At 38.9% G+C, this 1,153,433-nt stretch overlaps 2 protein-coding genes across 2 annotated transcripts; both read right to left on the reverse strand.

Moving 5' to 3' along the window:
• Positions 1-14,129: 14,129 nt before the first annotated feature.
• On the reverse strand, positions 14,130-843,157 carry CNTNAP5 (contactin associated protein family member 5). Its single transcript, XM_036857137.1, has 23 exons — positions 843,021-843,157; positions 623,162-623,266; positions 600,725-600,918; positions 452,462-452,609; positions 429,352-429,555; positions 419,524-419,708; positions 391,493-391,636; positions 357,429-357,693; positions 335,403-335,552; positions 332,303-332,474; positions 296,492-296,598; positions 245,852-245,971; positions 220,654-220,854; positions 135,654-135,810; positions 118,604-118,731; positions 118,257-118,427; positions 109,486-109,704; positions 92,557-92,796; positions 83,912-84,136; positions 28,118-28,248; positions 20,430-20,517; positions 14,944-15,004; positions 14,130-14,190 (listed from the first exon to the last, which is right to left on the reverse strand). The coding sequence occupies exons 1-23, from the start codon at positions 843,100-843,102 to the stop codon at positions 14,130-14,132; spliced, it is 3,558 nt and encodes a 1,185-aa protein (XP_036713032.1). The 5' UTR covers positions 843,103-843,157.
• Positions 353,622-354,417, reverse strand: LOC118897753 (UBX domain-containing protein 2A-like). Its single transcript, XM_036857058.1, is given in 2 exon segments — positions 353,622-354,105; positions 354,107-354,417. Coding segments are annotated over 2 exon segments (795 nt in total).
• Positions 843,158-1,153,433: the final 310,276 nt, after the last annotated feature.

Below are 1,153,433 nucleotides of genomic sequence, written 5' to 3' on the forward strand. Positions count from 1 at the left end.
AAACTTAATCCTACTGGGAAAATTCTGGGAGTCACTAGGGAGTACATACCCAAAAAGAACTTAACCCAATAAATGGTAAGAAACTGGGGTATTTATACACTAGCTCCAGGCATTAAGTCCTTTATATTTCAGGCTTGTCACAAACACAAGCAAAGCATGCTTCAGTGGCTAGAAAAAGCCCTCAGTAAAATAATTCAGGTGCTGGAAGTTGTAAATGAGCTGGCACTGAAGTGGTAAAGGCAAGGGAATATGCAAGTAACCGTGCACAAGTTACTGAACCTTAATTAAAGAAGAATGTGCATCTTTGTTAAATGAAAAAAAGGTAAATGTATTAAGGGCATATTTAATAAAATCAAAGACCCTCTTATATTTTAAGTCATCATTCTAGAATAAACCTTTGCTTACTGTCTAAAGCAATAAAGAAAACAGTACAAGATAAAACAAAAGTTACTCATCCTTAATTTCCTCATCTCTCAAATTAGGATAAAAAAGAATTAATACAAAAAGAAATTATACTGAACTCTATGTACATTATTTTGAATACTTCCAAAGCCCTGCCCTTGTGGAATTCACAGATATAGAATAAAGTTGAGGAGATAGCTGGGGTCAATAGATGATAATTGACTGAAACTCAGTCATTCTATTAAAAATAACAATACGTAACTCTCTTTAAATATGTATTCCCTTCATCCTAGAAACAGCAGAGATAACAATGGAGATAATACTGTCTTAGTTTACATAACCCAAATACTTTAATAAAAGCAAAAAGAATATACTAAGTAAGAGGAAACACCTTACGTGAAAAGAAAAACACCCAACTGCCATGTTTATCCGAGAAATTATTGGCATCAGCAGTAACAGATAAGAGAATCTGCATTTTAATTTAATTGATAAACACTCGCGATATCATGTAAAAGCACTTGAGAATATGACTCCAAAATTATCACACACTGTGATCAAAAATATGATACTGCAGCTTAGCAAAGAGCTCTCTAGATAAAGAAGACAAAGAAAATGGTATATTTAAGAATTCTTCTTTCTATTTTTCATCTGCCAAGTTGTCTTTCTGAATTTCAAGGGAATTCTTTTTACCACTTTCAGATTCCCCTTCTGTAATTGTGCTTCCATATAACATCTAAATATTAGGTAATAACTGTGCCCTAAGCAGTGTGCGTCCAAATATATAATACATACATGCCCTTACACACAAACACACAATTATTTGGTTATCAGAATGATCTTGATAAATAGCAATGATTATTCCTGTTTTACAGACAAGAAAACTGAGGCCCAGATAAAAATGAGGAACTTGCCAGGGTCTTAACCCACCAGTGGTTGAGCCAAGCTTCAGACTCAGTCTTCCCCCCACGGTCAGACCTCTTGTTCTACGTTGCACTCTGTGCAAGTTTCACTGCACTCAGCCATTCAGATAAGCCTCTAGCTGATGATTAATAAATTTAAAAAAAGCTCTCTCCCAAATGAGAGACACAGATTACAGACATTTGGGGAGGTGGGACCACTAACTAAGATATTAAAGTAAGTTAAACCCACACTTCATTGTCCGTGGAAGCTCTAGATAGAAAGAGTTCTCACATTGTTTTTGACCCTTGAAGATATTTGTCCATGAGCCAAAGGACAGCAGTGGAAAATTTGAATTTGGTGCTTTTCAATGTTACTGACATGTTGAAATGCAAACTGCAATTGTTAATAACGTACATGTTACTCATAGAATTTTAGAGCTTCCAGGAGCAGAGCCCAAGGAAAGATGAAAGTTTCATATCGCATTTATCTATGAGGGAGATGGTTTTTCTGACTGACATCCTAGGGTCATCCTAGATGGCTAGGGGCAGTTTCAGAATTCAATCCCCACTGTATTAGTCATGGTTCTCCAGAAAAAACAGACCAATAGTAGATATATATTATTATGAGGAATCGCCTCTTGTGATTATGGAAGCTGAAAAATCCCAAGATCTGCAGTCAGCAAATAGGAGGAACAGGAGAGCCTATGGTGTAGCTCCAGTCCAAAAGCTGGCAGGCCCCAGACCCAAGAAAAGCCAAGGTTTCTGTCCAAATTTGAAAACCAGAAAGGATCTAGAACCAGCTCTGCAGTCCCTTCTACTCTGCCTTTTTGTTTGATTCAGGCTTTTAACTGATTGGATGAGGTCATTTGCTTTCCTTGGTCTACTGGTTCAAATGCTCGTCTCCTCAAGAAACACCTCACAGACACACCAGAATAATGTTTGACCCAACGTCTAGACCCTGTATGGGCCAGCCAAGCTGACACACAAAACTAACCATCATGGCCAATTTGTATACAGATCAACACATCTTCTAGCCTCCCTGGACTGAAATTTCCTTTTCCCAACCTCACACAAGGGAAGAATTGTCTTACCAAGTATCAAACTTCACAATGAGTCAATTACAAGGATACGAGATTTATATAAATGGCACACACGGAAATTTTTAGCCATAGAAAAGATACCACCATGATCCTCTGGTAGAGTCAGATGGGATGAAGTCCTGAGCAATCTTCTGACACAGAATTTATGACAGAGCACAGGGGACTGAGAAACCCTGACTTGAAGTCCTGAGTCTTATTTGTGACCTCAGCTCTTTGTAGAGGTTTCTTAAAAGCCCCTTTTTAAAACCCTGGGCATGCCCAACATCATGAGTACCAAATGTCTTCAATCTGCCACCCCTAAAGTGAAATTAAGGGCTTTATATGGCTTGTCACAAAAGTACCAGGGATTAGGGATTTTTGATCCAAAAGGTTTAAGGATTCTCGGGACTTCTCTGGCGGTCCAGTGGTTAAGACTTTGCCTTCCAATGCAGGGGTATGGGTTCGATCCCTGGTAAAGGAGCTAAGATCCCACATGTCTCACGGCCAAAAATCCAAAACATAAAACAGAAGCAATATTGTAACAAATTCAATAAAAACTTAAAAAAAAATGGTCCACATTAAAAAAAAATCTTAAAAAAACCCAAAAAGTGTAAGGATTGTCAAAGCAATTATTATATTGCAGAATCCAGACCATAGTGAAAGTGGGTGGCATGTGACTCCAAATCCCTTAGGTCAAGAAAAAGGAAAAAGCGGAAGAGTAGCCAGGACGACCACGTACAGAAGTAACAATATATTTCAAATGAAAATGAGAATTCACTGACAACCCAGCAGCCAGGCGCATGTCTGCAGTGGGAAAAGTCAATGAAAGGAGCACGGTTATGGGTAACACAGGATGTAAGCACAGTCCACACACAGGTGCCAAGCATAAAGGAACTGTCCAGCCCAGTGAGGTAGGGAGGGAAAGTTTAACATTAAAAAGGTTAAATATCATAAATATCCAAATTTCTGCTTAAATATAATGATTGAATTCATGTCAGTATTTTAACTCAGAATATCATAAAGCTCAGTTTCTTTTTTTTTTTTTTTTTGATATTGAAAAGCATTTTTATTTACAGCCTAGCAGCTCATCAATTTAGGTCAGCAAAATTGGCTTTCGGTAGCCTTTGTTTGATTTCGTTTGTCTTGTTTTAATAGTGTGAATAAATGACTTTGGCAGTAGGATTTGCAAAGTCAAAGTTTATAAAATTTCCATATATCACAAAATCCTATAATGTTCAACAGTAGAATAAACTTCAGAGAGCATCTGGCAGACCCTGACGTTTCAAAGAGGATGAATTTGCAGCCAAGAGATTTTAAGTAGCTGCTAAATCACTCAGCTCTTGTGATTTCAGACACTCCTCCACCTCCGACCCTACACCTTGTTCCTACTCTGGCTGCTAACAAAATCTCCTTGAAGCACATATTACCAAAAAACCTTGGAATGTCACCCAGTGATTGTTTTTATTTTAAATATTTTATAGTTGAGTCTTAGCAGGGTAAAGTGTGGCAGTATGTTTCCCTGCTCAGGGATACACACAAGTAAGGTCTTCAAAAGAATAAACACAACCAGGAGTCCTCTTTAAAGACCTCTTTGCATGAACAAGGAGTGTGGTGGGAGTGTGAGGAACACAGCTCATAGCACTGGATTTCCTGAATTCTCCTGCTGGGCTAACCTCTGGGTATGATGGCTTGTCAAAGGCAGCAGTTTCCCTCCTAGATATATACCTAAGAAAATTTAAACCAGCTACTCAAACAAATGCATGTACATACATGTTCACAGTAGCACTATTCACAATTGCCAAAAGGTGGAAATAACTCAAATGCCCATCAGCAGATTAATGGATAAACACAATGTAGTATAACCACACAATGGAGTATTATTCAGTCATAAAAAGGAATGAAGTACTGACACATGCTACAATGTTTCTGAGCCTCAAAAACTATGCTTAGTGGAAAAAGCCAGACATAAAAGGTGACAAATGGTGTGATTCCATTTATATGAAATATCCTGAATAGGTAAATCAGTAAAGACAGAAAGCAGATTATTGGTTGCCAAGGGAGGGGAGGAAAGGGGAGTGGGGAGTGGCTGCTTATTGGTTCAGGGCCCCCTTTGTGGGTGATGCTTTCAAACTACCTAGAGGTAATTGTTGCACAACACTGTGAATGTACTAAATATCTCTGTAGATTTTAAAATGGTTAATTTCATGTTATGTGAATTTTACTTCAATTAAAGAAATACAAATAGAGAGAGGGTGGGATGATAGTCTATTGATGATTCAACTTGGCTAGACCACAGTACTAGTGTCGTTGAATCAAACACTAATCCAGGTGTTGCTGTGAAGGTATGTTGTAGATGTGAATAAAGTCCACAATCAGTTGGCTTATTATCCTATATAATCTGGATGGGTTTGATGCAATCAGTTGAAGGGATTTAAGGGCAGAGTGGCTCTTAGGCTCCCTGAAGAATTCCTTGTGGTTTACCTATTTTATATATAGTAATGTATTAATCCCAAACTCCTAATTTATCCCTCCCCCTACCTCACAGGGAACTATACTCAGTATCTTATAATAACCTATAATGGAAAATAATCTGAAAAAGAATATCTATATATGTGGTCAGAACATTTTGCTGTACACTTGAAACTAATACAACATTGTAAATCAACTAAACTTCAATTTAAAAAAAAAAAGGTAAAAAAAGAGAAAGAATTCCTCCTGTGGCCAGCCCATGCTTGAGAGTTCCAGCTTGCACTCCCTGATGATGGCCCGTCCTACGACTTCAGGTATCATACCCAGCCTTCGTAATCACCTAAACCAATACTTTCCAACAAATCTCAATATATTATCTCTTCACTGGTTGAACCCTGACTGATACAAATGGATTCTATATTTGGAAGATTTGTCATCCAAAAGCCTTTTGCCTTCTCTTAGACAGTACTGTAACAATTCCCTCACAAAGACAGAAGTCCTAGAGAAAGAGGAAAGAGTTCCAAACAGTGTACTTTAGAACTTCAATTACCCGTACTTATTGGAGAAATGAATAAATAAGTGCTGTGATGGGGTGGCATTGTGACAGGTAGGCAAGGAAAATGCCCACAGCTGAGGCCAAGGATGTTCACTGGAAAAAAAAAAAAAAAGAAGACATGAAAGAACATTTCCCAGGCAGGTAATGAGACCCACCAGCTCTCTTCCCAATGAGACTTTCAGAACCTCCCACTCTCCAAGAGGGAGATTGGAAATGTCTCTCCTAGGAAAAACACCTATTCTAAGAAGAATGACCCAAAGATAAAGTTGGAGGTTTTCTATTAAAGGCTCAGTCATATCCTGTAGTGTAGCCCCTAATCAATGCATTCTAGCCACCCCATTCTTAAATATGAGCAGATAGCTCAGGGTCATCAAAAATCTGAAGAAATCCTCTAGCAGGAAAGAGAAAGACCAAAGGACATAACAGAAAAAGCAACTAAAGAAAAGTAACTATGTAAAAATAAGGAAAACAAAGGTAGACAGACACACACACACACAGACTGTAAATATACTCAGAGTGCTAAGAAAAGATAATTCAACTTTGAAACCTCGTATTTATCTCCAAGAGCTAAGCTCATTCCCATGTATAAAAACTTCTATTCATACCTTAGAAGAATCACTCTACCAACACATATAACCAAGGCCCTCACCTCCTACAACATGGCAAAGTAACCTCCTTAGGTCCCAAGATAATGGAAACTTTGCTGGAATGGAAGATACATATGAGGCTTCCAGTTCAGAGATCTAGAGCAGCTGATGTGATGTGCATTTGACACACTTTCCAGAGGAAAGACACCCCTGCTCAGCACAGCTAGAAATGATTTGCTCATAAACAAGGACCTGATCCTCCACCCAAGATCAGTAGGGGAACCGTATCCTGGCTAAAGATGGTTTGACTTTTTTTTTTTAATTGAAGTAGAGTTGATTTACAATATTGCATCAGTTTCAGGTGTACAGTAAAGGGATTCAGTTATCTATATATTTCTGTCTCTCTCTCTCTCTCTCTCTCTATGTATATATATATATTCTTTTTCAGATTTTTCTCCCTTATAGGTTATTACAAGGTATCGAATATAGTTCCCTGTGTTATACAGTAGGTCCTTGTTGTTTACCTATTTTATATATAGTAGTGTGTATATGTTAATCTCAAACTCCTAATTTATCTCCCTCACCCCCTGCTATCCCCCTTTGGTAAACCATAAGTTTGTTTTCTATGTCTGTGAGTCTGTTTCTGTTTTGTAAATACTTTCAGTTGTATCATTGTTTTTTAGATTCCACATATAAGTAATATCATATGATATTTGTCTTTCTCTGTCTGACTTCATTTAGTATGATAATCTCTAGGTCCATCCATATTGCTGCAAATGGCATTATGTCATTCTTTTTTATGGCTGAGTAGTATTCCATCACACACACACACACACACACACACACACACACACACACACACCACATCCTTATCTGTTCATCTGTTGATGGACACTTAGGTTGCTTCCATATCTTGGCTACTTTAAATAGTGCTGCTATGAACATTGGGGTGCATTAGATGGTTTTACTTTTGATTTCTCCTTTCTCTGGCCTCTTAGTGTCCTTAGAATCCAATTTCCATGAGCTAGAGTTCCACTGTTCTATTATTACTGCTTGTGTGAAATTTTATGTCCCTACCCAGTCCACCGGATTTTTCAGGGCAGAAAAAAAATCCCATACCCTTCTCCAGTCATCTCAGCACACCTGGCTGCTGGGATCTGCATCCCAGCAGGGGCTTGGTAAGTGTCAGCTGATAGGCTGATCAGTTCATTCTCACGCCTTCTCCATCCTCACTTGGGTTGCCCTATAGCACACCTGCTGGGATGGTGGCAGCTGGGCTTAGTTGTGACTGTGAAAAACTTGAGCCTCAATTGCTCACCTGGCATTTTCCAACCCCCAGTTCAGTTCCATTAAACTATTCAAAACCCCTAAACTAAGTGTGGTTTAGGGAAACTGACTGCCCAGGGTTGCCCAGGATGGTTTCAATTTTAGCACTGATAATCCCACATCCCTGAAAATCCCTCACTGTTTGGCTAACCAGAATGGTTGCTCACCCTAGTATGGATTATAAAACCAGGAACAAGAACACGGGTGTTTTCCTCCTGAATTGAAAACAGGTACTCTTATCTGTAATACACTAATCAAAAGGAATCTATGGTAAAATACATACGGAGAACAGACAGAGCGCAAAGGCTTGTACTGTGAGATGGGACTGATAAGAATATGGATAACAGCACATCTCTGTCTTCAAAACCACAGTTGGCTCCAGGGAAAGAGCTACACGCACAGATAAGAAACACAAGTCAGGGAACTGTGAGCAGACTCATGGGGAGAGAGACATCCCACAAAGCGGTGGACTGATGTGGCAATCTCCACTGTGAACTTTCCCAACTGGACTCTCCAGTACGAGCTGGTCGGTGCCTCTTCTCCCTGTCCTGAATGATAGGGGTTTCACAAATCTAGAAGCAGCTGAGCAGGCCTGCGGTGCTTGCTTAAAGGAGGGGTGTAAAGTATCAGCTTTATAATCCCTTGTAATATGCGCCCCGAGTGGGTAAACAGGGACTCAGGTCTGACCAGAATGGTTTAATTTCCCTCTGCAGTGCCTGCAAAGCCACCACTCTTATTCTGTTCTCTTGTGCTCACCTTTCCAGACCACCTTACACTTCGACCCACCCACCCAGTAAATTACCCAAATCTTCCAATTCCTCTTTCAAATCCCATTGTTATCCCCCTGGCTCTGACTCTTGTTCTCTTCCACCTGAAGGATGGATTTTAGCATAACCTCCATACCAATCTCCCCACACCCCCAATTTGACCTGTTACCCACAAAAGAGCCAACAGCAGCTCTGACCATGAGAGCTCCCTTCGATGGCTTCTCCCATCTATATAATGAAGTCTGGACTCCTTTGCAAAGCCCTGAAGAACCTCGGTAATATGGTCCCAAGTGAACTTTCCTGTTTTCCTCATTCCTCTCTCTTACCCAGCATGAACAAGACCATCTGAATATGACCTAGTCACTGTTTCCAGCACACGATTTTTCCTTCCTGCTGTCTTATTTGGTTTATACCATCCCTCCTTCCTTTAATGCACGCCATCTATTGAGACCACATCTGGGCCCCATGACACTCTTCTGGATCGTCTCAGCTAGAAATGGTCTCTCCCTCTTAAGAATTCTAAACACACTCAATCTGCATAGCACTTACCAAAACTACTCACTGTAATTATTAAATGTGTCTTGTCTCCATAGATAGGGGTTTTATTACTTTGGGAACAAGGATCCCTAGGCTATATCTCTTTAAAGTGTTCTTAGTCTCACTTAATATCTTGATTTGTACATAATAGGTGCTCAGATGGTATGCACTGAATGAGTTATCTAGGAATAATGCTAAGGAGTCATTTTCCTAACTCCAAACATTTAGATAATATTATCTTTCAAGAGAAGCTTCACCTATGCAAAGTTTATATTCCATAGATGCATTTTGAAAAAGGTGAGAAAATATATGGGAAAGATAAAGCACATATCCAAGTTTTGAGGTGGATTAGAATAGGCAGCAATTCATCTTAAGGGATGAACTCAAACCAGACATTTTCTAGGTGTATATGCTGATTTACTTATTTGTCCTCCCCACAGGAAAGCCAGTAAGGTGCCTCTTAATCAAGCAAAAGGTAGAGATCATTGGTATATTAGCCACTGGTCTCAAGTCCCAACCCGGATCACTGGCAAAAATCCTTGTGGAAGTGAAATGGAAAAACACAGGGATTCAGATCAAATCTTTCCCAGAAGTGGATATCCTGTAATCACCCCTAAGTGTAAAGGAGCTTCATGCTATTTTAACTTGTTTTAATACTCAAGTTATTGTCATTAATGGCATCCTCCAAAAATAAAATCCCAGTAAACTAAATGAATAACCAGTAACCAATGACTCTCTTTGTGCTTTGATTTCCTTTCCTTCTCCACAAGAAAACATCCAGAATTCTAACCTGTGCTGACTCCACTTGTTCTTTTCAGCTTCTGACCCTCCCCGCTAAGCTTGGGAGAGACACCTAAAAGGCTGGTGCAGAGTTCATTATTCTTAGCTTGGATCCTCTTCACTTCATTACCTTGTCAACACTGACATTTATAACACTGTTCCAGATTCCCCAGACAAAGGGTAAACAAATCAATAGCAGTGCCAGTGGCAAGAAAAAGGGATATCAGCCAAAGAAAATCAATAGACTGCATGGCTGCATGATCTTATAAACAACAGCTACTGTTTTCAAATACCACTATGTGCCAGACACTATACCCATCCTATGTGTTATCTTCATAACAAATCAATTTAAAAAGTATGTCTATTGCCTTACAGATGAGGAAACTGGGGCTCAGAGAGGTTAACTTAGCAGTGACATAGCTTGTAAGTGACCAGTATAGGATTTGCGCTGCCAACTGTCTGATTCCAAACCCACTCATTTTCACTTCACTGCCAGGCACCATTGTGAGAAAAAGACACGGTGTCTAGGGAATCTGGAGATCCTTATCCAAAATCTAGCTGTAGCTGATTGGACAACATTGAGCCCATTAACGTGAAGCATGATGAACTTTCAGTTCCTACCGCTCTAATGTTCATATATTACACTTTTCTTTCCCTTCAAGATACATTATGGGAGCTTGGGATTAGCAGATATAAGCTTTTATATAGAGAATGGATAAACAACAAGGTCCTACTACTGTATAGTACAGAGAACTCTATTCAATATCCTATTACAAACCGTAATGGAAAAGAATATTAAAAAAAGAATGTATATCTATGTATAACTGAATCACTTTGCTGTACAGCAGAAATTAACACAACTTTGTAAATCAACTATACTTCAATTAAAAAAATTAAAAATTAATTTAAAGGAAATATTATGGAACTCTTAATATGTGCTTGTAAATATGGTAGCAAGAAGGATACAACCATAAATAAGACTCAGTCCTGTCTTTGGAACTCCATGATTACCTCATGCTGAGAGTAGGAGAGGGACGGAGATGATGGGTAGCATCTTTACAAATCAGACTAGACCCCATTCCCTGGCTTACAACCTTCCATGGCTCCCTACTGCCTTCAGGATAAAGCCCAGACACCTTAGCATGGCTTGTGAGACTTATGGTGTCCTGGTTCCTGCTCGCCTCTCTGGCCTCATCACTTGCTATCTTGTGCTCTGATTTTTAGCCTTCTGTATCCAGAGATGACACTTTCATTCTCCTTTCTTCTACTCACCTGGGTCCCTTCTCTGTCTGTTCTCAACTTAGATTTCACTTCCTCCAGGGAACTTGGAATGTCCCCCCACCTCTCTCACCAGCACCCACACAGATCATTCTGGGCTTACTTGCCCACTTACTGGTCTATTTCCACACTAGACTGTAAGCTCCTTGAGGCCAGGGGCTGTCCTTCAATTTTTGTATCCACAGTGCCTAGCTTGGTGCCTGGCACATAAAAAGTACTCAATAAATGTTTGTTTAATGAAAAAAAAAATCAGACTAGATTCCATGCTTTGAAGCTTAGTTGATCCACCAAGTATCACAAAGTTGCAATCCACTAGAGACAGCTTTAATCATGAGAACATACATTTAAATTTAAATAATGTCAGGTAGGTTTCACCTGGTTTATCAGAAACCGAGAATTGTCCATATGTGCACCTTCACCATTTACCAAGCATCATAGAGTCAAGGCTACATAATGCCTTATTCATTCATTCCCCCAGAGCAGAAAGGAAGAGTGAAATGCAAGCTTTTTTATGCACGGAATGGGTAGTCATCTTCTCTCTTCTACAACAACTCCTCTTTAAGGTCCGAAAGACATTAGAGTCCAATGCCATTCTCAAAAGAAAAGTAGCTGGATCAGATGGGGTGATTTCTTATGTCCTTATTACTGCTACTGCAAACATTTATTGAGGTTTCATTATGCCAGGCATCATGTTAGCTGCATTACCACCTAATCGTCCAAACAGGCATTGTTATAATAAACACCTACATTTCAATTGAGAAAAGTGAAGCTCAGAGTATTAAGTCATTTGTCCAGGTCAGTTAGTCAGTGCTAGAGTTATGACTGGAATCCAGGGCAGATTCCAAGGCTGACTTACAATAAATATGCTATTACCCCTCCATGATTAAAGCCTGGCCCATCACAGTTAAGGCTAAGGACACAGGCTTTTATTTAGGAGCCCTCAACAGAAAACAGAGTGTACGTCATCTGGACTATCTTATATTATTTGTTAAAAAACAAAATATGGCAGAACTGATTGGGAGTGCAGGACCCAGACTCGCAATGTGTGACTTTAGATGCCAAGTCCACCACTGGCTAGTTTTGTGACATTGGACAAGTCACTTAACCTCTGTGACTCAGTTTCCTCATCTATAAAATAAGAGTAATAATAGCTGTTACCTTCTTGGGTTGTTGTGAGGAAAAAATTAGTTAACATAAGAGCTTAGCAACCCAAGTGCCCACCAACAGATGAATCGATAAAGAAGATGTGGCACATATACACAATGGAATATTCCTCAGCCATAAAAAAAGAATGAAATAATGTCATTTGCAGCAACATGGATGGTCCTAGAGATTATCATACAAAGTGAAGTAAGTCAGAGACGGATAAATATATATGATATCACTTATATGTGGAATCTTAAAAAAATGATACAAGTGAACTTTTTTACAAAACAAAAATAGACTCCCTGACATAGAAAACAAACTTATGCTTACCAAAGGGGAAACGGGGGAGGAGGAGGAGAAATTTGGAATTTGTGATTAACAGATACAGACTACTATATATAAAATAAATAAACAACAAGGACCTACTGTGTAGCATAGGGAACTATAGTCAATATCTTGTAATAAACTATAATGGAAAAGAACATGAAAAAATATATATATATAATATATATGTGTGTGTGTGTATGTATAATTGAGTAACTTTGCTGTATACCTGAAACTAACACAACACTAAATTGACTATACTTCAATTACAAATAAGGAAAAAATAAAACCTAAGAGTTTAGATCTAGCACAGAGCAGTGCATTATTAAATAATAACTAATAAAAAACAATAATAACAATGTTATTATTATATTATAATATACTATAATATTAGTTTATTATAATAAAGTAATAACAATGTTATTATAATATTAATAAGCTATACTATTAATAGTAGCATACTATTATTAGTATTATTATTTGATTAATGCGGAAAACCAAGTTCTTTACCATAGCCTAAAAGAGATATTCCAAAACCTTGAACAACATTAATATTCTCAACCCAACCTTGATAACTTTCCTTTGAAAGAGGGAGAATTTTAAAGTGAGCAGTATCTTTAGAACAGGGACAGATTGTTTATGTGTTTGTCTGTTTGTTTGTTTGTCTGGGGGTATCTATATGGCCAAGCACATTGCCTGCTCCATAGTATGCTCAATAATTTTTGTGTCATGAGAACTAATTGAAACTTTTTTTCTGTAACAGACATGTCATTGGCTTCTGGTAGACCACACAAAATATCCTTTGTTAATACAGTCAGGGGAGGACATATAAAGTCTGTTCAAAGAGTGCTTTTGCTTTTACAAAAAACAAACTTGACTTTTACAGAGAAGCACAAGCATGGATCAGGTCTGGGTTCTGATCATGTAGTAGTTCCTTGAAAATGAAAAATAAAATTGCATTTTTAATCAGAACATAACACACATTCCTGTTGCATGAGGTGAAACTAAATCATCTATTGCATTTTCCACGAGGAAAAATGCAGTTCATTATTCTTTAAAAGAAACAGTAACGAATGCCCTGTAGTCCAGTTGTGATTCAATGTTCGTTATCTTCAAGGGAGAAAGGATAAGATGGGTATTTAGGAAGTTGGAATGATTACTGAAATCTGATATTTCAGGATCTTTTAAAACACATCATTCACAGGGAGGTCAGATTAGAGTAATGAGTCTGAAATATTTTATTACTCAGGGAAACAGTATCATTAAGAAATTTCTGGATATAATATGAGACAATTACACACAATATTAGAATTTGAGTCAGGAAGGGGCTGTGGTTTGGAGATCTTTTTATTTACTAGAGAACTAGAGATGCCCATAAACAAAGTGAAATATTTTTTAAGAAACCTATGAATTCAAAATAAAATAATTTTTCAGTAGTCTCTTTGGGAGCTATAAACTTGTTCCAAAGAAGATAACATGCATTTCATAAAAGAGGAACTCTCAACGATTATCTTTTCTGTTGCAACACACTTAGACTACTGATGTACACAAGCACAATGCAGTCCCCAGATTATGCACAATTCCAAGCCTACCTCGTAGAACTGCATCCCATTCTTTACTGGTTAAAAGGGGTAGCAGAATGTGAATGAGAAAAAACAGTGCTCTTATTGGATTATTGTTGATTTGTCCTCCTCAGAGTCTATCTCACTCTGGTAAGAAAACTTTGGCTTCCTTTTAAGAAATAACATTTCTCTATTCTCAACACACGTGGTTAATATTGACCTGCACCCTGCACCCTGTCCAGAGCCATAGCTGGGTGCATAATCCAAGCATGGCCACTCAGTGTATTCTAATCCCTTGGTCATTGTCATCACCTGGACTTGTCACTTGACACAAATTGGTCCTTTGAGACTCAATCCAGGACTTTTTTCTGGAAATTTTAGAAATGAGAGGCTTTCTTTCCACCAGGGCTGTTGTGATCAAGGGTAGTGATCAAGCATGGGGTTGCTGATTCCACCTTTGTTACCATTAAAATTCTGCCTGAGAATAAAGCCCCATAGAGAGGTAAAGAGAGTCAAAGGTGGAGTGAGAAACAGACAGACAGACAGACAAAGGCTGAATCACAGTCACATTTGAACTTCTGCACCCAGCTGTGCCCGAAGCAAAGCCTACACTTTGAAACTTCCATTTTCACCAACTATTATATTATCTATTGTCAGTTTAAACTGGTTAAAGCTTGATATACCCTGAAAACAGCCCTGATTGATAGTGACTCATACTCCCATCTTCAAGGCTCACCACCGTACAAAATTGCTCTTCTAGAATGCATTTGAGTCTCTCTTTGGAAATTACCTTTATAGCCACTTTTCCAGACTCATTAAAACAAAAACAGAAACAAAGCAAAACACAGTTCTCCTCAATGTTCCCACAATCTTCAAACATCAAAAACTTCTAATGTGCGGAGCATGTGCTAAATACCCAGTACTTTGCATATCGTGTCTCATGGAAGGCTTACTCAGCTCTATGAATTAAATGTTCTCGTCCTCGTTTTACTGATGAGGAACTATAGACGGATTAGACAATTCACCATGGTCACACACTAGTAATTACAGAGGAGAAAGCCAAACATGACTTAGTTTGTCTCTAAAAAGCTGAGCCATTTCACTCTGTAATTTTACTTTTCAGTTTAATATCAATTGGACCACTCTTGAATCAGAAGGGGGGCCCAACTGTGCACAAAATTAAAAAAAAATAGAGTACGGTCTTCCCAAACGAGTACTTTGCAGTACTCGCCTTTCACTTACATGCATAAATTCTGCTGTGCTGTCTAAAAATATCAGGCATAACTCTTCACCTACAAAATGTTTGAGAAATGATTTAACATGAAAACAATCAGAGTGTTCGGTCAACAAGACTCTGATGTTGCAGAAGACACAGTAGGCTTGACATTCAAAACTGAGGGATTTGGGAGAATCAAAAATCCCTGTTCTACAGACACAATCAGGACTCACTTCATCTGAACAAGCCAAATGCATAGGCAAGCGCTCACAACTAGCCCTACAATTTCTAGATCAGCTGGGTTATTTTGCAGGTTGAGAAGGAAATTTTTCAATTTCTAATGGCTTGTTAGGGCCAAGTGAATTTTGAAACTACCTGGGCAAACAGCCATCAGAGCAAAAGAATAATGTCTCTGCCAGGTGTGAGGTTCAGCCTATCAAATTGGCAAGTAGGCAGGAAATTAATAAATGCTGGCGGCATAAACAGATAATCCTGTAAGTATGCCCTGAGTGCAAATCTCATTTCAATGTCTATTTGGAATCTGTTAACTACAGTTTAAAAGCAGTACTACAATTCCTTTCCACCTAAACTTGAACATGTTTCCATATTTTAAAAAGTAACTGCTTCCTAAATCTGCAGTATGATAAGAGTCTCCTCTCAGGAAGAAAAAAATAATAACAATTATAATAATTCCTTAATTCTTAGTTTTCTAAGATGTGTGTGTATATATATATATATATATATATATATATATATGCACGTGTATATATATATATACAAAATGTGTGTATATATATATATATATATATATATATATATATATATGCCATCAAATTTCTAAATCTGTCTGAATGTCCAAGTTCTTTTACCAGGGTTGAGTGAGACAGAAACTTAGAAACACACTGGTAAGTCACACTATTTGAATTGAAGGAATATGCTTCTATGTTTTCTAAAGAATTCAGTAATTTTCCAGAAACAGATGATCTTGTCCAAAACAGTGACTTCCCTAAATATATACACTTTTTTCTTTTTAATGTTATCTTCTCTTTAATCCATTCATGTAATAGACCAGAACCAAGAAATCTTTCTTAAAAGTCAAAGAACGTTAATAAACCAAGGAATAAACCTAACAACAGCCCACGACTTACCACAGGTAAACACCCATAATGCAATTTTAATGTCAATGATTTTATCTTCTATTTTCATGGACTAGTCTCTACATCATAGGAATTCCCAAGAAAGAGACTTTTATTCATCATGTTATGTGTGTAGGCATATACCATGTAGAACCATCATTGGTACTAAATAACTACCTTCTAGAATGGTGAATTGGCCCTTCCTCTTACAGAAAGAAAATGAATGAATGTGTTCTGCTTTACAGTGGAATGCTGTTAATGGTATTGAAGAAAATTGGGACAACAGATTTACTATACTTATTTGCCCTTGGTCTATCCTATGAAAAATGCTTGCAAATCCTTGTTTTAGAGTTGAAAATGTCCAACCGAGTACTAGACTTTTCTAAAGTTGTGGAGTAGGTTTGCATTTGTCATAAATACCATGTACTCATTCCTGCACCATCCCTTCCTATAACAAATAAGAGTTCTTTCTGATGCATGAGGCTTCTTTCCGAAGGGTCTGCAGGAAAGATGTCCCTCCTTAATAATGAATCTGATGTTTATATCATCTTCCCTCACCTCCAGATATAGACCTTTCATAGACCAGAAGCGCTGAGGTTAATTGTGGATCCAAGTGCTCCTGTCTGTTTATAGCAATTTGGATGGGAAGGAAGGTGGGGAGGCAGAAGTCTCCCACACTTAGCCCAGTGAAGACATTTTATTGGATACTCTTCCTCAACCATAATCAAATTCTTTCCTATCTTTTCCAAAACAAAATGACAAGCTGGCCCTCAGTAATTTAGTACCCTGCTTTGAATTTTCATCCTTTCATTCTTATGTATTATGCGTTTAGTTCAAAGGACAGAAATGCCACAGGAATATCATACACAGTGGCAAGATTAATGGAGAGAAATTTTTAAATAAGAGGATGTTTCTAGAGCTGCCATTACACAAACTAGGTGCCATGAAAACAGCCAGAGCTTGGTGGTCTTACAGCCTTAATGATCTCCCTTCCCAAAGTTCTCCTGATTTGGTTGAAGTGAGGATTCAATGGCTCGAGATGTATTTAGGTATCAGGGGACATATAATAGACCAGATGCTATAAAAAGTAATTCTGCTTCATTAAAATCAATCAACACATTTTTAATGTCTTGCTAAGCTTCAGGAAACAAAGAGGAATCCTAAGTTTGGGGAAGATTTTTTGGGGAAGAAAGATGAAACCAAGACAATGAGTCATCAACCAACACTAAGGTTGCATCAAGGAAAAGTACCTAAATCGTCTTGAAGAAGAATAGGAATCCTAGCCTTGAGCTATTGCTAGGTGAAGATGTTCAACCTATGACTCTTACATTCAAATCAGTGAAAAGGGGACAAGAAAAATAAAATCACCTAACAGAAAAGGGCATAAGTATAAAACCTCTCCACCCAGGATATGGCTCTGGATTGAAAAAAACTGTAACAAAAATAATAATAAAATGACATATTATGAAATCAAGAGTAACAACATTTCTTCTGAGACTTCATCCAGAGGTTTGGTCTCATTCGGGCCTTGAGCTTAAATTTATACTCACTTCTGTCCAGAAAAAAACCCAGAATGAGAAACAAATAATTTGAAATTGGTAGCACCTCCTGGCACCAGGAGGAAGTAAACACAAATCTTGCCTGAAGGAAAGCTTTCCAATTTCTGATCATCATTGTTCCTGCAAATTAATTTCAACCAAAAATGAGCTCACACACGTACTTATACACACACATAGCATAGGAGAACAAGCTATCATAGGAAAGAGTTAGAAAACAGAAAATAATAGATTTAGATCCCTATGGACTTCCAATGTTGGGAATATCAGAGACAAGATGTTTAATAACTAATAATGGAATACTTAAAGACATAAAAAGATTTAAAAAATAAGTGGGAACAACAGATTATCTTAATTAGAAGGCATGTTTGAAAAAGGATAAAGTATTACTTTAAAAAAAACATAATCAATGAAAAAATGACTCATTGAATAGGTTTAATGGGATATTAGGTATAAATGAAAAGAGAATTCATGAATTTGAAGATAAAACCCAATGAATATCCCAGAATACGAGACAGTGTTATAAAGAATAAAATTTATTTATAAGACGATGGTAAGAGACATGAGGATAGAGTTAAAAAGTCTAAGGTTTATCTAGTGCAGGCCAAAAGTAATTAAGTAGAGAGAATAAGATAGAAGCATTATTGAGATGCTGAGAATTTTTGAGAGCTAATGGATAGAAACATATGAATAATACATATGAACTAGATACATAGGAACTAATGAATAAATGCAGGAAACATAAACATATCAAATAAGACAATTAAAAAGAAATCCACAATCAGACACATGGTAATAAGACTGCCAAACACCAAATTAAAAGAAATGACCTTAAAAGTGGGTTTTGGGCGTTGGGAGTGGTGGTGGTCAGAGCACTTTCAAAGGCAGGACAGACTGACAGCCAGCTTTTCAACAGCCAGATCAGAAGATGGGAGAGTTCAGTGTTGTGCTGCCAAGGGTTTAACCTGCATGTCTAGCAGCAGGGGGAGCCCTGACTTGCAGAATTTCTGAGCTCCATGGAGTAAACACTCCCAGGATGGCTGATTTCAAACTACCCTTGTGACATCACTGAAAGCAGAATTGGGCAGAGATGTATGTAACAGGTCCTTATGAGCCAGTGTGAGCTGGTTCCATCACACCCATGGATAAATCCTTCAATGTCGAGTTGTACGTCTAGCAAAATTATCTTCCAGGAATAAAGATGAAAGGTGAAACTCCTGTTTTCAGATAAAGGACCCCTTATACAGAAAAAAATTCAAAAGAATTTACTTCGGAAACAAGGAAATCGAATCTGGTAGAAAGTAGAAGGTTCCAACAAATTAGTGACTGCATTAATAAATCAAAAAAGCAGTGTCTACATAAAATAATAATAATTATTAGTAGGAGGGGGGAATGGAATAAGAAATAAATGTAAAATTCAATCTAGAAGTCAGTCACTGTTGATTGGCTCATTCAACTGCCATTTTAGCAACTAAAACTGACATTTCCCAGACCTGACAGCAGATAGATTTCTGGATGCACATTACGTTCTGGAAATTAGGTACTGTTTATGAATCTGGAAGGCTATAGTGTGACAGGTGTCATTTATCTGCCTTTTCAGCTTTTTCTACTGGCCAGCAAAGCCATGGTAACCTGAAGTATCCTCTGCCACCCTTTTTAAGAGACCTTCTCTGCCTCTTGGGAGTTGACACATGCCACTGCGGCCACAGTGGCATCTGGACTCTAGCCTCACATTAGGGATGGCCTGGGAGTTAATAGCTCCCCACTCATGAGCTCAGAGCTGCCTGGGGAGTTACTCCAAAATACTCTAACAAGAATGCACACTGTAAGTGCGGCCACAATTTTAAAAGCAACTTATTTCCTGAGTTAAATCCATTCCTGCTTAAAATGCCTCGGGTTACTAATGTTTTCTGCACTGTATTGTGACTGAGAGAATAAGAAAGAACATGCTAGAATCACAGGAAAAGTTGACAAGTAGAAAATAAGGAGGCAGAGACAAATCCAATCATACAAGTAACCCCCAAATGTACAGGGGCTTACATTTGCCAATTTATAAAATAGAAGATGGCCAAACTGGATAAAAATGCAGTATTTAGCTATAGCTCTTCACAAGATCATATATAAGGCTAAAAAAATAAAAGATTGAAAGGGAAATATGGAAAATGATATACCAGGCAAATACTAACTAAAGCAAAACCGAATTAGCTATATTAATAACAAACTAGATTAAGCACAGAGACATTAAAGTTAAAAAATATTACTCCAGTGTGAAAAAAAAGTTCAATTCACCGAAAAGATATAAAAATTCCAATCTTGCTTACACCTAATAAAAGTCATCATTAGATATAAAATGAAAATTCACAGATCTTCCTGTAGGAAAAAAGAACATCCATTATTATCGTAGGAGATTCCAATCCTCTTTGAATTTTTGATGAATTAGAAAACAGATTAAGGACTTACAGAATTAAATAATTGGGTTGTTCAAATCCTTAAATTATTTAAGTGAAATTTACATAAATTTAACTAAAGGAATTCAGTAAACGCTTTAAGTTAACTAATTTGAAATTAGGTAACAATAATTATTTTGGTGAATCACTTTGTTCATTTACCTTACTCGGGATTCTACAAAGTAGATATACATGCCACTTTCTGGTCCTGCCACACGTACCTCTCAGCCTCCCATAGCAGGACTCTTGGTTCTACATCTTGGATATTATCCGCATCTTGGTGTTTCCCCCAATGAAAATTATTTATTACTTTATTTATTTTAACAGAGCCTGCCGGAAAGGCATGGACAAGAAAAACAAACCTGTGACTTTGCCCAAGGTGAGGGACCTGATATCCCTGAACTCAACCTCTGAGGAGAAGTTATAACTGAGTCGGAGGTGTTCATCCATCTGCAGGAAAAGAGACAACAAAGAGGCATCAGCAGAGGTCCGCATGTCCAGGACATAAAACACTCCCATATGAAACAGCTTTGAAAACACACGCAGGGCAGAGCCCTCTCTGGGACTTTCTCTCTGGAGAGATGAGAAACGTCTCGCTAATTCTCCCACAATGCGCATAAAATACCCGTTTCTTTACTCTTGGTGAAATAAAGGCGTTCACACAAGTCTTCTCCCTGGGAAATTCTGTACAGCTTTTGACAGGTATTTATCTCCCCACTGAGAGTTTCTCACCAAATTCTTTGCTGCAAACAAGCAAACAAACGAAGCCTTTCAAGAACGGCTCGCTGTGCAGGATTAACATTAAAAGGAAAGCAGGCATTCATTCCCAGTCTCTCCCCCCTTCTCCCCATTTGGTCCTTAAAACCATTACCGCCTCCTTTGCTCCAATCATTCTGACCTGGCCTCATTCATGGGTGCCCTGGGGGGATTTTCCTGAGTGAATATTTCAGTTTGACAAAAGGTTTGACCCTGGGGAGGGGAGGCTAGCTGAACAGTTTCCACCAACATGAACAGATGATAATCCCATCTTGCAGATGAGTGAAAGCCATGAGGGGGATTCTTTGGGACTTTATCTCTAGGGTCATTCTTTAGGGAACCCTCCTTTCCACACACGTTGTTAATTCCAGTTCCATCTCTTTGTTCTCCTCCCCATTTCAAGGCATCGTTTCCCATCCATCCCCAGGTTTTTTCTGTCTAGTCGAACCCTACCAGTTTCTTCCCGGCTCGACTCTGAATATTCATATGATGTTATCCCTGGGAAGGATCCTTGTAACATATCACAGTTCATCTGTAGGAAGAGGAGACTAAGACCCCGTCAGCTGCGTGCCTGTCCCCGGGCTCCCCTTGGGGGGCAGCTGACCAGGACACACACCCACTGCTCCCAGCTCCCACCACCAGGACCCTCCTTCTGTACCCACTACTGTTCAGAGTGACCCTCTTCCAGGACTCTGGGTCCTGTGGTGGTTTCTGCTGTGAAGGAAGTCAGTGGCTATGACTTGTGACATGTGATTATATGGTTTATTTCTTTTTCATTCATGAAATTATGCTTTAATAATACTTGTTATTTATTGAAGACTTGGTATGTATGAGACACCATACTAAAGTATACTTCAAAATGCATTCTTCCCTATAATACTGTGAAATAGACATTATTACCCCCTGTATTTCAGATGGTGGAACTGATGTCACAGAGATCACAAACTTGGGCAAGGCCACACAGCATCACACAGCAGTGTCCCCTCAGCATGTGGCCCGCCAACCACACAATATGGAGTTTGCTTTACCTGTCCGTATCTCTCTAGATGCTTGAGCAGCTTGTAGACAATCACTGTGCGTTCTTATTTCTGAATTTCTACAAAATTCATTCAACAAATGTTTGAGCATCTTCTATGTGCCAGATACTGTTCTAAGTGTTCCCAGAGTCCATCTCCTCCCAGAAGCTTTCCTTGATGCCTTGGTTAGATTAATTGATCCTGTTCTCTGTTCTCATGGTGCCTTTTTATTTTTTTCTACCTCTAACCTTGCATTTAAGATGCTGTATTTTAATGATCTGCTCTCTCTCTCTCTCTCTCTCTCCCCCTCATTTTTCCCCACTAAACTATTGGCTCTTCGAGGCTCTTGTAGGTCCTACTACAGAAACTGGGAAAGTAACTCCAAAGATAGGTTTGTTGAGTGAATAAACAAACATCCTGTACTGATTCCCTTTCTATCTTTTGGGTTATGAAGACAGCATCCATCACAACACCAGTATGCCTCCGGCTGCCCTGGTGGCCTCCACACCTTTATACAACATAGGGTTTTTCATACCCATGGTCCTCACTGGCAATCTATTTAATGCCCAGATTCAGTCCTTGCCCTGAAGGAGTTTTCTCTCTGCCTTATCTCAGAGCTCGCACCTACACTCTGGAACTGTCTCTTCCAGCAAGGGGCAGGGTGCCTCTTCTCATGTTTTGTTGCCCAGGTTGGAGAGGAGGCTAAAGTGAGTGGGAATTTCCTGCTGAGTGGAGAGCAGTAGAAGGATTCTTAGAACTGAAAGTTTAGCTGAGATTCCTCTAGCTCCTGCCTCTCACCTCCTCCCCAGGCTCCAAAGGATCAGTTTCCTATGCAAGTGATTCCCTCAACACTGTCACGCTTGGAAGAGCTAATTGTTCTAGTATGTGAGTCATTCTTGTCCTACTGTTCTGCTTTGTGGGAACTTACCTGGTCCTTTCTACTTTAACCAGATGACAAAGAAGGGGGAGAAGGAGGTGAATGACACTTAATCAAAGGGTTATTTTTTTAATAAGTATTTATAAAGGTTTGGAGATGAAGGTAGGATGATTCAAAGAAGGCTTGAGATAGTTGGGGAATGGATTCCAACCCTGACGTGGAGTGAGGGCACCTGAGTACACCTGAGGGCACCCTTAGTACTGACTCAGGTGCTGGGTTACCCATTTGAAAAGCTTAGCAAATGCACAGGGCAAAAGCAAAAAAAAGTGGGGAGTTGTACCACAAACATTTATTTCTAGGACCTCAGTCTTTATGATAGGGACTAGGCAATCACTGAAGTCTTCAATGAGAAATACATTATTATGTTATACTCCCTTATGTTTATTTTATGCTTTAGGATTGCTTTTCTTTTTAACTGCTCTTGGTGAGGTGGTGAGGGAGTGAAGTACCACAGTCCTTTAAACTTTAGGGTGCCTAAAATTTGTAATCTGGCCTGGAGAAGCTTTGTTAATCTCAGAATCAAGGATGCCCAGTGGTCTTGTCAAGTCATTAAATGAGATGAGAAAAGGAGGGAAATTGAACAAATCTTTTTCTTTTATTCTTTCTTTCTTTTCTTTCTTTTTTTTTTTTTTTTGTGACCCCTAGATGCCAAGCTTCGCATTTGGTCCTTTAGTTATGCTCTTTCACAGAACCTTTACCAGAACCGACTGAGCTCAGCTGCATTTGCACCCCAGCCCATCCCCACAACACTCAAACTTTTTTTTACAGATAAATAGACTGAACCTCAGAAAGGTGTATAACCCGTCTAAGATCCCAGAGGATAAGTGATGCAGCTGGGATTTACACCCAAGCCTGTCCCACACTAGGGATCCCTCTCTTGATCTCAGGGTCTTCACCTCTCAGAGGAAGACATTAACTCCATGAATTGAAAATGCTGGGCCTCCTCCTTCTTTACAGCTCGTAATTGTGCTGGCATTTTGGTAACCTGGCTTAATCTGTTTAATGACATTAATGTATTTTAAGTAGGGACCCTGTAGATTACCTCCACCACCAGGGCATGGGTCGGGGCACCTGAGGATTAGAAACCACTGGCCAAATTACAATTATCAAATCATCACCAGGATTTCTCACTCTTGCCTGCAGCCCTGGTGCCTAAGGACTCCTTCCTAGGGTCACACGGGGCAGAGAGGAGAAGGACTAGCAACTCAAGACTATACCTTGCGGGAGGGTCTGTTCTTAGCTACTGGAGGCCTCTGGTTGGCTGAGTATAGTGCTAACCATCTGCCCTCTCTTTATAACTGGTTCTGAGTAATGCCTGAGACTGAGAAGGGGCAGTAGCTTACCCCGTTCTGTTTTTACTAAATAGCTTGTTCCTTTTTTTTTTTTTCTATTTTTTTTGTTGTTGTTTTGGGTTTTGTTGTTGTTGCTTTTTAAATTTGGCTGTGCAAGCCACACGGGATCTTAGTTCCCCAACCAGGGACTGAACCAGCGTCCTCGGCTGTGAAAGCACAGGGTCCTAACCACTGGACCGCCAGGGACGGCTTGTTCTAAGTGGGGAGGAAGGAGAAGAGATAGAGCAAGGGGGGATGGGGGTGGGTGAGAGTGTCACAGAGACAAGTATGTCATGTGACTGTGTCAATAAATTGATTTAAAGTTAAAAAACAAAGAAACTCGCCATCTCCATTTCTTTCTGCTACTTCTGTGCTTTGGAAATGGTATGTCTTCCACCAACATGTGCTTATCATTGACTATTGATTGATTGGTGGGAACCCTTGAGATGAAGAGAAGGGAGTACCCCATTGTTCTCTCACTGCCCTATTTGTGCCTTTTGTCTGTGGAAAGAAGACAGGAAATAGAAAGAAAAAGAGAAGGGGTCATATATGCAAATGCCCACCAGCATGCAGCCCAGATGTCCCGTCAAGGCCTCAGTCAAGACATGTTCAAAAAAGATGTCATCATTTCCACCTCCTTTGTCCTCTAATCTGGCCTCAACCCAAAGACTTTTAACTCTTATTTCAAGAGTCAATACTAGAGGTGATTCCATTAAATTATAATCATTCAGGAATTGTGATTGTGTCCTATATTTGCCAATGACTCCCCAATCAAAAAAACAAATCATCAGTCTTGACTTATCCCATAATCCATATCCAGACAGTCACCTAAGGCTACTGACGTTCCTTCCAGACATTTCTCAAGTCTTCCTCTCATTGGCTACCCCGCTGCACTAGTTGAGGCCCTTATCTTCTCTTCCTGCCTGGTCTCCGTCCTATATCTCATGGCTCCCAAATGTGTATTTCCATGGAGCAATCACAGCGAGCCTCTGGAAACGAAAGCCTTCCCATGCTACTTCCCCTGCCTAAAATCCAGTGGTTTCCCTTCCCCTCTCCACAGGGCTAATTAAATCTTCTCCACATAAGCCTTGTGGAATTAATTCACCTAGGTCAAAAATATTTACTAAGGACCTGCTATATGTGAGACACTGCTTGATAAATTGGGGGTTCCATGGTAATGAAAATAGACAAGAATCCCTGTCCTCAAGAAGCTTACATTCTAGAGGAGAGAGATAGGACAAGAAATTAGATAAATGGATAAGTTGTATCAGATGCTGGATAGTGCTTAAGTGGTTTAGGATTGAAGTCAAGGAGTTGGATTGCTGTATTAAATAAGGTACCCAAAGATGACATCCTTGAGTCAAATTTTGAGTGAAGTCCTGAAGGAAGTACAAGTACAGGTAAGCAATGTAGATACATGAACAATCGTGTTCTAGGCAAAGCAAACTCAGGCGTAGTCAAGAGCTCTGGAAATAGCAAGCAGGCCAGAGTGGCCTGAGTGGAGTTACAGAGGGGACAGGAATAGGTGAGATCAGAGAAGTCACAGCAGGAAGAGAGCAAGGTGTGTGGGGTCATGGAGATGCTCTTAAGCCACTGCAAGATCTTTGGCTTTACTCTGCATAAGAAAGGAAACCATGGAAGGGGTCTGGACAGAAGAGTGTCACGATCTGACTAATGTTTTAATAGGATCACTCAGGTTGCTGTGTTCAGAAGAGGCTATAGGGGAACAAAAAGAGGAGCAGGGGTATGCCAATTAAAGGCAACTCATGTGATCCAGCAATCCCATTCCCAGGCAAATATCCAGAGAAAACTCTAATTCGAAAACATACATGAACCCCAATGTTCATAACAGTACTATCTGCAATAGCCAGGACAGGGAAGCAACCGAAGTGTCCATCGACAGATGAACAGATAAAGAAGATATGATATATACATACAATGAAATATTACCCAGCCATAAAAAATAATGAAATAATGTCATTTGCAGTAACATGGATGGACCTAGAGATGATCATACTAAGTGAAGTAAACCAGACAGAGAAAGACAGATGTCATATGATATCACTCATATGTGGAATCTGAAAAATGATACAGATGAACTTATTTATGAAACAGAAACAGACTCACAGACGTAGAAAACAAACTTACAGTTACCAAAGGGGAAAGGGAGTGGGGGAGGGATAAATTGGGAGGTTGAGATTAACATAAACACACTACTATATATAAAATAGATAAACAACAAGGTCCTGCTGTATAGCACAGGGAACTATACTCAATATCCTGTAATAAACCATAATGGAAAAGAATATATACAAAAGAAAATGTCACTGTGTCAAATGCCAGTGAAAGACAAATGAGGAAAAGACCATTGGATTCGGCAAGATCCAGCCACTGCTCTCTTGAGAAGTGTGATTTTGTGGCCGCTCAGTGACAAACTTTCATCGCGTAGGTTTAAGAAAAAGGAAGAGGAAATTTGGCGAACAAGCCTATAATCAACATTTCCAAGGAACTGGGCAATAAACTGAAAGAGAAAATGGGGCAGTACATGGAGTCAGATAAGAGAGTGAGTTTTCCTTCCCTCCCGACACCGTACTTTTTTGTTCATGTTTTTGGTTTTCTTCAATGCCTGTAATACTTGCATGCTTTATGCTTTGGGAAGCCATTAAGTGGAGCTGGAAAAATGCTGTAAAGAAAGGTGAGGAGGGTAATGCTGCAGTGATGCTCTCCACTAGGTATGAGATCTGGCCTACAAGCGATTGGTCAGGTCTTCGCTAGAGCCATTAGCTGTTCGTTTTCAGCAACAGGAGGGAAAGAGGTGCACAGACACAGATGGAAGTAGGTGGAGAAATGTGCTGAGAGCATGCGGATGTTCTCTTCTGAATGCTACATTCTTTCACAGAAAGAAGGCAATGAAGTCATCTACCAAGAGTGGAGATTGAATTGCAATTGTCGGCCGTCTAAGGAGAGAGAGGGAAAGTTTAAAATTGCCAACTAGGAGATCAGGAGGATGGATGAATTAACAAAGACTAAGGGGTGATTTCTGGGCAGATTTAAGAGCTCACCTGAGGTCATGATTCTAAAGGGGGATGGTCTGGACTCTGCCCATTTTCTATTGCGATCCACTATTGCCTGATGCTCCTCTTTGTACCAAGACCCCGGGAATTCTGTGGAGTGCCTGACACACACTCTGCTCTTTCAGACAGCTTTACAGGGGCTCACTGGGACCCTCTGCCTCTTTCTTCCCCACCCAGCCCATTCGAAATCAACGTCAAGACTCAATTTACTCCTAACTTCTTCCAGAATGTAAGTACTGTTGATCTTTGGACAACATGTGTTTGAACTGTGCAGGTCCATTTATACGAGGAGTTTTTTCAATAGTAAATATTATACAACAGTACTACGGGATCCTCCATTGGTTGAATCCACAGATGGGGAACTGTGGATACAGAGGAACTGAAGACAGTGAGGGCCACCTATAAGTTATATTCAAGTTTTTGACTGGGCGGGGGGTTGGTGCTCCTAACCTCCCATCCTTGTTATTCAGGGTTACCCGTACTGATGCCCAGGTGAGGTGGGTGCCCTCATCCATGCTCCTGTATCACCTGTGCACTCTCCTCCCACAGCCTTTACCCATCCCTTGTGATTTCCTCATTATGCTACAGTTCAGGGGTTATCAAAACTGAACAGACATCAGCATCACCTGCTCCCCCTCCCCACAGAAAAGTTTCTGATTAAGTAGATCTGACGTGGAGCCCAAGAGTATTTCTTACAAGGTACCAAATGATACTGATGAATGAGTATTTCTTACAAGGTCCCAAGTGATACTGATGCTGATGAGGGGGGTGCACCCTGAGGACCACTATTCTAATTCTCCAAAGGCTAGGGCTGAGTGTGGTTTTTACCTGTCCCCAGAACTTGGCTGCACAGTTGGCTCAGGGTCGAAGCTCAGAAAAGTTGTATTGAGCACCAAAGGCACATTTGGCTGAATGAGAAGAAGGGAAGTAAGGTACCTGAATGGTAAGCACTCTGCCCTCTCGGTTAATCTTCAGGTGGTGCAGTCTTCTGTTGGCAAAGTTCTCTGTATCGATGGTGAATACATGGATTTCTTCCTTGCTTAGCTGGTAGCGAACTTGTAAGCTTCCTTGAAAGACAAACATTAGACATTAGAATTAAAGATAGGAGCCATAAATGCAAAAATACGATCAGATTGTCTTTTAATTGATTGTGACTGTTTTCTAGGGACCTATGTCTCAATCTTTTCATCGTTCACATTTTTAAAAGGTATTACATATCTTGTGACTATAGCATCTAGGTCCATATTAAAAATCCTGAGTATAGCTGAAATACTTTTGTGTGTGCATGTGTGTGTGTGTGTATGTGTGTGTGTTATCGGAAACCAAAATACCAGTTTGGAAAATAAAACAACCACAAGTCTATTTTGTAACTGGATTGTGAAAACTTTAATAAGATAAAATCATTTCCCACGCTCTCTTCAATTCCTACCATTTCCTAGAACTCCCTTTCTTCCTAATTGCCTTCCTGGAATTTCAGAATATGTAATGTGAAATAAGATTGTAAAGTAATCTAGGCAGAATGGGGGAGAATAATTTGGGGTAATGAGGCCATGACCCAACAGAGTCAGCCAATAGCAGAAGCTCCCTACCGCTAATCCTGGTTTCATTGATTCCTCCTCTGCTTTTGGCTCTGATCATCATGAATTTCCATTGGGGGTGTATTTTCTCACTTAAAAACTAATCATAGCTCCCCAGCAGTAGCATATTTGCTGCTGAGAGGAGCTCAGACATGGGGCAAGAGGCCTGCCAGGGGAAGGGAAAGGGCCCGTCTTGTGAACTAGTGGGATGGTGGCTGGCATGCTCTTTCCGGCTCCTTCTGGTTCTAAGAACTTGGGGTTTTAATATATAATTCAACCCAATAAAATAAATCAGCATGTGATAATTATGTGTCAGGCGTGGTGATAAGGACCACATTCCTTGAAGTTACTTGGGACTCTCTTACCATCCCACTGTGTGGGTCATTCATGCACACATTCTGTATGTACCTATCCATTTTAGAAATCACTTCCATTTTATACATCTTTACCAACACCTGCCTAGCAACCATCCATCTTAGATGTCAGTAATCTCAACCAGGACCCTGTCAAGGTATTTATTCTATATCTTCCCCAACATTCCAGTTTAGGTCTAAAACACCTCAACCATTTCTTCTAGAGCTCTACAGATATTGATCTCACCTTCTTAGGAGGTTTGATGCAATCAGTGACTCCCTAAGTACCCTAAGAAGAGCTCCTGAAACCTCTTGCTAACTCATTGTCACACAGCTCCTAGGAGGAGAAAGTCAACCCATGGCTTTTCAACATAAGTTTGACACCAGTAAGGGCTGACTCCAGTCTTAAAGGAGGCACTGGGGTGAGATGGTGACAGTCAGGCCCAGAGGCTCATTGATCACCTTCCCCTCAGTTTTGTATTCAGTTGCTTGGTCAGTGAGCAAAGAGGCACGTCTCTCCTTCTAGTGTATATTCTGGTGTCATGAGGTTACTGTCAGCTTCTTGGATGGCGTTACCCGGGACCCCAAAAAGTTCATTGCCCTAAAGCCTTCTTCTAACTCCTTTATGTGATTCATCTGTCTGCTTCCATTTCCTCCCTAGAGTCTCCCACCAGTACCTTTGCATCCAAAAGTGTTTAACATAATGGTAAACTTTGCAAGTTTATAGTCTAATAGACAGGGAACTGACAGAGAGAAGATGCTCTGAATCTAATAAACAACAACAGCAACAAAAGGATGGTCTTAGACAGGTGTTCACTGCAATTTATTCAGGGAACTATAATGTATACCCTCCTGTGTGTTCTCCATTTCTTTTTGTTTGTTTGTTTTGTTAGTATATGTTGACATTGTTACATTATAAAGGGCATGCATTTGCGGGTGTGTAATAAGGGCTGAAATAAGAGGTTCATGGTGTGGAAATTAGAAATTGATTTGAGCCCCAGTTAAGACTTTTCCAAATATGCTTCTGGAATAAACATACGTATAATGGAATGACCTTTGGTCACCGGCAAGTATGCTGTAAAAGTTTTAATGGCTCTTATTAATATTGGAGCACGCTAGCTGTATCTAGCCTCACTTTTTTAGGTCTCCAAGCAAAATCCATGTCATCATTTTTAGAACTATGCAACAGGTATTATCAATGTCATTTTAAAAAATGTCGAAGAGAAATCTGATTCCAAAAAAAACTTGTATTTAAACACAATGATAAGGAATCTACTTTAAATCAAAAAGGATGTAGTCATAGTCTGTTAAACTTCCTTGCTACTTTCTGGACAAAGTTACCACCCCTCGGCTTGTATTATGCTTGAGTTCCTGCTTATGACTCCTCTTTCATCTAGAACAGTTCTTTGTTCCTTCTTCCATTTGATTGATGAAGGAACAGAGGTGCAGGGAGGAATAACTTTTCATCATTCATAGTAAGTGGTGGACTCAGAAACGAAATCTAGTTAGCTCTAAAGAGCATGGTTTTCCCATGGAACACAGGGTCCCATGTGTTCATCTCAGCCAAGAATGGTCTTCCACTTCGACTTTTCCCTTTAAGCTTATTCCTACCCAAACTCCAAAAGTAAGCACCAGGTTACCTCTTCCAGGAAGCCTTACCTGGTTTCTCCAAGGTGCCCTCTTCTGCTCCTATAGATCCTGTGCTCACTTCTAGCCTAACATGTATTGGGTTGTGCTGTCTACTTACTTGCTTATTTCCCCTTCCTTCTTTCCTTCCCTCCCTCCCTTCCTCCTTCCTTCCTTGCCTCCCTCCCTCCCTCCCTCCTTCCTTCCTTCCTTTCTTCCTTCCTTCCCTCCTTCCTTCCTTCTTTCCTGTCATTCCTTTCAAAACAACATAAATTTATTGTGTCAAATTCTGGAGGCTAGAAGTCTGAACTGCTGTCTCAAAGGCTCTAGGCTAGGATTCTTCCTTGCTTCCTCTGAGCTTCTGGTGTATGCCTGCGTTCCTAGGCTTGTAAATGCATCACTCCAAGCTCTTCCTTTTTCTTCGCATGGCTTCTCCCTGTGTTTCTCTGATAGATCTATATTCAAAGCTGCTCTAATACTCTACAAATGATAACTATATTTCTCTAAGCAAACCATTTTACTATTTATATTCTTCTTGACAATCACCTACTCATGAGAAGGTGACAATTATGGACTAGAAACTCAGAATTGGAAATTCTAACTATATATCTAGCATCTCGAGTTGGGCCTTAGGAGAGATTCTCACACCTCAGTTTTTTCAAGAACATCACTTTGTTGTGTTTTACGTGTTCCCACTTTGCCACTTTTCCTACACTAGTCTGTCTTCCATACTGTCATTAGTGTGAGTATTCTAACATAGACTTACTTGACCATGTGATTCTACTGCTTAAAAAATTCCAAGGCTCCTTAATTTCACATGAAACATTCCAACTGCTTAGCCTGACATGCAAAGTCCTTTTCTTACCTCCAACTTTATCACATACATATTTTTCATAACTGAATCACACCTGAACTATCCCAAATAACCACCCCCCCCCCCCAAATAATGCTCCTCCTTGCCTTTGTGCATTTTTTCTTCCTCTGGGACCACCCCTGCCTCCTTATCTCTATGACAACCACTTCTCCTTCATTAAGACCCACATGATGTGACCTAGGTCTCCACTTGCTCCCAAAACTGATAGTATCTTTCCTTCCTATATTGTCACTGTGCTCACTTTTAGTAACAACCTCAATGTATCATGCTTTGCTTGTCTTTCTCCTTGAACGCAAGCTTCTCTAGGAGGAATGGGTGCTTATTCATCTTTGTGTCTATAGAGAATAACACAGGGTCTGCTATCTCAGGTCGTCAAAAGTCATTTGTTGAATAAAATGGCCACTCTGGAGAATGTTATTACCACTTCATCAACATTATAAACTAGCAATTATTCAATGTCTACTGTGTGTCAGATACTAAATTAACAAATAGTTATAATGTTATAATTCTATCTTTAAGGAGTTCATAATCTGAAGCAGGCAAAAGCAAGGTCATACTTGTCTGCTTATATGCCTACCATGTATTAGAATTTTTATTTATTTATTTATTTTAACATCTTTATTGGAGTATAATTGCTTTACTATGGTGTGTTAGTTTCTGCTGTATGACAAAGTTAATCAGCTATACATATACATTAGGTTTTTAATCTGGTACTAAAGATATTTTTTATCAGATTCTCAGATTAGAAAGTAGAATTTCAGTGGAGTAAAATGCTCTACAAGTAAAACATAATAATAAAAATAATAGTAACGATATTCATAATGAAATGGGATTCAAACCCAGGAATATAGAACTTTAAAGCGTATGTTCCTCCCACTAGATCATGTTGCCTCCGAAGACATGTCAGGTCACATAGATGGATGAGTTGATGAATAGAGAAGTGGATGGTTGGGCAAAGGGAAAGTTGAGTGATTTGATAGAAAGGTGAGCATTTGTAAAATGCTCTACAAGTAAAACATAATAATAAAAATAATAGTAACGATATTCATAATGAAATGGGATTCAAACCCAGGAATATAGAACTTTAAAGCGTATGTTCCTCCCACTAGATCATGTTGCCTCCGAAGACATGTCAGGTCACATAGATGGATAAGTTGATGAATAGAGAAGTGGATGGTTGGGCAAAGGGAAAGATGAGTGATTTGATAGACAATATAGATACATGTTTTGTGAATTCAAAAGAGTGAAGACAATGAGCAGTTACAGGGTTGAGGTAATTAGAAACAGTGTTTCAGAGAAAGAAGTTTATTGAAGAAGGTCGAACTGAATTAGGCAAAAAGAAAAAAAAAGTACTATGCTTATGTAGCTGTAGAGATATAAGCAGAGCAATGTGGCTGAATTTTACCATGCTTGAAGTGTAGACCCATAGGCCAGTAGGGCTGATGAGAATCTTGGCACATATTCACCCAACCAACCTCCTCATTTTGAAAGATGGAAAAACTAAAACCCTAGAACTTGGAAGAGAGTGGTAATAAAGAGAGAAGCCACATGGAGAAGGCTTGTACTAGAAGGACAAAGAATTTGGACTTATTCTTGTAAAGAGGGACCCCATAAAGGGCTCTAAACACATTGTGACTGGGCTGATTTATACAAAGTGATATTTAAAGAAAATTAGCCTGGGTATCCAGTGTCCATGTCAGATCTAAAAGGGAAGACAAATATACCAGCTCCCCCAAACATCAATGGAAAAACCCATGAGACACTGGAGCACCACTATGGAACAGGAGTCCATTCTTATATTTCTGTTAATAGAGCATGTCAGTTTCTTGCTTTATCATTTGACTTTGAAAGAAGGAGCTCTTTTACATGTTGATTCCCATCCAATCCTCATCAGTTAACATCAATTACAGACTTATGCAGCTTCCTATGCAGCCTTTAGTGTCTGCTAACCAGATCATCCTTACCTACTAGCTCCTCTCCTATCTTCACTGTCTGATCCATCCTCTGGTTGCTTAGGCCAAAACTCTAGGAGTCATTCTTACTTTGTTCATTTCCTCTACCAGATATACATGCTACACATCCAAGTCATCAGCAGATCTCTGGTCTCTACAAAGTAAATCCTGCATCTCTACACCTCTTTCCAGCTCAGCCACCACACCGTCATCTATCCATCACCATCTCTCACCTGGACCATTGTAACACATCTGAACTGACTTCCCAGATGCTAGTCTTAACTCTCTTTTCCCTCACACCCCTCCATTCTATACACAGAAGTCAAAATAAGCTTTTTAAAGGGTAAATCTGATGTCATTAATGAAAATGTTTTAATGACATCCCAATGCGCTTAGAATAAAATCCAAATTCTTTCTCTAAAGTCCTATATGACCTTATTTCATTCTACACTTGCCCTCATTCACTAAACTCCAGCTACTGTTGACCTACTTTGTGTTCCCCTAACGTGCCAAGCCCACTCCTGCCTTAGAGTCTTTACACTTGCTTTTCTCTCCACATGGAATGTTCCTCTTACAGATATTTGCCAGAAATCCCCTCCTCATTCATGGGCCAAATGTGACCCATGCAGTGATGCCTCATGTATCCATGTACCCTTACCTCAATACCTCCTCCTAACAATGTTTTCCAAACTGTTAGTCATGATTGATTAGTACATCATGGAATCAATATCAGAATTCAGTATCTGTTATTACTAACTGCAGCCTCTCTGTAATTCCAATTATAAGCATTTCACTCTCTGACTGCAATCTTCTCCTTTTCGGGTTCCCTTCATCTAATCCCTGGATTCCCACAATCCTTTTTCTTTTCTTTTTTAATTGAACTATAGTTGGTTTACAATGTTGTGTTAGTTTCAAGTGTACAGCAAAGTGATATATATATATATATATTCTTTTTCAGATTCTTTTCCCTTATAGATTATTACAAGATATTAAGTATAATTCCCTGTGCTATAAGTAGGTCCTTGTTGTTTATCTATTTTATATAAAGTAGTGTGTATATGTTAATCCCAAACTCCTAATTTATCCCTCCTCCCCTTCCCCTTTGGTAACCATAAAGTTGTTTTCTCTGTCGGTGAGTCTATATTTGTTTTGTAGATTTCATTTATATAAGTTTTTTAGATTCCACATATAAGTGACATCATATGATATTTGTCTTTCTCTATCTGACTTACTTCACTTAGTATGATAATCTCTAGGTCCATCCACGTTGCTGCAAATGGCATTTTTTCATTGTTTTTATGGCAACTAGTCCACTGTATATATGTACCATATATTCTTTATCATTAATTTGTCAATGGACATTTAGGTTGCTTCCATATCTTGGCTATTGGAAACAGTGTTGCAATGAACATTGGGGTGCATGTATCTTTTCGAATTATACTTTTCTCCGGTTATATGCTCAGGAGTGGAATTGCTTGATTATGTGGTAACAAAAAAAAATGGGCAGAAGACCTAAATAGACATTTCTCCAAATGAGAATACAGACGGCCAACAGGAACATGGAAAAATGTTCAACACGCTAATAATTAGAGGAATGCAAATCAAAATTACAATGATGTATCATATCACACCGGTCAGAATGGCCATCATTAAAAAGTCTACAAATAGTAAATGCTGGAGATGGTATGGAGAGAAGGGAACCCTCCTACACAGTTGGTGGGAATGTAAATTGGTGCGGCCACTATGGTGAAAAGTATGGAGGTTCCTTAATAAAACTAAAAATAGAGCTACCGTATATTCCACAATCCTTAGTATAAGGATTAATCTCACCAAATACTCAGTGTTCCTCAACCCCTTCATGTCCTCTCTTCTCTATTTACCCAACTTAAATTGCTGGTGCATCACCATGACCCTCTTCTTGAATAAACTCTCAATTCTCTTGGCCCACTCATACTTTATTGAATGAAGATATTTGCTTGGCAAAACCATAGCTGCTAAAATCCAACCTTTATTGTACCTCTGCAAGGTTTAGCTGGCACAAAAAAATATAAACCCTGCAAACTGCTTATAAGCCACTTTAAATTATTCATGATCAACTTCAAGTGGGGCTTTCTTGTGTCCCCTCAACCTCGTTGTATTTCCTAAGTCCATTCACTGACTTAGATAACTACTTAATGGCTTTTCTTCTTTCCTCAGATCTCCAACTTACCTTCTCCTTCCCCCATCTCAGCTCATGACTTTGACTCCTGCTTCCCTAAGAAAACTGAAGCAATCAGAACAAAACTCCCAGAAACTTCTGCCACCATATTTACTATCAGATCAATCTCTGAGCCTGTATGGTTTGCCTTCCTTTCTATTGACTTATATGAACTGTCCATGATTATCTAATGTCATCGTAGGCACTATTTATTCTTCTCACCTGTTTGAAGACATCACTAAAGCAATACTCCCTTTCTTTACAATTTTTCTTCCTCTCTATGTCATCATTCCCATTATCATTTTTTTTCCAGTTTCAATGGAATAAAAGGAAACTTCTTCAACTTTCTTAATGTTAGCCATGGCCATATTTCTCTGCTCTCTTCTGGCTTATGATGCACCTCCTGAGGCATCATGTTATACTTCCTGAATCCTATTTCTCTTTTCCATTTGCTCTTAAACTCTTTCCAGTAAGATTTTACCCCAGGGTCTCCATCAAAACTTCTATTGCCAAATCATCAATGACTTTCATGTTGCTAAATCCAATTTTCCATTCATGAACTCCAATTTATTCTCACCAGCCTTGTATCCAATCACTCTCTTCTCTTTTATAAAACTTTTCAATTGCCTTTGAGAACATTACTGTCTCCTAGTTGTCTTCCCACTTCACTGGCCCCTCCTTTTCCCTCATTTCTGAGTCCACTATTTCTCCTTGTCCTCTTAATGTTGCAGTCCCAGGGCTCAACCTGTGGACTTCTCTATCAACACTCACTGCCTTGACAATCTCATCCAGTGTTATGGCTCCAAATACCATCTTCGTGGTTTCTTAGGGCTACTGTAGCACATTACTCTGGATGCTAGAAGTTTGAAATCAAAGTCTCAGCAGGTCCATATTTCTGCCAAATGCTCTAGGGGAAAATCTTTCCTTGTTTCCTCCTAGTTTCTGGTAGCTCCTGGCAAGCCTTGGTGTTCCTTGACTTGCAGCTGCATCATTCCAATCTCTGCCTCTACTGTCATGTTACATGGCCTTCATCCCTCTGTGTGTCTCTATGTGTCTCTGAGTCTCTGTATCCTTAGCTCCCTCTTCTTATAAGGACACCAGTGATTGGTTTCAGGGTACACTCTAATCCAGCATGACTTCATCTTAACTAATTATATCTGTTAAGACTCTATTTCCAAATAAGTTCACATTCTGAGGTTCTGGGTGGACATCAGTTTTGGGGGGACACAGCTGAACCCGGTATACTATCTAAATGCAGACCAATATCCAAATTTATATCTCCAGCCTGGCCTTCTGCCCTCAACTCCAGACTCCTCTATTTAATTATCTCTCTTCTTGGTTGGCTAATAGGCACCTCAAACTTAATATGCCCAGGACTGAACTCATGACCTCTTCCAAACCCGTTCTTTCTATGACTCTTCCCAACTTAAGCACCGACAATCCTATACATCCAGGTGCTCAGCCAAACAATCTTGGATTCCTCTCTGGTGTCTTTTTCTCATACCTTATGTCCAATAAGTCATGACATAGTTTGGTCCCCCACCCTTCAAAATATATCCTGAGTCTCACCACTTCTTTGACTCGCCACCAATTCCACTATTACCAATCAACTCAACCTGTCAACCAACATTTCTAATCCAGACTGTTTCAATAGCCTCCTAACTACTTTCCTTCTATTCTAACCCCTTGTAGTCTATTCTCCCCAGAGCATCTCAAGCAATCCTGTTAATGCATAAAGAAGACCAACCACTCCTCTGCTCAAAGTCCTCCAGTGGGTCTCCATCTTTCTTTCCCAGTGTAGACAGCAACATCTTTGGTTTTCTTTATTGAAATATAGTTAATTTACAATGTTGCATTGATTTCAGGTGTATAGCAAAGTGATTCATATACATATATATATAAGTATATAAATGTCATTCTTTTTAAGATTCTTTTCCACTATATGTTATTACAAGGTATTGAACATTGAATGTAGTTCCCTGTGCTACACAGTAGGTCTTTGTTGTTTATCAGTTTTATATAGAGTAGTGTATGTATGTTAATCCCTAACTCATAATTTATCCCTCCCTGCCCTTTCCTTATTTTTAGTAACCATAAGTTTGTTTTCTATGTCTGTAAGTCTATTTCTGTTTTAACAAGAAAAAGAGTAATTAAGTTCATTTGTATCTTTTTTTGTACATATAAGTGATATCAGATGGTGTTTGTATTTCTCTGTCTGGTTTACTTCATTTAGTATGATAATCTCTAGGTCCATCCATGTTGCTGCAAATGGCATTGCTTCATTCTTTTTTGTGGCTGAGTAGTATTCCATTGTATATATGTACCACATCTTCTTTATCCATTCACCTGTCAATGGACACTTAGGTTGCTTCCATGCCTTGGCTATTGTAAACAGTGCTGCTATGAACATTGGGGTGCATGTATCTTTTCAAAATTAGAATTTTTGTCTTTTCCATATATATGCCCAGGTAGAAGGCAGTATCTTTGTTGTGATTATAAGGTCCTAAGGTCTTCATTACCTCTCTCTCCTCACCATCTACTACATTCCCCCTCATCTCTGGGGCCCAGCTACAATGTTTTCCTTACCAGTTCCCAGAGAGCAAGCACATCTCTGTTTCAGACTTTGCATTTCCTGTTCTCTGTCTGGAATGATCTTCTCTGGGTACTCACAGGGCTCCTCCACCTCATCCCTGACTCCTTCATGTCTTTGCTCAAATATCACTGGTTTCAAGAGTTCTTCTCTGATGACCATGTTAAAAACTGCAAGATCCCCACCTCACTCATACTATCTCTGATTCCTTTACCCTGCTCTTTTTTTTTCCCAATAGAGCTTATCATCTTGTAACATTTTGCTTGTTACATTTATGATTTACTGCCTATCTCCCTCCATTAAAATGTATAAGGGCAGAGATTTAATAAAATAGAAGAATCTAGAACAGAAAACATAAATATGAGCCACCATATGTAGGGAAAATATTGTTTCAGACATACAAACCCATGCTGAGTCACTATGTAAAAACATTTCCTACTGTATATTTTGGCCAGACATTGTTGAAAGGGCCTGGCCTTTCAAATAGCTATTTCTATAGTATTTATCACCAATCTACTCATTTATTAATTGTTACATCTTTCAATTTGTTCAGTGATTTTCATCCTCCATTTAAATTGAAAGCTCCATGGTAACAGAACTTTACCTGTATTTTTCCCGGGATATTCTCAGTGTCAAGAAAAATGCTTAGCATATAATTGGGTGGAAGGGGTTCAATAAATATTTATTGAATTTTTTAATAGAATGAATGAATGAATGAATAGGTATTTTCAGTGATATATGAAATATATTCCCTTTACCTCATCCATGCTTAAACGTATACAATGCAAGCAATTATTTAAGGGTTGATAACAATAATTTTAATAATTATCATTGTTATAGCTATAAATGTTAGCTGTTGTTACTGTTATAATCAGTATTATTAAAATATCATTTATTGCCCATCTTGTTCTAGGGATTTTCTTAAATGCTTTTCTCATATTTCATCTTTAGACCTCAAAAGTATGTCATACACATTATTATTTTTTGCTAATTGTACATATGAGGACGATTTAGTTTGTCTAACTTGGATGGACATTTAAATCTCAGCCATTTCATGCAGACCTTTCCTCTAATCTGATTGTGATCTGCATTTCCCATAACCTCACAAGCATGGAAGGGTAACATCCACACTCTGCATCTCTTCCTTACACCCACCATATGAAGATAAAGCATTTAATAAAACCCATTTAGATGAAGGCCTATGTCTGTATGCTAATCCCACTTAGTTAGACTTCACAGAGAAAACATAAAAAAACAATTTGTGGCCATTCTGAAGCCAAACTCAGTTGTCCAGAGCTTGTTCTCAAATCACCACATGCACAATTGGATGCTAAATTTCACGAGATGTCTCAAAAAAAAAACCAAAAAACAAAAAAAACTCCATATTTTTAAGCTTCTTTGAAAAAAAGAAAGTTTATACTTAAAAGAATTGCACACGCCATGGAAGATAAAGTCCATTATCATGGCAAAGTTAAACATTATGGTTATTCTCCTGAGTTTCTATCTTTGGCAAGATGAGGACAGATTAGAACCGAAAAGAATCAGTTACCCTAAAGAAAATATTCTCAGCTCACTGAGAATTTCTCATGAGTCAGCAACTGCAATGCGCTGGGCATTCTCAGGTCCACTCAGCTCTGATGGTTTTCTGGGGCTCGATTCATTTCTTATTCAAAAACAACCTTGAATACTCTCAGAGGAAGTCATAAACAGGTACAAAATCTTCCAGCCTATTTGGTGATGGGTTGTGGTTTATTTCATACAGCCTTATTCTAAGAACCTTCATAAGCAACAATTATCTTCTTCTATTTCAGTCTTCCTGTTTTCGTTTGCACAAAATATTTCACAATCTATTACCTTTAACTGAAAAGTCATTTGCATAGAAAAAGAGTCCCATTACTTGGAATAAATGCAGACCAACTATCCCTCTTCCATGGCATTCTGTCCAGACCCACTGGTTCCCTATTACCTGCATCATGTAATATCAGCCTTTTTTCAACAAAAGAAAAATACATAAAATTCTGAAATTAGGAGTTTAATTTTGTATTTGTCCGTTGATATGTATGAATGAAACCAAACAAGTTCTTCTGGTTTAGGCTTGTCCTCTGAATTTAGTCTTTACAGCATGTGTAAAACGCACAGACCACAAAACTCCATAGGAGACACTGGCTAATGTTTTACATGTTTGGAGATTTCATTGCGCTACTAAAGATCTGTTTTCCTTTCTTCTGAGACCCAATTAGAGTTTACTTCCATTTAAAAACTCTCCCTCTTATTTGTGTATGATTTATGGGGTTTGAAGGCAATAGTCATTAGAACTCAACATCGTAATTAGTCTTTAAAGTATTCGAGATGAGGCGGCTTTGTAAATTTTGTTTCCTTTTTAAGATCCATTTGCTTTTGAATATAGAAGCTTTTGATCATGGCACTTACAATTTTACAATATTTGGAACTAAGGTTAATTGTATGTGTTTTGAACATTTTTTTAAAAGTTTTTGAGGACCACAGATCCTGACGATATAAAGTGATGCCAATTCACAGAAATATTGGGTCAAGATTTGTGATTTGTTACCTAGTTGGTGACAGTGTCACTAAGGGCCACTACTTCCCTGTATCAAGGAGCTCCTGGTCATTTCTTTACATCTCCTGGGGCCCAGTAAAGAGCTCGCCAGAGCAGACCCTCCATCGACACATGGCAGATGAAGATCCAAGCCCCTTGATGGGTCAGGAATGGTGATATTGACACTGACCCAGAGAAGAAAGACTCAGCCTTTCTCCCAAGACACGCACAGCCATTGGTGCAACCCAGAACAATAAAGCCATTACAAACAGGGAAGAAAAATGCTGGGAAAGGATATGCATATGACAGAAAACTGAAAAAATCACAGGAGGCTCGCCTGGGGTGTTAAACCCTGAATTGGAGTCCTGAAGAACACATAAAAGGTACGTGGATGAGAGGAAAAAAGTGGGGTTTTCTAGAGGAAATAGTATGTCGAAGGGAGGGAGATGGAACAGAGGATGCACTGCATGTCTGGGGTTGGGTTGAAGGTAGGTGTGCCTGTGGAGAATAAATAGAAAGCAATACTTGATACAAATTTGGGATGTGAAACATAATCGTGTTTTTTAAGCAAACCATCACTTCTGTCAAGCCATGATGTTTCCCAACACATCCTTTTGCTTTTTCCAAATGTTATTTATGAAGTTAATTCCAACAAGGACCTACTGTATAGCACCAGGAAGTATACTCAATATTTTGTAATAACCTATATGGGAAAGGAATCTGAAAAAGAATATATATATATATATATGAATCACTTTTCTGTATACCTGAAACTAACACACATTGTAAATCAGCTATACTTCAATTTAAAAAATAACAGTTCATTTCAAAGGTGCTGTTCTGGATGACTACTCAAATACATTTTCTAAGTCTGTCATTCCAGGCAGTAGAGTGGGTGATGATTTGACCCACAGCATAAATGCATCCCTACAAGGAGCGGAGCCATACTGCTTTCAATAACCAGGTCTGAAAGTCACGCTCAGCATCTAACTCCTTGTGCATCACTTAACAGAAGTGGTGAGGAAGCAACACTCAAAAAAAAGGTTGAGCATAGAATAATGTTGCTCTTGTGGTGCTGGTTGTTGTTGTTTTTAAGTTTTAAAGAAATGAAAGGTACAGCATGGTCAGAAGCTACCCACACTCCTGAGCCTTTGTGTTTTCCTAATGTCTGTCAGTCCTGTGCAGGCTGCCAAGTGTGAGGATTGCCGAGCAGTTAGCGTTGGCTTCAGGCACTTCCATAAATTAAAATATAAATGTTGGTCAATTAGAGATGATTTCTTAAGCATTTTATAAAAATCATTAACAAAGAGTGTAACTAGCTCATGAATAACTTCAGGCACTTTTCACAATGTAAATTCATCAAGACATAACCATAGAACCCTGTTTAATGGCACGGAAACAAACAGGTGGAGGTTTTTCTTGAGAGGAGGGGCTCCTCCAAGTCCGGCTGGTCGAGTCCCACCTGTTCCTAAGTGAGGGTCCTGTCCGGGATGTTGTCCCCTCCTGATCCCTTATTCTGAGTCCAACATTGGCCTTAGAAATAGAAATGTTGATTTGCATCTGAAAGATACACTCCGAGAAGAGGGTGGAAGTGAGGTTTATCCAGTGCCTATCCAGTGCCAAGCCTTGCACAAATTCTTGTGTATTTATTCACCACATTTCACTGGATGAAGGAGTAGGGTGGTATTTAGGGATGTCCCAGGATGCAGGCTCATGGAGTCTGTTTCTGGGCCCTCCCCAAGACTTGCTCCAAGATTCCTCCCCCCATCCCTAAAAGGAACCAACCATTTCCCTGGGTCAGAGGTCATGCCATGACAATTTATAATAGTTATTATTTTCTGCTATAAATGCACCCAAACAAACAAAAAGAAGCTCAAAGAAGTTGAAAATCTACCTGAAGTCTCCAGGCCTAAACTACATCCTCTAATCAACACCCTGGTTTCAGGGCAGATAGGAAGCTGTTGGGGAAGGGTCTTTGCTTACTGATCAAAAATAAAACAGAGAGAAGAGACCATAGCAGCAGCCCAGAATACTTTTTATTTTTCTCCTCAATCCTTCTTTCCTTCCTGAACATGTGGTACAGTAGGATTCAAATAATAATAAAGAATAATATCTTCCCCCACCCCAGACAACATACTAACACACATACTCTCTCTCTCTCAGTCATGCACTCGGACACATACAGCATGCCCTTGCCTAACTATCCAGTTTAATCTCTCAAAAAAGATTTAAACATTCCACATGCACTGAAGAGAAATGGCAAGCAACCTTGTTCGCTACTGAGATGGAGAATGTCATGTAGTATGCCTACAGGAAAAACAAGGGCAAATGCTAATGATGGTCCTGGTGGGTGGGCAGAGGCCATGTGATTAATACTCCATATTTTACAGATGAGAAAAAGCTGGGCTCAGAAACCATGAGTGATGCGATGGAAATGAGCTGTGATGTGATGAGGTCATCCACCAGTCAGTCAGTCCCTGTGGGCTTATTGAGCATCTACTATGTGCCTTTCTTTTGCTGGTGCTCCCAGTGAGGATGGAAAGTAAACCCACATCTACCAACAAAACCAATGTCATGACCCAGAGGAAATGTCCCGGACTCTGTGGGGGCATATAACAGGTAGAAAGGGGCCCAGCTTATTGAAGATCCCCCCACCCCAATATTCTCCAATGCCTGAGTCAGTGCATGGCCTTCGCACTGACCATCTTTTCTCTAGCATTCTCCTATGTATCAACAAATGTCCCTTCCTTCACTATGTCTGTGACGGTGCCACCTCACTGTGACCGAACCTCCCTGCCTATCAACATGATACAGTCCAATGCTTTGGGTGTATTCTCCAATTTGATCTCAACCTTTCTACTGGCCATATCTCCACAAATCCTCTCCCAGTGTCCTATACTCTAGCCAAAAGAGGTTCATATCACGGTAAGTCTTATTATATTTCTTCCACTGTTTCTCATATATAATGAGCACTACCTGAATACCTGCCAAATGAAAGAATGAATGCCCTTCTGAAAACCTGTGGATAGAAGGTAAACTAATGTGACCTTTTCACAATGTCAAATGCATTTGTTCACTTATGGATAAGTTGAAATGGAGACAAGTATGCATTTTTTGAAGGAAGAGTACCATGTAACTGCCTTTGAGTTTCCCCACCATCTGGCAAAGATCTCCGGAGCATCCCAGCAACACCGCATCATGGGCAATACATTCTAGTTCTGGGGAAAGAGGTCAGAACAAGAAGACTGCTGACAGGAAGTTCAGTCGCCCGTGTAAAACTGGGCTGGGTTGTTTGCTAGAGGGCCTTGTACACTGTGCAACTGAGTTTGGGTTCATACTTCACGGGTCAAGGAGTCAGTGAAGGTAAAACTGAGCAGGACCCTGTGAGACTCCCAGGTACAAATCCTTTCTGTGTCCTCCAAGATTTTCCCTGCATTCCAAAGGGCAGATTCAATTGGTTGCACATCAGGGAAGGAGGGGAGGCTGAAACAAGGCAGGAGCAGCCAAGAAACAATAGTGCAGCCTTGGGGCGGGGTCCTGGTCCCTCCTCAGGAAATATACATAACAATATATCTCTGAGTTCTTCTGGAGGAACTAAGCACCCCCCCACCCCCCCCACCCCAGGTGGAGGACGGTAACTTCAGGCAGAGCCCAAGATTCCTGGAGCACCGCCCTGTTACCTCACTACCAACCAATCAGAAGAAAGTCTCACATCCTGCAGCCCTCACCCCAGATTTTGCCTATTAAAAACCTCTTCCCTCAAACTGTTGGGGAATTTGGAATTTTTGAGCACAAGCAACCCCTTCTCCTTGCTTGGCCCTGCAATAAACCTTTCTCTGCTCCAAACTCCAACATTTTGGTTTTTGGTTTATTAGGCCTCACTGTGCATCAGGCACAAATAGAGAGAGTATTGTAAGATATATTTTAGAAAAACCACAAAGAAAATCCCCAGGCCACAGTGAAGGGAGTGTCCAGGGGTGGTGAGGGTTGGGAGGTGGGCAAACCATCTAAACAGCTCTAGGCACATTTAAGGCAAGATTGGATAGAGGATAGAAAAGATAATTTTGAGACGGAAACAGACAGCAAGACAACAAGACCAAAGGGATTTGGTGGTAGGCTGGATGTATTAAGGCAAAGAGGAGAGCCATGATTCCAGGATTCCGAGTCTGGGGTGATCTGAGCCCAGCTGACTATCTCGCCCCCTCTCACACACACCCCCGTCTCTGTGGTCAGCTAGACCATCCTTCACATACGCTAGACCTCCACATACCGCCGTCCCTCCTGAGAGAACTTCTGCACAAAGTGCCATGTCCTCTACTGGAATCAAGCCCACCCAACAAGCCAGCCCTGCCCACCCTTCATTTCTCATCACAAATGTTGAAACCGAGCAGGACCCTGTGGGGCTCCTGGGCATGGAAGCCTTTCTGTGCCCTGTTACTTGTTTGTAGGGCACAGACTCCAGCCTCCATGATCTTCCCTGAGTTCCAAAGGGCAGGTTCAAACAGTTGCTAATCAGGGAAGGGAGGGGATGCAGAGACAAGGGAGGAACAGACAAGAAACCACCTGAGGCCAGATTAAAGGAACCAGAGAAGCTCTTCAAGGTGAGGAGACCACCTGAGATGATATTAAAGGAGTAAAGGCCAGCACACACCCTGATCCTTATCAGCAACCTGGACCTTGAACTATTGCTATAAAACTCCTCACCAAAATCTCCTGGGTTGGGACACACAGTTTTTGAGGGCAGGAGCCTGCTGTGTCTCCCTTTGCCTGGCAAAGCAATAAAGCTATTCTTTTCTACTTCACCCAAAACTCTGTCTCTGAGATCAGATTCGGCACTAGTGCACAGAGGCTGAGCTTTTGGCATCAATGCCTCTCCCTCAGCGAAGCCCTCTCTGTGCCCCCTCTCCCCAGTTTTGATATGAGCTCTCATAGTATCCTGTCTTTTCTCACATGAAACTTTTCAGTTTGTAACTATATTTCTATTCCTGTGGATACTTTCTTAATATTTGAGTCTTTCCACAGAAGGCAAGCACTGGGAGGGCAGAGATCCTGTCTGTTTCACTCATCTCTGTATCTCCAGTGTTTATCAAAGCCATCTGGCAGACAGTAGTTAATAGATTGTTCCCTAATGAGTAAATGAAGGAATTAATTAATAGCTTTCAATAACACAGGCAGTATAGGAAGAGAAAAGACAAGTTTTAAAATGGGGCAAAAATAGATTTTAACTACTAAATGGTAGGTGAGATATTAAAGTTATAATAAAAATATAAAGTTAAATATGGCACACAAACAGCAAGAAAAGTGGGGACTGGACTTTTGGAGAGAAATGGAGGCTGGGGATGGAGAAATAAGAGCCATTGACAGAGAGATTTTGAATCCCGCAAGCCTTTCAGAGTCAGTCAGCCATGCCGAAGAAGACGTTGCCTTATTTTTTATTTTTATTTTTTAAATTTTACTGAAGTGTAGTTGATTTTAAATGTGTTAATTTCTGCTGTACAGCAAAGTGATTCAGATATATATATGTATATTCTTTGTCATATTCTTTTCCATTATGGTTTATCACAGGATATTGAATATATTTCCCTGTGCTATACATTAGGACCTTGTTGTTTATCCATTCTATAGATATACATAATAGTTTGTAGCTGCTAACCTCAAACTCCCAATCCATCCCTCCCCCACCTCTCCCCCTTGGCAACCACAAGTCTGTTCTCTATGTCTGTGAGCCTGTTTCTGTCAGATAAGTTCATTTGTGTCATAGTTTAGATTCCACATATCATATGGTATCATATGTATTTGTTTTTCTCTTTCTGACTTACTTCGCTTAGTATGATAATCTCTAGGTACATCCATGTTGCTGCAAATGGCATTATTTCATACTTTCTTATGGCTGAGTAATATTTCATTGTATCTATATGTACCACATCTTCTTTATCGACTCATCTATCAATGGACATTTAGGCTGTTTCCATGTCTTGGCTATTGTAAATTGTGCTGCTGTGAACATAGGGGTGCATGTACCTTTTTTCAAATTATAGTTTTTTCTGGGTATATGCCCAGGAGTGGGATTGCTGGATCATACGGCAACTCTATTTTTAATTTTTTGAGGAACCTCCATACTGTTTTCCATAGTGGCTGCACCAATTTACATTCCCACCAACAGTGTAGGAGGGTTCCCTTTTCTCCACACCCTCTCCGACATTTATTGTTTGTAGACTTTTAATGATGGCCATTTTGCCTGGTGTGAGCTGGTGCATCATCGTGGTTTTGATTTGCATTTCTATAATAATTAGCGATGTTGAGCATCTTTTTGTGTGCCTATTGAAGAAGACCTTGCTTTACAGTCATTTAGAAATGTTGCCTTCAGGTCAGTTCTTCAGCTCCCCAGGTCAAAGACTGATTATAATGTATGAGAATGACAACCATGTTCTTTCATAAGATACCCCATAATCCTTCCAATGACAGAATCACTGTAGAGTTCCATGACATGGTGGCCAAGCTCAAATCTTGACCCTGTGTGCCTGTCAACATATTGTCTCAGAGGCAGGACAGAGCAGTAGGTATGATTAACTAGTCTACCTGGGTCAGATTCCAATACCTGTACATGGTACCAGGGAGGCCCTGGGCAAATCAAATGGCATAATGGTACTTCCATCCCGTGTGTGCAAAATGGGTATAATTATAGTATGTACTTCATGAAATTGATTTAAGTTATATAAAGTACTTTAAGAGTATATGGCATAACATTCATGAATGTTAACTACTGTCATGATTGTTATTTTGATTATTATTTAATCTCTCTGAAGCTACATTTGCAGGAATATCATAAAGAAACAGGATAAAGAATCATCATCATCATCATCATCATCAACATCATTATCATCAGAAGTTGGCTTGGGCTTGATCCTTTGTGTCATCGTTTTTATTGTTAAAATGATTCTGCAAAGAGCATTGTTAAGGCAGTACCATATTTAGAGCTCCATTTACACGAAGGGAAATTAGAAAGAAACAAATGTGGCTGAACACTGAAACAGCCCCTTGGAGAGCTGGTCTCTCTACCAACTGAGACCAATTGAATGTGTACAATCTGCTAGGTAGCCAGGAACCTAGAAGAATTTTGAAAGACCTAATCCTCATCTCAAGTTCAAATTTCTGCCTACTGAAAGGGAAATTTTAGAACAGATGATTTCCTGGGAGAAACAGGTTTATATAGAAAATAACCAGTGGTTCTTACTTATTTACTGTATTGTAGACAAAATTGTGTCTAAAATATCACAATTGCTAGATACTAATTCAATTGCAGCTGAATTCTGTGCTAAACCAAAAAATGGCCCAAATAATTCTTCTACTGCTTTCCCTGGATGGGGGACTAAATATAGAGCAAACTGTGAAACAAATAGGTCTATCCCATCTGCATATGTTTCATCCAAATAGCCCCCTTCGCTAGGAAAAAAATGAGTTATTTTAGCCAAAGATGAGATATAGTCACTACGGTGCTTCAAAGCCAATAATTAACTCAGGGTTGTAAAATTGTACTCCATGCTTTGTTCATGCTCTCCCCCCTCATTTTTATTGTTAATTAATGAAAATTTCTGATAGTCCAAGTTTAGTATAAAGCCATAATTTTCCTTCCCAAAGCCACTTAAAGCAACTTAATGTCATCTATCTGGTTTTTGAAACCCAGTTACAATGTAATTTTCTCACAGATCCAAATTCCACTTGCGTAAAACTGAGCCTGCTAATAATCCACAATTCCTTCTTACAGAAGATTAGAGGTGGTTATTCCTGCCCTTGCATTGCAAGAGTTTCACTCCTGCTGGGGTTAGCAGAGGTAAGCTTTTATATATAGAATGGATAAACAACAAGGTCCTACTGTATAGAAGAGAGAACCATATTCAGTCTCCTGTGATAAATGATAATGGAAAAGAATATTTTAAAAAATGTATATATATATATATATATATATATATATATGTACAACTGGATCACTTTGCTGTACAGCAGAAATTAACACAATGTTGTAAATCAACTATACTTCAATTTAAAAAATGGATTAAAGAAAAGAATGCTGAGAGAAGCATAAACTTAAATCCTTAGGGTAAGTGTCTTCGAAATCAAAGACATTATTTATTGTTTGCAATTCTTATTTGCAAAAGTGCTTTGAGCTCCCTGGGGAAAGCTGGAATACAAACCCTAGGTATGTGTGTAATTAACGACTCTTTAGTAGGGATTATGGCCTCTCTGAGTAAGACTCTATTTATACACTGACACTCACAAAAGATAAACAATTTCAAAACAACTCAAGGCTATTCCCCCTGAATGTAGGGAGAATTCATCTGTAGAATGCTCAAGAATGTGGATGGGAGCTATCTCACACACACAGCACATTTCAATCAGCTCTCAACCCAGGAGACAGTCCCATGGGACACGACTCCACTAGCCTTGCTGGAGAACTGGCAGGAAGGAGTAGTAATAGTCTGTGAGAGTACATGTGTCAAGAATCCTCTCCCAAAGAGTCATAAACCAAAACAAAACCAATCACTCTTTCCAATTCTTCCTTCTATTAACAATCCACAAAATGGACCTGTGTGATCGACCTGAAAGTACAGATACAATAAATGCCATTTAGATTATCATACTAAGCCGAGTAAGTCAGACAAAGCCAAATACCATATGATATCACTTATATGTGGAATCTAAAATAAGACACAAATGAACAAGTCTATGAAACAGAAACAGACTCACAGACATAGAGAACAGACTTGCAGTTGCCAAGCGGGAGAGGGAGTATGGGAGGGAAGGATTGGGAGTTTAGGATTAGCAGATGCAAACTATTATATAGAGAATGGATTAAACAACAAGGTCCTACAGTATAGCACAGGGAACTGTATTCAATATCCTCTGATAAACCATAATGGAAAAGAAAAAAAAGGTTGTATACATACATATAACTGAATCACTTTTCTGTACAGCAGAAATTAACACAACACTGTAAATCAACTATACTTCAATAAAATTAAAAAAAAAAACCTACAAGGGGGTGAGGTAACTGTGGCAGAAATAATTTCATTTTAGAGGCCACTTGTATTTTTAGATGACGATTTGAGTATCTGCCCTAACATTATCTTCAGACTAATGCCACTAGTAACAGTACACAACTGCATTTGTATGGAACTCTGTGCTTTACAAAGCACTTGATTAACCATCCATTGACTCCAGAATCTTTCATGAGAGTTTGGAGATGAATAACTTTCTTAAATCTGCTTCTAGCCATTTTTGTTTTCCTATAGTCATCCCTTGGAAAAAGCTAGCTTTTCCCCAATGCCTCTTCATTCTCCTTTCTACCCTTCCTGTCTTGAGACCTTTCTCTAGCTCATCAGATGATAAAGGTGGAGTTTCTTACCATGGATTCCCACCCTTAGTTCCCACTCTCCTGTTTTTCCCTCTGATATGCTCTCAATCCAGGTCCCGGGAAGGAAGGAGGTGTCGCTATTCACTGGGAGAATGGAAGGGACGAACTGTTTGCTATGACATTAGTGTCTCCCTAATTGCTGATGGTATGTGTGATTTGGGGCACCAGATGGAACTCCTCGGTACTGCTGTGGTAGGTCAGTGGGAATAGAAAGAGTTAGGCAGCCATTCTTTACTGTGTGAGCTTTGACAAGCCACCTCACCTCTCTGCTACCTAGAGCAAAATAAGAATATTAATATCTGTACTTCATAGATATTTTTTAGATTTGAAAAAAGAAAACTAAAGTATGCTTCAGCCCTGCACATAACCAGACATTCAACAAATACTAATTGTATTTAGTATTCAGAAGCCAGACACCTAGCACCATGCCTGGGGACAGGGTCGTGCTAAATGCCGTATCAGGGTTTGCTTTTATGAATCAGACCTCATGAGTACCACACTACCCTTTCTGGAGTGGGTCTGGATGTGGCATGTGTGTAGATTGAACAATTTCACATCTAAGGATTTACCCAGGGCAATAATTGAGGCCCCAGAGATTCGGCAGTAAGTAATTCATCATAACATTAAAAAAAAAAAGGTGTAACATTAAAAATCAACCTAATATCCAACAATAGAGAAACTATGAACAAACTATATAATCTAATACAATTTATCTGCTAGTATGTAACAACATGGAAAGCTTTTATAACATGATATTAAATGAAAGTAATTCTAAAACAGTATGCAGAGTCTGATTACATTTGATTTAAATAGCAATAGATAAAGTCACCATTAATTATGCTTTCTGTACTAGGCACTGTGTTAAATGCTTTACCTATGTTACCGTATTTAATGCCCACAATAACCCTTCGGAGTAGGTATTAGTTGTGAGTCATTTTTAAGGCAAATACAATAGAGGAAGGTGTTGAAGAGGCCCCTGCTGGATTTGAAAGTGGTGCCTTGAAGGCCATAGAGCATTTGAATCCACGGTTACAACTTTGCCGAGACTTTCCTTGACGTGATTTAGGGGAGCCCACTGTCCTGTTACTTACAGATTGCTCTCTGCTTCCAGTGCCATTCAGCAAGAAATATCTCCTGGCAGCTTGCGGAGGCCTTCTGCTGCAACACCTCTCCTCTGTAGCCTGGATATTTAAACATGAACTACCTCTCTCCGCGAGAAACAGCTGGCTGGGAAGTCTGCGCCTTAATTACCCGTTTCTCCCTGAGGATCTGTGCTCTGTAAATTCACTCTTCAGAGAAAGTACAGCTGGGGAGATGAAACCACAGAGTCAATTGTCTAAAAATTTGTTTCTAAGGGAAACATCATTTGTGAATGTGCGGAGAAGGGATGGGGAAGGAGCTTCTGTTTGTATAAAGACACTAAGACTTCCGGCTCTAGACTGAGAGCAGCTCAGTGCTGAAGTCTGGCCTTCATGGTCAAGAACATAGATTTGATTCTTTTAGGTTTTTATCTTTTTTTTACTCTCTAACATAATTTCTTATATTAATTTTTAATTTTTTTAATTAAAGTACAGTTGAATTACAATGCTGTATTAGTTTCAGGTGTACAGCAAAGTGATTCTGATATCTATCTATCTATCTATCTATATATATATCTATATATATAAAATTATCTATTCTTTTCCAGATTCTTTTCCCTTATAGGTTATTACAAAATATTAAGTAGATTTCCCTGTGCTATATAGTAGGTCCTTGTTTTTTTTTTTTTTTTTTTTTCTTTTTTTTTTAAAGTGAATATATGTCATTCAATTTATAATCCTTCAGTAGTTCTTTAGTAACATTGAAAGGCACTACCTGGTCTTAGCCTTTCTCACTTAACTTTGTTATTTCATAGAGTCATAGTTCATAGAAGAAACCGTAGGGGTTGGGTATTTATTTCACCATCCCACCTACTGTAAGAATTTCCTCCTATGTTATATTTATTTTATTTATTTATTTATTTATGGCTGTGTTGGGTCTTCGTTTCTGTGCGAGGGCTTTCTCTAGTTGCGGCGAGCGGGGGCCACTCTTCATCGCAGTGTGCGGGCTTCTCACTATCACGGCCTCTCTTGTTGCGGAGCACAGGCTCCAGATGCGCAGGCTCAGTAATTGTGGCTCACGGGCCCAGTTGCTCCATGGTATGTGGGATCTTCCCAGACCAGGGCTCGAACCCGTGTCCCCTGCATTGGCAGGCAGATTCTCAACCACTGCGCCACCAGGGAAGCCCCCAGTAGGTCCTTGTTGGTTATCTATTTTATATATAGTAGTGTGTATATGTTAATCCCAAACTCCTAATTTATCCCTTCTCCCCCGCTTAGGTAACCATAAATTTGATTTCTATGTCTGTGGGTCTGTTTCTGTTTTGTAAATGAGTTCATTTGTATCTTTTTTTTTTTCATCAACATGGATGGACCTAGAGATTATCATACTAAGTGAAGTAACTCAGACAGAGAAAGATAAATATCATATGATATCACTTATATGTGGAATCTTTTTTTTTTTAACACCAAGAATCATTTTATTTGGAGAAGAAAGTCCTGTTTAGAAGACTTAAATTTGTTAGTAGACCAAAGAGATTTTAATTTGAACAGGAATGGAGAATTTACAGTTATTATTAAAATTACTAGTACATATCTATGATTTGGTAAAGTTAGAAGCCCATTTAGTAATTTTTTAGAGAAGTTATAGTCTTTACTATGCATCTTCAAACATACATACATTTTGAATCATGAAGTATCTCATATATGATTTAGGACATTGTGTTAACACGCAAGTCAAAACTTAACCTCCCAGGACAGATAACATTGTGAGGGTGATTAAAACATAGTGAATTTAAATATAAGTAAATACCCATCCATACAGTGTTGTATTTAGAAAGAGTGAGTTTAGAAAAAATTAATGCCATTTTTAACTCAATGAGACTTGTATTGATTCTTTATTCCTTTTACATTGTTTAACTAAATATATGTCTGTTTAAGATTGTTTATTAACAAAATTGCTCAGGTGTATTTTAGAAAATTTGGAAAATTTAGAAAGGATCAAGAAGGGAGAAAAAAACCTTTGCCATCAAAGGAGGTATACACTTTGGTAGGCTTTTTTGTTATTACGTATCAGAAAATATTCCATTTTAAAAAGTTATATCATAAAAATAAGAGAATCTTTATTATTTCAAGTGCATATATTAATACCATATAGATGACCCATTCCCCAAATACTGGACATTTGTTAAATTATTTTTTCTTTTTTTTTTTTTTTTTTTTTACTGATCAATAATAATCAGTAAAGTTATTTTATAAAATAACGTTCTTTCTTAACTAACAAGTCTCTTACTTGGATTTTAAATTTTAAGAGGTATATTCCCAATTTGAATTCATATCAATCGTGTTTTAAGAAATATGCATACATTGACATCAAGCTATAAATATTTCAAATTTTAATTCTTTTTTTTAAACTAATCTTTTACTTTTATTTTTTATTTATTTATTTTTTTACATTGTTCTCAGATCTCCCCTTCTGTTTATTTCAACCCAATCAAAATTCCAAAAGACACACTCAATATAACCTACAATTGAAAGCAGAGAACTTTAACAGATCTCTCTTCATGGTACAAACATTATGCCCATATATTGTTATAGGAAAACCAACAAAATAATGGACTTAAACGCTTGACTTTCTTGTGGAGTAAATTCTAGATTCTTTAAATTGGTAAATCAGTCCATTCACAGTCTGAATCCAGTCGTTTTTTCTACAAATGCAAATTCAGGTCCAAACAAATTAAAATTTTCATCACTGTATTATCAAATCTGTAATTCAGCAAAATTAAAAAAAAAAACATCATAGATTTTTAAGAGAGAACATCCTGGGCAAATCTTGGATCTGCCAATTTATCAGCAATTTGTTTCAACCTGCTCTGCCTCAGTTTCATAATCTGTGATTTGGGATGATATTACTAGTACCTACCTCATAAGATTGCACTCTGTGCAGTGCCCAGAATGCAATAAGCATTGCATAAGTCTGTTCCCTTTTAATCTTCTTTTATCTCTTGGGTTTGTGTGCAAGGCTCATAGTGGGTCTTTGGAAAACATCTGTTAAGCAAATATTTACATTATACTTATAGAGAAGCCATTTCTCAGGCAAATCAACAAATCTTCCCACCATCACTAAAATGAACTTAGCTGCTCATAGAACTGCATTTTTTCCCTTTATCATGGGAAACATCAGATGTTCTGAGTATGATGTATCTCACAGAACTAGTTAATAGAATTAACATTCTTTAAATCATGGTCTTATATGCAATTTATATCATGAAGAAGCAGAACACATTTTTGTACTGCCTCTTATAAATGCTGCATGTAATTGTTACGTATAAATCCATTTAGTTTTACGTTCTAAAGAACTATTTATGCAACTCCAGATTTTCAGTAAAATAGTGTTATCAGCAAAAAACAAATAATAGAAAATAAAAAAAAGACCTGAGAGAAATGACCAAGAGGAGAAGGAACTTGCATTTTTGAAAACCTACTATGTGCAGGTACGGTGTTAGGTATTTTACATATTCTTCCTTTTCATAACACATTGTTTTTTTAAGAGAATTAGACATCATTATTAAACTTTATGGCAGGAAAATGGTCTCCAAGAGATTAAATAGCTCTTGTAAGGTCAGGGCTGTGGTGATATCAGGGATCCACATGTGATTTGTCAAACATTGATCCTGTCACCAAAGTCTGTCCACTCAGCACCTGGCCTGCCGTTAGAGCAACACAGAGGAAGAGCAACATGGGGCTGAGCTGGAGACTATTTTCCTCCAACTTTACATCTGCTCCTGATACACAGGGTACAGTTCACCCAGACCAGAGGCAATTGGAGACAGCAAGTTAAAGGGCTCCCTGGACGCTAAGATGCTTGATCTGAGATGGCTGACAGCAAGGAAGACAGGAGAAAAACCACAGAACACAGAGACAAGAGCATGCAGCTGCCTTAAGGATGAATCTATTACAGCACACAATAAGCATTAGTGTTTATTATCCTGACACAGAACTACTTACAAAAGGACACATCATGTTTGGTTGATAATTACAATAAAGAAGCAAAATGTGTTACACAACACAGACCCTGAAAGGGTCCTGTTTTGTGTAAAAATCAAATAATTATATAAGTGGGCTATGGTCTCTCTGACTTCTTCCCTTTGTCCTCAGATGCTGCTCTATCTGTGAGAGACCCAGGGTTCCAGACTGAGGTGCTGCTGTCTGGGTGGCTTGTGTCTCTCCCAGCAACATGATGGGAGAGGAAAGTCTCAGTTACTGCAGGTTATCCCAGGGGACCAGGGTCAGGCCTGGAAGGTTTCATGATGCTCTCATCAGAATATCTGTAGAGAAGCTGCAGTTCATCAACTTGGCTGTTCAGTGGTAAGTAGTCCAGGGATGTCAACCATACCAGGCCCGCCTGGACACTGAGACGGTTGAGGGGAATTGGTGCTGAAAACCCCAGTGCCCATCGGTGAGACAAGAGGGAAGGGGACAGGGCACAACCTTAAAAAGAATGACATAGCTGTTGAGGACACGACATAAACTGGTGAGAACCAATTAGGCCCAAGATGGCGGAAAATTCGACTTCTGGTGTACCTTGAGCCTCATTATATGCTCACTGAAATACATTAGCATCTAAATGACACACCCACCAGCAACAGGACAGTTCTGAGACCAACCCTAAAAGGCCAAAAAAGTGGGCTGTGCCCCAATTCCTGGAAATCCCCAACCCTTCTCCAAGACAGCTAGAATATTCCTCTCACTCATTAGCCTATGAAATTATCCAGCCCATAAAAACTAACGACCCGCACACCTAGGGGCCTCTCTTGCCTTTGAGAAGGCCCACACTCTGTCTACGGAGTATGTATCTCTCTAAATAAACCTGCTTTCACTTTTCTCCGCCTTGCTCTCAAATTCTTTCCTGCATGAAGCCAAGGACCCTCACTTGGCATTGTCCTGAGGACTCACTCGAAACCTGGGACGTGACCATCTTCTCGGGCCCCATTTTTTCCCTGCAACATCAGTGGCACACACGGTGCCATGGGACATGGTAGCGAAGCTTGCCCAGTGCTGTCAAAGCTTCCCAGGGATAAGAATCCCCTTATATGCCATTAATAATCAACATTTCTGGGGCCTCATCACAGACCCACTTAATCAACATCTTCAGGAAGAGACCTGGGAAGGTATACATTTAACCAACTGCCCACGTGAGCCCTATTGCCGGGATGTTTTGGAAATGCTGTCTGGTTAAGGTAGTTGCTCTCATACTGGAGCCTGCATCAGAATCACCTGGAGGCTTGTTAAAGCGGATTCCTGGGCCTCGCTCCAAAGTTTCCAATCCAGTAAGTCTGGGTAAGGCGTTAGAATTTGCATTTCTAACAAATTACCAGGCGATGCTGCCTCTGTTTGTCCAGAGACCATATTTTGAGAAACTGCAGGTTAAGATAACATATCTGGTCTTGCAGCAAAACAGGAGGGGGTCCTCGGAGAGCCTGAGCTGTGTTCCAGAATACAGAGCTCAGGGTTTGGGGAGGGGCAGGAAAGTGGGCCTGGAAGCCCCGTTCACCATCTTCTCTCTTCACTGCCCACCTTACACATTTCCTGGTTTCCTTAAGCATCCCTGCTCCCAGTTCTAAGCCTACTGCATCAACAAATCCGAACATCTATGGGGCCCAAACTGACACTGAGAAAAGGCCATGCAACTAACTTAAGATATTGAGCTTCACAGGTAATTCGGGGAATGAGACTAAACAAGAGAAAATATTTTGGAAAGATTTTAAACAGGGTACAAATATGGTCATAACGTTTCTTAAACTAAAGTACCTCTTTCCATTTTTAATATTTAATTCAGTGATAAATCTCTGAGTAAGCTCTCAAAATCCAAATGATCCAGATTTTTAAAAATACCATTTGTAAAGACTACGTTAACTAAATGTCTATAATACACAAGTATTTTGGTTATATAAAAATAGCAAAGTATATACTAAAATACTAGAATATCCAAAATACAATTTAAATCCTTGAATTCACCATCTTTTATTAAATAAGCGGATATGATTTAGAAAGGCTCCTGAGCCTTCTTACTTTTCTATAAAGACATTTTAAAAATTATTTTTTTATTTTTTATTTTTTTTTGCCCAGTGAAGTTCTGCTAAGCCACGTCCACCAACTTGCAAGCTGGCCAATAGGTGAAAAGGTGTGGCTCAGCCCTAACAACATGTTTGGGGTTCTCATAAAAGCCACGCATCCTGGCCACAGAATAATGTCACACACACGCACGTGGATCTAATTCCAGAAGTTCCTGGATGTGCTGGAGCAGGGTCACCACCGTAGCCCCATTCCAAGAATGCCTAGTGTAGATGCTACAGCAGGTCTTCTGCAGAAAGCATATTTCCTCTCCTCCTCCCAAGATTCCAGAATAAAAGGAAACTTCTGATCAGCACCCACCTCCAGGCCCTAAATTATAACTCCCCCCAGCGCTTTCCAACTCAAAAGCTGTTCTGATTGAGAACAAGAAAGAACATTTAGGATACATTCATTTCTTCGCCCCCGAAGGTTCTGCTTCCAGTCTTGTAATGTCCTTTCTCTCTCTCTGCTCTATCCACAGAGCTGGAGACTGGTCCACAGTCGATTTGAAGTAACTGAAGAGCCTTCTCATAGCTTTGCCCTGTCACTCGTAAGGACCCTTCCGGAGGGAGAGTCTGCTTAACACGCGATCTTAGATCAACAATTAGATGGAAACATTCCCCGTGCTGACATGCCTATCTCCAGATGCAAACCAGGAGTTTTTGGAGTTGGGAAAAATAGAGGAAATAACTCCTATTGGAGTTACTGTTTTTCCATTACCGTATTACCATTTTTCAATTATTTTAAGAACATAAACTTGTTCTTGTGACTATGATTAAGGAAAAAGAATCATACATATCTCTTGCTCTGTGTGAGAGAAAATAGAGCATAGGGAGACCTTAGCGGAACGTGGCATTTTTTTAAAACAAGAATTCTAAATATACATGGTTTAAATAATTATTGTCTCCCTTTATCTAATTCTTAGCTTTTACCATTGTCTTCTTCACTGGCTATTCCCCCGTTTTTACTATGGTTAAGAATATATGAATAAAAAAAAAACAAGAAAGAAACGAAAAAAAAAAAAATATGAGTAGCTGTAATATTTGTCCGAAAAGAAGTCTTGTTTTCAAGAAAAAAAAAGAGGGGTGGGTGAGGAAGAACAACATGAATTGAAACAAATCTCTGTTTCATTCCTGAGATCTTGTAAAAATATGTTTAATCTAGGAATATAAGAACTACTGGAAAATGGATGTTAATAAATGAGGCATCAGATCTTTTGCTTGCATTATAGTCCTGCAAGCAGGCAATTAATTCAGGGACCAGGACCCGTGTGATCGAAGGGAACATATGTGCTTTTGCCCCTCCATCCCAGGCACACACCACTCATCATGCCCTCCTTCCAGCCAGCGCCAAGTAGCGCCCCCATTGTTCCCAAAGCAGCCATCACTAATCAATGGGAGTTGCCATCTCTGAACAAGACAGTGTCTTAAACAATCGCCATGACCCAGGTTTTCTCACGCCAGCATTCACCAGCTGCCAACCCTGAGTGCTGGGTCTCCCGACTCTTCTGCCTTGGGCACCCTTCAGAGTGAGCGTCTAACTAACGAAGCCCCTTCCACTGCACACAAGGGATAAAACATTTTAGCAAACTGTGTCCTCCTCGCTGCTTTTTGTTTATTCCTTTCAGTCAAACAGCCAGCACCGACCAGCAACCAGGCTACTTCCTGTTCGGGAATGCAGCAGGGCAACGAGCAGCAAACTGTTTCTGGCATTTTAGCAAGAACATTGAAACTGCGGACACACGGAGACGGAAAAAAGAGGAATGACGACTCCCAGATGGTTCTGGGGAAGGGCACGGTCACTTGTCTAAAAGAACCTCGGAAGTGTCGCTCATTGCCAGCCCCGTGGTGCAGTCCGCAGCTACATCCGCGATAATACTGATAGCAACTGATCGCCGTATACTGGATCCTTACTTTGTGGTGGACACTGCTGTCGCTTCCCGTTTTGTACTCATCATTGCTGTGAGTCCCCCTAGCTGTCCTCTGTGGTTCTGATGTTACGACAAATGGAGAGCCTATGGTTCAGGGATGTCCATGGACTTATCCAAGGTCACCCGGCTGGTCGGTGTCAGAGCTGAGATTCGTTATCTGTTTCCATCTGCTATGCCACTCTTTAGTCTGATGGGGGCGCCAAAGAACAACACGAACAGGGACACAGGTTTTCCTTCTTGAGAACTGAGTTCGCTGATGTGCAAAAAGTTGCCTGGCTAGTTTGCAGTAAAGTCAGGGTTAAAATGCAAATGATCCTAAACTTTATTCTATAACCCTTTCTGCGTTTAATCCATAGGGCGTGGGATTAGAGTGGTGAAGGTCTTTGCCAAGGGGGAGCGTGTGAAGTGATGAGTCAGGGGCAGAGACTGCTGGTGATTCAGGGGGTTAAGCATTTGATAACGGGGCAGCTTTAGAAGGTGACCCCTAAACCCAACACAGTAGCTCAGAAATAAACAACAAATGGCTGCTAAATACCTGCATGTTTCCTTTAGCTCTTCTTCTGGTGTCTCAGGTAGCTTTCCCAGAAATATCCCTCAAGGAGAGGTTGGTTCTAAGTCTACTCCATGCCTGTGGATATTGATTGTAACCCTATAGCTGGTGTGCCAGGAATAGTGCCAAATAACACCCATTATGAGGGTCAACTTGTAATTAGCACCCCCTTTCACTGTCAGAAGCTTTCCTGCATTGGTGATAAAGTATTGGTTGCAGTAATCATAGCCTTTATGACAAAATATTGAATTTTCTTTTTTCTGTCATTTTTATTCTGCAAGACCATGAGCTGTGGACAGGAAGAGTGCTTCATGCATCTCTATATCCCCACATTTCAGGATGACATGGGGCACACATAGGTACAGTTGGGGCTCAGTAAATATTGACTTGTTACTAAATATCATCTTCCTGAAAATTTCACCTAAGAGGTACCTACCTCAGTTTCTGCCACGGATCTAGTTTTTTTTTATTAAAAATTTCTCTCAGCAGGCAAACCATGAACAGTCTAATAGTCTAACAGAAACTCCACGTTAGTTTCTTTTAAATTCCCTTTTAGCAAATGCTCTGGAAGTGAGTAAACATAACATCTGTATTTGTTATATAAATATTATAGATTTGGAGTAAAATGACTCAGGATTTGCCTAGAAATCATTTGAGATGTTAATCTGTTTCTCTGATTTCATTGTCTGCAGCCTTGTTTTTCTTTCTTTTCTCCCTCCCTACCTCCCTTCCTTCCTTCCTTCCTTTTCTCTCTCTTTCTAATTTAAAGAAAAGACTAAATAACTTCTGGATACAGAAATACTTTACAAAACTGGCAATAATACATCTAGCTGGAAAGGGGTTGCTAATCACGCAATGTTTTTCCATGAACAATTCACGCCAAGGCAGTCGCATTGGTTCTTTAGATGATTTGTGTTCCATAAATACACAATAGTATGACTATAATTCTTTGCTTAATAGATTGCTTAAAATTGCCCATAATTCTAGCCTCAAAGGATGAGGGGAAGAGTTAAATAGGATAATGCTGTAGTGAAGAAAAGTGAAGAATCTTAATGGAAAAACACAAATCAGGAGACTCAGAGGGGTTCACTCCAGGACAGCCCCGTCTAAACCTCCCCACACCAACCTAGCAGCGAGGAGGGCCAGGAAGCTGTACCTGAGCTGAGGTTCTGAGGCCCCATATTAGCCAGGAAGACAGTAAGTGATGCGTCCTGAGGCTACAGATCTCTGACGAGTAAAATCATAATTGAAAGTCAAACAGATAGTGAGTTGTAACAGATTAAATGGCTGGATGATTAGACAGAATCCAGATACTCTGCAGAAAACTCAGGATAAGAGGATGAGTCAGTAGGCCTAGGGTAGAGCCTGAGGGTCTGCATTTCGCACAATGTTCCTGGAGATAAAGATACTGCTGGTCTGCAGCCCACACTTTGAGTAGCAGGGGCACAGTGAACCAAGCCTTAAAGAGCTTCTGTAGCGCGCTGCAGTGCAGCTGCAGGTGTTCTGTAGGATCAAACCCTGGTTCTCAGCATCTAGTGTACATCACAATCACCTGGGTCACTGGTTAATCCCCAGAAACTGGGATTCAGTAGGTTTGGGGTAGAACCAACACTTTGCATTTCCAAGTTCCCAGGTACTGCTGACACAACTTAGAAAACCACTGTTGTATAAGGACCCTCAGCCTCACCTAAGTTTCAGAGAGGCACTGTTTAAGTTATAGGACCAACTGGTCTAAGTCACTGTTCACTTTTCTAAATAACAAACAAAAAGAAAACCTAATTTAGGAGTTGTCTATTGCACCATGATCTAGAGATGGCGTCTTAAGGTGGTGATTTTTGAAGTGTGGTCTGTGGACCAAAAGATTCAGCTTCACCTGGGAATTCATTAACGAACTTTATTAGGGCCTCACCCTGGACATAACAAATCAGAAATTCTCAGAGTGGGGCCCATCGATATGTGTTTCAAAGGGCTCTGCAGGTGATTCTGACACCCACTAACATTTGAGAAGCACTACCTTAGGGCGAAAGAAAAGGCAAATGGGAGAAAGAGATGCAGGTGGATATAAAGACAAAATCCATGGGCTGGAAATTAGATAACCTGAGATCCAGGCCAAGCTCTGTTTCTCTTTAGCTTTATGAGTCCAGGCACACCTCTTCATCTTTCCGTCCCTCAGTTTTCTTATCTATGGGAGAAATGGACCCACAAGGCTTACTTCCTCATCCTAGGACTCTGAATGGGGTGACACGTGGAGCGCAGTCACAGGAGCTTACCCAGAGCCAGAGGATAAATGTGAACACTGAGATCTGGGCTTTGTTAGGTGTGACAGTAAATCAGATTCATGTGGGCATAATATACAGATCAAAAGACAGACTGTGCATAAAAACTTGTGGAATAATATAAGGGGCCCCCATATTGAAGGGACGGTTATAAAGGTTGAAACTAGAAGCCAGTCAATGTAAGGACTCCATCCATAGGACTTTCCTAATTGTATCTAGTTAATAAGTTTGATTCTCTTTGGCTTCCATTCTCTCTCTTTTCTCCCTTGTTTGTTCATTCCCCCTTTCCTCTTTCTATATCTTGTGATGTCCCCGCACTTTTACTTTTGTTCCCCTACTTTCCCCACCTGATATGAGGACTGGGGTTGTGGATACAAGTGTAGAGAAGGGACGGGAACTCCTGTCTTGGTTGCTGCTCTCCACCCTTGCTATGCCAACGGTGCCTGGTCTGAAGGAAATGCCCCATCAACAAGCTGTAGATATTTTCTGAGCTGAAAGAGTCTTTAAGAAAATAAAATTTCACTGAGGTTGATTTGATTTCCCAAGGCCAATACTTTGTAAGTGCAAGTATGTGTAGACTGAAACCTTCATTAAGAATTGTATTTGATAGAATTGCCATATGGTCCAGTAATCCCACTCCTGGGCATATATCCAGAAAAAAAACTGTAATTTGAAAAGATACGTGCATCTCTATGTTCATAGCAGCACTATTTAAAATAGCCAAGACATGGAAAGAATACAAAGGAATACTACTCAGCCATAAAAAAGAACTAAACAATGCCATTTGCAGCACCATGGATGGATCTAGAGATTCTCATACTAAGTAAGTCAGACAGAGAAAGACAAATGCCATATGATATCACTTATATGTGGAATCTAAAATACAACACAAATGAACTTATCTACAAAACAGAAACAGACTCACAGACACAGAGAACAGACTTGTGGTTGCCAAGTGGGGGATGGGAGTGGGGGAGGGAAGGATTGGGGGTTTGGGATTAGTAGATGCAAACTATTATATAGAGAATGGATAAACAACAAGGTCCTACTGTATAGCACAGGGAACTCTATTCAATATCCTGTGATAAACCATAATGGGAAAGAATATGAAAAAGAATGTTTATATACGTATAAATGAATCACTTTGCTGTATAGCAGAAATTAACACAACATTGTAAACCAGCTATACTTCAGTAAAATTATTTAAAAAATTGTATTTGAGGGGGTACTAATTCTGGGTACTTTACAGCCATCCACTGAGTTTGATAGCCCCTCTGTATTTCATACAACCTTAACTACATCACGTGAAAAGGGCCTTAAGAATCATCAAGGCCAATCTCATGGTAAGGATTAGAAAACTGACACCCATGGAAAATAAGTGACTGGCCTAAGGTTGCCCGGGTTTTTGTCTTGTTTAGCTTTAATCTATATTGAACTATACTGTGTAATTATACTTGTGCTTAGAAAAGTGCACATGTCATGCACGTGATGCTCCACCCATTTTCCCAAATGGAATGCATCTAGAACAGGAAGCAGCATTCCAGCACCCCAGAGGCTCTCTCAGATCCTCTTATTGTCACTCTGCCCCAAGGTTAACCAGTATTATGATTTTTAATTGCATAGATTAATTTTGCATGTTTTTGAAAGATATAGAAACTGGAATCATAGAGAATGTACATTTTTATGTCTGGTTTCTTTCAATATTGTTTGTGAGGTTTATCAATTTTGTATTTTGCATATATGTCACTCTTTCTTGTTGCGTTGAGTGAATATATAAGAGTACCAAGTTTTTCATGACAAAGAAGCACTAGAAATGTGGCAGGCAGACTCTAGGGTGGGCCCCATGTTCAGGCTCCATGTAGAACCCCAACCCTCGAGTGTAGGTGAGACCTGAGATTTGCTTTCAGCAAACAGAATATGACATAGGTGATGGGATGCAACTCCTGTACATACATTTCAAGTCATCCATTCATACATATGCTGGTCCCCCCTTGCTGGCTTGAAGGAGTAGCTGTGAGGGTCTATGGAGAGGACCATGTGGCCAGGAACGCTGGGCTGCCTTTGGGAGCTGAGTGCCTGTTCGACAGCCAGCGGGAAACCGGAACCTCGATCCTAAAACCCCAAGGAACTGAGTTTTGCCAACAACTGGAGGAAGCTTGGAAGCAGATCTCTCCCCCGTGGAGACTGATGAGACCACAGAGCACCTGACACCTTGACTGCAGCCTGTGATGCTCTGAATAGAAGATCCGGAGGGACTGTGCCTGGACTCCTGACCCAGGGAGACTCTGAGATAAGAAGTGGCTGCTCCTTTAAGCCACTGAGTTTATGGAAAGGGAGTAGTTAGCAACGGGAAACAAATTCAAGAACCCAGTTCTCTGGCTTTCTAGCATAGCAATTTTTACCTCTTCATGTTCCTAAAAGTAAATCAGATACCCTAGAAACACCTCCACATACTTTCTCTGTAACCCATTTTCAACAGTGACCAATTTGGCAAATGCAGATCATGAAGTACATTAGTCTTGGTTTAATAAGTTTAAAAGTATATATATTATAAATTATTATTATGTTTATATATTATATTTATATTACTATAATATATTTATATATGATATATAATAATATATAATAATATATACTGTATTATATTAAATTATATTTCTATATAATTCAATATAATGTATTTATATTAAATTATATATTTATATTATATAATACATATAAATTATTACAATATTTATAATAATTATAATATATAACCTATAAAATTATTATAATAAATATATTATCATAATATTTATTTATGTTACATTTACATAATTATTATATTTATTATGTTAATTTATATAATAGAAATTAAATATATATATATATAAACTTTAAATTGTAAAGGTCCCTTCACTTTAAAAAGTCGATTATTAAGTGGTGCGACACAGGTGGTGAAACTCGTGATTAGAGAATAAGGTGGGGCATCTCAGGACAATTTCCTGGGAAGAAAGAACGGTCTTAGCGGAGGAAAAGAAAAGAAGAAAAGAAAACCAGGGTTGTATAATGTCATGAGGCTGTTTTCAGCATGTACTGCCCATCGATGCATCTTAAGCACTTTGTCACAGTGCCAACCAGGGTGCAATGTCGATATAAGTCAATATCATTACAACGCAGCCACTTAACAGGAAGACATGACTGATGCAATACACCTGCTCGCGGGAGAAGAAAGCTCGTCCGCTCTGGGGAAATAAGTTTCCGAGAGCCCATTTCTATGCTTTTTCACTTTGTCCCTGATTTATTGCCTTTGCCCAGCTTCAGCATGACAAAGGCTTCAGCTTTCAGCACAAAATGATATTCCAGACTCCACTAAATATATTTGTAAGACAAGGGCAGCCAACAAAATTAAACTGCCGGCACAAAGACCGGCTGTTATTTAAAGCTGGAGAGAGATTACGGGGATTATTACCTTATCAAAAAAACATTTCAGCTACGAAACCAGTGTTTATTTCTCCAGTACCTTTGGCTGTGTGCTAATTTATCTCCCACCTTGCACGGATTTAGCTTTTCATGGCCAATTTATTGAAAAGCCTGACAAATGTCAGTGGCCTGTGTTATAGGACATCCAGGCTTACTTAGTTATTGCTATAGAGAGCTGGAAATTAGGACCTTCACAGGGGATTTACGTGTGCTGTTTCTTTGATTTTTATTGTTGTGCTTTCACTTAAACCATCAAGCATTTCGCATTTCATTTTTTTTTTTTTTTTTTTTTGTCTGGCTGGGTCTTCGTTGCTGCACGTGGACTTTCTCTAGTTGTGGTGAGCAGGGGTTGCTCTTTGTTGCGACGTGCAGGCTTCTCATTGTGGTGGCTTCTCTTGCTGCGGAGCGCGGGCTCTAGGCGCGCGGGCTTCAGTAGTTGTGGCTCTCGGGCTCTACGCGCAGGCTTAGTTGCTCCGTGGCATGTGGGATCTTCCCGGACCAGGGCTTGAACCCATGTCCCCTGCATTGGCAGGCAGATTCTTAACCACTGCGCCACCAAGGAAGTCCCAAGCATTTCATCTTTAATGTCATTTTTTTTTAAGATAGATCTTTATTGGAGTATAATTGCTTTACAATACTGTGTTAGCCTCTGCTGTACACCAAAGTGAATCAGCGATATGCATACGTATGTCCTCATATCCCCTCCCTCTTGAGCCTCCCTCCCTCCCACCCTCCCTATCCCACCCCTCTAGGTGGTCACAAAGCACCGAGCTAATCTCCCCGTGCTATGCGGCTTCTTCCCACTAGCTATCTATTTTACATTCAGTAGTGTATATATGCCGATGCTACTCTCACTTATTTTTACTGCTACTCTCACTTATTTTTACAGGTCCCACCTACAGAAAGCAATTCAAACAACTAAAACCCAACAGTATTACCATTATAGAGCCAATGACTTGGTCACATTTTTTCCTCTATCTTCTTTAAATGCAATATTTTATCTATTTCAAATTGCCCCCCTTTTAAGATATCTTTCCTCCGACCTTTAACATACTTTGAGAGGAAAAATACCTCCAAAATTAGAAGTAAGAGGATAAGAGTAATCCATTTTTATTATCTGTTACTTCTTAAAGTTTTTCTCTCATTTTAGCTTCAATCATGCTTTTAAGTAAAGTTGTTACCCAATTTCATCTATTCTCCTTGATTCTTAGCTGTGCTTTAGTGCACCACAGAAAATAAGACAGTGAACTCTTTTAAAGGTGAACCTAGAATATACTTATAAAACGTCTCTTTGCTTGAAAAAATAAAATGTGCCCTATTGTCATTAAAAGCTCTTAAGCAATTTCACTATAAAATGTTGTTCATAATGGTAGAGTATTTATCATGTGTAGATACTGGGCCCCGGAATGGTACAAGAGCAGTGCTGAGTCCTTGAATTAGTGTCATAGCAGGGGGTCCAAGAAATTAACAGAGGTTGTGACAATTCCTATAATAGGCTGCTGCAGAAGTCCATTAAGAGGGCACTTAACATAGTCTTTGGGAGGGAACCAGGAATGCTTCCCAGCAGTGACATTAAACTTGGACTTGAAGGAATAAGAGTTGGCCAGCAAAGAAGGCATGGAGTGGGAAGGAAAGACTATTTCAAGCAAAGGTAAAATATACAAAGACCCAAGACCCAAAGAATATTATGTATTCAATGATCTGAACATAACTCAATATGGGGAGAGAGTACAATGAGGTGTGAGAAGAAAAAGAATCAAAACTTCATAGAAAAGCAAGAATCTAGAATGGAGGAGAGTTTGGAGGAGAATTAGCCCAAGGGCAATGGGGAGCTATCAAAAAATGAGTGACATGAATATATTTGAATTTTAAAAAGATCACCCTGGTCAGAATGGAGAATGAATTTAAAAAGCACAGGCCTAAAGGTTGTGAGAGGTATTTGAACACTTTTGCAGTCATCTGATTCTGAGATTACGGTAGCCAGAACAAGGATAATCAGAGTGGGAACATAAAAACTAGACTGCTAGAAAAGAGACTGAGGAAATAAATACAATGCAGTGCAAGGGAATTGAAAAAAACTTGGTTATTGATGGACTTTGGAGAAGTGAGAAAAGAGGAAGACATGGGCGAGGCATCTCGGACTTGGACATTTGGGTAAACGTAGAGCACATCTCCGATAAAGGGAAAACTCAAGGAAGAGAATATCTAGTTCTGTGTGTGTGGTGGGCGGGGGGGGTGTTAAAGCTTGAGGTCAATTTTGGGTACATGGATTTGGAGGAGGAATCTATGGGACAGCCAAGTGAAGTTGTCCCTCAAGCTGTTGAGATAATTCTCGTAAAGTCACAAAGAACCTACATAATCACTAACTGAAGTCATGAGAATGGATGGTCCATCTCAGGGAGGGTTTATCTTTCCTCCAAAAAAAGCCAGAACTACCACAAGGAGGCCAACATTTAAAGGGCAGCCTGGCTGGTCAGAATGGCCATCATTAAAAAGTCACAAATAACAAATGATAACAAATGCTGGAGAGGGTGTGGAGAAAAGGGAACCCTCCTATACTGTGGGTGGGAATGTAAATTGGTGCAGCCACTATGGAAAACAGTATGGAAGTTCCTCAAAAAACTAAAAATAGAGTTGCCATACGATCCTGCAATCCCACTCCTGGGCATATATCTGGAGAAAACTGTAATTTGAAAAGATACATGCACCACAATGTTCATAGCAGCATTATTTACAATAGCCAAGACATCGAAACAACCCAAACGCCTGACAGATGAATGGATAAAAAAAATGTGGTACATATATACCAACACAATGGAATATTACTCAGCCATAAAAAAAGAATGACATAATGCTCTTTGTAGCAACATGGATGGACCTAGAGATTATCAGACTAACTGAAGTAAGCCAGACAGAGAAAGACAAATATCATATCACTTACACGTGGAATGTAAAATATGACACGAACTAACTTGTCTATGAAACAGATACAGACTCACAGACACAGAGAACAGACATGTGGTTGCCAAGGGGAAGGGGATGTGAGGGAGGGAAGGACTGAGAGTTTGGGATTAGCAGATACAAACTATTATATACAGAATGGATAAACAACAAGGTCCTACTGTAGAGCACAGGGAGCTATATTCAATATCCTGTGATAAACTATAGGGGGAAAGAATATGAAAAATAATGTGTTTGTACATATATATATATATATATATATATATATATATATATATATATATATATATATGTACACACAAAACTGAATCACTTTGCTATACAGCAGATATTAACACAACATTGTAAATCAACTGTACTACAATAAAATGCATTTAAAAAGTAAAAAAAAAAATAAAGGCAGCCTGGGCATGTGGTATCCATGTGGAAGACTGAGAAGAAGCATACAATAGTGTTATTTGCTTTGTTAAGCTCATGAACGTGAAGGCATGAAAGAGATCTGGAAATGAGGCAACTTCTTAGTGGTCCTAAATAAAGTGTGCTTAACTGTTAAGGAAGTAGAATCATTTGTTATATTAAATGTCTCCAGTGAAATAAGTTCATTCATTTATTCTTCTATTTCTTCCTTGAAGGACTTGATTCACTAACTGAGGACATGGAAATGGGGTATGTGTGCAGCTGTGTAGACAACCATCTAAGTAAGGTGTCTTCACCAATATCTTTCACCTATTTATATGCATTTATTGGTGGTGGGGAGAAGAGCTAGCTTTTGTATTAACAATACTGTACATCTCTTTCTTTATATTCAAATAATGGATTTTTTCATGAATTTAATGATTGTTCATAAAAATTACACATTTTAAAAGTCAAATAGCATAGAAAGAAGTGAGGAAGCAATCCCTGCCCCACTCCTTCCTAATTCTAGGTCCTCCTCCTCATATGCAGTTAATTTTAGTTGTATTAGTTTTCTTGTTATTTTCCTTCAACTTCATCTTATTAAGTATATTGCTGGTTCTTTTTATTTTATTTTTTATCATCTATTTATTTATTTATTTTACAGTAGGTCCTTGTTGGTTACCTATTTTAAATATAGCAGTGTGTACATGTCAATCCCAAATTCCCTGACTAGCCCTCCCGCCCACCCTTCCCTCCTGGTAACCATAAGTTCATTCTCTAAGTCTGTGAGTCTGTTTCTGTTTTGTAAATAAGTTCATTCGTATCATTTTTTTTTTTTTTTAGATTCTGCATTTAAGCAATATCATATGGTATTTGTCTTTCTCTGTCTGACTTACTTCACTTAGTATGATAATCTCCAGGTCCATCCATATTGCTGCAAATATATTGCTGGTTCTTGACTTACGGATTTTAGATATTATATTTTGCCTTCCCACATTGGTCCATGAGGAATTCTCTTTCTTGGACCCAGTCTCCTGGCATCCTCCCCATGCTTCCAATAGAGGTGTACTGCTATTTTAGATAGGTTGGTTTTCAAAATCCATATTGTTGTGTCTGATGTAAATATCAGCCTTTGCTGGTACCTATCGCTTGTGTGTTTTCTATAAGAGCCACCATATTAAAGCCCTCTGTCGATATGCCTCGTTCAAGGCCAAATTTTCTCAACCTCAAGGATCCTGATATTTTGGACCAGATAATTCTGTGTGTATGTGTGTGGAGGGGATTACTGTCCTGAGTCTTTAAGATGTTTAGCAGCATCCCTGGCTTCTACCCACTATATACCAGTAGCACCTCTCATCTTGATATCTAAAAATGTCTCCTAATAGTGCCAAAGTTTCCCTGGGGGGCAAAATCCCACCCAGTTGAGAACCACTGGCCGACACTCGTTGCTTACTGGGACTCCTGCATGCTGGTATTCTGAAATTACCTTCCTGTTCTGTGGCAGATGACCTGTTTCCTGGATCCCATACCTTTCTTTTTTAAACACTACTTTCTTTGGGTGAAGCACATTGTAGTGGGCAGGTTCTACAGTGGCCCCAGTGACCCACTGCCAGGAGTCATATGCAGTGTCCTCCCACATCACATGGTACTAGGTGTCCTTGCTGAGTTTAGGCTGTTGACTGAAAAAAATGCACAATTTGAGAGTTGTGAGTTGTTTTATTTGGGGCAAAATGAGGACAACCATCCAGGAGACAGCATCTCAGATAGCTCTGAGTAACTGCGTCAAAGAGGTAGGGGGGAAGGTCAGTATATATGTGATTTTAGTGAAGGAGGTATGTGCAGTCAAGCACACGTTTTGACAGAGGCTTGCTGCTAGTCACGAGGAGCAGATGTCACCAATAATAATTTTAGTGCTTTTCTAGATATAAGAAGATGCAAGAATTGGGCTGATAAAATCTTCTCCTGAAAATATCTAACTTTCTGAAGGCTTGTTCTGCCAGTTTTTCCTAGAGCACAGAGTGCCTCATTCCTGATCTCCTCATTCCTGATTCCTGAACTCCTTTCAGAGGGTGTTGAAGGTCAGCGACTGCAGTAGCTAGTGACTTCACCCTTGACGACACAGATGGCAACTGTCATTTTTTAGTTGGGAAAGCTCTAAAAGATTTTGATTTCTGTCTGAAGTAGTCTTCTTCTGCGTAGCTATCAATCTCTCTCGCTCTCTCTCTCCCCTCCTTCCCTCCTCCCACTTTCACTCACCACTTTCTCTCATACAACTTTGTAAGGTGATAGATGTTTGTTGTTTTAAGGTGCTAAATTTGGGGGTGATTCTTACGTAGCATTCCATAACTAATATATGCATATCAAGTAGTGTCTTAATAAAGGTGCTAAGGAAATTTTAAATGATGATGTGAGATATGTCTTCCCTTTTATGTATGAATAGTTTTTATTTCTCCATATGATATATGACTGATCATTAGACTAAGCATAGAGTTCTAGCTTGAAACCCATTTTCCCTAGAATTATGAATATGTGTTTCCATTATCTTTGAACTTCCAGTGTTTCTGTTAAGAAGTCATATGCTAGTCCGACTCCAGATTCCGTCTTTAGCAGATTTAGGATTTTGCCTTTGTATGTCTTCTACTATTCACAGTGCTGTGTAGGGTAGCAAAATTTTATATCAGATTTCTTTTATCCTATAAAGTGTGTTCAATTACATCTTTGCTAATGGCCTCTCCCCACATCTATTCTCTCTTTCTTGTAAATCCTATTGGACATTGAAACATCACGTTTGACCCTCTGATTTTCTCTTCTGCTCTCCTACTGGCTGCTTTTTTGTGTTTTTCCTCAACTTTCTGGGACATTTCTCAAATTTTATCTTCCAGTTTTCCAGGTTTTTAAAAATTTCCTCTGTTGCATTTCTGAGAGTTCTTTCTTAGGGCTTGCCAGTTTTATTTTAAAGCACCATGTTCTTGTTTCCTAGATTCTTATATCCTCCCACTTCTCTGAAGATATGTCTTTTGTGTTTCTTATGCCTCCTGCATTATCCCTGTTCTCTTTAATTATCTGTGTTTGTTCACTCTGCTCTTTACCCTTCATCTTGGAGCTTTGATGGAAATATCTGATGGTGCTTGTTATCTGTTCAGACTCATGACTGCGGCACTACAAATTGGACTGAAGATTCCATGTGCACGGGCTGACTTTTTCAACAAATGGGCTTCCCTATCAGGTGATGATATGGATAAACTGGTTTTTGTTTTGTTTTGTTTTGTTTTTTAGTGGGAGCATCTCTAAAATTCTAGTTATTACGTATATTTTTAATAGGGCTGTTCAGTTCTTCCACGGAAAAAACTTCCCATCTCTTGCATGGAGAAAGAAAACCCTCGCTATAGAGCTCTTGGAAGAGGGCAAAAAATAAGGGTAGTGATGCAGTGCCCAGTGTACAGAGTGTCACTTTATTTCTACCTTTAACCCTGCATCTCTCTCAACCCTGCCCCCCACAGCTTTGACCCCCCCTTTGGTTCAATTCTTATAAGCTACACAATAAGTCTCTGGTCTCCTGAGATGGAGGGGAGAAGGAATTTGCTTCCCTGGCTGGACACAGAAAAGTGGGTCCAAGGTCAACAGCTCCCTGTACAAACTCTGCCCTATTTCCCCCAACTTCATGTCTCAGCACAGCCTCTATGGTGCACAAACCATCCCAGGTCTGAACCTCTCCCAAGATGCCTTTTCGTTAGCATGCCTTCAAAGAGACCTGAAAAGAGGCAGCTTTCACCTCCATCTGTTGCCCAATTTCCAAAAATTTGTGTTATTTCTTACCCATCCTAAGCTCTCTCGTTTGTCCTCTTTGTCATTTTTTTTTAAACATCTTTATTGAAGTATAATTGCTTTACAATGGTGTGTTAGTTTCTGCTTTATAACAGAGTGAATCAGTTATACATATACATATGTTCCCATATCCCATATGTTGCATCTCCCTCCCTCCCACCCTCCCCATCCCACCCCTCTAGGTGGTCACAAAGCACCGAGCTGATCTCCCTGTGCTATGCGGCTGCTTCCCACTAGCTATCTATTTTACATTTGGTAGTGTATATATGTCCATGCCACTCTCTCACCCTGTCACATCTCATCCCTCCCCCTCCCCATATCCTCAAGTCCATTCTCTAGTAGGTCTGTGTCTTTATTCCCGTCTTGCCACTAGGTTCTTCATGGCCTTTTTTTTTTTTCCCCCTTAGATTCCATATATATGTGCTAGCATACTGTTATTTGTTTTTCTCTTTCTGACTTACTTCACTCTGTATGACAGACTCTAACTCCATCCACCTCATTACAAATACCTCCTCTTTGTCATTTTGAGCTCCAACTTCTTAAAATTTTTAAATTTCTTTATGTCACAGTGGAGTTTAAGAAGAGAGTGACAATAACTTTGTGCCTTCATTCTCCACGTTTAAGTAAGAACATGCCTTTGTTACATGTGACTTTTCTGAACCCCTAAATTTTTGCTGAGCCCTATTAATCATTGTAAAGTCACTTGTTCTGAGAAAGGAGCACTCCCCCATGTGCTATTTCACTTCAAAATTTCAATTGAGAGTGACTGCCAAGTTTAGTTGGCTAGTCTCAGAGCTGGGGGCTTGAGCTAGTCCCTGCAACTTGCATTGCAGAAATTGGCATCAATAAGGAATGCTATTTTTTCCCACTCGATAGCCCTGTGTGCTTCAATGTGCACCACCGTGCAAGTTGCCAAATATAAGAGATATCTGGCAACCTCTTTTGTTAGCAATGCTTTTCTAAATATTCCAATGGGGTTTTAGCACTCGTATTTTGCCCCATCATTTCTGTCTGGCCCACCTTTTTAATTTTTTTAATTACTATTTTTAATCCAAGTATAGTTAATTTGCAATGTTGTGTTAGCCTCAAGTGTACAGCAAAATGATTCAGTTATATATATATATGTATATATATATATATATACACACACACACATATATACATACATATATATACACATATATGTGTATATATATTCTTTTTCAGATTATTTTCCATTATAAGTTATTACAAGACATTGAATATAGTTCCCTGTACTATAGAGTAGGTCCTGTTTTTTATCTGTTCTATATATAGTAGTGTGTATATGTTAATCCCAAAGTCCTAATTATCCCTCCCCCATCTCCTCTTGTAACCATAAGTTCATTCTCTACGTCCGTGAGTCTATTTCTGTTTTATTAGTAAGTTCATTAGTATCATTTTTTTTAGTTTCCACATATAAGCAATATCATATGATATTTGTCTTTCCCTGTGTGACTTACTTCACTTAATATGATAATCTCTAGGTCCATCCATGTCTGGCCCACCTTTTAAATAGGGTTCCATAAGCTAGGCACTGTGAAGTGAACATGGCATTCCTGACAGAGCACACACACTACGTGAACGCTAACGCAAACATCAAGGAGAAACTGACAGGTTCCATGAGAGTAGTACACACAATACAAGGAGAGGTCAGAGCATAGAGCAGAATAGTTTACAAGATAAAAAGTGAGCCTAGCAGAGTTCAATTTTCAGCCACACTGGCTCAGCTGTGCGAACTTGAACAAGTCACTTACCCTTTCTGTGCCTAAGTATCCTCATCTGTAAAAGGGGAAATGTTGGCACTGACTCCATAGCCATTGTGTGAGAATTAAACGAATGAACATATGCAGAGTGCTAAACCTGCAGCTTGGCACACATGACACACTTTATAATATTGGCTGCTATTAACTGTTTTCTAGCTAAGAGGTCGAGGGAAGTCTCCTGTGGGTGGTGGCGGGAATTTAAACTGGACCTGAAGGTTTAGAACCCCACTGCAGTGCTAGCTAGAGGATCCGGTTTTCAGAGCCTTCATTTCTAGGCATCAAGAGGTCAAGCTACTTATTATTGTGGAAACACATTTTCAATAACTTTAAATTAAGAGCAATCATGATAATCCAAGCCTGACTTGCTGCACAGAAGGCAATTAACAGCACAGAACACTGAACGTGCCCTGGGCTGCGGCCTTCTGCTGAAATTTGTTCCACATCTCGAGATAAAAGTATTTGCGGCTCAAGTGGTCCAAGGAGAATAAAAACATGTCTTTTTTTCTGAGAAAAGCTTTCTTCACACAGACTTCAACTACTTTGTTAATCCTTAAGCCTCTAATTAGAGTTCTAGTCCAAAAGCTAAATATTCAGCACCCCTACACCCCAACTCTCTCCACCAGGCTTTAAAAAAGAAAATCAAGGTGGCTTAGTCACCAGCCAGCTCTTTGGTCTGTTTTGTAATAACCCTTCTTTGTATTTATCCCACATCTTTCATCTGAGTTCCTTAAGACCCTTTACAAACAGGATCTCATTAATCCTTAACAACGCTGCTGTGAGGCCCTTGACCGCTGCAATTATCCCAAATTTACAGATGAAGAAACCAAGGCACCGAGGGCAGGCCTTTTCTCTCCTTACCAACAAAGCAGATGAATAATTTCTCATGATGCTCACACTACATACACATGACAGTTGTAAGCAACCAGTCTTGTTGCAATAACGAACAGTTGCTCAATTCCTGGAACATTTCTGAAGAGTTGTTTAAACTGGGAAAGTACAAGGTGAGAAGACCCCAAAGGCCTTCAGAAAAGAAAATCAAAGCAAGCCAGCTGCACAGAACCCCACTGCCCAAACACACTGCCTCTCACACGTGTATTACAGGGGACAGAGCAGAATCTCAGGAAGAACATTTTTGAGGACATTACTACCCAATGAACAGAATTTATATTCATGTGCCTATTCACTATGGTGTCTTTTGTGATGCCCTGGGAGAAGCTGCCCTCTCCCCCCAATATGGCCCCACTGTAATCCTATCAAGTCTTTTCATGGAGCGTGGAGGGTGTTCCCACACTAGGTATATACATCCTTCTCCCACTAGCTTCAAAATACAGAATTCCGTCCAAGAATACTGAGGCCAACTATGTGCTAGGTACTCTGTTAGATGCTAACATTACAAAGATCAATTGTATATGGAAACTAACCTCAAGAATCTCCCGGAAGCCAACTACACGATATTCATGTTTCTATTCTCAGCACCTAGGATAGCCAGCTCATGATAGGTATTAGGGACTGAATGTTTGTATCCCCCTCGAATTCATATGTTGAAGCCCTATCCCTCTGTGTGGCTGTATTTGGAGATGGAACCTCTAAGGAAGTAATTATGGTTAAATGAAGTTATAAGGGTGGAGCTCTGATCGAATAGGAAGAATGTTCGTTCCAGAAGAGATGTCTGCAACCCAAGGAAAGAGCTCCCACCAGACACCAACCCTGCTGACACACTGATCTCAGACGTTTGGTCTCAAGAAGTGTGAGAAAATACATTTCTGTAGATGCAGCCATCCAGTTTGTGACATTTTGTTATGGCGCCCCAGCCAATGAATACAGTAGGTATTCAATTGATGTTCATAGATTGAATTATACTTTGTTATTTTTGTTCACCTTATTTCCATACTAGTCTTTGATTACCACTCTTCTCTCAGGGGCTTGGAACACCGAGTCAGTAGCTGCTGTCCCCCTATTTTGGTTTCCTTGACTCTGGCACATGCTGCCCAGCCTACTCCATAGCCAGAGGGGTTGGGCTTGAAGGGGGGCATTTCCCAAGTGCTTAACTGCGTCTCCCCAGCTGTGTCCTGCTGAGCCTGGCCTTGCAGGGAGCAGACCTCTTCAACAGTTCATCAGTCCTCTGCATATACCCTGCTCTTTTTTTTTTTCCCCCTCTTTCTCTGTCTTATTTTAGAAACATCAGACAAGTTTCCCAAAGGTCTGATTCAGAGGGCATTTGAGAAAAAGCCATTCTTAAGGTTATAAAAAAAAATTTTTTTTCCATGTCGTGTTTTTGTACATCAAAAGCTGCTGCCTGTGCCTGCTGACAGCAGCTCATGTGCAGGGTGGGCACCCTATATCTCATCTTTCTCCTTCCTGGGAGAATGTCCCCCTCATTAGGTGCTCTGCCTCCAGGGAATGGGCAATGTTTATGTTCTCTTTGTATTCAAATTGCATCCCAGTTATCCTGAAACCTGCACTTCATACGCATGCTCTGATCACCCAAGCATGCAGATAATTCATATTATTTTATTATCATCAGTAAGAAAATATATACCATGTTTTGTACTTTACAATCTGTGAAGCACATCCTCTTGCATCATCCCATTTGATCTTTGTCTTAGCCTGATTGAGCTGCTATAACACAACACCGTAGACTGAATGACCCAAACAACAGAACTTTATTTTCTCACAGTCCTGGAGGCCAGCAAAACCAAGGTGCCGGCCAATTCAGTCTCTAGTGAGGGCTCTTCTCCTGGTTTGCAGACGACCACCTTCTCACTGTATTTCTACATGGCAGATATGGAAATACAGAGAGGGACAGAGAGAGCAAGCTCTGGTGTCTCCTCTTATGATGGCACTAACCCTATCAGATCAGGGTTCCCTCTTATGACCTCATTTAACCTCATTACCTCCTTACTATAAATACAGACATAATAAAGTCAGGGCTTTAACATATGAGTTTGATGAGGACATGATTCAGTCCACAGGAATCGTCAAGGACCTATGAGCACACCACAAAATAAAGGATCTCCCACAACAAGGAGTAGAGAAAGAGGAAAGATGACCGACATCCAGTCTTACTCATCATGCCTGCATTTCTCCATTCAGGCCCACCCCTCAGCTTGGTGGACTAACTGAGTGATGATACTGGGGATGCCATTTCCTTCTGCCCATATCACTGTCCTTCCTCTAGAGGGAAAAGTGACCTCTCAAGGTCACACTGTGTCATAGCCATATTCTTGTGAAGTGAAGGACAGAAGTCCAGCAGGACCCAGTATCCCTGAGCAAGAGATGATTGGAAAGCTAAGAAATGTAGGAAATGAACCAACCTAAACAAAGTCTGGGCGCTAGCAAAAGACATGGGAATTTTAAATTCCAAGCAGCAAAGTGTTTTTTGATACAAGCCCAGAGACGAAAGTCATCAGGGCTTAGTAAGGCCAAGGAGACACGCCTTCTGAGGCATGCTTTTCTCAGGCTGTTTATCAGGATTCTGTGGCTCTGAGGATCTCAAGCATATGCCAGGGTCAGAGAGGGAGTGATGGGGGCAGCGTGAACCTTTGAAGGTCTGCAGTGAGAAAACAGCTGTTGAGGATTGTACTTTGAAGACACTCCCTCTCTGGATTCCTCTTCATCGCTGTCTCCCTTGAGTCAGTCTGTTCCAAAGGCGAAGTGTCTGGGTTCATCACTATTTCCTCCAAGGTATGTGCAATCACAAATGCAGACAGTGCATCTTATGAATATATATGGTAAAAAAAAAAAAAAAAAAGACTGATAAAAAGAAAATGCTGAAGCAAAGTCAGACGTACCATTTGGTGCTGGAAGGCAGCTGAGGAGCCACGAGGGAAGGTGACCGGGAATCCTGTTTGAATTTTGTACCCAAGTGATTTCACCCTCGATTGATGGTCTTAGAATGATCACATATTCTAAATTTAATTTTTTTTCTTATTTCTACCATCAGGGAGCCAAGAAGGACAGATGATAAAAAGAGTCGAAAAGGGAATTGATTGGTAAAAAAAAAAATCATATTTCATATGTGATGGGAATAAAGAGGAGAAAATAAGGAACAATCAAAGAAACAACTTATTTTATTAAAAAAATATAATATCCAGGTAGAGAACACTGACTTATCTTTCAGGGACTAATTCAAAGGTCACTCTCCATTAAGAATTTTCTGACCCTCCCTCCCAGAAAGACTTGCTCACTCTACCTGGAACAGACCTCTATGCTAGTATTGATGATACATTGTTGCCTTACTTGCTTTTATCTTTGTCACCAGACTAGATTCCTTAAAGGCAGGACAGGATCCAGTCTATCTCCATCTCTCCCGCACATGAAATAGTGCCTGCCACATGACATGCTCTGTGAATATTTGTTAAATGACAAGCATGAAGGAGAGCTGCCCCATACTGTGGGGAAGGCAGAGCCATCACTCAATAAAATGCTCTGAAAGTTGTGTCTCTTTTGAACATTCTCATCTCCTTCTCTAGACCATTTTCCTCCTTCAACGGCCCCTTCTCCTCCAATTGCCGTGCCTCTGAGTAGTTGCCTGTGGTCCCAAACCCCAGGTTCTTGAAGCACAATTGCCTTCTCTTTCCTAAGGACTCTCTGACCCCAAAATGTCTCCCTTTCTGCCTTTGTTCTTCCATCCCAGAAATTAAAATCCTTTTCTTCCTTTAGGAAGAACCTGTTTTCATTTGACAAGACAGCAGTGGCTTAACCTGAGTGTCTAATTGGAGAAAATTCAAGAACAATGATCAAGGACAAAGAAGAATTCCAAACCTGCCAGATCAAACCCTGTCAGGGAGAGATTCACAAGCACGGCTTTGCATCCCTTTGCTCTTTCTCCTCCAGCCTGGGCCGCCTTATTAAATATATTTGCAAGCCATGTCTCCACACCCTGGCTTCTTAACCCAGAGGGCTGAAATTGAAGCCATTTTATGTATGATATGGCCGTGGGCATTTTCTTCCTCTTGGGGAGAACAAAAAAGGCTCCTTTTAAGAGTAACCCTCTCTTAATTTCCACCAGATTCCCAAAGGTGTCTTAAATCAAAGAAAGGTTAAGAAAGCTGTGCTAACAGAAAACTCTTCCCTCCACATCAGAGAGGTGTGAATCAATCTTATTACAAAATCCCTTCCATTGCTGTACACCTGAAACTAACACAATATTGTAAATCAACTATACTTCAATAACAAAAGTTTTAAAAATCCCTTCCAGAGACTTTCCCAAGTTAACTCTTTACTGTCTTTGCCCTCCTAATCTTTTTTTTTTTCAATCTGTAAGTATTCTTTACTTCCATTAATATTTTCAGAGGTATATTTTCCACTGAAATGTATCAAAGTTGTGTTAAAAATATTTCTAGTTCCTTACAATTCAGTGTCCCCCATATTTTTCACTGAGAATTAGGTCAGTGACCTAATACTATGAATGTACTGGGAACAAGTTGTAAGAATACCACTTCTTCTTTTTTTTTTTTTTCCGGGAGAAATAAGATCATTTTTATTGGTATTATTGCTGTGGGCAAAATGAGGCTAATAATAAAAGTCTGGGCCAGTGACTATTTGGGCTTACTATTTACAAAGTTGCAGTAATAATAATTGTGTACATATATATAGTATTTTCTAGTAGAAGCAGCACTTTTGCACATATTAACTCATCTTTTTTAATAACAGCTTTATGAAGGAGACAGGTATTATTCTCTGTGACTAAGTGAAGTCAGACAAAGAAAGACAAATATCATAGGATATCATTTATATGTGGAATTTAAAAGAATAATACAAATGAACTTATTTATAAAACAGAAACAGACTCACAGACTTCGAAAACAAACATATGGTTACCAAAGGGGAAAGGTCGGGGAGGAGGGATAACTTGGGAGGCTGGGATTAACACACACACACTACTATATATAAAATAGATGAACAACAAGGACCTACTGTATAGTGCAGGGAACTATACTCAATACTCTGTAGTAACTTATATGGGAAAAGAATCTGAAAAAGAACAGATATATGAGTATGTGTAACTAAATCAGTTTGCTGTACACCTGAAACTAACACAACACTGTAAATTAACTATACTCCAGCATAAAATAAAAAATTTTAAAAAAGAATACCACTTCTTAGTTCCTTATAGAAGCAGTTCTAAGTCTGCAAATAAAGCCCTAGCAGAAAGAAATATAAATGTAAGATGACACAGGAAGGGAACAGAGAATCATGAAATCTAAGACTTGCCAAGAAACTAAGAGGTTATTTTTCTCTGCCATCCACTGCTGGAATTCTTATTATGGTTTCTCCAACAAATCATCATGCAATTATTATTCGAAGACCTCCAATGACAAGGAATTCACTGTTGCACAAGGCATTTTACTCTACCGTTGTAATCTCTGAATTCCTAGGAGATTCATCCTTAAAGTTAGGCAAAATCTAACTTCTAGTTAGATTGCTTGAGAAATCTGGGCAACTGGATTCCCTCATGTATTTAGATTATCTTTCAAAAAGTTTAAGGTAGTGTCTGAGTCTCTCTTTTTCCTGATTGTGTTGAGAGAGCACAGTATCCTGTATCCTGCTTACTTTTGTCGGTCTCCTGATCCTGTGCAGGGGGACTAATGACCAGAGAATCAATGACCCAGAGAATCAATAGAAGAATGAGTGAATGAGCACTTATCTTAGTTGTGTCTCTGTAGGAGAAAGAGATGGTAGGAAAAGTCCAGCATCCTCAATCACTGAGCCCCCCAGCACTACCTACTACAACAAGAGGTCCCTAGAGCAATCGTGGTGGGGCGAGGTGGGCGGGGATAGTGATTCTCTGAGACTGAGTAAGGGGATGGGGGACACCCCATTACTAACCACGGCTTGGACACCCATTTCCTGTATCTTAGACTGAGCTGCAAGGCCTGTACTTTTACACTAGCCCTGAGATCTAAGCTTAAACCAAGAAACAAGGCACAAGTATCTCCTTGCTTCCTGCATTTAGCCAGGGTTTACAATATGTAAATGCCTATGGGGTCAGGTAGAGCCTTCAATGAAGTGAGGCTTTAGAGTATAAGAAAATAAAGGTTAAGGCAGAATTCAAGAATGCCTTCCCGACCAGCAAGGACCTGCTGTATAGCACAGGGAACTATACTCAATATTTTGTAATAGGCTATAAGGGAAAAGAATCTGAAAAAAAAAGATATATATGTATGTATAAGTGAATCACTTTGCTGGACACCTGAAACTAACAAAATATTGTAAATCAACTCTACTTCAATTAAAAAAAAAGAAAAGAATGCCTTCCCAATTAAAGTTATTTAAAATATGCTGTCTTGCAAAAAATAACACTCTTAGTTTACCCCTTATGGTCAAGAATACCTACTAGACTTGGGGAGGGAAGACTAAATCCCAGCTCTCTCCTTACTTGCTGTGGGATTCTAAGTGAGTTATTTAATGTCTGTCTATATGCCTTAGATTCTACAACTCTAAGATACTGATTCTATTAATACCAGTAATCACACAGGATTATTGTGAGGCTTAAGTGCTCTGTACTAATTAGAATAGTGCCCAGCATAGAGTTGAATATCTATATTATAATAGACTATATGGAATAATATATATGTAATCTGGTATAGTTATTTTTGTTACACAGTCTGTAACCATAAGCATGATCCTGCAGAACCGCACCCAAAAGGTGCTTTCGGGGAAATCTGGCATCTCAGTGCTCTGTAACCATCTGACTATAATCCAGTCCCAACAGAGCAGGATGATCTAGTTTAGAGGAAAGATTGCTGGGCTGACTATCTAGAGACCTGGAATCTGGCCCTAGCTGTGTCATGAATTAGCTGGCTGGCCTAGGTTAATCAGTTAATCCATGCCTCAGCCAGCCGTATTGACCTTACAGAGACATTTTAGGGGCAAGAGTTAAAAACTGACATGTTGCTATAATGGTCCTAATCATACAGAGTTCTGCTGATCAATAAGAGGTCTTAATAACCCATAAGGTTTTCCTTTTCTCTTGCAGAGTCTTTCAAGACCAGACAGTCTTGGATGACCATTCATTATCCTAGTTTCTCTATCTCCTTTTTTTCTTCCCTTCCATGTTGCTTTTAGGATGAATGAATCCTTTAGAGTTAGCCATTATTATTATTGTAAATCAGGCCCGATTCAACCCACAGGTCCACCAGTTTTGAACCTTGCTTGAGGCCCACATATCATTCTTCATTATCTAGTTCATACCTAGTTGGAAAACAAGATGACACGAGGAAGAACAAACCCAAGTAAAAGTGGAGCAAGAGAAATTTCTAAAGTTTCCACATAAGGTCTAGAGAGGGCACAGTATGTACTGTATATCCCCGGCTTCCTGTATGCTCCCCCCCAGCTCCATAGTCCATCCTTGTGGTGGATGGTTCAAAAGCCCAAACTCATCTCATTATATAGCAAGTTACAAGAGGGGAAAAGAAATTCTCGATCATAGGAAAGTGTTCTTTGAGACCATACTAGAGGGATGTCCACATCTGCCCTCTTCGCCTGTTCCAACTGTTCTCTAGGAGTTCGATCTGAGTGTCCTTGGTCGTGACTACATAAACTGTCCTCATCACTGCAGGGTAGAATTAAGTAGGGTGAGGAGCAAACCTGGCTTCTGCGAACAGCTATCAAAACTGATGTCCTTCAGCGGTCCTCCTTGTACTCATTGGGTTCTAGTCCCTTTGTCATTCTAATCTTTACATATTTCCTTTTGTCCACATTCTTTCCAAAATCTGATTCTCAGCACCCAGCCCCATACTTCACAAGGTTATGACTCACACATACTACTTCTCTCTAAGACCTAGGCAGTCAGCTTTTATTAATACAGCCTGCATTTATGCCAGTTGTTTTAACAGTCCTCAGTAAAGGATCCTGCAGCAAAGACGACAGGATATATGTGACGAGTGTCGTTCTGAAATTCAGATACGCTGATGATCTTCTCCTTTACACTTAATGGATTCCAGCACAGAATAAATAATAAAGAATGACTGCTACACAGTTGAAGTAAATTAAAGTCAATGTATTCGGGACTTCAGCAGTGAATTGACACGGCTCCTGAATACCAATTGCAACTCATAAAGGAAAAGCACAATCAAAGGTTGGCCTGGAGATCTGGAAAGACACTGCCCAGGTGGGACCACATTAAGTTGAAATTATGCAGAGTTCTGGAGGGCATGTACTGGCCCTCCAGCACAGAATAACACTCTATCAGGCTTCATGCCAACAGAACTCACCATTCTTGCAGAGCAGGACAGCCAGGTAGCCCTGAGAAGAAGAGTTGATACAGAGCAGGAGGCTGGGTGCCTGGGCTGTCACAAAGCTCAATGCAATGTTTTCTTTGGATGGGGTTGAATCTGCATAAATCGCTGAGGAAGAGAGGCTTATATTCTTGGTCACCGGGTAGGGTTCTTGAAACATGTAAGTCACTGAAGTGCCAGCCTCAAAGACAGCAGAAACCTCTGCAAAATATCAGAGGGGAAAGCACACATTAAAACATTTGGTCGAGTATTCCAGGAGAGCCACCATTGCTTGTTTATTGTTTCCTATGCATCGGTCACTGTGTGAGAGTTTTTACATGAATTATAGAATATGCTTCCCACAATAATTTTGAAGTGGCAGAAATCACCATTTCTATTTACAAATGAAAAACATGAGGCTTGCCGGGGGTTAAGCACCTTGAACAAGGTTGTGTGGCTAGAAGAGAGAGCTCAGATTTGCACTGTGAAATGTAGGACCGGTTTCACATATATCTGCGGAATAACTACCACGTGCCCGGCTGATTTCTCGAGAAGCAAAGAGGAGATGTCCCGGCCTCCGGCATAGTAGAGAGAAATTGCACCAGGATTATCTTACTTTCAAAACTGAAATCCTAACAATTCTGGTTTATGTTTTTCTCGTGGGTCAGGGGGGTGTTGAGTGGGCTCAAAACTACTGAGAGTAGTACATTGGGAAAGAAAGCAATTCTCTACGGTGCTGGGTAAAGTGTGAGGACCCGTGGAAATGGAGGAGAGGAAATCTGTGGAAAGAGTAGGAAAGGCATAGTATCCAATTCCTGGACTCAATTATTTTATTTTAATTTTTTTTTATTTGAAGGATACTTGATTTACAGTATTTTGTTAGTTTCAGGTGTACAGCACAGTGATTCAATTTTACATAATATGTATCTATTCTTTTTCAGATTCTTTTCCCTTATAGGTTATTACAAAATATTGAGCATAGTTGCCTGTGCTATACAGTAGGTCCTTGTTGGTTACCTCTTTTATATATAGTAGTGTGTTTAGGTTAACCCCCCAATCCTAATTTATCTCTCTCCCCTTTCCCCTTTGGACTCAATTATTTTAAATATCTAGGGAATTGGTTTTCAATTCCAAAAAAGAGCAAAGACTTTGGCAAATAGGCATTCCCATGGGAAACAATTCCTACAGCAAAACATAGAGGATATAGATCTGCCATCACCATTGGGAAGGGAAGCCTCTACAGACTGATGACATTCAATTAGCAGGAGCAGGAATCACCCAATCCTCCCTGTATAATGTCTTCACTCCAACTGCTATCATTTTAGTTCAGTGGAATCAGCAAGGATCCAGTTTCACCACTGGATCTGAAGCCTCCTTTGATTTCATACTAGCTGTGTGGTTCCAGGCAAGTTAGTCAAACCCATGGAGATGGTTTTCTCATCCGGCAAATGGGAAACATAACACCTCCCTCAACAATATTTCTGGGCAGATAAACGAGAGGATATATTAAAGCTCTTAAGAGAGTTACCACCACAGTTTAAACTCACAGACTCTCCATATTAGAAGAGAATTTAACCTCAACCCAAAGTAATGCCCATCATAAAATATATCTGTTTAATGACTGCACATGCATCCAAGTGCTGGGATATTTTCTTCTTTGAATCAAGGCCGCTCTTAAGTTTACTTTCAATTTTATCTCTACACAGTATCAGGGTATGGAGCAAAGGTTCCTCAGTAGAATAACAGAGCTTAGATCTGCAACAAACCTCTGCTATGAAAACAGCACATTAGACATGAATCTATTTTTTTTCTTTTTTTTTTAATTGAAGTATAGTTGACTTACAATGTTGTATTGGTTTCAGGTGTACAGCAATGTGATTCAGTTATACATACATATATATTTATTTTTTTCAGATTCTTTTCCCTTATTACAAAATATTGAGTATAGTTCCTTGTGCTATACAATAGGTCTTTGTTGGTTAAAAAACACATGAATCTATATTGGCATAATTAATTTCTCTTTTTCCTGAATGATAGATTGAGTATCCGCAATTCCCCATGAAGTTCTCTGATTGAGTTGGTGGCACCTAGAACATAATCAAAGCTGGCTTTTGCTTCCTAATTCCATTGCAAATTTGTTCTACCTTTGTGAAAATTCTGTAACAGCCTGTCACGGTGCCAAAAAAATTAAAGTTGCATATTTATGCATATTGCTGAGCAGACTGGGAATACCAGTTCCTTTTCACTAAAGATTCAGAGAAAGTGTTCTGCATTTTGCATGCAGGTTAGAAAGTCATTGGTCCTCCTGATTACAGAGATCTCTGCAGAAACTGGTGACAGGAGGGTTCTAGTTGATCATCAGCTGGATTCAAGCACTTTTCTCAAGTGAATTTCCTTGGGGACATTTGGTCTGCATTTTGAGCTACTATCTCCTAGTTAACAGAGTAATGGCTTTTATGGGATGTTCATGTGTGTGTTCAAATGTAAGTATAATTCAGATCATTCTGTCATGAATAGTATATTAGATACAGGCATTCATATTACGTTTTTCCCTTATACTTAAGATAGGAAATTAAAATGAAAAGCACTTTTTAAACTAGAGCTGTCCTACCAAATTCTGTCTTCCCTCCTCCCCAGCCCCAGTTGTATTTTTATTTATTTAGATATTGTGAATTTCATCCTAAAACTAAATTCAGCAAAACACCTGGATTTGATTATTCTCTCAGTTTCTTTTCTTTTATAATCTAAGAGTTTGAGCTCTCTGATCATATTTAAGCTCTCTGATTGATTTATCTGAACATCTGAGACCACTGGGCTAAATGAAAGAAAAATCTTCACTTGAAGGTGATTATTACCAATGACCATCATGCTACTCTAGGGCCATGATAACCAATATTAGCAACATCCTTTGAGTATCTACCTGGTGGGAGAAACTGTGCCGATTAGATTCTGAGAAGACAGGACACACATGAAAAGAAATAAGACCGATGGAAGGTGGCCTTGGATGTGATGTGTGAATGACAGAGACATTGAGTCCCAGAGTTGAATGCCTTTGTGGGCGGGAGCAGCGTGAGAAGACCTGAAAGAGGAGCTGGGTATTGACTAGGCCTTAAAGTGTGTAATGAACTCAGAGCAGGTGCTAGGAGTCAGGGTGGTGCTGGAGAGGATGTGTATCTCCAAGGCAGCCTTGGAGTCAGATTGACATGGGTCTGGCCCCTGTCTGTGCCCTCCTCCTGCTTTCTCATGAGATCCCATCAACTGCTGGCTATTCATACACAAACAGGGATGAATTCAATCTCCTGGCAGGCAGATGGGTTGGAAGAGAGGATGTAAAGGGACAGAACATAGTAGGAACTCAATAAACAAGAGCTGGTCTTAATAATAGTAATAGAAATAGATTTAGAATTAGAATAAGTATAAAGACCAGGCCTTAATGAATAGGCTAGCGGTTCCATAGAAACCAGTCAGGCTGTAAGTAATTTAGAATAACTTCAAACAAACTGAAAATAAATGAAAGAAATGGGAATTTGAATGCTGAGTGGATATTTCATATTATTAAAAAGTTATTAAAATTTTCTCACTATAACATTCCTGTGGATACATATTTTTATGTCACCTTTTAACAATACATATTGCAGTATTTATAGAACTGATGTGATATCTGGAATTTGCTTCAAAATAATAAAATTCCCTGGTGGTCCAGTGATTAAGAATCCACCTTCCAATGCAGGGGATGTGGGTTCGATCCCCGGTTGGGGAACTAAGATTCCACATGCTGTGGGGCAAGTAACTACTGAGCCCACACACTCTGGAGCCCGTGTGCCACAACTAGAGAGAAGCCCACGTGCCACAATGAAGAGCCCACATGCTGCAACTAAGACCTGACACAGCCAAATAAATAAATAAATAAATAAATAAATAAATAAATAAATAAAAATAATAGGAGGAGGGATGTTAGGCTATAGATAAAATAAAAATGATCATGAGTTAATAGTTGTTGAAGCTAAATAATGGATGCATGGGGGTTCTGAAACCCTTCTCTCTACTATAGTGCATAATTGAATTTTTCTGTAATAAAAAGTAAAAAAAAATAATACAAGTTGGCAGGAAGGTATATATTATAGAATTTTTTCAACAGGTTTTTGGCAATTGCTAAATTACCCAAATATGTATACTATTTTGTCACTGAAATTCCATTATTAAGGGAATAATCAATACATGTGTTTATCACAGCATTATTTATGTGCAAAATCTGGGGCAATCTAAAATTCCAAAACAATAGTAAGAGCATTTACTGAGACTTTATAGGCCAGGCATTATCTCAATTGCTATGTGAAGTGCTCGTTAAATTTCCATCACAATCTTTCATGAAGAATTCCTGAATTTTCCACAGTTTACGGACGAGAAAACCAAGGAATCGTGAGGTTGAATTACATAACCAGTGTCACACAGTGTAGGCTGTAGATGAGCCAGAATCTGAACACAGGCAGGACTGGTACCAGAGTTCTACTACTGCTACGCTAAAATGCTCTGTGATAAAATAGGTCAAATACACAGAAGCAATTCCACCAGGTGGAATATATTGCAGTCATTAAAACTGATGAATTATATAGGAATGCCTATGAAATGAAATAAAGAAAATTCAGAATATAAAATGGAATGGACAGAGTTATCTCAGCTACACTAAATGCAAAGAAAAGAGCTACAAGAAAATCGAATCTCCTTTTTAATGGTTGTCTTTGAATGATTAGCTTGGTTTTTATTTTTCTAGATTTCCAGATGTATTTTCAAATAGAATTCCAAATATATTATTTAGAGTTTTTAATTCAAAAAATTTAAATGACCGTCATACCTAGACACTTCAGATAGTGGTTGGGGTAGAGATGGGATACAGACAAGTACACAGATGGTATTGGAACAACTGGATAGTCACAAGCAAAAGAATAAAGTAGGACCCCTACCTTACACCATATACAGAAATTAACTCAAAATTTATCAAAGACTAAATGTAAGACCTAAAACTACAAAACACTTAGAAGAAAACATAGACATAAATCTTCATGACATTGGATTAGACAATGGTTTCATAGATATAACACCAAAACACCAGCAACAACAACAAAAAATAGATAAATTGGACTTCTAAAAATTAAAAATTTTGTGCTTCAAAAGATATTGTCAAGCAAGTGAAAAGGGGAGAAACATTTTGCAAATCATATACCTATTATGAGAGTTATGTTCAGAATATAAAAAAAAATCCTACAACCAAACAATAAAAAGAAAAATAACCCAGTTTAAAAATAGGCTATAGATTTGAACAGACATGCAAAGAAGATGCACACTTGGCCAATAAGTACATGAAACAGTGTTTGGCATTATCAGTCATTAAAAAATGCAAGTCAAAATTACAATGTGATATATTCTTTCACACATTCACAGCAGTGTCTTATGGAAAAGATAGTAACAAGTGTTGGTGAAGATATGGAGAAATTGGAATACTCATACATGGCTGGTAAGAATGTAAAATGGAGAGGTTACTTTGAAAACAGTTTGGCAGTTCCTCAAAAAGTTAGACAACATGTAATTACTATAAGACTCAGCAATCCCATCTGTAGGTATATACCCAAGGGAACATAAAACATAAGTTCATACAAAAAATGTACATGAATGTGAATAGCAGCATTATTCATAATAGCCAAAATAAATGGAAACATCCCATGTCCATCGCCTAATGAATGGATAAACAAAACGTGGCACATCCACACAATGGAATACTCTTTTGGAAATAAAAGGAAGTAAAGCACTGATAAATCCACAGCATAGATGAACCTTGAAAACGTTATGCTAAGTGAAAGAAACCAGACACAAAAAGGCCACTTATTGTATGATTCTATAGATTTTCTGAAATATCCAGAATAGGCAATTCCTAGTGACAGAAAGTTAGATGAATGATTTCCAGGGACTGGGAGAAAGGTGAATAGCTCCTAAGGGGTATGAGATTCCTTTTAGGGATGATGAAAACATTCTAATATTATGGAGTGGTGATGGTGGTGCAACTTTGTGAATATAGTAAAAACCCCTGAATTGTGCTGTTGAAAAGGGTGAATTTGGGATATGTAAATTACATCCAAAAATAAAAAAAAGAGAAACACATACACAAAACAATAACAAAAAAACCCCTACATATTTGAATCCTATTAACACATTCCTGTACAGGATGAAATTAGGGTCAAAAACGGGAAAAAGGAATCAAAAAATGCTGGATGAACCTCCAGCTCTGACATTTACTAGCAGTCACTAAACCAGTGTGATGGTCAGTATTTTTACGTGTTAAATGCAAATATTGCTTCTTCCCTCCTAGCCTGGGGATAAGGACTAAATGTTGCAGTCAATAACTGCTAGCTAGTTTGTGATTACCATTCCTTTGTATCCCACTCAGAAACAGAAAATGGGTCAATAGACAGTGGTTCTAGACCAGTCATTGGTCATGGACAAATGTCCTTAATTCTACACCAGATACTTCCAGGATTGGCAGCCCCTAAAATATATATGCCATAGAAAGTTAACATAAAAGACTCCCCTAACAGAGAACAGATTTATCCAGGACCATCTTGGAGCTAAGGGCTCCCATTTGAGTCCCAAGCCACACTTCCCAGACCCAACTGGCATTGCTCAAAGATGCATTTAAAACGTTCATCTCACATACTTTGCAACTGCTGAATATAAAGGGAATCATTTCCTTAGATTTATGAGATGGGGGAAAAGTTCACAGTGAAATATGAAGGAAACTGAAAAGGCTAAGCAAATATCTGTCAAACTAAAACATGGGGAGAGAGCACAGCAGATATCTCAAGAAATACAGTCGAAAGATGCAGTGGCATGGGCAGAAGATAATGAATAGGAATTGTTTCAGAGAAAGGAACCAATGGGAAATTAGGCTCAATTTAGAGCAAGATGATCTATGAGATGTTTGAATAATGTCTCTGGAGAAATACAGAGAGGTCTACCGTTTTTCTTTATTTTTTTTTTTCCCAAACAGACACTGGGTATAGATCTTGTAAAATAATGCTAGTATATTTTAGGGACTGGGTTTGGTGGTGTTTATTCTGCATTTGCTTCTTCTACCCTGTGGGGCCAGTCTAAGGGTGGCATTCAAAATTTCAGGGGAAGTTATTCCAGAGACTTCCACCAGGGTGAAAATCCAGGAGCACTTTGTTTTAGCTCACAGGAAGAACCTACTGGGGTGGGATCTCTTTTATTTCAAACTCCCATGTAGGACCGACACTCTGTTGGCCCTATAATTTCTACCATTAATTTTCTCCTGAGGTGCTCAATGCTTCCCAGCAATAACAAGCAAGTAATTCAAACTAATTGGGGAGGAGGGCAGTGTCAGTGAATGAAGAGCTTAAATTATAGCCCTTCAAAGAGAACACTGGGTGCTTTTTCCCCTGCTGTCTTTAAGTTCCAAGAGTAAGTTGAACTAAAATAAAGCATTGTTTGTTAGGGGTGCGCTTGAAAAATGTGTTTTAAGGAACTGACAAGAATTATTTGTAATTGCCATCATTGTCTGTATGTAACTGGTGTTTCAAAGTGATTAAAACATTTTATTTTAATAGTTTAAATGCTTCTCTTGAAATATTGTTTACGTTCTTGGTCAACAAACTTTTTTTCCATCAATAAAATAAACTTTAAAAGATTCTGCGAAGATTGATAGTAGACCAAATCTTTTGTCCTTCTAGTTGAAAAATACTAAGTATGGATACTGAATAATGAGTTTTTATAGTTTGTAGTTATTTTTAATTGCTCCAGAGAATTTACACCATAACCATCATTCCTTGTTTAAGGTGTATATCCAACATATTTAGCTTTTATCAATGAAATGAATTCATAAGATTAGGAGGGTGTGTGGAAAGGCACTGGGGCAGGGATTTTTTTTCTTTCCTTTTTTTTTTTTTTGGCCACACGGCGCAGCATGTGGGATCTTAGTTCCCCGACCAGGGATGGAACGTGTGCCCCCTGCATTGGAAGTGTGGAGTCTTAACCACTGGACCACCAGGGAAGTCCCTGGGGCAGGGATTTTTGACTCTTGTGCTCTATTCTCAGCCCCCTGCGGAACTAAATGTGAATCTTCGGGCAAGACTTTTAAAGCCTCAGACCCCGACTCATGTCATCTGCAGAACAGGGAGATTTTACTAAATACATGATATGGATTTTACTAACTCACCTACACTCTCCGTATTGTAAAATGATTTACAATGGCTCCAAGGTCTCTAAGGGCTTTCCAGGGCTAGATTCTATGATTCTTTGATTACATTTGTGGACGGAGAAATTGGAATTGGAAAGGTTAGTACAACAGAAATGACAGTCCACCTCTCCCGGGGCTCAGCTGGCTCTAGGCCACGTCAGGTGTGTTTTCCTGTTTCTATCCATCCAGTTCAACTGGACTGCCAGTATCCACACACAAGAAGAATGAGTATATGTAATTATGTTAAAGAGCTATGCAGAGTCTCTAAAGAGAGGGAAACTGAGGAAGAGTAAATGATTGTTTGAGGACTGTCTAGGGCATGGGTTTCCTATGACTTGACTACAACCTGTAGGCACTAAAACACAGCACATGGGGAAAACGTAAGTTTCTATTGTACCTTTTCTGCAAAAGGGCCCTTCGTATGGCGAATTGGTGCAGTCGCAGAAGTATCCACTGTGCTTCTCCACACACTTGCTCCCGTTGTGGCAGATGCGGCCGTAACTGCTGCAATGGCCCGGGCATCCGGGCCGGACTCCAGACGTGACCTTTGCCCTCTCCTCCAGGTCCAGTTTCTGCCCATTCAAGTGTAAGGAGCGTATGCATCCTAGGAAGCCTTTCTGTCTTGATGATGTTCCCCCTGTGCAGTGAAAAATAAAAGGAAAAAATATATAGAAGGTACAGGGTTCACGTTTTTGAGGTTTAATATCAGCACTGGTGATAGTTAATTACTGTGCTGTCAGCATCCCGTGTTGAGCTTTCCTATTAGTTTCCGGTGAGAATTAGGAATTCAAAGAACCTGGGGAAAAGGCATGTGTTTCCTGGCTGGAAAATGAACTCCCCCACTCAAAAAAATAAATAAATAAAAGACTGTGGTTCATGTGGAATCCTGTACTTGACATATTTAAGATACAAAACTTCAGATGGCCCCATTCCTTGCAAATAAAATGTGCTCTTTGTCTATAGCAGACATTTATCTGAAGGTGAATGCACAGAGTGGGATTGCCCCTCTGGTGAAGTTAGAAGCAAGCTAGGTTAGGTGCACTCAGTTAGAAAAGGCAATGAGTGTTGTAAAGCTTATGCAGCAGAGTGTCGTGTACTATGAAGAGGTGTATGTTAGGACCGGACAGATATGGTGTCAAACTCCACGCCAGTAGCCCATTAGACATAATGACCACTGGATCCCCTAAGCCTCAGCTCCTTGATCTGTAAAATAAGAATCAGTCTATTTCATGTGTTCATGGTAAGGCTTTGCAATCATTGGTCTTCACTATCCCTTCTCTTGAGCCCTCAAAATGGCTAGAACTAGTAGGTTGTATATATATACATACTATTGATTACCCCCAAATGATTATTTAGAAAATAAATTTTTCCTTCTGGAATACAGAATAGAATTGCAACCCAACTTTCTGCTGAGGGTATATCTTGAAGGTTTCAGCGAGATTCACAATGCTTGTTGCAAATTATTTAAGAACAGAGGAGATTCAAAGTGACAGAGTGTTTTGTTACTGTTGGAAACCTAGAATCCTACCAACCTAAATCAGAGGATATTAGAAAAATGTGTAAGGAGAGACAACACGCCAAGAAATAAGCCAAATTCCAACACCATATTGATTTGGTGTTGGGAATTCTGGGAGCTCCCAGAGAAGACACAGGGCCAGCCTGCCCTTACAAAACACAAATTCTAATTGAAATACAATGCTTTGGCCTCAAGTCCATTCAAGTGGATAAATGGAGGACACACTCAAGTCTTCAAGGTCTACAGAGTGTTCTAACGGAAAGGAGAATGTGTTAGAAAACAAGGGCAGTCAGTATTATGACATAATATGAGTGTGTTTCGTGTTTGGTAATTGCAATCATTGTTGCTTTTGTTGTGGTCATCCATTTACAATGCTTGGTGTCAGTTTATTTATCTCTTGTAAAAATAAAATACAGTGTGTGTGTGTGCATGTGTGGAAAAAAAAAGTAAATAAATAAAGAATAAAAATAGCAAAAAACAGAAAACAAGGGCAGTACTGATGTGTCATTTGTTTACTGTACATATCTCTCATTTCTGAGTCTCATTTACGTGTAATCCCTCATGCTACAATTTTATTAAAACTTGGTCTTGCAAATGACCAGATAAAAATATATTCCCATCAATGTGGATACAAATGTGAATTCCAAATGTGTTATCTCTGACCTGGAATATCATATTAAACAAGAAACAAAGCAGTAAGTTAAATAAATGAAACTGTAATGCAAAAAATAATAATAATAATTCTGGCACGTCAGCCTGGCAGGGTGGACAAGATAATAATTAGCAGTAGGGTTGGAAGTAGGGAGAATTCTGTCTTCTCTGAATCACACCAGGTCATCAGACCCATAAATATATGTATGGTAGTCATTGGCTGCCTCTAAAAGACTGAAACAAAATGTTTTTAAAGAATTAATCTAGTCTCTTATTCCGAAGGAGTGATAAAACTCCACTCTATTTTCAGTTCTGATAAGTGATACCCAAGCAGGCCAGAAGGTCAAACCCACATTGTTTTCTCCTGTCTGTCTCAATTTTAGTGAGTAAATCTCCTTTTAACTACAAGATAAATCAATTATAAATACAAGCAGATCATAGGGAAAGGTTCATTATTTCTTTCCTAGAGATGGTGTAGAATAAAGAGAGGAGGATTTATGTAGTCAAATGTTTTGTTTTATTTTCCCCTTTATTTTGTAGTCACTCCCTGTGGTGGGTTTGAATAACTCTTCATAAATCTTGTTAGTGGCATTTTTCTTCTAAGCGGAGGTGGAGAACGCAAGATCTATTGCACATCTGCTTGCATGTGACTTAGTCAACACGTGTATAAACGGAGAAGTGGCTGGGGTGGTTTCTCTGGCAGAAATACACTCCTTGATGTTTGAGACATATAGAGTATGGTGAGAATGACCCCAAACAAGGGGATCCTTTCAATCCTAGATGCTGATAAAACAATGACACAAAGAACATGAACCAAATTGTGCAATGAACTAAATTTCCATTTTTGCCTGACTGCTTTTTATTCTTTTGATTCTTTAGAGGTTAGGCTCTCCTTTCTTCATGGAGAGGTAATATTGTAGACCAAGAATAGAACGCTTCTAGAAAGATGCTCCCCACCCACACACACCCAATCCGGTGGTTAGCACTCTCCATTTTCTGACATTACCTACTATGCATTGTGTTGATGGAGGTGAGAATCTTCCCTGAAACTTGAATACTGTACAGAAAGGCAGCCCCAATCTTCCCTCCCCTTTCTCACTCACAGCCCTTTGCCCACAACCCTGTCCTGTGGATATGCCCTCCCAGCTATCTCCAAATCGATCTGCTTCTTCCCACACAAAGAGCCATGTCTTGAATCCCTCTCACCCCCACTTGAATCCCTTAAACTGAAACAGGCTGGGACCTGGGACCTGGGACCCTTTGCTGCAGTACTTGCACCTGGACAAACATCTCCTCAAGCAACAGATGCAAAGACACTATGAGGGACTAAAAATAACTGCGTGCATGTGCAGCTGGGGCAAATTCTGGACAAGAAGATACAAAAAGACCAAAAAGCCCAACTGCCACTTCTGAACAGCTGGGAGCGAAAGCAGGGCACTGCGCATGCCCCCTGCACACAGCACCACCGAAGGGTGGGCAGGCCACCTAAGTCCCAGTGAAGCCTTGCCTGAATTTCTTGTGTGGCCTCTAGAGTCAATTTCTATTGATTGGTGCAGGCCGAGAACCCTGGTCGGTATCAGCACCACCTGCTAACGGATCTTACTACCCTCAGCCTTGACTCCTTCCACAGACTCACCACTTTGCAATCAGAGAGGCCAACCAGATGTGGAAATCTGATCCTGTTTAGTGCCCTTCAGAGACTAGTCCTGAGGTTCAAGCTCAAACCCTAGATGGCACTGCATAGATCTGGCCTCTGCTTACCTCTTCATCCCCTCCTCCTGCACTCCCTGCCCTGACTTCAGTGCACCAGGCTTTCCGAACTACAGTGGCTCCCCACCGCCCATGGTCTCTCTCACCTTCGGACCTCCTCCTGTCCTGTGTATTATGTGGTGTATTACGCACATCTTCCCCCTTACTCTCCACTGTTCGCTTTAGTCCATCCCTGCAATCGCAGACACACACACTGGCACTCACACACATGCGTCCCTTCATCCATATTTCTGCCTACCCAGGATTTATTTTAATTAGTTGCCAATGTTTTTAAACCATGAACTATTTGAACTCTAAAAAAAAATGATGATACAAACGAACTTATTTACAAAACAGAAATAGACCCACAGAGACAGAACACACTTATGGTTACCAAAGGGGTTGGGGGGGGAAGGAATAAATTAGAAGTTTGGGATTGACATATACACACTACTATATATAAAACAGATGAACAAGGACCTACTGTATAGCACAGGGAATGCTACTCAATGTTTTATAATTACGTATGAGGGAAAAAAATCTAAAAAAAAGTATATATATGTATAACTGAATCACTTTGCTGTACACCTGAAACTAGCACAACATTGTAAATCAACTATACTTCAATTAAAAAAAAAAAAAAAAAAAAGACCATGCCCTTATGTTAGCACTGGGCTTGGCACAGAGTTAATTCATTAATTAATTTAATTAAATAGAACATGAACTATTTAAAAAATTCTAGTAAGTCATTCATTGAAAAATCAGAAAACCTGTTAACAATAAAGCTGCTTTCCTGCATGACAGAGCCCAGTTGCAATGGGAGCAGTTCCTGTAAGACAGGACATGCCCTGTCCGCTTGGCTACGTTCCCCACCAGAACCACTTCATTCATTTAGACTGCTTTCCTGACCCTTGCAGGTACTTGAATTTTCAGCTAATGCTCTAATATATTTTGATCTTATTTTTATCTCCTTCTTGCCTAGAGTTTAATATAAAGTTGGAAGAAGAACAAAAATAAACGTAGCATTATCCTTAAAGCAGATGAGAGTCATGTTTGGGAGTCTTGTACTTAATCTGCAAGCTGTTTAAGAATCCAAACAATGCTTCTAATTCTAAAAAAAAAATAATAATAAACATACTTGCTGTATGCTAGAAACATAATTAACTCATTTATAATTAACTCATTCAATACTCAGTGGGAAACAAGTTATTCTTCATATTATTGACATTGCATAGTTGAGGAAACTTAGTGTCAGAGAGATTGTTTTGGCCAAAGTCAAAAATCAAATTGATTGTACGTGGCAGAGCCAGAAGTCTGAATGAGATCTTTTGACCTTCAAAGCCTGAATACCTTCAAAGCCCTAAAATCCTAAAATGAGATATTTGATTAGACAAGCTTGAAATGGAGCAAGATCCAATGGTCCTGCCTGCCCCCATATTCTCTGCCTGCCTCTTGTCTGTAGAAAAATTTAGTCAAAGAATAAATTTAATCAGAGGAGTGAGAAAATGCAGAAGCGAAGGAAAACAGTCCAACAGGACAAAATAATAATCGTTTAGTCATTAAGTAAAGTCAAGGACCTTTAGTTCCTCTTCAAGGGCTATGGATGATATTCTGAGCCGTATCCTGTGAGATGTTTTGTAGATACTGAAACCCCCACCAGGTGGAAGAAGTTAACTACATGATGACCAGACTGTAGCCATGACATAAGCTGCCACAATTCCGAAAACTGGTGTCAAAGAAATAGGAACAAACAGATCCTGGAACTGAAGATTAGCTGTACTCAGAACAATCAAGATGACACTGGTCAGACCACTGCATGACCAATTTCAAGATGACGGTCAGAGCTGACTGTGCTGTTTCTGCATGTAGCCCCTCCCTCTACATATACATGCCTGAAACTCCCCTTTAAAAGCTCTTGCCCACCGATTGTCACTTTGGATATGAGTCCGCCCTCTCCGCCGGTTGCTGGTCTCTGAAATAAAGCCAACTTTCCTTTCCACCAACCTTGCCTCTCGAGTACTGGCTTTCAAGTGGTGAGGAGCCAGACTCCACTTTCAGTAACAATTTGGGTCAGTACTACAACTAAGTGCTGCTTCTACTTGCTTTTTCTCATCTCTTACATGGTTTCTCCCACCTAGTAATATACACGTATGCATTTATCTTCTTGGCTTCTGTATCAGTCTTCATGACAACTTAGACCATTAGTTCACCAGCCTAGCTAGAAGCAATTTTGTATGACTCTCTTCTGTTGGCCCTTGGTATCAAGTGTGTTCATTATGATGATGTTTCCTTGGACTGAGTATGAATCAACTCTTAAAAAGGTTACCATCATCATTCTAAACCTGTCGTAGAAAACCTCCATGTGTCAGCTCGACAAATGCTCATTGCTTCCAGAGAAACATCTCAATTCCTTGGGCCCTCCTTGAACAAGAGCCTCTGTTTTTCTCATATGTGCCTGCTGTCTTGATCATACATGCTCAAACAAAACTCCTTTGCTGAACTCTTGTTTTGGAACAACGTTGAATGTGCCAGGTTAGGCTCCCATTTCACAAAAATAAGTGGTGTCATTCTCTCTCTCTTCTTGAATTTGGAGCAGTTGTTTTCTATATGAACTACTTTGCCTAAAGTCAAGAGTCGAGTGAAGTGCAGGTGTATTACCATCTAGATTTCAAATTCTAAAGTGGGAGCAGGTTTAGTATGCATATGCTGAATAAAAACAAATGCACTAACCAACAGTTATCTTCTGGTTTTATCCTGCCCCTTCAACTGGCAGAATCTTGGTATCAGAAGGAAATCCTAGTGGAGGCTTTAATTCCAAAACGTAATTTCCTTAAGGATAAGGCATGCATCTGGTTAAGTTTTGCCAGATACAGGAATCAATAAACACACACTATGTAATAATGCAGGTGTCACTAACTGGATGTCTACAAAGTAAAATAGTGATAGTAAGAGCCAATTTGAACTAAGAGCTTACTTCTTATCAAGCACCTTTACCCATTGCATTTCACAGGCATTTTCTGATTTAACCCTTACCACAAATTGTGGTACCCAAACAGAATACCAAGTCTCCTCAGAAAACTGGAAAAGGGTTTGTTGGTGATTTAGAATCAGTTAACAACAGATTGAAATTATTTCCTCGTTTGTTTGGTAGAAATGAATGCTGTGAAAAACTTTTGAAGAAGAATTCAGCCACACTTACTGAGGGCCATTAAAGCATTATTATCATTGGCCTTACCCACATTTTAAAATAAATATTCCAAATGGAGCTGAGGGATGATTATACCCAGAAATATTTAATTTGGCTTTATACACTGTCATTACTAATACTTCATTATTTGCACACATAATATAGTTGTATATCTATAATATCCCCCCAAAATAATAATGGCAAATTATTACAATTAAAATGAAAGTATAAGAATGTGGATGGATATAAATATCAACATACCAAATCAATAATGGTCCAATAGAGCAACAATAACCAATTAGACCATGTGACAGCAAGAAAAAAATCCTATTTAACAACAAAAGCAGCCAAACATCTAGAAATTAACTTAAGAGCTATGGCTATAAAAAAGAAAGTAATAACAATTTACCTTGGCTCATAAAGAATAAATAAAGAGATGGAACATGTTTCCATATAATTTAGCAATGTATAGTTATTTCCTTTAATGCAATACAATCCCAATCAATAACCCAAGAAAATTTGTATCATTCAAGAAAAATTATTTTCATAGAACATGAAAAGCTAATTCTAAAATCCATAAAAAAGGTGGTTGATAATAGTTAACAGAGTGTTAAGAAAAGGAATCAGGTGTGTTTGTGGGGTCGAGGGGAGGGATTGTCCTGATTCAACATCAAAATATGTTCTGTACCTAATGTCTGCTCCCTGGGGTAGAGACTGCACTTGTGCTGCCCTGGCAGCTTCTTCCTTTTTGTTATGTAAAATTCATTTCTGATAAACATCAAAATGTACAGTTGCTAAAGTTATGATTATGTATACCTTAATGATTATTAAAGTATTAAAAAAAAAAATAAAATAAATAAAAATATGTTCTGTAAGTATGATGTTGGCACAGCACCTGGAAAAAAACTATGTACATAAAACAGAGTGGGAAATTCAGAAACACATTCTTTACACAGAGAGATTTTAAACCTTATAATATATACTGGAGGTCCAAGTAACTAGGTAAAAGAGGAACCATGAAATAAATGGAGATGACAAATAATATTTGGGGAAATAAATAAAATTACAACCCTACCTCAAAACGTTAAACAAATTCCACATGCAATAAAGACATAAAAATGACAACAAACAAAACAACGACACAAAAACTAAAAATATTAGATAAAATATTATATAGCAGTTTAAAATAATATGCTATTTATACTGACATGCTAAGTTTCCCATGGCATATGTTAAATAAAAAAGCAAACGAAAACAAAAGTACAGCAAGCAAGCTGTGGTATAATACATAGAAGTATATTGATTAAGTAAATATATCCACAAATAATAACATTGTATGGTGTTTCCTAAGGGTACTTAAATGTATGTAACTACTTTAATGCCTGGAAAGTGTCATACTGGGCTAATATTGGTCGTCTCTAAGAAGAGCACTAAGGGCTTCCCTGGTGGCGCAGTGGTTGAGAATCTGCCTGCCAACGCAGGGGACACGGGTTCGAGCCCTGGTCTGGGAAGATCCCACATGCCGCAGAGCAACTAGGCCCGTGAGCCACAACTACTGAGCCTGCGCGTCTGGAGCTTGTGCTCCGCAACGAGAGGCCGCAGCAGTGAGAGGCCCGCGCACCGCGATGAAGAGTGGCCCCCGCTCGCCGCAACTAGAGAAAGCCCTTGCACAGAAACGAAGACCCAACACAGCCAAAAATAAATAAATTAATTAATTAAAAAAAAAAAAAAGAAGAGCACTAAGATTATTATTGAATAACTTTACAGCAAACATGTATTCGTGTACTGACTGTATAATTTAAAATAAATATTTCCATTTACTATGTATATCATGCATAATGCTGCTTATCTTTTTTAGAGGCATTTAAGAAATTATTTATTATTTCAAGTTTCAAAAGAAACTCCTTGTTATAGAATTATGTATATCTCTAAAAATTCTTTATTAATATACGTGGTATTTGGATATTAGCAAACACTTTTCCCAGAATCAGCATGTTTGTGCCTGTGGGGTGGGCTGGAGTATGTATGGGTTTTCTGCAAAGACTGTTTTTTTTTTCCAAGACTACAGACCAAAAACAAACATTTGCCTTCTTTTTAGCAGAATGGTGGCAGGGCACAAGATTTTGCCCCTTCAGAGCACAATATAGATGTTCTATGGAAATCCCCATTTGGTTATTATTTACAATTCAGAGGGAGGCGAAGGAAACAAGCGAGCAATTGAATTGTGCCTGTTTCCGTTGCCCACAGAACTGTGGAGCAGTAGGGAACTAGTTCCACCACACTTCAAGGTGGCTGATGTAGTGGTCAACTGTCTTGCTAAAGAAGCCTCTGAATGATTGCTTTGCATCTCATTTGGAGATACCCCTGAGAGAATATCAAGATGATGGGGCAGGCATTTGCAGCAACATGGATGGACCTAGAGATGATCATACTAAGTGAAGTAAGACAGAAAGAGAAAGACAAATATCATATGATATCACTTATATGTGGAATCTGAAAAAATGATACAAATGAACTTATTTACAAAGCAGAAACAGACTTACAGACATAGGAAACAAACCTACAGTTACCAAAGGGGAAATGTGAGGGGGCAGGGATAAATTAGCTGTTGGGATTAACATATACACACTATTATATATAAAATAGATAAACAATAAGGACCTACTTTATAGCACAGCGAACTCTACTCAATACTCTGTAATAACCTATACGGGAGAAGAATCTGAAAAAGAATGGATATATCTATATGTATAGCTGAATCACTTTGCCATACACCTGAAATTAACACAACATTGTAAACCAGCTACACTCTATCATAAAATAAAAATTAAAAAAAAACAAAAAACAAAAAAAACGTTCTGTCAAATTATTTAAAAAAAAAAGATGATGAGGTAGGAAAGTCTGCCATAATCCTCATCACAGAGTCTGGAATAGTGACAGGAGCCAGTTTGACCAGATGAGTCCCATCTCCCGTCTCGCAAAGATGAGAGCACAGTAATCCCTCACTTTGCTTCCTTCTGCCACCGTTTTTGAAGATGAAAAATCACTGAGAAAATCACTATCAAAAACAGCTTTAAATCACCCTCCTTGCAAGAGCAACTGGATAAGAAATATCATAGGAGCTCCAGGTCTCTTCTAGAGTCAGCGGAGAAGCAACTTGCTTCTTCCAGGCTGGCTGCCAGGCCAAGTCATTGCCCAGATGACAGCAGCTTCAGGATTTCTTGGAAGTTGGGGCCCCTGGAAATCACTCTAATTAGTTTTCTCCAGGGAGGCCCTGCTGAGAACAGAGATTCCCTCAGAAGCTGAACCACAGACCCATTCAAGGAAATACGTCGATAAAGTAAAAGTCTATAAGCTATAAGAATTTTCCCTAATAGTCCCACCTGCCCTAGAGTGATCTTATGGTTGAGCTCAGGAGACCCGGAAATACAGAAGGAGCCTACGATTCACTAACGGGATGGTAACAGTGGCAATTCATGGCTGACACTTCTCACAATCCAGTCTACTAACATTGTCCTGACTTTCTGAGGCATGTGTGCAGTGATCACTTTGGGGTTCTTTCTTATTCTAGCTTCTTTTGTGGAAGAGATGGCTGCCACATGACTAGGGATATACATCATCAAATGTGGGAAGCAACTCTCTCTTATCAGAAAAATTAGCTGAAACTTGGAAATAAAGCAAAAAATCATGGATAACATTTGTCCAGTGGAGATGCAGATAATTTCTTTCCACCATAACAGATAACTCCGAAGACGGCCTGGTGAGCAACGGTTTCATATTTAAATCTACAACTTTATCCTAACTTTTTTGTTGTTAAATTCTCCGTACATATGCCAGCTTTTTAGATGTTCTCTGAACTGATCATGACATCTTAATGACTTCCTCATTAATTAGAGTGAAATAAAATCTTTGACTCATGTTTATTTTCTATTCGCCTGAAACTCATTTTAGCTTTTGGAAGATTAGATTTTAACACATGCTACCAGGATCAGTTAAAATGGTGTTACGTATCATTAGAAAATACGAAACTTATGGAAAGCTCTTAATCACACAGTACACAATAACTGGGGCTAATAATAATAATAACATAACAATAAAATAATAAGATATCTACGGAACTTTTAGTCTTTTGTAAACATGATGATTGAAGAGGAGTTGGCCAGGTAGATCAAGGGTGGGGTTGCCCATCCTACTTTGAGAGTCAGGACCATCAAGAGAGTGTGAATCAAAAAATGCAAACTCGACTCTAAGGAAGCAATTGAATTTAAAGGGTGTTTTGGAGAAGAAAGTGGGAGAAAAGGAGGCATTCTTTTATGGTTAATTCTTGGGAGGAATGAAAAATAAATTTCTCTTAAAAAATTACTTTCATTAAAAAATGTGTGTGTGTGTGTGTGTGTGTATTGCACAATTCATCCAAGTGATTGTGCCCCAGGTAGGGTTCTCCAGCAAACAGGCTGTGAGATGAAGTTAAAGGGGCAGGATGTTTCTCAGGGGGAACCGTTGGGAACCACACTTTTGAGCCAGAGAGGCAGGAAGCAGAAGTGGGCAAAGGAGTGAGCTCTGGCGCAGGCCTGACAGTCTAGAACAGCCCCACAGAGTGCTGGAGCTAGAAAAGTCCATCAGAGATGTGCTTCCTTGGGCCAAAATGGTTGTGCCTTTGTACCCTGGACTCAAGTGATTATTGTCTGTGGACCTCCCTGGAAGGACGGGACCTTGTCCTGAAGAGATGCAGTAGCTGAAGGGGCAGACAGAGGGAGACTGTCTTCCAAGAGCAATCCCAGCAGCAGGGTCTTCTTGAATGGGGTCCTGGGCAGGACATCCTAGAGTCTACACAGGTTCCTAAGCCTCTCTACACAGGCGGGGCCTGAGACGACCCTCCCCCTTCAGCCTGAGACATGGATGGTGAAGCAGGAAGCTGAATTAAAACATGGCACCTCTCACCTCTTCTACAAAATTGCCTTCCCCAACTCAAGTGGCTCTGAAGCCAAATCCTTTTCTCTCTGAATCAGAAGAAACACAGTAACACAATGAGAACAGAGTGTAAATCTGCCAATAACATGTTCAGAGAGTTCTGACTACATCTCCTTTCCCACCATTGTTCTGCTCCAAGGCTTTCTCACCTCCTCCTCTGAGTCGTCAGCTTTGTCGCCAGAGCCTTGGAGAAATGCAAACAGGTTATAGGCAGCGTTGCAGCATCAATATGCCAGGCTGGGCCAACTCTTTTCTAAACTGGAGCTTCCCTGGTTGCCCTGGTTACATCAGCTCAATGGTGCCTTGGCTTTGGAAAAGACACAACAACTTCTCACCTCCCTCAGCTTGGGTCCTTAAACATCCAGAGTGTACTGTTTTATTTTCCAGAAATATCTGGCTTGAATTTCATTTTATCATTATCACCCAAGCTCCACATGAATGGTGCTGTCCTAATGTTTTCCTTCCTTACTGAGTTACAGATTTTGATGACTGACAGTGCCAGAGTAACTAGAATGACTGCTTCTACCGTTGAGTTTTTGTGTGGTCCAAATCTCAGGGCTTTTCTCCCTGGGCTGCATGAGAACATGATGCCATGTTGTACCTGTCTTCAGAAAAAGATAGTATGCTTTGAGATGTGTTTTGTCAAAGGCAGAATGAAAACTTAAAAAAGTGAAACTGTACAAGAAAATTGTACATTCTCCTTCAATGGCCCATTACCAATCTAATGCGGCCAGTATAGGATGACATGAGCTTCAATAAAAGCGTAAGAGATTGTAGATAAACATTGCCAAAAGGGTTTTGGAATATTAGGGGGCAGAAAATACTAACATGGGCTATGGGGATGGGTTCATTGTACTCAACTCTCAACATTTTCAAGATGAGACAAAATTTTGTGGAAGGGGTCATTTAATCATTCACTTCTCTGAAAATAAAAAGAACCAGTGTTCTTTCAAAGCACTTTCAAGCTCTAAGAACATGATTTTGTGGAGCAAAAGTGGTGTTGTGGGAAAAAAATGCCTGAAGAAGCAGGTGGCTCTTCCTCATTTTTTTTTTCATTGTAGAAGCATTGAGTGACTGCCACTTGGTAGGTAACAAGGAAGCAAAGCATTCACGGGACTTGGCCGCTAGTGTTCTGATGTCTCCTAAAACTTCTTAAACGAATCAGGACACTTTCTCTTATTTAACTACTATGGGGAATATCAGAAATCATGTATTATTTTTTTTACTAAGACGATTCAAGTATACTTGACATATCACTTAACTTTGAAAAAATAAACTTGTTGGTAAATCAGACCTTATCATCAGAAATGTACAAGATGCTGAAAAGACCATGTCTTTACTTTTTGTTTCACCATTGACATCCTCCATGCACAATGGGTTTATGTAACAAATATGCTAAAAGGTGATTTTCCAGTTCTTCCTTAACATGAAAAGGATGTGTATCTCCTCCTGTGCTTTGAGACACAGTACGTCTTCCAGACAGAAAACTCTGCTGGCCTGTGTCAGGAAAGCCATCCTTGTGGGGCACTCGCAAGTGTAAATATAAGTGACTATTCCACAGAGAGACTCTAGCAGTTTCTGAAGTGTCAGGGCAGAGAGCAAATGAGAGCCACCTTTCCTGATTTCACTGCTGACCTCGCCTTGGACACGCTTCACCTGAAAATAGTAATAATAATTCCCAACCAGTGTGGAAGCAGGAGAAGCACTGAGGGTAGGGGGAAATGGCTTCAACTTTATGATTTACCAAGTCAGTGAAATACTTTCCCCAAGGAGTTCTAAGTGCGAGTTACTTCAGTTTATTTTGACACAAATAAAGCAGCTGAGCCAAAAAAAAAGAAAAAATAAAGAAAAAGAAAAAAGGTCCATAAAAGGCCAAAAAGATAAGAAAGTAAAGCAACACAAAAATGAGACTCACAGGCTCACAGCTTTACAAAATGTCCATTCTATAATTGCAACATATTTGGAAAGATGGGGTGTCAGATTTGGGGACAAAGAGATATTTTCCTTGCTGTTACATCCACATGGGCATGAGGGTAAGGATGATTGTCATGCTTAATATACAGATGGAGATGGGACATCCTTAAGTTGTAAGGGATCAGTTACCAGACTCATCAATTTCATTCTGCAAATAATAAAGACAATGAATCCACTTAGGCTAGTTGTTTTTCTACCAGGGTCCCATGGCCTGTTGGCAGTTGACCTGGAGTTCTTACCCAGATCTCTTCATTTCATTTTCAGCCATAAGTGCTAGTTCTTGGATTTCTCTTGCCTTTTCCTCGTATTGACTTGAAAAGCCAGTAGGGAAGAGCAAAGCAGAGGGATGATACTGCCAAGAGTTTTAAAGCTGAAACTACCCCAAGCTTGCAGTGCACATTTCAGAAGCTCTGTGTTATGAAGTTTCTCCTACTCTATTCAAGAAATGCAAGCAGTGAAATGGCATGGTTGCAACTGTCCCTAACTATCAGGGAAATAAAAGCTTGAAGTTAAAATACTGATTCTGGGAATCCAGCATGCATTGACTCAGGTATAAGCACTTCAACTTGTCACATTCCAATGACAGGGGCAGTGCTAAGAGATATATCCATTCTATAAAATTCAACCTGTTTCTGGTACTCGGGAAGCACTCACAAGCACAGCAGCAATGCCAGTGATTACCATGCTTGAACGACGCTCTGTTTTGATTGAAAGATCCTTCAGAGGTTAAAGGTATCTAGATAGACATAACCAAATTAATATTTAAGTACTGTCACACTCAATCTATCCCAGTAAAAATAGATAATGAACAAGGACCTACTGTATAGCACAGGGAACTATACTCGATAACCTATGTGGGAAAAGAATCTGAGAAAGAATGTATATATGTATATGTATACGGAATCCCTTTGTTGTACACCTGAAATTAATACATTGTAAATCAAATATACTTCAATTTTAAAAAAATTTGTAAAAAGCACAATGCAATCATATCTTTTTCTGCCTAGCAAATATCAAAATCCAATGACTCAAATTTTCTGAATGATAGAGAATGCAATTCGTCATTTTGGCTGCTCTAGCTAAGTAGAGGCCTTTTTTTTTTAAACCATTGAATCATACAAACTGGAAATATTGGGACTTCAATTTTTTTGGTCACCTGACACTTCTAAACAGGTTGAACACTAAAAAACAAAATTCAAACCAACAGACTAAAATGGCCTCCAACAGCATGTTTTTCTTCTTCAAGTACATTAAGACAAGTTCAATAAAGCAGAGTACCATCTGAGATGGAGCCTATTGGAAAGAAACATACCAGAAGCAGGTGCTCTTGCTGCAGCTGACCTTGGCTCCAGCTAGAGCAAGGTATCTCTCCAGACCCATAGACATGCTCTTACTCATTGCATTTGTGATCAATTAACAGAAACATCTAGAGATAAAAACCCGCAAGGAAACACAGCTGCCTCTTTTCCCTTTCGACTTGCACAAAGTTTGTCACATATTCAGGCCATATGATAATTTCATAACTACATGAAATTTGCATGAAGGGATTAAAAGAATTCCATCTTTATATACACCTTTCAGCCAGAAAGATTCATCAGTACTGCCTGAAGATAAATTAAACTTTGGCATGGAATATAATTTATGATAATTGCAAACTACTTGAATTGATTACACCAAAAAAGACATTAAACATTGATGACTAGCAAACTTACTCAGAGCAATGAAATGTGATGTTTAAATAGAATGAAAACATAAATATAAATTTAAAAAATATATTTTAATACTAAATCATATCACTGATGTAGGTTAATTAAGTGAATACTTTTTCACCATAAAAACATTTTTAATCACTTATATCTTAGCTTCTGATGGATAGGTAAAACATGATAGATGAAGAAATAAATATGATTCCTGTTGGAAAGAGAGACTACATATTCTGTTACTTCTTTTCTTTTGGCTGGTGTGTTCTTAGTGACAGCTTTCCTCAGAGTTAAAAGTTGCACAAACCCAAACTTAAAGGAAGCAAGTAAGAAACACCCATTGATTGCTGATGGCATTTCATTACTAGCAGTAAAGCTATGGTAGTGTGAGAGTTGGTAAAATAAATACATAAGGAAAGAAAATTAAATCTGGGTATACTGGCAAATTTTGGAACTAATTTATGCTACTCTTCTAAGCATCTGAACTTCAAGTTTTATGTAAGAGCAGTGTCTTGGTTTTGATAATAATACAATATCCCTAACATTTACAGCTCTATTTTGTCTTTAAAGCTTTATAAGCCCTGCTCAACCTGCTTTCAAAAAATCCTTTCTAAACTGTAGCTATAAGGCGGACCCTTCCTACCTGGACTAATATGGCTAAATTCTCTCTCCCTCTCTCTTTCTGCCTCTTTGTCTCTCTCGCACAGCACACACACACACACACACACACACACAGAGTGAGCTCTTTGAAAAGAAGTTTCATTGCACAAGTCATCTTTCAACTCCCACCATCTGACAAGGTGCCTGATTTGTTTTAGGTGCTCACTGACTGCTTATGGAATGAATGAATGATTCAGTGAATGATGTTTGAGCCTTCCCAGGCCCTATTGCCAGCAGTGGTAGCCAGTTCAGAGGAACAACTTATCTAAAGGTTGATTCTGAGTCTCATGGTGGAAATGACCAGTGGAGAGACGTCTGCTTAGGGACCAAGGCTGCTTTTCTGTGCAAGTTATCAGGCAGCCGCCTAAGTGACGTGATTTCAGGGAGTATCAAAGAAGCTCCTAGTTTAAAAACCAATAGCTCCCTCCCCCACCATATTACTGATGCCCCAAATCCCTTGGAGATTCTGTAATGTATTTCATTACATGGTTATCAATAATTATCAGAAGTCAGGTATCACTAGGAAGGGTGAATGGTAGCCTACTGACTTAAAGTCAACTTCTAATAAGGTTTAAATAGCTCATACATCCTTTTTCTAAGAGTAGGTTTTGATTATAGGGATGAAAAATAATAGAGGTTCCTGGACATCTGAAGATATACTATGAACAAGGAGAAAAGATACAAAGAGAGTTTGAGACACACTCAAACTTTGCTAAGCGATGACATAATCTTCCATTGTTATAGCTACTGAATCTAGTAAGGAAGAATCTGTGAAATTACGTTTATAATTATAAATGCCTTATGAAATATTTTAATCATTTCCCAGGTCTAAAATAAAATAGTAATTTTCCTTGGACCTGGTTCCACAGTGGTCTTGCAGGGTTTTTAGCACACAGGGCACCTTAAGATGTCCCCTACCTACAAACAGCTGGCTGTTGAGCTGTAACCGGAAATGGCCCTCCTCTGAGGTCTCCCTGGTCATCCTTGGGAGGTTGTCCACCTGGAGTGAGGTCTCCTTGAGGTTCCTCTCGGCCCAGACATAATGCCATTGGTTGTCATTCAGAGGAGAAGAGGACCGGACTATGAGCTCTATGGGGCCATTCCCAACATCAATGGCAAACGTGACCTCGGAAGGAGCTGAAACCAAAAAGGAAAGAGGTAGAGAGATGGAGTTGTCAGTGCATTTAGGACACAAGCATACCCTGAACGAATGATAAAAATGATCGTACATCAATAGCTAGGTAGAGAGGCCTTCAGATGAAATCCCTGCAGTATTAAAATTACCATTAATGGTAATAACTACCAACTATTAAATCTTAAGCTCTTTTTTTGTCCCAGTTGGTTCTCATTGTGAGAATTCAAGAAACAGGATAGGGACCAGTGTCACTGATGCTGATCTGACAAAATGCATCTGCTCCAGGGTTCTGGGTTTTCTGGATCTGTTCTGACTTCAACTGTGTCCTCATGGACAGCTATAGACACTTGGTTAGCTAAGCAGCTACACTCCTGCAAGGAGAAGACCACACCCTGGGAAGTCCAGTGCTTGGTATTATTCATTATGCATATTATAATAATGTATTTCATATATATATAACATATTATTATGTGTATTATATATATTATTCTATAATGGATTATTTCATCAATACATATGATACAAGAATTCATGCTATTCCTATGACTTTTTTTTAAAAGGAGGCTCAGAAATTTTAAGTGCCTTGTCTGCATCACTGCAAGTGGCAGTGTCTGGGAACAAACACAACCCTATCCCCCCAGCTCCCCACGCGGGGCTCCTTCCATGACCCTTTCTGCCTTTCTATAGCAATCTGTTTATCGTACAAGACAGGAAAGAGCCAGTCAGGGGTAATGCTACCTGTGATGATGATGATGTTGATGATGATGATGACAGGAAGATAACAGTGGTGGCCATGATGGTGATAGTTGTGGTGGTGACGATGACGGTGGTGGTGATAGGGATGATGATAGTGATGGTGATGGTGATGGTGATGGAGGTGATGGTGATGGTGATGGTGGTGATGGTGATGGTGGTGATGGTGATGGTGGTGATGGTGATGGTAATGGTGGTGATGGTGATGGTGGTGATGGTGATGGTAATGGTGGTGATGGTGATGGTGGTGATGGTGATGGTAATGGTGGTGATGGTGATGGTAATGGTGGTGATGGTGATGGTGGTGATGGTGATGGTGATGGTGGTGATGGTGATGGTGGTGATGGTGATGGTGGTGGTCATGATGATGGTGGTGAAGGTGATGTGGTGATGGTAGTAGTGAGGATGGTGGCGGTGGTGATAGTGGTGATGGTGGTGGTCATGGTGATGATGGGGATGGTGACAGTGGTGTTATCACCATTAACAGAGAGAGAGAAGTAGCAGCAGCACAGTAGTACCACACACTCTGAGGAGCACTGTACTAAGCACTGCCCATAGATTCTCTCATTTCAATCCTCAAAGCAACTCTATGAGAAAGGTCTCATTTCTATGCCCATTTTATGGGTGAGAAAATGAAAGTTCAGAGAAATGGAAATAATTTGCTTGAAGTTGCCTTGATAGTAAGTAGAATCTGACTCCAAAAGTATAATCTCCATCTTTTTTCTCTATTTTAGTATATCTTCTTGTATTTTCTTTTATTATGTAAGAATTCTAAATCTGAAGGATGTGGAGAGGTAAATTATAAATTGAAGTTGAGGGGAAGACAGTCCCCTCTCAGGAACAGGAGCCTTCATATTCCAGACCTTCCCCTCCTTATCAGCAACTTGTGTTGGCCCCCCTCCTTTACACCCGAGATAGGACATGTGTATTTCTTTGACAAGGTCATCAACTAACAGATCTGAATATTCAGCAATACCAAAGGTCAGTCATCACCCTGGACCACTCCTTCCTCAGCCTTTAAACCCTAACAGAAAGCCAGCCTTGGTATAAGAAGCCCCCAGTATGCAGAATTTCAAGTAGCAGAGAGTTTGAATTGTTTTGCTTCCTGGTGAATGTGAGCCCTGACCGCAAAGAGAGGCAATAAGATAGAAGCTTTACAAATGGGATTTGAGACATGGGCTCTGGCACCCCCAAGACCTGAGGTAAGTTTTCAAGCTTGTCACCTCTTACTTTTCTCCTTTGTAAAATGGGAATAAAAACAATACCTAATTGTCAAGTTGTTTATAAATTCACCCTGACAAAGTTCTTAGAACTGTGCCTGGCGTGTAGGATGTACTCAACAATGATAGCTATTGTTATTATTATCATCACCGTGGCATGGTTCACCAACCCAGGTCAGTTGTCTTTGGCTCATAAACCCACACATTAACGGAAACAGAATTGAAGGGAGCAATCAGATTCAACAATTACAAGATTAAATAAGAGTGAAGTTGGCCCTTTGAGCCGTTGCCTGTTTCTTATCAGGCCACCAATGCTACCTTGCAGCCCTGCTTATCTTGAGACCAAATAAACAATTACTGAGATATTGAGCATAAATGTATTTCTCTCTAAAAACATAGGTAAAGACTCTTGAGGTTGAAGGGGAGGAATGCTAAAGATTTTGCTAAAAGTCTTCCTGCAAAGCTGGTCTTGTGGATATCCAGTTCCACGCAGACAGCACGTCTCTGTGGAAGGAAGGCTTGCTCCACTGCTGTGACGGCCTGCCACCCCCTGTCACCACTACCTCCTTGTTAGTTTCTGGTCTGCACTTATCTCTGCCCCAACATTTATCCCTCTGTTGTATAATGATCTGTTTATGGTCTGTCTCCCCAGCTAGTCTGCAACCTGCAGATGAACACTTCATTCATTGGACACCCAGAACCTAGGATTGGGCCTTGTATACAGGAAGCTCCCATCAAACTAAAATTTCATTCATTAAAATGTTACCTGGCACATACTAAATGCAATTTTTAAATTTTCTTTAATTTTTTTTTTGTTTGTTTTATACCAAGGTGTTAGGTTCCTTAAAAACCTTCTAAAATTATTATTATTTAACTTTATTCAAGTCACTATTAAAGACCTACTATGTTCGACTCACTCCTCCTAGAACTAGGGGAGAATCAGTGAAACGCAATAATAATAGTTAACATTTATTGAGCGCTTACCATGACCCAGGCACTCTGCTAAGCATTTTTCATGAATCAACTCCCTACAATCCTATGAGAAAGGTAATATTTTACAGAGGAGGGAACTGACCCACAGATAGCTGAGAAGCTGCTCCAACCGAGAGGGGGCAGAGTCAGGATTTAAATCCAGGTGATGTGTCTCTGGAGCTCACTTTTGAACCCACTTGTCCTATGAGAAAACCACAATCCCCAAAACCTATGCAGTCCCTACCGGGCAGTTAAAGCTAGATATATAATACGGGTGCCTGGAAAAAACTGAATGAAAATAAATGTAAGTACATGGTGATACCTCCAACACTGCCTAGTGACTTGGTGGACAGGACACCCGAGGCCAACGTCAACTAGATCTCATTTGCTGGGGACATGGGCATAGCTCAGTGGTTCTAAATGGGAAAGCTGGAGGCCCAGTGGCAGCATTACCTCTATCATGAATTTACCCTCTTCTTTCCCCAACTCTCTGACAAATATCCTCCCTTAACATTTACACCCTATGGTTCAAGACAAAGCGAAGGAGTCACTGGAGCCTTTCAGTGGGTTTTTACCCAGCCAGGGCCTGTGCTAAGCAGAGATGAATGAAACAAAATGAGCTCATGGTGTACTTTTGAGCAGATTGACCAAGAAGGGGCATGTCAAGTGGAGGAACCTGCCACAAGCACGAGAAATTTTACACCAAGTGCTCCTAGAAGATGAGAAGACGCCTTCTAAGGCTCCTGTACAATGCTCTTCCTTCCTCAAACTGTGACACCATCTCTGTGTTCTCAGCCCTACACAGGTCAGGCATGTGAGATGTCTCAGGCACCATAATGGAATAAAGAAGAAGATGCAAGGCCTTAATGTAGTCTCCTAACCTCTCTGACCTCCCATGTATTCATCTGTAGAATGAGAAGTAAATGAAATATTGTTAAACATTTTTGGAGACATGGACTCTTGGAGGAGCTGATGACAACTGTGGCTCCTATTCCAGAAAAAAAGCACACGCAGTTTTGCATTAAGCTGTAAAGACCTGCTGAATGTCCTATGCCTCAAAACATGGAGGAATATCATGCTATTTTCTCACCTTCTAACATTCTTGGCTCTTGAGACAGTTTTGCAAAGCGGAGTAGGGAGCTGTTCGAATGAACAGAGAACTGAATCCTGGATTCTGAATCTTACTGGGTGATGCTGGGTGTGTTATTTACCCTCTCAAGGCTCACCTTCCTCATCTGCATATTGGACTGTGAGTTGAACATGAAAATCATAATGCAATATCTTCATGATTATAGATGAGATTATTTGAAAACAAAATTAAATAATGAATATAAAACATTCAGTACTATGTCTAAGTAGAGTACTCAACCATTCAGTATAAATGTAATTATTATTAGAATTAATCTTTCCTATTCTTGAGGATCTGAGGATTGTATCTTCAAGTTACCATCACAGTTGGTAATATTATTGATATGATACATCGGAAAGTCAGAACTCAAATTTCTAGATATATAAATATAGATGAGGATATAGAGATAGAGATAGAGATAGAGATATAGATTTAGTTGTTCCTCCATCCCTCCTCCCCTCTCTACCAAGAGGACAAACATTAATCACCTGGAGACAACGTTAGACCCTATCAGCCTCGAGATGCCACCAGAAGAATCTACATAACAAACTTGACTAACTAGCCTTTATCTCTGCTTTCGAAGCCTAAAACTGCTTTCCTTTATCCTATTATTTCTCCAAAAATTTATTTTTCTCTTTTTAAGATGTCATATGAACTGGAGTTCTAAGCCACGTCGTTGAGTCACTCATTTCCTCTGGGTATCTCCCATCCCTACATGAGGTATACATGTTAACAAACTTCTGTTTGTTTTTCCTCTTGTTATTCTGTCTTTTATCACATGGTTCTCAGCCAAGAACTCAGACTTTTAGGAGTGAAAATGACTTTTTTTTTTCCCCTACAGGCTTTAAGTTCAGCTAGCTGCCCCTACCACCCAAGGGGTAAGGCTGGGCTCTGGCAAAACCAGTCTGAAATCTTTACTTCCCTGTCTAGAGGCATTTGTTCCTAGGTAGTCAGAGGAGTTGCATATCAGGAGGATGGTGTGGACAGCTGGCAAAGAAGTGCTTTCCCACCAGCTGAAATGTGGCTCCTTCTTGAGGGAAAGATAGCCTTGACGGAAGTAGAGATTCAGAAGTCAGAGCAGGAAGAGAAATAAATTAGACCACTGCTAACATTTGTTAAACTCCTGAATCCAACCAGAAATAAAGTGCCCCACCAATTCCAGACTTGGTCACGTGTCCTGGTACCAATAAATTCCCATCCTTGTGTCTACCGGTTAAGATTGAATTTTCTTTTAATTGCAGCCAAATGCATCTGATTGACATACGGGCATCGACAATTCCATTTTCATAAATAAGCACTGAAGGGGTGAGGAACTTGCTCACAATTAGAGTTAGAGAAACAGAAATTAGAATCCACATTGGGTTCTAACCAGTAGCCTCTTTCTGCTATGCCATACTGATCTCAACAGCCATTTCCTTCTGATCCCTCATCCACTCCAAAATATTGTTTCAACCTGCACAGCCTTTGTGAGCTAATTGTCAAAATAGCTATTTTTTTCTCAGTCTCATTTGAAACAAATCCATTAAGACTTGAGGACATAATGAAACATCTTGTCTTTCATAGAATATGGACTAATCTTAAAGCTACACAATTCAAATGTCTTAGTTGGAAGTGACCCAGAAAGAAAGAAATTGAAAATTTTATGTAAACTTCTTGTTCCCTGTCCAACAATTCAGATACATCAATTTTGAAAACTTCTGTTTGGAGAGTTACAGAGGAATACTCCTTGGGGATGAGGAAGAGATCTACTTGAGAAATCTACTACATTTATGTGAAGGCCATTTTCTTTCTAAGAAGCTGATCTGTAGAGGAATCTTACTATGAACACTTTAGGGTGAAAATTCCATCTGTGTAAAAGACATAGGTTGAGTGCAGCTGTTAGTAAGAAATGAAAGATAAGCCCCATTTGTTTGTTTGTTTTTCCTTTTAAATAATAATAATAAAACAAAATATTTTGAAAATTTTGAGGCCTCGTACTTTAATAAAGTTTATACAAAATCTTCCTCTTTCAAAAAATACATATTCTCTGATCTGGTGAAAAAGTGTGCGTTGAACAATGACATCAATGGATTTTAAATTTTTATCCAATTTAATACCACTTGCACTGAAAACATTTTTGTGCAACCCAAAGGACAAAATATAGTATGAGGAAGTACAAACAAATTGGACACTGAAATATAATTAACACTAAATCATCACTCATTACCTTGCGATAATATGCCATGACATTTGCTGCTGCTTTAATGAATCGAAAGGCCTTAGGGCCTGATTGTTATTAAATTTACATTGAGGTTATTATATCCATATTATGAAATGGCTGGCACTCAACTCCGCATATTTAAAGCCTGGCCAAGGTAGCTATGAGGGATCTTATTTCACACTAAAGCCACAAGATCTTCCTGCCATTAAGAGTCTAAATCATTGGAGTAAAAGGAGATTACAACTACCAGTTAAAGAGATGCCTTTCCTTGTATTGTGCTGTAGCTGCAGAAGAAACACTTAGCTGCTCTGTGCTCTGCAGGAGACCTGTACGTGCACTTCAGCCATCTCCTCCAGCCAGCACTTTTGTCTCTTTTTCTGGAGCTCTCAAATTTCAAAGTTTCTGTTGCTAAGACATTATTACTTAGGTTTTCAAGGGTATTTCATGCTATCACATTATTATTGTAATATGGTCACTTGCCACAATCAAACCATAGAAAACATGCATTTAAAACCAGGTAAATGAGGCACCTAATGAAAAGCGTAAGTCTTCATGGTCACGGCTTTAATAAGGGCAAGATGGCGGGAGCAGTCCACCTTGTGTATAAGAAAGAAGTGCGTATACTGAATGCAGAGAATCAGAAAACTAGCAAAAGCAACTAAAAGTAGATCTGTTTTTTATTATTGCCACACACCAGTAATTCTAAATAATGTCAGCAGTGAAACATTCCTCCACCGGGGGGAGGGGAACTTTTGTAGGTTTAAGTTGTAACAAATGTTGATGTTAGTATTAATTTTTAATAATGTGTAAGCTTCAAGTAGTACATTTTATTACCTACCACATATTATATTCAAGAGGGAAGTTAATATAGAGAACTCCTGACGTACCATTGGCTCCTGAACATGCAGACTCAAATATGTGTTTGTTTTTAAGAATAAGAACTCAATTTCTGATTTCCCATTTTTACAGTTACTGTGCTATCATTGTTTAACTCAGATCTCCTGTTGAAACAAGGAATATATAGTACCACAGGGGCTGTGAACACAAATTGCACCCAAAGAGAGCTTAAGCAACTCCAAAACCTTAGGAACTCTGTAAGGTTTCACCAAGTAGAATAGTAACCCATGATGAATTTTCTAATAAAAATATTTTAGTGGATTTTTTTTTTATTTCAGAGCTATTTGAAAGTTGCTAACATTGATCGTGAAAAAAGTACATAGAGATTATAGCAATTTCTGGAATTTATTGTAAAATGGGATTTTTATGAATCTCTATCAAATTTAGCCTTATGTTTAAAATCTTTCCTAAAATGTTTATATCTATTGCTTAATGTGAAAAACATTTTAAATTTAAAGTTAATAAAAAGTATCCTTTGATCAGTAAGAGAGAAGATAAACGGACAAATCTGAATATACTCTCTTTTGAACATGAACATGCAAAGAAAATCAATTCTGATGAACTCACAAATTTGCATAAGTCAAGTCTAAGGAACAGAACTTTTAATGTTACTACTATTACTTGAACAGACCAATATGTAGGTATTTTTCCCTTTTATATAAAAAATGAATGAATGTGATTAAAATTCTTTATTGTATTGTGTTTCTTTTTTGTACTGGAATATTTTTATTGGCATGATTACATATAAAAGTTCATTAACAGAACACTTCCACATCTGCATTTGTATTACTTTTCATTTAACTTTATGATTATTTCTTAATATAACTTGTATATAGGAGATGGGATGTTAAAAAATGATCCATGTCCTGACACCAAACTCACTAGATACACCCCTGTTCACGGTGAAGTGGTAGAGAAACAATGGAAATTCTTATTGGTCAGTCACATACTCCTGGTGATGGGAAATAAGCCAAGAAATTACTTGCAGAGAAAAAGTACAACAAAAATTTGACTTCAAGTATAAATAGAATGCAGAATACTAATGTTTCCAGCCATAGAAATTGCAGTGAAAAAGTTCCATGGTGTGGAAGCTTAAAAGAATAGGTAATAAATGCCCATGGATCAGATAAAAGACACTGTAAATAAATATCTATGGGAATTTTGGGAATGCACTAGTTTGAAGAGAGAATGACTCTTTAAATACGGGTAAGTAATAATAAAACAAAAAACATAAGGAGGAACTAGAAATTATCATTGTTAATTTGACAGAGGCCCAGGGAGATCAATTTGATAATCTAAATAATACACTAGTTGTTGGCGGCAAAGATAAGATTAAAACTTCTGCTGACCAGTTATACTAAATTCATAAATGAGAACACTTACAGCTTATTTCAAGTCGGATGAAGTCTTTAATGCCAAGGTTTTCTAGGAAAACTCCAGATAAAGCCGTGGTTTTAAAAAAGAAGGAAATGTCAGCACTGAATTCCGCATGGAAAGTAGGAAAGTGGAGGTAAGAGGCTTCTGTATAAAATGATACCGCATTCCAGAAGTGTCCTGCAAATGAAAAAATCCTGAGTATGGTTCATTGTTTTTGAATGGGGTACAAGAAAGCACTAGGCATGTAGATAATTTTCAAGACTGGGGGACACTGCAGGGAAAAAGGATAAGGGAATAAAACATCTTGTGCTTATGTAAGACAGAGAGAAGTCTTCTTTCAATTTAGTACTCACGGTCACCATAGCAACGCAAGGGACCAATTCTCCAAGCAGCTTCTGAGTTTGATCTGTTGGTATCAGTGATAACTATCTGAGTGACAGGCAAGTGGTCTTTGAAGGAAAGAAAGCCAGTATCATTTGTCCTGCAAAACATAAATTTAAGAAAAGAGAGGAGAAAATGTGGATAATCTAGGGATTCTTTAACAAGCCTCCTCTTTTCAAAAGTGATTTGGCTGGTTGCTGCAGGGTTGGGGCAGCAGGGGAATAACAGAGGGCCTTTCATCTCATAGGTATGCGTGAAAGTCTGGGATGCCAATTACAAAACCCATGGCCAGCTTCCAAAAACAAGAGCATTTTACATCTTCCTTAAGTCTTTCCAGAAAAGCAGATAGTTTACAGAGCTGGCTGCTGCTTTTTATAGCTCACAGCATCCCACCTGCCCAATGCAGTGCTGATGGAACATGAAACATTGCCTCTCTTTCCATGAAGAGATTGGCTATCTCAGTAACTAACTTGAAATAAGCATCACAAAGCCACTTAAAATCACTCCAAGGACTTGTTTCAGCCACCTGCCAACAGGTTTTAATCAGTTTAGGATGTTTCTTATCACCTTTTAACTCTAGGTGGTTTGCTGCTTTTTTTTTTTTTCCTATGTTTTAGAGATCTTTGTAGTTAATGACTCTGGCTTTGTCTCTGTTAATTATGCAACTAGGAAACTGACTAGTCATCCTTTGACAAGAAAGTTAAAAATGAATGGGGTTAAGCTATCCAAGTTTCCCTTTTTTTTTAACATCTTTATTGGAGTATAATTGCTTTACAATGGTATGTTAGTTTCTGCTTTATAACAAAGTGAATCAACTATACATATACATATATCCCCATATCTCCTCCCTCTTGCATCTCCCTTTTTTTTGAGTTGTGTTTTTGGACTCATGGTAAGGACACACCATTTTACTGAGAGTAAAAAGGAAATGTAAGTAAGAAACTGGCATTGAATGAATATGCAGTGATTTTGAGCAAGAAATATACTAGGGGGAAAGTAACACACCTATGCAGTGGGTACCATTATTTCCATCACAAATGAGGAAACTGAGGCTAAGAGATATGAGATAACTTGTCTACGGCCACAGGGCAGAAAGGGCAGGGGTCTGGTCACTTGGTGTCTATCTCAACCCTAAATTTAACAAGTATGCCATAAATATATGTTAATCTGAGCTGAACTGAATTATATAAGGCAGTCTGATAATTGCACATGGGTGGGTTGGACTGTCCAGCTACACAGCCTCAGGTAAGCACAGGATGGATTATCTTGTCTGTTCCTGGGAATTGGGAGACACGGCACCAAGCCACAACAATCAAGGCAAAGTATATGATGCAGCAATTTGTTTATGAGAACACAGAGGAGCAAATTCATATTGGTTTTCTCTGTAGACACAAAGACATCAACACAACACTCAAAAAACACTCAACGGGCTTCCCTGGTGGTGCAGTGGTTGAGAGTCCGCCTGCCGGTGCAGGGGACGCGGGTTCGAGCCCTGGTCTGGGAGGATCCCACATGCCGCGGAGCGACTGGGCCCGTGGGCCACAACTACTGAGCCTGCGCGTCTGGAGCCGGTGCTCCGCAACAAGGGAGGCCACGATGGTGAGGGGCCCGCCCACCGCGATGAAGAGTGGTCCCCGCTCGCCGTAACTAGAGAAAGCCCTCACACGAAAACGAAGACCCAATACAGCTAAAAATAAATAAATAAATAAATAAAAATTTTAAAAAAAACCACTCAAAATCAATGTTATATTTCATCATCCTTTGCATATTATTTACAGCTCTGAGTCTAGAGACAAAGAAAATAATGTGTCAAACTATGAATTAAGGATGCACGGCAAGATCCAAGTAGTGTGATGAAGTGCTTTAAGGACATAGACTTAGAAGCACACAGATTTGTTCTGAAATCCCGGATCTCCAGTTTCCACCTGCATTAGCTTGGGCAAATTATTTTATTTCTCAGATTCCATAGTATCCTCACTTGAAAAATGGAGGTAATGTCTATATCACAGAGTTATAGAGAGAATTAAATGATGTGATATAGTCACAGTGCCTGATCTATGGTAAATGCTCAAAAATAGTAGTGTTAACACTCATTTGAGCTCTCATTTTTGCCCCTGAATCACTGCAGCCTCAGGCAAGTCAATTTATCTTTTCATACATCCAGCTATGATTCTGTCTTGGAGGCCTCCACACTACACAGAACATTGTGGAAAACTAAATGTTAAGATTAGACATACAACTCCTGAGATCTGTAGAAAAACGCACTAATTCATCTTGGTTATAAAAAAAATCAAATATTCACCTGACAGGTCTATTCACCCAAAATGTAAAGAAATGCACTATGCATTGTCTATAATTTGAGTACCTGTATTTAGAGGCCAATCAAAGGATCTGGAATAAGATTCTTGTGTCTATTTGAAAGCACACCTATGAATGTCACATATACACAGAATAAAAGTAGAATCTTCATGTTCTAATATTTTTTCAAGCAGACATTGCAAAGCAAGTTTCAAGTAACCAAAGTGGAATAAAGACCAAACTCCTGTAGAAACTCTACACTACTATAGGATTTTATTTCTCCCCAATTTTTCTTTCATTTTCAAGGTGAAAATGGTAGATTCTGAAGTCTGTCCATCAGTGCCAACCACTGTCTCCCTCATACACTATGGCATCTTGTCTGTATCAATTTGATGTCCTGGCGCCAAAGTGTTGGAATATACAAAATCGCTCCAAGAATAAAAATCTCTTCCAAATAAGAGAAAAAGAACTTCATATTTAGTTTGATGATGCAGAGCATATTACCAAAAATACTTTTTATATAAAATCTAAAAATCTCTCCAAAGTTGTTTAATGTGGTAGACACAAACTCAAATGCCTACAGGGGCCAGGAAAGTAATAAAAATGAACAAAGCCAGCTTTGTGTTAGGTGATAAATGGGACATGACACACAGCTTCAGTGTCGGGGGAAAGAGAGAGAAAGAACAAGAGGAAGACTGGGAGGAAGTAGTATTCTGTCTACAGGAGATGGTGATAGTCATTCCTAACAGGTAATTATGCTCTTCATGAATGTAGGACCAGTGGGCCAGACTGGAATATCAACGTAAAACTTCTCAATTTTTCAAATCTTAGAAATGGATTTAAAATTCTTAAAAAAAAAAACAAAAGTATGGTGGGAATCAACACTGCACTAAAACTGACCAATAAAACACAGGTGAGGGCTGTGTTCAGCCTACAGGCCACCTGGGCATCAAGGGACTTTGCAAGTTCATTCATGCTCTAGCATCACAGTGAGAAGAGTGTTTGGATTTAATTCAATGTGTGAGCGACAAGGCTGATTCAAACATTTCAAAGTATTAATGGGTAGAATATTTGGGGGGTGGCATAAAAAATGATACAAACTGCAGCTGTAGAGTTGATGTTCTACACACGAAGTTGTTTTCCTTTGGCTTTTGTATGAACTCGTCTTCTCAAGGGCAAACACTTTACAGACTTTGTCTTCCTTTGGAACAATATACAAGACTCTTCCTAAAGGCACAGGGTGCTTATGTACTTTATAAGTACAAAAATGATTGTGTGGTAGTGGGAAAGCATTGTCATTAGGCCAGACGGACCTAGCTTAAAACATGTGCCTCAACACACGGGTTGTATGATGTCATGAGGTCAGCCTGGGACTCAGTTTCCTAATCTCTCAAATGGGGATAATAATACTAATTCGATGTTGTTGTATAAATCAAAGTAGATAATGTATATAAAAATTAACATGTTGACTATCACATAGTAAGGATTCAATAAATAGCTATTGAAATTCCCAGTCAAGTGTGAAAAAAAAATGTAAAATACAAAGAACTTTTAAAAGGAAAATAAGGAAAAAGAGCCCCACTGTTGGCCAGCTGAAGATCCCAGCTTATGGAAGCTTGAAGGGCACAAAGAATAGATAACAGACACATGGTCCTAAAGAAACACATGTAACCTAATGATAAAACATGCACATTAGGGAAAAGACTCAAATATTCTCAAGAGCAAAAGTACGGCACAGAATTAGCCAATGTGGTCTCCTCTCAGTTTCTCTATCTGAATCTAGGGACTTTACCAAAATCAGGTTTGCAGAGCAGAACAGGGGCTATTGATTTCTTTAGTGTATCATTAAAGTGCAGTGAAAACTCACATACTGCCTTTTTTTTTGTTTTTTCTGTCAGCCAGTTTTTGGTTAACTATTGCAATTCTTTTTATAGCATCATTTGGGTGACTGAGCTGATAAAGAGAGATTTTTTTCCTTTTTATATTCTTCTCTCTTTCAGTCACCCAAAAGTAACAAATAACACATTATTCATAAGGTAGATAAACCTAGAAAATTATGCAAAGAACTCAAGACCTCAGGTCCCTTGGAAGCCCTTGTGTGACCCTGAATGAATTATTCTCAGGAAACTCTGCATACCTTTCTGTTGAGTGGGAGACATGAAGCCCTCCATTTGCTGTGGCTGCAAAAGAGGAATAGCCAGGATGAGGCCCATAAACAGCTCTACAAGTCTAAATGCCATATCGATGCTTGACAGTAATTCTATCTTAACTTTGGTTAAGGCATTATTTCCCTTTTGTCTTCCGTATTGAGACTTAAAAAAAAAAATAAGAACCTAAGGGATTAGATGACAAGAAGCTCACAACGAGCTCAAGGGTCACTTGGCTGACAAAACAGCAAGTGCAAACATTGACTGTGGTCACACAGACAAGTCCACACCAGAGGATAATATCCCTTTAGCTGTGCCCCACACTGACCATGTCATACCCAGAGTCTTGATTTCAGTCCCTAGTATAAGAAAAATGAGGGGCAAAACAAGACGATGTTGGCACATATTTAACATTTTCAGAAACTACATTTCTTCTGTAAATACTTTAAGAAACCTGAAGCCATAGGGCTCTTCTCAAGTAGATGTGAGAAAACAAAATCTGGTCTTGGTATATGAATACAGCCAAAGTTTACCCAATGCTACTTTACTGTTACGAAATGTAAATGGCTCTCTGGATTTTATGAGTATAAAACTGATTTTAAAAACTACTAGCAAGGCTGAAGGTTTTTTGTAGGCATCATTGGATTAACCTGTTCTGGATAGGAAAGAAAGAAAGAAAGATTCAGTAGTGCCATAAAAGATCTTCACAGGAAGTCTGCATTCTTTCTTCTCTCTCACCCTCCTCGCAGACCTACCAAAACTGACCTCTTCTCCTTTCAGTCCCCTGAAACTTCAGAGAATTGCTCATTTCCACAGAATGGAAATGCCAGTCCCTCACTTACTCCACGTTGCTGCAGCATTTTACAGTGCTGCTTTCTTTCCTGTTACACACACACACTCACACACTCACATGCATTTTCCGAGGAATACATATTCATTCAACTGCCTGTGAAAGATCTCCTTTGGACGTCAATCATCCGTCATCTCTTAACTAATATGCCCCAACCCCCTCCACTGGTCACTTCCCCAAGGATCGGCCACCCTACTTGTTACTCAGTTCTGTCAATGCCTTGGTCCCAGGCTCTCAGCTGCTGAGGCCGTACACCTGCGGATCTTCATTTCTCCTCTTTTCCTCACTTCCTCCTTCATTCTTGACCAACAACTTCCACCAAACTCCCCATCTTTAGGTCTCTGTTCAGCTGCCCTATCCTCATCCTCCTGGCCTCAGTTTTACTCTGAGGCCCAGAGTCGGCCTGGGCCTGGGAGACAGTTACCTGACCTGCCCCCTGCTTTTCCTCACTCCACCCCCTCCCTCCCTCTCACTCTTGTCCACATCTCCAGAAACATACTTACACATGTGGACCACAAGATGTATTTTATTGCGTCAAACCTTGTAAAGAAGTCTCTATCTCTTACAGGTAGGGTCCCAATTCCAAAATATTTAACATATTAGAGTAGAAAATAGAATGCAATTTAAAGCCACCCTTGCCTTTTACTGGAGGAGTTCTTCCTAAAGAAAAAGATCCATACGTTAGAGGCCCTGCTTGGGTGTGGGGCTGCTATTCTTAAACCTACTGATGGCTCTGGGGTTCAGCTGGGTATCTCACATCTCAGGACCTGAGGATGGGAGCCACCTCTTGCCTTTCCCTGGCCAGGTGAGCACACGAATAGAGTTTTACACCTGATCTTGTTTCACCCTCAGAACAGCCCTATGATGGCGTTATAACATCGCCTGCCTTGTACAGCAGAGGCAACAGAGGTTGAGAGAGGAGATACAACTTCTCAGGGGGCACTGTTGGCAAGTGGAGAGGCTAGGGTTGGAACCAAAACTTTTGCCATAACCAGTGTGCTCTCCTGATCCCCAGGCCTCTTCTGGCTCCTGCAGAGAGCGGCTCTCTCGTGAGTGGAAGCTGTGTTTCCTACATTCGTCTACATCTTCTCCAGGCAGGGCTGGAATAACCTGGCCCTGAGTCCTTGAGTTATCCTTGTGGTTTTCGGGCTGACTCTCCCCATTCCATTTACACAGGCTTTCTCCACACGAGATACACTTTGATTAGGTTTCAGTTGACTAATTTGCAATGATTTTCCAGCCTTGCATTCTCTGAGATTACACATAGGTCACCTTGACAGGAATTCTGGGAGTCCACAAACTCTTCGGTGACACATTTAACAAGCAGTCTCCTGGTTGATTTCCATGGAGGCAGGACCACCCCAACCATGACATGGTGAGTTTTACCAGTGAATTTTCAGAGGGCAGCCCCATTTTGGGGAAAAGCATTTTCAGTGCTCTTTCCTTATCTCACCTAGAGTGTGATGGCTGAAGGATATATTTGATTGCTTTGGTATGCTAGTTAGTTATCTTATGCATTTTATTGCATACATGTATGTATAGCTTTCGTAGAAATTAGTTTAACTTCTCTAAGTCAATATTGCCTCATAGTTCATTTAAGATACTGTAAAAATAAAGAAAATAATAATAAAAATGATGACTAACACATTTTTGAGAACTAAATACCTGGCATATCTGCTAGACGAGCAAATTAATGCCAACTTAGCCAGCACTCCCCAGAGATAGGCATTCTTTTTTCTTTTTGGTTTTCTTTTTCTTTTCTTAAATCAAACAAGAGCCTGAAGCTCAGAGAGGCTAAATGATAGTCACTAAGTGACAAATACAGGATTTGACCATCCCAGTACATAATATGATATTACATAGAGGTCAATTATATTTTACATCCCGAAAACGAGGGTGCTGCCAGCATAAGTAGCCACAATTGTGTGTGTTCTGAGTGTATTACATGTACTACTTCATGATATTTTCACTAAAAATCTAGAAGGCAGATTTGCAAAGGAGATAAAACTGTTTCTCCTCCTTTTCCTCCTCCTTCTCCTCCTTCTCCTCCTTCTTCTTCTTAATGATGAAAACTCTACTTTTTGAAAATAATGCAGAGAATTTATTTATTTGTAAGTAGCTGAAAGTGTTGCCATGGATCTCAGAGCAGGACCAGGCGTGATAGAAATGACAAACACCGAGAGAAAGAACGGAAGGGGAATACAACATCACCAGGGTCATGTCAGAGTTGACCACACCTGCTGAAGGGTTCCAGCAAGTTCTGAGCCAAAGGAGGTTGTAACTAACGTCTCCCTGTGTGGCTCTGTTTTGACCCCCAGTGAGTTCTGTGGTGAAGTCACTTGCTCAAAGAGAGTATCATTTCACCACAGACTCAGGGAGGCCAGTTCTGAACTGACTCCCTTGTGGTCTGTATAAAGTCCTAAGTCCCTTCAACAATTTGGCCACATTCATCAAAATAGAAAAGTGGACGATTTAACAATTCTAAGCCAGAAATCTATGTGATAGCAATAATAACTTTAAAAATGAAAATAAAGTATGTCAAGACTCAAAAATGTTCATTGCAATATTTTTTTCTAAGAGTAAAACATCATTTACAAATAAAATGTTTATTATTGTCTGATAAACTGTAAGTTATGATACAACTACACTTTGCAGCCATTGAAATGGAAAGGAGGCATTCATGTTTATGCTTATTTAATGATGCCAAGTCAAAGCTCTTCAAGACGTAGTTCATGTAGAAAAACAAGCTGCAGATAACACATTTAATACAACCTCACATTTCGTAAAAACTGAATGAACTTGCATATTAATAAATATGGTATGTGCATAGGAAGATATTTATATGTAGATGTGCCCTATATGCCCCACTATTATCTCTAGGTATAAAATTTTACATGTTGGGTGGAAGTAAGAGGATCCGAAGTGATAGTGAGGAAGGAGCTTCCTTTTTATTTAATATTTCTGCAATATTTGAATTTTTTACAATAATAATAGGACATGTTTATTTTGTAATAAAAAACTCCTAAATTTTAAAAATCAGGAGAAATTATTCTCCCTGTGCATTGTTAAATATAGAAACCTCAGTTGGATGAATCAGAACTGAGAGCTGTAAGCAAACTTAAAGAGCAGACAAAAAGGTAAGCAGCTCCTCTAATTTGGTCCTGAGTAAGAACTACTGTTAGGTGAGTAATGCTACTTAGTGGCACGTAGGCACATTAAAATAGAAGCCAAAGTCTCACTGCATTCTTAAGTCAAATGATAATATTTTGGTATACAATAATTGCCCAAATCAAAATGTTGTATAAAATATACTAAAGAAATGCAAACTTTTAATCTTGATATTGACTTTGAGTTCTATCTATTTCTGATACTCACAATTTTGCAATTACCCAAAATGTGTAATTACTGTGCAACTACTGAAGCCCGCACACCTAGACCCCGTGCTCTGCAACAAGAGAAGCCACCACAATGAGAAGCCCGTGCATGGCAATGAAGAGTAGCCCCCAATCGCCGCAACTAGAGAAAGCCTGCATGCAGCAACAAAGACCCAACACAGCCAAAATAAATAAATAAACAAACAAACAAATAAATAAAAAAAAAATAAAAATAAAATAAAAACAATCCAAAACACAGTCATGGGATTGTTAGTGTAAACAAATCAGTATCAAGTTGCCCCAGGATATATGCTTTAAGTGACAATTTAAGGAATAAAACAGCAGAACATACCTAGCAAGGGGAGGGCATAGTTTTCTAGGAAGAGAGTATGGGGAGAAAGGAAAAAAAATCATTCATTCATTCACTCAGAAGTTAATGTATGAAGAACCTACTATTGCCAAGCATACTCTTTCCAACCCAAGGCTCTGGCTCTGACTACATTGCTAGATGCATGTGGAATTTGGGGACTGAGTGAGTAAAAACCCAGATAAACCCTTCCTAATCTCTACATGGAATAGCTCATAAATACATTCATGAATAAAAAATTGCCACCAGTTGAGATTGTACAATATTATTTTTTAAAATAAGAGATAGAGCCTTTCTTTTCTTTCAGGATTCAGAATTCCTGCCCCATTTAGGGCACTACCGAGTCTGAAGCATCCTCACTGCACTGAGTGTGGAGATCCCAGAGGTGGAGATTTTGGGGAAATCAAAGGAGGCCTGAGAGAGCAAAGAATATCCTACGTGAGGAAACAGCAAAACTCTAAACTCTTGGATGTAACCAGCATCTTCTTCCTAAAGGCAATTGTCTCATTAAGTCTCCAGGGAAAGGAGTGAAGGGCCCTTGTGAAGGTCAAGGTCCTGGGGCTGGATTAGACACGTCTTTACAAACAGAACAGCTCAAGACAAATGTTTAAAAAGATAACTTTTGGTCTTCCCTGGTGGCGCAGTGTTTAAGAATCCGCCTGCCAATGCAGGGGACATGGGTTTGAGCCCTGGTCCGGGAAGATCCCACATGCCGCAGAGCAACTAAGCCCGGCACCACAACTACTGAGCCTGCACTCTAGAGCCCATGCTCAGCAACGAGAGAAGCCGCCACAATGAGAAGCCTGTGCACCGCAACGAAGAGTAGCCCCCGCTCTCCGCAACTAGAGAAAAGCCTGCACACAGCAACAAAGACCCAACACAGACAAAAATAAAATAAATAATAAAATAAATAAAATTAAAAAAAAAAAAGATAACTTTGGGAGCAGCGTGATCACTTCTAACTACTCCTTGATAGCTGGGAGAAAATCAAGCTGCAGCAAAAAGTTGAGGTTAAATTTTGAGTAAATATTTCTGGTGAGATAATAAAAGGTGGGTAACAGCCAACAATGCAGCAAATATCAGTTAATTCTAGAATCACCATGGCCCAACGTACCAAAAGACAGAGAGGTAAAAAGGTATTTAACAGGAGTCATTCACCTATCTTTCACTCATGGCTTAACACCATTTATTAAACAATCTCTCTGTGGCAGAGAAGTAGATTCTAGGGCTAAAGAGTAGTTTGAAGCTCCAGGATTCCACATACTGAGAGAAAAAAAAAAAAATCCCTTAAATATCCTGCTTAAAAAAAAAAAGAACAATAAGTTTCCTTTTTTGGATGATCAGATAACCAGAATTTAAACTTTATACCATTTTCTCCTTCTGTTCTGTGCCATGTCGCTTTATACAAGGGTGAAGTAAGGGCAAGAGGCAAAGAACAGAGTTACTAAAACTCACATAAAAATGTCTGTACTTGCTTATGAATAAATAAAAGAATGTCCTGCTGTTAGAAAAGAGAGCTTCACCTTAGCTCTACGTGGTTGTCTGGATGAGAAAACTTTTCATCCGGGCCATGGGCCATCACGAAGAGGCACACTTTGGACCATCTCTCTGCCTTCTCCTTCTCACCACCCAACCATCCTTTTTATCCCTCTACAACCATCCTTTGTGTCCCATTTTGTACCCCTCTACCCAGATGACTGTTTCCACCCCTCACACAGCCCAACCCTCTCCTGTGCGATCCCCAGGCTTGGAGCTGCCGCCAGTTTTCTTTCTTGCTCTCAGCAGCCCATCCATCTGACGTGGTTAAATCAGAGAACACTTGACTGGGGGGATATCTATAGGCTGAATCATTATGTTGAAGAGAAGTTCCTTTGCAAACAATCATTTACTGTGAGATGATTGTTATTCATGACAAGTTTTCTCATTTCTTTTTTTTTTCTTCTTCCTGTTTAGTTCTTTAGCTGGGATGGAAACCCCAGGAGAAGTCAGCTCCATAGTACACCTGATCCACATCTCCCTGAGGCTTCTCTTTAGTATTCTAAGAAGGAATTGTGCCTTGGGTGTTCCTTGAATTACTTCTTTTTTCCTTCTTCCACTCACCTCCACTTCCGAGCTGCCTTACTTTCACCCATTACCCACAACATACTCATTTTCCCCATTTACTTGGGCTTCACTGAAATATATGACAGCAGGTGATTCAGTTACAGAGGTTAATTAAAACAGAATAAAATATTACCAATTATCAGCGTCTTGGAAGATAGCTGAGGCCCTCAGAGCAACCTGACTTAGCAGAAAGCAACATGCACAGTGCAGTGACGTGATCTGAGATGCCCTGGGAGGGGTCCCTTTGGCATCCTCACCAGCTGCCGTAACCCAAATGCCAACTTAGCAGCTCGCTGGATGTAGTCAGCAGGGCATCTTTGGATTCAGCTGGAATTCCAACTCTACCCCCTTAGTCATGTGACCTTATCCAAGCCACTTAGCATCTCAGGGCCTCAGGTTCCTTTTCTGGGGAAAGGAGTTAATAAAACCAACCTCAGGGGTTGTTGGGATAATGATATGAGATATAGTATATACAATACTAAGAACACTTCAGCATACGGTACTTAACTTTTTTTCCCCATTTTTTTCATTTTGTAATTTAATTTTACTTTTTTTCATGATATTTAACTTGAAAAATTTATTGGAGTATAGTTGATTTACAATGTTGTGTTAGTTTCAGTTGTAAAGCAAAGTGATTCAGATATATATATGTGTATATATATATTCTTCTTTAGATTCTTTTCCATTATAGGTTATTACAGAGTATTGAGTAGAGTTCCCTGTACTATACAGTAAGTCCTTGTTGATTATCTATTTTATGTAGTGTGTATATGTTAATATAGTAGTAGTAGTGTGTATATGTTAATAGTAGTGTGTATATGTTAATCCCAGACTCCCAATTTATCCCTCCCCACCACCTTTCCCCTTTGGTAACCATGAGTTTGTTATTTATGTCTGTGAATGTTTCTGCTTTATAAATAAGTTCATTTGTATCACTTTTTTAGATGCCACATATAAGCGACATCATAGGATATTTGTCTTTCTCTGATACTTAACATTTTTAAGAGACAATATTATCTAGGAGTCGTCATATATCAAACTGCTATCTACTAAATGCTATACCAGCCCACATCAGTATTCTGACTAACTTTACCAAGAGCAGAAACTTAAGGGAAGTTTATAAGGTAAATATGTTTGAGCTTTCTTAGAAGCACCTGGACACCAAAAGGGGCATGCTTGTCGGAAACAAAAGTTTGAAATGTATGAAAAGCCAGCTGGACCACATGTTATCTAAGAATCAGGTTGGAAGAATGTTAAAGAATATGACCATTTCATAGTAGTGCCAGCTTTTGTGCTTTACCTTTCTGTAGTAAATAATAGAATTGAATATTTACATAATGAATGCATTTCCACAAGGTTCTGCTGTGTTTCACTCTGAATGTATGTTCTATGTCCACAACCCCTGTTACAGACAAAGCAAAGCTCTCTCATTGTTATTTCACATACAAGAAGCTTCGTGATCTGGATTTGACCTTCTCCCCTGCCTACATCTCCTGTAAGTTCCCCACATGAAAACTGTGCAAAAACTACACCAAGATACTTATATTTTGGGGAAGTAGTGATTTTTATATTATTTCACATTTCTGTGTCTGAATACATGGCAGCACCTACCTGTACTACACTAACTTTAGCTCACTTCTTTTGATCCTTCAGAACTTAACTACACTTTTCCTTGAAATCGAACTATCCCAGCCCATGGGCACCCCAGGTTGACACATGTGTGCTTCTGTCTATAACCGAAGTCATCACGCTGTTACATTTACTGCTAAATAACTAGCCTTTTCTTTTCCACTGTCCTGCGAGTTCCTCAAGGGCAGGGATTGTAATGCCCTTGACTTTTTCTGCACAGCAGACTGCCTGACGGCACAGAGTAGGCACTCATTAGACATGTGATATATGAGTAAATGTCAGCTGGAATAGTATGTACAGTTGCCTCTATAATAAATTATTTTCCAGAATCGTTTATGACAGGTTATGACTTGTCCTAAGACAGTGAAATCTAGAAGAGTTAAATCAGAATCTGCTCCCTCATGAGAATGATAGAAGGAAATTCCTGATCTCACCTGGATTGGTAAAGTGAATCAGAAAACTGATTTCAGGCTTGTATAGTATTTAGTAGATAGCAGTTTACTATATTGCAACTCCTAGAAAACATTGTCACTTAACAATGTTACCTATCATATACTGAAATGTTCTTAGTATTTTATATACTATACCCTGTATAATATATATATATGAGATATCAACATAACTCTAGGACAGCCAAGGGTAAAGTGGGCATCTTTACAAAGGGAAGTTCAAATCATTTCTCTTGATCCTTCGTAGGTTGATTGTTGAACAAAATCTACATCTAAAATTAAAATGTCCATGTCCTAATCAAGGTTGCTGGTCACAGAAAGTGGCACATGATGAGGCTTTTCCCCTGGCTCTAAAGGAAGAGGAAAGGCTTATGAAATATGCAATAACCCATGTTGGAAGAGGTATGATGGTACCAGAGTTGAGGAAAAGTTTCTCTGAGCACAACCTCGAAGATGAAGTCAATAGGAGGGGTTCAAAGGTTAGTGAACGAGTAAGACGGTCAAAGGGGGGAGAGGCTGGAATCAGAGTAGAAGAGATGATCAGTGGGAAGTCTTGGAGAAGAGAGAGTAGCAGCATTTCAATATGATGGTCTAATTTTCCACTTTTAAGTGATGTGATGTGATTCTCCAGCACTGCTCCTCAGTGTTCCTTAAATTAAGCCCAGGCATGGTCATTTGTACTCTAGGAAGGGAAGGCACTGAGGCAGCATTCGGTATGGAAAGAGTTTCATCAAAGGAAAGGAAACAGTGAGCAAAGATCAAGAATGCAGCCAAAAAGCGAGTGAGAATTGAAGGCACTTAGGAGAAATACTTCCCCTTCTCAATAACTCTTTATATTCTACCCCCCTTACCAACTTCTCTGATTATACAGAATAAAATGAACATGTTTCCATGTAAGTCTATAAATCTATGGATTTCTAATGTCAGCATAGTGAAGGGAAATTAAAAAATCAAAATAAACTGAGCAAATCTAAGCTGCTGGTTGCAGAGGATTTTGACTATGTTTTCCTGGCCACACAACCATTTAGACTTCCCACACATCTCTCAAGCTTGTACATGCCATTTTGGGATCCTTCCTCCTCCTCAAAGGTCTTCTACATTCATCTATTCAGCTAACTACCATCATCTTCTACTCTACAAAGAGTAGGTCTTCAGGGATATAATGTTAAAAAAGGCACAGTCTCCAAACAGAACAAGAGTTATTTTTGGTTTGTAGGCCTCCAAGATGTGATAGAGGGCTCTGCAGGGTAGAGTGGGAGCCCACAGAATGGAGAAGTCCAGTCAACTGCATCTGATTTGACCCCTGTGAAGATCGTGATGTTAGGAGAAAGGACCTGAGGTAGAAGATAGCTGGGCCCCTGGTCTGAGCAGCTGGGGAGCTTGTCAAACAGAGTAAATTGGAGCTCTGTTTTCCCTAACACTCCAAGGACAAAGTTAACGGCAGGAGCTGAGCTCTCCTGGAGTAAAGAGATAGGAGGGCCACATCTATCACTCCTGAGGTCAAGGAGACCTCCCCGACAGCACATGTGCAGGAAGGCTCCTCTGGGGTCAAAAAGGGAGGGGGCGCCATCCCATAGTAAGTGTTGTCAAAGCTCCCAAAGGCCTCCACGCTGGAATCCATCTTGGCAAAAAGATGTGCACGCATATTGGGAAGGGCCCTAAGACAGGTCGGATGTGGGAAAAGAAGCAAAATAATTGGCCAGAGGAGAACAAAGACCCGGAAGAACTGCCTCTACATAAATGACTTAATCACGTTGTTACTGTGGTCCTCCTCATTAGGGAGAAGGCCCACACTCTTTCTCCCTGGGTGTGTATTCCTGTTTTGCTTCTGTCTAAATAAACTGCTTCCCTGTGTGCTCTCCCACATGTTGGGCTGTGTTTCTAAGAATAAACTTTGTACCTGTTTCTGCAGTTTTTGCCTCCTTGAAACAGTCTTGCTTTCCAACGAGGGCAAGAGTCAGGCCAATGTTGCTCCTAGTCTCTAGCCCCTGCTGGACTGGTGGCTAGGATTCCTAGCTTTCATCCAGGCTACTCAGGTTCAATTCCTAGGCAGGGAACTAAGATCCTGCTTCAAGACTGCTCACTGCTGTCTCTCTGAGATCAGACTCAGGTCACATGACTTGGGGCCCAAGCAGCCCTACAACATTCTGAAGCTGTGGTCCATCTAATGTAACCTGATGGATTCATGTTCTTGGTCCTTTCCTCACTGAACTGAGGTTTCAAGTGGACCTAAAATTTTATTTGAAACATTCCTGCTGTTATCAATTTAAACAGTGAAGGGAAAGTACTTAAAAGCCATTTCCACTAGGTTGACAGCAGGTTGACAGAGGAACTCTTAACTATACTTGAGCAGCATTTGATGAAGCAAGTACAACTACAAAGCCAAAACCAAAGAATGTCTTAAATTCAGTCAAAACCAAAGTGGGTTTGGAAATGTTCTATGCATATTTTCATAATCAATACAGTAAAAAAAAAAAAGCAGTTGACCTGGAGGGCAAAGGAAAACTACATGTGATGGCCATGAGAACTAAAACTAAACTTTATCTACAAAAGTAACTTGCTGTGGGGGAGGAAGAGAGAGTCTGGCCTCAGCTATACCTGAATTCAAATTCTGGATCTGCCTCTTAATAGACCTGTGTGATCTTGAGAAAAGTATTTAACCTCTCTGTAATCTACATTCCTCTACCTTAAGATGCAAAAGTGAGAAAACTATGAAAGATTAATAGGTTTGTTTTCTCTGTCAAATTTATGTTTACCAAAGGAGAAAGGGGAGGGGAGGGATAAATTAGGAGGTTGGGATTAACATATGCACACTACTATATATAAAATAGACAATCAACTAGGACCTATTGTATAGCACAGGGAACTCTACTCAATATTCTATAATAACCTAAATGGGAAAAGAACCTGAAAAACAATAGATATATGTATATGTATAACTGCATCACTTTGCTGTACACCTGAAAGTAACACAACATTGTAAACAAGTATACTCCAATACAAAATTTTTTAAAAAATCATAAAAAAGGACCTACTGTATAACACAGGGAATATATGATCATTACAAGATATATGCTTATAGATTATTACAAGATATATGCTTAATATCTTGTAATAATCTATAAGGGAAAAGAAACTGAAAAAATTATATATATATATATATATATATATATATATATATACACACACACACACACACACACATATACATACACACACACACACACATATATATATCACTGTGCTGTACACCTGAAACTAACATATTGTAAATCAACTATGCTTCAATAAAAAATACAAAAAAATACAAAAAAAGAATTAATAGCTTGTTATGAGGACTAAATAGGTGTTTAATAAATATAAATTTTCTTTTCTCTATTTTTAGTGGCAGTAATAGGGCAGGCCAGTGACAGGATCATCAGTGGGACAATGGGAGAAGAAAGAAACAGTCTGTATAATTACACATCCCTACCTCCCACACCTTCTCCCAAAGCCTATATTCTACACATTACAGACATGCTGACTAAATCGCAAAGCTAAATATTACATTTCATTCTCCTGTTGAAAATGGAATGTTCAGAATATAAAGAGGTGATGGTGTGGCAACAGGCTTTACGTTACAAACTTCAGCAATAGCCCTGAAAGTACGAGGACTAGAAATTCCCAAAGTTAAAGCAATCACCGTTATTCAGGAGCCCTAGTTCATACTGAATCTCTCATCCATGCTCTTTTATCTTAGGGGACATTTTATGCATCCCTTCGTGGGCTTCCTCCAAGAGTGCAGAGGGATCAGGACGCCCATTACCATTCGTCTTTGTCAGCGTCACAATTGCAAAAGTGTCGAATGTCCAGGCAGCTCTCGTCTAGGCCACAGTCACACTGCTGAACTCCGGGAGGGGCGCCTCCCCAGTAGGGGTGTCTTTCATTGGACCGTCCGATCCACCAGGTCAATGGGGTTCCATCTGAAAGACAAGATGCTTCACAAGTCAGAGTGGAGCAAGCCTGAAAGAGCACAGAGGACGTCACAAAAGCTGAGATGAAAATGTCTCGAAGGATATATATACATTGTACGTATGTATGCACATATATATACACATATGTTCATACATACGTGCAATGTATATATATCCCTCCCTCCCTCCCTTCTTTCCTTCCTCTTTTCCCTTCTGTTCTCCTTCCCTTCTGTTCTCTCTTTCTTTCTTTCCTTTTTTCTTTCTTTCTTCCTTCCTTCCTTTCTTTCTTTATCCTTCTTTCTTTCTCTTTCTTCCTTCCTTCCTCCCTCCCTTCCTTCCTTCCTTTTCTTTCTCTCTCTCTATCTCTCTCTCTATATATATACACACAGAGAGAGATATCTATATACATGTGCTCATATAAACAACACTTTCATGAAAAGCATTTCTATAATAGAATATTGATTAATCACAATGTTTAGACTCAGGGTCACAAGCTCACATGCTAACCAAATCAGGCAGGCATCACAATTGAGTAAACTGGGCTAGATCTTAGACCAAAAATATTGAATATATAGATACAAAAATTAATTTCCTTTTAAAACTACAAAAGGATAAATAGTAGCATGAAGGCCAATATTAGCCCGACCTTAGTTCTCAGTTTCTGGTAGACTGTGGGGAAGGGTGGACACGAAGGTGAGGGGGAGAGTGTTGGCTCAGAGGAGAGGGTGGCCCTATCTTACCCCACACTGATTTCTGTCATGACAAAGATTAACGCCAGGGTTACCATATCTTTTGAATTTTTTAAAGAGAAGTCACAATATTTGAAGTTCAAAGATTTGGACAAAAGAAATATTATGAAGGTCAATACTGCATAGGTCAATGAAATGTATGTCATATTTAACCCATACAAAGCTAGGATGCAACCTCTAATTTCTGGTTTATGTAGTTAACAGAAAACTATTTTTGAGTCTTGTCCTTGTCAATTTTCAATTTTTTTTCTTTGCAAAGTTTAGTTTAGTAAAATCTGTTGAAGTTATCTTGTATAATTGGGAATATTTAAGTAGATAAAAATTATTATCCAGAAGATGATAAGATATCCAAAACAACAGATGTAGGCAGAGATAGAGGTGTTATACACCCTTAGGCTGAATGGGGTTAGGCCTAGGTCCTCTTTGGAAACCACTGGTCTGTTTCTGTTTGGCATACAACAGGCATTTAATATGTGTTTATTTTTTAAAAATGAAAGAAATAGTGATTGAGAGCCATTTTTCATGATTTATCATTTTAAAGTAGAACAGTAACTTTTGTCTGAGGATGGCACTAGGTTGGAATTCTGCCTAGTCAAGATTTGACTTCATATACGACTCCTGATGTACAAACATATAATTTACAAATTATTCATGTATACAAATAGCAACAACTTTCTCTGAATTGCATTCATTACTAACGTCCTTATGGAAGTCACTGAGGCAAGTAGGAAGGCAGTGACAATCTGGGTTTTCCAAGAACCTGTAAGTAATGAGAAGAAGATAAAACAAATACTAAGAAACGCAAAAGTATCTTAGGGGTGCTGAGTCAGGGGGCAGACAGCCTGGAGGACTATACTCACCCCAAAATACTACTCTTCACACTGTCTAAAATGTTTCAAGTCCCTTTACTAGCTTTTAAGTTAGAATCCCAGTTAGAGATGTCTGTTAACTAGTATCTTCTTTTTAAAGAATAATTCTAAACGGTACAAATCCATTTAACCTATTTCCAAACAGCTATAAATCATTGGACGCTAGTTCAAATGAATTGCTTTCTTTCTAACCGCTAGTTCAGATAAGCCATACTCAAGTGGCCTCGAGGTCTGGTGGGTTTACTTAGAACAAAAAGCACTTTCAGGACCGAGGTAAGCTTAGGTGGATCGTCCCAGCGTGAGTCCAGGTAACACAAGGGTAAAACACTGTGTGTTCAGGTGTTTGCTAATGTTGGCTTTGGGCACAAGATATGGGAAGAAATCTCTCGACTTCTCCCTCCTGGCACTGCCCAGACCTCTCCTCCATAATCGAGGCTCCTGATCACATGGTGAAATTCAATGTCATCATGAATTACTTTTGTTTATAAGCCAAATCAACGTTGTGATCTTATTAATAGCATTATTATCAATGGTCTCAATTCTGAACAACCAATTTGTGTACACTCTGGTGCAAATGTTGCCTTCTAGTAGTTTTACCCATTCTTATTTGGTGCCTTCAATCCCTTAGAAGTGCCACTAGCCGCTCAAGACTTTGTTTTTTTTTTTTAATCTACCAGTGCCTTGTATCACTGAGGCTTGGGGTTCCCTTCTCATGTCTGACAATTAGTATAAAAGTTGCAAACTGTTTTGACTCACTGAATATCAATGAGCAAGAAGAAAGAAAAGGAAATATAGAGAATAGAGAAGAAACACACACATATATTTGAGAGCAGGAGGGTCACAGCAGAATTTTCCTCTTAGATGTCCCAGGTTTGTGTTTATTCCCCCGCGGAGTATGAGCTGAAACATACCAAATGAAGAAACTGAGGATCAAAAAGCGTGACTGATTTGCTTTCATTCATGACTCTAATGATGTAGTCAGGAAGAGAGAATCGGCACCCTTTCTCCAAATTTTGGCCACTGGAGAAATTGGATTTACTGCATGTGTTTATAGTGGGCTCATGGGAGTAGTAAATATCCCCGCCCCAATGATGTCTTGGTCTTGCTACTTGCTTTCCCCGCTGGAACACGGACTGAAACGATGGCATGTCAGCTCAGTCTAGACCTTAAGAGGCATGCATGTTTCCACTGCTCCTGGGGAGCAACTCTGACACCACCGGAGAACACAATCCAGATGGTCACAGCCTCTCCTGGTGGACCTCAGGATGTGGCACACGGAGCACAGCCATCCTGCCTGGCGCTCAGACCTGTGAGCATAAGTCCTGAACACTGTATGCCACTGAGCTTTGGCAACCGGAAGTATAGCATTATTGTGGCAATCACTGATAAAACATAAATCACATATCAACCACATACAAAAATTCTGTAGGGATTCTAAGGAAGTAAAACACAATGATCACGGACAGTCCAGCTTTCAACTGCAGTTTGGTTGGAAACATAAATAAAGAGACATATCGGTGAATGAGGAAAATGAAGAGAAATGTCAATTCTGTTTGGCCCAACTAATTATCTATCTTTTGGCCCATAAATGTAAGCAGTTAGAGCAGACATTTTAGCAGTCCCTTAGGAAGACCCTTCGTTACTCCCGCATATCCCTTTACTTGAACCCAATCTGGGTTCACTCTGAGTCCGTCCCAACTCAAGTCCCAATTATTGGCAGGGTAACCTGGTGCTTGGATCTTCCTGAAATTTACAGAGCAGTTTCCCCAGTGCTCATGGTACTGGCTTAGCTCTTCTTGGCTCAGTGCTCTCACCCATGTATTCCTTTAGACATTCTGCATAGAACTTTGGAGAAACTATTCCCATGGCTGGTCATTGACTGTCACCTGTCACAGCCTCCACCTATAGGTGATGCAAGATTCAAAGCCATATATATATATATATATATATATATATATATATATATATATATATACACACACACACACACACACACACACATACATACACACATACACACATATGTATATATAGGATTTATAAAACCTATACATGCATACATATATGTATATGTATGATTTATAAAACAATGTGATTAAATGAAATGATATAATTATCAGTGTATATTATATTATATATATACATATATATAATCATTCCATTCAATTATTGCTTAATTCTATGTGTGTGAAGGTCACGGGGAGATATCCTAGTTATATAAATTTTAATAGACTATCACTGCCCCAAGGGAATTCATAACATTTAAGGAAGAAGGACATATACACAGCTAAAAGAAATGTAAGTCAGAATGAGATTAGGGTCAAAATATAGAAGTTAATAAAATGCTAGGAAAGTCCAGAAGAAGAAACTATGAACTTTTTGTCCAAGATTCCTGAGAAATGGTTTATGGAAATCATTTTAATTTCATGGAAATGGTGACATTTGACTGGAGGCTTTGTGTTGAGAAGGACTTCAGCAAATAGTGCCACCAGGGAAAAGGGTGCAAGTAAGAGGCACAAGGAAAAGGGATCTGATTTTCACTACAGCATCGCTAGGAAGCAACGGTTTGAAATAATGAGATTTCTGCACATTCTAAAGATATCTTATCTCATTGACTGTAGTTAAGCATTTTGAGCTTAAAAATAAGAGGAAGGAGCCACCCAAGTTGTAAGGACAAATAATTACAGATGACTGCACCCAAAGGTTTCATTGTATGATCAAAACACAAATCATCAAGATGCTGGTTTAGGAAAGAAGATTCTGGAAACCAAAGAAAGTATTTTACATTCTCTTTCTTTCTAAATAGAATGTAATTTCTAAGGAAAGGTTTAGACAACAAGAAAAACAAGCTCTTCCATATCACAAAATAATGTTAGACATTCATCAAAGTCAATCTTGGTCTGACTGCATGTTGATTAGGATCATTAAATCAGAACATATGTCTAATAGCATGATTAAGAGCTAGTCAGTGACATTAGGAATTAACATTTTTATAATGTTGTTCAACATTCTCTTCTCCCTGCCTATTTAACTGAAGTGAGCCCAAAAAGGAGGGGGTTGCATAAAAGATTAATGATACCGCCTCTCGAAACAAATGATAAAAATCACTTTGATGAGGTCATTTCAACCTGTACTGAACAAACCTTGCTAGAATGTACCACAGGGATCCTTCATGGTTAGGCAAAGAGGTAGACAAAATGATTAACTTAAATGATTGTATTTGCAGTGTTTTAATTTTTTGCAGGATAATATAATAATGCTTTGCATTTTGATAGTATATTTTATTGGAAGAGCTGCAATGAAGAATCCTAGCAAGGTTAAATGACTTGTTCAAAGTCACACAGTCGCTGAAGGCAAATCTGGACTCAAGGCTCTGGGTCCCTGAAGCCCTTATGTCCTCAACACCCACCTTCCCAAAGACTCAAAGACTTTCTGACTTTTTAATGTGCCCAAAACATATAGAGATAATGTGAGCCTTGCAGGTAAAAATGACCAGCTACAGAAAATGACAATTATTACAAATTTGTGGGAACTGATAATACTAAATGAACACTGTAGTACGGGAATAAGACCTTTAGTTTATTCCACAATTTCTCTGAGAGGACAGACTTGAAAGCAGTAGTTTCCAGATGTGGGGTGACAAGAATGGAGGGGGATTCCTGTAACCACATCAAACTAATGTGAGAAGAAAGAAACTTTCATTGTGTTAAAACCCATGGACTCGGAGTGGGGCTTATTTATTACCAGAGTATAGCTATAGTATAGTTAACCTATACTGATTAATATAGTAAACAATTAATGAATGGGAAACAAATCTAGAAAAGTAAAATACCTAATGTCTACACACAATCAGAGAAATACCTAATGTCTACACACAATCAGAGAAATAGAGAATTGCAATCAATCTGTGTATTAAGGCTCATGTGTCTGTTTTTACCAGTAATCCTAATTTTTAAAAAATCCAGCATTTATTGAGCATTTACAATATTCCAGGAAGTTATATGCACTTTTTATGCCCTAATTTGATCAATCTCCACAACAACACTATGAGGTAAATACTTTTATCTCATTTTACAGATGAGGATACATTACTTGCCCAAGGTCACTCGGCTAGTCAATGACAGACCCATGCCAAAGCACAGTGATCGCTTGTAGGTGATTACAACAGACTCAACAGTGAAATCGCTGCCCCCACTGTTGTTCTATCCCCTGAAAGGTATCCTTACAGAAGGAAACAGGGACTTTTAAAGTCTATATCAGATGATTTATCTCTCTGATTAAAATCCTCCAGTATTCTATGTCTGTGGGTCTATTTCTGTTTTGTAAATAAGTTCATTTGCATCATTTTTAAGATTCCACATATAAGCGATATCATATGATATTTGTCTTTCTCTGTCTGACTTCACTTAGTATGACAATCTCTAGGTCCATCCTTGCTGCTACAAATGGCATATTTCATTCTTTTTTATGACTGAAAAATGGTTAGTGTGCATTTGATGCTGCTAATCATCTCAAGAATTCCCTAGAAGTTTCCCCAGAGAACCATATCCAGTTCTTCTAATCTAATATCCAGTTCATATCCAGTTCTTCTAATCTAATCCTTCTTTCTCTACCCACCGCCCAAAGAAGTATCTCCCAAAGTTATCCATCCTTCTGTAACCCTCATCCCCAACCCACTGCAGTTCACTTTCTTTAGCAAACTCTGTTTCATATTTTGGAAAGATTAGGGAGGGCCAGTTCAAGTTCTCTTAATTTTCTTCTACTCTGACTCAAAATAGAAAGAAAAAAATGTTACCCTCTCTCACTTCTTGTGTCAAATGTCTCCCATGCTCACTTTTCATCTGTTTTGATGGGAAGATGATGAACTTTGTCCTCTATCCATCCTATGCCTCTCTGTGTCTACTCATTGGTCTCTCCACTCATTCATCCTCTTGTTTTTACCAGAATCCTTCCCACTCACAACCTTTTGGTGGGCCTGGCCCTTGGCGATATGAAATATTTTTCTTTGTCCTTCATAGATATTTCATCTGTTACTTATACACAAATGTCTAAAAAGTCTAGATTCCCCAGTCCTGCATTCTTTCCTGGGTTGTTTGGTGGACACATCAGTATTTTCCAATACTTCCTCACAAAGCATGAAGAATATTTACCACTCGTTATCCTATGCGTATGTACATAAAATAGGCACACAGAGGTATTCACACATCCATATTCCCCAATAGCTCCTAATCTTTCATGAAATAAGGCACTCAATAAATCAATAACTGTGTTAAATAAAGTGAGAAAGGAGTAAATGTTGCGTTGCTAATCAAAATGCCATTGTGATCATTTATGTTGATAAACCACCTCTAAGTCTTTGTTACCATTTGCCAAAGCAACAACTAACCCACTATGGTTTATAGCATGAGACTTTCAACCATATTGTAAATTCTTCCTGACGATGGCATATTTTGTGGGACTTTTTGTGTGAAAAACATGTAACAGAGGGTGAGAATGCTTATGTAAGACACTCCTATTGTTTAATCAACTAATACAGAGTCCATGTAAATTGCAGAAAATTAGAAATAAACACATACACCCCGCCATGCCCTTTCTTGCCTGAATCTTCTTTTTAATTTCTTCTTTCCTCCTCTCTCTGGTTCTCCTTTTTCTTTTTTCTTTTTTTTTCATTCTCTGTCTCTCTTTCTCCCCCACTCACTCTTACTCTTTCTCTCTCTCCCCTCTTTCCATCTTCCTTCCCTCTTTCCCTCTCTTCTTTCACTTATGTCCCTCTCTCCCTTCCCCCAATTGTTTTCACTCCTCTCATTCCTTCTTCTTTCCTCCATGTTTTTTCTTTGATCCACCTCCAACAGTAACTCTCTATTTCTTCTTTTTTAAACACATAAACACAATCACAGATACAAGAAGAATTGATCACAATTCTGTCCATGACTTTCTATCACTGATGGTTGGTAGACATTACCTGGTTATGTTAAAAATAAAAAAAAAGGAAAAGAAAAAAAAGATAAGAAAAACAAAAGACCTAGCTGGAACGCTTTACATAAATATCTACATGAATCAAGCTTTTCCAAATTATAATAGGTGAGCAAATTCATCAAAGAGACCATGAAGGAGACAAAGTGATCTTGCTTTGCACAGTGCTAATGAACAAGCAACAAACCCCTATTCATTTATTTCTGTACTTGAAACATAACTGATGGCTGTAAGTCTCATATTCGTTAGAGGCCTGAACAAGGCACAGACAGAAAGTTGATGGAGCTCACAGATCATACCCATTAGGAAGGTTTGGAAACAGTGCAAGGCAGCAGCATAAGAAGAATGGGCACAGAGCAGCTTGTGTGATGAATAAAATATGAAGAACTTTGCAATTACACAGACCAGAGAGAAGTGGCCAGAGGATCATCAGCATAATGATAGTAATAAAAATAGGATTTAATGCCTGTATCTCCTATTTCACATTCCCAAATCTGAATAATATTTATTAACCACTCTCCTGTTTATGGTTATTTGCAGGGTACATAACAAAAAATAAAGCGAGGCTATGAGTTTCCTGCCTTCAAGATTTTTTTTTTTGTTCCACGAGTGCCCACAAAGGTCATTTAATTATTCTGAAAGATATTCTACAATCAAAAAATATATGAAAGTGGTAACTTTGGTTTCCGAACAGGAATATGCCATTTAAAAGACTGCTTTATATTTTAAACATTAGATAAAGTGACCAGTTGAAAATATTGATTAACCATTTGTGTCCATACAAAGTAATTTTCTAAATCAAAAAAGTGAAAAAAAATTAACTAGTGTTTATTTAGGACTTACAGTGTACCAGCTGCTATGTTTCCTCATCATAAAAGGTAGAAAGCAAGCCATATTACAAGAGGTTGGCAGTGATCTACCTAAGGGCAGGGATGATTAGTAATCATTATACACCCAGCAAATACTAGACACTCAGTAATTTTTTAAATAACAATTGAATATATATATATATGTGTGTGTGTATGTATATGTATATATTACACATATATATCATACATACATGTTTGTAGATATATATGTCTGTATACATACGTACACACACAATGTCTACTACCTTATCCTATTTAAAAGATATTACAGTATAAACACTCGTACAGGTAATTCCAATACAATTCCCCAAAAGATGAATTATTTTACCTAAGATTTGAGACAGGAACATTATCAAGAAATGTGTAGCTATACTGCTCCCAGCCAGGCATATATTTTATCAGATAACATGATGTGGGGTTTCATCCTGCAAGAGTCACTTTGTTGCTATCACAAGGAAAAGCTAAGTGATTGGACTAGAACATGATATACTACATCTAGTCTCAACTCCAATGCTGGCAAACCTATTCCTTGTCTCCTATCAGGTTATACCATTAACAGAGGCCTCCTTCTAGGATCTCAGTCAATAGGAACGAGTCAGTTAAGGGGCCTTTCAGTTGACAGAGACAGCTAATGCATTGTTGGCTGCTCTTCGAAGTCTAGAATCAAATTAGAGAAACGAGCATATTACCAAGTGGGGGAAGATTCTTCTGAGGGTTAACAGGTTTCTAGGACCAATTTAAGCAAGACCTAAGATCCAGGACTCATTTCTGGTTATATGGAATTTATTCCAAAATAGAGGATATTATTGTATCCTAAGTGTCTCTGATTATTCTGGAATTGTGAATAGCAACTATCATATTTCATCAAATGCCAGTTGCTATATATAAGTTGTGTCATTGTTTTATGTACCACTAAAAATGAAAATTGACTACCAGTTCAACTAAAACATAACATTAATTGTAAAATTCATTCCAATTTCAGAGATACTAAAAATGTAAAAAGAATGTTGGTTTCAATTATTTTTACATATATATAGTCAAGCTTCCCATGACTCATTTCATCTGCAATTAATCCTCTTTTTTATCTAGTCAGGAAAATTGTTAAGTATTTATTTGTGTTTGTTGTACGTATAACAAGGATAAAGAATGTCTCCAACAGGAAACAATAACAGCAAATCCATCAGGATTCTAATAGTTTTCTTATGAACAATAACCACCGTTTAGCTTAAAATAGACATTTAATACCAGTATTTTGTAAAAATATTTAAACACTAGGGTTCTCAAACAAGAAACGCGTAATACATGTGGTGATTTCAAAAGAGGGTATATATGTGGAAGCCAAAAAAAAAAGGTAGAAATGAACTTATCTGCAAAACAGAAATAGAGTCACAGACATAGAAAACAAACCTATGGTTACGAGGGGAAAGGTGGGGGGATAAATTGGGAGATGGGGATTAACATATACACACTACTATATATAAAATAGATAACTAATAAGGACCTACTGTCTAGCACAGTGAACTCTACTCAATACTCTGTAATGGCCTATATGGGAAAAGAATCTAAAAAAGAGTGGATATATGTATATGTATAACTGATTCACTTTGTTGTACACCTGAAAATAACACAATATTGTAAATCAACTATACTTCAATATTAATGTAAAAAAATAAAGCATATAAAAAAATTAAATAAAAAAAAGAGGGTCTGAAAAGTCTCTGACAGTCCCTTCCTTTGAATCTAAGTGGGCTTGTGACTACTGCAACCAAGAAAGCAGGATGAAAGTGACACCAGGTAACTTGGCAGGCAAGGTCCTAAAAAGCCATGTCCAGTAGTTGCTGGACCGTGATTTCATGAGAGACTCTTGTTGAGTACATCGTGACAGCCTAAAATACTCGCATGCTTTCTGTATACCAAAGAAGTGAGGAACCCATGCAGGAGTCTGAGAATGCCTTCCTATTAGGATAGACAACAGGATAACAGAAAGTAGCTGTTACAAATTGGATTATAAATTATCATTTGGTTCAGTTGAAAAATTAGATTATGAAGAACCATTGAACTCTTTTTGGGAGTTACCAGATTCCGCAAATATCAGTCAGAAGATTCAAAAGGACTTAGAATCATATCTTAAAGTTTTTAATTTAATATTTCTATGCCTTAAATTTTACTAAGTTTAGAACTTCTGTGATAAAAAACAAGTATAAGTAAAATTCTGTATTCTAAAGAATAGTACCTTGGGGGAAGGAGCAATATTATTTATATGTATTCGTTTCTCTGATTTCAGATGGTTTTCAAAAAGAACATAATCAATAAATCCAAAATAAAATATAGATCAGAACTGTCTTCATAAGAACAGAAAATGAAATGATGGAAATAAATTATTTTATTTTAAATTCTACCCAGTACTGTGTAATGACCTATTTGGGAAAAGAATCTAAAAAAGAGTGGATAGATGTATATGTATAACTGATTCACTTTACTGTACACCTGAAACTAACACAACACACAACTAAAACAACATTGTAAATCAACTATACTTCAATAAAAATTAAGAAAAAAAGAACAAATTATATTTTGGCAGTAAAAGTTAAAAGAAAGATACCATCAGTTTTACATTTCTTTTTCTTTTCTTTTTTTTTTTTTTTTTGGCTGCGTTGGGTTTTTGTTGCTTTCTCTAGTTGCGGTGAGTGGGGGCTATTCTTCGTTGTGGTGCACAGGCTTCTCATTGCGGTGGCTTCTCTTATTGCAGAGCATGGGCTCTAGGTGCGCAGGCTTCAGTAGCTGCAGCATGTGGGCTCAATAGTTGTGGTGCACTGGCTTAGTTGCTCCATGGCATGTGGGATCCTCCTGGACCAGGGCTCGAACCCGTGTCCCCTGCATTGGCAGGTGGATTCTTAACCACTGCACCACCAGGGAAGTCCCAGTTTCACATTTCTTACTCACAAAAAGAAGAAATCCAGTTCTCAAGGGAGGTAAAAGGTTTTTTGAACATTGAATTTTGAAAGTAAGTTTTCATATGAGATCGTTTATGGTAAGACACAAACGAATCTACTGGGAAATGTCCTCAATAACACACCTACCAAAAAGGGAATACACTGAATTTCACCTGGAAAAATTTCTTGAAGGACTTTATATGGAGGAATTTCTTAGAGGTCCTGTGGAAAAAGCTAAGGAACTAATGTTGATAAATCCATATATTACCATCAAGGATGAGCCTTTAAACGAATGGCTTGATGGAAAGAGTGAAATTAAGGAACAGATGGATTGCATGGCCTTCCTCTGGCCCTCCCATCCCCTAATACGCCTTTTGTTAGCTGGGCTTTGGGTGAGTGCTTGATAGAAGACACTTGGAGGATCTACTCTCTGATAAGGGCCTGTGGTGTGTGATGTTGCTTTAAATTCAGCTCGGATGCTTTAGAGGAGAGATGAGATGATGACACCACCATCTATCCTGTGTACCCAAGATGGGAAAGGGAGGGAGGGAGAGAGTTGGATTTTCAGCTGTTTCCACAACCTGCTTCCCCATGCACATTACTCTCCGCATGATTGGAGCATAGCAGGCTCTCAGAAAAGAAGTAACTGATGGTGACAGGTGTAATTGTTGTTAGCTCTCTGTAACCGGTATAGGCTGGATTGTGTCTTCCCAAATTCCTATGTTGAAATGCCAACTCTGAATGCCTCAGGATGTCCTCATACCACGTGGGGACACAGAAGGAAGACCACGTGGGGGCACAGAAGGAAGACCACGTGGGGACACAGAAGGAAGACCACGTGGGGACACAGAAGGAAGACCACGTGGACAAAGGAGACCACGTGGGGGCACAGCAGGAAGGTGGGCGCCTGCACGCCAAGAGGAATGAAAAAGCAACCCTCCCTCTACCTTCATCTTGGACTTCTAGTCTTGAGAAGTGTGAGAGAATTCATTTCTGCTTTTAAGCCACGCAATCTGCAGTATTTTGACACAGCAAACACAATCAGTACCAGTTACGATCTCCCTCTGAATTTTGAGAGTACTGGATTTTAAAATCCCTGACACATTGAGGGAAAACTCTAATGGCCCTGAACGACCAAGGGTTGCGGGGTGGTATTCATGAGAGGAAATAGGGCAAGACAAATTCAGTTTGTCAGTTTGTTTTTTGTAAAGCTGATAACTTTGATGCCTTCTGTGGGTTTTGCTGTGGCTTTGGTTTGGTTTATCTGTCTGTTTCCAGCACTTTTCATCTGATTCTTACAGACAAAGCAAGTGGACACAGGTCCTTCTGGCAGTTCCAACTACTGAGATCTGCCCTTCACCCAGTGTGAATAGAAAATTGGGCAGAGCAAAAGTGACTGTTGAAATACACTTTTTTTCTTCTATCTGTTGAACAGGATTTGCTATCTTCACACATCAGGAGGTATATTAGCATTGGGAAAAGTTGGGAACGGAAGCAGACAAATGTTCCACAGAGGGTGGAACAGCATTAGTTATGTTGGTAGTGAAGAAAACGATTTTTGCCATCTTGAAATATATCAAAGAAGAAAAGAAAAGAAGGGTTCAGAAACTACATTCTCAATATGATCTGGTAAAATATAAATTTACCACTTGCCTTCCAAGAAATTTAGCATTCTATTGTCAAACCTAAAGGGATATAGGCACCAAAACGATATATTGTGTCATTTGGGGGAAAAAAGGGTACAGTGAATATATGTGGCTACAGCAAATTAAAGTTGTCATTTTAATTTCTGAATATTTTTGTGTTTTGTATTTTTAAAGTTCCCAGCAAGGCTTGTTCAGGGAAAATGAAATTCCTGGCTCTACCTTTTCTCTCTATGTCCTATGATCTGGTCTCTACAACAAGTAGCTCTAAAAGTAGTAGAGTCTCCTGAAAATTTAAAATAAATTTTAAAAATTTATCTTCTGAGTCATTTAAAAATTTGGGGTTAAAAAAAAAAAAAAAGTCGTTCTCTGAAATACTATCAGCTGCTAAGTTATTCCTGGTGTCATCAATTACACTGTAAACTGATCGGAGCAGGAGAACTGGGAGAAACAGCCAGATGTGACTCCACAGTTTCTACTGGGGAAATGGGAACACATGTTTTCAGAAAATATTCAAAGAAGGAAACCACTCGATTTTTCAAGAGCTTGAGTGACAATATTTAGCATTGAGTTAAAGTGCTTCAGATACACAGTCTGATCACAACTCATAAATTAATCAACAGAAGACATCCGGAAGCACAATGGCACTTCTCCCAGATGAAGTGAAGCCCAGTTTTGGGGACTGGTCTCAAATGTGGGTCAACACGAGACTCAAGTCACCCTAGGGTCACGGAGGGACAGTGGCAACTCTAGATTCACAGATAATCCAAATCCGGCTTTGAGTTAAGGACCTCACTACCATCTCGTCTCCACGGGCTATCAGGTTATCCACAGTTCCTCATTCATCCCTGAGAGAAACTCACTCGTCTGAGAGGTCACCTTTTCTTTCTTTCTCCATGACTCAACTCAAAGAAATCACGTGTTTCAGGCAAAGAAAACTCCAAACAGTCTCCCACCAAAATTTTGACTTCTGAGCCTCTGTTTCAAAGACCAAGCTCATTATTTTCCTATGAAAATCTCAGCCATGAGCTCTCCTAAACTCTTGGCAAAAGTGTCAAGTAAGACAAACTTTCTAGAGGAACACTGGCAGTATTTTTAAAGTTTTACAAATCTAAAGCTCTTTTATTTTTTTATTTTTTTAAAAAATTTCTAAAACGTGCAGTTGATTTACAATGTTGTGTTTAATTTCTGCTGTACAGCAAAGTGACTCAGTTATACATATATATTCTTTTTCATATTCTTTTCCATTATGGTTTATCACAGGATATTGAATATAGTTCCCTGTGCTCTACAGTAGGACCTTGCTGTTTATCCATCTTATATATACTAGTTTGTATCTGCTAATCCCAAACTCCCAATCTTTTAAAGATCTTTAAAAAAAAAAAAAAAACTTCTGATAAGAGTATTCATTATGGTATTATTCAGAGTAAAAAAAAAAAAAAAAGATATAATCTAAATTCCCTCAATAGAGGCATGATTAAATAAATTATCACACAATCACATGAGGAACCATTATGCAGGCACGAAAAATCACCTCAGGCAAGAAGTTTTCCAAATTTCTATCATGAAATTGCAATTTGGAAATAAAATTATCAGTAAATGTCATTTAAAAATCCCTTTTTAATAACCAGATATCAGAACAAATGATATCCCTCCATTTCCAATCCCATGATAAGCTGACTACTTGGTCAGGCCACGTAAAGATGTGTGTGCCTTATATTTCCTTGTAGTTTGTATGCCCTGATAGACAAGAACTTTGATTTCATTCATTCATGGAACATTTTGTGTCAAGCACAGTATTAAAAATCTTTGTATCCCCTATGGTGCATGCATGTCACAGGAGACAATGAGGAATAAACATTTCTGCAACATGTATTATTTGCTAGCAAGTGTAGGTGGTGATATAGATATGTCATTCTATTTAATCCCTTTAATATTCTCTAGAAGGAGTTTCATTATACCCACTTTATAGCTAGGGAGACTGAGACTCAAGGAAGTTAAACAATCTACCCAGGGCACAGGGAGAAGAACCTGAATTTAAACCTGACCTTATCAGAGTCCTCCTATGCTTTTATCCACGACAGGGCCCTGTCTCCCCTTCTATTGGGGGACACTCAGTAACTTGTGTTCAGTAAAGTCCCTGGCTTGACCTTTAATGAGTCCATGTCATTCCTTTAAGTCATGGATCTCTTAGTACTTCCTTTGCTTCCAGGGTCTAGAATATTTATATATTTGGTCCCAAAGGAAACAGAGTATGAAAACTCATCCAATAGGATTATAATCAGCACACATAATCATCACCACTGTTTCAGGAGGAGCAGCATATTTAAAAGGCAATAGTTAGACTTTGTTTGTTTGTTTTCCAATAAATGGACAGTTTGAGCTCTTTTCTTTTTTTCTCTTCCAGAGTTTTCACCCTCACACATTATGAAACAGTTGAAAAAAAATGTCACAAAAGAGAAACAGGGAAAACAAGGGTCAGGGAAATTCATTGATGGGAGCTTCTAGTGAAAACTGAAGTTTGTTAGATTGATTTTTTACTTCTTCCTAGGTGTAGAGGTGGGTTTATTAAGTGAAAGTAGGAACAAGCATCTTTGTCTATTACCAAACCCAGGTAGGATAGCTTTCTTAGGCAGAGAGGAGGAGCTTAATGAATAATAATAATTTACATTTGTAATTTTGTTTTTTCCTAATTTAAAGTTTTATGTTACACATCTCATCTGGTCAGAATGAGGCAGAGTTGGAAATTTGGGCATTTAGATGAAATCATTCAAACAGCTGTTGTCTTTGTATCTGTTAATCCTCTAATTATTTGGTACAGAGGTGTGAAAAGACTGCTGTGGATAGGCTATAATAACACCATGTGATTAGTGTTGTCAAGGACATGTGGATAAATCTACATTCAAACTCTAATACTGTTTTTTCAGAAGTGGGCAAGCAATTTGGAACTTTGGGTATCCCAAGCCATAAGGAAAGTCTAACTTTTACTATGGAACCACCTATCCTTATTTACTCCTGTAAAACCTTGCATGAGCATATTCATGTTTGTATCCATCAGTCAAACAAACATGAATGTAAAGAGGACCCAATCAACTGCTCCTGTGGAAGGTAAGAGTCACGTGAGAAAATCCCACCCTCACTTTCCCTTAAGTTTCACAGTCCACTGAAGTCAGCATGTCTTACCTCGTCTATGTCCTATTTCCCAATATTCTGCCAAGGTTGGCATCTATGTTTGAGTTTTGACAGAATCATGCATAGCTGTGTTTCCATGATTTAAATGTTAGATTCCAGGGTCTTAAGTCACACTGACTGAATCAGAATTTCTGGGGATCAGGCCAAGAAATCAGCATTTAGCAAGCTCCCCAGATGATTCTTATGCACATCATGGTTTGGGGTATACTGTGTCAGTCAAGTCCACGCTTTATTTTACGATTGCCTGTGTTATCATCTATTTAAACCAATGTTGATTGATTGCCTCTAGGCAGGCGCTACTATGCTACACACTAATGTGCAATGTCAACACCACTCAAGCATCCGCTAAATGTTGAAATGATACAAATTCCACAATTCCATTCTGAAATGAAAACCTTTTGTACGCTAGAAATGATGCCAATCTGGCAGCATGCAGTCTCTGAGCTTCATTGTGGCAAACACAGCACACGTTCCTCTCCTCCAACCCCCTGGAGTCACCATCACACAGCAAATCAAATTGGATGCTAACCATTTTAATTTTCCACCCTGCTCTGGAAATGGCATCATTTGCTATCCTGGTTAAAGGAGATGGTGCTCCTGATTAAAATAATTACATTTTGGGAGCTTGGCCAAATGAAAATAAAGTGTGGAGGATGATATGCTAGAGATTTAGAAGCATGTTGAAGAGAATAAGCATCCAGGGTATTAAGGCAGAGGGTGATTATAAGTAACGGGAAAAAATAGGTAAAGGGACACTTGCACTGAATACCACAGAAGTTTTGCCAGACCAGCCCTATTTTAGAGAAGGATGATTTCCCAAGAGATGAATATTTATCCACAGGTTGTTGGAAATTGCAAAGAGACCAGCTGCCTTATTTTATTTCCTCTCATCCTAACTAGGTACCATGCCAGAAAAATCTATCAGCTAATCAATACCTATTTAATCTTCACCTAGTAGTTGCCTATTATTTAAAAAGTGTGTGTATGTGTGTATTTTCTATTCACCTCGGCAACCCTAATAGCTAACATGGGTCTTTAAACATAGCAGGTGTTTGATTGCTATTTAAGGATGGAAGGAGTATAGAGAAATAGAAGATTCTTCATTTCTCTTAAGTTGTTTACAGTCTAATGTAATTAAAAACCAAAGATGATCATCTATTAAAGATATTTAGAGTTTTCAGGTCTTGTACAGGTGACAGCTTCTATACTAACGCTACTACCACTGCTACACTTAATTTGTCCAGCAATTTCAGAAAGCGACGTATTTCATAAGTGAATTTTCCAAATGATAGATGTGGATTTTTTTTAAATCATGTAATTTTAAGAAAAAATAAAAGTACAGTAATATTTTTAATGGCGATTTTCAACTGTCCCAGGCTTTCTTTAGTAGAATATGGCTCAAAATATTCTGGGAATTACTGTGAGCAAGAAGTGTATGTACCAGGGTTTGCTTAAATATGTAGAGCTACTGTAACTATTTTCACTTATTAAAATCATTTTCCTTTTGGTGGTGGTTGTGTAGGGGGCTTGGCAGGAATATGGGGAGAATTTTAAAATAAAAAAGTGCCTATTGAGATGAGAGAAAAAGGAGAGAGTAAATGGAAGAGTGCGGAGGATTTTTTTCAAAGCGATCTTAAAAAGTTAACAAATAAAAGGAACTAAATCAAAGTACACTTGAGCTTGAAACTATAACTGTTCACAGGACTCTCCTAAACATACGTCTCAGTAGAGTTGTTTTTGGTTGAGTTATAAACTTGTATGTTTTATAGGTTCTGCTATATTTCAATGGGCGGTCATCTTAGGAGGTCATTTTGAGAAGAGGTCTTGGAAGGCATTTTGTGTGTCTGCTTATATATCACACGTCCACCTTTCTCTCTTAGCAAGGCAACCGAGACTGATAGATATGCCACCATATCCATTCTTCCTCTTTCAATACCAACGTCATTTTGGGGGGAGTATAGTCACCAGGATAAAGATTGTATTTCCAATGCTTCTTTGCAGCAAGGTAAAGTCATGTGACTAAATTCTGGTCAAGGGTATATGAGTAGCAGTGATGTGTGTCCTTTAAAGGAATGGCCACCCCTTTGCTTCTTCTGTACTGTGGCTTCTATGGGAACATGGTGATGAGAGATCCAGGATCAGGCAGGGAAGTTCAGCATCTTGGGGATAGTAGAGCAATGAGAAAGAAGAAGCCTGAACTAAAATAACTTTGGATAACTATGTGAGAGATACAAATGTATCTCATGCTCAGAACATTGTTATTTTCACTCTATTTCAGCAGTCGAGTGTGCTTTCTAAGCAATAGGATCCAAGCATCAGGACAGCCATGACTAATGCCTCACCTCTATATGCTCTGTGGCTAGTCCTGTGCCTGACACCATAAGTGCCTGAGTAGTTGAGACGGAGAGCTTGGTGCTCAGATAGGAGCATCCTCAGTGATACACCTACTAAGTGCAGCTGCCACGTGTCTCTGATCAAATACCGAATATACTCTGCCTTTCTGGGGCCAATAATGAGAACATGCTTTGCTTCTGATGACAATTTCTTACCTTGTTCTTCTGGTAGTTCTGTCTTTCTTCATCCCACTTGTGAAATTTTACTTGCTAATTTGTCTTAAAAGTTCATAAACAAAACTTGCTGGAGTTATACCTAAAGGGTCAGTGGGGAATCTTCTACAAGTTAAGAACATGCCTTTGTGAATCTTCACAGACCAGAGGTCTTCCAGATTGTCTCTGGATTCTGGATTCTTAGTAGGACTTACAGTTAAAAATCTATTTATATGTGGTTCTAGTAAAGTACAATTATATATTTAATGTTTATTATATTTAATTTATAATAATATAATATTAATATATAACATAATATTTATATGTAATATTGTATGTAACATTAATATATAATATCAACATTATTTATATTAATATTAATTCATAGTATATTAATATAAATATTAATATATAATATATTAAATATATTTAATGTGTCAAATATACAATTATATATTAAATATATAATTATAATATATTATAATATATAATATATTATAATATGATATATTATATTATATACATAATAATATATGTACTATATAACATGTAATAATTATTATATTATATATTATTATATATTATATTTTATATTAAAATATATATTATATAATTATTATCTTATATATTATCATATATAATATAACATTATATATTATATATAAATGTATCATTATAATATATATAATTATATATAATGTATATTTATAATATGTGAATATATATTTATCACACAATGTATAGTATAATCTACAGAATAATTTATAATGTATAATGCACACATTACACACTATATATATATGTCTATGTATATGTTAAACTCACAAGCAATATTGTATTCAGAATTTCCTAAATGGGTAGCTACTCTGGCTTCCTTTGAAGAAACAGGAGCTTTCTTACAAATATCCAGTATCCTGAATACCAATGTGAAGGCAGTACCTTTGTCTGTGAAATGACACAATATCTGAAACTTGACCTCACCTAAAGCTCACAACACTAAAAACTGAAATTTTGCTTTTCAATATAGCATCACAAGCTTTCTTTAGACTGTATTTTCCAAGTTTTGTTTTCCACTAAAACTCTATTCTGTCCTTGGTGTCTATGGTTGGGTTGGCCTGAAATTTAAAAAAAAAAAAAAGAATCAGAGATGATGTCCAAGCACAGTGGAAAAACATTTTGTGTTGCCCTTGAGGGCAGGAGTAGGGGGCAGAGGTGGTCAATAAAATTGATCTCTTGGTTTGTGACACCCCTTCCTCGCCAGCATTTCAGAACTGGGATCTGATCTGAGAAAAAGTGCCAATTACTTGTGGTTTTACATCAAAATTTGTAGTTCCAGGTTTCACTCTCCTCAAAAAGGAAATTGGAGAGATCAGATTTCTAAGTGCATATTGGATTATTTCAAGATGTTTAATGAGATTTGTAGGTAGAGCCAACTTTTATTCAAACCTTCCATAAGTATGAGTATAAAAATAAGATTTTAATCTAAACATAAAAGCATAAAAAACTTTATAGTTTTCTATTATTTATTTTTATTTATTTTTTAATTGAAGTATAGTTGATTTACAATATTATTATTTCAGGTGTACAGCATTGTGATTCAGTATTTTTATAGATTATACTCCATTTAAAGTTATTATAGGGCTTCCCTGGTGGCGCAGTAGTTGAGACTCTGCCTGCCAGTGCGGGGGACATGGGTTCGAGCCCTGGTCTGGGAAGATCCCACATGCCGCGGAGCGACTGGGCCCGTGAGCCACAACTGCTGAGCCTGCGCGTCTGGAGCCTGTGCTCCGCGACGGTGAGAGAACCGCGCACCGCGATGAAGAGTGGCCCCCGCTCGCCGCAACTAGAGAAAGCCCTCGCACAGAAACGAAGACCCAACACAGCCAAAAATAAATATAAATAAATAAATAAATTAAAAAAAAAAAAAAAGGTTAAAGTTATTATACAATATTGGCTATATTCCCTGTGCTGTACAACATATCCTTGTACGTTATTTATTTTATACATAGTAGTTTGTACCACTTAATCCCCTACCCTTATCTTGTCTTTCTGTGTCTGACTTATTTCATTAAGCATAATACCCTCTAGGTTCATCCATGTTGTTGCAAATGGCAGAATTTCATTCCTTTTTATGTCTGAGTAATGTTCCATTATCTATCTATCTATCTATCTATCTATCTATATCTACCACAACTTCTTTAGCCCTTCATCTGTTGAACACTTAGGTTGCTTCCATATCTTGGCTATTGTAAATAATGCTGCTATGAACATTGGTGTGCATGTATCTTTACAAATTACTGTTTTCATTTTCCTTGGATATATACCCAGGAGTGGTACTGCTGGATCATATGGTAGTTCTATTTTTAGTTTTTTAAGGAACCTCCATACTGTTCTCCATAGTGGCTGCACAAATTTACATTCCCACCAAGAGTGTACTAGGGTTCCCTTTTCTCCACAACCTCGCCAGCACTTGTTATTTATAGGCTTTTTGATGGTGGCCATTCTGACAGGTGTGAGGTGATATCTCATTGTGGTTTTGATTTGCACTTCTCTGATATTAACGATGTTGAGCATCTTTTCCTGTGCCTCTGGCCATCTGTATGTCTTCCTTGGAAAAATTTCTATTCACATCTTCTGCTCATTTTTAATCATTTTTTGTTCGTTTGTTTATATTAAGTTGTAAGATCTGTTTGTATATTTTGGTTATTAACCCCTTATCAGTCATATTATTTGCAAATATTTTCTCCCATTTTGTAAGTTGTCTTTTCATTTTGTCAATGGTTTCCTTTGCTGTGCAAAAGCTTTTAAGTTTAATTAGGTCCCATTTATTTATTTTCTTTTTGTTTCCTTTGTCTTAGGAGAAAGTAAATGGAATATTGCTACGATTTAGGTCAAGGCATGTTCTGCCTGTATTTTCTTCTAGGAGTTTTATGGTTTCCAGTCTTACATTTAGGTCTTTAATCCATTTTGAGTTTATTTTCATATATGATGTGAGAAAGTGTTTTAATTTCATTATTTTATATGTACATATTTTCCCAAGACCACTTATTGAAGTGACTGTCTTTTCTCCATTGTATATTCTTGCCTCCTTTGTCATTAATTAGTTGATCATAAGTGCATGGTTTTATTTGTGAGCTTTCTATTCTATTCCATTGATCTAGGTGTCTGTTTTTGTGCCAATACCATACTGTTTTGATGACTGTAACTTTGTAGTATAGTCTGAAGTAGGAAGCATAATACCTCCAGTTTTGTTGTTTAGAAACAAAAAGATATCCTACGTTCATGGATTAGAAGATTTAATATTGTTAAAATGTCCATACTACCAAATGCAATGTAAGATTTAATGCAATCCCTATCAAAACACCCATGACATTTTTCACAGAACTAGAACAAATAATACTAAAATTTGTATGGAACCACAAAGACCCCCAAACAGCCAAAGCAATCTTGAGTAAAAATACTGTTTATAAAGTCCACTTAATTATAATATAATGAACATCAATTGTTTAAACCAACAATAAACTTGAATAGTTATGTCTAGTTATAAAAACAAAACTCAAGGGGCTTCCCTGGTGGTGCAGTGGTTGAGAGTCTGCCTGCCAATGCAGGGGACACGGGTTCGAGCCCTGGTCTGGGAGGATCCCGCATGCCGCGGAGCAACTAGGCCCGTGAGCCACAACTACTGAGCCTGCGCGTCTGGAGCCTGTGCTCCGCAACAAGAGAGGCCGCGATAGTGAGAGGCCCGTGCACCGCGATGAAGAGTGGCCCCCGCTCGCCGCAACTAGAGAAAGCCCTTGCACAGAAACGAAGACCCAACACCGCCAAAAATAAATAAATAAATAAATAAATTAAAAAAAAAAAAAAAAAACTCAAGTATCCACAAGACATCACACTATCACTATCATTCTCAGTTCGACCCTGCAGGTAATTGAGAGACAATGGAAGGTGGATATAAGTTCCCCCACTCCCAATAGAAAGTAATGCTACAAACCCAATGGAGACCCAATGTCAGGCACAGAAAGGAGGTAGGTAAACTGCACAAAGCTACTCACTTTGGCCCAACCCTTTTTTTTCTTACCTATCAGCGTTGGCCACACACATGTAACTGACAGCTATATGAAAGTTGGTTTGAGAGCAAAGTGAGAAGGGACAAAACTGGAAATAAGAAACATTATTAGAATGTCATCAAGGTAGGAACACAGCAGAAACTCTTGGTAGCCAACCCAGCAACTCTTCCTCCCACAGACCCCTCATAAAACCTATATTTGGTACAATATAAGCAGATAAAGAGCAAGCTGTGGATTATGCCGCTTGGGTATAAATCCTGGTAGCTGTGTCATCTTGTCCAAGACCCTTAAACTTTGTAAGATTTAGTCTTCACTTTGTAAAATGGAGATAATGTTATCTTCCAAATACAGCTGTTGTGAGGATTAAATGAGGTACTTCCAAGAAAATTATAGAATGTGGCATGCTCAAGTTTAGCTACCATTATCATTATTATTGTTATTATTATTTGGCTCATGTACTCACCCTACATGAGCCTCAAAGGAGGTGGGTCCCAGAAAAAAAGTAATATTGTAACTGGTCTAAACTGATCAGTGTGATTCAATTTCTTTTTTAGTAATTGTTTTAGATAGAGATGTATTATTCAATTCTAGCCAATAAGATGTAAAAGGATATCAGGCCAGGGAATTAAAATGAGTTGCAAGGAAGACATTCTTCCTAACGGATGTTATTCTTTCTGTCAAGATGCTGAACCTTCTACAAACATCAGGGGATTGTGTGTGTGAGGCTTGAGGAAAACATCGAACAGTGGAAAGAAACTTGTCTGTACTGGTGCTAAGTAAAACAATCCTAGAACTGTCCAAATATAAAACGTTTTGTAAATGAGATAAATCTTTTTATTTTATAAACAATTTTGCACTAAGCTTTCGGTTACTTGTGACTGTTATAATTAATACAAAATAAGAAGAGCTTGAACGAAAGCAGATAGAGACAAGGGAAAGGAGGTGGTTTCGAGAACATTAAGGATATAGAATATAAGGGACCCAGGGACCATCTGGATGTTGAGGGCAAGGACAGAGGGAGAGTGCCTGTTGGTGCCACCTTGATGAGTCTTATAGGAGAAAGGGAACTTGCAATGAAAAAGGATGATTGACTTGGGAAGGGAAGAAAGGAGGATCCTCTAGGGGGACTAATGTGCAGTAGCAGTAAGAAGAAAAGCAGTAGAGAACACTTTCCTGCAAATCAAGAGAAAGATTTTCAAAGAAATCAGAACAGAATCGGATGCCACAGAAAACTCAAGTTTGATAAGGACTAAGAAATATTTGTTCTATTTAGCAATGACTTGGTCCCAAATTCCCCTGAAAAGTGCTAAAAGGAGGAGCCATTTTGCAGTGGATGAAGAAGGAATCTGGGGGTCAAAAGCTGCAGGGTGGAAAATCTGGGTGCAAAGGTTCGAAGAGAGATGGAGTCATATTCATCTTCCTATCTTCAGCACAGCACTTGGCATATCATCGGTGCACAAGAGACATTTGCCGGAGGGATGAACGGAGAGACGGATGGACAAACAAGGGTTATTAAGTCCTCTTGTTGAACTGAGAAGACTTAAGCTTTGTAGGCTGAAAGAGTCAACTTTATATAAGGTAAATCCACTAGTTTTCTATCCCAGGTCTTGTACAAAGGTATATAATAAACTAAAATTTCTCTCCAGAGTTTGTTCTCTTTAAAAAGAAGTTGCAAGATGGAAGCTCCCTGAACAGAGGTAGACTGCAATTATTGACCCATACAGTGTTTTTAACTTTTCAAATTAATTTGCCAACATTTAAAAATCAAGAGATTTAACATAAAAGTTTGGATTTCTGGGCTCGCTTGGAAAATCAGAAGTCCTGGCAGAACTGGGCCCACATTCCTACAAACTAGTTTCTCATGAAGGATAGACTTGGCCTTCCAAATCCTCTTCCCATCCTCTCCCTCTCACCACATCACCTTCAGGCACCAAGGTCAAACATCACCAAGGATGACTAAAAAAAATAAAAATTAGAACCTGGATACACTCTGGTTTTTGTTTGTTTTCACTTTTTGTAATTTTTCTACATGAATTAAAAGGAAAGTAACTATTTCTTTTACTTTACTATCTATCAAAATTGGGAAACCAAAGAAAATCAGGAGGTTATGTGGTTTAAAAAACAAACAAACAAACAAAAAAGAAGACGGCCTGTTCCTTTGTTAAGTAAAGTTATTTGAAATTTGGAAATAAGACAGAAGGATGCCTGATACACTTTCAAGGTCATATTAAAGCAATGGTTAACATACCCATCCATTACTTAATTTAATTCTCTAAAAGATGATTTAATTATCTAGGGGATTAATTATTTCTTTAAGGGATTTATCTTTATTTGACTTGCTCTTTACAATTGATTAGGACCACAATAACATGTTAATGTGCAGATTTTTTGCCCAGCAGAGATAAAAATGATTTCTGACTCCAAAAGTTATAATTGTAGTGCCCTATAAGATATTAACCAGTGTTGTCTCTAACAAAGCAAACTTATTTTATCATGGTTTCCTGACTATGTAAATCTGTGTTCCTCAAGGGGTCTTTGAACTGACTTCACCATTCTGCTGGTTCCCTCATTAATGATTTATCTAAATCTTTAACATGTTTGTTCTATAGTTGTATGCAAGTCACCAGTTTAACTTTATGAAAAATTGTAATTTGACATCTTTGAGAAAGACAGAACTTTTCCTAAATATTTCTTGTTACAGAAATTGGGTCTTTCTAGAAATAACGCTTCCATTTGTATTAGGTGGTTGGCCTCTATAGACACTGTTATTTGTGACCTCTATGAAAATGAACACACACACCCACACACACACGAAGCTGGGTACCTTTTTAAGCAGTTATTTCTACTTAATCTCAGTGTGAATGAAGGCCATAGGGATTTTGCAAGGAAATTTGCTACTTTTAAAAAGGCCTGAGGCAGAAGAAATTTCAAATAAAAGTTATGCTAGTCAAGACATGGAAACAACCTAAGTGTCCATCGACAAATAAATGGATAAAGAAGATGTGGCATTATATATAATATATATATATAGTGGAATATATATGTTATATATATATAATATATACATATAATGGAATATTACTCAGCCGTAAAAAAGAATGAAATAATGCCATTTGCAGCAACATGGATGGACCTAGAGATTATCATACTAAATGAAGTAAGTCAGACAGAGAAAGACAAATATCATACAATGTCACTTATATGTGGAATCTAAAAAATAAAAAAAGAATAGAAATGAACTTATTTACAAAACCGAAAGAGACCCACAGACATAGAAAATAAATTTATGGTTACCAAAGGGGAAAAGAGGGGTGGCATAAATTAGGAGTTTGGGATTAACAGATATACACTACTATATATAAAATAGAAAATCAACAAGGACCTACTATATAGCACAGGGAACTATACTCAATATCTTATAATAACCTATAAGGGAAAAAATCTGAAAAAGAATATATATACATATATATATATTCAATATATATATAAAACTGAATCATTGTGCAGTACACCTGAAACTAACATATTATAAATAAACTACACTTCAATTTAAAAGAAAGAAAAAAAATGTTATGCTAGCTATTGCTCAGTTCACAGTTCTGTCCACAGGGCACCCTGCTCCACACTCTGTTGGACTGAACACAGTACATGTGTTATCATTACAAGTTATCATTACAATTTAGTGTTCAGACAAGGATGCCTCAAGTTGGACTCTGTCCCGGGTGCAGAAATGAAAGAAGCCATTTCTGTAGCTTCTCTGTAGTCAGGTAAAACCACATTAAAAAGAAACTATACATAAATAATAGAGGATTCACCACAGTTGTCAACTGCTGAGCAATTCTGGCTTAGAGACCTCAGCATGAATGCCAATATTTAAGTGATGATTTGGGAATCCACTGCCACCGTAAACAAAGAGTCACACTCATGTTTAAAAATAAGGTAGTGGCAAGGAAACTATGTGTGGCATCCTTACTTTATGGAATCCCAGGAAGCTATTTTACAAATGCAGATCCAGTAAAGCCACATCAATGCCAGTATCTGACTTAATAATAAACAGCAATGTGATTTACGACCCTCTTGTGCTAGTTACTCTCCTTGCACCTCCAATCCTCAGGATGCATTCTTTGCCTTTGTGCCCTTGGAAGCTGCCCCCCCGTCAGACAGCATCACCCAGATTCCCATGTCTGCTGGCCAATGGAAACACCAGCAGGAAGTTGAAAGGAAAAGGGGGTTAAGGATATTTCATTCCGGCTTCCTCTCTACTTTGATAGAACTACCCATGGTTGAGTTTCTTAACTGAAACCAGCTTTTATCTGCTAGCCCTCTTTCACCACCACAGCTCCACCTCCCTTTCAGCTCCAGTGCAGTTATGGCCCCCTAATTTGCAAGTTTCTGGGTGTCTTCATATCACATGTTGGTATCTCAGATCCTGTTGTCACCACTGTACGCAGTTCCTTCAGTAAATCCTCTTCATTTTGACAAAGCTGAAGGCAGATCATACAGTATTAAATGTGATAGAAAAAGTCCACTTAATGTATTAATTAATTTATAAACTCAATCATAAGAACCTTCAAGTTGCAAACTTTCAAAGATGTGAACGTGTGTTCGCATGTCCAATCACGTAAGTTAGTTCACCTGTCTGCGTACATTGTCGCGTGTGCATCTTCTGCAAGTGGTTGTGCTTTTGTGTACTTTACTGTATAATACTGTATAGAGTACAGTAGTACAGTATCTTTATTTCAAGCTAGACCTGCAAGAGGACGACTTCAATGAACTCCTTGCTGTGCAACACGAGGAGCTTACTAATGAAGACCTGATGGAATTGGAGGCTTAGAGAAAGGACGAAGAGAGACAAGAGGAAGAAGAAGTAACTGAAGAACCAAAGAGATTCACGACACAGGAAGTGGCAAGGGAATTTTCTTTATTTGAGGAGGCACTGTTAGTTTTTGAGGCACAGGACCCGAACATAGAACGGTATACAAAGGTTGCAGCAGCCGTTCAGAATGCAATCCAGTGCTACCGTGTCATCTATGATGAGAAAAAAAGAGCTACTACCGAGACATCACTGGATTGTTTTTTCAAGAGGGTAGATAGAATTGAATCCAGCAAGGAACCAGAACCTGAGCCATCAACGTCAGGCGTGAGTGGAATTGCAGCTTGCCTTCCGTCTCCTATTGCTGACAATCCTTCAGCTCTACCATCTCCCACCTCCTCTCCCTCCTCCAGTCAGTAACTCTTCTTGCCTGTTCACTCGATGCCAGCCCCTGGATGCCAGCTGTTGTACTGTACTACTGTACTTCTCACGGTACTGTACTGTAAGATTAAAAAGGTTTTCTTTATATTTTGCGTTTGTTTTATATGTATTGTGTGAAAAGTATTATAAACCTATTACAGTACAGTATTATATAGCTAACTGTGTTAGTTGGGTACCTAGGGTAACTTTGTTGGACTTACGAACAAATTGGACTTATGAACGTGCTTTGGAACGGAATTCGCTCATATGTAGGGTACTTACTGTAATATTATAAGCTCAACTGGAAATACTCAGATGATTTAGAAAACAATAACAACAACAACCAAAACACCATATGGGTTCAGCTAGTTATTTGACATATTAGTTACCTGTACACAATTGAATAGGTTCTATTTTCATCATTATTGATATAATTTGTGTTTTGAATTTTATCCTGCCAGCAACAGCTCTTAGATGAAATGTTATTGATCCCTACTTATACTTTAAGATATCCAAATTGGAATAATAACTTTATGTCATCTTGCTTGCATTGAAGCATTTACAATACTTGAGCTGAGGAGAGAGCCTTTTCTTTCCTAAAATCCAGAAACATAAAGGAAGAGATACTCATTTTATAGAAACAGAAATTGAGGCAGAGAGGGGTTAGGAATCGTCATGGCCATGGGCTGAAACTGCCAGTGCAAAATTAAAGCTAGAATCTAGTGCTCCCATGTCTATTCACCTTCCCCCATTGCTGGCCATGGTCTAAATGTGATTATTTTGTTTGTGTTCAGTCTCCTAAATGGCCAAGAAATAGCAATGATGGAGTAGTGGACAGAGTGAGAGATTATTTCTTCAAATTTTATTTACATTTTTTGTACCCTGGATTTATTTAGATGATATGATACAATGTGTGATGCAGCTCATAAATGAGCAATTCTGTTCAAAAGTGTTTTTATTCTCACTTACTTGAGAAAATGACAGTTGTCCATATCAAATGAAACTTTATTTTAAATGTTGATCGCTTTTTGGAGGAGTCCAAGCCCTTTCTCCAAACTCTGCACTCTTGTGTCCATCACCAGGACACCTGTCGGTATCATCACTGAGCAGAGACCCTTCCCCTCTCTCCTCAGTGTCATTGGAAAGTTTTATGTTTCTTTTTCTACCCTAGGACACTTTAAGGGCCATGAAAATCATGACAAGTCAGCAATGGACTAACAGTGCTTTGGGAGAAAATACACATATTATCAGGTTTTCATACAAATCTAAGTTCTCCCAAAATAAAATTACCCCAAAATTAGTAATTTGCATTGGGTTTTAAGAGGAACAAAAGGATTGAGACCACATAAAACTTTACATTCTATCTTTTCCTTTTTTTTTAAAATGGAAGAACACTGACCCCAAGTTACACAAAACCAATTATTTCTAACATTTGGAAAGGAAACACGGGCTATTTTGGCAACTCCATTTGCGACCAGATGAAATCTCAGAGGATGTGGAGCAGTAACCTACAATTCGAGCTACCATTTTCCAAGTTTCAAGGCCAAACCCACAAAGACTCACTGTTTTCTGGGTCCAGCACCTGTTGTGCAGGTAGGGGGAACCAAACCTGGGAAGAGTGAAGTGTTAAATTTTCCCTTCACATGGGAAAACCAGAGGCCTGCCTGCCCGAAAAGAGCCATTTGAAAGTCCATGGATTCTCAAAGTGAAAAGTATCATGAAAGGTGAGAGGGTAGTATAGCATGTTTTACTAATAGTTACTTTATTCATTACAAAGCCAGTCTGTTTGTAAACATTTGTATACCTTAAAGGTTTGTTCTGGTTTTTACACTACTCACTTTATTATACAGTATACATTCTTCCATTTTTAAAGAATTAATATTTATCAAATTGTATTACTCTATTCTTATTATAAATCATCCATAATGCCAACCCTCACTCATTCACCCAATATTTAGAGCACCTACTCTCTGTCATATGACAGACACTATTCAAAGCACAGGAGATGCATTACCAGATTTAGATAGGATAAACATAACCTGCCTTTAACAGAATTTATATTCTGGAAAGGGGAGTTATTCGGCCCCCCCCCACACCACTCCATAAATATATGTATGTGTTTATGTGTGTAATGTTTAACTATATATATATATATATATATATATATATATATATAACATAATATAATTTCATAGTGTTCAATTAAGTGGAAAATACTAAGAAAAAGCAAAAGTAGAAGACACTAAGAGTGACTGGATATGGAGAGAAGAAGCAGGTGCAGTCCTAAATAGGAGGATAGACCTCCTCAACAAAATTTGAGTCAATTCAGGCTGTTATAACAAAAACACCACACATGGCTTAAAAAACAAAGCTATATTTCTCACAGTTCTGGAGGCTGGAAAATCCAAGATCAAGGAGCAGAGACCCAGTGTCTGGCTGTGTCCTCACATGGCCAAGAAGGAGATCATCTCTCTTCTCACAAGGGCGTTGACCGCATTCGTGGATGTTCCACCTTCATGACTCAATTACCACAAAAGACCCTGACTCCAAATATCATCAAATTAGGGGTTTAGGCTTCAAGGTAAATTTGGGGGGACATGCATATTCAGTCCATAGCAAAGGGGTATTTGAGTCAAGCTTGCAGGAGGTGAGGGGTTGCATAGAGCAGCTACCCACAGGGAGAAGGTCCAGGCAGTGGGACCTGCTGTTACAAAGATGTCAAGTTGAGAGCTGGAGGAGTAACTAGCGTGTTGGTGTAACTGGGGAGCAAGGGTGAGTGAGGGGGGACAGTAGGGATTGGGATGGGGGAGGGGTGAGAGGCGGCAGGTTATGAAGCTATTTGTAGACCACTGCAAAGAACACAGCAACTAGAAGACAACTGCAAACATTCTGGTGTTTTTCCTCCTGACTTTTTTCTACGTTTGCACACCTACGAACAACTTATAATGGTTTGATAAAACATTAAACATATTAGAGGTACTCTTGAAACAGGAGGGAAAGGGGCAGGGCACAACCTTTAAAAGAATGACAGAACCATAGGACATGACAAAAACTGGTTAGGACCAACTAGGTCCAAGATGGCAGAAGATATGACTTCCAGTAGACTTTGAGCCTCATTATATGCTCACTGCAATATATTAACATCTAAATAACACACCCACAGGAGCCATGACAGTTCTGAGGCCGACCATAAAGGGCCAAGAAGTGGGCAGTGGCCCAGTTCCTGGAAATCTCTGCCCCTTCCCCCATATAATTGGAATAATCCTCCCACTCATTAGCCTATGAAATTATCCAGCCCATAAAAACTAACCACGCCGTATCTTGAGGCACTCTCTCGCCTTCTGAGATGGCCCACACTCTGTCTGTGGAGTGTGTTTCTCTCTAAATAAATCCACTTCTTACTTATCACTTCATCTCCAAATTATTTGCAACGAAACAAGAACCTTAAATTCACCAGGAACACTCTGTCCTATCAATTAATGATACCTTAAAATTACTTCCCCATGATATGAAAAACATTCTCTATCGACACATTTAAGGGCTGTACGGTATTCTACGTATCCTTCTAATGGATGGGCTTAAGAAAACAGATTTTGCTTCTGGCATATTCCTGGAATAATGATACAATGAGTTCATACATAATGTCCAAACACTCCCTAGTTATATTTGTTTCATGCTTTGAGGAAACCAGGAAAAAAACTGAAAAATTAAAAAAAACTTTACTTGGGCATTATTGATCTTTTCTTTTTTTTCTTTTTTTTATTTCTGAGATATACATTTTAAAGTAATAACTAGAATTATGACTTATAACATTATACCAGAGCATATAAGATTTTTAGAAATTTCATGTAATGTCTGAAACATTTATATTAACATATTTCCATACAAATAACCCAATGAAACTTTAGTATTAGTTGTTTTGTTTGTTTTTTTATACTGTAGGTTCTTATTAGTCATCAGTTTTATACACATCAGTGTATACATGTCAATCCCAATCGCCCAACTCAGCACACCACCATTCCCACCCCACCGCAGTTTCCCCCCCTTGGTGTCCATATGTCTGTTCTCTACATCTGTGTCTCAACTTCTGCCCTGCAAACCAGCTCATCTGTACCATTTTTCTAGGTTCCACATACATGCGTTAATATACGATATTTGTTTTTCTCTTTCTGACTTACTTCACTCTGTATGACAGTCTCTAGATCCATCCACGTCTCAACAAATGACTCAATTTCATTCCTTTTTATGGCTGAGTATTGATCTTTTCAATGCGGGTCTTCTACTTTTCCAGGAAAAAAAAAAAGAGGGTCCCCTGGGGGAATAACTCAATGTGCAGTCCCTGAGCTAGATCTGGGGCCACCAGTTCTGCCCCTGTGAATCAAGTATTTCAACGCATTTCTTGGGTGAAAACTGAAATCCTTCATGCTATTATCTTAGTAAAGAACACAGAACTAAAGCAATTTAATAAAGGTAACCCTTGCTCTTCTGGCTTGTGTATTACAACCAGAAAAACAAAAAGTCCCAAGAGGCAATGTTATTGTATGTTGACAGCTATCAAAATTCATGGACATTTGCCTACAAGGATGTAACCAGCCTTTCACAGCTGTGGATGAACCTTAAAAACTCAAACCTAAATCTTGGACAAATTCCTTAAACTCAATATTGTCCTTTGAACAATAAAAGAATGGCATTCACTAACTTGGCTGACACCATCGGGCACTGATCTATGATACATCCAGAAATAGCAAACTTTGTTCCAAGAAACCTTGATTTTTTCCAAAGAAAGAAAGGAAGAAAGAAAGGAAGGAAGGAAAGCGTCATTTATATGGATATTTGAGAGGAAAGAGTTTTTAAAAGCTTTGTTTTACTTTTAAATAAAATGTATAGATGTGTATTCTGACATAAGAACAGCTGGCAAATTTAACATGATAATGTAAACATCTGTTCCTCTTCGTATGTCAAAATTAGCACATCAGATGGTAGTTTAAAAATTCAGATTGGTCTTAAAATAGTGCTCTGAAGTAAATGACAAAACCAGGAAGAGAGAATGAAGGAAAGGGGCAAATAAATCCTTGAACTGTGCCCCCAACACTCTTTAATGCTGTATCCCATTCCTTTGCCAATCATCTTAAATTCAGTTGCATTTTAATAGCTGCTTTTACGTAATGGGAAATTTCCTTTCAAATCTCTTTCCCCAGTGCTGTGCAAAATTGATACAGGGCAGACGTTGCTTGACATGCAATCTCCAGCCCCTTCTGAAATTCTGCTGAACTTTCTCTTTACAGCAAATAAAGCAGGTAAACTCAACAGCCATGGACTTGGCACTATTAAATTCAGGGACATAAAATAAAGCACTAGAGGAGATAACTTCCCTCTCACAAAGACCTTTAAAAAATGTGCACCTCCCTAAGCGATTACCTTAGCAGTTGGAGTACAAACAAATTTGAGGGTGGCAATAACGTTTCTTCTCACCTGAGAAGTCCACCACCAGCAAAAGAGAAGGCATTGCTAATAGGCCCACAGAAGGGCGTCATTATTCTGAATCTGATATGATCTGAAGGACACACGTGTTCATGCTAAATGTAGTTCTTATGACAACTGATTGGACCCCTTCAATTCAGATCTACAAATCTGAAATCCTCATCTAAATATCCTCATTTGGAGGAGAACAATTTGGTTTTGTTGTCGTTGTTTTCTTTTTTCCCTTAGTTTTTAATGGATTAATGCCTTTGTGGGTGGTGAGAAAAAGGAGTATTAAAATTTAGGAAGGAGGAAGCAGAAGCTTGAGTCTGGCGCCTCAGACCACGTGCCATCCTGACATGCTAGGAATACACAACAGGCCCCAGTGAGATTTGAACTCGCAACCCTACCACGTGATCCAGCAATTCCGCTCCTGGGCATATATCCAGAAAAAACAAAAACACTAATTTGAAAAGACACATGCACCCCAATGTTCATAGCAGCACTATTTACAATAGCCAAGACAGAGGAACAACCTAAATGTCCATCAACAAAAGATTGGATTAAGAAGATGTGGCACACATATGGTTTATCACCAAGTGTTTGAAGAAGCAGTGAGACATCAGAAGAGAGGATCTGGTGAGTGAGTCAAGAAGGCTGGGTGGCTGGCATATCTGGCACAGCCTGTGGGATCTGAGGAATCCCATTCACAGACAGCCTGCTACTTGACTCTGTTGAGTGAAGTGATTCTGAAGATGACTGGACCCACCTTTGAATGTCCAGAAGCTCTCTGTCTCTCCAGCCAGGCTTCTGGTGGGTGGGAAAGGAAGGCAGCATGTGGCCTGGAAAGAGTCTGCCAATGTTGTTTCTATTATTTTTATTTAATATTTTATTGAAGTATAGTTGATTTACAATGTTGTGTTAATTTTTGCTGTACAGCAAAGAGATTTAGTTACACATACACACACACACACACACACACACACATATATTCTTTTTCATATGCTTTTCCATCACGGTTTATCAAAGGATATTGAATAGAGTTCCCTGTGCTAAACAGTAGGACCTTGTCGTTTATCCATTCTCTATATAATAGTTTGCATCTGCTAATCCCAAACTCCCAATCCATCCCTCCCCCACCCCCCTTCTCCTTGGCAACCACAAGTCTGTTCTCTATGTCTGTGAGTCTGTTTCTGTTTCTTAGATAAGTTCATTTGTGTCATATTTTAGATTCCACGTATAAGGGATGTCATATGGTATTTGTCTTTCTCTTTCTGACTTACTTCACTTAATATGAGAATCTCTAGGTCTATCCATGGTGCTTCAAATGTTGCTTCTGTTATTAATCTGACCTCCTCTGTAGGTCGGCACGACAGCCAAACCACATAAGAATGGAAGAGAGTATATCGGTATCAGGATGGTTTATTGAGATACCAAATTGTATTTATCTTTCCCTCCCTGTTCTAAGCCGATGACAATGCCTCCATGCTCCCAGTCTGAGGAGTGATTGCATCACAAGGAAGAAAGCACAAGCTGCTTAACACAACTCCCTTATGGCTTTTCTCCAATATTGCAACTCATGGCCATGAGGGACTATTTAAATTTCAATGTAAATTAATTAAAATGAAATACTCAGTCCCTGTTTGGCACTAGCCATATTTTAAGGAATCAATAGCCACACGTGGCCGATGGCTACAATGCTGGACATGGCAGGACAGAACATTTCCCCCATTGCAGAATGGTCCGCTGGTAACACTGGGAGGGCAGACACAGAGACAACAGGAGAGAGGAGATGTCCATCCATAGGAAAAGGACAGGGTGTGTGTCTCATACCGGCTGAGTGATGGCTTGGGGGACAGGACATCCTCAGAGGGAAAGGCCCCTGATGGAGTGAGGATGGCCAGACCCTGGGCCTCAGCACTTCCAGAGGTCCCTCCCAGATGAAGGACTCACTGTTGAGGATGTGCAGGCCTTAGGCCAGGTTTCTGGAAGGATATGGCTTTTCTTTCTTCTTCTCCTCCTTCTCCTCCTCCTCCTCCTTCTTCTTTTAATTAGGGGAGGGCTTTTTTCTTTTTTTTAATTGAAAGAAGGTTTTTCAGATCTATCCATCAAATTACTCATTAACTTTGCTCACTTAAGATAAGATAAGCCTCACTGAAGTTGCCAGAAAAAAAAAAAAGTCAGTATTGAATAAATGGAGAGATAACATTGGATTCAACATCAGGGCATCCAGCCTACAAAATACCTGACCAGTATTTCTCAAAACTGTCAAGGTCATCAAAACCAAGGAAAGTCTGAGAAACTGTCACAGATAAGAGGAACCTTAAGGAAACATGACAAGTAAATGTAACATGGGATTCTGGAGGGGACCCTGAAGCAAAAGACATTAGGTAGACACTAAGGAAATCTAAATAAACTATGGACTTTTGTTAATGACAATGTATCAATATGGGTTCATAACAAATGTAGCATGCTAATATAGGATATTAATAATAGGGGAGGGCTTCCCTGGTGGCGCAGTGGTTGAGAGTCTGCCTGCCAATGTGGGGGACACGGGTTCGAGCCCTGGTCTGGGAGGATCCCACATGCCATGGAGCAAGTAGGTCCGTGAGCCACAACTACTGAGCCTGCGCGTCTGGAGCCTGTGCTCCGCAGCAAGAGAGGCCACGATAGTGAGAGGCCCGCGCACCGCGATGAAGAGTGGCCCCCGCTTGCCGCAACTAGAGAAAGCCCTCGCACAGAAACGAAGACCCAACACAGCCAAAAATTTAATAATTAATTAATTAATTAATTAATTAATTAATTAATAAAAAATAATAATAATAGGGGAAACTGAATACAAGGTATATGGGAACTCCCCATTTTAATCTTCTCAATGTTTTTTCTGAAAATCTAAAACTATGCTAAAAAATAAAGACTATTAAAAAATCATGTATTCATAATTGCCCAAACTTGGAAGCAACCAAGATGTCCTTCATTAGGTGAATGGGTAAACAAACTGTGATACATCCGTAAAAGTAGAATACTATTCAGCACTAAAAAGGAATGTCCTACCAAGCCATGAAAAGACATGGTGGAAACTTAAGTGCGTATTACCAAATAAAAGAGGTCAATCTGAAAACGCTACATACTGTATGATTCCTGAATGTGTGGGGCAGGAGGTATTAAGGAAATATTTGTACTTCCGTCTCAGTTTTGCTATAAACCTAAAGCTGTTTTAGAAAAAATACTCTTAAAAAACAAGGCATCTGAGTTGAATAAGCACACCCACCACTGAGTAGATGCATGGCTCTGAGGCTTAGATTCATCAGCCTTCCTGAGATGTGATTTCCTCATGCAAAGACATAGTTGAAAGGACCAAAATTTACTTTCTCACAAAGTTCTAAAATTTCATGAATTTAAATAGAGGAAGGAAAGACTCAATTCATAAATGATGAACTTAGCTGAATCAAGAGCCAAATCTTACTTTTTTAGAACCAAGTCTTAATCTGTAAATTAAAAGAAAAATGTGTGTGTGTGTGTGTGTGTGTGTGTGTGTGTGTGTGTGTGTTTAAAGATGTAATGCTGTCAGGGATCTGAGTAGGTTTGAACATTGAAGAATGTCACTTCTTGACTCACTCATTTACAATGCTTCAAACGTCGAACGTACTGACCACAAGTCCACCTGAGCCATGGATGTCTTCATGAGTTCATTTATTTAGGGATCAAGGAAATATTTTAGAGAACTTTTAAATGAACTCATCTTCCCTGTCCCTTTCAAGAACAAACAACTCAATGACTTAGACCAGGATAGAGTACCTCAAGAGAGGTCAGGCAGAGCTAACAATTGCCAGGGAGAAATTAGCTTTTTTAATGGCCATTTAAAGACGACTTTTCACTGAGAGGCAGGAGGAAAAAAAAGATGAGTGAATTTAAGATGAGATTGGAATTTAAAAGAATTATGTCTCTAGGACAGAAAAGATTCCAAGCCTGTTTATTTAATTTGAATTGAAATTCTAAGAAAGTGCAAGACGAAGATGTGAGAACAGGGGTATTAATCCATAATTTCCTGCTTCTTGGACTCATCTGGAATCCTTGTTTAGGGGCGAAAAAAGCAAAGAGCTTATCAAATCTTTCTCTTCAAACCAGAACCTCAATAGCAAATGCTCCTAAATATACCAAACTTTCTACTGATAACATTTCTTCCCTTTTAATAGGGATCTTTCTGACCATTTTTCTCTGGACCATTTGAACAGGTCCTAGTGATAGCAAGACGTGTATTCACCATCTGGGGGGATACTAAGTATTTTTGTTCTATCCAAATCTTTAGGATAAAAGAATGGAGGTTCTAGAGTTCCCCTCCAAATTCACATTGTGGCTTGGCTTCTTTTTTTTTTTTAATTTTTATTTTATATTGGAGTATAGTTGATTTACAATGCTGTGTTAGTTTCAGGTATACAGCAAAGTGATTCAGTTTTATATATATATATATATATATATATATATATATATATATATATATATGATTTGTATCATTAATACAAATGATAAATTTGTATCATTATTTTATGTTCCATATATAAGTGATATCTGATATTTGTCTTTGTCTGACTGACTTCACTTGGTATGATAATGTCTAGGTCCACCCATGTTGCTGCAAATGGCATTATTTCATTCTTCTTTATGTCTGGGTAATATTCCATTGTATATATGTATATGTGTATATATATATATATATATATATACAAATATATATACACACACATACACACATACCGCATCTTCTTTATCCATTCATGTGTCGATGGACATTTGGCTTTACTTATTAACAGATAAGTGATTTTGAGCAAATTACTTAACTTCAACCTCAGTTTCATCGTTTTAAAAATGGGAGCAATCCTTTTACCTAGGAAATTTGCTTTAACAATGAAAAGCAGAAACCTATACTATACAAAGAACCTACAACAGTACTAGCACTCTTCACTCCCCTGGAATGCTCCCCCAGAAAACAACTGAAGGTAAAAGCTCCTCTCCATCTGCTCTGCAAGGACAGCCTTGAGATCGAAACATTAACACTCGTAGTGTGTTGGGCCAAACTCCCTCTATCTGGACCTAATGTGGATTTCTCATTCCTAGGCTGAACAGCCCCATTCTGAGTAACACATCATTTCTTTCCATATGCTTTATATCCTACTTGGTTTGGGAGAAGTTTAATCTCTTTGAGATGATTGGAAAATGTCTGATAATTCAAGTGTGTATATTAAAGTCTAACTCACAACTGAGATTGTATTTTCCCTTATCCAAATTCTTCAGGTACACCCAGAGGGGTTCTGCAGTCAGCTTGTCCTGGCTCAAGAGAACAGATTGCTAACTGCTCAGAAATTTTGTGAGATGGTTGTGAAATATAATCAACACTAAAAACTAAATTATATAAACTTACAAAGAATAAATCATACAAAAAACAAAACGAATACTCAAAACTATTGATTTGTCAATTATTTTACTGCATTTCACAACTATCTGTGTTCTTGAGGTTATTCTGCCTATTGTAAGTGTGTGACATGAATACCATAGGTCTTATACCAACCCCTCCTTTAGTGGTGTCACGTTGAGAGCATACAATCAGCCATAGTGAGTGTATTCACACCACAGTGATTGACAGCACCACAAATCAGGGCTTGGTTTATTGTTTCATTGACTGTCTAAATTTTAGAAAGTATTGGAGAGAGAAAACTCTAATTCGAAAAGGTACATGCACCCCAATGTTCATAGCAGCACTGTCTGCAATAGCCAAGACATGGAAGCAACCCGAGTGTCCATCAACAGAGGAATGGATAAAGAAGATGTGGTACATATATGCAATGGAATATTACTCAGCCATAGAAAAGAATGAAATAATGCCATTTGCTGCAACATGGATGGACCTAGAGATTATCTAATACTAAGTGAAGTAAGTCAGAAAGAGAAAGACAAATATCATATGATATCACTTATATGTGGAATCAAAAGAAAAGATATAAATGAACTTATTTACAAAACAGATATAAACTCACAGACACAGAAAACAAACTTATGGCTACAAAAGGAGCAGGGGGGTAGGGATAAATTTGGAGTTTGGGATTAACAGATACATACTATTATTTATATATAAAATAGATAATCAACAAGAACCTACTGTATAGCACCGGGAATTATACTCAATACTTTGTAATAAATTATAAGGGAAAAGAATCTGAAAAAGAATATATATATATACATATATACATATACATATATGTATATATGTGTATATATATATGTATTATATATAACTGAATCACTGTGCTGTTCACCTGAAACTAGCACAACATTGTAAATCAACTATACTTCAATAAAAAATTAAATTAAATTAAATTTTAAAAATCTTGGCCAAAAAAAATTATTGGAGAAAATGCAATCATACAGATTAAAGTTAAAAGTATGTCATACTGTATCTATTACATGTAAATAACACAAAAATTGATGAAATAGCCTACTATTTGAAAACTATTATCTGATTCATCAAAAAACTTCCTCACATCATTGACAAACAAGTGAAGTTTCAACATCTGTCTTCATTGTTTCACTTTCATCTTCGTCATTAACATGAATGAAAATATCAACCAATATTCATGTTGGAGCTACACTTTTATCATTTGTAACCATAGGTTGACTATGAACAGCCAAATCTGGCAAAAATCAACAAGGACATTCTGTGATATTAAAGAGTAATATATATTTTTACTTTTACGTATAAAGTGCATGCTATGCATCCTTCATATAAATAAATTTAAAATAAGCTTACATACACACACACACACACACACACACACACACACTTCTGGAGAGTTGCTGTTAAACATTTACCATGGACATGAAAAAAACTGTCTCTGTATGTTATTTCCATGCATTATAGTGAATGATTTATATCTTTTCATTTATTAAGGTCTGTACCGATATTTCTGCCGAATCATACAACTGCAAGATCATTTCAAACTGTGTTCAAGTGCTTGGAATTTTAGTACAGAAAAGAGCTTGGGTTTCGATATTGGACTGTATGCAGGCGAGCATAGTGACTTGCCAGGAATATGTGCATTCCAGAGACAGCCTGCTGGGCTTTCAATCCCAGCCCCACCATTTACAAGCAGGCAAATTACTCATTCACTTCATGACACATCAAAAAATAAACAAAAACTTCTGGAACTTAAAAATAAAACAAAACAATTAGTTTTCCTAAATTACAATGCTGAGTCTATTTAGTTTCTAGGCCAGGGAACACTCATTTGTGAAGAAATTCATTAAATAGTTCACTGAGGAGGAGAAGTGGGGTTTTTTTTTTTTCAAGGCTAGAAAGCGGAGGTTGTGGAGTTTGTGCCAACTCAGTAATGAAATCCAGCGCCTGAACGAAGGGAATGAGCCCCTAAGTCTGTACACAGTGGGTTATAAGAAATCCCATTTGTTCTTGGTTCACACAAGTCTCTTCAGCAAGGTCCAGTATCGATCATTCAAAGTCCATTGTCTCTTATCAGCTTCAGCTGGTTAGAACCAGCTGTGAGTAAACACAACAGTCAAGTTTCTTGTGTTTGTTGTCTTGTGTTTTTATGTTTTGTTTGCCATATAACATCATTTAAGAAGATAATATTACCCATCTTTGCAACACTACTTACAATAGCCAGGACATGGAAGCAACCTAGATGTCCATTGATAGATGAATGGATAAAGAAGACAGTGGACTATTACTCAGCCATAAAAAAGGAATGAAATTGGGTCATTTGAAGAGACGTGGATGGACCTAGGAACTGTCATACAGAGTGAAGTAAGCCAAACAGAAAGACAAATATCGTATATTAACGCATGTATGTGCAATCTAGAAAAATGGCACCCATGAACCTATTTTGCAGGGCCAGAATGGAGACACAGACATAGAGAACAGACGTGTGGACATGGAGGGGGGAGGGGGGATGAATCGGGAGGTTAGGATTGACATATATACATTACCATGTGTAAAACAGATATAGCACAGGGATCTCAGCTCGGTGTTCTGTGATGACCTAGATGGGTCGGATAGGGGGTGAGGTGGGAGGGAGGTCCAAGAGGGAAGGGATATATGTATACATACAGCTGATTCACTTCATTGTGCAGCAGAAACCAACACACATTGTAAAGCAACAATACCCCAATTAAAAAAAAATGATATATTACCCAGAGGAGAAAAGTATAATTCAGAAAAGATACGTGTACCCCAATGTTCACTGCAGCGCTATTTACAATAGCCAAGACATGGAATCAACCTAAATATCCATCAACAGGTGAATGGATGAAGAAGATGTGGTCTATAGACAATGAAATATTACTCAGCCATAAAAAAATGAAATAACACCATATGCAGCAACATGGTTGGACCCAGAGATTATCATACTAAGTGAAGTAAGCCAAACAGAGAAAGACAAATATCATACGATATCACTTCAATGTGGAATCTAAAAAATGATACAAATGAACTTATTTACAAAACAGAAATAGACTCACAGCCATAGGAAACAAACTTCTGGTTACCAAAGGGGAAAGGTTGGGGAGGGATAAATGAGGAGTTTGGGGGTAACATATACACACTACTATATTTAAGATAGATAACCAACAAGGACCTACTATAAAGACCTACAGGGAACTATACTCGATATCCTGTAATCTATAAAGGAAAAGAATCTGAAAAAGAATATATATATAGAATATAAATTATAATACATATACTACACATTATATATATACACATATACATATATATGTATAACTGAATCACTTAGCTGTACACCTGAAACTAACACAACATTGTAAACCAACTATACTTCAATATAAAAAATAAAATAAAATAAAAAGATATATTAGATTCAAATGTTTAAAAATATCTGGAAGAGAAAAATAGTTTCACTCTATTGAAAACAGATTGGCCTAAGCCAGTGATGTGACAGGAAGACCATGATTCTCAGTGAGAAAGTACAGCCCACCATGGCATATGTATGTCACATTACGGACTCCACAGAAATATCAGGAATAAAGTTACTAATGTACGTGAAATGCTTAGAACCGGGCCCATGGTCTACCTTTGGTGCGTGTCAGTTGTTTACATTCTTATTTCAGAAAATGCTGAGTAAAATCTAGCCTAGTCCTACATCCCAGTAGACCTGACAGTTAACACCTTGGATTCCTCATATGAGAGAGGGTTCCATTACTTATGATATTCATCTTTGTGATTTCAGAGCTTGGCACAGTGTCTTGGACACATTATGTTCTCAGCAAATGGTTGTCACTGTTAAATTATTCTAGGGAGGCACTGATATTCCTGGGATTTTTATTTTGAACATGGACTGAGATCATTTCCAAGCACAGTAAAAAATACATTTTCATTATTTAAAAAAAATGCAAAGATGAATTTATTAAGTGACAACTGTATATTCATTTTTATCCATGTTTTATAGAAAGTGATGCACAGAAAGGTTCCTTCTCCAGGTCCAACAAACAAGTAAATGGTGCAACCAAGATTTGAACCTGTAACCCTGGAACTCCAAAACACATGTTCTGGCCACTATGGCATAGTGCCTTCTTTAAATACTCTAGAATTTGTCCATGAAGAATTTCAGAATTCATGAGAAAAGACTTATGTGTCATTGGAAAAAATATCCTCTAGCTGACTTCAAAAGAAGTGATGAATGTCCCCTTTGGGGAATCATAAGGAAGGGCTGAAAGTGAATAAAAGAGGCTAAACACATAAGAAACCAATTCACCAGCCAGGACATTCCCCAGAGACCATGGCAGCTGACTCCCCGGGCTTCTGAACAGTTCATTTTGGATTCCGTTTGATAACATCAGAAGATAATACCTTAAGCAATTTTAATCCCATTGCCTGCACATAATTGGGGAATATTTTTTTACTTAATTTCTCTTACTCTGTGTTAATATTTTCTTTTCCCACATTAGCAGAAAAGGGAAAAAGGAAAGGAAAACGGAAAGGACCTAGAACAAAAAAAGTATTGATTTTTCTTTGTACCAACCTTCATGTACTGGACTCTCATTAACACTTAAACAAGGCCTTACCCTTAACTCATATCAGCTGTGACATCTTTCTTTTTTTAAAATTTATTTTATTGAAGTATAGTTAATGTACAATGCTGTGTTAATTTCTGCTGTACAGCAAAGGGATTCAGTTATACATATATTTATATTCTTTTTCACATTCTTTTCCATTATGGTTTGTCACAAGATATTGAATATAGTTCCCTGTGCTATACAGTAGGACCTTGTTGTTTATCTGTCCTATATATAATAGTTTGCATCTGCTAATCCCAAACTCCCAATCCATCCCTCCCCCACCCTCCTCCCCCTCGGCAAACACAAGTCTGTTCTCTATGTCCGTGAGTCTGTTTTGTAGATAAGTTCATTTGTGCCATACTTTAGATTCCACACATAAGTGATATCATATGGTATCTGTCTTTCTCTGACTTACTTCACTTAGTATGATAATCTCTAGGTCCATCCATATTGCTGCAAAAGGTATTATTTTATTCCTTTTTATGGCTGAGTAGTATTCCATTGTGTGTGTGTGTGTGTGTGTGTGTGTGTGTGTGTGTGTGTGTGTGTGTGTCTATACCACACCTTCTTTATCCATCATCTGTCGATGGACACTTAGGTTGCTTCCATGTCTTGGCTATTGTGAATAGTGCTGCTATGAACATAGGGGTGCACATATCTTTTTGAATTATAGTTTCGTATGACATCTTTCTTTGCCCCTTACCCTTATAGGGTTCATCTGATCTCTGAGAGCATTCATTTCAGTAATCTATTACTACTCTGTAAACTCTGCCAAACTTAGTGCCTTCAAAGGTGGATCCCCACATTTCCTTAAAGGGCCTGATAATACATATTTCAGACTTTGAAAGCCATATGGTCTCAATCGTAACTACTCTGCCCTGGTAGTGCAAAACCATCAATAGACAATATATAAACAAAGAAGTATGTCTGTGTTCCAATAAACCTTGATTTACAAAAATAAGCAGAATGCCGCATGGGTTCTAGTTTGCTGACTCTTTGCTAAAACCAACCATTTATTATTTCTCACAATTTTCTGGGCTGTTCTTCTCTACATGTGATATTGGCTGTGACAACATTAATCAGGGAGCCTGGCTTAGGCTGGAACATCCCCAAAAGCTTCACTCACATGTCTGGCACCTCAACTGGGGTGGCTCGAACAGCTGGGGACTTTCTGATCCACTTTCTTCGTGGGGTCACCTATCTTTCCGTAGTCTAGCTCACACATCTTCACATGGAAGTCAGAGAGCACGCATGTAAAAACTGTTAGGTCTCCTGATGTCTAGAAGGAGAACTGGCACAGAGTTAGGTGGTCAAAGCAAGTCATAGCAAAGCAGCCTAGACTCATGGGGAAGGGAAATGGCTTCTGCCTGCTTATGGGAAGAGTGGCAAGCTCATCCGGGGGTGGAAAGGGTTGTCATGGCCACCTTTATACACAATCTACCTTAGCACTTATCACGCGAGTCAGGTAACTTATCGTAAGACAGTGGTGTGTGCAGAGGTCCCAGATCACAGGACTTCAGGGTCTCACTGAAGAAAAGTGGGGCCGCTGCATGTATGGAAACAATAATTCATCCCCCAAACATTGATTAAGTTTCCAGTAAGGGCCAGTTACTGTGCGGGATGCCAGGGATACTAAAAATACAGAGGGACTCATCTCCCACTTCAAGTTTATAGGAGATGAGAAAGAAGGGCCTGAAAGAAAGTAATTTCAGCAGCATAACACATTCTAGACTAGACATTTGAATATTAGAAGAGCCATGGGTGTCCAGTGAGAGGGATTCACCTGAAGACGTAAGGAAGGCTTTGAGGAAGAAATACTATTAGAATAAAAGCTTATGAACAAGGAGGGGTTGGCGTGGTGGCCCAGATGTGTACTGTTCTAGACAGAAGGAGCAGTGTGGAAGTGGGAAGAGGCTAGAAGAGCTTCACTGCTCCGGGAACTGTAGACCAACGGGTTAAATGAGGTTGCGAAGTCCAGCCGGGAGCAGAGTCACAGAGGCCTTGAGTGACGTGGGAAGACGACCCACATTCACCCTGCAGGAAAAAGTGATCTGATGCAGGATTTCAGAATGGTAAAAATTTTAAGGAACTGTGTAGGACAGAAATCGGTGAAACAAGAAACGAGAGACAGGGATATGTGTTAGAAGGCCATTACAGTACTGAGGGCAAGAATTGATGACGACTCAAGAAAAAAAAACACACTTCAACCTGTTTTGTTCATGCTGCCTGGCGAGCCTGAAGACTGCTCCAGAAGACTTCGGCTTAGAAGAAGAACAATGCATGAGGAAGAAGGTCCAAAGAAATAAATCCAGAGCCTGTTGTCTTTATAGTAAGATCACTTGGATAAGACTGTTCTGGACAAATGCAAAAAGACATAAACTTGACCTTCAAGAATTAAATCACTGTTAACTTCAATAAGGGGCCTTGTGACATAATACATTCTTAACAAATATAAACGGCTGTCTTTTTTTGTATTCCAAGCTAGAATTTGCATTAGTGCTGAATGTAATGCTTTTAAACATGTTTTTAAAGCTTCCCTTGTTTTTTCTCAAGTTCTATAAGTAATGCATATTTATTCGTCATAGAAAAATGTTCCAGTAAGTGAAGACAAAAGAGAAATAATAAAGAGGGGTTGTGAGAAGGAAGAACAAACTTCCTCCTTTAGTCTCTCTTACTTTTTCCCCTTCACTCCCCCCGCCTTCCTTCTAAAAAGTGTTAAGATTCATTGTCCTATATTGGGCACAAGCAGACTAAATGGAAGCAAAAAGAAACGGCAATGTTAATTCTACTTCTTCCCAATGTCTCTATTTAGTGCTCAGAGCAAGACCAATAGTTCAACAGTCCATTGAACTATGAATAAAAATGCCATGGAAATTGTAAATGGAGACCGTAATGCCTTCTGATCTATACTCTAGAGATAATCAAATACCTCTGGTCACACTCCCCCCCCCACAAGTCACAGAGACGCCACACACATACACAAAAACACACTCGTGTGCACACATGTAAATGTGTACACATGCATCACACACCCACACATATTACATACGCACATGCAGATGCATGCATACACATATGTGCACACACATACATATACACACGATGCTGTTTCCCATTGCAGAGCCTTTGCTGATGGTCCCGCTTCACTCCCCAGACACATGCATCCTCTGTGCTCATCTTAGGGTGGCTAATTCCCACTCTTCCTTCAACACTTGCTTAGAGGTAATCTCACTCAAGAATACATTCCGAGGGCCAGGGCTCTATAAACACCTCGGTTTAAAATGGTTTGTTTTAAAAAACCAAACAATGGTTATTTGGTTTAAAATGGTTTGTTTACTGACTTATCTCCTCCAGTAGACCCTGGGTACCACAAGAGCAATGCTCTTGTGTTGTTTACCATTATATCCCCGGGAGTTAACATAAAGCTGGGCAAAGAGTAAATGCTTGATAAATGGTTTCTGAGCTGCATGCGGTGGAATGCAAAGTGGAAGTAGTTTTGGCACTAAGAACAATAATATCCCAGTTCCCAGGAGCAGGATGGTGGCAAGGGTTGATGTCTTCATTTAGGAGGACCAATCTAATAAGTAATTCTTTATATCCTAAGTGCAAACATTACTCATGTATAATTATCTGTCTGCTATTATTAAAATACATTACCACTGAATTCAATGCTTTCCCCACCTTTTAATTTTTTAACTTTTATACAGCTAACTTTTACCTGTGAATTATTCATAATACATTTTAAATGAGTATAAGATAATTGACATTGTCTGCATGATGCACCCATAATTTCACCCTGTAATAATTAACTCTCAGACGTGGGTCATTATTTAAGGATACTGACTTTTCATCAGTTTGGCAATACATTATGGCTTCATAGGTCCACTGGATCCTGTATTTCGCACCTTCGCTTTTTAATTTCCCCCCAAGATGTAACACTGCTAGCTAACTGCATGTCTGGAAATGAACTCAGCACATTTCAAATCACACCAGGGACTCTCGCTCCCCTATGAGTCCATTGCATTATCATTTACCTCTTTCATGAAGCCAAAATTCTGGAAGCTCTTCTAGAACTCCAGACCATTCTGTCTTCCTCATTTCCCTAAACTCTCCTTTTCCTTAAATAGCCATCAAGGCTTACTGACTTTTTTCCTGAAACTTGCCCCATCCTCTATCTCAGCTATGTGCCCCTGGTCAGGCCTCAATATCTCTGACTTAGACTAGAGAACCAGGCTCCTCACCCAACTCCTCTCCCCAGCCTCTCCCCCTAAATCCTTTCTGATGAGAATTCTAAAGCACAAAACACACCCTGTCACATGACTGCTTAATCCATTCCAGACGCCCCACCCCAAATGCCCTCAGGATTTTTTAAAAAATTAAATGACCAGTTCCAAAAACATCACTGCCCAAAGGCTTGATCATGACTGCATTTCAACAAAACAAAGACAAATTAGAGAATTTTTTCTTGTTGGCAACCAATATAGAGCTTTGTTATACGATGGGATTTGGGGTAGAGATTCATAAATAGATCCCAGCAATGAGTATCTTACAGATAGGAATGTTTCCCCCAGTATTCAGTTTCATATCCTTGGGACCCATGAGTGCAGAATTAGTGCTGATAAACTGTACTTGAAAAAATTCCTCAAATTTTTTGATTCAGTATTTTGATGAGTAAATGTTTAACTCAGGATAAGCAAACAGGGTAAAATTAACTTACTAAAGGGACATAGGACAATATTTCCTAACATTTTAATACTCCAATTGTATGCAGTTGGTTACTAACAACTACAAATGATTCTCTGTATTCTTTAAAATCCAGAGTAGATTTGCAGAACAGAATATATGCTCTAAAGTAATAGCTATTTTCTATGGCAGACTTCTTGTAATTCAATCGGATCTTCCTGTCTGCCACTTAACAGGTTTCTCTAGTTTCCATGCACAGGAAGTACCGTCATTTCTGAATATAGAAATTGCTTCCTGTGATTACCAACCACATTTCCGATCAATATTCTCTAAGCATTCGAGGGAGGAACTTAAGAAAAATGTAATTCTGGTTCAAAAGGAAACCCATGAACCCATGAGACTTCCAGAACAGTGCATTTCAGATATTAAAAAAAAAAAAAAGAAAATACTTAAAGTGTTCTGAAGAATGTTAAATATATCTAATGAAATGGTTAATAACTGTTTAACAAAGCCTGTTTAACCACCCATGGACATCTAGGTAAACTGAATGATCATTAAGGAAAGAGAACAAACTTACGGTTACCAAAGGGGAAAGGGGGGTGGACGGACTGATAAGTTAGGAGTTTGGGATTAACATATACACACTACTATACATAAAACAGATAACCAACAAGGACCTACCATATGGCACAGGGAACTCTACTCAATATTTTTTAATATCTGATAAGGGAAGAGAACCTGAAAAAGAATCTCTCTCTATATATTTATGTATATATATTTATACATATTTACGTATATATGTGTATACATAAATATACATATACATATTACATATACATAAATGTACATATACATATATAAATATACATATTTATGTATACACATATTATAATTGAATCGCAGTACTGTACACCTGAAGCTAACATGATATTGTAAACCAACTATACTTCAATAAAAAAAGATAAATTTAAAAAATTTAAAAAGAGCTGTGCTCAGGAATTGTATCTGTACCCATATCAGCAAGGATCCTCCTTATAATGCTATGCTTGATCATGACTGCATTCGCACAGAACATCTGGGGTGGGGCATTGTTAACAGCACCCCAATCGTACGTACCACATTTTGAGACACACTGATATAGAGTCTTTTAGCAGTAACTATACCACTTCTCCCCCCCCCTCACACTGGCCCTCATCATTCAACTAGTCACGTGCCAAACCTAGAAGGAACACAGCCATGAAGTCAGCCGATCCCTATCCTAGCAACTCAACCTCTAGGTTGCAAAAACCAGGAATTACATTATCCACCCCTCAAATTTTTCCACTTCCAAAGCTTTAGAGCTACCTTTTCCAATACTGTAGCTGCAGGTATTTAAGTTTAAATGAATTAAAATCGAATAAAATTAAAAATCCAACTCCTTATCCATAATTACTATATATCAAGGGCTCCATGGGCACACGCAGGAAGTGGCCACCATATTAGGGAGTGTGGCTAGAGAACAGTTCACCACTGCAAGAAGCGCTGTCGGACAGTGCCAACTTAGAGAATATTTAGAATCTTAAAGAAGAAGAAATCAGTAAGTACGACATTATTTCTCATAACTTCTGGTGCCTACAATTCATATCTATTTTTACAAATTATCCAAGCACTGCCATTTCAAGTACCCATTTCTGCATAACCAACCATGCCAACATTTTGTGACTTTAAATAATTATTCCATTATTTCTCACAATTCTGTGGGTTGAGTACGTCTCAGCTACATGATTCCTTTTCTGCTCTTACTTGGAGTTCCTAGGCTTGTGATGAAATGGCAGCAGAAGTTGGAATGTCCAAGATGACTTCAGCCCCATGACTAGCATGTTGGAAGATTCTTGACTTTTCCTCCATGAAGGGAGGTATACTGGCATATTGGAAAGGTGGGGGTCATCTGGAGCACTGGGAAATCTGAGTCTCCCTCTCATGCTCCCTTTCTCTTCCCCAGCCCCCATTTCTCCATGCAGCCCCAGGTCCTCTCCTTCTGGGGGTGGGCCCTTTTTGGAGAACATTTAATACATCCTTAAATCACACTCCTCCACAAACTGTTCTACCACTTCAGTTCTCAGTTCCATAAATTTCCACAGGACTGCTGTGTTTCTAGCCTTCCGGTGTTCATGTAGCTGTCATGCTGCCTTTCAAATATTTTTTTGAATTCACGCCTTCTCCACCCCACTAAACCAAAATATGTGTTAAGTTTCTTAAGCAAAGGAATTGGGTCTTCAATATCTAATATCTGTGTACCTCCCCCAGACTTAAAGAACTTAGCTGAGTGCTGTGCACAAATTAAGCCATTAATAAATAAAAGAATGAACTGAATTCAGCCTCCACAGCCACCCGTCCCAGATGCCACTGTCTCTGTTCAAAAGCAGGAAGGTGCCCATCCATTTCTATGCCGGGTAGTATGACAGTGAACTTTGGAGTTACATGAACTAAGATCTAAATCCCAGATCCAATGCCCCATTATATCACATTGCTTCAAAAACAATCATAGGGGCTTTGTAATGTAATTGTGGACATGACAAATCTATGAAAAGTTAGTTACAGAATAAGAAGTAAAAAACAGTTCAAGGCAACAATAGCAAAAATAAGAACTCTTGAAGGAATTCTAACATGAGGCTTCTGGTCCATATATTGCTTAGGAGTTCAGTTGTTCCCTCTTCCTCACAGGAAGACTCCTTCACACACACACACACACACACACACACACACACACACTTATTTTAGGTGTTGAATGCCTCTAGACTCTTTAAAGGCATTAAACATATAGACAAACTTGCCAATGAAGACTGCCTAGAAAATAAATTGTACTCGTTTTTAAAAATCTCAGCTGTCAGCAGTGCAATTTGCTTTACTGAAAATCCAGATTTTAGTGATTCAGGATTGAACACCATAAAACTGCTTTTGTTGGCAGTAAAAATATTTTAACTACCTCGAGTCATCACAAACACCTAATGTAACTATTTTTCTTTCAATGCAGAGATGCTGGGATACTCAGACTCATAACCTACAAGGAAAAAATTTTATCAGCTGCTTTAGCTTTTTGACACAAATATTTCTACAGGTGATTGAGATGATTTATGTTGGTACTAAGAAATAAAGTGTAAGCAGAAATGAACCATTTTACAGTATTTATTCTGCACAGCCTCCAAAAGAGTGAAGAAGATGAGATCTCAGACAAGAAAATGGAAATAATGTGTCTTCTTTAATTTATACGAGAGGCAAAAGGGAAATGAACCCCTTCTGCTTTGGCAGTTGGAATTAAAAGAAGCGTCTGATGGGATTTTTCACTCAGGTGCACCTTGGTTCTCAAGTAATTTACATTTTGAAGATCAAGAGGCTTTATTAACAAATTTGAAGGTTGTGTACCTCAGAGGTTAGCTAGAAATGTACTCAAATAGAGTTTTAATCCCTATGGCAGATGTAAGAGGTGGAAGTGGTAATAAGAGCAAAGGAAGGAACTTGGCATTGGGTGAGTGTTAATATTTACAAATGCAGCAATGCCTGGTGATTGACAGTTGAAGCTGGTCAAGGCTCTGGGACCAGACAGAGTAGATCTGAAGTCCACCTCCATCACTCACTTGCTGAGTGACCTTGGGCAAGTTGTTTGGCCTCCCAAACCTCAGTTTCTCCAAATGTAAGCTGCAGGCAATAATAGTACATACCTTACAGGTTAGTTGTGAGAATTAAATGACATAATGCATGTAAATCTCTTAGCATACTGCCTGGCACATACTAAGGGCTCAGTAAGGATTATCTATGATTATTATTGGCATAGAATTTTTTTTCCTTTAATCACTACAATTAAAACCACCCACAAGGTGATATTATCAGCACTTTACATCTAATGAGTCAAAACTACAATCAGGTACCACCTCATACCAGTCAGAATGACCATCATCAAAAAATCTACAAATAATAAATGCTGGAGAGGGTGTGGAGAAAAGGAAACCCTCCTACATTGTTGGTGGGAATGTAAATTGGTGCAGCCACTATGGAGAACAGTACGGAGGTTCCTTAAGAAACTAAAAATAGAGCTACCATATGATCCAGCAACCCCACTCTTGGGCATATATCCAGAGAAAACTCTAATTCAAAAAGATACATGCACCCCAATATTCACAATAGCCAAGACATGGAAACAACCTAAATGTCCATCGACAGAGGAATGGATAAAGAAGATGTGGTATATATATATACAATGGAATATTACTCAGCCATAAAAAAGAATGAAATAATGCCATTTGCAGCACCATGGATGGACCTAGAGATTATCATACTAAGTGAAGTTAGCCAGACAAAAACAAATATCATATTATATCACTTATATGTGGAATCTAAAAAAACGATACAAATGAACTTATTTACAAAACAGAAATAGACTTACAGATGTAGAAAACAAAGTTACGGTTACCAAAGGAGAAAAGGCCGGGGAGAGATAAATTAGGAGTTTGGGGTTAACATATATACATTCCTATATATAAAATAGATAACCAACAAGGACCTACTGATAGCACAGGGAACTATACTCAATATCTTGTAATAACCTAGAAGGGAAAATAATCTGAAATAAGATTCATATATATATATATGAATCACTTTGTTGTACACCTGACACTAACACATTGTAAATCAACTATACTTCAATAAGAAAATAAATAAAAATAATTTTTAAAAGTCCAAAAAAAAGTCCAAAAGAAGAGGCAAAAAACTTCCCAAGGTCACACTGCCATCAGTTGACGATTGCAAAGTCCATGCTTTTAGCCAGTATGGTCAAGAGTCTTGGCTAGGAAGGCTTTAGTTTCCAGTCTGCATAAAACAGTTAGCTCTCCAAGTAGAAAACAATGGCCATCTCCAGGCTTTGGTATAGAGTAAGGGGTATTAAAATTTCAATACCACGAGTATTCAATAGGTAATTTTTGAAGAAATGGTTATTACAAATAACCATTGTAATGGTTTGCAATGGTTATTACAAATAACGTGTGCAAAGAACAGTCATAGAATAAAAGACACTTGAAACAAGTGGAGGAGGAAAACAGCAGCTGCTTTTTCTTTTTCTTTTAATATTGAGATCTATCAGATGCATTTAGGAGGTAATATGGCACTTTGTCTTAAGAAAAAAAGAAACCCACAGCAAACCTTTCCTGACTTGTCAAAACTCTCTTAATCCTACAGTAACTTGTAAGTCGTGTTAGGTGAGGTAAGTCTTGGAAGCACTACAGTAGCCCATGCCCTTTGTTCTGCAACAGGATAACCTGCTCTAGAGCTTCTGGGCAGCAGAACTTATTGCTGTTTTTTATAATAATCGTTAAGCCATATCATCTAAGGTTTCTGGCTTGTTTGAGATGTGAATTTGTTTTATAGATTAAGCTCTCACACTTTTGTGTGAGACACAAATAAGCTCTCACACTTTTGCTGCAATATAGTTCTTTTAGCGCACACAAACGATTTTTTTTTTAACATCTTTATTGGAGCATAATTGCTTTACAATGCTTTGTTAGTTTCTGCTGTATAACAAAGTGAATCAGCTGTATGTATACAAATATCCCCACATCTCCTCTCTCTTGCGTCTCCCTCCCACCCTCCCTATCCCACCCCTCTAGGTGGTCACAAAGCACCAAGCTGATCTCCCTGTGCTATGCGGCTTCTTCCCACTAGCTATCCATTTTACGTTTGGTAGTGTATATATGTCAATGCTTCTCTCTCACTGCGTCCCACCTTACCCTTTCTTTTTTTTTTTTTTCTGAGCACTTCTTTCTTTTTTTTTTTAACATCTTTATTGGAGTATAATTGCTTTAAAATGGTGTGTTAGTTGCTGCTGTATCACAAAGTGAATCAGCTGTATGTATACATACATCCCCATATCCCTGCCTTCTTGCATCTCCCTCCTACCCTCCCCATCCCACCCCTCTAGGTGGTCACAAAGCACTGAGCTGATCTCCCCGTGCTATGCGGCTGCTTCCCACTAGCTATCTATTTTACGTTTGGTAGTGTATATATGTCCATGCCACTCTCTCACTTCGTCCCAGCTTCCCCTTCCCCTGCAGGACAGGAATAAAGACGCAGACGTAGAGAATGGACTTGAGCACATGAATGATATTGCTAGCTCTAGGCTTAAAGCTCAGGAATTTTCCTCTAGTGAGTGTGTGTTGAGACGCCTAGGGGACCACATGTTAACAGCAGTTATGGGCTTCATCTGAGTGGTCACAACTCTCTACCGCAGACAGAGGTCCTGCCATTTCAGGGAGCATCTGTTCACACATTTAGCTTTTGCTTCCTTTCCCCAACCCAGATTCTAAACTATGACAGTGGGTCTAATGGGCTGTTACAGTTTGCTAATTTACCTATTAATTTTGCAAATGGTCTGTTTCATGGAAGATAAACTTTATCCTTTGATAACATGACATTCTTCAGTACAATCTGGCTAAAAGGATCCCCAGGCCTTGCGCAGAGAAAGAAAATGAAATGTCCAAGGTGGCATTTTGCAACTTACTACCACCCCAGTGGCATTGTGTAGATACAATGATTACTCACTCCACAAAGTAAGGTGATTAGTCAGTAGATAAATGCTAGTTGCCTAACATTTTGAAGGATTAACTAGAGACTATCTTTTTTCTTTTCTATCATAAACATGGTAGAAAACGAATGCAGTACATATATAACCTAGTGTGTCCAGATTTCAATACGAGTCAGAATTGAAGATGAGCAAAGAGACACATATTCCCATTATTTCTGGTGATTGATGAAGCAGAAAAAGAAACATGAATGAAATTATTGGAAGATGCTCCACAGACGTCTCTGTTTAAAGCATCCACAGTGGACTAACCAAGCAGTCTAAGTGCCCACCTACACAGTTCTTGGGAAAGAGGGGGGCACACTGTCCCCCCCAAGAGCTGATGTTCACAATTTAGCCACACTGTACTTACAGAGACGCCTCAACAATTTAGATTAACTGGAAGAAACACCCCAAATATTACTTTCAGGTTCTAAAAATAGTCAATTTTATGCCCCCAAATGTCCTCAAGTTAAACATCCCAAGTATACAAACACACAACTACACATATGCTACCACGACCACTACCACCCATTATAGCAACCAAAATCTGTCAAATCATTTTAAATAGCTGAGAAGTTTATGATGATCACTCTAGTTATTTACTGGTAAGTAAATATTGACAGAATGATGGAAACAATTTGCTCTGTTAAGTACCTGAATGGCTTCTATCTTCTTTTTGCATCACTAATTAGCAACATCTTTTGCCTTAGCTGGTAACGAGGTACAATTTGTTCCAAACCCAGCCTACAGTCTCAGGAGTTCAACATTGTAAAAGCAACACCTCTTCCAAAAGGGCACAGTGAGGACCTTGGTAAACATACTCTGCCTGTAAGACAACAAAACTGCATAGAACCAACCCCAAACTGCCTATCCAAGTGGAAGTACTAAAACTCAGGTAGACAGTGGGCGTGGGATTTTCTCTCCCTCCCCAGCTCAGTGGCTTGGTAGCGAGAACTTGCTGTCTTGCAGACCATGGAGAGACCAGGTACTCCATTAAAAGCACCATCATCAGACCACAGTCAATATTTTGTCCAAACTCCCATTTCTCTGGGAAATCTCTTTCACAGTGGGGTGACTATTTCAGTCCGAGCAAGGTTGGGTGGGGAGGAGAGGGCTCAACTTCAGGACATTATCAAAACAATAGCAAAGCACTGGCGACATCTCAGTGGCTTCATGTTATGATTTCTGTCGGAACAAACAAGACCTTAGTGTGGAATTTAGTAGGCAATCTTGGAGAACTAGAAGACCACAGAGACTTTGAAAAGCTCATACACATTTCTGGTGATCTCAAAGGCTGCAAGAATATGCATATCCCAGTGCTTCCCTGGTGGCGCAGTGGTTGAGAGTCTGCCTGCCAATGCAGGGGACACAGGTTCGAGCCCTGGTCTGGGAAGATCCCACATGCCGCGGAGCAGCTGGGCCCGTGAGCCACAGCTGCTGAGCCTGCGCGTCTGGAGCCTGTGCTCCGCAACAAGAGAGGCCGCGATGGTGAGAGGCCCGCGCACCGCGATGAAGAGTGGCCCCACTTGCCACAATTGGAGAAAGCCCTCGCGCAGAAACGAAGACCCAACACAGCCATAAATAAATAAAATAAATAAATAAATAAAATTTTAAAAAAAAGAATATGCATATCCCAGAGAAGACCAGGGAAAGAAGAAAGCACCAGTCATTTACTTCTGGCTGACCTTGAGGGCCCTGCACAAGCCAGAAGTGATGGCCAAGGCTGTCCTGTAAGATGTCTGAAGTTCAAAAGTGTGCCTTTTCACATAGATGCCCTTGCCAATGAGTGGAAGATACATAAGCAAGGCATTTAAGGAAATCTTCTGACTAGTCATCAACTGACCACAAAATTATACTGACACAGGTGTGCCAGGTTTAATCCTTAGCATATCAGGTTTAAAAATAAAAGCAAGAGTTTAAAACAAAAACAAACAAAAAGCTAGCCGAGAACTCAGGTGCTACACACTGCAGAAAATACAAAACATAAAGCATTAGTCCAGGAAAGTCACTAAATGAATAAGCAACAACAAGGAAAACAACAATAACAAAAACCCTGCAGAAAACAACAAACCTTGGAGTGAAGAGAAATCTGATAACAGCTTTGTTACGACATATTATCTAAAATATCCAGTTTCCAAAGAAATATATGAGACATGCAAAGAAAGAGGAAAGTTTGTCACATACTCAGGAATAAAAGTAACCAACAGAAAATTCCCCTGAAGGACGCAGATGTTAGACTTGGTAGATATGAAGCTACTGTCCTGGAGAATCCTTACCGAAGGAGGAACTTCTAGGACCTGCATTGGATAACTGGAAAGATTAATATCAGTCATTTGAAAAATGCTCACAGGAGCGCACTATGTGGCAGGCTTGGTGGGAGACACAGGGATATGGCTGGGAAAATGAAATCTTGGCTTTCCTAGACACCTTACCCTTGTTGCTGACTCAGATCAGTAAAGAGAAGGTGAAAACATGTCACAAGGAATAACATCAAAGAGTGATACTGTTAATGTTTCTGTAGATAAAAGTACAGGAGGCTGGGGAAGCTGAGGAAGGAAGAACGCAATCTAGGGAATCCAAAAAAGCTTCCCAGAGGACATTCCATCTAAGCTGCATCTTAAAGGACAAAGAGAAGTTGGGCTGACCCTCATTCAAATGAGAAATCTGTCACAGAACCGTGAAAGCATCTTACTAGAAGTGATATACTCTTTTCAGGATGCCAATCTGAGAATCAGATAAAATTTCCACTCCATCAAAATTTCAGAGTTAAAGACTGTAGAAACGGGCTGCCCTGGTGGCGCAGTGGTTGAGAATCAGCCTGCCAATGCAGGGGACAGGGGTTCGAGCCCTGGTCTGGGAAGATCCCACATGCCACGGAGCAACTGGGCCCGTGAGCCACAACTACTGAGCCTGCGCGTCTGGAGCCTGTGCTCCGCAACAAGAGAGGCCGCGATAGTGAGAGGCCTGTGCACAGCGATGAAGAGTGGTCCCCGCTCGCCACAACTAGAGAAAGCCCTTGCACAGAAACGAAGACCCAACACAGCCATAAATAATTAATTAATTAATTAATTAATTTTAAAAAAAAAGAGTGGTGGAGAAATAAAAAAAAAAAAAGACTGTAGAAACTAGTTTGTCCATAGACTAAAGAGAAGGCAGAGAGAGGAAGAGGCAGCTGCAGAGTTGGATGGATATTGAACCACTTGAGAAGGTGAATGGCTATGTACCCCAAAGAATTAGCCAAGAAATTCATTTCGCTTTGAACTCAAGAGAAACAATAAAAGCAAATGGGACCCATAGCCAGAAACCTGGGTTCTAGGCTCAGCTCTTTCCCTTACCTTGATTAGTGATTTGGGGAAAGTTCCCTGGCTTCGGTTTTCTCACTTGTAAGATGGAGAATAAAGATACCCTATCCTGTGCCCCTCGAAATAGGGTTGCTCTGAGGACCAGCAGAGGTGACTGTTTTGTAAACCCTGAAGTGTTTTAGAATCAAAAGCAGTGAGGCGATAATGGTGGTAGAGGTTATTTTTCAATAGCCATAGAAAACTGAGGTGGTATGGCGACCTTTGCTTGTTAGGAAATGATAAAACTCCTCCTTCCTAGACACCGCTTTCCCCAATTTATACATCACCAGGTAGGGCCAGTGCTTAGCTCAGCTCAGCTACTTGAGATCTGTCGTTTCGCAGATTTAGGTCTCGCTCACTACAGAGGTGCCTCCTGAAAAGGAAAATGATGAATCCCGCTGTGCCTTCCCAAGGCCTGCCTGGTTTCTGTGGCTTTGCCTCTGGCCATTCACTCCTCTAGGAAGGTGTATGTGGGTGGTGCAGACAATTCTCCCTGCTTTGCTTTCCTGCTTGAAATGCGTTTGTAGCAGAGATTTTAACATGCCCTGCCTGCCATGTGGTCGGGAGTCTGAAATGAAAAGTGTACAAAGTTCACTTTATTTCATAAACATTCACTGAGTGCCTACTGTGTGCCAGGCACTGATCTAAGCCATGGGGATGCAAAGAGATGATCATTGTTCCTCTCTTGGAGGAAGCTTATTTTGTGGCGAAGGGATAGAGAATCTAGCGTATAGAAAATCCTAAGGAATTCAATTAAAAATTACAGAATTAATAAATGAGTTCAAGAATCCAGCAGGATATAAGATGGATATACAAAATTTAATTGTATTCTTATATACCAGCAATGAATAATCCAAAAATAAAATTAAGAAAACAATATCTAATAAAATAAATAGATATATAAAAATAAAAAATAAAATAAGAAAATTAGAATCAAAAAGAAGAAAAAACCTAGGAATAAATTTAGCAGAGAAATTTCAAGAGTCGTACACTAGCAAACATTGTTTACATAAATTAAAGAAGATCTAAATAAATGAAAAGATATCTCACTTAATGTTGTTAAGATGGCAATAACTCTCCAATTGATCTACAGATCAACACAACTCATCAAAATTAAAGCTTTTTCTTTGCAGAAATTGGCATGACATGGGAATCCTAACATTCACATGGAAATTCAAGAGCCAAACAATTTTGATAAAGGATTAATCGAGTTAGAGGATGCATACTTCCCAATTTCACAGCCTAATATGGCACTATCGTAATTCAGGCAGTGTGATACTGGAAAAAGGGCAAATAGATCAATGGAATATAATTGAGAGTGCAGAAATAAGCATTTACATTCATGGTCAAGCTATTTTAGACAAGGGTACCCAGACTATTCAATGGGAAATATTAGTTTTTTAAACAAATATTGCTGGTTCAATTGTATAGTACCTGCAAAATGATGAATTTGAACACCTATCTTACACCATGAATAAAAATTAACTTAAAATGAATCTTAGATCTAAATTGAAGAGCTAAAACTATAAAAATCCTGGAAGAAAACATAGGGATAAGTCTTTGCGACCTTGGATTAGGTAATGGTTTCCTGCATATAACACCACCAAAAACACAAATGACAAAAGATAAAAGAGGTAAATTAGACTGCACTAAAATTAAAAAGCTGAGCATCAGAGGACACCATCAAGAAGTGAAAAGACATCCCACAGAATGGGAAAAAATTATTTTCAAATCACATACAAGCATACTTCATTTTATTAGGCTTTGCTTTACTGTGCTTCATAAGTACTGTGTTTTTTTGTACAAATTGAAGGTTTGTGGCAACCCTGTGTTGCCAGATAATGTTTAGCATTTTTTAGCAATAAAGTATTTTTAATCAAGGTATGTACATTGTTTTTTCAGGTATAATTTTACTGCACACTTAATAGACTATAATATAGTGTGAACATAACTTTTATACGCACTGGGAACCAAAAAATTCATGTGACTCGCGTTACTATGATTTTCACCTTATTGCAGTGGTCTGGAACTAAATGCACAATATCTCTGAGGTATGCCTATATCTGATAAGAGAGTATTATTCAGAATACATTAAAAGCTCTTACACATCAACAATAAAAAGACAATCCAATTTAAAAATGGGTTCAAAATGTGAATAGACATTTCTCTAAAGAAGAAATAAAAGGTCCCAATAAGCACATGAAAAGGTGGTCAGCAAGAGTGATCAGGAAAATGACAAGGTCACAATGAGATACCACTTCACACCCACTTGAATAGCTAAAATAAGAAAGACGGTAACAAATGATGGCAAGGATGTGTTGAAATTGGAACCTTCATACACTGATGATGGGAGTGTAAAACAGTGCAGCAACTTTGGAAAACGGTTTGGCAGTTCCTCAAAGTGCTAAAGACAGAGTTTCCATATGACCCAGTTATTCCACTCCAGGTATACATCCAAGAGAAAGGAAAACCTATTTCTATGCAAAAATTGTACATTAATGTCTACAGCAGCATTATTCATGATGGCCAAAAACATGGGAACAACTTAAAATGCTCATAAGCTGATAAATGGATAAAGAAAATGTGGTATATCCATATATTAATCATTAATATATGATTAACTAATGATTAATATATAGAATAGTAATTGGCAATAGAAGAGAATTAAACACAGATACATGCTACCACATGGGTGAGTTTTTGAAACATTATGCTAAGTAAAAATTTCCGGTTACAAAAGACCACACATCATATGAGGACACTTATGTGAAATGTCTAGAATAGGAAAATATATAAATACAGAACGTAGATTAGTATTTGCTTGGGGCTGGGGCTTTGTGGGCAGGAAGGCAGTTTGGGAGCCAAAATGGGGAATATGCAAATATGTAGGATATTATTTTGGAGATGTTAAAAATGTTCTTAAAAATTAGATGGTAGTGATATTTGCAACTCTATGAGTATACCTAAAACCACAAACTATAGACTTTGAATGTGCAAATTTTACAGCATGTTAAATACATTTTAATAAAATTATTAAAAAAATCAGCACCTCATTATTGTGAAAATATTTTAGGGCTTTGACGTCAGGAAAAAGAAAACTGAGTTGAAATCCCCACTTTTCCCTTATAGCTGTGTGACTGCAGCAATTCCTAGTTCTCTGTGCTTCAGGGGCTTCTTGGCAAAATCAGAAAAATAGTATAAGTGATGATTGAATCATGTAATGCACAAAGTAATTAGCCTGGTTTTCTAGCACAGAGTAGGTGTTCAATAAATAGAAGTTGCTTTTATTATCCTGGTAGATACTTTATTTTGTACACAAAGTGGTCCCCATGAACAAAGCCTATCGAGAATATTAAAATGTGTCCTCATACTTAAGGCCTTAAAGAGACACAGGTTAGCTGAAATATTTAGAAAACCAGGCTAAGAGGTGGGAAAAAATATGTAACTCACAGATACCTTGACAGTGTTTATGACATTGATTACTAACACCCTATCAGGAACTGTGAATTCCTCATTCAGTATTTTTCATTTTAATAATAATCATCACCACCACTGTAATCACTAAGTTAAATCCATTCAGAAAGCACATTCTGAACACAGGTTAATTTTTTACGAAGATACAGTGCTTTAGGACTGAGTATTCCAATTCTTTAAGGCAACACAGTTATTATTACTAATAAACTTAATACTCCTTATAATAGCTACCATTTAAAGTATGCTATGCCCCACTTACTAGCAACTGAAATTGAGCACACAATTCACATTGTGAATGGTCCCTCAGGAATGATTTTCTTTAATCCTCACAACAACCTCATTTTGCAGATGAGGAAACTGTGGTTCCAAAAAGCCATGGCATTGATGTAAGGTCATAAGCTCAGCTCATAAGCAGTGCTGCATTATCACTGTTTCTTAAGCCCATGTTTTTTGAAGCAAAAATTGGGTTACATTGTTCAATAAACTTATTTTTAAATCAAGAGTGTCCCGAAAAACCGCAGATGTGTGCTTCTATAGCTATACTTAGCTTGGCCCCATGAGGAGGTGGAACCTTTCTAAATATTGCTGGATAGTGATGATTATGCTGATAATTACACCAATGATGAAATAACAGCGGAAGTCAAAGATAGGTGAGGAAAGGGACATAAAACTGCTTATCCACAGCAAGAATTGGTCTCCTGGAGACAAGATGAACTTCCCTGCAAGCACCAGAAGCAGGTAGCAGGTAGCAGGCTCTGCTCCAGACACGGGGAATGTGATAGTTTGTAAACAGCCACTAGACCCTATCTTATCTAGCTTAAGTTTGGAAACATGCATACATAAGTAAGTCAATTTCATCATATGGAAATAACTGATGAAGTAAAAAAATAGGGCTAGAGAGTGCTGGGTCAAGGAAGGGTTCCAATTATAAACAGGGTAAAGATTGAAGGGTTATAGTTACGCAAACTTCTGAAACAGATAAAGAAGCAAGGCATGTGGTGAATTGGAAAAGAGCTTTGCAGGCAGAGGAACAAATTCAAAGGCTCTAAGGTGGATTACAGTTTTGACACCAAAAGTACAAACAACAAAAGAAAAAACAGATAATTGGACTTCATTAAAAACTTTACATCAAAGGACACTATCAAGAAAGTTAAGAGATAGCCTACAGAATGGGAGAAAATATTCACAATCATATATTTGAGAAGAGTCTAGTATTCAGGATAGGTAAAACACTTAACAACAAAAAGACAAAAATCCAAATTGAAAATGGGCAAAGAATTTGAGCAGAAATTGGTCCAAAGAAGATATACAAATGACCAACAAGCACATGAAAAGACTTTGGGCATCATTAATTATTATTTTATCATGAAATAAAATTCAAAACCATATAGAGATATCACTTCCCACCTGCTAGGAGCACTGTAATCAAAGAAAGGGAAAAAGTGTTGGTTAAAATATAGAGGGGTCAAGTGGGTCCAAATTATGGAAGAAGGCCTGGGCAGTCACTGGTCTTTCTTTAAGTGAGATGGGGAGACTTTGGATCTTTGTGGTCAGAAAGAAACACACTTAGGCTTTTATACTGAGAACAAACTGAACAGTGTGATGGGGGCTTCCCTGGTGGCACAGGGGTTAAGAATCTGACTACCAATGCAGGGGACACGGGTTCGAGCCCTGGTCCAGGAAGATCCCACATGCCGCGGAGCAACTAAGCCCATGAACCACAACTACTGAACCCACGTGCCACAACTACTGAAGCCCGCGCACCTAGAGCCCGTGCTCTGCAACAAGAGAAGCCACCGTAATGAGAAGCCTGCGCACTGCAATGAAGAGTAGCCCCTGCTCGCCGCAACTAGAGAAAGCCCACGCGCAGCAACGAAGACCCAACATAAACATAAACAAATAAACAAACAAATAAATAAAATAAAATAAATTTATATTTTAAAAAATGTGTGATGGGAAGAAGCAAGAAAATCCATTTAGGAAGCAATCATAGCAATCCGAATTAGAGATGATGCAGCTTGGGCCTGGGGAAAGGCCAAGTTGGCGGTGAGAGTGGTTTACAGTCTAAATCTATTTTGATCACAGCCAGCAAGAAGAAGGCATGGGGTAAAGAGGAATCCAGGATAACTCCAAGGTTTCTTGGTCTGAGCATCTGACAGCATGAGTTGCCATTTACACATCTGGGAAAGCATGCTGGAGGAGCAGATGTGTATGCCTCCTGCATTTAGAAAAGGAACCTTGGCTGGAGACCTAAGTTTGGACCTCCAGCATGAGACTGACTTGTAGCCCCAAAGGAGAATGCACAGAGGAAGAAAAGAGTCAGGGCAGAGCCCTGAGGCCGACTCCTCATTTTAGGTGTGAGGAGAAATTAAAGAACCAAAGAAGAAGGTATTGAAAGCACAGTTAGGTAGGGAGAAAACTGGAGAGTTGTGTCTTCCAAGTCCAGTGAAGCACGTATTCCAAAGAGGAAAGAGTGATCTACTCTACCAAATCAAGAAATCATTTCTCAGTATCAGCATGGGGTTTGGCAACTGTGGAGTTCATTGGTGACTTTTCTAACAGAAGTCTGGAGAAATTATATGATCAAAACTAATGATTTAGCATCTTCTAAATTCAGACCTAGGTGCTAAGAATATAAAATGAATACTATTTGCATGCTAGCTCTAGGTATGCAACCGGCTATAATCAAATTGGATAAACAATACAATGAAAAGATGAACCAGGTAAAAAGGGAATGGAGAGAGCAGACACTAACTCAGCCTGTGTGAATCAGAGCAGGCTTCACGGAGGAGGTGGTCTTGGTAAAGAATGGGAGAAGAAATGTCACCAGCAGTGCTACATGAGAAAGGCACCTCTGGAAGTGGGACCAGGTGTGAGACATGGAAGTCTAACAGAGTCTAGGTTTCTAGGGGAACAAAAAGCATCCTAGCACTCCCTAACCTTCTGCCATAGCAGAACCAGGTTTGAGTTTATTACCATTTCTTCCTGCACTAATATTTAGTTCATAACTTTTTATTTTTAACATAATTGACCTTAAACGCACTAACTTCCTTTTAACCGACAGTACTCTCTTAGTAACATGAGATTTGAAACCATGTGTTTGATGCGCTAATTGCATATGTATTTTCCTACCATGTGTTCCAATAAACATACAGATAATGTTTTATCAGTCCATCCATGTACCACATAAAACCTTCCTGTGTTTCATGGCTTGGGAAAACCTGAGCTCAAGCGTGGGTCAGAAAGGACCCATGGGGTCAAATAAGATAATATATAAGGAATATTCAAATAATGACAAGTTTTGTAATAAATAATATATAAGGATAATAAATAAAGAAATAAGGGACCCACGCAGGGAAGATAATATGGTGCCTGCCAAATCTTGGTAAATAAAATACTTTTGAAAGCCTTATGTCACCCAGTTTCCTGGGCGATACCTTTCTTTCTACATATTTGATATATGCTCAATTTTACTCTTGTTCCCTCAGTGTCTCTGGAACAGATGTCATGCAAAATAGTTGCTCCTAAACCTTTCAATTAGTTGCTAAAGATCTCTCAGCCCCTTGGCCCTCCATCAGGGAGCCCTGATTGAAAGTGTGAAGGGAAATCTACAACTTAGTGCAACTTCTAGGCCCTGTTTCCTGAGGATGCCAGAGGATTTTCTGGCTAAACACAGGACTAAGGCACGCTTTCACTGATGAGATGGAGGCCTAATGGTCGTGTATATATCGAAGCAGGGCAAGAGAGCCTCTTACCAGGCAGCATTGCAAGGCCAGGGAATCCCATGACACATCACCATCAGTCACTGATTTGAACCTTTACAAAATTCACTCTCTACTGTAACGACCTTTGCATTCCAGGATGCAAGGAAAGTTCACATTTTCTCACTTGATGAACGAGCGCCGTCATGCTCATCTGCAGCGCAGCTTTTTGACGACTCCCCATCCTTTGGGCCGATTCTCCCACGGACTGTTCTTGATCAATAAACTAACGTGTCTCAAGGACGCTGCCCAGTGGAGGGATAAGAAAGAGACGAGCAGGAACGGTTATCAGCTTTTCTCTTTCACCCACGTAGGTGCCGTTGCTACCGTTAGATTTTCCTTAAGTGGTGCAGGAAGAAAAAAATCGGAAAGAGAAAATAGGCACGGAAATGGCTGGTGCTTAAAAAATGAAGCCATGGGGAGTGCTTTCCATGCACTATTAACGTTAACGGAGTGGAACTGCTCCGTCGTCTTGATTAGACTCATAATTCTTAACCTTTAGGTAAACTGTGTATTCAGGCCTGGTGGAGGATGAGAAATGAAATTAGTGTTGCCCTGAGGCAGGAAAGCACACATCCACCAAAGACCCAAGGGCACTGATGAGTAACTGGGGGAGGTATCATACTTACCTGGATCGAAAGAGCACCACAGAGCAGGTGTGATGGAGCAGGCTTAAGTACGTGAATACCTGGCTACTCAGTGATGAAGACACCTTCATATTTAAACTGTGAAAGGCATGCCATCGCTAAGACACCAGAGACCTGAGTTACCAAATCAAGGTCACAGAATTCTGTGGCACCCAGAGCACATGTGTGTGAAGAATCCCCTGAGACAGAACAGAGGCTGTGTCCTTCACTCCTTCATTTAGCACGAGATAGTAATGCTTTTCAGGTGGCAATCAGTTAGAACTACAGCGCTCTTAGCAGACCCTATAAAGATGCATTCAAACTGCCTGCAGCATAAACCACCCCAGGCCATATTTTCTTTTAGCTTTCTTCATTCATTTATTGGTTAATATTTCTCCAGCTGCCAGATGCTTAGAGCCCCTCATGACATCAAAGGATTTCTACCAACCTCTAACTGCCTCGTCATTTTCTCATTCCCCACACCTTTTTCAGACAGCACGTCTAGCTACCGTAAAATGTATATTTTATAATCCAGAGTAAGTATCTCCCTCTGGTCCTTTGCTTTAGTTCATGTGCCATCACCTGAACACCTTTGAAAGTCTTGAAGGATCAAAACAACTTTTCCAGACATAAAATATGGAACCAGAGAAGAAACCACAGCAGCTAAGCAACCCAAGCCACTGGGATGTACTCAGTGCAGGATGGCCCAAAGGGGGGCTCACTTCCTTGAGCACTTACAGTACGGTGTGCCAGCCCTCATTGGCCAAAAGCAGCACCAGCTGCTTCGCCAGCTCTCCAGCTGCCAGAGTGAGTAGGTCAGTATGCAGAGCATGAGGGAAAATATGTCAGCAGTGCACTGTGGTGTGCCGTTTTGTACTTATACCCAAACACACACACATGGACAATCTTTCAGAGGCAACAGATTCATAAAAGCAGCATTAAATGGGACATTTGTGTGAATGGAAAAATGCATCATGTTTTTCAGCTACGCACCAACATGTGCATATAGAAACGGTTCGGTCCCCATGCATGTTCAGGCTTTGTGACTAATTACAAAATTAATTTTGAAAATGTGCTTTGATTTTCAAAAAAAAGAAGCAATAAAATAACACTTTCCGGATACTGGTTTTCCAATTAAGGTTGACATTAGCATGAACTAACACTAAAACTGTAATAGTAACTAAATACGAAAGCTAATTTTGATATGAATCAAGTATTTGATTTTAGCTAAAACTAAAATTCAGGCTACATGTATTCATCCATACATGAAAATGTATAAATTTAGACTTATAGGTTTAAAAATAGCTTATAGTAGTTCAGAAGCCTGATGCATTTTTTCTTTGGTGGGCTCACAATAAAAAAAAAGAAAGAAAATGATATAACTTATAGTAGATGAGAAGGAAAAAGCAATATTGCAAATACCCTTTTATTCCAATGCTTATTTGAGTATGACTTTTTTCTGGTTTTTTTTAACCTTATTTTTTTCCACTGTGTCATGAACACTGAGGCTATACATCAATTATTATTGTTTCTTCACTTTCCAGGCATATGGTAGGATTATACTTCCTGGTTCCTTGGGGTTGTAGGTATTTGAAGGGTAGGAGAATGTGTCGCCCCAAAATATAGCATTTGGCCTACAGGTCAATTTGAGCTGAAGGCAATTGAGAAGAAGCAGAGACAAGACAGGTTCTTTTTCCTCCTCTATTTGCCTAAAAGCAGGGCATACATTTTCCAAGGTGTCCATCTCCCTTCCCTAGCAAGAAGGACAAAAGTTAATCACCTGTAGACAACTTTAGACCCTGTCAGCCCGGAGATGGCACCAGAGGACTCTACATAACAAGTGTTAATAACTAGCCTTTATCTTTACCATTGGGAGCCTAACACGCCTGTCCTTTCTCCACAAATTTATTGTTCTTTGTTGAAGATGCTATATGAGCTGGAGTTCTAAGCCACCTCTTTGAGTTACTCATTTTTCCCTGTGTATCTCCCATCCACCCATGAGGTATGTATGTTAGTAAACTTCTGTTTGTTTTTCTCTTGTTAATCTGTCTTTTATTACAGGGGTCTCTGTCAAGAACCTAGAAGTTTAGAGGAAAACTTCTTTTTCCTCCCCTTCATATTTCATCCTGGGCAATGAGTTGTAGGCCAAAGTGACATATGTCATTCCTAGGCTGCAGCAGGTTTGAGGGACACCAGAGCCCTCTTTTCCTCATTCAAGATGACACTTGAGAGATGAGCTACTCCATCATTTGGGGTCTTAGAGGGAGAAAACATAGAGCAGAGCCCCCAGACAATCCGTGATGAATATCTGGCCTATTTGAAAAATGAAACATCATTGTTTTAAGACTTTGAGATGTCCTGGATTTCCCTTCCTTCCTTCCTTCCTTGCTTCCTTCCTTCCTTCCTTCCCTCCCTCCTTCCTTCCTTCTTGTTATGGCAGCATAATTTAGCCTATCCTGTCTCATATAGGAATACAAGTTTTTGCTTTTCAAAGTCCTTTTTTGACCATACTCTCACATGACTTTTACATATAAGAAGGATATTTTGAGCAATTACTTTGTACCAGGTGTCAAGCAAGGTTCTAGAAGGATACAGAAATGAATAAGACTCAGTGGTTATCCTTGAAGAATTCACAGTTAGAAAAGTCTCACTTGGAGAAGAAATTTTTATTTCAATTTTACCATTCAGGAAATCTATGTACTCTGTGACTCTTAGCTGCCAACAAATAACCAACCCAGGGCTCCAACTGCCAAATATCCCCACACCCCCTCTAGGAGACCCACTGATGAATGGCACTGTCTTGAATAGTTGCATCCATTGTATAACTGGACTCTTGTTTTTCAACATCATAACTTGATGGTCTTGGGAAGATCACCCAGGGTTAGTTGCCTAAAATCATGTCTCCATGCTGAGAATCTGTTCAACTTTACTCAAGATACAAAATGAGACAAAATACAGGATCTTAATTCATAGACAATTATCCAAAAGGTTTTCTTTCTCTTCCTTCCTATCTCACTTCCTCCCTCCCTTCCTTCTTTCCTTTCTTCCTTCCTTCCTTCCCCTCTCTTGCTCTCTTTTTCTTAATTCTCCCAAGGTGGTTTCTGCAACTACTCCAATATTGTGACATCTTATCTTTTCTAAACGCAGTTCAAAAATTCTGCTGAATATACAGATGGATTCTTAGAGTGTCAGCAACTTCATTTCTGATTTTCTCCTTATCTGACTTCTTTTCCCTGTCAGTGACGTGTTCACAGAGAGAATTAATTTTCTATTCTTGGGGGCATCTTATGAAATGATTACCCAGATAGATTTTGGAGTGACTTCTGACTGTATCTATATAATACCATTTACTGGGAAAAATCCAGTCTTGGTCTGATTCAGTTCAAGGGAATGTTGTATAACTGGCATCTGGGTAGCTGACCTGGCAGACTCAAGCAAAGATTGTTTTTGCTTGTCCACAAAACTGAATTTAAACAGGTTTTAAGATTCACGTGCATTTCTACAGATGTGGATAGGGTCAGGTGGTTCTTACTTTACTTAATCTCTTTGAACCTCAGTTTGTTTGTTGTTAATAACTTACACCTCAAGACATTGTAGGGATTAAATGAGGTGGTTTTACAATCCGTCTGTACTAGGCACTGAAAATACTTATGAAAAAGCCTGGCACATAGCAAGTATGAGATTCAAAGTCTCTGCTTAATATTCTCTTTTCCTTTTCCTCTACTTTAAATGCTTCCTACATAGGGATTATAGGAATCTGAAAAGAAAAAAAAAATATATATATATATACAGAAAATGCACATACACATTATATATATGTGTATATATTATATAATGTATATGTGTGTGTATTTACATAAACACACATTGTAAGCAGGTATACATAGGAAAGGGTTTGTTTTACATATGTATATGCATATGACATTTTGTGACCAGCTACATATATCGTATAAAAATATACTTTCTTCAATAATCACATCTCTCCCCATTTGGTAGAACCGTCACACCGAACAAGGTATCTGGACTCAGGATCTCAATCGTGCTTTTCCTTCCTCCTTTCATAACATCTGTGTCTGACTTTTACGAGTCACGGGCTTTGAAGTTAAATCTACTTGGATTCAGACCCTTCCGATATGATCTAGGGTATGTTACTTTACCTCTAGGTCTCCATTTCTTCATTTATAGGACTAGAATAATAACACCTTATTCAGTGGTTGATGTAAGAATATAAAATTGTGTGTAATATGTTTCTTTTTATGTTTATAATGTATCTATTGGACATTTTGTAATGGCCCATGCAGCTCACACTGTATTTCCATTGGACAACGTTGTTTTACACTCTACTTTGTTCATTAAAACCAATCACTCTTTTATTTTCCTTTCTATTTCTACAACCCAATGCTTCTTACCTCTTTCCTTGACTACTAAGATAGATACCTGACTGACCTCCTTTCTTGTAGTCCCCTCCGGACCCAATCGGTTTTCTCTAAAACCTTCCTGTCATATTCTCTAGCTCAAGCTGTCTTCTTCATTCAGTGAAAATAGATGAATCCATCTACAGAAGCATCCATACTACTGCGAAGTATCTGAAACATAGAAGGCCCTCCCTCCTTCTTACCTTTCTTTCTTCCCATCCATTCTAACTCCTCAACTTCTTCCTTCCTACATACAGTTTCTCCCCCATTCACTGAGGGTGAATCACACCATCCTCCCTCCATGCGTTTTCCCATCACAACGACTCCTATCCATGCTCTGTCTAAAAAGAGATGCTGCCTTTCCATAGAAGATCTCTGGGATTTATTTAAGGACAAGTCATTTCTCCTTTGCAGAACACTTTATCCCTGCTAACATATACATATTGTCTCTAATTCTGCCTACAAGGGCATAGGCTCCTAAAATCATAGTAGCTCCTATGACCAGCCCCTTTACATATGCAATTATAATCCCCCCAAAAGTCTACAAGTTAGGTTAACATGTCACTCATTTTGCAGATGAGAAAAATGTAGCTCAGTGACTCAGGTTACATGACCCGACCATCACCACTCAGCAAAGAAGTGGAAGAGCAGGGGAATTCAGTTATATATTTTTTTTTTTCATGAGAGTCTAAAAATGTCTCTACAGTGCCATACTGAGATTGTAGCTTAACAATCTCTATGACACCTAGTACACAGCTTGACATTTCTCATCCGACCCTACACACACACACACACACACACACACACACACACTCACTCATGAAGGAAAGCATGGAGGAGTAAAATCACCATAATGCACTCACACTTGCCTCTCAGCAAAATGACAGGACAGTGAAAATTATGTATATAAAGGAACCTCCGTCATTCCAAAGGACTTAGGTAAATTGAGAACTTAAATTATGAAGGGTACAGGTTTCCAACCATTTTTATCTTTCCAACTATGTGGGTACGATTAATGTTATTTCTGTCAACCTCATTTTTCCATATGAGGAAGCTGAGGCTTAGAGATGTTGAGGACCTTACCTAAGGTCCCGTGGCTGATTGGTAGTGGACCCTAAGGTCCCGTGGCTGATTTGTAGTGGACCCAGGCAAGCGATGCCGTACCCTCAGCCCCTCACTGGCCTCAGCTGCTTTTCTCTGGCACAGTTATTGCGAGGACTCAGGCAGGAAGGAAATTCATGCTCAGCTCTGACTCCCTGGTAACAAGCTATGAGATGCCATCAGAACACAGAATCTGTGTAGACTGATGGGCTTCATCTGCGCAGCTGGTATAATTTTATTTTCATGTCTACCTCGAAGCCCACCAAATATGTTATAAAGTAACACATGCAATTGATTCATAAATACTTTAAGAAGCTAGTGTACTTGAAATGATGCCATTTGCAGCAACATGGATGGACCTAGAGATGATCATAGTAAGTGAAGTAAGCCAGACAAAGACAAATACCATATGATATGACTTGTATGTGAAATCTAAAATATGACACAAATGAACATATCTACAAAACAGAAACAGACTTACAGACATAGAGAACAGACTTGTGGTTGCCAAGGGGTGGGGTGGGGAAGGCATTGGGAGTTTGGAGTTAGCAGATGCAAACTAGTATATATAGAATGGATAAACAACAAGGTCCTACTGTATAGCACAGGGAACTATATTCAATACCTTGTGATAAACTATAATGGAAGAGAATATGAAAAAGTATATATATATATACATTTATATATAACTGAATCACTTTGCTGTACAGCAGAAATTAACACTATATTATAAATCAGCTATACTTCAAAAAAATTTTTAAAAACACAGAAGTTAGTATTTTTGCTATTCTTGACTTGTTACGACCTTGGGGAAGTTTCCTACTTTCTCTGCACATTCAGTATTACCATGTGGAAAGTACATTCTGAGTGAGCAGGTGCATGAAGATGCCAAAAAATATCACCTACTATATAAAAAAATTATCATATATCATGGCCTTAAGAGTCTCAGAAAAGTCCTCTTATCCCTCTCTCTCTCTCCTCTCTCTCTCTCTCCTTCTCTCTCTTTTGAATTGTTTTATCAACCCCTCTCCTTTCTCACTGTGATAGGAATGTAATAAACTGGGACATGCATTTTAACTCACTTTATGTTGGTTAGTATAGAATTAGAAAGTGTCAGGGCAAAGAGGTCACTGGGAGAGCATCACATATCACCCACTTGGGAGGACTAAAAATGTGAGACTTGCAGCCGGTAAAACATAAGTAACTTGCGCAAGGTCATAGAGAGTCCATGGTGGAGCCTGGGGCAGGAGAGTAGCTCCTTCCACACAGTTCAGCCCTTTCCACTTTACGAAGTTGCTTTCCACCCATAAGAATATCTGCAACAGGCTTAGCCAAATGCACTTGTTTTACAGAGGGTCCCCTGACATAATGAATACTAGCAATACTTATTATTAATTGAAGAAGAATTTTCTATCCTTTCAACTACTACGTACTAAATGTTTGCTGGGTGCCTGTTCTTGGCATTCTGGGGATAAAGAGATAAATGAGACAAAGAAGTTCCCTTTTTCATGAAACTCCCATTCTACTGACAGAGGTAGACAGTAAACAAACAAATAGGAAGAAAATATAGGTATGCAGAATATCGGTATGCAGAATATGAAATATGAATATCGGTATGCAGAATATGAAAATTAGATGATGAAAAAAATGATGGGGTGAATACTTTGGTGTATGTCAACTTTAAGTTGAGAGGGAAGAGGAATGAAGCTTCTGAATATTGAAAACAGCTAGTACACTATTTACTAAGAGGTGGTAGGGGCAAACTTGGCAAGAAACAGAATAAAGGGAAATAGGGTGAAGTTTAATGGGCAGGTGGGCGAACAGGAGCTGGGGAGGGGTCTCAGCGGGCAGAGCTCTGTAAGCCACAGTGAGGAGTCTGGGGTCTAGCTCAAGGGCACTGGGAAGGGTTTGAAGCCAGGTTACACAATCTAGCTTTGGAAAGATTATCCTTTTGCTTGTTGCATGCTATCTAAACTGTAGGGAGGTGGGGTACAGGATGGGGTAGGAGAGGAAGCAGAAATTGGATGCACTTGTTCAGTCTGGAGATGATGAGGGTTTAAATTCAGGGGGTTGCAGTGGAATCAGAGAGCAGAGGTTGGAGGGAGGTCAGCTGTAATGGACAATTGAGTATTTGCTGGGGCACCGAAGGGGGAATGGAGATGGTGAGAAGGGATGAGTCCTACGTTGTGACCTTAAGAAACTAGATACATGGTGGTATCACTTATTAAATTGAGAAAGATAGACATATGAGTGGACTTGAGTGGTTGGTGGAGGAGGGTACAAATATGTAACTTTAACACTCTCAGCAGTGCTTTGGGTAGGTAAATACCACATGCATTATAAGTGAAATGTAGCTTAGAAAATAAGGATGCCCACAAGCCAACAAGAGGCAAATCCCCCAACTGAACTCTTTCACTAGACATATCGTGGGATTCTGAGACCCTCTCCTGGTAGCCAGGGGAGCTATATTCCCCTTGCTCTTTGGAAAATGGGATAAAACACTTGCTAACACAAGAGCAGTATCCTGAATGCCTATGCAAGTTCCAGCATCTACTCATTACAATTTATAGATAAGGAAACTGAGGCTTAGAAAACCCATGTAACTTGTTCAAGGTCTCCCAGCTAATAAGTAGAAACAGTGAAACTGAAGATCAGGTTTTATGATTCTAAAATGTATGCTCTTTTTGTGTTGCTGCCACTGAACTACATCTTCAGATTAGAAAATAGGATCCTTCTTCCTGTAAGCATATTTAAGGTAAAATAAGTGAACGTGGTCTTTCAGAAAGTGGTGAGGAAAATAAAAACTTTACCTTTTACCGAGTCTGAATGTTGATGCTTGGGTCATCTACATTGATTATTTAAGTAATTAATGGTCTGAACCGAAATTCATTTGCAGCCAGGCACAGATCATGTCTTGAATTTATGTGGGATAGTTTTTATTTTCCTTAGATACACCCACATCTCTAGTTCCATTAAGGTGTATGTCTTCTTTGTAAAATCCACTCATCTCTAATTTGGATTTTATGTCCCCGGTGAAATACCAAGAGTGAGTTATTAGAACATTAGGAAAGGTGGCTTTCAAGCACAGTAAAATGCACTGACTTGATTCATGTGATGGTCTTTTTATATTTTTTAAGACCGGTGGCAAACTCTAATAAACCCATTTTAGCTGTATGACTTTAGGGGAGACAAAAGTTCCAAAGAGGGAAAAGTGGAGAGTCACACACATTTCCAGGCTGAATTAGAATTGACTATTCAGTGGCTGGCAGGACATCAGAGTGAAAGAACCTACACTAGGTTGGAAAGACTTGGGTTTGACTCCTGATTCTGCCATGCATTTGCTGTGTTTCCTTAAGCTAGCTGACTATTCATCCAAAAATCTGAAGAAGATATAGTAATTTTAGACACATCTCTACACTTACCCTCTTAAAAGAGGGAATCAAATTTACCTCCCTTTGAACGAGAACTAGCCTGAGTGACTGTCTTCTAATATTTAGAAAGCTGCAAAAGTAATACTGCTTGACTTCCAATGCCAGGGAATAAAATGCAATATAGCTTTCACCTGACTTATTCTGTTTCTTGGGATGTTGGTCCCTGAAACCTACCCACCATATTATGAGAAAGTCACGTTGCCACATGGAAAGACCACGTATCCAACTGAGGTCCCAGCCCACAGTCAGCACTGACTGAGCCCCAGGCCCAGGTGATGTGGAGCAGAGCAGAGAAGCTCACATCCTGCTGGACCCTGCCCCAGCAGAAGACTTATGGGTAAAATGAATGGGAGAAAATATTTGCAAACAATGGGACTGACAAGAAATTAATTTCCAAAATATACAAACAGCTCATAGAACTCAATATCAAAAAAAGAAACAACACAATCAAAAAAATAGGCAGAGGATCTAAATAGACATTTCTCCAAAGAAGACATACAGATGGCCAACATGCACATGAAAAAATGCTCGGTATCACTAATGATTGGAAAAAATGCAAATCAGAACTACAATGAGCTATCACCTCAAATCAGTCAGAATGGTCATCATCAAACAGTCTACAAATAATAAATGTTGGAGAGGGTGTGGAGAGAAGGGAATGCTCTTGCACTGTTGGCGGGAATGTAAATTGGTGCAGCCACTGTAGAGAACAGTATGGAGGTTCCTTAAAAAACTAAAAATAGAGTTACTATATGATCCAGCAATCCCACTCCTGTTCATATATCCAGAGAAAACTATAATTCGAAAAGATACATGCACCCCAATGTTCATGGCAGCACTATTTACAATAGCCTAGACATGGAAGCAACCTAAGTGTCCATCGACAGATGAACAGATAAAGAAGATGTGGTACATATATACAATGGAATACTACTCAGCCATAAAAAAGAATGAAATATTGCCATTAGCAGCAACATGGATGGACGTAGAGATTATCATACTAAGTGAAGTAAGCCAGACAGAGACAAATATCATATGATATTTCTTATATGTGGAATCTAAAAAAAAAAAGATACAAATGAACTTACAAAACAGATATAGACCCATAGACATAGAACACAAACTTATGGTTACAAAAGGGGAAGGGGGAAAGGGTTAAATTAGAAGTTTGGGATTAACATATACACACGACTATATATGAAATAGATAACCAACAAGGACCTACTGTATGGCACAGAAAACTATACTCAGTACTCTGTAATAACCTATATGGGAAAGAATAATAGATCCATGTATATGCATAACTGAATCACTTTGCTGTACACCTGAAGCTAACACTATATTGCAAATCAACTGTACTCCAATTTAAAAAAAATTACTACTGTTTTAAACCACAAAGTTTTATGGTGGTTTGTTACATAATTGTTGATAACCAGAATAGAAGATGAACTTTCTCTTTGGATACCTGAATCCTTTTTTTAAATTATTATTATTTTCCTTTCGTCTTTGAGACCTTTCTATGTTTTCTGTGAGTTTTTTGGGGTTTTTTTTCAGAATGCAGATAGAAGTGAAAGCCAGAGAGACATGTATTTGAAACCGGTCTCTAGCACTTAGTAGCTATAGGACCTTGCATGAACCACCTAACTTCTTAGAGCTTCCCCTTCCATCGATAAAAATGAAAATAATACAAACTTCATAAGACCTTTGAGAGGATTAAGTGAAATAACGTTCGAAATGCCTGGCACACAGAAGGAGCTCAGTAGCCAAAAGCCAATATCACTGGCAGGAGAAGTGATACCAAGAGTATGCATTATAGGAACCTCGAGTTTCTTTATAGATTCCTGCTGTACATAAAGTAGAAATAGCTTTTTATTAAGGAGATTTCAAATACTGCCCTGGTATCTTGTCTTCCAGTTGTCACAGCATAGTTTTGTGGTTTGGATTCTATTGCTCCAGTGACAACCTGGTGTAGTGAAAAGACCGTGGACTTTCGGATCAGTTTCCCCCACATATTTTATGCACACACACGTGCATGTTGTGTGTGTGCGTGCACACATGTGTGGTTTGCTTCTGTCATCCCTACTACAATCACATGGGCAGAAACACCAGTTTTTTTCACTGTTTAATTCCCACTGGCCAGAAAAGTATGTGGCACATAATGGATAATCAATAAATATTTCTTGAAAGAAAGAAAATTTAATCAACTGTTAAATGATCTGGTTTGATACAAATACTGAGGACAAAGAATTTTACGTTTAGTAAACTCCAGAGCACCTTGAAGTGCTATTTCTTTTCTCTCAGTAATTTGCCTTTTCTGCATCACAATTCCTTACTTCGATTTCTAAACCTAAGTGTTCGTTTTGTACACATTGGAAGTTGAATACTACAGAGGGACATGAGAGTTTATACACCCAAGTGCATTTACAGATCTATTCGGACATACAAAGATTATATAATGAGTATATATACCATTACATAATATATATTATATAGCACACACTAAATAGTGTATAAATAATGCATATATATTTTTCATACATATTATAGTATGTGTGTGTGTATATATATATGGTCTAAACTATATACCACATATTATATATATGGCCAGTTAGCTGTATGCTCACTAAAATATCATTAATTAAGGGAAAAAAAGGAAATTTGAGAATTTTAGAATACTTTAAGACAAATAGGACTTTATTACGTTCAAAACCATTGGAACGTAACTAGGTATAGAAATTGATTCCAGGTGGAAACCACTCACATGTTTGCATGAATAAATGCATAGGAGCCCGTTCCTGGCAGGGAAGTGGGGAGTCTGAGGTGCTATCAGGCACTCCATCCTTGGTTCTGCTGAGGAACTTAAACAATCCTCACGACAACTTGTTTGCACGACTGATTTGCTTGGCAAATGCTTCCTGTTCAGAACCAAAGTAAATTTGAGCTCAGCCTGCCCATGGCTATTAGATTTCAAAGTAATGGGGTCTGAACTTCCAAAGATTTCATGTGTATCAAGACTGACTTCTTACCTCTGCCTTAGTGAGCTCACAGATTTATTGGGAAGGGCATTCCCAAATACACCTTCACTACACAGAGTGGTAACCGTGAAAAGATACATACACCAGATACTTACACCCCCAACGAGCAAATCCAGTGAGGGATTCTAGGGATTCTAATCATGGAGATGATTAGAAGAGAAGGTGGGGGAAGGTAGGGCTCTCCAACCCCATTGTCCCCAGGGACCTGGGCACTCAGCTTCCCCAGGTGGTCTCCTTCTTCTGCCCTTCTCAATATTTTCCTCCTTCCGGGGGGAGTTGTCGGTTACAGAGCAAATTGGCCATGTGATTAAAGCATCTTCCAGACCCTGGCCTCAAGATTTTTTTTTTCTGTCCTCTGTCTGTTTCTGGAACTGGATTCTATTTCATTTATTTTTTAACTTTTTATTTTATATTGGAGGATAATTGATTAACAATGTTGTGTTAGTTTCAGGTGTGCAGCAAAGTGATTCAGTAGTACATATGTATATATCTATTCCCTTTCAAACTCCTCTCCCATTTAGGCGGTTACGCTACATTGAGCAGAGCTCCCTGTGCCACACAGTAGGCCCCCTTTGATGTGACCGACAAGGGATCCGTCTCCAAAATTTACAAACAGCTCATGAAGCTTGATATCATCAACACAAACAACCCAGTCAAAAAAACGGGCAGAGGACCTAAATAGATACCTCTCCAAAGAAGACATACAGATGGCCAAGTGGCACATGAAAAGATGCTCAACATCGCTAATTATTAGAGAAATGCAAATCAAAACTACACTGAGATATCACCTCACACCAGCCAGAATGGCTATCATCAAAAAAGTCTATTTCATTTTATACGCTTACCACATGATAGCTTCTGGATCTGGCCTCAGGCAAAATTCCTATGGAGGTGCTGACCAGGAGAGAAGGCTTGGGAATAACCGGGGCAGCCTTTGTTCCTGGGAACAAGTGGCCACCTCCTCGCCCTGGGACAGGATGTTGCTGAGCTCTGGCAGGCTGAGTAACCCTGTCTCGGAAGCTGCTCTTTAGCACGGGGTCTCAGCCCTGCATCAAGCTCACGGTAAGAAGCAGCAAGCGAATACAACTACAAAGATTTATGGGAATAACGAAGACACTATTCCCCTGGACCCCAGGGGCTTGGAATTTTGGTCCTTTGCAGAGTTTCTAGTATAAACCTTCAGTTAAAGAGACAGATGACACATTTCATTGGCTGGCACTTAGCAGCAGCTCTGGGGAAGAATATCTGAGGAAACTGTCAGAAAATGACAGTGTCATGGTTCAGTCACTAACCAAATGAAAAAGACACAGTGGTGAACCAGGCCTGACCTAATCCTGCCCGTCTTCGCTCTCTTTCTGCTTCCGTTGCCGCTAGAAGAATGGAACCAGAGCCAGAGGCGAGAACAGACCGAAGGAGGCAGAAGGAGACTCTGGTCATGCTGTCTGGGATCCACAGGGCCACGTGGGCCACGGAAGCTGCAGCGTGTGAGCGAGGACACTGCCAACCTGTGAGGCTGCAGAGGAACTGTCCCCTTCAAGCCACCCCGACAATCACACAGCTTAGCAGAGGTGGCTCTGGTGACTTGCCTCTCTCTCCATCTGCGTTTTCTTACAAAACAAGGAAAATCATACAAACTGGTGTGTTCCCTGATGACCCCATTTCCTTTTAACTTTTGGTCTTTTGAGTTTTGCATGATGTATCGGAAATCATATCCTTGCCTTTCTTTCTTAATTTTTATTAGAGTATAATTGATTTACAACGTTGTGTTAGTTTCAGGTATGCAGCAACATGAATCAGTTATACATATACATATATCCCCGCTTTTTCAGATTCTTTCCCCATAGAGGCCAGAGTATTGAGTAGAGTTCCCTGCGCTATACAGTAAGTCCTTATTATCCTTGCTTTGACCTCAGGCGGAGCTGGGTATAAGAACCAGGTCTGCCCCTCCCCAGCCGTGTGGCACTGATCAAGCATCTCACCCTCTCTGAGGTTCTGTTTCCTGAAATGCCAGATGGGATAACAACCCTTACTATGCAGAACTGCTGTCTGGATTAGAGATCATGCTTATACAGCTCCCCACAGACACCCTCAAACATTAGAAATGCTTAGTCATTGGCGGCCATTTGAACAGTTGTTTATATTTCTTTCATTTTGCCTTCTTTTGTTTCCTCCCTTTATTATCTATTGTATATGGAATGGGGCAGAACCTAGAGCAAGAAGGCATCCTTCATTCTCCTCTTATTGGTTTGAATCCAAGGTAGCCACGATTTGTAATATTTTATTGCTACTACTAATCCTGGCTACCAGTAGATTCCAATAAGCTATGGGATATTTTAATTAATAAAAAAATATTTTTAATCGTCTTTGATCCTCTGCATTTATCAGATTGTCAAAGTTGAAATAAGGTGATAATACCTATTGCTGGGAGATGGGAACTCAAATCCCACAGTGATGTTTAGAGTACAAGTTGGTATAACCTTGATACATTGCAGATATCAATATGGCAAAAGTCTTAAAAATATGCACACGCTTTGCCCTGGTAATGGCACCCCAAGGAATTTATCCTAAGGATATAATCGGTTTTATACATAAAGATCTATGTGCAAACATGTTCTTGCATCATGTGTAATAGTGAGAAAATGGGTACAATCTAAATGTCCAAAATAGATTTGTTAATTTTGTGTATCCATTTGGTACATCCATATAATGGAAGACTCTGTTCTTAAAAAACATTATGGTATAAAGTCATATTTACTGATGTGGAAAGAGATTTGTATACTGTGTGTGTGACAAATACAGTTAGTAAAACAGTTTCACAGGGGGGCCCTGGCTTCAGCAGGTAAGGGAGACCCTTACCCAACTCTTCCAGAGAGCAGGCAGGAAAGGAGAAGACAGTCTCTAGCCTCTCCTTTTCTCTCTCTGGCCTTCCCCAGGGGGACGGGATTGCCTTAATAATTAGGGAAATGAGGAAAACATCCCTGCAAGTGTGTGCCTGTTATGGACAGAATGTTTGTCCCTCAAAAATTCATATGTTGAAATTCTAACCCCCAGTGTGATGGTGTCAAGAGGTGGGGACTTTGGAAGGTGATTAGGTCATGCCCTCCCACCCAAATGTGCTCAGGGAATTTATGACAGCTGAGTTAGAAAAACAGCATGTACTATTCACAATAGCTAAGATATGGAAACAACCTAAATGTCCATCGACTGATGAATGGGTAAAGAAGATGTGGTATATATGTACAATGGAATACTACTCAGCCATAAAAAAGGATGAAATAATGCCACTTGCAGCAATGTGGATGGACCTAGACATGATCATACTAAGTGAAGTAAGTCTGACACAGAAAGACAAATATCAAATGATATCACTTATATGTGGAATCTAAAAAAATGATACAAATGAACTTATTTATAAAACAGAAACAGACTGCCAGACAGAAAGCAAACTTATGGTTACCAAAGGGGAAGTGGAGTTTAAATTAGGAGTCTGGGATTAACAGATACACACTACTATATATAAAATAGATAACCAACAAGGACCTATAGTATTCAAAATATAGGCCCTATATAGCTATGTATAGTATAGCATAGGAAACTATACTCAATATTTTGTAATAACCTATAAGGGAAAAGAATATGAAAAAGAATATATATATATAAATATATATATATATGTGTATATATATGTATGTATATCTGAATCACTTTGCTGTACATCTGAAACTAATATAACATTGTACATCAACTACATTTCAATTTTTAAAAAAAGAACAATAGTGGGGACAGTGGACAATCTTGTTTTGTTCCTCATCTTAGTGGAAATGGTTTCATTTTTTCACCACTGAGAATGGTGCTGGCTGTGGGTTTGTCATATATGGCCTTTATTATGTTGAGGTAGGTTCTCTTTATGCCTACTTTCTGGAGAGTTTTTATCATAAATGGGTGTTGAATTTTGTCAAAAGCTTTTTCTGTATCTATTGAGATTATCATATGGTTTTTAGCCTTCAATTTGTTAATATGGTGTATTACATTGATTGATTTGTGTATATTAAAGAATCCTTGCATTCCTGAGATAAACCCCACTTGATCATGGTGTATGATCCTTTTAATGTGCTGTTGGATTCTGTTTGCTAGTATTTTGTTGAGGATTTTTTCATCTATGTTCATCAGTGAAATTGGCCTGTAGTTTTCTTTTTTTGTGACATCTTTGTCTGGTTTTGGTACCAGGGTGATAGTGGCCTCGTAGAATGAGTTTGGGAGTGTTCCTCCCTCTGCTATATTTTGGAAGAGTTTGAGAAGGATAGGTGTTAGCTCGTCTCTAAATGTTTGATAGAATTCACCTGTGAAGCCAACTGGTCCTGGGCTTTTGTTTGTTGGAAGATTTTTAATCAGAGTTTCAATTTCAGTGCTTGTGATTGGTCTGTTTATATTTTCTATTTCTTCCTGGTTCAGTCTCAGAAGGTTGTGCTTTGCTAAGAACTGATACAGCCATTATGGAGAACAGTATGGAGGTTCCTTAAAAAAACTAAAAATAGAACTACCATATGACCCAGCAATCCCACTACTGGGCATATACCCTGAGAAAACCATAATTCAAAAAGAGTCATCTACCACAATGTTCATTGCAGCACTATTTACAATAGTCAGGACATGGAAGCAACCTAAGTGTCCATCGACAGATGAATGGATAAAGAAGATGTGGCACATATATACAATGGAATATTACTCAGCCATAAAAAGAAACGAAATTGAGTTATTTGTAGTGAGGTGGATAGAGTGAAGTAAGTCAGAAAGAGAAAAAGAAATACCGTACGCTGACACATATATATGGAATCTAAAAAAAAAAAAAAAAGGTTCTAATGAACCTAGGGGCAGGACAGGAATAAAGATGCAGATGTAGAGAATGGATTTGAGGACAAGGGGAGGGGGAAGGGTAAGCTGGGACAAAGTGAGAGAGTGGCATGGACATATATACACTACCAAATGTAAACCAGATAGCTAGTGGGAAGCAGCTGCATCGCACAGGGAGATCAGCTTTGCGCTTTGTGATCACCTAGAGGGGTGGGATAGGGACGGTGGGAGGGAGATGCAAGAGGGAGGGGATATGGGGATATATGTATACATAAAGCTGATTCACTTTGTTATACAGCAGAAACTAACACAACACTGTAAAGCAATTATACTCCAATAAAGATTAAAAAAAAAACAACAACACAAAGGCAACAGTAAAGCCAAACTGATATCACAGGATGTATATACCAAAGGAAATCCCATGGTCAGAATGAACATAATCCCATTTTCCCCAAAGTTCCACCAAACCGATCGTTATGAAACTAGAAGCAACACAATGAGAAGAGGTTAGGATGGTTTTGCGGACACAGACTCTCTGCAAAGAGCGCTGAGTCACACATGCAGGCTTGACAGCCAGGAGAGAGGGAAATCTGAACACACACAAACACTGACTCTCTGAGGATCCTGGTGAAAGGGACCCCAGGCAGGGCCTCTGAATCAGCCCTGCGAGCACTGCTGAGTCCAAGGAGAGTACAGTAACTGATTTTCACAGTGATGATCCTGAGACATCAAGAAAAGGTTACATTTCATGTTCAGAATTCTCTGTTTAAGAAGGCAAGGAAGCACGTGATCCATTTGAGAAAGATTTTCATTTCAAATAGTTGAAAATTCTTTAAAAACATTTTGGGTGCTTAACGGGGTAAGTGACAGTTATCTGGAAAATTCACTTATGGGGGACAATTCTTCCCTAAAGATTCTAGATCAGTGAGGCAGTGGGTGGGTTGTATTTAGTTAGGTTTCTAGCACTTCTGCTTGTTTGACATTTCATTGTCTAATTTCCTCAATCCTTTCAAAATTCCTCACTTTCAAGGATCCTAAGTTCCTTGAGGCTAAAGATTCTGACACCCTTTCTTGGATATTCCACATCCTTGTGGTACTCAGCCATTTTTTTCCCCCTTTTTTCTGCCATGAATGATGAACTGATATGCACAAAAATGACTGACTCCCAGGGCATGCATCAACTTTGACAAAGCCCTCCTGACATTGTGCAAACCCTTTTGGGTTTTGGTAAGCAATCCTACAAGGTATTTTTGCAACCCTTTATCAGCCATTCACGCTAAAAACTAACCGTAAGAGAACAAAAAAGTATATAAATACAGTTAATATAATTTTTCCTAAAAGTAAACTTTATTTTAAAAGAAGAGTCATTTCCATTAAGGCCTGCACTTTTCAGGTAACGTGAGTACTGCAAACACACAGGACGTGGCCGCTTTCCCTGTTGACCTCCTTGCCTAATACTGCTCCGTTATGTTTCCTTTGCCCCAGACATAACTCATTGCTCTTTGGACAATGTGCTGAGATCTTTGGTGCTTTCTCATCTGCCAGAAATACCATTTCCGCTTTCACACTTCCTACGTCTAACTCAAATGCTCTCTTCGAGTGCCACTGATCTCAAGAAACTTTCCATTCTCACCAAGACTGCAAGATGGGTGTTGTCACTGCCCCGTTTTTGAAGATGAGGAGAAAATCTTGAGAGGCTACAGAATGCCCTCGAGGTCACACCCTGGGTATCAGAGCAAGGAATAGTCCATCAGGAGTCTCTCCTGGGGGCGTTTCTCTCATTGCATAGGGAACCATTGTAGCTGCAGCCCCCTTTTGGGCAAACCCCCCTCTCCTACGTGTTCCAGGGTTTCAGGGCCCATCTGCCACGCTGCGGTCGCCCTGCATGGCCTTCGCAAAGGAGGGTCCTGGGCAGGGGCGGTTCCTACCTGGCGTGTTGAGCAGGCGGGACCTCTTGCAGTGGTAGGACACCTCCTGTTCGCAGTGCTCCGAGCCGTCGATCACGGCCTCCAGCTGCTCCAGGCTGCCTCCGTAGTCCAAGGTCATGGAGTAGGGCTTCTCAGCGCTGGCACCTCGCACATGGGTCAGCTCTGTGTTGTTGTGCTGCACCAGTGTCCAGATCTTGTCCTCTGCCCAGAAAACACAACCGAGGAAGGTCAAAAGAGGATCATGCTTATAGACCTCCAAAAAGCTGGAAAAATGAAAAGACAGCCATGCTTGCAGTGTGATGGATGGCGGCTGGATGTGCATCAATGAATGGCCACTCAAGCACTCTACTCACGCGAAGAATCTGGCCAGAGAATTTTTGCTTCTCCCAGAGTTCTACCCAGAGTTAGTGTGAGGGTTAATTATCTTAAGAGCTAAATTTGTGAAGCCTTTACTACACAGTCTCTAGGCTAAGCATTGAATGTCCATTATCTCATTTAAAATGGACATGATCTATGCAAAGCCACGGAACAAGAACAGAAAGAAACACGAATAGGTAGACAACAGGTAAAACAAGAATAAAAGGAAATGAATTCATCTGTAGTGGGAAAGGACAATTTGGATGGGGAAGAACTTAGAAGTTGAGAAATTAGTTACTTTGTGACCAGAAGTAGAATATAACTAAATATCCTTGAAGATAATTATCCTGGTAATCACATACACACAAAAACATAGATCACTGACAAGCTGTCGAATGCACAAAATGTTGGTAATTAAATGAACAAAAATTAAATGTTCAATGTTCAAAATATTAAATACATAAAGAAATAAAATTGACATTGTCTAAATCAGAAGGGAGTCGATCCTGCCACATCAAAACTGAGGGAAAAGTGAATAAGGAAAATTAAGCAAAAAAATTAAGTTTTCCTAAGATTACATAGTTAATGTCTAAGCAAGAATTGGAACCCAGGATGTCTGACTCCAAAGCCCCTACTTCCAGATATTGACACACACACTTCCTCACAAAAGAAACACTAGCGTAGATCATTGTCTCAGAGAACCATAAGTACCACGTTGAAAATAAGACCTATACACAGAAAGTATCTGTGAAATATACATCATAACAAGGATGAGATTGTGTAATAGATACTGAACACGCAAGGCACTTAACTGCAGTTCGTTAATATTTATTCGCCATGCTACTTCTACTTGCCAAAAATATTTTAAGAGGTTTACATTAAAACAACATGCAGAGATGAGGCCCTGTGGGTCAGGGATGGAGAACATATTTTGCCTATTATAGGTAAGAATGGAAGGCAAAGAAAGAAGATGAATTTTAGTTTTAGAGCCTGAGAGATCTGACTTGAAACCTATTCTACTAACAACAAGCTTGGACAAGTCACTTCACTTTTCTGGGGTTCAGTTTAATCATCAGTTAAAAAAAAAGAAGTCACAAGGCATGATCAGACATTCTGGAATAATAGACTGAAACATTTATGGCAATTGGGCATAGAATTGAATTCTGAACGTGCTTACAGATAAAGAGAAAGAGGAAATAGGAAGACTTGAGAAGCTTTTGTCTTCGGAGAATCTTGCCCACATAATAACGTCATCACTCTTCATAGATGCTCAGAGCTGAAAAAGAATCTTGCCCAGAAGTCACATGGTTTCCTTCCTCTCTCACCCACTTAGTTTTACAAATGAGGAAACCAAGGTCTAGGAAGTAGCGGAAGGACCCAAGGCATATCTGTTAGACAAGAATGGTGAGCGCATATACTGCCAGTAACCACTATTTCTAACTAGTACTACTTAGAAGCAGGATCGTGGCTGTTGGCCATGAAAAAGAGAAGAAGAAACAGAAGAATGAGAAGAAGGAGAAGAAGAAGAAGCGGAAAAAACTGGCAACCAGGATCCCCAGTATTAATACGTTCTCTACCCTAACTCTGTATATGACTTGGGATAAATAACTTCATTGCCCTGTACTTCAGTTTTAATATGTTAGAAAGAGGAGGAAGAGAAAGTTTGCTCTCAACTCTCTCTAAAGTATTTTCCCGATTCCTAAAAATGGAAATGTTTCTTGCAGCATAAAATTGAACTCTGCTCAAACATTCTGATTCATCTTAACACTGTTTCCTAAAACCAGCCCCCTGATAACCCATATGTCTCCAATGTTTAATCGAGACAAAATGACATTTTCCATAAAGTCTATAAAAAAATCAGAATGAAGGTTTTGGATTTTGATTTTGAAAGCAAAAATAAAACATGATTCATATTGGTAAAAATAATAATGCTACATAAATAATTAACTGGAAACTCCAAAAATGTTGGTGCCAATATGGACAAATGTCAATAAAATAACCAAAGAAAGTAATTGCTCAATAATGCAATACTGTAGAGGGAGAAATAAAAACTGCTGATTTTGAAATGTCCATGGTGCTCAGAAGAAATGGAAATCTAACCTCTAATAGTAGATGGTATACTACTGTTCCATACTAGGACATTTTATGTACATCGTCTCCAGTACTGATAATAATCACAGTAGATAACAGTAGAAATATAGATACTAGATATAAATATAGATATAAATGTAAGAAGGGGAGAGAAATTAAACTTGTTCCCCGTCTCAATGTGTCCAACCTTTCTGATTCCAAATGTGGTCCATATAGCATCATTAAATCATATAAATGTGGATTTCCTTCCAAAGGTACACTGATTTTTCATATCTATATATGCATCCATTGTTCATACATTCATTATCAATTTTCTTATTTGTTCACTCATTAGCTCATTTTTCCAAAACCATATTCTATCTTTGGCAAGATGGAAAAGGAAGCCATGTCAGAGAGACAGTCTTTTATCTTAAAGCCACAAATATTGCGAACCCCACCTTCTGGCCCTGAGAGTGAACTGGTTTTAATAGTTCAACTCTTGGTCCTTTTTGATACATGCAATATACAGAAGATACAAAGGAACTACTAAGATCTCCAAAGGGTCCCCACAGTTCACTTAACAGACATCACAAGCACAGTCTGAGCGAAAGGAAGAGAGACGATTACTCGAAACCTAGGGTCCGTTAGCTGGCTTTCATTTCAAAGATGTCCTTTGTCCTCTCATTATTTTTCTCCTGGGAGAGAGCAACATAAAGGCTAAAAACAAGGAGACAACTGGATATTATTTTTTCTCACTTTCTATTTTTCCCCCCACTTCCTGGGTAGCGTGCAGATTAAGCCCTGAACCCTGACAAAACATGAAAGGCCAGGGGTCAGTGCCACTCAGGAGAAGCAGTTTTGATGGTTGATGTTCCTGACGCTTGGAATTGGATGGGGACAGGTGAGGTGGTCTTAGCTAGGGAAGGTCTAGGTGAAGGATTTTCAAACAAGTAAGATTCGTGTTGAATAGTCTTTTAGGTGGATGGAGGGAGATCCATTCATGGACCTGTATATACTTTAAATAAAATTGGATCCATGAGCTAAATGTTCAAGATGGTAGATTTGGTCAGTGCACAGTGGAGATTAGTGGACACAGCATGGGTTCTGGAGCCAGAAGATCTGGATTTGTGTGCCAGCTCTACACTTCCTGGTTAAGCATCCTTGGTCAAATGATTACTTCTCTAAAGTTCAATTTCCTCATCAGTAATACTTAAAAAAAACCAGCAATGATGCCAACTGTAGAGGGTGGTTGTAAAGATTTAAGTGAGGGGATTAGTGTGAGAAGCTCCCTTATTAACTAAATAACTAGACATTCAACAGAAATCTGTGTGTACCTCTTAGATAAAGGTATATAACATCTCCAACTCAAGGAGCTCACAGATATCAGATGCTGATATTAACAACAGCAACAAAAAGAAGAAGCCTTGACTGGTCTCTTGGAGTTCTCACGGTAGCTTGTATTAACACAGTTCTTTCCCTGACCAGAGAGTAAGACCCACAAACGCCTAAAGGGGGCAAAGGGGAGACACTCTGAGCCTGGCCTTCTCTCTGCAGAACCATGGGAAAAACACATTCAAAAGACCCAGAACCGGAAATGCTTCCCTCTGGCAGTTCTGTGAACTTAGAGTCCCACACAAGGAAATCAGCAGAGGTTTCCCTGTAACTCAAGTCGGTCCAGTTTCATGCAGAGACTGCGGAGTAAATCGTCTAAATGCTATGATTGGCAGAGCGTCATAAAGTCCTCCAGGCTCCATACACCCCCCTTGGCTGACCTGCCTCCAGTACCTGCCCTCCACCACAGGACATCCACCCTAAGTTCTAGTCTCTAGAGATGCATCTAGGGCTCAAGGTACAGTGAGACTTCTGGCTTTAGAAACTAGCCCATGTGATGGGCATCTATGTTCTGCTCCAGCAGTAAGACTTTGGGCAAGTTATATACATCTCTGAAGTTTCCTCATTGGTAAATGGGATATTCATATTAATCTTTCCATCCATGATGATATTATACTGATTTGGTATCTTGCTTTACATGGACACATAACTGGTTGTCTGACATGCAAAAGAGTAAAGAATCTTTATGTTCGAACTTTTCGATGACATTAAAATGAGGACTGGGACTTCATTCCTTAGAGGGTTGGGGGTGGGAAACTCATCTGGCAAATGAGGTTAGCTAGAGGTCTGGACTGCAGTTTCTTATAATATAGCCGCCGCTGTATATAATAAATGATTATCATCTTGTCCAATTATCTTTTCACTCTGAAATAGACTCATGTGTCTCTATATTTATTTTCATCCCTTGCATTTCCGCAGATGTCTAAAACAGAATTTGTCGTTTAGTTCTCATAGACCCAGAAACCTAGAAAATCATTGCCCTTGATACCACGGTTTGCTACCCAGTTCATTTTCTATTATTTCTTCTACTGTATTCAGTCCCATGATGAAAAACAGAGCCCCATCTTTCTAACTTGCTTAAAGGAATACATGTACTGAGTTACCCAAGACAAATTCTCTGCTTAAGAGAGGACTGCACTTGAAGAGTTTTTGAACTGGCAGAAACCTATTCAATTCACTAAGGATCTTAGTTATTCTAAAATTAGTTACTATGTATTTAAAATATTTGTTTTTTTAATCAAATAGATGGTTTGCAAATAGTTTTTCTCATTCCTTAGATTGCTTTTTAATTTTGTTGACTATTTCTTTTCCTGTGCAGAAGCTTTTTAGTCTGATGTAGTCTCACTTGCTGATTTTTTTCTTTTGTTGCCTGTGCTTTTTCTGTCAGAGTCAAAAAATTGTCAAGACCAGTGTCAAAGGGACTTCTTCCTTATGTTTTCTTCTAGGTTTTTATGCTATTAGGTCTTCTGTTGAAGCCTTTAATCCTTTTCAAGTTAATTTTTGAGTGGTATAAGATAGGGGTCCAATTTCATTTTTCTGCATGGGCTTGTCCATTTTCCCAACACCATTTATTGAAGAGACTGTCCTTTACCCATTGAGTATATTTGGCTCCCTTGTCAAATATCAATTGATCGTTTATATGAGGGTTTATTTCTGGGCTCTCTGTTCTGTTCTACTGGTATATGTGGCTATTTTTGTGCCAATACCATACTGTTTTACTTACTATAGCTTTGGAAAAATGGAAAGATGTTAATTAAGGGTACAAACTTGTGGTTAGCAGATAAATAAGTTCTAGATATCGAATGCACAGCATAATGATTATAGTCAACAGTACTGTATTATAAACTTCAAAGTTGCTAAGAGGCTAGATCTTAATCGTTCCCACCAGAAAAAATAAAAGATAATTACGTGACATAATAAAGGTGTTAGCTAATGCTACCATGATAATCATATTGCAATATATAAATGTATCAAATCAACACATTGTACATCTTAAACTTACACAAAGTTGTATGCCAATTATATCTCATTAGAACATAAAAATAAAATATTTGCTTTTTAAAAGCAGCATTCATCCCAATGCACTTGCCTGAGTGTAAATGATGCCATAACCCAAATCCATACAAGCTATCATGCCACCTTTAAGCATAAGGGAGTTACAGGCCATAGGCCATCAAACAGCATGTGTTATGAAGGTCCAAGGGCTTCATTTCAAAGATATGACAATGGGTTGTTATGAGGACGAGTAAAGCATCTTCCGTGTTGCTTTGTGAATTTAGCTTTCAAGTCTATCTCCTTACAAAGCTGAGATCTCCCAGGATGTGAAATGTGTCACTCATTCTGTGTATACTGTGTGCTAGCCCCCAGGGTACATACACAGGAGGATAGTGCACTGCCTAACTTCTTCAAAAGTTTACCATCATTTGGGGGAAAACGTGGTATGCATGAGAATGACAGATGTCTCATGCTGTTGTAAGTACTCTTGAGATTACAAGTAAGTGGGGATGCCCAGAGTTCTGTTGGTGGCAGGGTTGGGGCTGGTGCTAGACTATACACTGTTTTCCTTGAGAATGGACAGGTCAACAGAGGTCTTTCATCCTTAGACCATCAGCACCTCGGCTAGCATTGAGCACCGTGTAAGACTTCCGGAGATCTTCATCAAGAGGAGGCCAACCACCAGCATGTATTATGTAAGGGTTCACATGTAAAAGAACTTTCAAGTGATACGATCAAAATACATGCAGTCAATAACATCATCAAGAGAAAAGCAAAAGAGGTTTCACAAAGAGTCAGCAGAGTAATAATGGCAGGATATTCTGGAATATTCTATTTCCTTATCTCTGCTGTGAAATCTTTCCCAGTTGTCACCCCAGGAAAGCCCTCTAGGAACCTTCGTCCTGGAGCTCTAAGTGATCCGCCTGGTCCCTCTCGCTCTCATTTCAGAAACTGTAAATTGTTTACATACAGAGACACCATTTAACTCCCTTATTTTGGCTCTCGTTCTATCTGATCGGTATTATCATTGTGATGATCATTATTATTATTAATAATAGTCATTACAGATGCTATAAGCTGTTCCATCTGTTACCATGGAGATCACCACTCAGAAGAAAGAACAAACAGGAGGAGAGTGGAAAAAGAGAGAGAGAGAGCGACAAGAGATAACTCTGATTAATAAAACCTGATTCTATACACATATCTGTCACTTTGCAGAGGCAGAAAAGAAACCTTCAATTTTCCTCTCACAATGCTTGGAAGGAAGGAAAGTCTACAGATCGTCAGTACCCAGTTTAATTGAACTTAAATCACTGCGGGGAGCTGCCTACAGTCCTTTGAAAAGTGTGCCAATTCACTTGCACTCCTATTGTAATAAAGCAAAGGTCCCTGGGGTCACTTCTTGTACAGTTATCTATGTTGACAAAGTGAATTTTCTATGCCAAGGGTAAAGACAGCTTAAATAATCCTCAAAGCACTGTCTCTACCATTCATTTACCATCCATGCCATCTCTTGTCGTTCTGCATTGAGAGTTATTTAACTTTTCATATGTTTGTCCCTCATCTCCCCATTTAAATCTTCAGCCATGGCCGCTGAGTAAGTATCGGCTTAGAAAGGGCTTCTATAGCCAGTAGAGGCAGATGCGATGGAGGGAAGCAAGGGCTTTGGGATCAACGGATCTGGCTGTCAGCTCTGCCACTGGCCACATTCCTGACCCCAGCAGAGACGGGGAACCTCCCCCAGCCTCGGTCTCCGCTTGTGTAAACTGGAGATACTCCACTGATGCTGTGAGCGCTTAACGAAACGCACAGCGCTGAGCTGAGCTCAGAGGCTGGCTCAGGGTTCCCGGCTAGAAATCAGAGCTGAACTGCCGCAAGCCCTTTAGAGGAAGTGATTCGGCAGGAGCGGACGCATCACTTCATTGCGGGGAACAGTTCCGGGAACCTCTGCGGAGGGGATCCGTGCCACCTTCTCCTAAACCTTTAAAGGGAAAGGAGACAAGAGGTGGAAAACAGTTTTCAGCTTCTTTAAAAGCCATCAGAATTCCCGCAGGAGCTGTTTACCCTCCCCTGTGGACCAGCCCAGCTGCCTAGGCGAGCATTCTCCTTGCCTGCTAAAACCACTCGCAGACGCGGCTGCTTTTAGTGTCTGGGCTTCTGCGGCTGTTCCGGGGAGGTAGCATTACCGGTTTAAGACTCCAGGTCGGGCCACCGTGCACGTTGCGTTAGCTGGAAGCAGGAACCGCAGCCCCCGGGGCGCCGGAGGGGTACGGGGGTGCGGGGAGCCCCTTTCAGCCCCTGCCGCTCCTCCACCCGCCCGCCTGGACCGCACACCTGACGACTTCCAGACGACATACTTGGCCGTGATTTATTCTACTACTTCGCTCGAGCCTTTACTTTTTATGTACCTTTTTGGGGGGTTATTTTTCTTTTCCCTTGCTTTACAATTAGTGGCATGATCAAAGAGACCTGGGAAATCTGTTTTATGATCTTGGGTGGGGGGGTGATGTGTGGTCTTGAATAGATTTCATGTGCATTGCATGGTACTTTGTTTCTGATTCGCTGGTTTATTCAAGGAAAACTTAACGGAAAGTCTAGTGTGTGCAGAGCACGATGTTAGGGACTGAGTAGGTGGTGGGATGAGGGGTACCAGGCTGAATGCCACCCCGGACCTTGAGCGTAAGGTGTTCACAGCTGGTTCTGGAAAAGAAGCTCCATGGAAGCCGAAAGCTTGCAGCAGCAAATGTATGGCCAAGGGGAGCCTGTGCCCGCCTCCCAGGCAGGGGAAGGGGCGGGGGGGGGAGGGGAAAAGGGGGCTGCACATCCAAGTCACCTGATGGGAAGAGGGAGGGGCTTTTGTTGCTATGAGACATCTTTAGAGGCTTTTAGGAGCATCTTTGTGGCAGGCACTGTGTTGGTGCATTCTGAGGAAAACTCTGGGCACTGACACGGACCTGAATTCAATCCCTCCATCTGTCAGTTACGAGCAGAGTGATGCTGGAATTCTCTCCAACCTCTCTGAACCTCTGTTTTCTCAAAATGCAAATGAGAAATAACCTCTACCTCACACTTTATCATGAGGATTAAATGAGATTGGCTCTAGGACAATATATATAACCCAGTACCTGGACCACAAGTACACAGGAAATAGTAGTCCCCATCCTTCCCTTAGTAAGAGCTAAGGTAGCCAAGATGGAACTCATAGAGTAGTAAGCTGACTGCAAAGTGCTTGCCTTGGTCCTAAGAAGGGTCACCCAGCACTTATGTCACCTCTCACCAGGTCACAAAAGAAGACAAGCCTTCTGAAATGGAAGGGTCTACTTACTCTGCTTCCATGGATCTTAGATTCTGGTTCTGGAGGTGACTGACAAAAAGAAAGCTCAAAGAGGAACATGGAATTATTTATCTTTCTTTCAGCTGACGTCCCTGCTCTGGACTTCATCACACTATCTATGTTATTGTCAGAGTGCCAGCATCATCTCCAGTGGGAAGCCTTTTCTAACTCCACCAGCATCCTGTGTTTGTCTCACTCAAGCTCTATTACTCCAACTTGTTTACTCAGACCCCCTGCTAAACTGTAAGCTATACAAGGGAAGAGAATGTCTCGTTAAGTCTTTGTATGCCTAGCACCTGGCCCACAGTAGGTATTCACTTACCACTGAACTAAACCTTCAACAGACTACCAAGATTTTTACTGGCTTCAGTGACAGCTCTTAAAATCAACAGGAAAGTGAAACATGATAGGAAACGATGTTTCAATGCATACTTGAAATTCTGCTGTGCAGCCCAGAATATCTATTACAAATAGCAGAATTTTGGGAAAAAGGTAAATTATCTATCAATAGATGTCTGATTGGACACAGTATAGTTAACTGACACGGTGAAATACTATGTAGTCATAATAAAGACCACATAAGATTTCTCTAAACCGATCTAGAATGATTTCCAGGATAGATGGAATGATTTCCAGGAATTAAGGTGCAAAAGACTATGCTACATGTTGTGCAAGAACAAAGGAGAAAAAGGGATACACAGAGGAAGGATAAACTAAATGATTATTGAGAGAAAATGGGTAAGAACAGAGTGAAGGCAATATGAGTGAGAACAAGACATCCCTGGTCAACCATTGTAAATATATTTGACTTCTGTAACATTAAAATGTTTTATATATTTAAAACATAACATTAAATCAAAAGGATGAAAAAAGGCAAACCCTAAAACTGAATATTAAACAGATACAAAAAACCCTGTCTATATATTAAATAGATAAAATAAACACAAGGGAGAAAAAAAATAATTCAAGTAACTTTTTTAATACTCTATTCTGTCTAGCTATACATCCTGAGGATATAGTCTAAGAACAAAATTTAAAATTCAAGTAAATCTTAAACTTTACTTGTTATTAGTAGTGCTATTGCTGATGTGATTCTGAAACTATTGGTGTATATTACAGGATAGAATAAATTAGAAAATATATGGATGCTGGGATGATTTCTCAGTGTGAGAGAAGAGAAATATATATGGAAGATAGAATGATGAGAAAAGATCTAATGGTGCTGGATTTGCATTAAAGATAAATGTATCAACTCATAATTTAAACACACACACACACATTTTCTAGCTCTGTCCACAGAAAAGGCTGAGAAGCAATAAACAAACCTAACACCTAGATCTTAACTTTCAAATACCATTTGCTACATAAAGGAACTAGGCTTCTTTGGGAAAATAGCTGAGTCTGGGTCTAGGCAGGGAAAGTTCAAGGTAACGTCTTGGAGCATCTTGTGCTAGAAAGCATGGAAGTGCTCCAAGATTAATGGGGTCATGCAAGAAAGACATAGGAACAGAATTAAAGGGACCATTACTAGCTGATTTGGGGAGAATTTGAACATCTAATAAATATAATGTAATAGTAACAATGTTTTAAAGTGAAATAATTTATGAGCCTCTACTGATACAAGGGTAAATGAAGGCAAGGTGAGAAATCAAAAGCTCTGTAGACAAAAACAGCTATAAATGCAGAAGGGATAATACAATTAGAAAAATGACATTTTACAAACTCCAGTGTCATGACTTACACAGATCAGGATCATTAACACATGGGGAGGAAATGATGGAGACCAGGACACTCACATAATGTCTGCATAGAACTCCACAGATAACTGATCGTAAATCACCTTCACAATGCAGAGATCTGGTGGAGCTGCTTTAGTCAAATGATGGAGCAGATCCACCCAGTCATGGCACAAACTGACATTGCGTGCCTTCTGGTGGGAGACAACCCCCATGAGGCTTTCTGCCAAAGTATTCTAACAATGAAGAAATAACCAGGAAAAAACCAAAATGTGGAACATTTTACTTCTTCTTAAATTTATTTTTTATTGACCTATATTTGATCTACAATGTCGTGTTAGTTTCTGCTATACAGCAAAGTGATCATATACATATATATATATTATTTTTCATATTCTTTTCCATTATGGTTTATCACAGGCTATTGAATATAGCTCCCTGTGCTATTCAGTAGGTCATTGTTGTTTATCCATTCTCTATCTACTAGTTTGCATCTGCTAATCCCAAATTCCCAATCCACCCCTCCCTCACCCTGCTCCCCGTGGGAACAGTTTACTTAACAACTGGCTTGTACTCTTCAAAAACTTAATGTCTGTTATGAAAAGCAAACAAAACAAGATGGGTTAGGGGGCGGGCCCTTCTAGTTAAAAGAGACTAAAGGGACAGGACGATTAAATCCCACCTATGGACATTGCTTGAGATCCAAATAAAAATAGAAAAACAGACACTGCTATACAAGACACGGTAGGAACAAGATGGATTATATACCAGATAACATTCATTGAAGTGATGTTTATTTTCTTCTTATGGCTTTATTTTTGTGCTTATATAGCATAGTGTCTATTGTCGGGAGATGCAAGTGAAGTCTTCACGTTTAAGTTATCACTATGTCCACAGCTTGCTTTCAAATAGTTCAGAAAAAGAAAAAAACATTTTATATGAGGATGAAGGAAGGACAGGAAGGGGGCGGATGAGAGTAGAACAAATGTGTGCAAATGGGGCAAAATTTTAATATTTGGAGAGTTTAGGTGAAAAGCCTACGGATGCTCATTTTACTATTCTTTCAACTTTTCTGTAGGTTTGGATTTTTCAGAATAAAATCTTTGGGGAAATAAGATAGTGCTTGACACAGGGCTTCACATGTAGAAAAGGCTCAAAACTATCCTACTCTGCCCCAGCAAACTCGTGTGCATGTGCCCTTATAAACACACACACACACACACACATGCACACACACACAGAGCTAAGGACCAATGGACCAAATAATTATCCAAAAGCAAAAGCTATTATCAAATTCAACCATTCACACCATGGTAGCCCATCTATATTCAAATGTAAGTATCAGTTATTGCTGTTGAATTAATTTGCAGGGGTGCTTTCAAGGCACCAGGTGTTATATATTCCTAAAATTTATTAGTTATTATTTTCATCACTGTATCCCCAGAAACACCAAGAAAACAGTCTCAAGGTTTCTGGGAATAGAGTGATGAAAATAATTAAGGCTAACACATATTGGGTATATAATGCCAGGAATTTTTTTCTTATGGTTTACAGCGATTAACTCACGTAAACCTCACAGCAACCTCATACACAGGTTCTGTTATTAATGACAAAGGAGGAAAGCTAAGGAGCAAGGAGCCCAAGTAACTCCCTAGATCACATAACTTGACAAAACTAGGAAGTGTCAGCGCTGGGACACAAACCAAGGCCAAGCTCTTACCACCGATGCTGGATTGGATAGATGTTTGTTGATTATGTGGATTCAAGGGGGAGCCTTGAGAATGGTGATGGGCAAAGACAGTCATAGGGGAAAAGAATGAGGGCTCAGTCTAAAGAAGGAGGTGAGGAAATGACATTCCAGAAGAATAAAACTGGATAAAAGGCATGAGAGTTGGACAGAATACTCATAGGTGGCACAGAGAAAGCCATGTGGAACCGTCCCCACAGACAGTCTAACCAGCAAATGTCTCTTACCAGCTTCCCTTTACAAGCAGATACAAATAGAACAAACTCTTGTGCCCGGAGCAGGAAAGGCTGATTGGCGCTCCTGAGACCTCAGTTCACCTGCCGTGAATAGTTATAAAAAAAGACTCCCAGACAAAGGGTCCCTCTGCTTCCCTTACCTCACAGAATGTGGAATCACAAGCTGCTAGTACATCTTGGGCTTTTTTAATTCTTTGGAAGGTCTAGACTGACTTTGAGTCATCATTTCTCGCCAGAATCCTGGGCTCAGAGAAAAAGTGAGCGAGAACAAGCAAGCTTTCTGGGAGACACATTTGACTCCCGCTTATTTCATTCTTCTGATCAAGAAAAGTGCTTGCCCAATGGTAATCTTGTATTAGAACACACAGGTGAGCCAGGAGCCCTCAAACGAGGCAAAGAGCCCTTGGTTACAAGCTCACTGCATCGCCACACCCATACCACCGCTGAGCTCATCAAGATTGATTTTTCCTCTTGTCTCTTCTCTGCCTAGCCTGGGACACCTATCTTTCAACTTCATACCTAAGCCCTAGGTCTCCAGCAAAGCCTTACTTGATCATTCCTGCCTCTGTATTCCTTCAGCATGTAGATCTTCCTATGATGATGGAGCTGGATGATCGTGATTTCTATTTCCGGAGCTCTTAGAGAATGCCAGATATCATACTGAGCATACGAGGTATGTTGCTCATTTAATTTTATTTAATCTGCACATCAACCCACTGAGGTAAGAGTGACTGATCGTCCCCATTATGCAGATGAATAAACTGAGTCTCACAGAAGTGAACATGCCCAGGATCCCATGGTTGTTGAGTATCTACAGGATAACTGGATGAATTAAATATGGAATAGGATGGCCTAGATGGAAGGGCTTAAAGAGCTGGAAGTTAAGTATGAGGTCCTAGGGCACAAGGGTCAGTGGTTTATAGTGGCTTATACCGCACAGAACACAGGGGATCCTCAATATATACTGGTTGTTTGGACTGTGTCCTGATCCCCACACACCAAGAGGAAGGGCTCACCAGGTATCTGCAATAAAAATGTGCTGTGAAAAGTCCATCAAGAAAGGGTCAGGATAAGCCTTGTGTTCAGGTCTTAAGAAGAACAGCTCTTTTAGTCACCGACCAGTCTCCCCCACCACCTTAGAAGTGGGGAGACGAATACGGAAGGAGACATTAAATGCTATACACTGTGCTAATCACCTTATATAGATACTTGCCAAGGTCCAGAATCTTCAGGTGCTTGCTAAAAATGTTACTTTTGATCGCTGTCCTAAACCTACTGAATAAACATTGCTGGGAATAGGCCTTGGAAAAGGCATTTTAAACATTCATCTCAGTTCATTTTGCAGAGAAATAAAATTTAAGAACTTTTGTGTTATATAATTCTCATCGAATGCTCAGAAGATCATGGAAGGTGGATACGATTATCCCAATTGATACATGAGTAAAGTGACGATCCAGGAGAGTATGATACAGACCTCCTTCCTTCAGGGTCACTTCCTTGAAGAGCTTTCCACTGCGGCACTGACCGACGGATGGGGGCAGCACAGGCCAGAGGAAGGGTGGACACATGGGTCTGTTTTTTTTTTGCCTTAGAGCATCTGTGTCACCTGGGCTAGGAACCCAGGCACGGGAATCACAGATGTAGACCCAACTTCTGGCTTCACTATTCGCTCCTTGCAAGAACTTGGAAAAGCTATTTAGCCTCTCAAGATTTCAGTGCCCTTCCCTATAAAATGGGAAGAATGGTACCTTCTTCACATGATTGCTAGAAAACCTGAACGACCTCATGGATGTAAAATGCCTAGCATGGCACCTCCAACAAACAGATGCTCAATTAAATGTTAGCTGTTTCTAGTACAAGATTCAGCTCAGAGGGCATCTCTTCAAGCACATCTTCTCTGCGCACTGGCCCCAGTCGCCTCGTATCCCTTGATTTAACCACCGTGTCCTCTGTACTCTTTCTGCACCATCTTTTGGCTTCTATTCCATCTTCCACACCAGGCGGAAAATATCTGTTTACAAAGTCTGATTCCCTTTCTGAACTGTGAGCTCCTTGAGGACAAGACAAGCATCCATTCTGAAACCTTAGGGCTTATCTCCATCAGTGCTGAAAAATTTATTTGAATGGCTTATCCTGGATGGCCAGCTGAATAACTGACTGGCTGAATGAATGAATGAATAATGTAACTGAACCCATGAACAAATCATTGTGGAAATGAATAAATGAGAGCATTAAAGAATGAGTAAATAAATGAGAGTTTAATAAAGGAATTCACGAAATAAGTTAGTAAAGGGGAGGGTGAATTTATGAATGAGCAAATAAGTCAATGGAAATCACGTTGCAATCATTCTCCCCACCCTTGGGCTGAGACCCCTGTCCTTACCCCCCCTGGTTGGAGCCAACCGGCCGTGCTAAACTGGTGTGAAAGGCATTTCTCTAAGTGCCTGTGAAAACTCATGGCAATTCAAAGGTGACAGTGCTTTACTTTCAGGGTAATGCTACAGCTTTATGACTTAGTAGTTTTCTTTAATGGCCCAATTTAGCAGGAGATTATGCCGTCTGCCGCCAATCCAGAGAGACCCCTTTAAAGCTTGGGCCTTCCACACAAGCAGATCCACTCCCTGGCTTCACCTAAGAGACCAGGCTTCTGGAAGCTCTATGTGGTCACCACGCCTTGGCTGACAGCATGATGTATTAAACAGGGAGACAGACATTTAAAAAAAGCTTCCCTCTTCTAAGCTGGTGAATGACCATTCTTCAGCCCCAAAGAGTCCTCTGGAAAACACTTGATTTACAGAAAGCAACAACACAAGGATTATTCCAACTGGTTAAACTGCTAGCGTGCCACCGTGCGTATGTCACCCATGAGCGAGTCTCAACCGAGAAACGATGGGCTACCGGGGACACAGCCTGTGGTCTCCTGCCCGGATCGATCTGAACCTGCTGCCCACAGAGAAGCGACATGTTTCCAAGGGAAGGGAGATGAAGAGAAGGAGAAAAACCTACATTTTCTCCACCACCTGCTCTGTGTCAGTCACTCTCCAACGCTGTTTAAATGTTAACTCATTTAACTTGACTAGATACCAATCATAAAAAGCTATTGTCATCACCCATCATGTACAGAGGGAGAGACTGAAATACAAAGACCAGGGGCCTTGTTTGTGGCCCCTAAATAATTATGATAATAACGATCATAATTTGGAGGATGTAATAAGTACCAGACATTGTCCTAAGACTTTTAATTAATGCGTATGAACACATTATACAACCACGTCCTTCAAAAATTGTAAGCCATGAGTAAGGAGCTTGGAGTTTGCACAGGTAGAAGGGGAAGGGAATGAGGAGGCATGGTCAGATCTGTTTTTAAAGCATCACTCTTGCTGTTGTGTGAATTATGAACCAGAGTGGGAAAGATCCGAGTGTTTTCTTACCACAAGGACATGAGATGATAAATTCTGTGGACTTGGGGGACCGTATCTTAACCATTTCTATATCCTCAGTGCCTTGTCAGTGCCTGGCCAGAGCAGACAACCAATGCATAATGATTCAGATAGAAGAAGGTTGCCTCCCATGCTTTAGACCCCTTTGATAAGAAGTACTGCATACCCGACAGAGCAAAAAATTTAGATCTGATGGCTCTAATTGGAATCCTCTTCGTATAATTACTAGCCTCATTAGCACATTTGTAAAAAGGGAACAATATTCCAGCCACTTCACAGTGATGCATCTTGAACTAGTCCTGTGCCCAGTAGATATTCGGCACAGTTTTACACAGTCTGTAATCAAGTCACAATTTTTTGGCAACAGTACTTCTGCAATGATGGTTATCCAAAACATGATTAAGAAAACAAACTTGAGAACTTGAGCCCAGCTTGTCCTTGTAGAAGAATTTGGCAGGGCAATGGAAGCTAATACTTCCTTTTTGGGGTGTGTGTGTGTGTGTGTGTGTATGTGTGTGTGTGTGTGTTAGCAGTGGAGTGTTCGGGGGTAGAAATTAGCCAATAGGAGATACCAAGACAAAACTTGATTACAAATGCACATGGCACCAACAATTGAATTCTACATCTCTTTGGTGTAAAATAAAGCTGCAGAAAATTAACAACGCGCTAAGAAGTTTGGGGAGAAATAAATGTGCCATAAGTAAGTGGTCCCGTCCTATGTCATGGGTAACTCTTGTTTCCTGTACACTCACATACCCTTGTGCAGGCCATACATGAAACTGTAAACTCAGTGATGTTGTTCTAACTTTGGGAAGCAAGGCCAACGACTGTTAGACCAAACTGAATGGACACATTCCTTTCTTTCTGTCAGTGACTTGGATGATCATCTATTACCTGCAATCCCACTGCACACTTATGTACAGGAATACTGGAGACACTTTAATTGCAGCTTCTCTGCCTACTCCATTATGCATGCTTTGATGAGTTTTAATGAAACCATAGCCTGCTGCCAAAGGAGTGAGAAACAGAGCATAATAATAGCAAGAGTGTTAAGATATGGAAACTTGCAAGGTGGTTTGCAAATGGATTAGGAGCTCTTTGAGAAGGAAAACAAGTTTTGCTTTCAAGATTTGACTAAACCTTCCTTGCAAACTTCTTGCAATGCCTGATGATCGCTGTACAGGTCTAGATACACGAAAACGGCATTGTATCCATCAAGACGGGAAATAAATGTGTTTTTGTTAGTGGTTCTAGACAATTTTGCATCTCAATATGCAATCATACTGCACAGAGGAAGAACAGTGTGTGGCTGGGAAACATCTTTTAACATGTTGACAAGGTGTCCTGTTAACATTCAAAATGGCAAAATGTAAACAGTTGAATGAGTTGAAATGTCAAGTTCTAGGGAAAATCTTGTCAGAGTGCCTCACCCTTCTAATTCTGCTTTATTGATACGGGAAAGCTTCCCCTCAGAAATGCTCCCTCCAGGCTCCTAGAAATCCCTCCAGTCTCTGAAATCTCATGGCAATGCAGAAGGAATAAAGACATTATTTCTGGCAAGAGGAAATAGCTATCTTTTGCAACTCGGATGGCCTTATAGATGTTATCTATACCACTAGAACAGCAGTGAGAGTGAAAGAGGTCATGGTTAATATTACATCATGATATTTGGCTACTCTGTTTCCTGATCATCTACATTTGGGGGCTAGGAAATTTGCAGGTATATTTATTCCTCAGATTAATCTCGAAAGGAAGACATTTTTATTCTCCATCTTCCTGATAAGGAAACCAAGATCCAGAAATGTTAAATGACTTGTCCAAGGTCACATGACTAGAATGTGCCAGCACTAAAATAGGAACTCCAATATGACTCCAAAACATGTGTTCCTCCCACTAGCCATTCTTATGTTTGGAGAAAAGAAAGGGTTTGTGGAGGCTGGAGAGCAGTGAAAGGTCTTGGGGGCAATGAGGGGGAGCAGGACACTTTTCACTCTTGGACTTGCAGAAGAGGTTGCAAATAGTAGGAATGACTCAAGCCCAGTTAAGAATAGACATTAAGGCAATATCCATGGTTCCAAACTGTCACTGATGTAATGGGTCAGGGCCTTAGTCTAAGATAAATTATGGGAAGTGGAAAGAAAAAATAGAGTAAGGCAGAAATTAATCTTCAGTTTGGCTGTGATTTCTCAGCAGTCCATTTACACTGGACTCATTAGAGTATGTGTAAAAGTAGATCCAGGAATTCCTGACACTCTGTCTCTCATTTTCCATCCAGGACCTCACAGTCCCATGGAACACAGAAGTAAACATCAGTGGTTATAATTCAGTGTGATCAGTGTCATGGTAGAAATATTCAGAAAATGAGAGGAGAGCACACCCAATCTGTAGGTACCAAGTGCGTGAGTCAAGGTTCTCCAGAGAAACAGAACCAACAGGATATAAAAACCATATATATATTTTTTCCAGTGCAAAATTGGCTCACAAGACTGTAGAGGCTTGGTAAGTCCAAAATCTGCAGGGTAGACCAGGAGGCTGGAGACCTAGCAAACAGCTGCCATTCAATCCCAAAGACAGAAGACAGTCTGCTGGCTGACTTTCTTCTTGCTTGGGGGAGGTCAGTTTTTGTTCTGTTAAGACCTTCAACTGATTGAACAAGGCCCACCTACATTTTGGAGGGTATTCTGCTTTATTCAAAGTCCACTGATTTAAGTGTTCATCTCATCTAAAAAAAACCCCTTCACAGAAGCATTAATGATAATGTTTGACCAAATATCTGGACATCACGACTCAGCCAGGTGGATGATATACTCACCACATTCTCGTGTATCATCAACACACACTTCCTGTACAGGTACCTCAGATGTTCGCTAATTCCAGCTACTTCCTGTACCCTGCTCTTTCTCCACTTCTGTCTTTCCCTTTGCGTTGATCCCAGTGCCCAGCACTTCCTCACTTCCAGATGGCATCTAACCTATCCTGTGAGTCTACCTTACATTCATTTTCATCCAGCAATACAATTCTGAGTCCTACTAGATTACTTGTTGTCTCAAATGCGTCCCTCCCTACTTGCCCAACTAGACCGGCATAGCCAAGGATGATCACAGACTTTACATCATTGGCTGAAACTGTCCACATTCAGGCTCAGGGGACTTTTACCACCAGATAGTGGCATGGGACCCAGAAGTCCCTTTGAACAAAACATTACATTCTGGTATATGTCACAGTTTCCCTTAGTTGTCCACTTGCCCCTTAATTATTCATCACTTGAGTGGCTTATCAACTTTTATTTAGAGTAAGCTAGCTCTCGAAGTCTCTCCTTCACGTATTTTTTTTGCATCCATCTTAACCTCGCTTCGACTGAACCTGCAAAGGGAGGTCCCTTTCTGCTTCAGGTGGGAATCTAATGGACAAATCCATGCTTCATATATTTGCATGGTTTGTGGATTTCACTCACCACGCCCAGCTCACCACCATCCTTGATCCTTGAGGAATTCAAATCATTTTTTCCCCCAGGCTTCTTTGGATGGTTCTTTATAAACAATATATTTTCCATTTGCCCCACTAGATGTACTTTCCATCCTTCTGCAGCCTTCTCTGTGCCCAGGAAGGCTGACTAAAGGCACTACACTAATAAGTGCTCTTGCCTTCTGAATTCTAGCAGAATTTGCTCGATGGAAACCTAGGAAGGAGACTGGAAGGGGTGAGGAGAGACTGAGGATACTCCCCAAGCTCCTTGATGGTTGTTCCCAAACACGTCACAGCTGTCTCAAGGCACAGATTCTTCACATCCTGCCCTCCTTCTTGCTCTGGCGAAATGCCCTCCCCTCACTTCCATGGGCCTGATGGTGGGAACATCTCCTTTGTTACTAGCTCTATAGTACAGTATATTCCCATAATTGCTTCTTGTGCATTCATCCCTTTGTAAACTGTCCCTAATGTAAGCCAGATCCAGTCCTTCAGAGAGGGGAACAGTGCTAAAGACCATGTATAACCTGAGGATGGTGGCTTGTTGTTGGTACTCAGAAAGTTGCTCATCTTTCCTTCAGGGTCAGCTAAATAGTCTGGCATGCTCAAGAATGATCTATGATAAAAACTGGAGTTTGGGATTAACGTATACACACTACTATATATAAAATAGATAACCAACGAGGTCCTACTGTATAGCACAGGGAACTCTACTCATTCTGTAATAACCTGTATGGGAAAAGAATCTGAAAAAGAATGGATATATGTATATTTATCACTTTGTTGTACACCTGAAATTAACACACCATTGTAAATCAATTGCACTCCAATATAAAGTAAAAATTCAATTAAATTGAAAAAACAAATTCTTCTGTTCCCTGGAATTAAGATAGCCAATTTCCTTGCTGGGAAACTATAGTTCAGATTATGGATCTTGAGAAACTTTTGCTTGTCCCTAATCAAGTCACTGTGATCCTTTTATTTTCTAGTCATTCAGGTACATGCATTTTTCAGTGTTCTAAACTAGCAACTCATCCTGGTGAGTTGGGTGGTCCCCACAAATGTGCAGGATCAAGGGACCCTGGAACCTTGTTCCTGACATTCATTTGCTCTTTCTGAAAATGCTTTCCTTTGCGTCTTCTTCTGGCCAGTTCCTACCCTCCATCCAGCTCTTAGAGACGTTCCTGCCTGCCTGATAGCTCTTCCACGAGAGGCTGGGTTAGGTGCCCCTCTTGTGGGCTCTCAACACACACTACACATGTGCTATCCTTGTCAAGACATTTTAATTGTTGCTGTGTCCTTTCCATGATTAGCCTGTGGAGGAGACTGAAATAATACTCTTATGTGTTGAATCGTGTCCCCCAAAATGATCGCTTAAAGACCTAACACTCTGTACCTGTGAATGTGCAAGGCCTTAATGGGAAATAGATTCTTCACACATGTAATCCAATTAAGATAACGTCATACTCCATTAGGTTGGACCCTAAGCCGACATGACTGGTGTCCTTATAAGGAAAGAGGAAACAGACACATGGACATGTTTGGGGAAAATGTCACTATGATGTAATCACACAGAAGCAGGGAGACAGTCCCAGGGATGCAGCGATTGAGGGGCTGCTCCTAGGAGCCCAGGAACACCCACGGGTCAAGCAAACTGACAGATCCTAGGGAGAGGCCAGGAAGGAGACTCCCCTACAGGTTTCAGAGGGGTTGTGGCCCTGCTGGCACCTTGATTTTGGTCTTCTACCCTCGAGAACTGTGAGACAATATACTCCTGGGGTGTTGGAAGCCACTCAATTTGCGGAATGTTGCTAGACCAGCCCAAAGAGACTAAGACAGACACGACTGTGTATCCTTTGCAGTTTGTGCACTGCCTGAAATGTGCAAATTTACACTGAGCTGAAATGAATTGTACATCATTTAGAGATACGTTAAAAGTAGGCCAAGTGTGTATTCCTGAAGAAACTTAACTCTTTATCTTTCTCATCCTTCTCTCCTACCCCCTAGTGTCAGAATGCAGCCTGGGTTATGGTACCCTGTCGAAATCTGTAGAAGCCTAGATTCAGTCCACTTTACAGATAAGCCTAATCACTCCCTAAGTTACTCCTATCATTTGTCCTACTGTCCCCATGCAGAGATCACACTGCCTTACACCAAAGAGGGCAGTTGCTCCTTGAGCACTCGTGGACCTCATCTCCCCAGGATCACGCAGTGGTAGGTAAGATGCAGAGACTTAAATCTCCCGGGGTGGGGGGAGGCAAGGTGCCACCTCACCTATAGAAATGGGGAGCTACCCCCAGGGTACTCTGTAAAGAGAGATGCGAGGCAGCTGGGATTCAGATTTACACTTTTCCACAACTAAAACCCGCCCTTTACCCTCATGACATCCATTTGCAAGTATCTGCAGACTTAGGGGAAACTTCTCCTTTTCTTTGGCACCTCAAATGATCTCTCAGGGAGTTCTAAATGAGGGAGGCCTGAGGGACCACTTAGCTCCAGATCCTTATTTTCCAGATGCACAGCCAGTCTGGGAGCAGCCAGCCGACCGGCACAAAGAGCAGAAAAAGAGAGAGAGCCCAGGTTCCCTGCGTCCCAGCTTGGTTTACACGCTCTGTGTTATGCCCCAGGAATGCCTCTGAAAAGTGCAGAGACCAGCAGCTTTGTGCTCTTAGAAACCGGAGTTAAACGCACAGCAAGTCTTCTCTGGCCATTTCCTCCCTCCTTCCGTTCCCCCTTCCCCTCCCTCCCTCCTCCTCTCCCACCCCCTTCCTCTCTTCCCTGGACTACTTCGTCACACTTTTCCTAGTGTCGTAAGTCACTCACATTTAAGAACAGTTAATATTGACAAATTAAAAATTACGTATTTCATTATCGTTATATTTAGGCATTAAAAATGTTTGTCAGTTAAATATGGATATAATTCGTCTACACAGAAGTTTGCTTTTATTTTTACAGGTATTTTAGGAAAACAAAACCAAACACCTATATATTTTGCAATTGCACGTGACCAGAAAAGCATATGTCAAAGAAATCCCCAATTGTGCACAACGCACCCTATCAATTTTGGGACATAACTCAGAGGTCCTGATGCCTTCGGCATCACATCAGCAAAACGGCAACATTTAATATATGTAAACATTCATCTTTAGCCATTCCTGGACAAAGTATCAAACATAAATCCCGAGAGAAGTCTTTCCAAAGAGAGGCAGAGCATTTCATGTAAATGAGACCTATGAATCAGTATCATTGTACTTACATTATTTTGGAGAGTTAAATTTGTCAAGCTATATTTAATGTATGTATTTTAATTTCAAACTATATATTTTAATGAAAATAGGATGTCTATGCTTGTTTCTTAAATGCATGGTGTAAAAATATACATTTAAAAACATACACATTCATAGAAAAACACACATATGCATTCATAGCAAAAAGTCCCAAGGAAATTCTAACAATAAAATATCAGTAGCAATCCCTGGATTGCGGTTTGTAGGTGACTTTAACATTTCTTCACACTTTTCTTCTTTTCCTTAAAGTTTCCATAATTAGCATTATTTTTATAACAAAAATAAAAGCACGGCTTCAAGCAAAACATAAGCAATACAAAGTATCCAATTAATGTTTTAGTGATATAGATTATTGCTGCACCAGAAGGTCTTGTTTGCTTCCTGAGCCTTTGACTATTAGTCCCAGGATTTATTATCTCGAGCAAGTCATGAAATTGTCATGTGCTCTTTCCTTCTATGTAAGATAGAGTTAAAAATATCCACCTCAGACTTCTGTTGCCAAGAATTAAAAGAGATGATATTTGTAAACTCTCAGTTCTGTTCCCAAAGATGGTAGGAGCTGAGTCATTGATGCCATTACCACAAATCCTATTATTATTTGTCACACCCATCACTCAGCAGGCACTGACCTCCTTTGCCTTCTTCTGCAAACAAAACACTTCCTCCTTTTCTTGTAAATTGTGGACCGGGGACAAATTGCATCAGAATCATTTGGAAAGCTCAACAGAAGTGCATTTACTGAATTTAGAATTTCTGGGTCTGCAAAGTCTATTTTTAGCATGATTCCCCAAAGATCCATATGTTAATTAATTTTGAAAATAACCAAGATCCACTGAGAAGCCTACTTCTTGACCAGGTTGTTGAACATTATAGGCTGGCACAACCGTGAAAAGAAAACAGTAACGCAATTTCTAATTATGTTATAGGGCTACTGAGAAGCAGCTAGCATACATTTTGAAGAGACGAAGTATGATGGAAATGAAATGAAATGGCATCCAATTCCATGTAACTAGCATTTTCTGCAGAAAACCTGTGGCCTTTTGTATTCAGATGGACAAATTACTGCTAAATGTCCTCAATCACCATTTTGGCAATGGCTTGCTTGCATTTCTACCTGTGATACTGCATGCTATTTTCCCTGATTTTACTGCCTCATGAATGACAATGACTATGTCTTATTTCTCTGCATATCCTGTGTGGCCAGGACAGTGTCTGGCTATAGACAGACCTCCACGGTTGTGGTCGCCCTGTTGCAGCGAAGTCTGGGGCCTGAGGACTCAAAGAGCCTTAATAGGCTCCTACTTTTCTTCTTCATTACATGATTCTGCTGGTGTCTCTGAAGGCCAGTGCTCAAAACAAACAAACAAACAAAAAATGTGTATGTGCCAATTGACATTCTAAACAGAGGGAGTGCTTGCATTGCTATATTTTTAAATAAATATTACATCAGGTTTGGGATGTGGAATTATTTTTTTAAGAATAAATTAGTGATCACATGCTGCTTCTAAACCCATGTAATAATCGGCTCTTAATACGTCCGTAGGCACTTTAGAAAAAAGTGGCAAGATATTATGAGATTGCCAGGGAAAATAGAAATAGCTCAGTGTTTTGGTTAGGCATCTGCGGGATAAGTACCCTGGCTAGTTACAGCAATACAGATGATTTTGTTTCATCCTCACAACTCTAAGAGGCAGGAACTACTATTTTCATTTCACTGATGTAGAATTGGAGCTCAGAGTGACCCTCGGAGTCACACGGTCCTCAGAGCCAGACCTGAATCAAGCTTTCCCACTTCCTGAATCAGGGCTTTCTATTGATTTTGACTATTGTTTTTTGTCTGTTGGGTTATTTTCCTTCTCTTTCTGTTTTTGAATTTTAAGAAAGACATGACCTTGTTCAGCTCTGCAGAAAATGCTTGATATTTAATTCTTGGTTCAGTGGAACCTTGTCAAGACCATTAACAGGTTTTCTTCTCTCATGAAAATAACCTAGCTGTTAACTCCTATTAGTTACCTAAATACCATTTCCCTCCTGAAGTTGGCCCTTTAAATTTTTATTTATACAAGTGTCCCCTTCCAGTGGATTTCCCTTTGCATCACGTAGTGACATGAAGCGTGAGTAGGAATTCTGCACCCTTACCTGTGATGTTGCAGTACACTTGGAAAGGTCCCAGGGTCCCACTGCCATCTGAGTCAATGTAGAAGAAACCAGCTGTGTTGCCTTGGTGCCTGTACACCTCGCAGGATTGCTCGTAGAGGGCTGGAAAGACACAAAGGCAGCAGAGAAGAAACACTTGGCTTGGCTCTGCATATCCCTTTGGAGGATCAGTAACTCCTACTTATTATATTTACTTTCAATTGTGATTTCTTTCCTTTCTCCTATAACCTCAACTTTCTCCCAAGCCTTAACAAACTAGTGCCCCAATGTTTGATGGGCTTGCCTCCTCCATTCATCCTAATGTTCATTCTTCTAAACAACTCCGAGGTTACATCCTCCAAAATGTCTCCCCTTCCCTCTTAAACAGCCCTTCCCGATGCTGATGTGTTTGTCCTTCCCCTACGCTTGCACAGCTGTGAAGCTAGGGCATCATACACTGTTCTGTCTCCTGCAATAGTTACAGAATCTTTAAGAGTGGTGGCAGTGTGTAGTTTGAGGCTGTGTTCCAGCATCTAGCAGAATGCCACACTCACAGTGGGAGATCACAAGTTAAAAATGTACAAAAATAATAAATGCTGGAGAGGGAGTGGAGAAAAAGGAACCCTCTTATTAAACGATTGGTGGGAATGTAAATTGGTGCAGTCACTAAGGTGAACAGTATGGAGGTGCCTTAAAAAACTAAAAATAGAGCTACCATATGATCCAGCAATCCCACTCCTGGGCATATATCTGGAGAAAACTCTAATTCAAAAAGATACATGCACCCCAATGTTCATTGCAGTGCTGTTTACAATAGCCAGGTCATGGAAGCAACCTAAATGTCCATCAACAGAGGAATGGATAAAGAAGATGTTGTATATATATACAATGGAATATTACTCAGCCATTAAAAAGAATGAAATAATGCCATTTGCAGCACCATGGATGGACCTAGAGATTATCATACTAGGCGAAGTAAGCCAGATAGAGAAAGACAAATATCATATGATATCACTTATATATGGAACCTAAAAAAATGCACAAATGAACTTATTTGCAAAACAGAAACAGACTCACAGACATAGAAAACAAATTTATGGTTACCAAAGGGGAAAGGGGGAGGGGGAGGGATGAATTAGGAGTCTGGGACTGACATGTACACACTCCTAAATATAAAATCGATAACCAGCAAGGACTTACTGTAGAGCACAGGGAACTATACTCAATATTTTGTAATAATCTATAAGGGGAAAAAAAATCTGAAAAATAATATATATATATATATAATCTGAATCCCTTTGTTGTACACTTGAAACTAACACAACATTGTACATTAACTATACCTCAATAAGAAAATGTTTGATTAGTGAATGAAAAACTGAATATACAGTCATGACTTTTCATTTATAAAGTAAAATGACACGGCCTTATTTCTATATACCCAGAGCTCAGCACAATAACTGCCATATAGTAGGTGCCCAATCAAGTTTAGTCCATTTTGACTTAACAAGCATTTACTGAGCTCCTCATATGTGTGAACAGTGTGGTGGCCACCAAAGGACCGAGGATGTGGCAATGAGTCTGTGCCTTAGAAAGCTCGCAGCCTGGTTACAGCCACAAAGGTCTTTATGTGCTCAGACAGAGGCAGACACAGCTGTCCTGAGATGGGATACTCTGAACAGTCTGAAGGTAAAAGAAATTGATAAATCTCATTACACCCACATGAATGAATTTGGTAGGGTGGAAAGGAGGATCTGCGGCTTCACACATGAGAAAGTAGAATGTCGTCTGATGCTTGAGACAAAATAATGTAGCTCAGAGCAGCAGGTACGCGTCCAATATTATGTCATCCTCCTGTGTTGAAAACACTTCAGTGGCTCCTGACAGTTTTTAAGATAGAGCACTAACTCCTCACCTTAACTACCATGCCCCTGTGACTAATGTCCCAGCCCAGGAATACGAAGCTGTAGTTTGACATGATCAAGTGTGAGGGGTGCTTCAAATAATTCATTACAAATAAAGTTCTAAAGCTTTAGAGGCTTTGACTTTGTATAAATTAGAGTGAATTCAAGGTGATCCTTGAACTCATGTAATTCTCCCTTGCAGTCATACACTGTTTCTGAAGCTGTGGGTCCATGGGAGGGTCAGTTTGCACCCTGCATATTGAGCATAACATATATAGCTTATTTCTACTGGCCTAAACCTGATAACACACCAAGGTGTGTGTCACACATCTGATAACACACCTGGCAACCTCTAAGATAACTCATCAGCACCTCTTGGAATTCGCGCCCTCCCCTTGAGTGTGGTCTAGACTTACTGACCTGCTTCTGACAGAAGGTGATGTCATTGTCAAGACCAGGTTGTAAAAAGACACATGGCTTCCAACTCGGGTTCTTCTGGAGCACCTGCTTTCAGAGAAGCCGACTGCTAGGTCCTGAGGTAACCCTTTGAAGAGGTCCACAGCATGAGCCTGGAAGCTTCTCTCCAGAGTTTTAACTGAAGTGACGGTAGCCCTGGCTGACACCTTGAAGGCAGTCCCATAAGACTGGGCCAGAACTACCCAGCCAAGTTGCTCAAGGACCCACAGAAACTATGAAGTAATAATGTCTGTTGTTTCCAGAGAATAACTTTTGCTATAATTCATCATGCAGTAGTAAATAGCTAATATACTCTCAAAGCATTAATTCTCTCATGCGGTTATAGGCATAAAAAAAGAGTCTATCTCATACAACTGAAGTAAGGATTCAGAGATAATCCACGTTCAGCACTTAGCATAGTACTTGGCACGTAGGAAGTGCTTGATAAATATAAACTACTATTATTATTAATGTTAAATTGTTTCATGCTATGTTGCCTCTTATTTTTTGTCAATTTTTTGCTTACTTAATTTTTTTTCATGAATCACAAGACTTGTTAAGAGAAACCAATAGGCCTTACCTCCCTTCTGTGCAGAGATGATGACATTTACTTCTCAGCTTATTCTTTTGGTATTGACTGTTGTATCTCTAAATTGTATGTCTATATTGCTACTTCTTGATTTTCCATATTTATAGGTCACCTATTCACTTACCAACAGGAAAGATGAGAATTTAGCTTTTTTCATCACCTCTCCCCACATACAAAGAACTTTCGGTTTCCACATACTGCCAATATAGTAGGATCACAATTTTAGTTAGATCAATCATTACTGTTTATGCTAATACAACAGCAAGCATGCTATTCACGAATGGCAAATATGATAATGTGGTTGTTTCCTTTTCTGAACACAATTTCCTTTTTCTAGAAATTAATAACTGTCTTATTCTTCTTCTCATTTGCCTTATTTTCTACGTATATATCACAAATTTAACTACAAATTCACTAACAACTCTCTAAAATGCCTTCCAAAATATTCAGGTGAAAACTAATTTAAATGGATACCTATGGGGAGAGAAAGAATGGGAGAAAGAGGGGAGAGGGACAAAAGCTAGGCCTTTCTGAATATGCCATATTTTTAACTTTGAAGCAATATAAATATTTTAAATAACCAAAAAAACAAAATTAAATATACTAGAAGAAAAGGTGCAATTCATAAATATGGAAAGGAAACTAAAATAAATGAATTTAACTACAAATTATTTCAAGTGATATTTAAATTCAGTACTTTCTTCTTAACTTTTTGTCTCAAAAAAATCAAATACATGCAAAGACCACAGAGAGTAATAAAATAAACCTGATATCACAACTAGCTTCAACAATAACCAGTATTTGGTAATCTTGTTTCATCTCTAGTACCTGCATTATCAGTTATGCATTGCCAGGTAACAGACCACTCCAGAACTGACTTAAGACCACAATTATTTCATGATTCTGCCCTCAGCAGAATGAAATAAAGACCAATGAAATAAAGAATTAGAAAATGATTATCAAGGATTTCTAAATCATTAGATGAAAAGTTGATGGGAGTCCTTTTTTAGTGGATGGATTAAATTAACAATACCCAAACTCACTGATCAATCTCAACATCCCCAAAAGTGATTATCAAGATGTCTGCAACGTGAGGTAATAAGAAATACACAGCACCACCTAAGATACATTTTTGCAAAAAATTTGAAGTTGAATCTAATCAAGCCCTGAGATTTAAACACTAATTCACAGTAAGAGGTAAAGAAACACGCTCAACATTATAAAAACACAATCAGTTAAATTCAGATTCTGGGAACATCTCACTCAGTTTCTTCAACAAATAAATGGCAAAAAGGGGGATAGAAATGCAGGAAACATATCAATCAAACACTGTGTATGGACCTTGTCAAGATCCTGATTCCAACAAAGCAAAGACAAAATTAAGAGAACCAGAAAAATTAAAATCAGATTTGGTATCTTTAAATATTTTTAATTTTGGTTGGCTATGATAATGGTAGTGTGGTTATGTTCTAAAAGATAAAACGTTCATCTTTGTCAGAGATACATACTTCGGGATTTGTAGTAAAATGATTATGTCCACAATCTGTTTTTTAAAATACTTCATTGAAAACAAAGAGGGGCATAGTGGAAACAAAAATGGTAGCCTATTGATAAATACTGAAACAGGGGAGGGTACATTGGGGACAATTATACTATTCTGTCTTTTTGTGTATGTTTGAAAATGTCTCTAATAATTATTATTATTTTTTTAATATTTGGACATTTCAGGTATTCTATGGATTTCAACTTCTTTGAAAAATCATCTTCTGGATCTTTCTGACCTGCGGCAATCTGAACTGGTATGCTTCCAACCTGGCACATAGCTGTCTCCTCTGGCCATCCCCCCACCATCATGCTGGACATTCCCTCTTGAAACTACCTTCTTCCCACAGCATAATTCCCTCGAAATCCATTTGAGTTGTTTCAGGCACCAATAGTTTATTTCTGTTTAATTGCTGAGTGGCATCCCATGGTATGGATATACCACAGTTTGTTTAGCAGTTAACCCAACGTAGGACATTTGGGTCATTCCCAGGTTTTGGCTGTTTCACTGGTGGCATGTTTAACAGTTAAGCCATTGTAGGTCATTTGGGTCATTCCAAAGTTTTGGCTGTTTCACTGGCGGCATGTTTAACAGTCAAGCCATTGTAGGACATCTGGGTCATTCCCAGGTTTAAATCCCCTGGTGGCTTTCCCTCACCCCCCCCCCACCACCTCTGAATACTCTCTTTTTAACAGCATGCAATTCTTGATTCATTGATGAAATATATCTCTAAAATCTCTGAAAATATTAATTGTAATATAGTTTTTTAGAAAATTTTCTTCTTTCTGTGTACATTATTTCCTCCAAGGTAGGGGTGTGTGTGTGTTTATGTGCTCATGTGCTTAATTGGCTTACTTGTTTTGTGTTTTATTTTGGTCTCTGTTTTATCTGGCATGTTAGACTCTTTTCTGGGACGTCAGGTAATCTTGTGTGGTCCTCTCGTATTTAACAGTGGTCAGCACTAAGTGTCAGCACTAAGCAAACGTCTGTGGTTTGCCCTCCACGGGCTTTATCGTAGGGTTAAGTGGCTGGACAACTCCGTGGGAAACCCTCATGTTAATGTCTGTAGGGCTTCTCTCTTGGTCTTGCTAGAGTCTGTGATTTAGAGGGCTATGTTACATGAGATTTGGAAGGTGGAAGTGACACCACACACATTCATTTTACTTGTGAGGTCGATGCAAGGCGTGAGATGTTGTTGCAGATGACACACATGGCTGCTTATCTTCTGACTTCAGTTGTAACTGTGGGGCAACCAAGCCAGCTGGCATTCCAGACGGGCTATCTCCTCCTTTAGCTTCCCTAACTCCTGGCCAGGTGCACTTTACATCTCTTATTATCACCTCGTTATTAAAGTTGAAGGTTGAGAAGTAGAAAGGGGCAAAGTGGATCAGCTGCTGACTGACAGGACCATTAAAAAAAATCAATTACTATTGTTTATGTGAAGTGATAGGAGGAAGTGAAGGGAAATTCATATGTTCAATTCATCAACACTTCCAGGAAGTACAAGCATGATACTTGTTGATTAAATTGTTCTTTCTCTACTGCATGCCTAACACACTATATAACAAGTACTCTATACACACATATTGTAAGACTACTGATTTTTCAGTTAACTCTAGTCTGTGAGAAAAGTAAACAAAAGAGACATGGTTCTGATCTCAAGTAATTCAGGCTCTTAAACTCATCAAATTTAATACCAATACCGATAGAAAATTTTAAAAGACCAATTCCTATAAAAGAAAGAGAAAAGGTATTTAAAGACTCCATAAGAAAAAAATACAGCAGGATCCAATTTTTTTTCCTTAGATAATTCTTTAAAGAGCAGATAATCCTTAATGCTACTTATCCTTCTCCAAAAATCTTCCAAATATGTTATATGAAGTAAGTATAAAGGTGATCCCCAAACCTGACAAAAAGACCACACAAAAAGAAAAATTACCGCCTCACTTATGAATATAAATTTTAAAATTACAAGAATATTGGCAAATAGAACCCGATAGCATATTTAGAAAGGAAATTATGACCAAGTGGGGGCTTAATCCAAAAATGCAGGTGTGGTTCAATATTAGAAAATGTACTATATCTATATATAGTCATCATAATAGGGCTAAGGAGAAAAATGATATGATCTCTCCACTCATTTAAAAGATAACTAACGTGAAAACACTAGAATTTCCCACTCAGGTCAGAAAAAGAACAAAAACAAGCATCTTCATGATCTCTACTAATATTTCACATTGTGTTAGAGTTTCAGTCATTGAAATTAGAAGAGAAAAGACAACGGGAGGCATACAAATTAGAAAGGAAGAAGTTATACTCTTTTCATGGATAATCAGATTACATATCTAAAAATACTAAAATAATCAGTGTAAAATAACTAAAAACAAAAGTTGTAAGCTATAAGATTAACATATGGAAATCAATAGCTTTCCTCTACTACAGGCAAAATTAGTTAGAAAATATTGAGAGTGGACCTTCCTTTACAATATCAAAGGGAAAGAAGAAAGAAAGAATGAAGGAAGACAGGAAGAAGAAACAAAAGAAGAAGGGAAGAAAGAAGGAAGGAAGGCAGGCAGGAAGGGAGAAAGGAAGGAAGATCCCCAAGTGTAAATTTTATGTGAAACATTCAACAGCAAACTAAGAAAACTATAACATATACCTAAACACACAAATAAACTTGAACATTCTCTTAAGATAACATTTCTCCCATAGTTAATATATATATTTAACACAGTGTTAACCAAGAGACCATTAGGTGTTTAGTTTGTCTGCTTGTTTTGTTTGTTTGTGCTACACAAATTGATTATAAAGCCCATTTGGAAGAACGAACAAGCTAGTCAACTGAGCAAGGAAAACACAGAAAAAGAAGAGGTGGTGAGGCCAGCTTTACTGGATCTATATCCAATGTGGATGGATGGATGGATAAATGGATGCATGGATTAAGCGAACAATGGCCAGAACAGAAAATCCAAGACATCCAGATGCACAGGGAAATTTAGTATATGATAAAGGAAGCAGCACAAATCAATAGGGAAAAAAGCGACTTTTTAATAATTGGTGCTGGGAAAACTGGGAAGCCACATAGTAAAAGATAAAATCAGATCCACACCTCGTACCGCAGATCAGGATCAAATTCCAAACAAGGGATTTAAATACCAAAAAATCAAATATGTACATGTTTGAAATAAGAAAGAATTTCTTTATAACCTGGAAGCGGTAAAAACTTAACTAACAATGATTCAAAATCCAGAAGCAATAAAAGAAAATACAGATGAACTTACTTATATTAAAAAATAAAGGAGAACTTCAAGATGGCGGAAGAGTAAGACGCAGAGATCACCTTCCTCTCCACAAATACATCAGAAATACATCTACAGGTGGAACTGTTCCTACAGAACACCTACTGAACACTGGCAGAAGACCTCAGACCTCCCAAAAGGCAAGAAACTCCCCACATACCTGGGTAGGGCAAAAGAAAAAAGAAATAACAGAGACAAAAGAATAGGGACGGGACCTGCACCTCTGGGAGGGAGCCATGAAGGAGGAAAGGTTTCCACACACTAGGAAGCCCCTTCACGGGCGGAGACTGTGGGTGGCGGAGGGGGGAAGCTTCGGAGCCACGGAGGAGAGCGCAGCCACAGGGGTGCGGAGGGCAGAGCGGAGAGATTCCCGCACTTCCCGCACGGAGGCTCGGCGCCAAGCAGCACTCACCAGTCCAAGAGGCTTGTCTGCTCCCCCGCCGGGGCGGGCGGGGCTGGGAGCTGAGGCTCAGCTTCGGTCGGATTGCAGGGAGAGGACTGGGGTTGGCGGCGTGAACACAGCCTGAAGGGGTTAGCGCACCACAGCTAGCAGGGAGGGAGTCCGGGAAAAGTCTGCAGCTGCCGAAGAGGCAAGAGACTTTTTCTTGCCACTTTGTTTCCTGGTGCGCGAGGAGAGGGGATTCAGAGCACTGCCTAAACGAGCGCCAGGGATGGGCGTGAGCCGCGGCCATCAGCGCGGACCCCAGAGACGGGCATGAGACGCTGGGGCTGCTGCTGCCGCCACCAAGAAGCCTGTGTGCGAGCACAGGTCACTCTCCACACCGCCCCTCCCGGGAGCCTGTGCAGCCCGCCACTGCCAGGGTCCCGTGATCCAGGGACAACTTCCCTGGGAGAACGCACGGCGCGCCTCGGGCTGCTGCAACGTCACGCCGGCCTCTGCCGCCACAGGCTCGCCCCGCCTCCTCTGTACCCCTCTCTCCCCGCGGCCTGGGTGAGCCAGAGCCCCAGAAGCAGCTGCTCCTTTAACCCCGTTCTGTCTGGGCGACGCCCTCAGGCGACCTACACGCAAAGGCGGGGCCAAATCCAAAGCTGAACCCCGGGAGCTGTGCAAACAAAGAAGAGAAAGGGAAATCTCTCCCAGCAGCCTCAGGAGCAGCGGATTAAAGCTCCACAAACAGCTTGATGTACCTGCATCTGTGGAATACCTGAACACACAACAAATCATCCCAAATTGAGGAGGTGGACTTTGGGAGCAACGGTATATATATATTTTTCCCTTTTTCTCTTTTTGTGAGTGTGTATGGGTATGCTTCTGTGTGTGATTTTGTCTGTATAGCTTTGCTTTTACCATTTGTCCTGGGGTTCTGTCTGTCCTTTTTTTTTTTAATTACTTAAAAAAATTTTTTTTCTTAATAATTATTTTTTATTTTAATAACTTTATTTTATTTTTTTACTTTATTTTATTTTACCTTCTTCTTTCTTTCTATTTTTCCTCCCTTTTACTCTGAGCTGTGTGGGGGACAGGCTCTTGGTGCACCTGTCAGGCATCAGGGCTGTGCCTCTGAGGTGGGAGAGCCAACTTCAGGACACTGGTCCAAAAGAGACCTCCCAGCTCCACGTAATATCAAACGGCAAAAATCTCCCAGAGATCTCCACCTCAACACCAAGACCCAGCTCCACTCAATGACCAGCAAGCTACAGTGCTGGACACCCTATGCCAAACAACTAGCAAGACAGGAACACAGCCCCATCCATTAGTTCAGAGGCTGCCTAAAATCATAATAAGGCCACAGACACCCCAAAACACACCACCAGACGTGGACCTGCCCACCAGAAAGACAAGATCCAGCCTCATCCACAAGAACACAGGCACTAGTCCCCTCCACCAGGAAGCATACACAACCCACTGAACCAACCTTAGCCACTGGGGACTGACACCAAAAACAACGGAAACCACGAACTTGCACCCTGCAAAAAGGAGACCCCAAACACAGTAAGTTAAGCAAAATGAGAAGACAGAGAAACACACAGCAGATGAAGGAGCAAGGCAAAAACCCACCAGCCCTAACAAATGAAGAGGAAATAGGCAGTCTACCTAAAAAAGAATTCAAAATAATGATAGTAAAGATGATCCAAAATTTTGGAAATAGAATGGATAAAATACAAGAAACGTTTAACAAGGACCTAGAAGAATTAAAGAGCAAACAAACAGTGATGAACAACACAATAAATGAAATTAAAAATTCTCTAGAAGGGATCAATAGCAGAATAACTGAGGCAGAAGAACGGGTAAGTGACCTGGAAGATAAAATAGTGGAAATAACTAGTGCAGAGCAGAATAAAGAAAAAAGAATGAAAAGAATTGAGGACAGTCTCAGAGAACTCTGCGACAATATTAAATGCACCAACATACGAATTATAGGGGTCCCAGAAGAAGAAGAGAAAACGAAAGGGACTGAGATAATATTTGAAGAGATTATAGTTGAAAACCTCCCTAATATGGGAAAGGAAATAGTTAATCAAGTCCAGGAATCATAGAGAGTCCCATACAGGATAAATCCAAGGAGAAACACGCCAAGACACATATTAATCAAACTATCAAAAATTAAATACAAAGAAAACATATTAAAAGCAGCAAGGGAAAAACAACAAGTAACACATAAGGGAATCTCCATAAGGTTAACAGCTGATCTTTCAGCAGAAACTCTGCAAGCCAGAAGGGAGGGGCAGGACATATTTAAAGTGATGAAAGAGAAAAACCTACAACCAAGATTACTCTACCCAGCAAGGATCTCATTCAGATTTGACGGAGAAATTAAAAGCTTTACAAACAAGCAAAAGCTAAGAGAATTCAGCACCACCAAACCAGCTTTACAGCAAACGCTAAAGGAACTTCTCTAGGCAGGAAACACAAAAGAAAGAAAAGACCTACAATAATAAACCCAAAACAATTAAGAAAATGGTAATAGGAACATACATATTGATAATTACCTTAAATGTAAATGGATTAAATGCTCCAACCAAAAGACATAGACTGGCTGAATGGATACAAAAACAAGACCCATATATATGCTGTCTACAAGAGACCCACTTCAGACCTAGGGACACATACAGACTGAAAGTGAGGGGATGGAATAAGATATTCCATGCAAATGGAAATCAAAAGAAAGCTAGAGTAGCAATTCTCATATCAGACAAAAAAGACTTTAAAATAAAGACTATTACAGGAGACAAAGAAGGACACTACATAATGATCAAGGGATCAATCCAAGAAGAAGATATAACAATTGTAAATATTTATGCACCCAACATAGGAGCACCTCAATACATAAGGCAAATACTAACAGACATAAAAGGGGAAATCGACAGTAACACGATCATAGTAGGGGACTTTAACACCCCACTTTCACCAATGGACAGATCATCCAAAATGAAAATAAATAAGGAAACACAAGCTTTAAGTGATACATTAAACAAGATGGATTTAATTGATATTTATAGGACATTCCATCCAAAAACAACAGAATACACATTCTTGTCAAGTGCTCATGGAACATTCTCCAGGATAGATCGTATCTTGGGTCACAAATCAAGCCTTGGTAAATTTAAGAAAATTGAAATCATATCAAGTATCTTTGCCGACCACAATGCTATGAGACTAGATATCAATTACAGGAAAAAATCTGTAAGAAATACAAACACATGGAGGCTAAACAACACACTACTTAATAACCAAGAGATCACTGAAGAAATCAAAGAGGAAATCAAAAAATACCTAGACACAAATGACAATGAAAACAAAAAGACTGAAAACCTATGGGACGCAGCACAAGCAGTTCTAAGAGGGAAGTTTATAGCTATACAAGCCTACCTTAAGAAACAAGAAAAATCTCAAATAAACAACCTAACCTTACACCTAAAGCAATTAGAGAAAGAAGAACAAAAAAACCCCAAAGTTAGCAGAAGGAAAGAAATCATAAAGATCAGATCAGAAATAAATGAAAAAGAAATGAAGGAAATGATAGCAAAGATCAATAAAACTAAGAGCTGGTTCTTTGAGAAGATAAACAAAATTGATAAACCATTAGCAAGACTTATCAAGAAAAAAAGGGAGAAGACTCAAATCAATAGAATTAGAAATGAAAAAGGAGAAGTAACAATTGACACTGAAGAAATACAAAGGATCATGAGAGATTACTACAGGCAACTATATGCCAATAAAATGGACAACCTGGAAGAAATGGACAAATTCTTAGCAATGCACAAGCTTCTGAGACAGAACCAGGAAGAAATAGAAAATATGAACAGACCAATCCCAAGCACTGAAATTGAAACTGTGATTAAAAATCTTCCAACAAACAAAAGCCCAGGACCAGATGGCTTCACAGGCGAATTCTATCAAACATTTAGAGAAGAGCTAACACCTATCCTTCTCAAACTCTTCCAAAATATAGCAGAGGGAGGAACACTCCCAAACTCATTTTACGAGGCCACCATCACTCTGATACCAAAACCAGACAAAGATGACACGAAGAAAGAAAACTACAGGCCAATATCACTGATGAACATAGATGCAAAAATCCTCAACAAAATACTAGCAAACAGAATCCAACAGCACATTAAAAGGATCATACACTATGATCAAGTGCGGTTTATTGCAGGAATGCAAGGATTCTTCAATATACAGAAATCAATCAACGTGATACACCATATTAACAAATTAAAGGAGAAAAACCATATGATCATCTCAACAGATGCAGAGAAAGCTTTTGACAAAATTCAACACCCATTTATGATAAAAACCCTCCAGAAAGTAGGCATAGAGGGAACTTTCCTCAACATAATAAAGGCCATATATGACAAACCCACAGCCAACATCATCCTCAATGGTGAAAAACTGAAACCATTTCCACTAAGATCAGGAACAAGAGAAGGTTGCCCACTCTCACCACTATTATTCAACATAGTTTTGGAAGTTTTAGCCACAGCCATCAGAGAAGAAAAAGAAATAAAAGGAATTCAAATTGGAAAAGAAGAAGTAAAGCTGTCACTGTCTGCAGATGACATGATACTAAACATACAGAATCCTAAAGATGCTACCAGAAAAATACTAGAGCTAATCAATGAATTTGGTAAAGTAGCAGGATACAAAATTAATGCACAGAAATCTCTTGCATTCCTATACACTTATGATGAAAAATCTGAAAGTGAAATTAAGAAAACACTCCCATTTACCATTGCAACCAAAAGAATAAAATATCTAGGAATAAACCTACCTAAGGAGAGAAAAGACCTGTATGCAGACAATTATAAGGCACTGATGAAAGAAATTAAAGATGATACAAATAGATGGAGAGATATACCATGTTCTTGGATTGGAAGAATCAGCATTGTGAAAATGACTCTACTATCCAAAGCAATCTGCAGATTCAATGCAATCCCTATCAAACTACCACTGGCATTTTTCACAGAACTGGAACAAAAAATTTCACAATTTGTGTGGAAACACAAAAGACCCCGAATAGCCAAAACAATCTTGAGAAAGAAAAACGGAGCTGGAGGAATCAGGCTCCCTGACTTCAGATTATACTACAAAGCTACAGTAATCAAGACAGTATGGTACTGGCACAAAAACAGAAATATAGATCAATGGAACAGGATAGAAAGCCCAGAGATAAACCCACACACATATGGTCACCTTATCTTTGATAAAGGAGGCAAGAATATACAATGGAGAAAAGACAGCCTCTTCAATAAGTGGTGCTGGGAAAACTGGACAACTACATGTAAAAGAATGAAATTAGAACACTCCTTAAAACCATACACAAAAATAAACTCAAAATGGATTAAAGACCTAAATGTAAGGCCAGACACCATCAGACTCTTAGAGGAAAACATAGGCAGAACACTCTATGACATAAATCACAGCAAGATCCTTTTTGACCCACCTCCTAGAGAAATGGAAATAAAAACAAAAATAAACAAATGGGACCTAATGAAACTTAAAAGCTTTTGCACAGAAAAGGAAACCATAAACAAGACAAAAAGACAACCCTCAGAATGGGGGAAGATATTTGCAAATGAAGCAACTGACAAAGGATTAATCTCCAAAACATACAAGCAGCTCATGCAGTTCAATATCAAAAAAACAAACAATCCAATCCAAAAATGGGCAGAAGACCTAAAGAGACATTTCTCCACAGAAGAGATACAGATTGCCAACAAACACATGAAAGAATGCTCAACATCATTAATCATTAGAGAAATGCAAATCAAAACTACAATGAGATATCATCTCACACCGGTCAGAATGGCCATCATCAAAAAATCTACAAACAGTAAATGCTGGAGAGAGTGTGGATAAAAGGGAACCCTCTTGCACTGTTGGTGGGAATATAAATCGATACAGCCACTATGGAGAACAGTATGGTGGTTCCTTAAAAAACTACAAATAGAACTACCATACGACCCAGCAATCCCACTACTGGGCATATACCCTGGGAAAACCATAATTCAAAAAGAGTCATGTACCAAAATGTTCACTGCAGCTCTTTGTACAATAGCCAGGATATGGAAGCAACCTAAGTGTCCATCAGCAGATGAATGGATAAAGAAGATGTGGCACATATATACAATGGATATTACTCAGCCACAAAAAGGAACGAAACTGAGTTATTTGTAGTGAGGTGGGTGGACCTAGAGACTGTCATACAGAGTGAAGTAAGTCAGAAAGAGCAAAACAAATACCATATGCTAATGCATATATATGGAATCTAAAAAAAAAAAAGAAAAGAAAAAAAAATGATCAGAAGAACCTAGGGGCAAGATGGGAATAAAGATGTAGACCTACTAGAGAATGGACTTGAGGATACGGGGAGGGGGAAGGGTAAGCTGGGACAAAGTGAGACAGTGGCATGGACATATATACACTACCAAATGTAAAATAGATAGCTAGTGGGAAGCAGTCACATAGCACAGGGAGATCAGCTAGGTGCTTTGTGACCACCTAGAGAGGTGGGATAGGGAGGGTGGGAGGGAGGGAGATGCAAAAGGGAAGACATATGGGGACATATGTATATGTATAACTGATTGACTTTGTTATAAAGCAGATACTAACACACCATTGTAAAGCAATTATACTCCAATAAATATGTTAAAAATATATAAATAAAATTTTTAAAAAATAATAAATAAAAAGAAAAATATTTTAAAAAATGAAACACTTTCTGGATGGCAAAAGATACCATAAACAAATTAAAAAGACAGATTTACAAACTGGGAAATATGATTTATATCATAAAGCATTAACATTTCTTAAATACTTTTAAAACTAACATAAAGATGAAAACGCCAACAATATGTTGAAATACCTTTTGAAGATATGAACAGACCGTTCACAGAAAAATAAATTAAAATAAATCTAAAACAAAGGAAAAGGGCTTCCCTGGTGGTGCAGTGGTTAAGAATCTGCCTGCCAATGCAGGGGACACGGGTTCAAGCCCTGGTCCAGGAAGATCCCACATAGCGCCGAGCAACTAAGCCCGTGTGCCACAACTACTGAGCCTGCACTCTAGAGGCCACGAGCCACAACTACTGAGCCCACACACCACAACTACTGAAGTCCACGCCCCTAGAGCCCGTGCTCTGCAACAAGAGAAGCCACCACAATGAGGAGCCCACGCACCACAACGAAGAGTAGACCCCGCTCACCGCAACTAGAGAAAGCCCACACACAGCCATGAAGGCCCAACACAGCCAAAAATAAATAAAGTAAATAAATTTATAACAGAAAAATAAAACAAAGGAAAAGATTTCTCACCTTGCTCATAATAAAATATGCTAATCAAAACTGGACTGCCATTTTTCATGAATCAAATTAGTAATAATCCAAAAGATTGAGAACATACTCCATTTGCAAGTCTGTGGGGGAAAACACACTCTAATGTATGGATGAGGGGGATAAAAATCATGCAAATGCTAGGTGTGAAATTTAGCATTATCTAGCAAAATTACATGGGATTTACACTTTGACCTGGAAATTTCACTTCCAGTGACCTGGTTCAAGAAACACTGGCCAAAAAATGTTTCTATAGACTGAATGTTTGTGGCCTTATAAAATTCATATACTGAAGCCCTAACCTCCCAATGGGATGCTATTAGGAAGTGGAGCCCTTGGGGGAGGTAATTAGGTCTATATGACATCATAAGGGTGGAGCCACCACAATGTGATTAGTGCCCTTATAAGAATAGGAAGCGAGACAGGAGTTTTCTTTCTCAGACATGCCAGGATACTGCTAGAAGGAGACCATCCACAAACCAGAAGGGAGCTCTCAAGAGAAACCAAATAGGCTGGCATCTTGACCTTGGACTTTCCAACCTCAGGAACTGTGAGAGATAAATGTCTGCTGTTTAGGCCACCCATTCTGTGGTATTTTGCCATAAAAGCTAGATCTGACTAAGACAAAATGCATTCATAATGATTTCTTTTACACCATTTATACTAGCAAAATGAGGGAACCATCCCAAATGTCCATCAACTGGGGAATAAACTATGGTATACCCACACAATAGAGTATAGTTAAGCTTTTAAAATGAATGAAGCATGTTGGCACATAATCCTGCAATGTGAGCTCCAGAATATATGGTTATGAGAGGAAAGCAAAGTAGAATAAAGTATGTATAAAATGCTAATGTGGGGGTGGGGGTGGGAGGGTGGTGGTGGGATGAACTGAGAGATTGGGATTGACATATATACACTAACATGTATAAAATAGATAACTAATAAGAACCTGCTGTATAAAAAAATAAATAAATAAAAATGTTAAAAAAAAAAAAGACAGTCTCTTCCAGTGGTGACATCTTGCAGAACTACAGAACAATGTCAGAACCAGGATATATTGATGTGGACACAGTCAAGATACACAATATTTCCATCACCCCAGGATCCCTCATGTTGTCCTTCTATTCACACCTACTTCACCCTCACCCCCATCCCTCCTTAACCCTTGACAGCCACTAATCTGATCTCCATTTCTATAAATTTGTTATTTCAAGGTTATTACATAAATGGAATTATACAGTGAAAAAATTTTTTAAAAATAAAATGCTGATGTTTATCCAGGAAAGGGGGTATGAATTTGTCTTTTTTCAAAAGATAACCACATTAAAAAAAAAGGTGCTGTAGAAGGAGCAGGAGGGAAGGGAGGAGGAATAGAAATAGAAATAAGACTTGTTTGAATACATATGTTTTGTTGGTTTTAGCATGGAATTATGTAAATATTTTACCTAGTTATCAGGTTATCTTTTCTGCAGAGGTAGAAGAGACACCATCATGGTTATCACCTTCAAGCTAAGTTTTAAAACCTGAGTAGGTGTTTACTATGCAGAGTCAGGTAGGTCCTTCTGGGCCGAGAGCAGCTTGGGCACAAAGACACAACATGGTCACATGTGGATGTGTGATACGCCTGTCCTTTGGGACTAAATTCCAGGGTCCTTCCTCCAGAAAACCTCACTATATCCTCAGCCTGAGTTACATAGTCTTCCTCTCTGTCCCGTGGAACCTCAGCACATACATTCATTTCTATCCTACTTTTCACTGTGTATGGTAATCCTTGGATTCACCTTTTGGTCTCCCCTGATAGACCTTAAATTCCTAAAGTACAGGAACTTTTCTCTAAATCTAAAAGGTAAATGTTTAATGAATATTATGTGAGTGTTCCCATTGTTTCTAAAGGTTGAATTGAGCTACCCTGTGAGATTCTAGGGCAATTTCTTTGTTCTTTGCAATGCTCAGTACAGCTCAAGCCAAAGAGACTTCCATCAACTGTATAAGATATGACTTGATATGTCTTATACAGGATCTAAATGGCCATTGGAAGTCATCTATAGGAGAACCATCGCATTTCTTGTTGGGAAGAAGCATGCAAGCATGAAGGAAAAACAAAAGAGGCTCTATCAGTGTCAAGATTTGTCTCCATTAATACTACTCAGCCATAAAGAAATAAAATAAAATAATGGCATTTGCAGCAACATGGATGGAACTCGAGATTACCATACTAAGTGAAGTAAGTCAGACAGAGAAAGACAAATATCATATGATATCACTTATATGTGGAATCTAAAATATGACACAAATGAACTTATCTACGAAATAGAAACAGACTCACAGACATAGAGAACATACTTGTGGTTGCCAAGGGGGAGGGAGGGTGAGGGAGGGATGGATTGGGAGTTTGGGATTAGCATATGCAAACTATTATACATAGGATGGATAAACAACAAGGTCCTACTGTATAGCACAGGGAACTATATTTAATATCCTGCGATAAACCATAATGGAAAAGAATATGAAAAAGAATGTGTGTATATATATATAAAAAAATATATATATATAACTGAATCACTTTGCTGTACAGCAGAAATTAACACAACATTGTAAATCAACTGTACTTTAATAAATCTTAATAAAAAGATTGTCTCCACTGAAAACAGCAAGTAGTAAATGCTCGTGCTACATTTGAAGGTCTAATATTACGGGCACACACAAAGATATGTGCTCTTTGATGAAAAGGACGATGATAGACATATTAAGACTCTTTAGAATAGATTTTTATATCAATAGGAACAGATGTGTCATGTAGCTGGACACAGCAGATGGACGATCAGTGTTTTCATATTTAAGGAAAATAGTCTGACTCTAGTTCTGGCAGCTAATTTATTACCTAAGGAACAGTTTGAAATATCCTTGTGATGCCCACTCTCATTAAAGATAATGAAAGTATTCAGACAGCAAAATAGTTTTATTTAGACCTCACCTTTACAAGTACCAAGGTCAGAGCTGTAGTTTTTCTGCCCCACCATTTATAGTCCTATCGTAAAACTACAGAAATAGACAAGGAACGTACTCATTACATATTTTTCAGGCCTTAAATATGGTTTCCTCCTATTTCCTTCCTCACTCCCTCTGTCCCCAGCAATCTATTTACTACACGATTGCATATTTAGTTACAGATCTACATACACGGCCTACAGATATAAATAAGATCAAATTAATTCTAGTGATTAAATAAATGCTTGTGAAGCATTTTGCATTAACATCCATTTATTTAATTAAATTTATCAAACCTCTTGTGCAGTAGGTTTGCGGGACTCTGCCTTGGGCTGGTTCCAGCAAAGAAAAGAAAAAAAATCATACGTTAAAACTGATTGGATTGCTGAAATTAGTTCAAAAAATGTGTCAGGGCATTAAATTGGAAAATAGATCTTTTGATGTCCCAGTCTGCACATAGCTGGTACAGGCTGAAAATAGATGTACATTCTGTAACATTTTCATTACTTTAAAAAAGGTTAGTGAAGATGGAAACAGATTAGGGACAGAGGTATGGGGGGGAGGGTGGATGTGGTCATAAAGGGACAGCATAAGGTTTCATCTTGTGATGAAACTATTCTGCATCTTGGTTATGGTGGTGATTACACAAATCTCTGCAAGTGATAAAATGGCACAAAACCACACACACATGCATGCACACACACACACATGAGTGCATATCAAAATGGAGGGATCTGAATAAGCTCTGTGTACTTTATCAATGTCAGTTTCCTGGTTTTGATATTGTGTCACAGTTACGTAAGATGTTCCCATTGCAGGAAACGGGGTAAAAAGTACACAGGACCTCTGGGCACTTTTTTCCCAAATTGCCATCAATTATTTTCAAATAAAAGCCATAAAAAGGGGGATATGACCCAACAATTCCATTCTGAAGTACATACTCTGTAGAAAGGAGAACACACGTCCACATAAAAACCTGTGCATGAATGTTCATAGGAGCATTATTCATAAACAGCCAAAAAACGGAAACGAGCCAAATGCCCACCAACTAATGGGCAAAACATGTGTCACAGTCGTACACTGAAATCTTATTAGGCAGTGGGAAGGAATGAAGTACGAATATATACTACAACAGGGGTGAAACTTGAACCTTGAAAGCACTGTGTTACGTGAAAGAAGCCAGTCACAAAAGATCACATACTGAATGATTCCATTTATGTGAAATGTCCCAATAAAGCAACGCTATACAGACAGAAAGTGCGCTAGTGGCTGGTAGGGGCTGACGGTAGGGCCTGGGGGCTGGGCATTGAGGGTGGGGAGTGATGGTTAACGTATACGGGGTGGTGAAATGGTCTAAATCAGGTACTGACGATGGTTGTAAAACAGCGTGAATGTACTAAAAACCACTGGACTGTACCATTTAAATACGTGACACTTATGATGCAAAAATATGCCTCAGTAAACCTAAAAAAAAAGTCAAGGGGCGGGATGTGAGGTCCCAGAACAGGTCCCAGAAGGTGTTTTGGATCCCTCCAGGACACAATGCACTGGACCCCTGGTATCTGTCATTAGATTTGGCCCATGGTGTCCCAATAGAGCTCCACGGCCATCACATGACCTCCGATGAGTTCCAAAGGCAAAGAGGATGCCGCATCCAGCTCTACTGCCACCCAAGACTACAGCCAAGATTAAGGGAGATTCCACTTTCATCCTTAGAAACCACAATTTATTTCATTAAAATAAAGATGAAATGAAGCACCATTTGCTAAATTCAAATTGAAAATCTTGTGTCTATATGCCCATAATAGATTACATCACCCTGACCCTCTGTGATTCAGTAAATTAATCTGTAAAACATACAGTAATTATCCTTAATAGTGTGCTATGTTGCAATATATAAAATTAAAATATATCAAATGTAAAATATAAATGTGTAAACATGCTTAATATAAACCTTTCTAGGAATCTACTTCTGAATTAAGTCTAGCTCATCGGGTGCATGGAAGCAAAGCAGTGGGAATCTTCAGGCCTGTGTGGCATGAACCTCAGAGGGTTTAACTTCTAAAGCAGTGATTCTCTGAGTGTGGTTCTCAAACCACAGCAACTGGCATAACTGAGCTTAGACATGCAAATTCATGGACCCATCCTGAATCAGAATCTCTGGGCATAAGGCTGTGGAAACTGTGTTTTAACAATATTTCCAGGTGATTCTTTAGCAAGTTAAAACTTGAGAAACCTTGTTCTAAAAACAAACTTTGAAAGCTACACTTATTAAATAGTAGCAGATACCATGAGTTTTTTTCATAATTCTGCCTCATTTGCTGAAAACTCAAGTTTCCAATAAGCACTGGCATACCTATGGTCAAAATAATAATTTCAACTTTTGCTCAGAACGCTAAGTCTCTGTATATTTTTTCTCCCCTTTTGGGTTTTCCTGGTGATATTGTATTTCTTTGGGGGAGTAATATTCGTCATGAATCTGTGTAAATCAAGAGCAATTACCAACTCATTCATTAAATTACCTGACTCTTCACAGATGTAGAAAACAAACTTATGTTTACCAGGGGGGAAATGGTGGGGAGGGATAAATTGGGGGATTGGGATTGATATATACACTACTACATACAAAATAGATAACTAATCAGGACCTACTGTATAGCACAGGGAACTCTACTCAATGCTCTGTAATGACCTATATGGGAAAAGAATCTAAAAAAGAGTAGATATATGTATATGTATAACTGATTCACTTTGCTGTACAGCAGAAACTAAAACAAAATTGTAAATCAAATATACTCCAATAAAAATTATAAAAAGTTAAAATTAAAATTAAAAAATAAGTTAACTCTGAAAAAATAAGAAAATTACTCAACTCTTGGTTAATAAAGTTACCATTCTACCATTCGATGTCTTTCTAGAAAACCTCTGGAACCTGATAGCTCTGAATTCAAACACCACTGATGCTTTATAAGGACTTTGGAAAGTTTCTTAATCGCCTGAGTTTTCTTTTCTTTGCAAGGGTAGCTATCATATGTAAATATTCTAAAACAATTAAAACAAAAAGGGATTGAGTACATTTACAGGGCTCGTCAGAGAAGTTTTCAAATTCGCACCATACCCCAACTCTGTGTTAGGCCTAGGGTTAGGTGCTGAGGACTCAAATGAATAAGGTATCACTCCTGCTCTCCAATGTTAAGTCAGATAAGGGAGTAAGTTAAATTGTATTCTCCGTTTATAGGATAAATTTTGTTGGAATTGGATCTTGAGGACCACTGTATTCTCTGGGGTTCTCCTGGTCAGAGTAGGTGTTCCACAAATGGGTGTTGGTGAATTTAGAAACATATGAATGAACAGGCTGGAGAGACCCTGTGGGGATTTGAAGACCACACATGTCCTTAGCAGATGTGCCCTCTGAGAGACCTCTCTAGAAGCCTGGAAAGAACTGATAGACTGAGTGCAGGAAGACAAGTGAGAAGACTTGCACTAATCACCTGAAGAAAAATTAAGAGATGAGCCAGGGAGATGCACCTGTAGGTCTTTTTGTTCAATCCAGCCATCCCACTCCCAGGCATATATCCAGAGAAAAGTATAATTCGAAAAAATACATTCACCCCAATGTTCATTGCAACACTATTTACAATAGCCAAGACATGGAAGCAACCTAAATGACCATCAACAGGTGAATGGATAAAGAAGATGTGGTACATACATACAATGGAATATTACTCAGGCATAAAAAAGAATGAAATACTGCCATTTGTAGCAACATGGATGGACCCAGAGATTCCTATGTGAAGTAAATCAGACAGAGAAAGACACATACCGTATGATATCAGTTATACATGGAATCTAAGATATGACACAAATGAACATATCTACGAAATAGAAACAGACTCACAGACATAGAGAACAGACTTGTGGTTGCCAAGGGGGAGGGAGGCGAGGGAAGGATGGATTGGGAGTTTGGGATTAGCAGGTGCAAACTATTATATATAGAATGAAAAACCAACAAGTTCCTACTGTATAGCACAGGGAACGATATTCAATATTCTACGATAAACCATAATGGAAAAAATTTTTTTAAATAAATAAGTAAATCAATCAATCAATCAATAAAAGAAGCTTAAGCATGGCCCAGGGTCATTTTTATGCATGTTTAAATGTAAAGACAACTATTGTATAGCTTATCTAGGATTCCATATATATGGAAAGAACTAATCAGACATCAATTACAGAGAAATAGAGGTATTACTTTCCTCTGGGGGAAAAAATGTTCACAAGTTGATTCAATACAATGGTAAGAGTGAAGCCTTCAATGTATGTCCCTGTAATCCAGATGTCCATTTCTAATTACACAAAGATTCAGAATCAATCCAGGCTACCACATAGGGAAGCATAAAAATGTGAGGGAGAAATATATCCAGCACAAGGAGATGGCAGTGAAGCAGACCTCTAGGTCACAGAATGGTAATAGCTACCATCTGATACTATAGACGTCTGTTACTATGCGCTGGACACAGCCTGAGACACGTTACACGCAGGATGGCTAACCCCACACAGCAGTGTCGAGCCTCAGTTTTTGTTTTTTGCTTTTGTTTTAACTGGGTAGAGTTGACTTACAATGCTGCATTACTTTCAGGTGTACAGCAGAGTGACCCAGTTATACATATACATATATACACATATATTATATATATATATATTCTTTTTCAGATTCTTTTCCCTTATAGGTTATTGCAAGATATTGAGTAGAGTTCCCTGTGCTATGCAGTAGGACCTTGTTGATTATCTATTCTATATATAGTAGTGTGTATATGTGGAATCTAAAAAAAAAAAGATACAAATGAACTTATTTACAGAACATAAATAGGCTGAGCCTCCCTTTTTTTAAAATTTGTTTATTTTATTTATTTATTTTTGGCTGCATTGGCTCTTTTTTGCTGTGTGGGCTTTCTCTAGTTGCGGAGAGAGCAGGAGCTACTCTTCGTTGCGGTGCGCGGGCTTCTCATTGAGGTGGCTTCTCTTGTTGCGGAGCACGGGCTCTAGGCGCGCGGGCTACAGTAGTTGTGGCACGTGGGTTCAGTAGTTGTGTCTCATGGGCTTAGTTGCTCCGCGGCATGTGGGATCTTCCCAGACCGGGGCTCGAACCTGTGTCCCCTGCATTAGCAGGCAGATTCTTACACTGCACCACCAGGGAAGACCCTGAGCCTCACCTTTAAGGAGGGGTAAACAGAGGTTCAGAACAGCACCCTGAGTGCTCTGGGCTCACATACCCATCAGCAGTCAGCACGGGAGCTGACATCTGGTCCCAGGCATGGCTCTGCTCTGTGTATTCTCTCCATTGTGGAAAGAGGTTCTTGAATCTTATTGAGACACACTGAATATGCAAAATCAAAGGTTATATTCGGAGACTTATTTAAATATCAGAGTCTCCAGCAAACACTGACAAACTTTCTCGTGTTCCCCATAGTTAGCTTTGCAAACGCAATTGCCCTTAGCTCCAGAAATTCTCCAAGGTCCTTAGAAGGACGTGGTCTCCTAATCCTGACCTTCTGGCTTTAATCATAACAAAGAAAGCCTTTAGATTGTTGTAATCCTTACCTCTGAAAAGGCACCCCTAGATAGTATTTGTGTTTGCATTTGCTTGGGGCTCCTGACTTGATCACATCACTTTACCTTGCCCTAAGCTAAAAAAGGGAAGAAGTAAAGCTTCTGAGAAGATATACAATTAAAAGGAATATTTTACTATCCATTTTATACATAAAAACAAAACAAAACTCAACCAAAGCTGAGGACCAGAGAGGTGAAATCATGAGCCCTGAGGGCAAGCCAGTAACTCATGGCCTTCCTGGCATCTGACACAGAACAAAATTCCCTAATGCAGTAGGCTTGTATGCTGTGAACAGATCTGATAATGAGGCTAAAAATTTGGTTAATTCATACAGCTGGAAAATAATCCCAAAGATAAGACAGCCTAACTCACTCAGTGACCTTGGCTTTGGTCTTGAAAATGCCATCGGGTGAGTGGGACCTCCATGTGAAGACCTCCAATCTTTTCCCCCAGGCATGAACTAGAACAAAAAGGCCTGCTACATCTAACCCTCCAAGGCCCAATTCCAGGTCCACATTCTCTGATCTTCCTCTTCCTAGCTGGAGTCATACAGTGGGAAGTAGATTCATTTCACTTGGAGTGGTTCACTGTTTGTTTCATGTAAGCAATCCTTGACTTCACAACCAAATGTTCATTTCCTTGAGAATAGCGTTTGTGGGGTACAGAGAAAAAGAGAGAAGTTTTTAAGCCGGGAAGTTTTGAACTAAAATCCTAGCTTTGCTGCTTAAGAGTTTTCTACACCTAGCTTCATTACTGTTCTAAGTTTCATTTTTCTGAAGCATAGAAGGATGCTCGCGGACCTACTTCAGGAGGCTTATAATGAATTTCCAGGCAAACACACAGGGTTCAAGGGCAGTCAGTTTCTACTCCTCTTCTTACCCCTGCTCTGCAGAAAAGTCTCCTCCATATTCTTTCATCAAGGATTGACTGGGAACATTGCAGCCCAGAGTAAACCTGCCCAGGATTCAGGCTCTGGATACATCAGCAGTTTACACTCAGCAAGCATTCTGATTGGATGTGCATCTCTCTAATCTGGGCAGTAAAAGTCCTTTCTGCACTATGCGCTCTGTATTCTACATGTCACTTCTCTGCAATAACTATACTGATTTTCAGAGACTTTAAGTAGAAAAACTAATTTCTATTCTCCTGTAGAATAATGAAGAAATGAACATGTCACCATTTACAATATAATATGACATGGAAATACCATGATGATGAGGAAACGTACAAAGTCTGGTTTACATTTGACAAAAAGAATAGCCAGGCCTACTAAAGGCATTAGTTTGATAGCACTTGAGCTGGGTCTGGAAAGCTGTGTAGAAGTGTCCTAGGCTGACAAGCAATCCTGCAGCCTTCCTGGCAGAGGTGACATCATGTTTTGTTTTGTTTTGTTTTGTTTTTTATTGAAGTATAGTTGACTTACTATGTTGTGTTTAATTTCTGCTGGACAGCAAAGTGACTCAGTTATACATATATATATATTCTTTTTCATATTCTTTTCCCATTATGGTTTATCACAGGATATTGAATATAGTTCCCTGTGCTTTACAGTAGGACCTTGCTGTTTATCCATCCTATAAACATAATATAATCCATCCTATATAATCCATCCTATATGTTTGCATCTGCTCACCCCAAACTCCTAATCCTTCCCTCCCCAACTCCCCTCCCCTTGGCAACCACAAGTCTGTTCTCTATGTCTGTGAGTCTGTTTCTGTTTTGTAGATAAGTTCATTTGTGCCATATTTTAGATTCCACATATAAGTGATATCATATGGTATTTTGTCTTTCTCTGTCTGACTTACCTCCCTTGGTATGATAATCTCGAGGTCCATCCATGTTGCTGCAAATGGCATGATTTCATTCTTTTTTATGGCTGAGTAGTATTCCAGTGTACATATGTACCACATCTTCTTTATCCACTCATCTGTTGGTGGACATGTAGGTTGCTTCCGTGTCTTGGCTATTGCGAATAGTGCTGCTATGAACACACGGGTGCTGTACCTTTTCTAATTATAGATTTGGTTTGGTAGATGCTGGGCAGTATGGCAGCTCTATTTTTAGTGTTTTAAGGAACCTCTATGCTGTTCTCCATAGTGGTGGCACCAATTTACGTTCCCACCAACAGTATAGGAGGATTCCTTTTCTCCACACCCTCTCCAGCATTTATTATTGTTGACTTTTTAATGAAGGTCATTCTGACTGGTGTGAGGTGGTACCTCATTGTAGTTTTGATTTGATAGCATGTTTTAAGAATCACAGGTAGGATGGCATGGCATGTGCGAGCTACTAAGAGTAACTTAGTGCTGCTCCAGCAGAAATGGGATAAGGACACATGTCCCACTGCCAGGGGTGAATCTTAGAAACTTCCCATCGTCTGACTCTCACATTTTCCCCAGCGGAATAGAAGGTCCCAACGACCTACAAGCAGGTGGAGCTATAAGATATAAATGGACTGAGTCCCCATGGGACAGGCTAGGTCAGCCATACTACAGTGTGATGTGAGCTGAAAAGAAACTTCTATTTTGCTAAGCCACTGAGGTTTGGGCATCATTTATCACTTTACTAAGCCTACCTATCCCTTGCACCTTCAACTTTAGTTCAGTTACTGGGAGATTTCTGAGTGCCAAGCCTGGTAACAAGCATTCCTATTTATGGATAATACAAATGAGCTCATACAGTCTGAGAGCTTTGCCCAAAGCCACCCCAGCTGGTAAGCTGTGGATCTGAGAATCTGACATTTGTTCCCTGTCTCTAAACTCCTGGGCCTCTCCTCTAAATGCTGAAAATAAACAAAAACTCATAAAATAGTTATATTGTGGTCATATGGTTACAAAACTTGTCTCAGGTAGACAGAGTAATAGAGGCAATCCTAGAGAAAGTTCCCTGAAGGCATCCATGGAAATAATTTCACAATATTTATCTGACTGCATTTTATCATCATCGTTGAAGAGTCTAGAATCCTCTGGGCAGAGGGCATACTGGTAAAATAAGTTAATATTTTGCATTTGCACACCATAAAGAATGCAGCTTCTTGTACGATTTGGTTAATGCCTATTTTTTAAGCTGTGACAAAGACACTTTACAATGAAAACAATGTGTGATTTTAGTACGTTCAGTTCACATGATATGTGACACCAAGAGATTAACAAAAATGCCCAAAGCTACTCTCACCGAGAAGATCCTTAATTTTGTCACTCAGGACATCTCATGTTGGTACAAAATGGGATGCCCACTTCTATCCAGATTACACCTAAAACACACCGTAGTTCTTCCTACCAGATTATGCTTACAAATTCGGTCTCAGCATCACAGAGTTCACAGAATATTAATAATGGTCATGACACTTGCGAGTTTTGTTTGAGAGTTTGTAGTGACTTATTTTCTCATTCTAAAAATAATTTAGAGAAAAAACAATTATTAAATGGATACCCAGAATGATATAAGTTCTGGGCTTTTTGAAACTTCCATCTGTCCCAGCTCAGAGCAAGGAGACTGAGCTCAGCCTCAGAAGTCCATTAATTCCAGCATCATGGAGCTAAGCTTACAGCCTGCATTTTGCAGGGGCGTGTCTGAGCTCCTCTCTCAAGGAGCCTGGACTCTTGGCTTAGGCTTTGCTTGGCATCCGAGGACGCTTATCCTGCCTTTGACTTCACTCTGCTGTAGAGCCATGTGTGCAGCTGTGTCTTAGAAAGTGTAACCAGACAGATCCCCAGAGCCAGAGAAAGAGAGAGGGGCTACCCAATTATCACTGCCGTGCGATTTCCGCTTCTATAAAATATAATAATCGCGTTTACCTCAAGGGCATGCTTTGAAGATGAAATGGGATGACAGGAAAGTATGTGTAATACTCAGGCACCTGAGGTGTCATAGGTGCCTGGTCCGTGGTAACTTTATCCAGAGGAGAGAGAAACTGAGAGGAAGAGGATGAAAACGGACATGAACAGAAGCTGTAAAGTGTAATATTGGAAGCCCCCTGGGAGAATTCTTCAAGACGCCCAGACATGGTTCTGAGACGGCTTTGAGAAGGACGCATGGACTTGACTGCAGAGGAGAGGGAGAGAGGCATTCAGAGCCGTGAACCAGCAGTGACAGTGACCTTGGCCTACCACCAAGACACGCGATACAGCTTTGCTGCGGAAAGAATATTTTTTGAGCGCTTGCATAAACCCAAGTGGGAATTCTGGACAAAGATTTCTAGAGAAAAAAAGACGTCATCCCTGGTCATCAGAGAGGGTCATCAGAGAGGGATGGCCTTGCAACGCAACAGAAGAAGGGCCCAGGAGAAATATTCACTTTGCTGGTTAAGGGTGTACACAGCTTCTCAGTGTCAATGAAAATAAGCAATAAACAATCTATAATAAGAATAGAAAAGAGTTGTATTTGAGCCAAACTGAGGACTAGCCTGGAAGTCTGCTTCCCAGATCACTCTGAGAAGCTGCTCCAGAGAAACAGGGTTTCCAGCACAGTTCTATATCTCATCAGAACAAAGAACATTAAACAAGTCAGGGATATGTGTCTTTAAGGTAAACAACCCCCCCCACACACACATCAACCACACAAAGCCAGTGAGTCAGCCTGGCCTTGGTACCTGGGAAGGGTGTCTTATCATCGAATGGGTACCAGCACTGGAAGGGAGGCATTTAATCTTTATTTTTAAGATGGACTGTCTTTACTTCTGGTCAATGTGCCCTTTTCACTAACAATTAAAGCAGACGCACAATGTATGTTCGAGAGGCCACAAACAGGCTATTTCAGTTAGCGTCAAATTCAGGTTAACTCACGTGTAAGCCAGAATAACTTCTCTGTACCGTAATATGTGAACACTTCTCTTATCACCAGCAAGGGGATCCTGGAGCCTGATCGCGTCATTCACTGAATCTATTTTCATCTTTTATAAATATGTATATTAAACTGAATTTAATTCCCATTCCAGACTGAATTGAGTCTTCCATTATCCTCCTGTCCTAAGAAATCTTGAGTTAAAGATCCTGGTGGGAAACTGTTATAAACGGTGACTTGACTGGGGAACCCTGCCTACGTCTTAGAGTCAAATGTTGGTTCCCAGGGTGGGTGACACCAGGTAAGCAACAATCACCCCCACTAGAAAGCTGTCCTCATGAGGCTGCTTCCTGCCCACATGTGCCCTCTCTTCCCTAATCAGATGACTGCAGACCGACAGACAAGAGACAGCCACTGAGGCCTCCTGACCCAAAGAAAACAAGCTCATTCTGCATGGCACATGACCCCTTGACATTGCAAAGTGCACCAGATTTATCCAGCTACTTCCACGTATCATCTCTCCAGACTGCCTGCATGTCAGTCTTTCAAGTTTCATGGTAAGACAGATAGAAGGCAGAGAGAGACATTTCACTATCTGTTTTAATAAGTCATTTTAAAACCTACTCTTTTTTAAATTAATTTTTACTGGAGTATAGTTGCTTTACAATGTTGTGTTAGTTTCTGCTGTAGAATCAGTGAATCAGCCATACGTATACATATATCCCCTCTTTTTTGGATTTCCTTCTCATTTAGGTTACCACAGAGCACTGAGTAGAGTTCCCTGTGCTACACAGTAGGTTCTCATTAGTTATCGATTTTATACAAAAGTAGCGTATATATGTCAATCCCCATCTCTCAATTCATCCCACACCCCCTTCCCCCTTGGTGCCCATATGTTTGTTCTCTACGTCTGTGTCTCCATTTCTGCTTTGCAGATAAGTTCATCTATATCATTTTTCTAGATTTCACATATAAGCAATATTATATGATATTTGTTTTTCTCTTTCTGACTTACTTCACTCTGTATGACAATCTCTCTAGGTCCAGGTCTCTGCAAATGGCACAATTTTCTTCCTTTCTCCAGCTGAGTAACATTCCACTGCATATATGTACCACATCTTCTTTATCCATTCCTCTGTTGATGGACATTTAGGTTGCTTCCATGTCCTGGCTATTGTAAATAGTGCTGCAATGAACACTGGGGTGCATGTATCTTTCTGAGTTATGGTTTTCTCCAGGTATATGCCCAGGAGTGGGATTGCTGGGTCATATGGCAGTTCTATTTTTAGTTTCTTAAGGAACCTCCATACTGTTCTCCACAGCGGCTGTATCCTTTTACAGCCTAAAACCTACTCTAAAGCCCTGCCTTATGAGTCCCAGCTTAAGCACATGTCTCTTTCTTGGACTCATCAACAGCTTCCCTGCAGTACTATGTACACAGCAACAGGACTGTCCCCTTGGGGGAAGGTGGCCGGTGCTACAGTGGAGACGTCTTCGTCTTCCTGGAGACCCATCACGTGCACGGAGCACAGCGTCTTCCCTTCCTCAGCTGCCCGGGACCTCCACATGCACCGCCTCACATGTCTTCCTATGAAGCTTGCATTTCAGGACATCTGTTTGCCTCCCTGCACTTGCTGGGTCTTCGGGTTTGAGAGGATGTCTCTCGACTGATCATTACCTGTGAGTCTTCTCTTTTCGTTCAGTTTCAGCTTCCTGAAAACTTACATATGAAGTTACCCAGTTTTTGCCCAAACTCTCAAACATTTCTCGGTCCCTGCTGCCTGAACTCTGCCGAACCTTTACCAATGTTCCACCAAGTCCTTAATGAGATTCTTTTATGTTGTCTTGCTAGAAAATTGAAAATGAAAGAGCTTTGATTTCTTAGAGGAATCACATAAGGGAGACTGTGTGCTCCCTTTTATTCTTTATCTTCTAATTAGAAGATTGGAGTTTTTAAGCAGGAAGAATCTTGTCACAAAGACTGGATTTCAACCTTCAACTTTTTCCCCTCTTGCACTTTTATTCCCACCGTCACACGACTTTAATTTACAACTGAGAAACCTGAAATGATTTTTACTCATGGAGAAATCAAGAGATCCATGTTGTTCAGAGAAGACTTTTGAAGGATTGGAAAGTGGAAAAGAGGGTGTCCCCGCCCCAAATTGCTCCAGACAGTCAGCCCATTCCCTCCCTAAGAAGCCTATCCATCCACCTGACCTCCTTACTGGTTCGCAAGGCAGCTGCGTGTGATTCCCCTACTGTCTTCATTAACATTCTGTGATCCTTTAGGGACAGCCTTTAGGGACCCAGATGTTCCTCCTGCCACCAAGGACCCCCCACTCCCCAAATCTTCCTCACCTGTGCAGACACCTGCATCCCATAAGGAATTGATCCTCCTCACCCCTTCTATAAAGCTATCTCAACCATAGGGCATCCCATATTGTTCTGAACTCTAGAATCTTCTATATTCCACCTCTTTAACAGAAAATCAAGTGCTGCCTTGTAAATCACTCCACGTGCAGAGATTCTATTCTTCAAACTTTTTAAAAGTTTTAAAAACTTTATATAGGTAGATCTAGATCTACCTATATAAAGGGTCAGGCTAGGGTTAGGGTTAGGGTTAGGGTGTGTGTATGTATATATACATACATATCTATATATACAGATAGCTACTGGGTTGGCCAAAATGTTCATTTGAGTTTTTACGTAACATCTTAAGGAAAAACCCGAGCGAACGTTTTGGCCAACCCAATAGATACTGGATAGTTACAGACATATTGTATAGATAGATATAGATATAGATGATATAGATATAGATGATATAGATACAAATATAGATACAGATTGTATCTTTCTAGCATCATGAACAAAGAAAGCTGTTAGGCACACTGAAGGCTGTGAAGAGGGAGAACCAAACATTCATAGTGCTCTCCTACCATTTGCTAAACACCACCAAGCCTTTAAAAATGTTATTTCTATTTTCTCAGGAAATAATTATCCAGCTGGCAAAACCCCAAACTTTTGACAACGTTCATTGTTAGTGAGTATGTGGGGAAACTGGCCCTCTCATGCATTGCTGGTGGGAGTGAAAACTGGCTCAAGGCCCACGGAAGTCAAATTGGCAATCGATATGCAGCAACATCACATTTATCCTTTGACCCAGCAATCCCTCTTCTGGGAATTTAACCTACCGATATATTTGCAGGTGAAATGGAATATGTTCAAGTTTATTCATTGTGGTTTTATTTGTGTGGGATTAGAAACAATTTTAAAAAGCCTATCAACTTGGGCCTTATGAAATGAATTATGGCACAATGGAATTCCATGCAACCGAAAAAGAACATTGAAGCTCTTTATGTGCTAGCACGGAAAGATGAGCTCTGAGACAGATCATTATTTGAAAAAAGCAAAGTGCAAAGCAGTATATATAACATGCATTTGTATTTTCTTGTATTCCTACAAAGAAACTCAGGTAGAAGACACAAGTTACCTATTATATCCTGGGGGCAGGTCTAGGCAGGTAGAAGATAAGTGTGGAAATCAAGGTTTCACTGCATATCTTTTTATATGGATTGATTTGTGAGCCCTGTGAACATATTACCTATTCAAAATTTGAATTAAAAATTCAAGCATTGTTTGTCTTTATTTAAAATCATATTCTTAAAATCTATGGGGGGGACCTCCAATTCAGACAAGATGGCTCAAACTTGCTTCTCCCTGATTGTCCTTGCTAATTAAACTCTCACCCTGGAAAATAACACAAGAGGCCAAGGAGAGCTCTGAAATGGGCAAAGAGGAAAGTAACATGGTTTGGGACCTCAGGATTGAAGAGATAACACAGCAGCAGTGCTTCTACACCCCCATCTTGTCCCAAGAAGGTGACTCAAGTCCAGTATTTCCTGATCTTAATCTAGTAAAGAAGGCAGCCCAGGTAATATCATCCTCCCCCTCCCCTCACCCCACTGAATCAAACGAGATTACCTCTGACAAGGCCAGGTAAGCCTTCAAGTACCAAAAGGGGATCCATCAGGAGCCCCAGTATCAGCAAATGGCCAGGAGAAGGGGTGTCCTTCACCACTGGGGCTGACATTCATCTCCCACACGACAAGATGCTGGGGAAACCAGGCAGCACCTCCAGGACAGATCCTGACCCAAAAGTAAGCAACCTGACAGGAAGCCTAAGTATCAGCTGCTCTATCTATCCAGAAACACAAACTGTGGTTCACACTAGGGGATACAACTGAACAAAGAAAAAGGCAACAACCTGAATAAATGTTCTGGGAATTACACTGAGAAAAAAATTGATTCCACCCACACACCCCTTCCCCTTTCACAGATCCTCACCTGCCACTAGCCTTTTAGAATCTCACCTTTGAATGAAGACTGAAGATTTGATGCCCATCTTAACCTGCGCCTTTTAAATTCTTCCACTGGGTTTATGTTTTGTTATATAAAGGAATCATAAGAATGCCTATCACCTAAGAGACAGAAAATAATCCCAAGAAGTCTTGGCCAAGATTGAACTCAAAGGCAATAGAAAATTATCTTCATTAAATAAAAGTTAAAGCAAGGAGGGGAGGAGACAAATGTAGAGCCGTGTTTTGATTGCACAAAATAGCACATGTTCAGCATCTTAGTCACACCGGGCCAATGAAGATAACATTGTGACCAGTGTGGTCATTAGGTGCTACACAAACCTGAATGATATCAGGTGTGCTCAGGAGACTGGTACCATGTGAAGCAGAAGGATGATAAGTCAGGCGGAAGTGTAACCAGTATACTAAGTGAAGTAAGTCAGAAAGAGAAAGACAAACGCCATATGATACCACTTATATGTGGAATCTAAAATAGGACACAAATGAACTTATCTATGAAAGAGAAACAGACTCACAAACATAGAGAACAGACTGGTGGTTGCCAAGGGGGAGGGGGTGGGGGAAGGATGGAGTGGGAGTTTGGGATTAGCAGATGCAATCTATTACATATAAAATGGATAAACAACAAAGTCCTACTGTATAGAATAGGGAACTATATTCAATATCCTATAATAAACCATACTGGCAAAGAATATGAAAAAGAATGTATATATGTATAACTGAATCACTTTGCTGTACAGCAGAAATTAACACAACACTGTAAATCAACTATACTTCAATAGAAAGAAGAAAAAAGAAATAACGAGGTAGAAATTTCAAAACACAAAGGAAAAAAAAGGTTAACTGATATAACTAAATATGGTTAAAGGAAGTGAATACAGGCGCCAGGCTGACAGATGGGCAGACTGGAATGGTCCGTTTTATGTGTCAACGAAGTTACACTATAGTCCCCAGTTAGTCAGTCAAACACTAATCTGGTTATTGCTGTGAAGGTATTTTGTAGATGTGATGAAAGTCCACACTCAGATGACTTTAAGCAACAGAAATTATCCTGAAACATCTGGGTGGGCCTGCTTTAATCAGTTGAAGGGCCTTAAGAGCAGAGCAGAGGCTTCCCAGAAGAAGAAATTGCCCCCGTGGCTTACAGCTTCAGCTCATGCCCTAGACTTCCTGCCCTTCCTGATTGCCTGTCCTATGGACTTTGGATTTGCCTGGCCAGTTCTCTCAGTCACATAAGCCATTTTTTTGGCAAGAAATCTCTTAATATCTATCTCCTCCCAGTTCTGTTTATCTGCTTGAACCTTGCCTGACTGATAGCAGTTTCGTTTCTTATCATTATTCCTCTCCATTGATAAGAACCCCAACCTATGCGAGTCACACTGCTTTCACCCTGGATTCTTGACCTTGCCCCACTTCCTCTGCTGTGCACATCACGCGGATGGACCAGGGTTCGTTCAAGTCCAGAACTACTGAGCTCTCCCTTCCTTCATGTTTCATCTCGTCCTCCATGCCTGGTGCCTGTATTTCTATCTTTACCTACATTCAATTGATTCCCTGACTCTGTACAACCTTGTATTATTTTTTGAATGGATAATATAGTTTCCCTCCCCCCCCCACCATTGTTGCTAGTTTTAAAGTTCTTGAGAGCAGAAATAGGATCTTCAATTGCTCGGGTAACACCCTGGGGGACCCAGAGTAGATATTTATACATGCCTGATATAAACGTATATTGTGTGGAAGGGTGATCTGAAAAGAGGAGAGATTTACAAAACTCGGTGCTAAATGATAATAAACATCTCACCTATATCTCAACATAACAGAAGCCTGAGTAAACTGCAGAATCATCTATGTTTACTAATTTGAGGACCAATTAGAATGATTATACTATAAGGATGAAAAGTATACTATATATTAATTATCAATATATATAGTTATATAATTAAGTAAAAGCAATTTCTTTCCCTGATTATTATTACCTATGTACTTTCTGAATCCTGTGTTTTCAAAGGGTCAACATCCTACTTTATTCCAGGCAAGTGAGGTGTGGTAGTGGTGGAACAAAATGATGGTGAGGCCTGTTCTTTGGGGGACTCGTCAAGACTCCTCTAGGAGGCCTTAACTGGCAGGTTGTCCATGATAGGCTCATTGAGGACACAACAAAGACTAACCAGAGAAAGTTAGAAAAAGGTAGATTTCAGCGTCTAGGAGAAACAAGCCTTCTAGCCACCAGAGAAGCAGGAGATATTAATCAGCCTGTTTCTAGAGCATCAACTTAAGGAAGGATGTAAATAACATATGTAAATGACTTGTACTAGAAGGTCCCTTCCAAATGTGGAAATCAGCATTTGTTACTAATCTAACACTTATCCCTAAAAGACCAGAAAAAGTAAAAGTGTAGAGGGTTGATGAAGCAAAGCAAATTGAGTGCATCTTACATAGGTACCACCTGTGATGCTCTCAGTGTAATCTCTTATTTAATCATCAAAAACTCCTAAGACATCGATGTTATTATTTCTACATTTAGAAATGAGAAACCAAGATTCAGAGAAGTTGAGTAATTTTTCCCAGGTTACTCAATGAATCATTGGTAGAGCCTGGAATTGAACCCAAGGCAGACTAATTTTCAAAACCAATTCTTTTTTCATACGTCATCTCAATAAAAAAAGTTTAAAAACAGATTTATTTTCTACTTCTTTTGAGAATACCCTAGTGATGTCATTGGACCAAACACTTTTCTTGCGTAGAAGCATGAGAGCATAGGTCTTTCCTCTGACAGGCTGTGAGTGCCACGAATCCCCAGTTTGCAAGTTGTATTACAGTGATTCCACTGAACGCCCATTTAGACAACATGCAGCAATAAAATCATATGTTAGTTGATGGATTCACTTGCTTCCTCTTCCAGCCGTCATGACGGTGGGATCAGAGACAGGAGTGAGGGAATGATTGCCAAGGTCTTCATCATTGCATTAGCTGCCAGCAGGACATCTGTGCTGCCGAAAACTGACTTTGACATCTCCTCCATTGACAGACTAATAAACTCAGTTGTGTGTCCTGCTATGATGATGGACAGCTTTATTTTCTTTTTACATTTTCCACATATATTTACTTATCCAAACGTCCCATTTCTACTAGTATCTTAAAATCGTGCATTACAACTATGCCAACGGAAAGATGATTCACAAACCAGTTTGAGAGCTAACAGGGGACTTGGTGTGGGGATCTTTAAGAAATATGCTTTGAATCCAAAGCAGGAGCCTCAGTTCTTCCATTAAATTGAAAAGAAAGCCTAACAGATGCCTTGGGGGTATCAGATGATTTGTTGTTTTCTACTTCCTCTCAATGCAGAAGATACACAAATACACCTCAAGGAAGTGCAAACAAGTTGAAAATAGGAACTCCATTCTCTCAATGCTTGTTTTGTGTGTGCAGTATGACAGACCTAGGGCTAGGTCTTGGGGACACATGCGTGAAAAACCAAAGTGCCTAACCTCAAGAAGCTCAAACTAACGCCAAAGAAAGATCGGAAGATCAATTATGGCAACCACTTGTGCATGCGAAAGTGATACTCAGGGCAAGTGCTGAGGCAGAATAAAGAATGATCTAGAAGAAAAGTTAGGAAGAAAATTCATGGCCTGAAGAATGGAGTGATACTTATATAATATTGTACATCAACTCTATTTCAATAAAAATAAAATAAAAACACATTTGACCAAAAAAAAAAAAAAAAGAATGGAGTGATAAAAAGAATCTGATGCATTTAAGGAATGAAAAGTCAATGACAGCTACTATAATTTGATCCACATGGGGACATAACTAAAACTACTGTGATTTAGAAGGGCTCCAAGTGATGAAAAGCCACACTTATGAGCTGAGAAGCAGGGATTTTATCATTGAGATCATGGGGACAATGAAGGATTTGAAGCTGAGCAGTAATAGACTCAGAATGTCTTTTAGGAAACAAGGAACAAAAACTAAACTTTAAATTAACCTGAGAATTTCACTAACAACAACTTATGTTGCCTGGAGCATAATATAGCTGGAGAACCTTTTGCAGGATACTCACACTGACAAAGTCAGAGACAATAAGAATATCCAGGTTTGAGTCCTACTCAGGTCTTATCATTGAAATTCCTTGGGGTCTCTATTCTAAATCACTCTGAATCTTGGGTCCTTCCTCTGAATACTTGCTTTGTTCCTCACCAAGGTTGCCGTGGGAACAAAATGATGTAATATATAAGAAGAAGGAATTCATAAGGAAGGGTTAGAATCATACTTGTCAAAGGGATTTCACACCCACTGATTCATGAATTTATGCCAGTCGCAATAAGGGACAGAGTCTATTATTTTCCTTTGGTAAATGGCACAAGGAAGGCTCAGATCAGTGGAATTACTTGCCATAGGACACAGTGTTATTGCATTATAGAATTTTAATGGATAAAGGTATATTTTTCTGAATTTTATCTCTGAATTACATACACAAAATATGTTTGCAAGATTCAAACTGAGCACCCTGGGAAATCCTTTCTTTCATCACAATTTAGATAGTCCAGTCTTACTCTATTATTTAAAATAGAATTGCTGGGGCTTCCCTGGTGGTGCAGTGGTTGAGAATCTGCCTGCCAATGCAGGGGACACGGGTTCGAGCCCTGGTCTGGGAAGATCCCACATGCCGCAGAGCAGCTGGGCCCGTGAGCCACAATTACTGAGCCTGCGCATCTGGAGCCTGTGCTCCGCAACAAGAGAGGCTACGATAGTGATAGGCCCGCGCACCACGATGAAGAGTGGCCCCCGCTTGCCGCAACTACAGAAAGCCCTCGCCCAGAAACGAAGACCCAACACAGCCATAAATAAATTAATTAATTTAAAAAAATAAAAATAAAAAAAATAAAATAAAATAGAATTGATAAAGTATTTTAAGCATTTACACTGGTTCTCTCCTTCTCTTATTGCTTATTACTCTTACTATTCTTTTAGTTGATCCATTCCAAATAACAATCACAGTAGTTCAATTCAACCACAAGTTTCAAAGAAAGTATGCAAGAGCTTAAAACATCTGTGACCCTCACACCCCTCGTGTTTCCACTTGCTTTACTTTTCAAGGTTATTAGAGCCAGTAAGAGTATGAAAGAGTACTCAGTGTTTTCTAAACCACAGTCAAGATATGGGCTATATGATCTCTGCAAATATTATTCTGAGCTAGAACATCAGAAAATGGCAAAGAGGAGAAATAGCAACTGTACAGTATAATGATAACACGCTATTGCAAGGCGTAACTCCAACACCCTACAGGGTGTCAACACACTTGTTCCGAGTCATACAACTGGGGCAAATCAAAATAACCCTTCATAGTGACCATGTACAATCCACGATAATCAACATTGTACCCCTGAGGAATATGGGTTACAAGAAGTATGTGACTTGCCTAGGGTCATTTATGACAAATAGATTTGACTCAGCTCTCTTGATCCCAGCCTGGGCTTCTTTCTATGACAGTCACCTCTCTGCTCTTTCACCAATGGCAACACCTATGCCAGAACCTAATATGTGTTTAGTAATCTACAGTGTAAAAAGCGTTCCTACAGGGCTTCCCTGGTGGCGCAGTGGTTGGGTATCCGCCTGCCAATGCAAGGGACACGAGTTTGTGCCCCGGTCCGGGAAGATTCCACATGTCGCGGAGCGGCTAGGCCCGTGAGCCACAACTACTGAGCCTGCGCGTCTGGAGCCTGTGCTCCGCAATGGGAGAGGCCGCGATAGTGAGAGGCCCGCGCACCGCGATGAAGAGTGGCCCCCGCTCGCCGCAACTGGAGAAAGCCCTTGCACAGAAACGAAGACCCAACACAGCCAAAACTAGATTAATTAATTAATTAATTGTTTTTAAAAAAAGCGTTCCTACAGCCTTATGATTTGATAGCATGGGAAGATAAATTATTGAATGTCTCTTATATGAAAAGTACACCAAAACTTTCAAACACATAATTTTAAATATATAATAGACACCATTTAACACAGAAATGACAAATCCCAAATATCATGCTTCATATTTTTTGTCCCCTACCTCTAATCCACACAATAACTGTTAAACGAGTTACTATTTTAGAGATTAAGCAACCGAGGTTGAAAAAAAGCAAGTAATTTGTCCAAGACCAGAAAGCTATAACTATACCTAGATCTGTCTGGATCCAAAGCTGAGGCACAGATGGAAAATGTGTCTTTATATATTGAGTTTAATATGTATATACCCAGTCCAGATTACTTCTAACTCATGGGATATACCAGAGCTTTGTATTTCTATGGCAATCCGTCTTTTGTTGACCGAAATGCATTAGAAATAAATGTGCATTGTTCCCATTCAGTGTTCAAAGTAAATATCAATGGTTCTCCAAAGGAAGGCAACATCAATAATTAAATTATCTCCAGTTAATTATCTTCTTTCATATTTTGGGATCTTGTGTTGCTTCTAAGGATTTGGAAAAAAGCCAAACCTTGTGATTACATTTTTGCACATTGTCAATCCGAGGTAAGTATTTGAAGTTAGCTTTACTGCAGCTTCAATTAAAGAGGGGAAGGGGAGGTAGAGGGAGAGATGGAGAGAAAGAGGAAGGAAAGAGCAAATAAAACAAATCACCATGGAGGAAATGACTGTGGGAAACGCTTAAATCGTTGAGATAAGTTCAAAAGGAAGAGAATCGATCCGAGGTGAATATACAACCTTCATTCCTCCTCCTGTCGAATCAGAAGTCTTCATATCCATTTGTTTATAATGCTACCATGTTCCATAAAATATTTAAGTGTGCTCTTTCTTCCATTTAGAGATTTAAAAAAAATTTTTATTGGAGTATAGTTGATTTACAATGTTGTGCTAGTTTCAGGTGTACAGCACAGTGAATCAGTTATACAGATACACATATCCATTCTTTTTTAGATTATTTTCCTAAATAGGTCATACTTAACACTTAGAGATGTTTTAATGTGGAGAGGAAGTGCTTTCAAACCATCTAGAACTGAGTTCAAATCCCACTTCCACCAGCTCTGTGGCTTTAAGCATTTGGGCCATCAAAAGATGTTTACATTCATTGATCCTCTACTATGTGCCAGCTGGTGCCAGAGAGAGGAACACATGGAAAACTGGCAGTGTAGGAAGAAAAACAAGAGCTAAACATTTCATTTTGATATGGTGGAATCAATTCTCTGGGAGTGGGTGCTAAAGAAACAAGGAGGAACAACGTCTAGGAAAGGTCTGGGCAGGCTTCTTGCAGGAGTTGACAAAGTTACTCAAGCAAAGAAAGTGTAAGAAGAATCTCTGGTCAGGAGATTTGCATATTTGAAGACCCCGCTGTCTGAAGAAGTCACAGTGTAACAAGCTTAGAGCCAAGGATGTGAGGGTGCCTCAGAGAGTGAGATGACCTGTATAAACCACTCAGTACAGTGCATGGCACTTAAAAGAAGCTCAAGGAATGTTCTTTCCTTTGCCCTTACGCTGTGCCTTGAGTAAAACCCAAACAGTCTCCATGCTCTTCCTTATTTCAAATCCTTCCTTTGATTCTCACCCTTGAAAAACACTCTCCTAAGACTTCTCTGCCTACCCAAGTCCCGCCCTTGTGTCCAGGCCAGACCAATCCTCCAAGAAGCCTTTCACCTCAGCTCATCCTGCTCTAATCTCTCTCTTCACAGACTTGCAGGCACCTTGCAGTCAGACCCATGCACATAACTGCACACCACCTTGCACTACTTGTTTATTAACGGATGCAAAGATATTGGTCTTTCCTCCTGAAGGAGCGTAAAATCATTTCAATGGCAGGTAATGGTTTTGAATCACCTGGATCCTGACAACACCTATGATAGCTATCAATCAACAAAGTCTCGTGAAAAGGGAACACTCCTACACAGTTGCTGGGAATGTAAATTGGTGCAGCCACTATGAACAACCGTATGGAGGTTCCTTAAAAAACTAAAAATAGAGTTGCCATATGATCCAGCAATCCCACTCTTGGGCACATATCTGGAAAAGCTCTAATTCAAAAAGATATATGCACCCCTATATTCATAGAAGCACTACTTACAATAGTCAAGACATGGAAACAACCTAGGTGTCCATCAACAGATGCAGGGATAAAGAAGATGTGGTAAATATATACACAATGAAATACTACTCAGCCATAAAAAAGAATGAAATAAAGCCATTTGCAGCAACATGGATGGACCTAGAGATTATCATACTAAGTGAAGTAAGTCAGACAAAGACAAATATCATATGGTATCATTTATATGTGGAATATAAAAAATGATGCAAATGAACTTACATATAAAACAGAAATAGACCCACAGACATAGAAAACAAACTTATGGTTACCAAAGGGGAAAGGTGGTGGGGAGAGATAAATTAGGAGTTTAGGATTAACATATACGCACTACTCTATATAAGCTGTGACAAAGTGAGAGAGTGGCATGGACATATATACACTACCAAACGTAAAATAGATAGCTAGTGGGAAGCAGCCGCATAGCACAGGGAGATCAGCTCGGTGCTTTGTGACCACCTAGAGGGGTGGGATAGGGAGGGTGGGAGGGAGGGAGACGCAAGAGGGAAGAGATATGGGAACATATGTATATGTATAACTGATTCACTTTGTTATAAAGCAGAAACTAACACACCATTGTAAAGCAATTATACTCCAATAAAGATGTTAAAAAAAAAAAAGAAGAAGAAATAGGTACAAGTCAAAAAAAAAAAGATAACCAACATGGACCTACTGTACAGCACAGGGACCCATACTCAATATTTTTTAATAATCTATAATGGAAAAAAATATGAAAAAGAATATATATTTATATATAACTGAATCATCTTGCTGTACACCTGAAACTAACACATTGTAAATCAATTATACTTCAGTAACAAATTAATTAATTAAAAAATAAATTTTTGAAAACTGTTGTCTTTCTTTCACTTATTGTGCTTTTCTCCAACTTCTTATGTAAACATCCAGCCATTCAACTATGACCAAGCACCATGATGAAGTAACCTGGGGGACATTGTTTGGACATTTCTGTTTATAATCTATTCTCGAAACACTTCTCTTCTGCCTTTTAGGTTACCATTTTTTCTTCGTTCTTCCTTTTTCTTTCCTCACACTTCCTTCTTAGTTGTGTCTCAATTGTATCTCTTCTTGAGCTCCTTAAAATATTTTACTTGGCAGTGTCCACCCTTGGCCCACCATATCTGATTGATTTCAACTATTCAAAAGGCTTCAGCAACTATACACCCAGTGATTACGATCTTCCCCCCGGGACCTGACTCTGGGATGTCCAGGTACTTCTGCATAGGTAACATCTCTCCAGGCAAACATCATGCCCCAAACTGAACTGAAGATTTCATCTGCTATGTCTTTGCCTCGGTCTGCATGTCTTCCATCTGTTCAAATGGTAGCTGACATGGATCAGGGGCTTTGCATTTGCCAGGCACAAGGCTAAATACTTTATGGGAATTCTTTTATTTAATCCTCATGATATTTCCATGACATGGCTGCTATTACTAGCCACATATCACAACGAGGGCATTAAAGCACACAGCACTCACATAACTCACCCCAGGTTATACATCTTGTAAGGTGTAGAGCCTGGATTTGACGTGAGACTGTCAAGCCCAGAGCGACCTGGGGACTTAGTCACTACATCCTTCATTCATGAAGTCTTCCAAGCTACAAAGCTACAAGCCATCCTTCTCTCTGCTGTATTCACTTTGTCTCCAAGTCTGTTTGATCCAATGTTAGATATGCCTTTCAAGTCAGGTCCCTTCTTTCTAGCTTGCTCTGACTCTCATTATTTGCTGCTCACATAATTGCAAATAGCATCGTATCTCTCCCTTGCGCCCAACACATACCCAACTTGGACCCTTGCACCCAACATGAAGTTGTCTTCCAACTTCAGTGCATGTTCTACGATACTATGACAGTTAGAGTTCCAAAAAGAACTTACTAAATAAAACAAACAACGAAATATATATTAGCAAGTCAATTCTCAGCATTAAAACAAAACCAAGAAACTGTAGCTGGCTCCTAGGTGCTCAACAGAGAAACAAGCTCCTTCTCAATGGATCACCCATCTTCTCTTCTGTCTGCAAATCCTGACTCTCCTTTCCTCCATTTCACCTTAGATTCCAGCTGTGCTAAGCAGCTCATAGTACTCCCTGCTGCATGACACTTCATGTGTCTCTGTCTTTTGTGTCCCTTGTTCTTTCTCATCCTTCAAGCCTCTGCTCAAATGTCAATTATTGTGAAAACTTTCTCACCTCCCCCAGAAAGGGACAGTGCCCTTACCCCAGTAACTCCACATTACTGTGTGCTCCTATCGGATTTATCCATCCGTGTATACAGCCAACAGCAGATACCTACGATGTGTCAGGGATTAGACAAAGGGTTGGGGACACAGAGAAGATTCAGACACCATCCTGTCCCTACAGAGTCCCCATTTAATGGCACAATGAGTTATCTTTTTCTGTGTAACTGTCTGTCTCACCAATTACATGATATGCCCTGGATGTCACCAGTTCTTTAGATATGGTTAGTACAAATGTAAGCAAGACACAGTTCCTCCCCTAAAGGAGTTTAGAGTCTCAGTGGGGGAGTTAACATGAATAAAAGTAATGATGACACCAAAGGCTAGTGTCATAAAATGAAGCAGGGTGTGGATTCAACAATTCATTCCTACAGGGAACTCTGCTCAATATTCTGTAACAACCTAATTGGGAAAAGAATTTGAAAAAGAACAGATACATGTATATGTATAACTGAATCGCTTTGTTGTACACCCGAAACTAACACAGCATTGTTAATCAACTATACTCCAATATAAAATAAAAAGATAAAAACATGCATTCCTGTTTTTGTTTTTCTTCTCCTACTTTAGGTAGCTAGTTGCAGCTTAGAACAGCCGCTGATGGCATTTAGGGTTAACCCTGGAGATGAATTTTCTTTAGATCTTGATAGGAAACCCACAGAATAATATTAGGATATGAGTTGACCTGAGCAAAGAGATATGAGTACTGCTTTTAAATAAACCTCTGATTACCAGAATCCCCTACCCTCTCTAACCTTTCATTTCAACCATGAAATATCATGCAGTGAGAGGACCATTTACCTACTGCTAAAATAGCTAAAGTGTTATCCCTCTATGATGGCTACCTTAGAGGCTGATCGCCAGACAACTTGATATGCTCCCAATCAATAGCTGGCTATTCATTGCCCAGTGGGGGAGGCACTATATCAAGCTTGGGAGAGGAGGAAAGCAGACATCTTCTTGCCAAGCTGAAAAGTGAGCTGAAAGGCATTGTTAGGATGTCGGAGAGGCTACACGGTAAAAAGGGATTTGCAAAGGCTGAGAAACGGTGAAGAGACCCTGGAAAAGGATCCATGTGAATGTGATCAGATATAGATACTGAGGAGATCAAGGATAGTCCCACTCATGAGGAGACACGTGGAAGATGAGGAGTAGGTACTTGGGTCCTTACCGAGTCCGTTCAAGGTGAGAGTCACTGTCAGTGGCCTGGTTACTGACACCAGATGTGCTTTCAAAAGGTACATACTTGTTGAATGATTAAATACAGTTCTGTAGAGATAATCTTATTCCTACTGCATAATTCACCTATAAAACCTTATTCTTCATCTGGAATTCATCATGAGGATCCATAATAATTTCCACATCAATATGCAAATGTTTTATGGGACTTCCCTGGTGGCACGGTGGTTAAGAATCTACCAGCCAATGCAGGGGACATGGGTTCGAGCCCTGGTCTGGGAAGATCCCACATGCTGCGGAGCAACTAAGCCCGCGTGCCGCAACTACTGAAGACCGCACGCCTAGAGCCCATGCTCCACAACAAGAGAAGCCACCGCAATGAGAAGCCCGCACACCGCAAGGAAGAGTAGCTCCCCGCTCACCGCAACTAGAGAAAGCCCGTGTGCAGCAACGAAGACCCAACGCAGCCAAAAATAAATTAATTAATTTTAAAAGTATGCAAATGTTTTAGTAAAAACATGTAAACTAGTTTTATAACATATAGTAAACAATTCTGGCTTAGAAGGTGAAACAAGATATCTCAAAAAATAGTGATCAGAGTATAAACTGTAGCAAGACTTTAGGAAAGCTAGTTGAAATATGAATCAAGATCCTTAAAATGATTCCAAATCTTTGACTCAAATATGCCATTCCTATGCCCAGTTCAAGAAAACAATGGAACATGTGGGGTTAAAATTTATTTAAGCACAAAGATGCCCACTGTGGTATTGGTTAGAATAATAAATATTTGGAAACAACACAGGGCTCCTCATCCCCCACCCCAAAAAAGATTAAAATGGTTGAATAAAAACAAGAAGTCATTAAATAGACTATTTATTCTGCAGTCATTAAAGTCATATTTATAGATACTGCAATAACATGTGAAAAGCTTTGGTAATAAAGGGAAGTGAGCTCAGATTTCCCCTAGGGGAAAGTGCTTTATGGGAATACCACTTGGGCTTCAGGAATGAATGAAAAGACCTATTTTCCCTTTCTCGAGCCAGGCAAACATCTGCATTGTCCCAAATCACAGCATATATATTCTACCATCACACCTTGGCTCTTGGCAACCTCTGTTTTCAATATGCTTCCCTCTTCCTTTTATCCATTTTAATTTGAGCTGTCTTTCAAGTGCTGACTCAACCTACTTCCTTCCAGGATGATTTCATGATTATTCTAGAACACAAAAACATTCTCACCTCTCAGTCTTCTAGAACTGCATTTTCTATCTGGTATCACAATATCCTACTGGGTCTCAAGCAGTATGTATGAAAGACGTCATGATGTCCCATCACTAAGTTCATATACAGAGGTTTGCAAAATGTCTTCGTTATTTGAGAAAGGAAATAAGATATAGGGCTTATCTTGCATCACAGCCAGATTCCCTCTATTTAAATCCCAGCTCCTTCATTTGCTAAATATGTTACCTTGAGGAAGATACGTAACCTTCTGGGCTTCAGTGTGCTCATCTATAAAATGGGGAGAATAATAATACCCACCTCACTTTATCATTATGTTGTAGACTAATCTATGATTAAGATCCCATAACAAAACTTCTTCCTTTTAATCTTAACTTGGATTCATAATATACCATGGCCAAGATACACCTTGAGTACTCAGTAGTTTGGCTTCAATTATACAACCTTCTAAACTTGCACATTTTAGAAAACCAATAACCAGCTCTGGTGATAGGAAGGCTCTGATCACTGGGTGGGTTGCCAGGACTTAATCTGGACTGAAAACATTATTTTACCTTCAGTTTTCCCTCTGGCAAATAGGATACAACTTAGGGGAGAAAACTGCTGACCAAAGCAACTTACAGACATAATGTTTAACGTCAGTTCATGGGATAAGTGATGGTCTCATATTTCCTTCTTCTGTGGGGAAGCTGCCACAGATTGGAGAGGAAGTGCCCACATAATCATCATATCTTGTTAAGCAGGAGGCTTTGAACCAAGTGTGTTTGAAAAGTAACATAACTTGTGTACCCAAGTTCTTTATACGTCATCAGGTAAGGAGGAAAGAAAATTGAAATGCAATGATGACATATCTACTTTTAACGGCAACCTACCATGTTTAAGGACTTTGGGAATTCCCACTGTACCATTCCTTAGAGTTCATCATACCCGCCTCCTCAGCCAGACCCCTCTCTTATCCACAAAGCTAGATAGAAAGAAGCGAATTGTCTCTGTCCTTAGTCAGCCCTATTGGTTCACATTTACTAGGATGCACCGAGAATGAAAAAAACCAAACTAATCCTAAAGAGCACGAAAAGACAAAAGACCAGTAGTCAAGAAATTACGAGTTTTAACTATCATTATAAATGTCTAACAAATCTAAAGGTCTTGCATTGACTCTTCTGATTGTGCATGACTGTTTCAAGGAATTAAAGCCCAACACACCAAGGGCATTGCCATTTCCACACTAGCAGGTTTGTGAACTTGCTTGTTTTGCTTTTACCTGAGGGGATCCTCTGTTCTGTTTTCTGTATCTTAGCAGCTCTCATTTCTGATGACCTACATTCTGGACACAGACTTTCTGAAGGCAGGAAAGCCTGACTTGATTTACTCAATTTACACACATGACACAAAACAGTGCTCCTCACCCAACTGGAGGGAGGAAGAGGGATTAGTTAAAGGGAGACAAATTGTTGAATTGCATAGGCATCCAAACCTCACAGCCACCCAAGCACCTCTGATCTGTCCTGGCTGGGTGCCCAGAAGGGAAGGAGGGGTTTAATAGTGTTGCAGCCCATGGTATAGACCCTGAGTAATGTCACAGAAAGGGGGATAAAAAGGGAATGAGATTTTTAAGGCTTGGTATGTTAAGTTTCCTGCTCATCAACTTTGACAGTGTTCCTTTAAAAATCATCACCTCACATCCATCAACTTTTAAGTTCACGCTTTTTTTATAGAGTTGGAAATCTTCTGCTTTTAGCATGATGGATGGATAAATTTAAAGGAGGAGAGCATCCATAGAGATGAACTTCTCAAAATATTATTAAATTACTTTAGGAGAAAGTGAACAGAATAAGCTTTACAAATCATAGGAATGTTATCATATGATTTGGCCAGTATTTGGATAGTTTTGACTTAAATCTTCAAGGTTCTCTCATCTCACTATTAAACTGATGGCCACTCTGGTTGCCTCTGAGCTTCTTACAAGAGCATTGTCCATATAATCTGGACAGTGCTGTATGTGTCCTACAATGTATCTGTCCAAGTATATGTTGTTCTTGGCTGTTTAGGGATAATAGTTCTGGAACCGGACTCAACAATTATAGATTGAGGGGCTTCCCTGGTGGTGCAGTGGTTAAGAATCTGCCTGCCAATGCAGGGGACACGGGTTCGGGCCCTGGTCTGGGAAGATCCCGCATGCTGCAGAGCAACTAAGCCTGTGTGCCACAACTACTGAGCCTGTGTGCCACAACTACTGAGCCTGCATGCCACAACTACTGAAGCCCGCGTGCCTAGAGCCTGTGCTCCACAACAAGAGAAGCCACCGCAGTGAGAAGCCCGTGCACTGAAGTGAAGAGTAGCCCCAGCTTGCTGCAACTAGAGAAAGTCTGCATGCAGCAACGAAGACCCAACACAGTCAAAAATTAATTAATTAATTAATTAATTTTTTAAAAAAAATTTATAGATTGGTATTAATTGAGAATCTTAAATAAAAACTTGTAATTTTAGCCTTAAAATGGTCCACAAGATTTTGTTAGTTTTCCTTTACAGGATCTGTGAGAAAAACCAAGCTCTGGAGTGTTAAAATTATGTCCTTGTTCAAGTATAAGAGTTTGCTAAAAATTAAATTTAATCTCTCTCATTCCGTTGTTCACTGTTCCAAATCTCTAAATAGAAAATTTTAAGTAAGTTATATCATTATAAAGCCAGAGAGTGTTTTTCACTTCTACAGGCAACTAACAGTAATAATGTCATCTCATGATGGCCAATGGCCTAATTCTTCTCTGATTTGCTTAGACTCCTCTGTGGTCACCACTGGTGAATGTTACATTACAAGGCATAGAAGAGGCCATAGGAAGGCTGAGAGGTCTGCAGGGATGAGATCATCAGCGCTGTTCATCCTGGATCAGAGTCTGATTCTAGCCCAGCTGGTATCTACCGTTCCCTATCTGCATTCTGAGTGCCATGCCAGGAACAGCAGGGACTTAAGGAAAACAGGTGAGATCTGGCCCTGAGTGACAGTCTCCCTGAAGTCCTCAGAATAGGTCCAGCCTTGGCTTGGCTCTTACATTATTCTAGAAGGCCCTTCTCCCACTCCTCTACCTTCTAAGTCAATTTCAAAGTTCACATTTTCTGTGAAATCTCCCACAACTGTAGCCAGCACCTTCCAATTACATCTTTGTCAGTTACACTTACAGTTCATTTCACACAGTTTGACATACAATTCTCCAAATGGCAAACCTTCTTTATTTTGTCATGTGTTTTTTTTGTTTGGTGACCCTGACAGGACTATCGAATTATGGAAATCGGGGCTCCTGTTCTTCCTTTACTTTTTCCTCCTCTCCCGTTATTCTCTGTGTGCTCCAGGTTCCTCACTTCCTGCTTCCTTTCTTACCACTTACTGTCAGAACTCTCCCGCCACATGAAACTACTTGCAGTTTCAGTTTCCTTTTTTCTTTTCCTTGTCTGCCACATTCCTACCACGAGATCAGCTCAAACCTTCTATCTGAAGCCTCCTCAACATGGACACACAGACATTGTCAGTACTTATCACCAATATGCTGGTTCTATTGTCTCAGATACCATGGTAAGATGACACTTCCTACCCTCTTGAAGTTAGGTGCTCACGGGACTTTATTTGGCCAATGATTCCATGAGTGGAAGTAACATTTGCCACTTCCAGGTAGGAGCGTCCAAGTAGAAACTTCCAGGTAGAAGCTTTTAAAAACACACGTTTCCTTGTGCATCCTTCTCCCTGACAGGGCAACATTCCAGATGATGGAGTCTCTGTCAGCTTCCCAGAATAAGAACACCTTTGGAAGAGGGTCCCCTGCAGACCTGTGATATGCAGGTAACACAGGCATGACTCAACTGCTCATTACTTACGCCACCAAGATGCAGGTTGTTTATTGCACAGCCTAACTTAACCCATCTAGACAATGCAGTTGACTTCAGAGCTCTTCTTTGTGTGCCCACAGCACCTTGTCTTTCCTCTACCTCAACACTTATCCTACTTCCTGTCTGTCTTCCTGGTAGACCTTGAACTTCATGATGATATGGCTTTGTATCTGTGTATCCTCCGTGCTCACCACAGTGTTTGGCATAGAGTATGCTCTCAAGAAACACATGTTGGGGACTTTCCTGGTGGCGCAGTGCTTAAGAATCCGCCTGCCAATGCAGGGGACATGGGTTCAATCCCTGGTCCAGGAAGATCCCACATGCCGTGGAGCAACTAAGGCCGTGTGCCACAACTACTGAGCCTGCACTCTAGAGCTGGTGAGCCGCAACTACTGAGCCCGAGAGCCACAACTATTGAACCCGCGGGTTGCAACTACTGAAGCTTGCACGCCTAGAGCCCGTGCTCTGCAACGAGAGAAGCCACCGCAATGAGAAGCCCGCGCACTGCAATGAAGACTGAACGCAGCCAAAAAATTTTAAAAAAAGGAACACACACTGAAGGAATGAATAAAACGTGCCCACGCCATGTTGAATATATCCTGACATTATCCCTGATATTCGTGGATTTTTGCCCATTCTAGTGTGGGTAGGCATGAGTCTACTCACAGTTATGGCAGGTGGCGCCCACATAGCCTGTGTCACTGCAGTTACAGTAGAAGGTCATCCAGGATTGGGAGCAGCTTCCTCCGTGTTCACAGTAGTTTGGCAAACACCTTGAGAGATGGAGCAGAATCAGATAAAGTAAACCAAATCAGTTGAAATAAGGGGAAAAACAAAAACGTCTTATATCCAACTACGTGAATTAATGGTAGAAATCGGTCTGCTATACTCCCATTCCTGAGTGAGACTTGAATACGTGAACATAAGACAATGGTTTCACCACAAGAGGTGGGTCCATCTGGTACTACTGGGAAAAGAAAGGCTCAGGGCTGATTTAGGCAATTAAATAAAGCATTTCAGCATTGGGGCACATGTTCATTGACTTAAAGTTAATTTGAAGTGGTCAGAATTTGTAAGGTTTTTCACTTACCGTAGCACAAAATAGACAAAGATTGTAATTTTGCATTTTTGAAAAGGTTTTGCATTTTCAAAGGAAAGGGGAAAGAGGCAAATAATTGAGGTCATAATCCTCCTGCTTCTTTTTTGGGTGACGGCCAGGAATCTATTTTAAACTCCCCATGAATTTGAGAAAATGGTATCTGTTCAGTTAACATACTAGGAAATTCTATAATTATTAACAGAGCCAATAACACCCTTAAAATGAGGCCTTTACTATTTATAATGGAAACAGTATGACTATTCTGAAAAATATTTTCACCGTACACTTTAAAAACTCTCTGAAACATTCATGTAAGTTAACCCAGAAATCACCCTTAGATGGCTCTATCTTAAGGATGTATTTCAAAACAAAACTATGTGTGCTAATTATCGTTAGTCACAATGATGCCGTGATGAATCCATGTAAGTTTCCAACATGAGAAGATTTCTTAGGAAGGTTGTAGTACATAATATTAATGGGCTATCATAAAGCTACTACAAATGATGTTAGCAAAAAGGATTATAACAGACTGGGACTGGATTAAGTGAAAATTCAAGATATGAAGCACGGCCACAATGAAGTAAAACAAACATTTTATACTGCAAAAATAACAAGGACAAACGTTAAGTGTCACTTGGGCTAAGGGGAGTGAAGGCAACATTCATTTCTTCTGGACAAAGATGACAGACTTCAGGGTTACATATATCTGAGCACAAATCCCAGCTCAGCAATTTACTACATGGTGTCTTTGGGTAATTCTCTTCATCTCTTACATACATGATTTAAAATCTCTACACTGCGGGTACTGTTCTCCTAAAAAATAACCAGGCAAGTGCTCAATATGTATAACAAATAAAATTAAGAGTAAAATCAATGCTAAACACTGAAATTTTTGAAAACAATCTTTATGGGAAGAGTAAAATCTCATGAATTTCAACAGGGACAGGGTATAAACAGTGAAAACACAGAAGTGGTATAATACGACAAAAGGGTTCATTGTGCAGCCTCCGAAAATGTGAGGCAAGGAAAAGTAAGATGATTTACCCTAAGTGTCCTACATAGGTAAGAAACCCTCCAGCAATGATTGTTTCAAAGCCCAGAAACTAATATTCCTGCATATGTCCAGACATAATTAGAAATTTTCTGCTCAGCACAGTAAACACACTATTGTGCTGACAGGGCTTCTGTTTGGGAAAAGCCTTTTGATAACTCCATGGTGTCCAGCTAAGGCTTAAAAACACAGAAAAAAGGGGGGGAAAAGGGACTCAGTAATTTTGTAATTTTGTTCTGGAACATGATCACAAAATCCAACCAATCAATAAATAAACCAAAAAATGAGCCCTTCCCTACTCCAAATTCTACCCTTCCTCTGGATTCCCCCACCAAGCTTGGTGGAAAAGAAACAGTCTTGTTACTCAGATAAACCGCAGGTTTCTGCCCACCCCCCACCCCTGACACCAGTAACCTTGTGCTGTGGGGAAGTTAGATAAACTTGAAGCATCAGTGGCCTCACGAACAAAATCTAAGCAAGAACCTCTGCCTCTGGCTGTGCCCTGATAGAGAGCCTGTGAAGGCCCACTCTCCTCCACACCTTTTCTTCTTCTGCATCCAGAACTCCTTGTTTCTGAATACTGCTTCTCCTGCACTGTACTTTTCTCAAGATCTTTCCCCTCTGAACCTCTCAAATTCTTACATGATATGTCTATGGTTGCTCTATCCCACCCCATCCCACTCCCCTCCTGCAATGACACACACACACACACACACACACACGAGTCAGATTCCATGATTGACAAACAATGGTATTACTGTTCCTCTCCCTCCACCAACAAAAAGTTAATTGCTTTAAAGATGGAAAGCTGAGCAAAGCCAGGTCAGTAGGTAGTTAGCCTATAGTTCCTTTGGTTTTGGCACCAAGAAAGTTCAGATCAGCCCCTTTTTTGATGACTGAAGCTATAAAATAAAAACTCAGAAGTTCTCATTGGCCATGTTTTCAGTCATGAGAAGAAAGCTTATCTGCAGTGAAAAAGAGAGAGAAAAAAAAAATGCTGAGGTCCGGAATGCAGCAGAAAAGACAGATGGAGAGAATCCTGACAATATTTGTATGGTAGATCTCTGCTGTTTCCAAGATTAGGGTGTGTCCCTGAACTTTCTGGGGGCTGGTTGTTTCAATCTAGCTTAGATTCTGTGAGACAACCCAAGATCTTTCTGGGAAAACCCCCTATTTATTCAGGCTAGCTTGAGTTGGGATTCTCTTATTTCCAACTAACAATCTTAACTTTTTGTAAATCAGCATCCTATAAATACAAACAGCAATAGAAACACATCTTTCCTTACAATTTTACACTTTAAAATATTTTTAAAACTCAATATTGCCAAGCCAAGTGGGGCGTGTAGGGGGAGGGATCTTGTGGAAAAGTATAAGAACTATCTGGGTACTTTGAACATATTTAAAAAGCCTCACACAGACCTTGTATTACAGTGTTACTAAACTCAATTTATCAACGAATATGTAGGCTAGAAATTCATTTGTTTATGGTCACTCAAAAAAAGTGATGTATTTCTGAGCGGGAAAAAGAGCACTTGGGGAAAGAAAAACATCTAATATTCCTAGAATGAGAAAAAATTGAATGAATACTTACAGGGCTGCCTTTGAGCTTGGTTCATTTTGGTTCAATGCACACTGTGATTAGAAAAACTCATTTGTAAAGTAGACACTCAAAATGAAAGATGTATAACCCCAATTGGCTTATTTAAAAAGGGCAGTTTTAGGAGTATAATTTCCGTGTTCTTTAATCAGCTCATTTTAACTGGTGTTTTGTTTCTTTTTCTCTCTACTTGGTATACACTGAGCACTTGAGACATGAACGCAGAAAGAGGTCAGTGTGGAACTACAGAAGTGAATAGAACTCATTAAATGTGAGGACAGTCACAATCTTAGGTGTAAGGCACTGAATTCAATTTGCTACGAGATAATCATGCTGAACAACTATCTTCTAAAATCCTAATGATATATCATATGTAGCTGAATCAGATGTGCCTTCTTGTGGTGTACGATGTTTAACAAACAGAGCTTTCAGCATAAACACAACTGTTGATGTCATACTCTTCAGAAGCCCAAAGAAGCATCATGATGTGCGCCAGCAACGACTCGGAGAGCAGGGCACACGCATCAGAAGCTGTTTGCGTCTTTCTAAAAGTAGGATGTGCATAATTTGAAGGGAGATGAACGAAAGAGTTGAAGAAAAGGCAGAAAAGAATTAGGAATGGAAGGAGAAAAGAAAAAAAATATAACAGGGACAAAAGTGTTATACGAGTTTTATATGAGAATGTATAATTTTCCCCGAAATCAAAACTTCTTCCAAAAGAGAAGGCTCATTGCTAGTTGGAGCTGTGGGCCATCCAGGTTAAGAGATGAAGTGGGAGGAAGAGTTGTCCAGAGAGGCCCATGGACCTCATTAATGGTCCCGTCCAGCCTTCCGTGGCATATGGTTCTGGCTCACAGTTGTTTGGTGGTGTGCTTTCTTGTTCGTGGGGAGATATGTAGGAAAAGAAAATGTTTCTCCTTAAAGATGCACAGCAAGGGAGACAGATAAGCTGCTTCAAAGAAGAGAGTATTTTACAGGATACTGAGAGATTGACCTACTCCAAAGACTAGAGTCCAGTTTCAAGCGTCCTGGCAAGCATATTTTCTGCCAAATACACTTCGCCCCCCTGGACATTAGGAAGAACAAAGGGACGCCTGCTGTTTTCCTTGAGAAAGATCAGAGTGGTTCTTTCCCTAACTTAGCTTTCACTGAGGCCAAGCACAAGTTTCCAGCTGGAGCAGATCAACCCTGGGAAGAGCATTAAGAAAGCAGGGGGAAACAACATAGTTTTGGAAAATATAGTCAGTATGTTTATAATTTAGAAAGTTTCAAAGAATCAATATGAATTTTTGGCTTCTCTTAAACGAAGATCAGATTACTGAGAACAGTCATTGCAAATCTCATGATTTTCCATGTCAGTGACTTCCAAATTTATACTGCAAGTTCAGTCTTCTCTCCTGAATTCCAGACCCATAAATCCAGCTGCCTGCTTCAAAGTTCCACTCGGGTGTCAGATGTTTCAAACTGCATGTCCAAACATGAATTTCTGATCTCGTACTTCGCCTCCTGCCCCCAAGTTCTCTACTCACATCCTTCACTATCAGAGGAGGGCAACTCCATACTTACCACTCTCCGGACCCCAATACTTGCAAGTCCCCCCCTTCCCTCACAGCCCTCATCTGAGGGACGAGTACATGTCTCTGGCTCTGCTTTTAGAATCTATTCTGCATCTGACCACTTCTCATCACCTCCTGCTACCACTCTGGTCTGAGTCACCAGCATCTCTTGCCTGAACAACTGTGATCATCAGCCAACTGGTCTACCAGCTTCCATCTCCGATCCCTTCAGTATGTCCCCAACACAAGAGCAAGAGAGATCCTATTAACATCTAAGGCAGACTGAAACCCTTCAAGGGCTTTCTGTTTTAATCAAGGTAAAAGCAACATCTTTAAACGACCTACCAGTTCCTGCTGATCTGTACCCCCATCACTTCTCCAAATTCATCCCTACTCTTCTCCCTTTTCTACATCTCCCCCAGCCATGCTGAACTCCTTGTCCTTAAAGCACACCAGGGATGCTGCTTTGTCAGGGTCTTTGCACTGAAGTTCTCTTTGCCCAGGATGCTCTCCCCCACATGTGTACATGGCCCACTCCTCACCTCCTTCTTGTCTCTGATAAAATGGTGTTCTCAAGGAAGCCTGCCACAATCATGCTACTTAAAGTTGCATGATCCTGCAATCCCACTACTGGATATTTATCTGGAGAAAACTATAATTTGAAAAGGTACATGCACTACTGTTCACCGCAAAAAAAAAAAAAAAAAGATTCATTGCAGCACTATTAACAATAGCCAAGACATGGAAGCAACCTAAATGTTCATCGACAGATGAATGGATAAAGAAGATGTGGTATATAGACACAATGGAATATTACTCAGCCATAAAAAAGAATAAAATAATGCCATTTGCAGCAACAAAGATGGACCTGGAGATTATCATACTAAGTGAAGTAAGCCAGACAAAGAAAGGCAAATATCATATGATATCACTTATATGTGGGAATATATCAAAAAATAATACAAATGAACCTACATTCAAAACAGAAATAGACCCAGAGCCATAGAACACAAGCTTATGGTTACCAAAGGAGAAAGTGGGGAGAAGTGATAAATTGGGAGTTTGGGAATAACAGACACACACTATTATATATAAAATAGATAACCAACAAGGACCCACTGTATAGCACAGGGAACTATACTCAGTATTTTGTAATACCTTATAAGGGAAAAGAATCTGAAAAAGAATACATACATACATATATATATACATATGAGTGTGTGTGTGTGTATAAATAGATAGATAGACAGATAGATAGATAGATAGATAGATAGATAGATAGATAGATAGATAGATAGATAGATAGAGAGATAGATATCTGAGTCACTTTGCTGTACACCTGAAACTAACACAGCATTGTAAATCAACTATACTTCAATTTAAAAAAAATGATAAAATAAAATTGCAACTCTCCTTCACTCAGCACCTCCAATCCCCTTTCCCAGCCTCCCTTACTTTTTCATCCTTAGCACTTCCTGTCTTCTAACACAATATACACTCTGCTTATTCATTAAGCTTATGATTTGTTACCTGTCTTCCCACAAAGGAATGTAATCTCCGTAAGGGCATAAGTTGTTCTCTATTTTGTTCACTGAGTATGAAATGTAGTAAACAGAGTGGGCACTCAATAAGTGGCTATTGATTGCATAAATAAATAAACTTCGTATGCCTGGGGTGCAATAGCCAGCCGAAGCTGTCCTCATTTAGCTAAGCCTCTTCAGCTAACCACAGCCTATCATCTCACCTTTACTATTACCTGCCTGACACTGAGCAGCACAATAAGAGCTGAGTGGGGTAGACGAGAGACAAAGAGCTTCACCTTTTTTTAAGCGAAGAAATCTTGTTACACGTAAAGGGAGGCTTCTGTGCAACCACAGGCAAGAAGCAATTTAGAGAGAGGAGACAGAAACCCAGGTGCAGGAGGGAAGAAGTAAGATGGACACCATGAATGCGATCCTCTTTAGTGGCCTTTAAGGCTACGAGTAAATGATGCAATTTCTTTTCATTACTTGTAAGTACAATCTCTGAAGTACTTACAGAGATAATTTTCTACAAATTGGAGATGCTTTTGAAATGATGCAACTTAGCGCTCCTTTGAAGACATGTCTAGCATTCCTGATAAGTCTGTGTACAATTTTTGATAAGTTTTAATGAGATAAGAAGTCTGTTTGGGAAATTCAATTTACCCATCTAGCTCTTGTTACCTTTAACCAGATGTTAAAGAGTGCAATGATCTTTAACCAGCCTTGTGACTAACCTAATCACATTCAACCAAACATTCATGGTTAGTCTCCTACAAAATATCTCCACCAAGATTGAGGCGTTGTGGATTTGGCTTTCTTGAAGTCTTTCCCCTTGAAAGGAAACTTCAACATGTGCTCATGATCACATCTGAGATGTAGCTTTAATGTGTTATTTTCTCTGTTTTATAGATGAAGATAGTAAGACAAGATGAGAGTAAATAACTTGTCCGTGTATGAAGTGAAGGAGCCATGCCACCTGTCACTGAAGCCTGTACTCTCAAGCACTGTGCAGTCTTTCCACCACCAAATGCCATGTGATCTACCTCCTTAAAGTGAACTCCAAGCATGCATCTTAGAGCATCACTTCTGCAAAGGGTGAGAGGGAGGGGGCGCTTCACACAGTTTCCCGCTGATTTCAGAAACTAGTTAGCAAACTTGGAGCTGTCAGTTTAGAGTTCTTAAAATATATTTTTGGTGGGAGAAGAGGTCTTGATGGCCATGACAAATGGGTTAATTGGGAATAAATAAATCCACAGGAGAGAATCAAGTATGTATTTATTATATAATTAGCATAATGATATATAATTTACTCTGTAAATCTCATACAGTGGTGAAGGGTGGGGAAAGAAGGTTTTGATTCTATTTCAACCACTTTTTATTACTGATTTGTGAAATCTTTGAAATAAGTAGCTAAGAAGTTGACCCTTGTCCCTGCTCTGCTCTTGTTTTTATTTTATTTTTTGCAGATAACAAAGACTTTTTTCTGTATTCGCTAAGTCTATCTGAGTTAATGAGATTGTTTCTAGACTCTGCCTGCTTTTGGTCGAAGGGCCTTATAAGTTATTAATGCGAGCCAGACACAGCCTTTTAGCCTATTCAAAAATTCAAAATTTTAACCTATTATTTAACATAAACTTAAGAATTATCTAATCTTACAAATATAGAAAAATGCAAAGACTCATCACGGACTTAAGCAAAATGGAAAATGCATTCAGGATTCATCTTCTGTCTTTGAATACAAGGATACAGACTTCATGGCCAGCCCACTATCAATGGTGTGGAGTACTTGACTGAGCATAGGGGCCAGGGTGGTCCAGGAGCACCACTAACAAGGATAATGTCTGCATGTACATCTCTTAGCATAATAAGTGCCTACTTTAGGCATAAAATTTCTAATCCCTAAAATCTGTAAATTCAGTATCAACAGCTTAAGATAATCAAAGCCTTAGTATTATAGATATTTTTGGATGAAGAAGGAACATGGTACTGAAAGAAAAAAAAAAAAAGGTCCCAAAGGTGATCTTGGCCAGAAACTTCTATATCATGCATCTTTCTGGGAAGAAACTAGCATTCTTGACTTTAAAAAATTCTTTAAGCATATTTATAGTGAATTTTAATAAGATTAAGAGCAATGTCAGTAGATTGTAACCCTTAAGAGGAAGCTTACTTAGGACCTTAAATAGTCTTGCATCAAGTCAAGAAGTTTAATAATCATTAATTGACTATTTTTGTTATGTCTAACAAGGGATATCTAATTTTTCCTTTTTCATAAAATAGGACCTGCCAAGAGTTGGAGCTTTGAATTGGCCTGAGATAGGTTTTTTTTTCCTCTTGTAGCAAGATTCTATTAAAACCTTGAAAAGATTTTCTTAATTATTTGGTATTTGTAATTTTTAAGGGAATTTGGCCTATTTAAGTATGAACCATGTAAACTCCAATTTAAAAAGTGTAAGATAACTGATTTAGACCTAAAAATCTTCCTTATTAGAACATCTCAAATAAATTAACTTCACCAAAGTTAAATGTTTATGTTTCTGAATATTTAACTTTGATAAATATTTGGTATTCTGTTTTTAATGTCATAAATTAAACTACTTGGAGAGTAAATAAAACATATTATAAATTGGGTCATTTGTAGAGACATGGATGGATCTAGAGACTGTCATACAGAGTGAAGTAAGTCAGAAAGAGAAAAACAAATATCATATATTAACGCATATATGTGGAATCTAGAAAAATGATACAGATGAACCAGTTTGCAAGGCAGGAATAGAGACACAGATGTAGAGAACAAATGTATGGACACCGAGGGGGGAAGTGGCGGGGGGAAGGGGGTGGCGGTGGGATGAATTGGGAGATTGGGATTGACATGTATACACTGATGTGTATAAAATGCATGACTAATAAGAGCCTGCTGTATAAAATAAATAAATAAAATAAAATTCAAAAAAAATGTAGCTTACAATATTTGAAGGCATTTAAATAATCAAATCCATAAATGGCATTAAGCATTATTCAAAGTCTTTGCGATTTGATTGCTGATACTTGCTAGACTTATACGTAGAATACAATTTTATAAGCTGAATTTTGAAAAAGCTTAAACAACAGGGTTTTGAATTTGTAATTCTGAGAAATTTAATCTAACTCTTTGAAACAAAAAATAAACCTGTGAACCATCTAACCTGCCTACAAAATTCATCCTTTGTGAACAGCACCAGACCTTGGGCCCCCGCCTTTGCCCCCTGCTCTCCCATCAGGCTCTGTACAATGCCCATAGCATCCCTGGGAGTGGCTTCCATTTGCTGAGCCTGAAGCACTGAATTCTGTCTCTGATCCCCCCGCTTCTGTATGTCCCTTTGTCACCTTAAAGGGTACTTTTTGGTGAAAATAACAAATTTTAGGTTTAATCTGCTAACCAAAATTTCCTCCAAAATGCCCTAAACTCCCCTAAATAGAGTTTAGGTGAATCTCTTTCCTTAAAACTAGGAAATCTTGGATTTTATCTTATTTTTCTTAATATGCAAGCGTGAGGGGAAAAGAGTTAACCTCCCTTTACTTGCATATATATATATTTTTTAATATTGGAGTTTTTCTTTTTATTTTCTTTATGTTTTCTGGGTATTTCTTCTTGTTTAACACATTGTCCCTGCATAAACTTGGCCAATGTTTCCCTGTTATGTTCCTCACTGTTCATGCAGAGTGTGAAGACCATTGCCATGGATATAGTGGCATTTCCAGACCTTAAATTATGAATCTGCTTTGATTTAGCAATTCCACTTCTTGGAATAATGCCCCAGAAATGCTTTCTTACATGCACAAAGATATATGTAAAATTATTATCATTATTAACAATTTAAAAATGGAAACATACTTCACCATTTGGGGAATGTTTAAATAAATAATGGTACGTCCACACTATGGAATGCTATGAGGCAATTAAAATGAATACATACATTGGAAAGTTCTTCCTGTATAATATACTATTGAGTACATAAAACACATTGCAGAGTAACTTGTGTAGTTTCTGCTGTGATTGTCCTTGTTGTTATTATAGAGAGAGAAAAAGTTCTGGAAGTAAATAGACCAAATTGATAATCTGTTAATAATAAACTGTGAGAATAAAAGTACTATCTTACTCTTTATATATCTCTGTGGGGGGGGTCACTTATTTTACAATGAAACTAGAAAGAAATATATCCATGAGCTGATATTCATATTTTATTTTGCTATTGGACAAGAGCAAAGAGAAACTCATTCCACTTAGAAAATGGTCACTAGGAATTGATAGTCAAGCTGTCCCAAGACACATTCTTAGCCCAGGTATGCTATCAGCTGCTCAAGAGAAGATGTCCAGGTGAACGTGTCTTCTACATAAAGCTACAGGAGGCTCAGTGAGGTCCCAGCTCACCAGCCCGAGCAAAGCAGGCATTCAAAGCCAGGTCTAATAGATCACCCTCATTAAACTTCCCTCATTAAACTCTGCAAATAAAATTCCACGGGTGAGGGCTCTGCTCCTTTGGAACAAAGCCCATCTGGTAATATAATCCTAATGATCACCATTCATTATGACCGTCTATCAATCCATGAATATTTTAAATCACTTGTAAAAATTTAAAGAAAATGGTCTTTGTCTAAGAAAATAAGCTCAGTCGTTAACTGTGTGTGCCTGAATGCCTGTCTTTACCGCAGTTATTTAGACATGAGCAATCTTTAGAAACATGTGCCCCCCCCAAAACATTCCCAAGTCAAAAGCATCTAAAGAAAGTCATCTGTTAAAAGAGAAATCAGTCTAAAAAATGTTCAGTATGTTTATATAAACACCTATAGAAATATTTTTCCTCACTATCAAATTGTCCTCTTCTCCTTTTCCCATAACAGATTGAAACGAATAGAACATCCATCCAAAGGCCTCTGGAATTCCCAAATGTTCAGATAAGTGGTTATCTATAAATGAGTCTGCATGTATTTACCCTCCATGGAGTTACCTCCCCTTTTAAGAATTCTCATCCCTCCTTTATACAGTTGAAGGTCAGTTTCAATTTCTATATACTTTCCTTAGAGACAGAAGAACAAAACATTTTAACAGTCCTCAAAATGCAAGCTGACTAATGTAAGCCTTTTAATAAAGCTCATACATAAAAAAATCAGCCAGGTTGCCTCCGCTCCTTTGTCTGTTTGCTTTAATTAGCAGCCAACCACATTGATCTTGTTTTGGTTAGATAGCTTTTCTGAAAGCTTTTGAAACCTATTTCTATGCCTCTCCATTCTAACAATTACCATAATCCCATTTTACCCCCCCCACCCCACCCCCCCGTTGGATTTTCATTATAATTGAATTTTGCTGTAATTACAGCAGATGTACGCATTAAGGAATTAAGGGAATAAAAAGGAAAGTGTCAGAAGTCAGTTTTCTAAATTTTCCAGGTCTAGTTCACAGCAGGGAGTTAATTGTCAATAGTCGCTGAGAAGATCCCCAGATAATGGACAAAGCAATGATGGTCAAATAAGTTTGCAGTGCACATCGGTGACCCCAGGAGTCCTGCTGGGGTTCAAGACAGAGCCGGGCATCCACAGTGTCCACTTCTCCTCCCTGCACTAGCCTTTGGTGGAGAATGAATAGCAAAATGGGAAGTTCCTCTCTTCGAGTTTTTGACCAAGAGAGGCTCAGCTCTCCTCAAAAGCCATTTCTTCAAATCACAGGACATTCCAAATCAAGAAGAATTTGTCAGTGTTACCCATTCCGATACTTGTTACTATGAGAAGCAACTGGAGGCCAGGAATCTAATAGCAAATCATAGCTACCTGGTTACTCTAGAGGCAAAGATACATATCTCCTTTCTCCAAGTAATAAAAGAATATGTTTTTTAAAATCACAAGGGAAGAAAACTCCCTATTAACCTGATGTGGGTCATTTTGACTAAATCACATGGAATCAAATTTCCCTAATCAATCCATTTGTCTCCATAGCATAGACGTGCTTCATTAGAATGGAAAGAGCGCGCACGTGATTTATAGATGGGCTCTGCATTTCATGGGAGAGAAATCTGGTCTGGTTTTTCTACCTCATTATCAGTTAGGTAAAACGTTTTGTGTGCCTTGTAGTAGAATGATTTTGTTTAACATCATTTAGAAGGCATCTCAATTGTTATGTTGAGTCTGTGCAGGAAATGTGAACAGTAGATTATTAGAATGGTCTTATTCTTAAATTTTAGGACACCATTCAGACCCCACTATGAATGGGTACAATTTTATCATCTGGTTCAGGGCTTCTCAAATTTTGTTTAAAATGTGGGCTCTGATACAGTGGGTCTGGGGTAGAGCCTAAGGTTCTGCATTTATTATAAGCTCCCTGGAGATGCCCAGGCTGCTGGTCCTCATGCTGTTGTGAATAGCAAGGGCCTAGACTCCGGTAGAGAACTATTTCAATCCAGGGGGTTGCAATCTGTGGTGGTCTTCCCCCTTTCTTTGCATATATTTCTGTTTTTTTAATTTTAAATTTAAAAAACAATGTGTTGGGGCTTCCCTGGTGGCACAATGGTTGAGAATCTGCCTGCCAATGCAGGGGACACGGGTTCGAGCCCTGGTCTGGGAAGATCCCACATGCCGCGGAGCAGCTGGGCCCGTGAGCCACAGCTACTGAGCCTGCGCGTCTGGAGCCTGTGCTCCACAACAAGAGAGGCCGCGATAGTGAGAGGCCCGCGCACCGCGATGAAGAGTGGCCCCCGCTTGTCACAACTGGAGAAAGGCCTCGCACAGAAACGAAGACCCAACACAGCCATAAATAAATTAATGAATTAATTTTTTTAAATAAATAAATAAATAAATAAAGCTGCAGATGCTAGGTGCCATAAAATTAAAAAAAAAAACAATGTGTTATGTATCAGATTTTAACACACTGCACTAACAATATGCTAGTTTTGTGCTCCAGGTTAACCCTGGAGACCTTGCTGTGAATCGTCTCCTGCTTCCACTGTGTGATCATGGGGATACGACTATACTAGTGTTATCAATGGGGAAGGATGTCGCACTGCACTGGCCAGGTCTCTTCGGGTCAGCTCAGGCCCCTGCAGGTAGGGTGACTGAGAAGGGGGCGCTGCTACACTTACTTTAACCCACTTAAATCCACTTTAACCCAGCCAAGCCCAGGAACATCTGCTGGCCACATGCTCTTTCCCTGCATAATAACGAAGCAAGAACAAGATGAATGCGACATCAAAATAATGCCATATTGTAGGAAAGAACAAATCTGACTCCATATTAGATCGGTTCCTTTTCCTGTGCTTAGTCATGCTGGCTCTGCACCTTTTGTAAAAGAATATTGCCTATAGTCTGAAATATATAGGATAGCCCATTCTCAGGGCTCTGACCTTTAAAGGTGTAACACTGTTCATTCATATAGAGATAAAAATTTGCAGAACGGGGAGTAACATTTGTCTTGTTGGAGGTTTATAGGAACATTGTAACCAGACCTACCTGGGCAGCTGCAAGAACAAAGGATTCCGACACCAAGAAGTTTGCAACAACTAACCACGCCCCTCCCTCATCTTGCTTTTAAAAATGCTTTGCTGAAACCCTTTGTGGAGATCGGAGTTTGGGGGCGGGGGAGGGCATGAGCCACCCATTCTCCATGTTTGGCCTTACAGTAAACATTTCTCTGCTCCAAACTTCAATATTTCAGTTTGTTTGGCTTCACTGTGGATTAGGCACAAGAACTTTTGTTTGGTGATGATATTATAGAAAGTGATGACATTGATTAGGCATTTATCTGGCTTCCGTATTTATGAGGAGTGCACACAGTTCTCAAACTTGAAATAAAAGAAAGTTACCCTTACTTTTGAACGCTTCTGGATAAGTCAAAGAAAAATATCTGCTATTGCAAGGCAAGGTATTCAAAACTCGTTATCAGTTGGCAACTACTTACTTGTGTGAATCAAGATTTTCTAAATATTTAGCAACCAAAACAGAAAAGCCACATGAAAGGGTGCTGAGGCTAACATCTGACTGCAATCCGTGACCCCTGGGTCAAAGTGCTTCCATGTTTTCACAGACCAAGTTTAGAAATATTTAGTTTGATCTTCAAATATTGCTTTCGTCTGTTATAGGCAGTCCTATGATTTTATCTGGTGGAATAAAAGGATTTCATTGACAAAAAAGAAGGAAAAAAAACCACTCATATAATACAAACCAAGGAGGGCACAGGTTATGATTATGATTGGGTTCATCAATCCCAATCCCCCCCCAAGTTTTATTATCCTGACTCCTCCAAGGTTGTATTTTCCAGTGGAGGCTAGTACTGTCCAAGATAGCCCTCATGGCTGTGGTCACTGCCATGGCCTCTAGAACCCACAAATAGTGTGACCAGACACGACACCAGCAGGGCCTGGATTATCCAGGATGCTAAGCCATTTGGACATGCTTATAAGGTTCTCTTATTTTTGCTGTAAAAGTCACTCAGTTCAATTAAACTGGAGCTGGTGTTTGAGAAGCAGAGACTTAGGGAGTGTACCAGGTGCTCTCATTTCTGAGCACGGAGACTCTGCTATGGAGTGAGGTCTTTTCTGGGATTGTCCCCTTGTGTCCTAGTTGAGCTACAGTGTGGGCTCCTCCACAGAGGTGACAGGGTTCACTCAAATAACCCAGACTTCAGATTACAGGGACCCGAGTTCAAATCCCAGTTGAGTCACTTTCTAGCTTGCATGACATTTGAAATTATTTATGACCCTCTGAGTTTTAACTTCCTCTTTAGCCAAATCAAGACAAAAACACAATCTCAAATCACTCAGGGAAGGAAATAAGGCACTGTAGAAGGTGAATAAAGTGTGAACTCATTATTATTTTCATCTACACTTGCAGGTGGCTCGTGAGACATACCCAGATTGTGCATTTTATTTTCGCTCTTTTTGTAGCAGATACTTTTTTCGCAGTTTGTGGAGAGAGAGCTTTGGTCTGCATGTTGCTCAGCTCAGTTTGCTACTCAGCCTGTCTGTGCAGATCTGGCATTTCCATTCTCTTGTTAACCTCAGGAGCTGCTAAGAAAGGTCACATTACATCTCTGCTCATTTACGTTGCGTCCGAGTCCTGTCCACTGGAGCAGCAAACCTGGCTTCCTGGGGGGAACTAAGCAGCCACCACTCTGTTTTTAGTTCAGATCTTCCTCTAGGGCTCGAGAGGTGAGGCAGCAGAGACGTGAACCACACTCTGTGGCCACACACGGCCTCGCGATCAAATCGCTGACGGCCAAGGTTGGAGCTCTGGATTTCGACCGCAGCCAGTCAGCGTCTTCATTGGCCCCTGACTCTGTGTCTGTTCTAGGAATGGGCTCGGAATTCAATTTGAGCTACAATGCTATGACACCTGCACATGAAGACTGCAGAAGAACCACCAAAAAAGAAAACACTAAATCCTTCCTTCCAAAATTATATTTTTTTTCTTTTCAAGTGTTTAGATTCGTTATTACCTGACTTAAAAGGGTGGAAAACGTGGTCTAAAAAGTCTTAAATTAATGAGAACCTTAGTGGGAAATATTCAAAATCCAAAATTAAAACTCCATGCCACAAAGTTCAATCCTCAACTGTTCATCAATCGGATTTGTATTCAGTTGGATTGAATGGCATTGACATTCAGTCCAGGATGACTGAGGTCACCTCTCATTCTTGTGCTTAATTTTTCCCTCCACGGCTAAGAAAAAAGTTGGAAGTCACCCTGTTTTCACTCCCTCCTCCTTCTATGGCAGAGATCACTAGTCACCTACTGTAATCTCTCTCTTTGGGGCCTGAACTCTGCCTTGGAATCCCTTGGAATTCTCTCTGAAGCCACCTTTGAATACATTACTGTGGGTACCAAAATTGCAGCCTATTCCCCATCTCTGGGGTTTTAGGAAATAAATCATATATTTCATTCATTCCCTATTCTTACTGAATTTTCCCTGAAATTTTTATACACGTGAAATACTTTTAACCTTCCTATCATTTTTTTGTATTTTTTAATTGAAGTATAGTTGATTTACAATGTTGGGTTAGTTTCAGGTATACAGCAAAGTGATTCAGTCATATATATATGTTTTTTTTTCAGATTCTTTTCCCTTATAGGCTATTATAAAACATTGAGTATAGTTCCCTCTGTTTTACAGTGGGTCCTCATTGGTTATCTATTTTATATTTAGTAGTGTGTTTATGTCAGTCCCAAACTCCTAATTTATCCCTCCCCCCACTGCAACAAGAATCACCTTCATGGGACTTCCCTGGTGGCGCAGTGGTTAACAATCCGCCTGCCAATGCAGGGGACATGGGTTCGATCCCTGGTCAGGGAAGATCCCACATGCCACGGAGCAACTAAGCCCGTGCACCACAAATACTGAGCCTGCGCTCTAGAGCCCGCGAGCCACAACTACTGAGCCTGCGCTCTAGAGCCCGCGAGCCACAACTACTGAGCCCATGTGCCACAACTACTGAAACCCGTGCGCCTAGAGCCCGTGCTCCGCAACAAGAGAAGCCACCACAATGAGAAGCCGGTGCACCGCAAGGAAGAGTAGCCCTCTCTTGCCGCAACTAGAGAAAGCCTGCATGCAGCAACGAAGACCCAACACAGCCAAAAATAAATTTTAAAAATTTAAAAAAAGGAAAAAAAATAATTACCTTCATGAGTAAATGTTTGTTTTGTTCAGAAAAGGGAAAAACAAAGTTACTGTCTGCGATGACCCTCTAGTTCTCTGTAACGCTAGCTTTTGAAGTCACTTGTCTACACTACTGACTGCCTCCTGGTGTTCAACTCTGATTTTATTACACCCAGGGCAACCTTTCCAAAAGTGTCTTATGTGGATGAGCAGTCTGTGGAAACAAGGGTCTCGTGGTCAAGTATATTTGTGAAATTGTGAATTGCTTCGAATCAAGTCCCTTCTTGCCCACTTTATAAGTGTATGAGTACATATGCGTGCACACACACACACACACACACACACAAAGTCCTGCGGGAATGAAACCCATGCAACTTGACTCACTCTAGCATTTCTCAAACTTATTTGAACAAAGAAGTCATTTTCCGTAGAATTCCATTAACATTAGGCAGAGGTAGGAATCTTGTTCCCCACTGTGTAGAGAAAATTTGGATGAGACTATATTATGATGAACTCAATAAGGACACTTTTCTGTTTAATCTGCTGACTCAATATTTCTGAAAGACTGATCCATGGACATCCTGGGGTGTTTGAGAAATTGCAGATTCCAAGTCTTCACCTCAAATGGACTGACTCAAAATCGCTGGGGTGGTAGGGTCCAGAAATCTGCATTTTAAAACTGCTTTCCAAGTGATTTTTATGCATTCTAAAACTTGAAGTTATTATTCAATAAGGTTCGGCTCAAATCTTAAGATTACTTTTAACCCATTGGTAGCACTGAAAAGTATGCTAGTTTAAAATCTGAAGCCTGCTGTGTGTCTTTCTTTGAGGCCATTTGTGGGAGTACAAGAACTCAGGTGAAGTCAGCTAGGGCTGCAGACACCCTACTAGGTGGCTTTTACCTTGGAATGTCTCCTATCCAAAGGTTGGGCTCTCAACCTGAAAAGCACTGTAATCCAAGCTTGTCAGATTTATAGGACCCTCAGTCACCAGGATTGTGATTCATGCAAGCAAACCTCTCCAAAAACTGGTCTGTAATACTAGAATTCCAATTCCTGAATTTACATGGAAAGCTATAATTTACAAAGGGCCCAATATTTCCACCAGATCGACCAACATGTCCTCTTCCTTTACGTAAACTTCCTGGACTTACAAAATATTAGAAAGCAGTCAGTTAAACTTGAAATTAGAGCAAGGATAGTTCTAGGATTTCTGGGTTTAATCCACTACTCCCTGACAGGCTGACTAATCCAAATCCCCACTAGTGAGTGAACTCACGTAGGTTTTGTTGGTTCCACAGGTTACCCTCTTACTGCAAGCTGCTTGGACGCAGGCAGGCAGCGTTTAGAGATTTATCAATAAATCTAGCATGTATGATAATATTTCGGATAACAAATGTAAAGAACATTCTCTTCTTTAAAAGAAATTACAAACCAAAGCTTTATACATGCTCTATAATTAGATGATAAGGTACATGATTACTCAGAATGTACCCTTATTTAGAAGGCAGCACTGAACTGGTCGACAGATACAGCAAAAGAATACTTGAAGGTGTAAAATTATCTTCTTAAGTAATATAAAGTTTCTGACATTTGGAATGAATAATAGTTAAACCACTGGTCTGCCAGGATCTCGGGAGAATTTAAGGCAAAGAGTGATGGCTTTCTCTTCTGATGTAAATGGCTTTGATAAAGGAAATATATAGACCACGGTCATACATAGTCTGGGCTGGGACAGTGGGCATCATATCTACCCACCAGGTCTGAATTCTGAGGTCCAAACCGAGTCTTCGGAACTAGCCCAGGTGCAGCTCCGTGTTGCTGAACTAGGAGAAAAATCTAAGCTCTATGAAGACTGGCACAAGCAGAAGTCTAGTCCTGCACTACCTAGTAAGGCAGTCACCAGCCACACGTGGTTATCTAAATCTACACGTACTAGAACAAATAAAATAAAAAATTCAATTTCCCCAATCATACTATCCACATTCCAAGTTCTCAATAGCTACTAGTGACAAGGTGTTGGACAGTGTAAAAGAGATCCTTTCCATCGTATCCCAATATTCTATTGGACAGTTAGTATTGGATTCACTGAGGAGAACACTTATATTCCATCCCCATAGGCTTCATTCATTACTGGGGAGAAGTATTTGGATCCACAATGGTTCTCTTTCTGAGATCAAGAGTGAATCTTGATCTGTGCAATTGATGCCATTTACGTTGCTTCTGTTTGAGGTTACCCTGGAGAAACGGTCTGCTTTTACTTCCTCTTCTTCTTTTTTTGTTTTTTAAGTGTCTGAGGTTAAAAAGGTCTTTATTTCTTCAGCTACAATAAGATTACCTATTTGATTTTTCTTTTTTGTGATTCAGTTTCTTGCCAACCTACTTTTATTTAACACATTCCTTCTTTAGGAATAGTAGCATCAATCCAGGCACAGTCCTGCCTGGCATAGATGTTACGTGTATCTGCAGGATAATCCATTCAGATCTATTAGATGTTTAGCTTCATTTTCAAAGGGCAACAGTATTTCTTTTATTTCCAGGTTGTTTAGGGGCCCATGAACCTCTAATGAAAATACTTGTTAACTATGTAACCTTGGAAAAGTCATCTAACACCCACAACAAAACTCAGTCCCTTCCTTTGTAAAATAAGAAGAGTTTATTTTAAACATTTTAATGTAGCTCTCCATAGATTTGAACAAGATAATTAGTAGAGGAAAAAAAACCTAGCATGGCACCTGGCCCATCATTGAATGCTACTAAACTTAGGTGACTCTAGCAAGAGTATAATGTAGAAACAAGTAAGGCGAAAACCTCAGAGGAGAAGAAAAAAATAAATCTTCTATATGCCTTTTTTTTTTTTTTTTAACAAAGAGGCTTTAGATGGTATTTGGCAAAAGTTGGAAGGCGCTCTCTATGTTAGAAGACACTAGAGAATTTGACACAGCCAAATGAATAATAACAATGTTATTTAAGTCCCTGCCAGGCACTTTTGAAAAAAAAAAAAAAAGAAAGGGAAAATAGAGACAGTGACAAAGTATGGATTGTATATGATTCCAATCCCGCTCTCTGGGCTCACGGGAAACCTTCTTTATTCTTCTTTAATAATTTCACCTTCAGATGAACAGCCGACACAGTTACAGACACACTGGCATCTTTTGATAATATATATTTTTTTAATCCCATTCCTTCCTAATAAGTAAACAGCGCCAATTTCACAAGCTTTCCCAACTCAACCACCAGGAACTGCCTTGAGCTCACTGAATCCAGAGGGTGCGGTCCCCAGATCCTATTACAGGGAGACTGGGTGACATCCTTTCACAATTACTAAGAGCTGTGTGCCTTTCTCTGCAGCTGCCTTCCATTCAGACTCACATCCTCTTGCAGAGCTACCCCATTTTTTTTTTCCTTAAAGCACAAGATTGTAATAAGGATAATGTGCTGGCATGCTTGCTTCCACTGTAATATTTATAGACTACATTGCTCAAATGCATTGCGGTTTGCTTGTCTAATTTTATGATGGCCTTGCTAAACAAAAATATTCCTTCTCACTAGTGCTTACAGAAGGAGCACTTCACACCACGTGAATGATGACAGCTGGCACCAGCTGCTTCCAATAGGCACTCTTGCTCTTCAAACAGAGTGATATTTGGCATGAACCACTTTGGGAAGTTTTTCAGATGAGAAAGAGGTGAAGGGTTTTAACTCCCAAGTCTTGGACAGCAGTCTCCAGAGTTTGGGATGTGCAAAAATATTAAAGATGATTAAGTTCATTCCCTATCCTGAAGCAGTACTATATCCAGCTCCAAGAGGCAGGTTGAGTTTCATATGCTCCACATGCGTTACCGAATGCAAGTTTGTGTGCCCAAAGCACAGTGAAACCAGACAAACTGAAACGTCGTAGTTTGGAGCAGAGAAAGGTCTATTGCAGGGCCAAGCAAGGAGACGGTGGCTCATGCCCCCCAAAAACCCCGAACTCCCTGAAGTGTTTCAGCAAAGCATTTTTAAAGGCAAGGTGAGGGGGGCATGGTTAGTTGTTGCAAACTTCTTGGTGTCGGAATCCTTTGTTCCTGTAGCCGTCCATGTAGGTCAGGCCACAATGTTCCTGTAAACCTCCAACAAAACAAATGTTTCTGAAACTTTTTATCACTATATGGATGGACTCTTAAAGGTCAGACCCCTAAGAATGGACTATCCTGTATATTCCAGGCTATAGCAACATTCTTTTACAAAAGGTGCAGAGCCAGCAGGACTAAGCACAGGCAACACACCACAAGGGTTAAAAGGAAGAGCAACAGATCTAATATGGAGTCAGATTTGTTCTTCCCTGTCACACATGCAGTTCATCAGTAGCTACTATGAGCAAATGCTGTGAAGGTTCAAATGACTGCAAAGCAGGTGCCCTCAACTTGTTACAGAGAAGAAAAAATCTGACTCTATATTGGATGTATTCCTTGAGAGATTAAAAGTTGCAGAACAGAGAATAACATTAGTTTTGTTGCAGGTTTACAGGAACATCGTGACCTGACCTAGGTGGACGGCTGCAAGAACAAAGGATTCCGGCACCAAGAAGTTTACAACAACCAGCCACACCCCCTCCCCTTTTAGTAGAAAAGAAGCCTGAATTCTAACTCGGGTAAGATGGTTCTTTGGGATACACGGTCCACCATCTTCTCTGTCTGCTGGCTTTCCTAATAAAGTCTCTATTCCTTGCCCCAACACCTCGTCTCTCGATCTACTGGCCTGTTACATGGTGAGCGGTACAAGCCTGGACTCAGTAACAGCCTCACGCCCTTCAGTGCCATGAGATCCCCCATGTAAAATCCCCAAGCTATCTTGTCTAGCTTTCTTGCCCTTGAGCTTCTTGTAGGCAGATATATATATTCGGGAACATAGCAGATGCTCAGCAAATTCATACTGTTGGAAGGACGAATTAATATAGTAGGAGATAAAGGTGGATAGGAAGGCAGAGGTGAGGCCATGGGAGACCTCAAAAGACAAGCTGGGGCATTTGGACCCTTGTGTTTAGGGCCTCAGGCTCCATCATATGCTGGAGGGCATGTGAAATGCACACCCAGAATCTGAATTTAACACTAGCTAGAGCTGTAATAAAATATATATGGTGGAAAGTGAGAGAGAGCTATGAGGCAAATTGCCACTATGAGCATAGTTCTCAGCTATTTTATTTCCTTATCTAAAACACGGTTCACATTTAAGATAATTCTATCAAGGAAAGTTGTGTTACGAATTCACTGTGATGTGGAGAATGAAATAGTTGCAAATGGAAATGGTAATGCAGTCAGGAGCTCGTCTTTGGGGCCTCTCTGATGGGTCCCCATTCGACTGTACAGCATGTGAATTTAAAGGAAATATATCATGGAATCATGGGGTTTTGGAGCTAGGAGTTGCCCTGCTCTTTATCAAGACTTGACTCTCCTCTACTTTTCAGATGTCTAGAACCTTGAAGAATTATTTAATATCACTGAAAAAAATAGTAATTTGTATTACTCTCCTTCCTATTTGCTCAGATCCCTGCCAACCATGTGTTCTCATGTCTCCCCCAGTGTGTGGGATTTCTCACATCAAGTCCAGAGTTGCAGCTTAACGTAAGCACGGTAATTGGAATGACCTTTAAAATGCATATTCCTCCTGTCACTTTCCGCATCTCAGGCTTACAAAACTGCCTGCTGAAAGATCATTCCCACCTTTACACTGGTGTTTATTTTAGGTGGGCAGACGTGACCTTTCTTTGTTTTTTCTATTGTGCTAAGTGTAGGTGTAGCCTGTATGTTATTAGGGATGAATTACTAGAAGGTAAACCCTTTAGCCTCGGCTGTCAGGATGGTGGTGTGTGTGGGGTAGGGGCGGTAAGGGGATGTTATTAATGGCAAACAGAGGAACCCTCAGCGCATCCATGTTTTGAAAAAACTGTGGGAATTTGTTTTCAGCTAAAACCCCAGTTAGAAAATCCCTTCTCACTAAAGAAACCAGAATTTTGCACTTCTGATCCCCTTAGCACCACCACCACCACCACCCCCCCCCCGCAAACAGTGATTTCAACAGAGGACACACACAGGCAGGAAGCTGAGATCAGAATCGCCAGCCAGAGGTTTGTAGGAGGTAGTGCAAAGTGCCAACGTCTGAGTATTTCACTGATGGAGATTGGCAGTGACCTCAAGACAGTTACATCTGCAGAGCATGAGAATAATAACACCCATATCTCCCTTTCCTGGACCACGGCCCCCAGCCCTGTAAAAACTACCCTTCCTCTCAGATCCTCTCCTATTGCTCTGCTTATTTGCTTCCTGTCACTCTTCATATATTTGGGGACGTATACGTTTATTTCCATGATTATTTGATCAAAATCTGTGTCCCTCCATGGAGCTTTCTGAAGCCAGGGATAACCTTCTATGTTCAGCACTCAACTGAACCCTCAGCACCTGGTCCTGCAGAGATGTTCCAAATACCGGAGATGAATGAGCGAACGGCCCATAATAGTATAAAACAGGTCTAGATCCAAGGACACAAGGAAGACCAGAGTAGGGAAAACCCAGCCACTCTCTGAATCATTCACTCCTGGATCCACAGGGCAAAGAAACGTGTCTGGTACACTATAGGTTCCCAGAAAAGATTTGTGGAATGAATGTTTGGGTCACAAAGGAACATTCGCAGAACTTGGGCAGCCTCCCAGCAAGTAGGAAGGTCAAGGGCTTCAGGGCTCACTGGACACAAACATATTGTGTGCACTGTGTGTGTGAATAGCTACACACGTATGTGCACACACAAAGGCTGGAGCTAATACACAGGATTCTCATTTCAGAGTGTGAGGTTCTGTCATTATCAATACAAATATTTGGTCCAATCCATAAGTCTTCGGTTGTTTAAGAACGACAACTGGTACTTTCTTTTTTTCTAAGCAGGGATAGCTCCCTACCTAATTATGACAAAAATATTATGTTTTTCAGCATGTCGTAAGTAGGTATAAGGTGATGATAACATCTCGTCATAATAAAGTTAATGGTGTTCCTGATGTTTCACAAGAGTTTAGACACATTTAAGTTCTCTTGTGTAACTGTCCGCTTTAGGTTTGTTTTCTCCCTTTGCATTTTCCAGGTGTTGAGATATCTCTCCTGCTTGGTCCACAGTATATCCCAATATCAAGAGAGGCAGGCCCTGCCACTGGCTTAGTAAATCACGTTGAAGCAATCTTTTTAACATGAAGCAAAACCTGGAGGGAAGATTTCAAATCTGTAACTTAAACCAAGCGCAAACATTAATCACTTGCCTGAAAAATAAAACAGGTTACATAGGTAAGTAAATTATTTAGAAAGGTGTCATTCTTCTCTGCCTGTGTATAGGTTTTCCAAAAATCTGGCCTCCTGAGACACATAGATCCCCATCCATTTCTGTCTCTCTTGCTTGTAACTTTAAGAACTTTCATCTTCCTGCTGTCAGTCTACCCTTATCCTGCCTAACTCCAAAAGGAAGGCAACAACCTCATTCTTGTTTCACAACCTCCAGTGATAAAATGGATGCCCTGTCCCCATTTGACAACTGAGGGAGCTGAGCTAGGAGGAGGGTAAGTCCAAAGTTAGGCTAACATGTAAACAGAAGGGGGTTCACCACCTTGAGATCCTGAGTTTGCTTTCGTTTGGAGGTAAGTTACTAAATATACATTTTTTAAAATTTATTTATTTTATTTATTTATCTTTGGCTGCACTGGGTCTTCGTTGCTGCACGTGGGCTTTCTCTAATTGCGGCGAGCGGGGGCTACTCTTCATTGCAGTGAGCAGGCTTCTCATAACCACGCCTTCTCTTTGTTGCAGAGCACGGGCTCTAGGCACGCGGGCTTCAGTAGTTGTGGCACAGGGGCTCAGCAGTTGTGGCTCTCGGGCTCTAGAATTCAGGCTCGGTAGCTGTGGCGCACGGGCTTAGTTGCTCCGCAGCATGTGGGATCTTTCTGGACCAGGGATCGAACCCGTGTCCCCTGCATTGGCGGGAGGATTCTTAACCACTGCGCCAACAGGGAAGTCCCTTAAATATACATTAAAGTCTGTTTTCTCACCTGCCAAGCTGGGAAGCCAATTTTCCCTTTGGGTGCTGTGAGAGTTGCAGGGAACTAACACGCTGCCCATGAATGGGAAGCAGAGAGTAGGGGGTCTAACTCAGCATCCAGAAGTTCACGTCCCAGGAAAACCCAGGAGGCCGATTCTTGTTCTGTGAACTTCCTATGAGATAAGTTGATTCAAGATAAAAATAACATAGGGCTAATTTTAAATTTCGGTTTCACTGGCAGAAACAAGTGAGGACATTTGATCACAGGTCAGACCTGTTTTTTTCCCCAAGTAAAAACACATTAAGCTCCTTTTCTCTTCCAACTGTGTCTGTAAATGGTACTCACAGTGAGCCGCCAATGAATGCTTTTGGACTAGAGAGAAAACAGTGTTAAAGGCTACTGGTGCTTCACCTCAGCAGCCCAATAAGGGGACATCCATGCAGAAGAGGAAAACCTGAATGTGACATTAACTGTGTAGAAGGGTACACTCTTTGGAGAATGGGAAGCCCTCATCAGGGTGTTGGATGAAGGTTAATTAAGATCATGATTGAGACTTCCCTGGTGGTCCAGTGGTTAAGACTCCGCACTTCCACTGCAGGGGGTATGGGTTCGGTCCCTGGTTGGGGGACTAAGATCCCACATACCACACGGCGTGGCCAAAAAATTAAAAAATGTTAAAAATAGATCATGATTGATAGACTGGATAAACAACAAGGTCCTACTGTATAGCACAGAGAAATATATTCAATATCCCATGATAAACCATAACAGAAAAGAATATTTTAAAAAAGAATGTATATATATATGTATAACTGAATCACTTTGCTGTACAGCAGAAATTAACACAAGATTGTAAGTCAACTATACTTCAATAAAAAATATTGGTAAGATAATGATTGCATGAAGGGAGCAATAAGGAAGAATCTCTTCCTTCTTATTAATTTAGAAATGTTTTCTGCAGGCTTAAATATAAGCACTGCCTCACAGACGTAACTTGAGAACCTCAAGTAACCTTTTGTTCACGTTTCGATCCAAATCAGAATTTTTCCTTGGCTTTTACGTTGTCTAAAACATCGGAAGTTCTTAGGCAGTATTTCTCAGGAGGGATGATCCAAGCACTGCTGATTCTGAGAGGCACTTTCTTACTGCCACCTGAATGCAGACATCTCACCTCAACCTCATCACTGGAGCTCTCGGAATGAAGCCCTCATCTTCGGAAGCGCTTGTGACTATTCACCCAGCTCCTTGTTCCAGCTTTGTTTTCAGCACGGATATTTCAGATGACCAGTTGGTGGGGGAAGAGTCTCACCATCTTCTGATGGGACAGAATGAAGCGCCACCCTTGACTTTGTCAGCACGGTTTTCCATGAATCAAAGGCGCCCTGGTGCCCTTCCTCATGCACAGGTAGAGCTGCACCATTTCATCGAGATAATGATCCCCTTTTCTTGTGAAAACGAGTGATGAGAGAGATGAGTTTGGTAAGAGAACACAGATGCACTTGTTCAAGGTCACTTATTCAAATCAAACCCAGGCATCAAAGTCCTCCAGGGCCCCTTTTCCCTGCTGACATTCAGAGAGGTCTAAGACAGGAGGTGGGGGGGAACCCTCACTGAAGAAGCAGACATATAAATCAGTACTTTTCCTGTGTAGTGCCGAGTGGGAGGCTCTGACCAAATCAGCTCAAAATCTGCCTCCCCAAGATGGTCCTACCAAGTTAGTCCTGAGGTTCCTCCATTCCCTAATCGGCCTAAAGAAAGACAGAAGGGTGGATGTCTTGGTGGAAGCTTTCAGACTCTGAGTCTCTCTCAGTGTGTGTCTCAAGGTTGTGACAAATCACTGTGTGGATAAGCTCCCAGGCTTCCGTGGTGGTCTATGTGTTGCAGATCACACCCCTTCTCTTCCTGGGTTAATACAACCTGTTTTGTGACGTGGACACAAGATGAATTCACATCATTTTCTCTTTTGCAATCCTGCTGAAGAATATAGGATGACTCCTAACTGAAAAGTCAGATGTAGTGCAGTGCAAGGACAGACCTGATCTCTTCCACCAGACTCCTTGGTTCATAGCCAGGCTCTGCCGCATACTTGCTGTGTGACCTTGGACAACTTACTTAGCGTCACTGTGCCTCAATCTCACTCTGTAAAATGGAGTTAATAGTCTTACTTACTTCATAGGTTGCCTTGAGGATTGATCTATCTACCTATCTATCTACCTATCTACCTACCTACCTATGGTGTATGCATGTATGTATGTATGTATCTACCTATGGTTTGTGTCTGTCTGTATGTATATATGTATGAATGTATGTAACTATCTATCTATGGTGTATCTATGTCTGTATGTATGTATGTATCTATCTATGGTGTATTATGTATGTATCTATCTATGGTATATGTATGTATGTATGTAACTATCTATCTATCTACGGGGTATCTATGTCTGTATGTATGTATGTAGCTATCTATGGTGTATTATGTATGTATGTATCTATCTATCTATCTATGGTGTATGTATGTATGTATGCAACTATCTCTCTATCATGTATGTATGTATGTACGTATGTATGTAGCTATCTATGGTGTATTTATGAAGGTATGTATCTATCTATGGTATAATTATGTATGTATGTATCTATCTATGGTGTATGTATGTATGTATGCAACTATCTCTCTATCGTGTATGTATGTATGTACGTGTGTATGTATCTACCTATGGTGTGTGTCTGTCTGTATGTATATATGTATGAATGTATGTAACTATCTATCTATGGTGTATCTATGTCTGTCTGTATGTATGTATGTATCTATCTATCTATGGTATATGTATGTATGTATGTAACTATCTATCTACGGTGTATCTATGTCTGTATGTATGTATGTAGCTATCTATCTATGGTGTGTGTATGTATGTATGCAACTATCTATCGCGTATGTATGTATGTAGCTATCTATGGTGTATTCATGTAGGTATGTATCTGTCTGTCTATCTATGGTATAATTATGTAAGTATGTATCTATCTGTATCACACACACACACACACACACACACGTGCATTTACGAGGTGTCCTGGCACACAGTAAACATCATCTAACGATTAACTATTACAATGGCCTGTTACTCAGATTTTAACTGTGTGCTGCCATGCTCCCTATGGCTTTGACTTTAGTTCTCTTTTACACACTGCTGCCAAAGCAGCCTTTCCCATCCAGGCAGACAAATGTCCAGCACCTCCCCCACTCAGAGGCCCAGACTTATGCTCTCCACCCTGCCTGGAACAGACCCACTTGACCGCTCTAAACCCAGTTCCTCTTGAAATCTCATTTCTTCTGTGACACTCCCTTGACCTGCTCTGGCTCTCCAAGCCCATCTTTTTTCTTTCCCCGGCCTTTGGGCAAAAACCCCTCTACCTGTACATGGACTGAGAGATCGGTAAAATCTGGCTTTGAACCCTGGCTCCACCAAATACGGAAAATGTGACCTTGGGCAGGTAACTGAACCTCCATAAGCACTAGAGGTCTTATTTCTTAAATAATAATAATGGAGCAAACCAATGGCTCTCAAATCTGAGTGTGCATCAGAATCACCTGGGGGGGCTTGTGAAAACTCAGGCTGCCCCCACTTCCCCATGTTTGTGGCCCAGAAAGTATGGGTTGGGACCTGGGAATATGCAGTCATAACAAGTTGCCAGGTGACACTGAGGCTGCTGGTCTGGGAACCACACTTTGAGGAGAACTTTGTGGATCTTGCAGAACTGTGCAGTGAATTAAATGAAATCATCCTGAGAGAATGTTTGCTCGGTAACTGTTGTATAAACTATAACCTTTCCCTGTCCTCCATGAAATAGCCTCAAAATGATAAATAAAAACAGCAGAAGTGCTCTTGTGTGGATTTGGGCCCCATCCCATGAGTTAAGGAAGAACACACCATATTGTAACATTTCTCACTTTGGAGTTAGAAGCTCAGATTGCACGGGCTGTGCCCTTACAGTGGCTTTTCTGGCACCCGATGTACAAGTTTTCAATTGGAGAGAAAAATGAAAACATATGCATTGCCCTGCAATGTAAGCTTTTTATATAGCTCGCTGTTTTGAACAAACTCCCAGACACAGGGTGGGTTTTTAGCAGAAGTCTGTTTCTTGGAGGTCATCCCACTGAACACTTCCCCACATTCCGTGTTTACAGCACTCCCGGCTCTGAACCAAGAAGGTAAGAATCTTGACCAAAGAGTTTAGCAGATGCTTTTCTTAAAAGAATGTGTGTTGGGAGAAAGGGAAATCATTATGGAGTGAGAAGCTACATTTCCTAAATTATTTGGCTGCAGGAAACTTGAAGCAGTTTTCCACATGGGATTCACTCATTGGAACAAGCAGATTGTTTAATTTTACTATGTTTTTAACTTTTTATTTTATGTTGGAGTATAGCTGATTAACAATGTTGTGTTAGTTTCAGGTGTACAGCAAAGTGATTCAGTTGCACATATACATGTATCTATTCTTTTTCAGATTCTTTTCCCATTTAGGTTGTTACATAATATTGGGCAGAGTTGATACAAATGAACTTATCTATGAAACAGAAACAGACTCACAAACTTAGAGAATGAATTTACCCTTACCTGGTGGGAAGGGTGGGGGGGAAGGGATAGACTGGGAGTTCAGTATTGACATGTACACGTGGCTATATTTAAAATGGATAACCAAAAAGGACCTAATTTTAGAAAGTGTGAAGAGCGACGCTGTCTCTACAGAAAGCAACAGCAAAGACTCCCGGAGCAGAGCCCCCGCTTTGGTACCTGTCTTTGCCACCCTCCACAAAACTGCTATTTCCTTCTACGAAAAACCAGAGCTGTGTGATCTCCAGGGACCTTCCCCAGTATCTTCACTCTATGAGGAAGGAACACAGGAAACGGTACTGTGACCAGGGAAACCTTTGCCATGCACCAGAAGACCAGGTGCAGTCTCTACCCATCTTTAGGAAGGTTTGCAGGAATATTTTTTGCTGGGTGGAGTCACTCTTATTATAATGATACCACCCCCCCTCCCACAAGGTGTGAGCTTAGTCTAGAAGGTAAAACCAAGCTCTGACTTTCAGAGGGACCAACAAGTCAAATAACTGTCTTCAAAATAACAAAAAAAAAAAAACAAGTAACATTTGTTGGCAGCAGCAGTGATTCTGAGACCCACCCTCCCTTCCAGCCCAAACAGCCCTTCACTCAGACACCTCTGAGGGTCCGACTGTTTTCATTTATGCTGTTCGTAGTGGGAAGCAGGGGAGGGGCTGAATGACAAAGGCCAGGGAGGGAGATGGAATTCAGTTGCCCCCAGCAGTGTCCCCTGGACTGATGTCAACAGCCTTTGGAGAGGGACACTGAGACAGAGCTGCTGGAACTCTCTAGAGACCCTGTGAGATTCTGATCAGGAGGGCAGCTGCTTGGGGGTCCAGCAGCAGCAGGACCCATTCCTCTCCGCCCAACACCTGGTCTCCTATTATACAGAATCCATGCAATCCCACTGCCTACAGGATTAGAAGCTGTAGGGCAGTGGTTCTCAAAGTCTGTCCCAGCAGCACCCTGGAATTTGTTAGAAAAGCAAATCCTCTGGCCCACCACAGTAAAAATCAGAAATTCTAGGGGCGGGGCCCAGCAATTTGGATTGTAACAGGCCCTCCTGGTGATTCTGATGCAAACAGGCTGGAATTTGCCTGCAAAATTTAAGGAAGCATTCGTTCCCAGGTTCATGTAAATTCAGGGTGTACACAGGTATGAACCTGGAAATGAGGACCACCTTAAACTGTGTGCCCTGGGCACATCACGTGCTTTCCTTACCCTCTCCAGGCCCAGAGAACCAATGCTTTAGGAGAATCCAGAGACCACAACCTTGGCACCAAAATTGATGCGCATCTTCCTAATAGGTGGTGGTTGGTGCCTCAGAGGGTCAGCTCAAAGGGAACTGAAACTCAAGGGAAGTTACTGAGCAACTGATCCGAGGGCACATATGAGGTCTAGATAGACCGCCACACCAGAAACTACTGGGGATCCTTGGCTACAGTGGGGGCTGGCGAAACATCAGAGGGAGACCTGAGCTTCTCCTTTCCCCATGGAAACCAGAGATTCAGCAAACCTTTGGCTATAGGAATTCACATGGCGAACTCACTGAGTATCTACTCTTTACTGGACATACAACTGAGCGCCTGACTTCTCACACTCTCTCATTTAACTCTCAATGCGAAGGTAGGTTTTATTATCCTGGTTTTGCAAAAGAGGAAAGAGACAAAAAGGTTAAATCCTATGTGTTCTATTTCAAGCTGACAAGAAGCATACTGGGAATTAAACATGCTCCAGCACCTCTCAAATCCTCTGCCACCTGCACTGGGATTGATGACTTTCTCCAGGTGTGACGCCCACTTCCCCTCACTGACTCATCAGCGTCCCTGTTTGCTCCTCCCGGTTTGGCTTCACACCTTGGATCTTGTCTCCTATCGGAATGAAGTCTTAGACAGCATTTGGTGATTTGTTTCTTCTGCCCTGGGCTTTGAACCTTGAAGGACGGGATATGGCTCCTGGAATTAACTGCTTGGATCTTTCAACAAAAGCACTTCTTGACCTGGCCCACCAAGAGTGGGACATCCTTATATCACTCAGACTTTGCCTGAGTAGAGTTCCCTAATATTCTGTAATAACCTAAATGAGAAAAGAGTTTGAAAAAGGATAGATATATGTATATGTATAACTGATTCACTTGCTGTACACCTGAAACTAACACAACATTGTTAAGCAACTGTACTCCAATATAAATTAAAATTTTAAAAATATAAGCTACAAGGATACAGTGTAAAACATGGGGAATATAGCAAATATTTCATAATAACTATATATGGATTATAACCTTTAAAATTGTGAATCACTATATTGTACCCTTGAAACATATATAATATAAAAAAAAAAGACTATATATTCAAAAAAGAAAAAAGAAAAAAAAGACCTTGCCTGATATCACATACCATTTTGAATGCCTCTCTTTTAAATGGAATCTCATCAGGCACCTAAGGCTGACAAGGAATTTAATAGATGGCCTATCCCTGAACAATTTTTATACGGTTGGGCGGAAGATGAGGTTACATATTTAGATCCACAGACACACGATGACTGCCATTTCCAGGTCAGATCCTTTTGAGTAGATAGTACAAGGGAGAGAACACTGGCGGTGTCTAACTCTGGATTGCAACTTCAGTCCTGTGACCATGGAAAAGTGAACATTATCTCCAGGTCTTAGTTTACCCCCTTGAAAAAATGGGGATATAAACGCTCTCATACTCTCGTATCTTCTACAACTCTTACCACGTCTTATTTTACTCAAGAATATACAATAAGACTGCCTCGTTCATTCACCCAATGCCTGTTTATGAGGTCAAATAAACCAGGGCGTGATTCTGCTCTAAGCATACTCTGCTCGAGGATGGTTGAGAATATCAAGCCTGGCCTACTTTAAGCCCTCGGGGTGCAAGAGATAAGTATAGCTCATGAAGAACCGTGTTTTGGGATGAGGAGAACATGAGACTGGAGATTCAGTCTGCAGAGGAGGGATGGTGGGTGCACATCATATTCTAGAGGTTTAAAGACCACTGAAGGGGCTTGGGGTCTGTCGGGTCCCAACGGTGACTCCTACGAGGTCCTCCCAACCTGACCTTGGACTGTCAGGCACGGGGCGGTCCTCCAATGGAGCCTCCTAAAGTCCTTTCCCTTCTGCCAGAGAAGTAGGCCAGCCCAGTTCCTACACCTCCTTTCTTCCCTGAGGCCAGAAGCTTCAGAACAGTGCCCATTACTGAGATGCAAATTGTTGGTTTAAATCCTTCAGTCCCTGAGAAGGAACTCTCCCAGCTTTTAGTCAAGACCTCAGCCATAAAAAAGAATGAAAGAATGCCATTTGCAGCAACAGGGATGGTGAAGTAAGTCAGACAGAGGAAGACAAATATCATATGATATCGCTTATACGTGAAATCTAAAATAAGGATACAAACGAACTTATTTACCAAACAGAAACAGACTCACAGACAGAGAAAACAAATTTATGGTTACCAAAGGGGGAAGGTAGGCGGGAGGGATAAATTAGGAGTTTGGGATTAAGAAACACACACTACTATATATAAAATAGATGACCAACAAGGACCTACTGTATAGTACAGGGAACTCTACTCAATATTCTGTAATAAGCTAAATGGGAAAAGATTCTGAAAAAGAATAGATACACGTATATGTATAACTGAATCACTTTGCTGTACACCTGAAACTAACACAACATGGAAAATCAACTATACTCCAATATAAAATAAAAATTTTTTAAAATAAAATAAAACGCAACTGTACTCACAGTATGACATTTGAATATATTTTCATCAAAAACGCATAATAAAGGTAAGAAATTTAAAAATCAAAATTCTTTTTGTATGCTTTCACAAAATTATTTTCTTCTAAGCATTCAAAGCTTGCTATTACAAATAAAATATAAAATAGGAATCATAGTTAATGAAAACCAAAATTTTTAATCAAAATGATTTAAATAAAACTAGTGTTTAATGTTTTAAAATATTCATTGAATTTCATTAAACCTTACTAAATTTTTCTAAAAAAAACCCCAAAACCGAGAACAAACCACAGCCAGACTGTTCTCTACCCCCTTGTCTCCCGCCAAACCATGCCCCCCCCCAAGTGGCAAGCGCCTTGAAGGCAGAACTTCACACTTGCCCTTAAATCAGGTTCGTGTTGATTAACACATTAAAAATAAAATGCAAAACTCAGAAACCACCTGCTTTTCTAACCCCAGCTCCCGCTCTCCACCAAATATTAAATAGAAGTTCAAGAAATAATTAGTTAAGCAAAGCCTTTTACCAGTTCCCCTTCTGTTAGAGACACTGACTGGCAAATCAAGAAAAATGTCCCATTTACCCACTAAACTAAACACAATCCCTTATTATACAATTAACCAAAACACAATTGTATGTAATACGATTATACAGACTACAATTACACAAAAGTAATGATGCGGCATAGATGGCAATGGCGTCCATGTAATCGAAAATAATGAGAGCTCCCTTGATTAGAAATTAGCTTATCATAAGAGATCCCTATTGATAAATGTTCCCTCTACTGATCTACACTTTGCAAAAGGCGGTCTGGTCTGGCTGATGACGTCAGATGCTCCCCCCTCATCATTAATAAAGACTATAGGGTAGCAACCATTCCACACAGTGTCTTTTACTCTGAGGTCTCTAAACCAGCACAGTCTAATGAAGCATACATTTTATTACCCACTTTTCCAGCTGGCCAAATAGAAAAAAATGAAGCAGGAGAGCCTGCAAGTCTGTGTGATTTGTTGACGATCCCATGCGGAGTGGTATTAACAGAGAAACATGCACATAAAGTTCCACCCAATTATATCAGTCATTCCAGGCATGAGAGGAGACTGTGGTCTGCAGAGCTGCTTTCTGTGTCGTGCTCAGTACAGGCGCCTGCTACTTCCCATCGTTGCTCCCCTGCGCTGGGGCTGTCACCTCACCACCTCTGCGCTGGTTCTTTTCCAATCCATCCTTCTCCCACTTCCTGAGTACTCTTTTTACGAAACAAATCTGACTACCTTCCCTGAGTCTTCCTAGAGCACGAGGCTAAATGCCTTAGGCACGCCAAGTTCTTCCTAATTGTCTGTATTCACATCACGTGCTCTATTACCAAGACTTACCATCCCCACCGAGCTATATTTTGTGGAATCTAAGACACCGTTCGTTGTAAGACATGCCATTATTTTATATGCTCTGAAGAAAAATAAATATTGTCAATTCAACTATTATAAACAATCAGATGTAAAATGCATCCCAATATTAGAGATATTTAAATGAAAACTAAGTGTCTTGAGTGGACAAAATACTTGCAAGCCATGACCCTCCCCCCATTTCTATGGCATTTCACACGCCATATCCTGCCCATATGCCTACAATACCATCACCCCCACTCCTCAGCCAAGCCTGTCCGTCCTTTAAAACTCAGCTCAACACCATTTCCTGAAAACCTTCCTGACCTCAGCTGCCACTATCATATGTCCCACAAATAAGGGTACACTTCCTGGCCATTGATAGCATTTTATAGTAATGTATAATTAATTCCCTGATAAAACACAAGCAGGGACTCTGTATCACCCACACACAGGCAAGCACATAACATGTATTCACCTATTCGGTCAATGGTATTTTGACTGGGGTGAGTAGAATTGGAAGAAAGACGGAGGTTAAGTGCTAGAGAAGAAACATGGATCACATGATTAACCTTGCTGAAAATTCAGAAACTTCCCCTCTTTTATGTTCTCCAGCGCATCTTTGAATCTAGAAACTTCAAATAGAAGAGGAGCCAGAGCCCAGGAGAAATGAAGCGGGAGAGGGCGCTTTTGCTAGATGTGTAGGTTGGGGAATAAAGGTGCTGATTCTCTGTCCAGGGTCCGGTCTCCTCTGGGCCAAAGAAACAGAGGGTTAGGGGTGGTGACAGCAAAAATCAGGCCACCAGGGAGTCACTGTACAACTGGACCCTGCTATAGGAATCCCAGAGGGTTTGATTTTCATCTGTCAGTTTTAGAAAGGACACTCACTGCAGTGAAGAATGAAATGGTTTAGGAGACAAGCAATTCCTCCCTCCTTTTTGCTTCACTCTTAACTTCAAAGTAATCAAATGTTGTTTACGCATAAAATTTTAATCCTTTCACAAATTTGTATTTTGATTTAATTTGCATATCCCATTTACTGCAAGTCGACATGGAGAGAGACTCAACTCATTTAAACCATTTTTCTCTGGGCCAGAAATCCTTTCAGAAATATTTTCCATTAGGCGACTCAATTATGTCTAATGTGGCTGATGTCAGAGGATTCGAATTTTGGTGAAAGAAGCTCATATTTAGAAGAGGGAAAATGGGAAGGTGGGTGGGAGAACAGAGGAGAAGAGACCATAATTACCTGTCTTTGATGCTACACAGATCAATGTGTAAATCACTAAAATTCCCCAGGGAACCTTGCTGAACTGAAATGAGGTCCTTGGGCTGGTTATCAATAAAGATGAGCCTCATGCAGCCTTGGAAAGCCTTAATGGGATTTAAGCACTGGGAATCGGTGAGATTGTCAGGGCACCCTGTGGGACAGAGAAAAAAAAAATGAAGAAGAATACTGAAATGATCAGTTATTGCTTTGGCGACCTATTGATGGAAGACCTTAAGGTCTAATTATTTCGGTGTATTTTCATTCACAGCAGTGCACACATTTTTGTTGTAAATCCTAGCATTCTCAGAGAGGGGACAAAACTGGTACAAAATGGGGCATACTCAATCACTGTATAGAATGGAAAACAAAATGTGTTAAAGGGGATACCGATCCTATCGCATTTATCTCGTTCTTTTTTTTTTTTTTTAAACTTCATTAGGAGATTAGAAGTCAGCAGCAACTTTATTAGGAGAATCAAACCCACAGAGACTTCAGATAGTGGAATTATTAAAACCATGATATAAAATAAATATAGTTATTAAACCTAAAGAAATAAACCCAGGGAATTAAAATATGTATCTCATTCTTATTTCTTTTCGCCCTGTTCGTAAGCTATTTGCCCTTCTTTTGTGGGGTATACTTCACTCAGCCCAAGAAAGCAACATATCATAACTACTTGGGAATTTCTGTCTTGAAACACACTTTTAAATGCACACTTCAATTCCGAATTACACATTCAAAGAAAATTACGCTTTGGGTAACAATGGTAGCAGAGTAATTGCCTGGTTAATTGTCAGCATTATCAGGCTTGGTTCCTGAGAAAGGTACACACAGGAAAGTAGCTGGAATTTTGAAGTGATATGCAAAGCAAATCCAGATGCTAAAGGAACGAAGGGTTTAAATGCACATAGTTATAGGGCTGTAATCACATACCTGAAAGGTTAATGCCATACATTTTTAAAGGGTGTTCTTTAAAAAAAAAAAAAAAAAACAGGCACTACACTGATTGAGCATAGCTTGCAACCAGGGAATAACTACGCATTAAGACAGGTATAGAGCCATGTACGTGCATGTGTGCTTGCGTTCTTTATAAACTCCATCCCGATGGTTTTAATAGGTTCAGAGCATATGGGGATGCATGCTTGAAAACATGGCAATAACCCATCAATAATTGGGAATTACTTCAACCATCTCTAATAGACAGTCACTGCTGGGCTGAAGCCCAGCAGTTGGTTAACGGCTCACAGGCACACTATAAAATGAAGAGAGATGCTACAACTTCTAATTGAAGCCATAGAGAGAATTTATGTAAGTTGACTATTATCCCTCAAACTCATTTTTCACTTTCCTTAAGTTTACAGTCTACGTGTGGGGCATTTCCTTAAACACTGTTCAGATCCCAGATAAATCTTCCCTCCTCAGCCTGAAGCCCCGTTAAGACCCACGTCTAAAAACACTTCAGCTGGGGGAGGGGAGCCATTCTGCCTTTGAGGCATTTCGGATGCTTAACTAACATAATTAATTCAACATCATTTTCCCCAGAAAGAAATACAAGGTTGCTTTTCTCTGCTGTCTATGAAACACTGCATATGATGCAAAATTATACAGTCTGTGAAACGTATCTTTGGGGGCCACCAGACCTTTCTTCTGCAGTCTTTACATTCCTTTGCTGTCACTAGTGGCTCATGGAGAACACAGATGTGGGGTTGAATCCTACGACTCACACAAATTATTTCATCTCTGCAAACACAGGTCTTATTATCTGTAAAATGGGGCTAATATTACCTACCTCATAAGGATTCTGCATGAATTAAATGACATAAAATATTTACAGAGAATCAAAGTGTTCCCTTTTTAAAGGGATTTGTTATCTAGGCACATGTGGAGATTTGGAGTGAAGGACAGAGGCTCTGGCCCTGAAATCAAACCACAAAGGAATCACTCCACACTGCTTCCCTCCCAGGACACCTGGATGTGTACATGGCATCTGTGCAAAGTCCCTTTCGTATTTCAAAGCTTAACCTCATGTCATTGGTATGAGAGAAGTGATTTGCAAATTCTCTTTTAGAGACTGCACTTTATAATTTTACAGGATACTTCTCTTTAGACCAGGCCCAGCTGAGACCCATATCTACAAAAGCTGAAGCCAGTCTGTCCGTTCTAATGTAGAAAGCACGATGTTGTACATTTAACCTTGATCTCACTGAATTCTCCCAGAAATTCTGCTTTGTTTCCCAACGTCCTGGATAAGGAAGTTCAAGGACCATGAGTATGTTACTCAAGGTCACACAGCTACTGGAATTAATTACTCTTTAGAGATTGTTTCTATAATACCAACAACTGGCTAAGTAATTAGACACGAATATTTTTAATGAAGAAAAACCTGTAAAAAACTAAATAAAAATATACATACATCTATAAAAATGAAGCAAATGCCTAATTATGTATTTTTCTTCCTTACCAGTTTGCCCTTGTGTTTTCATCTTTGCAAAGTTTCCTAGCATTGGAGGGGGCAGGGTCTATACTGGCTGCTCTTTGTGAAGCTACAAGTTCATGGGCTTCTAGGTCTTCCTCATTTTTAGCTGCCCCCCTCCATGGGCATGGCCTCCAGGGATGTGGGGAGCAGATGAATAGGGGATGAAGAAAGCAAATCAGCAGAGAAATGACTGAGAAAGCTGAGGATGCTGGTTGTACCTTCCTACCTGGATTTTTTTTTTCTCTTGCAGGTACTGCTGACTATCGGTACACTTTCTCCAAGTTTTCAGCTGAGTTTCTCTTTTGGAATATGATCACAGAGTCTGGCATGGCTACAAAAGTCTCCTTGGGATGTGTTATGTAACACCAGCTCTTACAGCTAGACTTTTTTTTTTTTTTTTTCCTCAGCACCGACCTAGATAATTTATATTTGTACAGGTGTGGGAAAGTTTGCTTCTCATTTCTTTGGGCTTGAGGGTAAGGTGCGCGTGCATGTGTGTTGGGAGAACGGTCAATTTGACACAGAAAAGAATTGTCATAGTGAAATAATTGTCCACTGCATCCTCCCTCCTTTATTTTCAACCTCAAAAGCTGGGGAATTTACCTCCAAAGTAATAGCGATTTCCAGAATAAATCTGCATCCGGGTGGTGTCCTGAGCCGGGGATGCTGCATCGTTATCCAGAGTGAGAGTGATGCGGTTCCTTCTGGCGTTGATGGTCACTGAATGCCACAAGCCATCATTCAAGTCACTGCCTGCAAAAGAAACAGGAAGGGCAAGTGTAGGGATGACGGATTTGGGCAGGTGTGGAGAGAGCAAGGCTCGTTTCCTTGCCTGCGGTGGTCCCTGTACATTCTCAGAGCGGCCCCTCTCTTCATCTGGCATAAAACAAACCCTCAGCTGCTTCCCAGCCATCTTTCTTTTTCTTTTTACCACTTCATTCTATTATTTTCCTTTTTCAAAAGGGGCTGAACCACTTCTGACATGTTTGGTTTGAAAACAAAAGGGCAAAACACAAATGTGTTCGTATACTACAAAGGTATAGAAAATAGTTATTGACTTATTGATATAAAATGCAGAGTAAAAAGTGAAAAGGAAAAAGAAAAATTCAAAATGTTCCCGGTGATTTTTATTCTCTGAGTGGTGGGGTTATAGGCAATTTCAGTCTTCTCGCATTTTTCTACACGTGACTTATATTTCTTTTTTAGTAAAGAAAATAAACTGTTTTAGAGGCAAAAGTAGATGAGGAAAGCTAGATTCCAATGACACACCAGGCAGAGGAATCTCCTGCTGAAAGGAGGTAACAGACTAGTTTAGTTCCAACCTTTTTCCTGAACTAATTATCTGACACTGAGTCACCTACCTTCACGGAGCTCTGGTTTTATCTTCTGTAAATACCGTAATTCTTACTCTGTATCATTGGTAAGGGATCCACTGAGATCAGGCAGGAAAGTTCCCAGGTTGTGGGCACAGTGGGTGTTTATTAAAAGGCAATTTCTCTCTCGTTCTTTTGCCCCAGATGCCTTTGACTTGCACCGCACTGCCAACCTACCTTGTTGAGGGAAGCGTGCTGGGAATTACGCACCAGTGTTTCCACCCTTTCCTACAAAAAGTTTATCATCTTTTAAGGCTCTGTCTGTGCAAAGTGCTTGCTGAAGGAAACATGGTCGTATTACCCAGTCCAGTCACAAAGATTTGTTTGTAACCAGATCACAGAGCCCCCCATGTCTTCACTCAATAGACAGGTGCCCTGCTATGGGCCGAGTTATCCTTCTTTTCTCATTGCCTCAGTTTCCTCCCCTGCAAAATGGGGAGAATGACTGTACTCACAGGCTCTTGTGAGAATTATACCCGTTAATACAGTAGGGCCTGTAGGACAGTTCATATCACGTCGCAAGTAGAAATCATGCTCACTAAAGCAAAAGGACAGAAGAGCAACCACAAAATGCTCCCCTGCATTTGGGAGAAAGGATAGTCATATCATCGGATCTCTATCCTGGGGTAATCCACAGTTAGATGGAAGAGACTTAGGCAAAGAGGCTTAAAATACTGTCCTTTGAGCACTTCAGGCTGGTGGCTTAGAGAAGCAGGTGGACAGCAGCCCTGCTTGCAATTCGGGGTGAACCAGTAACATGGGGATAGAGAAGGAAGACCTAACTCCACATAAGGATCCTGAAAATACTTCATAGAAGAGGCGGTTTTTGAAAACTGAGCAAGAGTTTCCCACTTCTGAGGAGTTCCGGGGGACAGAGAGCCTGTACAGAGAAGCAAAGGTCTGGAATGAGAAGCAGGACAGGGCAACAGGAAAGCAGGTGGGAAGAGAGTCCGGTCAGGGGCCTCGTGTGCCAGGCTAAGGAAGGCATTTCAACAATGTCCTCGGACAAAGGATTCTGGAGGGCACTTTACCCAAGCCAATTCTCTCAGACTCTCTGGCGATGGAGTCCCAGACATCTGCATTTTAAACAAGCCCCCTTGATGATTCTGATGTGTAGCCAGGAATGCAATCACTGGTCTAGAAGTGATGAAATCACTGGGAGTCCAAGAGGGGACCATTAGTGTGGTGATGACCTGCCTGGAGACGCACATTGAGAGACTCTGGTGGCCAAAAGTCGGGGCTGGGAGGAGTCGAGGCTGGAAACAGAACCGGTGGGGGCCTCTCACTTGCACAGAATGACCAGGAGACAGAATGACCAGGGTCTCAGCCGAAGTATTAGCAGCGAAAATGGAGAGGAAGGGATGGATGAAGGTCTATTTCCGGAGCTAAAGGAGCTCAGCCTTGGTAGCGCCTACAGGGGCGCAGTCCCTGAGAAACCAGCTGGGAAGAAAGCACTGACAATCAGACCAGAGGTCTGCAGGGCTTCTCAGAACAGCTACTGAAGAGCTCGTGCCCCTGAGCCATCTGATGGCAGGAGAAGCTGCCCCCCGGGAAAGCACAGCACCAGGCTGGGGGCCCAGCTGCGTTGCACCGGGGCAGCGTGCTCCATCTGTTCAGAATGGCCCAGATGTAGGTCTTCCTGCGTTTCCCGCCAGCTCCCTCTCAGCCAGTGTTTGCTGCAGCCCTGAACATCTGCTTGGGGCGGAGAGGAGAATCCGGAAGCTACTCAGCCTGGAGGCCCCACTTTCCCCCAAAGGCCAGGGTCTGGGTCCCAGCAACAGGGATTCTGCTAATGAGGCAGAGGGTCTGTCAGGTGTTTCCTGGTGGTGAACATTTGACTTCTGTCAGGGGCATTTGGTGGGCATGGCCAGCTGAGGTCTTTACTCCTTTTACTGTCATTTGCGTACTGATTTAAATACCTCTGCATAACAGATGAGACTGCATTTGCAGGTAAACTCTAGACTGGGCTGGAAGGAAGTCAGTAACTACTTCAACACATAGGGTGAAAATAGCCCCTAAGGGCCCAGCTAGGCATCAGGGATACAGTAGGGAAGAAAGTACAGATGGAGGCCGGGGGAGTGTGCCATCTAATTAGAGACACGTCACTGAGTCACTGTACAGAGGACACTGGCACGAGGAAGAGGTCTACTCAGTATGAGGGGACCAGGGCTGGGGCTCAAGCTTATATGTTCTGACTTGGGGTCCCACCCCCTCCCCAGGCCACTATCCACATTTCTGTCTTTAAAAGCATCACTTAATAAGGGTTTGCTTGGTCAGTTGTTTGTTTTCTTTTTCTTTTCGTTTTTTCTTTCTGGTCTGCTTTTCCTTTTAATTCGATCTCTTTTGATCTTTTCCTACGTGGTCCCTAGTCCCTGCAGGGAGAGCCTGTGTGAAATCTTAGCTCTTAGAATTATTCGAACAGTAGCTCTTGCTGCTGACCACACAAAGGGATTACCTGGGCATATTTGGAAAAGACAGGTCCCTGGGCCCTACACCAGCTTAATTAAGGCAGACTTCTGGGGGTGGCCACAGGCCTTGGAAGTTTCAAAGACCCCCAGAGCTTCAATTGCGCAGCCCGGGTTGGGAACTAATCCGTGAGAGGTTTCAGAAGAGGAAGGAAAGAAGCTAAGAAAAATAAGACTGGCTCAGAGGAGCTGACCTGGGCATAGATTCCAAGGCAAGCGAACTGGCAGATCCCTCTCTAAAAATCTGCTTCTACCTGGGCTCTCTTTTTCCCTTCATTCTGTTAACGGATCCAAAATAACACCCCTGGAGCTTCTTCCAGGTTTATTTTTTAAGAACGCTCTTTAAAAGGTACAGGTTTAAGTGCTATTAATTATTCACAAATTAGGGAAAATCAATTCCATCAGGTTGCTTTCCTTCAAAAACCTAAGATAAGGAGCTCTGAAAAAACAGAAGTTCTCAATGAAAGGAACAGGAAAGCGTTACCTTTGAGGCCAGGAACACCTTCTTGGGGAAAAAACCTCTCGGGGTGGAAAAATACAGTATTGAGGACCACTTAGGGGTGCTAAGTACTCATATGATTGAAAAGCTGAGGCTGAAAAGGTGGGACTTGGGTTCTGGAAAGATTATTGGATGACGACAAACATAAAACTTCTGAATGTTAATGTGATGTTAAATAATATTTGTCATCTCCCAGACTGGTAAAGAATAAAAACCAATGATAGTCTCTGTTAGTGGTTAGAGAGGGCAACAGGCAATTTCAAAACTGGTAATTCTTTCTAGAAGGCAATATACCAACAAGCATCAAAAACCCTAAAAATATCATACCTCATCTCTACAAATTTTATTCTGAAGAATTAATCCTAAAATAGTAACAGAGCTGCAAACAAGGTTTATGGTGAAGAGAGTTCATGACATCATTTATAATAGCAAAAATTCACAACTACTAATATTTCCAATAAGGGTAGGTTAGATAAATCAGATGCAGTATATTCAGTAACATGGAATATAATCCTGAATCTTTGTTTTTCTGTACGAATTTTAGTATAATGCATCTAATGCCATGAAGTAGACTGTGATGTTTCTATAGAGATTGTATTAAATTTGTAATTTAACTTAGGGAGAAATGATATCTTTATAATGTTGCGTTATCCCATCCAAGAATGGGATATCTTTTTACATTTGTCCAAGACTTATTCAGTGCCTTTCAGGAGTGTTTTAACATTTTTCTTGTATGGTTTTGCACATTTCTTGTCAAATTTATTCCAAGTATTTCACCCTTTTTGTCACTATCGTAAATGAAATGTTCTCTACCATTAATAATAACATGGAATATAATATAGTCATTAAAAATCATAATTCCAGGAATGATAGTGATATCCTGAAAAGTGAAAAACAGTATGTGTGGTACAGTTCCCATTTTGTTAAAAATAACTACAAAAGTACTGGAACGATACTGAATGATAGAATCACAGATTCTTTTTTCTTATACAGAGTACTAGAATTTGCCAAGTTTCTAAAAAAGTGTGCGACGTTTATAATCATTTTTTCAAAACTAACAAACTGTTGAGGCTGAGATAAAGGATAGGGAAAGTTTTCGTTCTTTTCCACTTCTTGCCCCCATTATTTAAAGTGGCTGCTTCCTGGTCCCAGAATTCAGCCTAAGGCATGAGTATAAAAGGTCTCTCACAGAGATGGTTAAATAGGCTTAGAAGTTTTTCTTCATGGAAAAAAAAAAAAAAAAAAGACACTTTCCATCCTTGCAACTGAACTTGCAAATTGAAATGTGAAACACAGCCCAATTGTAAAAATAGCTAATAATACACTCTACCAGTATTGAATATCTACAACGTGCCAGGCACTTTAAATATGTAATTCCTAGGTCTCACCATAGCGCTGGAGGCCAAGCTTTATAGCCCTCACGTTATATATGCCAAAACAGAAAACTGGCGAGGCTGCCCTGGGTCCTATGCCTACCACAGAGCCAGAATTCAAAGGGTCGGGCACCTAGGCTGAGCTGTCAGGCAGGCACGCAGGATGAGTTCCTTCTGCGCTCCACACTTCCAAAGCTAGCCCTGCTCTGCTCCAGGAATCGCTCTGATGGCCAATTACCTCTGCAGAGTTCTATTTTCTGCTGTGGAATTCACCTTTGCTCTTATTTACTTATATTTTTGAAATAGCTTTAATGAGATAAAATTCACATACTGTATACTCCTCCTATGTAAAATGCAGTTCAATGTTTTTCTGTATATTCACAGAGTTAGGCAAGCAATCACAATTAATTTTAAAATGTCTGGAGCCACCCCCACCCCCAAAGAAAGGCTGTAACCTTAGCTATCGGTCTCCAGTCTCCCCAGTCCCCCACCTCCAGCTGTGCCAGCCACTCATCCACTTTCTGTCTCTATGGATTTGCCGATGGAGGAGATTTCATATAGATGAAGTCATACACCATGTTCCCTTTTGTGACTGGCTTCTTTTGCTTCACATAATGTTTTCAAGGTTCATCGTAGGTAGCAGCTTGTATCAGTCTATCTGTATGGTTGAATGTCTTTCCATTGTGTGGATGGACCACATTTTGTTCATTCTTTTGCCAGTTGATGGACACGTGGGTTGCTTCCACTTTGCAGGTATTATGAATAATGCTGCTATGAACACTCCTGTACAAATTTCTGTGTGGACCTATGTCTCCAGTTCTCTTAGATGTACACCTAGGAGTGGAATCGCTGAGTCATATGGTAACTCCATAGTTAACCTTTTGAGGAACTGCCAGAGTGTTTCCAAAGTGGCTGCACCGGCTTCTAGTCTCACAAGGCAACTTCCCCTTTGACAAGACTGAGTTCAAACTCTGGCCCTGTCCTTTCGTGGAACTTCTAGCTTCTAAGAAGGATTAAGGCACAATTCAACTTTTTTTTTTTCTTCAAATGTCCGCTTAGGTCTGACCTTGGAATTCTCGCTGACTTTTACTACTTTGATTTTATTTTTCTAGATAAATATCACTACCAACATCTCATGTGCTTTTTTAATACTTTGTATAATGAGACCTTTCCAACAATTTACAGTTCACGTTTGATGAAATTGACACTAAAAGCAGTTTAGCAATATGCTGAAGGCCTACACTTTTTTACAGGAGTAACATTTTCCCTTGAAGTAGAGTTTCTCCACTCTGGCCCTGGGCGTTTGGGACTGGATAATCTTTTGTTGAGGGTGTGGTATTCTGTACTATGCTTCTTGTGTGGGATGGTCAGAGGCATTCCTGAATCCCTGGGTGCCCCCATCCCCAGCACCGGAAACATCACCAGACATGGAGTCATGTGAGCTGTTTGTATATTTTGGAAATTAACCCTTTGTCGGTCGCATCGTTTGCAAATATTTTCTCCCATTCTGTAGGCTGTCTTTTCGTTTTGTTTATGGTATCCTTTACTGTGCAGACACTTTTAAGTTTCATCAGGTCCCATTTGTTTATTTTCGTTTTTATTTCCAGCACTCTGGGAGGTGGATCAAAAAAAAATATTGCTGTGATTTAGGTTGAAGAGTGTTCTGTCCATGCGTTCCTCTAGGAGGTTGGGATTAACATATACACACTACTATATATAACATAGACAACCAACAAGTGCCTACCGTGTAACACAGGGAGCTCTATTCACTATCTTGTAATAACCTCTAATGGAAAAGAATCTGAAAAAGAATAGTTCTATATGTATTATATATCTGAATAACTTTGCTGTACACCTGAAACTAACACAACGTTGTAAATCAACTGTACTGAAAGTAAAAAATAAATAAATAAAGGGGGTAAAAAAACCACCACCGCCAACCTTAGAGTTTTATGAGAATAAAATGATAAATGTATATGGATATGCTTAGCACATTATTTGGCCATGCTAGAAAATTATAAAGTTAGGTTTGTGCTTAAAAAAAAAATCATCGGGCTTCCCTGGTGGCGCAGTGGTTGAGACTCTGCCTGCCAATGCAGGGGACACGGGTTCGAGCCCTGGTCTGGGAAGATCCCACATGCCGCGGAGCGGCTGGGCCCGTGAGCCACAACTACTGAGCCTGCGCGTCTGGAGCTTGTGCTCCGCAACAAGAGAAGCCGCGATAGTGAGAGGCCCGCGCACCGCGATGAAGAGTGACCCCCGCTTGCCGCAACTAGAGAAAGCCCTCGCACAGAAACGAAGACCCAACACAGCTAAAATAAATAAATAAATAAATTTATTAAAAAAAAAAAAAAAAATCATCACCAGACATTGCCAGAAGTCCCCTGCATGGGATTGGGGGAACAGGAGGCCGGGGTAGATGGGGGTGGAGAATTTCCCTTGGTTGAGCACTGCTGGGTTCAGGGAATAATTCTGAGATTGCAGAGTCTCAGAAAGCAAGGGCTTGCTTTATGTCTCCCTCCCTTTCTGCTTTTCTCTCATTCTCAGTCCAATTCCTAACAGATCTTTGCGTTTCAGCCTTCATCTTATTTCAGTGTCTCTTTTCACGGTTTGAAGACAGAAACATGGAAATCGGGTGGTTGTCGCAGCACCTCTAACCATTGGGCATACAGTCACACCAGGACACACAGAGCTCAGCCCAGGCCAGAGCAGAGTCCCCGAAGACTCTATTTCCAACCCCGGAAATGACCTGTTACAAAATCTCCTTGATGCCTTTACTCGCCTGTTAACCCTTGCTCAAGACCCTGCCACTTATAATTTCTAGCAATTTAAACAGATTACTTAATCTCTCTCAACCTGCTTCTCCATCTGTAAAATAAAGACACAGCTGCCTGGCTTGACTTGGAAGTTTCTAGGCTTTACCTTCCCCAGAAAACCCAATTCAGCTGTTTTTCCATATCCCTTCATACCAACCTTTACTTAATAGTTCAAAGGTAGTTTCAGTTTTTGAGAGAACAAAGTGGGGAATATCTAAATAATTGAATAAGGCAGTCTTAAAATGTCAATCACATCATAAAAGAGCATATTCCAATTATTAGTACCATTATACCACAATTTAGGTCCTGAGTCCTGTTTTTCTTGGAGACCATTTATCCATCAATTATGAAATTCTATTAACCCTTCCCTACACATGGTGGTTTGAATTCACATATTTCTTCAGATTTCTTCTCCAACTTTGGTTCTATCCCTTATCACAGGAGCTGGGAATTTTCTGATGGCCTCCCTTCTTTTCCCAGCCTCTGACCTCTTTCTGGTACAGGACACCTTGAACTATCTAGAGAGCAAGGTTATTAGTGTAAGTCCTCTACAGACGAATGAGTTCCGTTCTGAGAGCACGTTCATAAGTCCAATTTGTTCATAAGTCCAACAAAGTTAGCCTAGGTACCCAACTAACACAATCGGCTATATAGTACTGTACTGTAATAGGTTTATAATACTTTTCACACAAATAAGACATAAGAAACAAACACAAAAATAAAGGAAACATTTTTAATCTTACAGTACAGCACCTTGCAAAGTACAGTAGTACAGCACAGCAGCTGGCATCCAGGGGCTGGCATCGAGTGAACAGGCAAGAAGAGTTACTGACTGGAGGAGGGGGAGGAGGTGGGAGATGGTAGAGCTGAAGGATTGTCAGCAATAGGAGACGGAGGGCAAGCTGCAATTTCACTCACGCCTGACGTTGATGGCACAGGTTCTGGTTCCTTGCTGGATTCAATTCTATCTACCCTCTTTAAAAAGTGATCCAATGATGTCTAGGTAGTAGCTCTTTTTTTCTCTTCATAGATGATAGTGTAGCACTGGATTGCACTGTGAACAGCTGCTGCAAACTTCGTGTCCCGTTCTACATTCAGGTCCTGTGCCTCAAAAACTAACAGTGCCTCCTCAAAGAAAGAAAATCCCAACTGATTCACTATGCTGTACAGCAGAAACTAACACAACGTTGTAAAGCAACTATACTCCAATACAAATTAATAAAAACAAAATAAAGAAAACCCCCGTGCCATTTCCTGCATCGTTATTCTCTTCGGTTCTTCAGTTACTTCTTCCTCCTCTTGTCTCTCTTCATCCTTTCTCTGGGTCTCCAATTCCATCAGGTCTTCATTAGTAAGCTCCTCGTGTTGCACAGCAAGGAGCTTAATGAAGTTGTCCTCTTGCAGATCTAGCTCCACCTTCTGGCTGAGGGTCACTAAGTTGCTGAAGACCACGTTAGCATGTTTGAAAGTTCGGAACTTGAAGGTTCACATGCAGGGGATTTACGGTATCAACCTTGCAGCAAAAATCCCTCCAATGGGTCATGGAGCCCAGAGAATGAAACTCAGATGCTTATCTTGACAATCGATGCCTCTGTAATCAAGTCTCCATCTGTCCTCACCATCTTATTTCCCAATATTTCTACACAAATTCCCTACTCTAGCTAGACTAGTGTATTCATTATGCTCCTAGTGAATGCACTAAGCTAATTGAGCCTTCCTCTCCCAGCCTCTACTTCACCTGTATGCTGTCCTCCACTATCCAAATTCACATCCAATGCCCAGTTTTTGTCCTAGTGCTTCCTTTCCTTAACTATAGGGACAGGAATATATATATATATATTTTTAACTTTCTATCACAGTCACCTAGCACAGCACAAAAAGTACTGAATGATTGAGAGAATAAGTTAATAAACCAGGAAATAAAGGAAGTAGGCTTTTCTTGACCAGATCAATACATAGAGATTTCTCCTTTTAAGTTCATATAACATCCACTGTCTGATCTATTCATTTAGCTCGTATTATTTACTGCCTTGTACCATTAATTAACTCTTCATCTCTGTAAGTACTATCTCCCCGATGGGATTAAAAGTTCCTGGGGGTCAGAGTCTGCATCGTGTTTTGGTATCCCCCTCGGCATCAAAAGAGCAACATCCTACCCTCTCCAAACTCTCCTTGATTGGTTGAGCATCAGACTAGCTGAATCTCCACTGCCAAGTGTCAGCAGCAGGGCCCTCTCTGGCACCTAGACCATAAATCACAGGTTAAACCTTTCCTGGTTGTGAAAGCCTGGTTCATATGTCAAGATAACCTGGATCCTCAGAACCCTTGGTCAGCATCTGGGAGGGAAACAGCTGGGTTTGCCACACACTGGGGTCAGATATAAACTGGGACATGTTCGTGGTCGGTGGTGAAGGTATAGTGTCTCTAGGATGGACTTGAATGCTCGGCTCCAGTGTCTACATGATAAAAATGAAGGTCAGCTCCAGAGCCTGATATTTCTCTGTCACCTTTAGGAGACAGCCCAAACTCTCGTGTCCCTGACCAAAATTCTGCTTCATCTTTTGCCTGTGCGCCTTCGCTCTCTGTGATCCAGGCACCCTAAGCCACCTCTGGGGTCTTACGCATCTAGATCTCCCCCTATTTCTCTCCTCTAATTGGAGCAGCCTTCCCTTCCTTCTTTGTTTGACCAAATTCTATTCATTCTTCAAAACAGAGCTGTGTTATCCCTGCCCCTTGGAAGCCTTCCCTTTTTCACCCTTTCTGGTGCCTCTTCCCTTGTGCCCCCCTGTACCCTGAGCATCTGTCCTACTGCATCATCAGTGCCCAATACTGTCCCTTTCAACAGCAGAGGGCAATACCTCCATCCTCAGATTTGAGTACAGTATCAGCAGAAAGTAGACACTTCAAAAGCTTCCTGAATTAAATGTGTAATAGGGAAGAACAAATCCAGCTCCACATTAGATCTGTTTCTCTTACCTTAACCTTTGTATTCTATTGCTTTTGCTTCAAGTTAAGAATGTTGCCCATAGCCTGAAATATACAGGATAGCCCATTCTCAAGATTCTGACCTTTAAGGGGATAACACTTTTCCATTCATATAGAGATAAAAAGTTGCAGAATGGAGAATAACAATTGTCCTATTGGAGGTTTACAGGAACATCATGACCTGACCTAGGTGAACAGCTGCAAGAACAAAGGATTCCAACACCAAGAAGTTTGCAGCAACCAGCCACAGCCCTCCCTCACCTTGCCTTAAAAAATGCTTTGCTGAAACCCTTCCCGGAGTTTGGGGCTTTTGGGGGGCATGAGCCACCCATTCTCCTTGCCTGGCCCTGCAATAAAACCTTCTCTGCTCCAAACTCTGACATTTTGGTTTGTTTGGCCTCACTGTGCATTGGACATAGGAACTTGTGTTTGGTAACAAATAGAGGCAAAGTGAATTATATGAAAGAATTATTAAAGTAGAAAACAAGCAAAGGAAATGACAGCAGTTTTGACTATTAAATTATTTTCCCATAAGACGAATCTAGTTCTCTCTGTTTCTCTTTTGAGTGAAATGGAGAAGGAAGAGTAAGCTAAGTCATCATCATTACTCAGGCCTGAAAAAGCTACACATGCCCGGGAGATCTCTCCTTTGGTAAACATTCCCAGGCTTTGCTTGATATCTTGAAGCTTCGGCAATGGCAGTTCTCAGTTTCCATAAAGTGGAATGCCTCATCACACATCTGTCTTCCCAAAACTCTAACTCTGCGCCCAGCCAGACAGCTTGTTGTGACAGTCGTGGCCCTGTGGCTATCATTTGTTTGCCCTCATGAATGGGATTTTCTCATCAACATTATCTTAGCTAAAACACAGAGGCATTAATGACAGCTTAATTGAAGCAGAGGATGAGGTTCACCAAGTCATCCTGTTTACTTGATGTGCAGATGGTGGTGAGATACAAATGGATTCTATGAAAAAGGGTGATATTGGGGAAGCCGCTCTGTGAATTGCAGGACTGCAGACTAAAACCATCTGGCCACAAGTATTAATAGGGTGAGCACTTTTATCCTTCATGACACAGCTCTCCCTGCCGTCTCCCCACCTCTGGGAGCCCCACTGGCCTTTATCTGATTAGTACTTCCCCTGATTATAGCTCATTCTTGGGTTTGACACATTCTGCATTGTAGAACTGTTGTAACATGAATATTGGTTAAAAATCACTTTTAACTCTTCTTCCACTGTTGACATGAGACGCTTCTTCCACTGTTGACATGAGATGCTTCAGAAATGTTTTGGAGGTCAATTCTAGTAGTTCATTTATTCAGACACTTGCTTATACATTAGACAAATATTAGCGAGGGCCTGTTATAAGTAAGGTGTTATACTAGGCCTTGGGCAAATAGTGGTGAACAAGGCAGGCGGTGTTCTTGTTCCCATGAATCCTTACATTCTATGGTGACAGGAACACTGAGCAGCCAATTATATAGACATATGATTAATACACATTCTTTTTATAACTTATTTTATTGAAGTATAGTTGATTTATAATGTTGTGTTAATTTCTGCTGTACAGCTAAGCAATTCAGTTATACATACATATATAGTGTATATTTTAATATATATATACTTTCTTATATTCTTTTCCATTATGGTTTATCACAGGATATTGTACATAGTTGCCTATGCTATACAGTAGGACCTTGTTGTTCATCCATTCTATATATAATAGTTTGCATCTGCTAATCCCAAACTCCCAATCCATCCCTCCCCCACCCCCCTTTCCCCTTGGCAACCACAGGTCTGTGCTCTATGTCTGACAATACATATTCTTATGAGCTAAATTGTGCCCCCCAAAATCCATATATTGAAATCCTTACCCACCCCCCCCACCCAGTACCTGAGTATGTGTCTGTACTTAGAGATAGGACCCTTAAAGAGGTAATGAAGGTAAAATGAGGTCATTTGAGTAGGCCCATAGTCAATATGACCAGTGTCCTCACAAGAGGAGGATAATAGGACACAGATGGGCAGAGAGAAAAGACCATGTGAGGACACAGAGAGAAGATGACCTCTACAAGCCAAGAGAGAGGCCCTCAGAAGAAACCAACCCTGCCCACACCTTGAACTAGCCTCAAGAACTGCGAGAAAGTAAATTTCTGTTAGGTCACCTAATCCGTGGTATTTTGTTATGGCAGTCCTAACAAACTAATACGTACATTTATACACATACTTATGGTCAGTGCTACAAAGGAGAAGAACCAGAAGACTCAATAAAGGGGCAGCTGGCCTGCTTTGGGAAAGGTTTCTTGGGAAAATATCAATTGAGATAAATCCTAAAAAAAAAACAAGTGGGATAGTGTGGACCATAGCTGTAGGAGGATTTATTTAATTTAAACAAAGCCAATGATAAATAATCATCCAATAACCTCCAGGACGGCTGCTGATCAAAGGCTGCGCCATTAGAATTTCATCCTATCTTCAGCTAGAGAAAGAACAAGTCAGTCCCAGCATTCTACTAAGTATAGAAAATTAATGACTGAGTAGAACAGATTGTTTAGTAATTTGTAATGCTGGAATGCCCTGTGTCTAACTACTGAAAAAATGTAAGGTGGTTGAGGAGATATGATGAACATTGTTGCTTGCATCTAGGGACTCAGTGGAATAAGCTGAAATGGCCTCTCCAATAAGCCATTTGCCTCCACTAAAAACATTTCCGTGGCATCTGGTTGATTTCTGGATCTTTGCTCATCATGTCCTTTAGCCCTGGGATTCTGTTCTGTGCCTGGCAATTGGCTTTCCCCTTCTGTCTTTCCAGCTTATAATCGTTTTACAGCCCCTGCTGCCAGGTTGAGATCTCTCAGTGTGAAGACTCCGTTCCCCATCTTCTGGGTTGCATTTAGTTGTGCAGAGACTCATTTCTTACTCCTGAAAATTCCACTCTGGGTCTGATGCCTCTAGTATATCAAAGCAGTAGATTGTGCAGCTAAACGCTCAGGAGAGAATATTCTCTAATGAAAAGCCATTAGATGGTCTTTCTGCCATTTGACCTTACTGAGGGTTGTTCTGTTTTCTGCAGTGACATAACTATATAAAAATTCTTATCTAGGGACTTCCCTGGTGGTGCAGTGGTTGAGAATCCACCTGACAATGCAGGGAACACGGGTACAATCCCTGGTCCAGGAAGATCCCAAGTGCTGCAGAGCAACAAAGCCCGTGCACCACAACTACTGAGCCTGCGTTCTAGAGCCCACGAGCCACAACTACTGAGCCCACATGCCACAACTACTGAAGCCTGAGTGCCTACAGCCTGCACTCCACAACAAGAGAAGCCATCACAATGAGAAGCCCACACACCACAACAAAGAGTAGCCCCCGCTCACTGCAACTAGAGAAAGCCCGCACGCAGCAACGAAGACCCAATGCAGCCAAAAATAAATAAATTTATAAAAAAAAAAACCTCTCATTTCTGAGAAAGTCTGTCCCACATTAAAAGAACCTTATCATGACTCTGTCTTGTTTTTCTCTCCACATGCAATAGCTCCAGTACTACTGAACGTCCTGTATACTCTGATAACTCCCTTACCTATCAATCAACACACACACACAAGAGTATCCTACTGCGATTAAAAGATGGTCGCAAAAACAAAACTAAACACAACTTCTCAGATTTGGCTCCTTGGCACCTAACTCTATACGGATCACAGAGAGTAACATGCAGGGCTTTTCTGGGACAACCAAGCATCTCATTCACAAAAGTCACTGTATGAAAGAATCCCAGGTTATCATTCTTCCTCCCTCAGATGCACCACAATGTGGGGAGTTGAGAAACATGACCTCTGGCAGGGGGCTTGGCCCTGCTGAATACACCTAATTAAGGCCATTTACCCTGTTTTCGAAAGAAGACTCTGGGGTTGATGATTTCTTTGAAGAAAATAAGGGACATGGTTGACCTCCTGTTTTCCTTCAAGAACTCAGATGAAGGTTTAGAAGGGACTTGAGTAATTCTAGACCAACTCTCTCCTTTAGCTACAAAGGACAATGAGGTCTAACAGAATAAAACTCACATTCTGCATCAATGCAGAGCATAGCTAAGCTGGAGTTCTGGACACTAAGGCCTGAGTTCAAGGTCTTTGCCCAGATTGGCTTTTCAGTGAGAACTTGATGTTTAGAGAAGCACTACAGCAGAAAAAAACAGACTTCAAATTTTCAGGACTGAAGCCCCCAAACTTCTTTCTTCCTATTCTCATTCATATTCTCATTCTCATTCTCATTCTCATCAGCAAAATAAAAATAACATCGAAATGTCAGGCCATTTGCAAAATAATTATAGTGGTGCCAGCTTTTTTTGGTTACTGAATGTTTCACTTGCAATTCAAAACACTCTGCCTCGATTGTCTAAAGAAATGAACCAGGTGGTCTCCTTTCCTTTTGCACAAGTTCCTGTTTTCTTAGTCATCCAGATTGGTTTGGACAATGACAATCTACATTCTAAGCACCTTTTTAAGAGTCTTTAAAAATGGCAGCCATTTGCTCCTCAAAAATAGAACGTGGTATCAATCGTTCCAGGGGTAGGTATGGCCCTGAGAGAGAAAGTGGTCCCCAAGACACATGGAACCTGGGGAGTAGTGGTGAGGAACTAGAGTTTGAAATGCATAAAGGAGGAAATCCAGGTGTTTTTTTGTTTATTTAAGATTTGCACAGTTGGCTGTTCTCATCCCTGAAGGGGGACATGGGAGCAGCAGGGCTCCTGGAAGGTTTCCTCTCCGTTCCCATGCAGCCCCCAGATTTCCACGTGGGGTCGGACGCACAGGGGTGACGAGAATGTGGGAAAAGCTGTGCAAGGCATGGCAAAGTCTCTGGAAGCATCTAGGCTCTCACTTAGTACCCTTCATACTTACATCATAATCTTACTAAGGAATCGGCCCTGAGCATTTAAAAGGGTCTGAAAAAAAAATAAAAATAAATAAAAAGGTCTGAGAGGGACTTTCCTGGTGGCGCCGTGGTTAAGAATCCTCCTGCCAGTACAGGGGACACAGGTTCGAGCCCTGGTCCGGGAAGTTCCCTCATGCTGCAGAGCAACTAAGCCCATGTGTCACAACTACTGAGCCTGCGCTCTAGAGCCCACAAGCCACAACTACTGAGCCCACGTGCCACAACTACTGAAGCCCGCGTGCCACAACTACTGAAGCCCATGTGCCTAGAGCCCATGCTCCACAACAACAGAAGCCACCGCAATGAGAAGCCTGCACACCGCAATGAAGACTCAAGGCAGCCAAAAGTAAATAAATAAATACATAAATAAACATTAAAAAAAAAAGTCTGAGAAAAGTATGTCACATATACTCAATGACTATTTGTGTGTGTGTATATGTGTATGTTAATATATAGATATGCATAATTTACTTTATAACACTATATAGGCAATGCCAGCTAAAGTGGAGTAAAAGTCTATGAAGACAATGGATTCACAATCCCTTGTCAGCCTCACTTAACCGCCAAATCTGTCTATTGATGGGACCACCAAGTGAAATGTTTTGGGAAAACCCAACTTTAGATACTAAATAGGCTACTTTTGTTAACAGCCTACTGTACATTTCATCTTTCATCTAAAGCAGAGTTTCTCTGCATTTGAATTCTTTATAAACACCTGACCATATCACGAATAAATATGGGGGGCAGCAAGATACACTGTGGTGACCATGGACTTGGGGATGCAAAGGAAAGGCCTGAGCTTGAACACCTACTTGGTCACTTGAACTTAATTTCTGACTCTCAATTTCAATTTCTGACTCTCAATTTCCTCTTGTGCCTGTTGGTAAAATAAGAACCACTTCATATGTTCCATGAGCTCTTTTTTTTTTTCTGTAGTATTATATGACAAGGTCCTTGCATAATGCCTGACCTGCATGAGATCCACAGTAATTGTTGGTTCTACTGTCATATCACTTACAGTGAAAGGATGCCCTTGACTTTGCCTCATATCCACATGTACAAGGCTTTCAAGAAAGGAAATGACAAAAATAGAAAATAAAGAAAAATGCAACGGAGGGATTATTCCGTTGTCCTTCATCTCCCTGAAACTTCATCCCTTAGAACAACTAAATTCAGATGCCTTCTATTTTGAGGACGATTTCGCTTGGACTTCTCTTCCTGATACCCAATGCAAACTGCACAAAATAACCACACACCCCCAAAACTATGCACACTGTATGAAGCTTTGGTAACAGGAGTGAATGTGCCAGGTATCCGTGTGCTGACCTTCTCATAAGGGTCACCTTCTCTTTTAGACCCAAGACGTTAGAAACACATGAACTACTCTCAAGTAAATCTTTAAATATCTGGATTCCCTGTTCAATTCATAATGTGCTATTTTCTATTTTCCATGAGGTACCATGTGTCAAGGGTAGCCCCAGTGGCCCTCAAAATTATTAGAACAATGTTTATTATTTTCTAATTTCTCATGTGCGATTTTTCTCTTATAAAGCCAATACAATCTCAAGTACTTGGAAAACAAGGTTCTTCAGAAATGTACAGGAGGAGAAAACTGTTCTTGTTAGTCTGATTTTTTTTGTTTGTTTACCTGTCTTTTTCCCCCAGGTAGAACAATGCCAGTAGACACAAAGCCTTGATCCATTTCAAAGAAAAATAAAAGAAATTCCAAAATTTCTGAATTTTCCAAAATTCAGGAAATTCTTGGAGAAAGAAGCAAGCAAGAGTTTCCTGAGACAGACATCAGAATGTTTTTAAATTTTTCTTTTACTTGTTTGATTTTTTTTTGAGAGACAGGTCTAAAATAACATGAGTTTTTTTCTCCCTCTTTGCTGGATATTGGGGCAGCTTTAACCAGCCTCTCTCTCAGTCATAAACACATTTGAATGGACTGACACATGCTTAATAATACAGGTAACACCTGAATGCTTTAGAGTGAAGTGCCACTGGGCCCTGTACTATATTAAAACTGCATTTTTGACCTGAGGCCTACAAGTCTCTGTACTCAACCATCTCGCCGGCTGGAGAAAAACAGCCCAATGCCAGCTCACGATTTTTCTTCTTCAAATAAGGAAGATCGAGGTTTAACTTTTATAACACTGCACATGAAAAATGTTATGTTTCTAAGTGATTAACTCACCTCCACGACTAGAAATCTTAGAAATTTTATAAAAGTCCCATGACTGCACAAATTCACTCAGCTTTTATGACTCAAAGAGTGAGGCCTGTTTTTGCCTGAGGTCTTGAGTCAGTATGGAAGAAAAAGAAATTTGCTAAATAGCTTCTCAACACTGTGCTAAAGGGTTTAGATCCACTATCTCATATTTAATCATCGTCACAGTCTTGTGATGTAAGGATTTTTTTTAATCTCATTTTGTAGGTAGACGCTAAGATGGTCCCCAATAATCCATGACTCCTAACATCTAGTGTGAGTGTTTCATCTAGCAATTTGAGGAAAGGAAGAGCTCTTGCCAGGGAAAAGGGAGGACTTCTTTGAGATCCTTGGTGTTTTTCGATGAAGTCTTTGATGTGGTTTATCCTATGAGAAATGTTAAATTTCTGGACACTCCTTTTCCCATTGGCTAACAAGATGTGTATATTAGTGATGGGTTCTAGACTGTTTAGTGAGACAGTAGACAACTTATTTTTATTCTCAACTTCAATACACTTTGCTTTAGAAACAATTTTTGGTGTAGCACTTCCCAGTCTGTGACTCTGTCCTGAGAAGGGCTGGAACACAGGCTTCGTTGACATACATACTTCCTTTTTCTTATCTTCAACTTTAACATCCACCTCCTTGTTATCAAAAACCCTGTAATTCTAAAGGTAATTCCCCTTTTTTGATGGCGTTCAGAAACTGCTGAGCTGCACCATCAAAATAACTTCTGAAATCATCACTGACTGTGAATCCATTTTTCCATAATTTTGTACTTACACCGACCAGTTTCTTTTGTTCAGTGGCAGACAAACATTTGACACCAACCTTCTGAGTTTCCTCGAAAAGGCTGGCAACAAAATAGTCACAATTTGTTTGCTGATTATCACTGAGAGGTTGGTGGTCAGATCCTGTTTCACAAACCCGTTCTTCCTTTATACTTTCACGATTATCTGCTTCTTTCATTCTCTTTTGTCTTCCTCCTGGTGTGGCCGCTGGGCTGGAGCCCCTCAGACTGTGAGCACTGCCGCCCCCCAGACCCTCTCAAGCTCGGTGGCCACGATGCTGGGACCCTGCTCGTCTCCCTGGGTGACTGCTGCCGGGCCCGAGCACGTGCCGAGGCCGGCTCTGACTCCTAATATCTGAACCCTTGTATAATCCCTTTGACTTGAGCAAGGGCTAGACTTATTCACTTTTTTCTAATGAATAGAATATGATGAAAAGGATGGGATGAGATATACAAAGACTGTGGCTTTTGTCCTGGGGGTTCTTTCTCACTCTCTCCAGGGTCACTCACTCTGGGGTAAGAGTGCTGCCCTATCAATGAGGCAGCCTTCTGGAGAGGGCGTGGGGATAAGTTTGGATCTTCTGAGGTCTGCCCATAGCCACAGGAGTTAGTCTGGAAGCAGAGTTAGCACCGGTTGAACCTTGAGACGACTGTCGCCCCTGCCAACAACTTGACTGCAGCCAGAATCGCCCAAAGGGCTCCTGGATTCCTGTCTCTTAGAAAATCAGACATAACACGTGTGGTTTTCAACTAATACACATTGGTATAATTTGTTACGCAGCTGTAGATAACAAATGCACTCTCACTTACATGGCAGACAAAGTTAAGAAGTTCATCTAGGGCCCCAGACTAACTAGTAAGGGGAAAAGGTGCCTTTGGAACCTGCCTCTCTTGACTCACAGACCCAGGCCCTTCTGTTATTTTCAGGGGTTTGAAACTGTATACAAGACCCTGTGTCCCTTCCTTTGAAGTAACAGGCTTTTGCTTTAGTCTCCCAGGCCTACGCCGAGTCTCAAAAGGCTGCTCAAGAGTTAATGATTAGGAAAAAAAAATAGTTAATGATTAGGAATGTGAAGATGTAGAAACAAAGAATAGCTGTTGGGCTGGGAAACTGGTAACAATTTAGACTATAAATCAGCCACATGGCAGAATCACCAAATTTCCAATTCCCTGAAAGATAAAGATAAAGACCTGACACATATTCCAAAGGTTTTTTTTTTACAGGAAGCTAACCGCCCCCCCAGATGAAAATTGCTGACCACAACAACATAGACCCTAGACTGGTTGAAACCAGAAGGTTGATGATGCTGGAAACTTCACCTTGATGCCAACCAATCTGAGAACTGTGCACAAGCTGACCATACACCCTGCAGCTCCCTCCCCCACACTGACTGCCTTTAAAACCCCTTACCTGAAAGCCATTGGGGAGTTCAGGTCTTTTGAGCATGAGCTGCCCCTTCTCCTTGCTTGGTGCCCTGCAATAAAATCTATACTTTCCTTCACCACAATTCGGTGTCAGTAGATTGGCTTTACTGCACATGGGTGAGCGGACCCAAGTTTGGTTTGGTAACAGGTTCAAAGGGCTTTTTTGTTCACCCATTGACATCTGAGGCTTTCCCATAGCCTGACCTGATCTTGACTATTAAGTCACGTCCTTTACTACTCAACTCAATTTCCTCTAATTTATTTGCATAACAAAATTCACAGTCCAGTGGGGGAAGAAAGACATTTAAATTAAATAAATGATTCAATGTCCTCTAATCCAGGATGGATATTGGCCCAAAGTGCACAGAGGAAGGAGTTTAATTCAGGCTGTAGAGCCAGGAAGACTTCTCAGAGGATTTGTTGACCTAGCAGCCTGCCTTAGCCCCCAATCCAATGCCTGCAGGTGGTCTGACCTCGGTAAGTACTTGTCACTAAGTGAACACACTGCTTCCGAAAGGACAGGGGACATCAGTAAGATAACAAGTAGAGAAGGAGGGAGAAAATTCCATGGCTCCATGTTGAAGGAACGGCAGATAGAAGAGTCAGGATGTTATTCATACATCTATTCCATGTTGCTATACATTAGGACCTATACTCTATTGCTATAAAAGGAAGTGCTTTCCAATCTTCAGCTTTTTGAGAACCATTTTAAAAACTTTTATGAAAAGATGCTCAAAATCGTTAATTATTAGAGAAATGCAAATCAAAACTACCATAAGGTATCACCTCACACCGGTCAGAATGGCCATCATCAAAAAGTCTACAAATAATAAATGCTGGGGAGGGTGTGGAGAAAAGGGAACACTCTTGCACTGTTGGTGGGAATGTAAATTGGTGCAGCTACTATGGAGAACAGTATGGAGGTTCCTTAAAAAACTAAAAATAGAGTTACTGTATGATCCAGCAATCCCACTCCTGGGCATATATCCACAGAGAACTGTAATTCAAAACGATACGTGCACCCCAATGTTCATTGCAGCACTGTTTACAATAGCCAAGACATGGAAGCCACCTAAATGCCCACTGAAAGATGAATGGATAAAGAAGATGTGGTATATATATACAATGGAATATTACTCAACCATAAAAAAGAATGAAACATTGCCATTTGCAGCAACATGATTGGACCTAGAGTTTATCATATTAAGTGAAGTAAGTCAGACAGAGGAAGACAAATATATGATATCACATATATTGAACTAAAAAAAATGATACAAATGAACTTATTTACAAAACAGAAACAGACTTACAGACTTGGAAAACAAACTTATGGTTACCAAAGGGGAAAGATGAGGGGAGGAATAAATTAGGAGGTTGGGATTAACAGATACACACAACTATATATAAAATAGATAAACAACAAGGACCTACTGTGTAGCACAGGGAAGTATACGCAATACTCTGTAATCACCTAGATGGGAAAAGAATCTGAAAAAGAATAGATACATGTCTATGTATAACTGAATCACTTTGCTGTACACCTGAAACTGACACGACATTGTAAATCAACTATACTCCAATACAAAATTTATAAAAGAAGAAAAAAAGAAAAAAAATGTTGGCTCTTCAGACTTAGAGTAAATTTGTGAAGACTGGTCATCCCACATCTCTGGGAGCTGGGGTCTGTATGTTTTGGTCAGATTCTCAAACATGTATCGACTTGGCTGAGCAAGAAACCGACACAGAAGTTGTCAGTGGACAGTACCTGTGAGAATTTCAGCTGCACGTTCTGTCATTTTCTGGATCACGAGTCTCAGGGTTCCATCCTCCAGGCTCAGCAGCAGGGTCCCTGAGCCCTCAGAGAGCGTCGTGGACAGAAGCAGACCATCCTTGTTCCATGTTCGAAACTGGAAACTCACTGAGAGCCCATCGATTTGGGGGGTGCCGGGCAGCAGCAAATAACTGCTGCTCGAGTTGACAAATGTGATGGGAACAATTTGTGGTTCGGAGCAGGAAAAAGTGACATTGCCCTGGAAAACAATAAAAATCAAATATATAAGAGCCATTTTTTATTCTGCAATCTGACAGCTGATATAAACAACCACCTGGAGCTGACCTTAATTTCAGGATCATTTCACATACAGCGGCAAGATCTTAAAGGGAAAAATATGTCAGCTTTGTTCAGACACACCCACAAGATTGTGTTCCATTCTTTCTTCTGCATCATGGTGCTATCTGCAAAGAGGGTCATCCAAGACCCAGGGTGGGTGGGGGGATGGAAAGCATCAGAAGTTTCTAGGGATCCAGAGATAAAACTAATTACATTCATTCATTGAATAATGCTGTACTGTAAGTCAACTAAGTGCCAAGCACTTGGATACCTTTCAAAGAGATACACATGAGAAAACTTTGTTACAACGTGGAATGTTCCCAGGGCAGCCTCATAGGAGAAATAGCTAAAGAAGCAAAGGTTTCACAAGGGAGGCAATGCTTTCCTGGAAGGAAGTGGGGAAAGACAAGAGTGACTGCCCGGTCAGCCTTCTCAGCAGATGGCACGGTGTTTGCAAAGGCTTGGAAAAATTAGCAAAACGGCATCCCTGGGGAAGGAGTCATTTCTGAACTTGAAGTGGGACAGAGAGGGCCATGGACCATGAAGGAGGTGAGTTTATGCTTGCCAACGTTATCATTCAAAGTTAGAAGCAGTAAAGTGACATTGGCCAGATTTTTAATGTATTAAGAGTAGTTTTAGTAACATGGGGAGTCGGGGTGGGGGGGGAATGCATGAGAGGACCAGAGGTGGGGAGTATTAAGTGTGTGTAGACTAGAACCAGGAAGAAGTGGAAGAAGATTATCCTTTGCATAAGTGAGGGAAAATGGGTCCGAGTTTATTCGAGGAAGTTACAGGAAAATAAACAAATGTATATATGTGCCCAGCTGAGCCATGCACTGGAGTCACTTTTACTAGATGAATAAGGAGAAAGCCTGGAATACCGTCTAGATTATGAATAGGTGTTACAATATGAAAGCCATTTGGAATTTTTATAGCCAACCTCTACAACAATGCAGTGAGCTTATTCAGGTAAGTGTAATGCAGTATTTTCCTCTAAATAGTCATAGACACATCTTTTTTTAACTTATTTTATTGAATTATAATTGATTTACAATGTTGTGTTAATTTCTACTGTACAGCAAAGTGATTCAGATATAGATATATATAGATAGATAGATAGATAGATAGATAGATAGATAGATAGATAGATAGATAGATAGATAGATATATTCATTCTTTTTCATGTTCTTTTCCATTATGTTTTATTACAGGATAGTGAATATAGTTTCCTGTGCTATACAGTAGGTCCGTGTTGTTTATGCAGTCTATATATACTAGTTTGCATCTGCTAATCCCGAACTCCCAATCCACCCCTCTCCACTCCCCTTCCCCCTTGGCAGACACAGTCTGTTCTATTCATAGACACACCTTATTCCCTGTAAATCTCTGAATGCCAATGAAAGAGGCTAAGCTCCACGTATTTCCATAGCCAGTGCCACTTCTGCAAAAAAATATGACAGGGATTTCTGAAAGAGGAATGCCCTGGTTTGCCTGGCTGACTGAATTCAACTTTGCGCTAAAGTGGCCAGGTAGTGGGGTTAGATACCTAGGACAGCTCCTAGTCCTAGAACAGATTAATCCTTCAGGTTGTACAGCCTCATAATCCTGAAAAAAACATCCTTGGGTCCCAAATGTATTTGTTAGTGATAGTCCTGCATTTCTGAAAACAAATAGCAGTTTCCAAACAAACTTCTCCCAATAGTACATTTCTAATGAGGCACTCATCAAGTGCACCGCTATGAGCATATTCTTGCATTGACCATTTTTGTAGCTGTTTAGATGTGTTCTTCTCTTTAGGCTAGATCCCCAGAAGTTAATTAATGTGTCAGAGGGTAAGGCCCTTGATATCCATCAAGAAATTGCCCACAGTTTATACTGCACTTGGCATTAGGCTAAGTGCTAACATGCGTTATCTCATGTATTCTACACAATGACACTGCATTCATTTAAAAAATGCACAAACTGGGTTTGGAGAAGCTAGGTGATTCGACAAAAGCCAGAGTCCTCCTTAGCAGTGACAATGGGGGACAGATCTATGTTTGTCCGACATGGAGGCTTTGGGCAGCCATCTCTGAGAATTTCCTCCTCTGTACTGGGTACCACGGTTAAAAAAAAAAATCTACCAGCTTGCTTTTGATATCCCATTGCTGTTTTAATCTGCTTTTTGGTAATTGATATCTAGTCTTATCGTGTTGTGGTTGGAAAAGATGCTTGATATGACTTCAATTTTCTTAAATTGACCGAGGCTTGATTTGTGACCCAAGATGTGATATATCCTGGAGAACGTTCTGCGTGCACTTGAGAAGAAAGTGTATTGTTGTTTTTGGATGGAATGTCCTACAAATATCAATTAAGTCCATCTGGCCTAATGTGTCATTTAAAGCTTGTGTTTCCTTATTTATATTCTGTTTGGATGATCTGTCCATTGGTGAAAGTGGGGTGTTAAAGTCCCCTACTATTATTGTGTTACTGTTGATTTCCCCTTTTATGGCTGCTAGCATTTGCCTTATGTATTGAGGTGCTCCTATGTTGGGTGCATAGATATTTACAATTGTTACATCTTCTTCTTGGATTGATCCCTTGATCATTATATAGTGTCCTTCCTTGTATCTTGTAACATTCTTTATTTTAAAGTCATTTTTTCTGATATGAGTATTGCTACTCCAGCTTTCTTTTGATTTCCATTTGCATAGAATATCTTTTTCCATCCTCTCACTTTCAGTCTGTATTTGTCCTTAGGTCTGAAGTGGGTCTCTTGTAGACAGCATATATATGGGTCTTGTTTTTGTACCCATTTAGCCAGTCTGTGTCTTTTGGTTGGGGCATGTAATCCATTTACATTTAAGGTAATTAATGATATGTATGTTCCTATTACCATTTTCTAAATTGTTTTGGGTTTGTTTTTGTAAGTCTTTTCCTTCTCTTGTTTCTCCTGCCTAGAGAAGTTCCCTTAGCATTTGCTGTAAAGCTGGTTTGATGGTGCTGAATTCTCTTAACTTTTGCTTGTCTGTAAAGCTTTTGATTTCTCTGTTGAATCTGAATGAGATCCTGAATGTGTAGAGTAATCTTGGTTGTAGGGTTTTCCCTTTCATCACTTTAAATATATCTTACCACTCCCTTCTGGCCTGTAGAGTTTCTGCTGAAAGATCAGCTGTTAACCTTATGGGGGTTCCCTTATATGTTATTTGTTGCTTTTCCCTTGCTGCCTTTAACATTTTTTCTTTGTGTTTAATTTTTGTTAGTTTGATTAATACGTGCCTCGGCATGTTTCTTCTTGGATTTATCCTGTATGGGACTCTCTGCACTTCCTGGACTTGACTATTTCCTGTCCCATGTTGCCTAAGTTTTCAACTATAATCCCTTCAAATATTTTCTCAGACCCTTTCTTTTTTTCTTCTTCTTCTGGGACCCCTATAATTCAAATGTTGGTGTGCTTCATGTTGTCCCAGGGGTCTCTGAGACCGTCCTACATTCTTTTCATTCTTTTTTCTTTATCCTGCTATGCGTCAGTTATTTCTATCTTCCAGCTCACTTACTGTTCTTCTGCCTCAGTTATTCTGCTATTGATTCCTTCTAGAGTATTTTTAATTTCAGTTATTGTGTTGTTCATCACTGTTTGTTTGCTCTTTAGTTCTTCTAGGTCCTTGTGAAATATTTCTTGTATTTTCTCTATTCTATTTCCAAGATTTTGGATCATCTTTACTATCACTACTCTGAATTCTTTTTCAGGTAGTTTGCCTGTTTCCCCTTCATTTGTTTGGTCTTGTGAGTTTTTCTCTTGCTCCTTTGCCTGTAGGATATTTCTCTGTCTTCTCATTTTGTCTAATTTACAGTATTTGAGGTCTCCTTTCCCTAGGCTGCAGGGTCATCGTTCCTCTTGCTTCTGTTCTCTGCCCCTGGTGGTAGGGTAGGTCCAGTGTCTTGTGTAGGCTTCCTGATGGGAGGGAATGGTATCTGCGTTCTGGGGGGTGGAGCTGAGTCTTTTCCCTCTAAAGAGCAGGGCCGTATCAAGTGGTGTGTTTTGGGGTGTCTGTGAGCTTAGTATGGCTTTAGGTAGTCTGTGTGCTGATGGGTGTGTTTGTGTTCCTGTCTTGTTTGTTGTGAGGGGTCCAACACTGGGAGCTGCTGGCAGTTGGGTGGAGCTGGGTCTTGGATTCAGATAGAGGCCTCCGTGAGAGCTCTTGGTGATTAATCTTCCTTGGGGCTGGGAATTCTCTAGTGGTCCAGCATCCTGGACTCAGTGCTCCCACTCCAGAGCCTCAGGCCCGACTTCTGGTCGAGGGACCAAGACTCTGCAAGTCGCTCATCTCAGTTATGCAAGGATCTTTATAGTCCTTTCCAGTGTCCAAGGTCTTCTGCTAGTTTCCGGCCAGTGTTCTGTGAGAATTGTTGCATCTATAGATGTATTCCTGATGCATCCGTGGAGAGAGATGAACTCCACGTCCTCCTACTCTTCCGCCATCTTGAATCTCCCTGGATGGTGCAGGTGTACTCACTGTCGTCCAGCAGGTGCACGGTGCAGCTGTACTCGTGTTCCAGCCTCCTGCTGCTGCCACTCAGCATTTTACCTGCTCAGCATTTTCCCACCTGCCCCCTGCCCCCGGGAGAGAATCGGCAGTGCTGCAGACCCCGGACCAGGCGCCCCTCAGCCAGGCGGCTCCGCACCAGTTCCAAGCACCTGCACCTGCACCATCACCCCAGCGAGGATGCCGCCACTGCCTCCTGCTGGGCCTTCTCCTTCTCCTCCTCCTTCTCCGCCACCACCTCCCCCCAGCCCAGAGCAAGCGCCTGGCTCTCTCTCCTCCGTGCCCCACTGCCCCTTAATCTGCATTTTTGGATTTCTGGTTGATATCCTTTCAAGATGAAATATCCCCACTGATGGCAGATTAACTGAGGCAAGGCTGTCTTTTAAACAAAGCAAAATCACAAATGCTCCCACAGGGAAATTGGGAGTAGCAGTAACTCTTCTTCCCCTTTACTTTTCCTGAGGTCAGTGTCACCTCCTCTGGTAACAATTTGCCACAGCAAAGCTGTACCCAAAGTTTGAGGCTGTGTAGAAGGGGGAAAGGTGACAAGGCTGAAGGTAGAAGCCCAGGACTTTGTAAAATGCCCCTTCCTGCATTGATTTAAAATCCAGTGTATAAGACTCACAGACACAGAGAACAGACTTGTGGGTGCCAAGGGGGAGGGAGTACAGGGGAGGGATGGATTGGGAGTTTGGGGTTAGCAGGTGCAAACTAGTATATACAGAATGGATAAGCAACAAAGTCCTACTGTATAGCACAGGGAACTATATTCAATATCCTGTAAGAAACCATAATGAAAAGAATATGAAAAATAATATATATATGTATAACTGAATCACTTTGCTGTATACCAGAAACTAACACAACATTGTAAATCAGCTATTTTTCAATTTTAAAAAAAACTCTTAAAAAAGTCCAATATTTAGCTCCACTGAAGCCATTTTGTGAGTGTTCTCTGGATAGACAATCATGGAGGGTGGTCCTCAGGACAGCGGGGGTCTAGAGAAACTGAGATTGTCCCCTGCATTCCACTGAAAGTCTATTGGGCCCCAGTACCTTTGAAATAGGCCAGGGAACCCAGAAGCCCTTGAGAGGCACTCAGGGGACACTCAAGGTCCCCAGCAAGATTCTGGTGGCAAGAACTTCAAATAACTGCCTCAGGGATTCTCACTGGTTAAGGTAAGGCCAGGTGTGGGGATCAACGCTTTGTTCAACAGGGAGCAGGAGAACTTGGAAATGCATTGTCTTTGGACGGTGTCTCCGCATCAATGCAGGCCGTGCTCTCCACTCCGTCTCCCACAATTCCCTCATGCTGTCCTCTGTTGTCCTTGTGTCCATGCAGCTGCCTGAGCTGTCCAAAGCTTCTCTGTTTTTAGAGCACCTCCTTGCTCTGTTCTCCAATGGGAGGTCCAAGGGCAAGTAGGAGAGAGAGACGGGAATAGATGGGAAACGCCTTCTACACCCAATCTGACCCAAGTCTCCTGACAAATGTGAGTGTTCCTGGCTGAGCTGCTTGTCACACTGCTGTGAAGCACCCCTGCCCCGTTCCACATCCGTCTCAGCTGTGCTGGTTGCTGGCAGAAATGCCAAAGTGTCAAGAGGCATTGATACTCAGCCCCATTCACCACAATGGAGAGAAAGAAGAAATTAGCTAAATGAAAAAGTAGTACTTCTGAAATCAACACAGACTATTGAATCATTTTCAATAATGCCATTTGTGACTTCAGAATCCTTCTCAAGACAGCATTTGAGGGAGTCCCCAGCAATGATTTAGAAAGAGCATGCAAGAAGACAATATTACTCAGCCATAAAAAAAGAATGAAATAATGCCATTTGCAGCAACATGGATGGACCTAGAGATTATCATACCAAGTGAAGTAAGTCAGAGAAAGACAAATACCATGTGATTACACTTATTTGTGGAATCTAAAATAAAAGATACAAAACAGAAGTAAACCCACAGACACAGAACACAAACTTACAGTTATCAAAGAGGAAAGGGTGGGAGAAGGATAAATTAGGAGTTTGGGATTAACATATACACACTACTATATATAAAAGAGATAATCAATAAGGATTTACTGTATAACACAGGGAACTATACTCAGTATCTTGTAATGACCCATAAGGGAAAAGAATCTGAAATATATATATGTATGTGTGTGTGTGCATGTGTCTGTACACCTGAAACTAACACAACATTGTAAATCAACTATACTTCAATTTTAAAGAAGACAAAATTGTTAAAAAAAAAAAGAGAAGACAATGTACTTGAGAAAGGTGTCAAAACAGAGAGCAGCAAAAAGTCAACAGACTGTATTCCACCCTATATACCAGCTTAATCCATTAACTCAACTTTCATCCCATCCCCATGAAGAAGGACACTCCATGCCTCAGACTCTCCATTCTACTGTAGATTTAATTCAGTAGGGATTTCAACATGCATTCAAGATTTCTCCAACATTGTAAAACAAATGTGCTAAGCACACGGCTTTATAAGTTATACACGTAAATGGGATCCTGTTCCTTTTCAGTCTATAGTCATTAAATGTACATTTTTGACTGTAACTGATGCAGAGTATCCCATGACACAGGGATGCACCATGGTGGTCAAAACTTCAAGGTAAATCAACCAGCTCTGATCCTACAGATGAGACTGCAAGAAAGTCAGTATCGCTGCCATGGTCTCTCTTTCCCTGAATATATTACAAGATCTACAGGGTCTTTCACTGTCCCAAAAGGAGGTCACTCTACACTGAAGAGTCTAAATCCTTGGTGTCCGATGTTCCTCACCTGACAACACCACCAGGCCCTGGTTGGATGGTGACCCTCCATGGGACAATGGCCCCACTGAGCCACAGGTCGCTGGTACCTATAAGTGGGGGCCTCTCTTTGTCCCCCAAATGGAAGTTCTTAGTGCCCAGTGCTTTCATGCTCATACATGCTCATTCTTCTCCAAAAGATAAGGTATCCAGAAGTGACGGGCCCATCTGTCCCTCAGGGTCCCCCAAACCATGTCCACTTTCCTTTTCTGGGGTCCACCATGGCCTTTCCTTTGCAACCCTCAAAACACGGAAGTTCCCGTCCCACCTCTTTTCTCAGACAAAAGACTTTGATTTCTATGGATGGAGCACAGAACGTTGAAACTCTAAGATCTGTTTGTAGACCATCTTAGAGAGACGGTCCATTTCTATGGAAAAACACTTCGTTTTGTACCATTAACAACAAGAGCTGTACTGTCCCCTATCTGATTCATGAAGCTTGATGGACTCCTAAGAATGGTCAGGACCTTAAAACACAAGAAGCAGGTTTGTGTCAGCGGGAGGAGGCAAGCCCTTTTCATTGATTCATCCTTCCCAAGCAGGCCCTCCCTTTGGAGGGCAGAGAAAAACCTCCACACTATTAATTGCTATGAAGAAACAGTACATGAGGTCTCACACAAAGGAAGCCTCTTCTAATCTGGAGGGTTACAAAAGGCTTCCTTAGGGAAGTGACATTGGAACTGAGATTTTACAGGAGAGCAGGTGTAACTAATTGGAAAGTGAGCAGAAGTTTTATCCGAGTAGAGAGGGAAAGCATTTTCTAAGGTCAGAGACAGGAAGGTGGGCGGTATATACAAGGACCTGCCAGAAGGTCAGCTGACGGCAGTTCAGAAGCCAGCATAACAGCAGGCAAGATCCAGTGGGAAGGGCAGGAAGGGATGCAATCATTAAGCCTTTAGACCATGTCGAGGTACTAGAACTTGATCTTATGGACAAAACAGAATGGAAAGGGGTCAAGAGAGAACTGATGTATAGATTAGGCAGTAGGGTCATATTGTGCTTGAGATGCATCCCTCAGGGGGCTGTAGGTATGGAGTAGAGTATGCACTGTGTGCAAGAAACGATGCTCAAGGGCCATACTTCGGGCACTTAAGGGTTTGTGGAGGGCTCTACCTAGAATGGTGAGGGAGAACAGCAAACAGATAGTCTGCAGGTAAAACTGATAGTAGGTGCTGTGCAGGGTTGAGGGGCTTCCACTCTCCTCTGCTTGCCTAGGGACCTCAACTAGCACAGAGCAGGGATGGCCCTGCACTGTGGGTTGACCGTCACCTGCCTTGACCGGTGGCCCCTCCCACTCCTGTGTGAAGACACTGACAGCAAATGCAAGTTCTTAAGCTCATTCATCCAATCCATGTGTGTGGTTACTATGGCAACCAGTCCCCTCAATACACTTCCTGCCTTTCTCCCTCCACCAGGAGTGACCTCTTCGGGCCTCTGCACCCACCCTCACACCCCCTCCCTCCTTCCTCCTGGCCCATTCCTGGGGCCTTTTCAGACCCTCCCCGATCCCGAGGTGGCTGCCTTCTTCACCAGGTCCCAATGGTTTGTGTCCTAGACCATTTATTCACATATCCATACAAGTGTTACCATGCACTTATCATATCTCTTAGACTGCCTCGTAATAATTAGCTACTCTTTACTACTTGCATAGGCTTTTCATAAAAATTCATCTGTAGTTGGGTAGAGAGCATCTGGCTTTGAATTCTGAGAAGAAAGTGAAATTGTTCAATTTAGGCAGAATCAGATTCTTATCATGAATATTTACCAGGAATAGCATATGGTCTCTCTGAGTCCTTAATTTTTGCTACTATAGCTGCGAGAATAATGGTAGAGTGTTGATTTAGGATCAAACGAGAACATGAGCACCGTGTCTAGCATTGTTCTTGACTCGTTTTTCTTTTTCCTGATCTGCCACTTTTTTGGGTGACCTGAGGCCAGTGACCTCAAGAGTCTTAGTTTCCTGTTTTGTAATCTGAGGCTAGTTGACTGGGCAGTTCAAAGATTCCCACAAGGGCCCTCATTCTTTGGGCGTCTGAGACTGAAAACCCATATTCTTATCATCTATCTTCTCTTAGTAGGGGAGATAGGCATCAACAGAGTCATTTCCAATGTTGGAGTGAGAAGTGTAACCAAGTACTTGCTTTTTAAGATGTTTTTAAAATAATGGTTCAAAGCATAAGAAAGGAAACCTAAGCCTTTCCCCTACCAATTCCTTTCAAACTTCAGGGAATACAGCAAGAGTCTCCATAGATAATTATAATATATATATATATATATATATATATATTTTTTTTTTTTTTTAAAGCAAGTAAGCAGAAGATGATACTGGTCCATATTTTTAAAAGAGAAGCCCAATTTTTTTAAAAAAACATGTTTACCAGGGTATAACAGCTACCTGATTGACTATTCTTCCTCCTGCCCCCCTCTCCAGAAACAGCATCCTAAAATACAAAGAGAAGGCTAGGTTAATGCGGAACTGTATCGGGAATTAAGGTGGTTGAAACTTTCTTGGAGATAATAAAATGGGAGAAATTATATGTAAGCCACGTAGCTGGGTGCTGGTCCAAGGGCAGTGCAAGGAAAATCAGAGGAAAACAATGAGAGAAAACACAGGTTCTCAGCTGCAGCCTCCTTCCAAATGTATCCAGGTCATTCTGCCACCAGATCAGAAGTTTGTCAAATGCTGACTGAAATCCAGTAAAAGGCATCCAACTAAAATCTTTCCTCCATGGTGGGGGAACTCATCCAAAAGAAGATCTTAGAGTAACAGCATAATTACTGTGATCTCCTAGTGCCTCATGGGTGTGAAGGATCCGACAGAGAGACCTTAGTACCACTTAAGTCTGTGTTATGTGACTACGGAATGGATCAGATAAACTGTCACAGACAGGGCTTATCAGTTGTACAGAGGGACCAACTTTAGAAGATGTTGTTCTGCTTACGATGGGGGAAACATCACCACAGTCTAAATGTGGGTATATGGTAGATGGAACAGATAGAAATGTATTACACAGTGATCTAATGATCTCTGTGTTTGCCAAAGATTCCTAAACATGGAATCTATCACCACTTGTTCATTGGACACCTGGTATTTTAGCCAGGTCTCAGATAGTGTAAAGACAAAAATGCCAAAATTGACTAGGCTAAAACAAGGAACTAATAAGACTGAGAAGCAAGACATTAACAAATGACTGAATTAGTGCCTATTTCACAGCTTTAGGATTGAACATAACCCTTTGCTTATTTCAGTTGAGGCCATGGATGTACATGGCAAATTGTAGACCTTAACAGCAAAAGCTAACTGTACCTAAATTTCTACTTGGGCTTTGCTTTTGCCTTATCTCTATGTCAAGAATCCACTCTCTTTCAAAATTGTTACTTACTTGCTGATCTTATATTGGCTGCATAGACCATAGGTTACAGATAAAGGGGCCAATCACTGATGAATTGCTAACAGGTATTTCTCATTGGTGGGCATTTCCCCCCAGTCAAACTTTGACCAGAGAAGATGGGTGCCATCTTTGTCTAGTTATCTTGGTTTGGCAAGTGCATTCCTTCTGGACTCACTTCACTACAAAGACACCTACTACTGCCTGGGATAGTGATTCAAGCCAGTTAGGTCTTTTGCAGAAGGCACCAGAAAGTTATCCTCTGCTCTGCTTTAAATTATAATCTGAAAATACAGAAGTTATAGATAAAACGCATGTGAGGAGAAGGCAATGTCATTGGCCTCCAACTCATTCTCAATCAGGTCATTTGCCATCACTTCCTGACTCTCTTCTCCTGGTACTTTATTTCACCCAGCAAACACTGCTCACCAGCTGAGCAGTAAGACCCTGCTCTGGGCTTGAGTGCCCTGGGAAGAGTAGGACAGAGATAAGACAGGAGCCAAGCTCTGAGGACCTACTGGCCACCAGGATGTGCAATGGAATTGATGAGTTTGGGATGCTATGGTCTTGGACTTTGGCAGACAGTCTGATTGGCTCCCTAGGAGGGTGGGGGAAAACTGCCCCAGAGCCCTGTGCCTCCTGGCAGCCTACAGACTCCAGGCACACGCAAGCACAGTTGCATTTCACTCCCCCAAAAGGGAAGAGCCCACCCCCTCACTGCGCCTCTGATGTGGGGTGGGGTGGCAGTGCAGATGGGCATTAGCAGGAAGGGTGGCACAAACCAGAAACTGAGCTGCCAGATCTGGGACCCCGGTCCTCTGACACCCAGGGCACCCAGCTGTCTCTCATCTGAGAACTCCCCATCTGCCCACACAGAAAAAGAGAAAGAAAAATAAAAGGGATTTAAAGAGTGGACATTCTACGAAACAGCGCCATTTGCAACAACATGGATGGACCTAGAGATTATCACACTAAGTGAAGTAAGTCAGAAAGAGAAAGACAAATATCCTATGATATCACTTATATGTGGAATCTAAAATAGGACACAAATGAATTTATCTACAAAACAGAAACAGACTCACAGACCTGTGGTTGCCACGGGGGAGGGAGTTGGAGGAGGGATGGACGGGGAGTTTGGGATTAGCAGATGCAAACTGTTATATACATGTATAACTGAATCACTTTCCTGTACACCAGAAACTAACACAACATTGGAATTCAACTATACTTCAACAAAATAAATTTTTAAAAAATATAAAATAAAATAAAGAGTGGACCATTCTTTGTCTGTTGAAAAAGACCTGAGGTCACAGGTGGAGGTAGGCTAGGAATAGACCTGGACCAAAAGTAGGATGAGTCTGAATTGAGTCTGGGGACTAAGGCAGAAGCTAGAGCAAGGAATACATGGGTGAGCAAGGGAGGTGTAGGGTAAATGGCCAGTCTGCTCTCACTGGGACTCCTCAAAGGTTGTCACAGCCAAGTCCCAGCTCATCCCTTCCTGGGGTCCTGAAAAGAGATGATAAGTCAGGTATGGCTGACCTGCTGTACCAGAAAATCAATTTTTAAGACCTCAAGGGAATACGGCAGACCTAGCTTGAAGTTCTGCTTACCTTGATGGTTTTAGAGTTTCCTAAAGCACTTCCAACCTTTACTGTGCTGAGCTGTTATCCACCAAGCATTTTCATTGTGTGTGTTTGTTTTGTTTTTAATCATAATCCAGACATCACAACACCCTGGTGAGTAAAAAATAGAGCCAGCAATGCAAGGCTGCGTTTCCATCACAAGGCATCAAGCAAAGTCAATCAAGCATTTATGAGCTGGGGGGAAACGATCTTGATTCAATCTAACTTGTGGGGAAAGATTTCAAAGCCAGTTCTTGATTTTCCAAATGAGTACAACCATTTCTAATTCGATTTGTCTGAAAACTACCAGGACTGACTTGCATGCTCTCAGCAAATGTAGGGGAAGGCAGCCCTGGGAGCTGAAGCTAGCTTTGTGATTCACACACTCAGGGGGAGCAGGGGACCGAATGAAGTCTCTTTTCCACATTTGGGGGAAGATAGATTCCTTCATTTTGTTTTTTTGTTTGTTGGTTCAACAGATATTTATTAAGCTGCTCAAATGATCCAGGCTTGGTCCCATTGACAAGGACACAGCCCAGGAGACAGGCAGGCTCAGGCCTTGCCCACCTGGAGCTTGCATTGCATTAGAATGAAGGCCGTAGGACATGTCATCACACCTGCGATGGGGCGCACTGAGAGATAAGTCTATGTTTCTGGGTCAGCATGTAGCAGGGCTTTATGAAGTCCCTTCTCATCTGAGCTTGGAGGATAAATAGGAAGGAGTGAGGACGGGAGCTGAATTGGGGCAGAAGGAAAGAAAACAGAGGAGAACAGCACTGGGAAGATGGGCATGGCACTAGCAAACACAGGCTATGTTTTCTTTCTGCCAAAGGAGGCCTTCAAGGATGAAGATCATAGTTCCTTGTGGTTTCATGTAAGGGACACTCAAGAAAGAAGCATTTTTAATATTGGAAGTGAAGCCGAATCTGGCCTCTGTACCCTGACACCGAATTAAATCTCAGAGACAGAGTTTTGGGTGAAGTAGAAAAGAATAGCGTTATGGCTCTGCCAGGCAAGGGGGCCACAGCAGGCTAGTGCCCTCAAAACTGTGTGTTCCAACCTGAAGGGGGTCGTGAGGAGCTTTATAATAATGGTTCAAGAAGCAGGGCATGATCAGCTTGTGGAGATGCTGATTGGCTGGTGGTGAGGTCATCGGGAGTTGGCATCATCAAACCTCTGGTTCCAACTGGTCTGGGGTCTACGTGCTTGTGTGCAACATACAGTTCATTTCTCCCACCTGGCGGGGGGTTTTAGTATCTGTAAAACAGCTCAAAGATGTTGTTATGTGTATTCCTTGAGGGGGAAACCAGGACCCTGCCCCCACCCCAAGGCTGCACTATTGTTTCTTGACTGCTCCGCCCTTGTCTCTGCATCCCCTCCCTGCCCTGATTAGCAACTGTTTGAACCTGCCCTTTGGAACGCAAGGAAGGTCATGGAGGCTGAATGAAACCTATTTCCTATAATCAAGAAACGGGGGGACCCAGAAAGGCTTCTGTGCCCAGGAGCCTCACAGGGTCCTGCTTGGTATCAGAAAGAATGCCCCACTCATGGCCGAAGGGCATGGGCAGGCTGGCAGGCGGTCCCCCGCATGGCCCTCTCCTCTGACCTCCCACGAGCTGTCTGCCTGCAGGCACCAGTAAACAGGGACCCACTGAGAGCCCCATACGGTCTTCATCCTCAGAGACTCTTGCCTTGCCTCTTTTGCCGTCCTAAGCCTGCTACCTCCTTGCTTCAGCTCCTTGGCTGTGGATCCAGTTTTGTCTCTCTGCCTGTGTGTGTCTCTGTTTCTGGTCCTGTGTTTTGTGCTTATGTCCTATGCGTCAAAGGTGAATACCCCCACCTGAGTTTCTGGCTTTGCCAAATAATGGTGATTTTCAACTAGAGGCGAAACCCAGAGGAAATCCTTGGGAATGGGGGAGCAGAAGGGAATGAAAAATAGACCCGTGGTTCAACTGATAACCTCTTAGTTTTCAGGCACAAGATAAAGCCGTAACTCTATTCTGAACACTCTCATGTCTGTTTCTAAATATTGTGCAAAGCTACTTGGAAATATGAATCAAGAATCTTAGGAATATGAATAACCCTTTTTGACACTTTATTTTCACTTCTAGAAAACTATTTTCAGGATATAACCTGAAATTGGACTGAGATTTATACACTAAGCACCATTATTTATAATAATACAAACCTGGATCTAAAATTAACGGAATAGTTAAGTAAATTATGGTATATCCATTTGACACACTATTTTGCTGCCACTAATAACAATGTTTATGGTAAACATGAAAGTCACTTATAATACAATACCAAATGAAATGAACAGAATACAAATTTACACATATGAATCAGATAAAATATACCTATATAAATATGTAACTATAGAACAGAGATTAATTTGCTAAATAGGGGCTCTCTCTGAGTGATGGAATCATGTTGATTTTGATTTACATAGTTAAATTTTTCTCTATTTCCAATTTACTTAAAATGAAGTACAATTTTGTAGTGTAAATTTTAGAGATATAGTTTCCAAATATTATTTTATTTGAAAGCTTTCAAGACAACCCTATTCAGGATTAGAATTGCTATCAAGGGCATTTGCATGGATTATTGAGAGAAAGAAATAACAGCAGTTAATCCAAGTAGGGTTAGAAGCAGCTGGATATGAAACCCAATGACTATTATTTTTCAAATGGTTTCCATTTCTGAATAATTTCAGAATTTCTTGTCCCCGCTACTGCAAGTTTTTGTCCTGTGCCTATTACACTCAAGTAGGCAAAGGTAACAAGTCATTTTTTTTTTTCTTTTCCATTTTGGTTTATTACAGGATATTGAATACCATTCCCATAGGGCCTTGTTGTTTATCCACTCTATATATAATAGTTTGCATCTGCTAATCCCAAACTCCCAATCCATCCCTCCCCCACCTCCCCACCCCCTTGGCAACCACAAGTCTGTTCTCTATGTCTGTGAGTCTGTTTCTCCTTCGTAGATAAGTTCATTTGTATCATATTTTAGATTCCACATGTAAGTGATATCATATGGTATTTGTCTTCCTCTTTCTGACTTACTTCACTTAGTATAATAATATCTAGGTCCATCCATATAGCTGCAAATGGCATTATTTTATTATTTCATTCTTTTTATGGTTGAGTAATGTTCTTTTGTGTGCATATGTATATATAGATATAAGATAGATAGATAGACCATATCTTCTTTACCCATTCGTCTGTCAATGGACATTTACGTTGTTTCCCTGTCTTAGCTATTGAGGTGCATGTATCTTTTCAAATAGGTAACAAGTCATTACGATAATAAGGAAGGTGGTGTGTGTGTGTGTGTGTGTGTGTGTGTGTGTGTGTGTGTGTGTACATTTTCCTTTTGAGTAAACTTACTTCTCCAAATGATTTTACTTAGCCCTCATACAAAACATCTTTCCACTCTACGTGCATGTGTACGGTGCTTTATTACATTAAATTTACTTTAGGGAGGAACAAATGTTCTTAGCTCTGAAAACATAATATGGGCTTCTTGATTCTTGGGTACAGATTGGAAAAGTAGCAAGTGTGCATGAAGGGCAAGTACCACTAACTGGCCTTTAAAACTAAGCAAATTTCCTGCTCAATAATGAGTATATTACAAAAGTCAGCTTCTCAATTTCATTAATAATGACTTATAAAATGGGAAAAAAAATTTCTAATTCTGATTACTGCTGTTAATCTCTAGATAAACATTAAAAAAATTTTCCAAATAAAAATAGTTTTTTCAAAAAAGGCTACCATTGGAATACTTATATTTGCCATGAAGATATACTAGATCAACACTGTCCAACAGAAATATCATGGGAGCCACATATGCAATTAAAAATTTTCTGGTACTTTATTAAAAAAGTAAAATGAAAGAGATGAACTTAATTTAAATTTGAATATTGGGTTATTTAAGTCAATACATACAAATATTATTTAAACCTGATATTAAAATCATTGTCGTTACAGTACATCTCCATCTGGTCTAGCCACATTTCAAATACCCCTAGCCACACACAGGTACCGTATTGGACAATGCAACTCTAGAGCATCATTATAATGGTGATGGTTGAATTGTGCTTTCCAACCTGGACACTAAAATAGAAATTGTACCACTTCTTACATGAGGACACCCAAATATTGTTCAAAGAGATTTTGGTAGAGATTTCTAGTTATAGACTCAAAATCTCCCCATTCTCTGCCTTTCTGGCTAGTAGAAATCTATAATTTATTTGAGGCAATAATGTGCTCAACCAGGTGACTACATTTCTTTGCTTCAGCAGGTATGTGTGGCCAGGTGACTAAGTCTGGCCCATCAGGCCAGTCTTGGCGGGAGCATTGAGTGGGAGATGATCCAGCTGGCAGGGATGTTCCTTTTATCTCCCCGTCTTCCTCGTTTGTGCAGCTTTGTATGCAGCTATGATACCTCAGTTCCAGAAGCCTATTGAGACCCTCAGGATGAAAGCCACAGAGAAAGAGGGATCAGGGTCCCTAACTACTTCATGGGGCTGCAGGCCCTGTGTTTTTGTTTTGTATGGCGGGGTGTGGAGGGGTTTTCATAATAGCGGACAAGCACTTTAAGTGGCCTCCAGATAATAAAATCTTAAGTGATTGGTTCGGGCTGAATTGCATTTCCCCAGAATTCCTATATTGAAGCCCTAACCCCTGTACCTCAAAATGGGACGGTGTTTGGGGATAGGGTTATTAAAGAAGCGATTAAGTTAAAATCAGGCCATTAAGGTAAGCCCCAAACCAATCTGACTGGTGCCTGTATAAGAGGAAAAAATTTAGACACACAGAGAGATAGCAGCTATGTGTACCCATAGGGGAAAGACCACGTAAGGACACAGCCAGAAGATGGCCACCTGCAAGCCAAGGAGAAAGGCCTCGGGAGAAACCAAGCCTGACAACACCTTGATATCTTGGATTTCTAGCCTCTAGAACTGTTGTTTAAGCAATTTAAGAATTGCTGTTTAAGAATTTCTATTGTTTAGTCCATGCCACCCAATCTGTGATATTTTGTCACGGCAGCCATTGCAAACGAATACAGTGATAGAGAGATTTTAAATAATTCACTCTAATGAAGCCTTTGAGTTGAAAGGTATGTTAGAGATTATCTAGAGGATGTGTCTCAGTTGTAGACAGCACCAGGGAGAATAAGTTAATCGTGAAGTTTACCCAGCTACCTAGTGACCCAGTTGGATGGGGAAGCTACATCTTCTGACTCACATGGTGCTCTTTCAAATCAGGCCATGCCACTTCTGCCAGATTCAGGGAAATAGAAACCATCAGCAGAGGGAGGCATCACAAAGATCATCTTCTAGTTTTCTATCTCTAGGCAGCTAACAGTGAGATGGTACTAGGATCTTTTAATTATCTGTGAAGGTCATTAGGTATGGAGAGGATCAGCCTCTCTTCAGAAGATGGTCCAGTGTTGAAAAGAGAAACGTTCTTCCTCACTGATAATCAGACCCTGCACGTTTACCTTGGTTATAATCATCAAAACATAACATCCAACAAATATTTATTAAGCACCTACCATCTGTCGTGTGCTAACTTCCTCAATAGGAATTCAAATCACTCCTTTTTCTTCTTATAAAAAATCCATGCACTTATTCAACATGTGTTGATCATCATTTTCAAAATGTAAGTTTATTTTAGTTAAAATTTAGAAACTCAGTAATGAAAGAGGGATATAAAATGTGCAAAAAACATATCACAGCAGTTGAGCATGGATTGGATATCAGAAAGACCAGGGATAGAGACCAGGTTCTATCACTTACTGATTATATATCTTGGGCAAATTGCTTTAATATTTTTCACATGTGTAAAATGAAACCACAAAAAATCCACTTCACAGGGTTATTTCAAGAATTAAAATAGATAACTATGAAAAATCTGGCACATACTAAATGCTCAACAAGTTATTGTTTTTATTATGGAGTATATGGATAACAAGGAAGAAAAGAAGTTACACAAAAGAATATTCCTTAAAAGAAAAGACTGGAAAATCTTGGTTGGCATAGTATTGATGGTTGCCTTTGTTGATGAGAAATCAGGTGATATTTTTTCTTTCTACTTTTCTGTGTTTTACAAATTCCCTATAATCTGTAAACATTTTTAAAATTCTTTTTCATATTCTTTTCCATTATCATTTATTACAGGATATTGAATACAGTTCCCTGTGCTATACAGTAGGACCTTGCTGTTTATCCATTCTATATATAATAGTTTGCATCTGCAACATTATTTTTTAACCAAAAATGAAAATTAAACATTATTGTCAAGCTACTTACTGGTTCACATGTTGGTTATTTAGTTACACTGGTGAGAGGGCTGTGCTTTCCCAGAACAGTGTCAGCCCTAATTATCTCACAACTCTTAGGAAACTTGGGGACCCACTACTTCCTGTACAGTCTATGAGGGCTGCAGGGATATCTGGGTCACAAAGCACTGAAATTTAATACACATGCCATAAATTGACAAACCCAGGTTGTAAACACTTAATTTTATGGGTAAAAACAAACATACACAAAAGATGCTTCAATTGTCTTCATGGTTTTTGCCAGTCATCACACTGAGTTCAAAATCTGATAAAATTCACGTGCTTTCTAGTTTCCTGGAAGAATGCAGGATAGGTTTTTGCTGTTGTTCCAGGATGCAGTATTATATTTGCCTATGCGCGTGGAGTGAAGCACATTCACACAAAGCCTACCTAGAACACTAAGGGCGTCTTCTGGGGCTGCCTGATCTTGCATTCACGTTGGGAAGTTGGCACTGAATGATCCATCCTCAGAGCCTCAGCTGTGGTTCTTGCGGTGTATTACACAAACGTAGTGTGCTTATAAGCCTCTACCATGTGGCATGTATAACTGAAGTAAATGGTGGCTTTGAGGGCATATCCTCACCCTCAAATCTTATCAGGCACGAGATTTCTATCAGACACATCACATGCGGCTTCTGTATGCTACATGCGTCCCTTTAGCCTTGTTCTTGATCTCAGAGTTGCTTTCATAAAGCCTTAGTCAATCTTTTATTTTGCATTTTAAAAGTATCATTATTTTTGAAAGATGTTTAGCTACTGCATTGTATTGATGCCATGAGGACAAATCTGAATGTTCTTCAGAAGACTTGCTTCCTTGGGTAAAGCAAGGCAAATTTTGGATCTTGTTACAGCATCAGGGAGAAAACTGAATAATAACTGGTCAGTATGGGGGATAATGGATAACCCCATGGGCTGACTTAGGAGTGGAGTGATGCGCTGAACTAAGATGTTAGAGAAAATGTAGACAGAAACGCAGGGAAATAAAACAATTTCAAAGGAGAAGAGTAAACAACATAAGAAAACCTTTAGGTGAAATATGAGACATTTTTGTGAGAACTGGAGCATCGCAAATTCTCATCTGAGGGGTAAATTTTTTGGGTACTTCCAGTGCAAGTCTACCTACAGAATGTTCTAAACTTTTTGAATATGAGAGATGCTTTTTAATGTAATAAATTGTGTGGACCCATAAAAGAGAATAGTTGTGGTTTCAGTATTCTCTATTAGCAAACGTGTAATGACAAAGTTAAATAAATGCTCACAAGAGCCTGGACCTGTATTTGAGATTTTGCAGTACTTCGTACATTTGTGAGACAGGCTATTATGGCCTAAGCCTATGCTGAGGAGTCAAAAACCATGAACATACGTGTCCCTCCTATTTGTCTTCCCAACTCCCTCTTCCTGACATCTAGGGCCTCTCATTTTCTTTTCTTTTCCTTTCTTTTCTGTTTTTGTCTCTTTTTTCTTATTTTTCCCCTTTGTTTTATTTTTTGTGGGCAACAGTCATGAGTACAACAAATTGTCTCTTTGGAGAGGACCAAGAATTATCATTCTGTCAAAATTTGGGCTAGTTGCATGCTTTTTTTAAATTATTTATTTATTTATTTGGCTGCCCTGGGTGTTAGTCGCAGTACACGAGATCTTCGTTGTGGCATGCAGGATCTTTAATTGTGGCACATGGGATCTAGTTCCCTGGCCAGGGATCGAACCCAGGCCCCTTGCATTGCGAGCGTGGAGTCTTGGCCACCGGACCATCAGGGAAGTCCCTAGTTGCACGCTTTTATGTGTGTGTATGTGTGTGTGTGTTTAAAGGGTACTTCGTTTTTACCCCCAAAGTAAAGATCCTATCTCTTTCTCAAAACTGCAAAGAAAAAAGACAAAAAAAATTCAAAAGCACTTCGTGTTTATCTTTTTGTATCTAAAGAAAAGAAAATGTGTGTGTGTGTGTGTGTGTAGGTGCAGAGGCATACATGTGTATACACACACACATACACGTCGAACCAAGTACACAAGCACACACTGACTATGGCAGTTCAAGTACGTTGTAGGGCCTCTCATTTTTAACCTAGATCTTAAAAGGAGGAAAAGAGATGAGAGGTGGTGACAGTTATCCACATCAAAGTTTCAGCTACAAAGCCGCCCTGCTTGTGTCCCTGGAGTTGTACCCTGTAAGCATTTCTCTTATGTCTAGGCTTGGTTGGTAGAGGGCGCTAGAGAGCCACTGCGGGGCCATGGCGTTTAGCAGGCACTTGTCTGGGTTCCTGCCCTACTGGATGGTGAGTCAGTGCTGCACAGGTGAGCTCCAGCCCACACGTCCCCCACTGGTGGCAGCTTCCACAGGTGGCTCTCTCTGACAAACTTCTTGGCCATCTGCAGGCTACCCTGGTAACGAAAGGTCAGGATCTCAGCCTACAAGGTGGGCAGGGGGAGCTCTCCTGGCCCCCACTTCCTTCTCTGTCCACCCTCTCAGCCTAGATGAAGTACGTGATTTTTCACACTCGCTATTTCTGGACCCCTTACTCTCATCTTTTATCCAGTTTAGTAGTTAACCACCTTCTACTAGCTACTAAATTTTTCCTTTCAGACAACACGGACCTTGACAGATAGAGGTGTCTTCTAAATCCTGTGACAAAAGGTGAAGCGTTTCTAAGAAGCCAGCCCCGCTGTCCCACAAGGAACAGATACAGTGTCAGTCCCCTACTTATTCAGGGCCCTGGTGATTCAACAAGGGACATTTATGTAAGACCACTGGGAACGTATAAAGACAGAGAAAAAGTTTAATTGTATCTATGATTCTCCTAATCTGGAGCTAAGCTCTTGACCTGCTGCCCGTGGATAGACTTCAGGGGTGTCTATATGCCTCCAAAATGTTATGCAAAATAAAATGTGTTTATAGCTTTCTTTATCTGCTTAAAGGGTGTGAGCCCCCTGAAATATGAATAATCACTGATCTAAAATCTTTAGCGTTGTACTCGTAGAAGGACATTTATATAACAGGATAGACATAATCATAGGATTATGGTCTTCACGGGGAATATACAATGAGAAATGGTGAGTAAAGTAGGACAATAAAAATCATTATGATGATATTAGTAGCTCTTAGTGATTCAATGCCTACATTGTCCCAGGAGTCAAGGTACATATGTGATGTAGGTATGATGATTTCTACCTTGTAGATGAAGACACTGCAGCACGGAGAGATTAAGTAACTTTGTTCAGATTCTATAGATATTATGTGTTAATGCGGGGATTTATTCTCACTGTCTTCAGAGATCATAATCTCTTCAATACACAGTGCCTTCCTCTATGTACATTTCCTGACCATCAAGTATTCAACACTATGAGTGACACAGAAAAAATATGCTTATTTTGTGAAACTTACACAATACGTAGAGTGATAGGAAAAACTTTTGCAAAGAGCTAGGCTAGAATAAAATACACTGTTTCCGAGTAATACTATGCCCCCACCTGGAGCTGGTGCATATACCACGATCCGGCTGGTCCTGCCTTCCTAAGAACTTGGAATTGTCTAAGAGGTGTCTTTTTCTTCAAAGCTCACAGCAAGTTCCTACCCTTTCATCACCTTCATGAAGTTTTTCCTGACTGCTAGCTCTATCATTTTTTCTTCTTAACTCTTGTAAACTAGGTTTGAGTCTGGCCAATCGTGTGCAGTGACTGAGGGTATGGCAGTCAGAAGCACTGGGGCCTTGCAGGTGGAGGACAGGGGATCTAGTCAAAGTCAGAAAGCAGAAGACCATAGGGGGAGGGATGGAGTGGGAGTTTGGGATTAGCAGATGCAAACTATTATATAGAGAATGGGTAAACAAGGTCCTACTGTATAGCACAGGGAACTCTATTCAATATCCTGTGATAAACCATAATGGAAAAGAATATTAAAAAAGAATGTATATATATATATATGACAGAATCACTTTGCTGTACAACAGAAATTAACACATTGTAAATCAATGAAAAATTTTAAAAAATACAAAAAAAGAAAAGAGAAGACTGTAAAACAAATGGAGAAGTAGGATTACTGAGAGGCCTCAAGGTGGTAAAACAAACAAAAAGTGTCAAACCAAAAAGGCAAATCAGCAGAGGAGGGGTGACAATCAAAATGACAGCCAGGAGAGCAAAAAGCAGGTATGAGGACCTGTCCTAGGTAAGTGCATCAGGTTTGGATTCTGAGTTCTGAAACAGTGACCTGGTACCCACTGTGTGCATGCTGGGGGCAGACAGAGGTTAAACGTTTCCCATCCATTATGTGGAATCTAGAAAAATGATACAGATGAACTTATTTGCAAAGCAGAAATAGAGACACAGATGTAGAGAGCAAACTTATGGATACCAAGGGGGGAAGGGAGGGTGGGATGAACTGACAGATGGGGATGGACATATATACACTACTATGTATAAAACAGATAACTAATGAGAACCTACTGTATAGCACAGAGGTCTCTACTCAGTGCTCTGCGGTGACCTAAATGGGAAGGAAATCCAGAAAAGAGAGCAGATATGTATACATATAGATGACTCACTTTGCTCTACAGCAGAAACTAACACCACATTGTAAAGCAACTATACTCCAATAAAAATTAATTTAAAAAAAAAGTTTCCCATCCATTGAAGGCAGGATCACTTTCTCTGAATATAGCAGATCCTCAGTAACTGTATTTTGAGGATGGTGATGAATCAAGTGCTAAGTTGTATACGTGTGAGGTTCACAGCAAGGAAAGCACAAGGGACCTGAGAGTTGGAAAGATGTTCTGGGGAGAAGGTGGGACCAGGAACGTGCCTGCACAGGGCCAGTACACAGAGCAGATTCCATACTACTCCTTTCCCAATCCCATGATGGAGTCCGCTTAGGAATCATAGCATCTTCTTCTACCCAGTCTGGACCTGGTCCCATGCTTCTTCCTAGCCCTGGGCTCCAGGAAGCCACAGACAATCTACTGAAGTTAACACAGGCAAGGCAGGGACACAGCAGGTTCACACTAGTACACCCTACTGGTGGTTCCAATTCCATAACTTTGAAACTTCCTAATTTTGGTTATTTAGCCGCAGAGCCCTTAAGTCTCTCCCTGGAATGTAGGATTGCCTGCTTGGTTTCCAGTTCCCCTGGGCCTCCCCGCAGCAACTCAAGGGTCTATGGTCCACACAGCCTGGGGGCTCCAGGACTCTGCTCCACTTCTGAGAGTCAGTGAAACATGTTGAGTATCACCCCGGTTTAAGATGTTGGCCCTACTTGTGAGCTTGGAGAAAGATGGTGAGTTTGTGTTTGAACCAACAGGGAGTGATGGAGAAAAGCAGCTCAGCGAGTATGGGAGAAACACAGAATGAAAAGGCAAGGCATAGAGGAGGAGATGCACAGAGTGAACTCCAGAAAGAGTAAATATTCTGGGCCTGGCTAGAAAAGAAGCCATGGTCAGAAACTGGGAAATCAACCTATAGATGTGAGGAGATGATTATAAAGGATTCAAAACCCAAGCAGGAAATTTGCCATGTGTCTTGCAGGAATACAAGAGCCACTAGCTGCAGAGTTTCTGGGGAGGTACTTAATCCCTACACAGAACTCTCAGCCATCTCCTTAAGCCCAGGAGGAAGAGCTTGACAGCCAGTGCCAGAGACTGGACATGCTGAGAGCCATGGGACGAGTAGGAGCTCCTGCCAAGATCATAGCCATCTTGGTGTAACGAGATAGGCTCCTCCCAGACACTCTGACCTCCATTGCCATCTTTCTTCCTCTTGCCAAAGGCAAGGATTTGGCCCAAAGTTCCTACATTGGAAGAGATACCCAAGAGAGGTGTATTTGGCAATTAGCAAACCACAGGGGGCCGTTTCTGGAAGACCTCATAGATTGTCTCCAATTCCCAGGTAACCGGTGCTATTCACACATCTGCCCAAATTTGCCTGTTTTTTTTTTTTTTTCACTTTGACATGACAGTCATTCAGGACCCTAGGAAAAAACAGCTGTATAATGAAAATGAATAAAAGCTGATGGTGTAGTGTTTCCAACAGAGAGGGAAGAAGGCTGTGAATGACATGGCCACTGACTATATATCATTGACTTTCCCCAGTCCTGAGCATAAAGTATCTTTCAGCAGAAAGTGTGGATAATAACGTCTGTGCCTGCCTACCTCTCACAGATATTTCATGACAGAGGAACTAATATGACTGGGGTCCATCTGTCATCCCTCCATTTACTGCCCTTCTGGCATTACCATGGTGATTTGTGGCATTGTCTCTAAGAGAGTTCTTGAAAGAAGATGTCTTCAAATGAAGGGACAGTCATGGCCGTTATTATGGGGGAAAAAAGCATAAAAGGAACATGCTCAGCTCATTAGTTGGAAGTTTTGCAGAGAAGGACAGCACCTGAGTTGATTTCGACTTTCATGTAGCCCCATTTTTCCAAAGGCATTTGCATATTCAAATTGCAGGGAAGCAGGAGGTGAAACTGGTGGATGAGTGGTTCCCTCCTACGCTGTGGGTGGGTATGGAAACTGGTACAGACTTCAACAGTATGAATTGAGCCAAAAATGCATAATAACTGACCCAACAATCTTCATTTCGGGTGATCCATTCTAAATTTCAGAAAATTATTTCAGTGTTATGTTTGTAACCGCAATATTATTTTAGGCAATAAAAATTCAAACAACTCACACTTTAATGCAGTAGAATCTTGAATGAACTATGGTGAATGGACTTAATGTAGAAATTACATTTGTAAAGAGATTTAAAAGGTTCAGTAACAATTTTAAAGACACAGAAAATACGTAAAGAAAAAGATTAACCATGAAAAGCAAGATATAAAATTGTCAATAAAATACGGTCTATGTTATATCAAATATACAATTAAAACCTGAAAATGAAATACGTGTAGATGAGAACTGTGTTTTTCTCTCCGGCTGGTTAGGTCTTCTGTATGTTCCAAATGGCATCAATAACACATAGAAATGCATATTTTTAACATTCTAAAGATGTTTTCTTTAATAACATCAAATAACGACCGAGCTAAGAAACAGTCACCTTAGAAAAGAAAGTCATAACACTGATTTAAGATAGAATCATTTTCAGAGAGGATGACCATTTCATTGTTATTTTTTTAACTTTGTCACATTATTCCTCACATGACCTTGAAACTATTTAGTTTCACTTTGCCCAAAGACAGAAAGAAAGCCACTTCTCTGGAAGCTAATAATTTAAAAATAATTTTTTCCAGGGTATGAAGAGCGTACGACCTAGAAGCAGGTGATGTGAATGTCAGACTGCTCAAATGGCAGGAATGTGGAGACAGAAGACTTGATAGGTTAGCTGCTTATTCAAATAATTCCTTCCATCAAGGGAACGCATCATTTATCATGGAGGATACTCACAGAGATGAAACGTGATCCTGGGGACAAGCTGAAGAGATTACAGTCTTCACTAGACACCGGGAATTTTTCTCTGAGAGATTTCCATGAGCTTCTGGGTCACAGGCAGGTAAGACAAAGGTTGCTGTCACTATATATGGGTACGTGCACGGGCACATGCCCATATGCAGATGTGAATGTGTACGTGCTCTCATGTGTACACTTATCCTTATCTCTTGGCTTCGTCAGAGCTTTAAAAAATAAACAACCACACTCAACGAGTTGCATGGCAGCAGAGATGCAAACAGAAGACCATAACATTCACAAAAGCCCACTTAGTACGCCTGTTACACCCAAGTCCACTGGGCAACATCTTTCTTAAATGCCTTATGTTAAAAGAGTCCATCATTTGACCAAATCTAGACTAAAGTTAGTCATTAAATATCCTCAGATGAATGAGATCGATAAGTTTGCAATATATTTACCCAAAACGCACTTCATGATTTCTACAGTGTGGGAATAAACTAAACTTCAGATTTAGGAGGCAAAACTTGAGCTGTCTCCAATCTACTTTTATTATTTGTTGGGATCATAAAATGCAAAAACTCTATGTGAGTCATTGATTATATACCTAAGATGACAAACAAATATTGGTTTGCATGCCAACTTCGGTTGAATGGATTGGTAGGAATGTTCCGTAATAATACCTTCAACGTATTGGGTGCTTACTGTGGACCTTACACAGTGTTAAACACATATTTAATCATCACAATAACAGGTTGAGGTAGGGACTATAATTGTCCCATTTTACATATATGAAGATACTGAGGTTTGGTAAATTGCCCAAGGCCCCATAGCTGAGTGAGCTGTTGAGTGAGATTAGGAATCTAAGTGATCTATCAACAATTACGTAACTGTTGGTGCTGCCAGGAGCAGTGGATTGAGAAGACTGTGAGGTTTCCCTCTAGGCTGAGTGGAAATGCATTTGATGAGGGTTTAGCAATTTCAGCCATGAAGTTGGGGGTATTATCATACATGCTTTAGCCATCACCCATCCAGTTATTTGGAGACAAAGGCACAGGAGCAGATTTACATGGTCAATTAGCTCCAAAGCCAATTCTATAACCACAGTCCTGCTAATGGCCGTTTGCCTTTATCTCCCCTCCCACTGAAGACAAAGTCAAGGTATATGAGCATTTCTCCTATTCCTTTCTTTTAAATGAGAAATAATCATTTTAACACCTACAATTAAGCCAACTCCCAGACAATCACGTTACTCTCCTTGCCTCTGGGAGAGGGGATGCAACACTCCGAAAGGAGAGCTCCAAGAAAGCATCATTTCTTATGAAGTGGAAGCTATGAAATTAATCATTTTCAGGAAACTAGCAAGGCATATATTTCTTATATTATGTATATAATAATCCACATTACAGGTACTGTACACACACTTCAATGGGCCATTTATTTTCTGATTGTTTGTTATATGGTGCTGTATTAGCATAGGGTGGGAGATTTGAGGTAAAATAGTGAGGTATTTTTTATGTCTACTTTAAGCTGTGACTTTTACTGCGTCTCGGGATGTGTAAGGTTGTCTTGTAGTCAAATCGAGCTATAAAGACTAAGACTAAGTTGAATTATCCCCATGGAACAGATGTTAAATCTCCAGGGGGTGGGCAGGTCCCACAAGAAAGGAATGACAAATTGCAATGAGAATGCTGCATAAATGCAGCCTGCTGGAGAGATTTGTGCTGGATGAGGCCAAGGCTGGTGCTTCTACGTCTTGAATCACCTTTTGTAATTGATGGGTATCACCTTACCCTTGCTGCCTGATTTGTGGATTCCTTGAACCTCCTGCTCAACTCTGAACTTCCCCACACTCCATAAATGTGAGAGAGTCAGTGGACACTGGAAAAGGACAAAAACACCATCCCTCTCAAAAGTCCTTACTTAGCACAGCTGTGGCTTAGTAACTTGGAACAAAGCTGATTTTGTAGCTGGTACCGTATCTTTGGGGGAACTTTAAGCCTGAGTAGGGGAATAAAAGAGTTTGTACTTGTAATTAACAGTGCAAACCATTCCTTCCCACATGCAATTCCTAAAGGAAAAAGATTAGGTATATAAATGCATGTGTGTGTGTTTCTAGTGATAGGAATTTTCACCTAAGCAAGGAAATAGAAGCAATTTGGAAGAAAAATAATGGGTTTTTCCCCCCTTTGAATTGAGAAGCTTAAAACTAAAGGTTCTTTACATGCAAAGTAAAACAGTTTTCCTGAGATTTTTTTCCCCAAGTACATTAGTGATAAATGGATTCTTTGTGCTTCATATTAACAACACTGCCAATTAAACTCTGAGGAATATAGTATGGTAGCAAAGTTTTAGGCAGCTTGGTAAGTGCTCCAGTAGCTTAAAAATCAATGAAACAGGGCTTCTCTGGTGGTGCAGTGGTTAAGAATCTGCCTGCCAATGCAGGGGACACGGGTTCGAGCCCTGGTCTGGGAAGATCCCACATGCCGCAGAGCAGCTAGGCCCGTGAGCCACAACTACTGAGCCTACGCGTCTGGAGCCTATGCTCCGCAACAAGAGAGGCCGCGACAGTGAGAGGCCCGCACAGCACGATGAAGAGTGGCCCCCGCTCGCCGCAACTAGAGAAAGCCCTCACACAGAAACGAAGACCCAACACAGCCAAAAATAAATAAATAAATAAAATTTAAAAAAAAAATCAATGGAACATTTATTACAATTGTGGTTAGTGATTCTCTCCAAAAAGGAGATGATGAAGGCCACCAATATTCAGAAATTCATGTTTTTCTCCTTGTTCTCCCTGATTTCCCCCTTTTTTGCTCTGTATATTCAGTGACTTATTATTTAATATATCTTATCATTTAATATATTTTCTAACACGTAATGTATGTTTGGAGGTTTTTTTATGAATGTTGCCACAGTATAATAGAGAAGAACAAATCTGACTCCATATTGGATCTGTTTTTTTTTTTACTTTAACCTTTGTATTCTATTGCTTTTGCTACAAGTTAAGAATGTTGCCTATAGCCTGAAACATACAGGATAGCCCATTCTCAAGGCTCTGAGCTTTAAAGTTATAACACTTTTCCATTAGTATAGATTAAAAGTTGCAGAACATAGAATAACATTTGTCTTGTTGGAAGGTTACAGGAATATCATGACCTGAACTAAGTGGATGGCTGCAAGAACAAAGGATTCTGACACCAAGAAGTTTGTACCAACCAGCCACACTCCCTCCCATTTTAGTATAAAAGAAGCCTGAATTCTAACTTGGAGAAGATGGTTCTTTGGGGCACGAGGCCACCGCATCTTCTCTGTCTGCTGGCTTTCCAAATAAAGTCACACTTCCTTGTCCCAACACCTTGTCTCTAGATTTTCTGGCCAATCATGTGGTGAGCAGTATAAGCTTGAACTCAGTAACAATAGGAATTGCATTTATTTATATCTAAGGCTCAGGCTCTCACACTTTTGAGGCCCAGTTTTTGAACAATGAAAGTGAGCAATGCTTTCTTCAGTTCCTTGTGGTTTAAATTTGTTTCACCAACTCTTGTCACAATGAAGTTAGTGCTGTCCTGTCTTTCAGATGCGTTGATATTCATGACATCAGTCTAAGCCAAACTCCTAGTAGTGTTTGAGCCCATTGTTTTAGCAGATTAAATTCAATGAAACAGGTATGTTATGAAATATTTTGGGGGAATAATATGGGAGAGTGATGGGTATTAATATGCTTTCCATGGTTCAAGTCTCCTTATCTAGACTCAAGCAAAGTATCATTAGCAAGCTAGTGCTTAGTTTAATTAGATAATGAACAACCTTAGTACATGTGGGTAACATCATCAAGAGTCTTGAGCCTGAGCCAGGGACAACCCGTTAAAACATTACAACCGTCAACCCAAGTGTGATTGTCCTCAAGCAAGCCTGTTTCACACCCTGGAAATCAATAACTACTTTAAAAAAATGTGTTAACATATGGAACCCCCAAACATAAAATATTTATTACAGGTTACACTTATCAAGGGAAAAGTAGACCTCAAGGTCATTTAAATTCCAGTTTGCCAGGTAGTCCAATGACCAGATTGCAAGGAAAATCAGTATTTGCCTGTCAATGATAGGGTGGTCTACTCTTATGAAAGGTTTTAAAATAATGTGAGTTTAATGGACTTCTGCTTCTGGGAAGATGGAGTAATGTGATTTCCTCTATTTCTCCCATCAAGTACAACTACAAAACCCTGAACATTATATATAAAGAAAATTTAGAAAGACTCTAAATGGTGGAAAGAAGAAAGCAAGCATGTATTAGGATCTTGAGACCCAAGGAGCAACGTTGGAGGTTTCCCTAGATTTTTCTTTTGCTTCTATATCCTAGACTTGTTGCTGAAGAAGCCAGCAACCCAGAGAGACCAACTGGGGCAGACAAAATATTAGTCCCCATTTAGAAGCCTCGTCTTTCAAATCCAAGGGCCAGGAAAGGAACAACAGAATAAGGCAGAATACATTTAGACAATAACTGCTCTATACCAGCCAACAACCTTTAAAAAAACTATGGCCACACTACCATCCAGCCATACTATAACAAGGTGCCCAAAACCTCCAGCCAGGGAGGTGTCAACGGAGACCAAGTATGGAGCCTGGATTTTATTCCTTGTCACATAGTAGCAAGCCTCTCCCCTTAGTATCAATGGTGACCACATGCCTAGTGGAGTCTTGATGTTCACCTCCCCCCCGCACAGGCAGTAATGAGGGAACCCACCCACTCCCTGCAGGCATGGTGCCAGAGATGGCTTGAGAGAGTCAGAACTTTAACCACCAGAGTCCCCCCCCAACACACACATGCTGTGATGTCACTGGAGGTCACACAGAGAGGAGTAACGAGGTTTTCCTACCCCTCCCAGTCAGAGAGTATCCATGAAGAGCTAGCAGGGAACCAGAATGCTCACCCCTCTACACCTAGTAGTAACAAGGCATCTCCCTTGTCAATGGAGGTTTAGTGGGAAATCTGTATTCTAACCCTGCCTAGCAGTATTGAGGCAAACCCACCTTTCCCCTACTGGAACAGTGTCAGAGGAAGACAGCTAAAATATAGGATTAAATAGGATTCATCATAATACCTAAAATGTTCAGGTTACAGTAAAAAATGTCTTGTTATACCAAGAAACAGGAAGATCTCAGATTGAATTAAAAAAGACATTCAGTAGATGCCAACACTGAGATGACAAAGATGTTAGAATTATTTGACAAATATTTTTAAGCAGTCATTATAATGAAAATCCTTCAAATAACAATTACACATTTGAGACAAATAAGAAAATAGAAAGTCTCACTAAAAAATAGAAAGTCTTATTTAACAAGGAAATAGAAGATGTAAAGAAGAATCAAATGAAAATGTTAGAACTGAAAAATACAATATCAGACATGAGAAAATAATGAATGTGCACAATAACAAAAGGAAGGGAATAAGAAAAAGAATTAATCAACTTGAAACTCTAACAGTAAAAACTACCTAATTTGAACAACAGATAACATAGACTGAGAAAAAAATGAACAGAGGAACAGGGACCTGTGATTTTATAAGGAAAGATCAAGCATTCATATCTCTGGAATTCAGGAAGGAGATGAGAAAGAGAAAGGCTGAAAAAATACTCAAATAAATGGCAGAATACTTCCCAAGTTTGGTGAAAGACGTAACCCCTCAGATTCAAGAAACTCAGTGAAACCCAAACAGGATAACCCAAAGAAGTCCACACCATGACACATCATAGTCAAATTTCTGAAAACTAAGAAAAAAAAAAAATACTGAAAGCAGTAAGAAAGAAATTACATCTTATCTGTAGAGGAAAAAATCAAATAACAGTGTACTTATTTGTCACCAGAAACCATTGAGGGGCTCAACATTTTTCAAGTGCTGAAAGAAAACAACTATGAACCCAGAATCTTATGTCCAGGGAACAAAGGCTTCAAGAATGAAAGAGATATCAAGACATTATAAGATGAAGGAAAAGTGAGGGAATTTGTCATCAGTATACACACCCTAAAAGAATGGACGTTCTTTAAACAGAAAAGAGATTACAAAAGAAGGAATCTAGGAAAATCAGGAAGGAAGAAAGAACAACAATAAGCAAAAATATGAGTAAATACAATATACTTTACTTTTTCTCTTGAGATTTCTAAATTATGTTTGATGGTTGAATCTGTCACACATTTGAGCCCTAACATACCAACAACTTCAACAGCCGAAAAAAAATACTGATATGATTCTAAAAATATAGGGAGAAAATAATAATTAAGAACATTATATAATAAACTTAATTAAGATAGTTATATAATAAACAGGGAAAGGTAAAGGAACTTAAAGGGATGTAAGGTTTTTACACTTCACTAAAATTGATGAAATATCAGTAAACTGTAATAAATTATATGTATATAATATAATACCTAAAGAAACCATTAACAAAAGCTATACATAGAGATATATTCAAACACAAGACAAATCATAATAGAGTCCTGAAAATCATTCAAGAAACACACAGGAAGGTAGAGAAACAAAATAAAAAACAGAGAGAACAGACAAAAGAAACAAACAAAAATATATATTTGAGCTCTAATACATCAATAACTTTAACATTACATGTAAGTGGTTTAAATGCACCAATTAAAAAACAGAGGTTGACAGAGTGGATTAAAAAACATGACTGTACTATTTACTGTCTACAATAAACTCACTTCAAATATGATATAGGCATATATATTTATATTTATGTATTTTTTCTTCCATTCTTTTACTTTTATCTCTATCTATCTATCTAATATATAACAAAAGAAAGAAAGGTTATATTAATATCAGATTAAGTAGACTTTAGAGCAAAGAAAATTATCATAAAGTGAGAAGAACATTATATAATGATAAAAGGGCCCATCCACTAGTGACACATAGCAATCCTCATCAACCCTGTGTTTGTACCAAACAACAGAGCTGTAAAATATATGAGGCAAAAACTGATAGAGCTGGAAAGAGAAATAGACAAATCCTCAATTATAGTTGGAAATGTCCACACCATTATTGATCATCTACTATGTGCAAAGCACCAGTACTGTGAATGCAGTAGTGAAAAAGAAAAAGTCCTGGTCCTCATGAAACTCATGGTCTATTGGGGGAAGACAAATACTAATTAATTAAATTTTTTTTAACTTGCCAGCATAAGTAGTACAAAGGGAATCTCAAAAACACCAAAAATTTAACCTCTCTTCTTCAAAATGCCCTATTTTTTAACAACAATAAGTAGACAAATATGTAATTCTGAAGATGTAGAATTTAATAGAATCTGTGGTTCTATTGTTGCATTTCCCAGGGATAACAAAGAGATTCATGTCAGTCCAGTGTAGACTGCAAACCCTGCCCACAGATGGCACAAGCTCACAGCCAGGAAGACAGAATTCTGTAGGTGCCTCTAATGTATTTATTTCTCCCCAAAACACAATTCACACCAATTCAGTCCTTGCTTTGCCTCCAGTTTCACCTAGGAGTCTGATAAGACTTCCAAGAGTGTAATGTAAACATATTATGAGAAGGGGTCAAGGTTAGGATGGGGAAAGCAAGACTTACCCCAAAGTATTAGAAACCACCAAGCTGAGAAGGATGCTGACTTACCACGGTGTAGATCTGATGCTTCCGCCTTTTAGCCAGGTCAATTATGTTTACTCCATTGTAGTAAAGATTTTCAATACATCCGTGGAAGTTTTTCTTTAAAAAGGTCCCAGGTTTGCCTGGTACTGGAATTCCTCCAAAACTAAGCTTTATGAGAAAGAAAAAAAGTCAACTCTTAGTTATAAGCTCTGAATGAATAGGAAAAGGAAAGTAAGCAAGTGAATTTCAGAAGATTCAACTGTAGCATGAGCCAAGTGGCTCAAATAATTATAGATGCCACTTGATTACACATTTAAAAGGATACTGATTAGGCCACGTAAAAATAACTATAATTGCTTGCTTTTTAAGAGCTTATTTTACAAAACTGTTTTACTTCCTTTCTGAACCCTTCTAATACTAAATAAAACAATAATTTACAGAAGGAGGAAAAAAAGAAAAGAAAACATCTTTATATTTATCTCTTATGCAAATATCTGAGGACATACAAAGAAAAACCGAGGGACAAACAAAATATACCTCTATTCAGACCTAGTTTATTCTGCATTGTACCAAAAACACCTTATGAACACAATTGTTCCCAAATTACTTTTATAAAGATTAAAAATAGGAAACAATTCAAATGTCCCATACATTTAAATAAATGGAGGAAAAAAATCGAGAATTGATATGATAGACTCCTACTTCGTTAATAATGGTGCTGAGTAAACGTTTGTTATAAAGTGGAAAATGAGTGGAATGTTGACTGAAAAATGCAGGAGTTATAACTGGGTATAAAGCATGATGTCAACAACAAAACATGTGCTTACAATTTAGACTTGAAGAAATACACTGAACTATTAATGATAGTTGTCTCTGGGAAGGATATGGGTTACTAGTTTTCTCTACCACTTTTCTTTCCAGTAAAAATTACTACACATTACTTTTGGAATGGAAATATTCTTTTAAAAACAAACCTGATTTGGTATGAATATTCCTCCTATTGTACAAGAGAAGCAGAACACTTTCTTTAATCATGTTTATCCCAACGTTATTTAATGAGTAACCCAGTTTTTCTTCAATGCTTTGAAATGTTACCTTTAGCATGTATTTAAACTATTTGAATGCTTAGTGTATTTCAGGAAGATTTGTTCTCCCAATCAGAATGTCTTTGCCTCATATGAATGGCTACAGATAAAGCAAAGCTTACTTCCAGATGTCTACTTTTTTTCCCCCATAAGTTCCACACCATTTTTTAAAAATTGCTTCTTTATACATTGTAATATATGATAAGAGTGATTAATCCTGCTGCCCACTTCTATTTATCATTGTTTTACTCCAGATAATTATTTGGTATTTTTGCCTATTTTAAAGTTTAATTTCAAAATAATTTTATTTAAAATAATCTGTTAGAATTTTGAGAATTTGTTATTTCCATAAACACATTTACTTGGAGAAGAATAAACATTTTTGAAATATTTCATCTTCCTATACAAGAACCCAGTGTCTTTTTCTATTTTCAAAATATATTTGGTAAGGCCCTTCACTTAAGGTTATTATTTTATTTCTCTCGTTCACATATTCATCATTAACTTAATTCCAGTGAATTTCAAGCATTTAAAATTTTCCATTGTATGGAATCTAAAAAACAAAACAAAACAAAAATGCGAACAACTCATAGATAAAGAGAACAGATTGGTGGTTGCCAGAGGTGGGGGAGTGGGGAGTGGGCGAAATGAGTGAAGAAGGTCAAAAAGTACAAGCTTTCAGTTATAAAATGAATAAGTCACTAGATGTAATGTACTGCGTGGAGATTATAGTTAATAATACTGTATTGTATATTTGACAGTTACTAAGGGAATAGCTCTTAAAAATTCTCATCACAAGAAAAAAATGTTGTAATTATGTGTGGTAATGGATGTTAAATAGATTTAGTGTGGAGATCATTTTACAATATATGCAAATATCAAATCATTATGTAATACATCTGAAACCAATATAATGTTATATATCACTTATGTCTCAAATTCCAGTGTAAATTAATTGTTTTCATTAATTAAACATTTATCAAGTAAATTATATACGCATCCTACTGTTTTCTCTATCCAGATACTCGTATATTAAATAATGTACGTTTTAGTTAATTTCATACAACTTTTCAAGGAAATAATCAGATGACATATTTAAAACACTTTACTCTTTTCAAGCCAAATTATATACATTTTTTTGTTTCATTGTCCTGATCAAAACTTTCTAAAATATAGCCAAAACTTTTTAAACAACAATAAATAAGAATTATGGTATAGAACTTTGGAAAAAAGCCAAAAACAAAAAGGAACAGTACTTTTGTATATTTCCCAGTACATAGAATACTGATTCTGAATCCACATCACATTAGATATCCTTTAATCTCATTTACACATAAATTATTTAGTTGCTTATTTTTTGTTTGTTTGAAATGAGAAATGAATGCTCGGTTTTATCTATTGACTGGTCTTTCAAAAATTCATGGGACAGAATACAAGACATTTTACATTTAATCTATTGATGGGTTGAATATTAGATCAGAAATTAATAGATTCTCTTTGATTGAACCACACTATTTGTCTTGAAGTATATGTGCTCATATTTTAAATAGTAAATGAATTTGAGCTCCAGTTTTCTTCTTTTGCCAAGTGTTTAGATCATGTCTAAATGTGTCTCTGAGTAAAACTCTGGGAGTTTTATCTTTGACTCTATTTAAAAATGACTCATAACTCTTGAGAAATATTCTGGAAAACTGAAAAAAAATGACCTTAATTCCACAAATACTTTGTAAAAATACTGCTCAGATAACTTCCTTGTTGACTTATTGCAGTATTCCAATGTTTTCAGTTTGAGTCATGTGGATTTAAAAAGATTCACTTCCCTTTTGTAATTGTATAAATCAAATTTGTAAGGTAAAAATAAAGTTGACTATTTGTTACTTTTGTTTATTTTTAAAAAAACTTTATTATGTTAGAGCAGTTTTAGTTTCACAGCAGAATTGAGAGGAAGGTAGAGAGATTCCCACATACCCCCTGCCTCTACACATGCACAGGACCCCCGTTACCAACAGCTTCCACCAGTGGTTTACTTCTTCCAACTGGTGAGCCTACACTCACACATAATCATCACCCAAAGTCCAGAGCCTACACTACGGTTTACTTTTGCTATTGTACATTCTGTGGGTTTGGACAAATGGAAAATTACATGTATCCACCAGTACAGTATCATATAGAATAGTTTGCCTCCTCTAAAAATCCTGTTCTCTGCCAATCCATCCCTCCCCCAGCCCCTGACTCCAATCCCTGGCAACCATTGATCTTTTTACTGTTTCAATAATTTTGCCATTTCCAGAATGTCATATTGTTGGAATCATACAGCATGTAACCATTTCAGTTTGGCTTCTTTCACTTAGTAACATGAATTGAAGGTTCCTCCATGTCTTTTTATGGTTTGGTAGCTCATTTCTTTTTAGCTCTGAATAATATTCCATTGTCTGTATGTAGCGCAGTTTGTTTATACATTCACCTACTGAAGGACATCTTCGTTGCCTCCAAGTTTTGACAACTATGAACAATGCTGCTGTAAATATTCATGCTCAGGTTTTTGTGTGGACATAAGTTCTTATTCTTTTTTATAATTTATATTATTATAAATATATCACTATATATAATTTATATATAATGAAAATTTTATTTTTTTAATTTTTTTGGCCATCTTCCTCAATTTTCAAAAAAAAATAATGTTCTACATCACTCAGCTGTGATTTAGGAAAATATTAGTCACGGGGCAATATTTGAAAAGGAGAGAAGAAAATAAAAAACCCTTCTTTTAAATAGCAAAAAAAAAAAAAAGCATTTGAAGGATTTGGGGTAGAGCCTTTTTTAAGTGAAATAGTATGGAGGACAGTATATATTATAAAACTGTAATTTCCCATTACATGAAAGGAGAGCAAAACTCTTTCTAGTCTGGGTAGAGGATGTTAGGAGAAAATTGGTGGAGATAAGAGTTACATGGTGTGGGACCTGCTCTTTGGGTCTCTCTGGGAGATTGAAATTTGATGAGGTTTGGGTGAACAAGGATGGAGGTCACAAGATAGATTTTGGAAAACACAGGGAGTTATTTCTCCCCTGATTCCTACAACAGTGATGATGTAAGCCTATTAAAGAGGCTTCAAATTCAGCATGGCCTCAGAGCAAAACTTGGCTGGAAGACAGACAGGTTAGCAATGGCTATGAGAAGTAGCAACATGGAAGTTTCTGAGAGCTGCTTCTCAACGGCCTGATCACTAAAGCACTGTGTGAAATAGGCTACTGAGGTCCCCAGGGCTGTGAGAGAAGGATGGGGAATATGGATGGACTGAGGATATAAGTGTGTCAAAGGCTGGTAGCTGATACGGAGGTCCAAGTGTCCAGGTGACTAGACCTCACAGCCTGAGGCCATTGCAGGCACCATGCACAGCAGCTGCAGAGGCTGACACTTTACTCCCATGCTGGGCTATCCACAAGCCCGCAGCCAGTGATCTGTCCATGGAAACAAAAAGGAGGAGCAAGAAGGAACCCCAGTATAACCCAGTATTTACACAATAGTACAGTAAGTTTTAAATAGGCATTAACTAGTTATCATTCATCAACACGGTTAGATTTTTCTGCTATCAGGGGAAGCAGGGGCCAATAAGCCTATTGAATTCAGGTAGGGAGAAGAAGCAAAACTGCATTTCTGCACGTTTGAGTATGAGATTAAATTTTTAACCTGTTTTATATTTTAAATCTTTCATGTAGTTGAGAATTTGAGGCCATAATTGTACTACTGAATTATAGATTTAGTTCATTATCAGATTAGTTAGAATGGAAAAACTTGCTTCATATATTACTGATTTTCTTTCCTGCGTATATAGTATTGATTTTTCTAAACATTTCATAAACACTTGTAGGCTATACTTGGTATATACCTACGAATTTTACATGAATAATTATATCCATCAGATCATTTGCATTCATAATTTTATCTGATTTATCAAAATTGTGTGAACGAAAATCAAAATCTTGCCCTTAACTATGTTTTTGTCCATCAAGCCATCCAGACAAGGATCACTGCTACGCATGACCTGGGATGGTCAAATGATTATAGCAAATGTTTACAAAAATTGAATATTGATCATATTCAAGCTCTTCTCCTGCTGAGTTCAGCTGGCATCTGAGTCTCACCCAAGTTCCCAACGCCGGCTTTTCTCCTTGAACTGTGCCCATTAGTTTATTCTTCTAGCAACGTAACTGGAAAACCAATAACCACTTCCTTCAGCCTTGCTCTTGGGCCTCTGAGTCCCAGAACAGGGCTTCTGTGTCCCCACAGCTCACGTCAGGACAGTGTCAGTCAACATCTAACCACTGGAAATGAACTGTTTTGGTTTTTTGAATTTGATTGATATTTTATTTCATATATGCATCTGTTTGGTATAGGTGTTTTTAATTAGAAACCACAACATTTAGTACTTTACAATAGCCTTTATCTTTTTATCTTAACTTTTACTTTCAGTGGTACTAATTTTTCTACCTCTGTTCTCAGTTTACATAAATTTAACTGGGTATCTTTGTCCCCAGTTCCAACTTTAAAAAAATACTCATTTTGGTGTTTTCTGCCATACGTGTGTTAATTGAAAACCACATATCATATGACTGGTGTTTGTTTATTAAGCAAATATGAGACTACTTACCACTTGAGGGAATTTAGAAAAAATTTTTAATAATGCTATATTCTTTTTTTTTTTTTAATTTCTTTGGTTTTTTTTTGCCTCTTCGGGTCTTAGTTGTGGCACTTGGGGTCTTCATTGAGGCGTGCAGGATCTTTCACTGTGGCACAGGCTCTACGTTGTAGCACGTGGGCTTCTCTCTAGTTGCGGCACATGGGCTGTGCGTGCTCCAGAGCATGTGGGCTCTGTAGTTTGTGGCACGCGGGCTCTCTCGTTGAGGCGCACAAGCTCAGTAGTTGTGGTGCGTGGGCTTAGTTGCCCCACAGCATGTGGGACCTTAGTTCACTGACCAAGAATCGAACCTCCATCCCCTGCATTGGAAGGTGCATTCTTTACCACTGGACCACCAGGGAAGTCCCTAGAAAACTTTTAAGTATATTGCTATAATTATAAAGATGATCAATATTGCTTTATTCTACTGTGTTTGTTAATTTTTGATTATTGTCTCTTTTATGCTTTTTGCTATGTAGACTGTGTAATGTTTAGTCTTTTTTTTTTTTTAATCTTTATTGGAGTATAATTGCTTTACAACGCCATGTTAGTTTCTGCTGTATAACAAACTGAATCAGCTATACGTACACATATATCCCCATATCTCCTCCCTCTTGCACCTCCCTCTCACCCTCCCTATCCCACCCCTCTAGGTGGTCACAAAGCACCGGGCTGATCCCCCTGTGCTATGCGGCTGCTTCCCACTAGCTATCTATTTTACATTTGGTAGTGTATATATGTCCATGCTACTCTCTCACTTCGTCCCAGCTTACCCTTCCCACTCCCTGTGTCCTCAAGTCCATTCTCTACATCTGCATCTTTATTCCTGCCCTGCCCCTAGGTTCTTCAGAACCTTTTTTTTTTTCTTTAAGATTCCATATATATGTGTTAGCATACAGTATTTGTTTTTCTCTTTCTGACTTACTTCACTCTGTATGACAGACTCTAGGTCCATCCACCTCACTACAAATAACTCAATTTCATTTCTTTAGTCTTTTTAAAAAACTGACTTGGAAGATAATCCTGTGATTATCTAGCTTTTTAAACTACAGTTTTGGATTACTGTCTATGAAGCCCAGATTTGTTGTTTGTTTTTTTTCTCCAACTCCAACTTGTTTTGAATTTTGATTACTTAAACTATTACTATTATCAATTAATCTGCACATTTATTTTTCTACTTTGAAACTTTTTTTTTAAAGAAATTCTATTTTGTGTCAATTTGTTACAAAATTGCATAAATTTTTGAGTTGTATCAACATCCATCTTTAGCTTTTCACAGTGAAGTGGTTAAAATCACTGTTTCAGAAGCTTCTCTGGCTGGATTTAAAACCAGATCTGCCCTTCTGTGGGACCTTGGGTAAAATACCTAACTGTTGTGTGATTCATTTTCCTCATACATAATATGAGGATAATGATAATACTGATCTCATATAAACAATGTAGCTTGATTGGATTAATGTGAAAATTAAAAGATTTCCTACCAAGGACCTACTCTATAGCACAGGGAACTATATTCAATATCTTGTAATAATAACCTATAATGGAAAAGAATCTGAAAAAGAATAGACACATACAATAGATACATACATATGTATATATGTATATATACATATGTATACATATGAATCACTTTGCTGTACACATAAAACTAACACATTGTAAATCAACTATATTTCAATTAAAAAAAAAAAAAAGATTTCCTACCCTGAGACATTTTGAAGGGCTCATGGCATGTAGCCTTTGCTGTTTGCAGGATTGTTCTTACCAGCAACAATTTCTCAGTTAAGAGGTTCTTCCAAAACAGTGTTTTTGCAGGCTTATTTTCAGCAATTTCTGAATAAAAACTATATGGATACTAACTTAGCTAATATTTTGCAGTCTGAAGTTTGCTATATTTTACATTGATGTTTTACATCAATAGCAATTAAACTAAGTAACTTTTCTTTTTTGAATTAATAAACAAACACACATTTTCTCCGAAGTCCTGTAGTGGTTTCCTTCTGGTTTTCAGATTTTCAGAACACTGGAACTAAATATGTTGTGTCCTCCTTTGAAAAGGTCCTGCAATCATTTCTAGCTTGGTATTTATTTGAGAGGGAAAAAGAAAAAAGAAAGAGAGAGAGAACTTGCTAGAACTATCTGATCAGTATCTATTTTCCATGAATTTTTTCAAATTTAGGAAAACTGGTCATTGAACTGTTGAGTGTCAAATTCTATTTCACTTGTTCTTTGGGTAGGAGGCATATTCCAGGCTCACATTCTTCTGCATTCTTCTTATTCAGTCGGCATTCTAAAGAGTATTGTTTATTTATTTAATTTCCTAAATGTCTATCCTAAAATTACAGAGCTTTTCTCAGTTACTTCAGTGGCTGTGTTGTATAAGCTATTCTTTTTAACATCTCACAAATATATCTCTATTGTGTTTATAATTGCCCCTGTACTTCCTTCAAACTTGAATGAGTCTCCTTGAATTCTTTGTTTTTAAGTCAACCCTAGCTGTATTCTACAAACCTCTTCATTCACTGATTTGTTTGTCTGGGACACTGATGATATGATTTTGCCCTTCCATTCAGACTCAGGCATATTTCATCATGGGGCAGATACTGATGGTACTGAATAGAGATTATATTTCAGGGCACATCATTTGCATGAAGTAGCCCAAAGGCATTCAGTATATGCATCAGAGAGCTGGAAATCCAGTTTCCATTAGATCATGGGCTCCTATAACACAAAATAGTTGTGACACTATAAGGGAACCAGATGCCCTGAGCCAGTTCTCTCCAGATAGCAATATGACAAATTCACATTTTTTTTTTTTAAGTCCTGGCTTAAGTGACATCATCTCAATAATCCTTACCCTGATCAACATATCTAAAGTTGCAACCTGTTTTCCCTCAATCTTTGAACTCCCAATCCCATCACCTAGATCTATTTTTGTTCTTTCTATAGCATTTGTCATCTTTCTTACTATGTAATTTATTTACTTGTTATGGGTATTGCTTATAGTTTGTCTCTCCTGCTAAAACACAAGCATCACAAGGGTAGGTGCTTGTTCTTTTCATGGACATATTCCAAGCACATAAAATGATGCCTGATACATAACAGATGCCGAATAAATATTTGTTGAATGTTTTGTTAAATCTCTCTAAAAAAAGTTTCTCAAGGACACAGACCACATCTTTTTCATTTTTGAATATTTAATGCAAGAGGTATGACTCAAACGTAAGAGATTCAACAAATAATTGTTGAATTGGATCAAAAAAGAGCACTAGCAATTTACTTCTAAAACCGCTTTACCTTATTGTCATTTTTTTGTCAATGTGGCTGCTTTCTTTTCTTACTTTTCTTATTTGTTTGCTCTTGGAAAATTGCATGGTGAGCCTTTTATTGATCTTAGTGGTCAACAAAACCAGGTGTTAGACTGTAAAGTTTCACTCACAGTCTGAGTGTCTTGGTCCATCTGGGAACCTGATGGGTTTTCTGGTGTCACAGGTGGGCTCCAACTGGATGAATCCCAGGAGAAAACACACTTTGATGTTAAATGTATGAGGTCCTAGAAGCTGCCACTCTCTTTTCCTTTGATCTCATTCCTCTTCTATTGTCTGGAATTTGCTTGTCTCGTTTTCAGTCTTTGATGTTACTTCTCTGGCAATGAGTTCATTCCTCCTTATTGGTTTTTTTCTCTGGCCCTGTTTGAATTTGAGAGTCTTCTTGTTCTCAAGATTCCTTTTCCTGTCAGACTTGGATTTCTGATACATTTGAAGTTTCTCATTAGTGAATATTTGTCTCACTTTTGTTCTGATAGCCTATTTTGTAATGGAATATATATGAAAAAGGATCCAAATGGCTGTCTTCTTTTTTTTTTTTCCACACTTTAAAACTTGCACCGGCTTGGTGTTTGTTGAATTATACATAGAGATTATGGCCCTTCTGGAGGAAGGCTGTCAAAGGTAGATGAATTTCTGCCATTTCAAATGAGACCAGAAATCCCAATTTTCTGATGGTACCTCTTGATTTTTAAATATTGGCCTGAATTCAAAGAGTTAAAAAAAAATACTAAATGGGCCAAATAAGATGAGGGTAGTCCAAATTGTTCCCCGTGTGACCAATTTTTGGCTTCTGCTCTACTGTTTGATTTGATCAGTGACTCAGATTGGAACTTCTTTGGAACTTCTGATCTCTATAACTCTTAAGGGGGTGTAGTGCATATGATCTCTTATTTTTGTCCCTACTTTGGGATTATATATTTAGGTGAGGTGACTTGTTTTCATATCTTCACTTCTTTATTACTTCTATACCCTATTCTTTCACAAATTCCCAGTGTCCCTTTATTTCTGCATGATACAATTGTTCATTTCTGTTTCGGGAGGGAAAAGAGTAAGTGATATCTGACCCAGATGCAACCCTGCATTGAATAGGAGGAAGCACTGATCCTGACAGCCCTCCTTGTTTCCATAAAGCACCTCATTCATGGCCATGCTTCCTGCCTGTGTTCCAGGTCCACAGCTACCCACCTCCACCCTGGCTTTGGCTCCTGACCCAAGCCCAGCTGTCGTCCCTTACACTTCGGTTGAATTTGGCCTCAGCACCTCTCTTAGATAAGGTTGTCTTTTAGTAATAACAATAGTGGCATTTCAATAGGTACATGAAAAGATGCTCAACATCACTAATTATTAGAGAAATGCTAATCAAAACTATAATGACGTACCACCTCACACCAGTCAGAATGGCCATCATCAAAAAGTCTACAAGTAATAAATGCTGGAGACAGTGTGGAGAAAAGGGAACCCTTCTTCACTGTTGGCGGGAATGTAAGTTGGTGCAGCCAATATTGGAAATCCCCGATTTCCAGCCAATATTGGAAACCCCCATTTCTCAATTGTGGAAACAGTATGGAGCTTCCTTAAAAAACTAAAAATAGAACTACCATATGATCCAGCAATCCCACTCCTGGGCATATATCAAGACAAAACCCTAATTCAAAAAGATAAATGCACCCCTATGTTTTTAGCAGCACTATTCACAATAGTCAAGACAAGGAAACAACCTAAATGTCCATTGACAGATGAATAGAAAAAGATGTCTTACATATATGCAATGGAATATTACTCAGCCATAAAAAAGAATGAAATAATGCCATTTGCAGCAACATGGATGCAACTAGAGATTATCATACTAAGTGAAGTAAGTCAGAAAGAGAAAGACAAATACCATATAATATATGTGGAATCTAAAAATCTAAAATATAACACAAATGTTTTAAAATATAAAATAGAAACAGACTCACAGACATAGAGAACTGACTTGTGGTTGCCAAGGGGAAGGTGGGGTGGGGGAGGGATGGATTGGGAGTTTGGGATGCAAACTATTATATAGAGAGTAGATATACAACAAGGTCCTACTGTACAGCACAGGGAATTCTATTCAATATCCTGTGATAATCCATAATGGAAAGGACTATTTAAAAAAAGAATATATATATAATTGATCACTTTCCTGTACAGTAATAATTAACACAACATTGTAAATCAACTGTACTTCAATAATAAAAAAAAAAATAGTGGCATTTATGGACTAGTTTTATGCATCAGGCCCTATGCTTAGAGCTTACTTTCATTATTTTTTTCTTTAACTTTTTAGTTAGATATTACTATTTGCTCCACTTGAAAGCTGATGAAAACGATGGCATACAGAGGATTAACAGCTTGACTAAGGCCGTAGAGCCAAGGGGTGCAGTTGTAGCCCCTCTGGTCCTACACACACTGCCTCGCCTCCAACTACTTCTATTCCAGTTCCATTGAGGAACCATCTCCGTGAAGACCAGGGTCAACAACTGGTCTTGGTTAGCCTAAAACTTTCTCATTTTTAAAACTGAAAGTCCCAGGCTCACTGACACAGTATGCCCCTAACCTAGGCAGCCTGGCATGCACCTGGTGAGCTTTTGCTGTCCCCACTATGGGGAAGAAAAGGAGACGTGATGGACAGTTATAGTAGCAGAAACCCCCAATAGTTTCTCAACAGCATCAATCAGCCCCTTCTATTTCCTCTGCCAGAGCCACCCAATGCTCTCTACCTACTAGCAGGTTTCACACCAAGGGCTGGATTCAGACCATCTTTCTAATTCTTATCCAGAGTGCTGCTCCTGGCCGAAATCTGGTCCATTGCTAGTCTAGGGTTCCTTTCTCTAAATGGATATCTTTTTACAGATTCACAGACACCAAAGTCTGACACAGCCTGATTGGTTCAGCACATATTTATTTATTCATTTTTGTCTGAATCAATTTACAACATTTTAACCTTAGTTTAATTGGATAATCGGGGACTTCCCTGGTGGTGCAGGGGTTAAGAATCCGCCTGCCAGTGCAGGAGACACAGGTTCGAGCCCTGGTCCAGGAAGATCCCACATGCCGTGGAGCTACTAAGTCTATGCGCCACAACTACTGAAGCCCTCATGCGTAGAGCCCGTGCTCCGCAACAAGAGAAGCCACCACAGTGAGAAGGCTGTGTGCGCAACGCAATGAAGAATAGCCTCTGCTCACTGCAACTAGAGAAAGCCCGTGTGCAGCAACAAAGACCCAATGCAGCCAAAAATAAATAAATTAATTAATTAATTAATTTAAAAAATTGGATAAAGGGGTAAATCATGTATATTTCAGCATTCAAGCAAGAATTCATTGGAAATTCTAACTTCAGTATATCCCCACCCCATACATTCAGGCTAGAAGGGCACCTGCAGTGGAACTGACACCCTAGACAGCCCCCCTCTGACCACCCTCTGGTCACATCCTGCCTCATAGGGGTGGTGTTTGCAAACCAAGGGGAAATGACGATTTAATCTTCCTACCCAGCTCCCCAGAGTTTCCTGCCTGAACAGCTCTGAAACAGCTTCAAGGGCCTGAACTATTCTCCCCACTGTCCATCCTCCTGAGGATGGACCACGGACCCATACATAGGTCCCAGGAGTGGCCAAGGGGGTTTCCACTGTGGACAGGGCTTGGACATGTGGGATGTTCATTTGTCAAAGAAGGAAGTAGAACAGATTTTATTCAACTGTTTGTTAGCTTATTTGTAACTTTTGAAATATTTAGAACTATGGTACATGGACCCCATTAGGACTCTCGCCTCAGGCCCTACGAGTATTCAAGTGGGGCCTTTATAATATTTTATTGATGATGACATTTAGCCTAAGTTCACCCGGCCTCAGGATGTCTTATGAAATAGTTAAAACCTACCACCACACCCTTAACTGTGGCTAAAATAATACTATAAGGAATTTTATCAAGTGTTCTTTTACTTTCTCTTAATAAAAACAATATTTGGGGTATAATACTGGAATTGGCATATTCCCCTCATCATGTTCCACACAATTAGCTTACTTTTCAATATGTACATCTCACTGTTACAAAACTTGGAGAAACATGCAATTAGCAAGTTCACAGATCAAAAAATTTTAAATTTAAAACTACACAGAAAAAAGGCACCAAGGAATGTGGTTTCAAGTCTTATATACATGCAGAGGCCAGGATAAGGACCACAGCCTGTGCTTGGATCTTGAGAGATTATCCCTCCTTCAGAGAGAAAGGCTGTCACCAGAATGACTTCCAGTGATCGGCTATGCATACCTAGACTCAAATCCTGTCTCTGTTACTCGATGACTTGAGGAATAGGAATGGGAGGGTCATTAGTCACTCTTGTCTTTTATGTCTGTGATATAGAATGTAATAATCTCCCTCACTAGGCTGCTTGAGGGACTCAACAAAATCACAAAATGGCACACAAAATAGGAGCTTGGTTGTTTTCTTCCATTGTTTTCCCCTTATTTCCACTTTGCACCTACTTATTTGCCTCTTCCTTAATTTATTTTCTTCCATTTATTTCTCTCTTTCTACCGTAGTCTTTCAACTGAGTTTCCCACCAACCCCCCCAAAAAAGGACCAATAACAATTATACTACCACATGATATGATCTGCAAAACAGTTTCCCTTGTGATCTGTATTTATTTTGATCACCCAATGAAAAGTTGTATTATGTCCAGCCAGTCCTTTAATCATGTCTGAGCTCCAAGAGGAGGTCCATTAGGGCAGTACTAAGCCAAAGTAAGGGCAGCAAGAGCTCTGACTATGGGGACCCATCAGGAAAGCCTTATGGGAAGAAAAGTAGGGTGTAAATTGGTATCTTTATAATGAACAGAAATAAACTTTTAAAATTTACTTAACAAATATTTATTGAGTGTGTATTATGTACCAGATACAAATCTATAGAAATAAAGTAAAAAAGAAAACCTTGACCCTTATGATGAGCTGAAGTTCTATGGCTGGGTTGGGGATGAAGAGATAGACAATTAAAAATAAGTAAATTTTGGGACTTCCCTGGTGGCACAGTAATTAAGAATCTGCCTGCCAAAGCAGGGGACATGGGTTCAAGCCCTGGTCCGGGAAGATCCCACATGCTGTGGAGCAGCTAAGCCCATGCGCCCCAGCTGCTGAAGCCCCCGTGCCTAGAGCCCATGCACCGCAACGAAGAGTAGCCCCCACTCACTGCAACTAGAGAAAGCCCATGCACAGCAACAAAGACCCAACACAGCCAAAAATGAATAAATAAATAAATAAAATTTTTTTTAAAAAGTAAATTTTATATACAAAATAGATAACCTACAAGGACCTACTGTATAGTACAGGGAACTATACTCAATATTTTGTAATAACCTATAAGGGAAAAGAATCTGAAAAAGAATTAGCACAACACTCTAAATCAACTGTAAGTCAATAAAAAAATAAAGTATACAATATGATGAAAACAATAAATAAGTAAAATAAAACTTTTCAACTTCAAAAAAAAAGAATATATATATATATGTATAACTGAATGACTTCGCTGTACACCTGAAGCTAACACAACACTGTAAATCCAACTAACTTGTTTTTTACTTCAACTAAAAGAAGTAATTTAATAACATATTATAAAGTGACAAGTGTTTTTAAAGAAACACTATGAATAAAAATAAATTAGAGGGTGTGATTTTAGAAGTAAGGAATACCTTTTAAAGTCATGTATTCATTCTATTGCCTCAGTTCTTTCTTAAAGTACTATTTTTGCGTGTGGTACAAAATGCAAAATGTTTCAGAAGAGTACACAGCAAAGAATAAAGTTTTTCTCTTTGTTGATCCCACTTTCTTCTGATTTGCTTATCCATATCCTTCCAGAGATTTCTGTGGGTCTATGCACTTTCAAGTCTATATATTCTTTTCTATTTTTTTAAACACAGATACTGTTTACACTGCATTGCACACTGATTTTCCTTTTCATTGAACAATTTATACTGGAGATGGTTCCACATCAGAACATATAGGGCTGCCTCATTCTTTTTAATGGAAGCATAATACTTCTGCTCGGGTTTGTCAAGCACACACACACAAAACAAGGTGAGTCCAAGGCCAAGGCCTGGCGGATACACGTAGAGATAAAGGAGCCACTGTGAGATTCCGATGATGTGTGCTTTAGACAGTAAAGGGAAGAGTAGACAAATAGTACATCTCCCATGGCCCCTGTGTCCCACACACCAACACAGAGGACACTGAGTGTGAGGGCAGATGACCACAATGTGAGTTGCGAGAGTCTTTATTGCTATAGATCTAATTCTAGACTTCGGCTTGAAACTGAGCAGGACCTTGTGAGGCTCCTGGGCACAAAAGCCTTTCTGTGTCCCCCCGTTTCTTGATTAAAGGAAATAGGCTTATTTCAGCCTCCATGACCTTCCCTGAGTTCCAATGAGCAGTTCAAACAGTTGCTAATCAGGGAAGGGAAGGGATGCAGAGACAAGGGAGGAACAGACAAGAAACAATAGTGCAGCCTTGGGGCAGGATCTTGGTGCCCCCAAGGGATACACACAACAATATCTTTGAGCTGTTTTGCAGATACTGAAACCTCCACCAGTTGGGAGAAGGTAACTGTCTGCTGCCCACAAGCACGTAGACCCCAGACCTGTTGGAACCAGAAGGTTGATGATGCCGACTCCCAATTACCTCACCACCAACCAATCAGAAGAATGTCCACGAGCTGTTCACACTCTCCTTTTGGAACCATTACTATAAAACTCCTCACTACCCCCTCCAGGTCGGGACACACAGTTTTGAGGGCATAAGTTTGCTGTGTCCCCCTTTGCCTGGCAAAGCAATAAAGCTATTCTTTTCTACTTCACCCAAAACTCTGTCTCCGAGGTTTAATTTGGTGTCGGGGTACAAAGGCCAGATTCAACATCAGGCTAAGCAATTCTATGTGATGCAACTCTATTCTAAGCGTGCAGGGCAGAAAGCCTCATGCCTCCGCAGAACTTAGGGGGTGTCAAGAAACTGTGTCAGGACAGTGTCGTATGGGGCCAGGAGGCAGGTAGCGATGGCCTTGGAGCCGCTAATTGCAGGCCTCCATCCTCTTGTGTCTCAGGAAGATGACAAGGTGTCCTGTCAAGACTCAGATCAGCTGTGGGGCATGGCTTTGGCTGCCTGGCCCAAGTGGACAGTGTGAGGTCACTGGGACACTCTGGCAGAGCCGTTTCCTCACAGGGCTTACCATAATTTTTAATTAACCTCCTTTTGATGGACTTTTGGGCCATCTTCCAATCTTTCGTTATTCCTAACATATACCCCATTGCACACATTTGCTTATAATTGTAGGATAAATTCCTAGAAGCAGAATTGTTGGATTGAAGAGCACTTGTTTCAATTTTGAAGATGTTGTCCTTTCTTTGATGTTGTATTAATTATAGTCCCACTAACAATAGATTAAATAGTTCTGGTTCCTTCATATCCATGCCAACAATATAAATTTTGTGTTCCATGCAGTCTAAGTTTAAAATATCGTTGTAGCGTGAATTTGCATTTCTTCTGCTTATGAGTGAGGCTGTGCATCTTTTTATATATTTGAGAGTAATCTGTATTTTTTATATATTCATGTTCTTTACCTATTTTTCCATTGAGTTACGTTTATAAAAATTATTTGTGGGGGCTTCTTATTCATTAGTTAAATTTTGAAATACTTTTCCAAGTTCTTGGGAGGATGATATCATTCTATCTGTATTTTGTTGTGGAATTGCATGTGGCTTTTTAAATATTTTATATATACAAAATTTTTCATATATTTCATTTCCAGGTTTCTAAAATTTATCTCATACTTGGAAGGACCTCCAACAATCTTTGATTATAAAAGTACTATCTAGGGAATTCCCTGGCTGTGGAGTGATTAGAACTCAGTGAGCTCACTGTGAGGGCCCAGGTTCGATCCCTGGTCAGGGAACTAAGATCCCGCAAGTGTGGTCAAAATAAAATAAAATAAAATAAAATAAATAAATAAAATAAAAGCACGACCTCATATTTTCTTTAAAACTTCAATAAAACATATATTTGAAGATGTACATGTATTTTTAAATGCTTAGTGTTTAGTTTAATATAGCTTTTTCTTACTAAGAATTCTTATTAAATATATTTATTTTTAAAAAATGTCTTTTTAGTATTTATGATAACATCAATCACATATTTATTTATTATTTACTTATTTATTTATTTATTTTTGGCTGCATTGCGTCTTCATTGCTGCATGCGGGCTTTCTCTAGTTGCAGCGAGCAGCGGCTACTCTTCATTGCAGTGCACAGCCTTCTCACTGCGGTGGCTTCTCTTGTTGCATAGCATGGGCCATAGGGGCGAGGGCTTCAGAAGTTGGGGCATGTGGGTTCAGTAGTTGTGGCTCGTGGGCTCCAGAATGCAGGCTCAGTAGTCGTGGTGCATGGGCTTAGTTGCTCTGCGGCATGTGGGATCTTCCCAGACCAGGGCTCAAATCCGTGTCCCCTGCATTGGCAGGCGGATTCTAAACCACTGCGGCACCAGGGAAGTCCCAAATCACATATTTTAAAAATATGTTTTTAATAGTTTTGATACTGGTAAGGTGGCTATGTTAAAAAGGATAACTGAGCACTCTTGATAAGAAAAGAATGCTTGGGGGGACCTTCAAGATGGCAGAGGGGTAAGACATAGAGATCACCTTCCCCCCCACCAAAGTACATCAAAAATACATCTACATGTGGAACAACTCCTACAGAACACCTGCTGAACGCTGGCAGAAGACCTCAGACCTCCCAAAAGGTAAGAAACTCCCCACGTACCTGGGTAGGGCAAAAGAAAAAAGGAAAAACAGAGACAAAAGAATAGGGATGGGACCTGCACCTCTGGGAGGGAGCCGTGAAGGAGGAAAGGTTTCCACACACTAGGAAGCCCCTTCACTGGCAGAGATGGGGGGTGGGCGGGGGGAAGCTTTGGAGCCACAGAGGAGAGCACAGCAACTGGGGTGCAGAGGGCAAAGCGGAGAGAGTCCCACACAGAGGATCACTGCCGACCAGCACTCACCAGCCTGAGAGGCTTGTCTGCTCAACCACTGGGGTGGGTGGGGGCTGGGAGCTGAGGCTCAGGCTTCGGAGGTCAGACCCCAGGGAGAGGACTGGGGTTGGCTGCGTGAACACACCCTGAAGGGGGCTGGTGCACCACAGCTAGCTGGGAGGGAGGCCGGGAAAAAGTCTGGACCTGCCTAAGAGGCAATAGACCATTGTTTCAGGGTGCGCGAGGAGAGGGGATTCCTTTCCCATGTGCCCACAGAAGGCAGAGCACCACCTAAGTGAGCTCCAGAGATGGGCATGAGCTGTGGCTATCAGCTCAGACCCCAGAGACGGGCGTGAAATGCGAAGGCTGCTGCTGCCGCCACCAAGAAGCCTGTGTGCGAGCACAGGTCACTGTCCACACCGCCCCTCCCAGGAGCCGGTGCAGCCCACCACTGCCAGGGTCCCCTGATCCAGGGACAAGTTCCCCGGGAGAATACACAGCGCACCTCAGGCTACTGAAACATTACGCCAGCCGCTACTGCTACAGGCTTGCCCCACATTCCAATTATAACTACCATACCCCTCCCTCCCGCTGGCCTGAATGAGCAAGAGCCCCCAAATCAGCTGATGCTTTAACTCCATCCTGTCTGGGCAGGAACAGATGCCTGATGGCGACCTACATGCAGAGGTGGGGCCAAAACCAAAGCTGAACCCCAGGACCTGTGCGAACAAAGAAGAGAAAGGGAAGTCTCTCGCAGCAGCCTCACGAGGAGTGGATCAAATCTCCACAATCAACTTGATGTACCCTGCATTAGTGGAATACCTGAATGGACAATGAATTGTCCTAAAATGGTGGCAGTGGACTTTGGGAACAATTGTAGAACTTGGGGTTTGCTGTCTGTGACTGATTTTATTCTGACTTCTATGTTTATCTTAGTTTAGTGTTTAGTGCTTGTTATCACTGGTGGATTTGTTTACTGGTTTGGTTGCTCTCTTCTTTTTTTATTATTCTTTTTTATTTTAATATTTTTTTCTTTTTATTTATTTAAAAAAATTTTTTTTCTTACTTTCTTTCTCCCTTTTCTTCTGAGCCATGTGGCTGACAGGGTCTTGGTGCTGTGGCCTGCTGTCAGGCCCGTGCCTCTGAGGTGGGAGAGCTGAGTTCAAGACACTGGATCACCAGAGACCTCCTAGCCCACATAATATCAATCGGTGAGAGCTCTCCCAGAGATCTCCATCTCAACACAAAGATCCAGCTCCACCCAAAGGCTAGTGAACACCAGTGCTGGACGTCCCATACCAAACAACTGGCAAGACAGGGACACAACCCCACCCATTTACAGAAAGGCTGCCTAAAATCATACTAAGTGCACAGACACCCAAAAAAACACCACCAGACACGGCCCTGCCCACCAGAAAGACAAGATCCAGCCCCACACACCAGAACACAGGCACCAGTCCCATCCACCAGGAAGCCTACACAACCCACTGAACCAACCGCACCCACTGGGGGCAGACACCAAAAACACAGGAACTGCGAATGTGCAGCCTGTAAAAAGGAGACCCCCAAACACAGTAAGTTAAGCAAAATGAGAAGACAGAGAAATATGCAGCAGATGAAGGAGCAAGGTAAAAACCCACCAGACCAAACAAATGAAGAAGAAACAGGCAGTCTACCTGGAAAAGAATTCAGAGTAATGATAGTAAAGATGATCCAAAATCTTGGAAATAGAAGGGAGAAAACACAAGAAACATATAACAAGGACCTAGAAGAACTAAAGAACAAACAAACAGTGATGAACAACACAATAAATGAAATTTAAAATACTCTGAAAGGAATCAATAGCAGAATAACTGAGGCAGAAGAACGGATAAGTGACCTGGAAGATAAAATAGTGGAAATAACTACCACAGAGAAGAATAAAGAAAAAAGAATGAAAAGAATTGAGGACAGTCTCAGAGACCTCTGGGACAACATTAAACCACCAATATTCAAATTATAGGGGTCCCAGAAGAAGAGAAAAAAAATGGTCTGAGAAAATATTTGAAGAGATTATAGTTGAAAACTTCCCTAATATGGGTAAGGAAATAGTCAATCAAGTCCAGGAAGTGCAGAGTCCCATACAAGATAAATCCAAGGAGAAACACGCAAAGACACATATTAATCAAACTATCAAAAATTAAATACAAAGAAAAAATACTAAAAGCAGCAAGGGAAAAGCAACAAATAACATACAAAGGAATCCCCATAAGGTTAACAGCTGATCTTTCAGCAGAAACTCTGCAAGACAGAAGGGAGTCGCAGGGGATATTAAAAGTGATGAAAGGGAAAAACCTACAAACAAGATTACTCTATGCAGCAAGGATCTCATTAAGATTTGATGGAGAAATTAAAACCTTTACAGACAAGCAAAAGTTAAGAGAATTCAGGACCACCAAACCAGCTTTACAACAAATGCTAAAGGAACTTCTCTAGGGAGGAAACACAAGAGAAGGAAAAGACTTACAAAAACAAGCCCAAAACAATTAAGAAAATGGTAACAGGAACATACATATTGATATTTACCTTAAATGTAAATGGATTAAATGCTCCAACCAAAAGACATAGACTGTCTGAATGGATATAAAAACAGGACCCTTATACATACTGAATAGACCCACTTCAGACCTAGGGACACATACAGACTGAAAGTGAGGAGATGGAAAAAGATATTCCATGCAATGGAAATCAAAAGAAAGCTGGAGTAGCAATTCTCATATCAGACAAAATAAACTTTAAAATAAAGACTATTACAAGAGACAAAGAAGGACACTACATAATTATCAAGATATCAATCCAAGAAGAAGATATAACAATTGTACATATTTATGCACCCAACATAGGAGAAACTCAATACATACGGCAAATGCTAACAGCCATAAAAGGGAAAACTGACAGTAACAAAATAGTAGTAGGGGAAATTAACACCCCACTTTCACCAATGGGCAGATCATCCAAAATGAAAATAAATATGGAAACACAAGCTTTAAATGATACATTAAACAGGATGGACTTAATGGATATTTATAGGACATTCCATCCAAAAACCACAGAATACATTTTCTTCTCAAGTGCTCATGGAATATTCTCCAGGATAGACCATATCTTGAGTCATAAATCAAGCCTTGGTAAATTTAAGAAAATTGAAATTCTATCAAGTATCTTTTCCGACCACAACACTATGAGACTAGATATCAATTACAGGAAAAAAAAACTGTAAAAAATACAAACATGTGGGAGGCTAAACAATACGCTACTAAATAACCAACAGATAAATGAAGAAATCAAAGAGGAAATCAGAAAATACCTAGAAACAAATGACAATGAAAACACGATGACCCAAAGCCTATGGGACGCAGCAAAAGCAGTTCTAAGAGGGAAGTTTATAGCAATACAATCCTACCTCAAGAAACAAGAAACATCTTAAATAAACAACCTAACCTTACACCTAAAGCAATTAGAAAGAGAAGAACAACAACAACAACAAACCCCAAAGTTAGCAGAAGGAAAGAAACCATAAAGATCAGATCAGAAATAAATGAAAAAGAAATGAAGGAAACGATAGCAAAGATCAACAAAACTAAAAGCTGGTTCTTTGGGACGATAAGCAAAATTGATAAACCTTTAGCCAGACGCATCAAGAAAAAATCTACAAACAATAAATGCTGGCAAGGGTGTGCAGAAAACGGAACCCTCTTGCACTGTTGGTGGGAATGTAAATTGATACAGCCACTATGGAGAACACTATGGCGGTTCCTTAAAAAACTAAAAATAGAACTACCATATGACCCAGCAATCTCACTACTGGGCATATACCCTGAAAAAACCATAATTCAGAAAGAGTCATGTACCACAACGTTCATTGCAGCTCTATTTACAATAGCCAGGACATGGAAGCAACCTAAGTGTCCATTGACAGATGAATGGATAAAGAAGATGTGGCACATATATACAATGGAATATTACTCAGCCATAAAAAGAAATGAAATTGAGTTATTTGTTGTGAGGTGGATGGATCTAGAGCCTGTCCTACAGAGTCAAGTAAGTGAGAAAGAGAAAAACAAATACTGTATGCTAACACATATATATGGAATCTAAAAAAAAAGTGGTTCTGAAGAACCTAGGGGACAGGAATAAAGATGCAGAGGTAGAGAATGGACTTGCGGACACAGGGAGGGGGAAGGGTAAGCTGGGATGAAGTGAGAGAGTGGCATGGACATATATATACACTACCAAATGTAAAATAGATAGCTAGTGGGAAGCCGCTGCATAGCACAGGGAGATCAGCTTGGTACTTTGTGACCACCTAGAAGGGTGGGATAGAGAGGGTGGGAGGGAGACGCAAGAGGGAGGGGATATGGGGATATATATATACATATAGCTGATTCACTTTGTTATACAGCAGAAACTAACACACCATTGTAAAGCCATTATACTCCAATAAAGATGCTAAAAAAAAAAGAAAAGAAAAAAAGAAAAGACTTCTTGGGTTGCAGACTATCAGAGAAATGGAATCTCACGAAGATCCTAAAAGATCTCTTTTCTAAAACCCTTCTGCTCCAGGATAGAATTAAAATGAATTGCTATAGTCTGTCTCAGCAGCATTTGGAAAAAAATCATGTGGGCTGAGTGATGTACACTGGAATGACATTCCAATGAGAAGTAAAGCATCTACATTCTTTCTGCTTATTATTTTTTTGGCAGAAGATTCTATGAGCCCCTGTCTGTGTTTGCCTTCCAGGTGGGAGGAGAAGCTGACAATTGCATACATGTGAGTGCGGCAAACTCTCTGCTAGAAGCCTTGTGGAGAGGCACTGTGTCACTTGATTGATACCCTTGACATCGTCTAAGATGGAGGAATGAAAGCTACCATATTTTCTTGCCAAATATTAACACATGCTAAAATCTGAAGAGAAACCTAGATTTGCAGAATGTAATTGTCCCTGTTGTAGAATTTGACAGGGCACTGATTTAGAGTAGGAGGACATCCTCTGACAATGGGTCCTTGGAACTCAGGGACCTGAATTCAGTCATTCTTCTATCCGGTGGTAGCAGGGCTCAAATGTATACATGTGACCCCATGGCAGATACCAAATCAGTAACATAGATTCTCATTAATAGACAACATTGTTATAAAAGACACCTTAGATTCTCCATCATTAAAAAAATCTACAGAAAACAAATGCTGTAAAAAGAAACGAAATTGAGTTATTTGTAGTGAGGTAGATGGACCTAGAGTCCGTCATACAGAGTGAAGTAAGTCAGAAAGAGAAAAACAAATACCGTATGCTAACACATATATATGGAATCTAAAAAAAAAAAAAAAAAGTGGTTCTGAAGAACCTAGGGGCAGGACAGGAATAAAGACGCAGACATAGAGAATGGACTTGAGGACACGGGGAGGGGGCAGGGTAAGCTGGGACGAAGTGAGAGAGTGGCATGGACATATATATACTACCAAATGTAAAATAGATAGCTAGTGGGAAGCAGCCGCATAGCACAGGGGGATCAGCTAGGTGCTTTGTGACCACCTAGAGGGGTGGGATAGGGAAGGAGGGAGGGAGATGCAAGAGGGAGGAGATATGGAGTTATATGTATATGTATAGCTGATTCACTTTGTTATACAGTAGAAGCTAACACAACATTGTAAAGTAATTATACTCCAATAAAGATGTTTAAAAAAAACCCAAACAAACAAATGCTGGAGGGGATGTGGAGAAAAGGGAACCCTCTTACACTGTTGGTGGGAATGTAAATTTGTACAGCCACTATGGAGAACAGTATGAAGGTTTCTTAAGAACTAAAAATAGAGTTGCCATATGATCCAGCAATCCCACTCCTGGACATATATCTGGAGAAAACTAATTTGAAAAGATATATGTACCCCAATATTTATAGCAGCACTATTCACAATAGCCAAGACACAGAAGCAGCAGTCTAAATGTCCATCAACAGATGAATGGATAAAGAGTATGTGGCATATATATATATATATATATATATATACACACACACACACACACACACACACACAAACATACATACACACAATGGAGTACTATTCAACCATAAAAAAGAATAAAATAATGCCATTTGCAGCAACATGGATGGACCTAGAGATTGTCATACTAAGTGAAGTCAGACAGAGAAAAACAAAAATCATATGATATCGCTTACATGTGGAATCTAAAATATGACACAAATGAACTTATTTACAAAACAGAAACAGACTCACAGACATAGAGAACAAACTTATGGTTACCAAAGGGGAAAGGTGGGGGAGGGATAAATTAGGAGTTTGGGATTAACATATACACACAAACAACAAGGACCTACTGTATAGCACAGGGAAATATATTCCATATCCTCTAAATAAACCATAATGGAAAAGAATATGAAAAAAGCATATGTATATATATGTATAACTGAATCACTTTGCTGTACAGCAAAACTGTACAGCAACATTGTAAATCAACTATACTTCAGTAAAAAAACAGACCTTAGATTCAGATCAGATATCCTATTTAGCAGCAAGGGTGTTCATATTGTTTCCGGGTGACTGAAGTTAGGAAATTTTACTTCCCAGGTTTTTGCGCCTACTTAGTGGTAAAGTTGTAATTATGACCCAGGATTCCTGTCCCTGGTGCCCCTTTCTCTCCACACAGCCTTGAAGGTGAATCTTCAAAGGCTGGAGAGCTCCAGTTGTTCGAGAGACTTCTCCCAACACCTACCTCTCCTGTTCCAGTGCAGCCAATGTCAATGTCACTGTTATAGTCAGTCTGTCTTCTTTTATGTTCATATGAACAAGCTGGCTGCATACTTTGGAAGGGGCTTGGATTCTCTGAAGCAGTTTGCTTCATAGGAACATTTCAAGGTGTTTTCCCCCCTCCCCCAGGAAACACTTCTTACAAGGCACCAAAAAATTTAGACATTCCTAGAAGAAATCTGTTCCAACTTCATAAATTGAGTGACATCTTTGGATGTCTTTCCCTAAATGCTGACATTCACTTTAATGACACTCAGCTGTGATTCCATATAGATTATCTACACTGGAGACCACAGGTAGCGATAACTTGAAAACAAATGATAAATCAGGCAACTGGGTGAATTTTAGAATCACCTCTCAAGTCATTAGAGGTCAAGTATATGGGGACCTAGTGAAACATCATGATGGTTATGTGTTATTTATTGCCCTCAAGTTCCTAAACGATATCTCTTTGCTTTAAGATAATTTCAATATTGTGTGTATTCTTTGCTTTCACAATCACTTAAACAAATAAGAATGATTGATACTCATAGATTTCCAGGTATCAGCAACTCAAAAAAAATAAAATAAAATAAAAACCTGCCTGGTATTTTGCCTCCTGAGTCAAAGAGTGACAGATTCTCTTTTGAAGTTAATGAATGGCGTATCTTATCAACAGTATGCTAAATTAAGATTAGGATCAAAAGAGGCGATCTTTCTTATAGTTCATGATAGAGATTGGAAAAAAGCCAGATTCTAAATTTCCAATTATTCATCTCCACCTCCACTGTTCTTGTATGTATCCACTAGTGATTGACATTGTCCCCTAACAGGGTTTCTAACCATCTGTCCAGCAACATGCTCCACCCACCTATAGACAGATCTAAACTACAGAGTAGCTCCAGAGTAACCTTTAGAGTAACTGCTCTAAAATAGCTGTTCTCAGATAGTAGGGTGCATCACAGTCTCCTGGAGGATTTTTAAAAACCAATGATTGAGCCCCTCCCCCCTGAGTTTCTGATTCCGCAGGTTTGGATAGGACCTGTGTATTTTCATTTCTAACAAATTTCCAGGGGGTGCTAATTGTACTGGTCCCTGAAACACACGTTCAGAATGACTCCTCTAAAACATAAGTCTGCCCATGTCACTACTCTGCAAAAAATCCTTGAGTGGCTCTTTTTCCGCCACAGTTTAAGCTCCTTAACATGGGTCCCAGGGTCCATCATTACCTGGGTCTTCCCTAATTCTTACGTTTTCTCTCTCACTAATCCCCTGCCTCAAGTGGTGTGTTGATGCAGGTTTAAAATCTGGCTGTTCAGGGTGTGACACACACACACAGACACACAGACTTATCTCTGTATATGTATGTGTGTGGGCACACACATGCATTCAGACATTAGGTCATTTTACCGATATAAGTGATGTGTAAACACAATTTACAAATAATGATAACATATACAATAAACTGTCTTATAAATTCCATAAAACCAATTGATTTTTATAGAATGCTTTCGCTGATTTTTCACTGAACTCTGTTATCTGTAATCACACAGTCTCTTGTCACTTATTCTTTTTTTTTTTCTTAATTTTTTAAAACAACATAGATATAAAAAGTATTCTTAACACACAGGCTGGAGGAAACAGACTTCAAGCCAGACTTGGTCTCCAGGCTGTAGTTTGCCTATCCCTGGTCTAGACAATCAACAAAACAATAAATCAAACCCTGACTTATAGGATTTACCAATATCCACGGTGTAAATATCTCCGCTATGATGGATTTCAAACCATCAAACGGATGTCACTAAATATGGAATTGGGAAGAGATGCACTGTAGCAATCCAATATAGTGTATTTCCACCATACAGATACAACAGAAGTAAAAAACCTCAAATACATATAGATAGATGCATAGAAAAACACACAGATAGATAGATAGATAGAATAAAATAAAGTAACTAGGAATCAATGAATTTAGTACATTTTAAAAATACTTCGATGGATTATAAGTTTAAATAACTGGGTTTTTCATAATGGCTGTATTTACCAGCCAGCTTCCAAACTTCCTGAAAATCGACCAGCTGGCCTTCACGAGTCAGTATTAGCTGGCCCTCACACACCACTGCCGGACGATTGTTTCAAATCCCATAGATACAGGACTGTGACATTTCATGCCCCGTGCCCTGCACAGGGTCCTCTCTGACCTGGCCGGCCTTTTTCACCTTTCTCATCAAGCTAACCCTACTCTCCTTTCAAGACTTAGCAGTATCTCCTGCTGGAAGCCTTCCACCCTCATTCAAGGTTGAGCCAAGCGCTCTCTGCCTGGGATCCCGCAGTGCCCAGTGCCGTTCTCCAAGGTAGCTTTCACCTCCTTGCTCTGCAGTGGGTGTTCCAGGCCTGACTCTGCTATTAGACTGTAAGCCTCTCCAACTCAGGGACTCTGCTTTAGTCACCTCTGATTGTTACTGCCTAGAAGAGAGCCTGGTATACAGTGGGAGCACAATATATGCTTCTTGAACTGAACTACTAGCAAAGATGGATAAATCTTGGCCGCTGGTCTTGCAAAACCACTGACCAATACACAAGGACAGTTAGTTCTTTCCTGCTCTTTTGTAGAACTAACTGTCCTTGTGTATTGGTCAGAAGTCTGCGTAGGAATGAAGGTGCAAAACAAGAGCCTATCATGCAGATTTTCAATTTCTTTGGATTTTATTACTTATTTTATTAAGGTATAATTGACCTAAAATTTTATATTAATATAATTTCTGTATTTTCCATGACCTCGGCTAACTGAAGCTGAGTTTTGAAAAAAGAATTACTGAATGTAACCAAGAGACTAGATGGTGATACAGGAAAGCTACCAGAAAAGAAAAATAAAAAAAGAAGTATTAAAAAGTAAAAAGGAGCCTTGCTGATTTTAAAATGCACACAATTAGCTGATGCCTTGCAAGGCGTTTCCCCAGGCTCACAGCTCAGACTCTCTCCGTGGACACCCCCGTGGTTGGCTGACTGGGCTTAGAGCGAGGCGAAGAGAAGCCCCAGGGTAAGATCTGCCGGGGGCCCACATCTTTTCACTTGCTCTTTTGCTTCCTGATTTTCTTACTGATCACGAGCAAGGGGCTTGGGGGTCTGCAGGGAGAATCAACTCACCTCATAGTCGATGTCTAAGGCATCCGCCTCGCCCTTGGTCCGGAAGTGCTGTGTGTGGCGGTCCACAGTGAAGTTCACGTGCTTGCCGACCCGCTCGAGAAGGACGGAGTGCCAGTGCTGGTCATCTAGGAGGCTGCCCAGGGTGGCCGAGGGGGGACTGCTGCTGAGCCGAGGTTTGCTGTCATCTGTGAAGGGGATGGAACACGGGATGGCTCTGTGCCCAGGGGCAGCCTGAAGCACTAGAACGTTCTGCTAGCAAGTCCAACTCTCTCTGTCCAAAGGTAAAGGATGATTCCCTCTCTGCAGACCCAGAACCGTGCTGGGCTTGGGAAGGAACACCAACCTTTTCCCACAGATTGCAGGACCAAAATCTCAAGTCAACTGATACACACACACCCCTTCTACACATGAAATGACATGTTTTCAGGACTTGTGCGATTAAATAATAAGAGAAACCATATCCTGATGGCCATATGAATAATATCGAAAATAGGACTTGTCACAGTTAGAAAGAATACACATTCTTTGCATGTGAATGGCTCTTGAAAGGAGAAAGTGAATCTTTAGCTGTGCTTTGGAGGAAGAGTGAACGCTGGAGAAGTAGAGGGAAGACCATGGCCCCAATGAGTTGGGCAAATTTGTGGGCAAAGGCAACGGGGAGGAAATAATCATTTTAGCTGCCATTTTCAAATGCCTACTCTATCAAGGGCACTAAAATAGGGATTTTATAACCTCCAAGTCTGATGCTCGAAGACAAAATGATTACTTGCATTTGACAAATTAGGAAACTGAGGTCCGGCGAGGGTAAGCATGCCTAGGTAGAGAGGCAGCCAGTGTTCAAATCCAGGTCTCGACCCTTCTGACCGCCCGCGGCAAGGGTCCTGTGCTTCACCCTAAACTGAGCTTGGAAGACGCTCCTTGGGAGAATGTGAGAGATTCCGGCGGAGAGGTACATTTTTCAATCAAGTCTGCCCGTTTCCCCTCCTGTCTCTCCTCCGATTTGATGGACCTCCTGCCTGTATCCTTCTGTCAAAAAGATTACAGCTTTTTTTTTTTTTCCTTTGTTCTTTTTTCCTGTAGAATGGCTCAGCCTTAGCAAAATGAACAGTTCAATGCAACTAATTTTACTTACATGTAAACCTTCCCATGTTTGAATATTTTATGCGTTCGGTACCCTTAGTAACTGAAAGCTAAATGCCTCTCTCCTCTCTCCTAAGACAAGTTTTACAGAACCACCGCAGCAGCCTGTGCCACGGTGCGGCATTTAAGGGGCAAGAGCTGCCAGTTCCACTGTAGGCTGTTCACTCCCGCCTCCATTATGGCCCCAAGTCACTGCTTCCTGCATGAAATAACACTTTGTTGCTTCCTACGGGGGTTGGGGGGAGGCACCCAGATGACTGTAATTGAAAAGTAAGAGCTGATGAGTTCATAGCTGCCTTTAATTGATTTATTCATTGACATATTGATTTGTTCCACATCTTCTGAGTTCTTAAAATGTGTCAAATTATGCAAATACATTAATAGATCTTTTTCTTTTTCTTTCTCCCTCACCTCTCTCTCCCTCCCTTCCTTCCCTCTTTCCTTCTCTCTCTCCTCCTTTCCTTCTTCCTTCTTTCCTTCCTTCTTCCTTTCCTCCCTCCCTTCCTTCCTTCCTTCCTTCCTCCCTCCCTTCCTTTCATCCTTCCATCCATCTACAAAAAGGTGTGGATATCTACCTGTCTTGCTTACAGTGACAAATGATGTATACAGGAGATACAGAGTTAAAAGGCACACTTCCCTCTCTGAAAGTTTTAACGTGGAGACTCAATAAGTGAATTGATAAAAAGCATGCTGCTGGTACTAACAGCAGTTAATGCAGAGAGCCAAGGAAATGCAGGGTAGGGAGCTGTGGAGGCCACTTTACAAAGTGGTGCCAGGCCTGATATCTGGCCAGAACAAGGAGCATTGTTACCCAGCCAGGAGAAGCACATGCCAAGGCTGGGGGTCCAGGGGAACACCTAAAGGGATTCCACGCAGCACAGTACCACGACCACGTGGGGCTGGCTTATCCCACCCAGCACCAGTGTGCTAGTGTGAGCTAGGTGACAGCCTGTGTTTCCTTTTAAGAAATGGGAGCCATTGGTGAATTAATAAGTCAGGGATTACTGACTCAGATTAACATTTTAAGAAGGTTATTTTGACAGCTGTGTGGGAATTTGATGAGAAGGCAAGCCTGGCAGGAAAACTGGCAGTCATCTAGATGGGGGACGAGGGGCTTAGGTAAAAGAGAGCACAGGAGGATGGATTTTCAGCCAGTGAGAAGGTGTTGGCCTGTGGTGACCTGGCATGCCATTTGGATATTGGAGGTGGACATAGTAAAGGAAAGACTCACCTAGGGATGACTTTTAGTATGTTTGCTTGAGCAGGTAGGTGAAAAGTGGTACCAGTCAGAACAAAGAACACCAGTGTCTGTCTCTCTCTCCCACTTCTTCTACACACACACACACACACACACGCACACAACTTTTATTTATAAAATAAAACATGTCCAAAGGCTAATGATTGGTTGAAGGAAACAGTGTGCCTTATAAACTATTAATTCTAGGTAATAAGTCAAATAGATTTAATATCAGAGATTTCACTTTAAATTTGATGGGCACCTCCGACTTTTTTTCTCAAAAAGTAAAAAGGCATTTAACAATGATTCATTAATAATAAGTCCAAAACATTAAAGGTTTGAAACTGTAAAGCCACTGAAAGTCACAAACTGAAAAAGTAAAGGAATCACATCTTTTCCTCCCAATTATTTGTTCTTATGTGTTGTGTTGGGTGGATTTTAGTGATATGTTGATTTCTTTAATAGAGCCAATAAAGACAAGGATTAAATTAAGTATTTTAATATTTTTCTACACTATTATTCCTACTTCAAAAGAGAAATTTAATTTTGAATAGGTCAAACAGACTGTAATTTTTACTTGACTTTTTGGATAACGTAGTGAATCTTTCTTCTATCCTTGTTTGCATTTACTAAAACATTAACAGAAGTTTTGATTTTCTTTTTTCTTTTCTTCTTACATTTTAGAATGAGTATGAGTATCTTTGATAATGGGAAAAACAAATAAACTTCATTAAAAACATAATCCTTAACCTGCATAGCTGGTTCATTGAAAAATATACGAGTGATGTGTAAATTATTGAATATCTCCTGCATTACAAGCATCGTTTTAACTAAAAAAATTGGTAGACATGAACTTATTTCACCAATCCTCTCCATTAATCATTCTATGCTAACACTCAGAAATCTTGTATGCACACAAATTGAGTGAAAGTTAGTCTGTTTAAACAATTGGATAAACAGGAAATTCTGCTATTCATTAAATAGGATGTTTTAAATTGTATCTACAGTAGGTGTTACCATGAAGAAAAAGATTACTCCTAGGAAAGGTTCCATTTTACCTAGAAATGTTCATTATTAGAAATTACAATAAAAACTTCATTCTCAAAAGATTATCAAACTCTTCATCCTGTAATACACATTTCAAGTTTTATCTCAGTGGCAATTATGGTTCAACTACTAGTTTTAACTAGTTTCCAATTTACTAAGGCAAGATAAAAATTCCTACCGGCAATTGTGAAGGACAAAGACAATAAAAATATCTGGAAGCTATCTTTTAGGCCAGAAACACATTAGGGGGGAAAATACCTCTTATTACTAATTAAATAAAAACTTGCTTTCCTGTGGTTTGAGATATAATTAAAATGAAACAATGTAAATACTACTCAAGTCCCTAAAGCATATGGCAATTTTTATAGGAAGCTTGAAATGATTGCAAAATATTTCTAACTTGCTCTTCTCCCCCACCCCCATCCCCAACATACTGTGGATAAGCATGTCAAATTGTTCATCCTTGGAACTAACATTTTTCTGGCTAAGGGCAGGTATATTGCAGTGTTTTCACCCAAAGTCTTCTTTGATTAAATCTTGCTTGGTCTTAACAGTTTAAACATGGATGGCACTTTAACTTCCACAATCTGTGGATATCATATAGCCTAGCAAAAGGGAACAGAAACTTTCTTTTTTAAGACTGTATTTCAACAGAAAGTCACGTTGGAAAGGGCTTGATTTATTGTTGATGAGATAGGGGACCACTCACACGGAGGTCACCAATGCCTACCTCCACCCGATCTTCAGAACTAACCTTCCCACCTTAGTTGTTCAGGTTATCGATGTTGGTATTCACTTGTATTTTTAAGGTTCTCTTCTACTAAGCGAGGTAAGCATTTTACATAGGTTGTTTCCATCATTCCTGAACACAGCCTTACAAAAAGCTGCACCTCAAAGAAGCTACAAGACATACCTGAGGACACAAAGAATTAGGGTTACAACCAAGCTCTGACTCCAAAGCTAATGCTCTTACCACTACCCTTACTGGAAAAATTGATACTCCCACTTACCCTCATTTCTTATGTCCTGGCCATCTGCTTTCCACCATACATATGTGTGAGCTTATATAGCTTAATCAGAATACCAAGAAAAGGATTTGATGGACTGGGAAGCCAAGAGTTGTGGAAAAGGAACATGGGGCAACCCTAAGAGGGAAGGGCACGATGTAGAAGGTGAAGGCAAATTTCACTTTTACAGGTTATCCAGGAGCATAAAGACCCTTGTTTAGCCGAATTCAGGGCTGATGAATGTTCTCCTAAGCACTCAAGTGAAGCCTTCCGAAGAAAGTAGAAACTAACAGGACGCCATGCAATTGCAGTGGACTTGACCCTCAGATCAGAGCAAATCCTTATGTATCACAAAAGCAATGAAATACATCTTTCTTGTATTGTTAAAGTCGTTAAAAATTTTCTAAATTTTATTCAATACAACATTCTCTAGATTTAGGAGTCATGGTTCAAGTCTGACTCCTAAGTTGTATCCATCTTCTGTGACTTTGTTATCTTAAAAAATGCTATCTTAATACAATTATGGTATGTGGTTTTGATGATACCTAATTATATATTTTTAGTTAATATTACAAAATTAGAAAGTAAATTACAATAATTATTTTACTAGGCCGGGACCTCCTTGAAAATCAGAACTGGTAAATTCAACTTTTAACCTCCAGTGCATAGCTCAGTGCCTGGCTTAATGTACTCGTTCAGTGAACTCTTATTATAAGAATGACACAATTTATATAAAATGTGGCACAACTTATCCCACTGACACTTTGTCTGAAATGCCTGTGTTCCTTTCTTCTTTGTAATGAAATCTCCAGCTAACTCAAGGTGGATCCAGGAAGGCTTTCTGGACTCCTTTATCCTACTCTGGTCTCTCCATTCTCAAAATATAACACATGGATACCAACTTCCTGATATTTAATTTGTAAATGTTTCATGAAGGTTTATAACATTTTAATGATTAATGTCAGGAACTTGGGGTTCGATTGGAGAGTGTTCTAATCTTGGGTTTATGGCTATGCATCTACATGACCTATGTGGCCCGGGGCAACCTACTGGACATCACTGACCATCAGTTTCTCCATCTGTAAAATGGGTTTGGATATAGTTTGTAGGATTGCCATGTGATACAAATGAAATATATATGTAAAATGTCTAGCACAGTGCCTAAGTGAGGGCTCTCAAAAAATGGCAACGTTAAAAAACATCTTTCATAGTATTTAGTCCAAGTCCAGAAACACAATAAACGTTTTATGAATACATATGAGTTGGCTTATCAAAATGCTTGAATTTCAAAAAGCTAAAGTAAACGTTCATTGGACCCTCTGGAGAATGTACAGACTGTTCACTGATATCCCAAGCTATCTCAATGCGTTGGTTATGCAGTCAAATGCTTTGCCTCTGAACCCATACTTGGTCCCCCAAGGACAGTGTGCTCCACACGTGGTTATGCTATGCCGAGACTCTCGCTTTCCTATGACTGCCATATTACGCAAACATTATGCCTCAGTTCAAAGGCGCTGGACTCTTGTAAGGATGAATGACCTGCATGTGCTATTGATGTTTTATTTAGTTCTCACCACAATTCCCCAGTCACGTAATGCCTCCGCTCTTTGATTCTCCCACCTGCATATATGGGTTTGAGCTGTTGTAATTCTACAGAGGGCAAACTGCCACAGGTGATCTGAATGAGATGTGTAGCGTGGAAAGAGGAATCTTTATGAACCCCCTTACGGACTGAGAAGAAATCTCTCTCCCATTAGTAGCTCTAGAAATCTCACTGCTCTGCCCGAAGAAAGTAGTCAAACACCAAGTTCAACTGCAGCATTGAAATGATCTTTCCAAGTCAGCCTCCATAGGAGTAACTAGGTAATATGAATCAGAATATCGGCAAAAAGCATCACTTGTGAAGAACCACAGCACACTGTGTATACCTCCAAAGGCCATGGTACAGGTCATGCAGCTGTCCGTGGTACTGAACCTCTCTACTCAGCCTGAATTTCTGAATTGTAAAGTCACAGATTAGATACGGAACTGGAGAACTGTCACTAAAGGAAACACTGCTGCAGTGTCCACGTCAGCTGGGTAGAGAGAAACTTCCTCCCCTCCCTTCCTCCTTCATTGGCCATTGCCCCAGCACCATTTTGCAGCCCATTAACTTGGATTTTAGGATTCTGCCTCCCCACCTTCCTCCTCTTGCTCTCTCTCTTTCTTCCTTTTTATTTCTTGATTCATTTCTTTAAAAAAAAGAGCTTGATCATGGATGGTATGAACTCTTTCCTCTTTGAAGGCTGTGTGGCAACATGGGAAGAACATGAATTTTCTATCATATGTAAAAATTTTACATAAAGAGCTAAGGAAAACACTTGGAAAATATACAAAAATGTTAATAGAAGGATGACTGAGTTGTAGGATTTTGAGTGATTTTTCCCTTCTTTATAGAGTGTTTTTTTTTTCCTTCAAGTTTTCTAAAACTGACATATATTTTATAATCTGAAAGTAAGTTTAAAAACTGGTAAATATAACTGGATTTTAATTGTGGCTATGCTAATTTCTGGCTGTGTAATTTGAACAGGTGATATATCCTCCTTCAGCCTAATATTCCACATGGGTAAATTGGAACTAATGTTTATGTACCTAATAGGGCTGCTCTGAGGATTGGATAGGATACTGGCACATTGTGGGTATTCTGCAAATATCATAGCGGGGAGAGTAGCTCAGGCTTGGGAGTCAGCAAGCCAAATGAGAATAATGTATATTTGTGTCAGGCTCTGATATGTGAGATGAAAACCACTTTTTCCAATGTACTCAATTTGCCTCAAGTACCTACTTCAGGCTGGTGCTCTCCTAGTTTCCGGAGCTACAGTTATGAACAAAGTGTTATCTTGCCCTTGTGGAACGTATGTTACAGATTTTCTCTTATGGGCAAATCAAAACGATTATCATTTCCCCTTTCCCCTTAACTTAGTGCTTCCAGAAATCTGCTGGCTGTAGCAGAGTTACGCAGAGCTAAAGTACTAATATATGTCAGCATCTCTCTAGAGAAGGAACATAGAAATCTGTGCTATTTAACAAGTATCCTAGGTGACTGCTTAAAAGAGATAAGTACAGGAAACAGTCATGGTAAACGGATGGAAATGAGTAAAATCCATAAGCAGATGAAAAGATGAAGAAATTCCAAACTCTGCAGAAAACAGACTAAAGGAGATTTTCCATTATCGCCACCACAGTTAGAAATATGGGGCAGATGGAATCTGGAAAGAGAGAATTATTCTGCCTTCTTTATATCGCAGCATGGAGCGGGTCTTCTTTACCTTAAAATACCCATTTCTTTCCAGGAAGACCCGAATAGCACAGGGTGTGGGACATTCAGATATTGTTGGTTGAATGACGAGTAATATTAAGAGCTTCACCGTGTTTATATACTGACAAAGAAAATTCATTTTAAATATTTTTAGCTTTCATGTTCATGCCCTGGAAGATAGTTATTAATATCCCCAGGTTAGAAATAAGTAAACTGAGGCTTGGGGATTATGAACTTTCCCCATAAAAAATAGCTAGCACCTATCTCCAATTAAAATAAAATCTGTCACATGAGCACACCTCTTCCTTTCCATCCTGCTTTACTGTGTGTGAAGCTGGTGTACCTCATTGGGTTATGGATGTTGGAGCAGAGCTTTGGAGTGGTAATGGCACATTGGAATTGGGAATCCAAATGGCAGTCACTGACAGATTCAGTGTTACCTGCTTTACTATTGACAAGTCATAATAACTTTATCCACAACCCACAATGCTCTGTGAACCACTTGTAACTGGGTGTGTGTGTGTTCGGGGGGTTACTCCATCCATTCTCCTTTCACAAAAATTGAAGGCCAGTTAACAGACTGATATATTTCTGCCGAATATTTATATACCCACCCTTCATAGAATTCACTGATACATTTCTTCTTTAGGTAAGTGAGCAAAACCGATTATGTTACTAGCAAATCCTCTTATTGCTCTCCTCTGAGTGAGACTCTCCTTCGAAAGATGCTTTTGCTAAATATTTAATTTAGTGCATTAGTTATCAATTTTATAGGTTAAAACTTGGGATCCAGAGGTTCTCCCTACTACCCGTGCCAATACTCACCATGAGGCTAAGGAGATGCTCAGAAATGCCTCAAAATAAGGATCTACATTGTTTGGCTTTGGGGATGAGTTCACAATAATCTTCATTTTTATGCTAATTACTAAAATAATTGATTACTAAATAATAATTACTAAAAGATAAAACTTATCAGTGATTTTTCCAGTCTTTCATCCAACTTGAGCTTACAAACTGAATTTGGCCGTGCCTTTCCATCTTTACTACTTGATAGGGAATACTTGGTGATGGGTGATAATTCTCTTCCACAAATATACTCTCCACCCCTTCCACTAAAACTAATACATTTTCAATGGGAGGAAGGGACTCACTCTTATAAAAAATGGTCACTTCCTTTTTCATCAGACTAAACCTTTGTCCTGGTTTCTTTTTCTCCAGTAGAGCTTTTTTGGTTTGCCTTTTCATCTTTGGGAACTCTGTTCCCTGCCTTCTGCACTTGGCTCATACTTCCTTCCAAAGCACCTTTCACATAAAGGAGGCTGACCCTCTCTCTTTCTTCCCCTGGGATAGGAAGTTGATTACAAAGAAATGCAGACCTGCCAGTAGTGAGGCAGGGATGATGGATGCCAGCCTACAGCAGAAGCCTGAGTCCTAAACACAGAGAAGGCAGGAGGGTACTCTCTACTAAATTAGCTGGCACTTGGTAAATCTAGGGCTCACCCTGGCACAGCCCGGACACTTAAAGAAAACAGTATTTCCCTTAATAAGACGTGGGAATGCCCAGAAACTTAGATGCCATACATATGACCCCTTTATTCCCCCACAAAAAACAAAAACAAATGAAAACAAAAAACAAACAAACAAACCAGGAAAGATATTAAAATGTTTTTCCTCCATTTTCCCCCGGAACTTAACTTTCATAAATGTAACAATTACAATAGACTGTGAGCAAAAGCCTCATTATAATACATGTGCGTGTGTGTGTGTGTGTACGCGTGTGTGTTTAAACTTGCTCAAGCTAAAGTTCATTACTAAAAAAAGAGAAATATGTAGAGAAAGAAAGAAAGAAAGAAAAAGGAAGAGCAAGAAAAAGAAAGAACAAACAATTAGCTTGTAGCTCTCCCTACCTACCAAAATTACCTTGTTTAAAGAATGCTGTTTATGGCTTAAACATGGTATTTTTCTTCTCCAACCTGCATAAGGAAAATACGTCACTTAGACTGTGATCCAGGAACTTCTAACTGATACACTAGGAGGATAAGGAATGCTGACCTGCTGCAAAAGGATTTCCCCGTAGCCTGACATGGGCAGGGACCTACCCAAGTTGAGGTGCAGGGCGAGCCTCCCCTTCTGGAGCTCCAGGGTGATGTGGTCCCCGCGCTGTCCTTCTCCGTGGAACAGGACCCCATCTCCCTGCATGCTCTTGAACTTCAGGGAGATCACATCTTTGAGAGTACTCATCAGTTTCTGATTGAACCTGTACAGAAGGGAGCTTCGGCCATCAAAGTCGGCGATGTCTGATTCTAGGCACAAAGAGAGAGGGGGAGAAAAATCAGAGCACATCCTCAGAATTGCTTTTCCTTCTTTCCCATCTTAGTTGTCCAATTAATAGAAATGTTCCTGACGTCTATAAGGTACCGACTCACTGGGAAACATAGAGTCTAGACCCAATCTAATTAGATTCAGGGGAAATATTCATTTACAAGCAGCCATCACACAGTCAGAGTGAACTGATCATTAGCTGAGAAGTAAAAGCTCTCATTAGTGCTGTCAGCTTTTGCTTGAAGGGACAGGGTGCGAATACCACAGGTACCTTTGTCAGGCTCTATTGTGTCAAATGCCTGGTTGTAATAATCTCTCATGATTTATCCTCCTTAATAATTTGCTTCTGATAGTTGGAGTCACTTTAATCCCATCGTCTCAGGCTCAAGGTTGGAGATGAAATATATAGCTTATTATTTCAGCTCTGAATAGTACTGTCTTCCTAGATCTGCACTGAGAAGGATTCTGAGGTTTCCTTTTGGTTCAATGGAAAAGAATATGCAGTAAAAGGAGACTTACTATTTGAACAGAGAGGGCAAGTATCTTGCATCCTTCTCATGCCTGCCTTATCTTGTGCTGATGGTATCTATCATTTTAGTTTTCACATACAAAAATGTTCATTCGTTATTGTGAAAGCAAAAAGAGAAGGCCCGGTACTCATAATTTAGATAAGCTTATGTAGTAGATGTGTATAAACATATCTGAAAATTGTAGGCCGAAAAGCTAATAAGGATTTTCTTTTTCTTTTTGAATGATGCATAATTGACCTACAACGTTATATTAGCTTCAAGTGTACAGCATAATTATTAGATATTTGTATATATTTTAAGATGATCACTGCAAAAAAGTGTAGTTAACGTTTGTCACCATACATAGTTATAGAATTTTTTTTCTTGTGATGAGAACTTTTAAGATCTAGTCTCTTAGCAACTTTCAAATATGAGGAGTCTCGCCTCACCAAAGAATATCTACCGATGACAAATAAGTATCTGAAAAGATGCTCCACGTCACGTGTCACCAGGGAAATGCAAATTAAAATAATGAGATGCTGTTAACTGCACACCTATTAGAATGGTCTAACTCTGGAACACTGACACCACCAAGTGCTGGTGAGGATGTGGGGCAACAGGAACTCTGCTTCATTGCCGGTGGGAATGCAAGATGGTACAGCCAATGGAAGACAGTTCGGTGGTTTCTTACAAAACTAAGTGTACTCTTACCATACTATCCAGCAACCTAGCTCCTTGGTATTTACTCAAAGGAGCTGAAAACTCATGTCCACACAAAAACCTGCACGCAGATGTTTATAGCAGCTTCATTCATAATTGCCAAATACCAGAAGCAACCAAGATGTCCTTCAGCAGGTGAATGGATAACTAAACGATGGTACACTGAGACACTGGAATATTATACAACACTAAAAAGAAATGAACTATCAAGCCATGAAAAAAAGAAAAAAAAAAAAAAAACTTAAGTCCATATCACTTAGTGAAAAAAGCCAATCTGAAAAGTCTACTATATGAGTCCAACTATATGACATTCTAGAAAAAGCAAAACTATGGGACAGTTAGAAGATCAGTGGAGGCCAGGGGTTAATGGGAGGGAAAAATAAATTGGCACAGCATAGAGGATTTCTAGGGCACTGAAAATACTCCATGATACTATAATGATGGATACATGTTATTATACATTTGTCTAAACTCACATAATGTACAACTACAATAGTGAACCATAATGTAAACTATGGGCTTTGGGTGATTACAATTTGTCAACGTAGGTTCATCAATTGTAATAAATGTACCACTCTGATGGGGGTCGCTGATAATGGGGGAGGGGAACTTGCATTTTTGGGAGCTGGAGGTATATGGGAAATCCCTGTACCTTCCTTTTTATTTTGCTGTGAATCTAAACTGCTCTAAAAAATAGCCTTTAAAATAAATTAATAGTGACTCTATCTAGGAGGTGTTATTATAGGTTATTTTTACATTACTTTTCCTAGTTTTTCATCATAAAAAGTTTTACAAAAAACTTTTATTACTTTTATAATAGAAAAATGTTAAGGCTATTTAATTATAGCTTAAAACAGGTTCATTATATACCATCTTATGTGGGTGGGATGGTGGCGAATGGGTGTGTGTGGGGGTGAAATTATTCTTATTTGAAATCAAGTACTTGGAATAACTCAATTTTTTATTATTCACCAAGCAATTAAAATCCTCACCTTGAACATACACAGTGATAAATTAAGGTTTTTTTTTTTGACTAAGCATATAGAAACATCCTTTGGAAAGCTGAAATTTTGAAATGAAAATAAAAACGAAATCATACTTTTCCTGTAATTAATTTAAAAATACCATTTCACAATTTATTCCTCTGGAACAAAGTGGTTCTAACCAAAAGCTTGCTGATGACTCCCGAGACCCTAAAATGAAATAGTCCAGGTACAGAGGGATTTGCACAAATCCCCCGCTCTCTCAGACTCTCCCCATATCACCCCATCCATGTTCCTGCCTCTGTCCTCTGAACCAGACTCTACGAAAACCAAATGGAGGCTACAGATAGCAAGCCGGCATCCATCATAGAATAATGAGGATCGTAATGCAGATAAGATCACGGATGTTAAGCTGTGATGGTCGTAACTTGTTAACTGTGTTGCTTTGGCATCTCTACATCCCTAAGCCTTGACTTCCTCATCTATAAAGTGGGCTAATTACACCCTTCAGAGAAGACTGCTGTGAGCATTAAATGTGCTTATCCATACAAAGTGACAATTTGTACAAAGGGATGCCATCATGTCTGTCACGTCATTTGTGTTAAACCAATAACAGATAGTAGGAGTATTAGTAGTGTTTAGGATACATGGAGGACTTGGCATTCCTCCCCAGTGCTGGCACCCCACTTTGTCACCCAAAATAATGCTATTTCACTTTTTGATTCAACGGTTTACTGCCCAGGCAATGCAAGCTGGCTCCAAGTTTCCTGTTCTGCCATATTTCAGCTTCTCAAACTCGACTTGAAATTCTTTGGGTGCAGGGTCTGCACCTGTATCTTCATGGTCTCCTCTGATGCCTCCCCTCTGGCTCTACACCAGACTCTGGGTTACGAACTGGGTCCTTAGGAGCTTTAGTGCTGAGTGAGGGAGCATGGCATATACAATTGGCGGGCTGTGACACTAATATGTTGTGAGTTAAAATAGAAGGGAGCACCCAGTGCTATGGGAACAGTTTAAAGCTCAAACGCTGTATATGACTATGGAAGTGAGGTGAGTTCTGACATAAATAAGCATGGAATCCTGAGTTACTGCTGACAAGAGACGCCCTGATCTGGTTGTCTCGGTCTGCAGCACCCAGTCGCTCCACTCCAAGACCCTATCTCCTCTCTCTCCAATCCATCCCAGCATTCATGATCTTCATTTCAATCCCTCTGATGTCTAGCTAATGTAGGGACTTAATCGATGCCATAAGCAGTGATGACATAGGTTACCTCTAAGAAAACACAGCTCCATGTTGCCATGAGATCTTAAGGAAACTGAGCCAATCAATAGGATGGGGAAAAAAATATATTGTTGAAGTCTCACAGACCCGGGTTTCAACTCTGGTTTTGCTATTTACTAGCTGGGGGACTTGAGGCAACTTTCTTGACTTCTCCGAGTTTCAGTGTCCTATCTGTATAATAGAGCTAAGAGAAACCTACCCTAAAAGCCATTATGAGAATTACATAAATCATACCTGGAAATGAATAGTCACTCAATAACATTCAATTCCCTCATTCCATCACTAATCCAAAGACATTACTGCAGTGGTAAAGATTTGAAGCATGATGTAAAGATGGTATCAAGAACATGGTATAAAGGAAATCTGTTTGAGCCTGGGGTTCAGTATCCCTCACATCGCATTGAGCAGGCATTCCTCCAAGCCTTCATCACTTTCTATATTCTTAAAATAGCCCCACAACTGCCCTCCTGGATTCAACTTTTGCAGCCTCCCTCTGACCCATTCTGTCATGCTCACATCACCTTTGCTAAAGCCCTTCAGGAAACTCAATGCACTAAGAATTCAATTCAATCTGTCTCTGTTCTCCTTTCACACCTCATCCTCTACTTCTCTCCCCAACCCTCATCCCACCCCAAGCATGCTGTATTTTCAGTTTGTATCTATGTGTCTGTCATACTCATATACATAAGTGTGTATGGGGGGGGGCGGTTAGGACAACATGTACAGAGCACACACCACGAGCCCTGTAATTCTCTAAATGGTTTTTGTGCATGAACTTATTTAATCCTATCAATCACTTATCATAATAGGGAAGAACAAATCTGACTCCCTATTAGATCTGTTTCTTTTACCTTTGCATTCTATTGCTTTTGTTTTAAAAATGTTGCCTATAGGCTGAAATAAACAGGATAGCCCATTTTCAAGACTCTGACCTTCAACGGTGTAACACTTTCTCATTCATATAAAGATAAAAAGTTGCAGAATAGAGAATAGCATTTGTCTTGTTGGAGGTTTACAGGAACATCATGACCTGACCTATGCGGACAGCTGCAAGAACAAAGGATTCAAACACCAAGAAGTTTTCAACAACCAACCATGCCCCCTCCCACGCCTGGGCTTTAAAAATGCTTTGCTGAAACCCTGAGGGGAGTTTGGGAGTTGGGGGCACGAGCCACCCATTCTCCTTGCTTGGCCCTGCAATAAACTTTTCTCTGCTCCCAACTCTGATGTTTCAGTTTGTTTGGCCTCACTGTGCGTTGAGCACATGAACTTACGTTCTTACATTCGGTAACGCTATGAGGAATGCGCTGTTTTTATTATTGCTATTTTACAAATAAGGACACTATGGCAAAAGGAGTACACAGTTTGCAAATGGCTGAGCCGGGAATCCAACCCATTGCATGGGACTTAGAGAAGTTTTGAGTGTGCTGAACACCTTCCCAAGTGCCACTCCTCTCTGGTTGGTCCTCTAACACCCAGCTCATCAGTCTAGTGCTGGGCCCTCTCCCTAACAGCTTCCTCCCATGAGTTAGTCTCCCACTAAGCCCCCTGCCACTCCCTCAATAATTCACCTCCCAACCAGCTTTTGATACTTGGTCGTTTTCCAGCTCTCCAGCAGGACAGTGCATCCCTTGAGAAGAGGGTTTCAATGTGTATTAATCTCCTCATTAATTCAGAGCTGAGCACTTCCTGTGAAATGACTTAGTGACCTAGTGCAGTACCTGTGTCTGAGGGCGATGCTGCCAATGGTCCCCTGACTTCCTCTTCCATGACGCCCCCACCCCACACCCTACAAGAGCCAGGTTGCCTATCCACACTCAAAGAGTTCATTTCTCTGGAGGCATGCACTCAGCCACTGGGGACACGATTCCTGAGTTATTCACAGATGCTCATGAGAGCAGAGAAGAGAGGCTATCTTTAGAGAGCTCAGAAGGGTGGCAGCTTTCCTCCTAACACCACTGAAGGCCAGTGAGAGAAACACTTTGCCAATCTAAGAGAACTCAGACAAATACCCTGGACCTTTGCAATATTAATTAAGTCACACGCAAAATTCATCAGCCATTTCACAGATGGAGAAACAGTGTAAAAAATGTGTTTAACAAGGATTAAAGTTTTCCCCCACTGAATACTTCGTAATTCCCCCAGACACAGGAGCTATTTGAAGTACTCAGATTCCAAACTTGGCTACAGCAGATTTTAAATGATGTCAATAAGGTACCACATTTTTATAGTATCGCTCTTAAGAAAAACAATTCTATCATATGCTGGGTTTTCCTCATTAGATATTATCATAACTCCTTTGTCCTGATCCTCTCCTTGGGTACTTAATTTGCAGCATGGGGTCTGGTTATGGAGATCCACATCTTCAGTAACGTTTTACATGCATCTTGAAACAAGATTCTCTTTAACAATATGAAAAAGAAACAGGAAAAAAATGAAGGAAGTGTTGCAAGGTGCATAAAGGTTAAAGAAGGATCCTACTGGCAAATGAAGAAGTGTGTGATCATCTCAGAATATAGTTTTAAGGGCACCAAGAAAATAACTGACAAAACTAAATATATCCTCTGCATTCTCTATCACAGCTTTTCTAAACCACTCGTACAGATTTCTTCCTTTGGATTAAGCATTCTCTAGGGGAAAAAGAAACTAATTAACATATTTTTGCCTAATTTAAAGTTCTTCTTAACAGCCTTGGAGGTCCATATTGTTCCCCATTTGTAAAAAGGAGAAGCTGAAGCTCAGGAAGATTATGTACCTTGCCCAAAGGCATACACACGATAATGAGTTTTTTGACACTGAAGCCCTAAATGTTTCCTCATGAGAAAATGGGGGGTTGGTGTGAAGATTACACGAGATGAGCACCTCGTGGACGGGGAGACTCTGCATGCCTCTGTCCAGGGAGAATCAGGCATGCCTGGGGAGTGTGTATAAGGAAGAAAATTCCCATTTAAGGAAAGATAATGTTGAATGGAAGCTTTCTTTTCCTTACAAGTTGATATTAATTTCCTTGTGGCCCCTGCTCTTTGCACTTGCTCTTATACTCACAGACCCAGTTCAATCAGAGCAGTAGCTCTCAACTTCTTTAGGGTAGACATGCAATGCCCTCCCTGCCCTCATGACCTCCACTAAGCTCAAACCCCCTATCCTGGTCGATTTCCACCTGGACATTCTCGTATCTGAGCCTCTATGGAGCTCCCTCCACATGGCATGGTCGGTGGTCAGCACAGGTGCACAGCAGTGAACTCAGTGGAGGTCCCTGGTCTCAAGGGCTAAGCTGGAGACAGCACCACACGATTACACAGCCCTGGGGAGAGATGAGTACTGGTTGCTGGAGGAGCCCAAAGGAGGATGCCTAACCCCTCCAGGAGGAGATAATGCATCGCCTAAGTCCTGAGGGATGCGCGGAGGTTAGGCAGGTAAGGTGTGCAGAAAGGGCGTTGCCAGCAGAGGGAAGCAGCCTCCCGTTCCTGAAGATGAGATTTCAGATCCACAAGGAGTCTGACTTGCTGGACCAGCGATTCTAGAAGTGTGCTCTCTGCACCCTTGTTATCCCCAGGGAGCTGGTTAGAAGTACAGGATTTAGGACGTCACCACAGACCTAGAAATCAGAAACTCTGGGCTTGGAACCCAGCCGTCTGCATGTGGTCAAGCCCTCTAGGTGATTCTGATACTCAGTGAGGTTTGAGAACCTCTCTGGTAAAAGAAAGCCAGGTCAGTGGGGAGTCAGGAGGCTGGGGAGAGAGTCAGGGGTTTGTAATGGAGGATCCTATTAACAACAAAATAAGGAGTTTTAACGGGACACTGAGATGAATGGAGAAATAACTGTCAAGGTATTTAAAGTAGGGAAAGTGCATGGCCAGTTTGGGTTTTGAGAAAATAACTCTGGATTTTAGAAAGTTCTTCCGTATTATTTATTTGGTCAGTGCACATTCCAATCCTGGCTACCCAAACCTCTCCTTCTCAGTGGAATTACCTGATTTTGTCGTCTCCTGCCAAGGTGACAAAGCCCTAATGTGGTCTTTTGGGTGTTCTTTTTTTCCTTTTTCCTGCCCTTAATACATGGTGACCACTCATCAGAGTTCCTTTTTTTTTTTTTTTTTTCCCAAACATATAATGCCAGCCAGAACACAGCTGTTACATATTCGCTTCCTGGAGTGGACCATTTCTCCCTCTTTTCTCAAAATCGATTTTTAGAATCTCATTATAATGAACTCAATCTGTGGTTTGATAAGATGGTCATACATTGGCAGATTGCACTAGAATATTGAGGTTAGGTAGATTGTAAACCCAAGGAGTCTTCAGGATAAGGGCAGGTCCTCCAGCTCACAAACCTCTCCCTTTAGATCAAGATAAATCCAGCACACATTCCCTCCATCCCAGCAGTACTGAGAAATGTCAGTACTTGGCTGACTTCCCACTGGGCCCATAATTGCTGACCCAGCTGTCATAGCTTCTCGTCTGAGAAAGACAGAGTTCTGGAGGCATATTCTGGCATATTTGATGGATGTTGGTAGCTTGTCAACAAACTAGCTAAAAAAAAGGGCTCCACTGAATAAAAGACTCCGAGCTTGAATCCCCAAGTGAGCTGAAAAAGGCTCTCGTGTGTGTTCGTGACACGAAGTCTGTTTTCTCACAGGAAGGAAAGCTGAAGCTCTAAGTTGACAAGAGAAACCATCGATTCATCTTGAGAAAATCAGTGCCTTTCATTCTGGGGCTGTTTGCAGTAAACACGATTTTCTATACAATTACAGTGCAAAGCTTATCTCATGATACGTTATATAAGAAAAGTGATTATTATCCAGACCATACACTTGCACTGAACACTTGAGGGCTTTGATTAGCAATCCACAGACCACAGAGGTTTCCACAGTCAACTCAAATTTACAGAGATCCTTCACCAGCTCTGTGACTTTTCCAGGCCTTATCAGAGGCCCATGATAACCTCAGATGAACTGTGAAAACAATGTAAGTTTCCAAACTAACTATGACAACTCCTAAGAATAGCTTTTCTTACAGAATTTCTGATGTGTCTGTGCATGAGAGCAGTTTGCAAAAACAGAATAGGTCTTAAGAAGACAACATAAAGAACAGTCGTAGTACAAAAAACAAAATCTAAACTCTAAATTCTAATCCTAACTTTAGCAGATAGACCTTTTGCTCTGACAGTCACATTTGCCTTCTTAAAACGTCTAGGTTTTTTGGCGATCTTATACTTGTAGACACCTCTTGTAATAGAGAAGAATAAATCTGACTCCATATTGGATCTGTTTCTTTTACTTTAAACTTTGTACTCTATTGCTTTTGCTACAAATGAATCACTAAAGAGATGTTACTGATAGCTTAAAGTATACATGATGGCCCATGCCCGGGAACCCTGCCTCCTGTGTCTGAGCTGAAGCTAAAATACACGTATTTAAGCTCACAGGAAACATCCTGACCAGGCCCACTTGTGAATGGCTACAGGAAGGAAGAAATTAACCCAGTCCCTCTGGAGTCTGGCTGGAACTAGGAAATATGTGCAACAACTTACTGCCTTTTTGCTTTACCTCCTCACCTCCCCCTCTTAAAGAAACTAGCATCCAAACCTGGGCAAGATGGTTCTTTGGGACACGAGTCCACCATCTTCTTGGTCTGTTGTCTTTCCGAATAAAGTTGCTATTCCTTGTCCCAACACCTCATCTCTCGATCTACTGGCCTGTCGTGCAGTGAGCAGTATGAGCTTGGACTCAGTAACACTCTGAGCACACCTAAAATGTGCAGTTCCACCGAGCTCTTCACTAACTACAAGACTAAGCCAAATGAATGTATTTATTTTAGGCAACTTCTGAAGCAGTAGAAATCTTTCCATTTGTTTATTCTCAAGTGCATTGGCAGTTATTGGGTATATTCTATACTCTTTCTGGTCACTGTGCTGAACTGTGAGATGCAAAATCATTGTGACATGGGCTGTCCCATTCAGGGACTCAGACCCAGTAACACTGAAAAGGCAAATAAATCTCTCTGCTGGTATAGTATGCAATAAAGGGAAGCGTAATTATACCTACAACTTATTACCCAAAGAAGGGGCTTGGGAGAGTGAAAAGGGGCACAGATAACAAAACTGAGATGACAAGCATGGACTGAAATAATATGCAGCAGGCGGGGACGTATGGTCACCCCAAGGTGCAGACAGGTTAACAGAAGGCTTCAGCAGGGGGGTGGTAATGTCTCATAAATCCTGTTCAAGTTCACAGAAGGAATGATCAAGGCAAAGACTGCTGCGGAGCAGCTTACCCTTGTGAAAAGAGCATAATTCAATTACGAACTGCTCCTTTGCTTCACACGATCCTCAGTGATCTTCAGCCACAACACACTATCATAAGGAAGAACAAATCTGACTCCATATTACGTCTATTTCTTTTATTTTAACCTTTGTATTCTATTGCTTTCGCTTCAAGTGAAGAATGTCGTCTACAGCCTGAAATATACAGGATAGCCCATTCTCAAGGCTCTGACCTTTACGGGTGTAAAACTTTTCCATTCATGTAGAGATAAAAGTTACAGGAGCATTGTGACCTGACCTGCGTGGACCGCTGCAAGAACAAAGGATTCTGCATCAAGAAGTTTGCACCAACCAACCACACCCCTCCTTCACCTTGCCTTTAAAGATACTCTGCTGAAACCCTTTGGGCGGTTTGGGGTTTTTGAGGGGCATGAGCCACTTGTTCTCCTTGCACGGCCCTGCAATAAACTTTTCTCTGCTCCAAACTCTGACGTTTCAGTATTATTTGGACCCACTGTGCATTGAGCACACTAACCTGGGTTCAGTAACAACACAATCGCTCCCTGAAAGTGTTCCCATAATGAGACATTTAACTAAGTGTCAAAATGGGAGGAGAGCTACCATCGCCCCTCTGCCCCCAACTCTTTGTTATTTTGTCTAAAATAAAAGATTTATCATGTTTTTACATTTAGGGGAAATTGAATGCTCTTTGTTAATGATTCTATCTGGGCAAAATCTACAGAACTTAGTGCCAGGAGGCCAGTGGGAGAATCACAGTAAATCACTCCAGTGACAATTTCAACAGTCAGTAAACATAAAACAAACTGTAGGAGGCAAGCCCTTGGCATTTGTGTGGGAACCCACTGCTGCATTAAGTGGTTGATCTAAGTATTAGGTCATTTTTCCTTTTATGTTTTCCTTTAAAATGATCACTGTTAGCATATGGGTCATGGGACTCAGAGGGATATAGTTGGTCAAATCACACCCTGGGCAGCAGGACATTAATTCATCAGGAAACTTGTTAGCTGTGGGTTTTCCCTTCATTTGCTAGCCTTACAAAAGACTTGGTTTCTTCAACCTCCACTACAAGCATTTACTTGTCTGCTTTTCGAAGTTACTAAAAATCTTTGAGTTCCAAAAGAGCAGAGGTTGTGTTACTTATTTCTCTGTCTTCAAAGCTGAGCAGAGGTGGGGGGGTTACTGAGTAATGTTTATTGTCTGTGGAAGGGATTTTAAGACTCTGAATCAATCAGTGAAGCTGTTTAAGACAGATCAGAAAAGTTGACTTAAGGTAGCATACTGCAGTGTTTTTTATTTAACATGTTTTTATTACATATATATGTGTATTTGTCTCTTCACAGAAGAGATTGTTCAGTGATTCCTAGATGAACTAAGAGAAAGAAGAGTAGGCAGATCTCATTCTTTTTAATTAACTTATTTTTATGAAATTTTCTGGGTCATCATTTCCTCATCTATAGAATGAAAGAGTTGCAATGAATGATAAAATGCTCTGATTTCCAAAGTGGGATTCAAGGCTTCCACAGGGGCCTCCAAGCCCCCAGGTCTGACTGCTGCCACCCCATACCTCCTCTTCCCCAGGGTTTGCATGCTATAAACTCAGCCTTGAGGTTCCCTGTGATATGGCCACATGGGTCTTAGCATGCCAAGGATGAAATATACGACTCTGTGGTCTCTACCATGTGTGATAAATGGCCCCAGATGATGAGACCAACAATAAAGAGGGCAGCTGAAGCTGGAATGACAAAGAGATTTACGTGGGCAAAGAGAATATGACTTCAACTCTGAGCCTGATGAATTTTGGATGACACAACTTGGCAATAATTAACGAAATAGGAGCCAGTCTGTTTTGTGTGGAAAGAAGGTAACTGGAGATAGAAAATGATGGCTGTAATTTTTAATGAGGGAAGCCTGACAGATCATTATACCTTATCAGAATTTATGTAATGCTTTTAAAATCGATTAGTGTTCCTTGTTTAAAAGAAATTCAAAAGAAGACCCCGGACAGAAGTCCACATAGCCTGAAGTCTCCAGATGGCCTGATGAAGGTGTTGGAATCTTTAGAAACCTGGTATGTAAAAATGTTTACCCCCTTCCTTCGAGGTACAGGTGGCTGTGTGGTCCTGAATAGGAGGGAAAGGTAAAAGAGGGAGAAGTTTGGTAACCAGCTTAATTATCAGATGAAGGTAATGATGAACACAGCTAACACTCTGTGAATGCTTCTCACATGCCAAGCACTATTTTAAGTAATTTGTATATATGAAATGATCACTATTATTACCATTCCCTTCATCAAAAAAGAAACTGTGTCCACAGAGGACCCAAGATTGTCTGAGATTATACAATCAGTGGGTGATAAAGCTAAGTTTATATCTCTGGTGGTTTGAGTGTAGAACCCATCTGTTTAATATTACCATAGCATACTGCCTTTAAACGTGTTTATGTGACACTGAAAATCCTTAAGATTAGCAATCACAGACATGAAAATGACAGTGTTGCCTAAGATGAACTGACTCTCAGAGTTCGAAGAGGATTTTGCAACAAGAGTTTTAAATTTTGGCTCCATATAACACTTACGTAGGAACAGAAAAAAAAAATGCTTATGCTGGGGCCCTTACAGTGATTATGATTTAGATGGAGTACGGTCAGAGTATGTATTTACAAATATATGTCCCCAGGTGATTCTTATGTACAGTTAGGCTTCAGAACACAAGTGAAAAATCAAAGAGTATTAGCCCAGGAACTCCTGGACTGGGCAACAGCTAAACTTTGTCCCTTGACATCTTAACTACATATGCTCAGGAACTGTAGGTTGCTCACTTTGGTCTTGTGAATAAAAAATATTATGGGTATTAGAAAATTGAATATGATGCTTTCCCTCTAATAAAAGTTCCCCATGTCATATGACTAAATACTTCCAGACATATAGTGGAAAGCCCAAGGAGATAGTAACAGTACAGACTGTCACTTTGGGGAAGTTGTTCATTCAACATTTCAATTGATTTAATTGAAACGGGCCTTGTTCTGTGCTGAGAACTGGGTATCTAAGTAGGTATGGTCCTTAACCTTGTGGAGCTCATAAACCGGTAGGTGAGACAGGTAATTCACAATGAAATGCACATGTAAACAGCTATTAGATATCTATTTATCTGTCTATCTAATGTCTTTCTCCTTCTCTCTTTCTACATAGAGACAGAGATAGATATTTTATAGATAGATGATAGACAGATAGATAGATAGTGATTGCTATACACTGAATGTTTGTATTCACCCAAAATTCATAAATAACATGTTGAAACCTAATCCCCAATGAGATGGTATTTGCAGGAGGGATCTTTGGGAGGTGCTAGGTCATGAGGGTGGGACCCTCATGAATGAGTTAGTGGCCTTATCAAAGAGGCCCCGGAGAGCTCCCTTGCCCCTTCTACCAGGTTAGGACTTAGTGAGAAATGAACATCTATGAACCAAGAAGTGAGCCCTCACCAGACACATCAATTGCTGTGCCTTGATCTTGGATTTTCCAACCTCCAGAACTGTGAGAAATGGATTTATCTTGTTTATAAGCCACTCACTCTATGGTGTTCTGTTAGAACAGCTCAAACAGATGCTTTGAAAGAAAAGAATGGTATGTCTTAAGATAGAAAAATAAGAGTAACCTTATTTAAGTTGGGACTCAATGGGCATGTGTCTGAGAAGATGATACTAAAGCTGAGGCTTATTAAGAGATGAGCTGAAGAAGTCGGAGGGAGGGAGGAGCGTTCCAGCTAGAAGGTCCTGAGATAGGTGAGAACATGGCATCGCAGAGGGCAGGACAGAGGCCAGTAGTGTCTGAGCCCAGAGAAGAAAGGATATTGCTGGACAGTAAGGCCAGTGAAGTGGGCAGAGGCCAGGTCCTCCAGTCCTGTTCTTTCTTCACAGGACTTTGTTCCTAAGTGCAGGCAGAAGGCATCAAAAGGTTTCGAGCAGGAAGTGGTTCAGCTCTGTATTTCGTGATGATCCTGCAGGCTGTCGCGGAGATAATGGACTAAAAGAAAAGAGGAGTGAAAGTAGGTTGCTAAGCTTAAAATTCAGACGATAGATGATGTAAATGAACTAAGCTAGTGACTGTGATGACGAAAAGCAATGGAAGTATTTGGGATGATTTTGGGATGTAATACTGATAGAACTTGCTGTTGAATTTACTGCGGGAAGTAAGGGAAAGGAAAGATTTCAAGAAAGATTCTCAGGTCCGGTTTGGGCAACTGGTGTATTTATTGAGATGAGAAAGACCACAAGAAGATGCTGAGTGTAGTCGGAGTTGATTAAGAGTTCCCTTTGGGATGTGTTCAATTTGAGCTGTTTATGACATGAGCAAATTGAGACATCCATCAGGCAAATGAATACATATTTTTAGAGCTCAGAAGAAATATTTGGCTCAGGATGCAAACTGCCTATCTAAAGTCACTTCACCTTTATAAAGTTCAGTTTTCTTTTCTATATACCTAGGAGTAGTAATTCTTATCTTAAAAGATTGTTGTGAGCTTTGGCGTGTGTGTTGCACCGCACTGTGCGTCGTAACTGACAGTGGGGGACGCGGTGTTGATGGTGATGCTGGTGGCATTTCTAATGGCAACTGCTAATTTAATGATGAATAACTGACACCAATGGGGAAGATACTGGCTCTCTCTCCCAGGAAGAGTAGCCATGAATTACAACTAAGAATGACTCTCCTCATTTTCCCATCTCTTCTTCTATCACAGTCTCTATCAAAGATGATTTATTTAAGACAATTCTATATTGACATCTTCATTTCATGTGTGCATCTTTATATCACCAACTCAACAATGTAGCAGGACCTATGTCCTTTACTTGCTTGGTTCACCGGCATGAATGTGTTTGACCAAAGACTAATCAATCTGAAAACTGATCAGAGAGAGAAAACACTCATGGAAAACTTAAAAACCAGATGCCCTCGCTGACAATAGAGGTGACACAGGTGGAAAAATGGTAATGTAGGGAGTATTCGCTAATTCTTAGGAGAATATAACGTAGCAAGCTAGGCTGTCAGGTATCCATCCATACATGGGAGACGTGGCATAGCCAGAATGAACTTGACAGACAGCAAGAGGGCATAACTTGTTCAAAATAACTATCTATAAAGATGCGACAATTATCTTCTTGGTTTACCACGGAATGATTGATATTTACTCCATGGAATTAGTAGTAATCATAATAGGGGAAGACCTCCTGTGTTTGAGTCTTTGTAGAATGCAGAGGCAGGTCACATCAAATCCTACTCTTGAGCAGAGACAGAGAATCTGAAAATGGCAGGAAATTGAGATCCCAAAGATTATGACAACAGAAGTGAAAGCAACAGCAAACAGAGATCTGAATCTGAGACGAGACGGCCCTTGCCTGGTAGAGAATATGATTAATGTTTCCCAAAAAGACCACTTATACTGGCAATACAGGAATGTCCTCTATGAATCTACACCTACATTAATACTAGCCGTCACTTACTAAGTCACAGACTCTTTGCTACATACTCTGCTCTAGGCTTGATACATCAAAACTCAAAAACGACATCGTTGACTTTAAAATAATTACCACTCTCATTTATAGATGAGAAACAGAGGCTCAGAGAAGTCAGGAGTGTTTGCAGGAAGGTTCATCTTTTTAAGAGCAGACCATTTGTTCAAGTGTTCATATCTGAACACACAAAAGAAATCTTGTTTCTGTGAGCATCATTGTGACCATGGCAAAAAGATGGCCCTGGGGATGTGGAAGCAAAAGGAACCTTGGTAAAGTGGAACAGTCACCCTGACATTTATAAAAGGGGATGAAGGCAATCAAAGAGAAAAGACTTTAAAAACATAAATACTTGGGGAAAATGGAGACACGCTTTTACTTCTAGAGATTTTAAAACGGAATATACCAGAATGGGTTTAGGAGGCTTCAAACACCTTCAGTTTAGGAATTACAACCATGATATTCTCAATTATTCAATGAGAAAAAATGTGAGGTAATAAAGAAACCATGTATAAGGAAGATTCTCATAAGCTCAAGATTTTCATGACCTATAAAATACATAGAAGAGAAAAGAGGACTCATTAAAAAGAGTGTATAGGGTTTCCCTGGTGGTGCAGTGGTTGAGAATCTGCCTGCCAACGCAGGGGACACGGGTTCGAGCCCTGGTCTGGGAAGATCCCACATGCCGCGGAGCAACTAGGCCCATGAGCCACAACTACTGAGCCTGCGCGTCTGGAGCCTGTGCTCCGCAACAAGAGAGGCCGCGATAGTGAGAGGCCCGCGCACCGCGATGAAGAGTGGCCCCCGCTTACCACAACTAGAGAAAGCCCTCGCACAGAAACGAAGACCCAACACAGCCAAGACTAAATTAATTAATTATTTTTTTTTAAAAGAGTATATAACTGATGAATTGGGAGATTGGGATTGACATATATACACTAATATGTATAAAATGGATAACTAATAAGAACCTGTTGTATACAAAAATAAATAAAATAAATTTTCTTTAAAAAAAGAGTATATATATATATTTTTAATTACAATAAAAACTTTCGGAAATGAGTAAGGATGGTTAGGCTCTTGAGCCAAAACATTAAATATCCGGGGAGCATACAGCAGTTGTCAGACACATTGATCTAGGTCTCAGGTAGCAGAGATAGGACATGATTCTGTCATGTTCTATACAGAGACTAGTTATTAGGCAAGGAAGCACCAGGTAATTTTAATTTAACAAGATAGGACCTAGAATTGAAGCTCATAAAATGAGGTCACATGACAGGGCCTGGGAGTCAGAGACCCGGTGACATTTGATCTGGGTGGTGAATGGCCATCAGGAGTCATCCCAGTGAAGGGGAATGAGGATATTTCAGAAAAAAGCAGCAGCTGGATCCAGCGAACCCACTTCTAGGTGTATATCTGGAGAAAACTCTAATTCAAAAAGATGCATGTACACCAATGTTCATTGCAGCACTATTTACAATAGCCAAGACACGGGAGTCAAATAGGAAGAGACAGATGCCAAAAAAAAAGTACACAATTAACTTATGAAATGCAATCATAAAGAATGTTCCAAAGGAAAAATACAGGACTTAAAGAAGTCCGGAAAAAGGTCTTATTTTCCTTAAAGCCCCAGAGCTTTGTATGATTCGTAGTATATCTCAAGTGCTAAATGAATGTTGTTAACTAAATAAATAAATGATTGAATTAATGATTTCCAAAATGGTAGAACTTTGTCTTCAGAAATTATCAAACTATTAGATTTCTACCAGTCTTTAGCAACACACTCAAATGGAATTTTGAAAAAAAGATTTATGAGGCAAAAGAAAAAAATCAGTTCCCTAGAAACTACAGTGGGTGTATTAATGGCAAGTAATTCCAGAATAATAACATGGTGGCCTATGCTGAGACAGTGAGACTGAACTGATATACATATCCATCCATTCCACATATATTTATTGAATACCTATTTGCATCTAGTGCACGCTGGCACTTAATAGGCAAGGTGCTTGCCCTCATGGCACTTACATTCTAGTGCAGGGACTCAGAGAGACAAACAACCAACAAGTCAGCCAGAACAAACAAACCAGCTTCTGGTTTGTGGCAGGCACCAGGAAGAAAATAAAAGTGAGTCATATAACTGTGGGTTAATGGTTGGTGCACAGGAATCAGTGCCGGTGACTTTGAAGGCTGATCCAAGCAGATTTCTCTAAGAGGTGATATTAGAATTGAGAATCACACCGACTGAAGGAGATGACCATGTAAATCCTGGGAAAAACTCTTCTGTGCCTAGGAAACAGGAAAAACCTGGCATATGTCAGCAATAGGAAGAAAGCCTGCATGGACAGAAAAAAGTAAGAGGAAGTTAAAGAGGTAGGCAGGGTACACTCAAGGGATTTTACTTGCCAGTAAGAGCTTCAATTTTAAATGAAGTAGGCAGTGGAATGATATGATTTTCTTTCTTATTTATAAAGATCACTTTGACTACGCTGGCATGAAAAACAGGTTTGTGGAGATCCTGGCATGACCAGGATGGAGTCTTTTTAAATACTCTAGGTGAGGACTGACAGGTGCAGTTACTCAGGGAAGCAGGACCAGTGCATGGATTTAGAATGTGTTTTGAAAGAAGGAACCGGGAGGGCTGCTATGAACCATAGGTGCATAGCGAGGAGTAGAGATTCTGGGGAAGGAGAAATCGAGGCTGCTTCCTAGGTTTCTATTCTAGCAAACGGCTGAATCACGCCATTTACTGAGACGGGAGATGTGAAAGAGCAAGTTGTTGAGAGAATGGTAATCCAGGGTTCTATTTATGTTGTAATAAACTTGAGATACTTATTAGACTTCCAAGTGGAGACAGCGAACTTATTGCATATATAATTCCAGAGGTCAGGCCAGGAGATACAGATGTGGAGGTGAGCAGCACACGGATGGCATTTAAATTCATGGAACCCTGTGAGTTTAGCTGGGCGCTAGCAGGGGGCGGGGGTGGATGGAAAGTAGAAGTCTTTGGAGAAAACCATAATTCAAAACGATGCATGCACCCCAGGGTTCATTGCAGCACTATTTACAATAGCCAGGACATGGAAGCAACCTAAATGCTCATCAACAGATGAATGGATAAAGAAGATGTGGTGTATATATACAATGGAATATTACTCAGCCAATAAAAAGAATGAGATAATGCCATTTGCAGCAACATGGATGGACCTAGAGATGATCATACTAAATGAGGGAAGCCAGACAGAGAAAGACAAATAACACGTGATATCGCTTATATATGGGATTTTTAAAGAAATGATGCAAATGAACTTATATACAAGACAGAAATAGACACACAGACATAGAAAAAAACTTATGGTTGCCAAAGGGGAAAAGGGGGGAGGGATAAATTAGGAGTTTGGGATTAACAGATACACACGACTATATATAAAATAGATAACCAACAAGGACCTACTGATAGCACAAGGAACTATATTCAATACCTTGAGTAATAATCTATACGGGAAAAGATTCTGAAAAAGAACATACACACACACACACTTGCACACGCATATATATATATATATATATATATATATCTGAATCACTTTGCTGTACACCTGAAACTAACACAACATTGTAAATCAACTAAACTTCAATAAAATTTTTAAAAAAGAAAGTAGAAGAAGTCCTGAGACAGAGTCCTGAGAATGAACAGAGCAAGATAAAAGAGAAAGCTGGTTTTTAAAAAACGGAAATATCTAATTCAATCAAATCCTACTGAGAGGTGAGTGAAATGAGAAAAGTGACCACTGGATTTTAGCTACGTGGAGGTCACTGGTGGTCTTGACTAAGCTAGTTTCTGTAGAGCAGTCTGCATGAGTCAGGGTCCCCCCCAGAGGCACAGAACCAGCAGGTTCTGTACACAGATCGATTCGCTGCAAGGAACTGGCTTATGTGACTGTATGGGTTGGCGAGGCAAGTCTGAAATCCTCCGTAAGGGCAGGCTGTCAGGAGGGGTGGGCTGGAAGCTCTCTGGCAGGAAGTGAAACTGCAGTCCCCAGGCAGGAATTCTTCTGCCTCCAGGGAACAAATTCAGTTCTGATCTTAAAACCTCTCAACTGACTGCATCAGACCCACAGACTTTCAAGCATAATCTCCTCCACTTAAGGTCAAATGACGACGTAGATGTTAAAATAACTCCATCACAGCGACACCAGGATTGGCGTCTGGCTGAATCACTGGGACTAGAGCATCCCAAGTTAACACATGAAACTGACCACCACATGTCTAAAGACTGATCGGAAACAGTTGCAGTGGGAAGGGAGGGGAGAAGTGGAAACAGTAACTAAAGACAACTTTTGGGGACAAGCTATTCTGTGAGGAGAAGGGGAGAGGAGAAAGACAGGTAGATAAAGAGAACCATCGGGCTTTTGTAGTTGTTGTTTTGTTTTATGGCTTATGCAGCAAAGTTTTATGTTTATCGGAATGAACCAGTAAAAAAGGGGGATAAGATGATGTTGAAAGGGAATTTTTGATCCAGAAGACACGCTGAGGTTTTGCTTTTTGTTTTTTTTTAAAAGGAATTCCTTTATTTTTATTATTTCTATTATTTATTTTATTTTTAGCTGTGTTGGGTCTTTGTTTCTGTGCAAGGGCTTTCTCTAGTTGTGGCAAGTGGGGGCCACTCTTCATTGCGGTGCGCGGGCCTCTCACTATCGCGGCTTCTCTTGTTGAGGAGCACAGGCTCCAGGCGCGCAGGCTCAGTAGTTGTGGCTCACGGGCCCAGTTGCTCCACGGCATGTGGGATCTTCCCAGACCAGGGCTTGAACCTGTGTCCCCTGCATTGGCAGGCAGATTCTCAACCACTGCGCCACCAGGGAAGCCCCGAGGTTTTGGTTTTATATACAACCTGAGAGAGAGGGACGTGTTCTTTTTTCCAAAGGAAAAGCACAAAGCCCCAGGACTAGTGATTGAAGATTATAGAGTACCAGCTGGAGGATCATCCCAGAAAAGGGTGTTCTGTGTCCAACAGCTTCCCAAGGGGGTTAACTTCCCATCACTCACACTATTTACCTGAAGGTAATTCATCTCCTTAGAGGATGCACTTATTAGATGCAGAACTTTCCTGGAGAGGATTCCATGTAGGACAAAGCTACCTCAATGTCAGGAGCTCTTTGCTTGGTCAAGATCTGGGCTTTAGCGGATCTGAGAACCTTTTAATCTTGTAGAAAATCTTGCATATTACAGTAGGTACTTTTCTTAAGTGATGGTTCCTTGCTGTCATCAGATTCTCAAAGGGGTCCATCATCAGAAAAAACTGAACATGTTGCTCAAAGGTCTCTCTCTACCCTACAGTCAATTATTTAACTTGACACTATGAGTCTTCCTGTGCAAGCATGCAGAGCTATGGGCACTGAAAACAAGGACAACTGACAGGACAGAGAAAACAAACGTAGGAGGACGTGTTAAAGAGAAATAGGATTATCATACCAAAATAGATGGCTGAAGTAATAATATAAATACACTTTTTATTTCAGCATGAATGATTCATGTTGTACCTAAAAATAAACCTCCCAGTGTAATAGGGAAGAACAAATCTGACTCCATATTAGATCTGTTTCTTTTAATCTTTGTATTCTATTGCTTTTGCTTCAAGTTAAGAATGTTGTCTATAGCCTGAAATATTCAGGACAGCCCATTCTCAATGTTCTGACCTTTAAGGGAATAACACTTTTCCACTCTTTTAAAGATAAAAAGTTGCAGAACAGAGAATAATATTTGTCTTGTTGGAGGTTTACAAGAACATGATGTGAGCTATGTGGACGGCTGCAAGAACAAAGGATTCTGACACCAAGAAATCTGCAACAACCAACCACGCCCCTCCCTCACCTTGCCTTTAAAAATGCTTTACTGAAACCCTTTGAGGAGTTTGGGGGGTTTTTTGGGCACAAGCTACCTGTTCTCCTTGCTCGGCCCTGCAATAAACTTTTCTCTGCTCCAAACTCCAATGTTTCTGTTTGGCCGCACTGTGCGTTGGGCACAGGAACTTGCATTCGGTAACATTAGTAGTGACAACTGTTATCAAGAGAAGAGGTAGCATGGGAATCTGGCTGCCCCACAGATCCTGGGTTAGGAAGCACGCACGCCCTTGCCTTGTAGATGGCTATGCTTTTGGATGGAAGGGCTAGAGTACAAGGCAGTCTCTCCTTGGTCTAGTGGTTGGTTGGAGCATCTGCTCTAAAACACATTCTTTCTGAAAGTACTTGTTCAAGATAAAGACAACCTTTTCACAGGTCATTCCCCTCTGTGCAGGACTTTATTTTTAGTAGAGACTCTATGTCCATAGTTTCCCTGAGGCGCTTGCTAACACTCAGCTTTCTGGGTCCCTCTCCCCAGAAATCACAATCCAGTATGTATGGGACAGGACTCAGGAAGTGTATTTTTAAGGAGCACTCAGTTGACCCTGATGTGAGCCTTCAGTAGATCACACTATGGAAAACAGTACAAGTATATAACACATTAGGCACTCCTGTAACCATAAACAAGGATCTCTTGGACTAATTTATATTTAAAGTGGTAGTAATCAAATTTGTTCATTCATGAGGGGTCATTGGGTTTTAGCATTATAAGCAGGAGACGTCCCTGCTAAGACAGAAAAACAATTTATTGTGATGCAATTTTCGATTTCAATATAAAACCTGCAGAGAAGAGTTATAGGGATGGGAACCTTCCCTGCATAATTTTATTCTAGAGTGATTGCCAGTTCTACCGGTGTCTACAAGCTTCCTTATCTGCAGGATGGAGCTCTACTTTTAAATTCAGCCAGAACAACTCACAGAGGGATGGAGGGCCTGCATAATTCTAAGAGAGAAGCATTTCATGTGTTACCCTGGGTTGAAATGTTTCTTCTCTTTCCCTTCTAGAACAAGGAAGGGGAGAGTTTCATAATACTTCACCCCACTTCTAGGAAAGAACTAAACTTAAATTATTTTAGTATTGCAAAGGCAAATGGTATCTCAAACTCCAAGAGCTCTTCATTTTGAACATTTTTTTTGATAAACCCATAGCATCTTCTCACCACCAAGTTATTCCATCCTTAAATAACCTAAGAACTAGTAGATTTTGCTCTCTGCCCCACAGAAAACAAAGCAGTTGGGTTAGGGTGCAGCTGTGACTACAAAGGATATGAGACGACACTGTTACCGAAGCTTAAGGCCAACCTTTAAAATAAGTACCATCTCTCAAAGCAACGATCTACTGATGTTATGTGTCACCATTCCAAGGCAAGTGAAACGGCTTTCTAACTCTTACTGACTGGGAATTCAAAGCCACTGACTTTGTCTCTGACCTTTAACTCGATGGATTTTGAATCACTCCTTCTGTATTAGGGTGTACACCATCACTCTTAAACATTGTGGTTAATGAAATAAATCTTGTACAGATTAAAAAAAAGAGTTTTTCTACCTCTGGGTTGAATTTCACAGTTTCCAATACGCATAAGTCATTAAAGTGTAGAAATAACTTTACAACGATTGAGATTGCATTCTCAATGTCAGTAACCTTGATACAGCTTGGGTCGTGCCACTCGCCAACACACACGTGTTGATAATCCATGTGGGTACTTACTATAGGAGCATCCATAGACCTCAACCCTCATGCCGATCTTTCCACTTGGATTCCACTCCAGGGGCACAAAGCGAACGAACCGGGCTCTCACAGAGTACAGTAACTTGTGGTGCATCACGCTGTCAGCGTTCATGTTTCCTGCAAAGGTCTGTGGGGAGAAAAGGAGGCCAGGTGAGGTCTGCGACACCATGGCAGGCAGCACCTTCACGTGAGCTCAAGGACCATATGTGGAAATCTGCCTATGTCACTCCATAAACTTTCAGAGAAGACCTTCAACTTCTCAGATCTTTCAAATGAAATCTGACCTTGGTGAAAATTCTGCATTATGTCCTATACAGTATTTTTTTTTCAGAGATACTGTACATTATTCTTTAAGAAACTCCCTCCTCCACATTTTATAAATAAGTCAATCTTAGTAAGTCATAAGACATGACATCTAAAAGCTATACTAAGTAAATAACACAATGAAATTCTGATACACCTAATGTTCATAATCACTGCAGTGTGGAAGATAACTGAAAAATCTCCTCTTAGAAGGAGAGGCTTTCACAGAAGTAATTGTTACCATTAATTGAAGCCAGTCACTACGCTAAGCACTTTCCATTATCATTATTACTATTTTACAGATTAAAAAGAAATCTGAAGCCGAGAGATAGAGACAGGAGGAGGAAAAAAAAAATCTTCAAATCATCTAATTGGTTAGTAATTAGTCTATGATTCAATTCCAAAGTTGTCCTATTCCAAAGCCTATGGTTTTTCTACAGTCACACAATTTTCAACTATTCTGTTGTTAATTGCTCCATGAGGGAGAACAGGAGGCTCTGATTTTTATGTAATTTATATTCACATTTCCTTGTGAAGTTTAAGCAAAGGCACACACAGCATGGGAGATATTTGGCACACGAAAATTATGCCTCCTAGCCTTCATTTGGATGAATGATTTCTGGAGTAGAACTTTTTCTGCAGATGGAATCCAAAGTCTCATACCAAATCTTTTTTTTCCCCCATTGAGGTAAAATATGCATAAAATAAAATTTACCATTTTAACCATTTTAAAGTATATAGTTCAGTGGTATAAAGTACATTCACATTATTGTGTAACCATCACCACTATCCATCCCCAGAACTTTCTCATCAGCCCAACTGTACCTAATCTTTAAGGTAGGATGTGAGCTAGCACATTGATTTGCCTGCTTCATTATGAATGAGCTACCATCTACCTTCTTTTCTGACTCAAATATTCACAGATAAAGCCTGCATGCTAATGTCATATCAATACCAAACAATAAAAAGAAGATCCATTGGTTTCTCAAATGGCCAAAGAGAACAGCAAGTAAAGGATGTATGTATGGAATGGAATCCATTTCAATGATCCAAACCTCAACCTTAATTGTCTCCTCATAACATCTGTGAATCTAGGGTACTTTGAACAATCTGACATTTCTGCTGGACACAAAACACCCACTGACTAATAACTCTGATATTCTGCAATTAATATAATCATTGTTATATATCACATGGTGGCTTATGAAGAAGGGAGAAGCTCTCTTTCTACTTTGCAGCAAAACTCTGGTGCAGGAGAATGACTTGGAGGAGAAGAATTCCTTGAGATTCAAATCCAACATTCTTCTCTGTGGATTTGTCAAAGGTTTGGCCATTGTCTCAATCCAGAAAAGAATGGCTCTATTTAGCAGGTTTATCTTCCACATGTCCTGTTCCAATTTTAGCAACATGTGCAGATATAAAACCTCCTCAATCCCTTGCCCATCTAGGAAGGACTCTTCCCTGTAGAGTGTAGCTCTTTTTAAAATGTACTTCTTTGAAATATGAGTTTGGGGGGTGGCCAGAAGTTCTGGTGGTTTTTCACTCTTTTAGACACACTGAAGGTATTTCATGTTTTTCTACAGCCTAACTTGGGAGACTTCCATTCAGTTCTCTGGGTTCCCTGTTAATTGTGTTTGCTACAACCCACTCCCCAAGCATGTAAAGGCCCTGTGTTTGCAGCATCACTTATAGAAACTGAATTTTAAACAGGCCTTTATTCACACTGAGGGTAATGGGGGCACCTGTCTTGGGTTCTATGTGATTTGTAGACTGAATATATCTTAAACTGATATTGAAATCCTGGTTGCATAATTCTAGATAAAAAGGTTTATTTTGGGAGCTGGAAATCCTTTGGAGGATTTCTTAACTCAGGTTCTGTGTGCTCTGAAGAGGAAATCCTGGATTCTCATCCAAAGGGGCAGCAACCTGGCGTGACTTTGTAACACTGGACAAATGACTTATTCTTTCTGACTCTATCTTTCAATCTTGCAATCTCAACATCTCACAGTCTCAAAGTCCTACTATTCCATGTTATTTGCAGTTTTGTAGTCTCATAAGCTCACATTCAAGCAAACCCAAGGTCTCAAAGTTACGAGATTTCAAAGTGTGCAATGCATGGTCCCAGAGCCCTCCTGGAGGTAGCAGCCTAAAATCACCTCCGAAACACATAAAGCTAGAAGCAGACTGAATCTAAAGGAAGCTGCAACAAAACTCTCACCAGGTTCATCAGTTCATCTTCCACAAGGTCAAAGACAATCATTGTTTAGCAATGCAAGAAGTTGTAGGCCAGAATGAAAAGCAAAGACAGATCTTACTCTCCAGGTGCTTGGATCCCAAGGCCCTGCTAGATGCATTAAAGCTACCACCAATTCAAAGCCAGCTCAACTACCGAAGACAATAACTGAACAACAGTGTGAATGACAGATGACTTCTCACGGGGACAATGGAGACCAACAAATGCTAAAAGTAGGAAACTCTCAACCTAGCACTCTACATCCAGCAAAAATGGCTTTCAAATTTGAAGGAAAAATAAGCACTGTTTCACTGAAACAAAAGCTGTGATAATTTATTACCTACAGACCTCCACTGTTAAGAATTGCTAAATAGGACTTCTTTGGTGGTGCAGTGGTTAAGAATCTGCCTGCCAGTGCAGGAGACACGAGTTCGAGCCCTGGTCCAGGAAGATCCCACATGCCGCAGAGCAGCTAAGCCTGTATGCCACAACTACTGAGCCTGTGCTCTAGAGCCTGCGAGCCACAACTACTGAGCCCGAGCACCTAGAGCCCACGCTCTGCAACAAGACAAGACACTGCAGTGAGAAGCCTGTGCACCGCAACAAAGAGTAGCCCCCGCTCGCCGCAACTAGAGAAAGCCTGCGCGCAGCAACAAAGACCCAACATAGCCAAAAATAAATAAAATAAAATAAATAAATTTTTAAAAAAAGAATTACTAAATAAGTCTACAGTCTAAAGGATCTGGTTCCAGATGGAACATTTGTGTACAAGAAGGGATGAAGAGTAAGCAAAATTGTAAATAGGTGGCTAAATATATGACAATTTTTCTTTCTTTTCTTAAACACTTTAAACATCAATACATAGTTTAAAGGGGAAATAATAGTATACTGTGATGTTGATAGCAAATGTAGAAGTAAACATATGTCAATAAAACCACAAAGGATGGAATGTAGGCTAAACAGAATTATACAATTATAATTATATATAATTATATATAACTATAAGGCCCTTACAATTATATATAATTGTAAGGCCCTAAGGTTATATATAAAACGGTATAACGTCAATTTGAAGTAAATTTCAATGTCAAAGATGCATAAAAATAAACCAAAGAGGTATAGCCACAAAGCTAATAAAAGAGAGTATGGAACACTAAAATACAATAACAACGACAACAGCAGAAACAACAATCCTCATTTAAGACGAAATGAGACAGAAAATGAGAAAAGAATAAATACAGAGGCAAAAAATAAAAAGAAATTTCAAGATAGTGAACTTAAAACTTTCCCAATTGATAATTCATTTAAAGAAAACTGAGGGGCACTTTCAAGGTGGCAGAGAAGTAAGACATGGAGATCACCTTCCTCCCCACAAATACAAACTACATCTACATGTGGAACAACTCCTACAGAACACCTACTGAATGCTGGCAGAAGACCTCAGACTTCCCAAAAGGCAAGAAACTCTCCACATACCTGGCTAGGGCAAAAGAAAAAAGAAAAAACAGAGACAAAAGAATAGGGATGGTACCTGCATCTCTGGGAGGGAGCTGTGAAGGAGGAAAAGTTTCCACACACTAGGAAGCCCCTTCACTGGAGGAGACAGGGGGTGGCGGAGGGGAGGAAGCTTCGGAGCCATGGAGGAGAGCGCAGCAACAGGGGTGCGGAGGGCAAAGCGGAGAGATTCCTGCACAGAGGATCGGTGCCAACCAGCACTCAACGGCCCGAGAGGCTTGTCTGCTCACCCACCGGGGTGGGTGGGGGCTGGGAACTGAGGCTTGGGCTTCGGAGGTCGGATCCCACATAAAGGACTGGGGTTGGCTGCGTGAACACAGCCTGAAGGGGGCTAGTGCGCCACAGCTAGCCAGGAGGGAGTCTGGGAAAAAGTCTGGAGCTGCCTAAGAGGCAAGAGACCATTGTTTCAGTGTACACGAGGAGAGGAGATTCAGAACACCACCTAAACAAACTCCAGAGACGGGCGCGAGCCACAGCTATCAGCATAGACACCAGAGACGGGCATGAGACGCTAAGGCCGCTGCTGCCGCCACCAAGAAGCCTGTGTGCGAGCACAGGTCACTCTCCACACCGCCCCTCCCGGGAGCCGGTGCAGCCCGCCACTGCCAGGGTCCCATGATCTGGGGACAACTTCCCCGGGAGAACGCACGGCGCGCCTCAGGCTGTTGCAACGTCACACCAGCCTCTGCCGCCGCAGGCTCGCCCCACATTTGGTACCCCTCCCTCCCCCCGGCCTGAGTGAGCCAGAGCCCCCTAATCGGCGGCTACTTTAACCCCGTCCTGTCTGAGCAAAGAACAGATGCCCTCAGGCGACCTACTCACAGAGGCCAGGACAAATCCAAAGCTGAACCCCAGGAGCTGTGCGAACAAAGAAGAGAAAGGGAAATCTCACCCAGCAGCCTCAGAAGCAGCAGATTAAATCTCCACAATCAACCTGATGTACCTGCATCTAAGGAAAACATGAATAGACAATGAATCATCCCAAAATTGAGGTGGTGGACTTTGGCAGCAACTGTAGACTTGGGGTTTGCTTTCTGCATCTAATTTGTTTCTGGTTTTATGTTTATCTTAGTTTAGAATTTAGAGCTTATTATCACTGGTAGATTTGTTTATTGATTTGATTGCTCTCTTCCTTTTTAAAATTTTTTTAATATATATATATTTTTTCCTTTTTCTCTTTTTGTGTGTATGTGTATGTTTCTTTGTGTGATTTTGTCTGTATAGCTTTGCTTTTGCCGTTTGTCCTAAGGTTCTGACTGTCCATTTTTGTTTGTTTGTTTTTTTGTTTGTTTTTAGTATAGTTTTTAGCACTTTATCATTGGTGGATTTGTTTTTAGGATTGGTTGCTCTCTTCTTTCCCTTTTTTTTATTATTTTTAAATTTTTTTCTATTTTAATAACTTTTGTTTATTGTATTTATTTATTTTTCTTTCTTTCTTTTTCTCCCTTTTCTTCTGAGCCATGTGGCTGACAGGGTCTTGGTGCTGTGGCTGGGTGTCAGGCCTGAGCCTCTGAGGTGGGAGAACCGAGTCCAGGACATTGGATCCCCAGAGAACTCCCAGTGCCATGTAATACCAAATGGCAAAAGCTCTCCCACAGATCTCCATCTAAACGCTAATACCCAGCTCCACTCAATGACCAGCAAGCTACAGTGCTGGCCACCCCATGCCAAACAACTAGCAAGACAGGAACACAGCCCCACCCATTAGCAGAGTGGCTGCCTAAAATTATATTAAGTCCACAGACACCCCAAAACACCACCAGACGTGGTCCTGCCCACCAGAAAGACAAGATCCAGCCTCATCCACCAGAACACAGGCACGAATCCCCTCCACCAGGAAGCCTACCCAACACACTGAACCAACCTTACCCACTGGGAGCAGACACCAAAAACAACGGGAACTATGAACCCACAGCCTGCAAAACAGAGACCCCAAACACAGTAAGTTAAGCAAAATGAGAAGACAGAGAAACATGCAGCAGAAGAAGGAGCAAGGTAAAAACCCACCAGACCAAACAAATGAAGAGGAAATAGGCAGTCTACCTGAAAAAGAATTCAGTGTAATGATAGTAAAAATGATCCAAAATCTTGGAAATAGAACGGAGAAAATACAAGAAACATTTAACAAGGATCTAGAAGAACTAAAGCACAAACAAACAATGATGAACAACACAATAAATGAAATTAAAAATTCTCTAGAAGGAAACAACAGCAGAATAACTGAGGCAGAAAAACGAATAAGTGACCTGGAAGATAAAATAGTGGAAATAACCACCACAGAGCAGAATAAAGAAAAAAGAATGAAAAGAATTGAGGATAATATCAGAGACCTCTGGGACAACATAAAATGCACCAACATTGGAATTATAGGGGTCCAGAAGAAAAGAGAAAAAAAAGGGAATGAGAAAATATTTGAAGAGATTATAGTTGAAAACTTCCCTAATATAGGAAAGGAAATAGTCAAGTCCAGGAAGTGCAGAGAGTCCCATACAGGATAAATCCAAGGAGAAACACACCAAGACACATATTAATCAAACTATCAAAAATTAAATACAAAGAAAAAATATTAAAAGCAGCAAGGGAAAAGCAACAATTAACATACAAAGGACTCCCCATAAGGTTAACAGCTGATATTTCAGCAGAAACTCTGCAAGTCAGAAGAGAGTGGCAGGACATATTTAAAGTGATTAAAGGGAAAAACCTACAAGCAAGATTACTCTACCCAGCAAGGATCTCACTGAGATTCGATGGAGAAATTAAAAATTTTACAGATAAGCAAAAGCTAAGAGAATTCTGCACCATCAAACCAGCTCTACAACAAATGCTAAAGGAAATTCTCTATGCAGGAAACACAAGAGAAGGAAAAGACTTACAATAACAAACCCAAAACAATTAAGAAAATGGTAATAGGAACATACATATCGATAACTACCTTAAATATATATGGATTAAATGCTCCAACCAAAAGACATAGACTGGCTGAATGAATACAAAGAGAAGACCCATACATATGCTGTCTACAAGAGACCCACTTCAGACCTAGGGACACATACAGACTGAAAGTGAGGGGATGGAAAAAGATATTCCATGCAAATGGAAATCAAAAGAAAGCTGGAGTAGCAATTCTCATATCAGAAAAAATAGACTTTAAAATAAAGACTCTTACAAGAGACAAAGACAGTACATAATGATCAAGGGATCAATCCAAGAAGAAGATATAACAATTGTAAATATTTATGCACCCAACATAGGAGCACCTCAATACATAAGGCAAAGGTTAACAGCCATAAAAGGGGAAGTCAACACAATCATAGTAGGGGACTTTAACACCTCACTTTCACCAATGGACAGATCATCCAAAATGAAAATAAATAAGGAAACACTAATTGAAACTTAGTTGATATTTATAGGACATTCCATCCAAAAACAGCAGATTACACTTTCTTCTCAAGTGCTCATGGAACATTCTCCAGGATAGACCATATCTTGGGTCACAAATCAAGCCTTGGTAAATTTAAGAAAATTGAAATTGTATCAAGTATCTTCTCTGACCACAATGCTATGAGACTAGATATCAATTACAGAAAAAATCTGTAAAAAATACAAACACATGAAGGCTAAACAATACACTACTAAATAACCAAGAGATCACTGAAGAAATCAAAGAAGAAATCAAAAAATACCTAGAAACAAATGACAATGAAAACACGACAACCCAAAACCTATAGGATGCAGCAAAAGCTGTTCTAAGAGGGACATTTATAGCAATACAATCCTACCTCAAGAAACAAGAAACATCTCAAATAAACAACCTAACCTTACACCTAAAGCAATTAGAGAAAGAAGAACAAAAATAACCCAAAGTTAGCAGAAGGAAAGAAATCATAAAGATCAGATCAGAAATAAGTGAGAAAGAAATGAAGGAAATGATAGCAGAGATCAGTAAAACTAAAAGCTGGTTCTTTGAGAAGATACACAAAATTGACAAACCATTAGCCAGACTCATGAAGAAAAAAAAGGGAGATGGTTCTGAAGAACCTAGGGGCAGGACAGGAATAAAGACGCAGACATAGAGAGTGGAGCTGAGGACACACGGAGGGGGAAGGGTAAGCTGGGACGAAGTGAGAGAATGGCACGGACATATATACACTACCAAATGTAAAATAGATAGCTAGTGGGAAGCAGCCGCATAGCACAGGGAGATCAGCTCGGTGCTTTGTGTCCACCTAGAGGGGTGGGATAGAGAGAGTGGGAGGGAGATGTAAGAGGGAGGAGATATGGGGATGTATGTATATGTATAGCTGATTCACTTTGTTATAAAGCAGAAACTAACACACAATTGTAAAGCAATTATACTCCAATAAAGATGTTTAAAAAAAAATGAAAACTGAGTAAACCTGCAATTAAAAGGCATGAATTGTCAGGCTGGATAAAAAAGCAAGGCCTTTTTATGTACTTTTTGTATGATACTCTTTTTTAATAATAAAGACATTGACAGGTTGAAAGTAAAATGGTGGGGAAAGACATGACATGCAAATAATAGGCACTATAAACCTGAATTTTCTCTATTAATATCAGACAAAGTAGGCTGTATTATAAGATACGGGAGATTCTCAAAATTATAAAGGGTCATTTCATCATGAAGATAAAAACAGCTAAAGGCACAGGCACCTACAACAAAGATTCAAAAATAATCAGCAAGGATATAAAAGATTCAAACAACATTATCAGAGAAATTGGTTAATTAATGTTCATAGAATACTTCACTGAACACTGCAGATTATATATTGTTTTCAAATGCACATGGAATATTCACTAAGAGACACTATATCCTACCCAATAACATAAGTTCCAAAGAAACCATAGTTTGATTTCTAACCACAATTAAATTAAATTAGGAATTGATAATAATAAATTATCTAGAAAACTCTCAAATGTTTAGAAGTTAATAAACACATTTCCAAATAATCCTCAGGTCAACAAGAAACCACAATGGAAATTAGAAAACAATGGAAATTGAACAATGATAGAAACACTGTATCAAAATTTGTGGAAAGTAGCCAAAGCAGTTCTTAGAAGACAATTCATGGCTTTAAATCCTTTTTTTATATGAGGAAAAACATAAAATTAAAACTCTACGCTCCCACTCCAGAAAGATAGAAAAAGAGTAGATTGAACTCGCAAGAGTAGTAGACTGGAATTCTACTAACCAATAAAAGCAGCCAGCCATAAAGAGCACAGACTGTGTGATTCCATGCGTATGAAATCCCGGGGGAGGGCAGAGCTAAGCTCTGATGATAGAAATCAGAGCAGAAATGTGCTTGATGGGGAGAAGCGAAATTCATCACCTAATCTGATCATAACATCTCTGTAAGGTAGGAAATCTGTATTATTTTAAAGATGAGAAGACGAGTTTGGGAGAGTTTAAGTGGAATCATAAGTAATAAGAAAGGATCAAATAGGGACTGGTTTATAAAGATTCTGATTAAAGCCCAGTGACCCTTTCACTCCATTCCCAATATCACCTCTTTATGTCAGGTTTCTGAAACCAGAAGATTGCTTGGCCCTCTGCATATTTTAGTTTACTTCACTTGGTTTATCATCAGGAAGGTTTTAGCCAACTTCCTCACTAAGGAAGGCGGCCCTGGCACACAAATACTCACACACATACATTTAGCCTTTCTGAATACATCTTACAATGGTGCAGCCAATCAATATAGTGTCCCCACCTCACCAGGAAACCCCAGGGATCAGAGAGGTTAATTCTGAACAGTATCACATACATTACTTGTCAGAGGTCTGCTTTGTTCTCACCCCACCTCAAATGCTATTATACATAATTTGGGTTCAGGTATTACACTATTGTCACCAGATACATGTTATCATTACTATTTTAAAATATCATGCATATGGTTCTTAAATTTATTTATTTATTTATTTTTGGCTCTGTTGGGTCTTCGTTGCTGCACACGGGCTTTCTCTAGTTGCGGTGAGCAGGGGCTATTCTTCCTTGCAGTGCGTGGGCTTCTCACTGCGGTGGCCTCTCTGGTTGTGGAGCGCAGGCTCTAGGCGCACAGGTTTAGTAGTTGTGGTTCAAGGGCTCTAGAGCACAGGCTCAGTAGTTGTGGCATGCAGACTCAGTAGGTGTGGTTCACAGGATATAGAGCGCAGGCTCAGTAGTTGTGGCGCGGGCTTAGTTGCTCCACGGCATGTGGGATCTTTCTGGACCAGGGCTTGAACCCGTGTCCCCTGCATCGGCAGGCGGATTCTTAACCACTGCGCCATCAGGGAAGCCCGCATGTGGTTCTTGACAAAACTGCTCATTGATTTTGTCCCTACGCAGGAACACAATGCAGAAGTTGCTTTTTCTGGCTCCCTTTCTATCCCTAGAGTGAAAGGAGCTTGAGAATCAGAGATGTTAAGTCCCTACGTGCTCACAAAAGGAAACAAGCACACAGAGTGGACTCATGGGGCGGGGGATGGGGGAGCTTCCTCATCCTTAAGCAGGTGGAAGGGTCCACAGGTAAATGAAGGGAGAGTGTCAGAGTCAGCCTGCAGCTTCTTCTCCTATGATACCCATTCCTTGACATTAAACAACATTTTGGTTGATGAATGGAAGATCCTGGGATCATGATGAAGGTGCGGATGCTCTTTTCCTGCTTTCTTAGCCAGATAATGGACTGGGCATAAATGGCGAGGCTAAGAGGGACCATGCCTAGCACTTATTAATGGATAGTGGACAGTTCTGGGTTCCCTGCCACCCAAGCCTCTCATTTGGATTCAAGGAATACACGATGTTGAGCCAACCTGCCCTGACTGTTCTGACCGGCAGCCAGATTGCAAGCATCCGGGTGCCCCAGGGAAGATGTGAATCTGCCTAACTGCAGTCCAGGCAAGAAGTAACAGGAGAAACCACCAAATTCTGCCTCAGTAAACTTGACATGGAATATCAGGCATTCTCAGGGAGATTTCTGTTTCAAGTCTGGAGCTCTGCCACACACACCGCCCAGCCCCACGGTCCATATTAAGAGAAGCAGTAAAATGGGAGAGAAAGGGGATGAGCTTTGGGTGCTAATCCTAGCAACCTTGAGATTCGCTCTGCTGTCCCAGCAAGGGTCTTAGACTGTAACTCCCTTGGGGATACAGATCACATGTTATTTTAAACTGGGGTGTCTAGCCCAGCACATAGAACAAAGTATTTCATTTTTTGAAATGTTTATTGAAATATAGTTGATTTACAGTGTTGTATTAGTTTCAGGTGTACAGCAAAGTGATGCAGTTATACATATACATATATTATCTATTATTTTTTAGATTCTTTTCCATTATAGGTTATTACAAGAGATTGAGTTCCCTGTGCTATATAGTAGGTCCTTGTTGATCATCTATTTTATATATAGCAGTGTGTATATGTTAATCCCAAGCTCCTAATTTATCCCTCCTCCCTCCCTTTCCACTTTGGTAACCATAAGTTTGTTTTCTATGTCTGTGGGTCTATTTCTGCTTTGTAAATAAGTTTATTTGTATCATTTTTTTAGACCCCACATATAAGTGACATCATATGATACTTGTCTTTCTCTGTCTGCGCTATTTACAACAGACAAGACACAGAAGCAACCTAAGTGTCCATTGACTGATGAATGGATAAAGAAGGTGTGGTATATATATACAATGGAATATAACTCAGCCATAAAAAAGAATGAAATAATGCCATTTGCAGCAACATGGATGGACCTAGAGATTATCATACTAAGTGAAGTAACTCAAACACAGTATTTCTTAAAGGTACGTTGAAACAGCATTCAGTAACCCAAACCAAATCTGTGTAGTTGTTTCAAAATCAGTGAATTGCACAGTCTCCTGTCTCTCACACTGTTACTAGTGAGTTGCTGAATGACTGAGTGAATGAACAAAGGGTCATAAGGTTTATGAATCTTGGTTTCCTTACCAGGAAAAGGGTGAAAATAAAATCTCCAGGGTTGTGAATCTTACATTAAAAACTATATGCAAATGACATTGCACATAGTAGATTCTCACCAATACAAGCCATACTCTTACAGAGAGAGACAGAGACAGAAAGAGAGGAAGACAGATTTCAATAGCTAATTCTTGTGTACAAATATCTTTGTTTGAGAGTATATTTTGCAGCAATGACTTCTAATTAATACCCTCTAACCCCACGCAAGGCATTTGCCAACCATACTTAAATTTTCTGAATGACATTCAAAGGGTCCTCCCCCAAAAAAGAGTGAAAACTTAAACTAAGAAAGGTTCTAGCAGCCCAGAGTTAATTAAAAATACAGCCTTTGGCATTTAATAAGATACATTTAATAAGGCAGGTGGTAATTAACATGCAAACCACAGAGTTACAACTAACATGGATAAACCCACTCAGGCCTCCAGTGGTCCAAACTGCTCTTCAGGGCTTCGCGTTAAATGTGTTTCAGATAGGCACTTAGAGAAAAGGAAATGGAAAGTAGGTGTTAGGCACTGGCCACTATTTGCTGACAGGGATTCTAAAATTATAGACTTGAAGGAGGTAAAAAGGATAATTAAACTATTGAATGTTTTTTCTAACTTGTTTGCAGTACATTGCCCATTTTAAGTGCATCTGTGGTACATCTACCTGTAATTTCATAGAAGCAGTTATTTAATGAGGCTAGGACCACCGGGCCGGCCCTTGCCTGCTGTTTTCGAGTTGTCCCACCTTTCTAGTTTGATCTTAATAGTTGGCAAAGAGGATGACTGATCCTTGCCACTTTCCATCCTGCTCCCTTTGCCTGGTTATGGCCTCCAAAGCAGAGGGACAACTCAAAGATTCAAGGCAACAGTCGAGAAAAACTTTCATCCCCATTTGGTACTGACCACAATTTGAGCTACAGTCATGTACTCATGTCCTGTTCTCTTATCTTAGGAACTGCATGTTCTTGCTCTTTCCAGGTTGTGTAACTGTACCACTGAAGAGATATTTATTTATTCCTCCGTATTCAGCAGTAGAAATGTCCTCTAGTGGGTGTGAGTGTTTCCTCATTCCCATCCCAGCCCGGACACAACCTTTATCGTGCATGTGCTCTTGTGCAATCAATGCCCAAGTTGTCATTTTTCTCCTAGTCTCCGTGTCCTGACCCGAGCTGTCAGCTATCCTCCTGAAACTTGGTTGCTGTCTGGTCAGTTCAGAAAATGGAATTTTAAGTGAAGTCCTAATGTTAACCACTTTATTCTTTTTTTTGGCTGCACACGCATTTTGTGGGATCTTAGTTCCCTGACCAGGGGTCGAACCCAGGCCCTCGGCAGTGAAAGTGCAGAGTCCTAACCACTGGACTGCCAGGGAATTCCCCACTTTATTCTTAATTTACCCATATTAAAGTTATTTGCAACGCAAATCTCATTAGAACCTCCAAACACACTGCTGAACCCCCGTCCTAATGCATCACACGTACCCCTGCATATTTCCAATGATGGGATGGGTAAGAAGTGCCAGAAGAAGTTACTGAGGAACTACCGAGATTGCAAAGAATGTCTTCAACGAAATGCCTTTCCCACTGGAGGGGCCAGTGCCTTCAGGGACCAGCATTGGACCTCAGGCAGAAAAAGCTGGCTTCTCACAGGTGCAGAGCACCAAGTCTACAGCGTCTGGATCTCTATACCTCCACTTACCCCATCAAAAGTAATTAACTTCATATCCCGTTTCCTCGCCATTCTCCTAGTTTGATGAACCAGTGTGGTCCTCTGTAATCGGTATTAAAACTATTCCACCAATAACTCAAGCACAAATAGAGTTCATTTCATTTCAAGTGTTACAAGCACTGGGAAAGGGCATTGGTAAAGCTGTTTTTAAAATAGAAGTTGAAGGACTTCCTAATCACCATTGGCTTCTGCTTTAACAAGTAAGCATTATTGATTTGAAGGAAGTTTCTCAATTAAGTTGCTCAAAACTCTTCCTAGAACAATAGAAACATTAGGTACACAACTGGCTGTCATCTTCTCTATGACAACGATTGTGTCTGGGTCACGTTTTACTAGAAAATAAAATATAATCAACTAATAATGTAGAAATTATGTCTATCAACGCACAGCTAAATAGAAATGTGGCTTTATTGTCTACTGGCTTGGATGATCCAGACTGCTAGTTATTCTTGAGGATGCGATGCAGATAAAGATAAATATTTGTTTAAAAATGAGTATACGCTTATGACACCAAAGTCCTCCATTGCCATTGCTGTATTTGTTCGGAGTTCTGATTTTTGTGCAACTTCTGCTGGGTTATGTATAAAGGGGACTAAAGTGACTGTTGAGATGTGTGTCATATACCTATGTTTCCATCTCTGCCCTGAGAACTATAACACCAACATGTATGGCAGCTTAATCATACGATGCATGCCTGGAAAAGACTGAAATACCCACTTAGCAAAATCAGACTTTTCATACTCCACTAAAGCAAAAAGAAACAATGCTCTTGCCCTTCTTCAATTTCCGAAAAAGAAACTGAACGCTTTCTGGACTTCCTCCTCGGTGAAATGGGGAACCGAGCATCAGAGTTGACAGGAGGGCTTGGCCTCCTCTCATAGGACCTGGCATTAAGGATAAATATTGCAGCAAGGGCGGGAGCCAGAGCAGGAAAGAGATTAACAAGCATGTCCAGGGTAGCCACGGAGTGACTGGAAAATAGAAAAACCAAGACAGAAAGTCTGCCCAGCTGGCCAGCCTTTTATGTGCATCGCCATAGCTTTAATAGGTGATCTCCCCAACTCCTTTCCCCTGCCCGGCATCACCTGCCCTCCTATCTCACTTTATTTTCTTTCCTAAATGCATCACCACCTGAAAGACTAAATACATACATTTATTTACATTTCTGTCTCTCTCTCCATGGCACTGCAAGAATCTCATGGCTTCTCCTAGAATCACAGGCGAGGCCCATAGAGGTTTACTCAGTGAAGGAATGACCCACGGCCTTTGCTCCCCTAATTTGCTTCATTATAGAGCCTATTACTTGTTCATGGAGACTCTTAATTGTGTTCCATAGAAATGCAAGCACAATGTCATAATAAGGGAAGTTCTTGTTCACAGCTTTTGGTGGACAAACCAAGAGAGGAGTTTTCAGACGTTTTCTCAATGAAGAGCATTCCTAGTTAAAGGGGGAATGGAAACCATGACATATTAGAATTCCTTCTACTATCACAGCTCTTTAATGCTCTGGATTCTTGGACTAGGGCACTTCCGAGAGACAAGAAGAGAGTAAAGGTTCAATGTACATAGTTAAGAAATCCTATGCTACCCAGTCTATCAGGAACTATCCAAGGAAGAAGCATCAGAGAACCTCGTGGATAGCTCACACTGTTCATATTTCTTCCTTGATGATAATCTGTGCCTACAAGGTCAAGTTGTTGAGCCCACAAGCTACCTGCAGACTGTGGGTCTGGTTCCTACTGTCCTGTACAATATATTGGCCAAGACTGGTGCTCGCTCTAAAAGGACCAAGTGATAACTAAAATGTTCTAGGATGATCTTACCATTATTTCCTCCCCAGAGCTTTTCAGGCTCCCTTCCAATACCACTTTCTACACCAGCAGATAAGGCTCAATTTACTTGTCATGTAGGTGATTTTCTCCTAAGATAATTTAACTTCCCTGAATAGGGACCTTTGAAGAGACAGCAGGCTGCCACTGGAAAAAGGAACATGAAAGCAGACATCATGTCTCTGTTTCTTTTTTTTTTTTCATTCATTTTCCTGAGATTTGGATCTCAAAGTAGCACTCTGCAGAGTGATTTCAACTTCGTGTCAGCCTCTGGCAAAACCACGTAATAGGCTAAGTTCATCAGGATCTCCTTCTCTTCTCCCTCACTCCTTTGTCCCATTTTTGCTCTTAGGTGACTTTCAACTTTTTTTCTGTTAAATTGTCAGTAACTCAAGCAATGACCCTTCCTAGGGAAAAAGCAGAATTTCCATTCTTAAAAGGGACACTTGAAGCACAAAGGAATAAAGAAGGAAGGAAGGAAGGAAGGAAGGAAGGAAGGAAGGAAGGAAGGAAGGAAGGAAAGAAGGAAAGAAGGAAGGGAGGGAGGAGGAAGGGAGGGAGGGAGGGAAGAAGGAGGGAGGGAGGGAGGGAGGGAGGGAGGGACAATTTTATACGCTAAAATAATTAATATCCTGATACTAGTTTGGCTAATAAACTAAGAAAAAATACCTGAATATTTGCTGCAAGCTCTGAGGTCTGCCCCTGAGTAGGTGAAAACCAAAGTCAATATCTGGTGATGGGTCCCCTCCCTCCATCTACATCCCCACCTTCATCAGCTCTTTCCTGGGTACCACAACAGCCTCCAGACAATTCTTGCCCCTCTAGTGTTACTCCCATCTAACCCATCTGACGAGAGAGTTCATTAGCTTTAAGATCAAGGAGAGACTTCCCCGTATGCCCTATAAAACCCCCTGTTTTCCAAACCACCTCCTGCTTCTTCTCTCCTCCCCAGCCTTCCTTCTACCATATCAAACTGCTACAGGTTCCCTCAAGCACACGAGCAAATGCTTCCTTTAAGCTGGTGATACTCTTTTGGTTTAGAGCTATTATCTCTTCTGCCACAGTAACACATCAGCAAAAAGTCCAGAATGGATGCATTTATGGTGGTCTCTGCATCTAGACAGCAGTCATCTCGAGGACCTGTGCCTTCATTCATTTTCTGTCTCTAGCATCCTACACAACTGTAGCACCCAGAAGGTGGAAAATACACGACGTTTCCATTCTTCACTTTTCTTCTTAACCTTGATCCCCCTTGAGAAGCATTATCGACCCTTGACTGCACGATGCAGCATGAAGCTGCAGAGCTTTGGTGGAAGAGACCCTTCAAATTCACCATCTACCATGACTTCATGTGTAGCCAAAGGCCATTCATACCATCTTTCGGAATCTTGGCTTCTTCATCCATTAAGTGGAGGTAATAATCCATAGGAAAGGAAGCATGTAGTAAAGCTTCTTTTATCCAAAACCAGATCCCCTAAAACTACTCATTGATTCCCTTTTTCCAACAGTTTGCAGCAGTAACTTCCACTGCTCACATCAATCATCCTTTCAGTGGCTCTTGTGCATAAACAGCAGGGACGTCTGCATGCTCCGTATCAAATGTGGAGGATCAAGGCTGCATAAATGTGTCTGTACCTCGCTGCAGCGGGGGACACTCAGGCCCTCTTCACACTTTGCTTCATTCCCAAATTTAAAGAGTGATTTTCAGACTGACCAGCTTGATGATTCTACACGTGTTCTGACTGCAGTGTTGACAGCGTCCGAACCCAGTCAAACAGGGATTCCGAGTTCCTCAGCTTGATATTCAACTCCCTCGAAGCTGATCTCATTCTGCTTTTATGAGTCTTCTTTCTCACAATCCCTGAATGCACTGTAAACTCCCCAAACGGGGACATTCTCTGTCATTGGCCACAGATGTTCCATGCAATCTCATTTCGGTCCTGTTGTGCTATGGAGGTACTTTCATGTGGATTTAGGAAGATGCACTCTGGACCACGCTGCCCAGGCTCAAATCCTTCTCCCACCACTTACTGGATGTGAGAGCTTGGGAAAGTACTTAACTTTTCTGTCCTAATATTTGCCCTACTTTAAAAAGGGGATAAAAGTGCATCCCTCAAGGGATGGTTGAGAGGAATGTGTGTGTGTGTGTGTGTGTGTGTGTGTGTGTGTGTATGTGTGTGTATACAGGCAGGGATTTCTGTATGTGTGTATTTGTTAACTTGAAGATGGCTCACACTTCATGCTGGAATTATTCTAAAGAACATATACACTCATGTATATTGCTTGGATATTGCTTAGAATACTTCTTGCATGAAGTATGAAGTTCTGGAATAAGGTATGACTGACGTTAAGTGTTAACTATTGTTATTATTCTACATGTTCAATTCAGTCATAACTATTCTTCAAGCCCATGTCATATGTTGACTTCTCTATTAAACAAATCCTAGTTCCCCAGGCAAAGGAGGAAGGGAAACTAACACTTCTTGGATGCAGATGATGGTGCAAGTACCTGTTCTCACATCAGTCCTCCTCACATCCTATGCTGGTTCTGGGCATTTGGGAAACAAAATATCTGGGACATAGAGGGTCAGTAAGTTGCCCGACTTGGAGCTGGGATTTGAGCCCAGTCTGTCCATCGGTTCAAACCTCCTTCCTCCCTGCTCCACGTGGCTGTTTCTCTCTCTCCTCTGAGCGGCCCTCATGCATGATTTCTAACTCCATCATGGCACTTAATACTTGCTACCTTGTATTGTAGTGATGTCTGTGCATTTACCTGATTGTACCATGAAACAATACACTTTTTCAGAGAAGTATTTTAAATATACATATAAAATATAAGTATATAATAAAATATATGTAATATATGTATATTATATATATTCCATTTTATTTAATCCATTTTATTATATATATATATTATCTATCTGATAACCTCCATACTTGTCTAGCATTACATATTAAACATGTAAATATTTATATTTACATATATTTATAATATAAATATTATATATATGGAATACGCTTTTTCAGAGCAGGGATTTATATACATTTATATATAAAATATTATATATAATATTTATATAATGTATATGTTCCATTGTACTTAATATAATCCAGTATACATATATTATCTATCTGATAAACTCCATACCTGTCTAGCATTATGTATTAAAAATGGAAATATTGTATGTTATTTATATGTGTATATATATATAGAATACACTTTTTCAGAGCAAGGTTTTATATATATAAATTTATATATGTATATACTATCCATCTGATAACATCCATACGTCTAGCATTATGTATTAAAAATGTACTTAAACCTAAACCTTCACCTTATAGATCCCATGCTCAACACTCCCCATTTACATCTTTATTCATTCCTTTGCTTTATTAATGGACACACTTGTGTCATCTATAAGAGTCTTCATTTTCTGAATGAATTTAAATTTTGGAAGAGTCTTTAGCCCTGCATTTAGCACAGGGTAAGATCCAAAGTATTTTAGTTCCTATTTTACTGATTAAAAAAAAAAAAAAAAAAGACCAATAAAACACTGCCATGACATGAGGCCTTGACACCTTCATGGAACACTGAGCCTAGATTCTAGATTTGAGCTTGACTAGATTCCTTTGGCATGCAGGCAGAACACATGATTCTCAGAGCAGGGAGTACAGTGAAAAGCAAGAGTGAAATTCAGCCAAATGGGCTGCAATCTTGTCTTCATCACCCTGGGACCTGGGTAAGTATTTGAACCTCTCTGTGCCTTTGTTTCCTCCTCTGTGAAATGGGGATAACAGCTCTGTATATGTCAGAGGGCTGTTGTAAGGATGAAAGGAGATGGCACGTGTAAAATAGTGAGCGATTCCTGCATGCAGCAAACACTCATCCCATGTTGACGATTCATCTTCTCCTCCTCTTTGTTAATATGTCACTTGTCAGCATAGGATCAGGATGGCCTCACGGTATCCATGGGAGTCTAAGCGGCACGCTGTCGGGGGCTGTGTTTCCGATGCTGGTCCAGTGATGGGTCATTTCTGTCTCTCCTACTTCCATGCTCTTTATTCTCTTATTACTAATGGCTAGAGAAAGCACACAGTAGCCGGAACAATTAGGTATTAGAAATGTATGAAATAAAACTGACATCTCTTACAGAGGGTTCTCGAATTTACCCTCAACACTTTAAAACCTTGGTGGCTAGAAGCCAGGACCAACCGCTAGTTTACAGCTCATCGTGTTTTCTCATTCCTAACAGGGAGAAATTGCAGTTTCATTTCATTGAAAATAAAGCACAATTCTTCAATGGGCTTCGTGGTTCTGCCAAAGCCAAGCCACAATTCTGTTTGGATGAGATGAAACCTGGGACCATGGCAAGTGGCCTGTGCCCAGAACAAGCCTGAGCCTGGGGTGGGGATGAGACAGACTGGGCCCTGGGATGTGGGACCCTTTGCTGCAGTGCTTGCACCTGCACAAATGTCTCCTCCAGAAACAAAATACAAGGAAACTCTAAGGCACTAAAAATACCTGCGTAGGGCTTCCCTGGTGGCACAATGGTTAAGAACCCGCCTGCCAATGCAGGGGACACGGGTTTGAGCCCTGGCCCGGGAAGATCTCACATGCCGCGGAGAAGAGAAGCCACCGCAATGAGAAGCCCGCGTACCTCAACGAAGCATAGCCCCCGCTTGCTGCAACTAGAGAAAGCCCGCGCGCAGCAACGAAGACCCAACGCAGACAAAAATAAATAAACTAAAATAAATAAATTAAAAAAAAAAACAAACTGCGTACATGTGCAGTTGGGGCAAATTATAGACAAGATACAAAAAGACCAAAAACCCAACTGGCACTTCTGTAGGGGCAGGAGCAAAAGCAGGGTACTGCGCTTGTCCCCTGAATACGGCACCACCTAAGGGGTGGGCAAACCACTTCAGCCACCCCTCAGGCTGACCCCTGGGCACACCCCTACCCTCACCCCATATAAGGAACCAGCTCACCCCCCCCACCGCCCCCCCAGGGAGCGAGGGAATGAGCAAGGGAAACTGTGGCTTGTTCTCGCTCTCTCCTGCTGCAGCAGGGGCCACAATAACACCTTGCCTGAATTTCTTGTCTGGCCTCTTATCAATTTCTATCGATTAAAGAGGCCAAGAACCCTAGTCGGTATCAGGGGAAACTGCATGCTGCCCCCTTTCACCAGGCCCCTAGAGAAAGCTCAGAGAAGTATGTTCCCCTGGCTTTGGAGCACAGGAGGGCTAGTCAGAGGTACCCTGTGGGGGCAGTTACGTGAGTCTCTGCAAAGGACTTCTGAGCCAGGGGTGAAGGAGAGAGATGCTGGGCCAGGTCACCTGCTAGGAGGTGCTGAACCACGTGTAGGTCTAGGGTCTTTAATACGTGATCACCAGTTTGAAGCTTTTCTGTGTTGTAATTTTCTTTTACTTATTCTCAAGCTTTCTTCTTATCTCCAAACCCTCCAGATAAGTTTTACCTGGACTTTAGATATTATAGGAGGGACCTATATTCTTATTTGGAGAATCTGGAGAAGTAGATCCTGATACAGCAAAAGGCCACGAGTCCTCCTGGTTGAGATAAAGAGTAACAGCCAAGATGGATTTGAAGAACAAGGAAGCATTCCTTTAGCATCTCAGAAAACTTTAGAGGCCAGAGCAGTCATGGAAAATGGAGGCTTGACTGATGCCACTTGGGAATTAAAGGAAGTGTGACACCTGAAGACCAGAGAGCTTGGGGACACCACCTTACACAGTCTCCACACTTTACCACGCGATATCCGACGGTAAATAGTCATGGATTCAAATCTAACCAAAACTATGCTCACTTAATGAAATGCTCCCATTTCTATGCCTAAATTAAATGATGAAGAGAAAAAATACAAATAAAATAAAATAAAATAGTAAAGTAAAATAAAGTAAAATAAAATAGTAAAGTAAAATAAAATAAAATAGTAAAGTAAAATAAAACAAAGTAAAATAAAATAAAATAGTAAAGTAAAATAAAATAAAAGTAGAGTAAAATAAAATAGCTAATATTTGGAAATTGGTTACAAAGGAAACTAAAAAGCCAAACAACTTTTACGAGTGCTCTGAGGTCAATCTATACCAGTCTCAACAGTCTGTACGTCCCAGAACACATTTAAGGAATTCTGAACAGTGTTAGATGAAACGTGTGTCTTCATAATTCCTCAGATAACCTGAGACTTCAATTGTCAAAACAAACTGACCAAAGCATGGTTTGTTTGTTTTTCTCCCTTTCTTCCTCTTTGCTTTCTCCTTTCCCCTCTCTGCTCACTCCCTTTCTTTCTTTCAGTCTCTCTTTTGGCAAAGAACAACAACAGACAAATCAAAAGTCAGAGTTATTCAAATACTATACTTAGGAAACCTATCTGAACAAATTATTCAGAGCAGAAGCTGGGGATTTTTAGAGAGGTGGCAGGATTGGATGAATACATTTCAATATGGCTTTACTTCTTCATGATAAAATCTCAGCCTTAATTTCCAGTGCGGCTGTCAAAATACATTAAAGCTCGTATCTCCATTAAAGAGATTTTGGTTCTGTGAACTTAATTAACTGAGCTATTTAGAAATTTCATTTAACAAACCCATTCCAAGAGACTTGTAAAGACAACTGGCTTAAAGGATTAGCGTTTTTTTAACTGTTTTCCTTTTAAACGCAATCAAAGCCAATTTTTTTTTTTTCCCATCATCAGGGGTAATTGTTGAGTATATACCGTTTTATCCTGTTTGGATTATTTGACTTTTCCTTGTCAACTTTTATGGTTCTTCATTCCTGCTAACATTTCTTCACAGTAAGCAATCTTGGTGTATAGTAAATGCTAACTGGCCCTTTAAAAGGTTCCCATGAGAAATATCTTAATGCCTTAATTTAAATTTTCTGGGCACAAAGCAGAGATGAAAGAAGTCACTTCGCTTTGTGTCCGTCATCCAGATTCACGTCTTCCCTCAGCTTTCTCCCTTTTTTTTTTTTAACATCTTTATTGGAGTATAATTGCTTTACAATGGTGTGTTAGTTTCTGCTTTATAACAAAGTGAATCAGTTATACATATACATATGTTCCCATATCTCTTCCCTCTTGCATCTCCCTCCCTCCCATCCTCCCTATCCCACCCCTCTAGGTGGTCACAAAGCACAGAGCTGATCTCCCTGTGCTATGCGGCTGCACCTTTCTCCCTTTAAGCAAAGTTTGATTACTTGTTCCTTGGCTTTTCCCCCTTCCTTTCCTGGTGCCTGGCCTCACCTTGCCTTTTTTTTTTTTTTTTTGGTGAGAACAGCAAGTACTCTGTATTAACGAGACAGTCACTTTGGATTTTCTACACAAGAGCTAAAACAAAAAACTCAGATTACAATAAAGAAGCACTGAAGTGGATTGCCAAAAAACCATTTGCCCAGTTCAAGTGGCAATTTACTGAGGGCAATGAGTAAAGAGGCTGCTTTGTTTGGTTCATATTGCCTGAGTTACACCAGGTACAAAATGATGTAAGTAGGTCAATAAGTTGAACTCAACAAGATGACTTTATCAATTCCATCCGTTTTAATGATCAAATTGTGTCTCCTTTCAGTTTCAATCTTCCTACGTGTTCTATTCTTGTTAACACAACTAAATTGTTAACAGCTTAAGTTTTAAACTACCATAAGTAGAACCCATCTTACACCTTATACTTTCTTCTTAACAAATATTGTGCATCTATTATGTAGTATGTATTTTTTTTTCACACACTAGAAATTTATTTCAGTTAATTCCCTAAACAGTTTCTGTGAGATAGATTTTTTTTCACACCCATCTCTAAAAGAAGACCTAGACCCACAGAATTCAAATAACTTAGCCAAGGCACACTTCTGATAATTTGTAGGCTCAGGATTTAAACCCACGCTGGTTTGGCTTCAAAATTTAACATTTCTAGTGGGCAATACAGAATAATATGAGAACCCACAGTTCACTGAAGTGATGTCTAGCACAAATATTTGTTATCTCTCTGGCAGAAATACCTTTACAGAATTGTCTCAGTTTCAGTCCTCTGCCTTTATGCTTTTCTTATCTTATGCAAAAAAATAATGTTAAGCTGCATCTTTGTCATACCATTTATGCCTCTCATGTAAAATTAATACACTGTCTATGATGATATTCAATGTCCTTATATATGAGTTTGACCAAACAATCCTTCTATGATTCCTTCTTTCGATCATAGGAAAAACAATTAATTTACTACAAAGCTGAATGTGTATTTCTATTAGTAGAGGGGAATAGTACACAGACCAATATGTTGCCATAATTGCCTTAGCTGCTAGAGAAACGAGTTTTTCCCAGGTGTTTCAGTGTACTCAGTTAGGGGCCTCGAACTATATTCTGCATTTGCATCTTTCATTATGTTCACCCCTGGTTATGTCTTCCATGGTCTTCTTCCTCATGAGATGACTGGGGCCAACAGGTGTGGTCAAGGAAGTGAAGTGGGATGAGTGCCGCCCCCCACCCTGGCTTTTCAGTAGAGAATCCTATGCTGAACGGTGAACTTTTCTGCATCAAGGGAACAAATGTAACCAAATGCAGGAAGTCAGAATTCACTCATCAGGGTGAGCTACCAAGCTAGGTAAACAGGTGAAAGGTAAATCAGAGGGTGCAAATAGAAGCTAAAATGATGATAGCTAGATAGGTAAATAGATAGATGATAGATAGATACAGATGAATAGAGACAGACAGATAGATGCATAGATAGATAGGTAGAAAGATGGATGGATGGGGGGAGGGGAGAGAGAGAGAGATACAAGATAGATAAAGGCAGACAAGGATTTAGGAGTTGACTTGGTCGGCAGCTGGATTATCCAGAGCCAAGGAGAGGAACTAACACATGGTTGTCAATAGAAAGATTGAACAAAATTCCTCTCCCTTTGCTATGTTTAGTTATGTCTTTGAGGCACTTATATATCTGGAGGAGAGTCTGGGGCTGACCTTTGCTTCTGTAACCAACCAATGTTTTTGTTGTTGTTGTTGCTTTGATATTTTATTGTAAACAAGGGGATACAGATGTTTCTTTGCATCTGTTTGCCTCTATATGCTCTGGGAAACTAAGGAATGCCTTGTTTCTTGTCCCAAAGCAACTGATCCCAGAAGCTCCATTATGTGAATAATTAATTTGTTAATTATATGTGTTCCTTTTGCCTGCCAAAAACAAAACTAGTCCTGGTGTGAAAAACATAGAAGCGAAAACATATTTCAGAAGGCAAGAGACATAACCTATGGGCTAATGAACCATACCAGGGACTATGTGAAAAGTGTCAAATGAGTTAAAAGGATGGTAGGAGTTATGTGCTTATTACTGGTAAACAATCAACATTCTTTAAAAAAAACTTGCAGAATTTTATTTCTGAGTGGGATCTGAAAAGGAGGACCGTGAATTATATTATTATTTCCAGCAGACAATTGTTTCTCCCAAACTGTAGCAACATATTTTTTAAGGCAAAACATTTTATTAGATTTTTAAACTCTCTGCTTGCATTTCTTATCTGTGCCTAACCATGACAGCACAGAAAATGATTTTATTCATTGGCTCATTGTTTCTAGCTCTGTTTCCTTTCATTTGGCCATACTGAGTTTGTTGAGTTTGGCTCTACTGAACTGAGGTTCTGAAAAAGTGGGAAATATGGGCTTTTATATTTTTTATTATATATTTTTAATTAATTAATCTATTTATTTATTTTTGGTTCCGTTGTGCCTTCGTTGCTGCCAGCGGGCTCTCTCTAACCACAGAGAGCAAGGGCTACTCTTCTTTGTGATGCGCAGGCTTCATTGCAGTGGCTTCTCTTGTTGCAGAGCACGGGCTCTAGGCACGCAGGCTCAATAGTTGTGGCTCGTGGGCTCTAGAGCGCAGGCTCAGTAGTTGTGGCTCGCGGGCTCTAGAGCGCAGGCTCAGTAGTTGTGACGCACGGGCTTAGTTGCTCCGCGGCATGTGGGATCTCCCCGGACCAGGGATCAAACCTGTGTCCCCTTCATTGGCAGGCGGATTCTTAACGACTGCGCCACCGGGGAAGTCTGTGGGCTTTTTTCGTCTCTTAGATCCCATGGAGGTAGTTCAGCCTCTTTGGTTTGGGAATGAACGAACCTTGGAGCCCCTCTGTGTGCCAGGCATTCTGTGAGGCACTGGGGATCATGGTAAGCTCAAAAATGAACCCTGGGTCAGGAGCTTGAAGTCAGGCCAGGGACGGGTATTAATCTAACACTCACACGAATGAATGCATGGTTATGAAGGGTAAGGAATGGGGGTATATAGACGCTCTGGCTCAGGGAATGCCTTCCCAGGGAACTGATGCTTGAGCTGAGGCTGGCTCCCTGGGCTTCTTTTTTTTTTTTTTTTTTAAGAAGTGATTAATGAATGCTTTTTTTTTTAATTAATTAATTTATTTATTTGGCTGTGTTGGGTCTTCGTTTCTGTGCGAGGGCTTTCTCTAGTTGTGGCAAGTGGGGGCCACTCTTCATCGCGGTGCGCGGGCCTCTCACTATCGCGGCCTCTCTTGTTGCGGAGCACAGGCTCCAGACGCGCAGGCTCAGTAGCTGTGGCTCACGGGTCTAGTTGCTCCGCGGCATGTGGGATCTTCCCGGACCAGGGCTCGAACCCGTGTCCCCTGCATTGGCAGGCAGACTCTCAACCACTGCGCCACCAGGGAAGCCCTCCCTGGGCTTCTTAAAAGACAAGGCTTTTTTCTATTTTTTTTTTTTAATTATTTATTTATTTATTTTTGGTTGTGTTGGGTCTTCGTTTCTGTGCGAGGGCTTTCTCTAGTTGCGGCAAGCGGGGGCCACTCTTCATCACGGTGCGCGGGCCTCTCACTATTGCGGCCTCTCCTGTTGCGGAGCACAGGCTCCAGACGCGCAAGCTCAGTAGTTGTGGCTCACGGGCCTAGTTGCTCCGCGGCACGTGGGATCTTCCCAGACCAGGGCTCGAACCCGTGTCCCCTGCATTGGCAGGCGGATTCTCAACCACTGTGCCACCAGGGAAGCCCCAAGGCTTTTTTCTGAACATGGGGAGGACGTCACCCCCCTGAGGTACGATAGGTTGCATGTATTCAGACGTCGCTACAGAGATGCGCACTTTCCACGCTGGAGTGGTCCCTGCAGGGCTGTGCGCTGCTCCCAGGGTTCTGGTTGCTGCTGCCCTGGCCGCTGTGGAACACGACTCCTCTGCAGCAACTAGCTGCTCTCCCAGCCCCAGCCGTCCCAGCACAGCCCGAGCGCACCCTGACTCAAGCCCAACCCTGGAGCCATGTTTCCTTGGGATGCCATCCATGCTCACAGATGCTCAACTGAAAATGTGAGGAGGTCAGCCTTGGAGGGGCTTAACTGATCAACGATGGAGAGAGTTTATGGAGTAATGTGCCCCCTTAGTCCTCTGAGCGCAGTTAGAATGGGCAATAGCTTCCTAATTCTCCTACGAAGACTTTGAAGAGATCTGGCCAGCTCAACAGCCCAAGCCTTTGTAACAACATTCTCCCCTCTCCCCTCCCCTTTCCTTCACTCTTGCTTCTCTGGAAGTGCATTCCTCAAAAATAGCTTTGGCCTCAGCCTTTGTTTTCTAGGAAAGACTGATTAAGATTGAGGGGGGAGGTGGGCTGTGGACTGAACACAACACTGGTCTCCATTCTACTTGTTTTGATCTCAGAGTACAAACTCAGAGATTAAAAAAAAAGGAAAAAAAAACCTTCATTAAAAAATATACAATGGAATATTACTCAGCCATAAAAAGAAATGAAATGGAGGTATTTGTAATGAGGTGGATGGAGTTAGAGTCTGTCATACAGAGTGAAGTAAGTCAGAAAGAGAAAACCAAATACAATATGCTAACACATATATATGGAATCTAAGGAAGAAAAAAAAAAAGGGCCATGAAGAACCTATTGGCAAGACGGGAATAAAGACACAGACCTACTAGAGAATGGACTTGAGGATATGGGGAGGGGGAAGGGTAAGATGTGACAAAGTGAGAGAGTGGCATTGACATATATACACTACCAAACGTAAAATAGATAGCTAGTGGGAAGCAGCCGCATAGCACAGGGAGATCAGCTCGGTGCTTTGTGATGACCTAGAGGGGTGGGATAGAGAGGGTGGGAGGGAGATGCAAGAGGGAAGAGATATGAGGATATATGTATATGTATAACTGATTCACTTTGTTATAAAGCAGAAACTAACACACCATTGTAAAGCAATTAAACTTCAATAAAGGTGTTTAAAAAAAAAAAAGGTAAAAAAAAAACAAAAACAAAAACAAAAAATAGTGGATTCTAAGAAAATTAGCAGTTGGACAGAGGAGCCCACGCAGCCAATGCCTGGCTCTGCTTTCCCCAGCGGAAGGACGACATCCCTGGTGGCTTTGCACTCATCAGGCCACAGCTAGAGTATGTGGGGGGGGGGGGTGGGGAGCTGGTACATTTTGGGGGAGCATCTATAGGGCATGATCAGAGAGGGTACAAGACTTGGAAATGACGTGAGGAAAACAGAAGCCAGTGAGGCATGTTATATTGAGAGAAACACACAAAGTGTGGGGCAGGGGGCGGTGAAAAGGAGATTAAAATGACCATCAGATAGTTATTGAATTTAAAATAGATAACCAACAAGGACCTACTCTATACACAGAGAACTCTACTCAATATTCTGTAATAACGTTAATGGGTAAAGAATTTGAAAAAGAATAGAAATATGTATACGTATAACTGAATCACTTTGCTGGACACCTGAAACTAACACAATATTGTAAATCAACTATAGTCCAATATAAAATAAAAATTAAAAAAAAGAAAAAAGAAAGATGTATAAACTATAAAAGGACAACAAATTGAAAGAAGTTATCAGTAGTAATGCTGTTGAAGAATGGAAGAGACTGCATGATGGGGTAGCAATATCACCTGTAGGCTGTCAAGTCTCTACAGGGATGCTAGTGGAGAGTGGATTCCTGCAGAGGGTAAGAACTGGGTTGGACCATTGCCAAGGTCACTTACAACAGGAAGAGTCTGATTCTGTGTTTCAAACAAGGTTAGTACTTCATGTAGAGGGAACCTGTATTGCAAGGCTATTAGGGTCACGGATTCCCATTCCTTAATGGCCAATGACCTTCACACAATAGAACAACAGCAATCTTCAGCCTTAGGTAATTCTTAGCAGCTATCACACAAATGCAGGCATTTGGTTCCAGGAGACTCGGTGAGAGAGGATAGCTTAGCTCCATCCATCACTGCCACAAGAAATATGACTCAATGCTCAAATGACTACATCTCCTGGTGCATTGACCACAGGCAGCTGACTTATTCACTCACTCACTCATTCATTCATTCAACACACATGCTACTCACTATGGAGATATTGGTGGAGGATGTACTCCGTAGGAATCCACAGTCCAAAGGAAGGAAACAGGGACAAAAGAACGCACTGTCGCTGAGCAAGATAAAGAAAGAAGTGAAGGAAATTCCCTGGTGGTCCAGTGGTTAGGACTCGGCACTTTCACTGCTGTGGGCCCAGGTTCTATCCCTGGTTGGGGAACTAAGATCCCGCAAGCTGAGTGGCACAGCCAGAAAAAAAAAAAAGGGAAGATTGGGGATGGTACTGTACCCCCATCCACTCCAAGGTTAGAGTGCTCGGAGGCTGAAACCATATACAAGTCCTTTTTGCTTTAGTCTCCCAGGTCTCCATTGAGTCTCAAAAGGCTGACTCAAGAGTTAATGGTTAGGGGGACTTCCCTGGTGGCACAGTGGTTAAGAATCCACCTGCCAATGCAGGGAACACAGGTTTAAGCCCTGGTCCGGGAAGATCCCACATGCCGTGGAGCAACTAAGCCCGTGCACCACAACTACTGAGCCTGCGCTCTGGAGCCCGCGAGCCACAGTTACTGAGCCTGCGCACCACAACTACTGAAGCCCAGGCACCTAGAGCCCGTGCTCCATAACAAGAGAAGCCACCGCAATGACAAGCCCACTCACCTCAACAAAGAGTAGCCCACACTTGACGCAACTAGAGAAAGCCCACGAGCAGCAACAAAGCCCCAGTGCAGCCAAAAATAAATTAAAAAAAAAAAAAAAGAGTTAATGGTTAGGAATGTGAAGATGTAGAAACAAAGAAGAGCTGTTGGGCCGGGAAACTGGTAACAATTTTGACTATAAATCAGACACGTGCAGAGTCACTGAACTCCCAGTTCCCTGAGGGATACAGATAAAGGCCTGACACACATTCCTAAGTTGTTTTTATAGGAAGCTGACCCCTGCCAGATAGAAACTGCTGACTGCAAGAACACAAACCCTGACCAGTTGAAACCAGAAGGTTGATGATGCTTGAACCTTCACCTTGATGCCAACCAATCCGAGAATCATGCACAAGCTTATCACATACCCTGCGGCCCCTCCCTCCCAGTGCCTTTAAAACCTCTTCGCTGAAAGCCATCAGGAAGTTTAAGTCTTTTGAGCTTGAGCTGCCCATTCTCCTTGCTTGGTGCCCTGCAGTAAATGCTGCACTTTCCTTCACCACAACCTGGTGTCAGTAGATTGGCTTTACTGCACATGGGCGAGTAGACCGAAGTTTAGTTCAGTAACAAGGACCCTTCTCACTTCTTGGGAAAGGGACACTTTACTTGTCTGGAGGGATACATGCAATTGTTCTCAGTCAAGAAGGAAGCACAGATTTCTTTAATGTAACACTTAAGATGCTCAGGTGGGCCTGGAATTGTATCCTGATTCTGCCACGTATTACTTAAGCAGCTACTGTAAAAGCAGATTCATTTACCCAAAAAAATATCTTTGAGTGCCTATTCACATGGCAAGCATTGTGAAAGGTACTAAAAATCGAGTTATGGAAAGAAAAAAGGAAGACACAGACCCTGTCCCCACAGAGGATATAGTCTTATGGGGGAGGTAGTCATTAATTGCACACTAATTTCCTTCAATACACAGAGCACAGCTGTGATGGGTGAGTGGCATGGGGCCTAGTTTGAGCTTGGGTTCCAGTGATAATAAGCACTTAGCTCTCAGGACTGATATAGGTGAAGGGTGAAATGATGTAGGTGTAAAGTGAAAAGTGATATAAGTGTAAAGTGAAATGATGTATGCAAAGTGTTCAGCGCAGTGGCTGGCAAAATGCGTGATGGAATCGTTCACTATTTACATAATGTTGATACCAATGATGCTTTTTCCTCTCCATCAATGCCTCTGTGGAGAAAACAAACGCAATAAGCATCCTCATCTACCAACACGTCTTTTTTTTTTTTTTCCCTGATTCTCAAGCTGGACTTCCCCTGCACATGTGCAAAACTAATTTATATCTTCAATTCACGTTCAAATGAAATGTCCTTTACAACAAAAAGTGAGGTATGGTGGGGACCTCTTGCTCAACAGCTGAATTCCTGCCATTTGCAAAGTGACCTCTAATCACTTGCTAAGGACCAGCTGCTTCTGTGGAAATTCTCAAGCCGTGAGGCACGTGGCCCCTATCTGAGTCCATATGGCATCCCTCTCTTTTTTCTGGTTTCTTCAGGTTGTCTGCAAGCTCACCTGTCAGAAGTGGAGCCACAGATGGGAAAGACAGGCAAAGTGGAGTGAACAGAAAAGCATGGTGGGGGCGACTTTGCCCCTGAGAGCATCCTGCTGCTTTTCCCTTGTAGCTTATAAGACTGAGGGAATTAAATCACAGAGGAAGAACAAGACAAATCCACAGCTTATTTAACAGGTCTATGTGTTTGTCTACTTAATCACCGGAAGGATATAGGTTTTAGATTTAGATGAACTTGGATTGAAACTTACTTCCCTTTTCTAAATCTGTTTCCTCACCTTTAAAATGAAGATAATGTGCCTTTCCCAAGTGGCGATTAAGATGCAACATATATAAAGGTCCTTATACGTAATAATTACTCAGTAAATGTCATCTCCCTTCCTTCATGCCCAAAGTTTACCTCTTCTCTCTATACTCTATCTGACATCAGATGTTAAAACAAACTCTCCGAAAGAACTCAAAAAAAGTCCAATTTCCCCACTACAGCGATACATAAATATAGATTTTCATATAAGAAAGAGAAGGGAGATGAAGTGCTAAGTTTTATACATAGGTAAAATTTTATGCAATGTGACTGTGTAATCTTCATATAGCCAAGAATACTCACTCTTCTCAGGCACACTTGGAATGTCTATAAAGATTTACCGTACATGATGTCACAAAAGAGACCTCCATAAATTCCAAAGAATTAACCACATATAGACATATGTTCTTTGATCACAAGTAAATACAATAAGATACAAAACAAAATAATAAATTTAAAAATTATAATTCTGGAAACTCAATAACCCACTAATAATAAACCACGGATTAAAGGGGCACTAATAAGAGTAATTATCATATGCTTAGTGCTGAACAAGTAAAAGACACCACATCCAAGCTAAAGCATTATCTAGAGGGAAATCTGTAGCTTGGCTGCATTGATTACAAAATGTGAGGGCATGAAGGTAAGTGAGCTAAGTCAAGCAGAAGAATGTGAATCCATCATATCCTGCAGGACCTTATTATTATCAAAGAGAAATAAGCATATTTACAGGAAGCTATTAGAAAATAAGATATACGGTGATTATAACTCGTGAGTTATAATTCATTGAGTTCAAGCAAGGTAGAGAATGTGCCAGTAAATCACTTGGCATGAATTAGTCTTGACCTTCATTACAGTACTGCAATATTTACAAATAAGGAAATGGAGGCTCGGAGATTTTAAATAAGAGCTAGCAAATGGTGGGGTTTTACATGAAGCTCACATTTTGTTCTGATGTGTTTTTTCCATTCTACCACATCACATTGACATCCCTGGACTACAGGACCCAGCCTATGTGGTTGTAAAGACAGTGTTGTCCATTGTTAGGATGCAGAATCAGTCATTGCTGTGGTGATGAGGGAAGGTTTCCTGGTGCGGAAAGTCTGAAATGGGCCTCAAAAGACTGCTCGAAGCTGGAGAGTTAGGAAGAAGGACATTACAAACAAATTGCATAGCTGTGCCTGTAAACTTTCAAGACCTCAGTTACCCTGTCCACAAATCCAATACTAACATTTGCTTCAGGATAATAAATCAAGGTAATATGAATGCAGATAGTAGGCTCCAGGGAACTGTTATGATTACTCCAGAGATAATGATTACCAAGTGTTTTAAACTCCTTGAAAGGAAGGTGACATGGAAACACACACACAGGGCCATTGTGATCCTTGGGACCGGAGTGCGGGACCAAGGCTGGGATGCCTGGAACTTAAATGAAGGCATGTGTGCAGAAGACAGCAAAGCAAAGGGAACAACTTAAAGCTGGTGTAACTCTGGTCTATTTGAAAACTTGGCATTTCAAAATACATACTTAATTTCATTTCAAGAAAATGCCAGAATCTGAAGAATGTTAGGAACTCTTTAAGGGGAAAGAAAAAGGACAGTCTTTCCTATGTTAAATATCTTGTTTTGCTTAAAAAAAAAAAAATGCAGGCTCAATTTTCAAACTTCAGCTGTAAGAATTAAACCAGAAGGAATCCTTAGCATTAATCAAGCACTGAATGGTTTGACTTAGGATTTGTTGGTAAGAAAAAATGGCAGGAAAGTATTTTAAGTGCTTAGTTTTTACACTTTAGAATGTTCTTTCAAATGTAAATCTACATATACATACACAAATAAATATAAATGTATATATCCTCCAAATAATCTCTCTTCTAGTAGGTGTCACTATCCTCACTTTACAGATTAAATCAGAGAGTATATACGAAGGTGTCTGACATCTCAGGGCTTTTATGCAAAGCTCCCCTATCATTATTTCAGCTGTACTGATGGCGAATCTAGGTTAAAGGATTTAAGCAGTTTTTACAAGACCGTGAAGCTGGAGAAGGGAAGGAACTGAAACGCAAACCTGTTGTTCAGATTTGTAAAACCACCCCGTTCTGCTTCCTTAGATAAATGCACTCCCCCGCTCTCCAAGAAGATCATTTTCTGCAATATTCTCTCCCCTCAAATCACCAGTACTCCCCCTCACTCCCACATGTAGCTGATGACTTCATATTTTTAGAACACAACAGAAGCAGATAAGAGCAAGTTCACCCTCTCGCTCCCCAAGCCACTCCCCTGCCTGAATCCACACACGTGCTACCTGCTTCCAGCAGCAGCCGAACCAGAGTCCACGCTAGCGCACCCTAAGCCCTTTTATGGCATATCTTAACCATTCTTGCTTTGGGCAGTGTCAGTTCCCTTTTAGTATCAGTTTTCTCTTTCTCCTGGATCCTTCACTTGGGCATGCAAACATGCCTTAATAACCCTCATCTCTTTGCCAGAGCTGCTCCAGGTCTTTGCTCCAAACCTGCCAACCCCCCAACCTTTAGCAGGAGTGAACCTAAATCTTTAAGTTTAAAGGGTCCAGAGAGAAGAAAGGAAGCTACACACACACGAAATAAAAAAAAACAAGGACCTCCCTGGCGGTCCAGTGATTAAGACTCCCCCGTCCAATGCAGGGGGTGCAGGTTCGATCCCTGGTCGGGGACCTAAGATCTCACATGCCTTGCGGCCAAAAAACCAAAACATAAAACAGAAGCAATACTGTAACGAATTCAATAAAGACTTTAAAAATGGTCCACAACAAAAATATCTTTAAAAAAGAAAAAACAAAAAGACAGATGGAAACAGCTGGGACCAAGATGGCAACAAATCTGATTTCCAACGGAGGCTGAGCCTCATTATGTGCTGATTTTCCTACATTAGCATATTAAATGATAACCTCTCAGGCAGGCATGGCCAGACATTAAGGACCAAAAAAGGATAAAAAGGGGGTGGCAACCCATTCCCTCTAAAAAGCTCTGCCCCTCCCCCAGTAGACTAATCCATTACCCTGGCTCCTCCTCCCTTTGTCTTTACTCTTTAAAATTAAATCCCTTCCCCCACGTGGGGGAGAAGTTGATCTGTGAACTTTGTTCTGGCTTCTCCATTCTTTGGCCACTGAATAAAGCTTGTGCTGTGTCGATCTCAGCTTTAGTTTCCTTATTCACCTACTCAAACCCAAACAGAAAAAGAACGCTCTTCGGTGGAGGCAGAGAGCCTCACCAGGACAGGGTCCATACACTTAATTCAGTAACAATCTTACAAAACAACCAGCAAACAAAGCAAACAAAACTGGATTCCATTTCCCGTTGTTGCTACTGCCCTGAGTCTCTGTTTCTCGGCTTCGCTGCCTCAGTACCAGCCCCTCCTTGTTTTCCTAATACTTTACTGTCTGTCTTTATAGTTTGCCCCCTGGTTCTGCCATTCCTGTTTTCTAATTGTTGGGGAGCCCCGGGGCTCTATCAACCTGAGTTCCATTCTCTTCATCACCTGGAGGAAGATCTTTTTCTAGATGCTCTCACTCAAACCCATGGCTGGAACTGTCAGTGATATGCTCAGTGATTCCCACGTCTGTATGTCTAACCTTTTAGCAAAACTACTTTCAGGTCCTGCTCCACATCTCCTGGGCTAAGAAGTGGCTCAAGCTTTTTAGAGCTGAAACAAAACCTTCCACCCCCATGGTCCCACCTCCTGACAAAGCATCTCTTGCTCAGTACTTACTCATCTCAGTAATGGCACCACCGTGTGAAGATTCCCTCAAGATACTCAGTCTTGGTCAGGCAGGCTGGGACCTGGGACCTGGGACCCTTTGCGGCAGTGCTTGCATCTGGACAAAGTCTCCTCCAGCAACAGATACAAAGAAGCTATAAGGGACTAAAAATAACTGCGCGCATGTGCAGCTGGGGCAAATCGTGAACAATAAGATACAAAAAGATACAATAAGATACAACTGCCGCTTCTGAGGTGCCAGGAGCAAAAGCGGGGTACTGTGCATAATCCCTGCACTCAACACCACCAAAGAGGAAGACAGACCTCCTAAGCCACCCCTCCGGCCTGACCCACTGATCTGCCCCCACCCTAGCCCCATTTAAGGGACCCGCTCAACCCCTACCCTCGGGGAGGGAGCAAGGGAACCTGTTACTTGTTTTCGCTCCCTACTGCTGCAGCTGTGGGTCGCAATAAAGCCTGGCCTGAATTTCTTGTCTGGCCTCTTATCAATTTCTGTTGATTAAAGAGTGCAAGGACCCAGGTGGGTCACATTGGGGGCCATCCTATTGCCATCTTGCCCTCACCCACCAAAGAGAATCAGTCAGCCTTTCTCATGGGCTCTGTCAAATCTGATCACTTTAATTATTTCACTGTTGCATTCATGTCTGAGCCATGATCATTTCTGTCTTCAGCTACAGCCAAGACTTCCTAAATGGTCTCCCTTCTTTCCCTTTTGTTCTGCCTGCTGTTCATGGTCTTAAAGTGGGTATAATTGTCCTAACAGGTGAAACAAATCATGCTCCTCCCCCATGGAAAACATTGTGTGGGCAGCCTCTGCCGATTGGCATGAAGTTCAAACCCCCTCCGCCCCCCCGTTTTTACCAAGTTCAAGACCCCTGCGTGATTTTCATCTACCTTGCTCTCTGTCATTCTCTCCACCATGTGCACTTGTCTCCTGCCACCCAGCTACTTCAGACTCCCATCCATCCCTAAACACACCTATTCTCCACCCTTCACGTTTCTTCTGGCTAGCACTCACTTCTGCCAGATCCACTTTCTCCCCCTTGGCCTCCTGTTTTGAACAATTAAGTATCAGCTCAAGTGCCAGTGTCTCAGAGATTCCAGCCCTCCCTTCCCCAGTAAAATGTCACTCACTCCACTGTCTAAATCATTTTCTAGCACATTGATCAGTGTTTTCCTTTTTTGTCTGATGCATATCATTATCTAAAATCTTTTTTTTTTTTTTTTTTACTTGTTTTCTTTTTTCTTTCCAGCGGAACATGAATTTTGCAAAGACCCGGACTCTGGTTTTGATAGCTGTTCTATCCCCAGAGTCTATGACAGTGCCTTGCACTCAGTCAGTTCCCAAAGAGTATTTGTGTTAACTGACTGGCTGTCAGCTCAAAGGAAAGGGGAAAAAAATTACTTGGTACAGACTTTACCACAAATTTGCCAAGAGATGATATAAAGCCAATGTGAGGAAAACAGTGAGCAGTACAAAATACGTAAGTGTTAAAATACAACATATGTATGTCAAATCCTGTAAGGAATATGCTTATTTGATGAAGATGGAAATGAACTGAAGTCTAGGATCTATGCTTTCAGAGAAATATAGCAATTATCTGTCTTCCTTTCTGCCATAGTATGGGGACCTTATACTCCCCAATATGCCCAAAGACAAATTCAATACAAATTGGTCAGTACGGTGAGAAAGTGTGAGCATTGCAGGAAGAAAAACCTGACTTTGAGCCTTAGCTCAGCCACGTACCAACTCTGGCAGTTTTCCTTATTTCTTGGACCCTCAGCTTTCTCACCCTATGAGATTGCTTTCAAGATTAAATGAGATGGTACACCAGATGCAGTGCTTGCCATATGACCAGTCTCCACAAACTACAGTTAGCAGTATCTGGAATAATATCTTCAAATATTACAATATATACAATATACAATATATATATTATAAATTACAATATACAACATATATATTGCAGATATAACATCTGTAATAATTCCAATAATTCATCCATAAACAGGATAAAGGTTCTGGATATACAAGGCAAATGAATTGTATTTAGAATGACAGAAAACCAATTGTAAGAAAAACCATCAAACAAGCACAAGACAAACAAAGACGCTAACTCAGGTCTTAATTGCAATTCTGGTTCATGTATAATCTCAAGGAAAGGAGTTTTCACAACCAAAGTATGAGGAACAATGTATTCACCTTGTAGCCCCTGACCATCTGCTGTCACTGTCATTACATCCTACCACTGATACATTCTGTCACCTACATTTCTGCCCAACCCCAGATCCGTTTTCAGGATAGACTCCTCTTAAGAAGCTGCATTTACCACCTCCAGGAGCAGAATCCTAGGGCTGGATGCAGGACACTGTCCCCGGTGTAGACTTCTCAGGGAAATCTGCACAATTGTGCTGCTGGATCTCACAAATTAGCAGTAGCAATTTTTCTCAGGGCATTGGAGGAATCAAGCCTCCTCTGCAAGATAATTCACATGCAAAGTGAGCACGTTCCCTGGCATTCTGAGAAGGAACATTACTTCCCTCTATCAAGATGTAAACAAAGACTAAAAAACATCCACGAATGTTAGTAATAACTGAGGTCAACAATACATCAGCACAAAACAACGTCCAAGAATAATAGATGTATAAATGCCTACACACTGTGCCTTAACAGTTCCACTCCCAGGAAAGTAAATGATCCTGTAGTTATTCTCACACAAGCGTACCAAGGTAAATTTGTAAGGACTGTACTATTTTTGAAATATGAAAACCTAATGGACATCAAGCTGATTGGCCAAAAATCAATAAAATAGTGGTGAGACCATATAATGGAATTTTAAGCAGCTATTGAAAAAAATAAGGCAAATTGTATATGTGATGATAGGAACATTTTTAAAAATACACAGTTTTTGACATGTATATGATTATGTTTGTATATGTAGAGAAATAGCTCGTAAAAAAACATGCAAAAATACTAAAAATAACTACTTCCATTTTATATATGTTTAAAATATATTATATATAGTTTGTGTGTGTGTAAATGCATTATATGTGGTTTCTTCCAGAGTTCAGCCTTTCTGTCTTTTTCTTGTCCTCATGAAGTCCTTAATTTAAAAGAGTAAACAGTTTTTTGATGGACATATGTACCTAGACCAGTTCAGTCTTCTCAGACCATCTAATAAATATTCTAGATAAGTATCAGCCCCCATTTACAAAATCTTGTGAGCATATGGCATGTGATGGTGCCAAAACGAGTACAAAAGGCGTAGAAATCCCAAAACTAAATTCTCAGGAATTAACATCGGCTTCTAGAATCTCATGTGGCAAAGAGCACGGAACCAAAGGCTGGCTGACTACTGACTCAACCAAAAGCCTCACTTGAATCAAAACAGTACTTAAGGGGCTTCCCTGATGGCGCAGTGGTTGAGAGTCTGCCTGCTAATGCAGGGGACACGGGTTCGAGCCCTGGTCTGGGAAGATCCCACATGCCGCGGAGCAACTAGGCCCGTGAGCCACAACTACTGAGCCTGCGCGTCTGGAGCCTGTACTCTGCAACGGGAGAGGCCACGATAGTGAGAGGCCCGCGCACCGCGATGAAGAGTGGCCCCCGCTTGCTGCAACTAGAGAAAGCCCTAGCACAGAAACGAGGACCCAACATAGCAATCAATCAATAAAATAAATAAACCTTTAAAAAAAAAAACAGTACTTAAGATTTGCACATAAGGTGGGGATGAAAGTTTTCCTGTCAACATCATGCTCAAATTTAGCTCAGAAACTCCTATATTTCCTGGAACTAAAAAATAAGTTTAACTTGTAGGTACTACATTCTCTTTAACCATAAAATTTTCCAAAATAAATTTCTTTTTTTTCCCCCAGTGACTTGCATTATTCTTCTTCAGATGCATTATCCTTATTTTTGTTGGCACAGATTATCGGTTGCTTCTAATATGATTTTCCTCTACACTCCCTTAGTTTCTACACATACTATACTCCTAATTCTTCCTCTCAAGGAAAGAGTGACTCACACACTCACCTTTAAATACATGGGAAGAGAACTTTTTTGAAGAATAAACCCTTCTACTAGAGCAAATAATTATTTCTTGTGGCAAAGGGGGTTCATAACTTAAATAACCATCTCCTCGGTTACCTACTGGTGAGCTTGAGTTTTGCCTAACCCACTATCAGAGACAGCTGGTAGTATCTGCCTCTGAGGCTGCATTTTTTAGGACGATTAGCAAAGATTTTCCCAGCTTCTTTCTCCCCAAGGACTTTTATTTTAATCCCTCACATTTCTTACTTGAATACTATAAAATCTAAATCTTACTTTGATTCAAATACAAGACACAGCCTCACATCCCCGACACTGGGAGAAACCTGTTTACAGGTATCAGTATTTCCATTTAAACTCAGGAAATTAGTTGAAGAAAATAAATCAGTAGTGCCTTCCCCAGCACTTCTCTGGAGGTGTGAAGCCTGGCTCATCCAAGAAGTCTCATTCATTTCTCGTTACTTTCTTAACTTTAAGAGAAAAAATGTTTGGGCCATCTGAACCTTTTGTGGAAACTCACACCAAAGTAAATCTCTTCTAAAAATTGGAGAAATTGGATATTAACATGGCATGACATGCACATAAAAAGGCATTTATGCAACCACAAACTGCCACCATTCTCCAAAGACCATATTTTAGGATAATAATATCACTTGCACATTCAACTTGGTGTTACACACACACACACACACACACACACACAGGCACAAAGTGCATACGGTAAGTCCCCTACATACGAACCTTCAAGTTGTGAACTTTCAAAGATGCGAACATGCCTTGGCGTGTCCGATCACGTAAGTTAGTTCACGTGTCTGGTGTACATTGTCACGTGCATGCGTCCTCTACAAGTGGTTGTGCTTTTGTGTACTTCACTGTACAGTACTGTATAGAGTACAGTATCTTAATTTCAAGCCCAGGATGTCTGGAAGCAAGCGATTTTCTTTATTTGAGGAGGCACTGTTAGTTTTTGAGGCACAGGACCCAAACATATAACAGTGCACGAGGGTTGCAGCAGACATTCAGAATGCAATCCAGTGCTATTGTGTCATCTATGATGAGAAAAAAAGAGCTACTACCCAGACATCACTGGATCATTTTTTCAAGAGGGTAGATAGAATTGAATCCAGCAAGGAACCAGAACCTGTGCCATCAACGTCAGGCGTGAGTGAAATTGCAGCTTGCCCTCTGTCTCCTATTGCTGACAATCCTTCAGCTCTACCATCTCCCACCTCCTCTCCCTCCTCCAGTTGGTAACTCTTCCTGCCTGTTCACTCGATGCCAGCCCCTGGATGCCAGCTGTTGTGCTGTACTACTGTACTTTGCAAGGTGCTGTACTGTAAGATTAAAAATGTTTTCTTTATTTTTTGTGTTTGTGTTTGTTTCTTATGTATTATTTGTGTGAAAATTATTATAAACCTATTACAGTACAGTACTATATAGCCGACTATATTAGTTGGGTACCTAGGCTAACTTTGTTGGACTTAGGAACAAATTGGATTTACGAACGCGCTCTCAAAACAGAATTCATCTGTATGCAGGGGACTTACTATAGTCTAATGTCACAGCATCACAGCATCCTGGCATGTCAGGTTAGACAGGCTCGTAGGGATCCTGCAAAACTCTTACTTATCCTAGCGGGAAGAACCTTAGCTGATCAGCTCCAAAGCGCTCATCCTCTGTTTATGAACACTGCCTTTTACCTGGGGTGCAATGCCTTGTAAATAACCATTGCAAGCATTTTTTTTCTTATTCTGAGTCAGCATTTACTTCCCAGTAACTTTTATTAGTGTTCCTACTTTTGCCTTTGGGAATAATATTAAAAAGAAAAGTTTATATGCCTTATTATAGATTTTCAATAAAGAGAGCTCAATTTTGTTACATGAATGGCAGCTGTCACTCACTCATACCTCACCTGAATTTGTGATAGGCAGCCAGCCATCTCTCCATTTCCACACTGGCATGTATGGTTATTTTGAAACTAAGGGCAGTAGTTTCCCCTTATTCCTCTTAAAACCAGTTTTTTTCAACCCAACTCTCCCAGTTAATTAAATTGCAGAACGATTTTCCCTTCTCTACTTTATTCTTCTTCCTTTGGTGTTTCATATCTTATGAAAAATTTATCTTATGAATTCATCAGTGTTACTATTTAGTACATTTTTTCATTTTATCTACATAAATATATCAGAACGTGTTAATCTGGATTGATCTATTTTTTTTCTAAACTTTTATTTTGAAATAATTTTAAACTTACAAGGAATTGCCGAAACAATACAGAGAGTATCTGTGTACTGCTCAGCCAGATTCCCCTAACATGAACAACTTGGATGAGCATAGTAGGATTACCAAAACCAGGAAATTCTACTGGGGTCATCCTATTACCTCTACTATATTCTTAGCTTTTATTTTACTAGGTCATCCATGACTGTCCCTTTTCTGTTCCCAGATCCAATGCAGGATCCCACATGTCATATCTCCTTAGATTCTTGTGATCTGTGATAAGCCCTCATTCTTCCCTTGCCTTTCATGACCCTTTGAATTAAAGAGTACTTCCCGGTCAAGTATTTTGTAGAATGCCCTGCAGGTTCTGACTGATGTTTTCAAATGATATTGAGGTTACGCATTATTGGCAAGAATGCCACATTGTACTCTTGCCAGGGCATCCTGCTGGGGGATGGCGATGTTGATATGATTTATCACTGGTGATGTTAACCTTCCTCACTCAGTTATGGTGGAGTCTGCAGGTTTCTGTATTCTGAAGTGATTATTTTTCCCTTTGCAATTCATAAATATCTTTGGAGAGATACTTTGAGATTTTACAGATATCTTGTCTATCCTCCAGCTTTTACCCACTCATGCTAACATCCATGGGTGATTCTTGTCTGCTTGTTACTGTGCGGCTCGCATATTGATTTTCTATTTTGCCTACTCATTCTAATTTTGTTAATTAGAGTTCCTCCATAAGGAAGATCTTTCCCTTCTATCACTTTTTATTTATGTGTTCAATAATTTGTTTGTATCAGGATGGACTCCTACATATTTATATTACTCTATGGGTTATAATCTAATATGGACATGATTTATTTTGTTTCTAAAATTGGTGCAGCTTTGGGAGTTCTTTTAGCTGGACTCCTATGTCTCTGTGACATGACCCCCATTCTTCAGTACTTCTTTACTTGTTTTGGATCACAGGATGCCCCAGGCTTATCTTTACTCTACCTCCCCGGCTCTGATATCCATCACTTTTCCAAGAATCCCTGGTTCTTTTTATTGGAGGATGGTGTTTAGAAACCAAGACCCTGCCATTAGGTGTGCCCATTCCTAATGGAGTAGCTCTGACTTATTCCTGATGACCTCTTCCTTTCTAGGCACTCACATGTCATTTATTAATTAAGTCATTCTCTAATTTTGCCCAGGACACGTATTTCATTCACTAAGCATATATTTTATGGAGTCTTTTACTTCTACTTTTACCTTTACTTCCCTGGAAATGAGGACTATTTGGGACCATTCCCAGTTCCATCACATCTGTTCTCCATAATTCCTGAAAGGATTGTATTGACTCAAGTGCACTCAGTATCCAGAGATATAACACCTCCAGAGAACAGGATCCAGGAGGTGTGAACTCATTTAGAGCAGCTAGAATCTCTTTTGTGATCTCTCTACTAGATAGAGTTCAATTCCCTAGCGACCATGTTGGTTCAGTTCTTTCCAAGTGAAGAAAATTATATTTGATAAAAAAAACTACACAACGTTCACTTTCTGCTTGGTTGTTAGAACATATTCCTCCTTATATAATCTTATTTTCCCTAATATAATTTTTTCTTAATATATCTAATTTTAATCTCACTTTATATTTAAACTTTAAGAATTTATCTTTACTTAAAAGTAATCCCAAGTCCCTGTAATATAAGGTCACTGTAGAATAAAAAATCCCATAATGTCATAATCAGAGATATATATTGTACCTTACATGTACACATACACCCATATAAAAAATATATATAAAAACGAGATTACACTGAATATATATTACTACATCCTGTTATTTTCATCTAATATGGTATCATAGGAGTAATTTCACATGCAAAATTAATTATAATTATAATTTTAGTAATAGCATAATAGATCATTTTAGGTATTCATTACAATTAATTTAACTAAATCTCTATTACTAGATCTTTAGGGGTTCTTTTTCAATATTGTATCATTATAAGTAACACTGTAACAAATATCTTTGTACCTAAATCTTTATCCACATATATAATCACCTCTTTAAGAAAGATCCTTAGAAGTAAAATCACACTGCTTCTAATGTAACTGAAAATATATTTAATACAATTGAGAGTGTTGGTTTATTTTGTTTTCCTTTGCACTTTTTTGAAAGCCTCAATTATTCTGGGGCTTTAGGCTTCTAGATAGTATTTTTATAATCCTGTGCTATGCTTTTGTATTTATCCTTAATGGCATGTCTTTCTTTACATAACTTGTGAGTATCTTGCTAAAACCTGGATTTATCTATGAATTCCTCATGCAAGCATTTCAAATATTTTAATTCCTCCTTGTCAACTCAATTGTTATGGTCATTGCTGACCTTTTTTAAAATCACATTTTCATTTTGGAATATCTCCCAACTTTCTTGATAAACTCCTTTTATAATTGTCCTTCCTGGGAATGATTATCATGGTCATCATTGAAAGAATGTGCTAGAATTCTTTTTATGGTTGAGGTTCAATGCTTTCATGAGTCTTCTACTGTTTCTAACTTATAAAGAAGCATCTACTTGTGGATAAGTAGTAGTTCTCTTTATCCTTCCTTATGCCTTCCAAGAGTTTAAGGTTGCCTGCAAAGCAAATAAAAAAATTATCAAATGTTCCTGTCTACACTGAGACTCCAAGCTAATGTCAAGAACACAATTCTCCTTTAACACAGTGGTGCCTTCAATATGTGGCTGTTCTGTTATCTGTCTTTGGGCTGCCATATCCTTGTCTCTAGTTTGGACTGTAGTATATTCCCTCAAGGATATAAGTTCTGTTGCCTTTGTCTTTTGAATTTATGCAAAGTTCCTCAAATGTGCTTAAACCATCAGGTTTAAAGAATTCTAGATGGTAGCATATTTTCCTCACATGCTTATTTGATATCATTTTCTTTTTTTATTTTTAACTCAAATTCTTTTGGATATAGTTACGCTTCCATTCTGTGTTAATGCATGTCATACTATTAATCTTTTGTGGAAGTGCCAGTTAGTACAATTTTATCTGCAATAACACAAACCCTGAGTCAGTTTGCTTTAAATAAATGAGAACTGAATACACTTTAGTAAATTCAGAAGTAGGAAAAGCTAAGGTTTGATTAATTGAGTAGTTCTATGATATCTTCAGGAACTTGAGTTCTCTACAATTGTCCTTACTATCATCCGTGGGTTCAGCTTCATCCTAAGGCTGAGTCACTTCATTGTCAGAAGTTGGCTGTTAACAATAGGTACCAGGCAACTTGTTTCCTAGGTCTCTAAGTAGGAGAAATTATTAATAGGTACCAGGCAACTTGTTTCCTAGGTCTCTTAAGTAGGAAAAATTATACCCCTCCAGCATAAAGTATAAACCCTCCTTTGCAGTCTGATTTGAAAACTTAGGACATATGACCCTCCCCAATGCAGCAGAGTTCTGGTAATTTTGGATCCACCCCTGAAACTGGGGATGGTATACACACATTCCATCTATTCCTTTATTACCGTAGTTTGAGTATCTTTTTTAATGTTAAGTTAAGATCAGATATATGATTCCCTATATCACTCTACATTTACTGTTACCCAACTTTATTCTTACCAACTACTGCAATATTTCTCAGAGTCTTTTAGTTGCATGAGCCCCACACATTTATGTAATCTGTGTATTTGTATCTGTCAGAGAGTGTTCATAATGCTTATTAGAAAGTGAAAGTCTATGGGAAGCCCTGTAATTAAAATAAAAGTCCCCTTTGACATATTTATCACAGCATTTTCCAAACTTATTTGATCATGGACCTCTCACGTTGCAGATTGTTTCTTTGATTTTTGGTAATAATGTTTCTAAAGAGGACTCTTTGGAAAAAGCTTCTGTATTGTATATAATTGTTATTTTAATTAGACATTTTAGCTCTCATTTCATACTTTGGTAGACTAAGGCTATTCTGATAAGAATTCAGATGTCAGAGCAAATATATTCTTCCCGTACCCCATGAGGTACACTCAATCTCCAGCCAAGGGCATCTAAACCATGATTATGAAAAATCAAATTGTGATGTCAAATATCAAATCCATCAGCAGCAATTTGCACTTCATATCCAACTTTATTTCCCTAATTCTCTCTCCTTTCACTTGGAGTGGTAAGTAGAAAACTGAAATGTCCCAGATCTTCAAGAGTTCAGTCTTTTCTCAAGGACCTTACAGTCTCTAGAATTGTTCAGATTTCTTCTGTCAGAACTTTCTGTTCTCCCTGTGACTTTGAGAAGAGGCTGGCAGTCAGTGTTTTGAAAAGTCCTAAAAGCAAGTTCCCGGTGGACAGGACCTGGAATCCTCAGGTTATATGATGGCTATTTCTCTGGGCTCACACAACTTGCCATGATCCAATTACTTTTCTTTCAGCCATTTCAACCCATTCTCGCATTAATGTTACATTGCTCTCATTTTCCCCAGATCACAAGTCTAACACAGAGGGTCCAGACTTGGCATGCCATTCACATACGAAGCTTGAATTTGGCAGTTTCTTTTCCTTTGTGGAGTATTTTCTCACTTGATAATTGTTTGAATCCCTTTTTTTTTCTCAAGTCTTTATATACATTTTTCCCCTCAAGGTGCTTATTTTAGCTTTTTAAGTTATGTACATACTCATTATACATTGACTTGCTTTAATTATAGTGAGCACTGATTAATTAAAAATCTTCTAAAAGTAACTGTATTGTCTCTTTTGCCCAACAACCTTGCAAGGTAAGTATTGTTTGGGCCACTTTATGTTAGAGGAGACAAAAGCTGAACTGACCAGTTGCTGTGACCAAACAGTGGGTAACTAGTGCACTTTGAACCCAGATGGCTCTGAATTTAATTTGATGCTCTTTCTACTAAGTTTAAGGGAATTGCATTTACTGGGCTTTAATGTGCATATAGCAAAATCACTATACGTGTAATTTGGACCGCCTCACGTTTGTCCCATGGAGATTTTTTAAACACACATTACATATGTATGCATACCATTTGTCAGACACTTTCTATGTGTTGAAAACCACAGCAAGCGCTTTAAAAGCTTCTTTTTTATTCTTAGAACACTTTATGGGGTAAAAATATGTCATTGCCTATTTATTGTATCATTTGATACTTACCAATCACAATTTGACAAATTATAAAACTAAAGCAAAAAGTTCAAAAAGTTTTTTAACCCTAGCCCCAGTCTGGTAAACTTTTTAACATCCAGGATAGTTTTTTTAAAAATATCAGTGTCTGCATCCCTTCTTCAGAGATTCTGTTTTAATTAGTCTGAGGTGAGCTTCCTGAGATGAGTATATATTTTAAAATCTCCCAGGTTACAACCAACCTGGAAAAAGCATTAAAAGCCATGAGATTAAATGATGCAACAAAAACCACATACTTGACTGTTTTCAATTAGATCTACAATCTCCTGATTCCTACCTCTGTTTTTTTTTTCTTTTAAGCTCAGTGGCCTGCAAGATTGTTTTCTTTGCAAATGTACAAAGCCATTAAAAGACACTGAGATTGAGCCCATGACTCTTCTGAAACAATAAGATGGTGGGTAAGCTCTCTTGTTCTCTTTCTCCAGGAAGCCTCTTCTCTTCCCACAGTCCCCAGTTCCTGGGAAAACCCTGAGACCTGAGGGAACCTTGGATGTCACTCAGGCTGGTGCCACAAAGTTGCCCACAATCCCATTTCTTCTACTTGTATTTTCCCTTTTCAAATTAAATCAGCTTATCTTCAACCTACCAGCTATCAAGCTATTCAATTTTGTTTGTTTGTCTTAAACAGACGACTACTTTACATGGCTAAACACTGAATGGTTTTTCATTGCAGCACTATTTACAATAGCCAGGACATGGAAGCAACCTAAATGTCCATCGACAGATGAATGGATAAAGAAGATGTGGCACATATATACAATGGAATATTACCCAGCCATAAAAAGGAATGAAATTGGGTCATTTGTAGAGATGTGGATGGACCTAGAGGCTGTCATACAGAGTGAAGTAAGTCAGAAAGAGAAAAACAAATATTGTATGTTTGTTAACACATCTATGTGGAATCTAGAAAAATGGTACAGATAAACCTATTTGCAGGGCAAGAGTACAGACACAGATGTAGAGAATGGACGTGTGGACACGGTGAGGGGGAAGAGGTGGTGGGATGAACTGGGAGATTGGGATTGACATATATACACTATCATGTGTAAAACAGATAGCTAGTGGGAACCTGCTGTATAGCGCAGGGAGCTCAGCTCTGTGCTCTGTGATGACCTAGATAGATGGGATGGGTGGGGGTGGGAGGGAGGTCCAACACGGAGGGGATATATGTATACATATAGCTGCTTCACTTCGTTGTACAGCAGAAGCTAACACAACATTGTAAAGCAACTATACTCCAATAAAAAAAAAAGATTTCCTTCTCAATTCTGTACTCCTAGCCATTCAGCTTCTCTGCCCAGAATGACAATGCCCAGTTTCTTCTTTATCTTTCTAGAGGTATCCTATACTTATACAAATTTTTATATATGCATTAAAAAATTTACAGTATAGTACCATATATACACTCTTTTGCATCTTGCTTTTTTCTGATGAATAATACATTTGGATATCTACCCATATCAGTACATAAGATGCTTCCTCATTCATTTTTATGTCTCTGGGTGTTCAATCATATCTCACTCTTCTGCTGATGGACCCTTGCTTTGTTTCCAACCTTTCGTTACTACAGGAAAGTTTCTAAACTAATTTATTCCATTAGTTTGCCCATGTGAAGTATATTTCTAAGATAAATTTCTAGAAATGAAATTGCTGGGTCAGAGTACGCACATTCATAACTTTGATGGATATTACCAAATTGATTTCTTTAGATGTTGCACCAATTTTCACTCTGACCAGCATCTCTGAGAATGTGGCTTTCCTTATATCCTCACCAACACAGTGTGATATAAATCATTTTGATCTGACTGTCAATCAGACAGGTAAAATGGCTTTCTGGCACATTTTTATTTTGCATATCTCTTATTATGATCAATTTCATAGAAGCCAATTTTAAAGCTGTATTTTTGGTTTTTCTTATAGTAATTCTCAGCCTTGCTCTAATCAAACATGCTATTTTATTGTTGCAATTGTTTGTTTCAATAAACAATTGGCCTTCAAAGTCTAAAACATGGGCTAGCCAAGAAATTTAGCCAGCATTTACATCATTTTTATGTCAAAAAGATCAATTAGCATGCCATGTAACTGAAGGATAAATACACATGGAAATGCATGCAGTATAGAGAAGGGACACTCCCTGAGCTTCACATCCTGTTTGTGCTACATCTTTTTTTTTAATTTAGTTTTTTATTACATTGGAGTATAGTTGGTTTATAATGTTGTGTTACAGATTACCACGCTAAGTGAGGTAAGTCAGACAGAGAAAGGCAAATATCATATGATATCACTTATATGTGGAATCTAAAAAACAAAGAATGATACAAATGTGCTACGTATTTGATGGGAAGGAAATGTCTGCTCAGATTCACAGCACTGAACAGCAAGTACATTCAGAAATCATCTGCTTGTCCCCTTCCAAGACTTGATTTTTTTTCCCCTAAGTAATTGCTCTTTGAATGAAGGTAATTAAATGGAGATTAATAAAAGACTTAGCACTTTAGAAAGTTACGTGAATTTCATAATTTTCAGCCACACGAGAGAGCCAAACCCTTGCTATGGTTCAGATGGAGCATCGTTTATACACCAGGGTCCCCAGAAATCAAAGTATGCTTAGCATACAGATGTCAGATCAGAAATAGAGGCCAGACGGGCTAGCAGAATGCATAGGATCGTGCTGCGGGGGGCCAGCTGGAATCAGAAACCAGACCTCCAGTTCTCAGCATCAAGGTTTCTCCTTATCCCTCTCTGCACTTACCAGTTCAAATGCACGTCTCTGTTCCTGAAGCAACAGCCCCAAACTTAAACTAATCATTATCCTGAAGGGTCCTTCTGAATTTCTAATCACTTTTTTTCTTTCCTCTGACTGGGTATCAATGTGTACCCTAACATGGTATTGACTTAGTTACCATGTCCACCCTTGGTGGGTACCAGTCTACCTGGCCCAGATCCCCCTCCTCAGGACCGAGCCTCTCATTCTCTCAGCTGATGGGGATGTTGGCACCTGACAACCTCAGGATGAGTCTCTTTCTGGGAATTGCCCTTGGCAGAAAAGAACCATCTTGTCCAAGGTCATGTTTCCCTCCTAGAGCCTGCAACGTAAGACCGGTCTGTGTCTGTGGGTGACTGGAATAATGTTCAACCCTCTCTTCTCCATTTGGACAACTCTGAAGGGCTCTCCCAGCTCCAGAGCTTGGTGAGACTTTGGTTTTGACTGCATCACAGACCTGACTTCTCCTTCTCCCGTGACACTCTACCTTCTCTTCAACGGTTATGACTTCCAAAGCACCTCCAAAGAAGCCTCCTACATACTAATCTCTGTCCCAGAGTCTGTTTCCCAGGCAACAATACCAACACCCAGCATACCTGTCTAATTTGGAGCACTAGTTCCCTGGTATGTGCATACACTTGCTGATTATATTAATTGACCCATTCAACATCAAGTTTTCATTAAAGAACTTGTCATGTGCCATGGAATGACCAGGTGCTGAGAGTATAGGGGTTAAATGAATGCCAAAGTAGGAAGTAAAGGGTCCTGGGCCTCAAAATGAAAAGTTTTGTCCGGTAAAGAGGAAACTTAATGAGCACATGGTCACTGCCTTTGAGTATGTCACTGCACCTTGCCTTCTGCAATGCCAGAAAATCCCTGCGCTGGTTCTCTGTCGTGTACACGTCCCTGGTTTAGCAGTTATCGTATCATAAGTCAGGTTCTCTGATTGTTTTCTGCTCAAAGAGATTGATTGCCACACAGCCGGTGTGGCTGCATATAATGATTGAGGAGTGATTGAATACAGACAGAAAAATAATATATGGTCAATTACTTATTGACAGTGCAGCGTGTGTTTATTTGGGATAAAATCCATTGCTAAGCAGTGGAATGTAGACTGAGGTAGGCAGAGGAGGGGCAGAATGGACTCCCTATAAGGTCAAATCTGGGGTGGACCTGGAAGGCTGAAAAAATTGAAGTTGACAGCCAGCTGAAGACAGAGTTATCCAGCCAGCGTGCTATCATGACCAGTAGACAACAGTTGGCTTTTTCTAACTTTAGGCACTGCAATCATCCATGGTAGAGAAGCTAAAAGATGTGCCCAAAGTTACTGAGGCAGACAATGATTAAATAATCAGAATGGGAGCCTAGATTTTGGAATGGTTGTGAGAGACACAAAACTAAGCCCAGCTTTTTGTTGAATTCATGGTAAGACATACCTTGCTTTCAGTAGGACTTAGCCATTTCTGAGTAATGATATTTAAGGTGTTGGATTTCTATGGATCAATATCTGTGGAAACATATTTCTAAAGAGAAGTGCTACAATCATTGAGCGTGTACATATTTCAATGGAAACAAGATATTGCCTTTAATTTTGACATCTTCTAAAGAATTTGTTATAATTTTATCATATTTTTATAATGGTTTTACCAATGATAGTTTTCAAATCATGTGACAATCTTGACTCTATCATTTGGTCAAAATATATTTATCCTTACTGCCAAGGATCAGAGAGAGGACCTTTTGTTTATATTTCACCGACAAGAATTTTTATCACTCACTCTTAACACGCACAGAATTATAAAATTCATGCGGGAAAGGAAGAGTCACTTCTGTTTCCATTGCAGATGCGTTAACATTGGATATGCCAAATACTAAAGGGAGCTCATGGGGGTAGCCTTTCCAACCAAGGAAAAGAAATGCCCTTCTTCCTCTTCCATAGCCATGACTTTTTATCATGCCTAGTAAATACAAATTAGAAATATCCAAGCTTCATTTCTTTTTTTTAAATTTCTAAATTTATTTTTATTTAATTTTGGCTGCATTGGGTCTTCATTGCTGTGCACGGGCTTTCTCTAGTTGTGGCGAGCGGGGGCTACTCTTCTTTGCAGTGTACAGGCTTCTCATTGCGGTGGCTTCTCTTGTTGTGGAGCACGGGCTCTAGGCATGTGGGCTTTAGTAGTTGCAGCACGCAGGCTCAGTAGTTGTGGCGCATGGGCTTAGTTGCTCCGTGGCATGTGGGATCTTCCCGGACCAGGGCTCGAACCCATGTCCCCTGCATTGGCAGGCGGATTCTTAATCACTGCACCACCAGGGAAGTCCCCAAGCTTCACTTCTATGTTTAGATCTCTTAAGTTGGAAACATCAAAAGGGACGCTGTCCATAAAACTCACAAACTGATGCAGGCATTTTGCCTGATGTGACATTGAACTCACTCCTGAAAGAGGGGCATCAAGACTGACCCTCTGGGGCTTCCCTGGTGGCGCAGTGGTTGAGAATCTGCCTGCCAATGCAGGGGACACGGGTTCGAGCCCTGGTCTGGGAAGATCCCACATGCCGCAGAAGAGCTGGGCCCGTGAGCCACAATTACTGAGCCTGCGCGTCTGGAGCCTGTGCTCCGCGACAGGAGAGGCTGCGACAGTGAGAGGCCCGCGCACCGCGATGAAGAGTGGCCCCCGCTTGCCACAACTAGAGAAAGCCCTCGCACAGAAACGAAGACCCAACACAGCCATAAATAAAATAAATAAATAAAATTAAAAAAAAAAAAAAAAGACTGACCCTCTGGGTTCAGCTTTGGAATGAACTACAGGAAAGTTATTCAACTTTCCCAGGTTTTCTACCAAAGATGACTCATGGCTCAGGCAGCACAAAGGGTTGATGTGGAAAACTTGGTCCATTGAGATGGTGCCTGCTGCCTGGGGCTGTTTGTTATCACACTGACCAGCTCTGCTCAGTTCCAGCAGCACATTCCTCACAGGATACCCGGACACTGCAAAAGTGAAGAGCAGGAAAAGAGGGCCTGGAAGCTAGGACATATCTTTTATTACATTTTTTTGTAAAATCAAAATGAGGTTTCCGCCTATGGCAAAAATGATACCTATTCCTTAAAGAGATAAGGAAAATGAGAAGAGATTTTAAAAATTTACCTACTTGACCCATTTTCCAGAAAAACAGATTTCATAAATACTTTAGAGCCTGTATCCTCTGATTCTTTCTTGTACACATATGCTTAAATGTCTATTTTAATTTTTAAAAGTATCTCTCACTTCTTTTAGAAAACATAAATTATACAGAAAAGAAAAAAGTGATAAGGAAAAAACATTATAAATATGGAGTGTAGAGAACAGAGCCTAATTTAAGAAAAACTATTCTTAAAGAAGAAAGAATTCATGCGTGGGACTAGAGTTATCTCTGAGACACAATGGAAATGAATCTTCCTAAACCGATGATCAGTTTTACTGTGGTTATGAAAAGGCAGGACTAAATTCATGCAAAATTTATGAAAAAACTCTACATATGGCAAAATCTGTTTTTTTAAAATAGAAGAATAAATGGAAAATAACATCTTGTCAGAAATAAAAACTGGATTGCCTGTTCAGAACTAAAGCCAACTTAATTTTCTATATATTACACAATATTGAGAAGAAGCAAAAATGACTGACCCTTTGCCCTAGGAAATACTTGTTTCTTGAGATAAAACTGTGAACCAACTTAAATAACTATCTGATGAAGACTCACAGCTGGTCCATCAAGACTCACTTCAGGGTCCTTGATTCTCTGTGCCACAAAATCCAGAGGTATTGGGTATAAAGCAGTCCCAACCAATTCCCCCATCTTGCAAGATCGGCCTTCAAAAACCCCAGCCCAGGTGCTTAACTCCTAAAAATATTCTCCTCTGCCTTTCCCCTTCTGAGACATGAGTAAGATTCTGACAAAATGTGTTCTTCCTCATTACATTGGGTCTAATACATCAGCTTTCCTCAAGCAATGTGCTTTTACTGTTCTCTTTTGAGGAGTTGTCAAAAGTACTAAAGAACAAAAATCGCCTTCTCTCCAGATCCCTCATGCTCTGGACTAGTTTTTCAAGTTTGGGGTTTATTTTTTTCCCCTTCACCTTTTTTTTTTACACTTCTGCAATTATTTATAGTCTTTACTGCCTCCGGAGAAGGAGACGATACAATACATTCTACCTGGCCATTTTTAATTTCCTTTCAATCCTTCTTATTTAATCCATGTCTATTTCATCTCACCATGGTGTCTCTTCATCCCTATTGGTTCCTTATATACTTATGTTCTTGTTTCATTGGAATCATGTCTTCTTGGGTCTTGTTGAATTTTCAGGAGTCATTCTTCTTGTTTAGGAATAAATGATTCGATTCTGCCTGGTGGGGGGCACATTGTCATTGAAATCTCTTAGACAAACTTGCAGTCTACAACAGATTTTATCAAATGCATCTCTTTTTTTCAATATTTTTAATGACTTATTTATTGAAGTATAGTTGATTTACAATGTTGTGTTATTTTCAGGTATAACGCAAAGTGATTCGGTTATACATATATATCTATTCTTTTTCAGATTCTTTTCCTTTATGGGTTATTACAAGATATTGAGTAGAGTTCCCTGTGCTGTACAGTAGGTCCTTGTTGATTATCTATTTTATATATAGTAGTGTGTATGTTAATCCCAAATTCCTAACTTATCCCTACCCCCTTCCCCTTTGGTAACCATAAGTTTGCTTTCTATGCCTGTAAGTTTGTTTTCTATGTCTGTGGGTCTTTTTAACTGAAATGTGACCCACCTTGTCCTCTCTACCTATGACTCTAAGACACTGAGATAAGATGAAGCCCAAGGAAAACTGCAGTCCCCTCGAATCCTCCCTGGGAGTATTCTTGTCTCCAACCCTCTTTGTAGCTTTCACTATTGTAGACGACCGCTCCCTGAAATAAGTTTCCACCTGTGGGTTCTTCCTCTCCTTCCAAGCTTGCACTTCTGTTCTGCATTCCGTGGGAATGGGAAAATTCATGTACAAACTTGAGGCACTGTGTTATGTAGATGTGGAGGTGGGGATGGTACATACTTCCATTGCCTCAAAGCAGGTGGACAAAGGAGAAGTTGTCTGGGTTTCTATTTGAATCCCACGTTGCATTTCTGATCCTAGGACAAGCCATGTTCAGGCAGACAGGTGGCAGTTTGAAGCATATGCCCGGTTCTGTGATTTCCCTTCATACTCTATTTCCACCAGACTCCTAATCTGCAAACACATCTCCAGGTTCAGGGCATTAGTTTAACGTCACACTGTCTTCTTGTGGTGCTATTATGACCTACATCTTTTTTCTCTCTCTCTTTGTTCTCCTTTTTGTGAAAAAGTTGGGAAAGACAGAATGGAAGACTGATCTAAGATTCATACCAACATGCTAAGCCCCTGAGAATGAGGCAGAGAGCTACAAACACATTGTATTGGCTTATAGTAGTGGTACCTTATGTTGAAAATGTGCTTCCTGGGTCTGTCATCTACTGAGATCCTTGTAGCACTTTGTAAGATGTCAGCTAGGTCTCTCCCTTCCCTGAAGACCTAGCTCAGCGAGGCCTGTCCCCAGCTCTGCAGCCCTGCCAAGGGTCAAACTCATCCCTTCCTCATGCTTTTCTCTTCAAGTTCTAAGTCTTCACATCCTGCTTCTGTCCCACCCCTCCTGGATCCAGGCCTGAAACCCAACCACTTTATTTGCTTTCCCTCCTATTAAAAACAAACAAACAAACTTATAAGTACTATATGAGTTTAATAACTTTACCAAAGATTTATGGAATTGGATGAAGGAGTCAATTCATGAATTCCGAGCTTTGGATTACCCTGCTGGCTCTAACTCTGAAGCAACCCCAAATGATGTTTTCGTGTCTCATAAGCAGAGCAATTTTACCTATATTCAGGCCCTGGAGCCTAAACTTCCATCCAAAACTGTGCTTATTAAATCACAGTTTTCACTACAGATGCTAAAAAAGTAAAGAAAACTTTCTGTATACTTCTATATTTACAGCACCTTTGGGTTGATCACCTTGCTTTATAAAGTCATCGCAGAAGCTCAGTGAAATCAAGTGACTTAACTTGCTCAGCTGCTTAGTAGAAATTCCCAAAGAGCCGTTGGAGGACCAGAGCTCTTCCCCTAGACAAGGCATTTCTCTTTTTCTAAGGCTCTGAAAGCACAGATCTCCAGCCCTTGTCTTCTATAGGTACCCTTGGTAAGCTTGTTAACTAAAGTGAGGCTCAGTTTCTCATGGGTGAAATGGAGATAAATATTCATGTAGAGAATAGTCACATGATCGAACCCTCTATGGGTAAAGCAGCCCTGAACATACAACAAACCCTTAATACTAATTCCCTTCTTTCTCCCTTGATAATTCTCTTGTCAACATGGGGGCCAGTATACAACTTCTTGTGTCCTAGGAAAATGGATCTTCATAACACTGTTTATTTCAGATGGATTTGGTGAAATGAGGTAAAGTCATTGTAGCAGATAATTATCTTGTATGACTCTCCTGTTTGTACATCAAAAAGCAGAAGTGCGCTGGCGTTGTCCGGGCATTTTCTCTAGAAGGATGGCTTTCCCCACTACTACATCTCAGCTGTGGCCTCTTCTTGGAATCTTTCTCCTACTTCCAAGATTACACTCAGTGCCTTTCCTCTGAGTATCCTCCTTTGCTCTTTCGTTGTAGTTATTATGTTAAATCTTTTGCCTGTCTGCTCCTCCATGTAAATATCAGCTCTTATAGCAGTGTATTTATCATTTTTACTTTGGTACTAAAATTACAGAAATTGAATTATAAGTGATATCATAGACATTTGATGAATAAATGACTGTCAACCTCTTTTAATTCCAAAGCAAAATATTATTTGGCACTACCGATTGTTATATAATTTACCCCAGATACTTTAAATATGCTTGTCCAGATTACTCAATAGATATAGGGAAATGTTACTTTTTTATTCTTGATATCGAGCAGGACCCTGTAAGTCTCCTGGGCACCAAAGCCTTACAAGATTGGAGTAATAAATAGTTGAAATAAAAATATGATACACACACACACACACACACACAAAGCCTTTCTGTGTCCCCCATTTCTTGATTACAGGAAATAAGCTTCATTCAGCTTCCATTACCTTCCCTGAGTTCCAAAGGGCAGATTCAAATAGTTGCTAATTAGGGAAGGGAGGGGATGCGGAGACAAGGGAGGAGCAGTCAAGAAACACTAGTGCATCTGAATCCTTCAGGCTGTGTCCCACTACTGGGCATATACCCTGAGAAAACCATAATTCAAAAAGAGTCATGTACCAAAATGTTCATTGCAGCTCTATTTACAATAGCCAGGACATGGAAGCAACCTAAGTGTCCATCATCGGATGAATGGATAAAGAAGATGTGGCACATATATACAATGGAATATTACTCAGCCATAAAAAGAAATGAAATGGAGGTATTTGTAGTGAGGTGGATCGAGTTAGAGTCTGTCATACAGAGTGAAGTAAGTCAGAAAGAGAAAAACAAATACAGTATGCTAACACATATATATGGAATCTAAGGGAAAATAAAGGTCATGAAGAACCTAGTGGCAAGACGGGAATAAAGACACAGACCTACTAGAGAATGGACTTGAGGATATGGGGAGGGGGAGGGGTGAGATGTGACAGGGTGAGAGAGTGGCATAGACATATATACACTACCAAAGGTAAAATAGATAGCTAGTGGGAAGCAACCGCATAGCACAGGGAGATCAGCTCAGTGCTTTGTGACCACCTAGAGGGGTGGGATAGGGAGGGTGGGAGGGAGGGAGATGCAAGAGGGAAGAGATATAGGAACATATGTATATGTATAACTGATTCACTTTGTTATAAAGCAGAAACTAACACAACATTGTAAAGCAATTATACTCCAATAAAGATGTTTAAAAAAAAAAAAAAAGAAACAATAGTGCAGCCTTGGGGCAGGGTCCTGTTCCCCCTCAAGGGATACACATAACAATATCTTTCAGCTGTTCTGCAGATACTGAAACCCCCACCAGGTAGGAGAAGGTAACTGTCTGCTGCTCACATGCACGTAGACCCCAGACCGGTTGGAACCAGAAGGCTGATGATGCTGACTCCCAATTACCTCACTGCCAACCAATCAGAAGATTGTCCACGAGCTGACCATACCCTCTTTGAACAATTACTATAAGATTCCTCACTACCCCGTCCAGGTTGAGACACACAGTTTTGAGGACATTAGCCTGCTGTGGCCCCCTTTGCCTGGCAAAGCAATAAAGATATTCTTTTCTACTTCACCTAAAATTCTGTCTCGAGATTTAATTTGGTGTCGGTGTACAGAGGTCAGGATTCAGTTTCATTCTCTATGACTGCCTTTCTGTTCCTCTTCTTATTTTCTCTATTCCTCAGTCCCTTTGTTCTATTATCTCCCTCCAACCCCTTACCCTCAACATGCACTTCTTGCTTTGAAAACCCATTTAGATGAGCTTCTTCAATGCACCATCTTGAACCCACTCTTTGCACCTTCCATTGGCTCTCCCTGTTCATGGCTGAGATTAGAGATGAGACCATAATGGTTCTATCCTGCCAAAAAGAGCAATGCCAGGTTGGCTCACCTGCCTGCCAGAGAAAGTGAACTTGACCAATGGTAGACAGCCAGTAAAGGTATGGGGTATAGTCACGGAGTGGAAAGAGCCATCCCCACACTTGATTTCTGTCTTGACTTTATCCCTGGCATTGAGGTGAAAGAAAGATGTTGCCCTGAGAGGGGTTACACCAGAAACCAGGACAATTTCAGGGATCTGTAAAGTGCTAGGGAAAGAATGTAAAGAATATCTTTGGTTTCAGGAAGGCTCTTTTCTATGACATTTCTGCAAATACTTCTCCCAACCCCGCAAATGAATGAGTTTCTTGGTTTGATGTTCAAAACTTATTCTCTTCTCTAGAGAAATGTAACCATCAAAGACACTATCTGCTGTGTACAGATAAGGTGATGTCTGGGGCTGGTATAGAAGAGTGTAAGCCAGTGTCAGTCGAAGTCTTTGGAAAAATGGAAAGTTTAAAGGGAATAATTTCTAATCATGAGCAGTATCCTCCTTGGGGAGACACACAAAAGCCTGTCATGTCTATATCTTTAAAATATCAGGTAAAGCACTGAAAGAGAAGGCCTTGAAAGAGAAGTTCATAAGGTAACCAGTCCTTGCTAGTACCTTAGAATGCACAAAGACTTCATTATGTGTGTTTGGGGGGTCCAGGTATTTTGCTCTTAATCATCTGTATCTGGGTAGAAATGTAATGTATCCTCAAAAAAGTTCTGTTAATTTGATTCAGAAATTGTTGGTAAGATAAGCTAGCAAAAAGAAAAAATCACCCCTTCCTATTATTTTTATTAAAAATATACTGACAATGTGTCCTCAAAAACTCCAGATATTAAAGTTTGCTTCTTAAGAGCTGTGAAAAAGGTTGAGAGCTTTGCATAGATTTATTGAAGAAATGTAAAAATATAATAGCATTTTATGAGTGTGGAGGTATAAGAACTGACCATGAAAAACTGAAGGATTGAGAAAAAGGAACAATCCATGTCATATATGTCTAGATATATGTAAACATACATTTATATACGTATTTAAATGTTTCGAAAATATAATGGATATTTTAGCAAACTAAGTTCTCATAGTTGGGAGGAGATTAAATTTTCCTAATGATGCTAAGCTTGCTTGAAAAAGTTTATAAATCATTTTTTTCTAACAAGTTTATTTTAGAACTAAGACCTCATCCTTCTGATACTATCAATAGCAGCAAATGTCCATCCTCTCAAAGTGGATTTAAGTTGAGAAATAACCAGAAATCATTTCAAAATCAAGTCTGGAGAACAGGTGAGTGAGCAGCCCAGCTACACTGAATCAGGTTCACAATGATGAGACAAGGTGAGGGGTTCATTCTATGGTTTGCATTAGAGGTCTTAGATCATTCCAGAATAAAAATATCTCATGGTGTTACAACAAATGGAAACATCATTGAAATAAGTGCAATTTCCCATTTTGAAGGAAATGCTGCTTAATTGGAAGTATAATTTCTAATATGTTAAAAAGAACCAGACTTCTCATAGGTGAGATAGACAAAGAATTAGTGATTTTACTAGCTACAGGGCTCAAACAATTTAAGAAAAAGTACTAACAACCTAACAGATAGATGTATAAAGGACATGAACAACAATTCACAAAGGACCCAAATCAAATGGCTCACACAAACAGGAAAATATGTAGCTTAAAGTAAGATTTTAAGCTAGCAATGTCACATCAAAGCAACAATTCTATACAATCTCCACTTGTTATGTTAGCAAATATTAAATAATGATGATGATGATGATGATGATACCAAATTACCAAATATTTGCAAGCTACCAAAGAATGAAAACACATACTTCTGGAAGGAGTATAGGCTGAAACAAGAATTCCTGAAAATAAATCGTAATTTTTTGTATGTATTTATGTACATAGATATATAGAAAGAATTATATATGTAGATAGATACATAGATACATAGATAATAGAGAGAGAGATGGATAGATGAATGTTGATGATAGATGACAGAGAGAGGGAGAGAGGAGAAATGGATGGATGGATGGATAGAGAGATGAATTCAGCAAAGCTGTGATATCTAAGGTCGATGTATAAAAATTTAATTTTATTTTCATTCATTAACAGTGGATAATCTAAGACTGAAATTCAGAAAATGATTTACAAAATAGTCAAATATAATAAAAATAATTAGGAAAAATGATAACAAGAGAAATGTAAGATTTGTGTGCTGAAAACTCCAAAACGTGGTTGAAAGAAATTAAAAATCTAAGCAAATGGAAAGACAGGCTGTTTTTATGGATTGAAGGACTTAATATTATTAGGGTGGTGATACTCCCTATGTTGATGAACAGATTCAATGCAGTCCTTATCACAGTTTGAACGGTTTTTTTTTCACAGAAATTTATAAGCTGACCCTAAAATTCAAATGAAAATGCAAGAGAACCTAGAATAGTCAAAACAATAATGAAAAAGAAAAACAAAGTTGGAGAACTCACACCTTTCAATTTCAAAATTACTATAATGCTATAATAAACATGACAGTGTGATACTGGAATAAAGATAGAAGTATACAGAAATGGAATAGAATTAAGAGTCCTGTAATAAATCTTAACACTGATTTTTGACAAAGGTGCCAAGACAATACAATGGAGAAAGTATAGTATTTGAAACAAATGGTGCTGGGACAGCTGGATATCCACATGTAAAATAATGCATTTGGATCCCTATTTTTTACCATTTACAAAAATTTACTCCAAATGGACCAAAAGATCTACATGTAAGAGCTAAAGCTATAAAGCTCTCAGAAGAAAACATGGTGTAAATCTTCATGACTTGGATTAGACAACATTTTTTTACATGTCACCAAAAGCTCAAGTGACAAAAGAAAAAACAATAGAGAAACTGGACTTCATTAAAATTGTTTAAAATGTGGATTAAAAAGCATTCATTAGAAAGTGAAAAGACAACCAACAAAATGGAAGAAAATACTTGCAAATCCTATATCTGATATGTGTCCAGTACCCAGAATATACAAAGAAATCTTATACCACAACAAAAAAGACAAATAGTCCAATTTTAAAATGGGTAAAGAATTTGAATAGACATTTCTCCAAATTAGATATACAAATGGCCAATAAGCATATTAAAAGATGCTCAACACCAGTAGTCATCAAGGAAAACCAAATGAAAACAATAGTGATGTACCACTTTACACCCTCTAGGATGACTAAAACATAAAAACAAAAAAAGCAGACAATAATAAGTGTTGGCAGGGATGTAGAGGTATTGGTACCCTCATATGCTACCAGTGGGAATGTGAAATGAAGAGGCCATTGAGGAAACAGCATGTCAGTTCCTAAAAGATGAAATATACAGTTGTATGAAAATGAGGGGAAATAATAGGGAGTGAATGCTAAGAGGTATGGAGTTTTTTTTGTTTTTTTTTTTTGAGTGATAAGAATTTCTGAAACTAGACAGTGGTGATGGTTGCATAATTTTGTGAATATTCTAAAAAACACTGAACTATATGCTTTGAAATGATGAATTTTATTATATGTAAATGATATCAATAACAAATATATTTCTCATTTCATAAAACACTACTCATACGTTCACACACACATTTCTAATTAAATACAGTCTCAAGCTCTTGGGGGATAAAATAAATCAAACAATCATCTTCTAGATGATGGAAACATTCAGAAAATGAACAGGTTGTGAATTCTGAAAACCACGATTATGTACTTCTTTTTCACTCTCTAATTTCTCTGTTATTAGGAACTCTATGGAAACATTATGTGAACTGTTATGGGTAAAAATTTTAAGGGAAACAGATTACATGTGTGTGAGTTGTTTGTGTCTGTGTGGTGTACATGTAAACACACACACACACACATACATCTTTTTAACTACCTAAGGTAATGGCAGCAAAGGGCATTGTTTGCCATGTTAGTTATAAGTTAGCAGCTGATAAACAGTCTGAATTAAATGACATGTAATATTATATAGAAATATCGGACAAAGTAGAAAACCCTGAGTACAGGGAAAGTGAGCTGTAGGGCACCTACCATATGACCCCACCATGGAGAATGGTGCCAGTGTGGGGAGCTTTGGTCCAGTCTTCTGCCTATCCATGCTTACCTCAAAATTACACAGGGAAATTCAGGGAAAACAGAGCAAAGGAACTGCTCCATGTGGGGTAGTTCCACAGCTTTCTTCTGTGCAATTCTGTAAGCCTCACCCTCCTCCCCTCATTGGCCTGTTAGGCTAGACGTGCTCTTCGACCTGAGCATGAGTTGGTAACCAGCCCTTTACCACTTAACCAGCCCTTAACCATCCAAGACCCTCATGTCCTCCCTCTTCACTCTTCCAGACTTCTTTGTGTTCTCCAGTCAAGAAGAGGTAGGAAGGAAGAGAAACAATAAACACTGAAGGAGGCCATAGCTCTCTTCTGCCTAGGGCCCCCATAAAGAGCTGGAGGTTGTGTTGGAAAAAAAGTTAAGGAACCATTCAAGCTTTGATGTTTGTATTAGTTTCCTATTGCTGCTGTAACAAATTAGCATAAATTTAGTGCCTTACTACAATACAAATGTGTTATCTTACAGCACTGGGTTTTAGTCATGCCATATGCAGAGTTATTTTCAACCATCTCAGTAGTGAAATCAGTAATAAAATAACTTCCAAATTTATTATTTAATAAATGTCATTTCAGCTTTGAAAAACAAGTCTTGATATTTTCCCCTACCTTTCCACTTTGTCTAATATTAATTAGGAGAGAAAGCATGGAAGAACAATCATTTGTAGTTTATTTTTTTAAATTACAATTGGTAGAGTTTACACATTTTAACATCTTATTAATTAGCATTTTAAAATTTTCATCTATATCACTGTTTGCATTTCATTTAGAAGTCAGAGGTGTTGTGTTTTTGCTAACTGATATGTTCCTAGAGTTCGTACTCATATGTAATACAGATGAATTACTTTAATCATCCAATTTACCCCCTTTTAGATTAAACAGCTGCCTATGGTTAAAATGGAAAAGAAACCAGAGTAAACCATAACAATCACAACTCACAATCCTGCTAATGATTTTGAACTTCAAGACTCATACTATGACGTTAGTGACAGTTACCCAGTGTTGGAATTTTAAGTATTTCCCTATTTTGCTCACCACAATACCATGCTTTTACACATTGAATTTAAGTAAGCAAGTGACTGATGGTAGTATTTATTCTAGGGATAATATTAGGGTAAACTTGAATGCACCTCAGTTAATTTTGAAAAGTAAATCATTCACCACGCTAACACATTATTATGATAGAAAAATATTCTCCATATACTTTAGAGTTGATCTCACCTCACTGATGTGGCAAACTGTGGATTTCAAACCAACACTTAGATTCACATGTTTGGAACGTGTCTTATGCTCAGTAGTTTTCAGAGTACTATAAGATCAAACAAGTTGTTATTTTTCTTATTGTTATTTCTAAATTTTAGCAAGTACTTCAAGCTAATTGGAACTTTGGGTAAATGTGAGTGGAAGGTAAGACATACTAGAAATAGAAGGGTAAAGGACGATTTTACAGAGTATAGTAAGAAAAGGAGGCCATACCAAAGCATGAAGAGAGTTAGCTGTGTCTTGGCAAAGTCATTTTATTTTATTTTTTATTTTATAAATTATTTATTTATTTACTTATTTATTTTTGGCTGTGTTGGGTCTTCGTTTCTGCTCACAGGCTTTCTCTAGCTGCGTCGAGCGGGGGCTACTCTTCGTTGAGGGAAAGGCTTCTCATTGTGATGGCTTCTCTTTTTGCGGTGTGCAGGCTTCTCATTGTGATGGCTTCTCTTTTTGCGGAGCACAGGCTCTAGGCACGCAGGCTTCAGTAGCTGTGGCACGCAGGCTCAGTAGTTGTGGCTCACGGCCTCTAGAGCGCAGGCTCAGTAGTTGTGGCGCACGGGCTTAGTTGCTCCGCGGCATGTGGGATCTTCATGGACCAGGGCTCGAACCCATGTCCCCAGCACGGCAGGTGGATTCTTAACCACTACGCCACCCAGGAAGTCCTGGCAAAGTCATTTTAAATCTTTGGTCCTCATTTTCTCCTCTGCTCTATTCTAGTTACTTGTGAGGGTTCAATAAGGCGGTGGATACAAAAAACACTTTGAAAAAGAATGGCTACCATGTATTGATAAATGTAAAGACATATGGAGAGAGTTCTATCTGTATTGTTCATGCATCCACTACATTATTATAATTTTACTTATGAAAGCTGACATTTTCATAAGTGCCAATTTCCGTGTCTGTTCAATTTTAAACCCTTGTTCAATTTCGCTGTATAATTCCTCTTTGGGAAAGTCAGAATTTTAGCATCTGTCCTCCCCCATGGTAATGACAGCAGGTACCCACTTCCACACAACTGATAATGAGCTTGCTATGATGTTGTCCTGGTTTCCACTGAGTTTTTATTTGGGTCACATTAACAGGAGCGAGAGGCAATTGTTTCTTAGAAGCCTGCCTGATGATCCCATGATGGACATGGTGAAAATGCATATTCTGACATAGTTAAAATATTTTAGAAAATAAGTGCATTCAAACTGGTCAAGTTATAACAAAACCTTCCATGGCTTAAAGTCAAAGAACTTCATTGCCTTCAATCCAAAGCCTTTGTGACTCTGTAATGTTTCTACTTTCCTTTCCCCCCAGGTAGTAAGGTATTTCAAGCCCAAGTTGCCTTATCCTTGTATGACTGGATCATTTTTCCCACTGGCTTCCTTCCCCTTCTCTTTCACTTCTCCAACCTGGTCAGTGAACTTCTACAGGATTTATCTTCACCTACAACTTTAATCACATGACACTCCTGCTTAAAAATTATCAAGGACCTATCATGACTTATTACTGAGTAAGTCCATTCAGATTAGGATGGGAGGGAGCCAAAGAGTTCTACCATGTTCTAGCTAAGCCACCTTGGGCACGATTTTCAACACTCCAAGGATTTCCTTCACTGTAAAATGGATGTGAATTTTACCTCTCAAAGTTATGTCATGATTGAATGAGGCTGAATAAATATAAAGCATTCAGCAAGATGCTAGTCTTCTTCTTTTTCTCTGTAGCCCTATCTAATTCTGTCCCCCCACATGCATCCCAAGTCCCAGACAGACAGGATCATTGGCTTTTCTGTCACTAGAACCCTTAGGACCATCCATCCCTTTCCTGACCTGACTCATGACCTTTCATCCACTGGGAGGATCCTCTCCATCTACCATGTCCATGGGACCAAGTCATGCCCATCCTTAGAACACAGCTCCAACAGTATCTTTTCCATGAAAAATTTTATTCTCACCTGATCTAGATGTAAGGTTTCTTCCTTTGGCTATTTCTACCATTTCTCTTATATTCCTCTTATAGAAATACTTGCCTCACCAGTCTTATTAGAACTTTTTGACAAAAATCTTATCGTCCTAGTGATATTGCATACTTTATTCTTCTCTTTACCCTTTGCAGGGTTAGAATAATTGTCCTACTCTTTGCATTTCTTTGAGGAGAGATCTTGCAAAGGACAAGGCTTATAAACATTTAAAGGGAGTGATAACACTGCTATATAATAAAACAGATAACCAACAAGGACCTACTGTAGAGCACAGAGAACTATACTCAATATTTTGTAATAACCAATAAGGGAAAAGAATCTGAAAAAGAACATATATATATATAATACATATAATATATCTATAACTGAATCACATTGCTGTACACCTGAAACTAACACAATATTGTAAATCAACTATACTTCAATTAAAAAATAAATTTTAAAAATTAAAAAAAATAAAGGGAGTGATAAAAAGGGAAATCTAATCACCCTTCTGGAGTGTGAGGAAGGAGAACCATTAATTTAAGGATGAAAAAGTAATATTTTGGATGGAGCTCTGGGATAAGACCAAGAATTGAATGAGCTCATAGAATTCTGAGTAAGAGGCAAGATATTGTAAGTAGTATCTCTGATCTGAGTGCTGGTGACTATGAGCTCATAGCCTCATGTGGAGAGGGAGATGAAAACAAAATTATAGTCATCCCTCAGTATCTGCAGGGGATTGGATACCAAAAGATACCTAAACCTGCAGATGCTAAGTCCCTTATATAAAGTGGCCCAGTACAGCTGGCCCTCTGGATGCACAGGTTCTGCAACTGCAGGTAGGGACGGCCGACTGCACTGGTTTGAAGAACAGAAAACAGCAATATAAAGTCTGCCTTAGAAATTATGATTTCCCTACAGAGTTTCTACTCGAAAGAGAGAAATTGCGAGACCTCACTAATCTTATACAGTAAGTCCCCTACCTACACACGAGTTCCGTTCCGAGTATGCTTTTGTAAGTCCAATTTGTTCCTAAGTCCAGCAAAGTTAGCCTAGGTACCCAACTAACACAATCGGCTATATTGTACTGTACTGTAATAGGTTTACAATAATTTTCACACAAATAATACATAAAAAACAAACACAAACACAAAAAATAAAGGGAACATTTTTAATCTTACAGTACAGTACCTTGCAAAGTACAGTAGTACAGCACAACAGCTGGCATCCAGGGGCTGGCATCGAGTGAACAGGCAGGAAGAGTTACCGACTGGAGGAGGGAGAGGAGGTGGGGGATGGTAGAGCTGAAGGACCGTCAGCAATAGGAGACGGAAGGCAAGCTGCAATTTCACTCACGCCTGACGTGGATGGCACAGGTTCTGGTTCCTTGCTGGATTCATTCTATCTACCCTCTTGAAAAAACGATCCAGTGATGTCTGGGTAGTAGGTCTTTCCTGGGCTTGAAATAAAGATACTGTACTACTGTACTCTATACAGTACTGTACAGTAAAGTACACAAAAGCACAGCCACTTGTAGAGGATGCATGCACGTGACAATGTACACCAGACACGTGAACCAACTTACGTGATTGGAAATGCTAATGTACGTTTGCAACTTTGAAAGTTTGCAACTTGAAGGTTCGTATGTAGGGGACTTACTGTATATGATATAGGAGAAAACAAGAGCAATATTTGTCTTTCAGAATAAAACATACATATCGTAGGACCTGAAATTAAGCATAACTGAAAAAAAAATACCACCTCATTCTTCCTGTAACTTCCTAGAATTCTGCTTTTTATACGTTTTTAAAACTTCCCTTCCATAAAAGCTTTCAGCGGCTTTGAGCACATAGGCCCTGCTCTAAGTTGTTATTGTTTTTTTTTAAACATGGAACACTCAATTCTCACAGCAATCTTATAAGAGTGGTATTTTTATAATGTTGATTTTATGGATGAGGAAACTGAGGCAGAAAAAAATTAAGTCATGTGCTGTGTCACACAGTTGATAATACATTTCAGAGTAGGAATTTCAACCCAAGGAATCTGTCACCAGAGTCTGTTTTCAACTGTTTTAATAAACTTCCTTTCAAATATAGCATTATTATCTACAGGGAACTCTACTCATTACTCTGCAATAACCTATACGGGAAAAGAATCTGAAAAGGAATAGATATATGTATATGTATAAATGAATCACTTTGCTGTGATTCAGGTGTGTTAGTTTCACACCTGAAACTAACACAACCTTGTAAATAGACAATACTGCAGTATAAAATATTTTTTTAGATTTAAAAATACAATAAAAACAATTAAAAAAGAAACTAAGAAACAAATACAGCATTATTCTTACTGATTCACAGTCTCGTCTGCTCTGTCAGGCAAAGGTTTAATACTCATAGTTGGGACCACATATGGAAAAACTTAGTACTTTACTTTAGGAGTTTCTGCCCAGACTCATCACATGTGTACGCACACACACACACACACACACAAAAACGCACACTACTAGTTCTTGGCTGAAAAGCAAGTTGAGTGCTTTAAAAATCATTCTGAAAACTTCACCGTTAGAGCATAAGTTCAGGGAGGAAGTATATTTTGTACAGGCCATGAACATAGCTTATCGGGAATTTTAAGCTCCATGAACAGCCTCCCTGGGGATGAGTTTTTCATGATGCGTTTCCTCAAAGAACCGTCATTCTTGCCTGACTTCCTGTGTCTAAACTTAATGTTCTCTTGGCTCTCTCCCATGACTGTACATTCTGCTATATTCTGGTATATTCTGCTAAACCTTTAACGCTATTTATTACTTGTTTGTTACCTGCTTTTGTCCTCCTTATACGCATTAACTTGCCATTCCTAGTTATGAATCTGTCTCCTTATTTTCAATATGTGAAGAGTTCTAATATAAAGTATTCAATTGGGCAGGAAGCTTGGAAATGGCCTCATCTCACTTTCTTACCTTAGAGATGGAGAAATGAGGCCCAGGCAGGAGAAGTGACTCTTTTTGTTGAAGTATAGTTGATTTACAGTGTTGTGTTAGTTTCTGGTATATAGCAAAGTGATTCAATTATACACACACACATATATATATATATTATTTTTCATATTCTTTTCCATTATGGTTTATCACAGGATATTGAATATAGTAGGACCTTGTTGTTTATGCATTCTATATATAAGTGTTGGCATTGGCTAATCCCAAACTCCTGTTGCATCCCTCACCCACCCCCTTCCCCATCAACAACCACCAGTCTGTTCTCTATGTCTGTGAGTCTGTTTCTGTTTCGTAGATAAGTTCATTTGTGTCATACTTTAGATTCCACATATAACTGATATCATATGGTATTTGTCTTTCTGACTTACTTTCACTCAGTATGATAATCTCTAGGTCCATCCATGTTGCTGCAAATGGCATGATTTCACTCTTTTCTGTGGTTTAGTAGTACTCCATTGTATATATGTACCACATCTTCTTTATCCATTCATCTGTTGATGGACACTTAGGTGGCTTCCATGTCCTGGCTATTGTAAATAATGCTGCTATGAACATTGGGGTGCATGTGTCTTTCTGAATTAGAGTTTTCTCTGGATATATGCCCAGGAGTGGGATCACTGGATCACATGGCAACTCTATTTTTAATTTTTTGAGGAACCTCCGTACTGTCCTCTGTAGCGGAGAACAGAATAGGAGGGCTCCCTTTTCTCCATACTTTCCAGAAGAAGTGACTTGATCAATGTTTTTCTTATGTTAATGAGTGCCAGAGTCGGAGGTCACAAAAGTTTTTGACCCTAACATTAATTACTTTCTAACCAGTTGCACTCTAGGTATCCTCTTAAAAAAAAAATAAAATCACTTCATGGAGACACATTGTATCATGGACACATTGTTGATGGGATAAAACTTTTATAGGATTCCATCCTGTGACTGGGAATCCCTTCTTCCCTTCCATATTGGTAGTCATGATACTGGTTCAGTTTCTCACCACCTACTCCTGGAAACGCTGTTACTGAATGAATGGTTTTGTTTCCATGTTTATTCATTTTCCAACTATCCTACTTGGAGCTGGGATAAAACAGTATTCCAAAAACAAAAAAAACAAAAAAAAACAAACAGTATTCCATACACTGAGAGCTTATGTTTTTTTCCCACTCAGAGGATTTCCCTAAGATCTCTTTAGATGTACTTCAAAGTCATAGAACTACAAACACCTTGAGGTTCATGGAAACTTGCTTTATGAAATGGTCCCTTTCCATTGTGAAAAGCTCAGTTCCCATTTTTTCCTGTTGAGGTCTCCTCCAGGAAGCCCTCTTTCCTGTCCCCTCTATCTGGTCTGTGATCCCACTTGCAGGCTCTCTTATCACACACAACACATTCTTTTAAGGTTGTCAATTTACAGGACTGTCTCATTCATTGGACCACAGCCTCCTGAAAGAAGTAACTCACGCATTCTCCAATCCCTGGTTGTTAACACGGATCTAAACTGGCTCACCTTTTACCCAGACCCCTGAAACTCAGGGATCCAGTGAGCTGTCTTATGAATGCACTCTTCAGGCGTTCTGTCTGGGTCTCGCCTTCTGTTTACCACCGATCTGTTCACTCCCTTTTGCTACCTTTGTTCCAGTTCCATTTTCTCTGACTTTGTTTCAACTCTCCATAGATCCATTTGGAGTTGACATATACACCAATAAGCCTAGAAATTCAATTTCTAGGGCCCTGTCTCACATAACTGACACCCACACGGCCTGTCATCCACTCTGGCTCTGGGAACTCCCACTGTCAGAGCCCCAGGCTCCCAGTCTACCCAGGAAGGCAGCTCAGTTCTACAGAGTAAGATCAAATCGCTGCCAGCATGCAAGAGCTTGTTATGGATCACATGTTTTGCTAGAGACTCTAAAGGCTCCGTGGAATCAGGCCCTGTTGGTTTTGGTCACCATTCATCCTCAATGTCCATCATAATGCTTGATACATATTAGATGATCGATTTAAAAAAATTAAAAGGCAAACAGGTTAATGCATGTCAACGAACGTATCCATCTATGACTCTTTTTTTCTTTTCAGAGTCTATCTACATTCCTCAAATTGGACTTCCAGATCCTAACAAACACAAATGTTTTCTCTTCCTTCTCTCTCTACTCCTATAACCTACCTCAAATCTCTCTCGCCCTCTCTTCTCTCTCTCTGGACACACACACGTACAAAGGTCATCATTGTTCCCTTTATCCTGACGTTCACTTTGAGTAATTGAAGGTATAATGTCAAACGAGCCAATGCGAGGATGAGGTAATGCTTTTCTGCCAGAGCTCTCATCACTACCTTGACAGGCATTGTCCGGTGAATTCTCAAAGCCTCCCTGTGAGGCACGGGTTGGTGGACCTGATTTAGCTTTTGCCCTCTGCTTGTGACCCAAGGCTGCTGTGGATGCTGCGTCACATCTACACACAGACAGGGCTCCAGTCTCCACCAAGGGCTGGGTGCCTGCGCCCCCCAGGGTCTAACCCACAGGTGCCATGTTCTTCTGTGGATGGAACTCCGGCCTCCAGTTTCTTTGCTTTTCCTGATTCCCTTGGACAGCTTAGTTGATGCAAGAGATATATGTTGCCGAATGGCACAATTCACAGGACACTAAGGACTCTCACACTTGTGCCAAGACCTTATTCACATTTGTTTATAAGGTTAGGTACTGTCTTGAGTCTATGGAATTCTGTCTTGGGGCTTCTCTACAGCCTTTAGGTTCAAGTCATGGAGCTAGAGGTGCTAAGAATTATGGAACTGAGATGCCGGTCTTGTAAATTCCTGACTTTCACGGGAACTTCAGTGCCCACACCAAGTGCCTCCCCTAGGAAAGTGTTTATGACCCATCTAGGCAGATATGGTGACTCTCCCCTTTGTGCCTTGCGCACTAACTTCTATAATAACACAGACTTATTATTTGTTTATAAAATCATGGTCTCCTCCACAGAAGAAACATAGTCCCATCCATTTTTTAAAAAAGTGTATCTATTTTATTTATTTTTGGCTGTGTTGGGTCTTTGTTGCTGCACACGGGCTTTCTCTAGTTGCAGCGAGAGGCGGCCACTCTTCATTGCAGTGTACGGGCTTCTCATTGCGTTGGCTTCTCTTGCTGTGGAGCACAGGCTCTTAGGTGAACAGGCTTCAGTATTTGTGGCACGCGGGCTCAGTAGTTGTGGCGCACAGGCTTAGTTGCTCTGCGGCATGTGGGATCTTCCCGGACCAGGGCTCGAACCCGTGTCCCCTGCACTGGCAGGTGGAATCTTAACCACTGAGTCACCAGGGAAGTCCCAGTCCCAGCCATTTTCATGTTTGTATACTGTAGCACCCATGCAGGGCTAGTCGCATATTAGATGCTCAGTTAATGTTTACTGAAGAGTAATTTTGAGTGCCTGGGATTTTAGAGAGGCAGCACAAGGATGAAAGTGGACTATAGTTCTACAGGCAAGGTTTGGTGAACCAGGAGGAAGTAACAGTTTTATCGTTGGAGCACCTGCTCCACGGACGTGTATTACGTGGACAATTCCAACTACACAGGGAGGTTGTTGCAAAGCAGCTAATAAAATGCAATATCAGACAATCAGACTGGGAGAAAATATTTGCAAACAATACGGCCAACAAAGGATTAGTCTCCAGTATTTACAGACAGCTCATACAACTCAATAACAACAACAACAAAAAAAACCCAATCAAAAAATGGGCAGAAGACCTAATAGACATTTCTCCAAAGAAAACATACAGATGGCCAATAGGCACATGAAAAGATGCTCAACATAGCTAATTATTAGAGAAATGTGAATCAAAACTAAAATGAGGTATCATTTTACACTTATCAGAATGGCCATCATTAAAAAGTCTTCAAATGATAAATGCTGGAGAGGGTGTGGAGAAAAAAGACCCCTCCTACACTGTTGGTGGGAAAGTAAATTGGTACAGCCAGTATGGAAAACAGTATGGAGGTTCCCCTCAAAAATAAAAATAGAGTTGCCATATGATCCAGCAATTCCATTCCTGAGCATCTATCCAGAGAAAACTTATTTGAAAAAAACATGCACCCCAATGTTCATAGCAGCACTATATACAATAGCCAAGACATGGAAGCAACCTAAGTGTCCATTGACAGGTGAATGAATAAAGAAGATGTGGTATATATACACAGTGGAATATTACTCAGCCATAAAGAAGAATGAAATAATGCCATTTGCAGCAACATGGATGGACCTAGAGATTATCATACTAAGTGAAGTAAGCCAGACAGAGAAGGACAAACATCATATGATATCGCGTATATGTGGAATCTAAAATGTGACACAAATGGACTTATTTATGAAACAGAAATAGATTCACAGATATAGAAAACAAACTTATGTTTCCCAAAGGGGAAAGCTGGTGGGGGACTGATAAATTAGGAGTATGGGATTAGCAGATACGCACTACTATATATAAAATAGACAAGCAACAAGGTCCTACTGTATAGCACAGGGAACTATATTCAATATCCTGTAATAAACCGTAATGGAAAAGAATCTGAAATAGAATATATATATTATATATATATATATACACACACATATATACATATAAAACAGTCACTTTGCTGTAATACCAGAAACTAACACAACACTGTAAATCAACTATACTTCATTTAAAATATTTAAAAATAAAAAAGTAAAATGCCATGTCTGTCTGTCAGTTTTTCAGCTGACTTCCCAACCAAGGTCAAATCACCTCGTTTAATTAACCATTTTACACATACACTTGTTGTCCTGATTTTTATTATTATTACTACTACTACTGTTATTATTATTAACCTTCTCTTAATACAGGTTGTCAAAACCCTTTCATTACTCCTTTGCAGCCTTACGTCTTTACATCACCTGCTTGTCATACCTGGTATTTCACTGTACTGAAATTTATTAGGTTTACCTGAGTAACTACAGATAGGAAGCTCTCAAGCTTATAACAGACTAATATTAGCTAGTGAATGACTTGCCTGGCTTCTGACAGAGCTAGAAATAAAGGTAATCATTAACCTGTATATCTGTATATGGCTGGCTCTGGAAAATTCTGGGTTTGTCATCATTCATGTAAGAATAATTTGTTGTCTTTATAGATTTCTTTTGAAAAATAAGTCAACAGGAAAATAGCTTATAAAGGCAATATAAGAATTTTAGGTTTAAATTTAGAGTCTCAAATTCAGGAGACTCCAATAGAATCTGCCCCAACTCCCTGTGTTTTATATTTGAAAAGATCCAGAATACATCAAAACTCATATGGAAAGTTGAGACTGACAGTCAGTCCAATACCAGAATCTGGGAGATATTTCCACTAACTTCCAATCAAACTTGCTTGAAAAACACAATCTCCAGACCACCTCTGCTATTAGATGTCTATTAAAATTTATTTTTCAAGGACCTCTCATGAGCATGTGTTCTTTTACAATGGATAAAATCTTTTCAAAAAATTCAAAATGTAATGAATATTTTTTCTGTTCTGTTTGATAATGAAAGTACAAGGTAAAAAATATATATACAATCCTCTCCTTTATCTTCAGCCCAACACTGAATTTCCCCTCCATCTTCTCGCTGCCTTGTAAACCTATTTTCTCCAGCAGGTCCTCTGTGGAGCTGTGTTGCCGCAGCTGCTTTAAGACCCTGCAGGAGCTCCAGAATGATAGCTCATCTGGGTCCCGAAATGTAGCGACTTCAATCTCCCTCCCAGAGCATTCCATTTTCCCTTACACTAAAACCAGCAGCCACCATTCTGCAATTGATCTCGTCTCCCATCGTGGCACTTTCCTAAAAACGGAGAATACTTAATGTGGCATCGGAAATGCATTGTCCACCCATGGACTCACCTCCAGGTTTCTGTTTAGAGGGCACAGACCCTCAACACATGAACGCCCACAAATATCAAATGTGAGACACAGTTGGAAAACAATTCGATTGTGAATACAGTCTTTTTTCTCTGAATGATGCTGAACAAAATATCCAAATCCTTATGCATTTTTGTGGTGCAGGGAAAGCTAGCCTAGACTGTTGTCTTAATGCATGTGTGGGGAGGTGAGTCTGCCCTGAAGTGTCCAAGGCAGCTGCTCCAGAAATTAAAGGCAGGCAGCGGAGGAGAAGCAATGCAGGGGCTCTGTAGGTGTCTGATGTCACGCTGTTCCAGTTACATACTCCATTAAACCAGCTCTTCAACATCACTACTACTCAGGGAAATGCAAATTATGGTGACAATGGGACAGCACTTTAGACATATTAGATTGGAAAAAAAAAAAAAAAGTAGGGCCTTGACAAGTCATGTTGATTAGAGAGCAGGCAGAAGTGTGTGTCCTCAAACACTGCTGGAGAAAATGTGTATTGTTTCAGTCTCTTAGGAAATCAATCTACCAACATCCATTTCCATTCAACATAAACATACTTAGTGTAGAGAGCTCACTCCAGGGAAGGTAAACCATAGAAATCAAAGTGGCAACATGCATGGATATAACTGAAAGGTACTTATTGCATCATTGTACGTTTGGATCAAAATAGAAACAGAGTGAATGTTTACAAGGCGTTGATGGCTAAAAAGACTGTGATACATCTGTACTGTGGAAGATTGTGTGGACATAAAAAAAGAGTAAGTTGTCGCCTTACCTATTGACTTGGAAGAAGCAGAGAAGGGGGTATAATAGGGTCTTAATTCATGAAACGTGGGAAAACTAAAACTCCTATGTGTGATTTTAATATATGTTTATAAGATTATGCAATTATTTATAAAAGGATATCCATCAGACTCTCAGCATTGGCTATCTGATCTTGGGAGAAACATGTCACCAGCATCTAGTAGGTAGAGATGCTGCTACACATCCTATAATACACAAGATAGCTCCATACAGCAAGGAATAATCTGGCTCAAAAAGTCAATAGTGGGGGGACTTTCCTGGTGGTGCAGTGCTTAAGAATCCACCTGCCAGTATAGGGGACATGGGTTCGATCCCTGGTCCGGGAAGATCCCACATGCTGCAGAGCAACTAAGCCCATGCGCCACAACTACTGAGTCTGTGCTCTAGAGCCCGTGGGCCACAACTACGGAAGCCCACGCGCCTAGAGCCCGTGCTCCACAACAAGAGAAGCCACCACAATGAGAAGCCTGTGCACCGCAATGAAGAGTAGCCCCTGCTCGCCGCAACTAGAGAAAGCCCACGTGCAGCAACGAAGACCCAACACAGCCAAATATAAATACATAAAATTAATTTTAAAAAGAACTATTCTATTAAAAATTTTTTTAAAAAAAGTCAATAGTGGGGAAGGTGAGAAATGCCAATTTAGAGAATAAAGATGGAAGGGGGAAGGAAAACATGGGAGGGAGATGAGTAAAGTGAAAAAAGAAACATGACTATGTATTCTTTTAATGAAGTCTATTCCAACACACACACAAATAAGCACAATCTTACCAAAATGTAGATAAGAGTCAGGTATATGCAAATTTAAACTGAAGTATGAGATTGGGTACCTACCTTGAATTGTCCTAGGTTTGAGTTTACCTTTTCTTCATGCAGCCAGGAGGCAGAATCCAGACAGGAAACAGTTTTTGATACATTTCACAGGGAATCTATGAGACCTCTTCATTTCCTTTGTGTCATGTTGAAAATGAGTTGTTTATACACATTTCTGCCATTTACCATATCAATATCCTGAAAATCCCAAGAGCAAAGACTTGCCATCTGCTTTGGCCTTAAGTATTAACTAGCATGTTAATTAATATGAAAAACCACTTACAAAAATTAGGGAATAGAATGACTGGGCAGGAAAGCATTTATAACTGTCTTGTCACTCACTTAACAAGCGCCGGCTGATGATTTACTGTGTCAGGACTGTACTAAGTGCCAAGAGAAGGGATGAAAAAAGTCAATGCGGCGCCATCTTTGCTTTCAAGGTCATATAGTGAGAAACGGCCCAAAAATTGTTCTGGGAGGTTCAGGTGTGAGTGATCAGTTCTGCCCAGGGAGAGGAGAAGCTGTAGGCAAGTGGTTTGGGGAGCTGAGTCTTGATGGACAGCTAGGCCAAGTGGATTTGTAATTGTAGAGCCACAACAGATTTGAGAAAAATGGAGGGAGGTATATTTAAGAGAGAAATGACACATTGAAAAGTGGGGGGTGAAGGAAACTTCTAAGTTTCTGGCTTAGGGATCAGAGTGGTTGTGTGGTCAGTTAATAACGTTAGAATAAGCTGAAATACCACAAAAATATTCTGCCCTAGGATTTTATAGAGATCTTTTTTTTTCTATTCTCAGACATGATCTGAATCAGTGAGGTAAAACTCTTAAGTGCTGTTTTCCAAACTCCTCCCTTGGTTTATTAATAGCTGCAACAATTACACTGAATAGAATTTGAGACATTCTTTAAAAATGAGAAAACCTAACTGTGGTACAAAAAGTAATATAATTATCTCCTGATTTCCTGATCACAAGTCTATGCACCGTACCTGGAATGTAAGAGAGATTCATCCATACTCTGAGGAATTAACTGATTAGATAAGTCACACTTTTAGCTCAGGGCTTTATAAAAATGGGTGGAATAAATATATATTCTGTTTGAACTGAAGACATACTTTAACAGTGATTTCTAGCTTAACATAATTTAAGGGTTAGATATTCACCATAACATGAAAATATCAGCTTTTCTTCATAGCAAAGGAGGCCTTTATGACTTGGCCCCTGTTCTCTTCTTTCCATGGTCTCATCCCCATCAACGGCCACACCCTGCACATTTGTGGTCCAGCGATACTGCATGGGGTCCATTTGTCTGCTGCTTCCACTGACTACAACTCCTTTCCTCTGCTTTGCTTTCCCCAGAGACATCTCAGCTCTTCTTCCCAGTCTTGCTGCAATGCTCTGTCTTCGGGGAAGCCCTTCCTTGGGAAGTTTTCTTTTTCATTTCTCCTATGAAGCTTTGCAAACATTTCACAATTTAAAAAAAATGTGTGAATGTTGCCTGTGGTTGTCTGTCTATCACACTGTCAGTTTCACATCTCTAGCACAGATTCTGGTACATAATACATAGCACACACACACATGCGTGAGTCCTATATATAAAGATTCATACATGTATGTGTGTATGAATTTGAACATATACATGTCTCTGTGTGTGTGTATTTTAAATCAGTGATTTCCATCATCATTATACTTGATCAAACTGCGCTTGTATTCGTGCTGTACTCTCTCTTAGACTTTACAAGTGTCTCACTTTTCTTTAGAGCAGAGAACATGTCCAGAAATTATGGTAGCAAAAAAAGTAGAAAAATGTATTTGTTTATTCTTATGCTCCAGAGACCAACTGCTGAGATTTGTTTCACATAGATCTGAGGTTCTAAAAATTCTCTTAAAAAGATAATGTAGATAATTATATTAACCATGAGGTTGGAGACAGAGGAGCCTGTCTAGACAGGCTTTGTAAACGATGGATCCAGAGTGGTTATGATCTGGGTTCCTGGGACTGACAGCCGGGACTCAATCTCACCTTCTCCACTTGAAAGCTGTGTGATATGAGGACATTTGCTTAACTTTTTGTGCTTTAGCTTTTCATCTGTGAAATGAGATAAGTACAACACAGTCTACAATTGTAATTTCCAAAAAGGTTTGAGAATTATTATTATTGTTGCTATTGCTATTGTTACTGTTATTATTATTACTATTAACTCATTTGGTTGCAAAATCTGACCTGAAATTAACCTGAAGGAGAATTCTGCCCCATCATGATGTGAGGTCTTAATTGAAGCCATTTGATGGGAATAGTCATATATTCTTTAGCAGAAATATTTTTTTAATATTTTTCCTTCCTTTACCTTTTGATGCTAAAAAGAATTTTTTTTAGGCATTGTATTCCCCTCCCGCTTCCAGGAACTTCTGAACAGTGGGAGGATTTTTTATTACTAGGACAACATCAGAGAATATTCAATCAACATGTTACTTAAGAATAGAAATAGAAGTTTGCAATAATTAAGAAGTTTGCCTAATCTTAATATGAAAAACTGATAAAATAGCACAAAATAAGAAAATAAATCTCAGTTTGGAAGATAGAGACTATAATCCTGAATCATATATTAGCAAATATAATATCTCAGGCTGAAATCTGGGGAAAAGAAAATATCTTAGCATGAATTGCTATGTATATATAATCATTTATGACCCCATACCGGTTGATGAAAAGAGCCCTATGAGTTGGGGTTGCCAAAACATTTTTTTTTAATCATAAAAAAAAAAAGCCAAAACCACTTTGAGGATAGTTAGATATTCTGAGTAATGGAATAGGATCCTGTCTGCTTACTGCTTTTCTGGTTTTATAGTCTTTAGCAGACATGTCACTGGGTTTGAAGACGGTGCGCTGCACAGATCCTGGAGGGCATGAAACATTATGCCTAGCACATGCGTCTTGTCACCTTTCTAAAACCCAGAACATTTTGGGTTCTGAAACACCTCTGGTCTTAAGAGTTTCAAATATAAAACATACCTCATATATTTTTCGTGAGCATGAAAGTGAAATATTTAGTGGAGGCCCTGGCATACGGTAGGCTCCCTGAATGGCAACTCTTATTAGTGTCCTCTAGCTATCTGCGATGAGAGAATGCCACCCTACATTTTGTATGACACAGCCCATCCGTTAATGTGGGCATTGTAGCAATCCTGTGACCTAGGTATTCTGTAGATAGTTACCATCAATTCACTTATGTGATAGTGAGATATACAAGGATTAGGCAATTTTCACAGGAAGAAAAATTAGGTAGGTGATTTCACCCGGAATCACATTCAGGTCCTCTGACCACAGCCTAGTTCTTTTTTTTCCCCTTTGGCTACTCCATGCAGCATGTGGGATCTTAGTTCCCTGACCAGGGATCAAACCCATGTCCCCTTCATTGGGAGCATGGAGTCTTAACCACTGGACCACCAGGGAAGTCCCAACCCCAGCCTAGTTCTCTTTGGCAACACCCAGCAGGTTACTAAGCTTGAGCAGGAATGTTTGGTCTGCAGGCCTGGTGAGAATCACATTTTACATCAGCAGATATACAGCAGGAAACCCAAGTCCCATTGGTGTAACTCTTTATGGTAACAAAACAAAATATTTGGGAGTTGAGGGTGGAGTGGGGAAGGCAGGGAGTAGGTGAGATTCAGTTGGGGGTCTGTTTCCATGTCTCTGTGGTTCTCTGAGCTCTCCCTTCCTCTATAAATGGCTCACCTTCAGGCTGATGTCGGGACATATGGCAGCTGTTCCAGGCCTCACAATAGCAGGTAGGAAGAGAGTTTATCTTTTCTATTTTTTTTTCCTCAAGGATGAGGAACCTTCTTTCTCAGAAGCTCCTAGCAAAATTCTTCTCATGCTGTTTGTGCATTTGACCCACAAAGGAATATACACCTGGATTCCTAAAGTAGCATTCACTAGCATGAGGTGGTGGATTTTTCTAGAATCTTTTGGGCTCCCACCTTGGAGAGAGGGCTTCTGTACTTGCATGTTTAGCTGAAAATCATCAGGGAGATTAAGTAGCCTCTATAGAGCCACCGATAGGCCTGCTGCAGAAACAATCACCTTGAGAAGTTGAACAGTATCAAGGGTTTCCAATAATTTTTTGGAAGGTAGAAACCTTTACACACACACACAGATCATCTTGTGAAACAACACTATTTATAGAACACAGAAGTGAAGCAGCTCTGGCAATAGGCAGCGAAGCCCCGTTGCCCAAGGCAACCCCTGAGGTGTTTTCTTCGAACCCTTGAGATTTGAAATCCACATGGCCAGATGGTCTTTGAGCTCACTTTCAACCTCAAAATTATATACTCCACATAATCAACTTCTCCTCTAATTGGAGGAAGGCTAGCACAGACAAAGTAGAATGCAAAGCCAACCAAACAACAAAAAGGCTTATTTGCCTGTTGCAAGCATGATGCATGCTATTTACACACATACACATATGATATATACACATTGCAATACCTGTCCCTTAATTTCTTTTCTATATTTTCAAAGTAAAAATTGTCACTGACATGAAAAACCATTTTTTTGATGTATGTTTTAATAATGTGATGGGGAAATTTTTATAATATAAAATCAACTGCCTTAAATACATTCGTAAAATGGAGTATGTATGAGTGAACAGATAGATGTGAAAGTAGCTCTTTTGCCCCCTTCTTGTTTGTCCATTTATGTTCCCATCTCACCTTAAAAGAACCTAATTATAGGAATGAGATCACTAGACAATTTAACATAACTCCTGACTTAAGCTCTCCTGAACACACACCATGCCTTGCCTAACCTGCTGATTCTTTTCCTAGATAAAAAGAAGTAAGAATGAAGAGTTAAGTAGTTAAAGAATGATGAATTAAGCAGTTAAAGAATGACTAGCTCTCTACACCCAGCAGCCCCTTTAGCAATCTTGCAGGCAGATCACAGGGCAAGATAACATCTGAAGAGAGAGTCAGCCAGTCTGCATGCAATGTAGAAAGATGCAGAACCCAACCTCCTGCCTTCGTGATTCACTGAGATCCGCCCCCCTCTCCCATTTTTCCCTTTAAAAACTGTCATGGCTGAGCAGAATCTTGGGAGGTGGTCTTAGGACATGAGTCCACCTTCTCCCCAAATTGCCAGCTTTTCTGATTAAAGCACCTTTCCTTTCTACTGACACTTGCCTCTCAATTATTGACTTTTGAGTGGTGAACAGCTGAACCTGAGTTCGGTAACAGATGGACTGATGGATGGATGGATAAATAGATAGTTGGATAAATACATATATGAGTGGTCTTTTAAATACCAAAATAATGGCAAGATTATGAGAGATTTTTATTTTCTCTTTATGTATATTGTATTATATAAATTGAGCATGTGTTACTTTTATAAATGGAGAAGCAAACTCATTAATAATTATTAATTTTAAAAAATCAAAATGGGAATTCTGAGCTCAGGCTGGGAAAAGCTGGCTATGATGGAGCAGAGGCCCCACTTACATTATCCACATAAAAATAATTCAGGCATTTGGTACCTCAAAGTGTCCCCTCAGCTAAAGTTATGAATCAACTCTGTGTTGAGCCTGCTTCCAAAGACAAAATATAGGTCTCTTAAGGCCCACTACAGAGATTCAAACAAGTCACTGCACATCAAGGAGAAATGGCTTTTCTTATAGGTTTTGGCAAGACACTTTCTAATTTGAACTATACTTCCTTGGTTATGAAACAGGAAAATCAGTAATAGAACGCAGACAGAAATTCTCCATTTAAGTAATTAAGATGAAGTAGCCAGAGGTTGCATGTTGCCAGCTCCAAAACTGCACATCTAAAAACTTTAGTAAACAGGAAATCATTACCACATTATTCTCTGTGAATCCAGTACTTGGAAAATATACAGCACCTTGGCTTTTTCTACAGTTCACCCATCCACCGTATTTCTGAAAAGATTCATTGGGGCAATAATCAAAGGCTACTTTGAAAGACAAGGAATATTATATAGTATATTTTTGCTTATTAAGAAAAACAATTGAAGTCTGTGATTTAGCTCTATCACTGAAGATGACAAAATAAAGACAACTACTAAATTCATCCGCAAGTATAATTTTGACCCCAGGCAAATCATTAACAACTGAATGAAGAAGAGGTATGGTCTGGATTAAGATTTTTAGTATCCTCCTCCCAATCCAAAACCACCACCTCCTACTGCCCCATAGCTTTGTTGGATTCCAAATTATTCTCTTGGGGCTAGCTTGCCTGGGTGTATGTGGTGTCCCCAGTTAGTCACATGGACACGAATGGGATAATCCACACGGTAGCATAAACCCAAGTGCTTAAAAATTGCCGAGAGTTGAAGGGGTATGAAAACAGAGGCAGAATTTTTTGTTTGTTGCTTTCTTTCTTTTGAAGTCAAGAGACGAAAAGAAGTATATTAATGGGGTTGGTAGATACAAACTATTATAGAATAGAATGGATAAACAGTAAAGTTCTACTGTATAGCAGAGGGAATTTTATCCAATCTCCTGGGATGAACCATAATGGAAAAGAATATTTAAAAAAAAAGTATGTCTGTGTATAACTGAGCCACTTTGCTGTACAGCAGAGATGGGCACAACATTGTAAACCAACTCTACTTCACTATCCTTCAGTAAAAAATAAGTAAATAAAAATAAAAAGTTACAGAGAAAAAAAGTACATTAAGACAGAGAAAGAAGACATATGGAGAGCAGAATCTACATTTTGGATTTCTAGGCAATTCTATCAACAGAAAGAGTCCTTGAAGCTTGGCTTTCTGTTGGCTGCTGTTCACATCTTTCTTGGGTGGGTTTTTGACCTTCCTTTCTGTACCAGCCCAGTGTCAGATTTCAGCGCTGACTATGTCTACTGAATTCCAATGATATTAAAATTAGGGACAATCATCATGAACAAGTTCCTGCTGTGGTAGGGAGATCTAGAACTTCTTCTGTCTCCTCTGTTACAAATATATTTAATGATTTGATTTCTAAAAGTAAGTTAAAATGTCTTTCCAACCATACCTGACTGGTGATTAATTGTGTAATAATTGAGAGTAGTTACCTCATAGACTATTTTTGGTATAAATTGAATTTGCAAGCCTGAGTGACTCTTAAATATTGATGATGGCACAGGATTAATTGAGAAACAATGAGGAATGTCCTACAAGTGGATACACTGTAATTTCCAGCCCATTCAGAGCCCCTATTCATTCAATAGTCCCCTGATGAAAGGACAGGTCACTAGCAACTATAATGCTAAATTCTTACTCAATTGCAACACCCACTCTTGCCCCAATCCCACATTTCTCCAACCCAATTCATATTTCAAGCACTGTGCTTTATTGTTAAAATAGACTTAACGCCTTCAGGACAAAGAAGTTGCTCTTCAGCAAGACATATAAGGTCTTCTATAACCCAGGGCCTGTCAGAAATGCTGGTTTTATGGCCTCACTGAATCACCCACCACCCACTTCTAGCCCAGCTTCTAGATCCTCCAAATCATCTGCAGATTTTTTCTTGCCTTCCTTTTACTCACCACATCCTTTTCTGCTAACATTTCCAGACTCCCCGGAATCCTCATTTACAGTCATAAGTGAGGACCCCCTTCTTTGTACCCTCAGTATGATGAAACAGAAACTGAGCAGGACCCTGTGGGGCCCTCCTGGGTACTTTCTGTGTCCCCTGTTTCTTGTTTGTAGGAAATAGGCTTCATTCGGCCTCCTTGACCTTCCCTGAGTTCCAAAGGGCAGATTCAAACAGTTGCTAGTTAGGGAAGGGAGGGGATGCAGAAACAAGGGAGAAGCAGTCAAGAAATAATAGTGCACCATGGGGCAGGGTCCTGGTTCCACCTCAAGGAATACACATAATGATTTCTTTGAGCTCTTCTGCAAGAACTAAGGCCCCCAGTCAGGTGGAGGATGGTAACTTCAGGCTGGGCACAAGATTCCTGGAGCACCGCCCTGTTACCTCACCACCAACCAATCAGAAGAAAGCCACACACCCTGCAGCCCTCACCACAATTGTTGCCTATAAAGGCTTCTCCTCGAAAACCATCAGGGAGTTCAGGGTTTTTGAGCACAAGCCACCCATTCTCCTTGCTTGGCCCTGCAATAAACACTTCTCTGCTCCAAACTCTGACATTTTGGGTTTTTTGGCCTCACTGTGCATCGGGCACTTGTGTTCAGTAACAGAACCATTTCTGTAATCACATCACTAATATTCTCTTGCCCTTAATTTTTAAGTGTCTGCCTCTCCATATTATATTTCATAAGGGTAGAAATCAAGTCTTAGTAGTTAGGGTAATCCCAGATCCCAGTATACAGCCCAACATAGAGTAGGATATTAACATACAGTTTTATTGAATGAATACACATATGACCGTTGGGTGACTTGCACAAATGGTTTACTTCTTCTTGTGGGAATATTAGAAAATTGGAAAATGAGGACAGTGCTTTAAGAGTTGGGTAATGCTGTGGTTTGATGTGTGTCCCCCTAAATTCACTACACTGAAATCCCTGACGTGACTGTATTTAGAGACAAGGCTTTTAGGAAGTAATTAAGGTTAGATGAGGTCATAAGCGTAGGGTTGTAATATGATACCATTGATGGCCTTATAAGAAGAGGAAGAGAGAGCTCTCCCTCTTTGCCAGCATACAATAAAGAAAGGCCATGTGATTGCACATCAAAAAGGCAGCTGTCTATAAGCCAGGAAGAGGGTCTTCACAGGAACTGAATTGGCTGACACCTTGATCTTGGACTTCCAGCCTGCAGAACTATGAGAAATAAATTTCTGTTGTTTACCCACCCAGTCTATGGGATTTTGTTGTGGTAGCCTGAGCTGACTAATACAGGTAGTAAATAAAAATGACCGTTTATAAGTATAGTCTAAGAAATGAAAGAAAGAAAGAAAAACAAAGAAAGAGAGGGAGAAAGAGAAAGAAAGAAAGGAAGAAAGAAAGAAAGAAAGAAAGAAAGAAAGAAAGAGAAAAGGAAATAAAGAAAGACCATGTGAAAGGCTCTAAGGAGAAGTAAAATAATAAGACCCGAAGTTCTCAATGATTATCAAAGTGAAGGAACTCAATGGTTGTTGGATGCCTTTCTAACTACTAGGGACAGACACTGAGTTTTATTTACAGATACTGTAATTTTAATCCAAAATTTTGAACAATAGTAAAGAAACTGTCAGGGAGGTGGTTCATCCTCGAGCACTTAAGCACCTCCATAAGGGCTTAGGGCTACTAAGTATCAGATTTCACCTGTAAGCCTGTTACAGTGGGCAGTGCTCCTGCCAACCTCCAGCTCCCACTGTGAATCTGCTTAACTACTTAATGAAACTTTGTCTACTTACCCATAACTTTAAAAATAGCTCTTTTAATGAAATGTGACACTGTCCTTGAAATCATCACCTATTTTTCTTAATGAAAGTTTCCATAAATCCCATGGAGCCTTTGAGACTCCTCTAATAGGGACACTGTTTGAAAAGGTCTAAAAATAAAAGGTTAAAAAAGGCTTTTTGAAAGAGTCATTAGGGAAATTGATGAGGCCTGTTTTCTTTTCTTACTGACTTCAAGGGCTCATTAAGGGAGTGGTTGGGGACAGAAAAGGGGGCAGTGGAGGAAGCAAGGGAATAAAATGATAATGGGAAGTTAAGGTTCTAGCCAATCTTGACCTTTTCTTCTGAAGGGACATAAAAATAAAGGGAAAGAATTTACCAACCTCCTAAGTAGGAAGTTCCACACATTTGCATGTTCTCTTCATCACTTGGTATCTTCTACCTCCCTCCTTCCCTGCCCACTAGAGCACACAGATACACAATCACACGTGTGTGTGCACGTGCGCATACACACAGACACACAGACACACACAGAGACACACCTTTGCTGGAATCTAACTCAGGGATCTCAATTCGTAGACCACATTGGACCCCCTGGGGACCACCTGGGCCAGCTGACTTAGAGTGATGGAGAACAGAAGTCCACAGTTTTGATGAGGACCTCAGAGGATTCTTCTATTTAAACTAATATTTGAGAACTACTCATCAATCTCCACTAAATATTCGCAGAAGGTAACAGATTCCTATCCTTCCCAGACACAAATTGCCTAGAGCAGGCAGACTGGGTAGGCTGCCCACCTTTCCTTTTTAATATGTGCTTAGTGATTATCCCAAGAAATATATCCGATGCCTACTACGTAGGAGACACTGTTTCAAGAACTTGGGATGAATCTGTGGTACAGAAAAGAACGCCTGCCTTGTGGAGCCAGCATTCTGTGGATTCCATGCAGAGCTCCTTTTTTCTTCTATCTCTCAGCTATCTTGGTGGGAAACTTGGTTGGCAAGGAGCAGGGGCCACAGGGCACAGCCCTCATGGACGCAAATGCAGGGTAGCCGAAGTCTGGGGGAGGAACAGCTCTGGTTAAAGTCCCCAGACTGTCAATGTCTGGAAGCTGGGGTCCAGCCCTGACTCTGCCAAACAATGTTCCATCTGCATCTGTTAACTTGAACTAATGTCTATCTTCCCTGCTCCAAAGGTTGTCTGTGAGTCTCAAATGTGAAAATGGAGGTGATTTTCTTTTTTTTGTTTAAAGTGAATTGACAAATATCACACAGTGTCTCCCTTCTGCCATGACTTCTCTATCAACTTTTTTTTTTATCCTAATTCACTAGCTCCCTTTTACTGAATATCTGTAATATATGCCGAGCTCTATAAATCAATAATCTCATTTAATCTTTTTATGGGTTTTATTACTACTTTAATTTTATAGATAAGGAGTCCAGCTCTGGGAGCTGAAGCACTTGCCCCAGTGGATGGCTCACGGGGATTTGAAGCCAGCTCAATCTCATCCATAGACACATGCTTTTTCCCCACTTCACAGTCTGTTTGCAAATTATACAGCTCTACAAAATGATTTTTCAGCACACTATATGGGAAGTTTGCCAATTCAGTGCGTTTATATTTATATATTAGTTCATCTTTAATTCCCCAAAGAGTAAAACAGCTGAAACTTCCTTTAAGAGATAAATCTATAGGTCAAGAGGCAGGTTTTCTCTCCTCAGTTCAGCTTAACTTCTTATTTTTACACTCAAACACAATGATCCTGTTCTTTTCCTGTGGTAACTTTTTAAGCCTGTTTAAATAGCTTCTGGCTTAAATCTCCTATGCTTTAATTTTTCATGAATTTGGTTTGAGCCGCCTGGTAACTCAAGTTGTTACAAAAAATAGTCAATAAAATTCTTAGCACATCTAGTTTGATTTTAGTTAGCAACATTGGGATTGGCTCTCATGCCAAAGGAAATGGAAACAGAATATTCCATTCCACTAGCTGAGCAGGTAATAAATGATAATTTCAGAAACCAGGGCAGAGGCTGGGGAAGGGGTTGGAGAGCAGAGTCAGACTGTGGGTAAGTGGCCAAGACTGACAGTCAGGTTTACGGGGTCATTCATTTCACATCCATCTATATGTAAGAAAATATGACTTTCTTTTTTTTTAGTCTTCCAATATTGGCAATGAAGGGAGAGTTTTCATGTAGGGAAAGGACATTCATGTAGGTCTAACGTTTCTCCCTTGAAATTTTCCTTGCTGTGGGGAGAGCTTGCTAAATATTGATATTTATGCCCCATTAACACTATGGCCAAATGTAGAGTCTTGAATCTCTCCTTATGTCCTGTAGACCAGTGTACTTGAGACTAAAAATTTCAAAGCAGTGTTTATCTAACTGTAAAGAGATTACAAATCACCTGGCAGCCTTGTTATATACTGCAGGCTCTGATTCAGTAGGCTTGGGATGAGGTTGGAAATTCTGCATTCCTAACTGGTTCCCAACAAGGTTTTAGAGAAAACTCTGCTAAAGCTCTGGAGGACCAATGGGGAAACAAAGAAGTACTTATCAAGAAACCATGAAAAAAATCTACAAACAATAAATGCTGGAGAGGTTGTGGAGAAAAGGGAACCCTCCTACATTGTTGGTGGGAATGTAAGTTGGTGCAGCCACTATAGAGAACAGTATGGGGGTTCCTCAAAAAAACTAAATATAGAACTACTATATGACCCATCAATCCCACTCCTGGGCATATATCTGGAAAAAAACATAATTCAAAAAGATACATGCACCCCAATGTTCATTGCAGCACTATTCACAATAGCCAAGACATGGAAGCAACCTAAATGTCCATTAACAGATGAATGGATAAAGAAGATGTGGTACATATATACAATGGAATACTACTCAGCCATAAAAAAGAATGAGATAATGCCATTTGCAGCAACATGGATGGACCTAGAGATTATCATACTAAGTGAAGTAAGTCACACCAAGAAAGACAAATATCATACGATATTACTTATGTGTGGAAACTAATTAAAAATGATACAAATGAACTTATTTACAAAACAGAAACAGACTCATAGATCTCGAAATCAAACTTATGGTTACCAGAGAGGAAATGTGAGTGGAAGTGATAAATTAGGAGTTTGGGATTAACATATATACACTACTACATATAAAATAGATAATCAACAAAGACCTACTATTTAGTACAGGGAATTCTACTCAATATTCTATAATTACCTACAAGGGAAAATTACCTATAAGGGTAATTATTCTGTAATCACCTATAAGGGAAAATAATCTACTCAATATTCTGTAATTACCTATAAAGGAAAAAAATGTATATAACTGATTCACTTTGATATACACCTGAAACTAGCACAACATTGTAAATTAACTATACTCCAATAATTTTTTTAAAATACATTAAACTACATAAATAAAAATAATTTTAAAAAAAAGAAACCATGAGATAAGCATCATTTGCTTCCCGACCAGTGTCTCTCTTTCCTTGCCCAAGACCAAGGGAGCACTCGTCTTTTAGCAGACAACTAACCATCTTCAGTTTTTGTTATTTCAGCCCAAGAATACAAGTCCCTGTCCTCCTACCTTCTGAGTACCTGGTTTTGGGTACATGGAGTTTTTTTTTTCCAGAATGATCCCAAATGTCAATAACCACTCTCTCCAGGAATGACCAGAACACCCTATAATATATTCAGAATACAACTAGTAGAAAAATGGGGTTCAAGTCAAAAGCCTGTAAGTCCACAGATTCCAGGTCCAAGATAAAAGCAGATGTGAAAAAAATGTGGAAGCAACACCCAGCAAGATGGGTTCTGGACTTAACAGATGTGGGTGATGTCATCCCTGCCAGTCCTGGAGGAGATGGCTGATGAGAAGCAAGCTAGCAAAGATGGGAGATGAGAGTGAGCAGCTGTGTCCTGGGAGGAGGGTAGCAGACGCTGCCCTGTATCGTTGCCCATTGTGGTGTGGACACTGCAGTGCTCTCCTGCAGAGCCTGCCCTGTTAGCCCACTTGCTCTGGGTGGACCAGATGCCACCCACACTCCTCTTCCAGAGACACATGTATGGCTGCCACTTGGCCAGATAACATACTCCTGGCTATCACGAATTCTCTGACCACCATGGGACCCTATGGAGCTCGGTTCTGGACTTTGGTCCAGCTACTGGGAAAGGAAAGATTACTTTCTCTTGTGTTTGATACACTGTCTGGCTGTAATCTTGGGACTGCTTGCGGCTAGTTTGTCTCCATGTGGAAAGGTCGCAGGAGTGGGAGCTCGAGAAAGGGACTAAGAGTGAGGGGGTGGGAGAGACCAGGTCTCCAGGACATATTTTGATTTCTGTATTCAGGGTTGCCTGGAACTGGTGCCGTTTGAAATTATCAACTAGGTACATCAATCACGTTTCATCTTTGATTAAACCATTGAAGTTGAGGTTCTGTCAAATGCAATCTCGTACTCTCTGACTAATAAAAGGTATTAAGGAGTCAGAGCTAAATGCAAGAAAGAGGAGGGACTGAAGAGGAATAGAAAATGCATTTGGGTAAAAAAAAAATGAGGCCTGATTAAAACAAGATTTAGGAACCTCAGCAAGCGCATATTTAGGCAATTAATATGGTGAGCATTAAGGAACACAGTTAAAAACACGGTATCCCTTTTTTAAAACCCCAAAGGTGATATAATTGTTAAAAATAGTGTTTGGGAGTTTTGTCTTCAATTCTCCTAAGCCCCAACTAACAAGTTATGGAAAAGAGTCAATGCCCATCGGAGCACTGACTAATTTTGATTTAGGCTAATTTTGATTCTTTCTTTAATTCTATGCATCTAGAGCATTACCTCTCTGGAGCTGTACCTGGTTAGACGCCTTTTCCAATGTAACTTTTGTTTCCTGCCTAAACCTGTGATAGCACCCATCCGACTTTAAATCATTTGCCTGTCTCTCTCAGAGGGCTTCTTGGGGGCTGGGGTTGTCTATGCTCCCTGTGAACCACAGTGCCTTACATGGGGTCAGTGCACAACAAAGGGAAAATTGAATGAATGAATGAATGAGTTCATCTACAAAGAAACACCTGGGACCCATTAATATAATACTTTTGGAAATATAGAAAGCAAATTCTTATGTAGAGGCATGGACTGACAGATTCCACTGTCCCTTTTTAAGAGATAATAGTTTCCTTCCCATTGTCTTATAATTGCTCCCTCCAATATATTCTCCACACTGTAGCCAGAATGTTGTTTTTAAATGAGGGATCCCCACTTAAGATCATCTGACAGCTGTCCAGTTCTCTCAGAACTCACTATGGCCATCAGGAACCTGAAAGATCTGGCTGCTTCCTATCTGACTCCTCTAACTAATGCAGTTTTAATGAGCTCCTCTTAATTCAGAGTTTTCACATAGTCTGTTCCCTCTGTGGGTCTACTCTTCCATTTTTCTCCCCATGGTTATTCCTCCTTACATGTCAGACTTTGGCTTAAATTCCACTGCTTCGGAGAAGACTTTCTTGGTCCTTGAGCTGAGGTCAAGCACTCAAGTTATGAATTCTCCCTGCACAAACTACTGCTCCTTCCTAGCATACTAATTAAAAATATTTGTGTTTCTAATTATTTGCTTAATTATTTCCTTAATTATCCTTGTCGCTAGAACATACAGTTTATAAAACTAGGCTTTTGTCTGTCTTGTTGATCATTATTTCCAGCACTTAGCATAGTTCTGGCACAGCTAGAACTTATGATGAAGATAATGGAGATGGTTATGAGAATGATGATGATGATGGTGATGGTGGTGGTAGTGATGGTGGTGGTGGTGATGATGGTGATGATGGTGATGATGGTGATGGTGGTGGTAGTGATGGTGATGGTGGTGATAATGGTGGTGGTAGTGATGGTGATGGTGGTGATGATGATGGTGACGATGATGGTGATGATGGTGATGGTGGTGGTAGTGATGGTGATGGTGGTGATAATGGTGATGGTGGTGGTAGTGATGGTGATGGTGGTGACAATGATGGTGATGATGATGGTGATGATGGTGATGGTGGTGGTAGTGATGGTGATGGTGGTGATAATGGTGATGATGGTGATGATGGTGATGGTGATGGTAGTGACGGTGGTGGTGATGATGGTGGTGATGATGACGGTGGTGATAATGGTGATGATGGTGGTGATGATGATGGTGATGGTGGTGGTAGTGATGGTGATGGTGATGATGGTGGTGATGATGATGGTGATGATGATGGTGGTGATGATGGTGATGATGGTGATGATGATGGTGATCTAGAGATGTGAGTTAGGTCATGTTTCCTCATGTTAAAACAATTGGGCCCAAAGAAGATGACCTTGTAGCCATTTTCAATTTCTTTCAGATCATCCATATATTTAGTGCCATGAATAGCTGAAGACTACAATTCACTTTAAAGTGTTGATATTTTATAGAAACAGGCAGAAGTAGTATATTTGGCAACTTTTTTTTCTAAATTGAACACCTGTCTTTATTATTTTGACCTACATTAACAGCTGCTTTTAGCCTCTAAAGGAAGGGTCAGATATTCCTGTGACTGTGTTGTGGGTGAACAGCTGATTCATCGATATGCTATAAACATCTGCACAAGATTTTGCAATGTGGAACCACCTAATTTTGAAAATCATCATTTAGAAAATGTGTGCCTATCTATGTATGTGAATACATAGATTTACTTGTATATCTTACAGACCATCTGGCTGTGTGTCCAAACAGGCACTGGCCCGTTTGAGTAGATTCTGGGAAGTGATGTTAGGTCTCTGTCTCCCTCTTCCCCACATGGTGGTAAATGATACTGCAGGCCTTCAACAAAATGACAAAATAGACCCCCCAAATGTTCAAGAGAGGGAGTGAGGCTGTTTCAACAACACAGGGGAAGTTGTTGGAAAACATTATTCATGATGAACTGCAGTCAAATACAAGAAGGTATGTTCCTTTGAGGAAAGAACAAATTGGTGGGTACCTTTATGTAGACAGAGATCAAATATATGGATTCAGAATGCAAAAAAATAGAGCAAGAAAAGATTCAATTCCTAGGCAGAAGCTCTGAGCACAGAAGACATGATCCAGGCCAGAGGTCTGGAGATGCGGCACGTTTCTCAAAGGGCAAAGGAGGGACTTGCTATTGAGTCAACTACTTTCTATTTTTTTGTTATTATTTATTTATTTATTTGGTTGTGCCGGGTCTTAGGTGCGACACGCGGGATCTTTAGTTGCAGCATGCGGGTTCTTTTAGTTGCGGCATGTGGGATCTAGTTCCCTGTCAAATCCAGGCCCCTGCATTGGGAGCATGAAATCTTATCCACTGGACCACCAGGGAAGTCCTGAGTCAACTACTTTCTAAACTAAATATTTCTTACAGCATACTTAGATTGCCTAGAACTGCTTTGGTGGAGGGAAGGGCCACATTGACAGATGGAGAAAATGGGCACTTAAATGCAAAACAGAGCAAAGGGCTAGAGAAACCATGCCTTTATTATTATTATTATTACTATTATTTTAATTTTTATTATATTATTTTCCTTAAGAGCCAATAGTCTACTTCAGCAAAAGTTTTCCCTGAAGGAGTCACCTCTGGTGGGTATTGTCTCCCAAATAATCGGATAAGGTAGATCCAGAAATTAGTCCCCAGAAAGATCAGAGATAAAATGGCAAAAGCAAAGAGTCAGGAGTATCACCCTAGGCCTGATAACATACCATGAGCCAGGACCGGGTGGAAAATGGTGTCCAAATGGAAGATCCTGGGAATAAGGCTTGAGGGTGCCCACAGTGCCCACAGTGCCCACAGTGCCCACAGATATGAGTGGGTGTCATGCTTGCTTTCACCAGGCAGTGTGTGAGTGTGTCAGGCAGAACCGAAGGTAGTGAGCCAAGCTAAGCAGTATAATCTAATAAGACAATTATTATTATGCAATAAACCAAAGAGCTATTTTTTCAAAATAATATGAATAAAGTTTAATTACAGGAGGAGAGCCAGTGATACCACACTATGCATAAATCCTTCATTAATGATTTCCCTTCATATATATGAGGAGAAGATAAAGGCTAGAATCACGTGATAAATAAGGGCAAAATGAATAGGGCAATGTTATTTTGCAAATGGCAAAAGGCATGAGAGTTTATAAGAGGATGATCGATAGCTGTACTTTATTTAGCAAATACAGGATGTCCAGTTTTTGGAGATTACATACTGCCTCTGCACAGAAAACAAAGATTCAGAGACTATCAATTACACGTGTTACCTAGTCCATCATCAGGGCAAAAGAGCTAGCCGTTGTAGCAATTACAGAAAGATGTCTTTGTAAAACATGCAATGTGTAATCACATAATTGCTAAATCACACGCTGGAGAAGAAACAAGTGTGCCCTTAGATACTGCAACTTTTCCAGCGCAGCTCATTTTGTTGAAAAAGATTCAATTTTTTTTTTTTTCATTTTTACACTCTGCACAAAAATATTTGTATTTGAAGGTGCATTCGTCTCTAAAGCGGAAATCCATTCTGGATAGAACCCCCGGGTTCTATAGCTTTGTAACTCAATCTGATGGATAAGTACACTTGCCTCCAGTTTTTCAAGGTTAAAACTGCAGGAGGGTCAAGCAGGTCGTGCATTGGAGGAAGACAGAGGAATGTCTGGCAGTAGTTTGCTTAAATTTTCTGTCCTTAGGATAAATTCAGAAGCCCTTTATGTGGCCTACCATACCTTTTATATCTGCTGTCTGCGCGTCTTTCCTTCCCGCTGCTGTCTCCTCTGCATTGGGCTGCAGCCCTGCTGACCTTTGAGTTATATCAAGGATGCATGCTCCTCCCTCCTGGCCTGCTCTGCCCTCTGCTTTCTGACTGGCCCAGTCTCCTCCTCTCCTCTCTGCACACGGCTCATTTCCACCCATCCCTAACACATCAGCCTAAACATCTCTTGTTCCAGGAGAGCCTTCCTAGCCCACAGACCAGGCAAGGGGACTCTGCTAGGGGTTCACTTAGCACTTGTCATAGTTTATTGGAGTGATCTGTCTTTCTTGTGATTATGTGTCTTTATCACTGCAGGAATATTTGGGCCCAATGATATCATTTGGAGAATAAGCAAACAGGTTTCTGTGTGTCAGATAAAAACACTACAAAAGTTAGTGCCATCGAAACCCCGTGTATACTGATGAGGCTTTTCTGTGCAAGGAAAATCAAAATGGAGTAGGTATTGCTAAGAGAGCTCAGCAGAAGGAAGCCAGGAAGCCGTGGAGGAAGTGGGACTTATGCTCATCTCAGCCCGGATGCAATCTGAAATTTTGACCACTTATTGTCTTACTGCAGACATCCAAAACACCTGCACGATGTTCCAGAAACTCAACATACTGACAGGGCCCTTACCCGAAATAACTTGTAACAGCCTATCCCTTAAGGAAATATTTCCTTTTTGTATCAGAGCCAATCATAATTCTTGCAAGACAACTTTAACATCCCTGTTTGACAACCCTTTGTCTTTATAAGCCCCTGACTCTTTTCTCTTCCCCGAAATACTCTTTTGGTTTTACCTGAATCTGTGTCTCCCAAATTGCAATCCCTAAGATCCCAAATGAAGCTCTTTGTTCTTGGCAGCCTTGATATTAATTATTCTTCAACATTTCTCAGCCATAAAGCCGGAATGAGTCATGACTTGGCTGCCTCACTTCGCAGAGAAAGTTGAAATTAACATTAAACCACAGATGTGAAAGCAGTTTTGAAAGGGTAAACTGGTTTGCAATAATGTGGCACAGAGAGTTAACCCTCACCACATGTTATATGTGTGCCCCTAAATTTCCCAGCCACCCTTGAATTTAAATCGGGGCCATCAAACTAGTTCCAGCAAACAGACATATCTGGAAGTGGCATGTATCTTTTATGGAGTAAGATGGAGGCAATTGTTCCCGATGGCAAAGCTGGAAGGTGAGGGAAGTGTGCTCCAGACACACCCAACTAGAGTGTGAGAAACAGATGGCTGCATTTCACCTGGAGATTTCCAGCTTGTCTTTTGGGAGCAGTTAGTATTAGAAATTACTTAGACGAAGTGGGGAGCTTGTGTAAAAAAAGAAAGAAGATTAGGTAATAATCATATGCTGTTGGCCAGGTTTAGGGGTTCTTTGGTGGGTGGGATGGTGTCTGGTATTGCACGCAGGAAAGAGGGAGATCTATGTTTGGCCATCGTGAAACATTTAGTGATGGCATTAATTTGGAGGGCAAACCGTATGCACAGTGGACTTATGGCTTAAGGGAAGAGGCTGGACCTCAGAATGTGAGAAGTGTGTACTGGCTGTGTTTGTTAAGATTGAGAAGAGAGAGATCATCTCAGGAAAGGATCTGCCAGTTTACATGAAGAAGTAAAAGGATTTGAGAGCTTACAGAAATTTGAGATCTTCCTGATTGGAAAAAAACTGAGTGCTTCTAGAAACACAAACGAAATGATGAGTTTTTTACAAAGACTTTGAGCATCAAAGGTCTGGTAAGACCTCTCAGTTAGATAATGCAACTCAAGGCAAAGATCAGATTAAAGATGTACCATTTTTATGTATTTTTCCAAATAGGTATTTGCCATTGAGTTGAGAGGGAAAGGCTTGGAGAATAGGGCTGATGAGACAGAAGATAAGTATTTCAGAAAGAACTTTGCATGTGGTTACTGGCACATGGAACTAAGTGGAAACATATTGGTCAGAGATCCTCTAGTTTGAGGGAAATATAAATATTTAAATATAACCATATCATGAATTTGGACCAAAAAAATTCTTTTAGTATTTGGCCGTTAAAACAGTCCTTGTGGCCCCAACTTTCTGTGAACAGACAGTGAGATGAGAAAGCTGGATAGACCCCCAAATGGGCATTTCCCCTGATGTTCATTTCTGCTGGTATCGGGGAAGATCATAGTAAAGGAAGAACCTTCCAGAGAGGAGTCGAAGAGCCCTGATGATGACCAATAAAGGAGCTGCTTCCAGAGAGCAGATCAAGCCCTTGTCCTCCAGGTCAAGAGGGCTCTGCAGCATTTGCTAAACAGGCTTGCAGAGTGACAGTAAGCCAGTGACTCTGTGTGGCATTTGTCACCTTCCCCGCTCTTTCCCACTCTGAATGGCAATGTCTATTGTGATTATTTTGTTCCTGTTCTGCTTTTGCATATTGGATGTACACGTGTGTATGCGTATGGGGTTAGGGAGGACGATGAGGAGAGGAGATGAAATTATTGTTATTTTTTCAAATTTGAGATCTTTGTACCAAGAGACGCCACATCCAGACTTTATGGAGACACTACCACACACCTGGACTTGGAAGTAGATGCCATGACTGGATGAGACTTTGGAACGCCTTCAGGAGGGGGATGACGAGTGCAATGTGTAGGGGGTCAGAAGAAGGTGGGAATATATATATGTGGTTTTTTTCTGTTACAGAGAAATGACTAGGCTTTAAAGATCACATTACTTTATTCTAGAAAGTTCCAGTAGCTGCCCATAGCACTTAGCATAAAACTCAAATGCTGACGCAAGATCTATACGTGCTAGAGGCATTTTATCCTCTTTCTCTACATCCCGGGCTTATACCTCTTCATTCTTATTTTATTCCTGAACTTCAGTCACTGGCTTTCTTTCAGTCCTTCAAAGAACATGCCATGTCCAGGGCATGTGCACTTGCCATTTGTTTTGTCATTCCTGCTGCCTGCACTGGTTTTTCTCAGGGACAAAAGATGGCTAAAGCCTTCTTAGCATTATGTTATAATCCACATAGCATTTTTTCAGAGAGGCGCTCCCTGGCCTCTTAGCTGAGATCATTTCCAAATCTAACTGCAGCCCAAACATTCTTTAAATTTCTACCCTGTTTTCATAACACTTGTCATTATTTTAAATTATCATTATTTTACTTGTTAATTATCATTGTGCTTATCTGTCCTGCCCGACACTGTGTTTCTGGGGATTAGCATTGTGCCTGGCCCGCAGAAAATAAGGTATCAATAAATACATCTTGAAAGAACACAGTATGTGGAATAGTTGCATAAGTGGCAGTCAGCTACAAAAGCGTGAGTTAATATAATGAGCATCCATAACAAGACAAATAGAACTCATCCCAGTTTAATCACACACACCCCTCCCCCGACCCACCCCATTTTCTCTTCCAGCCCCGAGAATATTAGGATCAACTTCACAGTCATTCCTCTGTCCCTCAAATATGCCATGCTTTTCCTCAGCCTCCCAAACTCAGCTCCTGTATCATGTTTCGTATGAAATCTGCCCTGTGTGTGATCCATCACCAACCCCAGACTTCAGCAGAAGGGGACGGGCCGCTCTCTGTGCCCACTGCCCTCAGATGCTTTACTATAGCAATTGCAAGTGTTTGTAATAATTGTCTCTTCTGTTTGCATTTCAGCCACTACCAGATGAATTCCTTAAGGACAAGGTCTGCGTCTCATTTACCTTGAGCATTATGCGTAACGCCCCAGAACACGGCAAATACCCCATAAGCCCCTCGGATTTAAAAATATTATTGATTGAACAAAAAATATAATTATTTTAAAATAATTTTCACAAGTACCATTCACATTATGTGCTTGACATTATCTTTCTACAAAGTGCTGTTAATATTTTTTTAGTTATTTAAAACCTACCTTAAATAATTTCTTTTTCTTTAAATTATGCATTGGATTTTTATTACTATTATTTCCTGATATTCAGAGAACATATAAAATCAGTCAAAAGGCTTCGATGCAATTTAGCTTAAAAATGTTCCTATGATAAGATTCAGGAATGTCACTGCTTGGAATCTATCCTAACAAGATGATCAGCAATGCAGATGGAGAGATAACCATTTAACATGTGTAATATTGAGGACAGTAGGGGAAGTGATCATCCTAAATGCTCCACATTAGAAAAAGTATTGAATATCTTATTTCACATCATAAGAGATATTATTTTCAGGCATAAAGAAGAGTTTTAAATATTTTAAAATGTTATTTAATATTTATTAAATCTATTATTTAATATTTATTATTTATAAAACTAAATTATTAAAATATATTTCTTACTGAATAACAATGTATAGTGAAATATATACACAGCATAGTGTATAAAATAGAATTTATAATAATTAATGGGCTTTTAAAATTAAAAAATAAAGTGTTTTGCTAATAAAATTATTTCTAAAATATAAAAAATAATTATACAGTATGTTTACATAGTTTCTAGAAGTTGTTATGGATAGTTTTAATATTAAAAACCAAGTAAGCAAAATGATTATTCACGTTACTTATTCATACACTTTACTCAGTGCCTTAGCCGAATCTGTCTATAACAACTCACTATTACAGTTTTCTGAAACTCTCATGTTTTTCAATATGGTCATATTATATTATTTTTAAAAATAAAATCGCTTACAGTTTTCTTTATAATTATAGTTTATTTATTGGAAATCGATGACATTCAATTGACTCTTCAACAGGCCGTAATACGTGTAATTGTGAACAATCTCTATAGGTGCTGAGGTTTCTGGTACATTCAGAGCAAATTTGCTAAATGCAGGATATTCTAAATCCTAGTATTTTTTAAATAGAAATGTTTATATATATTCAGCCCAGATATTTTATGTATGTAGTGTTTTTGCCTCCTTTCACAGAATCTTCTCCTGTTAGATATTTTTACATAGTAAAATGTGTCCAATAAATTGCTTCTATGGTTCTCTTGAATGTTTTATCGATTTAGATTTATGTGATATCATAGGCTTTCTCAATTTTACTCCCTTCTGATACTGAATATGAATTTATCTAATTAAAACTAGAAGCTCCATCGAAACATTCTTCCCAGAAGTCAAGATATCCAACACGCAACTATAGATTTTTAAAATTCAAATTTTGTACACATTCAAACCTTCACCACTTAACTTGTTCAGTTCCTCCCTTGCTTTTGTAGGAATACTTTTCAATATATTCCTGTTTGCAAGTTTTGTTGTCAATAATGTTAATTTTCTGAAGGCCTCAAAAGCTAAGGTTTCCTGGCTCTACATTTGTTGAATACTTTGAAAGAAATGATTTTTTTGAAGAATTTTAAAGATACTGGGAAATGTTCCCAAATTAATATGGAATGGAAATGCTTTAAATGATAAAGTTAAATAAAGCAGTCTAAGAGAAAAAATATGTAAAATATTCCTTTTTCACTAGTTCTAAGCTGTATATGCTTTCACCTTGTAGCATGCCTGAAATCAGGGTGCATCTCCCCATCAACGGCTCCTGGTTGGCCACCGTGTAGTTGTACTGGCCACATAAAAACTGTGTAGATTTGGACAGAGCTGGGGTATAGCTTTGTCACTCTATTAGCTATGTCCGTTGTTGGTAATACAAGAGTGGAGTTTAATTGGTATTTCAAAAAATAGTAAAATATTATACAATGATTCAGCACTGAAAACACATTGTTTACATGGAAAAGCAACAACCCAGAAGATAACATTGTGTTGGACATATAGACATGAATATGTCAAAGGTGAGTCAGGACAGACCAACTCTGAATGTGGAAGAATTTTAGAAATATCTTATCAATTTTATTTTGCATCTATTTTCTTCTTATGTGTGCACAAGAAGGATACCATGATAAAAACCTATGCCTATATAATTGAAGAGGGTCATTTCAAGACATACAAAATACAAGTTCTAAGTGATAAGAAAGCATGGTGTCAGTGTTGATTTGGTAGCATTTTTTTTCTTTCTTAGGAAGTAATGGTAGGTCTTATAATTGCTAGTACCTTAGATTAAATCATAGGTGTATGCATATAAAGAAAGACCAGAAGAAAATATCTTCAAATGTTAGTAGTGAAATTACAAATGATTATAATTTTCTTAATTTATTATCTGTAGTTTCTAAATAAAATATATATGCATAATTACTTATATAATGAAAATATTAATTAAAACTTTACAATATTTGTAGTAGCAAGATTAAGTACTTATGTTTTGTTACTGAATGAAGTATGTATAACAAGACTTGCAGAAGTATGTATGACTATATCTATGAAAATACTTACAGAATTAATAAAAATGAAAAAGAAAAGCACCAAAATGTTAACAGTAGTTTAAAATGATAGTAGATAGCAGTGATAGAATTATGGATCCCAGCCCCATTTTCTCCTTGCCAATTTTCCAGTAATGAATACATAAATACATACACACAGATGTGTGTAATTTTTACCCTATCATTCAACAAAAGACAATAACAAAACCTAAACACAAGAACCGACATTGAAATCATTGAAAATGATTTGCATCTAAATCTTTAGATAGTTGCATCTACCATCCATGGACCACTCACTCTGTGACTACCACTGTGCCAAGTTCTTCACGCATATTATTTCATTTCCTATCCACAGCAACCGTGAGGGATGTATGTAATCATATCTACTTTAAGAACAGAGAAACTGAGGCTTAGGGAGGTCCAGGGACTTACCAATGTCTATAGCAAGTAAGAAGTGGAAACAGAAAGTGGACCCGTTCTGTGAACTTAGATAACCTTGCTGTTCAGGATCCTGCAATAACCACACATTCCCCTAATAGCACTACGACCAACAAAGATGGTAAAATCCCTGCTGAATGAACTGCACACGTGACAGTTCCCATTTTACACAATTAGAAACTGAGATCGAAAAAGATCAAGTGACCTACTGAAGATCACCGAGCTATTGGGTGAGATCATTGGGTCTAGAACCTGCCTAAACAAAGGTGAAGACCTGTGAGTAATGGAAATTGAATTGGAGGTCCCCAAATCATGTTTCAAATAGTCCTGGGGCCTGCCTGGCAGTTGAAGATCACTCTTCTGAAATGTATGTTGCATCGTGGGTTCTAATTTCAAAGATCCATGTACAGAGTAGATGCAGACAATGGATCTTTTATAACAGCCTTGCAGTCTAGATGTGTACTGAATTGATTTCCCTTTCTTTTGGCAGATGAATGTGGAAAATAATTGTAGCAATAACTTCTGTAGTGATTTTCAAACTTAACACACTGGGAAAAACACATTAAGTAGCTCAATACTATTTGAATATGGCGTTCTATTAGCCATTGAGTTGTAGGAAGTGCAACAAAAGTGGAAGGAACATTGGATTTGACTTGATGAATAGTTTATCTTCAGATATGTGATGCTGAGGCAGATCAGTGACTCTCCAGGCTAATATTCTGCTTCTTGCAGCAGTTCCAAGGCAGTTCCCTCTTTGAAAGCAGTCTCCAAAGATTTATAGATGCCCTCCAAAAGCCCAACAGAAACTTTAAAATACGAATTTAAAAGGTAACTTACATTCTTTGTAGAAATTTAAAACAATAAATATAAATTATAAAATAATGAAGCACTCATAATCCTACCACCAGAAAGAAAATATATATGTATTCATATGTATAATAAATATGTATGTTATATATATATAATATATATATTATATATAATATATATAATATATAATAATTAATTAATAATTAATTAATTAATATATATATATATTATATATATATAAGCTTTGGGGACTATATCTCCAAAGGCACATCACTAGGTGAAAGGATATACACACCCAACATGTTTAATGCTTTTATACTGTGTGTAATATCAGCCTAGACCACCGGAGGCAGTGTTGAAACATGCAAAGAGCATGGTTCAGGGAGCATATCTGGATCAAAATCCAGATTCAATTCCTCATGATCTCTCTGGTCCTCAGCTTCTGCATCTGTCAAATGGCGATGCTACACCTACCACACAGGACTACAGTAAATTTTAAAGGAAATAACATACTTCGAGTATCTGGTTCCCTTGGCCCACTGTCTAGCTATGTTGTAGACATACGTAACGATAATTGCTAAAAAACGCATGCTTTTTTCTTCCTTTTGTTTCTCCTAAAACCAAACCAATTTGCTGATGCTTCAACTGTTAGGCTCTTGTTTTAATATCATGGGGACTGATGACAAGTTTGTATACACAAACTCATGCTTTTTCATACTCTTTAAACACACTCCCATAAATGGCCATAGATTTAAGCCATGGGAGACCAATTTTATGTCGATTATCACTTACTATTAAGACAGCTGAAAACTTGAACTACATTAATTTCTCTAGTTTTTTGTTAACAATAGTCTAGTCACCAACTTCACTGAAAACAATTTTGAGGAAAGCAATTCAGGGGTTCCTAGCAAAAATGGAAGGTATCTGTAATTAGCGAAATGGGCTTTAGAAGATGCCAAAGGGGGAAAAAAATGTTTCACACAAGAAGTGTTTGAAGACTGAAACGCTTAGCACAACACCACAAGTAAATGTCAATACTGACTTCTATTTTGATATGACTACAGTGTCCTTGGATCGTTAGCCACCAAATCACCTTGCTTATATACTGCAGGTTCAAGAAGTGATTATTATTAGTGGTAATCAGGAAATGGAATTGTAAAATCCTAAAATGTCATGGTTAGATAGAGGAGCCTAAAGCCCATCTTTGTTTAATCTCTCATCCAGTGTATAATTTTCTTCTACTGAATCTGTGGCCAATATTCATTAATTTATTCATTCATTTATCCATCCAAGGAATATTGTTTGAGTGCCTCCTATTTTCTAGGCCCTGTTCTGGTTTTGATGACATACCACCAAACTAAGCAAAGACTTCTGTGACCCTGGAACTTACATCCAGTGAAGGAAAGATGGGCAGAATGTGTAAAGATATAAACAGATAATTTCAGAGAGTGATAAAATAACAGGAAGGAAATAAAGCAGGAGGAGAGGTTGGAGAATCTCTGGGGAGAGGGAGGTTTAGGGAAATATTTCAGTTAAAATAGCAGGAATCCATGAGTTTTATTTTTTACCATCACCTGAAACACCTTGAAGAACGCTAACTAAAAAGCAAAGTATTTATCAGATTATATAGATCTTCCATTAAAATAAGAGAAAAGACTCTACAGGGATATTAAAAAAATTCAATAAAAAAAAAGAAAAGAAAAATGTCCTTTTATAAGGAAGGACACAATCTCTATGTGGGCAGGACTTATATCTGACTGGTCCAAGTTCCAGGACTGAGGATAGTTCCCAGTATAAAGAGTTGTCAATAAAAACTTGTTGACTAATTGATTGACTTGATTTAGAGTGAGACTGTAACTGATGAATTGAACAGGGAAAGGTAATGAGGAATGCCTCCAGAAAGTTGTGTTAATCTGGTACCTAATTGTGTAGCAATTTGGCTTTAGTATTAAATTACCTCATCTTTAGACCTTACTGGAATCATGATTTTTCCTCATTTTTTAGTATTCAATATTCACTATAAAGTTCAAAAATTTATAGCTCTGAACACCAAAGCAAAGTAGATGTAGCTTCCCCTTGAATCTGTTGCTTAAAAAGTGAACAACTACATCCAAATTGGTGTTACCTTACCTATGGAAATAAAGCAGACCCTAGTAGTCAGATACATAGGAATCAAAGTTCAAGTTGAATGGAGTGGTTTCTAGGCTCCTAGCCTAGAAGTAGTTCCTTGTAACTGATGACAAATCAAAAGGTACATCAGAAGGACCAGGACACTTATTATGGCGGTTAAAACTGTAGATACGTTGCTGCTCATCTTAGATGTAGCTAAAATACTCCCAATATTATATAGTTAATCAGTTGTTTTTTTTTTTTTAATCTAGGCACGGTCTGATTCATGCTTCTCTAAAATCACAATGAATCAGTGAGGCAGTCATCATCACTATAAATTGCAGGAACAATACAGAGAATTAATAGGCAGGATAGGGCTTGGAAGAATGTACTTTTAAGTTTCCAACCTAACAGGCTGCAAATCATCCATCATCCCTAATTTATGTGTTTCAGCAGGTAACTCCTAGCCTGAGTTCTTGTACCCCAGGTTGCTTACAGGCTGCGTGCCATCAGAGATTAAAACCATGAGCCCATCTCCTCATCTATAAAATGGGGATGAGACAACATACCTAACAGAATACTATGAAAATTCTAACATATTTAGCCCAGTGTCTAGAACATGTAAGCCTCTAGTTACAGCTGATATTGTTGACTGTTTATTTTCTACCAAGATGATACCGTTGGCCTCTTTGTGGGTAAGAATCAGACACTGGCTGCTTTTCTGGTGAGTATTTCATGCATGATGGAAGCACCATTCATCCGGCAGGGCCAGGCACACACATCTATGGGTTGGCTAGCCTGGGGTCTGTGGCTAAGGGTGCAGAAAAGCTAACTGATCCCTGCAGGCATTAAACTCAGGCAATGAACTTGTGACCTGGACTTCATTACACAGCACCCTCTATTGTACTCAGCTAACAGCGTGTTTTAGTGGAAACCAGAGCTTTCACATGATTTATTGAATCTGCTGGAAGAGAGCAGCTGACAGCGCAGTGCAAACCCCGGGCAGGAGAATTTCTCCCTGGAGGAGCACCGTCTGGAGGAGAGGGGGCCAGGTCAGCTGGGAGGAGAAACAGTGGACGTTCTGGGGCGTTGAAAATCTATGGACTAAGAAGATGCGGTACATATATACAATGGAGTATTACTTAGCCATTAAAGAGAAGGAAATCATGCCATTTGCAGCAACATGGATGGACCTAGAGATTGTCATACTGCGTGAAGTAAGTCAGACAGAGAAAGTGAAATATCGACTATCACTTATATGCGGAATCTAAAAAAAATGATAAAAATGAACTTATTCGCAAAACAGAAACAGACACACAGACTTAGAGAACAAATTTATGGTTCCTGGCAGGGGAGGGGGGGACGGGGGGAAGGGATAGTTAGAGAGTTTGGGATTGACATGTACACACTGCTATATTTAAAATGGATACCCAACAGGGACCTACTGCACAGTACAGGGAACTCTGCTCAATATTATGTAACAACTTAAATAGGAAAAGAATCTGAAAAAGAATAGATACATGTGTATGTATAACTGAATCCCTTTGCTGTACACCTGAAACTAACACAACATTGTGAATCAGCTATACTCCAATATAAAATAAAAAATTAGAAAATAAAATAAAATAAAATAAAAAAAGAAAATCTATGGAACAGCAGCTCTAGTGTCACTGGGGGCTTTTTGCAAATGTAGAAACTCAGGCTCAGTCCCAGTTCTACAGATACAGGATCTTCTTTAACAAATCCCCAGGGGATTCATGGGCACACTGTATTTCTAACTTTCTTGCACATTTGAATTGCCAGAAAACTTTTTAAAAAGTCAAATGTCCGGACCCACTGCAGACCAATTAAGGGAGAAGAGCTGCAATTAGAACCTGAACATCTGTAATTGTTGCATCTCCCTGCTTGATTCTAGGGTCCCGGAATTTGACACCCACTGCTGTAAAATCTAACTGGGAGGGTGGCATGCCTGCTTCTAAGACGGAGTATGTGTCGGGTAGAAGGAGCAGACTCCCTTTGAGGAGGCGTGAGTCAGTGAAGAAGGAATGATAGAGACACGCAGCCCCACCAGGGGAAAGGCAATCGCCAGCCGGAGCCAGGTGGATTTGAGATGAATCCCAGAACCGCCAATTAGTAGCTGGATGGCCTCAGGGAAATTATTTAACCTCTCTGGCTTTTGGTTTTTCTCATAGTACAATGAAGATAAGAATATCAATCTTAGAGTATGGGATCAAAATAAAAGGCAATGTATTTAAAGCCCCTGCCATCTGGTGGGAGATCAATACATAAAAATATTGACTAAATAGACGTACTGTTAATAACAATATTTTTTATTATTCCAGATGAAAAGGTATGCAAGTGACCAAACTCCCTGCATTTAATGGTGTTCTAGGAAACGTGTAAATGTTTCAAACAGCTTTAACACGTACCCCACACCCAGGATTCCATTTATGAGCGTGTGGAAGGAGGAAAAGTCCAAAACAGGGGAGATGCAAGCCAGCATATAAAAGTGGGCAGGAAATTTTAAAAGACTCCATATAATCCCTACTGCTTAATGTGTGTATTACGTAGCGTATAGTTAATTTCACTTACGACGACTCTATGAGAAGAATGCTTATCCTATGTCCCGCATATTCCTAGGTGTGCCAGGAAACAGGAAAGCTGCCAAAGCTGGCACAGTTCATGAAGCGAATTCTGTGGCTCCTGTGAAACTGCACCGTCTCCAGTTTTACAGAAGCATTTGGGTAATAACGACTGACGAAGAGAAGGCTGCCTGTGATCTTATAAATGAAAACTAGCCATGGTCCCTGGAGGATAAAATACACATCCACACCATTGAATGTACATATTCACACTTCAACCACTAACCTGTTTTAAAATAGCAAACTGTACTGAAAAGCTGCTCTGTGTCTTCTAATTTCTTGAGAACACAGGCTGTTTTCAATTCCGTGCTAGGGGTGAGGGCTGAAAGAGTGAGGTAAGCCCAGTTCTTGCCGTCCAAATGTTTATGGTCTAACAGAGAAACCAGAGAAGTCAAAGCAATTTCAGAAGCAGAGTAGTATTTAAAATATTTAATAAGTTATTGCCCACCAGAGTTCTGGCATCACAGTATGGAAGCCAATTCTAAATGTGCCATGCAGGTTCTTAGCTGTACCTTTTACATGGTGGGTCCAGAGAAGACAGGGTGGGGAGGGCACCGGATGGCCACAAAGTAAGGGGGGCTATTTGGATAACTTGAGTATTTTACCAATTGGCAAGGAAATATTTGGATATTTCTACCAGTTCAGCTATCCTGGTGCTTCCTTTTTTTTTTTTTTTTAAACATTCTCCCTCGGAAGTATTTTATGTAGAAAATCATTTTTTTAAAAGTTTTATTTTATACTGGAGCATAGCTGATTAACAATGTTATGTTACTTTCAGGTGTACAGCAAAGTGATTCAGTGATACATATACATGTATCTATTCTTTTTCAAATTCTTTTCCCATTTAGGTTATTAGAGAATATTGAGCAGAGTTCCCTGTGCTATATAATAGGTCCTTGTTGGTTATCTATTTTATTTTTTTAAAGATTTTATTTTTGATGCGGACCATTTTTTAAGTCTTTATTGAATTTGTTACAATATTACTTTTTTTTTTATGTTTTGGTTTTTTGGCAGTGAGGCATGTGGGATCTTAGCTTCCCAACCAGGGATTGAACCCATGCCCCTTGCATTGGAAGGCAAAGTCTTAACCACTTGATCGCCAGGGAAGTCTCTATCTATTTTAAATACAGTAGTTTGTAAAAATAGAACTACCATATGACCCAGCAATCCCCCTACTGGGCATATGCCCTGAGAAAACCATAATTCAAAAAGAGTCATGTACCACAATGTTCATTGCAGCTCTATTTACAATAGCCAGGACATGGAAGCGACCATGTGTCCATCGACAGATGAATCGATAAAGAAGATGTGGCACAAACATACAATGGAATATTACTCAGCCATAAAAAGAAACGAAATTGAGTTATTTGTAGTGAGGTGGATGGACCTAGAGTTTGTCATACAGAGTGAAGTAAGTCAGAAAGAGAAAAACAAAAACCGCATGTTAACACATATATATGGAATCTAAAAAAAAAAAAAAAAGGTTCTGAAGAACCTAGGGGCAGGACAGGAATAAAGACGCAGATGTAGAGAATGGACTGAGGACACAGGGAGGGGGGAAGGGTAAGCTGGGACGAAGTAAGAGAGTGGCATGGACATATATATACTACCAAATGTAAAATAGATAGCTAGTGGGAAGCAGCCGCATAGCACAGGGAGATCAGCTCGGTGCTTTGTGACCACCTAGAGGGGTGGGATGGGTAGGGTGGGAGGGAGACGCAAGAGGGAGGAGATATGGGGATATATGTATATGTATAGCTGATTCACTTTATTATAAAGCAGAAACTAATGCACCATTGTAACACAACTATACTCCAATAAAGATGTTAAAAAAAAAGACATACATGTGTATTCCTAAAAATTATAAGATTAATTTTTCTTAACTTTAATAAAAAGTTGACATGCTAAAAAAAAAAAAAATAGTAGTTTGTACATGTCAATCCCAAACTCTCAATCTATCTCTCCCTGCCCCCTATCCCCAGTAACCATAAGTTTGTTCTCTAAGTCTGTTTTTGTTTTGCAAATAAGTTCATTTGTATTATTATTATTATTTTAGATTCCCTATATAAGCGATATCATATGATATCTGCCTGCCTTACTTCACTTAGAGTGAACAGAGTTCAAGTACAGTTACTGGGACTAGCCTACGGGAGATCCCCTCTTCTATTCTCGGTGCACTAGGCAAAGCTTCCTGGCAAAAATTAATATTGCCAAGACCGAGTCAGTTTCCTGTTTTCTTCTGAACTTATTTCAGTTGGCAGGATGGGAAAGTTACATCTGAGCTGCTTGACTGAAACCTGCATCCCTCCTGGTTTCCAAGAACCCACAACTCATAGAGCCTACACCTGGACTCCAAAGGCACACTTGTCAGTATCTTTGCGGCCGTGGCACTCATGTGGGTGCCCCAGCGGATCCTAAGGGTAGATTGTTCACCCCTGCGCTCCAGAGCTGGTGAAACGTGCAATCTCTTTTATCTAATCGCTCAGCACCCTGACACTCCCACACCCTATTGTGGTAGAACCCGAGGGACACTTTCAGGTGATCAAAAGGCCCGACTGCCTGTCAGACATATTCAGGGGAAATGTTGTCCAGCAAACACTAGGACAAGCAAACAGGTAGCAGCTGAAGCCCACCTCCCATCCAATGCCAGGCCAGTCTAAGACTCTGATGGGACTGACTCCTTTAGATCATTGAGGGCAAAAAAAAAAAAAAAAAAGAATTGTTCCTGCCTGAGCCAAACAAATCCTGAGCAAACAGCAGAGAGGACAGTCAAGGCTCCATCCTGAGAATGGTTTTTATGGTGAACAGAAAACTGGTTAGAGAGAAGCAGCTCTGGACATCTAGTTGGAGGCCTGGGTTTGAGCCCTAGCTCTGCAAACATCTGCCTGGGAAAGTTATTTAACATCCTCTAAGCTCCTGTTTATTCATCTGTAAGAGAAGAGGAGGGTAATGAGACATTTTCTGTCTTAATAGAAACTGTATTGACTCTAGAGAATCACTTTTAGGTCTGCGTCTCAGGCCCTCCATTTATTACCGATGTCACTTTAGGAAAATGGTTCTTTCGGAGCTGCAGCTTTCTCACCTGTGAAATTGGAAAACATTATTTTTGCAAGGTTGTAAAATTTCATTTGATCAATAACTGTGTGTGCCAATCATGGGCTAGGCATCTCTGTGCGCCCTGGGGATGCTTCTACCAATGCAAAGAACAGAACAAAACATAACCAAAAAAATGGTGCTTGCCCTGAAGAAGCTTATATCTGGTAGGAGACTCATTTCAACCACATACAGGAATAAGTAGAAAATTTCAACTGTGAAAAATTGAGAAGAGGTGCCCGATGCTATGGATATATATACTGGAAAGATTTGGAGCAGTCAGAATGCATGCATGCCATACACTAGCCATCACAGACAATTCCAGTGATGAATAAAGGGAGAATAATTCTGAGATGATGCTATACATCACTTTTATTTCAACCACATGGATATAGCTTATTGAACACCTGACTCTTTCTACCCATCACTTGTAAACCCCAGAACGAACTATTATTCCCATTTTAGAACTAAGTATACTGAGACTCATAGTAGCTAAATGTTAGACCCAAATTACTCAGCTACTTTGCTTTTGAAAAGCTGGATTCAAACTCAAGTGTATCTGATTTCAAAGCCTGTTGTTTGGCCATCAGTAATACATTTTGCCCTTATTGAGTTTCTATACTCATTAGAATCTGTGCTTATGTAATTTGTTTATGCTTTGAAACCTGTCTTGAAAGCATGAAAACCACACTGCCTTGAGTCTTTGCATCTCAAACATGGTAGATTGCTGACATGCCATCAGGGCTCCTGGGAGGAATTACATGTTTGCGTGAGGAAGTGCTTGGGTTAGTTACTAAAGATGCCAGCTGTTTGGCCTGAGCCTGGGTAAGTACAGCTGTAAAAGATGCTTTTTACTTTCTTGCTTGAAAGATCCCATCCAGCCTCCATACTTGGTCAGCAACAACCCTGTAGCGGGTGTGTGAAACTACCATAGAAGAAAGAAAGCAAACTCTCATTTCTCCTATTCTTATCTAATTGGTCCCAGGAGAATCTGCCTTTGCCAAGTTTCCTCAATTAGCTGGTTTTTCTTTGGGGTTGACGTACAGAATGACACCAGCTTTATGGACATGGGAGTCTTTTAAACACCTCCATGTGTAAAAACAAAACAAAACAAAACAATTATCTCTTTTGAGCTAAAATCATTCACCTTAAACTTTCCATGGTAAAGTGTTTTTCATCAGTCTACGTTTTCTACTTTGAGTGCACTAAGATATTCAACAAAATAGCTTTAAAATACTTTTTTTGCAAAGTGTATTTTATTTTGGGAGCCATCACTTGACTCCAGGGATGGGGATTTGGAAAATAAATAGGCAACAAATTAATTTCAATTAATTTATGTAAAGTTTAAAGAACATATTTCTCCATAGATGCTTTCCTTTTAATCTTCAAACCAGTTTTGTCTAACTGGGTAGGAGAAGGGAGTGTGGGAGAGGCATCAGCCTTTTTATACTCTTTCTCCTTTTTATCTGTTCTTGGAGAATATGTTGTCTTCAACTGACTTGAAAGCTCCTTGAAGATCTATATATTATGCTGCTTTGTAGCCCCATAATCTTTGCCACATTCCTGAAGCATTACAGGGCTCAATAAATACATTTTTAGTGATTAATTAAATCTATTTTCTTTCTATCATTAGAAGAAAATTGCTAGCTTAAAAGCTGATGTCAGGATTTCCTTGTTCTCGAATGGTAGCAGAAGAAAGAGAGCTTACTCCTATGTTTAGGAAGACAGCTCAATGAATATAGTGGTTATGGGAAAGTACAGACAGAGGCCGTTAAATGGGAGAGTATAATAACAGCAAAAGGAATTGACCTTCTTCGGGTGAAGTGGTTATTTTGATATAGAGGGATATTTTTGTGTGTTGCTTTTAGACTTGTTTAATAGCTGTAGGTAAAAATAATTTTTTTTTCCTGGGACCTGGGACCATGTAAAAAGATGGAATAAGGGAAGGAACTTGATTTGAGGATTTGATGTTTCCAGGGAACGGGGTTTTACGAAGGGAGAGGCCAAGTAAGATATCCAGAGCTGGAGAACAGCAAATGAACGTAGGGAGAGTGACACTCAGTCTTCAATGCTTTGTGGTCTCCTTTTGATGCCATGATCACTCTACATTTTCCTCAAAGTTTCAGTAAAAGTCCACTCTGTCCAATAAACAGCTTTGTTCAAATGGTATTGTAGGAAACGTCCAGCAAGCAGTGATCACAGAGAAGGTGGCTGGGACGTTTAAAAGAGAGTGGGATATATGTGTAACTGAATCACTTTGCTGTACACCTGAAACTAACACAACATTGTTAATCAACTATGCTCCAATATAAAATGAAAATTAAAAAAAGTAAAAGAGAGTGGGGCTTGAAAGTTGTTAAGAGAGTAGATCTTAAACGTTCATATCAAAAAAGAAATAGTAATTATGTGATATGATGGAAGTGTTAGCTAATATTATGATGGTCATCTTTTTGCAATATGTCATGGTACCAGGTCAACACCTGCACCTTAAACTTACACAATGATCTATGTCAATTACATCTCAATAAAGCTGGAAAAAAGAAGTTTAAAAATAGAATGGGAGATTAAGAATAGCAGTCAGGGCTCTAAAGCCATCAATAGATATTCTCTGATATAGGTGGGGGTACTAAGTTTTCTACAAGCAAACTCTAGATAGATGTTTAAGCTATATGTTTGGGAATTAAGTGAAGGATGATGCTAGAAGCCTGAAAGCCATGGGACAAAGTTTAAACACACATCACTTTCTGGTGACAAAGAATCATGTGCACATGTAGGGACTGGGAAGGGTGGAGTGTGGGTGGCCAGAGAGAATGCTAGGAGGAGCCCCTGAATCCAGCAGATTCCACGAGAGAGTGGGGAACCACACAAACTCATCCAGCACAATGGTTGTGACCCCTGCCCCATCCTTCCATCCCAGTTCATTGTCCCCACCATATCCACAACGAAGTGAGAACGGGTTCTGTGTAATTAGTGAGTAGAACTGTTTTAATATAATGAATCCGTAAATATCATGCCCTAGTTCAGTTCCAGTGAGGTTATAGTTGGGTCCCCTGGGCATCTCACTTCCCATATTAGAACCTTAGTGTCCTCAATAAGAAAATGGAAATCAACATGCCCACCTTCTAAGATTGTCGCTGAGGGTTAGATGGTGGCTGAGGGTCCTTCGCACAGCCTGGTACTTAAGACAGAATCAATAGATGTTAGCTATTATTCCTTTTCTTATACAAGCTAATGCTGCACAGAGCGTTCTAGGTGGGGGCTCTTTTCTGTTAGGCATTGGAGCTCGTTTTTGCATAAGAACAACGGCACTACTGTGTCAAATTATGTGATCTGAGGTTTCTTAATTATTAGTTACTACACATGGGAAGACAGGCTGACATGGTCACCAACTTAAGAAACCACATTTCCTGTGGTTCTAACTAGAATGAACATATAATTCGCCAAACCAGCACATCTGAAGATGAAAAATCTCACCATAAATAGCTATGGTCAGACAATAGGCATAAACCAGTACTGTCCCGGGAACACTAGCATATGGTCATTCGAGCTTTAGCTCTATCTGGGCTTTGGGGCAGCTAACAATGGCACCTTCTAGAACCTGTCTTTTTTAGTTCTCCAGAGAGAATGATGCCAAACTATTGACACCTAGGGATCCTTCAGTAAATACTGAATGTAAAAGTGAAAGAATGAAAGAAACAAACTTTACACATATTATGTAACCTGAGGCATAAACAAAACACACGGTCAATTATGGCAGAGCATCTTTTAAGGAGGTATAATGCTTTCTCGTACAGAACTTAGGACATAATTAAAAGGGAGAAGTGTGAAAAGAATAAGAAGATTGGAAGGAAGGAGGAAAAAGAGATTCATTCAATGCATTGGTAGAATCAAGGGATGGAAACCAACTCTAATTCAATATGGGCATGTATCTCTGTAATTTAGTTTGAGCTATTTGTCAAAGGTCACCATTCTTCAGTCAGAAATCACATCTTGGAGAAATTAACACAACATTGTAAATCAACTATACTTCAATAAAAAAAAAAAAAAAAAAGAAACCACATCTTGGAATGACATGATTGGGTCTGATGAAACCATTCTACATCATAAACTTTTGATCACTCAAGAAAGATACTGTATCATCCTCTTGAGGCCTGTTTGTTCAAAATTTCTTCTAATTTGCTGAAAATGTTGAAGTCACTGTCTGTCTAGGGCTTTGTTTTAATTGTGGACAGAAAAGCAAACACATGATTGGTCATATGAGGTATTAAGATTTGGTAATTTCCATATAAAGTTGACTATCATGAATAATTAGGCAAAGGTAAATGTTTTCTAAGGTCTGTTTGGATTACTTCTCTGTAGGAGTAAATGCCTTCCTTTTTTATTGAATGACCACATTTTTCCAGTATTTTTTCTTTTGAAAATAATTTGTGACTCATTCTGTGGGAATTAATTAAATGAGCAGAATCTGCTTATAGATTATTATGAGCTTGTTATTTTCAATGTCTCTCCTTAAATATAGCATTGGGTCTATTAGGCCTGATGATCTTGGATATTTTGAGCAAATCGATGATCTTATTATCCCTTCTAACTCGAGAACTGTCTTCATCTGTATTTGTAAAACATGTCACCTAAATCCTAAAATTTCCTTCAGCTTTCTTAGTGTTAATTACATTTAGGGAAGATGCTGCAAATATCCACTGGGGGATGAACTGGCACTGAGAGCTTAACAGAATAAGAACATTAATGTTCCATCTACTGAAACATAGGAGCCCTTGGTAGGAAGGTAACAAGGTCAGTTACGGGATGACCTGATTCCTGAGGTTGGATCCTTCTGTATATCGACATGGTGATGATTGCAAATGCATGCGCCCTGACCTCAGACAAATGCAGATTCACATCCTAGATCCTGCACTTACTTGTTATTTGACATTTGCTCTACCAGCCCTGAATTTCCCGTAGTGAGATCTCTAATTGCAAAAGACAAATAATCACGCGCATGCGTGCACACATACACACACACAGTAAAACTGTTCTTGTTAGCAGATAAACCTATTTCTAACTGATGTGCTAAGTTCATTGTTAATAATAATAATAATAATAAAAAAGATGATTGCCTCAATATTTATTTTAATGTAACACAGTGGTATATAGTAAAATTTTTGGAGCGGAAAGTTAAGGAGGATTGGTGGTACCCAATCACTTATATAAGAAATAAATACTGGGGTTTCCTAGAGACAGGAATAAGCATATAGACTGTTGAGGTATCTGCATAGTTCCTGAATATCGTATCCATTCTGAAAATATGGCAAACTCACCACCAGGACTTGCGGTTTATAAGGCTCTTATGGTTTCTCTTCTTTAGCTGCAGATTATTCATGACTAGTGCAAATAATAAAAGCTTCCTTGCCCAAAGGCCAAAGACAGCCTGGGGTTTCCACTTTTCATCTAATAAGATGAGGCCAGGAAAACGTGCCGAGGCCAACCTTGCCTTGCATGGCAATGTGCCTTGTTGATTATTTATGACAAAACAAGCCCCAGGTCAAGGTACAAACTCCTCACTAGCAGGCAACCCCTTTTCTGACATGATTAAAAGCAGTCTGTTCTTGGTTGCATCCCAGGAAGCAACATTTATATTTTACATGTGGTTACAGGAGAGGAATATTTTGTGATAGAATCGCCAGGTTGGAGGGGACCTTCAAGGTCATTCAGCTCAACTCCGCCATCTTGTGTCTTCACCATCGCCTGTAGGAGGTGGTCCAGCTGGATGATGTTTCCTGAGTCCCTTTTTCTTCACAGCTTTTTTTTAAAAATTTTTTAATTTATTTTTGGCTACATTGGATCTTCGTTGTTGTGTGCAGGCTTTCTCTAGTTGCGGCGAGCAGGGGCTACTCTTCGTTGCAGTGCGTGGGCTTCTCTTTATTTCAGTGCATGGGCTTCTCATTGTGGTGGCTTCTCTTGTTGTGGAGCATGGGCTTTAGAGTGCACGGGCTTCAGTAGTTGTGGCTCGCGGGCTCTAGAGCACAGGCTCAGTAGTTGCTCCGTGGCATGTGGGATCTTCCAGGACCAGGGATCAAACCTGTGTCCTCTGCATCAGCAGGCAGATTCTCAACCACTGCGCCACCAGGGAAGTCCCTTTTTATGGCTTTTTCTTCTTGTCATGGGAACTGCATGTCACCTACTTCCAATCCTGACAGAATAACAGCCTTTAGATTGGACATCTGTAATATTTTTCACCCTTTTCCATTTGACTTGGTTTTAATACGCTTACTGTCCTACTGCTTTTCCCATGGGTACCCATTAATTTGTCTGTATTATTCCTTAAATGTGTAACACCCCCAAATAATCCTCCCCAAAATATTTTTTCTTGAGCAGCCTGGAGAAGAACAGTCCTAAGTCCCTTCTCATAGATGAAATTGGGGGGAGAGAGCATGTCACATGTTTAACTAATTGAACTTTAGACTTGGTTAAAATACCTAAATTCCCCAAAAGGGAAAATATTTTTCACTAAGACTCAACTTGTACTGTTGGAAGTTTGGGCCGAAATGGCCTCTACTTGGGTTGGGTCCATAATCTGCACATGTACATGTTTTGAGGAATCCATATTTTGACATTAACTAGATGTAGGTATAATTTAAATACACTGAGGGGCATATTTTCATAAATGCAAATGGGAGACAGGCTGATACATTATTTTCTTAATTAGGTTTTTAATGGGATCATTCAAACATTTCTTTAAGTTAAAACCAGAGGTAACATCTTGCTTATGAAGGTCTTTCTTTTGTTTTTATTCATTTCCTATCAGAAGCTTGACTGCCATGTTCTAAGGAATATGATATGTGTTTTCTTTCCTTTTTATTTCCTAGTCCCTGGGCTTGTTAACTTCAGAACTGCATTCTATCACACATGGTAAATCTAAATTCATGGGGAAACTCTTGTTTAAGAAGCTGTTCTCATATACCTTTGGCTTTTGTGGCTCTTAAAATATTTCTCAGGAGTACAGATGTTTCAATGTGAAGTTTGCTGAATAGGGATGCTGGGCTTATTTCTGAGAAACCTCATAGCACTTGAAATTAAGGGAAAAAAATAAACTTTTGACAGACATTAGACAGTTCCATTGGCAACAAAGCTTGGCCAGACAAATAAGAGTCCCATGAAGAATCCAAGTGAGGAGAAAGCTGATGATAGGGTACAAAGCTGGAGTCCCTCCTAGGCCATTGGGGAAGGCATCTAATGAGACCTATATCATGCAGTGTGTGGAGTTCCAAAGCTCAGTGAACAAGCAGCAATTGCAGTGAATACTAGAGATGATGGGTGAGACTGAAAAATAGTTCCAAGGGCCAAGCAAGCTGTGAGAAAAATCATCGTAAAGAGGTGCTTCTCTCAGAAGATAAGGGAAGCAGTGTGTCAAGAATCAAGTCAGAAGAAAAGGAAAAGAATCAAGGCAGGCACAGGAGGAGGGATTACAGATTACAAAGTGACCAGAGGTTAGAGTAATGGGTCAGAAATTAAACAGACACAAATATTTCAGTATGAGGCATGCATAGCCAGGGGATGATGGGGCCATGAAGACAATGAAGCAGGATCTGGGCCCAGGCTGGAGAGTCCTCTACTGTTTTTGAAAGTAGGAGCTCAGGTCAAAGGCTGAGCATGCTGGGTGCAGGGGTCCATAAGCGGACATGGTGCTTTGAGTGTTTGGATTAAGTTTTTAAGATAATGGCAGTGAAATACATTTTCTCATCGTGATATTTAGAAACTCATTATTGGAAAAAATACAGGGACATTTATATAAAGGAGGATTTTTTTTCTTTAACATTTGGTCCCTTTCAAGCCTGCATGAGCATCAGAAAATTAAAGTGTAGTGTATAACTGAGATGCTTTATGTGGCCTGTGTAAAAAGAGGGGGATTGTTAGAGAGGCAGTGCAGTTTAGTGAAAGCATCCACCTGGCAATTCTATATGTGGTTAATTGAGCAATTGATATTGCTCGTCTAAATTACAATGTGCTCTTGCATAAGGTAAGAGTTCAGTTTCCTTCTTTTGGACGTGAACATTCTGTTTTCTCAACATCATTTGTTGAAGAGACTATCTTTTCCCAATTGTATATTCTTGGCACCCTTGTTGAAGATCAGCTGACCATATATAAGCAGGGCTATTGCTGACCTATAGATTCTGTTTCATGTCTATATGTCTGTTTGTATGCCATTACCATATTGCTTTGATTACTGCAGCTTTGTAACACATTTTGAAATCAGGAAGTGTAATGCCTCCAGTTTGAGGTTTTCTTCTTGTTTAAAACTGCTTTGGCTAATCAGGGTCTTTGTAGTTTCATATCCAATTTTAGTATTTCTTTTTCTATTTGTGTAAAAAGTGCCATTGGAATTTTGATAAAGGTTACATTGAACCTGTCAATTATTTGGACTCAAAATGTATTAAAGATTTAAATGTAAGATCTGAAACCATAAAACTCCCAGGAAAAACACAGAGAGCAAAAGCTTCTTGACATTGGTTTTGGCAGTGATTTCTTGGATATAACATCAAAAGCACAGAAACAAGAAAAAATACAGACAGTTGGGACTACATCAAACTTCTGCACAAGAAGGGAAACAACAAAATGAAAAGGCAACCTGTAGAATGAGGAAATTAATTGCAAACCATACATCTGATAAAGGATTAATATCCAAAATATGTAGGGAACTCCTATAATTCAATAGCAAAAACCAAATAAACTGATTAAAAACGGGCAAAGGAATTGAATAAATATTTTTCCAAAGAGGACATAGAGATGACCCAACAGGTATATGAAAACATGCTCAACATCACTAATCATCATGGAAATGCAAATCAAAACCACAATGAAATATCACCTCACACCAGTTAGGATGGCTATTATCAAAAACACAAAGTATAATAAGTGTTGGTGAGGATGTGGAGAAATTGGAACCTTTGCACACTATTGGCAAGAATGTAACTTGTTACAGCCACAAGTGGAGAACAGAATACAGTGTCCTCAAAAAAATTACAAATAGAACTGCATTATGATCTAGCCATTCCATTTCTGGGTGTATATCTGAAGGAATTAAAATCAGGATCTTGAAGAGATATCTGCACTCCCATGTTCGTTGCAGCATGATTCACAATAGCCAAGACAAGAAAGCAACATAAATGTCCATGGACAGATAAATGGATAAAGAAAAAGTGGTACATACATACAAAGGAATGTCACTGAGCCTTAGAAAAGAAGGAAATCATGCCATTTGTGACATCATGGATGAACCTGGAGACATCACCCTAAGTGAAATAAGCCAGACACAGAATGACAATTACTACATGATACTACCCATGTAAGGCATCTAAAATAGTCAATCTCATGGAATCAGAGAACAGAATGATGATTGCCAGGGCCAGGGGAGGTATTAGTCAAAACATACAAAGTTTTAGTTATGCAAGATGAATAAACCCTAGAGTCTACTACATAGCACAGCACCTATAGTCAATAATACTGTGTGGTACAGTTAAAATTTGTTAAGAGAGTAGACTTTATATTAAGTGTTCCTATAACCCACTCCCCAAATAATAATAAATAAAGAGGGTGGGAGGAAATTTTGGTGATGGATATGTTTATGGAATAGATTGTGGTGACAGTTTCACGATGTATATTTATCTCCAAACTCATCAAGTTGTATACATAAAATATGTACAGCTTTTTGTATGTCAATCATACCTCAAAAAAGGATTTTAAAAAGAGATTCTCTTTTAAAGACAATACAAAAAAGCAAAATATCTGATTAATAAATAATTTTACCTTATTATATATTGAAATAATATTTTGGTTTATTGGGTCAATAAGATATATTATTAAAAGAATGTCAACTGTTTCTTTCTGCTTTTTTAAATGAAACTACAAGAAAATGTAAATTTGCCTATGTAGCTTGCCTTCTGTTTCTTCAGGGTAGCCCTGGCTTATATACTTCAGAATCACACAAATCTGTGAACCTACACCAGCTCTTCTGTGATGTATACAAGTTACTTCATTGTCAACATCCAAAATATTGATATAAATGATGTCTATTTCAGGGCTAAGGTGAGGATAAGAAGTAAAGTACAAAGGGCACTGATTTTATGAGTGGCACTGCCACTAGTCTCCCTCTGGGGTTCTTAGCTGAGACCATACCAGAAGCCCAGCTCTGGTTCTGTGAGTGGGAAATAGAAATTTGGGGTGTTCTGGTCAGCAATTTTCATGTCCAGGGCTAAGAAAAGCTCTCTAAGTCTCAGGTCTGGAGCCTGACAGATGATGTAATCAAGGAAGCAGATGATATACTCAAGACGGGGAAATCTGGAAGTCTGTCTTTCTCTTCAAGCTACCAGGAAACCCACTGTTCATCCACTGCTCCTTAACAGGACACCATTCTTTGAGACCTATTTTTAATTTTAGTTCACATATGTATAATCACCCACAATATATTGCTATATTACCCACTATATTTTCTGAACCCAAAATAAGCCTGGTAAGTAGGAAAGTGTGGTAGCATTCTAATGTTAGATGTGAGGTGCTGAGGACAGGAAATTAATTAACATAATGGGTACGTTACACGCTATATTGCATTTAATACTCATAAACGTCTTAGCTTGAAAATTTAAGTGACTTTCTTAAGGCCGTTCAGCTAGTAAATATCAGAATCAAGACTCTCACCACTCTTTCTATGTCTCATCACTTCCTTTGGTGAACAAGGTCAAGAGCTAAGGTTCATGAAGAAATGACCTCCGGGATCATGCATTTTCTCATGCTTAGAGAGAGTCTTTAGCAGATTCGTGCATTGAATTCTTTACTTTTCCAAACAAAAGCAAAGAATCTTTGCTGTCATGTGTCAAATTTATTTTTATAAAAATAATGTTAATTAAATAATAGTGTATAGGTATGATTTCTTCAACGCTTACTTCACGACTGGTGTTTTACATACACTGTACCATTTCATCATTTCAACTGTCTTGTAAGGTAAATATTATTATCTAATTTCACAGATGAAGAAATAGGCTCAGAGAACTTAAGTAATTTTATCATCAACACACAGCTAATGACTGGCAAGGAAGCTGTATTAAAATTTATTTAATTCACTGACTCCTTCCTTTTCTGTGCAATAATAAAGCTAGAGTTATATTATTTTGACTCTAAAATTTAATGATTTAACGTACTGTTTCTCTTTTTCTTTTCTGCCCTCCTCTAAAGAGGTGAAGGGCAGAGCAGATGATTTCTGAAAAGTTCTCAGCCTTCAGATTGCCTTTCAGCAAGCACATTCTATACAAAAATGTCTGATGTTTATATGCTACAGCCAGTTCTTATTAAAGACCTTTTCTATCCACTTTCATAACATATTTAAAAGTAAAGTTTATTGCTATAGAAAGTACCTACTTCATAAGCCAAAGCAATCCATCTTATCTGAACTCAAGAAAATAAATGAAAACTAGATGTCTAGATCAAGGATTGGGAAAATGAAAAATATCTTAGAAATAAGCTCCTTCTCTGCTTAATTTTTGATGATAGCTATCTATAGGACGGACAAGAAAAATAGGTTTATGTCACAGGCACACTCAATTAAAACCTAAAAAGAAAACTAAGATGAATTTCTCAAACAGAAAACTAGTTTTTAAAAAATGCATGGAGTCAATTTGAAAAGAAGGAGAGAATGATAGCTGTATCTTTGGGAGGCCAGATTTCCAGATGAACACTGAAAAGTTACAGGTTCAGAGACCCGTCTCAGATTTCCTGGACTCCATGTTCCTCTCTTCCCATCAGCCGTGTGTGCGTGCAATTAAGTGAGGCATTTTTCTGAACCCTGCTTTCATCATGTCTCATCTTTGCCCCAGACCTCCTCTTTCTCTCTGTGTAGCCGCACCCCACCCCAGTCCTTTCAGACCAAAGAGCTTGCCTCCACTGTTGTCTTGTGGCCTGAAGATGCTCCTTCAGAATGTCACCCCCCACCCCCGGCCGTGGACTATTTCCTTCACAAAGTCTCACTGTGCTCCCTAATTGTGTCTCTGGTTATTCCTCTCTCCTAGAATCTATTCTCTTTCCTTTTTCATTTTAAGTGATTTCTTCAACCCAGTCTCATCCTTCCCTTTTCTGGACACACCTGGTAATGTTTTCCAACCTGTCCCAAATCACGACACTGAATAATTATGTTTGTACAGTGCAGCAGGAGGGGGTCCAGTCTTTGGGACGGAAACTCTACCCAGTCCCTACCCAGCATCTTCAAAGACTGAGAGACTTAATGGGTCTAGACAAAAATAACCCATTCCTTGACACAACCGAGCAGTCAAGAAGCTCTGTTTCATGGGACTCATGACCTTATCTTTGGAAGCAAACACTAGGTGTATATAGTGTGATAAGCATACTGATTCTAATGGTGGGAACATTGGGGTAGAAGAAAAAAGGGTCTGACATTTTGATTCAGTCATTTTGAGATGGCCAGTTAAGTACCTTTTGGTCTTTGGAACATAAATAATTGACATGATATTTTTAATTTAATTTTTATTTTATATTGGAGTACAGTTGATTTACAATGTTGTGTTCATTTCAGGTGTACAGCAAAGTGATTCAGTTATATATATACATACATACATTCTTTTTCAGATTCTTTTCCCATATAGGTTATGACAGAATACTGAGTAGAGTTCCCTGTGCTACACAGTAGGCCCTTGTTGGTTATCTATTTTATATAAAGTAGTGTGTATATGTTAATCCCAGACTCCTAATTTATCCCTCCCCCCACGTTTATGTGGAATCTAACAAAGAATGATACACATGAACTTACTGGCATAATTTTTTGATAGGAAATTTTGATGTAGCCACATCTTGCCTTGGTCTAAAAAGACACAGAGTCATTGAATTTACAAATTTAAAAACTGCCAAATCACAAGCTCAACAGGTATTCTCATTCACCTCCTTAAAAACTTACATAACTCAGGTATTCGGCTTGGACAGAGGTCACCCTGAGCTGTCCTGGAACATTTAAGGAATGCTAGTGTCCTAGACATTCACCTCTGTCAGTCCTTGACCTACGAGCTGTACCTTTGTTCTACCCTCACCACAATTTTGCAGAAGAGGTGTGTGCCTATGACCTGCAACTCATGGTCCTTATGAAATATCACTGCCACACTCCCTCCTGAGTAATCTAACATCTGATTTTTAAAAATTATTTAGAGACGTCTTCTTTATACTTGCAAATTTTTTAATGTAAGACTGTTTTCCTTCCTCCATTCCAGCACTGCTTTGTCCTTATTGATACATGTCGACATGGTTTAAGTAAGTAGGCTATCTATCTGATCAGACAGCACCTTCCATTTTCCAACTGAGTCAGGCTTTGCCTTATTTTGTTTCAATCTGATTGGATGTCTTGACCTATTTTAATAGTGGAGACCTTGAGACATATTTTTATTATACACGTTTTTTGGCTCCAGTGTATACTGTAGGATAAGGTTGTGACTTGAATAGATGGATATCCTACAGCCAGTTACCAATTGTGCAACTGCCTTATCTTCTTACATTCAGGGCTCGCTTTTGTTCAGCTTTGCATTTGCTTTTGGGGTCAGTCTATGGAGGCCCTTCTCTCTTATCAGTTTCGGTGTTCAAACTACAGGCGAGAAAAATCCCTCTTCCTGGCATTTATCTTGGCCGCTCTTTCCCAGTGATGGCAGACACAAAGCATCCCAAAGCTCGTGTCGCTCACTGGAAGCGCAGCTGGGAAATCTGCAGAGCCCTGATCACCTTATCTTAGGCACAACTTGCAGATAAGTGGCCCTGAGCTCCAAAGGCTCAATTCAAGCAGACCCCAAAGAAAGAAACCTATCAACCTATCTCAGTTTAATGGAAGCTCTGATTTGGGGTCTGTGGCCACTATTCAAGGGCACACAGGGACCTCAGGGTTCTGCCCTGAGGCCTGATGCTTGAAATTTTTCGCTTTTGTTCCTGAAATCATTAGCCAGGTTCACATTTTTATTTCTTTTTTTACTGAAAGCACTAGGAAGTCAGCAAGGTAGACTGTTTAAAATACCAGCTTTCGAGTCACATGACCTTAGTTTGAATCAATTCCTTTCAATCACGACTTCCAGGCTGCAGTATCTCCCTTACACCAGGAAGGAGGGACCCCTATCCTGGGCTCCCTTGTTTTACAGGGCCCTGCTCTGACCCTCTTTATCTTGAGTTTCTCCCCGCACGTGAGGACTCTGTCTGGCAGGTGATGAGCTTACTTGGAACCTTTGCTCCTCCTCCTCCATCCCAGTTTAGACCATGATTCTTTCAGGTCTCCAGACCTCAAAATTCTTTAACCCCATTTCCTGGGCCTCTGCAGGCCTCATCCAGGTGCCTCCTCCTTGGGAAAGATGGGCCAGGGACAAGACTAGTGTGGGACCAAGGCATGTTGGGCAAGGGTCAGCTGAGCATGGGAGAAAGTATGGCCAGAGGTTGGAAATGTGAGTTCTGACCCCTGGGATGTGCTGGATGGAGTTGGGGTGGAAGGGAAGAAGGTGGTGTGTATCACATGCTCTGAATTGAACCTAGACATCCATGTTGTTATGAAAGGCTAAACTGAGAGGTTGGGACTGATATGTACACACTACTATGTATAAAATAGATAATCAACAAGGACCTACTGAATAGCACAGGGAACTCTGCTCAATACTCTGCAATAACCTAAATGGGAAAAGAATCTGAAAAAGAACAGATACATGTATATGTATAACTGAATCACTTTGCTGTACACCTGAAACTAACACAACATTATAAATCAACTAGAGTCCAATATAAAATAAAAATAAAAAAAAAAGAAAGTGCATTTGTTAACAGTGGAGGAGAGAGCACACGTTAACACACAAGTTCTTTACGTTGGTTGGTGTGAGTTATAGCTTTCATGTATGTAGGCATATGTTGCAGTATGATATTCATTTATAATTTGCCCCAAGCAAAATTGTCAGGGGAATTACTGCCTCATTGTATGAATTGGAGTAAACTTATTAATCTCTATGAATTACAATTTTTTTACCTCTAGAATGAGACAATAATACTTATCTTTTGCTCAAAGTTAATTTAATATTTATAACAATGCAGAGTACATACTAACTGGTCAACAAAGAAAATATGTTGATCTTTTGCTTCAGACTGATACTCAGAGGGAAGGAAGAAACAAAAAGAAAAACAAAAATCAAAAATGTCAATACTTATATTTTAATCATATTCAGTTATAACCACTTACAAATTTCTTGTTACTCTCTTTAAAAAGGCAGTCCTCTCTCTTGCCTGTTTCAAAGCAAAAACAGTATTGACAGTCACAGAGCACTGATTTATTCTTGTCTTTGCCAATATCTATCTCCCCAAAGACAGAGTGACTCAACTAGTGAGGGGAGCACCTAGGTGGGCATAAGGCCCCAAGTTTACTCTTTGAACAAACTGATCTCTTCTCTTTTTTGTTTTAAATTTCAACATACATCTTTATTATTTCACTTTCATCATTCTCTCTTTTTTAAAATTCTTTTATCTTTTAATTTAATTTAATTTAAAAAATTGAAGTATAGTTAGTTTACAATGTTGTGTTAGTTTCGAGTGTACAGCAAAGTGATTCAGCTATACATATACATATGTTCTTTTTAGGATTCTTTTCCATTATAGGTTATTACAAGATACTGAATATAGTTCCCTGGGCTATACAGTAGGTCCTTGTTGTTTACCTATTTTATATATAGTAGTGTGTATACGTTAATCCCAAACTCTTAATTTCTCTCCCCACCCCCCAACCCCACTATCCCCTTTGGTAAGTACAAATTTGTTTTTTATGTCTTTAAGTCAGACAGAAGAAGACAAATTATGATATCACTTATTTGTGGAATCTAAAAATATGGTACAAATGAACTTATTTATAAAACAAAGCTCATTTCCTTTGAAATGAAGATTCATTTGTACTGAAAGGCATTGCTTTAAAGAGTTGAGCTTGATCTTGACATAACCAGAAGCTTTCTCACTCAGTCTATATATCCCATTCCTCTGTATAACCAGAATCTTCCTGAGAGAGGCCTCACTTGGATTATGTTAGAAGGTGCCCTAGAAGCTGCATATTTTAAAGTGTGAGAGACTAAGTTGCATTATGTTTTCCCTCTGCTCCTGGGTTTTCTACTTTTTCTTCTTAAAAACACTTTGCTTGCCAGGAGCATTTTCCCCAAATTCTCCCAAGCTGTGAACATAATCGTATATACAGAACATTTTATATTATCCAAAGCTGCATATTAGAAAAATATATATTTCTCCCTAGATACTTAGGCTGTATAAACAATGCAAGTCATTCTTCTGGAAAACTACATAAATTTTATATATTTTTGTCTTAAAATGAGCTCCCCTAATTTAACTGAAATTGATAAATGAGTGCAGAAACAGAAGCTGAAGCCCTAAAGACTAATATATTTAGTCTTCCTGATGTGCCATATGCATATTTACACTTCACAATTAAATGACATACAAGGAGACATGCAATATTCCAAAGAAATCTTGACAGCTTTATTAATTCTGCCAACAGCTCACGGGGTTGTTGGTCACAGGGGAATATTTACTGAATTTCTTGGCGATAAGAAAAGTTACATTTGCAATGGAAATTAATCACCATGACCCCAAAGGTGAAGATCTGAATTTTTACTTTAAATGTTCACGCTACATAAATTCAACAGCCATTCCTTTCCAAATATTCTTCTAAGCAGTATCCACTTTTTTAGGATTCAATTTTCACATCCTGTTAGGAAATATTTTCTCCACTTTTCAAATATGCTTTTGAGAAGGCAATTGGACATCCATCAGATATCCCTCTACTCCATGCCGTGTGCATTTTATGTGCAGGATCAGATGATGTTTAAAAATTATGAATCTTAAAATAGAGTTTCACCATAAAAATCGGGAGATATAGATCAGATAATGCCTGCTTCCTAATGATAAGGAGGGCAGTAAATAATTTTAAAGCCTTCGCAGCATGTTTTAAAAAAAAAATCTCTCATTTATCTTCCCCATATAATAAATCCACATTATGCCTAAGCCAGCAAAAAGCATATGTAATTTCTATTCTATGGGGCTGTATTTTTGGAAAGGCAAACAAGATGCTGTCTCTTCCCCTGCCTGGGTTAACACGCAAAAGACAAAGTGTCACTTGTCAGATGAATCCTAATTGGCTGACGGGACTGAGTTTTATGGCCTCACTTCATCTGCACGTGAAGACTGGGGCATTAATATGCAGAGAAGTAAGACATGATATAGAGTTCAGAGTGCAGGAGTTAAGGGAAGAACACCAACACATCCGTCAAATATGTGCATCCCAAGACCTGCCAAGAGAAACTTCCAGCAAAAATACACCCCCTGCATGGGAGGCTGAGGGGATTACACCAATCAAGTCCTACACAAGACACACATCGGAAAAATCTTTTGACAAATGCACTGAAGAAAATGAGATTTTATGTATCAAAGAACTCTGTATAAATCATTCGGAGGGCTGCCCGACTGTTTTTTTTTTGTTTGTTTTTTTTTTTTGAAGGTGAAATTTAACTCTCTTCCAGAGCCAAATTAGTTTCTGAAGTCTTCAAAAAAAAAAAAAATTGTTGTGTATCCATAAATGCCAAGTGGTTGGTTTCATCCAGTTTAATAACATGTCGGCCCAGTTTTTTGTTTGTTTGTTTGTTTTTGTTTTTTTTTTTAATTATTTATTGATTGATTGATTGATTTTTTTTTTTTTTTTTTGGCTGTGCTTGGTCTTCGTTTCTGTGCGAGGGCTTTCTCTAGTTGTGGCAAGTGGGGGCCACTCTTCATCACGGTGCGCGGGCCTCTCACTATCGCGGCCTCTCTTGTTGCGGAGCACAGGCTCCAGGCGCGCAGGCTCAGTAGTTGTGGCTCACGGGCCCAGTTGCTCTGCGGCATGTGGGATCTTCCCAGACCAGGGCTCGAACCCGTGTCCCCTGCATTGGCAGGCGGATTCTCAACCACTGCGCCACCAGGAAAGCTCCGGCCCAGTTTTTTAAAATGGTCATTTTTAATCACATAGACCAGACAGTTCTAACTGGTTAGCAGACATGGAGATGTTGGGCTCTCATAGTGTAAGATGCCTCAAACTTTCCTCCAACTCTATAGATAAGTGTCGTTGGTTGAGCCCTGACTATATACAAGGCTCAGATATAAGACTTAATAATTACACCAATCTTATGGGGTTGGTAATTTTCCTCACTTCTTTTTTTTAAAATTGTTATTGGAGTATAGTTGATTTACAATGCTGTGTTAGTTTCAGGTGTACAGCAAAGTGAATCAGCTATACATATACATGTATCCACTCTTTTATAGATTGTTTTCCCATATAGGCCGTTACAGAGTATTGAGTAGAGTTCCGTATGTTATACAGTAAGTCCTTATTAGTTATCTATTTTATATATAGTAGTATGTATATGTCAATCCCAATTTCCCAATTTATCCCTCCCTTCCCCTTACCCCCTCATAACCATAAATTTGTTTTCTATATCTGTGGGTCTATTTCTGTTTTGTAAATATGTTCATTTGTATTGTATTTTAGACTCCACATATAAGTGATATCATATGATATTTGTCTGACTTATTTCACTCAGTATGACAATCTCAAGGTCCATCCATGTTGCTGCAAATGGCATTATTTCACTATTTTTTATGGCTGAGTAATATTCCTTTGTGTGTATGTACCACATCTTCTTTATCCATTCATCTGTTGATGTATCAATACATTTAGGTTGTTTCCACGTCCTAGCTATTGTAAATAGTGCTGCAATGAATATTGGGGTGCATACCCTCCTACATTATTGGTGGGAATGTAAGTTGGTACAGGTACTATGGAGGTTCCTTAAAAAAAATAAAAATAACACTACCATATGACCCAGCAATCCCACTCCTAGGCATATACCCGGAGAAAACCATAATTTGAAAAGATGCTTCACTTCTTTTTATAGATAAGGAAACCAAAGTTTGGAGAGATTAAGCAACTTGCTCCAATTTGCACAGCTAATAAGGATTGGAGCCTGTGAGTGGGACCGCTGAGGCTAAACACTGGATGGGGGCAGAGAGAAGGTTGACAGCATGGGACACGTTTGAAACTTTGTGGATAGTCTCCTTGTGGCTCTTGGATTCTCCGCTTGGATATTTGACTTTGCACTGACCCAAATCCTGGCTGACTGACTCCGTTCTTTTCACTATTCTCAGGCTGCAAATGGAAGTGTGAAGGCCCATTACTTTTGTGTAGTCCATCCAGAGCTGCTGGAGCAGAAGACAGGTCCCAGGCTCCCAAATCAGCCCTCTGTCACCTAGATAAGCCAGACTGTACACACCCACTTCACCAGTTCCAATTTCACGTCAGAATCCCTAACCCATGAATTAGTTTCATCCGCTGCTTCTAAAATCCTTGCCAGAGGGTCTTCTCTCTTCCCTAATTTGCTATCATCTCTCTCAGGCATATTGCCCTCGGGACCCTCATTCTTTCACCTCTGGATGTTTCCTGGAAGCAGAGGCACACATTCTACTTTTCAGCTCGAATTTCTTAGGTTCTAAGAGAAGCTAGTATGAAGGGCAGTGATGGATTAGGACACAAGTGGATGTCAAAGTGCCAATCTGTACTCCATAAAATGAGGCGGAATTATGACTCCACTGGCATAGCCAGTGAGGGTTTTTAGCACAGTCCGAATGTGAAGAGGTGCCCCGCCATCCGTTTGGACCTTCCTGGATGCAGAAAGTGAAAGTGGGATGAGGCAGACAAGCATGGTCAGCAGCTCTGGAGTGACACAGTTCTCCTGCAGGGGATTCCAGTTGACAAAGCGTGCACAGTGGGAGCTTTATTCATGGCCCCTCGGTGCCTGGATGAGGACAGGCTGTGCAACTCACACCTGTGACAGAGGCTGGAAATGTATATCCTAGACCTTGTCTGAAAACCTACATTTCCCAAACAGTGAATTTACATGTTGCCCACTGAAGCGCCTTGACCAAGAAGGCCCCCTGGGTCCTCCAGCAGCAGCAGTTGTGGGTGAGAACCACGGCTCTGTATCTCTTACGGGGTCTGTGCTACTAACACTCCAAGTAACCTGCATCACAAAGTAAAGTCCCTCATGAAAAGGGAGGGCTGTACCCCAAATACACAATCAGACACACAGACAGAGACTCAAACGTACAGGCACATCTACCAACACACACACTCACAAGCACACACACACATACACAATAGTATTATAAAGAGCTTACAGGATGCAAAATTTGCAAATACTATAACAAGAATATCTAGGGTAACCTTTGCCTTGGCACTTGTCTGATCCTCCCCTGACCTTTAGGTTCATAAATCCAGCGGAGCTAGCTGGAGGGATCATTCAGGACTCTACCTTGGGCCAGATCTGGTTTCATTCCATTCCACCCTCCATGAGCCTAAGCCTCCATTTAATAGCCCAAATTCAGTCTTACTTCTGGCCTTTTGGCCTTGATTGATACTGCACCTCTCATCTATCTGATTCTAGAGTTTCCGCAAGGAATTTCGATGGGACTGACCCTCTGGCTACCTACATTCATGTTGCCTCAGGAAGGATCAATAGTTCTAGTTTTGGTGTCTTGGAATGGAAATCTGATATTGACCACTGGCCATGGTGACTGGTGTGTGTGTGTGTGTGTGTGTATAGATTTGGGCATTACTTGGTTTACTCAAAGGCAGTCAACTGGAGTATCTTTCCGTGTTGCTTTTTTAGCAGTTACTTAACAAGAATTGGTTCAAATATTTACATGGTTAAAATGAACTCCTTTTGTTAACTCAGAAGTCTCTGATCAGTGCCCGTGGTTTGAATACCTGGATAGTCCCAAGAACAGGCTGGTTTCCTTTACTCTGACCTCTAGGGCTTGAAAATATTCATTTTGCATATGGCAAAATGAGTTAGAATAAGGCAAAATGGGCTAATGATGTCCACTCTCTGTTGATCATCTACTGTGTGACAGACACCTTATATTCTTTATCTTTAATTCCCCAATAACCTGATATGAGAGACAACATTATTTACATTTCATAGAAAAGCAAATTGGGTAGGGAAGAAGTACAGTAACTGCTCCAAGGGCACAGGAAAGTTGTTGTTGATGGAGCAGAGATTCCAAGGCAGGGCTTTGTGCCTACATACCCCGTGCTCCTTCTGGCCTCGCTACATCCTCTTCAGTAGGACATTGGTGGCAATTTTCACATACAAAAGAGTGTCACTGGAGAGCAATGAGCCTCCAAATCATGCATGACCTTGGAAAAACTGGTTAGGATCACCAAGACAGGTCGGTCATGAAGCCAATTAATTTTTGGCAGAGGGTGGGGAGGGGTGGTCTTTGGATTTTACCATAGGGACCCTCGAGCAATATTCCACCAGTGGTGAAGGAGGTAAGTATACAAAGTTCATGTTCTGCATATTTTAAAAACAAGGGCTTCTATCCAAGTGAGCTTTCTTGAATGAGGGCACTATCTCTCATGACCTACTGCTGTCTACCTGTCCCCTCCAACTCCTGCCCCTTCCTGGATGGGCATTTCAGGCCACTTGCTGATGAATGAAACCTCTCCGCTTGTTGCAGCTGCCGAGAAAAATGTGGGAAACTCCGATGCTATCCTCCATCTAAAAACACTTACTGTCATTTCACTGACTAGCAAAATATCTAGCTGGTTTGCTAGAAGTAAAAGGGAACCAGGGAATACATTGCTAATACTTGTATTTTAATTTCTCTAATTTTTCAGAGAAATGTTGGTATTTCACGTGCAATAGCAAGGTTACCAAAGACGATACTCGTCATAGGGAAACATGCCATGTGCTCAATCTAATTTGTTGTACTAGCCTTACACTGAATTTATTTTGTTTTTGTACAACTATTTTCTCCTTTCCAAGACTGATGTATTGATTTATTTCATACTTTCCTAGTATCTACCTTTTCACAAGCCATCTCAATCCTGCTTAGAATGGGTGGACCTTAAATAACTAATAAGCAGCTACAGGAACCACAATGAAACTGAGAGCTGTACTCGTCCAATGTTCCTGAGCCTCCCTGACCCTTTCACTTAGAAAATCTTGCATCCCTCCAATGACACATGCAGCATTTTTTCTCTTATTCAAGAGTATAAGGATTGGTACTTGAACAGCTTTTGACTGCCAAGAAGGAAAGAAATGTCACTACAGAAATAGCATCCACCCTGCAGCTCCCAAGTACAGAGTGGCCTGGTTGGAAGGCAAACACTGCAGCAGGCAGGTAAAACATCTCCTGAGGAGGAGAGTTCCCTTCCCATTGCCTCCGATCTGGAAAAGGGAGCTCAGGAAGTAAAGAGGCAAAATCTGTGAATGGGGCAGGGGTAGAGGATGGGGGATGACTATTGCTGCTGCTGTTACAGATTATTATTGTTATTCTCATTGTCATCAACCATTACTGACATACACTTAGATAAGTTGCAGCTCCTGCCTCCTTTCAAAACTCACTCTTTGGGGGAGAGAGACGGATTAAAAAAACAAACAAAAAAAAAACTAGAATAAAGTGTGATATGTTATCTTCAAAAGACAGTTGTAGAAAACTATGGAGGTGATTCATTCTGCTGGGAGGACATCTGTATTTTAGAGATGTCTATATTTAAATGAGTTTCAATAGGAGAAGTTCACTCCCTCTGCACTTACTAGATTCTTTGAATTGTCTGATAAATATGGCGCTCATGGATCTTAGAATCAATGGACATCACTCTTCAGAATGACTATTTCATTTTTTAAATTGCCATAAAGGAATTTATAATGAACCCCTAACCCTCTCTAATGTTATCATAAAATTACACTTTAATATAAATTACATAAAACAAAAATGAAATTAGGGATGTATTCCCATAGGGAAAAAAAGTAAATAAAAAGATAGGACTCTGTCTCTTAAGATATTTAAAAATGACATTATTAAAGGGAATAATTCTGAAATAATGCCATTTGCAGTAACATGGATGAACCTAGAGATTATCATACTAAGTGAAGTAAGTCAGACAGAGAAAGACAAACATCATATGATATGGCTTATACATGGAATCAAAAAAAATGTTACAAAAGAACTTATTTACAAAATTGACATAGACTCACAGACATAGAAAACAAATTTAGGGTTACCAAAGGGGAAAGGGGAGGAGGGATAAATTAGGAGTTTGGGATTAACATATACACATGACTATATATAAAATAGATAAACAAGGACCTACTTATAGCACAGGGAACTATACTCAGTATTCTGTCATAACCTATAATGGAAAAGAATCCAAAAAAGATAGATAGATATGTATGTATAACTGAATCACTGTGCTGTACACCTGAAACTCACACAACATTAAAAATCAACCATATAAAAAAAGAAAAGGAATAATTCTTTAGTAAATATACTAATTTGTCAAAATTACTTAAGAATTGAAAATTGTACTCAATTTCTGTGCATTTATGTGTGTGTGCATGTGTGATATATGTTATATTTACCTGGAGTCAGGCAAGGGATCCTATTTTACATTGCATGTTATTTTAATTTTGGTATATAGCTCTCTGATTATTCATGGATGAATGAACCTTTCTTTTTAAACTATAAGAACGTATCTGTCTCATCCAAAGTATTTTATTTTATTTTATTATTTTTTTAAATTTATTTTATTTATTTATTTTTGGCTGCATTGGGTCTTCGTTGCTGCGTGCAGGCTTTTTCTATTTGTGGTGAGCGGGGGCTACTCTTTGTTGCGGTGCGCGGGCTTCTCATTGTGGGGTCTTCTCTTGTTGCAGAGCACGGGCTCTAGGTGCGCAGGCTTTCTCTAGTTGTGGCGCACGTGCTTCAGTAGTTGTGGCTCACGGGCTCTAGAGCACAGGCTCAGTAGTTGTGGTGCATGGGCTTAGTTGCTCTGTGGCATGTGGGATCTTCCCGGACCAGGGCTCAAACCCGTGTCCCCTGCATTGGCAGGTGGATTCTTAACCAATGCACCATGAGGGAAGCTACAAAGAATTTTATATTACGGAACATATTAAGCTATACTAGTTGGAAGTATTACTGGTTACTGATATATGCATTTAAAATTATTCCACATTAGAAAAGAGAACCCTCCTACACTGTTGGTGGGAATGTAAATTGATGCAGCCACTATGGAGAACAGTATGGAGGTTCCTCAAAAAACTAAAAATAGAGTCGCCATATGATCCAGCAATCCCACTCCTGGGCATATATCTGGAGAAAACTCTAATTCAAAAAGATACATGTTCATAACAGCAGTATGCACAACAGCCAAGCCACGAAAGCAACCTAAATGTCCATCAAGAGATGAATGGATAAAGAAGATGTGGTATATTTATATAGTGGAATATTACTTAGTCATAAAAAATGAAATAATGCCATTTGCAGCAACATGGATGGGCCTAGGGATTATTATATTAAGTGAAGTAAGTTAGACAGAGAAAGACAAATATCATATGATATCACTTATATGTGGAATCTAAAATATGGCATAAATGAACATATCTACGAAACAGAAAGAGACAGATGCAGACAACAGACTTGTGGTTGCCAAGGGGGAGGGTGGTGGGGGAGGGATGGATTGGGAGTTTGGTATTTGCAGATGCAAACTGATATATAGAGAATGAATAAACAACAAGGTCCTACTGTATAGCACAGGGAACTATATTCAATATCCTGTGATAAACCATAATGGAAAAGAATATGAAAAAGAACATGTATGTGTATAACTAAATCAGTTTGCTGTACAGCAGAAATTAACACAACATTGTAAATCGACTATACTTCAATAAAATTTAAACAATAAATAAATAAATAAAATTATTCCACATTATTTAATTGCAAATGACCATGGATGAATATTTGCATTACCATAGAAAGATATGTGAGTCTTATAAATTTATTTACTTATTTATTTTTGGCTGAGTTGAGTCTTCATTGCTGCGTGCAGTCTTTCTCTAGTGGCAGCGAGCGGGGGCTACTCTTCATTGCGGTGCACGGGCTTCTCATTGCAGTGGCTTCTCTTGTTGTGGAGCATGGGCTCTAGGTGCGTGGGCTTCAGTAGTTGTGGCATGTGGGCTCAGTATTTTGGCTCGCAGGCTCTAGCGCGCAGGCTCAGTAGTTGTGGCGCATGGGCTTAGTTGCTCTGTGGCATGTGGGATCTTCCCAGACCAGGGATCGAACACATGTCCCCTGCATTGGCAGGCAGATTCTTAACCACTACGCCATCAGGGGAGTCCCGATATGTGAGTCTTACAAGGAAATTGCCATAAAGTTCTCTGTGCTAACATGTTATTTTCCCTTTTTTAGTGGAATCCCTTTAAGTGGAGCACTGTGATGGCACAGTCACAACCTCCTATTTTCCTGGAATATTGTGTAGCAACCAGAGGGCCAGATTCTTCCTAGAGAGCAGCACACAGCTAGACTCAATTAGAACTTGGGCCCTTAAACATGCAGCCTTGTTCCATATTTTTCAAATAATGAAGGGTGAGAGAAGGTTCTGTATATCTAAGACATCTGAAGAGGTACCATAGTGTCATCTTGCATTTGCCCAGCCGTTTTGCCCAATTGCCACCTTGTAACCCAGGTAGACAACTTTTTCACAATCTTCCAAATTAGGTATAATGAATCCTCTTTCCTCAGCAGTGTCATTAATCCAACAATTACCGTTTTGAAATGCCTGTCATATCATCTTTGGTCATGTACGAAGAGCATATTCTTGGAGCATCACGCTGTGGCAAATCCTTGAAAATTGTTTGCTAAGAACAAATTAATGAGGCATCACACCCTCTTCTTCCCCCTGACAACTCTGGCTGCTTCCTCCAAGTTAGCTCACTCATTGCCCACACCTCAGAGTCATCACGTGACTGCATTGCTGTGGGTGTTTTTCTCATGCCAAGCCATAGGCATGGGTCACTTTTTCACTTGGGGGCTTCCATATAGCTGTTCCTAGTAATATGTGTGCTATGGAAGGACAGCTTTAATGAGCTATGGGCAAGAGATAATCCCTAGCAAATGAATCAATTGCATGGCTTTCAAGTCAAATTTCTAATGATGGAAAAGTAATTTTAGGGAATATTTCAGTTTTCTCACTGTGGAATGAGGCAACCAGGGCAAATAGTCAACATGTTACTATTTGGGGGGATTATTTATTTATTTATTTATTTATATTGAAGTATAGTTGATTTACAATGTTGTGTTAACTTCTACTGTACAGCAAAGTGACTCAGTTATACACAGATATACATACTTTTTTATATTCTTTTCCATTATGGTTTATCTCAGGATATTGAATATAGTTCCCTGTGCTGTACAGTAGGAACTTGTTGATTATTCATTTTATATGTAAGAGTTTGCATTTACTAACCCCAAACTTTGTGCAAGTCAAAGTAGAGAGATGGAGTTCCCTATCAGACTGGGCTCCATCTTCCAAAATCACCCTGTTCAGTTTCTTGGACAAGACTAACTCAAATGGAGCAACACTTGGAGGGATTACAACCAAATAGAAGAATTGCTCTAAGTCCTAAGAGGTGACCCAACAAAGTGGAAAGGGAGGACAGATATGCAAGAGATCACTTCTACTTGAAGTGACTGACCCAGGAGACGTGTCGTTGTGGGTCTGAGATAATATTTGAACTGGATCGTAAAAGATGAGAGAAAATCTGCAGAAGTGGAAATGTATGTGTTGAGGGGACATGGTGCGGATTGAAGGAGAATTCCAGGTGATGGATGAATAAAGGCTGAAAGATGGAAAAGCATTACAAGGCACAGAAAGTCATGGCTGTATTGAACAAGTTGTAGCATTTCTGCTAGGAGCTGTGGAGGAATAAGAGAGGTTGTTATATAGGAGCTGCTATGCACAGTGTCTGCACTTCCTCAGTAGAGGAAGAACTCAGAGATGCATATGTGAGATCATAGCAGAATCCACAGACTTGTACATGAGATGGGGGTTGCTACTCAAATTACCAAAACGAAGTGGCTTAAACCAAAATTATTCTTTGATAGTTCTGGAGGCCACAAGTCCAAAATCAAAGTGTCAGCAGGGCCATGCTCTCTCTGAAAGCTCTAGTGAAGAGTCCTTCCTTGCCTCTTCCTAGCTTCTGGTAGCTCCTGGCCATCCTTGGTGTCTTGACTTGCAGCAGCATCTCTCCAGTCTCTGCCTCCATCTTTATCTGATCTTCCTCGTGTTTCTTGGTGTCCTCTCCTGTGTCTATAAGAATGCCAGTCATTGGATTTAGAGCTCTCCCTAATTCCAGGATGGTCTCACCTCAAGATCCTTAACTACCTACACTCACAAAGACCTTATTTCCAAAAAAAGTCCACATTCTGAGGTCCCAGGGGGGACACTATTTAACCCTCTACAAGTCTGTGTGCAAGGTAAAAAGTGGCCCAAAAAAGACAGTTTAATAATCATGTGTCCCTACCTACACTTTCACTGAATACAAGAGTGACTTGGATCCTTTGACACTTCTAAACCAAGTACTTTCTTCTCTTATTTGCTGATCTACTTTCTATTGGGCTTCTTTCCTCAGATAAACTCATTCTGTCTTCAGCAAAAATTTACTGAGGCAAGTAAGCTCCCTCCTTGTTTGTCTTCACATGCTTCCTCCAGGAACTTTTTAGAAAGTAGGGTTTCAGTACTTACTGCCTTATTGCTCACACTAAGGTTATATAGATTCCTTGAACTTGTAAAATAATTGGAGGATTACAAAAAAAAAAAGATTTATCCATTGGTAGCCCTGTCATCATACTTGAACTTTAAATTCTTAAAGTATCATTGCTGGCCATCTCCTGAATTAACATTTGGACAAGGGTCATCCAACATCAGTTAATATCATTACCTGTTCTCTTGTCCAACACATTCAGAAGATACTACATGTTCTTAGTCTTCTTTGCTCCTGAGTTTATTATAATTTGCTTCCTCTGAATTAATGGTCCCTAGAAGTACATTGACCATAAAATTATCATCCAAACCAAACCATTTTTGAGAGTGAAAAGGGACTCAATTAAAAACTACACTAGAACAACAGGGATAAACAAGGAATTTACCTGAACAAGCCCAGAAGATGCATCAGCCAACATACCTGTCCTGCCTTATCTCCTACACAAGTCCTGTGTTTTAGCCAAACAGATGGCATTTCTGTTATTTTCTGGGAAAGTAAAGGATATTATATGTATATTTTCCAAAACTCAATTTTGTGACTTGTCACAATACATACTCAGTGAGTATGTGTTGAAAATGATACAGTATTTACTTATTCACAGCCAGTATTTATTGAAGACTTACTATGTGCCTGGACAAGATGCATGCCTTTGAATAAGATACATCCTTAGAGGCTCAGAGAGGTTAAGTGGTCCTGAAGATGCACACATCAATTAGACAAAGGGACTGGATGGAGATATAGATTCCTTAATTACAAATCCTGTGTTTATTCTATTTGGTACCTCTCTTAAAATGTTCTGTAAGTCATACAAGACACGGTCGATTCTGAATCAGGTGCCTTAAACACTGTGCAGATCTTCTTGAGCCCTTACTCCTGTTCCCTCCTAGGTCCCGAATCTGTTTCTTCCCTGAAGTTTCCTTGCCTTATTTTTTAAAAAAATTATTTTATTAAAGTATAGTTGATTTAAAATGTGTGTTCTTTGCTTTCTTTCTGTAGCTCTTATCACCTACAGCCGACTTGATGGAATGGGGATCCAGGGATGGACCTCCAGACAGAGCATGGATGGAAAGCACAGGATCTTTCCCAAATATTCTGTTTATTCAGGTGGCTTAGGGTGCCCCTCCCAAGCTACAGCTTGGTACATCCACATCCTTTCTTAAATTCTCACGCACTTACAACACTCACGTGAACACGATGTCTGAAACACAATACCTACAGACTTACGCACCAGGTAGGGGAGGCTGGTAGAGAGACCCAGGCATAGAAATTTTGGGCAGAAAGGCATCCCCACTCAAAAATAGACCCACAGACTTAGAAAACAAACTATGGTTACCAAAGGGGAAAGGTGGGGAGGGGTAAGTTAGGAGTTTGGGATTAACAGATACACACTACTATATATAAAACAGATAATCAACAAGGACCTACTGTACAGCACAAGAACTATACTCAGTATTTTGTAATAACCTATAAGGGAGAAGAATCTGAAAAGTAATATATATACATGTATATATAGTATATACCTGAGTCACTTTGCTGTATACCTGAAATTAACACAACATTGTAAATCAACGATATTTCAATGAAAATAAATACATAAATAAAATAAAATGAAATACAATAAAATAATAAAATCAAAGAGTGTATGTGTGCCATGGATTCCTACCCTACTCAGGGCTCTCCTTTCTCTCACCTACACTCAGAGTCTTTCTTATCCACAGATATGACCACACACAGGCAGATGAGTTGTTTAGAATATGGCACTAACTTGTTCAGCCTTATCTCCTCGGTCCTTATCAGCTCCTTCTACTTGATTTCACAGTCCATTAATGGGATCCTGGCCCTCAGTTATTTCAGTGTGTCACAAACGGGGACAGATGATAGGACAAAATGGTGGATGAACTATTGCCAGATCAAAAGAGCTAATGGGAAAAAAATTCATAGCACTTATTATACTGACAAGTCAGACACTTCATGCTCTCATCTGTATGCCCATCTGCACATATCCTTTCACTGTGTACCTTTCCATGTATTTATCCCACCTCTAAGGATTTCTACATTCTACTCTTGAAGTCTTCTTAATTTATTGCATGCAGAATGTGCCTAGCAGATGCTTGATGTCCTAAATTACAAGCAGATAAGACAGGATGCTAGGGGTCCGTGATTCTCTGGTACAGGTTTTTTGCTGTTCCCACACAACCTTCCCGCACAACGAAGCACCTATGATATTCAGATCAAAATAATTTCAGCCCAATTTTTCAGACTCTTTTTCTCTCCTTCAAATAGTTAAAGACAAACAAAACAAAAAAGCACTGTTCCTTTTCTTTATGGACTTGATATTTCATTTCCAAATAATTCTGGAGTCCTTAAATTAGAGAATTATTGTCAAGGCTAGCGTCTAGATAAATTTAGTGCTGTCATTCAGCTCTGGAATTCAGAGAGCCACCACAGCAGCAGTGGTGGGAGGACACCTTCCCCACATGAACAATGGCAACTGGTCAGATTCGAAACACGAGACCAACTCCTTGAGCTCTCTCCTTTTGTTAACATTGAGGCCAACAAAACTGGCAACCATACTTAACAGGAATAGAAACTTGTGTTTACCACGTTATGCTTTTCTCCTTAATATCAACCACTATCATTAAAATAATAAACTTAATGAAGCCTACTTTCCTTTGGACTTTTTAAAAGCACTTGAGAGACTGTTAGCCTCCTTGAGGTCCCCGCCAGCCTGGACTCTTTCCATCTGTCTAGAGCCAAGTAGACACTTGGGGCTTCAGACTTTGGACTAGAGCCCTTTGTTTTAGGCATCAGTAACTCCCCTAGGCTCTTCTTCCAGCTCTTCTGTCTGCTAACAGGACTCCTAGCTAGTTGTCTTTAATGAGCCTGGATGGGTAACTATGTTTGCCTGTAACCAAAAGGAGATTTTACTTTCTCCACTGAGTATTCAGTTTATTAAAAAAAAAAAGAAAACCTGACTTATTAAGCTTGCTTTCCATTTTGGATGCAAAACTCAAAAGAAAGAAAACTGAGAGATAGGGTCCTCTGGGTATCTTCACCAGGTGTATATCACATGCACCTACCTCTAATAGGGATAGCAATTATATCCTTTATTTATTTATTTATTTATGATCTGAAGCTCCCATTTGATTTTTTTTAGTTGAATATTTTTTTATTGAAGTATAGTTGATTTACAATGTTGTGTTAGTTTCAGGTGTAGAACAAAGTGATTCAGTTATACATCTGTATATTGTAAAGCTTACAGGCATTCATCCATTTATAGTTTACACAGTGGTTCTCAAAGTGAGGTCCTTTTACCAGGAGCACCAGCAGCACCTAAGCTATTGTTATAAATGCAAATTTTCGGCCCCTCCCAGACCTACTGGATCAGAAGCTCTGCAGGTGCGGCCCAGCAATCTGTGTATTAATAAGCCCCTTGGGGCTTTCTGACACACATTCATTTTTGAGAATCTCTCCTTTACAGATCACATGCGCTAAGTACATTCATTATACCAACTTAACAGAGGAGGAAACTGAGCCTTCTAGAGTTTTAGTTATTTATCAAAGTCACAGAATATCTAGCTATCAGACTTAAAACCTGAGATAATCTATGTAAAAAGAAAAAGGAAAAAAGAAGTCATGGTAGTTGAAGACTAAATGAATAACGGGTAGCTAAGATTTCTTTTTCATAGTCATTATACCTAGCTAACAAAATTCAATATATTTACATAAGAAAATGTAATGCTTTGCCACATGTTAAAGCTGAGATATTAACTCCAATTTCTCCTGATCTGAGAAGGGTAGTTCTAAAACCTAACTGGTTTATACATATTGGAAATACAATTATGAGTCAAGTTTCCTGTGAACCACTAAGTACCTTAACAATAGGATTCATTTAATAGCAGTGGGCTTAGAAGAATTAATTTTAAGCAGATCATCCTCCTCGCTTTGATATCAGCTGCTGGATCCTTTCCCATTACAAATGCAACCAGTTTGTAGGAGACTGCAAACATCTGCTCTCCCCGAGCAAGTGTCCATATGAATATTAATCCTGAAGACTACATGTTGACTTCTGTCCATGTGATGTGTTTAAATGCTACATATGCAAATGTGGGAAAGGTATTTACTCCTTAAAGAGGCTAGGCCCCATGTTGGGACGTTCTCTGAAACATTTCAGCAAATTCTAACATTAAGAAGGGAAAACAGACGGACATCGGTGAGGAACTTTCAAGGGCTAAGTGTGGAGCCAGAGGGCAGGAGGGAGTCTGCTGATCCTGGGGTAAAGACCAGCTGTTGCTTCCACAATGCTGATTGGCCAGGTGTTCTCTGTCCCCATTTCTGCAGAGTTTCATCCAGCGATAAGAGAATCAAAGGTCAACAAAAGTGCTTAGCACAGAACCAGGAGGATGATTCAAGGGAAATATGTATTAAGCTTGGAAGACTTTTACTTGTCTGGTCTGAACTGGATCCATAGTGAAGCTCAGGGTTTATTGCTGTGTATTTCCACAAGGCAGCCCATAAACCAAGGGTTCTGAGCAGGGGAGTGTAAAGAAATGGATGCAAAGGGTTTGGAAGGTTCTAAATATATACTTGCCATGGATGGAAACAATGATCACTCCAAGGAGGTTCAGTAGCATTTTCAAGGCCATATGAGTAACCAGTGGTAAAACTGGAATCTGACCCTAATCAAAAGCCTCTGCATTTCCCTTCACCTTGACTTGGTGCATGGTGATAACTCGCTCTTGCATTGATGGTCTCCATTAAATCAGGGGCAATATTCTGATCATGCCAAGCTCTCGAAAGAGTTTTTAACGACGTCCAACTAGGAAATGAATAGCTGTATTAAAAGTTTAGGTGTATTATCTATGCAAGAGAGAGAGTAGAGGACAAAACTATTAACAAAATTATGAGAAATGTATTTAATAGTATTGTCTTATATGTAGTCTTTGTGATTTAACAAAAAAAAATGTTATAACAAAATGAGGAACACACAATGACTTACTTGCTTTGGTCTGTAGCCAAAGAAGATATGGTGATACTAGTAGTTTACAATCTCTAGCAAGCTTCATTCTCCAGGTTTACCTTGTATAACTGATTGGGGAAATCTTGTATCTAAATTTATTAATTTGTGTGTCCTCGATACCTATACATCTTCCTTTAAGATTTTGCTTATAGCATTTCTCCTAAAACCAAGCAGGACCTTGTGGGGCCTTCCTGGGGACAGACCCCCATGTCCCCCCTCTTGTTTGTAGGAAAGTCTTAGCCACCTAGGCCTTCCCTGAGTTCCAAAGAGCAAATTTAATCAGAGAAGTGAGAATATGCAGAAACAAAGGAAAGCAGTCAAGCCAGACAAAATAATAATAATAGTTTAGCCATAAAACAAAGTCTAGGGCCTTTAGTTCCTCCTCGAGGGCCATAACATCCTGAGCTATATCCTTGAGTTATTTTGCAGATACCAAAACTCCCATCAGGTGGAAGAAGTTAACTGCATGCTGACTACCAGTGTGTAGACCCCAGACAGTTTGGAACCAGAAGGTTGATGATTGAGAACCCTGGAACATCACCTTATTTCCTCACCATCAACCAGCTGGAGAACTGTGCATGAGCTGATCACATATTTCTCACACTGGCCTTAAAAACACTTCCCTGAAAGTCACTGGGGACTTCAGGTCTTCTGAGCATGAGCTGCCTGTTTTCCTTGCTTGGTGCCTGCAATAAACACTGTACTTTCCTCCATCACAACCCAGCGTCAGTAGATGGGCTTTACTGCACACTGGGCAAGGGGACCCAAGTTCAGTTAGGTAACACTCCTGCTTTGAACACTCCTCCTTCCCCACCATTTCCTCTTTCTGCCTTCCTACCTTTATGGAATTTTTATGAGGCAGACCACATTTTGTAGTTTCCAGGAAGCCAAAGGAACTTAAACATGGTCCCTGCTTTTTCCACTCATCAAAGCAGCTTCCACCCATATACCCCCAAGCACACCTTGACAGCTTCGTGTATCTGAACTGCCATTGGTGCTACTTTTACACATAGGCTGTGTTGCAGCATGTCCTTAATGGTTCTGTGCATTCATGGGAGGGATTAACCACATCTTCAAGCCCCTTGTTTTGCCCAATACACAGCACGGTGTTTGGTGTCTCATGAGAGTTGAAAAGATATATGTTGATGGTAATGAGATTCTCACTCTTAAATAGTTTTCTGAAATTGGTAGGCTTAAAATATGATGTCAGACAGTGATCAATACTCAGGATGTTTTAGGCCAAATTGGCAGAATAAATGTGTACAAATCATGAAGATCAGAGAGCCTCTCCCAGAGCTTTTAGAAGGCACTCAAGGGTGAAATCGAGAAACTGATGACCTAAATGTATAATCCATTGTTTCAACTGACCTTTATGTCAGAAAGGTGTTAAGTAGCATATGCAAGCCCTTTCATAATAGACAGACTCCAGAAAGCTACAGAAAATCAGAGACCACCATATCATCCAGGCCAAAGGATTCTATCAAACAAGACCAGATGGCTGACATATTTGGGAAGTGGCGACATGATTTTAGAAGAGAAAACTGTAAACTGGATATTAATAAAATGCAGTATATTCAGATAATGCACTTCAGGGTCACGGGAAGAGGAAAAGGATCCTGATTAACTTGCCCAAGATCAATCAGGAACAATGTGGATGAGGTGATTTAAAAATAGGGCTCCTGATAACCAACAAGGTCCTACTGTATAGCACAGGGAACTATATTCAATATCCTGTGATAAACCATAATGGAAAAGAATATAAAAAGAATACATACACATGTATAACAATCACTTTGTTGTACAGCAGAAATTAACACACATTGTTAATCAACTATACTTCAATAAAACAAATTAAAAAATAAAAATAGGTCTCATATTAAAACACACACGGGCTTCCCTGGTGGCGCAGTGGTTGGGAGTCCGCCTGCCAATGCAGGGGACACGGGTTCGAGAGCTGGTCTGGGAGGATCCCACGTGCCGCGGAGTAACTGGGCCCGTGTGCCACAGCTGCTGAGCCTGTGCTCTGGGGCCCGCGTGCCACAACTACTGAAGCCCGTGTGTCTAGAGCCCATGCTCCGCAGCAGGGGAGGCCACTGCAATGAGAAGCTCGCTTACCACAGCGAGGAGAGGCCCCCGCTCACCGCAACTAGACAAAGCCCATGCGCAGCAACGAAGACCCAACACAGCCAAAGATAAATAAACAAATTAAAAAAAAAAAAACACACACACACACACACATTGGAGGCTGTCTTTGAAATTTCAGAGTGATAAGTAGCAGAATATAAAGGAAAGTAGCAATGCCCACAGAGGAGAATGTATGTTTGGAACATGTACGTGTTGTATGCAGGAAACATAGGTGGATTCATGAAGGGTTTGAACACTGACGTACAAGAGACACGGGACTGAAAAGGTAATCTGTGGATATAATAGGGACAGTAAGTGTCTCTCCTGGAATATCTTTCAAAATGACGGGTAACAGGACTCGGGTCTCTGTGGATTTAAAGAGTTAGAGGTTCCTATGTAGCAAATCAATTGATTCACTTTACTGAACGTTGGCTGAAGTTGCTGCTCAGAGTTCGAATCTTAATATTTGTGTTATTTTGGCGTGTCCACAAGCCAACCAGAAAGAGATTTTGGATGTGCTAAGATTCTAAAAGTCTTGCTAAGTTTGTCCCCGAGACACCTTCACACCTGATTATCTAGTGAAGTGAGGACTCTGGCTTATTCATAAATCATAATGCATCGCCACATGGCTGCTTGGTGGCCTCATTCGTGAACATTGCATTCAGAGCCAGTTCAGAAACTCTGCAAATTGGATTTTTAGAGCATGAATATCTGCTACTGTACATTGGGCAGGTATATTTCCGGGATTCTTTTTCTGAAGTAAAGTTTGCAAAATAAAATAAATCTCTTGAGTACTAGCAAATTGATATCCTATCCAAGGGGTATGCTATAGTTGTATTGCTTGGTAAATCAACTTTAAAAGACATTACAAACTCCATATCATCTGAAAATTGAAGATCTTCCAAAGACCTTGTGAAAGTCTCATTCAAGAGATTTTTCTATTTCTGTGATACACAATCTTTAATTAAGTCAATACTTGGTATTGATGTTTTGGGGTACTGACTTTTTTTCTGAAAAGTTAAACCATTTAGAGAGTTTTATAAAACCCTCTTGTTTGGCTATTGCTTTTATCTTGTTTATCAGGATTAACTTTGGTGAAACTATAGTCTGATTTATCATTTTATGTTTAAAAGGAAAAGAAAAACTCTCAAGGTAACCTTTTCATTCAATAACATAATCTGGTGGAAATTCCAATGCAAATTAGGCACAAGTCAGATTTTATACATGTTCATGAAATGTTTGGTAAAATACTCTGAGTCTCTGTTTGATGGGTATTCTATAAGGCCTATACAGTTTTAGAGAGTTTGAGAACTATTTATAACATATAGAGATATAGTTAGATAGTATTAGTGCTTTCTCACTTTTAAATTTTAGCAGCACGTGAAATACACAATGGGATTTAACATTCTTCTTCTGGAGTGGGCCTGGCAAAGTCTAAGGTGAGAAAGATAAATCAGTTCTGTGAAAATTAGAAAACAAATTCAAGTGTAGTAAAAGAAGAAATAGAAAGTACAGTTTCTGCAAATCAAGTATAGTCAGGAATCAGTCTTGGTTTGTATTCTGGCATCACCAGTGTCTGGTTATGTGAGCTTGGGTTGGTCTCTGAACCCTGAATCTCCAGAATTTATAACACCTTTTTATGTATATGGAATGGCATTTGTGTACAAATTTGTGGGCAATTGGTCTTCGGTAGCCGTTTGTTCCCTCGATTGTGATACGAGGGGACACGCATTGTTTTTCAAAATTTGAGCCTTGTTAGTATGCACGACTTACCACCATGTCCCTGTCCCATGTCACTGGAGGGGCGAAGACCGCTCCCCAAATCTTTCCTCCTCCTGGGGTTTGCATCTGACAGGTTGGTCCTGAAGCTGCCACCCCCCCACAAGGGCCCTGCAGGCATTGGAAGTGTCTCTGGGGAGGCCTTAGCTGGAACTCACTGCCTTCCTGTGCACAACGGTTCCCTGCCTTCTCTCCTCTGCTCGCCCAGCATCTTTTGCCTCCTCCCAAAGGCCAAGGCTATCCTGAGATGAGGAAAGGGACAGGCACAAGACTAGTGTCCTCCCCTCCAATTCTGTAAGCCCTAATAATTCTGCAGTTCTTGTAATAGCCATCCAAAACGTAGTTCAGGCTACGTGTCCAGTAATAATAGGCATGGAGCCTACCGGACTTATAAAACAGGCCCCTGCCTTCAAGGGGCTTGGAGTGTTGTGGAAGCACAGGCAAACCAACAGGGGCAAGAAAGTAAAATAGGCCTTATGCCCGCTGTTCACAAGCCCAGAGAACTTGTCCATTCTTGAAATACATCCTGATCCACAGGACAGGGCAAAAGCAGGTCATTTGATTCTGAAGAAGATGAAACTCACGGTTTTATAAAAGTTTAGACAAAAGAACTCAAAACTTCAATCTGAAAATCAACCAGTTCTGACTGAAAATGCCAAAGCAAATAAATAACACCACATCTATTTGTCCCTCTCAAGTCAGCATAAAATCTTAAAACTGTGCCTCAAAATGGAAGGTGTGCTTACTCCTCTTTTCAAACTAAAAAAAAAAAACCCTGTAAAATTTATGGGGGCTTCAAAATTGAGGAAAAAACAGAATAGTCCCCAAAAGACTATTTGTAAAATGAAGAAAACCCATGCTCTCCATAAATATTACCACCTAATATTACAAGCCACTCAGAATAAAGATGACTATTACAATATTCTCCAGTTTCAATCTGCCATAACTAATCTTAATCCTCAGTTTACTATTACTTTCAATTACGAATAGTGATGGGTAAGCAATTAACAAATAACAATGAATATAAAATAGAATTTGTTTTCACAGCAGAGTGAGACCAATACAGAAAAATGTATGTGCAAACAGCAGCAATTTGAAAGTGTAATTGGGATTGATTTAAGAGGGAAAACAATTAAGGACATTATGAGAAGGAAAGCTAATGCTAGCAACCGCTAAATCTTCACCTCCTATGTACATTTAGAAAAAAGTAAATATCTGGTGAGGTTTTTTCCCGAAAGCAAAAGTGACCTGAACCAACACATTATTTTATTTGATGCGTAAGTCTATGAGGTCTCCTCTGGGTGCCTTTTGCCCCTGCCTCGACCTCCAATTCCTCACCTCGTAATCTGGGGACAGCCTTTCACTCACCTTTTGGGGTCAAGAGCTTGTGTCCAGGGCTGTGGAAGGCACAGTTTTTTTTTTTTTATAACCTGGACCAAACTGTATTTTACATCCAAGCTGCAGATTGTTTATAAAGGCAGAATCATTCTAAATTTTATATATGTTTTGTATTTTTAACACTTTTAATTGTTTTCAAAACTTGAATAGAGGCAGTTGAACACAATGACTTTAAAGTCAGACCAGGCTGTGGATTACCGGACCAAGATGCACCAACTGGGCAACTTTGGTCGAGGTACATAACTGAGCTAACTGTATCATGACAAGATATGTAAAGTGCCTGGTACATAATAAGTAAATATTTACATATATACACTACTAAATATTTACTTATTATGTACCAGGCACTTTACATACCTTGTCATGATGCAATTAGCTCAGTTATGTATGTACCAAACGTAAAATAGATAGCTAGTGGGAAGCAGCCGCATAGCACAGGGAGATCAGCTCGGTGCTTTGTGACCACCTAGAGGGGTGGGATAGGGAGGGTGGGAGGGAGACGCAAGAGGGAGGAGATATGGGGACATATGTATATGTATAGCTGATTCACTTTGTTATAAAGCAGAAGCTAACAGGCCATTGTAAAGCAATTATACTCCAATAAAGATGCTAAAAAAAATAGGTAAATATTTAATAAACACATACTCAGTCAACCAATACATTCTTGTCAACGATCAGACTTCCATGTTGTAGCTCTCTTTTTATCCCTGAAAGAACTGAGGCCCAGTCAGTGAAATCCCCAAGTTACCAGAAAAGGAGGAAAACACTAAACTCTTTGCAACAGACATCCTCATTTCCCTAGGAACTGGCGTCATGCTGCAGATAGGACCTAGATATGGTCTAATTATTTCTGAATGGGTACACAACAGTTATCAAGCTACCGGCAATCTGGATAGAGGAAAAGGACAGAAACGTTCACTGGTTACCATGAGGGAATCTCAGTTTTATTCAGCTGATGAGAAAATTTGTCCTACCCAGATGCTGTCTTCTTGCTTGTACTGTTTCCAGTTGCGTCCTGTGTCACTGAACATCAGGCTGTAGCTCGTCACCCAGTCAGAGCTTCCGTATCTTCCCTGCGTGGCCACTGCTGTAATCTCCACTCTGTTGCCCAGGTCCATCTGGAGCCACTGCTGAGCATTGGAATCTGCTGGGGACCAACCGCCAGTTCCTGGAAGAGGATCAGAGAGAGAGAGTTGCAGCAGCATATCACAGAGCCACGACTGTCACCGCTCACAGAGGAAAAAAAAACAAAACAGTGTTCAACTAAGGTGTCTGTAACCAAACTATGTCTGCCTCTCTTCATCAACCCCTGGTACTTTCTTTTGGAAAATTTTATTGGAGTAGAGTTGATTTACAATGTCATGTTAGTTTCAGGTGTATGGCAAAGTGATTCAGTTATACATATGCATATATCCACTTTTTTTCAGATTCTTTTCTCATATGGGTTATCACAGAATGTTGAGTAGAGTTCCCTGTGGTATACAGTAGGCCCTTGTTGGTCATCTATCTTATATATAGTAGTGTTTGTATGTTAATCCCAAGCTCCTGATTTATCCCTCCTCCCCCCCATGTTTCCCCTTTGGTAACCATGAGTTCGTTTTCTATGTCTGTGAGTCTATTTCTGCTTGGTAAATAAATTCATTTGCATCGTATTTTAGATTCCACATATAAGTGATATCTTAGGATATTTGTCTTTGTCTGACTTACTTCACTTAGTATGATCATCTCTAGGTCCATCTACATTGCCACAAATGGCATTATTCCAATCTTTTTTATGGCTGAGTAATATTCCACTGTATATATAGACCACATTTTCTTTATCCATTCATCTGTCAATGGACATTTAGGTTGTTTCCATGTCTTGCCTGTTGTGAACAGTGCTGCAATGAACATTCTCAACCCAATTTTCATTCTCCTCCTCCATCAAATTCCCTTTCATGGTTTAATATTCATCTCAAATGCTGTTTCCTCTATGATTCATCCTCTCTTTTCTCAGTTATTACAGTTTTCATCTTCTGGATTCCTAATGGAATGTCACCTATTTTTTAAGTTTTTTACAACCTTAACCTTTAACATGCCTTATATCCTCTTCCTGACTGGTCTTTCTTTCCTTCCTTCTTTGCTTTCTTCTTCCATTCCTCCTTTTCTTTTCTCTGATCTTTAGCTCTTTCTAAATACGTGCTGTGAACCTGCTGTGGACCAGACATTTTGCTGTGGATGCAAAGATGCACGATCATGAACGATTTGATGCACGATCAAAGATGACTATGCCTTTGAGAGGTTAGTGTTCACTCATTCAACAGATGCTCACTGAGCACCAGGAGGTTGCTCGATACTGAGGAGAGAGAGACACGCAAACAAAAATGTGTAACGTGATGTGAAAGAGAGCCTTCAGAGAGGTGAACACAAGGTTCAATAGGAGCACAGATGACAGAATGCCTAGGTAGGTGATCAGAAAGCCCTAGAGACAGTGACAGTGGAGCTGAAAGCTGTTTCCCCAGCAAACAAGGTGAGACAGAGCAAAAGTAGGAGAGACCAACACAGGCCACGAAACAGTGCTTGCAACATCTCAGAGAGACATAAGAGGGCCCCATCCCTGGGTCTCCTTGTGATTCCACATGTCTGACACACAGCAACATTCTAACATGTAACCAAAGCCTTTGAGTCCCAGATTTTATCATTTGACACATTGGAACTTTGCAGAAGATCAATATGAACTCTTGCTTCTTTGGAAGACTTGTGGCCTAAGTTTTCTGTTTTCATTTCACATAGGTATAAAGAGGTCCATATTTATTCTTCCTGACCCAAGGGTCCACAAGACATCTGAATCCTGAGTGGGACTTATTGTAGAATGTGTATGCCATGGGTGCACCCCAATATTCATAGCAGCACTATTTACAATAGCCAAGATATGGAAGCAACCTAAGTGTCCAAGGAGAGATGAATGGATAAAAAAGATGTGGTATATATACACAATGGAATATTAGTCATCCATAGAAAATAATGAAATAATGCCATTTGCAGTAACATGGATGGACCTAGAGATTATCATACTAAACAAAGTAAGTCAGACAGAGAAAGACAAATGCCATATGATATCACTTATATGTGGAATCTAAAAAAAAAATGCTACAAATCCACATATATACAAAGCAGAAATAGACCCACAGACATAGAAAACAAACTTATGGTTGCCAAAGGGGAAAGGTGGGGGAGGGATAAAATAGGAGTTTGGGGTTAACATATACACACTAGTATACATAAAACAGATAACCAACAAGGACTTACTGTGTGGCACAGGGAACTATACTCAGCATTTTGTGATAATCTATAAGGGAAAAGAATCTGAAAAAAAATAGGTATGTATTATGTATAACTGAGATATATATTATGAATAACTTCTGTGCTGTACACTTGAAACTAACACAACACTGTAAATCAACTATACTTCAATGAAAAAAAAAAAAAAAAGAAAGAAAGTAGGCCTTTTGTTAAGAACCTTGCTCAGGGCATCAGGTTGGGTGATTCATTAGATTTTTAATTTAGAGGCGTTAACCATTAAGTCCCTTTTGATTTCAACCTGTGCCATTGAAAATCATTTCAGTGATGTTCCAGTTTACATTCTTGCCATCTCGGGAGGACTCAGCTGGACCCCTCCTTGGTACTGAGAACTTTCTGAGTCCCCACTGGCTGCCCACTGCAGAGATAGCTTGTCATCAAACGGGAGTGGGCAAAGGGGGCAGAGAACATGAGATGGGCCCTACTCTGGACATAAGGCACATTCATCGATTTCATCCCAATAAATAGCTAGTACTGTAGCCGAGTAGGACCCTATGAGGCCTTCCCAGAATAGACCACCACCAATGTCCTCCGCCTGCCTTTTGTCTGTAGAAAAACTTTAGTCAAAGAATAAATTTAATCAGAGAAATTAGAAAACGCAGAAAGGAAAATAGTCAAGGCAGACAAATAATAACACTTTAGCCATTAAACAAAGTCAAGGACCTCTAGTTCCTCCTCAAGGACTGTAGATACTATTCTGAGCCACGTCCTTTGAGCTGTTTTGCAGATACTGAAGCCTCCACCGACTGGGAGAAGGTAACTGAATGCTGCCCATAAGCATGTAGACCCCAGACCAGTTGGAACCAGAAGGTTGATGGTGCTGACTCCCAATGACCTCACCACCAGCCAATCAGAAGAAGGTCCACGAGCTGACCACACTCTCCACAACCCCCCTCCCTCACCCTGTCTTTAAAAACCTTTCCCTGAAAACCTTCAGGGGGTTCGGGTCTTTTAAGCGCTAGCTGCCCTGGACTCCTTCCTTGGTGTCCTGTGATAAAGCTATCTCTTTCTACTTCACCCAAATGTCTGTCTCCGAGATTCAATCCGGCACTGGTGTACAGGGGCTGAATTTCGGCAACAGTACTTTTGTTTGACGGCATTTTGTTTTCACTTCCCTGCCAAGATTCAAATGCAAGGAAAGAAAGAGAAGTATGCTTATCCCCTACCATGGAATGTCTTTTATTAAGTGTTTTGCAAGACATGAATACCCAGTACTGCTGGTATTCACTAATATCCGTTCTCTCTTCCTTCTGTAGTAATAGGACTGTGGAGGGTGCATGGCTTAACTGAACTTTTCAGCTCTCAGTACCTTTCGAGTTGTGGCCCTATGGACAAGTTCTCTCCAATAAAAATGTGAGTGGGAAGATGTGCCACCTGCAGGCCATCGGGTCTCTTCCCCACTTGCTTTCTCCTTTCACCACTGATGGATGCAGCCGACAAGGACTTAGAAGACGGCAGAACCTCAGCGTGGAAAGATGCCAGATTCCCACATCATCACATGTAAACTACAGTATGAGTGAGAACTAAAGACTTATTTTGTTTAAGCTATCGTGTAGTGGAATCTATTTGATACTGCAGTTTAACCTACCTTAATACATACAAAGTACCCGGTAGAGTAAATAGAATAATGCCCATATTATAGTTGGGGAAACTGAGGTCCATCAAGTGTAGAACACCTGGAACTCAGGATGCAAGCACAGCTATTTGAGACTACTATGTAACAGAAAAAAATGTTTCTAAAAACCCAGAAAATCAAGAAGGGGTAAAAGCACCAGGAGGAGACATTTGAGCAGAGATTCTGAGTTGCTGGGTCCACAAGTACTTTTTTAATCAATGAATCCTGTCTTCACCAATACGTCCACGATTCCCAATCTATTCTACCCTCTCCCAACTTCTCAAAACTGGCAGGGAGGTCCAAGAAGGAGGAGATATTACATTTCCAAGAAATCTAAAATTGTTCTGAACCTACTGTTTATTTCCACTTAATTTTTCCTGCCCATTTCATGAGACCTCTTTCTTCTTAAGTGAAAAAAAGCAAGGCTGTGTAAACTATATGACTTCAACAATATTAAAACATGATAGAAAAGAAACGTGTATGGTGATTTCTTCTGAGTGATGAAAGTATGAGTGATTTTATTCTTTTATGCTCTTTGCATGTAACATTTTCTGTTATCAGCATGTCTTTCTTTTATAAACTGAGACCCATTTTTACATGGTTTATTGCATAAAGAATATATGTAGCGATCTGACATTTGGTGGTATAATATAGAACTCCTTGTGTGACCATCACAGTTTTTGAAGTGAAAATCCTCAAATCTTAACTATTTCTCTTTACCCCCCTATTGTCCACAACTAGACTCCTTAGTCATGCTTTAGAGTTTTTCCTTCATTTATTCTAATTATTCTTATCATATTTACATATGATAAGAAATTATGTTAATGATGGAAGAAAGGAAATAAAATAACAAGGAACTTTTCCAACCTCCTTGCAAAGAATAAAATCACAAGAGACTGACTCAAACCAAACCAAAACAAAACAAAAAGCTATTGCTAAAAATATTTCTTCAAGTCTGTCTAAAGAAAATCACATAACCCTTTTGCCCACAGTAAAAAACCTTAGTTTATTAACCCCCCGAAATTAACAAAAATGAAATTGTTGATGTTAGCATTCATTAACACATCAAGTTAAGAATTTTCCAAACCCAGGAGCTTCAGCCTAAGCTCTTAAAATGGAAGGGCACTGTCTGCGTGCTAATTGCCAAGGACTTTTTCCCTGCTGTTGATGGTGTTCCCAGCATTACAGCTAATAGGCAAGACATCCAAGGTTGCCATGGTTGCTATGGCAAACATTTTATTCCTTCCACCAAACAATAAGTGTGTTTTCACAAATTATGAGAGTAGCCTGAAGATACTATTTGCAGTTGCTTTTAAGACACACAGTGCCCACGTTAGCTTTATCTAGATCGAGGTGTAACATACACACAGGTACCTGCATTTGGCAAGTTACAGGTGTTAACCAAGGCAGTGCTCTCTGTAATTGTGACTGCGATATAAATAATCATGAACTACAATTCCCATAAACCCTGCAGTTTGAATCAAAAGGAATTTAATGGAAATTTAAAGGAAAATTATAATTTTAAGGGAAAAGTAACCCCACCTTAGGTTTTGATAGCATCTAGAACACGGGGTCTAGAATGATTTGTAGGTTATAACTTAGTTTATTCTTAGCACAGCCCAAACATCATACCCTACATGCTGTGTGATTTCACTTTGGAGGAAAAGATGGAACTGAAAGTCAAGAGCCTTGGTTCTAGACCTAGCTCTGCTCCTGAGGTTAGATTAGATGAGATTCTCAAATGTGTTCAATCATCAGAAAACACCTGGAGTGCCCGTGAAGATGACAGATTCCTTGGCCCACTCCTTGCTAACTTATGCAGGGTCCTAACCTGGAAATCTGTATCTTGAGAAAGGTGCTCATGACATGCTGAGTGGTTTAGGAAACTTTGGAGAGAATAGCTTCTAAAGTTTCAGTTATACTATTTTACTAAGAAGAGTTGAATTCATTATTTGTTTCATGGTCCAGGTTAGCTTAAATTCAACATGCTATTCTTGATGATTATGAACAAACAAACAAAAAAGCAGCATGAAATCACCTCTGGATCTAAAGATGGACAGTCTTCTCCAATTTGATCCCCAATCACCCACCCCTAAGCACAGATGGAAACTTAAAGTCAGACTTACAATTTCCCAGGAAATCTAAAAATTTGTGAATTCAGAAATACCCCTCTTTGCTCTTGATTGGACACTTCTTTTCGCTCCCAGTTAACCCTTTTACTTCTTCTCATCACCCCTATTCTACACGCCCTTGGAGTGTTCATTCACTCACAATACTAGCTAGCAGTTGGATAGTCCTTGCTCAGTACACGGCACTGCCCCAGGCACTTGGCAGACATGGACTCACTCATCATCCCAGAAGCGCTTCATGATTGGTATTATTATCATTATTCCATTTGACAGAAGGAAAAACTGAGGCCAGAATTGTTGGTCAGCTTTTCCAAGATCACACAAGGGGTCAGTGGCAGAACAGGGGATTCAAACCCAGAAAACTGAGACTCCAAGCCCCATTTCTTAACCACTCAGCTGCGGGGCCTCTCAACAGCATGGACAGAGCATGCTTGCCTTCTTCCTTCTTTTTTATAATAGCAATTCTCTCTAGAAACATAATTCACACTTCACCTCTTTTTCAGGTCTCACTTGATTCTCATAGCAATCAGCAATAGTAATTTTTTTTCATTTTATTTTATTTTTTTGTAAATTTATTTATTTATTTTTGACTGCATTGGGTCTTCGTTGCTGCATGTGGCCTCTAGTTGCGGCCAGCAGGGGCTACTCTTCGTTGCGGTGCACGGGCTTCTCATTGCGGTGGCTTCTCTTGTTGCGGAGCACAGGTTCTAGGCGCGTGGGCTTCAGTAGCTATGACATGTGGGCTCAGTAGTCGTGGTGCACGGGCTTAGTTGCTCCACGGCACGTGGGATCTTCCCCGACCAGGGCTCAAACCCGTGTCCCTGCATTGGCAGGTGGATTCTAAACCACTGCACCACCAGGGAAGTCCCCGCAATAGTATTTTTAACTTCCATTTACTAGAGAATAAACCAGGTTTAAGGGTCACCTAGTTTATCCAGATTATGTGGAGAGACTGTTTTCCAACCCAGTTCTGTAGATTTCTCGTCCCTGCCTGAGGTTTCAACATGGACCAAGGTCTTAAGCAAGCAGGTAATTACTCTTATGGAGAATTCTAAGTAAGACAAGAGACCTGCTCCCTGCTCAACCCCGTATACCATAGGGCTTACACCTAACTTCACATGCTCAGGTAGGCTCTGTAGGCTCTGCTCATGAAACAGGAAGACTTGTAGATAAGGCAGAAATTCCTCAATTTCTACACTGACTTCCACTTCTAACTCAGAAAGGGCAATGAAACCTGATTGATGTTACACACTGGAAATGGGCACAAAACAGATTATATACAGGTCTCTGCTAAGTGATATTTTACAACTATCATTCTAAAAAAAGAGAGTTAATTTAGTACAAGATCAACAAGAGCTAAAATAATCACATACACATAGCATTGTTAAGCCTAATCTGTTTTAAGCATACTCAGCCTGGCCATTTAAACAACAACAACAACAACAAAACCTAAGGTAAACCCTGTAGAGAATGGGTTTCCAAGATGTGTGCTCTCCCCCTGCATTTACACGAGGCCTTAGAAAGCTACAAGCACATTCTCACAAATGCCTGGGAAGTTAGAATGAATGATTAGCTGCACCATTAATTATTAAACATTTGGGGCCTCTGTAAGCCAAGGTTGGAGATTTTTCAGGGACAAAGCTACCTAGTGATGATAATGAGTAAGGCAGAGACTCCCCCATAAATATTTTACTTTGTGTGTGGATGAGAGTGAAAAGAACATTCACAAACATGCTGGTAGCTTCCTGCACCTTCACTCAGTGTGTGGTTATCATGCATGTATATAACAGGACCTGTGGTTGGGAAAGGACTTCTGAGACTGAGAGGCTATTGTCTGGAACACTGCGCATCACACTTTGCCCCTGGGCATGTGGGGCAGGACCTAGGTGTTGCTGGATGGCCCTGGCCAGGGCTCCTACACTTCTATCTGCACATTTATTTAGAGACTAGGGAACCTACTGGTGGAAAAGTAAGTGGGAACTTGACCAAACACCCTATGGGTTTCAAAACAGGTAAAAAACTGGAGGAAGATGTGGAGTGGCCCCAGTGAGGCCAGTTTGCAGGAAAAAAAAAAGAGGATCATGAGAGGAGATTTAAGTAAAGGAGTGAGAATTTGGATCCAAATGAGACCCAGTTATCATGATTAAGACTGCCTCAGGAGCAATGCCTGGTGGGGGTGGGGGACAGGGGCACTCTCCGTGGATGACTTAGTTTGGGTTCCCGAGAAGTCAATTAGGAGACAGGGATTTCAGGGTAAGAATTTCATTTGGAAAATGACCCCAGGAAGCCAGGTGAGGGGAATGGAGATGAGGCAGGGAAGAAAGGGCATCCAATCCATGGTGCATCAGCAAGCCGGGCAGCCCTGTGGGTGAGCTCAGTCTCACTGGTGCAGAATGCACTTTGGGTTGTTCCAACAGAGCAGGAGGACACTGGGGTCAACTTTTGATTGAAGGCGGCTGGAGTGCACGGCAGTGTTTAAGGCACAGAGAGAAAGCCGAGAACACAGAGAAGTCCATCTGTATGTCTTCTTTGGAGAAAAGTCTATTTAGATCTTCAGCCCATTTTTTGATTGGGTTGTTAGGTTTTTTGATATTGAGCTGCATGAGTTGTTTGTATATTTTGGAGATTAATCCCTCGTTGGTTGCTCTATTTGCAAATACTTTCTCCCATTCTGAGGGCTGTCTTTTCATTTTGTTTATGGTTTCTTTTGCTGTGCAGAAGATTTTAAGTTTCATTAAGTCCCATTTGTTTATTTTTGTTTTTATTTTCATTACCCTAGGAGGTGGATCAAAAGAGATCTTGCTGTGATTTATGTCATAGAGTGTTCTACCTATGTTTTCCTCTAAGAGTTTTAGAGTATCTGGCCTTAAATTTAGGTCTTTAATCCATTTTGAGTTTATTTTTGTGTATGGTGTTAGGGAGTGTTCTAATTTCCTTCTTTTACATGTAGCTGTCCAGTTTTCCCAGCACCAGTTATTGAAGAGACTGTCTTTTCTCCATTGTATATTCTTGCCTCCTTTGTCATAGATTAGGTAACAATAGGTGTGTGGGTTTATCTCTGGACTTTCTAACCTGTTCCATTGATCTATATTTCTGTTTTTGTGCCAGTAGCATACTGTTTTGATATCTGTAGCTTTGTAGTGGAGCCTGAAGTCAGGCAGCCTGATTCCTCCACTCTCGCTCTGTTTTTTGTTTTGGTTTTTGTTTTTGTTTCCCTCAAGATGGTTTTGGCTATTCAGGGTGTTTTGTGTTTCCATAAAAATTGTAAATTTTTTTTTCTAATTCTGTGAAAAATGCCATTGGCAATTTGATAGGGATTACACTGAATCTGCAGATTGCTTTGTGTAGTATAGTCATTTTGACAATATTGATTCTTCCAGTCCAAGAACATGGTATATCTCTCCATCTGTTTGTGTCATCTTTTATTTCTTTCATCAGTATCTTATAGTTTTCTGAGTACAGGTGTTTTTCCTCATTAGGTAGGTTTATTCCTAGGTATCTCATTCTTTTTGTTGCAATGGTAAATGGGATTGTTTCCTTAATTTCTCTTTCTGATGTTTCATTGTTAGTGTATAGGAAGACATAGAGATGACCAAAAAATACATCATGAGTTGCTCAATATCACTAATTATTAGAGAAATGCAAATCAAAACTACAGTGAGGTATCACCTCACACCGGTCAGAATGGCCATTATCAAAAAAATCTACAAACAATAAATCCTGGAGAGGGATGGAGAAAAGGGAACTTCCTACACTGTTGGTGAGAATGTAAGTTGGTACAGCCACTATAGAGAACAGTATGGGGGTTCCTTAAAACATCAAAAATAGACCTACCATATCATCCAGCAATCCCACTCCTGGGCATATATCTGGAGAAAACCACAATTCAAAAAGATACATGCACCCTAATGTTCATTACAGCACTATTTACCATAACCAGGACATGGAAGCAACCTAAAATGTCCATCAACAGATGAATGGATAAAAAAGATGTGGTACATATATACAATGGAATATTACTCAGCCTTAAAAAAGAATGAAGTAATGCCCTTTGCAGTAACATGGATGGACCTAGAGATTGCCATACTGAGTGAAGTAAGTCAGACAGAGAAAGACAAATATCATATGATATCACTTATATGTGGAATCTAAAAGAAGAGTACAAATGAACTTATCTACAAAACAGAAATAGAGTTACAGATGTAGAAAACAAATTTATGGTTACCAGGGGTTAAGGGGGTGAGGGATAAATTGGGAGATTGGGATTTACATATACACATTACTGTATATAAAACAGATAACTAATAAGGATCTACTGTATAGCACAGGGAAATCTACTCAATGCTCTGTAATGACCTATATGGGAAAATAATCTAAAAAAGAGTGGATATATGTATATGTATAACTGAATCACTTTGCTGTACACCTGAAACTAACACAACATTGTAAATCAACTATACTCCAATTAAAAAAAAAATAAGAAGGCAGAGAAGTGAAAGTGTAATTATTGGGGTTGAAAGTGGTTCTGTTGGGGACATCCTTAGGGCTCCCCTCTGATCCCCTTTAGCAGGTGGAGGTGCCCCCAGCTGCATGCTGCCTGACAACTAGAGCTGTCTGTTCCCTCCTCCAGAGATTGGCCCTTGACCAAACAGAAGCCTTTTTGCTTGGGAAGCTACCACTTTCTGTCCCCATCACTACCAGTGATGGGCGGATACAAGGTTCAGAACGTGGTTCCCAGTGTTTCAAGGCAGACTGATATTCACGGTGCAATCTGTGGTCCAGAGCTTCCCCTTGGCATCCGAGGAAGCTAGACTTCAGTTGAAACCATATATCTTGCTGACTTCCTCCACCACCTGCCGCCTTCCAGCTTAACCTGCCTCCAGAGATCACTACCCCCCAAATAATTTGAACAGGAATTTCCAACTTAACCTGTCTCCAGAGATCACTACCCCCCAAATAATTTGAACAGGAATTTCCACCTTAACCTGTCTCCAGAGATCACTACCCCCCAAATAATTTGAACAGGAATTTCCACCTTAACCTGTCTCCAGAGATCACTACCCCCCAAATAATTTGAACAGGAATTTCCACCTTAACCTGTCTCCAGAGATCACTACCCCCCAAATAATTTGAACAGGAATTTCCACCTTAACCTGTCTCCAGAGATCACTACCCCCCAAATAATTTGAACAGGAATTTCCACCTTAACCTGTCTCCAGAGATCACTACCCCCCAAATAATTTGAACAGGAATTTCCACCTTAACCTGTCTCCAGAGATCACTACCCCCCAAATAATTTGAACAGGAATTTCCACCTTAGCTCAGCTTCTAAGATCTTCTTCTTGTAGTGAAGTGGTGAAGTCCAAGGAATAGGAGCACCAACGGCCTCTGTGACAGTGCGTGTCCTTGGCCACACACTTGTGTGTCTGCCTGTGTTTGTGGAAGACAGCTGTGTTATTGCTCTGAAGGGTTCCGATACTCATCACTCAGACAGTTCCTCTGTGATGTCCTGCTATAATTATCTTCCCTTGTGAAGAGTAGAGCCCTGAAGGTCCTCATGGCTCAGAAAAGTGTATCTGGCTGCACATTTCAGAGTTCAGAAGTGACACAAGAAGTGAGGAAGTTCAGCAGGAGGGCATGTGGAATTCAGAAAGTGTGAAGTTTGGTCCCAAAGTTTGGTCTTACATTTATGGCCCTTGCAGGGCAAGGACTGATTCATATACACATAAAAACACCCTGGCATTTTTAGAAACTTAGGTAAGAGGGTCGTGTATAGAAAACTTGAAAAGATTCTAGAACTATGCTGTTCAATATGGTAGCCAAAAGCCACCTGTGGCTATTTAAATTTAAATTAATTTAACTTAAATAAAAACTTCAGTTCCTAAGTAGCACTAGCCATAATTCAATAGCCACATGCAGTTAGTGGCTACTTTGTTAAGCAGCACAGCTATAGAATAGTCCATCCTTGCAGAAATTCCTATTGGCTAGTACTGCTCTAGAATTTCTCTTATAAACTGGTAGAAACTGAGTTCTATTTTAATTTGGCAAATCAATACAATTTAATTCTATCCATCGGCTGCTCAGGCCTAGAGGAGGTTTAGTGAATTATTTATTCCTCATTTAATGACCATATGATTATTGAGTTCCACCCATGAGTAAAGCAGTGTAGAAGATTGAGCGGCCAGATAAGACACTCTTTCTGTTTTCAGGCATATAGAGAAAACAAACAAACAAACAAAAAACACGACTGTCCCAAGATCTTTGAAGGGAAAATGGAGAAGTGGCATTGAAAGTCATTTAACACTGCAGATGTCATATTATTGACATTATCACTTAAAACTTCTCTTTCGTGAACAGCATGCATTTTGCACAGCTGAACATGCTATACTCATCTTGGTTTCCTGAGGTCATTTTGTTTGAAAGATCGTGCCCAGTCTAAGTCTCATGTCTGAGCTGAGTCACTTACTCTGTGACTTTCAGAAGTAATTTCTCTACTTCTATGAAAATAATACAGTTAATGTCTCCTTTACCAAGGATCGAGATGATATATGTCAACACATAGATTTCATGACCGTGGGCACAAAATGTATAAGTAACAGTTTGTCATTGTTACCCCAAGAGTGTCATCTTGGATTAAAACAAACAAACAAAACCTTTGGCCTCAGTTCAAATTTCCATCAGGAAATTACTTCTTTGATTGCAAGATGGGCAAGATAACCCAGCAAAATAGCAAGAGATATAGCTTGAGAGAGAGAGGAAGAGACATCATCATTTATTCTCTTACTCTACATCAAATTATTAGTCTAAAGCCAGTCAAGGTAATTCCATCACCTTCAACTGTGATTGGGTTCAGAAGTGAACAGAAAATCTGCTGGTGATTCAACAGAGGAGTGGTTGGGTGAGCTTGGGTCCGGGAAGACTTTCACTGCCCCAAGCAGTGGTCCACAGTCCTCAGCACATCACAGTCACTCACAGAGCTTGGAACAATAGGGATTTCTGGGTCCTCCTGCGGGAGTTTCTGATTCGGGTGGTGGGGGGGAATAAGTCCAGACAATCTGCATTTTCTAACACATTTCTAACACATTCTAACACATTGTACTGCTGTTCTGAGGAATCACAATTTGATGGCTTAAAGGTAAGCCATGGTCTCTTTGTTTCTCAGAACTTTGTTGAGTCTGGCTGAGATGATGGGAGGCTTATTAGCTCTGGAATGATTCTGATACTGAGGATGACATCGTTGAACTGAATTCATCAGCCCTGGAGCCTGTCCTCAATGAGGACTTCCTTTTATGTAGAGTAATACGTTTTATTTTTCATTCTTTTAAAAAATGTAAAACAAAACACAGATACAGAAAAATCTCACCAAACAAATATTTAGCTTAAATTATTACAGGATAAACACACTTTTAACTACCACAGTGTTCAGGAAATAGAAATACAGACACCTCTCAATCTCCATGTGCCTAATAATTTCATGTTTATTCAAGCTAGTGATTTTTTTTCACGCTAGTGAGTTTTCTGTTACTTACACATAAAATTACCCTCAGAAAGCTATCCCAGGGGTAATATTTGATTGCTCTGGATATGCTTGTGGAAGAGATTTATTAGAAGCAAGTCCTTAGCGAAACTAATGATAAGAATTCTTTTATAAAATCTAGATTTTTATCAAATATGTACACTGATTAGAAAAACAAAGCCCAGACACAATCAACTGATTGCATAAATGAATACTATAAGTCAGATAAGTACAGTTTGAAACAGTCGAAGTGGGCCCTAAGGAAGGGAGAGCCCTAGGATAAGGGGCATTTGAACCTGAATCCTGGAGAAAGATGAACTGAACATTCATAGCAACTCCTGTTTTCTGATTCCTTAGAGTTGGTTATATGTTACCATTTTCAGTCCATATGGTGGATTCAAAAATCCTCAGCTGATCTTTTTTTGTTTATTGAAATTTGATAGGTATTTATAAAGTTCCCTTAAAGGATTCTTTTGGGTTTTTTTTCAAGCTATGGAGCTGGAGCTTTTTTTTTTTTTAACTGGAGTAATATTGATTTAAAATGTTGCGTTTTTTGTAGGTGTACAAAATCTTTTTTAGTTATGCATATACATATATCTACTCATCTTTGGATACTTTTTTTTCCCAGTGACTTTATTTATTTTATATTGGAGTATAGCCGATTAACAATGTTGTGATAGTTTCAGGTACATGACTCTGTACAGCAGTGATTCAGTAATATCTACACATATATCTATTCTTTATAAAATTCTGTTCCCATTTAGGTTGTTACATAGTATTGAACAGAGTTCCCTGTGCTATACAGTATGTCCTTGTTGGTTGTTGGTTATCCATTTTAAATATGGCAGTGTGTACATGTCAATCCCAAACTCCCTAACTATCCCTTCCCTTCACCCTTGCCCCCCAACCCCAGTAACCATAAGTTCATTCTCTAAGTCTGTGAGTCCATTTCTGTTTTGAAAATACATTCATTTGTATCATTTCTTTTTAGATTCCGTATATAAGCGATATCATTGATACTTCTCTTTTTCTGTCTGACTTACTTCACTCAGTATGACAATCTCTAGGTCCATCCATGTTCCTCAGCTCATCTTTTGAAAATGTATTTATTTATATATTTATTTTTTCTTAGCTCATCTTTTTTAATGTCATTTCCACAATGTCTTAGGTGAAAGACATCTTCCAGAGGGATTGAGTAGATCCTACCTAACTACTCCATGTTAGACAAAGCAAGAGTATCCACCATACAATATACTATTCAAATGCAACTTATTTCCACCTGGGTGTGACACTCATTGTGAATACAGTAGTACACTGCCGATCATTAGACAAGTATATGTCATGAATTATCCTGCTCTTAATTCCGTTACTACATTTTTAAGTTACGATGTTTAAGTTAAAAGCAATGAACTGAGGAATTGCAAAGGGCCTTGTCTCTTGGCAAAGTATTAGTTTAGCAACGTCAGACTGGTGATTCACTGAGCTGGTATTTTAAAGGCTGCCTCTTACACATATATACAACAGAATATTACTCAGCCATAAAAAGAAATGAAACTGAGTTATTTGTACTGAGGTGGATGGACCTAGAGTCTGTCACACAGGGTGAAGTAAAGTCAGAAGGAGAAAAACAAATACCGTATGCTAACACATATACATGGAATCTAAAAAACAAAAAAAGTTTCTGATGATCCTAGGTGCAGGACAGGAATAAAGATGCAGACATAGAGAATGGACTTGAGGACACAGGGAGGGGGAAGGGTAAGCTGGGACAAAGTGAGAGAGTGGCATGGACATATATACACTACCAAATGTAAAATAGATAGCTAGTGGGAAGCAGCTGCATAGCACAGGGAGATCAGCTCGGTGCTTTGTGTTCACTTAGAGGGTTGGGATAGGGAGGGTGGGAGGGAGATGCAAGAGGGAGGAGATATGGGGATATATGTTTATGTATAGCTGATTCACTTTGTTATACAGCAGAAACTAACACACCATTGTAAAGCAATTATACTCCAATAAAGATGTAAAAATAAATAAATAAATAAAGGTTGCCTCTTAGAAATAATACCCACTTGGCTTTTCAAAGGAAGTGACCAGTCATTGGGAGCAAAATAAAGGGTGAATTGCATGGGTTTATCTATCACTCTCTATGTGGCAAATATTGATGTTTAGAGTCTTTGAAGCATTATATTATTAGTGAGCAAAAGTATTCGTAAGATTCCTCCTTCCCCTCTTAACATCGTTTTCTATTGTAATGATCCTAGCTGAATAGAGAAAGGGTCATCACATGTGATTTGTCTACATTTGAGACAGTGTCCCAAGGCTCCTATTATATAGCAGAAGATTTCTATCCTGTATCCCTCAGTGATTCATAGCTGTCCTAGTAAGAGAATAAGCCTTGGGCATTGTTTAAATATTTAGGTCAGGTTAGTTTTGCCCACAGGCATATTAGACCGCAGTATGATTTTCAGGGGCATGGAGTTCGTGTCTCTCTTTCTTCCTTGATGCCTAAATATCCAGTCTTTGTGGTTAAAATACTGACAACCCCAGTTGAAATGCCAAAATTACCTAAAAGCGTTGACTATCATGTCAACAACACCTTTACTCAGGTTAAGATCTCTGATCAACATGAATACAGTGAACATGGGGTAGACAGAATTCGTTTCAAATATAAGTCCTACCAACAACTAGCTGTATATCCTTAGATCAGTGACTTGACCTCTCTGAGTCTCTTTTGTAATCTTTAAAAATATTAATAATACCAACCATCTTAGAGTACTGACGTGATGATAAAAATAAAGCTGAAGTTTCTATTTTCCAGCATGATTCCTTATTCATAATGACTTAGCCAACTTTGATTAAGAATTGAAGGAGTGGGAGTTTCAGGGACGCACCAGCACAGTGCATCTCAAATTCGAACGTGTGGATGCAACAGCTGTTAAAGCACAGGTTCTGATCCAGAAGTTTTGGAGCAGAGACCGAGATTCTGCATTTGCAACAAGCTCCCAGGTGATGCCCATGTTACTATGCAGAGTCCACACTTCGAGAAGAGAGGGTGCATATAAGGCAACAAAGGAAAGCATAGAACCTGATGTCTGCCGTTCCTGGGGGCAGCCAGGACAGGAGAAAAGAAAGAAAAGGTGCTGAAAAGAAGGAGAAAGCCCTTCAAAGGGAGAGAAGGGAATCCAGTGACAGATTTCTATACACCGCATGGTCTTTTTGAACAGATTAGATTGTATCCATATCACGTCTGGCTCAATCAATCCAGATGGGACCCTCTTTTGCAAGCAGGCACTGTAGTGCTGCCGATGAAATTGGGTCCTCGGTATTGTCACCTAGCTCATCAGGAACAAGTCCCCAGACAGCTGATATCATGCTAATTGTGAAGACCCTGCTTCCTGAACTGTTCCCAATCCACACCTCTTCAGGAGGGACCAGACACCAAAACGAAAACCAACATCCAAAGCCCTTCATGGGTCCTTAGCTTTTTGCAACCCAAGCGCTGCCCAAGGGGGAAAGAAAAAACGTGCATCGATTTTGTGCCAAAAGGAGGAAAGATTTTTAAGCCTCTCCATTCGTCCATGAGCCCAGGAAGCTGAAAATGCCTTGACATTGAAAAAAATCAAAATCTCCATGGCAACAAAGTTGTCATGCCAGAAACATGATCTCAACTTACACAGGCAAGCATCTCAGAAATATAGTGAGTGAGGAAGAAGAACTAAAATTTCAAAATTCTATTGGTGGTGGGGGGAGGGAAGGATGGGAAAGAAAAATACAGACCTTTCCTCTCATGGGGCCGAAGATGTCCATTCCTATTTGCCTTCTAATCACATAAAGTAAAAACTTCTCCTCACTCTCAAGCGGCTCTAACCCACACAGGGGAGGCTTCATGCTGTGTCACCAACTCCTGAGTTTCCTGCCGACAGTAAGGGCTTCTCACAGCCCAGCCAACTTTAAGCCCAGATCAAAAGCTTTCTTGCCACAAAACAAATCACATTTGACAAAATCAGATCCCACCTAAGCCACAATTATACATATTGACTTGGCAACCTCCATTAAGGGTGATCTGACCCCCAGTTTAATGTCTTTTGTCGTTTCTTTTAAAAGTAATTAGCTCTCTTCTTTGCTTTTTCTTTCTTTGTGTGTGGATAAAATGTGAGGAGTGTCTGAAAGTGAGAGAACAAAAATTCCATTTGGCCGATTTCTTCCTTAGATGAGATAGCAGCGTGAAGACTATTAGTGGGTTTTAACCATCTAATCTCTCTCCTGGTCCAGTGAGTTGCCCAGACCTTGGTGGTCACAGCAGTACCTAAGGTCAAAGGCTGTTTCCAAGGGTGTGTTTTCTAACAGAAAGATGAGTTCGTCACCGACAGAACCCAGACTTACTTTACTCAGGGTCTGAGGATACTCATCAGCATGCCTTTCCTATATTTTTCTTTTCAACTTTTGTGTTGATCTCTGCTTGGGCCATGACATCCTTCCCAGCTGTGCCCCTCTTCTTCCTGGTGTAGGTCAGAGATGTGTCCGCTTGAGTTCTGAGCACACAGTGAAGGCGAAGTGGTCCTTAATTACCTACGTTCAGTGTATGCCACAGGTGTATATGATTCCCAGGGGATGTGGCAGTGTTAAACTGGTGTCTGAAGACCTGCAGGGCCTTTATCTTTGTGAAATAGTTCAGCAGTGAGGAGCTGGGAGGATGCCACTGAGCCCATACGTTTCAGTGAGGAAGACTTAGCTTTACGGAAGTCAGGAGTTTTACAATGTGGATTTCATCTGCGGTGGAAAACCAGGAAGTTCCTTGACAAGTGCATGGAAGGCTGAATGGGGTAGAGTAGAAGGAAATCATGAAATATTGAGATAAGGGAGTAAATGAATGAATGAATGGTGTATATTAAAAAAAATCCAAAACTTGGAAATCAAAAGAGAGTTAAGTTTGATCTTTCAACATCATCCTGGGGCAATTTTTAACAAGTCTACTCAATGATCGTTTAATTCTCAAGGAGAATGTACCTGTCGTTGGGTTTTACTATTCATTGGCTCATTAGACCTTACATATTATGAAGCTACATGTTAACCCATAAATGTTTGTCCAATAGAGAAGACATTACCCCCCAATTTTTATTATCCCCTAAGACATTAACTAGTTTTGAATCCACCTAGACATTTTATTCTCATCGTCTTTTCTTTCCTCGCTGTGCCATGGCATTTTTATCTGTGAAATCGAGATAATAATAATAATAATACCTACATGGAGGGTAATTGTGAGAATTAAGTTGATGTGCCTTAAGGGTTTAGAACAGTTATGGCTCATAGTAAGTGCTAAGTATATTGTTGTGGTCTTTAGCTGTATGCTGGTAGGTATAAGCTGCTAACAGAAGGATTATGAACTAGGCATAGGATCCATCCATTCAGGGAGGAGCCAAGCCTGATAATGACAGTGTTAGGAGCAATTATTTAGCATCTGGCTGTGAACTTGCTGTTAAAAACACTATACGGAGAATTCAAATTGAAAGCAAGATGTTCTTTGAAATTTCCATGTATATCCGACATTATCGTAGATTTCAAACCAGGTGGAACAGTTTGCTCTTTGGGGTATATTTGATGTCTTTCCTTTTTTAAAATAAAAAGGAAGTTTTAAAGGAGGACATGTAGAAAAAAAGTGTTCATTAGACAGGGCTCTAAGTACTTCTAGGCCATTTCAGTGGACAGAGAGCACATAAGGCTGTTTTTAGATGGAGACAAATAAATTATTACTTTATACTGATATTTTTCAATGTAAAATAAAAATTACAGCTTTCTCAACTTTCTAAATTTTATTTTAGAAAGCATATGACAAACCCTTCTTAATATCATTAACATAATAGCTTTTGTTTTATTATAATTATACTATGTACGTTTATAGTCTATGTGTGTATTATATATATATGTGTATATGTACACATATACTACTATACACATACATATACACATACATATACATGTATATGCATTGTGTATATATTCTATTACATATGGATTGTGTATATATATGTGTGTGTATATATATATACACACACACACACACACACATACATACACACACACACACACTGGTTTTATATATATATATAAACAACCATGGATATATCTACCTTTTTCTATATAAATGACTGACTCTGTATATATCCAACCATATGTATATAATTAGCTCTCTTTATATATCCTACTATATACATATGTGTGTATAAAAATACACACAACACATCATTTATATTGTGTATATATGTATATATATGATAAAATCAATATTATCACTAACCACAAATATTAGCTATTCATTATATGGTAATTTGTGTTATCCATGTATACTTTTTATGAGTAGGATTTGTACCTATTTTTACCAGCTATGTGCCAGAGTTTTAGTACAATGCTGGCACATAGTAGGTGCTCAGTAAATATTAATGAAAAGATTTGTTATTCACAAATTCATCCAATCTAGTAACTTGCAACTCTTGTGGCATTTTAGAATCACTGGGAAAGCTTGTATTTATTTAATTTATCAATATTCATTCTTGGGTCCCACTCCAGACAATTAATTCAGAATATCTGGGAGGTAGAACTCAGCATCGCTACTTATAAAGCTCTCCTATTTAATTTCCTTTAAGGGCAACGGTTGGCCCTGTGAATGGACCTGTGCCGCATGAGGAGTTCTAGACCAATGCATCCCGACTCTCCAACTGTATCTCCTGTCTGGCCTTCCTGATTTGGACTCTAGTTGGGAGAAGGAGGAAGGTCAACTTCCTTTCTGCCTACGCTCATGCTAACCTTGAGCTCAGGCACACGGGTGCCCCCATGAGCAGGATAATGATAATAAATTGAAGCAGAGACATCTGTGTCCTGTTGATATCTGTCCATAAAGGGGGGAGCTGGCCTATGATCCGACTCACAGTTTCTCCAGAAACTGCCAAGGAGCTACTGAGGCAGTCATGACCTTCTGCCACCACACGATTGGGTGGGACTGAGACCAACTCTGGCTCCGGATGCCCTGTGGGAGAGCCTCTATTAAAATCTGCCAACCTGTGTTTCTTACTGAAATGACAAATGTAACTCCCTGCCCCAGTCTCTCTCTACCCTGCAGTGAGAAGGAGCTTTAGAATGTGCAAGTCTGGTCTCAGTCTGCACACGATGCTTCAAGGCAGGCATTACTCGTCCCCTTTACAGATTTAAAAAAAAAACAAGGTTGACAGCAAGTAAGTGACTTACAGATGCTCACAGAACTTGTAAGTAAACGCCACAGCCAGCATTTGAACTTGGGCGGAATACTTCCCAAACCTCTTTTCTCTCTAATACACCCTTCTTAAACCTGTGTTAGTAAATCAATTTGCTAATATGGTTGGGAGCAAAACTGTGGATTCACATGACTTAGATTTGAATCCAAGCATTTCCCCTTCTTAACCTCATGATTTAAGGCACATTATAAACTTCATTGAGCCTCAGAAAACCTATCTGAAGATAAAAAGGTAATAATGCTTACCTTGTAGTATCTTTGTGAAGACTAAATAACATAATATGGGTGAAATGCTTTATAAAATTTTTGGCACAGAGAATTCATGAAAAGGCAGTGTTAGTACAAAATTGTCATTAATATTTCCCTGCTGGGTCTTTGATTAACCATTCTTTTCCCTTTAGAATACCATTCTTCAATTCCTCTCTCAACAAAAACACAGAACTTACTAAGTTTTAAGTTATTGATTGCATTATACCAGAATACTTGTGATGTGTAGTATGAAACAAACAATAAGTATACAAATAAAAATTACAAATCAATCTCACTCTGAATGGAGATTCAAAATCAGAAATTAAAATGTAAACAAATTAAATCATTCTGCACTTTACAAAAAAAAATATCAATAGCACCTCAACGAATTAGGACTTACTCCAGAATGTAAAGATGGATCAACATGGAAACTTACTAATGTGATTGACCTCATGTATCAATGGGAAAATATAGTCAAGATTAAATAATGTGAACTCTCCCAGATCAGTGTACCTCTTGAAACCGCATATCAATTTCTTCTTAACTTGAAAAAGTGTTTAGAGTGTTCACTAGTTATGTCAATAAACAAATATCATCAGTTATTTCAAGTCTTTGAAAACTAAAAAATTCAACTATAGAACAATATATATATATATATATATGCATTATAAGTATGATTTAAAATATATCTCTCTAGATATCCAGCATCATATTTGTTAAAGGCATTTCACATGAGACATTAGTTAAGGGTGTCTGCACTCCCTTCACTCATATGCTATAAAGATACACATTCAGCATTTAACCACAGTTATCTCTAGCTGGTAGCATTACACAATTTTTGTATTTTCTTACTTTTACTTAATAGCGTTTTATATTTTTAATGTTAGAAACATTTATTATATTGTAAAAATTAAAGTTATTGAAGGAAAAATCTTGGTAGATTTCATTCTTGCTTATGATAACATGCTATTATAATAATATATTTTGGTAGCTATTTATGTTAGATGCATGAAATATAAAAATAAAGCAAATTAAAAATATTTGTTCACAGAGGCATTTTATGATCATCAAAGAAGAAGAAGGTGGGTTCAGGGGAACAGTAACCAATATAACCAGTATTCTCTGAATATCCATTATGTGCTGGGAAACATGGTTTCATTCTTTTAATGCCCCTCTACCCATTCTTCTCCTGAACACTGCTCTTGGACAGGATCCCAGCACATGGAGATACTCCCTTTCTTCCATTTACCCATTGTGTGCTTATTCAGCGCTTGCCTTTAGAGTTTGTTACCTACTCACCAACTCTTCGGTTGAGCTGAGCTGGGATGTGAGTACCATTGAGGTCTGAGGAGCTGGAAAAAGCCACTGGAGAGAGCAAGGATGCTAATGGGTCATCACAGTTGTCTAGAACGAAAGGGGAGAGAGAGAAAATTCCATTAGCAAGAAGTGTTCCATAAAGAGAGAACTCAAAGCATTAACCACTACCACTTATTGAATACCTCCTCTGATCAAGGCTGGTACTACTTGTTTCCATGTGCTGTTTCATCGACTCCTCACAACAATCCTCAAAGACAGGGGTTAAGTTTCTTTCACAGTTGGGGAAACTCAAGTTCAGAGATGTTAAGTAGTTTGTGTAAGGTCACAACACTAGAAAACAGCGTGGCCACAATTCTTGCCCAGATTTGTCTAACTCAAAATCCAACTATCCCTCCATTCCTTTGATCAATCACTTGAGCAAAGCCTCAAATTATGGTTAGTGAGCTTCTTCTACAAAAGAGGAGATGGTTTAAAAATGGGGAACATTGTTTAACTACTCTCTCACCTTCAGTCCCTAAGGACTCTTGTAATAGTTCTATCTAGAGGGACAGAATAACTTAGAATGTCTCACTCCTAGTTGTGTGAAAGTCTTTGGAAAATGAATTACTGATTTTAATAATTCACTTCTATTCTATGAAGTAGTAGAGAATAGCCCCCAGCCTTCCCTAAATGTGGTAGGTATGTATCCTAAGACTTCTTTGATGCCCACCAGATGTGGAACAGTGTGGAGCCATGGGCAGAGATGTGGTCTTGACAAGGTAGATATGCTCCTCTGATTGTCCTGACCATCCAATCTCATGCCCAGGACTCTGCTCTTCACAGAGCATATTGGAGCTTGTAATCATTCATTTATATGTTTGCATTCTCCAATAGGTAACATGCTTTTTGTGGGATCTTAGCAAATAATCTGGCATATAATAGGCTTTCAATAAAGGTTTACTCAAAGGATGAAATAGTGAGTAGAGGAAGGAAGTAATCAATCAATCCACCTAACAGTACCAACACTCTTACCATTTTTCCATTTTGTATACAATTGATCTTAAAGAATATTGCCAAATGAGTTCATGAAATCTAGACATACCTCACTCAAAACAAATTTGAAACGTGTTATTCAGTTTGAATGTCAACTTCATGGTGTTAAATGCTCTCAGGAAGAGCTGAGTTGACATTCTTAAAAGAAAATGTACATAGGATTATGAGGTTGCTTGTTTACACAGCAAATTCTTAGGGAGCAGTATTTCATCTAATTGCAGGAAAATTAATGAGATACATAAGGATTGAATTTTGTTTGTTCAATGTGTTAAAAAAAATCAACTGGTAAAATATATTTTGAGTTTTTCCCAAACACAAATGTTTGAAAAATATTTTGAGGCATTTAACAAACACAAAATAGAGCCAGATCCTCACTGAGGAGGAATAACACAAAAATCAGAGCAAGGGGAAAAAAATCAGAGCAAGGGCACCTCAGTAGTTACGGTCATTCTGAGAATAGAAAACAGAACTCAGGGCCACTTTACCCCAGGCCTAAGATGCAAGTGAGAGGGCTTGCATGTACCCTTCCAACACAATTGTTTGGGAACATGAATTTGTTACTCTATTTATATGTTAGGAAACAATACGAACATAATGGAAATCTTCCATTTGCTTATGCTAGTTTCATCATCAGGAAACAGGTGAACGCCAAAGCTTGAACCCAACTGGACTGAGCCCCAGAAGAATACACCCCCCCACACACACACACACACAGACACACACAAAGCACCACAAAGTATTTCTCTTCCCAGCCATGTTACGAGCATTACCTACCCACATCTGTAGTTACAGCTACCATCCAATTTCAGATAATATCCCTCCACCCCTACCCAATAACTCACAACCCTCCTAACACCCACTTCCACAAGCAAACTGAAGATCTTCTAAAGGTCAAGTACCATAATTATTATAGTATTTATGTATTTCTTAAACATATAACATGTATAAAACTCTGCTATCATTTTTTTCAATATTTTTTCTTGAAGTATAGTTGATTTTACAATGTTGTATTAATTCCTGCTGTACAGCAAAGTGATTCATTTATACATATATATATACATTCTTTTTCCTATCCTTTTCCATTATGGCTTATCATAGGATATTGAATATAGGTTTCTGTGCTATACAGTAGGACCTTGTTGGTACTGCTACCATTTTTATTAGGTTTTTATGTGTTTGTTTTTTTTAATTGGTTGCTGATGACATTTTTGAGTATTGTGCTCCTAACCCTATTTTTTTTTCCCCAGGTAGAAATTGAAGTAACCTAATCATTTCAATTTAACTTAGTCCAATAAATATTTATAAGGTCCTACTTTATGCTTGATCTTCAATAGGCATTGGGATACATTTGAGTAAAATTGAGTGTCAGACTTCAAGGAGCTCAGAGACCATTGAAAAATATGAAGATATAAACAAGTCAATAAATGGATGGGATGGTTGAGGAGAGTTTTCACCAACATTACATCCAAGCCAGTTACATGAGTACCTAACTGGTCAGATGTCCAGGCAAGCGCTCTTTCCCATCTCCTCCAGCCCTGTGCAGTCCCCCTTTCCACCAGGCACTGGCCTCGGGGGAAAAGTAAGCTTCCAACCACACTGGCCTCCTGACGTCAGCTGCTATTTCCCCACTGCCCAGTTCCTCTTGTGAAATGTACCTTCTTTGTATCTCCATTTATAGGGTCAGTGTTTCCATTTTGGAAATTGGTAAACCCATTGGAAACAATCTGTGCTAATGGAAAGGTCCAGAGAGGATTCTTCAGGGCCCCTTTTCTCATGGACCCTGGACATTGCAGTGGCCTTTAGAGAACATGTCTGAGCTTTTACTCCCCTATCCCTAAAAGTGATAAGAATGGGAAAGTTTCCAATCAGAAAGAAAGAAAGACCACCCCTTCCTCCCTGGCCAATAGGTAGATCCCTCTCTCTTCTCTACGTCAGATGAACAAACCTGACAAGTCACCTAAACTGAGAACAGACCAGGACTCAAATTGGTAATCAAATTACTCCTAGTGGTTGGGAATTAAGAATTTGTCCATATAAGCATTCTCAATGCAAAATGTGTATTACTTTTAAACCTGTCCTGTTCTTAAAGCAGAGGAGAAACAATCTAGCATAAATGAGGACAGTACAGTTGACACTTAACACGGGTTTGAACTGTGCAGGTTCACTTATACCAGATTTTTTTTCAATAAATATGTTGTACAGTGGTATAGGATCCGTGGTTGGTTGAAAACAGGATGGGGAACCTCAGATTTTTCACTATGTTGGGGGTAGGTGCCCCTCAGCCCATGTTGTTCAAGGGTAAACTGTAATTAATTTTTTAATTAATTAATTAATTCCTGATTTGGGAAGGCCGGGGATAGTGGATGGTGTCAGGATGACTAAGACTGAGAGAGCCTCGTTCTAGACTGGTTTCTTCTCTTGCCTTGGTGACTCCAGATAATACATCCCAATGCACTAAGCTGTATCTCCATTGTCCGCAAGATCGAGAGAGTCATCTCTGCCACATCTAGCCATAGAATCACTTTAAAGATGGAATGAGAAGAGATGGAAAAAGTCCCCCTTTAAAGGATAAAGCACAGAATAAGCCCAGGAAGTAGTATGTGAATTGTCTGTAATATCTGCTTGCAATCCAGAGCAACCATTTTCAACAATTTTATTCCTGGGATCTCGTGTGTATGTTACAAAACCTGCACAAGAATTGACATCACCAAAAGCTCTTTTGCACTAAAGGTTTGTGGTCAACCTGAAGAGCAGGAGGATAGGAAGTACGGGGGAGGGGAAGGGGTGAAGACACACAGGAGAGGGAGGGTGGCATTGCATCCCCTCTGTGGATTGGCAGCCTTCCTGAAACGGGGCCGACATTGCACCAAACACATGGCTAGGAAGCAAAGACACAAAGTACCATCTGCTCCACCATCCCTGCAGGCTTTAAATAAGCAGACCCATGTTGTTGTTAAATCTTAGGAACCACTCACATCTCAGCCTTCTGACAGTGTGTTTGCAAGCTAAATACATCAGTCGGTTCTTCCAGAAGTGTGGTGGATGTTTATTCGTATTTACATAAGGAAAGAGGAAAGGGTGAAGAAATTCTGGGAGGGAGAGAGATGTTTGAAGTTTAGGAAGAACATAAGGCGGGACTCGAAGTCAGGCTTCCGGTGGAACACAGAACCTGGAGAAACCATGATGATTTTTCCAGAAATGAACCGCACTTCACAGATGCAATGGCATAGTAGAATATTTTCAAAATATTTCCTTAAAAAGCCCATTCATGGGCTTGTTCTCTCAAAGATGTGTTGCACAAATCAGGGGAAATTAAAAGGCTATTTAAAAATGCAAACCGTTTTTCACATTATTACTGTCCAATTTTCTTTGACAAATAACTGCCACCTTGTTTTCCTTTACACCATAAAGGTCACCTCCAAACCCACCCCTTGCCCAGGCAGATAAAAATCCAGACCTATCAGTGGGTGTTGAATAACCCCAGTCCTATTTGCAAATGACTTAGCCCCACATTCATAGACTAAGATGATGTCAAAACCAGAAGGAACCTCTGAAATTGTGGAATTCAAGCCCTCCCTTCACTTTACAAATGAGGACCTCAGGGTTGAAGGAGATGACAAGCTTGCTCAGGATAAGTTAGTTAATTAATAGACTGGCCTGGATGGAAACCCAGGTTTCCTCAATCCCGGACGGTGACCACTAGGTCAGAATTACCTGCCGCCTGTGCATAAATCTGGTAATCATTAGTTATATCATTCTTCATAACATTTGTTTTAACAAATGACTTATTTTCTGCAAAAGGAAGGGTATGGTTTTATTTCCTGGATAACAGAAAAAATGTTGAAGAATAGTCTATAATTTTCAAAAGAATTTGAATTTCTTACCTTTTTTTGGCCTTCTTTATTTCTTCCTTTGACACTCTCTCCTACCCACCAAAAAAGGGGTTAAAAAAAAAAAAAACCACAAAGGCAGGATGAAAGAAAAAAAAATGTATTTGTTTTCTGATTAATATTTATATGCATATTCAAGGCCAGCATTTTCTTTGATATTTTTAATCTGAAGAAGTGGGGATAATTTTTCCCTTAATATACATGTATAGTTAAATACTAAAGGCCTTCTTTCACTTTAATTAAAAGGTAAAGGCACAAAAGAGAATTCTGAGTAAATATGATATTTACACAGCTTCTTAGAAATAATCATTGACTCTTTAAGATGATTCTACTTTAAGTAACATTTTTGGGTGTCAGTGTATATTTTTATTCATTATTATTAGAATACCAATGGAGTTACAGATGGTAACTGAAGTTAAATTGTGAGCATCGCCTTGATTACCAGAGTAAATTGTCTGTATATGGGGATTTGGAGCTTAAGGGATTCATTTGTATTTATAGGTGAGATAAAATTCCTCTTAGCATTGCACACTTAATGGCCCACTTTGTTTAAAAGACATAAAGCATGTGTTTTGTGTAGTGCCTACAATGAGGCTTAGAAGTGGCAACTCACGCTTTTAGCTTCATTTATTTTTCCCCTTGTTACCTATAATTTCACTTACCAAACAACAAAAATAAATACTCTACTATTACTCTTGACTCTGACCCTGTCCCTATTTTCCACCATGAAATCCTAAGAGATAAATTACTCCATGATGCGCAGACCAAGAAACATGACTCTCTAAAATGAGTCATGAAAGGAAGGTCAAACCTTCTCTATCCTGACATCCATCTCCACCATAATGCAGTGCTACTTGCCTTTTGATTAGCAGCAGTACTACTGCTGGATACACATGGTCGTGCTCTTTGCTGTGGGAAGACGGAATGCAAGTCAAAGACACAGACCCCGAGCTCAAGGAGCCAAGCATTTACTCTGGGTTGAAAGATAATCCATGTATTTTTTTTAAAAGCTCCTTACGTGTATGAACGATTATATGCAGGAGACCTTTGGCTTGGGATACAGGAATCCTGGGTCCTCTTCTCCCTTCACTGTGAATGTGCTCTCATTTTTACCTTCCTGTGTTTCAGCTCCCTCCTCTGCGAACGGCACAGGTGATCGTTCACTTGTTCGATCAACAAACTTTAACTGGGCACATTCTAGGTATCAGAGTTTCTGTCAGGCTTTCGAGGTAGTAAAAGCAATTGTGACCAATTCCTCCAACACGGTGGAGACGGACACACCCTTCACTGCTCCACGGCTGTGACTGGTGATGGACAGATGAGGAGGAGCCAGGGCATCCCGAAGGGGAGGTGGTCCTGTCTAGGGATTAACAAGGGTGCTCTGGGGTTCTTTCTAGGCTTTTAAAATCATTCTATTCAAGATTTTAGGAGAGACTTGGTTTGGAGGTACTGATCTTCACTTATAAGTGACTTGCTAGGACTTGACCATAATCAAACCCACGGAGAAGAATAACAAGGCAGCAGTGGCAGCTATAATTCTCTCCTGCCTACAAGTTTCTCTGTTCATTTCACACTCTAGTCTATGTTCAAACTGGTCTTTGAACCAAGGTCTGTGTGACTTTGTGCACATCTTCTGTCTGAAAATCTGCTTCCCATCCCTAAAATGGTGGCAGGAAAGCCTCATAGTCTGGCAAAGGCCGGTCTCCCATGTGATTATCTTGTGTGAGTTTAGCTCTTTCCTTCTTGGATTTTCAAGAACACCTGTACATGGATGTCCCATAATTAGCCCAAAGACAATGGCTTCAAAGTATACTTCCCTAAATTTCTTTCCTCTCAGATTACCCTAACTGCCACTGATGGATTTTTTTTTTTTTTTTTTTTGATTCTCAGTTTAGGGATATCAGGCTCACAATTGATTGCTTTGTTCTGTTTTTTCTCTTCTATCCTTAAATCTAATTTATCAATTACTTAATCTGATTTAAAAAAATGTTTCTTAAGCCCCTCAGATGGGAGGCATATGATATACTAATCATGTGTGGGATATAAAGCGTCATGTTGAGCAGGGATTTTTTTAACTACAGTACTTAACATCTGGGACTATGTATATGTCCCATAAATCTTTGTTTAGGGAAACAGTGAAAGTTACAAGCCTTACCATTTGTTGTTGTTGTTGTTGCTTAGAAAGATCTCTCAGATTTATACTCCATTTTTTTTCTCCCTTGCCCACTACTTGATCCTAATTCATGCTTTTAAATATCATGTTATGATTTTATAAGTCTGCTGAGTTTACACTGGGCTCTACTATCATTGAAGCATTCTTTCTAAAACACTGTTTTCAACATATATTCTTCCCCATGACTTATTAGGCATGCCAGCTTCAATTTGGCTTCCAGAAGTAGCATCATGAAAATGAAAGAACAAAGAAGGACTTATTAACATAAAACAGGTCCAAACTGAGCATAAGGCAGGGTGTCACTGATGAGGGGTCACAGGATGATCAAAGAGTCAGAAAGTAACATCCAACAAGCAGACATCAGGAGTACGGGGCTTGTTGTTGGGATACGCTTTGGTCAGGGGACCATGCCCTCCAAAAGAATCACTCAAGATTGTGAAATTCAAATATGCTAAAGCTATCAATTCTTTAGGATTATGAATGGTCCCTCTTAGCTTAACTGAATTAGCTAGATGACATGAAATCTTGGATGTGTAGAAAAGGTAAAAATCATAGATGAAAAGCCTTAGAAATTTCTGGAATATGAGAAGCTGAGATTGGTGGCTGGATTACTAGGGACGGTTTTAGAAGAGACTGATAAGGAAAAAGCAAATCTTTGAAAAAATAAAATTTTATCTCTTTTAAAATTTCCTCAATCCAACTTTGTTTCTATACACTCCTGTACCCTTCTCCCCATCTCCACCTATCAATATTCCATGCAATACACAGACAAACATGCGTACACACACACACACACACACACCATTATAAAGTAGAGCCAAATCAGTTTCAGAATTTACTGGATTTTTAAGCAAAGCTAAATACATGACCAAATGGGATGCATGATACATGATAATCTTACAATGATAAGATTGGGAAAATGGGAAAAATAAGATTAAAAACTTTAAAAAATGGCAAGAAGAAAGAATGTATTTTTACTTAGTGCATGGTTCAAGTGATTATGCATAGGATACTAAAAGGAAGGAAAGGCCACAACTGGAGAACTGTAAAGATAGTGCTTCTGTCAATTCAGGGCTCATCAGAGTTGAGAATTTCTTTCCTCGAGCTGTGTCTCTCAAGTAGATATCTATTCTTTTTTGAATACACTGGAGCTAAACTTCCAATAGCTGATAGCCTGTATTGAGTGGTTCTAAATTACACTGCAAATCCTGGTTATTCAGGAAACTACAATCTTCACATGCAGCTCGATAAATCCATACACGTTTATAAAACCCTCTTCATCTCTAATGGGTCTAGGCCTAGAGCTCCTAAAGGAAACACTACAATCTCTGTGTGTCATCAATCTACTCATGAGAATTTAGGAAAAATGCCTGATTGAAAAGATAGGCTTGAGTTGGGGACTGGCCAGCTGGCTGATAGCACAACCCCATGTGGGTCAATGCCAACCATTTATGAGTGGATGGGATAAACATGTACTGATAATCGAACAAATATGGATTCTTATTGGTCTTTGTAGGTGAGAAAATAATGTCAGCTCAGGGACAGCAGCAGTGGTACTTAAGAGCATAATCTGGCTCTGTGTATGTGTGTGTGTTTGTGTGTGTGTGTGTGTGTGTGTTTTCTGGACCAATTGAAGACTGCAGTATATCTGGAAAGAGGCAGACATTGGAGCCCAGCCCAGTCTGAATTCAGATCCTGACTCTACAGCTTACTAATTATATGTCCTTTGGGAAGTTATTTAATCTCAGTCTTCTCTATGTATAATGGAGATCATAATTATATCCAGGCTTGTCGTGAGAACAAAAAGAGACAATTCATGTTAAATATTTAACCCAGTGATTGGCACATGACTGGATACACGTTAGTTTCCTTTATTTTCTATCCTTTCTTCCTTAGATTCAAGCTCATCATCTCCAGCCACTGCTTTTTAAAAAATGATCTTTCTTATACCCTCTACTATGCCTTTTTTTACTTTGTCCATCCAGATGGTTTTAAGACTGTTTCTTTATCAGCTCTTCAGGGTACATAGGATAATTCTGCGCCAAGAGCTATTCTGTTTATGCGTTGCGTATGCTCCAAGACAAAACACAGTACACTTTCTAAGTTTTATCACATTTTTTCTTGGATGCATTCAATAGTTCTTAAGCACAATGTGCCAGGCATCCTGCTATCTGGTCCACAGACTGTTGAGCCTAAAAGGGAACAGGAAGCACAGCTCTTATATAACATTACGAGGGATGAGGCTGTACAAAACGTTTGGATTTCTTTCTAGTCCTTATACATTATTTATTAAAAAAATCTTGTGACATGTTAAGTAGGGCCTTCCATGTTTGTGTTTTTGGATTATAAGCTTAAAAAGCTGGGAAACACTGCTTTGGGTGAGACAGTCACATCAATTTGTATTTTAGAAAGTTTGCTCTGATTTCAGGCAGGAGAATGGAGTGTGTGTACATGTGTGCATGTCTGGGGTGAGGATGCGGGGAGGAGAATGAGGGTAAAAGACTGGTGACAAGAGGACCCATTCAAAGCCTATAGAAATAGTAAAGAAGAAATAATAAAGGCCTGAACTAAAACAATGGTAATTGGGATGGGGAGAAAGTAAGGCAATTTAGTTATATAAGAATCATCATTGCCTGCTGATTTGAAAGGGACGTAAGAATGAAGGATCATGTCAAGATTTCTGGTGTCAGTGACGCTCTATTTTGTTATCCTGGAGTCTTGGGAAGCTCAAAAATTGGTTTCTAAAATTAACAAATTTAAATCAAGCAAAAGAGAGACAATGAATGAATCACACATCAAAATGATGTCCAAATGATACTTAAGACTCCTCATTTTTCTTTTAGATAAATATAATAAGTAGTATCAGGGGAGTAAAAAATATATATGTATGTATGTATGTGTGTGTATATCTATCTCAGATGGCAAGTCATAAGATGTTATAAAGAGATGCATTCTTTTTTCCATATTCTTTTCCACTATGGTTTATCACAGGATATTGAATATAGTTCCCTGGGCTATATGTAAGACCTTGTCGCTTATCTATTCTCTATATAATAGTTTACATCTGCTAGTCCCAAACTCCAAATCCATCCCCCCCACCCATCCTCCCCCTTGGCAACCACAAGTCTCTTTTCTATGTCTGTTTCTGTTTCATAAATAAGTTCATTTGTGTCATATTTTAGATTCCACCTATAAGTGATATCATGTAATATTTATCTTTCTCTGTCTTGCTTATTAACTTCACTTAGTATGATCATCTCTAGGTCCATCCATGTTGCTGCTAATGGCATTATTTCATTCTTTTTTATGGCTGAGTAATATTCCATTGTGTATATATACCACATCTTCTTTATCCATTCATCTATCGATGGACACTTAGGTTGCTTCTATGTCCTGGCTATTGTAAATAGAGCGGCAATGAACATTGTGGTACATGACTCTTTTTGAATTATGGTTTTCTGAGGGTATATGCCCAGTAGTTGTATTGCTGGGTAGTATGGTAGCTCTATTTTTAGCTTTTAAAGGAACCTCCATACTGTTCTCTGTAGTGGCTGTATCAATTTACATTCCCACCAACCATGCAGGAGGGTTACCTTTTCACCACACCCTTTCCAGCATTTATTGTTTCTAGATTTTTTGATAATGGCCATTCTGACTGGAGTGAGGTAACACCTCATTGAAGTTTTGATTTGTATTTTTCTAATAATTAGTGGTGTTGAGCATCTTTTCATGTGCCTCTTGGCCATCTGTATGTCTTCCTCGGTGAAATGTCTATTTAGGTTTTCCACCCACTTTTTAACTGGATTGTTTGTTTTTTTGATATTGAGCTCCATGAGCTGTTTGTATATTTTAGAGATTAATCGTTTGTCTGTTTTTTCATTTGCAAATATATTCTCCCATTCTAAGGGTTGTCTTTTTGTCTTGTTTATGGTTTCCTTTGCTGTGCAAAAGCTTTTAAGTTTAATTAAATCCCATTTTTTTATTTTAGTTTTTATTTCCATTACTCTAGGAGGTGGGTCAAGAACGATCTTGCTGTGGTTTATGTCAAAGAGTGTTTTTCCTCTGTTTTCCTCTAAGAGTTTTATAGTGTCTGGTCTTACATTTAAGTCTTTAATCCATTTGGAGTTTATTTTTTTGTATGGTGTTAGGTAGTATTCTAATTTCCTTCTTTTACATGTAGCTGTCCAATTTTCCCAGCACCACTTGTTGAAGAGGCTATCTTTTCTCCACTGTATGTTCTTGCCTCCTTTGTCATAAATTAGGTGCCCATAGGTGCATGGGTTATCTCTGGGCATTCTATCCTGTACCACTGATCTATATTTCTGTTTCTGTGCCAGTACCACACTGTCTTGATTACTGTAGCTTTGTGGTATAGTATGAAGTTGGGGAGTCTGATTCCTCCAACTCCGTTTTTCTTTCTTAAGATTGCTTTGGCTATTTGGGGTCTTTTGTGTTTCCATATGAATTGTAATATTTTTTGTTCTAATTCTGTGAAGAATGCCATTGGTAGTTTTGCATTGAATCTGTAGATTGCTTTGGGTAGTACAGTCATTTTCACATATTGATTCTCCCAATCCAAGAACATGGTATATTTCTCCATCTGTTTATGTCATATTTGATTTCTTTCATCAGTGTTTTATAGTTTTCTGAGTACAAGTCTTTTGCCTCCTATGGCAGGTTTATTCCTAGGTGTTTTGTTCTTTTTTTTTGCAATGGTAAATGGGAGTGTTTCTTTAATTTCTCTTTATGATTTGTCATTGTTGATGTATAGGAATGCCAGAGATTTCTGTGCATGAATTTTTTATCCTGCAACCTTACCAAATTCATTGATTATTTCTAGTAGTTTTCTGGTGGCATCTTTAGGATTTTCTATGTATAGTATCATGACATCAGCAAACAGTGACAGTTTTACTTCTTCTTTTCCAATTTGTATTCTTTTACTTCTTTTTCTTCTCTAATTACCATGGCTAGGACTTCCAAAACTATGTTGAATAAGTGTGGTGAGAGTGGACATCCTTGTCTTGTTCTTGATCTTAGTGGAAATGCTTTCAGAATTTCCACCATTGAGTATGATGCTTGCTGTAGGTTTGTCATATATGGCTTTTGTTATGTTTAGGTAGGTTCCCTCTATGCCGATTTTCTGGAGAGTTTTTATCATAAATCGTTGTTGAATTTTGTCAAAAGCTTTTTCTGCATCTATTGAGATTATCATATGGTTTTTATTCTTTAATTTGTTAATGTGGTGTATCACATTGATTGATTTTCATATATGGAAGAATCCTTGCATCCCTGGGATAAATCCCACTTGATCATGGTATATGATCCTTTTATTGTGTTGTTGGATTGTGTTTGCTAGTATTTTGTTGAGGATTTTTGCATTTATGTTCACCAGTGATATTGGTCTATAATTTTCGTTTTTTGTGATATCTTTTTCTGGTTTTGTATCAGGGTGATGATGACTTCATAGAATGAATGTGGGATTGTTTCTCCCTCTGCAATTTTTTGGAAGAGTTTGAGAAGGATAGGTGTTAGCTCTTCTCTAAATGTTTGATACAATTTGCCTGTGAAGCCATCTGGTTCTGGACTTTTGTTTGTTGGAAGATTTTAAATCACAGTTTCAATTTCATTACTTCTGATAGGTCTGTTTATATTTTCTAGTTCTTCCTCGTTCCGTCTTGGAAAATTGTACCTTTCCAAGAATTTGTCCATTTTTTCATGGTTGTCCATTTTATTGGCATATAGTCATTTGTAGTCGTCTCTTATATAATCCTTTGTATTTCTGCAGTGTGAGGTGTGTTTTCTCTTTTTTCATTTCTAATTTTATTGATTTGCGTCCTCTCCCTTTTTTTCTTGATGAGTCTGGCTAAGGCTTTATCAATTTTGTTTATCTTCTCGAAGAACCAGCTTTTAGTTTTATTGATCTTTGTTATTGTTTTCTTCATTTCCAGTTCATTTATTTCTGCTCTGATCTTTATGATTTCTTTCCTTCTACTGACTTTGGGTTTTCTTTGTTCTTCTTTCTTTCATTGTTTTAATTGTAGGGTTAGATTGTTTGAGATTTTTGTTGTTTCTTGAGGTGAGATTGAATTGCTATAAACTTCCCTCTTAGAATTGCTTTTGCTGTGTCCCATAGGTTTTGGGTCATCGTGTTTTCATTGTCATTTGTTTCAGGGTATTTTTTTATTTGTTCTTTGATTTCTTCAGTGATCTCTTGGTTATTTATTAGTGCACTGTTTAGCCTCCATGTATTTGTGTTTTTTACAGTTTTTTTTCCTGTAATTGATTTCTAGTCTCATAGCATTGTGGTCAGAAATGATGCTTGATATGATTTCAATTTTCTTAAATTTTCCAAGGCTTGATTTGTGATCCAAGATGTGATCTATCCTGGATAATGTTCCATGTGCACTTGAGAAGAAAGTGTATTCTGCCACTTTTGGGTGGAATGCTCCATAAATATCAGTTAGATCTATCTGGTCTATTGTGTCATTTAAAGCTTGTGTTTCCTTATTTATTTTCATTTTGGATGATCTGTCCATTGGTGTAAGTGGGGTGTTAAAGTTCCCTACTATTATTGTGTTACTGTTGATTTCTCCTTTCATGGTTGTTAACATTTGCCTTATGTATGGAGGTGCTTCTATGTTGGTTGCATAAACATTTATAATTGTTATATCTTTTTCTTGGATTTATCCTTTGATCATTACATAGTGTCCCTCCTTATCTCTTGTAACAGTCTTTATTTTAAAGTCTATTTTATCTGATATGAGTATTGCTACTCCAGCTTTCTTTTGATTTCCATTTACATGGAATATCTTTTTCCATCCCTTCACTTTCAGTCTGTATGTGTCCCTAGGTGTGAAGTGGGTCTCCTGTAGACAGCACATATATAGGTCTTGTTTTTGTATCCATTCAGCCACTTTATGTCTTTTGGTTGGGGCATTTAATCCATTTACATTCAAGGTTAATATCGATATGTATGCTCATATTACCATTTTCTTAATTGTTTTGGGTTTGTTTTTGTGGGTCTTTTTCTTCTCTTGTGTTTCCTTCTTAGAGAAGTTTCTTTAGCATTTGTTGTAAAGCTGGTTTGGTGGTGATGAATTAACTTAGCATTAGCTTGTCTGAAAAGCTTTTGATTTCTCCATCAAATCTGAATGAGATCCTTGCTGGGTAGAGTAATCTTTTTTGTAGTTTTTTCTCTTTCATCACTTAAAGTATATCCTGCCACTCCCTTCTGGCCTGCAGAGTTTCTGCTGAAAAATCAGCTGATAACCTTTTGGGGATTCCTTTGTATATTATTTTTTTGTTTTTCCCTTGCTGCTTTTAATAGTTTTTCTTTGAATTTAATTTTTGTTAATTTGATTAGTATGTGTCTTGGTGTGTTTTTCCTAGGGTTTATCCTGTATGGGACTCTCTGTGCTTCCTGGACTTGGGTGACTATTTCCTTTCCCATATTAGGGAAGTTTTCAACTATAATCTCTTCAAATATTTTCTCAGACCCTTTCTTTTTTTCTTCTTCTGGGACCCCTATAATTTGAATGTTGGTGTGTTTAGTGTTGTCCCAGAGGTCTCTGAGATTGTCTTCAATTCTTTTCTTTCTTTTTTCTTTATTCTGCTCCTCGACAGTTATTTCCACCATTTTGTCTTCCAGCTCACTTATTCATTCTTCTATCTCAGTTATTCTGTTATTGATTCCTTCTAGTGTATTTTTATTTCAGTTATTGTGTTGTTCATCTCTGTTTGTTTGTTCTTTAGTTCTTCTAGATGTTTATTAAACATTTTTTGTATTGTCTCAATCCATGCCTCCATTCTGTTTCCGAGATTCTGGACCATCTTTACTATCATTACTCTGAATTCTTTTTCAGGTAGATTGCCAATTTCCTCTTTATTTATTTGGTCTTGTAGGTTTTCACCTTGCTCCTTCATTTGTGACATATTTTTTTGCCATCTCATTTTTTTCTTTTTTTCTGTTTATGAGTGGGATTGTGTTCCTTTCTTACTGTTTGTTTGGCCTGAGGCTTCCAACACTGGAGTTTGTAGGCTATTGGGTAGAGCTGGGTCTTGGTGCTGAGATGAGGAACTCCGTGACACCTCACTGTGATGAATATTCCCTGAGGTCTGAGGTTCTCTGTTAGGCTAGTGGTTCATACTCAGAGCTCCCACAGCAGGAGCTTCAGCCTGACCCTGGGCTCGTGAACCAAGATTCCGCAAGCCACTTGTGCTCAGTTGTTGCTGGGTGCTGCTTAATTACCAGAGAGTTTCTGTCGAGGATTTTTAGCCCTCTTTGAGTCCAGACCTGTTATCTGAGTGGGATCTCTCTTTTCAGAACAAGACTCTTTCAAGACGCAGCCAAACTGTTGTTTGTTGCTTTACTTGAGGTTCAAATCACTCACTAATCTTTCTGGCCATGTCTTATTCATCCAGCTCTGGGGAATTCCTGAACCAGGTCTGTTTTGCCTGACAGGCAGCAAGCCAAACGCTGAGTTGTCAAGGCTTGGCAAGGCAGCCAAGCGAGGAGACTGGTGAGCATGCCTCACACCTACCTCTCCAAAGCAATGGCTCGGAGATGCATTCATAATTGCCCAAAGAGAGGTGAGCAATGAGCACTATATTCAGCAAAAAAGAAATATTCCATTGACCTGAGGAAGGTAACTCCCCATGCCTTCAGAATGAAACTTTAGTTCCTTGCTTCTGTATATCTCTTCACGGTCAGACTCTTGGTTACTTTCCTTTGGACATTCCTTACTGCTCAGTTTGTGCTCACACTTGCCAAATTCCTGGCAGCTTTCAGGGAATCCTGTGTCACCACTCTGTGTCCCTCCATATGTGACTCTGTCCTGAATATCTCCTGTGCTGCCTTCCTCTTGCCCACCCATCAGCCCCTGCTCCCTGTACAGAATGCAGTTGCTCCCATAAGCATGCATTGATCCTTCCAGGCAGAGAGAACCACTTTCTCCTTTGGGGGTCTTTACTGTCTCATATGTCCCTCCCTAGGAGGAACTGTCACAGTGATGGGCTTGTGTTTTCATGATGTTGTCACACATCTGATGCCCAGGTTTTGTGAGGGGGGACCATGTCTTACTTATCTTTCTACTGTCATTGCTGTTCACAGTGATGATCACAGATCGGTTGCTCAGTCATTGTATGTTAAGTAGAATTTTAGATAAATGGAGGACAGTCTTAAATTGAGATTAAAAATATGGGTAGGAACTGAGCAGTTCTCAGAAATTGGAACTCTCTGGGCAACACTAAAGAGACTTGTTTGCCCAAGTCACACAGAGGAGGGAAATCAAGACTGTGAGTGCTTTCAGGGAACTGTATTCAATATCCTATTATAAACCATATGGAAAGGAATATTAAAAAAAGAACGTATTGATATATATATATACATATATATGTATAACTGAATCACTTTGCTGTACACCAGAAATTAACACAGCATTGTAAATCAACTGTACTTCAACTAAAAATAAAAAAATAAAAATAAAAAGACTGTGAGTGCCTAAAGAGAATTTTGATGAATCATCATCATTATTTTTATATGTGTACAATTTCCAAATACAGACTTTACTTGATCTTTGGAAAACAGCATCTCAGGCATGTAGGACAGTCATAACGGTGATTGTCTGACAGATGAGGACACGGTTATCAGCATCACACAGATATTGGCTGGGAAGGCAATGTACCTGGTCTAACCTTAGACACCCTCGTTCATAGGTAGAAAACCCAAGTCTCTGAGAGTGTTGGGCATGAACCTTGACACATGGAGGGGAACCTGACCGTAAGTCTGAGTGTCCAAGCTCTGACAGGTCTGGAGTGTGAAGCAGTATGGAAAGGCCCCAGCTCTGGGTCCCAACGCCCTGCTTGTACAGTCTGTCATTCTATGGATCAACTTGGGGAATCCAGGCAAATCCATTCCCTTCTCTGTGCAGTAGTTTCCTCCCTGGAAATACAGCTGATGTTGTCTGCTCTCCAAAGGGGAGTTGTGACAAATGAGGAGTATTATGAGCCACCAAGAGAGAAAACAGTGGTTGGCACATAGGAAGTGCTCAATCAATGGGGTAAAATATACTAATTATACATATTAACTTATGTATTAACTAAAGCATTATAATTATGATTCTCCTTAGGCCTCTGTAAAGTAAGGAAATTATGTTTTGAGACTACACAAATTTGAATCCTAAAACTGAGAAGTAAAAACATTTTCAGTTCCCAATGATTATCCTCCTTAATTTATCGTTAGGCCATTCTTGGTCTGGCTTTCTGTATTTGGGGGATGGGAACTACACAGAGGTGGCCAATAAGTGATATGAGTGCCCTCCTCTTACCAGGAGTTTCTCTGTAACTGAGATGGATGGCTCGGCCTTATGTGTTTTCTCACTGAAGGGAGGGAACCAGGCAGAGTTCAGGGCTAACTCCCAAATCTGGCCCTTTTGGTCATTTGTTTGTATGCTCTTACTCAAGCAAAATTGATTTCAGCTACGGCTCTAGAGAGAAGACAGTTTAATATATGCAGATAAGTATTAATTATTCTGAGATCCTCAGATTATCAGATGTCAATTTTGGAAATGCCACCTTTATTAGAACTCAATAAAAATCCTGGATATAATTTACTGGATCAAACTCTAGAGAATGTTTGTTTGTCAGAAGAGAGATGAAGGGATAGGTTACATCGGACAATTTATCCCGCCAATTGTTTCTGTGGTCCAGAGAGTTTACCCATCTGTTATCAAATATAATCCTGCAGGACTCTGTGAAATAACCCACCAGGCACTGAAATATAATGATTTTTTGAGACATTTCAAGTCTCTAGACAATGATTTTTTGGGGACAGGCTAAAAATAAAAGCTTGTTCCAGGCAAAATGCTTCAGAATGTTCTACTTTTCCTTGTAAAACACTCTTCTTGTTCATCCTGAATTACCATTGTGATTCTTAAGCAAACGTTGGCTGTAGCTCTGAAGCTATAAAGTTTACATAGACATGTCCAGGTATTCGGTGCTGTTATTTAAAAGCATCGATAAAGTTTGAGTTGTGTTCAGAGTTGGCAAATCTGTCACGGTCAGATGAGTTCAGTTTCCATTTTTCCCATACCCATCCCTTCAAATTATTCATTATCAGATTAAAAATAGCAGGAAAATACACTGTATTGTGTTCACTAAATATCTCCCATTTTGAAGGAAATCTTTAGCAATAAAATAACATGAGAAAAGACACACTGAAAAGCAATTATAACCCTGGGAAAATTTCATTTCACTGCTGGAGACAGAAAGTGGTGTATTTCAAAACTGTGAGCAAAGATTAATGGAGATGAAGGAAGTAGTCAGTGCCTGTGAACCAAGATATTTAACTTTAATGTCATTGCCAAACATGAGAAGTCATCATTTCAAGTCTCAATAACCTCAAACTGAAATGCATTCATTGCTATTTTTTCTTCCTTTTTCTTTTTTCTTCCCCCAGCATTGTACTTTGCACGCTGAATGGGCCTGACAAGGAGTCGGTTTGAAAGTTAAGGGTCCTTTTCCTGAACAAGGTTAAGTTTAGCTTTGATGACAACGCAGTTTGGAAATCTTCTGCCAGGCATTTCCTCCGGGCAAGAAGGAGAGGATTTTCACTTTCTCTGTCAGCTTTAGCTCTATCTCAAGTGGTTTTGAGTCAAGCCTTGGAAGAGAAAAGACAGAATGAAGAAAATAAAAGCCTGAATGCATAGCATTGGTCTGAGAGTTCCAGACAGAATTTTTCAAGTGCGTTTTGATGAACTGGGTCACAGAGTATAGTTCCTTAGAGTCAGTATAATGTGTTTGGAAGGCACTCTGGTTTGTTTAAATGAAATTTGAAATTTTAATTGGGAAGTAAATTTAGTGTGCTAGGAAGATGTGAATGCATGCCATTTGATACTAAATATATTTGCCATGCAGACTTGGGCTGAATTATATGAATATTGACAAGTTGAAAAAAACTAGTTATTGGCTCATGTCTGATCTCAATTGATGTTTGGATTAGATAGTTTTGTTTGTTTGTTTGTTTGCTTTTTGCTGTGCCTGTGCTTTTAAAAGAGGTGGATTCTCATGAAATTCTACTTTGGTCATCTCCCTGTAATACTTAACCCCATTCCAGCACCCTCATGGCTTTTATCACCTATTATGGTCCAGGTACCTAATTTTGATTGCTTGGGGAACTTCCTCAGTGTTTCTCAAACCTTATTGACAGCGTGAATTACAAGGGGATCTTGAAAAAATGTAGATTCTGATTCAGGATCAAGCTCCCAAATATCTCCTGTTGCTGGTCCATGAGCCACACATGTGGATTAGCAAAGCCCTCGAACACGATGACCTCTCTCTTCTAGGTTTCTCTCATTTTATGTGTCATGTAACTGCTCCACTGGTCCAACTCAGACCTCTGGCGTCTAACTAACTCTTGTGGTAGCACGTGGAGGGGGCTTGGCAAAGCAGTCCCAGCCCCATGGTGGAGGAAAGAGGGATGATAGATGAGAAGAGGATATTATCACTGTGGGCATCACTTGAGCAAAGATTCTTTTCTGATCACAAAGTGTATTGCAATGAGGCCATCTGCAGACCATCCCAATTCCCATAACTTCCAACATGATCATAGCACATGCCATTTATTGAATTCAGACAATGGGCCATGGTGACAGATGACTTACAGAAATTAGTTCATTGACTCCTCCTAATACTATTTATGAGTTAGGCATCATTGTTCTGGTTTTATTCAGAAGCAGATTCAGAGCATTTAAGTAACTTGCTCAAAGTTACAGAGCTGGGCTTGGCACTAGATCTGTCCAATGCCTGTAGGCATTAACCACCTTATTACCATCTTGCAGAACTGACCCAGGATGCTTCAGTCCATTCTATTCATTCGCTCTCAACCTCTCGACGAAACTGGCAATCTTGGAATGTTTAGAAAAAATACAAGTGATTTCTCCATACTCTCTGCCAAACACTATTACAATATCTATCAGCGTATACCCAAGCCAAACTTTAACTAAATCACCCAGTAGAGACTAAAGGTCTACAACGAAAAATTCCAAAGGGAGACCCCATCCAGTTCTCTTTCAGAGACTTTATTACGTGGAATTTGGAATTATATTGAGCACATGCAGGACTACATCCCCAGGGTCTACAGAACCAACAGAGGAGGGAAAAAATAATGCTGTCCAACTTAGGGTTGGTTCCACTCTACTGCCTCTGCTCCTGGGGCTGCAACTAATTGGTCCCACCTTCCTGAAATTTGGAATTTTGTCTTCTGTGACACTGGAGATACAAGTCCTCCTTAACTTACTTCCTGGCCTTCTCAGGAGTTTATTTTGGCTTTTGAAGATCTTCCTAGACATGTTGGCTGTAGACCCTCAGATTCTGTCTGTCTTCTGAACTATCTAGAATGCTGATGTGTAAACTCTGCCCCTCAAGCTGGCCTTTCATTATCCCTCACAAGCCCAGCCATCATGTGACCAGCCGGTTCCACTCACAAACCCACATGAGAGTTTTTATTCTTTAACTTTAGAGTACTGAAGAAATACCAACATGAAACCAGCATTTAAAAACCAAGGTCTTCCTCGGAAAGCTCTCAGAATGACCACTGAATCACTTTTGTGAGGCTGTGATGAGACTCTCACAATTCATTTTTCAGTATAGCTCTGACGGCAATTTTGAAGTATCACTGAAAGTCCTACTGAGAATAAGAAATTGAGAGAAGCCTCAGTCCAGAGCTAGAGGGACCATCACTGACAGGTAGAATACATTCTTCTACCTTGATTTTAGAAACGGTTTTATTTTTATTTATTTTTCTTTTTAATTGAAGCACAGTTGATTTACAATGTTGTGTTAAATTCTGCTGTAAAGTGATTCAGTTATACATATATATACATTCTTTTTTAAAATAAATATCTTTTCCATTATGGTATATCATAGGATACTGAACATGGTTCCCTGTGCTATACAGTAGGACCTGGTTGTTTATCCATTCTGTATATAACAATTTGCATCTGCTAACCCCAAACCTCCACTCCATCCCTCCCCTTTGGCAACCACAAATCTGTTCTCTATGTCTGTGAGTCCATTAGAAACAGTTTTAAATAATTATATTAATATTTTTCATATTAGCCTTCTCCAGAAATGTGTGGCATGTACACAATTATGCTAATATTTGAATTAGCATCAGACTGTTTTACATTATGACATACACCTTTAAATCAAGCTTCAAGAAGCTTTTTTTCAAAAATGGATCAGATCTCAATTATGCAAACACTGTTTTGGGGGCAAAGAAGAAAGGAAAGAAAAACAATATTAATGATGAGGCTAATGGATAGAGTCTTTAATTCTTTGCCAATTTTCATACCTAGGATGAAACAATACTATGGAATATGGCCTGATAGTATTAATTCTGTAAGCTTACATCATCTACATTTGAGAACAAATTCAAGTATGCAAAGTCCTAATCTGGATCAATGTCAGATATGGCTTCCCTCCTGCACACATTCCTGAGCACCCTGATTACATTAATGTTTCCTGCTTTGGAACCAGGCTATGGGTGGCTCCTGTCACTTATTGCTTCAAGTGATGGTTCCTGTCTGTCTCTCCAACTAGACTATGAATCTCAGGAGGAGCCCTATGCATTCCTCTGTTCTGTGGGGAGACCAGTACAGTGTAAAAGGGGCAGGGTTTCAGATGCATGCCCTTGAATAACCTATATAACCTCTCTGAACTTGGTTTTCTGTGACATAAAATGAGACAATTACCCTTTTTTAGTATGATTGTTTTGAGGAAAATTAAATGTGGTCACATATAATGGACTTAGCTTACCATAAGGATTTGTTTTTTTCATTGAATGAAAGATTCTTTAAATTGTATAGTGCTTTACAATTTTCAGAAGTTTCATGTACATGATTTCATACAATCTCATAGTAACCCTTTTTAAAAATTCCCTTCCCCTTTATTGCCCCTTGCACCTCTCCCCACTGGTAACCACTAGTTTGTTCTCTATATCTGTGAGCCTGCATCTTTTTTGTTAAATTCACTAGTTTGTTGTATTTTTTAGATCCCACATATAAGTGATATCATGCAGTATTTGTCTTTCTCTGTCTGACTTATTTCACTTGGCATAATGCCCTTCAAGTCCATTCATGTTGTTGCAAATGGCAAAATCTCATTCTTCTTATGGCCCAGTAATATTACAGTGTATAGATATATATGACATCTTCTATATCCAGTCATCTGTTGATGGACCCTTAGTTTGCTTCCATATCTTGGCTACTGTGAATAGTGCTGCTATGAACACGGAGGTGCATGTATATTTTCGAATTAGTTTTTTTGTTTTTTTGTTTTTCTCAGATATATACCCAGGAGTGGAATTGCTGGGTCACATGGAAGTTCTATTTTTAGTTTTTTGAGAAATCTCAGCTTATTGTAAGTATGTAGCAATTGTTCATTCTTTTTCTTTTTCAAAAGGCATTGGTGGTCAAATATCTCCTGATTAGCTGACTGACTAAAATAATTTCTACAATTATTATAAATTGCTACCCTTTAATCTTGTTTGTATTTTTCTTGGCTAAATTCATAAGTAGTGCACATATACTTAAGAGACGGTTCTGGCAGGGTCTCTCTGAAGACTTTGATCTGTCACCCCAATTTAGTGATCTTTAAGAACAATTATACCAATACCAGACATTGTTTTGCACTCTGATATCATGCAGGAAGCTGTGATATGAGTCTTCATCTCCCCAGGCTGCTGACCCATGGAAGCAAATGCCTAGACTCTTTCCTCCATGACTAATGAAAAGATCCAGTATGGTCTCTCTGGAGTGGAATGGCTGAAAGATGTTTCAAGAAATTTGATATTCATTGGAAGAGGAGGAAACTTAGAAATTGACCAAGCTAAATCATTTCACATAAAATAGGGTAAAAATTGTATTTTTTATAAAAATTTGATCTTCCTCCTTTGTTTTTTTTTCATTAGTTATCATAAATTTAAGACAAAGTTGTTTTTTTATTTGCCCAGCCCTGAAAATAACATTAAACAATTTTATGTTCATGAGCTGTTTTTTAAAAGATAAAAGGGAGTAATGCAAACACAAATCTTTGATGCATTTTGAAATGATTGCTATGGAAAAGAGCCTATAATTCTGAAATGTAAGTGGATCTATATTTAACTCAATTCTCTGCTGAATATCGCCTCTATGGCAAACCACTCACCAGCCTCCACCACTGTACCCACCCTGGCAAAAAGAAAGAAAGAAAAAAAGGAAGAAAGGAAGAAAGGAAGAAAGGAAGGAAGGAAGGAAGGGAGAAAGAAAGGAAGAAAGGAAGGAAGAAAGGAAGAAAGGAAGAAAGGAAGGAAGGAAGGAAGGAAGGAAGGAAGAAGAAAGAAAGAAAGAAAGAAAGAAAGAAAGAAAGAAAGAAAGAAAGAAAGAGAAAGAAAGAGAAAGAAAGAAGGAAGGAGAAAAGGTGGCAAGGAAGGGAGGAAGGAAGAAGGGAGGGAGGGAGGGAAGGAGGGAGGAAGGGAATGGGGAAAATAAAAGAAAAAGAAACACTTGTATCCCAAAATTAAAATTTCTCAGAAATTTCTGAATTACAGGGTCATTTGGAGTTTTATAAAACAAAATGAAGCTTAACCCTATAAAACTGAAAGTCAGTGTTAAATTAGTCTGCAACTTGTTTTTTTTCCAGTCAAAGTTGATTTTTACATCTGCCAACACCCATACATTTAAATCTAACCCAATCTTTTACAGCTTTGTTTTAATTTTTGATCATGTGAATATTCTACATTTTAATTATCCACTTTTCTATTGAATTTAAGTTATTTTTGCTATTACAAATAATATTTCAATAAACATCCCTGTGTATATGTGCAAATATACCCAGAAGTAAGGATTCTGGATTATAATATATGTGTATTTTCATTTTTATCAGAAATTGTCATATTATTCTTCAAAGTGATTGTATCAATTTATACCCACTGCCAGCAATATAAGATAACTACACTTCCTTCTTCATATTTCTCAGCATTTGGTATTGTAGATGTTTTATTTTTACCAATATGTCAGGTAAACAATGTTCCCCAGATAACGGGGGTGAGGGGGGGGTGGCTGTCTTTTTAATATTCTATTGACCATTTAAATTTCCTCTTGAATGAAGTGACCATTCTACTCTTTGCCAACTTTTGTTTGTTTGTTTGTTTTGTTCTGTTTTTTATTGTGTTGCTTGTTTTATCTGGTTGATTTTCAGGTGTTTATCATATATTCTGGATACTAATTTCTTTGCCTATTATATAGTTAGAGCATCATTTTTCCTATCTTTACTTGCTTTTAACTTTTCATCAGCCCTACACTGCCCTCAGATTTCAGCCTAATTCTGATTCTAACTGGAGTTTCTCACCATAACCATGACAGTAACGCTGCCTGATTATTCTGCCCTCTATCGTCTTTTCCAATTCAGCTCTTCCCTATTTCGGGGTCTCACCCTGACCTCATTAGATATGGAAATCCTCCCTGTGAGACCCATCCTCCCTGCAAGGCTGCCCTTTCTCTCCACCTTCTTCACACAATGCTACTCCCAGGATGGAAGAAGATGACTGAGCTTGTCTATCTCCACAACCACATACTTAACTCCGTGCAGGTTTCAAGTCTCTTTTTTATCTGCCTATCTCTAGTGCTTATCAGAGTTGGGCACATTGTAGGTGTTCAATAAATGTGTCTCGGATAAGTATAAATCTGGGTGACAGGACCATAAACATTAGAGGAAGTGAAAAGAGACCATGAGTGCTCATAGGGTCCTGAGACGTCTGGTTTGGCGGGAAGACAGGACTCTGATTGGGGATGACAAGAAGACAGTTTTCTGGGGATGGCAGGTCCCAACGACATGGAGTCTTAGTGCAATTAGATGGACCCTAGACAAGGGAAGAGGACTCCATTAAAGAAACAGAGTCCTAGAAGCTGGAGTGATTTCAGCCATTCAGTCAACAATAGAGTGTCTTCAGGGAAAATGGAGATATTAAAAAAGAGAGGGTAGAAAGATTTCAAGGAGGGCTTACTTCCCTGGTGAGTATGGCCAAGACAGTGGAGCAGAAAACAAGGGATAGGGCTTAGGCAGCTCCAGGCTTGGCATGTAGAGTTACTGCTCTGAACTCTGTGGAAGGAAGCTCATCCCCTGGATAAGGAAAGGAGCCACAAAGCATCCACAGGGGTTGCATGGATTCTCAAGACCCACAGGCCTGGATGGGCAGGGCAGGCTGAGCATTGGTCCCATCTAGCTTCCAGACAACACAACTCTACGGGTAGCAGGAGAAAGCAGAGTGGTCCAGGCTGAGAAGCAAGCATGGGACGAGGTGACCTGCAAGGAAAGCAGTGCTGTAAGCATCAGGGTTTCATACCTGGTATCAGCCATTTGAGTGAATCACAGAAAATGCATGGTAGCTGGATTGGTTTTTATTTCCAAGACATGCCCATCTACTTTCAGTATGCATGATGGGGGAAGCCCAGGAAAGAGAGAAAATTAAAAATAGCAGGTTACTGCTTATTCCTGTGGATGAAAGAGACTCTGTGAAAGGGTTGATACTTCATGGGCTGGCTCCAGAGGGCTCATGCTTCTCAGAGGTGGTTCAACCTGAAGACTGCTCTGAGGTTCAGCTCTGCTTCAGGTAACGGATGTGACAGGGTTCCCTAAGGGGGTGGCAAAGTTGTAGGGAATCCAAGTTTAGTCAGCATGCAGGCATTAGGCAAGCAGATTGGAAAACGGCCAGAGGGTGGGCAATCTGTGCCCCTGGATAAGGGATTCAGGATGCAAGTAGAGAGGTGAGAAATACAAGAGAGGACAGAAGTGCCATCAGCCCCTGAACAAAGCTGGGGATTGACATTGGAGTGTAACATAAGATGCAGAAGGGATGGTCAAGTTATGAAGAGGATATTCTGAAAATTTTTATGTCAGTAAATTTGAAAACCTAAATACAAAGGAAATATTTGGGGAAAATTTTAACCTATCAGTGGTCTCTCTAGAAGAAGTGTATGTGTGTGTGTGTGTGTGTGTGTACCAGAGAGCTTAACAGAGGAATTCTACCAGAATTTTAGAGAATCATCATTCCAGCCTTCCATAAATCCTTCCAAAGCATAAATGAAGAAGTAACCCCTACAACTAAGACTTCGAGATGAACAGAAACTACTGAAACTTAACAAAGATAATGAAAGAAATTTCCAGACCACTTTCACCACCTTGAGGGCCAGAATTGTGATCAGATGTAGCAATGTATTAAAGATAATCAGCTTGACCAAGTCAGGCATATACTAAAGAGGACTTAATAGTTTATCAGGTAAATCCTAAAGAGAATTCAGCAATAGTCAACATGACAAGATGGTTAGAAAATCGTTTAATATTATTTACCAAATTAAGATATAAAAGGAGAGAAATAATATGATTAGTTAAATAAATACAGAATATCAAAATTCATTAGCTAATAAAAATATCTCAACATCTATTCCTGACAAAAAAAATTTAGCAAATTAGAATAGAAGGTTATCTATGCCAAACCTAAGGGAAACATGAGCCTTAATAATGAACTGCGGAAAGAATTCCTGTAGGATTATTACTAAGACAAATATGCTCATCATGAGCAATTCTTACTTCACACAGAGCCCAGCCAGCAGCGTGCAGAGAGAAAAAGAAAGAAAATTACTGATCGTTGGAAAGGAGAGAGCATAACTCTCATTATCTGCCAGTGGTATGATTGTATACTTAGAAAACCTTAAACCATCTACATAGAAATTACTAGAAGTAATAAGAGCATTCATCAAGTTGCTAGAAGTAAAATCAATGTACAAAAATCAATTATGTTTATATACCCCAGCAGCAAATAATTGAAAATATGATTTTAAAAAGAGAAAATTTATAGTAGTAAAAAGAATCTTGGATTAAAACTAATAAAGTATGTGAGAAAAATATAAAATGTGTTTAAAAGACATTTTAAAAGACTCAAATAAATGGAAAAAAATTCATTATATCTGGATAGGAAGACTCAATATTGCAAAATTGGCAATTGTCATTCTTCCTAAACAGATCTATAAATATACTGAAACATTAATGTAAACCCCATGTCTGAATTCCTTTCCCTTCTGTCCCTCTCTTCCATTCTTCCTTCCTTTCTTTTAACTCTAACAAGCTAATACTCAAGTTTATTTAGAAGAGTAGAGACACAAGAATGTGTACATTTTCCCAAAGAAGAAAACAATGTGTGCCTTGGTATAAGTAAGTAATTATTAAATATCTGTCATAATTAAGACAGTGTGAGTACTGGCATGAGATAGAATATTACCAATGCAGGGATAACCAGAAGATGGCGGAGGAGTAAGACGTGGAGATCACCTTCCTCCTCACAAATACATCAGAAATACATCTACATGTGGAAAAGTCCTACAGAACACCTACTGAACGCTGGCAGAAGACCCCAGACTTCCCAAAAGGCAAGAAACTCCCCATGTACCTGGGTAGGGCAAAAGAAAAAACAGAGACAAAAGAATACAGATGGGACCTGCACCTCTGGGAGGGAGCTGTGAAGGAGGAAAAGTTTCTACAAACGAGGAAGCCCCTTCACTGGTGGAGTTCGGGGGTGGGTGGGAGGGAAGCCTCAGAGCCACAGAGGAGAGGGCAGCAAAAGGGGTGCAGAGGGCAAAGTGGAGAGATTCCTGCACAGAGGATCGGTGCCAGTCAGCACTCACCAGCCTGAGAGGCTTGTCTGCTCACCCGCTGGGGCAGATGGGGGCTGGGAACTGAGGCTCAGGCTTCAGAGGTCAGATCCCAGGGAGAGGACTGGGGTTGGCTGCATGAACACAGCCTGAAGGGGGCTAGAGCACCACAGCTACAGAGTCCAGGGAAAAGTCTGGACCTGCCTAAGAGGCAAGAGGCCATTGTTTCAGAGTGCACGAGGAGAGGGGATTTCTTCCCTGTGTGTCCACAGAAGGCAGAGCACTGCCTAAGCAAGGTCCAGATCAGCTTGGACCCCAGATATGGGCATGGACCACTGATGCTGCTACTACTACCACCAAGAATCCTGTGTACAAGCACAGGTCACTCTCCACACCCTGTGGGAGCATGTGCAGCCCACCACTGCCAGGGTTCTGTGATCCAGAGACAAATTCCCTGGGAGAACACACAGAGTACCTCAGGCTGTTGCAATGTCATGCTGGCCTCTGCTGCTGCAGGCTCACCCCATATTCCAATTATGACTCCCATACCCCGCCCTCTTCCCAGCCTCAGTGAGCAAGAGCCCCCTAATCAGCTGCTGCTTTAACCCCCTCCTGTCTGGGTGGAGAACAGATGCCTGAGGGCAACCTACATGCAGAGGTGGGGACAAAACCAAAGCTGAACCCCAGGAGCTGTGGGAACAAAGAAGAGAAAGGGAAATTTCTCCATACAGCCTCAGGAGGAGCGGATTAAATCTCCACAGTCAACTTGAAGTACCCTGCATCTGTGGAATAACTGAATAGACAACGAATCATCCCAAAATTGAGGCAGTGGTTTTTGGGAGCAACTGTAGACTTGGGGTTTGCTGTCTGCAACTGATATGTTTCTGATTTTTATGTTTTCCTTAGTTTAGTTTTTAGTGCTTGTTATCATTGGTGGATTTGTTTATTGGTTTGGTGGCTCTTTTCTTTATTACTTTTTTATTTTAATAATTAAAAAATGGTTTTTCTTTCTTTTTTTCCTCTCTTTTCTTTTGAGCTGTGTGGCTGAAAGGGTCTTGGTGCTCTGGCCTGGTGTCAGGCTTGAGCCTCTGAGTTGGAACAGCCAAGTTCAGGACGTTGGACCACCAGAGACTTCCCAGCACCATTTAATATCAATCAGCGAGAGCTCTCCCAGAGATCTCTGTCTCAAAGCTAACACCCAGCTCCACGCAATGACCACTAAGCTCCAGTGCTGGATGCCCCATACCAAAAAACTAGCAAGACAGGAACACAACCCACCCATTAGCAGAGAGACTACCTAAAATCATACTAAGTTCACAGACACCCCAAAACACACCATGGGACGTGGCCCTGCCCACCAGAAAGACAAGATGCATCTTCACCCACCAGAACAGAGGCACAAGTCCTTTCCACCAGGAAGCCTACAGAAGCCACTGAAACAACCTCACCCACTGGGAGAAGACACCAAAAACAATGGCAATTATGAACTTGCAGCCTGCAAATAGGAGACCCCAAACACAGTAAGTTAAACAAAATGAGAAGACAAAGAAATATGCAGCAGAAGAAGGAGCAAAGTAAAAACTCATCAGACCAAACAAATGAAGAGGAAATAAGCAGTCTACCTGAAAGAGAATTCAGAGTAATGATAGTAAAGATGATACAAACTCTTGGAAATAGAATGGAAAAAATACAAGAAATGTTTAAGAAGGACCTAGAATAACTAAAGAGCAAGCAAACAATGATGAACAACAAAATAAATGAAATTTTAAATTCTCTAGAAGGAATCAATAGCAGAATAACTGAGGCAGAAGAACGGATAAGTGACCTGGAAGATAAAATAGTGGAAATAACTACTGCAGAGCAGAATAAAGAAAAAAGAATGAAAAGAATTGAGGAGAGTCTCAGAGACTTCTGGGACAACAATAAACACACCAACATTTGAATCATAGGGGTCCAAGAGGAATAAAAGGAAAAGAAAGGGTCTGAGATAATATGTGAAGAGATTATAGTTGAAAACTTCTCTAACATGGAAAAGAAAATAGTCAATCAAATCCAGGAAAGGCAGAGAGTCTCATACAGGATGAATCCAAGGAGAAACATGCCAAGACACATATTAATCAAACTATCAAAAATTAAATACAAAGAAAAAATATTAAAAGCAGCAAGGGAAAAGCAAGAAATAAATACAAGGGAATCCCCATAAGGTTAACAGCTGATTTTTCAGCAGAAACTCTGCAAGCCAGAGGGAGTGGCAGGGGATACTCAAAGTGATGAAAGGGAAAAACCTACAAGCAAGATTACTCTACCCAACAAGGATCTCACTGAAATTCGATGGAGAAATTAAAACCTTTACAGACAAGCAAAAGTTAAGAGAATTCAGGACCACAAAACCAGCTATACAACAAATGCTATAGGAACTTCTCTAGGCAGGAAACATAAGAAAAGGAAAAGACCTACAAAAACAAACCCAAAACAATTAAGAAAATGGTAATAGGAACATACATGTCAATAATTACATTGAATGTAAATGGATTAATTGCTCCAACACAAAGACAGAGGCTGACTGAATGGATACAAAAACAAAACCTGTATATATGCTGTCTACAAGAGTCCCACTTCAGACCTAGGGCCACATACAGACTGAAAGTGAGGGGATGGAAAAAGATATTCCATGCAAATGGAAAGCAAAAGAAAGCTGGAGTAGCAATTCTCATATCAGACAAAATAGACCTTAAAATAAAGACTATTACAAGAGACAAAGAAGAACGCTACATAATGATCAAGGGATCAATAAAGAAGAAGATATAACAATTGTAAATATTTATGCACCCAACATAGGAGCACCTCAATACATAAGGCAAATGCTAACAGACATAAAAGGGGAAATCAAAAGTAACACAGTAATAGTAGGGGACTTTAACATCCCACTTTCACCAATGGACATATTATCCAAAATGAAAATAAATTAGGAAACAGAAGCTCTAAGGGACACATTAAAAAAGATGGACTTAATTGATATTTATAGGACACTCTGTCCAAAAACAACAGAATACACTTTCTTCTCAAGTGTTCATGGAACATTCTCCAGAATAGATCATATCGGGGGTCACAAATCAAACCTTGGTAAATTTACAAAAATAGAAATTGTACCAAGTATCTTTTCTGACTACAACTCTATGAGACTAGATATCAATTACAGGAAAAAAACTGTGAAAAATACAAACACATGGAGGCTAAACAATACCCTACTAAATGAACAAGAGATCACCGAAGAAATCAAACAGGAAGTCAAAAAAATACCTAGAAACAAATGACAATGAAAACACGACGACCCAAAACCTATGGAATGCAGCAAAAATTGTTTTAAGAAGGAAGTTTATAGCAATAAAATCCTACCTCAAGAAACAAGAATAATCTCAAATAAACAACCTAACCTCACACCTAAAGCAATTAGAGAAAGAAGAACAAAAAAACCCAAAGTTAGCAGCAGGAAAGAAATCATAAAGATAAGATCAGATCATAAATAAATGAAAAACAAATGAAGCAAACAATAGCAAAGATCAATAAAATTAAAGCTTGTTCTTTGAGAAGATAAACAAAATAAACCATTAGCCAGACTCATCAAGAAAAACAGGGAGAAGACTCAAATCAACAGAATTAGAAATGAACAAGAAGTAAAAACTGACACTGAAGAAATACAAATGATCATGAGAGATTACTACAAGCAACTATATGCCAATAAAATGGACAACCTGGAAGAAATGGACAAATTCTTAGAAAAGCACAACCTTCCAAGACTAAACCAGGAAGAAATACAATCACAAGTAATGAACTTGAAACTGTGATTTAAAATCTTCCAACACACAAAAGCTCAGGACCAGATGGCTTCACAGGTGAATTCTATCAAACATTTAGAGAAGAGCTAACACCTATCCTTCTCAAACTCTTCCAGAATATAGCAGAGGGAGGAACACTCCCAAACTCATTCTACAAGGCCACCATCACCCTGATACCAAAACCAGACAAAGATGTCACAAAAAAAGAAAACTATAGGCCAATATTGCAGATGAAGATAGATGCAAAAATCTTCAACAAAATACTAGCAAACAGAATCCAACAGCACATTAAAAGGATCATACACCATGATCAAGTGGGGTTTATCCCAGGAATGCAAGGATTCTTCAATATACGGAAATCAATCAATGTGATAAACCATATTAACAAATTGAAGGAGAAAAACCATATGATCATCTCAACAGATGCAGAGAAAGCTTTCAACAAAATTCATCACCCATTTATGATAAAAACCCTCCAGAAAGTAGGCATAGACGGAACTAACGTTGACATAATAAAGCCCATATATGACAAACGCACAGCCAACAGCCTTCTCAATGGTGAAACACTGAAACCATTTCCACTAAGATCAGGAACAAGACAAGGTTGCCCACTCTCACCACTATTATTCAACATAGTCTTGGAAGTTTTAGCCACAGCAATCAGAGAAGAAAAAGAAATAAAGGAACCCAAGTAGGAAAAGAAGTAAAACTGTCACTGAGATGACATGATACTATACATAGAGAATCCTAAAGATGCTACCAGTAAACTACTAGAGCTAATCAATGAATCTGGTAAAGTAGCAGGATACAAAATTAATGCACAGAAATCTCTTGCATTCCTATATACTAACAACAAAAATCGAAAGAGAAATTAAGGAAACATTCCCATTTACCATTGCAACAAAAAGAATAAAATACCTAGGAATAAACCTACCTAAAGACACAAAAGACCTGTATGCAGGAAACTGTAAGACACTGATAAAAGAAATTAAAGATGATACAAACAGATGGAGAGATATACCATGTTCTTGGATTGGAAGAATCAACACTGTGAAAGTGACTATATACCCAAAGCAATCTACAGATTCATGCAATCCCTACCAAACTACCAATGGCATTTTTCACAGAACTAGAAAAAAAATTTCACAATATGGAAACACAAAAGACCCTGAATAACCAAAGCAATCTTGAGAGAGAAAAACAGAGTTGGAGGAATCAGTCTCCCTCACTTCAGACTATACTATGAAGCTACAGTAATCAAGACAGTATGGTACTGGCACAAAAACATAAATATAGATAAATGGAACAGGATATAAAGCCCAGAGATAAACCCATATACCTATGGTCACCTAATCTATGAGAAACGAGACAAGAATATACAATGGAGAAAAGACAGCCTCTTCAATAAATGGTGCTGGGAAAACTGGACAGCTACAGGTAAAAGAATGAAATTAGGACACTTCTTAACACCATACATAAAAATAAACTCAAAATGGATTAAGACCTAAATGTAAGGCCAGACACTATAAAACTCTTAGAGGAAAACATAGGAAGAACACTCTTTGACATAAATCACAGCAAGATCCTTTTTGACCCACCTCCTAGAGAAATGAAAATAAAAACAAAAATAAACAAATGAGACCTAATGAAACTTAGAAGCTTTTGCACAGCAAAGGAAACAATAAATAAGATGAAAAGACAACCCACAGAATGGGAGAAAATATTTGCAAAGGAAGCAACTGACAAAGGATTAATCTGCAAAATTTACAAGCAGCTCATGCAACTCAATATAAAAAAACAAACAACCCAATCCAAAAACGGGCTGAAGACCTAAGCAGACATTTCTCCAAAGAAGATGTATAGATTCCCAGCAAACACATGAAAGGATGCTCAACATCACTAATCATTAGAGAAATGCAAATTAAGACTACCATGAGGTATCACCTCATACCGGTAAGAATGGCTATCATCAAAAAAATCTACAAACAATAAATGCTGGAGAGGGTGTGGAGAAAAGGGAACACTCTTGCACTGTTGGTGGGAATGTAAATTGATACAGCCACTATAGAGAACAGTATGGAGGTTCTATAAAAAAATTAAAATAGAACTACCATATGACCCAGGAATCCCACTACTGGGCATATACCCTGAGAAAACTGTAATTCAAAAAGAGATATGTACCACAATGTTCATTGTAGCACTATTTACAGTAGCCAGGACATGGAAGCAACCTGTGTCCATTGAAAGATGAATGGATAAAGAAGATGTGGCACATATACACAATGGAATATTACTCAGCCATAAAAAGAAACGAAATTGAGTTATTTGTAGTGAGGTGGATGGACCTAGAGTCTGTCATACAGAGTGAAGTAAGTCAGAAAGAGAAAAACAAATACCATATGCTAACACATATATATGGAATCTAAAAAAAAAAGATTCTGATGAACGTAGGGGCAGGACAGAAATAAAGATGCAGACGTAGAGAATGGACTTGAGGACATGAAGTGGGGGAAGGGTAAGCTAGGACAGAGTGAGAGAGTAGCATTGACATATTTACATTACCAAATGTAAAATAGATAGCTAGTGGGAAGCAGCCGCATAGCTCAGGGAAATCAGCTCGATGCTTTGTGATGACCTAAAGGGATGGGACATGGGAGGGTGGGAGGGAGACGCTAGAGGGAGGGTATATGGGGATATATGCATAACATAGCTAATTCACTTTGTTATACAGCAGAAAGTTACACAACATTGTAAAGCAATTATACTCCAATGAAGGTGTTAATAAATTTATAAATTAATTAATTAATCAAATAAAATAAAATGGATAACCAATAAGGACCTGCTGTATAGCACAGAGAACCCTGCTCAATATTATGTAACAACCTAAATGGGAAAAAGAATTTGAAAAAGAATGGACACATGTATAACTGAATCACTTTGCTGTTCACCTGTAACTATCACGACATTGTTAATCAATTATTCTCCAATATAAAAGTTTAAAAAATAAATAAATATAACAAAATAAATAAATAAATAAAGTCACAATTGTTCCAAAAAAAAAAAAAAAGAATATTAGCAGTGCAAAAATAAGTAAATTATTCAACAACTAATCTATCAACCAGTCACAGCCCCAGAAATATATGGAAACTTGATTCATTATAGAATTGCTACTATGGATCGGTAAGGAAAGAGTAGACTTTACAACTAATGATATTGAAAAAAATTTCCTTTTGGCTATACATGAAATTGGACAAACCTCTACTTACTCCATACACAAAATAATACATTCCCGGTAGAGTAAAGATTTAAATGTAAAAGCCAGAGCTTAAAAAAAAAGAAGAACAGAAATGTAAGAAAATGTCTTTATAACTTTGAGTTGTAAAACTATCGCTTAAGCAAAATATGGTAAATTCAAATTACCAAGGAAATGTAGGACTAATTCCCCAACATAAAAATGAAAAATTTCTGTTCATTAAAAAATATATATATATATATAAAAGAGAGTAAAAATACAAGCCACAGATTGGGAGATAATGTTGACAACCATATAACTGACATAATATTAGAATCCATAATATATAAATAATTTTTATAAATAGATTTTAAAAAGGCTGATGGTCCAATAGGAAAATATTTTAAAATATTTAAATAAACAACTTAAATAAAGAAACTCAAATGGCTCCTAAGTTTAATAATGAAAAAATTTAATCAGTATTTAGGGAAATAAAAATTAAAATGGAAATGCAAAACAATTTTGCACCCTAAATTTTAAGACAAAACAAAATTTCTGACCATAAGTCTTGATGAGGATAAATAGCAACTGTAATGCTTCCAAATTGCTTGTGAATCGGTACAAACATTTTGGACTAGGCTTTGATATTATTAAGAAAGTTCAAGATATGCACAGTTTATAACCAAGGAATCCCCTTGCTCGGTGCATACTCTAAACAAATGTTTTCCCAAGTGAACTACAATAAGTGCAACATTATTCATGATGGCATAGCAGAAAACTGAAAGCCACACGAATACCAACTAACAATAGAATGCATAAATAGGCTTGTATATGATTACAAAGTAAAATCACTCTGCACTGAAATTACACTAAAGCTACACGCAAAAACATCTGTGAAACTCACAAAAACAATATTGAGTGAAAAAGTCAACTCCTAGAAGAAAATGCAGTGAACTGATCTCTTTATATGAAGTTTAAAATCGCATAAAACTAAATATAGAACTGTAGGTGCTAAAGTGTTCTGAAAGGAAAGGAAGGGAAAAATAAACACATTTGTCAGGATATGGGGTACAGTGTATCTGCAAAAGTGGAGGAAAGAGATGAAGATGTTAGAGGGGCCACAGACAGACTCACATGATGACAATGTCGTTCTCCCTAAATTGAGATGGGGCATAGAGATACGTATTCACTGTTATTATTCGTATCTTTCCCATAATTTGTCAATAGTATTTTATATACACCCAATTTAATAAAAACATTTAGAAGGATGAATGAAATATTTAATGTGCAGATGAAAGTATATAAATTATTCAGAACTGATTTAGGAACCTGAGACACTGCATAAATGCCATTGATCCAGACCACCTTCCATTTCACCTGGAGGCTTTTTGGAAGGTGTGTGCATACTGCCTGTCTTACCACCAAAAGATGCTGGGAAAGAGGCTGGGGTTGAACCTTTAAGAAAAGCCAACATTATCCCAAAGGCTTGGGACCTGGGAAGGATGAAAGCAGATGACAGAGTCTACAGCTTGTTACAGATTTTTGATACTGAGACATCGTGTATGACCCTGGGTGACCTTTGACGATCATGGTGTTTCTTTTGCATGTTACTAATTTCCTAATTAATTAATTATTTTACTAGCATTACCTTTTCTTTTAATTAATCTCTTAGAAATGTTTTTGTTGTTGTTGTTGTTTTTATATGAGTATTTTACAGTGGGAACTGGAATGATTTCTAGATGATTTGGGATTCAAGAAAATACACTGGTAGAACTTCCAAAAAATATGCTATACTTTTGTGACAACAATCATCTTTCTGTTATTGAGTATGGGTTAATGAAGACATAATCTTTACATGGAAATAGGGAGAACAATAGAAATGAGAAATTTCTACTCATACAAAATTTTAGTAACTCCACGGTAAGAGTACTACTGTGTTATTCCTGTACACACATCCCATTTTTGTTATTAATTTTGATGTATTTATTTATTTTATTGAAGTTTAGTTGTTACAATGTTGTGCTAGTTTCAGGTGTACAGCAAAGTGATATATATATATATATATATATATATATATATATATATATTCTTTTTCAGATTCTTTTCCCATGTAGGTTATTACAAAATATTGAGTATAGTTCCCTGTGCTATACAGTAGGTCCTTGCTGTTTATGTATTTTATATATAGTCCTGTGTATCCCTTAATCCCAAATTCCTAATTTATTCCTCCTGCCCTTTCCCTTTGGTAACCATAAGTTTGTTTCCTTGTCCTTGAGTCTGTTTCTGTTATGTAAATAAGTTCATTTGCATCAATTTTTTAGATGCCAAATATAAGTGATATCATATGATATTTTCCTTTCTCTGACTTATTTCACTTAGTATGATAATCTCTAGGTCCATCCACCACTCTATTTTTTATTTTTTTATTTTTTTCTAGCTTTCAGAGGAGCTGATACTAGCTCCATGGTTTTAGGAGGGATAAAATGAGAAACTGCACTTAACCTGCTTTGTACTTTGAGCTCTTTGCTAGCTCTTTCTATTAAAATGCCTATATACTAGCATAATCAATGCATTTCTTTTTGTTTGTTTGTTTTGTTTTTTTTAAATTTTTTTTTTATACAGCAGGTTCTTATTAGTCATCAATTTTACACACATCAGTGTATACATGTCAATTCCAATCGCCCAACTCACCATACAACCACACCCACCCTCCTGCCGCTTTCCCCCCTTAGTGTCCATATGTTTGTTCTTTACATCTATGTCTCAATTTCTGCCCTGCAAACTGGTTAATCTGTGGTTCAACATATATGAGTTAATATACGATATTTGTTTTTCTCTTTCTGACTTACTTCACTCTGTATGACAGTCTCTAGACCCATCCACGTCTCAACAAATGACCCAATTTGATTTCTTTTTATGGCTGAGTAAAATTTCATTGTATATATGTACCACATCTTCTTTATCCATTCGTCTGTTGATGGACATTTAGGTTGCTTCCATGACCTGGCTATTGTAAATAGTGCTGCAATGAACATTGGGGTGCATGTGTCTTTTTCAATTATGGTTTTCTCTGGGTATATGCCCAGTAGTGGGATTGCTGGATCATGTGGTAATTCTATTTTTAGTTTTTTAAGGAACCTCCATACTGTTCTCCATAGTGGCTGTACAATTTACATTCCCACCAACTGTGCAAGAGGGTTCCATTTTCTCCACACCCTCTCCAGCATTTGTTGCTTGTAGATTTTCAGATGATGCCCATTCTAACTGGTGTGAGGTGATACCTCATTGTAGTTTTGATTTGCATTTCTCTAATAATTAGTGATGTTGAGCAGCTTTTCATGTGCTTCTTGGCCATCTGTATGTCTTCTTTAGAGAAATGTCTATTTAGGTCTTCTGCCCATTTTTGGATTGGGTTGTTTGTTTTTTTAATATTAAGCTGCATGAGCTGTTTATATATTTTGGAGATTAATCCTTTGTCCGTTGATTTGTTTGCAAATATTTTCTCCCATTCTAAGGGTTGTCTTTTCATCTTGTTTATGGTTTCCTTTGCTGTGCAAAACCTTTGAAGTTTCATTAGGTCCCATTTGTTTATTTTTGTTTTTATTTCCATTACTGTAGGAGGTGGATCAAAAAAGATCTTGCTGTGATTTATGTCAAGGAGTGTTCTTCCTATATTTTCCTCTAAGAGTTTTATAGTGTCCGATCTTACATTTAGGTCTCTAATCCATTTTCAGTTTATTTTTGTGTATGGTGTTAGGGAGTGTTCTAATTTCATTCTTTTACATGTAGCTGTCCAGTTTTCCCAGCACCACTTATTGAAGAGACTGTCTTTTCTCCATTGTATATCCTTGCCTCCTTTGTCATATATTAGTTGACCATAGGTGTGTGGGTTTATCTCTGTGCTTTCTATCCTGTTCCATTGATCTATGTTTCTGTGCCAATACCATATTGTCCTGATTACTGTAGCTTTGTAGTATAGTCTGAAGTCAGGGAGTCTGATTCCTCGAGCTCCGTTTTTTTCCCTCAAGACTGCTTTGGCTATTCAGGGTCTTTTGTGTCTCCATACAAATTTTAAGATTTTTTGTTCCAGTTCCGTAAAAAATGCCATTGGTAATTTGATAGGGATTGCATTGAATCTGTAGATTGATTTGGGTAGTATAGTCATTTTCACAATATTGATTCTTCCAATCCAAGAACAGGGTATATCTCTCCATCTGTTGTTATCATCTTTAATTTCTTTCATCAGTGTCATAGTTTTCTGCATACAGGTCTTTTGTCTCCCTAGGTAGGTTTATTCCTAGGTATTTTATTCTTTTTCTTGCAATGGTAAATGGGAGTGTTTCCTTAATTTCTCTTTCAGATTTTTCATCATTAGTGTATACGAATGCAAGAGATTTCTGTGCATTAATTTTGTATCCTGCAACTTTACCAAATTCATTGATTAGCTCTAGCAGTTTTCTGGTGGCATCTTTAGGATTCTCTATGTATAGTATCATGTCATCTGCAAACAGTGACAGTTTTACTTCTTCTTTTCCAATTTGTATTCCTTTTATTTCTTTTTCTTCTCTGATTGCTGTGGCTAGGACTTCCAAAACTATGTTGAATAATAGTGGGGAGAGTGGACATCCTTGTCTCATTCCTGATCTTAGAGGAAATGCTTTCAGTTTTTCACCATTGAGAATGATGTTTGCTGTGGGTTTGTCATATATGGCCTTTATTATGTTGAGGTAGGTTCCCTCTATGCCCACTTTCTGGAGAGTTTTTATCAAAAATGCGTGTTGAATATTGTCAAAAGCTTTTTCTGCATCTATTGAGATGATCATATGGTTTTTCTTCTTCAGTTTTTGAATATGGTGTATCACATTGATTGATTTGCATATATTGAAGAATCCTTGCATCCCTGGGATAAATCCCACTTGATCATGGTGTATGATCCTTTTAATGTGTTGTTGGATTCCGTTTTTTTAGTATTTTGTTGAGGATTTTTGAATCTATATTCATCAGTGATACTGGTCTGTAATTTTCTTTTTTTGTATTATCTTTGTCTGGTTTTGGTATCAGGGTGATGGTGGCCTCAGAATGAGTTTGGGAGTGTTCTTTCCTCCACAATTTTTTGGAAGAATTTGAGAAGGATGGGTGTTAGCTCTTCTCTAAATGTTTGATAGAATTCACCTGTGAAGCCATCTATCCTGGACTTTTGTTTGTTGGAAGATTTTTAATCAGTTTCAACTTCATTACTTGTGATTGGTCTGTTCATATTTTCTATTTCTTCCTGGTTCAGTCTTGGAAGGTTATACCTTTCTAAGAATTTGTCCATTTCTTCCAGGTTGTTCATTTTATTGGCATAGAGTTGCTTGTAGTAGTCTCTTAGGATGCTTTGTATTTCTGTGGTGTCTGCTGTAACTTCTCCTTTTTCATTTCTAATTTTATTGATTTGAGTCCTCTCCCTCTTTTTCTTGATGAGTCTCGTTAATGGTCTATCAATTCTGTTTATCTTCTCAGAGAACTAACTTTTAGTTTTATTGATCTTTACTATTGTTTTCTTTGTTTCTATTTCATTTATTTCTGCTCTGATCTTTATGATTTCTTTCCTTCTGCTAACTTTGGGTTTTGTTTGTTCTTCTTTCTCTAGTTCCTTTAGGTGTAAGGTTAGATTGTTTATTTGAGATTTTTCTTGTTTCTTGAGGCAGGCTTCTATAGCTATAAACTTCCCTCTTAGGACTGCTTTTCCTGCATCCCATAGGTTTTGGATCATCGTGTTTTCATTGTCATTTGTCTCTAGGTATTTTTTGATTTCCTCTTTGATTTCTTCAGTGATCTCTTGGTTATTTAGTAACGTATTATTTAGCCTCCATGTGTTTGTGTTTTTTACTTTTTTTTCCCTGTAATTGATGTCTAATTTCATAGCATTGTGGTCAGAAAAGATGCTTGATATGATTTCAGTTTTCTTAAATTTCCTGCGGCTTGATTTGTGACCCAAGATGTGATCTATCCTGGAGAATGTTCCGTGCGCACTTGAGAAGAAAGTGTAATCTGCTGTTTTTGGATGGAATGTTCTATACATATCCATTAAATCTATCTGGTCTATTGTGTCATTTAAAGCTTCTGTTTCCTTATTTATTTTCATTTTGGATGATCTGTCCATTGGTGTAAGTGAGGTGTTAAAGTCCCCCACTATTATTGTGTTACTGTTGATTTCCTCTTTTATAGCTGTTAGCAGTTGCCTTATGTATTGAAGTGCTCTTATGTTGGGTGCATATATATTTATAATTGTTATATCTTCGTCTTGGATTGATCTGTTGATCATTATGTAGTGTCCTTCCTTTTCTCTTGTAGCATTCTTTATTTTAAAATCTATTTTATCTGATATGAGTATTGCTACTCCAGCTTTTTTTGATTTCCATTTGCATGGAATATCTTTTTCCATCGTCTCACTTTCAGTCTGTATGTGTCCCTAATTCTGAAGTGGGTCTCTTGTAGACAGCATATATATGGGTCTTGTTTTTGTATCCATTCAGCAACCCTGTGTCTTTTGGTTGGAGCATTTAATCCATTCACGTTTAAGGTAATTATCAAGATGTATGTTCCTATGGCAATTTTCTTAATTGTTTTGGGTTTGTTTTTGTAGTTTCTTTTCTTCTCTTTTGTTTCCCACTTAGAGAAGTTCCTTTATCATTTGTTGTAGAGCTGGTTAGGTGGTGCTGCATTCCCTTAGCTTTTGCTTGTCTGTATAGCTTTTGATTTCTCCATCGAATCTGAATGAGATCCTTGCTGGGTAGAGTAATCTTGGTTGTAGGTTCTTCCCTTTCATCACTTTAAGTATATCATGTCACTCCCTTCTGGCTTGTAGAGTTTCTGCTGAGAAATCAGCTGTTAACCTTATGGGAGTTCCCTTGTATGCTATTTGTCGTTTTTCCCTTGCTGCTTTCAATAATTTTTCTTTGTCTTTAATTTTTGCCAATTTGATTTCTGTGTGTCTCGGCATGTTTCTCCTGGGTTTATCCTGTATGGGACTCGCTGCACTTCCTGTACTTGGGTGGCTATTTCCTTTCCCATGTTAGGGAAGTTTTTGTCTGTAGTCCCTTCAAATATTTTCTTGGGTCATTTCTCTGTCTCTTCTCCTTCTGGGACCCCTATAATGTGAATGTTGATGTGTTTAAAGTTGTCCCAGAGGCCTTTTAGGCTGTCTTCATTTCTTTTCATTCTTTTTTCTTTATACTGTTCTGCAGCAGTGAATTCCGCCATTCTGTCTTCCAGGTCACTTATCCGTTCTTCTGCCTCAGTTATTCTGCTATTGATTCCTTCCAGTGTAGTTTTCATTTCAGTTAGTTTACTGTTCATCTCTGTTTGTTTGTTCTTTAATTCTTCTAGGTCTTTGTTAAGCATTTCTTGCATCTTCTCGATCTTTGCTTCCATTCTTTTTCCAAGGTCCTGGATCATCTTCACTATCATTATTCTGAATTCTTTTTCTGCAAGGTTGACTATCTCCACTTCATTTAGTTATTTTTCTGGGGTTTTATCTTGTTCTTTCATCTGGTACATAGCCCTCTGCCTTTTCATCTTGTCTGTCTTTCTGTGAATGTGGTTTTTCTTCCACAGGCTGCAGGATTGCAGTTCTTCTTGTTTCTCAATGCGTTTCCAACCAAGTTGTCAATTACTTGCTACGCAGTCTTAATTTGGATGTTTGGTGGTCATCTGGGTGGATATTTTCAAGTCCAAATAGATAGAGCAATAGGAGAATGAGAAAGACTGAGGGGAAAAAGCCTTGGCCTCAGTGCGCTCCTTCACAGCCAGAGAACTGGTCTCTGCTGTATCCTGGAGGCGGCATCAGCTGCCACTTAAGGGGCTACTTGAATCTACATGTCTAGTTTTTAAATTGAGCTTCTTATCCTCAAAACAATCCTTCAAGTTATCTTCATCGTAACATGAGGAAACTGAGGCTGGTAAAGGTTAAGTAATTTAGCTAGGAAGTAGAAGATCCAAGATAACAAATATCAAATGGACTGCAATCCCGTGCTTTGAAGCATGGGAGCATGCTTATCCCTTACTCCATCTCACATAGGGACAGGTTTTTTTAAAAAAAAAACAGAGTTCTCTTCTTTATCAGAGGCAGTATCTCAAACAATTTAAGCCATTGTACATGTAACGACAATTTTCTTCTTCCTCTGGGCATTTTTCAAATCATGATTTCCTGTTTAAAAAAATGCTGCTATTTTTTATCTAGTACCATTTATTTTTCAAAAGGGCACTAAAAATGACTGTGCACAAAGAACTGTGATTCCCTGCTGCAATTAGTTACATTGTCAAGCCAGAGGCCTACATTTTATGTTAAGTCACAGTGGGCAACTTGGCTGCACTTTGCACAGTACCACAGTTCTTGAAAAACTGAGAGCAAATTAAAGTTGCTTATTCCAAATCACAGCTTGTTTGCCCTCATTTGGAAAAAATAAATTGGACCTAGGTACAAAATCTTGAGTTAATAATCTTAATTTTTGGCTCCCTGCATTATTTTTCCCCTCCCATCTCTTATTCGCTTTTTCTTTAAAAACTTGTTTTTTGATGTGGACCATTTTTAAAGTCTTTGTTGAATTTGTTACAATATTGCTTCTGTTCTGTGTTTTGGTTTTTTGGCCGCAAGGCATGTGGGAACCTAGCTCCCCAACCAGGGATCGAACCCGCACCCCCTGCGTTGGAAGGGGGAGTCTTAACCACTGGACTGCCAGGGAAGTCCCTTATTCTCTTTTATATCACCCCATTCCCTTCTCCATTCTACACAAGCAATCATTCATATGTGATTGAAGAGTATATTTTATTACATTTATTCTTGCTAAATTAAAAAAAAATTTTTAGCTTTTTTATTAACTATGTGTGCATATTTTAAACAGTTTTTGTAAATGAAATTACATTATTTACAAATGGACAAGCTACAGCCCAAGCCAGACCCAGCCTGCTGCCTGTTTTTGTAAATGACATTTTATTGGATCAAGGCCATAACCATTTGCTTGGGTTGCATCCATGGGGCTCTATCTCATGCTGCAGGAGCAATGTTGAGCAATGGCAAAACAGACCCTCTGGCTCACAAAGCCAGAAATATTTACTTTCAGGCCATTTACAGAACAAGTTTGCTGCCCCCTGCTCTAGGGTATTATTCATTGACACTATTTTATCCACCTACTCTCAGTGAGGGGTGCCGAGCCACCCATACGCTCCCTAGAGCCCTAAAAAGCACTAAACTAAGCATTTTCAGGAGTGTCCCTCCAGGGACCTGAGTGAGAATTTCCAGAACAGGAATCCAAGGCCGCAATGGAGTGGGCGTCCCCAGCAGCTGGCTCTCCAGCACAACCAACCAGCCTGCCCTGCCAATGCCACCCATCCACTCCACCGGTGGCTTTGCTCAGTGGTCAGCTTCTTGCCAGAGTAATAGATATTAAGTGACACCTTGTTGTTTAAACTTGCATTAGTAATTCTTAAAAAATTGCCCTCCTCTTCAGATGCTCTTTATGCTTTTTTGAGTTTTTTCTTCTGAAAGTGACTGTGATCTGTATTTGTCCTATTTCTCTTGGAGTGGTTGTCCTTTTAGTCATTAATTTTGATGTGCAGGATTTCTTACATATTTTAACAACAATCCCTTACTGAATTGGAATACTTCAAACGACTTCTGCTGTCCTGTCATTCATCTGTATATTTTGCCCATTGTGCCCAATGTTAAAAAATATCGTTTTTTGAAGGATTAATGCTGAATTAATGGAGCTATCATTATTACTGTTGTAATATTATTATAGTTCATGCTATATATAAAATCATATATAATCGCTTTGTATGTGTTTTTATGTTATGTATAAGGTTATAAAATATATATATTTATATATAATATATATTATGCTATATATAATATATTCTGTTATGTTACATAATGTATTATTTTATTATATCATTGTTATAAAGTTACAGTTAAAACTAAATTATTCTCAGTAAATCTTTTCAAATATGCTTTTATTTTCAAATAATATAGATTTGTCACTGGTTTAATAATGTTACATATAACATATACTGTTATATATAATATATAGTTATATATGTTACAGTACATATAATTTTATTATATTATTGTTCTAAAGTTATAACTAAATTATTCTAAGTAAATTTTTAAAAATATGCTTTCATTTTCAAATGATATAGATTTGTTACTGGTTTAATAATGTTATATATAACATATACTGTTATGTATAATACACAGTTATATATGTTACATTATATATGTTATATATTATTTTATTATTGTTATAAAGTTATAAAGTTATAGCTAAATATTCTAAGAAAATTTTTTAAATTATGCTTTTATTTGCAAATCATACAGATTTGTCACTGGTTTAATGATTGGATGTAAACTACTTCCAAATGTTTGACATTACTTGCCAGCCTCTAAAGAAAGCATATAGAGGGCCACCGTGTGCATACTTGTCAAATGACCACATGTTCTAAACGAGAGAAACCAGGCCCCATTGAGTTATGTGAAGAGATGCACCGGTATCAGTGGACCTGGTTTAAATCTGTAACATGAGCAATTTGGGTTTCACTAATGTATATGACGACTGGCTGCTCCTGTCTGTGTCCCTCACGGCTGGCTGGATCATTTGGGGACAGCGTCAAGAGCGTGCTCATGTACCAAGTGCTGGAAAGGCTCAGTAGCCCAGAGGGAACAAAAAGGGTGGGGGGATTGGAGGCACTTGGAAATGATGCTGCAACAGCGGTGTCCTGGAAACCATAAAGGGACCTGGATGTGCCCGCAGGCACGGGGTGAGAGGCCAGGCCATTTGCAGTGAACGGGCACAAAGCTATAGCCAGAGACAAGTGGGGCCAAGGTTGATTAGGCCACTTATGACCCGGAGCTGGTGGCCAGCAGTGAGGCCAGCTCCACACACGGGCCTGCTGGGCCTCACTTCTGTTCCTTGCTGAAGTCTGCACAGGGCGGAGGTTTGGCAGCCCCTCATTCCCCGCCCCCGTCTCCTCCCTCCCCACTGCCCTTCCTTTCCAAGGTCCAGATCAACCATCTGCTGGAGAGTCAAACCCCAGGTCTGAAACTCAGAATACTTAACAGGGATTGATTTAAAAACAAGTGTTTCAAATTTCGTAAACTGGCTATGGACTAGGGAAAAGAAACCATTAGGGTAAAATGTCCAATCAGGACCAGAGTTTCAGAGACATTTTTTTTTTTTTTGGTCATGCTGGCTGAGTGAAATCCCACTCACATTCATCCTTAAAGAATATCCTGCTATTCAAACTTTTCCTTCATTCAACGAATTTCTGTTGAGCACATATTATGAGCCCACACAGCCTTGGATGCCTGGGATATATACTGAACAAAACAGACAAAGATTCCTGACCTGGAAAATCCTAACTCTTGGCCCGTGGAGACAGACAATAAATAATGGACATAATAAACATGTAGGATAAACCATGGGTTATAGGTTGAATTGTGTCTCCCCCACTTCGCCCCCCCAAAAAAAAACAGAGCAAAAAATATATGTGGAACACTCAGTATCTGTGAATCTGACCTTCTCAAATAGGGTCTTTGCAGACTTGATTTAATTAAATTAAGGGAAAGTCGTAGAGGGGGAGCTTTAATCCACTATGACTGGTATCCTTATAAAAAGAGATAAATTTGGACACACATACACAGACACACAGGGGCAATGTCATGTGATGACACAGAGGCACATAGACACACAGAAAATGACCATGTGAAGCTAGAGAAAAAGACTGGAGTTTTGACGCACAAGCCGAGGAAGGCCTGGGGCTGCCGGAAATCAGAAGTGGCAGGGAGGCTCCTCCCCTAGAGATTTCAGAGGAAACAAGGCTGCCAACCCCTTGATTTCAAACTTTTAGCCTCCAGAACTGTAAGACAATACATTTCTGTGGTTTTAAGCCACGCAGTTTTGGGTAATTTGTTATGGCATCCCTAGGGAACTAATACACAATGCATGCCTGAAAATGATAAATGCTAGGAAACAAAGAAAAAATAGAGCAAGACAAGGTAGAGAAGGGGTGTTGGGGGAAGTGAGAGATGAGGTGGGATATTAAATAAGGTGGATCGGTTAGGACTCCTTGTGATCATAACATCTGACCAGAGTCAGAGGGTGGTAGCCCAGAGAATACCTAAGGGAAGAATATGCAGGTACAGGAACTGATTGATAGACAAAAGCTCAGCAAATTGTAGCTGGGGGGACTAACAAAGTGAGGGTGAAGGGCATGGACCATGAGGTCCATGGGATCAGGGCCAGGTCATGAGGGCTTGTTGGTCACTATAGGGTCTGGGCTTTTACTCTGAGTAAGATAAGAGCCAATCGTTGGAGGTTGTGAGGGGGGACATGATCTACTTTATATTTCAAGGCAGTTGCACAGCTGCTCTATTGGGCACAGGCTACCTGTGGCCAAGTGTAGTTCAAGGATATCATGCAAGGTACTACGATGATGGCTTGAACCAGAGTGACTGACAAGGGGCTTGTGAGAAGAGGCAAGATCCTGGACACATTTTGAAGGGAGAGCCAATGTGATTGCCTAACAGATAGCACTGGGCATGTAGAAGAAAGAGGGTAGTCAGGGGGGATTCCGAGGTTTCTGGTTTGACAACTGGAAGGGTAGAATTGAGATCAACTGAGATGATCTAAAAGCTTACAGGTGGAGTTCAGTTTTGACATTTTAGACACCTGAGATGTCCATTACACATCACTATCAGTCTAGGTTCCCACAAGAAGCAGATGGCACTCTCAAACACATGGCGGATGTAATACAGGGGCTGCCCTTGCAGTGTGGGGAGGGAAACCCACACGGGATGGTGGACAGGTGAGGATCTCAGCCTCAAAGTGCAGTGTCAGGGGGAGAAGAGGGCAAGGGGGACAGCCTTCTCTCAGGACAAGCCGCCAACTGTAGTAGCAAAGGGCAGGGGTGGAACGTGGACCACACTCTCCCCCAGCCCTTGTTATCTCCTCCACATGCTTCCCGTGCACAGAACCCAACAGAAGCTGGAGACAAAGAACAGCAGCTGATGAAGTCTGGGTTCCCAGGGCCAGAGCAGGCGAAAGGTGGAGTGTGGGTCTCCAGGGCCAACAAAAAGTGTCTCACTCAGTACTTCAGCTACTTTTCACGGCAATGAAAGAACATCACGGATTCCACCTCACACATCATCTAACTGATCCCAGGAAGGTCCAAGACTGAAGCTACCCAATGGCTGCATCCTGAAAACATCCCAAGGAAGAGAATTTTATAATTGCCCTATGTCACAAATTAGCAGTGTATTCTTTGTGTCTCTTCACGTAACCTATGTTAAAATTCATCCATGATTCTGCATAGCTTCAAAAAAGTTCGAAGTTTTAGTATAGCCCTGCATACCTTTATGGCCTAATCTCTCCATTTTCTCCCTTTTTTCACTAGTCACATCAAATAACTGTCCATTATCTGACTGGAAAGATTTTTTCATACCTTCCGGGCCCTCAAATGCTGTTTTTTTCCTTCCTGGAAGTCCCTGGCATCTTTTCCACCTGAATCCCACCTCAATGTCCCAAGTAGGCGTTGTTTTCTCAAAGTTTTCATTGTGATCACTCACCCCAGGAGGGAAGGCAGGACCACCAGTGCAAGTTCACTGGAGGCCAGTGGGCTGGGAGGAGTCTGACCAAACCCCACTCTGTGTGCTTATGAACTGGGGTTTTTTAATTTTTAAATGGGTTCAAGGTTCAAACCCTCTGTGGCAGGCCAGTCTGTTTTGGTGTTATCCCTCTGTGATCTCTGACACTCTCTGATGGTCTATGTCAGCTAAGCTATTACACTGGCATATTTGGAAATGTATTTGTCTATCTCTTCACCTTGACTGTAAACTCATGTGAACATTCCCCACATGGTCTTCACCTTGTTCTCCTGTACAGATTTCCGCATCAAAGGCACCCAGGACCTCTTTGCTGAATGAATGTATAAATGTTGAGTCTGTACCCCTTTGCTCTGTATCCAGTTCTTTAGTTAGCGCCCTTCAAATAACGTAATCCCATTATTTTATATATTCTGTCCCTTGGAATAACTGAGGATGATCTCAGCTTTCTCTCTCCCAGGTAACATCTGCTGAAGTACCTTCAAATATTATTTCCTCCAATGTCAGGACACCAAGGAAATTATGCAATGCTGGTAAAAGTTTATTTTCTTTCTCTCCCTCCCTCCCTCCCTTCCTTCCTTTCCTCCTTCCTTCCTTTCTTCCTTCCTTCTTTTCTTTCTTTCTTTTTTTATTCCTCATATAAATTGGGTTTGACTGTAATTGGGAGATTTCACTGTCTGTTCATAAAATATCACATTTCTTCTGATTATTTCAAAATAATTCACTTCAGTGATGAACCAGTCATTCTTCTTCCAATATAGTAAAGCAAGAGAGTTACATACATTCATACCTAGAAATCGAATCTCTTTTGCTGAATATCAACAACATTTCTAATGTGATATGACTTGGATAATTTTATTTACAAATGGTTAAAATTATTTCTTGGGAATATTCAGATATTAGATGGTTACAATTTTACAAGTTTCGTGTCTATTTTCGACACTATAAAAACTTATTGATTTAACAGTAAACATGACCTTATATTATGCATCTGGATATATCAAGAATTTTTATTCTGAATAAAAGATTGAGTTAATGCTATTAACTTATAAGTACTAATTAACACTTCTTCCATGTTTATTTTGCTTCAGGAAAAAAAGTCAGATATGTTAGTATTATGAGATGAAATAAAAGAAAATAATGCATATTGTTTTTTGCCATATAAATCTGGTTCATCTCCTTTGAATCAGCCAGGTAATCTATGTTCATTATCACTTTTAACTTGAAAAAGTAATCTATGGAAAACAACTACTTTCAGAGTAGTGGTTAATATTAAGATTTTAATAAGACCAGAAATTCTAGTTTCTCAATAATGACTAAACTCCAGATTTTAATAACATCAAGACACTTCATACCAAAGGGACAGCATCTGTGCTTCAGGCTGAATACAATTATCGTTCATATTAATAATTACACTTGCCCATTAGTAACTTGTTAAGCCAGATTTCCCCCAAGACATCTATTTCTGTCAACATCAACATTTGCCAAAATATATGGTTTTCATAAGCAGTAACAATGAGACAACTTTCCTTAGGAGGAGTCTGCCTCTTTTTAAGAAAAGGGAAATAAAGAATAAATTATCAGTAACACATTTGAAAAAGATCTTAAGACCAAAATCATGTAACAGTAATAAGGCCAGGAAGAAGGAGACCTGAGTTTTATTCCTTGCTTTGCTTGTAACAAGCCTCATGACGTCGGCTGAGTTATCCTCCTTTTACTACAGTTCTCTTAGTAAAATAGAATATTTGGGCTATGATCCTGTGGTCTTTTTGTTTTAAAATTGGAAAAGAGACAAAGCTTAAAAGATCAATTTAGTGTGATCTCAAGTATCCCCAATAAAAGAATAAGCACTTAATAGTTAGATTTGCTGCCTTTATAAATGTATAATCATGGTGGAGTAGACTATATACAGATATGTAATACTTACATATGTTATTAATGACTATATTAATTATTAGATATAATATGATCTAATGGAATGGGCATCTGTTATTATACCCTTATTCCTGTTTTAATGAAGAAGAAGAAGTTTCAGAGATGTGGGCATTGTACAATGAATTTCTGTGTCTCTTCTAGAAGCACATGTACCTTGATTGAGTTTTTTCTCTCATCACATATATTTTTGATTAGTTAGTATACAATGAAGCAGTTATTTGCAAAGCTGGGATATGCCTGATTTTAAGGTTAGGATTCTTGATCCAATACATGTCCTGTGGGGCCAGTGTGGTTAAATCTGTCAGTTGAGGCTTCAGGTGACACATGAGAAAAAAGGATTATTTGAAACTACCTCACCCTCTCCCTCCCTAATGGAGCTTTCAATGTTGGTTACCACCCACTGTTGTTAACTTATAAAAATGGTTCTTGTTAGACTTCTCCAACTACCCTTGAAGTTTGCTCATAAAGATCACTGCTATCAATTGTGAGCTCAGATCCTATCCCCGTTCAGACCCCCAAAGCAAGAAATTCTTTAAATAACATAAACATTATGGAACAAAGAAAGAGAAAGCTCACCCTTCTCTTAAATAAAAGGTATTTAAGACAAGTAGTCTAGCAAAATATACAAAGGTTGTCATTTTTAATTCAAGCATGCAGGTTTTACATTTTCTTTTCTCTTTGGAGAGAGGTGTTGATTTGAAGGCCCTACAAATAGGCAAGCCAGTTGGTATTTTTTTCTAATTTTCCAGACACAAAAATGCTCATTGATGTTAAAAGACGTGTTTAAAAGCAGCACAGGAGGCAGATGGGAAGCTTGGTATTTGTAGGCCATGTGCTGAGGGCAGCTGAGTCTCAAATACCTTAATCCCCATGTCCTTTAGATGAATCCACTGTCTTTTATATATTTAGAATAACAATCCCATGACCCTACAAGGTGTTTTGGAATTCATTAGCAATCTGATGACAAATGTCCTGTCAGTTCTGAAGATGTAGACCTCTGTACAGCCTAGTAAATACAAACAAAACAAAACAAGACAAAACAAAACAAAAACAGGCTCTCTAGATGCAAGAGCTTTTTCTCCCCTGTTTAATCTGAGTTAATCATGTGGATACGTGCATGTTAAGGAAGATTACCCAGGAAGTTTGTGACGATCCTTCATACTCTTTTATACATAGATTATCTTCTATCAAACTCTTAATAGCTTTCAAGGTAAATATGATAACCCTAATACTGGAGCTATAGGCTCAGGGTAGTTCAGTGACCTGTCCAGGGTCAAGGGACCAGGCAATTTCAGAGCAGATGTTTGAAGACCCCTCTAAGCTCTATGGCCTCTACTCTTCACAGGGTTAGAAATGACTCCTGGAGTTATTCTGACTAACAAGGTCCAGGAGAAGACTTTCTGAAGGTTTTAAACAATGTAAAGTATTCAGGATGTTATACACTTTACTGGTTTATTGTGATTCTCTCCGCTGGAATATAATAAACTCCATAGGTCAGAAATTTCTGTTTTGTTTACTCCAGCACCTAAAAGAATGCCTGACCCAGGAAGCCAACTAGTATTTTTTGCATAAACAACAGAAATTAAAATTAGAAATGGCAATCTCTAATTTTCTAGAGAATGCATATGATTGGAGTGTGCATTTCCTAAACATTTTGGTTAATTTCAGTTTGACTGTGGGATGGAAGGAAACATTGAAGAACTCATGAAAGGCTTAATCTTCAAAATACTAAAATCCCATTATACATGGTCTTGGGGTCAGTCATCTAGGCCAGACTTAAGACATCCAGATTTAAATCCCTTAGGTCATGATTAATCCCATTCTTCATGACAGCAGAATGTCCAAAGCATGACAGATGCCACCCTTTAATTCTTAGTTAGTGTTGAAATAATTCTCTCTCTTTCCTTTCTTTTATAAGTAGATTTTTCAATGACATTGTTTAATTTTAAGAATCACTCTTGGTCTTGTTAGAAGATTTGATTTTTAAACTTCTCCAAGGATCACTGGAAACACTGATTTAGCTGATTCATAAACCTCTTTACCATTGTTTTTCTTAACTTCCAAATCCCATGTTTTCCACACTGGTCAATGATAATCCTTTCAGCAATGCTTTTCAAAAGAAAGGCTGCCAGGAAGTCTTTTGTGTATGTGGTTCCCCAGCCCCAAAAATATACCCCTCCCCTTTCCTCTGTTAAAAATCAGCTCAGAAGGTTAGATATCAGGAAACTAGTGAGATCAGAACACTTTGCCTCCCACTCCATGATTTTCTCATTTCTGTGCCCATCCTCACTCCCTGAGCAGATATTCAGTGACCTTCTCCACCTCCATAATAAACCATAATCTCAGAAGATGATCTGCCATTGATTAGGCATACTTTCAGGTGCTGAGTCAATGTTTCCTCAGTCTCTGCATTATTTGCATTTAACCTTATTCCATTTTATGAATCAAAATATTATTCCCTATAAAACGAAATTCATGCATTAGAGAACTAGTGAAACTGAGCAGGACCCTGGAGGGGCTCCTGGGCACAGGAGCCTTTCTCTTCAGCCTCCATGACCTTCCCTGAGTTCCAAAGGGCAGATTCCAACGGTTGCTAATCAGGGAAGGGAGGGGATGCAGAGACACGGGAGGAGCAGCCAAGAAACCACAGTGCAGCCTTGGGGTGGGGGCAGGGTCCTGGTTCCCCCTTAAGGGATACACATAACAATATCTTTAAGCCCTTTTATAGAATTAAAACCTGACAAATGGAAGATGTCAGCATTCTCCATACCAGAGAAGACCACCTGAGGGCAGACTAAAGGAACCAGAGAAGCTCATCAGGATTACCTGAGACCAGATTAAAGGAGTGCAGGCCCTGCACACACCCTAATCTTATCAGCAAACTTGCCCTTGAACCCATTGCTATAAAACTGTTCACCAAACTCCCCTGGGTTGGCACACATAGATTTCGAGGGCAGGAGCCCGCTGTGTCTCCATTTGCATGGCAAAGCAATAAAGCTATTCTTTTCTACTTCACCCAAAACTCTGTATCCAAGATTCGATCCGGCACCAGTGTACAGAGAGACTGAGCTTTCAGCATCACTAGTAGGGAAAGACTGACTTTAATCACTGCCAACTCAAATTGGGCAATTCATTTAATGATTGCTTGTTGTGAACTCACTACAGGTCAAACACCTCGATAAAAGCCACGGACGTAAAAGTACATGAACCTCAGACTTCACACCAAGGAGAACCCTGGTTGGGCCGCTCACCACTTTGTATTTGATAAATGCTTATGTTGACAGCCCACCACCTATACCTCACTCTCATCCCTTACATCCCAAATTGATTTTACTGCTTCAGAAATGCACAGTTCCATGAAAGCTTCTCCTACTGTTCCTCTTATCTGCAATGGGACACATGTACTTGGATAAATTTTGATTTATTATCTAACCCTCTCCTGCAGATCACTTAAGGAAAGCAATGATCTAAATTTCTGAATTTAAGCTTTGGAATCAGACTGATCTTTGTTCAAATTCAGGCTCTTCTATTTTGAGTTGAGAGTCCTTCATCACTCTACTGAAAGACTCTGAGCCTCCACTCATAGAGTTATGCAGGAAGGATGATATTTATTGCCATCTGGTTATATGAGATACAAAGAGAGGACGGTCCTGGTTGTGAAACACAGGGGCTGGTAAAACACAGCAGTCTCTTTCCTGTACCTTTTCTTTGCTTCTTCCAGATCCCTGTTCTCTCTCTTCCATTGTGTTTGAAGAACTTTGGAGCAGAGAGAATAGTGGTAGCAGGAAGAGAGAAGCTATTATTATACTGAGTGTCCCAAGAAATCTGGTAAAACTGGTGCTTTCATTTCTTCTTCTGCTACATCTGCCCCTAAGCATCAGGTCCCAAACTCCTGGTTCTCATTTCTTCCTTCTCCAAAGACAATGTTTTTTTTGGATGAAAATGACACTTGCAGCTGAGGGAGGATATATGACCCAGGAGCACACAACACATTAAGTTTGTACTGCATTTTCATTAATTTTGCCAGTTAAATGCCAGAGAGATTGCACTATCTCTTGAGAGGAAGGAAAAAAAAAAAAAAAGTGAAACGATTGAAATTTGACTTTACAGGAGGACCCTGGTGGTTCTGAAAGAACATGGTGCTTGTTTAATTCAACACTTCCATATGTGAAATATGGCAAATGTGGGACAGACTCCAGAGAAATTGAAAAGATCATCCCACTAATAAAATTTAACAGGACCAGCATGAAGATAGCTCTGCCCTCATGTTGGAATACTTAACCACTGTTTCTCACGATGAGTTTAACAGAAAGTATGGAGCTTGATGTTTGACTTACTAAGGGCTCTGTTGCAAAAGCAAAAGACACATCGATGATACACACATGTACATACACAGTATAACCATCACCTACAAACATACTTATAACTATATTTCTATATACAAACACTCATGTGGGTGTGTGCATGTATGGATATATATAGTTATATATTTGGGTTTACAACTTTTCATATGCATTTATATACATTTATATTCATATATAAACAACTTGCATAAATATGTGTATTATTTGTAAATATTTAGTGTGTGCTTGTGTATTTAAATGTACATATAAGCATATGTATGCTAACATGCCTCTAAACATAATACGCAACTAAGAAATAGATACACGCATATGTAAATCAATGTGTGCATGACGCATGCACAGAGAAACCTAAGACTGTATATTCCATGTTACTAGATCTCAAAGTGTGGTCCTGGATTAGTACAATCAGTATCATCTGGGAACTTGTTAAAACCTCTAATTCTCAGACCACACCCAGACCAACTGAATCAGAAACCCTGAGATCCAGGGTTTTAACAAGTCCTCCAGGGGATTTTGATTTACAGTTTAGAATGAAAATGACCCTTCTACACAATATACAGTGAATGTACTTTGCACGTATTTTATTTCCAGGAGTATACACATATGTCCTCATGCAAACAAAGAAATAAAACAGATACTTGATTTGATTCGTAAATGTGAAACAACTGCCCCTTAGTTAGGGGCAGATCCACAGTGGGTGAATTAACCCTTTGGCACGCAGAGGGGCCCTGCTCACACTCTCTTTCCCAGGACAGCACTTCTAGAACCCGGGCAGTGACTCAGGAGGGTTAAACTCACACCCCCTGTCTGGGTGGAAAGGACCAAGACCTGGAGCAAGGCGTCTTAGGAGGGTACACATGTGTCAGGTATGGACCCCTCACTCCATCTCACTGTTAAACTATACCTGATGCAGCGTATACAGACACTGCCCCTGTAGTGTGGTTTAGGCCCGATCCTGCATTAACTTGGGGAGGTGAATGAAGTATCTTGTGAGCAGTACTTGGGCCTACAGTTTTGTGTTTGCTCTGCCTGGTTCCACAAGGGGTGGAATAAAAACAAAAGGGTATGAGGAAAACCCCAAAGAGCAAAAAGCTGCATATCAAGAAACTTTTATTCACTTCTGGCTCTGCCAATGCTAATCTGATAATCAAACATTTATTAAGAGACTTGTACATGCCCAACACTCACTAAGATTCTATGGAAGTTTCCAGATCAATGCAAGGATTTGCCCTTGCCCTGTGGCTGCTTACAGTCTAGGGGCTGGCGATATGCACGTGTAAGATGAAATCGAATAAGGTCTCAGAGAGCAGCCTCATGTTGGACTGCAAAATGCTACATTCTAAGTAGCAGAGTCAATTGCGAACAGTGAAAATTTTGGTGAGAAAAGTGGCATTTCAACTGGAATTGGAAGAGGAGAGTACTTTAAAAGGAGAGCTAAGGCAGAATATTTCTATATGTGCAGATTTCCTTATCTGGCAATTTGGGTTAATAAAAATCAACCCCTTGCTGTAAGACCATTTGGTACAGATCCGAGATAATGAGTGTGAATCTGAAAAGTTCAAAGCATAACACAAATATAATGTATGTTCTAGAACAGCTCCCTGAGACTAAGATAAACACACTGGGTCTTTGCATCCCTAGGTTTCATTACGACAGCATCTATGTCACCCCACAGCCTTCAGGACAGACAGGCATTCATGCCTCCCTCTCCCCAGTTTAACATATGTATATCCTTGTCAGTAAAATGATCTATTCTTTCCAAAATATCCAATGACTTCTGAATAAGATAGAAAGATCTAAAGACAGCCTTTCTCTTCAAGCTTTGCCTCTCTGACTCTCAGTAACCATAACAAGGTGGTCCACATTCTGAAATCTAGCACAGGGCAGACCTACCGCCACTGTGGCTCAAAGGGTGAATCTAGATTTTAATAAGCAGTCCCCCAACTTGGACTCTCTGCCTTGTCTATTCTTCACCAATTCATTCTGGACACTGCCACCAGAGTAAGGTCATTGGATTTAACACATAAAAATGCAGGGTACCCAGCTAGAGTTGAATTTTAGGTCAACAATGAATAATATTTTTTAGTGTATGTCCAACACAAAATTTGGAATGTTTTTATACTAAAAATCATTAATTATCTGAAATTTAATTGTATTTTACCTGACAACGCTACACCCAAGTGATGCTTCCAAGTGCCTATCTGATTACACTGCTCCGTTGTTTAACTACACCTCCCCTGCCAAAAAACAAACAAACAAAGCTGGGGAGGGCATATGTGGTCCTTTTAGGAGTAGTTCCTGTATGTATTTCCAGTTTTACCACCTTCCCTTCTCTCAGATATGCAAATCCAAAGTTCCTATAATCCAGCCAATATATTTTCAGTCCCAAAGATGTCTCTGTCATTTTTTGTCTATTGGTCTTTGCACATGTTGTTCTGTCTCCCTCAGATGCTTCCTCAAACTCCACCTCTCTCCCCCAAACCAGAATCTCCTGATTCTTTAGCAAATGCATAACTTCCTCTGGAATCCTCCAAATTTCCTTATCTGTGGGGTTTTCCCTTCTCCTCTTTGGCAAAATCCTGGGTGTATCTATCTATCTTGGACTTAACAGCATAATCTGTTATAATTATCTCCTTATCTACCTCCCCACCATGATAGTGAACATCTGAGGGGGGATGATATCTTTCATTTCTTTACCCTCAGCCTTTGAGAAGTTCCTTGTACATTACACTAAAGAATCGGTTTTGAAAGGATAGAAAAAAATTTCTTCCACCCCAACATTTGTCTAAAAAATATAAAAGCTGCCGGCTTTGGCTACCTCTTAGGTCCCATTTCTATGAGACCTTTGTGTGCATGAATTAAAAATTTTTTCTCTTGTTAAAAAAAAAAAAAAGAATGGGTTTTGAATAGATATATGAATAAATTGTCAACCTCATTACAACCTTCCATTAAAAAAAAAAATAGAAAGCAACCACTTGGGGGTTGCAATGAAAGACATTAAATGTGTTTTCTACATTTGCCAAGTGAGAAAGGATTGACTGTGATTTACTATTTGATTAGACTGATTAATGCAATGGATGATGGTTTCTGAAAGGAAGCTATTCAATCCAGCAGAAGCACAGTGACATAAATTCAATATCAATTGATTTCACTGGATTACAACACATTGAACGTACATTTCATTTTCAACTTTTCAGAAGACTTGAACGTATTTCAAAGGAAAACAGACATTTTAACTATTTACTGAAAATAGTTTAGAAGAAAATCCTTTCCAGGGTTTCAAGTTTATCATAAAATAATTAGCAGAGAATGTATTTTTTAGGAGCTGATGTTACAAGTTGAATCAGAGAAATAAATAATCTTAAAGCAATCTCTCATTTATAGACATATATTTCATTCATTCGTTAAAATGTTCACCTATTTTTTCATGAATGGTTGTTTATTAAATGTCACTGTTCAGTGACTGGGATACATAAATAAATGTCCATGGAGAAGAAGAATGTAAATCATAGTGATGTATCAGATAGACTTCCTGGTAGAAGCCACATCTGAGCCAAATACTGAAGGACTGTCCAAATCACAAAAATGAATAAGCAGAATGTCTTCCATACTAAGGGATTTATTTGCTACTTCTTTGCTACTTATGAGAATGAATAACAAAGATTCCACATCCAGTATGTGGCGGTTTCATGGTAAGGAAGGCAAGATTTCAGCACAAAATATTTGGAAGAGTAAAAGTGAAATAACTTGGCTGGTATGAAATACAATGGAAGAAAGCTTCTGATTGAAAGGAGAGACGACAGCTCAGCCAAGATTGCTTTCTTGGCTCTAAACACATAGGCAGAAGATGAGAGGAGAGAAAATGTAAGACCCTTAGAGAAAAAGAATGACCTGAAGGCAAGAATGTGAAGGTAACACTACATGGCAGATGCTTGGTATTTGTAAAAACATTAGAGAATTTTGGTGGACACACTTTCAAGTAACTGACAAATGCTTAAGTAAAAACACATGGTTAGGAACAGGATGGATGAGACCAAAGGATGAATTCCTGGAATTGTCAGTGATGAAGTGGGTTCCAGAACTTTGTTGTGTCAAGGTCAACATGCTTGACTTGATTGATACAAGTTGTAAGTTTTCTATAGATAATAGAAGCAAAGATATATGGGTTCTGCAGTCAAAGAAACATGGGTCAAATTTGAGTTTCCTGACAGCTGTGTGAGCTTCAGCAAGTTACCTCCCCTCCCTGAGTCTTAGTTTCTTCTTCTGTAAAATCGAGGTAACCAAGTCCCCTGTTAGAAGAGAATTAAATGAGACACTGCCTATAATTTCACCTGCCATTACATTTAAGGAGGCATACCTAATTGTGCTTAGGATAATTACCTTTCTATATTTCTTTTGAAGAGAATGTGAGGGTGATTTCCAGTGCTAATTAACAATATTCCTATAAATAATAAGTACGAAGTTGGCCGATAAGGAACAAACATATATGTTTTTCTACCACAATAGAAGAATTGGATTAATATAATGAAGACAAATGTGCCCCCAAGTCTGATTCTTTGGGGAAGGAATCATATTTAGAAAGGCCTAATCTTCCATCTATTTCCCCTAAATTATAGATAATTAAACCTATATGAATCAAGTCAAAACTGTACTTAGCTGTTTGAATGACTTTCTTTCCAACACATTTTAAAATCATGACATGCCCTTCTGTCCTATAGCTGTTACCAAGGCTGTCAGCCCAGAATCATACCCCTGCCCCTCCCTCAAATAGAAACCAATTACTCTTACTTAAGTTTTAAGAGGAAGCTGCAAAGAGAGAAAAACAAGAACTGGTCAGAACCAGCTAGGCCCAAGATGGCAGAGGATTTGACTTCCCTTAGACCTTAAGCCTCATTATACACTCATTATAATACATTAGAATGCTAAATGACACACCCACCCGCTCCAGCACAGTTGACAATTGCCATGACAACAACCAAAAAAGCCCAAACAAGGACTGAAAAGGAGGGTTGCATCAGTTCTCAGTCTAAACCACACCCCTGTTCTCCGATAACTCATAAATATTCCTCCCACTCTTTCCAAATCCCTCACTTTTACCTCGACCCTCCTATATATTTGGTGTCTCTGCCTGAATTGGGTTGAAAAGTTGATTTGCATACCAGGTTCCCAGTTCTCCATCATTTGGACATTGAATAAAGCTTGTGCTGTTCTAATCTCAGCATCAGTTTCATTATCAGCGGTGCGAATCTCATTGGAAAAAGAACCTCCCTGGCCGAGAGCCCCTGTCTCAGACCCTGGCATGGGTCCAGTCAACCAATTCGGCAACATAGCCAACTTTGAATCTCAAAATATCTTAGAGCCAAGAATAGCTACTGATTAAATCAAGAGTGAAGCTGTAGAAAGAGAATCCTAGTTTGTTAAGTATAGGCCTACCATAAAGCTAATACTATCACCACCATTGTATAAATAATACCATTGTATACATATATAACATTTTCTACAACTTAGAATGCATTGTTAATCTTATTTGCTCCCCACCACAAACCTGTAATGCAGGCAGGAGATATATGACTTTCGTTAGGTAAAGAAGGAATAGAACACATAAAACGAAGTCACTTGACCGACCACATGCAGACAGTGAAGATCATAGCGAGAACTGGAACTAAGACCCCTCCTACTTAGTCCAGGATGATTTTCAAGTAATTCACTGGCTTCTTTCTTCCCCACCCCCATCGCCCCGACCTATTTTCTAGATCAAAGAGCTGCATTGCTTCTAGAATGAAAATATATTGGGAGATAGGTAGTAGCTAGCAAGAAACAAAAAACAAAACAATAAAGAAAAAGGATAACTAGGTATAGGTTTCTTTGCATATAGGTAACAAATCCTAGAATATCTTCATGATATCTGATATATGAATTAAATCCTATATTGCCAGAGCTTGATTATGTACAAGGCAAGGAAGTCCTACATAATAGAGTTTTGACTCAGAAATATAATAAAATCACTTAGGAACACAGAAATTCATATACACTTTAACTTTATTTATTCTACAATTATTCACTGAACTCCCAAAGCAAGATGCTGTACTAATTGGTATGGCTATTCGAAGAAACATCAAGAGTTTTACAAAATACATAGTATTATATATAAAATATAAATCATATAAATAAGACATTAATATTCAAATGAATTCAAATATAAAAGTACATTAAAAAGGCTTTTAAAGAAGATCAGTTTTTGTTTTCTTTTCATGTACTGGTCTAAATGAGTAGACCCTGCTAGATGAAAATTTCTGGCTTCTCTCAAACTCCCCTGCACTTTCTCTAGCAAAAGGAGAATTCATAGTGCTCCTGGGTGTCTCTGACCCTGCTCTTTTTCCTTTGGAAGCTGCAGGCTTTCACTAGGCTCAATACATCTGAAGAGAGAGGGAGATGCAAAAATGTAGCTGAGGGGCTCATTGAAAGTGAACAATAAGAGGAAATGAGCTGGCAGAGCAAAGCATTTCCTGTTACTTACATAGCAGAGCTTGAATTAGCAGGGGGGCGATTTTTATTTCCTGAAATCCAGAGCTGAGAAAATGGAAACATTTCTTAAACTGTTAAGCTTTCGTGTAACATCTTATCAAACAGTATCATAATTCTGTAAATGATTTCTATCAATTGTTGGGATTAGTTATAATGAGTGATAATACAACTCATCTTGAATTTATATGCAATTTTAGCCTTATCTAAATACTTCTAAACCTCCCACTTTATTTGTAATTTGTATAGGCTTAGGCTTTGGGTTCCTGACAACCAGAGGATGGGAAGGTGGTAATTGGGATTTTATTACTGAACTGATGTTTTCTTCATCTCTCACTAGCATTTATGTTCAGATTGAAAGAAAACAGCAAACACCCAATATTTATTTAACTCTACTGAATATTTTGTGGAAGAAAACTGGGTCTAAAAACATACATAAAATATTAACTTTGCTATCATCAGTGACCATGGAAAGAAAGAAGAGAAATTAAATGATGGTACAAAATATCTATTTCAAATTTCCATTGAGTGCTTCCAGAAAACAAGCAGAAAATAGATTCTCAAGAATCTTATCTGATGTTGGCCTAAAATCTTTGCTTCTTCACCATTTACAGGAAATTGATTTTCTGTGATGGAAATCATCTCAGCTCAGCAGGCTCTCTGAACTCCTGTCAAAGACCATTGTGTATCTTCATGTACTGTTTGTAAACCATCAGAATACTCTTTCATGAAATTAATTGTGGATAAGAGACCAGAAGCCAAGCTTTTTTTTTTTTTCATCCTTATTTACAGTCTTAAGGTTTCTCAAATCATGTCTTTTCATCTCTTTCATTTACTGTGGAATCATCCAAATCACATTGGTAGAAAAAGAAAAAAATGTACCACAGGTTTATTTTTCAGAGATGCCCTCCTGGGTTTTGATAGAAATAGAAAAAGTGTTTTCTGAAATAGCCATGTCCTTTGGGAGGAGAAATGAGGCGATGAGCAGAGTCAAGCACAAGCTTGCAGCCAACTACTAAAATCTAAAAGTCAAACATATCAGGGATGCATAGAAATCCTATTAATTCTGCTAAAGTCACGGGGTTTGGATTTTAAGAGTTGGAAGTTGGAAGTGAATTTGTCTTTGGGTGAATTGGAATAAAACTCTCCCTTCCACTCCATGTGACTTGCAGGCTGACATTTCATATAATTAAAGAAAGCATCTTTATTCTGAATGTTGATCACTTCTGGTTATGTAGAATGCAGTCTCTGACAATAATGTAATCACTCTAAGAAACACTTCATGTCCTTGTTTTGTGATTTTAAAAAACAAGAATATAATAAGTAAAAATGTGCCCATATTCCCCTAAGTAAAATCGATCTTGTGGTGTGTACAGCACTAATACCTGATTAAACTTACAGACTGAGCATTGATACATGTGTGAGCAAAGCCAGGGCAAAGAGGAGGGGTGAGAACAGATTGTGGGTGGGTGGGTGAGGGAGGGATTACTTTTGGCACAGTCTTTATTGGAAGACTTCTAAAATTTGGAAAGCTTTTTCTATATATCCTATGATAAAAAGCAAACGACCAAGAGTCTAAAGAAAAATGTAGGTACCTTAAAAGTCTGCCTTAATCTCAGGAGTACAAAGAAACAAACAAACAAAATATAACTACCACCACCACCACCATCACAGCATCAAAATCATTTCAAACCCAAATGGCGAAGGAGTTCTGCCTCAGAGGGACTGAGACTGAAGTGGACCCTGCGGTCTTAATGGAACACAAGCTAAATGGTAATATACAAGGGCATACTAAAGCTATAACATTAAACAAGATGTTCAGACAACTGAAGGATATCTCAGTATATGGGAAACACCAATTAAGCCCTAAATTTTGTTTTGATTGGTCAGGTTATAACTAGAGTACCAGCCCAGTTTCTAGTGTCAGAAATTAAACGACGACATCAAGAACATGCATAAGGTCTAGTGGAAAACAACACTTATACTTAAAAGATAAATACATTAGACATGAAAAATAATAAAGGAATTAAGTTTATAGCCTAGCAATTCAACGGAAAGGAAAACAATCCTTAAGAAAAGGCAGCTGCTCCATATACACCATAGTGCAGGTGAGACAGGAATGGACGATGAAGAAGGGGGGCAAAAGGAAAAAATAAATGATTAAAAAGTCTGATAGCTGATGTAGAGGTAGGAAGGGGTTTAATTCAGTCATTGGAGAGACAGTGCCCCCAATATCCTCTTTCTGGGAGGTTCTAAGGGAAGTGTGTATTTGTGAGTGTACGCATGTGCACGTACCCAGAGCGGACATGGAATACACAGCTCCCAGGTGCCAGGCACTGTTCATACATTCACATATTTATTCCTCCCAACCACTAAAACACTTCTTTACGTAAGAGGAAATGACATATAGTGAAGGAAGAAATACCATGTATGGAGGCACACCTTTCAGGTGGAAGAGGCAGGATTTAAGTCCAGAGCCACCTGACTTCAGTGTCTATTTTCTTATCATGCTCACTGACAGAGAACCTAGCAGTCTTACTTGACGAAACAGGTCATCATCTGTCTCCCTAACCTGAGTGTTGCCTGACTTAGACATCCCAAAACCCCTAGGAGGAAGCCCTCTTCAGAGCTCCGAGCTTTCTGTTTTCAGTTATTTCATAATTAAGCTCCATAAGTGGTATTTCCTTCCCCTTAAATCAGCCACACATATTAATTCATGTCTCCCAATAATGAGGTGTGAAGCAAGGGGCATTGTCTCTCATTCAAGGGCCATTTGTTGTGCTGCTGGGGATTGGAGTTTAGGGAAGCAATTGCTGGCAGGTGCAGTGACTCTTTTAGACAAGGGATGTGGGGGGCAATGAAGAGATGAGAAAAGAGGGGAGAGATTCTGGAAATAGGTTAGGAAGGACATAGCAGACTCCCTTATGGACACACTAATTTCAGCTTCAAAGACTCACGTGTGTGAGTTTTCATTATAATAAAAACGTTTTAAAATCATAGTTTTGAGGCCAGTTTAATGACCTGGGGAAAATCATAAGATAAAGTATAAAAAAGTCAAGATACTAAACTTTAAATATGTAACTTTCTTTCTATGCACACACATATGTTTATGTATGCCTATGTATATGTAATTCCCATGTGTGTGATACATACATTAGTATATATTTATATGGTAACAATTAATGTCCATATATAGACAGAGAGCATTTAAAAACACAGCAAAATAAAAGACATGATATCAAAATGTTAAAAGTAATTATTACTCAACAATTCAATTACAGGTGTTCTGTATTTTCTAATTTTTTGTAATATATACACTTTCTAAACTGAGCATGTGTTATTTTTATCAGAGAAATGTATAAACATTAGTGGTTATTTAACAATTTCTCCCAAATTAATAAGAATGCCTCTTGTATTGTATATATTTCCCAATCCTCTCAAGAATTTCTACCATTTTTACTGTTTCGAGAGGGAAATGCAGCACCCCCTTAGATCATTTGCTTTTAATATGAGTTCTTGGGATATAGAAACTTTGCAAGCTGGAAAATAATGTGAACTGTATTGAATCAAATCCTGATAAAGAAAAGGAAATAGGACTGTTAACCATTAACTACTCAGTCATTAAGCATTCTGGTGGCATTAATGGTAGCTGCTGGTACAGGGACAAATGGGCGTGGCAATGGGCTGAAAACATGGCCATTGGGGACTGTGGCTTGTGCATGGGTGAGGCAGGTCACTGTGTTGCTCTTTGCAGATAAAGAACATGAACCACAACCAAGTTTGGCTGATGGAAAACCTTTCTGGACCCTTTTCCTCAGAAAGCCCTGATTCAGCATTTGTCACATGTCCCAGAAAAGCTTGACCTTTACTCTGCTGAATGTCCAGCAGGGTGAAGACATCTCGTCTTTTGCTCTGGCAGACAGGCCGACTCCAGGCACACGGTAAATTCCCCAAACCAGAAATAGAAGAAGGTCAAGAGTCTGAGATAAAAGCAGAAACTGTGTGCATTGTGGCCTCCAAGGGCATCTCCAGCTAGCATGATGACTCCAAGATCTCTGGTGAAGCTTGCTTAGGGCCAGACAGTCTAAGCCATCATTCCTCTGCCTTCCGATGACCCCTGGTGTCCAGCCAGGAGCTGTCATCCTAAGTCCTTCACTTTTTTTCATATCTAGAGAACAACTCAAATTAGCCGTGTGCTGAGGGTTTGCGGTGATCTGGTTATGTCAGCCCCCCGGTGAACAAAATCTATGCAAGGATATTTTGCAGTTGGCAGATAGAGATACCGTGATTTGTGTGTTCAATAAATAACAGAAATTAGACTGTTCCTTTATCAAGTCTTGCTCAAGGAGAAGAGGTAGCTTCAGGCCAGTGGGCAGGGAAAGAGGACATCTGTGGAGGGCAAGGGAGCCACCAGGACATCTGAAATTTTCGATGGAAGCCAACATTGTAGATCCCTGCAATAACTCTGTCCTGTTTGGAAAAAGCAATAACTTTCTTCCCATCTGAGGGGCAGCCATAGGGGGTTGTTACTATAGTTCTCAGCAACTTAGAAATGGAAAAATGAACCTATATAGGGGGGCAGAGGAGGTTCTTCTCAAATGGCTAATGGGTCAGAACATGGACACAAGAGCCTGTGGGGTTTCCTATTTAAGATGTTGAGACTAAGGTTCGGGAAGTCAGGGTAACTGACTCAAGGTCAAGCCAACGGGAATGTGGGCACTGTCTTTCTGCTCTGTCCTATGTGCTCTTCTCTGATTATCTCTCTGAGTGGGCCCTTCCTGCCCTTTTTCCTGCTCCTGCAATCTTTTTACCAATCATTTGTCGACTTCAACTTACAGTCACGCTTTGCCACGGAGGTGGGTATCCACGGGCAGTGGGAGAGGCTGACACAGCTCCCTGTGGCCCATGGCAGCCACCTTGACTGTGACCCTGCTCTGTCGCTACCCTGCTCTCACCCAGCACCTGGAAATTTACCCCTAGACACTCTGTGAAAATTCCCCACACCTTACCCAGAAGAAGGCATCTAGAAGCTGCCGCCTTTCAGAGTGCCAGAGGACACTGCTGTGTGATTTAATAGCACCGTCTCTGCCCCGTGTCCCAGGGCACCATTCATTTGAGAAGCGTCTGCACACAATGCTAATATTGGCAAGATTTCTGAAAAGCTAACTCAGGTACTAAATCATGCCCAATGACCAAGTCCGATCCTTAGGACTTTTCCCAGGGTAACTCTCGGAGAGAAAAGGAAAGGTTATGTCAGTGACTGAAACAGAAGTCAACCCGATGACCTTTCAGGAAAAGAAAAAAGTTAGACATATGAAGTCTTACAGTGGGTTTGTTCATCACTATCTCCATGTGCCTTCTGCCTCTCTTTATTCTCTGTTCCAGCCCTGAGACCCGTATCACCCATTAGTGTCCCTTCTTAGTCGCTACCCTATTTTCTGTCTTCCTGTCTCTCCTCCATCCAAAGTGTGAACATGTAACTGTCTGCCTTTAATATACAGATGTGTCATTCTGGCCTTGGCTGCAGACTGTTTTACATGGATGCTGTTCCCGACGAGGCTTTTGCCTTTTATCTTTTCCCACGTGAAAAAAAGCCAGACATCCATGTGATGTGGCAACTGCTGGACCTCAGCTCTCATGACCCTGACATTGGGAAGCAGGGGCCATGGGCTTCACAGGCTCTCCTTCGTGTTAGCTGCAGTTATATTGAGCCTAACCCTGACTGCGGGCTCTAAATACACTGTCATGTCATTCTGTCTGCACCTTAAAAACAAAACCAAAACACACCAGGAACTAATAATCAGACATTCTATTTAAATTGTGGAAGCATTGTCATTCCAACAGACCAGGGTTCTTGACCTTAGATGGAATTTTCCAGGGGATTTTGCTGGAAGTGCACCATTGTAGTACCAGTTATTATTTTTCAAAAAAATCAGTCACTACATTTTTCCCAGTGTTCCTTGAAAGTTCACAACAAATGTCGTCTTTGCAGTTTCTATTCATAACTCAAGGGCCTTTATGGAAACTTTGCCCATGTTGAAGTTTCCTTTCAATGAGAGGCCTTTTCTCTATTGTGCTTTTCCATTGTCCTCACAATTAATTTTCACTGATGAAGACTTGGACTCTTCATTTATGATAAGTTCATTGGCCTTTGTGTGGGTGGATCCTGCTTGGGGCATCACCATGGCCTTCATCTCCACCTGCCCTGTGCCTGCCCCAAACTCAGCCTCACAGGGACCCCAACCACCACAGCCAATCCTGAAAGAAAGGGCAGCTCCCAGGTCCTCCTCAATTTACCCCACACTTTGCACACACAGAGGAAGCGGGGCTCTGAAGGACTCACTCAATAATATCCAGCCTATGCCCTCAAGGAGGCTCACAGTCTGGTGGGAGAGAAGCCTCGGAAGTGAATTAAAGAGTGAAGAGAACCAAAAAGAAGGAAGGCAGAGGGCAGTGCTGAGTGTAGGAACATCTCCCCTACTAGTTCCAAAGTGGGCTTTGTGATTTGGGGAGGTAGGGGTCTTTGGGTCCCCTCTGAGGAGTGAGGTGACTGTTAGTTTGCTACTCAGGTGGCAGGGAAGGTCTGATGGAGGAATCTTTGTCAGCCTGAGTCAACCTCAAAGCAGTAGATTGTATCCCCAGTTCACGCTCTATTAATATTATATGAATGCTTTGCCGGGTTTCTGGTGAGGAATAAACTAATGGTAACGATAGTAACTCCTGCTATTTTTATTTACTTATACTCCATCTTTTTTATACAGAAGATTTCAGGCAGCTGGTGATCTATGTGAATGTTTCCATAATACAGATGAGGCTAAACAATTTGAGTGGTTTCTTCCTTTCTTGCTCAGGTGCAGGCTAATCCCCCACATGACATTCCTGCAGATATTTGAGAAAATCAAGACAACATGTCCTAACTTATCCCTTTCTTCCAACCACATCAGGACAGCTTTACTCCAAGTTCTCTCTCAACACTAATCTGAAAGTTTAATAGGAAAAGGACTTTCTTTCAATGAACTGAGTGCAGGGAACTAGGCTTATGTTTGTCATGACTGCTAGCAAAAGAAACAAAAACAAAAAACAGCAGCAAAACAAAAAACAAAACAAAACAGAACCTATATGAAAAACAATCCTGCAAGTGGGGAACAGTGTTTTAACAGTCTAGAGCTTTCCTCTGCTCTCCAAGAGCCCAAGGCCTGTGTGAAAGCAGCTCTTTTGCCCCTTTCCTGTTTTCACATTTCTGTCCTCCTCTAACCTTGAAGGAACCTAATTAGAGGAATGAGATCACTGGGAAATTGAAACTAACTCCTGACTTATGCTCTCCTGAATACACACCATGGCTTGCCTAACCTGTTGATTCTTTTCCTAGATAAAATGAAGGAAACATGAAGAATTAAGTATTTAAAGAATGACTAGCTCTCTATCCCCAACAGCCCGCTTAGCACTCCTGCTGGCAGATCACACGGGTCAGATAAGATCTGAAGAGAGAGTCAGCCAGTCTGCACACAATGGAGAAGGATGCACAACCCAACCTCCTGCCTCAATGATTCCCTGAGATTCTCCCCTTTTTTCTCTTTAAAAACTGTCATGGCTGAGCAGAATCTTTGGAGGTGGTCTTAGGACATGAGTCCAACTTCTCCCCAGATTGCTGGCTCTTCTGAGTAAAGCAACTTTCTTGTCTACTGACACTTGCCTCTCGATTATTGGCTTTTGAGTGCCGAGGAGCTGAACCTGAGTTTGATAACATGCGCACACTCTTTCCTTTGCCTCTTCACCTTTCTATATAAACTTTTAGGAAAGGTCAAAGAGCCCCATCTTTACTACATGGTGAACTGTAAATGTAGAATGCAAGCCTGCTCCTCCTCTATGTGATTAATAATTTATAGTGAGAAAACTTCTTCAGGGAGGGAAGGAAGAAACCAGTGACCATGTGCCAACTAATATAGAGATACATCCCATAGAGCAGGGGCTTGCTTCATCTTCCCAGCAGTTTATGAAGCTAGTGCTGTTCTCTGCCTCTTTTACAGCAAGGAATTAATTCACCCCAGGTCATACACCCAGGAAAGGCTGAGAAGCATTAGAATGTTTCTAATCTCCTCCTTCCTGGCTCTCTTTCTTCTCTTCCTCCTCCATTTCTTCCCTCCTTCCTTCTTCCTTCCTTTCTTCCTTTTTGCAGTAAATGTGTTTTAACTGCCTGCTTTGGCCTTGCATCACTTGGGATCTCCCTTTTCTTTCCTCAACAAATCTCAGGTGTCAAAAATCAACACAGAGAAGGGAACGTAGTTCTTGGTGTACATGACCTCTCTGGATTCTTGAAATCATACAGGGGTGGCCCTGATACACTGCAGACTAACTCTGACCCTGCTGAAAGCAGCCTGGCTGTCCTTGAGGTTCCCATCTTGACAAGCCCTTTGCCACCTGTCTAAGGAGAGATGTAGAGAAGCAATCTATTCTCCAATTCCCACGATTGTTTTAAGAATCCTAGGGAAACTACATGGTAATGAAATCAGTTCCTCCACATAAAACTTGCTACTTTGTATTTATGCTTAAAAAAGAAAAAGTGAGGAAAGTTTTGTATTTTTCCCCCCCACAGGATTTTTTATATAGTGTTGAAAAAAGTGAGAACTTTTAAAAAATTATTTTGTTTTTAACTTGACAACTCCAAGTGATAAGTAGAGTTGGAATTTCCAAGTAAAAATGGACTCTGGAGTGTAAGAAACTTTTTCAGTATCTCTTACAATCTTAAATCTGCAGTCACATGTGGAAACATATTAAACAAGGACGACCTCTCAAACTTTTTTTGAAGAGCAGAAGCAATCTTTTTTTCTCTGGATTGTGTGTGGCTTCCATAAACTGTGGAACTTCACTTTTAAGTGGTCTTTGGGTGGGAAGAGAAACTAAGACAGTGTTCCTGAGCATTGATTAGAAATCTTTTATTTTGAGAGAGAGAGAGAGAAATAGGAAGCACAGTTTACAAAATAGAAAGTGTTAATTTGGAAAATTTAGGGGAGATGATGAGACAAAAAGATAATATAATAAGAAGAGTGAAGAGGTTTTTATCTCATAAGTACAAGACGTAAGGTGAGTTAAAATGTCCACTGATGGTCCACCATGTGGATCACAGACCTCAGGTAGAATTGAACTTCCCAGGGACCATGGCCATGCTTCTTTGGTTCTAGACTGCGTCCATATGCAAAGGACACTCTGACGAGAAAAGCAAATACAGGAACAGGAAGTAGGAACTGAGCAGTGCTTGACCTGCCCACACCATCCTGGGGGAAGGTTTGGAGAGGAAATTAAGGAAGCTTTGTCAAAGGACAAAGGGAGAGCTGAGTCTCCAGCTTGTGAGCTCCTTGCATTCTACAGACCCCTCATCTCTCCCGAAGACATGGCCTGTGTCCATGTAAATATTCTAATTGTAAATCCCATGCCCCATTTATTTCTCTTGGTAGCCAACGCTGCATGGAAAGAAACCTGGGGGATTAGAAATGGTTGATTTCGTTTGTTTGGTGGCTTCTGCTAATTAGCTTGTGTTACTGACACAGTAGTTGAGCTTCTATCACCATTTAGAAAAAAGTAAAATAGAAGCCAGTAAGAGAGAAAGGCAAAAGGGAAAACTGGCAACTACTAGCCAAATGCTAGCTAATGAAGCCAGATAAGGCTTCAAGGGCACCGGCTTAAGCTGACCTCTTTGAGACCTAATCAAATCTGGGGGGGCAGCAATGCCCATTTCCTCTTCCTTGGCTCCCTGTACTTAAATCCCAAGGCAAGTGAGTGTAACTAATTCCAAGCTTTCGATTATTAACTGTGATTTAGGCTCTTACTGGCTCTAATGAGAACTGCATATCATTATTTTTATAAAATCTTCCGCAAGTTGCTTTAATCAGGATTATGGCACATCAGTTTTAAACAAAACAACAGTCCGTGTAATTCAATCTACGTCCTGTTTACAAACTCACAGATGTTAAGCCATAGAAGCAATCGATGGTGAAGTAAAGCAGGAAAATCACAGCCCAAACAATTGGCTCTTTGGAGACTTTCGTTTGGAATATTAGCATTCATGTTTCAACCAGAAAAATGAATTCTGTGATCTGAGTATTTGGAAAGTCTCCTTGTCTAGACCATATTCTTTTTTGGAGTCAACCAAGGAGCCAAACTCATCATCCTCTGCAACCCATTGGGTGACATGGATGAATGAGTGGGCTGGGTGTGAAAGCAACCTGCAGTATGGGGGGTTGTGTCCAAATGAAGGGCACATACTTCATGCAGAGAGAGCCAGCTGCTATACCGCACCACATAACTGTTCTAAAATATTCATATTTTTACAAAGAAAAGTTAACAATCTGGGGATTTTCATGTAAAAAAAAGTCCTGATTTTAAATATGGGAAATAATAATAATCTTTTTTTATACATGGACCACCCATGGGCCCTTAGTTTGGGACTTCTGCTCTGAGCTGTGTATATTTCCAGGGTAGCTATCACATATTCCTGCTTTTTATTTATTTATTTATTTTGGGGAGGGCTCTTTTTCAGTGTTTAGTGCCCTGGAATGGGACCATTGAATGTGTGTGGAATGAGTTAAGGGAAGACACTAATAAGTGTGATGGTACCGAGATGGAAAGGGAATTGCCCATGGTTAGGCAGGTAGTGACAGACGCAGATAAAGATGATTTCACATCCTTTCTCACATCCTTGACCCTACACTCTGCCACTCTTCAAGGTTTTAGTGATGCAAAGGCAGGGAAAGAGGATTGCAGACATTTATTAAGCTGAGCATCTAAAACCATTCATAAACTAGATCACTAAATAAAAATGTGTTTTCTATGCCTGGAGTAGGGGAGGTGAGAGAAAAGTGCTGCTACTGATTATTATTTTATTACCTTGCATTTAAAAAAAAATTTATTGGAGTATAGTTGATTTACAATGCTGTGTTAGTTTCAGGTGTACAGCAAAGTGAATCAGTTATGCATATACATATATCCACTCTTTTATAGATTCTTTTCCCATATAGTATTACCTTACATTTTGAAACACAAACTATATACCAGACATTCTCGTAAAAACTAACAGGTATATTTTCTTATTTGATCATCACAAACATATCAGGCATTTCCATTTTATGGGAGAAACTGTGGCCAAGAGAGATTAAGGGAACTAGTCCAAAATCATGCAGCTACTAAACTTCATCTTAGGTGTTTCCACACACAGTTTTAATTCTCCAAACAATCATGTGAGATGGTTATCCTTATACACATTTTGCAGCAGAGGGATAGGACCTCAGAGGGCTTACGTGATGCATAAAATCATACACCATGCAAGTGACTAGTTAAACTGAGATTAATCCTGGTCTGTTGACTGAAAAAATATGACTTTTATACTAATTACACACTAGTTGCTCTGCTAGACACTCTGTTTGTATGTCCCATGATGGCTTATAATACCCCTGCAGGATATGCAATGTAATAGAGAAGCACAAATCTGACCCCATATTAGATCTATTTCTTTTACTTTAGCCTTTGTATCCTATTGCTTTTGCTTCAAGTTAAGAATGCTGCCTATAGCCTGAAATATACAGGATAGCCCATTCTCAAAGCTTTGACCTTTAAGGGTATAACACGTTTCCATTCATATAGAGATAAAAAATTGCAAAACAGAGAATAACATTTGTCTTGTTGGAGGTTTATAGGAACATGGTGACCTGACCTAGATGGACACCTGCAAGAACAAAGGATTCCGGCGCCAGGAAGTTTGCAGCAACGAACCACACCCCTCCCTCACCTTGCCTTTAAAAGTGCTTTGCTGAAACCCTTCGAGGAGTTTGGAGTTTTTGGAGTGTGAGCCACCCGTTCTTCTTGCATGGCCCTACAGTAAAACTTTCTCTGCTCCAAACTCCAATATGATGTTTCAGTTTGGCCTCACTGTGTGTCAGGCTCAGGAACTTGCATTCCTTAATAACAAGAGTATCTACACTCCACAGCTGAGGTCAAGCTTCTCCTTGCAAAAACTCACTAGCCCACCCTTCCACCCACCCAACAGATAGCTTAGGACAAATCCTGCAGCCTCTCTCTTTCCCCACTGAGATCTCACTTCCCCAGTATCACCTGGGTGAGTTGAAGAATATTTAAACTGTGTCATGTAAACCCAAGCTCATTCCCATAGCTTCTCACCACACTTGGAATAAAATCCAAATCCCTTCATGTGATCTATGGGCCCCATATACTCTGCCCTTGACCCCCCTCTTTTCCCTCTCTATCTGTTCCTTCTGCCCGTCCAATCACCTTGGCATTTGTGCAAATCCTCCAATTAACCAAACTTGTCTTAGTCTCATGGACTGCCCCTTTTGCTGAGAATTTTCTTCTTCCATATCTTGGTCCTTCATTTTATTTATGCATTTGTTCAAATATCACTCCATCAAAGAGAGTTTTTTAATAAAAAATAATTAAATAAAAAAATAAACTAAAATAAAGTACCAGTACTAACTGTAGTTTATTTCTCTCTCTCTCTCTCTCTTTTTAACCACTTAGAGCTATCTGTAATTTTATTATATTATTGAGACAGGCTGGGACCTGGGACCTGGGACCCTTTGCTGCAGTGCTGGGACCTGGGACCCTTTGCTGCAGTGCTTGCACCTGGACAAACATCTCGTTGAGCAACAAAATACAAAGGAACTATAAGGGACTAATAATAACTGCATGCATGTGCAGCTGGGGCAAATTCTGGACAACAAGATACAAAAAGACTAAAAACCCAACTGCCACTTCCGAGGATCTGGGAGCAAAATCAGGGGGTCGGGAGCAAAAGTAGGGTACCGCACATGCCCGCTGCACTCAACACCACCTAAGGGGTGGGTGAACCACCTAAGCCACCCCTCCAGCCTGACCCCTGGACACACCACTACCCTCACCCCACATAAGGAACCAGCTCACATCCCCTTGTTGAGTGAGCAAGCAAGGGAACCTGTCACTTGTTCTCGCTCTCCCCTGCTGCAGCAGGGACCCCAATAAAGCCTTGCCTGAGTTTCTTGTCTGGCCTTTTACCAATTTCTATTGATTAAGGAGGCCAAGAACCCTGGTCGGTAACATTACTATTGCTGTATTTGCTTGTTGCCTGTGTCCCTCATTGGAATGTAAGTTCTGTGAAGGCCAGGTTCTTGCCACATTCACAGCTATGTCTAAGCACGTACAACAGTGTCTGAATATATCAGAACTCAGTAAATCTCTTTGTGGGAATGGCTGAATGACTTCAAGAATGCAGGTACTCTAACATTTGTCATGCATCTTAATGTTTTCAGAGCCCAAACACAAGGAGAACAGTCATGTTCTGAAAACACATACTATGGATAAACACAGACATAAGAAAAGGAATGTTTGGTTAGATTCCAGCTAAGTAAGTGAAGTGAAGTGCAGAGTCATAGACCTTGGAACAGAGAATAAAAATGACTAAGCTGTGAATGTTGTGAGGAGGAATTTTAATTCTTTTAAAAATGTATGCAGAGACAGTAACTTGAAGTCTAAAAAAAGAGATTTATTCTTCATGGAAGAAGAATAAACATGTTTTTCCCCTCCTTTCCCTAAGTTGGAAAAACGAAAGACAAAGAGGAGATATCACAGGGAGAAAGGGCAGAGGTGTGTAATCCTGAAGGCTGTTTACCAGGAGGTATACTAGCTTTTCTGCAGAGCCAATGTAAGGGAGGAAACCCCATCACTTTCAAAATGGGAGCTTCAAGCAAAGTCAATGTTGCTTTCATTGACCTTTATGGAAGAGAAGTGGATGGTGTTTACTTGTGTAAGTTCATGTAGAATGATGGGCCCTGGTAGCCAGCATTTCTGTCCTGCCTCTTTGGAATATCGTCATAGAAAGAAGATTCAGACCCCCACTCCTGCCTTCCTAAGGCAGGCTAATCCCACCTTGACATTTGCAGTCAATGAAAGTTCTTAGTGGGTAGACAGATAAGAAGGTTTCCTTCTAAGGGATTCCTAGGAGGATGACTTGGTATAAACAAAGTAACTGCATCCGTGGCAATGTTTCTTAGGCCTGGAGGGAGCAGGTCACTGAGTTCCTTGCAGCCTGCAGGGGGCAGTGTGGTGTTGTGGAAACAGCAAACATGGGGGCCCTGGGATGTTAGGATCTGGTTCCTACATGAGTTCCTCTGGCTTCCATTTCTAGCCCTCGGTTTCCCCACTCGTGAAATGGAGAGATGGATGGTACTAAATAATCCCTAGGTCTGTTCTCACAGGCAAGATTTCATAATTTTAAATGTATGATACTCATAGGAGTAGCTCAGGAATGTGCCAGTTAAATAATATTTTGGAGTATGCTGCCGCCAGCAACTTGACTCCCCACTTTTTAAACTTTCAACTTTGAAGGGTAACATTTACTTTAGAAAAACTTTGGTATCAATGTTCCCTGCCTATCTTGGGGATTTCTACCTGGTTTAGTGATAGTTAGAGGGTGTGAGGAGGTGCAGAGAGGCACAGAATCATGGTGACATGATTAACTAAATAATTCCTAGCTTAGTTTCAAAATGGGAACAATGTGCTGGGGGGCGGAGTCAAGATGGCAGAGTAGGAGGACGTGGAGTTTGTGTATCCTCACTACTAGGGCACCTACCTCGGACACCTAAGTGTACAGCAGTAAGCCCCGAGCAACCGGGTAGGATGTGGGGGGAAGGGGGGGTGAGGAGAAGTGGAGGCCAGATGGGACTGGTGCCCCTGAGGGGCAGCTGGGGGAGGGGAGGGGTTCCAACAATTGGAGGCGCCCACTCACAGCGAGGGGACCAACGGGGATGGAGAGAGACCCTCAGGGGATTGGAGGATCGGAAGGGAACACAGTCAGTGTTTCCCCTGCCCACTCAGGAGCAGGGAGCCTGCTGAGGTACCGGGACTGATCCTCCACACTCTGAGGCCCTGTGTGGCCACAGGGGTCCTGAGCCTAGGTCCCGCCCCCGCCTAAGCCCCGCCCCCCCACAGCCAGCCAAGGCCTTTTCCAATTATTTTTGGCTGTTGTGGTTCTTTATTACCTCTTGTTGTTTCATTTATATTTTTATTTTTTCTAATAAATTTTTAATTTTTCTAATTTTATTTTATTTTTTATTCTTTGCTATTGTTCTGTCCTTTCCTTTTTTTTTTTGGACCACACCACATGGTTTTCGGAATCTTGGCTCCCAGGCCGGAGGCCAGGGGTCAGGCCTGAGCTCTTGTGGTGGGAGCACAGAGTCCAAACCACTGAACTAACAGAGAACCTCAGATCCCAGGGAATATTAATTGGTGTGAGCTCTCCTGGAGGTCCTCATCTCAGCACCATGACCCGGTGCCACCCAACTGCCTGCAAACTCCAGTGCTGGATGCCTGTGGTGAAACAACTAGCAAGACAGGAACACAGCACCACCCATCAAAAAAAATGAGATGACAAAAAAATGTTACAGACGAAGGAGCAAGGTAAAAACCTACGAGACCAAATAAATGAAGAGGAAATTGGCAATCTACCTGAAAAAGAATTCAGAGTAATGATGGTAAAGATGATGCAAAATCTCGGAAATAGAATGGAGGCACAGATCGAGAAAAAACAAGAAATGTTTAACAAAGGCCTAGAAGAACTAAAGAACAAACAAACAGTGATGAACAACACAATAACTGAAACGAAAAATACTAGAAGGAATCATCACAGAATAACTGAAGCAGAAGAATGAATAAGTGAGCTGGAAGATAGAATGGGGGAAATTACCACTGAGGAACAGAATAAACAAAAAAGAGTGAAAAGATATGAGGATAGTCTCAGAGACCTCTAGGAAAACATTAAACACACCAACATTTGAATTATAAGGGTCCCAGAAGAAGAAGAGAAAGATAATGGGTCTGAAAAAATATTCGAAGAGATTATAGTTGAAAACTTCCCTAACATGGGAAAGGATATAGTCACCCAAGTCCAGGAAGCACAGAGAGTCCCATACAGGATAAACCCTAGGGGAAACACACCGAGACACGTATTAATCAAACTAACAAAAATTAAATTCAAAGAAAAAATATTAAAAGCAGCAAGGGAAAAGCAACAAATAATATATAAGGGAATCCCCATAAGGTTATCAGTTGATTTTTCAGCAGAAACTCTGCAGTCCAGAAGGGAGTGACAGGACATATTTAAAGTGATAAAGGGAAAAACCTACAACCAAGATTACTCTACCCAGCAAGGATCTCATTCAGATTCAACAGAGAAATCAAAAGCTTTACAGAAGAGCAAAAGCTAAGAGAATTCAGCACCACCAAGCCAGCTTTACAACAAATGCTACAGGAACTTCTCTAGGCAGGAAACACAAGAGAAGAAAAAGACCCACAAAAACAAACCCAAAACAATTAAGAAAATGGTAATAGGAACATACATGTCAATAATTACATTGAATGTAAATTGATTAAATGCTCCAACCAAAAGACAGAGGCTGGCTGAATGGATACAAAAACAAAAACTGTATATATGCTGTCTACAAGAGTCCCACTTCAGGCCTAGGGACACATACAGACTGAAAGCGAAGGGAAGGAAAAAGATATTCCATGCAAATGGAAATCAAAAGATAGCTGGAGTAGCAATACTCATATCAAACAAAATAGACTTTGAAATAAACACTGTTACAAGAGATAAGGAAGGACACTACATAATGATCAAGGGATTAATCCAGAAGCAGATGTAACAATTATAAATATTTATGCATGCAACAGAGGAGCACCTCAATACATAAGGCAAATGCTAACAGCCGTAAAAGGGGAAATCAACAGTAACACAGTAATAGTGGGAGACTTTAACACCCCACTTACACCAATGGACAGATCATCCAGACAGAAAATAAATAAGGAAACACAAGGTTTAAATGACACAATAGACCAAAGAGATTTAATTGATATTTATAGGACATTCCACCTGAAAACAGCAGAATACACTTTCTTCTCAAGGGCACATGGAACATTCTCCAAGATAGATCACAACTTGGGTCACAAATCAGCCTCGTAAATTTAAGAAATTTGAAATTGTATCAGGCATTTTTTCTGACAACAATGCTATGAGATTAGAAATCAATTACAGGAAAAAAAAACTGTAAAAAACACCAATACATGGAACCTAAACAGTACGTTACTAAATAACCAAAAGATCACTGAAGAAATCAAAGAGGAAATCAAAAAACACATACAAACAAATGAAAATGAAAACATAACGACCCAAAACCTATGGAACACAGCAAAAGCAATTCTAAGAGGGAAGTTTATAGCAATTCAATCTCACCTTAAGAAACAAGAAAAATCTGTAATAAACAATCTAAACTTATACCTAAAGCAACTAGAGAATGAAGAACAAAGAAAACACAAAGTTAGTACAAGGAAAGAAATCATAAAGATCCAAGCAGAAATAAATGAAATAGAAATGAAGAAAATAATAGCAAAGCTCAATAAAACTAAAAGTTGGCCAGACTCATCAAGAAAAAAAGGGAGAGGACTCCAATCAATAAAATTAGAAATGAAAAGTAGAAATTACAACTGACAACATAGAAATATAAAGGATCATGAGACTACTACAAGCAACTATATGCCGAAAAAATGGACAATCTGGAAGAAATGGACAAGCCCTTGGAAAGGTAAAACTTTCCAAGACTGAACCAGGAAGAAGTAGAAAATATGAACAGACCAATCACAAGTAATGAAATTGAAACTGTGATTAAAAATCTTCCAACAAGCAAAGGTCCAGGACAAGATGGCTTCACAGGCAAATTCTATCAAACATTTAGTGAAGACCTAAAACCTATCCTTCTCAAACTCTTCCAAAAAATTGCAGAGGGAGGAAAACTCCCAAACTCATTCTATGAGGCCACCATCACCTTGATACCAAAACCAGGCAAAGATATCAAAAAAAAAAAAAGAAAATTACAGACTAATATCACTGATAACATAAACACAAAATCCTCAACAAAATACTAGCAAACAGAATCCAATAACACATTAAAAGGATCATACACCATGAGCAAGTGGGATTTATCCCAAGGATGCAAGGATTCTTCAATATACCCAAATCAAAGAACATGATACACCATATTAACAAATTAAAGAATAAAAACCATATGATCATCCCAATAGATGGAGAAAAAGCTTTTGACAAATTCAACACCCATTTATGACAAAAGACTCTCCAGAAAGTGGCCATAGAGGGAACCTACCTCAACATAATAAAGGCCATATATGACAAAACCACAGCAAACATCATTCTCAATGTTGAAAAACTGAAAGCGTTTCCTCTAAGATCAGGAAGAAGACAAGGATGTCCACTCTCACCACTCTTATTCAACATAGTTTTGGAAGTCTTAGCTGTGGCAATCAGAGAAGAAAAAGAAATAAAAGGGATCCAAATTGGAAAAGAAGAAGTAAAACTGTCACTGTTTGCAGATGACATGATACAATACATAGAAAATTCTAAAGATGTCACCAGAAAACTACTAGAGCTAATCAATGAATTTGGTAAAGTTGCAGGATACAAAATTAATATGCAGAAACCTCTTGCATTCCTATACACTAACGATGAAAGATCAGAAAGAGAAATTAAGGAAACAATCCCATTTACCATCACAACAAAAAAAATAAAACACCTAGGAATAAACCTACCTAAGGAGGCAAAAAACCTGAACACAGAAAACTATAAAACATTGATGAAAGAAATCAAAATTCATGCAAACAGGTAGAGAGATATACCATTTTCTTGGATTGGAAGAATCAATATTGTGAAAATGACTATACTACCCAAGGCAATCTACAGATTCAATGCAATCCCTATCAAATTACCAATGGCATTTTTCATAGAACTAGAACAAAAACTCTTAAAATTTGTATGGAGACACAAAAGGCCCCAAATACCCAAAGCAGTATTGAGAAAGAAAAATAGAGCTGGAGGAATCAGGCTCCCTGACTTCAGACTCTACTACAAAGCTATGGTAATCAATACAGTATGGTACTGACACAGAAACAGAAATATAGATCAATGGAATGGGATAGAAAGCCCAGAGATAAACCCATGCACCTATGGTCACCTAATCTATGACAAACGAGGCAAGAATATACAGTGGAGAAAAGACAGCCTCTTCAAGAAGTGGTGCTGGGAAAACTGGACAGTTACATGTAAAAGAATGAAATGAGAACACTACCTAACACCATACACAAAAGTTAACTCAAAATGGATTAAAGAGGGCTTCCCTGGTGGCGCAGTGGTTGAGAGTCTTCCTGCCAATGCAGGGGACACGGGTTCGAGCCCTGGTCTGGGAGGATCCCACATGCCGCAGAGCAGCTAGGCCCGTGAGCCACAATTGCTGAGCCTGCACGTCTGGAGCCTGTGCTCCGCAACAAGAGAGGCCGCAGTAATGAGGGGCCCGCGCACCGTGATGAAGAGTGGCCCCCGCTTGCCGCAACTGGCGAAAGCCCTCGCACAGAAACGAGGACCCAACACAGCCATAAATAAATAAATAAATAAATAAATAAAAAATTGTATAACTTTAAAAAAAAAAAAAGGATTAAAGACCTAAATTTAAGACCAGACACATAAAACTCTTAGAGGAAAACATAGAAAGAACACTCTTTGTTATAAATCACAGCAAAATCTTTTTTGACCCACCACCTACAGTAATGAAAATAAAAACAAAAATAAACAAATGGGACCTAATTAAACTTAAAAGCTTTTGCATAGCAAAGGAAACCATAAACAAGTTGAAAATACAACCCTCAGAATGGGAGAAAATATTTGCAAATGAAGCAATTTACAAAGGCTTAATCTCCAAAATATATAACCAGCTCATGCAGCTCAATATCTAAAAAACAAACAACACAATCCAAAAATGGGCAGAAGACCTAAATAGACATTTCTCCAAAGAAGATATACAGATTGCCAACAAACACATGAAGGACGCTCAACATCACTAATCATTAGAGAAATGCAAATCAAAACTACAATGAGGTATCACCTCACACCAGTCAGAATTGCCATCATCAATAAATCTACAAATAATAAATGCTGGAGAGGGTGTGCAGAAAAGGGAATCCTCTTGCACTATTGGGGGGAGTGTAAATTGATACAGCCACTGTGGAGAACAGTATGGAGTTTCCTTATAGAACTAAAAATAGAACTATCATACGACCCAGCAATTCCACTACTGGGCATATACCCTGAGAATTCATAATTCAAAAAGACACATGTACCACAGTGTTCATTGCAGCTCTATTTATAATAGCCAGGACATGGAAACAACCTAAATGTCCGTCGACAGATGAATGGATAAAGAAGATGTAGTACATATACAATGGAATATTACTCAGCCATAAAAAGGAATGAAATTGGGTAATTTGTAGAGATGTGGATGGACCTAGAGTCTGTCATACAGAGTGAAGTAAGTCAGAAAGAGAAAAACAAATATTGTATATTAACGCATATATGTGGAATCTAGAAAAATAGTACAGATGAACCTATTTCCAGGGCAGGAATAGAGACACAGGTGTACAGAATGGACGTGTGGACACAGATGGGGAAGGGGAGGGTGGGATGAATTGGGAGATTAGGTTTGATATAAATACACTACCAAGTGTAAAATAGATACACTTGCTGTATAGCACAAGGAGCTCAGCTCCGTGCTCTGTGACGACTTAGATGGGTGGTATGGGGCGGGTGGAGGGAGGTCTAAGAGGGAGAGGATACGTGTATACATATAGCTGATTTACTTCGTTGTACAGCAGAAACTAACACAACACTGTAAAGCAATTATACTCCAATAAAAAAAAGTATAATACACCATAAAAAATGGGAACAATTTGTGTTTTCCTCCTTTCTTAATTTTAGATGAAATCCTGCTCCCCCCCCCCAAAAAAAAATCATTACGTTACTTTATTTTGATTTTTACTTTTCTCTCTTTATGTTAAATTATGGATGAGGGTAGGGGGGTTTTAATCAAGATAGAGAATCACATTTCTTCCATTTTAACAGAAGTGCAAACATTTCCAAATCAGTGAGGAGGGTTTTATCTACCTCCTGTGAACATATTCAGTGAAACTAACCAGGAGTCAACCTAGCTACATCGGACTATGTCAGTGGAAAGCCCAGCCCTGCCACCTTTACCTGGGCAACACCTGGTGAGTCACTTAATTTCTTGGTGTCTTGATTTACTGTCTGTAAAACGCAGATGATAAGAGGACCTACCTGGTCATTTTGTTAGAAAGATTCAATGAAATAATGTTGCTAAAGTACTTAGGACAATGCCTGGCCCAAATTAAATATGCAGTATGGGCTAACTACTCTTAATGTGGGCTCAAGCATTTTTTTGTTGTTGTTCAAAAATAACTCTTTTGTGAAGAGGAGGATCAAGAACAACTAAAATTTTATCTATAAAAAGTACTCTTTTAATGACATATTTGCACGTTCCAACTCCAGTCTCCTACCACTCATGTAAACACATCCTTCATTTCATTCAATCATTTGAATAAAAAGATCCACCATTTACTGAGCACTTATTATGTGCTAGGCTCAGTGCCGTGAACTTTAAGCACATTGCATCATCTAAGCTTTACCTTGTAGGATTTTTACAGAGTGAAATATGCATACAGAGAGAAATAAATAACTTGCCCAAGGTTAATGGCACAGGACTACATACTGTCTGACTCCAGAGAGGTGAGCTTGGCATTCAACATATATCCACATATGTCCACATATTCTGGGTGCATCTGCTACTGTTTTGGGTATAATTCCCCTGTCTTTACTTGGTGCTCTTAACTCGTGAAATCTTAAGACATAATTAAGGATATGTTTGAAATATCATCTCGCCATGAGACATTTTCAAATCACGCACCATCATCTGTTGAATCTATGGATGGTTTTTGAAAACATCTCTAAAACCTAGTTATCAATATCTGTTTAATGTTTTTCATATTTTAATTTGAGAGTGTCACAGGCCATTGCATTATTAGCTCTTTGAGACTGAGGGCAGTTGACATTTGTTTTGGTTTCTCCCTGCATTTGCAATGAGCACAGAAATCTTCTTTCACTATTTTTTTTTTTCTTTAAATTATGGAAGTCTCTTCAAAGCCAGGAAGGGGTCCAAACTAAGATGAACATGTAATAATAACAGTGTATTGACACTCACATACTTAATACTTTTAAAATTTTATTGATATCTACTCTTGTTAATAAATAAATGCTGGGTGCTTGCTAAGTGCTAATGGTCTTCAGAGCACTCACTCTTCCTGTGGTTCTATTTGTGCTGAGGTTTGCATGGACCACGTGAGGCTGCCCACTTCTAACTCTAGTCCTCTGTGTTCTCTGTTGGGATTCAATGTTTATTTTCTCCAAATCCCAGCCCCATCACCACCCTCAACTTTATCTCGCCTCAAGTCCTCTCCTACCCACCAGAGTGAACTATAAGTTTGAAGTTTTACAGACTGAATTCTAATCTCAGCCTTATTAATTTACTAGTTGCATGGACTTCATAAACATATTTTCCTCTCTCTGACCTGTGTGTAAAAAGGGAATTGGGATATCTGCTTTGCAGTGTTATTAAGATAATTAGAAATAAATTGATGTACTAGACACGAGGTTCACAAAAGTTATCTCACCCTTGCTCCAAGAAACAATGTCAACTTTTAGCCTCTTTTATGGTCTAAACCTCCTTTTCTCATTGATCTTGTTGTATTTATCATTGTATATGTATATTTTCCTATTGCATTGTCTGTGGTTATTGCAGAAGACCCCTAAAGCCTTTATGAAATTGGCAGGGTGTAGTATAAACAAACAATATAAGCAAACAAATGAAGGCAAATAAACAAATAAAACCTTTTGGCCACAAATTCCCAAGGGCTTGCATTCTGCAGCTATCAAATCTGTCCAACAATGATAATAATTTAAATTGCAAAGAACCAACCAAGTGAGAAATGTAAAATCTAACACAGGGCCTGCCGTTGCAGAAGCAATACTAATTGCAGTCATTTATGTCAACAGCTTACCATTTATACCTAATTACCATGCCTCAAAATTGCATTACGTATATGATTAGATGTGTGTCAAATTAACTCTGTCATAAGTTGTATTTGATTATGTCACTATTCTCTACACCTGTATGCTCAGTTTTTATAGTTTGTTGCTTATGTACCATGGTCAATTGCTTTCAACCTAAAAAAAAAAAGGCAAGACAGCCAAACACTGGGAGAAGGGGACTAAATCATGTGGCATCTACCATGGAGGAATTTATTTGTTGGGGGGGAAGAGAGGGACCCAGACTGTTCATTTGATGATCCTGATGTTGATCTGCTTCTTCTCACTGTAGCTCTGTGTTTTTTTTCCTTCCCATGGTGCGAATATCAATCTTTTTCTTTATTAGCTTAGGAGAGTTTAACATGGTGAAAAGAGAATGTCTTTGGGAATTAGTAGATGTGACTTCAAAGCTCTGCCATTTCTTTGGTGTGTGATCTTGAGACAATCTCTTAACCGCTCATAATCTCAGCATCTTCAAACAGGAATCCTGACATCTACGTCACAGGCTACTTGTGAAGATAAACAATATCTGTGAAGAATAGGAATACGGTCTAGTATTTGGGAAGCTCTAGACAAGGAGCAGACTGTCTTGTTCTCCTCCTTCAAATGTATTTATCCCTCAAGATAAATATCCTTTAAGTCCTTGGATACCCCTCAAGTCCTTCAAAATCTGGATGAAACTTTTTTTCTTGTGGATTCCTGGAGTTCTTGATTCTTTCATGCCGGTGGACCTGCTGTCGGTTGATATTTGATAGTGAGCTCAAATATGAAAGTTTGCTTTTAGAAGAAGACCGCAATCTTCTTATCCTGTTTGCTTAGTTTTTAGCTGTACCTCGGAAGTGTCACACTGGACTCACAGTACATCATACATCAGTTGTAAAAGGAAACCTAGAGGTCACCTTGAGGTCTCCTTGTCCAGTGGCTTCATTTTCTAGAGGAGGAAAATCAGGACCCAGAGAGGTTAAATGGCTTCACTATGGTCTCAAGGTTGGTGAGTGACAAAACTGGGACAAAATTTTCAAACAGATCTTTTTGCTAAGTAGAGGGGTTTGCAAACCATGACCTACAAGCCAAATCCAGCCTGCCACATGTTTTTGTAAATAGGATTTTACTGGAACCCAGTCACATGCTCATTCATTTACACATTATCTATGCCTTCCCCATTACAGCAGAGTTGCATAGTTGTGAGAGAGATCATATGTCCTGCAACGCTTGATATGTATACTATTTCGCACTTTAGAGAAAATTTCTAGATGCCTCATTAGGAAGAACCGTTCTCAACCTCCAACTCATGAAGTGAGTTATCCCCTAAGTCTTTTTTTATCTGAGTGAAACAACCAACCAACCAGCGATGTTCGTTGTTTTTACCCTTAAGTGGGTTTTATATCCTAAGAGACACACAATGTCACAAATGTAACAGCAACATTACAGGGAATTTTTCCAGTCAGGGGTATGACTGGAGGAGGGAAAGTGGTGAAACCCATGAGATATAAGTGCCTCTTTTTTTTCCCTTCTACCATACTTTGCTGTGAGTTTTTACCATGAACAGACACTGTATTTTCTCAAATATTTTTCTGTGTACATTTCTATGAACGTGTAGCTTTTCTTCTTTAGATTGTTAATATGGTTATTACATCAATTAATTTCAGGATACTAAACTAACCTTGGATTTGTCATGTAAATCCCACTTGTTGCTTTATATTATTCTTTTTATATATTGCTGGAATACTTGCTACTATTTCAGTAGTTTTGCATATATGTCCATGAAAAATATTATAATATGTAGATTTCTTTTTTGTCAGGTTTTGGTATTGGATGAATGTTGGCTTCCTAAAGTGAGTTACTTCAGTTTTCTGGGGGAAATTGTACAGAATGAGTATAATTTCTTCTTTAAGTGTTTGGTAGAATTTTTCTTAAGCCCACTTCCCTTAAGGCCCACCCCCACCCAGGTTTGCACCGACCATTAAGAAGTTCTTACTTTAAAGGAGACTTGTTGAGATTTAATGGCAATATTCCTGTGGGCACGAAAGGCAGCTCACTCTTTCATTCATCAACCTACAAGTAGTCAACTTATAAGCATAAGCAAGGTACCTCCAGTACACTTGCTCCACATCTGCAAGGGTTATTCAGGTTCACCCCGTCCAGTCCATAGAAAGAAACACCAAATGCCTACTCTGGTGGGATGCTGTGATAAGATGAGTCACATTTGGCCATCTGACAGCTAAAAGCCAGCAACCTATGTCCAGAACAGGCATATAACTATGAAGTATAAGTGAAATGTCTTCTCATAGCAGAAAAAAAATAGCCATCCCAGAGGCATCAACATCTGTGGAACACGTTAACATGCCTGGCATCAATATGTAACTACTAGGCACTATCTGTTATCTCATCAAGTCCTTAAACCACTCCATGGCATTAGTGATGCTCTAAATAAGGTGCTTTGGGTTGTCAGTAACAGAAAAAGCCAGATTGATTGGTTTTAACCAACAGGGGAATTTGTCATCTCTTGCAACAAGAAAAGGCACAGTGGGTCCAGAATGAATTCAGTGGCTCACCAAGAACCCATTTATTTTCCCTTTGACCATCTTCAGCATGTTATTTTCATTTTCATATTTGCCAGAACTAACATATTTAGGACAATATACAATGGAAGACAATGAGCTATTTCTTCCCAAGAACGTTGCCTTTTAGGGGAAAGAAATTCTTCACTGTGCTAGAATTTCATCATGTACCAGAGGCAGTTAGTTCCTTGTAGAGGTGTCAGACCTCCATATTGTCTTACACTTTGGGGCTAGGGGTTGGATCTATCTCCCCATTGGCATAGCTGGGTGGAAAGGCATGAATGCTTGAACAAAGTTGGAGTTTATGCTGGAAGGAAGAAGGGGTAGAAAAGGATTTTTGGACAGATTACTAATAGCACCTTATAGAGATCCCATTTAGCAGATGAATAATGAGATTCAGAGAAGTTATATAACTTATTCCAAATCATAAAACTGGTAATTTCTTTCTATCTTTTGGTATTTATACTCTTCTTTCTTTCAAAAGGAATTGTTAGGTTAGAACTATACCTGCAATATAACAAGATGAAAAAAGAAATAAGCAGGGAGACAGCAATAAAGGAACCATAAAGATGGAATAACGGGGAAGGAAAAATAAGTCAGGAAAATGCGAAAATAGAGGAGCTGGAATTTGCCTCTTGCTCTCCCGACTCTGAGAAACTGGCACAGCTGCCTCTCCACAGAGCAGGAGAGAAGCCAAGCCCCAGAGGCACAGAGGCAGGTGTTAATGAATTTTTATACACAGCACTTCATTCATTCATTCAAAACACATTTCCCCAATACAGTCTAAGAGCCACACACCTGGAAGTTCAGACCCAAGCTCTGCTCTTAGAAGAAGGCAGCTGTGGGAGATGGACACACAACCAGATTCCCAGGGCAATTTATTTTTTTAATTTTTTTTTAAATTGTAATAACACATTTTAATAGGCTAAACTTGTCTAGTAAAAAAAGGTATTGATTAGCTGACGTAAATCTGAGTATATGCTAGTTATAAAAGACACAACTAAAAGTTACACAAAAATTATATGTGGAAAATATATTTTATCACTTGTATTCAGAATAAAAGAAAGAATGTAATAGTAGCATATAAATTAACATCAATACAAGTCAATAAACTGGACAAAGGGATATATTTTTGCATGAGAAAGCCAAGAGTCCTTATGAAAAGGGTATTAGGAATATATGAAAAAATTTACATAAATAGTCATGGGGTGCTTTAGTAAATTTTCCTCCATATTTGACTGCTCGGGGGTGCAAAACCTAAACAAATAGGAGATCTAAATAGCAGTTTGTAAAACAGCTATATTTCTACTTTCTATGCTTTATTTTATTTCTTTATATTTATTTATTTAAAACATCTTTATTGGAGTATAATTGCTTTACAATGGTGTGTTAGTTTCTGCTTTATAACAAAGTGAATCAGCTGTACATATACATATAACCCCATATCCCCTCCCTCTGGCGTCTCCCTCCCACCTTCCCAATCCCACCCCTCTAGGTGGACACAAAGCACCGAGCTGATCTCCCTGTGACCAAGGCAATTTGTTAGAGTCTGCAATGCACAGAGAACCACCAAAACTGACAGCCAGTGTCTTCAAGGACTCTAATGCCCTTCTTTTGTTTTACACTTGAAAAAACTGACCCCAAAAGTTTTAGAACTAATGGGAAACAACTGGGGACAGATCCTAAAATACTAGCTAACGCTTTTTCATGCTTATCATTTACAGGCTCTGCTCCTTGCACTTTGCATATACGTCAGATCATTCAGTCCTCACTTTAACCCCACAAGGAAGGTCTTCTTATGATCCCATTTCACAGAAGAGGTAGCTAAGGCACTGGGATAATAAGGGACTTCCCTGGATCACGTTACTGGGTGGGTGATGGGAGCGCGGGTTTGACCCAGACTTTCTAGGTCTATGGACTCGTAACAATTAGGCAAAATGCTCACATTCACTGAGTTCTCACTCTGGGACTGGCACAGACTTTAGTTCCCATAGTTCCTATAGTTGCTGGGCTGTGGTTGGACATTGACCTGCTGGTGATTATTTTCCTTCATTTCACAGATGCATCAACCGAGGCTTGGGAAGCAAAGATCAGTCTGGGAAGGTCATTCTGATGATGAGTGGTGGACCTGGGGTTACAGTGGTGTCCCACTGACTCAAGTCTCTACTCTTGTCCTCAAGTCATCTTGACTGTCTCTCCCACTGCCCCACCCTTGGCCCTGCCTTGACAGTATATCAAACTATCTCCTTAGGACTTTTTCAGTCTTGACCATGAGAGTTAAAGTCTTAAAACTATTTCCAGATCAAGATTACTGATTGACGCCATCTGCTAATTCTACTTGTGTTTTCTGAGATCATGTTACATTCACTGGCACAAATCTACCTTCTTCCCAAACTTTCTTTTAGAGGCACTCTGCAAAGCCAACTCGAGTCCTGTTTTGTGTTGGGTGGGGACTGCCAGGTATGCTCACTGCCTCTAGAATAGCAAAGGCTTGTTCCATCTTGTTCCACTGAACTTGTCCAGAAGAGTTTCAGCTGCTCTCCCTCCAAATTTGTAGTAGATTTGGTCATCGACCTAAGAATTGCTTGCCCTGAGTACCACAGCAGTTGAATCTCTTTTTATCCAAAACAAACGTATTGATTTTATTTTGTTTTGTTTTTGAGTTCATGAATCCTTTGGCTCAGTACTTACGAAAAGGACAGGTGACAAACCTCAGTGGAAACTCTTCATGTTATGCATAATAAAAATATGTTTGCATTGCCCTAAAAGCAATGTGAGGACTGAGGCATTCAAACAAATTAACCAAGAGAGAAAAATAAACACACTTAGAAAAGGCAAATTCTGGGAGATGGGAAAGAAAAATGGAAATCCTATTTTTCCTAATAAGCCAATTAAACGGGATATACTTTAAGTGGACCCATCACTGATAACTTTTACACACACACACAGGCACACACATGCACACTTCATTTAACACATGGTCCTCTTTATAGTTCCACATGCAGACATAGACCATGGGTTAAGGTGAGAATTCCACAGGATAAAAGTGAATTGGCAAACTCAAATATGATTAGAGGAGGTTGAATAGCAGTTGTTGAAAGAGCTAAGCGTGTTTAGAGTGTGAAAAATGAAGGTCAAGTTAGGGCATTATGACTACCTTTGAATATCTAACGGGCAGTCATGTAGAAAATGGAATAGACTCATTTTGCATTATTCTAAAAGTGCAGAGCAAGGATGACTGATGGAAGGTACAGAGGCAAGTTTTGGCTCAATAGAAGGACAAAACATTGGAACAATTAGCGTTGTCAAAAAAAGGGAATGCTTTGCTTCTGAGAATAGCAAAGTCCCTCTCCAAGAAGTGTTTCAAAAAGAGGCTTCTATGGCCATCTGTCAAGGATTTGGTAGAAAGAATTCACGCATTAAGTGAACAAGAGCAGTGGTTCTCTGTCCTGGCTATTAAACATTCTGACTCTGATTTAATTGGTCTGCAGTAGAGTCTGGACATAAGGGCATTTAAAAGCTCCCCATCTGACTGGAATGTGCAACCAGAGAAGGAACCACAGGGCTAGAGGATGCATTCATCCTATTGGTCATTCATTTGACAGATATTTATGGAGAAAATACTGTCTGCTCTGAGCTGGGGAGAGTATAGCAGATGCTAGTGGTACCCACCCATATGGTCTCACGCTTAACACTTCCACGCATTAGAATGCCCCCTGCAGCAACAGCTTTTCTTCATCTGAAGACATTCTCTCCCCATGGGACGTCTCTTTGCCCATGACATGTCAGGACAGAAGTGCCAGAAAATTATTGCTCTTTGCCAGCATCCCTCAGCCCAGCACTGATGAGAATGCACTCACCCCACTGTGTTGTGTTCTACACTGGCCCTCAGAGTTTCTCCAGTGGAATTTATCTCCTATCGCACCCTTCCTGACCTCCCTTAGCTGCTAAAACATTTTGTGATGCCCTCTTTCTCTTCCCTGATTGGCTTCCTGACCCCTGATGCTCCTCCCTTTATTTTCCAGACAAACCACTTGCAGGTGTATACTTGTCTCCGGGTCCGCCCTGGGGGAATCCAAATGAAGCTGATAGAGAATGACTAGGCTGTTTCCATTTTGGGGAAGACCACACTATAAAAGGAAAGCCAACAAGTGAGCAAGGGTAACTAAGGGGGGCCGTATCCCCAATACTCAGATGAGATGGAAGGTGAAAGAGTTCACCGATCTGCCCCATGGCACTCAGTTCACAGGCAGCCACATCAGGACCCGAATCTGGCGTGATTTGATGCCAAGGACCACACTTCAAACCAGCATTCTATGTCCTCTCTAAATGATAGAGACTACCATTTAAAAATATTTATTAAGTAACATTTATTGTGCATATCTCATAGCTATATATTTTTCTAGGTCTCTACTTTTTTTCTATTTTTTGATTAATGTTATTATCCTTTCTCCCTTTTTCAGAAAGTCAAAGAGTGATATGAATTATTTAAATCATGTCATTATGTTATAAAGGGTTAAGTTTTTACAGATCTTACTGCCAGTCATCCTAACCTCAACTTCCAACCCTAGCCGAAGGGTAGTTTTAGGTTTACTCATCACTCCTAAGATATTCTAAGCAGAACCAACCCCAGGGATAGTCTAGGTGACCTTGATGCCAGAATTCTGTACAGAGCCCCACCAAGAGTTTCCATAGCAACAAAAGTTGATGAATGAGGATGATTTTCATCTGCTGGTCTCTGAGTTACAACTTTCTTTTAATAGGAAACTGGAGGAGAAATGTGATTACTAAGCAGAGGGGCATGTGCTATTATAGGATACTATGACCAGCTATTTTCTTCAAAAATTGAAATTTACATTCTGGCTCATCTGTTCTCTTTAAGATCCCGCAGATCTGTCCTGTTCCTCTCCAACACCCTGACTCGCTCATGATGTTGCCTTGCTTGGAATGCCTTTCATTTTCCTCTCTACCTTTTTTGGATTCTCTCCAGCTATCAGTCCCATGCTTTCTTCTCTCTGCCTCCACAAAACCTCCTCCAATTCTCATTAACCAATATCAACTCTGAATAATATACCCATTCAATTTCACCTGATCTATAATGATTATATTATTATGCATAAGTGGAATGGATAAGAACAAAGGTGTGGGCAAAAGGCAGATCTGTTGATTCCAGCTCTGCTACTTATTCACTCAGAAACCTTGGGCTATTTGCTTCACCTACCAAAGTCTCAGTTTTTTGTTTGCAAAATCTGGATAATAATAGAACCTACCACCTAGATTTATGTAAGGGATTCAATGGAGTAATGGATATAATATGCTTAGCACAGTGCCTAGCAGGTAGTAGGTGTTCAGGAAAAAATCAGTATCAACTTTTATTTCTGTGTCACTTCATGGGGGCGCCACTCACATCAGGAGCACAGATGGGACAGTCAGACAAGCCTTGTCTTCACAACTTTCCTGTTTGTGCCTTGGTATAAATAAGCTAGGGCACACTCAGCAAGTCTCCACCCTCCTCTCAGGCTCCACGTCCTTATCTATTAAACGCATTTGCCACCATCTACTTTACAGTTTTGGTCAAGTTTAAGTGAATGAATTACCACAGGAAAAACACTTGCCATTATGCTTTTAGTGGACACCTGATAAATTTATTTTCTTTGTCCCACTTATCCTCCCACCCACCCGTTAAGAAGTTGTAACTTTCTTAATAAGTGTCTGATGCTCACCAGATAATTAATGCATTATTATATGACTGAGGACACGTGTGCCTTTGGGACAAGCAAATGAAGTGTATGTCCAGGCTAAAGTAATGGTAGCTGTTCTTTTTTTTTTTTTGTATTGAAGTATAGTTGATTTACAATGTTGTGTTAATTTCAGCTGCACAGCAAAGTGATTCAGTTATACATACGTACACACATTTTTCATATTCTTTTCCATTATGGTTTAACACAGGGTATTAAATATAGATCCCTGTGCTATACAGTAGGACCTTGTTGTTTATCCATTCTATATATAATAGTTTGCATTGCTAATCCCAAACTCCCAATCCATCCCCTCCCCCAACCCCCTCCCTCTTGGCAACCACAAGTCTGTTCTCTATGTCTGTGAGTCTGTTTCATAGATAAGTTCATTTATGTCATATTTTAGATTCCATATATAAGTGATATCATATAATACTTCACTTAGTATGATAATCTCTGGGTCCATCCATATTGCTGCAAATGACATGATTTCATTCTTTTTTATGGTTGAGTAGTATTCCATTGTATATATAGACAACATTTTATTTATCCATTCATCTGTCGATGGACATTTAGGTTGCTTCCATGTCTTGGTTATTGTAAATAGTGCTGCAATGAACACTGGGGTGCATATATCCTTTTTAATTATAGCTTTGTCCAGATATATGGCCAGGAGTGGGATTGCTGGATCATATGGCAACTCTATTTTTAGTTTTTTGAGGAACCTCCACACTATTTTCCTTAGTGGCTGCACCAACTTACACTCTCATAATGGTATTTGTTCTTGATTCCTGGGTCTGAGGTCTTTGCCTACCTTGGCAGAAGGATAAACAGGGATTATTTAGGATGAGGAGGCAAGGGTGCATTATCTAGCTTCATAGAGCCAGTTCTTTTGTTATCTTTCAGATACAGCCATCTTGAAACAGATATAAATGTTTAAATGACTTCATCTTGGCAATCCACTTAAGGACCTAAGGCCAGTGAGTTAAGACATTTAATTGAAATTCATAGGACAACGACAACAGAGGAGAAAATTTTTAAAGTGTTGAAACATAGACTTAATTAGTAGCCCATTAAGAGGTCCAATTAAGGAAGAACATCTTTGCAAGGCAATGTCTAAAATCGCACAACCAGCAAGTGGCAGAGCAGATTGTAAATGTCATTCATCACACGTCCAAGTCCTTCTGGCAAGGCTAGTATATCATATCCACCAAGTCCTGAAAGAAAGCTCACGAGGACAGTCAGAGAAGGAACCATCACCACAGTGAGTAGGCAGAGGGGGATGAGTCTGAAGGACACAGGAGGGTGACTGTTCTTCTGTCCCTCCTCTGTTTGCAAACCTTCCATGGCCTGACGTTGCTTTTAGGAGGCAGCCCAGATTCCTGACACCAGCCACAAGTCTTCCCATCACGAACTCCTGACCAATTCGCCCCCTACAATGGACTGCTTTCCCCCATACTCAATGATCCAGGTAACTTGGCTTTCTTTCAGTGGCATGCTCTCTCTCCCATAGGCGCTGGACATGTACTCTTTCTACTTCCTAGAACCTTCTTTTCTCTGCCCCACTATGGGATCTTAGATACAGCATCACATCCTAGACTAAGATGGCCCTCTACTTAGGACTCCCTGTGTGCTACCTGACCTTAGGAGGCTTCCCACATCCTGAGTCTGTTACTCACATGCACGTTTCCAGCACAAATCTTAATACCTGGGCATGGAGTGGGTATTAAATAGGCATATTCTTAAAATAACTGAATAGACTTGGATGTGTCAAAAAAAAAGGAACAGAGAGGTCTTCAGAACAGGGGTGGGTGTGCTGAGCAATGAATACCCCAAATCCATAATCCAGTATCTCTAGATTGTATGTTCCCATTATCCTTATTGATAGCCAATTTGTAAGTTACCAGCAGACCCCCTAGCTTGTAGCTATAACTTTTATCGGGTGAGTAAATGAATGCATATAATTAACAAATGGAGGCTGAGATACTCACACCTTAGGCACATTTAAAACTGCATGTCACTGCATTTCAAATCTCAGTTTGTTTAACACACTGACTTAAATATAATAGACGTCAAAAAATTTAAATATTTTGATTTAACAGCAAACGTATACTTTCTAGCTCCCAGTTCTGTTCTTTTGAAATCAGAAATACATTTCACAGGTCCTTACAGAAAAAAAAAAAAAAAAAAGGTATTTTGATTGGGAGTTAAATCCTTTACTTTCCATGGTTTTTTTTTTTTTTTGGCCACGCCGCATGGCTTGTGGTATCTTAATTCCCTGACCAGGGATTGAACCCAGGCCATGACGGTGAAAGTGCCGAGTCCTAACCACTGGACTGCCTGGGAATTCCCACAGTAGTATTTTTTTTAAGCAGACAGAATTAAGGATTTTGTTCCCCACTCCACCGTTCCCAAGATGTTTTGGAGTAATACAGAGGTAGTGAGAGAGACAGAAGCTTAGATTTTCAACTGCCAGGATAGAGGTAACTGAACAGCTGCAGAAGTCAAAAGTCAGGGCGGTCATCACCAGCAAGAAGGGTCCAGGAGGTTGAGAAGCTGGTCTTGTGCTGCTCACAAGTGCCAAGTGGACTGTTCTGGCAGCAACAAAAGACACACAGGTAACCTGGCTAAGACGTGAGCTGTCCCCTGCTTGTTGGCTCTGTAAAAGCTGCAGGATTTTATTTTATAACCAGGGCTGATGGAGGAGGAGAGCCTGCAGCCTGGATGGCATTATTACCCCCGTGCATTCTTCCTGTTCATTTCATGCATGCTCTCAGAACTCAGGATGGCCCTTGAAAAGTGTTTAGTTTTTTTTCCTTCTGCTTGAAGAACTTTTTTTTTAGCCAAGGAGAAGTAATGCAGAAAATCATGCTATTTGCACATCTTAAAGAGTTCTGAATCCAGATAATGCAACCGTGAAGCCGGCTTGTTTGTGATATTAACCTCCATTTTCACTGCCATGGGAATAAAGTTGATTTTTTTTCTAGGCTCCTTTGCTCTGCGACAGGCGCTACTTTGGATCACATGGCAGCAATCTCCCATTTCCTTCCCTTCCAGCATCGAGTTCTTCTTTGCAATAACAAGCATCAAGATTTAACATCTGAACAGACAGCATTCTCTCCTTACTCATTTTTCAAAATTAAATATCATATAAAGGACCCAAAATGATGTCATGACTGGAAGAAGGTGAAGTGGGATGGGAGTTATGGGCAGACTGATTGGAGAAGGGTTGGATGGTCTGGCTGGAAATAAAAAAGAATTTTTTCTGTGGTATTTTTAAAAACTATTTATTTTTATTTTTGTCTGCGTTTGGTCTTCGTTGCTGCGCGCGGGCTTTCTCTAGTTGAGGCGAGCGGGGGCTACTCTTCGTTGCGGTGCAGGAGCTTCTCATTTCGGTGGCTTCTGGTTGCGGAGCACGGGCTCTAGGCACGCGGGCTTCAGTAGTTGTGGCACGCAGGCTCAGTAGTTGTGGCTCACGGGCTCTAGAGCACAGGCTCAGTAGTTGTGGCACACGGGCTTAGTTGCTCCGCAGCACGTGGGATCTTCCCGGACCAGGGCTCGAACCCGTGTCACCTGCATTGGCAGGCGGATTCTTAACCACTGTGCCACCAGGGACGTCCCAATAAAAAAGAATTTAATGGAACACTCACAGCTGAGATGGGTCCCAAGAAAACATGAACTGTATACAATGAACCTGGAGTACAAAATGTTAAAAAGGCATATTTGCCCTCAATTTTATAGGAATTCAATATGTTCAAGGGAAACTGTGGTAATATTCTTGAATTCCATATATATTTATATATATATGGAATTATAAGTAGAATTCCATATATATATAGGGAATTATAAGTAGAATTCCATATATATATATGGAATTATACGTAGAATTCCCTATATATATAATTCCACATATGTGTGTGTATCTTGCATGTGTGTATGTTATATATATACATACACACATACATATTATATATATTTTTATACATATATACATATATATATATATATATATATGATGCCTACGGTTTTATAGGCACAGTTCAAGGACCTGAGGATATAGCAGGGAACACAAGTCTTTGCCTCGCAGAAATTTGACATTTCCATTGTAAAGTATTTTTTGAAATAGCTTTTGGAATATGTAAACCAAAACTAAATGAGAATATTTAAAAGCATTCACTGTAGCTTATAACACTTGAAAACATGAGACAGTTTACCTCGGAGACCCTGGGGTGGGGAAAGGCGTGAGCAGCATGGGGGGACAAGCACACGGCCAGGCATCTTCATTTGTTCAAACTTTCCTTCAACTCATATTTATGGATGCAATGTAAATTCCCTAACTATGCTTCTAATGTTCATTTTCACTTTCATAATTCTGAAACGAACATCAAAATCTGTTCCCTTGTCTCTTTTTCTATTTAGAGTAAATTTCTAAAAGGAGAACTCCTAGGTGAAACGGCTGGGGTGTTCAGCTTCTTAGCACTGAAAGAATTTGAATTTGACTTAAAAATGTTCTAATATTCCTGTGTTCCACCTCTCATTCAGGAAACATCAGGAGAGTAAGTGTGTGTGTGTGTGTGTGCGCACGCTTGCATTTTAGAACAAACTTAGTGGCGTGAATGATTTTGGCACGTTAGGCATCTGGACATTTAGCAACTAGGATCCAAACTGGAGTGGCAGCTTCTGGAAAGTACACCTGCCCAGGTGTCATGAGAGCTGGCACCAGCTTCCTGGCTTCAAATACCTGGCTTCTCCTCTCTGCACCTTGTTAAAGGGTATGGTGGCCTCTGCCCGACCTGCTTTAAATGGGCTGTTCTCAGGATAAAACAAAATATTGCTCATGAAAGTCCTTTTAAAATAAAAATTGTGTAAATTAACACACCAGCAATGTACATTTTTGTCAGCTGCCTATTTACGGTCACTATCAACATGTATCAAATTTCAATTCTTCCCATGAAATTCAAAGCTCAAAATCCCATTAAAGATACTTGAAAATACCAAATCCTCCCTATAATGAATAACAATGATTAGGCACAGAATTCTCAAAAAATAGACGTTATTCAGCCACAGAAAGTCCTAATGAGAAACCAAAGGAAGTGAATAATTAGAGACCAGAGTCTCCTTTGCCACTCTCTGGAAACCCTGCACGTGAGCACACTGAAGACTTTCTCATGTGACAAGTACACGATCTCCAAGTATCAGCTCTGAGAGCCCATCTTCCTTCCCGAGAAGAGGTGAAGGTCATCTAGAGAAGGATACACCAACATAGGTGACTTCACAATGCAGACCGCCCCACTGCTTTGTCAAGGGCTGGACCTACTTCAGGAGATTCTTTCAACTTCTCTTTAACATCTTTCAAATGGAAATGATTCTTTGTTCAATGGCATGAAGGTGACCAGATGTCATTTTGAGGATTTTTTCAGCTCTTGGATCTGTGTGTGTGTGTGTGCGTGCGTGTACACGCTCATGGATGTGTATTGCAGTTCTGGAAATAGGGAGCTTTCTATGAAATACTTCACCCTACTCCTTTTATCGTGTTATAAAGATACTAGAATTTCTTGATTAAAAATAAAAATCATGGCCTCTGCCTAGGAGTAGCTCATAGTCTTATAGGAGAAAAAGTAAAACAAGTGAATGGATAATTACCATAGAGGTTTACTTCTAGGATGAAAGAAAGTCTGAACAGTTGTAGTGGTGAAGTGCAAGAAGATCTATCCCAGTCTCACACACAGTAAACAGCGTCAGTGGATTCCTGAAGGGCTAAGAGTTAGGCAAGAAGTATTCTAGGGAGGAACAGTTTTCTATGCAAAGGCTGATGGTAGTGGGCCTAGCATAGCTCCTTCTAGAATTATGAGTCATTCTAGAGGGCTGATACAGAGCTCTGTGTGTGTGTAAGAGAGAGAGAGAGAGACAGCGAGAGAAGGAGAGGGAGAGATTGAGAGAGAGACTGGAGGGTTAGCAGCTGGAGAGGCTCAGATCACGTGGGTTCTTCTATGCCGTATTAAGCAGATTAGATAGAAGTAACAGAATAATTCTTCTGTCAGTAATCAAATCAAATAGATTTTCTTTCAACCTCACGACTAATTCTTCAATTTGGTTTTGAGAGCAGAACACAGCTTCCCCTGGATCTCCAGATGCTCTGGGGATGCCAGATTAATGGAAGCTTCAATGTATGGCACTTGAGGGATAAAACGATACAAATGAATTTATTTACAAAACAGACTCACAGACTTCGAAAACAAATTTATGGTTACCAAAGGGGGAAACATGGGGGCGGGGAGGGATAAATTAGGAGTTTGGGATTAACAGATACACACTACTATATACAGGATAAATAATCAACAAGGACCTACTGTATAGCACAGGGAACTCTACTCAATACTCTGTAATCACCTATATGGGAAAAGAATCTGAAAAAGAATGGATATATGTACGTAAAACTGAATCACTTTGTGTACCCCTGAAACTAACACAACATTATAAATCGACTATACTTCAATATAACATAAAACTTTTTTTAAAAAAAGATAAAATAGTGAATCTTAGAGAAACACAAGTGAAAAAACAAAGTTTAAGGTCTATATGAAAAAGCATGTATACTTGTCCCTAAAAGTCACAGCCCCTTAACTTCTGTGAATTAGACTTCATACTAAAACTTCTCTCAATACTGCTCCATTAAGAATGCAGAGTCCTCCAGGACAGTAGTGTTGGGTCATTCTAAGTACCCTGAATGAAAAACCAAGGTCTTGACCGTTGCTCCATATGAATCATGACGTGAATATGTTTTAAGAACCAGTGGACCCTCCATGTGCTGGCCCTTTGCCCTCGCCTGTTGTTGCATAGGAGAGGATACCTATAGAGGAAAAGGAAAAGGAGCCCAGGGACATTCAATCTTTAGTCAGGGTCTGGGTTTCCTTCGACTCTGACCATAAACTCCTGTGAGATGCTGCCACAGAGAAGGGGGTGGTGGCCTCTGGCCTCCGCTCCACCAGCTTTTGGCCATAAGCTTCCTCCTCTGTAATGAATAACCACTTTCCTCTTTGATTTAACATTTTTCAATTCTTTATTTTTCATTGAGGAAATCTGTGCTCACTGCTCTGAAGTTCTCCATGAAATCCAGCAAAATTGAATTGCCCCCAGATGTCAAACGCGGTAGAGAAAGACTTGGCAAGGCACCGCCTTGGCTAACCTCCTGCTTTATAACCCAGAGCCCTTCTCCACATGCTGTTTACTTCAGCAAATGACACCAGTCTCCAGGCTCAGAGTCCTCGGCTGACCGTGATCCTGTCATTTCTTTCACCCAGCATGGCCACCAACTTCTCCACATGTGCAAGACTTGCCATCCGTTCAAGGGCAAGTTCAAATTCATCCTGATCTCTGCTGTTCCTGACACTGTTTCTATATCTGGCAACCACATTTATATACAGGTCATCTCTCCTTACCAGAATGTAAGCATCTTAAAATTAGACACTGGTTTTAATTCCATCCTTTTTTTTTTTAAAGCATCCAAAACAGCAATGTTTTGTGTGTGTTCAACACGTGTGCCGACAATGAAAATTTCTCTAGAATTGGACTCGACTTATGTAATTTGGTTCTAAGCTGTGACATCTACATAATTGGCGAATGGGCTCAGAGATTATGTTTGATTAGCATTCAAAGTCAAAAGACTTCACTGGGGTTTTCTCTACGGCAAGTCCTGTGTAGATCCAGCCAGAATTGAAATTTTCCTTTCTTTCCCCTCCTTTCTCATTTATATGCTAATAAAATCTAACTAAAATTAATATGGAGAGCAAATTTGGAAAAAAATAAAGAAAAGGAGATGTCCTAAAAGTGTAGTATGCAGCTTTATTTGTTTATATATTTATTCAGACATTTAAAAAACACTGATGGAACCTCAATGCTGAGGCAAAGGCTGTTCCAGGCAGTGAATGGTGGAGATGGAAAGGGCCATCTAGCTCTTGAGGAATCATGGCCTGGTGAAGAAGACAGGTGTGTACACAGAACACAACATAATGTGAGTCATTTGAAAAAAAATTGAGAAATAGGGTAACTCAGGGGAGGGACATCTTATCCAGCCTAGATCAGAAGGGATCACCTCTTTCAGAGGATGTTATGTCTAAGACCTAAAGAAGTTGGGAATGGGACATCCCCAAAGACAAAATAGCATATACAATGGCAAAAGAGCATCAAGCACGTTGTTTACAATTGCCAGAGCTTTCCTGATGAAGGGACACTGCTGGAAGGATGTGACAATTAATACAAGCAATGTGTATGGAAGAATTCCACTGCTCCCAGCCAGTCAGCTCTAGTGTTAACTTGACTTTGTATGTTTCACACACACACACACACACACACACTTTAGTCCTATGGTTAGCACTACTGGTAGCACTTTTTTTTTTCCCTATTGTTAGTTCTTCTTCCATTCTAGTCACCCTATGGCTGCAGCAATGGAAAAGTTTAATATATAATTTTTTTTTCTTTCTTCCAGCTTTATTGAGATATAATTAACATATAACGTTGAATAAGTTTAAGGTGTACAATGTGATGATTTTAGATATGCAAAATGATTACCACAATCAAGTTAGTTAACACATCCTTCACCTCACATAATTACCATTTTTTGTTGTTGTTGTTGTTATAATGAGAACATTTACGAGCTACTGTATACAAAATGGTATTATTAACTATAGTCTCCATTCCATATGTTAGATCCCCAAACTTGATTATCTTTTAACTGGAAGTTTGATCCCCAAACTTGATTATCTTTTACCTGGAAGTTTGTAACCTTTGACCAATATCTCATTTCCCTCAGCCCCGCCCCCGGCCCCTGGCAACCACAAATCTACTCTTTTTATGACTGTGGCTTTGTAAAATTCCACATATAAGTGAGATCATACTATATGTTTCTTTCTCTCTCTGCCTTATTTCACTTAGCATAGTGTTGTCCAGGTCATCTATGTTGTCACAAAAAGCAGGATTTCCTTCTTTTTTATGGCTGAATAATATTCCATTTATCTTTTATCCATAAAACAGGAAAGCTTGGGGCTGTTTTTCAGGTTTCTCTGATTCAGTTCTGGGGCTACGTATGATGGAACAGCCATGGGCCCTATCCTTGAGAGCCTCAGATGATTACAAGACAAGACTATACACTTAGAAAAAAAAGGGGAACTGTATTCAATTGAAAATGGGGCATCACAGTCTTTACATATGAAGACCTCATGTCCTAGATTATTTGGATGAAACAATTCCAATGCTCCACATCTAATGTTAGTTCATATAGATTTAGGGGTCATGATTGCCACAATAATACATTGTACAGGTGTTCAGACAATTGCATGATGAATAAAGATCAAGACCATCAATAAGTCTTCATGAAGGAGGTTGTGCCCGTCCTAGCTTTAGAGAATGAAATAGGAATATATGAAGTTTACAAGGCAAAGAGCAACTTGCATTACGAGACAGAGACAAGAATCACAGTCTGTGTAAACACTCTAGATATAAAACAAAACAAAACAGAAAAATGAACAAAAAAATCCCATGGAGGTGTAGATCTCAGTGTAAATGTTGGTGACAGAAGTTGTAGAGAAAGGAGTAGGAGTGGAAATAGCTAGATGGTGAGACACACTTAAAGTCTCCCCAAGGGGAAACAGTATTCACAGCTTCAGAAGGAAACAGACATTACTTTGATAAAGAGAAGCTCTTCCTATAGACATTTGAGTTGTCCGTTCATTTTATTCTTCTCTCTCTGCAAGCCCATCCTTACTCAGCCCGTGTAGATGTGTATAAAAGAAACACAGAGAATATGAGGCAATTAAGTTTACATCCTCCATGTAAGACTGAGGCCCAAAGAGGTACAGGACGACCAGGGTTCCTCCTCTTCCCTGTAGCTGAGCTTGGTGGGAAGCTGAGTTGTCAGTCACTGGTGCTCCTGTTGCTTTCTGGATACGCACCCGGCCCTCAATTAGAGCTGAGTTGGGAAACTCCCTTCTCTCTAGCCAGTAATGTATTGTCAGATACGATGCAATTATAAGGCTACCGAAGACTTAAAAACCTGGCCACTCATTACTTATACAGAGAACAATTATACACTCTTAGAAGTTTTTAGGGTCTCTTAGTTTCTTAACTCTGGTCCCTGTTTGCTTTCTATCAAAGACCTCACTGCTTCTCTGGGCAAAGAAGGACAATGAATATAGAACTGTGCTAGTTATGTTAGCATACATTGTCCCTTTCAATTTATCTCAATTCTCCCAATAATCTGTAGCGCAGATATTTTTATTCCAATTATACAACTGAGGAAACTGAAATTCTAGCATAAAAGCTCAGGTCACACAACCAGGAAGAACTAGAATGGCAATTTGAAGCCTAGCGTAACTGATTATAAAGCTCAGTGATCTTTCTGCAAAATAACATTTCTTCTGGGAGGATAGAGTTTTGAGGTGGGGTCAGGTCTTGGGGTGTATTGAGGAATAGTGGTTGCTGAGATTAGGATGGAATGCTGGTAAATGCAGCTATATCTAAAAAGCTAAGAGGGCGGGATCGTTAGGACTATTGACTACAGCCAATTATTTGTATTTCTGTGTCTTTCATTTCAATTATCCACATAATTTCCGGGGCCCAGGACCATGCACAATTGAGTTTTATTAGATAGTGTGTTTTATTGACTAGAAGTAGACAATATGGATTTTATGAGATGGAAATAGTATTGTACCAGATCCCTTGCTGGGGGTAATTTACTAATAGCAAGCTTTCTGAAGAAGAGATTGCCATATAAAAAAACCCACTGCAACGTTGTTTCCAAGCTAATTTTTATTAATAGACCCCAGAGTTTCTGTCTGGAACCCAAGTTCATTAATGTAAATGCCAAACAAGGCTTACAGATCTATTTTTTTGTTCTTTTCCATGGGCTAATTAGTCTGGGAAGAATTTCTTAATTAGCTCACCCCTCTTTCCCTTTAATGGAGACAGTCACACATTGTCCTTGTAATTTTTTTTTTCCTTTACCAGGAAGAGAATGAGAGTGAGATTAGGTAACTAATGGCCCCATGGATGGAACCCCAAAGAAACTCACTGGTGCACTGAGCTGAGACTTTCACGACACCTCAACTTAGGTCTTTACAAATGTGGGAAATGAGAATTAGGCTTCACATACATTAAAAAATGTGTTCGGGTGACACGGAGGAAGAATTAGCACATTATGCTGGTAATGTTGCAGGAAAGAACAGCAATTAAGGACCCGCAGAAAAAGAGGCGGCTGCTTTAGCCACTTCAACTCCCATCAGGGCACAGCTGCTTTATAGCAGCAATAGGCATTCTTCCCTGTAACACAGGCAACAGCTTTTATTTTTCTATTCACCCATTCAAAAATTGACTGCAGGTTTGCCATCTACTGTGCTAGGGTATGGTCACATAGACATGACCAAGGTATGCTTCAAGCTCTTAAGGATCCCAAGTCTGCCAGATGGGACAGATCGGTGACAATGTGGGGGAAAGAATGCATTGCCCGTGTCTCACTGAAAGTCAGTGCTGGGTACAGGACAGACGCAAAGAGTGCAGTGCTTGATGCATGGGTTATATGGGCTTCCCAGAAGAGGAGACACTTGAGCTGACTTTTCTAGTACCCCAGCAAGATAAGCACAGGAAGAGCATTTCCTGTAGAAAGAGCATCATGGATGACATCCTGACCACTTCACCCCCATCTGTGTAACCAGGCCTTCCAGACAGAAATAGAATGAGAGATGATCATTGTAGGAGAGCCTCCTTCAGATGGTATGGGAGCTCAGATTCCCTCAGGGGCAGCAAGGAGCATTGCAGAAGCTGTTGATGTAAGAAGATTTGAAGAAGGCATAGGGGCAAAAAGGGCTTGGAAAGAAGAGGGACCGTCACTTGAAGCAGAAGCAGCTATTGTGTGAAATGAAAAAAATCTGGGTGTGAGTCTCACTTTGCTACTGGGATGAGTTAGAAAAGTCAATTGTCTGAATCTTAACTACCTCTTCTGAAAAATGAGAATTATGATACCTGGTACATCTTTTTCCCAGGGATATACTGTAGATCAAATATATAAAAGGCTTTGTCAGCCAGACAGGTTTCTACAATGGAAGAAATGCACTATTATTATCGTTCTTATTATTGCTGTTCTGAGTATTGCTATTAAGAAACTAGAGAGAGAAATCTGAGCAGACAGGGGTGTCAAATGTGGGTGATTCAGTAAGTTACAGAGAGGAATTGATTTGTCCTGGTGATAAATGAACACTTACCACTGAAGAGTATTTAACATGCAAAAGCACTCTACTGTTCATTGATGCATCTAACTCTCCACCAACCCGGTGAAACTGATGGGACAGTAATTATATCTCCAATTTAGGGTTGAGAAATTGTAAAATTTCTGTTTTACAGGTGAGAAATTGAGATAATAATTGACTGACTAATACAGTGAGTACTCATTAAAAATTAGTTATTGGGGGCTTCCCTGGTGGCGCAGTGGTTGAGAATCTGCCTGCTAATGCAGAGGACACAGGTTCGAGCCCTGGTTTGGGAAGATCCCACATGCCACGGAGCAACTGGGCCCGTGAGCCACAACTACTGAGCCTGCGCGTCTGGAGCCTGTGCTCCGCAACAAGAGAGGCCGCGATAGTGAGAGGCCCGCGCACCGCGATGAAGAGCGGACCCCTCTCGCCGCAACTAGAGAAAGCCCTTGCACAGAAACGAAGACCCAACACAGCCAAAAATAAATAAATAAGTAAATAAATAAAATTTTTTAAAAAATTAGTTATTGGTAGCATTGTCATAATAGCATTATTTTTATTATATTATCACAATTATTCAATGTTTATACAACTTGAATATTTGGATAGTGTGTGGCTGTTAGTATAACTGACACCATCCTAGGCCCATACCGTTCCTTCTGTCCTTCCACTGCACTGACCCTACCCAGGACCGTACTGTGCAGTAAATCACTTCTCTGTTGTCAAGGGCTTTGTCGTTAATATACATTGTTTAATAATCCTTAGGACCAGGTGGCCTCCATGCTCTGTTATTCCCCACACAATGATGAAGACCTTTGCTGGTATACTCCCGGTATGCACGAAACTAGTTACTCATTCATAAATCTTGACTTAGGAACGCAAGTTCTGTTTCTAAGCATCTATCCCCATACCCTAGGTTAACTATAAAGTTGTCCCAACGGCCCCTCAGGGGTGCGGAGTACAGCTTCCGGATCGTTATCTACTGGACCCCGATCTCACTCTGTGAGTAAGTTACACTATAATAAAAGGATCCATTGACTGTATCGAACTGCCTGCTTCGTTGTTTGATCTCAAGACACCTTCTCAGCTCGGTGGGCACTTTTCGTTCCCTCAGTCCTCCAACAGACAGACCCAGGAGCAAAAATCATTAACCAAGTTTCTGATCTGTAAAATGGGGTTAATAAGGTTGATTCTATTTACCTCACAGAATTATTCTCATGGTAAAGTCAGATAACCCATTTGGAAGTATATTATGTAATATGGCCAGATAAACGCACGTCAGAGTAAGACCGTATTCCATAGGGGACATGTGCCTATCCATGCAAGAAAATCTTAGCTCTAATAGCTGAGCATTGTTCGCTGCACTCAAATATCTTACTACAATAATATCAGCCTTTAACTCTGCACTTCATGAAGACAGCAGAAGGGTTTGGAGAGAAAGACCGTGCTCATTCGCTGTCCTGAGCTTTGCCTGCGATGTGGTGGGTTCTTACAGTCAGCCAGCTGTGCAGGAGAAGCATGGGCTCTGCTCAGATCTCCAGCCCTTCCCACTAAGGACCAAGGTAACTGTCATCTGTCAGCAGTCCAGTCCAAGCATGGGCATACCTGAAGTCCAGCCTTTGCCCTATTCTCAGGATACCTGCCTCTTTCTTCAGGTCCTGATAGTCAGTCACTGATGGTTCTGGAGTCCTTGGCTGATCCTGGGAAGGCTGCTGCTGCTCTGCGTCTCTCTGGCTTTACCTTCCTGTTTTTTGTGTTCTCTGAGCCCCCAGCTCTGTGGCAGCATCTCCACTGAGTATAATCTGTGGGAGAGGTTTACAGACATCTTTTCTGCTCAGGTGTAATCTGAAAATGGGCTTCTTTTAAACCTAATGGTACTGCCTGTAGCACATCGAAATATTGTCCTTTAACTCACCAAGGTACAGCAGGACATCCCCATGTAACCCTTGTCCTCAATAGAATGTGAACACATTCAAAAAACTAAATAGATATTAATACACTTCTGCCCATGCCTCTTTGATGGTCTTACCCGGAGAGGACCAGGCCCTTGGTTTTCATCCATTCTTTACACACAACCATGGCATGCGTGAGGAGCAATGCCAAGATAGGAAGCTAAATAAAACACTGCCTTTGTCCTTGCTACTCTAAAAAGGGGGCTTTCTAAGAGAAGGAGTCTCTTTCTAAAAATTGTATAGTGGAAAGGAAAAATATGTAAACAAAGGACGCTTATGACATACCTGTGGGGCTTTTTTTTCCTAAAAAAGACTTTCATTTAGCTCCTGCATAGAAACCACCCACTTTCCTCAGTGGAGAAATAAAAATCAATGTCTTACAGACACACTACCCTAACACATTTGAATTAAACCTGCATGGAGCCAGTGAAGCTAAATGAATCCCAAGATCAATTTCCAATCTATTACTTCCCAATCACTTACCCATCGGGAAATCATTGGATTTCCTGGAGCCATGACACAGTTCAATTCCTGATTACAGAGTCAGATGAGCCTGAGGTTGAATCCCAGCTCCAGCAGTTACTAACTTGATCAACTTATTTAACCTGTCTTCATCTCCATTTCCTCAGCTACAGTGGAGTTAGTAATACTTATGACATAAGATTGTTGAGAGGACTTCACAATATTGTGTGCTAAGCTCTTCATGGCATTTCTATACAGGATGAATGATAAAGCCCCTCTCACATCGAGTGTGAATTTAATGAGATCATGGTGTCATATACATCATCACAGTATGTCTGTGAGTTAGGGAAGAAAATTTTCTTTATTAACCCAATTCACAGACCAGAGAAGTAGGGCCCCATCCATTTGAAAAAACACATTTAAGATCACACAATTCTTCCATCAGAATCAGGACCATAAGCCAAGTCAACTAATGTCCTTGGGCCAATGCTCCTTTCACTGAAACACAACCATAAATATTAATAGAAAACAAGTTAATTATGGTGTACTACTTTTTAGATTTTTCTAAAGAAATAAAACTTCAAAAACAGCTGTTGCTACTAACTTTTATGGGAATACTATTCTTGGAATTTTTATACTTCTGGGGGTTGCTACTATTATCACAATATCACCTTTCTTCTTTCCCATTTACAAAACAGAGGGAGCCATCCAAAGAGTTTTAATTGATGCACTTATTCATTCAGTGTTTGAATATCTACTCTGACTATCCCATAGCATCACTAGGCACTCCAGGAGGAATGTCTCTATTCTGAGGTTAGAAACCTAATTGGTGAGATAAGGCATACATTCAACATATGTAAAAACAAAATCATACAAAGAATTGAAGGATTAAATATCAAAAAGAATCTGGGACTCACAATTAATGTTGGAGGAGCTTGGAGGATACCAGAGGGGAGGTTGGCATAGGTGGGTTGACCAGATGTCCCGGCTGGCCCAGCTGGGTCTCAGTTTATGCATCTTTTTCAGGCACAAAAATCAAATGTATTTCTTTCACTCTCAAAAGTTATATGGTCATTCCATGAATAAGCTGAAGGGCAGTCCTCTCATGTGAAAGAGTCAGGGGACAGCTGAATGAAGACTAAAGAGCAGAGTGGTGGGAGATGAGGCTAAGAGTCAGGTGAGCCCAAAGCCTTGGCAATGCAGTGCTGAGCTTGGGAAGGACCCTGGCTGCCAAAGGACAAAAGAACCTGCACTTCCTTCTTGTTCTCTCTCTTGTTCACTCATATCAGAGTCAGCACTTTAAAGCCAGCCAAATGCGACACTAAAAACAAAGGCAATTTATTTTGGAGCTTAGAGAAGAAATGAAGAATGATCAGATACAGACCCTGGCAATATATCTGCAATTTACAATTTTAAGTAGCGAATCCTTATTACAGAAAAAGAAAAATCAGAAATAGTTTTTCAAAATCTAATTATGACAATAGTTTGTAGCCTTGGATTTGGCAAGATGTCAATCCATATGTGATGAAAATGAGGTCCCAGACTGGGATTTAATGCCAAAGACCTTTCTTCACCTCCGTGCATGTAATTTACTTTGATTCTGTAGCACCCTCATGATGAGAGGCAGTATCCGTCTACTCATTTGCCACAGTGACAGAAAGCTGTTAGAGTATAAGGTAAGTCAGCTGGAGGCATCCTTCCCTGCAAAACCAGATAGGAAAATAACAAACCAAGACAAAGAGGTTTTAAAGCAATCATTTTGGAGCTTCAATTAAGGCTTTCTTATTCTATTTAACATGATTTTCAGGCCTTTCATCTTAAACCACAATTTTATTATGCTCAATATAATACCTTGTGCTGGAGCAGGATGTGTCTATTATGTTTGCCAAATGTGTACAATATGCAATATTTAAGACCAACTTCAAGCAGAGAACAAGCAAACACTCACATGAATACACTTTGGGAAATGTTGAGAAGTCCTACTCTCCCCCGGTCTCCCCTTTCCTTTGCCTTCTTGTAGATATTTAAAAATTATCTCCCATTAAACATTGTTGAAGTAGGTATCATTATCCCACTTTAAAGAAGGAGGAAAGGATACCTAGAGCTGAGGATTCCTGTGTTTGTGGTCATACAGCTCTCTGTCTGACCTGCCAGTGGGGCAAAAGATCTGCCAGACCCCCAAACCCCAAAGAGTTCTCCTCACTCTTGACTTCAGAGATTTATCCCTTAAAAGAACTGAACTCATAAATGCGACCATCCCTGGAGAACACTGACACCTTCATCTACTCCTTAATGTGAGAGAATTTTTTCTTAGCCTTTCTTATCATCAAACTTAAGGATTTCAATAGATGTAAAGGTGGAGAGCCTGGGAGGAAAATGTACCTCCCAGGAAGTGAAATTGGTCTAGAAGGACCACCAACATTGGCTTCAGAGGGTCCTCCGTTCCATGTGTTCTGCCCCTTGTTAGCTGGGCCACATACGACAAGATTATTTTTGTTTTTTCTTTTCACATCTCTGTGTTTTGGTTTTCTCATCTGTGGAATGGGACTGGCAAGATTAGTGTTTCAAGAATGAACCTGGCACAAAATTAGCACGCAGGCTCTGTTACTTCTCTCTCTTCCTTCTACATCACGTTACCATGCACTTTTGCTCCTAGAAGTTGCCAAGTTTTGAATTTGCTAATTCCAAAACTGAGTGATGCTTAGTTTGGTAGAAGGGCTGTAGAGAAAGGGAAAATGTGAGATGAAGGAGAAATTGCTCTCGGGCTTGGATTTATCTTAGATGGCCTGTCATGCTTGCAGATACCATGGCGAGGAACACTTTACACTTGGTCTGATAAATAAAAACAATTTCACCAGAATCATTCAATAGGCAAACACTTTACAAATAAGCAAGGGCTGTTACGACTTTAAATATATCTGTGCTTGACAGCCTGCCTAATATTTCATGATTTAATTAGTAATATTTCCCTGGACTTAAGATTATCAATCATGTTACAGTTAGTTCACTTCTGGCTGTCTAAATTTAGCTGGATGGAGTTCTGGCATGGTTCCCTTTGCAGGGATGAAGGAGGATTTTCAAGGAGAAAATGGCAGCAGGAAGAAATCAGCCTACTGTAGATAATAAGCCACGAATCAACCCCACCAAGTAATCCCACCTTTAATAAATCCACTGCTATTTAGCATCTCCTCTCCTTCCATTATGAATTAGCTGATATGGAACCTCCAGTGGAAGACTTACAAAAGAGCCAAGGAGGAGAAATGAACATACAAAAGCCAATTAATCTAATTAATGGTGGTAATAGTGCCATGCATCTGTCTTGTACAGTTCACAGCAGGCACTCTACAGAAGTGATTTTGTTTAGCCTCATTTAATTAGTGCTAAGTGTTAAATTGTTTGGTACACACTGCGAAACTCAGCTGATGTTCACAGAAGGGAAAGATCAGTGTGGGCTGCTGTGGCAGGGAAAGCTTCAGGTCTTGCTGGGGTTTTAAGAGTTGGGTACACTGGATAATTCAGGGCGAGTCGGGGGATGCAGGCGGTGAGCTCCTTAATCTCACGTCCTGTGGTCCATCTCACAATTCAAAATACATCACATTGTTTCCAACTGTAGACTCTTTTAAAGCCCAATTCAGTGTTTGACCACAAAGGCATGTGCTTTGAGTTTTGCATCTCTCCTCAATGATAGTAAAAGTCCTGGAAGTCAGGCATGAGTAGCAATTTTGTTGACTGTGCAGACTTCAATGAATCAAAATACAGAGAAAGCCTCTGAATTATTTCAGGGATGAAAATAAGTGTGAAATGCAGGGAAGGAAAATGTAAAAACATGTGCTACAAGACCAGCTGGGAAGGAAGAGTTGTGCTTTTCTGTCAATGCCTTGATGGAATGTACTTTAAATGGTCAGTCTGTGCCTAAAGCAGGCTGCCTTAGGACAATCACAGGAGGGTTATGAAAGGTGTTAGCTCTTTTAATTTAAAGCAAAGGTCATCGATGTGTGTGTAAGCTTCTGGGAAGGGGGGGGGTGGGGTGGGCATTAATACCCAAGCTTCCATCCTTTCAAGATAAAGAAAAGCTGCTAGGAAGATGGAAGTGCCCAAGACTAGGAACACACTGGATTGCCGGAATAACCAAAATCTGTTACAGCATTATGAATCATTCCCATACATTTCTTACTCCAGAATCTACGCACTAATAATACACCAAAGGCACAGTGAGTAAATTCAACACATAGCTGTTCCACATACGCCTATCTTACAAACAAGAGCATCTTTGGAAACAAGACTAAGCGTATAGGTGATTGCTTACCCAGGGACTTCTTTGAGGTTGTTAACAAGATAAATGGCACATTTGTCTACATTCAGTTGGTGTCTACCTTTCTCTCATGTCAAACCAGAATTCTGACTCTTTCAAACAGACAAGATTCTTTGGCTTTCACTAATGTAATCTCTTCTGACCGTACTGCAGTGTTTGAACCTTGCCTGGAGGTCTCCACGACTATAATGCAGTCTGGGCTCTGCCCCTGACATGATTTGGGTATTGGTTTGGGGCAGGTTGAGTCATTTTTCTGCATGTTAGTTTCCTCACCTATAAATTAGTTGGTTAGATCAGATAATTCCTAAACTCATATAACTTTACTTTCCCCTAAGACTCATTTCTTTGTCTCTAAGTCTCTCCCATTCTATCTATCTTTTAAGGTACAGCTTACGTCTCAAGTCCTTCAAGGCAACTTGCCTAAACCTGGCTTTTTTCCCACTCCATCACCTGTCAGTTCCTCGTGCCCCAGAGGAACCAGCTCTCCACAGCTCCCCTGTGCTCCTCTCCATTTGATGTTCCCTCTGTTTCTCCCTTAGATATTCTTTCTTCCTCTTTGCTTCTCTGTTCCTTGTAACTCTGCTTAGGTTCTGGGAAGTAAGGAGCAGCCTGGTTGAGGAGCACCTTCTCTGTGCTCCCATAGTACCCTCCAGTCACCATTATTATTAGACCTCACTTCTTGCCCTATACCATAAGGCTGTACCTGTCACTTTCACCAGACTCTGACATCCACTAAGGCTGGTACTCTATCCCCACAGCAGTGTTTCTCAAACCGGGCTGCATAGTAGAGTGATCTGGGGAGTCTTTCTACACCCCAATACCCAGGTCGTGCCATAGAACGATTAACTCATAAACTATGGGGTGGAACCCTGGCTACGAGTATTTTTTAAGCCCTCTGGTGTTCCAAGTTTGAGAACTTCTGCCTTAAAATGCCGAACTTAAAGTATCCAGTAATTTTTTTATTAATGAATGACCCCATTTACTATATATGTGATCCTGGACAAATTACATGACCTCTCTAAACTTCAATTTCCTTCTCTAACATTGAAATGTAAATTTAGAATGTGGGTTATTAAGAAGATTAAGAGAGATATGCATGTAAAAACCCAGTCCAGATTGGGCACCTAACAAATGTTGATTTCCTCATCTCGTTATCTCCCCTAAGTGTCCAATACCAGTTTTCCAAAATTCAGGAAGCAGGTAGCTTGAATTAAGAAGCATGACCTTCTATTGGAGAGCTATTTTTCTTTGACCTTCCACTACCTTTATTACCTTCCAAAACACTATTTCCATGTCTCTATAAAGCACAGAATTCCCACAAGCAGATTGGGTCATGATGGTTTAAGAAGTGAACTGGCTTACTGTCATGTCACTTCCTTACTGGAAAATAAGTCTCATTATTTTTGCATCCTTCTACTATCCCTTCAATCAGCCCAGTGACAGAAGTGTCCCCTAGAAGGGACAGGTCTGAGAATGACTTGTCAACTCTTCTAAGTTGAATGCAAGACATGTAGCTTACACAAATGACGATCTGAGGCAGGTATTGTGGCTTTTAAGGCTCTTCAAGCACCAAAACATCGAAGGATGTACCTTTAGATTTTAAATGTTTTTTCAAGGGGTGTGTGTGTGTGTGTGTGTGTGTGTGTATACATATATATTACATATACACACATTTTACACACACACACATACACACATGCATTATATATATATATACATATACATACATATGGGTGTATGTATATATATACATGGAAGGAGAGAGAGATTTTTTAATTATTTATTGCATAGTCATGCTTTTCATTCTTTCATTTTATCTCAGAATTGAAAAAGGATGATTTAAAGGTAAAATAGTGGGGGTTTTTTTGTTTTTTTTTTTTAAAGAAGACATACATCAGTGGTTTTCAAACTTGACCATGGATAATGCCTTGGAGAGTTTGTTAAAGTTCAGGTTGCTGGGTCCTACTCTCTCAGTTTATGATTTAGTTGCCCTGGGGTGAGGCCTTGGAATTTGCACATGAGAACCACTGTTCACTGATTTAGTCAGTTTTGTGCTTGAATGCAGAATAAGATAGTAGGTCAGTAAGGGTTTGTGAAGGAATAGGTGTGTTACAGACGGAACTTCACTTCTGTAGAACATGTCTTTTTTGATATGAAAGTACTATTTGATTAGAAAATGCATTGTGTTAACTACACATTATTATATATTTCATTGCAGACTCTTTGAATATTCCTTTCCTTCAATCTCCAACCTAGCTCCTTACCCCAAAGCAGCTTGGATCATTTAGAATTCAATGCATTTGATTATAAATTGGATAATTATTTTGATGAGAATTTGCTGAGCACACGCTATATGCCATGCACTGGGAATACATATAGTCAAATATCTGCTTCTATGGAGTTTATATTCTGGTAAGTGAGACAAATAAAAGACAATTTAATTAAATAAAATATATAATATGTTAAAGAGTGATAAAAAACTATCAAGTGGGTAAGTGGAATGAGAAAGTTTTGAGAAGGAGTGAAGTTGTAGATAAAATGGCCAGAGTAGGTCTCAGATTTCTGCCCTAGGAAGACAGAAATTGTTGATTGGGTTTACATCCTCTAAAAGCCAAACCCGAAAATTAAATGGAAATGAGGAAAACTTAAGCTGAAGTATCATTCTGTGAATTATATTGACACTGCTAGTTTGCAGCACTCTTTGGGGAAGAAGGTAGGAGGGAAAGTAATTCAAGAACAATAAAATGGAAACATTGGCATAACATTCCAAAGACCTGTGCTTAAAATTGTAACCATGTTCCATTTTCTTAAAAGTCCTGGCTTGCCTTACTTCATCCTAGATTCCAGTTCAACTGCAGTAGCTGAATTGGACTCAGGGACCAAGCTGGACCGTGAAACGCATGCAGCACCGAGACATATGACTAAGCAAGATGACAGAGCAAGAATGGCACAGAGGACATTGATCGGGAAGGATATCTATTCCTTGAAGTTGGTTTTAACACAAACTCTGATATTTAAAATTTATTAACAGACAAATACAAAATTCTTAATAGAAACATCCCCAGATGTCTAGGAGTCCTGGGCTACCCATTTAAAATTCAGGTGAAAAAAGATTCAGGAGGAGCACAGACACCAGGAGATAACTCAGAGTGTAGGGGAAGCTCCCATCACAGGGAATGAGCCAGCCCTGCATGGCCAAGGTGGGGTGAAACAACAGTGCTCGTCTCAGGGGGCTGAATACATGCATGCAATTAAACAAACTATGATGTGTAGCTATCAGAACAGTTCCTGGAACCCCTTCCCTTCTCTCTGATTCCTCCGTGTCAATAATTGGGCAGAAGAGCTTCACCCACTGTCCTTCGTCACACCCCAAGGAAGGTAACAACAGGTCATCTGCTCACGTTGCGGGAACCGAGGTATCAGGACTCAAACCCTTCCAGGCACTCTGCCCCCTGACCCACGTTTTCTAGTTTGAACACCTGGTGCCCACTTTACCCCTCTATTAAACGTGAGGGAGGAACCACAATCTGAGCTACGACCTGATCTGGACTTTTCCTTTACTGTCACATTTTCCTTCTTTGTTTACACCCAAAAAACTGGACCCTGAGTCATTTAATGTTTTTTCTTCATTCTTTGTGTTTTTGTTAACAGAGGGCAGATATATAGAGAGAAGGAAATTAACATTTATTGAGTATCTACTGTGTGCCAAACACTGTCCTTTACAAACTAGCAGAGTTTAATTGCTTAAGACTCACATAAAGAAGGTAATAGTTTCTTGGTTTTACAGATGAGGAATCTGACTGCTAGAGAAGGTACATAAAATGTCCAAGGTGACACAGTAGGTAAATAACAGCAGCGTTATGCAAAGCCCAGGCTTGTCAGATTTCAGAGCCCTTGACCTTTTCCTACCTTAAGGATTGCCTATGGCTTTGCTGGAATCTCACTCTATTTTGTTTGCAAAATGTATTACCCTTTTCCATTTTATCCAAAAGCTGAGAGCCTGGTTAGCTTTTAGTTAGTTAGAATATCAATAATCTTTCTGCCAAATATCTTTACTCCTCACCCTCTCTGGCTTTAGGTCCCAAATTCTTAAGTGTGGTAATTTGGAAAATTATTTAACTCTTAATACGTCCATGGTTTAATAGATCCATATATGTTCATGAACCTAGTAAAATCTGAAACAAAGTATTAGCAAACTTAATTACCTGGGAGTGTCCATTATGTTATGATTGAGTGTACAGCCATCACTTTTCATTTTTTGTATATCTGTCATACTTCACTAAAACATTAAAATATATTAAATACTCTAACAATATATAAAAAGGATTACAGAATCCCTGATTTTATATATTATGATATGATAATACCATGATAACCACATACTATTGATATTATCCTAATATCATCCTATTCCATTTTATATATATTGTGTTGGCCAAAAAGTGTCTTTGGTTTTTAAGTAAAAATAAAAGACACATTTTTCATTTTCATTTTCAGCAAGAACTTTATTAAACAACGTATTCACCCTTTTGTTCCACTACCTTCTGCCATTTTTTCAGGCAACTTCATTTATTTTCCCAAAACTTTTTATCTTTTTGAGCAAAGAACTGTTCCGGGTGCCTTTTACAGTCTTCCAGGGAATTGAAATTTTTTAATTAAGAGAATTTTATAAAGACCGAAATAAATGGAAATCCAAAGGTGCAATGTCTGGTGAATACGGCAGATGAAATAGAACTTCCCAGCCAAGCTGTAACAGTTTTTGCCTTGTCATCAAAGAAACATGTGGTCTGGCGTTATCCTGATGGAAGATTATGCGTTTTCTGTTGACTAATTTTTCACGCTTTTCGTCTAGTGCTGCTTTCAGTTGGTCTAATTGGGAGCAGTACTTGGAATCATTTGGTTTTCCAGAAGGAGCTCATAATAGAGGACTCCCTTCCAATCCCACCATATACACAGCATCACCTTCTTTAGATGAAGATCGGCCTTTGGTGTGGTTGGTGGTGGTTCATTTTGCTTGCCCCATGATCTCTTCCGTTTCACATTGTTGTACAGTATCCACTTTTCATCACCCGTCACAATTTGTTTTAAAAACAGAACATTTTCATTACATTTAAGTAGAGCATCACATGCAGAAATGTGGGTCAAGATGGATTTTTCACTTAACTTATGTGGAACCCAAACGTCAAAGCGATTCACGTAACCCAGTTAGTGCAAATGATTTTCGACGTTGCTTTTTTTCTTCCACCTTCAGTATTAAAATGGCCACACAAAAATTCACCAATTTTGATAAGTCTTTTTTTAAATGCACGCTGATATGACAGCTGTCACATACAATCTAGCAAAATTGTTTCAAATAAAGTTAAAGACAACTAAGTGCTACTAGAGCCATCTTACAGAAAAAAATGAGGGAACCTTTTGGCCAACCCAATACAAATATATATCATATGTAATATATATATTTCTTATGAAAATTCTGGTTCTGTTTTAGAATGAAAGATTGGCTTAACATTTGAAAATTAATCAGTGTGATTAATTATATTAACATCATAAAATAATATAATCTTAGATTCAGGAAGATCATTTGACAATTACATATTTCTAGCTACCTATTTGTAGAGAAAATATTGCATACACTAAAGGAAATTATTTATCTAATAAAAGGAATTTACAAACATATCTAAACAGAAATCATATTATTGATAAAATTTTGAAAGATATTATTCTGACATCAGAAATAAACATGGTTGGGGCTTCCCTGGTGGTGCAGTGCTTGAGAATCTGCCTGCTAATGCAGGGGACATGGGTTCGAGCCCTAGGCCGGGAAGATCCCACATGCCGCGGAGCAACTAGGCCCGTGAGCCACAACTACTGAGCCTGCGCGTCTGGAGCCTGTGCTCCGCAACAAGGGAGGCCGCGACAGTGAGAGGCCCGCGCACCGCGATGAAGAGTGGCCCCCACTTGCCGCAACTAAAGAAAGCCCTCGCACAGAAATGAAGACCCAACACAGCCAAAAATAAATAAAAAATTAATTAATTAAAAATAAATAAATAAATAAAAAGAAATAAACATGGTTGTCTACTATTCTCACTTCTACTGAACATTTAACTAAAGGACTATCCAATGCAGCAAAGGCAAAAATAATGATGTAAACATTAGGATCAGAAAGAAAAATATATAATTGCCATTAATCATGGATGTTATAATTATATACACAGAAAATATGAAAAAAATCCATAGATAAATTATTAGGATTAATGAGGTTAGCGAGGCTGGTGGATTCAAGGTCAACTTACTAACATACATTTACTTCTGTAACTGGCAACAAACAATTAGGAGATTATATTTGAAAATTAGATACAATTCGTATTAGCTTCAAAAATATAAAATACATAGAATAAATCTAACCAAAGAAGTACAGTCTTCTATGCAGAAAATTCTAAAATATTATTGAGAGGAATATACAGTTAGATTTAAATAAAGGGGGGAGGGAGAGAGAGAGAGAGAGAGAGAGAGAAAACCAGGTTCACTGACTCATGACTTAATATTATAAAGATGTCAGTTATTCCCCAAATTATCTACTGATTCATTGGAATCCTGATCGATATCCCAACGCATTTTATTTTGGAACTTGACAAGCTTATTCTAAAATGTATATGGAAACTTAAAAGACAAGAAGAGCTAATGATACTCTTGAGTAAGGTGGGAGGGCTTGCTCTCTCATCTATCAAGAATTATTGTAACTACAGTAATTAGGATCATGTGATATTGGCTCAAGGTTAGAAAAATAACAAACAATAGACTCAGAAACCTAGAAATAGACTCATATATACAGACACTTGATTTATAGCACGGCCACAGTGTAGAGCAGATGCACATGATGATCTTTTTAATGTGTTGGCACAATTGGAAGACAGTAAAATAATATGTGAACTGACCCCACATCCTCCATAAAAATAAATTTCAGAAGTATTATAGATATACATGTGAAAGGTAGAACAGTAATGCTTCTACATGATAGAATATCTTATGATACCTTAGACAAGAGACAAGGTGCCATAAAGAAAAACACCACTTAATTAGATCATTAAAATTATGAACTTCTGTTTGAGCTTAATTAAGAGAGTGAACAAACAAACAATAGGATGTGAAGAGGTATTTACAACACATAATAGACCTAAGGTGCCAATCTATACAGAAAAAGAATTCCTACAAATAAAAACACAATGAGGTATCACCTCACACTGGTCAGAATGGCCATATCAAAAAATCTACAAACAATAAATGCTGGAGAGAGTGTGGAGAAAAGGGAACCCTCTTGCACTGTTGGTGGGAATGTAAATTGATACAGCCACTATGGAGAACAGCATGGAACTTCCTTAAAAAACTAAAAATAGAACTACCACGTGACCCAGCAATCCCACTATTGGGCATATACCCTGAGAAAACCATAATTCAAAAATATACATGTACCACAATGTTCATTGCAGCACTATTTACAACAGCCAGGATATGGAAGCAACCTAAGTGTCCATCGACAGATGAATGGATAAAGAAGATGTGGCACATATATACAATGGAATATTACTCAGCCATAAAAAGAAATGAAATTGAGTTATTTGTAGTGAGGTGGATAGACCTAGAGTCTGTCATACAGAGTGAAGTAAGTCAGAAAGAGAAAAACAAATACCGTATGCTAACACATATATATGGAATCTAAAAAAAAAAAAAGAGATTCTGATGAACCTAGGGGCAGGACAGGAATAAAGACGCAGATGTAGAGAATGGACTTGAGGACACAGGGAAGGGGAAGGGGAAGCTGGGACGAAGGGAGAGAGTAGCATTGACATATATACACTACCAAATATAAAATAGATAGCTAGTGGGAAGCTGCCGCATAGCACAGGGAGGTCAGCTCATTGCTTTGTGACCACCTAGAGGGGTGGGATAGGAAGGGTGGGAGGGAGATGCAAGAGGGAGGGGATATGGGGATATATGTATACGTATAGCTGATTCACTTTGTTATACAGCAGAAACTAACACACCACTGTAAAGCAATTATACTCCAATAAAGATGTTAAATAATATATATATGTACATAATCCAATTGAAAAAATGGGCAAAAGATTTAAACTGACCTAGTAGTTGATTTGCCCAGCATGGAGGTACAGAGTATTCCTTCTGTTTAAATTTGTTAAACAAAGGGTTTTTTTAACCTTTTTTTTTTGAGTGAGAAATATAACACATGTAGAGGAAAGAGCATATAAAAACTTGAAAACTCAAAGGTTGCTGATACTATATAATTCATTGTATGAACTTAGTGATTAATCTTTTTACTGCGTTATTCATTTGGAATGTTTCTAGTTTTTAAGCACCATGAATGGCGCAGCTATGGCCCTTCTTCTATATGTCTCTTGGCTTATAACTTTTGCCTATACATGTCTAGCAGCAGGATTGCTGAGTCAGTGGATGTGGGTATGCAATCTCAAATGTTAGTAGATAAAAGCAAAATGGTTTCCAAAGTGTTTGCATATATTTGCTTTCCCAGCGGCGCTACATCAGCTCCTTGCTAACACTCACTTGATATTGTCAAGATTTTTCAATTTGAGGCATTCTGGCAGTTGCTCATGGAATCCTATTGGTGTTTAATGGGTATTTCCTTAATTTCTAATGGAAATTAACAAACTGTAGTTACAAATAACAACTTGACAGAATCACAAAGGGACATAACATTGAGCAAAAAGCCAAATACAAGATAATAAATCTATTTATAGAGGCCCAAATATACTGTGTTTAGGAATGCTTGTTGCAAAGTTAAAACTATAAAGAAATGCATGAACATGGTTATTGCAACAGTATGAGAGGTGGTTATCTTTTCAGGGGAGCAGATGGTGGTCATGGGGACCCAGCTGGGGGCTTCTGGGTTCTGGAAGTTTTTTTTTTTTTGACATGAATGGTGTTTACACAGGTAATCATGTTGTAATATATCATTAAGCTAAGCATTTTTTTATTGCGAACTTTAGGAACACAAAATTGAATCATAATTTAAAAGAAAAAAAACCCCTTCAACAAATGAGCTCAGTTGATACATGGAAGAAGGATAATGTCTAACTGTGCTGGTTAAGCTGCAGGATAAACAGAAAAATACCAGCTAATCGCCGTTCTCTCTAAGATGTGTGACAAACTGGTTTAGCTGATGTGAATTCACTGAGAAAGGCAGGTGGTCAGAATACTTTCTCAACAAAATTTTGAGGATTCTGGTCAGAGGGAAAACAACGTTTCATGTTTCAGACAGAGTCCTGGGTCTGAGCTGGGCATCTATGTGCAAATAGATAGGAAACCTAAGGCAACTCAAGGAAAACCTAAGGCAGGTATGAGGAGCTAGAGTGGGAAATCTATGTCTTTGAGAACTAGAGACAATTATATCAAGGAATGACAAACCAAAATACATAGCCTGAAAGGTAATCCTTGTGACTATTAAAGAAGCCAGCCCGTGACAGGCATTGGTGTGTTCCTTTAGCTTGACAACTGGGTGAGCCAGGTTTATGCTCCAAAACCCAAAGTCTTCGAGTTTAACATTTCCTTGGGAAGATGCATCAAATATCCTCCTTATATTCAGAACAGTTTAAGAGTCCAGCAAACTCCCATGGGTCATGGGTCCCATCAGGGATGTCTTGGGGGATGGGACAGAAGTGGGGAGGAACCACCAGCACCACAGCCATAGGTATGCTGAATTGTGCAGTGATGAAAAACCCTAAGCAGACATGGTCTTGTGACTCAGTTTTGGGTTTAGAGAAATTGTGAAGTCAGAAACAAAAAGTTGTTATTTGGAAGGAAGACCCATGCTATGATTAATGTGGGGAAGGGCCGGAAAGAAGACAACGTGATGCTACAGGAATTTTTATGACACCCCCAATGTAACACCTGCTCAGGGCCTCAAAGTTTCAGACGCTCAGTATTTCTTATTGTGGTTGCCCAACTGGTTTCATTTCAAGAATCTTGTAGTTTCTTCAGGAGGGCTGTTTTCCTATAGCCATGGAGCCTGAGTGAGGGGACAGTGATATGAGTTTCTAGGAGAGATCAATAATTTTATGTTCCATGAATCATCAAATACTGTATCCACTGTGACAGACTCATGTTATCAGCGTACAAGCAATACGGAGCTCATTAACAATGTCAGATTCAGTCACTAAGGGCTGAAAGTGTATGAGACACCCAAACCCTGATCACCACCAGCAAGGAGATCCCAGCTTATCTGTAATCACAGGGAGTACAAACAATTTCACTCTAAGATATGCAGCTACACTTTCATCTGGTTTCATAATGGGCTTCCAGCAGGCTCAGAAACCCAAGCTCCTCGCTCCAAACTCTCAGTAACCCCCCTCTTTTCGGTGTGTTCTTCCTTTGTTCTATGTGGCCTCTCCCAAGTATGTATGGAATTTGCCCAAATTTCATTTCATTGTTTGATTTTCTGCCAGCCAGATAATAACAGGTGTCTATCTGATCAATGGTTAAGTACTCCATCCAGCAGTATTAATGCGACATAAATTTTCACCACCCTGGACAGAGCACACTCTGATTATACAGTCATTTTTCAGTCCATTCATTTACCAGAAGAGCAGAGATCATGGGAGAGCAGAGGACCCATGCTTGTGAATGGATAATGAACTTGGGCTCTTCACCCCTCTGTGTCCTTGGCTCCCCTTTCTGGTGGTGAGCTCTGCATCGAGGGCCTTTGTGAAGATCAAATGAGGTGACAGATGTGAAAGTTATTTGACTGGTAAATGTACTGTATAAATAGACGCTTTTGTCTTTAGTAGGTACACTCTGCAAGTGAATGCTTTGGGGTCACATAGATCTGCCTTTGAATGCCAACCAGTTGTGTGACCCTGGGCAACAGCTTAAGCTATTTGAGACTCAGCTTTATTGTTTGTGAAATGAGGAGACCAATAGCCATCTCTCAGGATGGGTGGAAGGATGCCATGAAATCACATCTGTATTTCACCCTAGTGCTAGGGTGTCGGGCTATGTCAGGTATTCAATAAACAGTCTTCTCTTTCCTATGGTTGTTTGATGACATTGTTCATTTGGAAGCACCATGAATACCATTATCATCTTTTGTTTCTTTTTCTTTAATGTGTATATGTGCTTTTGCTGCTGCCAATTCGATTCTAAGTTCCTGAAAGGCGACAAAGTTTTTATTGTCTTAACATCCTCCCCTCCCAGGGCCAAACATAGTGCTAAGTATATGCATGTGATTTCACTGATTTGTAAGAGTGCACATATAGCTTTAAAAGGGGATTCTATTCAGCATATGCCTTCTCTTTTCATCTCCTTCCCCACTCCTACGTAGGAAGCCTTATGCTTAGTACAAGCGTAGTACAAGGAGGCAGTCTGTTCATATGGGAAGACGATTTAATAGGAAAATGACACAAATGGGAATACAGATGTTTTCACTGAGCTGACAGCAAAACCAGAAAAACCTGGAGAGGTGTTCCACAAATGACTGGACCTACTGAAGCAAATAAACAACAAAAATGTTGATTCCTACACCCTCCACGTTTTCAGCTTACTGAGGAAAACCTGCCTTGGTACTTTAGGGAACACATATTATAATTTCATGCAATTTTACACTAAAAGTTAGAGCCATTAATAAAGTTGTTTGTACTGTTTGTCAGTTACTTAGAGGGCTAACTAAGTGATTTGAGAAGTCCAGTGAAAAATAAAAACCTGGGTCTCTTCTTTAAAAAAAGAACAGAAAAAAAGTGCCATTAAAAGTACTAAAATTAAAAAAAAATTCAAATGATACAAATGAATTTATACACAAAACAGAAATAGGCCCACAGACATAGGAAACAAACTTATGGTTACCAAAGGGGAAGTGGGGGAGGGATAAATTAGGAGTTTGGGATTAACAGGTACCCACAACTACAGATAAAACAGATAACCAACAAGGACCTACTGTATAGCACAGGGAACTATACTCAATATTTTGTAGTAACTATAACTGAAAAGTATCTGAAATATATATATATATATATAACTGAATCACTTTGCTGTACACCTGAAACTGACACAACATTGTAAATCAACTGTACTTCAATTAAAATAAATAAGTTTTTAAAAAGTACTAAAATACTTACACATATATTTTTCTTTCTTCCTGGCTTTTTGGACCTGTTATGGTGTTTTTTATTTAGTGTCACGCTCTGTCAGGCAAGGGAATACTCGCCAGGTGTGTGCAGACTCTCGCAGGTGCCCGTGGGCCCTCCCTGTGACTGGGCCAGTGGACCAGGTGAGGTGGTTTCCCCTCCTGCCAGCTGCCCCACGGATGCTCCACGCTCAGACCTCAGTGGGAAAGTCAGAGTCCTTTTCCCATGGCCCTGCAGCCCGACCCATGGAGGATGGGCCACCCTAAGGGACTGTGACATCAGTCCCAGGGCAGGCTCAGTACCTGCATTGCGGATGGGCAAGAAGCTTGCCTCCACTGGGTTGCCTGTCTCATGGACCCTCGTGTTTCCCACCTGGAGCAGCGACAGCTCTGTCATGTCCCCCCTGGAGATGCCATAGAGTGTATGTTCACCCCCAAATCTCCCGTGTGTGTGCCCACATCCCTGCCATGAGGGAAGGGTGGCAGCTGTACTTGTGTGGGTGCCAGGAGGGGGAGCCTGAAGCATCAGTGGGTGAGGAAGGTGGTGGCCCCAAATCCATCTGTGAGCCGAGCTCTAAGCCCCTTGCACCTGCTTCTTTGTTCCATTGAACATCACTTACAAAGCACAAATTCAAAGACAAAATTATTAATAATTTCAAGGGTGCCCAAGGAGGGACCCTTTAGGCCATGGGGCTTTGTGTGTATACGCTGGTTGCTTATTCATAAAGCTGGCCCTGATTCCCTTATCTTGCTATGTTTTGTGGGATCACTTTGCTTTCTGTCAGGATGTAAGCTATTACTTAATACTTCTCAAAAATTCTGATTTTTTGCTTTTAAATTGATGGTGGCCTGGTAATAATCTGGTTTGTTAGAATGTAGAGAGACTACAGGCTTAAGTGAGAGACTAAGGAAATCTCCTGTAGGGAACATGTGTGAGCTTTAGGACCTCAACTTGGAAAAAATATTTTCTGATTACTTTTCAGTTTCTGAAATGTATTAAGGGAATATGCCATTGTATCTGTACTGACAAGGTGATTCACCACTGCAGCATTTCTACAAACTGTTGTGTGACTAAAAGCAGCATGCTAGGTGACAAATAAACCGTTTTTAATGTCATCTATAAAGTTGGGAATCATTTACTTTGAACGTATTAAAATTATCGGTATAGTAATTCTAATGTGAATATGATAAAGGAGCATTTCCCCTTCTTTTCTGACAAATGACACAAAAGCATAAAGAACAGGTATCAGAAATGCAATCTATGTTATAAACACAAATAATATAGCAATGAGGTAAGAGAGAAAGGTTGTGAGGGCAAAAGGATTAGAAGGTGAGAGAAGTCACCTTCTGAGCTCCTTACCTTTTATACATGGTTGCAAAACACTAACATTTAAAGTAATAGAGGAATAGGTATATTCAGCATTACAAAGGTAAACACTAAGAAGGAGAACATAATAAACTAAGGCCAGGTGGTGACAGGTAAATGCAAGGTAGAGAAAAGACATTTAATCATTGGTCATAACCAGAGGTCAGAATCAGAGGTCTTTCTTTAAGGAAAAAGAGGGTTAAAGATATTATATATAGTTATAGCTCTAAAGGTAACTACTAGAATAAAACTATTAGCTTTCCAAATTATTCAAAGTAATTTACTCAAAATAATCACTATATATATATGTGTGTGTGTGGGGACTCCCCTGGGTCCCCAAGGCCAAGGGCCAGTCTCCGCATCAGCGGCTGAACTTGCTGCTTCTCAGAGATGTCTAAGTTCACACTGTCCATTGCACTGGTATTTGAGGAGGGCCGGTTAGTGGGGACACCTCTGATCTTCTGACCTCACTTCCCCAGCTCCCCCCTCATTTGTGCAGGCCTAATTCCAAACAATAAGATATATAGAAAAAAAAAAGGAGCGGATATGAAAAAATACACAGAAACAAATTAATGATAGACTCTAATTCCCCTCTTTTATTCCATGGAAAATCAAGTGGACCAAAAAGAAATATATAGATGACTTAGGTAACATAATTTTTAAAGTAGACTTGATAAGGACTTCCCTGGTGGTCCAGTGGTTATGACTCTACGCTCCCAATGCAGGGGTTCTGGGTTCGATCCCCGGTCAGGGAACTTGATCCTGCATACATGTCACAACTAAGACCTGGCACAGCCAAGCAAATAAATAAATATTAAAATAAATAAATAAATAAATAAAGTAGACAATAGATCTATTTTAACCTCTGTAGCCTGATAACTGTGAGTAAATATTTTTCAGATGATCTGTAGAACCTTCTAAATAAATGACCACTAGGAAAGTATCAGTATATTCTCAAACATAAAAACAATGCAGGCAATATTATCTGATCACAGTGGGGCAAACTGGAATTAATATAAAAGCCAGAAAATCAATTAACTCTACCTCTGGTAAATTAGATAACAACAACAGTAAAAGACAATAACAACAAGGTAAAACGACTCCTGGGTTAAAGAGTAAATGATAGATACTAAAAAAAGGCAGAATATCTAGAAAACGACAATGATGGACAAAAAACATATTAAAATTTAAAGGATCCAGATAAAGCAAAGCTGATAGAAAATGCAAACTAATTAGACCAAGTACCATTTTTTGATAATCAGACCTGAATAGACTGGAAAGATTAATGAAACAATTTTCATGAAGTGTTTGGAAAAAGCCACTCTTTTAATTGCTGATTAGAGTATATATTGGTACAAATTCTCTAGAGGACAATTTGGCACTGTCTGTAAAAATAACAAGTGTTCATGTTTCGATTCAGCAATCCCACTTCAAGAAATTTCTTATATATGCACTCACACATTTGCAAACTTTCTGTCTTACAAAGTTATTTACTGCAATATTGTTTTCATGACCGTGATTAGTCATATCTAAAGGCCCATTAGTGGAAGATGGGTTAAAAAAATTACGAGACACCCACAAAGTGTAATATTGTGCATATTAAAAAGAGTGAAGAATTTCTATATACCCTGATCTAAAGGGATCGCCTAGGTATTTCGTTAAGTGAAAAAAGCAAGATGCAGACCAGTTCATTCGTGTGCCAATATGTGTGTAATAAAAAGAGAGGAAACATCTATATATGCTTGTATAGTTGTATAATATCTCTGAAGGATACACAGTAGACTGGAAATTGGTTGTTCCCTGAGAAGAGGCTTGGTTTTCTAGGGGATAGGTATGTCAGGAGACTTTTATCTGCATATCTTTATGTACATTTCTAATTGTCTACGACGTGATTATACTAATTTTTCAAAAATAAATAAAAATAAAGGCAACAGAGCTCGGAGAGAAGATGGCGGAAGAGTAAGACGCGGAGATCACCTTCCTTCCCACAAATACATCAGAAATACATCTACAGGTGGAACTGCTCCTACAGAACACCCACTGAACGCTGGCAGAAAACGTCAGACCTCCCAAAAGGCAAGAAACTCCCCACGTACCTGGGTAGGGCAAAAGAAAAAAGAAATAACAGAGACAAAAGAATAGGGACGGGACCTGCACCAGTGGGAGGGAGCCGTGAAGGAGGAAAGGTGTCCACACACTGGGAGCCCCTTCGTGGGTGGAGACTGCGGGTGGCAGAGGGAGGAAGCTTCGGAGCCGCGGAGGAGAGCGCAGCCACAGGGGTGCGGAGGGCAAAGCGGAGAGACTCCCGCACAGAGGCTCGGCGCCGACCAGCACTCACCAGCCCGAGAGGCTTGTCTGCTCAGCCGGCGGGGCGGGCGGGGCTGGGAGCTGAGGCTCGGGCTTCGGTCGGATCGCAGGGAGAGGACTGGGGTTGGCGGCGTGAACACAGCCTGAAGGGGTTAGTGCGCCACGGCTAGCCGGGAGGGAGTCCAGGAAAAAGTCTGCAGCTGCCGAAGAGGCAAGAGACTTTTTCTTACCTCCTTGTTTCCTGGTGCGCGAGGAGAGGGGATTCAGAGCGCCACCTAAATGAGCTCCAGAAACGGGCGCGAGCCGCGGCTATCAGCGCGGATCCCAGAGACGGGCATGAGACGCTAAGGCTGCTGCTGCCGCCACCAAGAAGCCTGTGTGCGAGCACAGGTCACTCTCCACACCGCCCCACCCGGGAGCCCGTGCAGCCTGCCACGGCCAGGCTCCCGTGATCCGGGTACAACTTCCCCGGAGAACGCACGGCGCGCCTCCGGCTGGTGCAACGTCACGACGCCTCTGACGCCGCAGGCTCGCCCCGCCTCCTCCGTACCGCTCCCTCCCCCGGGCCTGAGTGAGCCAGAGCCCCCGAAGCAGCTGCTCCTTTAACCCCGTTCTGTCTGGGCGGGGAACAGACGCCCCAGGCGACCTACATGCAGAGGCAGGGCCAAACCCAAAGCTGAAGCCCAGGAGCTGTGCGAACAAAGAAGAGAAAGGGAAATTTCTCCCAGCAGCCTCAGGAGCAGCGGATTAAAGCTCCACAAACAACTTGACGTACCTGCATCTGTTGAATACCTGAATAGACAACGAATCATCCCAAATTCAGGAGGTGGACTCTGGGAGCAGGATATATTAATTTTTCCCCTTTTCCTTTTTTTGTGAGTGTATATGTATATGTTTCTGGGCGAGATTTTGTCTGTATAGCTTTGCTTTATAATAGCTTTATTTTACTTCACTATATTATACCCTCTTTCTTTCTTTCTATTTTTTCTCCCTTTTACTCTGAGCCGTGTGGATGAAAGGCTCTTGGTGCTCCAGCCAGGCATCAGGGCTGTGCCTCTGAGGTGGGAGAGCCAACTTCAGGACACTGGTCCACAAGAGACCTCCCAACTCCATGTAATACCAAACGGCGAAAATCTCTCAGAGATCTCCATCTCAACATCAAGACCCAGCTTCACTCAACGACCAGCAAGCTACAGTGCTGGACACCCTATGCCAAACAACTAGCAAGACAGGAACACAGCCCCATCCATTAGCAGAGAGGCTGCCTAAAATCATAATAAGGGCACAGACACCCCAAAATACACCACCAGACGTGGACGTGCCCACCATAAAGACAAGATCCAGCCTCATCCACCAGAACACAGGCACTAGTTCCCTCTACCAGGAAGCCTACACAACCCACTGAACCAACCTTAGCCACTGGGGACAGATACCAAAAACAACGGGAACTACGAACCTGCAGCCTGTGAAAAGGAGACACCAAACACAGTAAGATAAGCAAAATGAGATGACAGAAAAACACACAGCAGATGAAGGAGCAGGGTCAAAACACACCAGACCTAACAAATGAAGAGGAAATAGGTAGTCTACCTGAAAAAGAATTCAGAATAATGATAGTAAGGATGATCCAAAATCTTGGAAATAGAATAGACAAAATGCAAGAAACATTTAACAAGGATGTAGAAGAACTAAAGAGGAACCAAGCAATGATGAAAAACACAATAAATGAAATTAAAAATACTCTGGATGGGATCAATAGCAGAATAACTGATGCAGAAGAATGGATAAGTGACCTGGAAGACAAAATGGTGGAAATAACTACTGCAGAGCAGGATAAAGAAAAAAGAATGAAAAGAACTGAGGACACTCTCAGAGACCTCTGGGACAACATTAAACTCACTAACATTCGAATTATAGGGGTCCCAGAAGAAGAAGAGAAAAAGAAAGGGACTGAGAAAATATTTGAAGAGATTATAGTTGAAAACTTCCCTAATATGGGAAAGGAAATAGTTAATCAAGTCCTGGAAGCACAGAGAGTCCCATACAGGATAAATCTAAGGAGAAACACGCCAAGACACATATTAATCAAACTGTCAAAAATTAAATATAAAGAAAACATATTAAAAGCAGCAAGGGAAAAACAACAAATAACACATAAGGGAATCCCCATAAGGTTAACAGCTGATCTTTCAGCAGAAACTCTGCAAGCCAGAAGGGAGTGGCAGGATATACTTAAAGTGATGAAGGAGAAGAACCTACAACCAAGATTAATCTACCCAGCAAGGATCTCATTCATATGTGATGGAGAAATTAAAACCTTTACAGACAAGCAAAAGCTGAGAGAGTTCAGCACCACCAAACCAGCTTTACAACAAATGCTAAAGGAACTTCTCTAGGCAAGAAACACAAGAGAAGGAAACACCTACAATAACAAACCCAAAACATTTAAGAAAATGGGAATAGGAACATACATATCGATAATTACCTTGAATGTAAATGGATTAAGTGCTCCCACCAAAACACACAGACTGGCTGAATGGATACAAAAACAAGACCCATATATATGCTGTCTACAAGAGACCCACTTCAGACCTAGAGACACATACAGACTGAAAGTGAGGGGATGGAAAAAGATATTCCATGCAAATGGAAATCAAAAGAAAGCTGGAGTAGCAATTCTCATATCAGACAAAATAGACTTTAAAATAAAGACTATTACAAGAGACAAAGAAGGACACTATACAATGATCAAGGGATCGATCCAAGAGGAAGGTATAACAATTGTAAATATTTATGCACCCAACATAGGAGCACCTCAATACATAAGGCAAACACTAACAGCCATAAAAGGGGAAATCGACAGCAACACAATCATAGTAGGGGACTTTAACACCCCTCTTTTACCAATGGACAGATCATCCAAAATGAAAATAAATAAGGAAACACAAGCTTTAAATGATACATTAAACAAGATGGACTTAATTGATATTTATAGGACATTCCATCCAAAAACAACAGAATACACATTTTTCTCAAGTGCTCATGGAACATTCTCCAGGATAGATCATATCTTGGGTCACAAATCAAGCCTTGGTAAATTTAAGAAAATTGAAATCGTATCAAGTATCTTTTCTGACCACAACGCTATGAGACTAGATATTAATTACAGGAAAAGATCTGTAAAAAATACAAACACATGGAGGCTACACAATACACTACTTAATAACGAAGGGATCACTGAAGAAATCAAAAGGGGAAATCAAAAAATACCTAGAAACAAATGACAATGGAGACACGACGACCCAACACCTATGGGACGCAGCAAAAGCAGTGCTGAGAGGGAAGTTTATAGCAATACAAGCCTACCTCAAGAAACAGGAAACATCTCGAATAAACAACCTAACCTTGCACCTGAAGCAATTAGAGAAAGAAGAACAGAAAAACCCCAAAGCTAGCAGAAGGAAAGAAATCATAAAGATCAGATCAGAAATAAATGAAAAACAAATGAAGGAGACAATAGCAAAAATCAATGAAACTAAAAGCTGGTTCTTTGAGAAGATAAACAAAATTGATAAACCATTAGCCAGAATCATCAAGAGAAAAAGGGAGAAGACTCAAATCAATAGAATTAGAAGTGAAAAAGGAGAAGTAACCACTGACACTGCAGAAATACAAAAGATCATGAGAGATTACTACAAGCAACTCTATGCCAATAAAATGGACAACCTGGAAGAAATGGACAGATTCTCAGAAATGCACAAACTGCCGAGACTGAACCAGGAAGAAATAGAAAATATGAACAGACCAATCACAAGCACTGAAATTGAAACTGTGATTAAAAACCTTCCAACAAACAAAAGCCCAGGACCAGATGGCTTCACAGGTGAATTCTATCAAACATTTAGAGAAGAGCTAACATCTATCCTTCTCAAACTCTTCCAAAATATTGCAGAGGGAGGAACACTTCCAAACTCATTCTACGAGGCCACCATCACCCTGATACCAAAACCAGACAAAGATGTCACAATGAAAGAAAACTACAGGCCAATATCACTGATGAACATAGATGCAAAAATCCTCAACAAAATACTAGCAAACAGAATCCAACAGCACATTAAAAGGATCATACACCATGATCAAGTGGGGTTTATCCCAGGAATGCAAGGATTCTTCAATATACGCAAATCAATCAACGTGATACACCATATTCACAAATTGAAGGAGAAAAACCATATGATCATCTCAATAGATGCAGAGAAAGCTTTTGACAAAATTCAACACCCATTTATGATAAAAGCCCTGCAGAAAGTAGGCATAGAGGGAACTTTCCTCAACATAATAAAGGCCATATATGACAAACCCACAGCCAACATTGTCCTCAATGGTGAAAAACTGAAACCATTTCCACTAAGATCAGGAACAAGACAAGGCTGCCCACTCTCACCCCTATTATTCAACATAGTTTTGGAAGTGTTAGCCACAGCAATCAGAGAAGAAAAAGAAATAAAAGGAATCCAAATCGGAAAAGAAGAAGTAAAGCTGTCACTGTTTGCAGATGACATGATACTATACATAGAGAATCCTAAAACTGCCACCAGAAAACTGCTAGAGCTAATCAATGAATTTGGTAAAGCTGCAGGATACAAAATTAATGCCCAGAAATCTCTTGCATTCCTATACACTAATGATGAAAAATCTGAAAGAGAAATTAAGAAAACACTCCCATTTACCATTGCAACAAAAAGAATAAAATATCTAGGAATAAACCTACCTAAGGAGACAAAAGACCTGTATGCAGAAAATTATAAGACACTGATGAAAGAAATTAAAGATGATACAAATAGATGGAGAGATATACCATGTTTTGGGATTGGAAGAATCAACATTGTGAAAATGACTCTACTACCCAAAGCAATCTACAGATTCAATGCAATCCCTATCAAACTACCACGGGCATTTTTTACAGAACTAGATCATAAAATCTTAAAATTTGTATGGAGACACAAGAGACCCTGAATAGCCAAAGCAATCTTGAGAACGAAAAATGGAGCTGGGGGAATCAGGCTCCCTGACTTCAGACTATATTACAAAGCTACAGTAATCAAGACAGTTTGGTACTGGCACAAAAACAGAAATATAGATCAATGGAACAGGATAGAAAGCCCAGAGATAAACCCACACACATATGGTCACCTTTTCTTTGATAAAGGAGGCAAGCATATACAGTGGAGAAAAGACAGCCTCTTCAATAGGTGGTGCTGGGAAAATTGGACAGATACATGTAAAAGTATGAAATTAGAACACTCCCTGACACCATACACAAAAATAAACTCAAAATGGATTAAAGACCTAAATGTAAGGCCAGACACCATCAAACTCTTAGAGGAAAACATAGGCAGAACACTCTATGACATACATCACAGCAAGATTCTTTTTGACCCAGCTCCTAGAGAAATGGAAATAAAAACACAAATAAACAAATGGGACCTAATGAAACTTAAAAGCTTTTGCACAGCAAAGGAAACCATAAACAAGACCAAAAGACAACCCTCAGAATGGGAGAAAATATTTGCAAATGAAGCAACTGACAAAGGATTAATCTCCAAGATTTACAAGCAGCTCATGCAGCTCAATAACAAAAAAAACGAACAACCCAGTCCAAAAAATGGGCAGAAGACCTAAATAGACATTTCTCCAAAGAAGATATACAGATTGCCAACAGACACCTGAAAGAATGCTCAACATCATTAATCATTAGAGAAATGCAAATCAAAACTACAATAAGATATCATCTCACACCGGTCAGAATGGCCATCATCAAAAAATCTAGAAACAATAAATGCTGGAGAGAGTGTGGAGGAAAGGGAACACTCTTGCACTGTTGGTGGGAATGTAAATTGATACAGCCACTATGGAGAAAAGTATGGAGGTTCCTTAAAAAACTACAAATAGAACTACCATACGACCCAGCAATCCTGCTACTGGGCATATACCCTGAGAAAACCATAGTTCAAAAAGAGTCATGTACCAAAATGTTCATTGCAGCTCTATTTACAATAGCCAGGACACGGAAGCAACCTAAGTGTCCATCATCAGATGAATGGATAAAGATGTGGCACATATATACAATGGAATATTACTCAGCCATAAAAAGAAATGAAATGGAGGTATTTGTAATGAGGTGGATGGAGTTAGAGTCTGTCATACAGAGTGAAGTAAGTCAGAAAGAGAAAAACAAATACAGTATGCTAACACATATATATGGAATCTAAAGGAAAAAAAAAAAAAAAGGCCATGAAGAACCTACTGGCAAGACGGGAATAAAGACACAGACCTACTAGAGAATGGACTTGAGGATATGGGGAGGGGGAGGGGTGAGATGTGACAGGGTGAGAGAGTGTCATGGACATATATACACTACCAAATGTAAAATAGATAGCTAGTGGGAAGCAGCCGCATAGCACAGGGAGATCAGCTCGGTGCTTTGTGACCACCTAGAGGGGTGGGATGGGGAGGGTGGGAGGGAGGAAGATGCAAGAGGGAAGAGATATGGGAACATATGTATATGTATAACTGATTCACTTTGTTATAAAGCAGAAACTAACACACCATTGTAAAGCAATTATACTTCAATAAAGATGTTTAAAAAATAAAAAAAAAAAATAAAGGCAACAGCACCCTACTCCCAACAAAGCTATTTGTATGATAAGTTACTGTGCTTTGCTGAATGAGAAAGTAATGGACTAAAATTAGCATCAGGCCTGGAAAATTTTGTATAAATTCTCAAGTCTCTTTTATTTATACCAACTGTCAGACCCTACCCATGGGAGTGTATTCTGCACATGTTGGGCACAGGGTAGGGAGGCTAAAACAAAATCTTGGAAAACTGTCGCACGTTGCCATAAATGTGACTATATACCATTAGGTAAAGAGTTCGGATGTATACGATTTCCTAAATCTAATAAACCACTATTATTTTTGTGCATTTATACACATAGAAATGCACACACAGTATTCTTATATCACGTCAGTCACTCTTCTACGCAAACATGACATGGATAATCCATCATCCTCCAAGTTCCTTGTACCTCATAAGGCGTTCCGGTCCATCTGCAGCTTGGGCAACCTCTGCATCGGGACTCCCCATCCCCTTCATCCCATAATGATCCTACACTCTAATTATACAGCTGCTGGCAAACGGACGTTGCTTCCCTGTACCCTCTACTTTCTCATTCTACGGTTCATAGGTGGAGTCTCACAATGGCTCCCACCTTGCCTACTTCTGCCTGTTGGTACCTCTCCTATGTTCACACATGCTCTCCAAGCTCTTCAAGCCTCCCCTGCCGCCCACCGCTGATAACGCTGCCGACGCCTTGGAAACTCCTGCCATTCTCTGTACTCAACTTAGGGCACGTTTCACATATAGTCTTATTGATATGCACCTCTCTTTCTCCTTTGAGTTTATAAATCTCTTCAGGTGGAGGAGAACATTTCATTTCTATTCTACATAGCAATCAATGGGTTTTCCTATCCAAAGTGGAGATTTTTCTCTCTGTTCCCCTTTTACTTATTTGTTTATTTTTTTAACATCTTTATTGGAGTATAATTGCTTTACAATGGTGTGTTAGTTTCTGCTTTATAACAAAGTGAATCAGCTATACATATACATATATACCCATATCTCCTCCCTCTTGCGTCTCCCTCCCACCCTCCCTATCCCACCCCTCTAGGTGGTCACAAAGCCCCGAGCTGATCTCCCTGTGCTATGCGGCTGCTTCCCACTAGCTATCTATTTTACATTTCGGGGAGGGGGGAAGGGTAAGCTGTTTATTTTTTAAATAACTCTTTGGAGGCATAACTGACAGACATAGAATTGCACATATTTGATGTGTACAATTTGATGAGTTTGAATCTATGCAATTGAATAAATTTTATGAGAGAATAAAGGAGAAAATGAGCACATATATATATATTTTTTTTTCTCTTCATCTAAGTTTGATGGTGGTAAAATTGTAGTCACAATTTTTTTAAACCAAATGAACTCCAGCTAGCCCTAGCTCTTTAGACATTTTTCAAAACAAATTTTATACAACAGGTTCTTATTAGTTATCTGTTTTATACATATTAGTGTATATATGTCAATCCCAATCTACCAATTCATCCCACCACCACCCCCGCCCCGCTTTTTCCCCTGGGTGTCCATACTTCTGTTCTCTGTCTTTTGACCTTTAACTTGAAAGTGGAAATAATTGAGGCATTCACAAGTGCTTTTTGCAGCTACAAAATCAATAAAAATGAGACTATGCCTTCTTCTCCCAACATGCTATCTCAACTTCAAATAAAAAAATTTAAAAAAAACCTGATTTGGGCATTAATTTACAACTGTGTGCCAGGCCCTGAGCTAGACACTGGGGTTATTGAAACAAAAAATACTTATTCCCTGGAGAAGGAAACGAGTCTATGGAAGGGACCAAACAAACACACAGAGACAACTGGGCATGAACAATGCTGGTGTGGTAGAGTGAAGGGTTAAACATGCAGTGTAGAAATACTTCCTTCTTGCCTAAGAGAGATCCATTAGCAGGACAATCGAAGTAATTTTCTTCTCATCCCCACTCTTCAAGCGTAGCTGGCTCTTCTGCTAATGAAAAATAACGTTGTATGTGTGTCTCAGAGATGCTATTGATGAAAGTTACCAGGATAACTGAGATAATTCATAGTGAAATCACCTGCGTGAAAGGTGACACATTTTATTTTAGCGTGTTTAATTTGGGAGCTTGTGAGATTAGCCAAAAGGAAATACCCACGGGCAGTGGATGAAGGAGGATTTAGTCAGAGAGAATCAGGCTATCTACATGGACATGGGAGTTGAACCAATGACCATGCGTGAGCTCTCCTAAGAGTGTTATATAGAAATAAACCAAGAAATGAGGCTCAGGTCCAAGTGCCTGAATTCCTTGAAGGAATCCGTGGCTGTGAAAAGTGACTGGAAATTATGATGGGTAGGAAGTAAACAAAGAGAGTAAGGGATCCCAGAAGCCAAACGGAAAATTTAGTAGTTTAATAATAGTAATTCTCATTCATATAGTAACTAGTTATGCCAAGAACTGCTATAGGGTTTGTAATATAACTTTCCCATTTTAAAGAGTTTAAAAAAGTAAAGGTTAACAAGAGTAGGTAACTAATCTCAGATATTTACATTAGTTCAAATCTATCTACTCTCAAGTATCAAAAGACCTCACAAATCAAGTACAATTAAGACCCAAAAATGCCCATTGGATTTGATAAAGTAGTGGTCATTGTGTACCCTGATGGAAAAAAAAAAATTTAATGAAATGGGGGAGAGTGACACAGAATGATGAAATCACACTTCTGAGAAAGGCAGACCATGCAATATTTTGCAATATTTCCCAGAGAATTGAGAGAGAACCACCAATCTGTCCATCACATCTGTATCAGGAATGGCCACGTGTTCCCTTATTAAGAAGTGAATTTTTTCCTTAAACAATAGTAAAAAAGGGGGAAGATTGTAAATGCTGACCACTTGGTCAAGAAGTTTGGCCACATGGGAAAGTTGAGAAAGTAGTTAGTATCTAGAGGAAGATGAGGGTCTAAAGAGGTTAAGTAAGATACACAGTGTATATTTATTATTATGATTAACTGTGGTTTTTCTTCTGTTTTATTCAGATATAATTGGCATACATCACTGTATAAATTTGAGGTGTACAGCAAAATGATTTGACATACATAGATTGCAAAACGATGACCACAATAAGTTATGCTAAGTGAAGTAAGTCATACAGAGAAAGACAAATACTGTATGATTGCACTTATATGCAGAATCTTAAAAAAAAAATCCTTAAACTCATAGGTTAGCTATATTAGAATGATATAATATGTATAATAAATTATGTATTAATATCATAGGTTTATACTATATATAAATACTTAAAGAGGACAGACACTTGGATATTTTTTGCATGTAGAGATGGAAGGGCCACAAATAATGAGCTAACTTTTATTGTGCACTTTGAATGTACCAGACACTCTCTAAAGTGCTTGACCACATTTATCTCATTTATATTATAATACACTATATTATAAGCAACCTTTTGAAGTAGGTAATGTTTTGAATCCAAATTCATAGATGATTAGCCTAAAGCTCAGAGGAATTCTGTAATTTTACCAGGTTAGATAGGAGGCAGTTTCCAGAGCATAATTGGAGAGATCAGATTTCACCAGAAGACCCCTTTCTTGGAACTGGAGGTTGGGGCTTGGCTCCTATCTACATTAATGTAATGAGAGTAAAGAAAAAAAAACAGAATGGGTAGCTTCTCACTGCTTTCAAGTCCATTTTGTGAAACCCGTTGGTGTTATTTTGCTCTGCAGCAGAAGAGGAACTGAACCCTCTAATGACTGAGTGCCTTGCCCCAGGTGTGGCCACAAAGCCAATGAATGGGCAGAGCTGGGATGGAGACCCTAGTCACTTAACTTCTTGCCCTGTGCTCCTTTCAGCTGCAAAATCAGCCAGAGTCCAGGATATAATTATCCCCTGAGGATGATTTAAATGTCTTTATTTTATTATTCTGCAATTTTCCCTGGTAGTGTCTTCATTTGTTTCATGATCCAGTTTACTTATTTTTTTATTTCTTTGAAAAGTGGCTCAAGAGACTTGGATTAGTGCCTGTGGCATTGCTTTTAATATTTGCACAAGAGAACTCAAAGGTCTCCCTTTTTTAAAAAGTACAATGCATTTTTCTTCCTTGGTATTGAATCCTGTTTTAGGTGGTGGTGGAGGCGATCGGAAAGTCTCAGTGTTTAGAAGGATTTCAGTCTATGGGGAGGTCAAGGATGTCCTTAACATCAGCAGTGGGTCCCGAAAGACTTGTAAGAAAGCGTTTCTGCTGGTGGCAGTGGCCTGTCAGTGGTACCCCATCAGCTCTTGAGAGAGACAAGGCATAACGAAGCTATGGTTGGTTTGAGACAGAACAACTGCCCCCTGTTAAAAAGAGCACATGTCTAAAAAAAATCAACATAATTCTGTTTGGAAAAAGGCCTGAAACAAATGATCAGTGTGGCGTGGCCACTTAAGCTCTTTGTGTTGATAACATTGATCTGCTGTTTCTGTCTTAGTCCAAACATCAGGCATGTATTGGCAGTCTCCTGACATTCTAGTGCATGGGTTTATTAAAACTGGAGTGAGTGAATAGCTGAATTAAATAAACTTTAAAGCTCAACTTTGGGATCCCTTTTATAATCAATCAATGCATTCTCTGGATTTCTCTATAGCACCTGCCCCTGAGCAAAAGGAGGCTGCAGTAAGTGCTTGGAATTCCCAGGGCAAATTCCTCATCCACCTCAAATACATCCCACCTCGTGTGATTGTACCCATCCCCTGCCCACCCTTGCCTGGGATTCTTTTGCGTCTTTCCGGTTTTGTAGCTCCAGGTTGACCTACCTGGGAATCAGCACCACATCAGAGGACAGCACCAGAGGGGCCACGTAGAATTCTTGTTACAAGTGTGGGATCTGACTTGCAGACAGTCTGAGTTTGAGTTTGGGGTGTGGTTCTTTGACTCAGCATATGTAAATTTGAGCAAGTCACTTAATTTTTCTTTGTTTTCTCATTTAATAAATGGGGTTAGTACTTGCTTTTAAAAGGAAAAAGTCATATACACATAAAGCGGTTAAAACCATCGAAGTCTTATAGTAAGTGATCGAAAATGTTAGATATGATTATTTTCATTATCATAGGCAACATCTTTGCTGTGACTTATCCCAGGATTCTCTTACCTCCCTGATACCTGTGATCTAAGCTTGGCTGAGATCTATGGGCCCTGCCCTTTTCTAGTTAAAGCACATGTGATAAGAAGGGGATGCCTAAGGCATTTCAAAAGCTGCCCTCTTATTCTGTTTTTCAACTCCATTGAGTCTCACGATTCTTGATTCTTCTGCTCGATTTCCCAAACTTCAACTGTCATCTCACTTCTGGGGAGAACATTAGTATAGTACAGTGTACAGATCTAGGAACCAATGCCAGACTCTGAACAGTGCTAGGTTTGAATCCTTCCTAAGTCTACCCCTTACTTATACTTTTTGCTTATTCTATGCAATTTTGCATAATTTATTTTATTTCTCTGCGCTTAAGTTTTCTGTAAGTTTCTTCTGTAATCTATGCTAGGTAACGTCAAACTTATGAGGGTATATGGAAATCAGAGCTGGGTTCCAAGTCCTATACCAAGGTTTGATACATAATTCAATTAACTTTTTGACACTTAGCATGTGTCAGCTACTGTGCTAGATTTTAGGACACAAAAGTAAATATGACAGACTTTACCCTCAAGCGTCTTGCAACTTGGTGAATGACAGATATACAAAGCGAGGTGGTCATTTTAATGAGTAAATATCCAGACACACATAGGTGCTTGGGGTGCCAGAGGAGAGCTAAGCTCCAGGCTGAGAGGAATCTTCCCACGTTAGAGAATAGTTGAATTGAAGCTGAAAGAATTGTTCAGGCACCGACAGCGTGAAGGGCATTCCAGGCAGAAAAAGTAAAGCCCTCAAAATTAAGACTGTACAGGGAGCAATAAACCCATTGATAGAATCAGAACTTACAGTGTGAGGAGGGAGGTGGTGGGAGATGAGTCTGAAGAGATAAGGCTGACCTAAATCGTCGAGGTTTTCAGGGCTGCGCAAGGGAGCTGGGGCTTTATTCACAGATACCAGGGAGACACTGAAAGTCACAGGAATTAGTCAGTAAATGGTAGATGGTATTATTATGATTGCTGTTAATGGGGCAATTGGCACAGAGCATCTGCAGGCTGATAACTTGCGTTGTTGACAGAGCTTGATCCCACATCCACGTGATATCCGTGTGACAGAGCTCCTGACACTTGATACCCCTGCGTGACTTTCTCAAAGGAATAAAGTCAGTTTGTCTAAAGCTCTGAGCCATTCCTTAAGCTGACATCTTGCCGGTTTCTCCCCCGACTCCAGCTCTAACTATCCTATCCTAGGCACAGAGAGTTTCATAAAGCACAGACTCTGGGGTGAGATTGTCTGGAAATATATCCCGAATCTCCCACATTCTAGCTTTGCCTCTGGACAAGGTGTTCACTTGTCCTTCAGTTCCTCATCTGCGAAATGTGGGTAACAATAGTACATCACCTCTTAGGGCTGCTTTGATGATCAAGTGAGTTGATACACATACTATCATTAGAACTATCTCTAGCATATAGTGAGTAGTCAGTACATTTAATTTCTGTTAATTCCCTAAACTGTGCAGATCTCCCCCATTCCTCCCCCCACCACCCCATCTTGGGATATGTGCTTCAGAGGTTGTCTCTACTGTTCCTCAAGTAGAGCACAAAGAAAACCATGAAGGACCAGATCTTCACCACAAGGTGCTGCATACTAAGTGCCACTGGAACAGTAAGAAAAAGCAGGTGCTGGTGCTGCCAGAATGTCTTTAAAGGGGGCTTGATTAAAACATGAGCAGGATATTACTCGGCCATAAAAAAGAACAAAATAATGCCATTTGCAACAACATGGATGGAGCTAGAGATTATCGTACTAAGTGAAGCAAGCCAGACAGAGAAAGACAAATATCATATGATATCACTTACATGTGGAATCAAAATTTAAATGATACAAATGAACTTATTTACAAAGCAGAAATAGACTCACAGACGTAGAAAACAAACTTATAGTTACCAAAGGGGATAGCTGGCAGGGCGGGGGGAGATAGAATAAGAGTTTGGGATTAAAATATACACACTACTGAGATTAAAATATATACACTGCTGTATATAAAATAGATAACCAACAAGGACCTACCGTATAACACAGGGAACTATACTCAGTATCTTGTAATAACCTATAATGGAAGAAAAAGTAAAAAAGAATATACATATTTATATATATATATATGTATAACTGAATCACTTTGCTGTACACCTGAAACTAAAATACTGTAAGTCAACTATATTTCAATAAAAATTTAAAAAATATATATATACACACACTACTATATATAATATAGGTAAACAACAAGCACCTACTGTAGAGAACAGGGAACTATACTCAGTATCTTGTGATAAACTATATGAGAAAAGAATCTAAAAAAGAATACACACACACATATACATATACACACACACACACAGACATATGCGTATGTGTGCAACTGAATCACTTTGCTGTACACCTGAAACTAACACAACATTGTAAATCAACTATACTTCAATTAAAAAAATTTTTTTAAAGGTGAGTAGGAGGATATGGAAGAGGAGGGGACTAAGTTTTAATCTGTGTCTGCATGACATGCATACTGATGATTTTGTTATTTGCTTGTTGATATTCTAATGATGACAGTGGACTAAAGAAAACACCCTTTGTCTTCAAAGGATGTAGAAGTTGAGAGGAGAGGTTGATCAGAAAGCAAAGGCTTCCTGGTGGTCATGGAACCACAGTGAGGCAACACGACAGAATTGTAAAAAGTAGACTTTAGCAGCAGCATATCTGTGTCAGAATTCCAACAACACATTTCATGTGTTTGACATTCCCTGGGCAAGTCTCCTAACCAGTGCATTGTCTCCTCTGAAAAATAAGAATGGGTTAAGTATTTTTCTCACAGGGATATTGTGAAAATTTGATGAGATAGCATATGTGAACAGGCTTCACATGCTCTAAAAGAATACCCCAACTCTAGTTATTATTAGAAACGGGTCATGTTTGGATGGCAAAGAAGTGTAATGACAGTTCAGAGAAATAACATAAATAAATGAAAGAATTTGGCTTATTTGGGGGCACAGAGAGAAAAACAATTTGCCCAGACGAGGGATACATTTCACCAGTTAGTTCACTGGAATGAGTAAGACATGAAGAGTGTATAGGCTAGTGAAAGAGAGAGACATGTGAGAGTTTGCCAGAGAGTTGCAAGAGAGTTTCTGCCAGAGAGTATGAAAGAAATGTGCTTGGAAATGGGTGTCCAAACTCCCGAAGGAATGGGTACTAACTTGCAAGCAATGGAATTGATTACATCAGCCAAAAATGGAGCCGTTGGAATTTTTGCAGGAGAATGATGAAATCAAACTCAGTTTTCTCCTGCACACCTCTTGCCCAAAGGGATGTCCTTGTAATTCTTTTAGCAGAGCTCCTACATGGCCCACAGGGATGTGTTTTGATGGGTAGATATATAATGGAAAAAAGTTAAGGCTGATTGGGTAGGCTACTCATCTAAACACAAATGGGAACTAAAGAAAATTGATGAAAGTTGAAGTACTCATAGGGCAAGGATATTGGATTTGTTTGGGGAAGTTGTATAATGGAATAGAACAAAGCAAGATACAAATACTTCAAACATGTGCATGTCAATGAGAACAGGATAATATCAGCATAATCTTTGAGAGCCAGATGGGGGAGAGCGCCCAGGGCAGCATTGCCAAGGACCCTAAAGAGTAGGGTTTAAGAGACATCTGGAGACCAGTGGCTTTAGCTTTGAATCTCTGCTCTGATATCTGCTCACTGGGCAACCTTGGGCAATTACTATTTTCCTAATTAAGCCTCATTTTCTTTACCTAGTGAATGGAGCTGACGATGTTGATCTCACATGATTGTTTTATAGATTAAATAAAGACTGAAAAGTGTTTACCACAATGACTGTCACTCACTGTACATTCAATAAATAGTGGCTGACAGAAACTAAAAATAGAGAAGAAAGAAGGGTGCATATGAAACATTTTTTTAAAAGATGAGTTAAAAGAAATAACCTTAGGAATACAACATTGTCCTCAATGGAAGGCAGCAGAAGAGAGATTCAGGCACGACTCATACAGAAACAAGGTATCAAGTATCTAATATGCTTGGACACTTTCCCTTGGATATAGGGCCATTAAAATTTGCTTGCAGGCCTGCAAGGAGCTCACAGTTCAAGGAAAGAGCCAGATAGGTCATTTGACAATTGCAGTGGAACATTTTATTTTATTTTAGTTATTTTCTTTCTTAAATTTTTAAAAAATATTTTTCTTGGAGTATAGTTGCTTTACAATGTTGTGTTAGTTTCTGCTGTACAGCAAAGTGAATCAGCTATACATATACATATATCCCCTCCTTTTTGGATTTCCTTCCCATTTAGGTCACCACAGAGCACTGAGTAGAGTTCCCTGTACTATACAGTAGGTTCTTTCTAGTTATCTATTTTACGCATAGTATCAATAGTGTATGTATGTCAATCCCATTCTCCCAATTCATCCCATCCCCCCTTCTCCCTTTGGTATCCATACGTTTGTAATCTAAGTCTATGTCTCTATTTCTGCTTTGCAAATAAGATCATCTGTACCATTTTTCTAGATTCTACATATATGTGTACATATATGGTATTTGTTTTTCTCTTTCTGACTTACTTCACTCTGTATGACAGTCTCTAGTTCCATCCACATCTCTATGAATGGCACAATTTCATTCCTTCTTATGGCTGAGTAACATTGCTTTCTGCAGTGCAGCATTTTAAAGGATGGATTCTGTAGGAGGAGGGCAGTCTCCACTCTGTGGCCCTCCAAGGGTTAATTTACCCTGTCACATTCTTCAGTCTCACACTGACCCTTGGTGAGGCCGCCATCTTTTCTATGGGCAACGTAAACACTGAGGAAGTCGCCATCAGAGTTTGTGCCCACATCTCACCCTCAAACTGGTCCCTCCTGTCCACCTCAGGCACTCTGCATGCCTCAAACCATACAAACTTCAAGGCCTTCAGTTCCTATGGTGCTTTTGGCAATTTAGGAAAAAAGTGTCCCTCCTCCACCTACTTCGCCTCCATATACTGGAAGTACTTTGCCATAGTTTGATTAAAAGAAAAGGATAAAACTTTGTGGCTATCTGCAACAATACTATTGTAATAAATGGACAAATCTATGATGTCTCCAATGTGGGCAATTCCTTCCCAGCGGAGGCAGCCTTGAACGACGTTCGGTGGACAACATCGTACGAGAGGCCCTGGCACATATGACTCTTCCTATTTTCAGATAAAAAACGTAGGCTTCAGCAAGATGAATAGAATTGTTCCAAATCATATGACTTTGGAAAATGACAGAGCAGAAATTAAACCCTGACTCTAAAAGTCCCTGCTCTCCCTGAAATGCTGATTCCTCAAAAGTATTAGTTCCTTCATCACAACACTTCTGCCCCTCCCTGCAAAGAAGAACGACTGATTTGAGTGTTACATTTAGAACATCCTCTCTCATAACTCACCAACATTCTCTGATTCATTGCACTAAAGCACGTCCAATTCATTAGGCATCCCTTCTCTTTAGTCTGTGTTTCAAAACACACTATTCAACGTTTATCTACACCAAACTGTATTTGCTATCCACTAGGTCTTTATTAGCCTGAGATGTCCAGATGAGCAAACTCCTCTTCCGTAAGAATGCATTGGGTCTCATTATTGGTTGTGTCCCATAATTTAGTAACATCTGCAAGTTTCCAGGCTTGGTTTTGAACACTGAGGCTGTGATATCAGTAATACAAATCACACAAGATAATGTTCAAATAAGCATCTTTATCTTCACCCCCATCAAGCTGACATGCCAGTGGAATGCTATTATTACTGTAGTCCATATTCCAGGAGTTATTTTTCCTATCTTCTGCTAGAGTCTGGAGATTAGAGACAGTGTGAAAACAAGAAGTTCAAACTAGAGATTTGCAAGATGAAATATCAATGGTGGCTTTGTTGTGCTTTGCCTTTACAATATCAAATGTGCTTTAATTTTTAATGTGACTATGGGTGCACTTTCCTCCTAAAAGAAAAGGATACTGTCATCTTCTATACTAACTCGAAACGTCTAGTGTCTAATCATTCATATTCAGGCATTTACAGTGAGTCATCAATCATTCATCCAGTACCAAATCAGTACTGAGTTGCTGATGCTTAAGTAATCATCAGTCCTTCAAAATGCAAGTAAAAAATCTACAGGGAGTAATTGTAATAGGTACTATTTATTGAGCATTAATCACATGCTAGCCTTGACTGGAGGCTTCACATACATTTACTATTCCTCACCATGAACCTTCAGGTAGTTCTTATTTTCTATTTCACAGGTAAGAACACAGAGGATGAGAAAGGTCAAGGATCCTGCCAAAACCACAGAGTAAGAAGATCCCAAAATAAGATTCTAACACAGGTTTGCCTAGTTCCATGGTCCATGATCTGGTCCATAAAAGATTCAGTGATAATAATTATGAAATCAAAGAATGTGAACAAAACGAAGAAGATCTGGTAAAATCCAGCCAGTTACCATAAACTGGGTGTGTGCTATGCTGAAAGATCTCCTTTCCCTAATCCTCTCCCCCCTTGCTGACAAAGATTATGTCTGCAAAAAAGGATGCCTTTCATTCTGTAAGGGGAGATAAAGTTACTGCAAATCTCCCTGAAATATAATGAAAAGGCTGTTGGAAGACCAGGTGTTTAATGGGAACAGAGAGATGATGACGACCAAGAGAAGTGAGTGCAGCTTGTTGAAATGTAAGTGAAAGTCTAATCCCCATTATTTCATGACTTTGATAAGGTGGAAAATTAAATGCACAGGCTTAAAAATCCTTCAGTGGATAGTGTTCTCTGCTATTATAAGAGTGTCAGTAGCTCTTGTCTTGTTTGCCACTTTATTCCTGGAACCCCGAATATGCTCACTAAATATCCAGTGAAGGAATAACTGTTCCCCATAACCATTCTCAGCCTATTTCCACAGCATAACTTGAGGCGCAGCTCTTAAAGCAAGCTGGAAAACCTGCAGAAGGAGAAAGCCAAATAAGGACTCTGGTTCTGAGATGGAGCAGTTGGGTAAAAGGCAATCCCTGCAGAATGAAGGCTTGAAGGGAAGATCGGCTCTTGAATGGTTAGCGCCATCGGTTAGGATGAGGACCATGCACGCATCGAGCTTGAGAAGAACCTAACAAAGAAGGAGCAGGTTCAACTCTCCTGCGGAGGAAGCAGGCCAGGGAAAGGGGAGGAAAGTGTGTGTATGTACATCAGGGAGGAGCGTCAGAAGAGGAAGAGACCAGAAGCTCCCTGTTTTGCATCTTGGGTCTAGTGAATTCAAAGATTCGCCGTCATCTCCTCCGTCAGCAAAACAATGAACAGCCAACCAAACATAGGTGAAAACTTCAATACATTTTGTCTTCAGAATTTGGAAACCCTCAGCCACTCTGGGAAGAGGCAGATATCAGGGCAGGGTGCATAAGAAGTCCAGTAGCATTAATTACCTACGGTGCGCAGAGCTTTTGGTAACTTGAATGAAAACAGTAAGTGGCAGTGATGCCCCCCGCCGTTGATAAGAATTGTTTTGGTGTGGAAAGCCTTTGCCTGGCCCAGGTTCTATCATCCTTCTTTCTCCACTTGAGGGAGCTGGTCTGACCAGATCTGGTGCATTGAGCCTTGAGACCAGACAGAATGTGGGGTAGGCATAGGTCAGACCACTAGAGGGCTGCGTGTGCTTCTTTCTCATTATCTCAAATGTTAGAGCCACAGAGAAGCTAGAGGTCACAGGGCAGCTGTTAGTCCTAGAAGTTAGGTCTGACACTGATGTCTGGCAAGAGTATAGAAAATCAGGCATCTTCAGATGCTTGTCATTTATGTTGTTTCCATGTCCTGACTATTGTAAATAGTGCTGCAATGAACATTGGAGTACAATGTCCATGGACAGATGAATGGATAAAGAAGACGTGGTACATATATACAATGGAATATTACTCAGCCATAAAAAGTAATGAAATTGGGTCATTTGTAGAGATGCGGATGGACCCAGAGTCTGTCATACAGAGTGAAATAAGTCAGAAAGAGAAAAGCAAATATCGTATATTAACACATATATGTGGAATCTAAAAAAATGGTACAGATGAACCTATTTGCAGGGCAGGAATAGAGATGCAGACATAGAGAATGAACGTGTGGACACAGTGGGGGTAAGGGGAGGGTGGGATGAATTGGAAGATTAGGTTTGACATAAATAAACTACCATATGTAACACTGATAGCTAGTGGGAACATGTGGTATAGCACAGGGGGCTCAGCTCGGTGCTCTGCGATGACCTAGATGGGTGGGATGAAGGTGGGGTAGAAGAGAGGTCCAAGAGGGAGGGGATATATGTATACATATAGCTGACTCACTTTATTGTACAGCAGAAACTAACATAACATTGTAGAGCAATTATACTCCAATAAAAAAAAAAATGTTTGTCAAATTATGAGAATCCCCACTCCCTGATCTGGAGACAAAAGGACAAGGGGTTCCCCAGAATCTGAGCAACCTCCAAGTTCTTGCCATCATACCCAGCTTGACTAGGCAGCCTGGCTCACTTTGTCACGTAGTACAATCTTCACGCTCAGCTCCTGGGGAAATACCTCTCCAGTCTCAAAGCTAGGACAATGTGTGTTGCAACAGACAACTGATTCTTTTTCATCTTTTGGACACTTGCTTTTGTGACTAATGATGAATCTCTCCCTGTGCTGGTCAAGTGGAAGTCCCAGGCAAAATTTACTATATCCTGCTAGTATTTTTCTTGGCATTCTTATTTCCATCTTTTATTTTGTACATGATGTGATTGCCTCCTAAATTCAATAATTGTGGGTTATTTGTAATTTTACAAAAATGACCTCAAACACTCTTGGACTAAGGCAATGCAGAATGATATTTTTAAAAAAGTGAGTGATGAGGACAGGCACAGAGGTGGGGAGATAAAGCCTGGCACAGGCACAGAGGTGGGGAGATAAAGCCCCAATCTCCATGGCCTTTCAAATGGTCCTATCTGGACTTTAAGTAGGTAAAGGACTATTTCCACAATTGGTGACTATCCAAGATTTTTAGCTATGGTGAGGAGAAAAACGTTGGTGAGGAAATCTGAGGTCTAAACCGGCTCCATCACTCTCCTGCTGGGTGACCCTGGGTGCCTCACTGAAGCCATCTGTCTCTCACCTCACCTAGAAAGTGGAAGAATTAAACTATCAATGGCTCAAAGTTGTCAAATTTGGCTCATGGCCAGCCTGTACAGCCTGCAGGCTAACAGTGATTTTTAAGATTTCAAAGAATTATTAAAGAGGAGGAAGAAGGAGGCAGGGGAGGGGAAGAATTGGCAACAGAGACAGTATATAGCCTACAAAGCCTAAAATGTTTACTCTCTGTTCCATTCTGAGGTTTGCCAACCCCTGGACGAGTTGATGGCTAGAGTCTCTTCAAGCCCTCAGTTTTCTCCACGCTTCCATGACTAGGTATACTCTATAAGATGTTGGCTCCTATAAATCCCTTAGCCTTCCTGTATCTTAGTTTGTCCCCCTGTGCAATGGGTATCATATAACCTAACATAGTGATAGGAGAGTTGTAAAGCCCAGAAAGAGATCGTAATTAAAAAAAAAAAAAAAGAGGAGGTGCTCAGAAAGCATAATATCAGTATAATAAAAATATAAGAAGGAATCAGAAGTGATGTAAGGAACATTATCCATATAAGTTCAAAAGGACACCAACCCAGACTTACACAAAGAGAGCACAGAAGCTAAGGACATGCCATATGCAAACAGAAGCCCCCAGTTCCCCAGGAATTTCAGGTCGTGTGTACTTGACCTACTTTGGGTTTTCCACAGAAGCCATCTGCAGACACTCTGTGCTGTTTTTACCTGAGCATCTTAGGTCACAGAGGCTGTTAGGGACTCCCGATCTACCTTATGATCCAGATCTTCCTCCAGATGTGGATGGAATCCCTACCTAGATGCACGTCAGGGGTCCCAAGTCAAATGCATCTTCTTCCCCCTCCCCTGTGCTTTCTTCTCCCTTTGAAAGTCACTGCTATTCGTCCAAGGATATAAAGTCATAGTTGCTGGGAGCCTGTTGTGGTCCTGGTCCATTAAACATTTTATTTCCTTTAATTTTCCTAACAACTCTGTGGGTAGGTCTTGTAATCCCATTTGAAAGATGAAAAACTGATGAAGAAACTGAGGTTCAGAGTGGTGAAATGACATTCCCAGGTCACAAACTAGCATACGGCGAGGTCAACTTTCCCAGCTTCTTCTCCACCATGTTGCTTTTCACGCTCTAACAATCACACAGGTGTGAGCCATGCAATGCATCCCTCTCCTCCCATCACATTCAGTCTATCACCCAGATCTGGGGAGCACTCCTTCTTGGCATCCGTCCTTCCTTTCTGCCTGCCTTTATCTAAATCCAGGCCTGCACAAACTTCCCCAGCCCCTGGTTGCTCCCTTCACTGTAACGATGCCTCTATTCTGATCCATTCTGCCCCAGCTGCAAGATTGATCTCGAAATCATACTGACTTTATACTCGTCTGTTCAAAATTCTCTGATATTCTTTTAATTCCTCTCCCATCAAGTCCAACTTATACTTCTCCAGTCATTACTTGGCCCTACGTTGGAGGCTTTACTCATTTCTCATATGTGTCTCTCTCCTAATCAGATGGGTCCATTCTTCCCTGTCTGAGGAATCTCTTTGCACCTCTAGCCAGACCCCCATGTCTCCCTGCTTCCAAACCCTACACATCTTGAACCTCCACACGTTCTTCATGTATACTTCCCTCTCTTTCTTCTTCTTCTCTTCATAATTCTTAAAGCACATATCATTTATTAAACTCTTACTGGTTACTCAGCAAAATGGACTTGATGTGTTTTACAGAGCATGGATTTTGTTTCAAAATTCACTTGGATCCTTGCTCTTTCAGTTAATGTGTAGCATTAAGCAAGCTATTCAGCCCTCAGAGTCTCAGATTTCTCATGCGTCAAAAGGAGACTAATAATGTCTATTTTGAAAGGTTTTCTTGAGGGACAGCATATGAAAGTATCTCGTATGATTGCTAATACATAGTAGGCAATTGATGAATATTTCCTTATTTTCTTTTTTAAGCTGACACTGTGTTTCTAGAATATACCCTATACAGCCCAGGGCTCCATTTCCATAGTTTTGTATTGTTTCCTCATTATTTCTTCAATGTGAATAACATAATGGAAGGGACCAGGCATCATGACTCTTCTACACTTCAGTGTGAATAACACAGGAGAAGGGGCCGTGCATATGTTTCTTCTTTAGTTACGTTATGCTTTAGGATTTTGTTGAATATACAGGAACTGATCTATACATTCTGATATTAATTGATTAGAGCCTCATAGATACGGGGGAAATCAATGACTTTACCTTCAATCTCAGCTAAAGTAATCCATAAAATCCCATGAGAAAGCTTATACTCAGGCAGTGCTTTGAAAGTTTTCTTACTCATATTTTGATTAGAGGAAAACAAATATTCTCATCAAAAGTACTTGCTTTTTTTTGAGAAAGATCAGAAAAAAATTAGAGCATAATGGGGCTGATAATTTGTGTAATTTTATAATCATCCCCAATTCTTTCTCAATGTAGGCAGTATGTTTTTGCTAAATAAAGCACTGCTCAATTAGGAATATCTACTCACAAATATAAGATAATTTTTTGGGGGGAGGGCAGATTATGCTTTCTTTTCCTTAGTCATACATTCACTCAATATTGTTTCTTGACGCTCTATTATGTAATGGCCAGAATAGGTGCTAGGATTGTAGAGATAAAAAGATTTAGTTCTTTCTCTCAATGACCCACTCTCAAAGGGAAAGACAGATGTACAGAGAAGCCACAGTGGTATGAGGTGACTGTCATGTCACATGTGCAAAGTTAGCTCTGGAGCTACTTCACAGCCCAGAGGCCAAGATTTGAAGGATGGCCATGAATGGACTAGGAAGGCTGGGATAATAGTGGGGTCAGTGCATTCCAGTCATCCAATACCCTTGTAAACACTCTGTTATTCCTTTAGAGCTGTGCTCATCTAAGCTGTATTCAATCCAATAATAAATGTATCAATTCATTGACCTTTTATAGTAGCAGTAGGTACAGCATGGAGCAAGGAGCTCTGAACAAGGAGCTCATATTCTGAACCCCCAAAACTACCCTTTTCAGTAATTTATTCTTAAAATCTATCATTTTAGTGAATAAAGAAATTCTTCCTCTAGCTGACTTTACACAGTTGTTATGAGACTTGAGAATGATATTTGTTAAACTTGTTTGCAAAGCTTTTGCTCATCTGAAAATATTAGAGAACATTGAAGGAGGGCATAAGTATGGTGGATAAAGCATAGGCTGGTTAGTCCCATGAGGGTCCAAAATTCCAGCTATTTTGTGTTCCATCTGTGTGGCCCAGGACAAGTTTCTCAAGCTTTCTGAAAGCTGAATACTTCATATGTAAAACTGGGAAAACACTAGGGGAGTAGGGAAAAGATAAATGAGATGATGCAAGTCAAATACCCGGTACATAGTAATCCAACAAAATGTCTGTGTTCTCCTCTTGTACTTAAAAAAAGACTGGGGTCTTCAGCTTTCTAGAAGATGGAGGTGACATACATTTTCATATTCCTCCCATTAAGTAAAATGAAAATCCTGGACATTATAATTAAAACAAGCATAAGAAGACTGAACTTTGGAGAGAAAAAGCAGGCTGGCTAGGGAATTGGGACCTGAGGAATGATACAGTGGGAATTGCTCTGAGTTTTCTTCTTGCCTATGACCTCAAACACAGAGCTGAAGAAGTTGAAAGCCTGGAAACGTCAATGGGAACAGACAACACTCCAAATGAAGCCTGTTTTCTCCAGGCAAAGACCATGAAGAGAGCAACCTGGTAAGTCAGAAATCGTATAGCTTATAATTGCTTTGCTCTAGGCAAACACCACTGAGAAAAACTGTGACCCCCCATCTCTGCCTATGTGAAGGCTGAGTGGAGAACCTACACTTCTATACTCGTGAGACTGTAATGAGGAATGGGGGTGGCTTCAAGAAGTCCAGGCAGGGAACCAGGGCTTGCACTCCACTGGCAGTAAGTAGGCCCCCTCAAACACAGTTTCCTTGGAGACCACATGGGAAGCCAGAATTCTTACCCCTGCCCAGCGGTAATGAGGAGCCCACAAGTCAGGTGCCAATGGAAGCTGAGCAGGGGACCTTGGTTTCTACATCCACATGGCACTTAGGTGGTAGTACTCCTCCTTTTCACTGCCAGAGCAGTTCCCCAAAAAAGCCAGTTAAAACAGAAGATTTAATTAAGATACAGAGTATCATAACACAATACATAAACATCCAATTTTGAATTAAAAATCACACATCATACCAAGAACCAAGAAGACCTTAAACTAAGTTAAAACATCAACAATAACAGCAACTAATAGATGCCAATACCAAGATTAGACATGTTAGAATTATCTGACAAAGATTAAAAAGCAGCTGTGACAATAACACTGCAGTGATCAATTATGAACACACTTAAATAAAAAATAGAAAGCCTCAGCAAAGAAACAGTATTGGCAAAGAAATAGAAGACACAAGAAGAACCAAATGAAGATATAAAAACTGAAAAGTACAATAACTAAAATTAAAAGTAGAAAAGATCAAGAGCAAAAAAAAAAAAAATCAGAAAATTGAGAGATAGAACAGTAAAAATTACCCAATTTGAAAAACATACAGGGAATAAACAGAAAAAAAAAAAAGAGTTTCAGTGACCTAGAGTCTATAAAAAACATTCAACACTCATGTCATCAGAGTCCCATAACAAGAGGAGAAAGTGAGTGGGGCAAAAAAAGAACTCAAAGAAATAATGAATGAACATGCTACCAATTTGACGAGACATAAATCTACATATTCAAAAAGCTGAGTAAATTCCAGACAGAATAGACCCAAAGAAATTTACACCAAGACATATTATAATTAAACTTCTGAAAACTAAAGACAGAGCAAAATTCTTGAAAGCATCCAGAGAAAAATGACACTCTACTCATAAAGGAAGAAACAATTTGAATGACAGCAGTTTTCTCATCAGAAACCATGGAGGCCAGAAATAAGTGGCATGATATTTTTCAGACATTTAAGGAAAAAACTGTCAATCGCAATTTTTTTTTTACTCATCAAAAACATTCTTTTAGAATAAAGAGAAAATAAAGAATGAAGAGGAAATAAGGAATAAAGGAAAATTAAGAAAATTTGTCACCTGCATACCTACCCCCAAAGAAGGGCTAAACCATATTACCTTAACATAAAGAAAATGATGAAAGGAATCTTGCAACATCAGGAAGGCAAAAAGTACACAATAAGCCAAAATGTGGGTCAATTCAACTGCCTTTCCTTCTCCTCTTGAATTTTCTAAATTATGACTGACAGTTGAAGCAAAAAAAAAAAAAAAAAAACCCACACTGTCTAATGTGGTTCTAAATGTATGTAGAGAAAATATTTAAAACAATTATAAGTGGGGGAGGGTAAAGGGACTTGAAAGGAAATAAGCTTTTTCTGCTTAAACTGTAAAATGATGGCACCAGTAGAGTCTGACAAATTATATACATATGTGTATATGTATGTATGTATATATAGTGTAATATGTAGAGCAACACTGATAAAGCTATATAAAGTAATACACTCAAAAGTACTACAGATAAATCAAAATGGAATTCTAAAAACTGTTCAAGTAATCCACAGGAAGACAAGAGAAAGAAAACAGAGATGTGAAAAACAGAGATACACAGAAAACAAAATATTAAGTGTTAAGTCCAAATATTTTAATATTTAATTCAACTGTAAATGGTCTAAAGACACCAATTAAAAGACAAATGATCAGGGTGAGTTATAAACCATAGCCAAACTGTATGCTGTTTACAAAAAATTGCTACAACTATAAGAGTATAGGCAGGTTGAAAGTAAGGAGAGGTAAAAAGATATATCATGAAAACATTAATCAAAGGAAAGCAGCAGTAACTATATTAATGTCAGATAAAGTACACTTCAGAATTAAAAAAATCACCACAACCAGAGAGAGACATTATATGATGATAAAAGGGTCCAAATACCAAGAAGAAACAGCATCGTAAAAGTGTATGCACCAAACAAGAGAATTGCAATATATGCGAAGACAATACTGTTAAAAATGAAAGGAGAAATAGACAAATTCACAATTATAGTAGGAACTTCAACATCATTCTCTAAATAATTGATAGAACAACTAGACAGAATATCAACAAGGCTGTAGAAGAACTCAACACCACCAATACCCAACAACAATAGTCAATGATGCATTCTTTTCAATTTCTACCAAGATAGGCCATATACTGGGCCATAAAACAGACATCAACAAATTTAAAAGAATTGAAATCAAACGGTATGTGTTCTCTTACCACAGTGGAATAAAACTAGTCATCAATAACAGAAAAATCACCAAACACTTGGAAATTAAACAATACACTCCTAAATAATCCATTGGGTCAAAGAGAAAGTTTCAAAGGCAATAAAAAATTCATTGAACTTAAAGTAAATGAAAATACAACATATCAAAATTTGTGACATATGGCTAAAGTAGTGAATGTTAAGAAGCAACATTGATTTTGGAAGAGTGGTGGAAAATCAACTTATTGTATAATGGTTGCAGGCTTACTAAAAAGAATTATAACAGCATCATTTCAAACTAAGCAAGAGCAGTCAGAAGGAAATTTACAGGACTAACAGCATGCATAGAAAAGAGTTCAAACCAAGAACATGAGCTCCAATCTCAAGAAATTAGAAAAAGAAGATCAAAGAAAGCAGATGAAGAAAAAAAAAAAGAGCAGAAATCAATGAAATTAGAAAAAAATAGAGAAAATCAATGAAGCATAGAGTTGTTTCTTTAAAAAGATCAATAAAGTTGACAAAACTCTAGCAAAACTGACATAAGAAAGAGAAAAGAATCATATCAGTAACGAAACAGGGGTTATCACTACAGACATCAAAAGGATAATAAGGGAATTTTTTAAAAAAAGAAAGAAAGAAAACCTCTATCTCAAAAATTTGAATCTTTTATGAAATGGTCAATTGCTTAAAAACACAAATTCCCACAACCCAACAAATATGAAACGTATCATTTGGATAGTCCTGTAAATAGTAAGGAATTTCAATTCACGATTTTTAAAACTTCCCCATGGAAGAAATCTCCAAACCCAGATAGTTTCACTGGGGAATTCCACCAAAGAATTAAAGATGACTCAACATGAATTCTAAATAAGAAGAGAAGGAAACTCTTCACAATCCATTTATATATATGTGTGTGTGTGTGTGTATGAATACAGATGCAAAATTCTTTAAGAAAATATCTCCAAGTAAAACTCAGCAATATATAAAAATGATTGTGCCTATTACCAATTGGAGTTGGAGTTTCTCCTCCCCTCCCCCCCACAGGGATGTTAAGCTGGTTAAGTATTTGAAAACCACCAATCAAGGAAAACTACCATATTAACAGGAAGAAAAAAACAAACAAAAAACATGATAATATCAGTCACTGCAGTAAAAGCATTTGATAAAAACTCAGAAAATAAAAACAGGGGGGGCTTTCTCAACTTAATAAAGAGCATCTAAAATGTCTTGACAAAATTCTCACACCTTATACAAAAATTAAGTCAAAATGGATCATAAATAAATTTAAATGTCGACATAAAACTGTAAAACTTAAAAAAAAAAGCAGAAAACCACTGGGATCTAAAACTAAGAATTCTTAGACTTGACATCAAAAGCATAATTCATTAACATAATTTGGACTTTTTTCAAATTAAAAATCTCTGCACTACAAAATACCCTGCTCATGAGATTGAAAACCAAGTTACTGAGTGGGAAAAAATATTTTCAAACCACATATCCAACACAGCAGTAGTATTTAGAATCTATAATTAACTTTCAAAACTCAGCAGTAAATGAATAATACAGGTATAACTGGGGAAAAGACAAAGAGAAATTTCACCAGACAAGATATTCAGAAGGCAAACAGGCAAATGGAAGCTGTTTAACATCATTAGGCAGTAGGGAAATGCAGATTAAAACCACAGTGATGTATCACTACACAGCCATCAAAATATCTAAAATAAAAAACAGTGAAACACCAAATGCTATCAAGGCTGTGGAGAAACTGGATCCCTCATACTGTGGGAATATATATAAAATGGTAGAGACATCCAGAATACAGTTTGGCAGAATTTTTAAAAAGTAAACATGCCGCTACAGTTGGCCCAGCAACTGTTCTTCTGGGTATTTATCTAAGAGAAATGAAGAACTCTGTTCACAGAAAAACGTGTACATAAATTTTATATCATCTTTATTTGTAGTAGCCAGAAACTGGAATTAAACTGATTCTCCTTTGACAGGTGAATGGTTAAACAAACCATGGCACAGCCATACAATGGAAAACTACTCAGCAGTAACAAGGAAAGGATTATTGATACATGTAACAATCTGGATGAATCTCCAGAGATTACACTAAGTGAAAAAAACTAATCCTAAAACGTTACATACGGTATGATTGCATTTGTACAACATTGCTGATATGACAAAAAACTTTGGGAGTGGAGAACATTTTAGTGGTTGCCAAGGGTTAAGGAGGAACTGAGCTTGGAGGAAATTGACTATAAAAGGGCAACATGGAGGATCCTTGTGGTAATAGAAATTTTCTATATTTTTAATGTATCATTGTCATCATCTTGGTTGTGATGTACTATCCTTTTGCAAGACGTTACCCCTGGAGGGACCTGGTAAAAGTATATCGGAACTCCCTGCATTATTTATTTCTCACAACGGCATGCAAATCTTACAATTATCTCAAAATAAAAAGTTTAATTGAAATGGTGGATGGTTAGGACATTTGTCGTATGACAGTTCTCTTTGGAAAAAAGTGTGTTTGGTATTTTGCCCAAAGCCTCATAGAAAGGCCAACTCTCGCTACGCAATTCCTCATGAAAGAAACAGAAAGAGAACTTTAATGCACCTAAGAAATTCTCCATCCTATAGCTGGTTCATTTACACTTTTCAGAAGAAAGCCCCTTACAGTTTGTAGCTCAGGAACAGAAGCTATAGCCGAATGCTTACATTTTACAGAGACAAGTCAGAAATGAACACATTGAAGACTCTTCTACATTTTAAAACCTACGTTGACAAACCAGAGAACACCTAAAAGATGGTTGTTAGGATGGAGAAGAGTCAGGAAATCACTTCACATGAGGAGCAGTTTCGAAAGTTATGGAAATTTAGCCTGGGGAAGATAAATGTTAGCAGGTCGATGTATCTGAAAGGCTGTTAGGTGAGATGAATGATGCTTATTTCCTCTTACTCATAAAGAGTGTTTTCTAAAGGTTGGTTCATATAGACGATTTCATGTTAATTGCTATGTTCTCATTGAAATGTATATTAGAAAAAATAAAACTTGCACACCTAGTAATACAAAATTTTGTAGTAATACACAATTTTCACTTATAATAGGCTATAGACATTCTCTATTAAAATATACCTAATTTTTAAAAGACAGTTTTTTAAAATAAAACTATAAGTAGATAAGACTATGACAATTTTGAGGGCTGTTTATGAATGCTGTATGGGTTTTCACTGGAAGTCTTCAGTCAGATTCAACAAAATGAATCAAAGATGCCAGGAGAAGGATTTTAATCACAGCTGACATTCCGGAAAAAGTGATCTCTTAGAGCCTTCCTGATATTTCAGGATCTTAGGGTCTATGATTTTTTGAGGTTGATTTTGGAGGAGCGGTGGAAAATCAACTTATTGTATAATGGTTGCAGGCTTACTAAAAAGAATTATAACAGCATCATTTCAAACTAAGCAAGAGCAGTCAGAAACTTCCAGATAAGTTATTCTCAAAATTGTTTACCTTTCAATCCACTGCCACTTTCCAGAAACACTTTCTAGAGATTGGATTTGGGGGCATTCTCAGGGTTTCCTATACAATTGGTCCAATGTGATTGGAAAGCTACTTTCAATATTTTCCCCAGATGAGTTTGATGTGCACTTTCTTTACGAATGACTGTGGGAATGTAAATTGGTGCAGCTACTATGGAGAACAGTATGGAGGTTCCTTAAAAAACTAAAAATAGAGCTACCATATGATCTAGCAATCCCACTCCTGGGCATATATCTGCAGAAAACCATGGTTCAAAAGGATACACGCACCCCAATGTTCATTGCAGTGCTGTTTACAATAGCCAAGACATAGAAGCAACCTAATTGTCCATTGAAAATAAATGGATAAAGATGTGGTACATATATACAATGGAATATTACTCAGCCATTAAAAAGAATGAAACAATGCCATCTGCAGCAACATGGATGGACCCGGAGATTATCATACTAAGTGAAGTAAGTCAGACAGAGAAAAATAAATATCATAAGATACCACTTATATATGCAGAATCTAAAAAAATGATACAAGTGAGCTTATTTACAAAACAGAAACAGACTCACAGACTTAGAAAACCAATTTATGGTTACCAAAGGGGAAAGGTGAGGGGAAGGGATAAACTGGGGATTTGGGATTGGCATATACACACTACTATATTTAAAATAGATAACCAACAAGGACCTACTGTATAGTAGCATAGGGAACTCTGCTCAATATTCTGAAATAACCTGAATGGGAAAAGAATTTGAAAAAGAACTGATATATGCATATGTATAACTGAATCACTTTGCTGTACACCTGAAACTAACACAACATTGTAAGTCAACTAGAGTCCAATATAAATTTTTTTTTTTTTAATGACTACCTTAGGTTACAAAAGCAGGACATACCCACACTGAGGCAGTGTTTCAAGGTCACTGCCACAGTCAGGAAGCCAAGTCACAGTATTCTTTTTGAACTAAAAACTATGCTAACTCTGTCTTAGTTTTTTGGCAATTTAAGAGTCACTTGTTTAAATCACAAGACTATTTCTGGCATAGGCCATATTATACAGATCATTTATCCTCCAGGATACTAGACCAAATGCACACTTCTGAATGGATTTTAGCTTACTAATGTAAAATGTTTACATTAATTTTCCTAAGGAATTCATGGTTTAAATTAATAAATCCTGTGTATGTAAAGCTAGAACATTTCCTAGTGAGGAGTAGTTGGGAGGGAATACAAAGGAAATTACAGGATCTTTTTATTTTAATTCAATCCCAATAATAAGTCTTTCCAAATACTGGAAAATGTTGATGATTTTCATCCCCCTTGCTCTGTACTAAACAAAGATTACACATAAACTTTATACTTCATGGATTGCTTATACTTTTGCAATTATAATAAGTAACATTTATTGAGTGGTCTTAATATGTCAGACATTGTTCTCAACATCCTGTATGTAGTAATCTATGTATTCATCTTAATAGCCTTTTAGGTTAGTAACATTTACTGATGAGAAGAAGACTAGCCAAGTAATATGTTAGTGGAGCTGGTATTCGACTCCTGGTGTTTTGAATATTATTTAGCACCTACAGGTAAGTGACTTTCAAAGTTTCTTATCCAGGACCAATCATATGAAATAAGCTCTTTATAGATACTCAACATACACACACACGCACACACATGTGCATAATGAAAACAAATACTTTTTGAAATGATAAAAGGCGTGCATTTTTTAATATTTTCTCATCATTTAGTTGTTGGAATTCTAATCAAGACCCAATAAACTGATTTCACAATTCATCAATATATAACAACCTGCTGTTTGAAACAAAATGTACATGTGTGCTATCATTGCTAATTAGGTATTAGTAATTAGGTATGAGTAATTAGTATCTTTGCTATTACTAATAAGGGATTGTGAAAGGAAAAAAAAAAAAGATGTGGCCCATATGTCCGAGTACTGAGGTTTTAGGAGATTTAGAGGTTGATAAGCGGTGCACAAAAGGCAAGTTACCACGGTGACGCCCAAGCAGCTATGGAGGAGAGCGGCGTGACCAGAGCTTCCTTACAAGCAAAAAGTGCTTGAGCTTTTTGGAGGCGGTGTGGTGTGATAGGAAATACATGTGTATTGGAGCCAAGAGACCAGGGTTTGGAGCCTAGATCTGCCAATGACTATCCAAGTATTCTCGGGTAGAAACAATAAGTGATCTCTCTGAGATCAAATTTCTTGCCTATGATACTGGAGTAATGTAGCAGGTATTTTTGCTGCCAAAAATCACATATCCTTGTGCTACTTATGAATTCAGCTGCAAATGTAGTGGGCAGCTTTCTCTAACTCAGACTCACATGGATGAAGCCGTATTTCTAAGTCAAGCCTTGTGTCTTTTCTGGAGTTTTGGATGTTCTAGATCTAACCACAAGTATTAAAAAGAATTAATGGCCAAGAAGGCAATTTTCAGCCAGTGAGTATATTCCCAACTTCCTGTCCTTGGATAAGAAAGATGAGAAACTGTTGTCTACCCTTCCCAGAGATTCCACAGGATAATGTTCCTGTTGTCTACGCAAGATGCTAGGCTATTGCCTTTACGATAACTGTTCTCATGTCTCTGTATTACTTTCCCCACTCCCTTACTGGAATCGTCTCACAAATAAACTACCTGCACCCAATTCCTTGCCTCGTTCTCTGCCATCAGAGTAACATGATAGCAGAAAAACAAAACTGATTTAAAAGTGGTTTTGAGGATTAAGTGACAGAAGTATATTCTGTCTCCAGTGGAATGCCTAGTACTTAAGAGATGATCAAAAATTGTCAATTGTTCCCGGTTGAAAACTCTATCACGGTATGAAAACAATCTTTTGGAGGGTAAAACCGATCTGTTTGGGCCAAAAAATTATTTGAAATTAAGAACTAATATCATACTGCTAGTGAGTGGGGAGACTGAAATTTGAACCCAGATGAGTCCATAGCTATCTGCAGCCTAGAATATTTTTATAGAATTTAACCGAGAAATTGTTTTCCTAAGAGTTTATCTGAAGGGTATAATTAAGGATGTGTGCAAATAAAATTATCATGTCTATATACAAGAAACTGTTACAACCCCATAAAAAATATGTTTACAGATGTAGAAAGATGTTCACAACAGACTGCTGAATAAAAACAACAGTTCAAGAGACCATGATCCTGTTTGTAAGTATATCATCTACAGGGACAAATGTATATATAATCATAAGAAAATATGATTTAATGACTGTATACTGCAATTTGAAAAGTAGTTACCCTTTCAAAGGTAGGGTTTTGGGTTTTGTTTGGCATTTTCCCTATTTTTTCTCTATATTTTCTATTATTTTACTTTTGGAGTCAACATATATTGCTTGAGTTGACTCGCATAATGTATTTGACTCCATTGCCGTTGTTCCTTCAACCTCACCATGCAATCTTTCAGAAGGTCTTGTAAGGAAAGGGAGAACTACTTCCAAATGGCTTCATTGTGTTCTGTGATGCTTACAGCAATGTAGCCTGAACGAATAGCCCCCAGTTTGAATCCTTTTAGAGCAATGTCAAACCCCTAACTCCCCAAAGTTGATTCACGTCAACTTTTATCACAAGCCAGCAAGAATCTGGGCCGAATCTACCTACTTTCTCTAAAGCTGATACCAGAGACTTAAATCTCATTCACCAATCTGTTTATAATCAGAGACAAAATGTCAGGAGGATCAGTCCAAATCCAAGGCAAGATGACGTTGAGAGACTACTCAATACAGACACAAAGTTCAAAGAACGAGTAGGATGGCTTTGGGGTCTGACCCTGAGTGACAGTAGGTCAGGCTTCCTGAAGTGAATATTTTTAGGGACCAGAGTCTATGTCAACATAGCTTTGCTTGTGTGTTTAATTCATTAGACACTGTTATAGAGCCACTGGTACATAGGGAATTCTCAAGCAAGATCTGATAATTTATGACAATGCAAATGTCAGGAAACTAGAGCTGGCGTTCAAATTTAAAAGATTATCTCTGGTTTGTCATACAGCTAAACTTAAGAGGGCAATTTGCTGTCAAGGACGTCTTCCCAAACAAAGTTTAAATTCTGATTTCAATTTTCTGGCCCCCCCTGTCAAATATAAGGGATTATATTGAGACTCATTTGGAAGCCTGCTACCCAGGATGTAGTCAGTGAATCGTCTGTGGCCTTGCCCACAATAATAATTGGAGCACAGATATCAGGGAATACACACAAGATTTCTAAATTAATAAACAGTGAATAAAGAAAACCTTTGCATGTAATTACACATGCCACTATGCCCCACTCTTCCAAGTCCTAATAATAAGGCTTGACTTTTGCTTGACCGCTATATGTGCCAGCCACTTTACAGGAACTATCTTTTTTTATGATGTTTTCATAATTTTTTATTATTATTACTATCATCATTATTATTATTAATTTTGTTAGCATTTGTAGCTAGAAAAACAAGTTAGTAAATAGAAATTCTAGGCTAAATCATGTATATCAGGGAGAGAAAGAGAGAGGAAAAGAGAGAAGAGAGAGAAAAAAATAAATGAATATTCATCTAGATGAAACTGATTTGATTTTTTTTCCCTTTTTTTAAATTTTCATTTTACATTGGAACATAGTTGATTAACAATGTTGTGTTAGTTTCAGGTGTGCAGCAAAGTGATTCAGTTATACATATACATGTATCTGTTCTTTTTTCAAATTCTTTTCCCATTTAGGTTATTACAGAATATTGAGCAGGGTTCCCTGTGCTATACAGTAGGTCCTTATTAGTTATCCATTGTAAATATAGCAGTGTGGACACGTCAATCCCAAACTCCCAGTCTATCCCTCCCCTCCCCCCCACCCTTCCCCCTGGTAACAATAAGTTTGTTCTCTAAGTCTTTGAGTCTGTTTCTGTTTTCTAAATAAGTTCATTTTTATCATATTTTTTTAAATTCCACATATAAGCGATATCATATGATATTTGCTTTTCTCTGTCTGATTTGTTTCACTTAATATGATAATCTCCAGGTCCATGCATGTGAAAATGATTTGATTTAAAATTCCTCCAACTATTTTTTTTTGAAAATTGCATTTCTCTGAGGCTAAGAAAAAGATCTCTGATCTCTACTGATACTAATGATGAGAGTTTGAGCTTTTCTTTATAGAAGGGTACACTGAAGTTCTGGAATGCTCAGCCTTTCCCTAAGTTACAGAGATGGTAGGAGATGGAGCTGGTCTTCACAGGCAAGTCTATGGATCTCATGCCTGGGACTGTCTCTCCTATATTATGCTGGCTCCAACTCCAGCACCATAATTCCTTTCTAAGCGTGATCTTTTTAATTTGTTATCTATTCTGGAAAATGATCTTGAAAGCAGAGAAGACAGTGATTAACTTGGCATTATGAAAAGAGTAGATGCTAGCTATCTGGATAGAAGAGGCAACTTTATCTCCTTCAGTCTTCTCAACAATTCTGCACCATTGTGATCCCCTCCAGCCCTAAATGCTCATATTTATTCCATCCCTTAGTTAGAGAATGAGGGTTTGGCACAGTCTTGTGAAAATGCAAAATGCAAAGGAACTACCTGGGAAGAAGAGAGGGTTGTATATAGCTCTCTTCTGCTGGCAGAAATTAGTGAGGGGAAACTTCAAATGCACCACGAAGGTGTTTGTGAAATAAACCAAGAGCAGAAGGGGAGTTGAGAGGGGATCCATAGTCCCATTGAAGGAAGAAAAAAAAAGGATAAGCTGGAAGTTGTCAACCATGTGGGCATAATTAGGGGATCAAGGATACAAGAAGAAGCATCAAATGTTAACATGTCATACATGCTCTATAATTACTCCAAAGTCTCACGAGAATTGAGAAGTTAGAGGCTCTGATATTAGCAGAAGATAGGATCCTTGCTGGACTAGAGCTACTGCAGAATAAACTCTCTTTTCTAAGAAACAGAGTTGACTGAGATCACCAGTCAGAGTTGATCTGATTGTTGAGAGGGCCGTGGATATGGGACCCAGGGTGAAGCCAAAGTGTGAAGGTTAAGCTCTGGTACCTGGGGTGAAGTTCAGCTGAATTTTAATTTTGGTTTCACCAACTAATACCTTAGGTAAATCATTTAATCTTGACCAATTTCCTCTTCCATAAATTGGGCAAAGTCATAGCCCCTACTTCATATACAGGCAGCCCACACTTTGCACATTTCTGACATGCACTCATTATTATTATTATTATTATTATTATTTGGCCACACCACGTGGCTTGTGGGATCCCAGTTCCCCCAACCAGGGATCAAACCTGGCCCCCTAGAGTGGAAGCTCAGAGTCTTTACCACTGGACCACCAGGGAATTCCCTGACATGCACTCATTTTATTTACCACAGTTTAGTTAAATAACAAAGCCCTCCAATGGTTCAAACTTCAGTTACCACGGTGTATTAACTATGAGCAACTGCATAAAGTACGTATTTGGCTTCTAGCTCTTCATTCTATAATTCATCAGATAAAAAAACAGATGAGGACATGGTCAGTAGCCAATCACAGCATTTCTCTTAAAATCCGTTGGTGATCGATGACTGCACATCTGTTATTTAGTTCATGAACAGACCGCAAAGTGTGTAGTTGTACACTTCCTTGTTCCCTGCAATACAAATATGGCATTCTACAAAAGTGCATCATTGGAAGGGGATTTGGACAACAAAGATGACATTGCTGTAAAGAAATAAAAAGTGATAACACTGGAAATGAAATTCCAATTGAACATAAATGAAGTTATAGAACAAACCCAGGTGACCTTGGAATGTTGTCTCCTGCCCTTCGAGAGACTAAATATGAAGCCAGAGGAACTTAGAAAGGCAAACTTATCAACATAAATGAGAAAAGTGGTCTTGGCAAATAAGATGATGTCCCAGAGAAAGTCACGATGATAAAAATCTCCACATCGAAGAGAACCTCAGGGACATAACATGACATTGAAAGTACATAAGATAAAATGTTAGAACCTGATTCAAACTGAGAAAGGAGTGTGACAATTCACCAAGGCTCCAAAAGGATGCTTGCTCCATATCGTAAGCCATACAATGAGAAGACGGCAAGCACTGCTCAAACCATTTTTGATAAGTTTTTTTGTTGTTTGCAAAGAAATAAAACACTTTAGTTCTGTGTTTCTAATATTTCAGATTAAAGTGTACTAAATAAATATTCATTTTGCTATTCGTTATACACTTATGCATCTAAAACCAACCATGAGAATGTTTTTACCATTTGAAAGTCATGTAATTTTAGAAGTCACAGAACAGCTATACTTTTCCCCACTGGTTATTGAGTCTGCTTTGCACAGTTTCAGCTTGTACAGACAAAGGGAGAACTGCCTGCATTGCTGTGAAGTTTTTACATAGTTTAAATGAGATAAACTATGTAAAGTGGTGTATGGTCAGCCCACCCAAGATGGCTACTCTCTTGCTCTCTGTACATCCCCTGCTCGACCAATCCCTGCTTCATCTACACCCTACTCACCTGACTGACCGTTCCTCTTAATCATAGAGGCTAATCAGGAAATGCCTACATACTTGCCCCTGGCCCCAGGTAGTGATTATTCTAGCTTTAGACCAGAACATCTCCACTATGAGGGGAAGCTCCTCTGCTAGTTTCCCTGGTAACCAATGAGCCAACCTGACATCAACTTCACCTATAACTGGTAACCTCCCTCTTCTTCCGGGAGCAAAGATTACTGCAACATCCTGCCCGCTCTCTGCCGCACATGGTGTGGTATTGCTCCAAGACATTGCTTCAGACACGTAAGCTCCCCCTTCCATTAAACCACTGATGTCTCTGTAGCTGACTCTGGTCTCTTTCTTTGGACTTGAGGCTGGGCAAGGACAGGACTTGCAGGCCCACAGGGTGCAGCCCAACAAGTGGGTAGCACCATGCCTTGCCCATAGTGAATGAAGAAAATAACAATAACAGTAATGCTAACAATTGCATAAAATAATAATAACGATGACAATAACTTATTCTTATTGATTGATCTGATGCCAAGGTAATTGTTGGAGACTCTAGATGTAAGGTGATGGGACTTACAGATCCTATTTTACCATTCCTCCACCCCTCATTCTCCACTCAGAAATATAGGTCACAGGCTAGTGAGCTCTGTTGGAAAATCCCAAGGGTCTATTCCCAGGAGTGTGGCTGAATGGAAAAGGGATGAGACAAGAGTTTCCTACTGGCACTACCTTGTGTGTCTGCTCTGTTCCCTCTGCAGCAGGCTTCTCCGCAACTCTTCTGTCCTTGTTTCTCACTTGATCTGTTTTGTCTTGTCTTATTTTTTTATTTATCTCACTTTCTCTATTTACTACCATAGGGCTGTTTGTCTACATCCAGGCTATACCCAGGAAGTATATTTATAAATAAAAGTAATATAAGGTTTTTATTTCAAATAATGAAATTGAGTCACTGAGCCTTTTAAATCTGTCTAGCTATAGCAAAATAATAGCTCTCATTTCAACAAACACCAAACTTTTTCAGGAAAAAGATATTCTGAACAACAGTATCTAACCCTCCTACATACTCTCCTAGCCCTTAATAAGTTTTTCTAAAAAGTACAATCTATGGTTAAAAACTGTAGCTGAATTTATGTACTATTAGTGGTGAGCTAAAAAACATTCCCTTCCCCAGAAGGAAAAGATATCTGTGTCCTAATTTCCAGAACTTGTAAATTTTCCTTATATGGCAAAAAAAAAAAAAAAAGTTTTTTGCAGATGTGATTAAGTTAATGATATTGAGATGGGGAGATTACGTTGGACTTTCTGGATGAGACCTACATACAACCACATTTCTCCTTAAAAGGCGGAGTCAGAGGGAGACTTTACACACAGAAGACGAGGAGGCGATGTGGCTTTGGAGGGATGCGGTCGCAGCCAAGGGATGCTGGCAGCCTCCACAAGCCGGAAGAGGCAGGGAACACATTCTCCCCTAGAGCCTCTGGCAGAAGCTTGCTCTGCCGACACCTCATTTCTGGCCCAGTGATACTGATTTTAGACTTCTGGCCTCCAGAACTGTCAGAGAATACATTTCTATTGTTTTAAGAAATCAGGTTTGTGGTCATTTGTTACAGCAGCCACAGGATAAGATAATTTGCTGTCTTCCTTGATTTTGCATATTATCTCCAGTATCTTTTCATTTGTAGGGTGAATTGAGATCCGTAAACATTTACTGAGTACCTACCAAGTACAAGGCATCTGAAATACAGATTTAATTAAGACAAGGCTCCTATCTTAGAGGTCTTCATAGTCTAAACAAACAGGCAAATAGAACAGTTACAGTAGAGTGTAATTCCACACATTCTGGAATTTGGTTACAAACAGGAGCATATTTGCATAGTGAAATACAAGGTGGCCACTTAAAATGAGGTTGTAAACAAATGTATTGACCTAGAAATAAGTTCGAATATACTGATATATTAAAAAGACCGTATCACTAAATAATCCTGACGGTGCATATGTTTAGGAAGCATATGGTCCAAGATATGATTCCTAGTTTTCTCTGGGTGGTAGGTTTCTTGTGTTTATTTTCATCTCCTTTTTTTGTGCTTTTCAATGTCTTGATTTTTTAATAATGAGAAAACAATACAAGTATTTTTTATTAAAAATTCTCTGGGTTTAGTGCCAGTTAGGAGCACTTGTAGGATGAAAAAGTAAAATACAGGAGGGACCTAAGAGCACCGACCAAGTGACCTGCTTCCTCGCTAAGGTCCCAAGCATAATTATAGGATTGTATCTTCTCCTAATGACAGGGAACTTGGCCACCTAGAAGAGGACATGCCATCTTTATTCAATGCTCAGATGCCATCTGTCAAACGGGACATCATTGATTGAATAACAGTTTTCAGAGGAAGAAAAAACACTAATCACTATATTAAACATGTATATCTTAATCTCCAAATATTACAATGAAATAAAGCCTATCTTAGATTTCAGGAAGTGTGATGATTTTCAAAAAGTAACCTGGGCTTATGCTCTGCTCAAGGCTAAAGTGAAATCATTTGAATTAAACAAAGCATTCCAGAGGTTTTGCACCCTCTTCAAGGTGTGAGCAGCAAGGAAATGCTCTCATTCTGCAGCCCACCTGCCAACCGTCTCCCTACGCCTTGCCCTCCAACCCCCATCACAGATCTGCCAAAACAATACCCATGACAGCTGAATAGAGATTTTTCTTAATGTAAGCACCGAGGCAGCAAGAGGGAGACATTCCTCTGATTGTTGCAATGGATTGCTTTGATATTCTACCTCGAGAGTGTATCCACTTACTGTTAATAGCCTCAGAAAGTATTTCTCAATTTGAAACCAAAATCAGACTGTGAGCACATGGCCCTTTTTTCGCTTTGTAAACCAGAGGGACTCTAAACAGATAAACCTCCAGACGCAGACTAACGTTAGTACCAATACTGTGAACTAAATGGGATTTTTTTACTTTTGATTATGAGTCATCTAGTTTGTGGATTGTAGCTCAACCATGTTAAACTGAGAACAGCAACCATGTTAAACTGAGAACAGCAACCATGAGAGCAAGCGGGTCTCGCTGAACCCTTGAATTCCTATGTCTGTGGGTTGCTACTGCCATTCTTCCAGTGCTCTAAATCTGGATCCTCTGTGTTATGATAATAACAAGTTTCTTTTTTTTGCCGGGCATTAGAGTTGCCGTTATGCATACGAAGTCAGCATTTGTACAACTCTTGAAACAATTAATATGAGTACCACTGTCAAAATGTGGAAACAGACACTCAGGGGGGTTTAGAATCTTGACCAAAGTAACCAAGCTTGAAATTAGTCCAGCTGGCTTCTGACCCCAGCTCTGTGTAACTCATTCATTTCTATACTGACACTCAGGCTCACCTGTGACGGTGGGCTGATCTTCTGTTCTTTGTACCCACATAATTAGGTTGAATAATTACTTTGGCAGTATACGGGAATTAGGCTGAACAAATCGGAGTGGGATTGGCCGGGAGGAATGACATGGCCCAAGGTCTGAATCAGGGACCCTGACAGTTTTGTGTGGGTATTCTTTTGAATGCTGGCCATTTGTTCAATCGTAGGACAGAGCATTGAGTCATGAATTGCTATTCTTTTACTGGAATTCTAACCAGTTTTATTATCATCAGTGTCAGTGCCTGCCCTGACCTGGTTGCCTTGTTAAGGATTTCCTGCCTGGTTATTTATGGCCTCATATGATTCATCTCTTCGATGAGTATGTAGTACTCACTATCGGTGGGCACTAGGGGTGTAACAGTGAACAAGACAGGCTAAAACCTGCGAAAGTGAAGAGAAATAATGAAACAATTACACTAGAACGGGTTAAAGTGAGTACAGAAGAATTATGGGAGCATCTAGTAGAAGGGACCCATCTAAACTAGGGTCAGAAGAGAACTTTTACAAGAAGTAACATTGTAGCCGAACCAGGAAGGATGATAGAAGTCAGACTGGTATGAGGGAATGGCATTCCTGGCAGTGTGAAAAGATGTTGCAAGGACTAATGGCATGTGAGGACACACGTGTATTAGTAGGATTTCAAAGAGATTCAGAACAGCTGAAGCCCAGAGTCTGGTCACGGACGTGTGGAGAAATGTTGAATGATGTTGTGGGACAGGGGAGTAGGAACCTGATTAATGATGTCTTCATAAGCTATTTTAAGGAGTTTTGACTTTATCAAAGAGCAATGGGCCACCACTGAAAATATCCTTCAAGCCGAAAAATGATAATATCAGATTTGTATGGTAGAAAATCAAATAGAGGCATGAAAAGGAGATGGATGTTAGGAGACCAGTAAGAAGTCTGCAGCAGCGATCCTGGTATGCAAAGATGGTAGCTTGGATTGGGTTGGTGTCATCAGAAAGGAGGGGAAGCACACAGGACATAGGAAGGTCATAGGATACTGACAGAATCTGGGACTGATTAGACATGCTGAGTGACGGAAAGGAAGGCCTATGGACCTTTGCCTGGATGCTTCCTAGCAAACCTGAAATACAAATTATAGTAACCCTACAACTCTAGACCCCCAACTGAGAGGGCTTGTAATTCTTGGCCCTTAATACTGAGTTGGGGCCCATTCATAGTATCAGTTATATTCCTTCTGCCCCAAGTAGTAGAAACCACAATTCACGTGCACTTAAACAGTGCAGAAGAATTTTATATTAGCTGCCCAGAAGTCCAGTGGGAGCACAGCTCAGTGTGAATCGATGTAGCCACTCCATGAGAACATCAGATGTGTAGTTTCTTTACACAGTTCTTCTCTTCTCTCTATAAACATCAGCTTCATCCTAAGTCTGGTTTTGTAGGTTTTCATAAGATAGTTTCCTGAAGCAGGGCAGCCACTTATCATTTCCAGCAAGAGAAAGAGCCTGACTTCCTTCTCCCAGAAGATACAGCAGATTTCATTTTGTATCTCGTTGGCCCAAATGGGCATAAGCCTATCCATCCCTGAATAAATCTCTAAGACTTTATAAGGAAATACTACGGTGGCTTAAACTAATCACCCAGGGTGGAGTGCCCAGATTTATCCCACTACTTTGATGGCATCACTTCTGGCTTGGGATCTGAACCTTCCTTCAGACCTGGGATATCAGACCTGATTTCCCATTTTATGCAAGAGGAGAGTTACGAATGGAGTTGTGTACTAATTAGCCTAAGGTGATATAACTGGATGTGACAGAGCTGAAAAATAGAACTTGATCTTCTAACTCCAAGTTTAGTGTTAAATGACCCTTTGCTATGTGTTGTGACTTCTACCAGTTCATAAATTAGTGCTTCTGAGCTCATCATTTGGCTGTACCATTTTAACAGGCCCTATGGGAAGTTAAAAAACAACAACAACAACATATTACTGGCCCCAAGTTTCTCTTGATCTTTTTGCTACAACAAGACAATCATCAAGAAACAATCAATAGAGCCCAGAAAAAAAGCAAAACAAAACAAAAAACCCTGACAACAATCTGCATCTCTTATCACTAAGATTAGAGCAGTTTCTAGTCATTAATTAGATGAATTTACAAGTGAATAAATGTGATACGTCCCCCCAGAGACCTGAGGCCAATGCAGAGGTAAAATGTGAATGCTGGCTCCCCCATGGAAAACTGCCACAACAACCCTCTGTGTCTTTCTTTCCTTCTTAAAACAAAATAAAACAACCTCCACAGAAGAATGGGGCCTCCATCTTTTTGTCTTCTAGACTTGGACCTGATTGAGCAACAGTATTTCCCCACATAAACAATCTAGAATTTACCCTATGTCTAGCTCAAAATCTGTGGTCACCTCTCTGTCTTCAGTCATGTCACGTACCATGAGAAGTCTTTCAATTGTTTCTGGAAAGCATTTTGGGTACCTATTATGTAATAGGTACTCCAGTGAAAAAAAAATAATTAAAATGGAGTTGCAGCCTTCAGTGAGGTGATGGTATAACAGGGTGTCACATAGAAGGCAGATCATTTCCATACACTGCGTATACAACTCTAGGGAATCACAGGGGATCAGAGGCAGCTTTCTGGAAGAGAAAACTTCTGAGCCTAATTTTAGGAAGTAGATGAACAGGAGTTAGTTAGGCAAAAATGGAGAATGGAATTACAAGCCAAAAGAAATGGCAGAGCATTTGCAGAGATGTGGATGGATCTAGAGACAGTTATACAGAGTGAAGTAAGTCAGAAAGAGAAAAAACAAATATTGTATAATACCGCTTATATGTGGAATCTAGAAAAATGATACAGATGAACTTATTTGCAAAGCAGAAATAGAGTCATAGATGTAGAGAACAAACTTATGGATACCAAGGGGGGAAAGGGGGTGGGGTGAATTGGGAGGTTGGGATTGACATATATACACTACTATGTATAAAATAAATAACTAATGAGAACCTACTGTATAGCACAGGAAACTCTACTCAGTGCTCTGTGGTGACCTAAATGGGAAGGAAATCTAAAAAAGAGTGGATACGTGTATACGTAAAACTGATTCACTTTGCTGTACAGCAGAAACTAACACAACATTGTAAAGCACATATAATCCAAGAAAAATAATAAATTAATTAATTAATTTTAAAAAAAGAAATGGCAGAGCAGAGACACAAGGAGTGTATTGAAGTATATTGGAAGGAGTATATTGGAGGGGGACGGGAGGGAGGAATGTATGGGATGGATGATTATAATAAAAGTAGGAAGGGTAAGTGTGAGCTGAATTATGGAGAATCTTGTGTGCCAGAATGTGGGGCTTGAGATACAACCTATAACAATTGGACAGAATTACAAGTGTTAAGCAAATAAACAACAGAGTAGAACCTGCAATCCAAAGAAGCATTGGGCAACCTGGTGTTTGGATTTAGGTGATGGGGTAAGGGTAACCCTGAAGGCAGTAAGTTCTCTAGGAAGCTGTGACAACAGCCCAACAAAGAGAAGAAAAAGCTCTGGACTAGTTAGAAGCACATAGAGAAAAGGACAGATGTGAGGGCTATTTCAGAGGTAGAATCAGTAAGATCCATTCGCTTGATCTAGGACAACAGTGCTAGTCATTAAGATAGAAACTCAGGTAGAGCAACAGCAAACTTGAAGAGGATATATTAAGTTAAATTTGGATGTGTTAGGGAGACTGGGATTCAGGGATTAGGTTTGAAACCCAAATTTGATATTATTCAGTTGGATGGCCTTGAGATAGTCATTAAACTGTCGTAGTTTCTTGTTCTTACTAGGCAAGTGGTGTGTTTGTCTTAGGTTTGCAACCTAATTACAAACTTAAAGCCACAGAATTTCTTACACCTTTTTTTGTTGTCATAGTCTGGTATCCTCACCTGGAAGAGGAAAGTAGAACATCCTCTTCTGGGGTCCTTTTAGAATAAAGGGGCCAGCAAGCATCTTGCAGATATGGGGATTAGAAAGCCTTTCCAAAGCCCATGTCTTCCTCATTTTCCTTTTCTCAAAACTTTAGGGTCAGAGTAGCTTCTCTCAGAAAAAGTGAAATGATGAAATCTATAAGCTAAAAGGATTACGACCCTTTGGTCAAAGACAAAATCAAATTTTAAATGATTTCTGTAGGCAAAAAATGTGTATTAAGTGATGGGTTGAAGACCACAGTTAAGCTTCTCTGCTTTAGAAAACATTTTTCCATCTTTAGAGGGAAAATGCAATAATAAAGCAAATATTAAAGTTTTGTTCAATAGAGCAAAGTGTGGAAGACACCTTGATTTTTCACCCTGGGAGACCCATTTCTGACTTCTGAACAACAGAACTGAAAGGAAATAAATTTGTATTGGTTTAAGCCATAACATTTTTGATCATTGTTATGACAACAATGAAAACTAATATACTGTGTTGTGCTCATTAACTGGGACTAATCAGTGACTACTGTAATGCCAAATATGCTCTTGGACCATATAATAATTGCTTATCTTAGGAAATTTGTTCTCTGGTTGAGAAGATGAGAAAGCAATATGCAGAGTAAACACCCAGAGGAGAATGAACCAAGGAGGTGAGAGGTCTGAAAACTGAATTTTATAAGGTGTGGCTGGGGTAGCTGAGGGGTTCTGGAGTAATGGTGGGGATCCAGACTTCAGGAGAAGGAGGAGGTGAGCCCCTTGAGAGCTTCTCATTTGCTTTTAATGTGGGGAATATGTTTTATGAGAGGAAGAGTTTAGACTTACTTTCCACAATTGTTTTAGAAAGGCAAAACAGAGATTCATCAATCATAGAGGAAAACTCGAACTCAATGGAAGGTAAAAGCCAAGGTTATCAATAGCAAAGTTCTCCTTCAGGCAGGTACTGGTCTCAGCAGTCAGTGTGCCATCAGTGGGTCACAGAGGGACCAAGACATTGATTCTCTTAGTCTTCAGTAGGAAAGCAGGGTCTGAGTAGACCAAGCCTCCTGCCAGTTGCTTATAACCATGAGTGGTTAACTCTTTACCTAGGGGGCTGTGCTATATTTTCAGTTTCTATGTGTTTTATGATGTGAAACATTATCTGAAGCACTGGTGTAGAATTTTTAAAAATTTTTTTTATTGAAGCTTAGCTGATTTACAATGTTAATGTTAATTTCTGATATACAGCAAAGTGATTCAGTTACGCATATATATATAATACTTTCTTTTTCATATTCTTTACATTATGATTTATCATAGGATATTGAATATAGTTCCCAGTGCTATACAGTAGGACTCTGTTATTTATCCCTTCTATATATAACAGTTTGCATCCGTTAATTAGAACATACTTATTGATGTCCATTCATTAACATAAATGATCTCCAAAGTAGAAATTACTTTAAGATTTTTTGTGATGAATTAAGGAAGAGAAAGAAAGAGGGAGTTCAGAATTCATAAATACTGAGTTAATTTTTGTCTCATTTAATCCTCAACATAGTTCCAGGACACGGAAACAACCTAAATGTCCATTGACAGATGAATGGATAAAGAAGATGAGGTATATATATACAATGGAATACTACTCAGCCATAAAAAAAGAATGAAGTAATGCCATTTGCAGCAACATGGATGGACATAGAGATTGTCATACTGAGTGAAGTAAATCAGACAGAGAAAGACAAATATTAAATGATATCACTTATATGTGGAATCTTAAAAAAGGGTACAAATGAACTTATATACAAAACAGAAATAGAGTTACAGATGTAGAAAACAAACTTATGGTTACCAGGGAGGAAAAGGAAGGGGAGGGATAAATTGGGAGATTGGGACTGACATATACACAGTACTATATATGAAATAGATAACTAATAAGGACCTACTGTATCGCACAGGGAACTCTACTCAATACTCTGTAATGACCTATTTGGGAAGAGAATCTTAAAAAGAGTGGATGTATGTATATGTATAACTGAGTCACTTTGCTGTACACCTGAAACTAACACAACATTGTAAATCAACTCTACTCCAAGAAAAATAAAAAAAAAAAAAACATAGTTCTAGAGGTAGGCATTTTCTTTCCAATCTATTTGAAGAAACGCTATGTTAGGCAAAAAATCAATTGGGAGCAATCAGTTAAGGAACTGTGAAACGGCGTGGGGTTAAGACAAGAGCGGAACAGAGGGCAGAGCCATGTCGGCGGCCAGGCTATAGAGGCTGTTCCTTGGAAGAACTGAGGCCCTAACTGAGGCTAAAGGGGAGGATCTGGCTGGGCTGGGCCAGGGGTGGGGGAAGGAGGCCATTCTGGGTGAAGGAAGAATGTGGGCAAAGACTTGAACTGTAGGAGCATGAGAGCACGCAGATGAGAGCCCCAGGATGTCTGCAAGAAATGCATGACTCTATGGCAGATAGAGTTGGCATGGAGGGAGAGTCCGATTGAAGTGGCCTTGAGTTCCAAGGAAAAATTGGACCTTAAGCCACTGGCACTGAGGACCATCTGTGACAATAACATCAGAGGAAACCAAACTATAAAAGGATTGGAAAGACACATCCGTGAGTTTCCAGATGTGAACCTCTTGCTGCCACTCCTTAGGAATACTATGCTCAGCTGTGATCTTCATTTTCTGATGTAAATAAAGGAACTTGGGTCGGATCTCTGCTGGAATCTTCTTCTGGATGGTCTCACTTTGACCTAATTGAACAACTGTGTATCGAGAACCTACTCTTTCCCTCTTCTAGGCATTGGCAGTACCACGATGAAGAGGAATATTCTGATGTCCTGATGAACTCATAATCTGGAGGTGTAAAGAGCTGTGTACACACCAGCTAGACTTCTAATGAGATAAAGCTAAACTTCATTACTCCCCCCTGCCCTGGGTGACTAATATGTATGGATTTTGGAGCCTTAATTTTGTGGGCAGCATGCAGAGAATCTCCTAATTACTAATGTGCCCTTACGTCTCCCATCATCGGACTTTCCTTTCTCTGAGGTCAAGACTTTGAAGAGCTCACTAGGTGTCTGGATGGCCATTCATAGAAAGGAAGCACAGTGCTTGACACATAGTAGGTACCCCTAAATGTTTATCTGAGTGTAATGCTTATGTTGATATAGCATGTCATCTCTTCTCTGGGAATGTTGCATTTTAACAAGGAGCTTCTTTCTTTTAGACACAGGAGCAGAATGACCATGGTGAACATTTCTGGCCCTTTGTAAGAAGATGGAAGACATAATTTTGTAAAGAACATTTAAATGTTTATTAAATCATTACCTAGGTATGTAGCAACAGGAGGGCATAGGGTGATGACTTTTCTTTTTAGCAACTACATGTAAAAGAACATGGTCTCATCGAATCCTTACAATAAATGTCAAATAGGGCTTATAATTTCTATTTTACAGATGTAGATACTGAAATTACATGATTTGCAGAAGCTCACATAGCCAGGAAGCGGTAGAGTCAGGATTCAAACTAAAGTCTGCCCAGTGCCAAAATTCATCCTCATTTTCTAACCAGTGACAGCCATTTCCACACCTGTGTAGGCCCATAGAGCAAGCATGCACGCAGGGGTCCCATACATAGGCTTCTCGCAGTTCATGCTTCTGACTACCTGAGGTTATAATTTTTGGCAGGACTTTTCTGTAACTCTGCTCCTCCAATGTATGTGCAGGCTTTCCTATGGATTACAGGAGGAGTTTCCCATGAGCATCTGAATCATTTCATAGGTCCCCCATCTGATTTCCCCTGGTAAGTTGCCACCCCCAGCTGTGTCCCAAAATAATGTGGTCAGGGCAGAGCTTTGCAGCAAAACAAACTCACTCATGCTTTCCTTATCGGGAATCGCTTAGCCTGATTAATCATGACAGATGTCTTCATAGTGGACGGATTTCTCGTAGAGCAAGTGAATACAGGCATCTCTCAGCCTTGAAATCCACATTGTACTTAAGTTTAGGAAAGGTTAACGGGCCACACTACACAAAGTAGAGTAAAATTCTCCTTAAGATACCTGTATGTGTTGAGACTTATGGATATCAATCAACTACAGGAAAAGTCTTACAAGTCATTCGCTAGAATCAGAAAAGATGGGCGCGTTTTCATTGTTAACTTCATGATTTTAAGGAAACCATGTTTGTGAGAAAAAGCATTATTTTTCGAAGCATCATGCTGCTTCCCTGACATAACGCTACCTCTGCATTTTTGTATTGTGTCCGTCAGACTGCTTTTATTTCCTGAGCAGATACTCCGTGTTGACATTTATAGGCTCTTGCCCTTGAGGAACTTGTCATCTTGTTGAGAAGACCAGAGTTACACATATACTGAATAATTTTACAGTGATGTCACACCGAAGATAATCAGGGCTGACAAAACATTGCCAGAGACATCAGAATCGTGTCGCAGTTTCTCAACTGCTTCTTAATGGCACTCACAAAAACAAGTCTGCTTCCCACCATGATCTAAAACAAACATAAAGATAGGAAGTATATTTATTGAGTGCCTAGTATATGGCAGGTATCACAATAAGCATTCCAGGTTATTTTTAACTCTGCCACCACAACCCTGCAAAATTCATATCATTATCTCTATTTTATAGAAAGGAAATCTGAAGATCAGAGCTAATGCTCTGTGCATGACCACAGAGCTAACAGCTGAGCTGACAGAGCCAGGACCCAAACTTGCTCAGTCTGACTTGAAAGGCTGTGTTCATTCTAAAGCGAGAAAGCAAAAGCACAGTTTTCTAAGGACATTCACATGATTAGAGGCTTTCAGTTATTTTACTCAGTGCTCTCATTCCTGTATCTGTGTTGTTTCAATAAACTGAATCTGTTTCACAGCTACAACTTTAAAATACAAACAAACACCCCTAATAAGTCCATTCATTTTGAAAATTTTAACAACACTGCGAAGGGCAACTCTGACTGCCTAAGGTAAAAGTCAAGAATAAATATAATAAATTAAAAGTGTGCTAGTGTTATTGAAAATACATTTTATTGCCATGACATGACATAAGGAACAATAAATACATTAGTAGCTAAAATTTCAGTAACATGACTGGCAATAATATTGTTGACAATAATTTTACTTTCATACCTTAAAAATACCTACAAGATAAGAAATCATTCCATCCCCAGAATAGGTGGGACAATAATTTACATCAGAGAATACCAGGGGAATAGGCATGAAGCCAATTAAATATTTCTGGCAGATTGGATCAGTGGGAAGCAGCTTGCAAAAGCACTTGCTTAGTAGTGGAACTGGACAGAAGGATGAAACCTTCCATCAGGGTTACCACTTGAATTTCAGAAGGTCGTTGATAGACAAGATTAAACCCCTTGGTAGGAGCCAGCTAGCAGACAGAGTGATTTAAAGAGAGATACTTCTTCAATTAAATAATTTTTAGCACCTAATATATGTCATGCACTGTTTTTAAGTACTAAGAAGTTCAAGTTCCTAGGTTGGTGAGGAAGACAGACAAACAAATGAACGATTAAAAGCATTATACAAGGCACTTGACTTTGAGATAGCACAGGGAAGGAAGGGATTGTGACCTACCAATGCCCTTGGGTTTATGGAAACACAAAAGATGCACATTTATTCAGATTAAATGGGTTGTGAGTAAAGAGTCTCTGGGATTTCTTACAGAGTGAGATGATTGATGTAAGCCAGTCTTAGAACGATGAACAAATATGGTAGGTGAACAAGGAGTGGAAAGACTTTGAATTTATGGTTCAGAGGGAGGTTGGAAAGGCAATCAGAAGCTAGATTATGCAAAACCTTATACAGCAGCCTATGGAATTTGGCTTTTATTCTGGAGCTAGATGTTCCCAAATTTCAGTGCGCATAACCAGCACCCAGACAAGAGATTATGATTCAAGGAGTCAAAGTCTAGGAATCAGCATTTTGAACACTCTGTCCAGGCTATTTTACTTCAGGTTCTTCTGAAACTTTTGGTGCTTCTAGGGTCACAATCCTAAAAGACACTGTTGAAAAGAAACTCCTGAAAGATTTTAACTGTGAGTGTTGGACGTGGTTGTCCATTTCAAGGTTAATTCTGGTCAATTATATTATAGATTGGATTGGAAGCTCAAAAAATGGAGTCAGAGTGACTCCTGAGTAAGTTATTGCTAAAATCCAGGTAAGCGAGACACGCATGAATGGAACTGAACCTCTTAATTTGTTAAATGTAGGAGACAATGAAAAGGAAGGAATCTTGGATGCCTCCTGAAGACTGGTGCTGTTATGTGGTGAGGAAATGTGTGGGCTTGATTGAGGAAAGAGACGAGCTCAGCATGGTTATTCTTTGCTTATGCTCGTTCCAAATTGTGATGTCAGTTCTTGTAATGGTGCTCAGGAAATCAGTATCAGGCATGGGAATTTAGTAATTACCAAGGTATTAGTGTCAGCTGGAGTCTGGATGAATAAACAATACAAAAAGTAAAGAAAAAAAGACAACTATAGAATTTGGAGAACATAGCATTGATAGAAGATAGACATTTGTAAAAAAAAAAAAAAAAAAGGAAAAATGAGGAGGGATAACCAGAAATAGGAGGAAATCTAGGAGAGGGAGGTATGGCTGAAGACAAAAGTACAATGAATCCCAAGAAAAAGAGACTTGTCTGTAGTGGAAAAATACTATGTCAGTTACATAAATGAGCAAAGAGTCCAATGGCCTCTACGTTCCACTTGATGTATGTTATTACTTTGTATTCTCACCATGACTACATGGCAAGGATAGTTACTCCAGTTTTACAGAAGAAGATGCTGGGACACAAAACAGACTTGTTAAATTGTCCAAGTTCACAGGGCTTGTGAGAAGAGATCATTAATTTCAGCTCCACTTCTGCCCAGTCTGAACATCTGTGCCCCATCCTCTATCACATGCTGCCTCCCTAGAAATTTGAGTGAAAGAAATTTTAGGAAGCTTATATCCAGTAAGTGGAAGGGTGAATAACAGGTGACAGACTAGAGGCACTGCACATCAATAAGTCCTCCTAAAAACTAGTCTTTGAAAACAAAAAGTAAAACAATATGAAGAGGTATGACATTGAAAATGAAAAAAAAACAAGCAGGTTTCAATTCTAAGGGGAAAGAGCCAGAACTGAGGGAGAAGATGAAAGCACAGGGGAGACAGGCATAGGGCTTTTCTTTTGATGGTCACAGTGGGAGTTGAATTCAGAGCCATGGCAGTGGACATTGAGTGGTGAAGGAGAAGATATCAAGGATAGAAATACGTGTGTTGTAGGATGGGGAGAGGAAGAGTTCAGGCATTTCTTGCCAGAGAGATGGCTTCTACTTTTCTGTTTTCTCCATGGCTTAGGAAACATTTGCTGAAAATAATGAGACCTGGTGGTAAAAATAGGGCTTGAATAAAATGAAATGAAGATGGGAATAACCCTTAGAGGATGTGGAGTGGTGGGTGACCAAAGACAAGTAGGAACATGACCAGCAGTTTAAGTGGTCCAGCTCAGGATGGGGACAGAGAATTAAGAATGCTCTCATTTTTCCATGGTCAGGGGACTCTCAGTGTCTTATGTAAAAGTCTGCTGTCCCCTTTAGACAACTACCTTCCACGAGGAGGATCTCACACCACTGGTTAGGAACAGCTGCATTAGAATATTCTGGGGGAGAATTCACGAGATATGTGAGGCTTCAGGTGAACCAGGAAAATTGAACAGAATGTAGACTGGTAGAGGGGAGGGAGAAAGAACATTCCAAGAGGAATGAGCAGACAGCAAACATGGAAAAGCAAAGGCTTCAGATAAAAGCATCCTCTGAAGGCTGTAGATGGGAGCTTTGAAGGAGATGGGGAGGAGGAGAGGGATACTGTCGGGGGTGCTGGAAAATGGAGTTAGATGAGTCTTTGTCTCTGGAAACAACTTCACTCTAGCTAAAGAAACTGGACTTTGCCAAGTGTTTGCAAAGCAGAAAATCACCATTGGCTTCACTCACCATCTTTCTTTAGACTTAACAGATGTACATGGTCAGCAGTATCTCATGATGTCAGGGGAAGGGGAAGAGTTTGGTTGGCTCCTTCTCTGTGTTGGACAGAGAATTTATATCCATTATGTCTAATCTTCACACACCCTGCAAGGTTGATATTATGCTCACTTTGGCCAAGGTCACACTGGTTGGAAACAGGGACCTCTGAATATACACTCATATCTATTTGATTCCGGTCCATCTACTCTCTTAGGTACATAATTAGTGAAAATGCATCAGTGTGCACTTACTAATGAAAGCCCCTCTGTATACAACAAGAAGAGCTCCTCTCTTTGTCTCGATGGCAGGAATAATTTTTAGAAATCAAAGGATAAGTTCTAGGGCTGTTACTTTTTACTGTGCATTATGTCATTTTCATAGTTCCAGCAGCTATGAGGAGTAGTTATGGACCACCAAAGTGTCTGGCACCAGCATCTGTTGCAGCAAATCTGGCATCTGAGCAGCAATAAAACTCCACGGAACTTCAATTTCTTTCTTACATCCTTCCTTCTTCATGCTTTCTGCCCCTTTCTCTTTTCACAAAACTTGCCTCCAGGATTTTCAGCCAGGCTACTGGAGATAGAGTGGTGACATAGCCACTTGCTCTGAGTGGACAGATCACTGTGGACCTTACTCCTTTTGAAGCATGATTTAGGCTCGCCTTTGTCAGTGGCAGGAGAACAGTGTCCTGGGAGCCCAAGGACACTAATGCATCAGCTATAGGACTATTTTTAACACTGCACACTATTTCTCCCCATCATATTCCTGGAAAAATCACAAGCATTTTCCCAAAGCACAGATGCCCATATCCATCCTCCTCCAGGTATATAACTTAAAAATGAAAACCAACCCAAACATCTGGACAAAAAGCCAAGAGCACATAGCTTCTCAGGAGATGGCAAAGTGCTCTCCAAAGAGCACAAGTGTCTTTTATGCTCAAATGGAGAAATTTCTTTGGCTCCCTACTTTGCTTCTTTAGTGGTCCTCTAAGCTAGTTGAAGTATCTGTGTCTATAACCATGATAGGTCTATCCCTGTGTAACTTACATTGCTCTTTCACGCCAATACAAAGTCATTTTTCCCCCAGTAAATCATTTTGATGTCATCCCTTGGCTTCATTTTGTTTCATCCTAATTCCTCAGCCTAGGTTCCACAATTTGGAAAAACTCAGATTTTCCAACGTCTTCATAATAGGGCAAAGGCTAAGAAACACTTCCTTCTATCAGATGTTTGTTGTAATTTCTAGGAAACGTTTTAAGATGAGTCAAGGCATGTCATGGTGGGCTTTCAGTTTACCTCCCCCAAATTTATGTCCTAGTAATGCAACATTAGACTGTGATGAATTATATAGCAAAATAACATAAAGCAAACTTTTAAATAGAATATAAATAGCTGCCTCTAATCATAATAGCTACCATTTATTGTGCCTGACACTGTACTGGGTGTTTGTGTAAATCATACCATTTTACCCTCAAACAGATTCCATGACATAGGTTATTATCTTGTTTTTTCAGTTGAGGAAACAGAGATCAGGGAGGTCAGCAGCTCATTGAGCTACTAAGTAGCAAGGCCAAACTTCTAATCAAAACGCGGTGCTCTGTCCTCTCTTCTGGACCAGGTCCCCTGTTTCTCACGTTCTTTGCTACCCTGCAGTAGAGACCTTGTCTTGATGGTTGATGGCATTCAATTGATTGGATTTCAAATATTTGCCCAAGCATTTAGTTTATATCGAAGGGAAAGCAGGGCAAAGAAAGAGATGGGCTGCATACAGAGATCGCCTTAATTACACGTTTCTTTTTTAACTGATGGGTGAAAGGCCCAGACCTTTGGTTCTGCTTTGCCTCAGCCATATTTGTACAATAAATTTTGGTGTTTTGCTTATTAGGATGCAAGACTATTGTTGAGTGCCTCTCAACAGGGCCATGACAGCTACCTCAGTTATGGTCAGTTCTCAAACATTTATTGGGCATTTGCCAATGAATAAGAAATAAGGACAAACAGATGGTTTCAGAATAATGTGGTCGGTTCAGCAGTCAAGGTATGCAGAGGAAAGTACGGGCCCACACAGAGCAGGGAAATCTAGCCCAGACTTGGGGAGGGAGAGTCAGGGAAGACTTTCTGGAATACTTCTGAAGTCATACTTGAAGGATAACTAGAACTCAGCAAGGAGGAGTTGATGATGGGCTAAGCAGAGGAAAATGCATGAACAAAAGAAGGTACCAAGGTATGAAGAAACGAAGTGTGAGCAGGGAACTTCCAGGAGTTCAGAACAGTTAGGACATTAAATGCAAGGTTACTTGCACGGCCAGGAAGGAGAGCTGAGTTGAGAGAGGTCAGCCAGAACTGAGCCAGTCAGGGTCTTGCAGCTGCATGAAGGGGCATCAATAGACAGATAGGCACTTTATGTAGATCATTTGAATTAAAGTGGAAGATGCAATGAAAGAGATACAAGGTAGAAGCTTACACCACAGGCTCAATCATCTCCACCCTTTTAAGAAAGCAAAGGAATTATTAATAATTATTGAATGGAAACTTTGGAATCGAAATCGGTAAAACACTAAAAGTGGTACACTGCAAAATGCATGCATTGATTTCCACTTCCTCTCTGCTATGAGTACTGCGATCCTTGGTTGACAGGGACTAAGAGGCATATCCAGGCTGCCTGTAATTCCTTCATCTCTTGTTTTCTGCCTTGTTAACTCTCCTCTGAGTATATGCCTGCTGGTGTCTTTGATGTCTGTGTATGCATGATTATTTCCTGGGGTCAGAGTTTTTTTCTACTCAGTTGCAAATGAAGGTTGGTCTTTCTGTAGATAAAGGTATAAAGTGACATCCTTAAGCCAAGTAACTCAGTGATTTCTACTCTTAATCCAATTAAATGTAAGGGCCACACCACTGTCTTTCAGTTTGTTCTACTCAAAGTGAGATCGGGAGTCCACACTGCAGACCATTTCAGGCTCAGGGACCGTTTGTCACCAGACTGAGAGAAGGTAGCTGCAGAATTTCAGAGTAAGCATTTAGAAACCTACAGACCTCTGGCTGCATCATTCTATCTATGTGGAATCTAACAGCAAAAAATTTGACTTGTCTTTTTGTATATCTTTGGTATTCATTCTACTTTTCTAGTAGTTCATTTTGCTGTGTTTTACAAAAGTTTGAGTCTGATGGATGGAACCAGAGAGAGGGTTGTAGGAGGTACTGGTCCTTCATCACAGACAGTGTGAGAAACCTGTTCTATTTCATGTTACAAAATGAATGCCATAAGAAAAGCAAATAAAAGGTCCTACCATTTCTGAGGGACTACTATGTGTCAGGCAGGTAAAGCGGATGTCTCACTTGACCTTCACTAAAGTTCTGTGCGATAGATATTTTCATAGTCATTTTGCAGATGAAAAACCAGAGGTGGGTGCAGTTATGTAGATGATGTGGGTTGGAATTCAGCCTCAAATCTATGCCCTCCTCAAATCAACACTCTTGTAAATACTCCCTTCTCCCCTGTTACAAAGCATACAATTTATTGCTAAGATTAGGCTAGCTTCTTGAAGAGATGGAAAGTTCATTAAGACCAGGATCCATAGCACAGCCATTGTAAACCTGGTTCATCCATAGCACAGCCCTAGAGGCAACATTGATTTTCCATGTGTTCTGGATCATCGCTACTACCCTAGAGGTGGCCATACTGTTAACATAACCCCTTTAGAGGTAACAGGAAGAACCAAGTGCTCTGGATGAACAAGTAAACGCCTCTCACAATCAAGCCAGGGCTTCCATTAAGGGGAGTCTTTGTATTGATAGCAGATCGCTATCCAGAAACAAACTTCAGATCACCTCTTTGTGTCTAATGGGACAATAGGACATTTTGTTTTTATCTATGAGAACTGTGCTTGTGTGTGGGGGGGTGGGGGGCATGTGTAAATGTGTGTGTTTTGAGAAGAGGGAAGAGATAGAAGAAAACTAGGTTTTGTAATTGTTAACGTCTCAAATTATTGTTGATGCTCACATAGGTTGTAACATCTCCGGGAAACTTTTTGTCACCTGTCATGATGTCTGTTCTCATCCCACCCCAGCTATCTGTAATATTAGGTGAACTGCACAATTGTGCACACTTCTCTTTAGGTTTTAACCATGAATATCGAACATGCTACAGTCCAGGAGAATTCTCCACACGCCTCAGATGAAGTACTGTTGATATTCTCTTGGTGTCTATTTCATTCAGAAATAATGCACATCAAAGAGAGTTTGTGTCTCTGAGCTGGTTCCTACTATAAATTATATTTCGGCACTTGCCAGTGCCCTGAGCAGAGTATGCCAAGTGGAAACAAAGCTGCAGACAGTTTGGGAGATTGATATTTCACAGAAATTGAAATTCAGTCACAAGTATTCTTCATCAAAGTGCAGAGCTAGGCTCTGATATCTGAGAGGAACCAGGTGCCCAAAACTGCTCAAGGTTCTTGCCAGTGTGTCCAAACCCCACGTCAGGGGACAGAGCAGCACACCCAGGCAGGGCAGATGCAAGGTGACCAGGCGCACTAGGGGATTTGATGTTGGGATAGCCCCAGAAAATCCAGAAGCATAGATATTTATCGTTGTGATCCCCCAGCCCACTTTCTTTCCTACCATCTTATTAACAAAATCTGGTTTCTTTCTTTACCCTTAATAATCATAATTATATTAACAATATCTTCAAAGCAAGGCTGTATAGCCTGGTGGGTAAGGCCACAGATTTTAGTCCAAGAATATCTATCACTGAGTGAGTACCTCCTGGATGTAAAGCACTATACTTAAGGTATAATATAAAATGTAGCTCCTTGAACCCTCTCCTTAATCATAAAGGGTAGATATTATTATCATCAAATTACAGATGAGGAAACTGAAGCTCAGGAAGGTCACAGGTCTATTGATTATGACAGAGCTGGTCTTTAAATTCAGATTCAACTCAACCCTAAGCTGACATTTTGTATATTATGTTTTCCTCTAACAGGAAGTACAGTAGGCCTAATGATTTTATTCTGGTTTGAAAGATACAGGTCTACATTGAAAAGTTAAAGTTTGGTGCAGCCACTATGGAGAACAGAAAGGAGGGTCCTCAAAAAACTAAAAATAGAACTGCCATATGACCCAGCAATCACACTCTTGGGCATATATCCAGAGAAAACTTTAATTTGAAAAGATACATGCACCCCAATGTTCATTGCAGCACTATTCACAATAGGCAAGACATGTAAGCAACCTGAATGTCCATTGACAGATGAGTGGATAAAGATGTGGTACATATACACAATACAATACTACTCAGCCATAAAAAAGAATGAAATAATGCCATTTGCAGCAACATGAATGGACCTAGAGATTATCATACTAAGTGAAGTAAGTCAGACAGAGACAGACAAATATAATATGATATCACTTATTTGTGGTATCTAAAAAAATAATAATACAAATGGATTTATTTACAAAACAGAAATAGACTCAAGACATAGAAAACAAACTTACAGTTACCAATAGGGATAGTGGGGGAGGAGGGAGGAGATGAATTAGAAATTTGGGATTAACATATACACACAACTGTATATAAAGTAAGTAAACAACAAGGGTCTACTGTATAGCACAGGGAACTATATTCAATATCTTGCAATAACCCATAAGGGACAAAATCTGAAAAAGAATCTGAAATGGAAAAAGATATATATTATATATATTACCTAGTATATATAATATATATATTATTAACTGAATCACTTTGCTGTACACTAGTAACTAACACAACATTGTAAATCAACTATAATTCAATAAAATAAATTAAAAATAAAAAAATAATTTTTTAAAGTGAAAGTTATACAGCAAACCTGCGACTATTCTGGTTGAAAATAAACACCAGGGTCATTCTTTAGGAGAACATTAGCTTTCACACTTATACATGAACTACCACCACCTCTGATAATCTCATGAGATGCAAATAAAGCACCGTATCTTCTTGAATCTTTGGTATTGTTTGCCTCCAAAGACCAAAGAGCAAGATGAGGGCTCCTTGATGCGCAATAAATATTCTACTATGTTCCCTTCTGTGTCACTGAAGGGTGTTCACAAGGAGTGAGATGACAAACCCAGAGGCTTGTGGTGGCACCAGAGAAATGAGATCACAGGGACAGTCAGTGACAGTGATCCATCAAAAAGCCCTCAAACCAGTGTTTCCCAAAGTGGCCTCTGCAGAGCAGCGATCTCGGTAAATGAGATGTTTGACTAAGTAAATGGGGGAATCACGACCTCTGTTTTAGAGGTTCTCCCATGCACCTTAGCCTAACAAAAGCTTGGAGAAACCCTGTCATTAAAGAAAAGAACAAACTTTTGTTTGGTATTACCCAACATCTTGCATAATGTTCACATTTGCCTTAGTGTCATGCTTTAAGAACACTATGGTAAATTTCTGCTCTCTGCTTATTAGGGCATCTGAAATGGTTCAGATTCTCATGAGACCCAAATAACTGTGGCTTTGCAATTCATCAACATCTCCCTGGGTGGACACGTATATTTCTAACACTTCAATCTAGGTGAATCAGGTTAATGGAGAAAGATAAGTTGCCCCAAAGGAAAAAAAATATGCTTATGAACAAAAATGATAAAGGTTTATTAACTTTTGTCATTTTTTAAATTGTACCCATTTGAAAGTATGATAAATGCAACAGGACACAGAAATAGTTTTGCAAATAATTTACGGAAGTTTACATTTACTCCCTGGATATCCATGGACCTGATGCCAAAAGCTCGGCCTCTATGCACCGGTTCTGAATTGAATCTCAGAGACAGAGTTTTGGATGAAGGGAAAAGAATAGCTTTATTGCTTCACCAGGCAAAGTGGAACATAGCAGGCTTGTGCCTCTCCAAATTGTGTGTCCCAACCCAGGGTAGTTTGGTGAGCAGTTTTATAGCAATGGTTCAAGGGTGTGGTTGCTGATAAGATTAAAGTGTGTGCAGGGCCTTCACTCCTTTAATCTGGCCTCAGGTGGTGCCCTGATCTGCTCTGAAGAATGTTTCATTAAGTAGTTCCATCTTCCATTTTGGGGGGTTGTAGTTCTATAACAAGCTTAAAGATATTGTTACATGTATCACTTGAGGGGAACCAGGACCCTGCCCCAAGGCTGCTCTATTGTTTCTTGACTGCTCCTCCCTTGTCTCTGCATCCCCTCCCTTCCCTGATTAGCAACTGTTGGAATCTGCCCTTTGGGACTCAGGGAAGGTCATGGAGGCTAAATGAAACCTATTTCCTGTAATCAAGAAATGGAGGACACAGAAAGGCTTCCATGCCCAGGAGCCCCACAGGGCCCTGCTCAGTTTCAAACCCTCCCACACTCACCCAGCTAACAACTCCCTAAATAGGAATTAGAGGCAAATAAGAGTATTACGACTTTAATTCTCAGTTAATACCTTAGGAAGAACCCATACAACTCTTTATTGAGTACTTATTAGATACAGAGGAAAACAAAAGGGCAAACATTAAATGGCATGGGTGTTGTGTCTGGCAGGGTGGCACTCAATAAACATGAGGAAAAAAAACAATTCTCATTTTACTAATAGGCAAAAGGGTGATTAAGAGGTTTCCCGAGGTTACATTTCTAGGGTGGAGCTAGTATTTGATGCCAGTTTTGCCTGACTCTTTAAAACATGCCTGCACTACACCATGCTGCCAATTTAATGGGAACAAATTACTTTTACTACAAAGATGGGTAAATAGCAGCTCTTGCTTCAGGGAACAATCTGCTGGGGGAAGATTAGAGACGTGCACAACAAGGAATCTGGTAATACAGACAAAAGGAGGCATTAGTGACACAGGAAAACAGCACTGTATAAAAGAGAGGAATGAAGGTTTCAGCACAGGTTTGGGAATGGCTGTGGTTAAGATAAGCAAAGAAGTCCTGTGTGTGTGTGTGTGTGTGCACGTGCGCGTGCACAAAGGTGTGTGTGCAGAGGCACGAACAGACAACAGCATGAAAGCAATGACAGTGAAACCGAGCAGGACCCTGTGAGGCTCCTGGGCATAGAAGCCTTTATGTGTCTCCCATTTCTTGTTTATAGGAAATAGGCTTCATTCAGCCTCCTTGACCTTCCCCGAGTCCCAAAGGGCAGATTCTAACCCTTGCTAATCAAGGAAGGGAAGGGATACAGAGATAAGGAAGGAGCAGTCAAGAAACAATAGTGCAGCCTTGGGGCAGGGTCGTGGTTCCTCCTCAAGGAATATACACAACAATATCTTTGAGTTCTTCTGCAGGAACTGAGGTCTCCACCCAGGTGGAGGATGGCAATTTCAGGCTGAGCCCTAGATTCCTGGAGCACAGCTCTCTTACCTCACCACCAACTAATCAGAAGAAATCCACACACTCTGCAGCTCTCCCGCCAAATTTTGCCTATATAAACTTTTTCTCCCAGGGGACCTTCAAGATGGCAGACAAGTAAGACGTGGAGATCACCTTCCTCCCAACAAATACGTCAAAAATACATCTACATGCAGAACAACTCCTACAGAACACCAACTGAACGCTAGCAGAAGACCTCAGACTTCCCAAAAGGCAAGAAACTCCACACGTACCTAGGTAGGGCAAAAGAAAAGAGAAAAAACAGAGACAAAAGAACAAGGTGGTACCTCTTGGAGGGAGCTGTGAAGGAGGAAAAGTTTCGACACACTAGGAAGCCCCTTCACTGGCAGAGATGGCGGGTGGCAGGGGGGAAGTTTGGGAGCCACGGAGGAGAGCACAGCAACAGGGGTGCAGAGGACAAAGCAGAGAGATTCCCACACAGAGGATTGGTGCCGACCAGCACTCGCCAGCCTTAGAGGCTTGTCTGCTCACCTGCTGTAGCAGGTAGGGGCTGGGAGGTGAGGCTCGGGCTTCAGAGGTCAGATCCCAGGGAGAGGACTGGAGTTGGCTGTGTGAACACAGCCTGAAGGGGGCTAGTGCACCACAGCTAGCCAGGAGAGAGTCTGGGAAAAAGTCCAAAACGGCCTAAGAGGCAAGAGACCATTGTTTCCAGGTGTACGAGGAGAAGGGCTTCCTGCTCTGTGTGCCCACAGGCAGAGCACTGCCTAAGTGAGTTCCAGAGATGGGCACGAGCCTTGGCTATCATCTCAGACCACAGAGACAGGTGTGGACCAGTTGCTAACGCTGCCGCCGCTGCCACAAAAAATCCTGTGTGCAAGCGCAGGTCACTACCCACAACCACCCCAGGAGCCTGTGCAGCACGTCACTGCCAGGGTCCTGTGATCCAGGGCCAGTTTCCCTGGGAGAACACAGAGCACACTTCGGCCTGTTGCAATGTCATGTCAGCCTCTGCAACTGCAGGCTTGCCCTGCATTCCAGTTATGACTACCATACCCATCCCTATTCCTGGCCTGAGTGAGCAAGAGTGCCCTAATCAGCTGCTGCTTTAACCCCCTCCTGTCTGGGTGGGGAACAGATACCTGAGGTCAGCCTACATGCAGAGGTGGGGCCAAAACCAAAGCTGAACCCCAGGAGCGGGGTGAACAAAGAAGAGAAACGGAAATTTCTCCCTCAGGAACAGTGGATTAAATCCCCACAATCAACTTGATAAGCCCTGCATCGGCAGAATACTTGAATAGACAAAGAATGTTCCCAAAATTGAGGCAGTGGACTTTGAGAGCAACTGTAGATGTGGGGTTCACCTTCTGCAACTGATTTGTTTTTGGTTCTATGTTTACCTTAGTTTAGTTTTTAGTGCTTGTTATCATTGGTGGATTTATTTATTGGTTTGGTTGCTCTCTTCCTTTTTTTTTTCTTTCTCTTTTTGTGAGTGTGCATGTGTATGTTCCTTTGTGTAATTTTGTCTGTTTAGGTTTGCTTTTACCATTTGTCCTAGGGTTCTGTCTGTTCATTTTTTTTGTTTTGTTTTGTATTTTTTTTAAATTTTTTTTTGTTTTTTGTTTTTATTTGTTCTTCTTTGGTAAAGGTAAAACCCCACCAGAACAAACAAATGAAGAGGAAATAGGCAGTCTACCTGAAAAAGAATTCAGAGTAATGATAGCAAAGATGATCCAAAATCTCAGAAATAGATTGGAGAAAATACAAGAAACATTTAACAAGAACCTAGAAGAACTAAAGAGCAAATGAACAGTGATGAACAACACAATAATGAAATTAAAAATACTCTAGAAGGAATCAATAGCAGAATAACTGAGACACAAAAATGGATAAGTGACCTGGAAGATAGAATAGTGGAAATAACTGCTGCAGAGAAGAATAAAGAAAAAATAATGAAAAGAATTGAGGACAGTCTCAGAGACCTCTGGGAAAACATTAAACACACCAACGTTCAAATTACAGGGGTCCCTGAAGAAGAAAAGAAAAAGAAATGGTCTGAGAAAATACTTGAAGAGATTATAGTCAAAAACTTCCCTAACGTGGGAAAGGAAAGAGTCAGTCAAGTCCAGGAAGCACAGAGAGTCCCATACAGGATAAATCCAAGGAGAAACAAGCCAAGACACATATTAATCAAACTATCAAAATTTAACTATGACGAAAAAATATTAAAAGCAACAAGGGAAAAACAACAAATAATATACAAGGGAATCCTCATAAGGTTAACAGCTGATCTTTCAGCAGAAACTGCAAGCCAGAAGGGAGTGGCAGGACATATTTAAAGTGATGAAAGGAAAAACCTACAACCAAGATTACTCTACCCAGCAAGGATCTCATTCAGATTCGACAGAGAAATTAAGACCTTTAAAGACAAGCAAAAGTTAAGAGAATTCAGCACCACCAAACCAGCTTTACAACAAATGCTAAAGGAACATCTAAAGGCAAGAAACACAAGAGAAGGAAAAGACCTACAACAACAAACACAAAACAATTAAGAAAATGGTAATAGGAACATAAATATGAATAATTACATTGAATGTAAATGGATTAAGTCCTCCAACCAAAAGATACAGACTGGCTGAAGGGATACAAAAACAAGATTGGTATATATGCTGTCTACAAGAGACCCAAATCAGACCTAGGGACACATACAGACTGAAAGTGAGGGGATGGAAAAAAATATTCCATGTAAATGGAAATCAAAAGAAAGCTGGAGTAGCAATACTCATATCAGATAAAATAGACTTTAAAATAAAGATTGTTATAAGAGATAAGGAAGGACACTACATAACGATCAAGGGATTAATCCAAGAAGAAGTTATAACAAGTGTAAATATTTATGAACCCAACATAGGAGCATCTCAATATATAAGGCAAATGCTAACAACAAAAGGGGAAATCAACAGTAACACAATAATAGTAGGTGACTTTATCACCCCACTTACATCAATGGACAGATTATCCAAAATGAAAATAAATAGGGAACACAAGCTTTAAATGACACATTAGACAAGATGGACTTGATTGGTATTTAGAGGTCATTCCAACCAAAAACAACAGAATACACTTTCTTCTCAAGTGAACATGGAACATTCTCCACGACAGATCATATCTTGGGTCACAAATCAAGCCTTGGTAAATTTAAGAAAATTGAAATCATATCAAGTATCTTTTCTGACTTCAACGCTATGAGACTAGATATCAATTACAGGAAAAAAAACTGTAAAAAATATAAACACATGGAGGCTAAACAATACACTACAAAATAATGAAGATATCACTGAAGAAATCACAGAAGAAATCAAAAAATACTTAGAAACAAATGATAATGAAAACACAATGACCCAAAACCTATGGGATGCAGCATAATCAGTTCTAAGAGGGAAGTTTTAGCAATAAAATCCTACCTCAAGAAACAAGAAACATCTCAAACAAACAACCTAACCTTACACCTAAAGCAATTAGAGAAAGAAGAACAAAAAACCCCCAAAGTTAGCAGAAGGAAAGAAATCATAACGATCAGAGCAGAAATAAATGAAAAAGAAATGAAGGAAACAATAGCAAAGATCAATAAAACTACAAGCTGGTTCTTTGAGAAAATAAACAAAATTGATAAAGCGTTAGCCAGACTCATCAAGATAAAAAGGGTGAAGACTCAAATGAATAGAATTAGAAATGACAAAGGAGAAGTAACAACTGACACTGCAGAAATACAAAGGATCATGAGAGATTACTACAAGTAATATATGCCAATAAAATGGACAACCTGGAAGAAAGGGACAAATTCTTAGGAAAGCACAACATTCCAAGATTGAACCAGGAAAATATAGAAAATATGAACAGACCAATCACAAGTAAGAAATTGAAACTGTGATTTAAAAACTTCCAACAAAAAAAGCCCAGGACCAGATGGCTTCACAGGCGAATTCTATCAAACATTTATAGAAGAGCTAATACCTATCCTTCTCAAACTCTTCCAAAATATAGCAGAAGAAGGAACACTCCCAAACTCATTCTACAAGGCCACCATCACCCTGATACCAAAACCAGAAAAGATGTCACAAAGAAAGAAAACTACAGGCCAATATCACTGATGAACACAGATGAAAAATCCTCAACAAAATACTAGCAAACAGAATCCAACAGCACATTAAAAGGATCATACACGATGATCAAGCGGGGTTTATCACAGGAATGCCAGGATTCTTCAATATACACAAATCAATTAACGTGATACACCATATTAGCAAACTGAAGGATAAAAACCATAGGATCATCTCAATAGATGCAGAAAAAGCTTCTGACAAAATTCAACACCCATTCATGATAAAAACTCTCCAGACAGTGGGCATAGAGGGAAACTACCTCAACATAATAAAGGCCATATATGACAAACCCACAGCCAACATCATTCACAATAGTGAAAAACTGAAACCATTTCCTCGAAGATCAGGAACAAGACAAGGATGTCCACTCTCACCACTATTATTCAACATAGTTTTGGAAGTTTTAGCCACGGCAATCAGAGAAGAAAAAGAAACAAAAGGAATCCAAATTGGAAAAGAAGACATAAAACTGTCACTGTTTGCCGATGACATGACACTACACATAGAGGATCCTAAAGATTCTAGCAGAAAACTACTATAGAGTTAATCAATGAATTTGGTAAAGTAGCAGGATACAAAATTAATGCACAGAAACCTCTTGCATTCTTATACACTAACGAAAAAATATCAGAAAGAGAAATTAAGGAAACATTCCCATTTACCATTGCAACAAAAAGAATAAAATACCTAGGAATACACCTGCCTAAGGAGACAAAAGACCTGTATGCAGAAAACTATAAGACACTGATGAAAGAAATTAAAGACAATACAAACAGATGGAGAGCTATACCATGTTCTTGGATTGGAAGAATCAACATTGTGAAAATGACTATACCACCCAAAGCAATCTACAGATTCAATGCAATCCCTATCAAACTAACAATGGCATATTATACAGAACTAGAACAAACAATTTCACAATTTGTATGGAAACACCAAACACCCCGAATAGCCAAAGCCATCTTGAGAAAGAGAAACAGAGCTGGAGGAATCAGGCTCCCTCACTTCAGACTATACTGCAAAACTACAGTAATCAAGACAGTATGGTATGGGCACAAAGACAGAAATACAGATCAATGGAACAGGATAGAATGCCCAGAGATAAACCCACACACATATGGTCACCTTATCTTTGATAAAGGAGGCAAGAATATACAATGGAGAAAAGACAGCCTCTTCAATAATTGGTGCTGGGAAAATTGGACAGCTACATGTAAAAGACTGAAATTAGAACACTCCCTAACACCATACACAAAAATAAACTCAAAATGGATTAATGACCTAAATGTAAGGCCAGACACTCTAAAACTCTTAGAGGAAAACACAGGCAGAACATTCTATGACATAAATCACAGCAAGATCCTTTTTGACCCACCTACTAGAGAAATGGAAATAAAAACAAAAATAAACAAATGCGACCTAATGAAACTTAAAGGCTTTTGCACAGTAAATGAAACCATAAACATAATGAAAAGACAACCCTCAGAGTGGGAGAAAATGTTTGCAATTAAAGCAACTGACAAAGGATTAATCTCCAAAATATACATGCAGCTCATGCAGCTCAATATAAAAAAAAAAAAAAAAAAATCCATTCCAAAAATGGGCAGAAGACCTAAATAGACATTTCTCCAAAGAAGATATACAGATTGCCAACAAACACATGAAAGGATGCTCTATGTAACTAATCATTAGAGAAATGTAAATCAAAACTGCAACGAGGTATCACCTCACAGTGGTCAGAATGGCCATCATTAAAAATCTACAAACTATAAATGCTGGAGAGGGTGTCGAGAAAAGAGAACCCTCTTGCACTGTTGGTGGGAATGTAAATTGATACAGCCACTATGGAGAACAGTATGGGTTTTTTTAAAAAAAACTAAAAATAGAACTATCATATGACCCAGCAATCCCACTCCTGGGCATATACCCTGAGAAAACCATAATTCATAATGAGACATGTACCACAATGTTCTCTGTAGCCAGGATATGGAAGCAATCTAAGTGTCCATCAACAGATGAGTTGATAAAGAAGATGTGGCTCATATATACAATGCAATATTACTCAGCCATAAAAAGAAACGAAATTGAGTTATTTGTAGTGAGGTGGATGGACCTAGAGTCTGTCATACAGAGTGAAGTAAGTCAAAAATAGAGAAACAAATACCATATGCTAACACATATACATGGAATCTAAAAAAAAATGTTTCTCATGAACCTAGCAGCAGGACAGGAATAAAGACACAGATGTAGAGAATGGACTTGAGGACATGGGGAGGGGGAAGGGTAAGCTGGGACGAAGTGAGAGAGTAGCAATGACATATATACACTACCAAATGTAAAACAGATAGCTAGTGGGAAGCAGCTGCATAGCACAGGGAGATCAGCTTGGTGCTTTGTGACCACCTAGAGGAGTGGGATAGGGAAGGGGGGAGGGAGGCGCAAGAGTGAGGAGATATGGGGATATATGTATATGTATAGCTGATTCACTTTGTTATACAGCAGAAAGTAACAGATCATCGTAAAGAAATTATACTCCAGTAATGATGTCAAAATAAATAAATAAATAAAAGAGACAAAAGACATATCAACCCCTTCCAAAAAGCAAACAAAGAAACAAACAAAGAAAACAAAAGCCATTAAGCAAAAAATAAACATGTAGAAGAAAAAAGAAAAAAGAAAACAAACTTTTCCCCAAAACCACTGGGGAGTTTGGGGGTTTTAAGCACAAGACACTTGTTCTCCTTGCTTGGCCCTGCAGTAAACCTTCCTCTTCTCCGAACTCCAACATTTCAGTTTATTTGGCCTCAGTGTGCATCGGGCACATGAAGTTTGTTCAGTAACAAGATCATCATGAACAATGCTCCATTGACCTTTCTGTTCCTGGCCTCTAAGTGTTGAAGGGGAGCAGAGTATGTCATTCCAACACATGCCTCTTTGGCATAAGGATTATCTTGAACTGGTTAATTTTAAGAAACAGTAGACACAGGCAAAACCCTGAAAACTGAGTAGAAGCTACACTCCTGTAGGAGACATTTGCGTTTATAAGGGTGTCTCCCTTGCTGCATGACTAAGTCTTTAGAAACTCTTTCCTGTGGAGAAGACATGGATTTAAATCTGCCTAACAACCTTACCCTTGGTCACTGTGTCTTTTTCTGGTAACTTCTCATAATTGCCCAGCCCAACATCTTTCTTTTGTCTTTAGCTGAGTAAGTACTTGGATAAAGTCTTGAGCCATTTGGGGGAGTTACGAGTATTTTGGAGTCTCTCCCAGGTAAACAGGGGGCTTACATGTTATTAAACTTAAACTTCTGTTTGTTTTTCTCCTGTTAACCTGTCTTTTATTACAGGGAGATCACAGCCAAGAACCTAAAAACGTAGAGGAAAAATTATTTTTCCTCCCCTTACAGTGTCATAAGGCAGGGCTGTCTCAATACCACTAGAGCATATCAACAGTACACAATAGGCACTGGATAAATGCACCCTAAGTGCATAGGGAGATACGGCTGAAAAGGGAGAGAGGGGCTGGCTTGCGGAAGACTTCACATTCCTGTATAAGGAGATTATATCTTGTTAAAAAAGAGACAACAGGCTCAAGATGGGGTCACTTGCGCTAAGCCTGTGTCACCAAACCAAGGCATAATGCCTAAACTAATTGCAGTTTTGCTGCAGGAAGGGGGACCCCTTCGAGGGCCCGAGAATGGGCTCTTGTCTAACACTCAGAAATGAATTGTCCGAGGAGACACACGTGCTGACAAAGCAAGAGACTTTACTTGGAAGGAGGGCCCAGGTGGAGAGCAGCAGGGTAAGGGAACCCAGGAGAACTGCTCTGCCACGTGGCTCACAGTCTCGGGTTTTATGGTGATGGGGTTAGTTTCCGGGTTGTCTCTGGCCAATCGTCTTGCTTGGCCCACATTTGGTCTGACTCAGGGTCCTTCCTGGTGGCGTGCACATTGCTCAGCCAAGGTGGATTCCAGCGGGAGGGTTTCTGGGAGGCTGGTGTCTCCTCCCTCCTTTTGGCCCCTCCCAGATTCTCCTGGTTAGTTTTCAGTGGCAGCACCATGTTCCTTATCGGGACCTCCTGTTGTGAGACAGCTCGGGCAAGTGGGTCTGGCCAAGGCAGGTGGTTTCGGTCAACAGTTCCCTAACCGTTTCAGCCTTTCCCAGGAATGCAGTTTTAACCAGTCACTGGTCGGCAGTCACTGATTAGCACTAGGAGACCCCTGCTTTCCGCCAAAGGAAGGTGACCTTGCCTAAAACAGTCCACTCTTTACTAGTAACTTCCTTGTTCTGCCTCCTTTTGCTGATAAAAGTCGTCCACCTTATACAGCTTCTCAGAGCACCTTTCTATTTGCTAGATGGGATCCTGCCCCATTCATAAATCATTGAATAAAGTCAATAAGATCTTTCAAATTTACTGAGCCGAATTTTTTTTAACAATCTTATCCTTTATACTTGAGTCATTGACTTCACTGGAATGTACCTGGGACCTAGGAGAAAATGAGAGAGCAGTGAGGCTGAGTTCAATGCCATAAGGCATGGAATGTTCCAGAGTGACAGGCTGAAGTCCAGTGGAGCTACAGCCTTCCTGCCTGATTTGTTGGAGACACCAGAGTTAGGAACCAGCATCCCTTCTAGAGCTGAATTCCAATACAATGATATGGAATATGGTCCCAGCCAATCTCTGTGCATCAGTGATAAACCTTGGCTGAGTTTCTTCACCTGACCCAGCTTCATTTTCTCCTTCGTCAGATGAGGAACATGAGGCCAACCTCTGACATGAAGATTGCGGGTCCTGGAACCAGATTGCCTGAGCTGACATTTCCACATTCCAGCTGTGTGACCTTAGGCAGGTGACTTTACCTCTCTGTGTCTCTGTTTCCTTATCCGTAAACTAGGGTTCAACATATAGTTACCATGCAGGGTTATTAGGAAGATTAACTACGCTAATAGATATAAAGAACAGAATTGTTTTTGGTCTGCAATAAGTGTCCATAAATTTTAAGTCTTCCTCATCATTTTCCTTGTTCTTATTATTGCTGCCACATAGTAAGGACTCAATTCTCAGGCCATAGTAGATGCTCAGGAAAGAGGATTTGAACAAGCTGCCCTCTGAAGCCCAGTCTTAGGGATTTTTGAATTTTCAGTATCAAAGAAATCTCTTACTTTGGAGATCTTACGGCCATTCCAGGATATTCTTTAACCTCATAAAAAATGTTTGCTCATGGCTGCATCACCTTCCTCAGCCTGTCCCCACACTCATTTCCTCTTCACAAGGCACAGGATTACTCAGGGGACATAAAGTGCCTTTGCCTTGGTGACATCATTTTTCATCTCTCTCTGTAGAAAGTCCCCTTAGCATTAACAACCCAATTGTCATCTTTTTTTGTATGAAATGTACCTCATCCTGTAACTTGACCTGGTAGGAGTGTGATTAGTTAATTGCTGTGGGCACCTGACATTTTCAGGAAAAAATGGATACCTCAGCCATCTTTCTTCCAATGCAATGGAAAGTGATTAAGTTTCGGTGCTTTCTCAGTGGGGGACAGCTGTTTTCTGGTGGATATTCAGAGACTTGCAAATTCTAGATATTAAGCTGTTCTTGTCTGTCTTTTTTTCTTTTGTGGAGAGATGGCAGGGGAGGGGTCAGAAAGGACAAAGGGATAGGCTCTGAATAGTTTTGTTTTGTTTTTTTAATCTCTATTCTTTGTAATAAATCTGTTCATCCATATTAATTCCACCTTGTTTGCGATGTGCATATCTGGCCACCGGCAAACTTGTGAAATCTCTAAAGTTTCCCTTCCCTGTCCTTGTCTTTTACATTCTATATGGCTTTGCCCCTTTGAGGGACTCTTTTTCACTCCCCTCAGTCCCCCAGAGCTCATGGCCATCATGTCAGGAGCTGAGAAAAAACACACAGCTCATGCACACTTAGGTAAAAAATCACCATCACTGGCATCTAGAAGAAGACCTTCCCCTCCTCCCCTCCCTGAGTACCTGCAAGGTAGTGAGGCTCGCAGTGTCTTTCCCTCTTCATCTTTTCTGGGTCATTCGAAAATCTTTTCTGGATGTTTTGGAAATCAGGTGAGATGTACGATCTTTACTGAAGAAAAATGCACAGATGCACATACACACATATTGATCTGTGCAGTATTTTGGGGGATTTGCAGCACCTCTTAAACACAACATGGAAATCCTTAAGAGTCCTAATGCAGAGTCTAGGGCAGGACTTCCTGTGCGAAGGCTGGGATAGGTGGGGAGGGCAGGCAGAGGGATGGGGCTTCTGTCAATATCACTTTATTCTACATTCTTTCCCAAGACATAAAACCAACAGTGGAGCTATATGTAAAAATTGGTATTAGAATAAAAAGAAAGTGAGCATTAATATTATCAATGCACATACAGTGTTTTTGTTGTTGTTTTTCTTTTTTAATCAGAGGGTGCTGAGAGATAAGACACATACCATGACACCATTATGTGTCATAACATGACCTAGTAACTCTGTCTTAAGGGAAAAAGAAAAAACCCAAACAAAACAAAAAAAACCACAATGTTTGGAGAAAGACATTTTCAAGTGGAGACCAAGCTGAATGGTTACTGTTGGCCCATGGCAATTGATTCAGGGATACTCTTTACAAAGTTTTTTTGTTTTATTTTGTTTTGTTTTGTTTTCTAAGGAGTCCCTAACTCAGAGAAGAGTGAACCCTTAACCATGAACTTCTGGATACACATTTAGAAGACAGACACATGTTTGAAATTTTATGTTTCATTTGAACATTCCATGAGACTTGAAATTCTACTCCAGGATATGTCTGTATTTTCCTTAATGTGAATTTCTTAAACTTTGAATGAAATTGGTGCTCCAGGAAATTTTTTTTTTTTTTAAATCGTGTGCAGTGTGTGTGTGTGTGTGTGTGTGTTGTTTTAAATCGTGTGTGTATGTTTCCTCATTATCATTGCTCCCTTCTGCGGTGAGGATGGTGCTAAAACAACATTTGAAAAGCTGGGGTTCAGAGCTGAGGTCACCCTGAATGATAGATGTCCCCAAACATGCTGTGATCATTTCACAGCATCCATTATCATAACAGTTGAGGAGATATGAAGAGCCAAGGGCTTTATAAAAAAATTTAAGCAAGAGTAAAAGCAGAGAGAGTAACTACTGACTAGGGGGTCAATATAAACCATTATCTCCACAAGGAGGCCTTGGGGAGGTGGATCTCCAGGCTGGTGGGATGCCCTGGTCTGTATTCTACCACGGTCCATATTCAGGTATTGAACATGTTCTTTTCACCAAAGGCTAAAAGCTGTTCCTAGTTTGTAACTGGTACTCAGAAAATATTGTGAACTGATGTGATTTCCTCCAATCAACCAGAATAGACTGAGAAACTATCAGGAGCTCAGCTCCTTGCCAGGGTCTACCATCCTGTCCTCAGTGGAAAGAAAATAGTTGTTTGGAATCAGAAACCAGGGTTAGATCTCAGGTCAACAACTTCATAGGGGTATGGACTTGGGCAGATTACTCAGCCTCTCTAAACCTCAGTTTCTTAAAAAATATTAACCACATAAAGTTGTGGAGTAAAGTAGCAGTAATGTATATGAACGACAAGGTCTAATACACAGTAAACAGTCAATAGTGGTAGCTACTATTACTATTATATTACTATTAATATATGCAAATATATACAAAGAGACTATACAATATCATATTTTGTAATATATGCAAAGAGACTATACAAACTGCAATTCTTCACATTGAGTTGTAATTGGATGAATTCTGAATGAAAAGAAAGAGGCCAATAAAAGGCAGTATGTAATTAAGAGCTTAAAGATGTAATTTATAATGTATAGACTTTAAGAGTTTAGAGGAAAGCAAGAGTAATTAAGACTAGAGAAGAGAGAGCTGGAACTGGACCATGAGGGAAGATCTGTGTAGATAGAAGGAAGATGAAAGTTCATAGTTCACTCAATTTAGGAGAAACCAGCAAGATGAAATTTTGCAAGATACCCTTGAGCAAAGTGAGGAGAACCATTTATATCAGTTGTGGGCTAATTAAGTGAAAACAGTGAGTGGGAGGAAGAAGAGACAATAATGGCCTTTAAACATCTCTTTGGTGACATCCAGCTTGATTCATTTTACACTTAAGGGTTTATGTGGTTATAAAACCTTCCGGTATCTCCTCTGCCACCCAGGGTTCTTTATGGCCATCACACTGTGGTCCCCGCAATCAGGAATAACATATATGGAGGAATGATTGTTCCATTCTGTACATTATATTTTACACGCACATCATTGACAGAGTAGAATATGTACAAAACAGGGGCAGATGATGGTGGGAAGTCTGCCGAGGAAGAATCATGTGGTCAAAAAAATAAAGGAAAAGAAGAGATAAGAAGACCAAGAGAAATGGGGTCGCTGTCCTCAGGTATTTGCAGAAACATCATGGTGAAGAGAGAGGAGCCTTGGTTTGGGATGGTCTGGTGAGCAGAGCTAAGGGAAATGGTTAGGTGACTTGGAGGCAGACTTAGGTACAATGGAAGGAAGGATGCCTTATTCCTTATAATTTTTGCAGAGGAAAGTGAGCTGTCCTGTGAAGTCATATTTCTATGCTTATGAGAAGTAAGATGGAGTAGGCAACTACCCAGAATGCTTTTAGTGAACGTGGAGATCTCCATGGGTTATGCAGGTTATGGCTGGACCACAACGTCAAAGGTCCATTTTCCAATTCTTCAGCCTCATAATCCGCCATTTTCAAAAAGCAGAACTCAAGGAGAAGCCAAGGCCAAGTCCAACCATCCTATTTCCATTGAAATGACAAAGTTAAAGACTGTATTTCTGCTTTAATTGATTTTAAAAATCAAAGATTAGGTTGGAGCAGATAACCAATCAAAGCTAAGACCCTTATCTAACTGATCTTTGAGCGGCTAAATGAGGTAGAAATTGTCCTCTGAATAGACTGGTTCAGGACCTCTCCTGAGCCATGGGGCTATGTCACCTCAGAAGCACCTGCCTCGGCCACTTTGGTACCTTCCGTTTCATCTCAGAACTTCTCACATATATATGTATGCTGGGGGGAGGGCTATGAAAAGAAAAGAAAATGACACATAGTTGGAAAATACTTAGCTATGAAGTGGACTTTAGCTATTGCACGACAGCACGTGGTGTTCTACCAAAGGCGGTCTGACCAGATGATTTTCAAGACAAGACTAAACGTGGAACCACAAGGTAACTAGAAAAACTGATAAATGGACCTTTCCAACTCCCAGTCCAGGTCACGTCCCCTTGGTCCCACTTCACATTGTGCCCACAGCACCCCTGTCATCTCTTGTTTGCGTAAAGTCTTAGGGACAGTCCAGCCAGGACACGACTCCTCTAAACAATAAAAATTCTAATAAGTATCAATATATCAAAAATATATGTGTACAGCTTCTCCAAAGGCACGCCTTATCTCATTTCTTATTCACAACAGCTGGTAGGCCGTGTGGATGTCATCACCCATATTGGGGAAAAATGTGGAACGATGAGCACAAAGTCACACAGCCAGTAAGTGGCAAACTCAAGACCGGATGTATATCTTCTTCTACTCTAAACATCCTTCTACAAGACTAGATGTTAGAAGGAAGTTGTGTGTGTGTGTGTGTGTGTGTGTGTATGTGTGTTGGGCATTTTTGTAAATTAATACATGATAATCCGTCAATGACTGACAGCTGAAACAGGGTTTCTCAAACTTCGGCTATCTTGACATTCTGGGCTGATAGGTATCTGTTGTAGGGTGCATTCCTGTCCATTACTGGATGTTTCCTAACATCCCTGGATTCTACCAACTAGATGCTAGTAGCAAGCCCCCAGTTGTGACAACACGTCTCCAGACATTGCCAAACGTCCCCTGGGGCAAAATCATTTCCAATTGAGAACAACTGATTTAATACCAGGTTTAATTTGTTTTAAAAGAGAAGCCCAAGCTAAATGAATAGGCACTGAACACGTATGTGTGCACATGTACATGCAAATATGGACAAAGAAACCTCCCAATGTCTTTAGGCTTCTTCCAGGAATCATATCTTCCCAGCACAAGAAGCAAGGTGCCATCTTGGCTTTCATTTCTAATGTGGGATGAGATTTGGGTAGTGTGTAAAATGAGACTTTCACTGGCTATCAAGCAAGGTATTTTTATTTTCCCATACACCAAATGACATCATTTCCCCAATAAAGACTCACAACACTTAGCTACAGGAACCCAATAAGTCAAATTGAATTTTGCAACAAAAATGGATATTTATCCAGAAAACAGAAATCTTTACCCCAGACAACGTATCAACAAGGGTGAGACCATCAGTTGAGTTATACATTCTCCCCTTGGATTGATTTTTTTCACTTGCTCAGATGTTTCTCGGACTAACTTTACTAATGAATTTTCACAGTGGTTTAGTCCCTTGACTACGAAGCCACAGTCTGTCCTTAATTATAATATTCTTTCCTAAGTCCAGGTCTTTTATCAGACCATTAACAGCTAGAAAAGATTTGCTGACATGACATCTAAACTAATCTGTCTTGTTTATAAGTGAGAAAACCAAGAATGCAATGTGTGTGGACACTGGTAGAGAAAAGCGTATGTACATACCGTGCATATATAACAGCACACAGCACCCATCACAACTGTACTTTTATTTAAATGTCTTACCAGTTCTTTTTAAGCCAGAACATATATATAGCGATATATATTGCTACTTAATACCCCAAAACAGTGATGAAAGGACAACAGGGAGTATCTCTATTGTAGACTCACAATTTTAGAAAGAATTTCAAATTGGTTTGATATATTAAAATATGCCTGGATATGCGTGAGACGCTGACTTTTGTTAAGAAAGATGTGAGCAACATACAAATACACACACACACACACAGACATATATATCATGTCTCCAAAACACATGACACATCATAAGGTTCTTTTCAAAACAAAAAATCAATAGCTCAAAACCAAAGGAAACACTTTGTAATTTTATGTCTCTTCCTGTATTCTGCACTGAATTAGATCACTGTTGAAGGAGCTCTGTGTTTCTCAGGTAACAGTAGCGTGTCCTAAATAAATCCCAAGGCCAAGTTGCTCATTAATCCCATGTGTACTTATTACCCATATGCCCACGTATCATTATCTCCTGATTATGTTACTGAAATGTCAAGATGAATATGTTTGAAGTTTTGTATTCTGTCCATTAGGTAAAAGAATCATGTGAAAGAACTATAAAAAAAACCAAACTCACCATAAATCAGAATGCAAAGGATGCTTACTGAACATCACCCTGAAACAGAGTCTCCACAGTGGGACACGTCTGCACGCCTCCCAACAGCATTTATTCATTCTTGTGGCAAAACACATTTGAGTGCAGAAAATAGATATTAATTTCCATCCAAATGCCCATTTCAATTCATTATCTAGAGAGATAAATATTCACAAAGGTGACACCCAAGTCAGTACTGACCTTGGGGGATAATAAATTTTGACATTTTCCAGAACAAGCAGTTTACGTAGAGTGTATACACATGTAAAATTCTACCTGGCATATTAACCATGAAAGAAAACTAATAACATCTCAAATTTATTATATATATGTGTGTGTGTGTGTGTGTGTACATGTATATATGTGTGTATATATAGTATTATAAATTACGTATTATTTTCAATTCTATTAAGAATGCAGAGCAGGGAATTCCCTGGCGGTCCAGTGGTTAGCACTTGGCACTTTCACGGCCGTTGGCCCGGGTTCAATCCCTGGTTGGGGAATTACAATCCTGTAAGCTGCGTGGCACAGCCCGAAAAATAAATAAGTACATTAATTAATTAAATTAAATAAAGCAATAGGTCCAATTAAAAAAAAAGAATGCAAAGCAGGAGTATTTGGAGTTCACTCATATGTGAGTACAGTGTAGATGTCAATGCAACGTGATTTTCTTTTTTTTTTTTAAACATCTTTATTGGAGTATAATTGCTTCACAATGCTGTATTAATTTCTGTTGCACAACAAAGTGAATCAGCCATATGCATACATATATCCCCATTCTCCTCCCTCTTGCGTCTCCCTCCCACTCTCCCTATCCCACCCCTCTAGGTCGTCACAAAGCACTGAGCTGATCTCCCTGTGCTACGCGGCTGCTTCCCACTAGCTATCTATTTTACATTTGGTAGTGTATATATGCCGATGCTTCTCTCACTTCACCCCAGCTTCCCCCTCCCCGCTCCGTGTCCTCAAGTCCATTCTCTATGTCTGTGTCTTTATTCCTGCCCTGCCACTAGGTTCATCAGTACCATTTTTTTTAGATTCCATATATATGCGTTAGCATACGGCATTTGTTTTTCTGACTTACTTCACTCTGTATGACAGACTCTAGGTCCATCACCTCACTACAAATAACTCAATTTCATTTCTTTTTATGGCTGAGTAATATTCCATTGTATATATGTGCCACACCTTCTTTATCTATTCATCTGTCGATGGACATTTAGGTTGCTTCCATGTCCTAGCCATTATAAATAGTGCTGCAATGAACATTGTACATGTCTAGTTTTGAGTTATGGTTTTCTCAGGGTATATGCCCAGTAGTGGGATTGCTGGGTCATATGGTAGTTCTATTTTTAGTTTTTTAAGGAACCTCCATACTGTTCTCCATAGTGGCTGTATCAATTTATATTCCCACCAATAATGCAGGAGGGTTCCCTTTTCACCACACCTTCTCCAGCATTTATTGTTTCTTGATTTTTTGATAATGACCATTCTGACCGGTATGAGGTGATACCTCGTTGTAGTTTTTATTTGCATTTCTCTAATGATTAGTGATGTTGAGCATCTTTTCATGTGCCTCTTGGCCATCTGTATGTCTTCTTTGGTGAAATGTCTATTTAGATCTTCCGCCTGAACGGTACACTAAGCAAACATGCAAGCATATGCTGACAATTAACACTCCAACCAGAACCAGAAACCAAGATTGAATCCAGATAGGCCACAACTTAATTTCACGTGTGCACTTTCACCAGGTCTAGTCACATTCATTAACATTAGGGAGCACTGAGAGGGGCTCACGAAAGTTAGGAGATATAGGCCTGAGTATATGGAGGGAGCATTCGACTGTATGCTAGCTCTTTGCCCCTGTACTGTCCCTAAACCAGGCATGCTGTCTGTACTTGGCTTTCACTTAACCTGTCTATAATTCAGTTTATCAAGTAGTTATTTTGCCATTCACTGTATGGCCAACATGAAATCCCCTTCTTTTGAAAAGGTCAAAGGGGCACATGTAACTTTTTTGAATTATAGTTTTCTCCAGACATATGCCCAGGAGTGGGATTGCTTGATCATATGGTAGCTCTATTTTTTAGTTTTTTGAGGGACCTCCATACTGTTTTCCATAGTGGCTGCACCAACTTACATTCCCACCAACAATTTTGGAGGGTTCCCTTTCCTCCACACCCTCTCCAGCATTTGTTATTTGTGGACTTTTTTATGATGGCCATTCTGACAGACATAGAGAACAGACTTATTGTTGCCAGGGGGGAGGGGGGTGGGAAAGGGATGGATTGGGAGTTTGGGATTAGCAGATGCAAACTATTGTATAGAGAATAGATAAACAACAAGGTCCTACTGTACAGCACCGGGAACTATATTCAGTATCCTGTGATGAACAAGAATGAACTGTATATCTGAATCCCTTTGCTGTACAGGAGAATCTAATACAGCATTGTAAATCAACTGTATTCAATAAAAAATAAAATAAGTAAAAAAAGGTCAAAAGGGAATATCTGGGATGCAGGCGGATAATTCAAGGACCTTCACAAGATAATCTTTTTTTAACCCAAGAATGGCTATTGACATTAAGAAGATCAAAATGAGGAAGCATTTGTTTGACAAGCTACTATCTTTTCAAATCTCTAAATGCCAATAAGATACCCTTGCCCTGAGACTTATATAAAATAGCAACAAGAAAAAAAACAGACTTTCAAAGGGTTAATAATGGGTACCTGGACAGAGGTAATATTTAAAATATTTAATAACCTCAACATCAGGTCATCAACTGATGCAAACAGACCAGATGCAGGTGGCAAGCACCCTGGGTGGCCTTGCTGCTTCACACCAGCCAAGTGTTGGTCACCACTGAGGCCACCACCCCCACTTTTCCTAAAACCTTCAAATGCCTAATCACCTTTGCATGAAATTATAAACTTGGAGAGTCCTACAATTACAGGTAAGGCAGAAGGCTTTGTGTGGTACTTCCATGAGGAATCAGAGAGAGGAGAGTCAGTTGAGTGATAGGATTCTGCATCTCCTCTCCCCATCTCCCCCAAAGCCGCCATATGTGTAATTTATTTTACATAGAAATTCTGCATAAGACTTCATTTTGGAAACCAAAACATTCTCCTCCTAAAATAAGTTTAAATATTTAAGGTCTTATTTCTTGGAGCACTCGTTCTTTCTGAGAGCTAGAACACAGCACTGATTCTTTTCCTCAGTCAGTGTGAATGACTTTGGGATCCGCCACGTCCTTTCCTGATGGCAGCTATGGATGGAGGAACAGAGGCAAAGCTGTGAGTGTGCTGACCATTGAACAAGTCACTCAGCCTCTTCAAACCTAAGCAAGAAGGTCCACTGAGACACGTAAATAGCTGAAAAAGAGGACCAAGGCAACACAGAGACCTCACAACTCAGCCAAACAATAGCCCCAGTGGAAGGGACAAAGGCAGGGGAGCTGGAGAATAAAGCACAGAATTCCTGGGTCTGGCTTTCCGTGCAGCTGGCGACGAAAGAAAGTTGGACGCAGTGGGGGGTGGCCCTTCTCTGCCAAGCAGACTCTCTGAGGCCTGCAGAGCACATGCTCATTATGGGACCTCGTCTGTGGTGCAGAATAACGGTATTCAGCATGTGCTTGTTCAAAACCCTCCCTCCCATCTATCCCCACTGGGTGAAAGGAGGTTAGGGGCTGGATATGGGGTGAACTCTGCAGCCCGAAGACAGAAAACAGATCTGAATGCAAGCCAGTCCTTGTCTTATTAGAACATATTATCGAAGTATCACACAGAGGGGTTTTCTTATTAGCACCAACTTAAAAAAAAACACACACACAATAAAACAGAACATCCATCTAACAAAATCTAGGAAGGGTACAGTATGATGGAGTGATGCAAATACTGTACTTAGAGAGGAAGGTCTCTAGGGAGCATGAAACAGGAACAGACACACTAACAGCGGGCACTAACCGTGGAATCCACAAGGCCACTAGTGATGGGCACAGAGCCTTAACGGTAAAGGCTTTAGCGAGTAAGACAACCAAGTTTTACAAACAGCCAGACTTACAGGAACGGTTTGCCACAGGGATTTCGAGTTATGGGGGAAGTGCCGCCTGCAAGGTTAGAATAAGATGACCTGCACATGGGGGAGGAATCTGTGGGTCTAGACTGATAAGGCATTTCTCACCCTGGGTCAGAGAGAAAGTCTGCAACGTTGATCATCTCAAGTTCAAGAATAGCTCAGCCTTAGCTTTGGGTTCAAGGGAATGGCAGATAGAGTGTAACAGAGGATGGACTCTGGAATCAGGGAAATGTGCATTATAATCCTAGGGTCACCACCTGCAAGCTATTTGATCCTGGGTAAATCACCTGATGGTCCAAGCTGGCACATGCTCACCCTAGAATGGGGAAGAGGATAATTATCACATCAAACTGTGGGGAGGAACAGAATGAGCCCATCAGGTACCACCCCTAGCATGAGGTGTATGTGTGGAAGCCCTTCCAGGGAAGAAACACATCACTTAACTTTATCTCTCATCTCCAATGTCTGACATTCCAATCTGCTGGTTTCATTTCTTGTGACTCTGTCGAACGGTTCCTGATTGTTGTAGAAGGAGAGGCATTGATCTCTCTTTTAATATCCTGGCGAGCTCAGCCCGCCTCCAATCAGAAAACAATCTGCCCTCGTTGACCCCAATCCTGTAACCTGGCAGAGCTCATTTACTCAAAGGTAAGCTCCGTGCATGGGGCAGCACATCGCCAGGTGACTGCCACGGAGTGTGGCGCAGACTTGGAGTGGGGCTGAGCAGACTTCTTACCCACAGCCCCTCCCAAAAGCCCCATTTCACCAAGTAGACTTGTGGGTTTCCTTTCCTCCTGTGAATTGAAAAGCTCTTCTCACCTCCCATTATCGATTAAGCATAATCTGCAGCCCACAGACCAGGCACAGTTGATGGGAAAGGAAGCTACCTGTCCCAGAATGAGAGAAGAGACAGGGAAGTTGTTCTCGTTCATATAGGAATCCTAGAAGGTGTAAATAGGGGGAAAGAGCCAAAAAGCTTAGGCCTGTGCCCCTGGGTGTATGTGGCCCTTTACATGGGTTAAGTGAATCAATTTTGCTCATCAATTTTTAATCAAAGATTGTGGGAAAATATTTTCCTCATAATACACACAGGGATGTAATATGGAGCAGAATGCAAATTTCTCCGAGTGTTTAAGACAAAATTCAAGAAATTACATGCTTCAGCAGCCACGTGAAGCTGAGCTCTCGGACTCCCCTGGGTTCCTTGCACTCTTTTTTCCGTCCAGCAGCACTTCAATGGCAAAGTTTAAAAAGCATTAGCCTCGGCCATAAAACAATAAAAAAAAAAGTCATTTACTAAATGTTAATTGAAACAGGCAGAGTGAAGGAAGGGGGATAGAAAAGAGAGAGAGAGGTGTGGAAGAGAGACAGGGAGGGGACAGGAGGAGAAGAACATGGGGAAGGGAAGGAGGTGGGAAGAAGGAAGAAAAGGAAGGAGCATCAAAAAGAAGGCAAATTGGAGGGAAGGAGAAGAAACATTTAAGATAAGGAAGCAAGAGGAAAGACTCAGGAGGAGGAAAGAGGTGCTTAATACCATGAGCAAGTCTAGAGTGGAGGACCCCAGTGCCATGGCTTTGATTTGAAGAGATACTACTATCCTTTGTTGTTGTTGTTTCTGGACTATGTGAACAGCAATCCAAATCTCCCCCTCATCAACTGATTTTCAATGAACAGTAGGCTTTCATGAATGTACAGAGAAATAAGTGCATAGTAGGCACATCATAAGTATTTTTTGAATGAACGAATGAAAGAAAGATGCATTTGAAGGTGGATTAGCATTTATAATTCATCGAGCATTGTAGCAGTACCTGATTTTAACCCAACATTTACAAGAACAAGAGAACACTTGTACTATGTATCCACCAAAAGCAGACTTCAGCAGTACCCAGAAGGAAAGCACAGCTCTCCGAACCTTCAGATTTAACTTCCATCTGCCCGAGTCTCCTGAAAATGGAGAGCTTAGGATACTGGGAACACTACATATACTTCTGCTCAGGTTCACTGATTTTTTTCTCAAGGTCTGTTCAAGGATGCTCCTCCCTGAGGCTGATATCTTCTGCCAGGGTTTTCTGGAGGGGATATGCTCCTTATTTTTCTACAGGAAGCTCTTTTCTCCACTCCCCTTGTGAGGTTCACTGGCCAAAGCCCAGAGGCAGGGATCATACCTGATCACACCTTGACAGAGCTCAGGAATTAAGTGAGGAACCCAGACAGTCACGTGTCTCTGTAAGGTAGAGAGCGATTCTGCCCAGAATCCCTCTGACATCGGAGTTAAAATGAGAACGTTTCCATCTGCCTCGGCAATCACTCAGCCCTGTGATGAAGGGAGAGTGAGCCCCTCCATCTTTGCTTAAGAATGGAAATGTCGTTGTCTCTGCCTTGATTGCTATTGTAACTGATTTTGAGAGAATCCATGTTGAGGTTCATTGTTAATTATAACAAGTCTAATTATTGAATTCCCACGTCATGTGTGATTTATACTGAGTTACTCATGTTATACTTACACTGATTCTATAAGGCTCATGTTAGTATCCATAGGAAATACTCACTGAGTGAGAGTCACATCAACCCAGAATTGTGTGACCTATGCCCTTTCTACTGTCCTCTGTCACCTCCCCATTGCCCACCTGTTGTATAATACGTTCACCCTTGTAATACAGAGGGTCAGTCTGGGCAAAACCAGGAAGTTGGTGACACTTTGCTTGGACATTATAAACATTCCTCTACTTTGCCTTTCCCCAACTCAGAACATTCTCTTCCCCTCCTTCAAACACCCAGCTCTATCTCTTCTAGAAACGTTTCTTTTGGAAAAGGTCTGTTTCTCTCAGTCCAGCAGAGTTCAGTACAGATTTAAATTCCTATATTTTCTTTCCCAGTGAGGCTCTGTGTCTTAGGGCCTCTCTGTATGAATTGAAGGGCTTTTTCTCACATCTACAGATTCAGGGACTAATGGAGTTAACAGAAGAGTTGTTTGGGGACAGATGGGGTGAGGGCGTTGGAATCCAGTGGGCTTTCCCAAGTGCAATGGGTGGCAGATCTCTGTCAGGACTGCCCTTAGAATAGGTCTTGATGGAGGTTTCACATTTGGTGACTGTGCCCACACGCAAGGCAGCACCAGCATCCAACAGACGTTTTTCTCCCCTCTTTTCCCACCTTAACATAATCAGGCAAAAGCCAATGGTAATACCCAAAATACATGGCCACATGACAGAGAGTGGAGTGGGGAAGAGAGGAAGGAAAACCAAGAGGAAGGGAGGAAGGGAGGAGGTGAGGGGGAAAGGAAGGAAGAATGGGAGGGAGGGGAGGAGGGGGGGAAGGGAACTGAACATATATATTCAGCAAACAGTAGCCTAGACTCACACCTACAAGCATCTGTCTGTTAGGCAAATCTCTTTAGACTGCTATTTGCCTTGGACTGTCTTCAGAAGGATAGATCTGCTTCCAAAGGTGGAGAGTTAAAAATAATATACACCACGAGCTGTGTTTTGGCATTTTCCTTCACTTTCCATCTTCAACATTGCTGTTGTCGTCCTTTAAAACTCAATCAATTCAGCTGATCCAAGGAACAGATGGCATTAATCAATCCCCCAAGAATATGCACAAAAGCAATTAGAAATGTAGAGACATGGAATTTATGCCAGCAAATCAATTACCAATGATGGGAAATCAACATGGCTTACCCAACTTCCCCTGTTTGTTTTTCCACGGAGCGACCTCTGATAGTAGTAATGATCCGTAGTTTACCCCCCTGCCAGAGGGGAGGGATGAGAATGGGACGCTGAGATTTAATTGCATCATCCTTAATGACTAGTTCTCACTCTGCTGACAAAAACCAGCATAATTTACAGACTACAAGATGCATCAGCATGATGGATACAGACAGCATGGGCTATATGGTGTCATGCAAATATGAAATATACTGCACTGAGAATATGGTCGTTTGGCATTCCCTGAGAAGAACTTCATTTCAGAAAACAGAGCACCTTTTCTAGCATCTATAGCTCTCATTTGTCAGAAACAATGGGAGAAGCTACAGAATACATTTTAACCACAAATCTGTGCCTTCTGTGAGTTTACTAGCTCATAGATTCCTAGGGTTTGAATTGACTTGGCTCATGATTTTCTTTCTGATTCTTTATGGCCTTTGCAGATTCTGAAACTTTCTTCCTTAGGCCTTTATTAATTATCACCTGAGTTAATGTAATAAGCTCTTCACTGGCTTTCTTACTACTAGCCTTCGCCCATTTTAATCTATCCTTCACACGGCGATTTTTTAAAAAACAAAAATCTGATTAGTATTATCTAATTACATGTACAAAATCCTTTGATGACTCTCCGTAGTTATAACAGTAAAAATCAAAGACTCCCATGTTTACCTAGTTGTCTAGTTTCTTATTCTACCTCTATGCCCACGAGCCACTCTTACAAGTACAGTCACTACAACACAGAAAGCCTGTAAAATAACCTCCCCTCCTTTCCCCAGATGGGAAGTTTGACTTTAAGTCTCTGTTTCCCTCAGAGAGCCTGCCTTGATGCCCCAGCCAGCTTGAGATGCTCACCTGTGCCTTACATTACACTCTGCGTTTACCTTCATTATAGCATTTATCACTTTGATGTGATTAAAGATTTATTTTTCTGGCTGCTCATGTTCAAAGTTCCTTGGGGTCATGGACTCTATCTTCTTATGCATCTTTATTTCTCCAGCTTCACAGAAAAACTTGACTTTAAGAAAGAGAACCTTTCATTGGGATTCATTTCTTCAACAAGTTTTTCAAATGAGTAACACACACATATGCTTAACACTTAAATCTTCTCCCAACCACAGCTTAAGAAGATGACATCAGAGAATCAGGATTATGTTATCAGGCGGTGTTGTAGGTTTGCAATTAAATAAGATCTTTCCCGTAATTTATGACTAAAGCCCCATTAAATAAACGTTTCCTCTTTATACTGAACCCTGGGCTATGAAGAAGGACTTTTATAGCAATATATATCTGTGTATTTTCAGACTATATAAGAAACGCTCATTAAAATTGCAAAAGCAAGTTAATAAAGTTAGCTCAAAATTGGTACTGAGGTCAAATGAATGGAGAGACTTTCTCTTTTAGGAACAAGTAGCCATTTGACACAGAAATAAGATCATGCCAGCAAACTCATGGAAATGTGCAGCCCTGTGTAAAGGCAGGGGCCCATTTATCAGCTCCATATCCAGTCAAATTATCTAAACTTCTGCTCTTTCACTTAAAAGCTACACATGCTAACATCTTCTTAACATTTTCAAAACTAGAATAGGTAATACTCGTCACTTGAAGAAAAAGAAAAACCCATAAAACAAATACATTTTAAAAGATTCTAGCAGCTGGACCATAGAAGGATCTTAGTTTAGAAAAATTTTAGCTGGAACCCATTCATTTATTCTCTCATCCATGCATTTGCCCAGTATTTTAGATACTGACTATAGACATTCAAATAAAATATGATAATCAGGGAAATGTGCATCTAGTTGGGGAGACAAGCACTCTAAGAAGTGTTATGGAAATATAGTAGTAATATAAAGAGACATTTGACCCAGCCTGGGGAAAGTGTGTGTGTTGGGGGAGAAGGGGATGGAGAAAGTGACAGAAAATAAAAATGTGAAAGGGCATTCTAGATCAAGTAGACAGCATATGCAAATAAATGCAAGGAGATGTGAGAAAACATGGCTCGTTTTGGACGGCGGAGTTCCATAAACTGGAAATAAGGCAATGTGGGAGGAGTGACTGGATGAAATTTAGAGTATTAGGCAGAGTCCATTCAGGACCAGCCTTCGGATGAGAAAGGAAGCTCATACCTGCTATTTATTGATAATTAATATGTTTGGTCTGGCATCTATAGACTTACAAGACATGACGCCAACAGAGGTACCTTTTATGGCATTGTTGTGTGTGTGTGTGGTCACAAATCTTCAGCAAGCTTATGCCCTTTCCTTATCAAGTTTTAAACTGAAACTTGTAGAAGAAAAATCATCTGGTGCTCCTCCAGATATGAGGCTTCCTATCTTTGACCATTGTGATGTTCGGCATCTTGCATGAAATCTAGATTCCAACTGTGTGGTTGTTTTTTGAAGGTATAACTCAGGAGTTGGTTCTTGTGGAAGCGGCTGCCTCCATGTCCTTTGCTATGGACAGACTGCAGATGCTGACCACAGATCCCAAGGCAACGTTCTACAGATGCTCACACATAGACCCCATCAGAATGCATGGGAATTAATTTCATATCTTGCAAAGAGTCTGATCTTTGGAAATAGATAGATATAAGTCCAGGTCCTAAAATTTTTTTCATTGCTTAGCTTTATGATCCTGGGAAATTTATTAACTTCTATTAACCTTAAATTTAGTCATCTGTAAACCCGATTTAATAAAGTCTACCTGGCTGTGCTGCCTTGTCAAATTATGCGAACACGGCACATGGCGTGAGAGATACAAAGTGCATAGCAGTTACTAGGAATTAAACCCCTATTAAGTTGTTATTCTAAATATAATTGCTTAACAATTTTGAGCACAATTATCCCAGAAGTATCCAAATGAAATGACCAGTAGGCAATATCAACTGTTAAAGACAAAAATGTATTGGGACAAATAAGACCTTAATAATCATTTGATCCAACTTCTTAATGCACCAACATCATTAGGATAAGTCAATAACCTTTATAAGGACATCTGCCAGAGAGTGTCAGCATTTTGATGAATGAAGACAGTTTCCCCTATGAATTAAAAAAATGTCATTAGGCTCCAAATGAGTCCACTGAAGCTTCAAAATAAAGCCTTATTGAGTTAATGACTTTTGTATTCTGGCCTTTCAGGTAACTAGAGCATCTCCTCACTGTCCTAAATGACAAGGATAATTAGCTTTGTATATATAGGTCATATTTCAGCAGAGTTCTGGCATATAAGATAAAGGGCTTTGGTTCACCAACTAAAGGCTTTAGGAACATTGCGAACGATACCACATTATTTTGTTTTGTAACAAATGGACACTGAAAAGTAAGGCAATCTAGTAAAGAGAAACTGGGTCCCACTAAAGAAAGAAAAGGCAAGAGGGGCAGGGAAAAAAGAAAACTGCAACTTAGAAGACACTCATTCATTAGAATGAGAATAAGAGGCGGGGGTGAGTAAGGTGATTCTTATAGAACCTAACTTTCTTATAAGTCTATACCCTTGTGTGAAAACTGCTAGTCTAGTTGTTCATATTCTTCGGTTGTGGAAATATGAATCTGGTTTGGAGACGGGGACTATACGGAGAGAAAGGCAAGAGAGTTCATATGGATGGTGAAAGACGAGCCCATTCAACCATGGGAAAATCTTCAGGACTCTTCCAAACCAGCATTATAATGCTTCTTTCACTTTGGATGACCACAAATGCCACAAAAAAGTATACCGCAAACACCTTCCTGCTGAAAATAATCTGATGTTTGTTTATTTATAGTATTACGTATTGATTGTGCTTGTGTGTGAGCTTCAGCTAACTCATGGTGCAGTGCATCTCTTTATTTGAAGATCTTTAGGAATATGATTGACATTTCCCTATATTTTCCATAAAGTTCTGCCTGTGATGAAAGGGGTAAAGAGTTTTTTTATTTCTCTCTCAAGGCTGTTATCTGTGTGAACCTAATATGTAGCAACAAAGAGATAAGATGCTTGGAGATCATCCAAAGTGACTGATTGGTCAGAATGAAGGCTCTTTATAATCATGTAACATCCAATTATTGTCAAATAAAGTGAACAGCGACCCTATTAAGTGTCTCCTGCATTCCTCTTATCTTCTGAATGCAAGTTCTCCCACTATAATAGTCTTTCAAGGTACCTACTACTCGAAGAATCTCCTCTGTAAAATTTGAGCTGCTGTTCTCTTTGGAAGTAGATACATATCTCAATTGCTATTTTATACCTGAGCTGTGAGCACAGAAACGATGCATCACCTGATGGGCATTTGACATCTTAGCTGTGGCATAACTAGGGCTAGAACTCCTAGCATTTCAAACTCCTGGTTTCACTTTAACCAACTATCAAGTCACATTGTTTCTTCTTGTGTCAAAGGAGCTGATACTATATGTAAAATGGTTTTTCATTTAACATTGGCCTATCATATCATTTGAAATTAACTAATTCCCTCAGGGTAAACCCAAAGGAAGTGTTATAGCTATTTAATATCCTGAAAATCCGAAATTGGGGAATTTCCAGAGTTTTTATTACTGGTGGGTAATTATGTTCTCTGCACAGATTCATATTATCTATACTGTAGCTGGCCTTCTAACCTAACTTTATTTAATTTTGCTTAATTAGAAATTTATAAAATCTATAATTGGGTAAGCATTCTTTTTTCCCTTACAGCTAAATTCCCAAGTTTTGCTCAGATTATGAGAAAATTAAACACACACACACACACACACACACAAACACACACACATCCTACAGACACACAGCAATAACAACAGCAAAAATTATTATTAGAAGAATGGAAACAATTAAAAGTTGTTTTTACTTGAGCGAAGTTCACAAGTATACCACGGAGCATCTTGGATAAATAATCCATTTCCAAGACGACTGTCATGAATGACTTGAAGTATTATTTCAAAATATAGAAATAATAATCTTGGGAAAAAATCTTCCAAATTATCTATAAGCTTCCACAAATTGACTATTTGAAAGGAGATTTCTTTTCCTCATTAGATGCATCTAAATGTTAATGGGTTGTACATAACTAGTAAGTCAAAGTGGACAATAAAAGTCTAGAAGAATTGTAGAATGTTAATTTTTTTTTTCCTTCGAGGTTCTGCATCACAGGTTTCGAAGACCACCAGGATTGAATTCAGAAGTAATTTTCTGCTGCTATTCTATTGTTCACTGAATTAATATATTTTGTTTGGCAAAATAAAAACATTTAACATTATACTTTAGGAACATTGACCCCAAAATATTTAGCAAGCAGCGTGCATTCAACTGAAATGCTGATTGGAAACAGGTAAATTAAATTGTCCCTGATGAAATACTAAAGATCATTATCACAAAGTTTTATTTTAAATGCTCAGAATTAGCTTTATTGCTGCATCAGTAATGGTAAGCATGAGCCTTAAACTCATACCATTTAGGTTTTACGAGCATTATTATAACATTAACCATAATTCAATTAATTTACAGAAAAAGACATTCCATAATTTTTTTCCTTGCTCTTAAGAAAAGGTGCTACATAAGGAAGCCCAAACCATATTCCTATAGAGTATGTTCTACTTATTTCACCCTTATTCCTCATCCCTCCTTCGTGAATCTTCAAAATAGTCACTATTTTCAGGTAGGTAAATGTGCTAAAGGAAAAACACGGCTATTTCGTTGCCACACCTTTGCATCATTAGGACAATACTGACCTCTAGTGTTTTAGGAAGTAGAGAAACTAACTCGGTACTGTGCCTAACTTCCTCTTACTGAACCACTTAGATGTTTTTCTAAAGCACCATGGGAACAATTCTACTTAAAAAAAGAAAAAAGGAGGAGGAGGAGCAGGGGGGTGTGGGGAGAGGAGGAAGAGGAGAGAAACATCAGATTCTACCCTGTCTCTACCTGTTCTCTGAAATAATTTCTGAACTAAGGCCCTTTGGCCCCTCCTTTTAAAAGAGGTTGACCTCTTCAGCACTCCTTTAGAAGAAAAACTTTAATAAACTCTTTATAACTCATTTCCACTAACTATCGATTTTGGATCCCCAAAACTTCCAATCACAGATAGAAACACTGGCTCAGCTTTGGACCATTCTCAGTAAATGACATTTGTCTAAATGTCTTCCCTTGAGGTATAACCCTGGGCTGAGTATCTCTTTCTTAAGGTCCTCTTGGACCTTAAGACCTTAAGAGGGTGAGAAGTGAGGTAGAGAAACTTGTAAGTAGGAAGTGGTCTTCCTACCCTTCTCTAACAGTGATGGTTCAGAGTCCAAAAAAAAAAAAAGTATCAAAACTGTTCCAATACGGTTAGATATTTCTGAGGTTCACGGTGGGGTTCGCACATAAGGGAGCACGCCCAGAAACTTGAGGAACCTTGATAAACCATCTTTGGAAACAACACAGACGGCTTAATTGCATTCTTTCTCATTTAGGAGTTTCCAGAGCTGGAAAAACTTCCTTTTCTCTTCCTAGAGAGGCAGCTGAGCAATTGAGCTTGAACCTCTGATGGCTCCAGAGATTTATTCAAGTTTGACAAACTAGGTTCTTTAAATACACGGTGCAGGTGGCACATCCCCAGGTGTCCAGCCTTCCTGCCTATTAAATTAAATGCCCTGCGCTCGCCGAGGTTAGAGCTTGGACGACAGCGTGTACACTTAGTGCATGCTCATTATGCGTTCTTTGGCACAAAGATTTTGGGGGTGGAGTGCGCATCAAAGCTCTTCCTCCTATACCAGGGTCAGCCATTGATCTTGTGGTTTGACTACATCGGGCCATGACTCTTAGGCCAAAACTCCCAACCCTGTTAAACCGATGACCATTGGTTGCAAGATACCCCAACTGGGGCCTTCTGCCTAGGAGAGAGCTGAAAGCCATGGACTGTGAGGCACTGGGCATACTACAAACCCGAGCGAGGCAGCCGCATTCAGAAATGAGCCGCTGTCACCGAGTGCGGTGGCTGGGAGCATCTCTGTCTCTGGAAGCTCAGCCCCCAGTGCATCCAGTCTGAACCGGGGGCCCTGCTCGGGAAAAGCCCCTGCTGAGACCAGGCAGGCAGAGAACGCGGAGCTGACGGGAGGCTGAGGGTAGAGAACCTTCCCTTCTCCCCCGAACTTTGCGATTCGGGGAGAAGGGCAGGAAATCCAACGGGGCCGGTTCCTTCGAGCTCTGCTAACTTTTGGGATGGTTAGAGTGATAGAAACACACCAATCAGCATTTTTTCCCCCCTTTTCCTCTGCTCAGAGCAGACACAATTGAACACGCTTGGACAGTTGAGTGTCTTTCCAAACGCCAGCGTTTCCCACCTCGCCTGCCCGTCCCCAGCTCCTGGTACTCACAGTTTGCCGCTGTTAATCCTAAATGCCACAAGCCGGAGAAGAACAAAGTGAAAACGCTGGTCAGCCGTAGTCCAGAATCCATTTCCCCCGAGTAAGAGGTCCCTCCCAATCGAATCTCAAATTCACAGGCGCCAGCCGCGGCTGCTTCTTTCTTTCTCCGTCTCTCTCTTTCTCCTCTGCTCCGCCTGACCCCCTCCCACCCCCCCTTGGAGAGGCACTCGCGGCTTCACTCCATCCCGTGCCCAAACGCTCTACGGAAACCGTGGCGGGGGCTTCTCCGGAGCTGCGGAGGGAGGTACTGTCCCCGCAACGGCCGCCGGCAGCCCTCGCCTTCCTCGCTCGCCTCTTCCTCCTCGCCCCGCTCCTTAAAGGTGCAAACCCCGACCCGACGCAACGGCAGGCTCCGGGCTCGCTCGACCGCCGACTGCACCTCGTCGGCAGCTAGAGCTGGAATCAGCACCCGGGCGGCGGACAGCTCCTTATAGGCGAGCGTGGCGCGCGGCGCCGCCCCCGGCCAGGCCCGCCCCTCGCTCTCCGGTAGGAGCGGCCCGGGCGGGTCTCCGCCCCGCTCGGGCGCCTTCCACCCTGGCCGCCCGGCGCTGCGGTGCGCGCCGGCTACCTGGAGGGGACCGGGGAGGGAGCGCACATTTCCATCTCTGCCTCCGTCTCTTTGGCTTCCCCTCCCTCTCCGCCCCCCAACGTGGGGGGGGGAGGGGAGGGGTGCATAAAGGCATCGAAATTTAAACCAGGTTTTCGAAGAACGATGCTAAAGGGTTACTAAAAGGAGTTGGAACACAGAACGCATTAGCAAGAGGGAATTTCCCATGGAAAGCTTGGCAACGAGATGCTTTTTTTTTTTTTTTTGAGAGGAGAGGAAAGACTTGAATTATTGAATTACGCGATTGAACTTCCCCCGTGTTTGTTCTCTAGGATGGAAGGCTGGCGGGTATTCGTTAATATTGGGATTTCTGATCTAGCGGTTTAACGTGGTCCCGCCCCCGCCCCCAGCTCCCACCTCCTGTGGCTCGTCCTTTCACGGCGGACCACGTCTGCGTCTCCCTCCTCGCTGCTGGCCTGTAGCTTTGGGCAAGTACTGCAAGGTGTTTGGTGCTTTCAGTTCCGGAGCCCGGGAGGTTCCTGGCGTCTGAGAGAGAGACGGGGAGACAAATTGGGTATGGTAATGATGAGAGTCAGGGTGGTCCTGGCTGGCTCATAGCATTCGAGATCTGAAAGCTCCTCTGGAGCGGTTTAAATTAAAATGCGGGAAAGGAGTAGTTTTGGTTTCTTCCTAGAAGCTCCCTATTAGAAACCCTGGTTTTGTCTTTGGCTTCTAGTTTGCATCTGGGGACTCTCCTGCTTTACCATAAAGCAACTTATTTTGTTTTTATTGAAGGTGTCAGAAAGCTGTCAAACCTTAACAAAATGAGGGGCCATAATGATTTCTATGTGAAGCTTACAATCAAGTTAGGGATGGAGTCACTTCGGAGGAAGCTGATGTCTCCCTTTCCCTCCCACCCCATTTCCCTCAGCAGCAACAAATATGCAGACTTATTTTACACGGTAGATTCCTGACAACCCTTGGTGCTCAGCTGCACAGCTACAGCAGGTTGAGCTGGGATTCAAGCAGCTTCCGCGTGAATCCTGAAGTTAACCTTGTGGTTTTGGTTAGAGCTGGACTCACATCATTGGAATATTAATCGATGGTTGAATGAGAATTGGGTTAGTGACACCCTTATTTTATTAGAGGAAATAGAATTCTGAGGTCCTCTCACTCGTAAGTAAAATATCCTCTTGTCTCTAAGCTTCTAACTGAAAATAATCGTGTTAGTTACTAGATTCTTGGACAACCAGAATACTTCTCCAGCGCAGGCTGTAGCTGTGGGAGAAAAGCAGCAGCCAGGAGATGGTGAATCACAAAATATCAAAGCGGAGGTGAGCCAAGAAGCTGCCCTGTTGGCAGGGACCTGAGTGAGGAGGGGGGGCTGCAGTCCCAAGTCCAGTGGCTTGGGCTTGCCTTCTCCTACTGAGGGTCCTGAGGGGCTGCCTCCCCACCCCTGGCTTTTGAGGATCCCAGGTTTAAAGACACCTATCTGGCTAGCTTAATCATACTTGAGAGTCTAGAAAAGCTAGGAACCATTATCCAGATTTGTATGTTCTTTAACATTTAAACGGCTTTAAAATAAATAAAATATTAAAACTATAATTTAAGTCCCTTTTGCATTCTTGCCTGATCCCATTGGTGTCCCACCATACCTAGAAGTAAACACTTCTTTTCCGTTCCTGTTCATTATGTTTTTATACTTTTACCAAAAATATATACATCCCTAAACAATTTATAGTATTGTTTTGATTGTCTTTAACCAATATATAAATGTCATCATATCAATACTTTTTCATTTTGCACCTTGCAATTTACTCAACATTTTATATATATACATACATATATGTATATATATATATACACACGTATGTATTTAATTTATGCACTTGGATACAGGTAGTCATAATTACTTCATTTTAACTACTGTATTATATTTTATTTTATGAATATGCCACAGTCGATTCATTAATTCATCTGTTTATGAATCTGTAGATTATTTCCAGGTTTTTTTCCTCAATATAAACTATAAAATCTTGTACCAGTCTCTTAGTCTTTCTCAACCATGTACTTAGGACTAGAGTTTCTGGATTGTAGGAAAGGCTTATCTTCAGCTTTAATAGGTATTGCCAGTTGCTTTATAAAATGATGTTACCAATTCATACCCCGCTCCCCACCAGCAGTGTGTGAGATTTCCCTCAGCTCCACATACTTACCAACATTTCAAGACCTCTCTTTTTATAAATGGGAAAATGCTCTCAAAGAACACAGGTCTTTGTTCACTGAGTTTAATGCTCCATTACATCATCCTACTTTCTATACTTTTCCAAAAAATGTTTAGTTAAATATTTCAAAAGTTACGGAAGATGTTGGCTTCATTTTCTGACAGGATGCCTTGAATTCATCTGTGTCAGTAAAAGGTGCTTGGAATATACATTAAAAGGCAATCAGGGAAATTTTTTACACGAAGCCCCCAAACTGTGAATGATCTTCACGTTATTAGTAAATATTGGAACTCTGCATTTAGTTGTCCATATGCAGACTTAGTGTATAGTATATAAATTGCACCTCATTTAAAATCCTGTTTACAGTTGTAGCTTTTTTTCTCTCTCTCAAACACACCTGTTCTCAGAGCAAATTTAAGCCTTCAACAGCAGACATTTGTCTAAGATTTGTTAACATTTCAGTATGAATACTGCAGCTCTGAGTGTAGCGGGGATAAACAGCTGTTCCTTTTTGACAATAGTGTAAACAATGCCATCTTCTGGGGGCATTTTGCCAGCAAGTTTTTATTAGCTGTAGAATATTAATCACTATTAAAACTATTTGCAGCCAGATTGATATTTACTTATTGAAATTCTTTTGTAAACCTTTTAGTCTGATAAATCCACCTTTTGAGTGGTGGAATAGAATCTAAATAATCTCCCTTTTCCCCCATGTTTCTTGATACAGAAGAATAAGTCATACTTGCAGAGCACTTTGTTTTGAAGAGGGTTAAAAATTCTGCATAGATAGAGCAGAATGGTTGCTAATGGGGAATGGGGACAAACGAATAATTGAAATCCTCAAATGTCTATATTTAAAAATGATAAATCTGAACATCTTCTCAAGACAAACATAATCTGAGATCTTTAAAAAGGAATGAAGTGGACAGAACTGGGTTTTCCTGTCCCTTTCGTTTTCCCTGGAGTGTTCCCACTTCTTTCCCCTTAAGAGAGCAGAAAGGAGTCATTTGTCAACTGGAATCTTAGCTTCTGAATATTCAACAAGTTGTTTAAGTCATTGATTTTGGAATCCTCCTGTGAGACATATGGAAGATATGTTTTGTCATCTCCATTTTATAGATGTGGTCCTAAGAGGAGACAGATATTGACATATTAAGTATCATATAGACTTAATGGCCCCAACGCATATGACACTTGAAAATTAAATCCTCCCATTCTATTTCCTTTATCTTCACAAAACTAGTAGGTAAAAATCACTGTGACATATGGATACCTGGTATGGATGGAAGGAGAGTCTGCATCGGTCACTACAGACTATTCTGCGTATCAGTACTTTGGGATTATTTTAACTTCACATATTATGGTTTGTTGTAAATGTTGAAGGGTGGCTTCTGTTGCCACCCATGTCTTCAAAATAGACTTTTAAAAAGTATTGATGAGGCAGAAAGTTAAATTATTTTTCTTTTCATTCTTTCTTCTTCTTTTAAATGTTTTAATTTTTTTTTTTTTGATTTGTTTTGTTTTCCCTTTTTATAGTTTGTATCCAGTACTACACTATACCTGTGGGGTGTAGGGAATGAGGAAAAAATGCCTGTTCTCATGGAGCTAAAAATGATTGGAGAAAATATGATGTCAACACATTAAAAATTGAGATAACAATACAAATTAGCATGTGATTAAGGGTCACATAATAAACGCTATAGGAGTTTCTAAGTTGACAAAGATTTCTTCCTCTCGGAAGGAAAACTTAACAGTTGGCATAATGAAGTGGTTCTTTGTCTCTTTGGGGATAAAGGGATTTGAGTCACCCTGGGCCATGAAGATTGTTATTCAAGTCAGATTAGGTCAGGTGTATTTGCCTTAACAGGGAAGTTGAATCTTAGAATAATGAAGGCAGAATTCAACTTTCGCAGAAGACTGGACTGTTCTACTAGAGCAAATGGACTTCAGCCAGATGTTGAGAAGAATTCACCTGAGCCTCTCCCCCACTCCTTCTCTCTCCTAATTCTACCTCAAACTCAGTCTTGTCACCACAAGTTCATCCTTGACATCAAAACGAGTCATCTTCTATCATGTATCTCCTGCAAATAGAGCAACCCTTTAAATACCTTTACCTGAGATGCAAGTTTCTCAGCTGGTAACATGCCATGCTGTTTACATACACTCCTCTTTCTTCCTTCTGTGGACTTCTTCCCTATTGGCTAATTTGCACTTGTCATTCAAGTCCAAATTCAGCTAATAAGTCTCTTGAGGTCTTTATTAACTACTGTGTAATATTTCTGTTCACATCTGTTTTCCTAATTCTGAGTAGTTTCTCAAGAATTATTTATTAATCAGTATTCAACTTCGAGTCTTCAGCATACATGAAGGCTTTCAAGAAATGTTTGATGAATGAATAATGTTAGATATGAAAAGGCTTGTCTACTTTTTTAGAGGTTACACCCACCCCCTCACCCTCACCTCCGTCTGCCCATTGCACCAGAATACAGAGGCTCTCTTGAGAGCATTTATTCTTATTTAACTTGGAAATCAAGATGTCAATTATATGGAAAATCAATGGGAATGCAGTTTAGAATAATATCTTGATGGTTCATTCTCCTAAGCTATATATTTCTCAGATGTTTGGATTTATTTTTGGCGGGGAAGGAGTTCACTCTCTATAGTATCTATATAATTATATTTACACAAATCCAGCCATGCCACAACCAGAAGTATATGTCAAAAAATGATTTCTTCTCAACTTATTTCTGACTCTTTCTGAAGGAAGTCTTGCCTACAATTATTGAGAATTCATTTATGATATATATCATGTTTCATGAGAAACCTGTTTGGAGTGGTTTAATGAAGAGTTCTGGGCTTAGAATCAGAAACTCTGAGTATTAGCCTTGACTTTGCAGCTTTCTAGGTATGAGACCTTGAGTATATAATTTGGTCTCTTTGAGATTCAACTTCCATACCTGTAAATTGTGAATTGTGATAACTCCGAGCTTAGGTAGTTTTACATAGTGCATATAATTATACAGTGAAAATATTTTTGTTATACAGACACAAGTTATAACTATTATGTCCTACTCCAAAGAAAACAACTTATCCAGCCCCTAACCACTAGATTTGTCATACATTCATCTGCCAGTTCATCCCTGGGGTAAAAATACATGCAAATATCTAAAAAGATTACCCATTCTGTGGGAAATATGCATAATCATTATTCAAAGGCATCACAATCATCCAATCAACCAACATTAATTTATTGAGCAACACTAATGTGCCTAGGTTTGTATCATTTACTTCTGGTTAAATATATGAGATGTATTTATATGTTGTATGTTGCTGTCTTCAAGGTTCTTACACTCCCTACAATTTCTAGATGGGGAGATAACATATATAAACATAACTAATGAATGCTTATAGGAGAGAAACAACTAAATCTGTCTTTTTCACATCCATCAAAGTGGCAGACATTATGGGTTTCTTGATCACCAGCCATTTCAACTTCTTCCTTGATTGCAAAACAGGCTATTGAAGAAATCATGATTTCAACTAAGCCTACCACAGCAACTACATTCCCTTCGAGAGTGGTTATCTGGATCTTGTTTTGTGGCCCAGTTCTGACCCACAAGATTCAAGAGGCAGGAGAGATTTTCTTCTCTGGGAAAAGAGAGAGACGTGAAAAAAAATTCTATTTTCCTGCAGTTTCCCCCACAGCCTGGTCAATATACATGAAGGCATGAGTTTTGTAACTACAGTAGCCAACTTGGAAACATGAGGAGATGGCCAGGACACTGAATAGCAAAAAGCAGAGAAACAATTCATAGGTCTTCATTACAATATTGAGTTACTTCCTCTAGAATAATAAATGTCTATATTGTTTAAGCCACAGCTAGTTAAGTTCTCTAGAAGAAACGAGAACATTTATTAAATACCAACATGCAGCAGACATCTTGACATTTTTTCTTTTTAAAATTCACGGCAAAATTCGAAGGGAGATATTAGTAGCTACATTTGACAGATAAGGATACTGAGACTCATGAAATTTAAGTAACATTGCCCAAAGCACAAAGCTATTAAGTAGAAGCACAGAGGTTCTGATTCCAGAATCTTGGCTTATTGTGCCCTTACTCAGTGCCACAAATGCTCAAAAATGAAATAAAGCTACTAAATCTTGTGAGTGCGTGTGTGTGCGTGTGTGTGTGTTAAATCCGCTCATTTGAGCTCAACTATGATTAACAATCAGGTTTCAACTACACAAAATTCTCTTTAGGGTTACTGTTGCCTCTCTTCTGTCTCTCAGGGAATAACTGTCTCTAAAACCAACCTGATATTACCAAGTTTGTTAAAGAGCATTAATGAAGAGGGGCAGAGATCTGTTCAATTCCAGTAGCACGCCTGGTGTTTAAGTAAGTCAGGCTGGCATCTTGTATTGAGAATCTGGAGCTGGTGTATGAATTAAGAGTATGCAAATTATGACCTGCTTAATGAGATGGCACAAGCCACCCACATGGGGTTGGCTGTAGCTCCCTCAGTGTCCAAGCACCCACTCTGGGGAAGTGAAACCCATAGGTGATTGAAGATGCAACTTCAATACACTCACACAAAGGAGGTAGAGTCACAAAATTTAATATATATGGTACCCCCCCAATCCCCCACCACCCACCATGAGCTTGGGGAAGGGCAGTCCCCAGGCCCAGGTCAGGAGTGAGCAGGAGATAGACAGCAGGGTAGTAATATACCTACTAGTACTTATAATGTGGTTGAGGCAGAGGTAATTAACTTTTCCAGGGCTTAACGCAAAGTAGGTTTTTTTTTAATAATATTTTATTTTATTTATTATTTATTTATTTAGGCTGTGCCGGGTCTTCGTTGTGGCATGCAAACTTCTTAGTAGTGGCATGCACACTCTTAGCTGCGGCATGCATGCAGGATCTAGTCCCCCGACCAGGGATTGAACCCAGGCCCCTTGCATTGGGAGCACAGAGTCTTACCCACTGGACCACCAAGGAATTCCCTCTAAGTAGTTATTTTAAAAGGTGTCTCAGGAAAGCAAAGTGGGAATTTAAAGTCAAGTCTTTATCTAAATGTCTAGACTCTGGGTGTGAGTAGGGTTATCCTACTGTGAAATGCCTAGGTAGCAACTCATAAAAACAAAGTGTTTTTTCTCATCACACATCTGAACAAAAGATCTGTGGTAACCACTACTATGGAAACTCTTCTAACAAAAGTTTAACATTACGAAAGGTGTATTTTTCAGGAAATAAATTATTTGTAAGAAGAAAGAGCTAATTTCACAGGATTATTTCATTATGTAACCTAATCCATAGCACTTATGTCCTTTTACCCCTTTTGCATTTAAATCAGCATTAAAAAACACAGTGTAAAACGTCCATAATTTGCTTTTTATTGGCATTTTTAATAAGGTGGAATGAATGTTAGCCTAGAGCCAGCAGGGGGTGTGTTGACTAGTGGGAAGAAAAAAAAAAAACAACAAAGCATATTTGAAGCAGCAGTGTGAGAAACTGTGTAGGTTGCTCAATTATTGTTCCAATAATTTGGAAGAAGATGAGAGAAGATGCAGGGGGAGGCAACAAAACAGGAAAACAAATCTGCAGAAAACTTATGTAAATTTTTTCCTTATAACTCTGATATTATGTCTATTAAGAAATCATGCAAGACCAAAACTAATAAATGTTTATAATCCCACATATTGAATAAAATCCATTATCTTAATTATTTTTATTAAAAATAAATATGCCACTAGCTCTTCCAAAGGAAAACTTAAGAGTTTTTTAATCACTTAAAGGAGTAAAATTTAGAAAAAAAAATTTAGGGATAGATAGATAAAGACACATACTGTACAATTATTCCATTTATATGAGAAATCTAAAAAATAATACAGATATACGCAAAATGAAACAGACTCACAGATATAGAAAAAACAAAACAAAACAAAACTAGTGATTACCAAAGTGGAGAAGGAAGGGAAGAGTTACAAATTAGAGGTATTAAGCCATACAAATACTATGCATAAAATAGATAAGCGACAAGGATATATTGTATAGCACAGGGAATTATAGCCATTATTTTGTAATAACTTTTAATGGAGTATAAGCTGAACAAATTCTGAATCACAAAGCTGTACACCTGAAACTAGTAAACAAATATAATATTGTAAATCAACTATATTTCAAATTATAAAAGAAAAAATAAGTACATAAATATATAAATACAGCCACACTAATTTGTTTATATGTTACCCATGGCTGTCTATGCATTAGAATTGCAGAGGTGAGAAGTTTCCGTGTAAACATAAGACCTGCAAAGCCTAAATTATTTGCTAGATGACTCTTTACTGACCCCTGATATAGGCTACTAAATGCAATACTAGGGAAGAATACAAGGTACAGAAGTACTATACAATACAGGACATAATATGGTCCATTCATCTATTCAGAATTTTTTTTTTAATCAACCTTTCTGTACGAGATACCATGGGATAAGTCAATCATCAAAATAGTCTCTCAAGTTTTAGAAAATATAAACTGGATGTGTAGATTTATTGGTTCTAATTAGAGTTAGTTACAACCACTTCTGCTAAATGAGTTCAGATCTTCATGTTATTATCCTTTTCACTGACCCTAAAAATTTAAAATATCATTTCGTAGTTCCCATTCTTCTGATCTTTGGAGATTTTGATCACCTTTTCATAAACTCCTGTTGCTCAGTATTGATTGCATATTTTCGTGCATGTTTGCAGTTTAGTATTTATTGTGGCATCCTTTCAAAGTTAAGGAAAACTTGCAAAAAAGTATAAAGAACTCCTGCATGCATTTTATTTTAACATTTAAAAAAATATTTTGCCCCATTTACTTCGTAATTATTCTCTCTCTTTTCTCTCTCTTTCTATGGCCTTAACCCCCTTCAGTTCCTCTAGTTCTCTGACTCACCAACACCTGGATCAACATAAGAATAGGTTCAGGTCCAGAAAGTAGGCAGGCAGTAGAGGCTCATGAATACTCATGATTTAATCTATTTTGTCCCTTTCTGACGACTACCTACAATTGCATCATGTATTAGAGGGGACAAATACAAGGCAATGGGAAATCACACCTGGAAGAGGACTTTGCTTTATTTTGAGGCCAGAAAAAATTCCTAGGTAAAATAACTTATGTGGTGGGCTAAGAGAGGTGGGAGGAGGTGGCCCAAGGAAGACAAGGAGAATTACTAGTGGTCTCCAAGTGGAAAGGTGATTTGCTGAGAGTCAAAAATATAGAAAAATTGTTAAGGATCTGATATTTATTGTAGAAGAAAGTAAAAGTTACAGTAGGGATTTTTAAAATTATTTTTTAGGGAGGGAAATGACTACTGGTTTCATATTTTATAGTTCTTTGGCTTCAAATACCATTCAGATTATTTCTCATAGATGCATTGGTAGTTACAATGAGATAATGTGTTACTCCTTTATTTAACATATGTTTTCACTTTAGAAATTACTCAAAGAAATAACAGCTTAGGGATTTGAGATTTGGTGTTCAGAGTATTGGGCACATATTAATTTTTAATCTTACTTTAGGCATATGACATGGAGGGCAACTCGTTTAAATTCCTTTTATCTGTAAAATGGCATGGCACCAAATAACAAGGTGGTTGTGAAAAGCAGTGGTGAGGCAAATGAAATGCAATGCTTAGTGCTTGAAACACTCATTCAATGGTTATTGTTATTGACAATTTGGTGTCATAAGATATGACACTTTAACTTCTAGCAGGTCCTGTTTGGGACCATATAATGTCTCTCACTATATAAGCACAACTTCATAGGGTGGCAAGATCAAAGTTATTGTCTTTATCAAAGATATCCATATTACCTTGGGGAAACAAGACTTTAGAATGTGGCCAGTGCAAATTTTCTAAATTTTGATATTTGTCTGGCAGTTTGTTTCTGTTGGATAATGACATTTTCTGAAGAATTAATAGCAAATTGCAGAATCTAAATGACAATACCTCACCCTCAAAGAGAATTGGTTTTCAATACAGGTCAAAAGAATTGTCATGATAAAGCCTGTCTTAAAAATTTATCATGAGAAAAAGACAAGTGGAAAGCAATTTATCTAAAGAAGATTTTAGAGTAAAAGCAAAAAGTTGCAGGTCCCTGACTTTTTTTTTGGCTGCTCCTCATGGCTTGTGGGATCTTAGTTCCCTGACCAGGGATCGAACCCGGGCCCTGACAATGAAAGCACTGAATCCTAACCACTGGACCACCAGGGAATTTCCAGGTCAGTGATTTTTGTCAAAATGATTAGAGAGTGGGGAAGATCAGATTTGTAGATGTTGAAATTCAAAAGTTTGGTGCTAAATTTACTAGACAAATACATCTTGGGGAAATTGCATTGCTGGGAATTTACTGACTCAATTTCCACCTCCCAACATACAACCCTCCTTCTGTGGTATGACGCTATTTCTCAGTTTGGGAAAGAGTCATTCCACCTTTGTAACTCTGGAAGTATCATCCATATCAGTACTGAGAATGGAGGAACTTCAGCTGTTTCCTTAGGAATGTCCTTGTTGTGTGCTTGGAATTCTATATAAAATAATATTTCCATTTTTTTATTTGCCAGAAAACTGATTAATGGATTTCCAAACCTATTTCTTGATTGTCTAGCAATTTTTCATTGGATTAAAATGGGAACTAGATTCAGCATGAGTCTATGAATCACTGGTGTGTAATTATAGATTTATAGGATTGGATGGAATTCAATTAGGTTTGGGGGAAAGGGTGTGTATGAAAAAGTATGTGTACAGTTTCATCTTGCTCCAACTTTTCATGGGGGAATTTAATTATTTCAGCTCACCATCTTTGAACCATTTGCATACCCACATAATGATATTTGTTCTGCTATTAAACAGAGAATAAAGCAAGCCCAGACCAAATGTGTTTAAGAGAAACAGGGGAAGACTTAATAATGTATTGTAACTCAGAAGAAAATTAAAGACTTTGATAATTTTGCTGAAATTCACAAAATATCACATTTCCCTATTTGGACTAATTTAGTAATGCAGGTTATTTGGCTACTGTTATAAAGACTTGTGATTACACCCTTCTCTGCCCACATGGGTTAATTCTGCACAGCCGTAGATCATGGGGACGTTGATAAAAGGACTACACATATTTTCTTTGGGGGCAGTTTCCGCAGACGTGTTTGATGTATCATCAGAGCCCCGAGGCCTCTATTACTGATGTAGTGTTAAGCCTTTTGCTGTGGGATGCAGTCTGTGGAGGAGTAACAATTTGAACTTCATACTTTCAACACACATTGTGAAAACCTACAAGGCGCCAGGTCCCATGATACCTGCACTAACTATATGATGAATAAAGACATGCCCCCTGTCCTCAGAATGTTCCTACCTGTGGATGGTAAGGTGGACACCAAATCTACTAAATATATACTCAATGATGAATGATGTAAGGAACGTTAGAGCAGGAAGAAATGGAATCCACCTTCTTGGAACTCAGCAGGACTACATTTTTTTGAATCCAGAGCTGATAAGTAAAATTTCATCTGTTATGAAAGCAAAGCAGGAAATTCTAGGAGAAGGAAAAGGTCCCAAATTATAAGCCTGTGTGCCATGTGCTGGGAAAAAATATCTGAACCTTTTCAGTAAACTAGGATGAATGTTGTGCGCCTGGGATGCATACAGACACAATGAGAAGGATAAATAGTAAATTGTCAATAGTGTCTATATTTCAGGTTTGTCTGGAAAGAGATTTGAGTGCAGAAGGCAGAAGGTTAATCTTGACATAAGGGCATTTTCATGGTTAGGCTTAGGAAAGATTATAGATATTACTATTAGAGTGTAGAAATATAAGATATGACAATATTTTAAAATTTTATTTTGTTGTGATAAGAACATTCAAGATGAGATCCACTGTCTTAAAATTTTAAGGGTACAACACAGTATATCAATTCTTTTGAATAAATACCCAGAAGTGGGATTGCTAGATCATATGGTAGTTCTATTTTTAGTTTTGTGGGGAGTCTCCATATTGCTTTCCATAGAGGCTGTATCATTTTACATCTCACTAACATTGTACAAGGGTTCCAATTTCTTTATAACCTCACCAACACTTATTTTCTTTGTTTTTGATAATAACCATCTTAACAGGTATGAAGTGGCATTTCATTGTGGTTTTGATTTGAATTTATTTGATGATTCATGATGTTGAGCATTTTTTCATATACCTGTTGGCCACTTGTATGTTTCTTTGGAAAAATGTCTATTCAAATTTTTAGACCATTTTTTAAATTGCGTCGTTAGATTAGATTTTTTTTTTTTTTTTTTTTGCTATTGAAATGAGCAAAATTAATTTCCTTATATATTTTGGAAATTAACCCCTTATCAGAAATACAGTTTACAAATACTTTCTCCCATTCTACAGATAGCCTTTTAACTTGATTGTTTCCTTTGCTATACAGAAGCTTTTCAGTTTTATTTATTCCCACTTGTCTATTTTTGCCTTTGTTGACTGTGCTTTTGGTGTCATATCCGTAAAATTATTGCCAAGGCCAATGTCATAAAAATTTTCCCCTATGTTTTCTTCCAGGAGTTTTACAGTTTCTTCTAGGAGTATAACATTTATGTCTTTAATGTATTTTGAGGTGATTTTTGTGTATGGTATGAAATAAAGCCCCATTTCATTCTCTTGCATGTGGATATACAGTTTTCCCAGCACCATTTGTTGGGGAGACTGTCTTTTTCCCATTGAGTAGTTTTGGCACTCTTGTCAAATATGAGCTGGCTGTACATGTGTGGATTTATTTCTGGGCTCTCTATTCTGTTCCATTGGTCTATATGTCTGTCATTATGCCAGTACCATACTATTTTAATTACTGTAGCTTTGAACTATATTTTGAAATCAGGAAGTGTGATGCCTTCAGTATTGTTCTTTCTCAAATTGATTTGGCTATCAGGATCCATTGGAGTCCATATGGATTTTAGAATTGTAGAAGGAAAGACATAATAAAATTAGAGGAGAAATAAACAAAATAGAGACTAGAAAATCAATAAAAATGAGTTGGCTTTTGGAAAAGATAAATACAATTGACAAAACTTTAACTAGACTGAGAAAAATAACAGAGATGACTCAAATAAATACCAGAAATTAAAAAGAAGATATTAAATCTAATGCCACAGAAATAAAAGGTATCATAGGAGACTGTTATAAACAATAATATACCAACAAACTGGATAACCTAAAAGAAATGAATAAAATCCTGGAAAAGTACAACCTACCAAGACTGAATCATGAAGCAACAGATAATTTAAACAGACCTGTAACTAGTAAGGAGATTGAATCAGTAAACCTCTTCATAAAGAAAAGCCCAGGACTAGATGGATTCACTGGTAAAGCCTACCAAACATTTAAAGAAAAATTAACACCAATCTTTCTAATTATTTACAATTGCATTTTTTGGGTCCTGCCTTTCAAATATGCTTATAGTAATTTTAGCCTAGAAGAGAACAGAGCCACTAATATTTGGCTAGTTCAGCAAGTTACTAAGAAGAGAAAGTAGTTCCAACAATGGTTTTCCTAACCTCTTAAATTCCCAAAGCAATGGAAGTAGTCACAGGCCAAATATGAAAAATGATTTTGTAAACAATCAAGTCACTTATTTGAAGAGATTTTAAACCTAAAGAAGAACCTACAGATCTTTTCACTTTGTTTATAAATACATGAAACATTCTTTTGACCTAAAGTGACTTAGGACATGATCTTTTACACAAGAACTAACCAAACACTTATTGTCCCTAAAGCCTCATGATAGTTAACACATTTACAGAATGCTAAATAGACAGGATATAGGGATGTTAAAGGATTATGGGCGTGAAACCATATCCACAGAAATATCTCCTTCAAAACCCACTACAGGGAATAATGGACAGTGCATATAGCTGTGAACACATTGGCAAGATCTGAAGTTTGCTCCAGATTCTAGCATCAGGGAATATTAAGGAAGAGAGTGTTTATTCTTTCATAAAGGCATTCACATGCGTATCAGGCATCCTCCAGTCCCATGGTGCTCAGAGTATCAGAGGTTAGGGAAACAGACAGTTTGAGATGGCTTTCCCTTCTGAGTCACAATCAGTTTAGTGAAAATGGGGAAAGGAAAGAATCAGAGACCTCTCTGAAGCTCTGACCTGACTTAAAGCTCCACCGTAGTCTGGTCCTTTCCAACTTTGTCATTTAGACCTGGAAAAAAAAAAAGACCAAATATTGGCTATCTCCTTTCCTTAAAAACTTCCTGCAGAGAGACATCACATGTTGTCCTATTTCCCCCAAACCATTTCCCACCACAGGGGCTTGTGTTCCACTTGTGTATTCCACATAGCCATTTGTGTTCCATTTGGCTTTCCTTAAAATCTACAATCAAATAGATAATCATTGTCCACAACTTCAGACATCTTTATAAGAATGAATGGAAATAATATTGTCTTCTGGAAAGGTAATTATGATAGAAGTATCAAAAATTGCCAAATGCAAATACTTTGTTACCCTGTGATGTCGCGCTTGTGGAGTGACCATAGGGAGATTCTTTGAAATATAGAACTTATCATAAGAAGTTTTCCTAAATATAGAATTGTAAAAATGCACAAGGAAATCTAAAGCATTTTTCTTTGTAAGAGTAAAAATTTATAAATAATCTGCCTATTCAATATGATAGGTTAGTAAATAAATTTTGTATATATATAAAATGAAATCTTATGCAATCTTTATAAATCATAATGGAGAAAATGTAGATCTAAAATTTGCATGACATACTAAGGAAAAATTAGCATACAATGTGGTTTTAAAATTTAATAAAAATATGTATTTCTGTATATATATACATACATACATTTTGTGTGTAATTATATATATTTCTGTATATATATAAATAATATACAAATATATATCACTTGTATATTCAAATAATATATGGAATAATATAATGGAAATAATACAAATAATATACAAATTATATAATGGAATAAACATACTTAAATAGGTATGCTATAATAAAAACATTGTGGAATTTTTCTTTTAGAAAATTTTCTTTAGTGTTGTTATATCCATTAATGGTCTAAAAAGGTAATTTCAAAATGTAGCAATGGACTTCATAGAGTCAAAGAAAACCACTGATGATGACTAAGTTAATTAAAATGTTAGCATTCTAATTATCAATGGTTAATGATATAAAACCAATCTACAAATTAGGTAACCTCTTGTGAGAACTGGGAGGTAGAAGTGAGATTTCCTTGCATGCTTCCGATGAAGAATCTCACAATAACAATGTATGGTCAAGGAAGACAGACTATGAGGGGGAAACGTGAGAAAATCAGTATGATTGGCTTTCTGCTGGGTGCTAGGCACACATGTGGGTTTGAGCTAGAATTCCCTCACGTACACTCTAGGTTTACTAGCCGGATGAGTATGAACCACTTTACTGGAGGATCATGATTCTGTCACATGTTCCTTCCTCAGTTTCCTCCTTCTGTAAAACTAAGGAATTGGCCCAATGATTTAAAGGGTTTTCTCAGCTCTTAGTAGTATTTTATAAGTGTGGCCTTAGACACATTCTGAAAAAATTTAGTGGGACCCACCATAATGGATGTATTTGACAGAAAAAAAAAAATAGCTCAGTGAAGGCCATGGGAGTGTGAATCTGTCTGCTTGAGTGTACAGAGGGGCTTATGATTCAGACAAGCCCAGATGGGACAGAGGGAAAAGGGCCAGCCTGAGGGTTGCAGGATGTGACCTATAGTCTCAGCAACTCCACTAGTGACCTCAGGAAATTGATCTGACTGTCATTGGCCTCAAATGCTTCACCTGTGAATGAGTCTTATAATATTTAGCCTCTTCACCTATTTTGCAAGGCTTCTTGAATGAATATTGTCCTCGTAAGCACTTTAAAAAATACCAGCAGTTAATTAAGTGCTAAAAACACAGGAGTTGCTTAACATAAACTAGTCATCAATAAAAGATGTTATTTGCTCTAATCAATCTCAACATTTGCTCGAGTGAGATGACTAGTAGTCTTTTGCTGTTGAAATCCTAAAATGGTACAGTGATCTTGGAAAGCAGTCTCAAGATGTGTATTTGAAGGCTTGAAAACAACACTAAACTTTGACCCAGCAATCCCAGTTTTGAGGAATCCGCTCTAAGGAAATAACACTAGAACGATATCCATAGCAGAATTGTATTTACTCCAAAAGAATATACAAGGCAGATAAATGCTTAACCAAAGCAGATTGATTAAGTAAATTGAGGCAAGATGGATTAGAATACGATAGTCATTAACAATATTTGCAAAGATATTAGAAATACCTCTTTGTATTGTTAAAAAGAAAATCAAGATACATCATATACAGCAGTGTATGTGAACAACTCTGTAAAATATGTGAACAACTCTGTAAAATACATGAACATAAACTCTGGAAGTATTTCTCTTTTGGTTTGGAGTTTTCTAGTTTATTGAGTTTTCCAAATTATCTATCATTATGTATTATCTTACAACTGGGAAAATATTTTTTAAAATAAATCTGAAATGATCAGTGTCACTAGTTACAAATAAAGGCTGAATGGTTGAATGGTGCGATTATTAAGAAAATCGTAGCTCACATAATTTTACCTATTCCATTTATAAACATCACATGTGCTTACTATATTTAAGGCACTGGTGAATGCAGATTGATTTTGTGTGTGTGTGTGTGTGTGTGTATAGTGTTAGGAAGTATTCTAATTTCATTCTTTTAACTCTTCATTGCGGTGCGCGGGCTTCTCAATGCGGTGGCTTGTCTGTTGCGGAGCACGGGCTCTAGGCGCGGGGACTTAACTAGTTGTGGCTCATGGGCTCTAAAGCGCAGGCTCAGTAGTTGTGGCGCACTGTCTTAGTTGCTCCGCGGCATGTGGGATCTTCCCGGACCAGGGCCCGAACCCGTGTCCCCTGCATCGGCAGGCGGATTCTTAACCACTGCACCACCAGGGAAGTCCCCAGATTGATTTTTGTTTGTTTGTTTTGTTTTGGGCTTTTTTTAAAGAAAGGTCACCAGTGAGAGATTAAATTTCAGAAGGCAAGATTGAGTATATAATATGTAAGACATACAATGGTAGTTTTAATCAATGTTTTTCTGGACGTGTGAACAAACTGGAAAAGAGAGACTGTGAAGTGCGTCTTCCAAACAATAACATTGCCTGTTAAAAAAAAATCTGAAAGTATCACAGTGTGAATAAAGAAGTCAGAAAAGGAGACAAAATTGTTGCATTAAAAAAAAAAAAATACAAGTACTATTTCTACCATTTCCTTAAATTAAGTCTTTTGATAATGTGGTCACCAAGTTGTAGTGTTAGGTGTGGTGTCCTTGTCATTTTTGCACTTGCAGGTGGTTTCCTTCATTTCACCCACACTTATCCCTGCTAGATTTATATTAAGGAGAAAATGAAAAAAGCTAGCAAAAAATGCCTACAATTTGACATTCTAAATATATCTAGAAGATGTGTTAAATTGCAATGATTTCTTAAGGACACCAAGGTGCCTGGGACTCAGACATTTTAATTCAGACAAATCTTACCTGCAGTGTGCAAAATCTAAACCATTCACAGGGCTCAAGCTGGTTTAATTGCTTGGAGTTTACAGATTAACTCCTTCACGGGTAAGAATGTGAGAGAATGAGATGTAATGGTTTGGAATCAAGGCAGTCCATATTCAAAAGGCTAGCTTTGCCCATTAATACTGTCTTGGAAAAAGTTGTTAACCTTCCTAAGTATGAGATGCTAATGAGTTGAATGGGGTGATTATCACATTTCTGCAATAATTACATGAGATAACACAAGAAACCATGTCTGGCATAGAATGGGTACTCAACCCATATAAATGTTCTTCTTATGATATACATGAAGATACTTAAAAATTAAATAGGATCAGAATTGTGCTTTCATGATCTTAATCTGGTAGGAAAATGGAAACTGCATTACAACAGGAGAGATTAGTTGCTCGGAGAGAAATTAAGAGGCATTTTTAATGATTCACACATGAGCTAATAAATTCCAGAAGTGAACTAATATTTACAGAGCACATTTGGGAAGGTACTACAAGAAAGATGTAAGCTCGGGGAGGAATTGGTCAGTGTCAAACAGAAATAAAAGAGAACAGGGTGATTTCAGATATTCAGCCTTACTATGTTGGAAGAGAAGATACACCTGAAATCCTAAAGACTAAGAAATAAAATTGAGAAATCTTTCAGAGACAGAGATTAATTTAAATACAGCTTCTTGACAAATATCAGCTAGGTATGGCATTCACACCTGTTGCTAAAACTTCCCAAGTGAAAAAGACCCTGTAGGGCAAAAATGAGGTTAAGAGTATGACACATAGTAAAATCTTTCCGTTGAACTAACTGACACAGGCAAGGCTCATTAAAGCTATAGCTTTTCAATAAACTATCTTTAGTTTCAAGATAGCCACTTCAAATGGAAAAAGGAAGTGAGAGATAAGAAAGCACATATAGACATTGATTTACTTGATATTAAACGGCCAAGAAACCTACTAATTTTTTGAGAAAATTGTATTGCTAAAACACTGGGAGCTTGAGTTAAATTATAAATTACTTAAAGCTCAAAACAACTCCTAGGCCTTTCCACTTTCTCCCAGAGCTGTATAACTTGGTACTCATTACCGAGTTAGGATGTGTCCAAGAAGGATAATGGAACAGCATGAACACTCCAGAGGGTGGAAACCGCAGCCTTGAGTTTTTGGACATAGAATCAGGTTTAGTCAAAAATTCTTTTCTGACCCAAAGCAGGGGGCCTTTGCAATGTTCGTCCAACGAGAGTTCAAGTTTCTTTGGATCTATGATTGCTGGTTATATCTGTCTTTCTATTTCTGAATGAGATCAGGGTGCTTATTTTGCTTACCTTGTCTCTGTTCGGTATTACGTTTTGAGTATTGGAGGTAGCAGACTACCTCCAATTTTCTTTCATGGCACTTATCATACTTGTAATTGTTTGATAATTGGTATTTTTTTTGAAAAGTATGCATTTTAACTCTTGACTATAAGGGCGATGTAAGTGAGAACTCAACTTTTTTTCATCAAAACGTGTTGTAGATGATTTGTCTTTTGGGTTCCAAGGTCTCTAGTCTAAGACAAGTTATGTTTGGAACCAGTGAAAAATCTATGGAACATCAACCTGAGATTCCAGACTTTGAGCTTAAATGTCCTAGATGGATATAACTGAGTGGTTTCACTTGCTGAGGAGTAGAGTGTGTTATCTGTGCAGAAAAAAATAGAATAATGTTCAGTGACCAGAAGAGTGGACTGTAGCAAAGGCAGTGGTATTCATCCAGAATTCCATATGCTACCTCACATTCCCCAGCCCTCCTGGGAAATACAGTTAGGCAGGGCCAAGTGATTTGTTCTAACCACTAGAACTGTGGGAGGGAGTAACACCTTTCCCTTCTGGACTAAAGCATGCCAAAGCCTACATACAATATTTCAGCTCTCTTTCTCTCTCCTCCATAGACTGGGAGGCTGTAGTTTTAGATGGGGTAGCTACAAGACAGTGGACCATCCATTAACCTGAACTCCTTTCCCCCTTACAACTTGAAACAGACACATAACAAAGCAAGAAATAAACTTTTGGGATTTTTTTTTAAATTTAATTTATTGCATAAGCATAGCCTACCCTGAGTATAATGATATTATCTGGTACAAGGGTTAAGAAACAGAGTGTGTTATTTTCAGGAACTCTTTCTTTTGCTGCTACTTCCTGGAAGGGAACACACTCAAATCTTCATTAAGTGAAGCAACTCAGAATACATCAAGCCAGGGGTGAATCAAGGTCAAAGTCTGGGATCCCAAGGTGATGTGTAGTTGTCTCTACACTGGTTCTAGATATAAATTATCTTTCTTCAGACACCAAAGATGCAAAACGACAAGTCATATGCTTCACACCTGCTCAGACTACAAGAGTGGAACTCAAAGTAGCAAACCTGGAAGGAATGATCTAAAAACTTTTACTAGGACTTTTATGTATTTGTATATCCTTTTCTGGGAAGCTGAAGGATTTGAGGATAGGTTTCTCCCCAGTTTAAAACCAATACCTCCACTTGTCTGGTTCATTTCACTTTCTCAAGAATTCTGAGATACAGAGTAACCTCTTTTTTCCCTCTCTTCTTCCTCAGCTTTTAAGTTTACAACCTTGTATATGCATTGCCTTGACCTCAATTTTCCATCAAACTATCACACTCTTTCTCCTCTCCTTCACAGAAGAACATGAAAAAATTCACCAGATTTATTATGTAGATTTCTGTCTTTCTCAGCCACATACCACCTATGTCAAGCCATCAGAATGGCTCTAGATATGCTCACCGATGACTCCATGGTGTGGACCAATGAACACTGCTGTTCCTCAGCACACTTAACCTCGCACAAGCATTTCACACTCTACCATTCTCCTGTTTTGAAGCACACTTACCTCTTGGGTTCTCAGATTATCCACTGTCTCCTGCTTTTCTGATAGCTCCTTTAGAGCGTTTGCTTTCTTCTGTTGAGTCTTTAAAGTTTGGAGTTCCTGAAGGTTCTCTTTTAGATTGTTTTTTCACTGTATACTCTTTCCCCAGGTGAATTCTTATACTCCCGTGATTTCAATGCTGAAAATGATATGCTAATAAGCCAAGACCCCTCCTCTGAGCTCCAGATCCACATATTCAGCTTCCGTCCCACCGTCTCCACTTAGATGTCTGAGAGAGAACTCAAACTCAGCACGTCACAACTATCTCACTTCCATGTTGCCCACTGCTGCAAACAACAATACCGTTTACTGAGTTATGCCATCCAGAATCCCCTCTACCTCCTCTTTCTCACACATATCCCATCGATTCTAATCCCTATATATTTCCCAAAACTGTCGACTTTTTCCCATATCCTCTTACAGCCCTTAGCCTGACCCACCATAATATCTTATGTGTTCTACTTAAGTGGCCTTCTAAATAGACTCATTTGCACCTACTTGTCCCCTCCCCAGACACTTCTCTATGTTGCAGCAAGAGTGAACTTTCAAAAACAATTCTTAACTTTTAATCACTCTAGTAAAAACTTTTCAATGATTTTCCATTGCTGTCATAAAATATTCAAGTCTTTAATATAGTCTCTCAGGCCATCAATGAGCTGGCCTTGCTTCTCTCTCTCTGTTAATTTTTTGCTCTATCCTCAATTCCTTTTACGCACCATGCGTTTGCTTGCTGTCTACCCTCATATGGCCTTCTTATATATTCTTCTCTTTTGAATAGAATGCCTTTTCTACTTACTGTAATGTTTTACTGCAACTTATCTCTCACAATTCCAATTTATGTATCCTTTTACCAACCTCCTTTCCTACATTAGACTACCTCCAATTTTTTTTCATGGCACTTGTCATACTTGTAATTGTTTGATAATTAGTATTTTTTTTGAAAAGTATGCATTTTAACTCTTGACTATAAGGGCCATGTAAGTGAAAACTCAACTTGTTTTTTTCATCAATATATTTTTGGTCCCTCGGATGACGTTTGCCACAAAGTTGGCTCTCAATATATAGTTATTGATTTATCGAGGGACAAACTGGGTCACTCACGTCAAAATCAATAGGGAACACATTTAAATGGACACAAGGAGAACAAAATTCACAGTTGTACCACTAGTGACTATGTCTGTCAATCCTTTTATTTTGGTGGAATCTGGGGTGGACAAGGAGAAGAAGTTGTCTTGCTTTTCTCCTGGGGCTTCTCATCTATCCTTGAAGGGGGCTGGTGAGGGAAGATCAGGAAAGACCCTGCCAGCCTAGATGGATGCTGAGGGAAGAGCAAGCCTGAAGCAGGTGGCTCAGGACAAGCCTCAGCCAGGTCGAACTCTCAGGGGTGAAAAAGATCCCGAAGGCTTCCTTTATTATTCAGCATGTTGTAAGAAAGTTGGTCATGATTTGGACCAAAGTGATAGACAGGAATTAAGCGCGGATTTGTAAAGATTGTCCCGTTAATAAGTAAGAAGCCCATTGGGTAACAAAAATAACAATTATCTTTTTCCATCCCCCCACTTTAAGTCTGAATGTGTCTCTAGATCTGAAGTAGGTCTCTTGTAGACAGCACATATACCAGTCTTGTTTTTATATCCATTCAGCCAGTTTGTCTTTTGGTTGGAGCATTTAATCCATTGACATTTAAGGTAATTATTGATATGTATACTCTTATCACCATTTTGTTAATTGCTTTGGATTTGTTTTTGTATGTTTTTTTTCCCCTTTCTTCTTTTGTTCTCTTCCCTTGTGATTTGATGACTATCTTCATTGTCATGTTTGGATTCCTTTTTTGTGGTATATATACACAATGGAATATTACTCAGCCATAAAAAAGAATGAAATAATGCCATTTGCTGCAACATGGATGGACCTATAGATTATCATACTAAGTGAAGTCAGTCAGACAGAGAAAGATAAATATCATATGATATCAATTATACGTGAAATCAAAAAAAATGATACAAATGAACTTATTTACAAAACAGAAATAGACTCACAGATGTAGAAAACAAACTTATGGTTACCAAAGGGGAAAGTGGGGAGGGATAAATTAGGAGTTTGGGAGTAACATACATACACTACTATATATAAAATAGATAACCAACAAGGACATACTGTATAGTGTAGGTAGCTATGTTCAATACCTTGTAATAACCTATAATGGAAAAGAATCTAAAAAAGAATATATTTTTATATGTGTGTGTATGTTTGTGTGTGTGTCTGTATATCACTTTGCTTTACAACTGAAACTAACACAACATTTTAAGTCAACTATATTTCAATAACAATTTTAAAAAATAACACATCACTAACGTTACATGATAACTGGATGCCAGGAAAATTTTCCAAGCTTGTCTTATGTGTGGTCTCACTTCTTCTACACAGAAATCCTATTAACTAATATTTTTAATACTTTATAAATGAGGCAACTAAAATTAATCTACTGGCCTAGGACTCAGATTTTAAAGGTGGTAGGGCCATGGTTCCAGTTCAGGAAAACTGCATGCAGAACCTTAGCACTGAGGCATTGTGCATTTCCTTATACAACAACAACAAAAAATGGTGTTTGCTTCCTACCCAGGTTTTAGGTGAACTTAATAAGGTAAGCACTGCTGAAAATATTTTCTTTTAAATTTTGTCTCTTCTAGCAACACTAGCCTCCAATTCTTTTCTAATCTGCAAACAGGAAAATCCTCAGGCATTTGGCTTTTGTTTTTAAATATATATATTTATTTCATTTATTTATTTAACATCTTTATAGGAGTATAATTGATTTACAATGGTGTGTTAGTTTCTGCTTTATAACAAAGTGAATCAGCTATACATATATATATATCCCCATACCTCCTCCCTTTTGCGTCTCCCTCCCACCCTCCCTATCCCACCCCTCTAGGTGGTCACAAAACACTGAGCTGATCTCCCTGTGCTATGCGGCTGCTTCCCACTAGCTATCTATTTTACATTTGGTAGTGTATATATGTCCATGCCACTCTCTCACTTCGTCCCAGCTTCCCCTTCCCCCTCCCTGTGTCCTCAAGTCCATTCTCTATGTCTGCATCCTGCCCCTAGGTTCTTCACAACCATCTTTTTTTTTGATTCCATAAATATGTTAGCATACGGTATTTGTTTTTCTCTTTCTGATTTACTTCACTCTGTATGAAAAACTCTAGGTCCATCTACCTCACTACAAATAACTCAATTTCATTTCTTTTTATGGCTGAGTAATATTCCACTGTATATATGTGCCACACCTTCTTCATCCATTCATCTGTTGATGGACACTTAGGTTGCTTCCATGTCCTGGCAATTGTAAATAGAGATGCAATGAATATTGTGGTACATGACTCTTTTCGAATTATGGTTTTCTCAGGGTATATGCCCAGAAGTGGGATTGCTGGGTCGTATGGTAGTTCTATTTTTAGCTTTTAAAGGAACCTCCATAATGTTCTCCATAGAGGCTGTATCAATTTACATTCCCACCAACAGTGCAAGAAGGCTTCCTTTTCTCTACACCCTCTCCAGCATTTATTATTTGTAGATTTTTTGATGATGGCCATTCTGACCGGTGTGAGGTGATACCTCATTGTAGTTTTGATTTGCATTTCTCTAATAATTAGTGATGTCCAGCATTCTTTCATGTGTCTGTTGGCCATCTGTATGTCTTCTTTGGAGAAATGTCTATTTAGGTTTTCTGCCCATTTTTGGATTGGGTTGTTTGGTTTTTTGATATTGAGCTGCATGAGCTGCTTGTAAATTTTGGAGATTAATCCTTTGTCAGTTGCTTTGTTTGCAAATATTTTCTCCCATTCTAAGGGTTGTCTTTTCATCTTCTTTATGGTTTCCTTTGCTGTGCAAAAGCTTTTAAGTTTCATTAGGTCCCATTTGTTTATTTTTGTTTTTATTTCCATTTTTCTAGGAGGTGGGTCAAAAAGGATCTTGCTGTGATTTATGTCATAGAGTGTTCTGCCTATGTTTTCTTCTAAGAGTTTGATAGTGTCTGGCCTTACATTTAGGTCTTTAATCCATTTTGAGTTTATTTTTGTGTATGGTGTTAGGGAGTGTTCTAATTTCAGTCTTTTACATGTAGCTGTCCAGTATTCCCAGCACCATTTATTGAAGAGATTGTCTTTTCTCCATTGTATATTCTTGCCTCCTTTATCAAAGATAAGGTGACTATATGTTAGTGGGTTTATCTCTGGGCATTCTATCGTGTTCCATTCATCTATATTTCTGTTTTTGTGCCAGTACCATACTGTCTTGATTACTGTAGCTTTGCAGTACAGTCTGAAGTGAGGGAGCCTGATTCCTCCAGCTCTGTTTTTCTTTCTCAAGATTGCTTTGGCTATTCAGGTTCTTTTGTTTTTCCATACAAACTGTGAAATTTTTTGTTCTAGTTCTGTGAAAAAATGCCATTGGTCATTTGATAGGGATTGCATTGAATCTGTAGATTGCTTTGGGTAGTAGAGTCATTTTCACAATGTTGAGTCTTCCAGTCCAAGAATATGGTATATCTCTCCATCTGTTTGTATCATCTTTAATTTCTTTCATCAGTGTTTTATAGTTTCTGCATACAGGTGTTTTGTCTCCTTGGGTAGGTTTATTCCTAGGTATTTTATTCTTTTTTTTGCAGTGGTAAATGGGAGTGTTTCCTTAATTCCTCTTTCAAATTTTTCATCATTAGTATAGGAATGCAAGAGATTACTGTGCATTAATTTTGTATCCTGCTAGTTTAGCAGATTCATTGATTAGCTCTAGTAGTTTTCTGGTAGCATCTTTAGGATTCTCTATGTATAGTATCATGCCACCTGCAGACAGTGACAGATTTACTTCTTTTCTGATTTGGTTTCCTTTTATTTCTTTTTCTTCTCTGATTGTTGTGGCTAAAACTATGTTAAATAATAGTGGTGAATGTGGACAACCTTGTCTTGTTCCTGATCTTAGAGAAAATGGTTTCAGTTTTTCACCATTGAGAACGATGTTGGCTGTGGGTTTGTCATATATAGCCTCTATTGTGTTGAGGTAAGTTCCCTCTATGCCTACTTTCTGGAGGGTTTTTATCATAAATGGGTGTTGAATTTTGTCGAAAGCTTTTTCTGCATCTATTGAGATGATCATATGATTTTTGTCCTTCAATTTGTTAATATGGTTTATCACATTGATTGATTTGTGTATATTGAAGAATCCTAGCATTCCTGAGATAAACCCCACTTAATCATGATGTTATTTATTTATTTTTGGGTTGGGTCTTTGTTGCTGCACGTGGGCTTTCTCTAGTTGTGGCGAGCAGGTGCTACTCTTTGTTGTGGTGCACAGGTTTCTCATTGCGGTGCCTTCTCTTGTTGCAGAGCATGGGCTCTAGGTGCATGGGCTTCAGTAGTTGTGGTGCACAGGCTTAGTTGCTCCACGGCATGTGGGGTTTTCCTGGACCAGGGCTCGAACCCATGTCCCCTGCACTGGCAGGCAGATTTTTAACCAGTGCAGCACAAGGGAAGTCCAGCCATTTGGTTTTAATGTTGCAAACATTATATAAAAAATCAAGCATGTCCATTCAGCGTTATAGAAAAAAAGCGTACTGTATTATTTTCAAATGCAGTTACCTGTGGTTTTGACACTTACAGTCATATTTCCTTTCTAAACCTGTCAAAGATGCACATATTTCATAAGGTTTTAATTTATTCTTAGGTTTTCACTGGGGGAAATCAGGCTTCATTGTTGGTAAAAGCTAAGGTGTAGGAACACTCCTAACTGGGAGAAAATTATAATTTGGTTGGTAACATCAGAAAAGGCTGAATGAATTTTTGATTAAATTTTCAAAATTCCTTTTCATGTGGATGAGGCAGAGAGAGATTTTTAGCCTAGTAGGTAAATCTTTTATACATGTCAAAATGTTAAAAAATAAAGCCCCATTAATACACTTTCTTCCATGATGGTATGATGTGATTTAGTGTGTCAGAAACAACCCATTGGTTCCATATATCTCCACACTAGATGGCACATATTGTTCAAAATGTTAATGGGGAATCATTTTTTCAAGTGTAGGTGATATCTTTAGTTAAAATGCAGATGCTTAGCCTGAGGAAATATATTTATGCCCAAACTAATTATTAACACATTAATTGGTTCTCAGATACTTTCTAGGCAGACAGAGTTGAGAATAGTTTTATAGGGGACAGAAAAGGAGAGGGAGATGGTAGAATGGGGTACTGGGCTTTGAGTAGACTTTGTGGGCATTCTACATACAGCAGAGACCAGCATTGGGCCAGATCATATCTTGAGAACAGAGGACAGCAACAGAGACAAAGCAGGGACATATAAAGGGGAGTTTGGGCAAGATAGACAATAAGATTGTTTTGCTTCTGAATTTTTCTAGGGCTGACCATGACCTGGGTAAGCTCTCTGACTGTTTTATTTTAGTACCTTCAGAGGAGTTTTGGGAAAATCCTGAGCCCTTGATTTTGTTTCTATCTATAACCCAAAGGTAATTGTGCCTTAGAATCATCGTCAGAGGTAGGAAAGATGTCAGAGCTGGGCGAGACCACAGTGCCAATCTGCCTAGCATGAACTTGTCTGGCCACAAGCAGCACCTGGGGTGACCACCTCCTCTTTGAAGATTCAGATTTTGTTTATCTGAGATGGGTCCTGGAAATCTGTAAGTTTGACAAATATCTCATGTAATTCTCATAATTAGGCAAGTTTGGAAAACCCCAGTTATTTAACAGATAATAAAACTGAGCCCTAGAAAGAGGAAGGAACTTGTCCCCAAAAACCTAGTGATGAGAGCCTTGCTGAGTTAAAAATCTAAAAGTCTTGTATACAGATGTAGAAAATAAACTTATGGGTACCAGGGGGTAAGTGGGGGAGGGATAAATTGAGAGACTGGGGTTGACATATACACTTTACTATATATAAAATAGATGACTAATAAGGACCTACTGTATAGCACAGGGAACTCTACTCAATACTCTGTAATGCCCAATATGGGAAAAGAATCTAAAAAAGAGTGGATATATGTATATGTAAAACTGATTTACTTTGATGTTCACCTGAAACTAACACAACATTATAAGTCAGCTATATACTCCAATAATATTTAAAAAAAAATCTAAAAGTCCTAATTCAAATGCAATGTTTTATTTACAGTCCTCCTCAGCTGCCCTTTGATTTATCTCATAACAAAACTGGCCTGATGCTTTTTCTCTCTCTCCTTCTCTGTGATTTCTAATGTAACCTCCAACCCCAGATAAATCAGATGAGAAGGGTGGGGAGTAAAGATTAGATTGCTCTGATATTAACCTTTATAATTAAATCAGTTGCTTATGCCTCTAATGAAGGGAGTGTTTAAATGGAAAACAGAACAGAACTAATGACATATTAAATGCCCTCATTTATGAGGGACTCAGAAGATAAGAAGGGCCAGGAAGCCAGAATTCTTCCATCTGAATGGAGGCGTCATCCAGAGGTTAGGACTCTGTAGCGTCCTATGTTAGAAACAATAGTTCAAGTCCATAGTTGTCTCTGCGGCGGGTGGCTCAGCTCAGCAGGAGAGTGCATGAGACCATCCCCAGAGTACCTATTAGCAGGACGGAGCAGACCCAGGCAGGCAGGCTGCCTTGTTATTAATGGCAAACGAACCGTAGATGATACTGTCAGGTAACCTCTCTCCATTCGGCTCAGGTGCTCCACTCCACATCATTCCCCCTTATGGCATGGTTTTTGGAATTATGCTGCAGCTGGGTCTGAAGTCTGCTTTCCTCATTCTAGAAATGGCTGGTGGCCAAAGTGCTTTTGTATTGAGAACGAATTGTGGGTGAGGCAAGGTGATGTGGTCAGCTCCTGGAGCTAGAGCAAAGGAAAATGTCTAGAGAACCTATTTTTAACTGCCTTGGCACCTAAATTGGCTGCTCAGAGGGGGAACTTGCTAAGAGTGGTCAATAAGCGGATCTCTAATGGAGCACACCTGAAACCAGATCGTGCTGGCTAGGATGCACCTTATTATAGAAAGGGCAAATTTCTCAGCATCCTACAGTTGCAACTCCCTGTTTACTGAAAACTATATGGTGCAGTAGAACAAATAAATCACTTCAGGGGGACACTCTTGAACCAGAGGGACCCCTTTTAGATACATGAGTTATTACTTAAGCTACCTGAGTCTTAGAGTTCTCACCAATTGAAGATAATATTTTCTCTTCTTCCTTTTTAATAGGACTTATTTATTTATTTTGGTCCAGTGAACCTTATTCTTTTTACTTGGTTTTTTAATTTTTATTTTCTATTGGAGCATAGTTGATTAACAATGTTGTGCTAGTCTCAGGTGCACAGCAAAGTGATTCAGTTTTACGTATACATGTGTCTATTCTTTTTTGAATTCTTTTGCCATTTAGGTTGTTACATGATATTGAGCAGAGTTCCCTGTGCTATATAGTCCTTGTTGGTTATCTGTTTTAAATAGAGCAGTTTGTACATGTCAATCCAAAACTCATTTAAACTAAAATATCATTGTCTGGCGGATACAATCGTTAGACTGTATGTTCCTTGAACTCCTACACCTGCCCTCAAGAGCCTTCCTGTTTATTTCTGCAACCCCAGGATTCACTATGAAATGTGGTACAAAGAAGAAACAATATATGTTTGAGTGAAGGGATGCATCAAGAATTAAAAACGGGAAACAAAATGCCACTTAAAACGGATAAATATGAATTCCTCATAAATCCTTAATAGCCAACCTATTCTCACCTCCATCATGTAACTTTCCTAACATCATCTCATGCTGATTATCTTGGCCTCAAAATTTCATGAGCAGTTAATGTCTCTCACATTTATCCAACCTTGAGTATATTTTTTACTTATGTATTTACTCACATGTCTTGAACACAATCTATATGCCAAATCCTGTGTGATTAATAAGTGGAACTTCAGGTGAATAAAATGTACCCATCTTCACAAAAGTAAGAATCTATGCATATTTACACTAAAATAAAAATAGTAATAATTTAGATACAATGTCTTGTTTTCATAGTAGACGGCATAGAATCCTAGGGAAGCACTCGAATAGAAACACTTAGCCCACCTGGGGGACTCGGGATGATTTCTAGAGATTAATCCAATATTGCCATAGTACCCCACAGATAGGATTTTCAAACACATGTCTATGTGAATGTGTGAGTGTGTGCGTGCGTGTGTGTGTGTGTATGCACGTCTTATGTATTGGAGTTTGGGGAATAGATTTCTTTATATTTTCATGTGAACTCAGTAAATTCTGGGAGAGAGAGAGATTATGGAGCTCCAGCTGATTTCTCTGGGTGTCTTGTCTATTTGTAATGTGTTCTTAAGCCCATCCAAAGATTGACTCAGAAGGTAGATGATTCTTTCAGTAATTCTGAAAAATGCTTTCAGTAATTTCCAACGGCAGTGATAGCCAAATCCTATAGAAGCTAGGAAACATGTTTGCTAGTAGACTACTGATTTAATTAATATAACTGGTGATGATAAAGAACATGTCTGCACTACCCCATGACTATCCTCCGAGAATAATGGTTGTAGTAGTCAACGCTGAGGAGATGTAGACCCCAAATGGGGATACACAGCTGCTATGCCTGGAGCTGCCTCTTTTGGTTGTGTTATGGGAATGGATGCAGCTTGACAGACTCATTATTAGATTTAACTGCATCCCCATCATTCATTTCTAGCAACTGCCCATAGTACAGGACTAAAATAATTTTTGATTGACTTGTATTTGATTTTGAGGTAGAATAGGATATCATGAGCTCTAAGCTCAAGCTCAGGCCAAACTGAACATCATCAGCAGATTTCTTAATAAAAAAGCAAGGCCCTGCAGTATCTCTATGTGTCAGCCTTACACCCGGCAGCTGTCATTCAACCTTTGAGACATGGTCCTCCTGCAAGTTGATGTTGGAGTTTCTTGGAATGTAGTCTTCCTCTTTTGGGCAGTAGATATATCCCTGTGCTGAGGCCACACATACTGTTTAAGTGCATTCAGAGCTTAAATCAGGTCAGATTGAAAGGTATTATAGAAAAATAGTATGATTTTGTACTATTGTAGTGACAGAGATGATAGACAAAGCCTCTCTGAACCTTGAACACAAAAGATACCCAATATGTGTGAAACATACTAAATTTCCTGTACATATATTTAGGCAGACATTTTACTTGGCAAAATAAATGGTTTCCAAATTCCAAATAATAAGACAATATTCCTGTTTCTTTCCCCAATCCACATGCTTTTTCTGAAACCTACCTGTGATCCCGTGTTTCTTGGGAAGCTGGGGAGTGATCTGCCTAACACTTTTGACATAAAAATCGCATGTGGAAAGTTACGGTAGTCAAATGTATGAAGCACACACAGGGAATGAATGTTGGTATCTGTTATTGGCAAGAATTTGGGCAAAATACTGGATAGATTGCTGACATATCATGGGCGTCCTTGAGCACCGAGCAGAAGGGATTTACATGGTACCATTTATTGAGTTCCCGCTGTGACTGCAGCATCACGTAAGACATGCAACCTTTCTGCGTTATACCCCTAAACACTCATACAAGATATACATCACGCACCCCTTTTTCTGTTATAAATGATAAAACTCAGAGACTATAAACAGCTTTCCTTCAGTCACAGAGTTGAAACATGAAAGAAGTGGAACTTGAGTTGAGATCTAAGTGAGTCAAGTTTAACAAAATATCCATTTTAGGTCTTTGAGAAGGAGGTAGAGCTATGGATGGGAAGAGCAGTGATGTTAGGGATACTTGTTTTTACTACTCTCTTACTTCTGCCTGTCTTTTGCACTTCCTCTTCTCTCCAAGATAGTCCCTTGCCTTCCCCCACCATGTTGTTCTGCTGCCAAAGGATGGATGCCACTGTTGATAAGCACATTTGGCAAAAACTAATACTGTCTTAAAAGGCCTTCCATCCCAAAGAGGCTGGCATTTGAATGGAGTGTGGCAAAAATGCCTCAAAGATGTATCAATATTATAAAATAGAGTCTCAAAAGTGTACTCTCAATCAATATGATAGATGGAGTAAGATAGAGTTTCAGAGCGGGGCAAGACAGACGTATTTTTGCCCCAGTGATGTGAACTTAAATCACATTTAGTTGGATACTTTTTAGTGACTGGCACCTAACTTAGACTCTGTTAAAAGATATTCCATCCATTCAACAGATGGCAATTGGTACTACTCTATGCCAGGGATGACCATGGCAGGTGGGATACAGAGAAGGAAAGTCTAGTCTGTGTCTCAAGGACCCCAGCCTCGAGTGGGAAAGACCAAACAAGCAAGGCAATTGGAGAACAGGGCCACTGCATCCAATGATAACCTACCACAGTGGGGGTTCTAGAGCAGGTGGTGATATCAGGGACTGCTTTCTGTTTTACCCGAAAGAGCAAGGTGGGAGCTAAGCGGAAACATTCATGGGAAAGAGCCAGATATAAAAGTAAAGGATTTAAGAAGCAAAAAGCTATTGCCTCAAGTGTATGTGTTTGGGGGGAGGTGCCCTATGAATGCTTAAAAATTGGGTAAAGTCATTCTTCTGACACTGAAACCAATATTGCCAATTTCTTTATGGTGATGCTGTCATCTTTGTTTAGATGATGGCCATGACAAGGTGAATCTGTCCAGGGTTCTCTAAAGCTGTGGTGGCCAATACGGTAGCCTCTGCCCACATGTGGCTACTGCACACTTGAAATGTGGCTGATATGACGGAGAAACTAAATTTTTAATTGAGTTAAAATGTTCTGTAAGTGTAAAATATAGATCGAATTTTGAAAACTTAGTTTGAAAAAGCCGATGTAAAATATCTCATTATTTTTTTTGTCTGTTGATTCTATGTTGAAGGTTATATTGGGCTAAATGAAATATGACATTTTAAAAAGGAGGAGAAGGGCATCCCATGAAGAGGAAATAGCATATGCAAAGGAAATGAAGCATGAGCAAGCTTGGTACATGCAGCTATTGCCTTAGTCAGGTGGGGCTGCCATCACAAGATACTATCGACTGGCTGGCTTAGACAACAGAAATGTAGAGTATGGCGGAAGTGAACAAACTATGAGAAAATGGTCAAAGATGAGGATGGAGGCACAAAGAGGAGCTAGGTCAAGTGCGGGGGGGAGGGTGCTGGTTGTGTCAGTTTAAGGAAATTGAAATATATAGTGCCTGAAGGCTATGGCACTACGGGAGGGTATGCCAGTTTTTGAAAAATAAATAATCAAAAAGAAACATTTTGATTTATATATATATATATAAACACTTTTCTTAAACATAAGAAACACAGGTTTCAGTGATAGTGATCCATTGGGTAGTATTTAGGGTCTCTCTCTGAGAACACCTAACTTGTCACTGCCAGGGAACTAATGGCTAAATGAATATATTTGGGTTGGCCAAAAAGTTCTTTTGGGTTTTTCTGTAACATCTTATGGAAAAACATGAATGAACTTTTTGGCCAACCCAATAGATCCTTTTCTTCTTTCAAAGTAAGGACAGTGCTGTACACTTACGTCTGTCCTCCAATCAGTTGATCTCTACTCATTAGCAGAAAACACAGCCAAGGAGCTAAGGTTACTGATGAGAGATGCTTTTAAAAACAGGGAATGGAAATTACTTTGCAGTGAGCATAAATGTCCACCAGGTGGCAAACAGCAGTGAATCCTGGTCCAACTGGGCCTGCTCCCTATTCATTGCATTGTCTCTTCAGGGAAAAGGGTCTGGAGACGCACAATTCCTATACCTGGGGGGTTATTATGTTGTCATTTGACTTTTGACTCATTTTACTTCAGAAGAAGACACTGGAAGGAAAAGGGAACAGGAGACCTTTGTTTTTGCAAGTGTGAAGGAGACAACTTTACTTGGAGCTGATTTTTAATTGAGATTTGAAAAGAATGCTTTATCCCATGGTAAAGGAGATTGGAAAAGGGAAAGGTGAATTTTCAATGAGAACCCAGAACAACGATTTCTACTAGAAGACATTTAGGATCCATAGCTTTCTAGTCTAAACATCTGCTTACTTCCTCAAAGTTTCCTAAAGGGAAACTAAACTAAAATAAAGATATTCAGAAATTGTCAAGTCCATGAGTAGCTTGCACTTGTCTTCAAAAGATGTGGGTTCATAACCACTAATATTAATAATTCTCACTGATAACCACTAATTATTAGTCAGATCCTGTGCTAAATGATTTGTGATAATTCATTACTTTTCCCAACAACCCCGTAGGCAGGCAATCTTTTAACAAAGTTAGGTAACAGGTCCAAGTCACAGGACTAGTCAATAATGGAGTCAGAATATGAATCCCGATTTGGCAATCTCCAAGTCTGAGTTGCTACCCACCACACAGAATGCATTTATGGATAATCTCGAAATGTCTCTTTTCTCTAAGAAAAATGATCAAGAATTTGAAAGAGTACTTGCAGAGTGATAACACTGTAGTTTTATAAATTAAGACTAGAAAGAACTTATTTGCTTTACATGATTTTATGGGTTTCCTACTGATACTGTAACAAATTACCACAAACAGTGGCTTAAAAAAACACAAACGTATTATTGTACAACTTTGACATTCAGAGGTCTGAAATGGATCTTACTGGCCTAAAAATGAGGTGTCAGCAAGGCTGTGCTCCTTCTGGAACCTCCAGGGAAATTCCATTTCCTTGCTTTTTTCCAGCATTTAGAGGCCCCCCGCATTCCTTTCTTCTTGCCCCTTCTTTCATCCTCAAGTTCAACACCATAGCATCTTCAAAACTCTGACTTTCACTTATATGGAAGGACCCTTGTCACTCCATTGGGCCCATGTGGGTAATTCAGGAAAATCTCAAGATCTTTAATGTAATCACATCTGCAGTATCTTTTCTGCCACGTAGTTAGCAGAATATTCACAGGTACTAGGATTGGGATGAGGACCTATTTGACAGGCCATTATTCAGGTACCGTAAGAGCTGACACGTATTGAGTTCTTACTCTGTTTCATGCACTCTTTTAAGCCCTTTACATGGATTTAATTTTCTCTTTCTTACAGCACAGTGAAATAGTTACTACTACTAGCCCTGTTTTCAAAATGAAGAAGTTAAGAAGCTCAGGGATTTTATGTAATTGTTCAGGCTCATAAGCTAGTAAGTAGTGTATTCTGTTTTCTGCAGGGCCCCCATTCTTATTTTATACATAAACAAGTTCTTTGCAGTGAGAATTACAGGTGCTTTCACAAGTGCATTCAGTGTACCAATATTTTTATGATGAATATTGCCATTTCCAATTTACCTTAGGCCTTTGGGCTGTCATACAATCAGCTAAAGCTGCATTATAGCACTGGAGGACCTGCTCCTTTGGCAAAACTCCAGTAGGGTGTTATCTTTATACTGTGCTCTAAAAAGACTCAAAATTTCATACGAGACGATATGTCTAGTAGCTAAAAATAAATTTGTCAATAATATATATTTTTGTCTCTTTGTCTACAGTAACTTACTTTTGTATTTTTTAAACTTTTCATTATACATTTTAAAATTTATATACAACAAAATTGATTATCATTTTGGCTATGTAGTTCCAGTCTCATCCTTCTCCCAACTCTTCCTCTTCGACTGATGGATTGTTCAAAAATGTGTTGTTTCATTTCCCAAATATTTGGAGATTTTCCATATTTCTTTCTGCTATTAATTTCTAGCTTAATTTTATTATAATCAGGCAATATACTTGAAATATGATAGTAAGGTTTGTTTTATAAACCAGGATACAGTCTCACTTTGTGAAGATTCCATGTACACTTAAAAATAATTTGTGACTTGCTATTGTCATAAGGAGTGTTCTATGCATGACATGTCATTTAGATTCCATTTGGTTGATAGTGTTTCTTAGTTCTTATATATCCTTTCTAATATTTTATCTATGTATTCTATCTATTGGTGAGAGAAGAATATCGATGTCTCCAACTATACTTGTAAATCTGTCCTTTTTCCCTGTTAGTTTTATCAGTTTTTGTTCATACATTTTGAGGCTGTTTTATTTGGTGTGTAGCCATTTAAGATTGGTATATACTCTTGGTGAATTGGCACTTTTGTTATTATATAATATATTGCTTTATCCCTAATTGTCCTTGTTCTGAAGTATACTTTGTTTAATACTAATCTGGCCACTCCATTTCAAGATCTGTGAGAATCTGAGACTTTATTCTCCTTGTAAACTAGTAGTTAGTTTACCACAGTTCCATGGAAGACACAAAAATATTGGGTCAGAGACAAAAGACAAATTATGTCTCTCAGAAATAGCAGTATCCAGACTATTAGCAGTTTTCCATCAGGTTCCCTAGCCCCCATTTCCACAGGAAAATATGAAGGGGACCATAAGGACTAGGTTGTATGACAGGGAGGAAGTCTTAGTTTAGCGCACTCACATCTTTTAAAGTGGACTGTAATATGCCTGCATTTTGGTGCAGAATAAGATACTGTGTCTATCTTCCACGACAATTCACTATAGAAAAATTACTGAAAAGATAGCTTGGAACAAATGTCAGTTAGTGCCCAGTTTGTGAGAGTTGCAGGAATGCAGGATACCCAGGGAGAATTGTCTCTCATCACTTCAATTTTCCTTCAGTTAGTGTTTTCATGGTATATCATTTTCCATCTTTTCACTTTTATTATTATATGTATTTGAGCTTCTTGGAGACACTGTATGGTTTCATCCTTCTTTTTTAATCCATTCTGACATTTTATTTGATGTTTAGACCATTTATATTTAATACAATAGTTGGTATATTTAGATTTAAGTCTATAATGTCAGTATTTATTTTTTTTCTCTGTTTCCTCTGTGCTTTGTTCCTCTCATTTGCATTATGTCTTATTTTGTAATATTTTAATATTATTTAGTATTCCTTTTTAATTTAACCATTATGTTTTTCCCTTTCTCTCTTTGTATAATGTTTTAGTTGTTGCTCTTGAGAGTAAAATATACATACTTAATGTTTCACAATCTACTTAGAATTAATATTTATCACTTCAAGGGAAATGTAAAAACTTTACAGCACAGAGGTTTTTGTATCCTCCTCACTTTATGTTGTGGTTGTCATTTGTACTATGTCTACATATACTAAAAATTTCATCAGTCCATATTATAATTTCTGCTTTCAACTGCCATACACATTTTAAAGAACTTAAGAGGAGAATCCTAGTCTGTTTGTACTTAACCAGTTATTTAACATTTAACCATTATTTAACATTTCTGTTGCTCTGGAGTTTCCAAATTTCCCTCTGGTATAATTTCCCTTTTATGTGAAAGACTTCTCTAAGCATTTCTTTTAGAGCAGGTCTGCTGCTCACAAATGTTTTATGTTTTTCTTTTTCTTTCATCTACAAATTTCTTTATTACACCTTTATTCCTTAAGGATATTTTTCATGGATATAGTTTCTGAGTTCACAGCTTTTTACTTTCACTACTTTAAAATATTGTTTTACTGTTTTCTGCCATCCCTGGCTTTTTAAAAAAGACATTGACAGTCATTTGAATTATTGTTCCTCTGTAATTTATGCTTTTATTTTTCTCTAGCTGCTTTCAATATGTTATTTATCTTTTTAAAAACTTTTCAGCCATTTTATTACAATATATCAGAGCATGGAAAATTTTGAATTATCCTGTTTGGGATTCACTGAAATTGTTGCATCTTTTAATATAAATAGTTTGCCAGTTTTTCCAACCATTATTCTTTTTTTAAATTTATTTTTTCCTGCATCATTCTTTCTGATGACATGAAATTTTGGTTTTATCTCACAAGTTCCTTAGTCTCTGTTAATTTTTTCCATTTTTTCCCCTTTGTTTTTCATATTAGATAATTTCTATTGATGTATTTTTCAAATTTATAAATTATTTACTCTGTCATCTCCACCTGCTATTGAGCCCATCCAGTGATTTTTTAAAGTTTTACTATGTTTTATTATGTTATTATGCTTTTTATCAGTAAATTTTCCATTTTGTCTCTTTTTGTATTTTTCTGTCTTTTCTTCTGAGACTTTCTATCTTTTCAATTGTTTCAAAAGTATTCAGCCTTACCTTGAATCATGTTAAAAATACTTACTTCAAAACCTTTATCTGATAATTCCAATATCTGTGTCATATCAGAGTTGACATCAATTGATTTCTTTCCCCTAGCAAGATGTCAAGATTTCCTGATCCATCATATGCTGACACGTTATGGACTATATCTGTGCATTTTGAATACTATGTTATGAGTCTCAGAGATCTATTGACAATGTTGATCTTTATGTTTTATCAGGCAATTTCCCATGCCATGTTCAGCATCCAAGTTCCTATACACCGAGGGCTGATTCCAATGCCAAATCAGTTTTCAGAGTCTTTGCAATTCTCTTCAGTTCTTCTCCTGTGCACCAGTCAGTGGCCTGTCTGAGACCTAAGTGGTGGTTGGTGCTTTAGTTCACTTCTCAAGGTATTTGTATGCTCTAGAGAAAGATGTATGCACAGATTTGCGATGATCTCAAAAGTTCATACAGAATTATATGGGATCATTTTCTTAAGATTTCACCCCGTAATGATCTCCCTCAAAAGTTCTTGCACAAGGGCACCCTCCATCTGATTTTCTGACAACACAACAAGGATTTAATCTCCCTGTTCTGTCACGAACTTTCTCAGACTATGTCCTTCTCTAGGGCCAAGAGAGAAGTTAGGAGAAAAAGAAAAAAATGGTATTCTCCCAAACTTTTGAGAACACAGATGCTCTTGGAATTTTAGATATCTTTCCATTTGCTGCTGCTCTGTGCTACTGTGAGATTGCCTGGGAGCAAGGTTAAGAAAGAGTAACAACCCACAAAATAGTGGGCTTTCTCTTATTATACCTACCCCTGTCCCCTATTATAAATGCTCCCTGTCCTATTACTTGTACCAGAAACACAGATTTTTTTTTTTTTTGATGTTCTTTCTGTCCACCTTCAGTGCACACTCTACGTACCATGCTGTCTTTGAATCTGGGCTAGAAAAAGCCAAAGAAAAGTAAGGAAACTTACTGCTAGTTCAGCAGTAGTTCAAATATCTCATTTTCTACCCCAATCTTTCTGCTTTTATTGGCTTTTCAGAATCCTCAGATAATTTCTTGAATCATTCTGTCCAGGTTTTTAGTTGTGTCTAGTCAGAGACACACTGGCATCTCACTTTGTACCAGAACTAAACCTTGTTAATTTACTATTAACTATTTTAAAACTGAAACTAAAATGAGCTTAAAATTCCTGCACAGAAAAGATAGAAATATTCATGCCATTATATGTATCCCTTTGTTTTTGTTTTGGCCTTTTTTTTTTTTTTTTTTTAACCAGTTATGACTTTTCAAGATAACAAAAATGAGAGATCAATATTTGGTCTGACAATTTTGGCAAGCCTTGTCATTGTTGTAGTCCAGGAATGAGGATCCAGAACGTCAGTACCCAACTAACTCAGAGTATTAAAACTAGCTCATCATAGTCAAACCCTCTAAAGACTTAATTTTTCCATTAAGCCACAAGGGGCAGCAAGAAATAGCAAAACACCACTGGGCTTGCAGAAAAGAAGACACCAGTTTGGTTACTCATTAGACTATAAAGATACAGGTAAGTAATTTCACTTACGTGGGCCTTCATAATGGAATCTGTAAAATGGTCTATAATAAAATTTTGCCTACCTTTGCCCGTGATGCACTGAGAGAAGACAAATGGAAATGTCCAGAAAGAGAGGCAAAAGGCAAGTTAATGACATATGGTACAAAAAAGAAACCACATTAAGCACAAAAGACTAGAAAATTATGAGATCAGAAAAAAAGATACTTTATATAGGTTCAGGGATAATTGTAGCTATCTTGAGAGGTTGTAAAAATTAGAAATAATGTATATACATGTTCAAAAATAATATTAATTCCAAGTGTGTATAAATCTTACTGTATTTCATAGTTCTCAGTCTTTTACACGTTACCTCATTCAATCAACACCTTCTGAAATAGGTACAGTTATTCCTCATATCTGACAGATGATAAAACTGATGATAGAACAAGTTCATATAGTTAGAAAGTGGCAGAGTTAAGATTCTAACCAAGCAGTTTGGGTCCAGATCCCATTCTATTAATCATTATGCTGCACTATCTACCTCAATAAATTATAGCTTGCATTATTATTATTATTATCATGTGATTTTTATTATCATATTATTCCTGTTCTTTCTAACCAACTTCTCCCTTTGGAATAATAATATTTACTCTTCCATTTTCTTTAATTTATAGCCAAGCCTGAGTAGCTGAACCACTCATTTCAGGACTCATATCTTTCTTAGTGCTCTTCAGTTGCCAATTATCTTTATGTAAGAATATTACTTAGCCATAAAAAGAACAAAATAATGCCATTTGCAGCAACATGGATGGATCTAGAGATTGTCATTCTGAGTGAAGTTAAGTCAGACAGAGAAAGTGAAATATCGTAGGTTATCACTTATATGTGGAATCTAAAAAAAATCATAAAAATGAACTTATTTACAAAACAGAAACAAACCTCACAGACTTAGAGAATGAACTTATGGTTACCAGGGGAACCATAAGGGGAGAGGGGGAGGGATAAATTGGGAGATTGGGATTGACATATACACACGACTATATATAAAAGAGATAACTAATAAGGACCTACTATATAGCACAGGGAACTCTACTCAGTACTCTGTAATAACCTATATGGGAAAAGAATCTAAAAAAGAGTGGATATAGGTGTATGTATAACTGATTCACTTTGCTGTTCAGCAGAAACTAACACAACATTGTAAATCAATTATACTCAAATAAATTTTTTTTTTAAAAAATGAATAGCTTTCTGCTTCCTTTTAGAGAGTCTAAGAATAAGAGAGTTGGCAGAAATCACATCTTTGAGAGGGAAACAAAGTTTAGTTTCCATAAAATGTAGCTGATGACACATTTTCTGGGGAACCACATGCTAAAGCCAATCATCAAATAATAATATATTTGCAAAGCCACTGTGCTATTGCAAGAGAGATGAAGCTACAATCAATAATGCCATATAACTCCAGGTAAGGAACAAAATAGTTCACCAAACATGTGCCAAAAATTTATAGTAGCACTAATCATAGTAGCCAAGAAAATAAAAGAGGGAGGACAGCTCAAAAGTCTGTTAACAGTAAACTGAATTAATACATTTTATATTTACGGAGTAGCCTATTAGAATGAAAATAAGTGGACTACAGTCACACTTTACAACACAGATGAATCTCATGAAAATAATGCTGAATGAAAAGATATACCAAGTGGTTTTTTTTTTTAAGTTTAAAAGGAAGCAAAATCGATGGTTTTAGAGGACTGGAAAGAGTGGCTATTATTTCAGGGGGCATAGAGTCCCTAGGAGGTAGGGTGGGGGTACTTCTGAGATGCTGTCGAAATTCTTGATTTGGGTGTGGATTACACGAGTGTGCAGATGTGGACTTCACCTAGCTGGACACTTCGGAGTTGTGTATGTCACTGTGTATGCTCTACTTGGTACCAGTTGACATTTACAAAAATGGAGTGAAAGGAGCATAACGGACTCAAGGGAATGATGTTTGCCTCTCTGAGCTTTAGTTCCCATATCTGTAAAATAAAGGGGCACAGTAATCTCTATGTCCCACTCTATTTTTGATATTCTGTGATTGTTGTGCTTTGTGTTAGATTTTAAACCATGATCCCTCAGTTAACGAAGGATCAAGGTTTACACATGCATCAGAAGAAAATAGCTGAGCTCAAAGAGGCTCCATCCTTGCTTCTCCTCTCGTCTCAGCCCACACACCTCCTTTTCCTTCAACTCCACACCAAATCCATCAGATATCCTGGTGATTCTATCTTTCAAATATACTCAGATTCCCACCACTTTGTGCCATATCCGTTGCTACCTACTTGCTCTAAGCCACTATCAGCTCTCATCTGAAATGCTACAAAATCTTAATTGGAGTCAGTTTTCCTATCCTTGTTTTGCTTTAACACAGCAGTCAGGCTTTTAAAACAGAAGTTGCATAGTGTCACTCTTCTGTTCAAAATGTGGAAATGGGTTCCCGTGTCACTCAGAGTAAAACCAAATTCCTTAACAATGGCCTCCCAGGTCTTGCAGTATCTGGTGTCCTGGAATATGTCTGAACACCTCTCCTGCTACTCTGCCTCTGGCTTATTCCACTTGAGCCGTACTTACCTCTCTGCTGGTTCTAGGGTGGGTAGGCGAAGCTTGCTAATGCATCAGGGCTTTTGTAGCTATGCTTTCCTCTGTCTAGAATGTTCTTCCCCCAGTGTCCACAAAACTAGCTCCTCAATTTCCAAAGCTTTGGTGAAACATCACCTTCTTAAAGATACTTTTCCCAACCAACCTTTATAAAAGTGCAAACTACCTCACCTCCAGCACTCCTTATCTTCTGATAGTTTTGCCATTTCTCTCCTTAGCACTTACGTCTTTTGCTATGTTTTATAATATACTCATTTATTTAGTTTATTCTTTCTCTCCTCAGTCAGCCACTGTTCTTTTCACCTCAGAATGATTGATCCTTGGGGAAAAGCCTACTAAAGTAAAAATAAGCCATCATCAAAATTATGAGAATTTTACTGTATCATTTATTTTCCTACAACTGGAAAACAGTCAGAATCTCAACCTATTTTGAAAAGAATGGATTTGAGCCAGATTTAACACAACAGAAACAGCCTAGAGTCCTAAAAAACTTTTCACTTGAACTTCTATTAAAGTTTTAAGAGCTTTTAAAGTTCCCTTAAAAGAAAAACTTTTTAAACAAATGACTATGACAACCCCTGAAAGATGACTTCAGTGATTGAACCGTTTAATATGTAAATGAGAGAGAAAGAGACAGAGAGTGGAGAGAAGAAAGGAATATGTTGAAAGATTATAAAACTCTATTGTGAGTCAGGAGGATAAGGTAATCAACATTTATTTACCAAACTCTTCAATATTGTCTTTCCCCATCCCAACCTACACAGTATCCCACTTGAATCTTGAAGGTCGAGTAAGTAATCCCAATAAAGGAAAGCTGCATGACAGTCCTGAAAATGTGTCACAGGTCAAAACCATGCATCCTTTCAAAAGGGGTTTGGAAACATGTTTCCTGTGACCTAGTTTTGTAAAACAAAACAGGAAATAGAGATAGAACTCAAAAGCTATACTCTGAAATATTTATGTGTTCTTTATTAATGCAGTACTTTTTTTACATTTCAACATTCTCAAATTCTTCTATAAGAAATATATCTTACTCATAGATTAAAAGAACAGGGTGCTTTACAATAAGACAGAGTATAAAAATAGTGAGTTAAATTAAAGGTCAACACTTTATTATCAACTGGCTGCAAAGGAAATCTGGAGATGTGTATAGAGCTCATAATCCCTCAATCCTGACTCTTTGTTTCAGATACAAGCTTTTGCTTTGATGCCTCTCATCTTAGTGACTTTAAAAGAATCTAATTAGAACCATAATTCTTATTTATTTAGAAGACTAAACATATTTAAGGTACCCAGAAGTTAGGACATAGAGAAGTAACAGAGTTAAAATAATTTTAACCAAAGAAGAAGAAGCTTAAGGAGGACAGACCTCTCTTGTTTCTCCAGGGCCAAAATCCATGGGTGGAAATTTTAAGGAGACATACAGTGTGGAACAACTATATTCTTTCTAATAATCAGAGCTCTCTAAAGTTTTGGTCTGCTTCAAAACATACAGCACTTCTTGCCCCTGGATTCTTCAGTCTGAGAGAAGATGGTCTCTGTCCAGATGCCTAGGAACAATCAGTGCTGCATCCAGAGGGAGGTTATTCAAGCCTGCCTAACATCTTTGCCAGTCCTAAAAAGGAAGGCTTTGGGACTGTAGGTTAAATGGCGCTGATCTAAGAAATCTGTTTTAGTTCTTTGAATGATCTTAATAAAAGGTACATCAACTATATATGATTGATATTTGAACAAAAAAGTTTGAACTGCGTTGGTCCACTTATAAGAGGATTTAAAAAAAGTAAGTGTGCATTACAGACTACAGGATCCATGGCTGGTTGAATTTGAGGATGCAGAGCCGCAGATACAGAGGTCCAACTGTAAATTTATATGTGGATTTTCCACTCTGCAGAGCATAAGCAAACCTAACCCCATGTTGTCCAAGGATCAATTGTAATTCTAAACAAGTATTTTGCTAGATCATGATGATGTTATATATTGCTAGTTTACTTTACATATAGATATTATGTATGTATGAACACACGGACACACACGTATAAACAGATGTACACAGCATTTACACTGGCAAAATGGATGAAAGCCTTCAACCTTTGACCTTCAGATAAGAATAATTCCCAATAATATGAATACTTTCAGAAATCTGTATGTTTTACAATGAGTGGAAGGTGGTAACATAACACATTCTTTGCTAATTCCACTGTCTAATATTGAAAAGCCTTTTTGTCTGTGGTATTATCTTTCTCTTTCCTTCCATCTATCCTTCTTTCCTCCCTCCCTCCCTCCATGCCTCCCTTCTTTCCTTCTTCCATTCCTTCCTTCCTTCCTTCCTTCCTTCTTTCTTTCTCGTGCTACTAAAATATGGTCCTTGAAGCCCCATGCTACTAGAATATAACATATCATTGTCAGGAGTGCAAACAGCCAATGATAAACTTTTGTCAAGTTGGCCACAAGGCTGAAAGATAGAGGTGAGTAAAAAGAAGTTAAAGTGGACATATTCTCCTTGTTCCGAAAAAGAAGAAAGTAATAAATTTCCCAGTTGCTTTTCTTTCTCTTTACTTTTAGCTTTATGTTGGTGAGGAAAACTCAGCCACCTTGGATATCTGGAGAACCTTCTGGGGACCCATCCTCTTAGACTGGAGAAGGTGGCTAAACCTCATGTCTCTTTTTGAGGCAGGTGATTGATTCAAGTTGTGCTTTTAAGGTTTATATTCATATAAATGTACTTTTAGGCATCATTAGCAAACTACATCTTAAGATATAGTTAGTAAATAGTGAATGGAGTTGGGAACAAATGCACTTAGGTTCAAAATGTACATGCATCCCCTAAGATCCATGTTGCCCTGCCAATGGTTTTACTGTTCTGAGCCCCGGAGTCCTCAGCTATATGTGGACACAGGTGTGCGCTAGCTGAGATTTCAATCAGGTAGGGTGTAAGGGACTAGCTTAGTTCCAGGAAGGTAGCAGTGCACTATAAATACTAGCTGCTTAGTATTAAGAAGCAACATAATTTGAATCTCATTTATACAAAAACGTTCTACTTTAAGGTTTATTTGAACTGATAAACTATGAGCAGAGCAAACACATAAATATTCCGTGTGTATGACTAAAAGCATTCACCAATAATCAGCATATTTATGGAGATGCTTAAGTTGGCACTTTTATCTTCAACAGACTTTCCCTGCCATCAGCATTACACACATGAACACCAAAATGCATAAATGCTATATGCTGTATGCTGTATGCTGTATCTCTCCCAAGCCCTGAAAACCCTATTTTGGTGTGTAACAGATCTCTCGTATGATGAGGCAAATAGGAACAAATAAATGTAACATTCAGAAAACCATCATTAATTTTAATTCTCTGGCAAGGCAGAAATCATTCTGGGTGTCCTAGTGCTTTGAGACCTAAATAAAATCAGGTGAACCGATTCCAAGCCTGAAGCAGTCTAAATTCTTCTCCAGAACTTCTTAGAATTCCAGCTGGCATCATTTCATGGTCTCCTGGGCTGCACGTTCCCTACTTCTTCCTAATTAAATCTCATTATGTCTTGTTCCCTTGTATGTGCTGTCTCTTCCTGCACGACCTCACACCAGGCAGAGAACTGCCCCTTTCTATAGTTCATAAAAGATTTTTAAAAAGCAAAAATGAATTCTCAATATGACATATGTGTTTTAGATTTTGTTTGAGGTAGGGTGGAGGGGAGAGAGGGCAGAGGTCACATCACAGCTGAGTAGAAGCTTCCAAATTAAATGTTAAACATTTTCTGGTTTAAAATGCCCTTTGGCCTGCCTTCCCTTTGGCCTTTTCCTGGGTACTTCTCACTTTTGAGAACCCTGGCTTCAACTTTCCGCCCTTCTCCCCAACCCACACCTGCTTTTTCCTCAGCCTTCCCCACTCTGGCCTTTCTCCCTCCCTCACTGAGCACAGACCAAGTCTGCCAATGTTGTGGAACAGAGCCCTTGAGCATTTTCTACTCTTTCTTGCTTCTTGCCAACATTCACACATTCACTCTCTTCCTCTCCAGCTTATCAAGGTATTTTCCCAAACAAAACCATTTCCTTTACAAGATAAATTATATTTCCTGCAGGTAAGACAACTTCGTGAAATTCCCTCCCCACATATTCATACTCTCCTGTCTCTGGCAGAACCAAGGATCACTGACTTCCATGATAAGCTCTTGATTTAAAATATCAAACATAAAAAGGAAGCAGCAGTAAGTTGGGCTTTGGTGTCTGATCTGTGGCATTATGGGGCGAACAGAGCTGCAGGAGGGGCATCTTTCCCAATGGGATCAAGTGGACATCTCATAGAATCTCCCATCCCCGTAACCTAAGAGGTGATATAAGACCCTCGTTGTAGAAACTTACAATGATGGTGGTGGCTATGTTGAAGGACTTAAGTCTCAGAATACCTTCAGTGTTCTCTACCGTCAAAACCAGAGCTTGCAGAACCTTGCCTCCCAAGCTCTCCCCTTCCCTAAATGATGTGTTACAGAGCTGCCTTTCTCAAAGACTCCGTCCCAAGATTCAAGGTTCTGGGCTCCCAGGTAGCTATACACTACTGCGTCCATAGGCAAATTCATAGTCAAGACTTTCCAAGACATGGGCTTCCAATTTCTTTTTATCCAAAGCCCCTCTTTTCCCTCTCAGTAAAGACTCTGGAAGAGTTAAGTAAATTGGAGAAGTGCAGGAGTCAGAGACATGAGTCCAGACTGTGAAGAAGAGAGCCAGAACTCTAGTTTGCTCATGGTATTGGGTTTTTATTACAGTTAATTACTGAGAGAAGAGCATGGTAGGTACTTTTTACTCTGTGGTCAAGCTGTCAATATTCAAATCCCAGCTCTGCTGCTTGTTTAGCTGTATCACCTTGCACAAGTCACTTAAATTCTTCTTGCCTTCCTTTTTCATTATAGTTGTCTCTAAACTATCACATAGTAAGTACTCAGGAAGTTTTACCTATTATTATTATTAGTTGAAGAATTTACATACCCATCTGCAAATGTTTATTACATGTGTAATATGCAGAAGCACTATACTAAGTCTAGAAAGACAAAACATAATTTCTCTATTTTCATAGAGCTTTCATTCTAGTGGGGAAGTGAGACTTCACAATTATGGCACAATTACAATTCTCATCAACGTATTTATGAAAGAGGGAAGCAAAAAAGAAAAAAAGAGAGAGAGTGTAGTGTGAACATATACTAGAAGGACTTAACGTAGACCAAAAAGAAAGAACCACTGTCTCCAAAGACAGGAATGTGAGACCTCAAAGATGAGCCACGTGGGGGCCAGGGGAGGATTAGGCAAAGGGTGGAGTGAAGAGTGCCTTAAGCAGAGAATTCACCCTTTCTTAATTAGCAACCATGTGACCGAGGTGGGATTCACCAGAGACACAGTCCTAGGAGTAAAATGGGATAAGCTCTGCAATGTGCTTGTGCCTCAATGCCCTGTCATAGTGTTTAGATTATAAGAATGTGGCAAATTAAAGGAAAAATTTGCAGAAGATTCTAAGAATGGAAAATATTGCCTTTTCTGTGAGATTTGAAACCCTTATCTTTGTTTTTATAGAGCTAATTTGATTTGAGATTCTTTTGTTCTTTCTGTCCTTTCTTCCTTTCTCCATTTCCCCTTCCTCCTCCTCTTCTCCTTCTCCTTCCCCTTCCTCTTCCCCTTCTCCTTCTCTCTCTCTCTAGCTTTCTTTGCTGTTAGTGATGGTAAAGTCCCTAACTGATATTGGTCACCACAAGTACAACAAAAACCAATGACTAGAAGCTACAGTGAGACCAATATGGCTCTATATCAGATGGAAGGAAGAAAAAGAGAGAGAAAGAGAGAGAGCTCTTTAACCTCCTGTATACCAAACTGCTTTTTCTAAACACACTTTCATGTTTTCATATGTTTAATCATGCTGTTTGAGCTGCTTAAAACAGTCTTTCTTTTCCTATCACATCTGATGAGTTCCTATGCTTCCCTCAAGACTCTGCTCTGGACCCTCTCTTCTGGAAGACTTCACTGAAACCCCAGCTTTCTGGGCTGAGCTGAGAGCCCCTCCACACACAGATCCTGGCTTAATCATCTTTATATTTCCATCACTCAGCTGAATGCCCGACTCACTGTTTCCCCTCTCTCTGAGTGCAGAAAATGCAATCAAATTGTCTCAAGGTAGAATGAACATTGTAGTAACACTGGAGGTATTCAAACATAGGTTAGACCAGTACTATATTTTTTTATTGCCAGTCTTACATGAGCTAGGATGAGAAAGTAAGAGAAGCGTTTAGAAATTTTTATACAAGTTAAAATTAACACATTATCCAGATTGCTTTATATTTTACAAGAATATCAACCCACAAAAATTGAAAATGTTGTTTTTAAAACACGTATAGTTAGATCATTGGTTTGGGATAATGTGGTAGAATAAATTCAAACATTATTTGAGGAATCGTGTGAGATGACCTGGAGAGTCTCTGTTGTTTTCTTGTGAAGAGAAAAAAAAAGGGGGGAATAGAAAAGTCTATGCTTAATGTTTGAGATATAACGCAATATGTATGGTTTTCTTCATGTCCTCGTACCTATCCCATCTGTCACCCCATTCTTGCCAAATGCTGCTTATGCTGCCTTGTTCAGGGGAGGCCACACATTGTGACTTAAGCACCATCGTATAATCAGGGTCAATGTCTAACCCAGGAGAGGAAGCCACTGTGGGTGGCGCTTATACTTGAGTGATGGGGCAGTGGGGGACATATGGGTGGAGCCTGAGTCTTTGTCTTTTCTGTCTCCACAAGTGAGTGCCTCTTCTGTCAGTGTGGGATCCAGGTCCTAGAAGCAGCTCTTCCTTAGAAGTACGGACAAAGCACAGGAGCTATTTCTATTCGTTATTTTCTACCTGATGGCTTTGTCCCCATTCAGCTTGGCCCCACTCCTTACTAAAATGGAATTTTTGTTAAATTTTTCCCACTTGGCTTTTGGAGATTGGAGGTAAAAATATCTTTATATTTCAGTGGTTGTAATTGTGAATGTGTGTGTGTGTGTTGTGTATGTGTGTATTTAATCCAAGATTGGTGCATTTCTAATAGAGGGGGAAAAATCTGTTCTGTGGACTTACCATGGCCTTAAACTTACTGCATAAACACACTATGCAGTTCTCCATTTATTACAAGTCACACAGGCCTAATGAGCTATGGCATCACCACTGCGCGAGGATCACAGTTCTAATGACAGTGTTGAGTTTTATAAAAATGCTTTAAAACAGCAGTTGTGCAAAGCAGCTTCAAAGTTAACTGCCTAACTGAGCCTGCTTTCCCATTTCAAGGAGAATCCAGTCACCCTCACAGGCAGGCATCAGCGGTTCTAGGTAAAAGGTGAAACCTCTTTTTTTCATTTCTCTGTGAACTGCTTCCACTGAGAACTCCTGCAGGATGAATACCTTGTTCATCCCCTGAAGAAGACACAGACTTTTCATGCTTTTAGTAGAGCTTGTGTAGGCTCTCAATTTGAGCAAGCTAAGGTTGGAATCCTGTCTCCAACACTGAGTAGCTCTTAAGTTTTGCTTAATTAATTTTCTTAAGCCAGCATTTCCCAAACTTCAGGTCAACAACCTGTTAGTTGTTGTAAACTCAACTTAATGTTCACAACACATATGAAATACAATAGACAATGTCAGAGTTTGCCATATGTTTTAAGAATTAAACTTTTGTTTTATTTCTCCAAAATATAATATATTCTTGTGTGTTTCTTCTGACTTTCTCATTTTTTTCAAACAGTGCCGCAAGCCTCGGTTGCATTTCTGCAATTACAATTTCACTATTTGAAGTCTATATAAAATCATGCAACTAGAGATGATCACACTAAGTGAAGTAAGTCAGAAAGAGAAAGACAAATACCATATGATATCACTTATATGTGGAATCTAAAATATGACACAAATGAACTTATCTATGAAACAGAAACAGAATCATGGACATAGAGAACAGACTTGTTGCCAAGGGGGAGGGGGATGGGAGAGGGAAAGAGTGGGAGGTTGGGGTTAGCAGATGTAAGCTCTTATATATAGAATGGATGAACAACAAGGTCCTACTGTATAGCACAGAGAACTATATTCAATATCCTATGATAAACCATAATGGGAAAGAATATTAAAAAAGAACATATATATATATGTATAACTGAATCACTTTGCTGTACAGCAGTAATTAATGCAACATTGTAAATCAACTATACTTCAATAAAAATAAAAATAAAATAAAATCTATATAAAATCAAATTTGACTATATCTTCTCTCTGCTAGGACAGAGCTAATAGCTTTTCTAGTATTTGGCTCTTTCTTTAGGAAAATGCTCTAAAAGCCTGTGTATTGAGCAGAAGGTGGAGATTCATTAGCATATGGTCTTGGGAGAGACACAGAAACCAAGATAAGGCTCAATTTTTCCACTTCAAAAACAGGGTTTGAGAAGGGACAGAGGTAGGTTGAAGACAGAAAGCAAGACAGGGAGGATGGAAAGGGAGAAGGAGTCCAGTGGCATGGTGACAATCAGCTCCACATGCACAGCTGAGCAGTAAGGAATTCCCAGGAGTAAGAACAGACGAAAGATTTCCAAACACTGAGGTTTAAATTTTAGTTTTAAGTATTGCTTGTTTGCTTATAAGTTCACAGTGTTAGAACACAAAATTAAAAAAAAAAAATCCAAAGCAAATAAGACAATATACCTTTCTGATTTGCCATAGTGTACTGATGCTTTATTTTTACCATATGTTTTCCACAGAAATATAGAATACTTCTGAGTCTTATGGAGTGAAACGTTATGAACTGAATTGTGTATGCTCTAAAACTCATATGTTGAAGCCCTAATCCCCAGTGTGACTCCATTTGGAGATGGAGCTAAGGGATTGTGCTAAATGCTTTACATTTGTTCTCCCTTTTATTCATACAACCTCTTTATACAAAGGGCTCTATTCACCCTTCTGTATTACAGATTAAGTAACTGTGATCCAGAAAAGTTAGATAACTTATAAAGTGCACTCAGAAGTAAATAGCGGAACCAGGGCCCCATTCAAAATGTGTCTAACTCCAGGGAGGGCACTCTTTACCTTTAAAGAGCATTGCCTGCCCGGCCACAGAGGCATAGAGATCTGGAAGGCCAGAGCTGAGAGGTGATTTTAATCACCCTTAGCATATTAGAACTCAGAAAACAAACTATGAGTATTTGGATTCATAGTCAGAAGAAACATTTGGAATTTGAGAGTTGACTCATTGAATTAATTTATCAATTTCTCATTTATACTAATTTATTTGGGGGAATAAAAACAACCCATGTCCTGGAGGCAGAGTCAAGATGGCAGTGTGGGAAGACACGGAGTTAGCGTCTCCCCACAACTAGGGTGTCTGCCGGCAGCTGGTGGGGACTCTGATGCCCAAGGAGATGGGGGAACCCCAAAGTGAACCACCCCAAGTGGATTGCAGGATCTTGGCTAACAAGCCAGGGGTCAGGCTGAAGCTCCTGCAGTGGGAACGCCGAGTCCAAACCACTGAACTAAGAGAGAAAATCAGACCCCAGGGAATATTCACTGGAGTGAGGTCTCATGGAGTTCCTCATCTCAGCACCAAGACCCAGTTCTACCCAATAGCTTACAAACTCCAGTGTTGGAAGCCTCAGGCCAAACAACCAGTAAGACAGGAAAACAATCCCATTCATTTAAAAAAAAAAAAGAGAGAGACAGCAAAAAAATATGTCACAAACGAAGGAGAAAAGTAAAAGCCTACAGGACCAAATAAATGAAGAGGAAATAAGCAATCTGCCTGAAAAAGAATTCAGAGTAATGATAGTAAAGATGATCCAGAATCTTGGAAATAGAATGGAGGCATGGTTTGAGAAAATACAAGATATGTTTAACAAAGATCTAGAAGAACTAAAGAACAAACAAACAGAGATGAACAACACAATAACTGGAATGAAAAATACACTAGAAGGAATCAATAGCAGAATAACTGAGGCAGAAGAACAAATAAGTGAGCTGGAAGACAAAATGGTGGAAATAACGGCCAAAGAGCAGAATAAAGAAAAAAGAATGAAAAGAATTGAAGACAATCTCAGAGATCTCTGGGTCAACACTAAACGCACCAACATTTGAATTATAGGGGACCCAGAAGAAGAAGAGAAAAAGAAAGGGACTGAGAAAATATTTGAAGAGATTATAGTTGAAAACTTTCCTAACATGGAAAAGGAAATAGTCACCCAAGTCCAGGAAACACAGAGAGTCCCATACAGGATAAACCCAAGGAGAAAACATGCTGATACATGTAGTAATCACATTGACAAAAATTAAATTCAAAGAAAAATTATTAAAAGCAGCAAGGGAAAAACAAAAAATAACAAAGGAATCCCCATAAGTTTATAAGCTGATTTTTCAGTGGAAACTCTGCAGGTCAAAAGGGAGTGGCTGGATATACTTACAGTGGTGAAAGAGAAAAACCTACAACCAAGATTACTCTACCAAGCAAGGATCTCATTCAGATTTGATGGAAAAGTCAAAAGCTTTTCAGACAAGGAAAAGCTAAGAGAATTCAGCATCACCAAACCAGCTTTACCACATACGCTAAAGAAAGTTCTCTAATCAGGAAACACAAGAGAAGAAAAAGACCCACAAAAACAAACCCAAAACAATTAAGAAAATGATAACAGGAACATACATATTGATAATAACCTTGAATGTAAATGGATTAAATCTCCCAACCAAAAGACACAGACTGGCTGAATGGATACAAAAACAAGACACATATATATGCTGTCTACAAGAGACTCACTTCAGACCTATGGACACATACAGACTGAAAGTGAAGGGATGGAAAAAGATATTCCAGGCAAATGGAAATCAAAAGAAAGCTAGAGTAGTAATACTAGCATCAGATAAAATAGACTTTAAAATAAAGACTGTTAAAAGAGACAAGGAGGGACAATACATAATGATCAAAGGATCAATCCAAGATGAAGATATAACAATTATAAATGTTTATGTACCCAACAGAGGAGCACCTCAATACATAAGGCATATGCTAACAACCATGAAAGGAGAAATCAACAGTAACACAATAATAGTAGGGGACTTTAACACCCCACTTACACCAATGGACAGATCATCCAAAATGAAAATAAATAAGGAAACACAAGCTTTAAATGACACAATAGGTCAGATAGATCTAATTGATATTTATAGAACATTCCACCCAAAAGTGGTAGAATACACTTTCTTCTCAAGTGCACATGGAACATTCTCCAGGATAGATCACATCTTGGGTCACAAATCAAGCCTTGGAAAATTTAAGCAAATTGAAATCATATCAAGCATCTTTTCTGACCACAATGCTATGAGATTGGAAATCTATTACAGGAAAAAAACTGTAAAAAACCACAAATACACGGCAGGTAAACAGTGCGCTATTAAATAACCAAGAGATCACTGAAGAAATCAAAAAAGAAATTAAAAAATATATAGAAACAAATGACAATGAAAACACGATGACCCAAAACCTATGGGGTGCAGCAAAAGCAGTTCTAAGAGGGAAGTTTATAGCAATACAATCACACCTCAAGGAACAAGAAAAATTTGAAATAAAGAATCTAACCCTGCACTTAAAACAACTAGAGAAAGAAGAACAAAGAAAACCTGAAGTCAGTAGAAGGAAAGAAATCGTAAAGATCAGAGCAGAAGTAAATGAAATAGAAATGAAGAAAACAATAGCAAAGATCAATAAAATTAAAAGCTGGTTCTTTGAGAAGATAAACACAATTGATAAAGCCTTAACCAGACTCATCAAGAAAAAAAGGGAGAGGACCCAAATCAATAAAATTAGAAATGAAAAGGAAAAATCACAACTGACACTGCAGACATACAAAGGATTATAAGAGACTACTGCAAACAACTATATGCCAATAAAATGGGCAACCACAAAGAAAGGCACAAATTCTTGGAAAGGTACAATTCTCCAAGACTGAACCAGGAAGAATTCGAAAATATAAACAGACCTATCACAAGTAATGAAATTGACACCATAATTAAAAATCTTCCAACAAGCAAAAGTCCAGGATCAGATGGCTTCACAGGTGAATTCTATCAAACATTTAGAGAAGAGCTAACACCGATCCTTCTCAAACTCTTCCAAAATATAGCAGAGGGAGGACACTCCCAAATTCATTCTACGAGGCCACCATCACCTTGATACCAAAACCAGAAAAAGATATCACACAAAAAAATTATAGACCAATATCGCTGATGAACATAGATGCAAAAATCCTGAACAAAATACTAGCAAACAGAATCTAACAGCACATTAAAAGGATCATACACCATGATCAAGTGGGGTTTATTCCAGGAATGCAAGGATTCTTCAATATATGCAAATCAATCAATGTGATACACCATATTAACAAATTAAGGAATAAAAACCATATGATTCTCTCAATAGATGAAGAAAAAGCTTTTGACAAAATCGAACCATTTATGATAAAAACTCTCCACAAAACGGGCATAAAGGGAACATACCTCAACATAATAAAGGTCATATATGACAAACCCACAGCAAGCATCATACTCAATGGTGAAAAACTGAAACCATTTCCACTAATATCAGGAACAAGACAAGTATGTACACTCTCACCACTCTTATTCAACATAGTTATGGAAGTCCTAGCTACAGCAATCAGAGCAGAAAAAGAAATAAAAGGAATAAATAGTAGAAAAGAAGAAGTAAAGCTGTCACTGTCTGCTGATGACATGATACTATATATAGAAAATCCTCAAGATGCCACCAGAAAACTACTAGAACTAACCAATGAATTTGGTGAGGTGTCAGGATTCAAAATTAATGCACAGAAATATTCTTGCATTCCTATACAACAACAACAAACAATCAGAAAGATAAATTAAGGAAACACTCCCATTTACCATTGCAACAAAAATAATAAAATACCTAGGAATAAACCTGCCTAAAAGACGAAAGACAAGCACTCAGAAAACTATAAAACACTGATGAAAGAAATCAAAGATGACATAAACAGATGGAGAAATATACCATGTTCTTGGATTGGAAGAATCAATATTGTGAAAATGACTACACTATACAAAGCGATCTACAGATTCAATGCAATCCCTATCAAACTACCAATGGCATTCTTCACAGAATTAGAACAAAAAATTTTACAATTCGTATGCAAACACAAAAGACACTGAATAGCCAAAGCAACCTTGAGAAAGAAAAATGGAGTTGGAGGAATCAGGCTCCTTGACTTCAAACTATACCACAAAGCTACATCAATCACGACAGTATGGTACTGGCACAAAAACAGAAATATAGATCAATGGTACAGGATAGAATGGCCAGAGATAAAACCACATCCATATAGGTACCTAATTTATGACAAAGGAGGCAAGAACATACAATGGAGAAAAGACAGCCTCTTCAGTAAGTGATGCTGTGAAAACTGGACAGCTACATGTAAAAGAATGAAATTAGAACACTACCTAATACCGTACACAAAAATAAACTCCAAATGGATTAAAGACTTAAATGTAAGGCCAGACACTATAAAACTCTTAGAGGAAAACATAGGAAAAACACTCTTTGACATAAACTGCAGCAAGATCTTTTTTTAACCAACTCCTAGAGTAACAGAAATGAAAACAAAAATAAACAAATGGGACTTAATTAAACTTAAGAGTTTTTGCACAGCAAAGGAAACCATAAACAAGACAAATAGACAACCCTCAGAATGGGAGAAAATATTTGCAAATGAAACAACAGACAAAGGATTAATCTCCAAAATATACAAACAGCTCATGAAGCTCAATATCAAAGAAACAAACAATCCAGTTAAAAAATGGGTGGAAGGCCTAAATAGCCATTTTGCCAAGGAAGACATACAGATGTCCAAGAGGCACATGAAAAGATGCTCAACATCACTAATCATTAGAGAAATGCAAATCAAAACTACAATGAGGTATCACCTCATGCCAGTCAGAATGGCCACTATCACAAAATCTAGAAACAGTAAATGCTGGAAAGGGTGTGGTGAAAAGGGAACCCTCCTGCACTGTTGGTGGGAATGTAAATTGATACAAGCACTATGGAAAAGAGTATGGAGGTGCCTTAAAAAACTAAAAATAGAAATACCATATGACCCAGCAATCCCACTACAGGGCAAATACCCTGAGAAAACTGTAATTCAAAAAGAGTCATGTACCACAATGTTCATTGCAGCACTATTTACAATAACCAGGACATGGAACCAACCTAAATGTCCATCAACAGATGAATGGATAAAGAAGATGTGGCACATGTATACAATGGAATATTACTCAGCCATAGAAAGAAACTAAATTGAGTTATTTGTAGTCAGTTGGATGGACCTAGAGTCTGTCATACAGAGTGAAATAAGTCAGAAAGAGGAAAACAAATATCATATGCTAACGCACATATATGAAATCTAAAAATAAATAAATGGTACTGATGAACCTAGTTGTATGGCAGGAATAAAGATGTAGACATAGAGAATGGACTTGAGGACATGGCAGGGAGGGGGAAGCTGGGGCAAAGTGAGAGTAGCATCGACATATATACACTACCAAATGTAAATAGATAGTGGGAAGCAACAGCATAGCACAGGGAGATCGGCTCGGTGCTTTGCAATGACCTAGAGGGGTGGGATAGGGAGGATGGGAGGGAGGCTCAAGAGGGAGGGGATATGGGGACATGTGTATGCCTATGGCTGATTCGCTTTGTTGTGCAACAGAAATTAACACAGTATTGTGAAGCAATTATACTCCAATAAAGATCTATTTTTTAAAAAAATGCATGTCCCAGTTTACCCTGCAAGCTGTTTTCTTAGTTTAGAAACATTTGGACAAAATGCATGCTCTTTAATTATAAAAGCAATTTTGGTTTAAAAAATGTCAGCATTTTTATTCATTGATGGATTGATTTTCAGAATGCCTATAGCTATGCAACCCAAGACTCCACTATAGGAACAGAAATTAATGTTAAGAAATAACACAAAGTAAAATGCCTTATGTATGGTTTCCTCCTGTTACAGGTCAGTCCAATGCTTCAGAAAAAGTAAACAGAGCAAGTAATTAATCCTGGGATTTGTTTTGTAATTACATCCAGGGGTACCACGGTCAAGTTTACCTTTTGATGTAATGATACAGCTGTGATTTGACTCGAGTATCCTGTCAAAACTTGCCCCACCAAAACCCCGAAACAACTGTCTCAATCTTCTCGTCAAGCATTTGATACAATCTCTGTTCTGTCCATCACACATTCATCCGGAGTCTGCCTTGAACCAGTCTACTCATCTCTCTTGAGCAGTGCAGAGGTAATCAACCTCTGCCCTCAACAATCACCAAGAAGATCAAATACCCCTTAAGTGGATCAAAATGACACCTCCTATATAGCCTGAACCCTATCTCCCTTTGAGTCTTCTGAACTGTAAGATCATCTGAGTTCAAAGACTACACTACCTACATCAGATAACCATATGTGCAACAATTTAACTCCATTTGCTTATGTGTCTGCCTAAGTTCTCATCACAGGTAATATATTAACAGCTTTATCAAGATGTAATTTACACACCATATAATTTGCCCATTTAAATTGTAAAATTCATTGGTTTTCAGTATATCCAGAGGTGTTCAACTATCACTACAGTAAATTTTAGAACATTTTCCTCACCTCAAAAAGAAAGCCCATATCTGCGGGGCGGGGGAATAAATTAGGAGTTTGGAATTAACATATACACACTAGTATATATAAAATAGATATTCAATACTCTGTAATAACCTATATGGGAAAAGAATCTGAAAAAGAATAGATGTATGTATATATATATAACTAAATCACTTTGCTGTACACCTGAAACTAACACAGCATTGTAAATCAACTACACTCCAATATAAAATAAAAATTAAAAAAAAGAAAGTCCATATCCTTTAGCTATCACTCCCCCTTATCTCATCCCACCCTAGCCCTAAATAATCACTAATATATTTTATCTATAGATTTGCCTATTATAGACATTTCATATAAATGGAATAATATGTTATGTGGTCTTTTGTGACTGGCTTCTTTCACTTAGCGTATTATTTTCAGTGTTCACTGATGTATATAGCCTGTATCCGTACTTCATTCCTTTAATGCTGAATAATATTCCCTCATATGGATATGCCACCTTTGTAAAAAAAATCCATTCATTAGTTAACGGGCATTTGGGTTGTTTTCAACTTTGGGGTATTATTGATAGCTGCTATAATCATTTGTGTAAAAGTTTTTGTGTGGATATATTTCACTTCTCCTGGGAGCAGAGTTCTCTAGGAGTGGAATTTCCAGGTCACTGGTAAATATATTAAACTTTTTGACGAAAGGCTAACTACTTGCAAAAGTGGCTGCAACATTTTTTATTCCACCAGCAGTGAATAAGGGTTTTGATTTATTTCCATAATCAAAACTTTGTCAATACTTGTTATTATCTGACTTTTTGATTTTTACATTCTAGTGAGTGTGAAGTAGTGTCCCCTTGTGGTTCCAATTTGCATTTCCATGGTGACTTAATCATGCCAAAAACCTTTTCATGTGCTTCGTGGCAGTTTGTGTATCTTCTCTGGAGAAATATCTATTCAGCTCTTTTGCATGTTTTTGTTTTTAATTTGGATTGTCTTTTTATTATTGGGTTGTATGTGTTCTTTACATATTCTAGAGGCAAGTAACTTATCAGATATATAATTTATAATATTTTCTTCCATTCTGTGGGTTGTATTTTTTTCTCTTTATTGATAGTGTCCTATGAAACACAAAAGTTTAATATCAAATGAAGTTCAATTTATTTATCTTTCCTTTTGTTGCTCCTGCTTTGGGCATCATATCTAAAAATCTGTTACCTAATGCAAGTTGTGATAATTAACCTATATGATTTCTTCTATGAGTTTTGCAATTTTAGCTCTTACATTTTCACCTTTGATTCATTTGAGTTAATTTTTTCTGTGGTGTGAAGTAAGGACCCAATTTCATTCTTTTACATGTGGCTCTCCAGTTGTCTCAGCACCATTTATTGAAAAGGTTATTGTAAGCGTTGGAATTGGGCTCTCAATTCTATTCCATTTCTCTATGCCTATCTTTATGCTAGTATCATAATTTTTTTTTTAATTTTTAAATTTTATTTATTTTTGGCTGTGTTGGGTCTTTGTTGCTGCACGTGGGCTTTCTCTAGTTGTGGTGAGCGGGGGCTTCTCACTGCGGTAGCTTCTCTTGTTGCGGAGCATGGGCTCTAGGTGCACAGGCTTCAGTAGTTGTAGCTTGTGGGCTCTAGAGCACAGGCTCAGTAGTTGTGGTGCACGGGCTTAGTTGCTCCACAGCATGTGGGATCTTCCCGGACCAGGGATTGAACCTGTGTCCCCTGCTTTGGCAGGCAGATTCTTAACCACTGTGCCACCAGGGAAGCCTCCATACTTTTTTGATTACTGTAGGTTTATAGTAAGTTTTAAAATTGGGAAGTGTGAGTCATCTGAATTTGCTCTTTTTTTAAAAAAAAGTATTGTTTTGGCTATTCTAGGTCTCTTGCAATTCTACAAGAATGTTAGAATTAGCTTGTAAATTTCTACAAAGAAGTCCATCAGGAAGTATTGCCATCTTAACAATGTTAAGTCTCCTAACCCGTTAGCATGGAATCAATTTTCATTTATTTAGGTATTTTAAATGTATCTTTAAAAAAAGTTTTATAGTTATCAGAGTATAGGTTTTGCATTTATTTTGTAAAATTTACTCCTAATTATTTTATTTTCTTTAATATTATTATAATTGGAATTTTCTTAATTTCCTTTTCAGATTGCTCATTGTAAGTTGTTATAAATACAATTGATTTTTGTATATTGCTCTTATCTCCTGCAACTTTGTTGAACTCACTTATTAATTCTAATAATATTTTAGTGATGTTTTAGGATATTCTGCATTCAAGATTCTGTCATCTGCAGATAGAGATGGTATTCATCTGTTCCAATATGGATGTCTTTTAGTCCTTTATATTGCCTAATTTCTTTGGTTGAGACCTCAGTAGAATGTTAAATAGAAATGGTGATGGATCTGTCCACCAGAGAGCCCTTGCCCCACACACCATTGGGGGGGCGCTAGATCTCACACCAGCCTCACACACCACTGGACAGCCACCAGCCCCAGGACAACATGGGCCTTAGCCCCACCAACCAGCAGGCTGACACACTAACTCTGGGGCCCCCAGGACATGGCTCCATCTACCAGTGAGCCAGCACTAGCCCCTTGGACCTGACCTACCCAGCAGTGGATGGGTACCAGCCCTGGGATCTCCTGGGCTCTGGCCCCACTCACCACCAGGCAGACACCAGCCCCAGGACCACCATGTCAGGACTCAGCCCACCCACTAGCAGTCCTGCATCAGCTACAGGACCCCCAGGGTCCTGGGTCCACCCAACAGCAGGCCAACATCAGCTTTGGGACACCCTGGGTCCTGCAACCAGTGACACCAGGACCTGGCTCCACCCACCTGTGGGCTAGCAGTAACCCCAGGACTCCCAGGTCTAGTCCTGCTAATCAGCAGGTTTATATCAGCTAGGAGAGACCTTGGACCCCTCAGCCAGCCACCCCAGGATTTAGCCCTACACACCAGCAGTCCAACACCAGCTTTGGGACACACCAGACCCTGAAGCCTGCCATGTCAGAAAGTGGCCCCACCCACCAGCAGGCAGACACAAGATCCAGGACGCTTGGTCCCAGAAACACCCACCCCACAATGCTATGAGACTAGAAATCAAATACAAGAAAATAAAAACTATGAAAAACACAAACATGTAGAGGCTGAACAATATGCTACTAAATAACCAATGGATCACTGAAGAAATCAAAGAGGAAATAAAAACAAATACCTAGAGACAAATTAAAACAAAAAGACAATGATCCAAAACCTATGGGACACATCCAAAACATTTCTAAGAGGGACGTTTACAGTGATACATGATTACCACAGGAAATAAGAAAAATCTCAAATAAACAACCTAATCTTACAACTAGAGAAAGAAGAACAAATGAAACTCAAAGTTAGTAGAAGGAAAGAAATCATAAAGATCGGAGCAAAATTAAATAAAATAGAGGCTAAAAAAAAAAAAAATAGAAAAGACCAAAGAAACTAAAAGCTGGTTCTTTGAAAACATAAACAAAATTGATAAACATTTAACCAGACTCAAGAAAAAAAAGGGAGTGGGCCCAAATCAATAAAATCAGGAATGAAAAAGGAGAAATTACAACCAACACCACAGAAATATAGAAAATCATAGGAGACTACTACAAACAACTATATGCCAAGAAAATGGACAACCTAGAAGAAATGGACAAATATCTAGAAAGGCACAATCTTCCAAGACTGAACCGGGAAGAAATAGAAAATATGAACAGACCAATTACCATTAATGAAATTGAATCAGTAATTTAAAAACTCCCAGCAAACAAAAGACAAGGATCAGATGGTTTCACAGATGAATTCTATAAAACATTTAGAGAAGAACTAACACCTATCCTTCTCAAACTATTTCAAAAAATTGCAGAGGAAGGAACATTTCTGAACTCATTCTAGGAGGCCAGCATCACCCTGATACCCAAACCAGACAAAGATATCACACAAAGAAAAAAGCAAATTACAGGCCAATATCACTGATGAACAAAGATGCAAAAATTCTCAACAAAATTAGGAACCCGAATCTAACAATACATTAAAAAGATCATACACCACAATCAAGTGGGATTTATCCCAGGGATGCAAGTATTTTTCAATATCTGCAACTCAATCAATATGACATATTAATGAATTAAAAAATAAAAACCATATGATCATCTCAATAGACGCAGCAAAAACTATTGAAAAATTTCAACATCCATTTATGATAAAAACTCTCCAGAAAGTGGGTATAGACAGAAAATTCCTCAACATAATAAAGGCTGTATTTGACAAACCAACAGCTAACATCCTACTTAATGGTGAAAAGTTGAAAGTATTTCCTCTAAGATCAAGAACAACACAAGAATGTCCACCCACTCTCACAACTGTTATTCAGCACAGTATTGGAAGTCCTAGCCACAGCAATCAGAGAAGAAAAAGAAATAAAAGGAGTTCAAATTGGAAAGGAAGAAGTAAAACTGTCACTGTTTGCAGATGGCATGGCACTAGACACAGAAAATGTTAAAGATGCCACCAAAAAACTACTAGAACTCATCAGTGAATTTGGAAAAGTTGTGGGATACAAAATTGATATACAGAAATCTGTTGCATTTCTATACACTAATGAGGAACTATCAGAAATATAAATTGAAAAAACAATTCCATTTACAATTGCCTCAAAAAGAATAAAATATCTAGGAATAAATCTAACTATGGCGGTAAAAGACCTATACTTGGAAAACTATGAGATCCTGATGAAGGACTTTGAAGACAACACAAAAAGATGGAAAGATACATGGTGTCTACATTCTCTACTGTCAGAGCCAAACAGGGAGCAGCTGACAAAGCAGAAATGTGGTTTTGAGTCTCAGCTACAGCACCATACAGCAGAACAAAAACGAGCAGGTTTGAAGCTGAGAGACAAGAGCTTAACCACTGGCATAACACTTTCTTATTGAATAGACCATAGAGCCAGCTTAAGGAGGGTGCCAATGAGAGAAAAAGGAGTGACCTGAAGGAAGGCACAATCATTGCAGAAGGCTGCAATGAGCAGGAAACACAATATCAAAGACATAATCATTAAATAATGAAATTAAAACTCATGTGGAATAGAAAGTAAGCACTGGGAAAATGAGGTATGTCTGCCAGAGGGGGAGAGAGAGGATGTTGTCAAGGAGACCAATTGTAAAACTGCAAGCACTCAAATTGTGGTCCAGTTATCAAATTAGATAGGGCAAATGTGGGCTTTAGATATTGCTCTCAAAAGTCCATAAGAAGAGGTAGTTTTGTCCCTTGTGACTTTAAAAGTTTTCCCTTCACTTTTTTTTCAGTAGTTATTGAGAATAATATGGGAATACCACAACATTTATAACCAATCCAAAGTGAGAGGTAATAATTGATCATCGTTCCATATATTTGCATCCAAACAGAATTACAAGATGTCTAGTACTTTTTAAAATTTATGCAAACTATCATATATAGGATTGATAAACAACAAGGCCCTATTGTATAGCACAGGGAACTATATTCAATATGTTGTGATAAACCCTAATGGAAAAGAATATGAAAAAGAATATATATATATATCTGAATCACTTTGCTGTACAGCAGAAATTAACATTATATTGTAAATCAACTATACTTTAAAATTTTTTAAAAAGTAAAATTTAAAGTACTAGAATAGTATGACTGTACTACCCAAGGCAATCTACAGATTCAATGCAATTTGCATCAAATTACCAATGGCATTTTTCACAGAACTAGAACAAAAAAATCTTAAAATTTGTATGGAAACACAAAAGACCCTGAATAGCCAAAGCAATCCTGAGAAAGAAAAACAGAGCTGGAGGAATCAGGCTCTCTGACTTCAGACTATACTACAAAGCTACAGTCATCAAAACAGGATGGTACTGGCACAAAAACAGAAATATAGATCGGTGGAAGAGGATAGAAAGCCCAGAGATAAACCCATGCACCTATGGTCACCTAATCTATGAAAAAGGAGGCAAGAATATATGATGGAGAAAAGACAGCCTCTTCAATAAGTGGTGCTGGGAAAACTGGACAGCTACATGTAAAAGAATGAAATTAGAACACTCCCTAATACCATACACAAAAATAAACTCAAAATGGGTTAAAGACCTAAATGTAAGACCAGACACTAAAACTCCTAGAGGAAAACATAGGCAGAACACTCTCCGACATAAATTGCAGCAATATCTTTTAAAATCTGTCTCCTGGAGTAATAGAAATAAAACCAAAAATAAACAAATGGAACCTATTTAAACTCAAAAGCTTTTGCACAGCAAAGGAAACCATAAACAAAACTAAAAGAAAACCCACAGAATGGGAGAAAATATTTGCAAATGATGCAACCAACAAAGGATTAGTGTCCAAAATTTACAAATAGCTCATGCAGCTTAATAGCATAAACGCAAACAACCCAATCAAAAAATGGGCAGAAGACCTAAAGAGACATTTCTCCAAAGAAGACATAGAGATGGCCAAGAGACACATGGAAAGATGTTCAATATCCCTATTAGGGAAATGCAAATCAAAACTACAATGAGATATCACTTCACACAAGTCAGAATGGCCATCATCAAAAAATTCACAAACAATAAATGCTAGAGAAGGTGTGGAGAAAAGGGAACTCTCCCACACTGTTGGTGGGAATGTAAATTAGTAGAGCCACTATGGAGAACAGTATGGAGGTTCCTTAAAAAATTAAAAATAAAAATAGAGCTACCATATGATCTAGCAATCCCAATCCTGGACATATATCTGGAGAAAAACTTGGTTCAAAAGAATACATGCACCCCAGTATTCACTGCAGCACTGTTTACAAGAGCCAAAACATGGAAGCAACCTAAATGTCCATTGATGGATGAATGGATAAAGAAGAAGTGGTACATATATACAATGGAATATTACTCAGCCATAAAAACATGAAATAATGCCATTTGCAGCGACTTGGAAGTAAATCAGAGAAAGACCAATATCATATGATATCACTTATATGTGGAATCTTAAATAAATGATACAAATGAGTTTATTTACAAAAACAGAAACAGACTCACAGACTTAGAGAATGAATTTATGGTTGCCATGGGGGAAGAGTGGCAGGGAGGGATAGATTGGGAGTTTGGGATTGACATATACACACCACTCTATATAAAATAGGTAACCAACAAAGACCTACTGTATAGCACAGGGAACTCCACTCAATATTCTGTAATAACCTAATTGGGAAAATAATTTGAAAAAAGAATAGACACATGTATATGTATAACTGAATCACTTTGCTATACACCTGAAACTAAGACACCATTGTTAATCGACTATACTCCAATATAAAATAAAAGTTATTAAAAAAGTACAAGAAAAAAAAAAAAAGTACAAGAACATAGTGCCAAGATTACCTGGGATTACCCTCACAGTCAGAGTCAATGAATGATATTGCAGTGCAGTTATGAAACACCATTGTGAACATGTTACTTATCCTGGGGGTGCCTTTGTAGCATCATAGAGAGCATGGTTTCAGAGGATGATGAACCTGGGAGTGATTCCCACACAGTGCAGTAAAGATACCCTATTTCAGCAGTAAAGATACCCTAGTTCAAGGAATCCTTGAATGATGGCGAGTTTGATTGTTAAGGGAAAAACAAAAAATCATCTGCTTGACTATTTGTCTGCCTCAGGAGATTCCTAAATGATGTTGTTGATTTGTTAAATGTAATTAAAGAGACAGGTTCCTTTAGTCCAATCAAAGAATCCTACTACTCTGCTTTTAGAACTCAAAAGTAAAGAGAGCATTCATATCTTTCTGTTGACAAGTCTGTGTGTCTCCTAGTTGAAGAATGTTATGTGGATGATGTAAGGCTTTCCCCATGGTTACTGAGAGCTTCATTTGAAAATGGAGATATGAGTCTCCACCTACATATGAAATATGTTAAGGTTAAGTGTGTGGTTCAAATGTTACGTGTATGTCCCTCCAGGGTGCTGGGTTTCGTAGCGTAGTACCATCGTGGGTGTCCACCCTCCCTCTAGCTTTTTCCTCTAAGGACTTCGGAGAATATTGGCGACTCATTTTTGGAAAACTTACCTTGAACAAACCTTTAAGAGAGAATGACCTCTAACAAGTGGCAAGGCCAAAAATTATCCCATTTTTATAGCCAACATATATCAGTGACAAAAGAAGAAAGGCTTCGGGTGTGATTACAATTGCTGGTGCTTTTAGAACCCTCTATCAACAATATAACTCATGACAGAAAGTACCTATCTGCCACCCACAGACTTTTTTTGACCCACCTACTTCCAGACAAGTAGATACGGTTCAGTCAGATTTACAAGCTCATTTCAAATATAAATTTGCTTATACGAAGTGAAAAATTTGTTCATGTATTCAAAATATAGATTAACTCTATCTATCTATCTATATTAGATGATTCCCAAATACATGCTAGATTGTACTCTAAGTATTGGTGATACTGCATAAACAAGCTCACTGTATCCCTCCTCTCAGGGAGCACATTTAAACCAGGCTTTGACTGGAGAGAAGTTAGCTTGGGATCCTCTGCTTCCGGTCATGTTCATCCCAGCCAAGAAGTTAGACACTCCGGGAAATTACAAGGCTATTTTCCTACAGTGGAGGCAGTTCTGCTCTCCTGCCCAAATGAAGTCAAGGCCAAGAGAAAGGTGGGCCTCTGGTACCCAGAGCCTCCAAGAGGCAGCCTGTCAATTCTCTGGCGGCCAATTTTAATGCGAAACTTACAGCACTCAACCACCCAGGCGTGTCTTAGCAGACAGGAATAAACCCTGGAGGAAGCGGGGTGGGGAAACGGATCTTCCAGGTTTGAAGAGAATATTATAGCTACTGTGTTAGACAGGGTCCTTCAGAGAAAGAGATCCAGTAGGATGTATGGGTATTTATATATAAATAAATATATATGTGTATAAAAAGATTTATTCTAAGGAATTGACTCACGATTATGGAAGATGGTAAATCCCAAGATCTTGCAGGGTGGATCAACAAGCTGGAGGCCCAAAAAAGCTGATGGTGTAATTCCAGCCTGAAGGTGCCGGTTCCAGACCCAGAAAGAGCACATGTTTCACTTTGAGTCTAAAGGCAGGAAGAAAGCAAATGTACCAGTTTGAAGGCAGTCAGACAGGAAGACTTCTCTCTTCCTTGGGAGAGAGTCCTATTTTTCTTCTATTTGGACCTTCAATTGACTGAATGAGGACAAACCAAATTATTTCTCTATTATTTATCTCTTAAGGTAGGAACTTATAGATTTGAGACCTTCTTATCTTCTAATGTGATAATTTAGTGCTATAAAAAATTCTTTCAGTACTTTCTAGCTAATTCAATATATTTTGATATCATCATTTCATTTTACATTCAGTACTATGTATTTTTAAATTTGCTTTGAGACTTCCTCTTTGATATATAGATTATTTAGAAGTGTGCTGCTTAATTTCCACATTTTGAGATTTTCTTGTTGTCTGTGTCTTATTTCTAGTTTGGTTCCATTCTGACCAAAGAATATACTCTGTACGATTTCAATTAATTTAAATTTTTGAGGTTTATTTGATGGCCCAGGATATGGTCTATCTTAGTGAATGTTCCATGGGCCCTTGAAGAAAATGTGTAACTTGTTCTTGTTGGGTGGAATATTTCATTTATATAGACAAATAGATAAATAGGTAGATAGATAGATAGATATGGATAGATACAGGTATATAGATATAGATATATAAATATATAATTGTATTTATTATATTGTTCAGTTTTCTACACCTTTGCTAATTTTCTGTCTAGTAGTTTATCACCTGCTGAGATGAGGATGTTGAAGTTGCCAACCATAATTGTGGATTTGTCTACTTTTTCTTTCAGCTTCTTTAATTTTTAAATAATGTATTTTGAAGCTTTTGTCTAGTTTTGGTGTGGACACATTTAAGATTTCTATGTCTTCTTGGTGGACTGATATTTTTATCATTATGTAATGTCTCTCTTTGTAGTAATTTTCCTTTCTCTGAAATCTGCTTTATTCAAAATTAATATACAGCACTACTGCTTTTTAAAAAAATTTGCATGGTATATCATTTTACATTCTTTTACTTTCAACCTACCTACATCCTTTATTTGAAGTGAATTTTTTGTAGACCACATATCAGTGGATAATTTTTCTAGTCACTGCCAATCTGTGCCTTTGATTGGGGTATGTATGTGTATGTGTATTTTTCAGGTAATTATTGATATATTAGGGCTTAATTTGGCCTTTTATAACTTGTCTTGCCTCTGTTTTTTTCCTTTTGTTTCTCTTGTCTTACCTTCCTGTGGCTTACATGGACATTTTTTCCCTTAGAATTCTACATTGATTTATTTATAGTTTTTATTTATATCTTCCTTTATAGTTTTCTTTCTAGTTGCTACAGGTATTACAATATATTTGTCTATATGTAACACATATGTGTGTGTATATGTGTGTGTGTGACAGATCACTCCCTATTAGCACTGACATTTTCAAATTTCAAATATAGAAACCTTATTTTCATTTATGTATCTTTAATCTCCACACTTTTAAAATGTAATTGTCTTAAATATTTATTTTACATACGTAGACCTTCACATTAGATGGGTTTATGATTTTTCCTTGAACTATCAAATGTGATTTAAGAAACTCACAAGAAGTAAGATAGTCTGTTTTATTTACCCCTATTTTTACCCATTTCTATATACTTTCCTTTCTGAAGTTCCAAGCCTCTGCCTGTCATTCTCTGTTTTGTTTTGACTCTAACCTCCAGTCATTCTTTAAGGCTAGGTTTACTAGGAATAAGATCACATAGCTCTGGGCCTCCAGTGATATGAATACTAGCTTTTTTAAAAAAATGGTCCCAAAGGATCTTGTCCATTTATTTTCCAGTCTATTTTCTCACTGTTGTTCAGATTTTGTAAGTCCTATTCATGTTTTCAGTGTACTGAGTCTATCTTGTTGTCACCACTCTATGACTAAGCACATCCAGCAAGGTTTTGTGTTTGTTTTTGTTTATCTCAGTTATTGTATTTTTCAGTTCTGTAATTTCCATTTGGTTGTCTTTTACACCTACTATTTCTTTGCTGAGATTTCATAATTTTTATTTGTTTTCTCTGTAACGGTCTGGTGAAAGTTGATCATGATGGAGTCTTTGAAACCCTTATCACCGAATTCCAAGATCTGATAAATCTCTGTGTTGGCAGCTGTTAACGTTCTTCATGATGTTTTTCTCCTGACCCTTGGTATGAGGAGGGATTTTTCATATATCCTGGATATTTTGGACATTATATTATGAAACTCTGGATCCTATTTTTATTCTAGTTGTTTTAGTTGGCACTACCACTGGGTAGGTGCAGATGCAAGGGCCAGCTTGGTTTGTACATTCAGACATGTTCCTCCAGCATCCTGGCAAAGTGGGGAAGTGGTTGCCACTTCCTCATTGCAGAGGAGTGGGCTGGAAGTCAGCCATCTCCCAGGGCGCTTCCACCATCCCTGAGACAGTGGGTCGTGGACTTTCATCACTCATTGGCTCCAAGTGGAAGAAGATCAGCTTCCTCCTGGGCCCTGCCAACACCAGAGAGGGGGTAGGGAGGGATGAGTCATTCTGTTTTGTTGCTGCACCGTAGGGGGTAGAAGTTCAGTCTCCCGCCCCCCGCTACTCATAAGAGGTTGGTAGGTGTGGAATACCAACTAGCCCCACCTCGGACATCTTATTTTCTCTAGCTCATGATGGGTGTTCTGGAAGTAGAGCTCTCTACTGGGTCTCTCTGGTCACAGGGAAGAGGAGAAAGCGAAGTGTTTACTAGCTTATTTGTGCACCACAGTGTTCTGGTTCCTCATGGGGAGGTGGTGATAGTTTTGTCTTATACTGTCTGGTTAAGTATTCTTACTGTTGGGTCAGGTGTGGGCTCTGCTCCCTGACGATGTGATCCAGGCAGGGGAGGGAAGATAAAGTCCCTGTTCACCACCTGGGAGGGGGTGTAAGTCATGTGAGGCCCACTCTGACTGCTTGGGAGGGTGGGAGGAGGGGAGAGAGGGGATAGGATGAGGTGGGAAACCAACTCTCAAGTTCCTGCTCAGTCCCAAAGAAACTACAGTGGGGAGGGAGGCCAGGGGCTATTTATTCCATTGGCATCTAGCTGGAGTAGAGAGCATTTCACCTACAAAGGTTTTCTGGTATTCAGTTATCCCTTTCTTGGCTATTTGGCTGGGAGTAACAGGCTTTCCTGGAGCTGTTTTGGTTTATGCCTGCTGGTGTTTCAGGATTGGAGGCTTAGGCAATGCCCTGCCAGACAGTAAAGGAAACAAGGGAACTCACTGCCACGTCATTGCTCAAGTCCTTAGGTCTGTCAGAAGCCCACCTTCAGATCCTTCAGAGATATCCCATGCTTGTTTACTGTTTTATGTTCAAGGGTTTTTAGTTGTAAGGAGGAAGACCTGAGAGGAATGGGGCTACTCCATCTTCACAGAACTGGAAACCTGTCTGCTTCACCATAGTTTTGTGAGAATTAAATGAGATACTGTTTGTGAGGATTAAATGATGTAAATGATGTAGTGCTGGTGTATCCTAAGCATATAGTAAGTATTACCTATTATGGGTCTCCTGAGGCCTTCAGTGGAGTTGATGAAAAATTAATCAGTCCATCTAAGAAAGAAATGGAAAATTTTATTCGAGCCAAATTTGAAGACTATAACCCAGGAAGAGCATCTCAGAAAGCTCTGAGAACGGTTCCACCCATCAGAAGTCAAGGCACAGTTACATAAGTTTTTTGAAACAGAGAGCTGTACATTAAATGATGTATTATTGACAGTTTACACAATCCGGAGCTAAGCATCATTGTGTTCCTTTACAAGATCAAGAAGGAGTGTTATCTTTTAAGGAGTTGTTTATGCTAGGGGAATGTTGCTCTTTATGGCTGAGCAGGTATTTCTGCCAGTGGGGGAGGTTTGGTAGATGCAAAATGCAGATACAAATGCATGAGAGTGGGGAGAGAGGGGGCCAAAGGGCAGGGAAAAATTTTTATGTTTAAATTTTTCTTGTCTTGGCATAAAATATGAATTTTATTTCAGAGTGGGAAACAAGTTCAGAAGTCAAAAAAGTGGGGAAGAAGTGAGAGAAATGGAGCTCAAGGCAGACCAGGGTAAACAGCACGAGTTTAAATCATGAGGTTTGGGGGTAATAGAGGCCTCCCTATTGGGGTACCAGATAAACAATAGAAAAATAGACCTGCTAACTTCAAGTTCCTAGCCAGACTGGGCATACTGGTCTCCTATATTATAATGTCAGTACACTGCCCTGGCTTTAAATACCTCTCAATACATGAAAGATATTGGTATAACTAATGGGGAGATAATGATGATTCATTTTTATTTTCATCTGAGGTTGGATAGAAATAAATGAATTATTTGAATCATCTACACATTTCTCTTGGCCCTAATACAAATTCAAATTTAACATAATTATTAAAATGTAGCAGTGAAAAATTCAAATTTAGAGCTGTGTCAACAATTGCCCAATAAATCATAGAGGTAGGAATAAAACCAAAACCTGACACTTGAAAATAAAATATTAATGTTTGGTGATTCAGAAACAGCACTAATAAAAGGTAAAAGAAGCAAAGTTAGGAAATGTAAACATAATCTCTGAAACAATATTTAATCATAATATTTTATCATTTTATAATTATCGTTTAGCTTTAATTTTGATTGAGGTCCATCAGATCACAGAATCATCATCCATCATTTAATAACTTCATTAATGTAAACAAATAAGACCAAATGTAGATAGTAAAATTAATTTATCTTGTGAGTCCATCAGATAAGTGTCAATGTGTGTGTGTGTGTGTGTGTGTGTGTGTGTGTGTGTGTGTGTGTGTTTTCCTACAGGGTAAAGGAAATTTTATTCTTGATAGATAATCTGACATCTTATAAATTCACTGTTAATAGCAGGCTGAGAATGCTTCAAGCAATCTCAAAGAAACATTGAATTTAACTTCTCTATTTAGAAAGAACCACATCTAAATGCTGCTACATGGATTGGGTTTTCTTTCCTTTTCCACTTTCTCTTTTTTTTTTTTTACTTTATGAAAAACATTTTTATATTTAAGCAATTTTAAACTTACATAAAATTAACAAGAAATGTGCCAAGAATTTCTTTATGCTCCTAAGATTTGGCAATTGCTGACATTTTGCAACATTTGATTTACTATTTTCTCTTTCTGAATCATTAGAGAGCAAGTAGCAATCATTGAACCCCTTTTTGATTAAGTACTTCAGGAATTTCAGGATTGCATGGTAGTTTTATTTTTAAGGAACCTCCATACTGTTTTCCATAGTGACTATACCAATTTACATTCCCACCAACAATGCATGAGGGTTCCCTTTTCTCCACATCCTGTCAGTACTTGTTATTTCATATCTTTTTGATGTTAGCCATTTTAACAGGTATGTGGTAATATCTATTGTGGTTTTGATTTGCATTTCTCTGATGATTAGTGATGTTGACCATCTTTTCATATGCCTGCTGGTCATCTGTATGTATTCTTTGGAAAAAAAGTGTATTCAGGTCCTCTGCCTCTGTTTTTAATTAGATTTTGCTGTTGTTGTTATTAAGTTGTATTAATTCTTTTTCTTTTAAATTTATTTATTTATGGCTGTGTTGGGTCTTCGTTTCTGTGCAAGGGCTTTCTCTAGTTGTGGTAAGCGGGGGCCACTCTTCATCGCGGTGCGCGGGACTCTCACTATTGTGGCCTCTCTTGTTGCAGAGCACAGGTTCCAGACATGCAGGCTCAGTAATTGTGGCTCACGGGCCCAGTTGCTCCGCGGCATGCGGGATCTTCCCAGACCAGGGCTCAAACCCGTGTCCCCTGCATTGGCAGGCAGATTCTCAACCACTGCGCCACCAGGGAAGCCCTGTATTAATTCTTTACATTGATATATTTTAGATATGGATCCTTTATCAGACATATGATTTGCAAATATCTTACTCTCATTTAGTAGTTTGCTTTTTGGTTTTATTGATGTTTTCCTTCACTATGAAAGAGCTTTTTAGTTTGATGAAGTTCTGTTTGTTTATTTTTGCTTTTGTTTCCATTGTCTGAGCAGACAGATACAAAAAAATATTGCTAAGTCCAATGTCAAAGAGTATACTGACTGTATTTTCTTCTAGGATTTTTATGGTTTTATTAATCATTTCTATTAATTTTCAGTCTCTATTTTATTTCTATTCTGATCTTTATTAGTTCCTTCCTTCTACTAACTTTGGCCTTTGTTCTTTTTAAAATTTGTTTAGGTGTAAAGTTAGGGGTTCTTTTAATTTAAGATTTTTCTTTTTTCTGGAAGGAGGCCTGTATCACTATAAACTTCCTCTTAGAACTGCTTTTGCTGCATCCCATAAATTTTGGAAAGTGTGTTCCTATTTTTATTCATTTCAAGGTATTTCTTGATTTCCTCTTTGATTTCTTTGTTGACCCATTGGTTTTTTAGTAGCCTATTGTTTAGTCTCTATGAGTTTGTGTTTTTTTCCCATTTTTTCCTGTAATTGATTTCTAGTTTTATACCATTATGGTTGGAAAAAATGCTTGATATGATCTTAATCTTCTTAAATTTACTGAGGCTTGTTTTGTGTCCTAGCATGTGATCTACCCCAGTGAATGTTCCATGTGGTCTGTTTATGGATGAAATGTTCTGTAGCTATCTATTAAGGCCATCAGGTCTAATGTGTCATTTAAAGCCAATGCTTCCTTACTGTATTTCTGTCTAGATGATCTATCCATTGATGTAAGTGGGGCAATAAATTTCCCTACTGTTATTGTATTGCTGTCAATTTCTCCCTTTATATCTGTTACTATTTGCTTTATATATCTAGTTGCTCCTATGTTACTTGCATATTTTCAAGTGTTATATTCTCTTCTTGGATTGACCATTTTATCATTATGTAATGACCTTCTTTGTCTTGTGTTATATCCTTTTTTTAAAGTCTATTTTTTCTGATATGAGTATTGCTACTAGCTTTCTTTTTCTTTCCATTTTTATGGAATATCTTTTTCTATCTCTTCACTTTCAGTCTGTGTGTATCTTTAGAACTGAAGTGAGTCTCTTATAGCAGCATATAGATGGGTCTTGTTTTTTAATCCATTCAACCATCCTATATCTTTTGATGGGGGCATTTAGTCTATTTACATTTAAAGTGATTATTGATAGGGATATTGACATTTTGTTACTTGTTCTCTGGTTGTTTTTGCAGTTCTGCTCTGTTCTTTCTTCTTCTTTTAGTTTCTTCTCTTGTGGTTTGATGATTTTCTTTAGTGTTATGTTTGGGATCCTTTCTCTTTTTTGTGTATCTATTGTAGTAGGTTTTTGGTTTGTGGTTACCATGAGATACTTATACATATAAATATAGATATAGATATAGCTCTATAGACTTATAGATCTATAGATATAGATGTAGATGTAGGTATAGATATAGATTTGTTTTAAGCTGATAATTGTTTAAGTTCAAACATATTCTAAAAACTCTACATATTTTACTCCCCCTCATTTTTGTTTGTTTGTTTGTTTGTTTTTTGTTTTTGGGGGGTATAACTGCTTTTATTTTTTTTTAAATTTTTATTGGAGTATAGCTCATTTACAATGTGTTAGTTTCAGGTGTACAGCAAAGTGAATCAGTTATACATATACATGTATCCACTCTTTTTTTTTTTTTTTTATTCTTTTCCCATATAGGCCATTACAGAGTATTGAGTAGAGTTCCCTGTGCTATACAGCAGGTTCTTATTAATTTTGTGCTTTTTATGTCATATTTTACATCTTTCTGTGTATCTTTTAACTATTTATTATAGTTATATTTGATTTTATGAATTCCTTTAACCTCCTACTATATTTTTTAGTGTTTGATCCACTGCCTTTACTACATATATTTGCCTTTAGCAGTGAGATTCTTTCCCTTCATTTATTTTCTTATTTCTTGTTATGTCCTTTTTTTTTTTTTGCTTAAAGAAAAAAGATTTAACATTTCTTGTAAGTCTGGTTTAGTGGTGATGAGTTCTTTTAGTTTTTGCTTATTTGGAAAACTCTCTCTCCTTCAATTCTAAATAATAACCTTGCTGGGTAGATTATCCTTGGTTGTAGGTTTTTTTTTTTTTTAATTTAATTTCAGCACTTTAAATATGTCATGCCACTCCTTTCTAGTCTGCAAATTTGCTGCTGAAAAATCAGCTGATAATCTTATGGGGATTCCCTTGTATGCGACCCTGTTTTTCTCTTACTGCCTTTAAAATTTCATCTTTACCTTTAACTTTTTTCATTAAATATGCTATGTCTTGTCCTTCCTGGACCTGGATAGCAGTTTCATTCCTGAGGTTTGGAAGTTATCAGCCATTATTTCATCAAATATGTTCTCTGAGTTTTCTCTCTCTCTTCTCCTTCTGGAACCCTTATAAAGTGAATGTTATTATGGTTCATGTTGTCCTAAAGTTCCCTTTAACTATCCTCATATTTATTTTTACTTTTATTTATTTATTTATTTTTGGCTGTTTTACATGGCTTCTGTGATCTTAGTTCCCAGACCAGGGATCAAATCCGGCCCCTCAGCAGTGACAGCATGGAGTCCTAACTACTGGACTGCCCAGGAATTCCCTATCCTCATATTTTTAAATTCTTTTTTCTTTGTGCTGCTCTAATTGGGTGATATCCACTATTCTGTCTTTCAGGTCACTTATGTGTTTTTTCATCTCCCCTAATCTGTTGTTGATTTCCTCCTTTCATTTCAGTTATTGTATTCACCAACTCTGATTTGTTCTTTTTTTTAAATATATTGTCTAATTCTTTGTGAAGGTCTCACTGTGTTTCTCTATTCTTCTCCCAAGTTCAGAGAACATTTTTATGACCATTGCTTTAAACTCTTTGTCAGGCAAATTACATATCTCTGTTTCATTAGGATTTTTTCCAGGGTTTTATCTTGTTCTTTCTTTTCGACATAGTTCTCTGTGTTCTAATTTTTTTTTTACTTTTTGTGTTTGTCTCTATGAATTAAGCAAAATATTTACCTCTCCTAGTCTTGAAGGTGTGACCTTATGTAGGAGTGTCCCTATGCAGACTCTGTGTGCTTGGTGGCTTTGGCAGGAAGGTTGGAGCTGAATTGAGCACAGGTCAGGGCTATTTATGGAGCATGCTGGTGTCTCTGCATTGGTTGGGAGGGGGCTGGAGTCAAAGCCCAATCCATGCCATGGGCTGCTGCCTCAGTGGTGGGAGGTGTGTCTGGAGTTCAAGCCCAGTGCCAACCAGGACTTCTCCCAGGGTATGTTGGAGGCTGCTGCCTTAGCAGGGGTGGGCTGGAGCCAGAGGTGCTAGAGCTTGATGCTGGCATGAGCTGGGGTTTCTCCAAGGGTGTGCTGGGTGTTTCTGCCTTGGTGGAAGCAGGTTGAAACCAGAGAGGTTAGATCTGAGTCCAGCACAGGCTCGGACTTCTCCTGGGGCTTGTTAGAACTAGAACCAGGAGTGGGCTGGGGGACTGGAGTCAAAGGGGCTAGAGACAGCCTGGTGTAAGTAGGAGCTTCTCCTGGGGCATGATGGATCCAGAGATGGGTGTGAGCTGGGTGGCATGCTGTGGCAGCCTGGGCAGGTCAACTACAGCAACAGGCACTTTTCAATCTGCTGCCTCTGCACTGGGACTCAGACTAAGGATGTCTATATGTGCCCTTTAAGAGCAGAGTCTTGGTTTCCTAAAGCCCTCTGGCTCTCCCAGTCATAAGCCCCACTGGTTTTTAAAACCTGTCAAGGGGATTCATCTTCCTGGCGCCAGTCCCCATGGCAGGGGTGCCTAATATGGGGCACAAACTCCTCACTTCTTAGGGTGGTCCTCCCTGTTTGTGATATATCCTTCTTTAGCATCACTTGCCAGGGGTGTGGGTCCTGCTTAGATCATTTCTCTTCCTCTCCTATCTGTCTCATGTGCTTTTTTCTCTATATCCTTAATTGTGGAAGAGCTACTTTACTAGTCTCCGGATCATTCTCAGAGACAATTAACCTACATGTAGTTGTCATTTTGGTGTGTTCATGGAAGGAGGTGAGCTCAGAATCTTCCTACCCCACCATCTTGACACCACCTCTCAAATGTCTTTTGTTTTCTTTCCCTTTTGTTGCTTAAGTACCTTGACCAGAACCTTCAGTAAAATATTAAACAGAAGTGGTGAGAGTGGCCATCCTTGTGCTGTTCTTGACTTTAGGGGAAAAACATTTGCTCTTTCACTATTAAGTGTAATGTTACCTGTGGGATTTATCAAGTTTTTTATCTCCATGTATTGATATAATTACATTTTCTCCTCCAACCTATTAAAGATGTGTATTACATTAACAGATTGCTTTTTTTGAAATACATTATAAACTCTATTTGTTCATAGCATACTTTTTTCTAAATATACTATGGTGTTTGATTTACTGGCACCAGGAGGATAAGCCGCCTTAACTGGTTTTAAAAACCAGTGGGGTGTACGACTGGGAGAGACAGAGGACTTTAGGAAACCAAGACTCTGCTCTTAAAGGGCACATACAAACTTATTCAACCCAAGTCCCAGTTCAGAGGTGGCAGATTGAAAAGTGCCTGCTCCTATATATTTTATTTAATATAGAAGTAAAATTTAATGGAATGAGAGCACATTTATTTTGACTAGACTACCTGGTTCTGTCAGAAGTAGTTAGGACCATTAAAAAAAGTATTTATTCTCTTTGTGACTTAGGTCTCTCCTTTATAAAAAATAAAATAAAAGCCTTTAACTCATAATGGATTTTGAGGATCAAATAAGTTAATATAAGTGAAATGCTATATATGTGCTATTATTACAATTCATTATTAAGTGTTTTTTCAGGAAGACAGTTGGTCTAAAATTTATATTTTTGATTTCTTCTCATATGTCAGATCACCTAGCACAATGCCACGTAGATTATTTTATGAACAAATATGCACCATGCTTATGTTTCTTACCAGAAAGTAAAACTGTGAGGCTTCTCTAAAACAGATTCTTACATTTCAAACAAACTGTAGCTGCAGAGACTTTGCCACCTAGTCTCCTCACACCAGTGAGCAGATGAGAAGTTTATAAGATACAGGAGACATTGCATCATCAATCGCCATAAACTTTACACATATTCTGACCATCCAAATCTATGCATACGTCAATCTGTAGAGCATAAAAATACCTTGATTGATGAAGCAGGAAATCTTGACATCTTGAAAGGGGCAAAATATCAATTGATGTCAACTCTGAGATGACATAGATGTTGGAATTAGCTACTATTATCATGTGCCAATAGGCACTTGAAAGGATGCTCAGTGTCGCTAATCATCAGGGAAATACAAATCAAAACCACAATGAGGTATCACCTCACACCTCTCTTATATTTTTTAGTTAAGATATAAGCATTATCTCTGAGCAATAACAACAATAAATAATATTTAAAGGCTATTCTATTTATAGACTTCAGGTACATTATCACTAGATAATAATCATGTTCTTCCCATTTCTGATTTGAAAACTAGTTTGGTGCCTGGAATAGTAGCCAGGCAGAAGTATTTCTTAGATGGATAAAATAAATTCATTATGAATCATTACTACATATCCAAGTCAGGTACCATGACTTTTTCATACATATGAGCATTCTGAGATCAGAGTAGTGAAGATCAGAGTCACTAGGCCAGCAGGTGGAATGTTCTTTCTGATACAGCTCCCCCACTAAAACAGGGAGTGAGTAAAGCACATTTCCACATTTCCCACCTGACACTGGTAATAAAGAGTATACTAAGCTACAGAAGTCACGTATGTATATTCTCTTAAGTGTAGATAATGGTAGTTCACATCAAAGAAATTAATTTCCTCCAAACTTGAAGCTATCTTGCTAGTAGATGCTATGTTTGAATTTATTTGAGTAATAAACACAAGTTAATGTTCTTGGAGTTTTAGGGGGCCCAAGTCAGTGACATGATACCCCGAAAAAGTGCAAAGACTAAAAAGAGACTTGACTTCTTTGATCAGTGTTATTAGAAACAGTCGTTTTGAAAGCTTTGTCTCTAGTATCTTAACTGTGAAGATGTCATCAAAACTGTCACATGTGTTCAGGATGGTTGTGAAAGAACAGAGGTTGGAGACCTATTTCACACAAATGTGATGTGGGATCATGTTTCAAATTCCTGCTGTCACCAGGACAATGTGTGCAGTCCCTCACGGGAGCTCCAACTGGGTTTATTCAACACATCAACACCAAAAATGTCTTTCTGCTTCTACGTGCCAGCGTGGTGCTTTTTTACAATACCAAACATGTAACCTCTTTTTCTCTTTGGGCGTTAGCTTCTAAGAAATTTTGAATTAAACTAATAGCCCATGTCTGAAAATTGAGCAAGTCTATATGCTCATTTTAACGATGGTCTCCTCTTAACACTTTCTCTTGCCCTTTATTTTTTTTTAATTTATTTTATCTTAATTAGCCACAATTTTGGTAAGTTGCCTAAAAGTCTTTGGAAGAAACAGGGGTATCTGTGTAGATAAGAAGCTCTTTAGTACAAGCTATGACAATAAATCAGAAAAATGTTAGAACCCACTTTACAGATAAGGAACCTGAGACACTGAGGTGTAAAGTGACTTTCCAAGGACAAAGTTGGGGTGCTAAAGCCTTAGCTTCATGATTTTTCACATTCCAATTCCTTTTCTCACATGGTCGTATGTCCAATGTACACATAGACTTGGCAAACCCTTCTTTCCCTCATTACTGCTTTCTACTCTCTGCTCAGATGTGGCTTCCTCCCCTTCTGTCAGACAGATTTGGGCTCTTTTGATGTGCTTTGATGTTTCCTATTCATTTCAATATATAAAAGAGTAAGAAGCATAAAGTCACACTTAGGATCTGACCTGTCTGTCTCACTTGCAGAAGAAGCTGTCAGAGGTAAAGAAGACTATTGACTTAGCTTGGACTGTGCCACTAAACACCCAGTTTGTTCTCAGTTATAAAACAGACTGACTTATTTTTGAGTTCACCTTTTCTTTTTTAAAATTTCATCTGAGAATCTTAAAACATGTCAAATGTTAAATCTTTCATCTGAAACTTTTTCTTAAGATTTCTTATTGATATGAAATAATTGGGGCAGAGTTTACTTAATAGAAAATATTTTACCATAATATCATAAGCCTATAAGTTAAAGTCCCTCGTTTTGGCCAATGTCAAAAAACCTCAGAGTTGATATCTGCACAAGGACTATGCCAGAAATTGTGCCAAGGAAGACTTAAAGTTAATGAAGACATGACCAGGCACCACAAAGCTAATTAGTGCACCGAATCTTCCTGTAGAAGGACATTTGCTGTCATCACCCCTGGGTCCTAATTTGAGAATGACCTCAAGTCACACTTCCCAAGGTATTCCCAAGGGATTCCATATCAAGGGCTGTGATAGATGCAAGGGAAAATATACTGTCTCCATACATGAATACATTTGTTCCTTTAACTGTTAAATGGTTTATTTTTACTACACGTTTCTCAGACCTTAATAGGTTAAAAAACACTGTCAATCTCAAAAAAAGCAATGTGATGGCCAGTCTTCCTTCAGCTTATATGGCCAAAGGTGAAACTTCTTGGAAATAGTGCCCCATGAATCACTGTGAAATAGACACATAAAAGTAGATACACCATTTTATTCATTCATATTTTCAAGGATAAAAATTTAACTATGTACATAGTCTTAAATGTATATTTTGGTCCTTAAGGGCATGGAACCATGCTGCTGGGTTTGTAACTGACTCCATCACATATTAGCCATGAGAACTGGGACAAATAATTTAACCTTTCCATTCCTTAGTTTCCTCATATGTAAAATAAGGATAATGATAGAATCTACACCGGAGGCTTGTTACAAAGACAACTTGCAATGATAAAGAGTTTTGGAAGCCACAGATGCATATTTTTTTCCCATTCCAATTTATTTTTCCTCTTCTCACATGGACATATGTCTAGTGTGCCCATAAACTCTGTACAGAGCTCCTTGGCCTCTTCACTGCTTTCCGCTGTCTTTTTAGGTGTGTCCTCCTCCTTTGTTAGACTGCACTGAGGTGTTTTGAGGGGTTCTGATGTTTTCTACTCATTTGGATACATAGAAGAGCCTGAAAAAACTTGGCAAGTGCTGGCTAATGTGCACATGATTTCTTTTTCTTATGTATTATATGTAATACTTTCTCATATATCATACATAAACAGTGCAACAATCATGAATAGATGAGTTTATTTGAAATCATTACATTTAAAAATGTGTCCAAATTATTAGTTCATATTTTCATTGTTGTATCAAATATACATTAAGTATCTTGTATCTTCAGTCCTATAAAATCTCTCTAGTTACTGTGAGAAGACTCTTGCTTTTTTTTTTGTCCTTTTCTTTATTTTTGGTTGCTGTGGTTTTTTTGTTCGTTTTTGTGTTATAAGATTTGAAGGAGGTAAAGAAGTGATCCATGTTTGGTATTGGGGAAAAGCATCCCTGAGCCCCCAAGGCTCAGAGGTTCTTCAAAAGTTGCAGAGGTCTTTCAGATAGAGTCTTTGCATATTCAGTCTCCATGGAATGCTCTGAGACTAAGTCCAAACACATGTATCCTTAGGAAGCATTCGGTACAACATTCACTGCCATCAGTGGAATCCCTATATTATGTGCATGGTTCTTTACACCTGCTGTTTCTCATCCTCATAATAGTCTGATGATATCAATAATCTCACTTTCAGATAAGGAAACTCTGACTTGAGGAAGTTCCACAGCTAGTGACATATGGGACTCAGGTCATAAAACAGGACTCACTGGTGTCAAAGCCCATCTCTTTGAGCTCCACCCTGCAGCCACATGAGCTCTGAAATCAGACCCAGCCATTGTCTTTCACATGAAGAGGCTGGGTGGCCAGGCAACCGAGGCAGAGACAATCAAATTAAAGGCAGCAAAACATGGGGTCAGGAATTTATTCTAATCAATCCAAATAGTTCATGTTTTCCTATAAATTTAATGTTGTGAAGTTTGGGAAAAACTACTAAGGATTATTTTCCAGCTTTAAAATTTTTCTACCCATTAAATTTTTGGAAAAATATTTTCTCCTTATCAATAACTGTATGTCTTGGTTTGATCATGTGAAGCTTGCTTACTTGGTTACTTTATTTGTTATGTAAGCGAGGTTGCACAGGCATAGGCATTACACATTTTCTTAAGGGGAAATAAAATACTTCATACTTTACTTCATTAATCTCCTTACTACTCCTAGAACTTCTAAGGAGGTACAGCTATACATATAAATCAGGGAGAATGGATTCAATAAGAACAATATTAGTAAAAGGCTTAATTTGTCAAGTTGACAAGGGTATTTCCTCATTTGTGACGCCTAATCTAAAACTCACCCTCCCTCAGTGGTCACAGATCACTAACAGATCATAATGAATAAGGTATGGATGTGGAAGAGACTATCAGGTTTTAAACTCTGTGTCACTTAGTTACTCATTTTACAGCAATTATCAAACACTTAATATGTGCAAGCATGGTATGAAGTGTTGCAGATATATAGCAGTAGACAAAACAGGCAAAAGTCTGCATGTATGAAAGTTGCATTCAATTGAGGAGAAGAAGATAACAGACTAAGTAAATTACACACATGCATACACATACATAAACACACCCCACATATGCCACACCATCTTATGTATGAAGGTAATAAATGCTATGGAGAAAATGAAAACAGGACAAAGGAAAAGAGTACATGCATCTCAAAGAGGGGGAGGTACAATTTTAAATAGTGTGGCCAGGAAAAGTTACTATGAGAAGGCATTTGATTTTGTTTCTTTCATTTCCTTTTTTTTTTTCTTTTGCTGTTTTTTTTTTTTGTTTATTTGTTTGTTTTTGTGCTTTAAGATTTGAAGGAGGTGAAGAAGTGAACCATGTTGGTATTGGGGAAAAGCATCCCTGAAAGAAGAAACAAGTGCAAAGTGGGAATGTGCTAATGTGTCAGAGGAAAAGCAAGGAGATCAGTGGGGCAGAACAAATAAGCAGAGAAGACTAGGAACAGATGATATCAGATAGTGAATAGAAGGCCAGCTCTTGTTGGTCTGGAAGGCTGTTCTGAAGATTTTAGCTTTGGCTTAGAGACAATAAGCTAGTAGAAAACTCTCAGAAGAATAATGGGATAAGACTTTTATTTTAAAAAGATCATGCCTCACCTTTCTTCTTCTAATTAGGTTGTAAGATGTTACAAAAGACTGACACACTGATCTTATAATAACAGAAAGATATCTAATCAGAAAGCAGAAGACACAAAGAAACACAAATGAGGTAAATTCCTGAAAGGAATAGGCCATTTCTAGGATTTGAAAGACCCTGGATGCTTTTATCCCCGGGTCCAGAGCTAGAAGGAACAATCATAAAAGAAAATACGGAAGAAAAAGCCTAACTTCAAAACAAATGTAATGTTCATGTGAAGCTTGTTATGAGGAATGAGAGTTCCTAGGTACTCTGATCACAGAGTGAGTCAACATTCATCTGCATTTTCTTTTTCATGGGCCATTTGCTGTGGGAAGCAGCACAGCAAAAGACTCAGGGGTAAGCAAATAAAATGGGTAGAAGTCCTCCTAAAGTATCTGAGACCATTGCTTAGTGCAAGGCAGCAGCCTGAGGAAAAATTTTTAAATAAATATGGTAAATATATCAAAAAACAAGTAAAAACAGCAAAGGAAGATTACACACGTGATCAGATGAGAGATTCAGAAACAAAGAAAACTACAAAAAAGAAGAAACAGAAAATCTAGAATTAAAAAGCATCAGAAATGATGAAGTCATTTGATAGACTTCACAGCAGATTGGACACAGCAAAAGAAAGGATCAGGGAACTGACGTGCAAAGAGAAAAATACATTTAGAAGTAAACTGAATAGTCTAAGACTGTGAGAGAATGTTACATGGTTTAACACACATGTAATTTGAGTCTTAGCAGGAGAAGCGAAAGGTTTACAAATATAATAATTATTATTATTTTTAAAATTTTTTATTTTTATACAATTTTTAAAGGTTACTTTACATTTACGGTTATTACAAAATATTGGCTAGGTGATATTCAAGAAGCCAAGGGAGGATAATTTTTTTTTTTAAATAAAGGATAGTGCTGAGAAGGTAAAAAATGAAAAAAAGAAGTCTGTTTCAGGGACATGAAAGTCATTGTGCCCCAATCAAGAGATAATTTGGAAAGATGAGAACTTTTTGGTGTGTACCCTAACACTCTCACACAGATACATCATTCCAAATATAATTCTACTAAATGCCATATTTACTACTATGTACCTTCAATGTTCTAGACCTCATACATGCAAAATGATGAAAATTTACCCAAATACCACAAGGCGTGTGTTATTATCCTCATTTCACAGAAGTGAAATGAAGGCTCAGAGATGAAAGTGATCTGATGGAGGCCACATAAATGGCAGATATTGGAACCTGGTTTCTAACCCAAGACGTACAGGTTGCAACGCTCACCTTCTTTCTCTTACACAGCACGATAAGGAAAAGCTCAAAACTCAGTGGCACCTGCTTCTGTTGACTTTCATCTTATTTGCAAAATCTGGATTCATCTCACTTGGATAGACAATTGTTTTCACATGTTTTCCTTCTTTTTGTAAGCCAGGTTGACCATGGGCTATTAATTATTGCTGCAACAGATAAAGCCGACTGGTAAAAACCAGTCTCCATTATTCATTTGGAACCACTTTATGGAATGAGATACTGTATCACCAAAGGAAACAGATGGTCCATGTTCCTGGTAAAAATGTTTTACAAAGGCATCCCCAACCTAAAGCCCGCAGGTTCCGAATCCATTACTACCAAATGTGATACTCACAAGGTCATAATATACATTGATCTTTAATTACTTTACACTGAGAAATATAGTATATTTGTAAATGACATTAGGAAAAAGACAGTATTTTAGTAAAGATACATAATATAATTAAATATGATGTATTTGGATTTCAGATCTAACAATGAGAAAAAGCTAACTAAATGAATGAAGTTTGTTCTACAGTTCTTCCTAACTCCCCTCCATTCATCCAACTGGCCCCCTCTGGTCCAAGTCCAACCCTTTAATTAGAAAGACTTTTCTAAAATGCAAATCAGGTTACACTGCTGTCCTGTTTAAAATCTTTAGATGACTCCCCATCATCTTCAGGGGGATGATCTTGAGCAAGCTCTTAAAATGCTAACTACCTCAAGATTACAAAGTTAGTAAAGCTGCCAAGTTGGGAGTAAACCCCATTCCATCAGTCACCCGCTCTAGCTTTCAATCATGAAGCTGTAAGGACTTTTAAAGACAGGGGTTGGTAAGGTACATTCTGAGTCCCTCCTGCCTCTTGTTTTTGTAGGGCTTACACGCTAAGAAAGGTTTCTACCATTTAAAAAAATGTATTTTATTGAAGTGTAGTTGATTTACAAGGTTGTGTTAATTTCTGCTGTACAGCAAAGTGATTCAGTTATACATAGACATATTTTTTCCTACTCTTGTCCATTATGGTTTATTACAAGATATTGAATATAGTTCCCTGTGCACTACAGAGGACCTTGTTGTTTATCCATTCTCTATATACTAGTTTGCATCTACTCATCCCAAACTCCCAATCCATACCTTCCCCTCCCCCTTCCCCCTTGGCAACCACAAGTCTGTTCTCTATCTCTGTGATAGAGATAGGTTTCTGTTTTGTAGATAGGTTCCTTTGTGTCGTATTTTAGATTGCATATATAAGTGATATGATATGGTATTTGTCTTTCCCTTTCTGACTTACTTCACTTAGTATGGTAATCTTTAGGTCCATCCATGTTGCTGCAAATGGCCTTGTTTCATTCTTTTTTATGGCTGAGTAGTATTCCAGTGTGCGTGTGTGTGTGTGTGTGTGTGTGTGTGTGTGTGTGTGTGTGTGTATCACATTTTTATCCATTCATCTGTCAATGGACATTTAGGTTGCTTCCATGTCTTGGCTATTGTAAATTGTGCTGCTATGAACATAGGGGTGCATGTATCTTTTTGAATTATAGTTTTGTCCAGATATATGCCCATGAGTGGGATTGCTGGATCATATGGTAACTATTTTTAGGTTTTTTTTAAAAATTACAATTTCATAACACATGGAAAATACAAGAGACTCAAATATCAGTGTCCATTGAAAAAATTTTAATGGAACACAGTCACGCCCATGTATTTTTGTATTGCCTATAGCTGCCTTCAAGCAACAAACGTTGAATAGTTGCAACAGAGATTGGCCCACAAAACTTAAATATTTACTACATTGCTCTTTATGGAAAAAAATATGTCAGCACCTAAATTAAAGACTATCATTAGGTAAGAGGGAAATAGGAAGCTAGAGAAGGAAGTTGAGTCAAGTTATCAAAGGTCAAATCACTTCATCAAGAAATTTGGACTTCTTTTATGACTTTCTTTTTTTTTTTTTTTTTGGCCTTACCACATGGCATGTGGGATCTTAGCTCGCCAACCAGGGATAGAACCCATGCCCCTGGTAGTGGAAGCGCAGAATCTTAACCGATGGACCGCCAGGGAAGTCCCAAGAAATTTGGACTTATAACAAATCTGGCCTTTACGTATCAAGATATAGTCTTTGGAAATTTTGCCTCTTGTAATTGTATAAAATATATGAAGCTGTATATCATAATGTATATTAGAGTTAAACATGTTGGAAATATGTATATATAATCACTTGAGTGCATTTTGCTGTTTTGTCTTTTGTCTTCAAAGTGCTATTCTTTCTTGTTGAAAACGTCTCCTTTGGTAGCTCATTAACACCAACTCTTTTTTCAAAATTTATTTTAGCCATCACCTCTCCCAGGAAGGTGTCCCGACTTCCTCCTTCCCCTGTTGGGAGGTGCCCTTTTTCCGTGTTCTTCTAGCTTATGCTTCTCTGTACGATGGACATTTTCAACAAAGTTTTTCATGATTGATTTTTGTAACTCAGCTCCCGAAAGCCTGGGATCCTTTCTTATTTTTCTTTTTAGCCCTGTGTCTAAGAAATTACCCAATATATTAGTAGACGCTGACTAATACAAGTTTGTGAATTAATATTCAAGAAATGCCACACACTTCTTTGACCCAATTTGATTCTGAATTCACTCAGAATCTGGGCTCCTTCTTTTATAAAAGCCCTGGAGATGTCAGAAAATCTTAGTGACCTGTTCGCACGTTTGGGAAAATAGGAGCTGGTTGGGAGACTTACAAAGAGAATCTTTATAAGGAACCTGAGCCTTGTTTAAGCTAAAATACCTGTACACATTACAGGGGAAAAAAATTGTTAATCATAGTGAATATTCTCTATTCATTTGATCACCAAAAGCTTATGACGTAGAGGGTGAAACAAGCACCAAGAAGAATGCTTGGCATGTCATGGGCAAATGGATTTTTTTAAAGAACAGACCAGTAAATCACTTATTAGAGATACTGGAGAGCTGTTATAGAGCATCAGGGATATCCAGGCACAGACTTAGGGCATCTTCCTAAACTCTATGTAGTTTTGTTATTCTAAGTAACAAATACGATAACCATGATGATTATTAGCATTTTCGGACTGGTTGCTTGGATCCAGGCAAGTACTTTACATGCATTTCTTTAATTTTTGCAACAATCCCATGAGGCTGGCACATGTATCTCATGGACACGGTAGGTGACCTCTCATAGTTTATGGCACACATACTGGTTTTCTCCACGTGTCTTTCTGGCTTCTGCCTCTGACACCAAGCACTTACTCTGTCTGTACACCCTCCTGGGAGAGATTTTTGGTTCATGTAAACACGATCGATCCTCCTGTGTCAGCTTTCGTTGTGCTAAGCTCTTCATGCAGGGATGCTTCATAAGCTCCTGCTCAGCCTGAAGACTGGCTACAGAGATCCCTACGGAAGGTATCAGTGAATATGTTCTTTCACTTACCCATTTTTCTACTCATTCACCATGTGTTTAGCTTTTATGTACCAGGCAGTGGGAATTCAGAAATAACAAATATGGTCCCTAACAGCATGGTTTTCCTACGATCAGGGGAAGCCAATGTGATGACAGATGCTCTGACTGAAGCTTCCTGAGTCACGGGTCACAGGGGATACTGTGCCTAGGCCAGCCGAGGGGGACCACAGAGGGCTTTACAGAAGCAACAGCGTCTAAATAGAGAAGCCACAGAGGAAAAGGAGTGTGCCAGGAAGGGCATTGTAAATAGAGACACAAGCAGACCCACAGAGGCATGAGTCAGCATACAATTTTGAAAAAGTCCTGGTAGTTTATCAGTCATGGAATGAGAAAAAAGGGCACAGGGGCAGAGAGTGAGGTGAATGGGAGAGGGGGCAGATAGAGCTGGATTGATATATATGTTTGAGTGTCACAGCAAGAAGCTAACAACCAGAGAGAGCGTGGAACCAGCATGTGGCAGCAGCATGACCCGGGGATCATGGTACCACGTAGAAGACAATCATCATCTGTGGTTTTGTATTTTGCTGCCCTGGTAAACAGCCAGGGCTATATTCCACATGGGAGGTAAGAAATCTAGGTGATAAAATAGTAGGACAAAAGCTGCAGTGAGATCACAGAAGTGGGATTTGAAAGAGGAATCATCATTACTCTGGGATTCAGTAAGTAGTTTACTTAAAAGAATGTGTTGTTTCACTGCAATATTTTTTAAAAAATCATGTATATATGTGTAAACTTGTTACCAGTTTTGTACAGTTTTCTACTTTTTTCTCTTTTTTTTTTTTTTTTCATTTGGCATACCACTGTAAATTGAGCAGGTATTTCAAATTTGGGGGGGAAAACTAGTAGACTGATGATAGAAAAATTAAAGGATACTTTATCTTGTAATCATGTTGTTGTTTTTTTTTTTTAAATTGGGGTATAGTTGCTTTACAATGTTGTGTTAGTTTCTGCTGTACAATGAAGTGAATCTGCCACATGTATACATATCTCCCCTCCCTCTTGGACCTCCCTCCTACCCCACCCCCATCCCACCCATCTAGGTCACCACAGAGCACTGAGCTGAGCTTCCTGCGTTATACAGCAGGTCCCCACTAGCTATTTGTTTTACACATGGTAGTGTATATATGTCAATCATGCTGAATTGTTAATAAAAGAGAATAACACTTTTAGTTAATCTAAGCAAAATGCCCTCCTTTGTAACAATTTGCTATTATTTTTAAATGGAAAAGAGAGCATTCTTATGAATGAATAAATGAATGAATGAATGGAATAAATGAAGGAATGTATAAAAATTATACTTCTATATTCTTTTTATTGTTGAGTGCCCCCAAAATCCCTGCATATAAGAAGGAAGTACACTGAATGAGGCTTTCCAACCTAAACTTGTTGGCAAAGTAGTTAAACTAGAAAGTTATTTAAGAGGACGCTTTTTACATGTCATTTCATTCTTATAACAAACTTACAAGTTATATGCTTCTACACCTAATTCAAAAATAAATTATTGTAAACAAGGGGGGCCCAGGGAAGTAAACTATTGTGCCCAAGGCCACATGAATGTCTAACACCAAAGTCCAAGTTTCTTCCTGTGTTACCCAACATGTAGAAAAATTGGATTTACGCAGAGATACCTTGTTTTTCACAGTCTTAGCTTGAATGCAAATACCATAACATGAGGGCTTTTTGAGACAGAGAAAAAGGTTGTGTTTAATGCTAGAAATAAATCTTCTGCTATCAGAGAGTGCTTACATGTGTATACAATAGCATTACCTGCACCCTGCACATGAATTATCAGTAACAGCATCATTGTAGGAGAACTGTGTAGAATTGAAGTCTGTTTATGAGACAGCTTATAAACCTGGGCACTGTTTTAAGGTGAACTTCAGTGATTTTCTTCAAAGTTCCCACTCTGTTAAATTCTATAAATATATGGCTGTAAGATAGCCAGAGAAGACTCTGAAGTCATCTATTCCTAATCCCATTATTTTTTCGGTGGATGAAAGCAAGAATCAGAGAAAAGAAGAAATTATATAGAATATTTGATTCTTGCCTATTTGATCAAAATATGTAGTAATAATTTGCTAGGTCTTTTATGAAGCATTCATAATAGCACAGCATGTCAAAATTGATTTTAATATCTTCATGATATAGATAAAGACCCAAGCTGGGAGACTTTGGGTGGCTCTCCCAGGATCACACATCTAGTGCACTGACAAGACTGGCACTGAGACTGACTTGGTTTGGTTCTAATTTCTGCCTCATCTGAGTAGAATAAGGGCTAGAACACAGATCGTGTTGTGCCTTATAGTAAAGTGCTGCATCTCCTATGCCAGCTGCCCTGTGACCATCCCGTCCACATGAGACTGCCCAGAAGTGGACAGAAGAGATGGGCAGGGCAGGGAAAGAAGGACATAGAGATAATTCCAGTTTATTGCACGTAATCTAGATTTCCGTCTATTTAAAATCCTATACCAATTTTATCGCCATGAAATCCTGCATGCCCTAAGTGCACAGAACCGTACTGATCGTCAGCTGTAAGTTCTGTACTCAGCTTCATTGGTGATTCATGCTGTGACCTTGACAAAAACCACTAAGCCTCTCTTTATCTCAGTTTCTCCATCCATAATGTGATTATAAATATTACATGCCTCTTAGCTACTTGACGGGGGTCACAAAGGCATTAATAATGTAATTATTTCTAAAGCACTTGGAAATCCTTGAGTGGAATATATTAAAAATATCACCACACTCAAAATATTCCCTGACAGGAGACTTAAATGAGAAAACGATTGCACTCCGAGTGGAAAATATGTCTGACGGGGTACATAAAGTTGCTTGAGAAAAATGTCTTTCATACAAGGGTCCCAAAGCTTCATTAGTTTTGTCTAGCGTGCTGAGACAGAGGTGTGAAAACCATGGGGAAGGGGCCTCAGTAGGATGTGCTCTTTTCTCTACAGTTTTACAACTCTAATAAAACTAGAAAAGCAAATGAGATTATAAGAGCCCCCAAACTAGGGCTGCCAGATTCAGTACAGGACACACAGAAAACATTTAAATTCCAAATAAACAAAAACTAATGTATTCTATAAGTACATCCCAAGTACTACATGGGGCATATTTATACTAAAAAAATTATTATGTATGTGAAATTCAAATTTAATAGCATGCTTTTTTTTTAAAATTTGCTAAGCCTGGTAACTCTTATCTCAAATCTTACTTATTTAACTAAGTTCCCTATTTGTCAATCTGAATTTGAGGAAACCTTATGTGGGATGATTGTAAAGATAGACAATTTTCTTAGTTTCAGATAATATAAAAATTAAGCAAATTGTGACAGTAGTCTCACTAAGTTGCGATTCCTTAGAAGCAAATATGACGTTTGTATTTTCTTTGTATTTTCTGGATTTGGCATGGTTTTTGTAACACTGTAAGCAGCAGATAAATGTTTGTTGAATAAATGAATGAGTACATGGCAAAGTGAATGAACAGCTTGAATTAAACTGAAGAAATTTAAGGCACTTTGGGAGCTTATTTAAGAATATACATTTGGGTTATAGTCAGTTGCCATAATAATTCTATATGGTAGGTTCTTCTAAGATGACTAAATTAGTTTATTAACTTGCTTACAAGCTTTTATTAAATGCAGCAAACATTTATCGAAGCCCTTTTTATGTGCAAAGTGTTTATCCTGGCTCTGGATTGTACTATCTATTACTTATCAGGTTATTTGTTATTAATTCTGGAGCAAATTCTACCTTCTTCAATTATAGAAATAATCACATTATCATAATTGCTTACTTGTAATTTATTGCAGAGTGAGTATATTCTAAACAAAAGCAGGAGTGGTGAGAATGGAGAATATGAAAAGATTTTGAAAAAGCTACTTTTTCTGGCTTTATTAAGATATAACTGAAAAAATTGTATGTATTTACTGTGTAAAATGTGATGATTTGATATACATACACATTGTGGACTGAATACTACAGTCAAGCTAATTAACATATCTATCACTTCACATGGTTATCATGTTTTGCGTGTGGTAAGAACATTTAAGATCTACTCTCCTAGCAAATTTCAAGTATACAATACAGTATTATTAAACTATAGTCATCATGCTGTACTTTAAATGTCCAGAATTTATTCATCCTGTGTAACTGAAACTTTGTATCTTGACCAACATCTTTCATTTCCCCCATCCACAGGCCTTAATAAGTATAGTTAAAAGTTTGTCAACTTCATCTGTTCAAAAAATTGGAAACTTCACAAAGTTGTGGAAATTAAACAACACATTCCTTTTGAAACTTAAAAAAGTATCTTGAGACAAATGAAAATGGAAACACAACATACCAAAATTTATGAGATGCAACAAAAGCAGTTCTAAGAAGGAATTTTATAGCTGTAAACATATGCATTATGAAAAAAGAAAGATCTTAAATAAACAACCTAACTTTACTTCTCCAGAAATTAGAAAAAGAAAAACAGCCCAAGCTCAAAGTTAGCACAAGAAAGAAAATAGCAAAGATAGAATAGGAATAAATAAAATGGAGACTAGAAACCAGCTGAAAAACTAGAAGTCGTTAGAAATACACATATGTAGGTGAAGAAAGAAATCAAGGGAGAATAAAACCTCCACTGAAATGTGAAATAGACCCTGGGGTCTGACGCCAGACAGTCTGGGTTTAAATTCTGACCATTTTCAAGCTCTGCAATCTTGAGAAGTTTACTTAACTTCTCAAAGCACAGTCTCTTTAACTACATAGGGGAAATAATAGTAGAACCTACAGCATGAAATAATTTGGAATATTGCACAAGATAATGCAAATGAAGCACTTAACCTAGTCCCTGGCAGGAAAGACACACTCTGCTCTCCAGGTATCTTTCATCTTCATTCATTGTATTATTATTGATGCCATGGGGTGAAACTATGATTACTTATCTACTTGAAATTAGTGATTTAAAAATATATTCTCTATAAAACACAAATATAATTATATTCCAGAGTTACATTTATAATTCACATAAAAAAGCTAACGTGAAATACGTGTATTTGTGTAAACTGAATGCTATTTGCATGCCACATTGGACTATGTCTCTGGATTGTCATGATATCATTTGTTCTCCTTTGTTATTAAAGTTGTTACAGTGATAATGTTTGAGAAACTCTAGGGTAAAAAATAAAAAACAACTTGAGTAAGTGTGTATTAGTGTAGAATAGGTGCTCAGTAAATGCTATCCTTATGACGATTATGATGTTTCAGGTTTCTTATATTTGTTATCATGTTTGACTCCCACAAGCAATGGTTATGTCATGGTTCGTTATTCCCAATGTACATGTGAGAAAAGAGAGGCTCAAAGGGTCAACGAACCTTTCCAGGGCAGCCCACTTTATAAATTGGCTAGACACCTGGGTTTGCATGATGACAAACCCCTTGCCTTTTCATTTCCTGTCAGTTTTCCAATGGAAAAGTGTGGCCAGGGCTTGCATTGTGGGGAAAGTGGCCCCATCTGAATATAGAGAAAGGGTTCCAAGGTGGAGCTCTAAATTTATTTTGCTTCATAATGAGCTAGACCATTCAGACCTGGTCCCCTTTCTAAACCTCACCTCAAGAACCATCACATAAACTTATAAACTGAAAAATGATGATTACAGGCCTTGACAACAAACACTAATAACAAAAATGATAATGGCCTTAAGGAACATGTTGCTGAGTCTATCACACAGCTGATCACCACCGAGGGAGGAGCCGGAGGTTATGCCCTCTGCAGGAGGACACTTCCTGGCACGGCCAGAGGTAACAGCAGTGAGTCTAGGTCTGGTAATGGTGTTAATTTCAAGCTCTGTTAAATACATGAAATAACAATTGTACAATATCTTACTCAGGGCGAAATTGCAACTCCACTACCTGCTTTACTAACAGTGAATAAATTACACTTTGACACAGAATTTGTATTGATCAAGCAAAAAGAACATACTAGAGGAAAAGAAGACTGAGCCGCCCCCAACGTTTTCCCAGGGCCTCTGTTGCTTTCCTGTGTGCTCCTAGTTTTTCTTTCCTGTGCTGAATTTCAGACTCCTCTGCTCCCTGCGCCTTCCTCACTCACTGAAGCCAGTTAATTACTAATTACCCCATTTATGACCTCACTCACATCCTCCCTCTGAGAACTATTTTGTCTCTAGTCCAGTGGTTTAACTTTAGCATGTGGAGAGTTTGCTGAAGATTGTCAGCGCCACTAGATTTTCTGATTCTTGGGCCCACAATTTGCATTTATAACAAGTTTCTAAATGATGCTGCTGGCCTGGGGCACATTTGAACATCACTGCTCCAGCCAGAGAGATACTGGCTCAGAAGAGCTTTTGGCTCCGTCTCCAGCTCTTTGCTGTGGGTAACCTAGCTATTTGCTATAGATCACCAATTCTACTTGAACCCATTATCAGAATCTAAGACCCTTGCAGCCTTGACCTTTTGAATTCTTCGCCTAACCCCGATTCCCTATCCATAGAGCATCGATACAATGCCTGTCTTCCCGTTTCTTACCAAATATCTATAGTGCCTATAGGGAAAAGAGTGTAGAAAAAGGCAGACAAGAAGCAGTCTCTGAAGTCAGGCAGATCTGGCTATGAATTCCAGGCCCCTGAAGACATTTTACATGTTCCCTAATCTCACTGGGTTTGCTTCATTATTTTAAAAGTCAGTCTAAACAATAGCGTGCAAAGCTGTTGTGAAGCTTCCATAAATGAACAGTAAGGTTCTCAAATTTAGGGGCACAACAGAATCTCCTGAGGGTTTGTTAGCCCAGATTTCGAGGCCCATCCCTAGAGATTCCGAGTCTAGGTGTGGGGTGGAGCCTGACAATTTGCACTTATGCTGAGTACCCAGAGGATGCTGATGGGATTGGTCCAGAGGCCACGTTTTAAGAACCACTAGCTGGTAAAAACAAAGGGCTTAGCACAGGGCTCAGCCATCTGTAGGGAGTCAAGATGTATTTCCCCGTCTTCCTGTTTTGATTGGTCCTTGTGGTTTTTATTATTTGAATGGATCCACAGAAACATCCTTGTCCCAAGGTCAGCCTAACCTGATTTCTCTAAATTTGACATTCTCATTTACCAGTTCAAAAGTCCATTCCATTTGTATTCTTTACCCTCATGGCCAATCTGGTCCTATCATAGTTTATCCAGGGCTTAATATCTTCTCTGTTTATCTACCTTTTCAGCTGCATGTGGCTTCTCCTCAGAAACTCTTTCCTGTAATTAGTCACACACTTCGGCAGCCATGAAGGCGTGAGACTAGATTATCTTCTGCTCCAGGTGAAGGCAGAAGATCATCATCTGAACTCTCACTGTTGGAGAGGCTTTGAATGCAGCGTTCTGTTAAAACAAACAGTCTCCACGCAGACAGCCGCACCTGTCCCCAAGCACTTTCAACTTTTGAAAAGCAACAGGAAGATAAAAAGAGCATCAAATCTATTTGGAAATTTGTCCTCTGGCAATAAGCCTCTTGTTTCTGACTCTGGAAAGAAGCTTTCAAGCCTCCACTTTTCATCTCTCCATTGCCCACCTCTCTCCCCCACACTGTGCACTGGGCCCTCCCACACTCCCCCTCCACCCCATTGTGCCCAGCTGCAGTGATGCAGAAGGCAAAGATCAGACTGTATTTTTAAGAGATAAAAGCCAGCATACTCCATTTAGAATGCCGTGCTCTTCCACTCCATGTTTCATCTCAGGATCTCTAGCCGCTACGTAAATGCTATACAAAACTTGCTATTGTCCTTGCTTCCCCAAGGGGAAATTGAATGCAAGCCACTCTCTGTATATTAGTGCATCTCAAAAACTCCAAAGGATTGCAGACTAATTTAAAGGGTCCCTGTGCCTTCTGGAGCTGCTCCTGTTTCTCTAAAATGCACTAATTGTTTAAAGGGCGTTGTAGGTAAACATGAAAATGTAGTTTCTGTGCAACAGCGGTCTCTCAGAATGCACTTTGGAAAGTTAACTTTAGGACCAACTACATAGGATAGGTGATATATGACAGATCGAGTGATTGCTTAAAAAAATCAATTTTAAAATAGCACACCACAACAGAATTCACATTAGGGAGTCAGTAGACGTAAATACATAATAATCTAAAGCTCATCAAAAAGTTAGAGAGCTGCACTTTGTATGCACCACACAACCCACTCTCCCTCCACACACTGGACACCAGTGAATGAAGAACAACTTCAAGAATGTCACCCTCCTTGTGCAGTGGTTCAAGGTTGTTAGACAATCAGTGTGCATCTCAAGGTTCTCTGCTTTCTGAAGGTGGGTGAAATGCTACAGAATGAATCTGGGAGGGAGGACCAAACCCCAGTCCAAAAAGTTTTATCAGCCTTCTTATTGCTAAATCTTCCCGCTTGCTAATTTCCTCTTTCTCTTTTGTGTTAGTACGAACTAAATTTTCTCAACCAGATTTTACTTTCAATGATTCTGTCTGTCATTAGTCAGAAGTCTATCAGTCCACAGAATAAGTACTGTGTACTTATTGCGATGAAGGCATGCAAACACCATTCTTACAGTCAGTGACACGAGGACCATTTGCAGAAGCAGTTATCCATCACGGCAAGTACGTACATCCATTGGCTGTCTGCTCTGGGACACGGTGGTGCATATATTATTGTATTTGTACTAAACAACAATGCTGTGTAGCAAATATCAACCACCCAGCATTTCAAGGCTTAGGGGAGATGTGTAACGTGATTGAATTTATATCCTAGTGAGAAAATCAAGATTAGATCTCAAACATGAGTAGATCAAAAACCTATATTCTCTATTCTTGGCAACTATTGCTTCTACTGTAGGTGATGAGAGAGACATCAAACCTGGCTTCATCAAATTTAGTTTTTTTTCCTTTATGTACATGATGGCTTTACACATGTGATTTAATTAAACTGAACAGTTAGACATTGGCATTTGCTTTGCTTGAACAGTCACTTCTTAGTCATTTGTTGGGTTAAGAAGATCTAACCAGAGTTAAAACACTAATAACATGTTTAGATTTGGTTTCAAGGATCATTTAGCCATTCAGTAATTTGCCGTATCCAGGGGAAGTTTTGATTGTCCAGGGGATACTGCTGCTGTTTTGTGGGCAGAGACAAACATAGTAGAGAATAGGAGGGTCACTTAAAATGAATCATCCTGTACTCATTCCACATCATTTTCAAATGTATAATGGACATTCATGTAGGAGGACAAACTTGTTCAAAAGTTTTGAGCCTGCAATCTAACCAACCCCATTTTACATCTTAAAAACGTTTTTTTGCATAGTTTTTATATTACTGAATTTTTCAGAAGTGCAGCTAACCTGTAACTTGAGGCAAGGTTTTACTTTTTTTGTTAAGAACGCTGTGAGAATTGTTCACTCTTTTGGAAAAACACATCATGAGCAACAACGCTGTAGTATTTGAATTGCTAATAAAATACACCTGTCTCAGGCAGCTTCTCTAGCTGTTGCTTTCATTATGATTCTATGTATAGATGCAAGCATTTATTTCTTTATGTTTTCTTTACTAGAACTTCCTGGTCATTTGCATATTCAAAAGCATATGAACTCAAAGTAAACTACTTTTCTTTTGTTTCTCCTCTATATTAGCCTTACAGCAATATTTTTAAAAATCTTGTGTTGATAAGTTACATTATGTATAAATTCTGCTTCAAAATATTAAAATGGCATTATGAAACATTTATTATAAAATGTTCTATTGGTCACTATAAGGTTGAGAGCTAATGTGCTAAGCTCTAAACCGCCTATGTGAGTTCTTTGACTTTTTACCTTTTTTTTTTTTAACATCTTTATTGGAGTATAATTGCTTTACAGAGTTGTGTTAGTTTCTGCTGTATAACAAAGTGAATCAGCTATACGTATACATATATCCCCATATCCCCTCCCTCTTTGCATCTCCCTCCCACCCTCCCTATCCCACGCCTCTAGGTCATCACAAAACACTGAGCTGATCTCCCTGTGTGATGCAGCTCCTTCCCACTAGCTATCTATTTTACATTTGGTAGTGTATACATATCAATGCTACTCTCTTATTTCGTCCTGGCTTACCCTTCCCTCTCCCCGTGTCCTCAAGTCCATTCTCTACGTCTGCGTCTTTATTCCTGTCCTACCCCTAGGTGCATCAGAACAATTTTCTTTCTTTTTTAGATTCCATATATGTGCGTTAGCATATGGTATTTGTTTTTCTCTTCCTGACTTACTTCACTCTGTATGACAAACTCTAGGTCCATCCACCTCACTACAAATAACTCATTTTCGTTTCTTTTTATGGCTAATATTCTATTGTACATATGTGCCACATCTTCTTTATCCATTCATCTGTTGTACGATACTTAGGTTGCTTCCATGTCCTGGCTATTGTAAATAGTGCTGCAGTGAACATTGTGGTACATGATTGTTTTTTAATTATGGTTTTCTCAGGGTATATGCCCAGTAGTGGGATTGCTGGGTCACATGGCAGTTCTATTTATAGTTTTTTAAGGAACCTGCATACTATTCTCCATAGTGACTGTATCGATTTACATTCCTACCAACAGTGCAAAAGTGTTCCCTTTTCTCCACACCCTCTCCAGCATTTATTGTTTGTAGATTTTTTGATGATGGCCATTCTGACTGGTGTGAGGTGATACTGCATTGTAGTGTTGATTTGCATTTCTCTAATGATTAGTGATGTTGAGCATCCTTTCATGTGCTTGTTGGCAATCTGTATATCTTCCTGGAGAAATGTCTATTTAGGCGTTCTGCCCATTTGTGGATTGGGTTGGTTTTTTTTTTTTTGATATTGAGCTGCATGAGCTACCTGTATATTTTGGAGATTAATCCTTTGTCAGTTGCTTCGTTTGCAAATTTTTCTCCCATTCTTAGCGTTGTCTTTTCATCTGGTTTATGGTTTCCTTTGCTGTGCAAAAGCTTTTAAGTTTCATTAGGTCCCATTTGTTTATTTTGGTTTTTATTTCCATTTCTCTAGGAGGTGGGTCAAAAAGGATCTTGCTGCAATTTATGTCATAGAGTGTTCTGCCTGTGTTTTCCTCTAAGAGTTTTATAGTGTCTGGCCTTACACTTAGGTCTTTAATCCATTTTGAATTTATTTTTGTATGCAGTGTAAGGGAGTGTTCTAATTTCATTCTTTTACAAGTAGCTGTCCAGTTTTCCCAGCACCACTTATTGAAGAGGCTGTCTTTTCTCCATTGTATACTCTTGCCTCCTTTATCAAAGATAAGGTGGACATATGTGTGTAGGTTTATCTCTGGGCTTTCTGTCCTGTTCCATTGATCTATATTTCTGGTTTTGTTCCAGTACCATACTGTCTTGATTACTGTAGCTTTGCAGTATATCCTGAAGCAAGGGGGCCTGATTCCTCCAGCTCTGTTTTTCTTTCTCAAGATTGCTTTGGCTATTCAGGGTCTTTTGTGTTTCCATACAAATTGTGAAACTTTTTGTCCTAGTTCTGTAAAAAATGCCATTGGTAGTTTGATAGGGATTGCATTGAATCTGTAGATTGCTTTGGGTAGTAGAGTCATTTTCACAATGTTGAGTCTTCCAGTCCAAGAACATGGTATATCTCTCCATCTGTTTGTATCGTCTTCAGTTACTTTCATCAGGGTCTTATAGTTTTCTGCATACAGGTCTTTTGCCTCATTATGTAGGTTTATTCCTAGGTATTTTATTATTTTTGTTGCAAAGGTAAAGGGAAGAGATTCCCTAATTTCTCTTTCAGATTTTTCATCATTAGTGTATAGGAATGCAAGAGATTTCTGTGCATTAATTTTGTATCCTGCTACTTTACCAAATTTATTGATTAGCTCTAGTAGTTTTCTGGTAGCATCTTTAGGATTCTCTATGTATAGTATCATGTCATCTGCAAACAATGACAGCTTTACTTATTCTTTTCTGATTTGGATTCCTTTTATTTCTTTTTCTTCTCTGATTGCTGTGGCTAACACTTCCAAGACTATGTTGAATAATAGTGGTGAGAGTGGGCAACCTTGTCTTGTTCCTGATCTTAGTGGAAATGGTTTCAGTTTTTCACCATTGAGGACAATGTTGGCTGTGGGTTTGTCATATATGGCCTTTATTATGTTGAGGAAAGTTCCCTCTATGCCTACTTTCTGCAGGGCTTTTATCATAAATCGTTGTTGAATTTTGTCAAAAGCTTTCTCTGCATCTATTGAGATGATCATATGGTTTTTCTCCTTCAATTTGTTAATATGGTGTATCACGTTGATTGATTTGCGTATATTGAAGAATCCTTGCATTCCTGGAATAAACCCCACTTGATCATGGTGTATGATCCTTTTAATGTGCTGTTGGATTCTGTTTGCTAGTAGTTTGTTGAGGATTTTTGCATCTATGTTCATCAGTGATATTGGCCTGTAGTTTTCTTTCATTGTGACATCTTTGTCTGGTTTTGGTATCAGGGTGATGGTGGCCTCGTAGAATGAGTTTGGGAGTGTTCCTCCCTCTGCAATATTTTGGAAGAGTTTGAGAAGGATAGGTGTTAGCTCTTCTCTAAATGTTTGATAGAATTCGCCTGTGAAGCCATCTGGTCCCGGGCTTTTGTTTGTTGGAAGATTTTTAATCACAGTTTCAATTTCAGTGCTTGTGATTGGTCTGTGCATATTTTTCTATTTCGTACTGGTTCAGTCTCGGAAGGTTGTGCTTTTCTAAGAATTTGTCCATTTCTTCCAGGCTGTGCATTTTATTAGCATATAGTTGCTTGTAGTAATCCCTCATGTTCCTTTGTATTTCTCCAGTGTCAGTTGTTACTTCTCCTTTTTCATTTATAATTCTGTTGATTTGAGTCTTTTCCCTTTTTTTCTTGATGAGTCTGGCTAATGCTTTATCAATTCTGTTTATGTTCTCAAAGAACCAGCTTTTAGTTTTATTGATTTTGCTATTGTTTCCTTCATTTCTTTTTCATTTATTTCTGATCTGAGCTTTATGATTTCTTTCCTTCTGCTAACTTTGGAGGGTTTTTTTGTTGTTCTTCTTCTTCTTTCTCTAATTGTTTTAGGTGAAAGTTTAGGTTGTTTATTTGAGATTATTCTTGTTTCTTGAGGGAGGATTATATTGCTATAAACTTCCCTCTTAGATCTGCTTTTGCTGCCCCCCATAGGTTTTGGGTCGTCGTGTTTTCATTGTCATTTGTTTCTATGTCTTTTTTGATTTCCTCTTTGATTTCTTCAATGATCTCTAGGTTATTTAGTAGTGTATTGCGTAGCCTCCATCTGTTTGTATTTTTTACAGTCTTTTTTCCTATAATTGATATCTAGTCTCATAGCGTTGTGGTCATAAAAGATACGTGATACGATTTCAATTTTTTAAAATTTACCAAGGCTTGATTTGTGACCCAAGCTATGATCTATTCTGGATAATTTGAGAAGAAAGTGTATTCTGTTGTTTTTGGATGGAATGTCCTATAAATATCCATTAAGTCCATCTTGTTTGATGTGTCATTTAAAGCTTGTGTTTCCTTGTTTATTTTCATTTTGGATGATCTGTCCATTGGTGAAAATGGGGTGCTAAAGTCCCCTAATATTTTTGTGCTACTGTCAGTTTCCCCTTTTATGGCTGTTAGCATTTGCCTTATGATGTATTGTGGTGCTCCTATGTTGGGTGCATAAACATTTACAATTGTTGTATCTTCTTCTTGGTTTGATACCTTGATCATTATGTAATGTTCTTCTTTGTCTCTTGTAATAGTCTTTATTTTAAAGTCTATTTTGTCTGATATGAGAATTGCTACTCCAGCTTTCTTTTTCTTTCCATTTGCATGGAATATCTTTTTCCATCCCCTCACTTTCAGTCTGTGTGTGGGTCTGAAGTGGGTCTCTTGAAGACTGCATATATATGGGTCATGTTTTTGTATCCATTCAGCCAGTCTATGTCTTTTGGTTGGAGCATTTAATCCATTTACATTTAATTATTGATAATTATCGATATGTATGTTCCTATTACCATTTGTTTAATTGTTTTGGGTTTGTTTTCATAGGTGTTTTCCTTCTCTTGTGTTTCCTGCCTAGGGGAGTTCCTTTAGCGTCTGTTGTAAAGCTGGTTTGGTGCTGCTGAATTCTCTTAATTTTGCTTGTCTGTAATGGTTTTAATTTCTGCGTTGAATCTGAATGAGATCCTTGCTGGGTAGAGAAATGTTGGTTGTAGGTTTTTCCCTTTCATCACTTTAAATATGTCCTGCCACTCCATTCTGGCCTGCAGAGTTTCTGCTGAAAAATCAGCTGATAACCTTATGGGGATTCCCTTGTATGTTATTTCTTGCTTTTCCCTTGCTGCTCTTAATATTTTTTCTTTGTATTTAATTTTTGATAGTTTGATTAATATATGTCTTGGCATGTTTCTCCTTGGATTTATCCTGTATGGGACTCTCTGTGCTTCCTGGACTTGACTATTTCCTTTTCCATGTTTGGGAAGTTTTCAACTATAATCTCTTCAAATATTTTCTTAGACCATTTCTTTTTCTCTTCTTCTTTTGGGACCCCAGTAATTCGAATGTTGGTGTGTTTAATATTGTCCCAGAGGTCTCTGAGACTGTCCTCAATTCTTTTCATTCTTTTTCCTTTATTCTGCTCTGCAGCAGTTATTTCCACTATTCTATCTTCCAGGTCACTTATCCATTTTTCTGTCTCTGTTATTCTGCTACTGATTCCTTCTAGAGTATTTTTAATTTCATTTATTGTGTTGTTCATCACTGTTCGTTTGCACTTTAGTTCTTCTAGGTTCTTGTTAAATGTTTCTTGTATTTTCTCCACTCTGTTTCTGAGATTTTGGATCTTCTTTACTATCATTACTCTGAATTCTTTTTCAGGTAGACTGCTTATTTCCTCTTCATTTGTTTGGTCTGGTGGGTTTTTACTTTGCTCCTTCATCTGCTGCATATTTCTCTGTCTTCTCATTTTGTTTAACTTACTGTGTTTGGGGTCTCCTTTTCACAGGCTGTAGATTCGTAGTTCCCATTGTTTTTGGTGTCTGCCCCCAGTTGGTGAGGTTGGTTCAGCACTTTGTGTAGGCTTCCTGGTGGAGGTGTCTGGTGTCTGTGTTCTGGTGCGTGGGGCTGGATCTTGTCCTTCAGGTGGGCAGGGCTGTGTCTGGTGGTGTGTTTTGTGGTGTCTGTGAACTTAGTATGACTTTAGGCAGCCTCTCTGCTAATGGGTGGGGTTGTGTTCCTGTCTTGCTAGTTTTTTGGCATGGGACATCCAGCAGTGGAGCTTGCTGGCCATTGGGTGGATCTGGGTTTTAGCATTGAAACAGAGATTTGTGTGAGAACTCTCACTGATTGATATTACTTGGGGCTGGAAGGTCTCTGGTGGTCCAATGTCCTGAACTCAGCTCTCCCACCTCAGAGGCTCAGGCCTGACACCAGTCCAGAGCACCAAGACCCTTCAGGCACACAGCTCAGAAGAAAAGGGAGAAAAAAAGAAAGAAAAAATTTTTTTCAAAAATAAATAAAAAAATTAATAATAATAAAGAGAGCAACCAAACCAATAAACAAATCCACCAATGACAACAAGTGCTAAAACCTAAACTAAGATAAATATAAAAGTCAGAAATCAGTGGCAGACAGCAAACTCCAAGTCTACATTCTTCCCAAAGTCCACCACCTCAATTTTGGGATGATTCCTTGTCTATTCAGGTATTCCACAGATGCAGGGTACATCAAGTTGATTGTGGGGATTTGATCTGCTGCTACTGAGGCTGCATGGGGAAACTTCCCTTTCTCTTGTTTGTTCGCACAGCTCCTGGGGTTCATCTTTGGTTTTGGCCTCACCTCTGCGTGTAGGTCACCCTCAGACATCTGTTCCCACCCAGACAGGATGGGGTTAAAGCAGCAGCTGATTCGGGGGCTCTTGCTCATTCAGGCCAGGGGGAGTTAGGGGTATGGTAAGTATAACTGGAATGCGGGGTGAGCCTGCAGCGGCAGAGACCAGCATGACGTTGCAACAGCGTAAGGCACACTGTGTGTTCTCCCAGGGAACTTGTCCCTGGATCGTGGGACCCGGCCGTGGCGGGCTGCACAGACTCTCGGTGGGGGAGGTGGGGTGTGGATAGTGACTTATGCGTGCCCACAGTATCCTTGGTGGCAGCAGCAGCAGGCTTAGTGTTTCATGCCCATCTCTGTGGTCTGCGCTGATAGCTCTGGCTCATGCCCGTCTCTGGAACTCGTTTAGACAGTGCTCTGAATCCCCTCTCCTCACGCACCCCAAAACAATAGTCTCTTAACCGTTAGGCAGGTGCAGACTTTTTCCCGGACTCCCTCCTGTCTAGCTGTGGCGCACTAGCCCCCTTCAGGCTGTGTTCACGCAGCCAACCCCAGTCCTCTCCCTGGGGTCTGACCTCTGAAGCCTGAGCCTCAGCTCCCAGCCCCCACCCGCCCCAGCGGGTGAGCAGACAAGCCTCTCCGGCTGGTGAGTGCTGGTTGGCACCGATCCTCTGTGCAGGAATCTCTCTACTTTGCCCTCCGCATCTCTGTGGCTGTGCTCTCCTCCGTGGCTCTGAAGCTTCCCCCACCCCCGCCTACCCCCCATCTCCACCAGTGAAGGGGCTTCCTAGTGTGTGGAAGTGTTTCCTCTTTCACAGCTCCCTCCCAGAGGTGCAGGTCCCATCCTTATTCTTTTGCCTCTGTTTTTTCTTTTTTCTTTTGCCCTATCCAGGTACATGGGGAGTTTCTTGCTTTTTGGGGAGTCTGAGGTCTTCTGCCAGCGTTCAGTAGGTATTCTGTAGGAGTTGTTCCACATGTAGATGTATTTTTGATGTATTTGTGGGGAAGAAGTGATCTCCACGTCTTTCTCCTCTGCCATCTTGAAGGTCCCCTTACCTTCTTTTTTACCTTCTAAAGCAAAACAAGTTAAATGAAGACTTTTACCTTTCTCTAGACTGGTGTAGTCTTTATTTGCTTTACTCTAAATGGAAAGTATAGGTTTGTAGTACTTATAAAGCTATAACCCACATAATTCAGTTTAAATGTATTAAGACAGTTAAAATAATACTATCTAGAATTAAGATGCCTATTAAAATAGCAGGTTACATCTCTTAATCTGACAAAGATTAGAAAGATGGGTAGAACCCAGTGTTTGCAGTAATGGAGGCTATAGAAACCCTCTCTTAGTGCTGCAGGGACTGGAGATGGAGTTTCTGTCCTGGATGGATACTGATGGTCAAATTAAATATATGCATATATTTTGAGTTAGCAATTCCACTCCTGGATATGCATCTCAAATATATACCTCAAACTTTTGCACAGGCCCATAAAGAAATATATACAAAAATGTTTATTGAAGTATTATGTATGGTGGATGAGAACAGGGGGCAAACTGTGTGGCCAGCACCAGGATACTGGACAGGTAAACATCTGGAGCTTTATGCAGCATTCTTTTGTAAGCTATTAAAAATCAAGTCACTTTCTCTTTAATATAAAGCTGATACATGCTAAATGCCATGTAAGGGGTTCTTACAGGGACTATACAATTTCAACCAGGATACCTTCTTCAATGACCCTGTAAAACTCCCCTCTAGCCTGGGCTGTCAAACCTCTTCACTGCCCTGCTTGCTTCCACATTTTCCCTCTATTCTCCATTGCAAAAGGTCAGGAGTCAATTTAACAAAATAGGAACCACCTTGGAGGATGGAGAAAGAGAAGCAGCTGCTGCAGAACAAGTTAGAATCTCTTTGGTGTGCCCAGGAGGAGAGAGCCTGGGAGGGACCCACAGTAAACACTGTACCAGAACCACTTTCATCTGGGCAGCTCTGTGGACCCCCACATACTCCTTTCACAGGCAACGAGATTCAGTCCCTGAAAAGACAGGCCCAAACAGCAAGATCTGGTTCTCGAAATTAAGTTTGGAAAGACTGTTAAAAAAAAAAACAAAACAGTAAAATATTTCTAACACAGCACTATCATTACAGAGGTAGTGCTTTACACAAAAAAAGGGGATTGTTCTGGCCTGGATATTCTAATCCCTGTGATGGTATATCCTATTGTGGGGAAAACTTTTTGACCAAAGCTAACCCTATATTCAAGAAATAACACCTAAACACTAGCCATTCTCCTTTGTGTCAACATTTTGAGTGTGAATTCAAGTTTCAGAGCCTGTGACTTCAAAATGGAAGGGCCCTGAATATGGAGATAAATATTGCAGCCATAGGAAAGGAGAAGCAACAATTATAAAAGACACTCTATTATATAGTTTATACAACAGAGTCAAGTAAAGTTGGTTTACATAAGTACCCTTTAATCCAATCATTAGTGGCTCTGATGAAGTCAATTTGAAATCAAAAAATTGGAAACCATCACTGGAATGTGGTACCCAATCAGGTGTTGACTAGAAGCATGTGTCTGTGTGGTCACTATGGATGTCATCTCTTTCTTTTTCACTCCTTTCATTGTACTGATACCTCAGTGTAGAACCTAGCACTGAGCATGGTAACTTATGCATATAGTTGGAAATAGTCACCAGAAAACTACTAGAGCTCATCAATGAATTTGGTAAAGTTGCAGGTAACAAAATTAATACACAGAAATCTGTTGCATTTCTATACAATAACAAAATAAGATAAGAAAGAGAAATTCAAGAAACAATTCCATTTACCATTGCATCAAAAAGAATAAAATACCTAGGAGTAAACCTACCTAAGGAGACAAAAGACCTGTACTCTGAAAACTATAAGAAGTTGATGAAGGAAATCGAAGATGACACAAACAGATGGAAAGATATACCATGTTCTTTGATTGGAAGAATAATTATTGTCAAAATGACAATATGCTACCCAAAGCAATCTACAGATTCAATGCAATCCCTATCAAATTACCAATGGCATTTTCCACAGAACTAGAACAAAAAATCTTAAAATTTGTATGGAGACACAAAGACACTGAACAGCCAAAGCAATCTTGAGAAACAAAAACGGAGCTGGAGGAATCAGACTCCTTGATTTTAGACTACATTACAAAGCTACAGTAATCAAGACAGTATGGTACTGGCACAAAAACAGAAATATAGATCAATGGAACAGGATAGAAAGCCCAGAAATAAATCCATGCACCTATGGTCAAATAATCTACGACAAAGGAGGCAAGAACATACAGTGGAGGAAACACAGTCTCTTAAATAATGGTGCTGGAAAAACGGGACAGTTACATGTAAAAAGATGAAATTAGAACATTCTTTAACACCATACACAAAATTAAACTCAAAATGGATTAAGGACTTAAATATGAGACCAAACACTATAAAACTCTTAGAGGAAAACATAGAACACTCTCTGACATAAATCGCTGCAATATCTTTTTCATTCCATCTCCCAGAGTAATGGAAATAAAAACAAAAATTAAAAAATGGACCTAATTAAACTTAAAAGCTTTTGCACAGCAAAGGAAACCATAAACAAAACAAAAAGACAACCCACAGAATGGGAGAAAATATTTGCAAATGATGTGACTGACAAGGGATTAGTCTCCAAAATTTACAAACAGCTCATACAGCTTAGTATCATCAAAACAAACAACCCAATAAAAAATGGGCAGAAGATCTAAATAGACATTCCTCCAAAGATGGTATACAGATGGCCAAGAGGCACAAGAAAAGATGTTCAACATGGCTAATTATTAGAGAAATGCAAATCAAAACTACAATGAGATACCACCTCATACCAGCCAGAATGGCTATCATCAAGAAATCCACAAAATGCTGGAGAAGGTATGGAGAAAAGGGAACCCTCCTACACTATTGGTGGGAATGTAAATTAATACAGCCACTATGGAGAACAGTATGGAGGTTCCTTTAAAAAAACTAAAAATAGAGCTACCATATTATGCTTCAATCCCACTCTTGGGCATATATCCAGAGAATAACATGGTCCAAAATGATACATGCACCCTATTGTTCATTGCGGTACTGTTTACAATAGCCAAGAAAAGGAAGCAACCTAAATGTCCATCAACAGAGGAATGGATTAAGAAGATGTGGTCCATATATACAATGGAATATTACTCAGCCTTAAAAAATAACAAAATAATGCCATTTGCAGCAACATTGATGGACCTAGAGATTGTCATACTGAGAGAAGTAAGTCAGAGAAAGAGAAATATATGATATCACTTATATGTGGAATCTAAAAAATGATACAAATGAACTTATTTACGAAACAGAAACAGACTCACAGACTTAGAGAATGATCTTATGGTTACCAGGGGGAAGGGTGGCGTGGAGGGATAGTTAGGGAGTTTGAGATTGACATGTACACACTGCTATATTTAAAATGCATAACCAACAGGGACCTACTTTATAGTACTGGGAACTCTGCTCCGTATTATGTAACAACCTAAATGGGAAAAGACTTTGAAAAATAATAAATATATTTATATGTATGCATATGAATATAAATGTGTGTGTGTATATATATATATATATATATATATATATATGCCTGCTTTAAGTAAAGATCTAAAAGTAAGAGGGCTTCCCTGGTGGCGCAGTGGTTGAGAATCCACCTTCCAATGCAGGGGACACGGGTTCGTGCCCCGGTCTGGGAGGATCCCACATACCACGGAGCAACTAGGCCTGTGAGCCACAACTACTGAGCCTGCACATCTGGAGCCTGTGCTCCGCGTCTGGAGCCTGTGCTCTGCAACGGGAGAGGCCGCGACAGTGAGAGGCCCGCGCACCGTGATGAAGAGTGGCCCCCGCTCGCCACAACTGGAGAAAGCCCTCGCACAGAAACGAAGACCCAACACAGCCAAAAATAAATAAATAAATAATTTAAAAGTAAGAGATAACAGGTCAGACTGTTAGGATGAAACTACCCCATAGCAATATGCTTTTGTTTAAAATTTCTGTTTACAGACGTGCAGATATCCTCTTCAAAAAGGGTTTTAATATCTGATTAGTTCAAGTGTATTTTGAAATTAAAAATTTTAATTAATTTATATTTTACAATGAAATAAAATATACAGGAAGATGTATGTAGATTATATGCAAATACTATGCCATTTTATATAAAGGACTTGAGTACTCTCAGATTTCAGTATCTGAGGGGGGTCCTGGAACAAATCCCCCACAGCTACCAAGGGATGACTCTACTATATTTTGACATTCTTGTTTGTTCAAATTTTACATGCATTTTATAAATTATTTTTTCAACACCTTAAACTTATACAGTGCTGTATGTCAATTCTATCTCAATAAAACTGGAAGAAAAAAAATATGAAAACAAAAAAACAAAACAAAACAAACAAAAAATAGTTTATATGTCTAAGTAATAACGTTTCCTTTGTAGCCCATTCCTTAAGTAAAAGAGACTATTTAATTTAACCATGCACTCTATGGAAACCAGCATACACCTATGCTGTGGACTTAATACAAGTGTGAAATGAATCAAACCTAATAGGGTCCAAAGATTGTGTTTTTTATGTTGTATCATATTCCATATCAAGCAAATTCCCTGCCTATTATAGATGAAAATAACATTGAAAGTACTCCCCTTAAGAAAGAAAAAAAAGGAAATAAAATATAGTTATAGAATGTTCTAAAAATGTTCTACTTAATAATTTCTCCCTAACATTTTCTGTAATTCTTAACGGAAGTGAAGACTGCCAGATGCTCACAAGAGTTGGGGACACAAGCTTGCTGGGATACAGGTAGAAATCCAAGCTGAAGCAAACTTTAAGATTACGAACTATCTAAACACATGACCTTTACCTAATAAACAATGGGGAGTCAGTGAAGGGGTGAAGGATTATTTGATTGCGACCTCATATGGGGAGAAACAACAACAATGTTTCTGTAACTGTAATGTTGCAGTTGTATGTACTGTAAAACCTCTGCATCTAGGAGCAAGACCTGAACTTAAAGTGTAGCTCTGTGGGTTTCTAGCTGCACAGTATCTGACAAATTGTATCAACCTTTTGAGCCTCAACTTTCTCATTTTAAAATAGACCTCACACTTGTCAGAATGGCCATCATCAAAAGGTCTACAAATAACAAATACTGGAGAGGGTGTGGAGAACAGGGAATCCTCCTACACTGCTGGTGGGAATGTAAATTGGTGCAGCCACTATGCAGAACAGTATGGAGATCCCTTAAAAAACTAAAAATATACTCCAATATAAAATAAAAAGTTAAAAAAATCCCTAAAAATAGAGCTATCATATAATCCAGCAATCCCACTCCTGGGCATATATCTGGAGAAAACCATAATTCAAAGAAATATATGCACCCCAATGTTCATTGCAGCACTATTTACAATAGCTAAGACATGGAAGCAACCTAAGTGTCCATTGACAGATGAATGGATAAAGAGGATGTGGTACATATATACAATGGAATACTACTCAGCCATAAAAAAGAATGAAATAATGCCATTTGCAGCAACATGGATGGGCCTAGAGATTAACATACTAAGTTAAGTAAGTCAAGTAGAGAAAAATGAATATCATAGGATATCAGTTACATGTGGCATCTAAAAAAAAAAAGATACAAATGAATTTACATACAAAACAGAAATAGACTCAGATATAGAAAACAAATTTATATTACCAAAGGGGAAAGTTGGGGTACAGATAAATTAGGAGTTGGGATTAACATATGCAGACTAGTATATATAAAATAGATGACCAACAAGGACCTACTGTATAACACAGGGGACTCTACTCAATATTTTATAATAATCTATAAGTGGATAATCTGAAAAAGGATATATATATGAATCACTTTGCTGTACACCTGTTGCTGTACACCTGTTGCTGAACACAACATTGTAAATCATTGTAAATCATTTATACTTCAATAAAAAGTTAAATTAAAAAAATAAAATAGACATACTAATCTTTCAAGGTTGTTGTAAGGATTGAATATATTAATGTCTATAAATCATTTAACACATTGCTTCACACATGGTAATTAAAAAATTTTTAAGATATTGAATGGAAACATTGTTGTTCTAGCTTTAAAGTGGGAGAGAAACTGCAGGCAGGGCGAACACATGGTCCAATCCATGCTTTACCCTTTATCCAGATCATCTTAAGGCTTTGGGCTTGAAATGGAGATTTGTCTAGTTGAATCTGATCCAGTATACATAACTTATTTGGACCAGAGGAGTAAACCATACTGATGACTGTTTTATGTCATCAACAACTGTGCAATCATATTCATGTCTGTTGCATGAAAAACAAAATGAGTGTGCTTTTGAGTGCTTTGTACTTCAGGGACAGAATGTGAGATCATAGTTAGCTAGGATATAACTGAGAATGTCAGCCAAATAAGCTGAAAACAAATGTTCCTACCTAAGAAATAGCAGCATGCGTCAATAACTGTACATCTGCTAATGAAATGAGAATGCTAATATTAAAAAAAATGTTAAAATCTATAAGGATTTTGGAACATCAAATTATGCATCCCTGAAAGAGGCAAAACTTTCAAAATAGATTTTTTCTGCACTCTATTTCAACAGTAGCTGCCACTCATGGAGCCCTTACTACATTTTAAGCTCTTTGCTAACATTGTCCCATGTCATACTCACAACCCCTCTGTGTGACAGGCTTCTCCCCCATATTGCTACACAGGAGACTGTAACACAAAACGTGAGTTTCCTGCCCAAGGTCACAAAGCCATTAACTGATGGAACTGGTATTTGAATCTAGTTCAGTTATTTCCTCCCTACTGAAGTCCATGTTTGTTCTGCCAAATGGTGTTGTTATTTGGTGCCATTATTTTGGAGGCCCAAATTACTAAACACCATGAAGCATAGCAAAGTGTTAAACTGGAGTGAGAAAAGAAGAAATTAAAGTGAAACCAGTAAATTATTTTAATAATTATTTTTAATAGCATTACTGTCCATAAAAGCTTCATCTGGGAGCATCATCATTTTCTTCACCAATTCTGATTCTATCATTCTGATTCCCTAGAAAATATGAACTTTCAGTCAACACACAAGAATGCCAGAAACTCCTATATACATGATATTTAATGGAATCAAATAAATGTTTATGCCTTTTTCTTTGATTATCCTGACACAGATCTACAAAATGTGAAAGAACTATTAAAACTATTATATATACCACCACAAGAAAAAGAAGACTAACCTAATACTTAAAACTTTGTAATAGGGAAGAACAAATCTGACTCCATATTAAATCTGTTTCTTTTACTTTAACCTTTGTATTCTGTTGCTTTTGCTTTGAGTTAAGAATGTTCCCTATAGCCTGAAATACACAGGATAGCCCATTCTCAAGGCTCTCACTTTGAAGGGTATAACACTTTTTCATTCATACAAAGATAAAAAGTTGCAAAACAGAGAATAACATTTGTCTTGTTGGAGATTTACAGGAACATCCTGAACTGACCTAAGTGGACAGCTGCAAGGACAAAGGATTCCGACACCAAGAAGTTTCCACCAACCAACCACAACCCTCCCTCACCTTGCTTTTAAAGATGCTTTGCTGAGATGTTGCTTATATGTGGAATCTAAAAATATGATACAAATGAACTTAAAAAATAGAAATAGAGTCCCAGATGTCAAAAACAAACTTATGGTTACCAGGGGGGAGGCGGGGTATAAATTGGGATATTGAGATTGACGTATACACACTATTGTATATAAAATAGATAACTAATAAGGACCTACTGTATAGCAGAAGGAACTGTACTCACTACTCTGTTATGGCGTATGTGAGAAAAGAATCTAAAAAGAGTGGATACATGAATATGTATAACTGAATCACTGTGCTGTACAGCAGAAACTAACACAACATTGTAAATCAACTCTAATAAAAATTTTAAAAATATATAAAGATGCTTTGCTGAAACCCTTCAGGGAGTTTGGGGTTTTGGGGGGCATGAGCCACCCGTTCTCCTTGCATGGCCCGGCAATAAACACTTCTCTGCTCCAAACTCTGACATTTCAGTTTGTTTGGCCTCACTGTGCATTGGGCACACAAGCTTTTGTTCAGTAACAATTTCTGATAAAAATACAATTGTTTTCCACTGATGTTTGCTTATATGTGGTAATTTTACACACTAGTCCATGTTGTCTGAAAAACTGAAGATCACCCCTAGAATGTACATATGGGGCAGCCCTCTAATGACTGTCAAGCAGAAGCTACTGATAGGAAGTAGGATATCATTACATCCTGTGATGCTCACCCAAGCCAGTAGCTTTTGGAGACTCTCCCCACTTGACCCGACCTCCACACAATACTTGGACACCTTGGGAGAACTCACTGTTCTCACAGCCTCTAATTTAGAGTTCCAGCCCTGACCTCCCACCCTACCCTGCATTTTATATTGCCCACACGACACCCATTTACTTCTCTAGCATCACCTTGAGTCCACTGGATCAGAAACTTATGTTATCCTTCTTTCTTCTCTGCCAATATGAGCTCATCTCCTGAACAACTGACTTACGTAAGTGGCATCTCTATTTATCTTTTTAAAAAAAAATGAGTGGAAGGGAGTTAGTAGCTCTACAGTCCCTTGAATAAATACATTCTAATTTTACCAACTCAATGCAGATTGGCCCATTTCAGTACCAGGAGAGATGAAATGGGTTTGACAGCCTTGCCTTTGACTTGGAGGGTCACCGTAGCTTTATCCTGAGGATGGTGGAGGGAAGCAGGAATTTGCTAAGAAAGTAAATCTGGTGACAGGTGAAATGAATACAAAAGGCTTGTATTCTTTTCTTTGTGTTTTCAAAATTTATTTGACAACAAACATATTATTTTTAATAAAAATTGACGCTATAATTTTATAAAGTTGACTCCTGCTCATTATTAACCAGGACAATAACAAAAACCTCAATAGTATTGAAAAGTACCAAAAAATGAGGGACAAAAACTCATCACCTGGTATAAATTATTATTAACATTCCAAAAATCTTTTTAATGGGTATATACTGAAAGAGACTTATAAGCATTTGTAAATAGCTTAATGGGCATTTAGAAATAATTTTATAAAATAAATTATATGACTTCATATACATCATCACATTTACTTTAACTTGATAATCAGAGATGAAATTCAAAAAAATTGATAAACATAAGATAAATATTTAATCAAAGCAAAAATATTGATTTCTAAAATATCTCTTAAAGATAATTATTATGAAAATCATTAGTATTTTACACTCACAATGATTTCACATTAACTACATGTTTCAGTTTTACATATAGCAATTTTCTTCCTACTTCAGAACTTGAAGAAATAGCCTCCATAAGATTTCTCACATCTTTCATCCTCTGACTTTTGTATTTTTTTAGTTAATTCAAAAAAAAAAATTAACTCTGTTAGATCTCAGTACATTTGCTTCCTTTTCTATAAGTTTAATTATCAGATGGTTTTAATCTAATTTCAAAATCTCACAGGATTCAATATTCTTTGCTGGTTTGTTTGCTGTAGCCTTTTCATTCCTCAGTCATTCATTTTAGTTTATATGTTTCCTAGTTTATCACAATATAGCTATTTTAAAAATAGGTCATATTTGGTATATAATGACTTCTTGCATTATTAAGATTATATGTATGTTGTTTTTTACATAAAAGGAAAACTTGTCTAAATAAAAGTTTCTTGGACCATTTAAAATTGCATAGATACTTAGATATGTGGCCTCATGTTCTCTGTGGTTAAGATAGCACTTATACCACAGCCATTTAGGTTGTTTGGATTTTGTCATTTTTTTTTTTTTTAATTTTTATTTATTTATTTATTTATTTATGGCTGTGTTGGGTCTTCGTTTCTGTTCGAGGGCTTTCTCTAGTTGCGGCAAGCGAGGGCCACTCTTCATCGTGGTGCGCGGGCCTCTCACTATCGCGGCATCTCCTGTTGCGGAGCACAGGCTCCAGACGCGCAGGCTCAGTAGTTGTGGCTCACGGGCCTAGTTGCTCCGCGGCATGTGGAATCTTCCCAGACCAGGGCTCAAGCCCGTGTCCCCTGCATTGACAGGCAGACTCTCAACCACTGCGCCACCAGGGAAGCCCTGCCATTTTTTTTTTTAGAGAAAGTGGCATGCATACAGCCTGTACTACCAAGTTATTACACATTTGATTATATCTTTTATGAGCTTTATTAATCAATAAAAGATTGACTGGGAGTATCATTTGCCCACAATTATTTTCCTTCCTTTCATGTCAATCCACTTTCTTCTGGCAGACTACACTTATGTTTCTCCTTATAAGTGAGTTAATTTATATGACTGAATAACAAACATTTATAAAAAATTATTTTGGGGCTTCCCTGGTGGCGCAGTGGTTGAGAGTCTGCCTGCTGATGCAGGGGACACGGGTTCGAGCTCTGGTCTGGGAAGATCCCACATGCCGTGGAGCAACTAGGCCCGTGAGCCACAGCTACTGAGCCTGCGCGTCTGGAGCCTGTGCTCCGCAACAAGAGAGGCCGCGATAGTGAGAGGCCCGCGCGCCGCGATGAGGAGTGGCCCCCGCTCGCCGCAACTGGAGAAAGCCCTCGCACAGAAACGAAGACCCAACACAGACATAAATAAAAATAAATAAATAATTAAATAAAAATAAATAAATAATTAACTAAAAAAAAATTATTTTGGAAGTTTATAAAATTTTCCTGTACTTGCTGTCTGCACGTTTCTCATTCTCCCATGACTGCTGTTCAGTCTCACATCCGTCCTCCTCCAAAGAACAGCTCTGATCACTTGGGACTCCCCTCATCACATCCAAGGTTCAATTCTTAGTGCTTATGTCATTTGGAGTGCCAGGAGCTGGGGATAAAGTCGACCATTTGTTCTTTCTTGGCCTCCACATCTATTATATTCTGTCTATTTCCATTAATCTCCTTTTCTTTTTCCTCTGCATTAACTTTAATCGTTTCAAGCCCCTTTTCTATTCCAGCATTTCCATTTTTAGTGCACCCATTTATTCCCTTACTGATTTTAACTTTTATTCATATAATAAGAATACTTTGTTTTTCATTTTCTATCACCTTCACCAAGAAGAAACTCTCCATTTTTAAACTTAGTATGCAATTATTTTTTATGTTAAGCACTTGTTTACTGAATTCATGTTACCAATTTCTTCTAAAACACACATATAAAAATAAAAGGTGAAAAAAAGATTTAGCAAGACAATAACAACCAAGATAATATTAGCGTAGCTGTATTAACAATAGTAAGGCAAAATATATTTAGATAAAGAGGGTAACTAAATAATGAAAAAGAAATGTATCAATAAAATATGAAAATTCTAAATTTGTATATACATAATAATACAGTCTCAAAATACGCAAAGCAAAAAGTAACAGAATTTGAAGTAGAAATTAACAAACCCACAATTAATATTGTGAATAATATTAATTTCCATATGACAACAACCTAGTAACGTCATAGAAGGTCTGAACAACCCTATCATCAAGCTTAATATAGCATAGATAGAGACCTATAACAAACAATCATAGAATACACATTCTTTTCAAGCACAAAAGGAACAATGTTCATGTACTGGTCACAAAGAAAATATCCAAAACCAACAAAGAATCGGTATCATACACATATAGTTTTCTGATCACAATAAAATAAAGTCAGAAACCAATAAAAAACTTCCCTCAAATATTTAGAAACTTAAAGTCACTATAAATACTTAAGGAGAAAAATAATCAGTCTTTTAATAATTTTAATTAATGGCACAAATGTTCTTCTAAGTACTATTTTAGCTGTATGTCATAAGCATTATTTGTAGTGTGTGCTTTGTTATCGAGCTGTATGAATGTTTTCTAAATATCCATTAGGAGGAGAACTAAAAAGTGGTATCTAATTTGACAACCAAATCAAAGTCTCTAATCTCATAGGAAAAACAACTCAAGGGCAGTGGTTTTCAAACATCAGCAGGCACTTGTATCACTGGGAGGAGGTAACAAAAGGTAGACAGTTGGGCCCCACCCTAGGGTTTCTGATCCATTAGCTCTTGGATAGAGACCAAAACTTGGCATGTGTAACAATTTCACAGGGATGTCACTGATGCCCATCTGGGAACCACAATCCACAATTCTACTCCAGTTTTTTCCAGTTATGAATTATAAGTGATAAATTACAGGCAACAAATACAAATTATCCCCCCCCCCAAATGAGGGACAGTTTGAGTTATTAGGAGAATCAAGAAAAAGACTTTTTAATAGGGGAAAATTAAGCACATGTGTAAGTTAAAGAAAAATAAAAAGGATGGTAGTGTAACAGAGAAGAACAAGCCTGACTCCATATTGGATCTATTCGTTGAGCTCTAACCTTTGTGCCCTCTTGCCCGTGCTTAGTCATGCTGGCTCTGCACCTTTTGTATAAGAATGTTGCCTATAGCCTGAAATACACAGGATAATCCATTCTCAAAGCTCTGCCTCCCAGGCTTGACCTTTAAAGGTATAACATGTTTTCATTCACATAGAGATAAAAAGTTGCAAAGCAGAGAATAGCATCTGTCTTATTGGAGGTTTACAAGAACATGGTGAACTGATCAATTTGGATGGCTGCAAGAACAAAGTATTCTGGCACCATGAAGTTTGCAACAACCAGCCACACCCCCTCCCCTTTTAGTACAAAAGAAGCCTGAATTGTGACTTGGAGAAGATGGTTATTTGGAACACTCATCCACCTTCTTGGTCTGCTGGCTTTCTGAGCAAAGTCATTATTCCTTACCCCAACACCTCATCTCTTGATTTATTGGCCTGTCATGTGGTGAGCAGTGTAAGCTTGCACTTTTTACCAGTAGGAAGATGGTGTGTTCCAGGCAAAGACAGGCAATAATATATTCAGCCAGGTCAAGCATAAACAAGCATAGTGAGGGTTCCAAAATATTTTGTTTTTGTGTGTTTTAGTGATTCAATAAATATTACTGAGAACTTGCTTTGTACCTAATGCTATGAGAAACGTAGGAATGACCAAAGGCAGCTGTTTTCTTCCATGAGATCACAGGTGAGTGAAGCCAGCAGCAGAACAGTAAATGCCAATTGCAGTGGAGCCTCATAAGGGAAGAGGTCAGCCTGTGGTCTCCAGTTGCACAGAAAGGGAGAACCAAGTTAGCCTGAAGAGCTCAGAGAACACTTCTCAGAAGAAATTTCACCTGATTTGAGTCTTTAAGTCTCATTTTAGGAAGAAGAGGAGGACTCCTTTTGAGACAGCAGGGAATTTGCATCAGATTCTAAATCTCTGGATTAATAAAGCCAGAATAGATGCTTATTAAATTTAAATTAAAAATGGAATGAAGCATAAAGGAAAAACAGAGGAGGGGAAAGAAAAGAAGGATTGAAGGAAAGATAAAATAGATAAGAAAAATCATTTTGATGTAGAAAAGTTATGTAGAAAGACCTAGGGCGTCTTAAGGAGGTGCTAGTAAAGTGTTACCTCACCAGGGGGAGAAGATCTCAGCATTGGGGATAGCGAATCACCCCTGCCAGAGGCATTCAGAAGCCAACTGGGGATGAATGAAACGGATGCGGAGGCTCAGTGGGGCCCAGCTGCCTTCAGTGCAATTTTATGGTGTTACCAGTTGTGGATGACATTTTCCAATATAATCCAATAGTCTGGGTTTCTCTGTGAACTTCTTATGGCAATCAACCTTGCTTAGAGGTTGCAAAAGGAAAGATGGATGACATCGGATGTTTTTATGAGGTCAGTGGGCAGTGTATAATGCTGTTCATTAAAGCTGTATCTAAAATGGAACAACCCTCTAGTCTGTCAATAGAATGTGGCAGCTCTGACTGCACTGGGAATCTAAGTATCTATAATGCTGTTTAGAAACCAGAGGATTTTGGTCACCAAATGCAATATCTGGGAATAAAAGTTGGTGCTTTCCAAACACTCGGAGATAAAGAAAATATTGTCGCCATTTTCCCAAAGTAAATTCTTAATATCTAAGAAGAATCAGAGCATTTCCTGAATGGACAGAAACAGCTACTTGGCTGTAGCTTAAAGAGTGACCTTAACGTAACTAAAGAAAAAGTGTCGGGGAGGGGCAGGAAACATCAAGGACAAACAAACGAAGAGGCAAGAGCAGCGCCATATCCTATACCGTGCAAGAGAGATGCTCAATACGGCAGATACATGCATTCAAGTCAACAAATAGGAGTCCTTTGGTAGTTGATACGTTGCTTGGGACAAAAGCTGGTGTGGAATTCTCCTTGTGACTAACCATTCCTTCCTCTCTCAGGAAGTACAGCCTTAGAGGCAATTTGGAAACTCTTCATAGATACACAACGTAAATTTATATCTTTCATTTGCTCGCGTGAATTACTTTCAAAGGTGCACTAGTGGGAAGCAGCTGCATAGCACAGGGAGATCAGCTCGGTGCTTTGTGACCAACTAGAGGGGTGGGGTGGGGAGGGTGGGAGGGAGGGAGATGCAAGAGGGAAGAGATATGGGAACATATGTATATGTATAACTGATTCACTTTGTTATAAAGCAGAAACTAACACACCATTGTAAAGCAATTATACTTCAATAAAGATGTTTAAAAAAAAAAAAAAAGGTGCACTAGGCAGAGGCTCAGAGCAGCAATCTTCTCCCACTATCAGACGTGCACGGTTACCCAACGCTGCTCCCTCCAGGAAACAGTGCAGAAAGGACAGCCTCTCTTGACCACATCCCTTGTGCGAAGCGAGTTGGCCTCCTACCCGGTATCAGCTGCTTCATCTCTCCCAAGCCTGCATTACAAAACCATAGTTTCCTACTCTGCTATCCACTTCCCCTCCTTTCTCTTAATCTCCAGCACATGCAGTGATAGCCCAGAGAATTAGATCCTGACTTAGCTTCAGTGATGTTGAGGCATGGTCCTGACTTTGACCCAAGTCTAACTCTGATCCTCCATTAAATATCCAACATACACATGCACACTCACACCTAAATTAGCAAGAGAATAACCAATTCAGTTGATTCCTTTTTTTAGCAAAGCAACTGAATCTTCAGGAAGATAGAAAATTGCACTAGATAATATAGGACAATAAAACTTGCAGGAATGTTTCTGTTTTGAGTATCAAAATTGAATTTGCTGCAGGAATTATGATGTGTGTGAGGCCAATTCCACTTAAGAAAGGGAAAAAATATGCCATACTAAGACATTCATTTACAGGAAAACTAGTTATAACTTTATGTGTCACTCCCTGTTTAATTTCAGCAATTAATTTCTATCCCCAAATAAAGCAAAATATTTTATGGATAATGAACAGGAGATTTAATATTGTACGGGTGACTAATCTGGTTATTTAAGAAAAAAATTGGAAATGAACCGGATGTTCTAAACTTGATTACTGTTTCTGTCATAAGGATGCAGCATTAGCTTGACAATGATTGAAACTCATAGCTCATTATTTTTGTATAGCTTCCCCATTAGCTATACTTCTTAGAGTTTCACTGCTCTGTTGGAATTATTAATTTTTGCTTCTTGCAGAAGTCTTTTTCTTGGTAAAGCCAGTTATGAGAAGGCCAAATAAAACAGAATTGAAAAAATTATATAGATCATTTTGGATGCAAATTCTTCTAGCTCTCTTTCTCTCTCCCTCTCTTCCTCTCTCCCTTTTTCTTTAAAGTTACCTCAAATTTTGTATTCACTGTGAAGTCCTGGACTAAAGACAAACACTTCTTTGAAAAATAGAGTTCAGTTACACACTTTAGAAAATTTCAGGCAGGTACTTTCTGCTCCCTTCTCATGAAATTCTTTACTTTCATTACCATTGCCAGAAAGGTGTTCATTAAGATGTGCTATCCATTGGTGCACCAAATGAGTTATGAGTCATTCACACCTTAACACAAACTAGTTTAATCAACCATATTTCTTTATAACACCTTACCAAAGAAATGAGCATTTGAGACAGAGGAAAAGGAGAAGAGAATTTTTAGAACAGACACACCAGTAAAGTTAAGATGACCGAGCAGATCCCCAAAGCAGAGGGATTTAGGGAACCAGGAGTAGCTAGACACCCCCTTCTCAACCTGAGCTGGGGATATAACAACCAGAAGAGAGGATAACAGAAGTGTATCAGTGTCAAACACATTTATTTTTCCAACCTAGCAAACAGAGTTCTCTGATGGCCACTTTGGGTCAATATAGTAACATATCCCGAAGAAAAGAAAATGGGAGGTACATGGAAAGAAAGGTACAAGACAGGGTACCTGTTTTGTCCCTGACTTTGGTGGTAACAGAACAATTTGCCAAAAATCTGTTGACTGGAAAAGAATTCTTCACATGACTAAGAAGCCATATAACTCCTTTATGGACACTACGTCTAGAGCAGATTGGAGCAGCTTGCTCACATGCTACCGTGGGAGAGTCCGGCCAAAGGAGCAGCAACAGCCCCTGGGTTAGTTTCAGGATGTGTGTGTGCATGCCTCTGTGTGTGTGTGTCTGTGTGCCCAGGACCCTTAGGGGGAAAGAGCAGAGACCAGCCCTAAGAGTTACCTATAAATTAAGCTAAGAACAATAGTGCTTTCCAAGTGTGTTAAAATATACTCAGTTTCACTGCAGTATTGGGAGAAAAAAAATGGTTCCCTGGCACAGTAAGATTGGTAACAATGGGGTAAACAATTTTGCTGCAGGATGTATCAGATCCTTTATTTTGCTAAAGTGTATGGTATACTCTAAGAGAAAAATCTATTTCCTATATTCTCTTGACCTCAGGGCATTGTCTGGAACTAGTGTCTCTTAGAACATGAATCAGAAAAGTCTGCTCTAGTAAATAAATGAAGGTCTTGCTGAGTGGAAACTATAACGCGCAGGGGAGAACGTCAATCATTGTTGAAGCTTGATCTGGATCTAGAAGGAGAGGTTACAGGCACAGACTGTGCTCAGTCTTCCAATATCAGACTGCCATAGGTGAGCATGTTAGAAGGATTTTCATTAAACTCCTAACGTTATCAAAACTATCCGGATTGTTTGCAGAGTTAAATCTGCAGCCAGGATAGGCCTGTGGGTTTTTAATTCAAACAATGAGTGAGCATGACGTGTGGTAGACAGGGAGTGATTAACAAAGCAGCCAGAAGAACAAAACTAAAGATAGTTCCTCTATTTTTACTTTATGTAATAATCACCTTCTGTTTCTTTATGAAGAATTCTTTTTTTTTTTTCCTCAAAAGTTAATACTTAATTCTGATGTTTAAAAAAAAAATGTTGCATTGAAAATTTTCAGAAGTTTTGGTTATTTTTTGAAGCTACTAATGTCTATTAAAAATTGATTATTATAAAATAATGTCAAGAACAGATATCACTTGTGAGTTTGTTTTCCCTTTACAAGAAGAATATACTATCTGGTAAGCCAACTATTTTTTTCTCAGCTGTAAATAGAGGTATGGTTTGGACACTTTACATATAATCCTCTTAACAAATCTAGGAGGTATTATTCTTCCTTCTTTGGGGAGATTGTGACTTACCTATATTGACACAACTTTTTGGTGGTGAAGTAAGGAACCATGACAGATATGTTCTACAGACATCCATATTTAAATATTTGAAATACAAACAAAATGGCTAGAACCAGAGCAGTAGTGGAGTGCAATTATAGTTACCATGGAAGATGTATCTACTTTATCACCTTATTCTTTTTCAATTATCAATCAGTCAGCCAGCTTTGGAATAATGAGTCTAAACGTTCAGTGTGTATTAGAGTCTCATACATCCTTGTTAAAAATTCAGATTCCTCAGGCTCAAAAGAAGGAATTCTGATTCTATAGATCTAGGGTGCATTGGAATAATAACATCATATGCTTCCGAAGCCAGAGCTCACAGATAATTTCAGTGGAAAGTGTAGGCAGACCAGAATCTCAAGTTTTACTTAATAACAAAAAAGTCACAAAACCCTTCAAACATTAAATAATGTATCTTAAGTGTTTAATATACTGAGGTGACATAGAGAAGTCATAGCAAAAGTTAGTTCCTTTTCTGTTGAAGTATTTATTGACCACTGGCTACATAAGACTCATGTTTTTTTTCTGGGCCTGTTAGCCATATAAGTGGGATATAGACTTGGGGTGGCCTTTGCAGAACTTACGGTTTTCCTGGGAAAGCCTGGAGCTCTAGAAGGACATAGCTGTTCCTTCCAGCATCTTCCCCATTCTTTAGTGGGTGAGGCCAGTGACCTGCCATCATTCTTGTACTGTTCTTTCTTTCACACTCTCTGTCTACTATATCTGTGATGTATCCAGAGTCTGACCTCTGTTCAGTCCTTCCTTTGCCCCCACCCTGACCCCAACTAGCTGTTCTTGCTCCCATGCAGTCTGTTTTCACAGGGTAGCCAAACCACCTTATTAAAGGAGGTCAGCTGTCAGATCATGCTTCCTCAGCTCAACACCCTCCATTCTTCCCATGTCACACAGAAATAGAGCCAAAGTCATTAGCTTTTTGGATGTCTGGCCCAATCCCTTTCTGAATTCATCTTCAGCTTTCCCTAGCTCCCTCTGTTCCAACCATGCCATTTTCCTTGCTGTTCTTAGATTAGCCCCCCACCAACCCCATCTCAAGGCTGTAGCATTTGCTTTTTTCTATGACTCAAATGCATCTTCTCAGACACCTGAATGGCTCACTGCTTCATGCTCTTTTTTTAAATCTGGCCAAGCCATGTGGCTTGTGGGATCTTAGTTCCTGGACCAGGGATCGAACCTGTGCCCCCTGCAATGGAAGCATGGAATCCTAACCACTGGACAACCAGGGAATTCCCACCCTTGCATCCTCTTAAAAGTCTGGGCCAAGTGTCATATTTTAGCAAATCACTCTCTGACTCCCTTACTTAAAATTAACTCCTCTACCTCTGGCACTCTCTATCCCTTTCCTTAGATGCTCTGCTCTCCCAGTAATTATTACTTATATTAGATACTATATAGTTTACTTCTCTTTTTGCCTAATTGTTATTTCTTCTCCCTCTCCCCAGTAGAGAACAAGATGAGGGATTAAGCAAATAAGAATAGGGATTATTTTGTTGTTGTTGGTTTAATTGACTGACATATCACTAGCACATACAATAGAACCAAACACATAGTTATCACACAATAGATGTATGAATGCATAAAGAAATAGATGAATGGCAATGAATACTGAATTATAATAAATAAAATCAATGAACTGTTAAAAATAGCATTTACTGCTATCTAGTATATTCCAGATACTATATTCAACACTTTGTGCAAATTATTTCTTTTACTCTTAACAGCAATCCTTTAGGGTAAGTATTTGAGGTAAGTATTGCAAGCTAGGCATTTAGAGGAAAATTAGGCTCAAGAATGCTAAATACGTTTTGTACTAGTAAGTAGTAAAGAAAGTACTGGAATGAAGACCCATCTGGTTCCAGCGCATACACTGGCTTTTCTGGAGGAAGTATATCCTTAGGTATACTTTTCTAAGTAAGTATCCTTACTTAAGATATCCTTAATATCCTTAGAGATAGCATAGTTAGATTGTACAGTCATGGAGAGGCAAGATCTAAATCTTCTCGTTTCATACATTTCTTTAATCGACTTTAGCAGAAGCTGCATGTTTGGGCTAAACAGTCAGTGTCCCATTAAATCATGTTCATGTGACCTTATGTGTTTTTAGATAATATTGCCAAAGACATTTTATTAACTGCAAATTTTGTACATTGCTACACCTCGTGGAGTGTGAAAACCCTATCATTAACAAATCTGCATCTCCATTTAGCATTAATTAGGAGAGAAAAGCTTTAATGTCATCTGAAGATTGTTGTAGAAACTTGTAGTTGCTTCACTAGGCAATAACTGCTTGATTGACTAAAGTTGGAGTATTAATATGTATTTACTTAATATTTCTTATAACATCAAGGGCCTATAAATTATGCCTTGTGAATCTCATGTAGGTTTGACTGACTGGCCTTGCCCTTCCATATGGCAATATTCTAATTGACCTGTCTTCAAATATGCTAGGTTAATGCTCATTAATATGTCTTCATATAAGTTTTCTCCCACTTGAAATTCCTGCTTCTTTCCTCTATCTCCATCAAAATTTAGGGTCTTCCAAAGTCCAGTTGACACCTTCTTATTATTTACAGACTTTCTTTTTTCTTGTTTTTCTCTAGTTAACATCGATATCGTCCTTCTTTATTGTTAGTTACATATAATACTTTCCCCCTCAGTCTAACTTCTATTCATTCACATGTATTCATTGAACTTATGAATCCCTACTCTATGTCAAGCCCAGAATACTTCTGGATGAAAACATGAATATGGCATGATACCCACTCCTATGAAAGGTACAGCTATTTGGCATGTGTTTAATTTTCTTCACTTAAACATTGCTTGAACATCTACAATGCTCTATATTCTTATATTTCAAACATAACGATAAATAAAACGTAGTCTTTGACCTTCAAGAGTCTACAGTCTAATGAGAGAGAAAAGCACATAAGCCGATGATCACAATATGATGTGGTCAGTACTATATTTGAAATATAGTGCGATGGCAGAGAAGAGATGAAGAATACATGATCCATTTGGGAAAGGTCAGGCCAAGAAAGAAAAGAAAGAGGAGGTGATACTTGAGCTGAACCTTAAGGAATCATAAGAGTAAGCCCAACCAGGGCTGACCAGGATGGGATGGTTTCACAGGCTGAGAAATAGATTGCTTTAGTTTTTTGTTTTTTTCTTTCCAACCTTAAGAGGTATCAAGCTCTCAGTGATCAAGAACCATGGTCTATCTTAAATGGTAGCACAATGTTAATTTCAATGGTAAGTACTCAATTACTATTTTCTGAGTGAATGCATTAACTGATTAACAGAAGTGCTATTTAGGTAAGGGACAGTTATACACTATTCAAGACACTTGATTTCACTCTTTGAAGTGCAGCTCACAAAACTAAGATGAAATTCCACTCCCTACATGGGACCTGTGGGCAAAAATGGAAACGAGCAAACAAACAACAACAACTTTTACTTTCTGTTCCACTATTGTGCTAACATATGCTATGGAAAGAATGACAGAAGAAACTAAGAAGTCAATAAAATATTAGTTTTCCAAGTTTCTGACTGTTTAAGAAAACTCCTCTAACCTTATTTAAAGTTTTATTTTCTCCCTTTAGTAACCCCCCAGGTGAGCTGATTTCTTTGTAGAGTAATAGTTTCCTGTCACCTGTGGGTTTTTCCTAGTGGGGTCAATTGCAGAGTAACCTTCTGTGGCCACACAGGGACAGAGAAACAAATCTATTCCCAAACACACTTGACAGCTCAAAGCCTTGAGAAAGACTTCAAGATGAGAACATGTCCCTAAAATACCTCACCATCATGTTACAGCCCTTTTACTTTTCCTGTGTGGCCTCAGTTCCTGCCCCAAGCTGTGAAGTCAGGAGGTAGAGTCTGGTTCTGGCTAAGGAGCTAATTACTTGTGCAGTCTGTAGCAAGGCACTTGACCTCGCCAGGTCTCAGCAAATCCTCATCTGCAAAACGAGGAATGAATTGCTGAGGTTCTGACTATGAAATCGTACGAACATTTCTCTAAAAGATATCCCTAGTTTCCTCATTTCCTTGCGTTCTCAGCCTGTCTCCCTGGCTTAGGTGTTAGGGGCATAACATCATTTAATTCTTTAAGGCTCATCTTAAGTGTCTTTTCCTTTAGAAAGTCCATTGAGGCTCTCTGATATAATTTTCTTCCTTGCTGTCTCCTCAAAAACCTTTTGCATACAGCTGTTCTTGTGTCATAATCCTGTGTCTCTTTGTACCCTCACCTCTGTTGTCAGTTCCTTAGATTAGGAAATCTGACCCTTCATCACATCCGGTATATCTATAACTTAGTAGCTGCTCAGTAAATATTTTATATATGAGCAGGTGAACGGATATGGTGGTACCTGCACATTGAACACATATTACATACATTGTAACATCTGCCCAGTACAATATAAGAAGAAGAAATATTTTATTACATTTCCAGTTAGTTCCATTTTCAACTTTAGTATTATAATATTGTATTAGTGTTAATTTAGATAGTTATTTTTTTATTTCAGACTATACTCAACATGGGCCATTGGTCATTAATTCGTACAAAGATGTCTTTATTATCAAATTTCATATCAAAACTGTACCAGTTGAGCAAAGTTCTGTGGATTTAAACTGTACACGTTGTATTGCTTTCTAAGTTTGTTGTTTGTTTGTTTTTGGTTTTGGTTTTATAGAAGACTCTATGGATGATGAGGGAGAAGCAGCAAAGCTTTTTTGTCTGTCATATACCCAGTGAAGAGAGACCTCCCTTTTCTTGCCACTTCAGTCCTATTTATCCTTCAGATCCCAGCTCAGGTGTCACCTCCACAGGGAATCTTTCCTTGACCTTCCAAATGAGGTTAAAAATCCCCGTATTTCACATGACTCTTCTTTGTAGCAATTTTCACAAATGTAAGTTTACATATGTTTGTCTGGTATTTGATTTTTCTGTTTCCCCTCCTGGTTTTCGAGTTCCATGAGAATCTGTGTGTTCATTATATATTCAAAAATAAATAAAATAATAATATTAAGGTCCAACAAGCAACAAACTACTGAGAGTTCTTTATAAACAAAGCATGTAACCATAAGCCAGTCTAATTCATTTGCAGAAATCTAGGTAAGAGAAAAAGTCAGTGGGACCAATTGGCTTAATGGCACCACAAGAATCAGATGTTCCCATTATGCTGACATTTTAAAATATGCTGACATTTACAAATAAAGGGTATTACTAGAAAATTTAAGGCATGGTAAAGACCACAGATCAGGGGACGATTGTTATTGAAAAGATAGTTTGCTGTGTTTAAAGATCCCACAAGAAGGAGTACATATCGTGCCATGGCGGGGTGGGGGGCAAACGGGAAATCACCAGGGTTGGTCGCAAGGTAGAGGGAGTGGGAAAAATTATGGGCAAGAGCCTTTATTGTCATTTCCACAGGAACAGAACATGTGAGACAAGGTAAACAGGCTCAGGATCAGCTATTTGAATAATCTCACAGGCTCTAGGGCACAGGAGCTGTCTCTAGTTGTTTGGTACCCGACCCTAGGGTGATTAGTACAGGTGTATGGTGGCTGGAGTTTGAGAGCCTAATAAAGGAGGCGGCTGGGGGTGCAGACTCTAGGTTGAACGTTTTGTATCTGAAAACCATGCCCTCCTGTGAAGGGCTCCTCCTAAGGAGAAAGGGAGCCCAAACCAGGTGACTGAAGCATATTATCAGTTTTCCCAGAACAAGTGTGTCTGGCATATGCTCGTAGGGCAGCTGTTAAAGCATCAAGCTGATGGACTAGAAACGTGGTTAATACCCCGTTGTCCACCAGAAATAAAGCCAAGTTGGTTGAAGGGCAACTGAGACATAACACCCAGACTCTCAATCAACTGGAAGTTTCCCTTTACATCTGCATGATGGGCATGGAGAGTACGTCAAACTTTTCATTTTATACTTCTTAAAACATTCACAAAACTATATACTGTGATGAGAAGACACAAAATTCTATTTTGATTTCTTACCTTATTTAGTGCTCACAACATTACTGTGACATATAAAATCAATTTGGCAAATGAAGACACTAAAACTCAGTACAGTTATATGATGTACCCCCAATCTGTGCAGTAAGCAGCTAACAGAGTTTACCAAGAAAGCCTGATTTTCCATAGCATTTTACCTTCTACATTCTGCTGTCGCAACCGAAAGGACAATGTATGTTTTCTTAGCCTAGAGAGCATACTCTGCCTTCCATGAGTAGCACATTGAGAGTGCTACATTAAATGAAAAGAGGATTCAAAGGCGTTTAACATAGGAATTTTTAGAGTCCATCTGGGAGACAAGGTATATATGTGACTTTTATGCCTCCATCATCTGTGTTTTCCATATTGTAGAAGAGCAAAACCATATACTATCTTGAATGAGTGCTCAGAATTTCTCTCTCTTTTAGAAATATCATTAAATGACGCTTGAAAGAGGAGGTTCAACTTGAGGTGCCTAAATTATCTCTAGTCTGGACACAGGAATAAATCAACATTAATATGAGAATAAATCACCTGCATTAGAAATGAACAGGTACTGGAGCCTGGGGGTTAACAGAGAAGATTAAAACATGGAAGGAGAAAAGAGCACATGCAAAAAATCTGTAGTCTGAATTTGGGAAGCAAGACTGGCTTTTTACCTATGGAAATGACTAACACTGAATTTAAAGTTGTTGACATTGCTGCAATATAATCTCTCCACATCCGCAAACTTTCAGTAGAAAGAACTAAAAAGCAGGGCTGATTGGAAAGGGGCCATTGGGGACCTAACCTTGACCTGACACACAGTTATGGAAAGAACTCAGAACCAGGATGAACGTAGAAACAGAAAATTCCTGGGACTATACAGAAAGTAGGAACATTTCTATAGGGGATGGAATTGGAGCATGAACAATGCTCTGTAGACGTTAAGGGTTGGGGACATTAACATCAGAGTTGCCCTATTTCACTATAACCTTGGCAACACGTTCCATCAATTCTACAATGGATCTTAAATGCTTATCAGAAGAATTAAGTTCTCAGTTGCCCTTGACCTGCCAAATTTCTCCGAGACCTAAGCACCACATGAAAGAGAATATTAATAGGGCAATGTGGAATTTCAGGTCATCTCAGCAGCATATCCTGAGAACTGATCTATGAATATTTCCATCCTCCTTCACTAAAGCAAATATCAGATGGAAGGAAAATCTTCACACTTATTTCTAGCAGACTAGAGACTCTGCCAAACCAGGCTGTCTGCTTCCTGAGGATAAGGACACTGTCTTAGTCATTGCTGAATCCTTACGGCCAAGCAGAATGGCAGGTGCCTGGCAGTAAAGACAACACTGAATGGTGGTTGAACTGAATTATGTTAGGGTTGGGTAGATTTGATCAAGTGACCAACTTTAAAGGGGGTTGGTCAGAGGTGGAATTAAATTCTTTCTGATTTACCTAAGTATAAATACACAAAACTTGGTCTTCTTCTCTGACACTTTTATTCAAAAGACCATTTTAAAACTTATTCAAAGATAGGCCAGACTCTCTGTTCTTCAAAGCTGTTTTTGTTGTTGTTTTTAATTTAATTTAATTTAATTCAAATATCACAATTGTTTCTGACTGTAATTTTAAAATTTCACAACCTATCCCTTCTTAGTGTATGAAGGGAGCTGTCAGCAATTACATACTATTCACTTCATCAATAGGTCTCAGTATTAGAAAGAAAAAGACATTTTATAATTGCTATTATTTTCTCCAAGCTTACAGACATTTCAAACAGTGGAGAGGGCCAGTCACTTTTAACTGTTCAACAGCCGTGATTTTCTCTGGGCAGGCCATCAGTTCATAATCTGCAGCCAGCCTGTTTGCTTAAAGATGGCTGTTCCACAGATAATTACCAGTCGAAGGTGGTTCTACGATTCTTTCTCTGTCACCATCTCATTAAATACGTTCACTTGCTTCCTAAATATACTGCTAGTATTTCAGAATGGAATTAGTCTCTATTTTTATAATATTTGGGAAAATTTATAGAAAAGGGCTGTGGGGCCTGAACATGAATATTTAATTTATTAAAAAAAAATATATATATAGGGACTTCCCTGGTGGTGCAGTGGTTAAGAATCTACCTGCCAATGCAGGGGACACGGGTTCGAGCCCTGGTCCAGGAAGATCCCACATGCCACAGAGCAACTAAGCCCGTGTGCCACAACTACTGAGCCTGTGCTCTAGAGCCCACGAGCCACAACTACTGAGCCCGCATGCTGCAATTACTGAAGCCTGCTCGCCTACAGACCGTGCTCCTCAACAAGAGAAACTACTGCAATGAGAAGCCCACGCACCGCAATGAAGAGTAGCCTCTGCTCGCCACAGCTAGAAAAAGCCCGTGCGCAGCACCGAAGACCCAACGCAGCCAAAAATAAATAAATAAATTTATTCTAAATAAAATATATAATATTTAAAGAGGCCATTTACTTTAAAGGGGCCATTTACTTTCAGTTAGGAGCAGGTGTCACAAAAAGAATATAGACACTTCTGCTTTAAAGCCAATTTATGCCATGCATTAGTCTGTGCACAAGTTGATTCACTGTCTGAATTTTGGTTTATCTATAAGAAAAGCAGGCCTAATAATTATTATATAATAATCGGTTTCTAAGACTCTATGAAGCACCAAGGTGATGTGTGAAGCAGTAAGAGGATAATCAGTAAGTGGTGACTAATATACTCATTAATTTCAAAAATGGGTTCATTTTGATTTACAAAATATCTTAGCTAATCTGGGTCAAATAATCTGTTTTTCTATGTGTCACATCTTTTACATAGACTGAAGTTATTGACAGAGCAGGAGGTTAGAACAAGAGAGACAGAAAACTAATATTTATTGAGTACTGACTTCATACCGACCTCTTATTTTAAATACATTGTCATCATGTTGATCAAAAGTGATTCAATATTGGATATCCATCATTGTACTAAAAATCTTATCCCATTGACTCCTTACGTAACCTTTTTTGTCAGTTTATCAGATGAGAAAACTAAGGATTAATGCCCTTAAATTAATAGGAAGTTATTTGGGGATTTGAACCAAAGCTGCCTGATTAGAAAATAAGTATGATGACTGCAACTAGAAATTTACTGAGAGCGTCTTCTCTGTCAAACACCCTTTTAAATGTTTTATGTGAATTACTCATTGGCCCCTTGTTAAAAAGTCATTTGATCTAATTATTATTGCGGTTAGCCTTATAGGTGAAGAAAATAAGGTACAGAGAAGGCAAGCAACATTGCCAAGGTCACACAGCTAGAAATGTTAGCTCAGGGAAGTAATCCCAAACAGTCTGACTCCAAAATTAATAAGAGTCAAGCAACATTGACTTCTCGGGGAAAGAGGCTAGCTTTAACATGTCACTTTGTGAAGGCTTTTCTGCCCCTAAATCTCTCCAAATCTATGCTGTCTCTAATCCCCAAAACTGAGTGATCAGATTCTTACACTTTTTCTTCTTAAAACATGAATACAGTGGCTGTATCAATTTACATTCCCACCAACAGTGAAAGAGGGTTCCCTCTTCTCCACACCCTCTCCAGCACTTATTGTTTGTAGACTTTTTTGATGATGGCTATTCTGACCAGTGTGAGGTGATACTTCATTGTAGTTTTGATCTGCATTTCTCTAATAATTATCTTTTTATGTGCCTCTTGGCCATCTGTATGTCTCCTCTGGAGAAATGTCTATTTAGGTCTTCCGCCCATTTGTTGATTGGGTTGTTTTTTTGATATTGAGCTGCATGAGCTCTTTGTATATTTCGGAGATTAATCCCTTGTCAGTTGCTTTGTTTGCAAACCTAGATGGATAGGATGGTGGGGGTGGGAGGGAGGTCCAAGAGGGAGGGGACATATGTATACATATAGCTGATTCACTTCGTTGTACAACGGAAACTAACACAACATTATAAAGCAACTATACCCAATAAAAATAAATATGAATATATTTTCAAGAGCTATATACTAATAAGAACTATACTTCTAATGAATTAGCAAATAAGACCTCAGGAGTACAGGAAGGATGGCAGATGATAATGTGAAACCTGTCTGAGAACTCAGTGCAAAGTAAAGCAGTGTCTACAAGCTCAAATTTGCAGCAGAATTACCTCTTATTTGCATGAGAATTTTGGCACATGTGATGAGGGTTAGCAAGGACAGTGTTGAGGGGAGAGGGACTTTCTCTGGGAATGAGTCATGCCAAAGATCCCAGAGACACGTAGATCAAATCAAGAAATACATTTATATTGATTCTAGTGGGCGAGGCTGGGTGGGACGGATTAGTGGGCATGCTGTTTCTGTAAATGTTTTTCTAAAATAAAAATAAATAAGAGCAAGGGGCAGAAAGCTATGATGCCTCCCTCCTGGACATCACTTCAAACAGCCATAATTACAGCCTTGACTTTTTTTCCTGAAGCAGACAGGAAGCAGGATTACTAAGGTCCTTTCCACAATGGCCTAATCAGTACATTTCAAAGGTCATTATAGTTACGTATCAACTATAAAGGGAGTTCTATAATTTTCTTTATTAACAGACAAAGAAATGGGCAGAGTAAGTTTAAAATCTCTGCTTGAAGGAGGGAAGAACTGAGTGAGTAATGGTACAGCTCTGTTAATGCCTGGATTTTACCCCCGTGAGTTTAATTTTACTGATTTTACACAAAGACCCTTTAAACTATAAACACTGAAAAAATGTCTCTTTATGTCACATTATTAACCCCACAGAGCTGCTTATGTGAGCCCAGAATGGAGCAAGAGAGAGCTGGGTTTATGTTGGGCCTTTTTCACATTAAAGGATTTCAGAATGATTTTGGGAATTGTCAATTTAGAGTTTAGGTCTTTAGCTGCAGAGAAACAGGATGAGCTGTAAAGGAATTGAATCAGGCATGGATGTCAAGAAGTGATTGTACAGATGGAATTCAATATATACAATCCAATACATATTACCTACCTGACCATCTAGCAAAAGACTGTTTGCACTGCACCAGATACAGAGGAGAAAAGGTTTGGACAACCCATTAGGACACAGTGTAGAGCTCAGCCTGCCAGAAAACCTTGCTACCCAGCCTGGAGTGAGCTCCCTTCCCTCTTCTGAATGCATTCAGCATTGTAACGCTACAGTGTTTTGTTTTTTTTTTTTCCTGCAACTAATTACATACACATCCTTTACATCTTCTTTTTATTTCTCTCTTTTTAAATCTAAGTCTAGACTAGGGGGCTTAAATTTAAGACTTATGAGTTGAATATAATCTACTGACTTATTTTGTTTAGCTGATACAGGGTTTGTTTGTTTCAGTTTGAGTGCTATTAAGTGGAAAAACCATTTTTCATTTATAACATCATCCTTATTGTTCCATTGTGTTCCATCCCCTAATCCCTGAAGAAGATGTGTGAGTTTGCATCTCCCAATAGATTGCAAACTCCTTTATACGAGTTACATTTATGGATTTTAAGCTTATCATTTTAACTGTTCTTTAGCGTGGCATTGGCATTAAGTATATTCTTATTGTTGTGCGACCATCACCACCATCCACCTCCTTAACTTTTTCATCTTCCCAAACTGAAGCTGTGTACCTATTAAACATTAACGACTCATGCCTCCTTTCTCCAGACCCTGGCAACCAGCATTCTACTTTCTGTCTACGTGATTCTTACTACTCTGGGTACCTCAAATAAGTGGAATCAACATAAATAGTTGCACCATTGTGACTGGCATATCTCACATATCATAATACCCTGACGGTTCATTGATTTTGGAGAATGTATAAGAACTGTGTTACATTTTTAGGCTGAAAAAACCCTATTCCTTTATATATGATATTTTATTTATCCATTCATCGGTTGATGGCATTTGTGAGTTGCATCTACCTTTTGGCTACTGAGAATGCTGCTGCTATATACACAAGTGTACAAATATCTATTTGAGTCCCTGTGTTTAACTCTTTTGGGGATGCACCCAGAAACAAAATTACTGGATAATATGGTAATTCTATGTTTAATTTTATGGGGAATCTCCATACGGTTTCCCATAGCGGCCACACCATTTTACATTCCCATCAGCAGTGCACAAGGGTGCCAGACACTCTATAGCCTCACCAAAACCTATCTTCTGTTGTTTTTGTAATAGCCATCCATCCCAGTGGGCATGAAGTTATACTTCATTACAGTTTTGATTACATTTTCCTAATGATTATTAATGTTGAACATCTTTTCATGTGTTTGCCAGCCATTTGTATACATTCTTTGGAGAAATGGCTATTCAAGTCCTTTGCCCAATTTTGAATTGGGTTGTTTATTGTTGTTGAGTTTTAGGAGTCTTCTGTACATACTGGATATTGTTCCCTAGTGGATACACAAACTCAAATCCTTGAGGTGCTTTTTAAATCTGTTGATAGCGTTCTTTAAGGTGCAAACATTTAAAATTTTAATGGCCTCCAGTTTGTCTATTTTTTTCTTTTGTCGTCTGTGCCTATGTTGTCAATCACTACCAAACCCAACGTCATGAAGCTTTCCCCCTGTTTTAGTCTAAGAGATTTATAGTTTTAGTTCTTACATCTAAATGTAATCCATTTTCAGTTGATTTTTGTATATTGCATAAGGTAAGGGCCCAACTTAATTATTTTACATATGGATATCCAGTTTTTCCAGCACCATTTATTAAAAATAAAGACCATTTAAGACCATTCCCCATTGAATGGTCTTAAAACTTTTTGATGAGAATCATTTGTCCATTACTGTGAGGTTTTATTTCTGGGCTCTCTATTGTATACAGTTGGTCTACAGGTCTTCTTGGTACCAGCATCATACTCTTTTGATTACCACAGCTTTGTAGAAGGTTAAAAAACAGGAAGTGTGAGGCCTCCAACTTTGTTACTTTTCAAAATTGTTTTGGCTACACATGATTCCTTGAGATTCCATATGAATTTTAGGATGGATATTTATATTTCTGCAAAAAAAATATAATTTTGATAGGTTTAGCATTGAATATAGAGATCATTTGGGTTCTATTGACATTTAATGAATTTAAGTCTTCTAACCCATGAACATAGAATGTCTTTTCTTTTATTGGTGTCTTTTAAACTTTCAATCAACAATATTTTGTAGTTTTCAGCACATATGTCTGCCTCCTTGGTTAAGTTTACCCCTAAGAATTTTATTCCTGTTGATGCTATTGTAAATGGAGTTGTTTTCTTAATTTTATGCTTGGATGTTTCATTTTTAGTGTATAGAAAGGAAACTGAATTTTGTGTGTTGATTTTGTGCCCTGTAATTTTACAGAATTTACCTCTAACAGTTGTGTGTGTGTGTGTGTGTGTGTGTGTGTGTAATCTCTAGAGTTTTCTACATATATGATCATGTAGTTTACAAAGAGAGATACCTTTACCTTTTCCTTTCCAAACTGAATTTTTTACAAATTTCTTTTTCTTGCCTATTTGATCTGGCTAGGCCTTCTAATACTATGTTAAAAAAGACTGGAAAAGCAGGCACCATTGTCTTGTTCCTGATCTTAGGGAAATCATTTTTCAATCCTGTGTATAATTTTGGCTGTGGCTTTTTCCAAACTGTCCTTTATTGCATTGAGGAACTTTTCTTTTATTCTTGGTATGTTGTATTTTTATCAGGAGAGAGTGTTGAATTTTGTCAAATGTTGTTAGATCCAATTGGTTACGGTCCTCTATATCCTTACTGATATTTTATCTAATTGGTCTATCCATTATTGAAAGGAGTAGTTCCCTCGTACTATTGTATAGCTGTCTATTATCATTTAATTTCATCATATAGTTTGGAACTTTAAAGTTTTGTATATGTATTTTTTAATTGCTATATCTTCTTGGTGAACTTATCCTTTTATCATTATAGAATGTCATTCTCTGTCTCATGTTATAGTTTTTATTTTGAATTTTTGAATTTTATTTTATTTATTTTTTTATACAGCAGGTTCATATTAGTCATCCATTTAATACATGTTAGTGTATATATGTCAATCCCAATCTCCCAATTCATCACACCATCACCCCCACCCCCTGCCACTTTCCCCCCGTGGTGCCCATACATTTGTTCTCTACATCTGTGTCTCAATTTCTGCCCTGCAAACTGGTTCATCTGTACCATTTTTCTAGGTTCCACATATATGCGTTAATATATGATATTTATTTTTCTCTTGCTGACTTACTTCACTATGTATGAAAGTCTCTAGATCCATCCACATCTCTACAAATGACCCAATTTCGTTCCGTTTTATGGCTGAGCAATATTCCACTGTTTATATGTACCACATGTTCTTTATCCATTCATCTGTCGATGGGCATTTAAGTTGCTTCTATGACCTGGCTATTGTAAATAGTGCTGCAATGAACATTGGTGTGCATGTGTCTTTTTGAATTATGCTTTTCTCTGGGTATATGCCCAATAGTGGGATTGCTGGGTCACATGGTAAGTCTAGTTTTAGTTTTTTAAGGAACCTCCATACTGTTCTCCATAGTGGCTGTATCAATTTACATTCTCACCAACTGTGCAAGAGGGTTCCCTTTTCTCCACACCCTCTCCAGCATTTGTTGTTTGTAGATTTTCTGATGATGCCCATTCTAACTGGTGTGAGGTGATACCTCATTGCAGATTTGATTTGCATTTCTCTAATAATTAGTGATGTTGAGCAGCATTTCATATGCTACTTGGCCATCTGTATGTCTTCTTAGGAGAAATGTCTATTTAGGTTTTCTGCCCATTTTTGGATTGGGGTGTTTGTTTTTTTTATTATTGAGCTGCATTAGCTGTTTGTATATTTTGGAGATTAATCCTTTGTGAGTTGATTCGTTTGCAAATATTTTCTCCCATTTTGAGGGTTGTCTTTTCATCTTGTTTATGGTTTCCTTTGCTGTGCAAAAGCTTTGAAGTTTCATTAGGTCCCATTTGTTTATTTTTGTTTCTATTTCCATTACTCTAGGAGGTGGTCAAAAAAGATCTTGTGATTTATGTCAAAGAGTGTTCTTCCTATGTTTTCCTCTAAGAGTTTTATAGTGTCCGGTCTTACATTTAGGTCTCTAATCCATTTTGAGTTTATTTTTATGTATGGTGTTAGGGAGGGAGTGTTCCAATTTCATTCTTTTACATGTAGCTGTCCAGTTTTCCCAGCACCACTTATTGAAGAGACTGTCTTTTCTCCATTGGAAGTTCTTGCCTCCTTTGTCATAAATTAGTTGACCACATCTGCATGGGTTTATCTCTGGGCTTCCTATCCTGTTCCATTGATCTATATTTCTGTTTTTGTGCCAGTACCATATTGTCTTGATTACTGTAGCTTTGTAGTATAGTCTGAAGTCAGGGAATCTGATTCCTCCAGCTCCGTTTTTTTCCCTCAAGACTGCTTTGGCTATTCGGGGTCTTTTGTGTCTCCATACAGATTTTAAGATTTTTTGTTCTAGTTCCATAAAAAAATGCTATTGGTAATTTGATAGGGATTACATTGCATCTGTAGATTGTTTTGGGTAGTATAATCATTTTCACAATATTGATTCTTCCAATTCAAGAACATGGTATATCTCTCCATCTGTTGGTATCACCTTTAATTTCTTTCATCAGTGGCTTATAGTTTTCTGCATACAGGTCTTTTGTCTCCCTCGGTAGGTTTATTCCTAGGTATTTTATTCTTTTTGTTGCAATGGTAAATGGGAGTGTTTCCTTAAATTCTCTTTCAAATTTTTCATCATTAGTGTACAGGAATGCAAGAGATTTCTGTGCATTAATCTTGTATCCTGCTGCTTTACCAGATTCATTGATTAGCTCTAGTAGCTTTCTGGTAGCATCTTTAGGATTCTCTATGTATAGTATCATGTCATCTGCAAACCGTGACAGTTTTACTTCTTCTTTTCCAATTTGGATTCTGTTTATTTCTTTGTCATCTCTGATTGCTGTGGCTAAAACTTCCAAAACTATGTTGAATAATAGTGGTGAGAGGGGGCAACCTTCTCTTGTTTCTGATCTTAGAGGAAATGCTTTCAGTTTTTCACCATTGAGAATGATGTTTGCTCTGGGTTTGTCATATATGGCCTTTATTATATTGAGGTAGGTTCCCTCTATGCCCAGTTCTGGAGAGTTTTTATCATAAATGGGTGTTGAATTTTGTCAAAAGCTTTTTCTGCATCTATTGAGATGATCATATGGTTTTTATTCTTCAATTTGTTAATATGGTGTATCACATTGATTGATTTGCTTATATTGAAGAATCCTTGCATCCCTGGGGTAAATCCCACTTGATCATGATGTACGGTCCTTTTAATGTGTTGTTGGATTCTGTTTGCTAGTACTTTGTTGAGGATTTTTGCATCTGTATTCATCAGTGATATTGGTCTGTAATTTTCTTTTTTTTTGTAGTATCTTTGTCTGGTTTTGGTATCAGGGTGATGGTGGCCTCATATAATGAGTTTGGGAGTGTTCCTTCCTCTGCAATTTTCTGAAAGAGTTTGAGAAGGATGGGTGTTAGCTCTTCTCTAAATGTTTGATAGAATTCACCTGTGAAGCCATCTGGGCCTGGACTTTTGTTTGTTGGAAGATTTTTAATCACAGTTTCAATTTCATTACTTGTGATTGGTCTGTTCATATTTTCTGTTTCTTCCTGGTTCAGTCTTGGAAGGTTATACCTTTCTAAGAATTTGTCCATTTCTTCCAGGTTGTCCATTTTATTGGCATAGAGTTGCTTGTAGTAGTCTCTTAGGATGCTTTGTATTTCTGTGGTGTCTGTTATAACTTCTCCTTTTTCATTTCTAATTTTATTGATTTGAGTCCTCTCCCTCTTTTTCTTGATGAGTCTGGCTAATGGTTTATCAATTTTGTTTATCTTCTCAAAGAACCAGCTTTTAGTTTTATTGATCTTTGCTATTGTTTTCTTTGTTTCTATTTCATTTATTTCTGCTCTGATCTTTATGATTTCTTTCCTTCTGCTAACTTTGGGTTTTGTTTGTTCTTCTTTCTCTAGTTCCTTTAGGTGTAAGGTTAGATTGTTTACTTGAGATTTTTCTTGTTTCTTGAGGTAGGCTTGTATAGCTATAAACTTCCCTCTTAGAACTGCTTTTGCTGCATCCCATAGGTTTTGGATCATCGTGTTTCCACTGTCATTTGTCTCTAGGTATTTTTTGATTTCCTCTTTGATTTCTTCAGTGATCTCTTGGTTATTTAGTAACGTATTGTTTAGCCTCCATGTGTTTGTGTTTTTTACGTTTTTTTCCCTGTAATTGATTTCTAATCTCATAGTGTTGTGGTCAGAAAAGATGCTTGATATGATTTCAATTTTCTTAAATTTACTGAGGCTTGATTTGTGACCCAAGATGTGATCTATCCTGGAGAATGTTCCGTGCGCACTTGAGAAGAAAGTGTAATCTGCTGTTTTTGGATGGAATGTCCTATAAATATCAATTAAATCTATCTGGTCTATTGTGTCATTTAAAGCTTGTGTTTCCTTATTAATTTTCTGTTTGGATGATCTGTCCATTGGTGTAAGTGAGGTGTTAAAGTCCCCCACTATTATTGAGTTACTGTCGATTTCTTCTTTTATAGCTGTTAGCAGTTGCCTTATGTATTGAAGTGCTCCTATTTTGGGTGCATATATATTTATAATTGTTATATCTTCTTCTTGGATTGATCCCTTGATCATTATGTAGTGACCTTCCTTGTCTCTTGTAACATTCTGTATTTTAAAGTCTATTTTGTCAGTTATGAGTATTGTCCCTCCAGCTTTCTTTTGATTTCCATTTGCATGGAATATCTTTTTCCATCTCCTCACTTTCAGTCTGTATGTGTCCCTAGGTCTGAAGTGGGTCTCTTGTAGACAGCACATATATGGGTCTTGTTTTTGTATCCATTCAGCAAACCTATGTCTTTTCTTTGGAGCATTTAATCTATTCCCGTTTAAGGTAATTATTGATATGTATGTTCCTATTACCATTTTCTTAATTGTTTTGGGTTTGTTTTTGTAGGTCCTTTTCTTCTCTTATGTTTCTCACTTAGAGAAGTTCCTTTAGCATTTGTTGTAGAGCTGGTTTGGTGGTGCTGAATTCTCTTAGCTTTTGCTTGTCTGTAAAGCTTTTGATTTCTCCATCAAATCTGAATGAGATCCTTGCTGGGTAGAGTAATCTTGGTTGTAGGTTCTTCCCTTTCATCACTTTAAGTGTATCCTGCCACTCCTTTCTGGCTTGTAGAGTTTCTGCTGAGAAATCAGCTGTTAACCTTATGGGAGTTCCTTTGTATGTTATTTGTCATTTTTCCCTTGCTGCTCTCAATAATTTTTCTTTGTCTTTAATTTTTGCCACTTTGATTACTATGTGTCTCGGCGTGTTTCTCCTTGGGTTTATTCTGTATGGGACTTTCTGTGCTTCCTGGACTTGGGTGGCTATTTCCTTTCCCATGTTAGGGAAGTTTTTGCCTATAATCTCTTCACATATTTTCTTGGGTCCTTTCTCTCTTCTTGTTCTGGGACCCCTATAATGTGAATGTTGTTGCATTTAATGTTGTCCCAGAGGTCTCTTAGTCTGTCTTCTTTTCTTTTCATTCTTTTTTCTTTATTCTGTTCTGCAGCAGTGAATTCCACCATTCTGTTCTCCAGGTCACTTATCCGTTCTTCTACCTCAGTTATTCTGCTATTGATTCCTTCTAGTGTATTTTTCATTTCAGTTATTGTATTGTTCATCTCTGTTTGTTTGTTCTTTAATTCTTCTAGATCATTGTTAAACATTTCTTGCATCTTCTCGATCTTTGCCTCCATTCTTTTTCCGAGGTCCTAGATCATCTTCACTATCATTATTCTGAATTCTTTTTCTGGAAGGTTGCCTCTCTCCACTTCATTTAGTTATTTTTCCGGGGTTTTATCTTGTTCCTTTATCTGGTACATAGCCCTCTGCCTTTTCATCTTTATCTTTCTGTGAATGTGGTTTTTTTTGTTCCACACACTGCAGGATTGTAGTTCTTCTTGCTTCTGCTGTCTGCCCTCTGGTGGATGAGGCTATCTAAGAGTCTTGTGTAAGTTTCCTGATGGGAGGGACTGGTGGTGGGTGGAGCTGGCTGCTGCTCTGGTGGGCAGAGCTCAGTAAAAAACTCATGTAACTGTTTTTGACTTAAAGTCTCTTGTGTGACATTAGTATCACCATCCTTATTTTGCTCTCTTTTGATTAATATTTTTATGGAGTATATCTTTTAAATTGTTTTCAGTTTCCTTGTATGAATATTCTTAAACCTAAACTGAGACTGTTGCAGATAGCTTGTAGTTGGATCTCATTTTTTTACTCATTCTTCCAGTTACATCTTTTGATTAGCAAATTTAATCCATTTATATTTAAAGTAATTACTGATATGGAAAGAGTTTTCCTATTTTGTTATTTGTTTTGTGCATGTCTTTTAGCATTTTTGTCCTTCATTTCCTCTGTTACTGCTTTCTTATTTGTTTAAAGATTTTCTTTTGCAGTGATGTATTTTGATTCCCTTTTCATTCCTTTCCATATATTCTATAGTAATATTCTTTAGGGTTACCATAGAGATTTGATATAACGTCCTAAAATTTTAAATATTTATTTTAAATTGATACCAACTTAACTTCAGTTGCATGCACAATCTCTACTCATACCTGAACCTCTCCCCTACTTTATGTTACTGATGTTACAAACTACATCTATATTCATTTTGTACTCATTAACATAGATTTTAAGTTATTTTATATGCATTTATCTTTAAAATTCTGTAGAAATGAAAAGTGGAATTACAAATCAGAATTACAATTATACTGGTTTTTATATTTGTCCATGTATGTAACTTTAAAATAAAGTACATATAATATTTTCATATGACTTTGAGTAACAGTCTAGTATCCTTTCATTTCAACTTGAAGAACTGCATTTAGCATTTCTAGTAGGGTGGATGTAGTGGTAATGAACACCCTCAAATTTTGCTTATTTTGGAATGTTTTAATTTCTCTCTCATATTCGAAGGACAGTTTTATCAGGTATAGAATTCTTGATTGGTAGGTTTTTTTTTTCTTTAGCTATTTTACATATATCGTACCACTGCCTCCAGGCCTCCAAGGTTTCTGCTAATAAATCTGCTGGTAATCTTCCTTAAAATCCCTTTTTAAGTGACAAATTACTATTCTCTTGCTGCTTTCGAGTCTTTGTCCAGTTGTTTGATTTTAATATGTCTCTGTGTGGGCCTCTTTGGACTTATCCAACTAGGATTTCATTGGCTTCTTGAATTTGTAGATTCATGTCTTCCCTCAAATTTGGGATGTTTCTGACCATTACTTCTTCAAATAATCGCTGCACTTTCTCTCTCTATTTTTCCCCTTCTAGGACTCCCATAATCCATATATTGGTTGAGTTTATAGTGTCCCACAATCTCTTACACCACATTACTATTCTTGAGTCTATTTCCCCCTATTTTCAGACTCAGGAATTTCAGTTTTCCTATCCTTAGGTTGGCTGATTATTTTTTCTGCCTGAAGACTTATGAGTTTTCTTTCATGAATTTTACAATTTAGTTATTGTATTTTTCAGCTCCAAAATTTGTTTAACTCTTCTTTTTAATGATTTTTATCTCTTTTTTGATATTCTCATTTTCTTCCTATTTCATTTTCATGATATTCTATAGTTCTTTGTTCATGTTCTCCCTTAGTTCTTTAAACATATTAAGACAGTTGTTTTATAGTCTTTGTCTAGAAAGTCTGATGCCTGTGTTTCTTCAGAGATGGTTTCTGGAGATTTATTTTGTTCCTTTGAATGGCCTGTATTTTCCCACTTTTTTGATGTCTAAAGATGTTTGTTTCAAAACTGAGAAAACAGCTACCTCTCTCAGAACTTCACCAATTAACAGAGCATGTTCTAAGCTTTCAGTTCAGCCCAAGGTGAAGGCTTAAGACTGTCTCATGCCTTTTTTGCACATATGTCCTGCTTGGAACTATGTATGTGCTTTAAAATTTTTTCCCTCGTATGCACAATGGTTTTTAAAGATCTTAATTTCCCAAAAAGTTTAACTCCATTTTTTTTTTTTTTAAGTGACTTTAGGTTATTGTCCTATATGTGAATGACACTGTGCTAAACACTATGCTGAGAATTATCAAGCATACAAAGAAGTGTAAGACTCAAGATTTTGCCCTCTTTTCCTCTCTCCTTTTTTTGTGGCTTTCTCTTTCTTCCTTGTATCTTTCCTTTCTCCTTTTCTCCATTCCTCATTCTTCTAATTTCCTTCCTTGTTTTTCTCTTGCTTTTCTTTCTTCCCTTCCTCTTTCATTCTTTCTGAACAATATATATTATATATATTTAATTATATATATATTTCAAATTAAGGATATATTTAATGTATATTTATATTATATATATTTTATGTATTCACATATGTTTATATAGATTTAATTACAATATAAAATAATAATATATAATTATTTTTGACCCTGTGTCAGCCATTGTTTAGACACTGGGAATTTAGTGGTAAATAAGACAAGACACTGATGTCTTTATACAGTTTACCTTCTTGAAGAAGATGAAAGATGATAAATGAGTAAATGGATTAATTTAAAAACCAAATAACCAAATTTCAGGCACTGACACATACTTTGAAGAAAAAGAAAGAAGAGCAAAATCATAGATGGTGACACAAGAGACAGGTGCAGCTATTTTAGATAAGATGTATGTAAAAGAACTCCTTGAATTTTAGGAATAACACCTCAGAGTTGCTAACATTCAGCTGAGTAAGTGGCAAGTGTGAATTAGTGATTTCTGACAAGTTTTCTTGTCTGTTTTTTTTTTTTTTGGCAACCCTCCTAAGGCCAGGTAAAAGACTCCAGGTCCATTTATTCCCCTTTTCATACATTGTAGGGAAGTAAAAACTGATTGATGCCAGAGAATTGAAAAGAAGTCTAAATGTAGCCCTCTCTCAGTATTCACAGGAGATTGGTTCCAGAACATTTGCCCCCCCCCCCCACCGTGAATACCAAAATTTATGTACTCTTGTCAACATTAAGTATCTTCCTTTGGAAAAACAAAATGCCCATTTGATAAACAGAAAGAGAAGCCCATTGTTACTTTAATTTGCATTTCTTCTATTACTAGTAAAGTTTTACATTTTTTCACATTTTTGTGCATTTTACACACTAATATCTTTTCCTCCTTTTATTTTGGAATGTACTTCTCATGATTTGTAACATTTGTAACATTGCAAAATACACTAGCACGTGTAAAACAGATAGCTAGTGGGAACCTGCTGTATAGCACAGGGAGCTCAGCTCAGTGCTCTGTGGTGACCTAGATGGGAGGGATGGGTGGGGGGTGGGAGGTCCAAGAGGGAAGGAAGATATGTATACATATAGCTGATTCACTTCATTGTACAGCAGAAACTAACACAACATTGTAAAGCAACTATACCCCAATAAAAATGTTAAAATAAGAATAGCAACTTTGTTTTATACATGTTAGCAAGCATTTTTTCCTAGTGTCTCCTGTTTATAGTACATTTTGACACAGAGAAGCTTTTCATTCTTATGTAAAAAATGAAATAAAATAAAACTCTTTGTTTAAAAAATGGTAAAAATATATGCACAATGAATGAAGAGAAGTACCTAAGCTCTCTTGCAGATGTAAAATCCTTCCATTTATTAACAGAAAAAAAGCCCAAATTCTAAAATCATCTTCCTTTGGGTGGGATACTAGCCAATCACTCACAATATATATTATTAAGCAGTGACATGGGGATCACAAGGAATGCAAGATCACTCTCCTACCAGAACAAATTCAAAAAGATACTTTTATTTTCATGAAGCTTATGTTTTAAATTAACTTTTGACAAAGAGAGAGAGTGGCATGGACATATATACACTACCAAATGTAATATAGATAGCTAGTGGGAAGCAGCCGCATAGCACAGGGAGATCAGCTCTGTGCTTTGTGACCACCTAGAGGTGTGGGATAGGGAGGGCGGGAGGGAGGGAGATGAAAGAGGGAAGAGATATGGGAACATATGTATATGTATAACTGATTCACTTTGTTATAAAGCAGAAACTAACACACCATTGTAAAGCAATTATACTCTAATAAAGATGTTTAAAAAAACAATTAAAAAAATAAATAAATAAATAAACTTTTGACCAGCACAGCTCCCAGGGTTAGGGTGAACCTCAATATAAGCAAAGTAGCCATACTAAGCCCCTGGACATGATGCCATCCCCAAATTAGGGGACAGTCATGCACATTTGTTGAATGTCAAATGTATGAGTGAGTATAGAGCAAGACATACCATTAATCCCTTTACCTTTGATGAATTATTTCACATAAGTTGTAGACAGAACTCTCATATTTGAACTCCATGGGACAAAACTGAATTAAAAGCACTAACCCAAGTATAATCTTTTGGAACAATTTGTATAAAAGCATCATGACCTGATCATTTTCTGCCACATCCCTATACACCTCAGATTTACAAATAGCAGGGAATTTAACTGTGTCTATTATATAGCAAACAAAAGAAAATCTCAGAATGCACTTAGTAGTTTTTTTTCTTAATTGCAGATATGTTCTGTATTTTACTATTCTAGTCCTACAATGGTGGAACCTTTTAGACAAGAAATATAGAAATAGAGCCAGACTTTTCTTTTCCAGAAGGCTGGCATTAAGGTAAATTACTCATATGCATCTAAATTAGGGAAAGTAAATAGTGAGTGAAATCCCAAGTCCTTGGGGAAGCTAAGGGAAACCATGGGTTTCGGAGTTAGGGGGATGTTGGTTCCAGCCGTGGTTGCATGTAACATCAGACAAGTTGCTTTTTGTCCCCCTCAACTAGAAAATGAGGTATGTCTCAAAATTCTTTAAAAATCAAAGGTATATGTATTATTCAACTACTCAGTACAGTAGTTAGTGCTCAATGATTGGCAATTGAATAATAATTCCATTCAAATGCAGGATGAGACTGGATCGGAGAAGGAAAAAAAACAATAGAAGTAAAGTAAGAAGGGTCCAGGGCAAATATTTCCAATGGAGATGTGTCTCCCTAATGTTTATTATCCTTCAGTTATATTCCCTGTGGATGGCTAGGCAAGATGAATGGTGGGCATAAAGTCCAAATTATTTAAACTGATGTGCTAGAAAGCTGTGTTTCAGTCAAACAGCAAGTATATATATGAGTTTTTTATTTCAACCAATATTTAATGAATATTTTGTAAAACGATTATTTTCCTCAATTACTGCTTAGCTTCTTTGGATTATTAAGCAGTGGCCTTTATAAAGAAAAGACCAGACACACATGCACACATGAACACATACAGGTGTGGACAGAAATGCACACATATTTGGCCATAGTAATCAGATTCTAGAAAACATTGTTTTTTACCTCCTTCTTTGGAAGCTTTGAGCTACTTTGTACCAAATTTATGTTTTCTATCACCAAGAATGCCCCATGATTCAAGAATAATTTTGGACAACTCATCTTGCATTTAGCTCAGCTACATTGCCTTAAAGTTGAAGAAAAGCCTGAAAAAGCTTGGTTCTCATCTAACAGATATCATAGGAAAGAATTCCCCACCTAGAGCCTACAATCCTAATTGTGTACTGATGGTGCTGCTGAATTACCCTGAATGGCTGGTGGAAGATGGGGTTTCCCTCAATGAGGAATCTTATCTACAGGAGAAAATTATCCTTTCGGGATTTACAAGAGAGTTTATTCACAGTGGGCATACATTTGAGGTTTCTAAATCCATTATTTTAAATCACTTAGAAGAATGCCTCCCAACTGAGTTCATTTCCAGAACACTTTCAGTAAGCGAGTGCTGAAAGGACAACAGATTGTTATCGGTCGTTTACAGTAGAAGCTCTCTGAACTGATTTCAACTTAATAATGCACTGAAGTAATCTACACTCCGTAAACCTTACAGACAGATGTTAATGGAATCCTGAATACTCCCTGTTAGTAAGTTCTTGTCTAATATGGCTGAACCATCCTCCTCTCATTGGATGTGCTTGTTTCCAAACCTTTTGTGCTTTACATAATTTAATTAAATGTTACATAAACAAATTTCAAATGAGTGCATTAAAGAACAGATGTCTTTCCTCCTCTTTCTCTCTCTCTCTCTCTCCTCCCCACAGCCTCTCTTTCTGCCCTTCTTCTTCTTACTTTTTTATGTTATAAAACTAAGTTGAATTATTTGGAAAGGCTTGATGACATTGATTGGACAGAAAATTGCTGTCTTGATGTTTGTCTTCCTTGTTGGGTGGATTGTATCTTAGTCTTATATTTTTGTATTCTTTTGTTATCTATTTTATCTAGCATCGTGGGTCCTCAGTACAGTTTTCTGGAGTTAATTATGGATTAAAGAATGATGCCTGAGCTTTTATATTCTATTATTGTAACAGCACCTAATAATGGATTTATTTCATTTTTGTTTCAAATTTATGATCGAATTTCCTCTTATTTTTCTTCTCATTTTCCCTTTCCCCCGTTATGCTTTTTTCCTTCCTTCTCTGTCCCCCTTTCTCTCAATTCATTCTTTTGTTTTTTGCTGTTTGTTAATGCTTTGGGGACTTTATACTTCATTAGGGTAAACTAGTGTGATTCCAAAGAAAGTCCCAGACTATGAGACAAAACTTTCTGTTATGACTCTAGGCAAGCCATGTAAACTCTAATGTGTGGGAGTGTCCCATCTCTAAAATATGGAAGATAAATAATTAATCTTTCCTGATACTGCATAGATTTGAAATGTTAGCACTTTGAGAAATATTTAACTAAAAAGAAGTCACTGTAAGCTAACTACTTTTCACACTACAGAGAAGCAGTTTGGGTCAGAAACTGAGTAAGAGACAGATAACACTTCTAGGCTAGATCTATTTGAAATAAGTGAAAAATCTTGTGTATTCAGCTATCTCAAGAGCTGTAGAGCATTGAACGTGCCTTCGGTGATTGGCAAAATGAACAGATGCTGTCTAAGGCAGCAGTGTTCTGGGGCTCCCTGTCTCCCTGTTTGCATGGAGTTTTAGATTTACTGGGTTTGAATTCCTGTGTGGCTGCCTGTCACACACCTACCTCATGATTCAAGTAGTATTTTCCTTGGCTAGTAAGGTCTGCATTTCATTGTTCCATCAACATTGAACAGACTGAAATGGAGCCAGGATCCAAATTTAAGGCGTATGAAAAACATTTCCAGGGATGACAGGATTAGGCTGGTTCTATCTATATTTTATTATCTCTTGCCATTCTTCACAATTACGACATTTCTGGCAACAAAACGAAACTATTAAATTCAATAAATACACCTGGGAAGAGCTGGTGGCAGTCAATCTTACAACTACATAGTAAAAGGCCTTAGAGGAAAAAAATACACTCACTTAATGGAGACAGAAGAATTTCAGTTTTTCCAAAATGATCAAAAGCTGCTTTTGCAATTGCTACATATTTAGGGGAAACATCATTCCTTTGCTGTTTTATACCCATAATTTACATTGCAAATAAACATTACCGGTCCTCAAGGGTAGTTAAGTTGAAGAGGCACAGCTTAAAGAGGTAATGCTATGAGGTTCTGCCTAATTGCTGCCTTGAAACAATAAGTGATAAATAAGCAATATATCTTTGAAAATTTCTAATTCTTCAATTCATGAACCCACACAAACAGAATCACACTCACAGACAAATTCTGTAATGTCATACAGGAATGTATGATAAAATGCAAGGATATAGGCAAGTAGGAACTTAGGATATACTCATCCACAGGTAATTAAGCATTTGGGATCTTATTTCCCTGATCAGGGATTGAACCTGTGCCCCCTGCAGTGGAAACAGGACGTCCTAACCCCCGGATCTCCAGGGAATTCCCTGTTCTTTATCTTTATTATTTGTTTATTGGAGTATAGTTGCTTTACAATGTTGTGTTAGTTTCTGCTGTACAGTGAAGTGAATCAGCCACATGTATTATCTTTAAAGCAACTTTCCTGGGAACTTTTGTCTGCTACTCTGAGACCTCCTCTGTCCTTTACCAACGCTGAGTACATGCCTATCATTAGTTCATATTGTTTTTTAATTTGTGAGCTTTTTCATTTTAATTACAGGACAAATACATACTTATGGTAAGAATGATGTAGAAAAATCTAGAGAGAAAATAATAATTTCTCTTCAGCTCCTTTTCTATTCTCTCGAGCCTATTCCCTGTCTTCAAACACTAATTTTAGAGGTAACTACTGTTAATAGGAGTACATCTTTCTGAACTTTTTTGTTCTAGGCACGTAGGGGATCTTGGTATTTGTATACCTCTACCACTCTGCTTTATACTCTAATATTAAAGCTTACCTACATTTCTGTGTCAGTACATACAGACTTAATACATTCCTCTTAATGACTCCATATTATTCCTAACAACAGCTGTATTATAATTTATTTTCCTGTGCTCAGTTTGTTTGTTCTCACAGATTATTTCCAATTTCACTGTTAGAAACAGTGGGGTATCACATACAACGTATTCATGTTCACCTGCATACATATTTCCCTAGATGAACTCTGAAAAATACAATTTCTGAGTCAAAGGCTATGCACATCTAAAACCCAAAGGGGCTGAACTAATTTTCACTTTGTATCTACAATTTGTGAAAATAGTGACACCATCTCCACATCCCCATGGCAACCCTCAATATTGTCAAACTCTGAAAAATCTTACCAATCTGCATAGACTTTGTTATTTTAATTTGCTTTTCTTTAATTGCTAGTAAAGTTGGGCATCTTTTCATCTATTCATTGACCACATGAATGTCTTACTTTGTGAATTGTCAGTTTTTATCCTTTGTTGACTTAACTTTTGGGTTATTTGTATTTCTTCTTTTATTTACAGAATTATTTTATAAGTTTAGATATTAATTTGCATAGCCATTAGCTGTACCAGAAGAAAGCATTTTATTCCAGTATATGGGTTCTTATTTTATTTATGGTACCTTTCACTGCCCAGCTCTTTTAGTTTTTTTATAGTCAAATCTTTTAATCTTTTTTATGGTTTCTAAAATTTTGTCTTACTTGCTAAGGCCTTACTTATCCTCAAGCTCAATGTGCAATTTGCTAAATTTTTCTGGATGATTTTATGAGTCTGTTTTTTACATTAGATTTTTAAAATCCATCCACCATTTATTTTGAGTATGGGTAAGGTAGGAATTAATTTTTTTTCTAAAAATTTAGCCTAATATCCCAATGACATATATGGAAAAGTCAATCTACTTGCCACTAATTAGAACTGCCACCATTATAATGCAGCTAATTCTACATATTTTAGATTCTCTAATCTGTTCTATTGACAAAATTGTCAGTTTTTGAATCATATCCCACAATTTTAATTAACATAGCTTCATACTGTTTGTTAATATTTGAAAATGCAATTCTCTTTATTATTATTCTATTAAGAAAATGTAGATATTCTTACATAAATAATCATACAAATTTCATAAATGAATACTACAAAGATTTTAATGTGAAGTGCATACATTTATAGATTTTGAAATATTTAACATATTTTAACATTAAGATTTTTCATGTAGAAATATGATGACTTTTCTGTTTATTAAGTTATTTTTTGTCTTTACTATATTTAATAGTTCTTTAGATCTTCTTTTCAATTTTATTGATAGGTAATTTTTAACATGTGTTAACCCTGCTGATTTTAAATTCATTATAAATTGCATCTTTTTGAAGTTAAAAATTATAACTGATTATTTCAATGAAAGCTTTTGATTCTCCTAAGATTTATCTTATATCCTGGCAATTTACTAAGTACTCATTAGTTCTAATAGCTTATAGTTTATAGCCTTGAATATTTATAGATAACTATTAATAATGATAGCCTTCTCTTACCAACATTTAAACCCCATTTCCTCTTCCTCAAATTATATTGGCCAGTGCTGCCAAACACTATTGAATATTTACCTTAACACACAGATCTTTCCTTATCTTTTTCTTGGGTTTCTAATGTCTTTTAGTTTAGTATAAATTTTGTGTGAGTTTCAGGATAAGTTTTGTCAAGCCAAATGAGGTTTAAATATCAACTTGACTCACTGATAAGTGAGCAAGTGATAACTCCCACAAAATTAAATTTAAAAATATATCTTCGATTCTGCCTCTAATACCCCTGAATTAAACTTACTCATCAATGTGTATGTGAAAGAGTGAAATAGAAAGTGAAAAACGGTGAAAAGAGAAACAAAAAAAGAAAGAACTTGTTTTGCCTAAACACATGCAGTTCAAAAAAGGCAAAGGTATGTGTCACATGTGAACAATGATCATCATTCAGCAAAATTGTCCTGAGTGCCCAGGAAAAGTCAGGCACTCTTCTGGTCTTTGAGCTACGCTGTTGAAAGAGAGGATAAAATGTCCTTGCCTGCATGAAACTTTCATTTTAGAGAAATTGGTGACAATGAACAGATAAATATACATGGTAGGACAAATGTGAGAAAAAACAAATATGAAGCAGCAAAAGAACATGCATGTCAAAGGAGAGTAAGTGTTATTTTTTTATAAAGAGTTTTCAGGGAAGATCAACCTATTAAGATGACATTTGAACAGAGATCTGAATAAATTCAAAAGTAAGCGAAAAGCAAAATGGCAGACTAAGACTCTACAAGTTCTCATTCCCATACAGAACCATTGAAAAAAACATTGACAAATATCCTACATTAACACATATATGTGGAACCTAGAAAAATGGTACAGATGAACTGGTTTGCAGGGCAGAAATAGAGACACAGATGTAGAGAACAAACGTATGGACCCCAAAGAGGGAAAGTGGCAGGGGAGGGGTGGTGGTGGTGGTGGTGGTGGGATGAATTGGGAGATTGGGATTGACATATATACACTAACATGTATAAAATGGATAACTAATAAGAGCCTGCTGTATAAAAAAATAAATAAAATAAAATTCAAAAATTAATACAAACAAACCAACAAAAAAAATTATCCAGGCAGAAATTGTCAAAAGTGACTGTTTTGGAACTCTTTACTTCCTTTGAGCACTGGCAGCTTCTAAGGAAAGCCTGGATGGGAATCTGTGGTTGAGCCTGGTCAATGTGAGCCTTCAGAGTGGCAGCAGCTACTCATCCCCTTCCCCACAGGCTTGCGGTGGGCATCTGTGGGGATGGGCATCATGTTTCTGGCATGGCTTGCTGGAGGCAGCATGGGCAATAAGCACCGTGTCCTCTAAATGTTGGAGTTCTGTGCTGCAATTGCAGACTCCTGCTTCTGATCACGGGGGTGCAGATACAGAGGATGACTGCCACTGTGTCAACCCACACCAACTGAAGTGGCTTCCAGAAGATCTCAAGGAGCTATATCTGTTTTAGTGGACATTCAAAAATAACAATGTGCATAGGGATTTTATAAAGGCACTGTAAGTGCTGAGGAAGAATCATAGGCTCAGAAGAAACCTGAGAAGACCTTAAACTTTCACCTCAGGCTGATCCCTATGACAGTCAACAAACAGCAAACCCTTGGGAATAGGGAGAATCTAATCTGTAGAGTTACCACATTATAAGGTTCCAATGTCCAGTTTTCAACATAAAATCGCAATGCACACAAAGAAATAAGAAAGTTTGGCTCATTCAAAGGAACAGAATAAATCAACAGAAAATATATGTGAAGAAACTGAGATATTGGACTTGCTAGACAAAGACTTCAAAACAATTGTTTAAAAGCCTTCAAAGCGCTAAAGGAAGACATGGGCAAAGACAGAAAAATGTATAAACAAAATGATAATATTAATAAAGATATATATTATTAAAAGGAGCTAAAATGTAATTCTGGAGCTAAAAAGCACAATAACTGAAATGGAAATTACATAAGAGGAGTTCAGAAGAAGATTAGAGAAATTGAGAGAAGGAAACAAATATTAAAGTAGAATGACAAATGAAACTGCCACAGCTGAGGAACAGAAAGAGAAAATAATGAAGAAAAGTGAAGAAAGGCTGTGTGACTTGTAAAATCCCATAGAGCAGACCAACACACATTGTGGGAATCCCAAAAGGGAAACAGAGATAAAGGGACAGAAGAATATTTGAAGACATAATGGCTGAAAACTTCCTAAATTTTATGAAAGGCTAAATTTTACAAATTCAACAAGCTCAACAAATTCCACCTAGAATAAACTCAAAGATACCCACACCAAGACACATTATAACCCAAGATACATTATTGTCAAACACTAAAGACGAAGAGAGAATCTTGAAAGCAGCAAGAGAAAAGTGACTCAAATACAAGTGATTGTCAACGATTTTTTCAGTCAATTTCTCATCAGAAAACTTGGAGGCTAGAAGGCAGTGGGATAATGTATTTAAAGTGCTAAGAAAAGGTCTGTCATTGGAAACTCTATATCCAACAAAATTGTCCTTCAAAAACAAAGGAGAAATTAAGATAATCCCAGATAAAAGCTGACTGAGTTCAATACCACAAGACCTAGCCTATCAGCTACACAAGCTACATCACGAAAGGATGTGACATAATAACTCAAATCCATCTAAAGATATAAAGATCTACGGTAAAGGTAAATACATGGGCAAATGAAAAATGAATATTATTGCAATTTTGTTTTGTAACTTCACTTTTCATTTATTATAGAATTTAAAATACAAATATGTAAAATAATTATAAATCAATGTTATCAGGTGCAGAATGTATAAAAATGTAATTTGTGATATCAGTAACACAAAGGGATGGGGGAAGTAACTGAATAGGTGTACAGTTTTTGTATGCAATTAAAGTTAAGTTGGCATCAATTCAAAATAGATTGTTATAATTTTAAGATGTCACGTCATCCCTGTAGTACCCAGAAATAAAATATCTATAGAATATCCACAGAATGAAATGAGAAGGGAATCAAAATGTATCATTGTAAGAAACAACTAAACATGAGAAGAGGCAGTGATGGAGTTAAAGGACAAAAGCTATAAAACATACACAAAACAAATAGCAAAATGGCAGAAGTCATTTATTCTGTATCAGTAATTGCTTAAAATGGAAATGTATTTTTTTACAATGAAAATGCAAAAATTGGTAGAATAGACAAATATTCATCATCCAACTATCTTCTGTCTACAAGAAAGTGTTTTAGTTCTAAATAAATCTAAATAGATCTGAAGAGATCAAATAGGATGAAGGTGAAAGGATTAAAAAATATATTCCCTGCAAATAATCACCAAAAGATAGCTGTGGTGGCTATCAGACAAAATAGATTTTACATTAAAACATTTTTAAAGAAGGAAAAAAGACATTTATATTGATAAAAGGGTCAATTCACCAAGAAGATGAAACAAACATATATGTCAGATGTCAGAGCCCCAAAATCCATGAAGCAAACGTTGATAGAATGGAAGGGAGAAATAGACAGTTCTACAGTAATAGTTAGAAACGTCAATGCACAACTTTCCATAATGGATAGAACACCTAGACAGAATATCTGTAAGGAAATAGAGGATTGAACACAATTATAAACAAAGTAGACTTAGCAGACACATATAGAACAATCCACCCAACTTTCTTTCTTTAAGTGCACTGTAAACATTCTCCAGATGGACCTTATGTTAGGCCACAAAACAAGTCTCAAAAATTTGTAAAAGACTGAAATCTTAAAAGGTATCTTTTGTGACCACAATGAAATGAAGCCAAAACTCAATAACAGAAGAAAACTGGGCAAGTCACAAATATATGGAAATTAAACAACACACCTAAAATAACCAATTAGTCAAAGAAAAAAAAAACAATAAAAATTAGAATATACCTGGAGACAAATGAAAGTGAAGTCACAACACACCAAAACTTATGGAATGCAGTGAGAGCAGTGACAAGAAGAATATTTATATCTGTAAATGCATAAGCTAGACCTAAATTTATACCATAGTGAACTAAAAATAGAAGAGCTAATTAAACCCAAAACTAGCAGAAGAAAGAAAACAATAGGTTTAGAGCAAGATCAATAAAATAAAGAATAGAAAATAAATAGAGAAAAGTCAATGAAAGTTGTTTCTTTGAAACAAAGTTTGTTTCTTTGAAGAGATCAAAGTTGTTGATCAAAGTTGATCAAACAACCAAAGTTGTTTCTTTGAAGAGATCAACAATATTTAAAAAACAGATTGACTAAAAAAGAGAGAGGACTCAAATTTTTAAAATCAGAAATGAAAATTAGTACAGTCATCCTGAACTCACAGAAATAAAAAGGATTATAAGAGTATACCATCAACAAATCTATTCCAACAAATTGGATAACCAAGATGAAACAGACAAATTCCTAGAAGAACACAATCCATCAAAACTAAAATATAAAGAAATAAAAAACCTTAAAGAAAATTTTAAAATAAAAAAAATACTCAACATACTAGGAGTAGAAGGAAATTACTTAAACATGATAAAAATCACCTATGAAAAGTCAACAGCCAATATCATGTACAATGGTGAGAGGTGAAAGCTTTCCCCAAGTTCAGAAACAAGACAAGGATGCTCTCTTTAACAACTTCTGTTCAAAATAGTGTTGAAATTTTTAGCCACAACAATTAGTTGAAAGAAAGAAAGAAGGAAGGAAGGAAGGAAGGGAGGGAGGAAGGAAGGGAAGAAAAAAGGGAGGGAGGGAGGAAGGGAGTGAGGGAGGGAGAAAAGGAAGGAAAAGAAAGAAAAGATTTTCAACAAGGGTGCCAAGACCATTCAATGGGGAAAAGGTAACCTAGAAAACTGGATATCAACATGTAAAATGTGAATTTGAACCCTTATATGATGGCACACACAAAACTTAACTGAAAATAGATCAAAGACCAAAGTGTAAGAAGTAAAAGTATAAAACTCTTACAATTAAACATAGGGGAAAATGTTCATGACATTGAAATTGGCAATGATTTCTTGGATATGACACCAGAACCACAAGCACCAAGAGAAAAAGATAAACTGAAAGTCATCAAAATCTTAAAAAAGAAAAAAAAATTGTGCCTCAAGGTACGCTATCAATATTGGGAAAAAACTACCTGTGGAATGGAAAAAATATTTTCAAATCACTTATATTATAAAGGTTATAAACCAAACTATATAAAAAATCCTAAAACTCAATGATGAAGAGCAAATAATCCAAATTAAGAATGGGCAAAGTACTTAAACAGATATTTATCTAAAGAAGATATGCAAATGACCAATAAGCTCATGAAAAGATGCTTAGCATCACTGGTCATTAAGTAAATACAAATAACAATAAAAACCACAATATTATAATATGTTATACCCTTTAGGATAACCATTATCAACAACATGGAAAATAATAAGAGTTATTGAAGATATGAAGAAATTGAACCCCTTGTGCAGCTGCAGTTTAGTTGTTCCTCAAAAAGTTAAACATAGAATTACCATATGATTCAGCAATTCCACTTATAGGTATATACCCAAAGGAATTGAAAGCAGAGACTTGATCACATACTTATGTGCTGTATAGCAACATTATTCACAACAGCCAAAAGTTAGAAACAACCCAAATACTCATCAACCAATGAATGAATAAACAAGATGTGATATCCACATACAATGGAATATTATTCAGTCTTAAAAATGTATAACATTCTGATACATGATCTGACATACATGAACCTTGAAAAAATTGCCAGGTGAAATAAGTTAGACACAAAAGGATAAATATTTTATGATTCCACTTATATGAGATACCTAGAAGAAGTAACATCATAAAGGCAGAAAACAGAATAGAGATTGTGGGATCCTTGGGGGAGGAAAGTAGTAGGGAAGTATTATTTAATTGATACAGAGAAACAGAGTTTCTGCTTGGTATGATGCTCTGGAAATAGAGAGTAGGGATGAATGCACAACTTCAAGAACGTGTAGATACCCCTTACAGAAGACTTTCATATTTAGAAAATAAAATACAAAACAACAACAACAACAACCTGAGGTGGGAGAATGCCTGGGACAGGAGACCCGTCTGAGTAAGATGGCAAGGAGGAGCAAGGGCATGTTAAGTGAGGTCCAAAAGGCAGGCAGGGACCAGATCTTTGAGGGTCTTCTAGATCTTGTTAAGGTCTTTGTGTTTACTTCAAATGGGATCAAAGTTCTTAAAGGGTTTTGAGCAAATTGGTCACTTAATATAATTGATGTTTTAAAAGAAGAATGCTTGATCATATGTTGAGAACAGAGTGTAGGGTGGCCATGTTGGAAACAGAGAGATAAGTTTGTATGTCATTGCCAACAGCCCAGGCAAGGGATGACAGAAGCTTGAGTTAGGCTGGTGACACGGTACACAGGGAGGAGTAAACTGATGGAGGACACATTCTGAAGGCAAAGCTGGCAGGATTTGCTGATGGTTCTGATGCATGGTAAGAGAGAGGAAAAGGAATCAAGGATTCCAGTGTTCTTGACTTTGAACAGCTGGTAAAATAGAATTGCCCTTTACCAAAATGAGGACTACTGGCAAAGGAAAACTTTTAGAGAATTCCATAACTTGTAAACTATTACTGCTATGCTTACGGATTCCAAACCATTATCTTAGTCATAGGTCCTTCTGTTGTGAAGCTTGAATAAATGTTAGAGCAAAAGGCAGGGCATGGTCATTATTATACTCTCTGGTTAGCCTCTCTGGAGTTCACAATGACCTCCACAGCTTTGTAATTCTGGATAAATTTCTCAGGAGCTTATAAGATCTATCTAGGTAGGCAGAAGCCAGGCTCGTTTTCTGACAAAAAAAAAAACCCCAATAGATATAGAGATAGAGGGAGAGTGAGAGAGCAAGAACGAGAGTGAGAAAGAGAGAGAGAGAGAGAGAGAGGTCTCATCCAAAAGGCAGAACACATTACTTGGAAGTTGTGGCCATTAACAGCAGGTAGGATGGGTAAGCTTTCTATAGCATCCAGGATGTTAATTTAAGTGCTGAAGATGCTCTGTATACAATTGAAACCCAAGAATGTTACTGTATTAATATATACAGATTATACAAAAACCCAGGCAGGCTGTCAGTGTCAGGACCCAGTGAATTCTGATTGTGGGTAGCCAGAGCTCAATCAACCAAGTGGAGATTTAGGGTGAGGACTGAAAACTGGGGCAGGTCTGAATGGAGTACGGCAGGCATCATTGCAAAGAAGGGTATGAAAACAGACAACCCCAGGACAAAGATAAGGCTTTGGAGTCCCTGACCTTCCAAGGATTTCTAACCTCACATAAGAAAAGAATCCAACGTTGATCCCGGTTACCACTTTCCTTAGCCCCATTTCTCAGGAGTTCATGGAACTCTATGATTAAAGAAAGCTGATGGCTGACCTGAGAGGAACAAAAAGAAACATGAGATGTTTGTCTCTGGGAAGAGGAACCATAGTTTTCTTTGGTGAGAGAGAGTATAGGGAGGTCTTGGGAACGGTAAATGAGGGAGCAGAATAATCTCTGCATCCTCCAGAAGCAAAGCATTGAAAGGTGCAAATAAGAGATGGCCCTGTGTATTAATCCATTCTCGTGTGCTATATATTTACCTAAGAATAATTCTGGTGATAAATCACAGGCTCTTTATCTATTTGACCCATTGATATAGGTAAGTCCCTTCTTAAATATTCATTGCCATTTAGACTTCTCAATTATAACGGTTAATGCTTTGTGCCTCTCTATGTATGGCGTGCATGTGATCTGACTACCTTCATTTGTTTTATTTATAATTGGGTGTTTATATTCTTATCTGCAGAATGCAGATGGTGTGCACTAGGCTAGTGTTCCCCCTCCACTACAGATGCATTTTAACTCCTTTTCCTAGAAATAAACAGTGTGGTGTCATTAACGACAACAGCATGCGCTTGCCGTGTTTCTTGTGTGGATGCCGGTGTTGAGGAAAAGGAGTGCTGTCTTGCAGTGGCTGTTAGGGCTTAAGCCCAGGACCACCACACAACTAACCACCAGGGAAGCCTGCTATGTCAAACGCCAGTATGCTTGTGGAGATGCCATAGCTGATCTTTCCAATGACAAGGGAAATAAGCCAGGGGACACAGTAGTTAAGGTTATGCAGCTGTTTCTGATATCACACGGCTCTGGATTGCTGTCTCTCATCTGATGCCTGGCTGTGTCCCTGCATTAACCAATGAAAGATGAACTGCTTCAATTGTATATATCACACTGCTGGGTCTGTTTCCACCTCATCTGCCTCAACAGCATTTCTCTTCCTGCCAAGCCTGAAGTTAGTCAGCACCATTTATTGAGTTTCCACAGTATATATATATAGACACTTGAGAGATATATGGGTATTAATCGCAGCAGACTTCTTTGAAGGAGGGACTGAATAAATTATTATTTAATTAAAGCTCAAATCAAGGCTGATAATAAAATGAATGTCTGGGCAGTTGGATGGTCCCTTCCTGAACCAATTGGACTATAATTATATATGGCCATGGACAAATCACTTCACTGGAACGTGGATGCCTGTAAAACTGAACAACCCCAATGAATGGCTATTGTAAATCAAGGGATGGCGATAGCTAATCAGATGGAGGTCTTCCCACAGTGGGGAGTTAAAGTTTTGTGAAAACAATTCCCAACCCTGGCTAAAGTGAAGATAGACTGTCTTCCTTCTAAAAGCATCATGGATGAAGCCTTGAGCAATGTCATCTTGAGTTTCCTGTTTGTCACTGTGAAGATACTGGCTTATGAATGGATGAACAGTGAATCAATGATTCTGGGTGAAGAGGGACGTGAACTTGGAGTCACACAGATATAGATTTGAATCCAGGCTTTGCTAGTTAATTGCAGTGTGATCGCGGGTAAGTTACGTAAGTTTTTCAAGGCTTTGTTTCCTAATTTGTAAAGAACATGTAATAACCTGTATTGGCATGTGTTTCTGAAATTGTATATAGCATATGTAAAGCACTTATATTAGGCTCTAGAGACATGATGGTGTTGATTTCTACCAGTTTAAAAATTATATTATTTTTGGGAGTTCCCTGGCACAGCGGTTAAGAATCCACCTGCCAATGCAGGGGACATGGGTTCGAGCCCTGGTCCAGGAAGATCCCACGTGCCGCGGAGCAACTAAGCCCGTGCACCACAACTACTGAGCCTGCACTCTAGAGCCCGCGAGTCACCACTACTGAGCCCATGTGCCGCAACTACTGAAGCCTGTGCGCCTAGAGCCCATGCTTTGTGACAAAGAGAGCCCACCAAAATGAGAAGCCCACGTACTACAACCAAGAGTAGCCCCCGCTTGCCACAACTAGAGAAAACGTGCACACAGCAACAAAGACCCAACGCAGCCAAAACATAAATAAATAAATAAATAAATAAATATTACATTATTTTAAATGAAAAATAGTATAAAATCGCTATAAAGTTTTATATTAAAACCCTAGGGTTTGGAGGCTTATTTGGAATAGCACCTAGAGCTATAACTTTAACTAATGTGTTTTAATGAAACCCATATTAACATTTGTTTTTGTTTTTCAGTTAATACTTTACTTTTCAGGGCAGTTTTAGATTCACAGAAAAGTTGAAGGGAAGATACAGAGATTCCCACATACCCCCTGCCTCCACACATGCACAGGCCCCCCCATTATCAACATTCCCCGTATGGGTTACAACTGATGAACCTACATGGGCACATCATAATCACCCAAAGTTCATAATTTACATTACAGTTCCTTCTTGGTGTTGTACATTCTATGATTTTGAACAAATGTATAATAACATGTATTCATCATATGGAATCATACAGAGTATTTTCACTGCCCTTAAAATTCTCGGTGTTTCACCTATTTGCCTATTTATCCTTCACTTCCCACCCCTCCAACCCCTGGTAGCCACTGATTTGTTTTTTTACCATCTCCATAGTTTTGCCTTTTCCAGAACATCATATTGCTGGAGCCATACTGTATGTAACCTTTTCCAATTAGCTTCTTTCACTTGAATATACATTCAACATGTTATGTTGTTTTTATTGCTACTATATATTTCATTCAAAATTTGTTAAAATAATTGGATAAGTACCCTCAAACAAATTTTTAAAAAGATCATAGCTTGATATCCAAATACAACCACATTAACTTTATAATCATACATCATGGCTATGTTCACATGTAATTATCAGATATGAATGACCACTTGAATCAACAGCCTAATAGTTCATTGAGTGCACATGCTGTTATATATTTTTACTGTTAAACATTTAGTTTATTTCTAGTTTTGTACTATTACTAATAATACTGTCAATACTTCTGAGTTTAATTAAATGTTTGTTGATACGAATAAATATATATTTATGTGTACAGAAAATAAGCACAGTTTTCTGGGGATGGGTTAGCTTAGGTTACAGACTCTTACTAATTGTTACTAATGAAAATGCTAAAGGTAGGACTCCATTCTCCTTCAGAACTACTTCCCTGCTGCTTGTGATATTCTCTCCACACCTTCTCCATCTCTTCAGGGCAATTTCACTCACAAATTTCCTGGTTTTCTGCTCCTTCTTCACATTTAGCTCATAGCTATGTTTCCAGTGATATGTCTACCCCAAAGACATTTTTAACTTTAATTTCTCAATGGCCAATGTTTTAGCGATGGTTTTCACGGATTTTCAGTATTTAATAATTATTTTCATTCTTTTTTATGGCTGAGTAATATTCCATTGTAAATATGTTCCACATTTTCTTTATCCATTCTGGACCTAGAAATGATCAAACTAAGTCAGACAGAGAAAGACAAATATCATATGATATCACTTATATGTGGAATCTAATAAAAATGATACAAATGATCTTTTTTTATAAAACGGAGACAGACTCACAGATCTTGAAATCAAACTTATAGTTACTGAAGGGGAAACATGGGGGGAAGTGATAAATTAGGAGATTGGGATTAATATATAGACACTACTAGATATAAAATAGGTAGCTTACAAGGACCTACTGTATAGCACAGGGAACTCTACACAATATTCTTTAATAACTTATATGGGAAAAGAATATGAAAAAGAATGTATATATCTATATATATGTGTGTATATATATACATATATATATCTAATTCACTTTGTTGTACACCTGAAATTGACACAGCATTGTAAATCAATTATACTCCAATAAAAAATTTAAAAAAAAGACTCCCTCCATAATGCATGCTATTAAAACTATATCATAAGCATAAAAATTAATTATTTTCAATACTGGATAGTTTAAGTATTTTATCTAGACCCTTAAGCTTTTATTACTTATATGCTAAATTTCTTTAGTTTGTCAGGTCAAGAACATACACTCCTATTTATCCTCTGTCTGAAAGAAGACTCTAGTAACCTAGGAGAGCAGATACATTTTCCCCAAATATGTTAAAATGTTCAATTTTCTACAACTATTGGAAAGTGAGACAGGTCTCACTCCTTTGTGTACTTAAGGACACTGCAATCTTCGCTTGGGAACACTGAGGAAAGCAGAACAGGCATGGACTGCCTTTAGATTGTACGGGAGATGTGTAATGCTGGGCAGCCTGCCTGCTGTGGCTGCTTGTGGTTATGCCTATTTCCAGGCTTTCTTTTTTTTCTGTAATTTTTAAAAAATTTTTATTGGAGTATAGTTGCTTTACAATGTCGTGTTAGTTTCTGCTGTGCAGTGAAGTGAATGAGCTATACATATACATACATCCCCATCTTTTTGGATTTCCTTCCCATTTAGGTCACCGCAGAGTACTGAGTAGAGTTCCCTGTGCTCTACAGTAGGTTCTCATTAGTTATCTATTTTATACATAGTAGTGCATATATGTCAATCCCAATCTCCCAATTCATCACACCCCCCTCTTTCCCACCTCGGTGTCCATATGTTTGCTCTCTACCTCTATGTCTTTATTTCTGCTTTGCAAATAGGTTCATCTGTACCATTTTTCTAGATTCCACAAAAATATTTGCAAACGAAGCAACTGACAAGGGATTAATCTCCAAAATATACAAACAGCTCATACAGCTCAATATCAAAAAAGCAAACAACCCAATTAAAAAATGGATGGAAGACCTAAATAGACATTTCTCCAAAGAAGACATACAGATGGCCAAGAGGCACATGAAAAGATGCTCAATATACAGGATTTCTTTTATTGATAATACAATGAAATATAATTTTCCAAAAAGCACACTCCACAGAATTTGGTGAAGTCTACCTGTAGTTTATGATAAACCTTATTAAGATTAACAGTTATAATCAACCAAATGAGTAATATATAAATTCATTTTTCCTTCAAGTCCTAAAAACACCTTTCTTAAACCATCTTTTCCAGTCATTGTATGGCTTTACCTTCTTCTCAGTGTGACCTAAAATTAAAAATATATTTTTTCAAAGGATTAATTCTTCAGAATGCCTCTATTCATGGGAAAACTTTCTGCCAAAGTAGAAATGGTGCTTTGGATCTCAGGGACAAGAACATCTTGTACATTTTCCAAAATGTCAGAAGATTCTGAACTGATCTCTCATTGTACAATTATGTTGACAGTGATCAGGAGAAAATGTGGAATCATTGGAATTTAACCCCATTCTGCCATGAAAAGCAACCACTGAATTTGCTTCTCCATCATCATTATTGTGTTCTAACAGGAAAAACTATTTATAGGTAAAGTAATTTTTGTTCAGACAAGATTTTGTTCAATCAAAAATCAACCAAACCCTAGCATTAGATAACACAGACACTGTATTGCAACAGTTTCTACATATGAACTTTTTTTTTTTAATTTGCACGAAGTTACTTTAAATAAGGTTACAGCACAAAGCACTGATGTACTGTAGGCTTGATCTTTTAAAAATTTTCCTTTATGATGAGATACATTAAATTAGGGAAACTTTGGGAAATTTTAACCAAAGTTGTTAATAGCCAAAATCTTCACGAATTGCTTAGAAATATGAAGAAATATGATAATAGTGATGAGTGAATATGTAATGTATGAAAGAAGGGCTCTTATGACATGGTCTATACTTTGTCTTTGTCTTTTTGCACTTTCACCAAGAAGCTAGAAGAATATACAGAAAGCCTGAAGAGCAAAAGACAGCAGTAAACGTTGTTTTAAAAATTATCAGGGCAATCAAAATAAAGAGTAAAAATATATCACAATGGGCTGTAAGACGGAGCTAAGTCAACCCAATGAATTATTCTGAATTACAATCAAGTCCAACAGTAACAAAGTAATTCTCTGCCTTGGTATACAAATTGGAGTAAAAATAAACAAACGGAAATTTTTAAAGATATATAAAACTGGTAAAGTCAGTTTGAAAGTCCTGAAAATTGTAATTTATTTGCAAGTAAGGAAATAGATTGATATGATAGCCAATGAGAATGCTGAAAAGCCCATACAGATCCATACTTGGGTAAAGCTTGGGTGGAAGTAGATGACTCTCCTTCCTTCCATCTCTGCAGCAACAGCAACAACAAAAAAGTGAAAATAGATTACTCACTATTACAAACTAGGGAAGGGTGATATTCAGATGCCACTATCTTTGAGGAAGGACGGCTGAAACTTCCTATGAAGCCAGCTTAGTTGTGAGGGAAGTAACTGAAAGATATCATGGGTTCCATGAGATCTCTAGAGTGTGGAATGGGTAGAGAGGAGGCTGAGATGCCTGGAGAATGTGCCTCTTGGTTTTAGTGAAGGAAAGAGCCACAGCAGTGGTGAGCTATGCAGCCAGGGGGAGGGCGATTTTCCCCCACAGTAGAAATGTGATGTCCTGGTGAGAAGGCAGCAGCACTTGGACCAATGCCTGTCAGATTTGAGGGGCATAGTCCCCTGGTGGTCCAAGGAATGGGGGGCTACAACTAAAAGCAAGGTATCAGCTGTGGCTCTTCGTGGGGAAAAAGTGAGATGTTCTTGTCCTTTACATGTCAAGGGGAAGTATCAGGAATGGGGCTAAAAAATATGTGCAAAATCCAGTAGAGCCGGAACGCAGTAAGTCATACCAGGGAGTGGCTCCCTGTAGCATCTTTAGAAGCATGACAGTGTCCTTTCCTGTTGAGACAGGTGTTAGCACAGGGAGAAGGACAGCAAACAAACTTGATGGAAGGAGTGGAGAAATGACAGAAGTTTCTTTATAAAGAGTACGTGCTATTTACTGACATGGAAGGTGAAACTAGTGAGAAAGCATGTAAGTCACATGAGACTTGGTGCCCAGCAGGGGTCCTTAATTGCCCCCTGCTCAATTGCCTGTGTTCCTGGCCCTTTGCATATATCCTGGGTTGCTGAATCAGCTCTCCAGTAGCACATTCCAGAGGAGAGACACCTAAATGTAAATACAACATATCGAAGACAATTTGTTTTAGGAATAGGCACTAAATCTTAGAGTTATCTCCTTTTAAAAGGATGATAAAGATGGATAAAAAAATAATATCAAACCCAAGAAAACCTTCTGTTATGTCAGAAGCAAAACATAACAGTAAAAGGCAGGAATGCATTTTTTTCAACAGATTCACTGTAGGCAAGAGGAGTAAACTTTAAATAGCATCTGCTGTTATCTTAGTCAAATTTATGGAGCATGGATTCTATAAAATGAGAGATAAGATAGGATAACAGTGTTAGGTGAAAAGTTAATTGAAAGCAAGCAGAAATTTCCAACAAAGGAGCTAGATAATATGAAGAATGTTATAAAATCAAATATGCATCAACGTAATTATAAACAGTACACATTAAATATAAGGAAAAAAGATAATTCAAAAAGCAAATTAGTGATATAATGGACTTGTGTGTATGTGTGTGTGTGTATTTGGTTGCCTGAGCAAAAAGCACCCTTTAAATTTGGGGATATATCAGAATGAGAAGGAGACAAAACCCTGCTTCCCTTAAAGAAGGGTCCATATTTTCCTCTTTGTCTCTCTGGCACATAGTATGAGCAGGTGGCCCAAGTTTGGCCAAGTAGATAGCACAGCTCAGGATCTTAAGTGAGACACTGTTCCACAGAAAAGTCAGGGAATTTGGAAGAGATTTCTAGAAGATCCAGCATTCAGCAGTGTGGCAGCAAGGGTGCTAGAGAGCAAAGCCCCAGTGGACACTGCCTAGTGTGTAGAAGCAGTGGCAACAGTGACACAGGTGAGTGTCCAGAGGCAGTGGTGTCTGAGATAGAGGGTTCCGGGTGATGCCCTCCTCTGTATCTGGCCACCATCTATCCATGCCACCTTTTTGAGTCTACCTCTGCAGCCCACTTACAGCTTCCAGGAGTGATTTAAGTATTTGGAAATGCTTTCTACAAATGCCTTTTTCTACTGAATACTGTGAAAGTTCATTTCTGTCTTCTAAAACCAAGAAATTTGATTCATGTGATTTGGTGAAAAAACTTCAGAAAATTATAGAAATGTACAGAGAGGAAATGATGTTGGGAATGAAGGAAAGGAAATAGATATCAAATGTTTCTGAAGAGATAAGAACCAAAATTGAAGCAATAATCAATAATGCAATATAACAAAGCTTTTCTGTTGAAACATAATATGAAAATTTATATATTGGGAAAACTCAAAAGGTATCAGAAAAATTACTTAGAAGGTATCAATATTTATAAAATATTTCCTAAAAGAATGGCATGTCCATGCATGTGGCTTGAAGTGACAGGAAACAAGTGTTCAAATATATTTAAATGAGTCTGGAGAGCATTGGATGGAGCAGAATCCGCCAGGTTCCTTGACCGCTGGGTTTCTCAGAGCCTTGACATGCAAGTGTGCACAATGGTTCTTCAGGGAGGATGGTACAGTATATTCCACTTACTAAATTATTGGACCCTAAAAACTTTGTTTTTTCAAATATATCACCTGGGTATATTGTTTCACTGTACACACTGTATTCACTGTATATCTTGGTGAAAACTAAGAACATCAAGATTAAGTAATGAAAAAAAAAAGATTAAGTAATGAGTTCTTTAAGCATCAGGCAAAAAAAAGGCTCAGAGGGGAAAAAAAATCACAGCAACATTAGACTTCTCTAAAGCATCATTTCCAGGAAAGCAATGAATCGATTTACAAATTTTGAGAGGAAAATGATACATCTCAAAAATGCTTTACCTTGCCAAGGTGTCACTCAAATGAGAAAGTTACATAAGGAGATTCTCAGATTTGAATGGTTCCTGATAATACAACACCCAACCATCATCCCATGTTTTTTCCTAGCTATGAAAGATATGCACAACTCATTCTAGATAAAGAATGACTTCATGTGATTGAATAAAATCACAGTAAGTTATAGGACTCAGTATATGCTACAGTGATGGGGAAATTGGGAACCATTGAGTACATCAAAAGGGGCATCCGTGAGCAGCTTGTGCTTCACATGGACTTTGCAAAACTGGACAGCTCACAAGGTCATGGCTAAGAGATGAATACAGTGAACATCATATATCTTAATAGTTAACAGCCTGTGTGTGATTTTAACAACCCCTTGAAGGCCTCTAAGAGGGCCTGAAGATTAATGCCCCCCGTATAGGTTTGCTGATGCCAAACTTGCAAGTAATACTATGCTGGGTTCTATGGAAAACACAAAATAGGTTGAAGGCACTTTAGGGTCATTCTCCTGAGACATTTTAAATTTTGGAGGAGTCAGAGGCTACATACAATCATTGTAAATGCTTCCCATATTAATTACATTTTAACTCTTTTTTTTTGTTTTTGGTTGAGTTGCGTCTTCATTGCTGTGTGCAGGCTTTCTCTAGTTGTGGTGAGTGGGGGCTACTCTTTGTTGCAGTGCACGGGCTTCTCATTGCAGTGGTTTCTCTTGCAGTGGAGTACGAGCTCTAGGCATGCAGGCTTCAGTAGTTGCAGCATGCAGGCTCAGTAGTCGCAGCACACGGGCCCTAAAGCGTGCGGGTTTCAACAGTTGTGGCACGTGGGCTCAGTAGTTGTAGCTTGTGGGCTCTAGAACTCAGGCTCAGTAGTTGTGGCACATGGGCTTTGTTGCTCCATGGCATGTGGGATCTTCCCGGACCAGGGATCGAACCCGTGTCCCCCGCATTGGCAGGCAGATTCTTAACCACTGCGCCACCAGGGAAGTCCTTAACTCTTTTAAATGATATGAAAATACATAGGGATCTTTCTAAATTGATAAAATAATAACTTTGCCAGCAGTGGGGTGTTGTTTTGTAAACAGGTGATTTGAGCACAAAGATGTGAGCTGTTCTCATTTCTACTTAGCACTTGCTTTTACAATCTCCTGACCATATGCAGTGATCTCCTCCAGCTCTCTGTTTTTATCTTGTTTCACAAGACATGACAGTCATAACAGACTTGTTTATTCAAACTGCTTCATTGGAGTCATGATTGAGTGTAACAAGGTTAGGCAGAACTTGGTGTTGCCACCTAGGTTGGAAATTAACAATATCCGGCTCCAGATGACATAAGGTGTAGAGCAATAATTCCTTTTCTCCATTTGAAATGCATTTAATTAGATATTTTGACTACTTTTCTTCCTATGATTTGAATAATAATGTTATTAATTCCTTATAATTATATAGCACAGAGCCATAGTCTTTTATCTGTATCTCCAGGGATCAGAGGTATTTTAGAATGGTAATACAGTATACATATGAAATATTTCATAGTATACCCACCCTATATTAAAAAGGGAATCACAAAAAATATAAAGATTACCTAAGTGAAAAACTTAAAATAATATTTCATATCCATTCCAGTCAACTTTGCCTCAAATGTGTCCAAATATGGAGCTTCTCCTGTTGCCAAAAAAAAAAATTGTTTTTGTTTTCTGAGCTTTATGGATTTCAGAATTTTGTATAAATTGTTGTAGGTCTGTATTACCTATTGGAAAACTCCTTCATATTCATGAGTGTACACATACTCTTCATTTTATGCAGCATCTGTGTCACTATCTTTGTTTTTTTTAATACGCTAAAAACATCAACTTTTTCTTCTCACTTGCAGCCAGCACCATCGAACCAGGTACCAAGTTATAGAGATTCTCTCTCCAAGGGTCTTTTAAAACTTTTATCACTTTGTTTGTAGAGTGTTCCTCTACAATACAAATCTATGCATGGAATTACTCTGCTTAAAGTATGTCCATAGCTCCCCATAAATTCCAGTAGGGAGACAAAACACCTCACCCAGAACACAAGCCTCTTTTAGCCCTTGCCTTCGTTTCTGATCCTTCCCTGCTGCTGGACCACGACCCTCCCCTGTCAGTTTCCCCATCATGCCTTTCCACAAGCTCAGCCTTCTGCCTAGATTTTATGGTACCACTTCTCCTTCCATCCATTCCTACTCATATTTTTAGAATCATCTTTTCTTTTAAATAAATAAATAATTATTTTTGGCTCATTGGGTCTTCGCTGCTGCACGCGGGCTTTCTCTAGTTCCGGCAAGAGGGGGGCTACTCTTCACTGCGGTGCATGGGATCCTCATTGTGGTGGCTTCTCTTGTTGCAGAGCACGGGTCCTAGAGCATGTGGGCTTCAGTAGTTGTGGCACGCAGGCTCAGTAGTTGTGGCTCGCGGGCTCTGGAGCGCAGGCTCAGTAGTTGTGGTGCACAGGCCTAGTTGCTCCGCAGCATGTGGGATCTTCCCAGAGCAGGGCTCGAACCCATGTCTCCTGCATTGGCAGGCGGGTTCTTAACCACTGCGCCACCAGGGAAGTCCCTAGAATCGTCTTTTCAATCTCAGTCAAATCACTTCTGAACTTTCCTAGCATCTCAAAAATACATTTGTCAAAACAAACATTCAGCTTTAATTTTGTTTCTGCTCTTCCTCATCTACTCCTAAATTTTATTCATACAATTATATGTGTGCAACTAAGGAGGGTTACCAAATGCCAGAAACTATTCTACACTTTTAAATTTAATCTATGAGAGAGGTTACTATTATTAACTTCCCCATCCTAATGTGCAGATAAAAAAACAGTCAAAGAACAATATACTTAATCATGCAGCAAACAAGGAGACAACCCAGGATGTGAATCCAAGTGTTCTGTCTCTAAAGCCTGTGACTTTAACCACTGTGCTTCTCCACAGATAGTTTATTACCTGATGGATATTATTAATCAGGATATGTGGGAATTGCTTATAATGAACTTTTCCTATTTGTGTAATTGCTAGGAAGATATTTAAAACTATATATATCTCTTAGAGAGCTATAAAATTCCTTTGTTCTAAGGTGATATGATGGATTGTTATAAAACTGTCATCAAATAATTGAATCTTGCTGAATTCACCTCTTTGTATGGTCCCCTTCCACATTGTGGAAGGGGTGACCCTTGACTTATTTGGACAGCAGAATGTATAATAACAATATCATTGTGAAAATTTGAAGCTTAGGCATTAAGAGTAGTTGAAGCTACCGCTTTTGCTCTCCTGCTGTTCGGAGATTGCATTTAAAGGAGTCTCCTAGAAGATGAGACACCACATGGAGACAGAAGTGCTGGAGAGTAAAAGTACACAGGAACAGAGACAGAAATCGCCAGTCATCCCACATGACATAGTACATATGTGAGTGATACCATCTTGGATGCTCCAGACAATCACTAGAAAGGCTTGAGTGAGCCAAATGCAACAGAGGAAAGACACCCAGCTAAGCCTAAGACTGAATGAAAAATTATGAAAATGTAAATGGTAGTTATGATTTTAAGCCACTGAGTTTTGAGATGTTTTCTACATACCGTTATAGTCATTGGTATCAGGAAATAGGGGACTGCCTTAACAAAAATCTTAGAATGTGGTTTTGGTTTTGGGACCAGGAAGTGGGTAAAAGCTGCAAGAGTGGTGAGAAGGCTGTTACAAGAGACTGAAAAAGGGACCTCTGGGGTTAAAATGGTGGCAGAACAATTGGCAAATTGCCTTCTGCCATAGCTTGGAAGATTGAACACGTGTTTAATGCATGTGGGAAGCCGCCTAAAGAGATTTCCAGGCAGACTTCTGAAAGGGGCAGCTGACTTTTTTTGGATGCCTGTTATAAAGCCAGTGTAGTGGAAATGAACTTAGGAAGGAAATGTTTAGTATTCAAGCACAATACAGAAAAAAATCAAGAGGACTCAATATCTGTTCGAATTGGAAATAAAGCTGTTTCTGATCACCAGCATTTCCATCAGCCCTGAAGAGATTCCCAAAGTAAGAAAGAATTAGCTGTGAGGGAAAAAAAAATGCAGAAAACTCTTTGTTAGGACCCCTGAGCGATTTAAGAAATGCCAAGTAAAGCATTACAGCTGAAAAAAAAAAAAAGGTTTATAAGAATAGAAACTTAGTGTGTCACCCCAAAGTATCACATGACCCAAAGTGCAGAAATTACTGTTTCCAAAACAATTGTGGATGGGTTTACTGAGACATGAGGAAACTATAATGAGATACCTAGGAAACTCACATATTCAAAACAAGGTTGCATTAGTGAAAACAGTGTCCACTTAGATTAAAAGAAACTGAGATAGTTCAAAATGAAAAGAAGCCTCTTTTCACCAAATTTATATGGTCAGAAAGCAGGCTGAGAGCACAATGCAGCAATAAGCTTAAGCTATTTCTCATGGTTAAAAACAAAACTGTCTTAGAAGGTAAAGCCAAGATTCAACAGGGCAGAGCCAAGAGATATGTGGAAAAATGCACCAGAAAAGCATTCACAAAGAACTAAAAAATAGTTCTTTATCAAGGATGATACTCTGCTCCCAGAGTAGGGGAAACTGGCTATATGTGCCTGGCTGAATTTCAGAATTGCTACAAATCACTGATTGCTGTGTTCTCCCACTCTTCCCCTTTCTGAATATGAGTGTCTGACGATTATCCTGTCCCCAGTCCATCACTGTGTACTGGGAAGTGGAGTGGTGTAGATAACTTGCTTTATCAGGAGGAGCCACACCCAAGAAGACTCCTCTGTATCTGAGTCAGATTCAGATAATAAGATACTAGGTTTTGGACTTCCCTGGTGGTGCAGTGGTTAAGAATCTGCCTGCCAATGCAGGGGACACGGGTTCGAGCCCTGGTCCGGGAAGATCCCACATGCCACGGAGCAACTAAGCCCATGGGCCACAACTACTGAGCCTGTGCTCTAGAGTGCGTGAGCCACAACTACTGAAGTCTGTGCACCTAGAGCCCGTGCTCTGCAACAAGAGAAGCCACCGCAATGAGAAGCACACCCACTGCAACGAAGAGTAGCCCCCGCTCACAGCAACTGTAGGAAAGCCTGCGTGCAGCAACAAAGACCCAACACAGCCAAAAATAAATTAATTAATTAAAAATAAAAATAAGTTAAAATAATAATAAAATAAGTTTAAAAAAAAAAAGATACTAGGTTTTGAGTCTGATGCCATAATTAGATGAAACTTTTGGGGTCCTGTGAGTGGGTGAGTGAATTTTTAATGAAGAAGGGATCTAAATAATTGTGGTCAGAGAGAGTCCAAGTTAGATTGCAATATATGGCCACAAATTCTTTCCAACTGGGTGTTCATGACCATGTCAATGTGACTTTGCCATTACTTTAATCCAGAGGTGAAGTATTTTTCCCCATTCCTTGCATATGTGCTGGCTTGTATGACTTACTTTGACTGACCAGAATGATTTAGTAATATTACACAATTTCTGAGACTAGACCCTAAGTGACCTGGCATCTACTGTTCTCAATGTCTTGGAACGCTGTCCTAAGACCTCCCTGAACAGAAGGCAATCTAGCCAACTGAGTATGAGAGGTCACATGGAAGAGAAACCAAGACTTTCTGGCCAACAGCCAGCACCAACTTTTGGACATGGAAGTAAGGTCATCTTTCCAGATTTACCCTTCAGTAGCTGCATGAGTTGCCAGGAGAAACCTAGAGGATCCATCCAGCCAATTCACAGAATTATGAGTTTGGTTTTTGTTTTCTTGTTTTTGTTTTCTGAATTGGGTGGAGGGAATACTATGCAGTAGATACTACAACCTGAAAAAGGTGGCATCATTTCCTAGCTGAAAATCACTGAGGGTTACAAGAGATGTTACAAGTAAGAGAATGGACAGGCATGTGAGCCAACACTGGAGGTTGAGAAAAAAGTTGACAACTACTACACAGTACTGTGCCACTGAATGTTGGTGTCTGTGAAAAAGCAGCATATAAAGTACCTGAATTAATACTATTTCAAAGTTATTTAAAACTTAAATGAGATCATTTCTGCCGAGTGCTTGGCAAATGCATACTCAACAAAGTTAATGTTATTACCCTGCATCCTGCAATTTTTTAGGACACAGCTAGTTCTTTCATTCTCATATAGGATTTCATACAAGAAGTTTTGGCATCTATAAATATCAGAAATGTCAGAAAATTGCTTACACATGAGGAAACAAAACAAGTAATGCCTAATGTCAGAAGTACTAGTTTTATTTTCTTGCTTAGTTCTCAAGAGGGAAATCAAAATATCAGTGAAAATATTAAAGAGCAAACATGAGACAATCCCTCAAATGGGGGGCGTGTGGGGACTTTCGGTGGCAGACAATTGCAATGTCACATGATAGAAAGTTTTAACACCAGGTGTTTACAATGATATTTAGCACCCAGCACATCACAAAGTTGACAATATCAGTTTAAGCAGGTAGACATTAAAAACATGCTTTGGTGCTAGTGATGGTTTCATTAAAAGGATACCATCATAATTCTTGTTGAGATGAAAAATTATTTTACAAAACGATTGTCAACACATATCTGGGCCTAAAAATTCCACAATTTTGATATTGAAATTCAACTTTCATAAATCTTTTTTTTAGATAGTTAAATTTGGGGAGACCGGTTCTTTGGTTTTTTGTTTTTTTGCTTTATTTGTAAAAATGTCTATCACAATGTTAAGCATAACAGGGAAAAATAAGATACGCCAAAAGTATTAGAATGACTACTTCAAACATTATTGAGTTTGAACATTACCATTATTAGTAAATGCTGTGCAAACATTACAAACTATGTTGACAAGGATTTAATATTATACCCTACTTTTAAAAGGATAAACTTTACTTTTAGCATCAATTAAAACATATTAAACTTGCACAGAAAAAGGAACTATAAAAACATGCCCCCCCAATTAATGATAGATCCTTCTGAATTATAAGATCATTGAGGATTACTTTACTTCTTTACACAAATTTAACATGAATTAATATATGTCTCTTCCATAATCAGCATTTCATTGAATTAACTTAATTGGAAATAAGTGAATAATTCCTAGTAGTTACAGCAATGATAAAACTGACTTTAACAACAGCACACCCCCAAGAATCTGGATGCACACCCAAACATAAGGAAAAATAGGACGAAAATTTTATTAGGAATACAATTCCTCTTCTTAAAAGGGAGTATATTATGCAGGAAATAAGTATAGGGATTTAAGAAAGATGTCTAATATCCCCAGAATTGGAGTTAAAGATGGTACATGGGTAAATCCAGTGTCAATGGAGGAATCTTATAGATTCAGAAAATAATTTAGTGGGAACTATTGTCACAACTGCAGACTATAAGCAGCAAAGATCACGACATGCCGGATAATATACACTCGTCTCATTCAGAAGGGCCAGAGATTCTGATTTTTTTTCCCTACTCAACTTCTCAGTGACATGAATGGCTCACACCAATTCTTCTTGATTCTCAAACAAGCTGATGAATATATGGATAACTTGAATTGTAGCAGAAATGATGGCTTACACCAAAATTCCATTTCTCGTCCCACGGCATAGCATTTACTGACAAATGGCTGCCTATCCAGGAACCACGTTTTCCAGGCCCTTTCCTAACTGAATGTTACCATGTGACTAGTTATCACAAGTGTTAAGTGGACAGAGGTGATGCATTACTGCCAGTTCTGCCAGGGACCAATTTATTGCCTCTCATCTATAAATTCATATCTTTGCCTGCTTTTACATAATAGAGCTGAGTCCTGCAAATATTTCTCCTTGTCGTTAGTACAATGCCAAGCCTTGTAACAGAAAGCACAGGGGGAATACTAGAAGAGGGAAGGGTTTTCTTATCACGGTTTTTCAGGGAGGAAGAAATTTTCCTCTACCCTTCTAGATTCCTCTGGATGGTCTAAGAATTAAATTGACATGAGACAGATTAACATGAGAAAATCAGGGACTTCCCTGGTGGTCCAGTGGGTAAGACTCCGTGTTCCCAATGCAGGGGGCCCAGGTTCAATCCCTGGTCGGAGAACTAGATCCCGCATGCATGCCACAACTAAGAGTTCGCATGCCGCAACTAAGAAGTCCGCATGCCGCAATGAAGATCCCGCATGCCGCAACTAAGGTCCGGTGCAGCCAAAATATAAATATTTTTTAAAAAAGAGAGAAAATCAAACAGAAGTTTAATAGCATATCTACATTGGAGAGATCCAGGAAAACTGAGTAACTCACCAAAACGGTTAAATCCCTTACCTTAAATACCATCTTCAGCTAAAGACAAAAGAGAATGTTAGGGTAGTGGTTTGGGACATCAAAAGGGGAGGAGACAATTCACATGGAGATGGAAAAGCAAGTGTTTGGTAAACAAATGTTTGCTGGGCCAGGCAGAGACAATGGGACACAGAGTGGGCTCTGAGATCTAGGCCCTGTTTCCCCCAACACACCTAGCCCATATTCTTTGCAGATATATCTAATGATAGTTTTACTCTGGGAACAGCAATTCTATCCAAATACTTTAGGCAATTAGGGGGAAGGTCAAAGTTTCTTCCTGAGTCTTTTGGACCTGGGTTGTCTGCAGTTCAAATCAATCCACATGCCAAAGAGACATTTTGGGGTGGCAGGTTTGGCCCTCCTACAGGCTTCAGAACAGTCTGCACACTACACTCCTGCAGATAACATGTTTTTTTCTGCACCGCAAGACTCCCTTCAGTTCTAGGTTCACCCCAGCAGACCACAGCTTTCTCTGACTTTAGATACTATGCATTTTTCTTCCAGCGGTTGACAGCATAGCCAGGAGCTACGGAAGCATACGTCCCCAAATCAATGTTCCTCATACGCTCTCCTCAGGCAGGGAGAAAAGAACCATGGATGTTAAAGTTAGAGGCCTGCTCTAATAAAGAGGCCAAATACTTGGTCAAATATTTGCCTACTATAACTTGGAAGGCAGATTAGATTAAGGGTATTGCCTTCTCATTATGGCCTATTTCTTTTAGATGACTCTATGACAACACCTAATAGGCTAACTAAGCCCCATAAGGAGAGAAGCAAAAAAAGTTTGAGAACTTTGTTTAGGTCTAGATGGTAACTTTTAACGTGGTTCCTGGGACACTGAATGGATTGGATGCAAATAGATCAGAAGCCTACATGGTTCTCGAGAGAAATAAATGATCAGAGAGAATATGAACCTGGTATAAAAATCCTGTGAGTTAACGGGAGCATTCTGCTCTGTTCTAAGAATGGCCATTCCAAGCATGTATTCAGTAAGTGGGGAAATAACCACAGGAGGGATAAGCAGACCTGCTAGGCACACTCTTATTTGAACTCGGGTCAAAACTCCACCAAAAGCCTCATTTTAAACTGTGGACCACAGCAGCTAGGACTCAGTCCCCAGGGATTAGCAATAGAACCAGCATCTAGTAATCTCTGAGAAAGCCCCGTAGTCCTTTTCCCCAAGGCACGGCTGTTCAAGAAACTGGTCACAATTTCCCTAGGACAAGGCATAGAGGATGGTTTACAGGGACAGAGCTGTAGCGTGTTTACTCAGTGGAAATCAGCCTCTCCTTCAGTCAAGGGGCTCTGATCTGCAAACTGGCTTAGCTTTAAAAATAAGGTGAGGGGACTTCCCTGGTGGCACAGTGGTTAAGAATCTGCCTGCCAATGCAGGGAACACGGGTTCGAGCCCTGGTCCAGGAAGATCCCACATGTCTCGGAGTGACAAAGCCCATGTGTCACAACTACTGAGCCTGCGCTCTAGAGCCTGTGAGCCACAACTACTGAGCCCGTGTGCCACAACTACTGAAGCCCGCGCGCCTAGAGCCCATGCTCTGCAACAAGAGAAGCCACCGCAATGAGAAGCCTGCGCACCGCAACGAAGAGTAGCCCCCGCTCACCGCAACTAGAGAAAGCCCGCACAGCAACAAAGACCCAATGCAGCCAAAAATAAATAAAATAAATAAATTTATTTTAAAAAAATAAAAAATAAAAAAAATAAGGTGAGAAGGTATGATTCTCCACTGTGGTGAAGAGTTCACGTTTCTGGCCATCAGAGAGAAGTTGTTTTTGGTGGTTGCTACAGAAGGAAACCCTCATCTCTCTCATTCCTGGGAAAACTATCATAACTAAGCTACTACTGATCAAGACCCTGAAGTTCAAAACAGTCTGATGACAATTTAGTCTCTGCTGAGTACTAAGAGAAATGCACCTGCCTCATCTTTAATAATTCAACATTGTCGCTTGGGCTTTGATGCTCTGGGATCTTATCAGTCCCACTGAAGTCAGGAAGTTTAATGGCGGCCTTTGCCATTGTCACATGTGGGCAGGACAAGACAGCACCACAGAGCTTCCCTTCAATAGATTTTTCAATGCCTTATACTGAAGAGAGTGGTCTCTGGGCTGTCTTGGGGAATAATGAGGTAGTGTGACACATATGATAAATCCTCTCCAACATTTCTATCTTCATAAGCTGTTAGATGTCTTCCTCTTTTTTGTTTTTTTTTTAAATTAAGTTTTATTGGAGCATAGTTGATTTACAATGTTGTGTTAGTTTCAGGTGTACAGCACAGTGAATCAGTTAACCACATACATATCTCTACTCTTTTACAGATTCTTTTCCCATATAGGTCATTACAGAGTATTGAGTAGAGTTCCCTGTGTTATACAGTAGGTCTTTATTAGTTATCTATTTTATATATAGTAGTGTGTATGTGTCAATCCCAATCTCCCAATTTACCCCCCCCCCTTTCCCTTTGGTAGCCATAAGTTTGTTTTCTACATCTGTGACTCTATTTCTATTCTGTAAATAAGTTCATTTTAGATATTTTCCTCTATGTTCCCAAAGGAACTTCTGATATTTCAACCTCATTAAATATCATTGTTAATCCCGAGTTCAACCAACCAAGTAAGATGGAGGAGCCATTTCCAGTATCTCTAGTAAGTGTGCCCATATCAAAACAACAATAACAACCATAAGAGCAACAAACAACACTGGTTGTATTCTGCTCTCCCTGGTCTAGCATCCTTTCAATGAGACATATCGAAATGAGACAGACATATTCCTCAGGTTTCTGCTTAATTAAATTAACAAAATCTTGCAATACTTTGGATGTGTAAGCTACCTTCTATGGGATCAGACTGTGTAGACCCCTGAAACATGCTAATATCTGACTGTAGTTGTGGGTTCAACAGCAACAAAGTTTGGTTGGGATGGGATCTTGGAGATCATTCATATCCCTAAATAAAGCAGCTGTTTTACTATAAATTCCCTATAGGATTTTAAGGAAAAGGAAGACTAGTCTTTTCAGACTTGGTAGAAAAATATGTTTCTATGTGCAATGCATGCTCAGAGGACTTGGAGCTCCAAGAATCTGAGCTTCATCTAAATTCTACCAGAAGTCCCTATTCCAGGTTTCAGGAATGCTTTAACTTCTACATGAAAGACTGGTGAGGCTGTGAATTCAGATTTCATTTTAATTTTATAACCCACACCATTAAATTTTGGTTTTGATTTTCAGAAATATTATCTCTGTGGCTACAAGATAAAAAAGAGTATATAAGGTTTCCTTCAAAGAACTCTGGTTCTCTGTGACTTGAGAGTTTAATGACCTGAGAGCTTGTAATTTTTTTTTCTCTGTAGATGCTCCAGAATAATCATAAAACTCTGCCCCATGCCAGGTGTTGTAGTCATCATGACTGCCATGAGTCAACATAGCAGCCCATTTGATCACTCAAGGCCCTTTCCTTAGTTATACTTTATCACATAAAATCAAGCATGGGTGAAAATTTGCTTAATCATGGAGCCATGATAGTCCATGGATTAGGGAGAACCCCATTACCCACTGGCAAGGCACCAATGCTGTGTTCAAACTCAAAGGTACAACCCAACTAATACTCCAGACCCATCTCAGAATTTCTACTTCCTAGTACTTCTTCTGGTACCATTGTCTGTATCAGCTAAAGTCCAGTGAGGAGGTAGAAATCATCACAGTTATTTTAAGAGAGATAATACAATATAAAGAATTACTAATCAGATATGAAGCTGTTAACTAGATAACTGAAAAGTCTAAAAAGAGTGGGAGGTCGGGGTTAGCAGATGTAAGCTATTATATATAAAATGGATAAACAACAAGTTCTTACTGTAGAGCACAGGGAACTATATTCAATATCCTGTGATGAACCATAATGGAAAAGAATATAAAAAATAATATATATATATGTATAACTGAATCACTTTGCCGTACAGCAGAAATTAACACAACGTTGTAAATCAACTCTACTTCAATAAATTTTTTTTTAATTAAAAAAAGAGAAAAGACTAAGATATTTTAGAGGTAGTCACTTCAGGAAACAGCTATTATCCCTAGAGCTGGAGAAACAAAGGGAAGAGGTTGAAATTATTACCTTTAGATGTTTCAAGGAGGGACTCCATACCTGTGAGGCTGGGGAACTGTTGGGCTGGTGTTTGTGTCTCTGAGAGATGGGCAACCCAGCTAGATCTGCAAGTGTTGAACAGGCACCAAACTGGATTGAACTGCTATACAGGAAGGTGCTGCTGCAGCTGTGGTGAAGAAGCATTACTGGGGTAAAAACAGGAAAGAGCAAGTCTCTTCACTCTGCTTCTCCCTAACAGCTTCCTTTTAGTGCCCCTATTGGCAGAGACTAACGGGGAGCCATATGGCAAAGCAGAAATGCGGTCTGCATAGTGCCAGCATCAGTATCACAAAGCAGAAGGTAGAAGGGTGGGTTTGGAGCTGTGAAGCAAGTACATAATAACTGGCACAAGGAGGGAGCCTCATTATCCTCCTTTGACCACCTCAAATATGACTAGAGGTGAGACAAGGAATCATAACCCAGAAGGCAAGATCAAGGGCATCTGGAGAAACCTGGAAAAGGTAGTTATTCCTCAGGAGCAGAACCAGCAAGTAGTTTCCCCTGTTGCCAGGGTAGAGGCTTTCATAACACTTCTCCAGCAGGTAGATACTTACATTTCCTATTTTTCTCTTTTCTGAATGGGAGTTTTTATGGCAGTTATCTTGTCTTTGTCCTACCATTATATTGAAGGGTAAGGTGACTTGTCAAGACTACAAAGAGTCTCAGCCAGAAATGAAGGAGTGGGCTGAATATAAGCCAGAGAGCCTAAACTCTGAACTCGCTGTTGTGACTCTATGGGACTTTGGGTTATCTTCCTTCAAGGGGGGTGAATATATACTACATGTGACAAGGATGTTCACTGACCATCAGTGGTCAGAGGGATGGACTATGGCAGATGTGGTAGCTGTCCATCAACACGGTTACTCTCCCTTCCATATATAGACGTATAGAGATATAAAGATGCTTCCCGGGCAGACACTACATTTACCAGCCTCCCACCCCATTTCTAGCTGTGACCATGGGGCTAATTTTGTCAATACAGTGCTAACAAATGCAATGAGTGTTGCTCTGGGACACGACATTTAAATAGCAGATGAATTTTCTCTATGTCTTCTTTTTTCTCCTTCTGCTAACAGAAAAAATGCAGGGCACTAAGTGGATAGTATGGTTTCAAGATGGAAGGGGCCTAGGTTCCTTAATTACCTCAGACCAGGATTGCCAACATTGGGTTGTTATGTAAGCAGGAAATGAACTTCAGGTCTGTTAAGCTACCAAAATGTGGAGCTTTATTGTTACAGCTGACAGTGTTACCCTATGTAACTTAGAAATTTATGGCACTTGCCTTTGACCTTTATTCCCCAAAACTTGTAAAAATCATTTAAAAAAAGAAAAAAAACCGTGTAATTTCAAAGAATATACATAGTTAGGACAATTCAACTCTAGAAAGGAATATAATTTTAGGCAGAAACCACTCTAGATGAAATTAATAAAATAAAAAAAGGAAAATAGTAAAAGTGAAACAATAATAATAAAAGTAATAATAAATGAAACAATAAATAAAAGTCATGATGTTAAGAATATAGACTTAAAATGTATCTATATGAGCAAATAGGGGAATACACATTAACATGATCACAGAATTTAATACGGAATCAGAACTAGTGAAGCATCACAAGGAAAACAGACAATATCAGGTTAAATTTATAAAGTTTGAATTTCTCAAATAGAGAGCATAATAATGAAAAGGGAAAATTTCCAAGATAAAATAGGATAAAAAATTCTTGTACTAAAGGAATTTGTTAATAAACATCTTCTAGTAATTCCCCAAAAGAAGTGAGGTAAAAGGTATGAGTTACATTTTGAGTACTTATTTTTAAGCATAATGAAAAAAAATCCTACAAACATGAAGACTGGACTAAAGTGACAAAGGAAACAAATACAAGTTGCTCTCAGACTTCTACTCAACAACATCATATTCATATTTCAGAATAAAATAGAATATAGTCCACAGCTTTGAAGAGATATCTGTGTTAACCTGACGTTTCCACATCTAGTTGTTTTACATGTGTGAATAAAACACAAAGACATTCTCACATATGACAAGATCCAATAGCTTTATTACCACTGATTTTTTCATGCAGGAAGAAAAAAACAACCAAAAAACAACCGAAAAAGCACTTCAAGCTATGATCTAAAAAACCTATTCAGAGAAAAGTTAGGGATTTGCTTGCAAAGTAACTTACAGAGAACATTTTGTCCATTTAAAAGTGGAACCAAGCTTATATAATCATGGTTCATTACAATACATAGTATAAATATTGTAATACTCAAAATAATGGCCATATGACATAAAAATAAATTTAAAATTGTCACTTTCAAAAAAGTACCACTTGATGCCATAAAACCAGCAGGTTTGGGGGTGGAAGGAAATGTAAATATGCTAATTTCTTCATCTTTCATGAGGCGGAGTAAACCACCACTTCTGAAACTGATAAATGTAGAAATATAAATTTAAACCACCCTCCTCAAAAAAGCATATCTATTTTAATTCTGAAAAAAATGAATACTTTGGTTACATAGCTGGAAGGGTGGAGAAATATTGAATTATCTTCTTTTAGAATTGGGTTTTGATAAATGGAATGACACAAGTTGCTATTTTGATTGACTGATTTCATTTAGATGAGGTCAGTTGATCATAATAAAATAAATTATAGCTAAAATTTCCCTTTTTCACAGATTTTCCTGTAACTCTTTGAAGGCCCTTTCCATCTCCTTGAAGCATACTGCCAGAATGAGGATGATACTACTGCCAAGTATTAGGTCATTATACTGTTTTAGTGACTCTTTTCCATTTCTTGATGAATTGCATTAACTTTGTAAGTTTTTGTACCCAGCCTCACTGAAGTATGAATTCCTAACATAGATCCTGGAAAGATATTAAACAAAAGTGTGAACATTAAATGCATGACTTGCCTGCACCACTGAACTTGGCTCTTGGACTTTTAAGCCAAATCAGTGTACCCTACGATCACATTCGTGTCAAAGTCTCAGGAAGTGCTTGCCTTTAACCTGTTTAATTTTCTGCTCTGATCAACAATTCACTCTCATCTTTTCCTACATTTGTCCCAATTGCTGTCATTCTTTCATAGTAACCTCTAGATTTTTTGCATCAGTTTGTGGTCTGTGTGACTTCCTAGTCCTGGAGACTACACTTTCAACAGCCTAGAGTGAGAAGTTCTTCTAAAGAATTCCTCCCTAGACAAAAGCAGAGGAAGAAAAAAAGAGATAGAGGAGATAATGACAGAGAGAAGGAGGAAGGAGGGGAGGGAAGGAGGGAGGAAGGAAGGGAGGATGGAAGGAAGGAAGGGAGGGAGGGAGGAAGAGATGAAGGAAGGAAGGGAGGGAGTGAGGGGGGAAGAGACAAAGGAAGGAAGGAAGGGAGGGAGGAAGGAAGGAAGAGAGGAAGGGATGTAGAGACGAATGAAGGAAGAAAGGGGGGGAAGAGATGAAGGAAGGAAGGGAGGCAGGAAGGAAGGGAGGGAGGGAAGGAGGAAGGAAGGAAGGAAGGGAGGAAGCGTGGAAGGAGGAAGGAGGGAAGGGATGGCGGGAGAAAGGAACAAGGGAGGAAGGGAGGAAGAGACAAAGTAAGGAAGGGAGGAAGGGAGGAGGATATAAAGGCACGAAGGAAGGAAGGGAGGGAGAGAGGAAGAGACAAAGGAAGGAAGGGATGGAAGGAGGAAGGAAGGAAGGGAGGGAGGGAAGAAGGGAGGGAGGGAGGAAGAGACGATGGAAGGAAGGAAGGAAGGGAGGGAGGAAAGAAGGGAGGGAAGGAAGGAGGAAGGAAGGAAGGGAGGGAGGATGGAAGGGAAGGAGGGTGGGAGGAAGGAAGGGTGGGACGGATGGAGGGAGAAAGGAAGGAAGGGAGGAAGGATGGGAGGGAGGGAGGAAGAGACAAAGGAAGGATGGAAGGAAGGGAGGATATGATGGAGGGAGGAAGGAAGGAAGGGAAGAAGGGAGGAAGAGATGAAGGAAGGAAGGAAGGAGGTAAGGGAGGAGGGATGGAGGGAGGAAGGAAGGAAGAGACGAAGGAAGGGAGTAATGGAGGGAGGGAGGAAGAGACGAAGGAAGGAGGTAAGGGAAGAAGGGATGGAGGGAGGAAGGAAGGAAGGGAGGGAGCGAGGAAGAGATGAAGGAAGGAAGGAAGGGAGCGAGGAAGGGAGGAAGGGAGGGAGGAAGGAAGGGAGGAAGGGAGGATGTGACGAAGGAAGGGAGGAAGGGAGGGAGGAAGGGACGAAGGGACGAAGGAAGGGAGAGAGGAAGGAAGGAAGGGAGGTTAGGAAGAAGGAAGGGAGGCAGTGAGGAAGGAAGGAAAGAATTCTGTGACTGAACGAAAACAATCACTAATATAAGAAGTTTGTTCTGTAGGGTTCCAATGGTTCAGCTTCTCCTAAAACTACCCAAGTACACAGGAGTAAATACCCATTAATCAGTCTTCTTTAATCATTTCTTGTTAGAGCATAGATTAATAATTATATCCCATTATTTGGTTTCAGAAAAAAGAGGATATAAACACTGGTTCTGACACAGTACAGATTTATAAAAGTTGTATAATATTTTTAAATATGAATTTTGTATGTTATAATGTAGGGAAATCATGAAATAACACATTGTCAAAAATTAACAACTATCAGACTGATGGTTAAATCTTGCCAACAGATAACTTTTTTTGGACTTGAAAGGTATTTTTTTCCTTCTTTTGATATTTAGTTTGAAGAAACAACTTACACCATTGTCATCCTTATGAATCTGGTCTTCTAATGATATATCTTATTTCTTGTAATAATTTTTCAGTTACTTTTCTTGGATTTTCTAATATACTATCATGCTACCAGAATACAGTTAGTATATTGCTCCTGTTTTCCTGTATATAAACTTTCATTTCACTTTCTTATTACATGGATGGTAGTAATGTGTTCTTCTTTTGAATTGTTAATGCAATTATTTTCACTTCTCATGATTAAGTTTAGTGTTGTATTTTGGTGTGTGTTAAACTGGCTAATTATTTTTATGAATTTTCCTATATTTTCAGAGATCTGGATTTCTCAAAGTAATCTCATTTGGTCATAGGCTAATATGTTTTTAATATACGACTGGACTCTAAGCTAATTCTGGATTTAGTTTTTGTTGCTGTTGTTTTAATACATATTCCTAAGTTAGATTGGTTTGCAGTTTTCTTACTGTGCTTTTTTTTCTTCTTTTTTTAAACAATCATCTGTCCAGGGTGTTTCCTTCTCCTCAAAACATGTAAACTACATGAGAAATATATATTTTTTCTTGTAGGTGCAATATAAATCTTAAAAAAAATATATTGAGTTGAAATACCCATTACATAAAATTAAGCATTTTAGGGTGAACAATTCAGTGGCATTTAGTACATTTACAATGTTTTGTAACCATCACCTCTTTTTGGAAAGGCTTCCAAAAGCCCTTCATCACACTGAATGGAAACCCCATACCCATTAAGCAGATGCTCAACATTCTGTCCTGTCCTCAGCATCTGGCAACCACCAATGTGTAAACCTCTCTCTGGATTTACCTATTGTGGACATTTCATAGAAATGGAATTATACAATATGTGATGTTTTGTGTCTGGCTTCATTCACTTAGTGTGTTTTCAAGATTCACACATGTCGTTGCATGCACCTGTACTTTTATTTCTTTTCATGGCTGAATAATATCCCATTTCATGTATACACCATAATTTGTTTATCCATTCATAAATTTTGTGGACATTTGAGCTGTTTCCTCTTTTTGGCTATCGTGAATAGTGCTTCTGTGAACATATGTGTACGTGTATTTGTTTGAATACATGTTTTCAATTTTCTTCCTAGGAATGGAATTGGTAGGCCATATGGCAATTCTATGTTTAACTTTCTGAGGAACTGCCAAATTGTTTTCCCTAGCAGCTGAATCACTTTCTATTCCCACCAGCAATGCACAGAGTTCCAATTTCTCCAGGTTCTAACCAAATTTGTTACTTTCTGTTTTAATTTTAAACCCACATTAGTGGGTACGAATCGGTACCATAGTGTGGTTTTGATTTGTATTTCCACACTGACTAATAATGCTGAACATCTTTTAGTATGCTTATTGGCTATTTTTATATATTCTTTAGAAAAATGACTATTTAATTTGTATGCCCATTTTTCAATTAAAAATTATTCTTGTTGGGTTGTATGAGTTCTTTATATATTCTAGATATCAGACTTGTTTTAGTCGGTTTGGGCTGCTATAGGAAAATACCATAGACTGGGTGACTTTAAATAACAAACATTTATTTCTCACAATTCTGTAGGCTAGGATGTCCAAAATCAAGACACCAGAAGAGTTGGCGTCTGGTGAGGTCCTTTTTCTGATTTGTTGATGGCTGTTTTCTTTCTGTAACCTCACATGAAGAAGAGAGAGGGCTCTGCTCTCTTCCTCTTCTGATAAAGGCACTAATCCCATCATGGGGGGGGCACCCTCATGACCTCATCTAAAACTAGTGCCAGAAGACACCCAACTGCAAATACTATCACACTGGGGATTAGGGATTCAACATACAAATTTTGTGAGAACAAAACATTCAGTCCACAGCAAGCCCTTTTTCAAATGTATGATTTGTAAATGTCTTTTTCCATTTTGTACGTTGTGTTTTCACTTTCTTGATAATGTCCTTTGATGCACATAAACTTTTCATTTTTATGAAATCTAATTTTTTAAAAAATTTTATTGCTCATGCTTTTCATGTCAAATATGATTCCACTGCCAAATCTGAAGTCATGAAGATTTACCCTATGTTTTCTTCTAATAGTTTTCTAGTCTTAGCTTTTCTATTCAGGTTGCTGATCCATTTAGAGTTACTTTTTGTATATGGTATGAGGTAAGAGTCCAGCTTCACTCTTTTGCATGTGGATGTCCATTTGTCCCAACACACTTTGTTGAACAGACAGTTCTTCCCTCATTGAATGAATGGTCTTGGTATCCTTGTCAAAAATAACTTGGTCATAGATGTATGGGTTTATTTCTGAACACTCAATTATATTATTTTGTTCTACATGTCTATCTTTATGTCAGTACCACACTATTGTGATTCCTATATCCTTGTAGTAATTTTTGAAATTGTGGAGAGTGAGTCATTCAGCTTTGTTCATTTTCAAAATTGTTTTGGCCAACTGGAGCCCCTTGCAATCCCACATAAATTTGAAGATCAGCTTTTCCATTTCTGCATAAATATCCATTGGGATTTGATCGACATTACATTGAATCCATAGACTGTTTTCAGTACTATCATCACCTAAACGATATTTTATTCTAATTCAAGATGTCTTTTGATTCATTGGGGTCTTTTAAATTTCTATCAGCAATGTTTTATCATTTTCACTGTATGAATCTTTCATCTCCCTGGATACAATTAGTCCTGAGTATTTTAGTTTTTTGGATGCTATTTTATTTTATTTTTTTAATTGAAGTTTATTGGAATATAGTACAGTCTCTGTTGTACATCAAAGTGAATCAGCCATAAGCATACGTATGTCCCCATATCCCCTCCCTCTTTTTTTTTTTTAAAACATCTTTATTGAAGTATAATTGCCTTACAATGGTGTGTTAGCTTCTGCTTTATAACAAAGTTAATCAGTTATACATATACAATATGTTCCCATATCTCTTCCCTCTTGCATCTCCCTCCCTCTCACCCTCCCCATCCTACCCCTCTAGGTGGTCACAAAGCACCGAGCTGATCTCCTTGTGCTATGCGGCTGCTTCCCACTAGCTATCTATTTTACATTTGGTAGTGTATATATGTCCATGACACTCTCTCACCCTGTCACATCTCACCCCACCCCCTCCCCATATCCTCAAGTCCATTCTCTAGTAGGTCTGTGTCTTTATTCCCGTCTTGCCACTAGGTTCTTCATGGGCTTTTTTTTTTTTTTCCTTAGATTCCGTATATATGTGTTAGCATACTGTATTTGTTTTTCTCTTTCTGACTTACTTCACTCTGTATGACAGACTCTAACTCCATCCACCTCACTACAAATAACTCAATTTCTTTTCTTTTTATGGCTGAGTAATATTCCATTGTATATATGTGCCACATCTTCCCCTCCCTCTTGAGCCTCCCTCCCACCCTCCCCATCCCACCCCTCTAGATCATCGCAAAGCACCGAGCTGATCTCCCTGTGCTAGGCTGCTGCTTCCCACTAGCTATCTATTTTACGTTTGGTAGTGTGTGTATGTCGATGCTACTCTCACTTCGCCCCAGCTTCCCTCACCGACCTCGTGTCCTCAAGTCCATTCTCTATGTCTACCTCTTTATTCCTGCCCTGAAACTAGGTTCATCAGTACCATGTTTTTTTAGATTCCATATATATGCATTAGAATACAGTATTTGTTTTTCTCTTTCTGACTTACTTCACTCTGTATGACAGACTCTAGGTCCATCCACCTCACTACAAATAACTCAATTTCGTTTCTTTTTATGGCTGAGTAATATTCCATTGTATATATGTGCCACATCTTTATCCATTCATCTGTCAATGGACATTTAGGTTGGTTCCATGTCCTGGCTATTGTAAATAGTGCTGCAGTGAACATTGTGGTGCATGTCTCTTTCTGACTTATGGTTTTCTCAGGGTATATGCCCAATAGTGGGATTGCTGGGTCCCACTACAATTGTATGGTAGTTCTATTTTTAGTTTTTAAAGGAACCTCCATACTGTTCTCCATAGTGGCTGTATCAATTTACATTCCCACCAACAGTGCAGGAGGGTTCCCTTTTCTCGACACCCTCTCCAGCATTTATTGTTTGTAGATGTTTTGATGATGGCCATTCTGACTGGTGTGAGCTCAGAACTACGTCATTGTAGTTTTGCATTTTACATTTAAATTTATAATGCATTTTGAGTTAATTTTTGTATAATGTGTGAAACAGGTAGAATTTGCGCAGGGTTTTTTTTGTGGGTTTTTTAATTTTTATTTTGCCTATGAAAGTCCAATTGTTCCAGCAGTACTTATTGAAAAAGTTGTCTTTTTTATTATTATATTGCTATTACACTTTTGTCAACAACTGGGTATATTTGTGTGAGTCTATTTTTAAGTTGTTTTCCTTCTGTTGCATTGATCTCTGTGTCTGTCCCTCTGTCAGTATCACTCAGTCTTGATTACTATGGCTTTTGTATCAGTTTTCTGTGGCTGCTTTAACAAATTACCCTAAACTTTACACCTTAAAATAACAGAAATTTATTCTCTCATTGTTCTGAAGACCAGAAGTCCAAAATTTTATATCTTTGAGCTGAAATCAAGGTTAGGTGCTATTACACCCCCTCCAGAGGCTCTAGGGGAGAATTCATTCCTTGCCTCTTCCACCTTCTGGTGGCTACCACCATTCTTTGACTTGTAGCTACATCACTCTAATCTTTGTTTCTGTGGTTACATTGCCATGGAATTACATTATTTCTGTCTCTGCATGGCTCTTATAAAGACACTGTGGTGGCATTTATCAACCACTCAGATAATCTAGGATAATCTCCTCTCTCAAGAACTTTACCTGGATTAAATCTGTAAGGACCTTTTTTTCCAATTAAGGTGAGATTAACAAGTTCCAAGGATTAGGACATGGAGGTTTTTGTAGGGAGGTGGGCATTTTTCAGCTTACAACAGCTTTATAGTTAGTCTTGATACTTGACCTTCTCCCCTCCCCCTTTTATAATATAATTTGTCTTTATTTACTTTATACTTTTGAGAACCATATTAGACAGTCTTATAATTATCGCTTAAATGATCAAATACCATTTAGAATACTTAAGGAAGGAGGGAAAGCTTATTGTATTTATTATAATTTTTCATGCTCTTTTTTCCATTCTGATTTTTTCATGATCTGCTTTTCTTTATCATTTTCCTTCTGTTTAGAGAATTTCTTCTTGTCATTATTTTAGGGTAATTTTGGTCACAAATTCTCTTAGGTTTTCTTCATTTTGAAGATATCTTCATTTCTTCTTGATTCCTTGACAGTATTCTCACTGAATATAGATTTTGGGGTTGTCAGTTCTTTTCCTTTATCAATTGAAAAATGTTGTGCCACTTCACTCTGACCTCCAAAGTTTCTGATTAAAAGTTTGTTGTCATTCAAATTGCTTTTTCTATAGGTAACGTGTTGTTTATCTGGTTACTTTCAAAATTTTATTTTCATCTTTAGTTTTTATAACTTTGACCATGAAGTGTCTTGGTATAGATTTATTTGAGCTTATCATGTTTAGAGTTTTCTCAGCTTCTTGTATCTGTAGGTTTACGTCTCTTGCCAAATTTGGGAAGTTTTTAGTTTTTATTTGTTCAAGTTCTTGTTTGGCCTGACCTAATTTCTTCTTTACTTCTGGGACTCTGATGATTAAACTGTGAAATCTTTTCTTATAGTCTCACAGGTCCCTGAGGCTTTGTTTTATTTTTTTCCAATCTATTTTCTCTTTCTGTTTCCGATTATGTATCTTCTGTAGTTCTGTCTTTGAGTTCACTGAATCTTTCTTTTTCCCCCTCCAATTTGCTCTTCAGCCTATCTATTTAGCTTTTTTCTTTTGGTTATTTTAATTTTTAATTCAAACTTTTAACTTTTTTTTTTACATATCTTCTATTTCTTTCCTGAAACTTTCTATTTATTTCCTGACACTTTCTACTCTTTAACATTTTTTAGTTTTTTTATACAAATTTTAAAGGCTACACTCCATTTACAGTTATCACAAAATATTGGCTATATTCCCCCCTGTTGTACAATGCATTCTTGTAGCTTATCTTTCACCCAATAGTCTGTACCTCCCATGTCCCCACCCTTACATTGCCCCTCCCCCACTCCCCATGGTAACCACTAGTTTGTTCTCTGTATCTGTGAGTCTGCTTCCTTTTCGTTATATTCACTAGTTTGTTGTATTTTATAGATTCCACGTATAAGAGATATCATGCAGTATTTTTCTTTCTCTGTCTGACTTATTTCATTTAGCATAATGCCCTCCAACTCCATCCGTGTTGCTGCAAATGTCAAAACTTCATTCTTCTTCATGGCTGAGTAGTATTCCATTGTATCCATTCATTTTTTGCTGGGCACTTAGGTTGCTTCCATATCTTGGCAATTGTAAATAATGCTGCTATGAAAATTGGGGTGTATGTATCTTTTCAAATTGGTTTTTGTTTTTCAGATATATACCTAGGAGTGGAACTGCTGAGTCATATGGTAGTTCATTTTTAGCTTTTTGAGAACCCTCCATACTATTTTCCACAGTGGCTGCACCAATTTACATTCCCACCAACAGTGCACAAGGGTTCCCTTTCCTTCACACCCTCACCAACATTTGTTATTTGTGTTCTTTTTGATGATAGCCATTCTGGCAGGTGTAAAGGGATCTCTCACTGTGGTTTTGATGTGCATTTCCCTGATGATTAGCAATGTTGAGCATCTTTTCCTGTGCCTGTTGGCTATCTGTATTTTCTCTCTGGAAAAATGTCTATTCAGTTTTTCTGCCCATTTTTTAAATTGGATTGTTTGTTGTTTTTGATGTTGAGTTGTATGAGGTGTTTACATATGTTGGATCTACTTTTTATTTTTTTCAAGCATGTTTGGAACGTCTCATGACAATATTTTTGTGGCGGCTCCTTTAAAATATTGTCAGATAGTCCTAATGTTTATGTCATCTCAGTGATGGCATTTGCAGGCTCTCTTTTTGACCCCATTCTAGGATCTTCCTGGTTCTTGGAATGATGGGTGATATTTTACTGTACATTGGGGTATTATTATTTAAGACTGAATCTTTTACAACTTTATGTTTTAGCTGGTGTCCTCCGACAGCACTCAGGTAGGCTTAGGGGAGTTACCATCACATCATTTCCAGGTGAGGAGTGAAAATCCAGGTTTTACAGTCAGCTTCCATCAATACCAGGAGGTGGGCTCCCTTCTACTGCTGAGTAGGAGTAGGAGGTCAGTTCTCACTGTGTCTCTATCCTGGCTCCAAGGATCAGGAGCTTCTTGTTACTGCTCATGACAAGACCCTCACTGACACTGTTAAGGGGTGGCCTTGTTACCACTGAGAGGTGGTATGAATCTTTCATTTCCATCAGACCTCCCCACACAGGAGGATGAAGTGATGAAGGTCATTTCACTACTACTGAGTGGAGATGGACGTACATAATCCCCACATAGTCTCTACCGACAATGGGGGTGGAGGTCTCCTTTCTGAATGATGGTGAAAGCCCTGGATCTCCAGTAGGTTTCCTCGGGAACCACCCTTATAAGGGTGTGGAGGGGCACCTCCTCCTCACCAGTTAAGAGTGGAAATTGGGGTCCCCACCTGGTTTCCGCAGACAGTGGTGGGAGAGGTATCTCACTACAGCTTGGTGAGGGTAGGAATCTAGGCTCCCTGCGTGACTTTGATAGTGTGTGTGGAGACGAGGGAGCAACTTCGTTTGTGTACGTATGTGTGTATCCTATTTCACTAAGTTATCCCAAAGTGTTTAAGTGTTTTGTCCTGCTAGCTTTCCCTTCCTGATCCTTTGGCTACACACAGCAGATTTTCTTTTGTGGGGGAAGCTTTTTTCTGTCTGTGCCATTGGGGTTTCTCGGTTGCCAGTTTCTTCAGTATCTAGTCTGGGATATACCAGGCTGAAAAGAAAAGAAGGGAACACACCACTATGTTGTTATTTGGCTTCCACCATCCCTACACAATTGACTTTTTTTTCTCCACTTATTTGTTTTATATACAATTCCAAGGGTTTTTGTAGTACTAAATGGGAGGAACAGAGAAAAGTACATCTATTCCATCTTTCCAGAAGCAGAAGTCACCTGATTTTTAAAATTAAAGAGTGTTTTGTTTTGTTTTGCTTTTTTGGCAGGGTCATTATGGACATTTGCATACTTTTTAATGTATAATTTTCTAATTTAGGTTCTATATATTCTGTGCTTGTGGTTTTGATTTCCTGTTAGGTTAAAATAAACTACCTAAGTTTTTTTGCTGTTGTTGTTTAGCTTATTTCACATAGTTGGGGGGTTTTGACCATTGACATTCCACCAGTGAAATATACACTGATAATCAAAATGATATACTCTTATGCCATTTTGAGAAAGAATAAGTAAGACCTAGAGGTTCTACTCTGGAATTACCATTGGGGTATCAATATATAAAGATAATGAGTTTTGTGATAATATTCTTCTTAAAATAATTTCTTAAAGTAGTGTAGGATGGGTTATTTGCACTAAACCTTCAGCCATAAAGCATCTAGATATTTTTGAATATTTTTACTCAAAGCATTGAAGGATTAAAGATAGTCTAGTTCATCTGTCCAGAATCAAAGGGAAACTTTTAATCCAGAGTGAGAAAAGTATTCTGGAGTAGTTTTTGCTCTGAAGGCATTTGCTAATCTGACAAACATGAACTTTGCTTATAATTTTCACAGAGCTTACAAGAATCAGAAGTCAAACACCTCAAGCTACTCCAAGGAATTTAGCTACTTGGAGGCCCTCCTATAATAAGCTGAAGACACAAAGGGACTGTAATATTAGGGTAAAGATAAACCAGATATAAATTTTCCTCCACCACGTCACAAGGATTAAGAAGGATAAATATTATGGTGCAGAACTGAATAGGTGGGAAACAGTCATCTGAGATATTAAAACTAAACTGATCCTATGTGGTCCAGAAACAATAACAAAAATTCAAAACAAAAACAAAAAACAAAAAATTCAAGCCATGAGTTCAGTTTAAAATATTCTAAATGGTAGTTACACCAGGTGCTTGTTAGAAGAATACCTCAAATCGTGAATTTAGTTTCAAGGGCCTCAGATATTTTAAAGTTTATAGATAATTTTTTAGAAGAAGGAACTTTCATTCTAGGCCTCAACCCAATCTATTTTGATGACAAGGACACATGTGGGGAAAAACAAATCTAAGCAGACAAAGGAAAGGCTCTATGAGAGAGAATGAGAACAAATTAATGCACACACACATATACATACACACATACATGCAGACATATATACATACATACATGTGTACAGTAGAATGAGTGTTGCAGAGACACAAGTTATGAAACAACTATGCTTACTGTGTTAAGAGGAAAAATTAAGAAGTCTAGCTTGAAATTTTCCCTAGGGACTAGGAAACTATAAAATGTGACCTGATAGATTTGAAAAGCAAAACATCCAATTTGAAAAGAAAAACATCCAATTGATCTTCTGAAAAATACAATAGCCAAAATTTAAAAACTCAATGGATGATTTGAACAGCAGTATAAATAATGCTCAAGAAGGAATTCATGAAGATAAATCAGAAGAATCTCCCAGAATGCAGCACAGAAAATGAAAAGATGGCAAAAAGATAAAGAGACATGGAGAAGAAAGTGAGAAATTATTGGAGTAGAGAGGGAATTGGAGAGAGGCAATATGTGAAGCTACAATGGATGAAAAAATTCTAGAAGTAATAAAAGAAATTAGAGTTTCAGTTAGTCCTACACTCTAATAAGGAGAAATATAAAGAAAACCACAATGAGACACATATAAGGGGAAAAAAATAGAATAGTAAAGATAGAGAAAATCTTAAAAGGATCTGAAGATAAAAAGACACATTTATAATGTGCATGTACTTAGTGCCACTGAACTGTACAGTTAAATATGGTTAAAATAGTATGTTTTATATTATGTGACTTTTACCCAATAAAAAAGCATTTAAAAAATATGTACTAAAATCATGCAGAAAAAAAGACACATTCATTTTAATGTAATGATAGAATGATAGCAGTGATAAGAGCTAGCAAATAATAGAAAAATATTTATTATATTTACAATTGCCAACTTGGGATTTTATATTCAGGGAAAATAGTTTTTAGAATTGACAACTTAAAAACAATTTACAACCAACAAAACTAGGTGGTTTGAGAACAGCAGAACCTCATTAAAAATTCTCAAGAAGATACTTAGATAGAAGGAAATGTGATCCCCAATGCAAAACATATGATGTAAAAAATATGATTTGGGAAAGAGCTAAACTGGGTTAAATCTTAATGAATATTTATTGGATAAAAGAGTAAAAATAACATCATGTTGAGTGTTTTAAAATAACTAAATAAAATAATTAAAATGCCATGAGAATAATACTATAATTTGGGAGTAGTTAAAAATACATAATTGTTTAAAGTTTTTTTCCTCTCTTTTGTTTTAGGTGTTTATATTTCTTAATCTCTCTGGAAGGTATTTAAATTATTGGTTAATCTAAACATAGGTAACTTAAGTATATGTGTTGAATATTCTAAGACAACCACTGAAAGTATGAATTTCCAAGTTAGTAGAGGGAAAAATAGAGTGATAAAACATTTAATGCAAAAGAACTCAACAAAGGTAATAACAAGAGGAGCACAGAGGAGCATTGATTATTTATAAATAGGTGGTGAGAAGTATCAGGACAAGTTGGAAGATGAGGGAACAGTATCTGTGTAAGCACAAAGGCAAAAAAAGGGTAATGAATCTTGTGATTTATAACATAGGGGTTTGGTTATAACATAGGTTACAAACTAATAACAAATGAAGTTGAAGTAGAGAAGATTGTGAGAGATCTCATTTACGGGCTCCTGATCAATTTATGTACTTCTTATTATAGAGTAATATAGCCCACTGGGTTTCTCTTTTGACATGACAAATAAACAAATACCTATGTATACAAATATAAATAAAACAAACAAATTATATATATACAATTTTACTCCCTTACTTTTATTCTGTTTTATTTTATTTGCATTAGTATTTGTGGGCCCTACATGGAATTTTATTGTAAAGGCAATCTCTGGTCCTTTTCTAAATAAATTTTATAAATCAATCAATAATGTAAAAGTAAAAAAGGTATTCAAGCTTTGTCCCAAAGTTAGTAGATTCTTATAATTTATTCAACATTGAAATAAATGCAGTTCGTAGGAAATAAATCAACATTTCAACCAGTGAGAATTAGTTTCAAGGTAAAGAGCTTAGCAGTGTAATCATCTGTCTACCCAGTGTTTACAATGTGAGGGGCTGGTTGATTTGTTTGTGTGGTTATTTCTGTGATGCTAAATATGATTAGAATGAATTCTCCCTCTGGGTGCCCTCATTCACCATAAAACAGAGGTGCGCTGACTATTATTAGACAGCCCAAATCTATAAATAAATTTAGAGTTACAAAAAAATACTGGGCACCATGAACATTTTATTATTTGATGTTTTTTGTTGGTGGCATATCTATTTATTCCAAAAGATCCATGTTCCTCTCAACCAGGCAAACATTTAATATCTAATACTTTAAGGCTCCCTTCACATAAGCAAATATTCTTAGACACTTAACAAATAAAGAACATAGATCTTTGCAGAAAACATAAGAGCATAAGGTGTTGAAAAGAAATACATCCAGGCTCTGGAGGGAATAAGGGAACATCAGAGTGGAAACAGTCTCTGTATTTTTCTTTTGCTTCCTTTCTTCCTTCCTTCCTTCCTTCCTTCCTTCCTTTCTCTCTCTCTCTTCCTTCCTTTCTTTCTTTCTCTCTCTCTCTTCCTTCCTTTCTTTCTTTTTCTCTCTCTCCCTTCCTTCCTTTCTTTCTTTCTCTTTCTTTCTTCTTTCTTTCTTTATTTCTTTCTTTCCTTCCTTCCTTCCTTCCTTCCTTCTTTCTTTCCTTCCTTCCTTCCTTCTCTTTCTTTCTTTCCTTTCTTTCTTTCTTTTTTTCTCCTCTCTCTCTCTTTTTTAATACAGCAATCCTTTCCTGAAAGTATTCTATTGAATACTACAGAGATTTTACAAACAAAAGAAAAAAAGATGATCTGACACTTAATTTCAGTGCCATAATGGTGAAAATAAATGGACTACTCCAAAGAGCAAAACTTGATAAAAAAATTATTGTTGCTATTGATGGCTATAAACACATCACCAATGCAATGAGAGACTTGGTCACTTTATATGCACACTGTAAGGTTTGGAAAATTTAGGAGAATTGAGGATGACAGTGAATTTTCTGCATATTTGTTAAACACAGGTAAATTTCCCAAACCCACATATGCATGCTCCCCAGAAGCTGATGTCAGAGAATTTACCTGCACAAGTTTATGACACTGTAGAATTATCTGTACATTTTGAAGAAAGAGCTTGCCCATGTGTTACCGAATAATTGACATAAACATTATTCTGTGATAATTGTCCAGATTTTCAAATATTTTGGCTAGGAAATTTCACAAATCTCAGAATGATAATCTTAGCTACTAGGTAATGACTCATTCATGCTGTCCCTTTTTCTTACACCTTTCATTCAAATAGGTATTATTAAACTCATTTAAAGTTGTGATAATTTGCCTTTTTTCAAGGCTGCCACCTCAATCTTGTTCTTATTCTATAAATACGGCAACTATATGTCTTACTTTGCCTTGGAAAAAATTTCATTTTACAATTGTTGCCCTGACATTCTATCTGGCATCTATCCCACTACCTTTCACTATCAGAAGTGTCATGTTTTGGACCATAGGATATCTGGTCACCCTACGACAATGAAGTGTAATCTGAATCACAATGTCTGGCACCCAAGATGTTAATTAAATCTTGTAAAAGGAATGTGTTAAATAACTAACAATCTTAAAATGAGGGTTCTTTAGGACAGGCTATAAATACACTTGAATTTACAGCACAAAGTAGATATGTTTTCACATGAGAAAAATCTGCAGGGCTGTATGAATTGAACCGCAAGATATAATCTTACAAAGGAGATTAGATGCAAAGGCTCCTGAGTTTGTAATTAACAAGCTGGGTGACTTTGACCAAATCAATTTACCTGGGCATTGTTCCTGCACCTGTAAATTGTAAAATCCGAATTACTGAGTGGCATGTTTGGCACTTTCAAACATCATGTTTTAAATCTTATAACAGCATGTTGAGCTAAATATCAGTATCTCCATTTTACAGATCAGTAAACTGAGGCTTACACACTCTTGTTATAGTCACACACATATCTAATAGGTGACAGAACTGGTATTAAAACTCAGCTCTTTCTGATTACAAAGTTTTTATTCTTTCTAGTATGTATGTACCCCATCCAAAAAATGAAATGAAACTATACAAACACATATCTTTATTACGTAGGTCATACCAATTATTGTGCTACGTTCTTTGGCAGATACAATGGTGACTGCATCTATGCTGCTATGTGTACCCTCTCTAGTTAGGGAAATAAGGCATAATCAAATGAACAAGTAAATAACAGAAACACACGAGAACTTCACCAGCATAGCAGGTGGAGTACAACAAAGCTTTGCATTCAGAGGCCCAATGTGTGACTCATACACAAGAAAGGTAAGTAGATACAGATGGCAGGATTAAAAGTTCAGACCAGAGTTTAATATGAAACAAGAAGAAGAGTAGAATGCTAAAGCTAAATCTGTATAAAACACTCAATGCTAAGATTATTCTAAGAAGGCACACCAGGGCTTCCCTGGTGGCGCAGTGGTTGAGAATCTGCCTGCCAATGCAGGCGACACGGGTTTGAGCCCTGGTCTGGAAAGATCCCACATGCCGCGGAGCAACTAGGCCTGTGAGCCACAACTACTGAGCCTGCGCGTCTGGAGCTTGTGCTCTGCAACAAGAGAAGCCGCGACAGTGAGAGGCCTGCGCACCACGATGAAGAGTGGCCCCCGTTCGCCGCAACTAGAGAAAGCCCTCGCACAGAAACAAAGACCCAACACAGCCAAAAAAATAAATAAATAGCGTTCCCTTTAAAAAAAAAAAAAAAGTCACACCAGTTTTTGTATTTTTTTTGGTCAGTAAATTTGAATTTAACAATAAACTGAGAAAAGACCTAACTTTATTTTCTTCTAATGTAAAGTTTAATAGGATCCTTGGAAATGATTTTTCTTTGTTGTTTTATGAAAGGACCCAATGTTTGTTTTACACAAATTGGAAGGAGAAGCAAGGTAGCTATCTATAACATAAGTTTAAATTCAATGATAGAGCTTTGTGGGGAAAAAAGTAAAACCTTGTTTGTGCATGTGTGTGCGTGTGTGTGTGCATGCTTGTGTGTGTGCGTGCATGTGTGTGTGTGCGTGTGTTCCTAAGGGAAGGTAACTAATGTTATCTACCATTTTACACATGGTACAAGGCATTCATTATAACCAGCAGAATACTTCTATCATTATTTTATAGGGGAGGAAATGAACCTTTCAGTGTGACAGACCTGCCATCTATAATAATAATCATTGTTGCCCGAGTGCTGGTGTGTGTGCCCCTGCGACAGGCATAATGAAGAATATATTACTAGATGAACTCTTAATTTGCACAACAAGTTTGCAAAAGAGATGAACTATCTTGCCAGATGAGTTTTTTAAAGGACTCAAAATGAATAAGCCTGATACCCGAATCCACGTTTTTCCCCTATTCCATGCTTCTTCTTAACTGAAATAGTAGGATTAAGTCAACTGTTCCCACCTAACTTCTCACCTCTGTTCCACCCCTAATTTACACCTTAAGTAGTAGCTTTAAATTTGTGCTCTTTGTCTCTCTCTCTGCATGCATGCAAATGTATATCTAAGAAAATAGACACACAGGCACACATACACACACATATTTCCCCAAATAACTTGATTATTGAATTTATACTTATCTCACAGCCACACAGCTTCTTCCAATTTATGTAAAACAAATAAGCAAAAACAAACAAAAAACAACAACACAAATCCTACAATCCATTTCTTGGTACAGGAAAGTCTCATGACACAGATAACAGAATTTACTCTGATAATAAATTTTTCTCCATCAAATCACAGTGCATAACAACATGGCTGTCACAGATCCTGCATCTCTTGTGGCAGAAGATTTTGCCTCAGGTACCTCAAGTGTACTAGATTTTCTGCTTTCTAAGTTTTGCTTCCTATATCTGTATGAAGTTCATATCTCTAATTCATTGTGGTGGCCTCTGACTTGTGAATTTCTATGTTATTTTCTGTTAAAAGACTGTATAATTGTCTGTAAATAAAATATGCTTTTTGCCTTCATGTGTTTTGAATTTTGAAAAATACATTTTATCAAGAAAGAGACAGCAAAACACAACTTTTATTTCATTTGGTTGCTTTTGTTTGTTTGTTTTCTGGATAGAGAGTCATAACTCTAGTATACTGTTTGTTAAATCCAGTTTTATAAATATCTGGATCCAAATTAATTATAGAATTTGTAACAGAGGTTTTATTTTAGGAGATAGAGGTAGATAAAACAAAATCTAGTAATATCACTTGAATTTCCAATTCTGATAATTCTAATTTTTTCATAAATATGCATGAGTCCAGAAAGCAGAGATTTTTGGAATGAGTGTGAGGTGAAATGAGTGTCAGACAGAAAGAGGTTTGCATCCCAACTCTGAGGCTTAAGGGAATTTACTAAAATTCCCAAGTTATTATATAATCTATAAGAAGTCAGTTTTCTTATTTGCAAGATGGAGATAAAACACTGATTTAATAGTAAGAAAATATGAAATCCATGGGCATAGGAGATGGGTGCTTAATACATTTTGCAATTGCCAAGTCAGGGAAACTAGGTTACACTGCAGAAATGAACAACAATGAAATTTCAATTTCTTGAAACAACAAAGGGTTATTTCTTACTCCTGTGTCACTTACTCATTCTTGAACCAAGTCTTTTAGGACAGCCTCTCTCTGGAACATTGCCCATCTCTATGGCAAAAGGAAAAATCAATGACGATCACTGTCTACAAACAGTTGAAATGCTGTTGTCGCTTCTGCTCACATGCCTTGGGCAAAGCTTTAGACAAATGTGGGAGTGTAATCTTACCCTGTGCCTGGAAGGGACTGAACTGGAATACTGGAGGAGCTGTAAATATATCCACATCCCCTTTCTCCATCATTCCCTGATTTTAGGAGTCAAAGTAAGATTGAGTTACAGTTACATTGGCACAAACTATAACTGCCAGAAAGTTGGACTAAAAACCCCCATCACTGTCTCCTCTATATCAATAACAACTTGCTGCTGTTTTTGCACTATATTTTAGCTCAGCACGCAATTCATATTAAAGAAAAGACATTTGTGTTTGCAATTCAATCTAATATGAAATTACAGAAAAGACAAAAACCACATGATCATCTCAATAGATGCAGAAAAAGCCTCTGACAAAATTCAACATCCATTCATAATAAAAACACTTACCAAAGTGTGTACAGAGGGAGCATGTCTCAACATAATAATAGCTGTCTATGACAAACCCACAACCAATAATAATACTCAATGGTGAAAAGTTGAAAGACTTCCTGTTAAAATATGGAACAGGACAAGGATGCCAACTCACACCACTTCTATTCAACATAGTATTAGAAGTCCTAGCCACAGCAATCAGACAAGAAAAAGAAATAAAATGTATCCAAATTGGAATGGAAGAGGTAAAATTGTCATTATATGCAGATGATATGATACTATTATAGAAAACCCTAAAGACTCCACACAAAAACTACTAGAACTAATATGAAATTACAGTAAATACTAGAATTACATAACCTCCATAATGTGCATCTTCTGCATACATCTTAAGTTTCTTGATCATCACAATGAAAAACTTTTGTGCTCCAAAGTACACCATGAGAAATGGAAAAGTTAAGTCACAGGCTGAGAGAAAAATATTTGGAAATCATTTATCTGACAAGGGACTCATATCCAGAATACATAAAGAATGCTTACAACTTAATAATATAAAAAAGTATAACACAATTTAAAAATGGGCAAAGTGTTTCAGTATATGAATGGCCAATAACTACACGAAATAATATTTAAAATAACTAGTTAATAGAGAACTGAAAATCAAACCCACAATGAGATATGACTTCACACCCACTAGAATGGCTGTACAATCAAAGAAAAAAAGAAAGAAAGAAAATAATAACTGTTGGTAAGATGCAGAGAAATTGTAATCCTTAGAATCTGCAGGTGGATGTATAAAATGGTACTGTTTTCAATGGTACACTGGAAAACAGTTTGATATTTTCCCAAAATGTTAAATATGGAGTTACAATAAGATCCAGCAATTCCACTCCTTGATATCTTCCCAAGACGGTGAAAACATATGTCCACAAAAAACACAGGTGCATGTATGTTCATAGCAGCATTATTCAAAATAGCCCAAAACTGAAAAAAACCCAAATGCCCATCAACTGATAAATGGATAAGTACAATGTGGTACATGTATACTTGGGATATTACCAAGTCATAAGCAAGAGTGAGGTACTGATATATTCTAAAACATGGATGAATTTCAAAAACATTATGATAAGTGAAAGAAGCCAGTCATAAAGACCACATATTGTATTATTCCATGTCCATGAAATGTCTGGAATAGGTAAATCTATAAAGATAGAAAGTAAATTAATTATTCCCTCAGGGTCAGGGTGGGTTGGAGTGGGGCACAGAGAATAACTGCAAATGGGCATGACATTACTTTTTGGAGAATAGAAAATGTTCTAAAACTAGATTGTAGTGATGGTCTGTGAGTATGCTAAAACCAACTGTACCCTTAAAACAGGTAAATTGTATGGTGCATAAATTTTATCTTAATAAGCTTTTAAGTCCACAGAGGTTTTCATTTTTGTGAGGGGACTCCTTTCTATCATTTATTAGTAAATCTACTCATTAAATATCAATCGTGTTGGATCCCCAATACTAATATGCAGATTTTTTTCATCCCAATTATTTGTGTGCTTAAAAACTATAATTTAAAAACTACAAATGAAACAACTGCTATCTGAATTGGTTGACCCAAAGTAATCTGATAGAAAGGAAACAGCTTCAAAGAAATCTGAATTTATCCACAGAATATTATCAGCTTGCTTTTTGAATGTTAACATATTACTATTGAATTAGATTACTGTTCATTAGCATGTTAATCAGAAATAACATAGAAGTGTGAATAGAAACTCCTTAGGAATTCATGAATCTGTCTTCAATATTTATAGGCACCTGCTGTGAACTTCAGAATCCTAGAAAGAACAGAGGATAATTCCTTTTTAATCAATCCACAATCTTACAAAGGATTTACTTTTAGCCAATTTTGAGAATATTACATCTAGCTTGTCCCCTAGCATCAATGACAATATAAAATTTTCTTAAAAGATGTCAGCTATGGATTTTCAAAAGGTAAGGGACATAGTCCCTCCAAATATAAGTTATTTTGAATGTATAAAACCTATGTTGACAGCCATCTAAGTGAAAAAATACACTGAAAGTCACATGAGATATCAGGAAAATATTGAATGAATGAACACCACACGTTTCTGAGTATGTCATTCAGGTAATCTTCCTTTACCTGCTTTTTTTTTTAATTCCAAATTTGACCAAAACTTTGTAATTGTTTTGTTATTTATACTGTAGATGCTATTTACTTTGGCAAAGGATACTAGAAAATCAGTTAAATTTGCCTTGACCTACATCACCTATACATAGCTTAACAAAATTTTTTTAATTTAAAAAACTTCTAAAATTAATCTTTTAATTTTAGTTTTAAAATTATCTTACAACAAAAATAAATTGTTTATATACTTTAATAAATTTCAACCTACCTATAGATTCTTATAACCACCACCACAATCAAGAACCAAAACATTTTCATTTTCACCAGCCTCAAAAGACACCCTCATGTTATCCCTTAATAGTTGCACTATCCCTCCCACTCATAACCTCTGAAAATGACTGATCTGTTTTCCATCACAATAGTACTGTCTTTTTTGAGACTGTCACATAAACGAAAACATACAGTATATAACATTTTGAAACTGACTTCTTTCACTCAGCATAATGTCTTTGAGATTCAATTAAGCTGTTATAGCAATAGTTTGTTCTGATGTTTTTCCTTGGTAGTATTCCATTGTACAAATGCACCACAGTTTATCCTTTCAACAATCGAAAGCCATTTAGGTTATCACCACATGAGGATGGCCATGAATAGAGCTGCTACAAGTGTTTATGTACAAGTTTTTGGGCAAATATAAGTTGTCTTTTCTCTTGGGTAAATACCCAGGAGTGAGCTTGCTGGGTCATATGGTAACTGTATGTCAAACATTATAAGGAAGTGCCATCTGGGAATTCCCTGGTGGTCCAGTGGTTAGGACTCAGCTCCACTGCAGGGAGCCCAGGTTTGATCCCTGCCCAGGAACGAGGATTCCACAACCCGTGCGGCATGGCCAAAAAAAAAAAAAAAAAAAAGAAAGTGCCATCTGTCTTCCAGAGTGGCTATAACATTTTGCTTCCTCACCGGTAATTTGTGAGAGTTCCAATTAATTTTCATCATTGTTTCATCCATTCTGGCATTTGGTACTATCAGTATTCTCCTCCTCCTCCTCCTCCTCGTCCTTCTGTTTTGCCATCCTAAGAGGGTACCCTTAAGCTAATTACCATACATTGAACTTGATATCAGGATGTGTATTATCAGCTTTTCCATGAACCTGGCTCCCTTTCCTAACCTCAATTTCTGTATATGTCAAATGGGAACTAAGATAATTTTTCTAGTTCTTATATAGTGGTTTGTGGAGTTGAATTAGATAGATATAAAAGCCTCTGAAAAAGGATAAAGTATGCATATGAAATATTTATTTTTATAAAAATCATTTTTACTTTTAACTGTAAATCCTTATTTTAAGGTAGACAGAATAACAACGGTTAACCTTTAGACGTCTAATGAGGTTCTGTGATCTTGAGGAGATGGGTAATGACATGATTTATCATATTTTATCAGGTTTTTCTTTAATTGAGAATGAATAAATATTCTTAACATGTGCCAGCATCTAAACTGGAAGGTGTGAAATATAACTGTGAGGGGTCTGCAAGTTTTAGGAATTAGAAATCAGAATAACAAATTTATTTGAAATGTAAACTACTTGTTTACATTTTAACTGTAAATAATTGCATTTTAAGAGATTGGATGCATATTGCTAGTATTTTTCCATTAGGTTTCAGGAGAAGAAAAATATATGTACACACTTCTGTAAATCTTTGAATCTGCTTCTTTCTTTTCTCTTCATAGGTAAAATTTCTAAGTGAAGGGCTGAGGGACTTAATTTCAGAAACTCCATGTTTTATTTTATTTTATTTTGAGATGATGAAAAGAAAACCTGAAGAACACATTGCCATTTTGACCTTCATAGCAAGGTCTAATTTTTAATAAAGGAAATAAGAGGCTTAATAATAGTATACTCTACCAATATGAATGTAAGAGTCAAATAGGAAAACAGATTCTGCATGTAACTATTTCCTTGATTGCAATGGACTATATCTGTAAATATTTTACTCTACTTTTTAAAGCACTGTTTCTCCTTTATACTTATGCAGTTTTATCATGAGAAAATGTTGTTAAAAGAAATTTGTCACTTTCCAAACTGGGTTACAAAATCTACTGTCACTTCCGCTTGGGCACTACAATTTATCCAACATGCCATTTATCTCATTACAAAGTTCATTTTCATATTATCAGAAATGAGACACATTCTGGTGATGAAAGGTTTGAATTTTGACCACAATATTAGAAGTTAATTTTTTTTAAATCTTATCCAGCCCACTGTTCTTCCTTATTTTTGCTTATAGCAAAAAGCTTTGCTACTCAAAACTTACCCAATAATGGTAAGGACAGAGAATTTTATAGAAATCTTTGATTACTGTAGCCACAGTTTCCTTCCAAGTTTATGGGCAAACTTTCTATCTCAAATTGTCTATATAACATTCTTCCATCAGGCACCTATGCTGTTTAGAATTAGAAGGTATGGTTTGAGGCCTGTAACTTAATCCCTGTTAAACCTTGATCAAATACCTAATTCACTAATCTTAATCATAAATGAGAATGACAACAAAATATTAGTAGCATCTATTCCACAGACGTATGGTGAAGATGAAAATAATACGACATATGTCAAAATGTGTTGTAAACTGCAAATTGTTTACAACTTTGGATATAATTATTAGTATAACATTATGTCACTAAGTCAGCAAATGCTTATGTGGTTAAGATAAAGACAGGAATAATACTCTGAGAACATGTACTTTTGATCAGACACAAACTCAGTATCCTCCGTGTACTCCACTCTATCCTGCCCCCTCCTTTCCAAAATTCTTGGTGTGTGAAGGCAGTAGGTCTGATCAACACTAACTTGATAAAAGCATTCTGATTCATTGCTCCAAAATCTTCTGATTCAAGATTTTGAAATTGCAAATAATTTCAAATTCCTTAGGATCTCCAAACTGTCATCTTTGTTTATCCAAATAGCAGTAGAAATCAGCTCTGTGAAAGGTTAACATATAATCATATGAGTATTATCTGAACGAATGAAATATTTGGGTTTACAGTTTCAAAATACCCTAACTCAACAGGTCAGGATGTCAGAAAGAGTAATCAAAGCAGAAGGTCAGTATGCTAGGCAGCAAACCTTGCCCAGAACAGTCACCAAGCAATGTAAGTTATCAGCCTTGGCAAGAGCCTATGCTGCTTGCACAAAACAATCCATCCACCTGTAAAGAATGGAGAGGAGAAAACAATAAACATGCAAATGTACTTCCATTCTTTACAAATAGATTTGTATATTTCTTCAGTAGAAGAATGGAGGAAATAGGAATAGAGAGACAAAAGCAAAGTTTAATAACCTCTTGGATGAACAAAGTAAACTTGAAATCTATATATTCCAAGTCTGAAAGTATTGCCTAAAAATATAGACTCTCAGGATAACAAATTTCTGTCAGGTTATAATCAGTTATTAATCATTTGTTCCATATTATAAATTTCAGACAATGAAACTACCATCATTCATGAAGGCTTAATACAATAAAAGAAAATATAATGAGAATGACTAATATTTTTATCCTGCAAAATATATTTAAATTTAATAGAAAATTTTCAATATGTAAAGTGGTAAATTCAATAAACAAAATACTTATAAAATGGAAAATATATCTCCTTGATAAAGTCAAGAAACATGAGAAGTGTCAGTGGCAATCAAAAAAATAATAATTTTGACATGTTATTATCCACTAATCAAAACAAGCATTAAAAAATAGATTTAAAAATGGATGCAGGGGCTTCCCTGGTGGCGCAGTGGTTGAGAGTCTGCCTGCCAATGCAGGGGACACGGGTTCGAGCCCTGGTCTGAGAAGATCCCACATGCCACGGAGCAACTAGGCCCGTGAGCCACAACTACTGAGCGTACGTGTCTGGAGCCTGTGCTCCGCAACAAGAGAGGCCGCGATAGTGAGAGGCCCGCGCACCGCGATGAAGAGTGGCCCCCGCTCGCCGCAACTAGAGAAAGCCCTCGCACAGAACGCACAGAAACAAAGACCCAACACAGCCAAAAATAAATAAACTAATTAATTAATTAAAAAAAAAAAAAGCAGTTCTATGCTCAGCCCCAGTAAAAAAAAAAAAATGGATGCAGTGGGGGAGTGATGTCAGCACAATGGCAGACTAGAAAACCCCAAATTCTTGTGATCCTACAGAAACATCAAAGGAACAACCAGAAGCCATTTGAATCAACTTTGTTAGAGGTCTGGAATATAGTCAAAGGTTTTCAATATGCAAGCAAATGCCCAATCAAAAAAAAATCAATATTTAAAGTAGAAAATTTTGTGGCATTTTTACTCACCATCACCCTGCTTACTCCCTGGTGCAGTGACAACATCGGTCTTCAGTGGAGCAGCTGGCTCTCATTGCTCCTCTGTAATAGAAAAGAACAAACCTGAATATCCCGTTGGTTCTAACTTTTCTGCTCTGTGTTCTATGCTTAGTCATGTGGGCTCTGCACTTTGTGAAAGAATGTTGCCTATAGCCTGAAATCTGCATGATAGCCCATTCGCAAGGCTCTGCTTCCCAGGCTTAAACTTTAAAGGTGTAACACATTTCCATTCATATAGAGATAAAAAGCTGCAGAATAGACAATAAGATGTGTCTTCTCGGAGGTTAATAGGAACATCACAACCAGACCTTCCTGCACAGCTACAAGAACAAAGGATAATCACATCCTCTCTGGGGTCTGGTCAGCACCAGGAGGTTTACAACAACCAGCCACCCCCCTCCCCTTTTAGTATAAAAGAAGCCTGAATTCCAACTTGGTTCTTTGGGACACTAGTCTGCCATCTTCTTGGTCTGCTGGCTTTCCAAATAAAGTCCCTATTCCTTGCCCCAGCACCTCATCTCTCAATGTATTGGTCTGTCATGCGGCAAGCAGTAAAAGCTTGGACACGGTTAACAGCTCCTTCAACCTGAGGGAGCAGAACAGATCTTATTTGAAAATTTTTGTGTAAGTCTGTTCTAACTTGACTGGGCGATACCTAAAAAACTGAATTGAGGTGATCACTCTCTTTTGTATGACTCAGAAAGCATAAAGGAAAAATGGCAGGCACTGCTTATAAAAATGATAAGGTGACAACAAGACACCAGGGACAAGAGACTTGAGGAAAAGACATGCAGTAGGCCATCTAAGGCCCAGAAGAGAAGCTGGAGTGACATTCTTTGAAAAATTAGGACATTCAAAAGCAGCTGTGTATAGGAGGAAACATAGAAAGACAGAAGGCTCAGGCACACATGATCAGAAAAGTACTGAGAAGATTTCAGCTTTCAATTTGGGTGATTCATAGACTCAGATCAAGCCTAGCTTAAGGGTAAAGGAGTACCCCAATAGAGAGCCAGTCTGCAAATAAGACATTACCACTCTTCTTTTTTTTCATTTTATGGTAGTTTTTTGTTTGTTTTTGCCTTATTTCAACTCCTGGCAGTAAAGAAATCTCTGTCCATACATTAGCTGAACATGAGCTAAAGGAACAGAGACTTTAGTTATCATACTTGATAAGTAATAGTCTTTGCAAAAAGAAGAAACAAAGGAAAGTCTCAAAATAAAAGGACCACTACAGCCTTCAACAATAAAAAACAATCAAAAACATTAAACCCTGATGAAAAGGGAAATTTGATTTCCTTAGTTAGCATCTTGTCACAGTAAAATGATCAATTTTCAATAAAATTTATGAGACAAAGAAACAAGAAAACATGGTTAACACAAAGGAGCAAAATATGTTGACAGAAATCCTCCCTGAGGAAGTCCAGACATCTGACTTAATTGACAAAGATTTTTAATCATTTGTGCCAGATATTCTAAAACAGCTAAGGAAAAATGTAGACAAAGAATTAAAGAAAATCAAAGAAATTATATATATATATATATATATTATATATATATATATATATTATATATATATATAAATGAGAATATACCAGAGATAGAAATTATATTTAAAAAAAACCTAGAAGAAATTCTGGAGCTGAAAAGTACAATAACTGAAATGAAATATTAGCTAGAAGTTTTAACAGAAGATTTAAGGCAGGAGAAATAAGAAAACTTGAAGATAGGGAAATTAATATTAGTGAGTCTGAAGAGGAAAAAGATAAAATAGTGGAGAAACATGAGCAGATCCTAAGGGACTTCTGGGACACCATCAAACTGACCATATATGCACTATGGGATTTTCAGAAGGAGAAGAGAGAGATAAAGGGGCAGAAAGATTATTTGAAGAAATATAGCTGAAAATCCCCAAAATTTGAGAAAAGATTTAAATCTACAAATCCAATAAGCTCAACAGAGTCCAAGTAGGATAAATTCAGAGATCCACACTGAGATCTATTATAACAAAACTGCCATAACCCAAAGACAAAGAAAGAGTCTTGAAAGCTGCTAGAGAGAGGTGGCTCACCCAAAAAAAGGATCACCAATAATATCGGCAGATTTTTCATCTGCAACCTCAGGGGCCAGAAGGCAGTGTGATTATATATTTAAAATGCTGGAAGAAAAAACAGGTCAACCAAGAATTCTATATCTGGTAAAAATGTCCTTTAAAAATGAGGGAGAAATTAAGCTACCTCTAGATAAGCAAAGGCTGAGGGAGTTTATCACCACTTGACTTGCCCTGTAAGAAATGCAAAAGATTTCCTTAAAGTTGAAATGAAAGGACACTAGTCAGTAACTCTAATTCATATGAAGACAAAGTCCTGTGGTAAAGGCAAACACAAGGGTAAATATAAAAGCTGGTATTATTACAATTTTGTTTTTAAACTTCACTTTAAATTTTCTATAGGATATATGCTGTATAAAAGCTATGTAACATACAGAAAATAGCAAGATGGCAGAAGTGAATCCTTCCTTATCAGTAATTACATTCAATGTGAATGGATAAAAGTCTCCAATCATAAGGCAAAGATTGGCAAAAATGATACAGGATCCAATGATATGCTACCTACAAGTGACTCACTTTAATCCTAAAGACACAAGTAGGTTAAAAGTGAAATAATTTTGGAAAACATATTTCATGCAAATAGTAATCAAAGAGAGTAGAGGTGGCTACACTAATAGACACATTAGACTTTAAGTTAAAAACTGCTGTGAGAGACAAGGAAGCATATTATATATTGAAAGGGTCAGTTAACCAAGAAGCTATGGCAATTATATGTAAACCAAACATCAGAGCTCCAAAATATATGAAGCAAAGGTTAAAAGAATTGAAGGGAGAAATAGATATTTCTCCAATAACAGTTAGAAACTTAAATACTCAAATTTCAATAATGAATAGAACATCTAGACAGAAGTTCAATAAGTAAATAGAGGACTTAAACAACCCTATAAACTAAATGGACCTAACAGGTAGATAGAGAAAACTATCCCACAACATTTTTCTCAAAATGCACACTGAACATTCTAAAGGTTAGACCATATGTTAGGGCACAAAACAAGTCTCAAAAATTTTAGAAATATTTGAATTATACAAAGTATCTTTTCTAATCACATTTGAATAAATCTAAAAATAAATAACAGATGAAAACTGAAAATACACAGGTATGTGAAAATTAAACAACACATTCAAACAACCAATGAGTCAAAGAAGAAAACATGAGGTAAATTAGGAAATACTTTGAGACAAATTAAAACAAAAACATAACATATCAAGACTTATGGGATCCAGTGAAAGGACTGCTAAGAGAGAAACTTATAGCTGGAAATACATACATTAAAAAAGAAGAAAGATGTCAATTCAACAATCTAAATTTATATCTTAAGGTGCCAGAAATAGAATAACAAACTAAATCTAAACCTAGCAGAAGGAAGGAAATAATGAGGATTACAGCAGAGATAAATAAATTATATAATAGTCAATAAAGTAAACCAATAAAACCAAAATTTGGTTCTTGGAAATATTCAAGAAAATCAATAAAACCATTAGTTAGATTGTCTAGAAAAAAAAGAGAAAGGACTCCAGTTACTAAATCAGAAATGAAAATGGGTATGTTACTACAGATTTTACAGAAATCAAATAATTATAAAAGAATACTATGAATAATTATACACCAAGAAGTTGGACAACCAAGTGACATGGACAAATTTCTAAAAACACACACATACCAAGACTAACTCATGATAAATAGAAAATCTGAATAGACCTATAACTAGTAAGTAGATTGAATTAACAATTAACCTCTCAACAAAGAAAGCCCTGGAACAGATGCTTCACTAGTAAGGTTACCAAACATAAAAAAATAAATAAATAAACCTAACACTAATGTTTCTCAAACTCTCCAAATAAATGAAGATAAGGAAATACTCCTTAACTTATTCACTATGGCCTACATAACCCTGATACCAAAGCTAGAAAAGATGCTGAAAGAAAATAAAACTGTAGACCTATACCGCTTATTAATATTGATGCAAAATTCTCAACAAAATGCAAGCAAACCAAATACATCAGCATACCAGGAGGATTACAAGACATGAGCAAGAGAGATTTATTTCCAGATTGCAAGAAAGTTTCAACATACAGAAGTTAGTTGATGTAATACACCAAACTGATAGAATAAAAGGGAAAATGATCATACGAATAGAGGAAGAAAAAGCATTTCACATAATTCAACACCCCTTCATGATAAAAACATTAAATAAATTAGTAATAAAAAGAATGTTCCCAAAGATGATAAAGTTCATATATGAAAACCCCATAGCTAACATCATACTCAATGTTGAAAGATGAAAGCTTTTCCTATGATCAGGAACAAGAAAATGATGCCTACTTTTCCTACTTCTATTCTGCCTAGTACTGGAAGCACTAGCCAGAGCAATTATGCAAGAAAAATAAATAAAAGTCACCCAAATGGGAAAGAAAAAAGTAAAAAAAATTATTCCTGTTCACAGATGATATAATCTTGTAAGTAGAAAATCCTAAAGATTCCACACCTAAATAAACAACCAAAAAACCTTATTACATCTAAAAACTGAATTCAGAAAATTTGCAAGATACAAAATCAACACACAAAATTAATTGGTTTGTTGTACACTAACAAAGAGCAAACCAAAAAGGAAATTAAGAAAACAATCCATTTACAACAGAATAATAAAGAATAAAATACTTAGTAATAAACTTAACCAAGCAGGTGAAAGACTTGTACACTGAAAACTACCAAATCTTGCTGAAAGAAATTAAATCAGACATAAATAAATGGTCTGACATCCTATGTTTATGGATTGGAAGATGTAATATTGTTAAGATGACAGTACTACTCAAAGCTATCTATTGAGTCAATGCAATTCCTATCAAAATTCTAATGTCATTTGTAGCAGATGCTTTGGGGAGGATTAAAATTTTTCCCTTTGTTCTACCTCATTAACTATTCTGCTAATAGACAATATTTATGTAAGGTAGAAACAATAAAATCATTTTAATACTTTTTCATTTCAATAAATATATCTCCTTTATTGGAAGCTGTCATTCACAAACAAGCAACCTTAAAGTAATTTCACAAGAGACTTTTGTCCAATCAGAACTAAATACATAGGTTACTTAGTCTAATAGTCTTTTTGAGGAGGCTATATAATGTGACCCTACCTTATTTAAGTGTTATTTCAAATTCTGTTAGTCTTACCCTTGATTTCTTCTCTATTGTGTAACTCTTCCTCTTAAATGCCAATATTTGTTTTAGTATTTCTCTAATGTTGGACTGTTGGCCTTGGAAACTTCCCTCAGCATTATTTTATTTTGCTCTGTCTTTACATTTATTTTCCACATGCTTTTTGCTAAAGGGTTAACAACACTGCATCTTTCCCCTTCTCCACCTTTGTCCAACTATTTCTAACCAAACCTGTTTGGTTGCCATTGGAATAAATGATTGATTACAACCAGTCACCCTAAGCTGAATCTGGCTCATAGACATGTTTTGTTTTGCATGGCATTTTAGTCTGCAAAATAATTTGAATTATTTTGCATTGAATTGCATTTGAATTAATTACCAACATAAAAATCAGAGAAAGTCGCGTTAATGATTTCCAGCTTCTCTTAAAAATGAGTAAGTCTGGCAACAGAGGGCCCTTGTGGCAATACTGGCCAGAGTTGAGTGGGGTTTGCCCCTTACACATGGGGCAAGGGACTTTCCAGGTCATCTGACTCCATCACATTTACCTTACTTCAATCAATCTGCTAAAATTAGTTGGTTTACCTGCCTTTCTGTGAGCAACTGAGTTTGGTGCATTTCTCACCAACTATCTCTGAAGGGATTTTAAGGAAGAATTCTCAGAATTACTGAAGCACTTTGGCATCCCTAGACCATTCATGATTTCTTCAAAAGGAAAAGCAATAGCACACATTTGAAGTTGTACGTTCTGCTAATTTACAACAAACAAATAAACATACACATGTGTACACTTCACCAGTGTTATTATTTTATATTCTCACTGCCTTTTCCTTTATGGTGTTTATGCTATTGCATATGTAAGATTATTGCCTTTTCTCATGTTTTCTGAGAATTACATGAAGTATGAACTTAGGTCTGTGGTGATAAGCTGTGCAATAAGTTCAAATAAGATGCATTATTTTCTGATTCATTTCTTTAATGTACTTTTGTCCTGGCTTTAGAAGTTTCATTGCCTTTGCCTTTTGGTAAGAAAATCCCTTTGTCGTGCTGGTATGACCGTGCAGTTGGAAACGTCTCACTTTATACTCTGTCTTGGTCTCTGCTTCATGCTCTGAGAAGAAATCAGTGGGTTTGACCATTTTGAAATATTTGGCTTGAAAATTGTATTTTATATGGTTTCAAGTTTCATTTCTTAGCTACTTCAGCTTAGGATTTTGAATTAGAGATAAAAATCAGATGGGATTGTTAAAATAAACACGCCTTTAAAGCATATCGTGTTGAGAAATTTTTACTGACACTTTACCTTCTTTTTGTACTGTTTGACTATTTTCTATTGTTTCTCTTTTTATTTTCTGTCTCTTCAGAGATGCCAAGCTGATGACTCTTGAACCTCCTTAATTGAAGATACTGAATGCTATCCCTGGGTATTTTGAGATGGAAAACAAAATATTGCCGCTACTTCTAGGTAATGACAATAAGCATAATGCCATTAGAATCTTCTGTAATAAAATGAATCTGCCTTGCAATGCTGTTATTAAAAGATATTATGATTATGCACCTTCAGAATATAACTCATCTTCAATGCCTGAGACCAGCTAAACCCTTAAAAAGTCCCAATCTAGATTTAGGCTAGATATTAAGTGGGGTTATAAGTACTTGGTTAAATACAAATATATGTTTTTACAAAAATGGTCTGATTTTCAGCAGTTCTCTCTCCAGTGAGAAGTAGAATTTCACAAGCATCTGCCTTCTAATACTTGTGAGACATGAGTATTATTTTATGTCTAGGCTTCATTTTAATTCCTAAGAGTGTTCAAGTCATTTTAAAAACTGAGGGCATGTATCATTTCAGCAATACGTATCTAGATTGAACTAGGTCTGTCCAAATCATAAAAAGTAATGGAATTGCAAAGGATGTGTGTATATGTGTAGGTACGTGTGCAAAACAAACTCAGTAAAGCTTGAACTCCCGTAGCATAATGCATTAGTCATCTACTGCTATGTATATCATTGCCCAAATTGTAGTGGTTTGAAGCAACAGCATTTATTATTTCACAGTTTCTATAGATCAGAATCCAGTGGGGCTCAGCTGTGATACTGCCTCAGGGGCCCTCACAGGCTGCAGTCGAGATTCAGTAGGACTGCGGTCTCATCTCAAGGTCTGACAGGGAAAGGATCTGCTTTCAAGCTTACTCATGTGGTTAATGGCAGGATGTAGTTTCTTGTGAGTTATTGGACTGAGGGTCTTATTTCTTTGTCTGTAGACCAAAGGCTACCCTCAGATCCTTGCCACATGGGCCTATCCATGTAGCAGCTAGTTTCATTAGAGCTGGCAAGCTAGAAGCCCAGAGAGAGTTATGACAAAATTTAGTCTTTTATAAACCAATCTGAAAAGTGGCATCCTATCACTTTTGTCTCACTTTATTGGCTACAGAAGGAAGTCAATGTGGGCCTGGCCCACATTCAGGGAGAGGAGGTTACACAAAGGTGTGAAGACCAGAAGGCAGGGGTCATCAACAGTGATATCAGAAGCTTTCAACTATAAGTAATATTTTTTTTCCAGATAGAAGCCCTGAAAAATGTGCTAGACTTGAAAGCCTAACAATCTGAGAGGTATTCACTTTTTATTAATTTTTTTAAAGTTTTTTTTTCTTTTTTTTTTGACTAGGCTGTTGACATGTATTAGGGACATGAAGATGAATAAAACCCATGGTTCTCATCTTCAACAAATCCATGGCTTAGGTGAAGAAGAGATTTAGTCATAGATCATTATAGCATCACAGCAAAAGTGCTAGGACAGAAATAGGCACCAGAGACAAAAAGAACATCATTCAAACTAACTTGGGGGTGAGTTAGTGAGGGCTTCAGAGGCCGGGAACACTTTATAGAAGAAAGGGCACTGAATTGGAGTCTTAGAGAAAGAGGAGAATTCATTTACTGATTCCTCCCACCAAAATATCTACATATATATTGAGGAACAGAGAAGAAAATGCACAAAGGCATGGGTGTGAAAATATCAAGGTGGGTACAGAGGAAACAACTCTAAACTTTACAGAGTTGCTGGAGAATCAAATACACAGCAGCAATTGAAACTGATGAGGTAGCAGAGAACCAGAGAATGGACAGGTGTGTGTGCATGTGTGTGTGTGTGTGTTTTGTGGAGTGAGTTGGTGGAGAATGGCCAATTTGTAAAGCCACCTAACAGTTGAGACCACATCTTTTACATGATGATGAGTCACAGAAACAGTTTAACCAGGATAATACCAGGATAATTTAACTAGTATGATCAGATTTGTATTTTGGCAACTAATTTATGTACAAAACACTTCCAAAACCTGTTGAATTGTGTGACAGTCTATAATGATTTTGTTCTTTTTTTCTTCCTTTATAAATACAAACATAAGTATATTCTCCCTTTATAAATATAAATAAATATAAAAAATCTAACCATCTCTTAACTTCCTTTCACTTCAATAAAATATCTCGTTCTGCCCCCTTTCCTTGTGTGCCACATCTCGGGTTCGCCATCCCATCCATCTGAGATAACCTAGGACTCTTTTCTTCTTTGAAGAGGCAGACTTTCATGAAGATTAAAGGATTATGAATCCAAAAACCTGCTCTGCTTCATGCTAGCTGTGTGACCTTAGTCTTAGATTTCTCATCCATACAATGATGACAAATAATATCCACTTTACAGTGCTATGAAAATTAAGTCATGCAAATACCTATACCTATCTTCAGTTCCTTGCAAACAGCAGTAATCTCCCTTATTCATCGTTTAAGCTCCATATCCCAAATACTTCTCCGATTTCCCAGCCTACAAATTCTCCCTTTTCAGAACACATAGAGTATATTCCAAATGCAACACAAATTTGGCTCTTATATATATATTTTTTTCTTGAGTGGTGGAATTTTTATATATATAGTTCTTAATTATAAGTTCCTAAAGAGCTTATTTTATTTATATTTGTAAATCCCTCTATGCTCACTCCTTCATAGGTCACTCACAACTACCTCACATAGAATAAATGTGCTCTTTTCTTCTCTCTACACACATAAATGTATAAATAAAAGGGAGAAAATAGACTATTGGATAGATCATAAGTAAATAATTATATATTTAGATAGGTAGTTTATTTAAAATATACATGTATATAAAATGGTTGCTGTGTGCAAAGCAAAACAGCACTTGACAAATGGATATAAATGTATCTGTTAGTTTATAACTGTCTTTTACTATCAGATGGGTATTGACTAGTCCTATGAGATGACAACAGCCATTTTTTAGTACTAACATGGAATTTGCACTTCAACAACGATATAATGCCTAAACTCAAAGACTACATCCTGAGCACCAAGAGAAGTATTCTCTATATAATTTTCACAACACGCCAAGGTGGGTATTATTTATTGTCTTTTACAGATCTGTGGAATCTGACTTGAAGAAGGGAAAAGCTCAATTCTTCCATTATGACTTTGTGCCTCTATTTGCAAGCAGCTTTTGGCAGGAAAGAGCTCTCTGCAGGAGGCCCCTTTGTCTTATCACTAACCTTAAACCAGCCTCCCCCCCATGCTCTACTCATCTCCGGCCAAAGCACACCTTTCAAATCTTTTAATCACACAATACCTTGACTACCTTGTGGGTTCTTTCCATAGATCAAAGAAATAGAAATGAAGAATAAGTAATTAACAGATGACCAGATCTCTTTCCTAACTTCCTCTTCAGTAATCTCCTGAACAAACAGTGACCAAACTGTGTGAATAAGATAACATCTAAAGAAAAATCACAAGGAGTCTGAACACAGTGGGGGATGGCGATGACGCTGACGCCCATCTCAGTGATTAACTGAGATTACTTCTCTTTTTCCCTTTAAAAGCTTTCATGGCAGAGAAGAATCTTCAGAGATGGTTTTGGGGTGACTCTGAGTCCATCATCCCCCCCAGATTGTCGGCGTTCTGATTAAAGGCACCTTTCCTTTCGACCAACATTTGTGAGTATTAGTTTTGTAAGTGGCAAGCAGCATGGCCGGATTCGGTAATGTGTTCTCCCATCACAATGAGAAGGCCTGGGCCAGGTGAGTGTGGCAGCAGAGAGGCTCAGGTCTCTGCAGGGTCAGACAGGACCAAGGAGGGGCACATGATGAAGGGCACCGTGCTGCAAACAGGCTGCTGTGTAGCCTGTTGGGAGCAGAGGTGAGCCAGGTTCTTGTGTGCTCTGTGTCATGTGATCCTAGTACCACCCACCCCCCACAACCCCCGGGCTTGGTATCGGAAATCAAAATTATACATTTGATTCCGGTGGTTCACATATAATATCGTTTATTTATCTAACTCAGGATTGTCATTGGCATAAGGCGCAGACACAACTGAAACAAGGCAAAAGCTTCTGCGGAATAAATTAGCATGCGGGCAGAGGGGTGAAACCCCTACTACCCTAAGAATCTCAGATGGTGAGAATTTCAGAAACTGACAAAGCAAAACTATGGGGAATTTTATTGGATAAAAGCCCTTCTGTCGTAGCCCATGAGTAATATTTGTTGAATTTACATATAAGGCAAGACCAAGCACAACCTACAGGTTTATCTGTGTGTATATGTATGAGGGAGAGGAGGGGTGTGGAAGGGAGTTGAAACAAAACAAAATAAATCATATAATCTTAAGGAATTTGGACTTGGAGAAACCTAGATTTAAATTCTAATTCTCTTGCTTTGTAGTTGTTTGACTTTGGGCTATTTTTTTCCAGTTTGATACAAACATTTGTCATTCGGGAATGAGTACAATGATGCCTTCTCCGCTGGGTTATGAGTATTTAGTGACATGGGATATGCAAAAGCCTTGCACAGTGTGGGGCACAGACCACATGTTAATAAGAATCCATCCTCCTTCTCCCTGTGTCCCTCTGTGTCCACCGCAGTGGTATCAGCATGAAAACCGACTTTACTAAGAACTGCTCAACTGACTAGAAACTGAATAAGCTCAGTGGTGTCAGTAGGTGGAGGTCTCATAAATCTTGTCTGGTGGTGATGGCATGATAAAGATTGTGCTATTGGAATCCCAGATGTGGATGCAGGTTGCCATGGCTTCTAGGCGAGTGTGAATCTAAGTGCTTGCTTCTGGCTCATTTGGAGAGAGACAGGAGGGTGAGTACAAGTAGCGAGGCTTCTGTGATCATTTGTTAAAATGACTTTTTAATGATGGCACAGACCATCATTAAACATAGACTGTTTTCGCATCTTAGGTACACAGTAGAAAGGGAAACATAAATAAATCACATTCTTGAGCTCTTGGCACAAAACCAATGAAAGAACTAAAACGACTTAAAAAATGAGAAAAAGAGCTGTAAAATTTACATTTAAATATGCTCACTGATTTTTTCATTTGCATACAATTAGTTAACTAAAGAACCAAGGTTTCCAAAGGTCAGAAGACACCTTTTTACAAATGCGAAATTCCATTTTTCTAATAATTGCGATTTAAAAAAATCCCAAATTACTGATGAATATATGATTGACTTAATGTATTCTAAAATGAGACTTGGTGACTTCCACAAAGTTTGGAGGAGAAAAACAAATGTATTCCTCTGTTATTTTAAGGTGTTATATTGGACCACTTATTCATATTTCACAAATAAAAAAATACTTAAATTATATAGATCTTTCTCAAGTCTAGCTCCATTTCCACCACGTGAAGGGAAGAGTACTGACCTTGCCTGCATTCATGAACAGCTTGACCGACTTAGATTCAAGATTCACATGGTGTATTTTCAGTAATTTTTCAATGTGCCTCAACCACGTTGCCTCACTTAGAGAGACCAAGGGCGCTACCCTCGGCTTCTCTGTTACCAAATCAGGCCTGGTTGCTCACCTCTTAAAAAATTTATACTCGCAAAAGCCGGTGGAAAGGAAAGTTGCCTTTAATCAGAATGCCGGCAATCTGGGGAGATGGTGGACTCAGTGTCCCCCAAAAACCATCTCTGAAGATTCTGCTCAGCCATGAAAGGTTTTAAAGGGAAAAAGGGAAGTAATCTCAGTTAATCACTGAGATGGGGGGTCAGAGTCATCGCCGTCCCCCACTGCGTGCAGGCTTGTGGACTCCTCGTGATCTTTAGATGCTGTCTTGTTCACACAGTTTGTTTAGGGAGATTACTGAAGGGGCAGCTAGGGAAGAGATTCAGTCCTCTGTTAATTACTTATTTTTCATTTCTACTTCTTTGATCTATGGAAGGAACCAAGAGATTAGACAAGATATTGTGTGATTAAAAGATTTGAAAGGTGTGCTAGGGCCAGAGATGAGTAGAGCACCGGGGTGCCTGGTTTAAGGTTAGTGTCAGAGGCAAAGGGGCCTCCTGCAGGGACTTCTTTCCTGCCAAAAGTTGCTTACATCTCTTCTTTGTTTATTCTCAGTGGTGCTTTACATTAAGTCATGACTTTCTTCTTATGTTATTTCAGTGCTTCTTAGATATTAAGAAGGGAATATCCCTGGAAAGGGAGTGGATTGCTTTGATCATGATGGTATCCTTTTCCTTGTGCAGTTTTGTTGTGGTGACCCCAATTCACATGCACAATCCATATGAAGAAAACCTGGGATCATCAAGGTACTTTCTTCCCTTTATCGACTGAAAAAAATGCACAACCTAAAAGTTGAGAATTACGCTTTATTCGGCAGGCAAAACTAAGAACTTAAGCCTGGAACATAGCATCTCAGAGAGCTCTGAGGGATGGCTCCTAAGAGGCAAGGGAGGAACCAAGGTATATAGGAGTTCCTGCAACAAAGGCCAGGTAGTTGGAACATCAAAAGATTACCGTTAATTAAAGAAAACCAGACATCTCAAGTTAAGGAATTTAGCACCTTTCTATGTATGGGAAGATGCAAGAGTCTGGGCTCACTGAAATCACTCCTCTGATGTGCACCTTAGCTGTCTTGGGCCAGCATCCTGTGCTTTCTCATCCTGAGTCCCCTCAGGGTGCACGTTTGAGGGGTGACTGCAGCGGCTGAGGGCTTGGCAATGGGCAGCCGGTTTATCACCATCCTGAGGTCCCTCAGGGCTCACCTTTGGGGCAGCTGTAATGTGATGTCTTGATGACTGCAACATCCTTTGTTTAGTGATATGGCAGGCAACATTTTTTCATTGACACCGTTCATAGGAATCCAGGGATCCTTGTACTTACTGAAGTCAGAGCAATATCAATTATCTTTCCATAGCTACTTATCATTGCCATTTAGTAATGGATAATAGAGGAGAAGGGGACAATACAGTTAGAGCTAGTGATTTACCTACTTAATCTACTTTTTCTTCCCCTGCAAAATGGTAATACTCATGTATCCTTTAAAATGTTTTGGTGGGTACTGACATGTGGCCTTGAAGGCCAAAGTCATGGCACTTGGTTCACAATAGATGCATAGTATATTTTGGTTAAATTATCTTTCCATGATGGCTTAATAAACACTGACCTTCATGCCAAGAGAAGGGTTTGGGCTGGGGAGGACACAAACATTAGTGTAAACTGGGTGGAAATTGCTAGGAAAATTATAAAGCAGAAAGGAGTAAGGTTATATGCACTTTCTTTTCAGAATCAGAGATACAGCTAAAAATGTTTTAATACAATGTCGGCTAGCATTTCAGGTTATGTTTTCTGGCCCCTTGCTTTTTCAGCAGTTTAGAGGGGAACTATGCTAAATAAACCATATACGCTTTTAACCAATCTGAAGACATAAAATCAATATTTTCCACTAATCCAAGGAAGTGTCTATTTGAAAGCCACTGAATTAAGGAGTGTGGCTGGTTTTTAAAATATCCAGATGCTGGAAGCTATTCTGGATACCTTATCTTTCCTCAGATCAGACAGATTCTTTGCTCCGGCAAATTTCTTTATCCAGTCCCTGCCTCGGGGGACAAGGTTGGTAAATAATCAGCTGACTCAAATCATTTAGGGTCAAAAATGAGGTCTGGACTAAAATAAACAGGACAATGTATGCCTAGGTTTAGCTGCCTGAAGTTATTCATGGAGTTTGAGAACATTTTCACCATAACAGAAATATTTCAACAAGAGCTCAGTCTCCTATTGTGGCTATTTGAAGACCAGTGCATGGCACATAGTAGGGTCTCTTAATAAACACTATTATAATTGACTGAGTCAAAAGTCAGAGAAGGATAAGCTGCCAGAGGAATCGACGAGGATCCAGGGTACTGCCTACAGAGGTTTTCTTAAACATTCGTAGCCTCAGCAAAGGTGCACCAAAATATAAACACTGGATGATTTAGGGTTATTGCTATTTTTTGTTATATTGAATTTTATTCTGTATTTTATAAATTAGTGACTCTCAGTGTGTGCTTCATAGACTCTTTGCAGTCTCCAGGACACTTTTAGGGGTCTGCAAGGCCAACATTATTTTTATAGTCAAACTGAGATGTTCTGTGCCTTTTTCCCCTGTGTAAACATTTGCGCTGATGGTGCAAGAGTGGCAGCAGGCAGAGCTGATGCGCCTTCCTTAGCACAAACCCAGTGGAGGCCCCAGACTTGGTGCTAGTTGTTACTGTAATCGTCACCACTGTATACTTGCGAGAAAACCAGAATGCCAGTTTAAAATAAGAATATTCTTGATGAAGTAAAAATTATTTTCAATTAAGTATCACTCCGTAGTACACATTCTTTCAATATTTTGTGTGAAAAAAAGCAGAAGGGCACATGAAGCATTTCTGCTGCATACTGAAGTACAATGGTTGCCTCAAGGATAAAACACTTGTAGGACTGACTTGCAAGCTAAACTTTCTTCTTTGTTCATGGAAGCCAATTTTTACTTGAACTAATGACTGAGAGACAAAAGATGGTTATTGGGACTTAGGTATTTGGTGACTATTTTGATGAAAATAAACAAGGTGAGCTAATCACCTCAAGGACAATAACTGAAAGTATTTGGGCCAATAAGAAATTCCACGATTTCAAATAAAAATTAGATTTTGGAAAACTTGTATCAGCCAACATAAATATGACAGCCTCACAATATTCAGCATTTTCTGATGGGATTGGTAAAGGTATGAATGATGGTGACTTTTGATACTGTATGATAAAATGTGTCAAAGTTTGGGAAATCTACATAAATTTAGTGAATGGATAGTCCTAAATGACCAAATCACAATGTAACAAAATCATGAATGGGATACAAGATTTATTCAAATAATCTGCATTATAACTGATCTTAAGAAAGTGAAATTTGTTGAGTTCTAATGTCCTATCAAAGAAGGTTATCCACAATAAGCTGAAATGCCTGTTAAATAAAACTACATGTCTATGTGAACAGAATTTTCTTCATATACTAAAGCCTAAAGAACATATTGCAAATGACTGAATGCAGATAGAAGAATATGGCTGTCTTCTTTTTAGACACTGGAGAGATTTAAAAATGCAAGCCACTCGCACTCTTTTCAATAAATTGTTCTTTTAAAAAATATAGATTTAAAAAATTTAAAAAATTGTCTTTCATGAAACTAATAATAATATATGTCTGCTACTACTTTTAAATGAATTAAATAAATATTTATATTTTAAAAGTTTTAGTGTCATACAGAGTGAAGTCAGAAAGAGAAAAACAAATGTCGTATATTAATGCATATATGTGGAATCTAGAAAAATGGTATAGATGATCTTACTTGCAAAGCAGAAATAGACACAGATGTAGAGAACAAATGTATGGATACCAAGGGGTAAACGGAGGGTTGGGAGGAATTGGGGCATTTGGATTGACACATATACACTATTGATACTATGTATAAAATAGATAACTAATGAGAACATACGGTATAGCACAGGGAATTCTACTTAATGCACTGTGGTGACCTAAATGGGAAGGAAATCCAAAAAAGAGGGGATATATGTATATGTACAGCTGATTCATTTTGCTCTACAGTAGAAACTAATACAACATTGTAAAGCAACTATACTCCAATTAAAAAAATGTTGAAAACAAAAGTTTTAACTTATAATAATGATATTTTTAAAAATTTATTTTATTGACTATAATAAGGATATTGCTAGCTATAATTCACATAAACACTCTTCAGTGTCTTCAATAAAAGTTAAAGAGTATAAATGGGTATATATACCCATTTATTTATATATATATTATATATATATACATATATATACATATATATATATAATATATATATAAAACACTAGAGAAACACTGCTCTACATGACTAAGAAATAAAGGATATGATAAAAGTCATCTATAAATCTCCTTTATAAAGCCTTCTCTTACAACGTCCCGGATGTAGTTCCTCCTCTTTTCTCACTTGATGTCTCATACATATATCAACATATTACATGCGCTTTGATGTTGCCATGTCAACTAAATCATGAGCACTTTGAGAACAGAGCCCAACCCTAACTCTTTATGTAACAGTGTGTTTAACAGTGCCTGGCACTGTGCTTGGCCTGAAAGGTTTGCTTATTGAAGATTTGTTGAACTCAGTTAAACTTGTTTGTGTTTTCATCAGACTTATTTTGATTATTTGATGTCCGACAGACACCATCCAAGTTCACAGCAGGGGAAGACTCACTTTATCACCCATAGTTAACTCCCTTTTGTGCTATCCTTAAAGAGAAAGTTTGTGTACTCAGGCCACCTATTCAACAAGCATTTATTTGAGGTCATGACAGTAGCCGCCTGGTCTCTGCTTTCTGTGTTTCTCTGGCTCAGCTCTGGAGCTCAGATGGAGCCATCTCCCTTTCCATCACCTCTTGCCCGTGAGGTTCCACTGCAAAAACAATCGTCAACGCTGTTATGAAAACGATTCACATGAGTTACCTGCAAGCACACACAGCAACTGGAATATAAGGAGACAGCACCACCGCACAGTTCCTAGCACTGCAGGGTAGGGCACAGTGAGGAGAATCTCCTCACTTGGGTTCAACTCTAGGAGGAATTAGGGTCAGCAAACTGGTGACTGTATTTTCTGTCTGTGCTTAAAATAAGAGAGAATCATGAACATAATACAGTAAGTTGTTTGCTTTATGCCTCGTGTATGATTTTATCAATATAATAGGACCATCTCAGTGTTTCATTACAGGCTCGAGCATCCATAGTGGCCGCTTTCTACAGTTTCAGGAGGTCAAAGATATATACAGCAAAAAGAGAGGAAACTCTCATTTTATTCATCAGTAGGTATCTGTCAAATACCTCTTCTGCACACAGCCCTGTTTTAGACACTGTAGGAAATGTGGAAGACAGGAGATATCACATAAAGTGTATATATATATATTTAATATTTATGTAAAATATATCTAAAATATATAAAATTACCTACACACATTTGTACCATAGCTATATCTGCAACTATATCTATTTCTATATCTATATATCTATCTTTCCTTCTGTTTATATTCATTTAAAATACAGATTTATTGTTATTGGTATTGCACAAAAAGACTTACACAGCATGGTCAATAGGAAAACTTTTGTTGATAAAAGAAAAGAGAAAGAAAACAAAAATTCTGCAGACATGAAATACTCTCTATGGTAGGCATAGTAACAGTCCTCTAAAATGTCCATATTCTAACCCCAGTCATCTGTGAATATGTCACCTTACATAGCAAAAGGGATTTGGAAAATGTAATTAAAGTTAGGACCTTGAGATGAGGAGATTATTACGGATTATCCAGCTGGGATCAATTTAATCACTTCAATCCTTAAAAGCAGAGAAATTTCCCTGGCTGTGGTCAGAGAAAATTGTGAGGACGGGTAGCTTTGAGGAGGGAGGAAGGTGGGGACGATGACCCAAGAAATCCAGGTGGCCTCTAGAAGCTGGAATAAACAAAGAAATGGATTCTCTTCTAGAGCCTCCAGAAAGGAATACAGCCTTGCCTATACCTTGATTTTAGCCCAGTGAAACCCATGTTGTCCTTCTCCAGGAAGGTAGAACAATAGATTAGCGTTGTTGTAAGCCATTCAACTTGTACTTTGTCACAGTATCCGGAGGAAACTAATAGACCTTCATTCTTGGCAGTTTATGCAAACCCTATTATACCCTGGCCCTTCCCAAAATGGTCCTAGCAAATGCATCCATTAGCATCCACTCCTATGTCACAATCACCACAAACACACCTTAATTAATCCCTTCTTTTGATCACCTCATGTTTGGGTCATGCCTTTGTTATTTTAACTTTTTTTTCAAGTTCATCACTATTTGTCCACTTGTCAGTCACCCTATTGAACCCTTTGATGTCAGAGCTTACTCTGGGCTGTCACTTAATTGGCATCACACAGCACAGTGCCTAGAACATGGAACTTTCTCGGCAATCAACGTTGGCAAAATCAACCACCCTATTATTTATAATAAGTTTGACATAAATCAGATCTTCTGTATAAAGTAATCTGTTTACATGCTTTTATCATTTATAAATACAATTTATTTTATTCCTCTCCTCTAATCTGACCTTCTTATAGCATTATTGTTGTGTTGCTTAGTACTGGTATCATTTGCAGTTTTTTTTTTTCTAATTGGCTCAAATATTTTGGTTCTCTAGTTAAAGAAACAAAATTTTGAAGACAATGGCAAATGTTTTACTTTACTTCAATATTCACAGATGAATTAAATAACTTTTTAAAAGATTTCTGGATGAGGGTAGAAATAATTCAAAGACATTTTACTCCTTACCATGTCCAATTTAAAGGTAAAAATAGTAACAGAATTTTTACAGGATTCCTTATACCTCTGAACCAAGTTATTTGATAAATGTTTAATTTAGTGGATATCTAGTAAAATAATGGCAATTCCTTAAGGACAGATGTTTGAAATATCTGATACCCCAAGCAGGAATCACACAACAAATTAGGAAGATAACAGAGTGAAAACACCAGTCACAATTGCAGGGGAAAAGACAGCATTTAAAAATAGAGAATAGTGCGACCTTTGTATTTTGAGCACCTTCAATAAAAAGCTGCTCTAAGTTCCTTACTAAGTCGTAAGTAAGAGACAAAATATGTTAACGTTTCAAGAGAAAAAAATGTCATCTAGACACCATCTTACTACTACAACTGCCAAGGAAACTGAAGAAACACATTTAATTGGCTGCCTCACTCACTGAAGGAGTGTGACCATTAGCTTCCTCCTAAGAAGGACTTGTCAATTAGGAAAATGTTCTACATTATTGATATACCATGGTCGCTGTATTGGATATTGATAACAGGTCAAAACATCTTGAACCTCATCTGTTCACGAAGCTCAATTCACCGCACACTTTCAGTTTCTGTACAGCTCTTTGGCCCCCTAAAGTTGACAAAGTCCAATGGTTTTGCATATTTAAGCCCTCCCACACTCAGTTATCAATCTATCTTCCCTGAGCTGGTATCTCTTATGAGAAGAGAATATTTTGAGAAGGAAGAATGTTTAAAGGTGAATTGAGGTAGGGAAAGCTATCAGGTTCTAGAACCAGCCAGACACAGGTTAGAGTGGTCCTTTTTTTGAATTTTATTTAATTTATTCTTTTTTTTACACAGCAGGTTCTTATTAGTCATCTATTTTATACATATTAGTGTATATATGTCAATCCCAATCTCCCAATTCATCCCACCACCACCCCCGCCCCAGCTTTCCCCCCTTGGTGTCCATACATTTGTCCTCTACATCTGTGTCTCTATTTCTGCTTTGCAAATAAGTTCATCTGTATCATTTTCCCGGATTCCACATATAAGCGATTTTATACAATATTTGTTTTTTTCTTTCTGACTTACTTCACTCTGTATGACAGTCTCTAGGCCCATCCACATCTCTATAAATGACCCAATTTTGTTCCTTTTTATGGCTGAGTAATGGAGAGTGGTCCTTGAATGAACAATATCTTCAAGGATGAACATTTCATGGAGGCTGTGTTTTGTGGGGGGATTTGGGCTGTTTTATGTCTTCTCCCCATAGCAGGTAGATATGTTCCTTCCGCATAGAGACGATGCATCTGCTTAATATTTTTTAATCTCCAACATTGCCCAAACAGTACCTTAGATATAGTACATAATCAATGAACACCTGTTGCATGATTTTGCTTCCTTAGCCTATGTAAATTATTCTCTATACACAATTTTTAAAAGTTAGTATAGTGAGACTAATATGTTTCTAGGTCCACCTCTTTCAGTATGTATTTCATCGAGAGAAAATACATGGAAAATATAAGCTATGCATTAGTGAATTGACATAAAGTTTCATCCAGGAGAAAAGCATCCTGACTACATCGCTTAATATGGCTTAATTAAAGGCAGAGGAGAATAAACTGCTTTGTTGAGTAATACAGTCACACCTCAAGTGCTAACATACTAGGTAACCTTTGGTGATTGGTTTAACCTTGCTGACCCTCGCATGTATAAACAAACTCAATAAAAACATAAAAAACAATTTGAAGGCTCCAGCAAGAGAGAGAATCTATAGTGACCAGTGCCTGATAAGGGACATGAAACAATTTGCACATGACTCAGGCTAACATCACTTTTGTGCTGTGTTCATGTGTAACCCCAGGGAGAAGACAGTGCTTATTATTATCTTAGAGTAACATAACAGGGACAACACAATTTAAAAGGAAACAGCTGGAGTGTGATCTAATCTCCATGTTCCAATTTACTTATGTATAAAACATGCAGAAAAAATTAAACTTCACTGAACAATTTGTCTGCTCTCCGTTCCTGGCATGCCTCAGCAGTGTCAGAGCAACAGTCCTGGCTTGAGAGAACCCAGGGATGTCCTTAAATAATAAATAGATTATTTTGAGAACACAGCTTTTATAAATTTAATATTAATTTGACTAAACCCTGGTAATTATGTCTGAATCATAAACGTATCCTCTTGTTCAAGCCTCCCTTGTTCATGACACATGACCCCCCCCCCTTAACTGTGACAGCAGGAATGGTGGAGCTCTGCACCAGCTTTGGGGAGTGACATCAGATTAAATTAAGCACTCATGCATTTATGGATCAGCAAAGAAAAGCAGGAATACAGCCATGAGGAATGAATAATGCATCAGAAAGTTGCTCTGCAGTTCCTTGGTCATGTGTAGAGAATGTGAACGAGTGGTCCTGTATGGAACTCCTGATAGGTTTATAATAACAAGAGACTGTTCTTTAAAATCTCACATTATATGCTTCAGTATTTTTGTAGAAACTGTTTGTCAGCAAAGGGGTATTTTTTTCCACCAGTACAATTTCCTACTGATGACTTCTTCTTGTTGTTGTAAATTGAATACTGTGCTCAAGACTGTGTGATAGCAAAAGCAAACAAACAAACAAACAAAAAACACTCCTCAAACCTTAAGGTACTAAAAGCATATATGTCAGCCATTAGGATCGCTGATATAAATAAATAAATAAATAATAAAGTGACAAGTGTTGGTGAGGATGTGGAGAAATTGGAACCATCGTGCACTGTTGGTGGCAATCTAAATTGGTGAAATTGCTCTGGAGAACAGTATGGAGGTTACTCAAAAACTTAAAAATAGAACTACCATATGATCCAGCTACCAACGACCATATGATATGCCACTTCTGAGTAAATATCAAAAGAACTGAGGCAGGATCTTGAAGACTTATGGGCGCAACCATATTCATTGCAGGATCCATCACAATAGCCAAGAGGTAGATGTAACACAATTGTCCATTCAGAGCTGAACGGGTAAACAAAATATGGTATATACGTATATACCTAGAATGGAATATTATTCAGTATCAAAAGGAAGGAAATTCTGATATATGCTACGGCATGGATGAAACTTGTGGCCATTAGGCTAAGTGGAATAAGCCCATCACAAAAAGACAAACACTGCATGATTCCACTTTTATGAGGGTATCCAGTGTAGTCAAACTCATAGAAACATAAAGGTGTTTGCTGATTGCCAGGGGTTGAGAGGAGGGGAAATTTGGGAGTTGTTATTAAGGAGTACAGAGTTTCAGTTTCATAAGATAAAAAGTTCTGGCTTAGAAATTGTTAAGATGATAAATTTTATGTGATACATTTTTATCACAATAAAATTTTTTCAGTCTGTATCAATAATTACATCATACATGCATGATAACAATCAGAGAAGCATATGAGTGAGCATACGGTTAGACAATGAATATATGTAATGGTATATATGAAGCTGACACTTAGGTGGTATGTCCTGGGATTAAAGTACCGGCTGTTCTGATTGACCAGCCATTTTAGCCCATTCAATCTTGTTGGTTGCTGTTCACTCCTTATCAGCACACACACACACACACACACACACACACACACACACAATATTAAACACATACATTCACATTATATCATGCCTACGGAGCTGGAGAGAAGAGAGTAGGAGGGTAGCACAGACAGAAACAGAGATGCCTGATCCTCTTAAGTAAAACAACAGGACCTGAATACATACGTTTCCTGGGAGAATCTGCCCATGGCAGTTGGATGGGTAAAAAAATAGACCCACCTGGTTTTCATTAGTCCAAAAATAGCAGGTGGCCAGAGATGAGAAGTTGAAATCTCACTGGCCAGGGAGAGAGAGGCAAATCTCAGAGCCATTTGTTTTTTTTTGGAAGTGAAAAAGCTGTTTCTTAATGTCATATGGAATTACAAACCAAATGTACATCAACTGATAAAATATACATTCAATGGAGTATAATTCAGCTATATGAATTAATGAAATTCTGATACATGTTACAGCATAGATAAAACTTAAAAACATTATGCTAAATGAAATAAGCTATATGAAGAATAAATATTGTATGATTTCATTTATATAAAATATATAGAATAAACAAATTTATAGAAACAGGAAGTAGATTAGACATTATCTGGAGCTAGTGGAAGGGGGGAATGGATACAGAATTTATGTGTGGAGTGATGAAAAAATTTGTAGTTAGTGGGGATGGTTATACAGCGTTGTGATTATAATTAATGTTCCTGAATTTTTCACTGAAAACTGGTTAAAATGGAAATGTTTGTGTTGTATTTATATACCACAATAAAAATTTAAACAAATAACCAAGGTTGAAACTCTTACTACTCTTTGTTGTATTTTTGATATTAGACAGGTCACTTAACCTCTCCTACTTAGTTTATTCACTTAAAAGTTGGAATAACAATGTTCTCCTTATATGCAATTATAAGACATAAAGTAAGTAAATTACTTTGCACATGCACGGTGCCTAGCAGAGCATCTTGGACATACTGGGTGCTCCATACACACTTATTTTCCTTTCCTTGCTTTCCCACTTTTATCTTTTTGCATCAATTGGCTAACTTGTTTTTACCAAATGCCTCAGTCACACTTCCAGTAGTACTTTTTTAACAAATTATTTTCGTTTTTTAGAATAGCTTTAGATTTTTTTTAAAAGATGTGAAGAGCGTTCCCATGTAACCCACATCCAGTTTCCCCTATTATTAACCTCTTACATTAGTATAGTATATTTGCCACAATTAGTAAACTGATATTGATTCATTATTATTAACTAAAGTCTATACTTCATTTAGATTTACTTAGTTTTTAGTTAATGTTTTTTTTCTGTTCCAGGATCCCATTCAATGTGCCACATTATATTTAGTCCCCATGTCTCCTTAGACTCTTCTTTGCTGTAACAGTTTCTCAGATGAGTTTCTCAGCTTGTTCTTGATGACGTTGAGAGTTTTGAGGAGTAATGGTCAGGTATTTTGTAGGACATCCCTCTATTAGAATTTGCCTCATTTATTTTCATGATTACCCTACTGTTCTGGGTTTGAGGAAGGAAAACCACAGAGGTAAATTTGTGTATTATCAGCATGACTCATTACGATTTGATGTCAACCTTATCCACTGTACAGTTATTCTTTTTTTTTTTTTAAAGACATTCTTTATTATGTTACCTATTTTGTGAGGGTTGGAGTGAAACAAATATCCAACCAAACTTAACCTTTTCCACTGTTTCCATACTGTAGCAGTAATAATAATAATAGCTTGACCATGTAGTACTTATTATGTGCCAGAAACAATTCTAAACACTCTTCATATATTACCTTTTCTTTTTAAAAAAAAACCCTTTTTTTGGCTTTAATTTTATTTATTTTTGGCTGTGTTGGGTCTTCGTTGCTGTGTGCAGGCTTTCTCTAGTTGCGGTGAGTGGGGGCTACTCTTCGTTGCGGTGCATGGGCCTCTCATTGCGGTGGCTTCTCTTGTTGCGGAGCACGGGCTCTAGGGTGCGTGGGCTTCAGTAGCTGCAGCACACGGGCTCAGTAGTTGTGTCTCGCAGGCTCTAGAGCTCAGGCTCTGTAGTTGTGGTGCACGGGCTTAGTTGCTCTGGGACATGTGGGATCTTCCCAGACCAGGGCTCGAACCTGTGTCCCCTGCATTGGCAGGCGGGTTCTTAACGACTGCACCACCAGGGAAGTCCCTATGTTACTTTTCCATGTAATTTATTCTATAGCTAAGTTCTCTCCAGTTTTTATTGTAATATATATAATCAAGTATCAGGCTCAGGAAGACAATATATGTGTTACCACTTGCAAGTGAAAAATTATTTGCATTTGCTTAACTATGATTTTGTGGTAAGTCCATTTAGTAAACCTCCACAACATTTCAATTCTCAAATATGTTTCCTCATACTAATTCATTTTTATTAACATGTATTCTTTTTTCTCATTCAACAGCCATTTTTCATGCCTACCATTTTCAAGGCTGATTAAAATATATATTATTTTCAGACTATTTCCAAACTCAGGTGGGTTATCAGCTATAAACCTGGACATCCTTAACATTTTTATTCTAGCCCAGTTTGACCAAGATAATTCAACTTTTTGTTTAAATAAATGTTTTGAAGCTTTAGAAATTTTAAAACTTGTTTTTTACAACTAAGCTAATATATACTTATGGTTCCCTAAATGGAAAAAAACATAAGGGACATGACCTTAAAATATTCAAGAACGTTAACTGATTGTTTTATCTGTACATGCTGCTGAACCTACAAGTGATGTGTGGGAAATGCCAATTAAAGCAATAGTGTTAAAGAAAATTTTTAACTAACTAAATTTGGACCTAAGAAGAGCTTTTTCCAAAATATCCTTTAAAAGTTATGACTGAAGACTCATGCTTCTAAGTTTTTTCATTAGCATGTAAACTGTCTTCCTGAATAGATTTCCACGTTTAAAGGAAATGGCAGTTCATTTTGTAGTTGCTAATATCATGCCCATTAAAAACAGGGACTCCATGAATGTTGATTATCTGGCTGTCAAGGGTAAACACAAGAAAGTTACCAGCAACTATTTGTAACTGGTATGAATGTCATTACACTAACAGGTATACAAGGAGTATAGCTTTCTTTATTTATGTGTTTAATTCAACTTTATTTCTATTTTCAGCTCTTATTTATTTGGGGGGGAGATAAGCACACATGGAAATTAGAATACACCTGCATCTTAAAATTCATTCTGAGTCAAGTCCAACTTCTTCATCTGCCTGGGGTGAAGAGAGTGGTTTTTTGCTTTGGTTAGAGGGAGGACATCAATTCAAGGGCAGAAAGTGGATGGTAATTGATTTCTTACTTGGGTAATCAAGTGGGAGGACTGCCCACACTGGTAATACATTGGTGAGGCCTTTTCCAGCTTGACAGAATTAGCTCTAGATGGATGTAGCTTCTCTGACTTGTTTTCTTTTACGTTAAGTAATTTCTGGATGGGGCCCGTTGTTTTTTTTACTAGTGCTTTTAGAACTTGTTATTTTTTGTAAGTCTTTTTTCTCCAAGTTCAGTGACTAAAGTTTTCACAATCTTTATTTTTTTTCTGAGGCTGGTCATGGCTAAGGTATAACTCACAAGACATGGTGGGCTGCTAGAATTCATCATCCATATCTAACTCTTCAACTTCAGGGTAACAGCCCTGTGACCTTCTATCCAAGATAAAAGTTTTTAGTTTCCTTTCTTGGGTCTTTAGGTTTTAGAAACCTTCTCATTTACCCTGGACGAGTCTCCTGCCGCCATCCTTGTGTCTGCATCCTCTGGACTTTCCTTGTTTGGTTTGGTTTGGTTTTCTCTGAGACTTTGTGTTTTGGCTTCTTCAAGTTGTCTGAAGCAACCTCCAAGGGGGATAGAACTTCTTAATGCTGTTGTCTTCTCTTTCCTTCTCTTTCTTGACACCACTAGAGGTTGATTTCTCCTTTGTTCTGTCTCCTGAGAGCAGCCTTTGGTTTTCCTCTTTGGAGACTGCCTTGTGTGATTTCTTGCTGATCAAAGCAGAGGAATTTTCATCATGCTTGGCACCCACCAGGAGTTTTTTCCTTGTGGGAAGATTTGTGCTTCTTGCTTTGACTCACAACCTCTTTCCTCTGGGGTTCACCCAGGTATCATTCTTGACGGATCCCCAGACTGTCTTGGAAGGCATTAGTGTGGCCAGGCTTGTGGCAAGGTGGTCACGATGACCGGGGGGAGCTGGAGTATTTCTCTTTCCCTATGTGGAAAGCTAGAATGGGATGGAGTTGGGTATTTCCTCCCCCCAGGTCAGTAAGGCTCTGACAAAACACTGATGGGTTAGACACTGGAAAAATAGTTCCCCTTAAGGTCAGACCTTGCTAAGAATAACAGAATCATCAAACATATTTTATAAAGGGCCACTTTTCCCTTCTCCTTCCCACAAGCATGAGGGGATTTTTCTTCCATCTTCACTGCGAGAAACTTGTGGAGCTCTAGGAGCTTTTTACCTAGCTGTAGGTAAAACCCCCAAAAGTGTGCCCCCCTCTCCGATGCCACAGAGTCTTTAACTCACAGGTCTGTCCACCCCAAACCTCTAGCAAATTACAGTTTAGGTTTTTCTACTCCAGCAATACCCCAGTATCTGATATTTTCAGCCTGTGGTCTCAAGAGGCCCTTTGAGAGCCCTTGAAAAATATGTTCCCATTTTTATCTGAGTTATGGAGTTTAGGTCAGTTTATTTCATGTATGTGTAACCTTGACAAAGACAATAGGACACTGTCTTGCTGACTCAGGAAGAAATCAAATAACAGCTCCTGGGAACTGCCCACGTATTGGCCCTGAGGTTGAAAAGTCCTTACCATACTCAGAACAAAATCCAGAATGACTAGGGGGGGTGTGTGTGTGTGGTAGACATAGGGTATGAGTGTTCTGAAAGACAGGAAAAGACACTTAAACGGTTAGACGGGAAAGACAGGTTAGCTAGGAAAGCTACAATAGAGGCAGAATGCAGAGGAATTTGGACCTGTAAAAAAATGGGAAGCTGTCAGAGTTTGTGTGCCTACTTATGATGACCTCACATAAGCAAGCACAGAAACTGGATACAAATCCATATTTCCCAACTTTCATGCCAAGATTCTTTCCACTACTCTGTACCGCCTCAAAAATTGTTGAATTTAGTTCTTATCCCATTTTAATAGCAACAAAATGCCCATTTTTCTAAATAAGTGATAGTTTCAGCTTTAGTTAGTGTGTTGGGTTCTATCCAAGTATGTGAGAGCCCAATTTGCCCAGTGTTCTGGGATTCAGATGGTTCTGAAACACCAGATAAAGGCAAAAGCTTGGCCTGCAAATATGACTGTATCATGTTCATAGTAATTACTAGGGTTGATGCATCAGGCTTGGTTAACAGAGAAAATTACAATGAAATATTGGAATGAATGAGATTTAAAATAAGAGAACTATGTCCAGGATTCAAATCCCAGCTCTACCATTTACCAGTTATTCTAGACAATAATAACAACAACAAAACAAACAAAATACAAAAAGTTAAAAATGAACTGCTCTTCTGAATCGATTTAATGTGAATAAAAAAATAATACTTAACCTTTACTTTATACCAGCATACACCTATTATAAGTAAGGTATATGTCGAAAACTAGATTCATTTCTTATTATAATTTGTAATTACAATTACAAATCTGGATTTATAACAGTAGCATTTGCCTTTTAGCTGGCTACAGACGTTGAGTGCAAACAGGATTCCCAGTAATCAACTTCCCACCAAGATGTTTCATCAACATAATCAGAATGTCCTGAAGAATGGGGAGAAGGAGTTTTGCTGACTAGGTGTGTGGCACAGTTCCGGGCACTTACAAAGTTCTCAGCAAAAATTTTTGGTTTAAAATAAATGGAACACAAATTAGACATTTAGAGCCAAGGATGGTGGCCTTTGATAAAACAGTTAATGAGAGAAAATGGAGCTATTACCCATGCGTGGACCAATATTACCAGACAGGAAAAAGAATAATTGTCCTGTTAAAGCTAATCTAACAAGCCAAAGCATGTTTATTTATTAAAAGTCTTTGGTGTCATTCCTCCAACAAGTTCCAGATGCTGTGCATGAATTTTTTAAAGCATAGAATATTCAAAACTAGCACTGAGTAGTTGGGAAAGAAGGTTGGGAAGAGTAAAACTCAGTGATGCTTAAGAAAAGTTGGGAAGAGCAGGCCACAGCAACTTTTTAAAATTAATTTTATACTGTGAACTTTAATATGTACACAAAATTGTATGAACATACGTGTAACCTAGCAAACCGCATGCACACGAATTTGAACATATGCGTAACCTAGCAAACCGCATGCACACAAACTGCATGAACATACACGTAACCTAGCAAACTGCATGCACACCAAGTGCATGAACATACGTGTAACCTAGCAAACCTCGTGCACACCAAGTGCATGAACACACGCGTAACCTAGCAAACCGCACGCACACCAAAATATCATGAACATAGGGAACTGCTCTAAACTGAAGAGACACTTTATGTAACCACCTCCATCAAGGAAAAGAGCATCGTCAGCACTCCCAGAGGCCACTTCTGAATTACAACATCTCTTCCTCTGAAGCTCACCTTATCCTGCTTGGAACAGAAATCACTTATTTGCTTTGTTTTATAGGACTATCACTTAAGGATGCATCCACAAATGAAACTACTTAGTTTTGCATATTCTTGAGTTTTATATAAATGGAATCGTGTTACATGTCTATTTACATATTTTAGTCAACATTAACATTTTAAAGTATCACCATGGACTCACGATGTATTTCCTCTTCAAAAAATAATATATATGGCTTATCTCTGTCCACTGACAAGGCCTAAAAGTAATAACTAAGGCAGTAACAATAAACATCCCCTGCACCCAAATAATATAATATTCTATCTACTATTGATTCCTTCTAGGTATTTTTCATTTCAGTTATTGTATTGTTCAACTCTGTTTGCTCTTTATATCTTCTAGCTCTTTGTTAAACATTTCTTGTATCTTCTCAGTCTGTGCCTCCATTCTTTTTCCAAGATCTTGGATTATCTTTACTATCATCACTCTGAATTCTTTTCTGGGTAGATTAATATTCTATCTAAAGGAACCAAGACCTCTTAGATAAACAGCCACTTCCAAGTCTGGAGCAAGAAAAGTACTACATGAGCCTGGAATGACTTGTTAAACCTCAAAATAAGGATGATATTAAACACAATGGGAATGGAAAACAGGTGCAAGACATGGAGATGAGAAGGATCTTGGTCTTTTAAATGAATTCTGCAACAGATAAATGATAGATGATGCATGGATGAATTATGGAAGGATGGATGGAGGGATGGTTGGAAAGATGGATGGAAGTTTGGATAGATGAATAGTTGAATGATGTATATTCAGTTAAACTGCAATGGGGCTCTTTCTTTCCTAATATTACATGCTTTATGCTGTAATTTTATATTTCTTAGGATTTTTTTTCTCTTTCATGTATCTACTGCTCTGATCATGTGAATAGAATTGATAGCTGTCAACCAAATCATCATGGAATCAGAATGATGGATGAGGTAAAATCTCAGCTCTTCCTTAAAAGCTGCATTGAATAAGCAGGCTCAAAGTAATGTAATGTATCCCAATATGTAATACTGGGATATTACATATATTGGGATATGTAATATCCCAATATTTCCCAGTATTTCCTGAAGGTTATGTGAGGAAGCTTTGGTTGCTAGTTGTTGTTTTGCTTCACCTAACAAAATGAATTCTTTAGGTTCAGTGATGTAACCTGCCTGGTTAAAACCTTTCGATGGCTCTGTATCAGCCACAGAATATAATTCAAGCTCCCTCTGCAGCTCTCATTCTCTGGTCCCTTCCTACCTCTCCTGTCTCATCTTTCTCCTATCTTATTTTTTATTGGTCAGCCACTCAAAACCACTTTATTAGTTCCCTGTGAATGTTTTGCAATTTCTCTTTATGATGGCTCTGCTGGGAATCATATCCACTGTCCTCTAGCCCTGTCCTTTGCCCCAGTTAATTAACTCCTAATGTGCCTTTAATATACAAGACTGCCTCCTATAGAAAACTTTGCCTTATTGTAACTTGACATTGGAGTGCTTATATCTTCAGGGCATAGCAAAGGGCCTAAAATATGCAGGAAATATTTATTTGTTATGCTTTATAATTAATGGTATGTAGTTTTTTAAAAAAATTTTAAAACAGGAAGCCTTTATTATTTGAGTCAAGTTTGATTGACTGTAACATGTTTACTTAAAGTATTTATGTATACATATAATTATATGTATATTCCACACATCTGTTTAAAACATAACTCAGACTTTTTCAAGTTATCATATCTAGGAAGACCCAGTATCTCAGATTAAGGGAGCAAAGTCTTATTTACAGGAGCAGAATTACAAGCAAGCACTTGAATTAATATTAAGCTAATATTTGGCTATGGTTTCTATACATGAGCCTATGGTGAGTCTTTAGCCAGAAGAGACACATTCATGTACAACCATTTAGACAATCACTAGAAACCTTCAGATAAAAGTAATTGTTTTGTGTACCATGAGGTGAAGTAATCAGCTTGAAAATTTGTCCTGAAATGAAGTAATCACATTTTTGGGCATCCTATAGCTAGATTGTAATGCTTTTTTCACTGCTTTTAATTTCATACATTTTTAAGCCCAGTGAGAAATCTCAGTTGAACTAGCTTTCTCCTTTCTTTTAGAATTTAATATAATTGTTTTTATTAAAATTTGTTTTACCTCCTGCAGTGCTAACATACTGGCTAAGTATATCAATCAAAATTTTATTGTATTATCTTGTAACCTTTTAAAATAATTGACCAGACAATAAAAATTAAAATGGACATTAATTATATCAAGGAAAGTTTTACTTCCTTTTCAACTTGGTACATTTTTCTTCTCCAAATGCTTTGAAATTGCTAAGAACAATTTGATGATACCAATAATAAATTTGGGTAACTATGTCGAGTAGATATAAAATGATAAACTTAACAGAATTTACATTAGAGCATTTTTCTGATCATCAGAGTGAGATGAGAAAATTAATATGTAAACAATTAAATTATACCTAGATGAAATAGATATTTGGTAATGTTATCACCAACATTTTATTGACATCTCAAAGGAAAAATACTTTAGAAAAGTTACTTGCCTATATTCAAAAGATGTTCATTAAAATATATTTTTGAAAGACTTAACTCATGAATTATGCTACTGTTTTCTATGCCCTTTTTATATCTTTTATATATTTATATATGTATATATATATTTTTTCTTGACTATTTTGTTACAACATTTGCATTTACAATACAGAAGAGTATATAAACTGATTCATCAGGAAAGTTTTGATTACTGTAATAATTTTCTCTTTCTTAGCTACCCTGAAAGTAAAATTAAATTCTAGAATGAAGTGTCATGTTTTCTTTACAAATTAAAAACAAAGAAAACAGCAATATCTTTGCTCCTTGGAAAGTTTTATGTTGAAATCATAAATGGGAGTTCAACATAATTGAGAAAGTAATGGGACATTTTTGGGGCTTAAGGTTTCCCTTTATAATATTAAAAGGTATTAACACCTATCTTAGAGTAGCATTATTATAACATTAAGTGGACTATTCTATCCTTCACCAGATTGTGAAGTAATGTTTCTGGTAATATTACAAAACACAGTGACTTTGGAATCCCATCATTCTTGACCGCTGGAAACTAGTTTTCTACTAGATGCCATAACAGCAGACATTTCTGGGTACACCCTGGAAATAGTCATAAATGAAATTTAGTTATTATTTATACCTTGACCATCTCTTTGGCTGTGAGGACCAATCTTTTTCCTCTTAGCAGATTGCTTTGTTGTTATCACCTGATCATCTCTAGGAGTTCTTGGACTGAACTTCCCCCGGGATATATACTTTATTCCTATACTACTTTCAAGCTTGGATGGATATTGTTTGCTTATTTCCCCCAAAATATCAGCTGAGATCATGGTGGACCTTTTGATAAACACTCAGTGATAGTGAACAGTAAAACCTACAGCTTATAATTAGACTTGGTGTGTCTCAGTACCCATAGGCCCAGGCATGACATCACATACGTAATTAATTATGCAGCAATATCCTTTCAACTTTCAGGATTAAGGTTTATAAAGCATCTGCTAGGCACTGTCCTGGATGCTAGAGATACACGTGTAAGCAAACAGATAAAAATCCTGCTGTCATGAAGCCTAACTTCTAGTGAGGAAACAGACAAAGATGACAGACATAATACAGAAATAAATAGGTATAATGTGATAAATATTATTAAAAACAGATTGGGTGCAGGTAGTTTGGGAGTTTCTGGGTAGGGTACTGTAATTTAAACTGGGACGCTCAGGATTTGACTCATTGAAATATGACATCTGGGTGAAGAATGGAAGAGCTAAGAAAATTAACTGTGGACCAGAATGAGGTCTAGATGGAGGAGGAGGAGGACGCCGAGCTCACCTCCCCGCCACAAACATATAAAAAATACATCTGTATGTGGAGGAACTGTCTTGCTGTAAACAATCTAGAGGGTGGCAGAAAGGCGATTCTACACCCAAGGCTGTAAAGAAAGATCCACATGGAGTCTGGCGGGAAGAGAAGTGATCAGGTGGGGACCTATGCCCCTAGCAGGGCACACAGAAGGGAAGGGGGACATCATGAGCTTGGGGACTCATCCTGGCGAGTGACGAGTCTGAGCCAAAGGTCCAGCATCCCCGCCCCAGGGTCCGACACCAGGGAGATGAGTCCCCTTAGCTGGTTGGAATACCAGTGGGACGGACCCAGGGCTGTAGGAAACCAAGATTCTGCTCGTGAAGAGCACAGGCAAATACTTGCTTACTCCTGGGAACAAGGAGGAGGAAGTAGACTGAAAGCTGCCTGGGGCTTTGGCCAGTTTCCCCTGCCCTCCCCAGCCCACATCAGGCACCTGCTCCAGGCTCTGTTGCTCCAGCGCAGTCTTGACTAGGGTGACGGCTGCTATTGCTAAGGAGAGGAAAGTGGGGGTCCATGGGGGTGGGGGGAAGGGACCAGGCTCACACCTGGTCCTGCATCTGAACAGAGCAATGGTGGCAATTGACAGCTTGCATGTGAAAGTGGAGGATTTGGAGCTGCCTGGGGCTCTGGTTGGTGTGCCAGGACCCTCCCCGCACACACCCAGCCTGCACTGGGTGCCTGCTCCAGTCCTGCTTGCTCAGTGCTGCCCTCCACTGGAGCAAAGGTGCTGTTGCAGGTGGTGCACACTTGGAAGAAGGGGAGCTGACTTGAACCTGGCTTCTGACTGTGAACAGGGTGAGGGTGGCCATTCTTGGTGAGCGCACTGAGGCAGTGGATTGGGAAATGCCTGGGGCTCTGGCTGGACTGCTGGGATCTCCTAGCATGCACTTCAGTCTGCACAAGGCATCCACTCCAGCCCCTGTGCTCCAGCACTGCTTTTCACTAGGGCAGAAATGCCCAAGGAGAATATACACACTTAGAGGGAATGGAACCAGCTAGGACTTGACCCTTAGGGATTCTGCTCCAGCACCTTGGGACAGGACCATAAAACTCCTTAAAGAAAAGATAAGTAGAACACTTTTCGACCCAGGCCGTATCAATATATTTTTGGATCTGTCTCCTCAGGACAAAGGAAACAAAAGCAAAAATAAATAACTGAGACTACATCAAACTTAAAAGCTTTCATGCAGCAAAAGAAACAATAAACATGAAAAGACAAACTACTGAATGGGAGAAAATATTTGCAAATAATATGTGCAATAGGGAATTAATATCCAAAATATATAAACAGCTCAATATCAAAAAAAACACCTGATTAAAAACTGGACCAAAGATCTAAATAGGGCTTCCCTGGTGGCACAGTGGTTGAGAATCTGCCTGCTAATGGAGGGGACACGGGTTCGAGCCCTGATCTGGGAAGATCCCACATGCCACGGAGCAGCTGGGCCCGTGAGCCACAATTACTGAGCCTGCGCATCTGGAGCCTGTTCTCTGCAACAAGAGAGGCCGCGATAGTGAGAGGCCCGCGCACCGCGATGAAGAGTGGCCCCCACTTGCCGCAACTAGAGAAAGCCCTCACACAGAAACGAAGACCCAACACAGTCATAAATAAATAAATAAATAAATAAATAATTAAAAAAAAAAAGATCTAAATAGACATTTTCCCAAAGAAGACATACAGATGACCAACAGGCACAGAAAAAGGTGTTCAACACCACTAACTGTCTGGGAAATGCAAATCAAAATCAGAATGTGATTTATCACCTTACATCTGTCAGAATGGCTATTGTCAAAAAGATCACAAATAGCAAATGTTGGTGAGGATGTGGAGAACAGGGAATCCTTACACCCTGTTTGTAGGAATGTAAACTAGTACAGCCACTATAGAAAACAGTATAGAAGTTCCTCAAAAAACTGAAAGTAGAACTACAATGTGATACAGTAGTTCCACTCCTGGGTATATACATGAATAAAATAAAAACTCTGATTCAAAGAGATACACTACAATGCTCATGGCAGCATTATTTACAATAGCCAATATATGGAGGCAACCTAAGTGTCCATTAACAGATGAATGGATAAAAAAGATTTTATATATATATAAACAGACTCACAGATATAGACAACAAACTAGTGGTTAGCAATTTGGAGAGGGAAGGGGAGAGGGGTAAGATAGGGGTGTGGAATTAAGAGATACAAACTACTATGTATAAAATAATAAACAACAAGCATATATTATACAGCATAGGGAAATATAGCCACCATTTTGTACTAAGTTTAAATGCAGTAAATCTATAAAAATATTGAATCACTGTTGTACACCTGAAACTAATTGATATAACATTGTAAATCAACTGTACTTTAATAAAAAATAATAATTGTGTAAATTAATTGGGACAAGAGTGCTCCATGCAGAGGAAACAGGCAGTGCAAAATTTTGAGGTGGGATCTTTCTGGACTTATTTTTTTTAATTGAGGTAAAATATACCTAACTTAAAATTGATTTATAAATATTTTAAGTGTATAGTTCAGTAACATTAACCACATTCACATTGTTGTGCAAGTATCAACAACTTCCATCTCCAGAACATTTTTTATCTTCTCAAAATTAAACTCATTTTGTGTTATATAATAACACCCTCCCCATTCCTCCCTCTTTTCAGCCTGGGCAACCACCATTCTACTTTCTGTCTCTATGAATTTGACTACCCTAGGTACATCATATGAGTGGAATCATGCAGTATATACCTCTTCATGATTTATTCCATTTAGAATGTCTTCCAGACTTATCCATGCTGTAGTATGTGTCAGATTTTCTTTCCTTGTTAAGACTGAATAATGTTCCAATAATGTTCCATCACATTTTGTTTAATTATTCATCCATTGATGGACACTTGGGTTGCTTCCAACTTTTGTTCATTGTAAATAATTTTGTTATAAACATGGGTGTACAAATATCTCTTTGAATTCCTGCTTTCAGTACTTTCGGTGTATAACCAGAATTGCAACTTCTGGATCATATGGTAATTCTACTATTAATTTTTTTTGAAGAACTACCATAGTGCTTTCCATAGCAGCTGCACCATTTTACATTCCTATCAGCAATGCACAAGGGTTCCAATTTGTATACATTCTTTCTAATGCTTGCTTTTTTTGATTTGTGTTTCTTTTCCTTTTTAAAAAATAGTTATCCTAATGGGTATTAAGTGTCTCAGTATGGTTTTCATTTCTGTTTCCCTAACGTTTAGTGATGTTAAACGTCTTTTAATGTGTTCATTGGCTATTTGCATACCTTCTTTGGAGAAATATCTGTTCAAATACTTTGCTTATTTTTAATAGGTTGTTTGATTTTTGTTGTTAAATTATAGGAATTCTCTCTATATTGTGGATATTAACCCTTTATCAGATATAAGATTTACAAATATTTTTAACATCCTAAGGTTTCCGTTTCACTTTACTGACAGTGTCTTCTGATGCACAAGTGTTGTTTTTTTTTTTTTTAATTTTGGTGTAATCCAGTTTGTCTATTTTATCTTTCATTGCTTATACTTTTGGTGTCAAATTCAAGAAATCAATGCCAAATCAAATGCTGTGAATCTTTGCCCTATGTTTTCTTCTAAGTGTCTTATAGGTAGCTCTTATGTTTTGGTCTTACATCCATTTTGAGTTAATTTTCATGTGCGGTGTAAGATAAAGATCAGACTTCATTCTTTTGCATATAAATATCCAGCTTCTCAATATCATTTATTGAATAGATCATCCTTCCCCTCTGAATGATTGTGGTAACATTATTAAAAATCATGTGACCATTTATAAAAGGATTTATTTCTTGGCTATTTATTCTATCCCATTGGTTTGTTTTCCTGTATGCTAGTACCACTTTGTTTTGCTGTAGCTTTGAGGTAAGTTTTGAAATCAGGAACTGTTAGATTTCAAAGTTATTTTTGGCTACTTGTGGGCCCATGATATTACACATAAGTTTTAGAATAAATTTTCTTATTTCTACAAAAATGTTTTTGTGATATTAATAGGGATTAGATTGAATTTGTAGGTCACTTGTGGTTTTTACATCTTAATATAAAAAAGTTTCAACCTATGAACAAGAAATATTTTTCCATTTATTTGTATCATCTTTAACTTATTTTGGCAACTTCTGTAGTTTTTTTAAATTGATTTTTTTTTTATTTTTGGCTGTTGTTGGCTCTTAGTTGTGGCACACGAGATCTTCGCTGCGGTATGTGGGATCATTTGTTGCAGTGTGCGGGCTCTACATTACGGCACGCAGGCTCTTTGTTGAGGCAGGCAGGCTTCTCTCTAGTTGTGGCGTGCAGGTTTTCTCTCTCTAGTTGTGGCACAGAGGCTCCAGAGCATGTGGGCTCTGTAGTTGTGGCACGTGGGCTCTGTAGTTTGCAGCTTGTAGTCTCTCTAGTTGCGGCACTTGGGCTTAGTTGCCCCGCGGCATGTGGGATCTTAGTTCCCCAATCGGGGATTGAACCCACATCCCCTGCATTGGAAGGCAGATTCTTTACCACTGGACCACCAGGAAGGTCCCAACATTCGTCGTTTTTAGTTCACAAGTTTTTACCTTCTTTGTTAACTTTATTTTTTAAGTATTTTATACTTTTTGATGTCACTGTGAATCTAATTATTTTCATAATTTCTATTTCACATTGTTTATTTTTAGTGTACAACTGATTTTGTGTATTGATTTTGTACAACACAGATTTGCTGAATTTGTTTATTAAGTCGAATAATTTCTCTTTTTTAGTGGAATCTTTAGGGTTCTCTACATATCAGATCATATCATTGTGAACAGAGATCATTTTACTTATTCCTTTCCAATTTGGTTGCTTTCTTTCTTTTTCTTCCTTGATTGCTTGGGTAAGGACTTTTAGTATTATGCTGATTGGAAGTGGTGAAAGTGTGCATCCTTGCCTTGTTCCTCATATTAAAGGTGAAAACTTTCAGTCTTTCACCATTGAGTATGATATTAGCTGTAGGTTCTTCTTATGTAGGCTTTATTATGTTCAGGTATTTCCCTATGGAGTATTTTTATCATAAAGGGCTGATAAATTCAGTAAAATGCTTTTTCTTTATCAAGTGAGATGATCACGTGCTTTTTCTTCATTCTACTAATGTAAAGTATCACATTGATTTTTATATGTTGAACTATCTTTGCCTTCTAGAAATTAATTCCATTTGGTCAGTGTGTGATCCTTTAAAAATGTTGTTAAATTCAGTTTGCTAGTATTTTTAGAGGAATTTTTGCATCAATATTCATAAGGGATATTGGTCTGTAATTGTCTTTTCTTGTAATGTCTGTCAGGCTCTGGTATTAGGATAATATTAGTCTCACAGAGTGTGTTGGAAAGTATTCCCTCCTCTATGATTTCTTGGATGAGTTTTAGGAGGATTTGTGTTAATTCTTAAATGTTTGGCGAAGTCATCGGTAAACCATCTAATCTTGGCTATTCTTTTTATGGTATTGTTGATCATTGATTCAATATACTAACCAGTTATAGATCTGTTCATATTTTCTATTTATTTGTGATTCAGTCTTAGAGGGTTATGTGTTTCTAGGAATTTGTCAATTTCATTGAGGTTATCCAATTTATGGCATCATATTTTTTTTAATTATGATTTCTTCTTTAACCCATTGGTTGTTTAAGAGTGTATAGTTTATTTCCACATATTTGTGAATTTCCCAGTTTTTCTGCTGCTACTGATTTCTAGCTTCGTTCCATTGTGATTGGAAAAGATACTTTGTATGACTTCAAACCTTGTAAGTTTATTAAGATTTGTTTTATGACCTAAAATATGAACATGGATAATATTCCATGTTCACTTGAGAAAAAAAAAGTGTATTCTGATGCTGTTGGGTGAAATGTAATCTCTTTCCCCCATGTGTCTGTAGGTCTGTAGTCCCATTTTGGTTTTCACAATACATGCCCACTGCTTCCCACAGCTTTTGGCCACTTGGGCTCTAAGTTAGGTAATACAGAGACAAATCACTCAGACAGCCTCCACACAGAGCATAAAGTTGCAGATGCCATCTGTTCTACTCTTGGTGTTTCATGGATCCTGCAATAGTGTATAGGTCACACTGTGCACTATGTATATCCACCAAACCAAAAAAAAAAGAAAAAGCCTAACAAATAGACCAAGACTTAGCTGTGACAGCTAAAACATATATAAAATTATGTACCCTATCAAACTACACCAGACTCCTCAGTCAACAACACATGCGGAGGCTTACTTCATGCTTTTCCTCAATAACAATAAGTAGGTGAGTATATGTTTGACATTTTTGTCACTTAAAGATCAATTTCAAGTTTTCCCCAACCCTAAATAAAGGAAATTTTATCAAAGTTTAAATTTAGTTGTATTGCTTACTAGATGGAAAGTGCTTATAGCTCTTATGTACTATTTTTCCCTCCACCATAACCTACTGATACATATTTCACTTAAAACTTAAGATCTTAGTTTCAGGCTGATCACCTTTATATGCTGATTAGCAACACTACTTGGCAAGTCTGTAACACAGTATTTTTGGTAATAAGAGGTATTTGTTTGAATTATATGATGGTACATATTAACATTTTATTTTGTTTTTAAGTAAGAAGTCTGTTTGTTGTTTGGCTTTCTTTTAATTTGAAGAAATGTATTTTGTTTTTAAGTAAGAAGTCTGTTGTTTGGCTTTCTTTTAATTTGAAGAAATGAGAAATAAAAGACATGCTTTAATCTTTAGTATAAGATTTCTATATGTTCTTGGAGATGGTCTACTCTGGGGACCTCTTTCTAGGCTGTAGATTTTAAATAAAAGGAATGTGGGACCAGGAATCCTATAACAAGCTCTGCAGTCTGGGAATCCAGTCTAAATAGATGGGTTCATTTGAAGGAGAATATAACCAAAAACATCAGAGCTAGAGGAAAAGTCTAGGCAATGGAAGGGCAGTCAATCCTTTATAATCTAAAAAACAGAATATAGCTAGAAAAGGATGACACTGAGAGGTGAGGGGGAAGAGAAGGCAGGTGTCAAACAGTCCCAAGTTGGATAGGAGGAAGAGGAACGCAGGGACCAGATTAACAAAAATACATGGTGGATTTCTGAGCCAGAGTTCTCCTTTTTGGTCTCCTATGTGAAGAGGGCCTAACCTTAGGTGAGGTGGTCCTAAGAGCATGAGAGGAGATGAGGAGAATGATGCAGTTCCCATGAAGATTAGAGGGCTTAGAACCTGAGAAATCCTGAAGCCACAAGCACACACATCAATTTGATTGTTACTTACTCTCCTCAGGTCTCAATATTTTATTTCTTACCTCTTCTAGAATTGTTTTTAACATTGGTTCTCTACTATTTAAGTATAGAAGATACTTGTAATTTGTAAGACAGCTCTTGAATAAAATAAAGCTTCAAATTTGGCAATATTACTGTCATATAGAAAGTGAATGGATGGAAAATATTGCACACCATATATTTTTATTGTGTGTGTACTTAAATGCTTAGATTTAATCTTCCAATGGAGTAAAGTTAAGCCATTCACTCTGATGTAGGTTTGATTAATGGTCTTCAGTCTTTCATTTAGAGAATATTTTACTATTGATCTGACAAAGTATTTGTGCTATTTAAGTGTTTTGTGGGGAAAAACATGACAATTTAGCAGGATATGCTGCAACCACCTCTAAAATTGGTTGCCAAATTGCCTTCCTCACAGCATAAAGGTTTGAAATAAAAGAAACTCAGAAGTCTGTGCTAAATGAAACTGAAAAGTCTCACACAAGATATGAATCACCTGGAGGCACTCTGAGATTTTTTTTTTTTTTCATAACACTGTTTTCTTCTGCTTTACAGTATGTTTAAATACATTTATACTCCTCTTAATCAGTGTTCTTTTTTCAATTTTTTATTCTAATTCCTGCAGAGGTTAGGCAGTGCCATATTTTCTGCATGATTTTATGTCATTTTTTTGAGTATTTTGCATAAATTTTTGGTGATTGAAAAAATAAAAACATTATAATGTAAATGATGTCATTATATATTCACATTTACAATTCTCAGTGTCTACAAGATAACACTTTTTGGCAAATTTCTTTTATAGGCTTAAATGCATTTTAAAAGCTCTGTATTTGCATGTAGTGTAAACAACTTCGTTTTTAAAGAATTTGAATATTAATATTCAATGCTCTTTTTATAAAAGACTCTTTTATTTCTAGTTAAATGACTTAAAGTGTTATTATTCCTATGCTCAAATTTTGGCAGACATTACTTTCTTTCTTTTATAATCATAGCCATGGTAATAATACTTGTTACGTATTTAACACTTTGTAGTATACAAAAATATTTTCATATTATTTATCAACTTCTTTTATCCATACCAGATGTGAATCAACAAAGACTGTGGCATGTTAGGGTGTATATCTTTGACTGATATAGAAGACTCTCATTTACTCTCTCTTTCTTTATATACACATAAAATTTACATACATATATATGTGATATATAATATAAATAAATATATAAATATATATATACACATAGATACATTCACATAATTCATACCCTGATATTTGCATAATGACAGGGCAATTCCTTGTTTGATCTTGTTCCAATTAATTGTGTACCTTCAAGTCTTTGTCTAGACCAAACTTGGATCAAGAAAGAAATTTCTATGTATTATCCAGCTCAATTTTTCAGCCACCAGAAAACAATGATCAAGGTCTCCCTTCACCCCTTTCACATTCAAATAGGTTATGATTCATTATTTCCTTTCCACCTTTTTTTTTTTTAATCAGATGTTGGACAACTTAATCAGTATCTTACTTAGTTGGAAGCATCTTTATCAGTGAATAAAAGTCTATTAGCAATCTTTTCAGGAGTGTTAAGTTTGTTGGTGTTTCTTTTGACTTTTGTAGGTAACTAAGTTTTCCTAATTAGATTTCAGAATATAAGCCAGATCTTTTAAACTTTATAATACTTATTTGGTATGTGTATCACTCAGAATTCTAGCTTAATTGACTTTTAAAAGATCACAAATAGACATAAGTAAAATGAAAAAAAAAGTCATAGCAGTAGACTTCAGAAGTAATTAATTCAGATGCCAAAAAATGTCAACAGAGTCCAACTTTCCTTCTCTCTCTCTCTCCCCATTAGCCCCATGTTCTCTGTGTTTACTTTACTTTTAGATAAATTCTCCCTCTCTAACAGAAAAATGAACACAGTTCAAAATATCTTCTCATCTTCACAATCAATTACAACAAAAAAGCAAGCTTTCACTATCCACAAAAGTCAAATAAAATGTCCATGCCTGACTCCTATTAGTCTAAAATGGGGCATATGATCATTTTTGCCCAACTGCAATGGCCTGGAAGATGGGATATACTAATTGGTTTAGGCCAACCAGGGTCTACACCTGCAGACTGGAGAATGCTCTGCCTACCCCATCCCTGGCTCGAGAGACGGAACCTTTGAAGAAGTAACAAATGCTTTCTCCAATCAGATATTTTTCTTTTCCTTTTTGATGAATGTTTTGACATTGATGGATAACACAAAGCATTAATTTGTGGACGCAAGCTTTCAAAGAGAATTCTATCGAAAGATGAAGCCAAAGGACATATATGACTCAGCCCACGACTATGACAAACGGTTTAGCTCCTTGCTCCCTCCTCTATAGTACTGAGTTGTCCCTGAAAAGAAGATTCTAGGTCACGAGATCAATTTCCCAACTCCCTCCTTGCACGTGGGTTTGGCCCTGTAACTAGTTCTCACCTATGGAATGTAGCACAAGTTACGTATACTACTATAGTCTTGGGGTTTTTAAGAAGAGTTTGCACTGTCTCTACTCTCTCTTCCTTAATCTGCCATCTGGATGTGGACAACTCAGGCACTAAAAGATTTAAAAGCCATAATTGGAGGCAACCTGGGTCCCTGAATCACCATATGGTGGTAAGCTACCCCAACCAGAAACATCTACTATAGATGATTACATAAGGGATCAATAAATTTCTGAAAATTGGGGGTTTAATTATTGGGTAACTGCCAGTACTCTAATTAATACAAAATCAAATAAAAATGGAATAACTTCTATACCAGCTATTTCTAAGTATTACTGTTCATTCTATTATTAACACATTACTAGGAGAATGAACAAATAGATGGGTCTTATTTCTTTTTTGAATCTTTTTTCTTTTGAAATGGAAATGAATCCAGTATTTAAAACTAAGTTCCTGAAGAATAAAAACATAAATTTCATTTTACCATGCATCCCATTATAAAGAGAAATTACTATTTAGAATAATTATCTCAGCATTCTACCCACGAGTACCTTAAAATTGTCTTGACTCACTTTAAAGGAAATTCCAGACAGATGGCAGAGGCCTAGAAGTGAACAGGATTTGGATATGTGCAGGGAATTGTGAAAGATTATGACTCAGGATGTCTTGAGCCTAGAATATGAAAGGAGGATTTGAGAAATGATGCTGGAAAGTTGGCATTGAAGGTCAAAGTAAGGCGTTCAGATAGATCCCCAAGAGAGTAGAGTCACTGAAGAATCTGAAACAAAAGGAGTCATGATTGTGTTTTAGAAGGGTCACTCTGGGCTTCAAGTAAAAGATAGCTAAGTAAGTACTCTCCTCTCTGAAATCCAATGAAAACAAAAAGAATGAGAAACAGAAAATGCCATTATAAGAACTATGAAAAACCACCCAACTGCAAACCATAATCTATAAGGTTCTGCCAGCTGTAGTGACCATTGGTCAAAGCAAGCTGAAAACAAATTCATGCCACAGAGGCATTAACAACACAGGTCTCCAAAAGTCGTATGCTAGTTAGGAATCCATTGTGAAGATCAACAGGTTCTGGGTGAGTTTTCCAGTGTATTCCATAGCTCTCTCTTGACATGGCAGAGTAGCATGGAAGATGCAGCTGAATGAAGAAACAGGTCAGCACTGCATTTTAGCAAGTATAAAGTTGTCAGGATGGAGGATAGAGAACACTTCTTCAGTTGAATATCTTATTTTGCTAAAGAGAAACAAATACCAAATGGTCTCATTATAATACATAAGGTATTATTTCTACTTAAGTAATTTCCTGCTGGCCCAGAGAGGGGCCAAGCTCATGGGGCTGACTCTTGTTGACAGGGGTTCAGAGACAACAGAACAGAATCCAATGGTCTCTGGGTCTGATTCACTCTTTTGGTCTCTCTCCTTCACTGTCTCTCATCAAATGAGTGACACATAAAAGGCATCCAAAATGCATAATAAACAGAGATGTATCAGCGTGGGACCAACCTAAAGATATTGCAAAAAGGGGATTGAGCAAAAAGACCACAAGAAACAAACAAGGTAAATTATACAATCAAGTCCAAGCATAATATGCACAATATTGCTTCACCAAATCTGCCTGTAACAAAAGAATTGTTTTGAGAGAGGCCATTCTGGAGACAAAAAGCCCAGTTTGTAGAGAGTTTAAATAATCTGAACCCATCCTAAATTAGGACGCCAACAGTAAAAATGGATACACAGCACAGATCACTGTTGTCTGCCTTTGTTTTTCAAGTCTTGGGTTCACATCTGCCATGTGCTCAAGCTCAGAAAGATAAAATAATAATAAAGAAAGCTCAAAAACCTGGGCAGAATTTAATTATTATTAGGCAGTCTAAAAATAAGAACCAAAGAGAATTTAGGGTCTTTATAAGCATGGGCAAATCTCTGATACGATTGTCTCACTTGGGACAAGAAGAATTACCAAAAAATCCCCATGGCACATCCTTCTCCAAAGGCCCTGATCACATAATGAGGACTTTTAAAGAAAAAAGCCCACTGCAGAAATACTCCACAGTTTCCTGAGGGATGGCTCTTTTGGTTTTGGATTTATTTAATGTCGCACAGAGTTTGCTCCATAATTTCCTGAATGTATTTGGAAGAGAGAGAGACAGGTCCTCTTAGTTATTATTAGCTGCTAATTAGTTCACCTCCCTTCAACTACAGAGCTTCTAAGGTGGTCCACCTACGTTCTCTTTATCAAAACAGTTTCATAATTCAGAATTTTTAACAGTTTGCAAAGGAGCAGCCTATCATTTACTTCATGACAAGCCTGTAAGGTCTGGAGCAGCATCTTGTATTGGCATTTGCTAATATTTCTCCGGCATAACAAATTAACATGCACTGTACATGAGATAAATAAGGACTATAAATAGCTTGCACCATTTCAGGTCAGATGTTATAAAATAAGTTTGTAGCAAATGTTTTCCAGGTTTTTAAAAAGTACTGGGTTTTGATTTTGTAAACATGAATAGGAAATGTATTGTAAATCTGTTTTCCTATAAACCTAATGTGGCCATGCCCCTGCCCTGCTTCTAACACTTCAAGAACTGCCCAATTACTATATGATAAACATCAAAACTCCCAAAATGGTACACAAGATTATCTGTGCTCTGATTCCATCTTAGCCAGAATTACCCTTGATCAGCTCTTGCTCTGAAGTTTATTTTCTAGCAATATAAAACCCCTTATATTCCCTTATATGAGTTTATTCCTTATATTTCCAAGAAAATATGCTTTTTGTCATTTATTTGATTTATATGGACTGCTAATCCTATGTCTCATTTTTCCTTTGCCTACGTAACTTTTTCAGTGTTCGTCAGCTTTATTCTTTTTTTTCCTGTTTTTATTTTATTGAAGTATAGTTGATTTACGATGTTGTGTTAATTTCAGTTTATATATATATATATAAACTGAATCACATTGCTATACACCTGAAACTAACACAAGAATATATATGTATGTATGTATATATATATATATATATATATATATATATATATATATATATACACATACATACATATATGTTCTTTTTCAGATTCTTTTCCCTTATAGATTATTACAAAATATTGAGTATAGTTCCCCATAGGTCGATACAGTAGGTCCTTGTTGATCATCTATTTTATATATAGCAGTGTGTATCTGTTAATCCCAAACTCCAAATTTATCCCTCCCCATCTTTCCCCTTTGGTAACCATAAGTTTGTTTTCTATGTTTGTGGGTCTATTTCTGTTCTGTAAATAAGTTCATTTGTATCTGTTTTTTTTTAGATTTCACATATAAGTGATATAATATGGTATTTGTCTTTCTATGTCTGACTTACTTCACTTAGTATGATCATCTCTAGGTCCATCCATGTTGCTGCAAATGGCATTATTTCATTCTTTTTTCATGGCTGAGTAATATTCCATTGTGTATATGTACCACATCTTCTTTATCCATTCCTCTGTCCATGGACACTTAGGTTGCTTCCATATCTTGGCTACTGTGACCAGTGCTGCACACATTTTAAGGTGCATCTGGACATCAAGCCCTTCAGTACGGCTTGCTCTGACAGAATGTCTTGTCACTCAGCCCAGACACACTGTACACACACAGCCCAGCGGAATTCAGTGCCCCCATCCCTATTTTGTTTTCCTTTTTGATCTCAATTATAATCTCTATCAGTACATTTATCACAATGTATCTTGTATTTTTGTTTTATATCACTTTTTCTCCATCCAGATTGAGGCTTTTGGGAAAATGATTATACTTGTCTCATCTTTGGGTTCCTAAGTTTTTAAAAATAGGTGATGAGGCTTAAAAGATGTTCATTGTTGAGGGGAAACAAAAAAAGCATAGGAATGAATAAGTGAGGGAGGGAGGGAATGAGTCAGTGAATGCATTTACTCTAATGGGAAAACGTGTGATTCTCTCTTTGGTTGTGAGAAAACACAGAGAGAAGCAATGGCTTTGCTAGTGTCAGCAAAGGCTGCCACACCTCTGGGATTCTTGAGTCCTCTGGACAATGTTAATTGCCAAAATTTATAATGGGCTTCTGAGTATGTTGCCAGCTCCAAGTGTCCAATATATATACCGGCAAATCCTTGAATCATCCACGTGTTTATATTTTTTAAAGTAGCTTATATTGGTAATAACCGTCTCACAAAAGATATTTCTTTAGGATAAATGACCAGCTGGTGGTAATGGGATTCTGCTACCTGAAACCATCAGCACGCCCCAGGAGATCATGCGTCTCCCCAGACACCCTGTAAAACAACTATCATCGTCTAAATGCAGCACATTTTAAATAATTGAGTTTTAATTTCAGTAGAGTTCACTGAAAAATAGATCAATATGACTACACAGAGCTGAGACAATAGGAATTGGTTTTAAGCACTTCATATGTAGTGTTTGCACTTGGTCTGCTGTCAGCAAAAAGAGTGTGGCCAGAGCTATTTTTTAGTGAGTGGCATGTTTGGTTATGGAGTACGTTCAAGGTTAAAAACACTATAGTTTTATTGTTTTTTTCTTTGGCTAAAACTGATGCTTAGCTCTTCTCAGTTAGCTCTGACTAAAGATTTTAGGACACAACCTGTGTTTAGAAGGCAATCATTAAAGGGTGAGTATTTAGGGTTATCTACCCCTACTCTGCCCCTTGCCAGCCTAGGACTCTGAGAAAGTTATTTAATGACTCATTTTTCTCCCGCCCTCCCTCCTTCACTTCCTCCCTCCCTGACCTTGTTCAAAAAACATTTTTGAGCACCATCATGTACCTGCATTGGAGCACTAGAATTCCATATTCAAATAAGATATGGTTTCTGCTTCCTAATAGTTTATTAGAAAATTAGGGATGATCCTAGGTAACTTGTGAGATTATTTGGTAATACAGTAAAACACTTGGTCCATAGGAGGTACTCACAAATGGGTTCCTATTTTCTCTTTTCTGTCTCTCTGCCTCTTTCTCTTTCCAGTCTGGCTATTGGGCATCCTAGTATGTCTTTCAAAATATTTTAGGCCTTGGAAGAGAAAAGATACTATTCAGACTTGTCAGTGATTCTGCTAATTAACATTTTGGTAGTGAAAAAGACTGATTGGAGAGAAACTAGTATCTGATTTTAACATATTCTTTGATGCTAAACATCTAAATGTCTTAGCTCTGTAACCCTAACTATCTAATCTCTATATATTTAGTTTTCATCCAGTAGACTGGGATTTAAAGTTTTATCTCATAACATCTCCAAACTAAATGGATCTTATAGAATTTTACAGCAGAGGAAACTGAGGCCCATGGAGAACTTGTGAAGTAAAGGAAATAAGAGTGACGCAGAGCTAGTCAGGGGCAGATTATAGATTGCTTACTCCTTACTCTTTGCCTCTAGATTACACTTTGTCATCTGGAAGTCAGTGAAGTAAACCAAAATAGGAAGGAGCAGGTGGGTAAAGAGGACTTGGTGGATAAAATCTGAAAAGACTTGAATCTGTATGAGCAATGCCAGGTGATGACAGCCCACCAGGCGACCCTGCAGTGAGCACTGACTTCAGAAGAGAGAGTCTATCTCTGTGGTGTCACACTGCCATATGTCCCTGGGCTCATGAGTAAGTTACTAGCCAAAGAGAGGCCAGGATCAGTTAAATGATTTTACCAACAGAGCCTCAATATGTACTTTTTTCCCCAAAGTAATGTTAAGTCCATCCAAATGTCAATTGAGTCATTTCATATATATATATTTTTTTTCAGATTCTTTTCCCTTATAGGTTATTTTAAAATATTGAGTATAGTTCCCTGTGTTATACAGTAGGTCCTTGTTGGTTATCTATTTATATACAGTAGTGTGTATATGTTAATCCCCATCCTAATTTATCCCTCCCTACCCTTTCCCCTTTGGTAACCGTAAGTTTGTTTTCTACGTCTGTGGGTCTATTTCTGTTTTGTATATAAGTTCATTTGTATCTTTTTTTTTTTTTAGATTCCACATATAAGCAATATCATATGATATTTCTCTTCCTCTGTCTGGCTTCCTTCACAATCCCCTTTACCATCATATCAAAAATATAAAATAAAATAAAATAGAATACCTAGGAATAAACCTACCTAAGGAGGCAAAAGACCTGCATTCTGAAAACTCTAAGACACTGATGAAAGAAATTGAAGATGACACAAACAAGTGGAAAGATATACCATGTTCTTGGATTGGAAGAACCAGTACTGTCAAAATGACAATACTACCCAAGGCAATCTACAGATTCAATGCAATCTCTATCAGATTACCATTTCTTTGATATTTAGTAAAACAGGTGGCTCTTTAAAGTGCCACATAATGCTGAAAGGCAGCCTGATGGGGGAGGTGGCTGATGCGTGGACTTAGTCTTTGTTGTCTGAAATCTGCTCAGGGCATTATCCCTATTTCCTGTTACTGATCCTTAAAGTAACTTTTATGGGCTTCCAAATCTGCGTCCAGTCAGACTCAGGAACACACGAAACAATTGGTAGCTATTAGGTCAACTGAGAGATACTTGAATTCCATACAGAGTGAGATAACATCTATGCAGAAGGAAAGAATTTCTGTGAATTAAATTTTCTAATCTTGAAGATGCTTAGAAGCAGAGAAGAAGCCACTAACATCAATCCTAAAGTGACTGAAGATACATGAAATTCCAGCATCTGCTTTCTGCCCAGCGAGCTTTGCAGAGAGCAACAATATACGTACTCTTTCAAGCTGTAAAGAGGAGCAATGTTCAAGGGTTTGTTCTTGGCAAAGAATCATATTTCCTTATCATTAACATTTTTCTTCAAACAGAATAGACCAAGACACACACACACACACACACACACACACTCTTTATCATAAGGGGCCTACTCCTTCCTATACATGTATTTGTGTGAGCTGTTTCCTCAATTTGGAACCTTTTGACTTCTCTATCCTAATTTATCATTCTAAGCCCTTTCTCTTGAGTACTGCTCCAAGTTCTGTCTCCATTTTTATCACTTCTGTCCTTCTGTGATTTCTTTTTCCTCTAATTTCCAACATCATTTGTAAAGTCTGCTCTACTCCTTTAAGGACTTATTTATTTACCATCTGAATTGTCATCTGCATAAAGATGATGAAGAGGAAATATAATTAAAACCATGAGATATTTGCTATATTGTGATTTAACTTCTAATTAGTCTTCCAAGCAAAAATTTTTCATCTCCAAGATGGGGAAATTATATGAATTAAATGTGACTTATGTTGAATAAGTGGGAAGGTGTTTATAGGTGTGTTCATGGGTTTATTTCACATTTCACTTTTCTTTGAGGGAAGAAAAAGTTTCTTTTGGCCATTTACAGTGTAACTAACGTTCTAAGTTAAAAAATGAATGCTCAATAAATACCTGAATAATTGATTTAATAAACTACTCCAATTCCTGTGCAAAATTATGAAGGTTTCCTTGTACAAATTTATACCGCCTCAGCTATGAATCTAAAGGCCAGAAAATGAGATGCACATCCATCACCTTAACTTGTACCATCACCTCACGGCCCTTCTTTCTTTTACAGGTAACAGCGGTTGGAAGATGCTCATTCTCACCCTTAGCCTCTCCCCTAATGTTAGAATGTAAGGTGAATGGATCCAGGCTGTACAATTTGCTTTGAATAACAAACTGCAATCACATGAATACATCCAGCAACTGCTTCTGGATCAATGATCACTCACACCAAAAAATGATTGCGTGGAGGCTGGAAGGATTGAGTTTATGCAGTATAATGGAAAGAATTAACATGTTTATTATGACCTAGCAATAGCTGGGAGGAAACTATCCTTAAGCACTCTTATTCCGTTCCATTTCTGCATGTATCTGGTACTTGTCACAACAGCCCTGGGCAAGTCACAATAAGAGCAACATACTGCATCTGAAGAGTGTCAACGCTAAGGAGAGAGCACGATTTACAGGGGTCCTAAGAGGGGAAGTAACAGAGCAAATACTCATGTTAAGTTTAGGAAATTGGTTCCAGAAGAGAGTTAGATCCTATTTCTGTGTTCTGTGAAGTCTAGCTTTCTCTCATTATTTTTATTACCTTCTCTTTTTTTTTTACTTTCTTTCTTTCCTTTTAAAGATATTGACCATTGAAACAGGCTATGATTATTGCCTAAAAATTACAGCTAAAGTTCTGTCACTTCCAGAAAGACAGATTTTGAGTAGATCTAAAGAAGCACAGACTCAGTTTAATATCAGTTGAGATATTATTTCTATATAAAGACCAAAGGAGAGAAAAACAAGTTACCAATGATCAATTCTACTGAAATAAATTATTTGGTGTTATCTGGAAAGACAAAATACAAATGAATAAAATATATGAGCCAAAGCTCATTTTTAAAAAAAGACATCTAGATCACTCATTTGGATATGTAGCCATGATTATTGGAAAATGTTGACAGTGGTTGTACAATCTTCATAGAACCCTAAATCTAATTTGGACAACTTTTTCCTTGCTAAATATTGAGACAATGTCCTCACTTAACATGTTTCAAGATCATGTTTTTTTTTTTTTTAAAGAAATATAAAAGTTTTAAAATGAACCTAAATTTTTTGAAAAAAAATTTTTTTTCAATCTCACTAGAAATTTCTCATAGCTCCATGGAGAGCACGGTTGTGTTCTGAAGAATTTAATAAGAGTTGTGCTAGAAAGAGGAATCTGTGACTAAAAACGTTTGGAAAAACACCTTGCTCCACGTGTCTCTTGGAGATGCTTTCCGAAGAATGAGTTATCTCCAGCAATCTCCAGCAACTGAACAGACTTATTTTAGGAAAGAGGAATGGCTGTGGTCATCCCATTATGTTTGAGAGTTTTGTTACTGGGACATACAAACCTGAGAGACAGGTTCTCTTTTATAAAATGCAGATTTAAAAGATAAATTTTAGGGGTTGCTAAGATACTTAGAGAAACTATAGCTGTGCAATCCTATACTAGGCAGATAAGAGCTTAGATTACTATATGTAAAATGGGCACAATAATACTTAATTCATAGAGGTATTTGGAGAAATAATTATGATAATACATGTAAAATATCCACTCAAGTGAAGTTTAAGATGATTCAAGGGTTTCACTACTGGAGATGTTTCTGGCCCTAAATTTTGAAAATAAGCTAAATTAGACATCTTATATAAAGTTACATACACATTATATATCTTTTCTTCTACAGGAAAAAAAATGTTATTTCCGATCCATTTCTTGGCAGAAACAGCAATGAGTCACTGTATACAATACAGTTCAAATAAAGGGCTCGTCTATTTAAAACCTCTTGCAAAATGGAAAACACCAGCAAGATTAATATTTTAACTGACATCAGGGAGTCTGGTAAGTCACAATTCAGGGCTTATTTTTTAGCTGAAAACTATTGTAACCAATAACAAATGTTCCTACAAAAAAAATCGTGAATATACAGGGTCTAAATATGCATGAGGTCATTTTGTTTCAAGAGTCATAACTCAGACTGGCATCTAAATTCTTCATGGAGATTATCTTTCATTTGTAAAAGCTTATAGGACAGAGCAGAAATTGTCCAGTTCTATTCAGAACCAATGAATATTTTATATTAATTCATCTCCAAGTTGTAAAAGATTTACATCTTGAGGACATTAAAATTAACTTAGATTAATGCACAATAACAAAAACTAGTTGCTTCACTTTGAAGTGAAAATCATGAGGAAGACCTTGTTCTGAATTTGGCAACCTTCCACCAAAGGCACAACCCTGTCCAAAGCTGCTCTGCCATGATATTTTCCTCAGAACACAGGTCAACAGAATTTTATTGTATTTATTTAAATTATCAGTCTGACAACTGTTTCTTTGATGAAATAGCTATATTCCAAAATGTGCCCTGGGGCAGAAGTGATGAGGTTCAAGTCAAGATGATCTCATCTTCCATAATTACAGAGGACCTGGCGTGGGAGAAAATCTCTAGATATTCAGAGTTCAAATTTTGGTGTGTATTCCAAAGTGTGCTTTCTTTCTTCGAAACATCAGAATCAATAATATCGTTAAAAGCCCAATGACAATAAAGTCTTACAAGCAAAATCGTTTAGGTGTTTGTGCTAATTTGGATCTGTGATTTGCTCAAAGGAAGAATTTATTTTAGAACTTCAGCTTACAGGACCAGGTTGAGAATATTTTGGAAAAATCAAGACCACTCAAACACCTTCAGTAAAAAAGCAGCATCTGAGGGCAACATTTATTTCAGTAGCAATTTTAGAGGCACATGTAGAGCCAGGAGACTTTTAACCAGTCTCCTGATAAAAGTGATACAAGTGATCATTTGTATAAGTGATACAAAGCATCACTCAGAAACCCAAAGTCAGGACTTCCCTGGTGGTGCAGTGGTTAAGAATCCGCCTGCCAATGCAGGGGACACGGGTTCGAGCCCTGGTCTGGGAAGATCCCACATGCTGTGGAACAACTAAGCCCGTGCGCCACAACTACTGAGCCTGCGCTCTAGAGCCCGCGAGCCACAACTACTGAACGTGCTCCACAACAAGAGAAGCCACCACAATGAGAAGCCCGCGTACCGCAATGAAGAGTAGTTCCCGCTCGCCACAACTAGAGAAAGCCCACATGCAGCAATGAAGACCCAATGCAGCCAAAAAGAAATAATTAATTTTAACAAAGAGGGAAAAGTCTATTAAAAAAAAAGTCAAATATAGGTATGACTTTCAGTAAACTGCTGACTTTGTGAAACTTTGGTTTCTTCCTCTGAAAAGTTGTGATACAAATATTTACTGGGTCAGGTTGCTGATTCAATGTGACGATTTATGTATGGGGCACAGAATAGGTTCTTCACTGATAATGCGTGTACAGTCCAAAGCAGTTCACTAGCAGTGAAGTATCTGACTTGACTTCAGGAATTCATTCTCTTTGTAGATCTGAATGTTAGTGTATATGTGTTTACCTCTGAGTGTGTACGTGTGAGAGAGCCCAAGAGAGGAGAGTGTGAGAGCAAGAAACTCTTCCTGGGAGAGAGAATGATCATCTAGTCAAAACTATGGTTAAGTAAGATAGCAATGTGAGCTGCATTTCTCCTCCTGACCCATCATCAGCTCCTCCCAGGTCCAAACGTCTCATGGAGATGGTACAAACCAGTGGTAGAAAGCACAGTTTTTATACCCATTCTACTCTTGGTAGTGTTCTACTCTCCTACTTTTATAGCCTACTGAATTGACCCAGGGGCCACGGCTGGAAGTTTTCTTTCAACTCCCATAAAGAATTTTGAGGCTTTTGGTTCTTTATGAGTGCAGAATAAATTCTATCCTAAATGTCAGCCCCTGTATAAAGTATAAGGTTTATACTTTAAACTACTAAATATTAGTGCCAAAGCACTTGGCAGGACCACCTTCAGTTTTCATTAAGAACAATATAATATTGAAAGACATACCACTCCCCACATATCCACCACAACCAGAGACCTCAACAGAGTAGGAGGAGGACCAGCATCCCTCAACTCCTGGGGAATTCAGGGAGGTTCCACGGAGTTAGCTCACTTGTTCCTACCAGCCACCTCTCAGCATGCTGACTCTGCCTTGCTTACAGCTCCTACTCTGACTTCTGCTGTCCCCATGGGCTGCTGGCAATGCCACTGACAGAGCGGCCCATCAGTGTCTGTGCCAAGAACAAGTTGCTAGATCCTTTCAAAGCTTCCGAGCCTCGGTGGGAGACGGGGATGGTGATGAGGCCCAGGACCAAGTCATGCTGTGTTCTCTACTGGAGACGTTGAGTGTTGGGACAACTTGGGCACATTTTGTCTCTTGTTCCCAGAAGAATTTCTTTATACCTGGAGCTTTTCATCCTTCTCTCAAATATCTCCTCTAATCACCTCTTTCACCAAGGAGCTCAAAACCAATTCTGATTGACTTCTTACCTCCAAGAGGTAGATGCTGATACTTACGTAACTAGATTTCTAATAAGATAAAATGTGATACTCTGTGGGGAATTCCTGTAACAGTGCATGGCACAGACAGAGTACTGAATACATGGGAGATAAATTCCCATCATTTTTACTAGGATTATCGTTGGCTCTAAGAAACACATTTGCGGTTCTTTGTTTGCTTGTTTTTGGTTTTTAATGAGAGCTAAAACATAACATACTCAAGAATCCTGAAGGAAAATTTGGTCTGTCGCTACCTGGGAAAGTTCCTAAGGCATCTGGAGAGATTCAAAAGTGTTATGATCTTATCCTTCAAGATTTTTTTTTCTTTTAAGTCTTTTTCAGAATTACATTTCTGAAAGGGAGACAGGATGAGTTAAGAATGTGCTTTGAAGAAGTGAGAATCTTCACAGTGAATTACAGATCTCCCTTGACTTACGATGGGGTTACATCCCAAAAAATCCATCATAAATTGAAAATATTGTAACTCGAAAATACATTTAATACACCTAACCTACCTGACCATTGTAGATTAGCCTAGCCTACCTTAAAAGTGCTCAGAACACTTACATTAGCCCACAGTTGGGCAAAATCATCTAAAACCAAGCCTATTTTGTAATAAAGTTTTGAATAACTCATGTGATTTATTAAATACTGTACTGAAAGTGAAAAACATGATGGTTGTATGGCTGCAGAATGGTTCTGAATACATTGGTTGTTCACCCTCATGATACGTGGCTGACTGGGAGCTGGGGCTCCCTGCCCAGCATCACGAGAGAATACTGAGTATCATACAACATATAGCTAGCCCAGGAAAAGATCAAAATTCAAAATCTGAAGTACAGTTTCTGTCGAATGCATATTGATTTTGCACCATCATAAAGTCAAAAAATCATAAGTCAATACCATCCTAAATCTGGGATCATCTGTGTTTAGATTTCCTGGGACTGTGACATAAATAAGAGAATAGTTGCAGAGGAGTATTTTAGTTAATGATATCCTGTCTTTTGCATGTAGAACGAGTATAACTCACCTCCCATAAATTGGCTATTTCTGTCAGATGTCAGAAACATGTTCAGTTTCACTCAGTGTTTGATCTCTACCAGGAGTCTCATGTCAATATAAAATTTAGGGCCATTATTATCCTGAAATCTCAGCTGAGGAACTTCATAAATTTGTGTCCACCATGCAGAATAGAATTTTCTTGTGTGTGTGTGTGTGTGTGTGTGTGTGTCTGTGTGTCTGTGTCTGTGTGTTTGCCTAGAAATGCCTTGATTTTGTCAACATCAATCAGTGACTAGAACAATGGACTTTCACACTTGGTTGCATGGGATTTTGTCCACCTGGTAATAATTATTTTCTGCTTTGTTTCTAAATGTTTTTCAGCACAGTGATTTCCAGTGGTCCCCATATACTGGAAATGTGTACAAGAGTCCTCTGGAAGGCTTGGTAGAACACAGTTTGCTGGACCTCAATCCCAGAATGTCTGATTTTGTAGGTCTGGCCTGGGGCCTGAGAATTTGCATTTCTAGCACATTCCAAAGCAATGCTGCTGCTGTTGATCCAGGGATGCACTTTGAGAATGACTCTCCTAGAAGTTTTCTTTCTCACTGTGGACTTCTGGAAACAGAGGATAAAATACGTTTCCTTTCCTGACAAGTAACACATTCCATACTGGATTTTGGATACGTTTCCCCTTCCTAATTCTCACTAAAATTTGGTAAAGCACATACTTTCAACTTTTTGTTCAGAATAAGGAAAAAAGGGCTGGTAAACTTTTTCTATAAATAATTGGATATTAATTATTTGGGGCTGTAATTCACATACAGTCTCTGTCTCAAAGACTTAGTCATTGTGTTGTGAAAACAAACATTGACAATAGGTAAACAAGTGGGTGTGTCTGTGTTCCAATAAAATTTGACTTACAGATACTGACATTTGAATTTCATATATAATTTATGTGTCATAAAATATTGCTCTTCCTTTGATTTTGTTCAACTCTGTTAAAAAATTCTTAATTCTCAAGACATAAAAACGCTAAGAACAGGGCCAGGTTTGGTCCACAGTCTTAACTTTGTTCACCTCTAGGATAGATCCTGGTACCCAATGCATCCAAGGATCAATAAGTTGCCTTTATATTACCAGGATACAGATGACTGTCATGAAGTCCTACGTCCTTTGTTCCCTATAGGAAGAGTTTCCAAGGACTGAATGGGTTGCATCAGAGTCACCTGAGAAGATTATTAGAGTGATAAATTCCATTTGTGCCACTACCCTCCAACTCAGATTCTGATCTATTAGGGCTGGAAGGAGCTGGGATATCTATTTTTCAAACAAACAAAAACCTAAAGGTATGTGTGATTTTAATGCTTAGTGGGTTTGGGGAGTCATTACCATTATAGCATTCAGCTCAGTGCTGGGTAGAGTGGGCCCTTCATAAATATTAGGCACAAGAAATATCTGTCCTGATAGAGATATTCTCAGCATCAATAAATTAATGGCAGTGTTTCATTTAAAGTCCATCACTCAATTCACAAGATCCCTTTTATGATCTCTATGTTTTTACCTTAACATTTTAAAAAATCTTGCATAATATTCTTACTTCCTCAAATCACTGCATCACCTCTGTAGACCTACCTTAGTGTGAACTTAAAGCTCCCAAGGGATTTGTGCACCCAATCATTTTGTTGGAGGCTGATGAAACATTTTATATTTCTCATCAGATTTTTTGCTGGGACTCTGCATTACAGTATCTTAGAACATAAGAAAGGAACTAAAAAATAAGGTAGATTTGGTTAATGTGTACCTAGCAGACACAGAAATGTAACAGACAGAGCTGATTGAGCAAGTAACTGTTCACATCTGAGTGGAATTAAACTGAATCTACCCATTGACTTTTAATCTCCAATTAAAAGTAAGCAATGGAAAATAGGTTTCAAAAAAATGCCAACCTATGCTGTGTATTCAACAAGGATTGTGAAATGTGTGGGAAATACTGACAGAAATAAGTTAACCTGACCCCATGCTTTGAGTTGTGGTGTTTGTACCAAAAAAGGCAGCTCTGCTGAGTGATTTTCTTCAAAGTACAAGAGACAGACTGAAGAAACTTGAGGCATAAAGATGCATGTCCTTGAGATAATGCACTAATTAATGACGGCAAAGTAACCTCACGTTGAAGTACTGCATTATTGGGAAACATGTTGTTATAATTGAATTACATGTTCTGTGGGGGAGGGAAAGAGTTCACTCTGGATGTCCAATTGTCATTTTATAAAGCTTCCAAGAGCACCGCCAACCCCGAATCTCCTAATGAATATCAGTTGGAGATGACACATGGCACTTTTTTTCCTCAGAAGCCTCCAAATCCACCAGAAGGATGAGTTAGCAGTGGTAGTTCTAATCTATTTGGCAGCCTTTAATCATGGAAACAGCAGTGACCTGGGTGTTAGGAGTGACTTAACAGTCATAAGCATCAGTCCTTCTTTATACCAAAGTTTTCTCACACAGAGAATGGAGCTAATCCATCTGTTCTTCCTACCTATATGGGTTAACTGAGAATGAAATACCAACCTAAGGGTTTATTGTTATTATTAATGTTGTTGTTGTTATGGTACCTTTTCCTCTGCTGGATCCGTTTTGGAGCTTGAGTCCTGGGTACCATATTTGATGTGGGGGTTCTTTCCTGATGAAGCAGGAGTGGGGAAAAATAGAGGCTGAGAGCCAATTTCCTGACACAGACTCCAAGGCTGGTCAAGCCAGGCAAACCACAGTTAGTCATTATTGTCCACTGGAATAATGCAGCCCCACAGCTGGGGGACAAAACCCTTCAGCAGGCATGCCAGCCAGCTTAAGGGCACAGAGTGGGAGCAGAAAGAAATCTGAACAAAAGGTGCAAAGTGTGCTGCTCATTTCCTTGCATTAATATTAAAAAGGACATCTATTGCATTGTACCCGTTACTTTAACTTTGCCCACCATGCATGGCAGCCCCATTATGTTATAATTTCTCTCTTGTTCACGACGCATCTCATTAACTGCTTCCTCAGATGCGCAAGCATGGAGCCTCACATAGCTTTTCTTTTGTTGCCGTTAATGATGGTTTGCTTTTATTTTATTTTTTTCATAGTGACATTTGGTCAGGTAAGACTCAAGGTTTGCCAGTAAAGGAGTGAAATGCTACCAGACCAAAACCTATTTATTCTCCTTCCCTGTTTCATGGTTTATCATCTCTCTCTCTTTATACTTTTATGTACATTGCTGTCTTTTAATGTGATTGCATTTTCCTGAATTAATCTAAGACATTCTTCCAGTGCTCAGAGGACTTTGCTGAGAGCACTTTGAAATGTTTTGAAGCAGAGGAAATATGCTAGTTTAGGGTGCTGTGAAAAAGTAACTCGAAGCCAAAGTGCTCTCAGGGGATTGCTTTGGAGATAGCTCTCTAAGACCACCATCGTCCATTTCAAGTAAGTGATAGCAAGTCACTCTCTGTATTAGGGCTTCAGGTATCTAATCTCCAAAAGTAAAGGGTTGGACTATATAACTTCTCAATTTCCCCTTATTGAGAAAAGTCTGATATTCCAGTATTGCAGGGACATTAGTATAGGACAATCTAAATATAAGTAAATTATGGTTCCATCATTTCTGGAGTTCCCAGAATATAAATATTACTGCAATGAGCTCCAAGTAAATAATGGCTATTTTTCATTTTTAAATATTTGGATTTTTTGAAGTATAGTTGATTTGCAATATTATATTATATTCATTTCAGGTGTACAACATAGTGATTGAATATTTTTATAGGTACTCCATTTAAACTTATTATAATATATTGGCTGTATGCCCTATGTTTTAGAATATAGCCTTGTAGCTTATTTATTTTATACATGAATATTCTTAACATGTTTGTGAATCATGCCATTTAGAATTGCTGCACACAACCTCGAACATGCTCTTTTCCACTTTCTGTACTCAAAAAACTTTAAGGGTACTTTCTCTATCCACTGGTGAAACCATGCAAAGGTCCATGACTGCTGATTAAAACTATAATTTTCCTTTAACTATTCAACAAATATTTGTCAAGCTACCATTATCTGTGAGATTCTGGGGCTACAACACAAACAAAGCAGACATATGTCTACTGTCATGGAAGTCATAGCCAAAAAATGGGGCAGATCTTTATAAAATAATCACAAAATAAATATAAAATTTTAAAGCATTGTAAATTCTCAGAAGGGAACACAGATTATATTTCATGTAATGTATTATATTTCTCAGGGTTTATAATTTGCCATGGGAAGCAATGGAAAATAGTCTTATGCCCTTTTGCCTATGGGGAACTTCAGTTCCATGGAGATCCAAGGCTTGCCAATGGCATATCAGATGTGAAGCCAAGCCTTTCTCTGTCTTAAATCAGTCCCTTTCCACCTTGCCACATCACCATAACCAATTCCAGAGAAAGAGAAATTGAACTTTCACCCATATAATCATGTGGACATTTTAGAATGAATGCAGTATAACCAGGAGGCAACATCAAATGTGTCAAAGTGTCAGAAACATTAAAACAAAAATGCGCAAGCAAAAAAGTGATTCAGGCAGTCAATTTCAGATGCCCACTTTGGCTGGAATATGTACTCTCAGAGAATCTAGAGGGAGAAAAAAATTAAAAGAAAACTGCCCCTTTATAAAAGTGTAATATAATAATTAGAATTATAGGGTTGCTTTCATTCCTGCTCTCAGGAAAGAAAAAAAAAATACACTCTTCAAATCAATTCAATGTACTCTTGTTATCAGAGAGCGTTTAGCAAGCTCCAATATTTCAAGCCAGATTGTATTCTTTAAGGATGTGAGAAAGGAGATTTCTAACTGTAACTTGAATAAATATTGGTAATTTTCACCATCTTTATATATGTCTTTTTCTCCCTAAATACAATAATGACTTATGTATAATTAATGTCAGTCTTAATTCTCTAATCTTAAGAGGCTTATTCACAGAAAAATTGTATTTGTCTACAGATGATTATCTTTCCTCCTAAACCAGCCTCAAAAAGAAGCTGCTATAATTGAACTAATTATGCATAAATTCAGGTTATTTTTCATACTTTGGAAGTCATCAGTTTGCATGTGTTACAAAGAGTCCTATATTATTACAGTAATGAGATCTTAAAAAGAGCATTCAGGTGGATTCTCTTCAAAATTTGTGTTTAAACTTGACCAAGATATTTAATATCTCATGGTTCACCTTGAGAGCTGTGAAGACAAGCTATAGGGAGATTGACAACAGGCCTTGCGTACATGTATACTAGGATGTACAGCCTCCTCAATATGATACTGTAGGGTACCAGTCAATAGGCAGCAGAGCTCCCCCGAGACATGGCTGGGATGTAGGGGGCAGAGGCCTACTTATTGAGCCTCCCCTGTGTTCCAGTTACTATGCTTGGGTACAGGGGATACAAAAAGTTAAGATACTAACAAAAGCAACAACAACCTACTATTCATGGTCTCAAGTAATGTATAACCAGTGAGGGAGACAAGACAAAGGTATGTGATGTTAACTGAGATCTTCATGGGCAGCGGGCACCCGACTCATTCAGACCTGTGGGATGGGGCAGTCAAAGAAGCCTCCAGAAGGAGGTCACACTGTTATGGAGCCAAACTTGGGTCTACTCGCCCACACACAGTAAAGCCAATCTACTGACACAGGGCAGTGGTAAAGGAAAGTACAGCGTTTATTGCAGGGCTCCAAGCAAGGAGAAGAGGCAGCTCATGCTCAAAAGACCCAAACTCCCTGATGGCTTTCAAGGAAGGGGTTTTAAAGGCAGTGGGAGAGGGGGATTCAGGGTGCATGATCAGCTCGTGCACAATTCTCAGATTGGTTGGCATCAAGGTGAAGTTTCAAGCATCATCAACCCACTGGTTTCAAGCAGTCTAGGGTCTATGTTGCTGTGGTCAGAAGTTTTCATCTGGTGGGGGTCTGCTTCCTATAAAAACAACTTAGGAATGTGTGTCAGGCCTTTATCTGTGTCTTTCAGGGAACTGGGAGTTCAGTGATTCTATGTGGTGGATTTATAGTCTAAATTGTTACCAGTATCCCAGCCCAACAGCTATTCTTTGTTTCAGAGATCATGAGGGAAGATCAACCCATTCAGGGAGAGTGAAGTTTACATATCGACCAGTGGTTCTTAGACCGTGGTGCCTGGACCACAAGCAGCAGTACCAGGACCTGACAACCTGTTAGAACTGCAATGATCGGTCCCACTTCAGAACAGCTGCATCCGAGCGGAGCAGATTCTGAGCGGAGCCCAGCGACCTGTGCTTTCATAAATCCTCCAGGTGATTCTGATGCCCACTGAAGTGTGAGAACTGCTGATATAAAATTTGCTTGTGGGTCACGGATATTCTGAGTATTTGATGAAAACTACATACTGTCTTGCAGACAGGGTTGGGATACTTAAGGAAATAAACATTTTACATTCATTATTCAGGAGTACATGAAAAGTTGAAAGTCAGTCAATGACACTTTGTGAAACACAAAACCAGACCTAGTTCTATCAGAGTCATCGCAATACCCTTGTATTAGTCTGCCTGGGCTGCCATAATAAAATCACAGTCTGGGGGGCTTAAAGAGCAGAAATTCATTTCCTCACAGTTCCAGAGGGTAGAAGTGCAAAAGCAAAGTGCCATCAGAGTTAGTTTCAGGCCTCTCTTTATAGGCTGTAGTTGACCACCTTCCTTCTGTGTCCTCTGTGCAGGGGGTGGGAGGGTGGAGGGAGAGATATGATGTCTCTTCCTTCTTCTTATAAGGACACTGGTTCTATCAGATTAAGGTCTCATCCTTATAAACTCATTTAACCTTAATTACATCCCTAAAGGCCATATCTCCAAATACAGTCACACTTGGTGTTAGGGCTTCAACATATGAATCTGAGGTGATGAAACTCACTTTGTAATAAAGCTGGATGCAGAATTTGGGTTTGGGGACTCAATTTGAGCTGGTAAGATATAATGAAAGCTTCAATAATTTCTGGAAAAAGATTTTTCTCTCTTTCCTTCTGTACTTTAACCTGAATTTATCAACAGGAAATACTGGCAACCATTTTGACACTATATGGGATGAAACTGTCTCAGAATGGAGGAGTATATTTTAAGGTAGTAGAGTCAAGGAATGGAAAAAGAAAAACATTTGGTGTCAGAAAAATATCTAGGTACTAGATTAAACCTTAACTGTAGCTCCCCCTGATATTTTTTTTTTTTTTTTTTTTTAAAGTAGGCTATTTAATTTTATTTATTTATTTTTGGCTGTGCTGGGTCTTCGGTTCGATATTTAATCCCATGAACAAGTAATTCTCATTTTGGCATAAGGAAGTTTAGGTTAGTTTTCCTGCCCCTTATAAAGAATACAGAGGCAAACAGTATTGAGACAGGCTGGGACCTGGGACCTGGGACCCTTTGCTGCAGTGCTTGCACCTGGACAAACATCTCCTTGAGCAACAAAAAACAAAGAAATTATAAGGGACTGAAAATAACTTCATGCATGTGTAGTTGGGGCAAATCATGGACAATAAGATACAAAAAGACCAAAACCAACTGCCACTTCTGAAGAGTCAGGAGCAAAAGCAGGGTGTTGGGAGCAAAAGTAGGGCACTGCACAAGCCCCCTGCACTCAATCCCACCAAAGGGGTGGGCAGACCACCTAAGCCACCCCTTCAGCCAGACCCCTGCACACGCCCCTACCTTCTCCCATATAAGGAAGCAGCTCGCCCCCTGCTTGGGGAGCAAGCAAGGGAAACTCTTACTCATTTTCTTTCCCTCCTGCTACAGCAGGAGCCCTAATACAGCCTTGCCTGAATTTCTTGTCTGGTCTCTTATCAATTTCTATTGATTAAGGAAGGCCAAGAACCCAGGTTGGTAACAGTATTGGACTAAAAAGTCATCACAAACCCTTCTCTACCCCTACACAATCTCTTCCCTTCCTTCCTCTCTGAAGACCAGCATAGTGACCCTTTCAAGTACATATGGGAAAATAGACTCCACAGTTGCAGAGCTGTAGATCTTGCTGTTCTGAAACCAACAACCAACTAACCCAAAGCTCAGTGCCCCAATTTCGAGTGTCCTAAATATAAAATCTCACTAGGTATACTTAATTCAGAAGTCCACCCTAGTCTTGGGAGCTGTGGAGTCCTAAAATGTCATTTACCAGGAGGATCAACCCTCAAAGCCTGAGCCTAGGTGGGAATGAAAACCCCAAACATGTGATTAGCAGCTCAGCACTCTGCTAAATGGGAGGGGAAGTCGTACTGAAGTTCTCTTCAGCTCGAACCTTGCGTGTTGTTCTAGTTGCTTACCTGTGATAGAAGTCACAAATATGTATTTTTGTACTGGAAGTCTAAAGTGCAGAGATACAAGAAACCTATCAAAATCTTAATTTCTAAATGTTGTGTTTTCATACTTGTCAAAGAATATGACACACACTTTATTTTGCTTTTTAAAGAGAACTAAATAGTTTCTTTATTAGGTTTTTAAGTATAGGTTTTCCTTCCCTAATGATTAAAAAAAAAAAAAAAAACAGAAGAGAAAACTGAATCACAGGATTGGGGATCACTAAGAGAGAAAAAGAAATTTCACGACACATAAAATACTATTATTCAATCAGTGCCCAGAAAATATTGTACATGAATAGTCGGCAGGTGCTGAGGTGGTTACGTTTAGGGACATGAGCATGTGGTGAGCACTACATCCCCTGCAGTGAGACAAAACAAGTGTGAAATGAGATATCCAAATTGGGTATCTCATTAAAGGGAAAGGAGGGAAAGTGAGGGCCTGCGGCCCACTGTCTCTGGACATGAATTGCTTTGATATTACAAAATTATACAAGCAGGTTGTTCTGGATCTCGATCATGATATCACAGGAGCAAAGCAGGAAATGGAAGCTTTCAGCTATATCCACATAACTTTTCCAAAAGCAACAGATGAGTAATTTCCTTTACACTAATAGTCATGAAGGCAAATAGACAGTCCCACCAGGATCCAGGGAAGCTGAGGATGTGACATCCTGTCTATGGTTAAGTGTGTGAAAACCTTGAATAAGCCTCTGCCATTGTCTTCATTCTAATACATTCCATGTTAGTCTAAAAATGGAGATCCAGCCCAATACCACTTCCACTTAACTGAGACAACTGTATTTTTAAAAATTTCAATAAATGTTTAATTTTTATAAAAATGTTGTCAACATATAATAAAAAAAAAAAACCTAAAAGAACCTATCCCCCTCCTAACCCTTATCCATAAGTTTAATACTGAAAGATAAACTCATTTAATATTTTTAATGCAATCTTTCGGAAAATTTCCAGACATATGCATATATATATATATATATATATATATATATATATATATATATATATATATATGTCTGTTAATAATTTTATTTTTATTCTTTTTTATTTTTCTTTTTTATATTTTATTGAAGTATAGTTGATTTACAATGTTAATTTCTGCTGCACAGCAAAGTGATTCAGTTATACACACACATATATATATATTCTTTTTCATGTTCTTTTTCTTCTTGATTATACTTTTCAGTTAGTATTTCTTGGAAGAATATAAACTCTCATTCTTTTTAATGATTGCATTATACCTACCATCAAATTTATATATTAACTTCTCTTTTCTTGGTTAACATTTAGATTATTCCTAATTTTTTTTTAAATTTTTTTTGTTTGTTGTATTTACCATTAAGGAGCAATGCTTCAAAAAACATTCTTATTCACAATGTTTGCATCACTCAAATATATATATTCAGGACAAATTCTTAGAAATGGAATTTCAGCTATTGATAGGTAATATCCTCTGTTGAATCCATACCTACATTCACTAACAATGGATGAGGCACTTGTATTCACCTCCTGTCATAGTTTGGGCTGTTATATTTACTTTGTTATTTTATCCAGGTTAGTTATAGGCTTACTTATGCTTTGCTACTTGATCCGTCATGGAGTTAGATAGACAGGCTACTTACTCATTATAGAGCTGTATTCCATCCACTATCTGTCCTCCATTCAGCCTCAGATGCGGCCCACTTCTGGACAGATGCCTCATTTAGACTTGTCCACTGTGTCTCTCTGAGGTGTGAAATGTGGTTAGGGCCACACCTGCATCTCTGACACTCTGTAGACTCAAGTGTCCAAAGAATAAAGCTTCACTGGGCCTTTCAAAATTAGCCTCCCCATTTTGAATATTTCAGCATATTGCTCACTATTTTTTTTAACTTTTTATTTTATATTGGAGTATAGTTGATTGAAAATGTTATGTCAGTTTCAGGTGTACAGCAAAGTGATTCAGTTCTACATATACAGGTATCTATTCTTTTTCAAATTCTTTTCCCATTTAGGTTGTTACCTAATACTGAGCAGAGTTCCCTGTTATACAGTAGGCCCTTGTTGGTTATCCATTTTAAATATAGCAGTGCGTACATGTCAATCCCAAACTCCCAATCTATCCCTCCCTCCCACCCTTCCCCACTGGTAACCATAAGTTCGTTCTCTAAGTCTCTGAGTCTGTTTCTGCTTTTTAAAAGTAAGAGGCTATTCATAAGATCTGTTTACCATTTCACCAAAACTGGCCAGAACTTGGAAAGTATTCTACAAATTTCATCTTCTGAAATGTTTGTTTGCTTGTTTGTTTTTAGTATCATTTAAGATAATTTCACTCCTTTTCATCTATAGAGGAGAGAGGGGTGGTTTGGGGTTGAAGGTCATCTGGTTTCCGAAAAGAAAGTGGTTAAGGTTTCTTCCTGGACTCTGCCATATTACCCAAATGTCCTTTGCAAGTCAAATGCCTGCGTGTGAAATATGACTTGCAGGGCTATCAGAGCCCCCTTAGAGGCCTTTTAAATGAGGAAGGGGGGAAAAAAAGGAGTTCCAAGTTGTGATTACAAGGTCTCTTCTTTACATTTTCAAACATGATTTCTCTCCTTGAATTTGACAAAAGGTGAAGGGGCTTTAGTTAGGAGTCTTAGAGCACAGCACTTGACTTACACCTATGATGTAATGCTTTGACAATTTAAAATGCATGTTTCCTATGTTATGGTCTTTTTCTCTTTTCTGGACTGAATTATTTGAGGGTAGGGATTTTTTTTAAGATTTGTTTTTATTTTGCAAATGTGTAAGACAACACCTGGCACTGCGCAAGTGTTAATGATTGCTGCATGAAATAATCATTGAACTTAGAAGTTTTGTCTCATTGACAAAATAAAGTTTATTTAGAGCACACATTTGTTAAAAGTGAATGCAGTCAATATAAAGTCCCTTATGTGAAACTTTATTGGATTTAATTTCCTATATACTATATCCCATAGCAGTTTCTTTGCAGCATCTTCCTATTCTCCACAATGTCCTATTATTGATGTGTCTAAAGTTTTAGTCATTGATTCTCCTCTCACTTTTAACTATGCTTACACCCTAAATGATCTCATTTGGCCCTGTGACTTTCAATGTCTTTATATATAGGCTCCCAAATTTATATATCCGTCCTAGATCACTTTCCTGAACTGCAGACTATGTATTTAGCTCCCTACTCAACATCTCCGTCTGCACGTTCAAATCCTATCTCAAATCTAACGTGTTCAAAACTGATTCACATGGCCCCCCACGCACCCACCAACACACTTCACCTTGAACTTTCCCCATCTCGGGATTAACGGCAGCCTTCCACTTAGCCAGGCCAGAAGTTGAATTCTTTTTTAATCCTCATTTTCTCTCCTTCCAAAATTTCTTATTTTTAAAGGAAATCCTATTAACTCTCTTCTCAAAATATATCCATATTCTTAGTACTTCTCACGTCTCTATCACTATATATGAGACACTGAACTAGCCTTTTAACACATCTTTCTGTTTCTATCCTTATCTCCCTCAAGTGTATTCTCAAACCAGCATCCAGAGTGATCCTGTTTAAATAAAGGTTAGGTAATACCATTCAACCTCAAAACAGCTCATGTCACCCACAGCTGCTAGCCTCTAACCCCTAAAAAGAGAATGTGTACGTTTTTGTAGGTAGGGAATAGAGAAGAATCATATATAAATATCCTTAATCAGATGACTGCAGATTCTTATATTCAGTGGCACATTTCAAGGTGGAGGAAAGTGGAAGTATGTGGCTACTGGACCATAGACTTATTAGAATTGGGGAACATAGGCTTTGAGATCAGATGTCCTGGGCATGCAGTCTAGCAGTTTCACATTTCAACTGAGAGATCCTGGGGCAATTATTCATCATGGGGATAACATCTCAAAAGAATTAAATGAAAATAGGTAAGGTCATCTGTGGAATTTAAAGTCCACAAAAATGGGCAGAAGACCTAAATAGACATTTCTCCAAAGAAGACATACAGATGGCCAAGAGGCACATGAAAAATGCTCAACATAACTATTAGAGAAATGCAAATCAAAACTACAATGAGGTACCACCTCACACCAGTCAGAATGGCCATTATCAAAAATCTACAAATAAAGGGGACTTCCCTGGCAGTCCAGTGGTTAATACTACACACTTCCACTGCAGGGGGCATGGGTTCAATCCTTGGTCGGGGAATTAGTATCCCACAAGCGGCACGGCCAAAAAAAAAAAGTCTACAAATAACAAATGCTGGAGAGCGTGTGGGGAAAAGTGAACCCTCCTACACTGCTGGTGGGAATGTAAATTTGTGCAGCCACTATGGAGAACAGTATGGAGGTTCCTTAAAAAACTAAAAATAAAGTTACCATATGATTCAGAAATCCCACTCCTGGGCATATATCTGGAGAAAAACATAATTTGAAAAGATAAACTCACCCCAATGTTCATAGTAGCAATATTTATAATAGCTAAGATGTGGAAGCAACCTAAATGACCATCAACAGAGGAATGGATAAAGAAGATGTGGTATACTTATACAATGGAATATTAGCCTTAAAAAAGAATGAAATAATGCCATTTGCAGCAACATGGATGGACCTAGAGATTATCGTACTAAGTAAACCAGACAGAAAAAGACAAATATCATATGATATTGCTTATATATGGAATCTAAAAAAAAAATGATACAAATGAACTTACATACAGAACAGAAATAGACCCACAGACATAACAAACTTATGGTTACCAAAGGGGAAAGGAGGGGAGGGATAAATCACGAGTTTGGGATTAACATAAACACACTACTATATATAATATACATAACCAACAAGGACCTATGGTATAGCACAGGGAACTATACTCAACATTTCGTAATAACCTCTAAGGGAAAAATGTCCGAGGAAAGATATATATATATAATTTAATCACTTTGCTGTACAACTGAAAGCAACACAACATTGTAAATCAGCTATAGTTCAATAAAAAAATTTGAAAATAAAATAAATTGTACAAGTCTAGCACACAGTCCAATAAATACTTGTTTCCCATTTAGCACTTTTTAATAACTATCAAATGCTTAAAACCCTACATCTATAAAACAGAAGCAGTATTTACATGAGGAGATGATCCTAAAGCAATAAGTTAAAGAGAGAGGAAAGGCAGAGCAGATCCCCTCTTACTGAGTTTACCATGCTCTGTCTGGCACAAGCAGATTAAGTAGAGACTTGAGTGGGCATAAACTAACCACACCACAAGGTACTGGCATCAAAAAGACAGAGAAAGAGAAATACTAAATCCTTCCAACCCAGATGGCTTTGTTTAGAGAACAGCTTAAGAAAAAACAGGGAATGTAACTAACTCTAGGGAAATTACATTTTTATCTATGATCCTTTTATTCTTCATTTTGTCTTCCTATTTTTATCCATTGCTTTAAGTTCTGCTATTTTTGAACATGATTAATTGTCAATAGGGAAATATAATTTTATTTTAGATGATTTGCAGGCTGAAGCTATCTGAAATTATGACTCATCCCCAAACTTGAACCTGAATCTCACAAATGCATTTATTTATTTATTTGTTTGTTTGTTTGTTTGTTTAGGTTTTGGGATTTTTTTTGGTGGGATTTATATAGCAGATTTCCTCCTAGGGGCTAAAATGTACTGAGCAGATATACCCTCTACTCCTGTCTTGCCCCTTTGTGCTTCTAGATGCTATCTCTGGGCTTCTATCTTAGAAGCATCAAAGTAGTTAAACAGGACAACAGAGAAGTAAAATGGGTCATAATACCATGGAGAATCTGTAATGGATTTCTCAATTTCTTCATTGCATATGCTTCTTGGAAATGTCTCAAAATTATGGAAAAACAGAAAACTTCAGTTAATCAAATCACCTAGCTAATAATTAGTGTGCTCCTCCCTCACTTGTCTGACCTTATTTTCTAAACTAATCTCATTGTTTCAGGCATAATAAGATCCACATTGTTCTCTATATATGCCACCCTCATCTCCTCTTTGACCTTTGCTCAGCATGGCCCTCTCTTTCCAAATGCTTCCATATGTGACTCTCTGGTCCCTCTAAAACACTCCGACTACCAACTCCTCTCAAGTTCCATTACACTAAAAATTGGCACAGATGCTACATGGAGTGGACAAGAGGTCATCATCTCAAGAACATGAAGGAGTGTCAATGTGATCATTAGTCAGGGAACTGATCTGGTTGTTTGTAACAAACGGCAAAAAAAAATATCAGTAGCTTGAAGGACAGATGCTTATGTGTCTCTCCCTCAAGGCAGTCCTTCACATAAAGAATGTAAGGCTAGCATTCCAGGATTCTTGGAATTTGTTTCATTGCCACTCTCAGTAGGTGACATATCTTTTGAAATATAGTGCTATTCTGGCTCTCGTCAGCACATGCTCAGCCCAGCTGGCTTTACATGGTATAACTAACTCCTTCTTCAGGAGTTTCGCATCAAGTCCACCCATAGGAACATTGGTAAAAACTTGTATGCATGGCCAACCCAAGCTGCATGGAAGTTGTTATTTGGATGGTTATGTGTCTAGTTGGAATTTGGGGTTCTGAATATATAAAGAAGTAGGGGAAATAGATATTGAAATACTAAATGCCATTTGTCCTCCCATCAATACAATCTGCCACTAGGGGGAGGATGTTTTAGTCTCTCCTATGCACGATGCCAGAATGTTTCACAGTTCCGTTTCTGTTCATCACAAATTGTTTAGTTGGCAGTTGAATCTTAAACATTGGTCAAATGAGCTTTGTTAGCATGAACTGGCATCTTCACATCCCATCAAACAGGAGTGTTGACAAGTCTGAGGTCCAGGGCTGTGAGCCAGCAGATGGTAGGTTTCACCATGGGAAGTGCCACTTCATAAGGTGACCTGGCACCCAGTCAGTCAGCCTCTTCTAGTCAACACACCTCTGAAGGGCCACGTGCCAGGAGAACACATTTCAACTTGTAAATATTCTCTCTTCCAGACACATGGACACTCAGTCATAGTCAACCAAAACCCAGTTCTAAGGGCATATCTCCTGCTGGGAAACAGAACCCTGGCTAGCTCAATACTCCATCCAGAGTCCCTTGGACTCTAAACACTCAGCCATTTTGATAGCAAGTAAGTCTATTAATGAAGTTTGGAAACCTACCTATTATATATTACTTCTTCTTCAACATACCTGTGCTCCACCATAACAAGACCAACAGTCATGGAAACGAGATGAATTGACCTTCATTTCTTATATGAATCTTAAAATAAGGAATGTTATTTTAGGTATATAGTCTCGTATTTTCAAACATGTTATTAGCTTCTTTAGGAAAAACTATTCCTTGTACTATAAGCTGGACTGCTAATAGTTATAAATTAGTGCTTATGATTTGAATATTTTATTTTATATCATTTTATCCTTTATGTACATGGACATATGGCCAGTATATAATAATTTACTACCATGTAGTGAGTATTAAATTTAATAACTGTGTTACCTAATTTAATTTTCAGAAAGGTCCCTTGATATGTCAATCAGCACCTCGAGTATTTAAATGAAGATGCTGAGGTTATGGCAAAGTGAAATGCTCAAGTCCATTCCAAGAGTACTTGGAGGAATCTTCAAATTAAGGTCTAAGTGTAAATAAAGCCTATGCTGTTATCACTGAACTACTCTGCCACTTTAATTTAGTAAATCAAAATAGCGTTCCCCCTATAATTCTTCTGAAGTTCATTATGTATGTATTGGCTGTAAAGATAGTGAGTTCATCAGTGTATCTAAGGTCAATACTATGAATAACTATTAATTTTCCATTATGCTCATATACTCATCATTATGGTACTAAAACGAACAAAAGTCTGTTTGTTTAACTTTTCATATTATTTGAGATATCTTTGAACAGAAGTTGCAGAAAGATATATGATGTTTGAAGTATACAAAGAATTGGTGTTTAAAGGGGGAAGAACAATAGTTTGTGGGTTTTGGGGTTTTTTTTTTGCAAATTAAATGAATTATCAAATGGTTTTGTCTATTTATCTAGTAATAAGTACTGTGAGCATTGGGATTCCAAAATTTCAGAAAATGAGTTTAGAATTAGACAGCTGTCTTTTTGCTGTGTCCTGATGTGGTATAAGGGGCAAGGCAGCTTTCTCCAAGCTCTTTTTTTAAGGGCACTAGTTCCATTCATAAGGACTCTTCCATCATGACCTACTGAACTTCCAAAGGCACCCCCTCCAATACTCTCATTTTGGAGATTAGATTTCAAAACATTTGAATTTTGAAACCTAATAAATAGGGACATAAATATTCAGTCTACAACAATTTGTTAAACATTTTCTATAAAACAGACAACTTTCAAGGTATTTTCTATAAATCATGGTTTTGAGGTATCACAACAGCCTCTGAAGTGAATATTATGATCCCATTTTACGAAGGTTCCAAGTAATTAATTGGCCTAAGAACACTCATTGACTAAGTAGTGAAGCCGGATTTCTACCCAGGAAAGAATATCTGGCAAAGTCCTGGCCTCACCATTTACAAGCTAAGTGAACCTGTTTAATTGCTTACTATTTAAGACTTTCTTTATGTATTTTATTGGTAAAAGAATAAAAATACGTTTCATAGTATTGTTATAAGCCAGTATGTATAAAAACACATTGCAAACTAAAAAGCAAAATTTTAAATGTTTTTGAAATACCAGAACATCAAAGAGTACACCCATACAGTGCTAAGCATTATGAGAGATTATGATGACAATGCTTGGTACCAAAGAGAAAACGGATGTGAGGTTTTATAAAGAAATGTACACTGAGCAAGACTATAAAGATTTCATGATGTGCCTGCATCAGAAAGGGTGCAGAAATGAGCATTACAGCGTGATTAATTGAGAAGAAGTTTTGATATACCTGACATTGAGTGTGACATTTGAATAGTAGACTGGGACCAGGCGATCTAGACAACCAATGTGGAATCATGATCAACAAATTATATTAAAGTTTAAATTCCTGTATTAAAAGGATTACTAGGCATTAGCTAGAATTTTTTTTATTATTTTAATAAACAATTTGTATGGCATTTTTATAAATATTTATTCATTAATCCTTATGACAAGGCTGAGAGGAAGGTATTGTAAGTATCACCATTTTAGAGGCAGGAAACTGAAGCATAAAGATTCTTGTTAAGGGTAGCAAGACAGATTTTATTTAGACTACTGCTGTAAGGAAGAGACTCCATTATAAGCCGAGCTCAACTCCAACTAAGACAAAAGGTGAACCAAAAAGGGGACATTGGGAAAATGCAAAACTACAGAAAGGAAATGAGTGGAAAAGTAATGAAAATGGTTTGGCAATGTAGATTGGAACAAAGTTTATTTTGCAGTTTGGCAGCATTGCATTTTCTTGAGCAAAGACTCAGCACAGGTGCTGGGGTCACCTTTAAGGGACACAGGATAGGGTAGGTAGAAGCCAGGGTAATGTTTGCTCAAGTATCTTAGCACAGTGTCCAGGCAAGTGCTTTGTGTCATGCGGGAGTTCATGGTTCACTGAACCGCGTTCATACAGCTAGTAACAGGCAGAACCAAGATTCCAACACCAGCATCCTGACTCCTGAGTGCATTCTGAATCTCCGTGCCAAACTTACCACTTGCTAATTCCAACACTTTACATTCATTTCTTTGTAGCCTTTATGGCCCAATTTATACATCTTGTGATGTTTGGAGCCTCTCTGGTGGTTTAAAATGTTTCAGAAAATCTCAGGTGTATCCACATTGTTGTTTTGGATTTTGACTATAATTCCTATGGATTCTTGACCTGAAATTATTTAAACCACTAAAAATGCTGTCTCAGTTGTTCTCAAGATCTGCGTTGGAAGTGGCTCTTCCCTATTTTGTTCTGCACTTCCTCAATTGTTCTCATTGAAAAAAAAGGAATGTGAAGTAACTGAATCGTTTGAACTTCTTTACCTTAAAACAAAACAAACTAAAAATCTACCACCACCATCAACCACGAGACAACACAGTTCCATTCTGAACATAGGCCTCAGTGTCTTTTGAAATGCCTGTGACTCAACATTTGCTTTAAACTGATCTTTTATTTGACCACTGTCCTTTTGGTTTTTACCAAATTACTAGGTTGGGCTTTACCTGATTTCTTGGAACTCAGATTCTCAGCACATGAATTTAGTTTAATAGGCAAAAACATTCACACACATATATGATGCCCTCTTTCCAAGGGTTTCCACGTAGAAGAGAGAGAAAGGGAGTATGAACACGGGGTGGCTGGAGGGCGTGGTCCAAGCTCAAAGTCTGCCTCGGCCTCAATAGAGCTGCTTCAGCTCAATTTCCCTCCATCAGAAATGCTCCAAGTGTTTGGCTGAGATTCACTGACACTTGAGTTTTCCTGGTAGGAAGTTTCAATAGCTCCAGCAGAAGCAGTTCTCACTTCTAGTAAGCAAAAGACACCTAGAAGTGCCATGTGATACAGTAATATTTTTTTAAAGAGGGTGGAGGATAAATTTACATGGGTTCTAGGTAACTTAAAAAAAAGTGAAATATATGGTCCCTAAGAATCCATGCAGGTGATGAGACTGAAAATAAAACACCTACTCCTAAACCATTTTGAAATATTCTTAGATGAATAATTGAGCAAAATAGAAAACATAGAATAAAATGCAAGCTTTGAAATAGCCTTGAGCCAGAAATATCCAGCTATGGTTGATTTTTACCATCAGCCACTTTAGTCGCTTCAAGTTTGTATACTTTTGTCCTCCGCCACATTTATCATCTACAGGCTGATGATAGGGAAGAGTAGATTTCTGTGCAGAAATTAAACCAAAAGGAAGAAAAAAAAAAAATATCAAACATTTAAAACACACACACAATCAAAACACTCATGTTTCTGTGCTTCACGACACCACCTTAATTTCCATCAGCTCGTGCAGCTGTGTACTTCCCACAGCGCAAAGTCTCATGAAGGGTATATTAATTAAGTCATTATGCCCTGAGAGATAGGTATAATTATGAATCTTCTCACCATACTATTTTGAGTTTCTAAAATTCAATAAGTTAGAGACTGAGTGGCTTTTTTTTTTTTCAAGGTGCCACAGGGGGGAAAAGGGCAACAACAACAAAAAATCCGGAGGGGAAAACTATTTCACTCCCCGTTACCAAAGGGCTATCTGAGAGCAGTCTTTCAAAGAGGAATATTTGTCCCTCTCAGCCCACTTTAAGAACTACTATAACAACTTCCAGCAAGGATCACCTATACATGGTCAGGGATATACAGATGTGAGAGGAGATTGCCCTAAAAGAAAATGACCAAAAGGAAATCCAGGCTGGAGAATCTCCCATTCTTCTATCTCATACGTGTGGAATGCATGCTTTAAGAATGGAAAAACAGGATAAAACAAGAGGATCCATCATCCTCTCTAATCTCTATATGAGAAGTGCCATGAAAGTTATCCTTAGTATGGCTACAGGAAAGCTCCAAATACTGAGGACCATATTCTATAAATTAATCCAGAGTTTGTTTGCATTTAAGATCAGAAAAACCAAACAGCCAGAAAATAGACTGCCTTTTCGTTATAGCATGCAATTATCTATTTTCCATGGCTGGATATACATCTAGATTCTTCCAAAAAATTGAGGAAAAAATTTAAGATCAGAAAGGGGATACTCTAGTTATGGGTGGAAACACAACTTTAATACATCCTATCTAAGCCAGCCAGTGGATATTGAGAAAGTAACATCCAGATGCTGCTGGAGCGAGCTTGGTGTAATATCTTTGCATTCAGAAATAAGATTCTCCCAGGTATTTGTAACAAATTTAGAGGATAGAATCATTTATTTCAAAATTTAAGGCCTTCTAAAGCTTGGGTAGGATTCTTTAATTCAACTTCAATATGTTAAACCTCCACATATATTGTCAGTGCTAGGTCTGTACACCTACGCTTATATGCAAAGTATCTTTTGCTACAAACTGTCTTTTTTAGTCTTTGTTAATGCTTACCTCTCTCAATAAGAATATGTTACCTTGAAGCAGATTTAATATCTTTGAATTTACCCAGACTCTTTAGCCTGGCATTTGAGGTTTTCCCATCAGCTGACTTCACTCTAGCTTCCCATCATTATTTTCAAGTTGTCCCTTAGAAGAAATTTCCTTTACATTTGTCAAATGAAATATAACATAGTAGCTAAATTGGGAATTCCAGTTACAACTCCACCTTCGCACAAGTTACTTAACCTCATTTTGTCTTAGATTTCACACCTATAAAATGGAGGTAAAGAAAAAAAAAAAAAATGGAGGTAAAGATCCTACCTCATTGAGTTGAGAAACTTAAGTGGTTTAATCCTTGGAAAATGCGTACTGCATTGTTTCACACATAGGAAGCACTCAATCAATGCTAGCTATTACCATTTTACCACAAAAACATTCTGTGCTTTTCAACTCCTACAATTTTGCTCATTCTACCTCTTGATTCTTTGCCTATAACAGGCTTCCTATCTTTCAAGGAGAAAGTAGATTCCTCTCCTTTGTGAAGACACTCTGAACTTTCTGCCCCAATCAGCTATATTTGATTTTTAGAACTAGAAAGCTTAGTAAACATTTTGTTATCCCTTTCTCATAAAAAATAGAAGTAACGCGTCTTGCATGTAATATACATGCTACAAGCCACTTTGCAATTCTCTGTAATGACTGTCACGTTCAAATATTCACACTCTATTTTTTCACATGCTACCTCTGTGGGCAATTAAATTCCCCTCATTACCTGACTTCTTATGATATATCCTACCTGTGCCATTTGCTGCCTACGATTTATAATTACTTTGTGATCTGACACGTTTTACATTCCAATTTATTCTCTCCTGGACCAGGTGCGTACATTTTTCTCTGTATCACATTTGGCTGCTTTATTTCCACTTCTTTTTCAAAATGGCCATAAAGACTCAAATAGAAATCATGGCTATTTCTTTGTAGTCAATCATACACTAGGTCACAGGACACCAGTGTTATGGGATGTCTTTAAAACTTTGACTGAAGTGAATGCATTTTACCTTTACCAGCAGAGCTCGATGTAAAGCCAACTGAACTGTTCCCTGAGTCACTGATTCTCGAACATCCCAGAGATGGGGCAGTGAGAGGGATTGGCAAGTGGCGTAAATAAAGAAATCCTTCAGACTGAGCATGTCTCTACCAGAGATTTATGAGGGAAGGGAAGCCAAGGTCCTGGACCCTTTGTCTGTGAAAATGGCATGGGGAAAAAATAAAAGCTTCTTGAGGACCATGAACAGAGACTCTCTGAAGCATTGGGTATCAGAGAATTCTATGCCTTAGCCTCTCCTGTCTCATTGACCAAAGCAAGTCATCTTAGGCTTGCTAACTTTAAAGCCATAAGAATTGCAATCCTCCATGTGCCTTAAAGGGGAAGATATGTAAATATTTGGTATAGCAGCACTAAGGATAACCCTGTGCATATTTTACCATTGACCAAAATAAATAACAGAATCTGACTCAATACAGAGAATTCTTTACTGTCAAATTACCTTTTTCTCCCAACTTAATTGCTGCATTTATAATATTAACTCAACTCAAACCAAGAGCTTCCTTCACACACACACACACACACACACACACAAAATCAAATGAAGGCCAGTGGGTCATGCCTATAGTGACTGGCTTCTTTTTCCATTCTGTCTACCTCTTCCCTCCCATATGATGTTTCCCTACTTCCACCTCAAGTTTCCTCTGGACCAAACAAACAATCACAAGTGTACAGACAAGTGAGACTTCACAGCAGATAAACTGCCATGCTTCGCCTGCCCACCTCTTGTTTCTAAGGCTATCATTTCCCTGGGACAGTAGACCAACTCATCAGCTGAATGAGACAGCAGGTCCATGAAGGAGGAGGAGGCCCAACCAGGGCTGTTTATGGAGGGAGGATTTACAAGCTTGACTTGGCTGCAGGGCTATAAGATAAAGCTGGCTTAGGTACCTGACACAGGTATTTTATCTTTATTTGTTCTGGTTACTCAGGGACCATAAGAAAAAGACTGGCAAGCAATCAAGAGATTTTTCTGACAGCTGAGGAGACATATGTGAGTACAGAGAGACAGGTCGAGGAATTCTTCACAGAATATTTAATATACTATATATCCTTGCACAGGATTCAATAGAGGCTCACTAACACTGCTTTGGCTTTTCAAGTAACCTCTGCAGGAAATCTCTCTGTTCTTCGGGGAAGCCTTTATCTCAGGTGAAATACAGCTCCTGTATAGGTGATACTCATATGGGACATATGCACACAATCTCCATTTGGACTCATTAATCATTTTTATTGTGGACAAATTATTCAAGGCTATAAGATATAATGAAAAAATATCTTGTTAAAACGAAAACGTCCAAGAGAGTACTTAGGGAAATTTAAATAGACTGAAAACATATGTTAGATGTCTTCCAAATTAGAATTTGTAAATAAATGATTCTGGTTTAATCACATGGCAATTTACAGGGACATTTTTGGTAAAAATGATCACATCACAGGCTCTGACAAGAATTTAATACAGATTGAGCTATTTCACTTGCTGCTTGAGTAGTTTTAGAGATTTTATTTGTCATTAATCTTTTTAAACACTTGGTTAATTATTTTACACAAGAATTCTGTTTTTAGATCAATTATACTGTGAATTTTGAAATACAGCTCAGTGAAAAATCTTAGACACTGAGCTGTATTTCAAAATCTATCACCAGCCTTCAAGCCCACCGCTCTCCATGGTCTTGACACATCCCACTGTTGGGGAGCAAGTCAAACTCTTACTTTATGAAGAATGTCTCCAGTCTGTGCTACAATGTTGTGAGCTATTTTGTAGATTTGTTGGCTTTGATGACAGAAGAAAAGCCACAGTTCTGATTCTAGATACTGGGACATACAGAGGCAGATAGGAATTCTTTGACCCACAGTTAGCTTGTCAGTTACTCCATTCAAGTGAAACCATTAGTGCTACACGTATGTGTCAAATGGTGATAGATATTTAAGTGGGATGGAAGAGGTTGGTAAAAAGGAAGCAATATACAGATGCAGTGCTGTGGCGGCAGGCTAATATCCCTCCAAAAAAAAGGTTTGTCCCTTCTTCTAAGTCAGATGTCTATCTTTTTCCCCATTTACCTTGCGGATGGATAGGACGAAGCAACTAGGTTTGGAACAATGAAATGTGTGTGGAAAAGATGTGAGCAACAAAGCCATCTTAGAATTTAAAAAAAGGCCTCTCCTTGAACTTTGACATTTTTTTCCCTTCCCATGGTCCGAAACATAGATGTTGCAATAGTGCACTTTCCATCACACAGATAAGAACAACAATCTAGAGGTTTTTGGGGCAATGATATGGAAGGAACTTGGGACCCTGAAAAACCTTGTGTAGCAAAACTGCGCAGCTCTTTTTGATGAACTAGACTGCCATGTTAGAGAAACAAACTCCTATTTAAACTACTTTATTCTGGGGATTTCTTTCTTTTTTTTTTTTCCTTTTTTCATTTCATTTATTTAAAAAAAAAATTTACAGTGGATCTTTTACCTAATAAAAGTCACTTGATTCAAGGTACTTACAATCTCATTCAGTCTAATAGGGAGCACTTAACTTGGGCATCATCTAAAGCCACTTAAGGGTGTCATTCTTTTTAATATCCAAGAAGATATCCTACAAATTGCATCTTAGCACCCAGAGGTTGTTTACGAAGCAGGCTTGGCCTCTTCTGTAGATAGAGAAAAAGCAGTTATGAGTCCTGGGTTTGCTCATACAAAACTTAGTCTGAGTTACCTGAACCACTCAACTTTTCTCTGGCTTGTTTCTCCTTCTGACCCTGCTGACAATCTAGACAAATGGACTGAATACCCCTTTCCTCTTTCATGACCTTAACCTGATGGACATTAATGGATTTTACAGAAAGGCTGTCAGGAACAGTAAAAACAGGACATTAGGTGAGGCTGCCTTTCAAATATAGGTTCAAGGTTCCAGATGCTGTCAGAACCAACTGACTAGTATTCTTTTCTAACCTATCACTCAAACTAACTTCCTGAAACTTAGCCTGTGCCAAATGTCCTTTCTAATATATTTGTTCAAATATATCCAAAGGTTATGATAGTAAATATACTCTTGCCATGAAGAGAAATATATATCAACCCACTGTTGGCATTATGTAATTCATGATATGTAATAAGTGAGATAAAATTGCATGCACTTTTGTTAAATTACATCAAAACTGTAACTCACTTTTGTAGCCTTTAGTGAGGAGAAAATACAGATGGTACAAGCTACCAAATACTTAAGATATAACTTAACAACAGAGGAATAATAGGTAGAAAAATATAGTCAAATAAAATGCTTCTTTCTCTACTTTTTGTTTCTTGATTTTCTCAACCAAACACACAAGCAATGAGTACCCAAATGAGAAGCACGGGTCTCTTAAGTTTTATGCTTTTTCAGATTCACTGTTGGGAGGATCTAGCTTCTCCGTAGATTCCTTATTACTCATCTGCATTTAAATTAAGCCCTGATCCCCCTCAGTCTCCTCACTCAATATAATCTTAATAAGGGTAGTTGGATATATCAGTTTCTGCCAATTCCATGGTACATCACTCATTCGATGTCCAAATTCTTTTTTCATTCTCCACAATTTTTCCAGGGTCCATCATTATCTGTGACCATGATACACTGACCCCAAATTAATATAAAAGGAGAAACACATGAGAATAAAAAGTTATCAGTCTCTTCCTATTCAATTTATAACACATCATATGGGTTTATTTGTGTGTATATATGATATATGTCTGTATACACACACTCACACACATATATGTATATACACACACACATACAGATGGCTTGAGTCAAATGCGTGTGCTCTTGTGGCTAAAGAACTATGACCAAGACTCAACATGAATGTGCCCATGAGAGAATCCATACAGAAATTCACTGATTAAAAAAATCACCAACACAGACACACTCCAAACACGAAGCAGTGAGGAACAAAACTAATAATTTCAGGTTGAACAGAAACAGACGGGAGACTACACTGAGGGAGAAAACAAGAGAGAATAAATATGCACTAAATAAAATATCAAGCTAATCTCCCAATTATGCTCTCTAATTAGAAATGTGACATAATGTTAAAGTACACTTGAAAACTGGACTTTGACATGTAAGAGTTGGTGGGCAAAATAGGCATGAAGGTCAGTTCTAAATTCATAGAATGAAAGCCACATTGGCCTCTAATCATTTATTTTACATAATTAACCATTTGGTCAAAAATGTATATTAATCATACCCATTTTTTTTCAACTCTTACTAATTATGTTATTGAATAAAGAGATTCTGTTCTCATTTGTGAATCCTTAAACATACACACCAAATACATAGACTTTTTAAGATTTTATTTTTTACTTTAACTTACTGATAATTATTCATGCTTTGACTAGAGTACTGAAAAATCTGAGGAAATTAAGTGTTTAATTATAGGGAATGCATCAGAACCAATTAAATGTTTTGCATTAATATATTAATATACCGAAAATAAAAAGAGAGTTGAATAATCTATCACTCTTTGGAAATTTAGATTCCTCCTAATAACATCAATTGTTTTGCTTGGACTTGATGCCTTTCAGTAAAATTTCATGCTAACGGGAAGACAAAAGTGAGTGAAAAGGCAACACTGTAAAGTCAGAAAATATTTTTAAGCCCTCTATCTGTTTTAATGTGTCTCCACATAAAGGTAATGTTCTTTCCAGCCTTGGTGTTTGTTTAGTGCATGGCCTGTGGTGAAGAATGTGCCTCCCCTCCCCACCCTTATTTCCTAAGCCTCGTACATGGAGAATCCTGTGACTAATTCTGGTAATAATATATAGGTATAGAAGGGGGTTTCATAAATCACTTTCACGGATAGCTTTTAAAATAAAACAAAAAAAAACCTGTGGATTCCTCTAGCCCTGACTTTTCCTACCAAAGCAGGGAAGGCTGTAGATGACAGATGGCATGACCAGGAGGGAAATGGCCTGGATCCGTCAGTCGCTGTCCAGAGGAGAACAGCCCTGGGGAGTTGCTAAGTCCCATCTGAATGTGATGCGAGCAAGAACTTAGCTCTTACAATATTAACCTACTGGAAATTCAGGGTCTGTCTGTCTGTTGCAATAGCTCCTGCTACTTACTGTGACTTCTGCAATATTGGCCCTGGAAGTAGAATGTTGTCAAAAGATTAACCTTAAAATATGTTATGATGGCTTCATGGTCAGGTGAAGAACAGTGAAAAAATTATCTTAGAGGCACTTAGACAACTCAGGTCAACCATCAGGATAAGCCTGTGGTTTTCCCATTCAAGTCTCCCTGTAGCATCACTAAATTGAAAGAGTGAGGACTGAGTGAGTAGGTGGGGAGGAAGCAAAGAATAAAGGAAATCTGAGAACTGTAGTTAAAAAGAACGTATCAGGGTATTCCTAGCACAAGACAGGATTTGGACCAACAGATGAGATGCTTATTAGATAGGGGGAGAATATACAGTGATACAGAAAATAAATAAATAGATAGATACTGATAGAAATACATTTTTTGAAATCTTTTTTTAGGTACCTGAAATACAGAGGATTTAGAAATAAGGATCCCAATAAAAAGGAAAATATCCAACAGTATGTCTTTGATTTTGCCCCATTTTTCCCCCTCGAAACTTTTGCAGATTCATAAGTTCCACGGGCTCAGAAGGTGAAAGAAAGTGCCATTTAAAAGACTGAGAAAAGCTGGTAGCAAAAATATAGAGCTGCAGGGACAAAAAATTAGAATTCAGAGCAATAGGGGTAGCCAAGTCTTGAGGGGTTAGGATACCAGAGAATAGAAGCATGAAGAAGTGAGCCCAACATTTTCACAGCGTTTCTTCTTGGGAAGAAGCAGGTTGGTGGTAATTGGCATACAAGCTGAAAAGCCAGGCAGGAAGCGGTGACCAAGAGACTAAGAAGCTGACCAGAGACTGTGGCAGTTTGAAGGCACTGGGGGCTTGTTGTGGGGATGGTGCGGGGACACAAAGTGTATTGATAATCTGAGCTCTGACAAGGAAGCTGGCCCTGGTCCTGCAGCGTGAGCATTTCTAAACAGCAGTCAAACTGGCAGCAATAAATACACTTTCAAAATGTTACTCTGAAATGATGTTATTCTTGATGAATTTTTTTCTTGAGGAGATTTGCGTTATTTTAGATTTTGGACATAAACAACACGTTAACTTTTATATGGCACCATTGAAAGTCTTCATAACTGAAAATGTCATAGCATACGACTTCACTTCCTTGATTATTTGTGTCTTCTTAGTTCTTACTAAGACCCAAGACCTGTGCCAGATAACAGAAACACAAGGTAACTAAGACACCATTCATTTTCTGTAGAAGTTTATAACCTTGTGGGGAGTTATCTCTGAAGTCAGGTGCTACACTAGAGAGTATATACTGTGATAAAAGCAATCAAGGGGAGGCTGTGAAGACAAGTAAGGGGATCAATATCTCAAGGTGTGTCTGCAAGTCACTGCTACCTTATTCTCCCTTCAATAAGGAAAACAGTAGCCTTGAACATCATGTTCCTTAAAGGACTGACTAATCAAATTATTAGCATTTATATTTTAAAATTTCTGATATACATAGATATAGATAGTACCTTGTTTTATGTACACTTTATATACAGGAAAGTTTGCTCTGCATTTTTTGATGATGGTTTGGAACATTATCTATAATTTTACTCTAAAATAGTAGAAATTTAAAAAAAAAAATTCTAATTCCTGTTGTAAACATTAAACATGTCATTTGGTGATGGAGGACTCCAAAATAAAAGCTTCAGAATAAACACACACAAAAAATATATGTATATGTACATATACATATATCTGTATATGTAAATATACTACAGGTATGCTTTCTTTGCATATATAGATACGCATATCTATATCTCCAGATAATTTTATCTCTATATGTATAATATATAGATAATAATATATAATTATCAATAGGTATTTCTATCTATGTATGTATCTAGATATACCTGTAACTATATAAATTGCATAAAATATTGTCCTCACTTTACAGATTAGAAAGTTGAAATTTAAAAGCTAAGTAAGCTCTACAAGGCCATAAAGGTAATAAGTGAAGGAAGTAGGATTCAAAACCAGGTTCATGTAGCTAGCAGCACACACTCCATAATTCAATGACCTAAGATAAGTATACTAGGAAAAATTAGGGGACTAAGACTTTGGTTTCGTTTGTATCTCTCAACAATGACTAGCTCAGGATGACCACTTCAGAATTCTCCAGTTGCTTAAATAATCTATGTTCCTTCCAATCTCACCAACATTTGGCGTAAGATAAAACTGCAGTAGTGGAAACACACGATGATCATTTTGGGCTGGTTCTCAGTTAGGAAATGGTAGAACACTCAGCCAGCCTTGTACTCCAATTTCATAAATGCCACAGTTGCATCTTGAGTATTCATGAGCACCACAAAATATTCTCCTCTGCTGCTTCTAGACATATCTCTTGGGCCTCTGCCCTAACGTTTTTCAGCACGACCAATATCTAGGCATATGGCCCAGTACCAAATTTCTGCGGCTACTTTGGGCTCCTGGCATGAATTCTACCCCTGGCAGCTCTCATCTTCAGATGTGCTCTGTTACTTTGCTGAAGAAACTTCTCTCCATGCCTTTTGGGTAATGATCTAGCAAGTGCTCTCGGTTTTCCCACGTAGGCATGTTACTGACAGCTTGTTTAGTAGTTTTAATTGTATTACACAGCCCTATCTTACAGGTACTTGGATGTTAGCCATAGACATTGACTTTGAAATCACACTGAATGACTTATGGCAGGTTCTGGTTACAACTGCTGTACCACGCCCCTCTCTAAGATAGCTAGTATTTGAATCTGCATAATCTATGTATGCCTCCACATCTTCTACTTAGGGAGAATTTCTTCCTCCATATTTCTTGAAAAAACACAGACTCCCTTTTCCCTGTGAGCTCTTCAAATGTGTTTCACTCAAGAGCTGGTCCTGGGCTTCAGTGCTGTCCCTGAGGTCACCTGTTACATTTACTTTCATTGAGTGGCTGATAGAGAGTATAGTTGGGAAAACATCACTACAGGCCTCTTGGACCTATCTTTCCCATAGCAATTCACTGTGCAATGTGGCTCCTTTTATGTGGGTAAGATCATGGTGTCATGATGAGGCAGTTTTGAGACTGCAGTTGGGTCTCCTCATTGAATTGGATATTCTAATAACACCTGGAGCAGCCTGGACTCTTCTGGTGAAAACCACAAATACACCCATTCAGCCTGCTATAATCCAGTGCCCTTACAGCTTCTTTTTCATGCAATTTGATGTAACCAGGCCAAGCTCTGCAGCCTTGACACTCTGACTGCACTTATGACCTGTAGACAGAAATGTGGTCTCTGACTGTGACCGAACAAGAATGGCCAGTGCCCTGTACCCACAGGCTGCCGCAGTATTTCCATTTTATTCCCTTCCTTTGCCATGCATCAGCAGCCACAGGCTGGATGAGGTTGTGGGAAAACCCTGCAGCTGGACATCATGCTTTTCCTCTCTATTGGAGCCCATGTATGTCAGCCCTAAAAAGCTGGGGCATTATGCTAAGTGAAATAATCCAGACGGAGAAAGACAAATACTGCATAGTATCACTCATAAGTGGAATCTTATAAACAATAGTCAAGCTCATAGAAATAGAGAGCAGAAAAGTGGTTCCCAGAGACTGGAGTGTGGGGGAAATAGGGAGAGGTTGGTGAAAGGGTGAAAACTTCCTTCCATCAGATGCGCAAGGTCTGAAGATCAAGTGTAAACCACATACATTGTTCTACATATACATGGTGACTGCAGTTGGTAGCACTGCATTGTATAATGGAAATTTGCTATGAGTAGAAATTAAATGATGGAAATCCTTTCACAATGTGTGTGTGTATATATATATATATATATATATATATATATCTCAAATCACTACAATGTACAATTTAAATATCTTACAATTTTATAGTCAATTATACTTGAATAAAGCTGAAATTTAAGCTTGCATATAAAAAGGTGCCAGTTTTGTATTGTTAGACATAACCAAAAGATAAAATCCAGAGCCGATCTGTAACCTAAGGGCAGTCTCTGGCTGTCATAACCCCAAGATGTTATTTAGAAGAACAGTCAAATCCTTTAGACAAGAGAAAAACCAGTTAAGGGTAAACAGCAACTAGACTTTACAATGATTATTTTTACTCACTGAATCATCTGCCTCCTTACTTGATGGCATGTGTTAGCAAACTGCCTAGCCCCACCTATTGGGTGAAATTAGTTGGCAGAAGGGAAAGAAGAAATTTGTTAATGACATATAAAATTGGCAAAGAGGGAATGGATTTCTTTTTCCATTCATACTGATAATTGATAGAAGAATATGGAAATGTAAAGAAGAGAGGATTAGGCCTCATAAAATGATTAATTGCTAATTGTTTACTTTTCCAGATATTCCATAATGGATGCTAAGAGAGAAACTGGCTAATCCCTACAAATGGGTAAGAAATATATTATATGTGTGCATGCCTCTGTTTGTAGTATATTTACTTCAGTGCTGCCTGAAGAAAATATGATTGGGAATGAATGACCTTAGAGTTGATCGCTACTCCTGTGAGTCAAAGGAATTCTTTAGAATATTGTGAAGGAGTTATCATTTTAAATGTGGCTAATGTGTCTTTGGAAGCACTGTGATTGCAGATGGTGGAGAGTTGCATCTCCTATTTGTAATAATAGCAGTGAGAGCAATGTTATTCATCAGAGATGTTTCATGAGACAGGAAAAGAGTGCTGACTGCAGCCAAATGGAACGAGGAGATAAAGGACACCAGCACAGCATGGGAAAGGATTCCCAGGAAAATTAATGTGTCCCCAAAGGGCTATCTGTTCCTTAATAATAAACATGATCTGAGAAAAATGAAAGTAAATGACTGTGAATACAGGCAAAAGTTAATCAAAGTAACTCAATGGCCAAAGGCATCAACGAAAGAGGCAAGGAAATATGTGGAATTAAAATGTGGATATTACAAAAGAAGGAATTAAGTCCCCTGCAATGGAGGATTTTATCCTCTCTCCATCTGCAAATCTTGTCCCATCTTCAGAGACTTCCTCAAGCCCACTTCTTCCAGGAAGCCTTCCCAGGAAACTCAAACTCACTTTAACTCAGTCTCTGTTGCCCAGGTCTCTCATGTGGCAATAAATCCTCTGTCTGTGTGTCTTAAAGATAGAGTGGAGAATGTCAGGGAAAAAGGGAGAAGCAGTTCATATTTAATTCACAGGACCCCATGTCTCCTCTCCCATAAATGGCTACTGTATTTTTCCACTTGCTCAGGACAGAAAAATTGAAGTCATCATGACTCTCTTTTTTTTTTTTTTAATAGAATTTACTTTTAGAGTGTTTAAACACACACAAAAAAAAAAAAGCGAAGATGGTACAGAGAGTACCCATACACCCTGAACTCAGTTTTCCCTATTATGAACATTTTAGATTAGCATGGAAAATTTGTGATAATTCTGAATCAATACTGATAAGTTTTTATTACTTCAAGTCCATCCTTCATTCAGCGTTCTTCAGCTTTTAACTAATGCCCTTTTTTCTGTTACAGGGTACCACCTTACACTTCCTTCTCATGCCTCCTTGGAGTCTTATTGGCTGTGCCTGTTTCTCAGACTTGCCTTGTTTTCGATGACTTTGACACCTTTGAGGAGTCGTGGTCAGGTATTTTGTATGATGTCCCACTATGAGAATTTGTCCAATGATTTTCTTCTCATTAGACACGGTGTGTGTGTGGATTTTGGGAAAGAAGACACAGAGGTGATGTGCTATTTTCATCACATCATAACTTTGACTCTTCTTTTTGTTTCACAGAGCACAGCCGACCCATTAACAAATCCCGTTGGCTTTTCCACTGGCGTATTTCCAGAATCTAATCAGTCACAGCACTCCACAACAACCACCCTGGTCCATGTCTTCATCATCTTTCTCTCAGATGATTTTCGTAGCTTCTTAATTGATCTCCCTTCTTTCACCTCTCCCCCCACAGAGAAGCTAGAGTTTTAAAACGTAAGTTAAGCCATTTCACTCCTGAACTCAAAACCTCCAGTGAATTCCCATTTCACTCAACGGAAAGGTCCTAAATTCTTTACAATGGCCTGTGGGGCCCTACATGGTCTAGCCCTTGCCGTGTCTCAGACCCCATCTCCTCGAAGTTTATACTCACAAGCCACAGCCTTCCTTTTTCATCTACTTCTGTAAAGGTACTCCTGGTTCAGCGTTAAAAGGGTTAATAGTCATCTGTTCTTGTCATTTCCCAAGGGGGCAGTGGAATCCCAATGAGATGGTACACTCCGATACCACTGCTCCTTGTATCTACTCTGTTTTACTGAGAAAGCTCATCTGCTGAGGTTAGAAGTAATACACAAGAGCTGCAAACTGTGAAGCTACCCAGATTCCAAACTTGGTTTGAGTCGTATACACCACAAAATAATTTGTATAATCTATGTTAACTTAGCAAGAGCCTATGAAAGAATCCACTGTAAAGGCTTTCAGGCCAACCCTATAATCTAGGATAAATAAGAATAATAATCATCATTTTTTACACTAACCATGAGCCAGACACAGTGCTAACCCCTTTAGATGCCTCATCCATTATCACATCCATCAGTCACCTTCTCAGAGAGGCTTTCCCAGTCCCCTTGGAGCAGGAACTCCCATAGTCCTAGATCATCTAGTAATAAGCTAGGAGGGGGTAGAGCCAGAATTTTACCTGGGTCTCTTTTAACTTCAAACTTCTTCACACGGCGATCACTATCCAGTCAATACCTTCTCATCTCCTCAGGGACCATTTCTGTTCTATTTTGTTTTGTTTTTCTTTTTTCCCACCAACCCAGGTTTTCTGACCATGATGTTTCTCCTGCCCTTCATGTCTCTCTAGAACACTTGTGTTTTCTTCAGCACCATAAATGACATGTTTCAACTGTGAACTCACATGAAAACCTCCTATTTGGAAGTGACCTTCCACTCTTAAGATCTATGCTGCTTACTGTCTGCGATCACCTTGTGGGGCTTTTTCAGAACAATGTTATTCAGTAGATCTTTTCATAGTTACTGTACCATCTTACTAGAAGAGATGACTATTGATAAAAGAGACCATGTTTTATGTACATTTGTAACTTTCTCTGTCCTCAAAATTATTCTAAATATATTGGTTATTTAATCATATTGCTTGAATTAGAAGCTTTGTGTAATGATGTGGACATTCTCCACAGTATATATATTCAGTGAAAAAACATTATAGAATGCTGTGCATTGCATAACTATAGAATGATGCGTTACAAATGTGATTTAAAAGAAGGTAAAGATATATTAGTATTTACTTGTATATGTATGCATAAAATCTCTAGATGGACACATATGAATACAAAAGTATCATTACCCATTTGGGGTGGGGAAGATCTGTTCACATAGAAATAGAAGTGGGAGAAATTTTTTTTCATAATTTTTTTTGAATCTTTAACTATGATAATATATTACCTATTCAGATGAATAAATAGGGAATTCCCTGGCAGTCCAGAGGTTAGGACTCGGCGCTCTCACTGCAGTGGCCCGGGTTCCATCCCTAGTTGGGGAATTAAGATCCCGCAAGCTGCATGACACAGCCAAAAAAAATGAATAAATAAAAGAAGCAGTGAATATAAATATATAGAAACGTTATCTGGGATAAATGGCCTTGCTTACCCTGTAAGCTGAGTGTGCAGATGATAGAAAAACTCTGACTTTAAATCTGCACACTTTATAGTCAGATCTTTTTCAAAGCACCTAATACTTTTGTTGTTAAAATGGACATTTTTTTAAAAAAAGTATAAGCCCCACACTTATAAATGACCAGACTAAAAACCTGAACATGAACAACTTGAGCAACATCTAACTTCAAGGGAAATGATCATTCTTTGGACCCTTTGTAGGTTTCTAGCCTACATATGGGTGACTAGGTGATAATTTTCTGCATCTAAATTTCCATTTATTGCCCTATCTCTTTGCTTCAGCATATCAGTTGCCTCCCATTGCTGTGACGATTTACTACAAACTTAGTGACTGAAGATAGCACCCTTTTACTGTATCACCGCCATGTAGCTCAGGAGTCCACATACAGCCGGGTTTGACTTCCTCCTCCAAATATAGAGAATCTCACAGGCCAAAACCAAGGTGCAGGCAGAGCTGCATTCCTTACTAGAGACTGGGAGAGAATCCACTTCCAGATTCATGCAGGCGCTTGGCAGAACTTGGCCCGCTTTTCCAAGCTGGCTGTCCCCTGGGCATTATAATCAACTTCTAGAGCTACCCACTTTCCTTGGCTTGTGGCCCCAACAACGGTGGGTGGAGTACCTCTCTCCCTCCCCTTCCTCTGCTTCTGTCTGACTGCAGCCCGAGAAGCTTCTCTGCTTTTAAGGGCCCATGTGATTTTATTGGACCCACCTAAATAATCCAGGATAATCTTCCCATCTCAGTGTCTGCAACCTTAATCACATCTGCAGTGTCCCTGTTGCTATGTTACTTAACATATTCACGGGTTCTGGGGATCAAGATGTGGGCACCTTTCAGGGATGGCATTAATCTGCCTACTGCTTTCGTAGGGTTCTCTTGTGATCACCAGGAAACTCAGTGGATCTGAGTAGTCCAAGAAAAAGGACTTTATCTGAAACACAAAAGGTACAGTACCCAGTATAGTGCTCTATGTAAAAGATGATAAAAATATGAGGCAAAAATGATTATAAATATTGATCCTTGGTTTTCTAAGCTGTTCCCTCCAGATTTGTTATTGTGTGAATCATTCTAGAGCATTAATTAAGCAATCAATATTATAATACCACCTCTGCCACTGAAGAGCTATGACTTTAATTCAATTTCCTGAGTCACTGTTATTTTCATTTCTATTTGTTTTGAAAAAAATGTAAATAGTGTGATGATTAGTTGAAAAATCAGACAAAATTTTAAAATTCATACTTGTTCTTTTAAATGTCTCACCTTGGGAAACTGCTTTACATAATGTTATTCTCTAGCCTGCCACTCAGAGCTGTATTCCATTGCAAATACAAGAGTTGAATCATTCTCTAAAATTGTAATCATGGGGGGGCATAGTAAGGAGGCCGAGGGAAGAACTAGAGAGGCAGGCGAGAGGGCCCCTCGGGGAGGAGTGGGAGAGGAGCGGAGGGTGACTGCCCTGCCCACTGGGGCCCAGGGAGCCTGCTGAGCTCCCAGGCCAATCCCCTGCCTTCCAAACCCCCCTCCAGGCCACGTGGGTCCTTGGGGGAATAGGAGGGTGACCGGGGAGATCAGGAGAGGCAGGTGGGAGGGGCACTGTGGGAGAAGCAGGCGAGGAGAGGAGGGCATTTGCCCCACCCCCTCAAGCCCAGGAAGCTTGCTAGGTTCCCAGGTGAGGTCCCCTGCCCTCTGAGACTGGAGTGGGGGGCATACCTGGGCCCCTTCTGTTCCATGAGCCCAAGCCCCACCCCCCACAGTCCCCAGGGCCATTTCCAGCCCTGTGGGTCCTGAGCATAGGCCCCGCCCACCACGCAAACCTCGCCCTTGCTTAGGCCCTGCACTCCACAGCCAAGGCCTTCCCTCGCCACCCCCGTTTTTTTTCTTCCCCTTTCCCTCTTTCTCTTTTTTACTGTTGTGGTACTGATGTACCTTCCAGTTATTGATTCATCTATATTTTTATTACTACATTCTTTCTAACATATCTGTTAGTTTCCTAGTCTAATTTTATTTTTTACTTTGTTATTTTTCTCTCTCTCTCTTTTTTTTTTTTTTGCCACCCCAGGTAGCTTGCGGGATTTGATTTGTGAACCCGGGGTCAGGGGAAAGCTCCTGAAGTGGGATTTCTGAGTCTGAACTACTGGACTAACAGAGAACCACAGAACGCAGGGAGTATTCATCAGAGTGAGGTCTCACAGAGTTCCTCATCTCAGCACCAAGACCCAGCTCTACCCAATACCCTACAAACTCCAGGAACACAGTCCCACTCATTAAAAAAAAAAAATGAAATGGCAAAAAATTATGTCACAGATGAAACAGCAAGTTAAAAACCTACAAGACCAAATAGATGAAGAGGAAATAGGAAATCTACCTGAAAAAGAATTCAGAGTAATGATAGTAAAGATGAACCAGAATTTCAGAAATAGAATGGAAGCACAGACTGAGAAAATACAAGAAATGTTTAACAAAGATCTAGAAGAACAAAAGAACAAACAAACAGAGATGAACAACACAATAAATGAAATTAAAAATACACTAGAAGGAATCAATAACAGAATAACAGAGGCAGAAGAATGAATAAGTGAGCTGGAAGACAAAATGGTGGAAATAACTGCTGAAGAGCAGAATAAAGAAAAGAGAATGAAAAGAATTGAAGACAATCTCAGAGACCTCTGGGACAACACTAAACGCACCAACATTCGAATTACAGGGGACCCAGAAGAAGAAGAGGAAAAGAAAGGGTCTGAGAAAATATTTGAAGAGATTATAGTGGAAAACTTTCCTAACATGGGAAAGGAAATAGTCAAGTCCAGGAAGCACAGAGAGTCCCATACAGGATAAACCCAAGGAGAAACACACCGAGACATATATTAATCAAATTAACAAAAATTAAATTCAAAGAAAAAATATTAAAAGCAGCAAGGAAAAAACAAAAAATAACATACAAAGGAATCCACATAAGGTTATCAGCTGATTTTTCAGTGGAAACTCTGCAGACCAGAAGGGAGTGACAGGATATACGTAAAGTGATGAAAGAGAAAAACCTGCAACCAAGATTACTCTACCCAGCAAGGATCTCATTCAGATTCCATGGAGAAGTCAAAAGCTTTTCAGACAAACAAAAGCTAAGAGAATTCAGCACCACCAAACCAGCTTTATAACAAATGCTAAAGAAATTTCTCTAAGCGGGAAAGAAAAGAGAAGAAAAAGACCCACAAGAACAAACCCAAAACAATTAAAAAATGGTAATTGGAACATACATATCGATAATAACCTTGAATGTAAATGGATTAAATGCCCCAATCAAAAGACACAGACTGGATGAATGTATACAAAAACAAGACCCATATATATGCTGTCTAAAAGAGACTCACTTCAGACCTAGGGACACATACAGGCTGAAAGTGAAGGGATGGAAAAAGATATTCCATGCAAATGGAAATCAAAAGAAAGCTGGAGTACTAATACTCATATCAGATGAAATAGACTTTAAAATAAAGACTGGTAAAAGAGATAAGGAGGGACACAACATAATGATCAAAGGATCAATCCAAGAAGAAGATATAACAATTATACTTGTTTATGCACTCAGCAGAGGAGCACCTCAATACATAAGGCATATGCTAACAACCATGAAAGGAGAAATTGACAGTAACATAATAATAGTAGGGAACTTTAACACCCCACTTACATCAATGCACAGATCATCCAAACAGAAAATAAATAAGGAAACACAAGCTTTAAATGACACAATACATCAGCTAGATCTAATTGATATTTATAGAACATTCCACCCAAAAGTGGCGGAATACACTTTCTTCTCAAGTGCACATGGAACATTCTCCAGGATAGATCACGTCTTGGGTCCTCGAAAAATTTAAGAAAACTGAAATCGTATCAAGCATCTTTTCTGACCACAATGCTATGAGATTGGAAGTCAATTACAGGAAAAAAAACCTGCAAAAAACACAAATAAACAGTGAGCTACTAAATAACCAAGAGAACACTGAAGAAATCAAAGAAATAAAAAAATACATAGAAACAAATGACAACAAAAACACAATGACCCAAAACCTATGGGACAAAGCAAAAGCAGTTCTAATAGGGAAGTTTATAGCAATTCAATATCACCTCAAGAAACAAGAAAATTCTCATATAAACAATCTAACCCTACATTTAAAACAACTAGAGAAAGAAGAACAAAGAAAACCCAAAGTCAGCAGAAGGAAAGAAATCATAAAGATCAGAGCAGAAATAAATGAAATAGAAATGAAGAAAACAATACCAAAGATCAATAAAATTAAAAGCTGGTTTTTTGAGAAGATAAACAAAATTGATAAACCCTTAGCCAGACTCATCAAGAAAAAAAGGGAAAGGATGCAAATCAATAAAATTAGAAATGAAAAAGGAGAAATCACAACTGACACTGCAGAAATACAAAGGATTATAAAGGACTACTACAAACAACTATATGCCAATAAAATGCACAACCATGAAGAATTGGACAAATTCTTGGAAAGATACAATTTTCCAAGACTGAACCAGGAAGAATTAGAAAATATAAACAGACATATCACAAGTAATGAAACTGAAACCATAATTAAAAATCTTCCAACAAACAAGAGTCCAGGAACAGATGGCTTCACAGGCAAATTCTATCAAACATTTAGAGAAGAGCTAACACCAATCCTTCCCAAACACTTCCAAAAAATTGCAGAGGGAGAAACACTCCCAAATTCATTCCACGAAGCCACCATCACCGTGATACCAAAACCAGAAAAAGATATCACAAAAAAAGAAAACTACAGGCCAATATCACCGGTGAACATAGATGCAAAAATCCTGAACAAAATACTATCAAACAGAATCCAACAGCACGTTAAAAGGATCATACACCATGATCAATTGGGATTTATCCCAGGGATGTAAGGATTCTTCAATATATGTAAATCAATCAATGTGATACACTTACTAACAAATTAAGGAATAAAAACCATATGATCATATCAATAGATGCAGAAAAAGCTTTTGACAAAATTCAACACCCATTTATGATAAAAACTCTCCGGAAAATGGGCATAGAGGGAACCTATCTCAACATAATAAAGGCCATATATGACGAACCCACAGCAAGCATCATTCTCAATGGTGAAAAACTGAAGGCATTTCCACTAGGATCAGGAACAAGACAAGGATGTCCACTCTCACAACTCTTATTCAACATAGCTTTGGAAGTCCTAGCCACAGCAGTCAGAGAAGAAAAAGAAATAAAAGGAATACAAATTGGAAAAGAAGAAGTAAAACTGTCACTATTTGCCAATGACATGATACTGTACATAAAAAATCCTAAAGATGCCACCAGAAAACTACTAGAACTAATCTGTGAATTTGGTAAGGTTGCAGGATACAAAATTAATGCACAGAAACCGCTGGCATTCCTATACACCAACAATGAAAAATCAGAAAGAGAAATTAAGGAAACACTCCCATTTACCATTGCAACTAAAAGAATAAAATACCTGGGAATAAACCTGCCTAAGGAGGTGAACAACTTGTACTCAGAAAACTATAAAACATTGATGAAAGAAATCAAATATGACATAAACAGATGGAGAGACATACCATGTTCGTGGATTGGAAGAATCAACATTGCGAAAATGACTATAGTACCCAAAGCAGTCTACAGATTCAGTGCAATCCCTATCAAACTACAAATGGCATTCTTCACAGAAATAGAACAAAAAAATCATACAATTCGTATGGAAACACAAAAGACATTGAAGAGCCAAAGCAATCATGAGAAAGAAAAATGGAGGTGGAGGTATCAGGCTCCATGACTTCAAATTATACCACAGTATACTACAGTAATCAAGATAGTATGGTACTGGCACAAAAACAGAAATATAGATCAATGGTATAGGATACAATGCCCAGAGATAAACCCACGCACATATGGTCAACTAATTTATGACAAAGGAAGCAAGAACTTACAATGGAGAAAAGACAGCCTCTTCAATAAGTGGTGCTGGGAAAACTGGACAGCTACATGTAAAAGAATGAAATTAGAACACCACCTAACACCATACACAAAAATAAACTCCAAATGGGTTAAAGACTTAAATGTAAGACCAGACACTATAAAACTTATAGAGGAAAACATAGGAATAACACTCTTTGACATAAACCACAGCAAGATCTTTTTTGACCCACCTCCTAGAGTAACAGAATTAAAAACAAAAATAAACAAATGGGACTTAATTAAACTTAAAAGCTTTTGCACAGCAAAGGAAACCACAAACAATACAAAAAGACAACTGTCAGGATGGGAGAAAATATTTGCAAATGAAACAACAGACAAAGGATCAATCTCCAAGATATACAAACAGCTCATGGAGCTCAATATCAAAAAAACAAACAATCCAGTTAAAAAATGGGCGGAAGACCTAAATAGACATTTCACCAAGGAAGACATACAGATGGCCAAGAGGCATATGAAAAGATGCTCAACATCACTAATTATGAGAGAAATGCAAATCAAAACTACAATGAGGTATCACCTCACGCCAGTCAGAATAGCCATTATCAAAAAAGCTAGAAACAATAAATGCTGGAAAGGTTGTGGTGAAAAGGGAACCCTCCTACACTGTTGGTGGGAATGTAAATTGATACAACCACTATGGAAGGTTCCTTAAACAACTAAAAACAGAACTACCATACGACCCAGCAATCCCCCTACTGGGCCTATACCCTGAGAAAACCATAATTCAAAATGAGACGTGCACCACAATGTTCACTGCAGCACTATTTACAATAGCCAGGACGTGGAACCAACCTAAATGTCCATCAACAGATGAATGGATAAAGAAGATGTGGCACGTATATACAACGGAATATTACTCAGCCATAAAAAGAAACGAAATTGAGTTATTTGTAGTGAGGTGGATGGACCTAGAGTCTGTCATACAGAGTGATATAAGTCAGAAAGAGAAAAACAAATACCGTATGCTAACGCATATATATGGAATCAAAAAAAAAAAAAGTGGTACTGATGAACCTAGTTTCAGGGCAGGAATAAAGAGGTAGACATAGAGAATGGACTTGAGGACATGAGGTGGGTGAGGGAAGCTGGGGCAAAGTGAGAGTAGCATCGACATATATACACTAATGAATATAAAATAGTTGACTGGTGGGAAGCAGCAGCATAGCACAGGGAGATCGGCTTGGTGCTCTGCGATGACCTAGAGGGGTGGGATAGGGAGGGGAGGGAGGCTCAAGAGGGAGGAGATATGGGGACATGTGTATGCCTATGGCTGATTCACTTTGTTGTGCAACAGAAACTAACACGGTATTGTGAAGCAATTTACTCCAATAAAGATCTATTTTAAAAAACTGTGATCATGTAAATCCCTTTTAAATGTTAGATTCATAATAAACAGCATGTCCAATATTCCTCAATTTGTTATCATCAGCAAATTGCTTGATGCATTGTTTTCTCCCAATTTTTGATCATTAATTAAGAGGTTTTTGGTGACTGAACATTGCCCAGCCCTACACACCTCATTAAGAACGTCCTGGCACCAGAGCCATTGGGTCATTTATCAGTTCTGATCGGCCTCAGTCTCCCAGCTCACTTATGTATGAGAGCCTCCTCAAACCTCACTGCAATCAGAGCTGTGGGCCAGGCTCTGAGATGTTGTCAGAGACCGCCACAGACATTCAGAGGACCCACAGTGAAATCAGCACCCTCTGAATTAACATGAGATTCACTGAGTCAGACCTTTGCCCGTAACTAACTATAGTCCACAGAACAATAAATCTGAGGTAGGAATGGAAAAGGAGAGAGTAGATGTGTGTGAGAAATATTTAAGTAATAGTATTGGTATGACTATGGAATGGATGCAGGAAATGAAAGATGCTCAAATTATAATTTTTTCTTGCCTCAATAAGTGGATGGATAGGGATGCCATTCCTTTGGAGAAGACAGAAGAACTGTAGTTCTTGTGTGTGTGTGTGTGTGTGTGTGTGTGTGTGTGTGTGTGTATGTCTGTAGTGTCTGTGTGTGTGTCTGTGTGTGTGTGTATGTTTGTAGTGTCTGTGTGTATATCTGTGTGTATCTGTGTGTGTGTGTGTGTGTGTGTGTCTGTAGTGTCTGTGTGTATGTCTGTGTGTGTGTGTGTGTGTGTGTGTGTGTGGTGGCTGTGAACGTACTGAGGAGTTGTAAGAAGTCTATTTTTATAAAATATTTTCGGTATGTCTCAGTAATATCTAAATAGTTATATCCAGTAGTCATTTCAGTACATGTGTCTGATATCCAGGAGTGTGGTCTGAGTTTAGATAATGGAGTGGTCACAGTTCAGGTGTGCAAAATAGAGTCAGGGGACCACTGAGGATCTGGTCTCAGACACATCCCTGCACCACTGAGAACTGGAATTTTCTGTGAACTGCACTAAACTCAAGGATACCAGCAATTTTTAAAGCACCATCTGCCCGCTGCAACCTAGTGGTCTCACATCAGTTCCCCTTGTAACTATGTAACCATTCTGTATCCCAACCACTCCTCTCTAACAAGCACCCTTACTTCTTTCCAGGTGCAATTATAATTCTTGATAAACAAGTCATGTAGCTAACTGTGGCCTTGAGGTTTTTGCCTTTATAAGCCTCCTCTATTCTGTGGTCCAGCAGAACACAAGTGCTTCTTCAAACTCTGTCTTTTGGGCTGCAGTTCTAAAAAAAAAAGAACCCAAGGAAACACCTATTTATTTCAATCAGGTCTTTGTTTCTGAAATGTTGGTTAACAGATTTGGATTCCATCATAATATACATAGTAATTAACAATATACAGGTAGATGAACTCCTTCAGAAAGAAGTTGTATAAAGGGAAAAACAAAGAATGTATTGAGAAGAACCTTAACAACTATAAACAGAGACAGCTGAGTCCAGCCAGGAGTGCAAGCCTATAAATCTATTAAACAAGGAAACAGTAGTTTCAAGGGGATGACAGCATTCATCAGCAGCAAATATTGCCAGCTAATCTGGAGCATAATGCAGTATGTTATTATTAAAGTCTTCTTTATAAGTTTCAGTCAACTTTGTATGTAGACAATGAACACAAAACAAAGACAGCCGGCTTTGAAACTAAGGTGTGCCTGTGATGGAATCACAGCTCTGTCACTTGAAGAGTGGCATGGAGCAAGTTACGTCGCTTCTCTAAGCCTCACTATATCCACATGTCACACCCAGAGGGTGATGCCTCCCCACAGAATGGAGAGGGTTACTGGTGATGATATATTTTAAGCAGCAAATATTGCTCCCATGCAAATTTAACTTAAGCGGGGTGTGGGGCAAGACTTGGGTCATTTTTGTTCATTGCTACATCCCCAGTTTCCATAACAGTGTTTTTGACACAGTAGGTATTCTATAAACTTTATTTAATGAATAAGTAGTAGATACTTCCTTTACCAACACTTGCATTGTATGGACCTGTACTGCATTGTTGATAGATTCTAGTGACCGGTATAAAACCTGTTGAAATGTTTGAAGAGATAAATGGGATTTCTGGAATTTCATCTTTGAACTGGAGGAAAACTGATAATTTAATTATGAGGTGATTTACTAACAATTGAAAAGTGGTCCTGTGTTATAGATGTGTTTCAGTTCAAGTTATTTGGACAAAATATATTAAGGGACTCATGTATTTAAGTAAATGTGCCAGATTTTGAAGGAGATGCAAAGAAAAGTAGGAGAGATACTGCTAACCAATAAATCTGCAATTTATTTCAATAAAAATAAAATGGCTTGCTGTTCCTAAAACTTAGAAAAAGTGAAAACGGGAATTTGACAGACAGAGCCAAGACAGCAATTAACCCCTCATAAACATTCCTTTCAGGGTAACTTTACCCAAGTCAGCAGGACAGACTGTCACTGGGAAAGGGAAATGTAGCGCCCCCAACTTACACAGCAACTTCTTGTATAGCTTTTTCCTTTTAAAACAATGTCTTTCTCTCACATTTTTTCACTTAATGTCAATAAACATCATGAAAAGTGAAATATGCTATACTTTGATTCCGTTAACTGGTGTTATAAATCATACATTATCCTAGAGAGAGGAATATGAAAAATCATATAAAATTTCCTCATTTTAATACATGAAGAATGAAGAAACTAGAACTTATTAACATTAAATAATTTCTCCATGTGAACTTCTTTTTGGATTTTATAATCTATATTTCTTTGTTATAAAATACATGTTTACTATAGAAATTTTTAAAAAGTAAAGAAAAACTAAAGACAGGAAAAAATCCTGTGAAATATTTTCCAAAAATTTACCTGATGAAAATAAACTTCCATTTCCAAAGTAGTAACAAGATAGAAGTTTATATCTCCCAAAGTGATATTACTGTTTTTTTATATTTACGTTTTAATTTACATTTTCGGTTCTCTCCAATTGCATGAGTTTTACTTTTTTATTTTTTATTTATTTATTTTTATTGGGGTATAGTTGCTTTACAATGTTGCATTACTTTCTGCTGTACAGCCAAGTGAATCAGCTATATGTATACAGATATCCCCTCCCTCTTGGACCTCCCTCCCCTGCTATCCCACCCATCTATGGAGTTTCCTTAAAAAACTAAAAACAGAACTACCATATGACCCAGCAATCCCACTACTGGGCATACACCCTTAGAAAACCATAATTCAAAAAGACACGTGCACCCCAATGTTCACTGCAGCACTATTTACAATAGCCAGGTCATGGAAGCAACCTAAATGTCCATCGACAGATGAATGGATAAAAATGCGGTACATATATACAATGGAATATTACTCAGCCATAAAAAGGAATGAAATTGGGTCATTTCCAAAGTGATATGCCTAATTGGGCTTTTCTCCAAGTGTTGATTCAAGCATCCAAATGGACTTGTCTTGTACAGTGGTTTCAAGGTAACAGAATAAAGGCAAAAGCCAAACAAATGCAAGAACATGGAAGAACATGCCTGGGAGCTTTCATGAGCCAAGCTGGTAAGCAGTGCTTCACTTTAGTTCATGTTCTACTATTGGTTAGAATTGAGAACCTGCTTATCCTACCAGCTAATCCCCAACCCCCTTAAGGACCGTCATGATAGTTTGCCTGCAAAAAAGCAGCACATAGATCTTCACTTGATCCAGGAAATAATCATCCACAGTGAATTATCTTCCTCTTCTTTTTCCAAAATACCCCAAACTGCTTGCTAACACCTTGCAACAAAGCAAGGAGTCCCAAATGTACTGGAAGGCAAATTAGAAACACTTCCTGGCTTCCAAATTCCACACTAATAGATGCTTGCCAAGCAGAAACTGTCTCATGTGTTTCCTATTTTTAATCTATATTATGGACTGAATGTTTTTGTCCCCTGCAAAATTCATAGGTTGAAGCCCTAACTCCTAATGTGATGGTATCAGGAGGTGGGACCATTGGGAGGTAATTAGGTTTAGATGAGGTCATGAGGGTGGAGCCCCCATGATGGGATTAGGACCTTTATAAGAAAAGACACCAGAGAGCTTGCTTCCTCTTCTTCTCTCCATGAACATACACCTAGGAGAGGCCATGTGAGCACACAGCAAGAAGGCAGTGGTCTACAAGCCGGGAAGTGGGCCCTCGCCAGCCACATCTGCCAGCACCTTGATTTCGCACTTCTTAGCCTCTAGAATCGTGGGAAATAAATGTCTGTTGTTTAAGCCACCTCATTTATGGTATTTTATTATAGCAACATGAGATAACTAAGACATTCTACTACTGAAACTAAAGTGATGGCAGATGGGTTCTCATACAGCACTAACACATGAATATATGGCTTTTGCTAATTTTGTTGGTGACTTGGTTTTATTTTTGTCACAACTTAGCCATATAACTTCACACAACTGGAAGGAGATTTGAATATGTTGTCTAGCTATGTCCACAAAGTAGGAAAAGACAATTTTGTCAGGAGCTAAACAGCTCTGCCACATAAATTATAGAGGTATTGTTAGGCGATAATGTTTATTTATTATAGCAATATTTATAACAGCAAAATATTCAAATAAGCCAAATGCCAAATGCAACAATATTCCTGTCCTTACTAAGTCTTTCAGCAGTATTTGAAGCTATTGAACATTTCTTTGTCCTCGAAACAGTCCTTTCTCTTGACCTCTGTGAAAAAACACTGACCTTATTTTCCTTCTCCTCAGGACCTCGGCAGGCTCCTCTTCCCCTGCCCATTTGTCAGGCTTGGATTCTGGCCTCAGCATCCTTTTTTTATATGGTCCATTCCCCCTGAGCAATCCAATCAACTCTTTTAATTTTAATTATTGTCCAAATCCTGATGATTTTCAAATGTTTTTTCAACTCAAATACACCTCCTGAGTTTTAGGCACATATCTTCAATTCTCTGGTAGACACATCTGGAAGTTCCACAGGCAATCTTTTTTTTTTTTTTTTTTTAATGCAGAAATAAAGATCATCCCTTTTCCACGCCACTAACTGGACTACCTTTCTGACGTGTTTGGTCGTTTTTTTCTCTCATGATGGAGACCTGAGCACCACCTTCACTCTTCTTCT

The sequence above is a fragment of the Balaenoptera musculus genome, chromosome 7 (genome assembly GCF_009873245.2).
Source record: "Balaenoptera musculus isolate JJ_BM4_2016_0621 chromosome 7, mBalMus1.pri.v3, whole genome shotgun sequence".
Classification (NCBI taxonomy): domain Eukaryota; kingdom Metazoa; phylum Chordata; class Mammalia; order Artiodactyla; family Balaenopteridae; genus Balaenoptera; species Balaenoptera musculus.

Excerpts from the sequence above, each read along its gene's own strand:
- CNTNAP5 (XM_036857137.1), bottom strand. The coding sequence starts at position 843,102 with ATGGATTCTGGACTACGGCTGACCAGCGTTTTCACTTTGTTCTTCTCC. Across the intron at positions 419,709-429,351 it reads CGCCCTGCACCTCAACTTGG|ATGACAGCAAACCTCGGCTC; the intron begins GTAGGTCCCTGC and ends TCCCCTTCACAG. Across the intron at positions 92,797-109,485 it reads CAACAGCCAGCTGTTTGTAG|GGGGAACATCATCAAGACAG; the intron begins GTAGGGGACATC and ends TTCACTGCACAG.